The 1,153,433-nt window shown below is 48.1% G+C and overlaps 1 protein-coding gene across 2 annotated transcripts; it reads left to right on the top strand.

The window, feature by feature from the left end:
• The first annotated feature begins 259,549 nt into the window (after window positions 1-259,549).
• Window positions 259,550-1,147,507, top strand: TATDN2 (TatD DNase domain containing 2). 2 transcript variants are annotated; one of them, XM_069643017.1, is made up of 7 exons: window positions 259,550-259,787; window positions 531,445-531,849; window positions 627,716-629,083; window positions 722,446-723,291; window positions 806,455-806,582; window positions 934,402-934,585; window positions 1,147,273-1,147,507. In XM_069643017.1, exons 2-7 carry the CDS (start codon window positions 531,448-531,450, stop codon window positions 1,147,411-1,147,413), a joined length of 3,069 nt encoding a protein of 1,022 aa, XP_069499118.1. In that variant the 5' UTR covers window positions 259,550-259,787; window positions 531,445-531,447; the 3' UTR covers window positions 1,147,414-1,147,507. The 2 variants fall into 2 exon arrangements, with proteins under 2 accessions (XP_069499118.1, XP_069499120.1); XM_069643019.1 differs by lacking the exon at window positions 627,716-629,083 and having other exon boundaries at window positions 259,558-259,787.
• Window positions 1,147,508-1,153,433: the final 5,926 nt, after the last annotated feature.

Genomic DNA, 1,153,433 nt, shown 5'->3' with positions numbered 1-1,153,433 from the left:
TCCTAGTACTTGTGTATGAGTCACAATACCTCATACACAAGTAGTGCCTCATACACAAGTACAGGGACAAGGAAGAATAGGGCTAGGAGTAATGATGATTACCATTAAGTAATCAAGACAATAAACACAAGTAGTGTCGTTAGACCATTGAGTTGATTGGGCTTCAGCGCTCCCCCCTGAAATTTTGGGCTATGTTGACTCAACCTGGCTGACCTTCAGAGCAGTTGCTGGACAGAACAGGACACAGATGTTAAATGTCACCTGGGTTTCGCTGTTAACATGGGCCCAGCAACGTAAAGCATTTCACTGTTAGTACCTGCATTCAAATGGCAATTTCTTTAGGCAATTTAAATCATGATGTCGGTTTAATACTTGCATGCCAGGGGAGTGATTGGAAGGGTAGAGAGGGAACAGGAGACCTGTCATTCTCACAAGAGTCCATAAGTGGGTGCTTTCAGACTTAACAGAGAGAGAGTTAACTGCTTATAACATTGAAGCTGCACTAGAATAGTCTCATTAAAATGTGTAAAGAAGTTAGATGCCCCCACACACATGAGTTTGCCCTTCCCAAACCGCCCGTGAAGTTAGCTCTTCTCCCAACATTTAAAGGATTAATCCCCCAAAATGTAGGTTTTATTGCATCCCTGAACACAAGCACACACACCCTTCACCATATATACACACACGCACACCCAGGCATCCATATATTTAAGTTTGCACTCTTTCACAATACAGGCACACCCAGGGAGCCATCCGTACATTTAAGTGTGCACCCTTTTCACCATACACTCTCACAGGCACCCACCCATACATTTAAGTGTGCACCCTTTCACCATACACTCACACAGGCAGCCACCTACATATTTAAGTGTACACCCTTTCTAAATACACTCACACACACACATGTCATGGGGTTTAGGGGAGCCCTAGTACTTCAAAAAGAACTTGGGCCTCATTACAGGTCCGGCGGTCACCGTGCCAGTGCTACCGGCAGGTTGCCACCGTATCTGTAATGATTTACCGGCACCTGATTTCCCGCTAACACCCGGGGATTACAACCCTGGCGGACCGGAAAAGTCAGGTGCCGGTAAATTCTAATTCCCCAATCCCATAGAGTCTATCCTCTCACCCTGGATTTAAACAGTTCTTCGGTCTTCGTCCCTTTTTACGGCTTCTCTCTACTGGGTTCACTTTCGCAGGCAGATCGCTGTAGACACTACGTGGTTGGGTTCACTTTAGTTAACACACGGTTCATAGGAACTTCAGACATCGGCCCTTTCGTTAGGATCACTTTGCCGGGTTCACTCTTGCCAACTTCTATAAAACAGTTCACCATGGGACTTTTAGACTTTGCCTCTTTCTGTTAGCATCCCTCTGCCGGTTTCACTCTTGGTAACTTCAATACACTGCTCATACGCTCATTTCACCATACAGGATTCACTTTCGACGGTACAGAAGATTTTACAAGACCCCTGTATGACCACTTTGACCTTTCTTCATCCTTTTCTCAAAAGCTTCTGGTTGCAGTAGTTTCTATCTTTGGGTAATCGCCCCGAGTTTCCTGCTTGAGCACCCATGTGGTGCTGTACACCTCTGTTGCTGGTTTTCCCCCTCTTTTATCACTGTATCATTAAGCCTTTCAAAGTTCAAATTAGCCGTTCGGTTTCTTATCGATTCTCCCCTCGACTCACCGCTGTGATTAACCGCCTGCCTTTTTTTATCATTGGAGTCAAAGAGGGTACCACCGAGACCAACGTCCTTCCCCGGCTTGGTTATCAGCGGAGGAGGGTCTACCCTACAGTAGAGATCTGCTGCATCACACGCTAGCGATTGTTTGCAGACTTATGTTTCCATCCGCAGAGGTTTCACAGGCCTTGATCAGAAAGGGTAAGATCACTTCTCTCCTTGTCACCATCTCGGTATGTGCCGTCTTTCTCCTCCTCTTGAACTGCTGTGCTGAGTTAGCTCTCACGTCGTGTGGTCCCCTCCCTGCCCGTATTGTGCTCTTGTGTCCCACCTTTTATCCCTGTGGGGAAGGGAAAGGGCCGTCAGGTGTGTGTGATTCTGGTCTATTACCTGACTTTGCCTGACCCTGGAATTGGGATATGTCGGGTAAACGGCCCTGGTGTTAGTCCGTTGTCTTTTGTGTTGTGCAAAAGTGTTCATGTGGAAAAAGGGGGAGGGCAGTGTTTTGGAATATCCTACGTGGTTGGATGGGGAAAAGGTGTTGAATGAAGCAGGGGGATACTGCGTCTCGTCCGCCGGTGTCCCACTCCCACTCCCCAAGGAGCCCCCATCCAAGTGATCCTCCCTCACTGGTCCACCCCAGGAATTTGATCCAAAAGCGATGACCGTGTCCTAGCCACCTGGATGACAGATCCCCGGGGACTAGACAGGGAGACACCTTCAGGTTTCTCACACCCCCCAAAGATCTTGCCTGGAAGGTCATGAGAGGAGACCATGATCAGACTCCCTCCCAGGGCATTTGCTGACTACGATCCAGCCCCCTGATTCCCCATCTCCGGATCTTGGGAAGGAGATTATTAGCAGGTGTATCTCTATATATGGACTGGAGAGCCATCTTGCAGCAGTTTCACTATGCCCAGCACATACCCCCGCCCTCAGCATTCCAGCGCAGGGTCATGGTGCAAACAAACCGCGCCAGGATCTGTGCAGAACCAGTGCACCAGCAAAGGATATGCGACTACTGGAACGAACACCAGTGCGTGCGTTCCAGCCAGTCTGCATGATTTTACAAACAAGCCCGCCCACACCACCCCTTGATATCAACATAGAGAGTGGAGGTTATGGGACTGCTGCCTGATCCGTAGCCTTGGATTCAAGGGACAGTACAGACTCCAGTCATCGAAACCGGTCAACCCTTTTCCATCTGATGATATCCATCTAAGTAGTTTGAACAAACTAACGCCTGGGTTTGGTAATCAGGTGTTTGGTACTATATAGATCTAGTTCCCTTTTTCTGCATATTTTTTAATTTCCCACTGGCACCCAAAACCCTAATGCACTAGTATCATATTGCTCTGGTGGTGAATAAACATGGGTCCATTGATATCCTTTAATCAAATTCCTCTGAGTAATGTTAGATGCATGAATAAGGAGAGGCATTGATGCTCCGCCCCTCCCTCAAGGATGATCATTAAGGTGGGTTTTTCTGGTTGGTAGAAATGCTAGATTGATAGCATATTAGAGCTAGGGATAGCTTTTTCCTCCCTCTTTCATTGTAGATAGGCGGTGCATCACCGTCACCCAAGGGACAGCACCCCCTGACAAGGTGTGCTTCTGTTTAGGGATAGCTTTTCTAGTTATTTTCAAGATTGGGTCTTGTGTAACTTGTTGTATAATACTTAGTGTTCCAAGAATCCTTTCTTTGTGTGTTAAAAATCTTCTAAAAAATAACGGTGGAATGTAGCTATTTAGAATTAGCAACTAGTCCCCGACTGGGAAGGAATGAGCCGTCAGGCTTCTATAAAGTGGGAAATTCCTTCCCTGATGGAGGAAATTAAGGAAATCAGAGTAGACATTGGAGGCAAACTGGACAAATTGAACCAGCTGTAGATAAAATGGATGAGAGGATACAAGTCGAGAACAATCAGTCCACCTTGGGTACTATAGAGACACAGATGGACATGAGGCTGTCGGAATTGGAGAGGAGAGAGTCAGAAATAACCCTCAAGACCTTGAAAATAGAGAGAGGACAAACAACCTACATTTTTTCGGTATCCCAGAAAAAGAGAGCGAAACAGAAAGGGACTTGAGATCTATTCACAACATTGCAAAAGCACTATTTGGAGACGACTCCATTGAGGAACCTAAAACAGACAGGGCCCATAGAGCAAGGGGTACGTCCAGGGGCCCAAGATCTGTCCTGGCCTGATTCCATCATTTCCCCGAGAAAATGAGAATATTAGAAAAAGCTCCCTTGGTGGGTACAGTGCAACAAGGAGAGGCCAAGATCAGTCTTCCAAGACTTGTCATCTTATACATTGGCGAGACGCAGGCTTTGTGGCCCATTGACCAAGTGGTTAAATGACAAAGGTATTCACTATCCTTTGAAAATAGTAGAGTCATAGAGGAGTTGGCAGGATCTAAGGGGCCCAGAGGGCGTAGGGAGGGAAGAACGATAGTGCATTGTTAAAGCTAATCAGCATGCATTCCGGGGTACCGAAAATTCAGAAAGTTGAATACCCCTCCAACTGACCCCTCCTAGATATGGGAAGGTCCCCCGATGGTTCATTCTAGGTCAGGTGCACCAAAGGGACTACCTTCCCGTCATTAGATGCAAAGATGTCTCAACAATACAGCTCCTCTTATGTTGGGAAGAGTAAGGGTTGAGACCCTTTCCAGAGAGTGGGGGTTGTCTGGGCTTTGAGGTTTGAAGGGTGTTGGAGAGGGGCCGGATAAAGGGCAAGAAACCGGAAAATGAGGGGAAAGCTACAATCAAGGGGAAGGGGGAGGGGAGGGACAGGACTCTGAAGGGCGATGGGTCGAGCAGTTTACCACAGCAATGTTTTGCGACAATCGTCTTTTTTTGCTGTCAAATAGGGGGGGCTCAGGAACTGAAGTTTATGGTTGAAAGGCCACAAGTGCTGAGAATATACCTGGTGGTCCGGTCACTTTGGTGATCGGTCAAAACTGGACGCTTTAGGGGGGCGGAGGGATGTTTGGTGGAAGTTGCAAAGTTAACTGGTTTGAAATGTTGTTTTCAAGTGTCAACAGCTTTGTGTTGTTGTCAATGTGGGCCCATCATGTCAATAAAGGGGTACCTTGAGCGAGGGACGAGAAACATGGCGGGAAGGCGAGGGCTTAGCAATTTGAAAAATCACCAAGAGGAGTATGGGGATTGATATTACGATTGGTTTCCTGAACGTTAGGAGAGCAAAATCGCTCACAAAGAGATCTCTCCTGCTGAGGGACTTCAAGAGGGAACAATTAGATATAATTCTGGTTCAGGAGTATCAGGGGAGGGACCTGCCCTCTGGGCACAGTTGATGGGAGATATATACAGGTCGTCTGCGGAAACCAAAAAAAGAAGGTTGGCGATTTATTTTTGTCTAGCCGACTGAACTTCAAAGTAGAGGCTTGTCTGGAGGATAAGGAGGGGAAGTTTATGTTCATAAAGGGCAAATTGGCAGAGATGATGTTGACAGTGGGTTTGTGCATTTCCCCAACGAGGGCCAATTGTTGTTCTGGGGGGAAGTCAAAGATAAGTTGATGCCCTTTATTGAGGGTCCCCGAATAGTGGGGGGAGTCTTTAAAATGGAACTCGACCCGAGTAAGGACCGGCTCAGAGTGGGGAGGGTGGAAGGAACTCGCATTAGTCTGAAGGTTTCTGAGAAATTTCAGGACAAGGACCTCGGGATATCGGTCTCTTGGCTGGATTCAGAGAGGGGACACAGACCCTTTACATACTACTCCCAAGTTTACAACTCGTATTCAAGAATAGAATTAATCCTAATTGATGATGCTCTTAGGAGTCAGATCTCCAGCTCCCGGGTTGACTCTGTTCCATGGTCTGACGATGACTTGGTTAAGATAGTCTTGGGAAACTGGGTGGCGGGGTTACCATGGGGCAGATGGATGTGCAATGATGCCCTTCTTAGGGACAAAGACATAGCACGTGAGCTACTCACAGAAGTAAAAGCCTATTTTGAATATAATGATGCAGGGGATGTGCGAGAGCAGACCTCTTGGAGGGTTTAAAGCCACTATTGGGGTGTACTAATCAAAATAGGGAGAGACTAAGACAGGAGGTGGAACTACATAATAAAATAGCAGGAATTAGGTTTGTTTCCCGGGATTTGCAGGGGGTTGGTTCTCTTGCACTCCGGGGAAGCGAATAAACTACAAAGTTATGAAACCCAATTGAAAACATTACTGGTCCAGGACACAGAGAGGAAAGTTTTATTTCTCAAACAGAACTATTACGAGAAGGGTGATAGAGCCGATAAAATACTGGCATGGAAATCAATAGAGCAACGCAAAAGAAAAACGGTAGCCCCGACACCCCACTGTCCGTGACGCCAAGGGTATTGAAGATCAATTCAGGGCTTTCTTTGAACACCTTTACACTTTCGGAGTATGGAGGGGATGGCTTCCATATTATGAATTTCTTAGCAGTTTTCCAATCCCGATTCTATCCAACGAGATGGCGGTCACCTTGGAGGATCCAATAGGGGTGGAGGAGGTCGAGACAACGATTAAAGGTATGAAAGCGGGTACTTGTCCGGGGTGCAACGGTTTCTCAGTGCGGTCTACAAACAATATAGATCGACCCTAGATCTGTATCTGACAAGGGTATTTAATGCGGTCCTAACAGGAGGAGCTCTTCCGGAAACAATGATGGGGCGATTATTGTAGTCTTGCCAAAAGAGGGTAGGGATCCGGCTCAGTGTGCCTCTTATATGTTGATCTCCTTACTAAACATTGATGTAAAAATTCTTGCAAAATTATTGGGAAACGGATCAGAATGGGTGCTGCCTACCCTAGTTCACAGGTACCAAGTGGGCTTTATAAAAGGCAGATAGGGCCCTGTCAACATCTGGAAAACCATAAACTTGATACATGGGGTGAACAGGTGTGAGGAAGATCAAACCTTGGTTTCCTTTGATCGGGTAGAATGGCGGTACATGATGGAGGCCCTTAAAAAAACTGGTCTTCGGGGAAAACATTAGAAAGTGGGTTGCGGCATTATATAATTCCCTGACCGCCCGTGTGCCGGTGAATGGGATAATTACTGAATCCTTCTGTTTATCTAGGGGCACAAAGCAGGGTTGGCCCCTCTCCCCAATGTTATATGCCATGGCCATGAAGCCCCTAGCTATCGCGATCAGATCCAATCAAGGACGAAGGGGATCACCTCTGAGGGGGTGGAATTTAAACTTTCACTATTCGCAGATGACATATTAGCCTACCTGTCTGACCCGCAGAACTCTCTCCCAGAGTTCATCTCACAAATCTCCAACTTGTGATTTTCGGGCCTCAAAATTAATATGGATAAGTCTAGGGTAATGCCGATGAAGAGGGGACAGTCTTGTCTTGATCTCGAAGAACAGATATGTGGTATGAAAGTGGAAAGGAAGGATTTGAAATACTTAGGGGTCACTATTATGAGAGACCTTTAAAGTTTGGGGAAAGCAAATTTTACCCCTTTGTTGTAAAAAAATAAGATCTAACCTGAAGAGGTGGGAGCCGACAGTACTGTCGTGGTAGGGTAGGATGAGTGCAGTGAAAATGAACATACTACCCTGTCTCTTTTATTTGTTTGTCTCCCTTCCACTGTACCTTCTTGAGAAATGTTCTGGTGAATTAGATACGATCATGGCCAGGTTCGTTTGGGGTAACAAGAAAGCGAGACTGAAGAGATTGTCTCTGACTCTCCCTAAAGATCACGGGGGATTTGGTCTTCCACGCTTTCATGGTAATGGTTGGGCTCATGAGGGAGGATCAGAGGAATTTTTGGACTATCTTAGAAGACCTGGAGGCTCACCCCAGGAAGGTGAGGGATTACCTTTGGGCTGTATATAAGGATATTCCCCCAATCTTATAACACATCCAACCGTGGAGGTGTTGTGGCCGATCTGGCGGAGAGGAAAGGCAGCGGCTCCCTTGTCCTCATAGCCTTTTCCCTTTCCCTTAACCTTGGTTTGGGCCCCACAGATGGCTCTGGACAAACAGAACTTTAGGTACTCCCAGCAATGGTCGGATGGCAGACTACACCGTGCAGGTCAACTATTCTCCCATGGCAACTTTAAAATCGTAGATAAACTGCAGTCAGAAATGCCCCAGGAAAAACCTCCGGTCTTTGATTACTTGAGGCTGAAGGGTATACTTACGGCTTCCAGCTGGGATAACCATTTATCTAGAGACCCTACCCCCTTTGAGACAGCAATCAACTTGGCAAGAAGTAGGAAGGAATTGTATCGAGCAGTCCTCCAGAGAAGGCAAACCTTCATGAGAGTCTGGGAAGAGATGGTGGGGAAGGAAATTCCAGGGGAAGATTGTGAGCGGATATATAAAATATGCTTTCATGGGAACCTGTTTACAGCCATGATGGAACACAATTTCAAAATCCTTCAGGGGTGGTACAGGGATCCCCTTAGACTTTCAAAGATGTTCCTGGGAAAGTCTCCCAAATGCCCTAGATCTTGTGGTCAGGTGGGATCCTTTATCCATATGTGATGGGGGTGTTCAAAGGTACAAATATTCTGGACTGAGATCCTAAACTGGATCAAGAGATTGACTGGGGTACAACTGGTCCTAGACCCCCTTCCGGTGCTCTTGGGTCTCCTGACAGCCGACAGATCTGAATACATTCTGCATAGACTACTTGAGGCAATGTTGAGAGTGTTGGGAGCTGCAAGAATTGCCATAGCCCAGACGTTGAAGAGAGAGGACACTCCGAAGAAAGCAGACTGGGAGCTAAAACTTAGAGACATGATGATCATGGAAACACGTACTGCTATGGTGAACGACCGTCTTGGCGAGTTCCAAAAGCAATGGGGCCTACTAATTGCCGAATGGGAGGGGCAGGGGTAAGAGGGTTGAAGAGCGAGGTAGGAGCTAGGATCAGATTGAAGGTTAGCCGGGGGTGGAGACTGACACTGGAAGGGACGGAAAGTAGATGGTACAAGTGGCAGTGAATCTTAGGTAAATGAGGAGAGGATGACATATTCAGAAGTCCTGGAAAAGGAAAACGGTAACGAGGGATGTAGGGGTACACAGGGGACTATATGGACTAATGCACCCGGGGAGGGTTTGGTAGGCTTGCACATTGCCTTGGTCTCCACTCAGAAGTAAAATTAAAGGTTCAAGGTGAAAGGTGCCCTTATTGACTGTACTGGGACACAGCGGATACAACTTTTTAAGTGCTACGAGATGATGTATGGGACTGTCAGGATTAGTCAGGCGAGTAAAAAGGCAGCGAATATGGCAAGGGAAATGTGCACTAAATCACACAGTGAATAGCTTCGAATTAAACTACGTGCACACAGGAACAACGACTCATGTATGCTAGAACCCAGGAGTGCAAATAGAGTGTGACAACAAAACCAATATATGAAAAGGGATGTGGGGTAAGCACCTGACCGCGAGGAAAGTCGGCAAGCGCCTTACCCCCAATTGCTGTTACAGGTACTGACAGCGCTAAACCCACGTGGAGGGCAAGCAGTGACAGGATCTGTGAACTAACACTCTTGATGGTATTAAATAAGGGAACTAAAGAACTGTACTCACGAGGACGAGATAAACCTCTTGAATGTCAGCTAGCCCACGAATCCTGTTGATGAAACTGGGACCCAGAAAGGCTAGAACAGCAATGGGAGGAAAACTAAATACCTAAATTGGAATAGTGATTACAAATTAGTGAGGAAAACATAAGCATTCACACAGGAGCTAGCTACAACCGCACACCACACCTAATAATCAAATGGGAAATAAATGCAGAAGTGCAATGGAAAACATGGAATGGATCCCAATAGAAAGTAAGGATCAGGAGCAGGGAAAAACGAAATAACCAATGCAAACCTCTCCCTACCCCTCCAAGGAAAAGACAGGAAGCTAATCTAAGAGGAAGGCTAAGGCATACGGGTTTACAGCAGCAAAGGACAGAGTCAAAGAAATATAGAACACAGACAAACTGGGCTGCATCTAAAAGGGGAAAGCACTGAGAAATGCTGCCTGCAAACAGAGGAAGACAAAAAGGGAATCAAGGGAGCAGAAATCAATTAGCGCATGAATCCGAGATTCAGGGCGGAGGAACAAGAAAACAGGAACTAGGTACAAAGGCAAGGAACAAGGAACAAGGGACTAGTCACAACAGGAACACTGCAAACGATGACCAGCGCTGGACTGAAGTAAGACTGAGGCTTTTAAAGCTGCTTAACGAGCACACGCCTCAGGTGTGCTGATTGCTGCACCTGCAGCCACAGCTGTTACCTATCCTCCACCCAACCTTGTCCTGCAAGGGTGGAGGTGGAGCAGTGGGTCAGGCATTCTGGGAAGCATAGTCATTTGGTTAAAGAAGCATGCTGGCTGCCAAAAACCTGGAATGGATCCGGAAGGGAAGTAGCTTGGAAAATAGGGATTTAGCGCTCCCAATTCATCACAGCACTGTAGCATAAGGTTCGGAGGAAAGGTCCAGTAGGGAATAAACCCCAAATCATGCCCCCAAGTGGTGGGAATGGGAGCGAAGGGAGCGAGTCGTGACAGGGACGGAGGGGGGAGAGAGGGAGGGAGTTTACTGTGTTATGTGGTAGCTTGGAATGTTTGTGATGTTTTATAATTGAACTAAAAATGCCAATAAAAATGAAAGTTTAAAAATAAATCAGTTACAAATGCATTGTGTTACCTGTAGCTCTAATTGTACTGCTCCTGGGTTGATTTTCCACAGTACCTTACATGGTCCCATGAACGGTGGTGCAAACCTTCTAAAAAGACACAGCATCTTTAAATATTTGGTAGATAGCCAGACCTCCGGTCCATACTTGTACTTAGGGGCTGTTGTGCATTTCATGTGAGAAAACGTCTTGTAATTCTGTTTAGGTCCTCGTTTAGGTCCTCTGACATGCACAATACCTTTTTTTGCATGTCTTGCAATACCAGTTCTCACAAGTGTGTGTGGAATAGTGGTGGATAACATTCTAAGGTGAAACACAAACGTGGAAAAGAATAGTGAAAAGGTAGTTCTGGCACTAGTCGGGTTGTTGTGTGCCTATTCTGCCAATGATAGTCACAATGCCCAGTCATCTTGGAATTGTGCCATAACACATCTCATAAACTGCTCCATGGGTCCGTAAACTCATTCACTTTGCTAGTCTGATTGATGGATGATTTGTAGCACATGATATCCAGTATTAAACCGAGAACTTACCAGAAACTTGATATGAATTGTGGTTCCTTATCAGAGGTAATACTATTGGGTTATTCATGTAAGCACTGTCTTTGACGAACACTCTGGCTAAGGTCATAGGTTCAGGTGATTTCTCCAAGGAAATGCAATGCTCCAATTTGGTTTATGTGTCCATCACCACCAAGACCACAGGGAACCCCTCTTATGTTGACAGTTCCACTACAAGATCTAATGAAAGTCCTGCTTGATTGAGGTAGGAAAAGGGCATAATAATCCCTTTGGCCGTGGTCAAGATTTCTTTGGTCTGGTGCATGTCCTACATGACTGCACATAACTTGTTGCCTGCCACAACAGCATAGGCCACAAGAACGACTGTACCAATAGCTCACTGGGTGATCTATCGGGCCAATTGTCAAAAATCTTTTCTTGCAATTTATGGTCAGTTATTCTTTTTATCTATAATTATTGGCAGCTAAAGGTAGACACATTTAAAACATTATCAGGATTGGGTTGGGACACTAGATATTGTTGACTACCTCTACTGTTTGTATTGCGTCAAAAATTGTTTTATCAATTCCTTAAATATTTCTACTTGATACACTATGTGATTGCCTGTTGAGTTATGTTGGATTGCACTTGCAGTTTAATGTGTTTGCTCTATGTATTTGTTGTGTATTAATTGATATATTAATGGATTTGTAATTGTGTGCTGTTTTTTATACCTTTCATAATAAATTACTTTAGTTTTTATATTGCAATGAATTTTGTACTCCCTTGTTGTCAAGTTAAAAAACATGATGTATTTGATTGAATCAGATTTGCAAGTGATGTATTAAGCTTGGGTGAATTAATGTATAAGTGTGTTTCCTTTCCTTTGACATTAACAATAAAATACCTATACTTCATATCAGGCTCCTCAAGTTATTGAAGCCATCCATGCCAAATTGTATCATGGTGGGATTGTTGAGGCCCTTATACAGAGGCCACCCACTTCCTGAAGAGATGTTGAAAATAGTCTGAATTACCAAGACAGCCTGACTACTTACCAGGGCTATCCTGAGCAGCAGAATGTGAGCTTTACGGGGACGAGGAAGTGATGGTTCGAGTGTATAGGCAATGCACGTGACAGAGACTTTGCTTCCAGTTCCAGAACGCAGCTCTAATCAAATATTGTGCATATGTAGCGGTAAAATTCAAATAAAAGCAGTCTCCACATCATGACAGTATGCCACGTCCTGCAGCCACGCCTGCACGCTAGGGGGATGACCCTTCCCACAGGCCATGGCCAGCCTTCTATGAGCCACCACCAGTTGCAGTCCTGTCAAATGCCTCATCGCCCGAGGCAGGAACCTCGTGCTCCCCAGGAGGGTAAGCACAGGATCCGGCTCAAGGCGTTCTCCAATAATCAAAGATACTTTCTCCAGTACCCCGGCCCAAAAGTGGGAGATCTGCAGGCTTTCCCAGACCAAATGAAGAAAGCCTGCTGGGGCAGCTCTGCACCTGCCGCAGGAGTCCGGCCAGAAGAAAAATGCCTGTGGAGCCTGGCTGGGGTGCGATAGACAGGTGTAGGAAGTTAAAGTGTATTAACATAAATTTGGAACTTAAGGACACCTTCTGGGTCTACCCTAGCACATATGTCCATTCTTCATCCATCATACCCCTACCCAAGTCTCCTTCCCACCGCAGTCTTGGCGCCTCCCACGGTATATCCGCCATGAGCCTACTGTATAGTGGCGAGACCAAGTGGCCCTCTCCCTGAGATTGAATCACCCCCTGCAATAGTGCCCATGTGGGAGGTTGTTTGGAAAACGAGGGGAATAGCGCCTTGACCGCATGCCACACCAGAAGTACAGAAAAATATCCTGAGCTGAGTCCCCCCTTTTCTCTCTCGCCTGCTGTAAGGAGAAAAACTCTTCAATGAAAAAATCACAGAAGGTGCTAATACCCAACTTGTTCACCCACCGCAGATGGGCTCGCTCTCCGATCTTAGCCAGCCCTGCCACGTGCCGCATCGGGAGGAGGGGCGAGTATAGTATACGAACACCCAACTTCCCTGCAATCTTCTTCCAAACTGTGCAGGTGATTTTAACGATGTTCAGAGTGCTAGGAGAGACTCCCACAGCCCCAAGATTCACAGAGCACAACAGGACCGGGGCGGCGAGCACCCTCTCTACCTTCCCGTGAGGGCGCATGAATTGAGTGGTATACTAATGTGCCAAGAAATGCGCCTGTTAGGCCCAATAATATTGTTCCAGATTCGCCAAAGACAGATCCCCCTTTCAAATGTTTGTGTAAGCATGGTATACGCTACCTTCGCTGGTTTCCCAGCGAAAAGCTGATCGAGAATGAGCCCACGCAGCCAAAGGAAGAAGCCACCAGACAGGAACAAAGGGACATTGTCAAAAAGGTACAGGAGTTTCGGGAGCACAATCATTTTAACGGTCGAAGTTCCCCCCACCTGTGTGAGTGGAAGCATTTGTATCTCGCTTCTGTGTCCTGGAGAGACCCAATTGTCCTCCCATAGTTATCCCAAAACAGTTCTTCCCAATTACCCCCAGATATTGGACCCCAGATGATTTCCACTTGAGGCCGAACTCTTCCTCCAACCGTCTCATCCCGTCTGTGAGGGGAAAGACAACATATTTACTATGGTTAATCCTTAGACCAGAGAACTCGCCAAATCTGAGCACTTCCCGCATCACTGGGCCCAGGTTGACCTGCGGGTCACCGATAAAGAGGGCCACGGCTTCCGCATATAAGGAGATGAACAGCCTTTGTGGCCGCAGCTGCAGCTCCCTCTGAATGTGCCTCTGCCGTCAAATCGCTGCCAGTGGCTCCATTGCTAGAACAAAGAGGAGGTGGGAGATCAAACAGCCTTGCCGCATACCCCTCCCCATAGCAAATCTTTCAGATCTCGCCCGCCCCACTACAATGCCGCCCACGAGTTGACAAAAAGAGGGGACACGGGCGCTATAAAGTGAGCACCGAGACCAGGTTTTAGGAGCACTGCAAATAAAAATGGCCATTTGACAGAGTCTAATGCCTTTTCGGTATCTAAAAAAACAGCGACGGCCTGTGACTCCTGTTCAAGTGCCACCAAGCCACTGAAAAAACAGCACCAGGCCTGGCCTCAAGGGGAGCAGCTGATTAGCGAGCACCTTAGCGAAGATCTTGTTGTCTATGTTAATCAATGAGATTGGCTGGTACAATGCTCAATCCTTGGTCAGCTTCCCTTTACCATGTAGAAGTACAATATTTGCCTCATGTAATGAGGCAGGAAATGTCCTGGAAGCAAGCGACTCTGCATACACCCGCAGGAGAATGGGGGCAAGGATGACAGCGTACGCTTATAAAATTCCCAGGACAGGCTGTCGGGCTCTGGGGACTTAGATCCGGGAGCTCCCTAATCACTGCCTGGATCTCCTCCAGCATGATCTCCCGGTTAAGAGCCTCGCAGAGATGGGGCTCCACCCAGTACAGTTCTAAGTAGGGCTGCAGACTCTGCTGAGTCCTGCGAAATGCCTGGACCCATACAAGCGCCTGTAGAAAGCAGTGAATTCAGCCGTAATATCTACCTCCGCGTACAAGGGGTGTCCCTGGGGGCCCGCTAATACACTCTACCTGTAGATGTCTTTTGTCCACTGCAAACAGCCAAGCCAACAGATGCCACTGGATTCTGGCCATCCCCATACTGACGTGTCTGCCGGCCTCTGCCCATAAATCGAACCTCCAGACCCATCGAGTTCCTGCTGGAGCTTGGCCAGGGTCCCGGGGTCCGCTGTGAATGCATAGTCACCCTCCAGCAGCTTTAGCTGTTCCTCACCTGCCACAAGGTCATCCCTGATAGGCCAACGTATCCCATTCTCTATAGCAATACACACCCCTCTGGCATAGTACTTAACACATTTCTACCTTGGGAGGAGACGGAACCCTAATTGTTTTCAAAGTAGTTCTTGATCTCATCCCGTAATTCCTGGCAGAACACCAAGTGCTGCAATGCATCGGATTTAAATAGTCAAGAGTGGGCCCCCTACTCTCCCCACCCAACAACCCCATCAGCATCAGTGGCAGGGTTCGGGGTAGAATCCAACAATCACCCCACGTGAATCCCCCAATGCGGGACACTAAGAAGTAATCCAGCTTGGAGCTGGACCCGTGAACCCAGGAATAGAAGGTGTAATCATGTGTATCTCAGCACCGCCTCCACCACCCATCCACAAGGTTATATGCCCTATATATCTCTTGCACCTGTAAGCTTGCCTTGGACACAGGTCCACCACCCAACCCCGATCTATCCAATAGGGGATCCATTACTGTGTTCAGATCCCCACCCCATACTACAGTGGCATCCTGACACCCTGCCATGCAACTGGGGCCAAGGAGCTCATCACCCCAACTTTCTCAGATTATGAATCTTATGATCCATTCCGAACTAGAATTGCGATCGCACAGTTGTTGCAAAAAAGCAGGCTGAAACAATTCTTCCTTGGAAAAGAAGAGGGAACAACACCTGATATGACGGATCTACCATCACAGTTTTTTCCACCATCTCAAAGCAATACAGCTGAGTCCACCACCTTCAAACAACCACTACTTAAGAAACTTGATGATTTGGAAGACACGCTGCCATTTGTACACTGTACCAAGGAACAATTGGCAGCATTGAATGACCTATCCTGGAACAACTCAATTGTCATAAAACCAGCTGACAATGCCAGAGCTACGGTCATAATGGATCAGACAGGTTACACCAATATGGTACCAATATGGTACATCGGCTGGTACATGATGCCAATAGCTACATACTGTTACCTATAGATCCCACACCAGCTATTAGAACACTCATAGCTCCTATCATTGAGGATGCACTTGCAGAGGGATACATCAGTGAGAGGGAAGGAGCATTTCTTACACTTACACCTCGTTGTCCAAGACTACCAGCCTTCTATGCACTGCCAAAAGTTCATAAAGGTATGGTGCCCCCCACCCCCACAGTGAGGCCCATAGTATCAGACATCAATTAATTTTTGAAGTTATTATCCCAGTACGTGGACTTCTTCCTTCGGGATGAAATTCCACAAATGAAATCCTATGTGAAAGACTCAAGAGCAATCCTCAACCTATTGGCCGCACTCCTGTTCAACACCAAAACACAGTGGTTGGTCATAATGGACGTGGAACCCCTCTATACCAGAATCCCCCAACAAGAGACAGTGGATATGGTGCGATGACAACTTGAGGCAGATACAAGATTGACAAGAGGACATGCGTCATTTGTCACACAGCTAGCAGAAATCGCACTAACTCAAAACTATTTAATATGTGAGAAAAGCTTCTACCAGCAAATTTCGGGTACAGCGATGGGAGCAACTTTCGCGGCAAGCTTGGTGAACTTGTACGTAGAACAATTTGAAATGGAACACATTTACACTCCCATGAACCCCACAGATTGTGATGTGGTGTAGATATATAGACGATATCTTGATGATTTTTGAAGGGTAAACTGGGGAACTCTCATCTTTCCACCACTGGCTCAATAATTGTAACATACACCTTGATTTCAGCATCGATTCAAGCAAAAAGGAAACAAATTTCTTGGATCTACTCAAAACAGCACAAGCGGGACCACTGCTTTCAAAGGTGTACAAGAAAGGAACAGACCGCAACTCTCTTCTAACATACTCCAGCTACCACCCACGAGCTCTGCTTGATAATTTACTGCTTGGGCGATTCTTGAGATATAGACGCACCTGTACACATATTTAAGACTACAACACACAAGCACGATCACTCAGGGAACTACTTACTCTGAGAGGATACCCTAAGAGAATTGTAAATGGCACCTGCAAAAGAGTGAGAAATATACTGAGGAACATTACACTGCAACAACATCCAAGATTTAGCACACGGGAGAACATCACGGCAGTGTTGACTTACTCACCTATTTTCAATTCTTTAAAGGGAGAGATCAAGAGATTGTGGCAGATACTCAACACCCGGTCAAGTAACCAGCATTTGCGATTAAACGCAGACAGAACCTTCTGGATGGTCGGGTACACAAGAAGACGATGAAGACCTCTCACAAACCATCTGGGGAATAAGTAGACTGACGGGCCACACACCTTGTGGAAGATGCACAATGTGCGCGCAGACCACCCGCAGCACCAGCATCGTCATAGGATGGAAAACTCCATGGCAACAAAGAAAAATCACCAACTGCAACAGCAAATGAGTGTTCTACCTCGTGATCTGCCCATGTGCCTCACATTATGTAGGAATGACAGCGAGACAAGTCAAAAAAAGACTGATCAAACATAAGTCCTGCATCAGAACAGCAAGACTTGCGGCCCCTTTGGTAGCCCATTTCCAAACACTTGGACATATTGCTGAACAATTTAGGTGGACCATCCTAGAAAAGATCACTCCCCCCGAAGGGGCAGCAACTTTGCTAACCACCTTCTACGATTGGATTTTCCGACTTGATACTGTTAGGAACAGCCTAAATGAGGAGATCCAATGGCATCAGTTAGCCATAATGAAATAATACCATACGTGGTAGCATCTGCACCGTAATCATGAACACCAGCTATCACCGGTGTTCTGCCGACAGCATTACTGACCGAGCCTGTACCCTATATGGGTTATACCCATTGGGGACTCTCAGAGGGAGACATCCATAAGAGGAATATATGCACTCTCCAACTGGATCTTCCATCAAGACCCCTATACTTGAGAGAGGGCCAACACACCAGAGCACCTCCAGATTAGTTAGCCAAATCCCAGCAGTCCTAGGGACCAAGATAAATAACGTGAACTTGTGAGACCACATTGCTTAGCAATGTGTGTGTTTACTGCACGCACAAGTCGAGCCGCAGCAGTAGGAATCCTTGATCGAGCAAGGCACTCCACGCAATGGTAGGTTTACTTGGCCTCTTATAGTTATGTAGCGTGCACGCACTAGCAACTGTAAAGAAAACACTTTCTCAGATTGGGGACAACATCTCCCTAGTATCACACCTAGCGTGTATACATCAGATAAGAGGATATACCACCTTTGCACTGTTAACCGATGTAAGGATTATTCAACTAATGCCACTATGCACAAGTAATATGATTTTTTTTTCACACATATGTGAATAATATACTGCACAGTTAAATCCTGCACTATACCTTGGGCATGGAGTATGGGACTAACTATTCACGAGAACGTGTTCCTTGCTCAGATAACATGTTTCGGAACTGATAGAAACAGATTTAAACAATCCCCCTTCCCTCCCTCCATTATTTGTCTAGTCAACTTCTGTAATGAAGCAATAACAGGGAGACGGACCATTATGAAAAGGAGCATCCCTCTAGCCCACATGGAGACGCACAAGCTGGGGCATGAGGTAATAAACCGCACAATTATCCTTTGGCATTAATCAGATGCTTAGTAAAGGAGAAGAGTCGGTCCTTTAGGGCCTCATGGGAGAGAACCACCCGGGACACACACACCCAGGCGCGTAGGTGTGGGTGGGGGGATTCCCCTTAACGGTAAACAGGTGGTCACCCCCAGATCTTTTAAATTGAATCTGGCATTTAATTGCAAGTAAAAACGATGCCCAGCACACCCAGATAAACAACTGTCTTTAACTCTTCGCCAGGTTTGTCATGGACACCCCATCATATCTGATGGATATCGCGATTGATAACACGCAATTAGAAAAACAGTCCTGAAGAAGATGACTACACTCAATATGTCATCGAAACTGGTTGACCACTTTATTATATGATATCCCTGAAGGGAGTTGGGGATACGGTATATGTTCACTGAAACTTCCATGCCAGTTGTCCCAACATTTAACTGGTGAATATTGTCAGACCTAACTGGTCAGAAAAAATTTGCTACAGAACCAGAGGTAACTGGCATAATAGCCAACCGGTTCCGCCAAACTGATCTTACTTGACAATATGTGATAATCCTTTTAACCTTTGTATGCTTGTTGAGCCACATTACACCATTGATCTGCACTGTGTGCACACACTTCTTTGGGGGTGAATAAAGAGAAGCCAGCCGTAAGGAAATGCTTCACCCTTGAAATGTCCATGCAAAATATAGATCTGTCTCAACAACCCCTGTTCTTAATCCTATTGAAACGCTACACATTGTAGAGACAGCGATATATTTTCTCTGCCCTTTCCTATTAGATAGGCGGCGCACCAGCTCTGGCCCAGGGACAGCACTACCTTACAGGCAAAGGGTGTGCTTCTTCCTATGGGATACATTGACCCACTGAACAGAATTTCTCCATAGCCAAGCTACACTACAGCAGAAACAGCAAAATGGTTGCGTTGGCTTCAGTAAGCACCATTGCACCAAAACTGTGTTTTGCAACAGCAAAAAGATGGCTGCACTGTTTTACCAAGCGCCATTGGGCAAGATGGAACAGGAAGCACCCTGAGAAAGGCTACTAGGGTGTGTTCGTGTTTGTCTTAAAGAAAGGGAGTGAAAAAGCAGCACTGCTTTGCTGTAAGCCCAAAATTCCCATTGAAAAAGGGAATATGTCACCTCTAAAATGATGCCGCTCTGATGCTATTTTTCCCTGTTTTCACCGAACTGCTTTTCTCAAAAAGACCCTGTCATGTCTAGCCATATTCACATTGTGCTCCATCAGAAAAGAGCCTCCTTCCTGAATGACAGGCTGTGCCAGCCAAACCTGAGAAAATCAACGAAAGTTTTCCTTGAGCTACTTGGTAAACGCTTAAATTGTGCTACAAAATGTCAAAAATCACTGCTTGAACAGAAAATCCGAGATTTCGGTGCACTTGTCAATAGCAGGAGACCTTTGCCTTGTACAGAATGTTGTGTACAAGAAACTAACTATGGCTGCAAAACAATTTGGGAATCTAGATAGAAAAACCGGATTTGCAAGAAAAATGCAACTTTCAGTCACCACATGTGAAATGTTTTTTTGCAAAATCAAGGAAAATGTCTGTTTTAAAAGGGCATGTTGGATAAGGCCCTTCCCTTATCTAGCAATGGGAAGGGGATTGTGATGTGAAAATACTTGTATGAGGTTGTTCTATTCAGCAGGTTTTCTTCCAATTCAGAGCAAAAATAAATACAATTGAATTAAACTGCAATGGCTGTCTAGGGGGAAGTCAGCCCAAAAATAGCTTTCTGCAGTGGCTACATGGGGGGAGAAGCAGCCAAACAGGTCTGCTGGGAGGATGTTAGAAACATAGGAACCTCCACAGTAAACTCCTTGAACACACAAGTGATAATTGCTAGGTTGGACAGACTGTTGTCTGTGCTCCACCCTCATACAATAGAATTCTAGGATGCTAAAGTGCAAAGTGAAAATTCACACCTCCTCATGATTTCCACCAGAAGCTTCAAAGGATATCTCTGTGACAACCTGGAGTGAGGGGGTAGCCTTGGAAAGGCATGCCCATACATGGAGAACAATACTGACATTTGTTTCCAAAGACTATTTATTAATAAAAATGTTAGACTTTTATCTCTGCAGCAGGACTTTGCAAAAATGTGAAAATGTCACTGTTTAAATGTGATTTTGTGGTTTGTAATTTAAGACATTGTAGCATTCACTGACCCATTGGGAATAGAAATGGCAGAGAATTGGGTATTATAAGGAAAGTATAATGATGCCATTGCGGATTTTAACACTGATATGCATAATAATAATCTATACACATGTGTAAAGGTATAGAATTTTAAGTATAATATAATTCTCCCTGAAAAGCGCGAAAAACTGGTAAAAGGGCGAAACAAGGTCCCACACGTGTGAGGATTGGACTACTATGCTCTACATACAATATGTAATCTGCCCTTGTGATTTGTTAAAATGCCACACATGTATAAATGTGTAAATTAGGCTATGACTGATTTTGGGCAAAAAGGACTGCGGGATGGCTTTTTACCTCATAAAATGCAACCTCATAAACTGGGATTCCTCCCCGAGGAGGCAACTAACATTGATTGTCCTATCCTCTTCTTGGAGGTAGGCCTAGCTCAGTTCTGCTCACCAATAATTCTGTGATGTCACCATGCTCTATATAAAGAGTAGCTGACAGAACTACAGGGACACACTCTTCCTGAAGTTCCTGCGCTGCGTTCCTGATCTGCTCCATTCATCTTGCTGATTCCAACTACAAGGCCAAGGCATTGCTGACCCTGCTCCAGAGCCCACTGCAAAACCCAAGCATAGCTGATTCCTACTCCAGCAAGGCCATTGATCCAGAAAAATCCACTAGACTTCCATTAAAAAGGGCAAAGCTGTGGTACCTTTTGCATCCTGAAATCAGACTGGCTTGCTACCCACTAACTGCTTGCCCACTGACTTCATCCAGCAGTACCTGTGCCATCCAGTGACCCGAATTGCCCAGATGTTCGCTAACCGATGACCAGACCTTGCCCAGCTGACATTTTCCAGGGGCGCCGCCGTATGGTTACCAGAACCTGTTGACTGTCCCAAAAAACCCAAAACTAAAAAGTGGACTGTGAGTATAATCCCCAGCCCATAGAAACACATAGCCTATCTTGTCTTGCCTTTGTCCTTATCCCACTCTCTAAGTAGTCATATTTATACCCTGGTAACTTGTTGAAACTATTAGAATTATCCTCGTATACTGTCCTTAAAGTTTAAGTGCTAGCGCCATCTTGTTTCAATTTTGTCTGGTGTAAATTATAAGCCTTAGTTATATTTGGAGTAATCAAACTAATTTCTATATATTATATTGTTGAGGCTGAGCACTGGGTTGACAAGGTTGACCTCGCAAATCAACCTTGGAGCGTACTATGTTCCTCTTTAACAATATAGCCTAGATAATTTAGTGTAAGTAACATTTTCCTTTCTTTCAAAACCGATTTTCTCCCTTTTAACTACTCTATTATCCTAAAAATGAACTTCACTCTACCTTCCAAATCTCTCTCAATTCACCAGCTAGAGACCTATTTTCACCTCTATATTGTCCCTGTGATGTACCTCTATCCCCCACTCCAAATCAGAGTATTTCACCAGTTTTTATTAAAAACCATTTGGGTAATTTAAAGCGGGAATTGAGAAAATTGCAAGTTTTCCAACGTGTCATTTGGCTGCAGCATGCTCTAAACTGTCCACTCATTTTCAAATTAAATACCTTTTGCTGATCCATTGCCTTGTGATTGCCAGTGATATAACATATCTGCTATTGTGATAAAATATATGTACATTATAATTTAACCACACATTAATTAATTATTTGTAAAATTTGAGTGTTAATTTAGACAGTTTTGCCTCTTATTCTGTGAAGGAAGGTCGGATTGTGATTCTGTTTTCTCCCTCTTATGCCTGCCTGACTACTTGCTGCTTCTTTCTATGAACTCAGAATTCGAGTATTTGTGGGTTGAGGGAACATTGCAGGGGGAAACCTTAACTTGGGTGCTATCCTTCCTAAAATCAAAAAGTGCTCATATTCAATTGTGCAGTTTATATGTTCTGGGAGAAGGTTAATTAAGTGCATTGCTTACATTTCTATTGTAATTATCACCCCGTTGGTGATTGCTGCCCCATATTAAAATTGTCTGATTTCATTTGATTTTAAAAATAAATAAATATTTCATTTTCACCAACCGGCCTGGCTCATGGTCCATTGTGACCCGGGGTATTTGAAAAAGGGGGTGTGATACGAGTGGTGTACCATCTCAAATTGAATTTGAATAAAGTAAAGAGAAAGGCATCTCAGTTGTGCGTTACATACTAGGCTGAGACCAAGGTGTGTGCCGCCTGATTGAAATCCTTAACAAACTTGGGGGCTCGTCACCAGGATTTGGGTTTTGGTTGCCACCCGTGACAGTCTAACACAGCAGACTAACCTGCAAGGTAGTAATACTTTGTGTAGTTGGAATACTGGGTTACACTGTACAAGCGCCTCCCCCAAAACAATACTCTAAGTACCAGGCCTGTGTCTAAAAATTAAAGCTAAATCAACCCCAAAATAGACAGAAAGCAATAGAATACAGGTTACCCTTACATAAATAAATTAATAAAGAATGAACATGTCCAAAATGACTGTAGTAGAGATCAATATGGCTAGGGAGCACCTTCTGCACAAGCTATTTGTCAGAGGTGAATGGCCAGAACAAGATGAAAAAGTCTGGCTAGAAGAAACAACGCAACAGGTCACCACCATAGACATGGATATATGGCAGGACGGTGGCCTATTACAACAAGCTTTGAGTGAGTTATATATGACACCAATAATTAAAGAGGAGCAAATTAAAATTGCCTGAATCGCAGCCGACATATATCTCCACATGGGAGTGATGCGGGAAAAGCATGAGGATAATACAACTCTGGCGCAGAATCAATCTGAACTATTAAATGAAATCCCCGCTGATCTAAATTTAGCAGAACAAAAACTACAAAAGAGCCAAGAGTTGGAGGTAGAATCTGGAAATTACATCATAAAATTAAAAGAGGACTTGGCTCTCCAACTGCAGAAAAATGCAGATCAAGAGACCCAATTAGAGGCATTGAAAGAGGAGTGTAGGGAAAAGGTTGCCTCTCTGCAAGAGAGTCAACAGAAGTTAAATCAACAAATAAATTATAATAGAGTCTGCACAGAGCAGATAGTTACCCTACAAGATCAGATAGAGAAATTGAAAGAGGAAAATAATGAATGAATTATGAGAGACCTCAGCTCTCAAGCAGAATTTGATCAAGAGTACCAAAAATTAAATACCATCAAGCAGCAAAGGGGGGACCTGGCTGAACAGAGGGGCACCCTAAATCAGCAGAAAGACGCCCTATGCCAGGAAGTAAGCATTTTAAAAACAGAGTTACAGGGAAGTGACTTAGGCCTCCAGAAACTAAATGAACTCCAAACAGAATATGGAAATCTACTGGAGCACGCCAGACGGTCTGACGGTGCTCTGGAAGAGAACACCCAAACAGAAAATGCACAAACACAGGAGGTGAGTCTCCTACAACAAAAATTGGCTCAGGGTGCCCAAACTATACAGGCAGTACAAAGAGATAACAAGGCCCTCTGTGAAGAGAATGATGGGCTCCACAAACAAGTGGCAGCACAAGAGCGGGTCATAAAGGCCAGTAAAACCCTGATAGCCGAACAAAAGGCTCAGATCTTTGCCTATCATCAAGAGATAGGGGCTGAGAAAGAAAAACTAGCGAGGTTGGAGAAGGAGTATCCCAGATCTAATACAAACTGCAGGGACCCCGAACAGGTAGACAGGGACAGGGAAACCCCTGATCATAGTATGATGAGCTCTCTACTAAGGGACTCGCACCCATTTAATCATTTGCGCACTGCTGACTTCATGGCTCCCGGTTCACATGAGCCGGAAACCATGAGGCCATCAGAATTTAACAGGCCAAGCGTAATGGTGCTGACAGATCAGCATCCCCCAGACATTGATAGAAGGGTGTCCATATGCAGGTACAAAAATATAAAGGCTGATGTCTCTGACAAGGAAACCTCCTATGAGGAGAGAGTCAGGGAATCAGATCTGCAGGAGCACTACCTCCAAAGGGACCAGTTGCTTCAATTTGCTCAGGAACAACAGGAACAGAGGCCCCATAAGAACATCCTGAAGACCACCACCCAATCAGGGAAGTGGGGGGGATACTCTGCCAACCCTGGGAGTAGGGAGGAGTCAGAATACTACTCTCCTGTGCATCGCAGGAGTGAAGAAACTAGGCCCCACTATTCTGCAGGCCCCTCTCAAACCCAGAGAATCAGGGAGCACCTAGATGATCAGGAGGGGACCTCAAGTAGCAGCGCCTCCTTTTAAAATAAAAATGGTTTATTTTTATTTAATACGTCGTTTTTTAGTTTGTTCAACAAACTTTCACAACATTTATACTTTTACAAGTTTTCAAATATGTAAAAAGCTAATATCACTTAATATAGTTACATTTTGGTATTACAGCAGTTTTATAGTATCATCATTTCAGAATAATGGTACATTCTTAACTAACATTATGAGTTATGTTTCAGCACCTGTGATTAAAGATGTGTTACCAGCACACATTACATTCATTAATTTCACATCAACTATTCCATAATCTCGCCATGCCTCACTCTTACAAAGTTTCAATAAGATTCTATTCATCTGGAGTGTAACTTATTTCGCATAACTTTCAAGATTAATGATTGGTGCACTGGAGTTCTAGCTCCTGAGATATCTCTACCAGAAACTTTGCTAAGGACAGGACAATCTTAGTAGAATATCCCCACATGAAAGAGCATCAACACCATTCCCTCGCAGACGCTGTTACGCCTTTTGGGTTCCAACCCAGAAGAGCAATCTGCCAGTTGTCAAAATACAGGCAATAGATTACAAGATGTTTTATTGTTTCATTTTGTGCTAAGTTGTGGCAGAAGCGGCACCTCATATTTCCCTAAATATCAGATGAATTCCCCCGTCTCATGATTCTTTCCAAAGTGTTTAACTGATTTAGTTTAAAGCGTAAGTAGATATCCCTCAGTGATGAACAGGGGAATTTCATCAGATACATGCGACAAGGTGTTCTTTTAGATGCAAATATAGAAGCTTCCATATACAATTTCTTTGTACCCATAAGTTCTAAGGTTTTTACCCAATCGTTTTCAAATACTTGTTTTTTAATGTTTAGAAGGCGATATTCCAAGTCAGCTGGACAAAGCTTGCATTCTTCTTGAAGTTTTTTTAAGGGATCATAGAATTTTATTACTGAAGGTGGATTTCTCTGAGTTAACATTTGTCGAAATTCCTGATATGAGTTGGGCGGAGGAAATAACATCTTTGCTAAATTGGTCAACCGCCGCCAATGAAATCTGGTGGACAATGCTAGTAGTCCCAGTTCTTGGCAGAGCACTGCATTAGGAAGTGACTGGGCCAGACACAGCGTGCGCTTCCAAAGGGCACCCTGAATCTGGTCAAGAACACTATCTATATTTAAGAGACAAACATCCAGTCCATAGACTATTATCGCTTCCACTTTGAGTGTGTAAAATTCAAATAGTGGGACCATTGAAAATGTACTGAATTTTGCATACACCATCCGCATTTGGGTCACCAGAGCGGTAACCTTGTTGTTCAGCCCATTCTTTCACATAGTTAGAAAATTTGAATCAATTATGTCGTATCCCAGGTATTTTAGGGACACAGCCTTTGGGATGGAATTGCAGTTTATGGTCCATGTTGTCGATCTACCTTTATGTTTCAGATTCTGAAAGGTGAAGATTCCTGACTTTTGCACATTGCACTGTAAATTGTGGTTCTGTAAATAATCTGCAAATATGTTAAGCTTTCTTTGCAGTCCATAGGGTGTACGATCGAAAATTAAAATATCATCTGCAAAGGCGAGCCGTTGGATTTTTAAGTGGCCCAGCCTTGCTGGAAATGAAATCTCCTTTACCCAAATTTCATCAATATTACAGAGGTAGAGGTTGAACAGGATTGCAGCCAAATTGCAACCCTGTTTCACCCCCACCTCCGTGAGAATTGGCAGTGTAGTTGCTCCCAATGTATTTATCCTTACCAGGTAAGAGGTGTTATGGTGCAACTTTGCAATCAGGGCAATAAGATAAGAGGGTACTCCCAGGCATTCTAAATTTGACCAGAGTAATTGATGCATCACACAGTCAAAGGCAGCTGACAAGTAGATTGGGCCTGAATTGGGAATGTTTGTTTTTGCCAACAAATGGGCCACAATAAATGCATTTAATGTGGTTCCAAGTTGAGCGCGAAAACCAATTTGGAATCTTGATAATGTATTGTGTAATCGAATATGCGCGTACAGATCCTGTAGAAATAACATTGCGAACACCTTTGCTCCTGCATCGATTGAGGCAATGGGCCTAAAGTTTGCAGGATCTGTCTTTATACCCTTTTTGAAAATGGACACCACGATTGATTGCAACCATGAGACGGGAATGTATGCAGTTTGTAAAATATGCTCAATCTGTTTTTTTAACAATGCAGCCCATAGACAAGGATTTCTCTTGAGTACAGGGTGGAATTGAATCAGGCCCGTGAGCTTTGGAGTTTTTTAGTATCCCAATGGCTGTGTTAATGTCCTCTATGGACCAACCGGTAAACTTGATGTCTGTCATGCTCGTAAATTTGGAGACAGAAAATCGGAATCTCTCCGGGAGCGCACATTTTTGCCTAAAGAATAGGGTCCAGACGTCTGCAGTAATATTCGAGGTCTGATTGGTAGTGGATGTTTGTTCCTTTGAGCGTAACAAGGCCCAAGTGGAGTGTCTATCATTGCGACATAGATTGTGTATCATCGCCTGATTATTTGTGTGGTGAATTTGTACCCTATAGTTTTTACATAGGCTTCTATAGCGATTACAGATAATTTTTTTATTTCTTTGAAATTGGTCTTCAGTTAGGAGGGACCTTTTAAGATGTCTCAATTTGGCATTTTTTCTGCTTTAGCCAATTTAATTACATTGCTATGAGGGTTCACATGCTGTGTTTGCAACATGGCCCATTGTAATTTCGCTAATTTTTCAGTTGCAGTACGTATTATCCTAGATATTTGGATTATATTCAACTGAGATGGTATGTTTAGAGAACTTTTGTGTAAAATGGGTTGTGTTTCTGTATCAATTAATGAGTACAACTTGTCCCACATATACGACCCTGGCGGTCCGGAAATAACGGTGGCGGTAAACCCGCCGCCACCGTTGTTTCCGGACCGCCTGATCCCGACCCCTGCAGGCGGGAGGTGATGTTCCCGCCAGGTCTGTCCTGGCGGGTTTAACACCTCCCGCATGCAGGCGGACGAGGAAACACCGGCAGCATTACGAGATGCTGCCGGTGTTTCCATGATCCCCATTTCCATCGAGTCCCATAGGACTCAATGGGAAAGGGGATTTACACCATTCCGCCTCCGTGATTCCCGGAAAACCGGGGTTGTAATGCCCCGGTAATTCCGGGAATCACGGAGGCGGAATGGTAATACGAGTCCGGCGTTAACCAGGCGGTTTTACCGCCTTGGTTAACGCCGGACTCGTAATGAGGCCCACAGACTCTCCACCTTAGGGACATACCCGGGCGATCGTCGATTAGTAAGGATTGGGTGTGATCATTCTTCATTTGTACGCTCGTAGCCTCCATTGTTAAATTTAAAATTGCGTGATCAGTTAGGTCAGAAGGGCTCAATGAAGTTTCCCTACAATCATACATTAGATTCATCGATACCGCAAAAAAGTCAATACAAGAGTGCTTATCATCACAGTGCCATGTGATAATATGACCCTTGTCCTGAAAGGCAATAAAAAATGTATCCCAAGTGGCAAGAAAGTCACACCATTATCGACCTCTTTGTCTCGTTGCCAAGCATTTTACATTGTTATCAGAATCTCGGTCCCTACTGTGAGCGCTTAGACATTCTGCGTTGAAATGGCCTCCCAAAAGCACTCTACAGTTGGGCCATTCGATGAATACTTCCTCAAACATAGTAGCAATTCTGATAAACATGGAAACAATGTGGATCTGAGTTGGATTATGATACAAAGCTATAATTAAGTATATATCTTTTACAATCCCATTGAATTCTACCACTGTCGCCAAGAAGGAGTGAAAGCTATATACGTATAACAAGTTAGTGTTAAACAGAATTGCTATCCCGCCAAATGGTCTACCCTGCAGGCCACGCTGTGCCACCACGTGGATTGCAGCAAAACCCTTTAGTTGGAATGGGTAGATACACATTGTTTCATGACACAACATAATATCGACAAATTCGTGCAGATAACAAGAATCGCCCCAGGAAAAAAGATTTTTAAGTCCACACGAATTCCATGAGGCTACCCTCAGTGAGGATTTGCTACTATGTCGAGGTCACGTTGGACGTACCCTGAAGGTTTCCCACCAGCGCTGTTAACCATGACCAGTCATTTGTCGTCAGGGAGAGCGCAGCAAGTTGTGCTATTACAGCTGTTTCAGGCGTGACGGCCAGTATTTCCGCCCCAGGCAAGTTGTGTGAAGGTTTTTGTATTTCCAAGGGCATTTCATTACAGACAATTGCTTCTTCAAAGCCTCAAAGGGATACAATGATAGACCAATCCTTTTAAATTCTCTGGTGTGATTCCAGATTAGTTCTGCAATTATTTGTGATTGAACTTGAAGTACCATTCGATAGTTGTTAATTGGAGGTAAAGTAATCCACTTGATGTCATTTGTGGATAATGTTCTTAAGGCGGGAATTTGTTTAAAGGCCTGAAGCATGAATGATCTATTTCATCTCTTGTCTCCATTAATTTCTGGATCACTCAGCCACCCTATGATAATGGAGACTTGGTGGGTGGAAACATCATCTTCCTTTTGTGTGTTTAACCCCTCAGTTTTAGATCAAGGGGATTTATCTGAGACCACGCTGGATGAAGTAGTGAGCACCTGCCCCTCATGAGAGTTTGGACTGTGTATTTTAGACAAGGGCTTCTCAGCTGCTTTTTGATGCTTTAAGTTCTCACCCGAAACACCCATGATGGCAGGACTTATGGAAAATGTAGTATAAAATACATTACTTTTCACACCAGAGGTACCTACAGTAAGTGAACTATGGGGCTTCCCCATACTGACAGGGCATTCGCCGTGCGGTTACTGCGTTAACTGTGGCTTAACAAGTAGAGGTACTGAAGTGGAACTAGGACTAGAAAGACCATGGGTACAACAAGACTTCACAAATTGTAACACCAGTAACGTAGTTTATGCAATCTGGTGTCCGTGTCATAAAATCTATATAGGGATGACAACACGCAGAATTAAGATCAGAATTTCTGAACATAGAAGTTGTATTAAAAATAAAGTACTATTAGCACCCCTAGCTAACCACTTTATGATGCCAGAGCATATGAGTGAAGATCTGAAGTGGACAGTATTGATGCATATTCCACCATTTCTACACGGAGAGTCCTCGAGCAGAAGATTATATACCAAAGAACAATGGCTTAGCTTTTTGTGCGATACAACAAATACAGAACTCAATGAGCAGGTAGAGTGGCAAAACCTCTCCCAAAGATAGATTCGAATCAGTACAATCAAGATTCTAAAAAGTGAAATTAGTCTATACAGTAATAAAATTACCATACTCCACAATGGTCTGGATACATTTGCTGATGCACATATTTGCAAAAGCTTAAGATAACAACGGGATTCAAGATTACTTGAATACAAATAAACACGAGTACGAGCAGCGGAGTAGTCTTGTATAAGTACTACCAGTAAACTCTGTTTGAGAACAAGATAGCAGTAGTAAATAGAAAAGAGAACGTTACCAGCAAGATGGTTTTCGGTAATTATCAAGATGCGGTTAACATCTTAGCGAATTTAAACGTAACCGTCCTTGAGACGTGAACGTATAATCGCAAGATTCACAATGAGAACTATAACGCGAGGGAAGTTTGCATTACGTGCAGTACGTACGTACAACCAATCATTACGAGGTTGCTGCTTTAAAAACAAAGACAGCAGAAGTTACAAAGAGTCAGACGAATAACGCTGACCCGCACGCCAGACGCCCATCCAAGAAAGAGGAAAACTAACATCAGGTAAACCCGTAATCAGTGTCTTCTAAGCTTATAGCAACTTCTGTACGTACGATTAGACGGAGACGTTGTTAGAATATGCATTTAAAGTACGTATAGATCTGTTGTTAACCGTATTCGAATCACGGTTTAGTAATATGTATCCTGAACTTTCATCAGTTCATGGCCACACCCTCACTAACCATAGGCTTCACCTATACTCTCACTAACCATAGGATGAGTCCGGAAAAGACGAAAGATAGAATGACAAACGTAAAAGCTGAATTGAACATCATATCGCTGTACTAATATTAACTTTATGAAACACCTCACTGCGTTTTCCCTTCTCAATTTTGTTTCATTCTTAGTGTGCTAGTGACGTACTACGAAGTCCACAGCACCAAAGAAGGGCAAAACAACTTAGTACGTATAACGTGCAGAGGAATACGCACATTAACCGACCGGTTGCACGACGTTGGATTTACTTTGTAAGAATATGGAATTTCCTATGGCAATCGAGTAAGTCCCATTTAAGCTATACTGAATAGAATGAATGAAAGAACACCAGTAATAGTGTAACGAAACCATCCGTCAGACTTGATACTAGCTGTCCAGGGTCTAGGAATATATACACCCCACATAAGGATGAACTAGACAGAGATCTGGCCTAAGACATAAATATAACAGATGTATACACGACAGGCTAGCTTAACAGCTAAATATATGTGTACTGAATGAACTGATTTACTCCAGGATAGTACCCTGACCAAATTGGAACATTAGATAAATGTGCTAGAAAATAGTGCCATACCCACATACTATTAACTTGTTGGAATATCAAGTGGTTAACGATTTGTATATATTGCTTTGACTGATGGTTGTCTACATTGAAGACACATCTACTTAACCGAAGAATGGCCGAATAAGTAACATTCTTATGGTGAGCCAAAAAGTTGGAGATTTGAACTCTGTTTAGTTGGTTGTTGCAAGTACAGCGTGACTAATAGCTGTACTTTGTGTGTTGTTTTCCCTAAAGGTTGAGAAGATCTAAATGCCTTGGAACCTTTCAAGATCAGAAAGAACGTTTCAATTTTTGTACCTGCTGAGTCAAGTTTCCCCTGAAGAAGTTCTCATTAAAATCAGAATTGTTAAGATAGAACAAAACATGTTGGGTTTGATAACTCTGTAAAGTAAACAGTGTGTAGAACTTTTGCAAATTAGCAATACTAGAACCTAACTGGATTAACCAGTAGGATTCATTAACCCCTTAAGTGCCAAGGGCGAGATATCTCGTCCTTGACATTACCTCGGTAGTGCAAGGACAAGATAGCTCGTTCTTTTTGGCATGTTGTTTTGAACGATCCCTGCAAAGCAGGGATCACTCAAAACTGTAATCCAACCCCCGGCTATGTTAGGGGGAGGTCCCCCCTCACTGCACAGGGGCTGGATTACCTTCAGTTTCACGTCGGCGTGCGTAATGCACGCCGGCGTGAAAGTGAATAAAATGTGCTGTGCCAAAAGGCTTGGGGTTACCAGTGGGTTACCCTTTTCCTTTTGCCCCCCTGTAGGTGCACCCACACATGTGAGGTACCGTTTTCGTCGGGACACCTGTGGGAACGCAGGAAGGTATGACATCTGTTGTGGCGACGTGTTTCGGTGAGTGGACAGAGGGAAATGTCTCTGAAATTGGCTGGAAATAAAGACAATTCTCAGACATTTCGCTCTGGCCACCCACCGAAACACACCGCCAACAACACATGGCCTACCTTCCCGCGTCCCCACATGTGTCCCGATGAAAATGGTAACCCACTGGTAACCCCAAGCCATTCGGCACAGCACATTTTGTTCAAGATGACTGGGCAATAGGCAGGCTCCACTATTAAGGATGCAGGCAGCACGGGATAGATCCTTTCCCACCAACTCCACCAAACACACTACGCTGCACACCGCGCCTCTGAGTCTGCGGGCGAGTGGACTCGGGTGACTAGGCCTAAGAAGGCAAATCAACTCAAGAGATCTATGACAAAAGACCCCATCAGGCAGATTAAGGCCATTAGGAGTGTCTTAACCCCATACCACAGAAACGCAAAATATTCTGTCCGGAGTGTCATAACCCCATACCACAGAAACGCAAAATATTCTGTACAGGAACACTTGGAACTCTATGAGCAGATGATGGACACTTTCCACCTGAAAGACAACCAGAACTGCATAGAGTATGTTAAATGGACGTTCTCTCCTGAGTACTCCAGCTTCTTTGCTGGACTGGAGGACCAGAACCATTCAAGATGGTCCACCTACAGGGCGGCCATCTTGAAACACTTTTCTGCCCACAGAAACCCCCAAGAGGCTCGCAAAGCGGCCTACAATCTGCAGTGCGGGGAAGATCAAGCCCCATGAGAATTTGTGCGGGAGCTAAAACGCGCCTTTGCACCAACCACTAGGAGGGTGCGCACGGATAGCAGGGAGTTTATAACTACCTTCTTTCATGCGCTCCCAAAGTATAGTATGACCCAGTTGGTGAGGGACTTCCATGATAAAAGATCTCTGGACTGGGTCATAGAGCAGGCGACCTGCATGTATGAAGTCCAAAAACCTGGCAAAAATAAAAAATCTGGTCAAAAACCCCAAGCCAGCCAACACCCCTGCTGCTGGTAGCGGTGATGAAAGTTGCCCCATTCTAGACCTAGAGATGGGGGAGCTTAAAAATGTACTTACACAAAATCAGCAAAATCAGAGACCCAGAAGACCTTCAGGCCAATCACAAACAGGTGGAAGTCAGGGAAGTAATTCCACCAATGGGACCCCTAAATCCCCTGATTATATAAGTCCCAGATACAAAGGCAACCAACCAATCTTGGGGTATGTAGGGACTCCCCCAGCCCAAGGGGGGGGTCCAATCAGGTAAGTACTGCACTGGGAAACTTCCCTCCTAACTTCCCACAGGAAGGCAGTAATCCCCCAAATGCTGGGTTAAGTTTGTTCCCACGGTACTCACAAAACCCCAACCTGCAGGACAACCCTCCTTTCTTTTCCCGCTTTCAGGAAACCAGACAACCCAATCCGGGAGAGGGAAGGCTAAGGGTGGAGGGTTACCAAAATTCAGAATATCCAGGGTCCTATGGGAGAAGGGATAGTTACCCATCCCGTGATCCACCTAGATTTGCACAGAGACCCTCGTACCAGCCGGAATGGGTGTCCCAACTGGAGCGCCAGGTCCAGAACCTTACCCAGGATCTGGGTCGCATGTTGAGGGCTCAACCAAACCCTCAGATGAACATGGCGAGCTCAGATCCCCACAAACCAAGGATCTGGCACCCCAGAACAATTGCGGGGAGGGAACCCTGACAACTCACCAGTTCCAGAGTAGGAGGCACAGGGGGCAGGGGGGTGTAAAGCCCTAGAGGAAGCTTCCTTCCTCACTCGTGAAAAGCACCTGGACAAAAATCTCTTGCCCCCAAAAATCTGCAACCCAGGGAACAGAGGGTGGGTAGGAGAAATAAAGACAGCAAAAAGGCCCATTTTGTGGAGGAAGTTAGTGTCCTCCAATGTGAAGGGGAAGAATCCTTAGAGGATTCTGAGGAAAAAAATCTTCAGAGATGAGGGAACTCCTCCCAAAGAAAAAGGGGTTCCAAGAGATCTAAATGAAGACTGGGTGGATGTGGGGACTGATTCAGAACAGCCCATCCTGGAACCCCAGAATGAGCATCAAGGGAATCAAGTATTAAAAGAGGATTCCCAAACTCCCCAAATCAATTCTGGTGACTGCCTCCAAAAAGGGGAGGTCCAGCCCAGAATCAGAAAAGAAGGAGCCCGAAACTCCCCAAATATCAGAATGTGAAGTTTTGCTTTCAGATTCCCAAACTCCAACACAGAATTATGCCCAAACTACCCCTGTGTCGGAGTCTAAAATAAAGAAATTGACCACCCAGCTTGCTCGGAATGCACATTACCTTTGCCCATTGGAGGAGAAAGAGGGTAGATTTTATGCCCCGGTCCAAGTGCAAGGGCAATGTACATTTGCAGCGCTGGTGAACACTGGATCCCAAGCCACTCTTCTGTCAAAAAGCGCCTTTGATCCGCTAAATTCAGGAAGAGGGGGGCAAGATACCATATCCCTCTAACCCCTCTTCCGGGACTACTGCAAAACTTCGACGGAAATGAAATTCCTGTCCAGGGGAGAACGGATTTGGAAATAAAAATTGGGCGACACAAAGTCAAACACCCGGTCAAAGTCATGTCATGTCTACTGCGCAGGTTGTCCCCCTAATGGACTGTGTGAAAAAGGTCCTCTGGACTCAGACTAACATGCCAATAAAATTGAAACAGAGTGTCAACCATGTTAATTTAAATGGCACATGCCACATGGTTGAACAAAAACCTGATCATTTTGAGTTTTATTTCCAGAACAATCAAATACCTGACGTGACCGTAATTGCTGTAGGAGAACAAAATGGTGATGGGAACTCCTCTCCATTCAACCTTCTTTCCAGTTTCAAGTGGCATTTCACACTGGAAGGAAATACTTTGAAATTTTATACTGATTCATAATCTGAAAACCCCAATTCTATAGCCAAAAGTAATGAGAAACCAGCTCAAAGTTTAGCTGATATTCAGAAAATTAGAGAACAGTTGTTCATCCCTATTTAGTTAAATGAGGGGAAGGAGTTTGTTCTTGCCCGAGTGTGCGTGAACAATGGTAAGAGCTTCATCAGCGAAGCCACGTTCAAGCAGCTCCCAAAAGATCCAGCCATTCTCACATTTAAATTGATCGATAAGTGGGAAATGGGCCTGGAAACTCCCAATTCCAAACATCTCCTGCCTAGCAGGTGTATGCTCAAAATTTCTATAGGTAACAAAAGCATAGAACACAATTGTTGGGTCGTGCGAGATGTCCCTGCTGCATTCTATTTAGGCAGTGACATTCTCAATCGGTTTGCCATTAATTTGGACCTGATCAATTACAAATCCTGGTCCCGACTAGGGGGAAATCCCATGGACTTTGATGATGCAGAAAAAGCATTTTGGTCAGCCCAATTGCTGCCCTATGCGGTTGAAGTTTAAATTGGAGAGGGGTCACCATCCCAGGACGGACCCGAATATTCACACTTGAATTAAAAATTAAAAGAGGACAGAAACTGCAGAATCCTGACGCATATGTACACCTCAACGCCCATCTCCAACAGCAGAGGTTGGGGTTAAACCCAACACCATTAGTCAATGTAGAATACAACACCGTTGCAATATTGATGGATAACCGCGACCTTAGGAGTCTCACTCTGGGCGCAGGTGCCATTATTGGAATGGCGGTTGATGACCGACATTTTTTCATGGATCTAGGTCATGAACTGATAGGACCAATCCACAAGAACTGTTTTGACAATGATAGTGACAATGACCTACCACCAGACCGGATCTTCACCCGGCAAGGGGTGAATTTCCTGGTGTACTCTTCCTGCCCTTACGATGAGGAAGAGGTGACCTGTGATATCAGGCAAGATGAGGTGATCTTCCAGGTCCACAATGACAGCCTCTCCTACCTGAAACCCTTTGTCCAGGTCAATACTCTAACCAGGGACCTCTCCACCCAACTGGAGGAGACCGCTGAGATAGCAAAACTGGAAGTCCTTCCAGGCTTCAGGCAAATGGTTGAAGAGCGAGTGAACCTAGCTGATGCCTGTGAGACTCCAGAGCAAAAGCAAAAGTTGAAACAAGTGTTCTTAAATTTTCAAGGTCTCTTTGCGGTGGCCTCGTATTACTGTGGTAGCACCGAAATCCACACTACAACAATTCCCACGGACCCTGGGATGACTCCAGTGTTTGTGAAGCAATACCGCTTGCCTCTCGCATCCATGGAGTCCCTGACGGAAAACATTAAAAACCTTGAGTCCCGTGGGATAATTCGTCCAGTCGACAGCACCTTTAATAATCCGGTGCTGGGGATTTTAAAACCGAACGGCCAGTGGAGACTCTGTGCTGACCTGAGGGAGCTGAATAAACGGGTCCACATGTCCCGATGGCCTCTCCCCTGCATTGACCAGGTGCTGGCCCAGATCCAGGGGTCAAAGGTATACACTGCCATTGACCCGACCAATGGGTACTGGACCGTGCCTGTCAGTAGGGAGGACCAATGCAAGCTGGCCTTTACCTTTGGGGTGCAGCAGTACACCTGGACCCGGACTCCCTTCGGGTACATCAACTCCGGCAACTAATTCAATATCTTCCTACATAAGGCCATGCCCGACTTGGGTGAAAGGGGTAACCTGGCCTATGTGGATGATGTTCTGATAAAAAGCTTAACTGTGGATGAACACATAGCGGAAATCCGTTATGTTCTGACACAGTTGAGAGTTGCCGGAGCAAAACTATCCTTCCAAAAGGCGCAGTGGTGCAGAACCTGTATCAACTTCTTTGGACATGAAATAACTCCTGAAGGTCTGTGTCCCCAGGAGAAGAAAGTGGAAGCACTCCTAAAACTTAAAGACCCCACAACTCTGCGGAATCTAAGAATCCTCCTTGGACTGAATAATTACAATAGGAAGTTCAATGAGGATTATGCAGAGATCACAAGACCCCTGATCCACCTGTTGAAGGGGGGGTCAAGTGGGAGTGGGGTCCAGAACAAGCCGAGGCAGTAAAGCAACTCAAAGAAGCCTCTCAAAAGCGCCTTGTCTAGCTTACCCTGTCAGAAACAAGGAGTTCTTCTTGGAGACAGGGTTCTCGAATACATGCTTGACAGCAGTATTCTGTCAAAAGCATGACAAGGTCAATATAGTCCGCTCCTATGCAAGCAAGACTTTATCCTCTGTGGAGGAAAAATTCAAGGAATGTGAGAAGGCACTCCTGGCAACGGTATGGGTATTGAAAAATTACCGGCCGTTCATCCAGGGGGAACATATCATAGTGGAGACTCCACACCGCCTTTGCAATACCTCCACAGTGACAGAATATGGGCCGGAAATGTGAGTAATTCCAGAATTACTTCCTGGATTCTGTCAATGCAAGGCTTTTCTGTGGAGGTCAGAAATGGCCAAAACAAGAAGAGTCCCCTCGTGCAAGGTCTGGCTGACTTGCCTGCTTGTGCCAGAGGACGAAAGTCTTAAAACCCAGGACAACATGGAGGCGTACCTGAATTCCCCGCACAACGTCTATGAAGAGGACCGGTGCGTTGGAATGCCCAGAGTTTATGTGGACGGGTGCTCCTACTATGTTGACAACAACGGGGAAAAGGAACTGGTGGCCGGCAATGGGAATGCCTGGGTAAATGATGCGCCGCAACCCTCCGCTGGGTACAAAATCGGTCACTGCAGTAGTCGGGTGGCAGAGTTGATGGCAGTTCCTCAGGCCATCCTCACTGCCGTCCAACACCAACTCCATGAACTGGTCATAATCACCGATTCAGATTATGTCCGGAACGTGGTCGTGGAGCACCTGGTTAATTGGAAAACCAGAGGCATGCTGTGTGCTAATGACAAACCTCTCAAACATGGCAAGCTAATCCAGAATATTGATGATCTGGTCACCTCTAGTGGGATGACCATCTAATGGAAAAAGATCAAGGGTCATTCCAGAATAGAGGGGCCAGACAAAACTGGAAACGACCTAGCTGATCAGCTGGCCAAAACCAGAGCCATCCAGGGGGATCTCCTTGAGATCAAGTCCCTGTTGGGGGAAAATCCAGGTCACTACTATCAGTAGGTACCACACAAATGCTCACAATGAACTCTCAACTGCCCAGTGGAGTAAGGAGACCCCAGATGCTGATTTAATCATGGCACAAAAAGGGGATCCGATTATCGGTAAGTTTTATCAACACATTGAGGACCATGAGAACTTTCCCCTGAAGGATATCGATTACATTGGGAAAGAGGACTTCAGGGTGTTGATGAAATGTCCAGAAATGTTCCGTATCCAAGACGGTTTTTTGGTAAGGAGACCCATATCTGGCTGTGACAGTGGTTGGTCCCTACCTCATTCTGAAGCCTGATGCTAAGTCACGGCCATGATGCGGCCACAGCCGGTCATCGGGGGTTTCACACTACTTTAGAAATCTTGCGAGAGGTTGCATACTGGCCACACATGGGGCAGGTCCTCGACCAATACTTGAAGGGATGTCCTGTGTGTGCACAATTTCAGCCAACATCACTCACACAACGAGCTCCACCCTCCAGAAGAGGGTGATGACACTGCCTTGGTCAGATTTACAAGTAGATTTTATCGGGCTCTTGATTCGCTCCTCTAGGGGAAACAAGTACATGTTAACCGTAACATGCATGTTTACCAAATGGGTGGAATGTATCCCGGCCCCAAATTGCAAGGCAGAAACAGCAGCTGGCACGATGATCAATCATATCGTCTCTTGTTTTGGCCTACCCAAAGGATTGAGTCAGACCGGGGGAGTTACTTCACCGCGAAGTGATGACAAAGATGTGGGAGATACTTGGGGTAAAAAGGAAACTTCACATTGCATACCGCTGTCCTCTAGTGGTGGAGAGGAGAGGTACAACAAAACCATTGTGAGCATTCTAAAAATGTTTGTGGCAGACTATGGGCTAAGCTGGGACATCTGATTACTGCTTATCCTTATGCCCATCAGATCTACACCTTCCTCTGCAACTAAGATGTCTCCATTTGAGTTGATGACTGGATGAAGGCTGCTCAATAGAACATAAGAGCAGACACTGATAAATCCCTCCACAACTCGTGAGTATGTTGAGAATCTAAGAAAACACCTTCAACATGCTTTTGCGTCGCTCAGCGGAATCTATAAAAATCTGCAGAGGATATGAAGACTCAATATGATTTAAAAACAACCAAAAAGGAATACCATGTAGGAGACAGGGTCTACTTGTACAATTTCAAAAGGAACCAGACCAAAGAGCGTACATTTTGGCCAAGCTCGCTGGGTCCTTTTGAAATTGTAGATAAAATTTTACCTGTCGCCTACAGAATCCGCATCCACAAAGGCGAACTGACAGAAGAGAAATGGGTCCATATTAATCAGCTAAAGAGTTGTCACCCTAGGCACCCTTTGCAGTAAATTGAGGAGCCAAGAGAGAATCAAATAGAGGAGACATCTGAAGCATGAGAATAAGAAAAAAAAGAATCAGAAGGGTTTATGGATTTATAAGTATGATTATGTAACAGGGAGTATTTTTCTTCACTGTCAATTGTCATTATTGAATGCAGCTGTTACACTTCAGGCTTCCCCGCGGGCCTCCTTGCAGAATACGACATCTTTACAAGCTCCTCTATGGACCAGATACAGGCTGCCATGGCGTCTGTACAAACTATGATGGACTCCGGGTCAGCTGACACGTCTTGTAAGTGGAAGACGTATGGCAAGACACGCCCCCTTACGACTATAAAACCACCGTCTTCCAAGGGGCTCGTTGCTGCTAATTAGCGTTACAAGCTACACGCGGTTACGTCTGTTACTTCTTCATGTCTTCCCACATGATTCCTCATCTGAACTCCTGGTTTTGATTCTTGCCTGACCATTGGATTGGCTTGTCTCCTCCTTTATTCCTGTCATGCTCGTCTGGTTTTTTGACTTGGAACGTTACTGGATCAGGCTCCCTTCTGTCTCTTGCGGTACTTCATTCCAGGTTGCCGCTTCTGCACACGGAACCAAAAGCAGAGACTTGTTGTCAACTATCTGGAACTTTTCTACACCTACTCTGGATACAAGTGTGCTCAGGTACATACTTAATTGGCAAACCCCATCTCTGCTACTATTTATCTCCTCGACTTGTTTGGATATTTTGTCTCCTGTTGGATTCTGGGACATTGAGTGACTATCTTGTGAACTTGTCTTCAAGTGCATATAAACACTCTGCTGAAACTGCACCAACCCGGCACTAGTGCGACCCTCGTGCCATCCGGGGCTACTTCCCTATACTAACATTCCTGTTTGTTATTTTCTCCTTTCGTTGTCTTCTGTTTCCTGGATTCCTTTCCTCAAAATATCCTTATTCAGGTTAGTTGTTACCAATTCAATATATAGTTGGGACTGATATTTAAAAAGGCTCTTTTTAGACCATTCCCAATCATTTTCTGTTATAGTCCTTGTATATCCACCCCGGGGAAGCTCCACTCCAATACCTATCTAGGTAGTTTCCCATTTAAATTTAATTCAACTGTTCTGATGACTTGCCTTAAACTCAACACTGTCTAATATCTTTGTATTCCTTTGCAGCATTGGTATTGGCGGTGTGTGTTCCCCCCGCTCTTTTATTTAATTGACACCTCTGTCTGTCCCAACTGAAACAGCAGAGAGATACATTGTAGAAAAGAGCCCCTCTTTGAGGAAGCCTGAGTCTTGTACTCAGGGGAGCTGGGATGGAAGGCTGAATATCGATTCTTGTACCACCATCATCTCCAAGGTCACTCCTCTGCATCTTCGGCCTATTTCGGAGTTGTGAGTAACAGAATTAGCAGCCTATAAAATGTCCACGGAGGCCAGTGATGCTTTGACTCAAATCGTGCAAATGGTCACGGATCTACGAACCGACTTGACCAATGCACAAGAGGCACTGCGCCAACGTATGGACGCCATTCAGGCCTTGGTTACCACATCAGCGCCACAGATGGCCGGTGCTGGTGCTACAGCATCAGGTTCAGGGTTTCCACCTCCACAGCAGGAATCAAACCCGATCATGCTTACAACCCATTTCCCTCTAGCTCCTCCTGAACGCTTCCTAGGCGATCCTAAACAATACCGAACATTCATTAACCAATGCAAACTGCATTTTTTGTGCTGTCCCGCTTCATTTCCAACCTCTACAACTAAAGCGGCTTTTGTCTTGTCACATTTAGGAAGCTCTGCAGCCGCATGGGCTAACCCATTGTTGGAATCCAACAGTCATGTTCTCTACAATTGTGATGCCCTTCTTGCTATGCTGAGTAAAGTATTTGATACACGTTATACTACTCAAGCTACTGATCTGGAACTCTTAAAGCATCGACAAGGGAACAATTCTTTATTGGTCTATTTGGCCGGTTCAATCAGTTGGCAGCAGAAACTGACTGGCCTGAAGAAAAGAAGACAGCCGTCTTCTATCAAGGCCTCTCAGATGAACTAAAGGACATCCTCTGCACTGTTCCTGTAGTCCCCACGGCATTCGGGGAACTGCTAGATTTAGTCCTTCAGATTGATGCCCGTAAATCCGAAAGACGTGGCGAAAAGAAACCAGCATTGTTCAGCACTGTTTCAGCAGAGGCCTCGTCTTCTTCACTTCCTGCGCCAGAACCTATGCAGATTGGTGTGGTTAGGGGACCACTTACCCCTACTCAACGAGAATATCGTAGATCACACAATCAATACATGTACTGTGGGGCCTCTGACCACTTATTGCCTGAATGTCCCAAAAAACCCAAAAGAAAGGCGGGAAACGCCAAATCCCGACAGTAGACAGAGTTCCTATGTCAGGAAACTCAGCTTTGGACTCTACATTACAGAATCCGAGTCATTTAGTCCGCCTACCTGTTATATTTTCCCTAAATCACGGTGTTTGATTCCAGACAACAGCCGTGATTGATTCAGGTGCAACAGGTAATTATCTTGATCAATGCTTTGCCTCTGTCAAGAATACCACTGGTTCGCAAAGCTATACTTGAAACAGTGAATGCAGTGGATGGTTCAATTCTTGTCTCAGCAATGGTAACTCACCAAACGGTTCCACTACATATGAGTACCGATGAAGGCCATACTGAAGACATATCATTCAATATCATCAAAGCACCAGCCTACAAAGTCATTCTGGGTATTCCATGGTTAAAGCTTCATAACCCTGCCATCGACTGGTCGACATCTCAGATTCAGTTCCCTTCCAATATATGCAATACCCGATGTACTACATTACTTGGTATTACCCAGGATAGTCCGGGCAGGGCACTGGTTTCTCCTACTATGCATATTGGAGCTGTTTCTAAAAATGTTGTCTCTGTGGTACATTCTCAATATGCAGATTACACAGATGCTTTTGACAAAGGGATGGCGGAAACTCTACCCCCACATAGAGCCTATGATTGCCCAATAGACCTAATACCGGGAGTAAAGATACCATCCGGCAGAGTGTATTCCCTCACTCTCAAAGAAGATGAAGTCCTTAAAGATTATATGGACAAGGCCTTGGCCATGGGATTCATTCGTCCATCCAAATCACCAATTGCATCACCACTTTTCTTTGTTCCTAAGAAGGAAGGGGATTTACGTCCCTGTATTGATTATCGTGTTTTGAATGCAGCAACCATAAAAAACTAGTACCCTCTTCCTCTGATCCCTGTCCTCCTTGATCAATTGGGATCTTCCAAAGTATTTACTAAGCTCGATCTCAGAGGAGCTTATAATCTCGTCCGTATGAGAGAGGGGGACGAATGGAAGACCGCATTCAAAACACGTTACGGTCTATTTGAATACCTTGTCATGCCCTTTGGGTTATGATATGCCCCGGCCACCTTTCAGGCATTCATGAACGATTTGTTTTATGACATCCTTGATCAGTTTGTTGTTGTCTACCTGGATGACATTTTGATTTATTCACAAAACCAGAAAGAACACGAAAAACATGTCAAAACAGTACTCCAACGCCTGAGAGATCACAAATTGTTTGTAAAAGCCGAAAAGTGCATATTTCATGCCTCAGGGGTGGAATTTTTGGGATATGATCTTACTAACAATGGGGTGCGCATGAGTCAGTCCAAAATTAGTGCTATCCTGGAATGGCCTCTGCCCAATTCAGTCAAATCTTTACAATCATTCCTGGGATTTGCAAACTTCTATAGACGCTTCATCAATGGTTTTTCTGAAATCTCTGCACCTCTTACCTCTCTGACAAGTGCCAAGGTGCCATTTGTATGGTCTACAGAAGCTCAGAAAGCTTTTGATCAATTAAAATCAGCCTTCACTTCCGCCCCTGTCCTCAAACATCCTGATCCCGAGCTTCCTTTTTTTGTTGAAGCTGACGCTTCAGTTATACTCTTGGGGCGGTGTTGTCACAAACCTGTCCTCATTCGGGAGAGATTCATCCTGTTGCCTACTTCTCTCGTAAATTGACAGCTTACGAAAGAAATTATTCCATCACGGAACGCGAACTCTTAGCCATCAGAGATGCATTCTTGGAATGGAGACATCACCTTCTGGGGGCCAAACACCTTGTAACAGTATACTCGGATCACCGCAGTCTGTTAGCCTTCAAATCTATGAAATTTCTTACAGCTAGACAGGCGCTGTGGCATTTATTCTTTTCACAGTATCAATTTGTTATCACTTACCGTCCTGCTAAAGCTCAAGTTTCGGCTGATACTCTTTCTAGCTTACATGCAGATGGCCAGTCTCAACAGATTGAAGCACTTCCTCTTCTACCGAACAAAGTTGTTTGTGGTTGTTCGGTCCAGCCCTCTTTGCGTTCAATCATACTTGTTTGGCTCTCAACCCATCCAAAAGAGATCACTGACTTCAACCTGGAAGTAATTCAGGGTATGCCATTCATTCAAGGGCGTGTCTATATACCCTCAGGTCAAGCTACAGTTTTAGCGCTCCAGTGGTCTCACGATTCTTTGATTGCTGCACATCCAGGAAGTCAAAAAACTCTTGAAACCTTACGGCGTTGGGCTTGGTGGCCTTCCATGGTTTGTGATGTAAAGGACTACATTTTGACCTATTCCATATGCACTCAGTGTAAAACCTTTAGAGCCAAACCAGTAGGCTTGTTACAACCTCTTCCTGTTCTGTACAAACCTTGGCAGATGCTGTCAATGGATTTCATTGTGGAACTTCCTGACGTTCAGGGCCATGACACCATTTGGGTGATTGTTGATTATTTCACAAAATATGCATTGTTCATACTTTGCTCTGGTTTGCCTGCGGCTCCGGAATTGGTGAGACTGTTCTTGACGAATGTGTTTCGTTTCTTTGGATTATCCTCGGTTATTGTTTCTGACTGTGGTACACAATTTACGTCACGATTCTGGAAGGCTCTTACAGCTTCTCTGGGTATTGAGGACAGGTACTCCTCGGCTTACCATCCTCAGACGGATGGGCAGACTGAGAGAACTAACGCTACTATCGAACAGTACCTACGCTGTTTATGCCTTCAGTTCCAACAGTCTTGGTTTACTTCTCTTCCTTATGCAGAGTTTGCATATAACAACTCTATGCATACATCAACTGGGGTTTCCCCCTTTTTTGCACTGTATGGTGGTCATCCTAATGCACTCCCACTTGATCCGGTATTACCGGCCGTTAATCCAGCAGCAAGAGATTGTATAAGAGATCTCGATAAGGTTCATCGGGATGTACTCTGTCATTTACTCTGAGCTCAAGATCGTGCCAAGAAGTATGCTGATGTGCATCGATCACCTGCACCAGTCTATGGGAGTGGCATGAAGGTGTGGTTGTCGTCCTTTTTTGCACTGTATGGTGGTATGGTGTATTAATTTGCGAATTGCGGGCAAACGCTCGCTTCTGCCCAAATACGTGGGACCCTATGCCATTACTGATGTTATGAATCCTGTGGCGGTGAAGCTCTCCCTGCCGCGATCATGGCGCATACATCCAGTCTTTCACGTCTCCCTGATCAAGCCTTTCATCCAGGGGACCCGTCTGCCTATACGTCCTTCGCCAATCTTGGTGGATGGAGAGAAGGAGTATGAGGTCTCGCGTATCTTGGACTGCAGGGTGTCTAGGGGTACGTTGTTCTACCTCGTGGATTGGAAGGGGTATGGGCCTGAGGACCGTACTTGCGAGCCTCTCTCCAATTTACATTGTCTGGATCTTCTGAGGAGTTTCCATTCCGCCAAGGGGTTGCCGGAGTCTTTGGGGGAGGATGCTGTTACACTTCAGGCTTCCCCGCGGTCCTCTTTGCAGAATACGACTTCTTTAAAAGCTTCTCTATGGACCAGATACAGGCTGCCATGGCGTCTGTACAAACTACGATGGGCTCCGGGTCAGCTAACAAGTCTTGTAGGTGGAAGACGTACGGCAAGACACGCCCCCCTTACGACTATAAAACGCCCGTCTTCCAAGGGCTTGTTGCTGCTAATTAGCGTTACAAGCTACACGCGGTTACGTCCGTTACTTCTTCGTGTCTTCCCACACGATTCCTCATCTGAACTCCTGGTTTTGACCATTGCCTGACTATTGGATTGGCTTGTCTCCTCCTTTATTCCTGTCGTGCTCGTCTGGTTTTTTGACTCGGAACGTTACTGGATCCGGCTCCCTTCTGTCTCTTGCGGTACTTCATTCCAGGTTGCCGCTTCTGCACACGGAACCAAAAGCAGAGACTTGCTGTCAACTATCTGGAACTTTTCTACACCTACTCTGGATACAAGTGTGCTCAGGTACATACTTAATTGGCAAACCCCATCTCTGCTACTATTTATCTCCACGACTTGTTTGGATATTTTGTCTCCTGTTGGATTCTGGGACATTGAGTGACTATCTTGTGAACTTGTCTTCAAGTGCATATAAACGCTCTGCGGAAACTGCACCAACCCGGCACTAGTGCGACCCTCGTGCCGTCCGGGGCTACTTCCCTATACTAACATTTCTGTTTGTTATTTTCTCCTTTCGTTGTCTTCTGTTTCCTGGATTCCTTTCCTCAAAATATCTGTAACGCTCACCTGGCTCCCACAGAGGCGCTGTTCTGGTCTGGGTTGCTGTGGCCTCTTCAAGCGTGATGCGCAGAATTCGGACCACCGATTGAACAGGACCCCCAAATCTTGCTTGTCTGGCCCGTAGGAATATCCTTCTGCAGATGAGAAAGGGGATTAACTGTCTGCTGAATAGTGTGCTTTCTTCCCCCTTTCCCCCTTCGTTCTCCTCTGACTTCCTCCAAAACCCCCGGTTTAAGCTCACCTTATGGTTTGGAAGGATGAACTCTCCATCCTGCTTCTGGTGCAGGGGCGCGCGTTCGTCCAGTTACTTCACTGGTTTTCAGAATGGCGCTGGCACATCCACTTGACTTTTCTGAGCGATACGCCGTAAGTATGAAGATGCAAAAGTTCAAGTGTGAGCCTCCTTTTATGTTGTTTTTTTCTGTCCTTTATTTCAGGTGCAGAACAAAGGCGATGCGTCGAGGGGTTAAATTGCCGGTGGTAAAATCAGGTGAGTTAGTGATGAGGGCGACCCCTCTAAATGTCTTTATAATTCCCCAGTAATGTCTTTTGTCCTTTCCCCATAGGGGCCGGGGTGCGGTACCTGCCAAAGATGCGGCGCCGACCCGAGATGTGGAATGGTTCACCAAGAAAAGCCGGTAAGTAATATGGCTGAAAATTCGGCTTCCTCTTGTGTTCCCTTGCTCACCTTTTGTATCTTCTTCTCTCCCCTAGGTGCAGAGATGTGGCGACCGGTGCTGAGAGCCGCGATGGAGCCGGGCGGCGTCTCGGGAACAGGTGAGTGAAGCGCGGCGCTGCAGCGAGCAACGCGGTGCTTTTAAATGGAAGTCTTCCTTCAGGAATGCTGGCGTGAAGATTCCGGATGCAGGTAAGAAGGTTGAATAAGTTCTTGGTTTTCACCTTTCTCTTCTCTTATTCCCTTACAGGTGTTCCAGGTTCAAGGCGGGCGTGGCTGGAGTCCAGGTGCAGGAGCAGACATGGTGAGCGTTCAGCTGCTGGGATGCAGAACAACGTGAAGCACGTGTGCCTGTCCGGGCGTGGCTTAAATAGCTTTGGAAGAAGTTCCAGGTGAGTATTCTTCTACAGCCCCACCCAAGTAACAAAATAGTTCCTTCAGAAAAATAGTCCCTTCTAAGCCTCATTTGGCTTGGTTCTTCATGCAGCATGGTCTGCATCAGGTGAGTGTGCAGCATGGTCTGCTTCAGGTAAGTGCACCAAACACTTCCCCTTAGGAGCCTGGCGCCTATGGCGCCAGGACTGATGTCCAACATGAGCCTGGCGCCAACGGCGCCAGGGCAGAGTCCAAAGAGCCCCTATAAAGGGCCGCTGGGCTTTTACCCGGGGGCGTGATGCCTGCTCCTAGGGGTGCTGGGCCTGGCCTGGTGCTCCGGGGGTAGGCATCATGACAGCACTCCCCCCCAAAGCCCCTCCCAAGGTCGTTTCCCCAGGAGGTCTCGGTTTGTTCGGGAAATTCCGATGGAACCTTTTTACTAGCCGAGGTGCATGTACGTGGTCGCTGGATTCCCAAGATCTTTCCTGAGGCCCGTACCCCTTCCAATCAATTAGATAGAAAAGTTTTGATTTTGAGATCTTAGAGTCCAAAATGTTCTTCACCTCGAATTCAGGCTCCCCATCTATCTGGATTGGTTCTGGTGGCTTTATTAATCTGCTTCCTGGTTGCACTGGTTTCAAAAGCGACACATGAAAAACGGGGTGAATCCGCATGTTAGCTGGTAGATCTAGCTTGACTGCCACTGGGTTAATTATAGCTTTGATTGAGTAAGGGCCTAAATACCTTGGATTAAAAGCCTGAGGTCCCTTGAGCGATAAGTGTTTGGTAGCCAACCATACTTGATCCCCTATTTGGTATGGAGGCGCCTCCTTTCGATGCAGATCCGCATTCTTTTTGTATTTCCCTTTCGCATGTTGTAAGTGTGCAGTAGCATCCTTGAAGGCTTGAGTAATCGTAGAATGCAAATGGTCCACTGCGGGCATTTCGAGGCTCAAAGGTGAGTCCAAGTCTGAAGTACGAGGGTGATGTCCAAATAGGGTATAAAAGGGGCTCTGACCAGTTCCAGAGTGTATCGAGTTATTGTATGCATATTCAGCCACCCATAAAATATCCTTCCAATTACCCTCCGATTGGTGCAACATATATTGTAGATATTGTTCAAGGGTCTGGTTCGTTCTCTCCATCTGACCATCGGTCTGTGGGTGGTGGCTGGTTGAGAGTTTTACGTCGATTTGTGCCAGTTGACAACACTTTTTCCAAAAATGAGAAATGAACTGGCTTCCCCGATCGGAGATTAGTATGGACGGGAATCCATGCAGACGGATGATATTTTCGAGGAATTCCTTGGCAAGAACAAAAGCTGAAGGTAATCCTTTCAACGGAATAAAATGGGCCATCTTGGAAAATAAATCCACCACAACCAGAATAGTATTGTATCCATTACAAGAGGGCAGGTCCGTGATAAAATCTAGTGACAAGGTGTGCCAAGGTGCTGGTGGAATGTCTAAGGGTTGAAGAAGACCGGCGGGTTTTGTTTTTTGACCTTTGTTTTGGGCGCAAACTCCACAGGACATCACGAAAGATTTAATATCCTTTCGCCAGGACCGCCACCAGAATTGTTGTTTAATTTTTTCCTCTGTTTTGGCAATGCCAGGATGTCCTTCCATCAGAGTATCGTGATGACGGGAAATAACCAGTTCTTGCAATTCCTTTTCTGGCTAAAATAAACGTCCTTGGAAGTAAGGTAAGCCATCGTTGATTGAAAAGGCAGACCCCCTTTTGATCCAATCCTGCAAGGCTGAAGAGTCCAGGAATAGTTTTATCCGTGCTTGAATGTCTTCAAGGGTTTGTAAAGTGGTTATCCCCAAGATTCTTTGTTCGGGAATTATCGGCACAGGTTCTGAGTTTGTGTCCATTTCTCCAATTCCAATTCGAGATAGCGCGTCCGCTTTGCCATTCTTACAGCCGGGACGGTAGGTGATTACAAAATCGAACTCAGCAAAGAACAAAGCCCATCGGAGCTGTCGTGAAGACTGAGCCTTGGCAGTTTTTAAATATTGTAAATTTCGGTGATCAGTGATCACGGTGATGGTATGCCTGGCGCCAAGAAGATAATGCCGCCAAGCCTTAAAGGCAGACTTAATGGCTAATAATTCCTTATCGGTGATTGCATAATTTATCTCTGGCGGTGAGAACTTTCTGGACCAAAATGCTACGGGGTGCAGTTGGTTGGTTTCGGTGTCTCTCTGAGACAGGACAGCTCCCATGGCTGAGCTGGATGCGTCGGTTTCGACTATATATGGGAGATCAGGACGCAGGTGTTTCAAAATAGGTGCGGACGTAAATTTAGCTTTTAATTCCTGAAAGGCCTGTTCAGCTTCCTCGGTCCATTCAAAACGTTTATTCTTCCGCAAGAGTGCAGTGATGGGTTGCACCACCCATGAAAATTCCGGGATAAACCTGCGATAAAAATTGGCAAAACCAAGCATGCTTTGGACACCTTTCACCGAACTAGGTGATGGCCATTTGAGGATGGCATCCACTTTCCGTGAGTCCATTCGGACCCCTTTCGGTGTCAGGATGAATCCAAGAAACTCAACCTCGGTGTTATGGAAAACGCATTTTTCCAGCTTTGCAAACAGTTTGTGCTGGCGCAATTTCTCAAGGACGGCCCTGACATGTTTTCTGTGATCAGATTCCGAAGAGGAGTACACCAGAATGTCATCGATATATACGACAACACAGACATCGATGAGTTCCCGAAGGACATCGTTCATGAAGAATTGGAAGGCAGCAGGCGCGTTGCACAACCCGAAAGGCATCACCTGGTATTCGAATAGTCCATATTTTGTACGGAAGGCCGTTTTCCATTCGTCGCCTTCTTTTACTCGTACCAGATGATAAGCCCCCCGGAGATCTAACTTGGTGTATATGCAAGCGTCCTTCACCTGGTCAAGGAGTTCAGGGATCAAAGGCAGAGGGTAACGATTTTTAACAGTTATCTGGTTCAATGCGCGGTAATCGATACAAGTTCTAAGGTCGCCTTCTTTTTTTGGCACGAAGAACAAAGCCGAGGATGCCGGAGACTTTGACGGGTGAATGAAAGCAATGGCTAGGTATTGATCTAAATATTGTCTCAAATGCAGATTCTCCGGCTCAGTAAGGGCATGAATCCTGCTACAAGGGGGTTGTGCACCGGGCACCAGATCGATTTGGCAATCGTACGATCTGTGAGGAGGTAACGTGTTGGCCTGTTCCTTTTGGAAGACGTCCTGAAAGTCTTGGTATTCCGGAGGTAGTTGCATGGAGACAGAGGTTACTGATGCTAGACTGATCTTCAGATTTTCTGGGTAGCAGGTTCGTGCACACTCCGGAAAGGTTATTCTCTTCGCTCACCAATCAATTCGAGGATTATGTGTCTCTAACCAAGGGATTCCGAGAATAACCTGAAACTGTGGAGCCTTGATTACATCAAACACAACTGCCTCCCGATGGCCGTCCGGACCTACAAGTGTCACCTCAGCTGTGGAATGTGTTACGGGTCCCGAGGCAATTTCGGTTCCATCAACTGTGGTGATGACATCTTTGCTGGTTTTAGGACGCAGGGGAAGGTTAATCCTGGAGACCAATTCACGATCCACGTAGTTTCCTATAGCCCCACTATCGATGTATGCCTTTATTGCATGCAACCGCTTAGGCTGTTCCGGATCTACGAGGACCATTGGCACAGTGAAATGCGAGGTCTGAGAGTTCGTTTTCAAGCTCGGCAAGCGGACCCCTACGCTTGTCGGGCGGGGTCGTTTCCCAATACAGAGGTTTCATGGATTTTATCAGCGGCTCCTACCACCTTCCTGGGCGGCCTTGCCGGGCAATCTCGTAGAAAGTGTCCAGAGGATCCACAATAAAGACATAAATGCATCTGCCGTCTTCTTTCACGTTCCTTTTGCATTAAAGGTCCTTTAACTCCTCCGATTTGCATTGGCTCAGAGGCTTCAGCCCCCTTGAGGTTAGCGTGGGTCTTGACTAACACCCGGGTCTCAAACTTGGACCGATCTGCTTTTCTGTTTTGCAGTCTGTGATCCAATTGGACCACTAAGTCTATATATTCTGAGCATTCTTGGGGCGGATTTACAACTTGGGCCAGGACATCTTTAAGTTCTGCGCGTGGACCTCGATAAAATAACATGATTCTTTTATCCTCTGGCCACCCAGTTTCCACAATTAGTCTATTAAAGGTTGCAATGTAGGAAAGGAGGTCTTGATTGCCCTGTCGCAGAGATAGAAGTTCGTCATCTAGAGCATGCCCCTGGGAGTGACGAGCAAATAACCTTTCCATGCTTGCTTGAAATCCTTGAAAATCACGAAGAATCGGGTCATCTTGAGTTACCAGTGGAACTGCCCAATCGGCAGCACTGCCGCTGAGATATGACAATACAAAGGCTACCTTGGTCTGGTCATTAGGGAAGGCCCCAGGTCTGCACAGGAAATGCAAACGACACTGATTCATGAATACGGCGAATCGTTTGGGGTTCCCAGCAAAGCGTTCGGGTGGGGCCAGCGGCATGTTTCCAGGTAGATTAATCTGCACCGGGTTACTGGAAAGCACAGGAGCGGGGTTCCCTCCGGAACCGGGTAAAGGAGTTTGTCCAGCTTGACCTTGCAAAAGCTGTCTAGCCAGGTCATCAGCTCTTTCCTTTGTTACAATCACTTCCCTCCTGAAAGTATTAGTCTCTTGACGAGCGGCGTGTACTTCGGCCCGTAATTCCCCCAGTAGTTGGGCCAACTGGTCAGTCTCGGAAGTTTCCATAGCGCCTGGGTGGGAATTTGTAGGAAGGCTTCGCGTTCTGTAAAGCTCACCTGGCTCCCACGGAGGCGCTGGTCTGAGTTGCTGTGGCCTCTTCAAGCGTGATGCGCAGAATTCGGACCACCGATTGAACAGGACCCCCAAATCTTGCTTGTCTGGCCCGTAGGAATATCCTTCTGCAGATGAGAAAGGGGATTAACTGTCTGCTGAATAGTGTGCTTTCTTCCCCCTTGCCCCCTTCGTTCTTCTCTGACTTCTACCGAAACCCCCGGTTTAAGCTCACTTTATGGTTTGGAAGGATGAACTCTCCATCCTGCTTCTGGTGCAGGGGCGCGCGTTCGTCCAGTTACTTCACTGGTTTTCAGAATGGCGCTGGCACATCCACTTGACTTTTCTGGCGATACGCCGTAAGTATGAAGATGCAAAAGTTCAAGTGTGAGCCTCCTTTTATGTTGTTTTTTTCTGTCCTTTATTTCAGGTGCAGAACAAAGGCGATGCGTTGAGGGGTTAAATTGCCGGTGGTAAAATCAGGTGAGTTAGTGATGAGGGCGACCCCTCTAAATGTCTTTATAATTCCCCAGTAATGTCTTTTGTACTTTCCCCATAGGGGCCGGGGTGCGGTACCTGCCAAAGATGCGGCGCCGACCCGAGATGTGGAATGGTTCACCAAGAAAAGCCGGTAAGTAATATGGCTGGAAATTCGGCTTTCCTCTTGTGTTCCCTTGCTCACCTTTTGTCTCTTCTTCTCTCCCCTAGGTGCAGAGATGTGGCGACCGGTGCTGAGAGCCGCGATGGAGCCAGGCGGCGTCTCGGGAACAGTTGAGTGAAGCGCGGCGCTGCAGCGAGCAACGCAGTGCTTTTAAATGGAAGTCTTCCTTCAGGAATGCTGGCGTGAAGATTCCAGATGCAGGTAAGAAGGTTGAATAAGTTCTTGGTTTTCACCTTTCTCTTCTCTTATTCCCTTACAGGTGTTCCAGGTTCGAGGCGGGCGTGGCTGGAGTCCAGGTGCAGGAGCAGACACGGTGAGCGTTCAGCTGCTGGGATGCAGAACAACGCGAAGCACGTGTGGCTGTCCGGGCGTGGCTTAAATAGCTTTGGAAGAAGTTCCAGGTGAGTATTCTTCCACAGCCCCACCCAAGTAACAAAATAGTTCCTTCAGAAAAATAGTCCCTCCTAAGCCTCATTTGGCTTGGTTCTTCATGCAGCATGGTCTGAATCAGGTGAGTGTGCAGCATGGTCTGCATCAGGTAAGTGCACCAAACACTTCCCCTTATGAGCCTGGCGCCAACGGCGCCAGGACAGAGTCCAAAGAGCCCCTATAAAGGGCCGCTGGGCTTTTACCCGGGGGCGTGATGCCAGCTCCCGGGGGTGCTGGGCCTGGCCTGGTGCTCTGGGGGTAGGCATCATGACAATATCCTTATTCAGGTTAGTTGTTACCAATTCAATATATAGTTGGGACTGATATTTAAAAAGGCTCTTTTTAGACCATTCCCACTCATTTTCTGTTATATTCCTTGTAGATCCACCCCGGGGAAGCTCCACTCCAGTACCTATCTAGGTAGTTTCCCATTTAATTCAGCTGTTCTGATGACTTGCCTTAACCTCAACACTGTCTAATATCTTTGTATTCCTTTGCAGCATTGGTATTGGCTGTGTGTGTTCTCCCCGCTCTTTTATTCAATTGACACCTCTTTCTGTCCCAACTGCAACAGCAGAGAGGTACATTGTAGAAAAGAGCCCCTCTTTGAGGAAGCCTGAGTCTTGTACTCAGGGGAGCTGGGATGGAAGGCTGAATATCGATTCTTGTACCACCATCATCTCCAAGGTCACTCCTCTGCATCTTCGGCCTATTTCGGAGTGGTGAGTAACAGAATTAGCAGCCTATAAAATGTCCACGGAGGCCAGTGATGCTTTGACTCAAATCGTCCAAATGGTCACGGATCTACGAACCGATTTGACCAATGCACAAGAGGCACTGCGCCAACGTATGGACGCCATTCAGGCCTTGGTTACCACACCAGCGCCACAGATGGCCGGTGCTGGTGCTACAGCATCAGGTTCAGGGTTTCCACCTCCACAGCAGGAATCAAACCCGATCATGCTTACAACCCAGTTCCCTCTAGCTCCTCCTGAACGCTTCCTAGGCGATCCTAAACAATACCGAACATTCATTAACCAATGCAAACTGCATTTTTTGTGCCGTCCCGCTTCATTTCCAACCTCTACAACTAAAGCGGCCTTTGTCTTGTCACATTTAGGAAGCACTGCAGCGCATGGGCTAACCCATTGTTGGAATCCAACAGTCATGTTCTCTACAATTGTGATGCCCTTCTTGCTATGATGAGTAAAGTATTTGATACACGTTATACTACTCAAACTACTGATCTGGAACTCTTAAAGCATCGACAAGGGAACAATTCTTTATTGGCCTATTTGGCCCTGTTCAATCAGTTGGCAGCAGAAACTGACTGGTCTGGAAAAAAGAAGACAGCCGTCTTCTATCAAGGCCTCTCAGATGAACTAAAGGACATCCTCTCCACTGTTCCTGTAGTCCCCACGGCATTCGGGGAACTGCTAGATTTAGTCCTTCAGATTGATGCCCGTAAATCCGAAAGACGTGGCGAAAAGAAACCAGCATTGTTCAGCACTGTTTCAGCAGAGGCCTCGTCTTCTTCACTTCCTGTGCCAGAACCTATGCAGATTGGTGTGGTTAGGGGACCACTTACCCCTACTCAACGAGAATATCGTAGATCACACAATCTCTGCATGTACTGTGGGGCCTCTGACCACTTATTGCCTGAATGTCCCAAAAAACCCAAAAGAAAGGCGGGAAACACCAAATCCCGACAGTAGACAGCGTCCCTATGTCGGGAAACTCACCTTTGGATTCTACATTACAGAATCCGAGTCATTTAGTCCACCTACCTGTTACATTTTCCCTAAATCACGGTGTTTCATTCTAGACAACAGCCGTGATTGATTCAGGTGCAACAGGTAATTATCTTGTTCAATGCTTTGCCTCTATGTCAAGAATACCACTGGTTCGCAAAGCTATACCTGAAACAGTAAATGCAGTGGATGGTTCAATTCTTGTCTCAGGAATGGTAACTCACCAAACGGTTCCACTACATATGAGTACCGATGAAGGCCATACTGAAGACATATCATTCGATATCATCAAAGCACCAGCCTACAAAGTCATTCTGGGTATTCCATGGTTGAAGCTTCATAACCCTGCCATCGACTGGTCGACATCTCAGATTCAGTTCCCTTTCAATATATTTATTTATTTAAATTTATATAGCGCGCAAGTAACCCATGGGCATTGAGGCGCTGTTACTTGCAAGAGCTTAGTTACAGGCAAAGAGGCATTCAGCAGTACATTATGTATTCAACAGGCATAGAGCTGCTATTTTGGTTGGTACAGTTGGTCATTAAAAACAGTTTATGCACTGGAACATAAGAGATGTATTCAACTGGTGCGAGGAATCTTATGTGAATAAGATGGTTTTTATGGATTTGCGGAAGGTGCAAAGGGAGGCCTCACCTCGGATTATAGGAGGTAGGGCGTTCCAGTGAGTGGGTGCGAGATATGGGAAGCTGGAACCGCCAGCTCTGGCTTTTTTTACTAATGGCACAGAAAGCATGTTAGTATATGGTGATCTGGTTGGCCTCGTAGAAGAGACGGGGTGGATCCTTTGGGAGAGGTAGTCGGGGGCAGTAAGGTGAAAGCACTTGTGAGTCAGTGTCAGCGTTTTGAAGATGATCCTTTCTTTTATTGGGAGCCAGTGTGCTCGTTTTCTGGCTTCCGAGATGTGTTCTCTTTTGGCAATGCCTTGGGCTGCCCGGAGAGCGCTATTCTGCATGATTTGTAACCTCTCTAGGTTTTTGTTGGATGTACCTAGGAAGAGTACATTACAATAGTCAAGCCTAGATCCAGTGATGGCTCTGGCTATGTTAGTGCAGTTCTCTTTGGAGAGAAAGGGCCTGACTGCGTTGATTAGTTTGGCATGATATGCAGCTGCAGAGGCTATAGCGTTGACTTGTTTATCCATGGATAGGTTGGAATCTAAGTAGACTCCAAGGGTTTTGACTGATTCTGAGACCGGTATTTTGATGGAGTCTATGGTGAAATTACTGAACTGGGAGTCTAGATTTTTCAGCGTGTCCGGTGAGCCTACCAGGAGGAGTTCAGTCTTGTCTGAGTTGAGGCATAGTCCATTGTCTGCCATCCAGGCTTGGATGTTGTTGTAGAGGTTGTTGAGGGTCATGGAGTCAGTGTCGTAGTTGCCAGTGAGGGTGAGGAGGATCTGTGTGTCATCAGCGTAGTTGGTGTATGAAATGCCCATGGCGTCAAGGATGAGAAAAAGGGGTTGTGTGAAGATGTTGCAGAGGGTGGGTGAGAGGCAGGAGCCTTGGGGCACACTGCAGAGTATGATAGTAGATGAGGCGGATGCTAGGTCCGAGAATACTTGCATGGGTCTATCTTGTAAGAAGGAAGTGATCCATGCTGTGGCTTCAGGGGAAAATTTGGCCGTATTGGAGAGGTGGTGGCATAGGACGTCATGATCCACGAGGTCGAAAGCCGCGGATAGGTCAAGAAGTAGGAGAAGTGCTGGTTTGCCCATGTCTCTGGCATCGTCCATTTGGTTTTTCAGGTCAAGTAGGGCGGTTTCGGTCCCGTGTCTGGGGCGGAAGCCTGATTGTCGGAGTCCTAGGAGTTTGTTCTCTTCAATGAAGTGTTGAACCTGCAGGTAGGCTGCTTTGTCCAGTATTTTGAGGAGGAAGGGGACAGTGGTGATGGGTCTATAGTTGTTGGGGGAGGTGGGGTCGAGGGTAGGTTTTTTTAGGAGAGGGCGGACCCAGGCTTCCTTGAGGGAGGCAGGGACTTTCCCTGTAGCAAAGGAGGCATTTACAAAGGCTGTAAGGAAGGGAGCTAATGCTTCGGCACAGTCTTTGATAATGGTGGCTGGGCATACATCACCTTTGCAATTCGAGGGTTTGATGTTCCTCATTATGTTGGTGATGTCTTTTTCTAGAATGGGTTTGAATGAAAAGGGTTGGGGGGGGTCCGGGGCTGGTGGTGGGACAGGGGTGTGTGTGTTGGGTAGGGCTTGCTTGGTGGCTAGTATTTTGTTTTGGAGCAGACTCAGTTTATTTTTCATGGCTGCTTGTATATCATCACACCAGGCCTTGTCTTTGGTGAACTTCTGGGGGGCAGGCGCGGGTGTCTCTAGCTCCCTGAAAATGGCAAAGATTTCTTTAGTGCTGGATTGGGCTTCAGAGATTCTGGATTCAAAGGATTTGGCCTTAGCTAGGATGATTGCTTTTTTATATCTAGTGGAGTATGATTTAAAAGTCATCTTGTCTTTGTCAGAATGAGACATTTGCCACTGAGTGAGAGCATCCTTTTTTTCAGTGCGGAGTGCGAGGAGGTCTGGGGTGAACCAGGAGTTGGAATGGGTGGTGGGTTTGGATTTACAGGGTTTAAGGGGGGCAATGGAGTTAATGGCTGCTTTGATGGCAGCTTCGTAGGCTGTTGCGAGTGTTTCTGGGTCTGTGGAGAAATGGGGTCTGAAGGCTGGGCCTTGGAGGAAAGGCAGTAGCCTTTCCTTAGTGAGTTGGCGGGAGCTTCTGGCGAGGCAGGGTGGCAGTGGTTGGGGCCGGGGGGTGGTGGAGCAGGTGGTGAGGATGCTGAAAGTGATGATGTGGTGGTCCGACCATGGGGTGGGAAGGTTTCCAGTATATATGCAATACCCGATGTACTACATTACTTGGTATTACCCAGGATAGTCCGGTCAGGGCACTGGTTTCTCCTACTATGCATATTGGAGCTGTTTCTAAAAATGTTGTCTCTGTGGTACCTTCTCAATATGCAGAATACACAGATGCTTTTGACAAAGGGATGGGGAAACTCTACCCCCACATAGAGCCTATGATTGCACAATAGACCTAATACCGGGAGTAAAGATACCATCCGGCAGAGTGTATTCCCTCACTCTCAAAGAAGATGAAGTCCTTAAAGATTATATAGACAAGGCCTTGGCCATGGGATTCATTTGTCCATCCAAATCACCAATTGCATCACCACTTTTCTTTGTTCCTAAGAAGGAAGTGGATTTACGTCCCTGTATTGATTATCGTGCTTTGAATGCAGCAACCATAAAAAACCAGTACCCTCTTCCTCTGTCCTCCTTGATCGATTGGGATCTTCCAAAGTATTTACTAAGCTCGATCTCAGAGGAGCTTATAATCTCGTCCGTATGAGAGAGGGGGACGAATGGAAGACCGCATTCAAAACACGTTACGGTCTATTTGAATACCTTGTCATGCCCTTTGGGTTATGATATGCCCCGGCCACCTTTCAGGCATTCATGAACGATTTGTTTTATGACATCCTTGATCAGTTTGTTGTTGTCTACCTGGATGACATTTTGATTTATTCACAAAACCAGGAAGAACACGAAAAACATGTCAAAACAGTATTCCAACGCCTGAGTGATCACAAATTGTTTGTAAAAGCCGAAAAGTGCATATTTCATGCCTCAGAGGTGGAATTTTTGGGATATTATCTTACTAACAATGGGGTGCGCATGAGTCAGTCCAAAATTAGTGCTATCCTGGAATGGCCTGTGCCCAATTCAGTCAAATCTTTACAATCATTCCTGGGATTTGCAAACTTCTATAGATGCTTCATCAATGGTTTTTCTGAAATCTCTGCACCTCTTACCTCTCTGACAAGTGCCAAGGTGCCATTTGTATGGTCTACAGAAGCTCAGAAAGCTTTTTATCAATTAAAATCAGCCTTCACTTCCACCCCTGTCCTCAAACATCCTGATCCCGAGCTTCCTTTTTTTTGTTGAAGCTGACGCTTCGGTTATGCTCTTGGGGCGGTGTTGTCACAAACCTGTCCTCATTCGGGAGAGATTCATCCTGTTGCCTACTTCTCTCGTAAATTGACAGCTTACGAAAGAAATTATTCCATCACGGAACGCGAACTCTTAGCCATCAGAGACGCATTCTTGGAATGGAGACATCACCTTCTGGGGGCCAAACACCTTGTAACAGTATACTCGGATCACCGCAGTCTGTTAGCCTTCAAATCTATGAAATGTCTTACAGCTAGACAGGCGCGGTGGCATTTATTCTTTTCACAGTATCAATTTGTTATCAGTTACCGTCCTGCTAAAGCTCAAGTTTCGGCTGATACTCTCTCTCGCTTACATGCGGATGGCCAGTCTCAACAGATTGAAGCACTTCCTCTTCTACCGAACAAAGTTGTTTGTGGTTGTTCAGTCCAGCCCTCTTTGCGTTCAATCATACTTGTTTGGGTCTCAACCCATCCAAAAGAGATCACTGACTTCAACCTGGAAGTAATTCAGGGTATGCCATTCATTCAAGGGCGCGTCTATATACCCTCAGGTCAAGCTAGAGTTTTAGCGCTCCAGTGGTCTCACGATTCTTTGATTACTGCACATCCAGGAAGTCAAAAAACTCTTGAAACCTTACGGCGTTGGGCTTGGTGGCCTTCCATGGTTCGTGATGTAAAGGACTACATTTTGACTTGTTCCATATGCACTCATTGTAAAACCTCTAGAGCCAAACCAGTAGGCTTGTTACAACCTCTTCCTGTTCCGTACAAACCTTGGCAGATGCTGTCAATGGATTTCATTGTGGAACTTCCTGACGTTCAGGGCCATGACACCATTTGGGTGATTGTTGATTATTTCACAAAATATGCATTGTTCATACTTTGCTCTGGTTTGCCTGCGGCTCCGGAATTGGCGAGACTGTTCTTGACAAATGTGTTTCGTTTCTTTGGATTACCCTCGGTTATTGTTTCTGACCGTGGTACACAATTTACGTCACGATTCTGGAAGGTTCTTACAGCTTCTCTGGGTATTGAGGACAGGTACTCCTCAGCTTACCATCCTCAGACGGATGGGCAGACAGAGAGAACTAACACTACTATTGAACACTGTTTATGCCTTCAGTTCCAACAGTCTTGGTTTACTTCTCTGCCTTATGCAGAGTTTGCATATAACAACTCTATGCATACATCAACTGGGGTTTCTCCCTTTTTTGCCCTGTATGGTGGTCATCTTAGGGCACTCCCACTTGATCCGGTATTACCGGCCGTTAATCCAGCAGCAAGAGATTGTATAAGAGATCTCGATAAGATTCATCGGGATGTATGCTGTCATTTACTCCGAGCTCAAGATCGTGCCAAGAAGTATGCTGATGTGCACCGATCACCTGCACCAGTCTATCGGAGTGACATGAAGGTGTGGTTGTCGTCCCGTAATTTGCAAATTGCGGGCAAACGCTTGCTTCTGCCCAAATACGTGGGACCCTATGCCATTACTGATGTTATCAATCCTGTGGCGGTCAAGTTCTCCCTGCCGCGATCATGGCACATCCATCCAGTCTTTCACGTCTCCCTGATCAAGCCTTTCATCCAGGGGACCCATCTGCCTACACGTCCTTCGCCAATCTTGGTGGATGGAGAGGAGGAGTATGAGGTCTCGCGTATCCTGGACTGCAGGATGTCTAGGGGTACGTTGTTCTACCTCGTGGATTGGAAGGGGTATGGGCCTGAGGACCGTACTTGCGAGCCTCTCTCCAATTTACATTGTCTGGATCTTCTGAGGAGTTTTCATTCCGCCAAGGGGTTGCCGGAGTCTTTGGGGGAGGATGCTGTTACACTTCAGGCTTCCCCGCGGGCCTCCTTGCAGAATACAACTTCTTTAAAAGCTTCTCTATGGACCAGATACAGGCTGCCATGGCGTCTGTACAAACTACGATGGACTCCGGGTCAGCTAATACGTCTTGTACGTGGAAGACGTACGGCAAGACACGCCCCCCTTACGACTATAAAACCACCGTCTTCCAAGGGCTTGTTGCTGCTAATTAGCGTTACAAGCTACACGCGGTTAAGTCCATTACTTCTTCATGTCTTCCCACACGATTCCTCATCTGAACTCCTGGTTTTGACCCTTGCCTGACTATTGGATGGGCTTGTCTCCTCCTTTATTCCTGTCGTGCTCGTCTGGTTTTTTGACTCGGAACGTTACTGGATCCGGCTTCCTTCTGTCTCTTGCGGTACTTCATTCCAGGTTGCCTCTGCTGCACACGGAACCAAAAGCAGAGACTTGCTGTCAACTATCTGGAACTTTTCTACACCTACTCTGGATACAAGTGTGCTCAGGTACATACTTAATTGGCAAACCCCATCTCTGCTACTAGTTATCTCCACGACTTGTTTGGATATTTTGTCTCCTGTTGGATTCTGGGACATTGAGTGACTATCTTGTGAACTTGTCTTCAAGTGCATATAAACGCTCTGCTGAAACTGCACCAACCCGGCACTAGTGCGACCCTCGTGCCGTCCGGGGCTACTTCCCTATACTAACATTTCTGTTTGTTATTTTCTCCTTTCGTTGTCTTCTGTTTCCTGGATTCCTTTCCTCAAAATATCCTTATTCAGGTGAGTTGTTACCAATTCGATATATAGTTGGGACTGATATTTAAAAAGGCTCTTTTTAGACCATTCCCACTCATTTTCTGTTATATTCCTTGTAGATCCACCCTGGGGAAGCTCCACTCCAATAACTATCTAGGTAGTTTCCCATTTAATTCAACTGTTCTGATGACATGCCTTAACCTCAACACTGTTTAATATCTTTGTATTCCTTTGCAGCATTGATATCGGCGGTGTGTGTTCTGCCCGCTCTTTTATTCAATTGACACCTCTGTCTGTCCCAACTGAAACAGCAGAGCGGTACATTGTAGAAAAGAGCCCCTCTTTGAGGAAGCCTGAGTCTTGTTCTCAGGGGAGCTGGGATGGAAGGCTGAATATCGATTCTTGTACCACCATCATCTCCAAAGTCACTCCTCTGCATCTTCGGCCTATTTTGGAGTGGTGAGTAACAGAATTAGCAGCCTATAAAATGTCCACGGAAGCCAGTGATGCTTTGACTCAAATCGTGCAAATGATCACGGATCTACGAACCGACTTGACCAATGCACAAGAGGCACTGCGCCAACGTATGGACGCCATTCAGGCCTTGGTTACCACACCAGCGCCACAGATGGCCGGTGCTGGTTCTACAGCATCAGGTTCAGGGTTTCCACCTCCACAGCAGGAATCAAACCCGATCATGCTTACAACCCAGTTCCCTCTAGCTCCTCCTGAACGCTTCCTAGGTGATCCTAAACAATACCGAACATTCATTAACCAATGCAAACTGCATTTTTTGTGCTGTCCCACTTCATTTCCAACCTCTACAACTAAAGCGGCTTTTGTCTTGTCACATTTAGGAAGCACTGCAGCCGCATGGGCTAACCCATTGTTGGAATCCAACAGTCATGTTCTCTACAATTGTGATGCCCTTCTTGCTATAATGAGTAAAGTATTTGATACACGTTATATTACTCAAGCTACTGATCTGGAACTCTAAAAGCATCGACAAGGGAACAATTCTTTATTGGTATATTTGGCCCGGTTCAATCAGTTGGCAGCAGAAACTGACTGGCCTGAAGAAAAGAAGACAGCCGTCTTCTATCAAGGCCTCTCACATGAACTAAAGGACATCGTCTCCACTGTTCCTGTAGTCCCCACGGCATTCGGGGAACTGCTAGATTTAGTCCTTCAGATTGATGCCCGTAAATCCGAAAGACGTGGCGAAAAGAAACCAGCATTGTTCAGCACTGTTTCAGCAGAGGCCTCATCTTCTTCACTTCCTGCGCCAGAACCTATGCAGATTGGTGTGGTTGGGCGACCACTTACCCCTACTCAACGAGAATATCGTAGATTACACAATCTCTGCATGTACTGTGGGGCCTCTGACCGCTTATTGCCTGAATGTCCCAAAAAACCCAAAAGATAGGTGGGAAATGCCAAATCCCGACAGTAGACAGCGTCCCTATGTCGGGAAACTCACCTTTGGACTCTACATTACAGAATCCGAGTCATTTAGTCCACCTACCTGTTACATTTTCCCTAAATCACGGTGTTTCATTCTAGACAACAGCCGTGATTGATTCAGGTGCAACAGGTAATTATCTTGTTCAATGCTTTGCCTCTATGTCAAGAATACCACTGGTTCGCAAAGCTATACCTGAAACAGTGAATGCAGTGGATGGTTCAATTCTTGTCTCAGGAATGGTAACTCACCAAACGGTTCCACTACATATGAGTACCGATGAAGGCCATACTGAAGACATATCATTCGATATCATCAAAGCACCAGCCTACAAAGTCATTCTGGGTATTCCATGGTTGAAGCTTCATAAACTTGCCATCGACTGGTCGACATCTCAGATTAAGTTCACTTCGAATATATGCAATACCCGATGTACTACATTACTTGGTATTACCCAGGAAAGTCCGGTCAGGGCACTGGTTTCTCCTACTATGCATTTTGGATCTGTTTCTAAAAATGTTGTCTCTGTGGTACCTTCTCAATATGCAGATTACACAGATGTTTTTGACAAAGGGATGGCGGAGACTCTACCCCCACATAGAGCCTATGATTGCCCAATAGACCTAATACCGGGAGTAAAGATACCATCCGGCAGAGTGTATTCCCTCACTCTCAAAGAAGATGAAGTCCTTAAAGATTATATGGACAAGGCCTTGGCCATGGGATTCATTCGTCCATCCAAATCACCAATTGCATCACCACTTTTCTTTGTTCCTAAGAAGGAAGGGGATTTACGTCCCTGTATTGATTATCATGCTTTGAATGCGGCAACCATAAAAAAACAGTACCCTCTTCCTCTGATCTCTGTCCTCCTTGATCAATTGGGATCTTCCAAAGTATTTACTAAGCTCGATCTCAGAGGAGCTTATAATCTCGTCCGTATGAGAGAGGGGGACGAATGGAAGACCGCATTCAAAACACGTTACGGTCTATTTGAATACCTTGTCATGCCCTTTGGGTTATGTAATGCCCCGGCCACCTTTCAGGCATTCATGAACGATTTGTTTTGTGACATCCTTGATCAGTTTGTTGTTGTCTACCTGGATGACATTTTGATTTATTCACAAAACCAGGAAGAGCACGATAAACATGTCAAAACAGTACTCCAACGCCTGAGAGATCACAAATTGTTTGTAAAAGCCGAAAAGTGCATATTTCATGCCTCAGAGGTGGAATTTTTGGGATATGATCTTACTAACAATGGGGTGAGCATGAGTCAGTCCAAAATTAGTGCTATCCTGGAATGGCCTGTGCCCAATTCAGTCAAATCTTTACAATCATTCCTGGGATTTGCAAACTTCTATAGACGCTTCATCAATGGTTTTTCTGAAATCTCTTCACCTCTTACCTCTCTGACAAGTGCCAAAGTGCCATTTGTATGGTCTTCAGAAGCTCAGAAAGCTTTTGATCAATTAAAATCAGCCTTCACTTCCGCCCCTGTCCTCAAACATCCTGATCCCGAGCTTCCTTTTTTTGTTGAAGCTGACGCTTCCGGTTATGCTCTTGGGGCGGTGTTGTCATAAACCTGTCCTCATTCGGGAGTGATTCATCCTGTTGCCTACTTCTCTCGTAAATTGACAGCTTACGAAAGAAATTATTCCATCACGGAACGCGAACTCTTAGCCATCAGAGACGCGTTCCTGGAATGGAGACATCACGTTCTGGGGGCCAAACACCTTGTAACAGTATACTCAGATCACCGCAGTCTGTTAGCCTTCAAATCTATGAAATTTCTTACAGCTAGACAGGCGCGGTGGCATTTATTCTTTTCACAGTATCAATTTGTTATCACTTACCGTCCTGCTAAAGCTCAATTTCGAAGGGATTGTGTCCTCCGACGTATTCCTCATCTTAGATATCTCCTTCCAGCTCTGCTGGCCTCAGAAAAATTTTTCTCTAGAGGGCGCTGCGCATCGACGTCCTCCGAGTCGATGTCCTTCGACAGCCGCCGTATCGACGTCGATGTCATCCTGCCTATAAAGGCCGCGCGCAGCGTCCGTTGCTCAGTTCCATTTTTCCGCGCTTACTCAGTGCCTCGGAATACCGTTGCTCAGTTCTTAGTCAGATTAATCCTATTTACCTCGAGTTATTCGATCCGTACTCGATGGCTTCCTCGTCGGAACCGACAACTCCTCGATCCGGCTTCAAGAAATGTCGAGATTGTGGGAAAAAGATGTCGTTGACCGATCCTCACAGAATTTGTCTGTGGTGTTTGGGAGCTGAACACCATTGTTCGGAATGCGAGGACTGTATGTCCATGACAGCTAAGGCCCTGAAGGAGCGTAGGGGGAAGCTGGAGAAAGGTAAGACTTTTAAAGCTTCTTCTTCGTCGACGAAGTCGAGACATTCGTCTCCTCGTCACCATTCGCGCTCCAGGTCTCGGAGTGGGTCTCATCACTCCTCCAGATCGAAGCATTCGAAGAGGAGACGTCGAAGATCTCCTTCTCCGTCTTCCTCTTCCTCTGTTTCGCCAAAAAGAATCCCTTGCCCCACGAAACATAGTTCCCGGGCTGAATGAGAGGAATTCCGAAAGAATATGATGAGCGTCTTCGAGAAAGCGGCCTCGACCCCCTTGAAGACTGCCGAGAGCGATGCTCTGGTCGAAAGACCCGAAGGTCAAAAATGCCGCGAGTCGCAGTACCCGGCGAAAGAAACCTCTCGAGCGCGTCTCGAACCCTCGAGCAGGACTATGACCTCCAAACCTTCCTCGAAGGTTCCGTCGACGCCGTCGACGAAGGTCCCGTCGAGGTCGATGTCTTCGACGCCGTTGTCGAGGGGACCTTCGACAAACGGGTCTGTCGACTCGACGCCAGCCTCGACACCGGCGTCGACGCCAAGAAAAGTCATGGTTACCACACATCCAGTGACTATCCCCAGGCCCTCGACGTCGATGGCTTCGATATTGTCGAGTAGAATTCCAATTCTGTCGAGGTCCTCGAGGCCTCCACCTCTGTTTTCGACGCCAAGCTCGAAGCCTTCGACGTCGGCGTCGACGACATCGACGTTTTCGAGGCCAATAATGACAAGTTCGGCACCCTCTGCCTTGGAAATGGGATTTACTCCCTTTATGAGTTCAGAACAATTGAGAACTATATCCTCAATTTTAGAAGAGGGTGAATTGTCTGAACAGGAAGACACATTTGAGTTACAGGGACCTGTAACCCCAGTTAGAGAGGAATTTTCCTCTGAAGAGCGCAGATTAAAGGATCTTCATGATTCTTTACATGAGGCAAGTGGGTTAGACACTTCCCCTGAGGTGGAGTTTGCTAAGCCAGACCCGGGGGAGCATGCTGAAATCCCCTACAGAGCCTTAATGGCCAGGATTACAGAGTTCATGGGGTGGTCTGCACCTTCACAATCTTTCCAACAAGATGACCTCACGGATATTCTTGACAAAGGCCCACAAGAGGATCCTGTGGTGCCCTTTCATAAAGCTCTTCAGAGAAAGATCATGACAAACTGGGAAACCCCAGATGTAATACCAGCAGTAAATAAAAAACTGTCTACAAAGTACAGGGTATCTTCCACAGACCCAGAGTTTTTGTCTAAACACCCATCCCCAGAAAGTCTGGTGGTACAAGCAGCATCCTCTACCGATGTCAAGACGGCTTATCCTACAGTCCCACAGGACAGGGACGATAAAAAATATGATGCTATGGCAAAGAAAGTCTTTTCAGCATGTAGCATGGCGTTAAAGTCTGTTAATGCTACTTGCACCCTTGCTAGGTTCAGCCATACACTTTGGGAGTGTGCTTCTAAAGCGGCTGACTGCATCCCGGAGGGAGAAGAAAGGGATGCGTTCCTGAATATTATACAGGACGGTAAAGACGCTATGTGCGAATCCCTCCAGACGGGCATTGATTCGGCTGACAGTATCAGCAGAGCAATGGCGGCAAGTACATCAACCAGGAGATTCGCTTGGTTGAGAAAGTCGCGTTTTGCCCCAGATGTGTAAGCCAGGCTCTTGAACATGCCATTCGATGGCTCTTCTTTGTTCGGGAAAAAGGCGGATGACAGTTTAGAGAAACTGCAAGCTTCAAAAGTGACATCCTTGATCAGTTTGTTGTTGTCTACCTGGATGACATTTTGATTTATTCACAAAACCAGGAAGAGCACGATAAACATGTCAAAACAGTACTCCAACGCCTGAGAGATCACAAATTGTTTGTAAAAGCCGAAAAGTGCATATTTCATGCCTCAGAGGTGGAATTTTTGGGATATGATCTTACTAACAATGGGGTGAGCATGAGTCAGTCCAAAATTAGTGCTATCCTGAAATGGCCTGTGCCCAATTCAGTCAAATCTTTACAATCATTCCTGGGATTTGCAAACTTCTATAGACGCTTCATCAATGGTTTTTCTGAAATCTCTTCACCTCTTACCTCTCTGACAAGTGCCAAAGTGCCATTTGTATGGTCTTCAGAAGCTCAGAAAGCTTTTGATCAATTAAAATCAGCCTTCACTTCCGCCCCTGTCCTCAAACATCCTGATCCTGAGCTTCCTTTTTTTGTTGAAGCTGACGCTTCCGGTTATGCTCTTGGGGCGGTGTTGTCATAAACCTGTCCTCATTCGGGAGTGATTCATCCTGTTGCCTACTTCTCTCGTAAATTGACAGCTTACGAAAGAAATTATTCCATCACGGAACGCGAACTCTTAGCCATCAGAGACGCGTTCCTGGAATGGAGACATCACGTTCTGGGGGCCAAACACCTTGTAACAGTATACTCAGATCACCGCAGTCTGTTAGCCTTCAAATCTATGAAATTTCTTACAGCTAGACAGGCGCGGTGGCATTTATTCTTTTCACAGTATCAATTTGTTATCACTTACCGTCCTGCTAAAGCTCAATTCCGAAGGGATTGTGTCCTCCGACGTATTCCTCATCTTAGATATCTCCTTCCAGCTCTGCTGGCCTCGTAAAATTTTTTCTCTAGAGGGCGCTGCGCATCGACGTCCTCCGAGTCGATGTCCTTCGACAGCCGCCGTATCGACGTTGATGTCATCCTGCCTATAAAGGCCGCGCGCAGCGTCCGTTGCTCAGTTCCGTTTTTCCGCGCTTACTCAGTGCCTCGGAATACCGTTGCTCAGTTCTTAGTCAGATTAATCCTATTTACCTCGAGTTATTCGATCCGTACTCGATGGCTTCCTCGTCGGAACCGACAACTCCTCGATCCGGCTTCAAGAAATGTCGAGATTGTGGGAAAAAGATGTCGTTGACCGATCCTCACAGAATTTGTCTGTGGTGTTTGGGAGCTGAACACCATTGTTCGGAATGCGAGGACTGTATGTCCATGACAGCTAAGGCCCTGAAGGAGCGTAGGGGGAAGCTGGAGAAAGGTAAGACTTTTAAAGCTTCTTCTTCGTCGACGAAGTCAAGACATTCGTCTCCTCGTCACCATTCGCGCTCCAGGTCTCGGAGTGGGTCTCATCACTCCTCCAGATCGAAGCACTCGAAGAGGAGACGTCGAAGATCCCCTTCTCCGTCTTCCTCTTCCTCTGTTTCGCCAAAAAGAATCCCTTGCCCCACGAAACATAGTTCCCGGGCTGAATGGGAGGAATTCCGAAAGAATATGATGAGCGTCTTCGAGAAAGCGGCCTCGACCCCCTCGAAGACTGCCGAGAGCGATGCTCTGGTCGAAAGACCCGAAGGTCAAAAACGCCGCGAGTCGCAGTACCCGGCGAAAGAAACCTCTCGAGCGCGTCTCGAACCCTCGAGCAGGACTATGACCTCCAAACCTTCCTCGAAGATTCCGTCGACGCCGTCGACGAAGGTCCCGTCGAGGTCGATGTCTTCGACGCCGTTGTCGAGGGGACCTTCGACACACGGGTCTGTCGACTCGACGCCAGCCTCGACACCGGCGTCGACGCCAAGAAAAGTCACGGTTACCACACATCCAGTGACTATCCCCAGGCCCTCGACGTCGATGGCTTCGATATTGTCGAGTAGAATTCCAATTCTGTCGAGGTCCTCGAGGCCTCCACCTCTGTTTTCGACGCCACGCTCGAAGCCTTCGACGTCGGCGTCGACGACATCGACGTTTTCGAGGCCAATAATGACAAGTTCGGCACCCTCTGCCTTGGAAATGGGATTTACTCCCTTTATGAGTTCAGAACAATTGAGAACTATATCCTCAATTTTAGAATAGGGTGAATTGTCTGAACAGGAAGACACATTTGAGTTACAGGGACCTGTAACCCCAGTTAGAGAGGAATTTTCCTCTGAAGAGCGCAGATTAAAGGATCTTCATGATTCTTTACATGAGGCAAGTGGGTTAGACACTTCCCCTGAGGTGGAGTTTGCTAAGCCAGACCCGGGGGAGCATGCTGAAACCCCCTACAGAGCCTTAATGGCCAGGATTACAGAGTTCATGGGGTGGTCTGCACCTTCACAATCTTTCCAACAAGATGACCTCACGGATATTCTTGACAAAGGCCCACAAGAGGATCCTGTGGTGCCCTTTCATAAAGCTCTTCAGAGAAAGATCATGACAAACTGGGAAACCCCAGATGTAATACCAGCAGTAAATAAAAACTGTCTACAAAGTACAGGGTATCTTCCACAGACCCAGAGTTTTTGTCTAAACACCCATCCCCAGAAAGTCTGGTGGTACAAGCAGCATCCTCTACCGATGTCAAGACGGCTTATCCTACAGTCCCACAGGACAGGGACGATAAAAAATATGATGCTATGGCAAAGAAAGTCTTTTCAGCATGTAGCATGGCGTTAAAGTCTGTTAATGCTACTTGCACCCTTGCTCGGTTCAGCCATACACTTTGGGAGTGTGCTTCTACAGCGGCTGACTGCATCCCGGAGGGAGAAGAAAGGGATGCGTTCCTGAATATTATACAGGACGGTAAAGACGCTATCTGCGAATCCCTCCAGACGGGCATTGATTCGGCTGACAGTATCAGCAGAGCAATGGCGGCAAGTACATCAACCAGGAGATTCGCTTGGTTGAGAAAGTCGGGTTTTGCCCCAGATGTGTAAGCCAGGCTCTTGAACATGCCATTCGATGGCTCTTCTTTGTTCGGGAAAAAGGCGGATGACAGTTTAGAGAAACTGCAAACTTCAAAAGCAGCAGCAAAATCCCTAGGAGCTGCAATCCGTCAGACTCCTTTTCGTCCCACAGGAACCTCTGCGAGGGGCAAGTCCTTTCGCTTCTACTCCGCATTCGGAAGAGGTAGAGGGCGACCGGCTCAAAGGGGTCAAAGAAGAACTACCCGAGGTGGACGGGGTAGATATTCAAAAGCCGCAGCAACAGCAGGTGCCTCTTTACCATCGGCATCTGCATCAGCCGCCCCAAAACCACTCTGAGGACTCCCCTCACAGGACACCTGTAGGAGGCAGGTTGACTCAACATCTGGCGGTATGGCAGGCTATCACGTCAGATGCTTGGGAATTGGAAACAGTTGCCCAAGGTTACTGCCTGCCTTTCCTACTTATACCTCAGAGTGATCCACCGGGGATCAGCTCTCAGAAAGCTCCAGATCCGCTCCTCTTGCAGGAAATTTTGGACCTGCTAGAGAAAGGTGCCATAGAACCGGTACCTGCAGCAGAGAGGAACAAGGGCTGGTACTCCCCTTACTTTCTCATTCCGAAGAAAGACGGAGGACTGAGACCCATCTTGGACTTGCGAGAATTGAACAAATTCCTCAGAAAAGACAAATTCAAGATGGTCACTCTTTCTCAGATCCTCCAGGCCCTTCAGTTCCAGGACTGGTTGGTATCTCTGGACCTTCAGGACGCTTATTTCCATGTGCCTATCCATCTCAAACACAGGAAATACCTGAGGTTCGCAATTGGCAACTCTCACTATCAATTTCGAGTGCTGCCATTTGGGCTGACCTCCGCCCCGAGGGTCTTCACCAAGTTAATGTCGGTAGTGGCTGCAAGTCTAAGGAGGGAAGGGATTCACGTCTACCCCTACCTGGACGATTGGCTGATCAGGGCTGTTTCTCCGGAACAAGCTCAGATCCAGCTAAATCACGTGTGCCACTTCCTTCACAGACTGGGCTTCTCCCTCAATTTAAAGAAGTGTAACGCTCACCTGATTCCCGCAGAGGCGCCGGTCTTGACTGGGTGAATGCCGTATCTTCAAAGGTGATGTGTAACACACGGTTGGCTCTTTGGGCTGGACCTCTGTGCACTGTATGTCTGACTCGATGAGTAAGATGTCTGCAGATAGAAAATATAGGATTAATGAACTGGGGTTATTGGGTGCCTCTCTCCTCTTCCCTTTCTCTTCTCCTGTAGAACCCCAAAGGTTAACGCCCTCACCTTAGGTAAGTGAACGCCGAGCCCTCCATCTGCCTCGGGGCAGGGTGCCGTAACTAGTTCCTTCACTGGATAAGGGTGCAGGCCTCTTGACCTCAGAGGACTGCTGTCCGTCGTTAACTGCACGAACGGTAAGTTCTGGGCGCTTCAAATGTCTTAAAAGTCTTTTGTAATGATATCTCTTGTTTTGCAGAGTTCCGGCGATGGCGGATGGCGGGCTGATGAGAGTTGAGGATCGAACCCGCGTGAGGAATAGAAGCGCCTGGAAGCACGTAGGTAAGCGCTTGTAGCCTGCTTCACGGTGCGCACTAACTGTCCCTTTTATCGTGCAGGTACAAGTTCGGAGCTTTAGAGAAGCTGAAGGGTGCTGGAATACCCACTGGATTCGGCGTGGGAAGGAGTAATGGCACGTGAGTAATAAAGTTGCCCAATGTCTTTAAACCCACCTTCTTTTGTCTTTCAGATGCGGGATGCAGCGCCGAAGGCCTCCGGAGCGTGCGAAGAGCTGGTAAGCTTTTGTCTTTCAGATGCCGGAATGCAGTGCGAAGACCTCCGGAACATGCGAAGAGTAGGTAAGCCTTTGTCTTTCAGATCCCGGAATGCAGCGCGAGGCGTTAGTGACAGCCGATGGACCAGGTAAGAGATGCGCTGCCACTGAAGACCGTAGTGCTAACCTGTTCTTTCTTTGTCTTTACAGGTGCTGCTGAAGACTGGATTCCAGGATGGTAAGCCTTTGTTTCCTTAGGCCCAGGATCAGAAGACACGATGAGCGTTCTGCTGCAGAGAATGCAGAATAACACAAAGCAAGATTCATCCATCGGGTGTGGTTTAAATAGCCTCCTGTAGTGCTTAGGTGTCTCCTTCCACAGCCACGCCTAGGTAAGAAAAGAGTTCCTGCTTTCCAGAAGAGTTCCAGTGTTCTGAACCTAGGGAGTGGCTCCTGCCCCACCCAACAGAAAAAGTAGTCCCAAACAGAAGAGGATCCGGGGTTCAACTGGCAGGTAAGTAAGCAGCATGGTCTGCTGCAGGTAAGTCCACCCAAGCATTATGAGCCCGGCGCTTCCAGCGCTGGGACTGGGCATCTTTATGAGCCTGGTGCCACTGGCGCCAGGACAGGGTCCAAAAGGTCCCAATTGGGACTGGCTGGCACTCGGAACCGGGGTTATGGGTCTGCTTCCAAGGGAGTCGGGCAAGTCCTGATCTTTTGGAAGCAGAGATCATGACAGCACCCCCCCTCAAGGCCCTTCCCAAACCGGGCTTCTCCGGGGGTTTGGGCTTGTTAGGAAATGTTCGATGAAATCTTTTGATTAGACGAGGCGCGTCGACATATTCTGCAGGTTCCCAGGATCTTTCTTGGGGACCGTAGCCTTTCCAGTCAATCAGGTAAAATAGTTTAGATTTGGAGATCTTGGAATCCAGGATGCTTTTGACTTCAAACTCGAGTTCTCCATCAACTAGAATAGGTTTTGGAGATGTAGTTAGCCGGGTTTGAGGTTGCACGGGTTTTAATAGAGAGACGTGGAAGACCGGATGTATCTTCATGTGAGGGGGCAAGTCCAACTTGACAGCTACTGGATTTAATATGGTAGTGATGGTATAGGGACCAAGGTATCTTGGGTTGAATGTGCGTGGTCCTTTTAGAGGTAGATATTTGGTGGATAACCAGACTTGATCTCCTACTTGATATTGGGGGGCTTCCTTCCGATGTTGGTCTGCTCCTTTCTTGTATTGTTCTTTAGCCCTTTGAAGGTGAGAAACAGCTTCCTTAAAGGCTTGGGTGATTGTAGAATGCAGGTGGTCTACTGCTGGTGTTCCAAGATCTTGGAGTGGATCCAACTCCGAGGTTCGAGGGTGACTACCGTATAAAAGAAAAAACGGGGTCTTCCCAGTTCCCGAGTGGACAGAGTTATTGTAGGCATATTCGGCTATCCAAAGGATATCTTTCCAAGTTTTTTCAGTTTGTTGTAGCATGCAGCGCAAATACTGTTCCAGAGTTTGATTGGTCCTCTCGGTTTGTCCGTCGGTTTGAGGGTGGTGGCTGGTCGAAAGTCTCACATCAATTTGAGCCGACCGACAGCAACTTCGCCAAAAATGAGAAATAAATTGACTACCTCGATCCGAAATTAGAACTGAAGGAAAACCGTGCAGTCGGACGATGTTTTCGAGAAATTCTCGGGCCAGAGTTGCTGCTGTTGGTAAGCCTTTGAGTGGAATGAAATGCGCCATCTTGGAGAATAGGTCCACGATTACTAGGATCGTATTGTATCCGGAGCATGGAGGTAGATCGGTGATGAAGTCCATAGAAAGCGTATGCCAAGGGCGAGGCGGGATGTCAATAGGGCGTAAGAGGCCGGCTGGTTTTTCCTTTTGACTCTTGTTTTGGGCGCATACTCCACAGGACATCATAAAGTCTCTGATATCTTTTTTCCAAGACGGCCACCAGAAGTAGCGCTTGATCTTTTCCGAGGTCTTGGTCATACCGGGATGTCCTTCCATTAAAGAATCGTGATAACAAGAGATTACCTTTTTCTGTAAATCTGTGCTGGGCAGGTATAACCGTTCTTGGAAATATAATAGGTTGTCCTTCACCGTAAAGTCCTTTCCCTGCAGATGCCAATTCTGTATGTCTGCTGGAGTTACCAGTAGCCTGGCTTTATCCTTAACTTCCTCTATGGATTGTGTGGCGATTACACCTAGAATTCTTTGTTCGGGAATGATAGGTACAGGTTTAGGATTGATCAAATGTTCTTCCACTCCCATCCGAGAAAGGGCATCAGCTTTACCGTTTTTTGTACCAGGTCGATAGGTAATTATGAAGTCAAACTCGGCAAAGAATAGTGCCCAACGGAGTTGCCTAGAGGATTGAGCTTTTGCGGTTTTCAAATATTGCAGGTTTCGGTGATCTGTAATCACAGTAACGGTGTGTCGGGCCCCCAGAAGATAATGCCGCCAAGCCTTAAAGGCGGACTTGATAGCTAGAAGTTCCTTATCAGTAATAGTGTAATTGATTTCAGGAGGCGAGAATTTGCGGAACCAAAATGCCACGGGATGCAACTGATTGGTTACTGGGTCCTTTTGTGATAGAACTGCCCCCATGGCAAGGCTCGAAGCATCAGTTTCAACGATGTAGGGGAGTTCTGGGCGAGGATGTTTTAAGATCGGTGCAGAGATAAATCTAGTCTTCAAATTCTGGAAAGCTTGTTCCACCTCGGTAGACCATTCAAAACGTTTGTTTTTCTTTAACAAGGCGGTGATGGGCTGGACTATTCGAGAGAATTCGGGGATAAACCTGCGGTAAAAGTTAGCGAAGCCTAACATGCTTTGAACACCTTTTACGGAGGATGGCGATGGCCATTTGAGAATTGCATCGACCTTCTTTGAATCCATACGCACTCCGCTAGGTGATAATATGAATCCCAAGAATTCAACTTCAGTCACGTTGAAAACACATTTTTCCAACTTAGCGAAAAGTTTGTGTTGACGCAATCTCTCGAGGTCCATTTTCACGTGTTTCCGATGTTCAGTTTCCGATGAAGAATAAACGAGGATGTCGTCAATGTAAACAACAACACACACATCTATGAGCTCTCTGAGGACATCGTTCATAAAATATTGAAAGGCGGCCGGGGCATTGCAAAGTCCGAAGGGCATGACCTGATATTCAAATAGCCCATACTTGGTGCGGAAGGCCGTCTTCCATTCATCGCCCTCTTTTACTCGTACCAAGTGGTAGGCTCCTCTAACAAGTGGTAGGCTCCTCTAAGATCCAGCTTTGTATATATGCATGCTTTTCTGACTTGGTCCAGGATTTCAGGGATCAAAGGTAACGGATATCTATTCTTAACGGTGATCTGGTTCAGGGCGCGATAATCTATACAAGTTCTAAGGTCCCCTTCTTTTTTTGGAACGAAGAACAAAGCTGAGGAAGCAGGGGACTTGGAAGGACGAATAAACCCATTCGCTAGGTATTGATCCAGGTATTGTCGGAGGTGAAGATTCTCAGGCTCGGTGAGGGCATAAATTCTACTACAAGGAGGAGTAGATCCAGGTATCAGGTCTATCTGGCAGTCATAAGACCTATGAGGAGGTAGAGAGTTAGCCTGATCCTTCCGGAAAACATCTTGGAATTCTAGGTATTCAGGAGGTAACTGGGGAGCCTCCGAGGAAATTGCTGCCAGTGCAACACCAGGTCGAGGGTGACAAGTAGAGACACATTCTGGAAACTGAACCGTTCTTGCTCGCCAATCGATCTGAGGATTGTGCTTCTCTAACCAAGGAATTCCTAGAATAATCTGGAACTGAGGGGCCTTGATCACATCGAACACGATCTTCTCATGGTGTCCATCTTGACTTACTAGCGTCACTTCTTTGGTGGTATGCGTTACTGGTCCGGAGGCTATCTCCGTACCATCCACCGTAGTAATGACGTCCTTTACAGCCTTTGGACAAAGAGTCAGATTCATCCTCAAAACCATTTCATGATCCACATAATTGCCAATGGCACCGCTGTCGACGTAAGCTTCAATCGCATGTAATCGATCCGGATGTTCAGGGCTAATGAGGACCATAGGTATCACGAAATGCGAGGTCACGGAACTGGTTTTAACGCTCGGCAAGAGGACCTCTATTCTTGTCGGGCGAGGTCATTTCCCTGCTCAGAGTTTGTGACCCTGGTAACTGCAGCTCCTACTGCCTTCTTGGCTGGTTTCACCGGACAGTCTCGAAGAAAGTGCCCCGAGTTTCCGCAATAGAGGCATAATTGCAGCTGTTTTCTCCTTTCCCGCTCCTTTTGTGTTAGTGGTCCTTTCAGGCCCCCTATTTGCATGGGTTCCCCGGAGTCTACTCCTTTGGTAGGAGTTGGTGGTTTGGAAAATACTCGAGCATCAAACTTGGAACGATCAGACTTCCTGTTCTGCAGTCTGTGGTCAATTTGAACGACTAAGTCAATATAGTCCGAACAGTCTTGCGGGGGATTCACTACTTGGGCTAACACATCTTTGAGCTCTCCACGTAGACCTCTATAAAACAGCGTAATCCTTTTGTCCTCAGGCCATCGAGTTTCCACTATCAGTCTGTTGAAAGACGCAATATAAGCCAAAAGGTCTTGATTACCCTGTCGCAATGAAAGGAGCTCATTGTCCAAGGCCTGCCCCTGTGAATGTCTTGCAAACAGTTTTTCCATACTGAGCTGAAAAGCTTGAAAATCATGGAGAACCGGATCATCTTGATTAACTAGAGGGATCAACCAGTCTGCCGCATTGCCACTAAGGTACGAAAGCACGAAAGCTACCTTAGCTTGATCAGTTGGAAAGGCTGCTGGCCGGCATAAGAAGTGCATCCGGCACTGATTAATGAATACTGCAAACCTCTTTGGGTCACCAGAAAATCGTTCGGGCGGAGCCAGAGGTACATTCCCAGGTAGGTTGATCTGCACTGGGTTCGTAGAGGATGTTGAAGGAAGATTTGCCCCTGATGCGGGTAACGGAGTTTGTCCGTCTTGTGACTGTAGCAATTGTCTAGCGAGATCGTCTGTTCGCTCCTTGGAAATAATCAGTTCCCTTCTTAGAGCATTCGTTTCCTGACAGGCTGCATGCACTTCTGCTCTTAGTTCCCCAAGTAACTGGGCTAGTTGGTCGGTATCCGAGGTTTCCATAGCGCCTGGGTGGGAGTTTTGCGGTAGGCTTTGTGTTCTGTAACGCTCACCTGATTCCCGCAGAGGCGCCGGTCTTGACTGGGTGAATGCCATATCTTCAAAGGTGATGTGTAACACACGGTTGGCTCTTTGGGCTGGACCTCTGTGCACTGTATGTCTGACTCGATGAGTAAGATGTCTGCAGATAGAAAATATAGGATTAATGAACTGGGGTTATTGGGTGCCTCTCTCCTCTTCCCTTTCTCTTCTCCTGTAGAACCCCAAAGGTTAACGCCCTCACCTTAGGTAAGTGAACGCCGAGCTCTCCATCTGCCTCGGGGCAGGGTGCCGTAACCAGTTCCTTCACTGGATAAGGGTGCAGGCCTCTTGACCTCAGAGGACTGCTGTCCGTCGTTAACTGCACGAACGGTAAGTTCTGGGCGCTTCAAATGTCTTAAAAGTCTTTTGTAATGATATCTCTTGTTTTGCAGAGTTCCGGCGATGGCGGATGGCGGGCTGATGAGAGTTGAGGATCGAACCCGCGTGAGGAATAGAAGCGCCTGGAAGCACGTAGGTAAGCGCTTGTAGCCTGCTTCACGATGCGCACTAACTGTCCCTTTTATCGTGCAGGTACAAGTTCGGAGCTTTAGAGAAGCTGAAGGGTGCTGGAATACCCACTGGATTCGGCGTGGGAAGGAGTAATGGCACGTGAGTAATAAAGTTGCCCAATGTCTTTAAACGCACCTTCTTTTGTCTTTCAGATGCGGGATGCAGCGCCGAAGGCCTCCGGAGCGTGCGAAGAGCTGGTAAGCTTTTGTCTTTCAGATGCCGGAATGCAGTGCGAAGACCTCCGGAACATGCGAAGAGTAGGTAAGCCTTTGTCTTTCAGATGCCGGAATGCAGCGCGAGGCGTTGGTGACAGCCGATGGACCAGGTAAGAGATGCGCTGCCACTGAAGACCGTAGTGCTAACCTGTTCTTTCTTTGTCTTTACAGGTGCTGCTGAAGACTGGATTCCAGGATGGTAAGCCTTTGTTTCCTTAGGTCCAGGATCAGAAGACACGATGAGCGTTCTGCTGCAGAGAATGCAGAATAACACAAAGCAAGATTCATCCATCGGGTGTGGTTTAAATAGCCTCCTGTAGTGCTTAGGTGTCTCCTTCCACAGCCACGCCTAGGTAAGAAAAGAGTTCCTGCTTTCCAGAAGAGTTCCAGTGTTCTGAACCTAGGGAGTGGCTCCTGCCCCACCCAACAGGAAAAGTAGTCCCAAACAGAAGAGGATCCGTGGTTCAACTGGCAGGTAAGTAAGCAGCATGGTCTGCTGCAGGTAAGTCCACCCAAGCATTATGAGCCCGGCGCTTCCAGCGCTGGGACTGGGCATCTTTATGAGCCTGGTGCCACTGGCGCCAGGACAGGGTCCAAAAGGTCCCAATTGGGACTGGCTGGCACTCGGAACCGGGGTTATGGGTCTGCTTCCAAGGGAGTCGGGCAAGTCCTGATCTTTTGGAAGCAGAGATCATGACAAGAAGTCACAAATGATACCATCGCAGAGACTCCAGTTCATAGGAGCGATCCTGGATACTTCCCTGGGAAAAGCCTCGCCACCAGAGGTGAGGGCTCAAGATATTCTACAGATGGTTACCAAGTTCCAGCATGCCCAACGTCTCCCAGCCTTCGACTTTTTGAGGTTGCTAGGCCTCATGGCATCCTGCATTTTCCTAGTGCCAGAGGCTCGCCTGAGAATGAGATCCCTCCAGTGGGCACTGAGGACTCAGTGGTCACAATTCTCAGGGAGAATGACAGATCTTCTTCAGGTTCCCGGCAGGGTGGCTCGAGACCTTCAGTGGTGGGCCTGTCAGGAGAACATTCTGAAAGGAGAACAGTTTTGGCAACCCTGGCCGGAGATAACAGTAGTCACGGATGCCTCACTCACGGGGTGGGGAGCCCACGCCAACGACTTGACCATCAGCGGTCGTTGGTCTCCAGCGGAGTCCAGACTACACATCAACCTGTTAGAGCTGAGAGCCATCAGACTTTGCCTGAAGGCATTCCTGCCAGCTGTACAAGGGAAGAACGTCCTGATAATGACGGACAACACGGTGGCCATGCATTACCTCAACAAAAGAGGAGGCGTAGGATCACTACCCCTGTGCAGAGAGGCGATGCAGCTCTGGTTTTGGGCAATCCAAGAAGGAATCTCTCTATCGGCAGTTCACCTAGCCGGAGAGAAGAACTTGACAGCGGACGCTCTGAGCAGGCAGAACACAGTCTCCCACGAGTGGGAGCTAGCTCAGGAAGTCCTTCAAGAGATCTTCGCCCTTTGGGGAACCCCTCAGGTAGATCTGTTCGCCACCAGCCTAAACAGGAAATGCGACCTGTTCTGCTCAAGGGAATTTCCCCCGAGAGGAGCTCTGGGAGACGCGTTCATAGTGGACTGGGAGTTTCCGCTTCTGTACGCGTTCCCACCGGTCCCTGTCATTCCTCAAATGATCAGGAGGTTGAGAAGATTCCGGCGAACCATGATCCTAACTGCCCCGGATTGGGCCAGGAGAACGTGGTACCCGGACCTTCTAGACTTGTCCATCTGCCCTCCAATTCGACTTCCACTCAGAGAGAACCTACTCTCACAGAAGGGAGGTCAGGTTCTCCATCCAGACATCAAAACCCTCAACCTTCACGCTTGGCTTCTGAAAGGCTGAGGTACAAGGATTGGAACCTCCCTGATGATGTTATGGAGGTGTTGCTTTCGGCAAGGAGGCCAGCAACAAAGTCTTTATACCGCTGCCGTTGGAACAGATTTTGCAGCTGGTGTAGAGAAGAGAATATCGACCCTTTTTCATGTGGTACACCAATGGTTTTGTCCTTCCTACTATATTTGGCAAATTCAGGCCTTCAAATTGGCACCATTAAGGGCTATCTCGCAGCGCTATCCATCTTTAAGCGTACTGCTGAAGAACCATCCTATTTCAAATTACCCTTGGTAATACAGTTTCTAAAGGGGTTAACCGATGTTTATCCCCCAAGACCATTCCAAGTTCCCCTATGGGATTTAAACTTAGTACTAACTTTCCTGATGGGTACACCTTTCGAACCTCTCCATTCTTGTTCGTTAAGATTCCTCACCCTTAAAACTGTTTTATTAATAGCACTTACATCTGCTAGAAGGGTGAGCGAATTACAAGCTCTTTCTTGTAAACCCCCTCATACAATCTTTCACAAAGACAAAGTTGTCCGGCAAGTGAAGCCTAATTTCCTCCCAAAGGTGGTTTCTGAATTCCATATCACTCAGAAGATTACCCTACCATCTTTCTATCCTCCTCCTCACCCGGGGAAAGAGGAAGAGAGGTTACACAGGCTAGACCCTAGGAGGGCTTTAAGTTTTTACATTAGTAGACTAGCCAGGATAAGACAGGCAGACCAGCTGTTTGTAGGTTACACAGGTCACAAGCTGGGGTTACCAATAACTAAGAAGACCATTTCCAGATGGATCATTCTAGCCATTCTGGAATGTTATAAACTGGCAGGGATAGAGCCCCCTCAAAACCTTAGGGCTCATTCGACCAGAGGTATTGCAGCTTCATCGGCCCTCAAAAGAGGCGTGCCGGTTAAAGACATATGTGCGGCCGCTACATGGTCGTCTGTCCATACCTTTACACGTTTTTACAATCTGGATTCCTCCTCCAGTCAAGAGACTAGGTTTGGAAGGGCTGTACTGCATTCTATTCATCAATAGAAGACAGCGTGAAGTCAGTACTCCCTCCTCCGAATATAGAATACTGCTATGGGAGCCTATCTAAGATGAGGAATACGTCGGAGGACACAATCCCTTCAAAGAACAAGTTACTTCTTACCTTGTAACGTTCTTTCGACGGGATGTTCCTCCGACGTATTCCTCATCGACCCTCCCATCCATCCCTGCACTTCTACTTCCCTTGTTGTTGCAGCTTACGCTCCTTCAGGGTGATTAGTTAGTCCAGAAAGTATTATTGTGGGCTACAAAACGGAACTGAGCAACGGACGCTGCGCGCGGCCTTTATAGGCAGGATGACGTCGACGTCGATACGGGGGCTGTCGAAGGACATCGACTCAGAGGACGTCGACGCGCAGCGCCCTCTAGAGAAAATTTTTTACGAGGCCAGCAGAGCTGGAAGGAGATATCTAAGATGAGGAATACGTCGGAGGAACATCCCGTCGAAAGAAAAGTTCTTTCGGCTGATACTCTCTCTCGCTTACATGCGGATGGCCAGTCTCAACAGATCGAAGCACTTCCTCTTCTACCGAACAAAGTTGTTTGTGTTTGTGGTTGTTCGGTTCAGCCCTCTTTGCGTTCAATCATACTTGATTGAGTCTCAACCCATCCAAAAGAGATCACTGACTTCAACCTGGAAGTAATTCAGGGTATGCCATTCATTCAAGGGTGCGTCTGTATACCCTCAGGTCAAGCTAGGGTTTTAGCGCTCCAGTGGCCTCATGATTCTTTGATTGCTGCACATCCAGGAAGTCAGAAAACTCTTGAAACCTTACGGCATTGGGCTTGGTGGCCTTCCATGGTTTGTGATGTAAAGGACTACATTTTGACTTGTTCCATATGCACTCAGTGTAAAACCTCTAGAGCCAAACCAGTATGCTTGTTACAACCTCTTCCTGTTCCGTACAAACCTTGGCAGATGCTATCAATGGATTTCATTGTGGAACTTCCTGACGTTCAGGGCCATGACACCATTTGGGTGATTGTTGATTATTTCACAAAATATGCATTGTTCATACTTGCTCTGGTTTGCCTGCGGCTCCGGAATTGGTGAGACTGTTCTTGACGAATGTGTTTCGTTTCTTTGGATTACCCTCGGTTATTGTTTCCGACCGTGGTACACAATTTACGTCACGATTCTGGAAGGCTCTTACAGCTTCTCTGGGTATTGAGGACAGGTACTCCTCGGCTTAGCATCCTCAGACGGATGGGCAGACTGAGAGAACTAACGCTACTATCGAACAGTACCTACGCTGTTTATGCCTTCAGTTCCAACAGTCTGGGTTTACTTCTCTGCCTTATGCAGAGCTTGCATATAACAACTCTATGCATACATCAACTGGGGTTTCTCCCTTTTTTGCCCTGTATGGTGGTCATCCTAGGGCACTCCCACTTGATCCGGTATTACCGGCCGTTAATCCAGCAGCAAGAGATTGTATAAGAGATCTCGATAAGATTCATCGGGATGTACGCTGTCATTTACTCCGAGCTCAAGATCGTGCCAAGAAGTATGCTGATGTGCATCGATCACCTGCACCAGTCTATCGGAGTGGCATGAAGGTGTGGTTGTCGTCCCGTAATTTGCGAATTAAGGGCAAACGCTCGCTTCTGCCCAAATACGTGGGACCCTATGCCATTACTCATGTTATCAATCCCGTGGCGGTCAAGCTCTCCCTGCTGCGATCATGGCGCATACATCCAGTCTTTCATGTCTCCCTGATCAAGCCTTTCATCCAGGGGACCCGTCTGCCTACACGTCCTTCGCCAATCTTGGTGGATGGAGAGGAGGAGTATGAGGTCTCACGTATCCTGGACTGCAGGGTGTCTAGGGATATGTTGTTCTACCTCGTGGATTGGAAGGGGTATGGGCCTGAGGACCGTACTTGCGAGCCTCTCTCCAATTTACATTGTCTGGATCTTCTGAGGAGTTTCCATTTCGCCAAGGGGTTGCCGGAGTCTTTGGGGGAGGATGCTGTTACACTTCAGGCTTCCCCGCAGGCCTCCTTGCAGAATACGACTTCTTTACAAGCTCCTCTATGGTCCAGATACAGGCTGCCATGGCGTCTGTACAAACTACGATGGACTCCGGGTCAGCTGACACGTCTTGTAGGTGGAAGACGTACGGCAAGACACGCCCCCTTTACGACTATAAAACCACTGTCTTCCAAGGGGCTTGTTACTGCTAATTAGCGTTACAAGCTACACGCGGTTACGTCCGTTACTTCTTCGTGTCTTCCCACACGATTCCTCATCTGAACTCCTGGTTTTGACCCTTGCCTGACTATTGGATTGGCTTGTCTCCTCCTTTATTCCTGTCGTGCTCGTCTGGTTTTTTGACTCGGAACGCTTCTGGATTCTGCTCCCTTCTGTCTCTTGCGGTACTTCATTCCAAGTTGCCGCTTCTGCACACGGAACCAAAAGCAGAGACTTGCTGACAACTATCTGGAACTTTTCTACACCTACTCTGGATACAAGTGTGCTCAGGTACATACTTAATTGGCAAACCCCATCTCTGCTACTATTTATCTCCACAACTTGTTTGGATATTTTGTCTCCTGTTGGATTCTGGGACATTGAGTGACTATCTTGTGAACTTGTCTTCAAGAGCATATAAACGCTCTGCTGAAACTGCACCAACCCGGCACTAGTGCGACCCTCGTGCCATCCGGGGGTACTTCCCTATACTAATATTTCTGTTTGTTATTTTCTCCTTTCATTGTCTTCTGTTTCCTGGATTCCTTTCCTCAAAATATCCTTATTCAGGTTAGTTGTTACCAATTCGATATATAGTTGGGACTGATATTTAAAAAGGCTCTTTTTAGACCATTCCCACCAATTTTCTGTTATATTCCTTGTAGATCCACCCAGGGGAAGCTCCACTCCAATACCTATCTAGGTAGTTTCCCATTTAATTCAACTGTTCTGATGACTTGCCTTAACCTCAACACTGTCTAACATCTTTGTATTCCTTTGCAGCATTGGTATTGGCGGTGTGTGTTCTCCCCGCTCTTTTATTCAATTGACACCTCTGTCTGTCCCAACTGAAACAGCAGAGAGGTACATTGTAGAAAAGAGCCCCTCTTTGAGGAAGCCTGAGTCTTGTACTCAGGGGAGCTGGGATGGAAGGCTGAATATCGATTCTTGTACCACCATCATCTCCAAGGTCACTCCTCTGCATCTTCGGCCTATTTTGGACTGGTGAGTAACAGCGTGTCCCACTGCTGTCATGCTTCCAAGCGGGCAGTTAGTGGGAAATTGTAGTAACCAGTTGTGTTTATTTCATAGATTCGTACTGGTTGCGCCTTCACTACCAAGGAGGACCTCCCCAGGGACCAGGAAAGGAAAGAGCCAAGGAAAAGCTGGGGGTGTCGCTCAACACCACAAAGGAAGACCTCAGGAAAAGCTGTGGGTGCCGTTCAATGTTCCAACAAGAGACAGCGGGAGGATCGTGTCATACCGCTCCCTGATGGCAGAAGGACTCCTAACTGATGAAGCCCGCTTTGCCCAACAAGGATCTCAGAAGAGTCGGAGGAGGGGGATTCGTGGGCTACATTGGTCCACTGAACAGAATTTCTCTATAACCAAGCTGCACTTCAGCAGAAACAGAAAAATGGTTGTGCTGGCTTCAGTAAGCACCATTACACCAAAACTGCATTTTGCAGCAACAAAAAGATGGCTGCATTGTTTTAGCAAGTGTCATTGGGCAAGATGGAACAGGAAACACCCTGAGAAAGGCTACTAGGGTGTGTTCTTGTTTGTCTTAAAGAAAGGGAGTGAAAAAGCAGTGCTGCTTTGCTGCAAGCCCAAAATTCCCATTGAAAAAGGGAATATGTCACCTCTAAAATGATGCCGCTCTGCTGCTATTTTTCCTTGTTTTCAGTAAACTGCTTTTCTCAAAAAGACCCTGTCATGCCCAGCCATATTCACATTGTGCTCCATCAGAAAAGAGCCTTATTCCTGAATGACAGGCTGTGCCAGCCAAAGCTGAGAAAATCAACGAAAGCTTTCCTTCAGCTACACAGGAAATACTTAAATTGTGCTACAAAATGTCAAAAATCACTGCTTGAAAAGAAAATCGGATCTTTCTGTGCACTTGTCAATTCCAGGACACTGGTGCCTTGTACAGACTGTTGTGTACAAGAAACTAACTATGGCTGCAAAAAATGTGGGAATCCAGATAGAAAAAACGGATTTGCAAGAAAAATGCAACTTTCAGTCACCACATGTGAAATGTTTTTTTGCAAAATAAAGGAAAATATCTGTTTTAAAAGGGCATGTTGGATAAGGCCCTGTGCTTATCTAGCAATGTGAAGGGGATTGTGATGTGAAAATACATTTACGAGGTGGCTCTATTCAGCAGGTTTTCTTCCAATTCAGAGCAAAAATACATACAATTGAATCAAACTGCAATGGCCGTCTGGGGGGGAAGTCAGCCCAAAAATAGGTTTCTGCAGTGGCTACATGGGGGGAGAACCACCCTAACCGGTCTGCTGGGAGGATGCTAGCAACATAAGGACCCCCACAGTAAACTCCTTGAACACACAAGTGATAATTGCTAGGTTGGCCAGACTGCTGTCTGTGCTCCAGCCTTGTACAATAGAATTCTAAGACACTAAAGTGCGAAGTGAAAATTCACACCTCCTCGTGATTTCCACCAGAAGCTTCAAAGGAAATCTCTGTGACAACCTCGGGTGAGGGGGTAGCCTTGGAAAGGCATGCCCATACATGGAGAACAATACTGACATTTTGTTTCCAAAGACTATTTAAATGTGATTTTGTGGTTTGCAGAGAATTGGGTATTATAAGGAAGGTATCCATGATGCCATTGCACATTTTAACACTGATATGCCTAATAATAATCTATACACATGTGTAAAGTTATAGAATTTTAAGTAATATAATTCTCCCTGAAAAGCACGAAAAAGTGGTAGAAGGGCAAAACAAGGTCCCACAATCGTGAGGATTGGACTGTTATGCTCTACATACAATATGTAATCTGCCCATGTAATTTGTTAAAATGCAATAAATGTATAAATGTGTAAATTAGGTTATGACGGATTTTGGGCAAAAAGGACTGTGGGATGGCTTTTTACCTCATAAAATGGAACCTCATAAACTGGGACTCCTCCCCGAGGAGGCAACCAACATTGATTGTCCTATCTGCTTTTTGGAGGTAGGCCTAGCTCAGTTCTGCCCACCAATAATTCTGTGATGTCACCATGCTCTATATAAAGAGTAGCTGACAGAACTACAGGGACACACTCTTCCTGAAGTTCCTGCGCTGCGTTCCTGATCTGCTACTGTCACGCTATCCACTCATTCTGTCCCTATTTCAAAAGCATCTAGGACAGGCAACACTCACAATGCACCAGTTACCCCAGCCATGTTTCCATTTCCTGTCACTCACAGTGGACGGGTGTCACGTGAGCGGGTTTACCCCAGGGGCCACATATGCAAACTCAAGGGTTCCCCGTTCCTTCACTGGCGTCTGCCATGGCGTCCGCAGGAGGGAGCTCGCAGGCGCCGGCTACAGGTTGCTGCGCGCAGAAAGCCATTTCCGCAATCATGGAGACCATTGAGATCTAAACAACGCTCACGTGTCACGTTTGCAGATCACGTGACGCGTTCATCCGTCTCACTCGCGGATCAGGTGACACGGAAGCATCCACTACTTAAGCGCTGAACTTCCGCACCTCCGCGCCTCACAGCTGTTCTTTGGAGGACTCTGTACGGCGTTTGGATACTTGTGTTTCACGGCTCTTGACTCTTGGACTGTTTTCGGATTTGCTTTGATCACATCTTTTGGCTCTGTTTGCTGGATCATTTTGAACTCGGGACGTCTTTTGGACTGTCTTGGATTACCCTGAATTGGACTTGGCATTTTCCTCTTCACTGCATTACGTTATCAAGTACTTTGGATTTTGGTCCTTTTGTTTCATCAAGTTACAAGAGGGCAAGTTGGGGTTTTACCCAGCCTACAGTTCTTCTCCCTATTGTCATCGGGGAAACCAGCTCACATGCCCCTCCACGGAGTTATCAACCATCATTGGATTCTGGGCTTCGTCACCCATCAGCTTAGGTAAGCCCTGCTCTTTATTCTGCTTGTTTGCTTGTAATAATAAAGGTTTTCCTTTACAGCTGCCTTGGGTTTCAACATTCCGTGGTTCCGGTCTTCAAGAACTACCCACCTGTGGCCTCAATGATCGCATAGGGAGTAATCTTGTATTCTCTCACTGTGGTACTTGGGGACGGAGGTTTTCATACTCTTCACGACAATCAACCAACCTGACAGACTGTGAAGCCATTCTTTGTCGTGCAGAGTATGCAGGGTGCCACGGACGACCCCATGGCAGCTATGGTTCAAGCGATTACAGTACTAAGAGCAGACATGGCTGCAGCCACCACAGCCCTTCACCAGCGCTTAGATGCTATTCAGAGTACCCGCAACCCTTTACCTGCAGATGCAGAGTTCGGGGACGCAGCGCCACCCGCCGCAGTTTCCCAGGCCCCAGGCCCGGCCACTCCTGCTCCCGTGATTCTACCCACTCCTTTCCCATTGGCTGCACCTGAAAGATTCCAGGGGGATCCCACCAAGTAGCGCACATTTATAAATCAGTGCAAGTTACACTTTCTGTTTCGACCTACCTCCTTCCCTGATCCTACTTCTAAGGCTGCCTTTCTGTTATCACATTTATCTGGTACAGCCGCTGCCTGGGCCAACCCACTTCTTGAGAACAATAACCCGGCATTATATGACTTTGACCTCCTGGTGACAGAAATGTCACGTGTCTTTGACACCCGCCACAAAGCCCAATCCAGGGATCTAGAACTGTTAGAATTACATCAAGGCAGTGGAACACTCATTGAATATATCACAAAATTCACCCAACTGTCAGCCGAGACTTCATGGCCCGAGAGCAAGAGGGCCATGGTATTCTACAAGGGTCTGAACAACACTATGAAAGACGCACTATCAGTATTTCCTTCCTTGCCCACAGCGTTCCCCGATTTAGTGGATCTGGCTCTCCAGGTCGATGCCAGACGCTCAGAACGGAAAGCTGAAGCTGGGTTTTCTGGTTCTATCCCTTCTGCAGGATCCTCTCATTCCGAGTCTGCTTCAGAACCTATGCAAGTGGGAGGCCTACGTAGTCCTTTAACTTCCACGGAACGGGAACGCAGGAGGGTGGACAATACTTGCTATTATTGTGGGTTGATTGGTCACTTTGTGAAAGAATGTCCACGTCGCCCAAAGGCTAAAGCTCAGGGTTTTCGGGCAGCTCGACCATAGATCCGGGGGTGGGTTCGAGCGATATTTGTCATTCCGCTCGGGCCAAGGTACCTGCGTTTGGCACCATCAGACCCGTGATGGTACATGCATTGTTACAACCCAGTACTGAGGTCTCACATTCAGTAACTGTCATCATCGACTCTGGTGCCACTGGTAATTTCATAGATATCAATATGGCCCACACACTCAATCGCCCTCTTATCACCAAGACCCGACCAGAACCTGTGCAGACCATAGACGGGAGTTCGTTAGTTTCTGGCCCAGTTAAACAGCAGACAGCACCTCTCACTTTGGTCATACAAACTAACTACAAAGAAACCATTAGTTTTGATCTGATATCCATGCCCCAATACGGCCTTATTTTAGGTATTCCTTGGTTGCGTCTTCATAACCCTTTGATCAATTGGAAGACAGGTTCTGTGTTTTTTGAGTCAGAAGTTTGCCAGGAGTTTTGACTTACTAAACCTCCTACTGAGAGCACTCCAGCCCAACTCCTCAGTACTGTTTCACAACTCTCCTTGGAACCTTCTTCCGACCCCTTGGCAAACACGCATATTGAATTGTCTTGTAGCAGAGACAATTCTGGAGCCCTACCGGGACTACCTGGACGTCTTTGATAAGGGATCATCGGAAATCCTTCCACCTCATAGGTTGTACGATTGCCCTATTGAATTACTACCAGTTACTGCAGTCCCAAACGGTCAAATTTATTCGCTATCTCCCACTGAGGAACAAACCTTGAAAGCTTACATTCAAGAATCCCTACGTAAGGGTCACATATGTCCATCTTCGTCTCCAGCGACCAGCCCCATCTTCTTTGTCCCAAAGAAGGAGGGAGACCTTCACCCATGTGTTGACTACCAACGCCTAAATACCATCACCAAAAAGGATAGGTATCCTATACCTCTCATCACGCCCCTATTAGATCGCCTCACGCATGCTTCAGTATACACTAAGAGGGAGCTCGCAGGCGCCGGCTACAGGTTGCTGCGCTCAGAAAGCCATTTCCGCAATCATGGAGACCATTGAGGTCTAAACAACGCTCACGTGTCGCGTTTGCGGATCAGGTGACGCAGAAGCATCCACTACTTAAGCGCTGAACTTCCGCACGTCTGCGCTTCACAGCTGTTCTTTGGAGGACTCTGTACGGAGTTTGGATACTTGTGTTTCACGGCTCTTGACTTTTGGACTGTTTTCGGATTTGCTTTGATCACGTCTTTTGGCTCTGTTTGCTGGATCATTTTGAACTCGGAACATCTTTTGGACTGTCTTAGATTACCCTGAATTGGACTTGGCATTTTCCTCTTCACTGCATTAAGTTATCAAGTACTTTGGATTTTGGTCCTTTTGTTTCATCAAGTTACAGGAGGGCAAGTTGGGGTTTTACCCAGCCTACAGTTCTTCTCCCTATTGTCATCGGGGAAACCAGCTCACATGCCCCTCCACGAAATTATCAACCATCATAGGATTCTGGGCTTCGTCACCCATCAGCTTAGGTAAGCCCTGCTCTTTCTTCTGCTTGTTTGCTTGTACAGTACTCCTTTGATTGCTAATAAAGGTTTTCCTTTACAGCTGCCTTGGGTTTCAACATTCCGTGGTTCCGGGCTTCAAGAACTACCCACCTGTGGCCTCAATGATCGCATAGGGAGTAATCTTGTATTCTCTCTCTGTGGTACTTGGGGACGGAGGTTTTCATACTCTTCACGACAATCAAGCAACCTGACAGCTACATTCATATAGCTGATTCCAACTACAAGGCCAAAGCATTGCTGACCCTGCTCCAGAGCCCACTGCAAAACCCAAGCATAGCTGATTCCTACTTCAGCAAGGCCATTGATCCAGAAAAATCCACTAGACTCCCATTAAAAAGGGCAAAGCTGTGGTACCTTTTGCATCCTGAAATCAGACCGGCTTGCTGCCCACTAACTGCTTGCCCACTGACTGCATCCAGCGGTACCTGTGCCATCCAGTGACCCAAATTACCCAGATGTTCACTAACCGGTGACCAGACCTTACCCAGCTGACTTTTGCCAGGCGTGCCGCCGTGTGGTGACCAGAACCTGTTGCCGGTCCCAAAAATCCCAAAACTAAAAAGTGGACTGTGAGTATTATCCCCAACCCATAGAAACACATAGCCTATCTTGTCTTGCCATTGTCCTTATCCCACTCTCTAAGTAGTCATATGTATACCCTGGTAACTTGTTGAAACTATTAGAATTATCCATGTATCCTGTTCTTAAAGTTTAAGTGCTAGCGCCATCTCGTTTCAATTTTGTCTGATGTAAATTATAAGCCCTAAATTATATTTGGAGTAATCAAACAAATTTCCATATATTTTATAGTTGGGGCTGAGCACTGGGATGACAAGGTTGACCTCGCGAATCAACCTTGGAGCTTACTGCGTTCCCCTTTAACATTATAGCCTAGATAATTTAGTGTAAGTAACATTTTCCTTTCTTTCAAAATCGATTTTCTCCCTTTTAACTGCTCTATTTCCCTGAAAACGAACCTTACTCGACCTTCCAAATCTCTCTCAATTCACCAGCTAGAGACCTATGTTCACCTCTATATTGTCCCTGTGATGTACAGCTATCCCCCAGCCCAATAACCACCCTCCAAATCAGAGTATTTCATCAATTTCTATTAAAAACCGTTTGGGTGATTTAAAGCGGGAATTGAGAAACATGTCATTGGCTGCAGCATGCTCTAAACTTTCCACCATTTGTGGGTTGAGGGAACATTGCAGGGGGAAACCTTAACTTGGGTGCTATCCTTCCTAAAATAAAAAAAATGCTCCTATTCAATTGTGCGGTTTATATCTTCTGGGAGAAGGTTAATTAAGTACATTGCTTACATTTCTATTGTAATTATCACCCCGTTGGTGATTGCTGCCCCATATTAAAATTGTCTGATTTCATTTGATTTTAAAAATAAATAAATATTGCATTTTCACCAACCGGCCTGGTTCATGGTCCATTGTGACCAGGAGTATTTAAAAAAGGGTGTGTGATACGAGTGGTGTATCATCTCAAATTGAATTTGTATAAAGTAAAGAGAAAGGCATCTCAGTTGTGCGCTACATACTAGGCTGAGACCAAGGTGTGTGCCACCGGATTGAAATCCTTAACATTCCTAGGGATAGTGCTAGCAGACACATTTAGTGTTTGTTGTTGAAACGGTCATGATACAAATAATAAATATGCTCTATGTATGTTGTTGTGTGATACAAAACCCTGCCAGCTGGGCGGCACCCAGTCGAAAGCATTCCCTTTATCCACATTTGGCCCGTATGAATTCACTAGCGCCACCATCACCCCCTCCAAGATGCCACAACTCAGCAGGGCCCTCCCATTATCATCCCTTGCCATCGAGACAAGGCAAAACTTGACCCCCTGCCTATAAGGATGGCCAGCCCCCCTCGCGTAGGTTGAAAATGACGAGAAATACTGGTGGCAGCCCCAGTGTGCACCCCACCTGTGTTCTGAGGAGGGGGTATGGTGGGTCTCCTGAAGAAAGGCCACCTCGACCCGGTGCCTACGGAGGTACTGCGCATCCGTTCTTATCTTGGAGGGGCGGTCCTCCCCTAATATTCCAGGTGCCTACCTGAAAGGCCATTCTCGTTCAACAGCACCAGTTCGGCTCCCCAATATGTCATATGTGGCCACTGAAGATGTTCACCAGCCCGCGGATCGCTGGGATGGAATCTGACTCCAAACAAACATAACAACACAGACCCTGCCAGTTATGTCCCCCCGCCTCCCTCCACCCATCACCATGCTCCACCCACATCCCCAATCCTGACCTCTCCCGCCCACAGAAACTCACCCCCTCGGGCATCCCCCAGCCCGCCCGAACATCTCTCCCCCCCTCGGCGCTTCCCTAACTTTCCAACATAAGCAATGCTGTGGTTGGGGCGCTAATGCCCACCCAGGCAGGTGTCGGCTCAGCCACCCACAGGCGGTCACAACACATTTTCAACACATTTTCAAGGCAGCCCAAACCATTAGATAAAGGAGCCAGCGTTACAGAGTGAGCTGTTAGGCTTCTGAGTCGTCCTTCCCCTGGTTCCATCTTGACAGTAGCCGGGCTTCTGGACCCATTCTGGGACCTTATGCCGTAGGGGCGATGTGGTCCACCGATCTGGGATGTTAACATCTCGAAAACAACGTTCAACCCCAGCAAAAGACCTCCTTGATGCCTGGACCGCAGCCGAAAAGTCAGGGAAAACCTGGAACCTATCTCCATCATAATGAAGATCTCCCTTCTGCCTGGCTAAGCGAAGGGTTGTGTACCGGTCCCTATAGTTCAAAAGACGGGAAATGATGGGACGGGAAGCTGCCCCGGTATTGGCTGTGCTGACGGGATGTGGTGAGCCCTCTCGACCACAAACAGGGGAGATAGTTCTGCCCCTCTAAAGACCTCCCTGCAGAGAGCCTCGACAAATTCCTCCATTTTGACAAGCTCCTGGCACTCCCGGAACCCAACCAGACGACTATTGTTCCGGTGGACCCTGCCCTCCAAATACTCATTTTTGGCAGCCACCGCCTTGAGTTGCACCACTAGGGCCGACACCCTGGGCGTGAACGATATCGACCCATCTTGGAGACCGAATACCCTGTGCTCCACCTCATGCAGGTGGTTGCCATGCTTGTCAAACTTGTGTTGGAGAATATTAACCTTAGAGGTGAGCGAGTCCAGCTTAGAGTTTTGCCTGCCATTCCCTGCCTTCAGATCCAGCAGAATCTCCCTGATGTCCAGCGCCAGGTTAGCTCCTCCCGCTACCGGCCCCACAGTTTCTGGTTCCTCCACCTGGGGCTGAGCCTGGGTTCTTTTTGAGGACGAGCCCCCCCTCGAACGTAAGCTTCCTCTGCAGCTTGTCTGTTTTCCTAATAGTGGTACAATCAGGTCGGACCCACCGCCAATCACCAGGGCCAATTAGGGAGAGGCACAGGTCACAAGAGGACCAATCAAGGGGGAAGACCACAAGCCTAGGTCTTCGCACCTCCAGGTCCCAACCGTGTATCTCAATGCCCAACAGCCAAGACTCCAACCGCACTGAGGCCCACAACTGGACCGGTCCCCCAGCATTCCTCACAGCTCATTCCATGGTCCATAGGATCGATCCCACGAGGGTGGTCTTCAAGAGGTCAGCCCTCGTTCCACGTGCACTAAATCCGGGGCGCACCACTCCACGACATCCAGACCAGTCCCACCTCACAGTGCTGGGAGTCTGTCCCCACATGCCCTTAAAGTTCAGCCACTACCAACCGGCTCCAGCCAGGCCTTCCTTTGCACCAGATATTAGTGGAAGTCCCAATGCCCGCGACGGACATGCCCCCCCCACAGAGTGCCATTGGGGGGGGCCCGGGGAGTCTTCCACCTGGGGCTGCTGTCTCACTTACTGCACCTCACCCTGGACCACTTCGGGATATGCAGCCAGCCGTTCCCGTCACCGCCTGATGGCCAGGTGTTCACCAGCATCAACACGCTGGAGGCTGTTTTCAAGATCTGCTGGGGCTGGCAGAGCAGAGTGCGCAGCCAGTTCCTGATGTTGCCGTCAGCATACACTTATCTGCACACACTGGATCGGTGCAGTGCGCACCCCTGATGCACACCCCGGATGCCGTCGGCAGGCTCCAAATTGTCTCCGCCCACCGGCCAATGTGATGCCACACTCCTCTGCCAGCGCACCACTATGCCCCACCAGGAGTCCCCCTCATGGCCTCGATGCTCTCACGGCTCTGGCATCTCGTCTATCATTGAGATTCACTTGCATCGCATTGGTATGAATATTCTCGAGCTGGGAATAAATACATCATGGTCATCATGAATTATGGTCCCCAGTAATCCGAAGGCTTTCTGTTAAGGAGTAATACCACCATGGGATCACAGACTGAATTTAGAAACTCGCAGGCCGGTTAGATGGTTCATAGATTTGTATTATCAACTAGTTACTATCTTTGTTGTCAGGATTTTCAGACTGCAGGGAAATTAGACTATCATGGTATTCAATCTTGGGCCCTCAACCCATGGGCACTATCTCCCTTAACCCAGGTTCCTATGTCGCTCAAGGTCAAAATAAACACTAAAGATCATTAACCCCTACTATGTAAGGTAGCATATCTACAGGAGAAGCGCCTACATGCTAAGGCCTTATCTGTCTTAATCCTTCCGGGATTTCCTAAGGGTACCCTACTCTAGTGTTCCCCAAATGATGGTCTTAACGGTGTTCGTGGTAGTGCCTGTTTCTTCAAACACTCCCCCATTCCATTTCTCCCTCTCATTCCCTTTCACGCCTCCCCCTGGTCATTTGCCTCCTTACTTCCTACTCTTGCCAGCCTCCCTCCTACTTTCCCACCTTCTCCGCTCCCTATCTAATTCCTCTGGTCTTCTCCATATTACTATTCTACCTTCATCTCTCACCTCATATCATCTCCGGTCTTATTGCCTCCTCACTCTCTCATCCTCTCTCTCTCTTTCTTCCTTCTCTTCTCTCTTTCCAAACACCACTTTACGCCTCTGTCTCTTTAATCTGCTCTCCCTCCTATCTCTATCGCTGGCTTCTTCCACCAACCACTCTCTTTCTGCCCTCCAACCTTTCCATCTACAACTGTTGCCTCTCCCATCTCTCTACCTTCACTATTTCATTACAATTGACTCAATTTACACTCTGCATCTCAACTGTCTCCGTCATCCACTACACTTTCTCTATACCCCCCTTTTACACCCCACTCGGTACCACTCTCTCTCACACACAATACCTCACCTGCTCTACTATCTACCTTCGCCACAGATTCTTCAACACTCTGATCCTCCTTCCGTCCTCCTCGTGATCTCTCGGTCCACCCCGGCACCTCTTGACCTCACCTGAGCACCCTGCTCTCTGTTTCATTCTCCCAGGTCTTTTATATCTGTGATTCCCTTCCTCAGTCCCCCTCCCCCTTATCTTTATTGGTCCTGGGTTCCAGCTGACACTATGGGCCAATCTAAAGCTGTCGTGTCATTGTAGTGCAATGCTACAAAACCCCTCTTAGCTCTGCCTCATTGGGCACGCAGATGTTTGAACAGTCACTGATTTATCCTCTGCTTGATGTCTGGTCAGTGTTCCCCTTCATTTAGGCTGCGGTAAGTAATGCATCAGCATCAGAATGTCAGAATCTGATTGACGGTCCTCATTTTTCTTCAGCGGCCTGCTGGGCCTGATCAGTTTGACAGGGCATAATGGTCCAGGAAGGTCTGAAATAAAGAAAAGAGAACTCTAGCCTGAAATGTGGGTGCATGGCAATGGGTGATTAGTGGTGCTGGTCTTAGCAGTCAAGGCGCATTCAGTTGGTCAAGGTACATTCAATCAGTTCAAGGTGTGGGGCCCTCACCACACCTCTGGGATAGGGCTCACTCTGGCTTACACCCTAGTAGGCCTCATACCCCAGATAAGGAGAGGTCCCTGTTCCCCACTGACTGGGTCAAACTGTCACATCGCACAGATGGAGTCTCTGGAGAGGTTGTCTGCTGCCTTCCTGTTTGGTTCTATCACATTCACGTTGATGCGTACCAGTGGTCTAGAGTTCAACCAAGGTGTCCGCTGGCCTATTTCTACACGGCACCGATGCAGCTAGGAGCGTTGCAACCCTCGCAGTTAGTTGCCCGGGTCAGACGCTGTTGGTGCTTCCTCGCAGGTACGTCTTCCGCCCCGCCTGTTATTCTTTTCCCTTTGTTCTCCCTCCTTTGATTGTCATCTCGCTTTCCCTGTCTGTGGATTTCCTCCATGCTGATTTGCCTGTTCTCTCTTCCTGTCCTTGTCCCTTCCTCACATTCCTTCGGTATGGGAACTGAATTGACTGCAGTCTTCATTCTGCGGTTCAAAACGGAACAGCGAGCAAGGACCCACAGGGATGTTGTGCTGTGAAAGGCGGTTTACCCATCCAGGATGTCTCCCCAGGATACACGCCGCTGAGATTTTTCCACATCCGGGTGCCGTGGCCTCCAAGGGAGATAGACCATATCTCTTCACTTAGAAGAAGACAATTAAGGAAACAAAGAAGGGAAGAGAGCAATCTCGCAAGGACTCACCGGGATCATCAGGTGAGGAATTAGCTCTCAACACGAGAGTGTAGAGAGTGAGTGTGATCCTGCCCTGACTGGGAAACGTGAACTTCCAGTTCTGAGCCAAGCCTCTGACCGAGTCACATTTACTTTTATATAAAAATCACAGGTGAGCAATGCATATCTGGCACAAAAACGCGTACAACATTTAACATTGATAACAGAGCAGAGGACATTGGTCCTTGACAATGGAGTGTGAGAATGTAACTTGAAGACCAGAGGTTGTAGGGGAAGGTGGAAATACAAACTAGAGTAGAGGACAGGACAGAATAAAATAGAAACGGCATGGTTGAGAAAGTGCTAAAGTAAGGATGAGGGGTGACAGAAAAGTGCTGTGGGGTTGTCCATGAGGGTAGGGAGAGAGGGTATCAGGGTGATGGAGTACTGTAGAGAGCTAGGAAACAGGCTATTCAGTAAGGAGGAGGGCTTTGGGATTGGATTTAAATGGTGGTAGAGTTGGAGTAGTACGGAGAGGAAGAGCATTCCAGAGTAGGGGAGTGTGAGAGCGGAAATGAGAGGGAGCGTAGGGGGCTCGGGTAGTGGAAAAGAGGTGAGCTGATGATGAACATAATGAGCAAGGGAAAGAGTAGGGAGTGAGATGAGCATATGGATAAGGTGGGGCAAGTCCATGGATAGTTTTGAAGATGATGAGAAAAGTCCATACTTAGCTCTTTGTTTCATAGATAGGCAGCCAATCTGGCGACGGGCAGAGGAGGAGGTAGAGGTGAAGCGAGAAGGTAAAGCGAGAAAGGTTGTAAAGTGCGTGAACCGCAAAGTTGGCCACTTTGTCCAAGGGGATATTTGTCTCAAGAGCATATTTTGGAAGGCCATAGAGGAGACTGGCAGAGTAGTCAGATCGACCTGCTTCCGAGCATCCACCTTCTACTGGATGGCTAACTAACTGTGGGTAGGGAGTTTGTATTTTCATCACAGGGACTGTAAAGCTCTTTTCTAATATCTGGATCTTTGCTTGAGGGAAGAGATCCCTATACCCATGTTGCATATTATTTGGGATAGTAGATCAGGACATAGGTCTTCCTGAGAGATCAGGTTGTTTGGCTGTTCTTCGAATCTTTGAGTCTAACCATGCCATACCAAACCTCCCTTGAACCTTCACAGAAAGATTACATTTTTGGTTTGTTTCTCCTGTGGAACAGACTGCCCAGGATGACAATTCTGGGGGACTCCTGTTCACCTGAAAATAGATCTGTAAGGCTCTGGAAGGTTTTCTAGGGGAGATTCTTCCTGAATTCCAAGAGCCAGTAGTCCAATCTCCATATGCTCTTCCTTTTCACTACTCGGGACAAAACTTGGCGATGTGTCTGGATTTTACCAGGCATAACATCGAACTTAAAACTCTAGATGAGGTCCAGGTCATTGTCGATTCCCATCGTCTATGATTGGGACTTTGACTTTAAATACATTATTGATCTTTTTGGGTGGGAATTGTTTTCCTGTAAAACCTCCTTCTTTCGTCCAGGCTGCTGGTTTCCACCTCAGTGGGTTTCTTTACTCCTACCGCTGGCTTTATAGAATACATTGCTCTTTGATGGGCATTGGTAGTTTGAATGGCTTCTTCTAGAAAGGGCTTGAATATTTGGTGGATGCCTTTCTGCAGATGTGGAGGCAAAGAGTCAGTGAATTGTTCCATGATGAACAATTCTTTGGCCGCCTTGTATTTCTTATGTTCCAGATACTTGTTCATGAGGTCCCACACTAAATATGAGACAAGGTTCGTAATTAAGACTGGATATGCAGGAGCTAATAGCAGCCCCTAGCTATCCAGCATTAACCAGCGACCCGGAGCTGCCACTGGTGAACGAGGTGCTAGTACAAAGCGTTTCAGAAATCTAATTTTTGCATAATATTCAAAAATATAATTGTCTTCCTTATTTATAAATTCTTATGCTTTACATCTTGTGTAGATGTATCCTAATGTATATTTGTAGATTGTCCCAAATGCAGTTATATTCACATAGGAGTGTTTGTTCATCATCAGTTGGCCTGGGGAGCCAAAGGTAGCTGTTGACATCAAGATAACCAGGCCCTTCTAGGCTACAAGCAGGAGCTGAATAGCTCCCAGCTCCCCTCAATTTCAAACCCTATGAAAGATCTTGCAGGGTTCCCCTGCCATAATCGAAGATGCTGGAGCCTCATGCGATAATGTGCCTGGTTATATCCCAGTCACGACATGATTCCTTTTTGGACCTATTTATAGGGAGTAGGTCCATCTGGAGGATTTGAAGATTGGAAAGCTTGTTGAGCATCTCCTGTGAACAGAGGAGCTATAAAATGGGTCCAACAATCTTGGGGCCAATCCGTGATCTTGGCCAGCCTCTCAAAATTCACAACGAATGCCACAGGGGTCGGGGTCTTGTCTGTTGCTCCATTCGTGTAGTATAGTGGAATGCACCACTGGTAGTCCTCGACTTCCTTCGATGGCTCCCTGTTGTGCCATTAGAGCCTGTTGGTGTTGTCTACTTAGTTGTCCTCCGATCATGGTTCTCCAACTACAGACCCATCTCAAACATCCCCTACCCAGCAAAACCACTCGAAACCACCTATGTTTATGGAATAACACAAGAACACATTGAAAAACACCATCTGCTGGACCTGCCACAAGTTGGCTTCAGACCCATGAGAAGAACGGAAATGGCAATCATCTCAATCTGGGACAATCTAAAGACAAATGCAGACTCTGGGACAAGCTCAGCTCTGATACTCCTGGACCTCTGCAGCATTCGACAGTCAACCATGACATCCTCATCAAAAGACTGGAAGAAATAGGAATTACCGACCTAGCACTACTCTGGATCAACTCATTCCTAACAGGTAGAACAGAACCCGTCTGGATTAAACCTTTGTAATCCACTCCAAGGGAAACCACCTGTGTAGTACCACAAGGATTGTCCTTATCTCTGTCAACTGATGGGGTGCTCACCTGTACTTCAGGGCTAGTGTCGCTAGATGAGAGGTCCAATCTGGATGGTTCTGCGTTGTTCTTGTCAGGAGTTCCCTTTTTAGGTAAGAGGTAAGGTCTGTTCCGGGAACTCACCACTGTCGTTGCGCTGAGAATCAGTACGCAACAAGAATGATAATCCCCCTGGGCAGCCCAGGAAGGGGAAAAAGCCAGTGGCATAAAAAAACCTTGATGGTCTTGTGTAGGAAGAGGTTCCAGCAGGAAGATGATTCTGTAGTGTGATGTCTTTCTTTTTTCTTGCAGGGTGATAAGTCCAACGAAGGATTCACAGAGCAGGATGAAAAGTTCAATGAAGGATTCCCAGGGTAGGATAAGAAGTCCAATGAGAGATACACCGATAAACTGGGGTGTAATATCCAAGAAGGAAAAGAATATCAAATTGGAAGTACAATTAAGAAGGGAGCGTAGGCAGAATATAAAAGAAATACAGAGATAGATAGATAGTGCACCTTAAGCTAGCTGGAAAATGCGGAATTAAGAACAGGGTAGCGGTAACCAATAAGAAAGTATTCCAGGAGGCTCGACACACCGGAAAGGTAGCGGTACAATAACCAGAACCGTCAGCTGGTGGAGCGCCGGCTGATCCAACACTGAAAAACAGTAAGGAAGGAAGAGTAGAGGTCCTTACCGGAAGATAGTGAAACCAGGGCTGATAGAAGAAGTCAGAAAGCAGCGGGAATATGAACGAGGGAGGGTGCTTGAAAGAGAGGTGAAATAACTAACCAGCTGAGCGGGCTGGAAAAGCTAAGAGAGGTGAAATAACTAACCAGCTGAGCGGGCTGGAAAAGCTACACAGGAATGAAATGAAAGATGCCGTGAGAGGCGTGAAGGGCACTGGAATGAAAAGCGGACCTGCAGAGAAAAAACGGGGGAAAGCTAAGTAAGGCAGTGAAAGACAGGGTCTGAGAGCCCTGCCCGAGCTCAAGGAGGGATCGGACAAAACCCGATAAGAAGCTGGCGAGGAAAAGCTGGGACGTAAGGCGAACCAGCTGAGCATAGAAACGGGAACAGTTGCAATGCACCGAGGGGGCGTGGCTTCCCAGAGTAAAAAGTGAAACAGACGGAAACACAAAACCGTTACTCTAGGTACCGTGGTGGAACACCCTAAGAGCTTCTCCAGCGTGTCCAAACCTTCCAGTCACCTGTCCTCATGACAATCTCCACTACTCTTCAACATCTACCTAACCCTACTAATGAAGCTCATTAAAAGACACAGCTTCACATGCTACAACTACGCTGATGACACACAAATCGTCTACAAAATACAAAACACACATGAAGAAAACACAACGTTAGAAGACTTCCTACAAGAACTGCACGGTTGGATGAACACAAACAGCCTCAAACTCAATCCAGGCAAAACAGAAATAATGATCACACCCAAAAATGGGGAAAAACAACCACTACATGCCATGGCCGACAGAACTAGGAACAGCACCAATGCTGCCGACAATAGCAAAAAATCTTGGAGTCCCGATTGACAACGAACTAACACTAGAACCACAAGTAAACGCAATAATCAAGAAATGTTTCTTCCTACTGCACATGGTAAAATAGGATCCTACTTTTCCTTTCCTTAACCCATAAAACACTCACCATCATCTCCCTCTTCCTGTCAAAAATAGACTATGCCAACAGCCTATACCTGGGAAGGCCGAAACGCCTACTAATGAAACTACAACTTATCCAAAACGCTGCACCAGACTTCTGCTCAGACTACTAAGAAGGGAACACATCACCCCAGCACTAAACAAAATACCTTGGCTGCCCATCAAACAACGAATAAGGTTCAAAACAATGTGCATAACGCACAGAGCAATCCATGGCCAAGGAGCAGAATTCCTACAAAAGAAAACAAGCATCTTCCTTCCGCAAGATCTCTCAGATCAATCAATGAAATTCGCTTAAAACCAAAACCATTCAATAAGAGAAGATTCGGCGGGTCGTCTTTCTCCCATTTGGCAGCAAAAACTTGGAACTGCCTCCCAAAAAACATACGCAATAAAAAGGATCACCAAAAATTCAGGAAACTACTTAAAACGTGGCTCTTCACATCAGAAACAGAAGGGAACTACTAGGAAAAACAAAGACTCCGCTGGAAACAGAGATCACTCAAAACATACATGGAAAAAACAAGCTAGGGAGAAACCCGAAGAAAGAACTACCCCCTACAATACCCCACGCTTATCAATACCCTGGAAACAGGACACCCAGACACAGATGGGTGAACCATCAACCAATACTGCCAACACAAGAGGGCTCAGGGCACCGACCCCCATTAGTTAGGGATCTCGCACAAGAAACCCAGGGAAGCACCCAAAACCCCTTACTTAACCATCTCTTGCCAGGGGGCGGGGGGAGCAATCTCTACAATACCCCACTCTAATCAAGACCCCGGAAACAGGACACCCTGACACAGACGCGGGGAGAATCAGCCAATACTGCCAACCAAAGAGGGCTCAGGTAACCGAACCCCGGTAGGTAGGGATCCCACAGAATAAACCGAGGGGGCACCCAAAACCCCCGACTTAATCATCTCTAGTCAGAGGCTGAGGGAGACCATCACATCCTCTCATGCCCACAAACCGCAAGAAAGCTACAGAGGAAAGCCACAACCCTACCCAATGCCTGTCGATTAAACTGCCAGATAATAGCCAGCATACAGGATGGACAGAGATGATGTGCACAGTAGTCCAAAGAACTAGGTAAGAAAAATTCCCAATAACCGAACTCTTAAAAACCTCATTTTCTGCATACACTTCGCTAAAACAAACCCACACAACCACATCTCTGCACAGCAGTTCACATGCACTGCACCACACAGTGGCGTAACACAAGCTCTGGGGGCCCCCCTGCAAGCCATGCTGAGGGCCCCCCCCAACTCGGCAACAAATCATGAGTCGCGCCACACTCTGGGCCGCCCTAGATTACCACGCTTGCGCAATACGCACAAATGTGTTGCTGAAGGGGTATGCCACACACTGCACTAGGAGAAAGATATAAATATGTGTTTTAATGCAATATACAGCACACTTTCTGAGAAAAATTGACTAAAAAGCCACAGTGTTTGCTATTGTTGTGTAGGGTAACAGCAATCCAAAACATGCAAGTCACCAACAGTGCACATGAATATGAATGCTTTGCTATTAAAAATGCTGTGCCACAATAAAAACATGTCCAACTGGCTGCACAATGTAGACCAGTGTAGACACATAATAACATTACAGTAACATTTAGACATACCTAGACTGGTTGCACAAAAATGCCAGTCGAAGCAATAAGACTCATCAAGAACACAGCACACATTCAAACCTTCGTCTCTACGGCCTCTAACAACACAGCCAAACTCTTTAAAATCTGCAAAGAACTGGCCAATCCTGTTGCGGTTTCTACCTCTCCTGTTCCCTCAACAGGCCCTCTGTACTGCTTTGACCTCTCGCTTCTCCTCTAAAGCTCAGGACATCCTGTCCACTATCGCCACTTCCTCTTCCTCTTCCTCTCTCGGCCCCCTTTGGCCATCTCTCCCTCTCCTCCTCCTTTCTCCTCTTTCTCTCTAACACCTGACAAGGTTTCTAGACAAGTCCCATCCATGGAAGTGTCGTCGAAACAGGTGCTCGCCTGCTCCTCCAGAACCATCAAGGACCACATTGACACGATCCAGCCTTGTCCGATTTCTGTAATCATTCTTTTGGCACTGGACCTTCCCCTCTCCCAAATTCTTGGAAAAGCTGGCCAACTCCCAGCTTACACTCCACACTGAATCTGTTGGTAGTCTCCATGACCATCAGTCTGCCTTAAGAGCTGCCAGAGGCACTGAAACTGCTCTCCTGAACACCTGTGAAGATCTGATCTCTAACCTTGATTCCAGCATTCCTTCTGTCCTCATCATCCTGGAACTTTCTTCTGCTTTCGACACGGTCAACCACGACATCCTGATCAATTGACTTCGTGAGAACCTGGGCATCATGGATCAGGCCCTGGAGTGGCTGACCTCCTTCCTCTTGGACCGCCCCTCCCAGGTCCAACTCTGCCACCTCTCTCTACATGTGGCGTTCTCCAGGGCTCTATCCTCTCACCCTGGTTTTTCAACCTCTACTTGGCTCCTTTGACCCACCTGATCTCTACCTTCTCCTCTAACTTACAGTGTTGTGCGGATAACACTCCGCTTTCCTTCAGGCTCCCCTCAGCCTACTCAGCCTACTCTCCTCTCTCGCTCATTCCTGGTGTCATCTTCAACTCCACTCTCTCTTTCTCTCCTTACATCTTGGACATCGCCAAGAAATCCCACTACCAGCTGCACCTCCTCAAAGGCACTCTTCCATTTCTCACTTTCCCCCAGAAGCTCACTGTCTCCAGAGCTCTGGTTCTCTCTAGGCCGGACTACTGCAACAGCCACTTTCTCAATCTGCCTTCCTCTACTCTGCACCCTCTGCAACTAATCCAGAACAGGACTGCAAGACTTATCCTTGGCCTCAAACCCAGGGACTGAATCTCTCCAGCCATGAAATCTCTCCACTGGCTCTCGGTGGCTGCAAGGATCAAGTACAAGACCCTTTTCATTGTCAACAAGGCTTTCTGGGGCTGGTATCTGCACTACATCCAACACTATCTTACAAAATACCTTCCTTCTCGAGCCCTAAGGGTTAGATACTTCTCCAGGCAGAGAGTGTGGGGGTAGATCCTTCTCCCCTGCAGGCGCCTCGCTCTGAAATGGCCTCCCTGACCCTCCCAAACTTGAGCCACCCACCTGAGGTTCCGGAAGCAGCTCAAAACATTCCTCTTCTCTGCTTTCTTTCTCTCCCTCCCCTGCTGACCTACCTGTCCACTGTAGCAACTGGTTGCTTGGCTACCCTCTGTCTCACTGAGTCCAGGCTCTTTCTTGATCAGTCACCCTTGCACTGCCTCCAGCCCTACCACGCAGTTATGGGCTGTAACTGTAACCCTACAGTCCCTTGTTCTCCTTGCACTACCCAGAGCCGCGCTGCCCTGGCGGCACTTACTCAGTGCATTGCTGCCCTGTTTTCCCCTCCCCTCTCCCTTGCACTTCCCCCCTGCCTTTTCCCTTGCACTTCTCGTTCTCGATCTGAATGACACAAGGCTTAGTAAGATCATTTGTCTTGTCCTCCCTCAGTTTTCCTTCTCTTGTCTTGTCGTGACTAAAAACACTTGTGTACAGGTGCGTTATATATGACTTATCATATCATAACATATCATTTTATCACAGATGCCCAGTGTCAGGATACCCCAGGTGGTTGGAGGGAGCATGCAGCACCAAAATAATGTGAGTGGTGGGAATCACAGGAAAAGAGTGACACAGAGGTTAAAACCCCTTTATTTTAGGACCTTGCTTTGTGTCCTTTGCAGGCAAAGGGCTTGGTATGAGCAAACCAGCCCCTAGCCCTTCAAAACAAGGAAAGAAGGAGCCGGACTACACTTCCTAGCAGCCTCGCGTGCAGGAGAGTCACCGGGAAGCTTCTGGACCCCGCCCTGCAAAACGCGCATGAGCGCCAGGAACACGTGGAACGCCGCTTGCGCTACGGGATCTTGAAGAGGCAAGACGTGTTTCCAGTGGGCTCCTGCAGGCAGCTATCAGCGGGGCCACACCCCGCCTGCGAACTCTGCAGGCCCCGCTGAGTCCTACAGATAAGTGCACTTTTATCCTTTGTTGGTTACCAGTCCGAGCACTCGTACAGTGTGTCGGGCGATCTTCAGAATTACGCTTCACAGACAGTGGCGCTTCGGAGCCCGGCATTGTGAATATTTGAAGCCGCGCAGCTCCACGCCAAGTAGTGAAGCGGAGTCAGGTTTCCCGACACTTTAACCCTTGCTAACCCTAAGGCCGGAACTCCGGCACAGTTAATCCTAGAACGGAGCACCGGCACTGTTAATTCGCTACTTTGCGAGCCAGAGCTCTGGCACAAGTTACTCATGCTTCGTCTAAAACTTTAATGTAGCTAACGTTTAAGCCGGGTTCCGGCTGCATGTCAATGTATGATCTGATTCTCAAGCATATGTACGCTCACTCCTGTTTTTTGGTTCTTGTAGCAGAGTTCCGTTGTTCGCACAGCAAGATAGAACACTGGTGAATTAACCCCGAGTCTCCTGCTGACAACTGAAGCTAAGTGCTTTCCTTTGTTACCTTATTGCAATGTGATTCAAATGTGTTGTGATCTTATGTTCTTGCTGATCAGAGGGTATGCTGTAATATTCATACTGCAAGATAGCGAAAAAGGCAATGCTGTTAATTTGTGCAATCTAGAGAAAGCAGCATCTAGGTTCTTAATCAGAATATGTGCACAAGTGAAGGAGTGCTGGGCGAAGTTTCAATTGCTTAACAAAACCCCAGGAGGGGCAACACATCTAAACCACTCAACCTTCCCTTATCCCTCCTTTTTTCCCTTTCCTGCCTTGTTATCCGGTTTTCCTAACCACCCCAACCTAACCAATCAGCCGACCCTAACCCTCTTTCCCCGGAGGGTCACGGAAGCCTGTGTTGTTAACAACCCAGGCCCCAAGACCCAACGGGGAGGTAGGTGTACGTGCTACCTCCGCGCAAGGCCAAGATCGTGACACCCAGAACAATATACAGTGCCACAGTAAGAAACGGCTAGACTGGCAGAACCCAAATGCCACTCTAGACAGGTAATTACACTTAGCAGGACTGCTTTATCAGAAATGCCCAGTTAAAAAATGTCATACCAAACTGAGGAATGACTAGACTGGCTGCACCAAAATGCCACTCTAGCCACTAATACCACATATCATGCCTGCTTAGCATGGACATGGACGACCATTATGATTTATTGCACAACCCTACACCCCCCCACACATCTCTTCTCCCTGCCACGCCCTACCCCAACCTCCAAAATCGTCTCATTGGTGCAGAATTACCTCCACGTCCCTCTTCCTTGTCCCAGTGCTTACTTAAGAGGCTCCTTGCCTCACTGGTAAGTACTGGAGGAAGAGTGGGACCAGGAGTAATGAAGATTACAGGTAGCTAAATCAGGCATTACCTTCCTGTACCTGTACCTTATCCCAGTACTTGTGTATGAGGCATAGTGCCTCATACACAAGTACTGCCTCATACACAAGTACTGGGATGAGGAGATATAGGGCTAGGTGTAAAGAAGATTACCAATAATTAATCAAGGCATTAAACACAAGTAGTGGTGGAACACCATTGAGCTGGCTGGGCTTCAGCACTCCACCCCCGGCCCCCCCACCCACTGAAATTGTGGGCTATGTTGACTTGACCTGGCTAACCTTCAAAGCAGTTGCCGGACAGAAAAGGACACAGATGTTAAACAGCACCTGGGTTTTGCCATTAAAAAGGGCCCAGCCCAGCAATTACTAATGTACATCATTTCACTGTTAGTACCTGCATTCAAATGCCATATTCTTTAAGCAATTGAAATTGTGATGTGGGTATAGTATGTGCATGCCAGGGGAGTGATTGGAAGGGTAGAGCAGAAACAGGAGACCAGTCATTCTCATAGCAGCCCATAAGTGGGTGCTTTCAGACCTATAGGAGAGAGTTAACTGCATGTAACATTGAAGCTCTACTAGAATAGTCTCATTAAAATGAGTAAAGAAGTTAGATGCCCCCACACAAATAAATTTGCTCCTCCCCACCACACGTGAAGTTAGCACCTCTCCCAACATTTGAAAAGTTAGCCCCCCTAAATGTAGGTTTTGTTGCGCCCCTGAACACAAGCACACACACCATTAACCATATATACACACGCACACCCAGCCATCCATATATTTAAGTGTGCACCCTTTCACCATACAGGCACACCCAGGCAGCCACCCGTACATTTAAGTGTGTAACCTTTCACCGCACAGGCACACACACCCAGGCACCTACCCATACATTTAAGTGTGCACCCTTTCACCATACAGGCACACCCAGGCAGCCACCCGTACATTTAAGTGTGTAACCTTTCACCGCACAGGCACACACACCCAGGCACCTACCCATACATTTAAGTGTGCACCCTTTCACCATACAGGCACACCCAGGCAGCCACCCACACATTTAAGTGTGCATCCTTTCACCATAGACGCACACCCAGCCACCCATACATTTGTGTGCACCCTTTCACCATACACTCACACAGGCTGTCACCTATACATTTAAATGTGGACGTTTTTACCATACAGGCACACCCAGGCAGCCACCCACACATTTAAGTGTGCATCCTTTCACCGTACACGCACACCCAGCCACCCATACATTTGTGTGCACCCTTTCACCATACCCTCACACAGACAGTCACCTATACACTTAAGTGTGGACATTTTTCACCATACAGGCACACCCAGGCAACCACCCATACATTTCAGTGTGCATCCTTTCACCATACACTCACACACGCACACGTCATGGGTTGAGGGGAGCCATAATACTTAAAAAATGCATTGGGCCTCATTAGGACCCTGGCGGTGATGGTATGAACGGTGCCGGTAAGGCACTGGCCCCGTTCATACTGTCCCGCCGCATTACGAGTTATGCTCGCGGGTTCCTGACAGCTCGCTAGGTCTTACCTGGAGGGCTGTGCGGCACCCGCGAGCATAACTTGAAATTGCGCCAGCACCGTTATCAACGGTGCCGGCGTAACCATGCTCCCCACCCCCATTCTGCCCTATTAGGCAGAATGGGGATCGGGAGCCTGACAATACCGCCACCCGCAAATGGGCAATTACCGGCCCATTCATCTTGTAATGGGCCGGTTATTGCCCAATCACGGGAGGTGGTGCCGGTAGCGAGCATGGCAAGGCTCGTAATGAGGCCCATTGTTTCTTTATGAAGTCACTCTTACTTCATAAAGGAAATATTTCCGTTAAGGACTGAACCATAACGGAAATAATTTCTTTATGAAGGCAGAGTGACTTCAAAAATAAACTATTTATTTTTGAAGTCATAGGGCTTTCCCCACCCCATGACATGGAGGACTCCAGCCTAGGGTCTTCTTGTCATGGGGTGGGGGTAGTTACTGGACTTTTTGTATTCACTCTGCCTTCATAAAGAAATTATTTCTGTTACAGAAATCATTTCTATAAAAATGCAGAGTGAATTAAAAAAGAAAATGTAAAAAAAAACCTTTTTTAAAAAAAAACAACATTTTTTACTCTAAGTGGGACCCCCTTCCAGAACATGTGGTCGCGGGGGCCCCCACACTGCAGCTGGTGCGGGGGCCCCTTTTACGCCAGTGCGTGTATGCTGTAGCTTGCGATATGAACTCCCTACGGATTACCGCTTTCCCCGCATCCCAAATTACTCCCTAATCTGTCTCCCGATTATCATTGTCTTGGAAGTAGTTATTCAGTGCTTTCTCCATATGTGCCCTAAGTGCGATATCTCTCAGTATCATTTTGTTCAGCCTCCAGTTTTTATGGGCTTTGGCCGTATCTTTTACCAGCACTATTTGCACTAGGCCCGGAGCGTGATCGGAGAGATACTTGACCCCTATTTGTACATTATCTACTTGGGGAATCAACATGGCCGAGACCAGTATCATGTCGATTCTTGAGTATCCCCTGTGGGCTGCTGAGTAGTGGGTGAACTCTTTTTCCTGCTCGTGGAAGAATCTCCATGTTCCCACTACCCCCAGATCTCTAAAGAGTTTACCCAGCGCTTGTCTGTTTCTTCCATCTGCGGCTGTGGGTAGCAGTGTTTTGTCGAGGGCCGGGTCCATCACACAAAGTCTGCACCAATCAGTATTTGGCCTTCACACCATCCTCCCAGTTTCTAGAGTATTTCCCCCTAGATACAGATCCTGCCTCTCATTTGGGGCATATATTGTGATTAAAGTTTACATTTGATCGTCTAGCATGCCCTTGAGAAGTAGATATCTGCCTTCCTTATCTCTGTACAAAGCCCGTTTCTTGAATGACACACTGGCCCCTAATAGGCTAGCCACTCCTTTGGTCTTCTCCTCCTCCCCACCCCCCGAAGCATAGTACTGTTTAGGGAATGCTTTATGGGCCATCCATCTTTCATCTACAGGGAGTAAGTGTGTTTCTTGTAAAAAGACAATCGATGCTTGAAGGTCTATAGTCTCGCTAAAATAGAGCGCCGCTTCACCGGTGAGTTTGAGCCCAGTACATTCAGGTTAGCCATACCTCTCGTACCAGCTTTTCCCCAAATGAACGCTATGCCTTCTCCAGCAGCGTGTACTCCACTTCCTCCCACCTAGCAGGCCATACTGTGGAACTTTCCCAAGTAACTGAACTTTAACTTTAACCATCCTCCCATGACCCCCCCCTTCCTTCATCCCCTCTCCCACTTCCTTTTATTTTGGACCAAGGTTTCGTAGAACCTTCCCCGGGTTCCTCCCGGGCCTTTGGGTGCCCTCTTTGATAGTGGAGGCTGCTTGTGTGAGAGCTCTCTGAGCGTGGGTGGATCTGTCTAGCTTCAGGTCTAGAATAGTATTGAAATCTCCTCCCCATAGTATAGGGATCAGTGGGTAACAGGCAAGTTCTATTACAACAGTGTAAAACTGGGTGTTGTCCACATTAGGGCCGTAGATATTCATCAGCACTAGCTCCCTCCCTGCAAAAGATCCATCACCAGGACATAGCTACCTAGCAGGTCTACTTTCTCATGTTTGCAGTGGAATGGAAGGGACTTATGTACCAAGGTCATGACTCCCCTGGATTGCTAGGAGTAAGAAGTATAGAAGCAAACCGCCACCCCAGTTATTAGCGTACCCCTCGCAGGTCGCTTAGGGGTCATGGGTTTCTTGCAGCTACAGGATTTTAACCTTGTGTCTATCCACATATAGATGTATCTTGCGATGTTTGATTGGATTACCCAGGCCACGTATGTTCCAGCTAAGGCAGATTATGTCACCCATTCTGATCCAGATCGTTCAGTATTAACACATTTAACATTTTGGTTTAACCATCCCAATACCTTGGAGTGTCGATCTGTGCCCATTCCTCTCTTAACCATCTGTACAGTGTGTTCCAAGTGCTTTTTTAAAGACCCCAACACCCCCCAAACCTCTCCTCCCTTATCACCAACAGAAATGGGGCGATGATACCCCATAAATAACACCCCCAACGCAACGCAACATTGCATAGGGAAGCTGATGCACGGGCTCACCTGGGCCATCACCGGACTTAGTTACGGAAAGAAAACAGGATAGGTATTAACATACTTCTTATGCAATTGTTCCCCAGAGTGGTAGCATGTTCGTCATCTATTGCAGTGTTGTGCGGAAGGAGGCCCTCCACTAAGGATTTTGGTCGATAGCGAAGCAGCAGACGGGGTGCCCAAAGCCGGCAGCTTAAGGAGATCTACTGAACGTGCAAGGGCTGAAAAGAGTAGACAACCTGCAAATGTACAGCAATTGTGCTTTGTAATCCGGGCTCAGGGTGTCGGTAAGGTTTCGTCCAAGAATTTCATGGCTTTGCCTGGTGTCGTGAAGACAAAGGTTTTGTTGTTCCACTCGACTCATAGTTTGGCGGGGTATAACATTGCATATTTCAAGTTATCTCACAGTCGTTTCTTAACCGCCAAGAAGGATTTCCTCTCTTGCTGACTGAGAAGTCAGGATAGATGTGTATCCTGTTTCAGCCCAATAGTAGGTCCCCCTGCTCCTGGGCCGCCCGAAGGATTGCATCACCATCCCAGTAATTGAGTATGCGGGATATGGTAGGCCGGGGAGGGGCTCCGGGTTGTGTTTGGGACCCTGGGTCCTATGGGCTCGTTCAACAGCAAACTGCAGTGATAATGTTTGGTTCCCTAGAAGTGGTAGCAGGGTAGACTCTATCCATTGTTCCAGGGAGGATTTGGTATTGCACTCGGATCTCCTATAATGCAAATATTGTGACAGTGGGACCTTGATTCTAGATTGTCGTTCTTCTTTTCTTCCTGGAGTACTGACCTGAAAAGAGTAGCTAGTTCGACCCTCACAGTGGACATTTCGTCTTCTCCCGTGCCAACCCTTGTCTTAGCCTCCGATAGACGGTGGTTGGTCTTATCGATACGTGTCTTAATAGAGACAATGGTGCTGTAGCTTAGCGAATCCCTCTTGCATGCATGCCATCATGCGCTGAGTTTCAGTGAGTTCCATCGAGACGGGTTCGGGTGCAACGTCAGTTGTCGCACAGCCAGCGGTCAAGGGTTCAGGCGTAGATTTGGTGTATCGGCTCATGGAGCATTGGTTCTTAGCTCCCCCTTTTGTCATCTTGTGTGGAAAGCCATTGATGGGAGGTAGAGGCGCAAAACGTTTTGTCTAGCAGCATGTGCCTGCGGTAGTCACTATATTTCCTCACAATGTTTCAGCAATATTCCGTTGGACGCAGGGACGTCAGTGCTTCGCCCACCAGGGGGGCAATGTGTGGGTAGTAGCGGAAGGACAGGCAAGTGGGGAGCCGTACAGGAAGCCCTCCGCTGTGGCTGTCTCCAAGGAATGGCATTGTGGCACCCTAGATATTACTATAGCATCCGTATGATGCCGGGATTCGCTCTGCCGAGGACTCGCCTCCCTCTCAAACCACAAGCATCAGTATCGTAGCAGGGTGATTGCACAGCGTGTTGCAGCCGAGCTGCCGCAGTGTGAGCGCCATGTGAGGATCAAGGGTCCATCATCAAACAGGGACCAGTGCGAGATGTGCCCCAGGCTCCATGTGCAATCCGAAGCAGCAGCCGGGCCTCACAGGGTAATGGGCGGCGCAGGGCGTTCCTTCACGTGCTGTCGTCCTCTGGCGTAGCAATTCCTGCCACTTGTCCCTCACCATCAGAGTTTCGTAGCAGGGCCGGGAGGGGACTGTTGAACAGCTGGGATTAACAGGGATCCACTGATTGCCTTCTGATGACGCATGATCCTCTAAAGAAGTATATTACTGTCCTTAGACAGCACCCGGTGCTTGAGGTCTAGGTGACAGCCGCCATCTTGGTCGCCGTGCAATAGCACCCCCCGGTTAGGTTGCTCTTTAATAGGAAAAAGGGGATACAATGTCTCTTCTGTGGGTATTGTGAGAAACCAGAAGGTGTCTCACCCACTGGTCCCCAGGGATCTGTCATCCAGGTGGCCAGGACACGGCCATGGTTTTTGGATCCAGTTCCATGGGGGTGGACCAGTGCGGGAGGATCACCTGAGTGAGAGGTCTTCGAGGAGTGGGACACCAGATGGTGAGACGCGGTATCTCCTTCCCTGTAACACCTTTACCCCATCCTACTCGGTAGGATATTTAGGAACTCTAGTCCCCCACCCTTTTACAACACTTTCTCATGGACAGCCCGCTATAAGGGAAAACAGACTAACACCCGAGCTGTGTACCTGACATGTCCCAATACAATGCTCAGGCAATTACTGACCATCACACACACCTGACTTCCATTAAGCTTCCCCACACAGATAAAAGGGGGAGCATGAGAGCACACTCTGAGCCTGGCAAAATATATGAGGAAACAGCAGTTCCAAGATGGCAGTTTAAAGAGAGAAGAAAGGCGGCTAAGCCGAAGGGAATTGCTAGGAGGGAAGTTCCCTTGACCTTTTCAACAAGGAACCGTTGCTTTCATGAACCCTCGAGATTGGAAAGCGCAAGACCAGGAAACAGGCTGAAGTATCTTACATTGTGTGTCGGAGATGCACAGGGCCCGCCTGTTTCAGTAATCTAGACGGGGAGAATCAGCAGCCGCCATGGTACTGCCATTGGCTCCACGAACAAAGCAGCATGAGTGAAATCAACACAGCCGGTGAGTTGGGGAGACCAATACAAGACTGGCCTGTGTTGAAGCCAAGGTTGCAAGCGGCAACATTGTATGGTGAGCACTGGAACGAACATTGTTTGAAGTATGTGTGATAAAAAGATGCAAGTAAAGTCAAACTGCTGATAGGTGATTGAACTTTGAAACCAAGACACAATACCTTTGACAGAGTGGTCCGGCACCGTGTGTGTTCTCAATCGAAAGTCTCTGTAAGGTGTCTGGATGCAAAGTGGCAAAAGTGATAGAGAATTGTGAATCGCAGTGGTCCTGCGATGTGTCAAGCTAAATCCTGCACACAGTCAAAACTCTTCGATGTTAATACAGTAAAGAAAGTTTGTGGCAAAGTAGATAAAGTTTGTGTGAGCCGGACAGAGGGAGATCAATTGAAAGCTTTGTGTTAAAGTGGGTCTGAGCGCCCAGCGGAGGGGGACTCTGAATGAACAGAAAATCACCTGCGAATTTGTACATGTGAAATCTTAACCAGAAAGGAACTTTGATGTTTGTCGTGTTGCATCAGGCCCTCTGAAAAAAGAGACTTTGAATGTAAAAGAGACTTTGGCACAGAAGGGTCTGATACTAAGATTTGAACTGCACCCTCATGCTAGAGAAGTTAGAGACTGTGCTAAGCTCGAGTGCGCTGCCTTGTGCCATGCTGAAAACATGGGGAAGAGAAGGCAATGGTTTGAATGTCCTGAAATATTTCTTGAACTCTTTTCTGTGGCATAACATTGTTTTCCAGACTATTTGTATTTAGACATAAGGATTGGCAATAGGTTTAATAGTACAGGTCTTTTTATTTTGACAAGACACCACTAGGACTGCGTTATTATGATTTGACGGTCATAGCTTGCTCCCATCTTTAGATTTAGGATTAGATAGGTGTTTTTCAAACCCAGTGGAAGTTCAATTAACACCCTTGAACTGGTATCACTTGTGTCTGTCCTACTGTTTGATACCATGCCTTCCTTACAGTACCCCGCTCCCAATCCCCAAGGACCCTCCACCCAGGTGATCCTCCCTCGCTTCTCCACCCCCAGGGCCGGGATCCAAGAACATTGGCCTTTGCCTGGCCACCTGAGCAGAGGATACAGGAGAAGTATGAGTGAGGATACCCTCAGGGTTATCACAGAGCCCAGGCATACCTATCCGTTCTGTTATGCACAGACCGACTGGAAACCGTGGAAGGAAGAGGTTGAGGCGAGAGACGCCATGAAATAAGAAGGAAAAAAGCCACTGGAGGCACCGAAAGAGCCTGAGTCCGGCAGAAAGTAGATATTGTTTATGGATCCCTGGCAGGGAGAGAAATGCTGTTATTGAATGTTTATAGTCTGAATATTGATGACCCCAATTTTATGCTGGCATCATAGATAAAATGGCCCTTTGCCAGTTGATTCCCATTCTATGCGGAGGAGATATCAATACTATTCTTGATTTATTTATTTTAAAAACTTTTTTCTTGGCATTTATAAATTGCATTTGTTCAATGAACCACTTTTTGCCACATTTATCCATACATGTATATAATGGCTGGTTATAAACAAAAAAATAACACATTAGCAAACAATAAACTGTCTTCACTTTACAAGTCTGTTATCTGCGTCCAATGTCTCTTTCATGCACATTTGCGTTGTTTTTTTTTGTTTTTTGTTGCAACAAATGCCATTCTCGGGTGAGGAGTAGCTTTCGGGGCAGTACTACCCTCGTAGTGTTCACAATAGCGTCGTAATTATCCTCCCAGGTATGACTTATTTGCATTCAAGGGGGTTTGTCATCTAAATCTGGCAGTTGCATCCCCCCCTCCCTGTAAGGCAGATTCAGTGTGGCAAGCGACAGTTTGTGTCGGGTGGGACCCCACAAGCACTCTCGCAACAGTACTTCTAATAGGCGAAATAATGAGGCCTTGATATAGCAGTGTACGTTGTGGCAGTAGTATAATAATCTCAGCAAGATAATCATTTTGACGATGGCAGCCCCACCCATCATTGCCAACGGTAGTTTAGACCAGAACTTTATGGATTTCCCTAGGCCCTTCACCACAACTACAGTATTACTCTCGTGCATCAGTTCTGGCGTGCGCCTTATGCTCACTCCTAAGTACTTGAACGGGTCTAGCTGTCACCGGAGTCCAACCTTTGGTAAATCTTCCACATCCTTCGCTCTCAGGCCTGCCAGTGGGAATATACAAGACTTTTCTCTGCTAAAACAGTTCCCTGACACCCTTGTGTAGTTGTCCAGTACATCCAGTATTACTGGCACATTAAGATGCAGAAAATTGCTTTCTAAGGTAAATCACTATTGGTTCAAGCCCCAGTACGTATAGTATGGGTGATAATGGGCATCCCTGTCTGGTGCCCCTTTGAATATCCCAGACCGATGGCACTAGTCTCCCAGTCTTCACCATCGCCACCGGCGCAGTTTAAAGTATTTTTATCCACTTAATAAACCGCTCACCAAACACAAACTCCTTCAACACTGCAACTAACCACTCCCAGTATATCGAATCAAACGCCTTTATAGCATCCAGCGAGACTATTGCGTATTGCTCCTGTGAGTCCGCCGTGTGTGCCACAACATGCTGCAATCTGCGCAGGTTTACAGTTGTGTTGCGGCCTGGTATGAAGCCATTCTGGTCCTTATGCCCTTGGAGAGGCGCTTGGCTAAAATGGTTGTCAATATCTTGACGTCATAATTCAGCATTGCTAGTGGCCGGTCACAATCATCCATGTCTTTTCCTGGCTTGGGTATTGGGATCACAAGTGTTTCCCTCATACTCTACGGTAACACCTCTTTATCATATGCCTCTTTAAATACCTTGTGCAGCACCAGTGTCAGAACTGGTTTGTATGCCTTATAGAACTCTGGGGGGAGCCTGTCACTCCCGGGGCTCTTGCTAGTAGCTAGTGACTTACATCTTCTGGTGAGAGATCCCTCTCTAGCGCCTCGCATTGTGTTTTGCCTAGCCTGGGCAAACCTATTTTCTCCAGTGTACCCAGTATATCTTCTTGGGGACCAACGTGTCATGGACATACAAGCGGGAATAGAATTTCATGAAGGGGTCATTAATTGATCCCTGTGACGTATGCATCATGCCTGATTCATCTTTCATTTCCATTGTTAAGTGTCTCGGATGTTCCCTCTTGCACAGCCACGACAACAGCCTGCCTGGCTTAACCCCTTCTGCATGTGCTCTAGTGGTTTTCACCATGTGATCGAACTTTGATAGTCTCCCCCAGGCTTCCTGGCAGCCATATCTGGCTTCTGCTAATTTCGATTCCTCCCCCCTCGCTCCCTGGATGCTAGCTTCCATTTGTTTAATCTCCTCCTTCCGTTTCTCTAGGTCCATCCTCAATGTTCTCCTGATACCCCCTGGGCCGGCAATAATCTCCCCTCTCACCACTACTTTCAATGCCTCCCATACCGTGCTCCAGTCTTTCACATTTCCCACGTTCCTTTCAATATATTCCTCTAATTTATTTTGGCGTTGCCCTCTAAAAGCTCGATCCGTCAGTGCATCTACTGGCGTACGCCACAATGGTATGGGGAGTCTGGGGCATTGATTCTGCAACTACATGAGTAGTGGTGAGTGGTCAGAGACCGTTCTCCCCAGGTATTGTGCCGACTCTACTTGTGGCAGATGGGTTTTGCCTATTAATAGGTAATCAAGTCCAGTGTACAGACCATGGGGCGAAGAGAAATAGGAATATTCTCTGTCCATTAGGTGCATCTCCTTCCATACGTCCACTAGATCTAGATTCCCCATCACTGCGTTTAGTGCCACAGGGGCTGCCACTGCCTGATTCAGCGGTGGGCTGGACCTATCTATATCCAGATCCCTTATACAATTGAAATCACCCCCCCCAGATAAAAAAAACAATCTAGATATGGGGTCATTTTGGCGCATAGCATGTTGAGGTACACAGGGATCCTGTGGTTAGGGAAATAGGAGGTGACTATACAGATTTCTGTCTGCTATATACAGCCTCTTAGTATTAGGTACCTTCCGCCTTCTTCTGCCTCAATCCCCAGCAATTGGAAGGGTACAGTGGCGCTAATCCACGTAAAAACACCTTGTGCATACTTAGAGTATGCCACTCTGTAGCACTGTCCCCCCAGAGTTCCCTTACCTTGGCCAGAGTGTCCTCTGTAAAATGAGTTTCCTGTAGCAGGGCAATCAACACTTTTTTCCTGTTCAGGAAGGGTTTAATTTGGTTTCTGCGCATATAAATGCCCATCCCCTTATGTTCCACGTTAACACCTTAATGTTAGCTGCCATGACTGTGCGCTGTTTTCCCCCTTTGCTTCTCCTCATTCTCCCGCTGCCCCTCGGGCGTTCTTGCAGCCACCTCTTCCTTCCATCTCCCGGTGTTTAGCCCCCCTTTGTTCCTCATCTTCACGTGTGACCCTTCCCCCTCTACTGTCATTTCATGTGAAGAACTTAAAACATTCCAAACAACAAACAGAACTAAACAACCACGCCCAGCTCCACCCCAGTAGCTCTGAGGCGACCCCGCACCGCCTTGGCCCATCTGGGTCGTTACCTCAAATCTAGATATTACCTCATTCACGGAATTGTAGCCTTGAATGTTACCTCAAACCTAGGTATTGCCCTACCATATGCACATGCCACTATCAGCCATAACTATGATGTACTGTATTTTAGCCTAAGAGCGTTACTTCAATCCTAGATGTTGCCCCGCTGTATTTTAGCCTAAGAGTGTTACCTCAAATCTAGATATTACCTCATTCACGGAAATGTAGCCTTGAATGTTACCTCAAACCTAGGTGTTACCCTACCATATGCACATGCCACTAAGATAACCTCATAGGCCTACCTCTAGCCCAGGCTACAGCTGGCTACATGTGAGCCCCTAGCCTGTGATGTTCACCCATGAGAACTTAGCCAAAGATATATATTCCCTCACTAGCTATACAACTCAGGCCACCGTAAGGCACTGCGTCACCCTGTAGCCAGACCATGATCACCTGGCTCACTCTTACCATGTTCCCCTTCTGCGTCATACAGGACAATGTACCTTGCAGCGGTAACAATTTCATAGCCTTTAAGGATGGCCTAGCCAAACTTGGATGTCCAAGACACTACCCCATCCACTGCCCTGAGCCCTTCCTACCATCCCTGGCACCCTTCCCACCTAGCTACTCTCTCACCATACCTCCGCCAAAGACAACGGCCGCCTAACCAACACTCTCTCTAACAAAACTCTCGATCACCTCAGATCTAGTGATCCAGGCAGCACCTCTCCCATTACTAAGCCAAACTACACCAAACGCAATACCAAGCAGTCCACACTTAAGTCAGTCAACCCTAACCTTACAGCCTGCAACAATAGACTAGACACTAGGCTCCCCCTTACTACTAGCAGGATCTCTGCCAAAATCAACACCCTCACCAACAAGAATCTCGAGGCCCCCAATAAGCCCGAACTGCCCCCCCTAAAAGGAGCTTTACTTAATGTCAGATCCCTCGCTGCACACCCTACAGAAATCGCCAACCTCATTCTAACTAATGATCTTGATTTCCTTGCCTTAACTGAAACATGGTTACATGAAGCGTCAGGACCTTACTTATCGCTAGCTATCCCTGACAACTATTCCATCCTCAGAGCTGATAGACCCCTTGCTAGGGGTGGAGGCGTAGCAATCATATCTAAATCATCATTAAACTGCAGATCAGTCTCCTCCTTATCACTCAAATCCTGCGAGCTACTCACTGTCAAGCTGCTAACCTCTCCCAAAAGCACAATCTCCTTTCAACTTATATACAGACCCCCAGTCCCCACAGGCGTCTTTGAAGAAGACATTAGCTCACTCATTGCTGAAAATTCCATGCCTCTAGCACAAACTATCATCCTCGGAAACTTCAATCTTGGTTACAATGACCCTAACGACGCCCAGCTATATCATTAGCCAACGCCCTAACGGAGCACGGCTTCGCACAACTCAGCGTTTTACCTACCTACCAGGAAGGTAGAATTATCAACTGGGTGGCGGTCCTCAACTGTAGCAACACCTGCAAGGACCCCCAACCTCTCGCATGGACGGATCACTATCTCATCCCCCTTGAAATTAACATCAATCATGCAGTACCTAAAAAGTGGCTAATGGCACCAGCCTGTCCAACCAGAAATAAACGTAACATTACTGCCAAAGCCTTATTATCCCTGGTCCCACGCACCCTAAACGCACTACCGGCCAATGCTGATCTAAACCTACTGATTGACACCTTCAACGACTCCATGGCCAATGCCATTGATACCATCGCCCCATTGAAACTACGCAAAGGTAAACCTAGAGCTCATCTGAACTCTTGGTACACCCCTGAACTCAAACTACTCAGGAAAAAGAAAACTAAGTTAGAACTCCTAGAAAACTAATCCATCAGCTGAAAATAAATCCAATCTTACGAACTTATCTTCATTATATAAAAGAGAGATCATTTGCACAAAAAAAGATGCCTATAACGTTAGGATAGATCAGGCAGGCTCATGCACCAAAGAATTATTTAAAATACTAAAAGAACTTGAAAATCCCAATCCACCCACAGAAACCTGCACGAAAGACAAATATGGGTGCACCAGCATCCAGAACGCCCTTAACAACAAAATCACAGGACTCCAAACCAAAATTGAGGACAAACGTCAACAACTCTCCAGCAGTAAGTCTACCAGACCAAGTCCACCAACGCCTATCGAAGCCAATGCAGGCTTCACTTTTAAGAAGGTAACTATATTAGAAGTTCAAAAAATCATCACCTCCTTAAAACCTTCCAATTGCAAAGGGGACAGCTGTCCCGCCCAAATCATAAAAGACGCAGCCATAGACCTATCCCCTTTCATCACCAAACTAATTAACTTATCCTTCGCCAATAACTCAGTCTCCAGTAATCTAAAACAATCCTGGGTTCTCCCACTCTTGAAAAAACAATCAGTAGACCCAGCCATACCCACCAATTATAGACCCATCGCTACCATCCCATTCCTATTAAAAATCTTGGACAGAGTCGCCTACCTCCAAATTCAGGAGTATCTGGAATCCAACCAATTGCTTGGTATACGTCAATCAGGCTTTAGACCTCAACATGAAACAGAAACTGCCCTTGTTGACCTCAAAAGTCAGATTGATGAAATCAAAGACAAAGGTAATGCCACCATCCTACTCCTTTTAGACCTCTCAGCGGCATTCGATTTAGTCGATCACAAAATCCTCTGCAGCCACCTATCTACCGCTGCTCACTTCTCCTCTTCCGCCACCACATGGATACATTCCTTTCTGGTGAATAGAACTATGAGGGTTTTTTCCACAATAGCAGCAGCTGACCCTATCCCCATCACATGCGGAGTCCCACAAAGCTCCTGTGTCACCCCCACTTTGTATAACATATTTACAAAGCCTCTAATCGACAAACTGGACCATCTGGGTGTCACCTACACCAACTGTGCAGATGACACCCAGATACCCCTCACCATCTCAGGCAACTACAACGCGGACGTCATCCGGATTAACGTAATCTTCTCCATCATTCAGGCATGGATGGCTACACACGGCCTATGCCTGAATGATGAGAAGACAGAGCTTCTCATTGTCGGCTCTCGCAGTAACTTGTCAAAACTTAGCCCTAGATACAACAACATCATCATCGATGGTAATACCATCCCCATTGTTAAAAGTGTGAAAATCCTCTGCTTTTACCTTGATGCTAACACCAACCTCTTCAAACAAATCAGCATGACTGCCTCAGCTACTGCCTACACAGGCAAGGTGATTAGGGCCAGCAGACTCTTCCTATCCTCTAATAGTTGCCTCACACACGCCAGGGCCCTCATACAGTCCACACTGGACTACTGCAATAGCCTGTACCTAGGCGCTAACCAATCTATAATTAACAAACTTCAGATACTCCAAAACAATGCACTATGTGCAGCATTCAACATCCCCAGGTGAGATCACATCTCCACAACCAGGAAATCTTGCAAATGGCTCTCTATAAAACAAAAAAGTGACTTGAAAACCATTTGCCTCACATACAAGGCCTTAAACCACCTAGCCCCACCGTACCTCACTAATAAATTTACCATGAAATCTGCCACCAGAACTACCAGATGTTCCAATACCTTATGCCTGACAGTGCCTAGATTTACCTTAAAAAGAGCAGGAGGCGCGAGCTTCACAGTGCTTTCCTCCCAACTCTGGAACACCTTACCACTCAACATCAAAACTATTGAGTCCTTTCAGATTTTTAGGAAACATGTTATTGGATGGCTACTGAACAAAAAGTAGCACTTACCTCCTCTCGCAAGTATATGAGAACTCTCCCGATGGCTTATTTTAGCTTGTAAATTGTGTAAATAGTTGCATTATAAAAATGTGGCTTATTTTGCTTGTAAACGGTGCAAATAGTTGTATTATGAAAATGTATATTGTGTACTGTATTGTATATATCATACTTTGTAACCGCTCCCTTAAGCGCCCTTCTACCTCCGGGTCTGGAACGCTATATGAATAAATAAAACAAACAAACAAACAAACGTGCCACCCGACGCTGCTCTGCAGCACGCCCGTTCCTCCTGCTTGCGGGTTGCATTTCTTCTGATCGTACGTGATCATGGCACCACTCGCACCGTGTCAGTGTTGCTCCTTCTGCGTGTCTCACTGCTGCTAACCACGTTGCTTCACCCCTTGTGTCTTGTGTGCCCCAGTGTTTGCTGTGTAAAGGGGCGAGGTGATCGTGGTAGTTGCTGCGCTGGTTTCTATTGTTGAATCCTTTCCCTGATCAGGCAGTCACTGGCAACGGCGGGTTCCCTGTGTCCACTTCTGTGGTCTACCTCCACTCAAGCACCAGCTATTGTTGCGTTGTGTTACGCGACCATGCACTATAGGCACCGTTCTTTCTGCTGCTTTGGGGTCTCCCAGTTTGCTCGCCACTTCAGTGAAAGCCAGTAGGCACGCTTCTCTGGGTTGCAAATTAATATTTGCTCGCAGCGCTGCCCGCCTCCTGCCGCCGCGTTAACAGAGTGTATTCCTTCTTTGCTACACGCAATTGCGCGCCCGTGGTACCTAACTGTAGGTTGCCGAAGGGTATTGCAGTGTGCGGGCTGCTTCAGTGTGAAGCTAACATGGGCACGCCGCAGTTCTTAGGCTTTCACAGTGTAATGTTTATGCAGGCGTCCCTCTGATCTGTGGGGAGGGCCCTCTTCCTACCCCGCACATCTCTCACGACAGTACCGCAGTTGTCTGCTCGAGGATGGTGATTCCCAGTTGCTAGTCCCAGGGGCTTTTTCGCAACAGGGCTTACCGTGCCTTTTGTGTCAGCCGTCGTCTCATCTGGTGACTCTGTACTGCTCTCCTCATCGGCCTCAGTTGCTCCTCACGTGTGGCTCGGTCTGTGCCCCGGACTGTCACCGTGTTTGAGTTTAGCCACAGGTCGCTTGCCAGGACACCTGCTGCCTCAGCTAGCGTCTGCACTGTCTGTTGGATGGTGGGGGCTGCCCAGGGCCCCCACCGGCACTCACACGCACTCAGGCACACGCACACCAGGAACCATGCAGGACGCGTGTGTTCTGCTCAGGGCCCTGGCTCGAACTGCCGCAGGACTGTCTTTATTCAAACTGCGCATGCGCGAGCCTTGGTCCCGCTCGTGCCTGCGTGTCAACCGCATAGTCACTACGCAACATCCCTCCTTTTTCCCCAAACAAGAAACCATGACAACTTATACTATTAACAACGGTAATTCAAACTTTAACTAACAGTCTTACACCGGTTACGAGGCAGAGTCCATAATAAAGTCTTGGAACCTCTGCAGCGGCTTGCGCCGCACCCGGCTCGGGTACCTGCGTGCCTCAGCTGTGGGCACATCTGGTGTCGCTGGAGTCTCGGGCGGTCCATCGTCCCTCGGTGATGATCCTGCGTGCTGTTCGGGCATTGGCTGCAGTGATCATAGGACCTTTGATGTGGGTCACCCCCAGCGGCTGCGCCTCATAGGGCAACAACAGTTTTCCTTCCGGCCTCCTGTTTCGCACCAGCACGGTGTCCACCACTGCAATCGCCTTCTCCGGAAATCTTTGCCGAGCAGTCTCACTCTCGTTCCGGGCAGCCCTTTCTGCTCGCACCTAGTTGTTGTCGATCTCCCCCAGACACCGACCTTCCACTTCGGGCAACAGTCCTCGGGGTACCCGTTTAAAGAGGGCCTCCGCCGGCGTGACCCCAGTAGATTGATGTGGGGTCATGCGATATTCACGCAGAAAGTCAAACAGGTTGCGCCGTAGGTCTTCCTCTCGATTCAGCGATATGCAGAAGATTTTGTTAAGCGTCCGCGTGAAGCGTTCCACCTCCCCATTGGCCCTGGGCCAGAGTGGGGTGACTTTCCGGTGCTTTATCCCCCTTTCCTCACAGTAGCGAGCAAACTGCTGCCCTTGGAACGGCGACCCGTTATCCGAACAGATCTCCAGGGGGAAACCATGGGTGGCAAAAATGTTCTCCATGGCCAGGATGTTGTGGTCAATGCCGTGGACTCAACCAGCTCCACCTCAGGATAGCGGGACCACTGGTCCGTCACTGCCAGAAAGTACATTCCTCGGCCCATGGACCCGAATTCAGCATGCACAGTCCCCCACGGGCATTCACTCCTCTCCATGGTTTGAATGGGCGGCCCTCTCTCCTCCGGACTCGCCGCCTGGCATGGAATGCAAGCCTGCACAAATTCGTTCACCCTGCTCTCTAGATCCGGGAACCACACTTTCAAACAGAGACTTGCCTTTGTCTTTGCCGTCCCCTGGTGTCCCTTGTGGGCCAGCTGCAGCACTTTGCCCAACAGAGCGCGCGGGATGACTATCTGGTGCCCCCTCAGCAGTAGACCGTCCTCGCCCACCGACAGTTCATGACGTGCCTTCCAGAGCGCCCTCAAGTCATTTTGTGCATCGTCGCTCCTTCTGGCATTGTTCATCAAGACTTGGCGCCATTCCCCACTTGACACGGCCTCCTTGATCCTCAAGAACACATTGTCTGCGTTCGATTCATCTGCAATCTCCTGGTGCGCTAGTGCGACAGGCAGCGCCGCCTCCACCACCAGGTGCACCGCCTCAACACAGTCCGCCACCTCCGCCGAGTCCCTGGGCCACCCAGCGCCCGGGTGTCGGGACAAATAATCCGCTGGATTGTGCGTGCCAGGACGATACATCAGCTTGACCCCGTACTCCATCAGCGAGAGCATCCATCTCTCAATGCGCGGTGGTGGTTTGGACGATGCCCCGGACATGATCGGGTTCAGGGGCTTATGATCCGTCACGACCACTACGGGCTTCCCCAGAATGTAAATATGAAAGTGTTCACAGCCCCATATGATAGCCAAGGCTTCAAGCTCGATCTGTGAATAGCGCCTCCCGGTCTCGGTGAGAGCCTTGCTGGTATTTGCGATGGGCCGCATTGTCCCTTAGGGATCCGCCTGCATGAGGACCCCCCCCAGTCCTACCGGGCTGGCATCCACCACGATCTCCGACTCCCGGTCCGGATTGAAGTAGGCCATCGTCTCCTGCCCCGACAGGGCGTTCTTGATGGCGGCGAATGCCCTCTGTTCCTTCCCGGTCCAGTTCTAGGCCACATCATTTCTGGTCAGTGCCCGCAACGGTTCCGACAGGGAGGCCAAGTCGCGAATAAATCATCCACAGTAATTGACCATCCCCAGGAAACTCCTGACTTCCGCGGGTGACCCCGGTGGGGCGGCCTCCTGTATGTCCTTCACCTTCTCCGGATCCGGAGAGATGCACCCGGCGTGGAACACAAAGCCGAAGAATTCCAGCCGGTCCTTCAAAAACTCACATTTTTGTTTGTGGAGAGTCAGCCCAAGGCCACAGAGCCTTTCCAGGGTGTTTTCCAGGCGCTTCAGGTGTTCTACTTCCGACCTCGCGAACACCAGGATGTCGTCTGACATGTTGATCACTCCTTTAAATCCCAACAGTGCCCCCCTGATGGCATTTTGGAAGACTTCCGCTGCCGACGAGACCCCGAAGCTGAACCTCTTAAACTGATACAGCCCCTTGTGAGTTGTAAAGGTGGTAATGTATCTTGACTCGGGGTGGAGCTCCAGCTGGTGGTAGCCAGACCTCAAGTCCAGTTTAGAGAACACTCTCGCCCCCTGCAGCTCGCCGACAATGTCATCCAGGGTGGGCGTGAGGTGGCGTTCCCTTTTGATCACCAGGTTGGGTAGCCTCATGTCCACGCAGGTGCGGACTGCCCCAGGCTGTTTCGGCTTTGGGGCCACCACTATTGGCGAGACCCAAGGGGTGGGTCCTTACACTCTCTCGATGATGTCTAAGTCGACCATCGTCTGTAGCTCCTTCTCCACCTGCGCCCTCAAGTGGAACGGGATGTGGCGATGCTTGAGCGCTGTTGGCCTCACCAACCCGTCGATGTGAAGCCATATGGGGTCGGCCTTTAGCTTCCCAATGCCTTGGAAGATCATGTCAAAACGCTGCAGCAGGCGTTCCAGGTCAGTATGATATACGGCAAACGTGAAGTGCACCAAGTTCAGCGCCTCCGAGCCAGCGCAACTTAAGAGGGAGTGCGGGCTCACGCTGGTGACGAAGAACCTCGCTTTTATCTTGCTCTGCCTGTGGGACACCGACGCCACGAACACCCCCTGAATGGGGAGTGGCGAGTCACCTCCAAATGCATATATCCGCGCTGTGGATTATGCCAACTCGGGCTGGCCAGGGAGTGCTTCATAATGGTCAGTTGCGAACACAAAGACCAACGCCCCCGTATCTATCAGGACTGGCGTGGGGACTTCCCCGATGTTTACTGTACATGTCGGTTGTCGGCTACCTCCGGGGCCCTTGGCGATGCTTGAGATGAAGAAGATTTCTTCCTCCTCCTCCTTGCTCGACAGCCGACACGCCCCTCACCCTCCGAGTGTTGCTCCCGCCAACTCTCGCTGGTCCTCTCGAGGCTGCTACCGGCGCAGTAGCCCTGCACACCCTCGCATAATGTCCTGGTGTGTCACGCTGGCCGCAGACCCTCAACTTTGCCCGGCACTCCCCCACGTGTGGCAGGTCATATCCGCAGTAGGGGCACACTGAGCAGCCCCAGGCACTGGAGGGCCATCTCCCCTCTTTGGTGTCCATCTCGCCCTCCCTGGGGCAGAGCGTCCAATGACAAACGCCTCTTCACCCTTGCCAGAGTGCGTGGCTGCGTCCATCTTCGCCCCCCAGGCCTCCGCCAGCTCATAAACTCTCCCTGTGTCCAGGATTTGCTGCAGGGTCAGACCAGGCTCTCTCAGTACTTGCCTTCTTAGATTCCCAGAACTGCACCCTTGCAACAGCTGGTTACGGACCATCTCCTCCTCATTCACACACCTGCAGGAGGGTGCCAGGTGTCTCAGCCGCGCACAGAACTGATCCAGCGATTCCTCTTCATGCTGCCTTTCCGTGCCCATGACAAATCTGTGAAAGTCCACGTTGGCCATGGGCAGAAAATTATCTCGTAGGGGTTGCTTCACCGCGTCATACGTGACCACCGGGATATTGAGAGAGTCATAAATTCTGTGCACCTCCGTGCCTGCAGAATACACCATGATGGCAATTTTGGCATCGTCATCCTCTTCCCCAGAGGCCCTGAAAAACATTTCCAGATTCTTGACCCACAGGAGCTATTTCGGCCCCAGCTTGGAAGGTGGGCCCGTGGTGTCAAATTCGGGCATGGGGGCTAGTGTGCTATGCATTCTGCGTGGGATGGGCGCAAGGGCACCCTCAGCCTCTCCTTCCTCCCCCATGCTGGCAATCAGGCAGAGTACTCACGATGGCACTTGATGGTGAAGGCGTGATCCAGGCACCAGAGGGGATGATTGTGCTCCAAACACCAGTGAATGTTGCTGGAAGGCCTGTAGATGCCCAGCCTGTAGAGTCTTTGCACCCTTGTAACAGCTTCCAATCCCCTGCAAGGGGAAAGATTCTCCTTTCTTTTCCTCTTTTCTTTTTTTTTTGAATCTACAGCCCTGCAGTGAGCTAGGGCTGTGGGAGGGTCCAAAAATTGTACTTGAAGCACTGGGGATCGCAGCCGGCGCACGAGCACCCTCCCGGGCCGCAACCGCTGCGATCCTTGATGACACAAAAAGGCCGCCGGCCGTACGCATGAGTTCGAGATGACACGGAGCATCAATTCTCACTCCGATGCTGTCGGAGCGGGTACAGGACGCTCCTGAGCCTCCCCTTCACCAGTGTTGGATGGTGGGGGCTGCCCAGGGCCCCCACTGGCACTCACACGAACTCAGGCACACGCACACCAGGAACCACGCAGGACGCGTGTGTTCTGCTCGGGTCCCCGGCTCGAACTGCCGGAGGACCGTCTTTATTCAAACTGCGCATGCGCGAGCCTCGGTCCCGCTCGGGCATGCGTGTCAACCGTGTAGTCACTACGCAACACTGTCTACACACTCCTTTACCTTCTTCCCTCGTTGGTCCACAGCTCTGTGTCACCCTGTGCTGATGTTCCCGGTCTCCCCCAGTCAGCACGCAGTTCGACACCGGATCGTGCACAGTTTCACTTTGCTTTGCTTGGTCACACCCTGCTGCTCCTGGCACTCCGCACAGACCGTCCCTCCTCGCTGTTTGCGGGCAAGGATGCTTACGGTGTGCCGCTGCCTCGCACTTTAGTGTCACCTCATATTAACACCAACTTCTATTCGCACTCACCAGTATCCTCTTCCACAGCAGCCAAATTTGAAGTCGGGGATGGTCTAGGTCACCCTTTACGGCTGTAGAATCAGCGGGACTCTGTGTTTATCGCGGCCCCTCCTCCACTCAGCTTCAGAGTTACCGCGGGATCCGCCATCTTGCCTGTCACAGGGCTTGCACTTTCGGGCTTCAATCCTCGGTAGTCCGGCTCTGATTTTCACTGGTCTTTCGCAGGAGAGCTAGGGAAATGCTTTGCCAATACATGGGTATGCTTAGGATCTCATAACTCATTGCATGCCATTAGCTTTCAGGATCAGACCAAGGATTACAACGGGAGCTCTGCCCAGGCACATCTTTACTCCATGAGCTCAGGCCACGCAATACTATTCTTGATTTACAACTTGATAGATCCACCCACACTTATAGACCTCTATTAAAAGCGACTTGCACTATTAGAGATGGAATGGCTGCTCAGATGCCTGGAGAGCAATTCATTCACGTGACAGCTCCTACTACTTTATTGATATGATATAAGTCATTTATAAAGTGCTTGTACACAAGTGTTTCTAGGCGCAACAAGACAAGGGAGGGAAGACAGAGGGAGGATAAGACAAACGATCTTACTAGGCCTTGTGTCATTCAGATTGTGCAAGTGTGAGAACGAGTAGTGCAAGGGGAAAGGGAGGAGGGAAGTGCAAGGGAGAGGGGAGGGGAAAACAGGGAAGCAATGCCTTGAGTAAGTGCAGCAGGGCAGGGTGGCTCTGGGTAGTGCAAGGAGAACAAGGAACTGTAGGGTTACAGTTACACCCCTTATGTGCGTGGTAAGGTATAACGTAGTTTCATCGACAGTCATTTTTACGACTGCCTTTTAAACCAGTACAAAATTACTAAAAAGGTTATCAAAATTTGTTGGAGGGCTGGGAAAGGGCAGATAAGGGGGGGTGGTAAATAGTTAAAAATAGGTGGGGAAGGGGGATTATGGGGGAAACCCCCCTAAAAAAAGAAAAAAACATTCAATTAAGTTTTTCGTAATTCTGTACTCGTTTAAAAGGCAGTCATAGAAATGACTGACGATGAAAGAACATAGAATCTGTGGTAGGCCCAGGGCAGTGTAAGGGTGACTGATCAAGTCACCCAGTGAGACTCTGAGGGTAGCCAAGCAACCAGTCGGTACAAGAGACAGGTAGGTCAGTTAGATCAGCAGGGGAGGGAGAGAGAGAGAAAGCAGAGGAGAAGAGGAAAGTTTTAAGCCGCTTCTGGAACTTCAGGTGGTCCGTTTCAAGTTTGAGAGGGGCAGAGAGCCTTTCCAGAGGGAGGCACTTGCAGAGGAGAGATATCTACCCCCCACTCTCTACCTGGAGAAGCGTCTAACCCTTAGAGAGTTGAAGTAGGTGAGCGAAGGGCTCGAGAAGGAAGGTATTTTGAAAGAGAGTGTTAGATTTAGTGCGGGCCCTGGCCCCAGAAAGTCTTGCATCGATATGTTGCTGGTTTGTGACATACTACTAGGGGGGGGGGAATGTGAGGCCTGCATGCTGACCATTCCTCTATTTACATTTCCTTAGTGATCCACATCATTTCTGGTCAGTGCCCGCAACGGGTCCGACAGGGAGGCCAAGTCGCGAATAAATCGTCCACAGTAATTGACCATCCCCAGGAAACTCCTGACTTCAGCGGGTGACCCCGGTGGGGCGGCCTCCTGTATGTCCTTCACCTTCTCCGAATCCGGAGAGATGCCCCCGGCGTGGAACACAAAGCCGAAGAATTCCAGCCGGTCCTTCAAAAACTCACATTTTTGTTTGTGGAGAGTCAGCCCAAGGCCACAGAGCCTTCCCAGGGTGTTTTCCAGGCGCTTCAGGTGTTCTGCCTCCGACCTCGCGAACACCAGGATGTCGTCTGACATGTTGATCACTCCTTTAAATCTCGACAGTGCCCCCCTGATGGCATTTTGGAAGACTTCCGCTGCCGACAAGACCCCGAAGCTGAACCTCTTAAACTGATACAGCCCTTCGTGAGTTGTAAAGGGGGTAATGTATCTTGACTGGGGGTGGAGCTCCAGCTGGTGGTAGCCAGACCTCAAGTCCAGTTTAGAGAACACTCTCGCCCCCTGCAGCTCGCCGACAATGTCATCCAGGGTGGGCGTGAGGTGGCGTTCCCTTTTGATCACCAGGTTGGGTAGCCTCATGTCCACGCAGGTGCGGACTGCCCCAGGCTGTTTCGGCTTTGGGGCCACCACTATTGGCGAGACCCAAGGGGTGGGTCCTTCCACTCTCTCGATGATGTCTAAGTCGACCATCGTCTGTAGCTCCTTCTCCACCTGCGCCCTCAAGTGGAACGGGATGCAGCGATGCTTGAGCGCTGTTGGCCTCACCGACCCGTCGATGTGAAGCCGTATGGGGTCGGCCTTTAGCTTCCCAATGCCTTGGAAGATCATGTCAAAACGCTGCAGCAGGCGTTCCAGGTCAGTATGATATACGGCAAACGTGAAGTGCACCAAGTTCAGCGCTTCCGAGCCAGCGCAATTTAAGAGGGAGTGCAGGCTCACGCTGGTGACGAAGAATCTCGCTTTTATCTTGCTCTGCCCGTGGGACACCGACGCCACGAACACCCCCTGAATGGGGAGTGGCGAGTCACCTCCAAATGCATATATCCGCGCTGTGGATTCTGCCAACTCGGGAGGGACAGGGAGTGCTTCATAATGGTCAGTTGCTAACACACAGACCAACGCCCCCGTATCTATCAGGACTGGCGTGGGGACTTCCCCGATGTTTACCGTACATGTCGGTTGTCGGCTTCCTCCGGGGCCTTTGGCGATGCTTGAGATGAAAAAGATTTCTTCCTCCTCCTCCTTGCTCGACAGCCGACACGCCCCTCACCCTCCGAGTGTTGCTCCCGCCAACTCTCGCTGGTCCTCTCGAGGCTGCTACCGGCGCGGTAGCCCTGCACACCCTCGCATAATGTCCTGGTGTGTCACACTGGCCGCAGACCCTCAACTTTGCCGGGCACTCCCCCACGTGTGGCAGGTCATATCCGCAGTAGGAGCACGACTGAGCAGCCCAAGGCACTGGAGGGCCATCTCCCCTCTTTGGTGTCCATCTCGCCCTCCCTGGGGCAGAGCGTCCAATGACAAACGCCTCTTCACCCTTGCCAGAGTGCGTGGCTGCGTCCATCTTCGCCCCCCTGGCCTCCGCCAGCTCATAAACTCTCCCTGTGTCCAGGATTTGCTGCAGGGTCAGACCAGGCTCTCTCAGTACTTGCCTTCTTAGATTCCCAGAACTGCACCCTTGCAACAGCTGGTTACGGACCATCTCCTCCTCATTCACACACCTGCAGGAGGGTGCCAGGTGTCTCAGCCGCGCACAGAACTGATCCAGCGATTCCTCTTCATGCTGCCTTTCCGTGCCCATGACAAATCTGTGAAAGTCCACGTTGGCCATGGGCAGAAAATTATCTCGTAGGGGTTGCTTCACCGCGTCATACGTGACCACCGGGTTATTGAGAGAGTCATAAATTCTGTGCACCTCCGTGCCTGCAGAATACACCATGATGGCAATTTTGGCATTGTCATCCTCTTCCCCAGAGGCCCTGAAATACATTTCCAGATTCTTGACCCACAGGAGCCATTTCGGCCCCAGCTTGGAAGGTGGGCCCGTGGTGTCAAATTCGGGCATGGGGGCTAGTGTGCTGTGCATTCTGCGTGGGATGGGCGCAAGGGCACCCTCAGCCTCTCCTTCCTCCCCCATGCTGGCAATCAGGCAGAGTACTCACGATGGCACTTGATGGTGAAGGCGTGATCCAGGCACCAGAGGGGATGATGGTGCTCCAAACGCCAGTGAATGTTGCTGGAAGGCCTGTAGATGCCCAGCCTGTAGAGTCTTTGCACCCTTGTAACAGCTTACAATCCCCTGCAAGGGGAAAGATTCTCCTTTCTTTTCCTCTTTTCTTTTTTTTTGAATCTACAGCCCTGCAGTGAGCTAGGGCTGTGGGAGGGTCCAAAAATTGTACTTGAAGCACTGGGGATCGCAGCCGGCGCACCAGCACCCTCCCGGGCGGCAACCGCTGCGATCCTTGATGACACAAAATGGCCACCGGCCGTATGGTGAGTTTGAGATGACACGGAGCATCAATTCTCACTCCGATGCTGTCGGAGCGGGTTCAGGACGCTCCTGAGCCTCCCCTTCACCAGTGTTGGATGGTGGGGGCTGCCCAGGGCCCCCACTGGCACTCACACGAACTCAGGCACACGCACACCAGGAACCACGCAGGACGCGTGTGTTCTGCTCGGGTCCCCGGCTCGAACTGCCGGAGGACCGTCTTTATTCAAACTGTACATGCGCGAGCCTCGGTCCCGCTCGGGCATGCGCGTCAACCGTGTAGTCACTACGCAACACTGTCTACACACTCCTTTACCTTCTTCCCTCGTTGGTCCACAGCTCTGTGTCACCCCGTGCTGATGTTCCCGGTCTCCCCCAGTCAGCACGCAGTTCGACACCCGATCGTGCACAGTTTCACTTCGCTTTGCTTGGTCCCACCCTGCCGCTCCTGGCACTCCGCACAGACCGTCCCTCCTCGCTGTTTGCGGGCAAGGATGCTTACGGTGTGTCGCTGCCTCGCACTTTAGTGTCACCTCATATTAACACCAACTTCTATTCGCAATCACCAGTATCCTCTTCCACAGCAGCCAAATTTGAAGTCGGGGATGGTCTAGGTCACCCTTTACGGCTGTAGAATCAGCGGGACTCTTTGTTTATCGTGGCCCCTCCTCCACTCAGCTTCAGAGTTACCGCGGGATCGACATCTTGCCTGTCACAGGGCTCGCACTTTCGGGCTTCAATCCTCGGTAGTCCGGCTCTGATTTTCACTGGTCTTTCGCAGGAGAGCTAGGGAAATGCTTTGCCAATACATAGGTATGTTTAGGATCTCATAAGTCATTGCATGCCATTAGCTTTCAGGATCAGACCAAGGATTACAACGGGAGCTCTGCCCAGGCACATCTTTACTCCATGAGCTCAGGCCACGCAATACTAGTCTTGATTTACAACTTGATAGATCCACCCACACTTATAGACCTCTATTAAAAGCGACTTGCACTATTAGAGAGGGAATGGCTGCTCAGATGCCTGGAGAGCCATTCATTCACGTGACAGCTCCTACTACTTTATTGATATGATATAAGTCATTTATAAAGCGCTTGTACACAAGTGTTTCTAGGCGCAACAAGACAAGGGAGGGAAGACAGAGGGAGGATAAGACAAACGATCTTACTAGGCCTTGTGTCATTCAGATTGTGCAAGTGTGAGAACGAGTAGTGCAAGGGGAAAGGGAGGAGGGAAGTGCAAGGGAGAGGGGAGGGGAAAACAGGGAAGCAATGCCCTGAGTAAGTGCAGCAGGGCAGGGTGGCTCTGGGTAGTGCAAGGAGAACAAGGAACTGTAGGGTTACAGTTACAGCCCTTATGTGCGTGGTAAGGTATAACGTAGTTTCATCGACAGTCATTTTTACGACTGCCTTTTAAACTAGTACAAAATTACTAAAAAGGTTATCAAAATTTGTTGGGGGGCTGGGAAAGGGCAGATAAGGGGGGAGGGTGGTAAATAGTTAAAAATAGGTGGGGAAGGGGGATTATGGGGGAAACCCCCCTAAAAAAAGAAAAAAACATTCAATTAAGTTTTTCGTAATTCTGTACTCGTTTAAAAGGCAGTCATAGAAATGACTGACGATGAAAGAACATAGAATCCGTGGTAGGCCCAGGGGCAGTGTAAGGGTGACTGATCAAGTCACCCAGTGAGACTCTGAGGGTAGCCAAGCAACCAGTCGGTACAAGAGACAGGTAGGTCAGTTAGATCAGCAGGGGAGGGAGAGAGAGAGAAAGCAGAGGAGAAGAGGAAAGTTTTAAGCCGCTTCTGGAACTTCAGGTGGTCCGTTTCAAGTTTGAGAGGGGCAGAGAGGCCTTTCCAGAGGGAGGCACTTGCAGAGGAGAGAGAGATCTACCCCCCACTCTCTACCTGGAGAAGCGTCTAACCCTTAGAGAGTTGAAGTAGGTGAGCGAAGGGCTCGAGAAGGAAGGTATTTTGAAAGAGAGTGTTAGATTTAGTGCGGGCCCTGGCCCCAGAAAGTCTTGCATCGATATGTTGCTGGTTTGTGACATACTACTAGGGGGGGGGAATTGTGAGTCCTGCATGCTGACCATTCCTCTATTTACATCTCCTTAGTGTTGACTGTGCTTCCTAGACCCTGCAGGGCCTGGCTATTCAAATCACCAGTGTTACAAGACATAGCATTTGCTGCCACTATGGACGACCACATGAAACTATACTTTGAAGTTAATGTGGGCTCAGTACCCTTGACCAGCACACTCTGGGAAGCCTTCAAGGTTTACATACGCGGGATTTCCCTAGCTGCTGAGTTTATCGTGCTTAAAATGATTCGGCGAGATATAGTGCTGCAAAGACCACTTGGGTAAACTGGAACAGGGACAGGCGGCTGATACCCCCCCAGGGCCACAATTGCACAGATAAGAGAGTCTATAGATGCCTTTAGGATGCATGCTGAGTGGGAACTCCAGTTCCTCGATGCCCCGCTGGCCACAAGACAGTATGGGAAGGGCAAAAGATGGGGGAGGATGTTAGCCTGCATGCCGCGTCAGGAAGGAGGTATTCCATTTATTACGGATGAAGCAGGCAATTTAGTGCACACACAAGCGGCTGTAAATGGGGCGTTCACTACATTTTACACGGACCATTACTCTATCTGAGACAGGCATGGTATCAATAGATGGCATAGACAACAATGTTTAAGTTTAAACAATAAAATCTTTATTAAAATCAGGATGGTGTAAAGCCTAGCTTGCCCTGTATCTGGTTTGGGATTTCCCTCAGCGGATGTAATTAAGGAAAGTCTAGATCCAAAACAAAACAATGTCTGTGTCAAAACCTATGCTTGCCATCACGTCTAACAAAACAGTCTTATAATGAACCACTTTGTTCAACAGCAACCCTTCTGCATCATCTCCTCATTAACTTTCATAAACGGGTTGGGGCCCTCTGGTCATGGCGCAGTTGATAGCCGCATGGTCCACCCATTACAGGTTGGGCAACCATATGCCCTTAGCTGTTCCTTCTCTGTTTCTTCACCAAGATCCTTTCTTGGCTTCACCTTTCTCTGTTCGGATTTATTTAGCTTTTCTCCTTTAATTTTCTCACACTTGGTTCGCTCCCTCTTTTCTGTGCTTCAGTATCTTTCCTCAATACTCCCAAAGCTGCAACGTTCTCAGAACACTTCAATAACACTGTCTCAGTCGCGGAGACACTGAACAAACCTGCTACAGTCTTCCCTTGCTTTCTACTGCTGGCTGCAACTTTCTCAGAACACTTCAAAAACACTGTCCCAGAGCGCAGTGAGAAAAACAGTGTTTTGTGTCTTCCGTGTGGACCGGGAGGAAGGCAGGTAGCGTCTCATTTGGGCTCGTTTGGATTTGCTTAGTTCTGGCCTGGCCCCGGATTGCCAGGTAAACTCATAAAACGAGGAAAACAAAAACTGTTTACAGAGAGCATCTTCCCATGAATAACTGAAGTCGCTGTGAACCTTGATAGGGTGTCAATGTGTGGGCAACGCCCGGGCACTCCTCCTAAGATGTATCTTGGGTTTTCGGGCATGGCAGACTATGGGCCTCATTCCGAGTTGGGCGGTAAGGGATACTGGGCACCGGTAAGGAGACCGGTGCCGGTAATCCCTTACCGCCCAATTCCGAGGTCCCTTAGCGGGAACCGTAAGGAACGTGTGGTCTGATCACACGTCCCTTACGGGTCCCGCTAAGGGACCAGGGCGCTAATAACGGGCTTGCTAGTCGCGAGCCCGTTAATAGCACCCTCCCCATTCCCGTTGAGCCCTATGGGGGCTCAAATGGGAATGGGGAATGGTTTGTTCAATGGGGACTTACCGGTCCCTCCAGGGTCGGAATGGACCGGTAAATCCCTATTGAACAAGACCGGACTCAGACACAGTATGGGAGGCAGCCATGCTGCTAATAGCACCATGGCTACCGCCCATCTCGTAATGACCCCCTATGTCGGGCTGTGAGGGAGGTCCGACACCTGCGCGCACCCGAAGGCAGGCCAAACGCTCTGCCAAAGGGAAAAGCAATTTAAAAAACATTCTACAAACCACTCTGCTGATAATGACATGTACAAAGCCAGCGACACATGTCCTAGACCACACCCTCCACCTGGACAAAAAAAGAGCCTCAGAAGGCCTGAAATGTGGAGGCCTGGCGAAAGTACTAAAACGGAAAATATCTTGCCTAATTCCAGAAAAATATCATAGACCAAATAAGGGAGGGATTGAAAAATGTATGATACAACCTAAAGAAATAAAACAGAAAAAGGAGAACAGTTCTACTCTGGACTTAACTGATGCAGAAATGCTAGAGGTTAAAAATCCTGAGGTCATCGAGACACTTATGTTGAAAAAGCCCAAATCTATTGAACACAATTTGATTACTCCTGCAAACAAAATGAAGTATCTAAGCTTCCCTCCCCTGGAAAACCCGTCCCCTCAATTAGAACTCAAGGACCACCCTGCCGTAGGAGCAATGCTTCGAAGGGAGTTAGAACCCAATCAATCCCCTGCAGCTCAAAAGCTTGCAAAAAACATAGCGTACATCAAAGAACTATTGGGAAAGAAACTATTTTGATCAAAAGAGGATGTAGGGAACAAGCAACCCCCTACAAATGAAATTGAAGAGCCGTCAATCAGACAGAACCCTATACCAGAAGAAAAGATCTAGGAGGGAGAAAAGACCTCACAAATAACCCTGTATAACAAGGAATACTGAGGAACTGCTCAGATGTCCTCCACAACTCTAAATTATAGACCAACGCACAGAAACTGTGTTGAGATGGAAAGAATTAGATCTCTGCCTTTCTCTACAACTTTAAACGATGTAGTCTTCTCTCCAAAAATATATCAGGCACATCCAAACCCGTTACAAGCTACGACTATAGACACCCAGAATAGTCTGTCAGCTGTGACCATTTCTCTTGCTCCGTTCTTAAAACTATATGAAGCTATGCAGGAGAGCTTCGAAGGTCAAGCTACATTACTTGAAATGGATCACTCGAAAATAATTTACATTGAAGCCTTCATCACCTCCCTCCAGACAAGGATCGATCAAGAGGCGGCTGCGGCAAGCCAAATTCAAAGAATCATGTAGGGGACATTGTAAGCGGAACACCACGAGAACAAACAGACTCTAACATCTTCGATGGATATGATGCAGGAAAAAAGAAGTGTACCATCACAAACACCTTACTAGGTAGTCATACAGAACTCGCTGTCTAAACGAAACCCTTTACCAAACATGGATGGAGAGCAGATGGTAGAGATCAATATTGGGATACCAGGGGGGGATCAGATGAAACCCTGGACAATGGGCCCAGGAGTGCGTGGAGAAAAGAAAAATCACAAGCTAATCGGTTACAAAGTGAACCATCAAGGAAAGATCTTACGGGGGGTGCCAGATAGCCTTACCTATAATTAGGGGGAGAAATGTTAAAATCAATCAAGGCTTACCCCTGCCGTTGGAAGCGCAACCTTTTTTTATCTTTATAAAAAACAACCTGGCTAACGAGAAAAAGCATAACCATATGGAGCAGAAAAAAACTAAAAATCTTCCTGCTACCAAAAAAAGGAAATCTAATGTGGCAAAGAGTTTTGTAAGAAACATCACAACTCCATCGGCCTTGGGAGATAAGAGCCAAAGACAGTTCCTCTCGACAACTTCAAAAATCATGGAATCCAAGGAGGGTGTACAAGAAGTGAACATCCAGAATCTCACCTGGCATCAGGCTGCGAACAGTCTATTGGACTAGGAAATTGTCACGACTCGCTCCCTTCGCTCCCGTTCCCACCACTTGGGGGCATGATTTGGGGTTTATTCCCTACTGGACTTTTCCTCCGAACCTTATGCTACAGTGCGGTGATGAATGGGGAGCGCTAAATCTCTATATTCCAAGCTACTTCCCTTCCGGATCCATTCCAGGTTTTTGGCAGCCAGCATGCTTCTTTAACCAAATGACTATGCTTCCCAGAATGCCTGGCCCACTGCTTCACCTCCACCCTTGCAGGACAAGGTTGGGTGGAGGATAGGCAACACCTGTGGCTGCAGGTGCAGCAATCAGCACACCTGAGGCGTGTGCTCGTTAAGCAGCTTTAAAAGCCTCAGTTTTACTTCAGTCCAGCGCTGGTCATCATTGCAGTGTTTCCTGTTGTGATTAGTCCCTTGTTCCTTGATCTTAGCTTTTGTACCTAGTTCCTAGTTCCTGTTTTCTTGTTCCTCCGCCCTGGATTTCGGATTCATGCGCTAAATTGATTTCTGCTCCCTTGATTCCCTTTTTGTCTTCCTCTGTTTGCAGGCAGCATTTCTCAGTGCTTTTCCCTTTAGATGCAGCCCAGTTTGTCTGTGTTCTATATTTCTTTGACTTTGTCCTTTGCTGCTGTAAACCCGTATGCCTTAGCCTTCCTCTTAGATTAGCTTCCTGTCTTTTCCTTGGAGGGGTAGGGGGAAGTTTGCATTGGTTATTTCGTTTTTCCCTGCTCCTGATCCTTATTTTCCATAGGGATCCATTCCATGTTTTCCATTGCACTTCTGCATTTATTTCCCATTTGATTATTAGGTGTGGTGTGCGGTTGTAGCTAGCTCCTGTGTGAATGCTTATGTTTTCCTCACTAATTTGTAATCACTATTCCAACTTAGGTATTTAGTTTTCCTCCCATTGCTGTTATAGCCTTTCTGGGTCCCAGTTCATCAACAGGATTCGTGGGCTAGCTGACATTCAAGAGGTTTATCTCGTCCTCGTGAGTACTGTTCTTTAGTTCCCTTATTTAATACCATCAAGAGTGTTAGTTCACAGATCCTGTCATTGCTTGCCCTCCACGTGGGTTTAGCGCTGTCAGTACCTGTAACAGCAATTGGGGGTAAGGCGCTTGCCGACTTTCCTCGCGGTCAGGTGCTTACCCCACATCCCTTTTCATATATTGGTTTTGTTGTCACACTCTATTTGCACTCCTGGGTTCTAGCATACATGAGTCGTTGTTCCTGGGTGGACGTAGTTTAATTCGAAGCTATTCACTGTGTGATTTAGTGCACATTTCCCTTGCCATATTCGCTGCCTTTGTACTCGCCTGACTAATCCTGACAGAAATAGACCTATTAGATCTATCAACTTATACTAATGACGAGGAGGACGTGGCAAACTCATCCTGGCCTCATAGTAAGGAAAGAGAAACAAAAGAGCAGACAGATGAAGCAGAGGAAGTGATTCAACGGGATCACCCCAGAGTAACACCTCTGCAAGAGTCTCATCGTCTAATGGATGGGACAGAGGCCCAAAGACCTATACCTCAATTGAAAAGGAGCCGGGCTATCCCCGATTTTCTAACTTTGGAACAGAAAAGAGCTTGCATCCACATGAACAGGAAGGAGACGATTGACTTTCGGAAGAGTCCGAAATCAGCAAAGACATATCCAAAAGAAGATTTCGAAGGAAAGGCTTCCAGCCTAAGAGAGAGACTAAGAATGATAAAGAGAGAACAGGTACTAACTACCACGCAGTACAACTCCATCGCCTCTTATTAGGGTGTGATCGTCTAATTCTCAATCGTCTGAATGTAATGAACCTTTTCTAACATATCCCCTAATTAAGGTTCATTAAATCAGAAGATATTCAAATGGTGGAATTTCCAAGGGAATCTGTAAAAGATCAAGTAATCTTACATCTCTACTCAGGGATGATAAAAGTGTCTCTATTGGAACTGGCACATCTATTACTGCCAGTAGGCTTTGAATTATCGGATTGGTTTGCGGAAGAAAAATCAAGAGAGTTGGAGGATGATTGTCGGAGGAAGCAACCCTTGGACCAATACCTAAGAAAAATGTTGACAAAGTACACGACCGCAGGAAAATCCAGAGCGGACAAGACATCCTACAGATCAAGACTAATGGTCAATATAATGCCATTAAGATGAGCCAGAAGGGACCACTCAAGATCTCTTTTACAACCAACGGAAACATTGAGCGTGAAGTAAAAGAAATAGAATTCAAATACTATAAAGATGTGCAGACAACTATAAATGAGGGGATTACCACTGTCCTACATAGGCATACTCAATAACAACAAAATAAAGTATGGACATTTGGCTCCTGGAACACCAGGGGACATAGACATGTATTATTGGATAAGGACATTGACACGGGATATATGGCCATTATATGCCTCCAAGAGACATGGCTAAGGGCTCCCCAAACCTAGATGGCTACTCCTCTCATTTGAATCCGGCCTCTAGTAGTGGGAGGGGTAGACCTGCAGCGGGCCTTTTAACATTAATAAAGAACGGTACTGGGGGGCGTTGTTGAGCAGCCGACAAAATGGCTGCCTAGCTTAATAGCTCTGTGCACTGCCGCACATTATCCGCTGACATCTGCGGCAATCTGCATCATCCTGCCTCTACACTTGTTCCCCTGCACTGCTGACATCGAGGGCAACCTGCGCGTGCAATTTGGGCAGAAATCGGTGCTCTGTGGCCGTTTCCCGGCCCGTCCTGCTTTCCCCCGGTGTTGGGCCGCGCCCTGGCCTTGACATTTGCCGCCGAGGAGGCGCGCGGCGGGCTGCTGGGCACCACCCCCCTACACTGCCAAGTACTCCTGCCATGCTGATTCGTGACGGGGCTGGAGCCATGCGCCTGCCGTGACGGCCCGCCGGCTGTTATCCTTTTCCTGCCTGCCTGGGGCCTGGACCAAGCTCCCTGCGGAGTGGCGTCTGGAGCGGACCTCGGACCGGGGCTGCCCCGGATTGAACGCTGCCCTGGGCCGAAGCGGCTTTTACTCCTGTGAGCAGCCGGCGACCCATGCTGGGGGCTGCGTTGGCTGGCTGTGCAGCCGCGGGCCTGCAATGATACACAGCACCTCACCTTACCTCCTCGTCTGACCAGGGTGACTCCTTGCTTCCTGCAGCCTCCTGGCCAACCGCGGTGCTGTCGCTGGGGAGCGCGCCTTCGGGCCCCGGTGGAGGTCGTGCTCGCAGAGACAGGACGCAGTGCCCCGTCCCTCTGGAGCTCTGCTGGAGTGCGCGACTGCGCTCCCTCCCTGCGGCTTGCGCAAGGTCTCCACGGGCCCCCTGTGGGCCATTTACGTTCAGGCACCCGGACAGGCCACATCACATCAGGTGAGGAGCTGATGGGGGGGGGAAACACACAGAGGCCCCCTTTGCCGCCCTCTGGCACTGCCTCTCCGCTTCCCTATGGCACCTGGTCCCTGGGTGTTCGTGGCCCTTGCCACTTGTGCCAATATTGTGCTGTGCTTGGTGCAGCCCTTGATGAAGGCCAGCTAGACTGCTCTCTTCCCTGGCCTACCTGCACTGTTCCTCTGAAATGCTCATTAGTACCATTGGTAGCCCGCGCCTGGCGGAGCTGAGGGGCCCCATTGACAATTGCGACGAAAGCACTTATCTACACACTGAGGTGCCCCCCTGAGGATTGGTTGCCTGCCTTACCATCTGCAACTTGCCCATGACTCTGGAGAGGGCCCCTCGCCCAGTTGAATGATCAGTGGGTCCTGTCTTGCTCTCATTTCCCTGCGCCACACATCCACTCCGCTGCTTGACACCCCATGCAACTGGAGACCCAGCCTCTATCTTGCACGATGTCAAACAGATCCAGGAATTTGAATAAGACCGGCGCTATGGACAAATTTGCCAAGGCAGCCCAATCATCGGGTGAACAGATGGATGAAGCGGCTCCTGCTGAGGTACCGACCATGGATTTAACTGTAATGATGGAGTCAATGGCCAGAAATGTTGCGTCCTTCCATCAAAAAATTAGACGACATTAACGCGAATGTCGCATCACTCAAAGCCAAACTGGACCATCACGGCTCGAGAATCACTGAAGCTGAAACCAGGATAGGCACCAACGAGGACAACATAGCCACGTTACAGGACACGGTGACCATGCTGGCCTGGGATATGTAGTCAGTCAAATCCAAATGTGATGATCTCGAATCTAGATCTCGCAGAAATAATATACGCATTATTGGGGTCCCGGAAAATGCGCTTAAGGGCAGGCTCGAACTGGCAACCGAAAATCTTCTAAAGAAACTCTTGGGCAATCCCAACCTATCCCCTTTTTTTACTGTTGAGAGAGCTCACAGAGCACTTACTCTGTGCCCCAAACCAGGGGATTTCCCGAGGCCCATTATTGCGAAAATCCTAAGCTTTAAAGACCGCGACCAGATCCTCCGGCTGGCGCGGTAGAGGGGAGAGCTCAGACTAGAGTCGCAAGTGATCAGAATATTTCCGGACTTTTCAACTGGAGTGCAGCAAGAGCGCCGCCAATTCCTTGGGGTTAAACAATTGCTCAGAGAAAGGAATATTCCTTATGCCATTATGTTCCTGGCACGTCTGAAGTTTACGTTTAACAACAAACTATACTTTTTCATGGTACCTGTGGAGGCGGTAAAATTCATAGAAGCGCATATCCCCTTGCATGCTCCAGCTGGCGACCACATGGACAATGATTGAGCTCTACTCTCTCCTCGTACCTTCTGAGTCTCCTGCTCACATGGTGATCGGGCATCATTTTCTTCACTGGCATCTAGCCTGTGGCTAGGCTCAGCCATGCAATGCACCCATTTTTCTGATCCTGCTGTTCACATCACACATAATCCCCTGGGGGTGCACATTGCTGTGCTAAAGTTACACTGGCCTATATACCCTGATTATCCTTGTAGTTCACCAATGACTAAATTGCACTACCTTGTGTTCTGTGTCCTCCAAGTGGCCTACTCACATGCGTAGTGAGAGTCTGTCCGGACATTGGCCTCACCCTTATTTGACTTTTTTGCCTTAATTGCCCTGTTACACGGCTCTGGCTATACACATGTTACTTAGCATTTTTGGGATACACACCATTGAACCAGTGCAATGCTGAACTGTTTATCTGTTCATATTTCTGTATATTTGTGTTCAAACTGCAACGCTCCAATGTTCATATTTAGATCCCTGTTTCCCACTTAGAAATGCAGGGATATGTACTATATGACTGCTGACACTGCTCGTTTTGTAACAGAACCATTTGGTTCCAAGCGTGCTAGTGAACAACAATGGCACACCCCACTGCGATTGCACTGTTCTTCGATACACCTTTGTTGTGGGTCAGCCACAGTTGGGCTTTCGTACAGGTTAGGTTGGGCCAAGTTGGGGACGGCTCAGCTGTGTACAGTTAAGGGTGGGTGATGTTCACACTGCTAATCTTGGGTTGGTGTTGAGGGATATGGGAGGGAATGGGGTGTTACTTAAAAAAGGCACGCGAGGTTGCACGGCACGCGCATTGAATGGCCATGAGCGCACCTTCAACTCCAATTTTGGGAGCTCACACTATTGCTGGATCTGGGACGTTCACTAAACATGTATTATGGGATTAGATATCTGTCACTGAAATGTCTACCAGCATAATGTCCTGGAACGTCCGGGGATTAAGCAATCATACCAAGGCCCGTAAGATCATGGCCCACGCTAATAGGCATAGCTGCAAGGTACTATTTCTACAGGAATCACACTCCAATGGATACATGCCAAGGACCATGGTCCCAGCATGGGACCCCGCTAGATACTTCACTTCTTATTCCACTCAATCCAGGGACGTCCTCACAATGATCCATAAATCAATTAAATTTATATTACATAAAAGCTACATATACCCTGAAGGACGCTATGTTATATTACACTGCATGCTGGTTAACAAAGAATATCTACTTGTTAATGCCTACTGCCCCAACGTAGACTCTCCTTAGTTCTTTGACACTGTAACCGCCATACTGCTAGGCTACGTAGGAATTCAGGTTATATGGGGGGAGACTTGAATCTTATTCTAGATACTGTTCTGGACAGAACTGGTACTGCTGCCCGCGCCCTGTCCAGTGCTGCACGCAGGCTACATGGCCACATAAAGACACTTAATATCTGTGATGTCTGGAGAGCGCTACACCCCCAGCGGCGAGAGTACACTTATTATTCGTCTGTGCACGACAGCTCATCCAGGATAGACCTGTTCTTTGTGTCAAGTGAAATCATGAGCAGGGTGGAGGGGTCCCGGATCTTACCTCGCACATTGTCAGACCATGTCCCAATTACATTATCTGTGGGGCTGGGAATACCTATCCCGACATTCAGCACCTGGCTCTTTAAATCTGAGGCCCTCAAAGATATTGTGTTCAAGGCTGAAATACTGGCTGACATCGAATCTTTCTTTGAGCACAATACTCTCCTGGACACGGCAGCTGCGGTTAGGTGGGACGTCTTCAAAGTGTATATTGGGGAATGTCTATCTCCCGGGAGGCTGGGATATTGAAAGCAATCAGAGCCGCCCTTGGTCGCTCCGAAGCCAAACTGAAGCAACTGCAATGCTCCACTGGTGCTGACCCCGCCATACTCGCCCAAATCAGCGATGAACTCCAGACGTACAACGCACTTGCTTCCAACGAAGTCCAATACTTCAGCCGCCCACAGGCCGCCAGGAAATACGGTGAAGGGGACAGACCGGGGAAAACATTAGCGACACTTGTGAGAAGGGAATCTGGCCGGACCCAGATTACCTCCATCAAAGATGAGCACGGCGATGCACAGTGGGCGGACCAACAAATCTTAAATATATTCACCGAGTTTTACAGGTCCCTCTACTCCGAGCCTGCTGAACACACCGAACAACACATGCGTGAGCTTCTTGACCAGATCCCCACCACAGAATTCCCCCCTCCCTACACGGGACCAGCTAGACTCCCCAATCACATTAGACGAGATTGTAACGGCCATCTCAGACCTGCCCAAAGGTAAAGCGCCGGGCCCTGATGGGCTCACCACTGAATTCTACCAGGAATACATCACCATATTAAACATCAGCCACCAGGTTGCTTGAGGTATGGGACAAATCACTCCGAGTCTCTATCCTTCCCCCTTCCATGCGTGAAGCTGTCATCATGGTATTGCTCAAGCCTGGTAAGCCCGATGACGAATGTGGGTCCTATAGACCCCTCTCCGTCATGAACCTTGATACAAACATCTTTGCTAAAATCATAGCAAATCGTTTCCTGCCCATCATGACATATTTCATGAGGACCAAGCAGGCTTCGTCCCTGGGAGGTCCACCTCCCACAATATTAGAAGATTGTTTAATGTAATGTCCCGTATAGACCAGGACGCGCAAGCTGTGGCGGTCACGCTGGATGCTCAGAAGGCCTTTGATATGGTCTCTTGGAGATATATGTGGCTGGTACTGGAGACAATGGGCGTCGGCCCAAACATGATTAGGTTCATTAAATTACTATACACTTCACCTGTGGCGCGAGTAAGAGCTAATTCATTGACATCTGACCTCTTCACACTCTTCAGGGGTACCCGACAAGGATGTCCCTTCTCCCCGATTCTTTTTGCCCTAGCAATAGAGCTGATGGCTGACAATGTCCGTGCATGCCACGCTCGCAAGGGAATGAGACTGAAAGATAACCCCAAAATCATATCCCTAAATGCGGACGATGTACTTCTATACATCAGAGATCCTTCAACCCATCTTGACCCTATACTGAGACATATCACTCACATCGGCACCAACTCCGGATTCACAATGAACTATTCAAAATCTGAGATTTTCCCGCTTACTAAATCTACCCAACAACCCGCCACCAAATACCCTCTCCGCTGGTCCCCGGACAGCATCATATATTTGGGTGCTCAGATATCCCTAACCAAATCCACCTTGCTTGCTGATAACTATTCGGCGGTAGCACAAATAGTTGAGACTAAAATCTCACAGTGGCGTACTCTTCCATTATCCATGGCTGGTCGGCTTTCCCTCATTAAAATGATTCTACTTCCCAAGCTCCTTTACACTTTCAGTAACATACCCATATGGCCTGGGAGGGAATACTTCGCCAAACTACACACACTATGTGCACAGTTCCTCTGGCACTTTGGCACGGTGCGCAAGAAGTGGACTGACATGGTGCTTCCATACAAACAAGGGGGACATCACGGCTCCGGATCTGACACTTTATTGGACTGCGGCCCAGGCCCAACACGCCACTCATTGGTACCCCGGCTCTCCAGCACGTCCGCATGTCAAATTGGAGCGACTGGCAGCCGCTGGCGCCAACATAATGTCCCTTGTACTGCATCAGCATTATACACCCGACTCTCCTATTGATCCAATCAACACGACCCTTCAAGCCTGGTCACGCCTGCTACACCCGACAGCTGAGTCCTCCCCATACTATAAATGGCTCCCGGTGTGGGCCTTCCCCGGCCTGGAATCCACACATGACACCGCTCTGGACCAACACTGGGGGGCGCTGGGATACCAGGCACTGTCTGATTTCTACCCCAAAGGCAGGTTCATTGACCCCCAAACATGGAAACAAGGCACACCGGATCCGCCTTAGAGACCCTCCAGTATTATAGACTTCGGGCCACATTTCGCACTAAATGGCCCTCCTTTCCAGATGAACCCCCAGATAATCCGGCGATCGTATACATTGCTAACTCTGGCGGCTCCCGTGGCGTCGTCTCCTCACTATATAAGATCCTACAGGACACTACCCTGATACAAGCTCTTAAGGCACGCGATGAATGGGCAGCTGAACTGGGCCTAGAAATATCTGACAAGGTCTGGGTGGAAATGTGCCTACACACCAAAAAGGTCTCCCTTAATTTCTGCTACCGCGCCATGCAGTACAAACTTCTAAACAGGCTTTATTATACCCCACATAGGACTTCGAAGTTCACCCACACCACAGTGCACCCCTGCCCCGTTGCGGGGCGGAAGAAGCTGATCACTTACATATGTTCTGGACCTGTAATAAACTGTTTGAATTTTGGGAAAGCGTTTTAGAAACACTCACTGTAATTACTGAAACTGTGGTTGATCCTGATCCCTTAGCAGTCCTGTTTGGAGCTTGGAGAACAGATGACACTAGACGTTTGGCTGAATTTCTGAACATAAGTTGTATGATAGCTAAAAAATGTATACTGCAGAGTTGGAAAAGCTCCCACCCCCGGTCTTTCAGAAATGGCTGTGCTTGCTCACTTGGTCACGAAACTGTGAGGAGGAATACCTGACCATGCTCCCTGCCTACTCTCGCCCCAAGAACATCTGGGTTGGATTCAACACTTAACTTAACAATCAAAGTGAAGGCACACCCGGGTCTGGCTTGTCCCCTGCCCCAACAGGACCTACTCCTACACCATGAACTCTTTTATCCTTTCCTCTCATGGGACGCTCTGCTGATATTGTTGTGATTAATGTATTTTGATTAATGTGTTGCTCCAGAAAATGTCTGTTATATACATTCGTTGCCTTAATGTACGTGCCTATTGTGAACCTGTGCCGTCAAAAATAAAAGTAAAAAAAAAATAATAAAGAACGGTACTGGTATGGAAGTATCTGTCAAGGAGTTCCCCCCTTCTCACCTGAGTTCGATCTTTGCTGGATTTCTTGATCGATGCCTTCTTGCGTACTGCTCGAGTCTTGAATAAGGCTGCACGAGTCTCTTCCGACTCCAGCGTGCGATCAAGTACCGGGATGCAGGGATCGAGGAATCCAGGAAATAACAGGGTGCGCAACTAGCACACGAGTCCAGGAATCAAGAAAGGAAGGAAAGGGACTAGAATTGGGTTAGAGTGGAAGAAGCAAGGGAAACAATACCGCGAGCGACGGAGCACACGTCTGGTCGCTACTTCGCAAAAGCATTGAGACGCGCGGGGCCGCGGGGCGTGGCATATTTATGGAACTACTACGTCCGCCGTGAAGACTGGTGCGAGGCGTGTCACGTGATACGGCCATGTTGGGAGAAACAATGAATGCAAGCCCCGCCGTGACAAAGACCGGAAGTCCAGAAGGGGTGCGTTCTGTGGGTCATGACAGTATCCAGGGTTCATAATCCAAATCCCTTCCTCCAGATGGTATTTGTTACAATAAAAAATGGGGTGGCCATACAACCCACACATGGTTTATTAATAAATGTCTACTGGAACCCCCTGATGATAAAAACAGATACAAGGACACAAATGTCATACTGGGAGGAGAACTAAATATTCCATGTATCGATGAAAGTGGGAGAATAATCGATGATGAAGAGGTATATTTGAAGGGACGAATGAAACGCACCGCAACATGGCTCAGGACAATGCATTCTAGAGACCTCTACCTGCTTAATGGCCAAACGAAGGGAGAACAGGCCAGCACAGGTGACGTAGTTGAATGGCAACCATTCTTCGATTATAGATTACATTTTTTTTTCTCCAAATATACTTGGAGACATACACCTATTGGAGATTGTATCAAGACATACAGTGACCATGCCCTTCTGAGGTTGACTTGGAGGAAAAAGAATAATCGGAGAGAGGAAAGATGGGGACCGAGAGTGGCGGCCAGCAACACAAGCACTTGTGTAAGACTATGATCCCAAGATATTCCAACATTGCAGAAGGGCTTCCAGAGACAATGTGAACAATGAGATGACATAAACTATGCACCATTGTATGGTCTTGCCCAAAGTCACTGCTATTTAGGAGGGAGGTTTGGAACCAAATTAAGCTAATCACAGGATTTACAATACCATGGGACCCGGGGATTGTTTTATTGGGTGACACGAGCGGGCCCATGGGGACTTGATTACCCACTTTCTCACCGCAGCTAAAATCACTATTGCCCGGCTATGGAAGCAACCTGAAGGTCCCGCAATCATCATGTGGTGGGCAAAATGCTGGGACACAGCAGTGGCAGAGAATATAATAGCCTCCCCTAAACTGGGTGTCATGGGGAGATTTTATAACACCTGGGCACCCTATCTTGACTATGCAGAACAATTCCCGGGGATAGTGCGACAACCACCATTATTTTGATGGTGTACGAAGCATTGAACCCCTAAAACTCTTCCCTAACAACTGACCCATGACAATTGAACTGTGTAATACACCAAACTCAGCAAATGCATTGCCCTATGTTATGGATGTTGTCTCACATGACTAAGTCTTACATGCACTTATACTCTGATTCGAACCAACTTTTGTTGTAAAAAAACAATAAAATACACTGTTGAAAAATAACTATGCACTGTTGTTAGAATTCTCCAGGCCAGTCCAAGTGGGAGGAAGTTTGCACACGCTTCACAAACATGTGGGTGATGGAAAGATCAGACAGGAACAAAATCTGCTCACTAGAGACCTGAAACTCATAAGGAAGCTGGAAATAAAAGCTTGCTTCATACTATTGAAAAAGAAAAACCATATATAGAAACTGGTTGTGTGACTATAAAGCAGTGCTACTTCAAAAAGACACAGAAGCTATGCTTAGAGCTTTAGCAAAGAAAGGTATTAGACAGATCTGGCAATGGCTAAATAAGCTAACTATCTCTAATCGATAGTGATCAACGTGGTGACTGAGGGGCTTGGTGTAATTTTTATAAAGAACTTAACGGGATGGAACTCTGTCTTCCAACAGAAACCAGTAATGAGGTGAACCAACCATGGACTATCCCTATGAATAGGCATGATCTAGAGCTCCTAATAAAGAAAGCCAATGCATCAAACGCACCTGGTCCGTATGGACTAACAAATTAAATGACAAAGAACCATAGAGAGGCTTAGCTGCCATTTATTTTTGATCTCTTCACTCAGATAATGAAATCAGGGATTATCCCTGATTCATGGAGAAAGGCCATTATCGTCCCAATCTTCAAGAAGGGCGATAGGACCAATCCATCAAACGACCGTCCAATCACCCTGCTGGAACTGTTAGGGAAACTCTTTGAGACCCTGCTACTAAAACCACTGAGGAAGTGGATCGAAGAAAGCAATGGTTTTGACTCGCGACAATCTGGGTTCGTCCCAGGAGTCAGGTGGAGCTAAATTTGTTTTTGATACATTTTCTGAAAGGGAGTGCCTTAACAACTCAATCTAAAATACATCTCACTTCTATAGACCTGAGAAAAGTGTTTGACATGGTGGACAGGACCTTACTATGGGCAAAAATGGAGGCCGATAATTGCCCTAGAGAGATATTGGAACCTATAAAAGCCCTTTATTCCTCTACTAGAGTCCGAATTAGATTGAATGACCAGGGAACCGTAACAAAAGAAATTCCTACATACCGAGGGCTATAACAGGGATGCCCTTTAGCGGCTACCTTATTTAAAAAATGTTTTAGAGGACCTAAGCACCAGCGAGAAATCAGGGCAACACATCCCCTCCACAGATAAATGGCCAAAAAATATCATGCATTGTATACACAGATGATGTAGTCCTTTTGGACCAAACACCCACAGGCCTACAGAGAGCGTTCACAGACTTACAAAAATACATGGAAAGGAATGGCCTAGAAATAAATGTTGCCAAAACCAACATTCTAGTGTTCTCATCTAGCAAGGGTAGACAGAAAATAAGTTTTAAATGGAACTTGGGGAATGAGTTTCTATCCCAGGTCCCCTTAGTAGTATACCTCGGCATACGGATGAACTCCAGCTGGACAGCCGCACCAGCAAGATCTGAATATTTTAATAAAAGCCTTAACAGCTAAGGGTCGATTGATCTACAGGAAATATTGCAGATTGTCCATCCTACCGATAGTCTCCTTTTACAAAACAAAGGTTGTGGCTTGTTTGACCCATGGAGCTGAGGCTTGCACGTTTACCCCATGGGAACTTTGGGACAAGCTGGAAGCTTTTTTTTATAGGAAGATACTGAGATTGCCCCAAACCATCCCAATAGCATTGATTAGATACGAGCTGGGACTGACATCGGTATATGCCAGCTCAGTCTGGAAGTCGCTAGCCTTATTTAGAAAATGCATATCAGAGCCAACACCTATGCCCTACTCAATTCTAAGGCAGGAAAAAAATCTGAGATATAACAAGCTCCTAGACCAATGGGGGAAAAGATGCTTAGTCCTAGCAGACTCTTTGGGTACTTCTTTGAACACCTTTTGATCTAACAGGGGGAAAGTCAAAACACTCTTTAAAGAAGATGAGCTGCTTGGGACCTTGAAGGCAAATTTATCCTACCTTGGTCAAATCCATCTGAAGATCGAAACAAAGGCATGTGCCTCTCTGCCCAAATACCTGAAACACTTTCCATCTGGATGGTATAGAACGCAGTTCATGAGATTTTGATTTAACATTCTACCGACAAGACAAATCCTAAAACGATATGGTCAAGCCTGGGACCCCAGATGTAGATTCTGCAATCTTTAGGAAAATTCAGAACATTAAAACATATTGTTCTGTTTTGTGCAGGCCTAAAGGAGAGGCACACGAGATATATTGGGAAACTTATTGAAGGCAGATGCATGGGGGATGCTGAAGCTATTTGGTCTTGGATCACAGCGGGAGAATCCTGCCCATTGTCAATTGCGACTACACCTTTTTTAAAAGAAACCCTGCGGGAGTCAATGAACAGCAAGTTCTAAGATGAGAAATGAAAGGGAGAGGCAATACTTTCAAATCGTCCTTAAGTAACGAAATGCTGGTTTTATCAGGAGAGGTCAGATGTCAAGGGATGGTGTGAAAAGATTTATTTGTTTTTTTGTTCTCGTATTTATGAATTTTGGATGGAAAGAAAAAGGTTTATATATCTGAACCATAAATATTAATTAAAAAAAAATACATTATTTATTTGGTCAGTTCATATAAACTTTCTTTATGTTTCTCACACTTCATTTGCTTTCCCTTTTCTGTGCCTCAATATCTCTCCTCAATACTTGCAAAAGGTTGCCGTCCTCCTAGAGACCTTCAGAAACGTTACCATTCTGTTACAATCTTTAATTTCATTTTACTTTGTTCTGTCCTTATAGCATTTAACACATTGTTCATATTGGCTTTCCATTGTCAGTTCATGAAGGCGTTCGCCTTCCCTCAGAGAATTTCGAGAACGTGTCAATTAAACGCGACCACTCCTCTACACTGTATCTGGCTTCTGTGAGACAGGCATGGTATCAAGAGAGACACAGACTCAAAAGTATCAAACTTTGTGGGGTTGGTGTAATACCTACCTGGCCCTAACTGTTCCCTCAACTGATGCTTCTAAGGGCCGTCAATGTCCGTAAGTCCAAAACCAAAGTTCTTCTGTGTCCAAACCTAGGCTTGACCTCACTCCTAAACCAAATGTGATAGAGGATCTTCCTAAAGGGAAAATGGTAGTTAAAAAGGAAATGTAAAGCACAGCTGGTTTCAGGTAGTCTTACCAATAGATTTATTTATGCCAGTTCAAAAACAGTTCAACTCAAAAGGGTTGTCCTCTGAACCGTCCATGTGGGGCTCTTGCCGTAAGTCAATAGAGTTCACAATGTCTCTGGGGTTCTCTTCCCCAAGCTCTCACTCCTCTGGCTTAAAAACAAATAAAAATCACTGTTCTTTCCAGGCCTCTCAGGGTTCAGAAGATTCACATTTTCGTACTTTACAACTCAACTGAGGATTCACAGTTCCATTCAGGCCTCCCAGGGTTCCCTTACCCAGGTCCAGGCCTCTCCCGTGAAGTTCACAATGTCCACAGTGTCCTTGTGGGTCTCTCGGGGTCCCTTCCCCTAGCGTAGGCCCCTTTTATCCTCAACAAAAAGGTTCTCTTGTCAGGATGCACTTTTCCCTGCACCTTTCTTGTTCGGCCTCTCAGGGTTCCCTTCCCCAAGTTTAGGCCTCTCTTCACAAAGTTTAACAATGTCTTTAGTGGGCCTCTGAGGCACCTCTATACGAAGTTCGACAAACAAACAAAAAGTTCCTCTTGTCAGGATGCACTATTTTAATACACATTTCTTTCAATGGGGCCATGTACACAAACCACTTCCTTTCTTTTCTCTTAATTCCACCGCTTTGGGAGTTCCTCTGTTCGTATAGCACTTTCTTTACTCCCGGCGTCCATTTCTGCCCAGGTTAGTTTTCCCTCTAAAATTACTGGGATTCTATAAGTGGTTTTTTCTGTTTATTCTCTTGTGTTTCTATATGGGAGAAGGGTTTCCATAACATTTCATACCTCAGATCCCCTAGTAGTTGTCCTTTAGAAATCTTAATATGGTTACCAGAGAAATTCAAAAGAACAAATCTCAACTTTTCCGCCCATGACAATATAGGTTGTATTTTTTTTTTAATTTAGTTTTATTGAATTTTATTCATTGCTAGTCACAATAAGTGAAAATAATACAAACTCAAGGTTACAGAACAGTGTTGGAGCGTTTCAAAACTATTATCTTGTCATGCATCTTTTATATACATCCGTCTTTGAGCTGCAACGATTTAACATGACTTTCCCTTCTCCCTCCCTCCACCCCCCTGTGGGTCAAGCAGACATCTTTGGGAATATATATTTACGCGTCTTTGAGTGGTCACAGTTTATTGATGAGGGAATTACTCATTGGGTGAGTCTTTTTCTTTTTCCTTTCGCTCCGAACGCCTTAGGTCACCTCCTTTACATTTCAACCCAGTGCATCAAACATCTTGACATTTTGTGTCCCCTGACATGTGTTTATTCACAAAGTCCATCCATAGAGCCTCGCATTGTGAAGATCTCCCATGGAGAGATGCTGTTATCTTTTCCATTATGTATATGTTTGATGCTACGTTAATCCATTCGTTCTTGCTCGGGACCGTTCTGGACTTCCATTTTGTTACAAGTATGGCACGGGCTGCTAGCAATAACTGGGGGGCCCATTCATCTTCACTTTTCTCAAGGTCAAATAATATGAGTTGGGGGTCAGGGATTCTTTGCATATCATCTATTTCTTTGATCCAACCCAAGACCTCGTCCCAAAATACTCTTATTTGGGAACAACCCCACCACATATGCCAATAGTCAGCGACCTCCCCACATTCCCGCCAGCATCTTGGGTTGATCGTTTGGAACATTTTAGAAAGCCTGAAAGGGTCGTATTGCCATCTATGTAACAGCTTGATAGCATGTAATTTGTATTGGCTTGATATGGATGTTTGGGAAGCTGCTTTGCACATCCTTCCCCACATGTCTGGGTTAATATGCCCACCCAGGTCTCTCTCCCATCTACATCTCAGTGGGTCTGTGGTCCCGTCCCCTGCTTCAACCAATTCTTTGTACATAGCTGATATCAGGCTCTTCATCTCTGTCCTAGAGTCTAGTAACTTTTCAAAGGGGGTAAGGTCTCGCATCAACTTGTCTTTCCATGCTGGTTTTGTTAGGATGACTTTAGTTTGTATATATTGAAAGGTGGACAGTGTGCCTATTCCCAGGGCTTCAGTCAGTTCCGGTAGTGGGACAAAAGAATCTTTTTTTTGTAGTTGCCCCACCCTCTCTGGCCCAGCCTCGTACCATGTTTGGAATCTCTCTACATTGGGGATGTGATCATTTATTCCCGGAGACCATAAGGGACTCAGTGGGGATGGCCATGTAGAGATATTTTGCATCCTCTGACCTTTTCTCCAAATTCCCCATGTGGTACTCAGGATTGGGTGGTCCTTGAGTCTATTATGGAGTCTTTTCCTTGGGGCCCATAGCCACTCCGAGACCGTGGCCGGTGATAAATAGTGATTGTCCATATGTATCCATTGAGGTTCTTTGTGGTTGCGTAAGTGGGGAATTAGAACGCGTATTGGGCTGCTTCATAATATTTTCTGAGATCAGGGAGCCCTAGTCCACTTTTTTCTTTGGGAAGTGTTAGGGTGTCGTATGAGATCCTTGCCTTCTTCCCCTCCCAAAGGAATTTCACCATGGCTTTCTTGGCCTCGAGGAAGAATTTATTGGGTATCTCTATGGGTAGCACTTGAAAGGGGTACAAGAACCGGGGGAGGCTAACCATTTTGATAGCGTTAAGGCGCATTAGGCAAGAGATCGTCAACTTGCTCCATTCACTAAGGTCGGCGTGAAAACTGTTGGAGGAGAGGGGGGAAGTTGGCTTCATATAAATAAGCCAGGTCTTTAGTTATCTGTATTCCCAAGTATTTCAATTTAGAGTGTTCGGTCTTGAGCCCCAGTGGGGAATACCTGATTGCATTTGTCTCTGTTGGTCCCCGTAGTGGAAACAGAATGGATTTAGTTTTGTTCACCTTAAACCCAGAGAGTCAGCCATATTTTTCTAGTAGATAGAAAGCCTGGGGAATGGACATCATGGGGTTAGTCATGTGCAAGAGTATATCATCAGCGTAGAAGGTCACCTTATATTCCACTGCTACCAGTCGGATCCCTGATTGTTTGTGCCAGGGGTTTAAGGGAGAGTGCGAAAAGGATTACAGAGAGGGGGCATCCCTGTCGAATGCCGCTTCCTAGTTCAAACCATCTAGAGTATTCTCTGTTCACAAATATCGATGCTTTGGGAGCTGTATACACCGCCTGTATTCCCCTTCTGAATCTTGGGCCGATCGCCACCTTACTCAGGACTGCTCTCAGTAATCCCCACTCCACCCAGTCAAAGGCTTTCTCTGTGTCAATTGAAAGGAGGATGGGTTCGCTGGGCATGTTCTGGGATGCATGAATAAGATGGAGGGTTTTACGCATTGTATCCACTCCTTGTCCGACCTGGTCGGGGTGTATGAGTTGCGGTATTAGTGTCTCTAGTCTAGCAGTGAGAACCCTTGTATACATTTTCACGTCTAAATTGAGTAGGGAGATAGGGCGGTACGATCCACATTTTTTGGGGTCTCTTCCATCTTTGGGGATTACCGTGATCAGGCCACGGATGAAGGAGTCTGGGGCTTTCTCCATCTCAGGTATTTTGTTAAAGAGGTCTGTCAAGAATGGTGTTAGTTGTGCCCCAAAGGATTTTTAAATCTGGCCGTATAGCCATCTTCACCCGGAGATTTGCCCAGTGTTAACCTCTTTATAGCATCTTGTACTTCTTGCTCAGAGATGGGGGATTCTAGCAGGTGAGAGTCGGGGCCTGGGATCTTGGGCATATTAATAGAGGACAGGTAAGTCTCAGTGACAGGTTGGTTGCAGTTTGTTTCCGAGGTGTATAAGGTCTCGTAGAGGGTGGCAAAGCATTCAGGGATGTTAGGGGCAGTATCTGTTTAGGCGGGGTTATTCTCAATTATTTCTAATACTTTCCGCTCAGCTCTTTGATCTCTAAGTCTTGTAGCTAGTAGTGAGTCAGCCTTGTCTCCTTTTTCTCCTTTTTCATAACATTTCTGTTTCAGGAGTCGAAGCTTGCGCACTATCTGCTCATGTTCTAACAGTCTCAGTTCCTCTCTTTTCCTTTTTACTGCGTTAATTTTGTTGGGATCATTCACATCATCTCTCATACTTTCTCCCTCTTACTGACAGATTTCAGTTCCGAGCCTGTGTTCAATAATCTTTCTCTCCCTCTTCTTACATGCCCCTTCTTTTATTAAAATACCTCTCCAGGTGGCTTTGCCCGCTTCCCAGACTACCTGCTTGGATACCTCACCAGTATTATTTAGTTTGAGGTATTCGTTAATCTCCATCTCCATTGCTATCCTGAAGACAGGATCCTTCCATAGACTTTCATTACATCACCATTTTCCTCCCATCACTGGTAGATTCTCCCACCAGCGATCTACTACCACCATGTCATGGTCTTACCACGTAACTGGGATTATCTCTGCAAGTGTTGTGATGTCAGAGAGATCTTTGGATAAGTATATATAGTCGATTCGGGTAAATGTATTGTGTGGGTTAGAGTAGAAGGTGTAGCCGTGGTCATTTGGGTGCATGTCTCTCCACGCATCTCTCATTCCATATGTGTCCTCCATCCCCATAAATTCTGTGCGGTCACCCCTAGTTTGGCCTCTCGCGTCGGGATTTGATTTGATTTGATTGAAGTCTCCCACAAGAATGATATGGCCCGAGGTCTCTAGCATAATTTTAGGGATCGTTTTAGCCAGAAACCTAGACTGACCAGGGTTGGGTGAGTAGAGAATGGCAATCGTGACTTTCACTTTAGCAATGCTTCCCGTCACCAATAGGGCCTGCCCTTCTACATCGGACCAGGTCTTGGTTACCTAAAAATCTATACCCTTTCTGATGAGGATCCCCACACCTCCATTTCTTAATGGTCCTGATCCCCAGAGCTCCATCCCCACACATTTCTCTAGGATTTGCCGTTCTTCCCCCTTAGCATATTTTGTCTCTTGTAACAGGAGAACATCCATCTTGGCCCTACGGAATTCTCTGGATACCAGTGACCTCTTAGTGGGTGAATTGAGCCCTTTTACATTGAGTGTCCCTACCCTTAGGGAATTCCCCTTCCTTACTTCAATAGTCAGTGCCATTGGATACTTTCGTGGGGAAATAGCTTACAATCCGTGACCAGTATTTTATGTGCCCATTAAGTTTCCCACTATATCAAGTGTTTTGGACCAATAAAGATGCCGCTTCAAGCCCATCCCCTTGTCTACACTCCCTCCCTCCACCCTCCCTTTACCCAGGTGGTGGCGTCCGATCGAGCCCGGTTGGTAGCACTGATCTTGCATCGAACCACCTATGGGGGCCGTTACTTCACGCCCCTTGACCTAACATGATACCTCAATGTTAATTGAGCCCCCTTAGTGTCCCCCCCAAGTTTCCATGTCATGGCCTTACTGAAGTTCGAAAAGTGGCCGCTTCTTCAAGTCACATTCTTAACATGAGAGTAGATTCCGTCTTACCAAATTCAAGAATGTTCAGTTGTCCCCCTCTGGGGAGGCATTGCCCCTTCTGTACTTTCTCAAGCCTTTCACCCTCTTCCTCCTGGGGCCCTGGATGCACCTTCTTCCTCCCTGGGTCCAATTAGCGCAGCGATGCATGCCTTAATTTCTGTTTAAGATCTCACTCTCATTTTGGTTCCTTCATATTCAAAGAAAAGGGAGAAGGGGTAGCCCCATCTGTATCGAACGCTCTTCTCCTTCAGCCATTTTGTGAGGGGCCCGCACATACGCCTGTGGGACAATGTCAACGGGGATAGGTCTTGGAATATTGATATTTGGGCACCATATAGAGTAATTGCCTCGCTGCCTCTAGCTTTCTCGAGAACTCTGGCCTTGTCTTGGAAGCGATGGAATCGGGCGATGACCGATCTTGGTCCACCTGGTGGACCCCCAGCTCTGTGGATTCATTCTGTTTTGGGTTCATCTATTGCATCGTCCGCAACTAAGAGCTTAATGATGTCGTGAAGCGTTTTCCTAAGATCGCTTTCAGTTTCTCCTTCTTGTTCCGGAATCCCGAAAATGCGCAGATTGTTTTGTCTTTCCAGGTTTTCCAAGTTGTCCATCTTGAGCTTGAAGTCCTCTTCTGGTTGCTCCAGGTCAGTTATCCTCTGCTCGAGCTGTGCCTCAAGGGTGTCTATGGACGCTTGGCTGTTCTCTACTCCGTCAAGCCTTTCTTCCATGTTGTCTAGCCTTTGTGTGATCTTGTCTATTTTGCCTCCTATGTTGGCTCCTATGTTTTTGATTTCCCCTAACAAGGCTGCAATGTCCCCTTTTGTGGCTGCGGAGTAATTTCGCGTGGTATCCATCGCTGCCATGGTAGAGTTGCCAGACCAAGTTGGTGTGGGGATGTAGGCAAATGGGCTAGGTTTTGTCTCACGCTCATGTGACCTTGGGGGGTTCCATTGGCGGTACGCAGTGGTCCCAGTGAGGACGAGTTGGTCCAAATGTTAGGTGGAGACCTTGGGTGGATATCGCTAAGTCTTCCTGAACACTGGGAGGTTGAACGCTTATTTTTGTCCCTTCAAAGGTTCATTAGTGGTGCTGTTAATAGGGGTTCTGTTGTGTGTAGAGGTGCACTGCGACAGGGGAGGTTCAATAGTGTTTCTCCAGCGTGTGACTTAATGTCCAGTTTTCCTGCACTGCCCTTTCCCTTTTTGCCGGTTGTATGGCGTATTGGGTTGGTCCCCTTACCACTTTCACAAAGAGATGTCAAACGTGGGGTTGTGATGCTTCAGACCCATAGGAGGGTGTCTTCAGAATGATTCCAGCAGTGGGCTGCGATGGTGGGGCCATTGCCAGGTCCACTCCTATTGTATTTGCACCAGCGTGTATGATTGACTGCAGTTTATTGCCCACTTAGGGGAGGGAGAGGAGTGGTGGTGCTTATGATCCCTGAGATGTGTCCTCTCTCCGTTTCGTCCGTAGGATTGGACCGGGTGTGGGTCGCTGTGCGCTGTCTGCGCTTCTCCTACTGTAAGGGGGTATCCAGCGCGTCAGTCTGCAGATTTGCTGCGGTTGGGTTTGGCCAAGGTCTGATGGTGTCCCAGGATATAGCGTTGTCTGGGCTCACTGGTATTCTCTGCACTGGTTTTCTCCTTCCTTGTGCTCTTGGGATGAGGGCAGCCGTTATGTACTGCAATGTTGTTGGCTTCCATGTCTATCCTGTGGGGTCCGGTCTTCACTCTATATAATTATGCTGTGAACCTTTTACTTTCCCCCTAGTCCGCTCCCTACCCACTTGGGTAGTTTTGCATGGGTAGTCAGGGTTTGTAGTGTCTTGTGCGGCAGCTCCAGGGTCTCCTTTGGCCGTGCAGCACTCCAGTAGGTGGTGTGGGAGTGTTTGGGCCCTTCGGGGTCGTATCCTATGGGGCTTGATGGGGCCGTGGGAGTTTTGGGGGCGAGGAGGTCTCAGTGTGTCAGCTCACCGCCCAGTGATTCAGCAGCCCCTGGGACTCCATCCCCATAAATTCAGCAGCCCCTGGGACTGCAAGGCCCGGGCCGCGTTCCAGTGGGTTGGTCTCCAGGTCAATGGAGTCGCAGCGGAAGGCGAGAAGTGCCTGAGGGCACATGGAGCATCGCACAGGCCCCCACCTCAGGTCCTCCTCGGGCAGGGGGCCTCTGGCAGTTTCAACCGCTTGGCCCGGGTCAGCACCCTGCAACATGCTCCCCAGGGCACCGAGCAGAGCGGAGCGCGGCCGAGGCTGCCCAGCAGCAGTCCCCCAGTGCTAGTCCGACAAGGAGCGGGTCCCGGGCCGCAGTGGGTTAGACGTCACGTAGCCGGAAACACCCACCTCCTCGATCCGCTTGGTTACTGGGGCCTCCGCTGCAGTTCCCTCGCCGTTTGGGACTATGTCGGTGTGTTGGACTTTGGGGGCTCGTTCACGGCACCATGAAGTCGTTCCTCTGCTCTGGAGGGCCCTTCACACTTTTGCTTCTCCGGGTCGACAGGCCGTAGCTTCTGGTGTTTTTTTGAGGGGGTTTCCTACCCCGATTTTCTTTGGGATTTCTCCCACGTAGAGGGGGGATATTCCCACTGTAGCCACTCGCTTTTCGACTGCGGGAGAGTCCGAAAAGTGGGGGCTCAATCCACCTTACGGGTCCGTAGCAGCAGAGCTCAAGCAGAGAGCATGGTTGTCTAGGCGCCCCCTGGTGGCCAGTCTAGGTTGTATTTTTAATTCTATATTCTTGGTTGGTAATATCCTGATCTATGGGGAAAGTCGATTTCTAAACGTAAAGGGATTACCCTTTTATCTCTTGCTGGTATCTGGCAATCAAAATGACAGAAAAGATGGTAACCGTTTCCTTCTAAAGTTTTTCTACTGGGGAGTATGACTTGCAAATGTAATGTTCGAAACACTACTCCTGCCTGAGGAGCTGTCTTTTTCTTCCTTATTCGGGTTCTGTAGAGTGGCTTAAAACATGTTCTGTTTTATTTTTATTGCTTCACTATTGGAACAAGTTGGTAAGATGTGGGAATCCATTTACTGACCAATCATACAACTCTGTAACAGATCTCTAATATCAGCCTCCATGCCAAACCAAAAGAAATCTTTCTTTTAAGAGCTTTCTAAACTTCTTATGGTTAGTATGATCTTTTGTCAGATAAGAATGAGTCTTTTCAAAAATCAAATTTGTATAACTTTCCGGGATTACTCACTCTATTTTCCCTTCTAGGATAGGGTTTCTCTTAGGAAGAAATCCTTATTTCACCCAAAAATATGGGTCGTCTCTTTCACAGCCTTTTTCTTCTTGGGCTATTTGTGAAAAAATATTCACCAGAAGGGGATCTTTTTTTTGTACTATGGCCAGGTCTGGAGGAATAACTAACTCTTCATCCCTAGAGTTTTGAACTTCCCTTTCAATATCCTCTTTCCTTATTATCTTTAGGAAACATGATTTTCTCAATCACCCCTTTAGAGATCTTATCGCCTTGATAAACAAAGAAAGACTCTTTCCCATGAGTTTGTAATAATACTTTAACTTCACCTCTAAAATTCGGGTCTAATACTCCTGCCAAGACGTCAATCCCGAACTGACAGGCCAACTCTAGCCTGGGTGCCAGTCAAATAAAAGTCCCAGGAGGTGGTATTAACACTAGATCAGTCAAATAAAAGTCCCAGGAGGTGGTATTAACACTAGATCAGTGGGTATTAGCCTTCTTTCCCATAGAGGAATAATTTCTGATCTACCACTACAGATATCGAATCCTATGGAACCTTTAGTGGCTACCGTAGGAGCTGGTGCTCTGGTACTCAACTTTTTATTTATAAGGGTGCCCCAATCTGTTTTGCTTGAGCTGCATCCCACCTTTGACACCATATGTGAGACATGCATGGTATCAAGAGATGACACAGACAACAATGTTTAAGTTTAAACAATAAACTCTTTATTAAAATCAGGATGGTGTAAAGCCTAGCTTGCCCTATATCTGGTTTGGGATTTCCCTCAACTGATGTAACTAAGGAAAGTCTATGCCCGTTAGTCCAAAACAGAAGTCTGTCTGTGTCAAAACCTATGCTTGCCCTCACATCTAAAAAAACATTATGTAGGGATTTCTCTTGCTCAAATAAATAGTGTTCAAAATTGAAAAGCAAAATGGAGTTTTGTTGGAGCTTTTCTCTAGCTTCCTTCCCCAAGGTCCAAGTATTCAACTTCACAAAGTTAAATGGGTTTCTCAGGGTTCCCTTCTCCAAGCTTAAAGCACTCCAATTCACAAAGTTCATTGGACTTCTCAGGGCTTCCCTTCTCCAAGCTTAAAACACTCTGGGTCACAATATTCAACAACTCTCTCTTTCAAAGTTCCAAGTCTTTGACTCAAAACTCAACAGTCTTAGAATCACTTTGCTCAACAGCAACCTTTCTGCATCATCTCCTCATTAAAGATTATAAACAGGTGGGGGCCCTCTGGTTGTGGCGCAGTTGGTAGACCGCACGGTCCACCCATTACAGGTCACACAACCATATGCCCTTAGCTTTTCCTTTACCAACATCCTTTCTTGTCTTCACTTTTCTCTGTTTAGCTTTATTCAGCTTTTCTCATTTAATTTGTTCGCATTTCGACTGCTCCCCCTTTTCTGTGCTTTGGATTGTCAGTTCATTAACTCTACTACACTGTATCTGGCATCTCATTCACTCGCCCCTAGGCACTCCTGGGTTCTTTCTCCACTCAGGAGAACAAGCACACTGAAGCTGCCGATTAGGAACCGCCTCTCCATACAGTGTCCTCCGCTCTCTGCTGTCGGCGTCCCGGAGAATCTGTTCTCCCGCCATGCACTTGCAAGCGACTTCCCTCCGCTTCACTCTGGCGTCCTGGCGGTTCTCTCTCCTCAGCTCTACAACAGCTCTGCTTCCTCCTTACTTCTTGCTCAACACAACCTCGACCTCTCCTCTGTTTGTGTCCACACCTTTTATACAGCTGCCAGTCTCCAATAGGTTGCAGATGTAAGGTATTAGTGTCCATTGCCAGACTTTTCCTGAACCTATTAATAGGACATGTGTGTTCTGAGTGATAGTATTCCTCCATAGCCTTCTTACTCGTCTCAGTACTATACTGGTGTTTTCTATAAGAATTCTGCAGTACTCTTAGTTGCCCATTCCTCTTCCCAGTACTTGGTGGAAGTTCAAAGGGTAGGACCGGATAAGAATGCCAATATCCCATAAAGGCTGAGGAAGAGTAGGGTAAATTGGTGTTTAAAAAGAGGGGATACCATGTCTCATTATCAGGCACCTCCTCTCCAATCACCAAAAATTGCTGTGGTTACAAAATATTGCGGCAAGAAGGCCGTGCTTTTGCTGCTGCAATCCATGTAAAGGATGCAGGGGACACCCTCGGACCCATTATAACATTTAAAGGGAGCGGGGGACACCCTCACAACCCCGCTCCCCTTAAATGGCATAAGGGGGTACACCTTTACCGGGTCAAACCACTACTTTTTTTAAGGGGGACGTTTTTGCCGCGATTTTATCACTGCATATCCCTAAATGGGCAAGGGACATGAAAGGTGGACATCACTGATGACATTTGGGCAGACATGTGCATACAGATGCGTAAAGGGTCATACAATTCAAGGTTCCAATTAATACAATTAAAAGTACTACACCGATACCATTACACGCCAGGCTATGGTTGTTTTCCTGGGAAGGGACAGGTACATGCCCCAGGTGTAACAGTGCTAACGGCAAATACTTCCACATGATATGGGACTGTCCATTACTTATACAATTTTGGAAGGATGTGTGTATGTTAATATCGGAGATGACAGGCAAAAGTGTTGACCCCTCACCAATGCATTGTTTATTCCATGTGTTTGAACCTACTCTGGGCGGCATGAGCACATTTGTAAACCTGTGCTTTCTCCTTGCTAAACAATGCATTTTATTTACGATGGATGCGAATTCCCACTAAAGATCACCGGCTTAGTGACGTTGTGTGGGCCAATGATATGGAGGAACAATGGACATGTATGCAAACCACTAAATCCCACCCTAGAGATATATGGGGCCCACTCAAACTATATATTTTACGTACGCCACCTCCACGGGATGCTCCGGCTGACTCGCAGCCAGCCTAGTCCCGAACCCCAACTGATCTCGAACCTAAACTGCTGATAGCCACGGTAAACCTCTCCTGTTACTCTAAGGTATCTTCCCGCCCCCGGTATGTACTGCATCCTAACCCCGACCCTGATTGTTTGTCTCACCCGTTGTGAATCATGTCATACTGTGTAATGATGTAACATGCCAAGTGTGCTAATAAAGAACATTTAAAAAAAGAAGCGTTCATCGTTTTCTCACCCCAGGGGGAATGACTCTCTTCCCCTGGATCACAATATTCTGTGGTTTGATCCTTTTTGCAGATCCAACTACCAGGAGAATGACTCCCTTCTCCAAACACAAAACCAGGCATCTTGTTTAGATTGTCCTTTTTCCTGTAGATGTAACACTATAGGGAGAATGACTCCCTTCTCCTGGTGTGTTGATTTCTTTCTTTCCCAACAGTTCATGCACAAGTATGATTCTTGACTCAGGTGTCCCCAGTATAGCCCACTTGGCCTTCTGGTTTGCCAAGTACTGCCACGAGGAAAAGGGTTGTTCCAGCTTGCCTTCTTTGTTCGTTGGTCTCAGACCCGTATTTCTATATTCAGCTCCTTTGACACTATCCTGCCAAGTACTGTCACCAAGAAGATGATTTATAAAGTTCTTTTGACTCACTCTTAGTTCATTGGGCAGGCTTGGTTCACTGACCTGCCAAGTACTGTCATGAAGGAGATGATTTGTAGGGCTGTTTGTTTGGGGTCAGTAATGCGAGGCAGACATGTAGCATGTTATTAGAACAAAAAGATGCAAATAAATCTTTGCTAACCCTACTCTATCAGTGAGTTCCCTATCTAGTCTAATAACTAAGGGAATCACTCCTAACAGTAACAAACTGACCCTCATACTAAACAACAAAACATGTAAAATAGAAGATCAACAGCATAAATGAACAATTAATAAACAACTAATAATTAGGATGTCCTTCACCTGTCCTGGGTAAATCCCTTCCTCAGGATTGTTTAAGGTCAATGACCCTAAATATATTTTCTTTTCCCCCAAAGTATTTTTTATTGAAATTTCGACCATAATGAAATACATCACATCATGTAAAACAATAATAAAGCAGTAACAACTGGCAAATGTCATTGTATTGAAACTTCATTTTAACTAAGTAACAATATACCTGTTGCTCATGAAACCTTTGTCACGCTCATGTACACAGGTTAGGAGAAATTAGCGTGAGTCTAGAATATAGGAGAAGGAGAAAGAAGCAGAGAGAAGAGAGAGAGAAGAGAGAAAAGAAAAAAGAAAAAATGAAAAGATACACCATACCTCTTTAAATACACCCTATCCAGGTCATATACACCAAGTCCATTGTCACGGAGTCAGAAGGTATTTGACAATTCTTGGCTGAAAACATGTTTTCCTTTTCGGCTACATATTCCAGGAATGGCCCCCATATTTGACAGCTTCCCTTCGATCATGGCTGTAAGTTTTTCTATCCCCAGCAGTTCCCAGACCTTTGCCCACCAATACGCTATATGAGGCCCCTCCACCTCTTTCCAGAAGCGGGCACACGTGAATCGAGTGGCCATGAGCAGTTGAGAAATTACCTTGGCTCTAGGGCCCGACATCAGGTAGGAGCCGTCCCCAGGGGCATCGCCCAGCAACAAGATTTGTGGATCCATAGGAAGCAAGGTGCCACAGATCACTCTGATCTTGGATCTTATCTCTAGCCAGAAAGATTGTATGATAGGGCAATGCTACCACAGGTGACCCAGGTCGCCTCTCTCCTCACATCCATGATGGCACGTGTCCGGATAATCTGGGTTCATTGCATGTTGTTTATGTGGCGACAAGTACCAACGGAAGCAAAGTTTAAGGGCTCCCTCTCTTGCAGTAGTGCATTGTGAGGCCCTGTGGGCTCTATCTCATATATTTTGCTAGGACTCCTGGGAAGTCGTCACCCCCAGTTCCCTTTCCCACACTAACATGTAGGGGAGTTTCTCATCCATCGGACATTCTCCAAGAGACGATAGCAGGTGGCTATTTTGTGAGATTGTTGGCCATCCAAGACTGTGAGTTCTATCCCCGTGGTGGGGGGCCTGGTGGCTGCCTGCACTATGCTTGGGTTAGTTACCCAGTAGCGCAGTTGTATGTATTTTAATCTCTCCGTTTCTGGGAGTTTTAATTTTTCTTAGCACTGTTCGAAAGTTAGGGGCAGATTGTTATCATAAAGGTCTCATAGTCTTAATGGTTTCCCGCTTGACCAGAGGCAGTAAGAATTGGGTTGAAGACCTGCGGTGAAGGCTGGCTTCTGTGTAATAGGAGAGAGGGCTAAGGCCCGATGTAAAGCCTCGTTGTGCACAGGCTTTATCCCAGCAGCGGAGTGTTGTTGTCATGGTGGGCAGGAGGGAGCCTTAGTGATTGCGCACCTCTCTTGGGAGGAACGGCAGGTAATCCAGAGGAATATGAATGGCTGCCTGCTCAATGTCATGCCATTTGGGTGATTCTATTGGGTCGGTCCAGCCCAGCACCACCGCTACTTGGGCGGCACGGTAATACCTCAGGATCGAAGGGAGACCCAAGCCTCCCTGCTCTTTCCCCCTCATGAGGAGCTTACGTGGAAGTCTCAGTTTTTTCCCTAGCCATATGAAACAACCAATTTCCTTTTGTAACTCAAGGAGTTCCCTTTCCGGGATTAGTATCGGTAGGGCATGAAATGTGTATAAAAGCTTCAGCAGTAGGGACATTTTAATTGCACTGATGCGCCCGAGCCAATATATCTCTTGCAAAGCCCACCTCTGCAAGGAGTCTCTGGACTCCCTCAGGAGGTTGGGAATATAGGCTTTCAACAGTCCAGCATACGTTTGAGTCAAGCGCACCCCCAGGTAAGTGATGTATGTGGTCTTCCATTGAAAGGGATAGGTGCTCTGTAGAATAGATAAGGTGGCAGGGGGTTCTGACAGGCCACGTTTTACGTATTTATCGTAAATCCAGAGATCTTTGTGAATTGGGCCAATAAGTCCATAAGGGCAGGAAGGGAACTGAGAGCCTCCCTCAGGAAGCAAAGCATGTCATCCGTGTATAACGCAATTTTGTGACATTGCCCTCTCACTTCGAACCCCTGGATTTTCAGGTGAAGGCGGATCTGCTGGGCTACGGGTTCCATTGCAATTGAGAAGACCAGTGGCGATAGAAGGCAACCTTGCCTAGTTCCCCTACCTAACGCTATCTGAGCAGACCACTGCGAGTTGACTCGCACACGGATTGATGGCATCTGGAAGTTTGACAGGATCAATCTGGAGAATTCCGGGCCAAAGCCCTTTAGAACTAGGTCCAGGTATTCCCATGACATTCTGTCAAAAGCCCTATGGGCGTCTAGGGACAGAAGCGAGAGGGTGCCCGGGATTGTGGGGGCCAGAGCTACCAGGTCTATTGCCCGGCAAATATTAGTGTGTGGCGATCGGCCTTTGATAAACCCGGTTTGGTCCCTATCTACTATTAGCGGCAAAACCTCCCCCAGGCGGCGAGCTATAATTTTGCTGTATATCTTCGCGTCCATATTGAGTAAAGCTATGGGTCGATAGGACGTGCATTCTGTTGGATCTTTCCCCGGTTTCAAGATCAGGGTTGTGGCAGACTCTGCCATCGTCTGTGTGACCGATCCTGCTTCCCATAAGGAGTTAAAAAGCTTTGTGAGGTGGGGTATAAGCTCTGCACTGAAGATTTTATAAAATGTATTTGTAAACCTGTCTGGGCCTTAGGGTTTACCGAGGGGAAGGGATTTAATCACGCTTTCAACTTCCTGAGTGTTATTGGTTCCTATAGTGGGCCGCATAAGGTTTGTGGAAGTTGTGGAAGTTGTGCATTTAGTATAGGTTTGACGGTCCCTGGCGTGAGGGGCTGCCTGATTCCTAAAATAAAAATTTTCAATAATGTGCAGTTTGCCTTCCTCTGAGGAAACATATCTGCCTGTACCAACTCGCAAGGTGTCTATCCTATTTCGTTTCGATTGCTTTTTCAATTTCGCCGCCAACAATTTATTAGCTTTATTCCCTTTTGTATAGAAGTATTGCTCTGTAATCAGCATATGGTGGGCTGCCCTCGGTGTGCCTCTAACGCTTTTCTTATTATGCGTAAATCTCTCAGGGAACGCTGCAAACCCTTTTCTTTATGTATTGCTTCGAGCCTGCAAGTTTCTCCCTCCAGTTGTGCCTCTAGCGCTCTTCTAGCTCTCCCCCTCTGTGCGGCTTGCTCGATCAGGTGCCCCCTAATTACTGCCTTGCCGGCATCCCATATTATGTCACAGCCCACATTGCCAGTATTATTCTCCTTGAAGTAGAGATTTATAGTTTCCGCTATGTGAGTTCGGATTGGAAGATCTTCCAATAGCAGATCATTTAGTCGCCAGGGCGGCTTCTTGGGTGGGGTTGCCTTGGGGGGCGAAAGCGTTAGTCTCACTGGGGCATGATCTGAGAATACTTCTGGGAGTATTTTGGTGTCTATCACCAGGGGGATTAGCGCATCCGAAAGAAAGAACATGTCTAATCTAGAGAACCCCTTGTGGACTGCTGAAAAGTAAGTGTATTCCCGTTCTTCCTGATGGAGGAACCGCCATACCTCAATAAGTGAATTCTCCCGCAGTAATGTAGTAAAGGCTAAGACATTTTTCCTATCATTAGCCATTGGGGGTAGTGTCTTGTCAACTAAGGGGTTGATGACAGCGTTAAAATCCCCTCCTAAAATGATCTCACCCTCTGCATGTTGCATCAGGGATTTAGATAGCGAAGCAAAAAACAAGTCCTGTTTAGCATTTGGAGCATACAGCGAGACCAGAGTCACTTTGCGTCCCCACAGCATTGACACTACTAGGAGAAACCTTCCATCCCCATCCTGCACCATCTTCAGTGCTTTTAGGGGAGTGCCCTTGCGCACTAGAATGGCGACCCCACGTTTCTTCAGTCCGCTGGCGGCAAAACATTTTGTAGGATAGAGTTTATTGTTGAAGTGAAACTCATCAGCAGGTTGAAGGTGAGTTTCCTGTAGATACAAGAGTTAAGCGTCGCTAATCTATGGGACAATGCGTTGCATTTTAGGGGGGAATTCAATTTGGACGTTGAGGGTTATGCATTTAACGTCTGGGGTCGCCATTCTGACGTCGTTCAAACTTTTGTGACACACTGGGTGACATTATCCCTCCCTGGTAAAGGGTTCCCCCAGAACCCCTCTTATGTTTGGCCTTCCCAGGTCTGCGTATTGCATATGTATAGCTACATAAAGTTGCCTGGGTGGCCGGTGAGGGGGGCCAGAAACAGTTCTCCTCCGGGGGCCAAGAGTTGGTTTGCGGCTTATGATTGGGTGGGAGTGTATGGGGCCACGAGATAGACCTTGTGGTGGTATAGTTAAAGGACAACATAGGAAAAACGGAAGCTTAAAAACAATGCATGCGAGGTCCTTAGCGGTCTTGTTTTTCTAACCAACACTTACAAACGGTCAGCAGTAACGGGCGCTATCTGTCCAGGGCGCCTCGATATTGCTGTTCTACGCGATTCTTGATCTCCTTGAGTCCCCTTTTATGTCCGGCGCTTGATATGACGTAGCACATCAATGGTCAGATTCTGCCACTGCATCCAATCCATGCGAGGGCAGTGCTGCGGCCCGTCAGCAGGTCAGCGATGGTCCGTGCCGCATCAAGCATGAGAGTGTAGCAGGGCGAGGGAGGGTACTAGATCTCAGCAATCCGCATTGTCTCTGACCACAGCTGAGCCGCAGGGCCAACCGGGGGAACGCCACCACATTATAGTTTCTGTAGGGCCATTGTTTGGAGTAACTCGACTGCAAGAGAGTATGCTGTTTAACATCTTCCGTCGATTTCACTCAGCTAGCCAATTCCCCAAAGCAACACTTGAGCTGTTTAAAGGGTCAGTGGTACACTCTCCCTCCTCCCAGCCCGCCTCCTACGAAAGTCACAGGGCCGTAGCTCCCGCCAGGCCGATGGTGTTTCCTTGTCTCCTGATTATAAGTGCAAAGGCGGTGCAAATGTGTCTCCCCAAATATTGGTCTAGTCGTGGAGGTTTACAGCATTGTTGGCTCTCATGGAACCATATGAGCTCCCCTGATCCAAATGTGTTAATTGTCGCCAGTCAACAAGGTGTCACCGGGCTTTCAGCTGGTTCCGTGGTCGACGTCTCCTGCTGAATGGTAGAGTCATTCGGTGGTTGCTGCAGGTCCGTGTCCTCCATGGGTTCCGTTTCCTCATGCAGAGGACGTCCCATTCGTCGCCAGCCCCTGGGCTTTCTCTGTTTATCTTTTGGCGTGGGGTGTAAGTCTGCATTTGCCGACTCTTGTGCGCCTAACTCTGAGTTGGCCTCGGTATGTACCTCTGCCATTAAGTCTTTCGTATCATCCTCTGAAGAGATTGTGTGGTGATGATTATGGAGATCAAAAATCAATTTACACGGGAATCCCCAGCAATAGCAAATCTTTTTGGCTTGCAGCCAGGACGTCGCCATCTGTAGCCGTTGGCGGCTCGCGAGAGTTTATGGCGAGAGATCCTGAAACAGCTTTAGCGTTGATCCATGTAACTGCACTGTTTCAGACTTCCTGGCCGCCTCCATGATTTCCTTTTTCTGGTGGAAGAAATGCACCCAGGTAAGGACATCCGGGAGTAAGTTCCTCCTCTGCTGAACTGAAGAGTAAACACGATGGGTCCTGTCTTGGACCAGTGTCTCTGAGGATGGGAGGCCCAATAGAGAATTGAACAGAGCGCTTATATAGTCCGATAATTCCTGATCCGAAACTTGGTGATGGACTTCCCAAAGATGCACATTATTCCTCCTTCACCTATTTTCAAGGTCTGCCTGCTCCTCAATAATCCTCACCCTTTCTGTAAGTAGCCCGCTATCGTGCATTTGCTCACATGTAATATTTTCTAGCTCATTGACCCTGGCCTCAAGGCCTCCAAAGTGGGCAGTTAGGTCGGCAAGTGATCGGGCCAAAGAGTCCTTGGAGGTTTTGATCTCTAATTTAATTTCTTGGGTGAGATCTTGGTTGAGGGATTTCAGCATCTCTTCAAAGTCGCTCTTGGAGAACGCATTTCTGGGAGCTTTGCCGGCGCGGGGGCTGGCTGGATGTCCGCTGTCGCTGTTTGCATCCGAGTGGTAGTTGCCGGTTGAGGTGTTAGGAAGGTCTTGATTCCGTGGGATTTCTGCCTCCCTGCTGTTTTAGGCATTGCCGACTGCGCATCGCTGTGTGTTTCAAGCGCCAGCAGCGCTCCTTCATGCTATTTGGGGGCATAGCGGGAGCAAATATTATGCAATGATAAAGGGTTGGGCAGATCAGGTAGGGAGCCCTCCCAGGACCCCAGCCGTCTCAAGAGGAGAGGGTCTATTTTGGTGTGGTCTATGGCCCTCTCTGGCTATTGCTCACGGTTACACTGCTTATGATTTGCTGTCGCCTATTCCAAGTGGCACCGGGCAATGCAAGTCGTCAGTCAGCTTAGATCCAATGCTCCCGGTCGGTACTGCTCCTCTTCAAGGGCCCCTGCGTAAAACCCTCACAGGGAAGATGCAGATATATCAAAGACAGGGGAGTGACAGCGTTGCAAGTGCGGGACCTCACAGCATCTGCTTTGCCTTAGGCACGGTGCGTGCTTAAAGTATTAAACTCGGGTTCCCGTTTCCTCTCGCACTCGCCGCTTCAGATCAGTGTCTCCCCGTAGCGCACAGGTCCAGATCCTGCACCGAGGCCGCTGCTCTGACCCTTGGGGGTGTCGACCTCTGGTCGCACAGCCCTCCGCCGGCTTCAGAGGGGCGAAACGGGCGCGACTGCAGCGGCTCAAAATATGGAGGCAGGCGCTGGGTGCTCCACGCCCGCCGTTGCTCTGGGATGACCCACGTGGTGGCTCCCGCTGGGAATCCTCAGCTTCTCTCTGAGCATTTCTCAGCAGCAGTTCGACATCAGCTCAGTAACCGGTGTTCTGCCGGGGTCGCGTGCATCCTCATGTCTCTTCCTTAGCGGATCATCCCAGCCTAGCCGCAGCAGGTAGACATTGTAGGCAGTGTCTGTTATGTGGCCTCCGGGACCCCACACATGCAGGCATCCACACAGGCACACAGGAAGGACACAGGACGCGATGCTATCTCGTCCGCGTCCCGGCGGGAACTGCCGCACGGGCGCACTTTATTGCAACCGCGCATGCGCGGGCCACAACGAGGCTCGCGCATGCGCGCTATCCGTAACTCGGGACGTCACATCCCTTTTCAACTTTAACAAAAATGGAACACAAACTTGTGGGGCATATAGACCCCAAATCCATTGGTGGCCTTGAACACGGCCATTAGCAGTTACACTTACGTCCCATCAGGTCTTCTCGGCTTAGTCGCCCGAGTCTAGTACATAGTCCTTGAGATAGTCTGGCAACCGCCGCTCGCGGCGGACGGGATATCTTGGTGGGGTCTCGGCCCGCATGGGACAGCCGGGTTCGGCTCCCGCTGGGGCGTGTTGCCCGTTCTCACCTTGGTCGGCGGGTGGTTCCTCCGTGCTTGTGGCTTCCTCCGGTGCTTCATTCTCGACTGGATTTTCCAATCTCTTGAAGAACGACCGGTTGCGTGTGACGGTCCCTCGATCGCAGGCCGCCGTTACCATCGTGCCCTTCACATGGGTTACCTTCCACGGGCGTGGCTCGAATGGGAGAGACAGTTTGCCTTCCGGGTGTCGATTCCTGACCAACACCGTGTCCCCTACCCGCATTTCCTTTTCCTGCAACCCTCGTCGTTCACTTTCCTTTTCGTTGCGCCTGACTCGCTCCTCCCGAATCTTCTCATTGTCGATGACTCCGGGTGTTCGGCCTTCTTCCTCCGGTAGCAGTCCTCTTGGGCATCGTCCGAATAGTGCTTCCGCAGGTGCCACTCCAGTGGACTGGTGAGGCGTCGTGCGGTATTCCCTTAGAAATTCCACGAGTTTTCTCTCCAAGTCTGCCCCGCTGCTGGCGGATATTCTTAGGACTTTGTTGAGGGTCCGCATCATTCTTTCAGCTTCCCCATTGGCCCGTGGCCAGAGTGGGGACACCCTGCGATGTTGGATTCCTCTGTCCTTGAGGTAGGTGGCGAACTGGTAGCCGGTGAACGGCGGGCCGTTGTCCGAGCATATAAGGTCTGGGAACCCATGTGTGGCAAACATCTTGTCTAGTGCCTTCGTTGAGAATTCCGTCGCCGTTGATTCAACTATCTCTACTTCGGGGTATCGTGACCATTGGTCCACCGCTACCAGAAAGTACATGCCCCGTCCTGTTGATCCGAAGTCTACATGTATTGTCCCCCATGGTTTTTGGCTGCGCTCCATAGATCGGATCGGCGGAGCTCTGTCCCCTGGGGTCGCGGCCTGGCACGCTAGACATCTTTTTACGAAGTTCTCTACCATTTTCTCCAAGTCCGGGAACCATACTTTTGTTCTTAGCCGTGCCTTTGTTTTGACCACTCCCTGGTGACCAACGTGTGCCAGTTCTAGTATCCGGGATCTCAGCGTCCTTGGCACGACAATTTGGCGTCCTCTCAGTATGAGCCCGTCGTCCGAGATGGACAGCTCCTCTCGCACCTTCCAGAGCGCTTGGAGGTCTCTCTGGGCCACTTCTTGTCGGCGCGAGTTGTCCCGCAGCATCTCTCTCCAGTCGCCGCTTCTGATTGCCGTCCGAACGATGCCGAAGACCTCGTCGTTGGCTGATTCTGTCGATATGGCTGCTCTCGATATCGCCGTTGGAAGGGAACCTTCCACTACCTGACATAGTAGTCCGCGACAGTCACTCACACCAATGTCTGTATCTGGACTCTCTTTGTTGGGATGGCGTGATAGGTAGTCCGCCGGATTGTTGGTGCCTGGCCTATACACCGGTCGTACCCCATACTCCATCAGGGCTAGCATCCACCTTTCAATCCTGGGTGGTGGTTTCGATGACACGCCGGCTAGTATTGGTAACAAAGGCTTGTGGTCCGTCACCACCACAACAGGTTTGCCCAGGATGTATAGGCGGAAGTGGCGGCAGCCCCACAGGATGGCTAGTGCTTCCCTTTCAATCTGTGAGTATTTCATTTCGGTAGTGGAGAGAGCTTTACTTGCGTATGCGATAGGGCGCATATCCCCACGTTCGTCTGGTTGCAGCAGTACAGCCCCAACCCCTACCGGGCTCGCATCTACCACCACTTCGGACTCCACTCCGGGGTTGAAATATGCCATGGTGTCGCCATCGGACAGGGCGGTCTTCAGGGTCTGGAATGCCTCTTGCTCCCTGGCGCCCCACTTCCATGCGGTGTCGCTCCTCGTCAGCGCCCTGAGCGGCTCTGCCGTTGACGCTAGCCCTTTGATGAACCGCCCACAGTATGTTACAATCCCCAGGAAGCTTCTCACCTCGGTGGGGGATTGTGGGGCGGCAGCATTCTTGATGTCCATGATTTTGGCCGGGTCAGGGGACACGCCTGCTGCATGAAAGATAAAGCCAAAGAAGCCTATGCGGTCCTTGAAGAACTCGCATTTTTGTCGATGTAACGTGAGGCCTAGATTTTTCAGCCTTTGGAGGGTGCTTTCCAGCCTCTTCAAGTGTTCCGATTCCGAGGCTGCGAACACCAGGATGTCGTCACTCATGTTCAACACGCCTTTGAGGCCTGCTAGGGCTCCCCGGATGGTGTTTTGGAATACTTTGGCGGCTGACGAGACCCCGAAGCTTAGGCGTTTGAATTGGTAGAGGCCATCGTGCGTCGTGAATGTGCTTATATACCTCGAGTCAGGGTGGAGTTCCAGCTGATGATACCCTGCTCTTAGGTCTAATTTGGAAAAGACCTTGGCGCCTTGTAGTTCTCCAATGATGTCGTCGAGGGTCGGTGTTATGTGTCTTTCCCTCTTAATCGCTGCGTTGGGCAGCCGCATATCCACGCATATTCTAAACGCCCCGGGTTGTTTTGGTTCGGGTGTCACCACGATCGGGGAGACCCATGGCGTCGGCCCCTCTACTCTCTCGATGATGTCCATGCTGACAAGGGATCGGAGTTCTTCCTCCACCTTTTCCCTGAGGTGGAAAGGTATCCACCTGTGTTTCAGGGCCGTGGGCCTGATTGAGTCGTCTATGTGGAGTCGCACCGGGGGCGCTCTCAATTTCCCAATCCCCTCAAAGATGCCTGAGAATTTGTTTAGTAGTGTCTCAATGTCTATCTGATATACTTCGTAAGCGAAGTGGACGAGATTTAGTGCCTCGGATGCGGCACAACTGAGTAGGGAGTGTGGGCTAACCTCTGTGACGAAGAATCTGGCCTTAATTGATACTTCCCCCTTGGACACGGGTGCCATGAATACACCTTTGAGAGGCAACGGAGTATCTCCCCCAAACGTGAAAATTTTCGCCATGGATTTGTCTAGTGTTGGAGGGCCCGGGAGTCTCAGGTAGTGCTCCTCCGCTAGAACGCACACCGATGCACCTGTGTCGATGAGGATTTGTGTTGGCACCCCCAATATGTTCACTTCGCACTTAGGCTGTCTTTTCCGTTTGCTCCCCGATGCGATGTTAGAGATGAAAAAGACTTCATCTTCCTCTTCTTCTTCTTCTTCTTCCTCCGCGAGCTGTAGCTTTTGGATTTCCAGTTCAAGCGCTGCGATGCTTCGCTGTCTTCTGAACCCGCTACCCCGTGCCCTCGCGGGTCCTCTCGGCACCGGCACCGGAGCAGGGGCGCGGCACATGCGAGCATAGTGTCCTGGTTCATTGCACCGTCCGCAGGGCCTACCCTTGGCTGGGCACTCCTCCGTGTGTGGCAGGTCATATCCACAGTCGTTGCAGGAGTGTCCAGAGGTGGCAGGGGTGTTATTCTCGGAAGACTTTGGGGTCCATTTGTCTATCGGCCTGGACCGTTTGTTTATGGCATACGCCACATCCCGTGTGCTGGGGTGGACTGCTGCGTCCATGTTCGCACCTCTGGATTCTGCCAGCTCATATGTCCGGCCACTGTCTTGTATTTGTTGCAGTGACCATCCTGGCTCCCTCAGTATTTGCCTTCTCAGTTTGCCTGAGCTGCATCCCTGGATCACCTGGTGTCGTATCATCGACTCTTCGTTGTCCCAGCGACACGTGCTAGCCATTAATGTCAGCCTGGCACAGAATTGGTCAAGTGACTCCTCCTCCCGCTGTTTCTCCTTGGAAAAGAGGAATCTTTCATAGTCTACATTTGACTGGGGTATGACGTGGTTTTCCAGTGCAGTCTTTACCGTGGCGTATGTGACTATCTGTAAGTTGAATGATTCGTATATACGCATCACCTCTAGCCCAGCTGAATATAGGAGCGTCGCTCTTTTTGAGTCGTCATCGGTGGTTCCTGTGGCTGTGAAGTACATTTCTAGTTTCTTCACCCATAGTAGCCACCTGGGGCCTAGCTTGGATGGGGGGCCAGAAGTATCAAATTCCTGCATGGGCAGTAGCGACCCTTGTTGAGTCCTTATCACTCTTGTCGCAGCTTCTGTTTCGCCCTCACTTCCCGCCATCCTCACAGGTCGCACAGGCACCTCTCGGTGATTTGGAGGCCGCAAACCTGACTGGGGTGGGGTTCCACGTACCTCAAACTCCGGTATACTAGGTCGTTTTCACTCCTTGGTCTCTGCCCAGACGTTTTGCGCTCTCTGTGTTGTTGTGATCGTCCCCAGTCTCAGGCCGCTACTGCTACTCCACATGGAGTGTTGCCGCTGGGTCCGCTCCGCGTCACCGCGTGGCAACGCAGATTTATTGTTTCTCTGCACCCACGTGTTGGGCCCACGTTGCGGCGGTGGTCCCGCCTCGTCGCCAGTTGTTATGTGGCCTCCGGGACCCCACACATGCAGGCATCCACACAGGCACACAGGAAGGACACGGGACGCGATGCTATCTCGTCCGCGTCCCGGCGGGAACTGCCGCACGGGCGCACTTTATTGCAACCGCGCATGCGCGGGCCACAACGAGGCTCGCGCATGCGCGCTATCCGTAACTCGGGACGTCACAGTGTCAATGATTCCTACAGCAGGAGTCGGGGACCGCCACCCAGCCCCGTATAACAATAGCATCTCCAGTTCCAAGCTTCAAGACTGGCTTGCCCGCTGTTCAGAGCCCCCGTCCTCATAGTTCCACACAGGGGTCTCCATTTCATAACGCTCGGGTCTCCAGGCTCTCTTATGCTTAGCACAACAGTGGTGATTTCAATGCAGCAGGCGTCTATGAGTACCTAGATCCACCCGCAGTCTACTGCCTCAGCAGGCACTCAGCTTGCCAGATGCCGGAGGATGGCGTGCACCGACATCTTTAGGCTGAGTAGTGTGGGTTCACTTTGCTTCTCTTACCAGATCCCTACCTAAGTAATAAATCACAGACAACTTATGTGTATGGAAAAGTTGTAGGCCGTTGGCATTTTATTTTCTTTCAGAAAATACAACACAAAAAAATAATTACACTGCCATATGCTTTTGGGCACATTGTGTCCACTCCCGAAGTTGCCCAAGGCTCCTCCTGAGTCCTTGTTATCCCTGGGCCTTCGTTCCTGGGCACATGCCGCCACACCTGAGCGGGTGTTCCTTACCCCCGCTCAGGTCCCCCCCAAAAGCACCTTACCTACAACCCTGTTCTTGGAGTGCCCTAAAATTGTTGTTGGAAAACCCCCAGCCCTTTCCTTGATAGGTGCACCCCATCCTGGTGAAACATGTCCGGATTGTTCCGCTGTAAGCCATGTCTTATGAAATGCAGCCCTGGGCTCTTGCAGTACTTTTCTACTGATTTATTTAGTTTCTTTCTGGCTATTTCAATTGCATGCCTCTTCTGTGCCCCATACCAGACCCTTCTTGGTATTATTTCTGACATAAAGATCTCGGTTTTACGCCAGCTGCGGGCTATGCTATGCCGCGGCTCGCAAATGTTCCTCTGTAATTTCCCCCTATTTGTGCTCGCCAGGTCGTTCCCTCCGAGGTGTATAACCAGATACTCGGGGGGGGAGGGTCCCGAAAACTATCCGGACCGACAGCCAGTCGTGAATGTCCTGCCAGTGCATCCCCGGGAGGCCTCACAAGGATGTAATCGCTGCCGTCCCTATGCATTAATAGCTGCCCGTCGACCTCTGGTCGGGGGTCTAGGAATTCTTGTGTGATGCATCTGGGACAGTGGTCCTTCTCTCGCCTGTAATTTTGGTCTGTTGCTCTCCCCCGTTTGGTATGCTTTAGCTTTCTCTAGCATTATAGACATCCCCTTGTCTCCCATACTAACATCCCTCCTTGCCAAGCCGTCTCTTACCACCGAATTACTGGCCCCCGGATCCCCTACCCTGAAAGCCCCATAATATGCCAGTGCAAGGTGCTGCCCTGAACCGCGCGGCGTCGCCCGTGCTGCTACTTGCCTCTCATAATACTTTCAACAGAATTATCAGCTTCCCAAAGCTCACCCGGCTACTGTTACCTGGCTTCTTCCCCTCTAATTTAGCCCCTCCTCTCATAGCATATTTTATTCTAGTGCTGTCGGTTGGGCTCCGTATGCCCGACACTTTTGTGGTACGCCGCAGCCCATCTTTTCTTTTTCCCTTTGCCTCTTCAAGAATTTCACACATTTCTTTAATTGCAATTTTACTTCTTTTACCTTGTTTCCACCAACCAGCTTTTCCTTTTCTCCTTTGGTAGATGCCCCTTTGAGACATTCCCACCTTTATCAATAAAAATGTTCCCACCTCTTTTACAACACATCTTTTTACCGCTTTTCTTTTTTCCCTTTGGCAACTGCCCCTCTGAGATATTCACACATTGTTTTCAAATATCAATTTTTTCCACCTCTTAACGCCTGTTTCCACCAACATCTCTTTCACCACTTAACTTTTTTCCTTTTGGCAAATTCACACCTTTTCTCCACTTGCAATTTTTCCACCTCTTTTACACCTGTTTCCACCAACCCATCTTTTACATGCTCTTCATACTTCTTACCCATCTTGTACGTTAGGGCGTTCCTGGTCAGCTTGCCGATGACCCTTTCCTTTCTCTATTCTTCTCCCTCTTCTTTTGAGTCGACCTTGTGGCCAACCGTGCTTTCCTTTCTAGTGCCTCCACCGGGACCCATGCCTTCCGTGGCGTGGGCGTTCTTTCCTTGCCGGCGTCTGGTTTTAGCTCTCTGAATTTTTCCCACGGCAAGCTTGAGATTGCATCAGCCACCACATTTGCTTCCCCAGCGATATGCCTCACCTTTATGCATCTATTCATTCTTATGCTTTCCAGCGTGATTGCTCTCATCAATTCCAACTCATCAATTCCAACACTATTGTGCCTGACGCACTTCCTTTATTCAACACGTGCACCACTGCCGTGTTATCTGACCATACTGTTAACTCCTTGTTCCCTAGCTCTTCCCCCCATGCGCATAACGCGACCCATATCGGGGAGGGCTCCACAGCGCTATGTTTTTTGTCCCTTCCGCCACCTGCCATGTTTTTTGGCCACTCGCCTGCACACCATTGTTTCCCCAGTATTGCGCCAAACCCAAAGCCACCTGGTGCATGGTGAACAATACCCTTTTACATCCTCGTTCACCGGTGATTGCCATATCACCGACCCATTGAAGATTTCAGCAGTTCTTCCCACACTTCCAGAACTTTTTTGATTCCTCCACCTAACCTGACTCTGTGGTGCCCCCATTGTAGCACCTCTCGTTTTCAGCTCAATACTTCTCTGGAACGCCCTCCCCTGTGGTATGATTCTCCCTGCGACGTTCCGCTTTCCTACCAGCGCTTGCAATTCCTCATTGTCGCTAGCAGATCCGTCATCTTGTCACCAGGATCCAACACCTTCCTTTGTTTGAGTCAAGTTCTCTCCCTAGGAATTGGATAATCTGCGTTGGGCCCACCGTTTTCTCCTCCGCCAGAGGAAAACCCCACTCGCTTGTTATTTCTAGATTTCTAGATAGAATATCCGCCTGAGATGGCGCACCCCATCGGGAGGCAGTTGTCGACGAAGTATTCCCCCTCCCAATGCCTATATAACCTTCCTCGAGATCTGACGTTGACTGGCAACAGGCGGAATGCCATCCATGCCCCTTTTCCCGCTTTCCTGACTAGTTCTACTGCCTCCTCGAAGTCTGAATATGCTACCGTTGCATCGCTCTAGGCCGTTTCTTGGTCTGTGTATTTCTGGAGCCACCTTTCCATCTCTCGATTTTTTCCCGGCGTGGCCCCCTTCCCGCCCCAGTTCTTATTTCCGCATCTCATCGCTTCTGCCGCTTGGAGCTGTGGCCCTTGTGCACTTGGAGCTGCTGTGGTCACCCTTACATCTCTCGCACTTGTGGCTGAACTTGCACTTCCATCCCCAGCTACATGGTACCCCCTTTTCAAAACTCCTACATTGTCCTGGTTCTGCTCGCGTTGTCCCCGTGCTCCCACTGCCCCCCCCCCCCGTGTTGTCGGGGGCAGGCTGCTCTGCCACCCTCTCTGTGCCCCATAGTTTTTGCTTCGCCAACTCTGGTCTCTATTTCCGTCATAACAGGATTCGTACTTACTGCTATTGTATCTATAATCCGCTTTGTAATCCTTCTGCCAATACTGCCTTCCCTGCTGCCCCCCTGTGCTCTGCTCCTTGGAATCCCATGTCTCCTTTAGCACATTAAATATGTAGAGATTAAAGTTTTCTTCATCCCAACCCATATCCGGAAAGCAGTCCTTCTCCTTTCTGAACTCGTGATTGTACTCCATCCATGCGTCACCTCCAAACGCTGCGTGTACCTTCAGCACCCTCTGTTAATACGCAACTAATGCTACCCCGTCTTCCGGGAATTTTTGTAATATAATTATAGACATTATGGTGAAGGCCAACATCCATTTGTCAAAATTCCTTACTACTGGCCCCTTTTTAAGTAAACTTTTCTCGTCCTCCTTCATGCCCTCTAGGGCCACATTCATCCCCCTCTTTTGACAATCTAACAATGTAAAGATATCGATCAATTCCTTCCTCCATATTTTTTCCTTTACTTTGTCATTTATGTACCAAGCCATCGCTTTCATTGACCTGCCCTGTGCATCTTTGCCCATGGTTGGCCTGCCATATTTCGTCATGAGTGGCCCCCCATCTTCTGCCGCTGCCACCGTCGGTGTTGCCCCCAGTGGTGTGTCCCCTGCCACTACGTTTGGCCCTGCCGGAGCACCTTGTGGTGCCGGGATTATTGGTGCCCCTTGCGGCACCGGGACTACTGGTGCCCCTTGTGGTGCCGTGACCAGGGTTTCCCTGGGTTCTACTGGTGCACCTTGTGGTGCCGGGACCGGGGTTTCCCTGGGTTCTGCACCTGCCCCCCCTGCCCCTCTCCGTTTTTCCCTGCTCACCACTCTCCCTGCTGCTCCTCCCTGGCTCCCTTCCCCCGTCTGCTCTTTTTGTCATTGGTTCTGGGCAACTTACCTGAAACCGTGATGCAATTTTTTAACATTTTTATGATTTTATTCCCCACATTATTATTCACAGTACCTTTCTTGTTATCTTTTTTCTTTTTCCTTGTCGGTGCCTCTGTCTGTTCCTCTGATCTCTTCGACTCCGCTCTTCCCCTTTTCTGTCCTTGCGGTACCTCGTCTTCTCCTTCGCTGCTGCTGGGCTCTATGAACAGCAGAGGTGACGTTGTCCTCGCCCTTTCTTCTTTCTGCATTCTCTCCAGCACCCATTGTGCCCCGTATTCCTTCTCTGCCTTTCTCGCCCATTCTGAGAATTCTTGGGCCCTTTTTGCTCTTCCTTCCGCCATCCTTCTCTGAATTCTGTCAGCCACGCTTCCCGTTTGACCACGGCGAAAGTCCTTTGTTCGTTCGCAGCTGGTACTTCTGGGTCGCTCCTGCTCCGGCACCGTTGGGCGACTCGTAGCCACTGCGTTTAGGCCGAATTCCGAGAGGTAGGAAAATGCGTGAGCCCGCAAGAGCAAACGTTTTTCCTTCCCCTTCTCCAGGCACTGAGAGCCTACCCGAGAGAGGTGAGCTCTTACCTGGTTTGTGCCGCCTCTCCTTTTCCAGGCTTACTTATACCCCCCCGGTCTTTTGTTCCTTCCTGTGGCGGCCGGGTTACCCCCCTGACCCCTTGCTGTTACATTTCACACCTTCTCAGGTGCTGTTTCCTGCCCTTCCTGGGCTTTTGTTTCTTGTGGCGCCGTTCGGACGCCCCTCCCTACGCTTTTGCGCCGTTTTCCCCCACCCCGCGCCTAAACTCCCAGACCCCCTATCGTCCCACATTTCATGCGGCCCTGGGCCAGGGTCAGATTGCCTGGATGTCGGGACGGACCCCACCGGATACCAGCACTTCCCAGCTCTGTTTCATTTCGGAATTTCGCCCGCTTGTCTCCTTATTTCATGAGGCGCCTGATTATCTCAAAATCATCAGGAGATCGTATTATTAAGGACTGATATTACGCCATTCAGGGCGCCCTGCAGCAGAGCTCACGGCGAACACGACCGCATGGCGTGCCGCCTAGCCACGGCCCCCCTAAATATTTATTTTGAAGAATAAAGTCTTGAACCAGTTCTTGTAAATTCCAAATGAAATAAAAGTTCACCAAAAAAATATCCACTGGTGACAGTCCCCCAGCTTTCAAAGGTAATTGTTAAGATGGATTTCTAAACTTTGACCTGGCGGGCAGAGGTTTAGGAGGCCACCCTAGTTTAGTGGAACAAGGGAAGCTTCTGGACACACCAGTTCAATCCACGGTAGGTTGGCAGGTGGTTAAGATTAAGGGCCTCATTACAAGTACACCAGTCCGGAGTTAACGCCGCCGGTAAAACCATACCGGCACCGTTTCCACGTCCGCCCAATCATGACCTGCGGCCCTGGAAATAGCACCTCCCCCAACCGCCACTGCGGAGTTAAGGGTCCCATAACGTCCACCTGCACGGAAACCCCTACATTACCGGCAATACGAAACACTGAGAGCATCACAACTAGCGCGGACACGGAAACACCGCCAGAAAAATGGCGTTAAAACCGTGATTACGGTGGCGGTACCGCCGCCACCGCGAACATGACGTTAAACAGTGGCTGCTGAACTGAATCAGGGCACAAGTGCACCAAATAAGCCCAGCTGGACCCAGCAGCACACTGGGAGCCTACAAAAGGGTCACACCCAACTCAACACAACACAGAACCATGCAGGCAGCAGCTCTAGTAGCACTTGGACTGGGCCTACTCGACCAACAGGCAGCACTGCACATGATGGCAGTAATGGTGCAGAGGAGGAGGCGGAGGAGGCGCAGGGGCCAACCAGCCGACCCTGCACCTATGGCAATCCCCATTGTCCAGCCGGCACAACCCCTTAGGCAGCCTGCAATACCACGCATCAGGGCCTCACCCTGGAACCTTACCCCAGACAGATCCACACACTATACCGGCTGGACCGTCCAACAATCCTGTACATCACTGCCATGATTGAGGACAACATCAGCAGCCACATAGACACCCCCACCGCCACCCCCCCCCGAAGGTTGTGTCTGTGCTGCATTTCCTTGGTACTGGCACCTATCAACACACGGTCGGTGAGCTGCACGGCATATCACAACCCTGTTTTTCAAAAATCCTGGTACAGGTACTAGATGCCCTGTTGCGCCATGTGTCGGAACACATAGCCCTACCCCGTACCCTCCCCGAGGTCATTGCCACCAAGTTGGCCTTCCATGCCATAGCAGGCATGCCAAATTACATAGGTGCAGTTGACTACACCCACATTGAGCTGACAGTACCATGTGCAATTGAGATGGTGTTCCGCAGTAGGAAACAGTGTCACTCGTTGAATGTACAGATGGTATGTGATGCCACGCTACTGATTACACACTGCTGCGCACGTTTCCCAGGCTCAACCCATGACTCAATGGTACTGCGGAATTCCACGTTGCCACGGTACATGGAACGCTATGCTGGACAAACCACATGGCTATTAGGTGAGTACAGCTGACAATGCTCTGACCCTGTTGAAGTGGTGTGTGTGTCTCCAGGCCAGTGCCGATCAATGGCGTGCCACACAGCAGCGGAGGAAGGAAGTGTGGGCGGAAGCAGCACGCAAGTGCACTGCTGTGGGCGTGACTGTGGGGAGCGTTAAGGACTGCCACAAGCGGTGGGACGACCTCAGTCTGAGGGTTCGGAACCTGATCTCCACACACTGCCAATGCAGCAGTGGGACAGGTGGAGGACCCCCTTCCCCACTGAGGCTGCAAGCATGGGAGGAGCGTTGTAGCAGTGTCCTCCACCTTGAGGGCATCCATAGGATTGGGGAGGCTGAGGCAGGAGTGAGCCCACCTGCAGATGCTGGTAAGTGGTGAAACATGAATGCCACATGAGAATATGTTGATGGCATGACTGGGCCAATGGACCCATTAACAACCCCCCCCCCAAGCAGTGCATGACTGGGCCAAAGGACCCATTAACAACCCCCCCCAAGCATTGCATGACTAGGCCAAAGGACCCATCATGATACGTATGGCAACCAATATCACAACAATGCATACCCCCAACAATCAGATGCATGTAACTAACACTATTGAATGATCAACCTGTATGATGCATGTGATGCACCCATCAGCCACCACCACAACACTACTTGCATGTCCTCTGTGTCGCCACAGCCGTATCAAGTGACAGTGATACTGCACAACAGGCCAGGCAATCTGCACCGGCACGTGTCCAAGCCACTGCCCCTGCACAAGAGGATGCTGCCAGCAGTTCGGCATCTCTGCCCCCAGCACCAACTGCAACAAATGTGCCGGCCACCACCACCGACATCCCCAGCGTCTCCACGCTGCCTGAGGCAACACAGGTGCCATGGGAACCCATCATGCCCACCCAAACCAACACAGAAGGCAGCTGCACTGCAGAGGAGGCGGCCTGTAGTGACAACATTGCCCCGGCAGAGCACTCTGATACTGGGCCACAGGGGTCTGATACTGGGATCCTTCCATCAGCTGGAGATTAGCCCCACATCACTCCGAAGTCCCACGAGGTCACCCACCCCATCTATCTGAGGTAAGAAAATCCTTCTGGAGGCATTTGTATAGGATAGAGATCTTGCCCCGGATCGGGAGATCCTTGAGAGTCAGCTCTAGGGCTGTGGGGGGGCGAGTTGCTGCTTGTCGGGTTTGAGGGTGGGAACACCAGTGACGTAGCTGAATTTATGTGAATCTATCCTTTTCCTGAAGCCAGAAAGTTTCTTTACATTGTTCAAAGGTACGAGGTAGTCCTCCTTCGAAAAGCTGCCCCAAAGTCTCTAGGCCCCCTGCAATCCAGGTTTTAAAGTTTTAAAGTTCTTGGGGTTTACCCCGGGAGGAAAAAAAGCTGTGTTCAAGAACACCGGTGGTGAGGGGCTGAGTCCTCTTGGAATCCCCTTCTGTTTTAGGGCTCTGTCCCAGATGTTTATGGTGTGTTTGGTGGATGACAGTAGTCCCTGCCATTGCCGTCGCATCAGGGGTGAAATGTGTGGGAGAAAACGTAGAGGGAGAGGTAGGCGCGATTGTTCTCGGTCCACCCATCTGGGGTGATAAGTGAGTGTCTGTCATGCCTGTATGCCTGCCAACTGTGCTGCCATCTGATATCTCTGGAAGTCTGGGACCCCTAGGCCGCCAAGTCTTGCGTTACCCAGCATCGTTCATTTGGGAATCCTGGCTTTTTTCCCCTTCCAAATAAATGGTAGCATTTTCCTCTGGAAGCTTCGGAGGGCTGGTGTCGGGATCAGAACCGGGAGGGATGAGCATGCATATAAGAATCTAGGGCAGGTTCATTTTGCAGACAGTAATCCGGCCCATTAATGATATTTCTTGGGACGCCCAGCGCTTCAGGTCAATTTCCAGTTCTTTAAAAAGTGGGGGAAACTCACATCTTTTGGATCGGCCGAAACCTGAACCCCCAGATAGTTGATAGCCTTTGGCTTCCATTGGATAGGGCACATTGGGATCAAGGCTTCCCGTTCCCTTGGGGCTATACCTATCCCTAGTGCCGCTGACTTGTTGAAGTTGATGGAGACTCCAGTAACCCTTCCATAGCTGTTTATTTCGGCTAAAGTGTGCCTCAATGAGGAACAGGGTTCTGAGATGATAAGCAAGATGTTGTCTGCGTAGAGGACCAGTTTGTGGTGTGAGGAGCCAACACGGGGGCCTTTGATGAAATTATTCAGCATAATTCTTTGGGCAAACGGTTCCATGATTAGTGCGAATAGGAGTGGGGATAATGGACATCCTTTTCTGGTTCCACAGGATAAGGGGATAGGAGTAGAGAGAGTGTCATTGATCCTAAGGAGTGTTCTGGGCGACTTATAGTTAGCCAGGACCATGGTGCCGAATTCTGACCCAAACCCAAAGGCCTCTAAGGTGTGCCTCATGAAGGTCCAGTCCACCCTGTCGAACACTTTGGTTGCGTTAAGAGCCATAAGTACTAGTGCTGGGAGTCCTGGGAAGCCAGGTCCACCAAGTTCAAGGCTCTACGAATGTTATCGCCTGTAGATCTATTCTTGAGAAACCTGGTCTGATCGGGATGGATTATATCAGGCAGGATATGGGATAGACGTGTCGCTAGGATCTTGGAATAGATATTGGCATCAATGTTCAACAAGGCAATCGGTATATAGGAGGCAGGATACCTTGGATCCCCTCCAGTCTGGGGTAGGAGAACTGTAATGGATTCTTACATGGAGGGGGTTATGACTTCCGTGTCCCTGTAGGAATTGAAGAGCTTTACTAATGGAGCGAGCAGCTGGGGCTTAAAGATCTTATACAATTTGGTGGAGTAGCCATCGGGACTGGGGGTTCGGGATTTGAGGGACTTTATAGCTTCTTCTACCTCCTCACCTGAAATTGGAGCGTCCAAGATGTCTCGGGCTGAATCTTGCAGTCGGGGAGTGCTGCTTTCTTTTTGCTCCTCCAGGTCTTGTGTTGGAGCGGTCATCACCTGCGCCAGATGGTCTGCTGCCAGTCATTGTTTTTTCTGTTCGGCATATTGTATTCTGCCCTGCGGGTCCCGCAGTCCGATGATTGTATTGTTCCTTTTCGCCACCAATAATTTATTTGCTTTATTGCTCTTTGCATAGTAAAATTGCTTGTCCTTCGCTAATAGGTGTGCTGTGTGTTCGGCATAGTGGGACATAGTGGGCCTCGATCTTTTTCTGCGCCGTGCGAATAGCTTGTTGTGTTTTTGGGAACCAACCTTTTTCCTTGTGAGTCTTCTCTGCTTTCTGGAGTTCATCCTCGAGGATCAGTCGGGCTTGTCGCCTTTTCTTGTGGAAGGCTACTCCCTGGGCTATCAGCTCCCCATATATTACCGCTTTCATAGCGTCCCAGGTGTTAGCGGGGGAGGTATCTTCGTTAGGGTTTTCTTGAAAAAAGTTCTTGATTGTGGTCGCTATCGAGTCTCTAAGCGGCATCTCGTTAAGTATTGGGTCGTACAGCGTCCCTCTGCGTTGAGCGGTTGGGGATGGCTCATGTACTCGGATCTCCAGGGTCACCGGGGCGTGGTCTGACAGGATCCTTGAACCTATGGTTACGTCGTTGGCGTATGCAAGCATTTGCGGGGATACCAGGAGGAGGTCTATTCTGAAGAATGTCAAATGGACATAAGAATAGAAGGGGAAGTCTCTTTCTGAGGGATGAAGTACCCTCCATGAGTCCACCACCTCTAGGGATCTAAATAGATGTAAGAGTGCCAGTGCAGAAGTAAAGTCTCCAGAGGAAGGCGGGTGTGATTTATCCTTCGCAGGATCTGGGACTCCATTGAAGTCACCACCGATTACTATCTGGCCCTCTACGAAGGGGGAGAGAGTGGAGCTCAGTGTCTCATACAAGGCAGCTTGACCTGTATTTGGGGCATATACTGAGACGACGGAATATAGCTGTCCCAGAAGTAGGCATTTTACTGCTGTAAATCGGCCGTCCGGGCAGAGTTTCGTATCCAATGTCTGGTGGTTTAGGCCTTTCCTGAAGAGTATCGCTGTGCCCCCTTTTTTTGTGTTTCCAGAGGCGAAGAATTGCTTTGGAAAGTACTGGGAGCGTAGATGCCCAAAGTCTGCTGACAGCAGGTGCGTTTCTTGAAGCATGGCTACCACTGCATTTTCATCTTGGAGCTTTTGCAAGATTGATTTGCATTTGGCCGGAGAGTTTAATCCTTTGACGTTCAGGGAAACACATCTTAGGGTGTGGTGTTCCTGAATGGGAGGTGAGGTTGCTGGTGGGTTCGGATGGGTGGAGTGAGATGAGCATGAATTGTCAGAGTCTGTAGCCACTCATTAACCTGCCCTTGAAGTTTTTGCTTAGACCTCCAATTGGAGGGCCAAGATGTAACTGGGGAGGAGGGGGCAGTTTTGTGGATCTGGTACCACCCCTGACCAACAGTGCCAAATAACTGTTTTCAGCCAACATGGCTAGAACTAAGAACAAACTTAGTGGATCATTCCAAGGACTCATAAGTAGATTGTGCCTTGGAAATGGGCATGGGCTGTGAGAGGGGGTCCGCTGCTCCAGCTGTAAGGGTTCATCTGCATGTTCGTAGGTGGCGAAACTCCATCGGGTGACAAAAATGTCTGGGACTGGGGGAAAGGCGAGTTGCGCCGGATCAGGTAAGAGGTGGGCGCGGCGTCCCAGGGAATATGTCCCAGGCTTCAGGCTGCTTGGAGTTTTAAAGTTTCAGTGTATATGTTGCAACTTTGTGTCTGATCATTTCTTTTTCCTGAATCTCGGGACCCTTGACCATGGGTTTTGCTTTGTTTTTTGGGGGGATGTGAGGTCCATATCAATGACGTTTTCTGAGGCTGAGGGCAACTGGCTCTTGGGCGCGGCTGGGTGCATGATCTTCTCTGCATCCTCAAGGTGGCTGATTTTTCTCAGGGTGCCCTTGTAGGTGAACTGTAGAGCCGTGGGGAAAAGCCATCTATAGCGGCTCTGTTGGTCCTGAAGAAAAAGAGTTAGGGGTCGGAGGGACCGTCTTTTCTGGAGAGTTGGCAGAGATAGGTCTTGATAAATCTGAAGGGGAGAGCCCTGAAAGGTTAATTCATCCCTAGTGTGAGTGATCGATGAAATGGCTTCTTTTGCAGTGAAGAAGTGTACCCTGGTAATAACATCAGGAGTGGAGTCTGATTCCACCCTGCGGTAAGGGCGCAACCTGTGGGTGCGGTCTAGAAGGAGTTGTGGTTTCTCTAGCTGTGACAGTAGGGATTGAAAGAGGTCACCCACATACTGCGCCAGGTTTTTGTCAGGGACAGAGGCTGGAACTCCTCGGATTCAGAGGTTATTACGTCGAGCCCTGTTTTCAAGGTCTTCTTGTTTAAATTCCAGGATTTTGCATTTGTCTTAGGAGTCTAATTGAGCGTGGAACTTCAATCAAGGTAGCTGTGTGGTCCTGGGTCGGATCCTCGACCTCTCCCAACGTTTGCTCAGCCTCCGTCACTCTTTGGTCGGTGCTTTCTAATTTTGTGGTCATGCAAGATCTGAATTCAGATTTAATGTTGGCCATGAATGCCCAGATGTCGTCCTTAGTTGCGAGAGACCCCTTGTCATCTGAAGTTTCCCGCGGAGAGGATACGGGGGATCCTGTTTTCTGGATTTGTCAGTCGACATCAACATTGCAGCAATGTGCAGATTCTTACCGGACTTTAGTTGTTTAGCTATAGTGTCTTTTATGTGTAGAGGGGGAGACACAACGCCCCTTGGAGAAGATATGGTGGTAGGCTGATTTTCCGGTTCCTGATAGAGGAGTCTAGCTACTACACGGGTCCACCGATTTAGGAAATGGCGTATTGTTGGCACGGGTACTGGGGTTGCTTATGGAGAGGTTCCCCGCTACCTTTAGGAAGTAGGTGACCACGAGGGGATCTTCTTGGGCCCGTGGAGGGGAGGGGAAGGTCAAGGCGTGGGCCGGGGCGCCCCAGGATATGCTCAGAAGAAGGGGAGGGGGGACTGTGTAAGTGAAGCAGGGAGAGGTATCAATGCCAACTGGAGCTCCTCACAGTTGTTTCGGATATGATGTTCTCGCCATACGCCTTAAGTGTTCCATTGGGAGTGCAGGACCCCAATGGTATTAGGGCAGGGTTCCTCCGTGATGTGTTGAGCTCATAGGAACCCTAGAGCAGGGATTGAACCAAGTTAGTGTTAATGGAGTAGGCTAGAAAGAGGGTTCCCCCTACCTTCCCCTCAGTCCGAGTTCCTGGCTCCCCTCTTGTCAGGCTTGGTTGTTGGAGGGCTCCTGCGGCCGCCAAGTTAAACGAAATCCCGGTTCCCGTGTTATAATGTCCCTGGTTGGAGGTGCGAGGGAGGGGGGCCGGCTACCCTTCTAATGGCTCCCTGGCTGGGGGGCCTCTGGAATGGAAGTCAAATACAAGGGGGCAGCACAGGCTCCCTGGTAATGAGAGGGTGGATGCTGGAGGGACTTTGGTGTTGCTCGTGGGGTCTGGGTCGCATTACCGTTGGGAGCCGTGTCTCCCTCTCAGGAGGGGCGTGGACCAGAGATGCGGCAGGAGCTCGCCAAGTCATTAGCAGTTCCTGGAGAAGTCCGATGACTCATTCCTCCATGGGATCCTTGGAGGAGACCAGCTGTTGGGGCTTGCTGGACTTAGGTCCGCTGTGGCGATGCTGGTCGCTCGTTGTCCCTGCCTCGCCTGTGGGAGCACCCTCGGGAGATTCAGATGGGCACTCCGATTCAGAGCAGCAGGCTCCAAAACAGAGCATGGGCGATGGCGGGAGCGGGTGTTACGCAGCAAAGGGGTGCTGCGTCTCTCCTTCCAGGTAAGCGCTAGGACCAGCCTGCAGAGCGGGGTGACACCGGCGGCGTATGGAGGGCCTTCTGATGGTGGAGCGCTGCGGGGAGACTCAGAGCGGCCAGGGACTCATCTCTCCTCGGCTCCCCTCCCAGATGTCTTAGAGACCCGCGGGACACTCAGAATGGAGGGCGTAGGGGCCGCGGGAGAATCTCGCCTATATTTCGTTGTTCCCAGGTCAGAGGCTCACGAAAATGAATCAGCAGGGGCAACTAGTCATTGTGCTTCACCACAGGGGGTTCATTCATGCGACGATGTGCTGAAGCTGCATTAAAACGTAGAAGGCAGCGGGCATATCAGGGAGGCCATCAGGAGAGCGTCCGCATCGTCGGCGCTCAAGGCCACGCCCCCAGTTTATTACAAACTTTAAAAAAAAATTGAAATCATACCTCATTTTACATTCATTATGGATTTACAACTCTATTTAAAACTTCTCCTATCAATTCACTCTTCTCCCTTCATTTCGGGATAAACTAAATATACCATAACAATAAAAACAGAACAAGCGAGAATACCACATAATACACAATATCTAGTTTCTTTTCCTCTTAATTAATTAGTAGTCCTTGAGCAATCTTTTGTTTAGGTTTTCGAGATAAAGTGCCAGTGCTATCGTCAACTTTTGGCATTCATTACTATGCATCCTCATCCACCACTCCTCTCGACTACTGGACAATGATTTTTCAATCTCTTTACTCAGATATTTTGTTCTTAAATCTCTTAGATCTTCACAGTTTAAGACTAAGTGTTTCAGTGTTTCTTCAACTCTGTTACAAAATCTGCACTGCATTTCATCTTGTTCGATTTCCTGTCTTATTTTTTTAATTTCATTCGTTGGAAAAAGATTCATGCTAAATTTCAAGAAGTACGCTCTTAATCGTTTGCAGGGAAAATTATGTGTATTTTGGTATACAATTTAGTCCTTTGGCTTCTATCGCTCTGTTTATCATGCATCGATGGCCAGTTCTCTGCTCAATTATGTCTATCCAATCTTGTTCCAATCGTTTTTTCTATGGCATTGGGTTTTTTTTGCGAGCGTGGCTTCAGGCTTCATCTGAGTTAAGTTATTTGAGAATTTCTTTGCATTTTGTTCACCAACTCTGCAATATTGAATTCTTTTCCGTCTCCTCTTGTTTCCACAGCAGCTTGAATTGTGGGCTTTCTCCAGTTCCAATGGTTTTGCTATAAAGAGCGATCATGTTCCACATTATTCTTGCATTTATAGATGACAAACTAAATCTGTATAAAATGCACGCTGTTGGAAATTCCTGAAGTAGTTGTAGGATTCTTTTCCAAAATGTGTTTTCACATCTCGACCAGATCACACTTGAGAATCCAAACATAGTTTCTGCACCATGTATTAGGGCAGGTACCACTTTGCTTTTGAAGAAACTTATGACTGGTTTGTATGAAAATGTACCATATTTTTTCTGGATGAATGCTCCTTGTTCAGTTAATTGTTTGCATTTACTGGCTATCTTTTTAATCATAGGCTGATAATTTATACTTGAGTTCACAAATATTCCCAGATATTTGGTACAAGTGACTTGATTTAGGGCATCTTTTCCTAGCATCCACCTGAATTTCTCTTTATTACATTGGGCTCCTTTTAGGTTTTTTAGTACTAGCATTTCGGACTTTGATTGTCACGACCCTCTCCCAAAACCCCCTCTGGTAAACCCATTGGCCAGGTGGAGTCGGGACTCGGGCCTCTAGAGCCTGGCATCCTCTTCAAAAGCCCTCATGGGGCCAGTCCTGGCACCTATGGTGCCAGGCTCATACACCATGAACAACAATGTGCTTGGGAACTACTTTATTGTATTTTCAGCCAATATGGAGGCATCCACAAAGCTTGATTCCCCAAGAACCAACCTATGCGGTCTAGTGTTTTGGGTGTGGCAGGCCTGGAGCTACTTTACCTGGGCTATATAAACCACACACTTACTGCAGAACATGCTTCGTGTTACTTTGCAGCTTGCAACGTGACGCTCACCGTGTCCAGCTATTCCCTCGAACCTCGGAGAAGCAGAACCTGCAAGGAGACAAAAGGAACATCTTTAGCAGCAGCATCTTACCTGCAGTCTTCATCTTTAAAAACTCACAGCTTCCTCGAATCTGCACGCCTCCCGGACAGAACGACCTGAAAGAGGAAGAAAGAGGCAACATTTAAGAAAGCTGTAGAGACATTTACAAATTATGAACTGCTCAAAAGGCTTACCTGGCTGGCCGCCTCCCGGCTGGCACCACTCTGGACATTCCACTCACGCTGAAGAACACAGCGACCTACAAGGAAGGAAAACACAGGTTAGCAAAGGCAAGACTTTGCAGCGCTGCGCATAGCGCTTACTTACCGCATCATAGCGCTCTTAATGCACCATCATTTACCAGCGGGGCTCAACCAAGCCTGTTCACCGCGCAGAAGCTCCGCATACCTAAGGGAGAAAAAAGAGACATTTTAAACAAAGAAAGGCATGCAGGATAGCAACAAAACTAAAGAACAGCAATAAGACCTACCTGAACAATATCAAATGGGCCGACATCAGTGAAGTAACTGGACCGCACTCGCCCATGAAAGACAACGCGCCCCTGCAAAGAAGGCAGGACGGAGAGCACGCCTAATTCTACCACAAGGTGAGGAGAGGGCGCCAGAGGGACTGAAAGCATACGGGGGTGGAAGGAGGATACTTACCCCAGTCGGTCAGTCTTGAACAAAGTCCTCCTGTATTTTCAGGCAGAACCTTCCCCGCAGACCACATCAGGGCAAAGCTGAGAAGCATACCAGCGAGTAACCCGGCTGGGTGGCGTCCCTGTGGATACCAGGTGAGCATAACATTGATGCATTTATTTCAAGCCCATTCTTTTCAATGTAGTTCTTTAGAGCATCTAGCTTTCTTTGAATACCTATTGGAGTCATATCAATCAAGAAAATATCATCCGCATACTGAATCCAACTTATGTGGGATCCATTCAATTTCGGTGTAAATGATTTTACTCCTTCGAGAGCATTGCCAACATCAGCAATGTAAAAGTTAAAAAGCGTTGCTCCCAGGGGGCAGCCTTGTTTTATCCCGCGTGCTGTTTTTATTGGAATAGAGGGATGTCCTTCTCTATCAAGTCTCACCTGTACTTTTGTATCTGAGTAGAGTTCTTTAATTGCGGATATCAGGTACATACAGATAATCAAGTACATCCTCGATTTTGTAATTTTGACCATAGTAATTCGCGGTCAATCCTGTCGAATGCATGTGCGATATCTATAAACGTTAGATAGATTTTGTGACCTTTCTGAATTGCTTTCATTTTCTAGAGGTTGATAATAAGCAGGTTCAACCCGCATCCGACTCCTCTAAAGAAGCCCATTTGTCTCACATCGAAAGCGCTACTCCTTCTGATCCATGTTGTTAGTTGGTTCAGAAGTAGGGTTGCAAATATTTTGCCCAGCACATCTAAGAGCGCTATCGGACGATAGTTTGATGGTTCTGTTCTGAGCCCCTTTTTGAAAATCGGCACAATTGTTGCGAGTTTCCAGGAAGCAGGTATTCTTCGCTCTTTTATTATGTTTCGGAACAATATCACACAAAACTCTGTCCATTCTTCTGGGTTATTTTTAAGCATTGCGTTAGATAGTCCATCTGGACCAGCAGCCCTTGAGATACTGATGTTTTGAATTAGTTTCCTGATATCTTCTCTCTCCATTTCCAGGTCCCACTCTTTGTTTGTTGTAATTTGTGGGGTTTTATTCTCTCCATGCTTTGCGAATAAATTGGTATAATGGTTACACTATTGCTCTTCTGTTACCATACTTGTTAGAGCAGCACCCTGTGGCCTTTCTGTTTCGTTTAGCAGGGCCCAAAACCCTCTGGAATTTCTCTGGGACATGGTCACTAGAATGGCTTCAGCGTCTTTTTGCTCCATGATTGCCTTATGTGATGTTAGCCAGTTTTCATATTGAATCCTCAGGTTTTTTTTCAACTTAATACGGTGGCTCCAGGTTCTTTATTGATGTTTCTCAGACCTTTACGATATTCCTTGTTTCTTATAGGTAGCTTTTTTTAAGCCAGAGACTTCTGTCTATATATACTCATAAATTGTTGGTACTCGATCACGTCTTTCGTTGTGCATCCTTCGTTCAATCTGATTTTATTTGTTAAGTTGCTTATTTCATTGTTATTCAACCAGAGGCGGTTGTGTCCTGGTTCCAAGCAAGTTTCCTGTTTCCATTTGTCTTTGCAGCTTTTACTTTCTGATTTCCAAACTAAAATCACCAGATTGTGATCGCTTTGCTTCGTCTTAATTACTCTTGGACCAGAGATCTCCTTGGCCATTCATTCAGACACAAAGAAGTAATCTAAGATTGATTTTAGTGATCCTCTTTGCCACGTTTCAGTCTGGGAGTTGTCACCCTTAATACTACCATTCACTATAAAAATATTTCAAGCATCCATTTCATCCAGCCAGATCTTTTTCAACTTCTCCTTTTTTACAGATGGCCTCTATTTTTTTATTAATTTGGATGTTAACTTGATTAATTCAATATTCAAATTCCCGCATAATACTATATTAGGTCTTAAAGAATCACTCAATATAGCATCTATGTGATCGCAGATCTCATCTATGAATTTTTGTCTACACACAGCCTGGTGGTTCCAGAAGATATTAAATACATGGACCTTTTTTTTCTTTTTTGACGTTGCCTCTAATATTGCAGTCTGAATATATGGTGAAAGATTACTCCATGTTTTTATACGAAAACCACAATTATGATTTACCAAGAGCAGCTGTCCTGACATGTGTCTACCTTTTCCTTGTTGTATGGGAGGGTTTAGTGCTATCTTAAAACCATCAATACATGGTATTTTTGCCAGCCAAGTCTCTTGTAGACAGATAATATCACAGGCTCCTAATTCCTTAAGCAGTGTATTCAGTAAATGCGTGAACCCTCTGGTATTCCATGTGGCAAATACAACCTCATTTTTTGAATCCCGGCATTAACTTTTCGTGTCTTCATTAAAGGTTTTAGCTACCCATGACCATGTTTCGTATACTTCATTTTGTGCACTCTTTTCTTCAATGGTATCAGTCTTGTTTAGGATTCCATTGTGGTTATGCACCGTAATTTTTATTTTTTTTATTTTCATTTTAGTGCAGGATTTACTTTCAGCCTCCTTCTATTTTGTCCTCTGCAACTTCTTCATCTTTATCATGGGTGGGACTTTCTAAGATGTTTTGAGGTTTGTTGCAATCTGTTTTTCTTGGAACATCAGCCTGGGTTTTATTATCGTGTCTTAGCTCAGTCTTTGTGTATTCTATCAGAGCGTTATCAACTTCGTACACTTGAAAGCCCACTTCTAAGAGTTGTCCCACACATATTGTCAGCTCTACTATCTTTATAGATTAAATGTGTAGTAGGACTCTATCAAGATTGTTTTCTTTTATTAATTTCACTCGCTTTATATCCTTTGAATTTAGAGCTTTGAGCACTGGGATATAGTGGTTGTAACATATATACAAAATGCGGTGAGACTAATGCGGATAATGGGGAGAACACAACCAAAACCTGCAACAGAAGAGGTAAGTAAAACACAATTATCACATTAGGCAGTTCTTCAAAGTCGAACCTTAGCTTATGCAGTCCAGCCCTACGAATTGGGGAGCCTTGTGCTCAAACGTACAGCAGTGCGTTAACAAAACACAGTCGTGCGAAAGAGCGAAAGCGGGTCCTCTTCAAGGAGCTGTAGCAGTTCAGGAAGGTGGTTGTGGAGGAAGAATAAAGCCCAAATATTCGGGGGGCGTAAACCCTTACCGGTAGAGCCATTTTTTGGAGTTCAGGAATAGCTGGGGAGCGGAGTCCAGCCCTACAAATTGGGGAGCCTTGTGCTCAAACTTACAGCAGTGCGTTAACAAAACACAGTCGTGCGAAAGAGCGAAAGCGGGTCCTCTTCAAGGAGCTGTAGCAGTTCAGGAAGGTGGTTGTGGAGGAAGAATAAAGCCCAAATATTCGGGGGGCGTCAACCCTTACCGGTAGAGCCATTCTTTGGAGTTCAGGAATAGCTGGGGAGCGGAGGCTAGCCCAGCTAAAATGAGTATCTTTTCAGGGATTCTCGTGCATAAAAACAAGTGAATGTGCCAGGGGGCCTACCGGTAAGTGATGCAAGTACTCACCGACTCTCGACACAGTCCGGGCAAAACGTTGCCAGTCTAGTCCAGGTCGCTTGTACGTTTAACTGCTGCGGTTACACGTCACTCCGGCTCTCAACGGCTGTGGGACGGGACGATTGTCTGTGGTGGGACAGTAGCCTTTTCTCTGGTCTCGAAGAAGAAAGGAAGACAGTTCCAATGCAGCACATTTCAGGGTGCAGGGAGGCAGGTCTGCAGGCACTTACAGCGACTCACCACAACGGGGCAACACAGGGACCGCAAATGCTCACGGTGTGGCGCACTCTCATAAATCGCAAACCAGAGAAGCTAGGACGGCGAGTTTTGGTGGGAGAGGGCCCGGGAACAGATGTTTTTTTTTTTTTTTTTTTTTTAAATATTTTTATTCAATTTTCAAAACCAAACAAAACATACATTTCAACTGTTCCAATATACAAAAAAAACATCATTGTGCCATTTAGTGTCTATTAGAACTCCCCAACTCACCCCCCACCCCCTTAAACTAGAGCCGAATCTCCCACGTCATCTACTGGAGCGTTATCGGGCAGTGCAGTATCTGAACGGACATTGCCCAAGTCTTCTGTTTCGTTATTACTCTGGCAGGAATTAGCTATGGAGGACACCAATTGCCGCCAAGCCAGCAGGGGCCCCACTTCCTCTTCGCCCCCCCTGGTAACCGCCTCAAACCAGACAACAGATTCGGCTTCCGCCCATTTCAAGAGGTCTGCCCACCATAGTTCCACCCTGGGTCGACGGGCCGCCTTCCAGTCCATTGCGATCCTGCGCTTGGCCAGAACATAGGCGAGGTCCTTCATTTTGCTTATGTGTTTGGAGTGCCTGGGTCTGGGAAAGAGCCCTAGCATGCATGACCAAGCCGATTCCACATCCAGCACCACTCCCCCGCCAGCCAGCCTCGTTTTGACCTCGTGCCAGAACTTGAGCACTTCCGGACAGGCCCAGAACATATGCAGCAGCCCTGCGTCCACCTTCCCACACCTGGGGCATTGCTGTATGGCTAGGCCCCCAAACCTTGCAATCTTCCCAGGGGTCAGGTAGGCCCTGTGAGTAACATACAGCTGAAGCTGTTGGAATCTAGCATTGCGAGACACCTTTTTACGGTATCTCTGTGTCCACTCCCATTGCCCATCTAGCATAGGTCCTCCCACCTCCTCCTCCCATTCCTGTCTTAGTCGGGGCAACTCCTTCCCCGCCCTCTCTCGTAAGAGTTCATATATCCTCGAGATTTCTTGCCCGCCCTCTGACACATCATACATGGTTTCTAGGGAGGTCTCAGGGTCCTTCGCTAGCACTGTCTTGGGCCATCTTTCTCTAGTCTTTTTAATAAGCCTGGCGTAAGTAATATATTGGCCTTCATGCACCCCCGCCTCCTCCTGCAACCTCTGGAAGTCCAGTGCCCTGCCACCCTGCCATATGTCTCCAAGGGTGGCCAGGCCTACCTGCTCCCAATATCTTCGGACTGATTCGAATAGCTGAGAGTCGTCCCCGCACAGAGCCACCAGCGGGGCCTGCCGAGAGTATGGTTCCCGATCTCCCATCATCTTCCAAGTCCTTTGCCAGATCTCCCAGCCCAGTCTCAACAGCCGTCCCCTGCCCACCATTTCATCCCTGCGCAACCACACCACCTCCTGCAGGAGGTATGGGGCCGAATCTCCATGCAGAAGCCGCACCTCTGCCGAGTCTTCCACTGAAAGCCACCTAGCCACATACAACAGCTGCCCCGCCAGGTAGTAGAGCTCAAAGTTTGGCAGGCCTATGCCACCCTTGTCATACGGGTTTTGGAGCTTCCACAGGGCCACCCGCCCGGGAACAGAAGTTAGCGATTCCCAAAATCTTGAGTCTCAACTCAGGATGGCAGCGCCTCTATATGATATCTCGGGTTTGTGCTGGACAGTTTGCTGGATAGCCCAGGAACACTTCCGGAGAGGCTCTTTGCGAGGGTAATGTAAGGAAAGCATGCTATCAAACAGTGAAGACAGACACAAGTGATCGCAGTTCAAGGGTGTTTATTGAACTTCAAATGGGTTGGTTGAAAGCCTAAACCTACAGATGGGAGCAAGCTACAACCATCAAATAATAATAACGCAGTCCTAGCCAAGTCTCTGTCAAATAAAAGGGCCTATACTAATAAACCTATTGCTAATCCTTACTTCTAAACACAAAAGGGTGTGAGTCAATGGTGTATGCAAAAAGAAAAGTGTTCAAGAAATAATATTTCAGGACGGTTGAGGAGTTAGCTTCCCTTCCCCACGTTTTCAGCACGGGGCACGGCAGCACGTTCGCGCATCGCATACACTCTGGCTTCTGGACCAACGAGGATACAGTTCAAAGCACAGACATCATGGCCTTCTGCCACAGCCTATTTTCCAATAATAGTCTCTTAATGCAGAGGGTCTGTCGTAACAAACAATGTCTCAAAGTTCCATTCCTATCAGGATTTTTACATGCACAAGTTCTTGTTTTCAATGTTCATCATGGGTCTCCATCTTCATGATGAGACCACCTTTTTATCACAATGCTCACACTTGGTCTCCCTCAATTGGGCTAAAATCCTCTTGATATGTATATCCCTGATTCGGGCTTGGATCCTCTTGATATGAATCTCCCTCATTCGGGCTTGGATCCTCTTGATATCAAAATCAAAGACTTTCAAATGTGCAATGGGTTTTGCTTGAAACGTCGCAGGACCACTCCGATTTACTTCACACAATTATTCACATCCATTTTCTACATTCGTTTCTCTTGGCGAGATACCTTACAGAGACCTTTGATTGCCAGACCACTCTGTCAATGGTATTGTATATTTCCTTCTCAGGTTCAAACATTCATTAGCAGTTTAGCTTTACTCACGTCATGCATCATACGCATTAAACAATTTTCATTCCAGCGCTCATTATACAATGTTGCCGCTTGCAATCTTGACTTCAACACAGACCGGTCTTCCATGGGTCTCCACAACTTACCATCTGTGTTGATCTTTCTTGCGCTTCTGTGTTTTTGGAGCCAATAACAATACCACAGCAGCTGCTGCTGCACCTCCCCACCTTGGTCAGTTATGCACGACGGCCTTCGGTATCTCCGACACACAATGCAGGATTCTTCAGTCTGGTTTCCTGGCCTTACATGTTCTGCCTTGAAGGTTTCTTGAAAGTAAAGGCGTCTTGCTGAAAAGGTCAAGGGTAATTCCATTCTTACGAACCATTCTTGGTTTGCCGTCTTTCTCCCCTCGTTCAGATGCCGGCTTGAATCTGAAGTACCATTGTTTGCTTTGCTTCACTCAGAGTGTGCTTTCATGCTACGCCTTTTATTCGTGAGGGGAGGGGCTAATGGAAGGCTAATGGTAGTCATGTGTAAGTGATTGTCGGTAATTGTCTGACCTCGCCTGACCCCAGTAGCGGGACATGTCAGATCCAGTGTTCGGGTGTGAGTTTGTTTTCTCCCCGAACGGGCTGTCCATGTGAAAATGCTGGAAAAGGGAAGATGGAGAGGCAAGGTTCCCACATATCCTACCTGGTAGGATGGGGTAAAAGTGTTGCGGGGGGGATACCGCGTCTCGCCATCCGGTGTACCACTCCCACTCTCTAAAGACCCCTCACCCAGGTGATCCTCCCGCACTGGTCCTGCCCGAGGATCTGGATCAAAAGGCGATGGCCGTGCCCTGCCCACCTGAGAGAGAGATTGGCGGGGACTAGCGGGTGACACACCTTCTGATTTCTCACAGTAGGCAGGAGGTGCCGAGACTAGTTGGTCCCACTACTCCAAAGGGTCGAAGCACCCTTGCAGGCCTTCTTGGTTCGATAAAAAAGAAGGGTCCGACAGGACAACAGCGGGGTCAGGGTGCCAAACCTTCCAGCACGTCTCCCGCGGCTCCACAGGTGTGCTCTTTCGTTTCAGGATACTTGGCTCCTTCTGTAATTCGGTGTGGACTTCAGTGGATCGGCCTGGAATGGATGAAGAGCCCCTTCTCTTATCCAAGATTTGTTTTGAGCTCAAATATGGGATAGCCAATGGAAGATCTGCTCTCTTGCATGCACGCCAGGTGTGGACTAATCGTGGCCTACGGTGGTTCCAGTCATACAGGCCTACTGGAAATACTAGCACCAGTACTGTGAATTGGGACCAGACAGTCCCAACCTTCTTCCTGGGCACTAGCATATGTGACATGCTGGAGCCCACAAAAGATACGTTTTTCGGGGGAGGCTGCGTGCCCAAATGAGAAATACCTGGGTCTATCATCCTGGGGAAAGGCAAAGGGACAAAATGGCCAAAGGACAGAACAAACGACTTTGTGGCACGGCCATTTTCGGCACTGGCCACAATCTTGGGCCAAATGCGGGAAACGCGATTTGGTCCATCAAAAAGAAGTAAAAATATTTTAAAATTAAACTGCTGCCACCAGTTTTGATTGATTGATTGATTGATTGATTGTTTATTTGTATAGCGCCTATGCACAATGTGCTTCAAAGCGCTTCTTGTACAAACACTTGTACAAACCTTAGAGGGTGTCTAGGGCCATAAAATATGCGTGGTACTGTAAGGTACTTGGCACACATATAAAAAGTTACCAAGAAATGGCAACATAGTCAAAGATTCAGGGAAACATAGTTTCCCAGTACTGACAGCCTGAAGGAGGTGCCAGTTTCCCCATAACAAATGAGCAAAAGCCCAGAGGGGTGCAGCTGAAGGCTGTGCTCCGCTGGAAAAAGTCAGATTAGGTAAGCCAGACAAAAGCAACACATTTGGGGGGGTCCATAAAAGGAGGGAAATTTGAACATAAGTGAAATCTTTCCTAACAGTAATCCTGGATGTCTCCCTTCCAAGATTGCTTTCACACACTTGGAAAAATAGATTAGCCACTTTTTTCTTCAATGCTACAAATGTTCCTACTTTCTGCAGTACATCTGGTAGCATTGTCAGGATGCCTCTCCTTGGATTGTTGTTCACTTCTTACAACCACCCTTCTACTCCTGTTACTGTGGAAACAGACTCTGTGGTTCAACAGTATGCCACTACTTCAACCAGTTTGAAATATATATTTTGTTAAAGTATGTTAATTAGATTTTTCCAATCATCATGGTACATTACATGTGCCATGTCCATTCAATATTACCTTTTTTCATAAACCCCCTGCCCCTCCCTGTCCTCCCCTTAAACCCTAACCAAACTAGAACAATAACCACGGCTCAAGAGCAACGAGAAACTTAAGGGCGCCCTCTCCTTCCCCCTTGTGATAAGACCCTCCATCAAATTCTAGACCCTCACCTCCATCCTTTAGATCCCTATGCTCTGCCGCCCAGTTGGTCTTCCCTGGAATTCAGGAGGGTCTGTCATCTGACGAGATAAACAAAGCATGCATCAAGGCATTCCAGATCGTTATGTCATCTTAACCTTTCTTCCACCCTATTTGTAGTGTGTCATACAACACCACAGCTTCCACCATGGACCAGGGTTTTAGGTCCTCCCACCATCTATCTATATTCGGGCCGTCTTGCGACTTCCAGGCCATGGCAAGTCTCCTTTTTGCTAGCACCCAGGCCAGAGCAACCAGCCTATTTACTGGCCTGGCTTTTTTGAATGTGCAAACGACCCAAGGAGGCAGGCTTCTGGTGTCTATTTGTGTCTTGTTATGCCCCCCTCCCTCAGTCTCAATTCCATTTCTTCCCAGAGCCCCCGGATAACTTGGCAGCTCCAGAACGTGTGTACCATTCCTGCTCTATCTTCTCCACATCTCGGGCACCCCTTCACCTCACAACCCGGGAAGCGTGATAGTATCAGCAGTGTCATATATGCTTTATGGAGTACATAGAATTGTGTTAATTTTAGCCTAGTGTTTTTTTAAACCTTTTTTGGGTACAGCAATACCCTGACCATTCCTCTGCTGTAAGCTCTTTGCCCATCTTTATATCCCATGCGCTCTCTCCCTTGGCAGTGTCTCTGGATTTTGCATCTAGAAGTCCCTGGTATAGTCTAGACACTCTGTGCCCGCACTCTGATACATCATATAACAGCCTTAACGTTGTGTCTTTTTTACATGCACTCAGGAAATCAGGCCATTTCCTTCTGATATCATGTGATATTCTGGAATACATCAGGAACTGTCCCCTGTTTGTTCCAAATGTCTCTTCTATCTCTGGAAACTCTAAATGTTTGTCTGCAGAGATGAGGTCTCCAATTGTCACTATGCCATTATTTTCCCAGTGCAATCTGATTTGCGCCAAGTCTCCCTTATTCTACCCATATATGGCTGCCAAGGGTATTTGGGGAGAGTATGGTTCCCCAAGCTTCAACAATGCCCTGGTCCTGACCCATATCATCCTGCCTAACTGCAGCAAACCTGAGTGATCCCCCGTCCTGCCCTTCTTCAACCACAGCACCTCTTTCAGTAGGTACAGGGCTATTCCAGGACTCAGCAGGGCGTGTTCTACGGTTTATGGTCTTACCATCGAATTTTTTGCATCGAGGTTCATTTCCATCGAATTTGTTTTGCAACGAAAAAATGTGCATCGAATGCATTTTCTTTTTTTTTTTTAGTTTTTTTTGGGGGTCTCGCCCACCACCCCCCTGTTTTTTACCCTTTAAAACCCACCTCCACAAAAATTAACCCTTACACCTAAAAACAATTAGATGGAAAAGAATTTGATGCAAAGACCTGATACCGTGTTCCACTGTTTCCTAATCCTCCAGCCACTCCGCTACATGCTGTAGCTGTCCTGCCAGGTAACAGAGCTCGAAATGTGGGAGCTTCATGCCTCCCTCTGCATATTCCCTATACAAGAGATCCAGGGCCAATTTTCGCCTACCCATTCCGCATATGAACCTTCCTATTAATGATGTCAGCACTCTGAAGAAAGACCTTGGGATATGATATGGGATGTTCACAAAATGGTATAAGAGGCGGGGAAGTGCAACCATCTTCAGGAGCACTATCCTGCCCATTACCGATAGGTGCAGTCGCCCCCAGAACTTGATTGAGGCTTCCAAACTTGATTTTGCTCTCGGTGTATTGTGCCTATGTGTGTCCCTTGTGTCATGATAGATCTCCTATCCCACTCCTATCCTCCAAGGCCCACTTCTAAGGCCCCTGTCTGCTTCCATGTCCGCTACATGAGACTTCTACCACAGCCCAACCCCCATTGAGGTTGCTATCCCTGGACAACTTACTACTATAACTCTCTTACCTCACTCTGCGTGGGTTAGTTACCTCCTCCTGACTGCCCTGTACTCCCATCTCTGCCTGTAATGTACTAATTTAACTCTTTTCTGTACTCACCTTTACCATTTTACTCCCACTTTTTAGTTTCCTTAAAAACAGGGCCTTGCATTTAAATTGAAAGTCAAACTTGGGTGCATTTTGTATTTAAATTGGAAGTCAAACTTGGGTGTATTTTGCATTTAAATTGAAAGACAAACTTAGGTGTATCTTGCATTTAACTTTTCCCATTGATTGTAACCTGCTAGCCCAGTGACTGTTCCATACCGTTGTACTTGCATACTCCACCCTCTGCCTCCTCTCTCTTCCCACTCATGGTGCTTTCTGTTTTTCCCATCTATTCCAACTGCTTCTCTATCAACTATCCTTCCCTTCTCACTAGGTCTGGAAATCAGAAGTTTAAAAAGGATATCTTGGCCTCCAACCCAGGTCTCCCTATTGCTGATACCTATTCCAGCGCCTCTTCCAGACAGGCCCTCACCGACATCCTCTTTGTCGTTCCTTCACCGGATCTACGGACACCACATATGATCTCTGTGCTGTGTCCTGTCTCCTCCTCTTCCATTAATGGTGACACTTGCTGGGTAGTCTTCATGGCTTCCTTCAACTCCTCCCGAGTCATCCTTAATGTCAACCTTAATGGCACTGTCATGGTCCAAGGTCTTCAGGCCAATCTCCTCCTCTTCAATAGACGGTTCCCTCGCCTCATCAACTTCCTTTCATCTCCGGCTGTCCCCTCCTCCCATTCCTTGGCTACCTTGCCCACTCCTCCCTCCTCCTCTGTCCCACTTCAGGCTACCTCCACTCCTCCGCACGGCATAGCTCTGATTTGTACCCCTTGCCGGAAGGTCTTTAAGGCTAGCAACCTTCTTCATCTTGCCACTCTCAACTCTCGCTTTGCTGTCAAACACTCCTCTGACTTCTGCCACCTCCTTGAAGAACTAGACCTTGATGTCCTCGGTCTTACTGAGAGATGGTTCATGGCCAGCTCTGCCACGAGCTTTGACACTCAACTCCCTGATGGCGACAAGATCATCTCTGCACCCAGATCCACCTGGCCCAGAGGTGGTGTAGCCCCGATGGATTCCTGCCACTATCATTCCCACGCAGACCTACCCCTCTTTTGAATGCCTTGTCTGCAGGCTCTCAATCTCTCCTAGCTACTCTCTTACTGTTGCTACTCTCTACCGGCCCCCTGCTCAAATCACCTCTTTTCTCTCTGAGTGGGCTGACCTCTCCTCCCCTCCTAGCCTCAACCACTCAACTCCTCTTCCTTGGTGACCTCAACATCCCCATCCACTGTCCCCCATCTTTGCTCTTTCGCGACCTCTGCGATTCCCTCTCCCTCTCTATCCTCCCCTCTGGCCCAACACACTCTGCAGGCTCTAAGAGCAGTGAGCAAGGATTCCCCTGGTAACTTAGGGTGAGACCCAAAGTTACTTGGTATGCAAAACAGAGGGGTGTCTGGGAAACTCTCTACCAGCACAAACACAGCCCATTGACTGGGAGTTTCCCAGACACCCCTCTGTTTTTTGGACCCCTTGCTCACTGCTCTTAGAGAGGCACAGCTTCACCTCACTGATGATGCCCATCTAGGCTGAAACACGTGTATGGGGTTGCTGTGGTACTCTTGTTCAGAGGAGAATTGCCTAGCATTTCGGTAATGGACTACCCCTGGACAGGACAAAGACTGATATGGGGTGAAATTTCTTTTCTGTGAAAAGAACAGTGAGCTAAAGACTTGGTTGAGACTCTCCCAGGGGCCATCCACCCAAGAACAAGTCAATGGGATGTGTTCGTGCTGGTAGGGAGTTTCCCAGACACCCCTCTGTTTTGCGCGCCTTATAAATATCCAATAAATAAATGCTCACTAACGGAGACCAGTGTTTAAGCGTGGGACCGGGATTCAAACCTGTGTTGCTCGGCGTTATCTTGCTTCCAAAACAGATGTGTTGCCCCTCAGCTATCCTCTCAGCCCATATGGCTGCTAATGGCAGTGTCAAGTCCATCCATCTAAGGGGGTGGGGGGGGGGTAAATCGGAGCGCAGGCTGAGGCGATGACGGATCCCTAGCATGCTACTCCGTGCCAGTATTGGTGATTTAGGTCTGCATAATAAGTCCCCAAGGTGTCCCCTGTCCCCCCCCCAGATTTTATGTGTCCCCTACGCCCCTGCTTGCCTCCCAGGCTCTTTTCAATGCTTGTGCCTCTCACTTTATCTCAAAAATCCAGGACATCCTATCCACCCTCTCCTCCCTTTCCCCTCTTCTCCCCTCTCCGTCTGTGCTTGCTGACCCTCCTTCATCCACCCCCACACCCTTCTCTCGTCCTTTCTGTTAAGCAGAAACCTGTGCAGTTCCCTCTGGGACCACTGCAAAAGATTTAAGATTACGGGTGTTGGCAGTAAACCCACTTGGTAGCAGTCTGTACCACACAGGTTCACTGTGGTAGCTGTGGCTGAGCAGTCAGACTTCCCTCAAGAAGAGTTAGGCAGTATATAGAGGATACAGGATAGGTACAGCGGCACAGTAGTACAAGCAAACACTGACCAGAGCTAGGTGTAAAAGTATATACTTATTTATTTTTAAGGCACACTCATAAATTACACTAGCACAGAAAAAGGTAAGTAAGTCAAAACACAGTCACTATTACTTATATGTACATCCCTAGTCATTTGTTGGACAAGTCTAAGTTAACACCACTTATTTCCAAACAGAGGTGAGCGCTTAACATCAGATGGCACTCCAACAAGTTATTAGAAAAGGGAGGGAAAAAGCAGAAGTAATGAAAGCAGCCGGGTAAAACACTTTTCACATAAGGTTAGCAAAGGCAGTCAACTGTGGAACAAGGAGAATTGGTTTGTGGCCCGCTTTAGAGAGAGCCAGGCGAAAATATGCCCAAGATCACACAATGTCACAAGTCTTTGCAGGTGAGTAGAAAAGGTTTTACTGAGTTTAGAAAAAGTTTAGTTAGGGTGTCCCAGGCTTACCCAGGGTCGAGGGCCGAGGGCTAAATCTACCCCGTGCAATCGGTGGCAAGGGAAGCCGGGCGGAACACAGTACCTTTAAAAGTGGACAGGATCCCCCAGCGGTGGTAGTTGTTCCTGGTAGTGGGTGCAAGTCGCGGCGTCGTCCAGAGGAAGAGGTGATCTCGACGTGGAGGAAAGCTGCAGGTCGTTGCACTACCAGGGATGAGGCCAGCCGTGGAGTTTTCCGGTCACAAAGGAGTTTACCCCTCTTTCGCGGTTGAGGTAAAATGTGGTATCCCGGTTGCCGGGGTGCTTGGCACAGGCAAGGCGGCCACGAGATGCTTCGGGACAGCGAAAAGAAGGCAACAACTGGTTGTCCCCACCAGTTAAGGGAAGGAGACTCTCCGGCGGGAGATCTCCTCTGTCGTCGGAAAAAGTGGTGGGACGGTTCCGCAGGGCTTCACCGGTGGTGTCATCTTGGCAGGTCGTCTCGGCTTCTCCCTCTTCGGCTTCTTAGGTCCTGTGGCGACTTCTGAAGAACCAGTCCCAAAAACCCTGCTTTTATGCAGCAAACCCCCATTCATACAGCCTAGCTGTCACTCAAACATGCTAAGTGATGAGCGGGGTGGCTCACCACTTGGGCCAATCACACCAGAGTGCGACATGAGTTGGCAAGGCAATTCAGTCCAGGGTGCCTAAACCCCCTCCCACACTCCCTGTGGTACCCAGACAGAATGGCACCACTGTGGAGGGCTTCTGTGCAGAAGCCCGCCAAAAGTGGAACAAAGGCTCGACTCGGGTTCAGGGTTACTGAAGTGAACCTAGACGCCATTTTGGCGGCGAGTTCTGGCAAAAAATCCCAACCGGTGAATTTATATTAAATAAATAAACCAGCGGTATCTTTAACATTGCACCAAAAAGTGGTGCATTAAAATCAATGGGAAATCCCATTGGGAAATATTCCGGGGAAATATTTCCGTGGTATCCACTGCCACCAGCCAGAACTCGGCGAGGAGGGACGGGACAGTACCCCCTCGACAACAGACCCAGGGGCAATCTAATTGCCCCTACCAGTACTTCCACATTAAGGTGGTTTGTACTGGTCAAGTTCCTAAATTAAGACTAGTAAAGTCAATGGTGACTTTACAGACCCAGGGAGACAGTAGTCAGTCCCAGGGTGTGGAGTCTATGTTTGGGGGTCTCTATGACACCCCTGTGTTACTGCACTGAGGGTGCTGTGTAACACACATTCAAAAACCAATGATAGCCTATGGGGAAAAATACCCCCTAGCCCATAAGCACATAGCAAGTCACAGAAACACTCTCAAATCATGTCCAAGAGTGAGGGTAAAATACTCTCACTCTTGGCAGGAGAAAAAAATAAACCCCAAAAAATCCAGCAAAGCTGCTGGGGGACTCACTAGGTTAGGAAATTCAGCCTAAACAGAGAATTCTCCCTAACACTCGCCCCCCCCAGACTAAGGGACAGGAGGATTTAATCCACTCCTGGATGAACCTCATACCTCTAGTCGATGACATACATCCTAGAGAGTCCATCAGCATTTTGATGGTGACACCCTGACCTGTGCTCAATGGGTAACCCAAAGGCTTTCCTTTGTAAGCTATAAGTCCTACAAACCCTTTGAGGAACATCAGTCTTTTTAATTTTATAGGGGAACTGGTTGACTAGTCCCTCAGAAGTTGGTACAACTCCTGAACCTGTGTTAGGCTTTTTCAAAGGGTCCTTAAAAAGGATTCCCTGAGATCTAGAGGGGCCTCCAAGGTTCTTCACCACCTCTCTTGAGGGAGCAGGTTGGGTCTTAGGCCTCTTGGTTGGAGGGGTTGGGGTTAGGCAATGTACCTGCTTCCCCTTCCTCTTAGATCTAACCTTACCTACTTTAGGAGTTTTACTCCCAATACTAGGCTTTGGGTTGGGGTCTTCAGTAGAAGGTCCAACAGTCTGAAGGTTTTTGGCCTTAGACTCTTCTTTTCTGGTTTTCCACCAGCATTCAGAATTACCAGTTCTCTTAGGTCCAGATAGGGGCCTAGTTGGTCTATCCACCTCTTCCTCAGAAGCAGGGGGGGTCAGAGACTCTGAAACTAGGGGAACAATGGTGGAGCTTGGTTGGCGCTCCCATGTTCCTAGCATACTATCCTGAAATGTGCCTGGGTTAGAGGTCAACTTACTAACACCAGGGCTTGTAGTAGGGTTCTCAGTAGAGGGTCCCACATGCTTAGAAGGGTCCTTCAAGGTAGCCTCTCTAGCCAATTTGGTTAAGTTCTGCTTCTCCATAGTGGGAGGCCTGGGGGTATGTGACACTACTCCTAGAGTTCTTAGGTCATTCCCCAACAGGACTTTCCCAGGTACCTCAGTCTGAACACTGACAGGGATCCTCACTTTTATGTTGTTACACTGAATGAGGGCTGGTAGAATAGGAACCATTTGGACAGGGCCTCCAGACATCTTAGTGGGGCCTTTGGGTGCTTTGGCCACATCCTCAGGTTGAAAGAAGCTTTCATCCACTACTGTTCTGCAGGCCCCAGTGTCTCTCCTGGCAGGAGTATCCTGGCCATTGACAAGAACACTGTCCACATAGTACACTTTAGAGTTTGCAGGTAGGGAGTTATACACTACCCTATTCTGGGAGCTAACCAGATCCATGGACTCTATAGATACAGTTGCTTGAAGTCCCAAGGGATCTTCAGAAAAGAGTTCAAAGTGCGCACTAGACATCTGTACTTCCCCCTCAGGAGTGAAGGCTAAGGAGACTGTGCTGATCCCTGCAGGTTTACCCTTGCACCTGGGATCTCCTTTGATATGGTCAGTACCCTGACAGATATAGCATTGTCCAAATGCCCTCTGAAAGGGTGGCTGGTTCTGACCTCTTTCTGGTTTGTGGCCAGAAGGTACATTAGCCTGATGGGGTCTACCCTGGGGCTTACCCTGGTTATTTTGTTGTTTGGGGCCCTCTTTGGGATAGGAATTTTCAGAATTCTCTTTGGAGTCCTTCTTAGGCTGTCTCCCCTCATCCTTCTTCTGAGTTACCCCAGAATCCTTGTGAGTAGCCCTGTTGGCAACCCACAAGTCAGCAGCCTTAGCTAGCTTTCTAGGATCTAATTCCTGTGAATCAGCCAAGTGCTGTCTGAGCTCAGGAGAGCAGGCATCATAAATTGACTCCATCATTACAAGATTTCTCATTCCTTCATAAGTGTTCACTTTGTACCTTTAATCCATGCCTCTAAGTTTTTCAACCCTTCACACACCCAGGTAGCCCAAGGGGTTCCATCATGCTTTTTGAGGCTTCTAAACCTCTTAAGATACTGGGAAGGGGTCTTCCCAAATCTAGCTATCAAAGCTAGTTTCACACATTCATACTCTTTCCTATCCTCCTCCCCCAACTCCATTACTGCATCAGTTGCAACAGGGGGAAGCCTAGAGAACAACCAGGTGAGTAACTCATTACCTGTGATGTTCTGGAGCCCATGATTATACTCAAACATAGACAACCAATCCAACACATCCAACTTAGGCTCATACATACCAATCAATTCCTTAGGCATCCTGGGTCTTTTAGGACTGGAACTTCTAGAGGAGCCAGAGAGAGAAACATTCTCAACAGACATTTTTTTCATTTCTAGCTCATACTTAAGCTCCATTTCCCTTAGTCTTAGTTCTTTGTCAGTTTGAGCACTAAGTTTCTGGTACTCTAATTCAATTTTCATTTTCTCTAGTTCAAAGTATTGAGGGTTAAATGTGGGACCTGGAAAAGGTCCAGTAGGTACAGCTGGTAAAGCAGACAGAGGCCTAGAGGGAACATCTACAACAGTTTCATCCTCCTCTTCTGGTTCTGACCCAAGATCATCAATACTTTGTTCAATATAAATATCATTGCTGTTCTCTACATTTGCTGGAGTGATAGGTTCCTCTGAACCATCATCCAGACTTTGGTTTTCTAACAACCTTTCTATTAGCTCCATTTTCTTTCCTTTAGTCATGAGATTCTTATGCTTACAGAGAAGTCTTAGACAATCAGCAGTTTTTGTAGCAAGGGATTCTTGACTATAACTTTCCATAGTAGACAGTTTAGAAAATGACTTTTTTTCTTTCTTGTGCTTAAGCTTTGTGGTTAGTTGCACTAAGGTATCTCAAAAGTACACTAAAGTGTATACTCAATACAAATCCCACCGCTGTACACCAGTGTTAAGCAGAAACCTGTGCAGTTCCCTCTGGGACCACTGCAAAAGATTTAAGATTACAGGTGTTGGCAGTAAACCCACTTGGTAGCAGTCTGTACCACACAGGTTCACTGTGGTAGCTGTGGCTGAGCAGTCAGACTTCCCTCAAGAAGAGTTAGGCAGTATATAGAGGATACAGGATAGGTACAGAGGCACGGTAGTACAAGCAAACACTGACCAGAGCTAGGTGTAAAAGTATATACTTATTTATTTTTAAGGCACACTCATAAATTACACTAGCACAGAAAAAGGTAAGTAAGTCAAAACACAGTCACTATTACTTATATGTACATCCCTAGTCATTTGTTGGACAAGTCTAAGTTAACACCACTTATTTCCAAACTGAGGTGAGCGCTTAACATCAGATGGCACTCCAACAAGTTATTAGAAAAGGGAGGGAAAAAGCAGAAGTAATGAAAGCAGCAGGGTAAAACACTTTTCACATAAGGTTAGCAAAGGCAGTCAACTGTGGAACAAGGAGAATTGGTTTGTGGCCCGCTTTAGAGAGAGCCAGGCGAAAATATGCCCAAGATCACACAATGGCCCTCATTACGACCCTGGCGGAAATCGTGGCGCAATATGCACCATGGAGCACGGCGGAAAGCTGCCGATAGCGCCATGGGGGTTGGCGGATTTACCGCCCCATTCCGACCTTGGCGGGGCGGTAAATCCCCAATCCCCATTTTACCCTTCCCCATTCCCATTTTTGCCCCATAGGGTATAATGGGAGTGGGGAAGGCGTTAATTGCGCCACCGTAAAATACGGTGGCGTAATTAACAACAAGGTCCCGTAGCGCCATGGATTTCTCCGCCCGGAAAAACCAGGCGGAAAACGCTCCATGGCGCTACGGGAACTCGTAGTAGGGCGGACGGGTCCGCCGCGAATAACGCTGGCGTAAACCCACTCCGCCAGGGTCGTAATGAGGCCCAATGTCACAAGTCTTTGCAGGTGAGTAGAAAAGGTTTTACTGAGTTTAGAAAAAGTTTAGTTAGGGTGTCCCAGGCTTACCAAGGGTCGAGAGCCGAGGGCTAAATCTACCCCGTGCAATCGGTGGCAAGGGAAGCCGGGCGGAACACAGTACCTTTAAAAGTGGACAGGACCCTCCAGCTGTGGTAGTTGTTCCTGGTAGTGGGTACAAGTCGCGGCGTCGTCCAGAGGAAGAGGTGATCTCGACGTGGAGGAAAGCTGCAGATCGTTGCACTACCAGGGATGAGGCCAGCCGTGGAGTTTTCCGGTCACAAAGGAGTTTACCCCTCTTTCGCGGTTGAGGTAAAAAGTGGTATCCCGGTTGCCGGGGTGCTTGGCACAGGAAAGGCGGCCACGAGATGCTCCGGGACGGCGAAAAGAAGGCAACAACTGGTTGTCCCCACCAGTTAAGGGAAGGAGACTCTCCGGCGGGAGATCTCCTCTGTCGTCGGAAAAAGTGGTGGGACGGTTCCGCAGGGCTTCACCGGTGGTGTCGTCTTGGCAGGTCGTCTCGGCTTCTCCCTCTTCGGCTACTTAGGTCCTGTGGTGACTTCTGAAGAACCAGTCCCAAAAACCCTGCTTTTATGCAGCAAACCCCCATTCATACAGCCTAGCTGTCACTCAAACATGCTAAGTGGTGAGCGGGGTGGCTCACCACTTGGGCCAATCACACCAGAGTGCGACATGAGTTGGCAAGGCAACTCAGTCCAGGGTGCCTAAACCCCCTCCTACACCCCCTGTGGTACCCAGACAGAATGGCACCACTGTGGAGGGCTTCTGTGCAGAAGCCCACCAAAAGTGGAACAAAGGCTCGACTCGGGTTCAGGGTTACTGAAGTAAACCTAGACGCCATTTTGGCGGCGAGTTCTGGCAAAAAATCCCAACCGGTGAATTTATATTAAATAAATAAACCAGCGGTATCTTTAACATTGCACCAAAAAGTGGTGCATTAAAATCAATGGGAAATCCCATTGGGAAATATTCCGGGGGAATATTTCCGTGGTATCCACTGCCACCAGCCAGAACTCGGCGAGGAGGGACGGGACAGTACCCCCTCGACAACAGACCCAGGGGCAATCTAATTGCCCCTACCAGTACTTCCACAGTAAGGTGGTTTGTACTGGTCAAGTTCCTAAATTAAGACTAGTAAAGTCAATGGTGACTTTACAGACCCAGGGAGACAGTAGTCAGTCCCAGGGTGTGGAGTCTATGTTTGGGGGTCTCTATGACACCCCTGTGTTACTGCACTGAGGGTGCTGTGTAACACACATTCAAAAACCAATGATAGCCTATGGGGAAAAAAATACCCCCTAGCCCATAAGCACATAGCAAGTCACAGAAACACTCTCAAATCATGTCCAAGAGTGAGGGTAAAAGAGTCTCACTCTTGGCAGGAGAAAAAACTAAACCCCAAAAAATCCAGCAAAGCTGCTGGGGGACTCACTAGGTTAGGAAATTCAGCCTAAACAGAGAATTCTCCCTAACACTTTCCACTTTTCTCCCCCGACGAGGTCTCTAGAGAAGTCTGATCTATGAAAGCCTTGTCAAAATAGGTTCATCCCCATTCCTCTAAAACCATCAAGGACCACATTGACACCCTTGCTCCGGCCCTTGCAGATTTTTGCAACCACTCCTTTGCCTCAGGATCCTTAAACGTCCCTCTGAAGCACTCACTTCTGCATCCTCTTCTCATGAAATCCACAGCTGACCCTTCTTGTCCGGCTAACTATCGCCCAATTTCCATTACTCCCTTTCTGGGCAAACTCCTGGAAAAGCTGGCCGTCTCTCAGCTTAACCTTAATTCTGATTCTGTTGGCTGTCTCCATGACCACCAGTCTGGCTTCAGAGCTGCCAGAAGCATGGAAACTGCTCTCCTGAACATCTGTGAAGATCTGCTCTCAAACCTTGGCTCTAAGATTCCCTCTGTCCTCATACTACTCGATCTCTCTTCTGCCTTTGACACTGTCAACCATACCATCCTGCTCAACCGTATCTGTGATAACCTGGGTATCACTGTTCAGGGTCTGGCCTGGCTGACCTCTTTCCTCTCTGATTGACCCTCCCAGGTCAAACTTGAGTCCTTCTTATCATCAATCTTCTTCTCTACCTGTCGTGTTCCCCAGGGGTCTAACCTCTAACCATGGCTTTTCAACCAATAACTGGCAACTCTCGCCCAATGCATTGCCATTTTCTTCTCAAATTTCCAATGCTAAGCTGACAACACTCAACTCATTTTCAGGCTGCCCTCGGCCACCTCCTCTCCCTCTCTCATCTCTGATTGCCTAACTGCTATTCAAAATTGGGGTGCCGCCAATGATCTTTGTCTGAATGCCAGCAAGACTGAGATCCTCTCATCGGCATACCTTCACCATCCATTCCCCTCACTCTCTGGCCGGCCTCCCTTGGCCCTCCTCCTACCCCCACCTGCGAGGCTAAGAACCTCGGGGTCATCTTTGACTCCACACTTTCCTTCTCTGCCCACATCTCTGATGTCTCTAAGAAGTCAAACTTCCTACTGCACCTCCTCAGAGGCACTCTGCCTTTCCTCTCCTTCCCCCTGGAGCTCAATGTCTCCCAATCTCTGCTTCTCTCTAGGTTGGACTATTGTAACAGCCTCTTTCGAAATCTACCTGCCTCTACTCTCCGCCATTTGCAATTAATCCAGAACAGGACTGCAGGACTTGTCCTTGGCCTCAAGCCCTGGAATCGTAGTTCTGAAATCTCTCCATTGGCTCCCAGTGGATGCAAGGATTAAATTCTGCATTGTCCACAAGGTTTTCTGGGGCCTGAGCCCAAAATACCGTAAGCTATCCATACGCAAATACCTCCCCCCTCGAGCCCTTGGCTCCTTTACCTCTAACTCCCTCAGGGTCAGTCGTTTTTCAAAGAAACTAGCTGGGGGTAGATCTCTGTCTTCGCCTGGGCCCTCCCCCTGAAACAGCCTCCCTGCCACTATAAAACTTGAGGAGAACCATCTCCGGTTCCGAAAGTACCTCAAGACCTTCCTCTTTGTTTCTGCCTTCACCCCGTGTCCCCAGCTAATCTGTTCTCTCTTGGTACCGTCCACCTGGCCACCCTCTGTCCTCTGGGCCCAGGTACCTGCTCAACCTGCCACCCTCCTGCACTGCCTCTGGGTCACCCCTTGCACTGAAGACCTTCCTCTTTGCTTCTGCCTTTGCTCCTCTTCTCCCCTGCTGATCTGTTTTCTCTCTCGGCACCATGCTCCTGGCCACCCTCTGTCCTGCACTGCCTCTGAGCCACCCCTTGCACTGGGATCTGTATCTGTACCCATACAGTCCCCCATTTTTCTCCTGCACTTATCAGATAGACCCTATCTGACCAATCATGCACTTGCCTCTGCCTGTATTTATTATTTATTTATTGATTTTATTGCACTTATTATGTATTCTGTTCTTTCCTTTGTGTCGCACTTTCCACTTCTCCCCCTGCCTCGCACTTTCCCTCTTTTCCCTTTTCCATGCACTTGCGCGTTCTTAATGTCACTGGGCCTAGTAAGATTGTTGCTTTTATTCTCCCTTGTTCCCTTGTTCCCCTGCCTTGCTTGGTCACTCTCTGAATCACTTGTGTATGAGCGCGATATAAATAAAATGTCATATCATATATCATATCTCTACCCCAGATATCTAAAAGTGTTGACTTTCCACTCCAGGCCCAAGCACAGGAGTTGTGTCTATTCCACTCCAACTCACCCGGCTAGCGGAAATATGCAGGACTTTGTTTTGCTGACCGATATCCCCGATAACTTGGCAAAACCTGTCAGCACCTCTAGGTATGATTTTAGATTCTCCTCTGGTTGTCGTACATATAGCAGCATGTTGTCTGCATATAGAGATATTATGTGGTTCACACCATCCACACAGAGCCCCGTGCCTTTGAGCTCCTTCCTTAAAATTTTCCTAGGGGTTCCAGGGCTAGAATATACAGCATGGGGGATAAGGTGCATCCTTGCTTCGTGCCCCTCCATATTGGGAACTGCTTTGATATAAATGTGCCAGTTCAAACTCTTGCAACCAGGCTGGAATACAGTCTCTGGACCCATCTCATGAAGCCCTTGCCTATCCTGTATTCTCTTAGGGAGGAAAACAACCATTCCCACTTGACGGAGTCAAAGGCTCTGAGGGCCTTGAGTGCCACCACTGCACATCTCTCTGACCAATCCCTTGTTTTGTCAATTATTGCATGTAACCTTTTCAAATTTTCTGTTGTCGCCCTATCCGGGTCATAGCCGGTCTGGTCCGGGTGTATTAATGTTCCTATTGCCCGTTTCAGTTTCTCTGCTAAAACCGCCATGAGGATTTTGGTGTCCTGGTTAATTAACAATATTGAGCGCCATGACTCACAGAGCTTCCCTTCTTTCCTGGGTTTCAAGATTGGGATCACTATACATTCTTCCATGCTCCGGGATAGTTTCCCCTCCTCATATGCTTCTAGAGTCTGAAGCAGCCTAGGGGTCACCTCCTCTATAAATTCTTTATAAAATTCTGCTGGCAGGCCATCCCCCCCCAGGAGTTTTTCCAATGGGTAGCTGGGCTATTACTTCTGGCAATTCTTCTATCGTGAGTGGTCCTCTAGCATCTCTTTCTGCTCCATACTGAGGCTGGGCAGACCGATCTCCTCCAGGGTCTCTTTAATTTCCCGCTATGAAATCTCTCCTTGATCTTCATAGAGGCCCTGGTAGAAGGTCTGAAAAGTCTCATTAATTTCTTTTTGGGACCTCCACGTTTCCCCACATTCGTCCATTATTTCCACTTCCCCTCCCGGTAATCCTTGCCTCTGGTCAGCCAAGGAATTAATCTACCAGGCTTGTCTCCCTGCCTATGAAGCCTTTCTGTATATTTTTTTAAGCTGTACTTTCCTAATCTCTCCTTGTGTTCTAGCCATTCCTGTCTGAGCTTGATAAGCTTCCCTTTCACTTCCTTTTCCCTTAGGTTCGAGCCCTCTATTTGCTTAATGTTTGCCTCTGTGCTTGTTAATTTCTGCTGCAGCTCCTTCCGGGCCCCACCTGCTGTGGCTATAGCTTCTCCCCTTATCACTACTATAAAGACGTCCCACACTATCCCCTTCTCCTGAACACTACCCTAATTTATATTGAAATAGTCCTCTATCTCTTGTGCCATTTCCTCTCTGAATGGTCCGTCTCGTAGTGTCTCTGGCCCCAATCTCCATGTAGGTATCGGGGCTGGTCGATTATTGAGTACCCACATAACCACCAAAGGTGAGTGATCTGAAAGTGTTCACCTTTCATATAAAGCCCCCACAAATTCCCCCAGATTATCTATTCCTGTGAGGAAGTAGTATATGCACGTATATACCTTATGCATGCCCGATTAAAATGAGAATTCTTTCTTGGGTTCTTTTAGCCACCTCCAAATCTCCTGTAATTCCAAATCCTCCATCAGTGTCCCCAGGACTCTGGTCGGGGGGTAGGGGGAAGCGACATGTGCCTACTGTCCGACCTGTCCAACTTTGGGTCTAGTGTGGAATTAAAGTCCCCACCCCAAATCCATGTCATTCCTATGAAAGGGGTCAGTATTGTGTACAGGGAGCGCTGTGATTAGGGGCATAGGTATTAATCAGGCAAACCTAGTTCCTTTCCCTTTTCCCTCAGTCCTCGCTTCCTAGTGGGGAGCCCAAAGACCTCCACTTGCCATCCCGCCAACCAGCTGGTAACAGCCTTTTCCCTACCTCTTGAATGACTTGAGCCATCTACAAACAGAACCAACCCATCTTAACTTGAACATAAACAGTCCGCCCACTAGAACCTCTCTGTAGAGGCGCAACCACCATTTATTCCTCATATTCCTGGGGCCTGTTGACTCAGTACCAACTGGTTCCCTAACTGCTCCCAATAAGGGAGGAGAAAACCCACTACACAGTGCAACCTGTCTAGTGGGTTAAGCCCTGGGCTGTATTTCCTAGTTACTAAACACAACCTTATGGGGATGAAACTAGGGGAATCCGAGTCACACATCCAGCTCTCGATCTTCCCTGAACTCTTGTGCGCATTATAAGTTTGTGCGTTCAGTGTCACTTATACATTACGACTTCTCTCCTCTTGGCAGCTCATCTCCTGCCCATCTCATTCTCCGGCATCTGCTTCATCTGGTTAGCATCCATCCAGCATTCCCCTCCTCCGGGGTATCAAAAAATAGATACTTCCCCTTGTATATTATTTTTAGTTTTGCTGGATACAGGAGCATGTATTTTATGCCCAGACTACGCAACCTTTCTTTTGTCTGGAAAAATTGGCCTCTTTTCCTCTGCACTTGCATGGTATAATCCAGGTAGATTGCCAGTGTCGCTGATCAACGGCATATCTCCCCCACCACCTAGTCTGGAGAAGGCCAGTATCTTTTCTTTGTCTTGGAAGTTTAGTATTTTAGTAATAATGGGCTGGGGCAGTATTCCCAGGGATTGCAGGGGGTTCGTTAGCGCTCTGTTGGCTCTCTCCAATGTGAACCCCTGAGATAGCTCTCCTGGGCCGATTTCCTGAAGGAGCATGTTTTCTATATACGTGGTAGGATCTCTGCCTTCCGCACCCTCTTGCAGCCCCAGGGCATCCTCTGAACGATCCCGTAACAGCCGGACCTCTGTCTTTAGTTCCCAGACTGTCACTTGCAGTTCCGTTGTGGAGGTTGAAACATCATCAAGTTTCTTTGCCGTATCTCCCACTCTGCCTGCCCTGCTAGATTGGGAACATCTTGCCGCAAGAGGCCCACATCACACTTTACTTCCCCAATGTGGGTTTCCATAGATGCTCGCAATGCAGCTATCACCTCGAGGATTCTGTTATTGGCTTTGTCTGACTGGGGTTCTTGGTGTTGTTCTACCAATTGTTCATCTATGTGCTTGGTCTCTTGTGCGTGTTCACTTCTTTTGGTAAATGCCTCCATCTTGGTCTGTTTTGGATGCGCCGAGACCTTCTTCCTCCCCCCTTCCAGCATTTGCCCTCCAGGCATGCTGCAGGTCTCTTCCCCACCCCATTTTGCTGCGGGCACAACTTTGCTGCACTTCACGAAGGCTGGGCAACACCTCAGGTTTGTTCCTCCTCCACATGTCCGCTCATCACTCTGTTGGCACCCTTTCGCCCCTTCTGGGGGTGGCCCCAATCTTGCTTGCTGTGTCCGTACTTGGCCACCTGTCGTACCTCCAGTAGAGCTACTGGCGCCTATACACCCCCCCTGAATGTGTGACTTTTATAGGCATTATTGTCGGTGTCGGATAGTCTGGCACTTTTTGGATCTTAGAGAGGGGGGGAGATGCCGATTGCCCAGTCTGGACCCACCTCTTCTCCCAGTCTCTGTGGCTGTGCCCTCTCACATTGTAATGTATTCCCTTTTGGCTCTGCAATTCAGTTTTTTTGTTCAACGTTGCCTGCACATAGCTGGAACCTGCTCCGTCTCTCCTTGCCCTGCCGTGATAGCTCCTGCCAGTGTTCTGCTCCGGGTAGCCTCTAGTGTTGTTGGCTGTTACCCGTTCTTACTTCTCTGACCATCCCACAGAGCTACACTCTCCTTCGCTGTTGATCTGCTGTCCTTGCGCAGCTACTAGTCACCCTGTACTGCCTCACTATGCGCTGCTTCCCGACTTATCTCTGTCGGTATCACAGCTCTCCTATCCCCCCTCTGCTGCTCGGGCTCCTCTGTATTGCGCAGGCTCCTTTGGTGTACCTGACCCTTCCTTGATTCCAGAGATTATCATTGGGATCTTGCAAACTTCTCCTGCCCTCTGGACTTTTCACCAGGACAACAGTCTCTCTATCGGTGGTCCGGTGAAGCTGCGCCCACCATTTTTGGAGCCAAGGGCACTGGCTTCTCGCGTCTGTGTTATCCTGCTCTGGATGCTGTTTGCAACCGAGTATGCTCCGGTAAGTGGCGTCATGTTGTCATGAGGCTACAGGTCACTGATTCGATATTCTCTCAAAGTATTTAATGCACAAGTTATATATCAAAGCAGGATCCTTCAGGGAGCTCTAGAGGAACATGCTTCCTCACATCTCCACTGGCCATGCCGTGCAACCAGTTTTAAATATACCATCTACTGACCATATAATACACCACCACAGTTCTGGTACTTCGGCTTCAACTTTGTATGTGAAAATAGTTAGGCATTTAAGAGACAAGACATTTTGACCTCTGCAGGTAGGCAAGGCACTCTTCTTTCCTATGTTCTCAGAAAAGGGCAGCCTCTTTGCCTCTTCGGTCTGCCTTACTGTCACAAGGATAACATGCCTCTGCCTCCAGAGTGACTTTCACCCCACTTCAAAAGTCTTTACATCACAGGTTATTGGCTTGATTCTCTTACAAGTACGCAGCTCCCTTCCCTTCTTGGTTCCAGTAGCTACCTTGAAGTTGTATTGCCACACTCTTAACTTCGAATAACAATGTCTCACTTGTATCACAGAACACTGGACCTTTAACAACTCTCCCTGTTAGGTAGATGGATTCAAACACGGGTTTCTTCAGTATAGAGATGGTTTTCCTATTGGCTTGGGTATTGCTTGTTCTTCTTCCTAATATAACAACTCCTGCTTCAAAATATTATTTGTTTGTAAAGTTACAAGGTTCAGTCTTAGAAAGAAAACCAATTTTAGGTATACGTAACCACTCTTTCGTGTAGATTTCAACTGTTATTTTCTTTAAAGGTCGGCATTCCTAAAGATTAATACAGCGCTGCTTTCTACTCAGGTCAGCAAAGTATAATTAGTCACACGCAACCTTTCTGTGATGTTATACGACCTTGTAACATGTGAACGTCAGCTTCAGTGTTTCAGAGACTTTCAAAAAGTTTCTCCTTTAATTGGAGACACGCAGCCACTCCGATAATATTAAAACGTTTTACAATGGAAAATGAAAGCTTTCCTTTATACTCAAGCACTGCAGTCAATGTTAAAAGTGCACTTGATACATTTTCATTGTACAGAACAGCTTTCAATAAGACTAATGACTTCTACTTGCTGCTGCTTGTATTCAAGCCACTTTAGAGCTGGTAACAGTCGCCCGAGAGTGTTTAGGAGTAAACCTGAACGCCAAACTTCACTCACTGGCTCCAGGAACACTGCGGTTGCAGGCTGTTAGGACTTCTACTTCTGCTTTCATGGCTTTAGGCCCACTTGGAACCCACACCATTCTATAGCATGGGTGTCTCCAGTCAAGTCACGCTAAGTTGGATTCTCCTGCACTCCTCTGTCCCTCGGCTTGCTTCCTGTCACGGGCATCAGGCTTCAGCACCGCTCTGCAATCACAGCTACTAGGCACACATGGGAAGACCTTCCCTTTCAGCACGTCTCTCTAAGTGCAGCCATGGCAAAGCAGGGTTTGTGAACACAGGACTCTCTTAGAACTTGCGGGTGAAATCTGCTCCCTCTCTGTCTTGGTTTCCCTTAAGTGATCACACTTCCTCATGAAATGCCAGCATCATGCTTTTCTCCATCTGCTACTACACGGCCACCCTTCCTGCTCCTGCTCCAACTTCTTCTTCAGCTCTCTCCATGTTCCCCATTCTGCTACAGCCTTTTATGCTTCTTAGGCGTGGCAATTCCTTTCAAGTACAGATCATTATTGCTAACTGCCTGACCCTGGCAAAGGCTAGTAGGCCTGATTGCCTGTCCTCCACCTCTACATGCCTCTTCAGCCCTCTTCTTCATCTCAGTCCCAGTTGGATTCTGGGACATGTTGTTTTCTTTTTCTTAGAATTTGATTTTTCTACTTCTGGTGACTTTTGAAGGGCAGATCTAATTCCCTTAATATTTTTAACAGAGAGCCCATATGTTTTAACACCATTAGGAGAAGATGTGGTAGAGAAGGCAACACTTTCGCTATTCCTAGTAGTGTACCCTTGATATTGAAGGGATAAAAATGATTCTTTCTTTGAATGTCTCAACCTTAGTTTTAACAGGAGGTTGAGAGGTATTAGAATGACAGTACAACATAACCTCCTCTGGCATGGTAGTAAGTATATCCCCTTCAGAGGAAACATACCACGTCTCCACCCACGTGATCCTCCTGCAGTACACAACCCCTAGATTTGGGATCAGGAAGCATATGCCCTCCCTTGGCCACTTGGGAAGAGACTTTAGGCATGGTTTTAGTGAGGGATCCGTGGGATTCTTCACATCTTCTTTTGGGGGTGCAGGTCCCAGATCCAAGTTTCTCTCTCTCTGTTTTTGGCATTCTTAATATGTGCTTCTCCCCCAGGGGTGTCCTCTTCAGCCCTGCTCTGTGAGTCTAGAGTCCTCCGTGACTCTGTTGCAGCGCCGCCAGCCGTGCCGGCAACCTGTGTACCTGTAGGGTTCTTTCTAGTGTCTTTGGTCAGTCTGGGCACTTCTAGCTTCTGTTTCGGGTGTCTCACATCTTCCCTCACTCTCCTGTGTGCTGCGATGCCTCTGCAGCATGTAGACCCTCGCAGAATGCACGTTTTCACTTGTTTGTGCAGTCAGCTTCCTTGCATGCCTGGACCTATGCTTCACCAGCTTTCCAGTCGGTCTGTCCATGGCGGACCGGATAGGGACGCCTCTGCCTTCTCGCCACCATCCTTGTCACCAGCCTCTTCTGCCTTCCGTGCCGAATGGTTCCCAACTCCCTATTCCGTCTTCTGTTTTTATGTTGGTGTTCGTAGTGGCCCTTAGTGGAGAACTAGAATGCTCACACATACTTTTGGTAGGGATTTACATAGTTCCACACCTCCTCCTCACCCCAGTCTTTGTGATGTAAGCCTTACTTAGGTAGTCTGGGCTCTTCTTCGTCTCAGTAGATCTTATGTCACTGGCCCTACACAGGTACATGGGGTGGTTGGGTATATTACTGGGGTGTCCCACTGGTGAAGGTTGAGGAGGGGGGTCATACCGCGTTCTCCCCGTCCTTGAAACACTTGTGTATAGGTGCATTATAAATGCACATCATATCATATCAAATCATGTCTGTCGCTATCCCCAGACGGGGAATCTCCGCCCATGAGATCCTCTTTCTGTGCACCAATCCCAGGGGAACTATCGGGTAGCAGACTCACCTCCCTGGCCTCATGGGAAGGGGCTCCCCCTTGGGAAGAAGTACCGACATCTAGGGATTCATCACACCATGTTGTGCCTCATCCAAGAGGGCATTTGTTTCAATTAAATCCTAGAGTTCACCATATATTAATTTTACCTGAAATGTCCTGATGAAAGGGGTATTTGCAATAGGGTGATTGCTTACTGGGTCCTATGAGTCAGCTCTTGGCTTTTTCAGGAGAGGTCTGAGGTATGCAGATTTCAACAGAGCTGGGACTCTTTGAGTGTTCATGGAGTTGTAGAAGAGTGGTAGGAAGATGGGCTTGAAGCCTGGAGATTTCTTTGTTTTTTTAAAGATTGTATATCGCATTTAAGAATCAGGTTACCTTTGTTGTGCCGCTCTGGTCACTTTACAGGTCACTTTATTAGTCTTCTTTATGCCTTAAGGGAGATATAAAAGTATTAATAAAGGGGTTTTAGATGTGCATAGAGCACCAAGTTTCTTTCAGGCCGACAGAAGTTTTTCAAAAAAGGTAGCAGGCGCCCCTCTCTAGAAAGAACATGGCATGATAACCTGTTCTGTGTTTTTTTCCCACTATGAGAGTTCTCAGCCATCGCTTTTTGCTCACTGTACCTTTCAGTGATGGGAAATATACATTTGCATATCAGTCTTTGTCCCGCCCACATGGGCAGTCCAGCACCGAAATTCTATGGCAATTCCCCTCTGAACAAGAGTACCAACAGCAACCCCATACACATGTTTCAGCCTTGTTGGGCCTCATCAGTGAGGTGGAGCTGTGCCTCTGTGAGCACAGTGAGTCCACGTCTGGGTTCCCCCAGGTAATTCAGGGTGACCAACCCCAAGTTCCTTGCAAACATTTTTCAAAAAATTAGCAGGCGCCCCTCTCCAGAAAAAACATGGTATGATAACCTGTTCTGTGGTTTTTTCCACTATGACAGTTCGCAGCCATCGCTTTTGCTCACTGTACCTTTCACAGATGGGAAATAACCATTTGCATATCAGTCTTTGTCCCGCCCACATGGGCAGTCCAGGACCGAAATGCTATGGCAATTCCCCTCTGAACAAGAGTACCAACAGCAACCCCATACACGCGTTTCAGCCTTGTTGGGCCTCATCAGTGAGGTGGAGCTGTGCCTCTCTGAGCACAGTGAGCAAGGAGGCCACGTCTGGGATCCCCCAGGTAATTCAGGGTGACCAACCCCAAGTTCCTTGCAAACATTTTTCAAAAAAGGTAGCAGGCGCCCCTCTCCAGAAAGAACATGGCATGATAACCTGTTCTGTGGACAGACGGTTGACATTCACTCTAAATGAAATATCGGTAACTTGACTGAGCAACTTTACATACGGCCAAACATGCAGTCACGCTGATAGTCTATTGAACGTATCCCCCCCCCCCCCCGGTACCCACATCCAAACTCCAACAACTGCAGACGCAGTGATCGAGGTGAGCGGGAACAGTCGGGAGTGGTGTTCCACTACTTTTATGTTTTTCTGTTGACCATTCCTATTCTATTTAGACCATATTCACCATTCTATGTAAATGATTTGTTCATTCATGTCCTTGTGCAAGTGCAAAGTTGTAATAGGAGCCTTAGTTACTAAATTTCGATGGAATTACCATAAACACTTCAGGGAGTTCCTCCCTCAGATTATCGTTTTCAGGGATACATTTCATAGGGTTTTCTCAGTGGATGCCTTCTTTCAAATACTTACTGTGGTATGGTTACAACAGCTGGTGTTAAGCATGGCACAGTCTCAGGTTTCCAACATATAGGAGGAAGGGGGGCAGGATTTCCTGCAGAGGCATGCAGCTGCTCCTCTACAGATAAAACGCCTCCTTGAGACTTAATCAGACGAACACATTCTGCAATCTAGGCCAGCTCCCTTTGCTAAGCCCTTACACGGGGATACCATCATCCATGACCCGAGCTAAAACACCCAATCCACAGGGAATCCAAAATTCACATAACTTCTGTCATCCGTGCCCTTAAGTCTATAGTCTGGGTTATTCACCAGAACCTTTTCTCTCAAGACCGAATGTGCGATAACCATAGAAATGACCTCTACCTCAGCTCCTTTCCTTACTGTGCTTCACAATACTCGACACTACTAGACACTATTCAACAATAATCCAAAGATACTCAACAATACTCATTACCACACCCACACCCACAGTTACTTTCTCACTCCCATCAGTTGCCATGTGGCTGAGTCAATATTTACACTCTGTGATCCACTAATGCTGTTTGGCTACCGGCTCCTCCAAAGCTGCCATGTCACCCTTCTGTTCTGCTGGACTCCTCACAGACCAGGGGCAGGATATTTCCAAACTGGCTCCTGAGGGCCTTTGCACGGGGGTGCACACCCCATCTGGCTTGCTTTCCACAAGAGCCCCATACCCCTCCAGGCGCTTTTACGGTGGAGGCGGCTTATTGCGAACGGGGTAGTAAACCATCCCTCTGCTACCAACTTGTTGGTGAGGTCTGATAAGTCAGAGTTCTGGGGGTTACTACGAGGTCACCCGTTGTTACGCTCACCTGGTATCCACGGGGACGCCACCCAGCCCTGGTTGGATGATTTGCACTCTCAAACCCTCTCCCGGTCCCTTGGTAAGGCCTCTGGTTAAAGATGGGTCTGCAATATAGGAGAGCTGGATTCAATAGCAGATTGTCTTTATGTTTTCCCACCTCCCTTGGCCCTCTCCTCACCTTCATATTGTAGAAGGTGGATTCTCTGTCCTGCTCCTCGTGGCAGGGGCGTGTAGATGTGGGGGGCGAGCAGCGACCAAGTTACTTCACTGGTGCAAGCCCCCCCTGTGGGAATCCATGTCTGCTACGCCTCTGTAGGTTTACTGCTTTACGGTCTTTATATGCAGTTCTTATGCTCCTCTTAGTTTGAATAATAATGTCTTGCTTCTTTCCTTTTAGGTATGCAAAGGTATTTTGGAGTTGTCATGCAGTTTGAAGATGAGCATGGGCCGGTATGCGCAAGAGCGGTGTGCGCGATGCTCTCTGGTGAGTAATGCGCGATGCGCACGCTGTTTCGCCTTTTATATTGCTAACCTGTGTCTTTTCTCTCCTTGCAGGTTGCGATGTTCCTCGTCGAGCGCTGTAATGTTCCAGAAATGATACTGACCAGGAGATGACTACCCAGGTAAGAATTGTTTGGCTTTCTTAATTCAGAAGGAAACGTGAGTAAATGCTTACTAATGCTGTCTTTCTTTCTCCTCTTTCCAGATTATGGTATTCCAGGATGCATGGAGCTGGCATCAAAGAACTGGACACGGTGAGCGTTACGCTGGCCACAGCAGAATCATGCAAAGCATGTTCTGCTGTTTGGGACCCAGGCCTGCCACACCCAAAGTAGTCCAGGTAAAGTAGTCCCAGGCCTGCCACACCCAAAAGACTAGACCGCATAGCTCAGTTCCTTGTAACTGAGCTACGTGTGTGCCTCCATGCTGGCTGAACCCCCCAAAGTTAAATAGTCCCAAGTAAATAGTCCCATTCTAATGTTGGTCTTGATGATGGTTATGAGCCTGGTGCCAAAGGTGCCAGGACTGACTCCAAGAGAGTCTTGGATGAGGTTTTACGGCCTTTGACCTGGCCCTAACTGGAAGACTACTTGCCAGTGAGGGCCAGGGGCAAAGGCCATGACCGCACTCCCCCCCAAGGCCCCTCTCATGGTGGCACTTCTGCCTGGTCCTGGTTTGGCTGGGTAATTCTGATGGAACTTTTTAATTTATCGAGGTGCATGGATGTATTCACTAGGTTCCCATGATCTGTCTTGAGGGCCGTATCCCTTCCAATCAACTAAGTAGTATAGGTTGGATCTGGTGTATTTTGAGTCTAGGATATCCTTTACTTCAAACTCTGGTTCTCTGTCAACTAATACTGGTTTTGGTGGTGTTGTAACCCGAGTACCCGGTTGTACCGGTTTCAGGAGTGATACGTGAAACACAGGATGAATCTGCATAGTGGGTGATAGGGCTAATTTAACTGCTACTGGATTTATTATGGATTCAATAGAATAAGGTCCCAAATATCAGGGAGGAAAGGTCTGAGTCCCTTTTGTGGGCACATATTTTGATGCTAACCAGACCTTGTCTCCAATTTGATAGTCGGGGGCTTTACTACGATGTTGGTCAGCAAATTTCTTTCGTCTGTTCTTGGCTTGGAGTAAATGTTCTGCTGCTTCTTTGAAGGCCTGGAAAATAGTCGCATGTAGGGTTTTAACCGCTGGCATTTCCAAAGAGGTTGGGAGATCCAATTCTGAAGTACGTGGATGTCTACCATATATAGTGTAGAAAGGGGTTTGTCCAGTGCTGGAGTGTAATGAATTATTATAGGCATATTCAGCTATCCATAACAAGTCCTTCCAATTTCTTTCCACTTGATGTAACATGCAACGTAAGTATTGCTCAAGGGTTTGGTTTGTTCTTTCTGTTTGGCCATCTGTTTGAGGATGGTGACTTGTGGATACTCGAATGTCAATTTGGACCATTGAACAGCATTTCCTCCAGAAGTTGGATACAAACTGACTACCTCGATCTGAGATCAAGACCGATGGAAAGCCATGTAGCCGTATGATGTCCTCCAGGAATACTTTTGCTAAATTGGATGCATTTGGAAGACCCTTAAAAGGAATAAAGTGTGGCATTTTAGAGACCAAGTCTACAACTACTAAAATGGTGTTGAATCCTTGACTGGGAGGTAGATCGGTAATGAAATCAAGGGACAGTGTGTGCCATGGTGCGGGAGGAATTTCCAATGGTTGGAGAAGACCAGCTGGTTTCTGCTTTTGGGACTTGTTTTGTGCACACACACCGCAAGATTGGATACATAGTATGAAGTCTTTACGCCATGTGGGCCACCAGTAGTTTCGTTTTACTTTAGCTAGAGTTTTGGCAATTCCAGGATGACCTTCAATCAGGGAGTCATGATAACCCGAAATAACCTGCTCTTGTAAATCTTTAATTGGCAAGTAAAGACGGTTCCTAAAATATGGTAACTGGTCTTTTATGGTATAATGTTCTCCTTGAGTATACCACTCCTGTGAGAAAGTGGGATCCATTAAGAGTTGGATCTTGTTTTGGAGTTCACCCTGTGTCAATGTTGTCGTAAGACCCAGGAGTTTGTCTTCTGGAATGATGACTACTGGATCTGGAGTTATGTATACCTTTTCATCAACACCCATGCGGGACAAGGGGTCAGCCTTTCCGTTTCGGACTCCTGGCCGGTAGGTGATCACATAGTCATATTCAGCAAAGAAAAGAGCCCACCGCAGTTGACGGGATGATTGAGCCTTTGCTGTTTTTAGGTATTGCAGGTTTCGAAGGTCAGTTATGACCGTGACAGTATGTCTAGCACCAAGGAGATAGTGTCGCCATGCCTTGAAAGCTGATTTTATAGCCAAGAGTTCTTTGTCTGTGATAGCATAGTTGAGTTCAGGAGGTGAGAATTTTCATGACCAATAGGCCACAGGGTGTAACTGGCCAGCTCCTGGGTCCCTTTGCGAGAGAACAGCTCCCATAGCTATGCTAGAGGCATCTGTTTCAACTACATAAGGGAGGTCTGGGTGAGGATGCCATAGAACTGGAGCAGAAGTTAATTTTTTCTTAAGTCCTTGAAAGGCCTTCTCTGCTTCTTCGGTCCAATGGAACTTTTTATTGTTTTTTCTCAATAGTGATGTAATTGGATGCACTATTTGGGAGAAATATGGAATGAATCGGCGGTAAAAGTTTGCAAAGCCCAACATACTCTGGATTCCTTTAAATGAAGTTGGTGACGGCCAGTTAAGAATGGCATCTACCTTGTGCCTATCCATTCTGATACCTTTTGGTGTGAGGATAAAACTGAGGAACTCACTTCGGTGACATGAAAAGAGCTTTTTTTGCATTTAGCATACAGTTTATGTTGGCGGAGTTTAGTAAGGATGGAGCGGACATGCTTGACATGGTCTTCTTTTGTTGCAGAATACACTAAGAGGTCATCAATGTAAACCAGGTAGCAAATGTCGATTAACTCCCGCAAAACATCATTCATAAAGTACTGGAATGCAGCGGGAGAATTACAAAGTCCAAAAGGCATTACCTGGTATTCATACAAGCCGTATTTGGTACGAAAGGCGGTTTTCCATTCGTCTCCTTTCTTCATTCGAACAAGATGCTACGCCCCCCTAAGGTCCAGTTTGGTATAGATTTGGGCGTCTTTGACTTGATCCAATAATTCGAAATAAGGGGCAGTGGATAACGTTTTTTTACTGTGATCTGGTTTAATGCATGATAGTCGATGCAAGTCCTCAAATCTCCTTCCATCTAAGGTACGAAGAATAAGGGACTGGCTGCCGGTGATTTAGACGGGCGGATAAATCCATTTGCCAGGTACTGATCAAGATAAGATTTCAAATGGAGGTTTTCTGGTTCAGTAAGTGCATAGATTCGGCCACAGGAATTTGCGCACCAGGTATGAGGTCGATCTGACAATCGTAGGGCATGTGCGGTGGTAGAGTATTTGCTTGTTCTTTCTGGAACACGTCTTGAAAATCTTGGTATTCATTTGCTAGAGTACTAGTCACACTTAGTACAAACGCCGCCGTACTGGGAGTAGCAGATGTACATAAGTCTGTTTTCCCCTTTTCTTGGTAATAACAGGTGCGAGCACAATCATTGGAAAAGGCCAACTTCTTGGCACGCCAATCTATTAAAGGGTTGTGAGCTACCAACCGAAGCATCCGTAAGATTAGACGAAAATGAGGAGCTTTGATGAGATCGAATGCAATAGATTCTGGGTGTCCATCCTGGCACAGTAGGGTTAGTGCTGCTGTACATTGGGTTACTGGTCCAGAAGCTATTTCTGTCCCATCAACAGTAGTAACTTTTTCAGTAGTCGACTTAGAGCATAAGGGAAGCCCCATCTCTGCTGCCAGATCTTGGTCTACATAATTCCCAACTGCTCCGCTATCTATGTATGCTTCGACAGCATGCATCCCAGACGGTTGTTGGTGATTGATCAAAATTACTGGTAATGCAAAGTGTGAGGTCTGTGGCTCATCCTTCTATCTCGACAAGCGGACCTCTACGCTTGCCGGGCTTGGTAGTTTTCTGACTCCTTGTTATTATCTTCCTTCTCTGTGGCTCCAACAGTTCTCCTTGGTGGTTTCACTGGACATTCTTTGAGGAAGTGGCCTGATTTTCCGCAATATAAGCATAATTGCTGTTGCCTTCTCTTGTCTCTTTCAGTTTTAGTTAAAGGGGGCCGTACACCTCCGATTTGCATGGGTTCTACCTTCCCAATGTACGTGGAACATTATCCTTTGACCGGACATACACAGCTCGAGTGTCTAACCTTATCCGGTCCGCTTTTCGGTCTTGTAATCTGTGATCTAATTGCACCATAAGGTTGATGAATTCTGCACAGTCTTTAGGTGGGTTAACCACTTGAGCAAGGACATCCTTTAGTTCCCCTTGTAGACCCGATGAAATATTGTGGTCCTGTTTTCCTCAGGCCACCCAGCTTCAACGACTAGTCGATTAAATGTTGCTATATATGTAAGCAAGTCTTGACTTCCTTGACGGAGTGCCAAAGGTTTGTTGTCTAATGCTTGGCCTTGGGTATGACGAGCAAAGAGTTTTTCCATTTCCATCTGGAAACCCCCAAAGACATGTAACAACGGGTCATCGTGACTTACCAATGGTACCGACCAATCCGCAGCACTGCCGCAAAGATATGACAAAACAAAAGCAACCCGCGCTTGGTCGTTAGGAAAAGCCCCAGGTCTGCAAAGGAAATGAAGACGACACTGGTTCATGAACGTTGCGTACTTCTTTGGGTCCCCTGTAAATCGTTCAGGTGGAGCTAAAGGAACTGCCCAAGGAAGGGTTATTTGTACTGGATTGGTAGAAGTTGGTACAGGTGCTGGCGGAATGTTACCAGGCAACGGGGTCTGTCCTCCCTGTGATTAGAGCAATTGTCTACTTATTTCATCGGTACAATCCTTAGTAACAATCAAATCCCTCCTAAGAGCATTGGTTTCTTGCCTGGCTAAATGTACTTCAGCGCGTAATTGTCCCAACAACTGAGCTAACTGGTCAGTCTCTGAAGTCTCCATGACGCCCAGGTGGATAATATTATTGAGCCTTTGCGTTCTGTTGCGCTCAACTGGTATCCACGGGGACCCCACCCAGCCCTGGTTGGATGATTTGCACTCTCAAACCCTCTCATGGTCCCTTGGTAAGGCCTCTTGTTAAAGATGGGCCTGCAATATAGGAGAGCTGGATTCAATACCAGATTGTCTTCATGTTTTCCCACCTCCCTTGACTTCAACTCCTTCCTCCCCCTTGGGCCCTCTCCTCACCTTAATATTGTAGAAGGTGGATTCCCCGTCCTGCTCCTCGTGGCAGGGGCGCGTAGATGTGGGGTGCGAGCAGCGACCAAGTTACTTCACTGGCGCAAGCCCCTCCTGTGGGAATCCAGGCCTGCTGCAGTCATGTTGATTGACGGCACGAGAGCACAAAAGGTGCGCGCACCCAGAACTGGGCGGGAGATCGAGCCGCGGACTTGGTTCAAGCAAGAGCGAGTGCCCGGAACTTGACGCTCTGTGTGGCACCTTGCAGCGCTGTTATCTGAGCAGGGCTGGCAACAGTTAGCTTTAGATGACCAGGGTCTCCTGGCACTGATGATACCATCTCAAGGGGCGTAAGACTGTGTTTCTCTAAGTTTTGTGTTTTCTCTAATGTGTTTTGTACTCTTTTTTAACTTGAATACCACATTATGCTTTTTGTCTAATAAATGCTACATTTATACTGACGGTGTCATTTCACTAGCATGAGTTCATTGCTTGGCACGAGCAGACCTGTAATTTGGGCTGAATTGGGTAATTTATGCTCTCAAGGGCTGGTCCCTGGGAAGAAACACCCCTTTTCAAGACATTTGGTGGCAGCTTGGGGATTGTGCAGAGCCGTGCCTTGCTGGTAAATGACAATTCTGTGAGAGAACACAGTGCAGATTGAGGAGCAGGCTGTCACATTTCCATTGTCGTCTCACTGCAGCTCTGAGACAACAAAATGACAGCAATTGTGTGTCGGTCTGCCGTGGCCGATAGCTTGTGTGGTTAAGATTTTCCCCTCCAGTGAATCAGTTGTGACTGACTTACTGCTTGGGAATGAAGCCAGGGAGCATAAGGCAATGAGCAAAGCGGAAGATGGCTATGTTAAAAGCACTCCGAGGAATGGTGAGGAAAGATTTATGGTCTATTAGGAAATAATTTTTCATGCGATTTTCCCTGTAAAAGGTTGTAATTTGGTGTACAAAATGAAACAAACTTCTCGCTCTATTTTGGCATGAGGGCAGGAAAAAAAAGTTGCAAGTATTTGACATGCAAATTGTGAATAGTGATTTAAACATTATGATTCAGCCCCAGTGTGCTAGCGAGTGGGGGGCTGAAATGTAAACTGGAGAAAATTTGCCCTTTTGAAACTGATGCCTTGAAGTGCTGACATTCCTGAATATAACGTGGCAATGATCCGAGTTTAGGAGAAAGAGTAACAGCTGTGTTGAGAGTCTAAAGAGGTTTGTTTTTTGGCAGCTGTAAATTCCATGCGCTGGTGGTGCATTTTTTTAATGGGACACACTAAATTGGTGTCATTGCATTTAGCTGTGCCGTGCTTACAAGGGGTGAGAGACTCACTGGGAAAAAAAGTGAGTGGATGGTATTTGAATTTCGACTTTGTGCATTGATTTGAAATTGCAGAATCAGTTTGCAGAAAGGAGAAAGACAATTTATATGTTCTAAATTGCCCCAAGAGTATTTGAATGTTCCCACTCTATGCCATGGATTTGCTGCTAAAAACAAAGAAATGTTGCTATTAAGGGATGTATGTTTTACACATTATATACATGGTGAAAATGTTGTTGACACATTGATAGCCCACGAGCAGAACAGGCTGTGGGTTACTCATGCAGAAATCGTGCAGGGAGCTGCACTAAAAGTGACATTTTGAAGTGCAATGATTTGTTTTGGTCTGACAATGGTACAACAGATTGGAAAATCTGTGCGTAAATAGGAAGCGCAAAGCTTCAGTGGGTTGAGGGTTCTTTTGAAAGATCGCACACGGCATTGGAGTGAGCGTGTGAAGTCAAACTACAAGGTTACGAGGAAAAAATATGCTTTTAAATGGCATATTGATCGGCAGCCTGCCTTTTGAAGAGGCTAAAAGACGCTTTGCAGAATTGTAGAATTACATTGAGTTGAATCTAATGACAAACAGTGCCTCTTGTGAAAATGAAAGTTTGTGTGCGGAGCTTGTGGCTTGAAGACAAATTGCTGACATTCCTATCAACAGCGCACATATGAGAGTTTTTCTGAGTTGTTGGAGCAGAACTGAAAGCAGTAAATCTGGATGAAGTGTCTGAAACAAGTGCCTCCATTTAAAGTCGCACCAGAGCGAAGAAACAGGCTTGATTTGCGCACGGCGCTGCCATGCACAAGGAAAGATAATTCAATGGCTGGCAGTTGCATTCCTGCATTCCATTCTCCTCGAGGAAACTGTCAGTGTGAGCAAAGAAGGAGGTGGGGGGAGCAAGCCAGAATGCTGAAACTGAATTGAAAGCAGTAATTGCTGTGAGTGAGAAGATTAAAAAAAAGAGCACCATCTACCTGGCGCAAGCCGATGCACACATGCTTTCTGACAATGGCATGCATTAACGGAGCTGATCGGATGGCAAAGGATTTTCCCAGTGACACTGGAGAAAAGAGAAATGCTGCATGCAAATGGCAGGCTGGGCGCATCCCGCATTTGAACATTGGGGGAAACTGTGAACCTGTGAATGGGCTAAGAAAAGACAGCTGCCCATTTCAAGAGACATTGCCATGCAAGCTGCATCCCAGTGCCCCATATGAAGTGAAGTAAAGCACTGTGCTCTGGAGAAGAAAACTCTAGGCGCTTTGAAAAGTGAAAAAACACAGCCAGCAAAATGCAATCTACATTGCCAGGGCTGGAGAAACTGACAAAGACATTATGGCATTACAGATGGAAGCAAAACTGACAAAGGTAGCCGTTTTGCAAGAGACAACATGCAGAACTGGACGTTGGAGTATCACATGAACACTGCACATTAGCCATGTTCCAGAAGACTCACGGCTTAGTGCAAGAATGAATGATGTGTTGAAGCAAATAAAGAAAATGATTCAGACTATCGCTCTCAAGGGGTGGCCCAAGAAATCAGCAGACATCCTTTGGGAAACTGACAAGTAAAATAAAAAAAAAAAACAGAGGCTTTAAAGTCACTGGCTGTATGGAGAACTGGAAAAATAAACGAGACTGTTTGTGCAAGCAACTGCAGGCAGTATTGGACTACAAGACTTTATCTTTGAAATATGGAGCGGTTCCAGCAGGGCAACCTAAATCAAAATCATGAAACACTGGAAGCAAGTTGGCGCGTGACGCCTGGCATTCGTGATCGCGTTGGTGACAAAGAAAAGCATTAATCCATTGAGAAGTGTGATCTGGGTACTTATTGCATGGCTTTTGCAAATCACAGATCAATTTGAGGTACCATTGACCAACTATGATCGCATTGCACAAATGAGTTTGTGATTTGGCAGTTACACCCTGCATGGGTGAGTGCAAATAAGCCCCCAGTAACACGCAGAAGGGTGACAAGTGATAAAGCGTGTAGTTACCTGATGAGACTTCTGAAGGCAGGGGAAGTGTTAAGGGAAGGGGTGGATAACGCTGATATTGTACTTTTATGAAATCCTAACATTTCTGTTTGTGTTGTGCCTAGGCAAAAAACCAAGAAAGTAGCATGCCATGATTTGGGGTTAGACGTGTGCAATTTTCGGGTACTAATGATCAGTCAAGCAGACGCATTCTCAGAGAAAACGGGTCACTGCAGGGTGCCTGGTAAACACTGAACACTTCCTGCACCGCACTCAATGCAACTGACAATTGTACTACAACCTGCGAGAAGTGCCCAACAGAGTAATAACTTTTACAGAATGTCACGGTGCTGACTTGGCATATTGTCAGACACTTGATGCTGCACATTCTGAAATGATTTGGTTGATGGTTTTAATAACCTGGTTGATATGTTTTGCCTTTCTTGTCTAAAGGACTGTGGACAAAGCAACCGTAATGGGTTGTGCACTGTGACATCATGCACCACAAACCGCTGTGGGAAACAGCACTTGAATACCAACATGTTGGGAAATGGTCTTTAAATGCAATTTGAGATGAATCTGTGAAAAAACGAAATGTCTTGCTCTTCCAGCTCAATTGCTTTAACCAGAGTTTTTTTTTTGAGAAAATTGCTACGTTGAACTTAGCTGAGAGAGTGTTTATAAATTGTGGTGGCAGCAGGTTAATGCGAGCAGGAGCATAATATATTTTGAGATAAAATGAGTGCGCACAAAAGTTATCTGTGCGTTTAAGGGTTTTGCTCTAAAGGGATGCTGCCAAGTGTATGAGCTCTGATTAGAGAAATGATAACATTTGAGACACAAGGATATTTTTACAGCCTTAGGGCAGGTAAATGAAACCATGACTTACTTGATTCTTGATTTTATGACACGGTTTTTGTTAAACCAACCAGTTTCATGTTTCTGTAGGGATGGCTAGCTCCAGCACACTGATGCAAAGAGTTACATTTGATTGTAGACATTTAGAGTAATTCATTTGTTCTAGTGCAATTGCTAGTTGCACTAGAACAAATGAATGCTTCTTAATGCTAGTGCAATATTGAGTTTTGATGCAAATTAGTCGAATTGTTTTTTTTTTTTAGAAACCTGGTGCCCATGGGTTCATCTTGCTCATGAAATTAGATGGGTTTTAGTTGGGTTCCACTAACATAGGGGAAGTGTCTAATCACACAGCCCATAGTCACGTTTGTATGTTCTGGGCCCAGGGGGATGGGTAGGCCCTTAGAGTGGAAGGATGCCAGGTTTAGAGTTGGTAACCATACATAAATGCAATAGTGCATTGTAGATTAGACTACACCAGATTGCCTTGATATTTTAACTGCATGCTGCTTTTTAATTGATGATCAGCTATATGATAATTTTTTAGGTATTTTTGTGTAGGCCAGGTTTTGGCTAGGGTGAATGTGCAACTACTCACTTTGTATACATTTTGTTTAGGTAGGGTTTTTATTAATCTTGCATGCCACGCTGACTAACCGCTAGAAGATAGTTTGCTTGAACCTCTTGCAAAGCCCCAAGGTTTTTAACTACCTCATTTATCACTGCACTACATACAAAGTTAATAGATATTAGCCAGCATTGTTGCCCACACTTTGAAAAGGGGTCGAATGTCATGAGATACAAAGTGCCGTATTTCCATATTAGGGCCTTATATGGCTGCATTAAGAGCTAAAACCAATAGCTTATTCAAAGTATGTGCTAAATGCTGAAAGTAATGTGGTAGCGCCTGCATTACGCATTCGTGAGCTACAAGGAATATGCAGGCCCAGTATGGGTGGAAGGTTACATTATGCCTTGTGCATAGACAGGCAGGGCGGAGGTCCCAGTTCAGTAGCTAATAGAGACTTATATGCAGCCGGTCAAGTGGCACAGCGAGTAGAGCGCTCGTTTTGACATCCGTGCAGAGCTTGCTAACGCAGGTTCGAATCCCGGCAGGGCCAAACTCAGTCTTTCATCCTTCCGAGGTCGATAAATGAGCACCACACACCGTGGGTAATAATAAGCAGCGCTCAGATACCTGAGGGTTCATAGCGCTATATATATGCCAAATTATTATTATTATTATTAGAGTATTTGGAGCATTATGGCACCTATATAGCGCTTAGATAGCCAATCTTTGAAGCGCTATAGACACTAAGCTATGAGTGCAGGCCTGGTAGAGCTTGCTCACTAGGGGTTAATTGATTTCAGCTTCTCCTAGAATATTCTGTCTTTGCAACTGTAGCTCTGCATGGCTTCATAAACAAATCCTCTTTCTCTGAGAAGGCCTGGAACGGCCTTGCACACACACTGATAAGTCATTCCTGTGCTTTCACAGATGGGTTCCAAGTAGGAAGGGGGCAGAGAAGGGAGCACGTTGGAAATTTACTGAGTTGGGTTTTTCCATGGGCAAACCTAGTTTTTTCACGGCAAAGGTTCTGGAACTGAGCGTCATGTTGATTGACGGCACGAGAGCACAAAAGGTGCGCGCACCCAGATCTGGGCGGGAGATCGATCCACGGACTTGGTTCAAGCAAGAGTGAGTGCCCGGAACCTGATGCTCTATGCGGCACCCTGCAGTGCTGTTATCTGAGCAGGGCTGGCAACAGTTAGCTTAAGATGACCAGGGTCTCCTAGCGCTGATGACACCATCTCAAGGGGCGTAAAACTGTGTTTCTCTAAATTTTGTGTTTTCTCTAATGAGTTTTGTACTCTTCTTTAACTTGAATACCACATTGCTGCTAAATTTACTGTTCTGTTACATTATGCTTTTTGTCTAATAAATGCTACATTCATACTGACGGTGTCATTTCACTAGCATGAGTTCAATGCTTTGCACGAGCGGACCTGTAATTTGGGCTATATTGGGTAATTTATGCTCTCAAGGGCTGGTCCCTGGGAAGAAACACCCCTTTTCAAGACAACAATGTTTACTGTATTCACAGTTGAGGTATACTAGGGTGCTTTTTCTCCCCTCGCAGGATTCTCAAACTTAGGCGGCCCGGTACCTAATACGCATTACTGTTTGCTCTGATCTGTGGTATACTAGGGTGCTTTTTCTCCCCTCGCAGGATTCTCAAACTTAGGTTGCCCGGTACCTAATACGCATTACTGTTTGCTCTGATTTGTGGTATACTAGGGTGCTTTTTCTCCCCTCGCAGGATTCTCAAACTTAGGCGGCCCGGTACCTAATACGCATTACTGTTTGCTCTGATCTGTGGTATACTGGGGTGCTTTTTCTCCCCTCGCAGGATTCTCAAACTTAGGTGGCCCGGTACCTAATACGCATTACTGTTTGTTTGCTCTAATTGTGGTCACTTGTGCTTGCCGCTCACTTCCTGTCTGCGTGCTCTCGTTTCGTCTGTCTCCCCCCCCTCCCTCCCTCCTACTCCATGGTGCTCTCCGTCTCGCCTATCTTCTCTAACTGCTTCTCCATTGACTATCCTGCTCTCCTCACTAAATCTGGTAGGAAAAAGTTTAAAAAGGACATCCAGGTCTCCAACCCAGGCCTCCCTATCGCTGACACCTACACTAATGCCTGCTCTAAGGAAACTCTCACTGACATCCTCTTTTTCGTGCCTTCGCCTGACCTATGGACCCTTCATATGGTCTCTGTGCTCTCTCCTTTCTCCTCCTCTCCCATTAATGGTGGCACCCGTTGGGATGTCCTCTTGGCCCCCTTCCGCTCCTCTAAGGCCATCATTAATGTCTACGCTAATGGGACCCTCTTGGTCCAAGGCCCTCAGGCCAACCTTCACCTCTTCAATAGACGCTTCCCACACCTCATCAACTTCCTCTCCTCTCCTGCTGTCCCCCCTCCTCTATCCTTGGCTACCTTGCCTCTACCCTCCCTCCCTGCCCCCTCTCGTGCTCCTTCTTCACCTCCTTCTTTAATACCTCCGCAGGGCGTACCTCTGATCTGTACCCCTCCCCGGACGTTCTTCAAGGATGGCAGCCTTCTCCACATTGCCACACTAAACACTCGCTCTGCCATCAAGCTCTCCTCGAATATCTGTCACCTTCTTGAGGAACTGGACCTCGACGTCCTTTGTCTCACTGAGACATGGTTCACAGCCAGCTCTGCCACCTGCTTTGACACACTCCTACCTGACGGTTACAAGATCCTCTCCATGCCCAGGCCCAACCGTGAACGGGGGTGTGTTGCCCTTATCTTCCCTGAGTGGATTCCTGCCACTGTCACTCCTACGCAGACCTACTCCTCTTTTGAATGTCTTGTCTGCCGACTCTCTCTCTCTCCTAGCCATTCCCTTACCGTGGCTACTATCTATCGGCCACCTGGTCAAATTTCCTCCTTCCTCTCTGAGTGGGCTGACCTCTCCTCCGCACTCCTGTCCTCAACCACTCAACTCCTCTTTCTTGGCGACTTTAACATCCACCTTGATGCCTCCAGTCCCCCCACTGGTCTCTTTCGTGACCTCTGCGACTCTCTCTCACTCTCTATTCTCCCATCTGGGCCTACTCACTCTGCTGGGCACACTCTTGATGCTCTGATCTCTTCTGACCTTCCCCTCTCCGTCCCTCTCTCCACTCCTCTCTCCTGGAGTGATCACTTTCTCCTATCCTCCCACCTCACCCTGCCTACCCCACAGGCAAAGCCACCCTCTTCACTGCCACCCACCTTCTCGGTCATCCGACCCATGAAGCGTGTGTCAGTTGAGGCTTTCGCTGCTACCTTCTCGCCCCCCCTGCCCCTTCGGCTGACTCCCACCCTGACACAGCCCTCTCCATGCTCCACTCTGCTATATCTGTTACTCTTGATATCCTTGCCCCCGTCATGAGAATCCGCCTGAAGCCCAAAGCCAAATGTAACTCCTGGTATGACTCGGATCTCGCCACCCTAAAACGCAAGTGCAGGGTTGCAGAGAGGAAATGGCGTGCTTCATGTTCATCCTCTGACAAACTGGCCTGCCGCCTGCTCCAAAGGCAGTACCGGCTCTCCGTTCTCACCAAGAAGAGAGCCCTTATCCAAGCCCGCATCTCTGCGGCATCAAACAACTCCGCCGAACTCTTTAAAATCTGCAAGGAGCTGGCCAACCCTATTGCAGTCTCTACCTCTCCTGTCCCCTCCCAGGCCCTCTGCACTGCACTGGCCTCTCACTTCATCTCTAAAACTCAGGACATCCTGTCCTCGCTCTCCTCCTTTCACCTCCCTCCCTCCCTACCCGGCCCTTCCTCTGGCCCTTCTGCGGTCACCCCTCCTCCCTCTTTCTCTGCCTTTCCACCTTTCTCTGCTGACGAGGTTTCCAGACAAGTCCGATCAATGAAAGTCTCGTCTAAACAGGTTCACCCCTGTTCCTCCAAAACTATCAAGGACCACATCGACTCCCTGGCTCCTGCCCTGGCTGACTTCTGCAACCACTCCTTCGCCTCTGGAGTCTTCCCTTCCCCCCTCAGGCACTCCCTTGTGCACCCTCTTCTCAAGAAACCCTCCTCCGACCCCTCCTGCCCGGCTAACTATCGCCCTATCTCCATCACTCCCTTCCTGGGCAAGCTCCTGGAGAAACTGGCCATCTCCCAGCTTAACCTCCATTCTGAATCTGTTGGTAGTCTTCATGACCATCAATCTGGCTTCAGAGCTGCCAGAAGCACGGAAACTGCTCTCCTGAACATCCGTGAAGACCTGCTCTTGAACCTCGATTCCAACACTCCGTGTGTTCTCATTCTGCTCGATCTCTCCTCTGCCTTTGACACTGTCAACCATGCCATCCTGCTCAACCGTCTCCGGGAAAACCTGGGTATCACTGGTCAGGCTCTGGCGTGGCTGACCTCTTTCCTTACAAATCGACCCTCCCAGGTCCAACTGGGGTCCTTCCTCTCCGACAACTTTTTCTCCACCTGTGGTGTCCCCCAGGGATCTAATCTCTCTCCCTGGCTGTTCAACCAGTATCTGGCACTCCTTGCCCACCGCATCGCCGCTCTCTGCCCTAATTTCCAGTGCTATGCGGACGATACCCAGCTCATTTTCAGGCTACCCTCAGCCTCCCCCTCTCCTTCCCTCATTTCTGACTGTCTGTCTGCTATCCAAGAATGGTGTGCCGCCAATGACCTCTGCCTTAATGCCAGTAAGACTGAGATTCTACTCATCGGTACTCCCACTCCCTCCTTCCCTGCAGCTCTCTGGCCTGCCTCCCTTGGCCCCCTCCCTGCTCCTACCGGCAAGGCAAAAAACCTTGGGGTCATCTTCGACTCCACACTCTCCTTCTCTCCTCATATTTCTGACGTCGCCAAGAGGTCACACTACCAGCTGCACCTCCTCAGAGGTATTCTTCCCTTCCTATCCTTCCCCCAGAAGCTCACTGTCTCCCGAGCCCTGGTTCTCTCGAAGCTGGACTACTGTAACAGCCTCTATCTTAACCTGCCTGCCTCCACTCTCCGCCCTCTGCAACTCATCCAGAACAGAACTGCGAGACTTGTCCTTGGCCTCAAGCCCAGGGACCGTATCTCTCCAGGACTGAAATCTCTACACTGGCTCCCAGTGGCTGCGAGGATAAAGTTCAAAACCCTCTGCATTGTCCACAAGGCCTTCTGGGGCCTGGGTCCTAAATACCTTCAACTCTCTCTTCCCAAATATCTTCCTTCCCGAGCCCTTCGCTCATCCGCCTCCAATTCCCTCAGGGTTAGCCGCTTCTCGAAGCATCGAGCTGGGGGTAGATCTCTCTCCGCGGCAGGGGCCTCCCTCTCGAACAGCCTTCCTGCCTCCCTGAAACTTGAGGAGAACCATCTCCGGTTCCGGAAGCACCTCAAAACCTTCCTCTTTGCTTCTGCTTTCTCTCTCCCTCTCCCCTGCTGAACAGCTAATTAATTGTTCACTGAAACTGCACTGATCCTGCAACTGGACCACTCTAAACGGCCTCGGTCCTGGGCCCAGCCACTCTCCACTTGCACTGATGCCCTGGAACCCCTTTGCACTGCGGGACTGTCTCTGTATCCCTACAGCCCCCCCCTTCCCCAGCACTTGCTCTGCACTTACCTCGCACTTGCCACCAGCTGGCCCTATTTATTTATTTATTACTTTACGCCACTTACCTTGTACTGCACTTCCCCCCCTCCCCTTCCCCTTGCATTTTTCTCCCTCCCCCACCCCTGCACTTGCGCGATCTGAATGACACCTGGCCTAGTAGGATCGTTGTCTGTCTCCCCTTGTCCCTCCCCTCCCTGCCTCGTCGCGCCTTGAAACACCTGTGTATAGGCGCGTTACAAATACCATATCATATCATATCATATATCATACCGGCGCAAACCTTAACCATTTCTCGGCCATTTCAGTGTATTTAGTGGTTTGGGTGGGATATGGCCCAGAGAACCAATCCTGGGAACCTGCCCACAATGTGCATCCGCAAGACTGCTGCGCACGTTTCACAGTACTCATCCAGAAAAACCTAATCCACGGCCCTTCCGTGCGGTGGGGAGTACTGTCAGGGCTGGGGAACAGATGTGCAATGCAAGAAGGGCAAGCTAGGGAGCAGAGGACAAAAAATACAGTTACAGTGCTTTCAGAAGAATTATTCTTTATTATTTACATAAGTCATGCCAAAAACACTATGAGCATGCCCAAAAGACTGCAGGAAACAAAACATGCCCTCAAATGGACAATCAGATCTTATAGGAGGCTCCTATGCCCTTTTTGTAGGGCAGCCACATACCAAACTACACTTCCCAGCAACACCTAGGGCCAGCATTGCAGGAATGCCACGTTGGGAGTGGCACTTGTATGCGTGTGCACGCACACAAAAGCACAGGGCTTGTGCCCGAGTCCTCTGGCTGAGAAGACGTGTCTCTGAGCAGCTCCGTCCTCATATGCTAAAGCGATGGGCCACACCCCACCAGAGCAACATCACGGCTCCTTGACTGACACAGATAAGTGCTGCAGCGCTCGGACTAACCACATGGAGCAGATAATTGGCTCCTGCTTCCTGAAAAGCGAAGTGCTGTCAAAACGCTGTATGACGCGTAACCGAGCGCAACACTAACAAGCTCCCCCGAACCATGTGCAGCACCCAGAACTCATTGGAAGCAGCTCGCTGATTGCGAGCACGATTCAGAACGCTACTTCACTAACTGCTTACTCCTGCATGCCTAACACGTTATCAGAGCACATGCGGCCCCATTATGGATAACATTTAGCCACATGCGGCCCGACTAACATTCCTGCATGTGAACAGCATGTAACTTGCCACGTGCGCCATTAACAATAAGCAAACCCTCCTTAGGAATTAAATGCTTGTGTACACACACACGTATAGCCATGTGCCGCAGTGTTTGATGTGTGCCCTAATTGTAGTACTCTCTTGCAGCATTTGAAATGCTACTGCAACATGTCCTGGTAACACAAGATCGCAAGAGCCAACACGGGACACTCTGGACGCTGTGAGAAACCTGAGGTTATTCTCCCAAGCAGACGTTGGGAATCCCTTATTCAGGTGGCATGGGAAGGGCCGACATTCTCAGACCCCTCCCCTAGGAGCGGACGAACAAGAGAGGATCACCTGGATAGGGGAGACTGGGGCTGTGCTCAGGGAAATACCCCAGATAAGACGCGGTATGGGACAAGCCAGGGAGAAGGAGAGGAGGCCGAACTCCCTAAGACCTATATAGGTTATAATACCTCTGCCTCGTTTCCTCCCATTAAAACTCTTCTGCCCAGATCCAACAAACCCTCCGTACATAAGCAATCCTCTAAGGTCCCAAAGTCGGTGGTACCCAAAAAGCATATATCCCAGAATCCATGTTTCTGCGGTCTCCCCTCGAATACTCCCCATCCTTTGGCTCCACGTCCCTCTGGATATTCTTTTTGAACACCAGATCTATTAGGACAGAAACCTACCATTCCCACAATCCCCCTTGTTCATTTTATGATCCTGGTTATTCCTGTTTGTTCCACAAACCCTCCTACTCAGGTCACAAACCCTATAAAACCTGCCCTTCCGAGATCACCAATACAAGGGTTATAATTGCATGTAACACCTCTTTCCCTTCCTACCCCACAGAACGCCCCGAAACTCTACTCCTCCCCTTTTTGGACACAAACACGTTCTCCTGACATAAACCACAAAAGACTAATTTGAAAACTGTTCACCTGACATGTCCTAATACAAGGGTTGGGCAAAGTCAGGCAATTGGCCAAAATCACACAAACCTGACGGCCCTTTCCTTTCCCCACAGGGATAAAAGGTGGAGCAAGAGAGCACAGTACGAGCAAGGCAGACCGCACGACGAGACAGCTATCCAGACCCGGCAGTTCAAGAGGAGGAGAAAGGCGGCAAATATCTAGAGGCTGACGAGGATAGACACGACCTTGCCCTTTTCGTAAAAACCCTGCAAACCCTCCGCTGAAGGAATCTTAAGACCAAGGACACTATCCCAAGTGTGCTGCAGCAAATGTCAATGGTACACGGAGTGTATCGATGCTGATAAGCCGAGCGAGGGAGACTCCTGCTTCCGTGGCACCAGCCTTGACTCCAGTTAAGAGGAAAGCCAAGTGGTTGAACACAGCCGGTGAGTCGAGGGGGGAGCCGAGAAGAACAGGGCTGTGGTGAATGAAAGTCGCAAAGTGACAAAGTGAGAGAAGTTCAAAGAACTGTAACATTGAAAAGGGGAGACCAGCTGCAGAAGGGGACCAGCACCACATGGGTGCTGCTCCGAGAAGCTCTGGTTGTTCCCCGTCTGAGTGAAACTACAGATACTAGAAGGTCGTAGGAGAAGGAGAGCTGGCAAGGTCAAAGTGGCCATACAGGAAGTTAAGCAAAGTCCCTGTACAGTCGAAAGCCTTTGACCTAAGAACTATAAAGAAAGCAAGGGAAGTGAATCCCGCCACATAAGAAAGCAAGGGTAGTGAATCATGTAAACATTGAAGGTAAATGTGAATGTGAAGTTGGCAAGAGTGAACCCGGAAGAGGGATGCTGGCGAGAAGGGGGAAAAGTCTAAAGTCCCAAGAAACAGTGTGTTGACAAGGGTGAACCCGGCCAAGGGATGTCTACTGGAACGGTTTAAAAGGACATTAACGTTAGTGAATGCTGGGAAAGCCATAATGTACCCAGTGGAGGGAGGCTGAAAGTAAAGAATGGGTGAGGAAGCCTCACTCTAAGTGAAAACAGTAAACAAACTTTCATTTTGTTGAAGGTACTGTTGTTTTGTTTTTTTGTAAGCCTATCAGGCCCTCTGAACCCGGAGACAACCACTGAAGGCCCTAATACAGATACAAACTGTTTTAGGGATCCAAACCCGGAAGATGAAGATCCAGGGGGTGAAAAAGCTGTCACCCAACCAAACGAGATTCAAGAAGGGTCAGCGCCCAGAAGACGGGGATCAAAGGGTGAATGTATCACCCAATGTGCATTTGGAGCTCAACTTATTTGTTTTTGTGATTTGAATATGTCAGACCCTCGAAGGCAAGAGACTTTGAAAGTAAAAGAGACTTGGCCATCGAGGCTACTGATAAACTGGAACAGAACTGTCGACTCATGCTGGGAAAGCTTGAGTGTGCTCCAAGTACCCATCTTACCCTGTGCTAAATACATGGGGAGGGGAGACCCAAGCTACCGCATCCTGACTTATTATTTGTGAACACTTCTTTCTTTTCTTGAAAACCATCCCACACCGCTTTTTGTATTAGTTGTAAGGTTTGGCAATAGGTTTTTTAGTATGGGCCCTTTTGTTTTTTGCACAACGCCATTAGGACTGCCTTATTTTCATTTGGTGGTCGACGCTTGCTCCCATCTTAGGTTTAGGTGTAGATTAGGCATTTTTCCAACCTGCATACAGTTTAATAAACACCCTTGAACTGTGATCACTTGTGTCTGTCTTTACTGTTGCCACCATGAGTTCCTTACAGCGTCAACTAACCTGAGCTAAGTGCAGTACAGTACCATGTGTGTTTTGTTATGCTAATGTACATGTTCTTAATGCTACAGTGATATTGTGTATACTACAGGGAGATGTGTGTATATGTGTAGAATAGTATGCTGGAAGCATGCGCAATGGTCTTAAACCTTACCCTAACACCCCCTCCTATCCATAACCTCTCCCTAAATCTCATTCCGGTTTCCCTACTTCCCCTTTCCCATCTGACCATCCTTTCCCTAACCCCCCTTCCATGCTGGGGGTGCAGAGCCCTGCAGGACCCAAAACCACAGTGGGGTGGTTGGTTCATGCCACTTCTGCGCCTCGTAGCTGTGAATCCTGTCACTCAGTCTGACTCCCCTCACAGGCCTCTCTCTTCTGCACTCGCTCTTCCACTAACTGCAAGTGGAAGTATAGATAAGCTGTAAACTGAGCCATTTGACTCAGTTCTTCTTGAGCATTTCGGGTCATATAAAATGCCTCTAATGCCTTGTGCCATATCCCACCTTCACACCAAATGTCAATTCCTTCTGATGTAACATCTTGCATCAGTTTAGCTTGACAGCTCTCTTAATCGCCTCTGTCAACTCACCACGTATGAACAGCTTAGTAAGGAGGTGTCTCCTGGCATCATCTAATTCAATTATATTCATTTTTTTAATAGCCTTTTTGCAATTTTTGTAGAAATTGCGCAGGGTCAAATTTCGCCCCCAGTTCCCACTTAATTTCCATTCACAATGCCAAATCAAAATCACTTTTTACTCAATCTTAATTTTGTACCTATACACCTCCCTGGACCTCAGTGGTCAAGTCCTTGCAGCACATTAACAAGGCAAAGATGACGTTCCCTCCACCTTAATGCAATTACATTAAAATTAATAGTCTGACACAATGCACCTGTCATGAGTCCAAAATAGCCAGCCAAATCCCGGCCATGAGCCGCAATTTGTAACGGTTTATTGAGAGGCCACCCCCAACACAGAGAGTTCCTTTCCTTCCTCAAGTGTCAAGTGTCAGACAATAAATGGTTAATGTCAGTTCTTTTATTCAGCCTATCTTTAATTCATCTAATACCCCTTGAATCCCTCCCCCTGAGCTACCAATGAGCCAAGAACCAGGAAGGTGTACAGGAAATGTATTTATTTTAATTAGATATTAAGAAAATCGCACCAAAATGTCAACCACCACTTTATCGGTGGCACAACACAATAACCTTCTCTCAACATAAATAAATCACACAAGTGGGTTGAAAAGAACACAAATCACAATTCTTTACTTTCTACAAATTTCACTTCAAGACATAATGAAACTGATCAATAAACAAAAACAATTTACGTATGCAATGCTGTGCAATTTTGATTTTCCTGCGCACTTAAAAGGCTAGCAGTTTATTTTTACAAATTTGTGCAAATGCATGTGGCAATTATTATTTCACCTACACTTTTGCTTTCAAATAAACACAGGGTGATTTAGCAGTTTGTTTTTTAGACCCCCCTACTTTGGTCTGTGGTGGGGAAGTCGGACAGAAAAATTTGATTGATTTGGGAGTTTTGGATTTCAGACCCCCCTTCACTTAAAGGCCTATGTTGAGGAAGCCAGACCCATAGGATTACCCAATTAAATTACAGTCTATAGTTTTCAGCACACAGTTGGAAGGAGCTATGTTAATTTCGAATTTTAACAAAATCACCCTGTGGTGTTCTGCCAAGGGGAATTCATTAAATTTATATTTTTTTGTTAAATAGAGGATCTACAAAAGTTTGTACCCTTTCCTTCCCCCCACCTCCGACCTGCTATGAAGTTAAAGGATTTAAGGCAAGCAGAACCCCCCACCTTATTTACATAGAAAACCAAACCTCTGTTTAATGTTCAGGAAAGTCAGCTGCTTGTCAGGATCCTCTGGAAGGACAAGGTAGGGGTCTGGTCACTCCACTCAAGGATGGTCCCCAGCGCATCACCATTGAGTCCAGTCTGCCTTTTTAGGCCTCCCTAGCAATAGACAGCTCCACCAAGATGCATTCTCCTTTGGTGATTCCTTGCAGCTGTCAGATGGTAAGTTTCAGCAGCTCTCCTCCCAATGGTAATTTTAGGAGCTCTTTTTCTTCTCTCATAGGGCATCCACTTTATATAGCAGTGGTGACACCACCAAAGTTTACAATCTTGGGGAGTACCATGCCAGAGTTCTCGCTGTTAGGGAGAATTCTCATCTATGGCTAATTTCCCTCACCGAGTGAGTCCCCCAGCAGCTTTGCTGGATTCTGGAGTTTATTTTTTTCCACTTGGTAAGAGTGAGAACTTTTCCCCCACTCTTACCTGTGTTTTGCTATGTGTTTCCACCTATTTTTGTGATTGTGGGCTCTGAAGGACACCACTTCAGTAACCCCCTTCTTTGTGTGTGTCACACAGCACCTTTTGTGCACTGGCAATGGGTTGTCATTCAGACTCCCACCGACTCCATTTCTGAGGCAACTACGGTCCCCCAGAAAAGGGTAAAGTTAACATTAACTTTACTCAATCTACCACAGATCCAGTACACCCCATCTTCCATGGAGTACTGTAAAGGGTTCATTCATATCCCTTTTTGATCTGTACCTCCTAGAGCATTGTTTCGCTCTTTTAACATTTAGACATGGCTGGTGGCAGTGGTATCTACCCTAACTTTCTACCGCGGTTATCCTATATAACCGTGGTAATATTGTAGGCTATTGTATTAGCCTAGAACATAAACCCGCTTGACCAAATCCTTTTTCTTTTGGCTCCGCTGTGGTTTATTCGCCATTTCTTTTTGTTAAACTCCTTCTTGTGTTTTGCTTTGCGCAGCAAACCAGGTTTGCCTTCTTTGTTTGCTGTCTTTTGGCGGGCTTATACCTAGAATCCCTCCTCAAGGCGCCTGGGTCTCTAGGTGGGCTGAATGTGAAGGAGGGGTGTAGTCACCCCCTGCACAGGGTGTCCTAGGAAACCCAAGTCGCGTTTTGTTACGATTGGTCAAGGTGGTTGTCCGGGCTGGACAATCCCCCTGCTGCGTGATTGACAGCCAGGATGTGTGAATGGGGGTTTTGCGCATAAAAGGCAGGTCTCTTGGGCTAGAAGTCAGAGAGAGACACCACTGGAAGTGCAAGGAACGGATGAGAAGCAGAGAGAACGACGGCTGCTGCAACTACCCCGTCCCGGTGAAGCCCTGCTACAGTCCTGATCTATCTACCTTCAACGACTCAGAGAAGATCCAGTCCGGAGTCTTCTTCCCTTGAGCTTGGTGGGGACAACCAGCTCATCTTCCACAGCTAGAGGATCCTCTTCCTTGGTCGAAATTGCTGCACACAGCTGTAGTGGTCCGGATAGCCACCTGAAGAGCCTCTCCTGTTTTTAAGGAGCGCACCTTTTATTCCGTGTCACTACTGCCGGCCTCATCCTTGTGTGGTGCAGACCCCCTTCACACATCCTCCTTCACAACGAAGCTCCAGGAATCATGGGTCTGCGGGAAACCACTTGGAACAACTGCCAGGGCACCAGCTGCACCATTGGAACAAGGTACTGTGTTCTGCTTGAGAAAACTGGGCGAATCCCTTTTCTTCATTTCCAAGTCTTGCCCTTGTCTTCCCTCCTTCTTATAACTTTTGCTTCCGAAAAATTGACAATATCGAAGTACTTTTGGCTACGTTGAATCTCGAACTATCTGACTGTGTGATCCTCGGCAACAGGCCCCGGTGTCTCTCAACCCTGGCTCCGGCCCTTTGACTTTTGAACTCCTGTCTTTGAGTGTTTCTTGATTCTGCCTGCCTAACCAAAATATTGCCTGTGATTTTTGCCTCCTACTCCCTCTGGGTATCTCAATTGCTAAGTGTGTTTTTACCCCGGTAGCATTTCATGTCACGATACGGGTTTAGTTAGTAGACCGACCTGTCAAAAAGTGATCGCAATTGTATTCTCTGTAACATGTTTTGTTCTTAACACCAGTGCATTCAACACAGGGTACTTAACTTGAGATTTACTGTACAAAGTGAATTGGTTAGTTGTAGTATATTTAACGTGTGGTTTTTATTTAAGTTTAATAGAAGTGTTGTGTTTATAACGAATGGTTTAAAAACAAATGTACTTATATTTTTCTACCTGAAACCTTGAGTCAGTGTTTGCTTGAGTCACAGTAATTGTGGTCCCTTTGTGTAATCTCTGCTACTGCTCATATACTCTTGCGATAAGCATGGCTGCTCTGCTACTGCTACCACTATAACTTAGTAGTACAGGCTTGTACCAAAGGTAAAACTTGTATTGCCACCTGTAGTCTTAATCGTGTGTAGTGGTCCCTAAGGGCACTGCACAGGATTCTGCCTAACACTCGCAAGTAGGATGGGACAGTTACCCTTCTCTCTCCTCTCAAATCCATCCCTTCGCTAAGGATTGGCTTAGTGGTGTGGAGCAGACATATTGCAGCTTCCATTTGCAATCCCCATTTGTTCTCATGTCAACATTTTGGCAAAAACAAGTTATGTGTCAAAACTTTGTGATTTACTAGTAACTACAGACAGGAAAAAATTAGATGGAATCACCTCATTATTTCTGGCGCTCTCAGTTAGCTCATTACGAGCAAAAATGTATGCAATAGTGTGTATATTTACATACTACTCCTCCATTACACCTGACATAGAATTGTGAAGGCACCGTTCTGATGGTATTACCATACGAGACATAAGATACACATGGCAGTTAGATGACTTGCTACTTAACAGAGGTCTATATAGCCCTGAAGATGGTGTGCTACACACCAAAATGCATTGGCTTTTCTGTACACAATAGACCACTGTGTTTAATGACTGCCTAAAACAAATACAACAGGGATGTGAATAAACATTTCCTGTGTTTTACAGAGGAATTTATGCTTCTTATTTGGAAATAACTTCAGGCACATTTGAATTCATAAACAGCAACAAAGGAGATACATGCTAACAATATGATGGAAATGGAGTAATGTACAAATAAATATATTTTTGCTCGTAATGAGCTGAGAACACCAGAAATAATGAGGTGATTCCATCTCATTTTTTCCTGTCTGTACTATTTTTTGGATCCATGTGTCATAGGATCCTTCTTTCTGGCAGCACCAGGCTAAAATAGAAATTACGAACTGATTAACTTAAGAATAATTAAGTTTAATTCAGAAGTATTTAAGGGGGGTGCTCACCCCTACTTCGCATTTACTTGTAACTGCCATAGGATATATATATATATATTCTACCTCAGCTAATCATGGGGAATTTAATAAAACAACAGCCGGGGCTGCACCATGTTACATGGCTTTTCGCAATTTTCTGCTGTTTTACCAAAAGTATAATAGTTAGAAACATGTAATTTATTGCCCATATTCCTAATTCAATGATTCAATGATTACAGAGTGAGATTTGATCCAGTTACGATACGTTTGACGTCTGCTTTTGACATCAGTACTCATTGCTTCTAAAGACAGCTTTTATTTTTTATTTGACGCAGATCTTTCCTTAGCTCTTTCTTGGCTCACATGATTTCATCACTAAACAAGTGCTTCTGGGTATAACCAACGACACTCGAGGACATTTGATTCATCTTAAAGTCTGTCAACAGCGGTATATAATCCACAACATTTCGTTGGTTTATTTCCCAGTGCAGTTTTTGAATTTGTGGCCCGTTTATCCTTAAACGGTTCCCGGCAGCATTTGTTGTAATTTGTGCTTCTTGTTTGGCGGTTGCTTCTTCCCATTCATTGGGCCAACGAAGGCAAAGTTAATCGTGGTCGCTGTTTGCCATCGCCAGCACTTATAAGTCTTCCACTTTCTCAACAACATTTCTGGACGCCCAGATGTAATCTATCATTTTGAGACTTTTGTTGCCTTGCCAGGTCGGTTTTGGTGGTTGGTCGCCTCTTACATTTCCGTTCAACATTATGCAGTTTCTTATTCCAAGGGCTGCAGACCATTTCCGACCTCTGGAAGATACTGCATTTTCGGGAATCCAATAATTAGTATGTTTCTGTAAATTGAAATCGAACCATGTGCAATTTAAGTCTCCAAAGCAGATTATTGACAAGTTGTTGTATGACATGATGGCCTTGTCTATGAGGTAAGTCTCTGAATCTATAACATTCGTTGTACTGATCTTTACTGGATTCCAATATCCATTCAGTGACAACAAGTATTTTGTTCCAGAGTCTTGTGAAACTTTAATTTGGATGACTGTTCCTTGCACAAAAGGATTCGGGTTATACGACACCAGGGGTGTCCACCAGTGGGTTATTTTTACCATTGTTAAAAGTGCTGAATATGGACGACCCATCGAGTTTTTCCCTGCGGGATTTAGAAAGATATTGAATCCGTCACGCGTGGGTGTCTCACGTAAACACGTGCAAACGTGTTTACGTGCAAACAAATTGCAAAGATATTGTCCAGTGGGACTTGAAAATTGGTAAACAAATGCACAAAACCTTTCGTGTTGCATGAAAGGATTGTCTGCAAAGAATCTTGCACCTTTAATCTTGGTTATTGAGTATGTTCATGAATCCTCTGCTTTTCGGTTCACAAACATGGTAAGATATCCTGAATGTCGGTCTTCTTTTGTTTTACATAGGAGTATGACAATGATTTCCTCAGAGCGTCATGTTGTTGTTCAATTGTCGGAACATCATCTGCTTTTGGTAGTTTAAAATTAGCGTTTGGAGAGATTTGGTCTGGTTCCAGCATCATGCCGAAACCAAAGGCAAGTAACTCATCGGTAGCCTGCAAAATCATATTTCTCACTGCAGAGGAAGTTATATGCAATAGAACTTGATCTGAGGTCTTTTCTGTGGGGTATTCTACGATTTTGATGTCATCTGAATTAATTGTTCGCAGTAATGGAACGCATCCAAATAGTTTCATTTCATTAGTGCGATTTAGGTTGATTTTGTTATCGTCTGCTTGAATGTTTTGGAGCCGCAGTTTCCAGACTCGACTGGTCTTTCTATGACTTTTGTTTGTATGTACCCTAGATGAGTAGTGTACTTTCTGTTTCCGTTGATTTGTAGTTAGTTTTGGATTGAGCTTGGAGAGAAGTGCAGATGTTGAGACTTTCGATGTACTTTCACTTTTTCTTGGTGTAACATTGCTACTTCGTTTACTTTGAATCTGTGTCCTCTCTCACAGCCTTGTTTTTCAGGAACTACAACCTGAATTTTTGCCAGTTGTTGAGACGCATAGCTTTGATTATCAGGATCAGCTGGATCATTATCGTCAATCGAATAAGTAGACAGATCACATAGGTTAACCGCCAATGAGGACGACATATTGATGTTACTTTCTTCATCAGAGGCAATTCGTCGACGTTTGGACGTGCGTTTATCATTATTTTGATGATGGACATTTGTTGGTTCGCAGTCAGGTTCCAAGTCATGGTCTGACAATTTCTTATGACCGGCTCTTTCAAACAGTCCAGTTTAAGGTGGCGTAGACAGGTTCCTGATAAATTTCTTAACATTTGAACGGTTTGGCTTTAGTTTGTTTTTGTCCTGTCTTTCAACGACAGGTGTTATGCCAGTTTTCAATTTTTTGAGGCTATGTTTGCCTTTTCCTTGTTCTTCATTGTGATTGATTTTGCCACACCAGTAAAGATGCCGAATGAGCTGTGTGGATTTCTGTTAGGGACAACATTTGCCTCTGACAAGGTTTCGGGATTAGATTGTTCTCCTGTGCTCAGTTGCTAAACCTCTGAGCCTGGTTTAGATATTCTGCCAATTGGTGGGTTGCCTGCTTGTTTCACAATTCCCCTCTGCTCGTTGTTTTTTTTTTTTTTGATCTGAATTAGGCAAAGCTGTTTTTGGATTAATAGTCAATACAGGTTCTTGGTTGATATTTGATTTTAGGACTGTTGGACCCGTGATGGCCTGTATGGAAGTATCTGTCACGCACGGCGGTCGCTGGCAGCTGTGGAGACGCTGGCGTTGGAGCGGCCATTGACAGTAGCCGTCACGCCGCCCGCGCTTTCCTCAGCAGCGGTCTAATCCTCCAGCCTTCCGACCAGCGGCGTCCTTTTTACGAGCGCCAACCAGGAGGCCTGCGCGTTGCAACCTTTTCGCGTTAGGCTTCCGGGTTGGTATGCTTCAGTCCTTTCCTCCGCGGCCGTCGCCGCTCCCTTTCCTCTTCTCCCGTTTGCTTCCTGGCTTTCTTTCTGCACTCGGCCCGCCTCGCTCTGCTGGAGCTTTCTCTCCGCTCCACTTTGGCTCTCTCTCTTTTTCCCCAGTTCTCCTGGTTATTTCCCTCTCAGCTCATTCAATATACACCCCATCTCTGTAGTGTTGTTTTCCCTTGGAGCTGTCATCAAACACTACTTTCTGTGGATTTCCTTGTTAGCTGGATCCTTCAATTTACACAGTCCCGCCTTGTATCCTGTTGCCATCTTCAACAAGGAAGGGGTTTTTTGCGCCTATTGGCTTTTTCCCCTTAACCGGTCTGCCCCGGTACGGGGGCCCCCTTGGCCCCGGGTTAGAGGGGCAGGGTGGCTTCCTCTCGAGGCAGACCTCATCCACACTCCAGAGAGGAGGCATTGAGGATAAAGAGATTCGGACTCAAATCGGACGAGGAGACCACAGGTGAGCAGGAGGGTGTGAGGGGCACTCGGGGAAGTGGGGTGAAAATTGACTGAATCCAGGAGTGAGCCTGACAGTATCCAAGTGACGTTGGCTTTGGGCATTGCTTGAAAAGTCATTTGGTTTTTGAACCACCTGAAAATGCTCTTGTGGTTTTTTCACATAATCAGCATTGTGACGCATCCATTTCACTGCATCTAGAAGTCCTTCCGTTAAGTTGTCGTTTTGGCAGTGATGCAGAGCTGCCAAGTCGCCTAGACGTTCTTGCCACTGTGTCGAAAGAGCCGCTTCTTTTTCCATTTGTGTTTGTAGAAATTTTGTGAAAAGATCTAATTTTTCCATTTTGTTTGTGAGGTTTATCAGCAAGGGCCCTTGATTACTAATTGCCTAATTAAGAGCCTCCTATAGTTTAACAAATGGGATCATGGCTAGACAAGAGGCAGCTAGAATATTATTGTGTATCTGAGTTGAGGCAAAAAATTGGGGGAGTGTCCCAAACACAGCAGTAGGGCGGGACAACAATATATCAATAACAATAGGGTCCAAGCTGCTGGTTAAATGATTCAACAGAATGTTTTTGGAAATAATAATTTAGATATGCAGTGTATCATGTAATAATATCACTGAAAAACAAATTTGGTGGCTATGTCTGACTTTAAAAGCAATCAAGACAATATTGAAAAGGGAAAAAGAAGGAAAAGAAACATTTATTTTGATAATTGTGTTACAAAAAGTCCAAATTGGACCAAAGAATCAGTAGAAAAATACACAAAAAACAGTGAAAACATTGTAACACTTAGTCTAGGATTGAACAATAATAGGACAAGGTATTTGAACAGAAAAACATTAACAAGAAGAGCAAAATAGATCATGTTTGATTTTGTTTGATTTAACAAGCAAAAAAACATATATATCTCCACACTGATTGTGGTGAATTTTTCAAATTGTCAACTTAAAACAGGTCTGCCAACGTGCAGGTGTCTTTCACATCAATGTTCTTTGAGACTTTTTAATAGGCAACAAAATCATAGACATCTAAAACATGTTTCGGCAAATGAGCCACATGTCTGGCAATTAGTTCCCAAATGTTCCCTTCCTCAGGGCGAAAGAGACAACAACAACTGTACCCTGTGGGGAAGCAGACAAAAAATATCTTTTATATTGGAAAAAGACAAGAGTTCTTTATGAATTAGAATGCTACATTTTATCGAGATTGCTTACAAAGTAAGGCTCCGAAATTAGAAAAAATGCACTATTAATTAATTAATTAATTAATTAATTAATTAAAGATGCCATATGGAAAAAGAGCAAATGGCATACCTGGCTGTCTGGCAGTTTTTTTGGGAATGAGTCTGCGCATTTTTTCTAATTTCGGAGCCTTGAACTGCCCATAATTATTCTCCATAGTGGTTGTTTCTACTGCCGCACCATCTGTGAGGTTGACCAGTGATTGAGATCATCCCTGGCCTATTTTCCATATGCTCTGCTCCGGTTTTTGTCGGTAAGCACCGCATTTGGTTACTTTAATTTTTTACAGTCAAACTTTGTGGCATTCTTTGCCGTATGGCTAAAACTTACTTTGTAAGCAATCTCGATAAAATTTAGCATTCGATTGCTTTTAAAGTCAGACATAGCCACCAAATTTGTTTTTCAGTGATATCATTACATGATACACTGCATATCTAAATTATTATTTCCAAAAACATTCTGTTGAATCATTTAACCAGCAGCTTGGACCTTATTGTTATTGATATCTGAGTTGAGGCCGTAGAGTACAGACTTGGCTTTGTCTCACCGGCTGTTGATTGCTCAGGGAGACATTCGAATTTTCCATACTGTTATTGACTTCCAGAAGAGTTTACTTATGCGGTTGATTTTTGCAGGTTTCCATATTGTGTATGTTTCTGGACTTAGGACGTGGCGTACTGGCAAAAAGTTCTGACTCTTTAAATAAAGACTTGTTTAACATTTGTTTAGAGCTTGCTGTTTATCTATGCCGGAAGTCCTTTGATGAGGCATTTGCATCTATATTGTGCGCATTCGAAGTTTAGTTTTGCGTTTGCAGCCAAGTGTGAGTTTGATCGAGCTTCTTTTTTGATGCTTTCCCTTAGCAGGACACACTTTATTGGAGTTGCAAACAGCTGGGAGAATGTAAAAGCCAGGCTTGCAGTGGGAGAATTATTTGTGAAGTTTGCAAACCAACAAGCCAAAAGGGTCTGCCTTGGACCTAAGTGAGACTTTCATGTGACTCATGGAACAAAGTTTTTATTTTCACTTGTTGCTGTTATTTTGTATGTGAAGCATAATATAAATTACATCTTGTTTACACGCACCATGTATTTTCCCTGACATTTTACTGTTGGCAGGGGAACATTGTTCTCTTGTCTTGCTTTAAACTGCAAACACACATGCAAAGCCATTTTGGTGTCAGTGTTTAGAAATCCTGTTTTCATGTGAAAGGGGCCTTTGAATTTCCTCTGCCTTTGTTAATTAAAATGCTGCTTTTTCACCTGGCTCTTCAGTTCTGTTGGTTTGGGGGCCTTTGATTACACCCCACACAGGGCAGACGGTGGGCTCCACTCCTCCCCACCAGGAGCTGCCCCAAACACAACAGCAGTAACCCTGCCTCCACTCGGGCACTCACTGCAGATGCTCCCCAAGCACAGAGCTGTTGGGGCATCCTCTGTGGAACACTCTGTCTCTAGTGCACATGTGCAGGAAGCACTCTGTGCTTCCTGGTTCCTGTTCAAGTTGTGTGAAGCCAGACGTCGCTAGGCATGGAGGAGCCAGTTCTGGACCGGGGTGCCTGCAGGTAAGAAAACATCTGTATGTGTGTGTGATGAATGAGTGTATGTTTCTGTGTGTGAATGAAAGGAGTGTATGTTGTGTGGATGCATGTGTGAACGAGAGAGTGAATGTGTGCGGATGCATGAAAAAAGTCACACCCTCTCCTTGCACGCTTAAATTAGAACCCACTCAGATTTAGGGTTGCGGGGCGAGGGGGTGCCCCCAAATCAGAGGCCTGCTCACTTGCGCAGTGAACAGCTTCTCTTTGATTTAATGAATCAAAGCAGAGGATATGAGGGGTCATTACAAGGTAGGAGGTAGCCATGCCGCTGTTAGCGGCATGGCTACCCCCTTACCATGTACCGGGTCCAGGTTCCTCGAATGAGGAATTACCGGGCCATTCCGACCTTGGAGGGCCCGGTAATTTCTCATTCGAGGAACCATTCCCCATTCCCATTCGAGCCCCCATAGGGCTCAATGGAAATGGGGAGGGTGCTAACAACGGGCACGTTAAAAACTGGCCCGTTGTTAGCACCCTGGTCTGCTCGCGGGACCCCGCTAAGGGCGCCTGGTAAAACCAGGCGCCCTTAGCGGGTTTCTGGGAGCAGACTCGTAATGAGGCGGTAAGGGGTTGACAGCTCCGGCACCGTTACCGGCGCTGTTAACCCCTTACCGCCTCACTCGGAATGAGGCCCATAGTCTCAAAATCAATCTTTGTTTTTACTGGAAAAAAACATTTAGAAAGACTGCTCGGATACCGCTCTGAGCAGTCTTTCTAAATCCAACTGTCATGCCCCTGCTGAATACAAGTGCGTGCAGGCGCTGACAGGCATGGCAGGACCCAGAAGAGGAGTCGCATGAGTCCTAGGTGAGTCTGTTAAGGGGGAATGTTTGTGATGGAGGCAGGGGGTTAATGTAACTGCATGTTTGCATGTGTATGTGGTGGGAGATTGATTGGGAATGCTTAGGAGGAAGGAGGTGGTGAGCTCAGGGGAGCAAGGAGGAAAGGGGGCGTTGGGGGTGAAACCCCATGAATTATAAGAAACCTGCCAGCGCAGGAGGGGCAGGGGTGCGGGCAGGCAGGAGGAATATCTTGCGTGGGAGTGGGGTGTGTGAACACCCCCCCAGTTTTGTGCTATTTCTGCTTTTTGACGGCTGCCCAAAATAGGCTAAAATAAATCGGTCTTTTTTGTGTTTGGCCTTCAAAAAGTGGAAATAATACATAGAACCAAGCAGAGACCCGCTGGTGAGCAGAATACCCCATGGCGGGGTGAGAGAAGTAATACCCCGAAGTGGGGTGAGAGAAGCAAAACCCAAGGGCGGGGTGAATGAGACAAGAGGACAAGGAGCGCAGCTCCAAGGGGGACAGAGCTGAAACCCATGAGGGGTTAGGAGGAGCGAAACCCCAAGACGGGGTATAGACTTAGAGGTACCAAACGAACGTCAGGACTTTCCTTGGTGAGGAACACCAGAAGAAAAACTACAGTGAGCATATAAACTAGGGATTCCAAAGTGGGAAAGAAGGCAAGAGACGGTCATGCTATTCACTAGAACTATGTATATGGATGAGAAGGCAATTCTTTTGTTCAAGAGACACTAGGGTGTTGAAGGGGGTAAGGGGTTAATCAGAAACCAGGCACCATTCTTTTGTTGGGCGAAGGACCTAATTGTATCTTTGTTGAATTTGTGTTTTCCCTTTTAGTGGTAGGGACAGAATTAAGTTTAGAATAGGGGAATGTTTTCCTTGTTTGATGACATCCTAATGAGCACCCTTTTAAACTTATTTTCTTTATAGATGGGGGGAGAGAAACTTAGTCTTAAGGATAGCTTAGGCCTTGGGTGTTCTAACAAAGGAACATTTCACGGAAACGACATCTTCCTGTCTGCTGATTCTGATCTACCACAGTATGTTCTTAAATGTAAATTCTGGCATGTATAGGTTCAGCCACCATGGAAATGTATGGGCACAGCCAGCGTGAAAGTGTTTTTTATACTAGCATATGTTGTGGGGAAAGGCATCATGAAAATGCATTGGAAAATGCTCCTCTGCACTGTTGGGAACTTGCATCTATTGGATCTTTTCATGCATTACCCTACAAATTTAACTGCCAGCTGTTTACCTTTTTACCCAATTTTTTACAGAAGGTTTACTGTATAATGCACCATTTTGACCCATAATTCAAAATTGACCACAAACCCTCTTGGTTGGTTTGGGCTACCTCGTTACGCTCGGGTGCTGACGCATATTTGTGGCAAGTTTTACACCCCACCAATTAAAAAATTAACCAGCCACCACTGCTCCCTGCAGATCTCTTTTTCGGTATTGTGAATTAGTGAAAATGCAGTATTGTTGCACATGGGGGCTACAGCTTCCTTCTCTCTCAGGTGCTCCGTCTCTTTATGCTGCAGCTCCCTGAATGCTGCAGCGTCTGTTGTTGGTGGCTGGGTTTTGATTCTGTGGTCGTGAATGTACGGTGCTGGAGAACTGTTCTTATTTTGATATTGCTTACTGGTCTCCAAATCCAGAGAAGTATCTCTACAAAAAACAGAGAAAGACTGGCAATTATCTTGCATTAGATGGATGACTTGAGACAGAGGTGTACAGCTAAGAAACATACTGGCAGAATGAAGGGGAAGGGTTCGGGCCCTCTCAACTGCTCTTGTCCTCAACGTTAGCACTGGTTCTCGATTTCTCCTAAGACCTCCCAACTGGGGTTCTTACCGTCTTTTGACAAGGCCATGGTATTGGACGTGTCACAGTATTCATTCTTGGTGTTACCCATAAGGGTGGAGTGGATACCGTGCATTGTTTGTACATTACATGAATGCGCATTAGAAAGTCAGTGGTTCATATTATTTCACGAACTTAAATACCGTTTACATGCTTTGCAGTGAGGTTGCACTCATGTGAACTTCTGTTTTTTAAGTCGGTTTTCTATCAATTCTAATTGTAGGTGTTTTAAGTCAGACAGGGCCTGACTTAAAACACCTACACCTGACTTAAGGATTTGTTTTGTGGATTGATGGTATCCAAATGAGTGGTTGATTGCATGTTGGACGTGTGCGACAAGGTAGGCCAGCCATAGGGGATTTATACTGCCTCCCCCAATCTTCAAAGATCTTCCAATTTAACTGTTAGCAATGATTTGTCTATTTAACATTCGGCTTGGCCCTAATTTAAGCACTTGGCCTGAGCCGACACCACCAGAGCTGAACAGTGTCTACTGAAGTTCGCCCCTCCCACGCGGAAGCCTGCTCTCATGCAACCATGAACATCTTTGAATGACGTTTGTAATGGCTTTCTCTACTTCCGCCGGGTAGTCGCTGTCAACCAATCAGAGAGTCCCCCAAGGATAAGGCGCGGTGGCCCCTGGTATTTCCGATCGCTTGTGCTCAGTTCCGGAAGTCTGTTTCTGAAGGTGCGCGTGACAGCAGAGCAGGAAGTGCGCTAGTGCTTGAAGAACCCGCGGTAGGCGAGAGGAACGGGCTTTAAGAAACGCGTAGCGTGAATCCGGTCGCAAAGTGCATTGCTTTTGCTTCACAGAAAAACGGAAAGCTGATCTGACGGTACAACCGAAAAAAACCCAACACTTTAATGTATAGCTGTCAATAAATGATCGCTTTTTTTTAACAGATCCCCCCACAACTTTACTGAGTCACGCCGATTGTCAATCGAGGTTATTGGTGCAGCTTTTCAATGTTGGAGGGCCTCAGACAGTGAAATGTTGAGAGCCGTTTAATCAGGACCAAACGAAAACGGATATGTCGAGTGAGGGTAATTGGCGAAATCAACTACAAGACCCGTTAAACGGTCAAGACAGGTCGAATTGTACAAAAAACCTCCATGACCCGCCCCTCCCCCCCCATACTTGGGTCCTGCCTCCCCTAGATTCCAACCCCCTATATTGTTTTGCATGCCTAGGACTATATCCAACCCCCACCCCACCTATTACCTGCGCGCGCAGCTTTGACTGCAGTAATAATTGCAGAAAACAAACGCTGATCATTCTGGCACCCGCAGTGATCGGCCGCAATGATCAGTGTTGTTTTCTGCAATTAAGCAGTGCTATGGTGGACTCCGAAGTGTATGTTATGGCCCAAGTAAACTAGCCAAATAAGCAAACCAGCGCCTACGAGATAGCTCAGCAAGATGTGACCCTACAATGTTATTGGCAGGGCTCGCTTGGAATCCCTGTTGGTGGGAGGGGTGAGTAAAAAAACAAAGGCTTCCTTCAGTGCCATCTAGGAGCGCTAGGGAACGATGGAGGATTTTCCTGAAAAGTAGTGGAACGTAATTCCTATCAACATCTAAAGACGGCTAGGTAGCGGAAATCTTTCTACTCTCCACCTATGCTTGCTCTACCATTTCGGGAAAGTTGATGCCTTAGGGGCGGGGGAAGGTGGCAGCAGCCGTGCTGCTGTAGTGGCAGGTTTTCAACGGTCACCCAGTATCTGGGACAGATAGTGAGGTACTGACTGTTTCATCAGGTTAACGTCAGTGTCGGCAGTGCACTGACCATGGATAAAAGACAGAAGCCTGTTTTTCCCTGCAGTGCGCCCCCCCCAAGCGCTTAACCACCTCTCTATCTTTCACAGTGGGCTGGCAGCCTTAGACAAATTGTGCCTATAAGCCTGGAAGTGTTTTCATGTGGGGGGGAAGAGGCATGTGGGTGACAAGTGACAATAACAAGTATGACAGGAATGACAATGTCAGGAATGAGGAGGCCAAACGGGATATAAGGTGGAAAAACTTTGGCCACAAGCTTTATTGTAATACAAGCCATGGTGCAAAAGAAAAACCAACCATGAACAACCTCGTAAGAAAATAACACAAATATATTTTTGGGGACAGGGTTCAGGTGAGCGGGGGACCCTACTCCCACGTAGGGCCAACTCTAGGTGGATCCCTGCCGCACTTCATAACGAAGTTTGTGACGTTTGGTGGACCCAGCGTGTGAGCTGTGTCTGGTGTCTCCTTTTTGATTTTACAGTTGACTTTCCTCTGCATTCTTTGTCTTTTCCGTGCCAGGTATAGAGGTATATGCTTTTTGTCAAGTTTTGAGCGCTTTTGCATGTTTTGAGGCATGTGCATATTGAAGGAAGTTGACGCGACACAGACTTGGCCTTTGAAGTTCTTTATTTACGGAGCTCCCCGGAGCCTTCAACCTGCTCCTCTCAGATTCATATCTCGCCGCCGTCAACCGTCTCCCCGTGGTCACGCGGCTCTTCGCTCCGAACACTGACACAGAGCGCGCGTGACCACCGCGAGCCGAAATCATTACATGCAATTCCCTACACATCTTCCCCTTTATAATAGAATAAAAGATTTTAACCATCCAAAGAAAAGACGGTCACAAACTAACTAATGTAACTGATCAACCTGAAACATAGGAGAATGCGACAACTCCTGGTAATTATTAAAATGTTAATACTAATCTTGCATTTGTATTTCTCCTTTACGTACTGAGATCAAGGTATTTTAATTTTCATAATCCCTCATCCACACAGGTTTTGATCTGGTCCTATGCGACCCTCCTTCTTTAGTTCTCTCCTCATTATCAATTTCAACATTTTTTCTGTCTACAACACCTTCTTTCCTCACCTTTTCTAACGTACTGTGTCCCTCCTTCACCACACCTTCCCTTACTCTCTCCTCCGACCTACTGACATTCACATCACCAACTTTCGCCAACCTTCCTTTTGACCACACTTCACCTCCCTCCAAAACCACCACATTACTTTTTACTGCATTTATCTTCTTCGGTCCCAGGAATTTACTTTCCACACATTTGTTTACTAATCTAGGATTCTTAACATACACTTCTTCACCAACTTTCCATTCCTGTTCTTTCACCCTCCTCCTGTCATCAAACAATTCTTTGTTTCTCTCTTGACTTAAAGTAATTAGTTTCATAATGTGTTCTCTATCCACATTTACCACCTTGGCCATTCCCAACCATCCTGGACAAAGCCTTGTCCCAGGTTCCCTGCCTTTCAGTGATACGAAAGGAGACACACCCGTCACAGAGTGTGGCGTGGTGACATAATTCCACGTCAACAACCTTAATACTTCCCTCCACGGTTGTCCAGAATTCATGGCCATCTGTAGACCCCCTTTTATGTACCTATTTATTCTTTCCACAAGACCATTTGCCTTAGGATTATACAGCGCTGTCCTTGTGTGTTTAATGCTATAACCTGCAAGAAATTTTCTCATACTCTCGGATACAAATTGTACCCCATTATCAGACACAATTTCACTAGGCACCCCCTCTTTAAGGAACAGTCTCTCTAAAAAACAAATCAACTCCTTGGCTGTAACCTCTCTCACCGCTTCCCACTCAAACCATTTCGAATGAAAATCCACTGCAACAAATAAGAACTTTTGGCCACCTCCCAGCCCTGCCACTGGACCCATAATGTCCACTGCCAATTTGCACCAAGGCTGGTCTGGCACCACATTTGGTATCAAAGGGGCCTCCCTCACTACTCTGCACTTGTCACTCATTTGACAAGTCATGCAATCTTTGACAAATCTTTCCGCACATCTATCGATTCCCGGCCACCAATAATTTTGCCTCAATTTTCTTTTCATGGCAGCCTCTCCCGGATGACCCTGATGAGCCAAACTAACCAGCACTGACCTGATAGACTGCGGAGGAACAACACATCTTCCTCTTCTTAGCCTGTCTCCACACAAATTCAATTCATCCCTTATCTCCCACCAATTATTGAATTTACCATCCAAATCTCCCTTTGCAGGCCATCCCTTCACGGTCCAGTCCTTTATAAGACTAAGCTCCTCGTCAGTATCCTCTTCTCGTATCCACTCAACCTTGCTAACTGCATTCATTATTTCTGCCACAACTGACTCCTCCTCTGTTTCTCTGTCTTCTGCAAATCCACCACTTACTGGCAACCTGGACAAACAGTCCGCCACCACATTTTTCTTTCCCGGCAGATAGCTCACATCAAAGTTAAAATTCTGGAGCCCCAGACCCCATCTGCTAATCCTTGGAGAACCTAACGCCCACCTTCCACTCTCAAAAAGTTGAACCATGGGCTTATGATCCGACCTAACCACAAATCTTCTTCCCCACAAGAAATACTTGAAATGATTCACTGCCCAGAACATAGCTAAGGTTTCTCTTTCAATAACAGAATATTTGCACTCTGCACCCCTCAACGTCCTAGACGCAAACGCAATAACTCTTTCAGTATTATCCCTGTCATACTGCACCAATGTCGCTCCCAGTCCCAGCATGCTCGCATCAACCACCAAAACAATTTTATCCTTATTATCAAACCTTCCTATGGATGGTGCCTCGCTCACCGCTTGCTTGATACACTCAAAAGCCACACCACACTCTGCTGACCATTCAAATTTTGCACCTTTCTTGAGCAAACTTCTGAGGGGAATCGATACTTTTGCAAAATCCTTAACAAACTTATGGTAATATTCGGCCAAACCTAGGAACGATTTCACTTGTTCCTTACTCTCTGGTACCGGTGCAACCTTCACTGCTTCAACCAAATTCCTCTTAGGCCTCACACCCTTTTCATCTATTTCATGACCAAGAAATTCAACCCTGTGCACTCCAATCTTGCACTTGCTCCTTTTCACCGTTAATCCTGCATCCCTTAATCTATCTAACACCTTTCTCAACACCCCCTCATGTTCTTCGGTGGAATTCGCATATATCAGAACATCATCCTGAAAAATAATAATATTCTTCACCCCGCACAGCACCGTCTCCATCACCCTTTGGAATACAGCTGCCGCCGAAGCGAGCCCAAACGGCATCCTGCAATATCTAAAAGTACCAAACACTGTAATGAATGCCGTCAATTTCTGACAATCCTCCTTCAGTGGAACCTGATGATATGCTTGAGAAAGATCAATGACTGAAAATATTTTAGCATTGTTCAATACAGATAATTCATCACCAATTATCGGCAGGGTGTGTCTATCAATCAAGATATTTCTGTTCAAGTCTCGTAAGTCTACACACAGTCTTATATCCCCGTTTGCCTTCGCTGCTACTACCACTGGCGACAGCCATTCAGAGCTTTCACTTTTCTCTATTATTCCCCTTTGCAGCAGTGATTCCACTTCCACTCTTAACTTTTCCTTTAGTTTGTGAGGCACTGGCCTCACCTTGTGCACTTTTGGAGTGGCTCCTGTCTTCAGCTGAATCTGATGTTCAAATTCCTTCAACACTCCTAATTCATCTTGAAACACTTCGGGGTATTCCTTCTCCCACCTATCCTTCAGCTCCGCCACATCTATAGGCCTTTCCGCATTCGCTTGGATTCTAATACCCAACTTCCACTGTTCACCCCATCCCAGGAGTGTCGAACCTTGAGTAACGTATATCTCCGCTTCACAGCTTCTTCCTTTATAGTCCACTGAAGCCTGGAACATGCCTACAATTTCAATCTTCACATTCCCATACGCATACGGTTCGATCTTATGTTCTTTCAGTTGCTTCACATCTCCTTGCATGCGACCTAGAAATGTTGCTTTCGACATCAAAGTCCACTGCGAACAACTGTCCACCTTCATTGTAATTGCCTTCCCGTTGACTTTGAATACATCTAAAGGTGCTCCACCCTTATTAGATACTTCTGACACTTCTAGTATATGCTTTGTCTGGTTGCAGATTCCTTCTGTATCATCTTCTTCTTGCTCGGGCACCCTACTTCCTTCCTCAATATTCTGCACCACTCCCGACTCACGACAAACTTTCGCAAAATGACCCTTTTTCTTGCATTTAAGACAAGATATGTTTCTGGCTGGACAGAACATGCTGGTCGAAATGTGACGGTTACTTCCACACTTGTAGCATCTTATCTCCTTGTTGGGAACTCCTTTACGAAACCCCTTCACTACCGCCACTTCTCCTTCCAACTTCTCTCCCTTCATCTTAGTTATGTACTTCTGGGTCTGTTCCATACTTCTTGCCGTTTCGATAGCTACTTCCAGTGATGCGTCTTTGGACAATAGTCTCTCTTGTATCTTTACGTTATTAGTACATCGCACTAACTGGTCCCTTATGAGAGAGTCTGTGAGCAGTCCAAATTCACATGTGTGACTAAGGGACCTCAATGCTGCCACAAAATTCTCCACTGGCTCCTGTGGACCTTGTGTCCTTTGGAAAAACTTATGCCTCTCAAACGTTATGTTCTTTTTGGCTTCAAAGTGTCTCTCCAACTTCCTTTCCGCCATGGAATATTGATCCACATCTCCTTGGCCTAGCTGTGGAGGATCAGGTAATCCATCATACACGCTTCTGCCTTCAGTTCCCAAATTGTGGAGTAAAATTGCTTCCTTCCTAGCTGATGCGAACTTGTCCCCTCCAATGGCAACCAGGTACGTGTCAAACAACCTCTTCCACCTGTCCCACCTTATTGGTGGTGCCCCAGGTTCAGCCAGGAACGGTGGTGGGGGTGCCATGCTAGCTGCCGCCATCCTTATGTATGTCTAGGTGCTTTAAGTTCCCTTAAATGTCACTTAGTTCACGGCTAGACAACACTGTTCACTTCTTCAGGTGCACTAATCTCCCAGTGATTAAGCTGCACTGTGGCACATCATAATTATATATTCACTTTCCCCAACACCATCCTTAGTTCTGCCTCCTCCTTGCCTTTACAAACTCTCAATGTGTCCGTGGAGACGCTCCCACACTGTAATTGCCAATTATTGTTCACCTTAATGGTGAACCTCCCCCTCTGGTTGTGTCCAACCCCCCTTTTCCTTGCTCCTCACCTCTTTATCCAATGAGCCAGGGTGGGCGGCACCAACCAGAAACTAGCTGTCTGCTTCTTACAGCTACTCGGGCAAGAGAGAGGAGGGGCGACTGTCCCCCTGCAGCGCACACTTCCCAGTGCCGCCGAGACGGCTCCCTTCCCCTTAACCTCGGTTCCTCGCACGTTTGTCGCGGCCCAATCTCCTCGCTTCTGGCGGCAGCGCACTTTTCTTTCCTGGCCGTAAGGAAGACGTCACCAGGCTCCGCGGCGAGCTCCGTATGTTTATATCCTCGTCGCCACTTGAAGGAAGTTGACGCGACACAGACTTGGCCTTTGAAGTTCTTTATTTACGGAGCTCCCCGGAGCCTTCAACCTGCTCCTCTCAGATTCATATCTCGCCGCCGTCAACCGTCTCCCCGTGGTCACGCGGCTCTTCGCTCCGAACACTGACACAGAGCGCGCGTGACCACCGCGAGCCGAAATCATTACATGCAATTCCCTACACATATCTTCTTATCGCTCTGGTGTCCGACTTGTGATGTGGCCCCCTGAGGGGCTTTAGTAATATTTTTAGGCTCAGAGGTGAATTCTGGAGCATTAGATTGCCTTCACTTGTCTGTTTGGGGGAATTGTCCTTCCCTTGATCTTTGTGGTGAGACGTGTGAGCCACGTTCCACTGTTAGTAGGCATCCTTTTTAGCCCACTCTGATCCACTTGTCATACGGCCCCTGGTGGGGCGCTATTACTTTTTATCCTCAGAGGTGGGTTCTTGAGCTTCCACTTGCAGCCAACCTGATCTCAGGTTGGAGGAGGGGGCATCCTGCTTTTCCCCCCATTTGCCAGTTGCCTTCTTTCACTTTCAAGGCATTTTTTGGCGTTCCCTTAGCTCATGATCCACTTGTGTTTGGACCCCCTATGTTATTAAATTGTTTCTCCTCGGGGGTGGGTTCTTTGAGCTTGGGTTTTTGATGATTGGGGTCCCGAACCCTATAACGTGTTTATCTCCATTCTTGATCTTTTGTATACATTTTTTTGTCATTTCGATATTCTTATTTGATATTTAAATTGTTTGACAAACTTATTTGACAAACTTTAGCTACGATTGATATTATTAGGTGCCAACCTGGGTAGTTCATCTTGAGTAAAGAGGGGTGGGAGTGAGGTTTTTTAGCTGCTGGCTGCTGGAACGAGAGTCCAGCTGGGTGCCTAGGAGAGGCACGGAATGAGAGGGGCTACCTTGCCCTCCCTGGTTATAGGCCAATTTTGGCGTGAGGGCAAGGTAGCCCATCTTTGAACATCAAAGGCTCCTTGTCTCGACATCCGTCCGGATGGGAGGGGAGGCCTTTGATGTGAGGTGTCAGGGGCAGGGTCTGCATGCTGTCACCTGCCCCTGCTACCTCTCTTCCAAGCAGGGCGCCCGGGAGTCTGGGTCCCCATTAAAATGGGGACCTGGCCGCCTGCTTTAGCACCTGCATGCAAAGTGGGACCGGGGCCACAACAACCTCACCTCCCAGTTTATGCCCTCGGGCCTCCCATGTGGGAGGGTCCATGTTTATAAGCTTGGAAGTGTTTTAGTGCGGGGGGAAGAGGCATGCAGCTGACAATGACAGTAATGACAATGTCAGGAACGAGGAGGCCAAACGGGATGTAAGGTGGTAAAACTTTGGCCACAAGCTTAATTGTAATACAAGCCATGGTGCAAAAGAAAAACCAACCATAAACGACATAAGAAAATAACACACATATTTTTGGGGACAGAGGAATCAGGTGAGCGGGGTACCCTTCTCACATGTAGGGCCATCTAGAGGCTGATCCCTGCCGCCACCCTGAGGGGGTGCTGCCCGGCGGCCCCTCAGGTCCCCCCAAAAAATTGGTGACAAAACTAAGAACAGCTCTTGGCTGCCAGGGTCCAAAAAATATTTCTGATAAAGATGTCTATGTCCTCAAAGGACAGGTGTACCCGGTCATTGTAAAACGGGGCCTGATTGTGCACAGTGATCCCGTGCTTTATGAATTTCAGACCTGAGGATAGGCAAAAATTGGCCACTGCTTTATTTAATTTGAGTCTAGATATTTCAATGGCTTTAATGGACTCTGCACCTTGCCAATGCTGGCGTCGGATGGCGGGTGGGGTTACATGTGAGCAAGAGGTGGGACAAAAGTGGGGAGGGGAGGACACTGTTAGATCAGGACTTTCCTAATATATCTTTTATATGCTCCATATTTCCAGCCTCCTATCCCCTCTATTGCATTTTCTAGCAACCCCTCCATCCAAGCGGATGTCGCTGTGCCTATCCTAAATGAGTGGGACCCAATTTCTGTTGGGTTCCGTTCTATGGCCATTTTGGTTTTTCTTGAGCACAGACCTAAATTGAAATCTGCTTCGGGCGGACCCATTTTTGAGTGTGAAAAGTTGGCCCCTCAGGCCAGGGCGCTTGCTAAGAAACACCCTTGTGTTGCATATGGGTCAGTACTCTATCTCTTCTATGCATTATAGACTGATAATTCTACCTTTGCCCATTTGGTCAGTTTTGGATCTGTTGAGTTTGACTGCTTACCCCAGATTGATGTCCGCTACATCCAGCCCCTCCTCAGAACCTGTGTTCTTGGATGCGATCTTGCTAATCCTGAAGGCCCCAAAGTAATTGAGCGTAAATACTGCCTTAAATAAGGTAGTTTCGTATGAATTATTGCATACTTTATGCAGGATGTCTAACAGGGTTTTTAATTTTGCAAAATTAAGAGGGGTGCCGGGATTTGGTCCCCCCCCCCCGTACTAGTGCCTTTGGGGCGGGTGAGAGCAGGAGATTTCCTTGGGGAGCATTGTTTACTGGGCTGGTGTGTCTGCCTTGATTTATTCCCAGATCGCCCACACCTCCTCTGGAACAGCTGTAATCTTTGCTTCTGCCTGGGGGTTTAGCTCCCTGAAAGTGGAGAACTGACAACGTCACAGCGGCCTTGTTTTCTTTACCTGCAATGTGGCGTCCAATTATTACAATGTTGTGTTTCAGACTAACTTTTGTAATTTCTCTTTTAACACTTTCAATACTTTCACTACCAGAGAGCAAGGTTAAGCATGTGCATGACTGCCATATTGTCTGCCCATGTGACCAGTTCTGTATGTCCCCCCATAAGTAGAGTGCCATCCATATGGGGAATAACTCTAGAAAGTTAATATTTCTGGTCCACCCCCACTCGTGCCAACAGTGGGGTCAGTGTCCAGCGCACCACCAAAGCCTTTGATACCTTTCGCGTCAGTGAAGAGGGCTCTTTTTTCGGCATCATTTATGGGCTTGCGCAATATAATCCTCCCATTGAAATTGCTAAGGAATGACTCCCAAGTAACTAGGTCTTGTGCTATATCTTTGCCCAGTCTAATTTGGTGGTGCTGTTTGGTTACCCTTCTCATTCTGAGCTCTAGGCACCTGTGGAAGACCCTGGCTTGCGGCATGATTCTAGTTGCAAAGTTGAGCTTCCCTGCAAGTGACTGCATTTCTTTAAGAGTCGCCTTGTCCATTCCTGTCATTGATTTTATTGCTCTAAGCAGGTCCTCTATTTTATCTTTGGGTATGCAGCATTCTCCTTTGGACGAATCAATTTCAATCCCGAGGAAAGAAAAGGTGGTGATCGACCCCACCGATTCCTCTGGTGCCAATGTGACCCCTAAAGCCTGCATGATTTCGCTAAATTTCTGGATAGAGGAGCTGCACAGTGGGGACCCTTCTGGGCCAGTGAAAATGAAATCCAAATAATGCACTATTCTTGCCCTAGGCAAGGCTTTGTGAAGTGTCCATTGTAAAATTTAGCTGAATTGTTCGAAGTATGCACAAGCAATGGCACAGCCAAAGGGAGGGCATTTGTCAAAATATAATTTGTTCTCAAAGTGGAAACAAAGCCATTGGTATGTGCTCTCATGGACAAGTAGCAACCTAAATGCTGACGTGATGTCTGCTTTTGCCATGAGAGCGTGCCTTCCTGACAATTTCACCAAACCTACTGCATCTTGGATGCTGCTGTAGGTAACATCTGCCTCTGTGGCCGGGATGCCATTTTTAAGGGCCACCTGGTGGGTATGACAGGTGGTGGATCATCCTGACTCCCCCTTTTCTTTCTTGTGCACTAAACCTGGGGTGGGGGAGCATAGAAATTCTGGTAAGGGGGGGAGGGTGGTTTCAAAAGGTCCTTCTATCCTGCCCAGGTTTAATTCTTTTGTATTTTCCCCTTGGTTATAGCGGCAAGTGAGGAGGCAGATTTTTGGTTGTTGGGGATGTGGTGGGATCTATGTCCCAGGAATGAGATTTGAAAAAAAAACCCTCTAAAGCCCTGTCCCAAAAAAATCCTTGTTGCTGAGTCCGGGTAGTCTTGCAGCATTTGAAATAATGTGTTTACTTTTATGGGTGATGTTCCTTTTTTGAATTTAGTGGCTGTTTTTAGCTACAGTGACTTTGGGGCTGGGACTGGCAGAGGAGGGTTTGGTGCCTTTACCAATGCTGTGCCCTCCACCACATGTGCTGCATTGGTGTTTGAACTTGCACTCGTCTCCCCGATACATGACCCTTTGTCAAAAATACCAGCAGTTTGCTGAGGTGTTCCCTCTGGCCCCGCCTGCGTTGCAGGCGTTTTGGTGGCCCTGGATTTCTCGTCCAGTTTTCTGCCCTCCTGGGGCAGGCCTCCGGAAGGGGGGCTTAGATTTATTGGCTGGGGAACTCTCCCTCTGGGACTTGCGCTGGGTGCGCTGCCTGGTGTTCCCTCTCCTATTATTCTGATGCTCTGTATTGTTTTGGGTATTGCAAGCTGCATTTGCCTTTAACACATGAAATATATACAATTTGGGATCTTCTTCCTCCCACCCCAGGTCAGGGAATCTTTGCATTTCCTTCCTGAATTCCCTGTCATAATTCAGCCAGGATTCTCCCCGAAATGCAATATGGATTTCCAAGATCCTGTGGTGGTAGGCAATCAGCGCTGTGCCTTTCTCAGGGAATTTCTCTAAGATAATTGTGGATAGGATTTGAAAAGATGCCCTTTCGGCGAAAAGGCAAGTTTTGTGCTGTTCTGCTGTGGAGATACTGTGAAGTGCAACCTGGCGAGAGAGAACCGTGATCCTTATCACAAGTGACTTGCTTCTGCAACATCCATAATAACATCCGGAGGTGTGTGTGCCTTTAAGTCAGCAGGGCCAGCTGACTTTAAAAAAGCCGCTTCCACGCCCTTGCGTAAGCGCTCGGCGAAAGGGCGAGTTTTGTGCTGTTCTGCAGAACCTCTCCAAGACGCGTGCACAGACAAAGAAATGGAAATCTTCAGATTCACAGCACGACCCCGCGAAACAGACAGCAGTTCAAAGCCACGGCTCCACTTCAGCTAAAGTAAGTACATCATGCATGCAAGACAGAGATGCTAACGCTGATAATTGTTTGATCACCGCGCCTGCTGCACTTGCTGTATCTGCGTCTGAGTCGCTTGACAACTCTTAACATAGACACTAGCAGAAATTAAAGTATGCGGTCTACAATTCTCTGCGAATACTGCCGAGCATATTATTTGCATCTCCGCTCCTTATTTACCTCTGGAATCTAATACAGCAGCACTTGTGCCTGCGCCTGTGTCTGAGCCTTTAGAAAGAGGTAGCGAAATGGAAGACAGATGCACGCACCAACACTGTTCTGAGGCTGCAGAATTCAATAACAACCCTGAAACTGGTGCAGCTAAAATTGTCGTGTTAGTCTCTCGTATCACCAAACCTCAAGAAAGACTTATTGCCTCTGAACTTACACCAGTAGGTGGTGGCGAGGAGTGCCCTGCTACGCTCACACTAAACCCAAGTTCAATGCCTATTCGTGACGTAGCCTCACCCAAACAAAACCGCTCTATTTACCTTAGTGCTTTGGCTACACCTCTGGAAAAAATATGCCATAACTTTTGCGATGAGGTTTTTCAAAAAAACTGTTAATTTACTGACACACAGATCACCTCATCAGCAAACCTTAAACTTTCCAACGACTTATGTACTGCACACGGCCCCGAGACCCGTAGAAACTCAATTGATATTGCAAACAAGCTAATCTTCGATCTAGCACTGATAAATAAAGCTCAGCAAAATCGGCATGTAGAGCCGGCGTCTCAGGTAATTCTTTCACACATTGAACAGATCACACAAGATGCCTGAGTCATTGCCCCAAACCCTATGTCTAATTCTATAACCAGAGTCGTGTGGGCAAAACGCAGATGGACTCACATAAGAAGTTCACCACCTCTGCAATGTTCTCAAGTGAAAAAACTGAAAGTCACTCAGAAATCTGTGATGAGAAACACTAAAATATGTCATGGGACCTCTTCCCCAGAACATGCTGAGTGCCTCCCAAAGGCCACTGAACAACAACCCCAATATTCCCAACACTTTTCTGCCTCAGAAACCTCTTCTTCTGATTCTTCAATCATGGAGCGCCCGTATGCCAAAATTAGATCAAGTAGGCGCACTTATCCATTAAAACAGGCACGTACCAACTGGAACCTCGATGCTGCTCGGGACTCATCTATCCCTAAAGAACTACAGTCTATGATTATAGCATCTATGGGAATTTCCATTGCGCCCTTTCTCAAACTTTACGAGCACATGAATGAAAATATCAAGGATCTCTCGACACTGACTGCACTCCTTACCACAAAAATAATAGAAATGGAAAGGAAAGGAATCGTCTGCAAAGACGACCTAAACTCCATGAACTGTAAAATCGACCAAATGTCAAACTCTATTTCTGGCTATACTTCAAACAACAACGAGGATAAAAAACGTTTGTCAGAAGTGGCGCGTGAAGCTCTGAAACTTTTCCAGAAAAATCCTGTGAAGTGCCCGTTGAGTTCTGACTCAGAACTAATCCCTTTTGATAAGGCGCATAAAGAAAAAGACCGGGTGCTTGACGCAACACCTGCAAATTCCATGTTGCTGCACGATGATTGCAGTCTTTCAACATTGCCATCCGCAATGAAAAAGCGAAAGTCAAGAAATGATCCCTCTATGACTTCTCAACCAGCAAAGAAACTCGACAGGTCTTCAAGCTCTCACTTGCTGCACTCTGCAGTTGACTTAGTGTCTAACACACAAGACAAGGACCTCACTCAGCAAATTGTTACTTCCTTTGACGAGGTGCTTGAAATTAGCCGCCAATCTAGCAACCTTGCACTTGCAGACCCTGAAGCAGCTTCATCCTCAGGAAGTAATTTGTTGCCTCAAGAAAAAAGCTCCAAAGATGTCAAAGCATCGGCATGTATAGGTAACTCATCTACTTCCAAACTTTCTGAGGTATATGACATCTTCAAAGGGACCCAATGTCCGCCAGTCCCAACCCCTACATTTGCATTTGGGAAAACTGCAACTTGTAGAAAAAAGTCTAAAAATCAACCTGCCACCAAATCCAGACGTGGAAATGGTTCTAAGAAATAATTTTTGCGCAATTCAAAAACAGTAAATTTAACAATTCATAACACTGGATGCAAAGTCTCTACCCCTCCAAACTTAAACCCGTTGCGGGAAACTGAAAGCTCCAACGCCCTATCAAACCCTTCTGAGGCGATACAGAATGCTGAATCCGATCTGATAAACTTATCAACATTTGAAGATTTTGAAGAAAACCCTGAAATTGAGCAGTTTGATTCTCAGACCAAGAGCTCTAATATGCCGCAAGTTGAAATGGCACAAACACTGGCAATAGCTGTGTAGATAAGTCCCGGCCTGATGACCTATCAGGAGTCTCCAAACCATTGAGACCAAGGCGAATATGTACGATTGTTAGTCCTGCTGCAACGAATACAGAACTGAATAACGAACCTGATTCGCCATTTCTAACCATGGCAGAAAAACGCCTGAAAGTATTGGCAGAGAACTAATGAAACCAAACGAGAAATCAATCAACCGAAGGAATCTTACATCTCTACAAATACTGAAAAGATCTCCTACTACGGAATCATGTCATATGTCCTCCAAGCCTCAGTCCCCACATGGACATTCCTTAGATGTAAAACAGTCTACTCTTAAACGCAACATGGCGAATTCTAAAATAACGAAAATGGTATCATCTTTCGAAAAACTAATTCTGGGAAGACTGCACTCTTGTGATAACTTGATATTAAATCGGCAGTACTTATCCAAGCTATTCTATCTAGTACTCAGTTTTCGAACGCTTCGCTCCGATGACCTGAAAATAGTGGAATTTCACTGCGAGGAAAGAAATGACACTGTGACTTTGCACCTTGCATCTAGTATAATTCGAAACATATTACTAGATGCGGTACCGGCATTGCTGTCATTGGGTTTTGATTTATATCCCCAGTGCCAAGATGTCAGAGCATCAGAATCTTCTCTCAATAACAAGTACGACAAAAATCCAAAAAAACCTACAGAAACCCATAACCATGAGTATAACTCACAAAATACTTAACGGCCCAGAGCCCAAGGTATCATTTGAAATCTGCCAATTCTTGGATGACTGAAATGAATTCTAGAAAATTAACACTTCTGAATGGGAATACCCCTGGTGATATTCCCGCCCATCCAACATGGAGCCGCGACGAACAATCTTCAACTATAGATTACTTCTTTGTGTCAGAACCTCTTGCACTAAAAGTCCATCGGCTTGAGATCGTCAAAATGGAACATAGTGATCATGACATGCTTAAGATGTCTTTTAATGCCTGCAACTATACACCACATAAATGATGGCCTCATGCCATTACTTATCGATCTGGAAGGATTCGTCTTTGTGATGTCAACTTGCTAACATCTGCCTTGGTGGCCATTCCGGACGAGACGGAATGTCAACATCTCTTGTATCAATTTGTAGACTGCAAACAAGGCCTTAAACATTCTAAGATGCAGAATAAACACAAGTTTGACTTACAGGTGTTGCAACACAAATGTACACTTCGTAAAGAAATAAGGATGCTACCTCGAGGTAACAAAGATCAATATTATGCAGGTAAAAAACGCATAGCACAAAAATATAGAAACTGGAGAAAAAGCCACTATGCAGTAATAGAATGAATCTGAAGAAATGATGTACAAACTTAAGAATAAAAACTCTGCAGAGTTCTGGAGCCTAGTAAATAATCTTGCTGCCTCGCAAGAAGCACTCCAAGTGTCGCCAATTCTCCAAGAAACTTGGGTAAAACATTATACGGACTTGTTTAGTACATCGAAAGTTGAGCCAAAAAGTACGAGTAAAGTCGGAGCTCCCTGGTCGCTGAAGTTCGACATAGATGACATCTTAAACTCAATTAAGAACTCGTGCGTCGAGAGCTCCAGGGCCTGATGGCCTTACGAACTACACATTGAAACAAAATCCTGAAGAATGGGCAAAGTTTTGTATTCTCCTTTTTGAAAGGATAAAAATGAACCGCGCGACCCCAAGTTCATGGAAAAACGCTATTATTGTGCCTATTTTTTTAAAAGGCAACAGACTGGACCCGAGAGATTACTGACCAATTGCCCTTCTCAACGTAATGGGCAAAATCTACACGACCCAACTACAACAAATGCTAAAATCTTGGTCAATTGATAATCACATTAATGACCCATGGCAAGCGGGCTTCGTCAAGGGCGTTGGTTGCGGTCTTAATACCCTCTTGCTGAACCTTGTAAAAATTGAGTCAATAAGAACCAACACTGCGATTTACGTGGCATCTATCGACCTATCACATGCTTTCGATAGTGTTGATCGCCACATTCTATGGGAGAAACTCAAAGGCTGGAATTGTCCACCGGACCTCTTGGATGCAATAAAAGAGCTGCATTCCAATACCACTATCCAAATCAGATTAGACCAAGGAGGCTCCTTATCACCCTTGATCCAGACCTCTAAGGGTGTGAAACAAGGTTGCCCCTTGGTAGCAATTGTCTTTAATCTTTTTATTTCTGATATTGGTCACTCATTAAACGAGCTAGCAGCCTTTCCACCAAAAATTCACGGATCGCAGCTGGGCTGGCTTTTATATGCCGACGATCTATTACTCTTGGACGCCACACCTGTTGGTTTGCAGAGAAAATTAGATGCCTTGGAAAGATAAGTAAACAAAAAACGAGCTTTGCATCATTAAGAAAAAATGCAAAGTTCTGATTCTACGTAACCTGGCATCTCATAAAAGAGGACCAACACAATATGTTTGGCACTTGGAAAAAACATCTCTTCGCACTTCTCCATATATAAAGTACTTGTGATCCCTGATAAGTGCCAACATAAATGACAACCCCTGAGTTGAGGCAACCAAGAGAAAGTGTCAGCAGCCAGCTCACCAAGCCGCGATCATAAACAGAAAATTCTGAATATTTTCTGTAAAACCCTTGATCAACTTCTATAGACAAAAGGCCATACCGGCTCTTATTTATGGCGCTGAAAACATGTTTGGTTGCCCACACGAACTGTGGAATACACTTGAAAATAATTTCTGGACTGGAGCGTTGCATCTCCCTAAAGGGTGTCCGACAAGTGACATAAGATTTGAATTGGGCTTGACATCTATACAAGCGAGAGTATGCTGGAATGCATTAACTCTATACAGAAAGACCCCTCTCTCTAACCCAGCTCCACAATTCAAAATCTTACACAAGCCGGACACAGATCCACAATTCTCGCCAAATGGAATCCGTTATGCACAGAAATTCTTGATGCAAATAACATTAAAATCGCAACTTTACTTGAAAATCCTAATAAGGCGAAATCCAAACTATGGAGTTCGGATTGGCACCAAACTTGTGTCGACAGAACAAGCTCTGGCCTTCTAAAAGATGCACCACCTGAAGCAAGAGAGTTGGATAAACTACAACCTTACTTGCTACAATCCCCTGATCAGAATTCGAGATTATTATACTTGCATTTTTGACTTAATCTCTTCCTGACCAGGGATCGTACAAGTACTTGGGCATCTAAGGAAACCTCTGATCTGACTTGTCGTTTTTGTGAGCACCCCACAGAGACTTTAAAACACTTGACCTTGTTCTGCCCCAAAGTTTCGCTCCTTACGAACAAAGCTGTTCGGAACTCTCTTCAAGGGCCGCCGCACTTACTCGGCTAATAACTGGTGGAAATCCATGTTCGAAGGCTCTGATCGTAAAGTCATGTTTGGTCTAGTACTGTTTCTGAAAGACTTGAAAATCCATCTGGCTGAATCGAATCCCACACCAATGAGGAATTCCTGAGAAATGTATCAATGACAAATGGTGTGGGTTCGTATGGAGCGAAGTAAATGGAAATGTTTTCTTTATCTTCTTTTTAAAGGTTTGTAAACCATTAAAAAAAAAGCTTCCCAATTTTGTATATTCTTTTCCAAACTAGGCTTCTTTGCTCTCTTTTTCTTCTTCTTTCACGTCTTTTTTAGGAATGCCAAAACCTAATTCCTCATTCCAAAAGGGAGACAATTTCTATGACGCTTTTGCCAAATCTTTTTCTTAATTTTGCACTCAATGTGCCATGCAATAGTCAGTTTTTTTAATTTTCCTTTATTTTTTACGCCCCTAGTCACATTTTTCCCAGTTGTGGGCCTCCCATATTTGCGGGCGTGACGATTCAATATTGTTATTAAATCCGACCCAAGCCATAAGGTGGCCTTGTTCATCCTCACTCCTTGAATCAGACTCTGTGTCAGAGCTGTCGCTCTCGCTGCTGGAGCTGCTAGAGTCCTGTGTCTCTTTTTTCCAGCGTCCCTGTGCCATTTTAAAAATTGTTCTAACATTGGGGCCCAAATAATTTTCCACAGTACCTGATTTGGCATTTCTCTTGCTGCCGGAGTGGGCATCTGCTGAGGCTGGCATGCTGCAGACGTCCATGCGCAGTTTCTTCTTAGCCGGCTGCTCCTGTTCAGCTGGTTCATCTTCGTTGTCCTCTCCTCCTTCAGATGCTTCATCTGTTTCAGTATTGATGCTGGCGGCGGTTAATTCTGTCATCTTTTGGACCAAATCCATGCCGTGGACTGCCTCTGCTTCCTTGGCCCACTCCAAAAGCAGCTTCTCCTTCAGTGTGAGCGATTCAGCCATCTTTGTTTTGCTGGTTGATGTTGGTGCTGCTTTTATATGGAATTCCCACTGTGGCCTGTGGTCCTTGTGCCCTTGATCTGCTTAGGGGAACAAAACTAATTTGTTGCTGGCGGCAGCTGGCTGGCTGGGGGTGGCAGTTTCTAAGCAGCTGTGGCTGTGTGTACCTCGCGAACTCTAGGCCCAGTGTCCTTACCACAGGTGCTGGCAGCCTTCCTTAGCAATAAGGTCCCTCTACCTTGCCCTGCAGTAATTAGTTAGGGTGCGCTGTCCACCACCTGCTGCTCCGCCGCAATAAAGACTGTGTCCGCCTTTGCAATTTTAAACAAATGTTGCAGCTCGGATTCGTCGTGGTCGGCTGCTCTGCGTTGTCCTGCTTCCAACAAGTACCTCTTGGTTCATCCTGCGCTTTGGCGGTGCTTTGCAATGCCTTTCTAGCTCCCTCTCTTCTCGGGAGCTCTGTGAGCCAGCAGACGTGCTGGGAAGACTGTGGCACTGACTGACGCTTGGCCCGAATAGACAACAGTAGCTGGGGTCAGGGGTCCAGCTCTGGAGGTGCCTGGCAAGGAGAGGCACAGGGAGCTTCTTCCTGCTGGAACGGGAGTCCAGCTGGGTGCCTAGGAGAGGCACGGAATGAGAGGGGCTACCTTGCCCTCCTTGGCTATAGGCCAATTTTGGCCTGAGGGCAAGGTAGCCCCTCTTTGAACATCAAAGGCCCCTTGTCTCCACGTCAGTCAGGATGGGAGGGGGGCCCTTTGATGTGAGGTGTCGGGGGCAGGGACTGCGTCACATGCCCCTGCCAGTTCTCTTCCAAGGAGGGCGCCCAGGAGTCTGGGTCCCCATTGTAATGGGTACATGGCCGCCCGCCCTAGCACCCGCATGCGAAGTGGGACCGGGCTCACAACCTCTCCTCCCAGCTTATGCCCTCGGCCCGATGTTTATTGCCCCCCCCCCACCCCCAAGGGAGTGGATTGCTAAGGCTGAGTGGGTGCTGAAACGCCCGACAAAGCCGAATCCAAGTAAAAGTAAAGACAGCGGCAGGGGTGGGGGGAGGGCGGAACGTGAGATGCTGAATGGGCTTATTGAGTAAATGAGGGGGAGAAAGATCAAGGGATGGGGTTTGTGCGTGGAAAAGGGCAAAAGAACATGAACACGTGAATGAAAAGGGGAAACGCAGAAAGAAAAAATGTACAAGAATGCCATAATGAAAGAAAAGAATGCCATAATGAAAGAAAAGAGGGCGGAAAGGAAGAAAGTGAACATTGCATGGAAAACAAAAGGCAATTAACGAGAAAGAGATCAAATTAAATGAGAAAAAACAGGAAAGGGGTTCAAAGATCAAAAGAAGCTGGGGATTGAACAAAAAAACAAAAGGAATAGGGAATGGAATTTAAAAAAGAAATTATGTAAGAGGGAGAGAATTCCGTCCCAAGTAGGGACATGCAGTAGAAGGGGATCGGGAAAGGTCTTGCTGCACACACAGAAAAGGGGAACAAGATGAAGGAATACTCTTAATCTCTTCCTGGATCTTGAGTGGCTCCTACTCCATAATAAGCTTGTTCTCTGCCAGGACAAGTTGTATGTTACCTACTTGGTGGTTGTGATGGCCTGGCTAAGCGTCAGAACTCAGCCCTATCCGACAGTTACTGTTATTGGTATGTGGGTTGGTTCCTGAAAACATATAGCGATTGCCATGTGGCTGGCTAGTACAATACACCATCCTGCACTCCAAAATAAAACGTGTTCACACACAGTTTTAAGGTCTGCGCTATTTTTATACACAATGTTGATCGTTTTTCGCGCCTTGAAACACTTGTGTATAGGCGCGTTACAAATGCCATATATCATATCATATCATGTGCCTTGTCTCACTCATGGCATTATCACATGCACGGTATCATCCTTTCCTAACAGAATGGTGAGGCATCACTCGCACGGCTTTGGCACGTGCCACCCACCAGGGAGCCAGTTCATAAACGCAGCTAGGCAAAAACCATCCATAGATTTCAAAGGGCTCTCTATGCTAAATCTGATTTCATCCAGTGGGGCGGCTCAAAATGAGATGTATGGGTGATGTGAATAATATACGGCAGTGTTTGGTGGTTAGAGCTGGCTGGGGTAAGGCCTTTAACTAGGTGTGAGCCAGCATGCACAATTGCTTTTGCCATCCCCAGGTCAATGGGTCTATAGCTACGGAAGCTGTACATTCTGCAATGATGTGTCAGAGGCAAGAGGGGCGCATTGATGTTGGGTATACCTCTGGGGAGAGATTGCACGCAGGTCAGGGACAAGAGTGCAGCATTGGCTATGGCTGTGCTCAAATTTGGGGGGGGGTGGGGTAGTGGCGGGTGCACTTAAACTGTTTGCCCTGTGCTCTGTATTGCCTAGAAACTGCTCTGGCTGTGCAACCCACTTCCAAGTTTGCTACCCCATTATCGCAGGAAAGCATGCTCGGCTGAAAATGTTTCATTATATTTGAACACTTTTTATACTGCGCCCATCACCAGTGTAGTGTTCTTACAACAGCAAACCATAACCTCTTGGCAGCTAATAGTGACTTTGCTCGAGTCTCGGACCAGGCAGTTGTCGAAGATGAAAAGGAAACGGGCTGAAAAAGTAAGCAGAACAAGGCAAAGGCGGAAAATCTGGTGAACAAAACTGACTTACTTGTTAGGATAGAAAGCGAGAAACAACAAAAGGGTGAGTGATAATCTCTCGAATGTATGTGTAGTTGGAGGTGTTTAGATGAAAGAAAATCTTGCTCAAAAGGAGCTGTAAGAGATTTCCGCATTGGACATGTCACTATGCAGTGGCTATTAACGGAGCAATGTGTTATTAGTTTAAATTGTATTCTGGTTGCTTGGGTTTGATGTGCTCAAGGTTCTATGTGTTGTGGGAACTTCATAATTCCTTTCACAAGAAAAGCTTGAGGACTCTGTTAATGCCGAACCCACAGGCAGGGTAGTCTGAGTGGGGAGATTGGATGTGGGTGGAACAAATGTTTGGAGAGGGGCAGGAACAGAAGGAGAATGTTAGTCTCTCATAAACCCTGTGCCATGCAAGAGTGGGCGCAGATGGTTGGTGCGTTTGTGAAAATGCAAATTGGACTGCCCGTTATCCTTTGGTGTAGGCGGACCAGAGGGAATTATCATGAATCTGTGAAATATCCATTAGGGTGCAGCATGTGCTGCTTGTAACCATAAACGTGAATGGACGCTGGCATGAGGTGGAGTTCGAGCATCACTAAGCAAACACAGGGTTACACATACATTGTATCTAAAGCAGGCAAAACTAGTACAAATGTATGGTCTAGTAAATCCTTGCTAAGCATTAAGTATTTGGATGAAAATTGGTTATTGAAGCAATGTATTGAACAAAAGGGTTGATAAAATGGCTAGTCAAGTACCTTTATGTAATGCTTTAGTAGCAAAGCGCTTTACAACAGAAGGGTGAAGGTATTGGGCTTTGCATTTTATACAGCAGGGAGCGCGATACTGTTGGTGGACGGAAGGAGGGATTTTTGTTCATTTGGCATGTTTTGTTGAAAGAGACACTTTGTGGAACCAGAGGACAGTAGGGGCATTTCGAGCCTCTCCTGGACTTTAGTACCTGGTGGGGTGTGGCAGGGGAAGGACTGCTTGCAAGTCTTCTCTGCGCAGGCTAGCTTAGACACAAACCTATTAGTTTTGTTACTTGATGCATGAGACACTCCAGAGTTCTGGAGTTTAGTCGCCAAGTATGTTAGTATTCCGTTCGAGACTTTGTAGGTGATGCATGGTTTAGAATGTGATGGCGGGCTGGGTGAACCAGGGAAGCTCCTGCAATGTAGGAGAGTTGTGGTTGAATTTGCAGACACCTGTAATAAAATAAGGCTGTCTACTGCGTGGTGGAATGTCTTGGGATGAGGGGGAAGGGCTTTGTTTGGAAGCCCAATGAAGATGGCATTCCTCCGTGTCAATTTCAGATCAGAAGGGCTTGGACCACTGTGCGAGTCATTTTGGGCGATGAAGGGTTTTGATTTTTGCAGAGGGTGGAGGTTTGCACCATATGTGCTTTTGGAAGGAAAGACTATTGTCGCCAATAAAGCACTGCGATTAGGCAGTGCAGTGACTCATTCCAAGCGCTTGTCATCAAGCCATTTTTGTTTGAGTTGTTGTTTGGAATGGGGGACCGATGAGGACGTAGGTATTTAACATACATGTTTGGATGGTAGCCAGGCATTTGCAGAGGTGAGCAATATCCTTGCTTTTTTAAAAAAAACGTTATTATTTTAAAACAGAAACCAACATTCAAACAGTAAAATAAGCCCCATACTCCCCCACCCCACCACCCTACAACAACAGACTTACAACTTTACCATCACAGTCCACTCCTACCATTTAGTCCGTACGCATTCCTCGACCATAAACCAAAGCCATGTCGAACAAAAGAAAACTATTGCTCAAGCTATACTCTCAAGGCAATAGAGTACATATTCTTCTTCCCGGTATCAATCAGAGGACGTTCTAGGGGATTGCGTAGCCTGCATCCTGTCCGTTTGATATTGTCTTTACGGGGCCCAATAAACGAACGGACGGCTGGTGCTCGGAAGTGTTGAGGCAAACATAGACTCCCGCCGTTCACAAAGGTCCATGCATTCTGACCATCTAGAAAAGGTGGGGGGGGGGGCGCCTTCCCCCATGTTCTAGCCACCTGATATCTGGCTACTACAGAGTCCATGCCCAAATTTTTGTTTTTCTTTTTCAGTGCGTGTACCCCCCTTTATCAGCGCAGCAGCCAATGTTCAGGTGAGTATATTCGCGGTGATGGCAACATTTCCGACACAACCTCTTCAATCCTTCCCCAGAAGGGTCTGGTATTGGGACAACTCCAGCAGACATGAAAGAAATCTGCTCGGCCTGCACCACACCTTTTACATGCAGATGACTGATCAGAAAAGAATTTACTGATGGCAAGCAGGGAATAGGATGCTTGGTGAATGTATTTATAATGAATCGGTCTATATCGGGAATTCAGAGAAATATATTGTCTGCAGACGGACCCCCACTGCTCCCCACTTAGTGTTTTCCCCAACACAGCCTCCCATGCATTCCTACATGCTAGTTCCCGCACAGCTTTCCCCTCCCTCACATGCTTATAGATGGTAGACAGCAATTTCCCCCCAGACACGGGTTGAGCTATATAGCATAGGGTCGGCGGAGGAGCTGGGGGTTGTGGAAATTCCGGCCATTTAGCCCTAATAATGCCCCTCAACCTGTAGTAGTGTAATAGCGTCACTGCATCCGTATCCCCTTTAGCGCTCAGCTCATCCCACTGTATAAAGCGTCTGTCCTGTATCAGGTCCCCCATGGTTTGTATCCCTAGTGCTTGGAACCGGTCCCTAAAGGTACTCGTGCGTAAGCGGGATTCCCACTACATTGTACACCGGTAACTCTGGGAGGAAGTGAGGCGTGGATTGCAATAATTGATTGTCTTCCCCAGGCCATGCATGTTATCTCCACAGGCTGAATTTCACCCCTCGGGACAGGGTCTCTCTCGCCCCACAGCAGACCCATTAGAGTATCCGGGTGGGCAAGAGCCTTAGCTAATAAAGTATGCACGGATTCTGAGCTAGGAGGGTTCCACCAAGATATGTACTGCACTTGTGCAGCAAGATAATATAGATATACGTCTGGGTATTCCATGCCACCCTTATCATACGGCCGAGCAAGAGTATCGTAGGCTATTCTAGGTGTCTGCCCACGCCAGTCTCGTAAACCTTCCTATCGCGAGCCCAATAACCAGCAGGGGGCCACACAGGAACATTATTTTATATATATATACAGCAGTTTAGGAAGCATCACCATTTTCGCCATTGCCATACGGGCAGCTTGGGAAGTTGGCAGCCGTATCCACGCCTCCACCTTCAGCTCCAGGTTCTCCGGCGGCTTAACATAATTATCATTATACCGCTTATCCCTTACGGCGTAAACTATGATTCCCGAAGTATCGTATGCCCTCCGGATGCCATTGAAAATCATTGCCTACATCAGCTCTTTGGACTTCTGGAGTTAGGGGGAGAACCTCCAGATTTTTCCCAGTTGATCCTAAGCCCTAATAGTTACCCAAACCTAGTCACCTCCTGCATCAACAGGGGAAGGTTCTGGCACGGGTGTTTAACGTAAAGAAGAACATCATCGGCATATAATGATATGATGGAAAGATGCGTACGCGCATAGATCCCCCGGTGCGCATGCAGCTCTCGTATATGACACACCAAGGGTTCCATCGCTAAAGCAAACAAAGCCAGGGAAAAGGAGCCTTGTGCCGCGCGTGGGATATATCTGTGCTGAGATAAGCCCGTTTGTGTATACCGCAGCTTTCGGGGCCGAATATAGCGGTTTGATCCAGTTGATGTACGTCAGGCCCAGGCCAGACAGGCGAAGCACCTCAAAAAGGAAAGGCCACTCATCAAACGCCTTTTCAGCGTCCAAGGCCGCCACTACCATTGGTATTTCAGGGTTAACATTATGCATGAGGGTAAAAAGATTTCTTAAATTGTTTTGTGTGGAGCGCCCAGGGATAAACCCAGCCTCATCTGGAAACACCAGGGCCGACATGTGAGATAGTACACGACTCGCGAGGATTTTAGCCAATATCTTATTATCTGTGTTGATAGGCGAAAGGGGCCATAAGATGAGAGACATAGAGGATCCTTGCAATACGAACCTCCTCTTCTGTAATTGGGACATTAAGGGCGGCACCCTGCTCGGGGTCTAACCAACTCAATGCAACCTCATCCAGGTACTGCAGCAGAGCATCGTGCCCTGGCGGGGGCCGGGACGTACACTACTACTCATAGAAGAGATGACATTAATCATTGTTTTCCCCCCCTCCCCCCACCCCCTGAGATCCTGTACCCGGTTCCCATTCCGATCTATAATTTCGGCTATACTGGCAGACGGGTACTCTCTGCGAATAGCCCAGGCCAATGTCTTACTAGGCATATCCCCCTCCCCATATTTTGCCGCCTGTATAGGGTCTCCCAAATATCGGTCTTCATCACCTTCCAGCTCCCGTAACCTCTTCCTATTTGCCCTTAATTCTGAACGCAGTTCGGCTGTATCTTGAACAATCTGCTGTTTTTCACGTCTTCTAGTTTCCGCATGGACCTTCATGGACCTTCTAATGGCTCTTAAAACTCCCACATCTCTGGAGATGCAGCACCCACGTATATAAGCCTTAAAGGCTTCCCAAATTACGCCTGGGTCAGAGAAGATGACTGGCACACGTATGGAAGAATCAAGATGTATCCGTATTCGGTGCATATATGTTTATAATCGAAAGCCTAATTCCCAATACCTCACCTGCTAATAACAAAAACCTCCCGCCCTCATCCTGCGCCTGCTCATGCAGCTTAAATTGCAGCGACTTATGTATGTAAGTAGCAACCCCTCTGGAATGGGAGGAAATGGAGGAGCCATATCTGTGAGAGCCCCACCCGACAAGGCTAGGAGGGGGCTCACCTCTGGCGCGATGAGTCTCTTGTAAACATATTCACCCCATGATTCCTACCATAGTTGCCTATCAGCCGTGTCTTCTTGTGGTTGGTAAACCCTCGGATGTTCCAGGACATCAACAATATGATCGTTCTGCGATCATCCCTCACAAAAGTCTGGGTCATCCCACCAGCGCATAATGAACCACACAATGACCCCACCCGAGATGGGTGAACCGTACAGACGTTTGGCCCCCTTCGAGTAGCACGTTCCTAGAGTTCAGCACACTTTGAAATAAAGTTGGAGTCATCCCATCCAAACCAACATAAGTTAAACCAAAGCAGTAACCCCCTCCCTCCCCATCCCCCTCACCCCAGAAACAAGAACATACTGGCTCGCCCTGCCCCCGCCCCCTTCCCCAACCAGACCTAAATTACACTGCAGTATCTACGGTAACTGGGGCTCTGAGGGCAACCCAAGTGTACCTTGTGGCAAAGACCCATATATAACCTATCTCCCTCCCACCCACCGCTCCCCCAAAACTTAGATTGGCCAATGTTCTACCAGCATGTTTGCAGTTCCCATGCCGCAGGATATCAGTTCCAGATCAAGGTGGATGCTGTGGAGATCCTCCTGGCCCCGGTAAATTTCTAGCATACTGTTCCGCTGCATCCGGCGCAGTAAAGAATACTGCTGATCCCTTGTGCTGCACGCGAAGCTTGGCCGGGTACATCATGTCCCTTAAGCCTCAGGATGTTTTTGGCCGTCCGAAAAGTCTTCCTTTGATCCTGGACTGCTGGACTAAAGTCCGGGAACAGTCGTATGGTAGAGCCTCCCCATGTCAGCTCCCCCTTCTCTCGAGCCGCTCGCAATATGGTATCTCTGTCGTGGTAGCAAAAAATTCTCGCTATGGTGGGCGCTCTGGGGCGCCCGGCGACGGCCCAGCCGCCAATGAGCAGTGGGCGCGCTCCACCCTATATATACTGGACAGTGAGAGGGTTATACCTCCAGCAACAGCTGCTCCACAAATTTGTCCATGTTGCCTATATTTGTGGATTCCGGGACCCCGATAATTCTAATATTATTCCTCCTCTAGAACCCTTCCAAATCCTCATTCTTGGCAGCAATCTTTTCTACCACTTGTTGCAGACTGGAGACCTTGCGCTGGAGGGTTGCAACGCTATCTTTCGTGGTCCCGATCCTCTGCTCTGGTTCCTCCAAACGCCCACTTAGTTTCTCTATCTGTACAGCTGAAATATCTATGCATGTAAGGGCATCAATTTTAACCCCAAGCGTGTCTATGCTCCCCTTTAGTGCTAGCAGAGTTTGATTCAGGGCAGCCATATCTATTTGTTCAGGCACTGGCGTTTGTGAAACGACGGAAGGGGCCTGGGCCTGGTCTGCGCGTGCGAATTGGTCCATCCTCGCCTGCTTCTTCTGGTTGCCCATGCTACCGGCACAAGGATCTAGCAGGCCGCCTCCACAATACCAAATCTTGCAACGTAAACACCAGTATCTGGGCAGCCACCCTGCGGGATCAATGCTTTAGTCCGCTACTTAGCCCAGTTTATGCGGGGAAATTATTATCTTTAAGTGTCTATTGTTCCACTAGAGGGCAGTTCGCCGCCCCCCCCTCGCAAGCTCCCCAAGCTGTCTTGCTCCATTCCACTTGTTGATCAGAGGGCGCTCCAAATTGGGGTCAAAGCATCCACTGGGCTCGGACACCAGCCCACTGGTCAGATAATCCCGCTCCAGAGGGAGTCCGCTTTCCAGACTCTGGACCAACCAAATGTCCAACTGTGAATCGTCTGCCTTTTTATTGCGTGCTGTTCAGCCACACAGCCATCCCCCTGCAGTCTCCTACTATCACTCCATGGCCAGAACAGGTCTGACCCCCTCCCCAACCTACCCCTGGGCTGCCGAGGAACGCTATCTGCAGCGTCCTATGGCTCCTAGGAGCCGGCAGTCACCGCACATGCAGCACCCCAAGCACAGGGGCGCTGTCCTCCGCTTCCGAGAGGCCGGGGTAGCACAAAGGGGAGGAAGGCCAGTCTCACCCCAGGACGCGCACCTCGCGCAGGGGCACACCGCCACCCGGCGGTCCGGAGCCAGGCGTCGTGGCCGCCCCTCCACACCCGCAGCAACCCGGACCCACCAGAGGGGGGCGGCCCAGGCAGGAGGAGCCCCCCTCCAGGTCGTCTGTCCACAGCAACCACGCCGCGGTCCGCACCGGCTCCACAGGCAACAACACCTTCCTCCGTGCAACTGGGCTCCGCTCCACCACTCCGAGACCCAGCCAGGCAGCTTCACCAGTGCACACCAGCAGCCGCGTTCTCTGCAGCCGGGAAGCCGCCCCTCCCCCACACACTTCACTCTTCACTGCCAAGGTCTCCCGGGATGACGGCTCGCGTCAGCACTCTGTCTGCTAGTGCTAGGTTAGTTGTCTCTCCATCGCTATTCCTGGGGAGCGGGGACAGGAGGAACAGGATATTTCACCAGGATTGTGCTCGTCGTTGCCGGAGCCTTTTCAGGCAGCTGCCATCTTCTGCTGCGCAACAGCGCCCCCGAGCAATATCCTTGCTTAAGGTACAGCTGATGATCGGCTTGCGTGAGATACGCAGCCTTACAAAAGACTGATGACGAGTCCAAGGTTGTGGGATAAATTCTCAAGTTAGCTGCAAAATGTAGATGAACTTGTTATTGAGGCTGCCAGATACTTGGAAGACATGTAAAAGTTAATAGGGTTCAGTTCTTTGCGCAAACTCAGTTGGTTGTCCAAAATAAAGTTCTAGTTTTTGTATTTATTTTATTGAATAGACATTGATATGAAATGTCTTAGAGTTTGCAATTTTCCTCTCCTTTTCTCAACACGTTTCCCCACTAGACACTTAGTGGTTCATCAGGAGATTTTATAATTTAACATAAATTCAAATTTGTAGAAATCTGGTTCATATGTGTTACTTTCACTCTTGATTACATAGTATCTTGCTGTTGGAAAGCTTGTCGATTTCTAGAAAGGGTATGTTTGTTGCCCTTCTTGCTCACTAGACAGTCTCTGATTTAATTGTTGTTTCCTGGATACGATTGTCCTGGTTCATGCCGTGGTTGGAGGATCATTGGCGTACTTGTGGATGGTTGTTTTTAAACATTATTTTATTTATTTATACGTGATCGACTCCAGCAGCCAAGACACAGCCAAGAAAGGTTTTGTTTGCAACACTCTGATTCGAGGGAGAATTCGGCGAAGAAAAGGAGTTGCTTTTTTTCGCTGTAGAGCATCTTTTCAAAAAAGGCAGTCCGGAAGGGGTGAAGGAATCGAGAAGAATAAGCTGCCCGGGCTGGATGGCGATTCCGATCTGCTGATCTTTGCTACAGTTGGACTGAAAGCTCCCCTGCACCTCCGAGGACAGCTGGGCATCTCGGAGTGAACGCGGCTCTGTCATTGAGACCTTGTATCACACCACATGCTCCATGCTGAGCGAGAAGACAGCAGGGCGTCATTGGAAGCAGGACGACACAGAGCAACAACACGGGAAGAAAAACAAGCGGCTACTGTCAATTGGTATTCAAAAGCTGATCACTATAAAAGCCTATCTTGTTTATTGCATCGTCGCTCTGTCAGAAAGTGAGCTCATGGGTCTTGGCTGCAGTTGTAACTCGCGGCGCATGCAGGCTCAAGTGAGATAAGCACTGGAGCGCTCGAATTGGAAGCAGGAAGACGCAGAGCAACAACACTGGGAGAATATCGAGCGGCTACAAATATCTGATATTGTATAACCGATCATTGCACAATTTTGTTTGACTACATAGGCAAAGCAGAAAGCGAGCATGCTACATCCTCACGCCCCAAAACGGTGCAGGCAAAGGGAATTGCCCCGTGTTTCAAAACTCGTTTTTAATCCACTTGGCCAGACAAAAAGGAAATTACCAGGGGGGCTATAAGAGCAGGAGCCACATCCGAACTTTGCAAGCAAGAGCTAATTAGTGCAAGCCTGCACAATGGGTCTGGGTAAAGAAGACAACACACAGGCATAAAGACCAGTTGCCAGCAACCCCCACCCCCTTTTTTTTTTCTCCAAGACATTAAGCAGAAGGACACAAGGGGTGCAGGCCACAGGAAGATTCACCCATCCCCAGCTACAATCAAGAAACAATGATGGCAGACTCACTCACACTTAAAGAGAAGCTACTTTTGGAGTGGGCCAAGGAAACTGAAGCGGTCCACAGCCTGGACTTGGTCCAGAAGAAGATGGCGGAACTAGCAGCGGCCAACATCGATGCGGAAGCAGTCCAGGAATCGAAGAAGGGGATGACGACGACAATGCTGCAGCTTAACGGGAGCAGCCGGCTAAGTGCAGCATGTCCGCCTCAGCAGATGCCCACCCCGGCAGCAAGAGAAAAGCCAAATCGGGTACTTTGGAAAATGATTTGGGGCCTATGTTAGAACAATTTTTAAAATGGCACAGGGCCAGGGGCGCTGGGAAAAAGATACACACAGGACACTAGCAGCTCCAGCACCGAGAGTGACAGCTCTGACAAAGAGTGTGAATCGGGGAGCGAGGATGACCAAGGCCAACTCAAGGCTTGGGTCAGGCCTAGTAGCAATATGGAATCATCAGGCCGACAGATGACCAAATATGGGAGGCGCATAGCTGGCAAAAATGTGAATAGGAGCATAAAAAAGACCATTGCATGGCACATTGAGCGCAAAATTAAGAAAAAGATTTGGCAAAAGCGAAAATGTTCTCCCTGTTGGAATATGAGGAAATAGGCTTTGGCATTCCTAAAAAAATAAAAAAATAAAAAAATAAAATAAAAAAGATAAAACAGCAAGGAAGCCAAGTTTGGAAAGGAATATACAGAATTGTGAAGCATAGTTTCAAATCCTGTCCACAATTATTTTAGAAACATTTCCTGAAGAAGGCATAGCATTGATTGCCTACCATCACAGGATCTTGGAAATCCACAATACATTTGGGGGAGAATCCTGGCTGAATTATGACAGGGCATTCAGGAAAGAAATGCAAAGATTCCCTGACCTGGGGTGGGAGGAAGAAGATCCCACACTGTATACGTTTCATGTTTTGAAAGAAAACTCCGCTCGCAATACACAGAATAATTAAGAGCACGAGTATCTGAGTAATAGGAGGGGGGAGCAACAGGCAGCGCACCCAGCGCAGGTACCAGAGAGAGAATTCTCCTGCTATTAAATCTTAAGCACTCCTTTTGGAGGCCTGCCCCAGGGAGGCAGAAGACCAGACGGCAAACCTAGGTCAACAAAACACCTGTAGCGCGGGGCTAAAGAGAACACCACAGCAAACTGTTGGTATTTTGACAAAGGGTCATACAAATGGGCAGACGAGTGCAGGTGCAAACACCAATGCGGTACATGTGGTGGAGGACACTGCAGTGGTAAAGGCACCAAACCCACTCCTGCCAGGCCAAGCCCCAAAATCACTGAAGCCATAAATTTAAAATGGGGACCTCTCCACTGAAGGTAGACAAACTTGCAAATGTTGCAAGACTACCCTGACTTGGCAGCAAGGAATCTTTTTGGGGCAGGGCTTTAGAGAGGGATTTCAAATCCCATTCCTGGGACATGGGTCCCACCACATCCCCAACAATCTGAAATCTGCCTCCTCACTAGCCTCTATAATCCAGGGGAAAATAGAATTTAACCTGGGCAGGATAGAGGGACCATTAACGCCCCCACCCCTGCCCCATTCGCAGAATGTTTATGCTCCCCCTGGGTTTAGTGCCCAAGAAAGAAAAGGGGGAGTTCAGGATGATCCACCACCTGTTCTACCCGTTAGGGAGCTCTTTTAACGATGGCATCCTGGCCAGAGGCAGCGGTTTTCTACAGCAGCTTCCAAGATGCTGTGCATTTAGTGAGATTGTCAGGGAGGCACGCTCCCATGGCAAAAGCTACATCAAGTCAGCAGTTAGGTTGTTGCCTGTCCATGAGAGTGCATATCAGTGGCTTCGCTTCCACTTTGAGGATAAATTCTATTTTGATAAATGCCTCCCCATGGGCTGTGCCATTGCTTGCGCATATTTCGAACAATTCAGTTCATTTTTACAATGGACACTGCAAAAAGCCAGGTCATGAATAGTGCATTATTTGGATGTTTTCTTCTTTACTGGCCCAGAAGGGTCCCCATTGTGCAGCTCCTCCATCCCAAAATTTAGCAAAATCATGCAGGCTTTAGGGGTCTCATTGGCACTAGAGAAGATGGTGGGGCCTACCAACACCCTTTCTTTCCTTGGGATTGAGATTGATTCTTCCAAAGGTGAATGCTGAATACCTAAAGATAAAATAGAGGACTTGCTAAGAGCAATAAAGAAAATGCCAGGAAAAGACAAGGCAACCCTTAAAAAATGCACTCTCTAACGGGGAAGATCCATTTTGCAACTAGAATCATGCCAAAGGGCGGGTTTTCCACAGGAACCTAGGGCTAAGAATGAGGGGGGTAACCAAGCAGCACCATCACATCAGATTGGGCAAAGAGATGGCACAAGACTTAGCTATATGGGAGTCATTCCTTAGCAATTTCAGTGGGAAACTTATGTGTGCTGGCCACTGGCCTCTTTGTTGGCATGAGTGGGGGTGGACCAGAAACATTACCTTGCTAGAGATATTTCACATATGGATGGCACTCTACATATGGGGGACATGTTGATTAATTCAGAGTTGGTCAGACAATATGGCCGTGGTACGCGTGCTAAACAAAGGTGCTGCATCTTGCTCTCTGGTATTGAAAGTGTTAAGAGGAATTACAAAACTTAGCCTGAAGTACATTATTGTGATAATGGGACGGCACGTTACAGGCAAAGAAAACAAGGCCACTGATGCACTGTCCCGTTCTCAGTTTCACACTTTCAGGGCACTAAATCCCCAGGCAGAAGCTAAGATGACAGCGGTACCAGAGGAGGTGTGGACCATTTTGGAATAAAACGAGACAGACCACACCATCCCCTTAAACAAGGGTCCCCGAGGAAAACCCCTGCTCACAACCGCCCCCAAAGCAAAGGAACGGCGGGGACCAAATCCTGGCGCCACACATCAACTGGTGAGCCTAGCGGGACTTTAGGGGACCTGGCCAAGGAGGCACTGCCCAAAAAACAGTTAAAATGTACAGTAAGTGCCTGACCGACTTTGGCAACATTAAACGTCACCAACATCAGAGACCTCCAGGAGAGCCATGTCAATGACTTCATGGAATGGGCCTTCAAACAGAAAGAAAAGAAGGCATGGGCATCCTCCCATTTGGCAGCAGTATCCTACTACACTAGAATGGCAGGGGCCACCAGTCCCACACACAGCGCATTGACAAGGTATGCGTTCAAAGGTTGGTCCAAACTGGAAGGGGTAAAAAGAGATACCAGGCGCCCTCTTAATTTTGCTAAATTAAAAACCCTTTTAGACACACTGCACAAAGTATGCAATAATTCATACGGAATAACCTTTTTTAAGGCAGCCTTTACGCTCAATTACTTTGGAGCCTTCAGGATTAGCGAAATTGCATCCAAAAACACAGGTTCTGAGGAAGGGCTGGATTTAGCTGACATCAACCTGTCAAAGAGTCAATGGCAGTTCAACTCAACGGATCCAAAACTGACCAAATGGGCAAAGGGAGAATTTTCAATCTATACTGTATAGAAGAGACAGAGTACTGCCCCATCTGCAACACCAGGGCTTTTCTTAGCAAACAACCCACCCTGGGCGGCCAACTTTTTACACACAAAAATGGGTCCGCCCTCAGCAGATTTGAATTGAGGGCTGTGCTCAAAAAGACCATAATAGCAATAGGATGGGACCCAACAGAGTTTGGATCCCCCTCATTTAGGATAGATGCGTCAACATCCTCTTGGATGGGAGGGCTGCAAGAAAAAGCAATAAAGGGGATAGGAGGCTGGAAATCTGGGGCATACAAGAAATGCATCAGAAAGGACTTAATTTAACACATTTCGCCTCGCATTACCCACCCTCCACCCCTCTTTTACATACCGGGAACACTCCACAAAAAACTGCCTGGATCGTGGGTCACTCATTCATCACCAGAGCCAGCAGATGACTCGAGGAAACCCAGGAAGGTATGCATTTCCAAGATACTATCACTTACTGGTGGAGCAAATCCGGCATGCGCTGGGGGACCTCACAACAAACTGGCCGGCCTGCTGGGGGTCAGACCGCCCCGACCCCCTGGATTTCGGGCAGGAAGCCACTCCTGACTGAAATGTACACCTCCCTCGGATCCTTTGCACACATGTTAAGAGAAACAGAAGTCATGATGTCTGAAATAATCCCACGCTAACACTGGCAAGGTGCAGAGTCCAACAAGGCCATGGATAGATCTAGCATTGGACAATTATTGCTTATTCTCAGGTTTGAAATTTATAAGGAACGGGATCACCATGCACAACAAGGCCTTGTTCTGCAGCGACGGGGTCCACCTGACCATTGAAGGCATGGACATCTTTACCAGAGAGATCTTCTGGACCCTGGCAGCCAGGGGCTGTTCTTAGTTTTGACACTAATTTTGGGGGGACCTGCGGGGCCGCCGGGCAGCACCCCCTCAGGGTGGCAGCAGGGATCAGCCTCGAGTTGGCCTTACGTGGGAGTAGAGCCCCCCGCTCACCTGATCCTTCTGTTCCCCAAAATATATTTGTTATTTTTCTTATGATGTTTGTGGTTGGTTTTCCTTTGCACCATGGCTTGTATTACAATAAAGCTTGTGGCCGAAATGTTTCCACCTCAAATCTTGTTTGGCCTCCTCCTTTCAGACATTGTCATTACTGTCATACTTGTCATCACTGTCACTTGTGTCACCTGCATGCCTCTCCCCACCACCCGCACTAAAACACTTCCGGTATGGAAGGCCCAGGGATGTAAGCTGGGAGGTGGGGTTGTTGTGGGTCCGGCCGGGGCAGCACCTTTTGAGGTGCTTGTCCCATTAGCATGCCAGTGTTAGGGCAGGCATACAGGTCCCCACTACAATGGGCACCCAGACAGCTGGGAGCCCGCTACGAAAGGGAGGTGGCAGGGGCAGGTGACTTGGGTAGTCCCTGCCCCTGAAACCTCACATCCAAGGCCCGCCTCCCATCCGGACGGACATGGAGACAAGGGGCCTTTGATGTTCAAAGAGGTAGCTCCTCTCATTCTGTGCCTCTCCTCTGCCCAGGCACCAGCGCTGGACTCCGTGATCCAGCAACCAATAAATAAAACCTCCCTCCCACCCTTTAAAATCCAGGATGAACCACACAAGAAGGGGCCAGGTAGAAACTTAGTATCTAAAGCTTTTACAAATAGAGTAGGCAACAATTTAAAATAAAATCAAATAAGTACACATAAAGGCAAAAACGCCTACTAAGATGGTGAAATAATAGATAACGACCAAATTCAAAAGGTCAAAATGGAGCTAAACACGTTCAAGGGAACGTAAATTCGGTTATTAAAACCCAGGCTCAAAGAACCCACCTCTGAGGAGAAACAAATCAACAACGCGTCACAAAGGGCCCAAACACAAGTGGATCATGAGCAAAGGGAATGCCGAAAGATGCCTTAAAAGGGAAAGAAGGGCACTTGGCAGCCGGGGAAAAGGCAGGATGCCCCCTCCACCGTGAGGACATGGAAGGGCAAAATGCCCAAAACCCGATCAGGTTGGATGCAAGTGGAAGCTGGAGTACCCACCTCTGAGGATGAAAAGTAATGGTGCCTCACTAGGGGCCTTATCACAAGTGGAGCAGTGAGCTAAAAGGATGCCTAAACACAGTGGAACAGGCTAACACGCTGCACCACAAAGGGTACAAGGGAAGGACAATGCCCAAAAACTGTAGACAAGTGGAAGGCAAGCCAAAGCTCCAATCCACCTGAGGATAAAAAATGACTAACGCCCCTCAGGGTCACAAGTGGGTCACCAGAGCGATAAGAAGGTATGCACATGCCTGAAAGCGTGGAAAAGCGCATAACAGTGGATGAAAGGCATATACCTCTCCAGCTTGGATGGAGAAAAAACAGGAAGGATCCAGTATGGAAGTGAAGTATGTATATGAAGATAAACCGGACACAGTGGGTCCATCCAACGTCACAAGCTTTTCGCATGAAGGGTGGCAGGGATCAGCCTCAAGTTGGCCCTATGTGGGAATAGGGCCCCCGTTCACCTGATTCCCTCTGTTCCCCAAAATATATTTGTGTTTTTTCTTATGATGTTGTATATGGCTGGTTTTCATTTGCACCATGGCTTGTATTACAATACCGTTTGGACTCCTCCTTTCAGACATTGTCATTACTGTCACACTTGTCATCACTGTCACTTGTGTCACCTGCATGCCCTCCGACCCCCCCCCCGCACTAAAACACTTCCAGGCTTACAGAAGGAGAATGTTAGTCTGCACAGTTGGTTAGTGCATTTGTGAAAATGCAAATTGGACTGGCTCTTATCCTTTGGTGTAGGCGGTTCAGAGGGAATTATCATGAATCTGTGAAATATCCATTAGGGTGCAGTATGTGCTGCTTGTAACCGTAAACATGAATGGACGCTGGCATGAGGTGGAGTTTGAGCATCACTAAGCAAACACAGGGATACAAATACATGGTATCTAAAGCAGGCAAAACTAGTACAAATGTATGGTCTAGTAAATCCTTGCTAAGCATTTAGTATTTGAATGAAAATTGGTTATTGAAGCAATATATTGAACGAAAGGGTTGATAAAATGGCTAGTCAAGTACCTTTATGTAATGCTTTAGTAGCAAAGCGCTTTACAACAGGAGGGTGAAGGAATTGGGCTTTGCATTTTATACAGCAGGGAGTGCAGTACTGTTGGTGGACGGATGGAGGGATTTTATTGTTCATTTGGCATGTATTGTTGAAGTAGCCACGTTGCGGAACCAGAGGACAGTAGGGGCATTTCGAGTCTCTCCTGGACTTTAGTACCTGGTGGGGTGTGGCAGGGGAAGGACTGCTTGCAAGCCTTCTCTGCTCAGGCTAGCTTAGATACCAACCTTTTTTGTTACTTGATGCATGAGAGACTCCAGAGTTGTGGAGTTTAGTCGCCAAGTATGTGGGTATTCCGTTCGAGACTGCTTTGTAGGTGATGCATAGTTACGACTGTGATTGCGGGTTGGGTGAACCAGTGAAGCTCCTGCAATGTAGGAGTGTTGTGGTTGAATTTACGGACACCTGTAATAAAATAAGGCTGTCTACTGTGTGGTGGACTGCTTGTGGATGGGGTGGGGGGGGAAAGGGTAGGCATTCCTCCCTGTCAATTTCAGATCAGAAGGGGCTTGGACCACTGTGCTAAAGTCATGTGGGCGATGAAGGGTTTGATTTTTGCAGAAAGTGGAGGCTTGCGCCATATGTGCTTTTGGAAGGAAAAACTATAGTCGCCAATAAAGCCGTGTGATTAGGCAGCGCAGTGACTCATTCCAAGTGCTTGTTGTCCAGCCATTTTTGTATGAGTTGTTGTTTGGGATGGGGGACTGATGAGGACGTAGGTATTTAACATACTTGTTTGGATGGTAGCCAGGCATTTGCAGAGGTGAGCATATCCTTGCTTAAGGTACAGCCGAGGATCGGCTTGTATGAGATACGCAGCCTTACAAAAGACCGATGGCGAGTCCAAGGTTGTGGGATACATTCTCAAGTTAGCTGCAAAACGTAGATGAACCTGTTATTGAGGCTGCCCAGTACTTGGAAGACATGTAAAAGTTAATAGGGGTCAGTTCTTTGCGCTAACTCACTTGGTTGTCCAAAAAAAGTTGTTTTTGAATTTTATATTTATTTTATTGAATAGAAATTGATATGAAATGTCTTATAGTTTGCGATTTTCCACTCTTTCCTCAACACGTGTTTCCCCACTAGACACTTAGTGGTTCATCAGGAGATTTTCTAATTTAACATAAATTAAAATGTGTAGAAATCTGGTTCATATGGGTTACTTTCACTTTTGATTACATAGTAGCTTGCTGTTGGAAAGCTTGTTGATTTCTAGAAAAGGTAAGTCGTTTTTGTTTGTTGCCCTTCTTGCTCAGTAGACTGTCTCTGTGATTTAATTATTGTTTCCTGGATACGATTGTCCTGGTTCATGTTGCGGTTGGAGGATCGTTGGCGTACTTGTGGTTGATTGTTTTTAAAGATTATTTTTTTTAATTTTCTTTTAACGTTTTGTAAATTTATTTTGGAGAGTGTACAGTTTGAAGGCAGGGAAGAAGATGAAACCTGGGGGTGATCCCACATGTAACAGTCGGTTGGATATGAATGAGCCCATTTGTACAGCCTGGTGTCTGCAAGATATTTAGGAGGCCAACCAATTCAGGACTATTTCAGTGAAGCATATCTTATCGGTGAGGAGGGACTGCCGTCAAATGTGCGGCAGGCAGCCGAGAGGTGTGAGAGGACTAGTTGGCACGAGTCCCTTGAAGATATTTTGAAGCTTTTGGTTCACCACTTGGATGGCTGTAGTCTCAGTGCTGCATTTGATTGAGAATTTGTACTGATAATAATTTTTTACAAGTATTCGAGACGCAACTATCTCAAGTTTCTTGATGAACGGGAGACTCATGATGGGTCTGTTGTTGGTTAGGTCTTCTGGATCAAGCAAGGAGAAGTTGTCATACAAGACCTGTCTCCAGCTTGTCTGTGAATGCACCTTTGCTGAGGGAAGCATACACACTACTGAGGAGTGCATTGAGTGCTACGCTGGTGAATTGTTTAAGGAGGGAGGCTGGGAGGAAGTTGTCTGTGTACTCGGTAGTTTAAGGGAAGCAAGTGTGTCTGAGATCCTTAAGAAAGGAAAGGGTGAAGTCGGCGCGGGAGGACAGGCCCTGGGGGTAGGTGGGTTCGATAACGTGGCTCTGTCTGGTTTTTAGGTGTAAGATCACTGATATCACTAGATATGTATTCCATCGCCTTCTCTTGTGAAGCAGGCACATAGGGATATTCGTGGGCTGTGCGTAGTTAAAGGTTGCCTCGATGGTGGAGGTGTAGTAAGCTGACTTGGCCCTAGAGATCATGGGCCTTATCACAAGTCCGGCGGTAATCCAGCGCAATTACCTTCTGGTGGTAGAATTAACAGCACATCACAATCGGGCGTGACCGTGCCCCCGGTGGTAATGTTATTAGCGCCTGGCGGTAACAGTGCCGAAGCAAGGACTACCTCTGAGAGAAAGGCGCTAATCGCACTACTGCTGGCGATCCCAGTGTTATTAGCGCCGGCGGAAATGGCGTTGCCGCCGGAATGGGACTAAACGCGGTGGCCATTTTGAAAAACACAATCTATTAAATATTTCCACTTCTTTCAGCCATCCGGTCCTGGCAAGCATAAAAAATGTCTGAGGATAAGAGGCAAGGTGGCTGAAAGTCGCCTTTGCAAACCAAATTTCTGCAAGGGTGAGCTTATATTCAGATGAGGTAATCTCACACTGTGAGGAACTCTGTGGCATACGCAAGACCACTGGGCAGCGCAAGGATAACCATATGGACTACCATCTCCCGGAAGGTGACGGCATTATCCAGCGTGCCCAATAACAGGAGAGGACTGCCGCAACCGGAGAGTCAGGGTGCAGGGACTGCTAACCCAACACCGCCAGGGGTCCCTGGCAACAGGAGGAGCCACCGTAGAGCCACTGTTCCGCACTGCCTGGGAGGAGAAATGTAGCATGACACTGGACCTTGAAGGGATAGAGGAAGTCAGTAGTGCAGAGGCGGGTGCTAGGAGGCAGTAGGTGAGTCCGACTCCCCCATCCCCCAAATGCATGCACAAATGGCATCCCAGCATAAGATGCCCAAGTGGACAGGGACACAAGTCAGCAGACGCCGAAGCTGGGCAAGTCAACATCAACAGGGCATATTGACAAAGCTGGGCAAGCCAACGGGGCATAGTGACGAGGTGGCCCATCAGTCACCCTCCATGGGTCAGGTCACCAAGGGCACCCCTGAGCCACACAGCATTGGGAAGGTCCGGCAAGTGAACCAAACCAATGCCATGGGCACCACACCCCTACTGGCGCACCCTGTGCCAATGGGATTGAGGTGCGTGGGCGACCAAAACACCATGCAGCAGTCAGTTGCAGCCTCAGTAGGCCTGCCCCATGACGGCATGGAAGACAAGACGCAGGGAAGTACATGTACACTTCCCACACACGAAATGTGCACAGCCTGCCAATCACCGTGCCTCATGGAGTAGTGACCATGCCATGGACTAAGCCACACCATCCGCCCCACCCGGGTAGCAGATGCAGGGCTATGAAGGAGCCCAAGCATGTATGACAGATGTAAGCTGCCCCAGCATGGACAACCTGGCCTACCCCCACACAGGCCAGAGACCAACAGGCCATGGGTCACACACCCATTGATACAAGCAACCCCATGACGCTGGGCCCACAGGCATCCTCCCATGACCAACCATGCCCATTTGCCCTTATGTGGGGAGGGTCACTCTATGTACCATAGCAATTGTGCCTTGCATGCCAACACACGTGGTTGAACCATGCCTGACAAACATTTCCCATGCCCCCTACAGGCACTCGCGCATCGCCAGAGGCATCGGGTGAGGACGAGGAGGACGATGATGCCGGCCCTTCAGGGAGCACTGTTATAAGGGCGTCAAGGTCTGCCACCACCACCCTGCAAAAGGCCACACCAAGGTATGTCCCGGTGTGTAGTGCTGCACCAGAGCAGGGCTAACACAACGCCCACACCACAGGCCACCGGCCCTGAGACTGAGGCCGCACCTGCTGCCAGGGCGACACCAGCCCAGTAACTTTCAACTGCCGAAGGGCCACACTTCCCAGAGAGCCCTCCATGCCGCTAGTGCACACGAACACCTGAGCTGGACGTGGATACAGTCCCCCCCCCACCCCTGCTTTCAGTCCTGGGCCAGTGCAGTGCCCCCCCCCCCGCCTCCCAACACCAGGCTCGAGGATATGGAGCGTATGACACAGCGGGCGATGGAGATTGGCTGCATCCACACCGCACACATGCAGGCAATCGGGGACAGAATCCAGAAGGCTACCCGCAGGGTTGTGAGTGTCATGGCATGGAACAGGGCTGAGACAGCAGCAAACACGCCGCCTTTACACTCTATGCCCAACGTGTCAGAGAGATGAGAGGACATCTCTGCATGGACAGAGGCCATATGCCAGAGCACAGAGGTGCAACGGCAGGAAAACATGGGGACAGGCTGCGGCCCATCCACACCCACAGAGGTGGCAGCAGGGCACCCTGCGGCGACTTTCTGTGCGCCTTCTACGGCCAAGTACACCAAGGTCCGGCAGGGGTGGGAAGAGGTCACGGCTGTGATAGACTCTGGCACACTGATTGCCTTGAGTGGCCATGCTGTGGAGTTGGTGGTCGGAAGGAGAGGGGCGGGGGGGGGGTAGTGTGATGGGGAGTTGGTGGTGGGAGAGGGATAGTTCGGGCAATTTATTCTATAGAAAACATTAATCTTTGTCATTGCAAGGACATTCCTGATTGTGTCATTGTTGTGTTTTATTGATTGGGGGGGTTTCACACAGTGGCGTATGGTTCGTACCATGTGTAAGTATTTTTGCATTATAGAGCGCATTTCTGCAAGGGAACCGGGCAAAGAAGATTGCATCTGGGCGCAGATGTAGGAACAGCACAGAACCAGAAAACCAGCATGATCTACTATTTTAGATGAATATGTTGTCAGTTTTTTTCTAAAGTCCAACAAGGACTTGGTGTTAGTGTCAGAAGAAATTGTCCATCAGTCCCTGGCTTGCCATTCTCCCATGACTCGCGTCATCTGTGGCAATGTGTACATTTGCCTCTGCCACATGCACTGCATCCTCCTCCTCTGGAAGTGGCATGTCCACGTCAGTGGGTAGCAGAGCATTTCTCTTCAGGCAGATATTGTGCAACATTACACACACTAGCAGATTTTTCCCAACTTCTCTGGCGCATACATCAGGGCTCCAGAAGCACCGGTCTTCATTTACCTCCACCTGGGGCAGTATTTGCGTTGACTCATGATCCGGTGGAGCGGTATTAGTGGCGCTAATTCTGTTCCCGCCGCTTTAAGGGCTTCCGCTGGACCTGTGATGAGGCCCCATGTGCCTGTGTTGTGTGCACAGCGATTTTGAGGGATCTGCTTAGCTGTGTTCCAATTCCCTGTAGTTGTGGTGTGTGTGTGTGTGTGATGTCATGTGTCGATTTGGAGTGAATGAGGAATGCAGGTAGAATTATGTTCTCCTGGTATTCCACCACATTCAGTTAGAAGGTGCAGTCTGGGTGGTGGACCCCGGTGGGTTTCTGCCTATTTAATCTTGGTTACTTAAGATGAAACTTAATAAAGGAACTTGCATGGAAGTCTTACCTGTGGCTCAGATGATCTTTTGAAAGAACACGGACGACCAGTTGGTCCAGGAGGAGGACCCAGAGTACTGTGGTGGAGGGAGAGGCTATCTGATGACCCGCTGCCCCCAGGAGTCGTCCCATCACCCAAGAAGGGTCTGCATGGAAAAGGTATGCAAATGAATGAAGCGCTGTGGGAGTAGGTTTGACGATCTGATCTGAGTGCGAAGAATAGTGCACCATAATAACGCATAGTTTCCGATAGCTCACCTCAACGTGTGACTGTCTGGATGGTGAAGGGAGCAAAATACTGCCATTTGGAGATGGCGTGTAGCCCGAATAATACCTATGGGCGGGAAGGCGGCATGGATTTGGGTTCCTGAAGTTTCGCCCAGTTAAGCGAAGGCTGACCTTCCTGTACCAGAGCCATACTACGGACTGGATGTGTCTGTGCTAACCCACTGTCGTGAGTGGAAGTGGAGCACTGTTGGCGTGCACTTCAGTCCAATGGTTGGATTAATAGACCCTACTGCGCGCATCCAGTGAGAGGGTGCGGAAAGAGGAGCAATGCAATACGGCCACTCCTGAATAGCAACTGAAGCTTTTGTGGAAAGAAGAGCGACGGAGCAAGACAGCTTCTGCATAGTAGCTGGACAGTTTGTTTTGGTTGTCTTTCATGGCAGAGTTCCGTGATGAGGTACACCGTTCAAATTGTACATAAGGGTTAAATCGACTGCTAGTGACGTGTCAAGTACTAATATAGTACCCGCAAAAAGTGCTTCAAGATTTCTGTAGAAATTGAGTTGTGGAGTGCTTTGTTCCTTGGTAGGGGTGGAAGTGTGAATTTTACATCCATCAGTTAAGTGTGTGCTCGCAGTACGCGGGCAGAGTATTATTGTGGCCCTCTTATGCCAAACTTGAACTGTGTGTTTTTGTTTGTTTTCTTTTTTTTTTTTTTCCCCCCAAGTCAGACTTTTGCAAGTGCTAATTAACTGCTTGGGGTGTAATGTGAAACCCGTTCAGGCTACAGGTTTGGAAAGAAACTGGGTTGGCGGGCACGGACTGACTGGCCAAAGGTCGACATGAGTTATCTTGAGCCTACATTAGAAGGGACTTTGGTGGTGAAATTGCATTTTCCAATATAAACCCTTTCCCAGTATTTGCAGGTATTGAGTTGCAACTTGCAGCAAGGACTTGTGGAGCAATGCATTCCTATGTGCTTAGCCCTGTCAGCGTCAATTGTTTTGGTGTTTTAAACCTATTTTGTGAATGTGTGCTTGACGTCTCTGAGGACAGTGTTGGTGGTAGTTTTAACAGTTGAGTGGAGTGCTTATGGGCAGTAAGAGTAAAGAAATGCCTGCAAAAGCGTAGACAAGTGGGTGGTGTGTTAATCTGGCATTGCGTATTATATGCCAATTGATCGGTTATTGCACTGTGGATGCATGTTATAGCCGTGTCACAGGATGGTGTGTGCCAATGAAAATGTTTCGATGTATAGTTATTGTTGGGGCTGTGGTATCATGGAGCTGTCCTTCTAGTGTAACAATTGTATGGATGCATGATTATTTTTGTGACAACACCGATTAGCGTATGCCCGGTGTGAGAAGTCTATGGATGTATTGTTGTGGAATCATGGGTGTACAGTCGAGTGAGAAGGGGTGTAAAGCCCATGCATAGCAGGGGGCAGAAATTAATACTAGCCAGACCTAAGGTCACCCACCACCTCAATTCTATACATGCGCTAAGCACACCATTTCTTACTCTCAAAGAATCAATTATCCCTAGCCAATAGCTAGTGGTGAGTGCACATTTTGCACCCTAATCTATAGTCTTCTGAAATTTTGAAGACCTATTCCAAATATCATGGTATGGGCCCAAGAGTTGCAGGATCACCGAGTGGTGTACGCTAGTCCTTTCTAAGAAGGGTGAGGGAATGGGTCATCTTATGGTGTTTGTGAAGTTTGAAGGTGGTATCTGCTTCATCTCTATATTGTGAGTGTGCGCACCAGCCTGTATTCCGTATTTCGCTGTTTGTGTGATGAATGTGTGTGATGTCATATGTGCAATGTAAGTAGAATGCCCTTCCCCTGGTCTTCAACTAGAGTCACTTAGAAGATGTAGCGTGGGTGGTGGGTACCAGTGGGTTCAACTTCATTTTATGCACCTTACTTAAGAGGAGACCTGCCGACGGCTTCGATGATATTTTGATATAACAGGATGAGTGATCCTCTGGAGTTTTTTTGTGCCATAGCTTTTGAAGGGATCTGATGACGCGTTGTTTGAGCTTGGGTGTGTACAACGGTGCAGATGGTTTGACTTTGCCAAACTATACTTAAGACATGCATGGTCTTCCAGTTTTTTGGGTGAAGTGGTTGAGTGTATCTGGGCTTCAGAATTCTTACTCTCCTATATATAGCAAGTGATAATTGCTGAGTGAAAAATGGTGTGCTTTGTGTGTGCAAGCGGAGAACTGAGAGTGAGGTCAATTTTTATGTCTGGTTAGTAGCTTGCAACTTGACATTATTATACCTGATGTTTCAGTGCTTTAAAATTAATTGGCAGTACAACGAATGATCTTCTAACGCATTTGATAAGCTTGACGAAAAATGCTAGTGAGGAGGGAGAAGTTCGACCCAAATATATAATGCAAGGGCTACACCAGATGTAGGAACCCTGCGAAAGGCAAGTAATAGTTATATCCACAAAATAATAACCACTTGTTAAATACAGTACATTATATGTAATAGGTGCATTCAGTAAATGATACTAAGCAATTGAGCTAAAGAAGTAGCCTGTAAGTAGTGTAGAGAAAAAAACATTGTCGTACATGAGCACGGGGTGCTTAAAGGATATGATGACTGGATTAGAGTAATAGGATATCCCGTGTTTTGTGCCTACTTGATCCGTCATGAAGTTACAACCAGGCATTCGGTCACTGGAGCTATTAGAAGCCCGTGACTGCTGAATTGGTTTCCTGTGAGGGGACTGATGAGAAAACCTCCCCAAAGAGACACATTCCACTCTTCTATTGATGACCTTAATATTGTATTATATTAATATTGTATTATATTAATATATGTAATATTAATATTGTAAACTTCAATGCCAGGCAGCGAAGAGCAAGGCCCTTCTGTTTATTTAATTGCACCATTGACTCAAGCTAGCAGGGTCCAGATAGTGGCACTGCAGCCAATTTAACGGACACAATAGGTGATGTGCTTGTCCCTTTGCGTCTTTGTGTATCATAGCAGGTCAGACCGGCTGGCACCATAACAATTGCTGTGCTTTGGCAACTTGCTTCCCTGCTACATGCAAGTCTCGAACATTTCCCACCAACTCAAATCTCATAAGAAAGTTGGTCCTTTATCTGGATCGACCCCATGTCACCGCTTGGGGCAATTTGCCACTGATCTGTCCCTGCCAACGCCCCATTCCCACATTTTTACCATCCAATCTCTCTACCTGGCTCACATCTGTTTCGTTGTAACGGCTCGGGTGGGATTACAGCAGTCCAGCAATATGGCCCCCGGGTCGGGCAAATTGCTGCATTCTCCTGCCAGTCCTACAATGGACTTGCAACTAAAACAACAGTATATGCAGAAAGCAGTGTTCGAATTTTAAAGTAGCAAATCAGTCAAAAACGTTGCACCAATATCTGAACATCAACGGGCTGCCAAAAGCCAACATTTGGGACGGCAATTGCTCCTATAAATGTGAAGGTGGAATGTCTGTGAAATGAAGGCTCATCACACCATTACTAAAATAAAAATGGTAAGCCACTGCTACTTCTCTCAATATATCCAGTCATTAAAGGGGAAGTGCGCACATTTTTCTTATTGTCCCGATCGTTCGGGCATGTATTTTTAAGCATACTGTAATACATTTTTTTCCTATGCTTGTTACCTTAGTTGTCCTCACTTTTACACATGCAAAAACAACGGGTTGGGCATGGCCATCTTGTGCTAATCTTATCCGTTGAGGCGTTGCACTAACATCAAGGGCGCGCGCGGCAAGAATACAGATCGCCTGCCCCAGGAGCTGACATCACTAGACATTTACGGCCCTTTTCACAATGCCAGTGCACGTCTGAAGTCAATGTTCTCTGTGCGCAAGCTATTGACGTGTCTCCATGGAAAAGGCAGGACGCCTCTTTCCTCAACAAGTGTAAATGGACCCGTTCTCTTCAGACATCAGAGTTTCTATTTAAACCGTTTCACTGTATTAGTTTTGGATCGCTTGTGAATCGTTTCATATCTTCGTAGTACGAAGCCCCTGCAAATAGATATTTACACTAGCAGAACTGATTTCAATCGTTACTTGCGTTTTATTTAAAACATTTATATAATGGCAACATTACAGCCCTATCAGTATGAGCCTGAGTATTCCTAGGAGGAAGTAATTGAAAGAGAAAGATGCGGAAACGATGAGGATTCGAACGATAGTTGGCAAGATGAATCACCGGATCATGAGCCTGAGCCTAGTCGCATGGAAGATGTTTCCATCTGGTGTACCTGCAATCGTTGCAATGTCATGCCAACCGAGGTGGAGAACTGCTGCTTGGCCTATATATCAGAAGAAGACACACCACTGCTGTGCGTTACTGAGCTGCATGACTTCAGGGTAGCCGCCTCACAAGTCTGTGTTGAGGATTATGGTGGTGCTTATGCACGAACTTCGCAACAGTTCGCCCTCGCAATCCAAGTTACGAGAAAGTGTACTCTAGATGTGATGTCATTTTGACCACTGAGACGGCTTACATTTCGTGTTTGTCTCCTACAATGTTGTAACTTTGATCGATAACTAACAAATTAATTTAGTCTGCAAATTGAATATATTTCTCTAATTTTTGGAATTTAGTTACCTTGAGTTTAACTGTGTTATCCAAAACTAAGTTGAATTAATTTCTTCCCCTAGTCTGTGAACCGAAAAGCAACTGTAATTGAATATTACACCCCAAGATCCAACTTCCCTAGAATAACTGTTATCCAGATTAAAAGTTATAGTTTTATACTGTGCCTAGAATATGAATATCACTAGATCAGAAAAATGTATTGCTCAGTTCATTACACTGTGATTTCTTGCTGAGCGTCATGGTACAATGGATAGGGTCTACTATCCATGGTATTACTGAAATGATATGATAGAGGCAGGGAAGCTGTTGCAGAGGGAGGTCCCAGCCGAAGAAAGATCAGCCACCAACTTGTTGCTTGGAGAAGCGACTGACCCTGAGGGAGTGTCATGGCCACTGGTCCAATGGGCCCAAGGACACTGACCTCGTGGCCATCAGGGAAGAGGACAAAGGGTCACAATAACAGGTGGCCTGGTGGACACAGTCCTGGCGCCAGGCTCATGAAAGTCAGTAAACGCGAACACTTAATTTTGTGTATAAAATGCTTTTACTCTGGAGCTTCACTTTGCTGAAGCAGCTCCTCGTGCACCTTGTTCGGGTGTGGCCTCCCTAAGTTACTGTGCACGTGCTAACTCAGGGAGTGGCAAGGTGTGGCAGGCAAGTCAGGCCTGATGGGCGTGGCCTCACAAACTCTTCTATATAAGCCGCTCCCATCCAAAGGCCAGCGCTTCGCGTTAATCTACATTTGCATGCAGCGTAACGCTCACCGCCGCCTGGGATAAGAAAGACTTACCTTGGGAATCCAGTCTCCTGCCTACGCGCTTGCATCCTGGAACCAACATTCACTTGCATTTGGACATTAATAACGAGCGGACAACTGGTTGTGGAAAGAACAATACAAATACTTCACGACAGACGAAGGGTAACGAGAAAGGGGAGACAAAGAGAAAACTGAAAGACACTCACCAGAGGTGTGGAATAGTCGCAGCTGGTCTGGACACCCACGTACGAAGGGCCAGTGAAGGAAGTCAGTCCTCATCATAAAAACGCCTCTACCAGAAGTATCAGGACAGAGAGCTTGCCATTAAGAATCAGCTGGTGAGCCTTAATGGGTTGATGCATGCTCACGGATCCACGCTATGGGAAGAAGGGTTTGAGAGGGAAATCAGTCACAGGCTGGCAACCTCACGTCCTCTCATATCTACGCAGGAGCAGTGCTACAATTCACTGCAGCCCACAGCCTGTTTGCAGAGGAAGAAGGTAGGCAGAGGGGGATCTACTTCCTGGGAGGGCTGCAACTGTGCCTCAACGCCCCCGCAGAGACCACATGAGTGTAACAGAATGCAAAGCCACTACGAATCTCTGCCTGGGCGTTATGGAAACCTCCTAGTCGGACCATTTGGCTCAACTTTTGGGTGAATTGCGAGCTGAAGTTCATGTTTCAAGGCAGGAAACCAATGCTCTAAGAAGTGACCTTATTGTGAATCGAGAGCATACTGATGACTTGGAAAGACATTTGCTCCAGGCACAAGCTGGCCAGGTCCCCTTGCCGGGGCCTACTCCCACACCACACCAATCACCACCAGTACAGGTGGTTCTTCTGGGGGCGGTTCCTCTGGCCCCGCCCGAATGTTTCACAGGCAACCCTAACAAGTACGCCATATTTATTAATCAATGCCGCTTACATTTTTTGTGCAGACCTGGGGCCTTTCCTAACGACCAAGCCAGAGTGGCGTTCATACTCTTGTATTTGGGAGGTAGTACAGCAGAGTAGTCGTTACCTTTGGTAAATCAAGATGATCCTTTGCTTAAGGACTTTAGAGGTTTTCAACACAAAATGTAGAAATTGTTTGCACGACACACACAAGGACAGGCCCTGGACAACAAATTAGTCGCTCAGACAGGGAAATTAGGATCTGCTAACATACATCGCATCCTTCAATCGTCTTATAGCTCAAACAAATTGGCCAGAAGCAAAGAGGACTACGCTCTTTTATCGAGGATTGCGTGGGGAACTCGAGGACGTATTGGTAAATCCCCCCCCAAGAATGCTGTGCAGAATACTTCAACCTGACGGTGCAGCTTGATCACAGGCTGCAGGATTGGAAAAATTGATCGAACAAGGGCTGAAGGGCAACCAGTCTGTGCGGCCTCGTGAAGGTCAATCCAAGTCACACAGCCCAAACCAATGCAAATTGGGGGGGATTAAGGAGTCCACTCACCAAGGCAGAACGAGAAAAAAGGAGACAACAGCAACTCTGCTTGTACTGTGGAAAAGCAGGTCACTTCCTTCGAGAATGCCCAGTGAAACCACCCAGTAAGGCAGTCGGAGCAACCGACAAAGACGAAGAAGGGGAACAAGACTCTGGAAACTGCAATGCACAGTAAGTGTAGGGGACCACTTGTCGAGCGGTGAAAAGGAACCTGTACAGACCTCACATTTAGTCATCCCGGTGCTCTTGGTAGCCCACAAGCAACCGTCGAAAATACATTCTTTCAAAACATACATTGACAGTGGAGCTGTGGGAAATTACATTGACCAAGATCTGGCAATCCGAATAGGCCTTCCTCTCCGACAGAAGCAGAAATCGGAAAATGTCACAGCAGTAGATGGATCTCCGCTTTCATCCGGCCCAGTGACGCATTATACCGAAAAAGTGCTGCTCAGTTGCAGATATTAGGAATGCCTTGGTTGGAGACCCACAACTCTAAGATCGACTGGCGAAAACGAGTTCTGACCTTTCCCCAAGACTGTATGGACACCTGTTACACTCGAAAACCCACCAACCCGAAATCTAAGAAAGGAATCAAACTGGGTCTCACTGGTTTACCACGTGAATATCTGGAATACCAGGATGTCTTTCAAAAGGAACAAGCAAACGTCCTTCCTCCGCACTGGTCTTAAAACTGCCAAATTGATCTCGTACCAGGAGCCCAGATACCCTGCAGTCGGATTTATGCCATAACCGAGCAGCTGAACCAACACTTAAGAACTTACCTCAACCAGTACCTGGCAAATGGCTTAATCCGTCCGTCCAAGTCCTCTGCCTCCACACCCCTCTTTTCTGTGCCTAAAAAGGAAGGCGACTTAAGAACTTGCATTGACTATAGAGCACTAAACCGATCACGGTGAAGATTAGATACCTGTTACCACTTATCCCAGAACTCTTGGATCAATTAAAAAAACACCCAGATTTACACAAAACTGGACCTACGAGGGGCCTAACATCTTGTGGGGGTCAATGAAGGAGATGAGTGGAAGACTTCATTCCGTGCTAAATATGGTCTCTTTGAATACCAGGTTATGCCCTTTGAGCTCTGTAATGCCCCTGCGCGTTCCAGTTTTTTATGAATGACGTTCTCCGTGAATTACCGGACGTTTGCGCACTTTTCTACATTGATGACATTCTCATTTATTCAACTTCCAAAGAAGACCACGTCGGTCATGTCCGGCCAGTTCTAGAAAGCTTCGACAACACCGACTGTTTGCCAAGTTAGAAAAGTGTTTCTTCCATGTAACAGAGGTCGAATTTCTTGGCTTTAGTCTCACACCACGAGGTGTTCGCATGGATACACGCAAGGTGGACGCCATCCTTCAATGGTCCGTACTGACATCTACAAAAGGAGTACGTGTGCTCGGGTTCGCCAACTTCTATAGTCGATTTATATTCCCGGTTTCTCTCAGATTGTCCATCCTATTACCTCCCTACTGCGAAAAAAACAAACCATTCTGCTGGTCTACGGAGGCAGTGGAAGCCTTCCAAAAACTAAATTTATCATTTACCACAGCACCAGTTCTACGACACCCGCAACCAGACTTGCCATACGTGGTCGAAACCGATGCCTCCAACATAGTGATGGGAGCTATGTTGTCACAACGGAACCCTGAAACAGGACAGTTACACCCCGTGGCATTCTGGTCCCGTAGGTTTTCAGCTCCCGAATTGAACTATGCAATCACTGACAAAGTATTACTAGCAATCAAAGCAGCGTTTAAAGCGTGGAGACGTTATCTTCTCTGAGCCAGACATAGTCACTGTCATCACGGATCACTGCAACCTACAATACTAAAGATCGCTAAGGTGCAATCATCACGCCTACTTCGTTGGGCCCTCTTCTTTGCTGAATACGACTTTATCATTACTTATAGACCAGGAGTACGCAATGGGAAGGAGGACCCCTGTCCTGCATGAGCGAGGAAAAGGAAGCTTTCACTACACCAGACACTGCGGCCATCATTCCTGAAGAACGGATCCGAAACACGATTGTCGCAACTACCTGTTTGGACGACTTTATACCCGACTTGCAGTGCCAGATGAGTCAATCTACCCAACGGGAGTGGATATTGAAAGGAGACCGATATACCATTAAAAACATTCTACCATATTTCCAAGAGCGACTGTACATTCCAGATAAAAAAAACCTGCAAAATCAAATCATAGCCAACTATCATGATTCCTTGGTGGACGGACATCCAGGAATAGCAAAGACTCGGGCTAAAAAAGAAAAGCTACTGGTGGCCAACTTGGAGAAAGGACATCATCCAATTCATCGCGACCTGTAGTGTCTGCGCTCAACACAAATCCCAAAAGCAAAATCCGGCTGCTCTATTACGTCCATTGATTGTACCGCCAGCGCCTTGGCACTCTGTCCATGGACTTTATCACAGATCTTCCTTCCTGTAACGGTACAACACCATCTTGTTCATCGTGGATCTGTTCTCCAAAATGGCTCACTTCATTCCTTTGAAAGGACTCCCTACTGCTTCTGCTCTTGCTACAGTGTTTCAAGAACAGATTATGCGACTGCATGGGTTCCCATCGGTATTAATATCGGATCGTGGAACTCCATTCATTTCTGCATTCTGGAGAACGTGTTGTAAAATTGCCAAGATTGACCTTCGGCTGTCCACAAGCCATCACCCTCAAACCGATGGCCAGACCGAATGCACCAACCAGACATTAGTGCAGTATCTAAGATGTATTTTACAACAATTTTTTTGAAAATATTTTTATTTTGAAGTCAAACAAACACACTACAACTGTTTCAAAGCATAGAAAGCATCATAGTTCAACACATTTTCATTAGAACTCCCCAACTCCCCTCCCCCTTAAACTAGAGCCGGTTCTCACATGTCATTTACAGGAGCATCATTGGGTAGCACAGTACTTAGGCAGTCATCATCTGGGTCCTCTGTACTGTTTACCCTGATGAGAGTTTGCCATAGAGGCCACCAATTGCCGCCAGGCCAGCAAGGGCCCTACTTCCTCCTCGCCCCCCATAGTGACCGCTTCAAACCAGACTACAGATTCAGCTTCCACCCACCTCAAGAGGTCCGCCCACCATAGCTCCACCATAGGTCTGTGGGCTGCCTTCCAGCCCATGGCAATCCTGCGCTTGGCCAAAACACAAGCCAGGTCCTTCATCTTGCTTATGTGTTTTGAATGCCGGGGTCTAGGAAAAAGCCCAAGCATGCATGACCAGGCCGATTCCACATCCAGCACCACCCCCCCACCAGCCAGTTTCGTCTTAACCTCGTCCCAAAATCTGTGCACTTCCGGGCAAGCCCAGAACATGTGTAGCAGTCTGTCATGCGCCGCCTCCGCACCTGGCGTCTTTGGCCCCGCTGCCGCTTAGGGACTTCCTGATTCCCGTCACGCTGACTCTACGTTCTCTCTATGCGGTCTAGTCTTCGCCGCCGTAGCGCTATTTAACCACTCCTCTCCCTGAGCACAGCGCGTTGCAACCTTCCACGGTCAGCTGCTTTTCCTCGCTGCCGCGGTCTTGCTACACGCTGTTTACCTTTGGCTCCTCGAGCATTTTTCTCTTACTCTTTCCGTCCTAAATACCGGTCCAACTCCGGTCCCAGTTTTTCGTTTCCTCTCTATCTCCATTTCCTTAGTTTCCAGCTCTCTGCCTTTACCTTTGTTTTCTTTACCTTTTGGCGTTTTACGCTGCATCACATTTCCACCTGGTTCCGGTTGCTGCTTTCTCCCATCATTCATCTGCATCACGTCCAGCGGCCATCAGGATACTTACCGGTCCTAGGGGTTTTTTGCCTACTCTGGCTTTTTTCCCCCTTCCTGTCTCTCCCGGGAGGGGGACACGGTCAGGGCGCATTTACACGCTCTCACTGTGGCTTCCTCTTGTGGGAGACACTCTCAACCTAGAAAAAAGGAAAAGGATTATACGGCGCATCGAGCACTCAGTCCAGCTGAAGAGGATTTCGACTCCACAGGTGAGGAGGTTGAAGAGAGAAAGAAGGGTATTACACCAGTGGTGGAATCGGAAGCTGACACAGTCCCGCATTCACCTCCCCACACCTGGGGCATAGCTGCGTAGCTGGTCCCCCAAACTTTGCAGTCTTCCCGGGAGGAGTTAAATAAGCCCTGTGGGTAACGTACAATTGAAGCTGTTGGAATCTCGCGTTCCGGGACACCTTTTTATGCTACCTCTGGGCCCATTCCCATTGCCCGTCTGTCATTGGTCCTCCCACCTCTTCCTCCTAATCTTGTCTCAATTGAAGCAACTCTTTCCCTGCCCTTACTTGCAGGAGCTTGTATATCCTCGATATTTCGTGCCCGCCCTCCGATACATCATACATAGTTTCCAGGGAGGCGTTGAGGTCTTCCGCTAGCACTGTCTCGGGCCATCTTCCTCTAGTGTTTTTCACAAGCCTAGTGTAGGTTATATATTGGCCACCATGTACCCCCGTCTCTTCCTGCAACCTCTGAAAGTCCAATGCCTCCCCTTCCTGCCATATGTCCCCAAGAGTGGCCAGGCCTACCTGTTCCCAGTATCTACGGACCGATTCAAGTAGTTGAGTCGCTCCCACACAGCGCCGCCAAAGGGGCCTGCTGGGAGTACGGCTCCGAATCCCCCCCAATCTTCCATGTCCTGTGCCAGATCTCCCAGCCCAGCCTCAGTAGCTGCCCCCTGCCCACCAGTTTGTCTCTGCACAACCACACCACTTCCATCAGAAAGTATGGGGCTGAGTCTCCACGCAGAAGCCTAGTTTCCGCCGAGTCTTCAGCCGAAAGCCACCTGGCCACGTACTGCAGCTGCCCCGCCAGGTAATAGAGTTCAAAATTAGGCAGGCCTATCCCCCCCTGTCATATGGGTTCTGGAGCTTCCACAGAGCAACCCTATTCCAAGAGCTGCCCCACACGAAACCCCTACACACGCTGTGAAGTTTCGCGAATAGGCTCCTAGGTATCAAAAATGGGACATTCACGAAAAAGTGCAAGAGTCTAGGCAGGACCACCATCTTGCGCAAGGCCGCCCTCCCCATCATGGTCCGGGGCAATCTAGACCAAAATACTATGCTGTTCTTGATTCCCTCTATTGCCTTTTCTGTGTTATGCTTGTGTTCTGCCTCGACCTTGTGGTAAATATTTATTCCCAAATACCTAAACGTCACGGGCTGCCATGGTATTGGCAGGACGGGCAGCCTCTGTACCGGGACATTCCTGTATCTGCCCAAAGGAAACAGACTAGACTTTGTAGGGTTCACCGATATGCCCGAAAGGGTGGCGTACTGTTCTATTACCTCCAGCACATACTGCAGGTTTTCTTCTGGATAACGCAAATAAAGGAGCATATCATCCGCATATAGTGATATCAGGTGCCCTCCACTGACAGTGCTTATGCCCACCTCCCCATATTGTTGTCGCAGGCATATTGCCAGCGGCTTTAATGCCAGCATATATAGCATGGGTGACCAGGGGCATCCCTGTCTGGTCCCCCTGCAAAGTTGCCATGTATCTGAGATTGTGGACCCTGTCTTGACTCTCGCCATCGGGGTGCTGTAAAACAACTGGACCCATCTGAGGTATCCAGGTCCCACTCCGTACCCCTTCAGGGCCGCTTTCAGCCAGGGCCATCGTACTGAGTCGAAGGCCTTGACCGCATCTAATGACACTATAGCCAACTCGCCCGTGTCATCCTCAGTTTGGTCAGTGATATGATGTAGCCTCCTGTGGTTATCGGTGATGTTCCTACCTGGAACATATCCCGTCTGATCTGGGTGTATCAGTCACCCAATCACCTTCTTCAGTCTGTTGGCCAGCACAGCCGTAAGTATTTTGCTGTCCTGGTTAAGCATGGACAACGGTCTGTAAGACCCGCACTCCACGGCGGCTTGCCTGTTTTCAAGAGTGGGATGATCACAGTCTCGCAGAGGGACAATGGGAGTTCCCCCTGCTCATAGGCCTTGTTGAAAGTGGCAAGCAGTGGCTGAAGCAGCTCTTGCTTGTATGTTTTGTAGAACTCACTAGGCAGCCCATCCGAACCAGGCGCCTTGCAAGTGGGCAAATTCTGAATCACTACCTCCAGCTCATCCGAGGTGACGGGTGCGTCTAACTCCGCGCGTTCTAGGTCATCCAGGGTGGGCAGTTCTATGTCCTCCAATGTGTCCAGTATGTCTTGACACATATCCTCCCCCGTGTCCTCATACAAGTGTCTATAAAACTTAAGGAACTCCTCATTTACCTCTTTCTGAGTGTTGCATATGCAACCTCTCTCATCCTTGATCTCACTGATCACCGAGCGGGGGTCTCACTCTTATACAGCCAGGCCAGCAGTCTGCCCGGCTTGTCGCCCCCTGCGTGTATCCTCTCCGTATATTTCCTGTAATTGAGTCTGCATAGAGTGCGCTGCAGGACAACTGTAGCTCCTTTACTTTGGTTCTGTTATCATGAGCGGTGCTCTCGCAACGCGCAAGATCTTCTAGCTCTCTTTCCGCCTCTTGGAGTTCCCTTTCGATACCCCCCCTGTAGCCCCTTAGCTTGGGGAAATGGTTACCCCGCGCACCACCACCTTAAACGCTTCCCACAGAGTGCCCACAGAGCTGACGCTTCCCGTGTTTATATCAAAGTATTCTTCGATGGCATCCCTCAGGCCCTCCCGAAACCCCTCGTCCTGCAGAGCCTCGGTCCTGAGTCTCCATGTAGGGATCCGCGGTCTCGGGGGCTGGTGTCTCCAGTTCACCACCAAGGGTGAGTGGTCAGATAGTACTCGGGCCTTGTATTCCGCTCCCTCTATGTCTCTCACTATCTCGGCTGTCACAAACATGTAGTCCAACCTTGTGTGCAAGTCATGTGGCGCCGCGAAGTGTGAATACTGCCTATCCGTGGGATGCAGCCTTCTCCACGCATCCTCTAGGCCTAGGTCTTTCAGCAAGGTACCCAGCGCTTTGGCCGCCGGTGCCGTTTTCCCTACCCTGGGACCTTTCCATTCTGGGATTCACGGTACAGTTAAAGTCCAACCCCCCCCCCTGCTACCGTGCCCCCTGCTAGGGGGCCAAGTTTACTGTAGAGGGTCCTAAAGTAAGCCGCTGTGTCGTTATTGGGGGTGTACAAATTTATTATATGCACTTCCCTGTTTTCCAGGAGGCCCGTCACCACCACCATTCTACCCTCCGGGTCCACCGTAGAATCGAGCACCCGAAACGGCACATGAGGCGCCACCCAAGTAATGACCCCTCTGGCGTACGCCGAGTACGCCGCCCCCACAACATTGCCCTTCCATTTTCTCATGACCACCTCCAGCCTTTCCCTAGTAAGGTGGGTCTCCTGCAGCAGGGTTATGTCTACACACATCCTCTTAAATACAACATCACTTTATTACGTTTCAGGTAGCTGTTCAGGCCCCATACATTCCAGGTCACAATTCTGAGATTACCCGATGCCATCTGGTCGGACTAACCCCATCAAATCCCTTCCCATAATGCTCCCCGTGCTGGTTCGTTTCCTGGCTCTCTCCCTTCTATTCACAAACACCCCCCCCTCCAACTTCACACCACTGCACACAACTATACCCCCCCCTCCCCGCCAACCCCCAACAATAGCCCAGCTCCATCCCTGGATCTCAGGCCTACCCACATCTGGACCTGTCTCATATCCGAGGACAAGGACGTCGCGGGGTGTCACCTATCTAACAGTGACCTAACTAAGTGTACTACTATTGGGTACAGAGGGTGCTCCCCAGGAGCTCCCAGTCATCTATTTAGGAGAAGTGCATTCAACAGGACCCGCCGGCAGATACCATGACTTCCTCCCCACAAGCACAATATCGTACTATATTCCAGTCCCAATGTCGTAACTATGGCCTCACGGGTGCCTCTGCAGCGTGCTACTTATCTCCAGCCGCTTCTGTCTGGGCATCCGATTCCTGAGGTCGACCCTGCATATCCAGCCACTCCATCGCTTCGGTCAGCGTCTCAAAGAAGAGGGGTCTATTCTTATAAAACACCTTTAACCTAGCGGGGTAGAGCAAAATGTAGCGATGGCCTGCTTCTCTAAGCCTCCTTTTCACAGTTCCAAAGTTCATTCGACTCCGCTGTACGAGCAGCGTATAGTCCGGATACGCCGTTATTTTCGCTGACCCCCTTTCTATCGTACCTCCTTTTCAGAAAAATTCGATGATCTTTTCGCGGTCACGATAGTTCAAGATTTTCGCGATCAACGGCCGCGGGGGGGCTCCTGGGGCCGGTCTCCTGGTCAGGGCCCTATGCGCCCTTTCAACCGCAAATCCCTGGGTCAGCTCCCTGCCTGTAATCTCCTGCAAGAGCATGGTTTCAACGTATTCCGTGGGGTTCGATCCTTCCATTCCCTCGAACACCCACTATGCGAATGTTGTTGCGCCTGGCACGCCCCTCTGCCTGCTCTGCTCTGTCCTCCAGATTGCCCACTCGTTGCATGAGGGCATGAAGCTCCTTAGCATGTGCATTGCACGCCTCCGTGGTCGGGGCCAACTCCTTCTCCAGTTCCCCAGTGCGCTCCGCGATCGCTCGCACGTCCTGACGCAACAGGTTCACCTCTTCTCAGACCGCTCCGATCTTAAGGTCTAGGCCCTACTGCAGCTCTTTCATGGCCAGGCCCAACTTCGTCTCCCAAGCCACCTTCAAGTCGGCAATTGCTGCCAGCACCTCCTGGATAGTACCCGGTGGGTCCGTCACCGCCGCAGGGGCTTCTTTGCTCTTGCCCCCTTCCGCGCCCGGGGGCGACCTAGCGTGGGCCTCCATCTTGGGCTGCTTGATCCGGGGTCGCACCACATCCTGCTACGTCGGTTGGGCACACGCGCCCAGCTGTGTCTACGGCACCGCGACCGCTTCACAGCAAGGCTGCGCTAAACTCGGGTTCGCTCTGCTGGCACGCCACGATCCAGGGCCTCCTCAGTGAGGGCCCGCACTTATGTTCTTGCCACCGGCCAGAGACGCATGCGATGCGTCCCTCTGGTGGGGCTCGCCCCCGCTCCTGCCGGCTTTGTCTTCCTCAGCTCCACGGACCATTTATGGCCCTCTGTCCACGGGCGGCCATCTTGGGTGCTGCCCTTCCACTGCACGACCGCCACCTTCTTCGAAGTCTAGTTCTGTGGATATGCAGTCTCGCTGGCGGGAAGGGACCATGTGCCCCCCCACTTTCATGCACCCTTGGATGCACCGTGGGCTCGAAAGTCTGCCGAAAACCATCACTTCCTCCCAGGATCAAAATCGGATCATCGGGAGCTCCTCCAAGGAGCGTCCTCTCACGTAGCCATCAAGCCACGCCCCCCCAGCGTACAAGGACATTAAAGGCGGTTCCCCTTTTATGGTGATACCTATTATGTCATACTGCTGCCTCAGGTATATCGCCAGGGGCTCCAGGGCCAAGATGTACAACATGGGGGACCAAGGGCATCCCTGCCTAGTGCCCCTGCCGAGCTGCCACCTCTTGATATATCTGCTCCTGTCTTAACCCTGGCTAGCGGCTCACTATACAACAGTTTGGCCCACCTGAGATACCCGGTCCTATTCCATAATTAGTCAGGACCGCCATCAGCCATGGCCATTTGACTGAGTCAAAAGCCGTTATTGCGTCCAAGGAAACAATTGCCATCTCACCTGCCTCCTCATTTGCATATTCAATGACTCGGTGGAGTTGCCTGCGATTGTTGGATATGTTCCTGGTGGGGACATAGCCTGTCTGGTCGGGGTGTATTAATTTATTGATGACTCTCCTCATCCTATTTGCCAGGACCGCCGTCATTATTTTACTGTCCTGGTTCAGCATCGACGGGGATCTATAGGAGCCACACTCACTGCCGGGCTTGTTAGGTTTGTGGAGTGGTATGATGATCCCTTCTCTTAGGGACTCTGGTAGCCTTCCGGCTTCATGTGCCTCATTTAGCATCTCTAGAAGCGGGGGGGAGTACCTCATTTTTGTACATCTTATAAAATTTGCTGGGGAGTCCATCAGACCCTGGGGTCTTGCTGGTGGGTAGTTGCCTCACTACTTCCTCCTATCCCTCTAGTGTTATTGGAGCGTCAAGCTCCTCCTGCTCTTCTACGTTGATTTGCGGCAACCCAATATCCTCCAGTGTTTCCCATATTTCCTTGCTGTCACTGTCCTCCTCATCTCTGTACAGGTTACGGTAAAAATCTGCGAATTCCTGATTAACTCCCTCTTGAGTGTCTACCATACTCCCATCATCTTTCACTATCATTCTGATTGTAGGTCTGGGAGACTCGCTTTTGTATAGCGATGCCAGGACTCTCCCTGGTTTGTCCCCCCCCCCTGCATGCTGCCTCTATATATTTCTTATAGTTGAGGTTACACAACCTTTCCCAGTGCCGTGCGCATTTCTGCTGCAGCATTAATATTGCCTTATTATCCTCCGTAGTGTCACCTCCCTTTTTCAGTGCTTTTTCTAGCTCCATTTCCGCTTCTTGTAGTTCGGCCAAAATCCCTCCTTGTAGTCACTTGGACTTAGCTATAGCTATCCCTCTCACTACGACTTTAAAGGCATCTCAGAGCGTACCCGCTGTCTCCACGCTTCCAGTATTTATCTCGAAATAGCTTATTCCAGCATGGGGTCTGGCATGGATTCACATGCTCATGAATATTCCCCGTCGTCAGGCCGCAAATCCTCGGTATAGAAAAAATCAGTATCCGTTTCATTTCTGATCTCTTTCTTAGTAGTAACCAATCACTGGTCTCTGGGTCATACTGCCCACAGCCAATGACTGCCCTCTCCCTAAGCCCCGCCTCTGGCAGCCATCCTCAGATTTTTACTGCACGTTCAAGTGTTGGGAGTCCTCGTGCTGTAGCTCTCAAGCTTTTGCTGCGCTTTTTCAGGAGATTTTTCTCATTTTTCGGTTAAATTGAGCTTCAAGCTCCACAGTTTCTACATCCGATCAACGGGGACCCGTTTCGGAGTTTTCTACGCCCCTCAAGGGTGAAGATTATGTCGAGTTATGCTTTTGGAGGATTCCTGAAGTTCTGAGGCCTACCGCGGACATGGCCCAGGAGAAAGGAAGCTCGACGCCCGGGAAGCTGTTCAGGACCTGCCCTGGATGCCAGCTTCAGAATGTGTTCAAGGACGAGCATTCGTTATGACTCTACTGTCTCCATGAGGACAAGACGCACGTGGAGAAGGACTGTGCGTTTTGTGGGAACATGTCGGAGCGGACCATGAAGGATCGCCACCTCCGTCTCGCCAACTGGCTGGAAGGGAAGAGCCCGTCGGGCGAGAAGAAGAAAAAGAAGTCTGAGCGGTCTTCTAAGTCCTGTGAGGGCGCCCCGGCGACGGGGGGCCCAACAAAAGGCCAAGCACCGTGAGTCTGCGGGCACCGGGAGCGCCGAACGATCGGGCTCCTTGGCTGCCAGGCAGGGCGCATCCTCCCCGGCGCCATCGACCATGAGCCAACATTCTGGCTCGGGTAAGAGGAAGTCCGAGAACCCGGCAAAGCTTCTGGAGAGGCCCCGGTCGATCTCAAAGATTCCAGCAGAGGGGGAGCGAGGCTCGGACCCTCCCCCCAAGGTGAAGGCCCCAGGCGTACAGAAGGTGACGATGGCCTTAATTCACCCTGCTAAGACCTCGATCGAGGATGTCGCAGCGGCCCTGGCTCAGCCTGTGGAGGCTACGCCAGTGGAGGCGACCTCAGGATCCAGAGTCTCCCTGCCACCGCAGAGGGAGTCGTCTTTCAGACCCCCACTAAGGCCCCGTTGGAAAAGGACGGGGGGCGGCAGGTGGCTATCGTGGATACGGACACGACCTCTGAAGAAGAGCTCATCGAAGTCGTGGAGGAGGCCCAGCCCATCGGGAGGGATCCCGACAAGGGCGATGACTAGAGCGACGGTGCCGCCGACGAGGTTCCTCAAGAGCCCTCGCTCCTGCCGTTTCCGGTGCCGCAGGACACTTCGGTGGCCATTTTGTCAGCGATTCAGTCCTTAAGCTCGGGAGATAAGGACAAGATTGCCCCTCCCCCCGACGGAGGTACCTGAGCCAGACCCGACGGTGGAACCGGAGCCGGGACCTTCGGAAAGTCCACCGCATAAGAAGAGCAGGACGCATCCTCCGTCACCTCTCCCACCTCTGCGGCCTGCTCTGCCTTCCCCCGGTTTACTACCCACAGGGATGATACAGGCACGGAATACGGCTACGACAGGTACAGATGACGACGGAGACGACGACGGGACATGTCCCTCGTCGCCCCCTGCTCGAGCGTCCCCACCCGACGAGATTGGATCCTTCCATGCCATGATTTCCAGGGCATCCGAGTTCTTCCAGCTCTGCCCCGAAGACGAGAAGAAGGAAGGGTTCCTTTACCAACAGCGCGAGGCTAAAAGGAAGACGGTCCTCGCCGTACCACTTCTTGATAACATCTGGGATGAGGGGCTCGCCCTCCTCAAGAGCCCTGCCACGTCGCCTGCAAAGAGGGACCGGTACGAGAAGTAGTACCGGGTCCCCGTCGCTGCCCCCTTGTGCCTTCGGCGGACGCAACCTACCCCGGATTCGGTCGTCTCGGCGGTGGCAAAGAAGAAAGCTGGGGGGGCATCGGCCTCGACATAAACTTCCCTGCCGGACGGCGAGGGCAGGAAGCTAGACACGATGGGACGACGGGTCATCTCATCCACAGCAACGACTATCAAGGCGGCCAACGCCCTGGCTATCGTAGCCCGCTACGACAGGGAGTCGTGGTTCAAAATCGCCCCTCTATTGGACTTCCTTCCGACGTGGAAAGGGCTGAGGCCCTTGAAATCTTACAGGAAGGTGAGATTGTTTCGGACCACGCCATCATGGTGGCAACGGACATCGCCGACACTGGTTTCCGTCAGTTGGGCAACAGCGTTTGCCTGAGACGAGGATGGCTCAAGGCGACGGATTTCCGCCAGACGTACAAACCAAAGTTTTGGACATGCCCTTCGACGGGAACAACCTGTTTGGGAAGGCGGTTGATGAGTCCCTTCAGGCTATCAAGACAGACACAGAGCCTGCCCGGGCACTGGGAGTGCTCCAACAACGAAGGCCGTCCTTTCGGAGCTCCGGAGGCAGACAAGGTGCCTCAAAGGGATCCGGCAGTGGCTCCTCGATGTACCGCTAAGCGGCAAGATCTTCGTCTCAGGAGGCCTACAGGGGCCGCGGCAAGTCAGGTGGTGCCCATCGTCGTCGACGGGGAGGTCAAGCAGGCAAGGCGGCCTCCAAAAAAGATTGAACAGACCGTGGGGTCGGGCCCCTGCCGTACCACCCCGGTGGGAGGCCGGCTGACTAGGTTGGTCAGCGCGTGGGAGTCCATCTCCACCGACCGTTGGGTGCTGGACGCCCTGGCCCAAGGGCACGCTCTCGAGTTCCAGAAGAAGTGCCCTCGCGTTCCACCCGTGGCCAGGAAGGAAAATCACGTCCCTCAACTACTGTTGGAAGTAAGGGCGATGCTCAAGAAAGGTGCCATCGAGCTCGTCCCAAAGAGGCTTCGGGGCTCCGGAGTTTATTCAAGGTACTTCCTCGTAAAGAAGAAGACAGGAGGATGGCGTCCCATCCTGGACCTGCGACGACTGAACAAGTACATCAAGGCACAGAAGTTCCGGATGGTCACCCTTCAGCACGTGCTGGGACAGCTGGAGGAGGGTGATTTCCTGTTGTCGTTGGACTTGGAGGATGCGTACTTCCACATCCCCATTCTAAAGACACTGAAAGTTCCTCAGGTTCGTGGTCCAAGGGCGGCACTACCAGTTCAAGGCACTCCCGTTCGGATTGAAGTCGGCACCCATGGTGTTCACCAAGTGCTTTGCACTGCTGTTGGCGCGGCTGCGCGTGCAGGGGATCCACGTCTATCCCTACCTGGACGACTGCCTCATCCGGGCAAGGACAAGGGAGCTCGCCATGTTGCACACTGCGAAGACCGTCTAGCTGCTCACGGACCTGGGGTTCTCCATGAACTTTTCAAAATCCCACCTGGTCCCGTCGCAAGTCGCCCTATTTCTGGGAGCCAAGCTCGACACAGTGGCGCGGCTGGCCTCGCCGTCGGAGGAAAGGACCAGGACCATCCTGGGCAAGGTGCAGCGTCTGCTGGCCACGGACATGGCCAGGGTAAGATCTATCAAGTCCCTCCTCGGGATGATGTCCTCCTGCATTTATCTGGTGCGCCTTTGCAGGCTTCGGATGCGCCCCTTACAAGAGTTCCTCGACGCCCGCTGGGTCCAGTCGACGGGCAGCTTCGAGGACAGGATCCCACTCAACGAGACGTTCCGTCAGGTGATCCGGTGGTGGGGTACCCGCTCTAATCTGTCGGCGGGCACGGACTTTCAGACCCCAGCTCACCAGCTGACGGTGACGACGGATGCCTCCCTGGAAGGTTGGGGAGCGCACTCTGGAGATCTTCACGCGAGAGGCCTTTGGCTCCCGGAGGAGAAGTCACTCCACATCAACATCTTGGAGCTCCGCGCAGTGTTCTGGGCGCTCAGGTCTTTTCTTCCGTCCCTCAAGGGCAAGGTGGTGAGGATCTTCACCGACAACAACACCACCACGATGTTCTACATCCGGAAGCAGTGCGGCACCAGATCCCCTGCCCTATCCAAGGAAGCCCAGGATCTGTGGCATTGGGCCGTCGCCCAAGGGATGTTTCTGGTGCCTTTTCATCTGGCAGGAATAAAAAACACCATCGCCGACTCACTCAGCAGAGAGCTGCGCTCGTGCCACGAGTGGGAACTACGCCAGGATCAAGTGGATCGACTCTTCCGACGATGGGGCGAACCCCAGATCGATCTCTTCGCAACGGCGACGAACTCCAAATGCCGGAGGTTCGCCAGCAGGTTCCCCCAGCCGAGGTGCATGGGTGATGCTTTCTCGTTCCCCTGGGCCGGCCTATTTCTTTATGCGTTCCCTCCGTTGCCGTTTCTGCTCCGGCTCATCAACCAGCTCAAGAGGTCCCGGTGCAGGATGATCCTCGTCGCACCGGCGTGGCCGAGACAGATCTGGTTCTCGGACCTTCTGGACTTGTCAGCGTCCACACCAGTCGAGCTGCCGACGGACCTGGATCTTCTCTCCAGAGAAGGTGGCGCCATTCTTCATCACAACCCAGAGTCGCTGAACTTGCAGGCCTGGCTCCTGCAGCACTAGATTTTGGAGGGTACGACATCCCGGCCGATTGCAGAGAGGTTCTTGCAAAGGCCAGGGCGTCCTCAACTCTCAAGTGCTACGGACATAAATGGAAGAGGTTCTCTGTCTGTTGCCGTGCACAGAAGATTAACCCTCTGCGGATTACAGTCCCTCAAGTATTGCCGTACCTACTGTCATTGGCCAAGGCAGGACTAGCTCACGCTTCCATCAAGATAAATCTGGCCGCCATCTCACTATACACCAGGACTACGGGACGGGCGTCCTTGTGGTCTTATCGGCTGGTGAAGGAATTTATGAAGGGATTGTTCCGATCATTCCCGCCGGTGAAGGCCCCTGCCCCGGTGTGGGAGCTCAACGTGGTGCCGACCAGGCTCATGGGGGGGGGGGGGCCCCATTTGAGCCTATGCATTCGGCATCGTTGAAGTTTTTGTCGTGGAAGACAGCTTTTCTCGTGGCCATCACCTCCGCATGACGAGTGGGAGAGATCCAGGCCCTATCTTGCAAGCCACCATACTTGACTTTTCACGACATGAGGGTGGTGCTGGGGACGCACCCCGCCTTCATGCCCAAGGTGCCGTCGGACTTCCACCTCAACGAACCCTTGGTGTTGTCAGTTTTCTTCCCGTCACCTTCGTTGCCGGCTGAGAGGACTCTGCACTCGCTGGACGTAGCTAGAGCGCTGAAGTTCTACGTGGACCGCACAAAGAGTTTTCGCAAGACATCACAGCTGTTTGTAAACTTTGGACCTGTGAATCAAGGGAAGGCTCTCTCGAAGGCTTCCATTTCCAGATGGCTCTCCGGCTGCATCATGCACTGTCACCGGTTGGTAAACCGACCGCTGCCTGGCCGTCCGAGAGCCCACTCGACCATAGCGATCGCTGCTACCATGGCGTTCCTTTCTGGTGTGCCCCTGCTCGACATCTGCAGGGCTGCCACATGGAGGTCGACGCACACCTTCATGAGATTCTACTGCGTCGATCGAGACTCCAGGGAGGAGTCCAGGGTCGGCCAAACAGTGCTGCGCAACCTGTTCGCTTAAGGTGAGCCTGGTGAGGAGGTAAGAGATGCTTAATGTTGAGTGTTTTGGTATTGCTTAATGTTGAGCCTGTTGCCACCTCCCGTGGTTGTGCCTGTGTATACTGCGATGTATTCTTATATTCATGAGCATGTGAATCCATGCCAGACCCCATGCTGGAAAAGGAACAGGTTACTTACCTGTAACTGTTCTCCAGCATGGGTCTGGCATGGATTCACATGCAAACCCTCCCGCCTACCCCTCTGCGGCTCTTCACTTGGTCATACTGCCACTTTACGTGCTACCAAATCTGAGGATGGCTGCCAGAGGCGGGGCTTAGGGAGAGGGCAGTCATTGGCTGAGGGCAGTATGACCCATAGACCAGTGATTGGTTACTATTAAGAAAGACAGATCAGAAACGAATCTGATACTGATTTTTTTTCTATACTGAGGATTCCCGGCCTGACGACGGGGAATATTCATGAGCATGTGAATCCATGCCAGACCCATGCTGGAGAACAACAGTTACAGGTAAGTAACTTGTTCCTTATTTCCTCTCTCATTCCCCCCTAAAAATATCATCTTTCAGCGCTTCTGCTCGGAGCGCCATGTCGGTATCTTCACTCTCGGGTCTGTATTGCCATACTAGCATCAACGGCGAGTGGTCTGAGAGGACCCTCGCTTTATATTTGCCTGCGCTATCTCGATCATTATTTTGTGTGAGACGAACATGTAGTCCAGCCTAGTGTGCAGGCCATGGGGGGCTGAATAGTGAGAGTATGTATTGTCTATCCTGTGGATGGTGTGACCTCCATGCATCTTCTAACCCGTGATATGTTAATAGTGACTGCAACATCCTGGCAGCTGGGGTGGGCCTATCTATTTTGCTATTGGATCTATCTATTTTCGGATTGAGTACACAATTAGTCTCCTCCCCAAATCACTGCCCCTCCAAGGCTCACGCTGACCTTACCATATAAAGTTCTAAAATATGCTGCCGTATCCTGGTTCGGGGCATATGTATTTATGATACATATTTCCTTATTTTCCACCAACCCCTTAATTATTACCATCCTCCCGTCTGGCTCGACCGTGGAGTGCAGCAACTGAAACGGGACATTGGGTACAACCCAAGTAATTACCCCTCTAGAATAGGCTGAATATGACGCTCCTACTACTGTCCCTTTCCATTTCTTCCGGCCCACATCCAGCTTTTCTTGCGTTGGGTGAGGCTATCTATTTTTTGCCTGCGCAGGTACATCATTACCTTGTTTCTTTTTAAATAACTATTGAGCCCCCTGACGTTCCAAATAACTATTTTAAGGTCTCCCATGACTTATCAGGTTCGCACTCTTCCCTCCACAAGTGCAGTCCATATCTCGTTTTTTCTGGGGTGTAGGCTCATACCCCAACTTCCTAAACTTCCCCTCCTCCCCCCTTCCCTCCCCACCCCAACTCGCCCTCCAACCCCCTTCTACTTCTACCCCTCCCCAACTTTTGCCCAGCTCCATCCCTTGATCTCAGGCACCCCCGCAGCTAGCCCTTTTCCGACTACTGCCATACTCGTGGCTCAGCAGGGGGATATCGCCCTAGTGGCGGTCTTGCTATTCTACTTCCTGGGGGTAAGGTGTTTCCATCCAATTACTCCTTTTTTGCTCAAGCTAAGCACGCCTAATTTCATTTCATTACATTTCATTTCATTTTTATGTAGCGCCGGTAGCCCAAGGGCATCATGGCGCTTTAAACGAACAGAGACACACATAGAACACAGAAAGAGGCCAGTCGAAAGCTGAACCCTGAAGATGTCCCTGATCCAACTTATCCCGGTTCATCATCTGAAGAGATATGTTTTCAAACCCTTCCTGAAAGCAAGAAGGTTTGTTTCAGACCTGAGTGTTTCCGGAACACTATTCCACAAGCTGGGCGCCTGAACCAAAAAGGAGCTGCCCAACCCCGATTTCAGCTTGAACTTGGGAACGATCAACAGGCATTTACATCCGGAGCGAAGACTTCTACTGGGGGTGTGAAACATTAACCTCTTTTTTAAATACTCTGGAGCAATACTCTAATGCCACCCATATTGCATTTTACGCTCTATATTCCAGTCCAACGTGTTCAAGTATCACATGTTACATTGTCCCATTACTATCTTTCCAGCCGCAACCATTGTTAACTGTTCCACTATCTGTCTTAGGTCCCCCACCACCCACCTTTTATCATAAATGGCTGTTGCGTTACTTATCGTGTTTCTCTCGGCTTTGCTCCTCCTCTTGTTCCGGACAGCCCTGTGCATCCAGCCATGTCTCCGCATCCTAAAAAAAAAGCACTTTGCCTTTGTGCAGGATCTTGAGTTTTGCAGGGTACAGAAGCATGTATTTTAATCCAGCCGCGCACAGTCTCCTCTTGATCGCCACATAACTGTAGCGCTGTCTTTGTACCTGCATTGTGTAGTCAGGGTATGCAGTGATGGTCGCAGCTGCCCTTTTTATTGTCCCTCCCTTCCGGAAGAATTCCAAAATCTTTTCCCTGTCCCAATAGTTCAGGATCTTGGCTATAATCGCTCTCGGGCGGGGGGGGGGGCATGGGGGGTTCGGGTTGTGGCTTCCTCATCAAGGCCCTATGCGCCCGTTCTATTGCAATTCCTTGGGAGAGCTTGTTGGCCCCTATCTCTTGAATGATCATGTTCTCCACATAGTCCGTGGGGGTATTGGCCTTCTTCCCCCTCCGGCAAGCCAACCACGCATATGTTGTTGCGTCTCGCTCTTCCCTCAGCTTCCTCGGCCTGATTCTCCAGGTTGGCCACCTGCTGCTTTAATATGTGGATCTCTTTGGCATTGTTTGTACTGGTGTCCGTGTTGATTTTCACCGCACTCTCCAGGCCGCTGGTCCTCTCCGCTAGCGCTCGCACATCTTGCCTCAGCAGATTGACCTCTATCCCCACCGCATCTATTTTGGTTTCTAGTGCAGTCCTCAAGTCAGCCATAGTTATTCCCCACGAGGTCTTCAGTTCCGTGATGGCTGTTGGGATCATCTGGTTCTCAGTCGGCGATGCCTCCACTGCGGATGCCGTGGCCATAACTTGCGTAGGTGTAGTGGGGGCTTGCTTTGTCTTAGTAAAAATGTCCAGTGTGGGCTGCTTACCCTTGGTTTGCCTCCTCTTGCAGACATCTTCACTCTGTTTCAGCCACGTGATCCGTTCCACCAGTAGTGTGCAGGCCTTTGACCCCCCGTGGCTTCCTCCTATGGCAGAGGGCTCTCTATTGTGCCGCCCGTCACGCTGTACCGGTCCTTTCTAGTTCTAGCTTCACTGCCGGCACCGGACCACCTCTCCAAGCATCTATATTGACGCCCTGCGCGCCTTCCGTGCCTAGGTGGGGGTCTTATGTTCTCTTGTCTTTAAGTCCGGGCCCCGCCCTAGGGCTTGTGCACTATTTTGCCAGCTGGCGGACTGAGTGCTAGTCGCACAAGGCTTGGGCTCTGCGGGGGCTTCTGTGCCTTGTCGTGAGATTCCTTCTTTTCCCGTCCCCACCGTATTAATTATTACGTGTGGGGTCTCCCACTGTGCTGCACCACGTTCGCCACTGATGCATCTCCTGTCCCGGTGTGGTTCTTTGTCTCTTAGGGGGCTTCCGCACCTGTTATTTTAGCTATATTGGGTCTTTATGCTCCTTCCGGAGTCTATTGCGCCTCTGTAGGCCCTTCCCTGCCACCGCATTGCGCCACTTGTAATATGCTCCCCAATCTGCTGAAGTGCTTCTGGCTCTGTCTCTGGGCCATGGGCTTCCTGTATGTGGATGTGGTCCGTATTGTTGTGCTATTCAGGGCCCCCAATATGTCTTGTCTGTGCCACTCCAAGTCTACGTGGGTCGCTTGCTTCCGTTTCTCGCTAGTTGTTCTTAGTGATCCAACTAACCAGTGGCCGTGTATGCTGTGCTCCTGCTTTACCAGTCTGTCTCCGAGCTCGCTGCATATATGGCTTCCTTTATGCTCACAGCGTGTATGTGTCTCATATAGCCCTGTTAATTGTTTGGCTTCTTCGTCCTTGTGGGGGGGGGGGGGTGCGCACCACGTCTCCTTTGTGCCTTTTACTGTAATTCACTCAGTGTTCACCGTTCCTGTTCTATTAGCTTTGACGGGTCCTCCAGCGTAGCTAATGCAGTCCCGGGTGCAGCTTCCTCGCCACCATTTCGTTTCTCCGTCCACTACTACAGTTTCACTAATGAGCACCAGCTGCGTTTATATATCGGCCGCCGCATGCATCCAGCAGGTGCCAGCCTTTGTTCCTCTCAGTTCATGCGGTGCGACGGAGTTCTCGGGTCCTTTGCGTCCCCTCCTATTGCAGTGCACTTCTTATGGATCGCCCAGCGCCTCGAGCTTCGGTACGAGGGTCCGCTCGCCACAGGACACCCATGTGTGTTCCTCCATCCGTTATTGTCCGCCAGCCCTACTCAGTTGCCGCAGGGGTTTACCGCGATGTTGTACTGCTCCTCGCAGGCGGACGTACCGGGCACTCTCAATCGCGTGTGGGTCTCTTTAATGGTGCGCTTCTCTGGAGTTGTTCTCGCTCTCCTCGTCGGACACTGTCCTTTCACTCAGAGGTTCCTTTGTTTCGGGTCCAGACGCCATCTTGGGTACAGACCCTCGTCTCACGTTCGAAACTTCAAAGTACCATAACTTTTGTTCTTCTACAGCAATAAACACATGGCCGCGTGCATTCGAATCAGCTATGCTTAATAGTGCCATCATTTTCTATTCACGTTGGTTCTCCAGATATATAGGCCTGCGCTCATCCGGATCATTTGACAGATCAAGGAGCTCAGAAAAGCAGCCTATTCCATGGCTGCCTAGCCACGCCCCTCCACCCCCTCCGGTGTGATATCTTTCAACATTTTTTTCAGAGACTTCACCTTGCAGGACCACTCTGCTACTTTGTATCCTTTTCTTTTAACAGTTCTCTTCATTGCGCGTGTGCCAATAAAACGCGAACTTTCAAATTACAGTCACCTTCCCTTTAACATCAACCGAACTTGCGTTGCCCTTGATAACTTACTGGTTGTGTTAATTGGGTTTCTTTCATCTTTTTCCACAAGTTCAAGGCCGTTACCAACACCTCCTCTGCTCTTCCCCCAACTCCACCCTTTACGCTAGAGGGTTGTGGGCTGCTTTCTGGCAATTTACAGGTTTATTTATTTTATAATCTGCACCAGACCCGACGGTATCAGGGTGCAGGGACGACTAGGATATTTTCAGCTTACACGGTTACAAAATGCAATACAAGATACAATGTAAAGTACAGTTAGATGCAGAAGGGGATACAGTGCATATGTTACAAGAAATAAGTTACCAAATGCATGATCATCAGTGACAGTATATTACAGTAGTGAAGTAGTTGAATACAGTGTGTGTATATGTGTATATATATTTCTGAGGCTTGTGGAATCTGCTTAGATCACATGCTGTGCATAGGCCGACATCTAGTGGAAGCTGCGGAGTATTACAGTTTGTTTTTCGAAACTCGAAAATGGGCATCGACACAGGCGTGCCAGTAATACTATCCCTAGTGTGACGTCCACTGTACCCAAGATCCCTCACGCGTCTAGGATCCTCAGATTGTTTTTTTCCGCTATACTGGTCGGAAGCATCTTGCGGAGTCCCCTGGCCCTAGCCATACTTTTGCTAATAATTGAAAAATTATAATTCTTTATTGACACCCTTCCCCACCCCAACGTCGACCCTCGATACTCGACAACGGCTGGAGAAGACATCGACCGTCGGCTGCCGCACGACGGATCTGGGCCTCAGAAGGCCGCTGGCCTCGGCCCTGGCCTGGTAGGCCGCTGGCCTCGGCCCTGCAAGTAGGGAGAGTGGGGGGTGGTACATACTCTTCACTCTTGGTATATAAGTACACCTTAGCTTATATATTTCATACACTTACCAGCCCGCTGCCTTTAGGTGCGTATGGAGGGTACCCCTTTCCAATTCTGCCCCAAGTGCAACCGCAAATACCCTTGGGTCGACAGGCACGCCACGTGCAATCTCTGCTTGCCGAGGGACCACCCCGAAGCGAACTGCAGAGAGTGTAGTAGGTTTAAACCTAAGACACTTAAGGACTGTTCGACTAAGCGTTGGGCCCACCACGCCAGGCAGGCGGCCATGGCAGCGGAGGGCGCCTTCAGCGATGGCAGCGACGCTGTACTTTCGGACGGCGAGGGCATTACGGCGTCGAAAGACAGCCGAGCGCAGGTCCCCGACCTTGGAAGGTCGTCCGGCAGGGCGGCTATGGGGAAGACCCCCGGCGACGCAGGCGCTACACACCCTACACACACTAAGCACACGAAGTCCAACCGAACCTCGACGACGTCGACTTCTCGGAAAGAGGCACAGATAGAACGGTCCGACTCGGTGTCCTCTGGGCGCTCTCGATCGAGATCGCCTCATGACGCAAGGCAATCATCCACTCTTGCCAAGAGTGCCTCGCTCCCTAGACTAACGGAAGTTCGATCGTCGGAGGACGAAGACGACTTCCACCCCCAGGCCGCGCTTCAAGAATGGAGCCCGTAGTTAACACCAGCGAGGCCCCACGCTCGAAAAACACAGATACCTCTCCCGATCCTCGACGCCAGGCGTCGAAAGTCTCCGGGGCCTCCAAGGGACAGGGAAAACATTTTTCCACGCACGGGGAGGGGGGGAAACAGCGGAAAGCACATTCTTCCACTCCTGTACGACCATCCTTCCCCCCTAAGCAAACAGATAAATACAAATCTACTGAAAGATCAACATCCAGCAAGGGTACCCTTGATAAGGCCCCTAAATTGCCTACTAAAGTCATACCCTGTTCCAAAGAATGGTCCAGTGAAGACATAGACAGGGTCATGTCAAGGATGTCTTCCTTGGCTGATTTCTACGACAAGAATCCAGAGCATTTCCTCTCGTATGACCCTCACGGGGCCACACCCTCAGGTTCCACTGATCCTATCCCCCTAAGTAAAAAGGCCCGGTTCGAAAGACCTGAACCCTTCGAGGTGCAGCCTTATTCTACTCCATTTCCTGAGGGGGACCAGGAGTTTGAAATTATGGAGGAACAAGCCGGGACGGAATACTATGCGGATGATGAGGATCAGGAGGAGGGAGAAGATGAGCAGGAAATTTACAGAGTAGATTCCCCGGTAGAGAACGAAGCCCCAGTTACCGACTCTCCAGTCGATAACCAGCCCCTCCTTAATGAAGTTCTCGCTCGCGCGGCAGAACATTTTCACATCGACACCCACGGTGTACAGGAGGAAAGGGACTTCGCTGAAGAGTTGGTGGGAGAGAGGAGGCCGGTCGCTCAGACCATCCCTATCCTTAAATCCATCCAACGGAGAATAGATCCATCCCTGGTGAACCCTAACCTCACCAGAGCAGTCAACCCCAGGGTCGAAAAGCTTTTCCGGGCAGCCCAGTCTGACCCTCTCTATATAAGAGGACATCTTAAACCAGACTCCCTAGTTGTTACCAACACTCGGAAGAGGGCTGGAACACCCTTATCTTCATCAGAAGCTCCTCCCGACAAGGAGAGCAAGAAACTTTACGGGTTTGGCAGGAAGGTAGCCTCAACGTCCGCCTACCAAGCAAGGATTGCTAACTCCACCACCCTGTTGGCCAGCTACAACTGCCATCAATGGGAAGAGGCCGCGGCGCTCATAGCCTCTGCTCCTGACCCGTTAAAGGGCCAATTGGCGCGGATCTCGGCAGAAGGGAGAGCCGTGTCTGGTTGCATATTAAAAGCAACTTTCGACGCCGCGGACAACGCAGGAAGATTGATAGCAGAAGGTACTGTTATCAAAAGACATGCGTGGTTACGGCAGTCGGGGTTCAAAACAGAAACTCAGGCTTCATTAATAGACAAGCCGGTGGAACCCGATCTATTGTTTGGGAAAGCGGTCGAAGACGCACTTAAAAACGCCAAGGACGAATACGAGACACTGAAATCCCTTGGCCAACTAACCAACAAACCCCCTAACCAGAGGGGGAATAGTAATTTTCGTCGCCCACGCGGCCAAAATTCACAAAGAGGCAACTATGCCCAGGTACAGGGTACACAGTGGAACAACAGCCAGCAGTCTACCCAAAGTTACGGCAGGGGTAACAAGAAAGGTCGTGGAAGAGGCAGAGGCAGCCCCAACAAGGGAAGTGGCACGCCCCCTCCAAAGCAGTGATGCTCAGTTCAGGGTCCCTTCTCACGCAACCCCAGTAGGGGGACGCATTTCCAACTTCACCCAGGCTTGGGAAGGGATCACCTCAGACAGATGGGTGCTGTCAACAGTGTCCACAGGATATTGTATAGAATTACTGCAGCGTCCCCGGAACCATCCTCCACGACAAAGAATACACTCCTTAGAACATCAGAAGATCCTTCTCGAGGAGATTGCCATTCTGCTACAAAAGGACGCGATAGAACTCGTCCCAGGACACCAGGTAAACAAGGGTATCTATTCAACTTACTTCCTTGAGCCAAAGAAAGATTTGACATACGCCCAGTACTGGACTTTCGGCCTGCCAACGAGTATGTCAAGCCCCAAAAATTCCGTATGACCACGCTACAAGAGGTAATCCCCCTCCTAAAAAAGGGGGATTACATGGCAACCTTGGATATGAAAGATGCTTATTTTCATATTTCCATGCTCCCGGCGCACAGAAAGTACTTGCGCTTCAAGGTGGACAGTCGCCACTACCAATTCAAGGTACTGCCCTTCGGAATAGCTTCAGCACCCAGGGTATTCACCAAGGTACTGGCGGTGGCAGCTGCACACCTACGCAGGGAGGCAATCCCAGTGTACCCTTATCTGGACGACTGGCTCATAACGGGGGAAACCCCAGGAATTTGCAGGACAAACATTCAAAGGACTATCAACCTCCTCCACGAATTAGGCTTCTCAATCAACGAGAAGAAGTCAAGCCTAGTGCCAAGCACCTCAAAACAGTTCCTGGGAGCAATCCTAGATACTCAGAAAGGGTTGACCTTCCCTTCGGAAGAGAGAATTCGGAATATACTACTGCAAATTCCACATTATCAGTCCGGTCAACTAATAACGGTACGCAAAGCAATGCGGTTACTGGGCATGATGGCGTCATGCATTTACCTGGTACCCCACGCGCGACTGCGCATGCGTCCTATGCAGGAATGGTTGGCGAAACAGTGGTCTCCGGCAAGTGGTCAGTGGGACGATCTAGTGGTCGTTTTGCCAACACTTGTACAGAGCCTACACTGGTGGACAAGAGAGAATCTCGCAAGGGGAAAACCCTTTTACGATCCCGAAGTGCAGGCAGTGGTGACTACAGATGCATGCCTGACTGGGTGGGGAGCTCACCATCTCCACCACACAGCTCAGGGTCTCTGGTCTCACTCAGTAGCCAAGAACCACATCAACCTGCTAGAGCTTCTGGCAGTATTCAGAGCGCTTCGGGCGTTCGAGCCCCATCTAATAAACTTGTCGGTGCAGATCCGGACGGACAGCACGACAGCCATGTTCTATCTGAACAAGCAAGGAGGGACTCGTTCGCCAAATCTGTCCAAGCTTGCCCAGAAAATCTGGATATGGGCACTCAGACGGAACATCTTCCTGTCATCGCAACATGTTCCAGGGGAGCTCAATTCCCTAGCGAATGCTCTAAGCAGAGACTCCCTCCCAGAAGAACACGAATGGGTCCTTCACAGAGAGATCGTAGAAGATCTCTTCTCTCAGTGGGGTTTCCCCACTATAGACTTATTCGCCACAAGCGAAAACAAACAATGCCCACGATTTGCATCCAGGTTCCCCCAGCCAGACTCCCAAGGGAACGCCCTGTGGATGAACTGGTCAGGGATGTTTGCATACGCTTTTCCACCAACTCCTCTCATCAGGAAGGTAGTGTACAAGATGAACAAGGAATCGATGACGCTCATCCTAGTTGCTCCCATGTGGGCGAGACAACCATGGTTTCCACACCTACGCAGGATGGCGGTGTGCGAACCCATCAAACTCCCAGCCTGGTACAACCTACTGTCCCAGCAACAAGGTCAAACAGTGCACCAGCAACCCAATTCAATGAACCTGGCAGCATGGCTCCTGAGGTCATAGAGTTTGGACATCTCAATTTACCACAGAGGTGTATGGACATCCTAAAAGAATCCAGGAAACCAAACACAAGGCACTGTTACTTTGACAAGTGGAAGAGATTTGTTATTTGGTGCCAGAATAAACAAATCAACCCGGTTGATTGCACTCCTTCCAACATTGTGACATACATGCTCCACCTGCTGGATGCAGGATTGGTTTTTAACTCTCTGAAAGTACACCTGGCTGCCCTCTCGGCTTACACCACATCCCATAACAAGGTGTCGTGGTGGAAAGTACCAGTAGTTCAAGCCTTCATGGAAGGAGTAAAGAGACTTCACCCTCCTATTTCTAACCCACCAGCAGGATGGGACCTTAATGTGGTGCTAGCTAAGCTCATGGGCCCCCCTTTCGAACCCATGCATAAAAGTAGTCTCAAACACCTGACTTATAAAACTGCCTTCTTAGTAGCCATTACCTCTATAAGAAGGGTCAGTGAAATTCAGGCTCTGTCAGTGCAGGATCCTTTCTTTACTATCCACAAAGACAAACTGGTTTTACGCACACACCCTAGGTTCTCACCTAAATTTATATCTAAATTCCATGTAAACCAGTCCATCGAGCTTCCGGCTTTCTTCCAGAACCCGCAAAGCTCGGCTGAGGTGAAACTACACACCCTAGATGTGCGTAGGGCGGTCCTCTACTATGTAAACAAAACCAGACCGCTAAGGAAAACAGACCAACTGTTTGTCTCCGTAGCTACAGGCAGAGAGGGAGATCGCGTCTTTAAAGGCGCTATCTCGAAGTGGATTATCAACTGTATACAGCTGTGTTACTCTCTTTCTGAAAAAACTCTGCCTTTTACGCCAAGAGCCCACTCTACTAGAGGCATTGGGGCCACTCTGGCTTTCATTGCAAATGTTCCCCTCGACACCATTTGCAAAGCAGCTACTTGGAGCTCTATTCACACTTTTACTCAGCATTACTGCATTGACACTCATTCCAAGACAGATACACAAGTGGGACAAGCGGTTCTGAGACACCTGTTTGCTCATGACTCTTCTCACATCCCACCTCCTTCTTCTGGTACTGCTCGCTAATCTATGCACAGCATGTGATCTAAGCAGATTCCACAAGCCTCAGAAGGGATACATTACTCGCCGTAATCGTATTTCTGATGCTTGTATCTGCTTAGATTCACATGCGACCCACCCTTCCTCCCCTCCGAGAGAAGGCGCATGATTGCTGGTAGTCTTACCTTTCTGTCTATCTGCTTGGATTATCTGTACTCATGCTACGCCTCATGCTTCCTCATGTCAGAAAAAATACAATCTGAGGATCCTAGACGCGTGAGGGATTTTGGGTACAGTGGACGTCACACTAGGGATAGTATTACTGGCACGCCTGTGTCGACGCCCATTTTCGAGTTTCGAAAAACAAACTAATACTCCGCAGCTTCCACTAGATGTCGGCCTATGCACAGCATGTGAATCTAAGCAGATACAAGCATCAGAAATACGATTACGGTGAGTAATGTATCATATATATATATATATTTCTGAGGCTTGTGGAATCTGCTTAGATCACATGCTGTGCATAGGCCGACATCTAGTGGAAGCTGCGGAGTATTACAGTTTGTTTTTCGAAACTCGAAAATGGGCGTCGACACAGGCGTGCCAGTAATACTATCCCTAGTGTGACGTCCACTGTACCCAAGATCCCTCACGCGTCTAGGATCCTCAGATTGTTTTTTTCCGCCATACTGGTCGGAAGCATCTTGCGGAGTCCCCTGACCTTAGCCTTACTTTTGCTAATTATTGAAGTTTAAAATTATTTATTGACATCCTTCCCCACCCCAACGTCGACCCTCGACACTCGACGACGGCTGGAGAAGACATCGACCGTCGGCTGCTGCACGACGGATCTGGGCCTCGGAAGGCCGCTGGCCTCGGCCCGGGCTTAGTAGGCCGCTGGCCTCGGCCCTGCAAGTAGGGAGAGTGGGGGGTGGTACATAATCTTCACTCTTGGTATATAGGTACACCTTATATATTTCCAACACTTACCAGCCCGCTGCCTCAAGGTGCGTATGGAGGGTACCCCTTTCCAATTCTGCCCCAAGTGCAACCGCAAATACCCTTGGGTCGACAGGCACGCCACGTGCAATCTCTGCTTGCCGAGGGACCACCCCGAAGCGAACTGCAGAGCGTGTAGTAGGTTTAAGCCTAAGACACTTAAGGACCGTTCGACAAAGCGTTGGGCCCACCACGCCAGGCAGGCGGCCATGGCAGTGGAGGGCGCCTTCAGCGATGGCAGCGACGCCGTACTTTCGGACGGCGAGGGCATTACAGCGTCGAAAGACTGCCGAGCGCAGGTCCCCGACCTCGGAAGGTTGTCCGGCAGGGCGGCTATGGGGAAGACCCCCGGCGACGCAAGCGCTACACACCCTACACACACTAAGCACACTAAGTCCAACCGAACCTCGACGACGTCGACTTCTCGGAAAGAGGCACAGATAGAACGGTTCGACTCAGTGTCCTCTGGGCGCTCTCGATCGAGATCGCCTCATGACGCAAGGCAATCATCCACTCTTGCCAAGAGTGCCTCGCTCCCTAGATTAACGGAAGTTCGATCGTCGGAAGACGAAGACGACTTCCACCCCCAGGCCGCGCTCCAGGAGACCGAGGCCGCAGTTAACACCAGCGAGGCCCCACGCTCGAAACACACAGATACCTCTCCCGACCCTCGACGCCAGGCGTCGAAAGTCTCTGGGGCCTCCAAGGGGCAGGGAAAACATTTTTCCACGCACGGGGAGGGGGGGAAACAGCGGAAAGCACAGCCTTCCACTCCTGTAAGACCATCCTTCCACCCTAAGCAGACAGACAAACACAAATCTACTGGGACATCAACATCCAGCAAGGGTACCCTTGATAAGTCCTCTAAGTTGCCTACTAAAGTCATACCCTGTTCCAAAGAATGGTCCAGTGAAGACATAGACAGGGTCATGTCAAGGATGTCTTCCTTAGCTGATTTTTATGACAAAAACCCAGAACATTTCCTTTCGTATGACCCTCAAGGGGCCACACCCTCAGGCTCCTCTGATCCTATCCCCCTAAGTAAAAAGCCCCGGTTCGAAAGACCTGAACCCTTCGAGGTGCAGCCTTACTCTACTCCATACTCTACTCCACACCCCAGATACCAAGGACAGCCTTTCCCTGAAGGGGGCCAGGAGTTTAACATTATGGAGGAACAAACCGGGACTGAATACTATGCGGATGATGAGGACCTGGAGGAGGTAGAAGATGAGCAGGAAATTTACAGAGTAGATTCCCCGGTAGAGAGCGAAGCCCCAGTTACCGACTCGCCAGTTGATAACCAGCCCCTCCTTAATGAAGTTCTCGCTCGCGCAGCAGAACATTTTCACATCGACACCCACGGTGTACAGGAGGAAAGGGACTTCGCAGAAGAGTTGGTGGGAGAGAGGAGGCCGGTCGCTCAGACCATCCCTATCCTTAAATCCATCCAACGTAGAATAGATCCATCCCTGGTGAATCCTAACCTCACCAGAGCCGTCAACCCCAGAGTCGAAAAACTTTTTCGGGCAGCCCAGTCTGACCCTCTTTATATAAGAGGACATCTTAAACCAGACTCCCTAGTGGTTACCAACACTCGGAAGAGGGCTGGGACACCCTTATCGTCGTCAGAAGCTCCTCCCGACAAGGAGAGCAAAAAACTGTATGGGTTTGGCAGGAAGGTAGCCTCAACGTCCGCCTACCAAGCAAGGATTGCAAACTCCACCACCCTGTTGGCAAGTTACAACTGCCATCAATGGGAAGAGGTCGCGGCGCTCATAGCCTCTGCTCCTGAACCGTTAAAGGGCCAGTTGGCTCGGATCTCGGCAGAAGGGAGAGCCGTGTCTGGTTGCATATTAAAAGCAACTTTCGACGCCGCGGACAACGCAGGAAGATTGATAGCGGAAGGTACTGTTATCAAGAGACATGCGTGGTTACGGCAGTCGGGGTTCAAAACAGAAACCCAAGCTTCATTAATAGACAAGCCGGTGGAACCCGATCTATTGTTTGGGAAAGCGGTCGAAGACGCACTTAAGAATGCCAAGGACGAATACGAGACTCTCAAATCCCTTGGCCAGCTTACCAACAAACCCCCTAACCAGAGGGGGAACAGTAATTTTCGTCGCCCACGCGGCCAAAATTCACAAAGAGGCAACTATGCCCAAGGACAGGGTACACAATGGAACAACAACCAGCAGTCTACCCAAAGTTACGGCAGGGGTAACAAGAGAGTTCGTCGAAGAGGCAGAGGCAGCCCCAACAAGGGAGGTGGCACGCCTCCACCAAAGCAGTGACGCTCAGTTCAGGGTCCCTTCTCACGCAACCCCAGTAGGGGGACGCATTTCCAACTTCACCCAGGCTTGGGAAGGGATCACCTCAGACAGATGGGTGCTGTCAACAGTGTCCACAGGATATTGTATAGAATTACTGCAGCGTCCCCGGAACCACCCTCCACGACAAAGAATACACTCCTTAGAACATCAGAAGATCCTTCTCGAGGAGATCGCCATTCTGCTAGAAAAGGACGCGATAGAACTCGTCCCAGGACACCAGGTAAACAAGGGTATCTATTCAACTTACTTCCTTGTGCCAAAGAAAGATTTGACAATGCGCCCAGTATTGGACTTACGGCCTGCCAACAAGTATGTCAAGCCCCAGAAATTCCGTATGACCACGCTACAAGAGGTAATCCCCCTCCTAAAAAAGGGGGATTACATGGCAACCTTGGATATGAAAGATGCTTATTTTCATATTTCCATGCTCCCAGCGCACAGAAAATACTTGCGCTTCAAGGTGGACAGTCGCCACTACCAATTCAAGGTACTGCCCTTCGGGATAGCTTCAGCACCAAGGGTATTCACCAAGGTACTGGCGGTGGCAGCTGCACACCTACGCAGGGAGGCAATCCCAGTGTACCCTTATCTGGACGACTGGCTCATAACGGGGGAAACCCCAGGAATTTGCAGGTCAAACATTCAGAGGACTATCGACCTCCTCCACGAATTAGGCTTCTCTATCAACGAAAAGAAGTCAAGTCTGGTGCCAAGCACCTCAAAACAGTTCCTAGGAGCAATCCTAGATACTCAGAAAGGGTTGGCCTTCCCTTCGGAAGAGAGAATTCGGAATATACTACTGCAAATTCCACATTATCAGTCAGGTCAACAAATAACGGTACGCAAAGCAATGCGGTTACTGGGCATGATGGCGTCATGCATTTACCTGGTCCCCCACGCGCGTCTGCGCATGCGTCCCATGCAGGAATGGTTGGCGAAACAGTGGTCTCAGGCAAGTGGTCAGTGGGACGATCTAGTGGTCGTTTCGCCAGCACTCGTACAGAGCTTACACTGGTGGACAAGAGAGAATCTCGCAAGGGGAAAACCCTTTTACGATCCCGAAGTACAGGCAGTGGTGACTACAGATGCATGCCTGACTGGGTGGGGAGCTCACCATCTCCACCACACAGCTCAGGGTCTCTGGTCTCACTCAGTAGCCAAGAACCACATCAACCTGCTAGAGCTTCTGGCAGTATTCCGAGCGCTTCGGGCGTTAGAGCCCCATCTGCTAAACTTGTCGGTGCAGATCCGGACGGACAGCACGACAGCCATGTTCTATCTGAACAAACAAGGAGGGACTCGTTCGCCAAATCTGTCCAAGCTTGCCCAGAAAATCTGGATATGGGCACTCAGACGGAACATCTTCCTGTCATCACAACATGTTCCAGGGGAGCTCAATTCCCTAGCGGATGCCCTAAGCAGAGACTCCCTCCCAGAAGAACACGAATGGGTCCTTCACAGAGATCGTAGAAGATCTCTTCTCTCAGTGGGGTTTCCCCACTATAGACCTATTCGCCACAAGCGAAAACAAACAATGCCCAGGATTTGCATCCAGGTTCCCCCAGCCAGACTCCCAAGGGAACGCCCTGTGGATGAACTGGTCAGGGATGTTTGCGTACGCTTTTCCACCAACTCCTCTCATCAGGAAGGTGGTGTACAAGATGAACAAGGAATCGATGACGCTCATCCTAGTTGCTCCCATGTGGGCGAGACAACCATGGTTTCCACACCTACGCAGGATGGCGGTGTGCGAGCCCATCAAACTCCCAGCCTGGTACAACCTACTGTCCCAGCAACAAGCTCAAACAGTGCACCAGGAACCCAACTCAATGAACCTGGCAGCATGGCTCCTGAGGTCATAGAGTTTGGGCATCTCAATTTACCACAGAGGTCTATGGGCATCCTAAAAGAATCCAGGAAACCAAACACAAGGCACTGTTACTTTGACAAGTGGAAGAGATTCGTTATTTGGTGCCAGAATAAACAAATCAACCCAGTTGATTGCACTCCTTCCAACGTTGTAACATACATGCTCCACCTGCTGGACGCAGGTTTGGTTTTTAACTCTCTGAAAGTACACCTGGCAGCCCTCTCGGCTTACACCACATCCCATAACAAAGTATTGTGGTGGAAAGTACCAGTAGTTAAAGCCTTCATGGAAGGAGTAAAGAGACTTCACCCTCCTATTTCGAACCCACCGCCAGGATGGGACCTCAATGTGGTGCTAGCTAAGCTCATGGGCCCCCCTTTCGAACCCATGCATAAAAGTAGTCTCAAACACCTGACTTATAAAACGGCCTTCTTAGTAGCCATTACCTCTATAAGAAGGGTCAGTGAAATTCAGGCTCTGTCAGTGCAGGATCCTTTCTTTACTATCCACAAAGACAAACTGGTTTTACGCACACACCCTAGGTTCTCACCTAAATTTATATCTAAGTTCCATGTAAACCAGTCCATCGAGCTTCCGGCTTTCTTCCAGAACCCGCAAAGCTCAGCTGAGGTGAAACTACACACCCTTGATGTGCGTAGGGCGGTCCTCTACTATGTAAATAAAACCAGACCGCTAAGGAAAACAGATCAACTGTTTGTCTCCGTAGCTACAGGCAGAGAGGGGGATCGCGTCTCTAAAGGCGCGATCTCGAAGTGGATTATCAACTGTATACAGCTGTGTTACTCTCTTTCTGAAAAAACTCTGCCTTTTACGCCAAGGGCCCATTCTACTAGAGGCATTGGGGCCACTCTGGCTTTCATTGCAAATGTTCCCCTCGACACCATTTGCAAAGCAGATACTTGGAGCTCTATTCACACTTTTACTCAGCATTACTGCATTGACACTCATTCCAAGACAGATACACAAGTGGGACAAGCGGTTCTAAGACACCTGTTTGCTCATGACCCTTCTCACATCCCACCTCCTTCTTCTGGTACTGCTCGCTAATCTATGCACAGCATGTGATCTAAGCAGATTCCACAAGCCTCAGAAGGGATACATTACTCACCGTAATCGTATTTCTGATGCTTGTATCTGCTTAGATTCACATGCGACCCACCCTTCCTCCCCTCCGAGAGAAGGCGCATGATTGCTTGTAGTCTTACCTTTCTGTCTATCTGCTTGGATTATCTGTACTCGCGCTACTCCTCATGCTTCCTCATGTCAGAAAAAATACAATCTGAGGATCCTAGACGCGTGAGGGATCTTGGGTACAGTGGACGTCACACTAGGGATAGTATTACTGGCACGCCTGTGTCGACGCCCATTTTCGAGTTTCGAAAAACAAACTGTAATACTCCGCAGCTTCCACTAGATGTCGGCCTATGCACAGCATGTGAATCTAAGCAGATACAAGCATCAGAAATACGATTACGGTAAGTAATGTATCCTATATATATCAAGCGCTCAGTTGAAACGCGTTGTGGGTGGGCCGTTTACCAGGCGTCCTGCTTTTGTCTGTTTTGCTGTATCCCCAGCCCCCTTTTGCTCTGCACATACTGTGCAGGCTGATTTTACCATTAAAAATATTTTTCACACCGTCTTGTGTGAGCATTGCATTCTTTTTTGGGGTCCTCTCCCTATTCGGGATTGTAGGACCCTTGTGGATCCATGGTGAGTGCGGTCCGTCCTCTTTCCTCCAGTTTCTCTGATATATATAGATATATATATATTTTTCTTTTTTTTTTTCTGTTATCACCTGATAAAGGAATGCTTTGTCCTATTTTTAGTTTTGGGAAGATATATTGATCCCCTAGGACTAGAAGGTAAACTATCTCTATGCTCTTGTATAAACTCAACAGCATTTGTTGTTTGCTGTTTAAGTAATCCTAGAGCTTCTCTGGCTACTTCAGCCAGTAACTTCTTGTCTTCGTTAGAATTGCGCTCCAGAACTGCTAATGTTTTCAGTGCTTTGTCATTATTTTTTATCATTTAACGAATTGATATTTATTCGAATTTCGTTTTCGATGTTAATTAGCTTTAAGTTTAGAAGCACCATAAGTGTAGCTAGGTCTTCAAGATTTCCATCCCTTTGTTCTTACATTTTTAAGTACGGAGCCAATGCAATGTTCATTGAAGACCTAATCAGAGGTTGCAGTACAGATGAAATCTGTATCGACATCTCTCGTGTCCACTTTTTTTTCATGAGGATGCAACCTTCTTTTCCAGGTTGAGCGTCTTATTTTGGGAAAGGGGCGTTCTATCAGCGAAGAATCATCTGTGGTGTCATTTAACGACGTGGATGAACTTTCTTTGCTTCTATTACATCTCGACTGACCTTCACTACATCTTTCTATGTACACAATTGTGTGGTTTACTGCACATCCTGAGAGGACTATATTTGGTTGAGATGGAATTAGTTTGACTTGTTTTTGCTTGAGAACAATCCATGGGCGAAGAGGAGCTGAGCGTGATTCTTCTGCGCTCTCGTGATTGTTCCCGTCTTATTTTAATTTCAGATCCGTTGGAGGCAGATCTCAAAGTGGGATTACCGTCTCATGTGTTTATTAGGTTAACGTTGCACAAAACAGAATTCTCATGATGAATTACTTTTATTCTCTCATCCATGTGTTTTTGATTGCGGTTATTAAAGTCATAGTTCATTTGTTTTATATCCCATATTAATTTGTTTGCCACAGCAAGGGATTTCCTTCTTTCAGCCCCATCAATTGTTTTAAACAAGTTTTAGTCTTTTTCCTCTCTATTGCTGATTGATAATGCATTCAACGGTGATATGTTGATGTTTGAACAAATCAAATTAAGTCCCCCATCGCAAAACGGTATCGGGGAGTGGAAAGCTGTCTATTATCTTCGGTTATGTTGGCATTAATATTTGTGTTTTGATCTTTCTTTTATCGATTTGTTGGTTTTGTTGTCTTTGCTCATGATTTAAAGGCTGGCAAGGTGATCGTTCTCAGTTTCGTTCTCAGCCCTCCGTGAGCACCGCTCATCAGGGTAGCCGCTGCCACAGATCGAAGACCAGCCATCACAGATATTGCTTGCAAATCCTGGACAATTCGAAGGCCCCAAATGGGTAGCCACTTGTGCCATATGAGAGGCTGTTTGCGTAGCTCTCCATGTCAAGAAACAAGAGTTGCAGCACCAAGTTCGTACTCACAGCCTCCTTAGAGATTGGACTACAAGCTGGCGGATACTCGGTACATGAGTAGTACTTTCAGGCTTTTTCCCCAGAAGGAGTGTTGCAGGGGGGCGCTAAGGGTGCTAGCGTGCGTGTGCAATGGCAAGCTGTAATGTTATGACCAGTCATATTTTTGGAGAGATTTGTCCATTTCTCGCCACTGTATTCACACGGACAAAATCTGTTGTCAGAATATGGATCGCCGGTTTTCAAATAAATGCTAGAACTTGTTTGATCAATATATTTAGCAGTTCTAATATGCTCATTCATATTTGCTTCCCCCACAGTTTCAGCTTCAATTACATTATTGTTCATGTTTTCAAAGACCAAGTCTGACTCAAAATCGCTATTCATCGGTTTGCTTACTTGATTTGGAGCCGACTTCAGTTTCGGTTCGCAGCTTTGCCGGGGGCGCTAGTTTTGAATCTCGCGTCTCAACCGCAGCCGGGACAGCAGCATTTCCGTCCGATCCTTTAAATCCATTTTGGTGACGACTGCATAGTTCTTATCCTTCCTGGCAATGCCAAGACGGAGGGCAGAGTTTAAGCCTGAGCCCCAAGACTCTGTGCCGCTCCGCCGGTGGTTGGTGCTTTTGATGGCAAAAACATGCCTCCTCAATGATAGAGCTAGCAGAAAGACTATTAACAGCAGCACAGCAAAGCAGGTAGGCTCTTCCACTTCACTGACTCCCAAGACTCAGTGCTGACTCCGCGAATGGATTTATATACTTTAAAGATTGACACTTAGTTCAATAATTTCAGAATAATTGGTTGTGGCTGTTCACCTTCTGCTGGAATGCGGATAGGTGTTTTATGGCCTGTTCTGGTCAGTCCTCCCCACCCCCTACATCAGCAGTCTTGACATTTCTGAATGATGCTTTACCTCCCCTTTCTTAGTGGAGCTCCCCAAGGTTATTAAGCCTTGAACAAGTTTTGTTTGATCCTCAAGCTTTGAAGTTAGGCACTGTATTTTACCAGTTCCTTTGTTGCTTGAAAGGGCAGTTCATTGTTTTACATTCTATCTGCACTGAAATCCTGACTTCCATTTCTGTGCCACTGATGTCTCTGCCATTTTTCACCCTCTTCATCCCTGCTATGTTTTGCGATCAACTGATGTTGTGCAGTCTTAATCGTCTTGGTTTGGCAAGCTTGGATTTATGCCTGGTGCTTGGTGTCTGACGGAATACTCCAGGGGCCAGTGGCCTCCGAGCATGAGGACACCATTCGATAATGAAGTGACAAGTCCACAGGTAGTACACTAGTATTCTTTGTAGACACCAGAGTTTAATTGTTACCAGACTTTATAACTGATATATTTAGAACTCCACTTTGTTTCTAAATTAGAACTAGGCAAGTCACCTTAGTGCAGTGGTTGGCCACTGGTTCCCCAGTGTATGTGAGCCCTACAGACGCATCCAAAACCCTCCCACTGGGGTGAAGCTTGAAACAGGAATATTTCAGTCTAATCAGATCAAGGCAAAACTGACTAAATCCTCTTTGATTGTTGGCTACCAACTCCGCCTGCCAAGGGGGCATTGGCAGGTGAAGAGGTGGAGTTTCTTGGACTTACTCAAAGAGACCCCTTGATCATGGACCCCCTTTGGAATGAGTTGTCACTGGGATGTTGATGGTGAGAAGAAAGGAACCAAACAGTTTTGGAAAGGCAGCACTATCTGTCTTCGCAGTGGTCTCCGTTGGTGGTTCGTTATTCCGGCTGTGGATGTCCCACGAAGGTGAAACTTGCTGTGGACCTCGACAAAGCTTGACTGAAAAAAAGACCCTCGGTGGCCTTGGATGACTTTCGGTGGCGACAGGTGCAGTGGCAGAAGTAGGTGTCGGGTTTGGGGTTTTCGCAGTCTACCACCTTTCGGTTCTTTGGTGTTGCAACCCTGCATGTACCTCTGAATGGCATAGTTCACAAGGGATCCTGCATGTTTTCATCCCCCAATGTTATGTAGAAATGTGCACATCCAGTCCAAGCGTGAACACTTTTTCATAATACAAGTGTATTTCTCTTCTTAAAAGCAAGCGAAGTGCGGGTGCTAAGTGTTGTGTGGTAAGCGGTGTCCTGGAAGCACAGAACAGAAGGTTTAAATCTCGTTTTACTTCGTTGTGCTGTGGAAGTACTGTATGTTTGCCTGCAGCTACCAGCCATTTAACAAAATAGGAGGCAGTGTTAAAGCTACTTAACCAGCAGTCTGCCTACTAAGTGTTCTGTGTTCGGCGGGCGGCCGTAGGCGGGTGGGGCTGCATTGTAAACCGCAACGCCAACGGAAACCTATAAAAGTATATAAGATTATATGCTGGTGTGAATTGGGAAACTCACTTTGGACAATTGTCAACATACCCTTGCTACTAATGAACCAGCGTGATAAATGGAGCACAGACTATTTTTCATCATCGTAACTGTTTTATAGGCATCTCAGTGCCTGCCTTGTGCTCCCTGAGTGAGTGAGGTCAGCGAGAGAATGTTACATTGTGCATGGAATGTTTGGGTATGAGTGAAGGTTCTCCGAGTTAGTTGGTGCCAGCCTGCCTGGGTGGTGATGCTGGTGAGGTTCTCCTCTGGGGTACTGACCCCTTCGCAGCCTAGCCCTACAGCAATGTCAGCTTACCTGGTCAGCCTAATAAAGAACAACTTGACTGAACCTTCAAGCTGCCTCCAGTCCATCCTTCAGTAACCCATTACATTAAACGCCTGTGTAACTGTGTAAATATCCCACTACATCGCGCTTGATAACTGCTGTACTGCCTAATCGCATTTTAATAAGGAATATTCTTGTAGAAAGGCATTGTAACATTGAACTTTAAAGGCTCATTTTATTCGAAGCCTGCTCCTAGTACTGGATTCTCAAGCACCGTGGAAATATCTCAACTATATAACTGGGTTAAGTTGAGTGACTTCAGGCTGTAAACCTGCAACTTTTCTTTTGCCACACTGTCAATCACTGCAATGAATATAAACTAAATCAAACCTGTTGCACTTTAGGCTTATAATTGACTAATTGGTGTGTATTATATGCCCAATATGCAGATTTGATTTAATTGTGATTATTATTATTCCAGAGAGTGACTGTGGGCATTTCTGCCTTTGAGCTCTCGAACGAGTGATCTATAACTTTTCTATAACTTTGTACTTTATGTATTCTGCTTAAAACCTTTTTTTTTTTTACATCTTATATATATATATATATATATATATATATTTTTTTTTTTAAATGGTATGTTTGGTAATCCAAACTTTTCATTATATTTGTCTTTCGAAGAATCGTTAGGATAATTACTAAAAAATGATGTACTTATTTTTTTTTTCGTGATCTTTTCGGTCTCGATCCAAAATTTAATGGCCGTTAGAATTAGATGTTTGTCGTTGCCTTTTAGCAGATGATTCCAGCGTTCTTTTGTAGTCATCTGTTTTTTTGATATTCTAAAGAAGTCCTTGAATAGATTTCTTTTTTCTTGTAGGGCAGGACAAATCATGATATGGAACAATGTCTCTTTGGTTCTGTTGCTCTGGCAGAAGTGACAGTCTGAGGATTTGATTTCTGTCTGTTGGGTGATACTCAGATAGTCTTGGGTTGGTAAGATGTTCAATCGGAACCTTAAGAGATCTCGGGTATGTCGATCTGGAAAACAGGTCAAGTATGGTGGAAGTTCATGAAGGGCTCTTATGTCTATTTCACATACTTGATGGCCTTTATATTTAGTCTGATCTTCGAGATTTTTTATCCAGTCGCTCCTTTGTAGTATTAGCTTTGCGTGTTGTGGCCTGTTCATTAACGTTTCTTCGGTGATGCCTTCAGCTTCCATTTGAGTCTTGACCTTGTTGGTCCATTGTTGGAGAATCGTTGCGTTTGTAGCATTTTTTTTTGCTTTTCAATATTTCTATGGCTGGGATCTTTTCGTGGCTTATTATTTTCCTGTAGAGATCCATCTGTTTCCATGATATTATGGATTGTAATGATTCTCCAGCATGGGGTCTGGCATGGATTCACATGCTCATGAATATTCCCCGTCGTCAGGCTGGGAATCCTCGGTAAAGAAAAAACCAGTATCAGTTTCGTTTCTGATCTGTCTTTCGTAGTAATAACCAATCACTGGTCTCTGCGTCATACTGACCACAGCCAATGACTGCCCTCTACCTAAGCACCGCCTCTGGCAGCCATCTTCAGATTTTTACCGCACGTTCATGTGTTGGGATCCTCGTGCTATTGCTCTCGAGCGTTAGTGCTATTTTTCGCGCTTTTTCACAAAATACTTCGATTCTTTCGGTCAAAAGAGCCTCAAGCTCCACCGATCCTACATCCGATCAACGGGGACCCGTATCGGATTCATCTGTGCCCCTCAAGGGTGAAGATTTCGTCGAGCTACGCTTCGGAGGACTCCAGAAGCTTCTCAGGCCCGGTCTCGGAGATGGCCCAGGAGAAGGGAAGCTCGACGCCCGGAAAGCTGTTCAGGGTCTGCCCTGGATGCCAGCTGCAGAACGTCTTCAAGGAGGACGCACACTCTTTCTGCCTTTACTGCCTTCATGAGGACAAGACGCACGTGGAGAAGGACTGTGCGTTTTGCGGCAACATGTCGGAACGGACCATGAAGGACCGCCATCAACGTCTCGCCAACTGGCTGGAGGGTAAGAGCCCGTCTGGCGAGAAGAAGAAATCCGAGCGGTCTGTTAAGACCTTTGAGGGCGCCCCGGCGACGGGGGCCCAACATAAGGCCAAGCACCGCGAGTCCGCTGGCACCGGGAGCGCCGAACGGTCGGGCTCTACGGGCGCCAGGCAGGGCGCACCCTCCCCGGCACCATCAACCACGAGCCAACGCTCTGGGTCGGGTAAGAGGAAGGCCGAGCACCCGGCGAAGCTCCTGGAGAGGCCCCGGTCGAGCTCTAAGGCAGAGGAGGAGCGTGGCAGTGCCCCCTCCCTCAAGGATAAGGCGGTGAGCGCACCTAAGGTGGTGAAGGCCTTGATCCATCCGACCAAGCCCTCTATCGAAACGGTCGCGGCGGCCCTGGCTCAGCCTGTGGTGGCTACACCAGTGGTGGCGACCTCAGGGCCCAGAATCTCCCTGCCTCCGCGGAGGGAGTCTTCCTTTGTGCCCATCGATAGGACCCCCGTGAAACCCTCCGTGGGGAAGAAGAAGGGGGGGCAGGGCGTCGTCGTAGATTCGGCCTCAACCTCAGAAGAGGAGCTGATCGAGGTCTTAAGCCACGGCCTAGGCGTGGAAGAAGGCCAGCCCGTCGGAATGGACCCCGACGCAGGTGACGACGACGACATCGTCGAGGATACCGACGGGGCCCCAGCTCGCCCGTCGGATTCCCCTCTGCCAGCGCCGCAAGACAACTCGGCGGCCATTTTGTTGGCCATACAGTCCTTATGCTCCGAGATAAGGACGAGGCTACCGTTACCGACGGAGGAACCTCTCCCGTCGGGGGATCCAGAACCGGGACCTTCTGGTGTTCCCCCCACCAAGAAAAGAAGGATCCATCCACCACCTCCTTTTCAACCGTCGCGCCCCGTCCAGCCCTCCTCCCCGTCCACCCGAGGGGATGATACGGGGACTGACACGGCAGCGACGGGTACGGACGACGAGGCATACGACGAGGATTTTCCGTCGTCGCCTCCCACCAGGGCTTCTCCGCCCGACGAGATCGGATCTTTCCACTCCATGATCTCCAGGGCTTCCGAGCTTTTCCAACTCTGCCCTGAGGAGAAGAAAAAGGAAGGCTTCCTTTATCAGCGGCGCGAGGCCAAGAGGAAGACGGTCCTCGCAGTGCCTCTGTTGGACGACATTTGGGATGAGGGCCTTTCCCTCCTCAAGAACCCTTCCGCGACGCCAGCTAGAAGAGACCGGTACGAGAAAAAGTACCGGGTCCCGGACACGGCCCCCCTATGCCTCCGGGCGCAGCCTACCCCGGACTCCGTCGTCTCCGCGGCAGCCAGGAAGAAAGCGGGGGGGGGTGCGGCCTCCACATCAACTTCCCCGCCGGACGGCGAGGGAAAGAAATTGGATGCTATGGGACGTAGAGTCATCTCGTCGGCAGCGACGACGATTAAAGCGGCCAACGCCTTGGCTATCGTGGCCCGCTACGACAGGGAGCTCTGGTACAAGATAGCTCCCCTGCTGGATTTTCTGCCGGACGACAAGAGGGCGGAGGCCCTTGAGATCCTGCAGGAAGGTGAGGTGGCGTCGGACCACGCCATCACCGTGGCGACGGACATCGCCGACACTGGGTTCCGCCAGCTGGGCAACGGCGTTTGCCTTCGACGTCGTGGATGGCTCAAAGCTACAGACTTTCGGCAGGACGTCCAGACCAGAGTCCTGGACATGCCCTTCGACGGGAACAACCTGTTTGGGAAGACAGTGGACGATTCCCTTCAGGCCATCAAGGCGGATACTGAGACGGCCAGGGCCCTTAGAGTCCTGCAGCAACGACGAACGCCCTTTCGGAGCGGCGGAGGCAAGGGCGCCTCCAAAGGTTCCGGCGGCGGTTTCGCTTCCTACCGTCAAGCGGCCCGCTCGTCGTCGCAAGAGGCCTACAGAGGACGAGGCAAGTCTAGCGGACCCCGCCGTCGTCGCCAAGGAGGGCAAGGCGGCAAGGCCGCGTCCAAGCAGGATTGAACCGGCCGTGGGGTCGGGCCCCCACCGAAGCACCCCGGTGGGAGGCCGGCTGGCGGGCTTCGTCAGCGTGTGGGAGTCCATCTCCACCGACCGTTGGGTGCTGGACGCCCTGGCCCGGGGCCACGCGCTCGAGTTTCAAAGAAGGTGCCCGCGCGTCCCCCCCGTGGCCAGGAAAGAACTACACGTCCCTCAACTTCTCCTGGAGGTAAAGGCGATGCTCAGAAAGGGCGCCATCGAACTCGTCCCAAAGAGGCTTCGGGGCTCCGGAGTCTACTCGCGATACTTCCTCGTGAAGAAGAAGACGGGAGGATGGCGCCCCATCCTAGACCTGCGACGTCTGAACAAGTTCATCAAGGCGCAGAAGTTCCGGATGGTCACCCTCCAGCACGTCCTGGGTCAGCTGGAGGAAGGAGACTTCCTATCGTCGTTGGATTTGGAGGATGCCTACTTCCACATTCCCATCCTAAAGGGGCACCGAAAATTCCTCAGATTCGTGGTCCAAGGGCGTCATTACCAGTTCAAAGCCCTCCCCTTCGGACTACGGTCGGCACCCAAGGTATTCACTAAGTGCCTCTCACCGGTGGCGGCGCAGCTGCGCCGCGAGGGGATTCACGTCTACCCCTACCTGGACGACTGGCTCATCCGCGCCAAGACGAGGGAGCTCGCCGTGGTCCACACGGCAAGGACCGTCCAACTCCTCACGGACCTGGGATTCTCCGTGAACTACGCCAAATCCCACCTGGTGCCCGCGCAAGTCGCACTGTTTCTGGGAGCGAGGCTCGACACAGTGTCCCTTCTGGCCTCCCCGTCGGAGGAGAGGACCAGGACCATCTTGGGCAAGGTGCAACGGATGTTGGTGGCCGACGCGGCCAAGGTGAGGTCCATCAAGTCCCTCCTCGGGATGATGTCTTCCTGCATCTACCTCATTCCCATGTGCAGGCTCCGGATGCGCCCGTTGCAAGAATTCCTGGATGCGCGCTGGATCCAGACGACGGGCAGCTTCGAGGAAAGGATCAAGCTCGACGAGAGTTTCCGACGAGCGATACGGTGGTGGGGCACCCGCGCGCATCTGACGGCGGGCATGGACTTCCAGACCCCAGCCCACCAGGAGACTGTGACCACGGATGCCTCCCTGGAAGGGTGGGGAGCGCACACCGAAAATCTGCACGCAAGGGGACTCTGGCTCCCGACGGAGAAGTCCCTGCATATCAACGTCCTGGAGCTCCGTGCAGTGTTTTGGGCCCTCAGGTCCTTCCTTCCGTCCCTCAAGGGCAAGGTGGTGAGGATCTTCACCGACAACACCACCACCATGTTTTACATCAGGAAACAGGGCGGAACCAGGTCCCCAGCGCTGTCCAAGGAGGCGCAGGACCTGTGGCATTGGGCCGTCGCCCAAGGGATTTTTCTGGTACCGTTTCATCTGGCAGGGATAAAAAACACCATCGCCGACTCACTCAGCAGGGAGCTGCGCTCGTGCCACGAGTGGGAACTACGGCAGGATCTGGTGGATCGCCTCTTCCGACGGTGGGGCACACCCCAGATCGACCTGTTCGCGACGGCAACGAACACCAAGTGCCGGAGGTTCGCCAGCAGGTTTCCCCAGACGAGGAGCATGGGCGATGCTTTCTCGTTCCCCTGGGAGGGCCTGTTCCTCTACGCGTTCCCTCCCTTGCCTCTGCTAATCCGGCTCGTCAACCAGCTCAAGAGGTCACGGTGCAGGATGATCCTCGTCGCACCTGCGTGGCCGAGGCAGATATGGTTCCCGGACCTTCTGGACTTGTCAGCGTCCCCGCCGATCAAGCTGCCGGCGGACGCGGATCTACTCTCCAGGGAAGGAGGCGCCATCCTCCACCACGACCCGAAGTCGCTGAACTTGCAGGCCTGGCTCCTGCAGCGCTAGAGTTTGGAGGATACGACATACCGGCCGATTGCAGAGAGGTTCTTGCAAAGGCCAGGGCGTCCTCGACTCTTAAATGCTACGGACACAAATGGAAGAGGTTCTCTGTCTGGTGCCACGCACAGAAGATTAACCCTCTACGGATTACGGCTCCCCAAGTACTGCCGTACCTGCTGACGCTGGCCAAAGCTGGTCTGGCTCACGCGTCCATCAAGATTCATCTTGCTGCGATCTCCCGATACACCAGAACCACGGGGCGGACGTCCTTGTGGTCTCATCGTCTGGTGAAAGAGTTCATGAAGGGACTGTTCAGATCGTTCCCGCCGGTGAAGGCTCCGGCCCCGGCGTGGGAGCTCAACGTGGTGCTGACCAAGCTCATGGGACCTCCGTTCGAGCCTCTGCACTCGGCCCCGTTGAAGTTTCTATCGGGGAAAACAGCTTTTCTTGTGGCCATCACCTCCGCACGACGAGTGGGAGAGATCCAGGCCCTTTCCTGCAAGGCCCCGTACTTGACTTTCCACGACACGAGGGTAGTGCTCAGGACGCACCCCTCCTTCATGCCCAAGGTGCCGTCGGACTTCCATCTCAACGAACCCTTGGTGTTGCCTGTGTTCTTCCCGTCGCCTTCGTTGCCGGCTGAGAGGACTTTGCACTCGCTGGATGTGGCTAGAGCGCTGAAGTTCTACGTAGACCGCACGAAGTGTTTTCGGAAGACGTCACAACTCTTTGTGAACTTTGGACCTGTCAAGCAGGGGAAGGCTCTCTCGAAGGCTTCCATTTCCAGATGGCTCTCCGGCTGTATCATGTACTGTCATCGGTTGGCAAACCGACCGCTGCCTGGCCGTCCGAGAGCCCATTCCACCAGAGCGATCGCAGCTACCACGGCGTTCCTATCTGGTGTGCCCCTGCTGGACATATGCAGGGCTGCTACGTGGAGGTCGACGCACACCTTCACGAAATTCTACTGCGTCGACCGGGATTCCAGGGAGGAGTCCAGGGTCGGCCAAGCAGTGCTGCGCAACCTGTTCGCCTGAGGTGAGCCTGGTGAGGAGGTAAGATGCTTAATGTTGAGTTTATGTGATGCTTAATGTTGAGCCTTTGCCACCTCCCGTGGTTGTGCATGTGTGTACTGCTATGTATTCTTTATTCATGAGCATGTGAATCCATGCCAGACCCCATGCTGGAGAAGGAACAAGTTACTTACCTGTAACTGTTGTTCTCCAGCATGGGTCTGGCATGGATTCACATGCAAACCCTCCCGCCTACCCCTCTGCGGCTCTTCACTTGGTCATACTGCCACTTCACGTGCTTCCAAATCTGAAGATGGCTGCCAGAGGCGGTGCTTAGGTAGAGGGCAGTCATTGGCTGTGGTCAGTATGACGCAGAGACCAGTGATTGGTTATTACTACGAAAGACAGATCAGAAACGAAACTGATACTGGTTTTTTCTTTACCGAGGATTCCCAGCCTGACGACGGGGAATATTCATGAGCATGTGAATCCATGCCAGACCCATGCTGGAGAACAACAGTTACAGGTAAGTAACTTGTTCCTTCCAACGCTAGTTCGAAACGGATCCTTGTCATGGGGAAATTTTTTGGTAGTGCTAGTGTTCTCCTCCAGAATATTGCTTCGTAGAGGTGCCATTTCAGTCCTTGGTTGTTTGCCAGGGTTTCGCCAGCGTAGGTCAATATGGGAACAACTTTTTGTTTATAGAAGATGATTGTTGATTTAAAGGAATATGTCCCGAATTTGCAGTGATAGAACCGACCTAGTCTGGCTCGGGTTCTGGCTTTGTCTTCGATGTGCATTTTCCACTGTTCCGTGGATGACGCATTGACCATTACCCCTAGATATTTGATGGATTTTGTTGTTTCAATTTCTTTGCTTTCAAGATAGAACTTTGGGGTTTTTCGGTCCTTCTTTGTTTTTTGGGTTGTTAGGTTCATTACTTTGGTTTTGATTATGTTGATCTGAAGTTCATTGGCTGTCATGTAGGTTCCTACTTTGTCCAGAGTTTTTTGTAGACCTGATGGGGTTTTGTCCATGACTGTGATGTCATCAGCGTATATTAATGATGGAACTGATTCATTATTTAGTTTCGGAGGATTTGAGAGTGGATCTTTGATTGAGTTGGCAAAGTCGTAGGTGTATAAATTGTAGAGGTAAGCGGCTAAGGGACATCCTTGCTTGAGACCGTTGGAGGTATTGATCGGTTGTGTGACTTTACCCTGTTTTGTTAGCCTGACTCGGACTGAGGTATTAGTGTATAATTGCTTGAATGGATGAATGATTGCTGGTTGACAGCCCCATGTTGTCAGTTTGGTCCATAGTTTGGTTCCGTTTACTGATTCGAATGCCATTTTTAGGTCGATGAAAACCGCATAAACCTGTTGATTTCTTAGTGCCGCCTCGTATTTGATGAGGTTCAGTATTATCAAGTTGACGTTGGTTCCAATTTTGCCTACGAATCCTGTTTGCCTTTTTTCAACTTTTCCGTTGTTTGTTGCCCAATGAGTACGTTTTTTCAGTAGAAAGTTCGCAAAACGTTTTCTTAACACGGTCGAGTAAGGCTATGGGTCTGTAGTTATGTGGGTTCTTTCTGTCACCAGTTTTGTAGATAGGGATCAAGATGGCTAGTATCAGCTATGTGGGATTCGTTGGGTTTTTTCAATGATAAGGAGCAGGTGGGAGAAGAGGCTAGCCCAATTTTCCGGTGTAGCCTTCAGGATTGCGTTTGATAATCCGTCTGGATCTGGCGCTCTTGATGGATTTAGAGTTCTAATGGTTTGAATGATGTCCTCAGTATCCCATTTCAGATTCCATGTTGGGCAGGTGGATTCTTGTTGGATAGCCTCTGTATGTGCATTGTTGTTATATAAGGTGTTGAAATGTGCAGTCCACGCTTCTGGATCAACTTCTTGGATCATGTTTGTTGTTCTGTTGTTTCCGTTTAGGAGTGGCCATAATTGCCTCGTATTTTTCCCTTTGATTGCCGCTAGAATAGCTTCAGCGTCAGCTTGTTGCAATAATCCTTTGACTGATTTAAGCGAGTTAGAATGGATCTGTTTTTCTTTTTTTATGGCGATATTTGCTGCTGTTGTATTCAGTTTTTTTAGTTGACGTATTTTTTTTCGAAACATTTTTTTCTTTTCTTTAATTTCCATATTGAATGCGTGTTTATGTATAACAATGGGATTGGTACTTTCGAAGGATTGGTAGTCTCTGAGTACCCATTCATAGTCGGGCATCGAAGATCTTTCAAATTTGGATACTAAGTCGATCGTTTGATGCTGTTTTATTCTTAGTTTTGTTAGTCCGTTGTTTATTTCGATTTCTGGGAGGTCCAGGGACGAGTTCTCGATTTGTTCCGTTTGCCATGTTATTGAGATTTGACAGTGATCGCTATTAGATTGTGCGGAGTTTTCAGTGGCAATTAAGTTGTTCTTTATTCCTTCAGAGATGTAAATATAGTCAATAATCGATTTGGAGTTACCACTGGACCATGTTGGGGGCATTTGACCTTGTGTGGTTAATGCTTGTTCTGTTAAGGTTAAATTGCGGTTCTCGATCTCTTTGGTCCATTTTCTTGCTCTTGGAGATATTTTCTGGGTTTCTAGGCAAATTCCTTCAGAGTTGTAGAGGTGGATGTTTAAATCGCCGGCGACTACAAACTCAGTTTGCGCGAAAGAGTTTGCTATTCTATCGTACTCGTCGTGGATGGAATCTATGAATTTATTATCGGTCATTGATATTGCATTCCAATAGATATTGAAGATTAAGTGTGTTTTACTCGGAGGTTGCTCTGGTTTGGATGGTGGGATCAAAATACAGATGACAATGTATTGGGCCCATGGAAATTCATATTGGGTTGTTTGGTCTTTTTTTGATTCGCCTTTTGGTGAGGAATGTTCTGTATGAGGGTACCTAGTACCTTGATCTTGGGGCCTGAACGGTTGGACGTGTCCTTTGGCTTTGTCGTTCATTATTTTGGTGGTAAATGTTGTCAGTGTTTCTATGAGAGTTTGCTTGTCTAGTCGATCAGTTCTTGCTATTTCGGCTAGGCGATTCTGCCATATTCTTGTTGATTCTGCTTCGTGATTCAGTCGGTCTTGTATTGAGGTTATGAAGCAGTCTAATTTTGTTTGTTTTGTTAGGATCATTGCAAGTAGAGTGGCTTGGTCTTTGGTGGCATCAACTGTTGCTTCTTGGATCTTTAAGAAGGGGAGCATCGCTACTGATAGGACAGCCACTAGCGTATTTCCAGCATGGTCGTTGGAATTCTTTTACTGGATTCTGGAGTATTTGGTGTTTTGTCACCATTTTGTAGAGGGTATTTTGACTCTTTTTGGTTTAGGGCAGCCGTTGTTGCATTCAATTGGTTCTCTTCCGGGAATGTTTTAGGGAAGAAACAAGTTAGCTTTGGTGGGAAGTGGTGTCGATGTACTAGATATTACATTTGTGTTTGTCTGTTAGGGCTTTTGTGTTCTTCTGTTCTTGGAAGTCCATGATGGCATCTATTTCTGTGATGTCTGCAGTGTTAGGTTCAGCGTTGGATCTTTCGATTTTTTTTTGGTTACAGGAGTCTGGAACTGGAGATCAGATTGGAGTGCAGGTGGGAAGCCTTTTTTTCCACAGACTAGTAGGGATGATTTGGAAGACGTTTCTGGTGTTTGGTTGGTAATAGTTTTTTTACTTTTGTCGTTCTTCGGTGTTTTAACTGCAGTTGAGGGTTTTTGGCGCTTCAGTTCTTCGTCGGGATGGTTGGAAGAGCATGGTGAATTGCTTGGTAGCTCAGTGGTAGGGGTAAGTGACGGTTCTTGGTTCGTAGGACTGAGAGATACTGGTTTTTCTTTGTTGTTGAGGATTTGTAGCGGACTAAGGGTAAGAGGCTTTGTTTTGCTTGTGGTATTGCTGGATTCTTTGAGTGCAGTGGGTTGTGAGTTCAGTGTTGAAGTATGTTTTGAAAAGTTAGGGACAGTTTCTTCTAATTTCTCTTGGAGGCGTGTTCTGGGTTTGGTGTTCTCCATATGTTTTTTTCCTTTTGAATGTGTAGGGACTCATAGGGTGCAGGCTCTCACTTAGTTACTGCGTATCCAGCGTAAACCTCGGGAAACAGCAGACGACGCCCTTGTTACCGCGACAGGCTTAGCGCCGCAAGGGCGGCTGGGAGTTTCTTTTAAGCCCGCTTCCTGGGGGCGGGGCTTCAGTTCGCTCACGTGACTCAAATCACGTGACCTGACGAAAAAAGAAAGGAAAAGTTCAGCAAACACCGTGCTCGCTTCAAACTGCTGTGCAGGAGGCACAGGCTTACGCGAATCGGAGCGGGATGTATTCAGGTAGGTGAAAAGTCAATTTCTTCAGTTTGCAGCTCACAACTGGTGCCTTGATTAACACAGCTGGAAACAGCAGACCACGACGCCCTTGTCACCGCGACGGGCATATATTTCATTGAAATCTCAGAGTACTTTACAAGGTGTAGCAAAGACAAGATCAAGGATACAGTGAACATCGAAATTTCATTTTGTAAGAATGTCAAAGAATAAATCCCCCTAGGGGCAGTCCCTTAACATGTGCACTATGCCAGCTCTCGAGCTACTGCATCTGGAAAACTTCTTAATTACAGCAGAGCCAAACTTTGACAGTGTGGCCGGAATTTAGTGTAGCAGGTTTACTATTTTTTTTTTTTTTTTTTTTTTTTTTTTTAATTAATTAAATTTTATTGTTTTTTTAAAGGCAACAAAGCGTTAATACAAACAATGACATTGGGGCACAGGCCCATGCCAACTTCCATTAGAGAACCATAATACTCTGCTGTATACACCCTCCCTCCCGTACAAGACCCCTAATGATAGGGCACACGATCCACATCTCCATGAATAACCGTTTCGGGCAGCTCCAACCGGGCATACAAGGAATAAACATAAGTGGACTTTACTTGGAGAAGTACAATGAGTCTTATGCCACAACCAGTTTTCGGGCCGGGTGGAGTGCATCTGTTAAACTCCTGTGTCGTCCTCAACATTGGAGAACGCTTCCATGAATTGCAGCCAATCAGTCTCAACCTGCGTGCTGGAGCCATGTATTGCTGCTGTTAGTTTCTCCATAAAATAAATCTCTTTGGCCACAATCACCCATTCCCTCTTCGAGGGGAGAGGTGCCCTCTTCCAAGTCCTGGCCCGAGCAGCTCTGGCTGCCAATAGCAGGAAGTGTGTCGGGTCCGGAAGTTTCTCCCAGTGGTCGTCCCTGTGGCGAAGACCAAATATCAATAAGAATGGGTCTAATGGGTAAACCCCCTCTCCCGCCGCCTCAAGCCAGCTGAGCACTTCTGACCAATAGACTTGTACCTTCTTGCAGGACCACCACATATGCCAGTAGTCGGCTCTTTCCCCACATCCGTGCCAACACAACGGGACAGTATCTGGGAACATCCTAGAGAGGGAGATTGGGTCGTACTGCCACCTATGGAGAAGCTTGATGGCGTGGGACTTGTACTGGCATGAGATAGAAGTCTTAAATGCCCTGCTACATAGCCTCCCCCAGAACCCATCCCCGATGGTGCAACCCAAGTCCCTTTCCCATTTCCCTCTGAGGCTTAGTCGTTCCCTCGCGGGAGGTTGTACAGGAGGGAGATGGCCCTTTCATTTCAGTGTGGGAGTCTAAGATTTTTTCAACCGGGGTAAGCCCTCTTTGTATGCATGATTTTAGTTTCGGCTTCATTAGGATGCCCTTGAGGCGCAGGTATAGGAGCGGGGAGAGCCTGCCGATTCCCAGTGCCGCTTCGAGTTCCTGGATGCTTATGAAAGTGTCTTCTCTTACCAATTGGCCTACCCTACAGAGGCCCGCGTCGAACCATGACTGATAGTGTTTGTGGCCTGGGATTTCTTCCAGGACTGGTGTAGACCAGATGTGACTCAGAGGAGGGGGCCATGTGGTGACTTTCTCGCTAGAGCCTTTCCCCGCTAGTGCTTTCCACATTGTACCCAGTATTGGATGGTCTCTAATTCTTTTGGGAAGCTTTTTCAGTGGGACCCATAGCCATTCACCCACGGTGACTGGGCGTAGGTAGAAATTTTCAATGTATACCCATTGTTTATCAGGGTCCTCTCTAAGGTGGGGAGCCAGGGCCCTAAGTTGGGCTGCTCTATGGTAGGCATTCAGGTCCGGCAGGGCGACCCTTCCTCTATCCTTGGGGAGGGTGAGAGTCTCGTATCCAGTTCTATGTCTCTGGCGCTGCCATATGAACTTCACTATATGCCTCTTGGCTTCTCTGAGGTATGGTTAAGGAGCCTCCAAAGGGAGCATCTGGAAGACGTACAACACCCGGGGGAGCAGATTCATTTTGATGGCGTTTATTCTTCCCATCCAGGAGATCTGCCCCTTCCCCCAAGCCTCCATGTCCCTGAATAGTTTGTCAAAGAGCGGGAGGTAGTTTGCCAGGGACAAATCCCCGTCGGGACGGACTATGTTGATCACCAAATATTTTATCTCCTCCGTACAAATTCGGAGGCCCAGTGGGACGAGTTCCGCCAGATCTCTATCCGCATCGGGTGCGAAGGGAAAGATCATTGACTTGCCTACATTTACCTTGAATCCGGAGAAGTGGCCGAACTGTTGAATCACCTGCAAAGCGGCTGGGACCGACCTTGCTGGCTCCCGCAGGTGGAGCAGGATGTCATCTGCATAGAGGCCTAATTTAAAGGTGCGTTCGCCCACCTCGATTCCTCTCACCATTGATGCGCCCCTGAGGTACTCCGCCAGGATCTCCATTGTCATGGCGAAGAGGAGAGGGGAAAGGGGGCAACCCTGCCTCGTACCTCTCTGGAGATGGACGACTTGTGACAGACGCCCGTTGACTGTAACTCTGGCAGTTGGTGACACATATAGGGCCCTGATGGCTTGTTTAATCCCTGCACCGAATCCCAGCTTCTCGAGTACCCCCCTGAAGGAACCCCCAGTCAACCCGAACTCCTTCTCAGCATCAATGGACACCAGGACGGGGTTCCCACCCTTCGTTTCTGCCTCTCTCATCAGGTGCAACGTCTTGCGCAGTGTATCTGCACCTTGCCTTCCCCGTATAAAACCCACCTGATCTGAGTGAATTAGCCTCGGCATGTAGCTGTCCAGTCTCGAGGCGATAATCCTGGAATAGCTTCGCATCTACATTCAGGAGGGAGATGGGTCTGTAGGAGCGGCAATCAACTGGGTCTTTCCCCTCCTTCGGAATCACTGTGATCAGGGCTTTGCCAAAGGAAGGGGGTGCCCTCCCCGTTCTCATAATATTCGAGAAAAGGTCCGCCAGGAACCCAGCTAGATGGCCCGAAAAGGCCTTGCAGAAACCTGCCATGAACCCGTCCTCCCCCGGGGCCCTGCCCAATTTCAATCCCGATATGGCTCTAAGCACCTCCTCCGTTATGGGGGCGTCTAGGGCCGATGCTTCTAAGTGACTGAGGGCTGGGAGGGTGACCCCATTGAGATATGCCTCACACGCTTCCTTCTCGATCTCCCCTTCCCTCCCGTAGAGCTTCTCCTAGAAAGAAGAGAAACTCGACTATCCCCTCCGGATCAGAACTTCCCCCCCCCCTCTTCAGCGCTAACCACTCTTGCCACCCATCTATCAGCCCTTTGGCCTCGCAATTTTGCTGCCAGCATAGCATCGGCCTTGTCCCCCTTCTCATAGTATTTCTGACGCAGATGTTGGAGCCCCGCTACAATTTTCCCCATCTCCATTTCTCTCAATTCTAGTCTCTTCTCCCTCTCTATGCCCAGGTCCCTCTCTTTCTCTGTCTCCGCCTTCCCCTCCAAGCTTTCTAGGACGATTATTTCAGATCTCAACCTGTGGGTCAAGAGGGTCCTAATTCTTTTTTTGGATGCCCCTTTGCTGATCAACCTTCCCCTCCAAGTCGCCTTAGCCGCCTCCCACACCATCTCCCGGCTCACCTCTCCCGTGTCATTTAGCTCAAAGAATTCTTTAATTGCAACGGTCATTTCTTCCTTAAAGACCACATCACTGAGCAGGAAATCGTTGCACCTCCAAAGAGACTCCCTGGGTTTCAGCCCCGCTATGCTGACATCTGACCAGACCATGTCGTGATCTGACCAGCTGACTGGGCGGATGTCACAGGCCTCTATTCTGCTCATATGCTGACTCCCCATGAAAAGGTAAACTATCCTGGTCCTGGTGCCATGGACTGCGGAGTAGAAGGTGTATCCCCTTCGCCTAGGGTGCAGTTCCCTCCGTATGTCCACCAATCCCTGTTCCCACATTAATTCCCACAGCTCGCCACGAAGTTCAGCTCCTCTATTGCCTGATGTGGCTGAACTCCCACTGTGGTCCAACTCTCGATCTGCCCACATATTGAAGTCCCCGCGCAGGAGCCCTTCCGCTTTAGCTATCACCTCCCCCAAGGCCACTTGAGCAAATTCTCTCGGACCCACGTTAGGGCAGTAAATCACTGCTAGGCTGACTCTGGAGTTATTTAGATTGCCGGACACTACCAAGGCTCTTCCATCCTCCCTCTCCCACCGGGACACCTCTGTCAATTTCTGGTTCCTTTGGAGTAGGATGCCCACTTCGCCTTTCTTTAGATGACACGATGCCCAAAAGGTCTGGCCAATGTGAGATCCTGGGATGGCCTTCCCCCCCGCAAACCCCCCCCTCACTGTTCTGGTTTCTTGGACAAACAGGATGTCCACCTTCCTACTTTTCATTTCCCTCCTGAGAAGGGAGCGCTTTGTATGCGAGTTGAGCCCCTTGACGTTGAGCGAACCCAACCTAGTGACTCGACCCGGCCCCTTTTTTCATTGACTGCCATTGCTTTCCCTCCTTAAGTATCTTGTCCTCCCGATCATGTCGGAGCTGCCCAGTGCCCATTTGAAGTGTGGTGGATATCGTGCCCCGAGCCCCTTACCATCAATTCCCCCCGTTCCTCCTCCCTCTTTTGTCCAAGACGCCTGCCAATGGGCAAGCCACCAAGGTATGGGTATGTTCCTGCACTACAGTTCTTGATAAACTCTGTGTCCCCGGCCGGGGTCGCCTACGAGCCAGACTTAATCTTCTCGTTAAACTATCTTTACACTCCTAGTCCCCTCTAGGCTTGGACGTCGTGTGTGTTAGGTTTTCTGAATTTTCTCCTGCCCTTTGTCGTCTTCTTCGTGGACCAGGGACCCGCCGGTTCTCTCACGGTATTGCCTAGTTCTTGGGTCTCCATCATATTTCCCCCTTCCGGGGCGTCCCCCTTGAGCACTTGTAGTACTTGTGAGGCTTCTTTGCCACTAATCACTCTATAGTCTACACCGGCCCGTTCAAAGGAAAGGGTGAAGGAGAAGGACCATCTATATCTGATATCTTGGCTTGTAAGCCACTGAGTGAGTGGACGACATTCTCTTCTGCGGGTGAGCGTGAGGGATGATAGGTCCTGGAATATCTTAATTGTATCACCTTCAAAGATAAAGCTCCCCAGTCTTTTTGCCTTCTCCAGGACCTCTATTTTCTCTCTACAGCGGAGGAACCGCACCACAATGGACCTCGGTCCCCCGCCCGCACCCCCTCCACCTCGATGCGCTCTTTCCAGCTGGACCTCCTTGCCGCCCTCCAGAGTAAAAAAATGATTTATCAGGCCCTGGACCTTCCTCCCCACGTCCGCCGCAGTTTCCCCTCTCTCTTGAGTCACACCCATAATGCGCAAGTTGTTTCGGCGCTCTCTGTTTTCAAGATCGTCCATCTTCAAAATTATGTCCTCCTCTCTCATTTCCAAGTCCGTTAGCCTAGCCTCATATTTCATGTCGAGCAGGTCTGCTGGAGGTGATTATTTTCCATGCCTTCCATTTTATCCTCCAGGGTCTCCACCCTCCCCTTGAGATCCACTATGGAGGCTTGAATGTCTGTGCGAATCGCCTTAATCTCTTGGAGAATGTCCCTGAGATCCTCTTTGGTAAGTGCAGCGGGAGGGGGTTCGCCGCCCGCTGGCATGGTGGTTATGGGGTTCCCGGAAGCCGCACCTGTGGCCGTGAGGGGCTGGCGGAAGCGCTGGAGGGATGAGATCGCCCCGGGTACTGGGAGTCGTTCCAGGGTCCAGTACTTCTGGCACACCTCAGGACGATGCTGCTATATCCCTTACGAGGGACGGTGTCAGGGCCGATGGTCCCAGCCCTCTCAGTGGCCGGACCACTGGGAACTCGGGCGATGAAGCACGTGGTTCTGTGAGTGGCGCTGTGCCCTAGGAGGGGCCTGTTGGTCTAAGTAGAGTCTCTGAGATACTGGGCCTAGTTGGAACCGTAGATTTCAGGCGGCACCAACCTCCTCTCGTCGTGCCTCAACCAGGTGGCGTTCCTGTGTGCAACCAAGGAGAAGGCCCCGGGGGGGGCTGCCCCTAGATGGCTCGTCCACTCGATTGTCCCTTCCCCCCCACGTTCTCACCTCCAACTGCTCCCCGTCACTGTGTTGGGCCATGCCGGGTAGGCCGAGGCACTTCCGTGGCGTCCACGGGGCCGTTGCTTCCGTCTGGGCGTTGTCTGTCGCGGGGCCTCCGGGCGCTGGGTGTGGGCCTGGAGCGAGCTCTGGGCCCCAGGGTCCTGGAGGGCGCCCCTCTGTGCTGCCCCCGTTCCGATGCGCTGATAGAGGGCGGGAAGCCCGGGCTGTATCCTCTTCGGTCCTCGGCTCTCGTAAGATTCACTGTGTCTGTGGGTGCGCTTTCGTATGCGCCCCACTCCGAGCCCCCCACGGTGCGGTGTGTCCCCCAGCACACCTCCGCGAAATATGCTTCTGCAACAGGGGGGTGGGGCCTCTTCGCGGAGCCGCGTGGACGGCTGCGTCCGGTGTCGCAGGTCCGCACCGGTAGCCACTGCTCGTATGCACGTTCTCAGGACACTTCTTTAGTCAGGGCCCCGGACAACGCCACGGCGGGTCCCAGGGCAGGTCCCCCGGTATTCTCAGGGTGGGGCCCGCTGATCAGGGGACAGGTCTTCTCCGGCTCAGTCTCGTACTCCAGGCCGGGGACTAGGGAGGTCCGCTAGGCCCTGCGGTGCTTTCAGGAGTGCGATGCTTACGCGTCCTGCATGCTCCGCGCCCTGGTGGTCCGGCCAGGTTTACAATTTTAAAATGTATGAGGCGATGCCTAGATCAAGCAATGTCTAGAGATCTGTTGCTTATTACAGTCGGAGAGCGGAGAATGTTGACAGCCCCTCCGTGTGCTCCAGGTGATTCTTTTGCTTGCTTTCCTGGGCTTCTCCCTGCCCCCCTAAATACTCCCCTCCCTGGCCCCCTAAATCCTCCCCTCCCCACCCCCAATCCACCCGAGCCAGGGGAGCCCAGGAGACTTAAAACGAAAGTCGCAGCAATTATGAATACTTTGATGGGACGCTGGCAATGTACGCATAATAGCTGCGACTTTCATTTTATGTTTTCTGTGCTTCCCTGGGTTTGGGGAGCACAGAAAACGTAAGTCAAGGCAATTACTGTGGTGGCCTCCTCTCCCTGCTTTTGCTTGATTAGTGCCGCGAGAACAGAGCTTAACATGAACAGAGGAGGCTGCTGCTTTTATAAAATGGATGCCCTCATTAAAAAACTTTGAGCCTCATTTCCCCCAAATTTTACATAGGAACTTTCTTTCAAAATATTTTATGGCCCATCTTTTTAAACAATATTAGTTTCTGTGAACGCCCCCTTTAAAAGGGTTTGGAGTCAGGTGTGAGTAGTTGTCCCTGCCTGAATGTTAGGCAGAATCCAGTGCAGTTTCCTTAGGGAGCACTACACCAGATTAAGACTACAGGTATAAGCAAGTAAATCCCCTTTGGTATCAGTCTGTACCACAAATATTTAGTTGGTAGCTGTGGCTAAGCAGTCAGACTTATCTCGAGAGGGAGATGAGCAGTATTCGGGGTTTACACAATAGGTATTACAGCACTATGGCACAAGGAAACACTGACCAAAGCTTTGTATCAAAAAGAGAATATATAGCTTTATTTTATACACATCTAAGTCAACACATCAATCACAGTTGATAAAGCAAGTTAAATTTAGTCAAGGAAAGTATATACAACTCCCTATTCAATTGTAGACAAGTTTGCGGTAGAGTGAAAACTGAGCAAAACGGCACAGTGAAAACCAACTACAAACGGCACTCTAACAATTTAGCGAAAGGGAGGGAAAGCACAAGTTAAACCAAAATATCTTCAAACACCCCCTAGCAACAATTCCCTGAAGTTTTGTGAACAAGTAATGCACAGGAATACTTAAGCAGAAAGATAAGTAATTGTCATGATGCCTACCCCGGGGACCCAGACCAAGTCCAGCAACCCCGGAAGCAGGCATCAAGTCATTCCAAGCAAGCCCAACAACCCCTGCTAGGGGCTATTTGGGTGCAGTCCTGGCGTCTATGGCGCCAGGCTCATATGGAGAGTCCGTCCTGGCGCCTAGATTAAAACTTACCTGATGCAGACCATGCTGCAAGCTTACCTGATGCAGACCATGCTGCAAGAGCTCCAAGCCAAAAGAGGCTTGGAAGGGACTACTTTACTTAGGGACAATTTTTTTACTCGGGTGGGGCTGGGGAGGAATACTTACCTGGGACTACTTTGGAGGCTATTAAACCCCGCCCGAAGAGCAGCACACGCTTTGCGTTATTCTACATCCAGCAGCGTAACGCTCACCGTGCCTGCAAGTCTGCATCCAGTCTTCTGCCACGTCCGCCTCGAGTCCGGAGCTCCTAGAAAAAGGGAGAAACAGGGAGAGAAGGTTAGAACAAGAGCAATACCTTTGATCCTTACCTGAATTCCCGATCCATCGCGCCTTCGAGCTGGAAGAAAGAAGTTATTTTATGCGCGTCGCCTCGCCTGCTGCAGCGCCGCACTGAACTCGCCGGCCTCCGGCCTTCGCAGCATCTTCACATTCCACTGCATCCTTCTGCATGTTCCCGCCGCACTCAGGCACCTAAGGGGAAGACGAGAACAGCAAGGTGAGCCAAGGGAATACACAGAGGCAATATTAGTTACCCCCCATAGACTTACCTGATTTTACCACCTGGGGTACTATTCCTCTTCACGGGTCGGCGCAGCTTCCACAGAATTCTCGCTGAACCCCGGCCCCTAAGGGAAACAAAAGGACAGCAAGGTGAAACAAAGGGACAAACGAGGGAAACCTCATCACCACAATAGACTTACCTGATTTTACCGCCGGAGGCATTATTCCCTGAGACTTCATACTTTCTCTCAGCGCCTGAATAAGGGAGAAAGCAACAGGTCACATATTGACATTATTTTATCGAACTGTGTTGGATAATACAAATCCTTACCTGAATATTACTGGCTGCCACGAGTAACTCTTCGCTAGGGTCAAGCTGCAACCTGCAAGGAATCGGACAGAGTGAAGGTCAGACATTTGAACTCTTAAGAACAACATACTTACGGCGTCTTGCCGGGAATCTCGGAGTCAATATTGTTCTGAAACTAACCAATTCCTTCGAGCCAGTGAAGAAACTGGTTATCTACGCGCCCCTGCTCTCAATGCAGGATGGAGAGCTCATCTTTTCAAACCATCAGAATATTTCTACGGGCCAAGCAAACGAAGCTAGGTGGGCCAGTCCAGTCCTTCATCTTGGCACTACGCGTCACATTGGTGAAGACCACAGCTGTCCAGTTCAGATCGCCCCTGTGGGAGCCAGGTGAGCGTAACAGTAATTGAAAACTGAGCAAAATGACACTTCACAAGTTAAAAGAGTAGGAAGGAAGAGGGGTTTAGAAGATTTAGGAGCATCAACACATTTCTCATTGAAAACTAATCTAGTGAGAGCAGATCTAACAAATCAGCCAGAGTCAATAGGCCTGAGCCAGAGTCAGTGGTACAGGACCAAGAGCTTAGGAGCAAAAATGTTCTTGTAGCTGCAGTCAAGTCTTTGGTTAACGAATGGTGAAAAGGTAGCTGCAAGGCGAAAGAAAATGTTAGACGAAAGGGCGGCCAACCCAACAAGTAGATAAAGGATTTAAAACACCTTTAGGGCTACCACGCAGAAGGGAGGCCTGGCGGAACAAAGTACCTTTTGAATAAAGAAGTGGCTCCTGCGGTGGTGGCTGTTCTTGGTAGTTCCTGCAGTTTGGGGGATCCAGCAGAGGAAGAGAGGCTCTCGTCGTGGAGGAAGGTTCGAGTTACTGCACTACCCAGGGATGAAACCAGCCGCGGTGCGGCCCAACGAAAAAAGGTACGCTCCTTTAAATCGCGGTTCGGGCGGATGGGTGCCTGGCTATCCGGCCTCCAAGTGCTGGGCACTGGCGATTCGACCAAGGCAGGTCAGAGGAAGCGATTGACGAACTGGTTGGTCCCACCAGCTCAAGGGAAGAAGGCTCTTGTGAAGAAGATCTCCTCTCGTTGTGTGGAAGAAAAGTGGTGAGATGCTGCAGCAGGGCTTCACCGGTGGTGCAGGTGCTGAAGATGTCTGTGGCTTCTCTCCCCTTCGGTTCCGTAGTTCAGTGGCGACGTCTTAGGACCCTGCTTTTATGCAAAAAGAACCCCATTCATACAGCCCAGCTGTCGCACAGTGGAGTGGTCATCTTGGCGGGAGACTCTCCAGCCTATCAGGATAGAGTGCGACATGGGTTGCGGAGGCAACCCTATCGAGGGGGCCTACTCCCCCTACCACATAATCGACCCACCCCAGACCCAGTGGCGCCGAAAAGAGGGCTTCTTGGCAGAAGCCTGTCAAGCGGACGAACAAAGGAACCCCGACTTGGGTTAGGAGTTTAGAGTAAGACACGAGAGAATTTATATTAAAGTTGTGGCAATTAAAAGCTACCGGAGTAAAGTTAATAATAAAATAGACCGGCGGTATGCCAGAGGCTGTCAGAAAAAGTGGTAGCCTCGAACAATGGGAAAATCCCATAGGGAAATATTTGCGGTCGAATATTTACGGTAGTAACCACTGCCACCAGCCAGAAACTTTAGAGAGAGGGACTTTACGGTACCCCCTCGAAAATGAACCTAAGGGAAACACGATTAACCCTTTCCAGAACCTCCCATAGTAAGATGGCTTGTACTGGTTAAGTTCATAAGAATTGACTAGTAAAGTCAATGGGGACTTTACATGCCCTGGGAGACAGTAGTCAGTCCCAGGGTATGGAGTCTGTTTGGGGGTCGCAACGACACCCCTGTGTCACTGCACTGAGGGTGCTGTGTAACACGTGAGTAAAGATGGTTCATATGGGGGAGAGAAAATCCCATAGGCATTAACCACAAAAATAGCCTAGAACACACATAGGCATTTTTGCTAAGAGTGGGAAAAAGAGCCTCACTCTTAGCAGGTAAAAAGAAACAAACCCTTCAAATCCAGCAAAGCTGCTGGGGGACTGGTAAGGGAATTTAGCCATAGAATAAGAATTCTCCCTAACACTGACTCTGCCTGACCTCATTATCGGGACAACATGACTGCCCATAGGAATCTATTGATTCCTATGGGTAATCCTCATGACTCCCATCTGCCTCCTCTTTGTCCCAGTGATTGGACATCTAGAACGCAAGTAGGGATTGTGGGACTTAAAGGTTTTGCTGGAGATCATGGAAAAACCATGTATGTTTTTGTTACGATGAAGGGGGTAAATGTATTGTGATGGGTGAATGGATTTTCTATTGGTGTTTAATGTCACTGGTTGTTTTCTCCTTTTTCTTACAGCAAGGTACTGAGGTAGGATGGGACTCTGCTGACAATATCCAATGACAACTGAGGGGATGTCTGGTAACGGTGTATCGGAAAGGGAGGAATACATGTCTCCCCCCGAGGGCGCGTCTCCCATAGTCCCCAAGGATCCCTGCCCAGGTGATCCTACCTTGCTCGTCTGCCCCCAGGGATGGGATCCAAGAGCGATGGCTCTCCCCTGGCCACCTGAACAAAGAGTCCCTGCGAATAGCCCTGGAGAAAAGCCTTGGGTTTCTCACAGTCCCACATATTAGTGAATACAGCGTCTTTCAGTGCCACTGGTTTAAAGCAAATTAACAGGGGGGGGGGGTCCTGGGAGTCCCTCTGTTAGACATTTGTCCTGGTTACGAGAGCCTTACCCAGATTCTTTAGCTCACTATCTTTCACAGAGGAGAAATATCCATAACATATCGGTTTTTGTCCTGCCTGGGGCAGTCCAGCACCGAGATGCTAGGCAATTCTCCTCTGAACAAGAGTACCAACTGCAACCCCAGACACGTGTTTTGGTCAAGAGTGTTCACCAAGGTGCTCGCAGCAGTGGCAGCACACCTGCACATAAGGTCTATCCCAGTATACCCTTATCTGGACGACTGGCTGATCACCGGGACTCTCCTCAAATTTGCAAGTTAAATACACGAAACACAATAAACCTACTCAATCTGGGTTTTGAAGGGATTGGTTCCTCCAATTTATTCCACATCTTTGGCAGGTAATCACCACAGCTGTGCTGCTTCGGAAAATGTCCTGCGTCAATGACGTCGATATGCTGTCCTCGAGGGCCTCTGTTGAGCCGACGTCACCGGTTGTTATAAGTAGGACGCACGACGCCCGTAGCCTCAGTTCCGTTTTTTCCGCGAACATGTTCGCTTTGGAGGTCTCGGCGCGCCTCGGTTCTTCTGATTTCTATCTGTTCTACGAACTTGGTTGTTTGTGAAGATATGTCTTCTTCTACCCCGCGGTCGGGCTTCAAGGAGTGTCGGGACTGCAGTTCCAAGATGTCGCTTACGGACCGACACAACGTCTACCTCTGGTGCCTCAGCGAGGACCAACGCTACCTATGACTGTGACGAGAGAAGCCGGCAAGGAACGCGCTAGGGCCACCGCTCGCACGCCTTTGAGCTTGAGCGGTCGGCGCGATCATCGGGAGCCGTTGCGGTCCCGATCGGACAAGGTAGATCGCTCTAGCCATGCCCGCTCCAGGTCCCGGTCCTTGACACCCTCGAGACCGTCGGAGCCTGTGAGATCTTCTAAGAAGACGTCGACGCCATCAGCACCATTTCTGTCGAGGGACTCTCTCAAGGCTCCGCCTCCGAGGAAGTCATCGACACCATAGACGCCGAGGCCATTGAAGGACACGCTCGGGGCTCCGGCCTCGAGGCCTTTGTCGAAGCTGTCGGCGCCTCGCTCGACGTTGATGCTGATTCCGTCGGCGCCTTTTGTGGAGGATTTACCGGAGGTGCCCCGTGCATCGTTGGAAACTTCAAAGAAGGCCCTGTAGTAGTCAGTGAGGCCTGTATTTGATCATTTTTCTGTGCCCTCATCCAGGGATTTATTCCAGCCTCTGAATTACATCTCTGAGGTGGATGAAGGGTCTGAGGAAGGTTTGGTTCCTGATGAGGTTCCTGACAACCTATTTTCTGGTCATAGCCAGTTGGAAGACTTGCGTCAGTCTTTGCACAAAGCCGGTGGTCTTGATATCTCCCCGGAGGTTGAGCTTGGCAGGCCTGACCCTGGTACGCATGCTGAATCTTCGTACAGACGCCTCATGTTGAGGGTAACAGAGTACTTGGGGTGGTCTGCGCCACCAGTGGATTTTCTGCAGGATGACCTGACCGATATCCTTGACCAAGGTCTACCCACTGACCCGGTGCTGCCATTTCATATGGCCTTACAGAGAAGGGTAGCGGTGGCTTGGACTGCTCCGGAGAGTCTCCTGGCTATGAGCAAGTCGTTGCCGAAAAAATACCGTCCAGCCAGTAGCGACCCCGGCTACTTGACTACGCTCCCCACTCCGGAGAGTTTGGTGGTGCAGGCGGCTATGGCCCCAGCAAAGCAGGCGTCGTACCCTACCATCCGTCCTGATGGGGACGACAAACATTTTGATGGTTGGGCGAAGAAAGTATTTTCTTCAGGGGGTATGGCTCTGCAGGCAGCCAACTCTGTGTGCCTTAGCACGTTTCACTCACACTCTGTGGAATTGTGGATCGTTGGCGGCTGAACATATTCCTGAAGGGGAGGAACGGGATGGCTTTCTTGCCCTGGTACAAGATGGCAAGGATGCCATGTGTGAATCCGTTCAGTCGGGACGTGGCAGATTGTATCAGCCGGTCCATGGTGGTGAGCACCATGATGCGAAGGTTTGTGTGGTTGCAGAAGTCGGGGTTTGCTCCTGACGTACAAGCCCGGCTTCTCAACATGCCCTTTGATGGTGAACATCTTTTTGGCAGTAAGGCTGACGAGAGCCTTGAGAGGTTGCAGACCTCCAAAGCTCCAGCAAAGTCGTTGAGTGCTGCAGTTCGTCAACCTCTGCCTTTTCGTCCTAGAGGACAGCAATGGAGGGGAGGTTCCTTTCGATACTACTCTTCCTTTGGTAGATCGAGGGGAGCTGCAAGTCAAAGGGGCCAACGTAGGAGTACCAGAGGTGGAAAACAAGGTACTCGAGGTGCCAAAGCCACTCTGGCAGTTGCATCTTTGCCCTCAGGCACTGCTGCAGCCGCTTCAGCTCAGTCATGAGGCCATGTCCCATGGTTTGCCGGTTGGGGGAAGGCTGGCGCAGCATCTTGTAGAATGGCATGCCATTACTTCAGATATTTGGGTTCTGGAGATCATAGCCCACGGCTACTGTCTTCCTTTCCGGCAGAGGCCTCATGACAATCCACCAGGGAATCTCTCTTTGAAGAGTCTGGATCCGCTCCTTGCGCAGGAAATCCAATCCCTGCTGGAGAAAGGTGCCATAGAACTGGTGCCTGTAGCGGAGAGGAACAAGGGATGGTATTCCCCAAAAGACCCATCACAGACTTGCGTGGTATGAACAAGCTCCTCAGGAAGGACAAGTTCAAGATGGTTACTCTTTCTCAAGTCCTCCAGGCCTTTCAACTTCAGGACTGGTTGGTGTCTCTCGACCTCAAGGACGCTTATTTTCATGTGCCGATTCATCCCAAGCACAAGAAGTACCTGAGGTTTGCGGTTGGCGGCTCGCATTTTCAGTTTCGGGTCCTGCCGTTTGGATGGACCTCCGCCCCGATGGTCTTCACCAAGCTCATGGTGGTGGTGGCAGCGTATCTCAGGAAAGGGGGATTCACGTCTACCCCTACCTGGGCGATTGATCAGGGCGCGCTCTCCCGAGCAAGTCCTGGGTCATCTGTCAGTCACCTGCCACTCCCTTCACAAGCTTGGCTTCTCCCTCAACTTAAAGAAGTCCCACTTGACACCTACCCAGCGGCTCCTGTATATCGGAGCAGTGCTCGACACATCCCTGGGGCAGTGTTCGCCTCCCCAGGTGAGGGCTCATCACATTCTGCAGATGGTGCACAAGTTTCAACATGCTCAGTCTCCTGGCTTTCGAGTTCTTGAGGTTGCTCAGCCTCATGGCATCCTGCATTCTTCTGGTGCCAGAGGCCAGGTTGCGGATGAGATCTCTGCAATGGGCTCTCAAGCTGCAGTGGTCGCAGTCCTGCGGCAGGATGTCGGACCCCATTCAGGTGCCACCCTCGGTCGCCCAGGATCTTCTGTGGCGGGCCGTCGAAGGCAATCTGATGAAGGGGGCTCCATTTTGGCTACCCTGGCCGGAGGTAACGATCGTGATGGACGCGTCCCTCGCGGGATGGGGAGCTCATACCAACGAGTGGACAGTCAGCGGTCGTTGATCTCCGTCGGAGTCCAGACTCCATATCAATCTGTTGGAGCTGAGGGCCATCAGGCTAGCCCTGAAGGCTTTTCTGCCGTCTGTGCGGGGGAAGAATGTCCTGATTCTGACGGACAATACGGTGGCCATGCATTACCTCAACAAAAAGTGGGGGGCAGGGTCTCTCCCTATGTGCAGCGAGGTGATGCAGCCCTGGTTCTGGGCCATCCAGCAGGAAATTTCGATCTCGCCAGTTCATCTGGCCGAAGACAAAAACGAGGCGGCGGACGCTCTGAGCAGGCAGAGCACGGTCTCTCACGAGTGGAGCTGGCTCAGGAGATTCTCCTGGAGATCTTTGCCCTTTGGGGGACACCACAAGTGGATCTCTTCGCCACCAGTGTCAACCGGAAGTGCGACAGATTCTGCTTGCAGGAATTTCCTCCAAGAGGAGCCTTAGGGGACGCGTTCGTAGTGGAGTGGTCCTTCCCACTGCGCTGCGCGTTTCCTCCAAGCCCTGTCATTCTGCAAGTGCTGCGGAGGTTCGGTTCCCCAATGATCCTCATTTCTCCGGCATGGGCCAGGAGAACGTGGTACCCGGACCTTCTCGACATGTCCATCTGCCCTCCACGCCGTCTTCCCTACGATCTGCTCTCACGGGAGGGGGGGTGGTCAGGTTCTGCATCCAGAGGTCAAGTCTCAACCTTCATGCTTGGCTTCTGAAGGGTTGAGGTATAAGGATTGGGACCTCCCTGAAGACGTGATGGTGGTGCTGCTTTTGGCCAGAAGGCCCGCAAAAAAAAGTCCCTGTACCGTTGCCGTTGGAGAAAGTTCTGCGACTGGTGCAGGGTTAAGAATGTGGATCCTTTTTCATGTGCCATTCCTGTGGTTCTGTCTTTTTTTGCTTTTGTTAGTCCACAAGGGCCCGCAAGTGGGTACCATTAGAGGTTACCTGGCGGCGCTGTCCATATTTAAGCGCTCGTCTGAGGAGTGTTCTTATTTTAAGATTCCTTTTGATTTCTCAGTTTCTGAAAGGGCTCACTAATGTGTTCCCACCGTCACTTTCCAGGTGCCTGGTTGGGATTTGAACCTGGTTCTAAAATTCCTAATGGGAGCTCCGTTTGAGCCTTTACATTCTTGTCCTTTGAGACTTTTGACTTTTAAAACTGTATTTTTGGTTCTGGTTACTTCCGCTCGCAGAGTGAGTGAGTTGCAGGCACTATCCGCCAAGCCACTCTTCACGTAGTTGCAGGCACTATCCGCCAAGCCACTCTTCACGGTTTTCCATAAGGACAGGGTTGTCCTTGGGGTTCGTCCTTCTTTTCTTCCGAAGGTTGTGTCGCAATTTCATTTGAGCGAGAAAGTCATTCTTCCGGCGTTCTATCCTCCTCCGCATCCTGGTAAGGAAGAGTAGAGGCTCCATAGGTTGGATCCTAGGAGGGCGTTCAGCTTCTACATCTCGCGGATGTCCTGGGTTAGAGTGGACGATCAGCTCTTTGTAGGATACGCTGGAAGGCGTTTGGGTCAAGCTGTTACTAAGCAGACCTTGTCCAGATGGATTATCTTGACCATCTCGGAATGCTACCGTCTGGCGGGTAAGGACCCTCTGGTAGGCTTGAGGGCCCATTCTACTAGGGGTGTGGCTGCCTCAACTTCTCCGCAGAGGGGTGTTTTGTAACATTTGTGAAGCAGCCACTTGGGCCTCTGTCCATACTTTTGTAAAACACTACTCGCTGGATTCTATCCATGGGCAAGACTTGGCCTTTGGTAAGGCGGTCCTCTATTCTGCAATTTGATTGGGCATTCTAAAATTCTAAATTATTTTTCCCACCTCCATACGTTGGTACTGCTTTGGGAGTCTGTCATAGATGTGGAATATGTTGGACGAACCAATCCCTTCGAAGAACAAGTTACTTTTTTACCTGGTAGCGTTCTTTCGATGGGATGTTCCGACGACGTATTCCACATCGAACACTCTCTACAGAATTTCTTATGCGATTGCCGCTTCTGTTTCCGCAAGGCTTTCTGTAGTCATTCCGGCAGAATATTGGTGCCACACGTTCTGGGAAAAAACGACAACTGAGGCTACGGGCGTCGTGCATCCTACTTATAACTTCCGGTGACATCAGCTAGACGGAGGCCCTCGAGGATGGTGTATCGACGTCATCGATGCAGGACGCAGACGCTGAAAATTTTCCGAAACAGCATAGCTGTGGTGATTACCTGTCATATGTGGAATACGACGTCGGAACATCCCATCGAAAGAACGTTGCCAGGTAAGAAAGTAACTTGTTCTTCTCCATCAACGAGAAATAATGATCTAGTCCCCAGCCAGATAAAACAATTTCTGGGGGCTGTCCTAAACACAAAAGAGGAGCTGTCATTCCCTTCAAACGAGAGGGTACAAAATATGCTGTTGCAGATACCTCAATACAAGACCGGTTGCCAGATAACTGTACGAAAAGCAATGCGCTTGCTCGGGATTATGGCCTCCTGCATTTATTTGGCTCCTCACGCGCGTGTGCGTCCAATGCAGGAATGGTTAAACAGTGGTCTCGGGCAAACGGACAGTGGGATGATCTAGTGGTGGTTTCGCTAATCTTGGTTCAGGCTCTTCGCTGGTGGTCCAAGGACAAAGTGTTAAAAGTAAAACCTTTTCACGCTCCACCAGCTCAAGCAATCCTAACTACAGTTGCCTCACTCTCCAGTTGGGGTGCACCGCCTTCACCACACAGCCCACAGACAGTAGACTTAGCTACTGCCCGAGACATTTCACCTTCATGGAGCTCTTGGCAGTCCTCAGACAGCACCACGGGCATGTTCTATCTGATCAAGCAGGGAGGAACACACACTCTAAATTTGTCTGTTATCCCAGAAAATATGGAGGTGGACACTCAAGGGGAACATGTGACCTGATTTCCGCTTAGGGCGTGATTCCCTGCCCGCCTCCCTCGACCCTAGGTAGGGCTGTTTGTAGTGGGCACAGAATCAACAGTCTTAAGTTATGATGAGAGGTGCCTCAGAAGTTCGGCCTAGCGCTTGGACAGTTCCCTGAGTGTTTGCACCCTGTTAGGGAGAATTCTCTTGTAAGGCTAATTTCCCAAACCTAGTGAGTCGCCCAGCAGCTTTGCTGGAGTTTTGGGGTTTGTATTTTTCTCCTGCTAAGAGTCAGACTCTTTTCCTCCCACTCTTAGGCATGATGTGATGTAGGTCTTTGACTTTTTGTGTGCTTATGGGCTATGGGGTCTTTTACTGTATAGGGTATCCTCTGTTTTTGTGTGTGTTACACAGCACCCTCAGTGCAGTAACACAGAGGTGTCATAGTGACCCCCAAACATAGACTCCATACCCTTGGACTGACTACTGTCTCCCAGGGCATGTAAAGTCACCATCGACTTTACTAGTCCAAAATTGTGAACAGAACCAGTACAAACCGTCATACTGTGGAAGTACTGGAAGGGGTTAATTCGATTGCCCCTGGGTCTGTTTTCAAGGGGGCAATGTCCAGTCCCCCCTTGTCGAGTTTCTGGCTGGTGGCAGTGGGTACCACGCAAAATATTCCACCGGAATATTTCCTATGGGATTTTCCCATTTGATTTTAAACGCACCACTTTTTGGTGCAATGTTAAAGATACTGCCGGTTTATTTATTTAATATTAAATCAACGGTTGGGTCTTTTTGCCAGAACTCTTTTCTAAAATGGCGTTCGTGTCCGTCTCTGTAACTCCAACCAAGGTCGGGCCCTTTGTTCCAGTTTTTTGGCGGGCTTCTCCACAGAAGCCCTCCAACTGGTGCCACTTTGACTGGGTTACACAGGATGGGTGGGGAGGGAAATTGGCACCCTGGACTGCGTTGCCTTAGCAACGCAAGTCGCACTCTGTTCTGATTGGGCCAGTGGTGAGCCGCCCGGCTCACCACTTAGCATATTTGAGTGACAGCTAGGCTGTTGAATGGGGGTTTTTCTGCATAAAAGCAGGGCTTTTGGGACTGGAACTTCAGAAGTCGCCACAGGACCTAAGAATCCGAAGAGGGAAGAAGCTGAGCCATCTGCAACGTCGACACCAACGGTGGAGCCCTGCTGCAACGAACTCGCCACTTTCCCAACGACAAGAGAAGATCTTCTGCTGGACGAGGCTTCTTCCTATGAGCTGGTGGGATCAACCAGTTCGCCCCTTTCGCCTTCCAAAGACGTCTCTTGGTCGAATCGCCCGTGCCAAGCACCCCGGCGGCCGGATAGCCAAGCTTCACCACTTTGACCGCGAATAAAAGGAACGCACCTTTTAACCGATTTAACTCTGCGGCTGGTTTCATCCCTGTGCAGTGCATCGACTCCAAGTTTCCTCCCCGACGAGATCCTCTCTTCCCCGGGTCGAAACAACAAACTGCAACCACTGCCAGGAACAACTGCCACGGCTGGAGCTTCCTGTCTCTTTAAGATACTGCGTTCTGCCTGGCCTTCCTTTCTACGGATTGCTAAAGGTGACCCTTAAATCCTTGGCTTTCCAACTGGGTTGGCCCCAGACCTTCTAACTTTACTTCTTGAATCACCCCAACCTCTTTTGAACATTCTGCAAGACCTTTAGTGCATTTTAAACTGTGTGATCTTGGGCACATTTCGCTTTGCTCCATTTAAAGTGGGCCTGGCCTATGAACTTTGGCTCTACAGTGTATACTGCCTTTATTCCCTTGCTTTGAACTTCTAAAAGTGTTGGGAACTGTTTTATTTCTATGCCATCTAGGTTACGCACTCGCATCCGTTTTAACAAATAGTGGTGTTTTAACCCTGACTTGTCAAATAGTTATCAAGGGAGGTGTTTATACTTTACCTGACTGTGTTTTAACTTGCTTTTGATTTAGAGTGCTAGTGTATTTCCTAAAGTGTGTTTTGAATAAATAATTATGTACTTTTGATACAAAGCTCTGGTCAGTGTTTGTTTGCTCTACTGTGTTTTTAGCCCTATTGTGTATACTCTATATACTGCCCTACTCCTCTTGAGAGAAGTCTGACCACAGCTACCAGGTACATCTGGGTGGTGCAGACTGCTTCCAATTGGGTTTACTACTTACTCCTGTAGTCTTAATCTTCTTGCCGTGGTCCCCAAGGGAACTGCACATGATTCTGCCTAACACACCCCTTAACATAATTGACAACACAGCCAGAAAATGTTGTAGTTCGTTTTAACTCAAAGGACCCTCATTATGAAGCATTACTCAAAAATATGGAACTGACACTTGAACTCAGCAAGTCAATGTATTTAATATCACTTCTGTTTTCTACCAGTTCTAATTCTTATTACACCTGCTATGGTAGCAACAATTATAACATATTGTCATATATATCTATATCGTTATTGCATACCTATGCTAAAAGCATGATTCACATTTAACAACGATCAAGTACAATTCATCATTTTAAGAAACCAACTAACCAACTTGAGCAACATGGAGTGTATGTTATGGTGGTCTATACAAGCAATGTTATGATCCGGAGTGGAGTAACATAATAAAACACGCCTTCCGTCTCTCCCATGCAAACAGTTCAACCTTCACAATCAAACCCACGCTTGTCAGGCCTTGCCTGGCTGCATGCAAAGTGACCACGACTGCCAATCGATGGGGCCTGCTGCTCGGGTACCTGCGATGGATGGCTCTTCCCTACCCCCACAATTTCTTCCTCTCTGCTATGTTGTTAGTCTGTTGTGCTTTTTATATTAAAGTGTGACTTAATCTGCATAAACTGTGAGTCATTTCCTCTGCCTGGAAAGTTAGTCTAGAGCTTGAATCTGCTTTTGTGCTTCGGTTCGCGATGCCTACATGATGTATCTATGTTTAAAATTAAGCGACATGTGCTGATCTTGACCCTTGGTTGTTGCCATTTGAATAAATGGGCTTCCGCTTGGCGAACAAGCAAAGTGCGCTAGGAGAGAACACGCTTTAAGACCCCATTATATTCTGCAGCGGTAAAGAGGGACACTTGTCTGTGGACACATTCAACCGTCCGTGTGTAATTTGGTATTGTGCTTCCTGTCATTGGCTTAATCTGATCTGATCTGACTGGTGCAAAAAGCCATTTGAGTGAGGGAGCTGCTATTTTGTGGTTAGAAAGAGGAGGTTTATCATGTCCTGTTCATCGCCTTTGCTAACATCAAGCAAACGGCTATGCGTATGCTTTGCTGAACCCATGAGTGCTACTTATTAATGGCAATATATTGTCTACAGCTAATGTCTGGATTTGTCTTGTTAAAGCAGCTCCTGCATCATGTGTAAGCGTGTGCTTTCTAATGAAGAAACATTTATAGCCTCTTACTGTGGTGGTGCTAAACCCCCTTGCTTTCAAGGCATTATATTTTTACTACCGCAAGTGCCTACATCTGTCTTTTTCCACTAGCTCTTGCCTAATGTGCAACCGTGTACTTTGTATTCACCACACAGTAGTGGTCTTTTGGTGAAGTCGTCTGATCTGTGGCTTAACTGTCTTAGGTCGTTCATACCATTATTCATAAATCATGACATATGTTTCTAACATCCCAACATGTTCCAGGGGAACTCCAACTGACACTCTCTACCAGAGAAACACGAGTGTCCACTCGACAGATATCCTAGACAGAATATTCTCACTATGGGGTCACCCAAGCCCCCCCGCCTACCACTAGACCTGTCTGCCACAAAGCTAAAATAGATGCCTTGTAGGTTAGTTTTTATGCTCTGGCCGTGTCGCCCCATGCTTCTCCTTTAGGGTTTTTCCAGAGCCTGGCGATTGAGATCTTCGCGGCTGTTATGAGATGAAAGCAGGTGGATCCCAGATGAACAATTCCCGGGTCCCATGGGATCGTGAGACCAGTTATTAGTTTAATTTGTTCGAGGACATTCTTCCAAAATTGGGTGGCCTTCAGGCAAGACCAGAAGAGGTGAAACAATGAGCCTAAATCGGGGCATCCTCTCCAGCATAATGAGGGGATGGACGGATTACATTTGATCCGAATCTCTGGGGTACGGGACCATCTATAGCACACTTTGAAGGCTCCTTCCTTGTTAGTCGTACATTTTGAGCTCTTGTGCGCTCAGGTCCAAATGTGGCTACACTGCTCAGGTTCACTGAATCTGCCTATATCTTTTTCCCACTTGTAGGGCTCTTTCTTAGTCTAGTCTGTTCGGTCCGGTAGCTTGTATAGCGAGGATACTTTCCCCCTGTGGGGGCTCGAGGTCCGTGTACGTTCTGGGGCTGTTAGTTCTCTGCTGCCGTGCTTCTTAGCGCAGACACCTGACAGCCAGTGCCTGAGCTGTGCGTATCGAAACCTCTCTGTCTCGGGAACTTGGAATTTGGTTTTGCAATCCTCGAAAATTCAGCGGGTTACCATGCTCGAAGAAGTCGGCCATGATCCTCAGCCCGCCCTGCTTCCATTTGGCGAAGTTGCTAGGTGCCATACCTGGGGAGAAGTCTGGGTTATCCCAGATCGGAGAAGGAGGCCCAGTCGCGCTCTTGCATTTCCATAGGCGTGCTGCCTTTTTCCAGCTACACATTGTGTTCTTGGTCGCAGGCAGTGGGCCTGCATCCGCGGAGGAGCTGAGATCTTTCATGTGCGGAAGCGTGTCTATCGGAATCTTGCTCCAATTTCAGCCAACGGGGCTGATTGTTGGTTAACTTCCAGGGAATGCTGAGCTGCAAGGTAATACCTTGCTACATCTGGGACCCCTAGGCTGCCCATCGCGGAGCCACGGAGCAAGATGCGCTTTGGAATTCTCAATTTCTTTCCTTCCCAGACATACTTCAGGACATCGCCCTGCAATTTTTGGTGCGCTTTCTTCCGGATGTTCACTGGAAGGGAGGGGCTAAAATAGAGTAGTCTCGGGGTTAAGTTCATCTTCAACACTGAGATGCGCCCGAACCATGAGATTTCTTGCTTTTGCCAGCACCCTAGGTCGTCCTTAATTCTTTGAGGAGCGGGGGGCAAGTTTACTTTGTATATTTTTGCGTTTTTATTCGGAATCTGAACCCCCAAATTAATTTGCGACTTTGCCCAAAGGATTGGGTAATTATCTTGCAACTCTTCCTTGAGCTTTCCCGGCACATTGATGCCCATTGCTGTGGACTTCGAGATATTTACTTTGACCCCGGAGGCTTCTCTAAATTCTTCCAGCTCATGCCATGGGGCCTTCATGGACTCTTGCTCGGGTTATCGTTAGTAGCATGTCGTCAGCGTATAAAGCTATTTTGTAGGATTCTCCCTCGAGTTCATGAAATGACAGATTACGACGAATCCTGCTGGCGAATGGTGCTCCATGGAGAGCGCAAAAATGAGGAGAAAGGGCACCTCTGGTGAGTGACTCTGGTAATTTTGATTGTCTGACCTGGCCCCATTCAGCCTGAGGGTTGTTGAAGGGTTCTGGTCTCCAGCTAGTGCCCATTTTACAAAATTTGGCCCGAATCGGTAGTGTAAAAAGGTTTCTTTCATATAGCCCCAGTCCAGCATGTCGAACGCTTTATGCGCGTCTAGAGAAAGGAAGACCAGCTCAGCATCCATCCTATTTGCCTAGTCGGTTATATTAATGGTTCTTCGGATGTTGTCCTGGGTGCTACGGTCCAGAATGAACCCTGTTTGGTCCGGCTGGATTATATCCGGGAGCATTGGGGCTTGATATCATTATTTAGTATCGTTATAGGTCTGTATGATGCACATTGTGCGCTGTCTCTCCCTGGCTTCGGAATGAGGACCGTTAATGACTCTTCCATGGAAGCCATGGTGAAACCAGTCGATGAGAACGAGTTGAATAAGCTTGCCAGTTGTGGCGCCAGGTTGTGGGCAAACTTCTTATTGCATGGATAGCCCTTCTGGCCCCATGGTCGTGTTCTTCAATGAACGGATCGTGTCCCCCACCTCCTCCACGGAGATCGGTTGTTCCAGGGCTCCCAGCAACGGGTGGAGTGGTATTTTCAGGACAGAGGCCAGGAATTGTGATAGGATCGGCCCAGCTGTTAGAGGCCCGGACATAATTTCCACATGGTGCTCCGTCATTAGCTTGAGTTCCTCAGTCTCTGTATGGTGCAGGGTGCTGACGCTGTCAGCCAGGCACTGGGTATGATTTCTCGATTGCAGCTTCTTCAGTTTATGCACCAGGAGACTATTTGCTTTGTTGCTGTTGAGGTAATGGAATAGTTTGGTATATTGCTGGCCGCCCGGTCCGCCAGATGCATCTCCAAAGCCACTTTCGCTCTTTTGAGTTCTCGTCCTATGGTCTTGGCTGGGCGCTTTTTGAGGCTGCTCTCCAATTCCACCACCCTCTTTTCCAGACGGTTTTGTTGGAGCAGGTTGAGCCGACGGAGCCTTGCTGTAGCATCCATCGCGACCCCCCGAATGACGGGTTTCATTGCGTCCCGCACAGTAGCCATAGGAGTGTCTCGAGTAGTGTTCTCATTAAAGTAGTTTGGAAGCGCTTCAGTGAGCTCTGCTCTAATGGATATGTCGGATAGGATCTGGTCCTGGATTTTCCATTGTTTTTGGAGGGGGATCAGGAAACCCTGCGTCCGGAGGCTTAAGGTGACTGGAGCATAGTCCGAGATGGCAATATGCCCAATTTGGAGGTCCTCCACGCAGAGGGTAAGAGTGCTTGCAGCTAGCAGCAGGTCGATCCTAGAGTATCCTTAATGAACATGAGAGAAGAAAGAATAGTCCCTCACTCCCTGGTTGCGTAGTCTCCACATGTCGATAGTTTGTTTCCCTTAGGAAATCGACCATGGCCAGAGCTTTGAAGTCATCCCTTAATGGCGGAAGAGTTTTTTTATCTAGGTTTGGGTCCGGGGGAGATTAAAATTGCCCCCATCAGTAAGTGACCTTTGGCGAATGATGCAATGACTGGTAGATGCTTGCGGAGGAAGCAGCCTTGCTCCTTATTCGGACTGTAAATCGCCAACAGGATGATGGGCTGTTCTACAAGGAGGAGGCCCCTTAGGGGAAGGTATCGCCCTTCTGGATCCCTCTTGACTGTGACCTGGGATAGCAGCAAGTTGCGGCTGAGGAGAATGGCAAACCCTTTTTTCTTTTGGTTTGCTGATGCAAAGTAGCATTTCGGATAATGCCAGAAATGTATCCTCTTTCAGTCTGTCTCTAGCAGGTGCGTTTCCTGGAGATATACGATATCAGACCCGAGTTGTGCGAGTCTGTGTTCCAATGCTTCCTGCTTCCATGGGGCATTCAGGCCTTGCACATTCCAGGTCGTCGGGGTAAGTAATTTATCTTGGGAGCCCATCATCGGAACCTAGAGGGTGAGCTCTGTTTTCTCCCTTGGATGTAGATCCAACTCGCCTTGTGTTCTTTTCTTCTGTAGTGTCCCCCCCACCAAAAAACATAACAGAACTTCCGGACCAGCCTCCTGCCTACTGGGCAGGCAGCCGGACTAGCACGCAAACTAGGAAAGAGGCGACAGCGCCTCTGATTCGTCCAGTGAAGCAAGAAGCTGTTGCAGTTCGGGCTTCCCCTGACCTCGAAGCCCCCAGAGTACGGATTGAAGCCCCAGCCCATTAGGCTCCTCCAGATGCTGCAATAAGTAATGACGTTTATGAAGCAGGCCGCCAGCTGGGGAAACTGAAGAAAATTACAAGTCTTTGACTGGTGCAGTTCCCACCTAATGCCTGTACTACTCTATGGGCTTTGGGGCTGTTGAGAGCCGGGGAATTGCAGACACTGCTATTTTAATAAATGGAAAAGATTTGTGATATGGTGCACATCACAATCACTAAGCCCATTAGCATGTTCTCCAGCTTACATTCTACACTATATGCTTTACTTATTAGACTCCGTCCTAGTATTTAATTCCTTAAAGGTGCATCTGGCGGCCCAGTCGGCTTACACCACTTCACAAAACGAGGTGTCCTGGTGGAAAGTCCCTGTCATTAAGGCATTCATGGAAGGGGTAAAGAGGCTATAACCCCCAATTTCCAACCCTCCCCTGGGTTGGGATCTCAATTTTGTGCTCTCCAAACTCATGGGGGTCACCCTTTGAGCAGCCTATGTAGAAGGCCAGCCTAAAGCATCTTACCTATAAAACTGCATTCCTAGTAGCTATCACCTCCATAAGACGAGTCGGTGAGCTACAGACTTTCTGTACAACACCCCTATTTCATTATAGAGGACGACAAGGTTGTCCTCTGAACACATCCTAGGTTCTCACCTAGGTTCATTTCAAAGTTCCGTGTTAACCAATCCATAGAACTTCCCACCTTCTTTCAGAATCCATCAAACTCAGCAGACGGAAGGGTCCATACACTTGATGTACGGAGGGCGGTCTTGTACTATGTGAACAAAACAAAACCCCTAAGGAAAACAGACCAACTCATTGTTTCCATAGCACCTTGTAGGGAAGGTGATCACATATCAAAGAGCGCTATCTCCAGATGGATAGTCCAATTCATTAAACTCTGCTATTCCCTATCCAAGAACGTTTTACCTTTTACCCGAAGGGCACACTCTACCAGAGGTACATGAGCTACCTTAGCTTTCATTGCAAACATGGAGTTCCATCCATATGTTCATACAGCATTACTGCATTGGACACACTCTAAAGCAGATTCACAGGTGGGACAAGCAGTCCTAACACATCTTTGCCGCTGTACCATCTAACTTCCCACCTCCTTCTACAGATACTGCTCGCTAATCTATGCAGAGCATGCGATCTAAGCAGATCCACACGCTCCAGAAGGGATACATTACTCACCGTAATCGTATTTCTGGTGCCGGTATTTGCTTAGATTCACATGAGACCACCTTTCCTCCCCTACTGGAGTAGAAGGCGCATAGATGTTTTCTGTGTTGTCACTGATTCTGCTTGATCACATCTGTACTCCTGGTACACCTCATGCAACCCAATGTCAGAAACAAACAATCTGAGGGACCTTGAAGCGTGACGGACCATGGGTACAGTACGCATCACATAAGGAATTGTATTACTAATTGCGCTATGTCGTCGTCCGTTTTCCAGTTTCGAAAACAAATCTTGTAATGCTCTGCAACTTCCACTAGATTTCAGACTATGCAGAGCCATGTGGATCTAAGCAGACACAAGCACCAGAAATAAGATTACGGTGAGTAATGTATCCCATACGTGCTATTATTGGACGGCGGATAGTCGCCGGGGCTTAGTTTAGTTGTCAGTGCTCTGTGCGTCCGTTTCACTATAAACTGTGGTGACCAACTTGGATTGCCAAGCAAGTCATGCAGCTCCTCCACCTGTTTCTCTGCATTGCCCTTGAGTGCATCTTCAGGGACCCCTATAATGCGCACGTTATTCCTTCTGAAATGGGATTCCAAGTCTTCACATTTGGATTTAATCTGTCACATGTCGCGGCTGAGAGTAGTCACTGCTGTCTACAGTGTCCTCCACAGTGCTTATTCACTCTTCCGCCTTGGTAATGCGCTGGGTTTCTTTCTCAAGCTGGACCCTGATAGTTGACACATCAGCCCTGATGCTATATAGTTTAGTGTTGACCGATGCAAACCCTTGCTGCACCGTATCAAATATGGACTGCAGATCTGGTGGGTTTGCCAACTGCAGGTACTCTGTTGACCCCGTTGGAGGGATCATCCTGCTCGTTCTACCCGTGGCCTTTGATGTTGGTGTGGTACGCTGATGCATGACAACCCCACTTTTTGGCCCTGGCACCCTTAGTCATTTTTGTATTATGAAGGGGCTGGAATGCGCAACCTCTGGTGTGTCCTGGGTGAGCACCCACCAGACCCCGCTTCAGTCCTACACAATGGCCAAAGCAACTGTCAGTTTTCCAGTAGCCCATGAGACACCCCGGTCATCCACTGTTCAAATACGCCCCTTGGCCACACAGTATAGCTCACTTGTGCACTCCAATTGTTTAATTACGCAACCGTCACATATGCTCATCCAGTCACATTACCTTAATACACAGACAGCAAGTGAGATCATATCCTTATGCAGGATGTCCTTGAGCTTGGCCACAGCCACTTCAGTGGACGCACCCATGCTGGCCCTTACATGCATCAGGTACTTCACAAGCACACTCGTCCCAGAAAAGTCCGGCCCAAGGCCCTCTCTACAAGTCCTCACTGTCTCGCTTCAATTAATCGAGCGCTTGACTCCAGCATTTTTGCCTGCTCCATAGCACGCTATTCTCCACTGCCGCCGTAATGCCAAATGCCACTGAGTGGTGGTCGGGAGTGCACTCCTTTCCCCAGGCTCGGCGACACCGTTTCTTATAGGGATAGCCGCCACAGTGCCACCCGTTCTGCTGCACCACAGAAGGGCTGCAGCACGAGAGCGCAGTCAGCTGCCCAGTCTCTGCACCATATCCAACGATAGTCCTGTACAACACTCCAACTAGCCACACGCTCCGGATACACACTGCACTGCGGGTCGCTCCGTTGATCATCACAGCAGGCTTCTCTGCGTTGGCCGCCCCGCCACGTCCTCCGACTCCATAGGTGCTGAACCAGGCCAAGTGCGAGGCGCTGTACAACCCGCCAATATCTGCAGTGAGAGAGCGCAGTCCGAGACTTCGGCAGGACCGCAGATGCAGAGAGTAGTTGCAAGCACAGATATGGTCTTCGAACGCGTTACCTTGGCTATCAGGCAGAGCGATCTAAGACCAACCCCCCCCCCCACTTCTCACACGAACATCATTATGATTACTGAAAAGCTAGTGTTTCAAAAACAGTGATCTGAAGAACATATGTTCCCTATCAGAAACATAAGGGCCCCAGGTCTGAGAAATTTCACTTCTCCAGCATGGCGTCTGGCATGGATTCACATGCGCATGAATATTCCCCGTCGTCAGGCCGGGAATCCTCTGTATAGAAAAAATCACTATCAGTTTTGTTTCTGCTCTGTCTTTCTCAGTAGTAACCAATCACTGGTCTCTGGGTCATACTGCCCCCAGCCAATGACTGCCCTCTCCCTAAGCTCCGCCCCTGGCAGCCATCCTCAGATTTTTACCGCACGTTCAGGTGTTGGGAGTCCTTGTGCTTAGCTCTCGAGCTTTTGCTGCGTTTTCGTGCTTTTTTTTTCAGGAGATTTTTTCATTTTTTCGGTTAAATAGAGCCTTAAGCTCCACCGTTTCTATTTCCGATCAACGGGGATCCGTTTCGGAGTTTCTACCCCCCTCAAGGGTGAAGATTTCGTCGAGTTACGCTTTTGGAGGATTCCAGAAGTTCCGAGGCCTACCCCGGACATGGCCCAGGAGAAAGGGAGCTCGACGGCCGGGAAGCTGTTCAGGACCTGCCCTGGATGCCAGCTTCAGAACGTTTTCAAGGAGGACGAGCATTCGTTATGCCTCTACTGTCTCCATGAGGACAAGATGCACAAGGAAAAGGACTGTGCGTTTTGTGGGAACAAGTCGGAGCAGACCATGAAGGATCGCCACCTCCGTCTCGCCAACTGGCTGGAAGGTAAGAGCCCGCCAGGTGAGAAGAAGAAAAAGAAGTCCGAGCGGTCTTCGAAGTCCTGTGAGGGTGCTCCGGCGACGGGGGCCCAACAAAAGGTTAAGCACCGCGAGTCCTCAGGCACCGGGAGCGCTGAACGGTCGGGCTCCTTGGCTGCCAGGCAGGGCGCATCCTCCCCGGCGCCATCGACCACGAGCCAACGCTCTGGCTCGGGTAAGAGGAAGTCCGAGAACCCGGCAAAGCTTCTGGAGAGGCCCCGGTCGATCTCGAAGATTCCGGCAGAGGGGGAGCGAGGCTCTGACCCTCCCCCCAAGGTGAAGGCCCCAGGCGTACAGAAGGTGACGTTGGCCTTAATTCACCCTGCTAAGACCTTGATTGAGGATGTCGCCGCTGCCCTGGCTCAGCCTGTGGAGGCTACACCAGTGGAGGTGCCCTCAGGTACCAGAGTCTCACTGCCACTGCGGAGGGAGTCGTCTTTCAGGCCCATCGAGAAGACCCCCACGAAGGCCTCGTTGGAAAGGGTGGGGGAGGGGTTGGTGGCCGTCGTGGATACAGACACGACCTCTGAAGAGGAGCTCATCCAAGTCGTGGAGGAGGCCCAGCCCATCGGGAGGGATCCCGAAAAGGGCGACGACGAGGGCGACGGTGACGCAGACAAGGCTCCTCAAGAGCCCTTGCTCCCGTCGTTTCCGGCGCCGCAGGACACCTCTGCGGCCATTTTGTCAGCCATCCAGTCCTTATGCTTGGAGATGAGGACTAGGTTGCCCCTTCCCCCGACGGAGGTACCTGAGCCAGACCCGACGGGGGAACCGGAGCCAGGACCTTCGGAGAGCCCACCACTTAAGAGGAGGAGGGAGCATCCTGCCCCCTTGTGCCTTAGGATGCAACCTACCCCGGACTCGGTCGTTTCGGCGGCGGCCAAGAAGAAAGCGGGGGGGGGCATCGGCCTCGACTTCAACCTCCCCTCCGGACGGCGAGGGTAGGAAGCTGGATGCGATGGGACGACTGGTCATCTCATCTGCAGTGACGACCATCAAGGCGGCCAACGCCCTGGCCATCGTAGCCCGCTACGACAGGGAGTTGTGGTTCAAGATCGCCCCTCTGTTGGACTTCCTTCCGGACGCCAAGAGGGCTGAGGCCCTGGAAATCTTACAGGAAGGTGAGATTGCCTCGGACCACGCCATTACGGTGGCTACGGACATCGCCGACACCGGTTTCTGTCAGTTGGGCAACAGCGTTTGCCTGAGACGACGAGGATGGCTCAAGGCAACGGATTTCCACCAGGACGTTCAGACCAAGGTTTTGGACATGCCTTTCGATGGGAACAACCTTTTTGCAAGGCGGTTGATGAATCCCTTCAGGCGATCAAGACGGACACGGAGACAGCCCGTGCACTGGGTGTGCTCCAACAGCGACGGCCGTCCTTTCGGAGCTCCGGAGGCAGACAGGGTGCCTCCAAGGGAGCCGGCAGCAGCTCCTCTATGTACCGTCAAGCGGCAAGGTCTTCGTCGCAGGAGGCCTACAGGGGACGCGGCAAGTCAGGTGGATCCCGCCGTTGTCGCCAAGGTGATCAAGGAGGCAAAGTAGTCTCCAAGCAAGATTGAACTGACTGTCGGGTCGGACCATCCTAGGAAAGGTGCAACGTCTGCTGACCACGGACGTGGCCAGAGTGAGGTCTATCAAGTCCCTCCTCGGAATGATGTCCTCCTGCATTTATCTGGTGCGCCACTGCAGACTTCGGATGAGGCCCTTGCAAGAATTCTTCGACGCCCACTGAATCTAGACGACGGGCAGCTTCGAGGACAGGATCCCGCTCGACGAAGCGTTCCGTTAGGCGATACGATGGTGGTGTCCGCGCTCATCTGACAGCGGGAACAGGTTTCCTAGCCCCGGCCCACCAGGTGACGGTGATGACGGATGCCTCCCTGGAAGGTTGGGGAGCGCACACCGGGGGTCTCCACGCGAGAGGCCTTTGGCGCCCGGAGGAGAAGAGACTCCACATCAACATCTAGGAGATCCGTGCAGTGTTCTGGGCCCTCAGGTCCTTCCTTCTGTCCCTCAAGGGCAAGGTGGTGAGGATCTTCACCGACAACATCAACACAATGTTTTACATTCAGAAGCAGGGCGGAACCAGATCCCCTGCCCTATCCAAGGAAGTCCAGGATCTGTGGCATTGGGCCGTCGCCCAAGGGATTTTTCTGGTACCCTTTCATCTGGCAGGGATAAAAAACACCATCGCCGACTCACTCAGCAGAGAGCTGCGCTCGTGCCACGAGTGGGAACTGCGCCAGGATCAAGTGGACCGACTCTTCCGACGATGGGGCAAACCCCAGATCGATCTCTTCGCGACGGCGGCGAACTCCAAGTGCCGGAGGTTCGCCAGCAGGTTTCCCCAACCGAGGAGCATGGGCGATGCTTTCTCGTTCCCCTGGGACAGCCTGTTCCTTTATGCATTCCCGCCGTTGCCATTGCTACTCCGGCTCGTCAACCAGCTCAAGAGGTCCCGGTGCAGGATGATCCTCGTCGCACCGGCGTGGCCGAGGCAGATCTGGTTCCCTGACCTTCTGGACTTGTCAGCGTCCACACCAGTCAAGCTGCCGATGGACGCGGATCTGCTCTCCTGAGAAGGAGGCGCCATTCTTCATCGCGAACCAGAGTCGCTGAACTTGCAGGCCTGGCTCCTGCAGCACTAGAGTTTGGAGGATACGACATCCCGATCGACTGCAGAGAGGTTCTTGCAAAGGCCAGGGCATCCTCAACTCTCAAGTGCTACGGACATAAATGGAAGAGGTTCTCTGTCTGGTGCCGTGCACAGAAGATTAACCCTCTGCGGATTACGGCCCCTCAAGTATTGCCGTACCTACTGTCTTTGGCCAAGGCTGGCCTATCTCACGCTTCCATCAAGGTACATCTGGCTGCCGTCTCACGTTACACCAGAACTACAGGACGGGCGTCCTTGTGGTCTCATCGACTGGTGAAGGAATTTATGAAAGGACTGTTCCGATCATTCCCGCCGGTGAAGGCCCCTGCCCCGGCGTGGGCGCTCAACGTGGTGCTAACTAGGCTCATGGGGGCCCCATTCAAGCCTATGCATTCAGTGTCGTTGAAGTTTCTGTCGTGGAAGAAAGCATTCCTCATGGCCATCACCTCTGCACGACGAGTGGGAGAGATCCAGGCCCTGTCTTGCAAGCCTCCATACTTGACTTTTCACGACACGAGGGTGGTGCTGAGGACGCACCCCTCCTTCATGCCCAAGGTGCCGTCGAACTTCCACCTCAACGAGCCCTTGGTGTTGCCAGTTTTCTTCCCGTCGCCTTCGTCGCCGGCTGAGAGGACTCTGCACTCTGTAGCTAGAGCGCTGAAGTTCTACGTGGACCGCACGAACAGTTTTCGGAAGACATCACAGCTGTTTGTGAACTTTGGACCTGTGAATCAAGGGAAGGCTCTCTCGAAGACTTCCATTTCCAGATGGCTCTCCGGCTGCATCATGCACTGTCACCAGTTGGCAAACCGACCGTTGCCAAGCCGTCCGAGGGCCCATTCGACCAGAGCGATCGCTGCTACTACGGCGTTCCTGTCTGGTGTGCCCCTGCTCGACATCTGCAGGGCTGCTACGTGGAGGTCGACACACACCTTCACGAGATTCTACTGCATCGACCGGGATTCCAGGGAGGAGTCCAGAGTCGGCCAGGCAGTGCTGCGCAACCTGTTCGCCTAAGGTGAGCCTGGTGAGGAGGTAAGAGTTGCTTAATGTTGAGTTGTTGTATTGCTTGATATTGAGCCTTTTGCCACCTCCCGTGGTTGTGCATGTGTATACTGCTATGTATTCTTATATTCATGAGCATGTGAATCCATGCCAGACCCATGCTGGAGAACAGTTACAGGTAAGTAACTTGTTCCATATTTCACATTAGGGCTGCAAGGAGAGCTGACATTTTTTCCATCCCTATGATCTCCCATACCTTCACCCACCAGTAAGAGGTGGATGGGCCCTCCCTTTTCTTCCAAAAGTGTGCACGAGTGATCTGTGCGGCCATCAGCAATTGAGAGATCTGATTTGCCTTAGGACCTGTCATTGGAAGCGGCCCTCTTCAAGGACATCTCCAAAAAGGACGGTCAGTGGACACAACGGGGAGCAGGGTGCCTGTGTTCTCCTTAATTTTGGATCAGATCTCTTGCCAATAGGCCTGTATGATTGGGCAGTGCCACCACATGTGGGCTAAGTTTCTCTGCTGTCTGCTGCACGGCAGCAGTGGTCCGGATAGTTGGGGCAAATTGCAAGTAATCGCTGAGGGGACAAGTACCAACGGACACAAAGTTTGAGGGCTCCTTCCTTCATGAGAGTACATTGAAAGCTCTTATGCGTGCGGGCCCATATTTCCAGACATGACTCCTCTGTCATTTCTAGTCCCAGCTCCCTCTCTCGAACGCAGGATTGTTTTCCCCCTGAGATGCGTTCTCAAATAAACAATAACATGTTGAAACCCTCCTTGAATTCTGCCCCTGAAGGACCCTAAATTCTATGTTTGTGGGAGTGCGACAGCCTGCTTGCTTGACACCATTGGACACCCAGTGATGTAACTGCCCATACTGAAAGTGCTCCGTCTCCAACAGATTAAACCTCTCCTTACATTCTATTAAGTTGAGCGGAGCATAATGTGTATAGAGATCCCTTATCCTTAAGATCTCTCCAGAGCCCCAATGTTTGACCCCGTTTGTGTGCATGCCTGGTGAGAAAGCAGGGATTTGGAGGATCGAGGAGAGGGGACCCAAACCCGGTCTTAATCGCTGCTGCACGCATGCCTTGTCCCAATTCTGCAGGATGGTGAGTCGTCACTAAAACACTGCCATGTGATTTGAAGGAAGGGGAGGTGACCCATAGGGAAAGAGGAAGCAACCTTTCATTTGGGTGAATTCTCTGCCAGGGCCAAATCTAGCATTGGAGCAATTTGGGAAGCTCGAATGTATCTCTGGATCGATTGGAAATCCGAGCCCACCCAGACCCTTTGACCAAGTGAGGAGTTGGCAAGGGATTGAAGGTTGTCTGTGCTGCTGACCCACTGCCTTTTGTAGTTCAAGCAATTCCAGTTCTGGAATTAGGATTGGGAACGCCTGAAAGATATATAGTAATGTTGGGAGGAGCGTAATTTTGACAGCGCAGATCCGGCCCAACCATGATCTCTCCTGAGAATCCCATTGCTGTAGTAATTGTTTGGCATTTTTTCATAACTGCCGAATGTTCGCCTTCGCTATGGTGGTATAGGTTGAAGTTATGTGCACCAGCAGGTAGTTTCCCTGGAATATGAGTATGAGGGGCTAATGCCATGAGGTGTATCAGCTGCGTGATGTTCTCGTGTGAAGCTCTGTTTTTTATGAAACCGGTCTGGTTGCTATTAATTCAGGCTGGGAGGACTCTACACTCCCCAGTCGGGTAGCAATTACTTTGCTAAATAATTTGGTATCCGTGTTTAGGAGAGCTATAGGGCGGTAAAATGAACAATCCTCTGGATCTTACCCTGGCTTCACAATTAGGGTAGTAGCCGATTCTGCCTTAGCTTCCGTTACGGACCCAGAGATTAGAAAATAATTAAACCGCTTGATTAAATGTGGCACTAAGACGTTAGCTAATTCACCAGGGGGTGCTACAGAATTAGCATGTTAAAATTCCTCCATTCCGTCCCTCAGTGCCTCTATGTAGTGACGGGTGGCCATCTTGCGCAGTTTGGCTGTGTTAGGCAGAATCCTGTGCAGTTCCCTTAGGGAGCACTACAAAAGATTAGGACTACAGGTATGAGCAATAAATCCCCTTTGGTATCAGTCTGTACCACAAAGATTTAGTTGGTAGCTGTGGCTAAGCACTTCTCTCAAGAGGGAGATGAGCAGTTTTCAGGGTTTACACAATAGGACTACAGCACTATGGTACAAGGAAACACTGACCAAAGCTTTGTATTAAAAAGAATATATATATTTATTTTACACACTTCTAGTTCAACACATTAATCGCAGTTAATAAAGCAAGTTAAAATCAGTCAAAAGTATACACAACTCCCTAGTTAAATTGTGGACAAGTACGAGCAAGAGTGAAAACTGAGCAAAACTGCACCATGAAAACCAAACACAAATGGCACTCTTGCAATTTCTCACAAGGGAGGGAAAGCACAAGTTATACAGGAATATATTCTTAGACACCGTAGCAACACTTCCCATAAGTTTGTGAACAAGTTTAGGCAAGGCAGTACCTTAGCATATAGAATACTTATATGAAAACCGAGCAAAATGGCACTTCACAAGTTTTTTTTTATTTTAAATGTTTATTTTAAACCAAGGCAGGACAGTTTACATATCACATTGTATAAGGATAATACACCAATATTTTACTTTCTCGCTCATGTTCCCCCCCCCTCCCTCTACCGCCCCGCCCCCCCTCCCTTGGAGCTCCTCTCTCTCTCTCTCTCCTCGTCCCCAGACCCCACATGGCTGGCCCTCCGTGGGTCCCATCCCTCAGGTTGGCTCTTGGTCTCTTAGAGTCCATCGCGCGCTGAGGGGTTTAAATGTTAAGGCGGGGAAACGTTGATCGTACTCCAGTACTGGGGCCCATAGGTTCTGGAAGCGGTGGAGGACACCTGCCCTTTCTGCGGTCACCTTCTCTGCTATCAGGATGTCCCAAAGTTTGCCCCACCAGTGGGCCATGCACGGGTCATCCGGGGACTTCCAGAAGCGGGCTAGCACGGTTTTGCCCGCCAGGAGGCCTTGTGTCACTAGTTTCGCTCTGTTCCCAGAGCGAGGGTAGACTCCCGGGGTCGGGACCCCCAGTAGGACCGTCTTGGGCTCCAATGGGAGGGAAGCCCCCGTGTTGTGGTTGATCGTCGCCAGGCACTGTTCCCAGAATCGCTGGATCTTGGAGCAACCTCCACCACATGTGAAAGAAGGAGCCCGGCTGGGAGCATCCCCTCCAGCAGGAAGGGTCCACCCGGGGGTTCATATGGTGTAGCCTAAGGGGGGGGGTAGTACCATCGAAGTAGTAGCTTGTATGTGCATTCCTTATTGGTCACGCAGGTAGATGAAGAGTGGGTGCGGGTCCAAATGTCCACCCAGGTCTGGTCCTCGATCGGGTTATCCAGGTCAGCCTCCCATTGGGCCATGGCTCCTGTCCGTACGTTCAGGAAGTCGCTCAAGAAGCATCTGTACAGGGATGAAATCCTACCCTGGCCTGGCAGATCCTTCAGCGTTAACTCCAGAGCGGTAAGAGGGCGGAGCGCCGCCCGCAGGGTCTGGGGGTGAGAGCACCAGTGACAGAGTTGGGTGTATGTGAACCTATCTCTTTCTTGGAGTTGAAACATCATCTTGTATTGTTCGAAGGTGCGTGGCACGTTCCCGGCATATAGTTGCTCCAGGGTCTTTAGGCCTCCATTGATCCAGTTCTGAAAGTTTCGGGGGTTTGACCCCAGGGAGAAGTTTGGGTTGTGGAAAATAGGGGAGAGAGGGCCTTGTCCTCTTGGGATTCCTTTTTGTTTCAGGGCTCAGTCCCATGTGATCAGCGTATGTTTGGTGGTTAGGAGTGTCTTCCAGTGATCTCTCAGAGGGGCCTGGATGTGTGGAAGGAATCGCAGAGGGAGCGGCAATTGGGCTTGCTCTAGTTCTACCCATCTAGGGCGGTCAGAGGGTTTGCCAGGCGTGGATGTGTGCCAGCTGTGCTGCCGCCCTGTAGGCCTGAAGGTCGGGAACCCACAGACCCCCCAGCCTTGCACTCCCCAGCAGGGTTTTGAGGGGGATCCTGGCTTTCTTGCCTCTCCAGATGAACCTGAGCATCTTCCTTTGTTGGTCCTGGAGCGCCTGCCTCGGGATGGCCACCGCAAGGGCAGAGCGCGGAAGCAGGTTCATTTTTGCGGCCGTGATCCGCCCCATTAAAGAGATCTCCTGGGTAGACCAGCGCTTCAGGTCTCCCTCCAATTCACTGAATAATCTGGGGAAGTTCGCTTGGTATGTGTCCTTTGGGTTCGCTGGGATCTGGACACCCAAGTAGGGGATAGCTCGTTTCTCCCATCTGATCGGGCTGACTTAGGGAAATTAACCGCGAAACCGGTGACCCGTCCGAAGCTGGCTATTTCCTTCAGGGCGTGTTTGGCTGAGTCCTTGGGATTTGAGAGAGTCAGCAGAACATCGTCGGCGTAGAGCGTGATTTTATGTTGGGAGAGCCCTACCTGGGGACCCTTAATAGACTCATTCCGTCTGATTCTTTGGGCAAACGGCTCCATCGTTAGTGCGAAGAAGAGGGGGGATAAAGGGCAGCCTTGTCTTGTTCCACAGGACATGGGGATCGGAGATGACGGGGAGCCATTGATTCTCAGGGAGGGTCTTGGGGGATGCGTAATTGGCCATCACCATGGATTGGAAGGTTGGGCCAAAGCCGAAGGCCCCCAGGGTGAGCTTCATAAACGTCCAGTCAATTCTATCAAAGGCCTTGGTGGCGTCCAAGGCCATCAGTGCGATGCCCTGGGCGGACCGGTGGGTGATGTCAACCAGGTTCAGGGTTCTTCTGATATTATCTCTGGCCGCTCTGTTCCGAATGAAGCCCGTTTGGTCTGGATGGATGAGAGTCGGTAGGATGTGGGAAAGCCGGTTGGCTAGGATCTTGGAATAGAGGCTTGCGTCAATGTTCAGCAAAGCAATTGGCCTATACGAGTCCGGATCCCTGGGGTCCTTCCCAGGCTTAGGGAGGAGGATAGTTGTGGACTCCTGCATCGATGGTGTCACTGACCCAGTTTCCTTGAATGAATTAAAGAGTGTGACCATAGAGGGGATTAGCTGGGGTTTGAATATCTTGTAGAATCTTGATGTGAAGCCATCTGGGCCCGGGGCCCGAGTTCTGAGGGCTTTAATGGCTTCATCGACCTCTTCGTCCGTTATTGCGGCTTCAAGGATGTCCCTCGTTGCTGTAGGCAAGCGTGGTAGGGCCGCCCCTCGTAGGTATTCCTCTTGTTGAGACTGGTCCCGCGGGGGCGCCGTCATTACTTGAGTCAGGTGGTCCACTGCCAACCGCTGTTTCTCTAGTTCGCCGTAGTGTGTCCTACCCTGCTGGTCTCGGAGCCCCACGATGGTATTGACTCGTCTTGTTTTGGCCAGTTTGGCTACTAGGAGCTTATTAGCTTTGTTACTCTTGGCGTAATAGAATTGCCTGGTCTTGGCCATCAACTGTGCAGTATGATCAGCGTAGTGGGCCTCCAGATTCTTTCTGGCTATACGGACGGCTCGATGAGATTTGGGAGACCACCCCTTCTTTTTCTGGGCCTCTTACGCCGATTGCAGGTTTTGTTCGAGGGTTTGCCGAGTCTGTCGGCGATGGTGATGGAAAGCCACCCCTTGGGCTATCAGGGCTTCCCTGATCACTGCTTTCATCGCGTCCCAATTATTTGCAAGGGAAGTGTCCGAAGCGGGGTTGTCCTCGGAAAGGTTTTTAATTGTGGTTGCGATCTTATCCCTGGCCAGCATGTCGTTTAGGATGGGGTCATATAGTGACCATCTGCATGTGGGGTCGGATCTGGGGTCCTGGGTTTGAAGCTCCATGGTTATCGGTGCGTGGTCTGACAGAATGATGGAGCCGATGGAGACATCTTTGGCTGCGGAGAGGGTTTGGGGCGAGGTCAGGAAGAGATCTATCCTCGAAGGTTCGGTGGACATGGGAGAAAAATGAGAAGTCCTTCTCGTTAGGGTGAAGCACCCGCCACGCATCCACCACATCCAGCGTTCTAAATAAGCATAGGAGGCTGAGGGCTATGGCGAAATCGCCTAGGGCCGGAGGGTGAGATTTGTCCTTGGTGGGGTCCGGAACTCCGTTGAAGTCCCCCCCCCTAGAATCGTCTGGCCTTCTGTGAAGCCCGAGAGGGCGGAACCCAGGGAATCTTAGAAGCTTGCTTGTCCTGAATTGGGTGCATAGACCGAGACAAAGGTGTAGAGATACCCCAACAGGAGGCACTTTACTGCCATGAAGCGACCCTCTGGGCATGATCTTGAGTCCAAGATCTGGGGGTTAAGGCCCTTCCTGAAGAGGATCGCTCTGCCCCCCTTCTTGGATCCCCCGGAGGCGAGGAATTGCAGTGGGTATAGGGGCGATCGAAGACGCCCAAAGTCCGCTGGGAGGAGGCGAGTCTCTTGTAGCATTGCCACTCCGGCTTCCTCATCCTGCAGTTTCTGGAGGATAGATTTCCGCTTAGCAGGGGAGTTCAGCCCGTTAACGTTAAGCGAGAGGCATTGTAGAGCTCGAGCTTCTTTGGTCGAAATCCCCGCTGTGTTGAGTTGGGGTGCGAGGGGACTGGGGGGGTAGGTCGTCAGATGCCATCATTGGTGTTGGGTAGGATTTAGATGTCCTGCTCTTGGGGTTTTAACAGGAGCCCCCAACGGGGGGCTAACTTTTTAACTGGTGGGGAGGTCGATATTGTGAGTGCGGCTTTCCCCATGGCCAACGGGGCCAGTTGCAACAATAGAGTGACTTGGATTTCCAAGGACATGAAGGTGGAACGAACCTTGGAATGGGCATGCGCCGTATGTGAAGCCCGCCGGATCATTCTGTGGCAACCCAGGGTTGCTTCGGAGAGAGCGAGTCGTTGAATAGGGTACCAAGGCCCCTAACTTAGTCATTCGGCCGTGATTCCCGTTATCTGCTTGTGAGTCTTTCATCTCCTTCTGCTGCTCCTGGCGGTTCTTGACCATGCGGGCCGTTTGGGCTGCGGGGCGGGGGAGAACTCCTGGTTATCTGTCGCCTCCGGAGACGACGGGGCGGCCCCCGTGGGGGAGGAGGGGTTCATGATTTTGTTGGCGTCTTCTAGGTGAGCTATTATCCGTAGAGTACCGTTGAATGAGAATTGGAGGGCTGTTATCGGACCTGACGTTCCAGAAGGAAGAGGGTTAGAGGTCGAAGAGCTTTCCGCTTCTGAAGGGTTAGGAGAGAGAGGTCTTGGTAGATCTGAAGGCGTGAGCCTAAGTAGGTGAGATCATCCTTTGATCGGCTGATGGCGGATATGGCTTCTTTAGTCTCGTAGAAGTGGACCCTAGTGATGACATTTGGTGGTGGGTCTGTTTCCACCCCACGGCGAGGGCGGAGCCTGTGGGTGCGGTCCAGCAATAGTAGGTGTTTGTCCCTATCCGGGAGGAGGGCCTGGATAAAAATCCCCAACGTATTCCGACAGTTGGTTGTCCGGGACCAAGGAGGGAACCCCTCGGATTCGGAGTTTATTGCGTCGGGCCCTGTTCTCCAAGTCCTCTTGTTTGTACTCCAAGATTTCACATTTGTCCTGAAGGGCTCTAATTGATTGCTGGACTTCGCCCAGCGTCGTTGTGTGGTCCTGCGTGTGGTCCTCGACCTCTCCCAGTCTGCTCCACCTCAGAGACTCTGTTGTTGGTCTGTTCCAGGTTGGTGGATAGTTCTGTCATGCAGGCTCTGAATTCCGCTTTAATATCTGCCATAAATGCTAGTAGGTCGCCCCTGGTTGCCGGGAGATTCCCCTCCTTTTGCTGGTCTTGCATGGCGGGTCCGGCGGTATCGGGCTTCCTTCCCTTATCGGAGGCTGTCAGCATGGTGGCAATGTCCGCATTTCTGGTGATTTTGGCTTGTTTGGACATGTTGCGGGGAGAGAGGTGGGAGCTGGGTGTAGGCGGCAGTGCTCCAGATAAGATTTTGAGGTGGGAGTATTTTACTCCCTATTTTTAGACTTTGAGAGTAAATGTGATTTTAAAAGAGTAAAAATGACTTTTCTCCTTTGCAAGAGAGTAAAATGTATGTGACATCCAGCCAACGTGTGCGAAAACTGTATGGAAATCATTACTATGCAGCAGCTTTCTACATTTTGACAGAATACACCTTTCATTATTTCTGTAAAGTCTGGCCGTTTGATCTCTCCTGTATATATTTAAATGTTGAAATCACAAAAACCTGGCCAATTACATAGTAAAGCAAACATGAATTGTATTGTGTGTTTTGAGGTTCGATAGCAGAATTGTCTTTTGATGTTTAATGAAAGTCCTCATTTCCTGGAGCTATTACTACCTAATGGTATGCCAATGTTATGATACAACAGTGCAGAGAGGCAAGGACTCCATGATAAATTCTATATCTAATCTAATGGTCAAATGGTTATGTATGTAGCGCTTTTGGCATATTGCTGTACATGGAACATATTTATCACAATTCTCCAGCATGGGGTCTGGCATGGATTCACATGCTCATGAATATTCCCCGTCGTTAGGCTGGGAATCCTCGGTAAAGAAAAAATCAGTATCACTTTCGTTTCTGATCTGTCTTTCGTAGTAGTAACCAAACGCTGATCTCTGCGTCATACTGACCACAGCCAATGACTGCCCTCTACCTAAGCCCCGCCTCTGGCAGCCATCTCCAGATTTTTACCTCACTTTCAAGTGTAAGGATCCTCGTGCTATTGCACTCGAGCGTTAGTGCTTTTTTCACGTTTTTTCTCAGAAAAATGTCTCTTTTTTCGGTCAAAAGAGCCTCAAGCTCCACCGCGTCTTCATCCGATTAACGGGGACCCGTGTCGGATTCGTCTACCCCCCTCAAGGGTTAAGATTTCTTCGAGCCACGCTTTTGGAGGACTCCAGAAGTTTCTCGGGCCCATCTCGGACATGGCCCAGGAGAAGGGAAGCTCGACGCCCGGAAAGCTGTTCAGGGTCTGCCCTGGATGCCAGCTTCAGAATGTCTTTGAGGATGAACACTCCCTTTGCCTTTACTGCCTACATGAGGACAAGACGCACGTGGAGAAGGACTGTGCGTTTTGCGGCAATATGTCGGAGCGGACCATGAAGGACCGCCATCAACGTCTCGCCAACTGGCTGGAAGGAAAGAGCCCGTCAGGCGAGAAGAAGAAGAAGTCCGAGCGGTCTTCTAAGACCTTTGAGGGTGCCCCGGCGACGGGGGTCCAACAGAAGGCCAAGCACCGCGAGTCCGCTGGCACCGGGAGCGCCGAACGGTCGCGCTCTACGGGCGCCAGGCAGGACGCATCCTCCCCGGCGCCATCAACCACGAGCCAACGCTCTGGCTCGGGTAAGAGGTAGGCCGAGCACCCGGCGAAGCTCCTGGAGAGACCCCGGTCGAGCGCGAAGGCCCCATCGGAGGGGGAGCGAGGCGGTGACCCTCCTCCCAAGGAGAAGGCGGTGAGCGCACCTAAGGTGGTGAAAGCCTTAATCCACCCGGCCAAGGCCTCTATCGAGACAGTAGCGGCGGCCCTGGCTCAGCCTGTGGAGGCTACACCAGTGGTGGCGACATCGGGGCCCAGAGTTTCCCTGCCACCGCGGAGGGAGTCCTCTTTCATGCCCATCGACAGGACCCCCGTGAAACCTCCGACGGAGAAGAAAAAGGGGGGGCAGGAGGTCGTCGTGGATTTAGCCTCAACCTCTGAGGAGGAGCTGATCAAAGTCTTAAGCCACGGCGTTGGCGTGGAAGAAGACCAGCCCGTCGGGAGGGACCCCGACGTAGGAGATGACGAGAACGTCGAGGGTGCCGACGGGGCTCCTGACCGCCCGTCGGACTCCCCTCAACCAGTGCCGCAAGACAACTCGGCGGCCATTTTGTTGGCTATACAGTCCTTATGCTCGGAGATAAGGACGAGACTGCCGTTACCACAAACGGAGGAACCGCTCCAGACGGGGGACCCGGAGCCAGGCCCTTCTGGGCCCCTCCCCCTAAGAGAAGGATTCATCCTCCACCTCCTTTTCAGCCATCGCGCCCTGTTCAGCCCTCCTCCCCGTCCACGACACGTAGGGATGATACGGGGATTGACATGGCCGCGACGGGTACAGACGACGAGGTTACGACGAGGATCTCCCGTCGTCACCTCCCACCCGGGCTTCCCCGCCCGACGAGATTGGATCGTTTCACTCCATGATCGCCAGGGCATCCGAGCTTTTCCAGCTGTGCCCGGAAGAGAAGAAGGAAGGTTTCCTTTATCAACGGCGCGAGACCAAGAGGAAGACGGTCCTCGCTGTACCTCTACTAGACGATATTTGGGATAAGGGCCTCGCCCTCCTCAAGAACCCATCCACGACGCCGGCTAGAAGGGATCGGTACGAGAAGAAGTACCGGGTCCCGGACGCGGCCCCCTTGTGCCTTCGGGCACAGCCGACCCCGGACTCGGTCGTCTCCGCGGCGGCCAGGAAGAAAGCGGGGGGCGCGGCCTCTACGTCGACCTACCCGCCGGACGGCGAGGGAAAGAAATTAGACACGATGGGACGCAGAGTCATCTCGTCGGCAGCGACGACGATTAAGACGGCCAACGCCTTGGCTATCGTAGCCCGCTACGACAGGGAGTTGTGGTACAAACTGGCCCCCCTGCTGGACTTCCTACCAGACGACAAGAGGACGGAAGCCCTAGAGATCTTGCAGGAAGGAGAGGTGGCGTCGGACCACGCCATTACGATTGCGACGGACATCGCTGACACTGGATTTCGCCAGTTGGGCAACGGCGTGTGCCTTAGGCGGCGTGGATGGCTCAAGGCTACTGACTTCCGTCAGGACGTGCAGACCAGAGTCTTGGACATGCCGTTCGACGGAAACAACCTGTTTGGGAAAACAGTGGACGATTCCCTTCAAGCCATCAAGGCGGACACGGAGACGGCCCGGGCTCTTGGGGTTCTCCAGCAACGGTGGCCGCCCTTTCGGAGCGGCGGAGGCAAACAGGGTGCCTCCAAAGGTTCCAGCGGCGGATTTTCCACCTACCGTCAAGCGGCCCGTTCGTCGTCACAGGAAGCTTACAGGGGACGAGGCAAGTCAGGCGGACCCCGCCGTCGTCGCCAAGGAGGACAAGGCGGCAAAGCCTCGTCGAAGCAGGACTGAACCGGCCGTGGGGTCGGGCCCCCCCGAAGCACCACGGTGGGAGGCCGGCTGACGAGCTTCGTCAGCGTGTGGGTGTCCATCTCCACCAACCGTTGGGTGCTGGACGCCCTAGCTCAGGGTCACGCGCTTGAGTTTCTAAAGAGGTGCCCGCGCGTCCCCCCTGTGGAAAGAACATCACGTCCCTCAACTTCTCTTGGAGGTAAAGGCGATGCTCAAGAAGGGCGCCATCGAGCTCGTCCCAAAGAGGCTTAGGGGCTCTGGAGTTTACTCAAGATACTTCCTCGTGAAGAAGACGGGAGGATGGCGTCCCATCCTGGACCTACGACGACTGAACAAATTCATCAAGGCACAGAAGTTCCGGATGGTCACCCTCCAACACGTCCTGGGTCAACTGGAGGAGGGCGATTTCCTGTCGTCGTTGGATTTGGAGGATGCCTACTTCCATATTCCCATCCTAAAGGGACACCGAAAGTTTCTCAGGTTTGTGGTCCAAGGGCGTCACTACCAGTTCAAAGCCCTTCCGTTCGGATTGAGGTCGGCACCCAGGGTGTTCACCAAGTGCCTCGCACCGGTGGCGGCGCTGCTGCGCCGAGAGGGGATCCACTCTACCCCTACCTGGACGACTGGCTCATCCGAGCAAAGACGAAGGAGCTCGCCGTGGAGCACACAGCAAGGACCGTCCAACTACTCACATACCTGGGATTCTCCATAAACTACGCCAAGTCCCACCTGGTACCCGCGCAAGATGCATTTTTTCTGGGAGCGAAGCTCGACAGTGTCGCTTCTGGCCTCTCCGTCGGAGGAAAAGACGAGGGCCATCTTGGGCAAGGTGCAGCGGATGCTGGCTGCGGACGCGGCCAGGGTGAGGTCCATCAAGTCCCTCCTCGGAATGATGTCGTCTTGCATTTATCGCATCTGCCTGTGCAGGCTCCGGATGCGCCCGTTGCAGGAGTTCCTGGCCGCGCGTTGGATCCAGACGACGGGCAGCTTCGAGGAGAGGATCACACTTGACGAGAGTTTCCGAAGAGCGATCCGGTGGTGGGGCACCCGCGCGCATCTGACGGCGGGCATGGACTTCCAGACCCCCGGCCAGCAGGAGACAGTGACCACGGATGCCTCCCTGGAAGGGTGGGGAGCGCACACCGAAAATCTGCACGCGAGAGGCTTTTGGCTTCCGACGGAGAAGTCCCTCCATATCAACGTCCTGGAGCTCCGTGCAGTGTTTTTGGGCCCTCAGGTCCTTTCTTCCGTCCCTCAAGGGCAAGGTGGTGAGGATCTTCACCGACAACACCACCACCATGTTCTACATCAGGAAGCAGGGCGGTACCAGATCCCCAGCCCTGTCCAAGGAGGCGCAGGACCTGTGGCATTGGGCCGTCGCCCAAGGGATGTTTCTGGTGCCGTTTCATCTGGCAGGGATAAAAAAAACACCATCGCCGACTCGCTCATCAGAGAGCTGCGCTCGTGCCATGAGTGGGAACTACGACAGGATCTAGTGGACCGCCTCTTCCGACGGTGGGGCACACCCCAGATCGATCTGTTCGTGACGGCGATGAACTCCAAGTGCCGGAGGTTCGCCAGCAGGTTTCCCCAGCCCAGGAGCATGGGCGATGCTTTCTAGTTCCCCTGGGAGGGCCTGTTTCTATACGCGTTCCCTCCATTGCCATTGCTGATCCGGCTCATCAACCAGCTCAAGAGGTCACGGTGCAGGATGATCCTCGTCACACCTGCGTGGCCGAGGCAGATATGGTTCCCGGACCTTCTGGACTTGTCAGCGTCCCCGTCAATCAAGCTGCCAGTGGACGCGGATCTTCTCTCCAGGGAAGGAGGCGCCATCCTCCATCACGACCCGAAGTCGCTGAACTTGCAGGCCTGGCTCCTGCAGCGTTCGTTTGGAGGATACGACATACCGGCCGACTGCAGAGAGGTTCTTGCAAAGGCCAGGGCGTCCTCAACTCTTAAATGCTATGGACACAAATGGAAGAGGTTCTCTGTCTGGTGCCACGCACAGAAGATTAACCCTCTACGGATTACGGCTCCCCAGGTACTGCCGTACCTTCTGACGCTGGCCAAGGCTGGACTGGCGCACGCGTCCATCAAGATTCATCTTGCTGCGATCTCCCGATACACCAGAACCACGGGGCGGACGTCTTTGTGGTCTCATCGTCTGGTGAAAGAATTCATGAAGGGACTGTTCAGATCGTTCCCGCCGGTGAAGGCTCCGGCCCCGGCGTGGGAGCTCAACGTGGTGCTGACCAAGCTCATGGGACCTCCGTTCGAGCCTCTGCACTTGGCTCCGTTGAAGTTCTTGTCGTGGAAAACAGCGTTTCTTGTGGCCATCACCTCCGCACGAAGAGTGGGAGAGATCCAGGCCCTTTCCTGCAAGCCCCCGTACTTGACTTTTCACGACACGAGGGTAGTGCTCAGGACGCACCCCTCCTTCATGCCCAAGGTGCCAACGGACTTCCACCTCAACGAACCTTTAGTGTCGCCTGTTTTCTTCCCGTCGCCTTCGTCGCCAGCTGAAAGGATTTTGCACTCGCAGGATGTGGCTAGAGCCCTGAAGTTTTACGTGGACCGCACAAAGTGTTTTCGGAAGACGTCACAATTTTTTGTGTACTTTGGACCTGTCAATCAGGGGAAGGCTCTCTCAAAGGCCTCCATTTCCAGATGGCTCTCCGGCTGTATCGTGTACTGCCATCGGTTGGCAAACCGACCGCTGCCTGGCCGTCCGAGAGCCCATTCCACCAGAGCGATCGCAGCTACCACGGCGTTCCTATATGGTGTGCCCTTGCTGGACATCTGCAGGGCTGCTACGTGGAGGTCGACGCACACCTTCACGAAATTCTACTGCGTCGATCGGGATTCCAGGGAGGAGTCCAGGGTCGGCCAAGCAGTGCTGCGCAATCTGTTTGCCTAAGGTGAGCCGGGTGAGGAGGTAAGAATTGCTTAATGTTGAGTTTGATGTAATGCTTAATGTTGTGGCTTTGCCACCTCCCGTGGTTGTGCATGTGTGTACTGCTATGTATTCTTTATTCATAAGCATGTGAATCCATGCCAGACCCCATGCTGGAGAAGGAACAAGTTACTTACCTGTAACTGTTGTTCTCCAGCATGGGTCTGGCATGGATTCACATGCGAACCCTCCCGCCTACCCCTCTGCGGCTCTTCACTTGGTCATACTGCCACTTCACGTGCTACCAAATCTGAAGATGGCTGCCAGAGGCGGGGCTTAGGTAGAGGGCAGTCATTGGCTGTGGTCAGTATGACGTAGAGATCAGTGATTGGTTACTACTACGAAAGACAGATCAGAAACAAAACTGATACTGATTTTTTCTTTACCAAGGTTTCCCAGCCTGACGACGGGGAATATTCATGAGCATGTGAATCCATGCCAGACCCATGCTGGATAACAACAGTTACAGGTAAGTAACTTGTTCCTTATCACCAAACCAAAGTCAGCACTCCGTTATCGACCTTGATAGGATGAAGGGCTGAATTGCCCTTGCCAGGATTCGAACCTGCAACCTACAGATCATGCACAGATTGCAGCAACAAGTGCTGAACTGGCTGAGCTATCTTATTGGCTAACATCCTTCAGAGGTTGGTTAATTGAGTATCGACTGAGGTATAATAATCTAATCACAGTTTCTAGATGTTGGACAAATCATTTATGAAGCGCTACATAAAGTTTACTATCTGGTTAATCACAGGGACAGGTTTTGCAGAGTTTCTATTTCAATTAGCAATGAAACTTTCATTTGTTTGTTTTTGAACAGCGCTTGCAGTTCCTGGAGAGTCAGGTGGATGTTTTAATTGTAGTCTTGAAGATTTGAGAGGCTAGAACACCTGTGATTGTCAATACACCAATCACTCACCCTTGAGCAAAAAAGAGACTGCTGCCATTGACCATTTATAGTAATGCAACCGATTGACTGCGAGGTTGAATGTATGGAAACTGGACTGTCCATAGTCATCTTTTCAACACACTCTTTTTATAATTATAGTGTAAATTGAATTGTAAGTGTAAAAATGATGTGCCTCCGCATGATTATGCACACAGCCCCAGAACTCTGAAAAATACTATTGTGCAATACTGGTTTGCTTTCACTGGAAAAAAGCATAATTTGTTCCAAAATATTAATTGTCAATTGGAACTTAGTTTTCCATCATATTAATTATACAATCCTAAAATTCTAGGAAAGTAAATATGCACAGTGCTTCTGTTTGCTCCATGAGCATCTACACACAACACCGCAGAAGCTGAATGGAAAGAAACCATTCCTTTTATCATAGTCTGCAGTTTCATTTTTTGGAAGACTTCAGAGAAATACATTCTGTTTCAGAGGTGGCTTGCGATTACATCCATGTAGATAAAAATCAAAAGCAGCCTTCTGGTTTCTGTCAAGTAACCTGACCTTTGCACTGTCCTCTGCTCTAAACCTGTGTGTAAATGTACACAAGAAAATAATAAAGCTGTCGTATTTACAAGATTTTCATGCGTAAAAAGGCCTTGTACGCACCTTATCTGGAGGCCTGGTAGGCGGCAAGGTTGAACTCTGGTTTATATTCGGCTCGATCAGCCTAATGTCTTGCCTTAAGGGAGTCGGCCCAAGGCGGGGGGGGGGGCACCAGGTCTGCAGACCGCCCAGAGGCTGCCCGTAGAGTTGAGGGGAGCAAAATGGGCCGGGGCGCCCCAGGAAGTAGTTAGGAGGAGAGTAGGACCTCACGGGGCCACCACAGGGTCCCCTCCGCCCGGAATCCTGAGTGCTGGCTTCAAGGAGGGCCCGGGGCCATTCCCCAGCAGGCTGGTGTGTGTTCCGGGTCAGATGGTCGTGGCCTCCCCCAGGCGCGGGGGGGGGTCCGATGTAGAAAAGCTGGGAAGGGGCTGGCACTAGATGGGGGCTCCTCAGATTAGTCCAGTGTTGGTGTAGGGCCCCTCAGGTCGCTGACTGAGTCCCCTACCCGGACCGCCTCCCGAGAGGAAGCATCCGACATCTTTTTATTATTTATTTATTTATTAGTTGTTTTTCGATACGAGTATCTTTACAACATTTTCTTAATAATAATTCATTAGTTACAAAACTTAGAATAGTGCATTTATATTATACATTAAAATGCAGAGTAGCTAAAAGTTACCAAATAAAAACTCTAAAACATTGTCGTAACTTTAGTTTTTAAAACCGACATGACAAAGCAGCACCTATTCATAATCGAAATACGTAACTATAACATTAACATTATGATAACTCAATACCACCAGATATTAATTTGAAATACCTTAAGAGCCTGAGTTAGGCACAATTATTTACATCATTACACACTTCTCCTTTTAAAAAGATAGCCCACTATTGTATGCCTTAATCATAATTTGGCTGGGAAATCACAAAACTCAATCCCCACTCCAAATTCACATGAATTTTTGAGTACTAAACTCTTCTCAATTATAAGCAACAACTGTGTTAAGTCAATAATCATTGACATACGATAGCCCCACATACATTGTGACCACAACAGTTCACTTGGCTGGAAAATCACGAAACTCAATCCCCACTCCAAATTCACATGAGTTTTTGAGTACTAAACTCTTCTCAATTATAAACAACAACTGTGTTAGGTCCATTGACATACGATAGCCCCACATACATTGCGACCACAACAATTCACTTTGGTATACAGATATTAAACTTTGGTTTTTTAGCAAGCTATTTTGTCGTGTTTTTTCAAAGTACACGCACTGCAAGACAAGATGCTTCAGCGTTTCTCTTTGCGAATTAACGCAAAATCTGCAACCCCTATTTATCAAGGCAGCACAAATTAGCCACTTCTTAATGCGCTCTAATGTCGGAATTAGATTAAATTTAAATCTCATGTACATAGAGCGCATCTTATGGCTAGGACACAATTTCAGATATATAGGTAAGCATGACTGTTTGTGCCGATATTTTGCATACTCCCTATATAAAAGATATTCCCCAATTTTATCTGAATTGACTGCCCAATCAAATTGTATGAGCTTGGACTTTACAGTCTGAGGACGATTTATGAGGTCGTCCCTTACCATTTCTATTTTTTCAAGCTCTTTGTCACACCTTATACCTTCAGTCGCCACTGACACAGGTTTGCCCTTTTTTAGCATATTTAGAAGATCTTCATATAGTGAATTCGATAAGGGCTCCAAGATTTTAGCATAGGACGTAAGCTTTCTCCATAGGTGCTTAGTATCCAAGGAAGATAGACCTAGTTCATGAATAATGATAGAATTTGGAAATGACATAGGCAACTGTAGGACCTTCTTCCAAATTTTTCCTTGTATTTTATTTAATATTGGACCAATTTCCGCAAAGCACAAGTCTAAGCCATATAAAATAATTGCTTCAACTTTGAGTTTATAGAAATCTAATAATGGAATTATGGAGAAATTACAGGTTCTTAGATAGATTAGTTTCATTTGTGCGATCAGGGGCATTACTTTAATAGAAATTTCTCTATTCCATTTGTCACATGAATCGGAATTATTCAAATTATAGCCCAAATAAATCATACCTAGGGCACGCGGAATCAAAGAGCCATTTATTTTCCACTGGTATCTTACCAGTTTTCTTTTATTTGAAAATACCAGGATGTGAGACTTGTTCGGGTTTAATTGTAGATTACGCTTCTCACAGAAATCAACAAGACACTCTAATTTCTGTTGAAGCCCAAAGGGAGTAGAATCAAACATTACCAAGTCGTCAGCGAACGCTAACCAATCTAAGCAAAGATCCCCTATTTTAAGCGCAAAAGAATTACACGTCGACCATATTGAAGCTATTTCAGACAAATATAGGTTAAACAGGGTTGCAGCAAGGTTACAACCCTGCTTCACCCCTATATATGTACTGATTGGTGGCGTCATAGAACCTTCTTTGTCCAGCTTGATCCTATAGCTTGTGTTAGTATGAAGCAAGATGATCAATGCTATCAGGTGCAACGGAATTTGCATATCTTGCATCCTTTTCCACAACACTTGTCTAATCACAGAGTCAAAAGCTCCTGATATATCTACTAATGCCATATACACTGGGCCATGATCCTTCACCTTAGAGATTTTCAATATGTGGGCTACCAAGGTTGCATTTAGCTGTGTACCCATACCTTTTCGAAAACCAGTCTGGTACCTCGACAACATTTTCTGTTTCGTGATAAACTCAATTAGGTCCTTCAAGATTAGGGCTGAGAAGATTTTTGCAAAGGTGTCAATGAGGGCTATGGGTCTAAAGTTAGCAGGGTCATTTAAGGAACCTTTTATGTAATGGAATAACGATCGCAGATATCCATGACTCTGGAATTTTCCTTATTTTAAATACACAATCCAACCTCTTTAGAATGATTTTTGCCCATAAGTTGGGGTCATCCTTGATGACACATGAAGGAATACCATCAGGACCAACAGCTTTAGAAGGTTTTAGTTTTGCAATTATAGCAATAATATCACTCAAACCCCAAGGACATATAGAGGGAATATTACTAGCCAGATCAGGGGATCTTAAGCTACAGAATTTTGCAGGCATGGCATATTTTGCTTCATAAATCTTACACCAGACTTCTCCACTTACTGCGGAACACAGATCCGGTTTGCCTTGCAGTAAGGGATCCTTCAAAGTAGCCCAAATTTCCCTCGTGTTCTTGCCAACCAGATTTTGAATCATCCTTTGATTAGTTTCAATAGAGGCATGCATTTTAATATATTTAACATTTCTATAATTAACCAAAATTCTCTTTTTCTCAATCGTATAATCCACTGTATTAGCAGATTCTTTCAGCAATTTGCGAAGTTCGCTATTCTTTCGTGTTTTCCTTAATGCAATTTCAACAATATATCTTTTCATATGGTCATATTTGCTAACTGCAGTACGATTTTTTGCTAAGGTATTAAGGTGTCCACATATCATTCTGACATTTTTTCTTTCCCAAATTAGTAGATCGTTATTAGACAAAGATTCAACATTAACCTTTATCAAATCTCTTAACTAAATAATTTAGCTTCCTGTATAAATTACCATTCCACCTGATAGAAAGTGCCTTACGATCAATCTCCAATACTCCCAATGCTGGCATAGTTTCATATATTGGGGTACTTCTCGCTAACATACACTCCAAAATACAATGATCACTTAGATGTGTTTCAATGATCTTACAACTTGAAGTCGATTCAGCCAAAGAATTTGAGATTACTAGGTAGTCTATTGCAGAACATTTTGTGCCACGTGCCCAAGTATGTGCTTCAGTTTTTTGTTCAAAAGGAACAACCTGCAGATCCCATTCTGATATATATTTGCGCCAAAGTATCCCTCTTTCGTATGCCAGTATTTCATATGATGAGACTATGTCGAATTTGAACATCGTTTCATTAAGATTTGAGTTAAAGTCCCCACCCAGGATGATCTGTGCATGTGGAGCGTCTGTTATCACTAATAACAGAACATGATTAACTTTTACAATAATTTCCTCTAATGATGATGACGCAGGGTTCCAATATAACGACACTATTATCAACTGAATTGGCACACAAACAGGTAATGTCACTTCAACCACTAAAATCTCCGGGGAGGCATAGATTTGAAGCAATTTCAATTGATACCTATGACTCACTAAGATTGCAAGCCCACCGGATGGACGGCCTTGGTTCCCCTTTAACGCGTGAGAACAAAAGGCTACATATCCCTCCAAATAGATATCTTTAATTGCCATAGTTTCCTGCAAGATAATAATTGCTGGCAGTTCAACTCCCAATTTTTTTGAGAACCAATTCACAAAGTTGTTGAAGCCACAGCAATTCCATGAGTTAATGACCACAGTATCATGCTATTGTTTTTCTAAACCTGGCATACTGCTTATTATGTTTTGCATCAATGGTTCAAGCCGTGATAAACTAGACGCAATCTTAGCAACAGATTCCGATTGCATTCTGATTTTTTCGTGTAGTGTAGCAAGCTGCTTGTCATGTCCCTCCATATGAGTATTGATCTCGGGGATAGATGGTTGGTATTCTACAAATAATGTGGCATTTTCCATTGATTTAAACATAGATAAGTCATAGCCTAACAATTGAAAGTCCTGTAAATGTTTCCAGATTAGTGCAGAAATGATTGTATTCTGAAATTTACATAACATTCTACCATTAGAAATGTATGGTAAACGAACCCAATCTATATCATTCGATACTAAGTTCCGCAATGCAGGGATTTGATGAAATACTTTCATGAGAGAGGTACGGTTTAAATTTGGTTTATCAACCTTTGCGGGATCCAGAGTCCATCCCATTACCAATTTCATTTCAGACCCTAAGGAATGATCGAGCAACCATTTATCCCCACATTCTCCCTCAGGCATAGAAGGGGAAGTTATGGGCTGATGGTTTATCCGAGTATCAGAGGTTTCATTCATAAACTGTGGCCTCAAAATATCGGGCTCTTGAATGTCGCCAGCCTCGATCACAACATGGGCATTAGCATTGTGTTTACTACTGTCAGGAATAGAACCCACAACTTGACATTCTGAACTGCTCTCAACAATGTTTTGAGGCTTTTGTGCCAAGTCGGAAATTTTTTTGTCAATTCTTTCAAAAAAACGTAACTGAGTCTGTATCAGAATAGGTGATAAAGGCATATTTTCGTCACTTTTGATATCATTGCTAGATTTAGGGATCAATTTAATCACGGCTGGAGTAATCACAGTAGTAGCTACCTCAGTGCTCATGGACTCTGTTTTAAGTGTCCCATACTCAGATGAACCCAGAACGGCCTGACTTTCGCTATTTAGTTGTGTAATATCGATGTTATTTTCACCCATACTGACGCAATTATTATGTCTTTGTTGCAAATTGAGCTTTTTCTGCTCTTCCAATAATACAGAATTTTTATTTTTAGTTTTTGCTTTATTATTTTGCTTCAAATTCAAGACGCCTTGAGGTATTAGATCTTGAGAATTTGCATTTTTTTGTTTTTTTAAGGCTTTATTGTATAATTGTTTTGCTTTTCTAGACATAAAGAATGTACTATGATTACCATTTGCATCTTCATCTAATTCACCAATGCATTCATGGCCACACTGCGTAGTCTCCAAATTCAAGTCGATCAAGTCTGTCAACGCAGAGGGACTATCAGGCTGATCTATAGCTACGGATGATGAAAGTTCAACCTTTTCATTCAATACAGCTAACACCCTTTCTGGCGATAATAAGTTTGCCTCAAGGACAATCTTTTCTAATGCCAGTATCCTTTCATGCTGTGCTTTTGCGATTTCCACATATGGCGGAATCAAATTTTCTGGCACAGTTTTTATTATGGATACCGAATTTGCATTCAATGCGTTGTTCCAATCTACAAACTCGGTTTGGGTAGCTATAGAAATTCTATTGAGTGTTTTACCAGCCTTAAACTCATCTACTATGGGTTCCATCTTTTGAGCTTGCAAACATTTTTTACTCATATGTTGCTCGGCCCAGAACACATGACATTTTTCTTGAGCAAATAGGTAACCCTCTATTTTACTCATTCTTGAGTTGATTTCCGCAGTCGCTAGACTCAGGGCACCAATAGCACCATGCGTATACTCGTGTCCCTTGTCCAGCAAATTTAGTATTCTAGTCAAGACTGGAAAATTCTGTAATTCTTGAGAATTTAGGTCTACCAAGGTCTCCTCTAATGGAAAAAGTGGAAGAGAGGAGTTCGGCAAACGCGATTTCCCCAAGTTATTTTCCAAAGACTTAGGCTCACAACTCAATACTGGAGAATGAAAATCTTTAGTATCAGAAGGCATATATAGGTCTTCATGGGAGGGTGAGCTGGCAGAGTGTAACATATCACGAGCCCCCCAACCTTCTTTATATTTATGTGTTTCTTTCAATTGATTTAAATTTTTTGCTATAGCCGCGTGAAAATGGACTTGTTCCCTAAGGCCCATTGATTCGGCAGCAGGAGTAGATGGCCCATTCGATAGTCGTGTTCTACTATGCAATTCTGCTAGCACCGCCGGCGCAACCAACGAAACATCAAGGGCAGGCAAGCTCTCCTCATCGTTTACAGCCCCCAATATTGAGCTATCAGTGATAGGGACATTCTGGATTAACTCTTTAGTTTGATTAATATTACCATGTACTTCACTATGCAATTGGGCCACTGCCATTGTCTTCTTTATAGTCATCACATTAGGGTCTTGTGCGGAATCTGACATTGATTGGTTCACCATATTAGAGTTTGGAGATATCATCACATGCTGAATGTGGCCCAATTTTTCGTTTAGGCCCTTGCCCTCTTTCTTGAATTGATTAACTAAGTCCTGTTTTGGCTCTTCGTCTGACCTATTACCGTCAGATACTGTTGCAGGAGAGCCGTTTAGGCATCTCTTTCCGTTACGTAGTTTCTTGACCATCTTTAAGAAAGAAAACCACTAGATTCCACCTAATCACTCAAAAACCTACCTCGGATTTTACCGCCGCAACACCCAAAACCCAGAAGCAGAGCAGCAGCGCGACCCGCGCCGCGCACCGCGAACAGCAAACAGTACTTGTCCGGTACTTGGCGGTGCGCGGCGCAGGTGCGCGGGGCCAGCAGTACTTCAAGTCTCCGGGCGTGTGCCTCGTCAGAGGGAGGCGTGGCCACCTAAGCAGGAAGAGCCTAAACAGGAAAAGTAGGTAAGTATGCAGCCTTCATAAGAATAGGTTCCCTACTTCCAAGCGCTTATGCTTACTCAAATAAGCAAAGAGCAACACACACGAGCCGAAAGGCGGCAGTGTGTGCAACACACAAAATGTGTAACACCAATGCCGCAGCACACAAATAACACAATTTAACCCCTTACAAGACGTGAAGCACACACACCAAACGCCACAAAAGGTGGAAAGTCCAGTCACCTCAAGGTCAGGCACAAAGGTGCACCCGAAAAGTACGTCCTCCGGCTGGAATTGCAAAAAGTCCCGGCAGGACAACAGGTCCGAGGCAATGCAGAAGTAAATCCAAGTTTTGACAAAAGCGCCACTTAGCAAGGCAGCACGACGTTCCAGCAACAGCAAACAGTACTTGTCCGGTACTTGGCGGTGCGCGGCGCAGGTGCGCGGGGCCAGCAGTACTTCAAGTCTCCGGGCGTGTGCCTCGTCAGAGGGAGGCGTGGCCACCTAAGCAGGAAGAGCCTCAAGGTCAGGCACAAAGGTGCACCCGAAAAGTACGTCCTCCGGCTGGAATTGCAAAAAGTCCCGGCAGGACAACAGGTCCGAGGCAATGCAGAAGTAAATCCAAGTTTTGACAAAAGCGCCACTTAGCAAGGCAGCACGACGTTCCAGCAACAGCAAACAGTACTTGTCCGGTACTTGGCGGTGCATCCGACATCCGATGGTAGGGTGATGCCGAGATGGCTCAGCGTCGGAGGCTTGGGCCCCCGAGCGGGGCAGCACCTGGGAGTGGCGGGGGGAGCCGGGATCCCACGACAGAGGGGCCGAATGGGCCGGAGCACACCTGGAGTTGGGCCTGCAGCCGCTGGTGCAGGCAGCGCCTCCCAGCCCGGGGCAACACAGTCTGGGGAGGATCGCAGGAGGAGGAGCCCGAAGAGCCGGCGTCCCCGACCCCTGCGGCAGGGTTTTAGGTGAGTAGCGTTGTGGCCCCTACTTTAGGCATGGACCCCCGAGCAGGCATCCCTCACGGCAGCGGGGGACGCGCCTCGAGCTGTCCTTGGCATCTGGGCGAATGGTAAAGAGCGGGCCCCGCATCGGGGCGAAGGGTGGATGTCTCTCCCCCCACGCCGGAGACGAGTACTTCGGTGCTAGATAGGAGCGTGGGGGGGGGGCCCTCCTGTATTGGGCTGCCCCTGAAGGTCTCAGCGCCGACTTTGGAGCTGTGGGCCGAGAGCGCCCGCCATCTTGGGGAGTCGGAGTCCTGCGCCGCACGGAGACGGCAGCCCAGCCGGGTCCCTGGGGAGCGTTATGCTCCAATTTTTGGAGAATCGCCGCACCTGATGTTCCGATGGCCCCCGGTGTTACTGGGGGCTCAGTGGGATCTCGGGAACTTGCATTATGGGCTGATGTGGCGGGCTTCACACTGAAGGCTTCATCGGAGCAGCCACATCGATGGCGCTCCAAGCCACGCCCCCGGCACTTCACAAGTTTTAAAAGTGGGAAAGAAAAGGTGGTTATAAGAAATAGGTGCTCAGACACAGTTCTAGTTGAGAAGCAATCTAGATAGTTCTAACAAATTCAGCCAGAGTCAATAGGCCTGTGCCAGAGTCAGTGGTACAGGGCAAAGGGCCCAGGAGCAAAATGTTCTTGTAGCTGCAGTCAAGTCTTTGGTTAACGATTCGAAAAGGTGGATGCAGAAGGTGAAAGACAAGGTTAGAGGGTAGGTGCGGCCAACCCAACAGGTAGGTAAAGGATTTAAAACCCCTTTTAGCACTACCACGCGAAAAGGGAGGCCTGGCGGAGCAAAGTACCTTAAAATGAAGAAGAGACTCCTGTGGTGGCGGTTTTTCCTGGTAGTTTCTGCAGTTCGGGAGATCCAGCAGAGGAAGAGAGGCTCTCGTCGTGGAGGAAGGTTCGAGTTACTGCACTACCCAGAGATGAAACCAGCTGTGGTGCTGCCCAACGAATAAAAGGTACGCTCCTTTAAATCACAGTCCGGGTGCCTGGCTATCCGGTCTCCGAGTAAAGGGTACTGGCGATTCGACCTGGGCAGGTCCAGACAGGCGATTGGCAAACTGGTTGGCCCCACCAGCTCAGGGGAAGAAGGCTCTTTCAGATGAAGATATCTTCTCGTTGTGTGGAGAAAAGTTATGAGACGCTGCAGCAGGGCTTCACTGGTGGTTCAGTTGATGCAGATGTCTTTGGCTTCTCTCCTCTTTGGCTTCTTTGTTCCGGTGGCAATGTCTTGCTCTTCCAGTCCTCGGGACCCTGCTTTTATGCAAAAAGATCCCCATTCATACAGCCTAGCTGTCACACAGTGGAGTGGTCATCTTGGCGGGAGACCCTTCCGCCTATCAGAGTGCGACATGGTTTGCTGCTGCAACCCTGTCAAGGGGTCCTACTCCCCCTCCCACACAGTGGACCCACCCCAGACTCAGTGGTGCCGAAAGGAAGGCTTCTTGGCAGAAGCCCGCGAAAAGGACGAACAAAGGATCCCCGACCTGGGTTAGGAGTTTAGAGAAAGACATGAGGGAGAATTTATATAAAAGTTCTGGCAAATAAAACCTACCGGAGTAAAGTTACTATAAGAATAAACCGGCGGTATGTTTCAGGCTGTCAGTAAATGTGGTAGCCTCGAACAATGGGACAATCCCATAGGGAAATATTTGCGGTCGAATATTTTTGGTAGTAACCACTGCCACCAGCCAGAAACTTTTTTGAGAGATGGACCGTTCGGTAACCTCTCGAAAATGAACACCAGGGAAAATCTATGAACCCTTCCCAGTACCTCCATAGTAAGATGGGTTGTACTGGTTTAGTTCACAACAGTTGACTAGTAAAGTCAATGGGGACTTTACATGCCCTGGGAGACAGTAGTCAGTCCCAGGGTATGGAGTCTATATTTGGGGTCACCACAACACCATTGTGTCACTGCACTGAGGGTGCTGTGTAACACATGTGTATAAAGATGGTTCCTATGAGGGTGAGATAAACCCCATAGACATTAAACACAAAAAATAGCCAAGAACACACATAGCAAATATGCCTAAGAGTGGAAAAAAAAGGTCACACTCTTAGCACTAGAAAATACCAACCCTTCAAATCCAGCAAAGCTGCTGGGGGACTCTATAGGTAAGGGAAATTAGCCATAGAATGAGAATTATCCCTAACAGGCAGCGAATAATTTATTGACATTGTTCCCTTTAGTATAGAAGTGCTGCGTTTTAAGCAAATTGGAGTGTGCCACCCTTCACATGAGGTGTGTTTCCAGTGCCCGCTTAGCCACTTGAGTACGCGTAGGGAACATGTTACCCTTTCCGCGTGTGTTCACTCTCTCCGACCCCTTCCACCAGCTGAGATTGGAGAAGTTGTCTAGCTCGCCCCCTCAATAAGGCTCACTCGAATTACAGCTTTCCCTGCACCCCAAACCATGCTAAATTCAAAGTCTCCAGTGTTTCTTTAAAATACTGTGCTGTAGCCTCTGGGATATGGGTTCTTATCGCCAAATCCTCCAAGAGAGTCATTGAGCTGCCAAAACTGCTTGGACGAGGGAACGGGGCGGGGTAAATCAAGTGTATGTTTGAGTGGAGCGTGGTCAGATAAAGCCTTCAGGTGTGGATCTATGCCCACCAGATAGGATGAGTGTTGGTGACAAAAAACATGTCCAGGACGGAGAAGCCCTTATGAACCGCCGAGTAAAAGGCGCAATTCCATTCCCCCTAGTGAAGTAGCGGCACGCGAGTGCTCACGTAGATGTATAGTGATGAGAAGGTATTTGTCAACCGTAGGGTCAATTATACAATTAAAATCTCCCACAATAATTTCCACTTTAGGTGAATTCTGCCAGAACCCTGGCAAGGGAGGCCAGAAACACATCTCGTTTATCATTTGGGCCGTAAATTTGAAGCTAATGTTATCTTGCGGCATACAGAAGTGCTGAGAGTATTGTAGATCTCCCTTTCCGATCTCGCAATGTCTTCAGCACTTTCCGGGGGGTGCCTTTACGGACCATAATGGCAACTCTGCGTTTTTTAGACCCACTGGATGTGAAATGGGCAGTAGGGTATACTTTAAGGCTTGCTTCATCCATAGCTAATAAGTGATTCTCCTGGAGAAAAAGGAGGGCTGGACAATCTGTGAAGCAGCGCCTTGCGTTGCAAAGGCGTATTAAGACCCTGTACATTCAGGGTCACACAGGATACATCGAGCACCGCTATCATGAGGGACAGAGAGGGGATCCAGGAGCAGAAAGAAGTCCAAGTCGCGTGATATTAGGCAATAATCCCCAGAACCAACCCAAAAATAATAAGAGAAAAAACAAGAAAAACTTCATTAAAACGCATCCAATCAACTGTATCGGGCGCAACCCGTTCAGGGCACACGTCATTTCCCTTCCCCTTAGGCTTTGGAAAAATCCAAATAGAATTCAACAGCAACTCAACGGGTGAAGTCTTATCACGATAGGCTCATGACTTATTAAGAACCAGAGGGCCAGACAACACATAGAGAAAGATTGCCTTATTATATGACCACCCCCACTCGTCAGTTTGGAGCACTCGGGCATGGCTCTATATCAGACTGCAGAGATATTTATCGCAGTATCACGCCTTCACCTCCCCCTGCCACCCTTTGTGCACAAACACTGGAAGAGGGTAACTGAGAGTAGCCAGACTAACTCTCACATCGTACTGGACATTTACCGTTCATCAGGTCAGTCACTTTACACTAAGTGCTTACACCTAATACCAATTCGCTCTCCTCATACGAATAAAAGTCAATTCATAAAGGCATACTCTGAGCAGGGCGGAGTACGAGCATAACTTCTGGGATGAAGGCACACCTACTGTAGCAGAGCAACGGACAAAGGGATGAGAACAGCGGGCCGAAAACCCTTTAGGGTTCCCTTCCGGAGGTCGTTGCCTTCAATGGGCCGCGAAATACACATGGAGAAGGCCGGTTTACCACAAGTGAAGACTGCATTGTGTTTCAAGGACGCCATCAACTCTTCCAGGTGAATGGCAGAGTTGGGGAGGAGAAGCCGAGCCTATGGTACTAACCTTGACTCGTGAATTGGAAATGGCAAAAACAAGAACAAGACGCACACAGCCGGTGAGATTGCAAGTGACCTGAGACCGGTGTGTGTTGAAGTGACTGTATGTCATGACCCTTGCCCCTGGCCCTCACTGGCAAGTCATCCTTCCAGGAAGGACCAGGTCAAAGGCCTTAACCTCATCAAAGACTCTCTTGGAGACAGTCCTGGCGCCTTTGGCGCCAGGCTCATAACCATCATGAAGACCGACATTAGAATGGGACTATTTACTTGGGACTATTTAACTTGGGGGGGGGGGGGGGGGAGGACAGGTGGGGGGTTCGGCCAACATGGAGGCACACACATAGCTCCGTTACAAGGAACTTTGCTATGCGGTCTAGTCTTTTGGGTGTGGCAGGACTGGGACTATTTTACCTGGACTACTTTACCTGAGACTATTTAAACCACACTCAAACAGCAGAACATGCATTGCGTTTTTCTGCTGTGGGCAGCTAAACGCTCACCGTGTCCAGTTCTTTGATGCCAGTTTACCTGAAACCCAGGACCTGCAGAGAGAGAAAGAACACTACAAAACTTACCTGGAACAGTATCCTGTCTTCAATCCATCGCCGACTTCATTTCCACTCACCTGAAGGTACGAACTCCATCATCCGGCACCGCATGCATCCTGGAATACCATAAACTGGAAAGAGGCGAAAGAAAGACCGCATTAGTAAGCATTTCCTCCCGAATGAAGAAAGCCACACAATTCTTACCTGGATAGTCCTCTCCTGGTCAGTATCATTGCTGGAACATTACGGCGCTCGGCGAGGAACATCGCAACCTGCAAGGAGAGAAAAGACACAGGTTAGCAATATAAAAGGTGAAACAGCACTGCGCATCGCGCATTACTCACCGGACAGCATCGCGCACAATGCGCTTTCGCCTACCGGCCCATGCTCGTCTTCAAACCGCATGACAACACCAAAATACCTTTCCATACCTAAAAGGAAAAAAGCAAGACATTATTCGAACTAAGAGGAACATAAGAACTGCATATAAAGACTGTAAAGCAGCAAACCTACGGAGTCGCAGCAGGCCTGGATTCCCACAGGGGGGCTTGCACCAGTGAAGTAACTTGGTCGCTGCTCGCCCCCCACATATACGTGCCCCTGCCACAAGGAGCAGGACAGAGAATCCACCTTTTACAATATTAATGTGAGGAGAGGGCCCAAGGGGGAGGAAGGAGTTGAGGCCAAGGGAGGTGGGAATACATAAAGACAATCTGGTATTGAATCCAGCTCTCATATATTGCAGACCCATCTTTAACCAGAGGCCATACCAAGGGACCGGGAGAGGGTTTGAGAGTGCAAATCATCCAACCAGGGCTGGGTGGCGTCCCCGTGGATACCAGGTGAGCGTAACAGAACGCAAAGCCTCAATAATATTATCCACATGGGCGTCATGGAGACTTCAGAGACTGACTAGTTAGTTCAGTTGTTGGGACAATTACGCGCTGAAGTACATTCAGCCATGCAAGAAACCAATGCTCTTAGGAGGGATTTCATTGTTACTAAGGATCGTACTGACGAAATAAGTTGACAATTGCTCCAATCACAGGCAGGACAGACCCCATTGCCTGGTAACATTCTGCCAGCACTTGTAGCAACTTCTTCCACCAATCCAGTACAAATAACCCTTCCTGGGGCAGTTCCTTTAGCTCCACCTGAACGATTTACAGGCGACCCCAAGAAGTACGCAACGTTCATGAACCAGTGTCGTCTTATTTCCCTTTGCAGACCTGGGGCTTTTCCTAACGATCAAGCCTGGGTTGCTTTTATCTTGTCATATCTGAGTGGCAGTGCTGCGGGTTGGTCGGTACCATTGGTAAGCCAGGATAACCCGTTGTTACATGACTTTGGGTGTTGCCAGATGGAAATGGAAAAACTCTTTGCTCGTCATACCCAAGGCCAAGCATTAGACAAACTTTTGTCACTCCGTCAAGGAATATTTCAAAAAAGGTAGCAGGCGCTCCTCTCCAGAAAGAACATGGCATGATGACCTGTTCTGAGATGAGTTTGCAGCACACACTTTTTGCTCACTGTACCTTTCACAGATGGGAAATATCCATTTGCATATCAGTCTTTGTCCCGCCCACATGGGCAGTCCAGCACTGAAATGCTATGGCAATTCCTCTCTGAACAAGAGTACCAAAAGCAACCCCATACACGTGTTTCAGCCTTGTTGGGCTTATTCTGTCTGAGCACAGTGCTCAAGACCTGCTTACATATATAGCAACATTTAACAGACTAGTTGTTGAAGCTGGGTGACCTGAGGAAAAAAGGACCACACTATTTCATTGGAGTCTAGGAGGGGAACTAAAGGATGTCCTTACTCAAGTGGTTAACCCACCTGAAGACTGTGGAGAATTCATCAACCTTGTGGTGTAATTAATTCACAGATTACAAGACTGAAAAGTGGACCGGAAAAGGTTAGACATTCGAGCTGTGTATGTCCGGTCAAAGGATAATGTTCCATGTACATTGGAAAACACGATAAAACCCATGCAAATCTGAGGTGTACGGCCCCCTTTAACTAAAACTGAAAGAGACAAGAGTAGGCAACAGCAGTTCTGCTTATATTGCGGAAAATGAGGCCACTTCCTCAAAGAATGTCCAGTGAAACCACCAAGGAGAACTGTTGGAGCCACAGAGAAGGAAGATAATAACAAGGAGTTGGAAAACTACCAAACCCGGCAAGCGTAGAGGTCCGCTTGTCGAGCGAGAAAGATGAGCCACAGACCTCACACTTTGCATTACCAGTAATTTTGATCAATAACCAACAACCGTCTCGGATGCATGCTGTCGAAGAATACATAGACAGCAGAGCAGTTGGGAATTATGTAGACCAAGATCTGGCAGCAGAGATGGGGCTTCCCTTATGCTCTGTCAACTACTGAAAAAGTTACTACAGTTGATGGGACAGAAATAGCTTCCGGACCAGTAACCCAATGTACAGCAGCACTAACCCTACTGTGCCAGGATGGACACCCAGAATCTATTGCATTCGACCTCATCAAAGCTCCTCAGTTTCGACTAATCTTAGGGATGCCATGGTTGGTAGCTCACAACCCTCTAATAGATTGGCGTGCCAAGAAGTTTGCCTTTTCCGATGATTGTGCTCCCACCTGTTATTACGAAGAAAAGGAGAAAACAGACTTATGTACATCTGCTACTCCCAGTACGGCGGCGATTGTACTAGGTGTGACTAGTACTCTACCAAATGAATACCAAGATTTTCAAGATGTGTTCCAGAAAGAACAAGCCAATACGCTACCACCGCACAGGCCGTACGATTGTCAGATCGACCTCATACCTGGTGCACTAATTCCTTTTGGTCGAATCTATGCACTTACTGAACCAGAAAACGTCCATTTGAAATCTTATCTTGATCAGTACCTGGCAAATGGATTTATCCGCCCGTCTAAATCACTGGCAGCCAGTGCCTTATTCTTCGTACCAAAGAAGGAAGGAGATTTGAGGACTTGCATCGACTATCGCGCATTAAACCAGATCACATTAAAAAAACGTTATCCACTGCCCCTTATTCCTGAATTATTGGATCAAGTCAAAGACGCCCATATCTATACCAAACTGAATCTTGGGGGGCGTGTACCATCTTGTTCGAGTGAAGAAAGGAGACAAATGGAAAACCGCCTTTCGTACCAAAGACGGCTTGTATGAATACCAGGTAATGCCTTTTGGACTTTGCAACGCTCCTGCTGCATTCCAGTACTTTATGAATGATGTTTTGCGGGAGCTAATCGACGTTTGCGCCCTGGTTTACATTGATGACATCTTAGTGTATTCTGCTACAAAAGACCATGTCAGGCATGTCCTCTCCGTCCTTACTAAACTCCGCCAACATAAACTGTATGCTAAATGCGAAAAATGCTCTTTTCATGTCACCGAAGTGGAGTTCCTCGGTTTTATCCTCACACCAAAAGGTACCTGAATGGATAGGCACAAGGTATATGCCATTCTTAACTGGCCGTCACCAACTTCATTTAAAGGAATCCAGCGTATGTTGGGCTTTGCAAACTTTTACCACCGATTCATCCCATATTTTTCCCAAATAGTGCATCCAATTACGTCACTATTGAGAAAAAACAATAAAAAGTTCCATTGGACTGGAGAAGCAGAGAAGGCCTTTCAAGAACTTAAGAAAAAATTCACTTCTCCTCCAGTTCTATGGCATCCTCGCCCAGATCTCCCTTATATAGTTGAAACAGATGCCTCTAGCATGGCTATGGGAGCTGTTCTCTCACAAAGGGTCCCAGGAACTGGCCAGTTACACCCTGTGGCCTTCTGGTCACAAATTCTCACTTCCCGAACTCAACTATGCTATCACAGACAAAGAACTCTTGGCTATAAAATCAGATTTCAAGGCATGGCGACACTATCTCCTTGGGGCTAGACATACTGTCACGGTCATAACTGATCATCGAAACCTCCAATACCTAAAAACAGCAAAGGCTCAATCATCCTGTCAACTGTGGTGGGCTCTTTTCTTCGCTGAATATGACTATGTGATCACCTACCAGCCAGGAGTCCGAAACGTAAAGGCTGACTCCTTGTCCCGCATGGGTGTTGATGAAAAGGTATACATAACTCCAGATCCAGTAGCCTTCATTCCAGAAGACAAACTCCTGGGTCTTACGACAACATTAACACAGGGTGAACTCCAAAACAAGATCCAACTCTTAATGGATCCCACTTTATCACAAGAGTGCTGTACTCAAGGAGAACATTACACCATTAAAGACCAGTTTCCATATTTTAGGAACCGTCTATATTTGCCAAGCAAAGATTTAAAAGAGCATGTTATTTCGGGTTATCACGACTCTCTGATTGAAGGTCATCCTGGAATTGCCAAAACTCTAGCTAAAGTAAAACTACTATTGGTGGGCCACATGGCGTAAAGACATCATACAATTTATCTAATCTTGCGGTGTGTGTGCATAAAACAAGTCCCAAAAGCAGAAACTAGCTGGTCTTCTCCAACCATTGGAAATTCCTCCCGCACCATGGCACACACTGTCCCTTGATTTCATTGCAGATCTACCTCCCATTCAAGGATTCAACACCATCTTAGTGTTGTAGACTTGTTCTCTAAAATGACTCACTTTATTCCTTTTTAAGGGTCTTCCAAATTCATCCAATTTAGCAAAAGTATTCCTGGAGGGGAAATAGTACGGCTACATGACTTTCCATCGGTCTTGATCTCAGATCGAGGTAGTCAGTTTGTATCCAACTTCTGGAGGAAATGTTGTTCAATGGCCCAAATTGACATTCGACTGTCCACAAGCCACCATCCTCAAACAGATGGCCAAACAGAAAAAACAAACCAAACCCTCGAGCAATACTTATGTTGCATGTTACATCAAGTGGAAAGAAATTGGAAGGACGTGTTATGGATAGCTGTATATGCCTATAATAATTCATTACACACCAGCACTGGACAAACCCCTTTCTACACTATATATGGTAGACATCCACATACTTCAGAATTGGATCTGCCAACCCCTTTGGAAATGCCAGCGGTTAAAACCCTACATACGACTATTTCCCAGGCCTTCAAAGAAGCAGCAGAATATTTACTCCAAGCCAAGAACAGACAAAAGAAATTTGCTGACCAACATCGTAGTAAAGCCCCCGACTATGAAATTAGAGGCAAGGTCTGGTTAGCATCAAAATATGTGCCCATAAAAGGGACTCGGACCTTTCGTCCCCGATATGTGGGACCTTATTCTATTGAATCCATAATAAATCCAGTGGCAGTTAAATTAGCCCTACCACCCACTATGCAGATTCATCCTGTGTTTCACGCATCACTCCTGAAACCGGCACAACCCGGTACTCTGGTTACAACAGCACCAAAACCAGTATTAGTTGACTGAGAGCCAGAGTTTGAAGTAAAGGATATCCTAGACGATGGCATGGCTAGGCAGCCATGGAATAGGCTGCTTCACTTTAGAGCTCTGTGATCCGTCTAATGATTTGCAGAAGCGTGCGGTACCAGAGTGCACAGTTCAACTGTAAGACTAATACTGAAGCATGAATGAGCTGGGATCTGGAAACATGCATCCGTTGGTGGATTGAAATAAGGTAGCAGAAGAACGGCTACTTTTAAGTCTGGGAATTTGGAAACAAAATGGCGGCGATTTGAACAAAGGGACCCTTTGAGCACTGAGAGTGGAGAAGCGAGCTGCCGAGTGGACTCAAGTTAATGAGCTGTCGTGGGGAGCCCGACAGCTGATGAGGGGCAGGTGGGGAAGCGGTGTAAAAAGACTTTCGCAAGCATCTGTTAGCCTCAGCAGAATACAACGAACCAGCGAGTGACTGCAGGCTCCCCTGCCGTGAGCGCTGTGATAACGCGCTGAAGACGGAGGGCAGCTCGGGGAGTGGAGCAACTGACTTAGCCCTGAGGCTCAGACAGGCTGCATGCGGTTGAGCGGCTGGCATCCCCAGGGGGCACCTTTCACATAAGCGCAGGAATCGAGTCAAAAGTAAAGACACATGCAGGAAAATTGGGCAGTCTGGACAAGTGGCCCTGCAAAGGCAAACAAACTGGTATAGTGGGCGCTGGGAGGCCCCACTCCACAGCGCTCCCCGCAGCACATAAGGAGATCCAACGCACGTTGCATACGCAGACTAGGAAGGCTAATAAAGGCCAAGCTGTAATACGCATGGTGGAAGGCACAAAGCGCTCCCTGTTGTGCACACATGAAGAACTGCAATAACAAACTGGGCAAGTGCCACATGTAGCAAGTCCCAACATAGCAGAGAGGTCCAACAGGCAGGGGCCCCATAGAAGAGCACAAGGGCCGTACCCCCCCAGGGGGACAAGGAGATCCCAGAAGGCCAATGGATTACAGCATAAGCCTTGTGAGAGTAAATCACAGGTCGAGGAACAGCAGGAATGGAGATAACGGCAAGAAGCAACTAGACTGCGACAGGGGAGCGGCCCCCACCCACTACTATGATACTCCAGCTCTGAGACGGACCAGCCCCCACAAGGAACGGGCAGGTGGTGGACTACAGGTTACATATAGCCAAATACCGGGGACGGTTGGACATGGCCGCGACCCCAGAACAGAGGAGCCCCTGAGAGTGCTTAAACAAGAAGGACAAGTTAAACAGCCGCCCGATGCTGAGAGGCCACCGAAGAAATGAGTGTTACGCAGACCGAAGGGTGCAGTACATAAACGGCGTAAAAGGGCACTAACTACCCTTGAGAGCAAGAGGTGCCGCCTCCACAAAACGGAATGGGACAAGGCGCAAGAACCATATAGGCCAGGCAGTGGCGCAGCAAGCTGCAACCACGCAGAAGGAGAAACTGGGAAGCAGGACTCGCACGCCACAGAAAAGTTGGACCCCGGTATATAGGCAGGGCTGCACAATGTTGGTAAGAGGAGGCAAGAGCAAGCAGCCCACAATGGACATTTTTGCCAAGGCGCAACAGACCCCGACCACCCTGGCACAGGGTGCAGCAGCCGTATCTGCAGAAGTATCCCTGGCAAAAGAGGATCACCTGATCCTAACATCCATCACAGAGTTAAAAGCCCTGTGGGGAACAGCAATGGCAGATCTAAGAACCGCTCTGGAAACCAAAATAGATGCAGTGGGAATAGAGGTCAACCTGCTGCTGTTAGGCAGAAACCTGTGCAGTTCCCTTAGGGACCACTGCAAAAGATTTTGGACTACAGGTGGTTGGCAGTAAACCCAATTGGTAGCAATCTGTACCACCCAGATTTACCTGGTAGCTGTGGTTATGCAGTCAGACTTCTCTCAAGATGAGTTAGTCAGTATATAGAGTATACACAATAGGTACAGAGATACAGTAGCACAAGCAAACACTGACCAGAGCTTTTGTGTAAAAGTATACCATTATTTATTTAAAGACACACTTGTAAATTACTCTAGCACAAAAAGAGGTAAGTAAATTCAACACAGTCACTATTATATATATATATACAACCCTGATTACTTATTAGACAAGTCTTAGTGAGAAACACCACTTATTTTCAGACAGAGATGAGCGCTTAACCCAAGATGGCACTCTAATAAGTTATATAAAAAGGGAGGGAAAAGGCAGAGTTATGAAAGCACACTATTTCAATACTTTTAAAAGAACCACAGTGAGGCAGGTTAGGCAAAGTCTTCTGGAGAGCAAGGAAGTTCAAATACCAGGCCCACTCTTAGAGCGAGCAAGCAAAATGTGTCCAGGATCACACAGTGGGGTTATGCCCAAAGAGTCTTTGTAGATAGTTCACAAGAGATTGAGATCAAGTCAGGAAAAGTTAGTTAACAGGCCCCAGGCTAACACAGGTTAGAAAGTCGAGGATTTACTGTCAACCCGAAAGATCTGTCGCGAGGGAAGCCAGGCGGGACACAGTACCTGAAATGGGAAGGAAGCTCCAGCGGGTGCAAGTCGGTGTTTCGTCCAGAGGAAGAGGAGGTCTCGACGTGGAGGAAAGATGAAGGTCGTTGCACTGCCAGGGAAGAAACCAGCCGCTGAGTTTTCCGGTTACAAGGTGCTACCCTTTTCTTCGCGGTAGTGGTAAATCGTGGTATTCTGGTTGCCGGGGTGCTTGGCACAGGCAAGGCGGCCACGAGATGGTCCAGGAAGGTGAAAAGACGGGCAAACAGGTTATCCCCACCAGTCAAAGGAAGAAGACTCTCCGGACTGGAGATCTCCTCTGTCATCAGGAAAAGTGGTGAGACGGTTCAGCAGGGTTCCACCGGTGGTGTCGTCGTTGCAGGTCGTTTCGGCTTCTCCCTCCTCGGATTCTTTAGGTCCTGTGGCGGCTTCTGAAGTTCCAGTCCCCAAAGCCCCTGCTTTTATGCAGAAAACCCCCATTCATCAGTCCTAGCTGTCACTCAAACATGCTAAGTGGTGAGCCGGGTGGCTCACCACTGGGCCAATCACACCAGAGTGCGACTTGAGTTGCCAAGGCAACTCAGTCCAGGGTGCCTAAACCCCCTCCCACACCCCCTGTGGTACCCAGAGTGGCACCACTTTTGGAGGCTTCTGTGGAGAAGCCCGCCAAAAAGTGGAACAAAGGGCTCGACTTGGGTTGGAGTCACAGAAGCAAGTTTCGGCAAAAAATAGCAACCGGTGAATTTATATTAATTTAATAAACCGACGGTATGTTCGAGGCTATATTAAAAAGTGGTAGCTCGAACAATCTGAAAATCCCATAGGAATATATTCGCGGTCGAATATAAAAAGTAGTATCCACTGCCACCAGCCAAAACTCGGTCGGGGGGGACTGGACAGTGCCCCCTTGAACAACAGACCCCGGGGCAATCAAATTGCCCCGACCAGTACGTCCACAATATGATGGTTTGTACTGGTTCTGTTCACAGTTTAAGACTAGTAAAACCAATGGTGACTTTACATGCCCTGGGAGACAGTAGTCAGTCCCAGGGTATGGAGTCTATGTTTGGGGGTCGCTACGACATCCTTGGGTTACTGCACGGAGGGTGCTGTGTAACCCATATACCAAAAACACATGAAGCCCTAAGGGGTAAAGGACCCCATAGCCCTTAAAACACATACAAAGTCCAAGGAACACCTCAAATCATGTCTAAGAGTGGGAGAAAAAGAGTCTCACTCTTAGCAGGAGAAAAAAAATAAAACCCCAAAAAATCCAGCAAAGCTGCTGGGGGACTCACTAGGTTTGGGAAATTAGCCTTTACAGAGAATTCTCCCTAACAGCTGCAACAAGATGTGAGAGCGCTGGCCAAAAGAACAAGCGGCCTAGAGAGCGTGGTGAAAACCAGTACAGAAACCAGCACAAGTAATGCAAAGGAAGTCCATATATTGAAGCAACAGGTGGCCAACCTGGAGAACCGAGCGGATGAGGCTCAAGGGAGAGCGAGACATAACATACGTGTGGTCGGCCTGCCGGAGGGGGAGGAAGGCCAAGACCCCACGGACTACGTGGAAACTATGATCCTGCAAGAAATAGGAGCTGACAAGCTTTCATAGGGATTTGCTGCTGAACGAGCGCACAGGGCCTTAATGAGGAAACCACGACCTGGAGCCCCCCCTCGGGCAAGAATAGCAAAGATCCTGAACTACAAAGATAGAGAGAAGATCTTGGAGTACTTTCGCAAAGGTGGAACGATAAAAAGGGCATCGGCAACCATCACAGCATATCCTGATTACACCATGCTGGTGCAGAGACAGCGTTATATCTATGTGGCAATCAAGAGGAGACTGCGCACAGCTGGAATCAAGTACATGCTTTTGTATCCCGCAAAGCTCAAAGTCCTGTACAAAAGCAAGGCGTATTTTCTTGACATCCCGGAGGACTCGGCGGCATGGCTGGATACGCAGGGCTGTCCGGAACAAGACGAGGAGCAAGACCGTGGGGATCACGATAAGTGATGGGGACACATCATGTATGATAAAAGGATGGGGGGGGGGGGCCCGGAAATAGACTGTAGTACAGAGAACAGGGGCGGGGCGAAGACAGATAATGTTGAAAATTGTAACATGGGACGCTTGGACTTGTTGAACTAGAACTTGGTGAACTACCCAAAAGTAAATTGGGTAGCACTAAGCACGTCCAATTTTAAGCAAACAGGAGCAGCAAGATGGAGACAACCTACCCCTGGGAGTTAGAGTAGTAAGACCGCCATTGGGGTGACTTCTCCCTGCTGTGCCGTGAGTACAGGCTATTGCCAGAAAAGGGCTAGATGCGGGGTGCATGAGATCCAGGGATGGAGCTGGGCAACAGTTGGGAAGGGTGTTGGGGTGGGATGGAATGGAGGGGAGTGAGTTGGGGCGGGGAAGGGAGGGCGGTTGGGAAACTTGAAGTGTTTTTAGTTTGGGGAAGTTTTTGAGAAACAAGCCTACACAGAAAGGAAATATGGTCATGGACTGCATTTGTAGTGGGAGGAGCAGGACCCTAACGCGCCATGGGAATCTTAAAATAATTATTTGGAACGTCAGAGGGCTCAATGGCTATCTAAAGAGTAATAAGGTCATGCTGTATCTAGGCAGGCAGAAAATAGATATAGCCCTGCTGCAGGAGACTCACCTTACGCAGGATAAGATGGAGATGATCCGTAAGAAATGGAGGGGCATCATATTCGGCCTATGCTAGGGGGGTTGATCATCTGGGTAGCGCTGCATGTCCCGTTTCGGCTGTTACAGTCTACAGTTGAGGCAGACGGGAGGATGGTCATAATGAGAGGGCTGGTGGAAAACAGGGAGATAAGCATCATAAACATGTACGCCTGAACCAAAACACAGCGGCATATTTTCGAGCCTTGTGTAGCAAACTCAGCACGTGCCTGCCTGGGAGGGGTGGTGATCTGGAGAGGAGACTTTAATTGCATGTTCTACCCTAGGGTAGATAGATGAGATGGTAAAATGGATAGACCCACCCCAGCCGCTGGAGCACTGCAGACACTGCTGGAGGATTTCGGGTTTAAGGATGTGTGGAGGTCACACCACCCTCGGGAGAGACAATATTCGCACTATTCAGCTTCACAAAATCTACATACTAGGTTGGACTAAATGTTTGCTACACAAGAGTTAATCACTGAGATAACGCAGACGGAATATAAAGCAAGGGTCCTCTCAGACCACTCGCCACTAATCCTTGGGTGGCAATATCACCCCCCGAGAGCAAAGATTCCGACATGGCGCCTCAGAGCTGAGGCGCTGAAAGACACAATTTTTATGGAGGATATGAGGGAGGAAATAATAAACTACTTTGATATCAATACTGGCAGTGTAGAGACAGCGTGTACACTTTGGGAGGCCTTTAAAGTGGTGATGAGGGGGGTAGCAATAGCAAAGTCCAAGGGGCTACAAGGAGGGATCCTAGCTGAACTGCAAGATACAGAGAGGGAGTTAGAAAGAGCGTCAAGTGGGGGAGGTAATACCAAGGAAGATAAGGAAGTAATACTTAGGCTGCAGCAGAAATGTGCGGGGCACTGGGAGAAGCTGTGCAATCTTAACTATAAAAAGTATATAGAGACACAGCATGCAGGGGGGACAAACCAGGGATGGTCTTGGCATGGTTATACAAGAGTGAGACCCCCAGGCCCACAATCAAAACAATAACGAGGGACGATGGGAGCATAGTGGACACCCAAGAAGGAGTTAATCAGGAATTTACAGAGTATTATAGACTCCTGTATAGAGATGATGAGGTAGGAGATGGTAAAGAAATAGTAGAAACACTGGAAGACATAGGACTGCCACAGATCCGCGCTGAAGAACGAGAGGAGCTGGATGCTCCGATTACTTTAGAGGAATTGGAAGAGGTAGTGAGGCAGCTGCCCACCAGCAAGACTCCGGGGATTTATGGACTCCCAAGCAAATTTTATAAAACTTATAAGGACGAGGTGCCTCCCCCGCTTTTAGAGATGCTGAATAAAGCATATGAAGTGGGAAGGCTACCAGAGTCCCTCAGAGAAGCGATAATTATACTGCAAACCTAATAAGCCTGGTCACAACTGCGGCTCATACAGACCTCTATCAATGTTAAATCAGGATAGTTAAATATTGACTGCTGTCTTGGCAAACAGAATGAGGAGGGTTATTGGTAAACGAATACATCCCGACCAGACTGGCCATGTCCCAAACAGGAACATATCCAACAATCTTGGGCGACTCCATCGAGTCGTTGAGCACGCAAATGAGGATGAGGGTGAATTGGCAATTGTATCGTTGGACGCAATAAAGGCCTTTGACTCGGTCAAATGGCCGTGGCTGATGACGGCCCTGGCTGGCTATGGGATAGAGCCCGGGTAGCTACAGTGGGCTAAAATGTTATATAGCGTGCCGCTGGCTAGTTTCAAAACCGGAGCAGTGATATCGGAGAGGTGGCAACTTTGTAGAGGCACTATGCAGGGATGCCCGTGGTCTCCTATGCTGTATATTCTAGCCCTAGGGCCCCTGGCGATATACCTGAGGCAACAGTACGACACGATAAGCATTGCCATAGGAGGGGAACCGCATTTAATCTCTTTGTATGCGGAGGACATGTTGCTGTTTTTATTATTTTTTGTAATTTTATTGTATATGGTTTACAAGAAACCTTTACAAAAAAAGACTTTAAGAAGTAAAAAGACATTCATTACATTTAAATTTCAATTATACTAACAAACATTAAAACATACATCCATTTTCCAGTTAAAATTTCCAGAGAATACGGGACAAATTTAAATTTAGATTTGAAAAGTTCAGTGTAAAGTACAGTGCAGTATTAACGAGTATACCGACATTAAAATTTTTTAAAAATTTCATAAAAAACAAGCATAATCATAACGGGGCATATAAATCTAAAGCTTTGATAAAACCAGCCACAGCAAGTCCATCCTTTTTTTTAAAAAACTTTATTTTTGGTATTTAATACACCACACACATACACACCCACATTAGGGTGGATTGAAACTTTGCGCCATCAACCCGTAACCGCCACTCCCCCGAGCCCCTCCACCCCTGCCACCGCCGACCAGTGTTCTTGGTGTAGCTCACGCCTCTCTGTGGACTTCAAGCCAGGGAAACTTGGCCTGGGCTAGTGCTGCGTCGGGGCGAGTCGCCAGGCTCCGATGCATTCGCCGAGGTGGTCTCCGCCTCGCGCTTCAAGAAGGCCACCAGCGGGCCCCATATGTCAGGCGGGCGAGCGTGGTGATGGAGAAGTTTTATGAAGTCGGCCTCTATATCCTGGTAATACAGTAAGTCTTTATGCCAGGCAGCGTAGGAGGGGGGGGGCCCCGGACCCATGCCAAGGCGATTCTCCTACGAGCTAGTGTCAAGAGGACCCCGGCTAACCTCCTTGATGGAGCTGATAGTAGTCTTGTCATTCCCAGTAGTGCTGCAGTATGACTTGGGTGTATTGCTTCTCCCACGATCGCCGTTGTTGTGTCCAGTACTCGGTTCCAGAAGGGGGTAATTTCTGGGCATTCCCATGACAGGTGTAGAAAGTTCGCAGATGGAGTTCCGCATCTCTTACACTCCACACTGTTGATTTTTTCAGGAGTGTAGTAGGTCTGATGGAGGAAGTTGAAGTGGATAAGCTTGAGGCGGGAGTTAAGCGCGATTTTCTGGGTCTGATTCAAGGCGTAGCTCCAGTCCTCATCTGGTATGACTGTGTTTAGTGCTCTTTCCCATCGGGTTTTTGCGCCAGTGTTGGCGGGTGTCGTGCCCGAGGTTAACGCTTTGTATATTTGTGACACCAGTCTACCGCCTCCCTGTGCTTGAATGACATCATGAAGCAATTGCCATGTCGGTGGTTGTCGCGGGAAGTCAGGTAAGAGGGACTGTAGTGTGTACCGGGTTCGGAAATAGAGAAACACGTCCATGGCAGTGTTGTCCCCTTTCTGTTTGGCTTGATCTGGCGTTAGGAAGCCTTCCTCTGTGAATAGGTCCCCCAGGGTTTTTATGTGAAGCTTGTCGACCCATTGGTGGAAGACTTTTTCTGACGTTAGGGGGATTCCAGGGATAAATTTGACTGGCAAGAGGGGCGAGTATCTTGTTTGCACCCCAAGTTTGCTGGCAAGGGTCTTCCAGACCTTGTACGTTGTGAGCATCACATTCATTGTAGGGCAGGGCACGGGGAGCTGTCCGAATACCACTGCCGTCAAGAGGTTAGGGGTCGCTAGGGCTCGTTCCACTTGTACATGTGGACGAATGGATTGCGTTGCGTACCAGTGGCTGAGGTATTGTGCCTGGGCTGCCCAGAAATATTTCACCAGGTCCGGGAGGGCTAGACCTCCTTTGTTCACCGGAAGTGTTAATATTGAATGGGTGACTCTGGCTGGCTTGCCGGCCCAAAGCAGTTCAAGGACCAGGCTTTTCAGCTTCCTCAAGAAAGTTTGCGGTAGCAGGAGTGGAATATTGTTGAAGAGGTACAGAAGTTTAGGTAGCACTATCAACTTAACCAATGAGGTTCTGCCCCAGAGTGTTAGGGGAAGCGTTTTCCAGCTTGTGACTTTGTCTTGTAGGGACTTTAGCGCTTCCTCGTAGTTATCTCGGAACACCTCATGCTGGTCTAGTGACAGTTGAATTCCCAGGTAACAAACTTTAGCGGTCTTCCACGTGAGACCGAAATCGTCTGCAAACTGTTTAGTGGTTTGAGTCAGTGGGAAGACGACGGATTTAGAGTGGTTGATTTTTAATCCGGAGGATGCCCCGAATTTGATGACTTCCCGCATGACTGGATTCAGGTTAACTTCAGGGTCACGTATGAAGAGAGCCACGTCATCGGCGTATAGAGAGACAATAAGCTTATGTGGGCCAATGATGAGTCCCCTCTGTTGTCCGAGTTCTCGTAAGTTTGAGGCTAGTGGCTCCATTACCAGGGCAAAGATTAGTGCTGACAGTGGGCATCCTTGTCTCGTACCACGCTGTAAACTTATTGATGTTGATTTTGCCGTGCCCACTATATTAGCTTGTGGCTTAGTGTACAGGAGGGAGTCTAGCTTTATGAAACGGGCCCCCAACCCCATCCTGGTGAGAACCATGAACATAAACGGCCACTCCACCGAGTCGAACGCTTTTTCGACGTCTAGCAGGACCGCTATTGCCTGGGATGTTGGGTCAAGCGCCTCGATGATTCCGAACATTCTCCGTATGCCGAAGGTTGGATTGCGGCCTGGTATGAACCCTGCTTGATCTGCCAACACCAGGGCGGGCATCAGTGGCAATAATCTGTTCGCCAGGACCTTAGCGAGTATTTTATTGTCGAGATTAAGCAATGAGATAGGGCAGTACGAAGCACATTCTTCTGGTGGTTTACCAGGTTTGTGTAGAAGAATTACATTGGCTTCCCGGGATGAATGAGGGAGGGTCCCCCGTTCCAACGCCTCCTCAGACACTGCTGCCAGGAGCGGGGTCAGGGTTTCTGCGAAGGCCTTTTAAAATTCGCCTGTAAGGCTTTGGGACCAGGCGCCTTGGATGAGGGCAGGGACTTTATAGCTATTCTGATCTCTTCTTGTGAGATCAACTCGTTCAAGGGTTCACGTAGGTGATGTTCGACCCAATAGAGTTCTGTGTCTTCGAGGTATTCTAGAGGGATGTTGGAGTCTTCCGGGAGCTTGGCACTGTAAAGATCTTGGTAGAACCGACTGAATTCCTCAGCAATCTCCTTGTCGGTGTGGTCTACCTTGCCATGCCTGGTTCGGATCCTTTCGATTTGTGACTGTTTGTTATCGGCTCTGATCACGTTCGCCAGCAGAGCGCCTGGCTTTTGGCCTTCTCCGTATTGCCGGACCTGGCTGGTACGGTGTAGAAATTTGACCTCGCGCTCCGCTGCAGCGTTGAATTTCTGTAGTTCTGTTCTTAGAGCAGTTGCTGCTTCCGGATTGGAGTTATTCGTAATCTGGATCTCGAGTTGCTTTAATTTGTTTTCGCTTGTAGTGAGTTCACTTCTAATGAGTTTGAGGATGCCATTTTCTTTGGCGTGGCAGACTCCTCTGATAAAACACTTTAGAGCTTCCCATATTGAGCCCGCTGAGGTGACTGATCCCATGTTGGCCTCCAGAAATACCTCTATCTCCTCCCTTAGTTCGGATGCAAAGACACCGTCCTGAAGCGCGCCCACCTGGAAACGCCAGCGCTGTAGTGGTGGGGTGGGACTAGCTGGTTTGAGCCTTAGGAAGAGTGGTGAGTGGTCTGAGAGTGTTCGTGGCTGGATGCAGCACCGGTCGCATGTTAAGGGCCCATTTATTGAGGTAAAGAAATAGTCAATCCGGGAGTTTGTGTTGTGGACTGCAGAATGAAAGGTGAAGTCACGCTGGTCTCCATTAGAGACTCTCCATATGTCCTGTAGATCGAACGCTTTGCAGATTTCCTTTATTTGGAGACCCGCCTTGGATGGCGGCTGTTGTGTAGCCGGTGCTCTCTCACGTAGGGTCCATGACTGTATTCATGTCTCCGCCCCAGATAATTGTTGTTGTAGGGTCGCAGGTGGAAAGCTGAGTCAGTACCCATCCGAAGTTGTTGGGGCCATCCACATTCGGTGCGTATGAGTTAACGAAGGTCACTTTCTGACCGGCGATGATGCCACTCACCAGGAGTGCTCTTCCCTCCGCGTCTTTTGCTGTATGTAGTAGCCGAAAACTGAGACGTTTGTGTATGAGGATAGCGACTCCTCTCGAATATGTAGAATAGGATGAGAAGTATCTATGACAGCCCCAGCTCTTGGCCCACAGACGGTCTTTCCCTGGTGTGAGATGGGTCTCTTGGATCAGGGCCACATCCACTTCGTGGCGTCTAAGGTACTGTAGGGTTTTCCTGGTCTTGACTGGGTTATTGCCGCCTCTTATATTCCATGTTACGACATTGAATGTGGCGGTTTGGGATTTATAAAGGGCCGCTTCATTGGTGTGTTAGACAGCGGATGACTGGCTATGCTTAGCTCAGTGTCTGGGTCGGGGCTCTGAGAGTGGAGTTCCGGGTGAGGCAACAGTTCTGATGGCGGGCAGGGAGCAGGCGGCGAGCCGGGCGGACGCAAATCAGCGTGGCTGAACTTTCCCAGTAACTTCTGGGAACTCGAACTGCGGTTCAACTCCAACAGGCCCGAGACTTTACTCTGCATCGGGTGGGCAACCACAAACTGGCCCACCGAGAGGAGTCTCGTTAACCAACAATTAAACAACGTGGCCCATGGAGTCGTCCCACCAGGGGTCAGGGCCATCACCCTGGCAGAAGAACTCAACGTAGGCAATAAACCAATTAACAGTAGCTGTGCTAGCGGTGCACAGGGCCTCCCAAGCCTCCCCTCCCCGCCCCGTCTGATGCCGCTTGTGGAAGTTTCGGCTTTCTCTGAGTTGCTGGACAGCTTCTTGGATGCTGTCCTGTTTTTGTCGTTTATGGGGGGGTTCCTGGGATTTCGGTCTCTTTGGGGTCTGGGGCGAGCTTGGTTCTGATCTGGGCATCCTAAACGATCCAGGAATAGGCTTGCTTCATCTGGGGTTTGGAAGAACTGAACTTTTCCTTCGTGCTGGATTCTGAGGCGAGCCGGGTATAGCATCGAGTACGCCAGTTGACTATTACAGAGTCTCTGTTTGACGCCGGCAAATGTTTTTCGCTGTGTTTGCACTGCTGGGGAGAAGTCGGGGTAGAAATGGATTTTGTCCCCTTCGTAGTTTAGGTCGCCTTTCTCCCTGGCGAGCCGGAGTAAGGAATCTCGGTCTCTGTAGTTCAACAGCCTCGCTATTATCGGTCTGGGAGGAGCACCTGGGGCTGGTCTCGACGTTGGGACTCTGTGGGCGCTCTCTACTATGAAAAGACGGGACAAAGCATCGTTGCCAAATAGATTGATCCACAGAGCTTCTACGAAGTCTTCCATTTTCTCCTGCGTTTGCTGCTCTCTTACTCCGACGATCCTTAGGTTGTTTCTTCTCGACCTGCCTTCTAAGTCTTCACACTTGGCTGCGGTTATTTTGACCTGCGATTCTAACTGGGAGACTTTATTGATGAGAGTAGTTGAACTGTCATCAAGGTTTGACACTCTCTGCTCCATTTCGTTCATGCGTTCGGTATGAGAGTCCATGCGGTGTTGTAGGAGATCGACTTTGGACGCAAGGCCGTCCATTTTGTTACTTAAGTTGCCAATGCCGGCCTTCAGATCTAGGAGGATTTCTTTAATTTCAAAGGGGTTATCGGGAGAAGCGTCCTGGTGAAGCTCAATAGACGAGGGAGCATGGTCCTCTTGCTGGAGAGGTGCTTTGGGGGTCGGGCCATCTTCGAAGTTCAGCTTCCTCTGGGATTTGTCGTTTTTTCCCATCGTGGCTGCGAGGTGGGTACGAGTTATGAGGATTGAGGGTGGTTCGACTACTTCTTGGGCTCTTCAAGAGCCGAGATGTGGACTTGGCTGGATGTTGCTCGATGTGGGAAGTGGCCTGCGGCCATGAAGGACGGAGAAGCAGACCCTCTCGTGTGAGGTGCGTTCCTGCCGAACCCAGCCCCGGCGGTGTGTTTCGGTGCAGGAGTGGCGTATGTAGGTAGGTAGCTGTTGGCCTCTCGGCCCTCTTTGGTATGTGGGGGGGGGTGTCTTCGTGGGCATATATTTAGGAAGAAGTTGGAGTTTGCGTGCCTCGGTGTGGGGACAGAAGGTTGTCCAAGTGATGGTGGCTACTCAGCTGCAAGTGATGGATGTCGCCGTAATGTGGAGGGTACAGTTTGTTGAGGCGCTGGAGTTCGCTGAGTCTCCACCAAGGCAGCGCACGGAGGGAGGGAGGGGGGGAGGCAAGGACCGCTCTGTCCGGTGTCAAACGTGATTTCCCCCCTCTCCTTACCTCCGCGCCTCCGCTCCACTACGCCGGCTCCTCCGGGCGTGGGTCGCACCAGGTTCGTGCTGGCTCGGGTAGTCCGATCTGGTTCGGCGTGAGTCGGCACAGGTTGCGGAGTCGGCCACCCGGATGCCGCTTTGCTGAGGTTCACCCTTGAACGCCGGCTTCGTATGGAGGAGAGGGAGCGAGGTCTTCTTCCCGATGGCGGCCACAGGGCGACCGCTGGGCGTCTCACGCTCGACGGCTCTCAGCCGGGTAGGGCTGGCTGCCGGAGCAGGTTGGAAGGTTGCGGGCCGGGGTGGGGGGAAAGGTAGGAGGCCCGTGACTCAGCTCGCCTCACACGTCGCTGCCTCTTCCGTTAGGATATTGTTCCTCCCCTGTCGTTGGCACTGGCTGGGGGGTGAGGGGGGGAAGGGGTCTGATGATCGGCGCTTGCTCTTCGCCCCACAAACGCCTCCCCTCCAACATCCAGGGCTCCTGCCGCGGGCCCGGCAGAGGGATTCTCTCGAAGGGGCGGCCGGGCTCACGCAGGCCGGGAGTGTTACGCTCGGCAACAGGGCCGCATGGGCCGATTTTCAGGATGCAGGGGCCGTTTTTCATCCAGATTTCTTGTGGGTGATACTGGAGAGACCAACGTTTCAGGCACCGGGATTCCGATTCGCAGAGACGCCTGAAACCGCAGGATTTTGCAGGATTGATGCAGGGTTAAGTGGGAGCTTAGTCCAAGGCGGCCATCTTGGATGGCCCTCTAGCGCCCTCAACCAGCAAGTCCATCCTTAATATTTGAAATAGAGACACTGTGACCAGATCCGATTGTCCGCCCCCATTTGCCCCATTACATTAAAACGACCTAAATATTTGTCCCTTAAAGAAATCAAAGCAGTACAATCTAAAAAGAGATCCTGAGCAGTTTCAATCACCCCCAGAGTTTTGCAAAAAACGACAGATAGGATCAACATCAGAGTACTACTTCCTTTTATGTAGAACTTCTCGAGTTGGAAGGAGATTCCATCTGAGTTTAATGAGAAGGGAGCAATAATATCTGTTGGGAAATTGATTCAGAATAAAAGGCAACTGGCCTCTTTTCTTATGATCAAATTGTAAATCTCTCAGGGAGGAATAAGAATGTAATTTATCAATAGTGTAACTCGAGTTGTGACTGAAAAGACACTCCTTGACCTTGTTGGGGTTCGTTAGTAGGGAATCCCTATCAGACGAAATATCCAACAAGGTCTTGTCACAGAGATCACTAAAAGCGTTGAGATATAGATTCTGGACTAAAGGTCCCTGAGAAGAAATCATATGGCCCACATCAGCATAAAGGGTATCCGGTTTAGGAGAGAGCAGAGCTGAAAAAAGTCAAAGAACCCTCCAGAGAATCCTGGCTCGGAATGAGACTAACCCTAGTTCATACCTAATAGCCGCTGTTGGAATGGAATTTGGCAGTTTTAGAATTTTCCTCCATAGAGAGTCCCAGAAAATCAAAAGTGCCGAATAGTGGAGTTCCATTCCATACAGAAGCTTTGGAGTAACCTTACCCTTAAAGAAATCTACTACAGGCTTAAGGGAGAACATGCCATATTTATTGTCTAGTCTAAGGGATTGGGAGATGATCTTAAGCCCATTAAGAGTGGCGTATTCTTCAAATTTGCAGATGAGCCTCTGCAGGCCCACTTTAGTTTGATCGAAAAGAAGAAAATCGTCGGCATAAGCCAGCCATGAGAGCCTCAAATCCCCTAGTTTAGCACTCACCATGCCTGCATTTCTCAGATAGTCATCAACATCAGCCATGTAGAGGATAAAGAGACATGGAGCTAACGAGCAGCCCTGTCTCACCCCAATACGTGTCCTTATCCTTCTGGAGAGGGTTCCTGCCAAGTCAAGCCTGATATGGACCCCAGAGTTTTCATACATAGCCATGATAAGAGTTAAAAGCCCAGCCGGAATGCCCCATTTGGTTAATTTTTCCTATGGTCTTGACCTGATGACCAGGTCAAAAGCGTTTGACAGGTCGATAGATGCAACGTAAAGAGAACCATCATATTTACCCCAAGTAGAAGTCTGCAGGACGCTGAGAATAAGACCATTGAGATTAGTTGAGTGGCCTGTTTGTTGTTTGGGAAGAATATGATTTTCCCTGATCCAAACGTTAAGATGGGAGAGCAACAAAGAGGCAAAAAGCTTACAATCCGCATCAATAAGCGAAATAGGCCTATAATTTTTGACCTTGTTACGCAAGCCTCTTTTAAAAATTGGAACAATATGAGCAGTTTGCCAACTAATGGGTAGCTTCCCAGACTTAACAACATATTGAAAGAGCAAAGAAAGAAGGTTGGCCCAGAGATCTGGCTCAGCTTTAAATGTATTGTTAGTGAGGCCATTAGGCCCCGGAGCCCTAGATTTCTTGGCTTTGGAGATGAGTCCTAGTACTGTTTCGGAATCAATAGGAGGCTCCCATGAGTGCTTAGAGGGGTTGTTCCCCAGAAGACAGGAAACTAATCCCTCACCTCCAATATCAAAGAGTTTAGTGTAATGCTCAACCCATTGAACCTCAGGGATGGCATTCAGCTGGTCGGCCACCGCCGCATTGTCTAAGCTGGATACCGTAGCCCAAATGCCCTCAGATCTCGTTTTATGAGCACTGCAAGCATATGCTCCGCCTCATTTTGTAGCATAATAGCTTTTCTAGACTTACAGTAATTTTTATATTTTTGGCGAATTGTTTTAATTTTTGTTTTTTTGTCGGCCCATTCAATATTTAGGGCTTGTACATCTCTAATGAGTTTCCTAGTGAGACTCTTTACATTGGCCAAGTCTTGGTCAAATCTGTGAGGGTGAGATATTTTAAAAACACCTTTCCTGAGCTGGCCATGAATGCTACCCTGAAGAGCATTGAGAAAGCTATCAAAATGAACTATATTGAAAACTGCTACTTTCCAACATGAAGAAGTATGATTAAAAGAAAAAATCAGTTTACGATTAAGTACACTGATATTAAGAGGAGTCCAACGTACCCCTGTCCCTTGTCCCACAGTTTGGAGATGGGTATGACCCTCCACGGGCAAAAACTCAATAGGAAAGGGACAGAGAAATGAGACCAGGAGGATACCATGATCACTCCATGGATTGAAAGAAACCTCGACATTAGACGAGAAAGGAATAAGAGAGTGATCTACAAACACGTAACCTAGGGTATATATTGATGAGGAACTTCGCCATGTAGGACGAGGTAAATTAATAGCGTCTTAAAAACCATTGAGACTAGTTAAACCCACTGAATCCAAGGCGAAATTCCAACGACGACCCTGTGCGAATTTCAAGCCTAGGCGAGAATCATCCTCCATAGCCAATCCCAAGTCGTCATATTTGGATTCGGAAGAGAGAGAACAATCCGAATTAAGATCCCCTGCTAGGATCAGTTTACCCCTAGGGTACAAAGATCTCCAAGAAAGAAGCATATCCGTTATCTTTTGCAAGAACGGTTCGAGAGGAGAGATTCCCTTGTGCCAATATACATTAACCAAAAGTAGAATAACCGTTAGATCAAGAGAAAAAACCTCAAGGGCCAGGATACCAAAAGGTGCGTCTAAAAGCACCTTAGTCCTAAAACCTAAAGAAGTTCTTAATCCTATAAGAAGACCGCCTGACGGCCTTCCTCCCAAGCTGGGATTAGCATTTTGAGAAAAGGTATCAAACCCATCTAAAACGGGGGTTGAGAGCATCCAGGTTTCTTGGAGAAAGAAACAGTGTGAAGCCCTAATCAGAGTGACAGTGTCTAAATTCGTAAAAAGGTGAGAATTACCTCTAGAATTCCAGGAGAGAAAACCAAAGCTATTCACGGGAAGAACATCTAGAGAGAGATCTGGATTAATCCGAGGGTACTCATTTCCACAGACCTGCAGTGACCTGTGCCCAATTACGAACGTTTCCATTTGATTTGGGCATAAATTGCCTGCGTTGGGGCTGTGGGGTTCTTTCGGGATGAAATACCATAGTGAGATTACCCCTATATTCTGCACCCCCTCCATTATTGCTGGAGACCTGAGTGGGTTCCAGTAAATTTGCTTCAAAGCCAAGTTGCTTTAACCCTTCCCTATGCCCCATGATCAGGTCCAGAACCACTCTTGATTTAAGAATATTACTTACATCTACCCGATCTTGAATGGGGAAAAAAATGCTATCCATATCATAGCTAGAGATGAGCGCGAGGGAAGTTGATGAAAGATCTTTAAAATATTACCACGATTTAAACAGATTGGCATATCTAGGCCCCAAAGACTGGTAAGCTGTATAATGTCACGAGGAACTTTCGATTCTGATAAGTCAGGTAGAGAATCAGAGATCTTTTTTAGTAAACTGAGGTAAAGAATCGACCGCCAAGTCGGGGCCCCTAGCACCTCTTAGTATAGTCCTATTTTGAATAACATTTGGACCCACAGGAAATCTTTCACATAATTTGAAAGAGGTATTGTAATGAACCGGGTCAGGCCCAGAGGGGGCACCTTCACGGCCAATAGTCGGGCCAGTAATGGGCAAACTTGAAAAGGATGGGTTAAAAGAGATCGGGGCAGACAAATCCCTCTCTAATCGAGCTCCCGTATCACTGTCCCTCGTTGTAAACTCAATATTAGCAGGAAGACCCTCAGTAGCAGAAATGAGCGATGGCTCCGAATGTAGGAGCGGGATGGAAGAAGCCCCATCCTGGACTTAGACACTGCCCCACATACAGTTTTAGGAACCAGTATCTCCCGGAAAAGGTGTTTAACCATATCAATGTTAACCAAGTTTGCTGTTATCGTTGGCAGAGAAATTTCTGAATGGCTGTCATCTATCCCTGATGTGCAGTTAGATGGAATAATAGGGAATACTGCAGCAGAAGAGGAATCCTATGCTTTGACAATAATATTGGTAGTTAGCACCGTAGGGGCATTGATGGAGGTCAGCTCTAGTGGAGTTGGAGCTGTTATCAAGTTACTAGAAGCCAGAGAGTCCACTGTCCCCTCAATATTAGGTCCCACTACTAAAGAAGGAATGTTGTTAGACGAGGGACCATCAACCAAACCAACCGGTAAGGGAGATAGAGCTACTGTAGTGGGAAGTAAGTCAGCCGTGGCCGCAGTAGCCACCGTAGTAGGGATAGGGCTCAGAGAAACCACTGGTTCAACAGAATTCCCAGTCCCCTTCGGAACGGGAGTAGTAGATGAGGAAGCTAAAGTATTTGCCAGGAAGAGATTTTTAAAAAATTGGTTTGTATATGAATTTAGATTTTTCACGTTCTTCTGATTTTTAGTTTTCATTTGCGGAGTAATTTTCCTTTTACTTCCTATACAGGGCAAAACTTTTTGATGTAAAATTTCTTTGAAGGGTTCAATGAAAACAAATGGATTCCCTAAAGTCGGAATGGATATGAAGTCCAATGAAGAGGCGATATGGGCACCCTTAGAGGTATCTACTGTTCTAAAGACCTTCCCACAAGGGGAAGACCTTGAGCAATAGGATTGGGAAGCGGACCAACCGATTCCTCTTGGCCTTTCTTCTCCATTAGTCCCATAGTAAGTTTAGTATGAGGGATAAGATGTACTGCCTTCGATCCTGTGATCTGTCATGATCTCTGCTTCCAAAAGGTCAGGGTTTTCCCAACTCCCTTGGAAGCAGATCCATAACCCAGGTTCCGAGTGCCAACCAGTCCCAATTGGGACCTTTTGGACCCAGTCCTGGCGCCAGTGGCACCAGGCTCATAAATATGCCCAGTCCCAGCGCTGGAAGCGCCGGGCTCATAATGCTTGGGTGGACTTACCTGCAGCAGACCATGCTGCTTACTTGCCTGCCAGTTGAGCCTCTGATCCTCTTCTGTTTGGAACTACTTTTCCTATTGGGTGGGGCTGGAGCCACTCCCTAGATTCAGAACACTGGAACTCTTCTGGAAAGCAGGAACTCTTTTCTTACCTAGGCGTGGCTGTGGAAGGAGACACCTAAGCACTACAGGAGGCTATTTAAACCACACCCGATGGATGAATCTTGCTTTGCGTTATTCTGCATCCTCTGCAGCAGAACGCTCATCGTGTCTTCTGCATCTGATCCTGGGCCTGAGGAAAAAGGCTTACCATCCTGAATCCAGTCTTCAGCAACACCTATAAAGACAAGAAAGAACAGGTTAGCATTACGGTCTTCAGTGACAGCTCTTCACTTACCTGGTCCATCGGCTGTCACCAACGCCTCGCGCTGCATTCCGGCATCTGAAAGACAAAGGCTTACCTACTCTTCGTGCGCTCCGGAGGTCTTCACACTGCATTCCGGCATCTGAAAGACAAAAGCTTACCAACTCTTCGCACGCTCCGGAGGCCTTCGGCGCTGCATCCCGCATCTGAAAGACAAAACAAGGTGCGTTTAAAGACATTGGGGAATTTTAATACTCACGTGCCATTACTCCTTTCCACATCTAACCCAGTGGGTATTCCGGCACCCTGCAGCCGCTCCGAACTTGTACCTGCAAAATAAAAAGACAGTTAGAGCGCATCGTGAAGCAGGCAACAAGCGCTTACTTACGTGCTTCCAGGCGCTTCTATTCATCACACGGGCTCCATCTTCAACTCACTTCAGCCCGTCATCCGCCATCGCCGGAACCCTGCAAAACAAGAGACATCATTACTAAAGACTTTAAAGACATTAGAATTACTCGAAACTTACCGTTCGTGCAGTAAACGACGGACAGCAGTCCTCTGAAGTCAGGAGGCCTGCTCCCCTTATCCAGTGAAGAAACTGGTTACAGCACCCTGTGTCATGCTTCCCCAATGGAAATTGTGGCATTCATGGAGACGCCATTGAATGGGTCGTTACGTTCTTGCAACGTTCCGCAGTGCGCGGTCTAGTGCTTTTCAAGATGGCCGCCCACTCCTTATACTGGAGACGGTGCTGGCGTTCTTCGCGTTGCACCTTCGGTTCTTTCTCCGTGCTGCCAACGCTAGTGTATTTTCATTCTGTGAGCTAACGCTCCGCGTTATTTGCTTCTGACTTTCTCTCCCGCGACCGTCCCTTCGGTTGCTGCTCTGTCTTCATTACTTTCAACTACCTTGTTCTTACCTGTTTTTCTCCTGTTCCGCTCTCCTTCGTCCGTACACCCCGTGTATCGGAACTTCCTCTTCAGCTCCAGCTTCCTCGCTTCTTACCTTCTTGCCTCCCCTGACTATTCCGTTGGTTATATCCCCCGGCTGCTACCTCGTTGTCGGCAAAGGAGTGCGTCTGATTCCTCGAGGCTTCTCGTCCGGAACCCAGGCACTACACAAAGAGGGAAGTAGGTCTCCTTCCAGCAATCCCGCAAACCAGCAAGCCGGCAATCCAGAAATCCAGCAATTCAGCACAGGGTTTTTGCCGGGAGGCTTTTTTCCCTGTTGGAGGACGGTCTCCCTGCGGAGCCTCGCTCTCTGGGGGATTCTCTCCCCAACAGCGTGGCTTCCAGTGGAGACCGACCTTATTTACACGAGAAAAAGAAGACTAAAGAGCCTAAGGAAACACGCAGGAGAAGAAGGGCTACTCTACAGGAAGACGCCCACGAAGGCAAAGGTGAGGAGGAAGGGAGGAAGGATTTGGGTAGTTTTGACAGCGTGCAACGCCAGGAAGTATCAATGGCTTCGCTTGAACAATATCAAGAGCTAGTAGGGGCTATACAAAGTTTGACTGCAGAAGTACAGACACTTAAGAACGAAAACCAGATCTTACGTCAGCAAGTTAATACTCGTGATGATCATAGGAGAGATCTGCCTCCTCTCCCTCTACCTTTTGGTAATTACGATGGAAATCCAAGATCCCTAAGGGAATTTCTAGACTCTTGCATGATCTATTTAGCCTTCCGCCCAAGAGCTTTTGACTCCGACAGAGCAAAAGTGGGATTTCTTGTTTCAAATCTAGCTGGGAATGCCTTAGCTTGGGCAACCCCTCTTATAACCCAGTCTGACCCTGCTATTAATGACTACGCAGCATTTACACAATTGTTCAAGACACGATTTGAACGACCTGAGGTTCAGTTCTCATCCTATGAACAAATAATGGATCTCAAACAGGGTAGTCTGGATGTGCAAACATACGTCTCGTCCTTCACGAGACTCGCCGTAAACTCTGATTGGCCTGATTCTGCCAAACAAACCTTGTTTCGCCGAGGTTTAAATGACGAGATCAAGGACGAAATAGCCAGAACCGGAAGACCACCTTCTTTTCAGGATCTAGTGACTCTGGCTCTCCAAATCGAATTCCGGATAGGCGAAAGGAGGCAAGAACGCAGAAGAAATCCAGCAACACGGATGCCTATATTCCATCCACCTTCCCAGGATAGACATGCAGGTTCCCCTCAGGGAGAGGAACCTATGCAAATAGGGACCACACGAGGTCCGTTAACCTCGGATGAAAGAAGGAGGAGAAGAGACCTAGGTCTCTGTATGTATTGCGGTTCTCAAAGACATCTCTTACGCAACTGTCCAGAAGTACCTCCTCGACGACAGGGAAACGCTCCCCCCCGAACCTGAACAGGGGAAGGTCCGGGGAAAGAAGATCGACTCCCTGCGTAAATCACTTACCGGCGCCTTCCAATGACGATACTCGTCTGATGGTTTTTCCCGTTCAACTCACAAGCAGACATTCAGAACCATGGGAAGTAATTGCAATGTTGGATTGCGGTGCCGCTGGAAATTTTGTTGATATACAATGGGCAGAGAAGAACGGGCTACCCCTTCGCAAAAAATTACAGCCAGTACCCGTGGAAGGTGTAGATGGCCTTCCCTTATCCTCCGGGCCCATCCAGTTTGAAACAGAGCCAGTCAGCATCAAGATATTTCAACACCAGGAGATGATGGTGTTTGACCTCATTCGTGCAGCTCATTTCCCCATCATTCTGGGGATCCCTTGGTTACGCCGCCATAATCCTACCATCAACTGGACAGCCAATACCATTCATTTCAAGTCCTCTTTCTGTGCCGAGAGCTGTTTTCAAGGACTTATTTCTCCGCCTCGATTAGATTCTGCACAGTCCTTGTCAGCAGCCTCTATTCACCCGATTCCGTCTCATTACTTGGAGTTCAGGGAAGTGTTTCTAGATCATCAGCCACATCTCCTTCCTCCTCACAGAAATGGAGATTGTGCCATTGAGACTGTACCAGGAGCACAAATCCCTTTTGGGCGGATGTTTCCTCTATCTTTGCCGGAACGTCAGGCTCTCAAAGAATACTTAGACAGTAACCTTCATAATGGACTCATTCAGGAATCGAAATCCCCAGCTGGAGCTTCATTGTTTTTCATCTCCAAAAAAGGAACCTCCGAACTTAGACCGTGCATTGACTATCGTGGTCTTAACCACTTAACAATCAAAGACCGGTATCCGATGCCTCTTATTAAGGAGGTCTTACAGGCAGTACAAGGAGCTACCATTTTTACAAAGCTGGACCTGAGGGGAGCGTACCATTTACTCAGGATCCGGGCTGGTGACGAGTGGAAGACCGCTTTTCGGACACCCTTAGGTCATTTTGAGTATAAGGTAATGCCTTTTGGGTTAGTAAACGCTCCTGCCATTTTTCAGCGTTTTATTGACAAGTTATTTTCGGATCTTCTCTTCTCCACTGTAGTGGTATACTTGGATGACATATTGGTGTATTCGAACTCGCCCAAAGAACATCACCATCATGTAAGGGAGGTGCTTCAAAGACTCCTGCAGAACCAATTATTTGTGAAACCAGAGAAGTGTATTTTTGACTCCTCTTCAGTGTCCTATCTTGGCTTTATCTTGACTAAGGAAGGAATACGTATGGATCCCGGGAAGATAAAAGCCATCTTACAATGGCCTACACCCAAGAACGTCAAGGACATTCAGCGGTTCTTGGGGTTAGCCAACTTTTACAGGCAATTCATTTCGAGATTTTCCAACATGGTACTTCCTATCACAGCCCTACTGAAGAAGGGAGTGGCATTCAACTGGTCTCCCGGAGCTGATCAGGCATTCTTGTCATTGAAGCAAGCCTTTACGTCTGCTCCCATATTAATACAACCGAACCAAGCACATCCTTTCATAATAGAGGCTGACGCTTCTGACGGAGCGATAGGTGCAGTACTGCTACAAAGGCATACAGACGACAAAGAACATCCAGTGGCTTATCTATCACGCACTCTTACCCCCAGTGAACGGAACTACTCAGTGATAGAACGGGAACTGTTGGCTATCAAATTAGCCTGTGAAGAGTGGCGGCACCTGTTACAAGGAGCTGTTCATCAATTTACTGTTCGTACAGACCACAGAAACCTGAAGATACTCCAACAAATGGAATGCAGAAATGCTAGGCATGCCAGATGGGCATATTTTTTCTCCCAATTCGATTTCACTATTTCTTACATCCCGGGAAAAGAAAACGTTCTGGCTGATGCTTTATCCCGAAGCCAAGGTATGGAGGTTGAATCAACGAGGAGATCTGAAAGAATACTGTCGAACAATTCTTTTCGGATCATTGCCAATACCTTTCTCAATGCTACCAGAGACAGTCTCACCCACAATAAACCTTCCCAGGCATTAGGAGCGCAGTTACAAGAAAGATCTGGATTATACTTCAGAAAACAAGCCTTATATCTTCCCGACAAGGAACTGCAGACTCTAGTTTTGTCCTGGTGTCATGACACTCCATTGGCAGGACACAAGGGCCAGAAAGCTACCCAGGATCTGGTTTCGCGATATTTCTGGTGGCCCAATTGCAATAGCGATGTCAAGACGTATGTCGCTACTTGCCCTATTTGCGCCATCAGTAAACACCAAACGTCTCGCCCGCTTGGTCTACTTCAACAAGAACCAATACCATCTCAACCGTGGACTCATATTTCGATCGATTTTGTGGTCGATCTTCCGTCCTCCCAAGGGAAGACTGCCATCATGGTTACGGTGGATTCTCTCAGCAAATTGGCTCATTTCACATCCTTAAAAGGAATACCTTCGGCTCCGGAAACAGCCAGAGTCTTTTTTAGAGACATTGTAAAACTTCATGGCCTTCCTCAGACAGTGGTGTCCGACAGGGGCTCCCAGTTTACCTCGCTTTTCTGGACCTCGTTATGTAAACAGTTGGGTATTCAGAGGGCCCTTTCATCCGGCTTTCACCCCCAGAGCAATGGACAGACTGAGCGATTAAATCAAACTATGGAACAGTACCTACGTTGTTTCTGTAGCCAGCGACAGGAAGATTGGAATCTCTATCTCCCATCTGCAGAATTTGCATACAATAATACCCGCCACACGGCCATCAGAATGAGTCCGTTTTTTTGTACATATGGATATCACCCTCGCCATATGTCGGTAGGACTACCTGAACCTTCAAGATTGCCCTCTATTGAATTTTTAGTTCAATCACTTAAGGAAACCCATCAGCTCGCCGGTAATACATTATCGGTTAGCCGCAAGGAGTACAAGAGATGGGCTGACAAGAAAAGACTTCCTAATCCACCCTGGAGAGAAGGGTCCAAGGTATGGTTGGCTACAAAGTTTCTACCCCGGTGGGTTCACTCTGGGAAATTCGCGCCAAAATATATCGGACCCTACAAGATCAAGAAAAGGATCAACCCAGTGGCTTTCCAGTTAGAACTTCCCACTCAACTACGTCGAGTTCATCCGGTGTTCCATTCCTCATTGCTCAAGGAATACCGTCCAGATCCTTACCGAAGAAGAACCACCCGACTCACATATAACAAGCCCAGTGAACCTGAGGAGTATGAGGTCTCTTATCTAGTGGATTCCCGTTACTTCAAGGGAGAGCTCCAATACTTGGTCCATTGGAAGGGTTACTCTATTGAAGAACGCACTTGGGAACCCCACCATCATATACATGCTCCCATGCTAGTTCGGAAGTTTCATCGTCTCCACCCAGGGAAACCGGGAGGCCCCCCGGTGAGAAGGAGGCATACTGTCATGCTTCCCCAATGGAAATTGTGGCATTCATGGAGACGCCATTGAATGGGTCGTTACGTTCTTGCAACGTTCCGCAGTGCGCGGTCTAGTGCTTTTCAAGATGGCCGCCCACTCCTTATACTGGAGACGGTGCTGGCGTTCTTCGCGTTGCACCTTCGGTTCTTTCTCCGTGCTGCCAACGCTAGTGTATTTTCATTCTGTGAGCTAACGCTCCGCGTTATTTGCTTCTGACTTTCTCTCCCGCGACCGTCCCTTCGGTTGCTGCTCTGTCTTCATTACTTTCAACTACCTTGTTCTTACCTGTTTTTCTCCTGTTCCGCTCTCCTTCGTCCGTACACCCCGTGTATCGGAACTTCCTCTTCAGCTCCAGCTTCCTCGCTTCTTACCTTCTTGCCTCCCCTGACTATTCCGTTGGTTATATCCCCCGGCTGCTACCTCGTTGTCGGCAAAGGAGTGCGTCTGATTCCTCGAGGCTTCTCGTCCGGAACCCAGGCACTACACAAAGAGGGAAGTAGGTCTCCTTCCAGCAATCCCGCAAACCAGCAAGCCGGCAATCCAGAAATCCAGCAATTCAGCACAGGGTTTTTGCCGGGAGGCTTTTTTCCCTGTTGGAGGACGGTCTCCCTGCGGAGCCTCGCTCTCTGGGGGATTCTCTCCCCAACAGCGTGGCTTCCAGTGGAGACCGACCTTATTTACACGAGAAAAAGAAGACTAAAGAGCCTAAGGAAACACGCAGGAGAAGAAGGGCTACTCTACAGGAAGACGCCCACGAAGGCAAAGGTGAGGAGGAAGGGAGGAAGGATTTGGGTAGTTTTGACAGCCTGCCCCGAGGCAGATGGAGAGCACAGCGTTCACTTACCTAAGGTGAGAGCGTTAACCTTTGGGGTTCTACAGGAGAAGAGAAAGGGAAGAAGAGAGAGACATTCAATAACCCAGTTCCTTAATCCCATATTTTCTATCTGCAGACATCTTCCCCTTCGAGTCAGACATACAGTGCACAGAGGTCCAGCCCAAAGAGCCAGCCGTGTGTTACACATCACCTTTGAAGATACGGTATACGCCCAGTCAAGACCGGCGCCTCTACGGGAATCAGGCGAGCGTTACATGATCTCTCGCAGATCATCGGGAATAGTTGTCGAAATCATAGAAGGATGGCTACAAAAATCCACAGCCGAGCCTTGGGGGACCGTAGGAGCCTGGCCCTTAACTAAAACTACCTTTTTTATACTTGGCGTGGTCGCGGTGAGCCCTTTATGTACAATATGGGCTTCAGACGGAAGTTGATTAGGAGGGATTGGGTCAGGACCGTGTGTGGACAAAAGAGGATGTTCTTCCTTAATAATTTTAACTAACTCTTCAAATCTGTCAAGGCCCTTTAACCTAGAATAGATTTTCGATAGGAGGAGAGAGTGAGATCTGACCTCAGACCATATATTATCATACAAACTCACAAAGGAACTCAGAACCATATTCAGAGCCGAGATAGTAGGTTGAGAAAGTTTAATTCTTTCATCTGCCTCTTTAAGAGTATGATGTAAGATAGATTCGCTGCCCTGATCCTTTTGAGTCTGAGAGTAGACCCCTTTCTTTCAACCAATTTTGATTCTCTGTGTATTCATCAATAAAATTGATGAGATCAGAAGGTGAGCCTGTACAGGAACCATCACAGATTTGCTGGGTGACATTGTTTGTATTATTACCATTGGGGCCCAGGTGACTATCAGCAATTGCCTTATCTGCACATTCTATAATGCTGATGTCGTCAATATCCTGAGCTGAAGGGTCTTCAATCTCCAATCCTTGACTACACCGACTAGATTAATATGATCAAATGAAGACACTGTTGGAAGTGAGTTTAGAGATTTAACAAGGGTACTAGATGTAGTCCTCTTTCCAAAGAAGTGTGAAATATTTTTCCTTGAATTGGTTTCGCTTGGGTACCCAGATTGGATTTTGTTTTAAGGGTGGGATTTTGGGTTTTGTTAAATGGAGTTTTGAACAAAATAGGTATAGACTTCCCTGTAGGATTGTATGGAGTTCCAGCCACATTGGTAGACAGATTAACATGAATAGTCGAAATATGATTAATGCCCCTAGCTGCGGAATTAACCTCTGGCGAAGGTTCAGTGGGAAGAGAAACCATGTTCCCATTGACCGTCACCCTTGGTAATGCAGAGGCATTGGTTACAGAGTCAGCCGCCAGAACAGGTAAAATAGGCGTCCTGGGATGAAGGTAGGCAGGTGTTGAAAGGACAGTATTAACCATATTGTTGTTAGAGCAATCCAAATGGCCCTTATTTTTTTGAAGAGTAGCACCTTCCGCAAGGTTAGAGGCTAAGGTAGCTGCTAGACGTTCTTCCAGTGTATCTATCGAGATATCATGAGTTCCATTAAAAATACAGCTATTACAAGCTGTATTACGTGGAATAATACCCATAACATTAAATACCTCAGACGTATCGCTAACATGAATTTGTGCCTGGGCCAGAGTTTTGAGAAGTAAAGGGTTATATGGGGCATCTACTGGAACATGATGTAAATTCCCCAGTATAGCTGGGGAGGGAGCATCTAGCAGAGTAGTAACTGATGAAACAGAGGGTAAATTACCAAGAGCAGACGGAGTCGAAGCCAGTAAGGCCTCCATAGCTGTTTGACTTTGCAGTCCCTTACGTGTCATTCAGAGAGAACCAAGACCCAGGAGGGAAATACAGGGGACTTAAGAAAATAACAATACTGGGTTGAACTAAAAGTAGACCTGAGTTACAATGAGTAATTTTTTCCTTAAAAAGCACAAAAACAACATACACAACAGTCTATAAAATTATGAACACTGCGATCCAAAAATATTGCACTAAAATAAAAAAATAAAAATAAAAAACCAGAGGCAACCTTAGGCCAAAAAATGACAATTGTCCCAAAAACACTCTTGGATTCAAAAATCAAAAAGGAAATGGATCTATGCAAAGGCCCCAACAAAAATAATAAAAACGGATGTATTATGAACTAGAATTGATGATGTTCTTAGTCAGTACATAGTCAAAATATATTGAGTTAGGAATAGCTACAATCGTCAAAAGAACAAAGAGGAGCGCTCAGTCTCAGGGTAGGGAACGCCCGACAGCTTGTGGAGCTGCCAGAGTCCGACTCTCCACCCCAAACCCTTACAGCTGAAGAGGTGCTTGGGAATCAATTATGCAGCACAAGACCCAAGTTCAAGTTACTCACAGGTCACAGCCAAACAGCACAACAGCGGCTCCAGCCCTAACTGCCTCCAGGGCTTAACGCCGCAAGGGTGATTGGGCCGGGACTTTGTACTCCCCGATGGTCATGTGATGAGTCACGTGACAGAAGCAATCTCCGCCTCCTACAGGAAGCGTTTCCACCTTCCTACCAGCAAGAGCTAGAGACTGCTCGCAGTGCTGACGGAAGAAATGCAGCTGCCGGCTGATAACACGTGGGTAAGCCAAAGCGTTCCTTCCACACACAATTCAGTACTGAATTTGCTGTATTTACGGCACCCGGAAGAAAACCTCCAGTACATTCTGGAAGTGATGGAGAGATATGCAAGGCTGTCTGGTATAGCCGTGAACCCCCAAAAATCCAGTATATTTCCACTGGGAAGGTACAAAGGGATCCCGTTAGAACAGCTACCGGTGCTACAGATACCATGGGAGGTCAGCACGTTTCGATATCTTGAGATAGATGTATACCATACGGTGGAAGAGGAACACCAGTATAATACAGAGGAAGCGATCAAGAAAATTGAAAATAGCATGAAGATCTGGGTGAAGCTACCCTTGGCGATGATGGGGCGAGGGGCAATGTTGAAAATGGTGGTCCTACCAAGACTCTTGCCTATTTTGGGAACATCCCATACTTTAAAACAAGGCGGTTCTTTGCTTTGATAGATGGCATGTGCAGGGATTTCCTTTGGCATGGGACGAGGCCCTTTGGAAGCTGCAAAACTCACACGAGAAAGGGGGTATAAAACTGCCAGACTATGAAATCTATTATATAGCAAGCCAGCTGCAATATGTAGCCATATGGCTCTCTGATGAGTCAACCTCAGAGTCCAGGCTGTTCCGACAGGACTGTGCCCCATTCTTGCTAAAGGAAATGTGGCTGCCTAAGCCAGCCATGGAAGGGCGTCCAAAGATGATGATACTAGGGTCGAGGATGTAGCGCAGGGCCTGCCAGTTGATGGAGAATCCATTTCCGTGTTCCCCGCAGGTACCACTAGTGGCGCTGGCAGGTTAAAAAAAAAGCAACTAAGGATGATGATTAAGAAACACTGGGGATAGCGATGTATGGCAGGAGGGGGAATATAAGGGATTTTGAAGTGTTGGGGGAGGAAACCGGGTTACACGCGGGCCAGTATATCACATATCATAGAGTGGTGCTGAGAATCAAGGAGACATGGTCCGAAGTAGTACTAGAAGAGGAACCAGACACTCCCATAGATGCAATATATGACATAGCAGAGTGGGGACATGAGATATCTAGAATATATGAACTGATGATGTCCAAAGTGGGAAAGGAAGTGGCACAACTGAGACCGGACTGGGAAGAGGAAGTGGGAGCCCCAATGAGCGATGGGATGTGGGAGCGAGCCCAAGGTTACTGCAAAAAAGTGTCAAGGAATGCAAGACTACAACCGATACAATTATACATAACACACAGAGCGTATATGGCGCCCCAGAGAATAGCCAAATTCAAAAACGCAGGAAAGACCAGCATGTCCCAAATGTGATGAGGAAAATGCTGGAATGGTGCATATGTTCTGGTCATGCCCAGTTATTGAGCGATTTTGGGGTGAAGTTGCACACAGGCTTGCAGAAAAAGGAATCCAGATTGTGGTGTACACAGTGTGGGCCTGCTTGATAGGAGGGTTTCCTAGATCACGTAAACTCAAGCATGTAAGTAAAATAGAAGACCTAGCGTATGCACTTGCAAAGAGGAGAATTGCTATGTGGTGGAAGGCATGCCATAGACCACGAATAGAAGTATGGTGGAAAGGAGGGGGTGTGCTGTCATGACCCTTGCCCCTGGCCTTCCCTGGCAAGTCAGCCTTCCAGTTAGAGCCAGGTCAAAGGCATTAAAACCTCATCCAAGACACTCTTGGAGTCAGTTCTTTGGCGCCAGGCTCATAACCATCATGAAGACCAACATTAGAATGGGACTATTTACTTGGGACTATTTAACTTGGAGGGGGGGGCGTGTGGAGGTTAAGCCAACATGGAGGCACAGACATAGCTCAGTTACCAGGAACTGAGCTATGCGGTTTAGTCTTTTGGGTGTGGCAGACCTGGGACTACTTTACCTGGACTACTTTGGGTGTGGCAGGCCTGGGACTATTTTACCTGGACTACTTTACCTGAGACTATATAAACCAAACCCATACAGCAGAACATGCTTTGCTTTATTCTGCTGTGGGCAGCGTAACGCTCACCGGGTCCAGTTCTTTGTTGCCGGCTTACCTGAAACCAAGGACCTGCAGAGAGAGAAGGAACACTACGAAATTTACCTGGAACAGTATCCTGTCTTCAATCCATCGCCGACTTCATTTCCACTCACCTGAAGGTACGAACTCCATCATCCGGCACCACATGCATCCTGGAATACCATAACCTGGAAAGAGGAGAAAGAAAGACAGCATTAGTAAGCGTTTACTCACGTTTCCTCCCGAATGAAGAAAGCCACACAATTCTTACCTGGGTAGTCATCTCCTGGTCAGTATCATTGCTGGAACATTACGTCGCTCGGCGAGGAACATCGCAACCTGCAAGGAGAGAAAAGACACAGGTTAGCAATATAAAAGGCGAAATAGCGCTGCGCATCGCGCATTACTCGCCGGACAGCATCGCACGCACTGCGCTTTCGCCTACCGGCCCATGCTCATCTTCACACTGCCTGACAACACCAAAATACCTTTACATACCTAAAAGGAAAGAAGCAAGACATTATTCGAACTAAGAGGAACATAAGAACTGCATATAAAGACTGTAAAGCAGCAAACCTACGGAGTCGCGGAAGGCCTGGGTTCCCACAGGGGGATTTGCACCAGTGAAGTAACTTGGTCGCTGCTCGCCCCCCACATCTATGCGCCCCTGTCACGAGGAGCAGGACGGAGAATCCACCTTTTACAATATTAAGGTGAGGAGAGGGCCCAAGGGGGAGGAAGGAGTTGAGGCCAAGGGAGGTGGGAAATCATAAAACAATCTGGTATTGAATCCAGCTCTCCTATATTGCAGACCCGTCTTTAACCAGAGGCTTTACCAAGGGACCGGGAGGGGGTTCGAGAGTGCAAATCATCCAACCAGGGCTGGGTGGCGTCCCCGTGGATGCCAGGTGAGCGTAACACTGTAGCAACATATCGCAAGTGAAGGCTGCACACGTGTGGATGAGATGCGAAGAAAGGCAGACCTGCGAAGGAACTTTGAAGTAAAGACATCTGTGACGGCATGGTCCGGCGAAATGAAGTAGCCCACTTGAAAGTCTCTGTGAAAGGTACATTGTTTGAAGCAATAAAACGAATGAAGAGCAAAAGTGAAGTAAGCAAGAGTAAACGTGAACGGAGTTGAAGTGGTCCTGCAGTGGTCTATAAAGACCCACACACATTCGAAAGTCTTTGACATCCGAGTGGTCCAAGCCCGATTGAGGGAGACCCTAAATATAATTACCTTAGGGACGGGTACCCTCTTACACGTTTGTGTTGAAGTTTGATGTGAGCGGTCTGAGCCTGCCCCGAGAGGTCCTACGTGAACTGTTTTGAAGTATTATTTTTGGAAATCGAGAAAAGAGACTTTAACGTGGAAGGCCAGGCGGGCCTCAAACCACGGTTTGGAAGTGTTTATAGTGTTGGAAACCGGGGAGGAGAGCTGGTTCAACCGCATTTATTTTTGAACACTGACTTTCTTTGGATACATTTCTCCTTTTTACACTTCCCGTAAAAGAGATAGGGCAGGCATTATGTTTTAAGGCCATTTTGATTTGACGGACTCCCCTAGGACTGTTTTGGTTATCATTTGATGTTCGAGACTACTCCCATCTTAGTTATAGGGCAAAGTAGGAGTTTTTCCAGCCCCAACCCCAACAGTTTCAATCCAGGTTTTACAAATAATTGTGTCGGTGTCATACTTGTCATACCATGCCTCCCCTACATAATACAGAAGAGGACACGGTAAGTCTGGTCCAAAATCAGCTCTTCAGAGTCTGGGAGCTCCAGCGAGGACCTGAACAAATCGCGAACATAGCCTACCAACTCGTGGTCTTGGACGTGGCGCGGGACCCTATGGAGGCAGATATAATTCCTCCTTGATCTGTTTTCCAGATCCACTTGCATGACCCAAATTAACTCAAGTTGTTCCTTGCCCATTACTCGGTTTCCCAGTTTCGCCTGATGTTGGCACACTGTGTTTTCCAATCATTTACGCGAGATGAGGTGGGAGTTTCAGATCCGAGATTGATTTAACTAGGCTGTCTTTAGAGGATTTAATCTCCTGTGTGATGTCCTGTTTAAAGGCCTTCAGCATTTCCCAGAAGTCTTGCTTTGAGAACGGCGGCTCTGTGTGGTCAGGCGTGGGCGGGGACGAGTGGCCCTCTACTCGGATCAACTGCATTGGCTTAATTTCATCTCTGCCTGAGGAAGTGGAGACATTCCACAAAAGCTCGCAAATATGCAAAATAAATGTCTTTATTAGCCTATTTAAGGTATCGACTTGTTGTTTACTTCTGGATCAACATTCTATTCAACCCTTGGCTAACACGGTACAAGCAAACTCAACTATATATATATTCTTAATGCACCAATGTCACTCGCAGTCCCTGACTCACAATATTGAAGGTGGCCCCTTTCTGTGCAAGCTACTTCAAAGGCCTGCAGGATGTGCCTCTTGGCGGCGGGGTCTTCTAGTGGTCAGGGAAACAGTCTTCAATAGACCACTTTCGCCCACCAGCTCAGGTTCCACACAACGTAAGTAGTCTCCTTTGTTAGTAACTGCAGTATAAGCCCATAGATTAAACACATGACAATGCGCTCTTTCATAAAACTACACAGCCTCACTTGCCCAAGATCATTTATTTTAATGTTAGTTAATACTTTACACATATATAAATGTAATTTAAATGTCATGTTACAGTTAATCCTTTACACATATATAAATACATTTAAATATCATAACATACTTACAGAAAGCACAGCATAAACACAAAATCAAAACATTTGATAGCAACAAATATTGCTAGTATTCATTCAATATGTACATAGTACTTGTAAAAACAATGGGCATGGCTAATGGATGGTAGTAATTGCCCTTCCTACTTATTCAACCTGTAGTTTTACTTTTACTACCATCCATACTCTATAGAGGGCAATGCAGGTGGACTTTGAGTTTGTGTTTAAACACTGCAACCAAAATTCCCTTTCCTTAATGGTGTACAAATCGTGTACCAGGACACCTACATTTTGCACATAAATAAGACCCATCATGGAGCAAGCCATCAACATGTTTCCCAGTCTCATTCTGCAATACCTTTCCTCTGCTGGAAGTTTAAGAATAATTCCCGTATTGCCCAATACTGGCAACCGATTAAGCCACAACAGTAGTATGAAACACTGCAGTTCCTTGGCAGGACAGAGATTAAGATAAGGTTGAGGCTTCTTAAATTCATAAAGCATACTAGAAACTAATTTTAATTGCTTTCATTTTGTACGGTACTCCAAATTCTCCAACCAGTCTTCCCTCTCCATTCTCTTTACCACCTGATGTCTCTTTTGTTTTTTTTTATTATAACCTGCACCTTTTCCTCCATCTGGGAACGAATTCAGATTTCGAATTGTTTCATAATTTGGACAACATAGCTCTACGCCTTCTTTGTCTCCATTTCTCTGCTAAGCAAGTGCAGCAGCAGGTCTGACCCCGCTTTCATTGATTTGACATACAGCATAACTCTTTCTGTTTTAATAAATTTGTCAAGGAAATAACTGCAGCTCGTCGAATAATTTCAATGGGAACACACTGCGGGAGCCCTAAGATTTTACGTCAGAATTTACTTTCGATCACCTGGAGCCACTTAAGGTCTGACATTGCCAATGCATGAAGGATCGAGGGGATAAAGCATCCTTGCACCTAGAACTGTGACGCCCCCAGTGCACACTACATATTGAGTTATTAATGTCGGTTGGGTACACAGACCATTATAGATACTTGGGAATAGTGATAGAGCCACTGATAGATTATCACAAGTGTATTCTAGAGAGCAATCTAGACCGGACCAGAAGGGCTAATCAGCGAACAACATTCTATCAATGATATCGAAAATGTGCTTTTTTTTTGTTTTTTGTTTTTTCAATACGTTTTTATTTGCGTATTGAACAACATTTTCCAACAAAAAGTCCCCACCACCCGGTTGTTCCGGAGATAGTCTTGCGCTGACAGTGTTTTTGGGGTGATTCTGCATTCGTGGCACTGCCTTTCTTGGTCTCTCTTGGCGTTGCTCCCCCGGTTTTGTCTTTCATTGGTCCCCTTCCCCGGAGGGCTGTTATTCCCAGAAGACTCATAGACCTGGGGCACCACGCCCGGCGTGCCCCATCTCTTAAGTTCTCAGCAGGGTTGACCATTCTGTGATGAACCTGTTATGCTGTAAGCCATTCCATGGTGACAAAGGACCAGATTTCCTCAACCCATTCATGCTCTTGGGGGGACTGGGAGGTGGCAGGGTTTCGGTCTTGGCAGGATTAGTTGGAGCCAGATCTCTGATTTGGAGGGATTTTGCTACTTTGGGAATTTGTGCCAAAAGTTTCACCCACTAATTTTTCCTCAATCGAGTTTTCCGTGTCTGCCTCCCATTTTGCCATGTATGCTCGGGGCGGGGGGGGCGCCTCTCCCTCCTTAATGTGTTTGTATATGGGGGAGACCACTTTCTTGTCCCCTGGGTCTGTGTTTAGACAGCTGGCGGCTCGCCGCTTCTTTCATTGTGGGATGTAGCAGCCAGTACCTCATTTGGACATAGCTGAACCTTTATTTTTCCCCCAGGGCAAAATCAGCTTTGCATTGTTCGAATGGTTTTACCTATCTCCGTTAAACATGTCCCTGAATTGTGGGTTGTCAAACAGTGGCGTGTATGGGATGGGTGTGAGGTAATGTGTGCTTGTTTTACCGCGTAATCCCATGCTCTCCCCACCACTGATAAGAGTAAGCTCCCATACATTTTGGATGGTCGGTCCTCCCTCGGTTTCCACAGGATTCCCTCCAGGTCCCCCCTGCGACAGTCCTGTCCATGGATCTCCATATTTTCCCCCGTTGTCCTTTTGCCAGTCTCTAATGACTCTAGTTTGGGCAGCCATGTAGTAAGCCCTGAAGTCTAGTAACCCCATTCCCCCTCTGTAGACTGGGAATCTCATTAAGGTTGCCGCTACTCTTGGAGGTTTATTGTTCCAAAGAAATCGATTTGAGGGCTCTGAAGAAGGATGACGGCACTGGGTTCGGGAGTGCCATGAAAAGGTAGAGTTGCGGTAGGACCACTATTTTTAAGACATTGATGCAGCCTAACCATGTTATCGAGAGCATGCCCCAGTCAATCATTTTCGGTTTCAGTTTCTCCAATGGGGGTGGATAGTGTGCATGGTATATTCCACCCACTGCTTTGGTCAGCTTGACCCCTAACTAAGTTATGGAGTTATCTAACCATCTGTACTGGAAGGACTTTTTAAGATTTTGCTCTGCTGCGTTCGAAAGGGTAAGGCTGAACATCTCTGACTTGTTCTCATTCACTTTTAGCCCTGCCACTGCCCCGAAGTGGGCAAGTTCTTGGTTTACTACCCTCAGGGAGATATCTAGATGCGTCGGTGTCAAGGGCATGTCATCTGCGAATGCAGCTACTTTGTGGGTGAACGCCCAACCCCCTGAAAGGTATTCCTGCTATTTGATCATTTGCCCTTATGTATGCTAAGGGTTCTAGGTGTAATGCATATAGGATGGGTGATGGCGGGCACCCATGCTTCGTGCCTCTCCCGACCGTCACAGTTCTGAGATGTGTCCATTTATGGCAAGCCGGAGGAGAGGGTGTTGGTAGTTGGCTCTAACTCAGCTCAGGAAGTTGGGCCCAAAACCCATCTTGGTCATGGTGGCAAAGAGGAATCCCCACTCTACCCGATCAAAAGTTTTCTCTGCATCCACTGCTAGGAGGAGAGCAGGGATTCCTCTCTTCTGGGCTTTGCCAACTAGGTGTGCTATCCTCCTCACGTTGTCACTTGTCTGTCTTCCCTTAACAAAGCCTGACTGGTCGTCCTGCATTATCCTGGGGAGAATCCTATCTCTAGTCTGGAAGCTAGGATTTTCGTGTGTATTTTCACGTCCACATTAATTAACGCGATGGGTCGGTAGGACAAACACTGATTAAGGTCTTTGCCTTTCTTGGATTAAAATCACCTTCGCTTCTTCCATAGATTTAGGTAGTGGTTTGGAGGATCCTATGTGGTTGTACAGACTTGTGAGGAATTTGTGTTTCTTTATGGGTATTATAAAATTCTGCGACAAAACCGCTTGGCCCCGGGGGTTTAATTGGTAGTGAATGTATTGCTGCCCTTACCTAGTCACTGGTGACTGCTCCTTCCAAGGCTTCCCTATCTTCCCCTGTTATTTGTTGCAGGTCAAATTTTCTTAAGTAGGTCTCCTGACTGACGGATTATCTGATCTGTATAGCTTGGCGTAGACTGTACAAACTCTTCCTCTATATCCTAATTTTTAGAGCTGGGAGGCCCTTTAGTAGTATTTTTCCTTTTCTTCCTTTCGCTGCGTTGTAGTTAAGAGACGGTCTGCTTTATTAGCTTTGATATAATAATTTTGCTTAAGACTGAGTAGGTTGCGCTCTGCCGCCCTGGTTTATATTCGGTCTAACTGCCCTCGTATCGTCCTATATTCTCTTTTTATGTCTGCCGACGCTATAATCCTACCTCTTATGACTGCTTTAAGGGCGTCCCTCCAAATATGTGGCGAGGTGTCCCCGCTCCTATTATTCTCTGTAAAGGCCTCCAATTCATCAGTTATCTCTCGGGTGAGTGTTATGTCTTTGAAGAGCAGAGCCGGGTAACGCCACTTCCACAGGCCGGGTGGGCCTCGGTTCCTTTTTAGGAATAGGGTCATTGGGGCGTGATCTGAGATTATGATCGCTCCCAGCGTCGGTTTTGATACCTTACCGAGCAATGATCTGGATAGCCATGTATAATCGATCCGCGAGTGTGATCGGTGGGCGTGGGAGTAAAAGGTATAACCCTCCCTTTCCCCATGCTTTTCACTCCAAGTGTCAATTAGACAACTCCTGGGTTTTCCACTCTAGGTCCCCAGGTCGTATCAGCGGTCCCGGCGGATGTGTGCTCCTATCTTTAGTGGGTTCCCAGGCTAGGTTAAAGTCTCTTGTTGATATGATGGGCGAGTTCGTAAATTTTCCTCATCCTGTAAGGGCTTGTTGAATGTAGGCGTCTTGGCCCGTGTTTGGTGCATATATTGTCGCCACTTTGTAGGCCTCCCCTCTCCCCTCCAATGCTACCGCTAGCCCATCCTTCATTCCTTACAGGACTCCCCCTTTTTTGGTGGTGTGTTTGGCTTGGAGGATTCTCCTATTGCCAAACATTTTTATCCTGTGTCCTGGGTTTGGATATGGGTCTCTTGTAGTCAGAGTATATGCAGGTTTTCCCTTCTCACAAATCTTTCTACCTTCCTTTTGATCAGTGAGTTTAGCCTATTGACATTTAATGTCAGGACCCTTAGAAGATCAGTGTCAGCCATTCACTTTGCCCCTAGTTGATGCTATCTGCCTAATGCCCCTTTTGGGTCCGAAGGTGCTCTTTAGGGACCCCTCTGGTGAATGCCTTAACTAAATTACTCACGTGCCCTCAACCTGCGGAAGTCCCTTCCCTCCCTCCCCCCCACGGTACCCCACTCCGCCCCCCTAACTGGATGGGATCAGCTGGCACATAGCCCCTCCCGTTAAATGGTCACGAGAGCTGATCCCTAGTGCCCCCCAGGTTCTCCCCACGTGGGTTCTCCCAATCCCATTTCAAAAGCCCCCCCCTCCTCCCTCCCCCCTCCCCGTGCAGTGAAAAATTCTCAACTAATTTAACGTCAAGCACAGCACTTCTCTGCATGCGCCCTCCCCAGGCGAACAAACTCTGTATTGTCGCTGTCACATAATTGGGTTCATTTCGTGCAGTCGGAAGACTTTCCCGGCTTGTCCGGCTCTTTGTTGGTCAGCGGGCTTCTGGCGGCAGGCTGTTTTTCTCCCTTCTTTGCTTTTTTTTGGACTTCACTGTTGACCATTCCCATGTTCTCCTGGCTTTGGGTTGAGTGGTGGTTGGGGTAAGCAGTGTGTATTCTTCGTCCCCTATGCCCAGTGGGGCTGCCCCCTGCTCACATGTTGTGACCTTGTGCTGCTTTCCTTGCCATGAAAAACTCAGTCTGAATGGGTGAGACCATCTGTATCTGATTTGTTGATATCTCAGGTGTGCCAGGACTGGGGCCATAACCCTTCTTTTGTTGAGGGTTATCTGTGATAAGTTGGTATAGGAATATTTCCGCCCCATTGTAGATGATTTGGCTCGCTTTTCTAGGTTTAGCTAGTATCCGTTCCTTGAGCGTGTAGCTGTGGAATGCCACCAGGACATCTCTCGGTTTCTCCCTTGGTTCAGTCGACGCGGGCCTACCCTGTGGATTCTGTCAAATTGGATCTCCACGTTCGCTTCCACGTCGAGCAGGTCCCCGAGACGCTCCGGAGTTAGGTCCTGCTCTTGCGTTTCTTCCGGCAGGCATTTGACCCGGATAATTGATCACCTGGACCTGTTCTCCAGGTCTTCTGTCTGTAGCTCGAGGTTATGGGTGGCCACTGCAAGGGTTTCCATGACGGTGTCTGCTTTCCGCGCATTTTCTGTCAAGTCCTGTCATTTGTGTCCACCCTCTCCTCAGTTTTGTTAAAGTCCCTTCTTATTTCCTGTATTCCTTCGGCCAGGTCTTCTCTGTTAAGGATTTCAATCGGGCGACTCACTCCTTAGTCTCGGCCCATTATGCAGCGCACAATTGAAATGCTTATGTTTTATGTTAGATTCACTATTGAGATGGTACACCACTCATATCACACCCCCTTTACAAATACCCCTGGTCACAATGGACCATGAACCAGGCTGGTTGATAATATATATTTATCTTCAAATTCAAAATAAATCATGCAGTTTTTTAATATCGGGCAGCAATCACCAATGGGGTGATAAGAACAATAGGAATGTAATCAATGTACTAAGTTTAACCTTCTATTGGCACAACAACAAAACACTAGGAGCAATTTTTGATTTTAGGTAAAATAGCACTTGAGTTAGACTTTCCCCCTGCAATGTTCCCTCAACCCACAAATAATCCATTCTAAGTAGATAAACGGAAGCAGCAGCTAATCAGGAATGACAAATGGAAAACAGGATTAAAATCCGATCTTCCCTCCCCAAACGAGAGCAAAATGGATTTTAAACCCTGGCAATGCTAAAAATGACACTCAGAAATGGATGAATAAAACCGTGAATGTGTATAAAACTCTTGAAACAAAAGAATTGTTTACTGGAGCAACACTGGAAAGATAGTAATCCCCAGCAATGGATTGAGGAAAAACATACAATTCAAAATTGAATGGAAGATTTTAAACAGTTTGTAATCAAAATGACACACTGGAAATTTAGCTAACTTTTGCAATTCCCGCCTGAATTTACCAAAACAGTTTTTAAGAAAAACTGACAAAATATTGTATATTTGTGTTGGGGTGTAGCTGTGGATCATAGGTATAATATGGAAGTGTAATGAGGTCTCTAGCTGGTAAACTGAGTGAGTTATGCAAGATCTAGTGAGGTGCGTTTTTGAGAAAATGAAGGTGTGAAAAAGGAAAAGAAATCAATTTTGACAAGAACAGTTTTACTCTGCACCTGAGCATTCAGGCTAGACTACCAGATTGAGACATAGTAAGCCCCAAGGTTGACTTGCGAGTTTAACCCTAGCACCTCTGCGCCCGCCCCGGCGGAACCAGTCCGATCACTCGGAAGAGGCCTAAGGGCTTGGATTTCCCAAGACAAAATAATTGAAGAAGTTGGCGCTAGCCCAAGAAATCAAAGGCAAGGTTTCAAGAATGATTTTTGACAATTACAAGTTATCAGGATAAGGATAGGATGAATTAGAGAGTGGAATTAAGGACAAGGTATGGTATGGTTACTCGCAGTCCAGCGGTTCTGGTCACCACACAGATCTGGTCTAACAGGATAGCCGGACAAAATAAGCGGGACAGGCTCAGCTGGGCAGGGACTGGATACCAAAGGATAGTTCTACTGGACTGGCAATTCTGGTTACAGGATATTTTAGGTCATCAGGGCAGCAGGATTGCAGTGAGTGGCGGCAAGCCAAGCTGAATTAGGATTCCAAAAGTACCACAGTTTCTCTTGGTTACTGGGAGATTAGTGGGTTTCAATATTGTAGGATAGGACTTGCTGAAGAAGGATCAGCCAATGCTTGGGTTTTGCAATGGGCCCTGGAATAGGATCAGCAATGCTTGGCCTTGTTGTTGGGATCTGGAGTCTTGAAAGATGAAACAGGAACAGGAATGCAGTGCAGGAAATCGGGAAGAGTGAGTCTGTCTATGGTCTTACAGGGACCCTTATTTATCATGCAAAATGACATCATCAAGGTAGAGGCTGGGCAGGGTTAACTACGTCTGCCCCTAAACTACTTGGATGCGGCAGGGGAGCTAGTCTCTGCCTCTCTCTGTTGGTTGGACTTCTAAGGGAATGATGTCAGATTTATGAGCTGAGGTTTACAATGTCCAAACGCTCCCACATTTACTTTACTTAAAATCTGATTTTGCAAAAAATGTACATTTCTTTACTTATAATCTCTTGGCAAATTAAACACACAGGTTACATATTATGTGCATCACATTTCAGTCCATTCCTCAGGTTTGTGCGACCTTGTTCCGCGTTTCCGATTTTGGTAATTTTACACATTAAAGATTTGGCCTAAAATTCTACCATTTTATACACACATGCGAATTGTCCCCAGGGATGCATGTACAAAATGTTATGTTTGCCACATTAATACTTTTCTTGGAATCTGTCATATTTTAAGTTCTGTTTCCCATGCGGCAATGAGTTCACCCCATTTTAAAAGACAGTCCCCAAAGTTAGATTTAAAACAGCACATTTTTTAATTTCTGCTTGCTACAGAAATAAGTCTTTAAAGTGTCTTTATAACATAGTCTCTGGCACCAAAAGGCAGTCCCTGTGTTACTAGACCCTGTTTTTTGTTTTTTCTTTCCTCCAACTGCAAGCAGCTGTCATTTCCTTCCAGGCAAGATGTTTCCAGTCTTAATTGAAGGTTTTATTGCCCCTTTACACTTGACGGGTGAGTGTCCCAGGACTGCTATTGTCCCAGCCTGGAACACAGACAAATGTCTGACGAGCTTCTTTCTTTAATAAGCTCCTCAGATTGGCACTGTCTTTGCAGCTTTAGTCATTTCTTTGCATGCAGGAGTTTTATCTAGAGCATAGATACATTTATCCTTGACCTGGCTTAGAGAGTTAAGTCTCATTGAACTGCTGCGCCTGGATACATTTTGGCAAGAAATAAACGTGTGTTCCTCTGCGAGTGAAAAGAAAGTTGCTTGTTGATTTCTTTCAAATCTACTTCGACAAGACCTGTCATTCAGGAATTATGGCGGGTTTTTCTGAGGCACAATGACTTATTCTGGGCCTGGCAGGGCCGTTGCCATCACAGTGGTTTCAGAATGCACAGATGGATATGGCATAAAACAGCATTTTGAAAGGGTGAAAAAAAGGTTTCATTTTGAAAGGGAATTTTTGGCTTTTGCAGCAATGCAGTGCTGCCGGTTCACTTGATTCCATATATATGTCTCAGAACACACTGGCATACTTTTTCAGTGTGTCCCCTTGTTCCATCTTGCCTGAAGTGTGCTAGGCAGGATGGTGCAGCCATCTTTTGTTGCTGCTAAAACGCAGTTTTGAAGTCCTGGTGCGCACGGGAGCCAGCGCCGCCAGGTTGCTGTTTCTTGCGCAAATGCAGCTTGGTGATGTGGTGCAATGCTGTTGAGTGGGTCAATATATCCCACACATCTCAGCGTGTCCATTTGCTTCTGGCCCGTAGGAGGTGTTTGAGAGAGGCATGAGGCACCGGTCTGTCCTGATCCTCCTGCTAGGCAGCCCTTTCAGAGTCCGTGGCCCAGTCACTTGAGGTGTGGCCCCGCGGTGGGTCCGCTTCCCTGGCCCAAATCTGCGCCAGAGTTCCTTCCTGTGGTTTAAAGGATTTGGGGGCGGGCAGGGTCTCCTTGTTTCTGAACATCTCGGGGTCTGGTTGCAGTGCTCGGAGCAATGTCTTGTCCCGTCTACCCCAGTAAGGGCCGGGTTCGGAAGTAGCCTCCAACCTGAAGTTTTTGTGGGGGTTTTGGCCCCTTGCAGCCTCTGGCGTCCCCCCACAGTTAACCCTCGGCACTGGGGCGTGGGCCGAAATTTAGTGTGCTGCCCATGGTCTCCCCGGGGGCGCCTGAGGCAGCACCTGCTTTAGTCCGCCCTGAAGGGAAGGTGGCTCCCGTGCTGGAGTTGTAGTGTCACCTTTTAATTTGGGGTAAGATCACTGAGGGACCAAGTACCCTTCTAGACTTTGGGGGCCTGCAGCAAGTCTTAGCCCTGTAACAGGCGTTCCTGTATGGTGCCTTGGCCCGGTCTGAGATTGCAGCTTGATGGATGTCACGTTGCCTGAACGGAGTTGCGACTTGTCCAGCTGCATCTGGTCACAGCCCGTCTGAAGCGTGCCGGGGCACCGTCGTGCATCAGCTTCCCAGTGACTCCTCGGATGCGGCGGGAGGTCTGGGGGCTGTATACTGGCTGAGCCCCTGTGCCTCCGAGAATCTTCCTGGATGGGGGCCTCTTTGATGTATGCTGGTCTGCGAGTGTGGGCCGACTGGCTGCTGTGCTGGGCTCCCTTCTGTGGATGCTACGAGGCTCCCTGGGCCTCGCCCAAGCGTCCCTGCCATACTTACTTGGGGTCTTGGTCTCTTGGTGAGCCCGGTCCTCTGCCCGCACCAACGCTTCACCAGATGGCGCGCACTTGTCAGTACTTCTGAACAGCCACTACGGTCTTCAGCAGGGGGTCCACACCTCAGGGGCCTCTCCCCGCTGGGCCCCCGCTTCACTGCTAGCCCGCGTACTCCCACTGCTGGTCTCTCCGAGCAAGAGGACACCCAGCAACCAAAGGTGCCTCAGCGCCGCAGGTGCTCCGGCAGGTCCAACTGTTGAGGGGGCCGACCCCGGGTCCGTTGGCTGTACCGCAGGGGAAGCGGTGTCAGCTACGTCCTTGCGCCTCTTCTGTAGAGCTGCTCCACAGTTAACGGGTCTGGTTTATACTGCGCTGCTCCGGAGCTGCGTGGCGCTGAGTGTCCCGCCGGCTCGTATGCGCAGATGGGGTCACCATCACACGTGTGCTGCGTATTATGCAGCCCGGGAGCTAGGAGGCGCCAGATGGTATGTTTTCCAGCAGTTGCGGAAATCGGTGAGCTGCATCGTTTGGGGGGGGGCTTAGGCGGCTACTTATCGTGCTTTTAGCTGCTGTGGGTCGGGAGCTCGGGGTCGCAGTGCTCACATGCATGCAGCCAATCTGCTCAAAAATGTGATTGATCTTTTTTTTGTATTCTTTTTTTTTAATCCTCATTTTCATTAAACTATTAAATCCTTGTCCTTCTTTGCAAATTCCCTCTTCAGCATGTAACAACCAACGCCAAGTCCCTTGTTCCTAAGCAGTACTTTAGATCCTTGTGTGATCTGTAGAGATTCCAGCCATCCATTATTATTACCACAGCTTGTTCCCAATCCCTTCAATTTATTTGTTTACTTCCTACTGTGGTTTTAGTTCTTTCTAATAATGATTTTATTTCTTTCCTCTCTTGATAGACCATACATCCAAAATGTATTAAAGATACCCCTTTAAGTGATCATAACATTCTGTCGGCACTGTTGGGGATTGGTGCCAAGAAAGATACTCTTGAAAATTATAGGGACCTCCAGTCAAATTGTGCTGGCAATAGGCATCAGAAATGTTCTAGAAGATAAGGGATGGCTTTGGTGGAGAAAATTTATTTCACCAAGAATTCCACAATGAGGGCGCTGGCAGCAGTGTTTTCTAGTCAAGGGTTTAAGGACATTTTATGGGCTAAAGAAATGCCTAAATGTTTACAACTAATGATATCTTCTCCCCCACACAAGTTTGGTAAAGATGGGTGGGGCAAAAAGACAAATCTTCGCAAGTAACGGTCTGTTGAGACTAATTTGTAGGAGGATGACTATCGTGAAAAGAAACGGGAATGAACTAGAAAATACAAATATTGGATACAAATATTGGATTTGAGCACATAGACATCTATTGGTGCAAACAGATGGAGAGACAATGTTGAATTCGTTATTCCAAAATAACACAGGCAATTTTTTGTCATAAATAACGGAGTATCACCCAAATTGACCGACGGAGCAATAATGTTAGCGCTGAATGTTGGTGCACATATTGGGAAGGGTTATAGGTGAAAGGATTGAAATGCAATAGGGTCAAGTCAAAACGACCAAGGAAAAAAGTTTTTTTTTTATTGGGGGGTTGGGGGATCCCCCACATCCCACATCCCTGTCTTTGGTGTAAAAACCACGTTTCTTTCCCATACGAAAACCCAAAAAAATACATTTAAAAAAAGGCATTCGACCTTTTTTTTTTTTTTTCTGTCCTTTTGACTCGATCCTTTTGTTTTAGATCCTTTGACTGGTCACCATTGGGAAGAAACGAATGGTGAAACAATCTGTTAGGAATATAAGTGATACAGTAGTTTGGGACATATATTTTGAGACCGAAGCTATTGAATGTCTCATTACGAAAGCCTCTTCCTCAAAGGCTGTGGGGCCCAATGGTCTGAATGCATTATTACAATTAAACAAGAATCTAGTCCATATTATTAACATTACTTAAAGATATTTTGAAGCATTGTAAAATGACAGAAGTCTATCATAATTTTGATCTCTAAGAAAGGAAATCTCACAAATCCGGCTGATTATAGACCAATTGCCTTATTATATTCAGGCAGCAGCATTTTTGCGGCCCTGATTTTAGCAAAGTTGGAATCTTGGGCTGCGGATAGAGGAATCATTTCATAATTTCAGACAGTGGCGTTAGAAAAGTGATGGCCTTGTGCAGTCAGTTTTGAAGAATAAGGCATGGGCATCTAAGGAATTTCTTCCCTCGTCCTTGTATGTCGCTATGATAGTTTTTTCCAATGCTCTACGGTTAACCATCAATTTTTAGGGCAAAAGCTAAGGAAATGGAATATCCCTCCTTTTACTTTTAACCATGTTGGAATACATTTATGATCGTGCCATGGTAAATCTTCGATTAGACGCCTCAGTTAATCTATCTGATAATATTGACACAACAAGAGAATCAAGGCAGGGTTGCATTTTAGCACCCTGCCTATTTCACTTATATGTAGCAGATTTAAATGAGGCCTTGCAAGATGTAGTGCTAATAAGTCCAAAAATGGGGGGGGCAGCAAATTGATTGGTTAGCGTACGCTGATGATGTTGCCCTCCTCGAAGTAACATCAAATGGTCTTCAGTGCTTATTAACAGCATTGAGTTCATATGCAAGGAAGAACAATCTAATTATTAACTACAAAAAAGGCAGTATTATCCAAGATATCATAATAAAAGATGTAAATTCAAATGGTATGTTGACGGGACAAAAAATAGACTTCCTGAGTGAGATTGTTTACTTGAGCTTTGGTGTTACAGTGCAGATAAGTAAGCCGTGCATGAGAGAATTGAGGCCAAAATAGATGGATTGGCTTTTCAAATGGGAAAAATATTTTTATTGCAATTTAACTGTTAAACCATTACTGAGATTTTTTGTTGGAAAAGTAATCCAACAAACGTCCTATGGGCTGCCGTGGAAATGGTTGGAGGGTCAAAAAGGGAACAAAACTCTGAATTTGCCCCTTCACTTTCCATGGCCTCTTTACGATATGAACTTAGGATCTTTTCTCTTAAAGCTTGTATTTATTTGTATTTATTTTATTTATATAGCGTTCCAATCCAAAACGCCTTACAGATAAAACAAGCTTGATTCAATGGCGAGTAGTCTGGCACTTGGGTAAAATAGCCACTTGGGTAAAATAGTCACTCAAAGACCTCAGATTGGTAATGAACGGCCCTACAGATAAGGGGTTTATTGGTCACTTTTACTCCCTAAAAATAGACAAATACTCTCAAAAAATAAAAATGGGGAGTAAAAATACTGCCAAAAAAAATGGAAAACACTCATATGATCTTGTGCCCCTGCTTTCACTCAAACGGCTCAATGGATATGTTGGGACCAGACGTGCAGGTAGTACCACAGGAAGAAATTGCTATTATTACTGCCTGATGGGAAGAAGTAAACCTGAATCTTTTAATGTGTATGAATAACTAGGTGCAAAGGGATACCATATTTTCCGGCGTATAAGACGACCCCCAACTTTTCCAGTTAAAATATAGTTTGGTTCAGCGCCCACCCTATAAGACGACACCCGGCGTATAAGACGACTCGCGACTTTTGCCAAGATTTTCCTGGGTTAAAAATTAATCTTATACGCCGGAACATACAGTAATTTACTACAAAAGCATTTCAGTTAAAACATATATTTTTCTTGCTTATAGAATACTCCCATTGGTAATTGGACATACGTTTTTGCTCCCTAAAAAATCCTTTTTTTAAATAGCGAGTCAAATACTCCCACTTAAATCTTATCTGGAGTGGAGCGCTGGATATGAATAATCTTCCGATCTTCTAGTTGCCATGGAGTTGTTCACTGATAATATTTTAGAACATTGTGGTAGCAAAGTTATGAATTGGTTGAAAATCCTTTATTGGTGAAAAAAGGTATTCAAGAAAGAGACTGGATAGATACCATAACCAACGTTCGAGGGGATTGGGTCCTCCCACGTATTACATATCTATGACCGGTAATGTCCACAGCTGTGCTGCTTCAGAAAATCTTTGGCGTCTGCGTCGATGACGTTGATGCGCCGTCCCCGAGGACCTCCTCTGACGGCCGACGTCACCCGATGTGATAAGTAGGACGCACGACGCCCATAGCCTCAGTTCCGTTTTTTCCGCGAACGTGCTCGCTTCGTGAATCTCGGTACGTCTCGACTCTTTGGAGTTTGCTGTTTTCTTCTCTGTTCGTTGAACCTGTTCGGTTTTGTTGTAAAGACCTGTTCGTGGCAATGTCTACTTCGTCTTCAACCCCGCGTCCGGGCTTCAAGAAATGCGGGGACTGTGGGTCCAAGATGTCGGTCACGGACTCGCACAACGCCTGCCTCTGGTGCCTCGGGGAGGCCCACGATAAGGATGACTGTGTCGACTGCCAGTCGCTCACGGCAAAGGCCTTGCGGGAACGCAAGAAGAAGCTGTCGGTAGGTCGGGTGTCTAAGCCCCAGAAGTCGAGCTCTGCAGGGCTTTCAACGGATGACTCGAGGGGCGACTCTCCGCGTCATCGTCGGAAGTCCAGTGGGTCTGCTTCCAGGAGTCGGTCTCGCCACTCCTCCGCCTCTTCGAGGCATTCCCGGAAGCGCCGGCATCGGTCTCCTTCCCCATCCTCTTCCGAGGACTCCGCCCGTCGGTGGGTCGCTTATCCCTCCATGCAAGCGACACCGGAGGAATGGGCTTCCTTCGGGAAGCAGATGCTAGCGATTCTTGAATCGCAGGGCACCGGTCCGTCCGCGTCTCCGAGTGGGGTCGGTCGGCACCGGTCGAGAGACACCGCTCGTACGCCTTTGGGCTTGGGTGGTCGGCACGGCTCGTGGGAGAGATCCCGCTCGGTCAAGGGTAGCCGTTCTCGCCATGCCCGTTCCAGGTCCCGGTCCTTGACGCGCTCGAGACCGCGTGATCCTGTGTCGTCTTCAAAGAAGACGTCGACGCCTGTGGCGCTGAGGTCGTCGACGCTGTCGGCGCCTAGGTCGTTGAGACACGCTCGGAGCACTGGCTTCGAGGCCTGTGTCAATGCCGTCAATGCTGGCGGCGCTGCAGCTGACGTTGACGCCATTTCTGTGGACACCGGCGCCGACTCGTTCGCCGCCCTCGACGCCTTTCGAGGCGGTGCTGTCGGAGGGGCCCAGTGGCACAGGGTTAGCCCCTAGAAAGGCTCGGACTAAGGTCAGGCACTGCTTTGGTCCCCAGATGTCTTCCTCTCCCCGCCTGGAGTACATTTCAGAGGGTGATGAAGGCTCTGATGACGGCTTGGTTCCGGTTACGGTACCTGATGAGCTTATTTTGGGCCATAGCCAGTTTGATGACCTGAGACTGTCACTGTATGATGCCAGTGGACTGGACACCCCTCCGGAGGTGGAGTTTTGTAGGCCGGAGCCTGGCACTTATGTCGATTCTTCATATCGGCGCCTTATGTCTCAGGTCACCGAGTACTTGGGTTGGTCAGCTCCCCTAGGGGAGTTCGTTCAGGATGATCTCATGGACATCCTTGATCTTGGTCCCCCCACTGACCCGGTTTTGCTGTTTCATATGGCTCTGCAGAGAAGGGTGGCGGCGGCTTGGACTGCTCCGGAGAGTCTCCCGGCAGTAGTCAAGTCTTTGTCGCGTAAATACCGCCCAGCCAGTAGCAACCCCTGCTACTTGTCCAGGCACCCCACTCCGGAGAGTTTGGTGGTGCAGGCGGCTACGGCCCCTGCAAAGCAGGCATCGTATCCTACCATCCCTCTGGATAGGGACGACAAACGTTTTGACGGCTGGGCGAAGAAAGTGTTTTCTTCAGGGGGTATGGCGCTTCAGGCGGCCAACTCCATATGTGCCTTGTCTCGTTTCACACACACTCTGTGGAACTGTGTTGCATTAGCGGCTGAACGTATTCCCGAAGGGGACGAACGGGATGGTTTCCTTGCTATGGTTCAGGATGGCAAGGATGCCATTTGTGAGGCCGTTCAGTCGGGTTTGGACATGGCAGATTGTGTCAGCCGGTCTATGGTGGCGAGCACCGTAATACGCAGGTTTGCGTGGTTGCGGAAGTCTGGGTTCGCTCCTGATGTGCAGTCCCGGCTCCTCAACATGCCCTTTGACGGTGAACATCTTTTTGGAAGCAATGCTGACGAGAGCCTTGAGAGGTTTTAGACCTCCAAAGCTGCAGCAAAGTCGTTGGGCGCTGCAGTTCGCCAACCTCCGCCTTTTCGTCCTAGGGGACAGCAATGGAGGGGTGGTTCCTTTCGCTATTACTCGTCCTTCAGTAAAGCGAGAGGAGCTAGCAGTCAAAGAGGCCATCGTAAGAGTGCCAGAGGTGGAAACAAGGGTACTCGAGGTGCCAAGGCCGCTCGGGCTGTTGCCTCTTTGCCCTCAGGCAACGCCGCAGCCGCTACCACTCAGTCATGAGGCCAGGTCCCATGGTTCGACGGTTGGGGGGAAGGCTGGCACAGCATCTTGTAGAGTGGAAAGCCATTACTTCAGATGTGTGGGTTCTGGAGATCATAACCCACGGCTACTGTCTTCCTTTTCGGCAGAGGCCTCAACAATCCACCTGGGAACCTCTCTTTGAAGAGTCCGGATCCGCTCCTTGCGCAGGAAATTCAAGCCCTGCTGGAGAAAGGCGCCATAGAACTGGTGCCTGTAGCGGAGATGAACAAGGGATGGTATTCCCCTTATTTTTTGATTTCGAAGAAAGACGGGGGATTGTGACCCATCATGGACTTGCGCGGTTTGAACAAACTCCTCAGGAAGGACAAGTTCAAGATGGTTACTCTCTCTCAAGTCCTACAGGCCCTTCAACTTCAGGACTGGTTGGTGTCTCTCAGCCTCAAGGATGCTTATTTCCATGTGCCGATCCATCCCAAGCACAAGAAGTACCTGAGGTTTGCGGTTGGCGACTGGCACTTTCAGTTTCGGGTCCTGCCGTTAGGATTGACCTCCTCCCCCAAGGGTTTTCACCAAGCTCATAGTGGTGGTGGCAGCGCATCTCAGGAAAGGGGGGATTCACGTCTACCCCTACCTGGACGATTGATTGATCAGGGGGAGCTCTCCCAAGCAAGTCCTGGATCATCTGTCCGTCACCTGCCACTCCCTTCACAAGCTGGGCTTCTCCCTCAATTTAAAGAAGTCCCATTTGACACCAACGCAGCGGCTCCAGGACATCGGAGCAGTGCTCGACACATCCCTGGGGCAGTGTTTTCCTCCCCAGGTGAGGGCTCTTCACATTCAACAGATGGTGCACAAGTTTCAACTTTCCCAGAATCTCCCAGCGTCCGAGTTCTTGAGACTGCTCGGCCTCATGGCATCCAGCATTCTTCTGGTGCCAGAGCCTCGTCTGCGGATGAGATCTTTGCAGTGGGCACTCATGCTCCAGTGGTCTCAGTCCTCCGGTAGGCTGTCGGACCCTGTTCAGGTGCCGCCCTCGGTCGCCCAGGACCTTCTGTGGTGGGCCGTCGAAGGCAATCTGATGAAGAGGGGCCCCATTTTGGCTTCCCTGGCCGGAGGTGACGATCGTGACGGACGCATCCCTCACGGGATGGGGAGCTCATGCCAACGAGTTGACAGTCAGCGGTCGTTGGTCTCCGTCGGAGTCCAGACTCCATATCAATCTGTTGGAGCTGAGGGCTGTCAGGCTTGCCCTGAAGGCTTTTCTGCCGACTGTGCGAGGAAAGAGTGTCCTGATTCTAACGGACAACACAGTGGCCATGCACTACCTCAACAAAAAGGGGGGGCAGGGTCACTTCCTCTGTGCAGGGAGGCTATGCAGCTCAAGTTCTGGGCCATCCAGCAGGAAGTTTCGATCTCGGCTGTTCATCTGGCCGGAGACAACGAGACGGCGGACGCTCTGAGCAGGCAGAGCACGGTCTCTCACGAGTGGGAGCTGGCTCAGGAGATTCTCCTGGAGATCTTCGCCCTTTGGGGGACCCCTCAAGTAGATCTCTTCGCCTCCAGTGTCAACCGGAAGTGCGAAAGGTTTTGCTCGCTGGAATTTCCTAAAAAAAAAGAGCCTTAGGAGACGCGTTTGTGGTGGAGTGGTCATTCCCACTGCTGTACGCGTTTCCTCCAGTCCCTGTCATCCCGCAAGTACTGCGGAGGTTATGGAGGTTCGGTTCCCGGATGATCCTCATTGCTCCGATGTGGGCCCGGAGGACGTGGTACCTGGACCTTCTCGACTTGTCCATCTGCCCTCCACATCGTCTTCCCTACCGAGTCGATCCCCTCTCACGGGAGGGGGGTTAGGTTCTCCATCCAGAGGTCAGATCCCTCAACCTTCACGCTTGGCTTCTGAAAGGTTGAGGTATAAGGATTGGGACCTCCCTGAAGATGTGATGAAGGTGTTGCTTTCGGCCAGAAGGCCCGCAACAAAGTCTCTGTACCGTTGGCATTGGAGAAAGTTCTGCGACTGGTGCAGAGTTAAGAATGTGTATCCTTTTGAATGTGACATTCCCATGGTTCTGTCTTTTTTGCTTTCCTTGGCCCACAGGGGCTTGCAAGTGGGACCATTAAAGGTTACCTGGCGGCGCTGTCCATCTTTAAGCGCTCGTCTGAAGAATGCTCCTATTTTAAGATTCTTTTAATTTCTCAGTTTTTGAAAGGGCTCACTAATGTGTTCCCTCCGTCCCCTCTTCTGGTGCCCGGTTGGGATTTGAACCTTGTTCTTGAGTTTCTTATGGGTGCTCCCTTTGAGCCTTTACATTCTTGCCCTTTGAGACTGCTAACTCTTAAAACTGTGTTTTTGGTTGCGGTTACTTCCGCTCGCAGAGTGAGTGAGTTACAGGCACTTTCCGTTAAGCCATCCTTCACTGTGTTTCATAAGGACAGGGTTGTCCTTAGAGTTCGTCCTTTTCTTCCGAAGGTGGTTTTGGAATTTCATTTGAGCCAGAAGGTTGTTCTTCCAGCGTTCTATCCTCCTCCATATCCTGGTAAGGAAGAGGATAGGCTCCATAGGCTTGATCCTAGGAGAGCGTTGAGCTTTTATATTTCGCGCATGTCCCGGGTCAGAGTGGACGATCAACTTTTCATTGGTTATGCTGGAAAGTGTTTGGGACAAGCTGTGACGAAACAGACTGTCTCGCTGGATTATTTTAGCTATCTCGGAGTGTTACCGCTTGGCGGGTAAGGACCCTCAGGCTGGCTTGCGGGCCAATTCTACCAGGGGAGTGGCTGCGTCTCCTGCCCTGCAGAGGGGTGTTCCTATTCGTCACATCTGTGATGCAGCCACCTGGGCTTCAGTACATACTTTTGTACGTCACTACTCCCTCAATTCCATCAGAGGGCAGGATCTGGCCTTTGGCAAGGCAGTCCTATATTCCGCAATTTGATTGGGCATGCTAAATTTGTGTTCTAAATTCTTTTCCCACCTCCTTGCTTGGTACTGCTTTGGGAGTCTGTCATAGATCTGGAATACGTCAGAGGACCCAATCCCCTCAAAGAACAAGTTACTTTCTTACATGGTAACGTTCTTTCGATGGGATGGTCCGACGACGTATTCCATATCGCTCCCTCCCTACCTTCCCCGCTGCAGAATTTCTTTTGCGATTGCAGCTTGCGTTCCGCAAGGCCTTGTGTGTCTGACTGGCAGAATACTGGTGGCACACGTTCTGGGAAAAAACTATAACTGAGGCTATGGGCGTCGTGCGTCCTACTTATCACATCGGGTGACGTCGGCCGTCGGAGGTCATCGACGCAGGACGCAGACGCCGAAGATTTTCCGAAGCAGCACAGTTGTGAACATTACCCGTCATAGATATGGAATACGTTGTCGGACCATCCCATCGAAAGAACGTTTCCAGGTAAGAAAGTAACTTGTTCTTCGAAGTACTAAAGTACATACTACATTCTGGACAAAGCCTTGGGAGTCTACCTAAATATCTTGATCAATCGCTTTGCTCAAATGTTACTCATTTTTACGATTTTGGTTGAATGTTTTGCCTACTGTGGAAATCTTATATGCTCGTTCCACAAAATGTAATTTAAGAAATGGCACTTGCGAATTTTGTAAAAATGTTCTAGTGGTCCAAACCCTTAAACATATTATGGTTGAATGGCCAATGCTGGATTGCAATTAGGACAAAATATCTGGGGCACGTTTTCATGCTAATAAATGAAATACATTTTTGAAGACGCATGAAATCTTCTTTATGTGGGAAATGAATTGTTCTACAGAAATTGTGAAAATGTTGAAACTAATAGGTGTTTAACAATAGATGAAATGTATGTTTCCAGTAGACAACGGCCTAAAGCAAGGTTGTCCATTAGCTGCGTGTCTTTATAATCTTTTTACTTATGATTTTGGCGAAAAAATTCAAAACACCATAGCGAATCCACCAAAAATCAATAGCGAAGCTATACAAACGCTAATCTACGCAGATATTATCATTTTGGACAAAACATTGCAAGGACTGCAGCAAACACTGAATAAAGCACAAGACTACATGACGGACAACAAGCTTCAAATCAACACCGATAAAACAAGAATCATGAAGCTGATTAACTTGAAAACAAAAAGTCAACCAAACGTGAAGATTCAGATAGGAAAACTGATTGCGACAACCAAGACAATCAAATATCCAGGGGTTATAATTAATCCTTCAGAAAATGAAGTAGAATGGCAAGAACACATTGAAGCAAATGCAAGAACATTGGCAAACCAAGGCCGTTTCTTCCATTTAAAATACGAGAGTTTTTCAGCAAAACCCACAATTCTGCTGTACAAATAAAGTAGTCCCAATTTTAACATATGCAAGCGAGACACTCGTTAATCAAAAAATAATGAGATGGCCCTATTATGAGGCACTGTTCTGGAGGAAGACACTTGCCTTGCCCAAAACATTTCCAATGAACGGATTAAGATTTGAGTTAGCCTTACAATCGGTACAGTCAATAGTCCTATGGAAACAACTGGACTTGTTAAGAAATATTATGTCTGATGATGAAATACCAGCTTTGGAAATCCTAAAAGAAAAAAAGGACGCTTTCCAATCAACAGCATTACGGAAATGGGTTAATGAAATTAAGGCGAAAATGAAAATAGAAGACATCTCAGACGAATTGCTGCTGAATAGACCACAATATGCAAAACGGAAAATACAAACGAACGATTGGCTAAGAACACTGGAATTACAGAAAAAGTACAAACGGCATCTTCATGCAGAAACAGAGGTGAGGGCACTTAATCAACTACCTAAATATCTGGTACAGTTTCCCAGCTGTAAGTTTCGCGATTTGTTTCTGCGATTTAGATTAAATATATTGCCCACTCGCGAATACCAAGCTTTGATAGGGAAACCTCTCAAGAAAGCTGATGCCTGTCAATTCTGTAATTTAATGAGACCAGAAACTTTATTTCATCTGATCATGGTATGCCCAGCCTTGAAACCGAAAAGAGATTTATACAAAGATTTCTTTAAAATTTCCAAGAAACCATCGACAACAGAAGAAAGATGGGCGGAACTCCTCGAAGGAAGTAACCGATTAATATTCACTGTGATCAAATTTTGGAATGATCTTATTACCGAAAATCTAGAGGAACAATGTGAATAACGTGAACACTGCGAATAATAGGAATAATACGAATGGTAATGCCTGACAATTTGCTTATTACTTAGATCTATGAACAAATGAAAAGTTTGTTAAATCAAACAAAACATTTTAATAAAAAAAAATAAAAAAAATGTTTTGAGAGACTATTTACTATAGTAATCATTGTGGGTGTGATTTTGAATTGATATAAATTATGCTTTTATATTTCTATTTTATTACAAGGAATGTTATGCATATCAATTTTGTACTTTTAACATGTTTACATGGTTAAAACTGTATTTTAAGATTGCTTATATTCTATTATATTTTGTGAAAGATCATAGTTTTCATCCTAACACAAGAATTAAAAAAAAAAAGCAAGCAGCTAAAATGGTAGAGCCTATGCTACAATGATTTTTTCATAAAACATTTTGATTTCCCATAGACAAACATCACAGCCACTGCCAAGGCCTCCTGTCAGGCCCCGTCAGTCCAGCTTACAAACCCAAGCACTAAAAAGAGGGTCACAAAAGCAAAAACAAGCATTAGTTATCACCTCAGCGTTCTTTACAGAGTTACAGATAGTTCCTAATGTCAGACAGTTCTGTCGGGATGATGGACAAGTTAGCGGGAGTCCTCCCATCTCTGCCAAATTGTGCACGCTTTGTCAGGGCACCCTCTTGCAGTGTACACCCTGTGCTCCATTGCAACACATATGGCTATATCCGTGGCCCACTGTTCAAGGCTGGGTGTCGTATCCGATCCTAATAATTACGCTATGTTTCTCTTAATCGCTGCTGTGGTGGTCGACAGTTTTTCATATCGCAACAGTTCAGTCACCCTCCACCCCCAACAATAACAATTTCGGTTCCTTGGAGGTTTTTACCCATGATCCTCGATAGTTCGTCACAGCATGCCTGCTAGTACTGTTGGATTTGGTCACACTCCCATAGGAAGTGGTAGAAAGTGCCTTCTTCACGCCTGCAACACCGGCATCTTCAGTCTGATGCTCTATCCCAACGTAACAGTGCCACTCTCAGATAATATGTCCGATGTAGAATTTTAAACTGGATGAGTCGGAGTCTGGATGAGATGGCTGTTTCCCGGGGGTACATGAAGGAAGCGATTCAGTCCTCCGGTTGCATCTCCCCCACATCTCGTTCCCATTTGGCCTTCAGACTTGCCAATTACTCCACAGTGGCTGTGTGGGGTTCAGTTTTTTCTCCCATCCCATGTGTCTTGTATGCATCCCATAGCTCACCAGGGTTGTCAACAGACCCTGTGTTCAGTTCAAAGTATGATTTTGTGGCGTTTTGGATCTGTTCTACTAGGTCCGGGAATCCTAAGTAGTAGCTATTTAGGTGCCACAGGGGAGGGGGCACCAGTCTAGAGGTACTGTGTTCCAATATCAGTGGAGAAATAATCTGGGATACCCTGGGAAGCGGGTATGCCTCCTGTGCTTTGTGGATCTACTGATGGCAGAAAGAAATAGTCTAATCTCGAGAGAGAGGCATGTGCTCCAGAGTAGTTGGAGTATTCTCTACTGTTGGGAGGTAGATCTCGCCACACAGTTCCAGGGCGTCAACAAATGTGGCAAGTTTAGTGTGTGCATTGGATTCCTGTTTCGTAGGTGTTTTTGATCCAGTTCTACATTCATCACTTCATTGAAGTCACCTCCTATGACCGTAACATCCGATGTGTCCAAGTGATTATGGGTGAGATGTCAGTGATGAGTGAGGCCAGTAGGGTGCGTATACCGCTAGCATTGCAATCAATTGTTCCCATAGTGTCCCTGTTATGGATGTAAATCTACCCCCTGTATCTTGAGTGACGCTGGTTAGATGAAAGCGGAGTTTTTTTATGTATTAGTACGCCGCGCGAGCCCATAGTAAAACCTGCATGTATTGCTGTTCGATAGTTGGTACGCTTGAATAAATCGCAAACCGTACCTGATAAGTGTGTTTCAGTTAGGAACACTGCTTTTGGTGTGCGTCTATTTAGTAGCTGCATGACCAAGCGCCTTTTAATTTTATTACTCAGGCCATTAACATTCCATGAACCGAAGGGTTCTGAGGGTATTGCTACGGGTGACCATGGCAACTTCTCTTAGATATTAGAATCGACTGTGTAAAAAATGTGAAAGTGTAAGCCTTGGTTGAGCATGGTGTTGCCCCTAGGGGGCCCATGTTTTTACATTACTGTTGTGTATGTCGTTCTCAGGTAAGAGTTTGCCGTGCTTTTTGGACCCATTAGTAACAAAACTAATTAAACATCGTATCCCCCTCCCTATACTCCACCCAACTTGAAGCATCTATCGCTTGAACAACAAAGAGTCCCTATCAAAACGGACAGCTTACACACAACAAAACATTAACTTGTAATAGTAATCCCAATAATCTGATGTCTCCCGGACCGGGCGGTCCTAGGAGTCGAACTTCTATGGGGGAAGGGGATATTACATTCCCGTGGCCGCTCAGTGTGCAGGTCTTCGGGTTTGCACTGTTTACTGGTCAGCCAAACAAGTTCTTTGCTTTTCCATCTTGATTCTTTACTCCGGTAGCGGGCGAGTGAGATATGCCATTCTGACTGTCAGTCTCCCACTTCCCTTGGTGGGTCCCGTGCTGGTGGTGGTGGCGGCGGTGATGGTCGCTGATCCAGAGGGACTCTGGGATTCCTGATCCTCCTGGGAGCTGACCAGTCCCCTTCTATGTGCTGCTCGGCCCATTGCCATGCTTCCTTGGGGTCATTAAAGTGGAACGTGGTACCCTTGTGGTATATTTTGAGCTGGGCAGGAAAAGCAGACCGTATTTGACGTTTAGCGTCTGCAGCTGTTTCTTAAGCTGGCCAAATGATTGTTTGCCTTCTGTACCTCCCTTGTGTAGTCAGGGAAAAAGGCTATTTTGGAGCTGTTGAACGTTATCGCGCCCTTGGTGCGTGCCCCCCTGGAGGAGCGCATCACGGTCCCTGTTATTCAAGAGTTTAGCTATTTGTGCATTCGTGCGTGGAGGGGCGACTGGTACTGGTCTGCCCATTGGCATGCAGTGTGCTCTTCCGATTGAAAATGTTTTGTGAAGGAGTCCCGTTCATACTGGTCCATTAGCCATTGTTCCAGAAATAGTTCCATGCTGGGGCCTTCCACCTTTTCCGGGAGGCCAAGTATTCGGATGTTATTGTGCCTCGCTCTTGCCTCTCCTCATCCACCCTTTCCTCCATTGTCTTCAGTCTGGACTTGGCACTATTCAATTGTTGCAGATCGCGTATTCGGTCTTCTGCGTTGGAAATGCGCTGTTCAGTTTCCCCCGTGCGTGAAGTTAGTTTCTGCAGGTTGTGGCGGAGGAGGGATACATCCATGCTTATCCCATCCATTTTTTGTTCCGTAGAGGAGCGGGAGTCTGCAATTGCAGCCATAACATCCCTCAAGGACAGTGTTTGTTCAGTCTCTGCAGTTACTGCAGACAAGCCATGGGTGTCAGGCGTCTGCACTGCGGATGTTGTGTACTGGTCGCTTCTGTTTTGCGCAGATTGTTTTCTCGTTTTATTTGCCCATGTCTGTTGCCAGTTTCTCACTCACTGTGAATGGAGTAGATCAATCGTGGCGGGGGCTTGTGCCATCCTCTGAGGTGTTAAAGGCTGCGACTAGTTTAGGAGTACTCCCCGGCTCAGGTCTGCAAGTGAACGCAATTGCTCCTTTTCTGCATTCTTTGGCAAGCTGTATGGCTACTTGTCACGTGTCGTGACGTGCGTGTCTCGTGTGGTCAACTGTCCTTCCTTGGCCTCCTGGGCCCCTGTGTAAGTGCGTAGGGCTATCGCCTTCGGTTTCCTTCACTGCCCTCAGGACTACCTTCACTCGTTTGTCGGGTGCAGTGTCCGACCCCTTTGTTGTAGATGAGTTTGATTGGGCGCACCGTGTCAGTAGCTCACTTTGTTTGGTAGTAGTCTTTCGTCGTTTGTGGATCTGGCTCACAGACTGCAGGACTCAGTGAGCTCTTTGTGTCGAGTCAGTTGGGCAAGCCAAGGGTCACGGTTATACCGCGGATTTACAGTGTGTGCTTCTTGAATCGTTATGCCGCTGTAGATGCTTTCTGACACCTTTCCTGTTTCAGATAGGAAGCAATGCCGAGGATAATCACCCAGTGTGCCCCTGGTTGGGAGGGCCTCTATGCTCAATTTCCTATGCAATATGGCATGTGCTGGACAGTAGTGGTTTCAGTTAATTGTCTCACCCTTCCTCGGCCCCAACATACCTCTACTGGCTATCAATCCTCGGGTGACGGGGCACATCTGCGTGACAGGGTCCCTCCAATTGTTGTTGTTGCTACTCACTGCAACACCGTAGGGGTCTTCTGTGGCTCTGTCTCTCCCTTTCTCCTTCCGTTCGTTGGCAAGTGTCACGGTCGCGGGCACCAGTGGTGCAGCTCCTCAGTGCGAGTAGGTGTGGGCCCCCTGTTCCCTCTGCGGAATTGCCCCAGCCGTGCGTGGCTATTTTACTCTCCGGGGACCGATGCCGAGGTGCAGACGGACTGGGGCCGCTGCTTATGTGGTTGAGCCCTCACGGCTCGGGCTCCTCTGCCCCTTGAGCCTCTCCCCGCTCAGTCGTGCGTGCGTCTCGATGACTATGTAGGCTTCCAGGGGGGGCTGGACTCAACGCACCATCTTTAACCAATCGCACCGCACTCACATTTTCACCTACAGAAAGAAACTACATTGGCTTCCGGTAAAACACAGAATAACACACAAAGTGTTAACAATGACACACAAGTGTGTGTCCTTAAGCAGTCCGGTATATTTGTCAGAACGCATCAAAGTCAAGACAACCAGGTACCTTCGTTCCTCTACTGCTACAGTACTTGCTTCCCCCATATTCAAAATTGCTACATTTGGAGGTACACTCTCAATTTCCAGTAATCTTACGACTTCTCCACACTTCCTCTTCTTCAGTCTATTAATGTTTTGTTAGTCTTGTTTCGTTTTCTATGCGCCCTGAAGCCCGGGCATGTGGCACATAACAAGAATTCAAACAAATATGAGTATAGTTAGCTTAATGAAATTGTCATCCAGATTACTTCTGGTTTGCACTTACCTGAAAAATTAGAACGTTTTTGTCTGGTACCCACATAGGACTTTGGTAGAGAGAAGAGGGTGGAGAGAGCACTGAGGGCAAGAGAAGAATGAAGGGTGAGCGTTGTTTTCCTTGAACAGGGTAATTTTAATCGCCAGCTCTGCTACACAAGTGTCAATTTAATTAGCAAACTTACAGAATTACATAGCAAATAGTTATGCAACGCTGCCTATTTTATGCCTTACATCAAATAAAGGAAAGTCAATTTCCAAGCAGAACCGGGCCATTGGATAACTTCAGTGATATTTCAGTCATGCAAAAGTCAGCATGCCTTTGACTGGAAAGCTCCTGCCCATTCTACTAGGACAACAGCAGTTAAACCACCTATGCTGCGATCTGGGCGTGGTGCCCACACTTCCACCAAGCATTACTGCATGGATGAGCAGAACACGGCAGAAACAAGAGTAGGACAAGTAGTTTTGCAACACCTGTTTCAGTAAGGTGAGCCTTTAATCCTACCACAATTATTCAAATGCAACTGCACTCCTTTGAACTTTATTCAAAGCATATGAGTCTATGAAAGATCCAATGCTTCTTTCCTGTAACTCCACTTCTCCAGCATTGGTATCTTTCATAGATTCACATGTGCCCACCAGTGCTCTGATAAAGGCTTCCCCAGGCTAAAGGAACAAGACGCCTGTTTAGAATCTGAACATTGCCTCGGGGGTTGGGGCTCAGTACTCGACATCACATTGAAGTGGATGGATTGCAAAACGCACCTGTTTTTTTTTCTTTACTGTAAAAGTAGGAAGTGTGTAACCGAGGATTCCCACCTTGATTAGGAATATCCAAAGCATGTTAATATATGAAAGATACCAATGCTAGAGACTAAGAGTTAACGTGTAAGAAACGTACTCCTTGACTTGAGTCATGTCTTCTGAGATTGGGGATTGATTGAGAAAAGCATTACAATGAATTGTCAGGTGGGTTTGAAAAATTTCTACGGGTGCACACCAATGCGAGCCTGAAGCTTTGTCCAAGCATAGTGAAAAGATTGGCCTCTAACAGTTTTGGGAAAACATTTTTTCCCTGCGGCATGTTTTGATAGCTTAGGGATAGCGATTGGGAAAAAGCATTACCGAGCTAATCATCTCCCTTGCAGTCTGAGTATAATGTAAGGCAAAGGGATCTGATGATCTCTCTAATTTTAATTAATTCTATCTCAATGTGGTTTTCTCCTATTTTAGAGCTGGGATATGTCACAAGTCTAGTCCAGTGTTAATTAGATGATCCAGCATTGTCCCAGTTTTATTACCCTGATCATAAAATGAGACTCCCACTTTCTCTAGTGTATATCTCATTTAGTGCATATTTGGTTCTATTAGGAGAACAACAATATTCCGGTGTAGGGGAGACCCAGTTTCTTTGAAAGCCTCTGATCTTGCCATCTGTTCTTTCTAGAGCTTCTTAATCTTACGCTCCTATTATTATTCCTTTAAGTGTTGCTTTGGACGCATGGTATTTGCTGTGCTATATACTTATAATTTATGTACATATAATATGTAAATGTGTTGTTAATATCCTCCCTATCCGCCTCTGTCATACAGGTGTGGATTATATTTGTTGCTAGAGTTCGGTCAGCTAGCCACTGGCGTCAGGAATTTTACCATGACTGGGGCATGATCTGAAATTGCCTCTGCCAGGATTCCTGCTTCCAGGACCTCATTGGATTGGGAGCCAACCAGCAGAATTGAATACATTCTAGAAAGTGTGCTAACTGCAGTATTGGAACACATAATTCTGCCCTGTAAGGTGCATTAGCCTCCAGACGTTTTTAAAGTGGCAAGATTTCAACCATTTTTTAATTTCATTTATTTAAAAATGTGTTTATTGGCATTTCAATAATCACAATGAATCAGTCCAGTATCGAATTATCTTAGTAGAACTAACGCCAAAGAATAAAAACAGAAAAGTAAACAAACTAGGCTTGCATGCAAAGTACATTCTATCAGCGACTATATAGTGGTGTGGGGGGATTGCAGTGGATGTAGCAGTAGGATGTGACGGTCACAAAACCATAAACATAAAAATGATTTAGGCATGCAACATTTGTATATATTCAAGCATTAAAACAACGCAACACTAGTATTACATCCAGGGTGGTTTTTCATCCGAGGGAAGAAACATTGTAAAAGTAAGTCATTTCCAGGCTTCAAAGGCATAAGCTTAATTGTCGTCATGCATCTGCAATACCCCAAACCACTCTTTAGTCTCAGCTTCACACCGGGTCTGAAAGTCATTGCGCCATAGTACATATTGTGGACCTTTTTACGTTTCCATGCCATAGCCAACCGCCTCTTCGCTAAAATGTATGCAAAGTCCATACATTTAAGTTATGTTTGTACTTGCTTGGCTTAGAGTATATACCCAATGAACATTAGAGTGGGCTCCTGTGCTGTGTGTTCATTCCAGCAACTGTACAAGCCTGTTCAATTTGAGCCCAGAACCCCTGTGCCTTAGTACATTTCCAAAACATATGTATTAAGTGTGCATCCTCTCGCTCACACCAGGGACAAGCCGATGTAATGTCCGTGTTGAATTTAGCCACCCTACTGGGGGTCATATAGGTGCGGTGAAGTCCATTATTTTGGATCAATCGGAATCTGCGTTTTGAGAATTCTTTTGTAAAAATCAATCCTTGATCCCATTGTGCATCAGATATTTCGGAGTCAACATCAGTCGTGCAGCTTCAGCACAGCGTTCGTCCCCTTCGTTAAAGGAATGGTTCGCCCAAAAAAATGTATTGGCCAAAAAGATGGGCAATAAAAAAATAAAATATACTTGCATTTTTTTTTTATTCCCCATTGAACATTTTTAGCAACTGAAGCTCAGAATTTACAAAAGCAAGCACGTGGGGGCATCCATTTTGTGAAATAGATGCCCGCCTGTGCTCGCTTTTGCTTTTGCGGCACTAATGAAGGAAAAGCCAGCCAGCTGTAGTAAACAAAAGCTACCACTGGGTGGCTTTTCCTTCATTGGTGCCGTGACTCGCAGGACGGAGACATTTTTTGGGGCGAACCATTCCTTCAAACATTCATACAGTCTAGATACCCGAATGGATGGGGGGACACCTCATGTTAGCCCTTTGTAGGAGCCCCAAGGAGGACTGCCTGAGATGCCCTCCCAATCCTTCTGGGTGGGGGGGAGAGGGCCACCACAAAACGTTGGACAGGCCCCCAATGGGTGGGGCAGTAGGTTTTGGGCACCTTGGGGGCAGATTGGCACACTAATGTGCCCATCTGTGCCAAGGGAAGGTGGGTAAACAAAGAAAACCATTGAAAATGATGTACAGCATTTTAGGGGGGGCTGTGGGGCACCCTAAACCGGCTGGGAATTTTGTAATGGAAAAGGGGGGTGGCTCCCCCAAAAATGGAGTGGGGGCCATTTCATTCAGCCCTCCCTGACCTTAATTTGCATGTGTGGGGCTTGGGGTTGTACATGTGTAGCAACAGGGTAAAGTCCTATCTAACCCGCAGGAAGATTTCTATTGCTCTACTCCAGGATGCGCATTTACTAGCGGAGGATCAGGATGCAATAATTAATTGATGGGGGGTGGGAAAGATTTCGGCTATGGTGCGCCATACTCCAAATTTGTCCGGGGTGTATTCACATGGATAAACGGGAAATTACCATTTCAATTACTATTGGTGGTAGGGGACAAGGAGGGCAATACCCGATTCTGCGGGATCACCTGGACCAAAAAGAAATATGTATTGTCAACTCTTACTTCCTGAATCAGACCATATATGCATGCTTTGTGGTCATATTGCCTCTAGGCGGGATGTTTTCTTTCTATGGGGTGGTGATTTTAATTGGGTGAAGGATTCTGCGCTTGGCGGACGTTTTCCACTGCTGGTGGCTGTAATGCTCACCTGATTCTCGCAGAGGCGCCGGTCTTGACTGGGCGACTACCGTATCTTCAAAGGTGATGTGTAGCACCCGGTTGGCTCTTTGGGCTGGACCTCTGTGCACTGTATGCCTGACGTGTAGAGTAAGATGTCTGCAGATAGAAAATATGGGGTTAATGAACTGGGGTTATTGGGGTGTCCCTATCTCTTTCCTCTTCTCCTCTCCTGTAGACCCCCAAAGGTTAACGCTCTCACCTTAGGTAAGTGAATGCCGAGCTCTCCATCTGCCTCGGGGCAGGGTGCTGTAACCAGTTTCTTCACTGGATAGGTAGCGCAGGCCTCTTGACTTCAGAGGACTGCTGTCCGTCGTTTACTGCACGAACGGTAAGTTTCGAGTCATTCAAATGTCTTTAAAGTCTTTAGTAATGATGTCTCTTGTTTTGCAGGGTTCCGGCGATGGCGGATGTCGGGCTGAAGTGAGTTGAAGATGGAGCCCGTGTGATGAATAGAAGCGCCTGGAAGCACGTAAGTAAGCGCTTGTTGCCTGCTTCACTATGCGCTCTAACTGTCTTTTTATTTTGCAGGTACGAGTTCGGAGCGGCTGCAGGGTGCCGGAATACCCACTGGATTAGATGTGGAAAGGAGTCATGGCACGTGAGTATTAAAGTTCCCCAGTGTCTTTAAACGCACCTTGTTTTGTCTTTCAGATGCGGGATGCAGCGCCGAAGGCCTCCGGAGCGTGCGAAGAGTTGGTAAACTTTTGTCTTTCAGATGCCGGAATGCAGTGTGAAGACCTCCGGAGCGCACGAAGAGTAGGTAAGCCTTTGCCTTTCAGATGCCGGAATGCTAACCTGTTCTTTCTTGTCTTTATAGGTGTTGCTGAAGACTGGATTCAGGATGGTAAGCCTTTGCCTTTCAGATGCCGGAATGCTAACCTGTTCTTTCTTGTCTTTATAGGTGTTGCTGAAGACTGGATTCAGGATGGTAAGCCTTTTTCCTTAGGCCCAGGACCGGATGCAGAAGACACGATGAGCGTTCTGCTGCAGAGGTTGCAGAATAACGCAAAGCAAGATTCATCCACCGGGTGTGGTTTAAATAGCCTCCTGTAGTGCTTAGATGTCTCCTTCCACAGCCACGCCTAAGTAAGAAAAGAGTTCCTGGTAAGAAAAGAGTTCCTGCCTTCCAGAAGAGTTCCAGTGTTCTGAATCTAGGGAGTGGCTCCAGCCCCACCCAACAGGAAAAGTAGTTCCAAACAGAAGAGGATCAGAGGCTCAACTGGCAGGCAAGTAAGCAGCATGGTCTGCTGAAGGTAAGTCCACCCAAGCATTATGAGCTCGGCGCTTCCAGTGCTGGGACTGGGCATATTTATGAGCCTGGTGCCACTGGCGCCAGGACTGGGTCCAAAAGGTCCCAATTGGGACTGCTTGGCACTCGGAACCTGGGTTATGTATCTGCTTCCAAGGGAGTTGGGGAAAACCCTGACTTTTTGGAAGCAGAGATCATGACAGTGGCCCTTCCCCGGCCACAAACGCCTTGAATGAGGCGCTGTCTGAATTGTACTTAGCGTCTGGATGCATTTCCCTCCACACATCCACTAAGGGCTACTCCTACTCCTCCCCCCCATAAGATGCATACCAGAATTGATTATTGTTTTATTGGTGTCGAGCAGGTGGCCGAATTTGTTAATGCAGAGTATATGGGCCGCAGGATATCCGATTAATCCCCCCTGGTGATAACCTGGGAGACCAAAAGTCCCAGACCCCCTATCCCGATGTGGCGCATGCCCACAGAGCCTGTGGGGGATGTTATTTTCAGGGACAAACAGCGGGATACTTTAACTTCATAAAAGAGAAAATGTTGGCAGTGTGAACAGCTGGAGTACTGTCTGGGAAGCTATGAAAGTATTAGTCAGGGGAGAAATTATAGCCAGTGCAGGGGGCATCTGTAGGCGACTGCGGGAAAACCTGGAGGCCATGGAGAATAGGATACATATATTGGAGGCCACATGCCCCCGATCAGGATCTGCCGAGAGAGAATTAACCCCAACACAATCTTAATGTTTGCAAGCGTAGGAGAGGTTGTCTAAATTGGACTACAATACTGGGGTGGCCCACGCTTATATGGAGGGAGACAAATCTGGGATGACTCTGGCTTTGCTGTGCAAGCCTAGATCCCCCATTACTTTACTACAGGATGACTCTGGAGCGCATTGGCGCTCCCAAGCTGCAATTAATGACAGCTTCACCATTTTCGACACTCATTTATATAGACCTGATTCAGGTGCCCCCGCACAGGATAGCTGAAGCACTATCATTAATCTAATCTGACTCCCGAAATTTACGGTTGACCAAAGTGCCTCCCTGGACCAACCTCTCATGGTGGAAGAAATCAGCGAAGCAATCCACTCCCTTTCCACTAGCAAAATGCCAGGAAGTGATGGTTTCACGGCAGAATTTTATAAAGAATACTGCTCCACCCCGTCTTTGGCGCTGTTAAAGGTTTTCAAAGAGGCGTACGAGAGTGGCATACTACCGGTTAGTATGCAAGAGACCCTGGTGATACCTATCCTTAAGCCCAGGAAGCCAGCGGAGAGATGCAACTCTTACTGCCCCCTAGCTATGCTGAATTGCGATGTGAAACTACTCACTACGGTACTGGCAGCGCGGCTGCATAAGAATATCAATTGCCTAATACATACAGACAAAACTGGGTACGTGCCAGTTCGTACTATCACCCTGAATCTTCGCTGCTTACAACAGGTCATTGACCAATCTAATCCTAGAGATGAATGTTGGGTGGTTGCATCTCTTGATGCCATTAAAGCCTTTGATTCAGTATACTGGGATTGGATGATTGCGGCATTGAGGGGCTTTAGGTTTGAAGATGATTTTATATGCGGGGTCACATTACTTCATCCCAACGGCTAGAAAGAAATCGGGTAGGCAGATATCGGCCTCCTGGAACATACAAAGGGGTACTCGCCAAGGATGCCCACTTTCCCCAATGCTGTATGTACTTGCCCTGGAACCCATTGCTGTGTACGTACGACAAGAATACTAGGAGGCTGGCATCAGGATAGGGGACCTTACGCATCTCGGATCACTGTTTCTGAGGCTTGTGGAATCTGCTTAGATCACATGCTGTGCATAGGCTGACATCTAGTGGAAGCTGCGGAGTATTAGTTTGTTTTTCGAAAATGGGCGACGACACAGGGCGTGCCAGTAATACTATCCCTAGTGTGACGTCCCCTGTACCCATGATCCCTCACGCGTCTAGGACCCTCAGATTGTTTTTTCCGCCATACTGGTCGGAAGCATTTCGCAGAGTTCCTGGCACTAAGCCATAATTTTGCAAAATATTGATAATTTTACCCCTTTCTCCACCCCAACGTCGAGATACCGAATTTTTACACTCGACGCCGGATCAGAGAGGATTTCGACCGTCGACTGCATGACCATTTTGGGCCTCGAGGCTTCCATCTCGGCCTGGGCCTGGGCTGCTGTCAAAGGCCCTGCAAGTAGGGAGAGTGGGGGGTGGTCGTACTCTACACTCTTGTAATATATAGATACTTATATATTCCTACATTTACCAGCCCACTGCCACAAGGTGCGTATGGAGGGTACCCCTTTCCAATTCTGCCCCAGGTGCAATTGCAAATACCCTTGGGTCGACAGGCACGCCACGTGCAACCTCTGCTTGCCGAGGGACCACTCCGAGGCAAACTGCAGAGCCTGTAGTAGGTTTAAGCCTTAAACACTTAAGGACCGTTCAATCAAGCGTTGGGCCAACCACGCCTGGCGTCAAGAGGCCATGGCAGCGGAGGGCGCCTTCAGCGACGGCAGTGACGCCGTACTTTCGGACGGCGAGGGCTTTATGGCGTCGAAAGACAGCCGAGCGCAAGTCCCTGACCTCGGAAGGTCGACCGGCAGGCCGGCTATGGGGAACACACCTGGCAACACGAGCGCTTCCCATGACACTTTCACAAAACACACAAAGTCCAACCGAGACTCGACGCGCACATCGAGTTCTCGGAAAGAGGCACCTAGAGAACTGTCCGAATCGGCGTCCTCTGGGCGCTCTCGATCTAGATCGCCACACGACGCCAGGCAAGCATCCACTATTGCCAAGAGTGCCTTGCTCCCTAAGGTCACGGAAGCTCGATCGTCGAGAGACGAAGCTGACTTCCTCCCTCAGGCCGCACTCAGTCGGCGCCCGCAGACCGAATTTCTACAGATCCCGAACCCCTACCTCCACGCTCGAAGGATAGGGTCAAGAACTCCGAACCTCGACGCCAGGCGTCGAAAAGCTCAGAGGGCCCTAAAACACACGGGAATCGCTCCTCCAGTCACGGGGAGGGAGGGAAACGGCAAAGGAAGCAGTCTCTACCCACTTGCAAGCCCGTAGAACTCTCCACTCCTCTAAAACAGAAAGACAAGTCCAGGTCTTCTAATAACACCAAAACCCCTGCACAGGCTACCAAGTCTAGTCAGGATAAATTTGAAAAACTCCCAGAAAGGGTAATTCCCAGTTCCAGAGAATGGACCAGTGTTGACATAGATCGGGTAATGTCAAGAACGTCATCTTTGGCAGATTTTTATGCAAAAAACCCAGAGCACTTTCTTGCTTATACTCCAGATTTGGGCATGGTGGAGGAACAAACTGGGACAGGCTACTATGGGGATGATGATGAGGATCAAGTTGAGGAGGAGGACTCCCCAGTAGAAATAGAGGCACCCATTACCGACTCCCCTGTCGACAACCAGCCGCTCCTGAATGAAGTGCTGTCTCGAGCAGCCGAACATTTCCACATCGACACCCAGGGTGCCCCGGAGGAATGAAACTTCGCAGAAGAGTTAGTGGGGGAGAGGAGGCCTGTTGCTCAGGCCATCCCTATCCTAAAATCTATTCAAAGAAGAATAGACCTGTCACTCCTCAATCCTAACCTCACCAGAGCAGTGAACCCTAGGATTGAAAAACTTTTCAAGAAGGCCCAATCAGACCCACTATATATAAGAGGGCATCTGAAGCCGGACTCAATGGTTGTTACTAAGAGGGCTGGAACACCCTCATCGTCCGAGGCTCCTCCCGACAAGGAGAGCAAAAGACTGTACGGGTTAGGCAGGAAAGTGGCATCCACGTCCGCCTACCAGGCAAGGATTGCCAACTCCACCACCCTGTTGGCCAGCTACAACTGCCATCAGTGGGAAGAGGTCGCGGCACTCATAGACTCCGCACCAGAACCCTTAAAGAGTCAATTGGCACGAGTTTCAGCGGAGGGAAGAGCCGTGTCCGGTTGCATTTTAAAGGCAACCTTTGATGCCGCGGATAACGCAGGCAGATTAATAGCAGAAGGAACTGTTATTAAGAGACATGCTTGGCTACGCCAGTCTGGTTTTAAGGCGGAAACGCAAGCGTCACTATTAGACAAACCGGTGGAGCCGGATCTGTTGTTTGGTAAGGCGGTCGAGGACGCACTAAAGAATGCTAAGGACGAGTATGAAACAATCAAATCCCTAGGCCAGCTAACCACTAAACCCCCTAATCCGAGAGGGAATGGCAATTTTCGTTGCCCACGCGGCCAAAATTTCCAAATATGTTCTAACTATTCCCAGGGGCAGGGTACACAGTGGAACAATAATAACCAGCAATCTACCCAGGGTTTACGGCAGGGGTAATAAGAGAGGACGTGGTAGAGGTAGAGGCAGCCCCAATAAAGGAGGCGGCACGCCTCCACCGAAACAGTGACGCTCCGTTCAGGGTCCCTTCTCACGCAACCCCAGTAGTGGGACGCATTTCCAACATCACCCAAGCTTGGGAAGGGATCACATCAGACAGATGGGTGCTGTCAACAGTATCCGAGGGGTACTGTATAGAACTACTAGAGCGTCCCCGAGACCATCCTCCACGACAAAAAATACATTCTTTGAAACACCAGAAGATCCTCCTAGAAGAGATTGTCAATCTGCTAGCAAAGGACGCGATAGAACTCGTCCCGGGACACCAGGTAAACAAGGGTATTTATTCAACTTACTTCCTTGTGCCAAAAAAAGATTTGACAATGCGCCCAGTATTGGACTTGCGGCCTGCCAACAAGTATGTCAAGCCCCAAAAGTTTCGCATGACAACTCTCCAAGAGGTAATCCCCCTCCTAAAAAAAAAAGGGGGGATTACATGGCAACATTGGACATGAAAGATGCCTATTTTCATATTTCCATGTTCCCAGCGCACAGAAAATACTTGCGCTTCAAGGTGGACAGTCGGCACTACCAGTTCAAGGTACTGCCCTTCGGGATAGCTTCGGCCCCAAGGGTATTCACCAAGGTACTGGCGGTGGCGGCAGCACACCTACGCAGGGAGGCAATCCCGGTGTACCCTTACCTGGACGACTGGCTCATCACGGTGGAAACCCCAGTAATTTGCAGGACAAACATTCAAAGGACTGTCGACCTCCCCTTCGAATTGGGCTTCTCAATAAACGAGAAAAAGTGAAGTCTAGTGCCAAGCACATCCAAACAATTCTTAGGAGCTATCCTAGATACTCAAGAGGGGTTGACCTTTCCTTCAGAGGAAAGAATTCGGAATATACTTCTGTAAATTCTGCAATACCAGTCCGGTCGCCAGATAACAGTATGCAAAGCAATGCGTTTGCTGGGCATGATGGCGTCCTGTATTTACCTGGTCCCCTATGCGCGCATGCGTCCCATGCAGGAATGGTTGGCGAAACAGTGGTCTCAGGCAAGTGGTCAGTGGGACGATCTAGTGGTGGTTTCGCCAACACTGGTACAAAGCCTTCACTGGTGGACAAGAGAGAATCTGTCCAAGGGGAAACCCTTTTACGATCCCGAGATACAGGCGGTAGTCGCAACCGATGCATGCCTGACGGGGTGGGGAGCGCACCATCTCCACCACACAGCTCAGGGTCTCTGGTCTCACTTAGTGGCCAAGAATCGCATCAACTTTCTAGAGCTTCTGGCAATATTCAGAGCGCTTCAAGCTTTCGAACCCTACCTTTTAAACCTGTCAGTGCAAATTCGGACGGATAGCACTATAGCCATGTTCTACCTGAACAAACAAGGAGGGACTCGCTCGCCAAATCTGTCCAAGCTTTCCCGGAAAATCTGGATATGGGCACTCAGACGGAACCTCTTCCTGTCATCGCAACATGTTCCAGGGGATCTCAATTCCCTAGCGGATGGTCTGAGCAGAGACCCCCCTCCCAGAGGAACACGAGTGGTGTCTACACAGATAAATCGTAGAAAATATCTTCTCTCAGTGGGGTTTCCCCACTATAGACCTATTCGCCACAAGCGAAAACAAACAATGCCCAGGATTTGCATCCTGGTTTCCCCCAACCAGACTCCCAGGGGAACACCCTGTGGATGAACTGGTCAGGGACGTTTGCGTACGCTTTTCCACCAACTCCTCTCATCAGGAAGGTGGTCAACAAGATGAACAGAGAATCGATGACGCTCGTCCTGGTTGCTCCCATGTGGGCGAGACAACCATGGTTCCCACACTTACGCAGACTGGCGGTGTGCGAACCCATCAGACTTCCGAGCTGGTACAACCTATTGTCCAAGCACCAAGGTCAAACAGGGCACCCTCAACCCAACACAATGAACCTGGCAGCATGGCTCCTGAGGTCATAGAGTTTGGACACCTCAAATTACCACAGAGGTGTGTGGACATCCTAAAAGAGGCTAGGAAGCCCAACACGAGGTACTGCTACTTTGACAAATGGAAGAGATTCGTAATCTGGTGCGAGAGTAAGCAAGTCAACCCAGTTGATTGCACTCCTTCCACTATTGTTACTTACATGCTCCACCTGCTGGATGCGGGGCTAGTTTTTAACTCACTGAAGGTACACCTGGCAGCCCTGTCAGCATACACCACTTCCCATAACAAGGTGTAGTGGTGGAAAGTACCAGTAGTTAAGGCCTTCATGGAAGGAGTAAAGAGACTTCACCCTCCTATTTCTAACCCACCACCAGGATGGGACCTGAACGTGGTGCTATCTAAACTCATGGGGCCCCCCATTCGAGCCCATGCATAAAACAAGTCTCACACACCTGACCTATAAGACTGCCTTCTTAGTAGCCATTACATCCATAAGAAGGGTCAGTGAAATTCAGGCTCTGTCAGTACAGGATCCTTTCTTCACTATCCATAAGGATAAGCTGGTTTTACAGACACACCCTAGGTTCTCACCTAAGTTTATTTCCAAATTCCATGTAAACCAGTCCATCGAGCTTCCGGCTTTCTTCCAGAATCCACAAAGCTCGGCTGAGGTTAAACTACACACCCTAGATGTGCGTAGGGCGGTCCTTTACTACGTAAACAAGACCAGACCGCTTAGGAAAACAGATCAACTGTTTGTCTCCGTAGCCACAGGCAAGGAGGGAGATCGCGTCTCTAAGGGTGCCATCTCCAAGTGGATTGTCAACTGTATCCAGTTATGTTACTCTTTCTGACAAAACTTTGCCTTTTTCGCCCAGAGCCCACTCGACAAGAGGCATTGGGGCCACTCTGGCTTTCATTGCAAATGTTCCCCTTGACACCATTTGCAAAGCAGCTACTTGGAGCTCTATTCACACTTTTACTCAGCACTTCTGCATTGACACCCATTCCAAGACAGATACTCAAGTGGGACAAGCGGTTCTAAGACATTTATTTGCTCATGACCCTTCTCAAATCCCACCTCCTTCTAACACTGCTTGCTAATCCATGCACAGCATGTGATCTAAGCAGATTCCACAAGCCTCAGAAGGGATACATTACTCACCTTAATCGTATTTCTGATGCTTGTATCTGCTTAGATTCACATGCGACCCACCCTTCCTCCCCTCTGAGAGAAGGCGCATGGATGCTTGTAGTCTTATCTTATCTATCTATCTGCTTGGGTCATCTGTACTCACGCTACTCCTCATGCTACCTCATGTCAGAAAAAGTACAATCTGAGGGACCTAGACACGTGAGGGATCATGGGTACAGGGGACGTCACACTAGGGATAGTATTACTGGCACGCCCTGTGTCGACGCCCATTTTCGAGTTTCGAAAAACAAACTGTAATACTCCGCAGCTTCCACTAGATGTCGGCCTATGCACAGCATGTGAATCTAAGCAGATACAAGCATCAGAAATACGATTACGGTGAGTAATGTATCCCATACGGACAATGTACTTCTTTACCTGTGTGAACCCCAACATAACTTGCCTATTATCCTAGAAGAGTTTGCTGAGTGGTCTGGGATCTCCTTTAACCCCTTAACTGCTATGGGTTCCCCCCCCCCCCAGTGTCAAGGCCTTTTTGGATGATTTTGATATGTCGCCATTCAATGGCTTGTAACATTTTTGTTACATGAGATATCTCGGCCAAATTTGGCCCCTTATTTTCCCCACATGTAGGCGGTCGTAACGCCACCCAGGAATCTTAGTTTTCTGTAGGGGGGAGGGGGGGGGGATAATCAAAAAGGGAGAAAAGTTTGGGTTTTTCCAAAAAATGCTAATAAAATGATGTACAAAGAAGCCTATGGTTTTTTCCTTGCAAGAGCTAGGAACAAATGGTTTGCTGTGCTGAATTCCCCATTTTCCTGGCTTTCAAAAACAGGTGGAGTGGAAATAATCCCTGACATGGTTTGATATTTGGTGGGAAAAAACACAATTTTCACTTTGTCGGGGGTTCTGGGTAATAAATCCTGGGCTGATTAGCGCAAGACAGACCTCTGTGGATTCCCACACGTGCCCTCTTTTCAGAAATGCATGGGGTTCCTAGTTTTCCTTGGTGGCTTGGACACCCTCGGCCCAAATCTGTATGGTGTGCGCTTGAGAAAAATTCCTGAAATTCTGCTGTGCGAAAAGACTTGGGGTTAGCCGTGTTTTAGGCTTTCCCCTTTGCGCCCAGGTAGGTGCACCCACACATGACAGGTACCGTTTTCGTTGGGACACCTGTGGGAACGCGGCACGGTAGGCCATGTGTTTTTGTCAGCGTGTTTCGGTGAGTGACCAGAGTGAAATGTGCGGAAGTTGTGTTTTGTTCCCCCCAAATTTGGACTTTGCCAGGGGTTCTGGGTAATACATTCTGGGGTGATTTGCACAAGGTTGTGCTCGTTTGGGAAATGCATGGGGTACCCCGTTTTCTTTGCTGGCTTCGACACCATAGGCCAAAATCTGTAGGTTGTCTCCCCAAACCCTTTGGGGGTTACAAGTTGTTTAGCCTCTTTCCTTTTGCCTCCAGTTAGGTGCACCGACACATGTGAGGTACCTTTTTCATCGGGACACCTGTGGGAATGCGGGAAGGTAGGGCATGTGGTGTTGGCGGCGTGTTTTGGTGGGTGGCCAGAGTGAAATGTCTGAAAATTTAGTTTTTTCGACAAAGTTTGGACAGGTTTTGTGGTTAATGCATTTTGGTGCGATTTGCGCAAGGCAGAACTCTGGATTCCAAGGGTCCCTGTTTTCCTTGCTGGCTTCGACACCGTAGGCCCAAATCTGTAGGTTGCCCACATGAACAAAATGTGCTGTGCCGAAAGGCTTGGGGTTACCAGTGTGTTACCCTTTTCGCTTTGCGCCCAGGTAGGTTCACCCACACATGTGAGGTACCGTTTTCGTCGGGACACATGTGGGAACGCAGGAAGGTACGACATCTGTTGGCGACATGTTTCGTTGGGTGGGCAGAGGGAAATGTCTCTGAAATTTAATGGAAATAAACAATTCTCAGATATTTCGCTTTGGCCATTGATATATTCCCACACATCTGCATAGTTAGTCAATGTGATACAAATATTTACTTCAGGTCAGTACCTTTTGTTTATGCCCTTTGCCTCTTAATTCACAGTTAAAGCCCTGCGCCCCACCCTCTCCGGGTAGGTGCCACTCACCTGTTCTCGCGGTAGCTTTGCTTCATCTCCTATACCCTGTGAGAAGAGCCGCTTTGCAGTTGGACCAGGTTACCTGTGTGCCTGCTGTTCCCCGTTTCACCGCAGAACTCGTGCCTTGCCTGCTGTGGGGCTCCCCTACTAGTGCCTACATCCTCACTTTCTGGTTTTCTCCATTTTGAGAAATGCCTCGCAACAGCTTTGCCTCTTTTGGTCTCCGGTGCAGGTCCTACAGTGTTCTGTGTGCCCTTCCTCTCTTCCTCAGAGTTAACCCAAACATCCTATTCTGGCTTCCAGGTCTGATTCACGGCTCTCGTTGCAAAGCGTAGAGACCCCGTTGGCCCCGGCCATTGCCTAAAGACTACATACTGAGCTACGCTTTTTCCTCAGGCTTTTTGTCTTGCTGTAGGTAACTGTTGCTGCGTTAGATGATCTGGATAATCCCTAAATAGAGAAGATGATGGTTGTGCCACTACGGTGGTGGGTGTTTTAGAGAGCGATTCTAGCACTGAAATGTACCCAACACGCAGAGCCCTGTACTGCTGCAGGCCACACAGCTCAGCAGTGCGCCCCAAGATGTGATTTTTTTTATTTTTTAAATAGGCTTCCACTACTACTTACGCTAGGGTATTTCCTACAATGGAATTTTTCTTATGAACTGACAATGGACATTCAGAACACGCACACTATCTACCACCATGAGTGAATGTCGGGTCTAATGCCTCCCAGGCTAGAAATGTGCAGTACTCCACTAGCGCCTAGAGAGTCCTGATCCCAGGATTTGATCTGGTGGTCCGAAAAAACCATTTGCCACTGGAGATGTCCTTTATGGAGTCAAATCCTCAGGTGACCATTACCATGGAATCCTCTCACCTGGGATGGAGAGGTCTCATGAATAATCTGGGAGTTTTCAACTGCAATTCCAGAAAGGACTGGAAACAACACTTAAATACCTTGGAATTGTATGCCCTGAAAGCATTCTTTCCCAATATTCAGAGCAAGTCAGTCCGTATTGTACTGACAATTGGTCTCTATTCTAACAAAGGGGGTGTCGGGTGGCACCAACGACCTTACTGAACTATTCATGGACTTGCCCCTCCCAATATGCTGGCACTCATGGAACCTTAAGGAGAGTTTCAGGTTCAGGTTAAAAAAAAGCTGCTACAGATTGCAGCTGCTTTTTCATTGCGGCAGCAGCAGGAACTGGCGCTCTTTAAGCATTTCTGCACTCCTCTTGTTCTAGTTCGTATCCCTGGACTCCTGTTTTCGTGATACCGCCTTGCTCCCGTTTCTCCTCTTTCTTCAGTTCACCTCAACTTGCCTCCCTTCATTCCTCTGGTCCTTTGCCACCTTCTGCTTCTTCAGTCCTTCCTGCCTTATTTTGTTACTTGGACCGTCTTTTCACTTGACTTAAGGGCATTGAGGGATTTTTCCCTCTAAAACTGGACCCTTTCTTTGTGGGTTGTGACAAATCTGGGCAATTCGTCCCTTCTTTCCAGTGGGAAGCGCTCCCCCTTTGAGGCTAGACGGGTGAGCCTGGTAAGTAAGACCCTCGCTAGGTGTCTGGGAAAGTGGGACCTCACTGTGAGTGACTCCCCTCTAGGGGGACAAAGGCTACTATTCCTACCAGCAGCTCCCTACAAAGAACCGTTTCTGCATATATGAGAATTCTCATAAATGACTGATTTTTCCCTTGCCTAAAGAGTCCTCCAGCAGCTTTGCTGGATTTGAGGTTTATTTTTTTCACCTAGTAAGAGTGTGAGCCTTTTTTCCCACTCTTACATGTGTTTGGCTGTGTGAATTTTCACTGTTTGTGTGATCTTGGGCACTGGAGCCTCACCTACTCCATGTGCACCACTTTGTGTGTTTGTTACACAGCACCTTCAGTACAGTGACGCAGGGTTGTCTTTGAGACTTCCCACTGACTCAATTTTTCTGGGGCTGACCACTGTCCCCCAGAAACAGGTAAAGTTGCCATTAACTTTATATAGTCACTTTAAATTGCAGACCCAGTACACCCCATCTTACATGGAGTACTGGAAAGGGTTAACTCTTACCCCTTTTTGTCTGTGCCTTTTGGATCCTTGTTTTGCTCCCTTAACTTTAAGACTTGGCTGGTGGCAGTGGCATCTACCCTAACTTTCCTACCGTGATAATATTATATAAACATGGTATTGTTTTAGGCTATTATATTAGCCTCAAACATAAATCTGCTTGACCAAATACGTTTTATTTTTGTACCGGCTGGGTTTATTCGCCATTTCTTTTTGTTAAAGTCTTTCTCGTGTTTTTCTCTGCGCGCCAAACTGGGGATGATTCCTTTGTTCACTGGCTTTTCGCGGGCTTCTGCACAGAAGCCCTCCTTAAGGCGCCGGATAGTCTAGGTAGGCAGGATGTGAGGGTGGTATCATCGGACCCCTGCCATGGGTTCCCTTGGAAACCCAAGTCACTCTTGTCTGATTGGCTAAGGGGAAGAATGGCCTTGCCAGGCCAGCCACCCTGCTGTGTGATTGACAGCCAGGCTGTATGAATGGGGGAAAACTGCATAAAAAGCAGGTCTCTGGAAGAGCAGAGTCACCACTGGAATGAAAGAACCAATGAGGAACTGGAAGAAGAGGACCCCTACAACAGCTGAAACCCCGGTGAAGCCCTGCTGCAGGTCCGAATCTCCAAATCCGACGCCAGAGAAGATCCTCCAGGAAACTTCTTCCCTTGAGCTGGTGGGACGAACCAGTTCACCCAAACTGCAAGCCAGGACCCCTCCTCTGGTCGAATTCGCTGTACAGAGCTACAGAGGGCCGGATATCCAGGAAGGTCGGACCCTGCTTGGGTTTTAAGGAGCGCACCTTTTATTCATTGTTTTGCTCTGCTGCTGGTTTCTTCCCTGGGTGGTGCAGGACCGTCCAGTCTTCCTACTTCGTGGCAGTCAGACAGTCGCTTCAGGAACCGTGAGCCTGCAGGAACCACCAGGAACGTCCGCCTCAGCTACAGCTCCCTTTCCGTTTTAAGGTACTGTGCAAATCCGGTTGTGCGTTACGCTCAGCCGCGGTGAAAGTGTTTGAAATCTTTCTCCAATCCGAGGGCTTGTCCTTCTCTTCTCTTTTAACTAACTTTTCTACCGACCAACCTCGTCCAGAATCTGTGCCACGAACTGTACCGCGAACTACCCTGAACCTATCATCTTGAGCAAAAGACTTTTGAACCATTGACTTTGGCCCTAAGCCTTTTCTATCAGATTTGAGTCCCTCTTGTTCAGTTGCCCTGCTTACTCATATGTTGGTTTTGCCTAATTACTAATAACTTTGTCTTTCCCTCCCTTTTAAATTGCTGGAGTGCCATCTTGCTCCCACTTCATTCTGTGAGCTTAACTTGTCTGGAATTTAAGGGAAGTGGTGTGGTGTATTTTTGATGGTTTTTTTTAACTTGCTTATAATAGTGAAATGTTATACAACTGTTGAGTAAATAAATTTAATATATATTATTTTACTTAGAAACCTTGAGTCAGTGTTTGCCTGAACCATAGTAATTGCTGTCCCTTGTGTAACCCCTTGTACTGCTCACTTAATCTTGAGATAAGTCTGGCTGCTCCGTTACTGCTACCACTATAACTGTGTAGTACAGGCTTGTTCCAAAGGTGAAATTGTACTGCCACTTGTAGTCTTAATTGTGTGTAGTGTTCCCAAAGGGTACTGCATATGATTCTGCCTAACAATGGGAATAGAAAAGACTGATATTGTTGTGGATTGGCTTACCCCACATATTAATATTGCTCCCAGTATTTGGCTGAAGTCCATGCTGGGATCCTTGGGACGTCAACAGGTGATGGAGATCAACATGTCCTGTGGAACTACGGTGACGGGAATAAAGAGACGAGGAAGCTGGAATGGAAGAAGAAGCTTCTGCAGAATTGAGCCCATGACGTGAGGACGTCCTGGAGGGGCCCAACCGTGCTACACCAGGGAGCTGGGGGTAGCATGGAGAGAGCAGAATGAGAGAGACACGCCAGAGGGCAGGCACTATGAAGGGCAACAACGCAGAAACGGACACCAAAAGGGTAGAGAGACTGTCTAGCCTAGTGGCACGACCACACAACAGCCGTGGTGAGCCGGGAGCCCTATAACTGATGCCAAGACCAGGCCGGAACAGGGAAACGGAAATCCCTGACCTCCATACGAGAAGTGTAACAACTGTCGAGCCGGGCAGGCAAAGGGAAGCAAGTGCTCCCGAGAAGGTAAAGCCGGCGAGAGGGACAGATGATTACATCCCAGAGTTAAGCAAAGGGACTTAAGTAAAGAGTGCGAGACAAGAAGCTGCAAAAGGGTTACGGTAACCAGGGAAACAAGATTGCTGTGCCTGGGCAGACACCCTAGAGACCCTGCTGAGAGGCTTTTGGGGAGCTCTTGAAAAACCTTTTTCAACACTTGGAAAATGGGACACTTGGAGCGTTCAATTACTCAATTCTAAATCGGGAACAATTTAATGTCCAAGTTGGTGGAATCGCACAAAGAGAATAATTTCTCCTTTTTGAGGAACTGGAACCATTGGATTTATGCAAAGTCTTAAAACTTGTTTTATAAGAAACCTGAAAACCTATAAACTATTGAAATTCCTTGTAAAACTGATGAACCACACTTGGGAGCAAATCAAGAAGCTTTGGCCAGAAGAAGCCCGAGTGGAAAGGCGGTTTTTTCTAAACGTGGTTGGGGCCAGATAAAGGTTGGGTTTCGGACAGAGGACAATTTTTATTTGGAAAATTGATGAGCACCCTTGGTTTAGTTTCTAGGCAGGGAAAATCCCTCATGGCAATAGGGACAGGTAGGCATTTTCTCTTACACCCTTGAAATATAGTCAAACACCTCATTCTGGTACACCACAGGGAGTTGTGACGATTCACTAGGTATCATCACTTCTCCCCAAGTGGGGAGCCCTTTCCCAGGAGCCTGGGAGGTGCGGCTGCTACCAAATAGTCCCCCTAGGGGTGGTTTAATGCGGGATGACTTCATGGACAGGGACTCCTGTTCTGGGGATAAGGACGACCACCTGGGTTACAACCTGTTGAACAATGTCAGCCCTCCACATTCCTTTGCCCCACCTCAATTTCAAATGACTATATTGAGAGTAGACCAATGTATTTCCATAGTACCTGGGGTACAGCCAAGACAGAAAATAGTAGGGCAAAGAGCACTGAAAAACATCAGGATTACCGACTGTGCTTGTACTGAGATGAGGAGGCTCACAGGAGGCATGAGGCACACCAAGGAGCCATTGGCAACAGGTGTTGATGTTATGCTGGAGCGGAGCAAGCTCTATAAAGTGGAAACCGAAGAATTGTCTTCCTTTTTCATCGAGATTCAAAGTCTGCACTTGACCTGTGGCGAGGGCTCTGCAGAGGATGCCAACCAGTGGCTGAGGGAGTCTGTGACTGGTCCTCAGTCGTCAGGACCGAGCCCGGCAGAAAGCAGGTGAGGCAGTGTCACGACATCCAGGATGAAAAGGACCGTGCAGTCCCCTAAACCGAGCCTAGACTGCAAGGGGCCACACCACGCAGAATCGCTGCATAAGCGGTAACGAAGCAGACGGCAGCGGGAAGGAGACTGGCTCCAGACCCTGGAGAGTCTGGTACTGTGCAAGGTAGTTCCGGAAGGTAACTGGAAGCACAGGCGGACCGGTAGGGACGTGGGAGGTGTGAGGTTTTCTCCTCATGCCGGGGCAAGCGTAAAGCCCATCAGATGGCCATCAAGGGTTGGGGGGGGTGGTCCCAAATCAGACCAGAGTGCATCTGAGGAGTGTTTCCTCGTATCAGTGGCATGGATAAACCAGCTGACCACAAGAGAAGGGTCTGGGACCCCAAAACTACAAACAGTCATCCAAGGAAATCTTACTCTTTGCAGTGGCAGAGATGTCTACTGGAATCCAGACAAGGATTTGGGATTTTGCTGAGATAGTGCAAGGAAGCCTGGTGAAGGGAGTCATTCCCCCTGGTCTTGTTGTGATCTGTATTGGAGAGTGTAGACTAGTACCAGGAGACGGGAGCCATTCTCTTGGTCGTTAAAGTTGAGTGTACAAGGTGTTGAAACTACAAGCAAGGGGAAGGGAGTCCTTCACCCTGGCATGCTTTTAAAATAGGGCCTTTTGGGAACAACACTCATATACCAATAGAAGGAGTCCTTCTCCTGGAGAAGGACCTTTCTGTTGGGTTATATTTAGTTGTAGTGTAAGGGATAAAGTAGGTTGTGACACAGGACAGTGGTGTTTGATTTTTGACTGACATTCTGTCAGATCCTTTAGTCTGAGGTAGGGAAAACCCCTCTTAGAGATCGGGATAGTGAGGGTTCTTTTACTATAAATAAAACCGTATAACCAACATGCCACCCTCGTGCCGGCTTCCTTCTTCGAAAACCCTTACAGTACACCATGTGGGTTGTTCTGATGACTATGTGGCTTCCTCAAAAACAAGAAACACCAAGCGGCTGCTAAGCCCTGCTATAGACTGCGAAGAGGGCCATGGGGGAACAGATTAAAAAACAGCAGCACAGATTTGGGAGTGGGCCATTCATGGCATTTGGCCCCAGGTGATTTACCAGGAGAAGAGAATACCGATGCAGATTCCCCGAGTCAGCTGGCAGCAACCAACCATGAGTGGTAATCCCAAACTTGTTAGCCAATTGTAGTTTGCCAGATTAGGGGACGCACTGGAGATGTAGTGGGATGGGATCAAAGCCTTTCAGCTTCCACCCCTACCTATAATTTACTGAGAGCTGAAGTTGCATATTCTCTCATCTTCATAGCTCTTGGTGGCCAGCTAGATTCCGGTTCTGACCTTGTGAATCTGTCCAGGAAAACCAGGATTCTCGTCCCGGATCTCCCAAAGCTATCTCAGGAGGAGAGCCAAATGCCGCACCCCTCCCCTCGATTGCAGAACATGGTTGCGTGGTACCTGAAATAAAGTTTAAAAAAAAAACATACATATGGTCATTGGGCGAGGAAGCACAGAACGGTGTAACGGCATCTTTTAACATATACATTAATTTACATGGTGGTGTTCATGTTGCAGCCTCCTCTCCTTCCACCTCTTTCGCACCAAGAATTGTCGAAAGCTGCCCCAAATATCTCTCGGGTGATTTTGTCAGCAGCATCAAGCCTGCCTACACTTCTTCCTTACCATTTGCCCATATCACATCACAGAGCCAATTGTCATAAGTGGGTGCCTCCCTACTCTTCCATCGCATTCATATAGCTCTCTTTGCCAGTACCAGACCAAGATTTACCAGTCTGCACTGCAGTGTATTCAGCCCGTTCACATACCATAATAAACATATCAAGGGTTCTTAACACTATGTGCTGTTCCACCATCTCTTCCAATGCTTGGCACACCTTATCCCAGTATTCAAATAATGCTTGACATGTCCACAACATATGTGCTATATTTGCATCCAACATTCCGCATCTGGGACACTTTCCTCCTGATGTGGGATACATCTTCTTGAGGCGGACTGGGGTGAAGTGCGTTCTATTCAAAACATTTTAAGTGGATTAGTCTGTGCCTGGAGTTCAATGATATTTGCCTAGTCAATCTGCATATGTGCAGTCAGTGGTCATCCGTAAAAGTGACCTCCAGGTCTCTCTCCCTTCACTCCTAATATTAGTGGTTTTCACTCCCCAGATCAGCTGCGCTACTTTAGACAGCGCTGAAGCTGACACCGCCCCCCCGCCCCATCTAGGGTCAGTACATAATTAAGACACTGGTGCGATGCCGGTTCTCCCGGATATTTCGGCCACACAGAGGCCACAGCCGAGCGGATCCGGCAATACTGGAATTTCTGAATCGGTATGTCCCCACATACGTCTTGATCAAGTAACATGACCCCTCATAAAATAGGTCTCCCCAGGTTAATATGCCTGCCCTGCGCCGGTGCGTTGCCAGTAGTTTATCCTTTGCTGGACCTAGGAAGGGTGCACCCCAGATCGGCATAGCTCAATTATATAATACAGTATTTTTGGGGCGCTTAACCAATCTAGTCCATGCCTCTTATGTTACTGACACTGGATCCCGCTGATTAGTGTTACACCGTGTTCCCTCCCCCCCGCCAGACAGCCCTCCTACTTCATACGGTAGTGTGAGGCGTCTCCAGCTAATCTGTACATGTCCCTTCCATACAAATGAGGAGCACGCTCTGGCCATTGTGGAAAAGAAGGATCGGCCCGACCATAGCGGAACATTGCTAAATAAATAGAACAGCTTTGACAGAATAGTCATTTTTATCAGCGCGACCCGTCCAATCAGCGAAATGGGGAGTACCTGAAGTTTATAGGCATCAAGAACGTAGTTGATCTGAGCACAATGTTGCTAGAGCTTAGAGGGGCATCTCTGGATGGCGTTCCATCATACAGAATTTAGCTGCCTCTAGCATTCAGATAGTCCTGCGACCCGTTTGTTTCAGTGCTAAGTGCCTGCTTGAGTTATGATGATCCATGTTTACAATTTCAAATCATGTAGTCCAGCGCCATTTTGATGGTCTGTGTAGGTTATATCAGCCAGTTAATGCTCCACATCCAAATGGGACTTCAACATTATACCTGTGGCTTTCTCAGCAACATTTTCAGCCGATGGTGACAGCTGATAATCGAGTGGTGTCTTGGAAGGAGGATTTTCTGCTCTAGCCACATGCATGAATTGCAGGCCTTTCCACCAGAGTAACCATTACGTTTTCCCCAAGGGCAAAGTGGTGCTCCACACAACCCATTATTCTTACCTAAAGTGGTATCATTTTCATATCAATCAAGAAATCTCTACTGGTTTTGTTTCCCAATTCGTTGTCGAACATGGAAAGGGTCCTTCACTCTTTGGATGTCTGGAGGGCCATACATTTCTACCTAGTCTGGACGAAACAATTCAGGACATTTTCCAGACTTTCTGACCTGTGGAAACAAGAATAAGGGTTCTAAAGTGAACAAGGCCACCATCTAGAGATGGACTGTCGTGCGTCTTCGGAAGCTCTGCAGTTGAAAAATGTCCCCTGCTTAAGGTGCTCTTCCACACTCACCTGGTGAGAGCCAATGCAGCTTTCTCTCCGTCCCCTTTCAAAGCATGCCCATCGGACTCAATTGGTATAACCTGGGGCTTCCACATCTGCTTTTTGCAGACACTGCTATCTGGACATGAGCTCAAGTCCTGGAAGCTGGAAATGGGACCATCCACCCCATGTAGATCTGTGCTTTGGAATCTCTCAGAAGTGTGGAGGGAAGTACAGGACGTAAGATAGTTAATCACCATAGTGACTACTGTACTCTAGTCCAGAGTCCCCTTTTCTTCTGGACCGCCACACACCACCTCCTCTAAAATAGGCTTAGCTATCAGTCAGGGGCCCATCTTGACTGAAGGCGGAGGCCCAGGGGCAGGACATGGGGAGGCGGGCTGAGTTCCTGTATGCGTCGATCCTGCATAAATACCAAGGACGAAAATGTATCTGGCGCTACAAAAAATATTCATGTCCCTTTCCTTTGGATGGAATGCCCCCTAAATATGGAGGTTAGTACTTAACAGCAAAAACATAATTTTTCCCTTGAGGGGGTAGATAATTAGCATTTGTAGTTACAATGTGTTTCAAATGGCGTTTACTGTACATTATTTTTTCAACAAAATACTTACCATATTGCTGGGACGCTTACGCTGCTGATCAACATAATCTGTAGGCAGATATACCTGGCCATATCAGTGGTCATGGTTGGCTTGAGCAACCCAATTGAGCGAGCAACAGTCCGCGTGACAGTCCTGAAGTCTCAGAGTGCCCACCGCTGTGATGGTTCTTGGTTATCCCTTATCTGCAGACCGGAAGCAAGCCTATAAACCTATCGGTTCTTTGTTTTATGCTATTTACATACTTTTAGCTACCCACATACAACATCATACTTTCGCACTACACTTATAGCTTCAGTTGATTAAACCAATTAAAATTATATTGAAATATAGATGTGAGCCGCATCAAAGGATAGCATTGTTTTGAATGTAAATACCTAATGTACTTGGAGCTCTCTAACAATGGTTCCGCTCCTTCAAATTGCTGGCTCACACACCACTCCTTGTGTGTGCATCACATGACCAGAGTCTCTGTCTTACCCCAGGCCCTGAAAAGCCAAAGAATAGGCACTTGTGGCAGCGATAATCCCTTATAGAAACATATAAAAGGTGCGGCAGATGTTCTGTCCACCACATCAAGTTCCTTGCATTAAATGCCAAATAAAATGTCTGTTTCTCGATTGCGCAAGTTAGGCCGGTGCAAGAGGACAGTCTGCCCAACCAGTTTACCTACAGTATCCCCGGTCATTCATGCATGGCAGTCTTATTGAATTTTTGCCCAACGTACAGCTGAGTGGCACACAGGGGGGCAGAAATGTGGCACAGTGCAAGGTACTTCTAAAGGTATCGAAGTTGATTGTTTCAATCACTTCACCCCCTGCCAGATGTAGTCTGGATCTTGGGTTTTCAGTACTAATTGTTTAAGAAAAGTGCCTCCACCTATTGAATTACTGGCAATATGACCCAAACCACCTTGTTAGTCACCAACCGTGCAATTTTCATACACCCCAACAATGGCGAAATGTCTGATTGGCGGTCTTTTCGCCAGTGGCGCCGAGGTCGTCGACGGACTCTTTCGAGGCCCCGCCTCCGAAGAAGTCGTCGGCGCCCAGGCTGTCGAAGGACACGCTCGGGGCTCCGGCCTCAAGACCTGTGTCGATGCTGTCAGTGCCGCGTTCGGCGTCGACGCCGATTCACTCAATGCTCTCGACGCCTTTCGAGGCTGTGTCGACAGGTGTACCCCGAGGCTCGGTGGAACCCCCTAGAAAGGCTCTGGCCAAGGTCAAGCATGGCTTTGGTTAATATTCTGTGCCTTCTTACCGCCATCTTGAGTTTATTTCAGAGGTGGATGAGGGCTCTGATGATGGCATGGTTCCTAATACGGTGCCAGATGAGATTCTCTCGGGCCATAGCCAATTTGAGGAACTGAGGCAATCCCTGCACGATGCTAATGGGCTGGGCACCTCTCCGGAGGTGGAGTTTTGTAGGCCTGAGCCTGGCACTCATGCCGGCTCCTCGTACCGGCGCCTTATGTCGAGGGTCACCGAGTACTTGGGGATGGTCTGCTCCCCCGGGGGAGTTTCTTCAGGATGACCTTACGGATATCCTCGACCTTGGTCCACCAACTGACCCCGTATTGCCGTTTCATATGGCTCCACAGAGGAGGGTGGTGGCGGCTTGGACTGCTCCGGAGAGTCTCCCAGCAGTGGGCAAGTCTTTGCTGCGAAAATACCGCCCAGCCAGTAGCGACCCCTGCTACTTGTCCAAGCACCCCACTCCGGAGAGTTTGGTGGTGCAGGCGGCTACAGCCCCGGCAAAGCAGGCGTCGTATCCTACCATCCCTCCTGATAGGGACAATGAGCGTTTTGACGGCTGGGCGAAGAAAGTGTTTTCTTCAGGGGGTATGGCGCTTCAGGCGGCCAACTCCGTATGTGCCTTGTCACGTTTCACGCATACTCTGTGGAACTGTTTCCTTAGCGGCTGAACATATTCCCGAAGGGGACGAACGGGATGGTTTCCTTGCCATGGTTCCGGATGGAAAGGGTGCCATGTGTGAGGCCGTTCAGTCGGGTTTGGACATGGCAGATTGCGTCAGCCGGTCCATGGTGGTGAGCACCGTGATACGCAGGTTTGCGTGGTTGCCGAAGTCGGGGTTTGCTCCTGATGTGTAGGCTTGGCTCCTCAACATGCCCTTTGACGGGGAACATCTTTTTGGCAGCAAGGCTGACGAGAGCCTTGAGAGGTTGCAGACCTCAAAAGCTGCAGCGAAGTCATTGGACGCTGTAGTTCGCCAACCTCCGCCTTTTTGTCCTAGCAGACAGCAATGGAGGGGAGGTTCCTTTCGTTATTACTCATCCTTTGGTAAAGCGAGAGGAGCTGCCAGTCAAAGGGGCCACCGTACGAGTGCCAGAGGTGGAAAACAAGGTACTCGAGGTGCCAAGGCCGCTCGGGCTGTTGCCTCTTTGCCCTCAGGCAACGCCCAGCCGCTTAAGCTGAGTCATGAGGCCATGTCCCCTGGTTCGCCGGTAGGGGGAAGGCTGGCGCAGCATCTTGCAGGGTAGCGAGCCATTACTTCAGATGTGTGGGTTCGGCTACTGTCTTCCTTTCCGGCAGAGGCCTCGAGACAATCCACCGGGGAATCTCTTTGAAGAGTCTGGATCCGCTCCTTGCTCAGGAAATTCAATCCCTGCTGGAGAAAGGCGCCATAGAACTGGTGCCTGTAGCGGAGAGGAACAAATGATGGTATTCCCCTTATTTTTTTATTTCCAAGAAAGACGGGAGATTGAGACCCATCATGGACTTGCGCGGTTTGAACAAACTCTTCAGAAGAACAAGTTCAAGATGGTTACTCTCTCTCAAGTCCTCCAGGCCCTTCAACTTCAGGACTGGTTGGTGTCTCTCGACCTCAAGGACGCTTGTTTTCATGTGCCAATACATCCAAAGCACAAGAAGTACCTGAGGTTCGCGGTTGGCGACTCGCACTTTCAGTTTCGGGTCGTGCCGTTCGGATTGACCTCCGCCCGAGGGTCTTCACCGAGCTCATGGTAGTGGTGGCAGCGCACCTCAGGAAAGGGGGATTCACGTCTACCCCTACCTGGACGATTGGTTGATCAGGGCGCGCTCTCCCGAGCAAGTCCTGGATCATTGGTCAGTCACCTGCCACTCCCTCCACAAGCTGGTCCTCTCCCTCAACTTGAAGTCCCATTTGACACCAACTCAGAGGCTCCAGTACATTGGAGCAGTGCTAGACACGTCCCTGGGGCAGTGTTTTCCTCCCCAGGTGAGGGCTCATCACATTCAGCAGATGGTGCACAAGTTTCAGCTTGCCCAGAGTCTCCCAGCGTTCGAGTTCTTGAGATTGATCGGCCTCATGGCGTCCTGCATTCTTCTGGTGCCAGAGGCCAGGTTGCGGATGAGATCTTTGCAATGGGCACTCAAGCTCCAGTGGTCTCAGTCCTCCGGCAGGATGCCGGACCCTGTTCAGGTGCCGTCCTCGGTCACCCAGGACCTTCTGTGGTGGGCCGTCGAAGGCAATCTGATGAAGGGGATTCTATTTTGGCTACCCTGGCCGGAGGTGACGAGCTTGACGGACTCATCCCTCACGGGATGGGGAGCTCATGCCATCGAGTTGACAGTCAGCGGTCGTTGGTCTCCGTCAGTCCAGACTCCATATCAATCTGTTGGAGCTGAGGGCAGTCAGGCTAGCCCTGAAGGCTTTTCTGCCAACTGTGCGAGGGAAGAATGTCCTGATGCTGACGGACAACACGGTGGCCATGCACTACCTCAACAAAAAGGGGGGGCAGGATCACTTCCTCTGTGCAGGGAGGCGATGCAGCTCTGGTTCTGGGTAATCCAGCAGGAAGTTTCGATCTCAGCAGTTCATCTGGCCGGAGACGAAAACGAGCAAGCAGAGCGCGATCTCTCACAAGTGGGAGTTGGCTCAGGAGATTCTCCTGGAGATCTTCTCCCTTTGGGGGGGACCCATCAAGTGGATCTCTTCGCCTCCAGTGTCAACCGGAAGTGCGAGAGGTTCTGCTTGCGGGAATTTCCTCCGAAAGGAGCCTTAGGAGACGCGTTCGTGGTGGAGTGGTCATTCCCACTGCTGTACGCGTTTCCTCCAGTCCCTGTCATCCCGCAAGAACTGCACAGTGTTTGTGTATAGTAAGGACACCAGGCCTATGAACTGCTCTCCCTGTCCCGTGCGATGCAGTACGGAGAATAGGAATGGCCACTCTACTGAATCGAATGTCTTGGTGGTGTCTAGAAGAGCCGCCACCACTGGGTCCTCCTGCCGCACTGCTATAATCAATCCAAACATCTGCCTCAGCCCATACGAGGTGGAGGGCCCCGGTATGAAACCCGACTGATCTGTCTTCACCATCGTCTTCATCAAGTGTGACCATCGGGAGGCGAGGATTTTCGCTAAAATCTTATCAAGATGAATGCGTGATATTGGGCGGTAGGAAGAGCAGTCACTGGCAGGTTTGTCCGGTTTCAGTATTATTACCACCACAGCCTCCCTTGAGGAGTCCGGCAGCCGCCCAGGCTCTGCTTGTGCATGTTTAGTAGGTGAGGGGCAAGGTTGCCAGCGTAGTGCTTATAAAATTCAGACGCGAGTCTGTCGGGCCCCGGTGATGTCCCAGATGGCAAAGATTTAATAGCATTCAAAAAGTGACGCTCCAGCCATTTCTGCTGTTCCTCCGTGCACCAGTGTAATGTCACCTGATATAGGTATGCGTCTTGTCTGATAGGGAAAGCTGGGTTTGGGAGGAATATAGTTGGCTAAAAAACCCACAGAACTGCTGGATTATTTCCTTGTCTTCGATCAACCTGTGTTCGTCCGTGAACACCGGGACCCTACTCCTGAGGTTATCCAACTTGGTTGCTCTCGCCAATGTTTTACCCAGGGACTGTGCCTCCTCTTCCGCCATATATATTTGGCTTCTCTTTGTGCTAGCCCCTGAAAATCCTGCAGTTGTTGCAAGATCTCTGCTTGTTTCTGGTGCGATGGAGTAGGCGCAGCTGTCTGCATTGCTCGAATGTTACTCTCCTTAGCCGCTAGTTCCCTCCTTCTTTGCTATGCGATCCCTGGTTCCCTGAAAATGCACTCCCCTCTAATCACACATTTAAAGCACTCCCACAATATCACTGGTGACTTCACTGTCCCTACATTGATCTCGAAAAAGGAGGCCTTGGCCTCTGACCGGCCATCCCGGAACACTGTGTCTGTGAGACCCTCACTCTTAAACCTCCAGGGGATCTTCTCCTTCCCACGGCCCGATACCTCAACAATCAGTAACACAGGTGCATGATCTGACAGTGTGCGTGCCATAATTACTACCCCCGCCACATGTTCCAATAGCGATTTCAAATAGAAATCTAGCCGGAAGGCAGAGTTATGTGGTGCATGTATTGATGTGTACCCTGGTTGCTGACCCTCCACAGATCTTCAATCTCCCACAGGAAGCACATATCCTATATTCTGCTTGTCCCCTTACTGCCAAGGCGATACCCAGACCCGTTTGGTCATTTGTAATGTGCATAAACGCGTTGGAGTCCCCAGCCCAGATAATCTCCCCTGGCAGTAATTTCCCCAACTGTCGATCAATCCAATCCAGTGTTTCAATAGTGTCCTGATTCGGACCATAATAGTAAGGGTGTAAAGCTTCCCCTGTATAGTACCTTGCACCAGTCAGGCCCTCCCCTCCTGATCTGACAACATTGGCTTGACTAAACCCAACAGAACTGTATATGAGGATACTCGCCCCCTTGCGTATGATGAGAAATACCTATGGCAACCCCATCTCTTTCTGAATTTGTGTTCTACCTCTGAAGTCCAATGAGTCTCCTGTAAGAAGGCTATCCCCAACTGATGTTGCATGTATAGCAAAACCTTCCTGCACTTTAACGGGCAATTTAGCCCCTAACATTCCAGGTTATAAAGCTAAGCGGCGTCATTGAACATCCCTAGGACATGTGAATTTGTGGGGGTTACACTTTGGGTGTGCCATAGCCTTAGTGCCCCCATGGATATGCCACGGAGATATCGCGTGTAGTATTATGTTCGTACTGTAAGAGTATTTAGCATTATTTTTATGCAGCACCACTGCATGGGTTTGGTGCATTGCTATAATGCGGTACAGCAAGGCATGTGTTGCCAGTGTGACATGGACATGTAAATGAAGAACAGGCTATTCAGTCAAAAATGATTTCTACATCTAAAATGCAAATAATTTTTTTCACAGTTAAAAGCATATTTTTTTTTCTCCACCTGTAATTCATCTGTTGCAGGAGACACATTTGATGATTAATGAACTAACCTCATTAACAATACTAACAATACTAACGATTCTAACTCAATAATATAATGTGTTCTCCAGTGCAAAATGAGATGGAAAATGACAGGCTCTGAAAGTCATTTTAAACGCGCATACAGATTTTCTTTTTCTTTGCTCCTATCTGTGCTCTGTCCACAGTATTTGCAGGAAGCAAAGACTCGAATAAGCAGGAAATCATTTGGTTACAGTTGCAATTGTATAAGCTAAGCCATTGTTAAAGAGAAGGAGGATAGGACATGATGGAATTTCATTGGTTGAACTCGTTTGGCAGGCTGTAACAGAGCTTTGCTAATGAATCTCGGGGAAGAAGAGAGAAGACATTTTACACAGCTGGGAGAAAGACCTGGTTGGTGGCTGGGGATTTTCCTGATTGAAAAAGCAGATCCCAGTGCACTGCTGCAGAGACTGAGAATTCCAGTCAATAAGCCCCGGTTTGAGTGACGGCAGATGCTTGTCCTTGCTGGGGTGATTTAAGAAGAATTCATTGAACCACTTCCAGAAGGCGACCAGCCGACGAATTTCACATGCTGGACAGGCCTGGTAATTATATTAGAGTGTGGGGGCAGTGTGTATGTGTGCGAAACTATTCAGTCAGCGTGGAAGAGGGAACTCCAGTGTTTTATCAACATGTTTAATGTTGCGAATTGAATATGTTCTCGCCGCTCTTCTCATTTTGTTACAGATAAGGTTGTTACTGTGCAATTTCCATTTATTTCTGTAAAAAGAGTAAGATTTTGTTGAAATGCAATTTTTATAATACACAAAAAATATCTGAAAGCAGACGGATAGTGTGTTTTCATTTTTCTCTTTTAGTTGTGCATCTACCATTACAGTACTGATAATATGGGGAGAGGTTTAGACAGTGAAATTGTCATTTTTAAGCTAGCTAAAAATGAGACTTGGCGGCAGCTGTGTGCATGATTCCATTCAGTATATAAGTGTATGTTTTCTGAACGGAACATAATAATAATAATAATATAATGAAATAGACTGCTGCTGGAGGTACATGAGTCAGCAGAAAGAGAGGCCCTGGACATAGTTCACCATAAGTTGGTGATAAATACCGCATGTTAGCTCGCTGCCGTAGATAAGTCAGTGAGGACAGCCCATGGTGGCACTCCAATTGAAAATGTGGTGTTCCTGAAATGTAAGCCTGAGGCCTCTCTAGTGATCACACGAACAAACTAAGCAAAAATAAGGGGTTCTGGATATTGGGGCCACATATAAAACAAAGGAATTATGCTCACCAGAAATACCACCAATAACGTATGCCAACATAATGTATACCACAAAATTATCTGTGTGCTGAAATAATGCATGTATACTGTAGTACTATATACCAAATCTAATCTGAATGCAAAGAGTGATTATTACTGAATTATTTTCATTTTGGCGGTAAGAAAATACTGCTAGCCCCCAAATCTATACAAAATACCCTACATATTTATGGTGCGTTGCAGGCTGGGAAAGTGATCCTAGAGCACCTACTGGGCGTGGCAAGTGTGTCTCACACTGCCATCTGTTCATTAAAGGGAACCAATTTCATAATAACAGTGTGTCACCAAAAACGAATTTCATAATGTCACAAAGGGAAACCACATTCTCAGACCTAGTGCAATATTTAGAGGCAAAGTTGTTTGCACATGGGACGTGGTCATCAAACAGTACCTCAGAATGGCATGACCGCATTCAGGGTGAGGTGCAGAAAGAAAAAAAACTAGACAATATTTTTGCAGAAGGCAGCACAATTCAGGTCTGCCTTACAAGGTTATTGAATGCAGCCGATAAAAGTGCAGAGAAAGACTGTTTAATACGGCTATGCGCCAAAATATGGTTTATTTTGAATAGGTCCCTGCAAATGCAAGAAAATGATACCCGGCTAATTAACAGGTTAAAGACTGACTTAGATGGGGCAAGTAAAAAAGAGGAGATGTTAAGAACAGAATTAGAAGGATGTCAGAAAGGCATGCAATTAAAATGCAGAGATTTTGATATTCAGTTGTCCAAAAGCAAGAAACAGTTTGAAGACAGTGAGCAAGAATTGGTACACTTAAAAGCCTTAGTGGATCACATTAGACAGGATAAAGATGATTGTTTCAGAAATGCAGATTTTACAAAAAGAACATTTTGAAAAAGAAAGTGATCTCCAAGGTGCAGAGCAAGAAATGGTTAAAATGATTCAAGAAAGAGACAAGAGAAACAAAGAATTCAATGAATGCCAAATGCAAATGTGCGACATGCAGGAGGTAATAAATAAAATGAGTGATGAAAACAACTATCTGCAAAATGAAGCACACAGGCTCCTTAACAAGTGCAAAGACTTAGATCAGCAAATGTGCATTCCCAGGTCCCAGGAGAGGCGGCAGGGTACTACAGTCAATGGAGTGCAGGTGAATTCTAGTTCTGTCCAAAGAGCTAGTGCTCCAGTGACTGGGCCGGTGACTGAACTTGGTTGCAGCGCCCTTGGGGGATTTGATACTCCGGGGCAGGCACCAATCCCATACACCTGGAACCAGGTTTGAGTCACCAAGTAGTGCAATTCCATGCATTGCAACAAGTAGCCCCATAAAAATAATGAAATCTATTAAAGCTCTGATCAAACCATTTAAAAAAGGAGAGGAATGCTGCATTGAGGATCACTTAGAAGAGGTTCATGACATTTTTAAAGCACTCCAGATACCTTAGGAACAGTACAGACAATATTTTCATTTAACTTTAGATGCTCCGACGGCCAGCATCATAAGGGGATTAAATGAACAGCAGAATATGACATGGGTGGAGTTTGAAAAAGAAATTAGGCGTCATTTTTCTCCTTTCCAGTCATTACAGGAGGCAAAGAAAGTTGCTTACACACTTGCTGCTGGGCCTAATACATCCCCTCGCCAGTTTTTACAAGACTTAAAAAGAGCATTTTCTCACTTTGATATATCTTTTGACCCCAATTCTAATTAATTTAAAACCGCCTACTTCTATGGGCTACAGAAAGACATCATATCCCAATTGGTTCGTGATTTTGATCGTGACAAGTCCCTTGAGTGGATTGTGCATCAAAGCACAAAACTATGAGGTACTCTATGGTCAGGGTAGAGAAAGTGATAAAATGAAAGATACTAGACCTAAATCTAAAGAACCCTCAGCAACAGTGATAGAAATCAGGTCAGCCAAAATGTCCCTTGAGTCTGCTCAAAGTCCAGGTAAAAATAATTTGGCACCTGAACAAAGGGTTAATCAACAAAGGTCATCACACACTGCACCAATGTTCCAATCACATGATCCTAGTAATAGGGAGAGCTACATCAGTCCTAGGTATTTAGGAGATAGGCCCCAGGTCGGCTTTCGGCCTGATACGTCAGGTATGAACTATAATCGGAGACAAAAACAAGATCAAAGAAATGATGATCCCTACCAGACATTGGGGACACAGAGCAAATTTGATCCCAACACAATGATATATGGTAATCAAGATAGACCCCGATATGTGGATCGATTTGCTGATAATGGGGAATCAACATAGGGGTCAGTACCCACAACATGAGAGATAGGACATGAGACAGAACATGAATTATACTCCACGTCAGTACAATGATTCCCCACCAGGGGACAACAACCAAACGATGGGTGCACCCCGCTCCCCTCCACAAATGAATCAAGAGTTCAGAAACTATCCCAATAGAAAATCACTCACCTGGGAGGTATCAGAATAGATCCAATCAGGGAGAAAGCAAATAATATCGATCTAGGCCACAGAGGGAGGATTCTAGAGAGATGGAAAGGTTCCAGTGCCTTGAGGCCCAAGTGAAAATGTTAGCTGAACAAATATGGAAGCTTTGTACAGCACAAAAACAGTCATCAAAGGAGGGGGCTGGTGGCCATAGCAATGACCGGGGGGCTTCTTCTGAAAAGTGACTAGGTACTCATGATACCTACAGTGCCAAAAAGACAGATTGCTCTGATGTAATTTCGCATAATGACTCTGAGATGTCTAATGATTTAAAAGTGAAAATGCCAGTAAATGAACATGTAACAGAGTGCAAATACTTCTAAAAGAGAGGTACGGTTTAACCTAGAGCTAAATCAAACATTGGAGATTTGTACAAATGAAATAAGAAAACCTGAAACTCCAAGAGAACAAAGAGACAGATTTAAGAAAAATGACTCGTGCATGGGGAATACCAGTAAACAGGGAGTAAGTGGGGATGCTATGATTTCTTCCATGGGCAGTCAAAACAATGACCAAACACAGGCAGAAAAAGGAAATACTCCAAAGGAGGGTACATGCCAATCACCTGAAGAATTCTTTGAGCCACATATTTTTGAAGAGGCTGAAAGGGCTGGTACCCCACTAAATGATCACAAATGCACAGAATTAAACAATGACAGATAACTGATGTTGTTACACATGTTCAGTTGGAGGGTTGTAATGTGGCCTCTGATGATACCTGGATGGATAGGCGAACAGTGGCCACACTCCAAAAAACCTCTGAACATGGAGGAATGATTAAAGTCTCTAATGCAGAAATGGGTAAAAAGGAAGGAAAAATGTCTTTCCATTTACCAATGTGCTTAGCCAAAAGTGAAAAAGGCCTGAGAAAGGTGAGTCCTGAAATCAGTAAGAATTCACACTTCTTATGTGTATTCGAGGAAGTTGAGGACAGGTATTATGCTCCCATCACTGTAGAAGAAAAATGCCAAACATTTGCAATGATTGACACTGGCGCACAGGCCACAATTATGTCCAAGGAGCTGGTAAAGAGTATCAATGAAGGGAGATCCCCACAGAATCAGATCAGTGAAGGAAAATCAAGGTCCAGTGCATAACTTTAATGGGAAGGAGGTGCCCATCATAGGTGTAACTGAGGTTGACATAACAATTGGAAAGCACAGAATGAAACAAGAGGTATTGATCACATCTATTTGTGAAATTCCGTTTCTGATGGGGACAGATTGCCTGAAAAGATTGTCTCCTCTCATAGATGGGGTGAATGGAGTGCTGTGGTCCTTAACCAAAAAACCATTGAGACCTAAGAAACTAAAGTCACAAAACAGCAACATAAATGAATGTCACACCGTTGCCAAAACAAATGATGCTGTGGAGGTATATCTCCAGAATAGTTGCATACCTAGTGTCACTGTTATATTAATGTGTTAAGACAAAATGCAGAGCGACAATGAAAAACTACCTGTACAAATATACTTGGACCCAAGGAAAAATTGGCAGACCGCCATAGATGAGCACACATTACGTTTTTATTTAAAAGAAAAGATATGCAAACAAAATATTACTTACTCCTAAAGCAGATTTAGAAAAACACATTACCACTCTTGCTGAAAAACACATGGAAGATGAGCAACCATGGGTTCATGTTGGTATAAATGACTGTTTTAAAACAATAAAAGCCACTTTAGCGCTTGAACAGGAGAGGAGCTTCATTAATGAGAAATTGTTGCAAAAAATATTGGAGAGGGAGGAAATCCCGAAATTTAGAATTAAAAACCAATATGTTTCTGGGTTGGACAGTCCAGACTTTGAAAACCGAAATGCAGGCAGATGCATGCTTAAAATTAGCATTGGGCAGAAAACAATTTACCCTAATGTATGGATAGTGAATGGAGCACAAAATGATTTTTACATGGCCAATGACATCATGCACAGAATGTGTATGGTGTTAGATTTCCTTAATCAAAAAATATGGTCACGCCTAGGTGGGCCGGCACCTGAATTTGAAGACAAAAGAAGGGCTTATCATTGTGCACAACTGGTTCCTTATGCAATCGAACTACAAATTAGGAAAGATACTATTATTCCTGCATTTACAAAACAGTTTGCAATAACACTGAAATGCAAAAATGGACAGCAGATGAAAGACCCTGATGCATTTGTGTGCCTGAATGAATCCATAAAACAGCAAGGCCTCGATTATGAATACATTCCATTGGTAGATATTGGTGAAGGGCCTGTAAGAATTATGGTAAATAATAAGGGTTGTCAAGATATTCACTTAGAGGAAAACTCCCCATTAGGAATGGCCATACAAAAATCACATTATACTGCAGATCTAAATAACATGGTGATTCGAAATATCCCTGAAAAGTATGTAGATGCCAAGGGTGAGTTGCCAGAATACCTGGACTCTCAGCCCAAAGGAATATTTAAAATTCATCTGTGTACCCTTATGATTCAAGTGAGACAGTGTGCTGTTATCAAGAGAGTTGTATAACATTTGATTTAAGTGAAAATGAAATGGAAAATCAGCCCATTGAAATGGAAGCTGACATGACAAAACGTTTAAAAGTGGCAGCTTTACAAAGAGACACAGCCACACAGCTAGAGGAAAGCGCTAAGATTCCACTACCAGAACATTTTCCGGAATTTTCCAAAATGGTAGAGCAGATCTCCTTAGCGGATGCGTGTGACAACGATGAGGATAGAAACGAATTGAGGAAGATATTTATGGAATTTAAAGATTTATTTGCAAAAGATGCCTATGATTGCGGGTTAACTAATTTACATGTGGCCACACTTCCGGAAGGGTGTAGCAGAAGTCCAGTATTTGTATGCCAGTATAGACTACCGCTGGCATTTTTAGAATCATTGGCAGAGATTATAAAAAATTTAGAATCGCGAGGAATCATCAGGCCTATCCATAGCACATCCAACACGCCATTTTAGGTGTGTTAAAGCCAAATGGTCAATGGCAGCTTTGTGCAGATTTGAGGGAGTTAAATAAGAGTACCAGTGTCCAGATGGCCACTGCCATTCATTGATCAGGGCCTAGCTCAGATACATGGTTCAAAAGTGTTTACCATATTAGATCTCACCTCTGGATATTGGTGCGTGCCATTGGCAGAGGAGATACAGAATTTATTTTCCTTAACATTTGACAGGACTCAATACGCATGGGTTAGAACTCCGTTCAGGTACGTTAATAGTGGGAGTAAATTTGGAATATTTTTGAGGAAGGCCATGCCTGATGCAGCGGAAAGAGGAACCATAGTTTATGTGGATGATGTCCTGATAAAAAATGAAAGCTTAAACCATTTTGATGAAATAAGGCATGTGCTTGGCCAATTGCAGAAAGCAGGCGCCAAAGTGTCTTTACAAAAAGCACAATGGTGCAAGAAAAAAGTGAATTTTCTAGGCCATGAAGTAACTGAACATGGACTAAATCCACAAAAGAAGAAAATAGAGGCCATACAAAAACTAAAATACCCTAAAATGTGAAAGGGGTGAAAAGTTTATTAGGAATGACAGGCTATAACAGAAAGTTCATTGAAAATTATGCTGAAATCACTCAACCATTGACTAAACTGCTAAAACTAAATACGCCCTGGAAATGGGAGAAAGAGCAGTCTGAGGCAGTAGCCAAATTGAAGGAATGTCTTGTAAAAGCACCATGTTTAGCATACCCCATAAAGGATAGGGATTTCTTTATAGAAATAGGTTTCTCTGAACATTGTATGTCAGCAGTGTTATCACAAAAACATGATGTGAATCACAAAACCATTGCCTATGCAAGTAAAGCATTTTCCCAAGTTGAAATGAAATTCAATGAATGTGAAAAGGCCCTATTAACCACTGTGTGGGCGCTACAACATTTCCGCCCTATTGTTCAGGGAGAAAAGGTGATTATTGAAACAAATCATCAACCTTAATTCTTAGAGAGTAAAAGAATTAGGTCAGGTAATCTAGCGCAGTCCAGAATCACTTCATGGACGCTAGCATTACAAGGTTTTCCTGTAGAAGTGAGATATGGCCAAAATAAAGAGCCCAATTGCTCAAAGTTTAGCAGATTTACACGACTGTGCAGCTGAACAAGCATCAAACGAAATGGAAATAGAACCTAATTTACAGGAGTTTGAACAATCACCACACAAAGCTTTTGATGAAAAAACATGCAAGGACTTGCCAACTGTATATGTCGATGGTTGTGCTTTTCACATTGAAAATGACAGTAATAAACAATTAGTGTCAGGAATAGGAAATGTCTTGTTGAAATGTGAAGGTATCCCGAGGATAGGGATGTGAATTGGAGCTCGGAGCAGTCAAGTAGCGGAATTGGCAGCCATTTCTAAAGCAATTGCTACTGCAATTGATAATAAATTCAGTGAAATTGTCCTGGTGACTGATTCTGAAAATGCACGAAACAGCTTTGTGGAATATTTACCTGGCTGGAAAGCGAGAGGCATGATTACATACAACAAAAAGCCACTTAAACATGGAAAAATGATACAAGCCATAGACAAATTAGTGTCAGAAAATAATTTGACAATATACTGGAGAAAAATTTGTGGGCATTTAAAAACTCCAGGAGAGGATAAAGAGGGGAATGATGAGGCAGACCACCTGGCTAAAATTGGGGCTGTGATGGGAGAATTGCTACCTATTGAACATTTACTGGGTGAAATTTCAGATTGAATTATTTTCATTTTGGCAGTAAGAAAATACCGCTAGGCCCCAAATCTATACAAAATAACCTACAGTACCGACTCGTCCCTCTACCCACCCCCACCGACAACCCCAATCTGTCAGTATTCTGTGATCCCTCCTCCCTCCTGTTCCCCATCAACAACCCCACATTTTTAGTGTCCTGAACTTCCGCCCCCCCTTCTCTGCTGATCACCCCAACTCATCAGCGGACTCCCTTCCCTTACCCGAACAGAAGAAATGTAAGCTTTCGCATGGGGGCCATCCACCACACCTCTAAAATCGTGTGGTTCCTACCGGACACATTCATATAGATTACCACCAGTTTTCAAGTGGTGTGCATTGTTAAAAGATAGGTCATCAGTCGTTGTTACGCTCACCTGGTATCCACAGGGACGCCACCCAGCCCTGGTTGGATGATTTGCACTCTCGAACCCTCTCCCGGTCCCTTGGTAAGACCTCTGGTAAAAGATGGGTCTGCAATATAGGAGAGCTGGATTCAATACCAGATTGTCTTTGTTTTCCCATCTCCCTTGGCCTCAACTCCTTCCTCCCCCTTGGGCCCTCTCCTCACCTTAATATTGTAAATTGTGGATTCTCCGTCCTCCTCCTCGTGGCAGGGGCGCGTAGATGTTGGGGGGGGGGGGGAGCGACGAAGTTACTTCACTGGTGCTAACCCCCTGTGGGAATCCTGGCCTACTGTGATTCCGTAGGTTTGCTGCTTTACAGTCTTTATATGCAGTTCTTATGTTCCTCTTAGTTCGAATAATAATGTCTTGATTCTTCCTTTTAGGTATGCAAAGGTATTTTGGTGTGGTCATGTAGTTTGAAGATGAGCATGGGCCGGTAGGCGAAAGCGCGGTGTGCACGATGCTGTCCGGTGAGTAATGCACGATGCGCGGCGCTGTTTCGACTTTTATATTGCTAACCTGTGTCTTTTCTCTCCTTGCAAGTTGCAATGTTCCTCGCCGAGCGCCATAATGTTCCAGCAATGATGCTGACCAGGAGATGACTAACCAGGTAAGAATTGTGTGGCTTTCTTCATTCGGGAGGAAACGTGAGTAAACACTTACCAATGCAGTCTTTCTTTCTCCTCTTTCCAGGTTATGGTTTTCCAGGATGCATGCTTTGTTTGTTTGTTTGTTTGTTATATTTCTATAGCACTCCGGACTGGGAGTATAAAGGCGCTTAGTACAAGTTACAAGGCACAGTACATGGTAATAATCAGTAGTAGATATATATATATATATATACACACAGACAGAAGAGATAATGGCAACCAATAATGACAGAAATGAGCCATGTGCAATGTGTACAATTTATAGCTGAGGTCTAACTTGAAGGTTGACTATTTGCATAAAGTGCCGGATGATGGAGTTCGGATCTTGAGGTGAGTGGAACTGAAGTCGGCGATGGATTGAAGACAGGATACTGTTCCAGGTAAGTTTCGTAGTGTTCTTTCTCTCTCTGCAGGTCCTTGGTTTCAGGTAAGCTGGCATCCAAGAACTGGACACGGTGAGCGTTACGCTGCCCACAGCAGAATAACGCAAAGCATATTCTGCTGCTTGGGTGCGGTTTAAATAGTCTCAGGTAGTCCAGGTAAAATAGTCCCATGCCTGCCACGCCCAAAAGACTAGACCACATAGCTCAGTTCCTTGTAACTGAGGTATGTGTGTGCCTCCATGTTGGCTGAACCCCCCCGCCCCCAAGTTAAATAATCCCAAGTAAATAGTCCCATTCTAATGTTGGTCTTTATGATGGTTATGAGCCTTGCGCCAAAGGCGCCAGGACTGACTCCACAAGAGTCTTGGATGAGGTTTTAAGGCCTTTGACCTGGCCCTAACTGGAAGGCTGACTTGCCAGTGTGGGCCAGGGGCAAGGGTCATGACAGTCGTGATGTCAGCCCATCTTCTTCACTCCCCCCCTGACTTCCCTACCCCTCCTACCCTTGCCCCCCTCCTTTCCCCCATCCTCTCTCCTTCCCCTCTGACCTCAAATTGGTAACAAATACTACGTAAGGGCACTGAGGACACCAGATCACTCTCCCTTCCCTTTGCCCCCTCGATCCCCCATCTTCTCTCCTTCCCCTCTGACCTTAAATTGGTAACAAATACTACTTGAGGTCACTGAGGACACCAGATCACAATCTCCCCCCCCCATCTCCTCTCCCAAACCTCACATTCCACTCCGTAACTCCCTTCACCTACCCCCTCCTCTACCCTCCCGCTTGTAAATAGTTCTACTTATTGTTCTTATGACCTGTTCATGTTTGTAAATATGCTTCTCTCACTTTTGTACCCGTTGTTATATTGTAAAGCGCTTTGGCTTAAAGCGCTATATAAATTCAATAAACATAAGCATTGTTCCCTCGTTGCCGAAGTTGACTTGGTTGCAGTTCCAAAAAGACATTGGCCTCCTCCGCAGTGTGAAAAAATATTGCTCGTCCCTCGTGCTCTAATCGAAGTTTGGCCGCAAACAACATCGGGTAACGAATTCCTCTGTCCCTTAGTTGTTTCTTGATTCCCGTGAATGTCCTTTTGGAGGCCTGAATGCTGTCTGAAAAGTCAGGCAAGAGTTTTATGGTGTCTCCCTTATAGGTCATTGTACCTTTTTCTCGACCTTTGCAAAGCGCAGTATCCCTGTCTCGATAATTTAGCATCTGAGCTATGATTGGGCGAGGTGGTGCTCCCGGAATTGGCCTCTTCCCACTAGGGATTCGATGCGCACTTTAAACTATGTACACCGCTGAGAGCTCCTCTGGCTCAAGCGCCTCTCTTAGTATCTTTCACGAGGGGCTCCATATTCCTCCGCACCACCGACTCTGGTACTCAGATTATCCTTAGATTCTTCCTTCTGGAACACAACTCCAGGTCATCCTGCTTGCCAGCAAGCTCCTTCAATGCCCGTTTCACAAGCGTCATGCCTCTGGCCACTGAAGCAGATTCATCCTCCACTTTTGACACCCTTCCCTCCACCTTGTCCAGCCTCTCTCCGTTTTTGTCCAGACGAACCTGCATGTGGTCGCCCTTGCAGGTAAGTGTGTCAATAATCCGTTCAGAGACTGTATGCTGGATTGCAATTGATTGATCATCTCCTTGATGCCCTGGAATGCCCCCGCTGGGTCTTGAGATACCGCTTGCGGTCGTGTTTCCGCGAGTCATCCATTGGTTTGTTATTTCTAGATTGGGGATTGTGTCAAAATGTAGTTTGATCTGTTGTTTACCCCCTTTGCTGGACTTGGACATCTCCACCGTGCTCCGGTTTTATTTAAAGCTTACTGGGTCGTATCCAGCTCAGTGTCTTGGAGGCCGACCCACACTGCAGTCTTCTCCTGATGCACCCCTGTGTCCTTCACGGTTGAAAACCAGGGCATATCATCCGATTTGGCATGACACATATGGGGCGCCTATTGTGAACAATAGGGTACCCGGTATGTAGGTTAATGTCCTTCCTGCAACTTTCGTCCCTCTGATGACTCGTCCTGTTCCAATAGTTGGTGTGTTGGCTCTGTCCTGAATCAGATCCAGATCTGGTGTTGCCTTTTATTAAGTGTCCAGGGATGTTGGGTGTCTGTGGTCGGTTAAGTTCTCCAGGGTCTCCCCGCTCCCCCCACCCCCTCAATTATTCATTTCTGTAAGCGGTGGCTTGCTGTGTCTGGCGAAGGCAGTAGCTGCTGATGAGCTATAGGAGTCCCCCGCAGTCTATTAATGTTGTGCCTGCTGCTCCCGTTTATCTGGCAGCTTGTTTCACCCCAACGTTCTCAGTTCGCATCCCACCTCAGGGTATGTGGTTGTCCTTCATGTATTTAAGTGCAGAGTGTTACTAAATGTCCATCGATGTGGCTGATCTATTTTACACCAACAGTGGGGTGTGACCGCGATTCAGTGGGAGGAGGATCGCGCTTCTCGGGACTGTTGGCAATGGAAGAGGCTCAGACACTTACCTTATATTACTAGCCTTAGAATCGCACTGTTTCTTGGACTCCTGTTAGGAGGCCAAGTTATATCTGTACACAATCAATTCAATTTCATATCCCAGATCGGGGTCAGTAGGGATCTCTCTCTTCCCTCACACAGGCCCGTTGGCGGTAGTCCTTAATAGCTTGTCGGGTGCCTCTTCTCCAACAATGGCGCCACGTGGCCGCAGTGCCCCAGCCCCAATCCCACCGCTTACTTGTTTCAGCGCTGGATGTTCTACAGCGCCACTGCTGACAGTTACCCCACTCTCAGTGCTGCTTCCTCCGCCGGGCTGGCCGCTGCTTCACGGACACAAAGGGGAGAGGGTGCCCACCTCGCCCCGCAGCAGAGCTCCCTTGCCCTTATGCACGGCTGGCTCCTCGTGTGTTTACTGCATCAATGGTCGAACCAGCAGGCAGTGGGAGGGTCCAGAGCGGTGGGTAAGCCAGGTAATGGGCCCAACCGCACCACCTGAGGGCAAGTAAGGTCAATGGCCTTCCGCATGGTAGTTATGATGAGAGAGTCACAGAGTCCCTGTGAGCAGGGGGCAATAGACTAGGATTGAATGGCCGCAAATAAGGCTTTAGGCTTGTTAATGACCTGTTCAATCTTAGTACTAAAAAAAGCTTGTTTGGCTGTCAAGATAGCTAAATGGTATTTTGCAGTGGCAAGACCATAAAGAGCTTTGCCGGATGGTAGATAAACAATTCTCCATTTTCTTTCCCCCTGTCTGCGTTGCAATTTTAAAAAGTTAAACTCTGCTGTAAGCCACGGTTCAGAGCGATGCGACTTAACAAGAGAGCGCTTCCAGGGTGCAAGAGTGGCTGCCACAGACTTAAATGTTTGAGAGACTGTCTCCAGTGTGCAGTGGGGGACATTAGTGCAATCCCTTGAAATCAAGGGACTAAGATTCTCAGTAGAAACAGAATGCCAGCAACGCTTTGAAATAAACCTCTGAGCATGTGATTGTGCCCACACTCTATGGGCCCCCTACCTGTCTATGATTCCACTGAATTCTCTAAGCTTCCTTCCCAAGGAACCTCTAGAGAATGAACAAACTGCACAAGTAGATGTCTCAAATATTGACTACTTGATAATTCGTACTTAGGTACTACACCTTGTATGTCCTCAAATGTGAATGTCCTATGTTTTTTTAAAAATACCAGTGTATTACTACACCACTGCACTTCAAAATAAAACCCTTTTGTGCAGAATAACAGTTTCATGAGAATTCTGTGACCACCCACACAAGGGGTTACCCACTCGGGGTGTAGCAGTGGTTACTCTTCAGCAGAGATCGACCTGACCTTGCTCATTCGTTTGTTAATATGGCAAACAGGGATGTTTTGTAATTCTTATAATAGCTACAAATACCAAGCGGGCAACCCTGTCCTGAGATCACAAGCCACTCGCCAGATTAAATATGGCCAAGCTCTTATGACAAGTGGCTTATCGATCTGTTTGCTGGCTCTGGGGCAAATCGCTCCTTTTACTGGTGAACACTTGTGGAGATGCACTTTAAGGCCACTGATCTCCTAACCAAAATTATGTCGGAACCTGGGCAGGGAGTCACTAGAATGTCCCTGGCTATAAGGTTTTATGCCGTTTCCCTAAAGTTCTCCTCACTAATTAACTGAGGATTGCTGTACTGACTCCACCCCCGTCAACATAATGTCTGAATCTTATCCAAGAAGCATCACCCATGCCTAACTGCATAAGCTTGTCCCTCTCCAGGGACTTCTTTCATTAGGTCCTCACCCTCATATCAATGTTTCTGTCGTTAGTGATTTGTATCCCTGGTGGGGAGGTGAAAATCTTAGGAAACCCTTAATGGGAGACTCTGTCGGGGACTCAGTTCACATGACCTCTCACAAGTAATGTATGTCTTCTCTCGCACTCCTCACGGAGATCTCCAGCTTCCCTTTGCTCTCAGCATCCCTCACAATTGACTCAATCATCTGTCAGTCAAGCAGCCAGTGTAGTGTTAAACAATGCTAAGTTTATTTACCTGTTGTAGAGGATAGCGTGTGTTACATTAAATCATAATTAGTAATTATTTTGGTTGCAGAGAGTTGGGTATGGAACAAAGTTGTGATGCAGGCTTAATTTCCCATCCTGTAAGTTTGACTAGAGACTAACTTGAGGCTGATGTTGGACTAGATGGTCATGTTAAGTAAACTGCATAATATACAGATGGGGATTCATTCTGTTTCGGGGAGCTTCTTAATCAACCTTTCAATCCGATACATGGAATTCCATAAAAACACAATTATTAGAGCTATAATATAAAAGTGGTTTAAACATATAAAAAAATAAATCTGAACAGGCAGATATGCTAATAATCCCCATTTTTAAAATGCTGATACCTTAAAAAAAACGGAAACAATACATTATTGCAATTAATAAGACCATTTTTGCCTGAAACTAATATCGCAATTTATCCTCTGTTGATGCCAGCTAACTTTATATAATTCGGTATTTTCTGAAATATCAAACGTTTGCCTGTATTGCTGTTCTACAAAAAGATAAGCTGCTCGAATACCGTTGTTCAGGATTTTAACTTCTATTGGCTAGATGTTGAACATTTGGGACACTTATCAGAGGTCTCTTTTAGTCCAGCTTCCCATGTAATCAGTATTTGTTAAAATGTTTTATCGAATGTGCACAAATAGGGTTTCTTAATGGGGCATTCAATAGCACCTAGGAACCCTTCAGTTCAGGATTATCCTTGCAAGTGTAACCTTTGATACATGGGTGCCCCTATGCTTTAGCTATTCTCCATACTGTGCATGTACCAAGGGTATAAATCTGTTTTATGAAGGGGTGGTAAGTTGCTGGCAAAACCTAGTTTTCTAGTTAGTAACTTTGGATTTTTCTCCCTACTGTATAGGCCATGGAGTCTAGTGGCAGTCGGAAAGTCAAATGCAGGTGGGACAGTTTACCAGATGTTTCTCCCAACAAATACATCAAATACAATGAAGGTTCTGAGCCCAGATGCTCCGTGGGCAACTCCCAGGATGAGCGCTGCGTATCGGGAAGCAACTCATTGTTGAAAACATGTGAAGAAAAACAAACCGCCTTGGATTTGACAAATGCCTTTGTCGAAGGGAAATCTGGCATGCAAATTGAAACTTGCGCACATCCAAGAAACATTGCCCGTAGTGTGGTCACCACGAAGGCCTGGAATTTGAAGAGGGCAGTTGCTCCACCTCGAAGAATCTTGTTCCATAAACCGCAGTATCATTCGCAGCCTACACAGCCAGTTCCCTACAGGTCTGTGCCTTCATTTAGCGAGGTATGTGATTTGATGCCAATAGTAAAAATGTAGTTACATTTAAAAAACTTTAAATTGCTTTCTTTACTAGTGGATATTTTTGTTTACAGTCACAATGAAGCACAAAGAAAAGGTCTGTCTTGGAGTGGCATGCAATTCCTACAAGGAGGGGAATTGAGCATTAGCTCATGAGATGATCTAGCCCCATTACGTGTTTAGTCTGTCTTTGGGTTACCACTTGTGTGCTTTAAGCAAATGGGTTTGTCTTCACATTTGTGGATGATTTAGTCAGAGTTACTCTCCAGACATTAATCTGCACATTGGTCTTTCTTTGAGAGCCACTGCCCAAAGGCAAAAGAGCAGGCTGGGAGGAGAGACTTATGAGCTTTAGCTCCCTCTTCCCCACCAGTGCCCTTTTCCTCTGACCCACCTTTCTGGGCCCTCCACCATTACCGCTTGGAGTCTGCAGACTGCAGTGCTGCAATGTCCATTGTGTTTCATTGTTGTGATCTGCAGACCACCAACAAGATTTTTTCTATTCTGGTTTATGATTCCAAACTTGGGCCTGTAGTGGTTGCAGCCTGGATGTAACACTTTACTGGATTAGATAATTGTGCAGAATAGAAGGCTGCACATGGGCTTCTGATAATGGTCCTAGGCCTGTGCTGGTGGTCTAGGGGCAACAAGCTTTGTCTCTGTATATTAAGGTAGCCTATGGTTCTATGAAGCTGAACCCATTCTTATAAAACAAACCTGCGTACCATGAGGACTCAACTCTGTAGATAATGCAGTGTATAGCCAAATGATTCAGTAATTGCTGACAGCGACTTGATATTGTCATTCTTTTGTAATGCGCTTTAAAAAAAAAAGAAAATCCTATTTCACATTTTTGTTATAATACAAAGTATGCTTCCATCAATGTTCACATTTCTTGGCTAATTCCTGGAATATATACATTCTAACTTTTATAAGACACACCTAACGTAGTAAACAACAACTTGTATACTTACAGGTATTGTGTTCCCACCATGAAAAATTCTTGGGCAGTGTACTAACCTTCTACAGATTATCTCCTCTACCCCATCCCCATTTCTCCCTTACACTTCAAACCTTCATCCATCACTTCCTTCCCAGTCCTTGCCACACTTGCCTGTATACCTGTCTTTCAAGGGGCCATTCATCAGGAGAGCCCATCTTCTAGACCAGCATGTACCAGGCTGTCCCGTTTTCACGTCTCTCTTGCATCCCTCTGCGTACTGTTGCGTACCTTGCTCCGGGCTCGGCTGCAGACATCGCCTAAGGTCGTTCCCCCACTTATGTGGGCCCCTGTGGAACGTCCATGCCATGGCAATTCTACTCTTTGCTAATATGCATGTTGGGTCTTTCATCCTGGTTACATACATGGTAGGTAGTGGAGGCGGGAACACCCCCAGCAGACATGCTTTGGGTTTCCACTGTAACCTGTTTATCCCTCGATGATCTGTTTGTTCCTCTATTGTTTGCCAGAACCTTTGTATCACCTCACACACCCAGAACATGTGTATAATATCTGCACCTCTACAAAAGCCAGTATTTGTTGATTCTGGGAATTGTGCTATCCTATGTGATCTCATGTATACCCTTTTGTAGCACATACAGTTGGGTAAGTTGAAGCATGGCATTCCTGGACACCCTTTTGGTGTACAGCAGCGCATTCGCCCATTGCGTTTCCATTAATTCTCTGCTCAAATCTGTTTCCAAATTGGATTTCACCCTCAGTTTACCATTTTGCTGTCTAGTCTAGACAGCAAGCCTCTGTATAGTCTGGAAACCTCTGTGTCAGATGCCATACAAAAGTACTAGGGTGCCGCCATCCTCTAAATTTTCGGTGGAACCCCTGCCATTTGGCCATGGTTTATTTGAGCAGTCTCCTATGTCAGAAATTGTCTGACATGTACCCCTCCTCCTTCTATCAATTCAAAGAATTCAATCTATGTGCCTTTCGAAAACAGACTCCCCTACCTCCCCCCACCACTATGACTCCTTTGTCCTCCCACTGGTTTCTAATAGTATTAAGATCCACTTTGCTCTGCCATAAATGCTGTATCCAGCGTGGCTTCATCCAAAAGCCACTAGGAAATATACTGCAATTGTCCCGCCAAATAATATAATTCAAAGTGCAGCAGTTTTACTTCTTCTGTGTAATCTCTGCACACCGTACCCACCCCGATTCTATGTCTCCCATACTGTTACGCTCACCTGGTATTCACGGGACGCCACCCAGCCAGTTCGCTGATGCCCTTCTGAATGATTTCCTGGTGCGGTTCTCGGTGGAATTCCACCTGAAAATGAAGACTATGTTTAGGATTGGACGACCAAGGTCAGCTTTCCCCCACCTCCCTTGTGATTTCTGCCCCTCTGGGTTCTCTTCTCTCCTTGTTATCGAAGTTGGTGGGCTCTCCGTTCTGATTTCTGGGCAGGGGCGCGTTGTCTTTCGTGGGCACGTGCGGTCCAGTTACTTCACTGAAAGCGGCCCAAGTAATGTCTTTCAGGTAGGTCTTATTGCGATTAATGGCGTTGTTATTCTTGCATGCCTTTTCTCTGTTCGATAATGGCTCTTTTTATTCTCCCTTAGGTGCACGGAGCGTCAACTTGGCGAACTGGGTAGGCTGGTTTTCACTGGTGAATGATGGCGCACAATAGCGCTATGATGTTGTAAGTAGGCGCTTTGTGCAGCGCGGCAATGTCTTGTCTTCACTGACCCGTTTTCTCATTTTCATAGGTCGCGGTGTGCTCACAGTGCGGGTGGAGTTCCGGAGCTTTACCGGTCAACAAACAACCAGCCAGGTAAGTCTTTAAGCGATTTGTGGTTGAAATGTCTCTACTACTGTTTTTAATGATGTCTTTGATCCTTTCTCAGGTCCTTCGATCCGGGCGACAAACCCTACAAACGGAGCTGCCCAGGAGCTGCGAGCAGTGAAGGATGGAGATTGTAGGTAAGATTCTGCTGCTAACGATGTTCTTTGTTTTTTCTGCAGGTCCGGATCTTGCCAGGCTCGTGAGAAGCTGGACACGGTGAGCGTCACGTTGCTAGTGACAAAGTAACGCGAAGCGTGTTGTCTTGTTTGGGTGTGGTTTAAATAGCCTCTGCAAAGTAGTCCCTAGGCCACCACATCCAAAACACTATACTGCATAGCTTGGTTCTAGGAATCAAACTATGTGGATGCCTCCATGTTGGCTGAAAGCCTAAATAAAGTAGTTCCTTAAACAGATGTCTTACCCAGTTTAGGAGTCTCAAATTTCCATTCCCATCAGGAATTTCACATGCACAAGTTCTCGTTTTCCATGTTCAGCATGGGTCTTCCTCTTCAGGCTGAGACCCCCTTTTCATCACAATGCTCACAGTTGATCCCCCCTCGTTCAGGCTCGGACCATGGATCTCCCTCACTTGGGCTTGGATCTTCTTGATATGGATCTCCCTCTTTCGGGTTGGGTCTGCTTGATAACAAAATTGAAGACTTTTTCAAATGTGCAGTGGATTTTGCTTAAACCGTTGCAGGACCACTTTGAATTACTTGACACAATTATTCATATCTATCTTCTACTTTCGTTTCTCTTAGCGGGATACCTTGGAGGCCTTCGATTAAGCATATCCACGGACCCGGACCACTCCCAACGGTATTGTATCTTTCCTTCTCAAGTTCAAACATTCATCAGGAGTTTAGCTTTACTCGCGTCTTTCATCACGCGTGTTTAACAATGTGCATTACAGCGCCCGTTATACAATGTTGCTGCTTGCAACCTTGACTTCAACACAGACCGGTCTTGCATCAGTCCCCCAACTCACTGGCTCTGTTAATCTTTTTTGCTCTTCTTTCGCACTTGGAGCCAAGTGCGATACCACCACAGCGGCTGCTGCTGCTCCTCCCTTCCTTGATCAGTTACGTGGGAGGGCTTTCGGTGTCTCCGTAACACAATGTAGGATTCTTCAGTCTGATTTCCTGGCCTTGCGCTTTCTTCCTTAAAGGTTTCATGAAAGTAACTGCGTCTTGCTGAAAAGGTCAGGGGTAATTCCCTTCTTACGAACCTTTCTTGGTTTGCCGTCTTTCTCCTCTCGTTCAGCTGACTACTTGAAATTGCTGTACTTTTGTGTGCTCTGCCTCGCTCAGTTGCTTTAGTGCTCAGCCTTTTATCCCTGTGTGGGAGTCTAATGGAAGTCAGGTGTGAGTGATAGTCAGTAATTGCCTGACCGTAGTAGCGGGACATGTCTGATACTCTGCTCTGGTGTGAGTCTGTATACGCCCAGAACGGGCTGTCCGTGTGAAAGTGCTGGAAAAGGGAAAGGTGGGTGGAGGATAAGGTTCCACGTATCCTATCTGGTAGGATGAGGTAAAGGTGTTGCAGGGGAAGGGATACCGTGTCTCGCCATCTGGTGTCTCACTTCCACTTCCGGAAGACCCTTACCCAGGTGATCCTCCCGCACTGGTCCACCCCTATGAACTGGATCCAAAAGCGATGGCCGTGTCCCGGCCACCTGGATGACACATCCCCGGGGACTAGTGGGTGAGACACCTTCTGGTATCTCACATTCTGGACAAACGGTAACACTATAATTCTTACTCCCTCCTCCAAATAAACCTAATACTGCTTTGGGAGTCTAACATTAGATGAGGAATACGTGGAAGGACACACTCCATTCAAAGAATAAGTTGCTTACCCCTGGTAACGGTTTCCTCCGACATATTCCTCATCACCCTCCCAACCCACCCCGCTGTAGAATGTCTGAGCTTTAGACCTTGTGCTCTTTTAATGTCTGATCATTTATTATCAAGGCTGTTAATTCTGCAATGTGGGTGGAGAAAAAACAGAATTAAATTTCAAGTACTCCCCATGGATGTTATGTCCCCCATTCCATTGCTAGTATGTTCCACATGTTATGTAGCCATCCATGATCCGTAGGGGCAAACCATTCCTTGCACCACTAGGACAGCCGCCAGTACTAAAACCATGCATAATTTTAAATTGTGATCTACTTTGTGGCGCTGTTTCCTTGTCCCAAAAACCCAACGGGCAAGTTTCCATCCTTAAAGGATCATTTGCTTTCAGCATTTTGATTGGGAACAGGTGACGTCCTCAAATAATGTTGAATGATCGGACTTGTCCACGAGATTTGGGCCCAGTCTCCCCTCCTTTGCAAGTCCTCCAACACTCAACCGACAGATCCAGGAACATCGCCTGGAGACTCACCGGGTTGTAGTGCCATTGAAGCAGAGCTTGGTGCCACATTTTGCTTATGTGGATTGATCTGGTCAATTTGTGGATATTACCTCAGCACATACAGTGTGCTTGTCCCACCCAAACATTATACCCTTCACTTTAGTAGCTTCCCTCAACCGCTGCAAAAACGGCTCCAGATAAATAGCGTACAATAACGGTGAAAGGGTTCCTCTCGCTAAACTAATCGGCTGTGACAGCTGGTCATTAACCACCAATCTGATACTAGCAGTGATAATTGGCACAAACTGTCTGCAGGAACCTGCTCCCGATTCCTAAATGAACCATAGTGTTGAACAGAAATGACCCCTCAACCCTATTCAATGTCTTTTCGGCATATAAGGAAAGCAATGGGGTGGGCGTCTGGTTTACAGATTTATTTCCAACAAGGTGACATACCCTGCGGATGTTGTCTAAGGTTTGACTTAATTTAATACGGATTGGTTGGGATGGATGAGATCCAGGAGCAGGGTCTTCAACCTTGTTGCCAATATCTTTGTATAAATCTTAGCATCAATGTTAATGGGGGCAATAGGGCGATGAGAACTACACAGCGTGGGGTCCTTAGCCTGCGGGAATAGGACCCATTTTGCTTGGCTCATAGACACTGAAACACATCCATCCACCCCAAAAGAATGAACACTATTAATTTGGGGCTAGACTTGACCGATATTTCTTAGAAAATTATCTGGACCCGACACTTTGTGTAGGAGGAGCTTCCTAATCTCATTAACTTCTTCAAGAATATCCCCTTCTAGAGAGAGAGTCCATCTTCTTCCGAAAGAATCTTCAATGAAACCGCCTCCAGATATTCCCCTGGTGTCCTTCCAAAAGGTGATTAGAGGAATACAAGGACCATCATTTCCTCATTCTGTGGTTCTGCCTCCCCGTGCTATTGTGTAATTATAAAAGGATCTGTGCTGCTACCTGTAGTTTGCGTGGCCATTAACCTATCCACTCTTTTACCCTTTACATAGAGAGATTGCTTCATGCTCAGCAGACTCCTTTCCACCCATTTAGCTCTCAACACATGTAATTGACCCTAGACCCAGATCTGTTTGTCCTGAGAGGCCTTCAAGCCAGTATCACTGCCTCAAATGCGTCCCACCATTTCCCTGGGAACTTGTCCAGTTCAGGTGTACATACAATAACCCTTTCTTATCCCCCACCGCCTCCGAAAGAACAATATCTTTAATAACCTCATCCGGGAAGCACCATCGATACAGCTGCGTAGGGTTGTGGGCAAAATCAAGCGATGCAGCTAACTAGGCATGATCTGAAAGAGCAATGGAGCCTACTGTAACCTCCTTCACTGAACCCATCATTTGCTCTAACGGCCAGATATAATCTATGCGTAAGAGTGATTTCTGCATGTGCGAGTAAAAAGTATAACCCACCTCGGAGCCCCTACACACACAGCAACTATCAATTGGCTCCAAATGGGAAAATTGGTCTTTGAGCCCTCAAGTTGGGGCTCCTTATAGCCGCAACTCAGACACCCAAAGGTCCATTTCTGGGACCTATGCCAGATCCCCCCGTTAAAATGATACTTCCTCTGCCGTATTTTCTAATTTTGCCAACACTGATCTTAGAAATAGCTTTCCCTGAATTTGGTGTATAGACCGTAGCGATTGTATACGTGTGAATTCCAATTCGAACTTTAACGATGATATCGGCCTTGCTTGTCATCTTGCGTGCCCAATATTGTAAGGTTGGGGAGATTTCTTTTTTTATATTTATTTTTATTGTCATTTCAGGTTTTGAACAATAACAATCCCCTTCCAAATTAGCCAACCATTCCCCCCCCCCCCCCCCAAGCCCCCCAGATGATCCCCCCTCCCCAACCATGGATTGCTACAAGGAGTGTTTCCTGAGGGAAATGTCCAGCATAAGTCGTGTCGCTACTCATAAAATGTCCAACAGTCTGTTCCTGACAGTCTTTGTGGAGAAAGTCTAGGACCAAGTACCATTCAGTTTTAAATTTTGCGTGATCTCCTTGGGTAGAGTAGGTTACCTACTCTAGCGAAGTATAGTTGTTAGGGAGAATTCTCTTCTAAGGCTAATTTCCCTTACCTATAGAGTCCCCCAGTAGTTTATTTTTTTTACTCCTGCTAAGAGTGAGACTCTTTTTCCCACTCTTGGGCATATTGCTATGTGTGTTTTAGGCTATTTTGTTGCTTATGGTCTATGGGGGTTTTTCTCACCCTCATAGGTATCATCTTTTTACATTTGTGTTACACAGCACCCTCAGTGCAGTAACACAGGGGTGTCACAGTGACCCCCCAAAACATAGACTCCATACCCTGGGACTCACTACTGTCGCCCAGGCAATGTAAAGTCCCCATTGACTTTACTAGACGATAGTTATGAACAAAACCAGTACAACCCATCTTACTAAGGAAGTAATGGAAAGGGTTAATAGTTTTTCCCTGGTGTTCATTTTTGAGAGGGCACTATCCAATCCCCCTCTCCAAAGTTTCTGGCTGGTGGCAGTGATTACTACTGTAAATATTCGACCGCGAATATTTTCCGATGGGATTTTCCCATTGTTTGAGGCTACTACTTGTACTGACAGCTTCTAACCTACCGCCGGTTTATTTTATTATTAACTTTACTCCGGTAGGTTTTTATTGCCAGAACTTTAATAATATTTCTTTCTCGTGTCTTTCTCTGAAATCCTAACCCAGGTCGGGGATCTTTTGTTCGTCCTTTTGGTGGGCTTCTACACAGAACCCCTCCTTTCGGCACCACTGAGTGAGGTAGACAGGATGTGTGGGAAGGGGAATAGGCACCCTGGACAGGGTTGCCTACGCAACCCAAGTCGCACTCTGCCCTGATAAGTTGGGGGGTTATCTCGCCAGGATAGCCACCTCACTGTGTGAGTGACAGCTAGGCTGTATGAATGGGGGTTTTTCTGCATAAAAGCAGGGTCCTGAGGACTGGAAGAGCAAGGTGTTGCCACTGGAACTAAGAAACCGAAGAGGAGAGAAGCTGAAGACCTCTGCAACGACTGAACCACCGGTGAAGCCCTGCTGCAGATCCTCACCACTTTTCTCCACAAAACAAGAGAAGATCTTCACCTGCAAGAGCCTTCTTCCCTTGAGCTGGTGGGACCAACCAGTTCAGCAATCGCCTTCCAGGACCTGCCTTGGTCGAATCGGCAGTGCCAGACACTCGGAGACTGGATAGCCAGACACCCGTCCACCACGACCACGATTTTAAAGGAGCGTACCTTTTTTCTGCTCCGGCATCACCGCGGCTGGCATCTTCCCTGGGCCGTGCAGCGACTTGAACCTTCCTCCACGACGAGAGCCTCTCTTCCTCTGCTGGATCTCCCGAACTGCCAGGAACTACTGCCACCACAGGAGCCGCCTCCACTTTTCAAGGTACATTGTTCCGCCAGGCCTCCCGTTTCGCTTGGTACTGCTAAAGGTGTTTTAAATCCTTTACTTACCTCTTGGGCTGGCCGTCCATATCGTCCAACATTGTCTTTTTACCTTCTGCACCCTCCTTTTTCAACGTTAAACAAAGACTTGACTGCAGCTACTAGAACAGTTTGATCCTGGGCGCTTTTGCCTTGTACCCCTAAATCTGGCACACGCCTATTGACTTTGGCTAAACCTGTTACAACTGCCTTCTCTAGATTGCTTCTCACTAATAAGTGTGTGGGTGCACCAACAACTCTTAAAACCACCTTTCCTTCCCTTTGAAATATTGCTGAAGTACCATTTTGCTCGGTTTTCACCTAAGTATTGCTTTTGCTAAAGTACTGCCTGGCTTAACTTGTTCACAATCCATTTGGGAAGTGCTGCTGGTGTGTTTAGGAGTCTAACCCTGTATAACTTGACATTTCCCTCCCTCTGAAGAAATTGTTAGAGTGCCATTTCTGCATGGTTTACACTGTGCCGTTTTGCCCAGTTTTCACTCTTGCTCAAACTTGTCTACAATTTAAATAGGGAGTTGTGTATACTTTTCTTGACTGTTTTAACTTGCTTTAAGGATAGTGATTTTTGTGTTGATTTTAAGAGTGTGTAAAATAAATATATATATATTCTTTTTGATACAAAGCGTTGGTCAGTGTTTCCTTGTCCCATAGTACTGTAGCCCTATTGTGTAAACCCTGAATACTGCTCATCTCCCTCTTGAGATAAGCCTGACTGCTTAGCCACAGCTACCAACTAAATCTTTGTGGTACAGACTGATACCAAAGGGGATTTATTGCATATACCTGTAGTCCTAATCTTCTGTAGTGCTCCCCAAGGGAACTGCATAGGATTCTGCCTAACAATAGTGCCAGACTTTAGCTATCCAGTCTTGTTCGCTGGGAATGGAGGGTTGCTTCCACTTTTGTGCTATTGGGTAAAGAGCTGCCACGCTAAGAACCATGTAGGCCTTCCTCTGGCTTAGTCAGCAGGGAGTGGAGCACATCACCCAGGCCCAGCATAGCCTCACCATAGTACCTCTTTACTTGGGGGCCAAAGATTCCCTTCATTTCCTTATTGACCGCATCCCAGAATGGTTTTAGGATGGGGCAAGGCCACCATATGTGTTTCCAGGTACCCACCTCATTGCACCCCCGCCAACAAATCTGAGTGGGCGAGGGAACCATTTTGTGTAGCCTCTCGTGCATTAAGTGCTACTGCACCCAAACACTAGTCCACATTTCTCTGATTTGCATACCTCTCATTAACTTCAGGATTCGCTGCCACACTTCCCTCTACTGCTGTTCGGATAACGGGAGCGAGAGCGTATCGGGCCATTGCTTCATGTAGAGCCACTAGGGCTGGGTCGCAGGCGTGGTAAAAATCCCATATAGTTTACTGACCACTTGTCTATCCCCTGAGTTACTTAGCAGATACCTTTCTAGCGGGCTTTAAGTCCCTGGTGGCTGCTTTTCTCATCTCGTGAGAGGAGAGCCAATGTCTCAGCTGGGTATACTGGAACCTATCCTCCCTCAGCCGCATGGTTTGCTTTAATTCTTGAAAGGATTTCACCTCCTGCCCCACCATGTCCCTTGCGCGGATAGCTCCCGCCTCTTCTGTTTCCCACAGCCCCTACTAGCACTTGACACTTGATGTCTGCACTTACCCTTACCCTTGCACCTGCCACCAGCTGGCCGCACTTCTTATCGTTCTATTTATTGTTCTAGTTATTACTGTTATCCGATGTTCTGCACTTCCCCTCCCTCTTCCCCCTCGCACTTCTCCCCTTCCCCACCTCCCCTGCACTTGCGAGATCTCAATGTCACCTGGCTTAGTAAGACGGTTGTCTCCGTCTTCCCTCTGTCCCCTCCCTTGCCTCGTTGCACCTTGGAACACTGTATAGGCGCGTTATAAATGCCATATCATATCTTCCCACCTATCGAAAGCCCCTTTTTCAAGCCCCGGGGTGAACTGGGGGTTCTGCATAAGCGCCGTGAACGGTGATGGGTAGGACATGCTCTTCCCTTCCTTAACAATGAGGTCCCACGTATCCTCGACCAAGGCCATTATACTGGTTCTATGCATGTTGGGGGGCCTATTGGCTCTAGGGTGCCACAAGACCTCATTCAGGGGGCCGCCCACCACCGCCCAAACCATCCTTCGCCAGATGCATTCTGTGTTCCCTGCAAACCACTCTCAAATTACACTCGGCTGAGCTGCCCGGTAATGCATCTTAAAATTGGGTATGCCCATTAACCCCCCCTCCCCCCGGCCCCGAGGGGGCGGTCCTGACCTCCCAAGCCATCCATGGCAGTTTCGCAGCAGTTTGTTCAAAGCGTTAAAAAAGCTGGTGGGGACTGCCACAGGGAGTGCGTGGAAGCAGTAGAGCGCCCTGGCGAGGATCACCATTTTGAGAACACTGAAGCGACCCGCCCATGATGGGCTGAGGAGCCGCCTTTCAGCTAGCCAAGTCTTGATTGTTCCCAGAAGGTGGTGGTAATTAGCTCGGTATAGGCCTCTACAGACGGAGTCAGTGCCACCCCCAGGTACCTGAGGGGTCCCTTCGCCCGGACAATTTGCCCTGTCTCTAACGGATCTGCGGACCCCTTGCCGAGTAATTGGATTATTTCTGATTTTTAGGTATTAATCTTCAGACCCGCCACCCTGCCAAATTCCATCAAGAGCACTGCGAATTCCCTGAGCGAGGGATCCCATTCGGTGAGTACCACCAACAGGTCATCGGCACACGCCATTACCTTCTTGTGCGCCCCTTTATTCCCTTATTTTGTCTTATTCTAGCCATGAATGGTTCCAAAAATATTGCATACAGAACTGCGAACATAGGACATCCCTGCTTGGTCCCCCTAGTTATCTCTATCACCTGGGACAGACACCAGTTAATGGCTAACCTGATCCACGGTGATCTGTAGTTTGCTTCGACTAGGCGGATAAAGACTGGCCCGAATCCCATCATCTCCATAGTAGCGAACAAAAATGACCATTCGATCCGGTCGAAGGCCTTTTTGGTGTCTAGTGCTAGGACCCCCGCTCTCAAGCCCACCGGGTTAGACCTCTCGATAAAATGGGAAATGCACCTGATCTTAACAAACGTTTGTCTCCCCATGACAAACCCCACCTGGTCCGGGTGAACCTGGATTACTTTATCTAATCTCTACGTTGATATTTAAACATTTTGCATCCAAATTTATTAGTGCAATTGGACGATAGGAATTACACAGGACGGGATTCTTATTAGGTTTTGGGAAGAGGACCACCTTGGCTTCCTCCATAGATTGTGAGATGGAGCCAGCATCGAGAAAGGAATTCAATAGAGAGGTCTGCCGCGGAGACAGTGTGTTTTGGAAGGACTTATAAAACATGGCAGTATACCCATCCGGACCTGGGGCTTTATTTGTGGGTAGCGATTTGATCGCTGCTAGGACCTCATCCTCAGTGATCACGCTTTCCAGAGCTTCTCGCTGGCTCTGATCTTGATATATGATAGTTTATTTATATAGCGCCTATACACAATGTGTTTCAAAGTGCTTCAAGGCAAGGGAGGGAACCACGGAAAATACAATGACATTCTTACAGGCCATGAACAGTAAGGATGTGAAATTAACTATCGTACTCGGCCTGACGACATTTCGGATAGTGCAAGAGCTAAGACGTAGATAAGGTAGGGAGGGGGAGAGTGGGAAGGAAATGGAAACAGACAGGCGACTTACGTGCTAGGCCTGAAGACATTTCTGGTAGAGCCGGAGAAAACAAAAGGTGAGGGAGCGGGGTGCAGAAAGAGAGGGGAGGAACAAAACAAGCAACTATTGTACTAGGCCTGACATTTCCAATAGTGCTGGAGCAGGGGTTGGGGGGTGTAGGGGAATAAGGGAGGGAGGAGGAGACAGACAAGGTTGCTATTATACTAGGTCTAGGGATAATTCTGATAGAGTAAGTGCATTGAAGAAAGTAAGGGGAGGAGATATGGAGAGGTGGAGATAACAGAGAAGCAGTCAAAAAGAGTGGAGAAGCAAGAGGGGAGAGTGAATAGAATTGCAGAAGTCAGTAGTAACACAAAATGTTGCAAGTCTGGATACAAGATGAAGATGGGAACAGCATGATTCAGGTCCTCCATGAGAAAGGTGTTGCACCGTGAATCAATGAAGTCCATAAAAGTCAAATCCTGCATTGGCCACAAGACGGTGATGGTGAAATCAGAATGTATCAGGACACTCCTGCAGAAGTAGGCTGGAGGGGGGCGGGGAGCAGGGTAGAAGAATCGAGCAAAACAGGCAACACCTGTGTGCGAGAAGGGGGGCACAAGGGAGCATCACTGGGGACCAGAGGGGTGGGGATGGCCTGTGGGCACAGAGGGAGTAAACACACGTTGGTGCATGCTTACCCACTGTCTGATCAGGGATTCGGGCCATGGATCCTCCTGGTCCAAACAGGAATTGCTCTTTTCAGTTGACAGGACTTTCAGAAGGCACTTTGAAGTTCGCCATCTGGTTGTTCGGAAGTGTACAGGGTGGAGTAGAACTGTGTGAATACCTGCATAATCTCCTCTGAGTGACTTCCTGCCCGCCCGCCTTTAGGATGCGTCGAATCATGCCCGCTGCTTTCCCTTTTCCTAACCTGCCTGACTAAGAGCCGGCCAGTCTTGTTGACCTTTATATAATATTTATGCTTCAGGTGTAAGAGGGATTTTTCTACTTGCTTCATGAGCAATATGCTGAGCTGCCACTTGATAAGCCTGTATTCCTTCCTGATCTGTGCCCCTTTATCGGTTTCCATTCTCTCCATTACCCTTTTCAGTCGCATTTCTAGGTCCTTTTGCAGGGCCTTTACCTACTTGGCCCGTACTGCCTGTTTTGCTATGAGGACTCCACGCATGGTTGCCTTAAAGATCCCAACTGCACAAACTCCTAGGCAATAGACAATCTGGCTTCCGCCCGCTACATGGAACGGAAACCGCCTTAATTGATTTAAAATCTCAAATAGACAAGCTGAGAGACAAAGGGAGGACAGTACTTCTGCTCTTACTTCTCTCAGCTGCATTCGATCTGGTTGATCATAGGGTCCTCTGCAGACACCTTGACTCAGCTGCCCACTTCTCCAAGGAGGCTATCAGATGGATTGAATCTTTCCTGAGCGAGAGAACGATGAGTTTTCTCCCCATCGGCAGCTGCTGACCTGACCCCTATTCTGTGCGGTGTTCCTCAGGGCTCTTGTGTCTCACCAACACTCTACAATATTTTCACCAAGCCCTTGTTTGATGATCTGGACCTTCTGGGTGTCACCTACACAAACTATGCAGACGACACTCCGATTCTCTTCCCGCTTTCTGGGGATTATAGTAAGGACACAGAGTTGGTGAACAAGGTATATCTCATCATCTAAGCATGGATGGCCACTCATGGCCTATGCTTGAACGATAAGACTGAGTTGTTAATTCTGGGTTCACAGGCTAACATAAAAAAACTAGGACAGGAGTTTGCCTCCTTCAATATCGACGGAAATACCATTAAAGTCTCCAAGGAGGTAAAAACCCTTTGTTTCTATTTGGACTCCACACTGTCTTTTGACAAACAGATAATAACCCTAAACTCATCCACGGCTTACACCTGTAAATTGCTAAGAGCAGGCAAACCTTTCCTTTCGGATGAGAGTTGTTTGATTCTGTCAAGAGCCTTAATACTCTCCAGAATTGACTATTGTAATGCCCTACAGAGCGGGGCCAATAAAACTACCATCTGGAAGCTCCAGATATTACAAAATAATGCCTTAAGAGCAGCCCTAGGTACCAATAAAAGAACTCCTATTTCATCCCTCAGACATCAACACAAATGGCTATCTACAAGTAACAAAATTCAGCTCAAGACGCTGTCTCTGACTTACAAAGCCCTTAACAATGCTGCTCCCAGTTACCTTTCAGATACATTCCAAACAATAATTTCTCCTAGACCAACTAGAGCTGTTAATACTAATTGTCTGACTATACCTAGATATAGGCTCACCACTATCGGTGGTAATGGCTTTCCTGTAAAGGCAGCGAAACTATGGAACACAACTCCCCAAAACCTGCGTAGGGACCAACCTTTCCCATCCTTTAGGAAAAATGTTATCAAACACATTATCTCGACAGACCCTTAGTCTCCTACCCCTGAAGGCCTTTTACCCACTAGCCCTACGTAACGGCATGTTACCATTGAATCACATGTGGAATCTGTTCCACCTGTGAGTCTAACTGCTTCATGGTAGTGTAACAGACTGTAATTTGTAGATTTGAACTTTGCTTACTGCTGACATTTATGTTTCTATTCTACCTGTGAGTCTGAGGGCTCCACAGAGTGACTTATCCGTAATTTGTTTATTTGTACATTATATATGTTTTTCTTTTGTAACCATATAGCTTCCATATTTGCACTTTGAATTGTGCTCTGTAACTCCTTTCATATTTGTATATCTCTGTATAATGTATAACCATGTAAGCCTTGCATCTTCATATTTTTGCGCCCTATTAACTCCGGGTCTGGAGTGCGTAATAAGTGAATAAACAAACAAAACAAACACATCACTGCTTCTTGCACCCCAGCGGTCTTGTTTGCCGCAAAAAGTTGCAGATCGCTTTTCTTGGCTCCTTGCATGTTTCCGTATCCTTCAGTAGGTGGCAGGGATATTGCCATCGCCAAAGCCCAGACTACCTTCTCAGCCAGTCTATTTTATTTTTTGCAGAGGGGCGTGGTCAGAAACCGTAATCGGCCCCACCTCAGTGTTCTGAACCTGCCAGAGTATAGACACCAACACCCAAATGTAATCGATCCTGGGGAAAGATCTATGGACATGAGTAGCATGTGAACCACTTGAAGTCCCCTTTTAATTCATACCATGTGTCCACAATGGTCCGTTTGTCCATGCTGGCCTGTAAATTATAGGATGGGGTGTCCCTTGAAGGAAACCATCCCGCTTCTGTCCACTCGCGGACGCCACGCCAGATTAAAATCCCCTGTCTGGATCAGAGGATTCCTAGTGTATTGGTCTAGTTTCTCCAGTACTCCTCTCAGAAACCCATCTTGTCCTGCGTTTGGTGCATACATTGTAGCTATTGTGAGGGATTGCCTCAACATTGCAGCTGTACGAATAAAAACCTACCCTTTGTCCTCTTTTGATGGCCACAATTTGAGCGTTTGTTATGTGCCTAAGTGCTATCGCACCCTTCTGCCCTTGCTCTTGTCATTAGCTTGTAGGACCTGTGGGTACCCTGAGCTTAAATCTGTCTGTACTGGGAGCGGATGTGGGTTTCCTGGAGTGTCACCACATCGGGTTTGTCTTGCCTAAGAAGATTCTCCAGTTTCCGTCTTTTGGCAGGTGTTTAGCCCTCTAATATTCAGTGAGAGAATGCGGACCCCATTGGGATTACCCATACTCCCCATTTCCCTTGTAGTTAACATGTTGCTGCGATTTCACCCCCTCCCCCCCTTTCCCTTTGCCCCCTCCGGTAAGACTCAGCACCACCTCTGGCATCCCCCCGCCTCGGGTTGCCGGGTCTCCTTCAAATCCCAGAGTTCAACTTGCCCTCCCCCGGTTCCAAGAATCGACACCGCCGCCCAACCCCCCTTTCCCCGGTGGGCCCTTGGGCAATGATGCATCTGCGTTGCATCGTTGCTGAGATTCTCAGCCAGCGTGCAGGCAGGGCCGTTCAAGATGCGGATCTGGATTAGGCCGGAGACTTCGATCAGGGCCCCCCTGGACCTCGCAGGTGCCTGCATCTTGCTTTAGTCCCCAACCTTCCTCCATTCCCAAAGCCTCTCCCGCCGGCCCTCATTCTTGGAGCCATTGCTTTGCCCTCACTGCATCCGCCTCCCCTTAGATTTTCAAGATCTTGAGGCCTTCCTTCAGGGTGGAGATGTGATGTTGATACCCTTCCCACTTGAAGACCAACCCAAAGGGGAATGTTCACCTGTATCTTATCTGTGATTCCATCGGGGCCTTTGCCCCTTGCCCCATACGCCTCTTCTTGATGAGCGTAGCCTTTTCCAAGTCTTGGTACAGCTCTATGATGGCGCCATTCACTTTTATCGGTGAGGTTCTACTTGCCACTTGTAATATCCTTTCCTTCTGATCATACTGCTGCATGGCCATCACTACTACCCTCAGCCTGGCCCATGGCTCTTCACGAAGGGAGCCCACGAGATGCATTCTGTCTATTAGGATATCCCCTTCAGTATCAATGTCGAGGAGTTCCTTGAACACCAGCTGCATTGTTCCCCTGAGTTCGGCATCAGGGACACACTCGGGCAGCCCCTTCACCCTGATATTCGACCGCCTCGAGCGGTTCTCCAAGTCCTCGGCCTTGTGTTGCTACCACTGATTGCTCCGCCCGGGCATCTATCATCGGGTGTCATCAGATAACTCCTGGATGGTATTCTCGTTCATGGCAACTCAGTCCCCCAGTTCCGTTATGTCTGTCTTGCCTTCCTGCAGGGACTGGGCAAGTTCAGAACGAATCAGACCCAGTTGAGTCAGCAGGGTGGAGATCTTCTGATCGCTGAAAGTTTTAAAACATTGCTGCAGCACCTCATTAGTGACTATTTGCCCTGGTGGTAGGGTGGGGGATGCATCAGACACCTGCTTCAAATGGATTGTGTCCTCCAACGTATTCCACATCCTTGACATGTAATGTCCACAGCTGTGCACTTCGGAAACTTTTTCAGCAGAGGGCGTTCTGCGTCGATGACGTCGGGTCGATGTCCCTCGAAGGCCTCCGTTGAGGGCGACATCACCGGATGTTATAAATAGGACGCACAGCGCCCCTAGCCTCAGTTCTGTTTTTTCTGCGAATGTGTTAACTTCGTGAGACTCGGCGCATCTCGTATGTTCATCGTTGCAATGTCTTTCTCTTCGACCCCTCCGACTCTGTGGTCTTGCCTCAAGACCTGCTGGGACTGCAAGTCCAAAATGTCTCTCACTGACCCGCACCGCATTTGTTTGTGGTGACTGGGTGAGTCGCACGACACCGACGACTGCTTGAAATGCCAGTTGCTGACTGCCAAGGCCTTGCAGGAGTGGAAGGGGAAGCTCCAGGTAGGTAGGGGCTCTAAGCCTGTTTAGTCCCGAACTTCCAAGTCCAAGGGGGTTTCCACCGACGACTCGAGGGCGACTCTCCGCGTTGGAAGGAGTCCCGGGGATCCCGGTCCCGGAGTGGTTCCCGTCACTTGTCTTCCTCGTCCCGGCACTCTAGGAAGCCGGAGGAGGGTGCCTTGAGGAAGCTTACGTGCCCGACGAAGTTCTCGACTCCGGAGGAATGGGCAGCGTTTAAAGAATCAATTTTAGCAATTTTTCAATCGCAAGGCACGGATCCGGTCGTGCCTTCTGACCAAGCCAGCCAGGATCGGTCTTGTACCATGGCTCGCAGGCCTTCTGGCTCAGGTCCATGACGCGACTCGCATTGCGACCCTTCAAGGTCCCGTATGGACAAGGATTCGAAAAGTCGCAAGAGACGTGTCTCTAGGTCTCGGTCCTTGTCACCAGCGAGACCGCAGCTACCTATTGAGGGATTAATGCCAGTGACGACTCAGTCGGCGCCGTGTCCATCCGTCTCTGATGTCAACGCTTTACCATCGTACCAGACCACGGTGTCGTCGGCACCTGTGTCGGTGTCGACGCCAAAGCCTTCGGCGCTCACGACTTCGAGGTTGTCGACGCTCTCAGCGTTGAAGCCTTCGGCGCATTCGGTGCTTTTGGGGATTATTTTCTCAATTTTCCTTGGGAGTACACGGATCGCGTGGATCCTCCAAGGAAGGCTACTGGGAAGTCTGTGCGGCAACTTCTGTCCCCAGGCCTGGGTTTCAGCTCCCTCTGGATGACATTTACGAAGGGGAAGAAAGGTCCGAGGTTGAGGTCCCTGGTGACCTTGATGACGCTCCACTTTTTTCTGGAGACAAGTCAGTTGGAGGAGTTGCGGCAGACCCTCCATGTTGCCAGTGGGTTGGACATTTCTCCGGAAGTGGAATTCTGTAGGCCTGAGCCTGGGGCTTATGCAGAGTCTTCGTACAGGAGGCTCATGGCGAGGGTCTCGTATCTGGGCTGGTCCAGTCCTCTTGAAGACTTTGTGCAGGATCATCTAACAGACATTTTAGATCAAGGTCCGTCCTCTGACCCCGTTTTGCCATTTCATCTTACCTTGCAGAAAAGGGTGGCAGCTGCTTGGCAGTCCCCGGAATCTCTTCCGGCTGTTAATAAGTCTTTGACCAAGAAATGCTGCCCTTCCGTTAGCGACCCCAGCAATTTATCTACTTGCCCCACTCCCGAGAGTTTGGTGGTTCAGGCGGCTACAGCCACCTTGAGGCAGGCGGCGTACCCTGCCATCCCTCCGATGGGGACGACAAGTGCTTCGACGGTTGGGCTCGGAAGATATTTTGTACTGGGAGCATGGCCTTGCAATCGGCCAACTCCACGTGTGCCTTGGCAAGGTTTTCACACACTCTGTGGAATTGTTTCTTTGGCGGCTGAGCTTATTCCTGAGGGGGAAGAAAGGGATGGGTTCCTTGCTCTTGTGCAGGATAGCAAGGATGCCATGTGCGAATCGGGTTTGGATACGGCCGACAGCGTTAGCCGATCCATGGCTGCGACACTGTTATACACAGATTTGCGTGGTTGCGGAAGTCGGGGTTTGCTCCGGATGTGCAGGCCCGTCTTCTGAACATGCCCTTTGATGGCGCACAATCTTTCAGCGCCGCGGTACGTCAACCTCTGCCTTTTCGTGCTAGGGGACAGGAGTGGAGGGTAGGCTCTTTTTGCTACTTCTCCTTTGGTAGAACGGGAGGGGCTGCCAGGTCGAAGGGGCCAGCGAAAAAATACCCGTGGTGGTCGGAGAAATCGTGGTGACAAAGCTGCTCCGGCAGCTGCCTCTTTGCCTTCAGGCACTGCCGCATCCGCTTCCAAATAGTCATGAGGCCATGTCCCATGGTTCGCCGGTTGGGGGCAGACTGTCTCAGCATCTCGAAGAGTGGTGGGCCATTACTTCAGATGCGTGGGTTCTGGATACCATAGACCACAGCTACTGCCTTCCCTTCCTTGGACCAGGACCATTGGCGTAAGTTCTGCGACTGGTGCAGAGATCACAATGTTGATCCTTTTTCAGTGCTCCATTCCTATGATTTTCTTTCTTACTTAGTTGCTTAAAGGACTGACTAATGTATTCCCACCGTCCCCCTTCCAGGTGCCGGTTTGGGATTTGAATTTGGTTTTGAAATTTCTCATTTGTGCTCCGTTTGAACCTTTGCACTTTTGTCCTTTGAGATTACTGTCCTTCAAGACTGTGTTCTTGGTTGCTGTTACTTCCGCTCGGAGAGTGAGTGAATTGCAGGCACTTTCATCTAAGCCACCCTCTACTGTGTTTCACAAGGACAGGTTTGTACTGCGTGTATGACCCTATTTTTTTTACCTAAGGTAGTATCTGAATATCATTTGAGTCAAAAGGTGGTTCTTCCATCTTTCTACCATCCTCCTCCTGGTAAGGAAGAGGAGCGGGTCCATCGTTTGGATCCTAGGAGAGCTCTGAGATTTTACATTTCTAAGATGTCCAGAGTCAGAGTGGACGATCAACTCTTTGTAGGATATGCTGGACAATGTTTGGGCCAGGCTGTTACCATTCAGACCTTGTCCAGGTGGATTATCCTCATCATTACGGAGTGTTACCGATTGGCGGGTAAGGACCCTCCTGAAGGGTTGCAAGCTCATTCCACTAGGGGCGTGGCTAATCCACAGCCCTATAGCGGGGGTTTCCTATTGGGAACATTTGTGAAGCAGCTACATGGGCTTCAATCCACACCTTTGTTAAACATTACTCCCTGGATACAATCCATGGTCAGGAAATGGCCTTTGGTAAGCAGATTCTTTATTCCGCAATCTGATTGGATACTCTTAAGTTATTTTTCCCTCCTCCATTTACTGGTAATGCTTTGGGAGTCTGTCAAAGATGTGGAATACGTTGAAGGACACAATCCATTCGAAGAACAAGTTACTTACCAACTGGTAACATTCTTTCGACTGGATGTTCCTCCAACGTATTCCACATTGCCCTCCCAGCCTGCCCCTCTGGAGAATTTCCTATGCGATTACAGCTTACGTTTCCGCAAGACTATGTGCAGTTAAGCAGGCATGAGACTGGTTCCACACGTTCTGAGGGAAAAACTTAAACTTAGGCTACGGGCGCCGTGCATCCTATTTATAACATCCAGTGACTTTGCCCTCGACGGAGGCCTTAGTGGGACATCGACCCGACGTCATTGACACAGGACGCCCTCTTCTGAAAAAGTTTCTGAAGTGCACAGCTGTGGACATTACATGTCAAAGGTGTGGAATACGTTGGAGGAACAGCCAGTCGAAAGAACCTTACCAGTTGGTAAGGAACTTGTTCTTCTCCATTCCCGCCGTTTCTTCTTTCTCTGAGTTGTCCCCCTCCATCCCCCAGAGGTTTTGGAGTGTCCCTGTTTTTTCGTGCTTTTAGAACCTGCTGTGCCTTCCCTGGGCTCCTTAGCCCTGTTTGACATCCTCCGTTGGACTCCGACTCCCAATTGAGCCCCCCCCGGCATGGAGTGATACCTTCGCCCTCGAGGGCTCAGACCCCCCCCAGCCCTTTCCCGGTGCCGACCAGCTGGCCTGTGGAGGGCATCCGGGGGCGCCCCGGGGCCCTTTGGATGCCGGGAGAGCTGGTCTGCTAAGGCCCAATTCGGCTTGTAAGTTCAATGGCCCAACTCGCAGGGTTGCCCAAGCTCCTTATTGTGTTGCAGCTCCTGCCCTTCGGCTTCCGGGTTAACAGCCGCACTTGCTCCAGTGGGGGCGCGGTTCACTCGTGCGCTGGCAGCGGGTCCTCTTCCTACAGGTGCAGAGATGGGGGGGTTACCCTTATTTAACACAAAGGTTGCAAGCTCACCCTGGGGCGGGGGGAGCGCACCGCCCTCTCACCTCCCGCAAGCATAAGGCCACGATGGTGCCCGCTTGGGTGGGAACTGACGCTGTGTAAAATCTGCTGCTTCCCTGGTGCGGAGTGGAGGTCAGATGCTTGTAATCTCCACAGTGATGCTTCTCTGCCGGGTCCTTCTGCTGGTGGGAAGGCCTTCAGGGGAGGTCCCCCTTGTAGCTGGGGTGCTGTCTCGCTGGGGCCGCGTCTCCCTGGGGGCCTCTGACTTCCTGCGGTTTGCTCCGGGACTGTAGAGGATAGTTTAAGATGCCAGGGTGGCGGGTACAGGCACGGGACGGCTATTAGGTCTCTCCGCTAAGTGATGTTCCTAATGCACCTATGTCCCCAGGAATCTTGCCGTGGAAACCCAAGCCACCCGCTAGCGCTGAGTCCTCTGTTCAGGTAATGGGTGGTTTTGTTAACCGGCTGCCTAAGGGTGTGTGCCTTATGTAGTCTTCTGCCTGTAGTCCACAGTGGGAGGGTCCCGGTGGTTGGGGTTAACCCCTGCTTGGTGCCGAGCTGACAACGGGGGTCGTGGGTATCCAGTCGGTTTATTCGCCCACCCCCTCTCCTTACTTGTACAGCCTTATAGCCATTGCAGCTGTTGCATCGCCTGCTTTGGGCACCCGACAGGGCATACTCTTGCCTGTCCTTTGGGCTCTCCGGCGTTCTGGAGCCCCGATTCTCCCAGTCCTCCTTAGCGCCTTGTTTCTCCCACTTTAAGAGTCTACTGTTGGTTGTGGGGGAGCTCCCCTGATGCCGTCAGGCCGTCCAATCGGGAGGCGCCCCTCCACCCCCCCAGGCCCACCTTCAGCTGGCAGGTGCCCGCATGGTGTTCCCCCTCCTTCTTCCTGCTCTGATCTGTAATCTTTTCGGGTCTACTTGGATCACGGGTTCATGACAGAGAGTCTCACTGATGCTCCTTTATAGAGCCGCCGGGAAGGAGCGCGCTCCTCACGGTGCTAGAGTGACGGCAGCCATCTTGGAATCCCTGTTGGGGATATTTTTGAAAGCAATAGTAACCCCTGCAGTTTTCTCCCTCCCATTATCTTGAAAGACACGTGGATACACACAAAGGTGGTACTTATGTTTGTCGAATTTACGTATATGCGTTTTTTAAAATGTGAGTCTGGTTTTTCTCCACCTTGTGCCGTTTCACGAGTGAATTTAAGCCACTAATATTAACGCGAGCACTGTAAGCATCATTACTGTGACCCCCTCCCCCCCTACCGTCCGCCTTGTGTCCCATCTTGCAGGCCCCTTCAGAATTTCTCATCCAATCTGGGTGCATCCTCAATGTGAATCCCAGACACCAACCCACCACCACCTCTCCTCGCTCCATACAAACAGCTCTCCTCTCCCCCTTCACTAAGCCCCCAATCCCAACTGCCCCCAACCATAACCACCCAGGTGTGACCATAGATCCTATTGATACCCCAGGCCATGATCCGAAAACTTAACCTGAGCCCAACTGGTTGAAGTCAACACTACTACTCTCTATTGGATCCCAAGATACCACGGCACCACTCCAGATTCACTGGCCCTCGCTAACCCCCTCTCCCCCTCCCTCCTCCCATGTCAACCCAAAGTGCTACCAACACCATCCCCAGCATCTAACGGCCTAGAAGAAAAAACAATTATTCTCAATTCACCCATTATGCCAAAGCACTCCACTGACCACGCAGCATCCACCAACAGTGTCCTTAGCATGTTCAACCGGCACCTCTTCCTTCCCTCAGCACCAATGACCATTCCTATTGTCTTTTCCTTTGACTGTCCAGTGTATTGCCCTGTGCCTGAATCATCATTCGGTCACAATATGTCCATTCCTTCACCGAATTATATGATCTTGCAGTTCCCCTACCATTTGAATAATAAGCCAAATGGGTATGTCCACTTGTACCAAACTTTTTCCTGGATCAAGAGCTTCACCATGGGGCCCATCATTCTCATTTTTTGGAAGGTGGATTGGGCTAAATCCTGAAACACCTGGACCCCGACCCATTAATCCTCAGGGAACCCGCTGACTTTGCCGCCTTCAAAATCTCCTTTCAAATGGATTGTGTCCCACCCACGTATTCCTCATCTTTTGATACTTCCATTCAATCTTCAACTGCTTCGCAAAACAAAATTCTCGACAGAGGGCGCTGTCCACTGGTTACGTCGACTTGAGGGCCACCGTTCCATGTCGACGTCGTCATCAGTATATCACTGCACGCAGCTCATGTTGGCTTCAGTTCAATTTTTCCGACGCAGCTTTTGCTTCGGAGTATTACGGTGCGCTTAGATTCTTCATCGAAACTTCGATTGAACCGTATTTAAATTGGAAATGTCTTTGTCTGCTCCATCGACGCCTAATACAGGTTTCAAGAAATGTCGGGATTGTAGGGGTGAAATGTCGATCGCCGGCCCCCACTGCGTATGTCTGTGGTGTCTCGGCACAGAACATCGCATGTCAGAGTGTAATTCCTGTCATGCGATGACCGACCAAGCTCTAAAGGAGTGTAAAGGTAAATTGGCAGTGGGTAGGACCCCCACAAAATCCCTTTTGAAAATGTAAAAGAAAATGTTGAGAGACTCTTCTTGACGGAAAATATCCAAGAAAAGATCTCGATCGAGGAGTCGATCACGTCACTTAGTCTTCGTCAAAGAAGGCAAAGAAAAGAAGTCACAGATCTTTCAACCTCAAGAGATTCCTTTCCCGAGAGAATCTTATCCCCGACCAAATCCGACTCCTGGCCAAGTGGGATGCATTTCAGAGAGAAATTATTAGTTTTCGAGAAGGCTACCGGACCCCCTCGAAAGAGATGGACCATGCATCTTTCTCTCGGCATAAAGACGACAAAGGGAAGTCAAAGGCTAAAACCTGTGAACATTTGAATTTGTGACGTAAGCCTGATTCTCATCGAGAACCATCATGGCCAAGGTCTCTCTAACTCCTTGAGGGCTTCGACAAAACGAGAATCCAGTCCTTCAAAGATCTCTTAGAGAAAGAAGTCACCAACTTCGACCAAAACTGGGTCTATTCCATCCACGCCATCAGTGTCTGAGCTGTCGACGCCTGTGTCCAAGTCTTCGACAACTAATGCAATGGCGCCGTTAAGTTTGAAGTAGTTTTCAATGACTTTGTCGCAGCTTCCCCAGATACAGGATTATAAGCCTTTGCCAAAAAAGGATTTTTTAAAGTCCTTAACATCTATATATATGAGGACTTTGAGCCCTTTGATAATACGCCACCTTTTGGCTTGGAATTTGGCACTCCAAATGTACCAGATGCATTAATTTCAGAGGAGTCTAGAATGAAACATTTGTATGAGAATCTACCAACGGCCAGTGGCGTGGATACATCACCAGAGATAGAATTTGGGAAGCCAGACACATTTGACCATGCTGATGCCTCATATAGGCATCTGGTGAGCAAAATAGTGGAATTTGTAGGGTGGCGTAGACCTGCTCCTCCATTTGAGCAGGATGTTTTGACTGATCTACTGGACCAGGGTCCCCAGAGAGATCCAATTTTACATTTTCATGTCTCTCTCCAAAATGTCACTACAAATTGGGAATCTCCAGAAACTGTGCCTGCACTTAACAAAACAATTCTCTAGAAAGTATAGGCCATCCAGCAGGGACCCAGAATATTGAGCAAAACATCCACTGAAATCTCTCCCATTAATGGTGTCACCCGGTGGGAGGCCCTCCTGGCCCCTTCCACTCCTCTAAGACCATCGTTAATGTTTACCTAAATGGCAAGGCCCTCAGGCCAACCTCCTCTTCTTTGATGAACGCTTCCTGCGCCTCATCAACTACCTTTCTTCTGCTGTCCCTTCGTTCCCTTCTCCGGCTCCTTTGCCTCCCTTCTCTGCCACCTTCATCCTCCTGCTTGGCTACCTTGCCCTCTCCTCCTTCCTCGTCTATCCACACTTGGGCTCCTTCTACACTTGCAAGGCTTACCTCTGACCTGTACCTCTCCACGATAGTCAGATAGTCTTTCAAGGGTGGCAACCTTCTCCACATTGCCACTCTTGCTCAGCTGTCAAACATTCCTCTGACATGTTGTCTCCTGGACAAACTTGACCTTGATGGCCTCGGTCTTGCCGAGACATGGTTCACGGGCAGATCTGTCATGAGTTTTGACACTCTCCTCCCTGATGGCTACAAGATCCTCTCTGCGCCTAGATCCAACCATCCCAGTTGGGTGTAGCCTTGATCTTCTCGGAGTGGATCCCTGCCGCTATCATTCCTATGCAGGTCTACTCCTTTTGAATGCCTGGTCTGCAGGCTCTCTTCTGGCCGCTCTCTCACTGTGGCTATCTTCCGGCCACCTGGTCGGGTAATGCCCTTCCTCTCCGAGTGGGCGGACCTCTCGTGCTTCTTCCTGGCCTTGACCACTCAACTCCTCCTCAGAGATCTCAACATCCACCTGGATGCCTCCTGTCCCTCCTCTGGGCTCTTTCGCAACCTCTGCGATTCTTTCTCTATTCTTCCCTCTGGCCCGGCTCACTCTGCAGCTGAGCTGCTCAGCGGACCAACCTCCAATGCACCTTGCACCGGGCCCAGCACATCTACAGTTGCAGCAGGGTGGCACGGTCATCCACCCCACCCCGCAGAAGTTGGCGCTTGCAGCGTGGTTCCTGAACAGGTCACATTAAAGCATCTGCGTCTTTCGCAGGCTAACCTAGACATCATGCAGGGTGCTAGGAGCGACGTTACTAGGAGCAAAGTTACTAGGAGCCAGTACAAAAGCAGTGGACTAGGTTTTGCCACTGGGCACAGTCTATGGAAGTCGAACCTCTTACCTGCACATTGGACAATGTGCTATCCTTCTCTGCACAACTTGCACACTCAGTGGTGCAAATACGCATGCTGCACCTATTTGGCGGCCATCGGAGCCTACCGGAACTGAGGAGGACGTTTTCTCATCCTCCGACCCGGTGGTTAAGACATTTGGCTGGCCTCATCAGGCTCTACTTGCCTATCAAGAAGCCACGCCCAGGGTGGGACCTCAACATAGTGTTGGGCGTCTTTTTGCATAAACCCTTTGAGCCAATGGCAGCCGCTGTCTGCACGCCGGGTCAGCGAAATTCAATCTCTGGTGACTTCGGAGCTGTACACTACCTTTCATAGGGACAAGGTGGTCCTCCGAACACACCCTCTGCTCTTGCCTAAAGTAGTCTCTTCGTTCCACCTAAATGAGGAGATGGTGCTGCGTACTTTCTTCGCAGACCCCGAGGACGATGCTCAGAGTGTACTGCACGGTCTAGATGTTCTGCGCGCTTTAAAATTCTACCTGGACAGAACCAAGAGCTTCAGCAAATCTGAGGCTCTTTCACGTTTGGTGGGTCAAAGCCAGGATATCGGGCTTTCAAGGCCTCTATAGCAAGGTGCATGGGTTTTGGCCATTAAGGAGGCCTATGAGGGGTGGCACAAACCGCTTCTGGCAAATATGCATGCCCATGCTATCAGAGCCAAGGCCACGGCAATCAAGTTCCAAGGCGCATCCCGTGACAAGTCATCAGCAGGGCGTCCACGTGGGCATCTCCTTCGGCCTTCTGCAAGTACTACTGTTTGGATTGCGGCATTCGGGCAGACAGTATTATTGGACTTGTTTTCTTATGCAGGGTCACCTCTCCACCCTGGGGCTACATTAATTTGTAATCGCCCATACAGTATGGAGGAAAGGGGACGAGACGTAGGAGTAACTATAAGTTACGCACTGTAGTGACTAACGTACTCCTAGTTCATAGACCCCTTTCCTCCATACGTCCCACCATCCCCCAAACCCCCTAATTAAACTGGTGTCATTAGGCATGGTAATATTGTCGATGCGTCATTGGGGACTGAGTGGCGCCGGTGAGTCAGGGGAGCGCATGCTCCAAGGACAGCGCCCCTGCGCGCCTCTAAATTTAAAGGGGAAGATTCTTTTCTGGTGAAAAAGGATCCGTCTCCCTTCCCTAGCGAGGGACACCAATACAGTATGGAGGAAAGGGGACTATGGACTAGGAGTACGTTAGTCACTACGGTGTGTAATTTATAATTTCTTAAGTCTAAATTTGTACTCGCACTGGCAAAATATTACTGCTTTGGGAGTCTATCAAAAGATGAGGAATACGTGTGAGGACACAGTCCTTTCAAGAAACAAGTTACTTACCTGTGGTATCGGTCTTTCGATTTGGTGCCTCCCACGTATTTCTCATCACCTCTCCCACCCTACCCCACTGTAGAATTTGCGTGTCTTTACACTTTACGATCTTTTAGAGACTTCTATGGTCTGGTGAGGTTGCTAGTAATTCCTCTAAGGCAGGGGGGGAAAAAAGGAACTGAAGCCAACGAGTGCTGCGCACGCTGCATATACCAATTAAGTCGACTATCGAACAGAGGCCTTTGAGGGACATGGTCAACGTAACCAGTGCACAGCGCCCTCTGACAAACATTTTTGTGGAAATAGCTGAAGCTCAAATGGAAGTAATACAATATGAGGAATACGTTGGAGGAACATCCAATCGAAAGAACGTTACCACGGATAAGTAACTTGTTCTTCTGCCCATTTGTAGTTGGGACTGCTAGTATGTCACTCGGCCGAACAGCGGGTTCCTTCCTTTGCGGGCCAACCCTATCTAAAACATCTTCTAGTACATTCTTGAGGCGAATATTCGAAGGCTGCAACCTGTTTTTGAGATCCTCACACTGAAGATCCATATTGTGTAACAGCCGTGATAGGTGTTCTAGGGCCTCGTCCGTCTTCCCTCGATTTCTATGTGAGGTCCTGCAGTGTCCTCTCATTAGTGTCCACCCTTCTCCTAATTTCATAAACTCACCTTTGAACTCCTGCATAGAATTTGTTCATACTCTTACGTCCCGTTCCCTTTCCTCCATACTGCATGGGCGTCCCTCGCGAGGGACGGGAGACGGAACCTTTTTCACCATAAAAATCTTCTTTCCCTCTAAATTCAGAGGCGCGTGGTGGCCGCGGCCTCGGGAGCATGCGTTGCCCTGGCTCCGCCCTATTGCGCCACACCTCAGTCCCCTATTTCGCGCCGACGGGAACGGGCCGAATTCACCAGCGCTCCTGAGTTTGACTTCGGCCATGTAATTCCATGCGCAGATTCTTCCTCGGTCTTATTTTCTTTTTGTTCAATAGGTACTTGGCCCTCAGACGCCACATCTCCTCGCCGGCGCATGTCGACTTCGGCAGGGTTCAGCAGGTGCCCATCCTGCTACGGGCCTTTTCCAACTTCAGACGCCCACGCCCTCTGCCTACGTTGCCTTGGCCCAGACCAGGGTTGGCAAGCCTGTTTGGCGTTCGGCTCGCTGTCCACGAAAGCGCTGAAGACCAGACTAGCCAGGTCGAGGGAACTCTTTCAGTGGTCTCCTGAGGACCTCAAGAGTTTCGTGGGACGTTCCAGGCCAGAAGTAGGGCCTATATTTTCATCTGCACCTCGCAAGGGAGACTCCTTCCCAGGGACTTTCCTACGCGGAAGGGGCCGGACAGGTCCTTTTAGCAACTCACGCACCGAGGCTGTCACAGCTACCGGCCTTCAGGCTGAGGGGTCCCCAGATCCTCCCGGTGCCAGGGTTGAGGGGGCTCTAGGCTCTTTTACCGGGCTTGTGCCCGAGGGGCTCCGCCCTTGTACCGGCATCATGGCTGGGGGGCTACGCCCTGTTACCGGCAGTACGTCTGAGGGGGCGCCTGAACGCAGCTCTAACGACCCCCGGGTCGAGGTTGATGCACCTACCGGGCACGTGCCCGAGGAGCAGGGCAAGTCATGCGCCTCACACATAAGAGACTTGGCAGAGGCTTCCATCAAAGAGCTGAGCAACACGTCGCAGCCACGTGGTAGGCAGCTCAACAAAATGGCTGACAGGCCAGAAAAGGACACCCGTTCGATGCGTCTGCAAGACTTCGACAAAGAACGAGTATCGAGGTGGGACTGGCTTCAACCAGGTACGTGGCCTACGGCCTAGCCTTCTTATGCGCAAGGCTGTTTTTCCTTGCATCTGTATGTACAGGGTCAGCAGCGGCCTCAGTTGCCTCTAGTAACCCATTCAGTGCCCTCCTCCTCTTCGGCCACTGAGGACCGGATCTTTGAGAAGTTCCTCGGCCTCATGAACTCTCCAGATATGGGGGCGATCTTCAAGGACGCAGTCGGGGGAAGTCCTCTTCCCGCAATGCTAGCGGCACCACAGATGCCTCTGCCGACGCCTCTGGCCCAGCAGCCACCTCCTCTGGCTCCTCAGCCTACTCCATAGGCGGTTCCATACCAGCCTCCGCCTCTTCCTCAGCCTCCGGCGGTGGTCCCCGTGCCCCTGCCTCTGGCTCCGGATACTACTCCTCCTCCTCCACAGGATCCCCCAGACCTTCGGGATACTGATGAAGAGGAGTATCTTGACACACCATCGGCCAGGGCCTTCCACGAACGTATCTCTGGCATGGCGGAATACCTGGGCCTCCCACAGCCCCAGGTCGAACAGCCGGCAGAGGGGGTCCTCGCTGAGGTCCTCACGAGGCGCCCTTCTGCCAGAACAGGAATTCCACTGCAAACCGATGTGGTCTCCTCGCCAAGAAGGGTTGGCTCAAACCACACTCTGTCCAGCCAGTCAACCGCCACCTGAATGGCAAGTACAGGCAGATGGATGGCGATACATTCTTGCTCTCCTCCCATCCTCAGCCACACTCCTTGGTGATCGCTGCAGCATCACTGTACTCCAAACCTCAGTCGTCCTCGTCGTCTTTGATGGCGCTGTTAGGCAAGGAAGAGAAAACCTTGGAGTCATATGGTAAGAAGCTATATTCCAACGCTTCCTTGCACCTGCGACAGGCCAACGCAGACGCCATGCTGGCAGCCGCTAACCAGAGATTATGGCGGGAAATTGCTGACTTCATCCCAGAACTTCCCTCCCACAGCCAATCACGTTTCAAGGCGGGGCTAGCGGAGGCCAAGCTTGTGGCGCAGGATATCATGGAGTCCACGCTAGCACAGATCGATACCTCTGGACATGCCATCTGTATTGCCACAGACATGAGAAGGATGGCCAGATGTCCGGGAACGTATTCTAGAGCTGCCCTTCGAGGGCAGTGACCTCATCCACTCCAGCACAGACGAAGAGCTGGACAAGAAGAAGAATAGCTCTCAGACGGCTAAGTCTTTAGCCATTCTGACAAAGGCCACACCCAAAGAGTACTCCCAGTCTCCAACGCTCGGATAAGGGTCGCTCAACCAGGAACGGAGGTCTAGGCAGCCGGAACGCTCACCGACCCCTAGTCGGCACAAACATCAAGAAGGGGGGTAACGGGGCAAGCGCTTTTTCCAGTCCCACTCTTCCTCCTCCGAGGGTCAAAAGTCATGACAGACCCCCTCGGGTCCACATGTCACCAGTGGGGGGCAGGCTTGCTCTTCACACACACTTCTGGCGACAGAACTTTGCGGACCCCTGGATCCTGTCAGTAGTATTCTCTGGGTACTGTGTACCTAGTCCTGCCTCGCCTCCCTCCTCTCCCCCGGTTCTGCAAGTTGGGACAGCAACTATTGTGGCTGAGATTCGGTCGCTCGTCCTGAGCCAGGCTGTAGAGGAAGTCCCAGCCTCCGAGCTGTGCTCTGGCTTCTACTCCAGGATCTTCGCCATTCAGAAAAAGAACCAGGCTGGCCTGAGAGTTGCACTGGACCTTTCCACCCTCAACTTCTCCTTGCCTCTCCAGAGGTTCAAGATGGTGACGCCAGCTTTTATTGCGGCGACACTATGCAGGGAAGACTGGATGTGCTCCCTGGATCTGAAGGATGCCTATCTACACATCCCGATCTGGCAACCCCATCGTTCTTTCCTCCAGTTCGGGATCATAGGATGCCATTTTCAGTACAAGGTCCTCCCTTTTGGCCTCAACTCGGCCCCCAGGGTCTTTACCAGACTCATGAATGTGGTGGCAGCCGCCCTCTGGGCTCAAGGCCTCCATATATACCCCTACCTAGACGACTGGCTCGTCAGGCCTACATCTCAGGAAGCAGTTCACCACTCCTCTGATGAACACCCTACCCGACCTGGGCTTTTCGCTCAATCTCAAGAAGTCACAGCTTCAATCCACACAGTCTTTGACCTTCCTGGGCCTCATCTGGGACACGTGCTCCGAGAGGGTCTTCCCCTTGGAGGACAAGATCTCGGCCATCAGGAGGGCTACGTTCCACTTTCTCAACCGAGGTGTGACTTCGGCTTGGTGGTACCATCATCTACTCTGCCTTTTTGCAGCCGTACTGCTGGCTGTCCCCCACACAAGACTTAGGATGAGAAGGATTCAGCTCCACTTCTCAGCGTCCTGGAACCAGGAGAGCCTCACATGGTGGTCCGAAGACTGTAACCTGCGGACGGGCAAGCTATTCAGGCCCTGCCTCGCAGGTGACGATTACCACAGACTCTTCCCTCGAGGCCTAGGGAGCCTCCCTGGAGGATCTCTCGGTCCACGGCACGTGGTCCCGTCAGCAACAAGATTACCACACCAATTGGCTGGAACTGAACGCCATCTGGTTAGTGCTTGGAGCCTTCCTCCCACGTCTCAAGGGAAGGGTTGTCCTCATCCAGACAGACAACTCGACCAGTATGTACTACATCAACAAGCAAGGGGGGACCGGGTTCCTTGCCCTGTGCAGACTGGCGATCAACATGTGGGAATGGGCTTTGGAGAACGAGTTCTTCCTCACGGCAGTCCATCTTCCGGGGGAAGCCAACCTGGAAGCGGACAGTCTCAGCAGGTTGGGAGCGGAAAACTATGAATGGCAGCTGAACGACCTCGTTGCACAAGAGATCTTCCACAGATGGGGCCTCCCATAGGTGGATCTCTTTGCCACCAGGCACAACAAGAAGTGCCCCCAGTTTGCCTCCTGGCATGTGCAGGGTCTGGGTTCCCTGGGCGACGCCTTATGGATCCAGTGGAACGGCATGTCAGCCTACGCCTTCCCGCCCACTCCACTGATTCAGAGTACTTTGCAAGTTCAAGGAGTCTCACCATCTCAATGTCATTCTGATAGCTCTGTGATGGCCAGCCAGGCCATGGTTCTCGGAGCTGCTCAGCCTCTTGGAGGTCCCTCCAATCCACCTCCCGACGGGCCCAGCAGATCTTCTGACACAGCAGGGGGGCAGGGTCGTCCACCCCGCCCCTCAGAAGCTGGCCCTCACAGCGTGGTTCCTGAGCAGGTGACGCACAGCCACATCAACCTATCCCAGGCCAATCTGGAAATCGTACAGGGGGCTAGGAGTAGGGTTACCAGAGCCCAGTATAAAAGTAAATGGACCCGGTTCTGCCACTGGGCCCACTCCAAGAATATTGACGCGCTGGCTTGTTCGCTGGACGATGTACTGTCATTCTCGGCGCACCTCGCCGACTCTGGCGGGCAGGTGGACACCTGCTGTACATACCTTTCAGCCATTGGGGCCTACAGGAATTCGGAGGAAGGGGTCTTCTCCTCCTCCAACCCATTTGTCAGGAGAGACAATGCTGGACTCGCTAGACTCTATACGCCCATCAGGAAGCCACACGCCGTGTGGGATTTGAACCTAGTCTTGGGTGCCCTCGTGCACAAGCCGTTTGAGCCTATGGCATCCGCGGACATCAGGCTAGTCACCATCAAGACAGCCCTACTAGTCGGCCTTACTTCAGCACGCAGGGTCAGCGAGATCCAGGCCTTAGTCGCATCAGAGCCGTACACTACCTTCCACAAGGATAAGGAGGTCCTGCGGACCCATCCGGCATTTCTACCTAAAGTGCCATCAGCCTTTCACCTAAACGAGGAGATCGTCCTTCCGACATTCTTTGATGAGCCGAAGGACGAGCCTCAGAGTTCTGCACTGCCTAGATGTCAGGCGTGCCCTGAAATTCTACCTGGACAGGACCAAGGGTTCCGTAATTCAGATGCCCTATTCATCACTTTTAGAGGCGCCAGGCCAGACTATCAGCCCTCAAAAGCCTCAATTTCCTGCTGGATGGCCTCGGCCATCAAGGAAGCGTATGAGGGCCAGCATAGACCCCTTCCGGCTAACATGCATGCCCACGAGGTCAGGGTCAAGGCAACGGCCATCGCTTTTCCGCGCCATGTCCCCTGGCAGGTCACAAGCAGGGCGGCCACATGGGCCACTCCATCGGCTTTCTGCAAGCATTACCGTTTGGATGCCAGCTCCAGGTCATATGCGGCTTTCGGACAGGCGGTTCTCTGGAACCTGTTTGCTTAAGGAGGGTCTCCTCTCCACCCTGGGGTTACATTCAGTTGTAATCGCACATGCAGTATGGGGGAAAGGGGACGGGACGTAAGAGTAATTATAAGTTATTCACCGTAGTTGTTTGGGAGAATTCTCTTCTAAGGCTAATTTCCCTTATCTATAGATTTCCCCAGCAGCTTTGCTGGATTTCAGGGGTGTATTTTTTTACTCCTACTAAGAGTGAGACTCTTTTTCCCGCTCTTGGTTGTATTTTGATGTGTGTTTGAGGCTATTTTTGTGCTTATGGTCTATGGGGTTATTCTCACCCTCATAGGTATCCTCTTTTTACATGTGTTAAACAGCACCCTCAGAGCAGTAACACAGGGGTGTCATAGTGATCCCCAAACATAGACTCCATACCCTGCGACTGGCAACTGTCTCCCAGAGCATGTAAAGTCCCCATTGACTTTACTAGTCAATAGTTATGAACAAAACCAGTACAACCCATTTCATGGAAGTACTAGAAAGGGTTAATAGTATTTTCCTGGTGTTCATTTTTGAGAGGGTACTGTCCAGTCGCACTCTTCAAAGTTTCTGGCTGGTGGTAGTGGTTACTACCGTGAATATTTTACTATGGGATTTTCCCATTGTTCGAGGCTACCACTTTTACTGACAGCCTCTAACATAGCGCCAGTTTATCTTTTTATTAACTTTATTCCGGTAGGTTTTTATTGCCAGATCTATGATATTTCTTTCTCGTGTCTTTCTCTGAAATACTAACCCAGGTCGGGGATCCTTTGTTCGTCCTTTTGGCGGGCTTCTGACAGAAGCCCTCCTTTTGGCACCACTGAGTCTGGGGTAGACAGGATGTGTGGGAGGGGGAATGGGCACCGTGGACAGGGTTGCCTAAGCAACCCAAGTCGCACTCTGCCCTGATAGGCTGGGGGGGGTTATCCCGCCAGGATAGCCACCTCACTGTGTGAGTGACAGCTAGGCTGTATGAATGGGGGTTTTTCTGCATAAAAGCAGGGACCTGAGGACGTCGCCACTGGAACTAAGAAACCGAAGAGGAGAGAAGCCAAAGACATCTGCAACGACTGAACCACCGGTGAAGCCCTGCTGCAGCGTCTCACCACTTTTACTCTAATGACGAAGAGAAGATCTTCACCGGCAAGAGCCTTCTTCCCTTGCGCTGGTGGGACCAACCAGTTTGCCAATCTCCTTCCATGACCTGCCTTGGTCAAATCGCCAGCGCCAGACGCTCGGAGACCGGATAGCCAGGCACCCGTCCACCACGACTGCGATTTAAAGGAGCGTTCCTTTTTATTCTGTTTCGGCATCACCGCGGCTGGCTTCTTCCCTCGGCAGTGCAGTGACTCGAACCTTCCTCCACGACGAGAGCCTCTCTTCCTCTGCTGGATCTCCCGAACTGCAGGAACTGCCAGGAACCACCGCCACCGCAGGAGCCGCCTTCACTTTTAAGGTACATTGTTCCGCCAGGCCTCCCGTTTCTTTGGGTACTGCTAAAGGTGTTTTAAATCCTTTACTTACCTCTTGAGCTGGCCGCCCCTATCGTCTAACATTATCTTTTACCTTTTGCACCTTCCTTTTTCATCGTTAAACAAAGACTTGACTGCAGCTACTGGAACAGTTTGATCCTGGGCACATTTGCCTTGTACAACTAACTCTGGCACAGGGCTATTGACTTTGGCAAAATCTATTACAACTGCCTTCTCTAGATTCTCTAGAAACACACTCTTACATGTGTTTTGCTGTGTGTGTGTGTGTGTGTGTTTCACTTTTTGTGTGATCTTGAGCCCTGGAGCCTCACCTACTCCATGGTGTCATATTTTTCATGTGTGTTACACAGCATCTTCAGTCCAGTGACACAGGCTTGTCTTTTAGACTTCCCCCTGACTCCATTTTCTGGGGCTGACTACTGTCCCCCAGAAAAGGTAAAGTTGCCATTAAATTTACTTTAATCACTTTAAACATGTTTATTTTTTTGGTCGACAGACAGGAGAATCATACATTACAGATTATTAACTCATCATCAATTGTCCAGCGCATTAGTCCCCTTTCTTTAAACTAACTCTCCTCCCCTTAACCCTCAGTCTAGATCCAGCTCTCGCTCCTCCGCCCGCCGCACCATGTCCGCCTTTCAGCTGATAGAGCGTTTTCCACCGAGCGTGGCTTATATGTTAGGGCCGGATAACTCCTGTTGTAGTCTATCAATGGAGACCAAATGTTTGTGAAGCGGTGAAGGAGGCCTCTGCTTGCCGCCATAATTTTCTCCGCTATGAATATGTCCCATATTTTCAGCCACCATAGGATCACCAGGGGGCCTTCCGGAGATTTCCATGTTCGGGCCACCGTGATTTTGGCGGCTAGCAGTAGGTGAGTTAGGAGGGCAGCCGCTCTGCTAGATCTTGGATATATGCCGGAGATCGGTGCTCCTAATAGGATTGGTTCTGGCTCCAGGGGTAATGTTATCTTCGTTATGTCCTTTATGGCCAGGATGCATTGGGACCAGAAGTTTGCAACCACCGGGCATGACCACCACATATGTATGAGTGACCCCGGATGGCCACATTGGCGCCAACATCGGGGATCTAAGGCTTGGTTATTGTGATGTAGTCGGAGCGGCGGGTAGTACCATCTTAGAAGTAGCTTATGGGCGCACTCTCGGTTAGTGATGCAATAGGAGGTGGACCGAGTGCGGGTCCAGATGTCTATCCATGTCTGGTCTTCTATTGGATGTCCTAGGTCCGCTTCCCATTGGGCCATGTACGTTGTTCTGGCCACGAGGGCATTTGTCTGCAACAGTTTGTAGAACGTTGAGATTCGTCCTCTGTGTGGGGGATCTGCAATTGTCAGCTCTGTGGGGTCCAGGTCTCGTGTCGCTGCAGTGCCAGTAGATGGATGAGTGCACCAATGGCGTAATTGCGCATATGAGAATCTATCCGTTTCCCTTAAGCTAAAGGAGCTCTTGCATTGTTCGAAGGCGAGTGGTCTATCCCCCTCGTAGAGCTGACCTAAAGTGCTCAGGCCTCCAGCGATCCAGTTCTTAAAGTTCGCTGGATGGGCTCCTGGCGAGAATGTCGGGTTATGAAATATTGGGGGCGATGGGCTCAGGTGTCGGGGGGGATACCCCTCTACTCACGAGTCCACTCCCAAGCTTTCAGGGTATGTTTGGTGGAGGATAGCCTGGTCGGCCATGTTCTCCGTCAGGCTCGGGGAAAATGTAGGAGGAAGCGGAGATGGAGGGGTAAGCGGGATTGCTCAATCTCTGCCCATCGTGATCGGTTCGAGCTGATAATCCAAGCTTGAGTGCGGGCTAATTGTGCCGCTATCTGATACTTCTGGAGATCCGGGACCCCTAGGACTCCTAAGTTGGCATTGGTCAGCATAGTTCTCAGTGGGATCCTTGCTTTTTTCCCCCTCCAAATAAATCGCAAGATCTTCCTCTGGAGGCGCTGAAGTGGGGGCCAGGGAATCATAATTGGGAGGGCTGAGCAAGCGTATAGAAGCCGTGGGAGGAGGTTCATTTTACACGCCGATATGCGGCTTAACAGCGATATCTCCTGTGGGAGCCAGCGATCCAGATCCTCCTCAAGGGTCTTGAATAACGGTTGAAAGTTCGTCCGATAGGTGTCTTCCGGATGGGCTGGAATCTGGACACCCAGATAGGGTATCGCCTTTTCTGACAATTCGATCGAACAGAGGGTTCTGAAGGACGTTTTATCATGCGGGTCCATTCGGACCTCTAGGGCTGATGATTTCGTAAAGTTTATGGCAAATCCCGACACCTTGCCAAAGGCGTGAATTTCTGCCAGGGAGGACCTCAACGATTGGGCATTATCCGTTATGGTTAGCATTACGTCGTCCGCGTACAACGCTATCTTATGTTGGGAGGGGCCTACTTGGGGGCCTTTGAATCCGGGGTTAAGGCGGATTCTTTGGGCCAGGGGTTCCATGAACAGAGCGAACAGCATGGGGATAGGGGACATCCTTGCCTGGTTCCACATGATAGGGGTATCGGGTTAGATAGAAGCCCATTGACTCGAAGCAAGGTTTTCGGAGATTGATAGTTCGCTAGGATGTATTTCTGGAAAGTAGGACCAAAGTGGAAGGACTCTAGGGTGAGCCAGAGAAACGACCAGTCCACCTTGTCGAAAGCCTTGGCCGCATCCAAGGCCAGCACTGCCAATTTTCGTGAGTCGCGCTGTGTAATTTCAATTAAGTTCAGGACTCTGCGTATGTTATCTACTACGGCTCTGTTCATAATAAACCCTGTCTGGTCTGGGTCGATGTCTGGGAGCACTTTCGCTAATCGGTTAGAGACTTTCGAATATATGTTCGCATGTAGGTTTAGTAGGGAGATTGGTCTATACGGTGTGACGTCTCTTGGGTCTTTTCCTGGTTTTAAAGCGAGAACAGTAATAGACTCTTGCATTGTCGGCGTGATTGTTCCAGAAAGAGCGAAGAGTTGAAAAGCGTCGTCAGCGGGGCTACCAGCTGGGGGCGGAACATTTTGTAAAAACGGGTCGAGAACCCGTCCGGGCCCGGGGCCCTTTGCTTTAGGCTCTTGATAACATTGTCGACCTCTTCGGTTGTGATCGGGGTCTCTAGCTTATCTCTGGTCGTGAGGGAGACCCGGGGAAGGGCGCGTTCCGAAGATAGAATTGTTGGTCTTCTAGGGATCTCGGGGACGCTATCATCGTATCCGTGAGATGGGCTACTGCAATATTCAGTTTATCTTCTTCCGCAAACTGGACACTTCCCTAAGGATCACAAAGGCCTAAAATACCGTTCCTCTTCCTAACCTTCGCCAGCTTTTCCACCAAGAATTTGTTAGCCTTATTTTCCTTAGCATAATAGCTTTGTTTAGTTCTGGCTAGAATCTGGGCTGTGTCCTCCGCATAATGTGCCTCCAGCTTCTTTCGGGCCATCTGCAGGGTCCGGTGGGTCTTAGGCATCCAGTTCTTCGCCTTACATACTGCTTCCGCTCTCTCTTCTTCAACCTGTAGTACCTGGCGGATTTGCTTTTTCTTCTTATGATAGGCTGCCCCTTGCGAGATTAAGACCCCTCTCACAACTGCCTTCATCGTGTCCCATGTGGTGGCCGCAGAGGTGTCCTCATTCTTATTTTCTTTAAAGAAATCTTTAATGGCTTTCGCTGTTACATCTCTCAGCGTCATGTCTCCCAGAATCGGGTAGTATAGTGACCATTTGCGCTTTGGGAGAGGGTCCGGATCGTGAGCTCTTAGCGTTAGGATGATTGGGGCGTGATCCGATAAGATTCTAGGGCCAGTGGTCACATCGTCCGTATAGGCTAACGCCTGGGGGCTAGCCAAGAGCAGGTCGATGCGGGAGAAGGTTCTGTGTACACCGGAATAGAATGAGTTGTCACGGACCTCTGGGTGCAGTACTCCAAGTGTCCACCACGTCCAAGGTTCGAAATAGTTTGAGCAGGGCCGTAGCAATGCTGTAGTCTTTGCGAGTCGGGGGGTGGGACTTATCTTTGGTTGGATCCAGGGCCCCGTTGAAGTCCTCTCCTATTATTGTCTGGCCCTCTACGAACGACGGCAGGGCTTCCGCTAAAGCTGAGTAGAACTCTTCCTGTTTTTCGTTCGGGGCGTAAATCGAAACCAGTGAGTACAGTTGGCCGTAGATCCGGCATTTGATTGCCACGAAACGGCCTTCAGGACAGAGCAAGGTGTCTAAGATTTGTGGCCTAAGGCCCTTGGTGAATAGTATCGCCACCCCACCTTTCTTGGTGCCATTCGATTCTAGGAACTGTAACGGAAAATGTCTATCCCGAAGCCTTGTGAAGTCTGCTGGAATCAGGTGTGTCTCCTGGAGGAACACCACCGAGGCCTCTTTGTTCTTCAACCGTCGCAACATGGATTTCCTCTTCTGTGGTGCATTTAAGCCTCTGACGTTGATCGTCAGGAACCTGAGTTTACGGTGTGGTTGTGAGGTTACGCCATCATCCATCCGCTCCTGGGGCGATGTCTAAGGGGAGGGCCGGTGGGTATCAGGCAACATCTATGGGCTTGGTGTCTGTGTAGTTCTCCAGTGGTCGAATTTTCTGAGACCTCCAACGGGAGGGTAAACTTGTCCTCTTGAGGGAAGCAGATTTTTTTTTTTCTGTTCGGCGGTTCTCATGGCCAACCTGTCTTTTTTGTAACTGTGCTCACAGCCAACTGGGCTCGGATCCAACCATCACATAAGGTTGGTCTCCAAGGGTGAGTTGGTGACATACTCCTTGGAGTGGGTGTCACGGTATGCGGAAGTTCCTTCCCCCTGAGACTACTCACCTGGATCTTCAGTGGGGTTTGATGTCCTCTGTCTCCTTCTTTCCTTCGTAGGATTTTCTCCTTCGTCACTCGATTTGACAGTCCTTCTTCCCTTCTTGCGTTCGAAGAGGTAGGGACGGTCTCCCCCGAGGCCACCTTGCCCGCCTGTGGAACTGGCAGTCAGGTGAACCCAAGGGAGACCGTCCCTTCAAACAGGGAAAAAGCCAGAAATGGCAGAAAAAACCCTGTGTAATAGTAGATGGTATTGGCCGATCCGATGTGAAGGTTGGAGAGGCTGGTATTGTGCACCAAAATAGAAACTGGAAATTCGAATGAATGATGGTGGAAGTCTCTGATCTTCCTGGATAGGGATTAGCTCCAAGCCTGTGCTCTGTATGGGAATAGGGATAGGCAGCACCCTTGGGACTAAGGAACAACCCCAAACAGAAGGCAGACCTACAGGGAAACAGGTAAAATGACAGGAGGCTGAAAGAATTAGGGAAAACCACCAAGGGAAATCCGGATGAAATAATAAGATGAAGAAAACAAGCACGAGAGAGAGCAAGAGAGAGAGAGAGCAAGAGAGAGAGAGCAAGAGAGAGAGAGAGCAAGAGAGAGAGAGAGCAAGAGAGAGAGAGAGCAAGAGAGAGAGAGAGCAAGAGAGAGAGAGAGCAAGAGAGAGAGAGAGCAAGAGAGAGAGAGAGCAAGAGAGAGAGAGAGCAAGAGAGAGAGAGCAAGAGAGAGAGAGCAAGAGAGAGAGAGCAAGAGAGAGAGAGCAAGAGAGAGAGAGAGAGAGCGAGAGAGAGAGAGAGAGCGAGAGAGAGCGAGAGAGAGCGAGAGAGAGAGAGAGCGCGAGAGAGAGCGAGAGAGAGAGCGAGAGAGAGCGAGAGCGAGAAAATATGAATGAGTGATCGAATGGAATGGAAAGTGAGAGAAACTCGGAATAGAATGTGACCGCTCTGAAAACACAGCGGATGGATATTTGAGAGCCCACTAGACCACAAGGTAAAGTATAAAACAAAAAAACAGAAAGCACAACCGGAACTGCAGATTAGTCGGGAAAGCGGCAGCGGAGAGGCTGACCGGCACCTGGGTGAAGCGAAGGAAAAAAGACAGGAAAAGGGGCAGGGCAGGCGAGAAAAGGGAAATGCATGAGAGGGGAAGACAAGGGGAAGAATCAAGGCTCCGGGAAATAGTATCGAGGAAATACTCGTAAGCGGGGCACTGCAGCACAGGCGAAAGTCCAAAGACCGACGAATGTGAGTTGCAACGCGACTCGCAGGGGGCGTGGCCTCCTTATATACCTGCCGGTCCAAAAACGACTAGAGCGTCAAGCAGACCTGTAGAGGGGTCTAATAACGCCTCCATCTTGCCCAGAGTTTCTACGGCCGCGGTGTGACAGTGGGGTATGGGCCGTTCGGGACCCGCGGCGTTACTGGTTCCTATTTTCATCTAAGGATCGGTCAGGGAATGACCCCCCGTTCGAGCTGTATCATTTTATCTTTCGACGTCTCTGTGACTTCGACCAGGGTTGCTGCTGCTGTCTCTGGGGTAGCTGCTCCCTCCCCTCCGGCGAGTACTGCAGGGTCTGAGCGGTCGAGGGCTCCGGCGAGCTTGGGTGTAGGATGTATTCTGTGTCCTCTAGGTGGCTGATTCTGCGCTGGATTCCCCGAAACGAGAATTGGAGAGTGGACGGGAATAGCCATCTGTAGCGAATCTGCTGGCTCTGTAGGAATAGCGTCAGGGGCCTGAGGGTTCTCCTTTTCTGTAGAGTCGTTAACGAGAGGTCCTGGAAATCTGCAACGGGGAGCTCATGAACGAAAGTTCATCTTTAGTGCGGCTAATGGCTGAGATGGCCTCTTTAGTAGCGTAGAAATGGACCCTGGTAATTATGTCAGGGGGGCCGTCTGAATCCACCCCCCCGTCTTGGGCGATGCCTGTGAGTACGGTCCAGGATAAGTTGGGTTTTATCCATGTTTGGGAGTAGAGCTTGGAAGAAATTGCCGATGTATTCTGGCAACTCCTTGTCTGGGATGGTCAACGGGACCCCTCGGATGCACAAGTTATTTCGTCGTGCCCTGTTTTCCAGGTCTTCTTGCTTGAACTCCAGCATTTCATTCTTGTTCTGCAGCGCCAGGATCTCCCGTTTCATGTCTAGGATCGTGGCGTCGTGACTCTGGGTCAGGTCCTCCACCTCGCCTAGCCTCTGTTCCGCTTCGATCAGTCTTTGATCAGTCTGGTCCATTCGCGTGGTAAGCTCTGACATACATGATAGGAACTCTGCCTTGATTTCCTGCCTGGATGTCTTCCTTAGTGGCTAATTTTCCTTGTTCTTCTGGGGGGTTTCTGTGGTTACTTCTGGGGTTACTTTGGGGGGAGGGTCCGGCTTCTTCGCTCTGTCCGCCGCCATCAGCATAGTCGAGATGTCCGAAGATTTGGTGGTTTTGTTGGCCTCGAAATTGTGCCGAAATTAGGGGCTCCGGGCTGATGTGACTGCAATACTTAGGGATAGCAAGATGGAACTTTCTGGTCCAAGAAGGCAGGAGGCCGAGATCCCAGGGAGGTTAGATGCGGCTTGTGGGGAGGGGAGACTCAGGAGAACAGGCAGTCCGTCAAGAGCACCAGGGATCCCCAGCTCGGGCCCCCGTGGCGTTAGAAAGGGGCTGCAGTAGAGACGCCTTCAATGCGAGATACTGAAGGGAGGTGGGTGAAACATACCAAGCGGGGGGGGGAACCCCGGAGCCGAGACTCAGGGCTGAGTGGGGCTAGCAGGGGTGGGCCGGGGCGCCCCAGGAAGTCCAAGAGTTCAGAGGGGGGGGGCTCAAGAAGGGCACCAGGGGACCACTGCTCGGGTGGGGGACACCGCCCGATCTTCTGGGCAGCAGCAGCCAGCCTGTACTTAATCAGGCCTCAAGCAATCTCCTACCTCACTAGGGCCCGGGAGGTCCCAGGGCCCGCCGCCGGGTAGGTCACCGGTGCTGGGGAGAGGCTGACAGTCAGCCGTTCCCACCTGGGGACTCCAGGGAAGGCAATGGGCCCGGCCGGCAGAATGAGAGTGGGCCGGGGCGCCCCTGGAAGGTGGAGCCAGACCGCCTGACGATGTAGGGACCGGCGAGGGGGACTCCTGCTCACGGTGGTATCCGTGCTGGGGCTCAAGCGTGGGGTGGCAGGACAGTCCCTGTAGGACCCCAGAGGAGGCTAGACTGGAGGCCTCAGCCACGCCGCCTCAGCCCGGCGGTCAGGTCATCCGTCGCTGCAGGGGGCGTCCGTCACACCACAGCAACATCGAGGGCCCCGCTGTACCTCCAAGCGCCAGGCCCTCAGGCAGGGCGGTGTAGGGGATCGCGTGATCACCGCCCCTCGGCAGGCCTCGCTCCCGCCGTCAGTCCGGGTGGGCGTCAGCTCGATCTCCGCTGGGGGTGTTGGGATCGTCGGTTTCTCTGCGGGGCCGTCTCCCACGTCCCGGGCTCACTCCCTGCTCCCCGGCAGGAAGCCACTGCGGCTTCGGGGAGCTGTGTGGAAGCCACCCTGCTCCGGGGGTTCTGATGTACTCGGCACAGGGCGGCGGGTGGAGGGAGGGGGGCCACCTAGCCACCGCGGAGCGGGGGCTGTCGGCCCGTGTCGGATCGGGACCCGGCTCCAAGGGTCCGATCCGAGGGTCAACTTGTCCTGCCTCAGGAACGGCGGGGAAACCTCTCCATGTCCGCCATCTTGGAAGCCCCGTCAGGCGGGGGGGGCGGCGTCGGGGAAACGGGCCGAATCCCAGCTTCTGGGGTGATAATGTCACCTCCTCAGGCAGCAGCTGACGCTTCAGGGGTTCGCCTCACTCATGATCCGAGGGTCGCCACAGACCGCTCCTTTAGAGTGCAGATTTAGGTCATTGCCGCGGGTCTCGTACGGAGGCCATCACAGGAGCGACTGCATCGTTTGCGCTCCAGGCCACGCCCCCCCTTTAATCACTTTAAAACCACAGACCCAGTACATCCCATCTTACATGGACTATTGGAAAGGGTTAACTCGTATCCCTTTTTTGTCTGCGTCTCTTGGAGCCTTGTTTCGCTCCCTTTACATTAAGACTAGACTGGTGGCAGTGGTATCTACCCTAACTTTTCTATCGCGATTATCTTATATAAACGTGGTAATGTTTTAGGCTATTATATTAGCCTCAAACATAAACCCGCTTGACCAAATGCATTTTATTTTTACTCCTGCTGGGTTTATTTGCCATTTCTTTTTGTTAGTCATTCTCGTGTTTTTCTCTGCACGCCAAACCGGGGATGATTCCTTTGTTCGCTTTCTTTTTCGCAGGCTTCTGCACAGAAGCCCTCCTTGAGGCGCCTGAAAGTCTAGGTAGGCAGGATGTGAGGGAGGGGTCTTGGGACCCCTTCGATGGGTTCCCTTGGTAACCCAAGTCACACTCCTGTTTGGCTGAGGGGACTGTCCTTGCCAGGACAGCCATCCTGCTGTGTGATTGACAGCCAGGCTGTGTGAATGGTGGAAAACTGCATGAAAAGCAGGTCTCTGGGACTGGAAAGGCAGAGTCGCCACTGTAACGAAAAAAACCAACGAGGAGCTGATGGAAGAGGACCCCTACAACGACTGAACCGCCCCGTGAAGCCCTGCTGCAGGTCCGAATATTCAGAATCCGACGACAGAGAAGATCCTCCAGGAAACTTCTTCCCCTGAGCTGGTGGGACCAACCAGTTCGCCCAAACTACAAGCCAGGACCCCTCCTCTGGTCGAATTCGCTGTACAGAACTACAGTGGGCTGAACAGCCTGGAAGGTCGGACCTTGCTTGGTTTTAAGGAGCGCACCTTTTATTTGGTGTTTTGCTCTGCTGCTGGCTTCTCCCCTGGGTTGTGCAGGACCCTCCAGTCTTCCTACTTCGTGTCAGTCTGACAGTCGCTTCAGGAACCGTGAGCCTGCAGGAACCACCAGGAACGTCCGCCTCAGCTACAGCTCCCTCTCCGTTTTAAGGTACTGTGCAAATCCGGTTGTCCGTTTCGTTCAACTGCAGTGAAAGTGTTTGAAATCTTTCTCCAATCCGAGGGCTTGTCCTTCTCTTATCTTTAAACTAACTTTTCTATCAACCAACCTCGTCCGGAATCTGTGCCACGAACTTTACCGCGAACTACCCTGAACTGTGTGATCTTGAGCAAAAGACTTTTGTCCCATTGACTTTGGCCTTAAGCCTTTTCTAGCTGATCTCCTCACTGAAGTTCCTCTTGTTCAATTGCCCTGAGTACTTGCCTGTTGGTTTGCCTAATTTCTAATAACTTTCTTTCCCTCCCTTTTAAATTGCTGGAGTGCCATTTTGATTTTGCTCCCACTTCATTTTGTGAGTTTAACTTGTCTGGAATTTAAGGGAAGTGGTGTGGTGTATTTATGATTGTGATTTTAACTTGCTTATAATAGTGAAATGTTACACAACTGTTGAGTAAATAAATTTCTGATGTTTGTTAATCTGCTTAGAATCACATGCTGTGCATAGGTCCGACATCCAGTGGTCACTGCGGAGTATTGCATTTTGTTTTTCGTAGTCGAAAAGGGACGTCGACAAGGCGTGTCTGAAACACTACCCCTATAGTGACGTGCGTTGTACCCACAATCCCTCACGCGTCGAGGTCCCTCAGATTGTTTTTTTCCGCCCAGCTTCTGGTCGCCTTTACGCGGAGCTCCTCGAGAGACATTGCAAATTTCATCTCCTCGACCTTTGGTCGTTTTCTCATTAATATTAGACACATACTCCCTCCCTCGACGCAGTTGTGTAGCTGTTCTCCGTCGACCAAGATAAGCCTAAAACTCTAAAAGACCGTAGAGTTAAAAGGTGGGCGGCCTACACTATGTCGAAGGCCGAAGGTTCACCCGTCGCTGCTACCACCGACAGTGACGAGGAACGCGATAACACGACCTCCGCTACGGAAGTCGAAAACCCCTCAAAGGAGCGCTCGCGCGCTTCGTCGTCTGTCCCCGGCCCCGACGGGCTCGGCTCACGCCCTGCTTATGGGGATGAACACCCCGGCGACATTGACGCACACAAAAACACACTTAAGCACACAACCCACGCCTCTTCTTCGTCTAAGACGAAGAGAGCTTTGGCGCCCAAGGAGACGCAGGTTCCACCGGCGGCCTCCTCGGACCGTTCGGGTTCGAAGCCCCTCTCGCAGCCGCGACCAGCGACTGGGCTTTCGGCAAATAAGGGCGCCGCCCCCAAACCATCGGCCGGCACGCATCAACAAAAGGTGCATACCGCCGTAGACCGATCGACACCCGTAGCGTCAAAGACGCAAGCTTCCTCCGACAAACGAGTCGCCGACAAACAAGTCGCCGAGAGCTTGGCGAGGATCGCGGTAGCCGACGCCCAGAAGCGTACGCCGAAAGTCACGTCGAGCGCTACGCACAAGTCCAAAGACACGCCGAAAAAGCCCGAAGGAAGGCAGGGACTACCCCCTTCAGTCGGGGGGTCACCCAGCACACCTGAAGGCTTTTCGGAGGGCGACGGGACACTTTCCTCGACGCTTTGGGAGAGGTCGAGCCGTTTCCAGCTAGATGACTCTATTTTTCCCCCGCCAGACCGCTCTGGGGTACCCCATGAAACCATGGAAAGACTCCACCTCTGTATGGAGAGGATGGAAAGGTTTATGGATACCCAGACCTCTCAAACTCCCAAGAGGACTAGAGAAGGGCCTCAGGAGGACCCCAGGGCCAAAAATCCAAGGCTAGTCGATCCCCAGGTGGACACAGCCTCAGACTTCCATAATGTATACGACCTCACTGGGGAGGAACAATACTTGGAGGAGGAGGATGATTTCATGGACGATGAAGGAGGACAGAACCAGGAGGAATGTCTGGAAGACAGGCCAGACATTATAGAAGAAGGCTTCGGAGAAAACACAGAAGAAAGACCTTCGCACCCCTGGCAATCCCCATCAGTATATTCCGACACTGATGTCCTAAACCTAAATCCTCCTGACAATTCACCGGTTAGGAACACGTCTCCAATTGACGATCAGCCCACTTTCAATGCACTGTTGCGCAGAGCAGCGCCACATTTTGAACTGGACACTGGGGAGCTCTCTCCAGAATTAGACTTTGTGGAAAGGGTAATTAAAGAGAAACCCCCGGTCAGCCAGACCATTCTCCTCCTAGCTTCAGTGAAGAGAAGAATCATCCCTTCGCTGGCCATTCCCGCATTGATCAGAGGGGTCAATCCGAGAATTGAAAAACTTTTCACTCCTTCTCCCTCAGACCCGCTCTACATTAGGGGACATTCCATTCCGGATTCCCTAGTAGTATCTAATACTAGAAAGAGGGCAGGGGTACCACTTTCCACCAGTGAGGCACCCCCTGACAAGGAGGGCAAAAGGCTATATGCCCTTGCAAAAAGAGTAACTTCCTCGGCTGCCTTCTAAGCAAGAATCGCGAACAACAATTCTTTGCTTGCTAGCTATGCAGACGCGCAGTGGGCCAAACTGCGCAAGGACGCCGAGGAAGCACCGGAGCCTTTACGTACACGCCTACTTTCAACTATTGGCGAAGGAATCCAGGTGAACCAGAGCATTGTAAAAAACTCTCTGGACGCGGCAGAAACAGCGGGACGTTCCCTGGTGCAGGGAATACTCCTAAAACGCCATGTATGGCTGCGCAACTCAGGGTTTAAACCGGAGACACAGGCGTCTTTAATAAATAAACCTGTGGAAGACTCTAACCTCTTCGGGAAAGCGGTGGATGAAGCTCTAGAGATGGCTAAAAAAGAGTTCGATACTATCAAGACTCTTGACCAAATCTCTAAGCCCACTACCAGACGCGGCTATGGCAACAAACGCTTTTTTCGTGGCCAACGCCAACAACAACAACAAAGTCAGCATCAACAATACCCTGCCACCAATTACCAGACCAATAGTGGGCAGTACAGCCAAAGAGGCCAACGCCGGGGTAAAGGGAGAGGTCGGGGATCCACCCCCAGAGGCTCCCAAGCCCCCAACAACTCCAAGTGACGCGAAGATTCGCGTCCCCTCCCATGCAACACCGGTCGGGGGCCGGATAACATCCTTTCTTCCTGCATGGGAGGAGATAACGTCAGACCGTTGGGTACTTTCCACCGTAGCCCACGGATACTGTATCGAATTCAACAGTTCCCCATCCTACAGACCCCCGAGGGGAAGTCGCATGACACCGGAACATCTTGCCATCCTTCTCCAAGAAGCACAACAACTGCTGGAAAAAGGAGCCATAGAGGTCGTGCCTCTATCTCAGGTAACGGAAGGTATTTATTCAGTGTACTTCCTTGTACCCAAAAAGGATCTAACCATGCGCCCTGTATTAGATCTGCGCCCAGCGAACAAGTTTATCAAACCCCAAAAGTTTCGTATGGTAACCTTACAGGAAGTGATCCCACTGCTTTCTCAGGGAGATTACATGACAACATTGGACATGAAAGATGCATACTTTCATATTTTAATGTTGCCAGCGCACAGAAAATACCTCAGGTTCATGATAGAGGGCAAACACTACCAGTTCAAAGTGCTACCCTTCGGCATAGCATCAGCACCAAGGGTATTCACGAAAGTGCTGGCAGTGGCAGCGGCCCACCTGCGCAGGTTGTCCATCCCAGTTTACCCTTACCTCGACGACTGGCTCATAACAGGGGATTCTTACGAAACATGCTTCTCCAATACCCAAAAGACGGTAGACCTTTTGTTCCAGTTGGGCTTCTCCATCAACGAAAAGAAGTCCAGTCTAGACCCCAGTCAAATCAAGCAATTCCTAGGGGCTCTAATTCAAACAAAGGACGGCCTCGTCTTCCCCTCCAAAGAGAGGGTCCAAAACATGCTGTTTCAGATCCCTCAATATGTGACCGGTCGAGAAGTGACGGTACGCAAAGCAATGCGCTTGCTAGGAATGATGGCGTCGTGTATTTATTTGGTACCTCACGCGCGCCTGCGCATGCGCCCAATGCAAGAGTGGCTCAACAGCCAGTGGTGTCAGGCCAGCGGACTATGGGAGGATCTAGTTGTGGTCTCGCAAGCCTTGGTTCTCTCGCTACGGTGGTGGACAAAGGAAAACATGGAAAAAGGGAAACCCTTTGCCACACCCGCGGCGGAAGCCACTCTAACCACAGACGCATCCCTCACAGGATGGGGGGCGCACCTATCCCATCAGACTGCTCACGGAGTGTGGACTCCGAACGTAGCATCCAAACACACAAATCTACTGGAGCTACTAGCTGTGTTCAAGGCGCTAAGAGCCTTCCAGGAACACCTACAAGGCAAAACAGTAATGGTCCTTACAGACAGCACCACAGCCATGTACTACATCAACAAGCAGGGGGGCACCCACTCTCCAGGCCTGTCCAAGCTGGCCCAGAATATATGGAAGTGGGCTCTCAAACAGGACATGTTCCTACTATCACTACATGTACCCGGGGAACTCAATCTGCTGGCAGACAGACTCAGCAGAGATTTCCCCCTGCCCGAAGAGTACGAATGGCGCCTGCACGAAGACAGTCTTCGAAGTCTTCACACAATGGGGATTCCCAGAAACAGACCTGTTCGCAACCCTGGAAAACTCACAATGCCTAAGTTACGCCTCCAGGTACCCCCAGAACCAATCCAAGGGGAACGGTCTGTCGATGCAATGGTCAGGGAGATTTGTTTACGCTTTTCCTCCCGACTCCCCTTCTCAACAGGGTGGTGCACAAGATGCACCAGGAACAAGTAACCATGATACTAGTGGCCCCAATGTGGGCCCGTCAACCATGGTTCGCTCACTTGATGGAGATGTCTCCATCTCCCCCAGTGAGACTCCCCTGCCCGTACAACATGCTGTCTCAGGACAAGGGCAGGACTCTGCATCCATGCCCCCAGAACATGAACTTAGCAGCTTGGCTCCTGAAATCATAGAGTTCGGACATCTACAGCTCCCGCAAAAATGCATGGACATCCTCAGGCAAGCCAGAAAACCTAACACTCGCCACTGCTATTCTAGCAAGTGGAAAAGATTTGTCATCTGGTGCAGGAGTAAAAGCATCAACCCTATTGACTGCTCTCCCACACATGTTGTCCTATACCTGACCCACCTTTTGGATTCAGGTCTAGTGTTTAACTCCATTAAAGTCCACCTAGCGGCACTTTCTGCATACACCACTTCCCAACTCAAGGTGTCGTGGTGGAGTATCCCTGTTATAAAAGCCTTCATGGAGGGAGTAAAGAGAATACACCCCCCGATAGCTCACCCAGCTCCCGGATGGGACCTTAATGTGGTACTTACCAGACTCATGGGCTCTCCTTTCGAACCCATGCACAAAGCATCTCTTAAACACCTCACTCTTAAGACTGCTTTTTTAATAGCTATCACCTCCATCAGGAGAGTAAGTGAACTTCAGGCTCTTTCTATTCTAGACCCCTTCGTTACAGTTCACAGAGATAAGGTGGTTCTACGCACTCACCCTAGGTTTGCCCCGAAATTTATTTCAAAATTCCACGTAAACCAATCTATAGAACTACCAACGTTCTTTCAAAATCCTTCCAATTTGGGAGAAAGGACTCTGCACACACTAGATGTACGCAGAGCGGTCATGTTCTACATGGAAAGAACCAGCCCACTGAGGAAGACTAATCAGTTCTTCGTCTCGGTGGCAGCAGGAAGAGAAGGAGATGCGATTTCAAAGTCCACTATTTCTAGATGGATTGTTCAATGCATCACTCTCTGCTATACTCTTGCTAAGAGAGAACTGCCCTTTAGGCCAAGAGCACACTCTACTCGAGGCACGGGGGCATCCATAGCGTTCATTGCAAATGTTCCCCTTGAGCCCATCTGCAAAGCGGCTACCTGGAGTTCTGTGCACACCTTTACAAAACACTACTGTCTAGATGCACACTCTAGATCTGACTCCCAGGTGGGACAGGCAGTATTACGACACCTTTTCTCTACTGTTCCTTCTCATAACCCACCGCCAACTCCGGGTACTGCTCGCTAGTCTATGCACAGCATGTGATTCTAAGCGGATTAACAAACATCAGAAGACAATGCATTACTTACCGTAAAAGCATTTCTGATGGTTGTATCTGCTTAGATTCACATGCGCCCACCCTTCCTCCCCGCTCGGATGGAAGGAACATAGACTTCCTTTATATCTCTCTCTCTTTTCTGTACTCACTCACGTCTAGAAGGCTCCCTCAGGGCAGAAAAATACAAACAGAGGGACCTCGACGCGTGAGGGATTGTGGGTACAACGCACGTCACTATAGGGATAGTGTTTCAGACACGCCTTGTCGACGTCCCTTTTCGACTACGAAAAACAAAATGCAATACTCCGCAGTGACCACTGGATGTCGGACCTATGCACAGCATGTGAATCTAAGCAGATACAACCATCAGAAATGCTTTTACGGTAAGTAATGCATTGTCATATATTCTTTTACTTAGAAACCTTGAGTCAGTGTTTGCCTGACTCATAGTAATTGCTGTCCTTTGTGTAACTTTTTGATACTGCTCACTTACTCTTGAGATAAGTCTGGCTGCTCTGCTACTGCTACCACTTTAACCATGTAGTACAGGCTGTTCCAAAGGTGAAATTGTACTGTAACTTATAGTGTTAATTGTGTGTGGTGTTCCCAAAGGGTACTGCATATAATTCTGCCTAAAATCCCCTGACCGTCCTCAACGGTGGTAGCGGCTGCCACTCTGCAGTCTAAGCCGGCCAGCTGCGGCTCAAGTTCTGGCCAAGGACGACAAGTTGCTTGATTCCTTGGGCAAGAAGATTTTTGCCAACTCGGCGCTGCAATTGCGTTAGGCTAACGCAGAGCTCATTTTGGCGGCGGCGAATATGAAACTGTGGAGAGATTTGGCTGACTTCCAGGAGTTCATTCCTGTTGACAGGCTAGAAGACTTTAAAGGCGGTTTATCAGATGCCAGGGTGTTGGCGCAGGATATTATGGAGGCTGCTGCGCACCTTGTTGACACCTCCGATCGAGGCCTCATGCAGGGGGTGGACACCTCGCCAAGTTTGGCTTCATGCAACAAAGTTTTCGACGGATGTCCAAGATAAAGTTCTGGACCTGCCTTTTGACTGCAAAGAGCTGTTTCATTCTTCAACAGATGACGAGCTTACAAAAACTAAGGTGAGTACGCAAACTGCCAAGTCTCTGTCGGTTTTAGTGAAGTCCCCAGTCAAAGCTCAGAGATCTGGATCACAGCCTCAATCCTCTTCAGGCTTCAGTGTGTTCCAGGACCGCAGCTCATGCAGAGCTGATCCTCCGACAGGTAATTCCCGTCGGAGACAGCAACGTGGTCGATTTTTCCTCTCAGTCATCAGCCTCCTCTTCAGGGATCAGGTAGTCTCTCCGCCAAAAAGTCCGCAAAATGATATTTTTTGGCGCTCAAACGAGACTCCGGTGGGAGGACGAATCTCTTCTCATCTGGAGGCGTGGCAAACTATCACTGATGATCGATGGGTTTTGTCAATCGCTAGGGCAGGCTTCCGCTTGCCTCCACCCCTGCCCCACCATTCAATCCACCTTTCCAACAGTCTGGGACGCCCTCCCTCAGAGCTGAGGTCCAGAAGCTTCTAGATCTCAGGGCGGTGGAACCTGTTCCCCTACGGGAACAAGGGGAAGGCTTCTACTCTTGTCTGTTCACGGTGCCCAAACCCAACCCGACTGACCTGCGCACCATTCTAGACCTTTCCCAGTTCAACCTTTCTCTCCCCCAAGAGAAATTAAAGATGATTGCGCCCTGCGAAATAAAGTCCTCTCTTCAGAAGGGCGACTGGCTCAGCGTTGTGGACCTTCAGGATGCATATGTGCATATCCTGATTTGGAGCCTGCATCGAAAATATCTGCGGTTCTCCCTGGGAGAGGAGCACTTCCAATTATGAGTGCTCCCTTTTGGTCTCAGCTCAGCGCTGCGTGTCTTCACAAAGATGTCAGTCATTGCTGCTTTTCTAAGGCTACAGGGTATTCATGTGTATCCATATATGGACGATTGGCTTCTGCAAAGTCCTTGTCCAGTGAAAGGCCCCCCTCACACGACCATTACGAAGCATTACGACTGACTCCTCCCTTAACGGATGGAGCGCGACGATGGATCATCTTCAGGTTTTTGACCTGTGGTCGCCACAGGACAGACAATTTCACATTATATGGAGCTTCTGCCGATTTTCCTGACGCTCAAAGCTTTCAAGTCAGTGATTGGGAACAAAGTGGTCAGCATCTGCACAGACAATGCGGTATCCATGTTCTACATCAACAAGCAGTAGGGTACCAGGTCACCTCCCCTTGTAGATTTAGCCATTCAGATTTGGGAATGGGCCATTCAGCACAGTGTTTTGGCGGCTGGCAGTGGAAATTCCGGGCCAGCTGAATGTGACTGCAGACTCTCTCAGCCAACGAGCGGTGGTCAGCTATGAGTGGGAACTGAACACGGAGATCCTCTCCAACCTTTTTTGCCATTGGGGCACTCCAGAAGTGGACCTCTTTGCGACGTCATCAAACGGGAAACTTCCTCTTTATGCTTCCAGGAATGGGCTTAGAGGAGCTTCCCTGCGGGATGCTCTTGGGATTCCGTGGCACAACATGAGGGCCTACGCCATCCCGCCTCTTCCTCTGATTCACCGGGTGCTATGCAAGCTCAGGAACACAAATTGCATTCTTCTGTTCATAGCCCTGTGATTGCCAGCCAGATTCTGGTTTGCGGAGCTTCAGCATCTATCAGTCTGCTCACTGATCAGGCTTCCGCTGATTCCCAACCTGCTTCACCAGAGCGATCAGCAGTTGTGGCACCCCAATCATTCAGCTTGGTGGCCTGGTGCCTGAGTTGAAATCTTTTGAAAGTTTCAACTTGTCCGCGGATCATATGCGTATTATCCAGGCGGCTAGAAAAACTTTGAGGTCTCTGTATAGGAGCAAATGGCTCAGTTTCTGTCACTGTTGTTTAGCTAAGCAGCTGGACCCCAGAGAGGCAACAATCGACATTCATTCATTTCTCATCTGGCATCTTCAAGCATACATGTCTTGTGTTGTAGGACTTATTTGTCCACGGACGCTTGTTCTATTTCATTGACAAACCCTTTACAGGTCTATTACATCTTTATCCACTGGTGTGCAACCCGCATCCAAAGTGGGAATTGAATGTGGTCCTCACTGCCTTACGCCATAAACCTGTTGAGCCCATGGCTACGGTGGACTTGAAGTTCTTTTTGTGGAAAATGGCCTTTCTAATTGCGGTGACTTCATCAAGGCGGGTAAGCGAGCTTCAGGCCTTGTCTGTAGAACATCCATTCCTCACCTTTCACAAGGATAAAGTTGTTCTCCGGACCAACCTCTTTTTCCTTCCAAAGGTGGTATCCGATTTTCATCTGAATCAGTCTATTTCTTTACCCGTTTCTTTCCAGACCCGGCCTCAGATGCCGAGAGGGTATTGCATTATCTGGATGTCAGACGAGCTCTAAAGTTTTATTTGGACAGAACATCCAAACTGAGGAGCTTTTTGTGACCTTTGGAGACCTGAAAGGAAAGCCGGCCTCGAGAGCAACTATCTCCCGCTGGATTGCTTCCTGTATTTCGGAGGCGTATACCCTTCAGGGCCTTCAGCCTCCAAAGGGAAATCATGCCCATCTTGTGCGGGGCAAGGCGACTGCCGTTGCCTTCCAAAAATATGTTCCCTGGGAAACCATTGCCAGAGCAGCTGCGTGGGCTTTTTGTAAGCATTGCTGCTTAGACCTGAGCTCCAGAGCCGATGCTCAGTTAGGCAGGTGGTTCTTAAAAACCTTTCACTAAAGGAGTTCCATCCACCAATTTTCCTGTGCGGAGTGCTTGGTAATCTCCCAAAAGTATGGAGGAAAGGGGACCGGATGTAGTAGTATAACAAAGTTACTCACTGTAGTGGCTACCTTACTCCTAGTCCATAGTCCCCTTTCCTCCATACGCCCGCCCGCCGTCGCCTCTAATAAGTATCCTCTATTATTGCTTAAATGGTCTCAGACCTGGCGATAGAAAAGGACTGAAGGCTGATGCATGGGCAGGAGCTAAAGAGTGCAGGTTTACGGCTGTGTGCGGCACCCCGTGTAAAAAGGTAAGTGCACATTTTTCAATTTGATAATTTTTTACAAAAGTGCTCCGGTCCACTCACACAGGACGGAATGTCCAAAAAGTATGTAGGAAAGGGGACTATGACTAGGAGTAAGGTAGCCGCTATGGTGAGTAACTTTGTTATTGTTTACTACCATGGGAGCCTACGATGAGTCCTCTAGTCCTGATTCCGTGCCGGATGATGTTTGTTTCTGTGGTTTGGCATTTTCCTGCTGACACCTGCTCGGTGGACTGTCCTCTGTGTTGCTTCGAGCCTCTCAGGGTCTCCTTCCTCCTTCCCTTATGCATGGAGGATGCCCTTGTACCATGCCCCCCTTTGTCATCTCGGTTCAGACTCTTCACTCCCCATACCTTGGCTCAGCGGTGCAATGGTCCGGCTCAGCGGTCAAGGGTCCGTCAAGAACAACAATTAATGTTTCCTTCATTGTGGCAGATGGCTCCTCGGTGTTAGGGCAAAACGACAGCTCAGTACACAACCAGGAGGTTTCTGAATTCCTTATTGCTGTAAAACACAGCTGAAATGCCCCTCATAGACCCATCACATAAATCGGACACCACTGGATGTATTCCTCTCACCACCCACCACTTTGGAGCCGACTGTCAATCTATCGTGCAAATAAATGTTGCAGCCAGAGATGACCCTAGCAAATCCGAGATATAGTCGTAGTTGCCTATTAATGGAAGTCCTGTTAGTCCAGAAGGAACCTCTGCCTAAATAGCGTCCCTGCGAAGTTGTTCTGGAAGGCATGGCTATGTGCAGTATGCCCAAGGTTACCAGAACCTAGCGAGTATAGGCCTGTAAGTCGACCCGATACCAGACGGAGCCTCTTAAATGCAGGGCAAGACCCTATAGGGCCAGAGGTGCCACAGCCACTGCCTGCCCCGTGCTTACTGCTGCTGCCTTGCTGAGTCTCCCTGTGACTGGAATCCTGTGCCCAGAGAGCGCTGTTCGGCCATAATTGGGCTGCTTCTTGTCCCTGGCGGGAGTGCCTGAAATGACTGTTTTCTCAGGGCAGTGCCTATATCCTCAGCTCCCTTTGCGCTGCTCTGGAGGCTGGGTATGACACTCATGCTACTTGTTCGGGCCGATGGCTCTTTCACCTCACTGGAAATCCTTCTGTGCCCCCTGAGGTTGAGCCCGGCTTTGCTGCTCCTGTTGGCCGCCACACTGCTCTCTTGTATGGGGAACAGCTCTTACATGGGTTATGCCATGGAGGGCCATGGCCACGCTACAGTTGACACGTCTTCCCCTTGTTTCTACTTCCATCTCAAAACTTTAATGGCAAGTCTGTTGTACTATACTGCCGGACTTGATTTTAGAACTCAGAATTGCAAAAAGGTGATTTTGTCTTTCACATGGGTGCCAGATTCCTCTGGGTTGTTTCAGGATCTCCCTGACTTGTTTTGCAACTCCTTTCTTTTCTGTGTGGGTCCCGGAACCCTTTTTTATTATTCTCACAGACTGACTTGCTCTGGGCCTCAGCCTCTTGACTGTTTCTTTGCTCTTGTGCTGACAATGTCCTTGACCCTTGTGCTTTGCTTTTGTGAGCCTTGCCCAACTTCATATGGGTCCAAGACCCTGGTGTGTTGCTTTCGCAGGTTCTCTACCCCAACTTCAGTCAATGTCCAACTGAACAGACCTGGTACTGCTCCACATAGGATATTGTATACTGTGTGTTTCAATCTCTTAAAGGATAGTTCTGGGACTTTTTTTTTTATTGTCCCTACGGTTCGGCCATGTGTTTTTAAGCATAAATCGGTAGATCGTAGACAACTTTCCTATGGACCTTACCCGACTTTTCGTCCATTAACGCACTCGAAATCAGCCGCCATTTTGTCATAATCCTATAATTTCCCCCCATCGACCTGGCTCACCTGCGTTTGCGGCACTAAATCAAATCCCCCGCCCCTGAAACAGACTTTATCAAAACATTCATATTCCCCGCCTCTATCCGTGACGTGACTGTGCTGCGTAGGCAAACGCGCCCAGGCGTCTTCTACGCGACTCCACACAGAACCCGGAAACCAACACAGATCAGCTCACAACACAGCGCGCCACAATTCGGAATATGAAACTGTACTTTTAAATCAAACCGCAAGATTGTAAATTTGGTAAAGTACATTTATTTGACATCAAATGTTTAGAGAATATTCAGCGATTTGCATTTTTCTTTGCCCTCGATCCAAAATAGTTCGTCTTGAGGCAAGCGATGTTCGTGTGCAGTACACAGGGTGTTGGTTTACGATAAAATAAGCTCTTCGGTCGCACTGATAATCGCATGGCTGTTCCAACAACGAGGCACTAGGCCACCACAACGGTATGTATGTTGCATCTAGCCATTAGTACCGCGTAAGGGCATACTTGTACTTGGCGATCGTCCCATAAAATGGTCAGGGTGGTAACGTTGTTCACGCGGAGAAGCAACTGGCGGTTGTAAAAGCCATCCGCCGGTGTCTGTTACTCGTGACACATACAATAATGAAAGATGTACCTGTTTTAAAAACATAAAAAATGAAATTAGTCTCACCATCAGATCTTTATTAAAATTATTCATTTTATATATTAGGTCGGGAAATTATTTCATAGCTAGGACAGTGCAACTGGGTATTATACGTCATTTCCAGTAACCCACCCCCTCTCCTCCGCCTTTTTCAGAGCCGCCTGAGCGCCAGTGGACCACTTCGTCACTGATATGATATAATATGGCATTTGCAACGCGCCTATACACAAGTGTTTCAAGGCGTGGCGAGGCAGGGAGGGGGGGGGGAACAAGGAGAAGACAGACAACGATCCTACTAGGCCAGGTGTCATTCAGATCGCGCAAGTGCAGGGGTAGGGGGAAGGTAAAAGTACAAGGGGAAGGGGAGGGGGGAAGTGGAGTACAAGGTAAGTAGCATAAAATAATAAATACATAGGGCCAGCTGGTGGCGAGTGCAAGGTAAGTGCAGAACAAGTGCTGGGAAGGGGGGGCTGTAGGATACTGAGACAGTCCCCCAGTGCAGGGGTTGACAGGGAGGCAGTGCAGGTGGAGAGTGGAAGGGCCCAGGACCAAGGTCGCAGACAGTGGACCAGTTGTAGCTGGGGAGAGGGAGAGAGAAACCAGAAGCAAAGAGGAAGGTTTTGAGGTGCTTCCGTAAAAGGAGATGGTTCTCCTCAAGATAGTGCGCGGTACAAAACAAAATGCCACATAGAACGAACAAGTACAATTTAACCCGTCTTTAAAGCTACTGTATAGTAATTAAATTGCGGTATAAACTCATCTAAAGAGTTACTTACATTATATTTGCATTTTCCATTGTGTCTGTGCGTAGGGCAGCCCCGAAATACCACTCCTTCTATGCCGACGTTATTTCTTCTAATGAACGAACATTAAATGGCTTTCGTTTCTGAAATTATATTCATTATCGTTTCTTACGTCATTGCACCACACCCCCAAAAAGAAGTCTTTCGGGATGGTCCCGGCCTGTCAAGGTCAAATAACAATAGAACCTTATACTGAGTCGTGGGCCATTCCGGCACCCGAGCAAAAAATCAAAGCAGCTGACCTTCACTTTGAACGAGCACACATTCCTAGTTAGCTACATTTAGTGTAAGGCCATCTCACAGGACTTGAAATTTACACTCCATCTTTGCATTTTGTCTGCGTGCATTTGCAGCCCCAGAGAACCATAAATACAGAGACATTCTATATTTTTTGAAAAATGATTTATATTACTGTTTGGTTTAATTTAATGCGCAAATGAACAAGGTTGGATAGACACATTGCATGTACACTGAGCAATCACTTTTATTTACACAATTCATAGCTACATGTATTCAATGGGCCTGCGACATGAGGAGACTCCAGAGCAAAGTCACAGGTGACACCCGGGTGGTTCGCACTACTGCACGGTGAAGGGAGGGGCAAGGGTGGAGAGACACATTGCATGTACACTGACCAATCACTTTTATTTACACATTATATAGATACACATATTCAATGGGCCTGCAACATGAGGAGACTCGAGAGAACAATCAAATTACAATCATTTAAACCGTGATGTGTATTTCTCAATGAGCTCTGCTTTAGGTGGACATGGAACAGAGGCAATGTTGGGTGGCAATGCAGTTGTCCCCTGCACAGGTTCTTTCACAACTCCATGTATGTCCCTATCTAGGACATCAACAATAAGTCTCTCAATAAACTCATATTGCATATCCTCAAACACTGGTTTGATCACCCATTGTTTACTTCTTTTAGTGAAGGCCTTATTGTAGCGAAGCGTCCCTAAAGTTCCGGTCGTCTTGTTGACGGTCAACATTATGGTTATGTGCCAAGACCGCTAGAAGAGTCCGATTTATCATGCCCTCCATGCCAAAATGCAATCGTTTTGGCCTGTAGTTTAGGCACATATTGTGGAACACCTCCAAATCTCCTGTGTGGCAGAATTCCGTGAGCCCCCTCAAATCTCTTGTTATAGTTTTATCAAATACAATCTTTTCAATGGCTTTGTGAGTGGGTGATGAAGGAATCAACCACTTCTTCTTCCGTGCCTCCTCTGTGGACAAATGGCCATGTTCACAATTGTGGAAATGTTGGTTTGTGGTCCAGCGGTGAACGTTGCTACAGTGTAGCATTACTGACCGCCATTTTTCCAGTAGAATTTCCAACGACCCTCCACATGTTTTTGAGCTCCACCAAAGATGGTTGCTGATTGACTTGGACCACTGTGAAATACCTTGCATATCTTTTTTTTTACCTGCAGCCGACATTTTTTTATTGATTGTTTTTGCAAGATGCCATACGTCAAATTGGTGATTTATATTTTTGTACTCTTCTCTCATTGTCTTGGCAATTGAAACGTGTCTGTCCGTGGCTATCAGGTCGATCACCATTCCCCGCGATTGTAGTTCTTGCAATGATGCTACAAAGCCAACTTTCTCCATGGCCACTGAGGATGTACTTTGTGACACCTGCACGACCACCGAACTCACAATTATCTTACTTTCCATGTCCTGAAAGTGGTAGGTGCAGTACTTGGCTGAAAATCCTGGGCTGTCGCACTGTCCATCACCGGCTAGCCTGAACCGTTTGCCTGCGAATGTACTATCAATAGACATTTTTTCCATTCTCCAAGCTTCGCTAATGGCTGGAAATAGATAATCGGTTTGGTATTTGTAGAACTGAGTTTTCGCAATGAAATGGATTCCCACAAACTGAAAGAAATACTCTAACTTTTTAAAACTTGAACCACTAAAAAGTGTGGCCGCTGCACAAAGTAGATTGCCTGCTGGCAGTTGCCCCAAAATGGGTTGTGCAGACCATGAGAAAGGATGATATTTTGTACAGGTGGCATGTATTTTAAGGTTAGTGCCTCGAATTGCACGAGTCACATTAATCAATGGCTCCCCACATTCTTCCCCACCAACCGAATGCCCACATTTCATCCTAATAATAATATCAATCAAACAACTATCGAATACAATGAATTTGGCCTCTTTCCTTATACTGTCACTCTTCATCCCAGCTGGTTCGGCCTGTAACGTTGAGGACATGTCACTCACATGAAAGGTAGAATCTCTGATATCGTCTTCCGCTATGTTCAGTGATATTGATGGTGTTTCATTGTCGTCCACTTCATTCTCTTCCATTGCAACATCTGTTCCTTCTCCGGCGATGGGTGAATAAAACAATTTCTTCAACTTTCTCGCGGTCTTAGTTTTTGCGGGTGTGGATTATGTGAATTGATCTCCGACTGCATCCGAACTACCAGGAGGACATTCACTATCAATGGCTGGTGGTGGTATAGCTCCGTTGTCAATCACTTCATATTCTTCCCATTGGCACGATGCATCTCCAGTCTCAAGTCCCTGCCAAAAGGTTTGACAAGCAACATCTCTCGTTCGCTTCACTGTCTGTGTAGATCTAGTTCGTACACCCACTCGCAACTAGAGGACAGATTGGAAAAGGGATGTTCAGTTTAAACACAATTTACAGTATTGAACTATTAACAGTGAAAAACAACATAATATAGTGACCAGGACACTAACCTTCTTTTTCTTTCTTTTCTTTGAAACTTTCTTGCCTCGAACTTCAACATCTGGACGCTGTTGCTCCGACTCGTGTGTGCATGTCTCCACTTCCTCTTGCGCAGCAACGACTATATTTCCATGATAAGCACATCCATCACGCACAGACGCTCCATTTACTCCCTGAAACATAGAACTTTCATTAGTATGTATAATAATATTGAAAACACAAAATGTACTTGGGACCAATACCCACGTACATCTCAATAGCAAAACACGAATGAACGCATTGTGTAGAACATTCAAACGACAATTATTCACGCATTGTTGATCTAGTTAGATGGAACTGTCAAGATCCATACCTCAGGCTCCGCATAGACTTCCATTGATAATATTATTGAAGATGACGCTTCATCAACTCCCTGAAACAGTAATTGCATTAGTATGGTTTTCTATTTTGTTAAAAAGAACATAAACTTTGTGCAGGCGTCAACGGCTCATCTAAATAGACCTGCACAAATGATCAGTTGTCTAAAATAAATAATGGATATCTAAATATGATTCGATTTGCTCGATCGTTGGAAGTGTCACCACCCAGAGATCTGCATCAACTACTAGGGGTGATGTTCTTGTAGAAGAAGCTCCGTCATCTCCTGAAACATAGTACTTGCGTTAATAAAGAAGGAAGTATAGCGGATGTAATCACGTCATATGATCTCGCTTGATCGAACTGTCAGTATCCATACCTCGAAATGCATAAGAACATCAAGGGACGCTGTAACTGCGGTGCACACTTCTGCAAGCTGTTGCGCCGACCCGTAACTGCATGCTCCCCCTTCTTCTTGGACTAATGCTCCATCGACTCCCTGAAACATAGGACTTTCATTAGTAATGAACACAATATTGAAAAAAGAAGACACATAGGAGGGCGACGACAGAAGGACATATCAATGGCTAAAAACGAAAGAAACATTGTGTGTAACAATCACGCTACAAGAATGCAAGATCTGATGATCTCCATCGATGGAACTGTCCGGAAACGTACCTCGAGCATCTGAGTGACATCAACGGTTGTCGTCAGTGCGTTGGACTCCTCAGCATCGCCCTGAAAGACAGTACTTGCATTATTTTGGATAACAATAATTATAACTGAAAACAAAGACTAGAGGACGAGTACTAGGGTGTACCATTAGGTAAAATAATTACACGATAAATTAAAACTATTGATTTACATGCCTAAAACAAGTCAGTGGCAGAATAGCTAAGTAAGATTACCCGATAGGCGCTTGAAGTGGCTGATGACTGCAATAACGACACGGATGGAGAATCTTCCGTCTTCATATTGAGTGGATACATAAATGGGGAAATTATTGTTAGCTAATGCTACACACTACCGCAAGGCCGAGAGCTAAATCCGTAAACTTGACTCACCAGTGGAGGGATGTGGACGAATAGAGTGGGAATAGCGGTTGAGAGCAATTTTCGCTTCGCTCGCGGTGTGTTCTTCTTTATTAGCAATGATGGGGAGTACATGTCTGAGCTAAAGTGCCTGCTGCAGATGCGGTATCGATCACCCCTCTTGTCCGCAAAGACTTCTAGGACTCTACTTTCAAGCTCAGACGGTGGATATCCGCAATATCGGACCCATTCTCTTATCTGATCTATTGTTTTAGGGAAAACATGCATTATAGTACCTTCAGATTTTTTATGGGTCTTCGAAGGGCAACCGCCAATGGAACAGGCAGGCATTGTGGAAAGTTCTGAAAAGTAAAGATCAACAATTCTCTATGAATACCAATGTGTTAAAAAATTAAATGACACATAAAAGGTTCAATGCAAGGTTCGTTTTGGTTCTTGGAACTATACATGTTATTCACATGCGGATAAGTATTTGAATAAGTTTTAAAAAATAGAAAAATAATTTGACTAAACTCAGAACATGTGACTAGTTCCTTGCATGCACTGTCTTGAACGAAAAGAAAACATGGATGCAATTTGATGACTACTAGCAAATAGATATAAATTAAAATATTGAACGCAAAATGATTATGGTACATGGCCTTACCTTGACGAACAAACAGTTAGATGCAGGGATCAGAGTAGTTTCTTGTCGTAGAACAGGGAGCAGTTCACAGGTTGCAAACTGACGAGTTTGCTCGAAGTGGTCACGGAAGTTCACAGAGACGAAGAGCAGATAACCAGCACCTTCACGGGTTGACTAGCAAAGCGCAAAGAAGTTCTCATTAGAAATATGAAGTGGGTTATAAAGAATTCGAAACAGGGGTGTGTTTGTGAATGAATGACGTGTATATGTCGTGGCATTATGCGGTTTGCAGGGGGGAGTCCAGCGTGAGGGGGGATGCTTGGCAGGAGACACGGGGTCTGGAGGTAGACATGGGAACAACAACCCATGCTCTACAGGCCACTTTGAAGTGTACATGGTCTTTGGCACCTCTTGGCCTTTATCGCTTCCTGACAGCTCCACTTGCCAGCACAAGTACCCCGGTGCGAACTGCCTTTGATAGGGCGGGGGGGTGGATTGGGGGCGGTGGTCGTGCAGACAAGACTCGTTTGCCGCAGGGCCTCACCAAGGAGAGGCCATCTAACTGCATGTAAGAGACAGGCTGCAGGATCTAATACTTGGAAGGCAGGGGGGTGAGTTTATAAATACCTCACCCTCCCAGGAGAATATATGGGTGCAGTTCACCCTGGAGACCCTGGATGCCTAGGCAGTTAGTCAGCAGCAGGCTGGCCTGTGGTGGCAAGGCGGCACGGGCCAGAGGGGGTCATCTCTGTACCCGGTGCCCAAAAGGATGATTTATTATGATCAACCATATTGATTATTTACCTATAACCATGTTTTGTATCAATAAAATCCAACAGCCTTTTATTGCCAACGCTTGAACGAAGTGGTGTGGTAAGTATTTTTGGGGGAGGAGGCAAGGCCGGGAGGCTTGATGCCAACCCGCAAAATAACATATGTATGTCTGCTGCATATGGGTTCAACGGTTATGTGGATTGAAGGTGGGCGGCCAGCGTGAGGGAGGATGCTGGCCGGAGACATGTGGTGTGACAAGACAAGGCACAGGAAGACTATTCAATGGAGACACACTAGATTCATTTAAAAAATCAAAACAACCATTGTTAAAATATATGTTGGGTTTTATTTTAGATCTTAATTTCAATTGAACATAAATAATAAACATTACACATTGTAAAGTTCCGGTTGCAGCACATCCAGGGAAAATCCGCGGTATTGTCCACTGTCGCTGGGGAAATGTTGTCTAATGGCAAGTACCGCACAGGTAGGTATTACTCTCCGAACGCGGTGTCCGAGCCTCCCGTGAAGCCACCAAGTGAAGCAACGATAGGACACCAGCCTGTACCACCTGTGAAAAAGAAAGATACAAACTGTATTAAAATGACAAAACTTTCTTATGAATGTCGATTCAGGTAATAAATGTCTTTCTGCTTTGAAAAAAATTCTATCTAGAAAATGCACAATATGGAACCAATTTACATGCGTTCTAATGATATGTAGATGTAATTTTATATGTGGGAGACGACCATGAAATAGTAGTGGCATCACTGACATCACAACCAGAGTATACTTACTCGTTACTCGGATTACGCGGACGAACAGTGCCGCGAAGTTCGTGCATAAGCACCATCATCATCCTCAACACGGTCCGTGAGAGGCAGGCTTCCCTGAACTCTGGCAGCTTGGTGATGCATTGCGGACTTGGCTCGCCTTCCGAAATGTAGGCCAAGCACCCGGAATTTTCACGGCAGCAGCAGTTCTCCTCCTCAGTTGGCATTAGCTCGCACCGATTGCACGTGCACCAGGTGGAGACGCCGTCCATGCGACATGGTCCAGGCTCTTCATCCGTTGACTGGTCCTCCCAACTGCCGTCCGAATCCCCATCGTTTTCGCGTGCTTGCCTTTCCAGTAGTTCCTCCTCGGTGTACTCGGGCTCGTACATATACGGCATTATTGTAGCCATTGTGTGGTAAAGAAAGTAAAATATTTACAGAGATGGTACAGGTGTTCACAAGGCCTAGAAGCGGCGAAGGTAGCTGACCAGAGCACAGAAACGAGTCACAGAATACTCAAAGTAACACAGAGAGAGTAATGGAATCGAAAATCTGCTGCTGTGTGTTGTGAAACGGTGTGTTTATACTTATTGAGGAAAGAGGCGTCCTGCCATTGCCATATCGACACTTCATTAGCTGAGGCGCAGCGATTGTTGACACGAAACGTGCTTTGGCGTTGGGAAATGGGCGGTACGCGTCTGCTGATGTCAGGCTCAGGGGCGGGGGATTTGATTTAGTGCCGCAAACGCAGGTGAGCCAGGTCGATGGGGGGAAATTATAGGATTATGACAAAATGGCGGCTGATTTCGAGTGCGTTAATGGACGAAAAGTCGGGTAAGGTCCATGGGAACGTTTTCTACGATCTACCGATTTATGCTTAAAAACACATGACCGAACCGTAGGGACAATAAAAAAAAAGTCCCGGAACTATCCTTTAATGATTTTTCTCTGGGTCTCGGACCCTCATATCTTGGCTTTTCCTTGGTATTTCTTTCGGGTTCCCAACCCATTTACTTTGGCTTTGCCTTTGTCCTTCACTTGGGCCCCAGACCCCTTTGTACATTGGCTTTCCAGGACATTTGGTTTACTCTCCTGCCAAGTGTCTACTGATGCGGCATATGTATATTTCGAAGGGATTGTGTCCTCCGACGTATTCCTCATCTTAAATATCTCCTTCCAGCTCTGCTGGCCTCGGAATTTTTTTTCTCTCTAGAGGGCGCTGCGCATCGACGTCCTCCGAGTCGATGTCCCTCGACAGCCGCCGTATCGACGTCGACGTCATCCTGCCTATAAAGGCCGCGCGCAGCGTCCGTTGCTCAGTTCCGTTTTTCCGCGCTTACTTAGTGCCTCGGAATACCGTTGCTCAGTTCTTAGTCAGATTAATCCTATTTACCTCGAGTCATTCGATCCGTACTCGATGGCTTCCTCGTCGGAACCGACAACTCCTCGATCCGGCTTCAAAAAATGCCGAGATTGTGGGAAAAAGATGTCGTTGACTGACCCTCACAGAGTTTGTCTGTGGTGTTTGGGAGCTGAACACCATTGTTCGGAATGCGAGGACTGTATGTCCATGACCGCTAAGGCCCTGAAGGAGCGTAGGGGGAAGCTGGAGAAAGGTAAGACTTTTAAAGCTTCTTCTTCGTCGACGAAGTCGAGACACTCGTCTCCTCGTCACCATTCGCGCTCCAGGTCTCGGAGTGGGTCTCATCACTCCTCGAGATCGAAGCACTCGAAGAGGAGACGTCGAAGATCCCCTTCTCCGTCTTCCTCTTCCTCTGTTTCGCCAAAAAGAATCCCTTGCCCCACGAAACATAGTTCCCGGGCTGAATGGGAGGAATTCCGCAAAAATATGATGAGCGTCTTCGAGAAAGCGGCCTCGACCCCCTCCAAGACTGCCGAGAGCGATGCATTGGTCGAAAGACCCGAAGGTCAAAAACGCAGCGAGTCGCAGTACCCGGCGAAGGAAACCTCTCGAGCGCGTCTCGAACCCTCGAGTAGGACTATGACCTCCAAACCTTCCTCGAAGTTTCCGTCGACGCCGATGTCTTCGACGCCGTTGTCGAAGGGACCTTCGACACGCGGGTCTGTCGACTCGACGTCAGCTTCGACACTGGCGTCGACGCCAAGAAAAGTCACGGTTACGACACACCCAGTGACTATCCCCAGGTCCTCGACGTCGATGGCTTCGAGATTGTCGAGTAGAATTCCAATTCTGTCGAGGTCTTCGAGGCCTCCGCCTTTGTTTTCGACGCCACGCTCGAAGCCTTCGGCGTCGACGACATTGACGTTTTCGAGGCCAATAATGACAAGTTCGGCACCCTCTGCCTTGGAAATGGGATTTACTCCCTTTATGAGTTCAGAACAATTGAGAACTATGTCTTCAATTTTGGAAGAGGGTGAATTGTCTGAACAGGAAGACACATTTGAGTTGCAGGGACCTGTAACCCCAATTAGAGAGGAATTTTCCTCTGAAGAACGCAGGTTAAAGGATCTTCATGATTCCTTACATGAGGCAAGTGGGTTAGACACTTCCCCTGAGGTGGAGTTTGCTAGGCCAGCCCCGGGGGAGCATGCTGAAACCCCCTATAGAGCCTTAATGGCCAGGATCACAGAGTTCATGGGGTGGTCTGCACCTTCATAATCTTTCCAACAAGATGACCTCACGGATATTCTTGACAAAGGCCCACAGGAGGATCCTGTGGTGCCTTTTCATAAAGCTCTTCAGAGGAAGATCATGACAAACTGGGAAACCCCAGATGTAGTACCAGCAGTAAATAAAAAACTGTCTACAAAGTACAGGGTATCTTCTACAGACCCGGAGTTTTTGTCTAAACACCCATCCCCAGAAAGTCTGGTGGTACAGGCAGCATCCTCTACCGATGTCAAGACGGCTTATCCTACCGTCCCACAGGACAGGGACGATAAAAAATATGATGCTATGGCAAAGAAAGTCTTTTCAGCATGTAGCATGGCGTTAAAATCTGTTAATGCTACTTGCACCCTTGCTAGGTTCAGCCATACACTTTGGGAGTGTGCTTCTACAGCGGCTGACTGTATCCCGGAGGGAGAAGAAAGGGATGCGTTCCTGAATATTATACAGGACGATAAAGACGCTATGTGCGAATCCCTCCAGACGGGCATTGATTCGGCTGACAGTATCAGCAGAGCAATGGCGGCAAGTACATCAACCAGGAGATTCGCTTGGTTGAGAAAGTCTGGTTTTGCCCCAGATGTGCAAGCCAGGCTCTTGAACATGCCATTCGATGGCTCTTCTTTGTTCGGGAAAAAGGCGGATGACAGTTTAGAGAAACTGCAAACTTCAAAAGCAGCAGCAAAATCCCTAGGAGCTGCAATCCGTCAGACTCCTTTTCGTCCCACAGGAACCTCTGTGAGGGGCAAGTCCTTTCGCTTCTACTCCGCATTCGGAAGAGGTAGAGGACGACCGGCTCAAAGGGGACAAAGAAGAACTACCCGAGGTGGACGGGGTAGATATTCAAAAGCCGCAGCAACAGCAGGTGCCTCTTTACCATCTGCATCACTCGCCCCAAAACCACTCTGAGGACTTCCCTCACAGGACGCCTGTAGGAGGCAGGTTGACACAACATCTGGCGGTATGGCAGGCTATCACGTCAGATGCTTAGGCATTGGAAACAGTTGCCCAAGGTTACTGCCTGCCTTTCCTTCATATACCTCAGAGTCATCCACCGGGGATCAGCTCTCAGAAAGCTCCAGATCCGCTCCTCTTGCAGGAAATTTTGGACCTGCTAGAGAAAGGTGCCATAGAACCGGTACCTGTAGCGGAGAGGAACAAGGGCTGGTACTCCCCTTACTTTCTCATTCCAAAGAAAGACGGAGGACTGAGACCCATCTTGGACTTGCGAGAATTGAACAAATTCCTCAGAAAAGACAAATTCAAGATGGTCACTCTTTCTCAGATCCTCCAGGCCCTTCAGTTCCAGGACTGGTTGGTATCTCTGGACCTTCAGGATGCTTATTTCCATGTGCCTATCCATCTCAAACACAGGAAATACCTGAGGTTCGCAATTGGCAACTCTCACTATCAATTTCGAGTGCTGCCATTTGGGCTGACCTCCGCCCGAGGGTCTTCACCAAGTTAATGTCGGTAGTGGCTGCAAGTCTAAGGAGGGAAGGGATTCACGTCTACCCCTACCTGGACGATTGGTTGATCAGGGCTGTTTCTCCGGAACAAGCTCAGATCCAGCTAAATCACGTGTGCCACTTCCTTCACAGACTGGGCTTCTCCCTCAATTTAAAGAAGTCACAAATGATACCATCGCAGAGACTCCAGTTCATAGGAACGATCCTGGACACTTCCCTGGGAAAAGCCTCGCCACCAGAGGTGAGGGCTCAAGATATTCTACAGATGGTTACATGCCCAACGTCTCCCAGCCTTCGACTTTTTGAGGTTGCTAGGCCTCATGGCATCCTGCATTTTCCTAGTGCCAGAGGCTCGCCTGAGAATGAGTTCCCTCCAGTGGGCACTGATGACTCAGTGGTCACAATTCTCAGGGAGAATGACAGATCTTCTTCAGGTTCCCGGCAGGGTGGCTCGAGACCTTCAGTGGTGGGCCTGTCAGGAGAACATTCTGAAAGGAGAACAGTTTTGGCAACCCTGGCCGGAGATGACAGTAGTCACGGATGCCTCACTCACGGGGTGGGGAGCCCACGCCAACGACTTGACCATCAGCGGTCGTTGGTCTCCATCGGAGTCCAGACTACATATCAACCTGTTAGAGCTGAGAGCCATCAGACTTGCGCTGAAGGCGTTCCTGCCAGCTTTACAAGGGAAGAACGTCCTGATAATGACGGACAACACGGTGGCCATGCATTACCTCAACAAAAGAGGAGGCGTAGGATCACTACCCCTGTGCAGAGAGGCGATGCAGCTCTGGTTTTGGACAATCCAAGAAGGAATCTCTCTATCGGCAGTTCACCTAGCCGGAGAGAAGAACTTGACAGCGGACGCTCTGAGCAGGCAGAACACAGTCTCCCACGAGTGGGAGCTAGCTCAGGAAGTCCTTCAAGAGATCTTCGCCCTTTGGGGAACCCCTCAGGTAGATCTGTTCGCCACCAGCCTAAACAGGAAATGCGACCTGTTCGGCTCAAGGGAATTTCCCCCGAGAGGAGCTCTAGGAGACGCGTTCATAGTGGACTGGGAGTTTCCGCTTCTGTACGCGTTCCCACCGGTCCCTGTCATTCCTCAAATGATCAGGAGGTTTGAGAAGATTCCGGCGAACCATGATCCTAATTGCCCCGGATTGGGCCAGGAGAACGTGGTACCCGGACCTTCTAGACTTGTCCATCTGCCCTCCAATTCGACTTCCACTCAGAACCTACTCTCACAGAAGGGAGGTCAGGTTCTCCATCCAGACATCAAAACCCTCAACCTTCACGCTTCGCTTCTGAAAGGCTGAGGTACAAGGATTGGGACCTCCCTGATGATGTTATGGAGGTGTTGCTTTCGGCAAGGAGGCCAGCAACAAAATCTTTATACCGCTGCCGTTGGAACAGATTTTGCAGCTGGTGTAGAGAACAGAATATCGACCCTTTTTCATGTGGTACACCAATGGTTTTGTCCTTCCTACTATATTTGGCAAATTCAGGCCTTCAAGTTGGCACCATTAAGGGCTATCTCGCAGCGCTATCCATCTTTTAAGCGTACTGCGGAAGAACCATCCTATTTCAAATTACCCTTGGTAATACAGTTTCTAAAGGGGTTAACCAATGTTTATCCCCCAAGACCATTCCAAGTTCCCCTATGGGATTTAAACTTAGTACTAACTTTCCTGATGGGTACACCTTTCAAACCTCTCCATTCTTGTTCGTTAAGATTCCTTACCCTTAAAACTGTTTTATTAATAGCACTTACATCTGCTAGAAGGGTGAGCGAATTACAAGCTCTTTCTTGTAAACCCCCTCACACAATATTTCACAAAGACAAAGTTGTCCTGCAAGTGAAGCCTAATTTCCTCCCAAAGGTGGTTTCTGAATTCCATATCACTCAGAAGATTACCCTACCATCTTTCTATCCTCCTCCTCACCCGGGGAAAGAGGAAGAGAGGTTACACAGGCTAGACCCTAGGAGGGCTTAAAGTTTTTACATTAGTAGACTAGCCAGGATAGGACAGGCAGACCAGCTGTTTGTAGGTTACGCAGGTCACAAGCTGGGGTTACCAATAACTAAGCAGACCATTTCCAGATGGATCATTCTAGCCATTCTGGAATGTTATAAACTGGCAGGGAAAAAAACCCCCTCAAAACCTTAGGGCTCATTCGACCAGAGGTATTGCAGCTTCATCGGCCCTCAAAAGAGGTGTGCCGGTTAAAGACATATGTGCGGCTGCTACATGGTCGTCTGTCCATACCTTTACACGTTTTTACAATTTGGATTCCTCCTCCTGTCAAGAGACTAGGTTTGGAAGGGCTGTACTGCATTCTATTCATCAATAGAAAACAGCGTGAAGTCAGTACTCCCTCCTCCGATAATAGAATACTGCTATGGGAGCCTATCTAAGATGAGGAATACGTCGGAGGACACAATCCCTTCGAAGAACAAGTTACTTCTTACCTTGTAACGTTCTTTCGATGGGATGTTCCTCCGACGTATTCCTCATCGACCCTCCCATCCATCCCCGCAGTTCTACTTCCCTTGTTGTTGCAGCTTACGCTCCTTCAGGGTGATTAGTTTAGTCCAGAAAGTATTATTGTGGGCTACAAAACGGAACTGAGCAACGGACGCTGCGCGCGGCCTTTATAGGCAGGATGACGTCGACGTCGATACGGCGGCTGTCGAGGGACATCGACTCGGAGGACGTCGACGCGCAGCGTCCTCTAGAGAGAAAACATTTTCCGAGGCCAGCAGAGCTGGAAGGAGATATCTAAGATGAGGAATACGTCGGAGGAACATCCCGTCGAAAGAACGTTACAAGGTAAGAAGTAACTTGTTCTTCTCCCTAACAATTAATCACATGAGTTTCATATTGACAGTCATTTCCGCCGCTTTGTAACTCATCCATTGCGTCGGCTTCAGCTTTATGCACATAAAGGCTAAAATTCATTGTTTGTCACTGCGATTACATTGTTAATTAATCTCTTAAACAATGCATCAACGTTTCATTTTAACATCTTTATAATTCCTCTAGTAAATATATTTCATGAACAACCTCTGGGAGTAGAGTAGTTTAGCTTATTATCCTGTAGCTCTCTTAACTAAGGAAATGTGGGAGAGAAGAAAAGAAATAAATTAAAAAAAAAAAGAAAATTACCAATAGCTCACAGCATTGCCCTCAGGGGCGCTGTAACATCCCCCCACCCATCCTGATTTCAATGAAGTGGGTACCTCCCCCGTTTGTGAAGCATGTCGGGGCTGGAGAAGATATTTAATCAATCTAGGCTGGATATACATGTGTTCTTTCTCTGCAACATGGTCCAAGAATGGGCCCCAGATATTTGTGAATTTGGCTGTCCGATTTTTCCATTGCAGCTGTTAGTTTGTCTATTCCAAGAAGTTCCCAAACCTTAACCCACCAGTACGCTATGTGGGGACCCTCTAGTTCTTTACAAAACCGAGCTTGCGTCAAGCAGGCCGCCATAAGTAATTGTGTGATTAGCCGAGCTCTAGGGTCAGGCTGCGGATAGGACCCATCATCTGATGTGTCGCCCAATAACATTACTAACGGGTCCATGGGGAGGAGGGTTCCGCATTTGTCCTTAATTTTTGACCTGATCTCCAGCCAGAAGGATTGAATGACCGGACAGTGCCACCAGAGGTGCCCTAGGTCTCCCCTTGCCCCACAGCCATGCCAACATACATCAGGGTAGTCTACATTCATTGCGTGTAACCTCTGCGGGGAGAAGTACCATCGGTAGCCGATCTTAATTGCACATTCCCTGACTATCGTGCATCGGGAGGACCTATGTGATCTATGCCAGATTCTCTGCCATGACTCCAGAGACACCTCTATCCCCATCTCTCTCTCCCATGCCAACATATAAGAGTTTCTCATCTTCTGGGACGTTTTCTAGAAGGCGATAGCAAGTTGCTACTCTGTGAGCGTTGTCCTTCAGAGACTGTTCTCTAAGCCTGAGGGGGTCCTAGTGGCAGCCTTTTTGACAGCCGGGTTGGTGGTCCAATGCCTGAGCTGTATATATCTAAATCTCTCAGTCTCTGGGAGGTTACTTTTCTCCTTGCACTGGGCGAAGGTCAATGGTGTATTGTCACCATAGAGATCCTGCAGTCAAACATTCATATTTAAAACCAAGGATTCTAAAACATTTCAGAGCAGTTACAAATCAATGCCTGCATGGTGCAAAATATGCGATCTTCGTTCTAAAGCCTTTATTAAAAAATCAGCCAAGTCATACAGGATAAAGGTATCCTCTGAATTAAGGACCATAAACATTGCTTCCGTCAAAACTCTAATCTGCTTACTCTTAAAGTGGTTTTAACCATTCCTTTTTCAGGTCCTGAAATTGTGGACAGTTGAAGAGGAAGTGAAGCAAATCCTCATCTAATCCTGTCTTGCAACCACATTTGCCAGATCTCTTCAACCAGTTCATCCTTTTAAACCGAGGAAGTAGGTTTAAACGTGCTAAAATTAGGAGCCTTCTGCCTGCTGGAGGGTTTATTTTAGTAATTGTGCCTGGACCCAGCTTAAACTTCATATTGGAGTATCAGGCTAGCGACAAAGGATTTACAATTTGTTACCTTGGAATCAAGGGCCTTTCCCTTTGCCCAAGAAAGATTACTAATCCTGGCTTCCTTTTAATGTGCCCAGCTCACAGTCTTCCCCTGATCATGAACGGAACTCCTCCCTTTGAACCGCTCATATTTCCCTACACTGGCCTACACCTCCGTCTCTACAAATCCAGCAGTCAGGCTAGCAATAAAACCTAGTTTGTCCATTGGATGTGTCGCTTTGGAGTACAAACACTGTAATAAAGTTATTGACCTTAAGAATTGGTTCACTTCATAGTATGTTTTTAAGGGTATCAAAACAACTTGGTTCTTCCTTACCCCACTTTATCTTTGGAAGTTCAGCATTTCTCAGTTTATTGGTCCAACATGCTGTGATTGCTGACAAATTGGGAATAAAGCATCGGTAGTATCCTACCGGTCTCTAGAAGGCCCATGGATCTAGTTTGGTTTTTGGTACTGAGGTTTCCTTCATGGCTCAAACCTTTTCTACCTGGGGTTGGACCAGTCTGTTGCCACAATGAAGGCCAGATACTTAACGTAAGACTGGGCTAAATGACACTTCATTGGGTTGGCGGTTAGTCCGGCCTGTTGTAGGGCTTTTTTGTGATTTTTTTTTTTTTTCTTTTTTTATACTGGTGTCATATGCTCCTTCCAGGTTTTACAGTGGAGGATATCATCTAAATAGGCCACACAGAAACCAGAATATGGTCTTAGTACTGTGATTAATTCAATGGACTAATCAGATTCCCAAGCGGTGACCTCCTCCCCTGTGGCCAGGGGATGGCAGCAACAGCATGATCCTAACCCTGATGGCGGGTAAGAGGGAGGATCGCATGGGAGGAGAGAACTACTGGGGCAAAGTCATGACTTCATTGGACTAGATGTGGCATGGGGAAGACCTTTTAATACCCAAGACCTTAATGACCTATTGTCAGCTGCTAGTCCCCCCCCAGTCCCCTCCCCCATAGAGGAAATTAAGAAACCACCTCTTCATCTGGTCATACACCCTGCTTATAACCTGAACACACAAAGCGCCAACACAAAACATTTTGCTTCTGAGATACCTTTATGTAAAATCACTGAGAAGAGATATTTAAACAGCACATGTTCAATGACACCCATGGATTCAACTCCCAAATTCACCCAAGTACTGAGACAAGGAGAATAAAGGAATGTTTACAAGGTGACAAGCTCGAAACGCAAAATGCAGTCTAGTTGTTTTTCCATATCACCTTTGCATGGGACATTTAAAGATGCCAACTGCACTACTGTGTGTGGCAGTGCAGGAGAAGATGTTGGCTCCTATACACTGGCTCACAAACGTGAAAACACGTACTGGTGTGGTCGGGCAGAGAAGGCAGCAGAGACAGAAGGGGGGAAAGCTGTGGGAGAAGTGCTGTGAAAACACTGGGAGCTGCGAGAGAGTTTGTGGGTGCTTGGCAGCTCGAAGAGGCAGCATTCTCCATACCGGGACCTGAAGGGAAGCGGGAAGGACATCTGCGCACTCTCGTGCTGAAAGAGCCACAGAAGCGCGATCCAAGCTGGAGACTCTGGAGAGAACCGGTGAGTCTTCCTGAATCTACTGGGGACCCCGGGGCGTTCCGGCGAACACATCAACTGCAATTTGAATGTGGCCCCATTGTTAAAACTTACAACAAGATTGTTGGAATGCAGAAAAGGCAAAGTCAATCCCCAGTGAGCTACGAATGGATGACATAAAAGTGTGGGACAAAGCTTGAACAAACCTTACCTCAAACATATATACCAAGCCATGGTCAATATATACAGTATTACTTTATCAGTAATACAGACTAACTGTGAAACGCATGAGGAAGTCCTGGCAAGGGAAGGAAACCAGGCACTTGAATCACATGTGAAGTCATGGCACCCCTCTCCCAGTCCCTTGTTAAGGCCTCTGGTTAAAGATGGGTCTGCAATATAGGAGAGCTGGATTCAATACCAGATTCTTTGTTTTCCCACCTCCCTTGGCCTCAACTCCTTCCGCTCTCTCCTCACCTTAATATTGTAAAAGCTGGATTCTCCGTCCTGCTCCTCGTGGTAGGGGCGCGTAGATGTGGGAGGCGAGCAGCGACCAAGTTACTTCACTGGGGCAAGCCCCCCTTTGGGAATCCAGGCCTGCTGCAACTCCCTAGGTTTGCTGCTTTACAGTCTTTATATACAGTTCTTATGTTCCTCTTAGTTCGAATAATGTCTTGCTTCTTTCCTTTTAGGTATGGAAAGGTATTTTGGTGTTGTCATGCAGTTTGATGATGAGCAAGAGCCGGTAGGCGAAAGCGCGGTGTGCGCGATGTTGTCTGGTGAGTAATGCGCGATGAGCGGCGCTGTTTCGCCTTTTATATTGCTAACCTGTATCTTTTCTCTCCTTGCAGGTTGCGATGTTCCTCGCCGAGCACCGTGATGCTCCAGCAATGATACTGACCAGGAGATGACTACCCATGTAAGAATTGTGTGGCTTTCTTCATTCGGGAGGAAACGTGAGTAAATGCTTAATAATGCTGTCTTTCGAAAGGGATTGTGTCCTCCGACGTATTCCTTATCTTTGATAATTCGTCTCCAGCTTGCTGGCCTCGGAAACATTTTTCTCAGTAGAGGGCTCTGCGCATCGACGTCCGTCGAGTTGGTGTCCCTCGACAGCCACTGTATCAGCGCCAACGTCACCATGCCCATAAATAGCCACGCGCAGCGTCCGTTGCTCAGTTCCGTTTTTCCGCACTTTGTGGTGCCTCGGAATATCGTTGCTCAGTTCTTCAGTCAAATATACTTCATTATTCCTCGTGAATACCGACTCATACTCGATGGCTTCCTCATCCGAACTGATGACTCCACGGTCCGGCTTCAAAAAATGTCGAGACTGTGGAAAGAAAATGTCGTTGATGGATCCTCACAGGATCTTTTTGTGGTGCCTGGCAGTCGAGCACCATTGTTCGGAGTGCGAGGACTGCATGTCCATGACGGCGAAAGCCTTGAAGGAGCGTGAGGGGAAGCTTGAGAGAGGTAAGGCAGTTAAAACTTCTTCAAAAGTTTCCTCGGCAGAGTCGAGACATTCGTCTCCTCGCCATCACAAAAGACATGCTCGTTCTAGGTCTCAAAGCAGTTGCCATCACTCTTTGAGATCTAAGCATTCAAAAAAGAGATGTCGAAGATCCTCTTCCTCGTCGTCTTCTTCCGTTTCCCCGAAAAGGGTCTCCTGCCCCACAAAACATATCTCGCAGGCTGAGTGGGAGGAATTCAGGAAAAAGATGCTTAACGTCTTCGAGAAAGCGGCCTCGACCCCCTCGAAGACTGCTGAGGGTGATACCCTGGGTGAAAGACCCGAAAAATCAAAAAGCCACGAGTCACAGCACCCGCTGAAAGAAGTTACTCGAGAGCGTCACAAACCCTCGAGTAAAGGCAAGGTTGCGTCTTCGTCGGCGAATATCCCTTTGACGCATAGATCTGCGTCTTCGATGCCATTATCGAAGGGTTCTTCGATGCACAGGTCAGTCTGTTCGACGCTGTCTTCGACGCCGACGTTGACGCAGAGAAAGGACAAACCCACGGCCACCTCACAGCCAGTGGCCATACCCAGAGCCTCGATCACAAGAATGTCGTCGACAACCTCGAGTAGAATTCTGATACTCTCGTTCCTCGAGGCCCCTACCAACTTTCCCGACGCCTTTTTCGTTGGCTTCGAAGCTTTTGACGTCCGCATCAACGTTTTCTCAGCCAATTATGACGAATTTGGCCCCTTCTGCTCTGGAAATGGGATTTATACCATTTCCAAGATCTGATCATTCCAGAGCCTTAGCATCTATTTATGAAGAAGGGAAGAATTCGGATCAGGAGAGACCTTTTGAGTTGCAGGGATCTGCAACTCCTGTACCAGAGGAATTTACCTCTGAGGAAGGTAGGTTTAAGGACCTCCAAGAATCCTTACATGAAGCAAGTGGGTTGGACACTTCCCCAGAAGTGGAATTTGCCAAACCAGGCCCAGGGGAACATGCTGAAACCTCTCATAGAACCTTGATGGCAAGGATTATAGAGTTTATGGGGTGGTATACACCCTTGCCTACTTTTCAGCAAGACGACCTCAGACATTTTGGTTAAAGGTCCACAAGAGGATCCTTTTGTGCCATTTCATGCGGCATTACAAAGGAAAATACTGTCAAACTGGGAAACCCCTGAGGTTATCCCGGCGGTTAACAAAAAATGATCAGCCAAGTATAGGGTGTCTACTGCTGACCCTGAATATTTATCCAAACACCCAACTCCGGAGAGTCTGGTTGTTCAGGCAGCAACATCATCTGGTAGTGAATCGGCTTACCCTACTGTTCCACATGACAGGGATGACGAGAGATATGAGACTATGGCCAAAAAAGTATTTTCTGCATGTAGCATGGCGTTGAAATCCATCAATGCTACTTGTAGGCTCGCATGGTTCAGCCACACACTTTGGGAGTGTGCTTCATCAGCGGCTGACTGCCTCCTGGAGGGAGAAGAAAGGGAAGCGTTTCTTAACATCATTAAGGATGGTAAAGACGCAATGTGCGAATCCCTTCAAACTGGCATCGATTCGGCTGACCGTATCAGGAGGGCCATGGCGGCAAGTACAACAACCCGGAGATTTGCTTGGTTGCGAAAGTCTTGTTTTGCTCCAGATGTGCAAAGCAGACTCTTGAATATGCCCTTTAACGGCTCTTCTTTGTTTGGTAAGAAAGCGGATGACAGTTTAGAAAAGCTTCAAACATCAAAGGCAGCAGCAACATCCCTGGGAGCTGCAATCCATCAGACACCATATCGCCCCTCAGGAACCTCTTGGAGAGGTAAGTCCTTTCGCTTCTATTCCGCATTTGGAAGAGGCAGAGGACAGCCGGTTCAAAGGGGTCAGAAAAAATTCACCCGAGCTGGACGGGTTAAAAATACAAAAGCCGCAGCAGGTGCCTCTTTACCCTCGGCATCTGCATCAGCTGCCTCCAAACCGCTCTGAGGACTCGCCTCACAGGACACCAGTAGGGGGCAGGTTAACTCAACATCTGACGGAATGGCAGGTTATTACGTCAGATGCTTGGGCATTGGAGACAGTTGTCCAAGGTTACTGCCTGCCCTTTCTACACATCCCTCGGAGTCATCCACCGGGGAACAGCTCTCTGAAAGTTCCAGATCTGCTCCTCTTGCAGGAAATTGTAGACCTGCTAGAGAAAGGTGCCATAGAACCGGTACCTGTAGCGGTGAGGAACAAGGGCTGGTACTCCCCCCTACTTTCTCATCCCGAAGAAAGACGGAGGACTGAGACCTACCTTGGACTTACGAGAATTGAACAAGTTCCTCAGGAAAGACAAGTTCAAGATGGTAACTCTCTCTCTCAGATCCTTCAGGCCCTCCAGCTCCAGGACTGGCTGGTATCTCTGGACCTCCACGATGCTTATTTCCATGTGCCAATCCATCTCAAACACAGGAAATACCTGAGGTTCGCAATTGGCGGCTCTCATTATCAATTTCGAGTTCTGCCATTTGGGTTGACCTCCGCCAGAGGGTCTTCACCAAGCAAATGTCGGTAGTGGCTGCAAGTCTAAGGAGGGAAGGGATTCACGTCCATCCCTACCTATACGTTTGGCTGATCAGAGCTGTATCTCCGGAACAAGCTCGGATCCATCTAGTTTATGTCTGCCACTTGCTTCACAAATTGGGCTTCTCCCTCAATTTAAAGAAGTCACAGATGATACCATCACAGAGACTCAAGTTCATTGGAGCGGTCCTGGACACTTCCCTAGGAAAAGTCTCGCCACCAGAGGTGAGGGCTCAAGATATTCTGCAGATGGTCACCAAGTTTCAAAATGCCCAACGTCTTTCAGCCTTCGACTTTTTGAGGTTGCTAGGCCTCATGGCATCCTGCATCTTCCTTGTGCCAGAGCCTCGCCTGAGAATGAGATCTCTTAAGTGGGCACTGAGAACTCAGTGGTCGCAATTCTCAGGGAGAATGACAGACCTCCTTCAGGTTCCGGGCAAGGTGGCTCGAAACCTTCAGTGGTGGACCTGCCAGGAGAACATCTTGAAAGAACTGTTTTGGCAAACATGGCCGGAGATAACAGTAGTCACACATGCCTCACGGGGTGGGGAGCCCAGACCAACGACTTGACCATCAGCGGTCGTTGGTCTCCATCAGAGTCCAGACTACATATCAACCTGTTAGAGCTGAGAGAAATCAGACTAGCGCTGAAGGATTTTCTGCCATCTGTACAGGAGAAAAATGTCCTGATAATGATGGAGAACACAGTGGAAACAAAGATTGGGCTCCTGGTTGGGAACCTATTCTACCCAGGCGGGTTGTGTAGGGAACAATAATTACAGTTGAATAGATTCAAAGACAAACTTATGCTCAGATTATACTCCTAAAACCTATCACCTTCTGCATGTATATAAAAGAGGAAACACTCTCTCATACTCTATTTTTGGAATGAATCTTGTTTTTTTATATATTCAAAATAGTGTAAATAAACATAAAACAAATTTCAAGAGATATGACATCATACGGTATTTAAACCGAAGAATACAGACTAAAAATGATATATTTACAACACACGGAACCAAAGCATTTCTTGGCACACCTGCCAATTTGTGTGTGTAAAACAGGCTCGAAATCAATCGCGGTATGTCAAAAGAAAAAACATATTGTAGTGTACATCTCAACAATTCAACATTTTTAACATCACATGGGGATACTGAAGACAAAGTTCTGTTTAAAGCAAGCTGAATTACTGCACTGAAATTAGGAGTAGTGCATCTACACCAGGGTGTTTCAGCTGTTTTTAGGTAGGCTTGATGTGCCTCATCTTGTGTACGGCCTTCATAAGGACCAAAAGCTGTATTAAATGTCTGTGCTATGGCTTAAACTAGGTCCACAAGCACTGTAATGGAGATCCAGAGGCCTCGAGGGCTGATCTCTACGTGATCCTCTCAGTAGAGGTAAGTTTTCTAATATTGTCAGCCAGTTTCAAAGATGGTGGCTATTGCTATAACAAGAACAAGAATAAACAAGATTAATTTCAAAAATAGAGTGTTAGAGAGCGTTTCCTCTTTTATATACATGCAGAAGGTGATAAGGTTTAGGAGTATAATCTGAGCATAAGTTTGTCTTTGATCCTATTCAACTGTAATTATTGTTCCGGACAACAGTGTTCATGCACTACCTCAACAAAAGAGGAGGCGTAGGATCAATGCCCCTGTGCAGAGAGGCGATGCAGCTTTGGTTTTGGGCAATCCAAGAAGGAATCTCTCTATTGGCAGTTCACCTAGCCGGAGAGAAGAACTTGACGGCGGACGCTCTGAGCAGGCAGGTCACAGTCTCCCACGAGTGGGAACTAGCTCAGGAAGTCCTTAAGGAGAACTTCGCCGTTTGGGGAACCCCTCAAGTGGATCTGTTTGCCACCAGTACCAACAGGAAGTGCAATCTGTTTTGTTCAAGGGAATTTCCCCCGAGAGGAGTTCTAGGGGACCTGTTCGTAGTGGACTGGGAGTTTCCACTCCTGTACGCGTTTCCACCAGTCCCTGTCATTCCTCAAATGATCAGGAGGTTGAGAAGATTTCGCAGGACCATGATCCTAATTGCCCTAGACTGGGCGAGGAGAACGTGGTACCCGGACCTTCTGCACATGTCCATCTGCCCTCCATTTCGCCTTCCACTCAAGGAGAATCTTCTCTCACAGAAGGGAGGTCAGGTTCTCCATCCAGACATCAGAACCCTCAACCTTCACGCTTGGCTTCTGAAAGGTTGAGATACAAGGATTGGTACCTCCCTGATGACGTTATGGAGGTGTTGCTTTCAGCCAGAAGGCCAGCAACAAAGTCTTTATACCGCTGCCGTTGGAACAAATTTTGCACCTGGTGTAGTGAAGAGAATATCGACCCGTTTTCATGTGGTACACCAACGGTGTTATCCTTTCTACTCTATTTGGCAAATTCAGGCCTTCAAGTTGGCACTATCAAGGGCTATCTCGCAGCGCTATCGATCTTCAAGCGCACTGCAGAGGAGCCATCGTATTTCAAATTACCCTTAGTAATACAATTACTAAAGGGATTAACTAATGTCTATCCTCCAAGACCATTCCAAGTTCCCTTATGGGACTTAAATTTAGTCTTAAATTTCCTGATGGGTACTCCTTTCGAACCACTCCACTCTTGTTCGCTAAGATTTCTCACCCTTAAAACTGTCTTATTAGTGGCACTAACATCTGCTAGAAGAGTGAGCGAATTACAAGCTCTATCTTGGAAACCCCCTCATACAATTTTTCATAAAGACAAAGTTGTCCTACAGGTGAAGCCTAATTTCCTCCCAAAGGTGGTTTCTGAATTCCACATCACTCAGAAAATTACCTTGCCTTCATTCTATCCTCCTCCCCATTCGGGGAAAGAGGAAGAAAGGCTACACAGGCTGGACCCAAGGCGGGCTTTAAGCTTTTACATTAGCAGACTTGCTAGGATTAGGCAAGCAGACCAACTGTTTGTAGGTTACTCAGGGCACACATTGGGACTACCGATAACAAAACAGACCATTTCCAGATGGATTATTGTGGCCATTCTGGAATGTTACAAACTAGCAGGGAAAGAGCCTCCTCAAAATCTTAGGGCTCATTCAACCAGGGGTATCGCAGCTTCGTCGGCCTTCCAAAGAGGGGTTCCGGTCCGAGACATATGTGCGGCTGCCACATGGTCGTCCGCACATACCTTCACAAGATTTTACAACCTGGATTCCTCCTCTAGTCAAGAGACTAGGTTTGGCAAAGCAGTATTACATTCTGTTCATTCCTAAAGGGAAACATGGCGTTTTTACTCCCACCTCTTATTACACACCACTGCTATGGGAGTCTATCAAAGATAAGGAATACGTCGGAGGACACAATCCCTTGGAAGAACAAGTTACTTCTTACCTGGTAACGTTCTTTCGATGGGATGTTCCTCTGACCTATTCCTTATTGCCCCTCCCACCCATCCCTGCAGTAATACTTCCCTTGTGGTTGAAGCTTACGCTCCTTCAAGGTCAATAACCAATTCAGGCATGTCTTATCTTATGCTACAAAACGGAACTGAGCAACGGACGCTGCACATGGCTATTTATGGGCATGGTGACGTCAGCGCTGATACGGTAGCTGTCGAGGGACACGAACTCGACGGGCGTCGATGCGCAGCGCCCTCTACTGAGAATTTGTTTTTCCGAGGCCAGCAAGCTGGAGACGAATTATCAAAGATAAGGAATACGACAGAGGAAACTCCCATCGAAAGAACGTTACCAGGTAAGAAGTTACTTGTTCTTCTTTCTCCTCTTTCCAGATTATGGTATTCCAGGATGCATGCGGTGCCCGATGATGGACTTCGTACGTTCAGGTGAGTGGAACGGAAGTCAGCGATGGATTCGAAGACAGGATACTGTTCCAGGTAAGTTTCGTAGTGTTCTTTCCCCCTCTGCAGGTCCTTGGTTTCAGGTAAGATGGCATCAAAGAACTGGACACAGTGAGCGTTACGCTGCCCACAGCAGAATAACGCAAAGCATGTTCTGGTGTTTGGGTGCGGTTTAAATAGTCTCAGGTAAAGTAGTCCAGGTAAAATAGTCCCAGGCCTGCCACACCCAAAGTAGTCCAGGTAAAGTAGTCCCAGGCCTGCCACACCCAAAAGACTAGACTGCATAGCTCAGCAGTTTACAAGGCTTTCAGAAATATTAAAGAAAGGCAATGTTTTTCTAAACAAAGAAGACATTTGTGCTAAAGATAGACTGACGGACAGATCCTTATTTTTTGGTTTTTAGGTAGGGAAGTTCCCCTTTAGAATAGGGTCTGAGTTAATTTTTCAACCCATTATTATTTAATAAATATCTATGAACCAAAACATGAAAACTTTGTGTCCAGCTTTTATTTCTGACCCCTCACCGTACATGATTCATCAGCCTTTGAAAGGTCGCTGGTGCACCATGAAGGCCAACTGGGAGTACCTTATATTGAAATCCTGCAGGTGTGGAGAATGCAGTTTTCTCTAGCATGGGGGTCTGGCATGGATTCACGTGCTCATGAATATTTCCCGTTGTCAGGCTGGGAATCCTCTGTAAAAGAAAAAAGTTTCACTTTCACTTAAAAACTCTATTTCTCCTCTAAACCAATCACTGTCCTCTGGGTCATACTGCCACCATCCAATGACTGTCCTCTCCCTAAGCCTCTCCTTTGGCAGCCATCTTCAGATTTTCACTGCACGCTTCAGTGTTGGGAGTCCTCGAGTTTGCTCTCTGAGCTATTTGTACGTTTTCTCTTTTTTCGACAGAAAAAAAAGTTAGAGGTCTGTGTGTTCTTTTCTTCATCTGCCGACAGCGGGGATCCATTGTCGGTGAAGTTCTGTGCACCTCAAGGTTAAAGATTGTCGAAGATTCTACACGACCCTTGGGCCTACTACGTGCCCTCCAAACATGACGGAGGAGGGAAGGTCCCTCTTCAGGCCCTGCACCAAATGCGGGCTACGGGAATGTATTTGTGGAGGACAAGCACCTGCAATGCTTCAACTGCCTGCACCTAGACCACAAGAAGGTAGTGCATGATATGCCTTTGTTTCTCCAAGAAGATGATGGACAGGCGTCTTATGCTGGCAGCATGGCTTAACGTCAAGGCCTCTGACCCATGCTCCGAGCAGTGTCATGCCTCACCCAGGATCGGCCATTCAGAGGAGCGGTCTCCTAAGGACTTTGAGGGGGCTTCATCCCTGGGGGCCCAAAATGAGGCCAAGAGCCGCAAGTCAGAGTTCACAGGGTTCGCCGCATAAACGGGTCCCAAAGTGGATAGGGCGCGATCAACAAAACCTTCCGCCTTCATTGCCGGCCGACTATCGAGCTCCTCTTCGAAGAGGAAGTCACCTACCCCAGCAAAACCACATGAGAAATACGAGAATCTGCGGACGGTGAAGACCGAGCAGCCCAAGCAAGCTCAACCGGCATAGACTAGGACCTCGTCAGCGACCCCACTCCCCCCCCCCCACCCCACCCGTCAACGATTACTACTGCCACGACAGCTAAGGGTGCTGATCCTGTGAGGGTAGCCCCCACGGCTCAGTGTCCCTACCCCCAAGGCACGACACCGCTGCAGTGACTTTTGCAAAGTCTGCGGGCACGCAAGAAGGGGGGGGGGCGGTTCAGGATCCTTAGGGTGAGGAAAAAAGGGGGGGTGAGGAGACCACAAAACAGGCCGTCGCCCAAGACATGGAGGCCTCATCCACGGACGACGAAGACCAGGAGTCCTTGCATACGGTCCACAAGGACGTTTAAGAGGATGGCGGCGGCATAGGGCCTAGTTTTCCTGTTCTACCTTCGCAGCCGAGGGACATTTCCTTGGATATTCTGTCAACTCTGCACACCTTGGTGTCAGAGATCCAGATGAGGATGTCTCCGGCTCCAGTACCTTTGGTCCCCAGGTCCCCAATCAGCCTCCAACCAAGAAGAGGAAGCGTCATCCGGCACCTCAATTTCAACCTCTGCCACCACATCAGGTCCGTTTCCCCCAGCAGACCCAGACACGGGTACGGAGACGGATATGGCTCAGCAATGGATGATGATGACGAGGATATCGACGGTGGTGCTCAACATAGGTTGTCCCCTCTTCCCCCCCGCGGATGAGGTGGGATCGTTCCGATCCATGCTATCTAGAGCCCCACAGCTATTCCAGCTGGTGCCTGAAGAAACCAAGATGGAAGGCTTCTTGTACCATAGGCGCAAGGCCAAGAGGAAGACTAACATGGCAGTGCCCCTTCTGATCGATGTTTGGGAAGAGGGCATGGCCCTCATGAAGAACCTTTGCTTGGCTCCAGCCAAGTGGGATATGCTGGAGAAGAAATGGCTGCTGGACTCCGCACCGAAGTGCCTGAGGTCGCAGCCATCGCCGGATTCAGTGGTATCGGCGGCCGCGAGGAAACGGTCGGCCAACCCGTCCTCGTAGTCTTCGGTCCCTCCGGACAGCGAGGTGTGGGGGGGTTGTGGGGAGGATGGACGCCATGGGGAAAGGTCATTTACACCGCGGCATCCAACATCAAAGCTGCCAATGCACTGGCGATCCTGGGCAGGTATGACAGGGAGTTGTGGTACAAACTGGGGCCTATTCTGCAGTACATCCCTGATAAGGAGGCAATCGCTCTCTTCAAGGAAGGGGAAGTGGCATCTGATATTGCCATCAGAGTGGCATTGGACGTTGCTGACTCTGGGTTCCGGCAAATGGGGCACAGTGTGTGCCTTCGTCGCCAAATTTGGATGAAAGCTACGGATTTCTATCAGGAAGTCCAAGTGAAGGTGCTGGACATGTCTTTCGACGGATAGAACCTATTTGGGAAGGTCCTAGAGTCCCTCCAGGCCAACAAAACGGATACGGATACAGATACGGCCCAATTTAGTGTGCGTAGACAGTCCTTTACCTTGGCACTCTCCAGCAGCACTGATCTCCTTTTCACTCCTCCAGGGGAAAGTCGAGCAGGTCTTCAAAAGTTTTCTCTGCAGCTCTGCCGGTAAGATAGCTCAGCGAGTTGAGCGCTCGCTGCTGCGATCGGAGCGTGATCTGCAGGTCGCAGGTTTGAATCCCGGCAAGGCCAACTCAGCCTTTCATCCTTCCGAGGTCGATAAATGAGTACCAATTCTGGTTGGGTGATATTGTATGTAAATATGTGCTCTGTAAAGTGCATTGGATTAAGCCGCTATATAAATAACACATCATTATCATTATTGTACTGTCAGCCTTCCAGATCGACAATTCAGGAAGCCTACAGAGGCAGTTCCCAGGCCTACGGTAGCAGAGGACCGCGTTGCCGTCACCTGTAATGCAGGACGCTGGTGCCGAATTGATCCTGAACCGATCGGGATGTCGGGCCCCCACTCGCGCACCCCGTTGGGAGGCCGGCTGACGAAGTTCATCAGCAAATGGAGATTGATCAACAGTTTGGTGCTGGACGCTCTCGCCCAAGGACACACCCTGGAGTTTCAACGCAGGTGATCTGATATATGATATGGCATTTGTAACGCGCCTATACACAAGTGTTTGAAGGCGCGACGAGGCAGGGAGGCAGGGAGGGGGGGAACAAGGGGAAGACAGACAACGATCCTACTAGGCCAGGTATCATTCAGACCGCGCAAGTGCAGGGGTAGGGGAAGGGAAAAGTGGAAGGGGAGGGGGAAGTACAGTACAAGTAAGTAGAATAAAAATAAATAAATAAATAGGGCCAGCTGGTGGCAAGTGCAAGGTAAGTGCAGACAAGTGCAGACAAGTGCGGGGAAGGGGGGGCTGTAGGGATACAGAGACAGTCCCGCAGTGCAGGGGATGCCAGGGAGGCAGTGCAAGTGGAGAGTGGCTGGGCCCAGGACCGAGGTCGGTGAGAGTGGCCCAGTTGCAGATTCAGTGCAATTTCAGTGTAGAATTTAGCAGGGGAGAGGGACAGAGAAAGCAGAAGCAAAGGGGAAGGTTTTGAGGTGCTTCCGGAACCGGAGATGGTTCTCCTCAAGTTTCAGGGAGGCAGGAAGGCTGTTCCAGAGGGAGGCCCCTGCCGCGGAGAGAGATCTATCCCCAGCTCGTTGCTTTGAGAAGCGGCTGACCCTGAGGGAGTTGGAGACGGATGAGCAAAGGGCTCGGGAAGGAAGATATTTAGGAAGAGAGAGTTGAAGGTATTTTGGCCCCAGGCCCCAGAAGTCATTGTGGATAATGCAGAGGGTTTTGAACTTAATCCTCGTAGCCACAGGGAGCCAGTGTAGAGATTTCAGTCCTGGAGAGATACAGTCCCTGGGCTTGAGGCCAAGGACAAGTCTCGCAGTTCTGTTCTGTATTAGTTGCAGAGGGCGGAGAGTGGAGGCAGGCAGATTAAGGTAGAGGCTGTTACAGTAGTCCAGCTTCGAGAGAACCAGGGCTCGGGAGACAGTGAGCTTCTGGGGGAAGGAGAGGAAGGGAAGAATACCTCTGAGGAGGTGCAGTTGACCCCAAGGTTTTTAGCCTTGCAGGTAGGAGCAGGAAGAGGGCCAAGAGAGGCCGGCCAGAGAGCTGCAGGGAAGGAGGGAGTGGGTGTGCCGATGAGTAGAATCTCAGTCTTACTGGCATTAAGGCAGAGGTCATTGGCGACACCATTCCTGGATAGCAGACAGTCAGAGATGAGGGAAGGAGAGGAGGAGGCCGAGGGTAGCCTGAACATGAGCTGGGTATCGTCCGCATAGCACTGAAAGTTGGGGCAGAGGGTGGCGATGCAGTGGGCAAGGAGTGACAGATACTGGTTGAAAAGCCAGGGAGAGAGATTAGATCCCTGGGGAACACCACAGGTGGAGAAGAAGACGTCGGAGAGGAAGGACCCAAGTGGGACCTGGGAGGGTCGATTGGAAAGGAAAGAAGTCGGCCACGCCAGAGCCTGACCAGTGATACCCAGGTTATCACGGAGACGGTTGAGCAGGATGGCATGGTTGACAGTGTCAAAGGCAGAAAAGAGATCAAGCAAGATGATGACGCAAGGGGTGTTAGTGTCAAGGTTGGAGAGCAAGTCTTCACGGATGTTCAGGTGAGCAGTTGCCGTGCTTCTGGCAGCTCTGAAGCCAGACTGATGGTCATGAAGGCTACCAACAGATTCAGCATGGAGGTTAAGCTGGGAGATGGCCAGTTTCTCCTGGAGCTTGCCCAGGAAGGGAGTGATGGAGATTGGGCGATAGTTAGCTGGGCAGGAGGGGTCGGAAGAGGGTTTCTTAAGAAGAGGGTGCACAGTTCCCGGTCAGTTCCACAAAATCTACAAATACAATCATTCAGTGCACCAGTGCTATTTTTCCATTTTTTGTGCGTTCTTTAGTAAAAAATAGATTAAATCTGAATCTGGAAATTCTCCTCGCTTTGACTGCATGGCAGGTGAATTATGTATGGAAGGTAAGACTTTTGTTTGTGACTAAATTTTGCATACTCGACATAGGAATTGTAGGTACCAACCCGATCTGATGTCTGTGCCCAGTCATGTTAATAGAACTTCTTTTTTTCTAAAAAAAAATTATTTACAATCTGGGGACGTGTTAATAAATCAACTGGACTCATTGCAATCATATCTAAAGCCACTAACATTTGATTACAGTATAGAGTTAGAGAAGCTGGATTTCCACTAGACCGCATCACTGCTAGGTCCTCATACAATGAGTTTTGAGGGGACTGTAACATTTTTGCGAGATTGCCTAGTCTTCTCCGTAAGAGTTTGGACGCCAGGGAGAACAGTCTAAGTTCATGTATAATTATAGCGTTAGGAAGAGATGTAGGTAGGTGTAGCACATTCTTCCAGATCGTGCCTTGGATTTTGTTAAAAACATCCCCAATCGGTAAAAGGCAAAGATCAAGGCCATACAAAATGATTGCTTCTACTTTTAGTAGGTAGAAGTAAATAAGGGGTAATAGAGAAAATCTATAACGCTTAAATGAAATGACCTTCATCTGGGCTATTAATGGGGCAATTTTAGTGTTCATGGAGTTCTGCCATTTTAAGATGGAATTGGTATTTGTCCAATTATACCCTAAGTATATTATACCGAATGTTCGATGAATTGGACTGCTCTCGAGGCTCCATTTGTAGGTTATGACCTTTCTTTTATTCGTAAAGACCAATATATTTGATTTAACAGGGTTAGTAATCGGATTGTGTTGGTCACAAAATCTGGAGAAGAAAATCAATTTTTTTCTATAGACCAAACGGTGTGCGGTCAAACAAGAGAACTTCATTGGCAAAAGAGAGCCAATTTATGCGAAGTGCTCCTAATTTTACTAGAAATGTATCAAGGTTTGACCACAGTGCATCTATATCAGTGAGATACAATATTAAACAGTGTGGCTGCTAAGTTTGCATCCCTGTTTTACGCCGATCTCAGTGGGAATAGGGTAGGTTAATAACCCAGTCAAATCAATTCTAACCCTGTAATTGGTGCAGTCGTGTAAGAGGGCAATCATTGCAATAATGTGAGGCGGAATTTGAAACGCTTAAATTGCTTTCCACAAAAGCCCTCTACAGTATCAAATGCTGAAGATAGATTGAGTAAAGCCGTAAAGATGGGTCAATAAAGATGAGATGATTCCAAGATATGCAATAGCATAGTTGCGTTCAACTGTGTACCCATCGATTTCCTAAAGCCTGTTTGAAAGCGGGAAAGAACTTGATGGGTAATAATGAAATGATTCAGATAATTAAGAACGAAGGACACAAAAACCTTTGCTGCGATATCGGTCAAAGCAATTGGTCGAAAATTTGCTGGACTTACTGTGGAGCCCTTTTTGTGCAGTGGTATGATTATAGAAGTCGCCCAGGATTCTGGAATCTTCCTTGTATGGAAAATATTATCATACCAGCACTTCATAACAGCCCAAAAATTAGGATCGTCTTTTAAAACACAAGGCGGGAGGCCATCCGGGCCCGCCGCCTTAGAGTATTTGAGTTTTTGGAGAATTGCAATCACATCCTCAACTTCCCACGGACAATTTGGAAGCATGAATGTGGTTAAAGTTTGTACGGGAAGGGTCGTTAATCTATGTGGCAAAGAGTATTTGTTTTTGAAGTACTGCACCCAGGTGTCCCCATTAATAGATACTTGTAATTCAAGAGATGGTTTACCCAATGGATACCACCAAAGTTTCGAACACCAAAGGTTTGAACCTTTGGTGGTAGCATTGCAGGTAAGTAAAAAAAGACTGCGGGAGTGTACCCCGCTCGCTATACTGTGTGGTATAGTTAGCGGGGTGTTGCGGGGGACACCCCCGCAGCACACCCGCAAATAAAAAGAGAAAAAAAACAGGGGTGGCGGGGGAAACCCTTGCAGCCCCCGTAAAAGAAAAAAAAAGACCCCGCAGCACCTTTTCTCGATCACGGAAGTGAAAGGGAACTGGCACCGCAGGGACTCAGCGTGAAGAAAAAGGTAAGTGGGGTTTGTTTATGTTGGTGTGTTGAGGGTGTGGGTCGGGGGTGTCATGGGTGTGTTGTGGGTATGTACATGTGATCGCATGAGAAAGGTGCAAACTTTTAGTGGTTCGCACCTTTCTCATGCGAACTTTCCGGCAGCGGCAAAATCAGCTGCGGTCGGATCTCCCCCGATGCTGCATCATTTGCGACATGGTGGACTTCAAAGGTACCAAGTGGATGTCCCACTCATTTAAGAACTAAACCCAGAGTAAACCTCTCTCATATGAGATGAGAGAGTGCTGGTTACATTGTCTGGCAGCTTTTGTTGCCATGTCTAATTGCAGTGTTGAGTTAAAGTCCCCTCCGATTATAATTTCTACATTTGGATTTCTAATGAAAGCGTCAGTGAGGACCATATTTAGTTTATGTATCATTGAGTCGAAGAGCATCGAGCAGGGATTCCAGTACAAGCAGACAACCAGAATGGTATGGATTGAAGGAGAGTGAAATGAGCATTCTATTACCAGTATTTCGGGATAAGCATTGATTTGCTGCGTGTACATTTCACGGTTGTTTTCAATCTGGATTGCCAAGCCGCCACGAGGACGCCCAGCATTTCCTCTTTTAGCTTGCTCAGAGTAGGCGGTATAACCATCTATTTGAATGTTATTCATTGACATAGTTTCTTGTAGAAGAATAAGAGCTGGATGTTCTTCGATAGCCAAAGAAGTAAACCATGTAACCCAGTTATTGAAGCCACATCAGTTCCATGAACATATAAACTATTATTTTTTGATTTTTCTACCTGTCGATTGGCATTGGCTATAGATCTTATAAGAGGTTCTAACCAAGCTAGCCCATTCAAGATTTGAGAAACGGATTCACACTTTTCCCTCATTTTGCCATTCAAAACGGATATGTGTTGGTCAGTTGAATAACGTTTCGTGGAAGGGACCAACACAGGTGGTTGAAATTCGATAAAATGTGTCGCCTCATCCATAGACTGGAAAGCAAATAACTGGAAGCCTATCAGATCGAGTTCCGGTTGGTGATCCCATAATAGCTTTGCTATTATAAGTGTCTGAAATTTGTAAAGCATTCGATTGTAGGGAAATCGAGGCAAATTAATCCATTCAACATCATCTGAAATCAAATTGCGTAATGCTGGGATTTGGTGAAATATTTTCATGAGTGCAGATTGGTTTAAGATGGTTTTTTCATTCTTAATTGAATTTGCGCCCCATCCTAAAACCAGTTTCATCTCTGACGAGATCTCTTCTAGTATTAAAGGCGGGGCAGCAGGGTCACAGCTAGATTCAATTGGACTATCGGTGGACATCTTGTCCTGTGTTGGCAAGTTTACACAGGGCAGGACCTGGTCCTGTATGTCCTGTATGGCAGAATTACCTGTAACAGGGACTGGTTCTGTTCGTGGTAAGAGTCGAGAAATTGATTCCTTAGTTCCATTTGCAGTATTTGGTGTGTTATCCCTACACGGAAGACCTGTAGTACCTCCGAGCAAAGATTTGGCATGTGGAAGACTTGGTGCTTGGCTTGTTTGAGGTGGCGGCGCTATAGTCTTTTTATTTTCAGTTTTCTCAAAAAATTTGAGTAAATGTGTTTATCAACAACGGGCATGTCTCTTTGCTTTGTTGCAATGTTACATCAATAGATCTAATTTCTGGTTTCTGGGGGTCTAATGATCCTTCTAACGAGTGCCCACTCGCCTGATATGGAGGTGGGGACGTGGGCACCTGCTTCTTTGCCTGAGTTTATTTAAGTCTAGATGTAGCTGGCTTTCAGCATTCAATTGGTTCAAATCGATAACAGCATCCTCGGGTGAAATTTGTCCAATTTCTTTGATGATTGAATTATGCCCTTTTGATTTTTGTACTTGGTGTTTTTTTAGATTTGGCTTTAAGAGGAAGAGAACCTGATGAGTTCGAATTTGGCAGCTTGGCTAGAAGGCTCCTTTTTTGCGCCCTTATATGGAGTTTTTTTGCTTTATGGGACATAAATTGGGTGTTCTGTTGGACTTCACCCTGCAAAATAGCTTCCTCAGACAATGATTGTGGGTCCTTTTCTAACCCGACATTAAAATCTATTAAGTCAGTTAAGGCTGAGGGGCTGTCAGGAGTATCTAAAACCGTTTCACTGTTTGTTGAATTGCTTGGTGCTTGTTCCCCATTGAGTAAATCGAGGGGTACCATATTTTCCTGAAATAGTATGTTTTCTAAGACCAAAATCTGATCCTGCTGGAGTTTAGCAACTTCCATATAGTCAGGCTGTAATGTAGTACCAGTCATGTTGGACGTGTGCTTTGGTTGTTGTAATATTTTGGCAAAGGTTTTAAGCCGAATTACTGGTGCTTCTCTGCATGATGTTTGCCTATACTGTGAGTGGGTATTATTGGGTGCTAGTTCATGCCTCTTTTGAGGGGGGGCAACTCCTTTGGTTTCCTGGTTCGCCCAAAAGGAATGGGACCAGCATAAAACCCTCTATTTTGCTTAGTTTGATCAAGGTGTCAGAAATGGATAGACTGATGGCATTAATAGCCCAGTGTGCTCATGTCCTCTGTCTAGTAATTTAAGTATTCATGTTAAAACAGGAACATTTTGAAGTTCCTGTTGGTTTAAATCAATAAGAGTGTCCTCCAGTGGATGTAGTGGGAGGGGCGAGTTAGGAGGACGTCTTTCTTCAGCCAGTGGATTTGGATACTGCAAGCCATGTGGTAATACTGGTGATTGCGGATAAGCTTCCTTCTTAATGCTTGATATTGCGTCAGAAGTTGGGGAGCTTGCATTGAGCTGAATGGGTCCCATAGAAGCAGCTAACTCCTCATCACTATTCATACTAAGTTGTTTTTGATGAGATGCAGCTGTTGCATGGAAGTGAACCTGTTCCAGAAATCTGTTAAATGCATGAAATATGTCGACAACCTAGATCAGAAGGAAACTGGCAGTGCAGATAGTCTTTAGGCCCAGTTCGACATCAACAATACACCTAACTAAGAGGCAGTCCAAGCCCTAAGAAGAGAGGAGCCTTGTGCTCAAAAGTATGTGCAATGCAAGTGCACGCGGTTGTGCCAATGGGCAGAATAGGGTCTCTTCAAGGGTCTCTAGTAGCTCCGGAAGGTGGATGAGGCGATGCAGAACAAGTTCCCACTATTCAAGAAGGACCTCCGCTTGAAGGCAGAGGCAGTTCAATGATGGAGTCGGTATTTTGCAATAGCAATGGAAAGGAGAGGGGTCCTCCGGGCCCGTTCGTGTGTAAAAATGGGCCCTTGCTCTAGGGGCCACTGGTTGGGGTATAGAGTGCTCACCGTCCCCGATGCAAGCAGACCCAAACTTGGTAGGTCAGTCCACTGCAGGTTCGAATGCGGCCAAAAGGACGTTTCACCTTTTTTAGTTCTTGAGATACACCAATGATTCCCAAACGGGACAGTGGTGATTTCTCAGCTCCGGGTGGATGAATCAACTCAGTTTCACTGCAGCAGGCTTCAGGGGCAAGAGGGTCACAAATGCAGCAGACTTACAAAGGACTTTGCTGCGGCAGGGCAGCAGGGTAACCGCGTTTACTCTGGTGCTGGCGCACTCGTCTCACTTCAGACCTGGGAATGCCAACTGTACAAAATTCGGTGTGAGGGTGCCGTGGACACAGAGCTAGCAGTATACCAAGTTTTGAAACGGTGGCGGTGACAGGGCAAAGCAACTGGGTAAGCTGGTCTTGGTTGGCCCAGGGACACTTCCGAGAAAGCTTACTTGCAGGGTTTGATGAAGGTGCTGAGAATAGTTGGTCCCACTATTCCAATGGGTCGAAGCGTTTTCGCAGACCTTCTAGGACAACCAGATGCAGAGGAGTCCCACGGGACGACAGCGGGCTCAGGGTGCCAAACCTTCCAGCGGTTCCTCGACTCTACTTCGTAGTTGCAGGATACTTGGATCCTATCCTTTGTTCAGTGAGAACTCAGGAGATTGACATGGTATGGGTGTTTTGGACTCCTCTTATCCAAAGTTCCCTTCGCGCCAAAACGGAGAGGACCCAATGGGAGATCTGCTCACAAACACACATTCCATACGTGGACCAATCACAGACCAGGGTGGTCTCAGGCATTCAAGGCACTCCAGACTCTCTTGCACCCAGGATGTGTATTGGAATAAGACGTTCCAGCCCACATCCTGGAGGCACACACACACAAGGCATGCAGAAGCCTGCGAAAGCATTGGGATTCGCCGCAAAGTTCATGACCAAATAAGGACTGACCTGGGTCGACTCGACCTGGGGAAGGCGAAGGGGCAAGATGGCCGAAGGACAGGACAAAGAACCTCTGGGCATGGCCATTTTGGAGCCAGGCCACCTATTCGTGCCAAACTCAGTTAACGCGGTTAATAATTCAGGAAAGGGTTCAAAATAATGCGAAATGATAGCTGTCACCAGTCCTGTCCCTGACACATCTGCACAGTTCTTAAAAAGTCCAGAGAGAGTATCTAGGGCCTTTGGAAATTACTATAGACCGAAGTGTGCTGTAGGGTAAGATACAGTGCACACTTGTTACATGTTGCACAAAAGCTGCAACATGAAGAAAGAACTAAGGGAAACAAAGTCTCCCAGTACTGACTGTCTTAAGGGCATGTCAGTTTCCCCATAAAAAGTGAGCGAAAGCCCAGAGGAGGGCAGCTGAAGCTGTGCTTCTCTGGCAAAGTCAGTCAATGGTGTCTAAACAGCAGCAAAAAGTTTGGGGCTTGACACATGGAGGGAAAATTACATACAATTATGAAATCTTTCCTAACACAGACAAACAGCCACTTGGGGTGCGCGCCAATGTAGATTCTTTAAAATTGGATGCAAATTGGTCAATCAGTATCACACTGACAAAAATGCACTTGTATCCTAGGGTTTGACGAAAGATCCTTGCAAAGTAAACCAGAACAGCTAACTAGAAATCTAAATACAAGTCTTTACTTGCACAAATAACGACACAGCAGGCAGGTAAATTGACTTTTTTTTCTGTGGAACTTGGCCCCTGAATATGGTCCACGGACTAAAATGTATTGGACATTTTAGTCTGCCTGTGTCTTAAAAAAATAATTTTTTATGAAATATTCGCTGATGTTATCCGAGTTTTTACAAAGAACTAATATTGCATTTTATTTAAAATGTTTTGACTACATATGTAAATTGAATGCATTATTATATGTGATGTTTTTCACACGTGGTCCTTCCAATTTCTTAGGTTGTCCCGACCAAGGAACCCTTCCCTCAATCATGATTCAGGGGCCATCTGCAGATGTGTATATGGTTATGTAGTTTGCTCAGCCTGGCGAATGGTACATGTTACAAATCCCAAATGTGTTGCGTGTTTATATATTTCCTTAAGTATTCCATTATAAACAAGTGGCTTCTCTAATCCTGTTATATACAATTATAAACTCCCACCCAAACTATGTTCTTTTTATACAGATGAAACCTGAAAGTGAACCCTGCAGTAAAGCCGACAGCAACATTCTTTCAAGAGTTGAGCACCAAGACGGCTCTGAAGATTGTTCCTTGCGCGAGAGGAGGCAAAGCATGACCAATCGGGGGTCTCCTATGTTGTTCGCGAGAGCTCTTCAGGACGCTATTGGCAGCCCTTTCAATAATCGGGTTAAAAGAACAGAATCCACACAGGGCAGAGAAAGACCACTACTTCCGAGGACTTCATTGGACCACCCTGGGGACGCCTGCTGCAGGAAGTTCACCTCGGTTTCGAGCGGTGACGGCCAAAAGACTGATCAAGGTGTAAGCGCGAAATGGGTCGCAAGAAATGCTTGCAGTAACAAAATAGCTGAAAACACCTCGCAACCCAACACTGATGTATACGCTATGTCAGAAGAATTGCATAATGGATACGGTGACTGCTTCCGTGCCAATCGAACTGTGGTTTACCCAACAGCACGGAAAAGCGACATTATAGCTTATGTTTCTCGTCAAAGGGTGCATGATAGTGCAGTTTTACCACCAAGACTGAGTAGGCATAGCGACCCTACAAGCTACCGGACATCAAGGAAAGACTGTAATAACGACAGAAGCTGTACTGCAGTTTATCCTGTTTCAAAAGAAAACTGCAATAGCGTTCAAAAAGCTGGAGGGCATAACGCTGATACCATTATTCCTTCACCAATGGGCAATAGGCGCAGTGACACAGGTATTAGTGCAATTGCAACAGAGACCCGGCATGGCAACGTTCCTCATAATCCTTTGAAGAGTGATGACCATCACGACATGGATGTTCAGTTATCTGGGAACCAAGGCAGCATAAGCAAACTCTCCACCCCATTGTCAGTACATGATAGCGTTAATCGAGGTGGCACTGTGCAAACGAGATCGGTAAATAGCGTATCCACGACATCACACTCTTTACGAAATCGAGAACTAGCAATGAGTGACCCCATCTGCCATCCACCGTATAAGGAGCTCAGTCCTCTAGCGAGGGATCACAGGCACATCCTTACTGGAGTTCACCCAACATCTCTAGGGAGTCATAGCCCGCCCAACCAGACACTGAACAGTAGCTGGTGTGGTCAATCTGGAGTTAATTCGACCTCGATGGAGGTCAGTCCTAGGAATACCACACTTTATCCGCAATCAAGGGAGAGGCCAAGTACGAGCTCAAACGTTTCATTTGCACCAAACGAAAGCTTGCATCTCGCTATGGTAATGTGCCAGGCAGCCGTAAAAGGCCCACCTACCGCCGCAGTTGAACAAGGAGGGGTGGATGGTGATTGCGGTGGTGGAACCGCTTCGAGGCTCGTGTTTCTGCATGAACACGATTCAGATGACAGGAACAGGGTGAGTCATGTTTTCATTTGGCTGCCATGACGCTGGTAATCATTCTTTTTGAAGAGCTGTTTTTCACAATAATGTTGCAATTGGTTATACCACACTCTTTCTTCTGTTTTGTATTTGGTTTAAAATGTGGATACATTTTTTTCAACTCAACATAATACTTTCCTTATTCATTTGAACTACATATAAGAATACACGTACGGTTTAGTTCCGTTTGTCGATTATGCTTCAACTTCTTTGCAATAGGAGGACCAGTTCCATCACTTGGACTTCTAACGGTGCTCCTTTGATGTACAAAAAACATGTATTTTTATTTCTTTGAATTTTGTGAAAGACCTCCCCGAGCCCCATAAAACATATGCAAAAATGCAATTGTGTAAGAGCTTGAAATGAAGATTGAGGTTTAATATGCCTTCAGGATTATTTATACATAAATGGCTAATGTATTATTATTAAGATATTTATTTAGTGCAGACCTGGCTTCGGGAATCAACAGAGCGCTATAAAATCATAGGGGGAAGAATAAGGTTAGAGAGTACAGAAACAAGGGAGTGGGGATCTAACAAGGGAGGGAGGGCAGTAGCTCGCAGTGGATCTACAAGTGACCAGAGGAGGTAACGGGGGATCAAATCCCCCAGTCTCGAGTAAGGTGGGGGAGTGGGCGGTGTATGGATCAATAATCTGTTGGAGTCTAGGGGAGATGTAGTCTGGTGTCCATCGCCGGCTCTGCTGTCTCTCTGCCATGCCCTGTGACTAAAGTGGCTTGCCTGTGTTAATATTCTGGTATTTATTGAGCGTGGACCTAGCAGAGTGCTTTACAGTGGTATACAACAGTACATATAGAGTGCCTTTTAGAGGTAACGGAACAGATATACAGCGGGGGTTAGGATACTGAGGGGCACAGAGGAGAGGGGTACAGCTGTACCGGGTGGTGGGGAAGACAGCAGTGGGTGGCATCTACCTAGTCAGGTAGCGCGAGGGGCGACATGATGGCCTAGGTGTTGAGGAGAGAATCGCTTGAAGAGGTTGGTCTTGTTATTTTCTGAAATGAAGGAGCGTGGGGGTGAGTCTGCTGACTGGGAGGAGTTTCCATAGTCTTGGGGCATAGGCAGAGAAAGCTCGTTTTTTGCTCCTTTCCTTTTTGCAGCAGCAAATTGCAAGTCTGCACGTGTCTTGGCTTCTGGTGGTGTGCTGTCCACCGGAGATGCTGAGTTTATCCGCTAGGTAGATGGGTGTCTTGAGTGCGACTGCCTTGTAGATGATGCTGCAACACTTTGTTGGGATGGAAATTAGGCTATCCCACCGCACTAGGCGCTTCCAAATAAGGCGTAACCCATATGAGGCAATATAACCTACCAGGGAAGAGCCCTATGCATCATCAGACACCATACAAAGACACTGCCGCGCATAGTAGTAAGAGCTCAACACTAGAAAGGCCCACTGCCCGCAACTCTATTTTGTATTGGGCCTTGTAAAGGACCAGCTGCAAACTTGCGCTGCTGACATTCAGAGTTCACACAGAGTTACCACGCTCAATTTCTGCATAACATGCTTGCTCCGCCTGAGCCCTGTTCCCACAGAAGTCCATTTCCTGCTTGTCCCTTTAGTGTTGCGAATATTTAGTATCGCCTCTAGCAATGTGCTGGCGGAGTGTGTGAGACAGCACCAGGCTCTGCACCGTGTCCATTCACCTCCACTAACATGCCATCGGGCTTCTAACCCCCACCCAGCCAGGCCGGACGCAGCCCCACACCACTCACTCGACCCCTACACTTCTGAATTCTTGATAAAAACACAACCCTCCGGTCCTAACCTCCATTAAGTCACCACCACAGATCTAAAATCCCACACAACTGTATTTCTCTCCAGCTGCCACACATGTCTCCTGTACGAGGTACCGGGAAGGGTAAATCAAAGATCAATCCCCTGGGGGGAGACGTTGGGTCCGGGAACTGCGGTATTAATGGAATCCTGAATGTGTGGGTCAGCGCAACTGTATTTTATCCTCCCCTCTCCCTGCCGTAATGAGTGAATAGTCCATTTTAGTTGTTTAGCTTAGATCAGATGCAATGTATTTTATGTGTGCCCCGACCTTCACCGCTAGAATGAGCCCAGCTGACCCACGTGCTTCGAGATCGACTAGGAAGAACCAGCCAGTTTTCACCTGGCATCCCCTATGGAGCAGGCCCATGTGTAGGGTGCCCCCAATCGGGAGCATCAAAATGTCCTGTATACAAAATACGCTTTTTGTGTTTATAAACCTATGCTTGATGATGTAAGACCAGAGCGCTCTCGAGCAGCAGAGTCCTTTGCTGGCACTTGTATTTTGTATCAGTAATCCTTTTTATCCCTTTAAACCTTTCTCTTGGTTTATTTCCCAAGTGGGTTGCATTTACTCTGGAGTGTGTGTATAGAGGGACTTGCCTTCATTTGGTGACCCCTATGGCGTGATTCCTCAGCCCCCGTACTTGCGTCGATATCCAGGGGGTCTCTCCGAAAGGGCAGTGCCCACTTACAGTGAGCAGTCCCCCAAAACACATATGAAGCAGAAGTGGTCCTTGTGGGTGCCGTCTTTGCAGAAGTCCCGCCTGCTCGTTGGTGCGCGGTACAGCCCCAGGCAGAGGCCCAGACCTGTTGGGGGATTACCCACGAACGGAGGCTTTTGGAAGAACGTGTACACGTGAGTATAGATTGCAAGAGATTACAATGTCTGGGCTTGGGTATGGAGCAGTATGATGGGGGGGGAACACGCGATGAATGAAAGTGAATGGATAGACTGGTTTTTTGATTGTTGAAGTTTTTATGTCCATTTTGTATTAATTTCTTTTCTCGTTTTAAGTTATACAGAGAATATAAAAGAGGAAGGAAAGGGAGCCTCTGTCGGAAGAGAGCAGGTGGCAGCCCCAGTACACTGTCCCGACCAGTGCAGGGAAATAAAAATAAGAAACTTAGGAGCCCCCTATAATTAGAGGGCTCAGGAGAAGGTAGTGGTTGTTTTATCCTGTTATTTTAGCTTATTATTTTCAGTGCATTTTTTCACACATAGGAGGCTTAGGAGAGGCATGTATGGTGTGAATGAGAAGTGTGTAGAGAGTGAGTAAGGATGTTTTAAGGGGGAGAAAATAGTTTAAAGCTATGTGTTTTTTGGTATAAAAACGATTGTGACAACAGTGTCTGACGGTATAGAGAATTGTAATGTGCATGTGACGAAAATAAATTGACTGATGCTGTGTGACTTGAAGGTATAGACGGACGGGGAGAATGCTGCACAAACACCTTGAGAGATCTTGAAGTGGCATTATCCACCACATGCACAGAATTAGCCAGATATCGAGCAGCGTGTGAGACAACGAGGGCAACGGTAGTACAGGTACTGGCCCCAGAGACCCGACCCTTACCAGCTGGGGATGAATGGAAATCAGGGGACTTACTGTTAAGAATTGACAGTGCACCTATAAGAGCTGTACATGTAGAACGGGATGGGGGAACGGACAGCTTGGAGTATGAGACCGTGGGGTCTGCAAGGGTTGATAACGAATACTGGAGCGATTTTGACGATACAGAAGTAGGGCCAGTGGAAGGGGTTGAGCAAGTACCCCTGACCACACCGAGAGTAGAAAGGTTGTGGGATGGGAGGTTAAGAGAGCGATTTGGGATAATAGCTTTCGCAAAGAAAAAGGGAAGTGGCCTGAAGACAGGGAAAGCTAAAACAAAGTTGCAAATGCCCTTAATTCACAAAGGTGCAGGCCACCCTCATGATGCTCCTTGGGCAGAGATGGACAAAAACAACCTTCCGTCCGATTTCAGGGCGGTCCGTTTTCTTTGTCGCCCAAGAGTCTTATCCCTTCTTAGTGAAATTCCCAGACTCTCTGATTTCTTCGGGTGATATTAAATTGGTGGACGTTATCCACCCACTGAGGTTTGACTATGTTAGACTTGTATTCTATTCACAGGCCATCATGGAACTAGTAGTCTCCGAAATTGATTCTCTCCACTGCTTCGGCTTCGATCTAGAACCTTTTAATAATAGATTGATTAGCCGAGGGGTTGAGGCAGAGGGGAACAGCTCGCTGGATGCTACTTCCTACTCACTCCTAAAAAAGACTGAGGGGGAAACTGCACAGATTACAAGTCTGGAAATAGATCTAAAACGGCTGGTACAATTATTGAGCGAATCCCTAGCTACAATTCAAGCTCTAAATGTGAAACCATGGACTACCTCACCATATACAGTGGTATCCTGGAACTCTTGGGGAAACAAATCTCTTAGGGTGGTGTCTGCTAGCGCTAGTCACCTTATCGAAGCAAGTATTTTTTGCCTCCAGGAGACATGGGCAACATCTCCCCTAGTGCTGGATGGGTATTATATGCATCAAGTGCTAGCAAAAAAAAAAGCTAGAGGGAGACCGGCAGGAGGCATGCTTATAGCTATTAGAAACTCGTTGCCCTTTAAGTGTCTTAAGCTTTTCACCCCGCATAAAAGTTGCATTGCCATGTTGGTGCATTTCGCCCCCCCCCCCCTGTGCCATTTGTTCAACTGTTGGTAGTTGATGTCCTGAGCTCGACCTAAGTAAATTTATTGACCTAATTGATGGCATCATACATGAATGCCAAATGTTGTGCAAAGTTCTGAACATCATGGTCCTGGGTGATTTTAATTCTGAAGCAGGTGTGTGTTCAAAAGGGGTACCTGGAGAGTTGATTCTCTGTCCCAATAATGTTGGCTCCTATAGAAAACAAGACCAAGGATTACAGTGGAATCACTTCTTAGAGTTCCTAAGAACCAAGCTATGCGGTCTAGTGTTTTGGGTGTGGTAGCCTAGGGACTACTTTACCTGGACTATTTTGTTGGGGCTATTTAAACCCCACCCGAGCAAGACAACATGCTTTGCAGATTGCAACGTGATGCTCACCGTGTCCAGCTATTCCCTCGAACCTCGGAGAAGCAGAACCTGCAAGGAGACAAAAGGAACATCATTAGCAGCAGCATCTTACCTGCAGTCTTCATCTTTAAACACTCGCAGCTACTGAGAACAGCTTCCTCAAATCTCCACGCCTCCCGGACAGAACAACCTGAAAGAGGAAGATGGAGGCAACTTTAAAGAAAGCAGTAGAGACATTTACGAACTGCTCAAAAGGCTTAACTGGCTGGTCGCCCCTCGGCTGGCACCACTCCGGACATTCCACTCGCGCTGAAGAACATCGCGACCCACAAGGAAGGAAAACACAGGTTAGCAAAGGCAAGACTTTGCAGCGCTGCGCATAGCGCTTACTTACCGCGTCATAGCGCTCTTAATGCGGCATTATTTACCAGCGAGGTTCAACCAAGCCAGTTCGTCGCGCTGAAGCTCTGCATACCTAAGGGAGAAAAAAGACATTTTAAACAAAGAAAGGCATGCAGGATAGCTACAAAACTAAAGAACAGCAATAAGAATTACCTGAACAATATCAAACGGGCCGGCGTCAGTAAAGTAACTGGACCGCACTCGCCCATGAAAGAGAACGCGCCCCTGCAAAGAAGGCAGGATGGAGAGCACGCCTAATTCTACCACAAGGTGAGGATAGGGCGCCAGAGGGACTGAAATCATACGGGGGTGGAGGGAGGATACTTACCCCAGTCGGTCAGTCTTGAACACAGTCCTCCTGTATTTTCAGGCAGAACCTTCTCCGCAGATCACATCAGGGCAAAGCTGAGAAGCATACCAGCGGAAATGGGTACGACGGAACCGTATCTCATCAAATTCCCAAGCAAATTGCTTAGACAGAAATTTGAGATTTCGTTTTAATGTTTTGGTTACGGGTCATATTCTAAGCATAAGACAAGGGCCCTCATTACGACCCTGGCGGAAAGTAACTGACCTGACCGCCATAGCGTAAATAGCGTTTCCGCCATTGCACGATGGAGTCAAGTGCGGCTAATTCTGACCCATCGGGCACGAGCATTACGCCATGGCGGAAGTGCAAAGTCCGCGATGGCGGAAATGTCCCCAAAACGCCCCTCACCGCCGTCGTACGGCGCCCTAGGTGCAATTCCTCCACCCATCATAGCGGTCACCGTAATGAGCGGTAATCGCAAAATACGGTGACCGTAAATATACGGAAACGGAAGTAAAAACATGGTGCCGGAACGGGAAACAGCACGCCGTACACCTATAAAATCAGAATCCCAACACAACCTTCAAAAATCCGACCCTGAGACGCATCCCAACCCGTTAGCCACCCTAGTCAAAACAATCAAAATGGGAAAAGTTGCTAAAAAAGCGTGCGACCGCAAGCGGCAGGTCCACTTCTCCCATGAGTACTCACCGTGCTCACAGAGACCCTCCAGGAGAATGCTGCCGTCGTCTTCTCGACGCAAATGACCAGGACGGCACTTGCGAACAAGATGGCCACATGGGCCCTGGTGGCACAGCGGGTAAGTGCGGTGGGGACCGCACCCCGCAACCCACAGCAATGCAGAAAGCGATGGGACGACTTGCGGATACGCGTACGGAGCATACTATCAGCCAACCGTAACATTGCCACAGCTACCGGGGGAGGATCGGAATCACCCATCAAGTTGACCCCCTGGGAAGAAGTCTGCCTCCACCATTGGAATGGAGAGTATAGAGGGAGTCGGAGGGATGGAGAAAGGAGTGCAGACATCCGAAGAATCAGGTAGGTGGGCCAAATAAAACAATGCTAAATCCACAATGTCCAATCATGTGAAGTACTGTAACGCTCACCTGATTCTCGCAGAGGCGCCGGTCTTGACTGGGCGACTACCGTATCTTCAAAGGTGATGTGCAGCACCCGGTTGGCTCTTTGGGCTGGACCTCCGTGCCCTGTATGCCTGACGTGCAGAGTAAGATGTCTGCAGATAGAAAATACGGGGTTAATGAAATGGGGTTATTGGGGTGTCCCTATCTCTTTCCTCTTCTCCTCTCCTGTAGACCCCCACAGGTTAACGCTCTCACCTTAGGTAAGTGAATGCCGAGCTCTCCATCTGCCTCGGGGCAGGGTGCTGTAACCAGTTTCTTCACTGGATAGGTAGCGCAGGCCTCTTGACTCCAGAGGACTGCTGTCCGTCGTTTACTGCACGAACGGTAAGTTTCGAGTAACTCAAATGTCTTTAAAGTCTTTAATAATGATGTCTCTTGTTTTGCAGGGTTCCGGCGATGGCGGATGACGGGCTGAAGTGAGTTGAAGATGGAGCCCGTGTGATGAATAGAAGCGCCTGGAAGCACGTAAGTAAGCGCTTGTTGCCAGCTTCACGATGCGCTCTAACTGTCTTTTTATTTTGCAGGTACAAGTTCGGAGCGGCTGCAGGGTGCCGGGATACCCACTGGGTTAGATGTGGAAAGGAGTAATGGCACGTGAGTATTAAAGTTCCCCAATGTCTTTAAACGCACCTTGTTTTGTCTTTCAGATGCGGGATGCAGCGCTGACGGCCTCCGGAGCGTGCGAAGAGTTGGTAAGCTTTTGTCTTTCAGATGCCGGAATGCAGTGTGAAGACCTCCGGAGCGCACGAAGAGTAGGTAAGCCTTTGCCTTTCAGATGCCGGAATGCTAACCTGTTCTTTCTTGTCTTTATAGGTGTTGCTGAAGACTGGATTCAGGATGGTAAGCCTTTTTCCTTAGGCCCAGGACCGGATGCAGAAGACACGATGAGCGTTCTGCTGCAGAGGGTGCAGAATAACGCAAAGCAAGATTCATCCACCGGGTGTGGTTTAAATAGCCTCCTGTAGTGCTTAGGTGTCTTCTTCCACAGCCACGCCTAAGTAAGAAAAGAGTTCCTGGTAAGAAAAGAGTTCCTGCCTTCCAGAAGAGCTCCAGTGTTCTGAATCTAGGGAGTGGCTCCAGCCCCACCCAACAGGAAAAGTAGTTCCAAACAGAAGAGGATCAGAGGCTCAACTGGCAGGCAAGTAAGCAGCATGGTCTGCTGCAGGTAAGTCCACCCAAGCATTATGAGCCCGGCGCTTCCAGCGCTGGGACTGGGCATATTTATGAGCCTGGTGCCACTGGCGCCAGGACTGGGTCCAAAAGGTCCCAATTGGGACTGGTTGGCACTCGGAACCTGTGTTATGGATCTGCTTTCAAGGGAGTTGGGAAAACCCTGACCTTTTGGAAGCAGAGATCATGACAGTATCCCCCCACAAGGCCCCTCCCAAACCGGGCTTCTCCGGGGGTTTTGGCTTGTCAGGAAATGTTCGGTGAAATCTTTTGATTAGGCGAGGAGCGTGGACATATTCAGCAGGTTCTCAGGATCTCTCTTGGGGCCGTAGCCTTTCCAGTCAATTAGGTAGAATAGTTTAGATTTGGAGATCTTGGAGTCCAGAATGCTTTTGACTTCAAACTCGAGTTCTCCATCAACTAGGATAGGTTTTGGAGATTTGGTTAGTCGGGTTTGAGGTTGCACGGGTTTTAATAGAGAGACGTGGAAGACCGGATGTATCTTCATGTGCGGGGGCAAGTCCAACTTGACCGCTACTGGGTTTACTATGGTAGTGATGGAATAGGGACCAAGGTATCTTGGGTTGAATGTGCGTGGCCCTTTTAGAGATAGATATTTGGTGGATAACCAGACTTGATCCCCTACTTGATAGTGAAGGGCTTCCTTCCGATGTTGATCTGCTCCTTTCTTGTATTGTTCTTTAGCCCTTTGAAGGTGAGAAACAGCTTCCTTAAAGGCTTGGGTGATTGTAGAATGCAGGTAGTCTACTGCTGGTGTTTCAAGATCTTGGAGGGGATCCAACTCCGAGGTTCGAGGGTGACTGCCGTACAAAAGAAAAAACAGGGTTTTCCCAGTTCCCGAATGGACAGAGTTATTGTAGGCATACTCGGCTATCCAAAGGATATCTTTCCAGGTTTTTTCAGTTTGTTGCAGCATGCAGCGTAAATACTGTTCCAGAGTTTGATTGGTCCTCTCGGTTTGTCCGTCAGTCTGAGGGTGGTGACTGGTCGATAGCCTCACATCAATTTGAGCCGACCGACAGCAACTTCGCCAAAAATGAGAAATAAATTGACTACCTCGATCCGAAATTAGAACCGAAGGAAAACCGTGCAGTCGGACGATGTTTTCGAGAAATTCTCGGGCCAGAGTTGCTGCTGTTGGCAAGCCTTTGAGCGGAATGAAATGCGCCATCTTGGAGAATAAGTCCACGATTACTAGAATCGTATTGTATCCGGAGCATGGAGGTAGATCGGTGATGAAGTCCATAGAAAGCGTATGCCAAGGGCGAGGTGGGATGTCAATAGGGCGTAAGAGGCCTGCTGGTCTTTCCTTTTGACTCTTGTTTTGGGCGCATACTCCACAGGACATTATAAAGTCTCTGATATCTTTTTTCCAAGACGGCCACCAGAAGTAGCGCTTGATCTTTTCTGAGGTCTTGGCTATACCGGGATGACCTTCCATTAAAGAGTCGTGATAACAAGAGATTACTTTTTTCTGTAAATCTGTGCTGGGTAGGTATAATCGTTCTTGGAAATACAATAAGTTGTCCTTTACTGCAAAGTCCTTTCCCTGCAGATGCCAATTCTGTATGTCTGCTGGAGTTACAAGTTGCCTGCCTTTATCCTTAACTTCCTCTATGGATTCTGTGGCGATTACACCCAGAATTCTTTGTTCGGGAATGATTGGTACAGGTTTAGGGTTGATCAAGTGTTCTTCCACTCCCATCCGAGAAAGGGCATCGGCTTTACCGTTCTTTGTACCAGGTCGATAGGTAATTATGAAGTCAAACGCGGCAAAGAATAATGCCCAACGGAGTTGTCTAGAGGATTGGGCTTTTGCGGTTTTCAAATATTGCAGGTTTCGGTGATCCGTAATCACAGTAACGGTGTGTCGGGCCCCCAGCAGATAATGCCGCCAAGCCTTAAAGGCAGACTTGATAGCCAGAAGTTCCTTGTCAGTAATCGTGTAATTGACTTCAGGAGGCGAGAATTTGCGGGACCAAAATGCCACGGGATGCAACTGATTGGTTACCGGGTCCTTTTGTGATAGAACTGCCCCCATGGCAAGGCTTGAAGCATCAGTTTCCACGATGTAGGGGAGTTCGGGGCGAGGGTGTTTTAAGATTGGTGCAGAGATAAATTTAGTCTTCAAATCCTGGAAAGCTTGTTCCGCCTCGGTAGACCATTCAAAACGTTTGTTTTTCTTTAACAAGGCAGTGATGGGCTGGACTATTCGAGAGAACTCGGGGATAAACCTGCGGTAAAAGTTAGCGAAGCCTAACATGCTTTGCACACCTTTTACGGAGGATGGTGATGGCCATTTGAGAACTACATCAACCTTCTTTGAATCCATACGCACTCCGCCAGGTGATAATATGAATCCCAAGAATTCAACTTCAGTCACGTTGAAAACACATTTTTCCAACTTAGCGAAAAGTTTGTGTTGACGCAATCTTTCGAGGACCATTTTCACGTGTTTCCGATGTTCAGATTCCGATGAAGAATAAACGAGAATGTCGTCGATGTAAACAACAACACACACATCTATGAGCTCTCTGAGGACATCGTTCATAAAATATTGAAAGGCGGCCGGGGCATTGCAAAGTCCGAAGGGCATGACCTGATATTCAAATAGCCCATACTTGGTGCGGAAGGCCGTCTTCCATTCATCGCCCTCTTTTACTCGTACCAAGTGGTAAGCTCCTCTAAGATCCAGCTTTGTGTATATGCATGCTTTTCTGACTTGGTCCAGGAGTTCAGGGATCAAAGGTAGCGGATATCTATTCTTAACGGTGATCTGGTTCAGGGAGCGATAATCGATACAAGTTCTAAGGTCTCCTTCCTTTTTTGGAACGAAGAACAAAGCTGAAGAGGCAGGGGACTTGGAAGGACGAATAAACCCATTTGCCAGGTATTGATCCAGGTATTGTCGAAGGTGAAGGTTCTCAGGCTCGGTGAGGGCATAAATTCTACTACAAGGAGGAGTAGATCCAGGTATCAGGTCTATCTGGCAGTCATAAGACCTATGAGGAGGTAGAGAGTTAGCCTGCTCCTTCCGGAAAACATCTTGGTATTCTAGGTATTCGGGAGGTAACTGGGGAGTCTCTGAAGAAATTGCTGCCAGTGCAACACCAGGTGGAGGGTGACAAGTAGAGACACATTCTGGAAACTGGACCGTTCTTGCTCGCCAATCGATCAGAGGATTGTGTTTCTCTAACCAAGGTAATCCTAGAATAATCTGGAACTGAGGGGCCTTGATCACATCGAACACGATCTTCTCATGGTGTCCATCTTGACTTACTAGCGTCACCTCTTGAGTGGTATGCGTTACTGGCCCGGAGGCTATCTCCGTACCATCCACCGTAGTAATGACGTCCTTTACAGCCTTGGGACAGAGAGTTAGATTCATCCTCAAAACCATTTCATGATCCACATAATTGCCGATGGCACCGCTGTCGACGTAAGCTTCAATTGCATGTAATCGATCCGGATTATCAGGGCTAATGAGGACCATAGGTATCACGAAATGCGAGGTCACGGAACTGGTTTTCACGCTCGGCAAGAGGACCTCTATTCTTGTCGGGCGAGGTCGTTTCCCTGCTCAGAGTTTGTAACTGTGGTAACTGCAGCTCCTACTGCCTTCTTGGCAGGTTTCACCGGACAGTCTCGAAGAAAGTGCCCTGAGTTTCCGCAATATAGGCATAATTGCAACTGTTTTCTCCTTTCCCGCTCCCTTTGTGTTAGAGGACCTTTCAGACCCCCTATTTGCATGGGTTTCCCAGAGTCTACTCCTTTGGAAGGAGTTGGCGGTTTGGAAAATACTCGGGCATCAAACTTGGAACGATCGGCCTTCCTGTTCTGCAGTCTGTGATCTATTTGAACGACCAAGTCTATATAATCCGAACAGTCTTGTGGGGGATTCACTACTTGGGCTAAAACGTCTTTGAGCTCTCCACGTAGACCTCTATAAAACAGCGTAAACCTTTTGTCCTCAGGCCATTGAGTTTCCACTATTAGTCTATTGAAAGATGCAATATAAGCCAAAAGGTCTTGATTACCCTGTCGCAACGAAAGAAGCTCATTGTCCAAGGCCTGCCCCTGTGCATGTCTTGCGAACAGTTTTTCCATACTAAGCTGAAAGGCTTGAAAATCATGGAGAACCGGATCATCTTGATTAACTAGAGGGATCGACCAGTCTGCCGCATTGCCACTAAGGTACGAAAGTACAAAAGCTACTTTAGCTTGATCAGTTGGAAAGGCTGCTGGCCGGCACAAGAAGTGCAACCGGCACTGATTGATAAATACCGCAAACCTCTTTGGGTCACCAGAAAATCGTTCGGGCGGAGCCAGAGGTACATTCCCAGGTAGGTTGATCTGCACTGGATTCATAGAGGATGTTGAAGGAAGATTTGCCCCTGATGCGGGTAGCGGGGTCTGTCCAGCTTGTGACTGTAGCAATTGTCTAGCAAGATCATCTGTTCTCTCCTTGGAAATAATTAGTTCCCTTCTTAGAGCGTTCGTTTCCTGACGAGCTGCATGCACTTCTGCCCTTAGTTCCCCAAGTAACTGGGCTAGGTGGTCAGTATCCGAGGTTTCCATAGCGCCTGGGCGAGAGTTTTGCGGTAGGCTTTGCGTTCTGTAACGCTCACCTGATTCTCGCAGAGGCGCCGGTCTTGACTGGGCGACTACCGTATCTTCAAAGGTGATGTGCAGCACCCGGTTGGCTCTTTGGGCTGGACCTCTGTGCCCTGTATGCCTGACGTGCAGAGTAAGATGTCTGCAGATAGAAAATACGGGGTTAATGAAATGGGGTTATTGGGGTGTCCCGATCTCTTTCCTCTTCTCCTCTCCTGTAGACCCCCACAGGTTAACGCTCTCACCTTAGGTAAGTGAATGCCGAGCTCTCCATCTGCCTCGGGGCCGGGTGCTGTAACCAGTTTCTTCACTGGATAGGTAGCGCAGGCCTCTTGACTCCAGAGGACTGCTGTCCGTCGTTTACTGCACGAACGGTAAGTTTCGAGTAACTCAAATGTCTTTAAAGTCTTTAATAATGATGTCTCTTGTTTTGCAGGGTTCCGGCGATGGCGGATGACGGGCTGAAGTGAGTTGAAGATGGAGCCCGTGTGATGAATAGAAGCGCCTGGAAGCACGTAAGTAAGCGCTTGTTGCCAGCTTCACGATGCGCTCTAACTGTCTTTTTATTTTGCAGGTACAAGTTCGGAGCGGCTGCAAGGTGCCGGGATACCCACTGGGTTAGATGTGGAAAGGAGTAATGGCACGTGAGTATTAAAGTTCCCCAATGTCTTTAAACGCACCTTGTTTTGTCTTTCAGATGCGGGATGCAGCGCTGACGGCCTCCGGAGCGTGCGAAGAGTTGGTAAGCTTTTGTCTTTCAGATGCCGGAATGCAGTGTGAAGACCTCCGGAGCGCACGAAGAGTAGGTAAGCCTTTGCCTTTCAGATGCCGGAATGCTAACCTGTTCTTTCTTGTCTTTATAGGTGTTGCTGAAGACTGGATTCAGGATGGTAAGCCTTTTTCCTTAGGCCCAGGACCGGATGCAGAAGACACGATGAGCGTTCTGCTGCAGAGGGTGCAGAATAACGCAAAGCAAGATTCATCCACCGGGTGTGGTTTAAATAGCCTCCTGTAGTGCTTAGGTGTCTCCTTCCACAGCCACGCCCAAGTAAGAAAAGAGTTCCTGGTAAGAAAAGAGTTCCTGCCTTCCAGAAGAGCTCCAGTGTTCTGAATCTAGGGAGTGGCTCCAGCCCCACCCAACAGGAAAAGTAGTTCCAAACAGAAGAGGATCAGAGGCTCAACTGGCAGGCAAGTAAGCAGCATGGTCTGCTGCAGGTAAGTCCACCCAAGCATTATGAGCCCGGCGCTTCCAGCGCTGGGACTGGGCATATTTATGAGCCTGGTGCCACTGGCGCCAGGACTGGGTCCAAAAGGTCCCAATTGGGACTGGTTGGCACTCGGAACCTGGGTTATGGATCTGCTTCCAAGGGAGTTGGGAAAACCCTGACCTTTTGGAAGCAGAGATCATGACAAGTACCATGTGTCCACATAGTGCAACAGAAACACATGTCCAGGAGAACGTCCACATACATTGGCCTGATAGCGCACTTTAAAAGTCACATTAAATACATAAACAATTAAAAATCCTAAAAACACCCTCTACACGTGCAGCATGCACACCCTAACTGCAGGCTGCAAAACAACTGCATCCTCAATCCACACAAAAATGAAACCACCTCCAAGGCCCTGACCCAAATCACCCTCGGGTACCACCCCAATGCATGTGATACATTGCCATTCCAATTTCCACAGACCCATAAATAACGCTCGCCCTCCTTTACTCCACCACAGGGTCCGATTCAAACGACGAGCTTCAGGACACCCCTACCAGCACACCTGCAAAGAGGGCCAAGACCAACGGCCAAAGACCCTCCACCTCAGCTGCACGGATCAAGACACGGCAGCAGCACAAATCAAGTGGCAGCACACAGGAGGGGACTTCAACAGGCACCCCAGCAGCCAGCATGCCCACAACAGCAGCACCACAGGTCCCCCCAATGGATGCCACAGAAGGCACTGCTTCTGGTGGCAGCAGCACCATAGGTGACACTGCATTAATGCCAGCATGCTCCGACACAGAAAACGGTGCTGTCGATGTAGGACCCATCCATGACCTGTCTCAATCCCCCTGTTTGTTTCATCCCGTACACCATGAGGATACTACGCAGGGGCACCCACAAGACGACGACTGGCCATCCCCCACAAGCCCTGTGGCAAGGCAACATGAGGTGATCAGCCCCTCTGTGACACCACCGCAAATGGGCATGGCCCAGCAGAGGCAACAGTCCCTCGACCAGGTGATCGTGCAACAGCAGCAACTGGCCACGCTCCTCAAGGAGCATGCTGATGAATGTGGGGGTACTAAGGCAGCCATAGAAACATCTACTGAGACACTTAGGGCACAAATGGAGAGAAGTACAGCGACACTAAGGGTACAAATGGAGAGAAGTACAGAGACACTAAGGGTACAAATGGAGAGAAGCACCGAGAGCCTGAGGGGGGAACTGCATGCGACGTCCAAAGACGTATGTGCTGAACTTGCCGCTGTGCGCCGTGTGCTCACTGAGCTCTCACAAACCCTTAGGGACATGCATGGACGTGAGCAGGCAGAGACATCATCCGTTGCAAGTTCCGTCCAGGGCAGCCCCCAACGTAGATCTGGGAGGAACCTGCGCTCCACAGGCAGGGGTGCCCCTGATACCCGCAGAGGGGGCTTGCAATAGCGTCTGCCCACTGACAATGAGCATCTTTGGACACTGGTGTTCGGGGGGGAGGTAGGAGGGTGGAGGGGGGGTGTTTGGCTTTCTTGGGTGGCGGGTCGATGGGGTGTGTAATATAATTTCACATATGCTATAAACATTTCATAATCATCCAATGAGATGTGTGGACATTGATCTTTGTGTACGAGGCCTTTATAGGCGTACAGTCCACATTGTGCATGTTCCAGACACACACAGTGCCACAAGTCCCGTGTCCATGTATCAGCCACCAGGCGTGAGTGCTAGAAGCATGAATCTATGATATTCTGACGAATTTCACGGGCCTCCTGTGCCTCGCGGACTCCTTGAGGTGCTGCCACATCCCCACCCTCATCATGACCATCTTCAGGTGCTTGCAGTTCTGCGTCAGGGGGCATGGGCACATTTCTACGTACGCACATGTTGTGTAGCATGACACATGCCATGACCATCTTTGCAACCTTCTCATGGCGGTACAGGAGTGCCCCGCCAGACCTGCTGAGGCAGCGGAAACGAGCCTTCAGTAGGCCGAATGCCTGTTCTATGATTACACGGGTACGTGAGTGGGCATGGTTGTAGTCCTCCTCATGCTGGTTCTGTGGGTTCCGGAGTGGTGTAAGGAGCCATCTCTTCAGTGGATACCCGGCATCACCTGTATGTGGACAATAAAGGATGTTTATGGAATGACATTGCTACGTACGCATCCCCCCCCTTCCTGCCAGGTCATTGCCGCATCACATACCCCACATTATCACGCATGAAATGAGACTCACCGAGTAGCCAGGATCTGTTCCCTGCGTGTCGCTCCATGTAGCGTGGTATTGTAGAGTTCCTCAAGACCATAGAATCATGGGTTGATCCAGGAAATCGGGCACAACAATGTGTAAAGATCCTGTTGGAGTCACACACCATTTGTACATTAAGAGAATGATATTGTTTCCGGTTGCGGTACTGGACCTCCATGGCATGTGGGACAACCAATTCCACATGGGTGCAGTCGATGGCACCAATGCAACCCGGTATGCCGGCAAGTGCATGGAATCCCACTTTTGTGTTTGTAATCTCCTGCTCCGAGCGTGGTAAAGAGATGTAGTCGTCTGCGTGCTTCAGGAGGGCATCGAGCACTTGCAGTAGTGTCCGTGACAACAGTGGCTGTGAAATGCCATGCAACTGTCCGACTGTGTGCTGGTAGGTGCCTGTGGCCAGGAAGTGGAGTGGGATGGCGGTTGGGCTATCTATCATGCTGACAAGGTCAGCGTGTGTCATGTTCACAATGGCGGTTATGGTGTCCCGGTCCAAACGGTAGAGGGTGTGGATCTGCTCAGCAGTGAGGTTGAACGGATGAGCTCGGAGGCGTGGGATTGCGGGCTGCCGGCGTGGTGGTAGTGGCTGTGCTGGTGGACCTTGCTGGCCCTGCCTTGCCCTCCTCCTCCTCCTGCGTCTCCTCTGTGCGGCCGGTTGTTGTAGTAGTTGGTGTTCGTCTTCTTCTTGAAGTTGGAGTACTTGCAGTGCTATCAGGTCCCCCAGGGCCAACATCGCTAGTCCTGCCGGTAGCATTTTGGAGTGGGTGTGGTTGTGGGAGGGGGTTGGGTGTGCAATTTATGTGTTTTCAGGCTGTATAGCCTCCACCTGTGGTGATTCATTCCACCTGTGCCAGCTGCAATCCCCTTTGGGCGAGCACGTCCCGCACACAACGCTGCAATGTGACGCATGGCATCTTGCTATTACAATCATGTATTTAATCCCGATGGCAGTGAAATATTGGTTTATATGTTCATTCTGCTATGGTCCCATTGTTTCACATACTATCTTTGCAGTCGCGAACAAACTTGTGAAGGGTCAGTGGAATGTAGTACCCGATTAACGGTGGACCCTCATGTAGCACTGTACCGAGGTTCACCGACGGGCGGGGCGTCTCATTTGTGAGTGAAGCCAGTTGCCATTTTCACACACTGCCGCACTGCATGGATGAATTTGTGATTTCAAGCGGTCACAGATGCCTTTTCGACGTGATGTTGCAAATGAGGAATTCGAAGGACAGCGCTTTCGGTTTTCAGCTAGCGGCGAGGAGACGCCCACAGGTCTGACTGCAAATATAACGTTCTATTGTTTAATGTCCTTGGGACAGGGGCCATGGCGAGAATGCAATGATTGATATGAATAGTATGGGATGCGCAATAGCGTACTGGACGATAAGGCAGGACGTTCCCAAATACATGTTACTTCACAACACTAGAATTCCGGGCTGGAGCACAGTGGATTTTGCAGACTGCATTACGCACAGACTCAATGGAAATTTCAAATGTTATGTGAGTAAATAATCAGGCGTTTTTATACCGGGATGAGGGAATGATGTATGGATGCATGGACAGATGATTTAATTGAGAGTTTGCCATGTACATGGCTTTTTGGAATCTATCCCCTTCCCCTGCGCTATGTGATGCAGAGCTGCCATAGTGGGACCATCGTCTATCTGCCCTTGTTGAACCCTCCCTGTCTCGACGCGCCATCAAACACTTGTGTCTATGCACGTTACTAATCCCATCTAATGGATTCTGTTTTAACAGACGCATGCACACAAACACTCGTTTGTAATAGTGTTTTCACCTCGATGTATATAGTTATGATTCGCAAGTGATTTTTGGGTGGAAATAATCCTTTTGAGTGGGCTTGCATGCATATGGCTGTAGATTTAGTGTGATCATTGAAGTGAGTAATACAAATGAAGTTCTGATGCCCATACTATTCTTTTTCATTTCATTTGGGTGACAGGTATCTCCTCCCCTTTTGCCGCTGCCATCTGTATGCCACTCCTGCAGATGGCTTTTACTCCCGACACCTGCTGCTTCGGGTTAATCAGTGGAGCACCATTACGATCTTATGGGACGATCGCCAATGGGCCACATGCCCTTACGCAGTACTAGTGGCTAGGAGCAACATATCAACCTTTCAGCTGGACTAGTGCCTACCTAATGGGACGGCCCTGCGGTTCTAGGCGCTTCCATGTTGCCTTTTTGAACGTGAATGTAGCCCCTGTGTACCATGAAGGAACAGGGCGTCACACAAGAAGAAGCTGGTCATTTATTGCGGATGCAGCCCACAGTAATGAAAAATATTTTGGAGTTTATGACCTAATAGCTGTATGGGCTTGGTGAATTTGATGTGCATTAAAATTTTATTCTGATATTAACCGTGTAGCGTTATTCTTTGCAAGTAATGTAGCATATTCCTATTTGTGGAGCGATGTATTGTGAGAAGATCTGCATTGGGTTCCGGCTTCTGAGTATAGTTGAGTGGTACTGTACTGGCCGCGTTTGCCTACGAAGCCCAGTAAGGTCAGGGATAGGGGCTGCCATTATGACTGTTTTAATGATGTCATGCTCAGGGGCGGGGGATTAGCTTTTGTGTAACAGATGCCGGTCAGCCAGGTGGATTGGTGGAATGATGTGATTATCAGAAAATGGCTGGTCACAGGTGCCTGTGTTTGCGTGCGTTTCTTGGAGGGAGACTGAGGTCATGTCCATTGGAATAGCTTCTGTATTCGTGCCATCTGTGCCCTGCAGCTCCCATTGGCCCCTCTTGAGATGAGCCTGGCTGCTCAGTCACTCTGCCAACTTGTGTGGTACATGCTTATGCTGATGGTTGGTTTGTTTACTGGCAAGAGTACAGGGCTGGTGCAGTCTCCCTCAGGATACTGCTTTGAATGTTGCCTTACACTGGTGTCAAGCGATGGGGGCCTGTTGTTGTTTTGTCTCATATTTCAGTTCATATTGCTGTACTTGAACCTTCACGTGCCTGTGCTGCATCAGTACGGCAATGGTGACATGCCAAATATGGATGGCCACTCACAAGGCACTTGGAGCCCCTACATTCATTTGTTCGTTGGCATGCATGGGTGACTTGTACATTTCACTGGTTGCATTGTGTAACTTCATTGCACCTACGAGGAGTTGTGGAATGTGGGCAGGGAGTGGTGTACAGGCACTCAGTAGGGCCATTTACGGTTGGTTCACGATGCCGTAATTCTCACCATGGCGGAATGGTACTTTCCGCCATGCTTGATGGCGTTAAGTAAATGTCCGCTAGGGTCAGCATTCGCGTACCGTTGCGCCATGGTGGTAATTACGGTTTTGCATGGCGCGCGTGCGCGTACTTGGTGCAGTTAGCGTTGGCGTTCACTACGGTGTCGCTAATGGCATCGTACTTTACGGTGACGGGTCATAATCGCACCGAGCGGTATTCGATGGCGGTATTACATTTCCACCATCGTTTTTCGATTTCCGCCAGGGTCGTAATGAGGGCCAAGGTCCGCAAGCTGCAGCTGCAGGTTCGGAATGTAGATTCTGTAACTTAGATTCTAGGGACGTAACACTAGAGCACTTGCTGACACAATGTTCGGGACTGAGACCAGCGCGTATTGAATATTTTCTTAAATATGTGGCCAACCCAGAATGTGTTAATCTTGAAGCACTCTGGATGGACCTGCTGCATGGTTCAAGGGTCAAACTACAACTGGCGGTGTTGAGCTTTCTAAAAAACAAATGTGAATTATTCGACTGATGGATGATTATTAATTAAAATCGCTATGTTAAAATTTTGATTTCTCCTAGGATCTCAGCCGTATTAAGAAATGTAGTATGAAACATCATGGGTAAAGAAAAATGTATGTTTTAAGTCTCAACTGTAACCATTTGCTGAAGAACAACATAATGATAAATTTGTTAAAATTTATTGGGATATGGGGGCTTGTTTTTGAAACATCTTGGGCGAAGAAAAGCCTCCAAGTGTAAATTGCCTGATGAAGAAAGTGTTATGATATTTGTACTTGTTTTTAATCTATTGGAATTTTATGTAATTTTATCTAAGATGTCTATTTTTGTTAAGGTTACTATGTAGCCAAAACAAATTTTTAAAAACCAGCCCTTCTTTAAATCCCTTCTTAAATCCCCCCCCCACTCACGGTGGGTGCATGGAAATGGATGCATGCATTTGAGAAAAACACTGCAGGAGTGCCCTCGCGATAGGAGACTTCAAAAGACTATTAGTATCAGCAGTGGGAGATCAGGCAGAATCAGTGTGGTTGAAGGCAGGGTACCCGGGAGTAACATTAAGCAACGATTCCCATGATGGGGCTTCATTCAACAATATTGGGGCCAGTGGTCAAAGTGTACGAAAAGAAGTAGTGGAACTATGTTCCCTGCTGGCCTGCACCCACTCCCCACAAACCCCATCACCACACCCCCTCCCACACACAATACAAGCCCCCAAACACTTGCACCTGCTGTTTAAGGGAACGTTCAGTGTAGTGCACTGAAAGTGCAAGTTTCAACTTCTTCTTATACTTTTATTTTAAAACGAAACCATTCCGAAAAGGTTTCTTTTTAAAATAAAAGTATAGGAGCTGTAAAACGTAATTTAAAAAAAAAATAGGAGCACCACTCCCGCTCACTTCGACCACTGATTAGGGCACATGTCTGGGTTGCACTGCGGCAGGCCTTCCCCGATACGCCCGATTTACAATCGATAATGCAATGCGCACTATGGGGGATGAGGAAGATGCTGTGTAAGTACATTCTTCGGGTTTAGTAGATGTGGAGAGCAGAGACGGGCAGCGCTTGGGACCAATCAATGTCCTTGTTTTATTTTATTGTGAAACAGGGGCTCCCATAGGAAGTACAGAAGGCCCTAGATAAAATAGCGGGGGTGGAAGCAAAAGACTGGCCCGAAATTCAAAGTATCATAGTGAACCATTGTATGAGGATCAAAGAGTGTGAAAAGGAAACTATTCAAAGACAGGCAGAGGAAGCTAAACTAGTGAAAGTAGCAGCAGTATCAGTGGTATCGCCCCCCAGAGTAGACGGGAGAATGGTGTGCCTCAGTTGCCGCACAGGCAAGGATGGCAGCTGTATGGGCAGACAACGGGTAAGGACAGTGGGGAGGAAACAAGGCATATGCAGGATCCCAATGGCGAGGAGGGCCACAAAGGGGACGAGGTGGGTTCCAGGGGCAAAGGGGAGGGTCCTCGGAGGACAATGGGCGAGAGGAGGTGGACGAGGGCAGTGTTGGTCATGTGGGAGGTGGGGGCACTTCTCTAGGGAATGTTGCAGCAGGCAGGGAGGGAACTACCACTATAATCAACAGCCATATGAAAACCCCCTCCCCGGTAGCCCACAGGGCTAGGATAGACCATGATCCCATATTAAATATACCAAGCGTACACTGTTACCTCCCCAAATTCAGCGCACTGATCGCCATCCACTACAAGGCATGCAACACCACCAGACCGCCCCAATTTACAGGTCGAGGGAAACGGACACTCTTTCGCCATTGCACCCAACGTTGCAGCGGCCCCATATCAAGGAGCAACCATAGTAGGAGGGAACCCCTCTCGCTTCCAGGGACAAACACCTATCCAGACTAGGACAGTCCAGAGAGAGCACTTGCATGTCCAGTACCATCAATGACCTTGCATCCAGAAGAGGAACCACTGGTGGGGAAAGAGATGGGAAATAAACAATTCATTTTTATGGTGGACTCGGGGCGGAAATCGGTGAAGGTGACTTCCCGTTATCAGGACAAACTCTTGACACACAGGGATTCTCTGGGGCTGTAGTTACGGTTCCATACAACAAAGATTTCAATGTCAACATAGGAGGGAAGGTTGTACGGGCACCCCTCCTCTACTATGAAAGCTCCCCTGTCAACTTACTGGGAAGGGATCTACTCAGCAAACTAAACATGACTATATCTTGCGCAGACAGAGGGGGTTGTCTGCGCCACCCCTGGCATGTGCTCCCTTCGAGCAATGTTAGTAATACATGCAGTAGCGAACAAGATGGTGGTGAGAGGGATATCTGTGAACCCAGACATATTTATCTATGGCGTTGGAGCGCTTGCTAGAGCAGTGCCCCAGCTCACCAGGAAATAATGGAGAGTACCTGCTGATTTTATCTTTCGCCCTGTAGCAATAACCAAAGTGTTTGCTGGCACCAGCCCTTCCTTAGACCTAGAGTTGCAAGTGTCTGCAAGGAGAATTGTTGTACTAGGAACAGACATCATGGGTGCCAGTGGCGCACAGTGTTATGCATTGACCCCAATATACCCCTACAAGAACTGACCGATTAGGATTTGTTTGAAGACTACCACAAGGATGGGGAGATAGCGCTTGAAATTTGTATACCTTGTGACATCATGGTACAGTACCGAAAAGTGCAGCGTCCTCTTATGTCTATTGTCAGTGGACCTCCTTCGTTTTGTGAGAATGTCCCTTTTGTGGACCACTAACCTGTGTGATGTAGGGATGCTAAAAGAAGTGACACCTGTAAGAATAACACTGAAGACAGGTGCAGTACTGCCAAGGGTAAAATAGTACCCCCTATCCAGGGAAGCGGAGGAGGGAATCCAGGAAACATGGCAGGCCTTATTGCAGCAGAGGATTATTGGCCTCTCAACGACCCCATGTAATACGGCTATCCGATCAAAAAAGCAACAGGAGTAGTTGGAGGATGATTCAAGATTTGCACCCCCTTAACGATATTGTACAAAAAAGTTTACTTCTGTTCCTCCATCTTGTATCCCGAAGCAAGCAACCCATTTCACTGTGGTGGACCTGGAAAATGCATTTTTGTCAGTGCCCCTTGACCCAGAATCACAATACCTTGCAGCATTTACTCTGGGAGGAAAGGGATACAAACACCATCGCTTACCCAAGGGGTACTGTGAAAGCCCCAACATGTTCAACAGAATCTTACACGAAGACCTTTGTAACATTCAGGCGCCCAGCACAATCATTCAACATGTAGACTACCTGATGGTCTGCCATAACAGCGAGCAGAGCTGCTGAAGGGACTCCATCACTTTACTCCAGCTCCTAGCACTAAAAGGGTACAAGGTGGAGAAGAGAAAAATTCCAGTACTGTTTACCAGAGGTTTTGTCCTTGGGCCAGCTTGTCTCCAAAGATGGCAAATGAATAATCCCAGACCGAGCTGTCGCAGTGCGTGCCACTGCTAAACCAACAGTGAAAAAGATACAAACATTTCCAGGGCTCTGCAACTATTGCCGAGCCTGAATTCTAGTCTATGCTGCATACACCAGGCCACTCAGCCTCGAGAAGGCACAAAAAGAGGGAACGATTATCCAATGGACAGCAGACATGATGGCTGCCTTTGATGAATTGAAAGATGTAATTTCCACAACCCCAGTTCGAGCTACCCCAGATCATACCCAGGAGTTCTACCTGTTTTTGCACGCCAATGGTACCCTTCTAACAGCAGTACTAACTCAAAAAAGCTCTATGGGACACAAACCTTTGGCATATGTCAGTTGCACACACTATTCTGTCATGCAAGGTCAATTCGCTTTTGAACAAGCCCTTGCAGCTGCAGTCATCACCATTGAATACAGTTCAACTATAATGATGGGGTGCTCGGTAACATTGTATGTTGAACACTCGCTGTTCGCAATACTAGAGCGATCAAAATCCACTTTGACCACACAGGGAGCATCTGCATATGAAATAATTTTGTCAAGCGCCATAATATCCATGTGGTAAGATGCAGAACGGTAAACCTAGCCACATTCCTTACAGAACCATGCACTGTTGAGGATATGCAACAGCTCGACTGTTCAACTTACAAAGGGGAGGGAGATGACATTCCCAAAGCTAAAGCTAGCGCTCTATATGAAGGGGCAATATTCTTTTTTGCTGGGTCAGCGTCCATTGATCAAGAAACGGGTGAAAAGCATTTTCCGGCAGCTGTAGTGCAATTGGAGGAGGGGGAACTACGAAACACTTATCATAAAAAGATTTCCAAGGCATTACTCCGCGCAAGCGGCAGAGCTCATAGCACTGATTGAGGCCCTGAGAGCATCCAAGGGGTGCTGTTACAATTTTTTCTGACTCTGCATACGTCAGCACCACAGTGCATCCAGGTCTCTCCCGGTGGAAGAGGAAAGGGTTCGGAAGAGCAGATGGCTCTCCAGTGCAACATACAGGGCTATTAAACACATTTATTTCGGCACTCGCAGAGCCTTGTGTAGTGGCAGTGTTTAAATCTTTAGCACATCCCCAAAATACAGACAATATCTTTAAGGAACGCTGCTGCGGTCGCGGCAGCCAAAAAAGTAGCCTATCCCCCAATACATATGGGTGCCGAATGTCCTAGCAACTCAAGACACGATTCAGAGAGCAGACGTCTACACAGCACTCCCCATCACACAAATCATTGAATTACAACACAGAGCACCAACTGAAGAACAGGAGTTATGGCTTCAACACGGATGCACCCAGTCCCCAACAGATCTTTTATGGCGACAACATTTAAAATGTCATGCCCGTCGAGCTACTATACACAGCATTCGAACAGTTCAAAACACATTGCTGCCGATCTCCAGGAAGATTGGTTCATTCCGAATTTACAGGAGCACCTGACACAAATGGCGGTCCAATGTACCACATGCTAAGTGTTCAGCACAGGGATGACATTGAGAATTCTACATGGAACATTAGCCCGCCCTGTGGGTCTGTTCCGTGAACTGCACATTGATTATGCAGACATGGGAGAAAGATGCAATGGAGCCGGATACCTGATTGTAGTGGTGTGTCCATTCTCTCTATGGGTTGAAGCAGGGCCCTTTGCCCACCCAGATGTGAAGTGTGCGGCAAAATTCCTTGTAAGAGAGGTATTCCCATGGTTTGGAGTATGTGACGTCGTACGATCATACAATAGGACTCACTTTTTCAGTGAGTTATTTAAGGAAGTAACAACTCTTTTGGATTGGAACTCAAAATGTGCTCCGTTTAGCACCCGTAAGCAAACGGAGTGGCAGAAAAAATAAATGGCCTACTTAAAAGCAGAATGTCCAAACTGCAACACTCTGAAAAGGAATTGGGTGTATTGCCTACCCCCTGGTATTGTTTCAATTACGCACATAGCCGAGCAGGGACCACCACCTGTCCCCCACGAAATAGTGACTGGCCGCATGCAAACGCCACTGTCGCCAGTAAGGAGGGCATCTGATGCGCACAAAGCTGCCGCTATTTTAGGAGAAGAGTTCAAACAATACCCCACACAACTCACACGTGTGATAAGATGCATCTCAAAACAGATTGCACCCCTGCACACAAAAGACAGGGAAACTACAACAAGGTCCCCAACCGACACCACCCCAACCTTTGTTGCCAGGGGAATGGATCGATGTCGGGAGTTTCGTCTGAAAGTGGAACACACGCGGATTGCACGGACCATATGAAGTGGTTGTTTCCACCCCTCTTGCAGTGAAAGGGTTAAGGTAGTGGCTACACCTCTCAGATGTTCGTAAAGCACCAAGCAACGCCCCACTGAGCACACCGACTGGGGAAGACACAACTACCTCAACATAAGTAGGTCTATGCCAATTTTATCTCTGCATGTGGAATGTAAGAAAGAACATGCATTGCTGCTAGAGCATGAGATGCAAAAAATAAATCTCTCTATTGCTCTATCTTAATTAGTTTCCATCTTTCTTTCTCTCCTTCATATTCCCACCCTGTTCTCTCCCTTTCTGCAGGTGCAACGAATATGGAAAACACACCGTTGAACGAAACATCCAATGTAGATGGCAGTAGGAGTAATATTACTTTTTCAAGTCCATATAGTTTTAACTGCGGTTTGCATTTTTCAGCCATATTATTTACTGTTTTAATGTTAGCATTGGGCTTTTATTAGGTAGCATCTTTTATCTGGTGTGACCATATAAAAGAAGGGGGAGGCAGGCAAATGGACATGGGATGGATATAATGGACTTGGAATGGAAACATACCCTTAAACCTCACAAGTCTACATCGAAATACAGGAAAAGTCCCAGGTCATATTATATCAACCGTCCATATAACTGGAATGTCACCAGATGCCCTGAATGCCACTTCTATACCCTCCTAAAGTATTTAACTCCCAACCATCTACCTCTGTATTTAACATGTTGTTTACTCCAGCCCCTAACATGGTTACAGGTTTTTCCCGCTTTTCAACCCCGATTGAGGGCATGCATGAAAGTAGTTACGCTTCAGTCACAAACGTGGAGCCGCCTGTGCTGGGGGAAACCGCAGAATATCAAACACCACACATCACTTGTAGCAACTCCCAATCCACATTGTGCAGTTGTTCAATGTTTCAGCTATTAAAACCATGTGTACAAAGGTTCTTATGTAACACTAGTAGATCCTATAGAACAATGTTGGAATAACTGTAAAGATGTTGGTCTCCATCATCGTGTTCATTTTGGTGATTTTCTGCACGTGCTAATTGGGTCTGCGTTGTTGTGCCAAAGCAGTACCTAATAGTGTGATGATAATGGTGACAATTGGGAGAAATAATAAAGTACCTCGTGACACACAGGAAGTAGAAATCCAGACCGAGCAAAATGGTGACCCTAAATATCGTATGGTTGCAGTGTATGCACCTGGTGATGAGGTGGACACCCTATACCACACAACCATTGCACCCTCACAAGACCCCGAAAATGACAAGGAGGTTTGGGTAGATTTAGCAGGGGATGGGGGGATGCATATACATGACCTGTACGCCTGAACAAGTATGCACAATGTGGGGAAAGTCTTAAGGAGTGTCTGAAGAGCATGGATTCCTATAAAAGGTACCCCAGCTTGGGAAGAAGCAGATAGATGTGATAATGAACGGAAATATGAGGGCGTTGGGGTGAATTAGTTCATGTAGAAGTAACGAAAGGGGGGAGTGTTGGGATGGAAATGAGCCTATCCCACCCCCCTAGGCGCTTCCAAATAAGGCGTACCCCATATGAAGCAATATAACCTAACAGGGGGTAGCCCTATGCATCATCAGACACCGTACAAACGCCCTTCTGCGCATACCTGTAGGCGCTCAACACGAGAAAGGCCCACTCCCCGACAACTCCATTTTGTATTAGGCCTAGAAAAGGACAAGCTGTAAACTCGCGCTGCTCAGGTTCAGAGTTACCAGTCCCAATTTCTTGATAACCTGCTCTCTTTGCCTGAGCCCTATTCCCACGGAAGTCCATTTCCCTCTTGTCCCTTTAGTGTTGCGAATATTTAGTATCGTCTCTAGGAATGTGCCGGCGAAGAGCGTGAGATAGCACTAGGCTCTGCACCGTGTCCATTCATCTCCACTAACATGCCATCGGGCCTCTAACCTCCACCCAGCCAGACCGGAGCGACCCCCACACCACTCACTTGACCCCTACACCTCTGAATTCTTGATAAACATACGACCCTCCGGTCCTAACCTCCATAAAGGGGCCACCACAGATCTAAAAGCCCACACAACTGTATTTCTCTCCAGCTGCCCCACACGTCTACTGTAACATGAGGTAGCAGGAAGGGCAAATCAAAGATCAATCCCCTGGGGGAGACGTTGGGTGCAGGAACTGCAGTATTATTGAAGTCCTGAATGTATGGGTCAGCATGACTGTATTTTATCCTCCCCTCTCCATGGCACCCCTTTCCTGTGCCGCTCAGGTGCCTGCCATAATGAGTGAATAGTCGGTTTTAGTTGTTTAGCTTAGATCAGATACAATGTATTTTATGTGTGCCCCGTCCTTCACCACAAGGATGAGCCCAGCTGACCCACGTGCTTCTGAGATCGACAGGGAAGAACCAGCCAATTATCTTTTGGCATCCCCATGTGTAGGGTGCCTCCAATCAGGAGCACCAAAATGCCCTGAATATGAATTATGCTTTTTGTATTTATAAACTAACGCTAAATGATGTAAGACCAGAGCCCTCTCGAGCAGCCAGAGTCCTTTGTTGCCACTTGTATTTTGTAAAAGTAAACCTTGTTATTCTCCATCTCTCGGCTCATTTCCCTAGTGGGTTGCATTTACTCTGCAGTGTGCGTATAGAGGGACTTGCCTTTAACTTGAAGGTGATTTGTGCATGCAGTGGAGCCAGTGAAGGTCGACGAGGGCTGGGGTGATGTAGTCTGATCTGCTGTCGCTGAAGGCTGTTTTCCCACATTCCTTCTTTTGCCCCGAGACCAGCTGCATCAGTGTTTTCTTTGTTCTTCCACCGAGTCGAGAGATACAGCTCCTGTTGCAAACTGGACCCGCATCGGCACCTGCAGCGCCTGTGCAAGCTGAACTGAGGGTGGGAAATCAAACATCCGACTACCCTCTCCAGACCTGCCAAGTTTGGACCAAAACAGAGCAAAGGGCAGTGAGTACTGAAACCACTTACCGGTGGCCCCTTGTTCATCCATTGCATTTTATGCACTGAGGATCATTTGTGGTCCTCTTTGGGTAGCCCCTGCTTCCTCAAGCCCTCCCCATACTCTTGAAACCTGTTTTCACCTTTCAGAATCCTGTCCTTAACTTTGCCAACGCCGCCTTAGAAAGGTTCTTTGTGTCTTTTTTTTATGCATGCATAGAACATTGAGCACAAGGCTCCATTCATTGTAGGGTTGGACTTAAGTTAGTCAAACTTCCTACTGCACCTCGTCAGAGGTACTCTGCCTTTTGTCTCCTTCCCCCAGAAGCTCATGGTCTCCTGAGCTCTGGTTCCCTCTAGGTCAGACTTTTGTAACAGCCTCTTTCTAAATCTACCTGCCTCTACTCTCCGCCCTCTGCAACTAATCCAGAACAGGACTGCAAGACTTGTCCTTGGCCTCAAGCTCTGGGATCGTATCTCTCCAGCTCTGAAATCACTCCATTGGCTCCCAGTTGATGCAAGGATTACATTCAAAACACTCTGCATTGTCCACTAGGTATTCTGGGGCCTGGGCCCAAAATACCTTCAGCTATCCCTCCGCAAATACGTCCCCTCTCGGGCTCTTCGCTCCTCTACCTCGAACTCCCTAAGAGTCAGTCGTTTTTCAAAGAAACGAGCTGGGGGTAGATCGGTCTTTGACTGGGTCCTCCCTCTGGAACAGCCTCCCTGCCACTGTAATACTTGAGGAGAGCTATCGTCCGTTCCAGAAGCACCTCAAGACCTTCCTCTTTTCTTCTGCCATAGCTCCCCTTCCCCCCTGCTGATCTGTTCTTTCTTGGCACAGTTTACCTGGCCACCCTCTATCCTCCGGGCCCAGGTACCTGCTCACCCTGCCACCCTCCCACACTGCCTCCGGGCCACCCCTTGCACTGGGGTCTGTATCTGTACCCATACAGCCCCCCACTTTTTCTTCCTGTACTTATCAGACCTACCCTGTCTGCTGCCTTAAAACTAGCACTTGAAAATTGCAGGCTTTACTACCACTGTTTGTTGCCTTTATTTATTATTTATCTGTTTCTCATTTGCTTTGCACTTTCCACTTCTCCCCCCTTCCATGCACTTTCCCCCTCCTGCCCCCTCTCCCATGCACTTGCGCGTTCTCAATGTCACTGGGCCTAGTAAGATCGTTGTTTTGTTCTCCCCTGTTCCCTTCAATTCCCTTGCCTTGTCGCGCTCTGAAACACTTGTGTACGAGTGCGATCGAAATAAAATATCAATATCAAATACTGCTGTCTCTTGGTATTTCTTGGTGTTTCGTTGTGTGCTCATGACGACCTCTGTTCACCCTCACTCCTCCCGAGACTTAGGCTTAACTATTCTCGAAGTTACAGTGAATTCGTCTGGTTATCTCCCTGAAGTGCCCCATGTTTCACTAACGAGGGTGGCCTCCTAAATGTCTGTTCGCCAGAGCAGAGTGTAGAAATCTATTCTAACAACTTACTACAAACTTGTAAAGGGAATTGGTAGGACTCGCCACCAGTACAAGTAATAGCGTGGCAGGAACGCTGAACCGTGAAACCCAGAAGTCGCCGAAGAATTCTTCCCACAATTGTAACTTTCTGCTGTGTGAATGTGACAGATAGAAAGATCTAATAGTTGGAAGAAGAGACGCACACCCACGACACGCGAACTAGACAAACGAGAGGAAAACAAATCAATATCCAAGAGTATAGAACAACCACGCCCCACCCTCCGAAAGGTGCGCCAACCTGAAGTAGTTAGCAGGAAAGACACAGGGAAGTGGGTATGGGTGTTAATATTCCTCAAGGTGTTCAAATACTCTTGATATAGGCTGATAGAACAAGATCTGGGTACTAAATACAGAGAATATCAACCATAGTCTTACGAAACGGTGGAGGAATCAAAGTCTGGAATCCAAGTTCCAGCAATTCCAAGTCCGGACACGACGGCGCAGGGACACCTGTCAGTTCCTTGTAGCACAATCCCAGGATAAGACCACCTACACCGACGGCGCGAGGACACCTATGTAAATGCACGGCAAGCGTCTCTAGTCTTTGTAAAGTTCCAATGAGCAGATGATCGAAGAGTCATGCGTGTCCAGAGGAAGGCAGTCAGAAGATTGCAACAGCGTGTCAACTCCTGATCGTGTACTGGAAATGCAATGTGAACAGCAGTGGGAGTTACAACTCTAGACCGAAGCAGTCCGGTTTACCAGAAATGGATCGGTACACATGCGGGCAGTGGAAGGTATTTGAATCGGAAGACAAAGGCGATCCGTACAGCAGAATTAGGGGTCGGAGATTAGGTGGTCAGCAACGGGAATTGTAACTTTAGGCAAGGCAGTGTCCTCATCACAGAAATTGGTCGATACACATGCGGGCAGTGGAAGGTATTTGAATCGGAGGACAAAGTCAATCCGTACAGCAGAGGCAACAATATAAAATCCATACTCCCTACTTGGGTTTAAAAAATAAAAATCCCAATTCTTCCAACATTCTAAGGATTTAAAAAAAAAAAATTATCTTCCAGCAATCATTCAAAACCATATATCATCCGTGGAAGCTTGTAAGTCTCTGTCGAAAAAACAGCCTAGAAATTTAGTGCGAATATCAATCAATTCCAGACATTCAACCAATATATGTCTAAGCGGCTGGGCTTTGTCCGTAGCGTTACAAAAGTCACAGATACCGATTTTAAAAATTTGATGGGGAGGAAAGTGCAGATCGAACTTCCCATTTATGAAGTAAATTTAGACAAAGTCTTAAAAATTGACTTTGAAAATAAGAGTTCGGATATTGCTCAAGGTATTTTCAATGAGCCCAGACGTTTATCCACTAGCGAAAAGGTGGAATGAAGATGGTCCTATCAATTGTTTCAATCTAGTCCATTTCTTTTATACGTTTTTTCAGCCACAAGGAATTAGAATTATAATCGTGCATAGATCTACCACTTTTTGACAAGATACGTTCAGTTGAGTGTTTCATATTTTTCAAAAACTTGGATGTGTCCCCAATTCACTTAGTAACTCTTCATAGAGAGAACCTTTCAAGGGAGAAATTATTTTGCCACACGCTAATTGAACCAAGCTTGGAGTGATTGGAGACACAATTCAAATCTAAGAGAAGGCATGGGTATCGATATTGGAAGGTTCAGTGTTCTTTTCCATAGTCTTCCCTCATTCCCACTCATAACAGACTGGTTCCACTTCGCTACCATACAGAAGTGCAGGTATAACCTCGCCTTTGTAACATTTTATGAGCAGTACCATTAAGAATTGACAATATTGGCCCAACCCATTTTTCCTCAATTGACCAATTCATGCCACATTTTCTTTTTACATTCTTTGTGAGGTGCAGGACATTTGACTTATTTTGATAATTAGATTGTTACAGTTGGCATATTCTCCCAATGCAGTCAATCTTTGGGAGGCCAATAGATGTTCGATATAGCAGCAGAACAACATCCGCATAGACCATCCAGAGGATTTTTCCCAATTTCGTACTACCAAGTGCTGCCTTTTAGAGCACCCCTCCCAAGTCTGCCAAGTATAAATTGAACAGACAGGGAGCCAGATGGCATCCCTGCCTGAGACCGCTGGTGACCTTAATCTAATCAGTCAAATGTCCCTCCCCATCAAGACGAATCTGCACTCTAGTATCATCATAGGTGTACTCCAGAATCGCCAGAAGCACTGGCTGAATTCCCCAGCGACTTTACTTCGACCATAATTTATCTCGATTTACTGTGTCGAAGGCCTTGGAAAAATCCACAGGTGCTATATAAAGGGAGGCTTTTGTATTCCAAGTTTTATTTCTTAGTGTTGTAAGGATGATCACATTTAAATCGGTACCCATTCCTCTCCTAAAACCCATTTGTGCCTTTCAAAATTTGTCATCTATCCACGATTCAAGATTCTCCAAGATCAAGCGGAAAAGATCTTGCTCTCTGCATCCAGGAGGGCGAGCGGCCGATAGTCTTTGGATCTGAGCAATCGGCACTTTTTTTATTTTTATAACGCATTTTATTATTTTTTTACAACAAACATCACATAACAAAGCACATAGTCTCCATGGGTTATTAAATAACAAACAACCGGTTGGTCCAGGTCCTTGTCACGCTCACCTGATTCCCACGGAGGCGCAGGTCTGGCTTCGAGTGCTGATGCTTCTTCTATGGTGAAGCGCAGGACTCTGAAGATGTACTCACTGGCTCGCAGGAATATTCCCCTGTGCGTGAAAAGGGAGTATTACCTACTGACGGAATAATGCTCAAGCCTCCCACTCTCTTCCAACCCTCCACGATACCCTTCCTCGATTCCCCGTGAAGTCTCACCTTAGGGTCTGGAAGGAAGAGTTCTCCATCCTGCTTCTGATGCAGGGGCGCGTTGAAACCCAGTTACTTCACTGGATTGAGGTTTGATGGAAGTTCAAATAAGCTTGACTATTCAGGTAAGGCGCTGTAAGAGTTCTGTAGCAAGTTCAAAAGTTCAAGCTTAATAATAATGTTCATTGTCTTATTGCAGCAAGCGCTAACACTTATGTCTTTTTCCCCTTAGGGGCCGGGGTTCGGAATGCCGGAGATATGGCGCCGACCCGAAGTGAAACGTGCAGTTCCAGTAAATGACAGGTAAGTTCTGGATGAGCGTTCGGGTAATGTCTTTTCATTCGCTCATTCAATGTTTTTGTATTTTTTCCCCATAGAGGCCGGGGCCCGTGATGCCAGGAAGCGGCAGGACCCGAAATGAAATGGAAATGACCCAACAGGTAAGTCTTAGAAGGAAACTGAGCTTTTCCTATTCCCTTCCTTCTCTCACCTTGTGTTCTTGTCTTTTTCTCTCTAGGCTCTGGGAAGTGGCTGCGGATCCGGATGATCGCTGCTGAAGATGGAGGTGCCCAGGAAAGGTGAGTGAAATGCAGCGATCGGAGCGAAATGCTTTTAAAATGATGTCTTCCCTTTCAGGATCGTCGGTGTGAAGTCTCCGTGATGCAGCTTTAGCAGGTAAGGTCTTCTTTCTCTCCAATTCTCTCTTAGCAGGTGACCCAGGATGCTGACAGGCGTGGCTGAAGTCCAGATGCAGGAGCTGACACGGTGAGCGTCCAGATGTGAGGAGCAGAACAACGCGAAGCGTGAGTTGCTGATCGGGTGTGGTTTAAATAGCTTTGGAAGAAGGCCCAGGTATGTATCCTTCCACCGATCAGGTATGTATCCTTCCCCGACCACACCCAGGGGAAAGTAGGTCCACAGGTAAAGTAGTTCCATTCAGGCCTCAAGAGGGCCTGGATGTAGCAGCATGGTTTGCATCAGGTAAGTGCACCTTAAAACACTTGAACACATGTCTAGCTTTATGAGCCTGGCGCCTAAGGTGCCAGGACTGTGTCCAAAGGGCCCCAGCGTGGGCCCGCTGGCACTTCCCTGGGGGAAATGATGCCTGCCTCTGGGGTTGCTGGGTCGGACCTGGCTACTTGGAGGTAGGCATCATGACAGTCCTTCACTGTCATTGACCAGTGCACGGTGTCTGCAGTGTATATCGCAGTTGTGCACTAGGCTTTCTAGTGAGTCATAGTCCACATAACATTAGTACTCTTCCCATTTTTGCCAGATTTTGTGGGCCTTCCCAGGGCAACCTCTGGCCGCATATACCAGTTGCTCCATTGCTATGCACAAATCCACATCCGTCACCCATTGTTCATAATGTGGGATAACATTGGATCCCCACAATTGTGCAATATTTCTTTTAGCCAGGGTAGTGGCTGTTGAAAACAGTTTTTCAAAGCGGGTAATTTCTCCCTCTTCCTCAACCCCCAATAGCATCAGTTTAGCATCTCTAGGGATGGTGCGGCCGATGACCGCAGAAAGTCTATCGGATCATTGCTGCCACTACTGTTGAATTCGGGGGCATTCCCATAGTATGTGAAAGAAGGTACCCTCCTCCCGATGACGGCGTAGGCAGTTGGGATCTGTGGTTTTGCCCCAGAGATAAAGTGCCACCCTCGGATAGTACACTCTGTATAACACTTTGAACTGTATGAGCCGGATCCTGGCTGATATTGCGGTTTCCCGGGGGTACATCAGGATTGTGATCCAGTCTTCAGGCATTATTGGGCAACATATCTTTCCCATTTTGATTTCAGACTGCAGAGGTCCGGTGTAGCAAAGGAAGAGATTGCATTCTACATGACAGAGGTGGTTTTGATGTCAACACGGTCAAGAACTGTATTTCTTTGTAGATGTGTGCCCTCAGGCATGTTGGAGAGACTTGGCAGAAGAATTTGTATAGCGTGTTTCAACTGCATGTACCGGTATTGGTCAGTTTCAGGGATGTTAAAAAGGGTCGATCGGTCCTCAAAGGATACAAGTCTGCCTTCAGTTATTACATATAGACCTTCGTTATCCCAACTGATTCCCATCTCGGCCATTTCGGAAGTTTACTCAGCTCGGGGAGATATTTATTCTTCCATAAAGTTTGTATTGGGGTAACTCTTCCATCCCATCCAATATGCTTATGTGCTTCAGCCCAGATTAGTGTTGTGTGGGTTGACATGGTGCATGGGGGTGGGAAGCGCAGATCTTGATGGAGGTTTTCTAGTGGGGATATTCCCTGTCCTGAAACCATCTTTGTTCGGATGTGCGTTAATTCTGTGTTTCCATGCAGCATATCATTTATTAACGCCATTTGGCTAGCCCAGTAGTAAGTTTGTAGTTGTGGGAGACCAATACCTCCTTCTCAAATGGAGTGTTAGAGGGTGCTGAGCGCTATTCGTGGGTGTTCTCTTCCCCATAGGAGTTTCCTGAGGACTGTGAATTTTGCGGAATTCAGTTGTGGGAATGTGTAATGGGGCGTTTTGTAGGATATTTAAAAAAACGAGGAAGAGCCAGCATCTTGAATAACGCTGCTCTCCCTAATAGAGTCAGAGGTAGTGAGACCCAGTGGCTCACATCCTCTGTGAATCTGTTCATGATTGGGTACAGGTTTTTAGTTACATAGTCTTCTAGGTTAGTTGTAATTTGTATGCCTAAATATCGCAACTGCTCTGCTTCAATACGGTACGGACAATTTTCCGGAGCAAGATTCCCCGCCCCTTTGATCGGAAAGTGGATTGATTTGCCCCAGTTCACCTTCAATCCGCTAAACAATCTGTATCTTTCTAATATTTGTGTTACTATGGGACAGGAGTTCGCTGGGTTTCCTAGGTATATTAACAGGTCATCTGCCTATAGGGAGACCCTATCTTCCCAATTGTCAGCCCAGCGGAAGCCTATCCATGACTGCGTGTCTCTCAACTTCACCGATAAGGGCTCAATTACCAGAGCAAAGAGCATTGCTGACAAGGGGCAGCCCTGTCTTGTTTCCTTACCCAATGTGAAACCCATTGATTGCCATCCATTCACCCTAACCTCTGCCTCGGGGGAGTTATATAGGAGTTGTACCCAACCCAAAGCCCATACGACGCATTATTTCCCACAGTGCCTATCAGTAGACCAAATCAAAGGCCTTTTCAAAGTCGATTGCTAGCAGTGCGAGAGACTCCTGAAGGGCCGGTGCGCTCTTAAGCGCCAGGTGAAGTCTACAGATGTTCATCCATGTGGATCTCTTTAGCATAAAGCCGCATTGGTCTGGGTAGATCAGAGTCGTTATCGCTCCTTGTAGCCTATTGGCCAGTATCTTCGCCAGAATTTTAGTTTTGCTATTTATAAGCGAAATTGGTCTAAAGGAATTACATTTGTCCGGGGGTTTGCCCTCCTTAGGTATCACTATTATGCTAGCTTCGCGTAGATCTGCCGGCAGAATTCCCTGCTCTTTCGAGTGTAGGTACATGCTAAGCAAATGTGGGGCTATTTCGCTTCCTTCTATCTTTTTCCATACCTCAATCAGGAAGCCGTTTGGCCCTGGTGTGTTACCGGATTGGAGCTGTGTCATGGCTGTTACTATTTCCTCTTCTGTGATGTCTCTCTCAAGAAGAGTTTTTTGATTGACTTCTAGTGAGGGGAGAGTTATCCCATCTAATACTGAGGTGTCTATGGGAGCATTGGGGGCTTTATATAATCCCGCATAATAGGATGCAAAGTTTTCTGCAATATCCTGGTCAGTTGACAAATATTCTGCCCCTTCTGTTGTGATACCTCTACCCTGATGGTGCCCCTCATCTCTACGTTCTAACCATGCCAACAGTTTTCCAGCCTTATCGCCAGTCTCATGTAACCTTGCTCTCATTGCTCTGTGGGCCTGTTTTGCACAGTCTAAAGCTGTATTTTGTAATCGTTTCTGCGCTAGAATCAGTGCTCTGTTTGCCTGAGGTGAGCTGGTGGCCACAGATTGTGCCTCAGTATGTCCTACTTCCAGATCAGCTTCCTCCACAGTTTTCTGGTGTGTTTATTTTTGTGTGCTGATGTCCAGGAGAGGATTTCTCCTCTAAGGACAGGTTTATAAGCTTCCCAGAGCTCCCCGGGGTTATCGACTGACCCAGTGTTTAACTCTAAATATATGGATGTAGCAGTCCGAATATCCCCAAGTAGTAGTTGTTGAGGCACCAAGAGGGGGTGTAGGGTCTCTCTGTCGCGAGAGTCATCAGGAGGGTAGAATGATCCGAGATACAGCGCACGAGCAGTGTCGCGTCGGTTGCTTTGTGTGCCTGTTGCCGGTAGGAAGAAGTAATCTAGTCTCGAGAGTGAGGCATGCACTCCTGAGTGATACGAGTATTCACGGACGTTTGGATGTAGATCTCGACATACAGCTTTTAGCCCTAATGCAGAAGTGAAAGTAGCTAGTTTGGTGTGATTTGTAGGGTTTCTCCCACTAGAGTGTGTGCGATCTACTCTCACATCAATAACTTAATTGAAGTCTCCCCCTATTATCCGAGTATCCGCTGTGGTAGTGGTTAGTATGGTTGTGACATCTTCTATTAAGGCAGTTATGAGTGCAGGCAGTGAATAAATTGCCAATATGGCAAGGGTTTGATTCCATACCGTGCATTTTACGTATACAAATCTCCCCCCCGTGTCCTGTATTACCCTGGAGATTGTAAAGGGGAGTCTCTTATGTGGTAAGATAGTACACCTTTCGAACCCATGGAGAATCCCGTGTGGATCGCCGTGCAATAGTTGGTTCGTTTAAAGAAATTACATGTTGTGCCCACCAGGTGGGTTCCAGTAAGGAGTACTATGTCGTGCGTATGTCTGTTTATAAATTGCGTAACCAAACGCCTTTTAATACCACTACCCAGGCCATTGACTTTCCATGTCAAACATTTCAAGTGTTTAGTGCTGTCTCTAGATGAGGTCATAGCAATCTGGGTGGGAATCCTCGCACAGTGTTGCGTCGTATAAGTGACTTGCGATTTAGTTGTAGTGTTGTGGACTGCTAACATGTGGTATGTGTTTGGTGTGATTAATGGACCCATGAACAACAAAAACAAAGAACCTCCCCTCCCCCCCCTTCCTATACTCCCAACACAACCTCAAGCATCTGTTGCCTGAACAACAAACAGGTATACAAGCAATCAACCACTCAGTAAACTGGCTCAAATCAACATTTAAGCTACTAAATAATACTCCATTAACTCTGTCACCTACAAACCCCTGAAGTACTTCTGTCCCGTCAGGACCTGGGCACCACTTCAGGGGAGCGGGGGGTGGAGGGGATTTCCATTTGCGCCAGCCGCTCAGCTATAAGTTCATCTGTGGTTACAATGGTTTCCCTTTCTGACCATGTCAAGGGCTTCCCTTATTTTCTGCCGCTGTAATGTAGGCTGTTCAAATTATTACACCTATATGCATCATTCCCATCACCTTGTATCAGTGGTTCACGCTCCTGTAGTGGCGGTTGTGGGGCCGGTGGTCCTCGGTCTAGGTTATCCCTTGGATTTCTTCGTCTGTTTCATATTGTTCTCCTGTCCCCTTCAATATGTTGTTCCGCCCATTTCCAGGCATCCTTGGGGTTTGTCAAGTGGACCGTCGTGCCTTTGATATATTTTCAATTGGGCCGGAAACATTAAGCCATATTTCACATTTAGGGAATGCAGCTGATTCTTAAGCTGATCGAAAGACTGACGTGCCTTCTGCAGTTCGCTGGTGTAATCTGGGAAGAAGGAAATTTTGGATCCGTTATGTCAGCATGCCTTTGGCGTGTGCCATCTGGAGCAGCGCATCGCGATCTCTGTAGTTAAACAGCTTTGCTTTCACCATGCATGGTAGAAGAACTTGGAGAACCCTCTCTGTTCGAACATGTGAGTCTTTTTTCCAGAAATAGTTCCATGCTCTGCCCCACCGATTTTATTTATTTTTTCTGGCAAACCTAGGATACGAACATTATTCCATCTTGACCATCCCTCACCCTCGTCCACCCTTTCCTCCATTACTTTCAGGCGTGATGTGACTCAGGCGAGCCGTTGCTCAAGGTTTCTCGGTCCATCTTCCGTACCAGAGATGCGTTGCTCTGCCTCCCCTGTGCGGGACGTTAGTTTTTGTAGGTCGTGTCGGAGGAGTGAGACGTCCATACTGATGCCATCTCATTTTTTGTTACATGGAGGCGTGCGAGTCTGCTATTGCGGCCATGACATCCTTCAGGGTTAGTCGCTTTCCATGTTGGACGCCATGTCTGACTGATCCAGGTTCGTCTGGGTATTTGTAGCAGGAGCGGTGAATTGATCAATTCTGCTTTGAGTGGCCAGTTTTCTTTGTTTGTCTTTGCCCATGCTAGTTTCTGTTGGCCACAGGTTTCAGCTCAGGATCATGTGTTGCAGAGCAGTGTGAGGAAGTGTGTTAGACAGTGGAACCGCTGGGAGAGGCAGCTATTTTGTATAGATTAGGCCGGTGAGATCAGGCTAGGTTTTTCAGCGTAAGCCAAGGATTGCGTCTGCAATTTAGTCCAGTCGACCGCTACAGCACTGCTCTAGGGGATGGTATTGCAGCTCGATATCACTGGTTTATCTAGGTCTCTGTCTCCAATACGGTGCTGGAGCAGCGTAGTGGTTAGGCTGTCTCTGCGTGTGCTGGGATCAGCGGTATTGTTAGTCTGACAGCTGCTATTGCTTGCTGCCCAGTTTAGCAGAGAGGGCGGTAGCGGCCCACCTCCCAGGTCGCGTTGGCTGGCCTCATGGTTCCTTCTGCATGTGTATTGTCAGTTTATGCGTTGGATCGAGGTTGCAAGTTACTGCTGCAATTCTGGCCAGGACATGCAACCTCTCCTATACAGTATCGGATTTGTCAATGTGTTCCCCCGAAGTAGCTGCGGGTTGCAAATGTTAATTGGAGAGTGTTTCATTTGTTTCCCTTTCAGCTTGATTCTGTCCCTGGTTCTCGGTGTGCTCCTTTCGTTTCTCTTCTGCACACCTGCAGTTTCTGTTCCAGTAATTCCACTTGCACGCGCTCTCAGTCTTGAAGCATAGCACAGGTTTTGTTTTCACTTATGTATCGCTTATTGATGATGCATTCTAGGAGGGCAGCGTTTCCCCCAGTTCGCCGATCCAGCACATCAGTTCAGATGCGCATTCATGGGGCGGACAGGGAGGTTTATACACTTATTATTTCCAATTCACCCCACCGCAATACAGCCTCAATCTCTACTCTGTGTAGTCACGCCTCAGTTCCATCCGTCATGCTCTTTTTGGGGGGTGGTGGGTCTCGGGATGTGTTCTTCGCCTAGTCTCCAGTGAATGTGCCTCCAGGTAGTTATAGCTCTGTTCGGTATGTAGGCGGAGATGCGGAATATGGCAGCTCTCGTCTTTTCCTCACTTTTATGGCACATGCATCCTTGAAGTTCCTCTTTACCCGTTGAGCTGTTTGGTGTTTGGGTTTGCGGTAGGTGCTTGGCACTCACTGAACTAGCACCTCTCCGCTCACTGGGGATCTCTCCTCTGGACTCGAGACGCAGTTCCACCATGTCTGTTGGTATGTAGTATTCACTACGAATAGCGTGCTGTGTAGGGTTCAGACGAATCCGGGGCGAGACAGGTGGGTTATTGTCTATAATCAGAGGGTAGTGGGTGGAACGGTTAAGCTTGTTCACTGGGTCAGGGTCTTTCACTCGCTAGCGTGTGATGTGCAGACTACTCCTACCTTTGAGTGTCATGGCTGCCCTCCGGGCTCTCGGATGGTTAGTTTCCGATTTGGGGCACTCCAAAGGGGCTCTCTCCGTGCACACATTTGCGTGTGTCCTTCCCTGTATGCTGTTGGTACGGTGCGGGTTGCAAGCAGTTTCTCTTGGGGGAGAAGTCCTAGGCAGCCCTCGTGGCGCAGCGCGCTGTCCCGGGGCGTGGGTCAGCTCTCGATATAGAACAGGGCTCATGCCTCCCTCGCTGCGTTGCCGCGGTCAAATTTAGCGGCTCCGTCCCCCCACACTAGTGTGTTTGGTGGTGCTCACTACTTGCCGGTTCATCAATGCGGGTTAAGCCGCTGCAGCGTCTTCCCTTTTCCTTGGCTGCCGTCTGTGTTGTTGTGCATGTGGCGAGCCTCTCGAGTGAATCGCGGCACGGTCGCGGTGTCCCGATTCAGTAGCACTCAGTCGCTGCACTTCACCACCATGGCGCTCCCGGCCTTCGTGTTGATACAGGTTCTACCCCAGAGATCCCTGGCGCCTCACTCTGTGTTTCTTGGCTGCGCCTTGGCGCCCGCACCCATTTTTCCAATCGCACGCTGGTTTCCCATGGATTCAGTCCGGCGGTCCGATTCAGCCTGGGCAGATGATATCTGAGCCGTAACTTCACCGGGACATGCTGCATACGTTACTTTATCTGTATGGCAGTTTCTCGACCAGCTTTTACACAGATTACCGGGTATTTAGCAGGATATTAGCGGCGGCTGCAGGAGCTCCACAAACTCGCGTCCGCATTGCTCTGCTGCTGGCCACGCCCTCCGACCAATCGCCACTCTTGACTATAGGTATACTAATTGATCGCTTCCATGTTGCAGGCATAGTTCTGGTGGCAAACTTGTATTTAGAGAGCAGCCAGAGTAAGATGGACCATAGTTCCTTACTAGCCTTTAAGATCTTGTTTGTGAGACCATTTGGGCCTGCTGCTGCGGAATTTGAAGCTTTCATAATAAGACGCTCAATGTCTCCTCGATCAAAAGGAATGATCCAGGCATCCGTTCTACTAGGCCCCATTCCTCCTCCTCCTCCTCCTCCTCCTCCTACTACTTTCCCAATCATACTGTTCCAATGTGCTCGCCAAGAATCTTCAGAGACAGCATTGAATTGGAACATGACTTGTGGGTGAGTGGCACTATTGATCATAGTCCAGAAATGTCTGCTATTCTTTGTTATTAACATGTGCAACATATCCTCACCATCCGCTTCAATTAAAGCAGATTTATGGGGGCGCAACCAATTTTTATATGATCTCATCAAACATTTTTTCTCATAAATCTCATCACAAATTTTACTTGGCTTGAGATGACACAACTGTAACCTTTTCTTAACCCATACCTCTTAGTCAAATTTATGACAATGTGATGAGACGTTTGCACCTGCTGGTACCAGAGTTTCTCTATTCCACAGAAAACTTTGAAACCATAACTTGTACAGGCCTGTTCAAGGACCTCGATAAAACTCTCTTGAACAAAGTCCGTCAATTGTAGCACAAGAATGTTCTGGCTACCAGCGGTGTTAACCGACAACTTATTGAACTCAGTTAATACTTTAAATACGGTTCTTAAATACAATTCTGCAAACATCTTATTATGATCACTGGCTTGCGAATCCTGGACTTTAATGCAGGAGCATGCATTATACATTGTATCTCCAAGTACATATAATCAATTCTAGCAGGTTTTTACCCCGCTAGACCACGTTGCGTTTGCTTTAAGGTCGCCCGCTATATTGCCATTTGCCCTGAGCAATTCCCAGTCAAATGACCACTTTTGCCATACACGTCCATTCATGATACTACTTTTATTTTGACTGTAATCGTTTTGTAAGTAGTACGAATTTAGGTTTTCTGCAATAATCATATTCGATTCGATATAAATCAACCAATCCCCAATAATTTCAGAGAGTTTGTCAATTAACTCATTTACTGTACAGATTACCATGTTCCAATAGAGGTTAATAATCCGAATGTTAATATGACCCCTCTCAGTATCGCCTCTATTTCCACAGCCAGAATTCCTGTGACATTCTCGGATACTGTTGACCGCTTTCTGATTCTTGAATTCCTGGTGGCAATCTGCAGACCCCCTGATGGTCGTCCACCCGTTTCACTATTGGCCATCTGCTGAGCCACCACGAAAGCATCAACCCAGATTTGACAAGTGAGCCATGTTTCCTGTAGGGGGACAATATAATTTTCTTCATAGATTGATCTCGATGTTTCATTCTGCAGGAAGCTGTTCTAACCCCTTGTATTCCAAACTCGCAGTGACATATCCCCTACATCAGAGCAAGGGAGCGGCAACGGAAAACTTAGCCACTTCTCGTTTTAGGAAACCTACCAACCAGGCCCAGACTTCATGATGCTTTCATGCACATCTACATTGGTACTTTTAGAAATGTTGTTTTCTTCCCTCGCCGCTTGGCGTGTTAAGATGCCATATTTACCTATTTCATCATACGCTGCCAGAATCGATTTTCCTATTAATATTGAGCAAAATACCACTTCAACAACATTGGTACTTGAGGCATTGGAGAGACCTATATAATCAATATCTTGCTTACTGATGTTCTCAGGCCCCAATTCTGCATGTAACAGCTTCAAAATACCCCTGCGATTCAAAAGAACTTCTGGTCTGCGTTCAATTCGCACTTTGATTCAAACAAAACACATCCTTCAACTATTCCAGGCATACTCTTGTGGTCCACGCTTTTTTTTTTTTGTTTGGGAGACCCTTTTTAGATCCAAAATGGGTCGTTTTTTGGGCTTGTCGGCCTTTATAGTTATTGATTTTTCTAGGACTACCCTTTGGTCCAAAAATACTCTGCAAAAGTTCCCACTCATTTCTTACAAAAGAATTGCCACTTAACTCAGAAGGACCCTGCTCTGCATGCTGTTCATCATTTTTTTTTTAATGGGACTATTTCCTCATAATTTCCATAGAAATAATTTGTTTGTACCACTCTAGTGACCCGTTCTCCTAAGGTGCGCCCTGGTTCAATTGTAGATGGAGAGGACTCTTAGTGTCTCATCCATAGCACGAGTCATGGATACCTTATTCATACTAGTAATCATGATTGGCTGGACTAGCTTAACTACATCCGATGTATTGACCAAATCAATGATTTCACTAACTGCTTCAGGCATACGTGTGGCTGGCTCATTAGAAATTATCATTGCTACAGGAGCCATGCTACTTTCAATTCGATATAGCGCTGTATGAATCATAACTGGGCCCATGGGCGCGTCGCTGATTCATCTATTTCCTTAATTACTTGCTTTGCGTCAAGTTGGAAGCGCAAATCTCTATTTTATTGGACCCATATTTTCAACAAAAAAATGTTGTTTGGCGGGGCTTGCTTTTTTTCAGGGTTTCCCTTTGCACCACATTCACAGCGTTTCTCTCACTCTGATATCATTCAAACCAGTATCTCCATTAATTTTTCTCAGCCAATGCTGAGAATCCGTTCCTGCACATTTGAGTATTTTCTGGCTGGTCCTTCTATATAAAAGACAGACTGCTTAATATATCAATTTTCACATTTAACTCACTCAGAATTAATGTATGAGCTTGTACTTAATCTCGAATATTGTCGTATAGTGCAATCGACGCATTGAGGATAGAGTTCAAAGCAGAAATGCATGGCAAGGAATGCCTTATTTGCGCATCCGCGTCTCTTAATGTGTAGTGCAGAGGATGGGGTTTAAATGCCTCCAAGTTGAGCAGTTATGTATTGGGGATAACAATTCCACTAAATTTGCGCGGTTGCCCAAAAAGGAGTGATTTGTATCAGGATTAATTGCAGAGATGGAGGTTTCCAAAACAGAAGCATTGATTCCTTGCTGCAGTTGATTCTTCATTAATGTCACTCATGTCCAGCTGCTCTGCCTCTGTTGCTAAGCAGCCCTTGTTGCCTGCACCTTGCAAAATACTGCCATCCGTAAAAAGCGCATCCGCTGCACACGATTTTGCCTTGGAGGGCTCTCAGCTATGTATTTCTGTGCTCGTTGCAGCACGCCAAAAGAATTCTATGATCTTCATTCCTGCAATCGGATTTGCAGTTAAAGACAATGTTTGCTTTCTTGCTTGAGTTAACCTACGTTTGTATGCCCTTTTAAGGCATTCTGTTGCTGATGATTTGATCGGCACATCCATTGATGCATTCGGGATTTCTGTATCTGCACAAGAGTCGGGTGCCGAAATCTCCCCGCCGGACAAGTGTGCCACTGAGTTAAATGTAAAAATACTTTCCTCCGACCCTATTGCCACAGCGGTGTCAAAGACAGCCTTTATTGTGATTACCAGCTCCTCCTTCAAAGTAGTGCAAATGGAAAAAACACTGCCCAGTATCCGAAGCAGGCACAGCAGACCACTCCCTCCGATTCATCAGGCGCAAGTATCCCTTCTCTTTCGCAAGTGGGGTCAACCCCAGCTCGATCTATTCTTGACGACGACCAACTCCAAGTGCCAGAGGTTCGCCAGCAGGTATCCTCTGCTGAGGAGCCTGGGGAATGCCTTCTTGTTCCCATGGGACAGGCTCTCCCTGTACACCTTCCCGACAATCCCACTCCTGCTACGTGTGATCAACGCAGTCAGACTTTGCCATTGCAGGATGATCCTCATTGCTCCGGCATGGCCGCAGCAGATCTGGTACCCGCACCTGCTTGGTTGGTCAGTAGCTCCGTCCATCTGGCTGCCTCCACTACCCGATCTTCTGTCCAGAGAAAACGGAATGATACTGCACTACGACCAAGCGTCCCTGACCTTCACAGCCTGGCTCGTGCAGCCTTAGAGTTCCGGCATTATTCCCTAGCGCTGGAATGCAAGAAAATCCTGGCCAAAGCCAGTGCTTCCTCTAAGTTGTCTTGCTACGACCATAAATGGAAATGCGTCAGTGTAGTGCAGGACTCAGAGGATTATGCCACTGTGAATCCCAGCTCTGCAGCTCCTCCCATACCTGCTTTCGCTGGCCTGGCTCATGCTTCTTTCTAGGTGCATCTAGCTGCTATATGCCGGTAAAACCCAGGCACCCAGTAAGCTGACCCCTCTTCACCCCCCCCAGCCCACCCCCAATGTGGTCGCACAGGCTCTTCAAGGAGTTCCTCCAATGCCTCTTTTGGACTTTTCCACCAGTGAAGGCTCTTGCTCCGGCTTGGGAGCTCAACGTGGTTATGACTAAGCTCATAGGGCCTCCATTTGAACCGTTGCATCAGGCCTCTCTGAAGTTTCTCTGGTCGAAGACTACTTTCCTAGTGGCCATCACCTCGGCTAGGTTGGTCGGGGAGATTCAGGCCCTCTCCTGTAAGCAGCCGCACTTGTTCTTCCATGCTACAAAGGTGGTGCTGCAGACCCATCCCATCTTTATGCCGAAGGTTCCCTCAGAATTCCACCTCAGCAACCCTTTGGTTCTGCCAGTTTTCTTCCCAAACCCTTCTACGCCTGCTGAAAGGGTGTTGCATTCGCTGGACGTTGCTTGTGCCTTGATGTTTTATGTGGAACGCACAAAGGATTTTCAAAGGGATCTCAACTCTTTGTAAATCTTGGACCAGTTGGGTGTGGGAAGGCCCTCAAGTCTTCCATATCCAGGTGGCTCTCTGGCTGTATCATGCATTGTCATTGTCTGGCCAAGAAACCTCTTGCAGGCCAGCTGAGAGCCCATTCCACCTGATTCATCGCAGTGATGACCGTGTTTCTCTCTGGTGTTCCCTTGCTTGACATCTGCATGGTGGCTACGTGAAGGTCCACCAACACCTTCACGAGATTGGGTGACATGGCAGACCATGTATGTTATGTGAAATATTTGACATCTTTCTTTTCTATGAACAAAGACCAATGCAGTGGCCAAGGAAGTCCATTTGAGAGCATTGTCCTGTTCCGTTACTGAACTCTCCACCAGAGTTTAAGGCACAATTCCCATATGTGAAAGAGCCCCTATTCAAAGGAGTGATGATAGAGTTGAACGACTATATATTCCCCCACCACCTGCGGATGGCCAGTATGTGTGGTCTACACATGTTGTGTATGATTAAACATTCTATGCCACAATGACAGAGAAAACATGGCAAGACACAGTTCCTCTTCATTGGTGGCAGGGGGTTGAACCTCAACAAGCGCATGGACCACACTCCACATTTCGCATACAGGAATCACCTTATAAAGTACTTCCTGAATTCCACTCATGCGGTAAGGTGTAGTTCATACGTTCTTTCTACGTATCGGGATTGGGAAGACGAAGAGGGTAAGTTCTGGAGGACAAATGCAGTTTAACAAAGCAATAAAGGAAAACAAATATGGACATATTACTAATGCTTCATTTCATTTCAGTAGGCTGGAATCTTGGTGGCAATAAGTGTTACAAAAACAAAAGTGTAGGCGTAGGTCCCTATACAGTTTATGTTAAACGAATATTTCACAAACCTATGCCATTTCCATAGGCAAGGCATGCCAGCTAAAGACAAATCATGCACCTTTACATAAAAACTAAGGATCTGTCAGTGTCATGATGCCAAAATCAAAACAGTCCTTGTGTCTAAACATTCTATCCTGACCCTCACACTACAAACCAGGTGAAAAGGGAAATGTTTTTAACCCAGTGATTGCAAAAGGAGTTCATAAAGGAAAAATGGAACAGCTCCAACTTAAGTTCTGCAAGGTAAAAGAGCCTTGGTTCCAGGGTGTGAGTCCCTTCCTTTGGGTTTTTTCTCAATTCAAATACAAAAGTATTCCAAGGTCAAAAAGGATCTTCGTTCCAGGGATATTCCCTTCTCCTGGATTTAGTTTTAGTGTAATTAATCCCTTCAACACAAAAATTCAACAAGAGTAGCAAGCCTTGGTTCCAGAGGTTTATTCCCTACCCATGGATTGTTTCTTAACGCAGTGATTCTTGATTTAACAGTTTTGTGTCTTTCTTGACCCACAACAATTCTGTTAGTTACAAAGGTACTTAGCCTTGTAGCTCCTTCTTTTGAAAATTCCTTCTTTTGTTCAACAAACGCAATCCTTTCTGGGACTTCCTGTAGATTCGCAACTGCCTGGTATACTCCCCTGCCAAAACTTCTCATGCACGTGTAGCTGCCTGGTTTACTCGCCTGCCCGGACTTCTGATATTGACAGGTTTTACTTTCACAATCGAATATATCTTCTTTGGTTTTGTATATGGTTGATTCAACGGTCGCTCTGGGTTTCCCCCATATCTGCATTCCATATACTCTTAAATGGTCAGGGTTCGTATTTGCAATATGCCTTCTTTGTTTGCAAACAATCTCTTTAACGTCTTTCTGTGGCTTTAAAGTTTACAAATTGTTTGGCGCGGTTGCCGAAACGCCCCAGGGTACCCACTTTGCTTGGGTTGCCTCACCGGCTCGGTGTGGCGTCTTCTGACCCATTCACCCTTACGCGGCAATGCTTTGCCGTCTGCTTTCCACTCTGGTCTGCTTCCACATTGTTCTGGTGGCTCTCAGTTTCGCTTCAGCACGCCTTCCTTCAGGTCCCAGTAGGTGAAACATTGCTTTCTCCAGTAGCCGAATGCCCAGTAATCTTTCCTTGGTTCCTGGCGTGTCTGCTGCACGTCCATCTCGCTCAATCCCCTTGGCTCCGCCACACAGGACCGTGTTTCTAGGATTCACACGCCTCGCACAGAGGTATGATAATCTCTCCCAAACCGCAGCCTCCTAGAGTCGTTTTTCGATCTTTAAATGTCCAGCGTACAGGTGCACTCTGCAATCAACTAGCACACTTATTGAGAGCAGCCCAGAGCGGAAAGCAGACGGCAAAGCATTGCCGCGTAAGGGTGAATGGGTCCGAAGACGCCACACCAAGCCGGTGAGTCAACCCAAGCAAAGTGGGTACCCTGGGGCCTTTCAGCAACCGCGTCACACATTTTGTAAACTTTAAAGCCACAGAAACAGACGTTAAAGAGCTCTTTCCCTTCTTCCTCCTTGTCCCAGTACCTGGTTGTTTGTGGGAGATGGAGTCCATTGATCTTAACCGATGTACATTACTTGGGAATACACTTTCAATGGTTCCATATGGCAAACCAGTTCTATATGGATGGGAATTTGAACTGGAAAAGGTAGTTTTGGAGCTTTTACTTTTTAGACCAGGGATGGAAGTTTTTGCCTAAAGGGCTTTGGAAAAAGGTTTCTCTATTCTCCCTAAAGTCGGGGGGTATAGATGCATGGCAGTAGGACATTGGGGTATTGGGTGTCAAGGGTTTTTTTTCATGGGCAAATAGGAGATACTGTGTCTTAACCAACAAAGCCATAACATCTCCCTGGAGGCGGTCTCCTCCCATGTGATCCGTCCGCATATTGCCGCCCACAGGGTCAGGATCGGGTAGCAGCTGGCGTTCATGGCCACAGGTTACCGCCAGAAAATCCCTTATGACTCCATTGGACTCATCACAGGGCATCATGCATCGAGTAGAGAAGCATTGGATACATTTCTATGAGTTGCACTATACCCATGCATGTGCAACTCAGGAGTAATCTACGGTACAACTGTATTCCCTGAACTGTGTGGGAACACCCCATACAAGATGCCAGGACATTCTCAAGATCAGCCAGTGTGAGCAGAATTCAAATTCAACCGAGTGCATGCTGGGTGCAATTCAAATGGAAGTCTGTGTCTGGGGCTCGAAGCCTGCCTTATTTATTCGATTTGGGCGTTTGCTGTTCCACACCTACAACTGCCAAAGTTCATCCAGCATTAAAAAAAAAATTCGGACCAAAAATCCAGTGACCGCAACATCTTTCTTGTGTAACTACAGCAAGGAAGAATTAATCATCCAGCACTGGGATCTTTCCAACAAAAGTGTTAGTGGACTGCACTGATCCTGTGTAAACTACAACTAGGGTGCCATACTTTGCATTGTTATCTCTTGTTTACTATTTATTGGAACATTAGCTTTTGCACAGAAAAAGACACTCGAGCAATGAACGGTTTTGCGTATACAAAAGCATCGGAATGTACCAGGCTCCAGGTCTCTGGCACTCATCCCAGACTATTGAAAGAGAAACACTGATGTAATGTATTTGTTACTCACCACTAGTGGAAAAGGTTGGGGCGTTGCTCAACCTTAAGGCACTAGAGGAGAGGGAGCTGCTCCGGTAAGTTTTCAGTCCAAGCTGGTATGTTCCGTTACCGGAACACTCCAGAACCGGACATCCTCAACTTGAGGTTTCTTTAATGCAACACACCCCTTTGTTGTTAATGAATACAATCAAAGGAATTGGTTACCCAAAAGAGCGGGAGTACCCACACCGCTACACCAATTCTGTGGAATAAATAAACACAGTTATAAGGTGATGATCAGAAAACCAATATGCAGTGTGATAGTGAGGAGGAGGACCTGAATAAAGCTTGGTATGACTGTAAGGGTATCAAGAGAGTGTAGATGGGAAGTTTTACTGGGAAGGAAGAAAACAGAGAGGTAAATCCCAAGTTTTGTCTTATCTAAACCCCAAAAGGTAAAAATTGAGAAAAGGCTTAACCTAAAGAAAGTGGTTTTGAAAATGGAATGAACAACGACAGGAAAAAATAACAAACAGGATGTTAGTACAGGAGGCTACCCCAAACGGCACGAGGGACGCATCTAGTTTCGGGATGGTGCATTGAGTCAGGATAGCGTTTATAAATGCACTGTAGTAGTTGTGGAGATGTTGTTTGAAGTGTCCCAGTTTATATAACAATCCAGGGAGGGAAATCAGAGGAGAAAAACAACTTAACAGGCAAAAATTGAAAGAGCGAAGTCTAACCAACAAGAACAGGAAGTTGAAACAAAGCTACTAGTTCAGAGTTAAGTGAACTCACCACAGACAACAAAGTACTTCAAAGGCAGCTTCCGTAGTGGAGATCACAGGAGAGTAGCACTGACTTGAGGGTAGATGTAAGCTTGCTGCAGGGATCTTTGGAGTGCTTTTGGCTCGTTAAGCACAGCTGCCGGATAGTGCTGTGATCACAGAAGGACCCCAGTGTAAGGCAGGAATAAAGAAATAACGCCTGAAAGGTGAAGGATGTCGGCAAGCAGACGGAACCGATGCCATACCGCGAGTATCGTCAAAGCCAAGGGATAAGACAGACAATAGTCGAGGGACGTAATCCGAGGTCAGAGGTAGGTAGGAATCCAAAATTCAAGAAATGCAGTAAAATAATGCTAATTAGAAGCAGCGTTGTAAGGTGAATGAGCCTATTTAAAGCTCTTTGTGTGCTCGGGGGCGGAGCCTACATCGACGCACATGTGACCAATGGGTCACATGATCTCCATGGAATCAGGAAGCCGAGCGTCCGCGTCTTCATGGCAAACCTCCAGCACTGCCATAACTGAGACGCAGAAAAACGAGAAAAGCAGCTGCGTGGCAAACACAGGGCTTTGGATGTAACAGTATTTCAATATTTCTAAGACCATGCTTGCAGCTTGCGTTTACTAAATATGAAAGTGTTTTGCACTTTTCATTAGCATCAGGCTGGTCCTATGGTTCACACCACATGCCGATTTAAGCATGGCTGACTTGGGCAGACATGGGAAATTACATGTCAGGAGTAACTTCTTAAGTTACTGTTGTACTAGGTTGTGGGTGGGATCTAGTGAGGGCTAGGTTGAGGCGAGTGAAAGAGCGCCAAAATAAACGCAGGAGCGTTGGAGTCGAATGGACAGTTCAAAGGGCCAATTCCCTGAAAACTCCTTCTACTGAGAATGGTTCCTGCATGGAGCGGATGCGGGACGGAAGTGGTTGAAATCCCTTGGTGCAGATGCAATTATTTGTTTTCCTGGCTCAGCTGGCCCGATCCGTAGGCCAATCACAGGACTGGGGGCGGGCGAATGGTGGATGAAGGGAATGCTAGGGGGAGGTGAGAGAAAGTGCTACAAAAGGAACACAGGAGCATTCAGGTTGAATGACATGTGCAAAGGGCCAATTTCCTGAAAACTCATCGGAGGATTATTCTACTGAGGACGAGAGCACAGATCGCATGGAAGAGGTCTATTAGAGATCAAACCCCTTAATCTCTGTATATCTGGCTGGGCCATGGTTACTGATCGGGAGGATAGCTCGGGTGCAACACGCTTGCCTTGGAAGCAAGACGATGCGGTGCAACACAGGTTCGATCCCCAAGTCCGCGCTTAGTAGCCTCTGGGTATTAAGTGCGTTATAAATAACCAATTATAATCATTAAGTACAACAGTTAATCATGAACCCTGTTGCAATTCTGGTAGTAGCCAGGGTTGTTTAGTCCTTCCGGTCATTAAGGGTAAATGGCCATTGCTTGAAAGGACATGTAACTGCAGTGAGTGGCAGTAGCGATGCCCTTTTACTGTTGACTTATACTGTTTGCCAAGCCTTCAGTTAAGTAGCTTGGAGAGCGTTGTGGTGAATGTCCATCCATGGCGTTGTGGTCAATTTGGCTGTTTCCATCCATGAGAATTGTGAAGATGCCTTGGACTGGCAAAGTGGGCATGAGAAGGCATCTACACAAGTGAGAGCCAAAGGGATGGGTCAGAGTGGAATCGGCCAGACCCTCCCCTTTACTGTAACTACAAGACCGAAACCCCAGCATATGAACTTAAATATTCATCAATTCGCCTCTCTGGGGACCCATCCCAAACCAGCCCAAGCTGAAATGTGGACACTTGGTTTGCAGTCCGACTGGAGGCACATGCATGTAACCTGTACAGACTCAGTGTTATACCTTGAAACAGTATGGTCTGCAAACAAATTGCCTGCTCCTAGACCCCGAAGAGTTGGGAGAATATAGTGACAGAGATGGAGCAGGCATACAACAGCTCACAGCTGATTGGAAGCCTAAGAACGATGGCCGAACAACTTCTTGACCTCAAAATGATGAATAGCCCTTTGACGTCATGGGGTCAATGCAAAACGGGCAACTTCAGGTAATTGCAATTAACCAAAGCATATAAAGGGCTTGCCCCGAGGCAAAGTGTTGAGAGGAATTTGGATGAAAGGCTGGTGCTGAGCGACGGCATTGTGCTTGTTGAATAGCAAACTGGGCGAAGCACAGTGGCAGTAGCTCGGCAATTTATCCCAGAAGGAACTGTATGCCGGAAAATCTAGCTGTGCACTATATCCCTGAAGTCACTGTGCATGCTTATGTAGTAAGCTGTGCAGTATATCAATCATATAACCTTCCAGGAACTTTGGACGCTGGCAGAGCAGGCTTGGCGATATAGCCCCCAAACCACTGTGCTTGCTGGCTTCACGTAGGGGGTGCTAGATGTCAAAGCACAGTGCTGGTTCCACAGTGGGCCACATTTCTGAAGGCATTGGGTGCAAGCTGTACTTGCTGAGCTTGCCAATGTAACACTGGATGAAGCCTATGATCGCTGAATCCCTGAGAAGCAGTGTGAGGCAGGTAGTTTATGCCAGAGACTGAGAAGTAAGCGAAGAAGCATGCTGGTTGCTATGTCCCTGAGATTGAGAAGTAAAAAAGCAGCATGGGTAGAGTAGTGAAATACCTACAGTTTATATAGGCATCCCATGATCTAATAGATTATTCCATCATGGTTGGATCATTGGGGAAAGTGTTGTTGGATTGATACATGTATTTGAAGATGAGCAGAAGCCCTGCTGATGAGGGACTGGTAGGGAAGTCTGGCAGAAGAGTCCATAGTATGGGACAATAAGTTGAGGGAAAATCGGGGGCCTTGAAAAGTTTGGGTTTGTGGTATGTTCACATTGTATTATATTGTGGGAGGTGTTAGGCTCTTTACCTGATTGCTGTAGAATGCAAAGAGCATAGAATGGGTGTGAAGTGCTTCATCCAGCGAAAGGTGGTGGTTGGATCGCTTGAGCATGACCGCATGCTAGACCAATCATATGTTGGAAGTTCCAGCTCTTGGCTACACATAAAGATTAAATGAGTGTGTGCAGGTGAATACCCAGCATAGTGTTTTGTCACAGATCCCTAACTCTGCGGCAAGATCTGGAGGAAACTCTGCATCTAAGGGAAGATGGTCAACCAGGTGATCTATAGTCGGAACTGTGCAATTTCTGGGGGCTTTACGGTGTGGGGGATCTCCCTGGCCAATTCCTGATCTGGCAGACGTATCCTCAAAACTGAGACACTGAATACAGGTTTACATTATTGTCTTTTTGCCAATATCCTGTCCTTTGTTCTTGCATGCATGTTGCGGAGGCTGACTTCGAACACCATAAGCCCATGAGTTAAGGGGGGCAATCCTTGTGTTATGGAGCCCTATGAATTGCAGGTGACCAACTCCAAGATTGATTAATGTGGTACCACGGGCTCTGTTGGTAGACTGAGGCCTGGGTATTGTGACGAATTGTGGGATTCGGTCACTTCTCCCCTATGGGTGGCAGTAATTGGGACCTCATAGGGGGGGTCTTCCGTTCCATAGAGGAACTCCTTAAACCCCTTTCTCTAACACCCTGGCAAAATCAGAACACTGTGTTATCGCAATACGGAATTCAAGTTTCCTCTTGAAAAACAGCCCTTTACGAACACTATGAACAAGAGGAACATTGAAAGAGTAATAATGATTACTCCTAGTACTGTGACGAAGAAGAGTGAACTGAGGATGCAGAACCTCTATCAAACAGAGAGGAACTACAACCCTCCGTTGGGAAGGACCCAGCAACCTGTTATACAAACAGAGGACGGACTTCTTGGAATCAGACAGGAAAGGAGCCAGGGGCTTCAGACCAGCCTAGTCGTGGCTGGGCTGTGGGAACGACCAAGCCTCCTTCGCAAGGAAGGAAGAAGGTGGTGCTGGCCAGAGACCTCGATGGAGACATGGTTGTTGAGCAGAGGGGAAGGAAACCCCAAGAAGAAGCAGGCAAGACCAGTGGCATGACCCTGGAGGGTTGGACCGGTGGGTCCGGTAACTGCGCCGAGACCATTGAAGCAGAGACACAGCAGAGCTGTGGGGAGAAGCAAGATGCTAATGGAACATAAAAGCAAGTTATTTGGAAGTTGTGGGAAATGCTGCTCCTGCGAAGAGGCCCGGCTTCGCCAAACCCTGTGAAAGAAGGTAACTGGGACAGTGGGCGACCTGGAAGGGAACACTGCAATAGAGTGCGGCCATCATACTCGTTGCAGAAGTTGATGAGTAACGAGTACCCTGGAACTCATCCTACTCGTCCCAGTAAGTGGATAAACAGTAAGAAAGACTACATAGAAGGCAGTGAATCTGAAGGAGGAGAATAGCACCCTCATTGTCTAATACTTCAAGGAGTGAAGAAACAGAATAACATTAAGAATAAGAAGGATACGAAGTGAATCATTCTCCCAACGGGAACAATGAAGAGAGGAATCTTGGGCAAAAGTCACTTTTTAGTGTCTTTGAAAGTTCTTAACGCTCACAAGACTAAAGAGGAAGGCCTAACCAGATAGCAAGTAGGGGAAAAGGACTGGACTAGTCCCTTTCAGGAACCATATTGGTTATTTGGAGAAATAGCTCAACAATAGCCGAAGATTGCATATAAAAACCAAGTAAAGATATCCAGAAGAAGGCAGTCACTCTCCTAGACATTTTTTGATCGAATGCTGAAGAAGCTTATTTAGGAGAATGGAGTCATTCTGCTGGTCCTTTGTTCTTTGGAACTGTCTGAAATCTTTAGGGTGAAGGGAGTCATTCTCCTGGTCATATGTTTTCTTATAGTGGTATAGATCTAGTAGCTTGGAGTTGGACAGACAACAGACCATATAGTTTTGGACTTCCCGGAGGACGATAAGGCCCCTAGTTAGTTGGTATGGTAGGGAAACCCATAGGTTTGGGATAGCCAGGCATTTTTCTGCTATTTGAATAAAAGACCCTGAACCAAGAAGATTTTGTCTGTCTCCTCCTTCTGTCCTACCACAGTATAAACACAGCAGAATCTCCTGTGCCAGAGGAGATACTTGCGGGAAGGTTTGAGACCAGCATCAGATGATGCAATCAAGTTAAAAAAAGAATTGGTAACATGCTGTTGCTTGGGTTCGCTCACAAGTAGTGTTCTCCGTGGATACCTATACGATGCATAACAGCTGTCAGTATTCCAGCGAGTATAACAGCACAAATTGCAGTGGCGCTGAGGAAACAAGTGGTCCATGGGGAGAAGCAAAAAGTTGCAGCCTGTTGGTGCTGTTCTTTATTTCTTAGCCTGATATTAAAGAACCTGGGGGAGATCAGTATCCCCACTAGAGAAGCAACTCTGACACTTTCTGATTGTGCCCATCCGAATACTCTTTGGCTTACATCATGCTGAGAGGAACTGCCTGTTTAGTTCAAGATAAATGTGATGAATCCTGTTGTCAACACTGATCCCCAGCCTGAGAACTCCTCCCATGTGGCCAGGGGATGGCAGCCGCTAACTGATCCTAGGGGTGGTGGTATGAGCGAGGATAACATGGTGGGAGACGGCTGTTGGGGAGATGTGGTAACCCCATCAGGAGAGACGTGGTATTATTCCCTTACATGTGAAGACCCTATAATTCCTAAATTTCTGATGGCATGTTATCATTATACAAATCCTTCCAAGTGTAAAACTCTAAAACCCTTCTTACTAGACATTCCAGGCAGGATAACATTCGCAACTCATATGTACATAACACCTACATAACCCTTCCTGTCGCTGATGACTTTGTGTTAAATGAAAATCCCAAACTGAATCACCTAAGTCCTAAAAACCTATGGATGCCAATTCCCATAAAGCCTAAAGTACTCAGACGAGGAAGTGGAAGGAGTCAATATGGATCAAAAGAACCATCAAGCTAAATATGCAAACTAGCGGTTTTAGGGAAATCCAACTACAATGGACATTTAAAAATGGTGCCGGCATTTATAGCTAAGAGTGAAGCGGAACAGAAGAAAGCAGAGTCACAGGAGAAGGCAGAAGCACTGGAGCGGACCGTGCTGAAGAGAACAGATGTTCTCAGGCTGCTGCTTGCAGGCAGTGCTTACCGGCACGGCGGGAGGCTATAGAAGATCCTGTGGGCACCTGGAGAGGACCGCTGGGCAACAGGCAACGACAGCAGAGCTGCCGGCAGCGCACCAAAAGAGGCAGGCTTACCCGTGGAAGCATGCAGAGACAGCAGAGGAGCTGAGAGAGGGCCTGCAGAGCATTGAACACCATCCCGAGATGAAAGCTTCACGGCAACCACGCGCCACAGTTTGGAGGTACTGCCAGACACTGGTGTGTTGGCCCAGAGCTGTTGGGAACCCCATGACATACCGACAGGCGTGAGAACTATTAAGAACTTTATTTGAATACCAACCAAGTAGAAAGCAAAGACAGAGTTTGCACATGTATGAGATGTCAATATGGGGGACGATTGGAGCAAGTATTGCCACAAGCCAGTGAATGTTAATGAAAGCATTAAGTCAAAACTTTAACAAGTCTCCATATATGAGATGTCAATCTGGGGAAAATTGGAACAAGTAGAACCTCAAGCCAAGATACTGTAGACAGTGAAGGAATACAACTGTGCTATACTGAAAGATATTGCAAACATTTTAAAAGGAAGCCCTGGTGATAGAAGTGCATCAGGCAGTAACCAGTTGGGGAGAAGATGCCTGGCAGAAGAGTATACTGGGGGATCTATAGAGCCCAGAAAGGAATTTCTGGCAGGGAAGTATACCTGGAAATCTGTTTAGTATATTCAGAGCCTGCTGACATTGTCAACAGATTGTCGACAGCAGAGTATACCAGGGGATCTGTAGAAAGCAGATAAGAAAAGTCTTGGCAAATAAAGCGCCAGGCAAGTTGAAATCAAATAAACTAAATTCATATTGTGAAATGATAGACACCAGCGGATCTGAGAAATCTACTAAAGGCTTCCTGGCGGGGGGAGGGCGGGAACCGGGAGGATCTCCATAAGAAGTTGTTGTTTTGAAAGAGACATTGAATGTTTCGCCATCCTTGGAGACCTACTATCAGTAGCCTTAGGAAGCAACTGTTTGAAAGTGACATTGATACGTAGGCCAACCTTGGAGAACTACAATCATTATCCTTAGATAGTGATTGTTTAAAATAGACACTTTTGCCATCCTTTAGAAATTATTATTTTAAAGAGACATTGTTGCCGTTTTCATGTTATCATTATCTTCAAGAGAAACGCTTTGCCATTTTACCTGCGACATCCAGGGAAAGGGAATTCTCCCTTTTGGATTCATTAATTGGTTTGTTGGGTTTATTTATTTTTGAACACTTTTTACTAAACTTAAATCGGAGACACTTTCCTTATACATTAGTTGATCTTTAGTGGGAGGGTAGGGTCAAATTAATGTTTTGGACACAAGGACAGTGTATATGTGTGACGAGACAGACTGATCTTTAGTTTCTTAGGTAGGGGACAGATACCTTTATACAACCCTTTCATTTCGATAAAAAATGTCTGAAGTTGAAAACACTACCCTTCTGTGTCTGCCTCTCATTTTTGATCCCTCACATAAATCCCCAGGAGCCATAAGAGCTTATGCTTACCAACCTCTCTGTGTCAAAAAATAAACAGCTTGAGATCGCCCTTCATGTGTCAAGTGTGTTGATACCCATTCAATTATTCTTATCACTCAATGGCCAGCAGTTAGCCAGGTTTTCAGTTATTTCTTGAATGCGGGAAAGTGTATTGCGTACATGAGTCTGTTCACAGTGAATTCGCTAGTTTATTTAATTGTTTTTTTTTATAACGCACCTAATACTGTACCTGTGTTTGGTTTCTAAGCGTGGATCCGCGATTCGAACCTCTGTTGCTCTGCATGGTCTTGCTTCCAAGACCAGCGTGTTGCCTCTTTGCTATCCCCCATTCACGAGGGGCTGGACGGAGGATGTGGTGTCCCCCAAGCTTATAGTCCTTCTGTAGGCTTGGTAATGCATGCAGGTGTACGAGACATTGGGCTATTGGGTTTGATCTGAAAGTACTATGGTCCTTACTTGTGGACAGCACAGGGGTTAATGTAGAAGATTTTGATTGCGACTCAGTGGCTGAATGGGAGTCTGCAGGATTTGTATTGCTTTTGTATTGCTGGGGTTATTTGGCCCCGGAGGCCAGCAGCAAATGGAGCCTGACGGCGGTGCTCTAAACATGTTGATGTTTGACTCGCTCTGTATCTGTACTGCTCTTCTTTAGAGCCACGGGTAGGGTGTGAGGGGGACTGTTGGGGCATCAAACAGGAATGGGCAAGTCAGTTAGTGAGGCAACCTGTGTGGGGGAGGAGACGATTGGGGGTTCCACCTTCATGTATGAGAAGGTACCCAGGTAGATGTTGGTAAGGGGAAGGCAAGGAGGTACCTGGATGTGGCGGGTGAGGTGCTGGTGGGTCCCTGGGTGGGTGAGGGCAAGACCAAGGGTGCTTGGGCAGTAGTGCATGAGAAGGTGGGGGTACATGTGTGAGGATGGGCAAGATATGGGACCTGGGTGGGGACAGGCATGAAAGGTGGGGCACGGGGGTACCTCGTTTGGGGTGGGTGAGAAGGCAGGGAGCATCATGTTTGGTGTAGTCGCCTCTCTACAACATTCGAGGTGGATACAGTGTGAAAAGAAACATATATTCAGTGAAAAAACTTTGTTAAAGGAACGTTATGGTTCCAAGTAAAATCGAACAAACCCTGAAATTCGCCAGTTATGGTAAGCTAAGCAACCATAACTCGTGCCACCACTGTGCACTGCTAAGACTAACACCCAGGACATCAAAGATGACTTCACAAATGTCACTGATGACATCACTGATGACATCACATGTATGGCTCCCTCTTTTTTCCTTTACTGACATATCTATGCCACATGGTAAAAGTCATGAACAAAAAATTCAAAAGGTACTATATTTGTAGTCTGCCAGTGATAACCAAAATGGTGGTGTCCTAAGGACACTATACCTGTTCGCACTGTCCTCAATCAAGATGGAAGTGTCCTTAGGACACACAAGATGTCCGCCTGTCCGTAATTAACCAAAATGGGGGTGTCTAAGGACACTATACCTGTTCGAATTGCTGTAGTCAAAATGGGGGTGGCTGCAGAAAACCAAAGACGTCCGCATGTTCGTAGCTATGCAAAATAAAGAACATTCTCCCTGTTCGCATTGTCCGTAACCAGAATGAATATGTCCGTAGAACACATCCTGTCCGCAAAGTTGTGACGCACATTTATTTTGTTCGGGGACGTGAACGCTGTCTGTAGAACACCCGAGCCCATGCGTAGCACACCCTTGCCCCTACGAACATCGTGCCTGTCCGCAACTGATCACTGCACGTGTGTTGTACTTTTAATTAGTTCGGGGACTGGAACACTATCCATAGAACACCCACACACATGCGTAGACCTGACCCTTTGCATTTGGTGTCCTACGGACAGCCGTCCCGTTCACCGTGTCCTCGCGGGCATCATGTGACCGCACCTGCGCTAAGCGTAACGAACACTGTCCGGGCCCCCGGACACCTAAAGTTTTTTTTTTTTTCAGCAATCCAAGTTATGTTCCTGGGAAAGTTCACCCATGCACATGTCCCACACTATGTCCCTGGCGATCTGCATACTTTTGGGAATTTTTTTAGCCCTTTCTTTTTGTTCGAAATGTTCGAGGCCAGTGCGGGTGTCCGCGAAGCGTGCCCCAGCACCCCTATAGAAGGCCACACCCCAGAGCTACTCCTTATCTGTTTTTGGGCTTCCATGATAGAGACTGCTCCTTGTTGCATTGGATTGCTCTTGCTCTTTGAAACGGCTGTCCTGATGCCATCCATGGCTGCTGCTGGTACTACTGCTGTCTCAGCAGCACCCCCACCCCCTCCACCACCAGCACCTCCCAGGGGGCCTGCGAGGGTAACAGGCATCAGAATACAGAGGAGAGTGATGAAGAGGATGAGGTAGTGGAAGTCCCTACTACTAGTTCTCACCGTGAATCTTGGGTGTGGAGGTTATTTACCACTGTTGGAGTATCAAAAGCACGTGCACACAAGGTGACCTGCAATCAGTGCAAGATGGTGCTGAGTCGTGGGAAACCGGGTTTGTACAGTTATGGTACAACCTCAATGAAGCAACACCTAAAATCGTTCCACAGTGGGGCTATTTGTAAGGTTGTACCTTGCGATAAACGTAGTAGGTGGAGTTCCCCTTCAGCATCCTCTGTTTTCCCTCCTGCCACCACAAGATACACTCCTGTGGGGCAGCGCATCTCTCCAGCTGCCTCGCAGGCCATACATGATGCTGTTGATCCTTACCTTTCGAGGGTCACAGTATTGTGCATGTAGTACTCTGCAGGGTGAAGAACCTTCAAAGTGCTTTCGAGACTGTGGTCAAGGAGCATGAGAAGAACTGCTACCTACCTGAATAAGGCCCACCCTTCATCTTCCTCTCTATACCTGCCCTTTCTTATCCCCAGGGTGGGTGTCCCTTCTTTACCCTCCTTTCCTTGTGTGTTGTGTTTACAAAACCAAAAAAAATATAAAACAAGAACCCCAAAAAAGGCTCTTTTCAGAGCCGCCTTTCACAGTTCAAAAAGAGAAGTGTCAAAAGTGTCAATGAAATGCACAAGGCCCTGTGCATTTTTACAAGTCTGTGGACTTCTAAAATCTTTGCAGTGCTGCCCTGTCACGACCATTGCTCTTTTCTCTGGGAGGAAGTGGTGGCTCTGAAAACAGCCTTTTTGTGGTGTTTTTTTTGTTTGGAAAACTTCAAATAGTCAACACCTACTGCAAAATAGATTGCTGTAATTCCAAAAAAGGTTGCAATGCGTTTTGTATATTTAGCAGAAACATCTGATTGCCTGCATAAGTAAGATGTACTCCATCTCTGCGAAAAATGTGTGTACTACGAAACATGTTTTCAGTGTGAAAAGAGGACATACCAACATATCTCAAAAAGGCACAGACAGCCTTGTTAACATTGCGCCTTGCTTTCTCCATTTGTGGACCAAATGAAGAACACAGCCAGATTTGTCTCTGCGCAATACAGGAAAATATTACTCTGGAGTTTGGATACACGTCCATGACTTTCCCGAGTGCTTCTTTCATTGAAAATTGCAGAGAGATTCCAGGAAAATGCCCTAAACTGGTCCCTCCACAATTAATAAAAATGTGTGGATGACACTGTCACCAAAGTAGCACAAAGAGGTACCAAATCCAGCCACTTAATTCCACGCACTCCATGCCAGTGCACTTCCCCATGAGGGAATCCAAGATATACAGCCACTCGCAGCGATCTGCATGCACCTTCAAACAATTTATCCACAAATCTCCCAAAATCCAGACAATCTGCTTTCTGAAACACACAGCCAGAGCCATCTCCTCTCCTCTCAGGAAAAAGACTTTCTGACAAACTCTCTGCTCACACATCACACCCAGTAAACCCTATTGACCAATCACTTGCTGTGCTACGTCTCATTTGCATCCTCCTCAACCTCAAAAATCCTGTATGTAATACGTGCTGCTTGCGGTCAACCGCGTTGTCCGCGGACAAATCAAAAAATCTGAGCGGGGGAAATTAATTTAAATATCGTGCCCTATTTCCCTTTTGAGGTTGGCTCTGAAAAGAGCATTTTTTTTAAACATTTTTTTTTTTTACAGGTGCTTCAGAAACACCTTTTTTATTTTGTTTTTTTCCCCCTTATTTTCCTCCAAAAATGTTCACATTAGCTTCCCCAAAGCAAACCTTATGTTCCAAAACAGCATGGCATTTCCCACAAAAGATAAAGACATGCCATCTTCTTTAAAGTAATCAACATTACCAGAGTCAATGTTGTCATTGTTGCAAAAGAACATGCCAGCTCTAAGCATAAAAGCAAACGTGCCTCGGTTGATTAAACACCTAGCAATATTTTGCTGAGGTCAAAAAACAGAACTATTGTCCCATATTGCCCTAGGTACCAAACCAGAAAAAATAACCTTGGCATTTGGACGTAGTTTCATTACTGCCTGAACCAAGTTTTCTAGATCTTTTAACAAAGTCGGACCACTGACATAACCCAAATGCAAAGCACCACAGTGCAGGACAACCACGTATGGACTGTTAACCTTAGCCATATCTTGGCAAACATCTATCATTGCCTGCAAATTGAAACCAGGCACAGTGCTCCACACCACCTCCACTACTTTCACATCAAAATTCTTTCCCACATTCTTACATTTTGCATACTGCTCCAAACCATTCACAAACCTATTTTCAAGCATCACCACCCTGACTTTCTCCACCTCCGCCATCTTCACTACACACAGCCTCTCTCAATACGAACCAGAACCTCAACACCTGATTGGCTAATCCTCAAAATACACTCCCATTTCATGCTCAGAAGCCCCGGATGTGCCATGTCCAGTCTGCGAACAGCCGCGCTATCCGCGGAGCGCGTAAGTATCACTGGGGAAGCCCTTCTATCCTTTCCACTTCACTCTCTGCACCATTTCCTCATTGGCTACTGTTAAGCAGTCATACAACCATCCACCAATCGCATGCAAGACCTCTCCATTGAACTCCATCACAATTCAGCACTTTAGATGTACTGTTGATCACTCCGAGTACAATAGCGCTGTGACTGCAAAGCACCTACTAGTAAACTCTCCATTTCTACTTGCAGATTCATGCACGAATACTAAGTACAGGTATGAATATTTTTTGCACAGTACATCATACATGCCAACATTCCGACCCACCGGGGAGGGACATTTCCTCCGAAAAATCGGGAGACATTTGTGTCATAAGAATGCATTGGGCAAAGATGTATTTTCGGTGGGAAAGCGTGGGAAATGATATTTTTCACTGAAAAATGGGGAGTCTCCCGCCAAAATCGGGATGATTGGCATGTATGGTACATGTACATCTCTTGTATAAATGCATATAAACGGAGTAACTGCTACCCTGTAAAACCTGTAAAACAAGCTTACTGTCATTTATCCCATCTGCTATGATCGAGTGTCGTTTCCAAAGTTGTCTGCTCTCCACATTTTTATTTACCCATATTATTAACTGCAATGTGCAAACTGTTTTTTTCTTCATTCTATCATTTCTGTAACCACTGCCACGTATTTAACCACATTTCAACCATGATTGCATTTAATGCATTATAGTGCATAAGATGTACATACAATTTCCTTTCTATACATTGTGCATATTTCACATAGATTCTATCATTTCAACTTCCTTTACAAATGACTATATTAGTAATCAGACACAACACACACAGCTATCTAAGTGACATTTCATGTTAAAAGATGGGAGGAATAACAGTATAATGAAAGAAAAAGGCTTTCTAGTGTGTTATATAATCACACGCAGCCAGGATGAGCACATGCATCTTTATTTATGTACACAGATCACAGCCAATATCATTTGAAAGGCTCCCAGCTGAAACAACACCACTGCCTCTACAACCTTTCTTCCAATCTAGACAGTTCTCTCATTCCAGCTGGTTGCCCATTCTGTGCTAGATTTCACAACAGCATTCAACTATGCACAGGTGCGGTCATATCTATCACATCATCTACAACTATGTACAGTGTTGTAAAGCAAGACATGCAACATCTCCCCCCTTCCCTTCAGTCTACAACATAAGCCCCAGGTCCTTCCTTGCAACCCTTACTTTATTTCAGACTCTACCATCTCCAAGCACCAAGCACAGAATCACCCAGTACTGTAGTAATCCCCTATTGAGTAATAAGCTGCTGACCCCATCAAATCCTTCTGATTTATTTCCCACACCTTCACAAATACATACTTTGCATACTTTTCCATACAATTTCTGCCATTTACCCAGTAAAAAAAAGCAAAGCATACGATTATTTCTTCTATCTCCTAACATCCAAAAACACTGCCTTACGAAGCCAAGTGTGCTCTGTGCGGTTACTATTGTACTCCTTTCTAAAGCACATTCAACTAACTGATTCTAAATAAAATATACAGAATGCACATAGGCAAAGAAAAGTGCATGTACATGCTATGCACAGTTATCAGAAAGCACTACTACTGTAAAAACGAAGAAAACCATTTCTACATTAACAGCGTCTGAAGTACGAACGAGAACTCAGAAACCTACTCTTTCCATCCAAAAAAGTAAGTGCTTCCCCTCACCAATCCACACATCATCTCACTATCCTATAAACACTATTACACCACTACCAATCAGTACTCACATTTTTGAAAACACATCCCCTAAGCACCCCACATACCACAATCAATATGTTTGGTAGCACTGTAGAGTTATGCTGCGGTGGTTGTGGCCAGGGCCTAGAGTCTTGTATGCATGGCCTACAGCCTACGGCCTTCGGCCATGCACCCAAGACTCTAGGCCCTGTCCACAACCACTGCAGCATAACGCACCCATAGAAACAAACATCTACCAAATGACCACTACCCAAAAACATAATACATCCACCTCAAAACTATGCACTTCAATTAACATTCTAAAAAATTATTACAACCAACATACAAACTCTTCAATACATACCCTCTTCACCCAATGCTCTTCTAAAGACCCAAAACCACCATCATACTAAACTAAAATAGCCAGTAGTGCGCCCAGTGTCTAGTATGTCTGCGGACAACCCCAGTGACCGCGGACACTGCAAACACATCATGGCTTTCCCCCACCTAAACAAATACAGCATTTGACCCATCTCTTACTCCCCCACCCTCTCCAAGCACTCATACACACCAACACACTCCCCAAAATTGGATTTACGCTCACCTCCAGCGCATGTCCGTGCAGCCAATATGGCGGGCACATCAAAACAATTTGAGCACCTCACGCCTCATCCCAGCCAATCAGAGAGCAAGTCGCGTGTCTGCGGACATGACGCAAGCCGATTATCCAATCGGTGTCTTGTCCGCGGAGCGTACAGGAAAAGGTGTCCGCGGAGTGGACATAGATATCACTAATTTTGAGACCTACTTTTTGGTTGGTTAAAAAAAAAAACGACTGGATGGATTTTCACCAAATTTACAAAAGCACGCTTTCGGGAGCAAGCCGCTACTCCTGCCGCAAACTTGGTGAAAATTCGTCCAGCGGTTTGGGCTGTAGGCGCATAGAATTTTTTCTCCATTGAGTCTATGGGAAAAAGACATTTTGGGACCCCGCCCCAAGAACTTTGCCCCCACCACCACCTTCCCACCCCACCCCCCTGGACCAAAGCTCACCAAACTTTGCAAAATAATTCAGAGTGGGCCATATACTTTATTTTGAAAAGTTTGTTGAGGATTCCTCCAGTGGGAGCTAAGTTATAAGCCACCCAAAAAGTGCTCTTCCTATGGGTTTAGCAACTTAACCATAACTACACAGCCGCTACATATATATATTTCTGAGGCTTGTGGAATTTGCTTAGATCACATGCTGTGCGTAGGCCGACATCTAGTGGAAGCTGCGGAGTATTAGTTTGTTTTTCGAAACTCGAAAATGGGCGTCGACACAGGGCGTGTCAGTAATACTATCCCTAGTGTGACGTCCACTGTACCCATGATCCCTCACGCGTCTAGGACCCTCAGATTGTTTTTTTCCACCATCTGGTCGGAAGCATTTCGCGGAGTTCCCTGGTCTTAGCCATACTTTTGTAAAATATTGTTATATTTCCCCATTTCTCCACCCCAACGTCGAGTCACCGAACTTCCACACTCGGCGCCGGCCCGGAGAAGGAATCGACCGTCGACAGCTGCACAACGGATTTGGGCCTTGGAAGGCCTCTGGCCTCGGCCCGGGCCTTGGAAGGCCTCTGGCCTCAGCCCTGCAAGTAGGGAGAGTGGGGGGTGGACATACTCTACACTCTTTGCTATATAAGTACATTATATATATTCCTACACTTATTAGCCCGCTGCCACAAGGGGCGTATGGAGGGTACCCCTTTCTAATTTTGCCCCAAGTGCAACCGCAAGTACCCTTGGGTTGACAAACACGCCACGTGCTATGTCTGCTTGCCGAGGGACAACCCCGAGGCGAACTGCAGAGCGTGCAGTAGGTTCAAACCGAAAACACTAAAGGACCGTTCGATCAAGTGTTGGGCCAACCACGCCAGGCGTCAAGAGGCCATGGCAGCGGAGGGCGCCTTCAGCGATGGCAGCAACGCCGTGCTTTTGGATGGTGAGAGCAACGTGGCGTCGAGAGACAGCCAAGCGCAAGTCCCCGACCTCGGAAGGACGCCCGGCAGGGCGGCTATGGGGAAGACACCCGACGGCACAAGCGCTACCCACACCACTTCCACCAAACAGAAGTCCAACCGAGACTCGACGCGCACGCCGAGTTCTCGGAAAGAGGCACACAGAGAACGGTCCACCGAATCGGTGTCCTCTGGGCGTTCGCGATCAAGATCGCCGCATGACTCCAGGCGACCATCCACTGTTGCCAAAAATGCTTCGCTCCCTAAGGTAACGGAGGTTCGATCATCAGAAGACGAAGCCGACCTCTATCCCCAGGCCGCACTCCAGGAGTCGGCGCCAGCAGACCGTGTAGCGGCTACGTCAGAGTCCCAACCTCCACACTCTAGAGACACTACCCCCGAACCTCGGCGCCTGGCGTCGAAAGGCTCCGAAGTGGCCAAAAAGCAGGGAAAACACTCTTCCACCCACGGGGAGGGGGAAAAACAACTCGGGAAGCAGTCTCAGCCTCCTTCCACACCTCAAACATTCTACTCCACATAAACAGACAGACAAGTCTCAGTCTTATGTTACCCCAAAGACCCCTGCTCAAACCAGTAGGTCTAGTCAAGATAAAACGGGGAAAGTCCCCCAGGGAAGAGTCATTCCCAGTTCAAGAGAATGGTCGAGTGATGACATAGACAGAGTCATGTCAAGGATGTCATCATTGGCAGATTTCTACGCCAAAAACCCTGCACACTTTCTCTCTTATACCCCGGACGGGTCAACACCCTCAGGCTCTAAGGATCCTATACCCCCAAGTAAAAAGTCCCAGGTTGAAGCTCCTACTTCAGACCCCTTCTATATGCAACCCTATTTCAATATCGGGGAGATCCATCCTTTTGTGAGGATCCAGAATTGGGCATGTTGGAAGAACAAACTGGGAAGGACTACTATGGGGATGATGAGGACTAAGAGGAGGACGACGACGACCCAGAAACCTACAGGGTAGATTCCCCGGTAGATGAAGAACCCCCGGTTACCGACTCCCCTGTTGACAACCAACCTCTATTAAATGAAGTTCTGTCCAGAGCGGCAGAACACTTCCACATTGACACCCAGGGTGCTCAGGAAGAGAGGGACTTTGCCCAGGAGTTAGTGGGAGAAAGGAGACCTGTTGCCCAGGCCATCCCTATCCTTAAATCAATACAAAGAAGGATAGACCGTTCCCTTGTTAATCCCAATCTCACTAGGGCGGTAAACCCCAGAGTTGAGAAGCTTTTCAGGGCAGCCCAAACAGACCCACTGTACATAAGAGGGCATCTGAAACCGGACTCCCTGGTAGTTACAAACACCCGTAAGAGGGCGGGAACACCCTTGTCATCATCCGAAGCTCCTCCCGACAAGGAGAGCAAGAAGATTTATGGCTTGGGCAGGAAAGTAGCCTCCAATTCCGCCTACCAGGCAAGGATTGCTAACTCCACCACCCTGCTGGCGAGTTACAACTGCCACAAGTGGGAAGAAGTCGCGGCACTCATAGATTCCGCCCCAGAACCCTTAAAAAGCCAGTTGGCACGAGTTTCAGCGGAAGGGAGAGCCGTGTCCGGTTGCATATTAAAAGCAACGTTTGATGCCGCGGATAATGCCGGCAGATTGATAGCAGAAGGTACTGTTATCAAAAGGCATGCTTGGTTGCGACAGTCTGGGTCCAAAGCCGAAACCCAAGCCTCATTGATAGATAAACCGGTGGAGCCGGATCTAATATTTGGAAAGGCAGTCGAGGACGTGCTGAAAAATGCCAAGGACGAGTATGAGACACTCAAAACCCTAGGCCAACTAACCAATAAGCTCCCAAACCGAAGAGGGAATGGCAATTTTCGTCACCCACGCGGACAAATTTCTCAGATGGGGTCTAACTATTCCCAGGAGCAGGGTACACAATGGAACAACAGCCAGCAGTCTAACCAGGGTTATGGAAGGGGTAATAAGGTAGAGACAGCCCCAGTAGAGGCGGCGGCACGCCCCCACCAAAACAGTGATGCTCCGTTCAGGGTCCCTTCTCACGCATCTCCAGTAGGGGGGGTGCATTTCCAACTTCACCCAAGCTTGGGAAGGGATCACATCAGACAGATGGGTGCTGTCCACAGGGTCCGCAGGATACTGCATAGAACTGTTAGAGCGTCCCCGAAACCACCCTCCAAATACATTCTTTGGACCACCAGAAGATCCTCCTCGAGGAGATCGTCAATCTTCTAGCAAAGGACGCGATAGAACTCGTCCCGGGACACCTGGTAAACAAAGGTATTTATTCAACTTACTTCCTTGTGCCAAAAAAAATTTGACAATGCGCCCAGTATTGGACTTACGGCCTGCAAACAAGTATGTCAAGCCCCAAACATTTCGCATGACTACTCTCCAAGAGGTAATCCCCCCCTCCTAAAAAAGGGGGATTACATGGCAACATTGGACATGAAAGATGCCTATTTTCATATTTCCATGTTCCCAGCGCACAGAAAGTACTTGCGCTTCAAGGTGGACAGTCGGCACTACCAGTTCAAGGTACTGCCCTTCGGGATAGCTTCGGCTCCAAGGGTAGCACACCTACGCAGGGAGGCAATCCCGGTGTACCCTTACCTGGACGACTGGCTCATCATGGGGGAGACACCAGTAATTTGCAGAACAAACATTCAAAGGACGATCGACCTCCTCTTCGAAATTAGGTTTCTCACTAAACAAGAAAGTCAAGTCTGGTGCCAAGCACCTCCAAACAGTTCCTAGGAGCTATCCTAGACACGCAAGAGGGGTTGACCTTTCCGTCAGAGGAAAGAATTCGGAATATACTGCTGCAAATTCTGCAATATCAGGCCGGTCGCCAGATAACGGTACGCAAAGCAATGCGTTTGCTGGCCATGATGGCGTCATGTATTTAGCTGGTCCCCCACGCGCACCTGCACATGCGTCCCATGCAGGAATGGTTGGCGAAACAGTGGTCTCAAGCAAGTGGTCAGTGGGACGATCTAGTGGTCGTTTCGCCAACACTTGTACAAAGCCTTCACTGGTGGACAAGAGAAAATCTGTCCAAGGGGAAACCCTTTTACGATCCCGAGATACAGTCCGTAGTCACAACCGATGCATGCTTGACAGGATGGGGAGCTCGCCACCTCCATCACACTGCTCAGGGCCTCTGGTCTCACTCAGTGGCCAAGAATCACATCAACCTGCTAGAGCTTATGGCAGTATTCAGAGCGCTTCAAGCGTTCGAGCCCTACCTGCTGAACCTGTCAGTGCAGATCCGGACGGACAGCACTACAGCCATGTTTTGCCTGAACAAACAAGGAGGGACTCGTTCGCCAAATCTGTCCAAGCTTGCCCAGAAAATTTGGATATGGGCACTCAAGGTGAACATCTTCCTGTCATCTCAACATGTTCCAGGGGATCTCAATTCTCTGGCGGAGGCTTTGAGCAGAGGTCCCCTCCCAGAGGAATACGAATGGTGTCTACACAGAGAAATTGTAGAAGATATCTTCTCTCAGTGGGGTTTCCCCACTATAGACCTATTCGCCACAAGCGAAAACAGACAGTGCCCAGGATTTGCATCCAGGTTCCCCCAGCCAGACTCCCAGGGGAACGCCCTGTGGATGAACTGGTCAGGGATGTTTGCGTACGCTTTTCCACCAACACCTCATCAGGAAGGTGGTCAACAAGATGAACAGAGAATCGATGACGCTCGTCCTAGTTGCTCCCATGTGGGCGAGACAACCGTGGTTCCCACACTTACACAGACTAGCGGTGTGCGAACCAATCAAACTCCCGGGCTGGTACAACCTACTGTCCCAGCACCAAGGTCTCGAGGTGAATCCTCAACCCAACTCATTGAACCTGGCAGCATGGCTCCTGAGGTCATAGAGTTTGGACATCTCAAATTACCACAGAGATGTATGGACATCCTAAAAGAATCAAGGAAGCCAAACACGAGGCACTGCTACTTTGACAAATGGAAAAGATTTGTTATCTAGTGCCAGAATAAACAAATCAACCCGGTTAATTGCACTCCTTCCACAATTTTCACATACATGCTCCATCTGCTGGATGCAGGACTGGTTTTTAACTCACTAAAGGTACACCTGGTAGCTCTGTCAGCATACACCACATCCCATAACAAGATATCGTGGTGGAAAATACCAGTGGTTAAAGCCTTCATGGAAGGGGTAAAGAGACTTCACCCTCCTATTTCGAACCCACCACCAGGATGGGACCTGAACGTGGTTCTATCTAAACTCATGGGCCCCCCATTCGAGCCCATGCATAAAAGCAGGCAGTCTCAAACACCTGAGTACAAGACGGCCTTCTTAGTAGCAATAACATCTATAAGAAGGGTCAGTGAAATTCAGGCTCTGTCAGTGCAGGATTCATTCTTTACAGTTCATAAAGACAAACTGGTTTTACATAAAGACAACTGGTACACACCCTAGGTTCTCGCCTAAGTTTATTTCTAAATTCCACGTGAACCAGTCCATCGAGCTTCCGGCTTTCTTCCAAGACCCACAAAGCTCGGCTGAGGCGAAACTACACACCCTAGATGTGCGTAGGGCGGTCCTCTACTATGTAAACACAACTAGACCGCTAAGGAGAACAGATCAGCTGTTTGTCTCCGTAGCTACAGGCACAGAGGGAGATCGCGTCTCTAAAGGTGCCATCTCTAAGTGGATTGTTAACTGTATCCAGCTGTGTTACTCTCTACCTGAAAAAACCCTGCCTTTCACACCAAGAGCCCACTCTACAAGAGGCATTGGGGCCACTCTGGCTTTCATTGCAAATGTACCCCTTGACACCATTTGCAAAGCAGCTACTTGGAGCTCACACTTTTACTCAGCACTACTGCATTGACACCCATTCCAAGAAAGATACTCAAGTGGGACAAGCGGTTCTAAGACATTTATTTGCTCATGACCCTTCTCACATCCCATCTCCTTCTTCTAACACTGCTCGCTAATCTATGCACAGCATGTGATCTAAGCAGATTCCACAAGCCTCAGAAGGGATACATTTCTCACCGTAATCGTATTTCTGATGCTTGTATCTGCTTAGATTCATATGCGACCCACCCTTCCTCCCCTCTAAGAGAAGACGCATGGATGCTTGTAGTCTTATCTATCTGCTTGGATTATATGTACTCGCGCTACTCCTCATGCTACCTCATGTCAGAAAAAATACAATCTGAAGGTCCTAGACGCATGAGGAATCATGGGTACAGTGGACGTCACACTATGGATAGTATTACTGGCACGCCCTGTGTCGACGCCCATTTTCGAGTTTCAAAAAACAAACTGTAATACTCTGCAGCTTCCACTAGATGTCGGCCTATGCACAGCATGTGAATCTAAGCAGATACAAGCATCATAAATACGATTACGGTGAGTAATGTATCATATATATATTATAGAGAGAGAGAGAAAGAGAAGCATAGAGCGACAGAGGAGGAGACCATATGTAATGTTGAAATGTTGAGCTGTGCGTTGCTGTCAGTGTCCTACTGTTGACTGATAATGACAACAACTATGGGGGCGGGGGTTGAGGCTTCTTTAGAGAAAAAGAAGCATAAACCACTTTGATCCACCAGAGTACTTGGAGATTTGCTAGACAGTGCAGTACTTCCGAGTTCAGCTTCGAGCACCTTGTTTTTCCATGCCATCTTCGATTTACGGGAACAGCTTTCCGGGGTGCTTTAGCTGATCAAATTGAAGATTCTATGATGGAGTGCAGGTCTTGTGTAACCTACCTGCTTCAAATTGTAAACGCTACCAGAGCTGTTTTCCCGAACACTTATATTTGTTTGTATAATTACAGCCATCTTCACACTGGGGAAAAGTCTGGTTCAAGCACATGGTGGGTGGACGGCGTATGGACCGACACAAGGAATAATACTGCTATAATAATACTGATAATCAGTTTTCTGAATGGGGTACAATAGGGTTGTGTACTTCATTCAAACTGTTGCTTCAAATCCGAGTCCTTCATTTGTGCTATAGCAGGTACACAGTACAAGGTGTTTCATGGCAGGCATTGCAGACAAGCCAACGCAGACTCTCTTCTGGCTGCGGGCAATTAGAAGCTGTACCGAGAGCTAGATGACTTCAAAGCCTTCCTTCGAATGGATTGTGTCCTCACGTATTCGTCATCTTATGATATTCGTAGCCTGCCAGCTTCGCTGCTTCGGAAAAAGAATTCTCGGCAGAGGGCACTGTGCACGAGATCGTGGCGTTCAAGTCCCTCGACGGGCTCCGTACCGTGTCGACGTCACCATCAGTACAAATAGCTTGTGCCGCGCCCGTTGGCTTCAGTTCCGTTTTTCCGATTGCTTCGCTCTCGAACGGCGCGCTTCGAAATTTTCTTCTGAAAATGTCGTCTTCCTCTACCCCTTCTACTCCCAAGACAGGGTTCAAAAAGAGTATCGACTGCGGATCAAAGATGACGATCACAGATCCTCACTGCATTTGTCTCTGGTGCCTAGGTTCAGACCATCGAACCAGCGACTGTGGCTCCTGTCAGTCGATGATGGAGAAGGCCCTTTGTGAGAGGAAAGGTAAACTGGCGATGGGGCGGGAAGTTTCTGAGGCCTCCTCGAAGGCCTTGTCTAAAAGACATAAAAAATCGAGCAATTCGAAAGAATTGGATTGTCATAGACACACTAAGAGATCCCGATCTCGTAGTAGATCGAGGCTCTCCATCATCTTCTTCAAAAAAAGTTAAAAGGAGACATAGATCTCCCTCTTCATCATCCGATACATCTACCGAATTGGTACGATGCCCGACTAAGTCGGATTCCCCAAGAAAATAGGAATATTTTAGAAGGAAGATGATGGAGGTCTTTGAGAATGTGGCCTCGACCCCCTCAAAGAAGCCTCAAAAGAGCCAGACCCCGGTCACTCCATCTGACGACACAGGGAAGTCGGGAACTACTGTGGTAAAAGCCAGTAGTATGGGTGAAACTCGTAAAACTCGAGTTGACGCCAAGTCGTCAAAGATTCCTCGAATAGTTTCCTCGACACCATATAAAAAACAATGTGTTGAAAATATCTGCAACTTCGTCGACGCTGATGGCTTCGACATCGAAGCCAAAAGCGTCTTCGACGCCTTTGTCGAAGACATCATCCGTGTCCTCGAAGCCTCCTTAGATACCATTGAAGGTTCCTTCGATTCCTTCGACCAAAACGTTTGAACAAGACAGGAGATTTACTCCTTTACCAAAATCAGACTTTTTAAAGTCTGTCTTCTATATTTGAAGAAAGTGGCTCTGAAGAAGAGGTTGTTTCTCCTTTTGGAGTACAATATGGTACTAGAGAGGTCCCAGAAGAATTAATTGATCCAGAATCGAAAATGAGAGACCTGTGTGACACACTTCACTCTGCTAGTGGCATTGATGCGTCACCTGAGCTAGTTTGCAAAACCTCACCCTGCAGAACATGCAGATTTAGGGTACAGGAGTTTAATGAATAGAGCGGTGGAATGCATGGGCTGGGGTAGAGCCTCACCCACTTTTGATTAGGATGAAATGACTGACATACTTGATCGGGGCCCCGAAAAGGATCCAGATCCCCCCTTCCATAGGGCACTTCAGAGAACAGTAGAAAAAAACTGGGAAGCTCCTGACAACATTGCTGCAGTAAACTGTAATTTTCCTAAGAAGTATAGAACTTCTATTTCTGATCCTGAGTATTTAAACAGGCATCCCACTCCAGAAAGTGTGGTTATTCAAGCTGCAACTACCTCAAGACAGACTGCATATCCGTCTATCCCTCTGGATAGAGAGGATAAGAAGGTGGATGCTTGGGCCCGTAAAGTTTTTACTTCGGGTCGCATGGCTCTCCAGTCAACTAATGTCACCTGTACCCTGGCCAGGTTCACCCATACCCTGTAGGACTGCATTTCGGCGGCTGCTGAACATATTCGAGAAGGCGAAGAAAGGAAAGGCTTCCTGAATATTGTCAAAGACGGAAAGGAGGCAATGGGGGAATGTTGCTAGTCTTGACTGGATACTGCCGATAGTATCGGCAGATCCATGGCTGCAAGCACAGTGCTACACAGATTTGCGTGGTTGAAGTCGGGGTTCGCACCAGATGTGCAGGCCAGACTGGTCATCATGACTTTTGATGGCTTGAGGCTGTTTGGTAGTAAGGCCGATGAAAGCCTAGAAAAACTCCAGACTTCAAAATCGGCAGCTAAATCTCTTAGCGCCTCCATGCGACAGCCTCAGAAACCCTATTCGGGCTCATATTCCTGGAGGGGTCGTTGTTTTCGGTACAGCTTCTCTTTTGGTAGAGGAAGAGGACAGGCCTTTCAAAGAGGCAAGAGAAATGTCGCTCGTGGTAGACTAGGAAAGACTGCAAAGCCAAACTCAGGAATGGCATCTTTGCCCTCAGCCGTTCCTGCAGCCGCCTCCAAATCACTCTGAGGCCTTATTACACAAACCTCAGTGGGAAGCATGATCTCTCAGCAGCTGAAAGAATGGCAGGGCATTACCTCAGATGCTTGGGCACTGGAAACAGTAGCTCAAGGTTACTGTCTTCCCTTCCTAAAAAGGCCCGAGGACCATCCCCTGGGAACCAACTCTGTCAAAATTCCAGATCTTCTCCTGTTGCAGGAAATTTGAACCCTGCTAGAGAAAGGTGCAATAGAACAGGTACCTGTAGCGGAGAGGAACAAGGTTTGGTACTCCACATACTTTCTCATCCCAAAGAAGAACGGAGGATTGAGACACATCTTGGACTTAAGAAACTTGTACAAGTTCCTCAGGAAGGACAAGTTCAAGATGGTAACCCTTTCTCAGATCCTTCAGGCTCTCCAACAAGACTGGTTGGTATCATTGGACCTTCAGGATGCTTACTTTCATGTGCCAATCCATCCCAAACACAGAAAGTACCTAAGGTTCGCGATTGGCAATTCCCACTATTAGTTTCGAGTTCTGCCATTCGGGTTGACCTCCGCCTGAGGCGGTTGTGGCAGCGAGTCTGAGGAGAGGGGGATTCACGTCTACCACTATCTGGACGATTGGTTGATCAGAGCATGTTCTCCCGAACAAGCTCAGGGACATCTATCCATCACCTGTCACTTCCTTCACAAACTGGGCTTCTCCCTCAATTTCAAGAAGTCCCACATGATACCATCCCAAGAGCTTCAAATTATCGGAGCAGTTTTGGACACTCCCTCTGGCAAAACCTCGCCTCCTGAGGTGAGAGCTCTCCACATTCTGCAGATGGTAACAAAGTTCCAGAATGCCCAGCATCTGCCGGCCTTCGATTTTCTGAGGTTGTTCAGTCTCATGGCATCCTGCATTTTTCTGGTGCCAGAGGCCAGGTTGAGAATGAGATCCCTTCAACGGTCCCTCAGAACTCGGTGGTCCCAGTTCTCGGGGAATATGTTGGATCTTCTGCAAGTGCCGAGCGCTGTCGCTCAGGATCTACTATGGTGGGCTTGCAACAACATCCTGAAGGGAGAATCTTTTTGGCAACCATGGCCGGAGATAACAGTAGTAACGGACGCCTCACTCAGAGAGTGGGGAGCCCATACCAACGATCTGACAATCAGCGGTCGTTGGTCTCCATCGGAGTCCAAACTACAAATCAACCTATTGGAGCTGAGGGCAATCAGACTAGCGCTGAAAGCCTTCCTGCCCTCTGTACAGGGAAATAATGTCCTGATAATTACTGAGAACACATTGGCCATGTACTACCTCAACAAGAGAGGAGGCGTAGGGTCACTACCACTGTGCAGAGAGGCACTGCAGCTCTGGTTCTGGGCAATACGAGAAGGAATCTCTCTATCTGCTGTTCACCTAGCCGGAGAGCAGAACACGGCGGCAGACGCTCTGAGCAGGCAGAGCACAGTCTCCCACGAGTGGGAGCTAGCTCAGGAAGTCCTTCTGGAGATCTTCGCCCTTTGGGAACCCCTCAAGTGGATCTGTTCGCGACCACGGTAAACTGGAAGTGCGAACAGTACTGCTCAAGGGAATTTCCGCTGAGAGGAGCTCTAGGAGACACGTTCGTGGTGGACTGGAAGTTTTCTCTCCTGTACGCGTTTCCTCCAGTCCTCTTCATTCCTCAAGAAATCAGGAGGTTAAGAAAGTTCAGGAAAACCATGATCCTAATTGCCCCGGATTGGGCCAGGTGGACGTGGTAACCGGACCTTCTGGACATGTCCATCTGCCCTCCGATACGTCTTCCGCAAAGAGGATCTTCTCTCGCAAGAGGAAGGTTTGGTTCTCCATCCAGAGATCAAGACACTCAACCTTCAAGCATGGTTTCTGAGAGGTTGAGATAAAAGGATTGGGATCTTCCGGATGACGTAATGGAGATTTTGCTTTCAGCCAGAAGGCCAGCAACAAAATCCTTGTACCAATGTCGTTGGAACAAGTTCAGTAACTGGTGCAAAGATAAGGATATGGACCCTTTTCAATGTGGCACCCCAGTGGTGCTTTCTTTCCTGTTGCATCTAGCCAATCTGGGGCTCCAGATCGGAACAATCAAAAGAAATCTAGCAGCGCTGTCCATTTTCAAGCGCTCTTTGGAAGAGGTTTCTTACTTCAAAATTCCATTGATAATTCAATTCCTGAAAGGGCTCACTAATGTGTAAATGAAAAATCTGGCTTTGAGGAAAGCTGCTCTGTAGGGCGACACCTTATAATCCCGAAGCTAAGAAGTAGAGAAAACTGCTACTGATGAGAAGTTGTATCTGTGAGTACATGGATGTCGCAGGTCTCTGGAACCAGACGGTAGTTAAAGTCTAACCGTCACCACATGAAATGTAGAATAGGAAAAAAATTCCAAGACTCAGCGCCACCAGTTATACAGTCATTTAATTGTGTTGTATTGTCACACATTAAATGGTAAGGTAAAGCCCATAAGTGATAACATGTGTCGGCTCGCTCTGAGCCTTTTTCAAATCTGGGCTGGTTTAACATCAAATAAAATAAGCAAAAAGTATCAGAGATTGTGTAACAATAGCATCGATGCAATCATAAAATGGCAAGGAAATTGAAACATCAAAACATCATACCGTAATAGGCATTATCAAATAACAAGATTGATAGACAGAAAAACAAGAGTTGGTTAGGGGGTGGATGCAAGGGTACAAAGAAGCATGTCAAAAAATAATGAACACATTGTAGCGAAAACACAGTCAACAAAATGACATGAAACAATATAGAGACAAGACAAAGGGATGAAAGAAAAACAGAAAATTTAGTGATTAAGTAATGCTTGCACATATGATTAATCAACGTAATAAGTTCAAGGAAAAACGCCATAAAGGCGCTTACCCGAATTTAGATGAACCAATCCGAAAGACTGTATGTCAGTGTAGTCGTAATGGGGTTAGATCCCCAAAACTGAATCTGCAATCAGTTGAACGTAATTTCAGGTATCACTATAACAAAAGCGTTTGTCATTCAGCAAAGAGACATTGCAGCCAATGAAACTCTATTACGTGTAAGTGCCATGTGAATAGCATTATGTGCTGTCTCAGTTCAAAGTTACATCTCAGTGGATTCATAAATGTTGGTGAGCTGTGGTTTAAGACAGGACATGGATAAAGAATAAGTTTTAAGAATGCCGCAAAATACGTGCTACACGCTGCACGTGTAAATACAAAGTTAACCATCAAAAATGAAACAAAAAGTCCCTTAAAACCGGATCACAAAACTGGAGTGACTAAGTGTTGCCTTTTTGGCATAACGCATTCGCTGACAAGAACATTAAAAGGGCCTAAGCTCCTTGTGGCTTACCTTAATTCAACGGAAAGAAAATCGCACACGTTGGCAAGAATGGGGAAATGGCCCATGTACGCCATTTTATCAACTCTAACAAAGGCGTAGTCCATGGCAACGGGGATCTGTCTTGAGGCGCTCGAATACATCCGCCGTAATGAGTTTCTTCCAGCTTGGAATAGACGGCCGCCATTTATAAAGGCGGTCCGAATGCACACAAGAGCAAGTTCCAAGGCAATGAGCAATACTAAATAAAAGAAGACTTCGTTCTGAAGCTGTCTCACAGGGATATATCTCACAATGAAAGATCTCTTTTGAACAAGGGTTTGTCTTTTGCACCGTCATGTAGCTTCAGTCAAGTGGACATTCACATAGATTTGTTCAAATGTATCAGGAAACTTAAATTAAAGACATTTTTCGCAATCAAAGCTCTAGGGGATTTTCAACCAAAGGAACTAAATATACCAATCAGTGACATGTCAATTCAAGACATTGAGGACACCTTCTTAATACGGTCACTGGTTGAGGATGACCAGTACCAAATGCTTCATTTGTTGGATGATCTGAAAATTCACTCAACAACTAAAGAACTCAAAGTGAAATCCAAATTCGTTCCACTATTGGCACCTGATAATGTTATTGATACATTCTATAAAGCAGTTTCACATGATTTCTACAAATTGAACCAAGTTAGTACTAAACACAAGAAAACAATCAACAATTTGACATCAGGAGAAAAAACAGCTCTTCAAGCATTGAAATCAGATACCCGAATAGTGATCAAGAAGGCAGACAAGGGGGGAAACATTGTTGTAATGAATCGTGAGGATTATCTGGCAATGGCGTCTCTACACCTGGCAACCCCCGGCTGCTACATTCGAAGGGCTGATGACTGTAAATCCACAGCAGTGCAACAAGTTGAAACCTACATTATGATGTGGCACAGAAAAGGCTTGATTACTGATGAAGAACGTGCCTTTCTCCTAATCAAGCAACCTGTAACTCCAACGATGTATTTCTTGCCCAAGATCCACAAGCACTATGATACGATACCAGAGGGTCCCCCAATCATGAGTGGTATTGGTTGGGTGACTGAAAATATTGCAGAATATCTTGACTCCATCCTTAAGCCAAGGGCCAGTCTCTTGTATTCATATCTACGGGACTCAACAAGTCTCATAAAGAAATTACACAATTTCACTTGGCATAAGACCTTTTTATTGGCTACCCTCGACGTGAAGGCACTATATACCTCCATTCAACATAAATGGGCTATGACAACAGTTGACTACACATTCAGACACGAATCGCATCTTTTTATAACCATTTACAAATGATCAAAGAAATGTTACAGCATACTTTGGACCTCAATATTTTTACCTTTTGATAATCAACTATACCAACAAACTAAAGGGCTGGCAATGGGCGTGAAGTATGCTCCAGCACTAGCAAACCTCTTCATGGGCATGCTAGAAGACAAAGCGGTTTACCCGGAACTTTTCTATAAGACCAAAATCAAGATGTGGACACGATATATAGATGATATTTTTTGTATCATTGACGGAAGCATAGATTATTTTCAGAATTTTGTGATAGACCTCAACCTGAATGGTTTTGATATACAATTCACAGGGTCTTCTGATCCACAGTTAATCAACTTTTTAGATTTAACAATACATTCCGATGGTGATAAGCTACAGACATGGACCTTTAGAAAACCAACCGAAGTTAACTCAACACTGCATGCCAGTAGCTGTCATTCAAACTCAACCATTTTCAACATACCATCAGGTGAATACACCAGAGCGCGACGCAATTGCCAATGTGAAGACAAATTTGAAGATGAGTGTACGCTTTTACAACAACGCTTCAGAAATAGGGGTTACTCGAACAAATCCATAACCAGGGCATATAAGAAATCGAAATCAATGAAACAACAAGATACCTTAGGATACCAACCCAAGAGTACCTCAGAGTTGGACATGGTAATAAGCTTCATTCTCCAGCATTGGATCTTTCATGGATTCACATGCTTAGAATATTCCCCGTCGTCAGACTGGGAACCCTCGGTACACATATATATAGTCATTTCCAATAGGAAAAAACTTCTGCCCTATCCCCGTCTGCGTCCTCTACGGGGCCGCCCACGTACGCCCCGTTGGACGTGATGGTATATAAGCCCCGCCCCCGCGGGTCCCTTCAGATTTCAACCGTCTCCAAAGATAGTGGGATCTCCTCGTGTATTTTCTTCAAATACTTATCGAATTGTTTCTAACTCCTGCGAGTTTGTCTGTTTGGTCCACTTCTAACTCCTACGAGTTTTGTTTGTTGGGCTGGCAATAATGTCGGGTAAGCCTCTTTTCCGCCCGTGTGCCACGTGCGGTCTAAAGAAGGTTTATGAAGGGGATGGCCATCTTGACTGCATCTACTGCCTTCACCCCCACCACTCGGCGGACCAATGTGATATTTGCAAGGGGTTTTCCCAAAAAACCCTGAAGGACCGGAATCGGCGACTGGTCTCGTGGCTGAACGACGGCGCTGGAGCGTACCCTCAGTCGGAGGTAGGATCGGTGCGCAGTATCGCCTCAGCGAAAACATCAGAAGCCCCCCGACGCTCACATCCGTCGGAACCTCTGGCCAAAAAATCACGACCTACGGAGCATTCCTCTAAGGCCTCATCGAAAGAATCGACGAAGAAATCATCTTCCTCTTCTTCTTCGTCGAAGAAAGATAAGGACAGGCCAAAATCCTCCTCGAGCGATCAGAAAAGATCAGCTACGAGTAGAGAGGCGGATAAACGCAGGGAGAGCTCCGCGAAGGCGGGACCGCCTAAGCCACCTGCAGGCCCTCCGTCGACGACGGCGACGATCCAAGTGCCCACTCCGTCACAGTCCCCCGCCTTTCAAACGGGCTCATCGTCGACGACGATTCCCTCGTCGACGGAGTTCCAGGCCTGGAGGCCAGAAGTGTTCGACATGGGGCTACCCGACACACTGCTGCAAGAACAGGCAGTTTCGATCGCCTCCAAAGAGGACGACGGCTTCAGAATAGTGAGCCCGGAAGACCTGGGGCTACGGCCCAGATTTCCTTCTGGTGCAACCTGCTCTCAAGTTTTCACCCAGCCTCCAAACGCCCAGGCTACTCTCTCCATGGAGGTACTTTCCTCCTTACACTCGCTCTTGAAGTCCCTGGACGAAAGGCTCCCACCTGTTCCGACGACTCCCCTCGTCGACGAGCCCGGACCTTCACACCGCCCGACTAGATCGGTCGTGGGCCCAACTGCTCCAACAGTCCAGGAAGAAGGTGAGCTCTCGGACTCCCTCTCTGAACAGGGGTCAGCTTCTGGTATCTCCCTCTCGCCGTCGAGAGACCCGTCATGGGTTTCGGATGTGGAGGTGGATCCTCCGAAAAGTCCCATTCACCCGTCTCCACCGGATGACATAGGGGCCTTCCATTCCATGATGGAAAAGGCCTGCAAGGAGTTCGGTTTGACCCAACAAGAAGAAAAGGACTGCTTCCTCTTTGACCACATGGGCAAGAATAGGCGTTCCGTTTTTTCGATACCGATACTGGACCACGTATGGAAAGAGGGCGTCCAAACCATGCGGCATCCATTCTCGGAACCTGCGGTCAAGGGCCGCGTAGAGAAAAAATTTAAAGTGCCAGATTTGACGCCAAAATGCCTCTCTGCGCAACCCACGCCTGACTCGGTGGTATCGGCGGCGGCGACGAGAAAGGCAAAAGCCCAGCATAAATGCTCTACCCCTCCGGATTCCGAAGCTAGACGCCAAGACGCTTTCGGTAAGAAGATCCTGTCAGTGGGAGCGTCAACAGTGAAAGCAGCGAACTCCCTGGCAATCATGGCCAGGTATGACAGGGAGATGTGGCACAGACTGGCACCCATTATGGACCACCTCCCAGAAGAACACAGAAAATCAGCTATGTCCCTGGTTCGTGAAGGAGAAGAAGCCTCGAACCATGCTATCAATATAGCGGTGGACCTGGCAGATTCGGGGTTCAAACAAATTAACAACGGAGTGGTTCTACGACGCCAGGCCTGGCTCAAGTGCACCAACTTTAGACCCGAGGTGCAATATAAGGTCGTTGACATGCCTTTCGAAGGTGACCACCTGTTTGGCGAAAAGGTGGATGAGGCCTTGAAAGGAATGAAGGAGGACTCTGAGACGGCGCGCTCACTGGGCTCTCTCCAAAGCGGTAAGCCCTTTCGTTCCTTTCGCCCCTTTAGAGGAGCTATGGGAAACGCACGATTTGCGGGATCAAGGGATAGAGCATTCGGGAGGTCTTCATATCCGTCCCAAGGCTATAGGCGCGCCTCACAGTCCTCGACCCGACGCAGAAATTTCCAGGCCTCCAAGAGACGTCCCACTTACTCGTCGTCGACGGGAAAACAAAAAGATCAACAATGACGTTCTAGGAGGGAGAGTGTCAAGTTGCGTCGAGGAATGGGAGTCAATTACGACAGATCGGTGGGTTCTGGACACGGTGAGACTGGGACATTCCCTAAGATTCAAATCCAGACCTCCAAGACGTCCACCGATACGCCTGTCTCAACCACACCTAAGCGTCTTGCGTCGAGAGGTTGCGCTCATGCTAAAAAAAGGCGCCATCGAGTTAGTCCCTGCTTCGCAGAGAGGCTTAGGGGTTTACTCACGCTGCTTCGTAGTAAAGAAACCAAACGGGAAGTGGCGCCCCATCCTCGACCTACGGGACCTCAACAAAACCCTGCTGAGTCAAAAGTTCAAGATGCTTACTCTACAGGAAGTAATCAGATCGGTCCAAAAGAACGATTTCCTGGCGTCTCTGGACCTCCAAGATGCGTATTTTCACATTCCGGTGCGCACTCACCACAGGAGGTTCCTGAGGTTCCTAGTCGGCCAAACACACTACCAATTTTCTGTGCTCCCTTTCGGCCTGAAGTCCTCCCCAAGAACCTTTACAAAGTGCCTAGCACCCGTAGCAGCCTGACTGCGGAAGGAAGGGCATCACGTTTACCCGTACCTCGACGACTGGCTCGTGAGGGGATCCTCCCCAGCGTCGACCAACGACAGCCTATTGACCACCTTGCGACTGCTACAGCGTCTGGGATTTGCAGTGAACTACGAAAAGTCTTCACTAAAGCCCTCGAAGAGCTTGAAGTTCCTAGGTGCTCAATTCGACACCCACACGGGACTAGTGAAACCATCCCTGGAAAGGTTGTTGAAGATCAAACACCTGACAAGCCAACTTCGTTTACAGAGCAGGTTGTCAGTAAGAAAATATGCGGCTCTCCTCGGCTCCATGGCATCGTGCATCCACCTAGTCGCGAACTGCCGGTTGTTCATGAGACCTCTACAGGAGTTCCTATCAGACAGATGGAAGCAGGCCACAGGCCGCTGGTCGGACAAGATAATAGTCGACGATGAACGAGTTATCAAAGCCCTCCGATGGTGGAAAGTAGCGCGCAACCTGGACAGAGGGGTCCCCCTGCAGGAGCCGGAATTTCAGAACACCATCATTACAGACGCCTCTCTGTCGGGCTGGGGAGCACACATGTCACGTCACCAAACCCAAGGCAGGTGGTCGTCGACCGAATCTCGCCTACATATCAACGTCCTGGAGCTAAGGGCGGTGAGATGGGCCCTGAAGTCTTTCCTCCCACACATCAAGGGGTCAAAAGTAAGAGTGCTCACGGACAATACGACAGCTATGTTCTACCTGATAAAACAGGGTGGCACCAGATCCAGGACCCTCTCGAAGGAAGCTCAAAAGATCTGGCATTGGGCTTTAAAACACCACATCTCCCTAGTGGCATACCACCTACCGGGAGCGAAGAACGTACAGGCGGATTCCCTGAGCAGGACTATGTCACAAATACACGAGTGGGAGCTGGACTCCACTCAACTCGGGGAAATCTTCGAAAGATGGGGGACCCCGTCGATCGATCTCTTCGCCACGGAAAGAAACCGAAAATGTGTTCAGTTCGCGAGCAGATGGCCCCAAACAGGCTCCCTGGGGGAAGCGTTCTCGTTTCCGTGGACAGGCAAGTTCCTCTACGCCTTCCCTCCATTTCCCCTCATACGGAGGACGATCCAGGGGATCCACAGGTACAATTGCCGGGTCATCCTAGTGGCCCCGCGCTGGCCGAGGCAACCATGATTCTCAGACCTCCTTCATCTGTCGCTGGATCAGCCGATACCATTCAGGAAAGTGCCGAACCTCCTGTCCAGGGACGAGGGGACCGTGTGGCACCACAATCCGGACAGCCTGAACTTAACTGCATGGCTCCTGACTTCTCGGAGTTCGGGAACCTAAAAGTCTCGACTGATTGCCGAAAGATTCTGCAGGCGGCCAGGGCCCCGTCCACTAACAAATCATATGTAAGCAAATGGAAAAGGTTCTGTATATGGTGTCAAACACAACAAAATATACAACCTTTGGAAGTAACTCCGGAGCAAATCCTCCCGTATCTTCTTCATCTTGCGGAGAGCGGACTGTCATCATCGTCAATCAAAGTACACCTGGCGGCTGTTTCGAGATTTACAAGAAGAAGACAGTCCCCTCCACTATTCAGTGACAGGCTAGTGAAGCATTTCATGAAGGGTCTGTTTAGAACCTTCCCTCCGGAAAAACGGTTCCCACCGTCGTGGAGTCTGAACACGGTTCTAGCTGCCTTAATGAAGCCTCCCTTTGAGCCAATGTCCTCTTCATCTCTACAATTTCTATCTTGGAAACTCGCGTTCCTAGTTGCCATCACTTCGGCTAGAAGGATATCGGAACTACAGGCACTGGTCATAGACCCTCCATATCTGAGGTTCTTTAAGGACAAAGTTATTTTATCAACTAACCCTTCATTCATCCCAAAAGTACCGTCGGTCTATCATAAGCACTCGACCCTGGTACTCCCTACTTTCTTTGCATCTCCTTCGTCGACGGCGGAGAAGGCTCTTCACACTCTGGACGTCAAAAGGGCGCTAAAATTTTACCTGCAAAAAACGCAAGATATCAGAGCCACCAGACAGCTATTCGTCGCCTACGGCCCCTCGGCTAGGGATAAGGCTATCTCCAAACAAGGTCTGGCTCGCTGGGTCTCCTCGGCGATTACCCTGTGTCATTCCAAGGCCGGGAGACCTCTACTACATCGTCCCAGAGCCCATTCCACGAGATCGACATCTTCCTCCGTGGCTCTATGGGCAGGAATTCCGCTGACGGACATCTGCCAGGCGGCGGCATGGTCTGTTCCGCACACGTTTACGCGCCACTACTGCCTGGAAAAGCAGCACGCGGATGAGGTACAAATGGGAAGGGCAGTGCTTCGCCATCTTTTTCAATGAGGTAAGCCAAAGTTTCAAGAATAATGCTGCCTATTATTTGGCCTCAGCTGTTTTTTCAGAGTGTATACATGAATGTACATAGTTTATTGACCTAAACATAATGGTCGGGTAGATATATGCGCAAGGGGTGCATACTGAGTCATATGACATAGCATTGTATGGCGGAAATCCGTTTCGTATCAGTATAATAAGTTGTTGCTTACATACATGGTATAAACGGTAGTGTTTGGGGGTGTCTCTACGAATGTAAGTTACAAACTACTCCCTTACTCGGTTTTGTTCTGATCACCGTAGAATTCGAAAAGTACTTAAACATTGGCACCTCCTGAAAATGGACGATCACATCTGTAACTTTGTGGGCGAACATCCACGTATGATTTATAAAAGAGCAAGCACACTCAAAACCATCCTTAGCCCTTCCCTGCTACCAGATACCAATAAAGTCAATCAAGGCAAGTGGCTTGATATCAAGGACCTGGGTTTTAGAAAATGTGGCACATGCCCCTACTACGGAGTTTCAAGACATCAATGAAAAACAATGGACTATTAAACAGGGTATTAATTGCAAAACAAAATGTGTTGTGTACTGCATCACCTGCGTCTGCAGCAAAATATATATTGGCAGCACGAAACGAGCTTTAAGAATTCGGATACGTGAACATTTGTCTAAGATTGGCAGCCAGGACCCATCCATACCGCTACCGGTACATTGGCTTACTGTGCACCAACTAAACAATAAATCAGAGATCCGATTTATTGGTTTACAGCAGGTCATTTTGAACAAAAGGGGTGGCGATAGGTTGAACGCATTGAGAAAAGCGGAGGCCAGAACAATATGTTTTTTCAATTCTACAGTCACAGGCCTCAACAGTGACAATGAAATGGTCTCTTTTTTGAAATGTTGGAAAACTGATACATAGCTACCATTTTTTCATCATTTTTGTGTTTCGGTCTGCATCAGTATCTAATTTATCTGATAGAGAATTCCACTTTTTTCTGAAGCTTATTTTTCGTTTAGCAAGCGGACACCCTTACTGTGTCCTTAAGCATACTTGAATTATTTCATGCAATCATTTCGGCTTGTTCCGCTTGCATTTATGAACACTTGAATGATTTCACGCAATTAATCTGTTTATCCTGTTTGCTTTATGAACAGCACTTACCCCTAATTTAATTATGATTGACAGAGTAAACACAAGGTTTTGAACTATGTTAAATGTGCGTTGATGACACTGTATTTTCCGTGCATTCGAACCGCCTTTATAAATGGCGGCCGTTACCTGCAAGCTGGAGGAAACTCATTACGGCGTACGTATTCGAACGCCACAAGACACGTAGATCCCCGTGGCAACGCTGGACGCGTTGCCATGGACTACGCCTTTTTTAGAGTTGATAAAATGGCATACATGGGCCATTTCCCCATTCTTGCCAACGCGTGTGATTTTCTTTCCGTTGAATTAAGGTAAGCCACAAGCAGCTTAGGCCCCTTTAATGTTCTTGTCAGCTAATGCGTTATGCAGAAAAGGCAACACTTAGTCGCTCCAGTTTTGTGATCCGGTTTTAAGGGACTTTTTGTTTCATTTTTGATGGTTAACTTTGTATTTTCACGCGCAGCGTGTAGCACATATTTTCCGGCATTCTTAAAACGTATTCTTTATCAATCTCCTGTCTTAAACCACAGCTCACCAACATTTATGAATCCACTGAGATGTAACTTTGAACTGAGACAGCACATAATGCTATTCACATGGCACTTACACGTAATCGAGTTTCATTGGCTGCAATGTCTCTTTGCTGAATGACGAGCGCTTTTGTTATAGTGATACCTGAAATTACGTTCAACTGATTGCAGATTCAGTTTTGGGGATCCAACCCCGTTACCACTACATTGAAATACAGTCTTTCGGATTGGTTCATCTAAATTCGGGTAAGCGCCTTTATGGCGTTTTTCCTTGAACTTATTACGTTGATTAATCATATGTGCAAGCATTACTTACTCAATAATCACTAAATTTTCTGGTCTTCTTTCATCCTTTTGTATTGTCTCTATATTGTTTCATGTCATTTTGTTGACTGTGTTTTCGCTACCATGTGTTCATTATTTTTTGACATGCTTCTTTGTACCCTTGCATCCTCCCCCTAACCAACCCTTGTTTTTCAATCTTATTTGATAATGCCTATTATGGCATGATGTTTTGATGTTTCAATTTCCTTGCCATTTTATGATTGCATCGATGCTGTTGTTACACAATCTCTGATACTTTTTGCTTATTTTATTTGATGTTAAACCAGCCCAGATTTGAAAAAGGCTCAGAGCGAGCCGAAACATGTTATCACTTATGGGCTTTACCTTACCATTTTAATGTGTGACAATACAACACAATTAAATGACCGTATAACTGGTGGCGCTGAGTCTCACTAATGTGTACCCTCCAGTCCCCTTTCATGTCCCAACTTGGGATTTAAATGTAGTACTTAAGTTTCTAACTTGTATACCTTTTGAGCCTCTGCACTCTTGTCCCTTGGGGCTTCTAACATTAAAGACTGTCCTTCTTGTGGCCTTAATATCAGCCTGCAGGGTTAGTGAACTACAGGCTCTCTCATGTAAACCTCCATATTCTACTTTTTACAAGGACAAGGTGATTCTTAAAGTTAAACCCTCCTTTTTCCCAAAAGTAGTTTCTGACTTCCATTTGTCACAAACAATCATATTACCAACATTCTATCCTCCTCCTCATTCGGGCAAAGAAGAGAAGAGGTTTCATAGACTGGACCCTAAAAGGGCTCTGATTTTACATTTCAAGAATGTCAAGATTACGTCAAGATGACCAACTTTTTGTAGGTGATACAGGTCATAAATTGGGATTAGCGGTTACAAAAAAACCATATCCCGCTGGATCATTCTGGCTATAATTGAGTGCTACAGATTGGTGGGGGAAGGACCCCGCAGATGGGTTTCGAGCCCATTCCACTCGGGGGATGGCTACTTCTGCGGCTCCGAAGAGGGGAGTCCCTGCAGCAAATGTGTTCAGCTCCATCATGGGCATCAATGCATACCTTCATCAAGCATTATTGCTTAGATGCCTCTTCCGAGGGTTTATTTGCCAAGGCCGTGCTTCATTACGTCCTTGAAAACAATAACTAGTACTCCCACCTCCAAATTTATCACTGCTATGGGAGTCTATCATAAGATGAGGAGTATGTGTGAGGACACAATCTATTCGAAGAACAAGTTATTTACCAACTGTAACGTTCTTTCGACTTGATGTCCGCCCCCCCCTCCTCCACATGTATTCCTCATTGACCCTCTTATCCTACCCCGCAGTACAGTTTGCATTTATTACACTTTCCTCTCACAAAGAGTCTATCAGTCATGCGGCACGCCTGGGTTTCCTCAAATATTTCCTCAAACAGAAATAAAGCCAACGGGCATGGCACCAGCTATTTGTACTGATGGTGACGTTGACACAGTACAGAGCCCGTTGAGGGACATAGACGCCACGACCTCGTGCACAGCTCCCTCTGCCGAGAAAATATTTTCCGACGTAGCGAGGCCGGCAGGATACGAATATCATAAGATGAGGAATACGTGGGAGGAACATCCAGTCGAAAGAATGTTACAGTTGGTAAGTAACTTGTTCTTCTAGCAGACAAGCTACAAGCCTTTAAATCAGCCTTGGGCCGAGGCCAATCTTGTAACACAGGATTAACCATTAACCACATCGACAAAGCAAACATAAGCCTTATTTTGGGGGCTGACATGCATATTTGCTGGATACACTCTACTATATTGATTCTAGCATTAGGTGCAGGAATGTATTTTGGACCACCCATTCAGATAGGACATCTTCTTTACACCCAGTGGGCGCGGAGCTAAATTAGCAAAACGCAGACCACTAAATACTCTGCGATGCTAGCAAACACTGGTCCAAAGCTTTTTCATTAGCCTCTTATTGCAAGGATTTGAGTCAGAGGGTCTGATGGATTTTGAGACTACCAGGATGGAAGTCAAGAAACTGATTGCTCCCCCAGCTCCCATAGAAGAAAGCATGTCGGGACCTCTTATGAGGTTATTTTGTTTTGCAGTTTCCTCCTCGGCTGCTGCAGATGCAAAAAACAGTAAGTGGGAAATGCAGGTCTACTTCACATCAGACTATTGTAGACTCCGTCTTCACCTGGATCGTTGGCAGGCCAATTTTAAGGCCCTTTGGTCCTCCTGGTTGTATCCAAGGGGTAGCACCTCACCATTCCATTTCTTACCCCCACTGATTCAGCTGGACCAGTGAGATCAAGGATTCTATTGATAACTTTTCTCTCTGCCCCGGAAAAAACAGCAGTCTGAGAGCTATTTTAGATCTCATCTTCAATTGTTTTCCCCCAACGAGCCCCTCCCTTAAGATTTCCCCAATGGCAAATCTTGGTAGTTGATTGATATTTTATTTCTATTGCGCTCGTACACAAGTTGCTCACAAGGACAACTGGTTCTGCGCAGTGGACCTCAAGGATGCTTCTCTCCATGTCTAGATTTGAAAACCTCATTTTTAAAGTACTCAGATTTTCCATCTGGGGACGCCATTACCAATATTGGGCTCTGCCGTTTGGACTAACTGCAGCACAGTGTTTGCTATGCTCATGAATAGAGTGGCCAGTTATCTCCGTATTGATGTTTCATGTATATCCCACAGAAAGCTCTAGCGCTGGCCCAATTGCTTGTAGACGCCATGTTCAATCTAGAATTTTCCATCTCTTTTGATCAGAGACTAACATTTCCTGGGTTTCTATGGGATACCAATGCTCTGAAGATCTTCCAGTCTCTACTAGTGTGGTTGTGCATTTTCACAGCAGTCAAACTTCCTCTGCCTGGTGGTTCCAGAGGCTGCTGGGACTTGATGGCAGCATGCGTCTTGTGCATCCCACTGGCTCTCCTGAAAACACAACGCTTACAATTACATCTAGTTAGACCCCTGCTATCGCAGGGAAACCAATAGGTTTCAGATTTGACTTGACATCTCAGGAAAAATCTTTTGTGTACAGACAGTTCTTCTTGCATGTTCTACATAAACAAGCATGGGAGTCAACCACATCTCCTCCTCTTTGTCATCTGGTGACTTCGATCTGAGAGTGGGACCTTTCCCATGGGATTTCTCTCAAAGCAATTTATCTTTCAGATTACCTCAGCAAATTGAATCATTCGAGTCACGAATGGGAGGTAAAACCGCCACACTCCTTCATTTGTTTCTCCTCTGTGGTCCCTCAACTGTGGTTCTTTGTGACGGCTCTCAATCATACATTTCCTCTTTGCCTTCCACAGCGGGATTTGACAGAATTCCTATGTGGCACTCTGATGATTGAATGGTACTTATGCTCCTTCTTTGCATTCTCACCAGTACCTCCTTCCAAGAGTCTTAAAGTTTGTGAAGACCAGGAATGCCACTCTCATTTTGATAACCAGTCTCTGGCCAGCCCGTTTCTGCTTCTCCGACCTCATGAGACTTTGCGTAGAGGGGTCAATTCGCCTAAAGTTCTCCACCCCTGGTCTTGATTGATGATCTTAACTGCTTGGCTCCTGAAACATTGACCTTTGGGCACCTCAGCTTAATAGCAGAGAACATGATTGTCATTCATGGTGCGATGAAGCAATCCTCTTGTTCGAAGTACAGGGGTAAATGGGTTAGATTTTGTCACTGGTTATTGGATAATCGCTTCGACCCACGACCTTGTTTGCTGAATGATGATTTCTTTCATTTTGCATTTGGCTTCATCAGGCATTTTGTTAAGACTCATGTTGCTCCTATTTGGCAGATATCTGAGCTTATTGGAACACTCATTATTCTTTTCCTTCCTCCAACCACATTGTTCTCAGGCTCTTGGAATCCCTTTTAAGGCTCTTTCCTCTTGTTAAGAGACCTCACCTCTGTATTGGACTAAACTATCTGCTCTTGTCCATAAGCCCTTTTGAGCTGATGACATCCTCCGAATTGAAACTATCTTGAAAGGTCACCCGTTTAGTGTTCCTCCCATCATCTCGAAGGGTTAGTGAAATAATTTTTCTGCCACTGAACCCTAATCCTTTTTAACAAAGAAAAGGCTGTTTAAAGTTCTCACCCATCTTTTCTTCCTAAAATGGTTTCCTCCTCCAACATTTTTCCCAATTCCTCAGTCCCAAGCCTCTTAATTTCTTCACTGTCTCGATGTCAGGAGAGCCCTAAAATTGTACATGCATAGAAGCAGGCAATTCAGGAAGTCTGATTCCTTTTTTCTTCACTTTTGGAAGTCCGGACCCAGGTACTGAAGCATCAAATGCACTGATTATGATGATAGGTTATTCATAACGCGCTTAATACCCAGGGGTTTCTAAGCGTGGACCCTGGGATCGAACCTGTGTTGTTCCGCGTCGTCCTGCTTCCAATGCCAGCACGTTGCCCCTGAGCTATCCTCCCAGAGAAATTGAACGATTACCAGATGACTCATTGCTTGTATTAATGTTGCACCTTACAGAAACTCTCTCCTTGAGTGGCTGCATACACTTGCTGTGAAGGCTGTGGCTTTTCAGCGTAATGTTCAATGGGATTTAATCACTAAGGTTTTTACATGGGCCATGCTACTGTCTTTTAGAGCAGTCCTCCAGAACCTTTTCTCAAGTGAGACTTCTCCCCCAAACCCTCTGAGTTTTTGAGGCTATGGAATCTGCTATCAGTATTGAGGAAAGGAGACCGGACATAGGAATAACAAACAATTGCTCAATTGAGTGGCTACTGTACTCCAAGTCTATAGTCCCCTTTCCTCTGTTTCACTTAAATATATTTATTAGTGGTAGCAGATAGGTGCATGAAACATGGGCGAGGCTGGCAATTGGAGTTTGTGCGGGCGGGCACACATTGCACACCCTTTTATGCCTCAAATGTAAAGGGAAACTAATTTTGTTGTGCAAAAAACGGCTCCCGTCCCATCGACTCCCATCAGTATGGAGGAAAGAGGGCATTGGACTAGGAGTACATTAGCCAGTAAGGTGAGTAACTAGTTTTCTCCTAATTTCTTTGAAACCCTGTATCCTGGTTGTCAATTTGTTGAGGGCTTCCTCCATCTTCACCATCCCCATGTCTCTGTCCCTTAATTCTTTCCTTTCCCTGGCATGCTTATGACCATTTGATACCGATTACTACTAATCCCTTTCCCTAGCCTAATGTGAGCAGGACCTATCCACCCTAATGACCTAACCTCCAACCAAATAACCTGGTGCGTATTATGTACACGATATTCTGAGGACAAAATACTCTTCAGGGAAAATCTAAGTTAAATTAACGAGGGCCTTGAAGAAGCATGAAATTAGTCAACATAAAACACACACCTAGTGTAGGCCTCGATAAACTTCACCCAGTACCTTGCAGTAATCCTTTTAGATGACCGTTGGTTAACCCCTCCAGTACCTTCTTTCGCAAGATGTCATCACGCTTGGTCCATTTAAGTTACCCAGCCTTTTGGGTGGTACTCTAAGGCAACCGAGGCAACAGACAAGTTGCCAGGCCGGAGTTGCATAGAAGGAAGCCCTGCAAAGCTTCAACTCTTGCATTTTGTTTAGCCAAGTACAGACCTGCCTCCACCTTTCACTGATGGCATAAACACGGACGCACATACTGTCTTTTTATTCAGTTAATTTTAAATTTGCCAATGTTTTCTTTTGTTTTCTTTAATGTTCTTTATTGGTATTGTTTTTGTTAAATTGCCTTTCTATTCTTCTTCCCTAAAAATAGAGTACTGCTCAGGAGCCTGATTTGTCTGAAGGAAGTGACTTCTCAGATGTCGATGATGTAATACCATTTGCCAAATTATCTCAGGATGAGTTTATTCAAGCTAACAACATTGAAAAGGAAGCAGTTACACCCATCATGTACCCACAGCCGTTAATCCGTAACTCTTGGTCAGATTATACGAGATATGGCACTAGTACGCCTGTGCGTGCCCAGTCTACTACTCGCAGCCTGCTCAATGGTGCATCCTTCAAAAATGTTTTTTCCAGAAACAGTACATCAAATGCAAGCCCCTCATATAATTATAGTGCCCTCTCCGAAGGCTCATGCTGTGGAGCAAATTCAATAAGTGACTCGTGGATCAGTGAGGATAAAAGCAAATCATTTATTGAGGAACCGAGTTTTCATATTTCCGAAGCACACAGTCCTGACCACCTCCTCCAGGAAAGTGAAATGAAGGAATCTCCAGCCACACTGCCTAGGTGGATGTCTGAAGGATTCATTGACACCCATTGCCACCTGGACATGTTGTATGCTAAGCTTTCTTATACAGGGTCTTTTGCAAAATTCAGGCAAGTATACAGCAGCACCTTTTCAAAGCAATTCCAAGGCTGCATAGCTGACTTCTGCAATCCCCGAGCTACAAAGAAATTCCCATGGGAGGATATTCTGCGTGACGATATGGTCTGGGGTGCATTTGGCTGCCATCCACATTTTGCAAGGTTCTACAACGAGTTTCATGAAAGGGAGCTCCTGCAAGCTATGAGACACCCAAAAACTATTGCTTTTGGCGAAATGGGTCTGGACTACTCGCACAAATGCACAACTGAGGTTTCAGTTCAGCACAAGGTAAGACCTAGTGCAGTGACTATTTGTAATATTAGTAGTTTGATTTTACACAACTGTTTCCAAATCTTTTCCTGGAAGTGCTGAAATGAGCGGTCCAATTATTTAATTAGCCTAGGTCTGATTGGGGAAGTAGCTAATCATGCCCTAAAATCACTGAAATTGTTGGTAATATGAGATGTGGAAGTAGTCTAGTGTCTTCAATGTCTGTTGGCTGGCTTGTGTGTTATGCAAAGTTAGACACTGTTATTCTGGACTGTTAGGACTTGCAGCTCAGCCTTTTTCTCTTTTTTGTTCAGCGAGAGCATGCTATCCAGCATGGTAACCTGTCTAGAATTATGTGAGTCGTGTTGCTAGATTTGTGAACAACCAAACACTGTAATCTCTTAATGTCATTCGGAGCAAATGCCAAAAATAAATGCTGTGCTTGGCTTTTGAAGATTTCCCTGCGTACTCTGACATTCAACAGGTGTTAACTTTACTTTTTTAAAGTAATCTAGGACTGTATCTCTGCCACTGCTGCCCATTGTATCAGCAGAGGGGTTTGATCTTGTTCACTGTCGAGAGCGTGTAACTTAATTCTTTCATGAGAGCTTCATTGATATTCATAAACCTTGAACTTCACCTTTGTGCGGCCTCCTGGAACCCTTTGTAATAATGGAGAATCAATGTTCTTCTTTAATAAGAACTTTTAAATTTATAAATATTGCTAAAGTTTTATCTCCAAAAACGCAAATGATGGACATTTTTTAATGCATTCAAAAATCAAAAGCTAAGAAAAAGGCAAGCATGTACACCCCTTTAAGACAGCAGGGTGCAGAATTGGATGTACAGTCAGACTTATTTCTTTTTTACTCTTGAGCTGTGTATTAACAGACTTTTAAACAATGTTTTGATTTACTCACTGGTTCACTCTCGCCCTTCGCGTGTGTGAATGCTTTTTGTTGGAATTTTTTCTTAAATGGGGTCATCCTTGGGATGTTCCAAGACTGCTTGTGTCTTCTGTGAATGGGCCAATGCTCAGAAAAGTCTTAATGTGTTAGCCTGGGTGCCTTGTTTGGGTGAAAAGTAACATTGTCACAGTTGATCCCCAGGAGATCAACATAGTCAATAGCCGAAGAATAGAAGACAATCCCCTGTCTCTTGGAAAATAGCCTAAAAAACCCTAGTCTTAGAACACTAAAACATTTGTCTCCACATGGTGTTGACGCCAACATTGATTCATCACGATTCCCAATAGATGCACCTGCATGCGTTTTTGGCAAGAGTTTTCCAGATTGACAACCTCATGGCCTTTGCTGAAGACAGCCACTTTGAAGTTAACCATTCTGACTACGACTCTGCCATGAATCTTCCAAATTTGAGTTGCTATAATCTGAGGACTCCACACAGCCTCCCATCCTCTTTGTTCCAGGGTTAATGCAAGCATTATTGAAACCTCTGCTCTCTCTCACTGATGGTACAATGTCCACTTTTACACCAACCAAAACTATCTTATAAACTGCAGTTTGAAACGGAGGAGCAAAACCATTGGCATCTGTGGTAAAATCTGCTGCCACTTAGAAGCCGTAAAGGTCTTGCACATTCCTCACTAATTCGATGTCTAGTGGGAGGAATAATTCAAAGCCATTTCCCATCTTGGCAAAAGATTAACAAAGATGTGGGTGCTCCCTCAATATTGCACAGAATGACCACATTTTGAAGTTTTCGAAAACTCCCTCTTTCACTCCATCGAAGCAGTTTCATTAACACAATCTGTCCAGAAACAAGATTACTTCAGCAAAAAGGAGGCATAGGACAAGTGCCAATGTTTCCATGATTACAGTAAATGTACTTGAAATATTCTGGTGGAGGAGAAAGGTACTTACACAATGAGGCAGATTTTGGACTAGCGAATAACTAATATTTCTGGATTTTTTACCACCAGGGTTTTCATCTATATAAATGATTCTAAGTAGATAATGAACCATACACCACTTTAACAGCCTCCTGGGTCTTGTATCCTCCCCTAAGATAACCGGTAGGTGCAGGTAGGGCTGGGGAAAGGCATTTAGTTTGATCAATGCAATAGGCTGGCTTCTGATTGGGTATGTGTGAGCTGCACAGAATAGACCTAGTTTTCAACTAGCTTCCAAACCTCATTCTCAAACGGACAACAATCCCTTCCAGTGCAAAGGTACTCACATTCGGCCTAGAGGCTGCTCCAAAAGTATTCTCAAAGTAGCAGCTAACTTAAGGAAACTTAAACAAATATTTATTGATTTGTATCTCACTGAATGGCCGAGAAAGCCAGTTCAGTAAGAATTGCTTCTCAAGCTTTAGAAATGCCTTACAATAATGTTTCAGGCTTGACCTCCAAGTGAATCCATCAAGGTCTCATACAGTATTAAAAATGTACTTTGTAAGATCGCGTCTCGACGCACTGGGATCAACTGTGTGCCCTTCAGATTATCAAAAACATTTCAAGCTTTGGGCTCGCTGTTTACCCAATAGCCAGAGCAATATTATCCCTGCTAGAGCCTATGGCTTCATGCACCTTTATCATCCCCCATGTATGCCTATGCACAAGAGCTCCCGGGAATGTCTGACAGAGCAGTGCATGTAGAAAACAGATAATGGGGACAAAGTCTCACTTTAAGGCAAACAGCAAATGTTCTCTGCTGTGGAGGTGCTAAGACAATAATCCTCTTCAGTGATTGCTCCAGAAATCTCAGATATAACAAATAGTGGCTATAGATCGCTCCTTGGAAGAATAGGGAGAAAACACTGTCCATTTGATGACCCAAGGACCATGGTTTGAATATTTCTATACCCTATAAACTTGCTGGAAATGAGCAGTCCTCTTGGCCCGCAGAGCTTTATTCGCATCTGTAATGTCAAAGTACACACAAACTCCTACGTCCTGTCCACTTTCCTTCATACTTAAGGAACATTCAGTCATTCGGGGTAGGACAGGAACCTTTTTGGTGGCAGCATAAAAAATGTCTTTATTTTTGCACAGTCGTGGCGTGCACCGCAACAGGCCCCACCTCCCCAAACCCTATTATGGCAGAGAACTCTGATTCACGAGCTTGGCCCCCCCTCCCCCCTAGTGCCTCCAATTATTCATACCATGACTGGAATTCTCTGCGTCAAAACAGATATTGGTCCCACCAACACATCTTCTCCACTATAATATGTGGACCCGTGGCTGGCTAGGCAGACCTGGCAACCTACTTCTATCGAGTCCTGGTCCAGGACCCCATTACCTCCTCAGGCCTGTGTCCCAGCCTCAAGGTATGAGCAGCCAGTAATCGAATGACATTTTCTTTGCCAAGTTCCAAACTTTCAGATATTCACAACCCATAAAAGGCTACTTAGAAGAACTTATTCCGAAATCTCAAGATCCATCAAATCCTGAAGAGAATGTAACCCAAGCTCCGCAGCCAGTCAATATAACAGACTCCTTTGGTGCCACCTCTACCCCCTTGAGCCCAATAGCTGACTCTTAGGGCCGAGTGACTGATCAGGACGCTGCTGTACAAGAAGATGAAGACGAAATTCTGTCTTCAGCAAGAGCATTCCATGACATGCTCGTTTATTTGACAGGTTTTTAGATATTCCCAAATCCCACCAACAGAAGCTGGCATCGTAGCAAGGTTGATTTTAAGAAGAGCGACATTAACCACTGACATTGGGCTAGAATAAAATATTCTTCTTGAGGCGAAAGAAATGCACACACTGTTCCAACAAACGGGAGTATTATCATATGAAGTATCGTCTGATGCAGATTAAGCCTCCTCAGTAGTGCCATTTTGTATTCCAAACCGTTGTCTGCCTCAGCCTCAAACATTTTGAATAAGGAAGTATGTTGAATCCAGTGGAGTCCTCACTGAATCCCCTTCGGTCTCGTTCTCCCATGTGGCTAGGGGGTGGCAGCTGCTATCTGATCCTGACCCTAAGGGTGGCTATATGAGGGAGGATCACATGGGAGGAGGCAACTGTCGGGGGGGGGGGAGTGGTGGGGTGAGGTGGTGGTTCCATTAGGTGAGACGCAGTATTCCCCACTCTCCCCTGAGAAAGACCCTATGCTACCCAAGTCCTAAATGGTTTGTCACTTAACAGTTCCACCCTATAATTAGTCAGAAAACCTTTCCTCTGAATATCTCCAGTCAGACCACCATCTAAGACACAGCCATTATATTCATGCTTAACATCTTCTGGTTTTGCTGAGTCTTTATCTGAGACTTTTGAACATCCAAGAAATCTGATAACCGCTATGGACTTCAACTCCTGTAAATCCTCAGGAACTGAGACGAAGAAGAGGAGGAAGGAGTTTTTGCAGATCACGAGAAACCCGACGCCTAACGCACAGGCTAGTTATTTTACTGGCCCTAAAGTGTGCGGGATATTTAAAAATGGCAGAGGCAATGAGATGAATCCATGCAGGATAAAGCAGCAAGCAAGAGGACCTCCAAATCATGGCAGCGGCTCGAATGCAGTGTCACATACCAGCGTGGCGAGAAAGGAGTAGAGTTGCTGCAGAAACACCTGAAGAACCGTGGAAGAACTGGGAGTCGCAGTAGACCTCCTGGTGTTACGGTCATTCCGGGATGCAGCGTTCTCCGGTCCAGAACACAAAGGGAAGCAGGTGAGTGATCGCTGAGCTAGAGGAAACGCTGGGGGAACGTCTGCACCGTGAAAGAAGCTGACCAGTGAGGAAGCTTCATCGCAAAGGCTTGTAAAGTGTATGGGAGACTGTGAGCAACTGGTGAGTGTGCCCAAAGTCGTTTGGGACCCCGGGACGTACCAATGTGCATGTAAACAAATGACTGAATGTTATGAGGTTGCGAAAATGGACAATATACAGAAGTGGATGAATGCAGACAAAATGCATTCTTGTTTCAAATATCCAAGAAGCAGAATATTTGAATGCAGACGAGACAAAGAGCACCCACAAACCACAAGCAAGTACAGTGGAAGGTTTGTAAGAACACCAATCTTACTGTGCTGAGCCCAACATTATTTTTAGAATTTAATATTCAAGCAGTCTTTTTCAAGGCTTAACATTAGTGAAAGCATAATTAAATCTTAGTTACTAACAATAGTAATCGGACCAAAGTTAATTCCACAATCAAAATAAAGGAATATCATTTGAGAAACGATAAAAAATCATATTGGAGGAGAGAAAAGGAGGGGATAAAACATAGTAAGGTAAGTCAAATTACATGATTACACAGTTATTGGGCAACGACCCAAATGTTAACTTGTGATGAACACATGCACTGCCTTAGTTACCAGAGCCTTCTTGCCAGTCCACCAAAAGGTAAGTGCCCACCTAATTATTTGTAAAATTACGCGTCGCTTTTAAGTGTGAGTGGGAAAATAACATGAATGTCTCCAATAAGTGTTGGGATGGTCCCAGCGGGTCCTAACAGGACTGCATGAGCAGTCGTCGTATAGCCAGTATAAGTGATTTGGACGACCGTTACTGTTCTGCCCGAGAATGCCCGGTTGCCCATTAGTTTATCAATGGTTCATGCTTCTAAAATGATCTGCTATGAGGTTAAAATACCCAATTAACGTTGTTCCTATTTACTAATTGCAAATGGACCTATGGAATGTCGGGTGGTCTCAGGAGTCCAATGGTGCAGGATATAGTTGAAATAAAGCTACGTTTTCTAGTAATGCGAATGTCATGAAGGGATAGTATGCCCACCAAAATGGTAATCTTTTGGTGAGTGGATAATGGCTGTGCTATCCTAATTTTTCTTGGATAGGCCGTTATTGAAGCAAATTTGGTTTCATGCTGCGAAGTAAAGGATGTCTGGTAAAAAGCTGAATCTATTTGAACCATAATTGGGGGCTACAATTTGTATAAAGAAATATCACCTGGATCATGAAAATGCTGATTAAAATTCAAATTGATATCAGCAAAAGATTTCTATTTCAAGGAATAATACGATTCTTTAGTATCTACAAGGAATGAAGGTTGGGGTTGGTCCGATGGACACTTGAATGATAGTAAAGTATGGAATCCTGTAATAAGCTATGAGGTTGTCTACGCTTACCTCATTGTTTTGGTAACCGGGTGCCTTGGAAGGTGCATCTGGCTGTATTCAGCCATTCTTGTTCTCGTCTGCTGCCCGCCATTTTGATTTACATATACTTTGGTGATTTCACACGTTTGCGACACGTGACATCAATGCTGCAAAACTCTTGTAGCGATCGGTGATATAAGAGGAGTCTAGCCAGATGCCTGATCAAGTCAAGCCAAAAGTGAATGCTAAAGTTTGCAAATATGTATTTTGTCCATATCAGGGTTAGCCAGATGTGCTGAATATAAGGGCACCTTAGAATTAATTAATTTCGGTATTTGCTAAGAATTTCGAATTTGCAATTCGTCATCTGACATTATTGCGTTCATAGGCAAAAGGCCCGGATGTCAACACTGTTTCCAGCCACTTCATAAATGAGATAAGTGTGTTGATTCAGTTTTAAAATGTGTACTCAAGCTACTGACCCGATAGGATGTGAGGTTATTTGTTTTTGAGGCCAAACAATTACTCAGCTGGATCCTCCTATTGTTGATGGTGTATGTGTCACATAGTTTAAGTAGTAAATTAGGAGATTATTGTCAGTTTCAAGCCATACTGCATACGTTACAATTGTCCATAGCATATTGCACAAGTTTTAAGTCACTTCTCGGCATATCTCAGTTGCAAGTCATATCGCATGCGTTATATCTGTACGTAGCACATTTGCTAGCATATTTAAGCATCGTAAAGTGGTTAGATGATACAGAAATAGTCTGTTTAGTGGGTCATCTCAGAATATACATTTGGGAATATCCTTTGCATATTGGCACTCATTTATTATTGATTTTGCTAGTTGGAAAATAGCATAGCATATGGCATGAGTTGTAAGCATATTACAGTATTTTGTTCGGATAGTCTGTTTAGTGGGTCATTTATGCATATACAGATGGGAATATCCTTTGCATGTTTGAGGAAAAACACAAGACATTTTCATTAAAAACAAGTACATTTCATGCTCTTCTTTAAAGAAGCCAACCTTCATTCCTTGTAGATACTAAATTGTATTATTCCTTGAACAAGAAATATTTTGCTGATATGAATTTTAATCCACATGTTCATAATCTAGGTGAGATTTCTTTATACAAATAATAGCACCCAATGACAGTTCAAATAGATTCAGTTTCTTACTGCACATCCTTTACTTTGCAGCGTGAAACTAAATTCACTTAAATAACGTCCTGTCCAATTAAAATAAGGACAGCGTAGCCATTATCCACTCATCAAAAGATTATCATTTTGGTGTGCATACTATCCCTTCATGCACGACATTCGCATTACTACAAAACTCTGCTTTATTGCAACTGATAGTAATAAGTTGTAGAGTCTGATGGTGCAGGATATTATTGAGACCACCCTACATTCCAGAGGTCAATTTGCATTTATTAAATAGGATCATTCATTGGGGGGTTTCAACTGTATAGCAGCTCATATTGGAAGCACCAACCATTGATTAACTAATGGGAAACCAGGCATTCTCTGCCATAATAGTAACAGTCATCTAAACCACATATACTAGCCACGACGAATTAGTCACATCAGGACCCGCTGGGACCATCACAACCCTATTGGAGACATCCATGTTATTTTCCCACTCCCACTTAAGACCGACCCGTAATTTTACAAATAAATAGGTAGTTTTACTTTCTGCCGTGAGGACTTCATTAACCACAGGAGGCACAGTGATGTGGTAAAATGGGTAAAGCTGCATTTCATCAAGCAGCATCTTCTGGCTACAACCAGCCACCAACTGACTCTCTCTGGGACCATGCAATGCTCCAAGACGTAGCATGGTTCCAAGTTCCAACATGTTGATAGTGAGAACAGACACATCATAGATGGAATGTTGTGGCAATGCAGCATAGATATGCTGGGTGCTATGAACCTACATAACTTAACATAACATGAAAATGAATGCCAAAGTAACTATAATACTAAGTGCCTACTAAAGTTATCACCCTGTACATCTCACGACTGGCATCGCATACAGCATTCATAACACCTCACCAACTTCTGGCATTTTGTCAAGTAACAGCATTACTCCTACGTCCCGTCCCCTTTCCTCCATACTTGTGGGACATCTCTCATCCTGTGGGACGGGACCGGAGCACTTTGTAAAAAGCATCCAAATTTCTTTCAAAAATGTGTCCCATCAGTCCTTTTCTCAGCTCGATCGGGGCCGGACGCATTTGCATCCTCGGAAGAGTTTCTTCCCTTTTTTCCTCTGGCTCTCGCTAGCGTTCATTTACTAGTCCGTCTATGTCTTTCAAATTAGACTTTCCAGATTGTTCATCGTGTCACAGTCGCTTCGCGAGGGGGGATCCCCATCCTCTTTGTTTAGAGTGTTTGGGTCCGGAACACTGTTGGGACTCCTGTTTTTACTGCGACTCCCTTTCGGTCCGTGCACTTCAGCGCCGGTTGGAGTGGTGGGAGGAGGTGTTCCGACGAACTCCTCCTTCGCATTTTCAGGCGTTCATCGACAAGAAAAAAAAACGCCCGCTAAGTTCTTTACTTTTCAGGGCACCCCGACCGGGGGATACCTTCCTGGGTTCCTCTCGGTCCGGGAGGGGCGTTGATCGCTCTAATACCGGGGTTCACCCTGAGGTGCCCGTTGGGCCTAATAATTCTACCAGAGTTTTCTCCAAGGGTCTCCGTAAGGGGCCTGTGAACACCGGAGTATGCTCCGAGGCCCCTCCTGTGGGGGCTCTTTGTAGACCCAGTTCTACTGAGTCGTGGGGTACCGGAGTTCGCTCTGAGGCCTCTCTGTCGGCTCAAAAACAAAACCGGGGTGCGCCCCGAGGCCTTGGCTTGTAGTTACTTGTGGTTACCGAATGGATGTTCGAGGCCCGCACAGAAAAGGCTGTTACCGGACCTGGGTCCGAGGTCCCTCGTACAGAGGCTAAAGCTACCAACAGTTCTGAGAGGCCAGTCAAGGCTTTGTCGGTGAAAGCGCACCGTTCCCGCTCTTGTGGTGACACCAGATCTGTAGAGGGGGCAAAGAAGCAAAGTTTTTCTTTTACCAGCAGTGCCGAGGGCCTTCCTTCGAAGGCTCAGTTGGTGGTTGGTATGTCACAATAACATTCCAGGCCTCATAGTACCGGCTCGGCCGAGGTTTATTATGTTAAGGCTAAGATTAAGACCCCTGATCCATCGACGGGGAGCCCTGTCTCACTTCCTCACGTGCCGCAGTTCCCCTCAGATGAGGAGAAAATGGCGCCCGTTCCCGCCATGACTACGGCAGCCATTTTAGGTGCTACCCCTACAACTAGGCCATCGGCTTCTGGTGTAGGGCTCGGTCTCTTGGGTGAACCTAAGGTCCCTTTTGCACATCCTTACCGGCCGTTTTATGATTGGAACGCCCGGATGCCTCTTCCGCAATATGTTTGATTGCCCGCAGGGGGCGGCTCCTTTGATTTATGTGGATACGTTGGTGGAGGGCCCGGTGTGGCACCCTTCCCCGTTACGTCCCTGGACTTGTCCACCTCATGAGAGGCCTCCTCAGGTCCCGAAACAATCTCCTGAGGATGCCTTTTTCAGTAAATTTCAAGCGCTTATGCGCACCGACCCAATGAGGGAATATTTCAAAGGGCTTTTCAAGGAGATATGTCCACCTGCGCCTCCGGCTCCACCTGTTCCTCAGGTGGTTCCGTCGGCGTCTCCCTTGCCCGTTGTGCCCCCCCCCCCTGCTCTCCCGCCTTTGCCTCCTTTGTCCCCAGTGGACAAGGCAGTGCCTGACATGGCTCAGCAGGATCCTGACATGTCAGATGACCCTCAAGACGATCAGGACAACAAGGACCTTCCCCGCTCTATCAGAGCCTTTCATGACCGGGTACTGGACATGAGTTTCTTAGATGTTCCGGTGCCCGAGGCACCCGCTCCGCAGGAGGGCGTGCTTTCTGGGGCGTTCACCCTGTCTCCCTTGGAGCGTACTGGCTCCTGCAGAAGGACGTTCTGGCCGAGGTCTGAAGAGTCTGGGAAAAGCCACACTCAGGAATTTTTGTCAATAAAAAGATTGACGCGAGGTACAGGCTGCATTCTTCGGAAGAGGTAGCTCTGTTGTCTTGTCCACCTCCCTCCTCTACGGTGGTAGCTGCGGCCACTTTGCATTCCAGGCCTGCAGCATCCTCTTCCACGACGGCTACTCAGGTTCTGGGTAAGGAGGACAAGCTCCTTGATTCCCTCGGGAGGAAAATCTTCGCCAACTCGGCCTTGCAGCTTAGGCAGGGCAACGGCGAATTGATATTGGCGGGAGCTAACATGCAGATGTGGAAAGGTCTGTCGGAGTTTGAGGAGCACATCCCGGTTGAGAAGCTGGACGACTTCAAAGGAGGCCTTTCCGATGCCAGGGTCTTGGCCCAGGATCTCCTGGAGGCTGCGGCTCATCACGTAGACACCTCGGCTCAAGGCCTCATGCTCGGGGTTGACACCTCACGGCAGGCGTGGCTTCATGCCACTAAATTTTCTAAGGAAGTGCAAGACAAGGTGTTGGACCTTCCATTCGATGGTAAGGAGCTTTTTCATTCTTCTACTGATGTAGAGCTCACCAAAACCAAGGATAGCACTCAGACGGCTAAATCATTGTCGGTTCTAGTTGCACCTCCTTTCAAATCCCAGAGACCGTTGTCGCAAAGTCGACCCTCCTCTGGTTTTAGGGGCTTCCTCGACCACAAATCTCGCAGGGTAGATACTCCTGCGGGGAATAACCGCCGTAGACAACAACGCACATGGTTTTTCTCCCGCTCCTCAGCCTCCTCATCAGGTTCAGGTGGTACTGCCACCGATAAACCTGCCAAATGAGGGTTTTCAACGCTCGCACAAGACCACGGTGGGAGGACGCATTGCGTCTCATTGGAAGGCGTGGCAGACCATGACAGAAGACAGATGGGTCTTGTCAGTCGCTCGAGCGGGCTTCCGCTTACCTTTACGCCCTACCCCACCCCTCAACCCTCCTTTTCAGCTGTCGGGCTCACGCTCCCTCAAGGCCGAGGTTCAGAAACTTCTGGACCTCAGAGCTGTGGAACCCGTTCCCCTTGGGGAGCGAGGGGAGGGCTTCTACTCCTGGCTGTTTACGGTGCCCAAACCCAACCAGGCTGGCCTGCGCACCATCCTAGACCTTTCCCAGTTCAATCTTTTCCTGCCCCAAGAGAAATCCAAGATGATCACGCCCGGCCAGATACGCTCCTCTTTGCAGATGGGCGAATGGCTCAGCGTGGTGGATCTTCAGGATGCATACATGCATATCCTGATTTAGAATCCACACAGGAGATACCTCCGCTTCTCTTTGGGAGAGGAGCACTTCCAGTTTCGGGTGCTTCCTTTTGGCCTCAGCTCGGCGCCGCCTGTCTTCACGAAGATGATATCGGTGATTGTGGCCTATCTTTGTCTCCAGGGTAGCCATGTGTATCCTTATTTGGACAACTGGCTCTTACGCAGCCCTTGTCCATTGGCAGCAGCGGGCAACCTCCAGTCTCTCCTTCAGCTCCTGTTCCATCTTGGGCTGTCGGTGAACTGGCAGAAATCCTCCATGACGGTCTCTCAGGACCTGATCTTCCTGGGTTTTCGTTGGAACACGATCGACTGTAGAGTGTATCTGACCGGGGACAGAATGGCAGATCTGTTAGCCACGTGTCAGATGTTTGCGCAGTCTGAGAGCATGTCGGCCCAGTGGTTCCTGAGGCTTCTGGGCCTCATGGCCTCGTGTGTACTGGCTCTTCCTCGTCTCAAAATGAGACGGACCCAGATGGCTCTTCGGAATTCATGGCGTCGGGCAGTGGATCCGGATTCCATGCGGATAATGATTCCGGATTCCATGAAAGTGGACCTGGACTGGTGGTGATCTCTCGGCAACCTGTCGGTGGGCGCGGGGTTTCAGGACCCAGCCCCCATGGTGACGATCACGACGGACTCCTCCCTTCTGGGGTGGGGTGCGATGTTAGATCTTCTTCAGGTCTCAGACCTCTGGTCACCTCAGGACAAGCTCCTGCACATAAATCATTTGGAGCTTCTGGCGATCTTTCTGGCGCTCAGGGCGTTCAGACCGCTCATTGTCAACAAGGTGGTCCGCATAAGAATGGACAACGTGGTTTCAATGTATTACATCAACAAGTAAGGGGGCACCAAGTCTCCCCCCCTCGTGGACCTGTCCATCCAGATTTGGGAGTGGGCCGTGCTTCATGGTGTCTGGCTGCTTGCAGTGCACGTCCCGGGCCAGCTGAATGTCACAGCGGATGCCCTCAGCCGGCGGACAGTGGTCAGCTACGAGTGGGAGTTGAAGGCAGAGGTCCTATCATGGATTTTCTCGCGTTGGGGCACACCGGTGGTGGACCTCTTCGCTACGGCGGTAAACAAGAAGCTTCCTCAGTATGCCTCCAGAGGGGGGCTGGGAGCCTCCTCTCTGGGGGATGCTCTCGAGATTCCATGGCACAACATGAGAGCTTACGCCTTCCCGCCTCTGCCTCTAGTTCATCGAGCAATTTTGAAGTTGAAGAACTCTGTGAACTGTTCCCTTCTGCTGATAGCTCCGTGGTGGCCGGCCAGGTTTTGGTTCTCAGAACTTACACCTGTTGGCATATCCGCCGATCAGGTTACCAGTAACTCCCGATCTTCTTCACCAAGGGGAACAGATGTGGCGCCCCTCCCCACAATCGCTCATCTTGGCGGCATGGTGCCTGAGTTCAAGTCTTTAGAGCATCTGAGGTTGTCTGTGGATAACATGCGCATTATCCAGACAGCCAGGAAATCCTCGACCAGATCTCAGTACAGGAGTAAATGGCTCAGGTTCTGTCATTGGTGTTTGCAGAAGGAGTTGGATCCAAGGATGGCCACGATTGACACGGTGCTGTCCTTCGTGTCCTCCCTCGCAGAGTCAGGGGTTCATGTTCTATCATGCAGGACTTAACTCTCAGCGGTTTCCGCTTACCTTTCTACGGACCTGTGTTCTTATTCTCTAACCCAGTGGTGAAGAGGCATTTTTCTGGCTTGACACGCCTCTACCCTCCGGTGCGTAATCCGCACCCGCCATGGGACCTGAATGTAGTCCTGACGGCGCTGTGCCATAAACCCTTTGAACCAATGGCTACGGTGGACCTCAAGTACTTGTCTTGGAAAGTGTCTTTTCTGGTCGCCGTTACGTCAGCAAGGAGAGTGAGTGAGCTCCAGGCATTGTCGGTGGAGCATCCTTTCTTGGTCTTTCACAAGGACAAGGTAGTCCTTCGGACAAACCCGGCTTTCCTACCGAAGGTAGTGACCGAATTCCATCTGAATCAGTCCATCTCCCTTCCGGTCTTTTTTCCGAACCCTGCCTCAGAGGGTGAACGAGTTCTACACTGTCTTGATGTCCGAAGTTCTACCTGGACAGTACTTCCGAGCTTAGGAGTTCTTCTCAACTTTTTGTGACCTTCGGTAACTCTCAGGGCAGGTCGGCGTCTAAGGCAACTATTTCCAGGTGGATTGCCGCCTGCATCACAGAGTCTTTCACCGTCCAAAGGCTGAAACCTCCTAAAGGTATCCATGCGCACCTGGTGCGGGGCAAGGCAGCCGCGGCTGCTTTTCAGAAGTATGTTCCCTGGGAGTCCATCGCTAGGGCAGCTACTTGGGCCTCCCCATCAGCTTTCTGTAAGCATTACTGTCTCGACATGAGCTCTAGAGCTGACGCTCAGTTTGGTCAGTCTGTGCTGAAGAACCTGTTTCAGTAAGGGGTATTTCCATCCACCCGTAGTTCCTGTAAGGAGTGCTTGGGAATCTCCCACAAGTATGGAGGAAAGGGGACGGGACGTAGGAGTATTACGAGGTTACTCACCGTAGTGACCACCTTACACCTAGACCATAGTCCCCTTTCCTCCATATGCCCGCCCGCCGTCCCTTCTAAGAAGGTTCCTCTGTTATTGCTAATGGGTCTGTGACCCGGCGATAGAAAAGGACTGATGGGGGGATGCGCGGGGCCGAGCCAAGGTGGGTGGGGTTACGGCTGCGTGCCGGTCCCCGTGCAGGAAAGAGAGGAGGGACACATTTTTTAAAAAGATTTGGATGCTTTTTAGTGCTCCGGTCCCGTCCTACAGGAAGGAGAGATGTCCCACAAGTAAGGAGGAAAGGGGACTATGGACTTAGGAGTAAGGTGGTCACTACGGTGAGTAACCTGGTAAATCTCATCCGCAACCCCTCAAACCCCCACTCTCTCCTTATTCCAAACACCTCATTTTGACAAGAACTGAACCTCCCAAATCCTTGACTGCCACTTTGGGATCTGGAGTTGCCTCTTTTTACTTTGACTGGCAGTTTTACCCTGATCACATCTCCAGGCTTGACCTTTCATCAAATCTTCTCTTCGCTTTGTATCCACTAACCATCACCCTCTCTCACATCTTCCCCATCCACCCTCTTCTTTATCTACCCATCCACCCTGGGCCCAGATGGGTATTGGACGTCCTACCCCGCAACAACTCAAAAGGTGCGACTCCAGTCACCGCATGCGGAGCCAACCTATACTGAAATGTCCTCTCCATGACAGCTCTTATCTAATCGCCTCCTGTGACCACTGCAATCCTAACCGCATCCATCAAGGTGCGGTTAAATCTCTCCACACATCCATTACCCTGGGGGATGGTAAAGAGCGGTTGTCACCTGTTCAACCCCATACCTCTCCAGAAACAACCTGAACTCCTTTGATACTAGTTGAGTCCCATTGTCTGACAAAACACCCTCCCTCCAAACAATCGTTCCAAGAACCTAATGATGCGGCTGGCCTCTTTCAAAACACAGACCTCTGGCCACTTGGACAACCGGTCCATGACAACCAACAGATGTGTCCTTGGCTTCTCTGATGTTAAATGGACCTAAACAAATACTGTGAAATTTCATCCCACAGAACCTTCGGACTGTCCCTCATTTTCGTGGGAGGTTTGTGCACTTCAAGACCCTTGTCACCTTGCACACAATTCGGGCAGTTTATAACTATTTCTTCTATAACATTGTCAACACCTGTCCACCAAACATCTGCCCTAATAATGCCCTTGGTCCTTGGCTAGCCCCAAATGTCCTCTGTGCCCCAACTCTGACAACTCTTCTCATCCCCTTGGGAACAATCAACTTATGTCCTCCACATAAGTACAAATCTCTCACACACAATTCGTTCCTCACTTTGCTGAAATCCTTCACCTTCTCATCACCAAGGTCCAATGAGTTCCTTCGAAGGGATTGTGTCCTCCGACGTATTCCTTATCTTTGATAATTCGTCTCCAGCTTGCTGGCCTCGGAAGTTTTTTCGCTGTAGTGGGCGCTGCGTGTCGATGTCCACAGAGTTGATGTCCCTCGACAGCCACCGTATTGGCGCTGACGTCACCATGCCCATAAATAGCCACGCGCGGCATCCGTTGCTCAGTTCCGTTTTTCCGTGCTTTGTGGGGCTTCGGAATATCGTTGCTCAGTTCAGTCAGATAAAACCTCTCATATTTACTCAAAATACCAACTCGTTCTCGATGGCTTCTTCATCGGAACCGACGAATCCGCGGTCCGGCTTCAAAAAGGTCGAGACTGCGGTAAGAAAATGTCGATAACAGATCCACACCGGATCTGCTTGTGGTGCTTGGGAGTCGAGCACCATTGTTCGGAGTGTGAGGACTGCATGTCCAGGACGGCAAAAGCCCTGAAGGAGTGCAAGGAGAAACTCGAGAGAGAGAGGCAAGTCAGTCAAAACCTCCTCGAAAGTTTCTTCGGTCGAGACATTAGTCTCCATTGCCGTCGAAAGCATTCCCCATTCTAGGTCTCGAAGTAGCTCCCACCATTCGTCGAGATCTAGACACTCAAAGAAGAGACGTCGAAGATCCCCTTACTCGTCATCTTCCGTTTCCCAAGAAAGGGTCTCCTGCCCCACAAAACACAGCTCTCAGGCTGAGTGGGAGGAATTCAGGAAGAAAATGCTAAGCATGTTCGAGAAAGCGGCCTCGACCCCCTCGAAGACAGCTGAGGGTGATAACCCGGGTGAAAAACCCAAAAAATTGAAACGCTGCGAGTCGCTGCACCCGGCGAAAGAGTCCACCGGAGAGCACCACGGGCCATCGGGTAAGAAGGCACCATCTTTGTCATCGTCGAAGATCCCTTCGACGCATTGATCGACGCCATCGTCGACGCCGATGAAAGAGAAAACCACGGCTACTTCGCAACCAACGGTGATACCAAGAGCCTCCACACGACGCCGAGACAGTCGTCGACATCCTCGAGTAGGATCCCGATCCTCTCAAGTTCTTTGAGGCCTCTTCCAGTTTTCTCGGCGCCTTCGAAGCCTATCACATCGGCGTCGACGACATCAACGCTTTCTCGCCCAATAATGACAAGTTTGGCTCCTTCTGCCTTAGAAATGGGTTTTACACCATTTGCGAGGTCAGAGTACCCCGGATTATCTTCAATCTATGAAGAAGGGGAGGATTCTGACCAGGAAACCTTCGGGTTTCAGAGGATTTTACCTCTGAGGAAAGAAGGTTGAAAGACCTACAGGAATCATTGCATGAGGCAAGTGGGCTGGACACTTCCCCAGAAGTGGAATTTGTCAAACCAGACCCAGGGGAACATGCCGAAACACCCTATAGAACCCTGATGGCAAGGATTATTGAATTTATGGGTTGGTCTGCGCCCTCACCTGTTTTCAACAGGATGACCTGACAGACATACTAGACAAAGGTCCACAGGAGGATCCTGTGGTCTCCTTCCATGCAGCCTTGCAAAGGAAGATTTCATCTAATTGGGAAACTCCTGAGGTTATCCCTGCAGTCAATAAAAGATTGTCAGCCATGTATAGGGTAGCTGCGGCTGACCCTGAATACTTATCAAAACACCCGACTCCAGAGAGCCTGGTGGTTCAAGCGGCAACTACATCAAGCAGCAGATTCGCTTACCCTACTGTCCCACAGGATAGAGATGACAAAAGGTACGATTCTATGGCAAAAAGTCTTTTCTGCTTGTAGTATGGCGTTGAAGTCCATCAACGCCACCTGTGCGCTCGCCATGTTCAGTCGCACACTGTGGGAGTGTGCTTCATCCGCGGCTGACTGCATACCGGAAGGAGAGGAAAGGGAAGCCTTCCTTAACATCATTAAAGATGGCAAAGATGCCATGTGCGAGTCACTTCAAACTGGCATCGATTCCGCTGACAGTATCAGCAGGGCCATGGTGGCAAGTACGACAATCCGTAGGCATGCGTGGTTGAGAAAGTCTGGCTTTGCTCCAGATGTACAGGCCAGACCTTTGAATATGCCCTTTGACGGCTCTTCTTTATTCGGTAAAAAGGCTAATGACAGTCTGGAAAAGTTGCAGACCTCTAAAACGGCGGCAAAATCTTTAGGAGCTGCAATCCGCCAAACTCCTTTTCGCCCCTCAGGAACCTCTGGGAGAGGAAAGTCCTTTCGCTATTATTCCGCATTCGGGAAAGGCAGAGGACAGCCGGCTCTAAGAGGCCAAAGGAGATCCACCCGAGGTGGACGGGTCAAAAGTACTAAAGCCGCAGCAACAGCAGGTGCCTCTTTACCTTCGGCATCTGCATCAGCCGCCCCCAAACCACTCTGAGGTCTTTCCACAAAACACCTGCAGGGGGCAGGTTAACTCACCATCTGACGGTATGGCAGACTATTACGTCAGATGCTTGGGCATTGGAGACAGTTGCCCAGGGTTACTGCCTACCCTTTCTACACATCCCTGAGTCATCCACCGGGGCACAGCTCTCTAAAAGTTCCAGATCCACTCCTCTTGCAGGAAATTATAGACCTTCTAGAGAAAGGTGCCATAGAACCGGTACCTGTAGCAGACAGGAACAAGGGCTGGTACTCCCCCTACTTTCTCATACCAAAGAAGGACGGAGGACTGAGACCCATCCTGGACTTAAGAGAATTGAACAAGTTCCTCAGGAAGGACAAGTTCAAGATGGTAACTCTCTCAGATCCTTCAGGCCCTCCAGCTCCAGGACTGGCCGGTATCTCTGGACCTTCAGGATGCTTATTTCCAAGTGCCAATCCATCTCAAACACAGAAAATACCTGAGGTTCGCAATTGGCGACTCTCATTATCAATTTCGAGTTCTGCCGTTTGGGCTGACCGCCGCCTCGAGGGTCTTCACCAAGCTAATGTCGGTAGTGGCTGCGAGTCTAAGGAGGGAAGGGATCCACGTCTACCCCTACCTGGACGATTGGCTGATCAGAGCTGTATCTTTGGAACAAGGTCAGATCCAGCTAGATTATGTCTGCCACTTCCTTCACAAACTGGGCTTCTCCCTCAATTTAAAGAAGTCACAGATGATGCCATCACAGAGACTCCAGTTCATTGGAGCGGTCCTGGACACTTCCCTGGGAAAAGCCTCGCCACCAGAGGTGAGGGCTCAAGATATTCTGCAGATGGTCAACAAGTTTCAAAATGCCCAACGTCTCCCAGCCTTCGACTTTTTGAGGTTGCTAGGCCTCATGGCATCCGGCATCTTCCTTGTGCCAGAGGCTCGCCTGAGAATGAGATCTCTTCAGTGGGCACTGAGAACTCAGTGGTTGCAATTCTCAGGGAGAATGACAGATCTCCTCCGGATCCCGGACAAGGTAGTCCACGACCTTCAATGGTGGGCCTATCCAGAGAACATCTTGAAAGGAGAACTGTTTTGGCAACCATGGCCAGAGATCACAGTAGTCACAGACGCCTCACTCACGGGGTGGGGAGCCCATGCCAACGACTTGACCATCGGAGTCCAGACTACACATCAACCTATTAGAGCTGAGAGCGATCAGACTAGCGCTGAAAGCTTTCCCGCCATCAGTACAGGGGAGAAATGTCCTGATAATGACGGACAACACGGTGGCCATGCACTACCTCAACAAAAGAGGAGGCGTAGGGTCACTGCCACTGTGCAGAGAGGCAATGCAACTCTGGTTTTGGGCAATTCAGGAAAGAATCTCTCTATCATCAGTCCACTTAGCCGGAGAGAAGAACTTGACAGCGGACGCTCTGAGCAGGCAGAGCACAGTCTCCCACGAGTGGGAGCTAGCTCAGGAAGTCCTTCAATAGATCTTCGCCCTTTGGAGAACCCCTCAGGTGGATCTGTTCGCCACCAGCACCAACAGAAAGTGCGATCTGTTCTGTTCAAGGGAATTTCCCCCGAGAGGAGCTCTAGGGGACGCGTTTGTAGTGGACTGGGAGTTTCCACTCCTTTACGCGTTTCCACCAGCCCCTGTTATTCCTCAAATGATCAGGAGGTTGAGAAGATTCCGGAAAACCATGATCCTAATTGCCCCGGACTGGGCCAGGAGAACGTGGTACCGGACCTTCTAGATATGTCCATCTGTGCTCCAATCCGTCTTCCACTCAGAGAATCTTCTCTCACAGAAGGGAGGTCCGGTTCTCCATCCAGACATCAGAACCCTCAACCTTCACGCTTGTCTTCTGAAAGGGTGAGGTACAAGGATTGGGACCTCCCTGATGACGTCATGGAGGTGTTGCTTTCGGCCAGAAGGCCAGCAACAAAGTCTTTATACCGCTGCCGTTGGAACAAATTTTGCAGCTGGTGTAGAGAAGGGAATAGCAACCCTTTTTCATGTGGTACACCAACGGTGTTATTGTTTCTATTCTACTTGGCAAACTCAGGCCTTCAAGTTGGCACTGTAAAAGGCTATCTCACAGCGCTTTCAATCTTCACTGCGGAGGAACCATCGTATTTCAAACTACCTCTAGTAATACAATTTCTCAAGGGATTAACTAATGTTTATCCTCCAAGACTATTCCAAGTTCCCTTATGGGACTTACATTTTGTCTTAAATTTCCTAATGGGTACTCCATTCGAACCACTCCACTCTTGTTCCCTGAGATTTCTCACTCTTAAAACTGTCCTATTGGTAGCACTAACATCTGCTAGGAGGGTGAGCGAATTACAAGCTCTTGTAAACCCCCCATACAATTTTCCATAAGGACAAAGTTGTCCTACAGGTGAAGCCTAATTTCCTCCCAAAGGTGGTTTCTGAATTTCATATCACTCAGAAAATGACCTTACCTTCGTTCTACCCTCCTCCCCATACGGGGAAAGAGGAAGAAAGGCTACATAGGCTGGACCCAAGGCGAGCTCTGAGCTTTTACATGAGCAGACTAGTTAGGATTAGGCAAGCAGACCAACTGTTTGTAGGATACTTAGGTCACACGTTGGGACTACCCATAACAAAACAGATCATTTCCAAGTGGATTATTTTGGCCATTCTGGAATGTTACAAACTGGCAGGGAAAGAGCCACCCCAGAATCTTAGGGCTCATTCAACCAGGGGTATCACAGCCTCTTCGGCCCTCCAAAGAGGGGTACCGGTCCGAGACATATGTGCGGCTTCCACATGGTCGTCCGCACATACATTCACAAAATTTTACAACCTGGATTCCTCCACTAGTCAAGAGACCAGATTTGGCAAAGCCGTATTACATTCGCTTCATTCCTAAAAGGGATACATGACATTTTTACTCCCACCTCCAATTACATACCACTGCTTTGGGAGTCTATCAAAGATAAAGAATACGTCGGAGGACATAATCCCTTCGAAGAACACCTTGTAACGTTCTTTCGATGAGATGTTCCTCCGACGTATTCCTTATCGCCCCTCCCATCCATCCCCGCAGTAATACTTCCCTTGTGGTTGCAGCTTACGCTCCTTCAAGGTCAATAACCAATTCAGGCATGATTTATCTTATGCTACCAAACGGAATTTAGCAAGACCTGTCGTTCATAGGCATCAGTTGGGAAACATGCCTGCCAAGTATTTACTTTTTTCCAGCAGCAGAACGAATCGCGGCTATTCAGAACACATGCTTCTTGTTCCTGAACTCTCATACTAGGACTGCGTGGTGATTTCCGAGGCTACTTTGTTGTATGGCTTTGTGCATGTAAGCTGTACTTCTGGCTAGACTTAAGATGTGCAGATCCCAGATGGATTTAAGAGATGCCTGGTCTCTGAAATCAGAATTCCTCACGCAATAAGACACAGGCTGATTTGGTGGTCAGTTACTCGGAATGTACTGCCGGGCATGCTCTTTGCATCTCTCACAACTCAGTTCAGCGTTGCTACAGTTTTTCTTTATAGGATGGGGATGGGGGGCAGGGGCACATTCAGCTTCTTCCAAGTGTCAAACCTTTGGCATATCAGAGTCAACACATTAGTTTCCTACAATTGAAGACCATTGTTATGGCTCTGAAGGCCTTCTTACAAGTGTACAGAATAAAACTGTATAATTAAAAACTGAATGATGTTTTTTTATTCTCAAACAAGGAGGCACAAGCCGAGACAGCTTACCTCTCTACCTGCTCAGATTTTAGGGTGGGCTTTATAGTATAACATTTGAAACCTAGCAGTCCATGTACCAGGAGGCCCATTCCCTAAGCGGGTCAACTGAAACCAATCAGCAATTGGAACTGCACCCAGGAGGGTCTTAGTCCCACTACTTTTCATGGGGAACTCTCAAGCTGGATTCATTTGCAAAGGATTCAGACTGTGTTTCAGTGGGAGGGCCAGGGTCAAACTCCCTGGAGGACACTACAGATAATGTGGGGTCAGTGCTCTAGATAAGATTTTGCAGTGGTTGTATTAAGTTGGGAGTAAACTGATTTTTTGGGGAGTAAAAAAAAAGTACATTTTCCAGTAGTTTTTTTTTTTTTTTATATAAGCAAGTAAAAATGTTTACATTTGTGTCCTCCAACGTATTCCTCATCTTTGACATGTAGTGTCCAGATTCGGCTGCTTTGGAAAATTTTCGTCAGAGGGTGCCCTGCGTCGATGGCGTCGGGTCGATTTCCCTCGAAGGCCTCTGTCGAGGGGGACGTCATCGGATGTTATAAATAGCACACCCGGCACCCTTTGCCCCAGTTCCGTTTTTCCGCAAACGTGTTTGCTTTGTGAAACTCGGCGCGCCTCGTAATTGTGAAGAAGTTCTCAATTATGTTTTCGTCTTCTATTCCGACCCTTCAGTCCGGATTCAAGAAATGCCGGGACTGCGGTTCCAAGATGTCCAGCACGGACCTGCATCGCATCGGTCTGTGGTGCCTCGGCGAGAGCCACGACAAGGATACGTGCTCCAAGTGCCAGTTTGACTGGAAAGGCATTGAGGGAACGAAAGGGGAAGCTTAAGGTAGGCAAGGTGTCCAAGCCCCATAAGTCCCTACCTGTGGGGCCTTCGACCAACGAGTTGAGATGCAACTATCCTGAACGGAAGAAGGCCGAACGCTCAAGGTCCAGGAGTGGTTCCCGCTACTCGTCCTCGTTGAAACGTTCGGGGCATAGGCCCTGCCGGTCGTCTTCGTCAGGCGACACCCCACAGAGGGTAAAATGCCCATCCAAGAGATAGACGCCGGCAGAATGGGAAGCTTATTGGGTGGAGATGCTTAAGCAGGCCAAAGCTCAGTCTGCGCTTTCTGAGGAAGTCCGCAAGGAGCGGTCTCAGCCGGATACTCGCATGCCCTCGAGCCCGAGTAAACGGTGCGATCCATTACTTCAGATGTGTGGCCTCTGGAAAAACTAGCTCATGGTTACTGCCTTCCTTTTATGACAAATCCACCTTGGAACCACTCTTTGAGGATTCCGGATCCGCTCCTTGTGCAGGAAATATTGACCCTGCTAGAGAAAGGTGCTATAGAACCGATGCCTATGGCATTCCCCATATTTTATGACTCCCAAAAAAGACGGACTGAGACCCATCTTGGACTTGAGATACTTGAACAAGTTCCTCAGGAAGGACAAATTCAAGATGGTCATTCTTTCTCAGATCCTCCAGGCCCTTCAAGATTGGTTGGTGTCATTGGACCTTCAGGATGCTTATTTTCATGTGCCTATCCATCTCAAGCACAGGAAATACCTGAGGTTTGCCGTTGGTGGATCGCATCAGTTTTGAGTCCTGCCATTAGGGTTCACCTCCGCCCCAAGGGTTTTCACCAAGCTGATGATGGTGGCGCATCTCAGGAGAGGGGGGATTTACATCTACCTCTATCTGGACGATTTCTGATCAGGGCGCGTTCTCCCGAACAAGTCTCGGATCATCTGTTACCTGCCATTCCCTTCAGACTGGGTTTCTCCCTCAATTTCAAGATCTCCCATATGATACCTTCCCACCGGCTCCAGTAAATCGAGGCTGTATTAAACTCATCCTTGGGGAAGTGCTCACCACCCAGGGTGAGGGCTCAAGACATTCTCTAGATGGTAACCAAATTCCAGAGTGCCTAGAGTCTTCCATCCTTCGACTTTTTGAGGTTGCTAAGCCTCATGACATCCTGCATCTTTCTGGTGCCTGAGGTTCGCCTGAGAATGAGATCTCTTCAATGGGCTCTTATAACACAATGGTCCCAATTCTCAGGACAGTGTCTCACAGGATCTCCTGTGGTGGGCCTGCGAGGAAAATCTTATGAAGGGAGAACACTTTTGGCAACCATGGCCGGAGATCACGGTAGTGACGGACACCTCACTCACAGGGTGGGGAGCTCACGCCAACGATCTGACAGCGGTCATTGGTCTCCATCGGAGTCCAACGTACACACATCCTTTGGTGCTGAGAGCAATCGGACTAGCGCTGAAGGCTTTCCTGCCATCTGCATGGGGAAAGAATGTCCTGATAATGACAGTCAACACAGTGGCCATCCACTATCTCAACAAGAGGAGGCGTCGGGGTCACTACCACTGTCCAGAGAGGCAATGCAGCTCTGGTACCGAGCAATTCAAGAAGGAATCTCCCCATCGGCTGTTCACATAGCCGGAGAGGAGAACACGGCGGCAAATGCTCTGAGCAGGCAGAGTGCAGTCTCCCACGAGTGGGAACTAGCTCAGGAAGTCCTTTAAGAGATCTTCGCCCGTTGGGGAATGCCTCAAGTTGATCTGTTTGCAACCGGTGTCAACCAGAAGTGGGAGCAGTACTGCTCAAGGGAATTTCCTCTGAGAGGAGCTCTAGGAGAAGCGTTTGTGATGGAGTGGGAATTCCCACTACGGTACAAGTTTCCTCCAGTCCCCTTCATTCCTCAAGTTCTCAGGAGGTTGAGAAGGTTCGGGACCCAAATGATCCTCATTGCACCGGATTGGGCCAGGAGATTGTGGCACCGGACCTTCTGGATATGCCCATCTGTCCTCTGATAAGTCTTCCACAAAGAGATCTCTCACGAGCAGGTCGGGTTCGCCATCCAGAGCTCAAAACTCTCAACCTTCACACGTGGTTTCTGAAAGGCTCAGATATAAGGAATGGTACTTCCCGGATGATGTGGTGGAGGTGTTGCTTTCTGACAGAAGGCCTGTACCATTGCCGTTGGAATAAGGTTTGCGACTGGTGCAGAGACAAGAATGTTGATCCTTTTCAATGTTCGACTCCTGTTGTTCAATCCTTTTTGCTTTCGTTCGCACACAAAGGTCTACAGGTTGGAACCATTAAGGGTTACCTGGCAGTGCTTTCGATCTTTAAGCGCTCATCCGAGGAATGTTCTTATTTCAAAATGCCACTGGTTATTCAGTTTCTAAAGGGGCTTGCAAATGTGTTCCTCCCCACCCCCCTTTGCCTTTTCAGGTTCCGGTTTGGGACCTTAATTTGGTTTCTGAAGTGGTTATTCAGTTTCTAAAGGGGCTTGCAAATGTGTTCCTCCCCCACCCCCAGCCCCCTTTGCCTTTTCAGGTTCCGGTTTGGGACCTTAATTTGGTTTCTGAAGTGGTTATTCAGTTTTTAAAGGGGCTTGCAAATGTGTTCCTCCCCCAGACCCCAGCCCCCTTTGCCTTTTCAGGTTCCGGTTTGGGACCTTAATTTGGTTTTTGAAGTTTCTAATGTGTGCTCCATTTGAACCATTGCACACATGTCCGTTGAAGTTATTAACCTTTAAGATAATACTATTAGTTGTCATAACATCTGCAAGGAGAGTAAGCGAATTGCAGGCACTTTCTTCCAAGCCACCCTTTCCTATATTCCTCAAGGACAGGGTTGTGTTGAAGGTGAAACCCTCCTTTCTACCTAAGGTAGTTTCGGACTTTCATTTAAGTCAGAAAATTGTGCTGCCAGCCTTCTATCCTCCTCCGCATCCTAGTAAGGGAGAGGAAAGGCTTCATGGGTTGGACCCTAGGAGAGCTCCAAGCTTTTATATTTCCAGAATGTCCAAGGTGAGAGTGGACAACCAGCTCTTCAAGGGGCATACAGGGGACAACTAGGTCAGGCTGTTTCTAAACTGGCCTTAACTAGGTGGATCATCCTCACTATTTCTGAATGCTATAGATTGGCAGGCAAGGACCCTCCTGAGGGCTTGCATGCTCATTACACCAGGGGCATGGCTACTTCGACAGCCCTGCAAAGGGGTGTCCCGATTAAAAACATCTGTGATGCTGCAACATGGTCCACGATGCACACGTTTACGAAGCATTATTCCCTGGATAATTCCCAAGCCCAGGATTTGGCTTTTGCTAAGGCAGTACATTACTCTGCCCTGTAAGGACAAATATCTAAATTCTTCACCGCCCTCCAGTCATGGATACTGTTTTGGGAGTCTGTCAAAGATGAGGAATACGTTGGAGGACACAATTCATTCGAAGAGCAAGTTACTTACCCCTGGTAACGTTCTTTCGACTGGATGTTCCTCCAACGTATTCCTCCTCGCCCTCCCAATCTACTCCTCTGTAGAATTTCCCATGCTATTACAGCTTTCGTTCCAACAAGGCTGAGTACGGCCAAGCCCAATTTATGGGCATGTCTGCTACACGAGTAGGGGTAAAAACAGAACTGATGCTGAGGCGCTGTGCTTGCTACTTATAACATCTGATGACTTCACCCTCGACGGAGGCCTTTCGAGGGACATTGCCCCAACGCCATCGACGCAGGGTGTCCTCTGCCGAAAAATTTCCGAAGCTGCTGAAGCTGGACACTACATGTCAAAGATGAGGAATACGTTGGAGGAACATCCAGTCGAAATAATGTTACCACGGGTAAGTAACTTGTTCTTTTAATGGATTGTGTCCTCAAACGTATTCCTCATCTTTAACAGGGAAACTGAAATGTTTGTGTAATAATTATTCATGTACATTAAAAGATACTGTTTTACTTCTCCTGATCAGGCAGTAATAGTAATTTCCTTTCTCTTGTACTACATGCACTCTTGGTCCAAACATATCCATGAACAGCTTTGGTGAAAACAGAAGCACATGCTCCTATGTAATGGTTTCCTATTTTTGGTTGGGAGTATTTGTATTACTTATTTTTATTTTTTGTGAGCATTTGCCTATTTTTATGGATTAAAAGTGAGCAATACACCCCTTATCTGTAGACCTGTGTGGGATGGCATGATTGCAAACGCCTTCCCTCTCCTTCTAGCCCACTGGGCACTACAAAAGTTTCTGAAAATAGAACTGCGCGCCAGAATCTTTATAGCTCATTGGTGGCCAACCAGGTTTTGGTTTTCAGATCTGATGAACCTGATCAAAGATAATCCCCTCCTCCTCCTGCCTTCCTGTTATCCTGAACCTACTAAACCATGAGGGAGGGCAGATTCGGGGCATTAGGGCATCTTGGCCTTTCAGATAATATGCATATCATTGATGTGGCAAGAAAGAACTTGAAGATATTGCAATACCGCAGCAAATGACTCTGGTTCTGCTATTGGGGTCGGATAATCCGATTGAAGGGTGCATGGCATATGTCTTTTGGTGCATACCTCAGTTCCGAGGAGCAGTGTTTTTTCAATCTCCAATCAATTCTGTAGTAAGTAGGCTTTTTAATGAACTTAGTCACCTTTTTTCGAATGGATTGTGTCCTCCAGCGCATTCCACATCTTTGACATGTAATGTCCACAGCTGAGCACTTCAGAAACCTTTTCGGCAGAGGGCGTCCTGCGTCGATGGCGTCTGGTCCGCATCCCTCGAGGGCCTCCGTCGAGGACAATGTCACAGGATGTTATAAATAGGACGCATGGCGCCCGTAGCCTCAGTTCCGTTTTTTTCTGCAAACGTGTTAACTTCGTGAGACTCGGCGCACCTTGTGTGTTTTCTCATTGACTGTCTTTCTCATCGACCCCTCCGACTCTGCTGTCCTGCTTCAAGACCTGCCGGGACTGCAAGTCTAAGATGTCGCTCACCGACCCCCACCGCATTTGTTTGTGGTGCCTGGGCGAGTCGCACGACATAGACAACTGCTCGAAATGCCATTCGCTGACTGCCAAGGTCTTGCGGAAGGGGAAGCTCCAGGTAGGTAGGGGCTCTAAGCCTGTTAAGTCCCGGACTTCCAAGTCCAAGGGTGTTTCCACTGACGACTGGAGGGGCGACTCTCCGCGTCGGAAGGATTCCTGGGGATCTCGGTCCCGGAGTGGTTCCCGCCACTAGTCTTCCTAGTCCCGGCACTCCAGGAAGTGCCGTCACTGGTCGCCTTCCCTGTCCTCCTCGGAAGATGGTGCCTCGAGGAAGGTTTTGTGCCCTACGAAGTCCTTGCCACCGGAGGAATGGGTGGTGTTTCGTAAATCCATTATGGCAATTTTTCAATCCCAGGACACTGGTCCGGTCGCACCTTCTGGCCTGGATCAGTCTCGCACGCCTTCAGCTTGGGTTCGCGATGCAACACTCATCCGGTGCCGTTGAGGTCTCGTACGGACATGGAATCGAAAGGTTGCAAGCGACGTGTCTCTAGGTCTCGGTCCTCATCTCCAGCGAGACTGCAGCAACCTATTGAGGACTCGAGGCCGGTGTTGACTAGTTCGCCAAAGCATTCGGCGATCCCGACGTCAAGGTTGTTGACGCTGTTAGCGCCTTTGGGAATTTTTTTTCAAAATTTGCCGTTGGAGTATCCAGACATTATGTATCCTCCAAGGAAGGCTACATCGAAGTCGGTGAGGCCTGTTTCGGCCTCCAGGCCCTCTTCTGTCCCCAGACCTGGGTTTCAACCCCCTCTGGATGATATTTTTGAATAAGAGGAAAGGTCTGAGGTTGAGGTACCTGGTGACCTTGATGATGATCCAATTCTTTTCTGGGGACAGTCAGTTGGAGGAGTTGAGGCAGAGCCTCCATGATGCAAGGGGACTGGACACTTCCCCGAAAGTGGAGTTTAGTAGACCTGATTCTGGGGCTCATGCAGAGTCTTCTTATAGGAGACTCATGGCACGTGTCTCGGAGTATCTGGGCTGGTCTAGTCCTCCAGAAGACTTTGTGCAGGATGATCTGACGGCCATCTTGGATCAAGGACCGTCCTCTGACCCTGTTTTGCCATTTCACTCTACTTTGCAGAAAAGGATGGCAGCTGCTTGGCAGTCCCTGGAATCTCTCCCAGCTGTAAATCAAAATTGTTGTAATTTGACTTGATTGGAACTAGCTGATGTCACATGGTGTTATTCTCTGACCATGGTTCTGATTAGGTCAGAGTGTTCTTGTTTGTTTATGCAGCATTCCAATGTTTTCAGTTAGTATTACTGTTGTCTCTGGGTCTCTGGCTGTGCTGGGGGCCTTTATACCATATAATCTTCCAATAAAGAACCAAGCATAGGTGTACTGAGAGCGGCATCCTCTTTCTAACATTGGCTACGAGGATGGGATGGCTGTGGATCCCCAGCAGCAACAAGGAATAATGCCGCCCGCTTCATCTGAGCGTAGTAGCGTCCACCGTGGGACATTGGACCCAGTGCTGTACCCCGATTCAAGTAAGTGCTCCCTGACCCTCCCCCAGCCCCTCTGAGTTTGGCATATCACGCGTGTGGCCTCCCGGAGCTCTCTGAGAGCAGCCGCAGATGTTCTGAACTCAGCACGTCGTTCCGTGAGCGTATCCCTGGCCTTACCGTATAAAACTGTATAGATGTGCACTCGAAACTAACGTGCGAGCCGCAGCTTCGGAGCGCCTTTTTCATGCACAAGCTGCACCATACATTCCTTTTGGAAACGAGAAGGAAGTAAATAGAGGGAGGGGCAGGGCAAACAAGAGCATCATCCACCTGCGGGACTGTCTCTGACAAAGAAGGGAGAGTGCTCACAAGTATCAATATCCAGGGAGCAGAAGCGTGAGGGGCCAGAGTGTGCGGGAAGGCAGTGGTAAAGCTGTCACTGCAGTTCACAGTAACATGGAGAAGCTTACCTTCCAGAGATAATTTAGGGCTACCTCCAATAATAAGCATATGGAAGAAGTGTATGGACTCTTCTGAATGTTATTTGCCAGTATAAGGAGGTTTTCAAGGAGCCTGAGCATTTTTTTCTTTTATAAACTCAGTGTTATAAGTAGATAAAGATGGCCTTACCAGGCATAGCTGGGCCTCCAATATTTATGCCCACTCCGGGTCTTGCAAAAATTGTATGGGCTCAGTGGCGCAAAGGTTTTATGCATTACCTTAAAGCGGCTGGTGGCAATTCATACTCCAATGAAAGAAAACTTGCTTTGTTACATTTTTTGGGATACGAAGGGCAGAGGATTTTTGAAACACTTCCTCAGCCATCTGGTGATGGTAGTGTTGACTCAGTCATGAATTTGATGTGGCTCTTCACAAGTTGGACTTGCATTTCAATCCCAAGACAAGTACAATATTGGAAAGGTTCAACTTCTGCACGCGGTGCAAGATCAAGGGGAATCTGTAGAGGAGTATGTGACTGCTTTACGGCATCTGGCTTTGTCATGTAAGTTTCAAGGGTCATTCGATTGGCACATTCGAGACCAATTTATTGTCATGATGCCCGCTCCCGGGGAGCCGGTTCAAGCCCTGCGTCCCCGAAAGCGGACATCCAGTCCCCAAGGAAGGACCCAGCAACCCCATATAGGGGCCCTTTGGACAGTGTCCTGGCGCCTATGGCGCCAGGCTCATAAGACATCAGTCCTGGCGCCATAGGCGCCAGGCTCATTATGGGAGTGCTTGGGAGCACTTACCTGATGCAAACCATGCTGCAGGATCCCGGCCTCCTTGAGGCCTGAAAGGAACTACTTTACCTGTGGGACTAATTTACCATCTGGGCGTGGTCGGGGAAGGATACATACCTGATTGGAGGAAGGATACATACCTGGAACTTCTTCCAAGGCTATTTAAACCCCACCCGAACAGCCACAAGTGCTTCGCGTGCTGCATCTAGCAGCTGGACGCTCACCGTGTCTGCTCCTGCATCCTGACTTCTGCCACGCCTGCCAGCATCCTGGATCACCTGCAAAGAAAGAGAAGAAGAGAACAGAAGAAGGAAAAGTCCTTACCTGCTAAAACCGCCTCCCGGAGACATCTCGCCGACAATCCTGAAAAGTAAGACTTTTATTTAAAAGCTCATCGCGTCGATCGCTGCAGCGCCGCATTCCACTCACCTTTACAGGGCGCCTCCATGTTCAGCAGCGATCATCCGGATTCGCAGTCACGCCCCAGCGCCTAGGGAGAAAAAGACCAGAACAAAAAGTGAGAGAGAGAAGGGAATAAGGAAAGCTAAATCTCCATGTTAAGACTTACCTGTTGATTCATTCCCTCTCCATTTCGGGTCCGCGCCGCATCCTGGCATTTCCGGCCCCTAAGGGGAAAAAGAGACATCAGCGTTAATGAGCGAATGAAAAGACATTACCAAAAAACGCTCATTAAAGACTTACCTGATTTCTACAAGAATTTCACCTCTCATCTCGGGTCGGTGCCTGTTCCCCGGCATTCCGTACCCCGGCCCCTATGGGGAAAAACACTAGCATTAGTACATTAATGCATGGAACCTCTTATCAAAAAACTTACCTGGAAGCCAAGCAAGTTTGGTTCTCACCAATCCGAAAATCCAGTGAAGTAACTGGATACCATTGCGCCCCTGCATCAGAAGCAGGATGGAGAGCTCGTCCTTCCAGACCCTAAGGTGAGACGCTACGAGGAATCACAGAAGGGTTTCGAGGAGGGTGAGAGGGGAAAGTGGGAGGCCGATTGCATTACCCCGCAGACAGTAAATCCCCTATTTTCGCCTACAGAAGGATACTTCTGCGAGCCAGACAAGCCAGATTTGGGGGCCCGGTCCAGTCCGTATTCGGAACCCTGCGCATCACCTTAGAAGAGGTCACATCAGCGCGAACCAGGCCAGCGCCTCCGTGGGAGTCAGGTGAGCGTTACATTTATGACTCATTGCAATTCCAATAAAATTTGTGAAGAGCTGTGGTTAAGGGATGAGTCCACCCTTGTGGAGGTATTGGATATTGCAAGACGCGTGGAGCACTCTTTGGCTTGTGTAGCAGTTATTGAAGAGAGAAACCAGTGAGTCAAAGGAGAGTAAAATTGATATCTTAAATGTGGTCGATACGAAGAGTAAAAGAAGAGGGAAGAACAAACAAATTGTGGAAGACAAAAGAAGACCAGGAGGATTTCAGAAAGTAGATAAAAAGGATGAGACTGTGTTTCCGATGTGCAAGTAACACTCACTTCGCAGCATCCGTGGCGTGTCCAGGCCGAAGCACCATTTGTGCAAAGTGCAAAAGAAGAGGGCACTTAGGAAACTGTTGTAAAAACTATCAGATGGGCCAGTTTAACCAAAAAAAGGTGTTATATGTCAACGAGGAAGAGGAAACAAGATCGTCGGATGAAGATGTTACGCTTCCATTACAGAATGTTATTGTCAATACAATAAATGTGGAATAGTGAGAATGAGTATAGGTGTGAGCATCTGTATGCCACAGTGAGTGTGAATGGACATATAGTACGCATGATGGCCGATTCAGGGTCTAAAATTACGTTGGTGTCGAGAGATGTTTGAAAAGGAAATGAAGGGTGAAACACTAAAGTTCTTGAAACCAGATATTAATCCTGGGGGATACAACCAGGACAAAATTTAGTTGTTAGGGTATACCGTGGGAAAATCTGAATTCAAAGTTCGTTGTTGTGATGGAAAAATATGTCACTAAGAAGGGACAAACTTTGCTAGGATGGAGGGAGCAAAAGAACCTTAAGATTAAGCTTGATCCCAACAAAGAAGAGCAAGTGCTACAGGTGTCGTGCACGCCTGTTACGAAACATTCCAGGGTTTTTAGCAAGACCTTGGGGAAGGTAAAACGGGTGCAGCAACAGATAATTTGGAAAAGGGGCAGTATACCTGTAGTTGCCAAACTCTGATCTGTTCCATTAGCTTTGAGAGATGGAGTCAAGAAGGAATTGGAGAAATTGCTACAGATGGGAGTGCTAGAAAAGGCAGGAGGGGTGGAATGGATTTCACCAGTGGTGGTTGTAAAGAAGGGGTCTGGTGAGTTGAGGCTTTGTATTGACATGCGTGAGCTCAACAAGTGTGTACTAGTGGATAGACATCCGTTGCCGAACATGGGAGAGATGCTGACAAGTTTTGGACATGGTAAAGTATTTACTAAACTCGACATGGTCTCAGCCTATCACCAGGTTGAGCTGGAGGAGGGTTGTAGAAAACAGACAGCTTTTATTACGCATGAGGATGTGTACCAGTTTAAGAGAATGCCATTTGGGCTGGCATTGGCTTCGTCAGTTTTCCAAAAGGTGATGGACCGGTTGTTGAAAGGTGTGAGAGGCGTCTTTTGCTTTCAAGATGATGATCTGGTATGTGGTGAGACGATGGAGGAACATGATAAAGTTCTAGACACTGTGTTGAAGATATTTGAGGAGAAAGGAATCTCGTTGAGAGAGGAGAAATGCAAGTTTGAAATGTCCAATATTTGGGACATGAGGTGTCCAGTGAAGGTGTGAAACCGAAAGAGTCTTGTAAACGCGATAAAGGAGGTTAAGAGACCAGCAAACAAAGTTGAGTTACAATCATTCCTCGGCATGACAGAATTCTACCAAATGTTTGTGGAGAACTATGCTGTCAAAGTGCTAGAGATGAGAAAGCTTTTGAGGAAAGCCATTGAGTTTGTATGGAATCAGGCTTGCGAAATGGAATTCCAAAGGATAAAGGATTAAATAGACTTAGCTCAGCCATTAGGTTGTTTTAATACAAAGAGGACTAGCGAAATTACTGGTGATGCTAGTGAGGGCGGACTGGGTGCTGTTCTTTCACAGATATGTGATGATGGCTCAGAGGAAGTGATTGCTCATGAGTTTCATGGATTTAGAGGTGCTGAAATGCGCTACTGTGTTGGAAAGAAGCTTTAGCATGCTATTGGGTGGTAGAGTGATTCAAATGTTTTTTTATGGGAAACTGATTTTGTTATAGGACGGACCACAAATCCCTAAAAGTGATTTTTGAGAGTAAGGGTCTGGATAAAGTTTCACGCAGGGTGGCTGGATGAGTCACTAGAATGCAATGCCATAGATTCAAAATGGAGGTAATTCCAGGAAGGGAGAATATTTTAGCAGACAGTTTGTCAAGGGTAAAAGTGTCCTCATATGATCCTGTGGAGGATGTTGATATGGAGATGGTGTTTGTGAATTCTGATGGGATTGTATCTAGGGAGGAGTGGCTTGAAGAGGTGAGGAAAGACGAGTTTTTCGAATGTTTGTGAGTGAGGGTGTCCCGGAAAGAATTCTCACTGATAATGGCACACAATTTACCGGAGGATGTTTTCCAAATTATTTGAGAAAATGTGGGGTGAAGCATAAGAGGTCTGCTTTATACCATCCTGAGACTAATGGGGTCGTCGAGAGAATGGACAGGAGTGCGGATATGACAAGATGGTGGTTATTCAAAATAGGATGTGGGCTCTGCGCATGGCTCCTCAAGCAACCACTGGGTTGTGTCCTTTCGAATTGTTGAGAGGCCGCAAGCCATACTCTGTGGCGAGTCCTCCATGGTTAGGGAGGAGTAGAGAGACTGATTTGGTTGTTGATGAGGTGAGGAATATGTTGAAGAAAAAGGAGGAGAAATGGGTTATGCGCGAGAATGAAAAGAGAGGTAAGAAGGAGTTACGCGTAGAGTGTGGTGATTGGGTGAGAATTAGGAAGGGTGTTAAAAGAAAAGGAGACTTCTTATATTCGGAACCTGTGAAAGTTGTTGCTGTGTTGAAAGGAGCTGTACGAGTCATGGGTGGTCAAGTTTGGAATACGAACAGAATTACGGTGGTGAGAAGGGGTTGTGTGTGATCCTGGTTCTTTGAATTTTCATTATATGAAAAATGGGTAGATGTGTTGTAATGTGACTTGATTGGAACTAGTTGATGTCACATGGTGTTCTTCTCTGACCATGGTTCTGATGAGGTCAGAGTGTTCTTGTTTATGCAGCATTCCAATGTTTTCAGTTGAAGTATTACTGTTGTCTCTGGATATCTGGCTGTGCTGGGGGCTGTGCTTTATACCTTATAATCTTACAATAAAGAACCAAGCATAAGTGTACTGAGAGCGGCATCCTCTTTCTAACAAAAATCTTACTAAGAAATACCGCCCTTCCGTTAGCGACACCTGCTATTTGTCTACTCACCCCACTCCTGAGAGTTTGGTGGTTCAGGCGGTTACGGCCACCTCGAGGCAGGCGGCGTACCCTACCATCCCTCTGGATAGGGACGACAAGCGCTTCGACGGTTGGGCCCGGAAGGTATTTTCTGCTGGGAGCATGGCCTTGAAATCGGGGGGCAGGGTCACTCCCGTTGTGCAGAGGCAATGCAGCTCTGGTTCTGGGCCATCCAGCAGGAAATTTCGATCTCGGCAGTTCATCTGGCCGGCGACGAAAATGCGGCGGCGGACGCTCTGAGCAGGCAGAGCAGTCTCTCACGAGTGGGAGTTGGCTCAGGAAGTCCTTCAGGAGATCTTCGCCTTTTGGGGAACCCCGCAAGTGGATCTCTTTGCCACCAGTGTCAACCGGAAGTGCGAGAGATTCTGCTCAAGGGAATTTCCTCTAAGAGGAGCCCTAGGAGATGCGTTTGTGGTGGATTGGTCATTCCCACTGCGGTACGTGTTTCCTCCAGTCCCAGTCATTCCTCATTGTTCCGGATTGGGCCAGGAGAGGGTGGTAGCCGGACCTTCTGGAAATGTCCATCTGCCCTCCACACAGTCTTCCCCACCGAGAGGATCTGCTCTCGTGCAAGGGGGGATTAGGGGGTCAGGTTCTCCATCCAGAGGTCAAGAGACTCAACCTTCACGCTTGGTATCTGAAAGGTTGAGGTATAAGGATTGGGACCTCCCGGATAACGTGATGGAGGTGTGGCTTTCGACCAGGAAGCCTGCAACAAAATCCCTGTACCGTTGGCGTAAATTCTGCGACTGGTGCAGGGATCACAATGTTGATCTTTTTCAGTGCTCCATTCCTATGGTCTTGTCTTTCTTGTTTTCTTTGGCCCACAGGGGCCTTCAAGTGGGAACCATTTAAAGGTTACCTGGCGGCGCTGTCTATCTTTAAGCGCTCATCTGAAGAATGTTCTTACTTTAAGATTCCTTTGATTTTTCAGTTTCTTAAAGGACTGACTAATGTATTCCTGCCGTCCCCTTTCCAGGTGCCGGTTTGGGCTTTGAATTCGGTTTTGAGATTTATCATGGGTGCTCCGTTTGAATCTTTGCACTCTTGTCCTTTGAGATTACTGTCCTTCAAGACTGCGTTCTTGGTTGCAGTTACTTCCGCTCGCAGAGTGAGTGAATTGCAGGCACTTTCAGCTAAACCACCCTTTACTGTGTTTCACAAGGACAATGTTGTACTGAGAGTACGTTCTTCTGTTCTACCTAAGGTAGTCTCTGGATATCATTTGAGTCAAATGGTGGTTCTTCCATCTTTCTACTCTCCTCCTCATCCTGGTAAGGAAGAGGAGTGTCACCATCGGTTAGATCCTAGGAGAACTCTTAGCTTTTACATTTCTAGGATGTCCAGGGTCCGAGTGGATGGTCAACTCTTTGTAGGATATGCTGGACACCGATTGGGCCAGGCTGTTACGCAATCGACGCAGGACGCCCTCTGCCGAAAAAGTTTAAGTGCACAGCTGTGGACATCACATGTCAAAGATGTGGAATGCGTTGGAGGAACATCCAGTCGAAAGAATGTTACCAGTTGGTAAGTAACTTGTTCTTCTGTCTGTTGGGGACCCCAACATAGTTCTCGCTGCTCTTTGCCACACGCCTTTGGACCTATGGCATCAATACCTTTCCTAAATCTGATTACGTCAGTCAGATGTGTAAGCATAATTCAAGTTTTTTCAGCTATAGAACCATTCACAGTCTTTATTTATGTTTACATTTGTAAATCACTGCAGCGTGCTGTTGCTGCACTAGTTACATGTCCTCATCAACGAAGCAAGCAAATGACAGCATATTACAAGGGCCGAGGATCTTCGTCCTCTCTACTGGCGGGATATAGAAACTTTTTATGCCAAACTCATCCTTCCTTTTCATTGAATATGGTGTCTGCATTCCACATAAATATAGAAGTTTCTCTTCCTGTTTTCTTCCGGATCCTAATTTCTGAGACCGAAAGAGTTCTTCATTCCTAAGGAGGGCCTTAAAACACTTGTGTATAGGCGTGTTATAATGCCATATCATATATCATATCACATTTGGACAGTACCAAAGATTTTATCCTTGTAACCTTTGGGGTAGTAAATAAGGGCTCCGTGTTAGGCAGAAGTATATGCAGCACCCTTTTCGATCACCACACACAATAAAGATTACAAGTGACAGTACAATTTCACCTTTGGTACAAGCCTGTACTACACAGTTAAAGTGGAAGCAGTAGCGGAGCAGCCAGACTTATCGCAAGAGTAAGTGAGCAGTATCAAATAGTTACACAAAGGACAGCAATTACTATGATTCAGGCAAACACTGACTCAAGGTTTCTAAGTAAAAGAATATATATTTATTTACTTATCAGTTGTACAACAGTTCACCTTTCAAAGCAAGTTAAAAATCGCAATCATAAATACACCACACCACTTCTCTTAAATGCCAGACAAGTTAAGCTCACAAAATGAAGTGGGAGCAAAATGGCACTCCAGCAATTTAAAAGGGAGGGAAAGACAAAGTTAATAGAAATTAAATCACACCAACGGGTAAGTACTCAGGGCAATTGAACAAGAGGAACTACAGAGATAGAATCAGGTAGAAAAGGCTTAGGGACAAAGTCAATGGGTCAAAAATGTTTTGCTCCAGATCGCACAGTTCAGGGTAGTTTGTGGTAAAGTTTGTGGCCCGGTTTCCGGACGAGGTCGGTTGATACAAAAGTTAGTGCAGAGAAGGACAAGCCCTCGGATTGGAGAAAGATTTCAAACACTTTCACTGCGGTTGAACGAAACAGACAACCGGATTTGCACAGTACCTTAAATCGGAGACGGAGCTGCAGCTGAGGCAGACGTTCCTGGTAGTTCCTGCAGGCTCACGGTTCCTGAGCGACTTTCGGACTGACGAGAAGTCGGAAGACTGGAGGGTCCTGCACTACCCAGGGAAGAAACCAGCAGCAGAGCAAAGCAACGAATAAAACCCAAGCAGGGTCCGACCTTCCTGGCTATCCGGCCCACTGTAGCTCTGTATAGCCGAATTCGACCAGAGGAGGGATCGTGGCTTGCAGTTTGGGCGAACTGGTTGGTCCCACCAGCTCCAGGGAAGAAGTTTCCTGGAGGATCTTCTGTCGTCGGATTCTGGAGATTCGGACCTGCAGCAGGGCTTCACCGGACGGTTCAGTCATCGTAGGGGTCCTCTTCTGCCAGTTCCTCGTGGTTCTTTCGTTCCAGTGGCGACTCTGCCTTTCCAGTCCCAGAGACCTGCTTTTTATGCAGTTTTCCCACATTCATACAGCCTGGCAGTCAATCACACAGCAGGGTAGCTGTCCTGGCAAGGACAGTCCCCTCAGCCAATCAAACAGGAGTGCGACTTGGGTTACCAAGGGAACCCATGGCAGGGGTCCGAAGATCCCTCCCTCATATCCTGCCTACCTAGACTATCAGGCGCCTTAAGGAGGGCTTCTGTGCAGAAGCCCACGAAAAGACAGACAACAAAGGAATCGTCCCCGGTTTGGCACGCAGAGAAAAACGCAAGAAATACTTTTTAACAAAAAGAAATGGCGAATAAACCCAGCCGGAGGCAAAATAAAAGGTATTTGGTCTAGCGGGTTTATGTTCGAGGCTAATATAGTAGCCTAAAACATTACCATGCTATATAAGATAATCACGGTAGAAATGTTAGGGTAGATACCACTGCCACCAGCCAAGTCTTTATGTAAAGGGAGCGAAACAAAGAGACACAGACAAAAAGGGATGAGAGTTGACCCTTTCCAATACTCCATGTAAGATGGGGTGTACTGGGTCTGTGGTTTAAAGTGACTAAAGTAAATGGCAACTTTACCCTTTTCTGGGGGACAGTAGTCCATTGAGTCGGTGGGATGTCTCAAAGACAACCCTGTTTCACTGCACTGAAGGTGCTGTGTAACACACATGAAAATATGAGGCCATGGAGAAGGTGAGGCTCCAAAGGCTCAAGATCACAAAAAACACATGTAAGAGTGGGGAAAAAGGCTCACACTCCTACCAGGTGAGAAAAATAAATCCTAGAAATCCAGCAAAGCTGCTGAGGGACTCATTAGGTAAGGGAAATCAGCCATTTATGAGAATTCACCCGAACACTCCCGAGGCTCCACTCAACGCTCACAGGATGGGTGTTGTCTTGTATTCTCGAAACCTTTGCCATCAAAAGATGTCTCGACCCCAAAGGCTTGCATGCTTATTTGATCAAGTCCAAGGCAGTTGATGTTGCCTTTTAAGAGGCACGTCCCTGGGGATCTGATTGCCTCTGCGGCTTTCTGCAAACCCTATTGCTTTGACTGGAGGCTCAGTTTGGACAAGCTGTTCTGAGGAACATCTTCAGTTAGGGGCTTAGGTTAGGACCTTCCACCCTTACGGAGTTAAATACTGGGGAATCTCACAGGAGTATGGAGGAAAGGGGATGCGATCTAGGAGTCAGAAAAGGATACTCACTGTAGTGATTAACATACTCCTAGTCCCCTTTCCTCCACATTCCTGCCCTCCATCCCTTTGAAATGCCTATGCTCCAGTCAGAGCCCTAACTAAACGAGAGGAAAAAGACTGAGGGGCGTGACCCCCAGGCGGGCTTTTAGGATGCAAGGCCTGTTGCCCGCCATGTGCAGGGCCCCAAGCAAAAATAAAAGGACAGTGGAATGTCCCAGAAGTATGGAGGAAAGGAATCGAGATTACGTCTCGGACATAGGGTATTGTGATGGTTGCTATAGATGTTTATGAAAGAAAAAAGGAGGGTTGGAAAAAGTCTGATCTCGCCTTGTCGCTATGAGGGGTTTCCCTGCCTCAACGAAACTAAAGGATGTTTGTGTCAGAATGTCCAACTAGCCATCTGGGGCTTTTTCCAAAGTTCCAACTGGTGCAAAAATAAAGTTCCACAATCCTCAGGAGAGGGTCACCATCCCCTGAGTTTCTCAGGCTCTTTACAGTTCACAACCCCAGTTATCTTTCATGAAATTTGCAGTTTTCCATTCAACAGGTTATGAGTTCCTTCCTCTGGATTTCACACCCCCAAGAGGTTGTCTTTGCCCTTCTTGACTGGTTATTCGCAATTGAGGTGTGGGCCCAAACTGGCAAATCACATTGCCTGGTATACTACCCTGACAGGGCTTCCTCCACATGTAACAGTTCGACTCAGCCACCTGGTCTTTGACCGCACCATTCATTTGTCTCATTCCATGATGTACTCTGCGTCCCAGGTCCCTTGTTCAGGTTCTCCCTGTGAATAGATCTGTCTCCTCTGCATGCAGTATATGCTGCAAAGCGCCCCAATTCCCCTGTCTGGGCTTACCGGACTCTTGTGGCAGCTGCAGTGTTCTCCGTGCTCTTCAGTTTCTTCAGAAGAGTGCCTCATCTTTCTGTTGGCTTCTAATATGCCTTGGCCTCATCTCCACAACGTCTCCTGCTGCAGGCCTCCAGACGGTATTCCTTCGACCACTGAGCTTCACGTGACGAGCCGGTTGTAGCTCTCCTGCTCCCTGCTACCGCTGGCTTCTTCCACGCTTCCTGACTCGCGTTTCTAGTTCTCGCTCTTCCTCGCGGTACCAGGGTTTTAAATGTCCCGGAACCTATTGAATCCATCCAACCACTAGAGTGCGTCTGTAGTTCTGCTGCGTCAATGCTCTGCATTGCTCTCGTGCTCTTCCTCGTTTCAGCTCTTTTGCAAAATGTATAGGAAAGAGCCCTACTCTCAGTGCAAAGTGTGTGGACTGGATCTATGTCACAATGTGCCATACAGGTTTAGGAATTCAAGGGGTTGTTGTCATAACCTGTGTGTTAAGGGGGATACCATGTTCCCTTCCTCCCTTCCTGCCAGTGAGTCTCCTTCCCTCCAATGAGGCTCGTCACCCCCAATATGTTTCTCCCTCAGGCTGCCACCCCCACGGTCAGGATCAGGTAGCAGCTGCCCTTCCCTGGCCATATGGGAAGAGAGTTTCCCTGGAGAGGGAGTGACAACAACACTAGATTCACTACAGCAGACTCTGAACTAGGAGTATGTTAGTCACTATGGTGAGCAACCTTTTCTTATTTTAGATGTACAACACACCGACAATGTATTATCTTAACAAGACTCCACCCTGTAGTCCTCATCTCCTATCCCATGTGATCCCCAGCGTTTACTGTTGGGTTTTCCATTGCTGAACCCCCTCTGTAAATCAGAAAAGCAAACCTTCCAAAATGGGGCATGTTTGTCTTGAACGTAAGAAGACCGTCTTCCAGATCCTCCTATGCATTAAAGTGGAAGATGTCATTCGTCTAGCTTTGCAGAGGGGTGAAGATCCTTATCCTGCCATGAAGAAACTGTATGCCATTGCCAAATATTTTCCATAATGGTTGCTTATCTGCTATTTTAGCCTCCAGAAGCCCATTGTGGAATCTCTTAACAATTTCAGATGTATAAATACTGAATTGTCTACATCGCTCAGCCTGAATCACTCCTCCATACGAGCGTAACATTGTGCTGGCCAAATAATGGGGCCTCATTGGCCCCGTGCATTAATCGAATTTACAACACAGGTCATAGAAGGTGATTTTCTAGTGGTTTTAAGTTCTGCAAAACTGTTTTTTTTTTAAATACTAGCCTCTTCCTTTAAGCTGTAGGGATTCCTGCTGGAGTGCTGGCCCATTGTGAAAGTGGTTGCTGTTAGGATGTCAATGTGCACATCCTCCACAATTTATAGGCTTTTGTCTCCCACAAAAAAGCAGTTGATGGCTCACACATTCCTTCCTTGTGAAGGTGGTACTGAATTGCATATTTCTCCAGCATCGTGTCTGGCATGGATTCATATCCTCCTGTATATTCCCTGTTGCCAGGCTGGGAATCCTCAGTCAAAAAGAAAGGTTTTACTTTAGCCAGAAAACTGTTGGTCTACTCTATAACCAATCCCCGTCCTTTGGGGTCATACTGCCCCCAGCCAATAAACAGTTGTCTCCCTAAGCTCAACCCCTGGTGGCCATTTTCATGTTTCAACACAGGTGCCCTTGCATTCCTCCGGTGGTGCGTCAAACTGCTTAACTGCTGCAGGAGGTTCAAGCCATGGTAAGAAAAGGGGCAATAGAGCCTGTCCCTCAGAACCTCAGGGGCTCCGGAGTGTACTCCAGATACTTTCTGGTACGGAAAAAGTCAGGAGGGTGGCGGCCGATCCTAGACTTAAGACTCCTCAACAAGTGAAGTCCCAGAGGTTTAGGAGGGTCACGTTGCAGCATGTGCTCAATCTGATGGAGGAAGGGGAATTTCCTAGCAACATTGGACCCGGAGGACGCCTACTGTCACGTACCCATTCACCTAAAACATCGGAAGTTCGTATGGTTTTTGGCCCAGGGGCGGCACTATCATTTCAATGCCCTCCTCTTAAGCCTGAAATCGGCGCCAAGGGTGTTCACTAAGTGCTTGGGTCTGATGGCGGCGCATCTACGTCTAAAGGACATCTACATCTACCCCTATTTGGATGACTGGCTCATCCGCTTCTGCTCTCATGTGCTGCCGAATATAGCACACAGCGGAGATCATACCACTCCTGACGAAGCTCGGATTCTCCATTAATTATCTGAAGTAATGCGTGGAACCATCGCAGAACGCAGTTACTGAGCGCCCCTCTCAACACGGTCACGTAAATGGCTACACCCTTGGAGGAGAGACTGATAGCCATCCTAGGGAAGTTGCAGCGTCTGTCTGCGAAATCTGCAACAGTTGGGCATGATGTCCCCCTGCATCCATCCCGTTCCCTTTTTCAGGCTACAGATGAGGCTTCTTCAAGAGTTTCTGGATGCAAGGTAGCTGCAGGTTACTGGTGCTTGGACGGACATGATTTCCCTCACCCACGAGTTCTGGCTAGCTCTCTGATGACGGGGAGTATGCTCACACCTCATGCAAGGAACTCCCTTACAAATTCTACATACCAGGCCATGGTCACCACGGATGCTTCTCTGGAAAGGTGGGGGCTCACACCGGACAGTCACACGCCTGGGGCCTCTGGATCCCGGAGGTGAAAGACCTCCACATCAAAATCCTGTAAGGCTAGGCAGATTTCTGGTCCCTCAAATCATTTCAACCTCTGCTGCGGGGGAAGGTGGTGTGGATCTTCACGGACAACACCACCATCTTCTACATCCAGAAGCACTGTGGGACGCGCTGCCCCTCACTCCCTCTCTCAGCCAGTCTTCAGGACATCTTCCTCATCCCTTTTCAACTGGCAGGCACCAAGAACACAATTGCAGATTTGCTCAGTAGGGAGCTGGGGTCGTGCCACGAGTGGGGACTTCGTCAGGGTCAAGTATCCCTTCGCTTCCGCTTAGTGGGGTCAACACCAGATCAAACTCTTCCCGGCGATGGCCAAGTCAAGTGCCAGCGGTATGCAAGCAGGTTTCCTCAGCAGAGGCGCCTGGGGGCTGCCTTCATGTTCCTGTGGGACGGGCTCTCCCTGTACACCTTCTCTTCAATTCCGCTTCTGCTACGTGTGATCAACACACTCAGACCGGGCCATTGCAGGGGTATCCGAATTGCGCTGGGGTTGCCTCGGCAGATCTGGTACCCAGACCTGCTCAGTCTGTCAGTGGGCCACGTCCACCTGGCTGCCTCCACTTCCTGATCTTCTCTCCAGAGAAGACGGTTCGATTCTGCATCTCGACCCAGCGTCTGAGCCTCACAGCCTGGCTCCTGAATCCCTAGAGATTAGACGTTATTCCCTGCCGAATGAATGCAAAAAGATCGTGGCAAAGGGCAGAGCTTCCTCTACACGCTTCAGTCATTGTGGTGCAGGACCTTTATGCCTCTGCAAATCACAGCTCCTGCCATCTTTTACTGGCAAAGGCTGGCCTGGCTAACACCTCTATCAAGGTGCATATGGCTGCCATATCCATTACATCATGGCACCTCCTTGTGGTCGTACAGGCTCATCAAGAAGTTCCTCAAGGGCCTCTTCAGGACTCTTCCACCAATGAAGGCTTCTGCTCCAGCTTAGAAACTCAATGTGGTTTTGACTAAGCTCATGGGGTCCGCATTTGAACCAATGCATCAAGCCCCATTAAAGTTTTTCTTGGGCAGATTGGGTCCCCAGTGGCCATTGCCTCGGCCAGGTGGGTCAGGGAAATCCAGGCACTCTCCTGTAAGCAGCAGTACTTGTCCTTCCACTCGACGAGGGTGGTGCTGCGGATCCACCCTGCCTTTATGCCAGAGGTTCCTTCAGAATTCCACCTCAACAAGCCTTTGGTTCTTCCAGTCTTCTTCCTGAAACCTTCCACACCGGTGGAAAGGACGTTGCATTCACTGGACGTTGCTTGTGCGTTGAAGTTTTATGTGGCACGCACACAGGATTTTTGGAAGACATCTCAACTCATTGTGAATTTTTGACCTTTCCAAGGCTTTCATATCTAGGTGGCTCTCCGGCTGCATCATGTACTGTCATTGTCTGGCCAACAGACCTCTTCCAGACCGGCCGAGTGACATTCCACCAGAGCCTTCGCAGCAACTGGTGTTCCCCAGCTCGACATCTGCAGGGCTGCTCATTGCAAGTCCACCCACACCTTCACAAGATTCTACTGCATCAACAGGGATTCAAGGGCGTAGTCCTGGGTTGTCCAAGCGGTGCTACGCAACCTGTTAGTTAGAGGCCAGTCTGTTCCAGGGGTAAGTGTATTACTTCTATTGAGCCTTGCCACCTCCTGTGGTAGTGTATTTGTACTGCTGTGTAATAGCATTCATGAGCATGTGAATCCATGCCAGACCCATGCTGGAGAACAGGATTTACAGGTAAGTAACTTGTTCCTTAGCAAGCTATCGCTTTGCCATAATCCCTCCACACCTGTCTGGAGGACTTAATATGCTTTAGATATTTGAAGACTTATGCTACTTTCTAGTTGAAACAAGACAGTAGACATTAACAGTTTATTAATTATGGTGCCATTCACACTGGGTTGCAACACTAATCAATTCAATTAATTGCTGTATGGGTAGTGTCAAGTAGTCGATTGTGTTAGCAGAAATGTAATGGGCAAAGCCACCCAGAGCTCATCCTACTTGGGGGTGGGGGGGAACAATATACACTGCTCTCCCGTCTAATATCCTTTTTGCACAGATTTGCCACTGAGAAATCTCTGCACACCTTTGCAGAATGCTACAGTTTTGACTGATACGTGAGCAGATGTTCGGGTAGGAAAAGCATTTTTGAAAAATGTATTTCTAATGGTTTGTGTCCTCCAACTTCTCCAGCATGGGGTCTGGCATGGATTCACATGCTCATGAATATTCCCCGTCGTCAGGCTGGGAATCCTCGGTAAAGAAAAAACCAGTATCAGTTTCGTTTCTGATCTGTCTTTCGTAGTAATAACCAATCACTGGTCTCTGCGTCATACTGACCACAGCCAATGACTGCCCTCTACCTAAGCACCGCCTCTGGCAGCCATCTTCAGATTTTTACCGCACGTTCATGTGTTGGGATCCTCATGCGATTGCTCTCGAGCGTTAGTGCTATTTTTTCACGTTTTTTCTCAAAAACTTCGTTTTTTTCGATCAAAAGAGCCTCAAGCTCCACCGACTCTCCATCCGATCAACGGGGACCCGTGTCGGATTCGTCTGCGCCCCTCAAGGGTGAAGATTTCGTCGAGCTACGTTTTTGGAGGACTCCAGAAGCTTCTCAGGCCCGGACATGGCCCAGGAGAAGGGAAGCTCGACGCCCGGAAAGCTGTTCAGGGTCTGCCCTGGATGCCAGCTGCAGAACGTCTTTAAGGAGGACGAACACTCCTTTTGTCTCTACTGCTTACATGAGGACAAGACGCACGTGGAGAAGGACTGTGCGTTTTGCGGCAATATGTCGGAGCGGACCATGAAGGACCGCCATCAACGTCTCGCCAACTGGCTGGAAGGTAAGAGCCCGTAAGGCGAGAAGAAGAGGAAGAAATCCGAGCGGTCTTCTAAGACCTTTGAGGACGCCCCGGCGACGGGGGTCCAACACAAGGCCAAGCACCGCGAGTCCGCTGGCACCGGGAGCGCCGAACGGTCGGGCTCTACAGGCGCCCGGCAGGGCGCACCCTCCCCGGCACCTTCAGCCACGAGCCAACGCTCTGGGTCGGGTAAGAGGAAGGGCGAGCACCCGGCGAAGCTCCTGGAGAGGCCCCGGTCGAGCTCGAAGGCCCCATCGGAGGGGGAGCGAGGCAGTGTCCCCCCCCCTCAAGGATAAGGCGGTGAGCGCACCTAAGGTGGTGAAGGCCTTAATCCATCCGGCCAAGCCCTCTATCGATACTGTCGCGGCGGCCCTGGCTCAGCCTGTGGAGGCTACACCAGTGGTGGCGACCTCGGGGCTCAGAGTCTCCCTGCCACCTCGGAGGGAGTCCTCTTTTGTGCCCATCGATAGGACCCCCGTGAAATCCCCGGCGGGGAAGAAAAAGGGGGGGCAGGGCGTCGTCGTAGATTCGGCTTCAACCTCGGAGGAAGAGCTGATCGAGGTCTTAAGCCACGGCCTTGGCGTGGAAGAAGACCGGCCCGTCGGGATGGATCCCGACGCAGGTGACGACGACATCGTCGAGGGTGCCGACGGGGCCCCTGATCGCCTGTCGGATTCCCCTCTGCCAGCGCCGCAAGACAACTCGGCGGCCATTTTGTTGGCTATACAGTCCTTATGCTCAGAGATAAGGACGAGACTACCGTTGCCGACGGAGGAACCTCTCCCGTCGGGGGATCCTGAACCGGGACCTTCTGGTGTTCCCCCGCCCAAGAAAAGAAGGATTCACCCTCCACCTCCTTTTCAGCCGTCGCGCCCCGTCCAGCCCTCCTCCCCGTCCACCCGAGGGGATGATACAGGGACTGACACGGCAGCGACGGGTACGGACGACAAGGTATACGACGAGGATCTACCGTCGTCACCTCCCACCAGGGCTTCGCCGCCCGACGAGATTGGATCGTTCCACTCCATGATCGCCAGGGCATCCGAGCTTTTCCAACTCTGCCCTGAGGAGAAGAAAAAGGAAGGATTCCTTTATCAACGGCGCGAGGCCAAGAGGAAGACGGTCCTCGCGGTGCCTCTACTGGACGACATTCAAGAACCCTTCCACGACGCCAGCTAGAAGAGACCGGTACGAGAAGCAGCCTACCCCGGACTCCGTCGTCTCCGCGGCGGCCAGGAAGAAAGCGGGGGGGGTGTGGCCTCCACATCGACTTCCCCACCGGACGGCGAGGGAAAGAAATTGGACGCTATAGGACGCAGGGTCATCTCGTCTGCAGCGATGACGATTAAAGCGGCCAACGCCTTGGCTATCGTGGCTCGCTACGACAGGGAGCTATGGTACAAACTGGCTCCCCTGCTGGACTTCCTACCGGACGACAAGAGGGCGGATGCCCTGGAGATCCTACAGGAAGGTGAGGTGGCGTCGGACCACGCCATCACTATTGCGACGGACATCGCCGACACTGGGTTTCGCCATTTGGGCAACGGCGTGTGCCTTAGGCGGCGTGGATGGCTCAAGGCTACGGACTTCCGTCAAGACGTACAGGCCAGAGTCCTGGACATGCCGTTCGATGGGAACAACCTGTTTGGGAAAACAGTGGACGATTCCCTTCAGGCCATTAAAGCGGACACTGAGACGGCCCGGGCCCTTGGGGTTCTGCAGCAACGACGGACGCCCTTTCGGAGCAGCGGAGGCAAGGGCGCCTCCAAAGGTTCCGGCGGCGGTTTCTCCACCTACCGTCAAGCGGCCCGCTCGTCGTCTCAGGAGGCCTACAGAGGACGAGGCAAGTCTGGCGGACCCCGCCGTGGTCGCCAAGGAGGTCAAGGCGGCAAAGCCTCGTCGAAACAGGATTGAACCGGCCGTGGGGTCGGGCCCCCACCGAAGCACCCCGGTGGGAGGCCGGCTGGCGAGCTTCGTCAGCGTGTCGGAGTCCATCTCCACCGACCGTTGGGTAATGGACGCCTTAGCCCGGGGCCACGCGCTCGAGTTTCAAAGAAGGTGCCCGCGCGTCCCCCCCGTGGCCAGGAAAGAGCTTCACGTCCCTCAGCTTCTCCTGGAGGTAAAGGCGATGCTCAGGAAGGGCGCCATCGAACTCGTCCCAAAGAGGCTTCGGGGCTCCGGAGTTTACTCGAGATACTTCCTCGTGAAGAAGAAGACTGGAGGATGGCGTCCCATCCTAGACCTGCGACGTCTGAACAAGTCCATCAAGGCGCAGAAGTTCCGGATGGTCACCCTCCAGCACGTCCTGGGTCAGCTGGAGGAAGGAGACTTCCTGTCGTCGTTGGATTTGGAGGATGCCTACTTCCATATTCCCATCCTAAAGGGGCACCGAAAATTCCTCAGGTTTGTGGTCCAAGGGCGTCACTACCAGTTCAAAACCCTCCCCTTCGGACTACGGTCGGCACCCAGGGTATTCACCAAGTGCCTTGCACCGGTGGCGGCGCAGCTGCGCCGCGAGGGGATCCACGTCTACCCCTACCTGGACGACTGGCTCATCCGAGCCAAGACGAGGGAGCTCGCCGTGGAGCACACGGCAAGGACCGTCCAACTTCTCACGGACCTGGGATTCTCCGTGAACTACGCCAAGTCCCACCTGGTACCCGCGCAAAACGCACTGTTTCTGGGAGCGAAGCTCGACACAGTGTCCCTTCTGGCCTCCCCGTCGGAGGAAAGGACCAGGTCCATCCTGTGCAAGGTACAGCGGATGTTGGTTTCCGACGCGGCCAAGGTGAGGTCCATCAAGTCCCTCCTCGGAATGATGTCTTCTTGCATCTACCTCATTCCCATGTGCAGGCTCCGGATGCGCCCGTTGCAGGAGTTCCTGGACGCGCGCTGGATCCAAACGACGGGCGGCTTCGAGGAGAGGATCACACTCGACAAGAGTTTCCGCCGAGCGGTCCGGTGGTGGGGCACCCGTGCGCCTCTGACGGCGGGCATGGAATTCCAGACCCCAGACCACCAGGAGACAGTGACCACGGATGCCTCCCTGGAAGGTTGGGGAGCGCACACCGAAAATCTGCACGCGAGAGCCCTTTGGCTCCCGACGGAGAAGTCCCTCCATATCAACGTCCTGGAGCTCCGTGCAGTGTTCTGGGCCCTCAGGTCCTTCCTTCCGTCCCTCAAGGGCAAGGTGGTGAGGATCTTCACCGACAACACCACCACCATGTTTTACATCAGGAAACAGGGCGGAACCAGGTCCCCAGCACTGTCCAAGGAGGCGCAGGACCTGTGGCATTGGGCCGTCGCCCAAAGGATGTTTCTGGTGCCGTTTCATCTGGCAGGGATAAAAAACACCATCGCCGACTCACTCAGCAGGGAGCTGCGCTCGTGCCACGAGTGGGAACTACGGCAGGATCTAGCGGATCGCCTCTTCCGACGGTGGGCACACCCCAGATCGACCTGTTCGCGACGGCGACGAACTCCAAGTGCCGGAGGTTCGCCAGCAGGTTTCCCCAGGCGAGGAGCATAGGCGATGCTTTCTCGTTCCCCTGGGAGGGCCTGTTCCTCTACGCGTTCCCTCCTTTGCCACTGCTAATCCGGCTCGTCAACCAGCTCAAGAGGTCACGGTGCAGGATGATCCTCGTCGCACCTGCGTGGCCGAGGCAGATATGGTTCCCGGACCTTCTGGACTTGTCAGCGTCCCCGCCAATCAAGCTGCCGGTGGACGCGGATCTACTCTCCAGGGAAGGAGGCGCCATCCTCCACCACGACCCGAAATCGCTGAACTTGCAGGCCTGGCTCCTGCAGCGCTAGAGTTTGGAGGATACGACATACCGGCCGACTGCAGAGAGGTTCTTGCAAAGGCCAGGGCGTCCTCGACTCTTAAATGCTACGGACACAAATGGAAGAGGTTCTCTGTCTGGTGCCACGCACAGAAGATTAACCCTCTACGGATTACGGCTCCCCAGGTACTGCCGTACCTGCTGACGCTGGCCAAAGCTGGACTGGCACACGCGTCCATCAAGATTCATCTTGCTGCGATCTCCCGATACACCAGAACCACGGGGCGGACGTCCTTGTGGTCTCATCGTCTGGTGAAAGAGTTCATGAAGGGACTGTTCAGATCGTTCCCGCCGGTGAAGGCTCCGGCCCCAGCGTGGGAGCTCAACGTGGTGCTGACCAAGCTCATGGGACCTCCGTTCGAGCCTCTGCACTCGGCCCCGTTGAAGTTTCTGTCGTGGAAAACAGCGTTTCTTGTGGCCATCACCTCCGCACGACGGGTGGGAGAGATCCAGGCTCTTTCCTGCAAGGCCCCGTACTTGACTTTTCACGACACGAGGGTAGTGCTCAGGACGCACCCCTCCTTCATGCCCAAGGTACCGTCGGACTTCCATCTCAACGAACCCTTGGTGTTGCCTGTGTTCTTCCCGTCGCCTTCGTCGCCGGCTGAGAGGTCTCTGCACTCGCTGGATGTGGCTAGAGCGCTGAAGTTCTACGTGAACCGCACGAAGTGTTTTCGGAAGACGTCACAACTCTTTGTGAACTTTGGACCTGTCAATCAGGGGAAGGCTCTCTCGAAGGCTTCCATTTCCAGATGGCTCTCCGGCTGTATCATGTACTGTCATCGGTTGGCAAACCGACCGCTGCCTGGCCGTCCGAGAGCCCATTCCACCAGAGCGATCGCAGCTACCACGGCGTTCCTTTCTGGTGTGTCCCTGCTGGACATATGCAGTGCTGCTACGTGGAGGTCGACGCACACCTTCACGAAATTCTACTGCGTCGATCGGGATTCCAGGGAGGAGTCCAGGGTCGGCCAAGCAGTGCTGCGCAACCTGTTCGCCTGAGGTGAGCCTGGTGAGGAGGTAAGATGCTTAATGTTGAGTTTGATGTAATGCTTAATGTTGAGCCTTTGCCACCTCCCGTGGTTGTGCATGTGTGTACTGCTATGCATTCTTTATTCATGAGCATGTGAATCCATGCCAGACCCCATGCTGGAGAAGGAACAAGTTACTTACCTGTAACTGTTGTTCTCCAGCATGGGTCTGGCATGGATTCACATGCAAACCCTCCCGCCTACCCCTCTGCGGCTCTTCACTTGGTCATACTGCCACTTCACGTGCTTCCAAATCTGAAGATGGCTGCCAGAGGCGGTGCTTAGGTAGAGGGCAGTCATTGGCTGTGGTCAGTATGACGCAGAGACCAGTGATTGGTTATTACTACGAAAGACAGATCAGAAACGAAACTGATACTGGTTTTTTCTTTACCGAGGATTCCCAGCCTGACAACGGGGAATATTCATGAGCATGTGAATCCATGCCAGACCCATGCTGGAGAACAACAGTTACAGGTAAGTAACTTGTTCCGTATTCCACATCTTTGACATGTAATGTCCACAGCTGTGCTGCTTCAGAAATGTTTCGGCAGAGGGCATCGATGGCGTTGGGTCGATGTACCTCGAAGGCCTCCGTCGAGGGTGATGTCATCGGATGTTATAAGTAGGACGCACGGTGGCCAAAGCCTCCTATCCGTTTTTTCCACAAGCGTGTTTGAGAACTCGGCACGCCTCGTGTTATCTACTTCGATAATGTCTTCTTCTACCCATCCAACCCCACGGTCGGGCTTTAAGAAGTGCAGGGACTGTAAGTCTAAGATGTCCATCACGAACCGCACCGTATCTGCTTGTGGTGTCTGGGCGAGAGCCATGACACGGACGACTGTTAAGGGGAATTGTCATAAATGGTTGATTTCCCTTACCTAAAGAATCCCCCAGCAGCATTTTTGGATTTCCAGGATTTATTTTTTCCACCTGGTAAGAGTGTGAGCCTTTTTCCCCACTTTTACATGTGTTTTGCTATTTGTATTTCAATTTTATGTGTGTTCTTGGGCACTGGAGCCTCACCTACTCCATGTGCACCACTTTTTGTGTTACACAGCACCTTCAGTGCAGTGACACAGGGTAGTCCTTGAGACTTCCCACTGACTCCATTTTTCTGGGGCTGACTACCGTTTGTTTGTTTGTTTGTTTATTATTTGATAATGCGCACAAAACCCAGGGGTAGCCGGGCGCAGCAGGTACAAGGTTACTTGAGCTTAGATTACATACAGAGGATAAAAAGCAGAACAATATAGTGCATACATGTTAATACAAACAGTTGGAAATGAAAAACTAACATGTTACAGTATTGAGGTGTATACAAATGGTGAATGGGTAAAAGCGGAATAGTCATGGACTGGTTTCAGGAATATCATGGCCGTCGGTGCCACGCGAATTAGTTATCGTTGGACCAGAGCCAGTTTTTTACCTTACATCTGAAGTTGGTGTAGGGTAGGTTGGCCCTTAATGCGTTCCACGCCTGGGCAGCTCTGACAGGGAAGCTAGCTCCGCCCGCTTTGGATTGTCTAAATCTGAGGGTTTCAAGCAGGAAGTGGTTGGTAGCCCTATTGTGGTGTCTGGACGATTTTCTGGTCAGTCTGGCCGAGATGTAGGGGGGTGCTGTGTTATTGAGCCCTTTGTTGGTGAGCGATAGTGTCTTGAGAAGGACTCTGTCGCTGATTTTAAGCCAATGGAGGTCTTTCCTGATGTTAGAGATATGTTCTCTACGGGGTATGTCAAGGGCTGCTCTAATAGCGTTATTTTGAAGGATTTGCATTTTATTTACAATAGTCCAGCTTGGACATTACTAATGCGTTAGCTATGGTGATGCAGTTCGTTTTGGAGAGGTACGGTCTGCAGGTCCTGATTAATTTACAGGTGTACGCTGTAGACGATGCCAAGGAGTTAACTTGTTTTTTGAGGGATAGAGTGGAATCAAGGTAAAAGCCTAGAGTTTTTACCTCAGTTGCCACCTTGATTATGTTGCCATCTATGTTGAAGTTGCTATAATTGAGACTCAGTTTTTTTTAGGTTGGAGTCGGAACCCAAGATCAGTATCTGTTTTGTCGTCATTTAGACAGAGGCCGTGGGAGACCATCCATGCCCGAATGAGGAGGTAAATTTTGTTTACTAGAGCTGTGTCTTCGACAAAGTTGCCAGATAGTGGTATGAGAATCTGCGTGTCGTCCGCATAATTAGTGTAGGTTACCCCTAATCTGTCAAGTTTGTCGAAGAGTGGCTTAGTAAATATATTAGACATTGTCGAGGAGACACATGAGCCTTGTGGGACACCACAAGTGATATGGATTGGGTCTGCTGCCGCTACGGGGAGAACACTCTCATTGTACGGTTAGCGAGGAAGGATTGCTGATAGGTCAAGGAGGAGGAGCATAGCTGTAGTACCTTTATCCTTCAACTCGTCGATTTGTGTCTTGAGGTCAATGAGGGCCGTTTCAGTACCGTGAAGTGGTCTGAAGCCAGATTGCTGTGAGCTAATAGTTGGTGTGTCTCCAAGTAATTTTGGATTTGGAGGTAGGCTACTCTATTGATGATTTTAAGGAGAAATGGGACCGTAGTAATGGGCCTATAATTAGTGGGGATTGCTTGGTCAAGTGTCTGTTTTTTGAGTAGGCGCAGTACCCAAGATTCTTTGAGGTTAGTAGGTACCGTACTCGTATTGAAGGAGGCGTTAATAAGTTTCGAGATGAAGGGTGATAAATCGCTGGCTGCGTCCTTGATTTGCGCAGGGCAGCTGTCGCCTTGGCAGTTTGATGGTTTAAGGGATAGAATGACCTTTTCAGTTTCCAATATGGAGATATTAGTGAATCTGAAGGGTTTACAGTTGGTTTGGGTGGATGTGCTCGGTATTTCTTTCCATGGGTTTTGCTGGGGCTCAAGGAAGCTTTTTTCTTAGCAATTTTAGATTGAAGGGTTGTAATTTTATTTGCTAGGGCATTTTGGATGCTAGTGCACCAGGATTTGTCATTGGGGACATTGTCTATAGGGGCAATTGGATTTTCCAATTCTCGGAGAATAGCGAAGAGCTCTTTGGAATTCAAATTGGCTTTACTGATTCTATCATTGAATGAATATTTTTTAGTTTGAATTATTTCCTTCTTGTAACTTTTGGCAAAGTTGGCAAGTGTCGTTTTATTGTCAGCAGAAGGGGTATGCCTCCAGATAGCTTGGAGTTTGCGTTTTTGGATGCGCATTTTTTTGAGTTGGGGAGTGAACCAGGAGTTAAGGTGAGCTTCACGTTTACTTTTATGAGGTTTGAGAGGGGCAATCAAGTCTAGCGCTTTGGCCATAGAATTGTTAAATGACTCAACTAACTCGCTAGGGTTGGATTCAATGGAACTGGCGGTTAGAGCTGGTAGGAGTAATGGGAGTAGTTTTTCAGCCGCAATTTCTTTTTTGCTTCTCGTTGGAATGGGGAGGCTTGTTAGGTTTGGGAGGCTCAATGCTGGCTGTAAAGCATATGAGATAGTGGTCCGTCCATATTTGAGGTAGAATACTAGAGATGGTGATGTCGCAATTATGGTTAGCTATCCAGTCTAGTGTGCGTCCTTTTGTGTGTGTAGGAGCTAGGACATTTTGGGTACTGTTGTGATTGACTAAAATGGATTGGATAGATTGGGCTTGTTTGTCATCGACGTCATTAAAGCCCAGGTTAAAGTCACCTAGTAAGAGGAGCTGGGTGGTGGCTTTAATGCTATTCGTGAGGAGACTAGATAGGTCTTCCTCAAAATTGCCTAAAGGGCCTAGTGGTCTGTACACTAGAAGTATTGTTAGTGTGCTATTGTTTGAGATCGGTATTTTAGCTGAGAGAAGTTCGCACGATGTGATTGCTGGGTGTTGGGTAAGTCTAGCAGCTAGCTGTGTTTTGGTTATAATGGCCAGGCCGCCTCCTCTAGTGTTAGGCCGGTCGACTCTTAGGATGTTGTAATTGTCCGGTATGGCAGTCATAAGGGCTGGGCCGGCTGCATCATGGAGCCAAGTTTCAGAAACAGCAAGGATATCTAAGTTATCCGTAGCTAGTATGTCAGCTATTTCAGTATTGTGTGCTATAAGGGACCTAGCATTAATAAGGGCTCCTGATAATGTAGGAGTAGTAATGGTATCTTTAGCAGATCCGGGATTAAGGTGGTTGGGTATCCTCTGTTTGCAGTATAGGTCACCTTGTGGTTCGGGACGATTTATCATCGCTGAGGCTAGGCGGTTAGGCTTAATGGCGGTAGAGTCACGTGTAGGTACAGGTGGACTGGTTCTTTTATTTTTGATGTCATAAAGTCGTCGTAGCCTAGCTCTAAGTCGCAAGTTTCTCTCTTGCAGGTTGCAGGGGGTGAGGTTGGTGAGGGCCATTATTGTGGTGATGGTTAGAATAGTCCAGGCTAGGGACCAGGATGTAAATAGGAGGCAGGTCTGGAGGGTACGCATTTTTGGTAAGAGGACACAGTGACCAGTATATTGGGGCCTGAGATACAATTGTGCTAATGCTTTAGCACCAGGGTTTGACAATTTTGGTCAAGGCTAGTAAGCCTATATACTTCAGAGGGGCGTCACAATTAAGCTGGAATGCACAGGGCGACATCTAAGTTTAGGCGTCTATAATACAGGCAAGAGGCAGGCTACAATACACATGGCAGCACCTACATTTGAGTCATCACAGGGCATCACAAGGCAGCACAATTAAACTAATATGCACAGGGCAGTATCTAGCAATTGGGCATCAGAGGCAAGCTACAGTACACATGGCAGCACCTAACTTCGAATCATCACAGGGCATCACAAAGGCAGCACAATTAAACTAATATGCACAGGGCAGTATCTAGCAAGTGGGTATCAGAGGCAAGCTACAGTACACATGGCAGCACCTAAATTCGAATCATCACAGGGCATCGCAAGGCAGCACAATTAAGCTAATATGCACAGGGCAATATCTAGCAATTGGGCATCAGAGGCAAGCTACAGTGCACATGGCAGCACCTAAATTCGAAACATCACAGGGCATCACAAAGCAGCACAATTAAACTAATATACACAGGGCAGTATCTAGCTTTAGGCGACAGAGGCCAGCTGCAGTGCACATGACGGCACCTAAATTCGAATCATCACAAGGCATCACAGTAGAACTAAGAGTGCATGGGTCCCCATCTAAGTTTAGGTAATAAAGGTGGGCTAAAGGTGGGTTTAAAGTGCACTGCAAAATTGAGATAGCTTGGTGCAAAGAGTCATTTGCAGCGAAGTTCATGGAAATTTGTAGCAGGGACTAAGCGGATAATGTCAATGTGGCACAGTAAACTGAAAGCAGAGTTATCTTGGCAGTCGTGTGTAGGAGAACGAGGGGTTCTGGCAGACGGCAGAGTAGGCAGGTAACAGGCATGGAAACAGGAGATGGCCTTGTTAGCAGTGGGCCTTGAGTGAAGTGTGAGTGAACTTAGAGTGTACTAGGTACCTCGTGGTTTCAAGCGGATGGTAGTGGGCACAGAGTTGCTGCTATCAGCAGCAGAGTGCTGCAAATGTGGAGGTTTTCTTTTGATGCTAAGAGATATGTTGTGTGCTGTAATGTGGAAGCACAAGCATTGATTTTTTCGATTGTTCGCGTTGCGGCTGCAGTGCTGACCATTTAACATGGGAAGAGCAGGACATCCGCTGCTCCTGCAGGGTCAGATGCGGCTCGATAGAGCTCCTGCTCCACGGGGTACAGCTGATGAGACGTCAGGCTGATGGTGTAGGTCGTCGTGCAGGTCATGTAGAGGGGCACGGGTGGGGATGCTGTAGGGAAATTTTCGGGCAGAGTTTTCCGACGATGGCGACGAAGTACTGGACAGGCACGGGACAGGTAGTTTTCCTTGGGGCCTGTTCCTTAGGGCAGTGGGCCGGCTCACGCCTCGCTGGCGTAGGATTGGCTGAATAAAGCAACCAGCAGCCAATCCTGAGTGGTAGCCAGACTAGCCTGAGTGGAAGAGGGGCTACTGGAATTGGAGTATGGTGCACATGGCGAGGTCGGCCATCTTTGAATAGGCACAGCCTCGTGGGGAGCAATGGATTCCTGTACTGGGATGCTCGGGGCCAGATGGAATCAAAGGATGAGGGGCGCGGAGATGATTCCTTTCCCATGCGAATAAACGGGTTCAAATGCGGCGCAATCCCCGTGTTAGTGGCGGATTGTGTGTATGGATCCTGGGTTGATGTGGAATACCTTGTTGCCTTACCTCAGAGCCTGGATGAGCTGTGAGGTCATCCAGGTCATATACTGTCCCCCAGAAAAGGGTAAAGTTGCTATTAACTTTACTTTAGTCACTTTAAACCACAGACCCAGTACACCCCATTTTACATGGAGTATTGGAAAGGGTTAACTCTCATCCCTTTTTGTCTGTGTCTCTTGGAGCATTGTTTCGCTCCCTTTAAATTAAGACTTGGCTGGTGGCAGTGGTATCTATCCTAACTTTTCTACCGTGGTTATCTTATATAACGTGGTAAGGTTTTAGGCTATTATATCATAAACCCGCTTGACCAAATACATTTTATTTTTGTTCCGACTGGGTTTATTCGCCATTTCTTTTTGTTAGTCTTTCTTGTGTTTTTCTCAGCGCGCCAAACCGGGGATGACTCCTTTGTTCGCTGTCTTTTGGCGGGATTCTGCACAGGCGCCTGTTAGTCTAGGTAGGCAGGACGTGAGGGAGGGTTTTTTGGACCCCTGCCATGGGTTCCCTTGGTAACCCAAGTCACACTCTTGTCTGATTGGCTAAGGGGACTGGCCAGTCACCCTGCTGTGTGATGGACAGCCAGGCTGTATGAATGGGGGAAAACTGCATAAAAAGCAGGTCTCTGGGACTGGAACAGCAGAGTCGCCACTGGAACGAAAGAACCAACGACGAACTGGAAGAAGAGACCCCTACAACGACTGAACCGCCCGGTGAAGCCCTGCTGCAGGTCCGAATCTCCAAATCCGACGACAGAGATGATCCTCCAGGAAACTTCTTCCCTTGAGCTGGTGGGACCAACCAGTTTGCCCAAACTACAAGCCAGGACCCCGCCTCTGGTCGAATTCGCTGTACAGAGCTACAGTAGGCCGGATAGCCAGGAAGGTCGGACCCTGCTTGGGATTTAAGGAGCGCACCTTTTATTCGTTGTTTGGCACTGCTGCTGGTTTCTGCACTGGTTATGTCAGGACCCTCCAGTCTTCCTTCTTCTGATCAGTCCGACAGTCACTTCAGGAACCGTGAGCCTACAGGAACTAGCAGGAACGTCTGCCTCAGCTACAGCGCCATCTCCGTTTTAAGGTACTGTGCAAATCCGGTTGTGCGTTCGCTCAGCCGCGGTGAAAGTGTTTGAAATGTTTCTCCAATCCGAGGGCTTGACCTTCTCTTCTCTTTGAATTAACTTTTCTACCAACCAACCTCGTCCGGAATCTGTGCCACAAACTTTACCGCAAAATACCCTGAACTATGTGATCTTGAGCAAAAGACTTTTGACCTATTGACTTTGGCCCTAAGCCTTTTCTAGCTGATCTCCTCACTGTAGTCTCTCTTGTTCCACTGCTCAGAATACTTACCTGTTGGTTTTGCCGGTGGTCAGTCATAATATCGAAAATAAAATGTCAAATTACAATAAATTCGAAAAATCAAATTCTTTATTTTTAATTTATATATTTTTTTTTAGGTCCGCATGTTAAAAAAAAGGTTAAAAAAAGGGGGGCTAGGGGGAAACTCCCCCCTTTTGAATAAAAAACGTATTAAAAAAATTCCAATTTTCTTTTCGACATTTTTTCGATTTTATTTTGACATTTTTTCATTCAATTTTATGACTATAAACCAGTTTTGCCTAATTTCTAATAACTTTGTCTTTCCCTCCCTTTTAAATTGCTGGAGTGCCATTTTGTTCCCACTTCATTTTGTGAGCTTAACTTGTCTGGAATTTAAGGGAAGTGGTGTGGTGAATTTATGATTGTGATTTTTGACTTGCTTAGAATAGTGAAATGTTATACAACTGTTGAGTAAATAAATATGGATCTTTTACTTAGAAACCTTGTGTCAGTGTTTGCCTGAATTATAGTAATTGCTGTCCTTTGTGTAACTATTTGTACTGCTCACTTACTCTTGCGATAAGTCTGGCTGCTCTGCTACTGCTACCACTATAACTGTGTGGTACAGGCTTGTACCAAAGGTGAAATTGTACTGTCACTTGTAGTCTTAATTGTGTGTAGTGTTCCCAAAGGGTACTGCATATAATTCTGCCTAACAACGACTGCTTGAAGTGCTGTTTGCAGGTCGGTCGGGTATCCAAACCCCGTAAATCCAGTAAAACTGCTGGTCTTTCCACCAATGACTCGAGGGGTGACTCTCCCCGTCAGATGGAGTACAGGGAATCTCGGTCCCAGAGTGGTTTTCGCCACTCGTCCTCGTCGAGGCACTCCTGGAAGCGGTGTCACCAGCTGCCTTCCCCGTCCTTGTCGGATGCTGGCTCTGCGAGGAAAGTGGCTTGCCCCACTAAATCCTCTACTCCGGAGGTGTGGGAGGCATTCAGGGAGCAAATGCTGGAGATTTTTCAATCCCAGGGCACTGTTCCGTCCGCGCCATCAGTTGAAGCCGACAGGGAACGGTCTTGGTCCGATGCTCGCACGCCTTAGGGCCCGGACAGTCAGCGCGATAAACATTGGGAACCGTTGAGGTCTCGTTCGGACAAGGATCCGGTAGATCGCCAGAGACTTGCCAGATCCAAATTGCAGTCTTCGTCCCGACGAAACCGTCGAAGTCTGGGAAGGTGTCGAGGAAGGTGTCCACCATTGGCGCTGTGCCCATCGAGTGTGGCTATCGGGGCCTTGCCCTCGTTCAGACCGTCAGCGCCATTGTCGACGCTGAAGCCGTCGGTGCCCTCAACGCCATCGGGGCCTACAGGCCTGAATTTGCCGGTGGAGGCCCCTAGAGCTGTGGAACCTCTGTGGAAGACTCTGTATAATGCTGTGAGGCCGTCTCCTGACTCCAAGTCTGCTCCTGTACATAGGAGGGAGTTCTTTCATTCTCTACAGGATATCTGAGGATGAGGAGAGGTCTAATGTGGAGTTGGAGCCTTTTGATGCTCCTGGTGACACTCTTGAAGCTCCTGACATGGTCTTTTTTGAGGACGGTCTGCTGGAGGATCTACGTCAATCTTTACATAATGCCAGTGGCCTGGACACATCTCCTAAAATGGAATTTGACCGGCCAGATCCTGGGGTTCATGCTGAATCCTCCTATAGGAGGTTGATGTCGAGGGTTACGGAGTACCTGGGGTGGTCCGACCATCCAGTTGAATTCGATCAGGATGACCTGACTGACATCTTAGATCAGGGTCCGTCCACTGACCCAGTGTTACCTTTTCACATGGCGTTACAGAAAAGGGTGGCTGCTGCTTAGAACACTCCGGAGTCTCTTCCGGCAGTCAACAAGTCGTTAACTAAGAAATACCGCCCATCCAGTAGCGACCCCAGCTACATATCCACACACCACACTCCAGAGAGTTTAGTGATTCAGGCAGACACAGCCACCTCGAGGCAGGCGGCATACCCCTACCATCCCTCCAGAATGGGACGACAAGCGTGTCGATGGATGGACACACAAGGTATTTTCGTCTGGGAGTATGGCCCTTAAATCGGCCAACTCCACCTGCCTCTTGGCCAAAGTTTCGCACACTCTGTGGAATTGTCTCTATGGCAGCTAAGCATATTCCCGAAGGGGAAGAAAGGGATGGGTTCCTTGCTATTTTGCAGGATGGCAAGGATGCCATGTGTGAATCCCTTCAGTCTGGGTAGGACACAGCGGATAGGGTCAGCCGGGGCATGGTTGTGAGCACCGTGATACTCAGGTTTGCGTGGTCGCGGAAGTCGGTCTTTGCACCGGATGTGCAGGCCCGTCTTCTCAATATGCCCTTTGACAGCTCTCATTTGTTTGGTAGCAGGGCTGACGAGAGCCTTGAGGGGTTGCAGACCTCCAAAGCAGCTGATAAATCTTTGGGCGCAGCTGTGCGTCAACCTCTGCCTTTTTGTCTTAGGGGACAGCAGTGGAGGGATTCCTTTCGTTACTACTCCTCTTTTGGTAGAACGAGAGGAGCGGCCAGTCAAAGGGGCCACTGTAAGGGTCTTGGCGGTGGACGGGGACGAGCTGCCAAAGCCGCTCAAGCAGCTGCCTCTTTGCCTTCAGGCGCTGCCACAGCCGCTCCGAAACAGCTGTGAGGCCAGGTCTCATTGTTCACCGGTTGGGGGCAGACTATCTCAGCATCTCCAAGAGTGGCGAACCATTACTTCAGATGCGTGGGTTCTGAAAGCAATAGCCCACGGCTACTGCCTGCCCTTCCTAAATCGGCCTCATGACAATCCACTGGGGAAACACTTTGAAGATTCTGAATCCACTCCTTGTGCAGGAAATCTTGACCCTGCTGGAGAAAGGCGCTATAGAACTAGTGCCTGTGGCGGAGAGGAACAAGGGCTGGTATTACCCATATTTCTCCAGCATGGGGTCTGGCATGGATTCACATGCTCATGAATATTCCCCGTCGTCAGGCTGGGAATCCTCGGTAAAGAAAAAACCAGTATCCGTTTCGTTTCTGATCTGTCTTTCGTAGTAATAACCAATCACTGGTCTCTGCGTCATACTGACCACAGCCAATGACTGCCCTCTACCTAAGCACCGCCTCTGGCAGCCATCTTCAGATTTTTACCACACGTTCATGTGTTGGGATCCTCGTGCTATTGCTCTCGAGCGTTAGTGCTATTTTTTCACGTTTTTTCTCAAAAACTTCGTTTTTTCGGTCAAAAGAGCCTCAAGCTCCACCGATTCTCCATCCGATCAACGGGGACCCGTGTCGGATTCGTCTGCGCCCCTCAAGGGTGAAGATTTTGTCGAGCTACGCTTTTGGAGGACTCCAGAAGTTTCTCAGGCCCGGTCATGGCCCAGGAGAAGGGGAGCTCGATGCCCGGAAAGCTGTTCAGGGTCTGCCCTGGATGCCAGCTGCAGAACGTCTTCAAGGAGGACGAACACTCTTTTTGTCTTTACTGCCTACATGAGGACAAGACGCACGTGGAGAAGGACTGTGCGTGTTGCGGCAACATGTCGGAGCGGACCATGAAGGACCGCCATCAACGTCTCGCCAACTGGCTGGAAGGGAAGAGCCCGTCCGGCGAGAAGAAGAGGAAGAAAGCCGAGCGGTCTTCTAAGACCTTTGAGGACGCCCCGGCGACGGGGGTCCAACATAAGGCCAAGCACTGCGAGTCCGCTGGCACCGGGAGCGCCGAACGGTCGGGCTCTACGGGCGCCAGGCTGGGCGCACCCTCCCCGGCACCATCAACCACGAGCCAACGCTCTGGGTCGGGTAAGAGGAAGGCCGAGCACCCGGCGAAGCTCCTGGAGAGGCCCCGGTCGAGCTCGGAGGGGGAGCGAGGCAGTGTCCCCCCCTCAAGGATAAGGCGGTGAGCGCAGCTAGGGTGGTGAAGGCCTTAATCCATCCGGCCAAGCCCTCTATCGAAACTGTCGCGGCGGCCCTGGCTCAGCCTGTGGAGGCTACACCAGTGGTGGCGACCTCGGGGCTCAGAGTCTCCCTGCCACCTCGGAGGGAGTCCTCTTTTGTGCCCATCGATAGGACCCCCGTGAAATCCCCCGTGGGGAAGAAAAAGGGGGGGCAGGGCGTCGTCGTAGATTCGGCCTCCACCTCGGAGGAGGAGCTGGTTGAAGTCTTAAGCCACGGCCTCGGCAGGTGACGACGAAATCGTCGAGGGTGCCGACGGGGCCCCTGATCGCCCGTCGGATTCCCCTCTGCCAGCGCCGCGAGACAACTCGGCGGCCATTTTGTTGGCTATACAGTCCTTATGCTCAGAGATAAGGACGAGACTACCGTTGCCGACGGAACCTCTCCCGTCGGGGGACCCAGAACCGGGACCTTCTGGTGTTCCCCCTACCAAGAAAAGAAGGATCCACCCTCCGCCTCCTTTTCAGCCGTCGCGCCCCTTCCAGCCCTCCTCCCCGTCCACCCGAGGGGATGATACGGGGACTGACACGGCAGCGACGGGTACGGACGACGAGGTATACGACGAGGATGTACCGTCGTCGCCTCCCACCAGGGCTTCTCCGCCCGACGAGATTGGATCGTTCCACTCCATGATCACCAGGGCATCCGAGCTTTTCCAACTCTGCCCTGAGGAGAAGAAGAAGGAAGGTTTCCTTTATCAGCGGCGCGAGGCCAAGAGGAAGACGGTCCTCTCAGTGCCTCTATTGGACGACATTTGGGATGAGGGCCTCACCCTCCTCAAGAACCCTCCACGACGCCAGCTAGAAGAGACCGGTACGAGAAGAAGTACCGGGTCCCGGACACGGCCCCCCTGTGCCTCCGGGCGCAGCCTACCCGTCGTCTCCGCGGCGGCCAGGAAAAAAGCGTGGGGGGGTGCGGCCTCCACATCGACTTCCCCACCGGACGGCGAGGGAAAGAAATTGGACGCTGTGGGACGCAGTCTCATCTCGTCTGCGGCGACGACGATTAAAGCGGCCAACGCCTTGGCTATCGTGGCCCGCTACGACAGGGAGCTCTGGTACAAACTGGCTCCCCTGCTGGACTTCTTGCCGGACGACAAGAGGGCAGAGGCCCTGGAGATCCTGCTGGAAGGTGAGGTGGCTTCGGACCACGCCTTTACCGTTGCGATGGACATCGCCGACACTGGGTTCCGCCAGTTGGGCAACGGCGTTTGCCTTAGGCGGCGTGGATGGCTCAAGGCTACGGACTTCCGTCAAGACGTTCAGACCAGAGTCCTGGACATGCCCTTCGATGGGAACAACCTGTTTGGGAAAACAGTGGACGATTCCCTTCAGGCCATTAAAGCGGACACCGAGACGGCCCGGGCCCTTGGAGTTCTGCAACAACGACGGACGCCCTTTCGGAGCAGCGGAGGCAAGGGCGCCTCCAAAAGTTCAGGCGGCGGTTTCTCCACCTACCGTCAAGCGGCCCGCTCGTCGGCTCAGGAGGCCTACAGAGGACGAGGCAAGTCTGGCGGACCCCGCCGTCGTCGCCAAGGAGGTCAAGGCGGCAAAGCCTCGTCGAAGCAGGATTGAACCGACCGTGGGGTCGGGCCCCCACCGAAGCACCCCGGTGGGAGGCCGGCTGGCGAGCTTCGTCAGCGTGTGGGAGTCCATCTCCACCGACCGTTGGGTGCTGGACGCCTTGGCCCGGGGCCACGCGCTCGAGTTTCAAAGAAGGTATCCGCGCATCCCCCCCGTGGCCAGGAAAGAACTTCACGTCCCTCAACTTCTCCTGGAGGTAAAGGCGATGCTCAGGAAGGGCGCCATCGAACTCGTCCCAAAGAGGCTTCGGGGCTCCGGAGTTTACTCGAGATACTTCCTCGTGAAGAAGAAGATGGGGGGGATGGCGCCCCATCCTGGACCTGCGACGTCTGAACAAGTTCATCAAGGCGCAAAAGCTCCGGATGGTCACCCTCCAGCACGTCCTGGGTCAGCTGGAGGAAGGAGACTTCCTGTCGTCGTTGGATTTGGAGGATGCCTACTTCCATATTCCCATCCTAAAGGGGCACCGAAAATTCCTCAGGTTTGTGGTCCAAAGGCGTCACTACCAGTTCAAAGCCCTCCCCTTCGGACTACGGTCGGCACCCAGGGTATTCACCAAGTGCCTTGCACCGGTGGCGGCGCAGCTGCGCCGCGAGGGGATCCACGTCTACCCCTACCTGGACGACTGGCTCATCCGAGCCAAGACGAGGGAGCTCGCCGTGGATCACACGGCAAGGACCGTCCAACTTCTCACGGACCTGGGATTCTCCGTGAACTACGCCAAGTCTCACCTGGTACCCGCGCAAAACGCACTGTTTCTGGGAGCGAAGCTCGACACAGTGTCCCTTCTGGCCTCCCCGTCGGAGGAAAGGACCAGGTCCATCCTGGGCAAGGTACAGCGGATGTTGGTTTCCGACGCGGCCAAGGTGAGGTCCATCAAGTCCCTCCTTGGAATGATGTCTTCCTGCATCTACCTCATTCCCATGTGCAGGCTCCGGATGCGCCCTTTGCAGGAGTTCCTGGACGCGCGCTGGATCCGAACGACGGGCAGCTTCGAGGAGAGGATCACACTCGACGAGAGTTTCCGCCGAGCGGTCCGGTGGTGGGGCAACCGCACGCATCTGACGGCGGGCATGGACTTCCAGACCCCAGACCACCAGGAGACAGTGACCACCGATGCCTCCCTGGAAGGGTGGGGAGCGCACACCGAAAATCTGCACGCGAGAGGCCTTTGGCTCCCGACGGAGAAGTCCCTCCATATCAACGTCCTGGAGCTCCGTGCAGTGTTCTGGGCCCTCAGGTCCTTCCTTCCGTCCCTCAAGGGCAAGGTGGTGAGGATCTTCACCGACAACACCACCACCATGTTTTACATCAGGAAACAGGGCGGAACCAGGTCCCCAGCGCTGTCCAAGGAGGCGCAGAACCTGTGGCATTGGGCCGTCGACCAAAGGATGTTTCTGGTGCCGTTTCATCTGGCAGGGATAAAAAACACCATCGCCGACTCACTCAGCAGGGAGCTGCGCTCGTGCCACGAGTGGGAACTATGGCAGGATCTAGTGGATCGCCTCTTCCGACGGTGGGGCACACCCCAGATCGACCTGTTCGCGACGGCGACGAACTCCAAGTGCCGGAGGTTCGCCAGCAGGTTTCCCCAGGCGAAGAGCATGGGCGATGCTTTCTCGTTCCCCTGGGAGGGCCTGTTCCTTTACGCGTTCTCTCCTTTGCCACTGCTAATCCGGCTCGTCAACCAGCTCAAGAGGTCACGGTGCAGGATGATCCTCGTCGCACCTGCGTGGCCGAGGCAGATATGGTTCCCGGACCTTCTGGACTTGTCAGCGTCCCCGCCAATCAAGCTGCCGGCGGACGCGGATCTACTCTCCAGGGAAGGAGGCGCCATCCTCCACCACAACCCGAAATCGCTGAACTTGCAGGCCTGGCTCCTGCAGCGCTAGAGTTTGGAGGATACGACATACCGGCCGACTGCAGAGAGGTTCTTGCAAAGGCCAGGGCGTCCTCGACTCTTAAATGCTACGGACACAAATGGAAGAGGTTCTCTGTCTGGTGCCACACACAGAAGATTAACCCTCTACGGATTACGGCTCCCCAGGTACTGCCGTACCTGCTGACGCTGGCCAAAGCTGGACTGGCACACGCGTCCATTAAGATTCATCTTGCTGCGATCTCCCGATACACCAGAACCACGGGGCGGACGTCCTTGTGGTCTCATCGTCTGGTGAAAGAGTTCATGAAGGGACTGTTCAGATCGTTCCCGCCGGTGAAGGCTCCGGCCCCGGCGTGGGAGCTCAACGTGGTGCTGACCAAGCTCATGGGACCTCCGTTCGAGCCTCTGCACTCGGCCCCGTTGAAGTTTCTGTCGTGGAAAACAGCGTTTCTTGTGGCCATCACCTCCGCACGACGGGTGGGAGAGATCCAGGCCCTTTCATGCAAGGCCCCGTACTTGACTTTTCACGACACGAGGGTAGTGCTCAGGACGCACCCCTCCTTCATGCCCAAGGTACCGTCGGACTTCCATCTCAACGAACCCTTGGTGTTGCCTGTGTTCTTCCCGTCGCCTTCGTCGCCGGCTGAGAGGACTTTGCACTCGCTGGATGTGGCTAGAGCGCTGAAGTTCTACGTGGACCGCACGAAGTGCTTTCGGAAGACGTCACAACTCTTTGTGAACTTTGGACCTGTCAATCAGGGGAAGGCTCTCTCGAAGGCTTCCATTTCCAGATGGCTCTCCGGCTGTATCATGTACTGTCATCGGTTGGCAAACCGACCGCTGCCTGGCCGTCCGAGAGCCCATTCCACCAGAGCGATCGCAGCTACCACGGCGTTCCTTTCTGGTGTGCCCCTGCTAGACATATGCAGGGCTGCTACGTGGAGGTCGACGCACACCTTCACGAAATTCTACTGCGTCGATCGGGATTCCAGGGAGGAGTCCAGGGTCGGCCAAGCAGTGCTGCGCAACCTGTTCGCCTGAGGTGAGCCTGGTGAGGAGGTAAGATGCTTAATGTTGAGTTTGATGTACTGCTTAATGTTGAGCCGTTGCCACCTCCTGTGGTTGTGCATGTGTGTACTGCTATGTATTCTTTATTCATGAGCATGTGAATCCATGCCAGACCCCATGCTGGAGAAGGAACAAGTTACTTACCTGTAACTGTTGTTCTCCAGCATGGGTCTGGCATGGATTCACATGCGAACCCTCCCGCCTACCCCTCTGCGGCTCTTCACTTGGTCATACTGCCACTTCACGTGCTTCCAAATCTGAAGATGGCTGCCAGAGGCGGTGCTTAGGTAGAGGGCAGTCATTGGCTGTGGTCAGTATGACGCAGAGACCAGTGATTGGTTATTACTACGAAAGACAGATCAGAAACGAAACTGATACTGGTTTTTTCTTTACCGAGGATTCCCAGCCTGACGGGGAATATTCATGAGCATGTGAATCCATGCCAGACCCATGCTGGAGAACAACAGTTACAGGTAAGTAACTTGTTCCTTTTCGATTCTCAAGAAAGACCGATGACTGAGACCCATCTTGGACTTGCGTCGCTTGAACAAGTTCTTCAGGAAGGACAAGTTCAAGATGGTCCCTCTTTCTCAGGTCCTTCAGGCCCTTCGACTTCAGGATTGGTTGGTGTCTTCGGACCTACAGGATGCTTATTTTCATGTGCCGATCCATCCAAAGCACAGATAATACCCAACGTTTGCGGTTGGCAGCTCACACTTTGTTTCGGGTCCTGCCATTCGGGTTGACCTCCGCCCGATGGTCTTTACCAAGCTCAGGGTGGTAGTGGGAGCGTATCTCAGTAGAGGGGGGGCTTTACATGTACCCCAACCTGGACTGGCTGGTCCGAGCGCGTTCTCCTGAACAGGCCTTGGATCATCTCAGCCTCACGTGCCACTCCCTTCACAAGCTGGGCTTCTCCCTTATTTTCAAGAAGTCCCTTTTGGCACCTTCCCAACAGCTCCAGTACATCAGGGCTGTGTTGGACACATCCTTGGGGAAGTGCTCGCCTCCCAAGGTGAGGGCTCATCACATTGTCCAAATGGTCGACAAATTTCAACATGCCCAGAGTCTCCCGGCTTTCGAATTCTAAGGTTGCTCGGTCTCATTGCATCCTGCAATTTTCTGGTGCCGGAGGCCAGACTGCAGATGAGATCCTTTCAATGGGCCCTCAGGACGTAGTGGTCCCAATTCTCGGGCAAGATGTCGGATCTCCTTCAGATTCCGGTCATGGTTTCACAGGATCTTCTGTGGTGCGCCAGCGAAGGGAATCTGATGAAGGGAGTGCCATTTTGGCAACTGTGGCCGGAGGTGACGGTAGTGACGGATGCTTCCCTCACAGGATGAAGGGCTCATGCCAACGAGCTGACCACAAGCGGTCGTTAATCTCTGTCGGAGTCCAGACTTCACATAAATCATTTGGAGCGGAGGGCCATCAGGCTGGCCCTCAAGGCTTTTCTGTCGTTTGCACGCGGGAATAGTGTCCTGATCATGACGGACAACACAGTGGCCATGCATTACCTCAACAAAAAGGGGGGTGTAGGGTCGCTCCCGCTGTGCAGAGAGGCGATGCAGCTCTGGTTCTGGGCAATAAAGCAGGGAATCTCACTCTCGGCAGTTCACCTGGCCGGAGATGAGAATGCTGCGGCAGACGCTCTGGCCAGGCAGAGCGCGGTCTCCCACGAGTGGGAGTTGGCTCAGGAAGTCCTTCAGGAGATCTTCGCCCTTTGGAGAACCCCTCAAGTGGATCTGTTCGAAACCGTTGTCAACCGGAAGTGAGAGCCATTTTGCTAAAGGGCATTTCCTAGGAGAGGAGCTTTAGGGGACGCGTTCGTTGTGGATTGGTCATTCCCACTTTCCCGTCATTCCTTGGGTTCTAAGGGGGTTTGCGGATAGTCGGGTCCCACGTGATCCTAACTGCTCTGGATTGGGCCAGGAGAGCGTGATACCTGGACCTTCTAGAAATGTCCATCTGTCCTCCACACCGTCTTCCCCACAGGGAGTATCTTCTCTCGGGCGAGGAGGGTCGGGGTTCTCCATCCAGAGGTCAAGACTCTCAACCCTCACGCTTGGTTTCTGAAAGGTTGAGATATAAGGATTGGGACCTCCCGGATGACCTGATGGAGGTGTTGCTTTCGGCGAGGGGTCCGGCAACCAAATCCATGTGCCGTTGGCGTAAGTTTTGCGACTGGTGCAGAGGACTCAATGTTGATCCTTTTCAGTGCTCCAGTCATATGGTTCTTTCTTTCTTTGGCCCACAAGGATCTTAAAGTGGGTACTATTAAAGGTTACCTGACCGCGCTGTCTATTTTCAAGCACTTGTCTGAAGAATGCTCTTATTTTAAGATTCCTTTGATTACTACAGACCTACACAGGGGAGTTCCTGTTAAAAACATTTGTGATGCTGCAACGTGGTCTTCCATCCACACCTTTGTCAAGCATTACTCCCTGGATACTTTCCATGGTCAAGATATAGCCTTTGGTAAAGCAGTGCTCTATTCTGCTATCTAATTGGGTATATCCAAATTCTTCTCCCTCCTCTGTTCGCTGATACTGCTTTGGCAGTCTGTAAAAGATGTGGAATATGTTGGAGGACACAATCCATACGAAGAACAAAACAAGTTACTTACTAACTGGTAACGTTCCTTCGGATGGATGTTCCTCCAACGTATTCCACATCGCCCTCCCAGCCTGCCCCTCTGAAGAATTCCCAATGCTATTGCAGCTTACGTTCCCACAAGGCTATGTGCAGTCATGGAGGCTTGGTGTGCGATTATGGCACACGTTGTGGAGGCAAAAAATTAATGAACTGAGGCTACAGGCGCCGTGCATCCTACTTATAACATCCGTTGACGTCACCCTCGACGGAGGCCTTCGAGGGACATCAACCAGATGCCATCGATGTAGGACGCTCTCAGCCGAAAAATTTCAAAGATGTGGAATACGTTGGAGGAACATCCAGTTGAAAGAACGTTACCAGTTGGTAAGTAACTTGTTCTTTGCTAGTGCTTCTGAAAAGTCTTTGGGTATCTTCCAGAGCTGGAAGACCAGTCATCCTCTCCATTTGTTCTGTGGTCTCCTCGGATTGGCCCTTTTGCCTAGTTAGGATGGGCTTGCTGTTGTCTTCAAAGTTTGAAAGTCAATAATGATCCTATGACCGAAATCCCCGGTATACAAGAATTGAGATCAAGAAGAAATCAAAGATACAAATACTTCACTTGATAGTACAATATCTCCTGTGACCTACCCGTTTCCCCTTTATTTCTCTATTAACAAGTGCTTCTGCACATATGCAGGGATATTTAGTGCTCATGACTTTAATGAAGATGCGTGTAATGAAGAGCTGGGGTTACAAGTAGCTTCCACCGCTCTATAATACTATTGTCATTAATATTCATACATATTTAATATCTCTGGCATATGTATAGGATTTCTGAACACTTTTCACAAGAGAAAAACCTCTTTAATTTAAATAACCATTGATTAACATCAAATTTGGCAATCTTTCATTTTTCATTTTTTGATAATTTTTCCTTCAATGCGCAGCATAGCTTACATGAGTTTACCACATTGTAGAATTGGTTCCCAAGAAGAAAAATGCAAACTGGCAAGCATACAAAACATGCAAAATGTCAGTCCACATTTTGTTAGAAGAGGACTAACCTTTTGGCTCTTGCTGCAATCTGCTTTTCCAATAGATGTTGTTTAGCAACAAGTTGTCGCCTTTTTGTTTGCTGGTTATGCTATTGGGATGTTGGTTTCTGAATGTCTTGGAAAGGACGTCAAGTATTTTGACACACGAGTATGCATTGTGTATTTCATGGCTTCTCTCCTCCTGTGCAAAGGCCAATGCATCTGTGCTCATTTCCGATATGACATTCGGCCAAGATGGGAGAAATGATGGAATTGAACCAAGAAGAGGCAAGGCAGCAACAGCAACAACAACCACCACAGCCACCACCACAGAGGATACACAGGAGGAGAAGGAGGGTGCGACAGGCCCGGCATGCCCCACCGGCGCAGCCACCATTACCACGCCGGCAGCCCCCAATCACTCGCATCAGGGCCTCACCCTTCAACCTCACACCAGAGCAGATCCACACCCTGTACCGCCCTGACCGGGACACCCTCACCACCATAGTGGACCTAACACATGACGACATAGTGAGCCTCGTAGAAGTACACACTGCAAAACCCCCTGTACTCAAGGTAGTGTCTGCACCCAACTTCCTTGCCACAGGCGCATAGCAGCATACTGTCATGATCTCTGCTTCCAAAAGGTCAGGGTTTTCCCAACTCCCTTGGAAGCAGATCCATAACCCAGGTTCCGAGTGCCAACCAGTCCCAATTGGGACCTTTTGGACCCAGTCCTGGCGCCAGTGGCACCAGGCTCATAAATATGCCCAGTCCCAGCGCTGGAAGCGCCGGGCTCATAATGCTTGGGTGGACTTACCTGCAGCAGACCATGCTGCTTACTTGCCTGCCAGTTGAGCCTCTGATCCTCTTCTGTTTGGAACTACTTTTCCTGTTGGGTGGGGCTGGAGCCACTCCCTAGATTTAGAACACTGGAACTCTTCTGGAAGGCAGGAACTCTTTTCTTACCAGGAACTCTTTTCTTACTTAGGCGTGGCTGTGGAAGGAGACATCTAAGCACTACAGGAGGCTATTTAAACCACACCCGGTGGATGAATCTTGCTTTGCGTTATTCTGCACCCTCTGCAGCAGGACGCTCATCGTGTCTTCTGCATCCAGTCCTGGGCCTAAGGAAAAAGGCTTACCATCCTGAATCCAGTCTTCAGCAATACCTATAAAGACAAGAAAGAACAGGTTAGCATTCCGGCATCTGAAAGGCAAAGGCTTACCTACTCTTCGTGCGCTCCGGAGGTCTTCATACTGCATTCCGGCATCTGAAAGACAAAAGCTTACCAACTCTTCGCACGCTCCGGAGGCCTTCGGCGCTGCATCCGCATCTGAAAGACAAAACAAGGTGCGTTTAAAGACATTGGGGAACTTTAATACTCACGTGCCATTACTCCTTTCCGCATCTAATCCAGTGGGTATTCCGGCACCCTGCAGCCGCTCCGAACTCGTACCTGCAAAATAAAAAGACAGAGCGCATCGTGAAGCAGGCAACAAGCGCTTACTCACGTGCTTCCAGGCGCTTCTATTCATCACACGGGCTCCATCTTCAACTCACTTCAGCCCGTCATCCGCCATCGCCGGAACCCTGCAAAACAAGAGACATCATTACTAAAGACTTTAAAAAGACATTTGAATGACTCGAAACTTACCGTTCGTGCAGTAAACGACGGACAGCAGTCCTCTGAAGTCAAGAGGCCTGCGCTACCTATCCAGTGAAGAAACTGGCTACAGCACCCTGCCCCGAGGCAGATGGAGAGCTCGGCATTCACTTACCTAAGGTGAGAGCGTTAACCTTTGGGGGTCTACAGGAGAGGAGAAGAGGAAAGAGATAGGGACACCCCAATAACCCCAGTTCATTAACCCCATATTTTCTATCTGCAGACATCTTACTCTACACGTCAGGCATACAGTGCACAGAGGTCCAGCCCAAAGAGCCAACCGGGTGCTACACATCACCTTTGAAGATACGGTAGTCGCCCAGTCAAGACCGGCGCCTCTGCGAGAATCAGGTGAGCGTTACACATACAGTGGGGCACATGCATGGAATACCACAGGCCATATTTCCACAGATACTCAACCAAGTGCCGGATGCTCTCCTGAAACACACAAGGGACTACACATCCCTACCCAGGACACCCCAGGAGATATTGGATACATAAGTTGCCTACCATGCACTGGCAGGCATGCCAAATAGCATAGGTGTCCTCGACTGCACCCACGTGGAATTGAACTGCACACGTGCAATGGTGGTGGCGTATCGCAACTGCAATCAATACCACTCCATTGACGTCCAGAAGGTATGAAATGCCATTAAAGACATCACACATTGCGGTGCCCAATACCCCCGATCAAGACATGGACCCCTGGTCCTGCGCAAACCCACGCTACCACGCTAGATGGAGCAACATGCTGGACAACGTGCCTGGCTGCCTGGTGAGTCACCTGATTGGGCCATGGCAGCGCATTGGTGCCATGATTGGGGTGGATGCATACCCCAACTTGGTGGGAAAGGGGAGGAGGGTGCACACTACACCTGCGAGGGAATGTCGACGCCAGTGCACGATGTGCACCCCACAGAACACAGTGCCCCAAGGCAATCAACATGCCACATGACTGCCTAACCTCACAGCGATGCCAGAATGTAGAAAACACATTACTCGTCCGACAGGTAACCTGGCCCAATACCACAACACAAGCACCACTCATCTGCGGACCACACACACCATAAGGGCATCCAGCACCATGCACTGCATATGCACTATGTCGCAGCCTCCTGCATCCCACCACACATGACAGACGTCCCCGGGAGTGCATAGAAGTGAGCCCAACAGGGATACCGCAGCGTGTCCCTGGTTCCGCACACCCATAGCAGTGGTGCAAGTCACCATGGTACTGATCATTGCAGCAAGACAAGTATGCTACTGACTACAGTCAACACCCCCTGCCACAAATTCACGCATAACCCAACACATCAATGATTTCAGTCCAACGCTGCTGCACGCATATACGGTGCACGTGCAACAAGATGTGGGTGCACGCCATGAGCCATCTGGAATAAGCTACCCCCTCCATCATTCCATGGCACAGGACACAAAGCCGGGCCATGGATGGGGTTGATGCAACCAGGGACATGTGTATGGCCAGGTATCACCAGCTGCCATGCAAGACCGCTACAGTTCCCCATCATCAATGTACAAACACTTACCTTCATCCCCCTTCAATGCAGGTGATGTTGGCTACCCTTGGAAGCCGTGGCTCATGACCGCTATCTGCAACCCACAGAACAGGCATGAGGAGGACTACAAACTAGCCCATACCCGTACATGGGTGGCCATAGAGCAGACATTTGGCCTGTTGAAGGCAACATTTTGTTGCCACAGCCGTTCGGGTGGAGCACTCATCAACAGCCACGTGAAGGTTGTCAGGATCACCATGGTATGCGTAAAGCTGCACAATACGTGCATCCGTCGGAACGTGCCACTGCCCCCTGACCTGGAACTGCTACCACCAGATGATGATGAGGGGGTGGAGTAAGATTTGGTAGGACAGCATCACGGTGCAGATGCACAGGAGGGATGTGCCGTGTGGCAATCATTGATTGGACAATATTACTGACACTCAAGCCAGCTGAGGGTGTCAGGATGACAGGGCATCGGGCACTGGTTATGGGGATACATGTACACCATGTACTGAGAGTCATTAGAAGACACATGCACATTGAACAATGTCCACTCTGATATTTGTATGCACAACCAGTGTATTGTATTAATAGGTTCCAACGTGAACAACACCACCACCACCCTCACCCCCTTCCCCCAACTCCCATACACACCCTCACCCCCCTCACCCCAAGTCCCATACACACCCTCACCCGTCTCCCCCCAACTCCGCAACACTAGTCCCGTGTAGCACAGAGTCCACAGGTTCCAGCATTGCCTATTCATCCATGCTCCCAGGGCCCGGGGGGGGGAGGGGCATGTTCCTGCGCCGCTGGGAACGCAGCGAGCGGCGCACCGGGCTTGCTGGGGTTGGGCGACTGGTTGAGGGGGTGTCCTCCTGCTGAGTCACATGGATGGGATGTGCTGCCACAAGGGTGTCTGCAATGTGTCCAAGTGCCTCACACACACGGTTGGTGCCTTCCGTGAACACCTGACGCATTTGCCTGAGCTCATCCATCAACTCCAACCTGCCCTGGCGATATTGCTCATTGAACTCGGTAATGAGGGCAGTGAGCTGTCCTGCACGTAGTGCATCCTGGGATGGCGTATCATCCCTGCAGGGGATTGGGGCAGCATGCCCTGACAGGGCCTCAAATGGGGTACTGGGCGGGGGATCTGCGTCTCCCGGTGCATCTCCACGTGCACTTCGCACTGGTGTGTCACCCTCCTCTGTGTCACCGCATGACACCTGGGGGACATTGCAGGGCTCGGGAGTGTGTACAGTGGGGTAGTATTCCTCCTCTGACGCCCCACAAATTGACAAGGGGCTGTCCACGATTTGCAGAGGGGCCGTGGCTGCCACCTCCCCAGAGATGCTGGAATCCTCAGACCGTGGTGTGGCGATATTTGCAGGCGCAGGTGCAGTGAGGGATGGGGGTGGTGCAACCTCAATGTGCCTCTGAGGTGCTGTGGTGGTTTGGCCCTTCCTGGCCTGTACGCGTTGGTCCCTGCCTTTGGCACTGGATGTGGTGGGACAGCTTCTCTCTGGCTCATCGCCCTCATGCTCACTGCCTGTGGGTGTAGAACAAAGATACAACATGAGTGGTTATGTGGGACGCTAATGTCATTGATGGCAGCATTTACATATCAGTCATTTTGGGTTGGTGGTTTTTTGGCCGTTACTCCACCACTGGATTGTACGCATGTGTCGGATATGTACGCAGGTGTGGGAGTCACTAATCCTGGCCTGGTCATGTGCAGTCTGACTCGCACACTGCCAAGCCTGCTGCACAGTGTGCTTATTGGGATGTGCCAGTTACTGCACTATGGTTGGTGGGCATTATGTGGTGGCACTTGTCCCTTGGTGGCAGTTGTCTTGCCATTATCAGAATGGGTGGAGCGCAGTATGACAGGGTGCATTGGACGGGGCTTGGAGGTGTATTCAGCATGCATTTCCCATTGGCGGTGTTGACTTAGGACACTCACCTGCATCAGTGGATGACGGAGCCCCACTTTCCATTTCTCCGACGCCCTCGATTGCTTCTGTGCCAATCAATGCAGCGCATGTCTCCTCCCATGGCGCTAGTTTCAATGGTGAGCTTGGTCCACCTCCAGTTTGCAGTGCCTGGCTGCGATTGGCTAAGAGGAGGCTCCGCACCCTCAAACGCAAATCGTCCCACCTTTTGCGGCAGTCCCTGGGGGTGCGTGGGGTGGTGCCTGCCGCGCTCACCCTTTGGGCAAGTTCTGCCCATATTTGTTTTTTCCGGGCCACTGCCTCTCTGCGCATGTCGCTACTGAACACGACATCTGCGTGTTCCTCCAGGTGGCCCACCATGGCCTGCAGCTCCTCGGGGCTGAAGCGCTGCTTGCGGAGGCGGTCCTCTGACTTCTTAGGTGCTTTGGGCATGGCTGGAGGTAGTGTGGGCCTTTTCCAAGGTTCAAGATCGTCCCAAGGTTGCTGCCTGGAGAGGATGGCAATGGATTGTGTTTTTAAAGATGGCCGCCGCGCTCCTTCCCGTTCCTGTGCGATGACGTAATTTCCGTATCCGTAAATTAGCGGTGACCGTAATTTACGGTTATCGTAAATTACGGTCACCACTAATTAAGGTCTGCAAGGCTTCGATGGCGGTGTTGGTAAATACGTCTCGCTTCATGCCGGTAAGGGGTTTAACGGGGCCTTTAGCGGTATGCCGCTAGGGTATTTACCGGCATGACTGAAAGCTTGTGTCCGCGAGGTCGGAATAGCCTGTAAATAGCGGCGTGGTTCCAGATCGGACTCGCTCTTTCCGCCATGCCGGTAAATTCCGATACTTACTGCCCACCTCGGAATGAGGCCCAATGTGTTTTGTATTGATTCCTTGCACACTGTAGCTTACGAATACTGTATACCTTCTCAGACAGAATACATCCTTGAATTATAACAGTCAGTTTTAAACGATTCTCATTTCATACGAGCCATGTTAATTAGATTTTTGAAAGTCTGCCATCTTGATAATCCGAAGGCATGGAAGAAAAGTGCTACCTAATTTCTGTCCGAATTGCTAAGCAGATGCGAATTGGCTTTGACTGTAACGAGCCTGGGAGAATAAGCCCGACATGAAGTCATAATTTAAACATTTATACAAAACAAATGTTTTTCAATAGGGTCAAGCCCTACTTCGCAGAAAACATCTCAAATGCTGTCCAAGTCTTAGTCCTCTTCTATCTGGATGGTGCTGTTCCTTTCTTGAAGGCATTTGGCGACTACCCTGCATATGTCTTACATGCTGCAGCTCAACTCATCTAAGGACTGCAAATTTGCCGATATCACTCTGACCACACCGAACTGCGCTGGCTCCCACTGGAACGCATTCCTCCAAAAAGCACTTTTCTAATTGGTGCAAGATGGTCTTAACTATTGTAATGGTTTGAGAATTTGTAATAGCCCCTGATTCTGCCTCTACCTGGAATGTTGATGGAACCACCTTGAGTACAGATTTCAAGAGCCAGGGGTAGGTGGTTGCTGTCTGCATGCCCCATGAATATATCTTTTACTAGTGAACATTAGCTGCCCTGAACCATGAGGATTCTAACTCATTTGCCTCTAATTTTCTAAATAAATGATTTTTCATTTCATTTATTGAATTTATAATGCGCTTTTGTCAAATAGAAAACCGTACCAAAAAAAGTGTAAAATTATTCACAAAGACAAAAGAAGAAAGATAGGGAGGGGCTAAGCCACACCTACACTTAAAGACATTGCACATGAAATGAAATAATAAACGGGATTCAAAAGAAAGCCAAGAAATAGTGTAAAGCATCTGTAATAGAGGCACGAGAGGAAAGTCTGAAAAGAGTATGGATGGCAGAATTAAATATGAGGCGTAATGGAGCAAGGAGATAGGCAGGAACACCAATAAGAAGAGCAGAGCAGTAGTCCTGTCTAGAAAGAATTGGAGAAGAAATTACGTTTATTAGCATGGAATGATAGGAGAGAACACATACTCTTACGTCCCGCCACCTTTCCTCCATATTGTATGGGGCGTCCCTTCCAAGGGATGGGAGACTGAACCTTTTTCACCAGAAAAAACCCTCTTCCCCTTTAAATTTAGAGGCACGCAGGGGTGCGGCCCAGTGAGCATGCGCGGCCCTGACTCCACTCTCCGGCGCCACATCTCAGTCCCCTTTTCCACGTTGACGGGAACGGGCTGAATTCACCAGCGCTCCTGGGTTTGGCTTCGGCCATGTAATTCCACGTGCGGATACTTCTTCACTTTTTCTTTTTTGTCATTCAGGTACTCGGTCATCAGGCGTCACGCTCTTCCCCAGCGCATGTCGACTTCTACAGGGTTCAGCAGGTGTCCAGCCTGCAACAGACTATTCCCAACTTCAGACCCCCACGTCCTCTGCCTACTTTGCCTTGGCCCAGACCACGGTTGGCAAGCTTGTTCAGCGTGCAGCCCGCTATCTTCAAAAGCGCTGAAGAACAGACTAGCCAGGTGGAGGGAGCTCTTCCAGAAGTCGCCTCCAGAGGACCTCAAGAACTTTGTGAAACATTGAATCAGGCCCAAGGTAGGGCCGATATTCTCCATCGCACCCCGCAAGGGAGACTCCTTCGCAGGGACTCTCCCGCACGGGAGGGACCAGTTGGGTCCTTCTACGAGCACGTGCACCGAGGCGGTTGCAGCTACCAGCCTCCGGGCCGAGGGATCCTCGGATCCTCCCCGTGACAGTGTTGAGGGACCGGATGGTTCTTTTACCGGGTATTCACCCGAGGGGCTCTGCCCTTGTACCGGCACCATGGCCGAGGGGCTAAACCCCAATACCAGCAATACGTCCGAGGGGGCACCTAAACGCAGCTCTACCGACCCCTGGGTCGAGGGTGCCACACCTTCCGGGCCTAGGCCTGAGGAGCAGGGTAGGCCTTGTGATCCACACGTAAGAGTCTTGGACGAGGCCAGGCCCAGTGGGCTGAGCTACACTTTGCAGGCACGTGGCAGGCTGCTTGACAAAATGTCCGCCGCAAGAGACGGAGGCACCGTCCGACGCCATTCCAGTAATTCGGCGAAGAACGAGTGAGAGGGTGGGACTGGCCTCAAGCAGGTACGTGGCCTACAGTCTACCCCTCTTTTGCGCAGGGCAGATTTCCTTTGCGTCCATATGGGCAGGGTATTCAGCGGCTCCAGCAGCTAACCCGCTACCCTGTCAGCACCTCCTGCCACCTCCTCGGCCAGTGAAGAGGTTCTCTTCGAGAAGTTCCTCGGCCTCATGAAGTCAACTTGGATGGGGTTATCATCAAAGACGCCATAAGGGAAGTCCTTCCCGCAATGCTAGCTGCACCACCAGTGCCCCAGGCCTGGCGCAGCCGCCTCCTCCGGCTCCCCAGCGTCTGCCGCTTCCTCGGTCTCTGGCTGCGGTCCCCGTACCCCAGCCTCTGGCGCCAACTACTCATTCTCCACAGGATCCCCCAGATCCACAGGATACAGATGATGAGGAGGAGGATCCGGACACGTCATCCTCAGCCAGGGCTTCCACAAACGTCTTGCTGGTTGGCAGAGTATCTGGGCCTGCCCCAACCCGAGGTCGAGCAGCCGGCAGAGGGGGTCCTGGTGGAAGTCCTCACACAGCGCCCCTCTGCCAAAATGGGGATTCCAATGCAAACCGATGTAGTCTCCCTGGCCAAGAAGGGTTGGCTCAAGCCCCATTCGGCCCAGCCCATCAATCGATGCCTGGACGCCAAGTACAGGCAGATTGAGGGGGATACACTCTTGCTCTCGCCCAATCCTCAGCCACACTCCTCAGTGATCGCTGCAGCATCACTGTACTCCAAGCCTCAGTCGTCCTCAGCCTCCTCCTCTGCGGTGCTGCTAGGCAAGGAGGAGAAGATCTTGTAGGCGTACGGCAAGAAACTCTATTCCAAAGCATCCTTGCATCTTCGTCAGGCCAATGCAGATGCCAAGCTGGCTGCCGCCAAGCAAAGATTATGGCAGGAAATTGCAGACTTCCTTTTGGAACTCCCCGCCCAGTGCCAATGGCGCTTTAAGGCGGGGCTGTTACGCTCACCTGGCTCCCACAGAGGCATCGATCAGAACTGGACAGCTGCGGTCTCCACCAATGTGACGCGTAGGGCTGAGATGACGGACTGGACTGGCCCACCTAGCTTAGTTTGCTTGGCCCAGAGGAATATTCTTCTGCAAATGGAGAAAGGAAATTAACCACCCGTGGAGTTGAGCGTAAATCCCCCCCACCCCGCTGTTCTCCCCCACAGATCACCTTTGATGTCCCCTCTTATAGTCTCACCTGATGGTTTGAAAAGATGAGCTCTCCATCCTGCATTGAGCGCAGGGGCGCGTTGATAACCAGTTGCTTCACTGGCTCGAAGGAATTGGTGAGTTCCAGAACAATATTGACTCCGAGATTCCCGGCAAGACGCTGTAAGTATAAAGTTCGTAAGAGTTCAAATGCCTGACTTTCACTCTTGTCCGATTCCTTGCAGGTTGCAGCTTGACCCTAATGAAGAGTTCCTCGTGGCAACCGGTAGTATTCTGTTAAGGATTTGTATTTTCCAACACAGTTCGATAAAATAATGTCAATATGTAACCTGTTGCTTTCTCCCTTATTCAGGCGCGGAGAGAAAGTATGATGTCTTGGGGAATAATACCTCCGGTGGGTGGTAAAATCAGGTAAGTCTATTGTGGTGAGGGGGGTTCCCCTTGGTAGTCCCTTTGTTTCAACTTGCTGTCCTTTTGTTTCCCCTTAGGGGCCGGGGTTCGGTGAAGATGCGCAGTGGAAGCTGTACCCACCCGTGAAGAGTAATAGTACCCTCGGTGGTAAAATCAGGTAAGCATATGGGCGGGCTAACTAATATTCCTCTGTGTATTCCCTTGGCTCACCTTGCTGTTCTTGTCTTCTCCTTAGGTGCCGGAGTGCGGCGGGAACATGCAGGAGGATGCAGTGTAATGTGAAGATGCTGCGAAGGGCGGTGAGTTCAGCGCGGCGCTGCAGCAGGTGAGGCGATGCATAAAATAACTTCTTTCTTCCAGCTCGAAGGCGCGATGGATCGGGAATTCAGGTAAGGATCAAAGGTATTGCTCTTGTTCTAACCTTTTCTCCTTCTTTCTCCCTTTTTCTAGGAGCTCCAAACTCGAGGCGGGCGTGGCAGAAGGCTGGATGCAGACTTGCAGGCACGCTGAGCGTTACACTGCTGGATGCAGAATAACGCGAAGCGTGTGCTGCTCTTCGGGCGTGGTTTAAATAGCCTCCAAAGTAGTCCCAGGAAATATTCCTCCCCTGCCCCGCCCGAGTAAAAAAATAGTCCCCAAGTAGTCCCTTCCAAGCCTCTTTTGGCGTGGCGCTCTTGCAGCATGGTCTGCATCAGGTAAGTTTTTAATCTATGTTTGTTGCCTATTCTAAAGCTCCACAAGCAATTGTAATAACCGCACAATGAAAGCAGTAAAGCTGAACTAATGTTTCCTATCCACCGTGATGATGCAGTAATGAAGAATGCAATTGTGTGTATCGGAGTAAGAGTAAAGAGAACATTCTTGGTTTGGATCAAAAACTGGAGTGTGGCAACTGCTACTTGGTAAGAACTTGTGAAGGTCAAGAATGCCCTGGAGTAGTCTGAATGCCGAAGAGAGCACAAGAGTGCCAGTTGGCAAACCACGCCCATGGCACTTCCTGAAGCATAACAACGCAGGCAGCACAATGGTGCCGACCAAGTAACATAGTGCATGTGTGGAATTTCATATATGGCATTGTCGTAATCATCTGTACTGAGGAACAAAGAAGGGTTGGAGATTAGTTCTGATCCCTAGCACCTGCACACTTTAACTGGTTTGATGTAAACTTCCAGCCAGCAGATGAACTTGCAGGTAGGTTACTCCTAAAGTTTTCGATATTGTGTGCTGAAGCCCCTCTCGACACCCGCCTCTGTTCAGTGGCCATATTCAATTTTTTTCCAATACGTTTCTATTAACATTTTCCAATGAAAACAGGCAAACATAAACCCCTTTCCCACAGCTGTTCCCCCCCCCCCCCCACCTCCCTCCCAACTCACCTCCCCCTAGATCCAAGAGGTCTGATGATAGCAAGACAACTAGATTAGAAAAAGAAATATAATGCATTTTATATTGGCCAGGGTGGGCCATTGCAACCTGTTCTCAAGCCGGCCACTCCTGATGGTGGGTGTGCTAACATAGCCAAGTCTCTACAGGTCGGACTCGTCCTGTGGGCTAATTATGCCCAGTAGTTCCATAGCCCTGGGGCACCAGGCCCGGTGGGCACCCACTTTTAGGTATATCAGATTAGCCCAGTCCGACATGAATAGCATGTGATGCCCCTGTATAGTGTAGGTGAGCCATTCCAAGGCCACCAGCGACTACAGCTTAGCGATCCACTCATGCTCCTGTGGGGGGTCTCTCGACTTCCACTTCCGGGCTAGGACCAGTGCCGCCGCCAACATCATTATCACGTAAAGCTTGCGGTCTGCTCTCATGGCAAGCGTCAGCATCCCGTTGAGGCCCAATAAGTCCAGCCTTCTGTTTTGACCTCCCTTTACCCGCAGCACCTGGGCCACCGCAGTCTGGACCTGGGTACAAAAGGGATCGATTTTTGGGCACTCCCACCAGACATGAGCCCAGTCCGCCACAGTCCCTCCAACACAGCCCTGATACGTTGGGGTATATTTTATTTAGCCTGACTGGGGTTAGGTGCCACCTCAACATCAGCTTCAGCCACATCTCCCGTATTTGAATGGATCTTGCAAGTTTCAGAATCTGAGACCACAGCCCTACCCATTCCGGTTCCTCTATGCTCGTCCCTACATCCTGCTCCCATTTGATCATATAGTTCCTGGGCTGCAAGGTTTCTTGTTGCTTAATAAGTTTATAAATGGACGACACCACTCCCTTGTCCCCTGTGTCAGTATCTAGATACTTTTCGAACTGGGTGAGGGGGCGTGTGCCTGCTTGCTTGAGTGACTGCTGGGAGACCCAGTGCCGGATGTGGAGCTAGGAAAAGGTCTGCTTTTCCCCCAAGCCAAAGTCCTCCTTGCACTGCTCAAATTGTTTCACCTCGCCCCCCGTCAACATATCCCGCACCATCCGGCAGCCCCCGCCGGTGCCAAGGATCAAAGGTCTGCGCGTTGGTGACTGCTGGTGAGAATTGTTGGTTCCGATGCAGGTGCGTGTACGGGGATGCGAAGGTGGTAATGTGTGCCCTATTAATAGCTTGACCCCATTCAACACCTGTAGTTGATGTTATATCACTACAATACATTCGGGAAGGTCTATCGTGCCTCGGCAGCCACAGAACCCCCTCCAGGTCCCTTCCCACCACCGCTATATCCATCTGCCTCCACACCATCCCTCTGTCATTCCTTTGCCAGTCCCCGATGACTCTAATCTGTGCTGCCAGATAACATACCCTAAAATCCGGCTCCCCCACCCCACCCCACCCCTGCCAGACAACGCCTTCATGAGGGAGCCCGCCACTCTCGGGCGCTTTCGGTTCCATACAAGGCCATATTCAATTTTAAAGTGTTCCTACAAGAAACTGAGATGCTGTCATTTGAGTTTAACCCAGGTTTACACCAATTGGTTTTCTGGACACTTGAGGAGTAGGGATGCCAATTCAATAATGGATTTGGAGTCAGTCTCTTGATGTCTAATGCGTTTTGGTTGTAAATATATGAACCCACTGATTCCTTTCCAGCCATTGTGTGGACATAATGTTTATTGTGCAGACTTGTTTGTTGTGTGCCATTTTTTCTACCTAAAACTGTAGGTTGAAGCCAACAATGATGAATTAATGTTGACAGATACTAAAAAGGATTTTTTGAGTGCCTTACTTGTAAACAAAATCTGCTCCCTTCTGCCATCCCTACAGTTTGAATGGCCTGACGTTATAAAACTCAGGTCATCCAAGCACAGAGGTTGTATGGGGGCGGGGGGTTAGGGGTCTGATTATAGGTTTAGCAGTAGAAGATGTTTGTGTATGGAAGGTGGCATTCGAGGTGAAGCACCATGATAAGAAGATACTGAAAGTTCTAACCAAAGTAAAGCTCTCAATTGAACATTTTGAAAATATGTGCATTATTTGTGTTCACCTGTCCGATTCTTCCTCATTCATGTTGGTGCTGAAATTCGCCATTGGTATAGAAGTTAGAACTAAGCTTAAGCAGATGCCTGTGTTTTCTCTGTTTATTCTGCCGTTTCATACTGCTGCTTCCCCAGGTGTTTGAGCGGCAGCTGCAGTTGGCTGTGGGCCTGCGGAAACCTCTTGTTATTCACTGTAGAGATGCAGACGAAGACCTGCTGGAAATCATGAAAAAGGCTGTGCCTAGAGACTACAAGATACATAGGTAATGGTATTTTAACTGCAAACTTGTTGGGTTTTAGCGGCTGATGCTGAATGAGCATCCTCTGTGATACCTAGTTTGCTTTATCTGCAGAAAAAATGTAATCTCACTGACATTCATTTTTTTATACTAGTTGTTAGCAAATATCACTAATAGTGATGAGGGCTGCATGCCATTGCTGGAGGGCACGCACAGACACAGCACATTGTCTCCTTTCAACCCCAGCCATCCCTTTATTTCTTCACCTATTTGCCAAGAAGTACAAACCTACCGTATGGTGCCATTGCTTGTGAATGCATGTTATATCTATCTCATTTTCATCGATCATGGAACAATTCGTCCATTATGTAAATAAAGTGCATTAAATAAGTCAAGATTATTTTTATTTTTTATTAAAATATTTTATTGGTTTAAAAGACACAAAGTAATAAGAAGGAAAAAAAAACATAACATTTACTATTCATCTCTTGGTATCACCTTTTTGATTTCATCAGCACACAATTCACAGCTAATATTAAAACAAGATAGAAGCTTCCTAACTTCATTCCATTTTTTTTTTTTTAGCAAACCAAAAAATATTGATTCACACTAAAAGATGCACCAACAAAAGAAAGATAACCTCCACTATTGGATGGCAATCAACCTAACTTCATTCTAATTGATCAACGATAGCATCACTCATTCCTATACCCCTAATTAATTACCTTTTTTTCTAGCACAAATTCAATCATCTTCATCACTGCTATCACTAAAGCGGTTTGTTCCCCCAAAAGAACCCATTCCCACCATTGAGATATTCTAAGAGTTCCACCACTCAGTCTGTCCATATAGAAATGTACTACATACTTCTCTAAGAGATTCACAGGCAGTTACCCAATGAAGCAGCATTTCCACTGTATCTATCCCCTTACAGAAATGACATTGGGCATTCCCAATCCCCAGTATTTTCCTGGCCAATTGAACCTCTAGTACCGAGAGTATACAGCCGACATCTAAGGAGAAAGTCTCGATATGTCGGCGACTGGAATTTTTGTAGGTAATTTGGGAGTGAATTCAAACAATTTTTTTGCTGCGTTCAACGGTTGCCTTAATTTATCTCGCCCCATTGTTCTACCGTGTTAATCCAATCTAATTCTTGCAATTTCTTCTTAGCTTCAATCGGGTTTGCTGCTAAATCACCCATTTAAATGCCCCTCTGTTCTAGGATCTTTTCAACTTTCGATCTCCACAGGGTTAGATTTCTATCTTGCCCTTCCTTATGTGGATCAAGAATTGTGAATGGAGATGCTGAGGTTTCATATACACATTTCCTATACAGGGCAAGTGTTTTCCACAAGACCATGGATTCCAGAGATTGAAGTTTTAGTTCTTGTCTGATTGTGCCGATTGGTAGTGCATTTTGAAGTCTCAACACTCTTTGCCAGAAGTAACCTTTCCAACTTCTCCCAGACTTTCCAGGATAAATTAAAGATAGCCTCAGCTCCATAGGTTAGGATATGAGCTACCTTCTGTTTATAGAAGTGGATGATCGGGATCATTGTGAACTTCCCAAACGTTCGATGCTAGGCCATTCCCTGATTAGTTAAAGATATTAGTCTAGATCTCAGGTACATGTACTGACCCTTTTCCTTGCGGCTCCTGTTTATCACAACCCCCGAGTAGACCATAGATTCAACTATTTCAAGCGGCTTTGCTCCTACTCCATGTATAGCCCCCACTCTTTTTCTTTAACGCCGACTTCCAGGTTAACATTTTCGACTTGGCAACGTTTATCTTCATACCATTATTGCTCAAGAATGTGTCAAATGTTACAATCCTCCTCTGGAGGCCAATGGATGTCTGGTCTAGAAAGACTAGATCTGCAAATAATATCCATGGCACTACGGTATGATTGATTTTGCGGGGGGAGGCTATTACCTCTTTTTGCGAACCTGCCATGTTTGCAATGTAAAGGCAGAATAGCAGGGGGATCCAAAGCACACCCCTGTTTAAGACCTTGATGTGTGGGGATCTTCTGTGCAGATGACCTTTTCATATTAAACTAATCCTAACTGAGGTATTCGTATAGAGCCTCCATGGCCTCTACTAAGTCTGCGGGCCACTGCCAAGCTTAGCCCAAAGTTTTCCCTGATTACCCCGTCGAACGCCTGTTAGAGTTTCATGATCGCCAATTAAAGGCAAGTTCCTGCTTCTAGGGCCCTCTCTTTAAGAAGGTTTATAATAAAGAGGTTAAGAGCGGTACCTACCCCCTTGACAAACCCTGTTTGCCTCGGGTCCAAGATGCTGCTCCTCTCCGCCCATGCTTTTAAATCCCTCAATAGAACAGTCACAAAGAGCTTTCCCACAGAGTCTAGGGCGGTCGTTTTTAGGCTCCGCCCTTTTCCCTTTCTTAAAAATAGGGACTATATTAGTCTCTCTCCAAGAAGATGTAATCTCTTTATTTGCCATGATATGTGCAAACATAACCACCAGGAGTTTACACCTTATATCCTTAATTTTTTTTCAATTCTTGGTTAGAAAGCCCATCGGCCCTGCCACTCGAGATGAGCTAAGCTAAACTATTAACATCTCGGCATCAAGGTCATCGAATGAGAAGTTCCAGGAATGGGACCCTGACCCTCCACCATTACTTGCCCTCCACCCAGGGTCTGCAAATAGGGAAGTATAATGAGAGACCCAAGCATTTTCTGGGACCGTACTAATGGAGTTCACAGGTCGAAAAGTTCCTCCATTATTAATCAACTCCTTGAGTTTTTGGCACACACCACTTTGAGCATGTCTTCTGCATCATTCTGAACTCTGATTATTTTCGAAGCAATTTGCCAGTTTCGATATTTGTCTGGCTTTCCCAATGCTTACTTTTTTTTTACTTATCCCTATATCTTCTAATGTTTATGATGGATATTTACATCAATTTTCCCATCTTTACGAAGTCCTGATCATGCACATGCTTCTGTACCCATTTCCCTTTTTTTGTTACATCCTTTTTGAGAGTATTCCTTAAAGATTCCCAGATATTCCACTTTGTATCGGCTAATACTTTAGGTCACCTCTCTCTGTTTAAACCTTAAACAATTACCCCCCATTCCAATTCAACTTCCCCCAATTTTTCAAATCTTTCACCGATTTGCACTCTGAGATAGAGATTGCCAACAGGTCGTGATCACTAAAATCCTGTGGCATTATCACAAAATTCTCCACTTTCTCTCTTAAATTCTCTGACACAAAGCAATAGTTGATACATGACTCTAGCTCACCACATTTCCACGTACACCTTCCTGGAATATCACCCCGAGTTTGGCCGTTGAGCATGTACATATCCCTCTCTCATACTATTCATCCACTTCCGATCTCTTACATTCCATTTACCCTCTTCTAAGGGATAGCCAGTTTTATTCAGGAGTTTGATGTTTAAATCTCCACATATAACAATCCTAGCATCATCCCATTCTCGCATTACTTCATCCATTACCCTCATTACTGACTCAATTAGCTTAGTTTCTTCAGACATGTTAACTCGCCAATAGATGTTAATTAGGAGTAGAGGTATTTGATGATCATCCCCCGATCGTACCAGTGACAGAATCTGAACATAAGGGTTCGGACATCTTACACTAACTACATTCCAACCAGACTCCATTTTAATAAGGGTTAGGGGGGTCAGAGAATGGACGTCCTGTTAAGCCCTTAGGAGCAGGGTTCAAATGCGCAACATATCCTTCACATAGCAGTAGAACCCTTAGCCAAGTCTCTTGGAAACACAGTACATCCAAATTCTCTAAATCGGGGACATTTCCTTTAAACAATGTCCGAAAATCTCTGGTATTCCAAGAGGCTATTCTAAAAAGCTCAGATCCATACGAGCTTTGGTTCTAGTCCCCCTGTTGAACTGCTCAATGCCCCCGCTAACCAATCCCCCTTTTTTTAAACCAATTTTAAAGTAAGAACAAACAGAACAATATACAAATATGAATCCCAACTCCTTTGAAATTAACATCTTCAAAGTTAAAGCCCCTTTTCAAAAAACGAATATGTACAATATAATATACATACCAATACGGGAAGGGGAAAGAAAGGGAGAGGAAAAAAAGAAATGTTAAGCCCGCTAACCAATCCCATGATCTGTCCTCAACTCTCGCAGCTTCTTGTCTCACTCCTTCCACCACTCTACTTTTTTCCTGGTTTGCTATTGTGTATTTCAATGCAATCAGATCTTCTTTTTTGAAGGAGGTGCATTTTTTCCTCAGCAATATTCACCACCTTCTTAGCTTCACTTTCTATTTTTATTTTTTGAGCCGTTGCTGTTGAAATACTCTATTTTAGACCTAGGAACTGTTGCCTCTCTCCAGTTAGCTCATAGCCTCTCCTGGTAGTCACTTATCTCATATCCCAACGGTAAACATTTATCCTTAAATGAAAATAGCATGGCTTTCTTTGACTGTGATATCAAATGTAGTATGAACTAATCGGTCCTTTTCTCCAGAACAAATTCTACCATTTTAATGTCCCCTGAGGACATCTTGCGAGCCAAGAGGATGCAATTCAACAGTCTTAGGACATTCCTCCTGTTTAACAACCGCATACTCAAGCCGGCTACAATTCTGTATAGATCTATTTTAGGTCTGGCCCGCGGGCTGGCCTTAGCACTGGCTTTTTGGTCGTCTGTTTCCAATTTCGCAAGATGACCATGCACTTTCTCCTTCTCTTTTGCTCCCCTCACTCCCACGTCGGTCCGGGCCTAGATTTATTTTTTTTAATTATTTTTTTTATTTCATTTTTTTTTTTTTTTTGTAGGCCTCCCTTTCTTTTGTCCTCCAATGTTCTAAAGCCCACATGATCCTTCCTGCAACAGTTTACGTCTAAAGCAAGAAAAAAAAAGAGCAGCCACAAATCCGTGTTGGAGGAACATAGCGACACACTTTTCCTTTCCTACTGGAAGTGGAACCTGTAAGGTTCCTGGACTAAAATAAGGGGATGATTAAAATAAGTGATGAAATAAGGAACAAACCATATTGCATGCTTTCTTCAGCGGAGACCACACATGTGGGACATATTAGCGTATCTGTGCATCAATCTCAAATCCGTTTCCAAGCGAAGCACCATTGAAGCACCGCTTTGCCCGCACGCTCTCTTCTTTGAAGTTGGACTTTAAAGTTGGACCTTTCAATCATTTGGTAATTGCATATTACAACTGCTCAGCCACTACTGGATTACAATACCGAGGACAGAAAGAACGTTAAAGGTTACTATTGTAACTTATATTTCTCTCTTGTTCATTGCTTTAGACCCAAACACTGTGAGACTCTGTCCACTATTTCCTGACATTTCAAAAGAGCTACCTCGTGCGCACCAAGCGAAGCACCATTGAAGCACCGCTTTGCCGCTTCGCCGTTGCGGCGGGCTGGTGCTTCGTTCTGATCTGGTGTGTGTTTTTGGTCTCCGGGTTAATTGTTGTGGAACTAGTTGCTTTTAACCACACTATCATACATTGAGGTTGGTGCGGAGTACTGATTACACAGTTTAAATTTGTGGGGAAAAAATTGTGATTGTTTACTTTAAACAATGAAACGTACATTGTACACTTTACGTACAGGTATGCCTCCCTTATCTATAGTGCAGGAAACCGATTCTGCCCTCAGTAAGAAGCAGTCGAAAAGCTGCAAAGGTTTTTTGAAAATAAATCCTGCTCTACCCCTAAACTGCAAAATTTGACAGCAAAGTTAGATCAATCTGTTTCAAAGAATAAACTGGTTGCTGACATACTTGTTTTTTTCCTACCTCATCTACAAAAGCCTTATCGGCCACTAACCTGGCAGGACCCCGTACTCGAGACTGCCGTTGGAGTTGTTATAACAACTAGTCAGACTGTAGTCTGTAATGTTTCTCTATCGGAGAGCACTGTATTGAAGGGCGAAACTGTGGTAACTGATTTGGCGGACAATGATGGTGATAAATAAGATGTCTCTGGAGACATAGCCGTTGTTGATCTGGATTCAATGCATACGGACTACACTGTTCAGACCATTCCTGAAAAACTATCTTTCTCTCCTGATATGTTTTCTGGAGTAAGTCCTGTTAGATCGTATGTGGCATCTTCATTTCTGGCCCCAACTCCTAGGCAAACACGTGTTAATGACAATTCAACCGCTGCCGATGGAACGAGTAAAGTAGTAGGACTTGCTCTGGAGGCTTTGAATACGACTATGCATACAATTGTAAAACTCTGAGAGCCTGAATGATAAAATAAACTCTCAGACCTCTCAGATTGCAAGCATCTTTGCATGGCAATCTCACTTCAAGGTTCCACATGTGCAAAATGATCGATAAAGTGGAAATAATGCAGTCTCCCTTTTGTATTCGAAGTATAATGATCAAGCTACATCTCTGATGTTGTTCTGCAATACCAATACGTCTTCTAATATTGCTATACCAACTGCAGATGTCCAATTCTCCTTACCACACATTGTGGGCATAATAACGATGACGTGGTAAAGCAGAATAATGATATTGTAACACCTCAAAGCACGATTGATAAAGTAGGCCAAAAAGCCTATACAATTTTTACAAATCAATCAAAGGGTGTTCCATCTGGAACCAAGCTGAATAGTGGTACAAACTCAAAAATACAAACGGGAAAAGTGACCATTGCAGGAGATGCTGGAAAAAAGACAAAGAATATGAAAGCTAAGAAAAATGTTATGACAGGTGCAACAAAGCAATTTATTAAAATACTTAAGGTTCCGACAAAGAACACACAATTGGCTTCTGCCGCTGTTGGAAAAAAATATGTATTGCTGGATCAAAACCGTAAACGTAAAATTAATTTGCAAGCCGCTAGTGAGAGTGACAGTGTGAATAAACCCCACTCCCCTCTGGATGATCTTGTAGAAGCGATTCACAATCATGCTAATCAAACAACTCTATTACCTGTCATCGCCCCTCCGAAAGTCATACCATCTGAGACTTTAGCTGATAATAAAGCAACAGAGGCAATTAGATGACAGGAAATTAGAAGAGAGGTTGACTCCTACATGTCGTGTTTTGGCAACTTACCCAACGTAGGAGCTCCACACATAAATCATAGTGTACAGTGTGCCCCTGTCGTGATCCCACCCATATTACCTACCCTAAATCCTGATTAGAAGCAGTTTACTAACAATGGAGGAGCTGTAAAAGCTCCGACTTTATCTGAAGGATGTACTAATGACTTTGAAACTAAGGGTAAACAAATAACATCTGAAACTGCAGCCTTATTAAAGAAGAGTCATCTGGTAAATGAGCCAACAGTTCTATCTGGCACCTTGAGCATACAAGATGACCAATATGGAGGTCATGGAGCTGAAATTGCACGATTGCTCCAATCTTTATTACCTAAAGAACAACATAAAAAAACATATAAACCAATGGTAGATAACTGACAAATATACTACTACTTGGCTGCTGGGATGCTCCCTTTCCTCAATATGTGTTGAATAGACAGTGTACTTGAACTCTTCTCCGATATTTACAAATTGGAGGACATAGGAACAGCTGACATAGATCAGGTTGAATTTATTAATTAAACCAATTTGGGTTTGGTATGTTTACAGCTACTATCCCAGTTAGTCCGTAATATTATCTAGACTGCATAGGAAGAATTATTTGACATGGGCGTCTTATTATTACTAGGCCACTCTCAAATTAACAAAGAGCAACGGCTATGTCCTTCTCGGGTAGGAACTTCACCTAGAGCAGTATCTGATGTTGTCTCAAATTGTGTTAAGAGAACTGATTCTAAATGTGTATGTAATTGTGAGGCTAACAGTTAACTACCACAGCAGGGAATGGACAGAACTATAAAAAAATGGTATCTTGGAATACTTGTGGGCATCGACATCTATTTAGTAATGAAGAGTCCCTATTGGGACAGTATGAGATAGTGTTACTCCAAGAAACATGGCTGACAAACTCACCTGTGTGGTATGATTATAAAACTAATTTTACCCCGGCTTTGCAAGGTGAGATGGGTCAACCTATGTCTGGATTACTCAAATGTATTAGAATCAGCTCTGGATTTCGCATTGTTTTTTCATATGCCCAGAATGCATTTATCCAGTTTACCATTGTTTCTGTCCACTCAATCCCGTATGCCCTGATTAACGCATATGGAATCCCAAGGGCATTGAAGATTCTAAGTTTTTGCAAGAGGTCTCTAAAATGTTGGATTACATTGCAATGAGTCCAGAAATTGTACATGTTATACTGGCTGGTGACCTTAATTTACATTGTTTTGAATCTGGCAACCTAAAGGAAAGGAATAAGATAATACAGTGGGAACATTTTATATCCTTCCATGCTCTTTGCATGCTTAATGGTTCTTGTTTGGCGCATACTCCACCTAACATCACATGGAAACGAGGCCAGTGCAGCGCGATTATTGACTATATGTATGTGGATTATAAGCTACTTGCTAGAATACAATTTTTTGTTCTGAAAGTACTGGTTAGTGTTCGTCGAATGCTTACGACACAATGGACTAAGTCAAATTAATCATTAACTCCTCGTCAAATGCACTCTTCAGGAGTTGATAGTTAATGCGCAAATGAACCGTTTCAGATGGATGGAAAAAAGTCTTACAAACTTTGCAAGTGATTTAAACTCTGCGTTTGTTCATTCTTGACATAGTGGCGCATATCATATGATTTAATGCAGAAATATACAGTATATAAAAGGACTAATATGCAAACTAATCGCAAAGCACATGCCTGTGATAGTCAAATTAAAAAGAGAAAGTCTGAACATCGCGGCCAAAAACGTAAAGCTTTAAATCTGAGTGGCCATCAGAGAGCAACAGCTATAATCAGAGCTAATACGACATATAGAAATTGGATGCGTTCTTACCGCGCCAGGTTAAGTCATAGAGATGAACATATGTTGAATTTGATGCAAAATAAAAACACTGCACAAATGTGGCTGGTATTGAATTGGGCAATAGTTACCCCTCAAATGATGACACAGGTACACAGTGTCCCTGAAGCAATCTGGATTAAACACTTCACTAAGATATATGCAGACCCTTTGACTCATCCATATCAACAAACATTTGAAGAAAAGACTCACTTTCACCTTGATATAGTAAGGGCGGATATATTGTCTTTTATTAACACTATAAGCCAATCCAAAGCTCCAGGGGCCTGATGGCTTATCAAATAAGATCTTTAAGCAGAACCCTGAAATTTGGAATGAAATTTAGTTTCAAATATTTCATCATCTTAACTATACACAGTGCATTCCTCCTACATGGAAACACTCTATCATTGTTCCCATATTTAAAAAAAGAGATTGTCGTCAGCCCGAAAGCTATAGACCAATCTCCTTGTTAGAAGCTCCTGGTAAAGTGTATTGTCGTATTATATTTCAAGAACCTAGAGTGGACGAGAAGTGAGCAAAAACCTGACCCGTTTCAATCTGGTTTTGTAAGTGGGCTGGGTACGTCCCCAAACATGCTCACACTTAATCTACTCAAAGCCAAATATCTAGATCAGAATCAAAAGCTATATTTAGCATTTGTATACTTTCGCATTGCATTCGACTCGGTTGATCAGCAATTACTTTTTGCAAAACTACAACGCTATGGGTGCCCCTCCTCCCTCCTTACTTTAATTAAACTCTTACATTCCAATACTAATATATATCTAAGGCTGACGCTTGAGGGGTTACTATCTGCCAAAATTCCAACTGAGCGTGGATTAAAACAAGGGTGTATAGTAGCCTCTACTTTGTTTAATCTCTTTTTGCTGGATATAGGTAATAAGTTTGAAGATACGATCTCAGACGCTCCAAAATTGGGAAATCAAAAAATGATGTGGCTACTCTATGCTGATGACCTTGTTTTATTATCCCTAACAACCTCAGGCCTCCAAAATCTCTTAAATAAATTGCATGAGTATGTCACAGAAAACAATTTGACTATAAATCACAAAAAAACGCAATTGTTGTTTGTCATAAGATTGGGACAACTAAGATAATGAAATATCATTGGACCATGCAGCATGAAGCATTTGTCATGATTCCTGCCCCTCATGTCCCCAGCCCTCCAAGATGTCAGGCTGGAGCCAGGCCACGATCACTTACATGACCCTCAAGGGCCTCTCCATCCCTCCAAAGACCCACTTGGAGTCAGACTTGGCGCTTGTGGCACCAGACTCACTCCCATAGGATAACATTGGGGATTGGACTTGTAGTGCATTGATAGGGACAAGATGGATGCCCCCACATATTTTGGTTCCCAGAACTGCATGTGCAGTCTAGTCTTTTGGGTGTGGTTCAGCCCAGAGACACTGTCAAACTGTTGAACCTCACCACCCTTCTCCTCACCTGTGGCTTCCTCTGGTTTATCCTTGGAGTGCTTGGAAGGCCTTCGGGGACTCCTGGTGTCTTCCTTTGCAAGCTTGTCTCTGGACTTCCTATCGTGCAAGTAGGGCCTGGTTCCCTCGGAGGCCACCTCGACAGGGAGTGGGACCTGTCTCGGGGGGCCCCGAGGAGCCAAGGTCCCGCAACAGGGAAAAGACTGATGGACAGTAAAAAAACCCTGTGTAGTCTTCCGGAGATCGTGACGAATATTATGCACTCCAATGGTAGATGTGGCTGTTCGTGATCCGGAGTGAACCAGGAAATCGTGGATCAGGTAAGACTGACCGTCCTCCAATATGGATACAGCTGAGGAAAGGAGGCAGGAACCGATCCGTGGGTTAATTGGCAGGACGTAGGTAAGTAGATAATGAGAGGAGCTTAGTGAGAAAAGAGAAGAGGGGTAACCCCGGTACGGGGAAACGTTCGGAACCCAGAAGATATGGTACAGATAGGAAGAAAGCTGAAAAGTCCCTACTCACCAGATACGGCAAGATCCACGAAATGCACAGGGAGGAACGCGTAGAAACGCGAGAATGGCGGCTAGCCGCTAGTGTGAATGAAAAGACGCAGAGCGAAGAAAAGTTAAAGAAAGTGAAACGGACGAGAGCCGTGAAAGGGAAAGGGGAATCAAAGCAAAGCCAGCAAGCGCAAGGGTACGCGGGCGAGGAAGAGAACTGCAGAAGGCACAGGAGGAGGTTTTAACAGAGTTAGTCGAGCGCTGGTATCACGAAGGAATAACACAGATACAACGCGCTGAGAGGGGGGCGTGGCTTGCTTAAATAATGAAGGCGGCCATGTTGGATGAGGACTGGCCCGCTAACAGAAGGTTCTCCGCGGCGTGATCTTCCACTTCTGCCATAGCTTCCATGGGTGGATCCTGACAGTATAACCCTTCTCTCTCCGAAAACCCCCTGGTTTTCCCGGATATCTCAGGTGGAATTCTCTCAATAATCTTGGGGCATGCAGATGGTGCCTGGGTTCCCAGGTTCTTTCTTCCGGGGAGAACCCCCTCCAATGGACGAGATACTGTAGACTAACCTGGCGATATCGGGAATCCACCAGGTATTCCACCTCATACTCCTGTGGTTCTACCGTGGTCGGAGTCTTGGTCTTCCGGAGCTTCCGTGAGAAGGGATCCTCCTTATACTCCTTTAGTAGTGAGGTGTGAAAAACTGGGTGAATCCTCTGGAGGTGCTTAGACAGGTGAATTTCGTAGGCCACTGGGTTTATTTGTCTTAGGATAGGGTAAGGACCCAGATATCGTGGTGCGAACTTGCCGGTGTGTATCCATTTGGGTAAATATCTCGTGGATACCCAGACCCTTTGTCCGGGCTTCCATTCGGGATTGGGTCTTCTACTCCTGTCGGCCCACTTCTTTTGTGAACGTTGGCTGTCCTCTAATGCTTCTCTCGCAAGCTTATGTACCTTCTTTAGTTCCGATAACCGGTCATCTATGGCGGGGGATTTGGTGGGTTGTATTCCGGACCAAGGCATCTGCTGAGGATGGTACCCATAAGTGCAATAGAAAGGACTCATTCTCGTGGAGGTGTGGTAGTTGTTGTTGTAGGCGAATTCAGCCTGTGCAAGATAGGAAGACCAGCTCTCTTGTCTGTTACTGCAAAAACATCTTAAGTACTGCTCAAGACCGGCATTGAGTCTCTCTGTCTGACCGTTGCTTTGGGGGGGATAGCCGGACGACAGTGCTCGATGTATTCCCAACTGTTGACACAACAAAGTCCAGAACCTGGAGGTAAATTGGGTACCTCTGTCAGAAACAATAGTTCGAGGCAGTCCATGCAAGCGTACTATATCCCGGAGGAAGACAGAAGCCGTTTTTGGAGCTGATGGAAGTCCCTCCAATGCAGAGAAATGGGCCAGTTTACTATGTGAATCAATGGTCACCATGATTGCGGTCATTCCCTCTGACTTCGGTAAGTCAACAATGAAATCCGTGGACACGTGTTCCCAAGGCTGGGTGGGTAGGAAGGGTTGTTGTAATTTACCTAATGGTTTGCCTGTTTGATATTTGTTGGTGGCACAAATCGGACAGGCCGAAACATATCTCTTAACATCCTTGTGGAGTTCTGGCCACCAGAATCTTCGGCTTATGAGGTCCTGTGTCTTCCTGATACCGGGGTGTCCAGCGAGGGGGGCATCATGACACCAGGAGAGGATCTGTTCCTGAAGTCCTTTAGACGGGAGAAACAACCCAGTACCATGGTAGTACAAACCATCTTTGGCCAGATTGACTGTGGGTGGTACGGTAGATAGCGAACCGTATTGGGTGGTAAGTTCTTGTAAAAAGAGTGAGACACCTGCCATGATCTTAAGGTTGGGAAGCAAGAGATCGTGATCTGAATTATGGTTGCCTTCTTCTCCTTGACATCTGGAGAGAGCATCTGCCATTTTGTTCTCTGATCCTGGTATATAAGAGATGTGAAATTCATATTGAGAAAAGAAGTATGCCCATCTGGCATGTCGGGCGTTGGTACATTACATCTGTTGTAACACTCTAAGGTTGCGGTGATCCGTTCGTACCTGAAATGGGTGTGCTGCTCCTTGTAACAAGTGTCTCCACTCTTGACATGCCAATTTGATGGCTAGTAGTTCTCTTTCAAGAACGGAGTAATTCCGCTCGCTTTTGGTCAAGGTTTTGGAATAATACGCCACGGGATGTGTGAGACCGTCTTCTGCTTCTTGCAAAAGACTGGCTCCCACTGCTCCCCCTGAGGCATCCGTTTCCATAACGAATGGCTTAGCTTGATCCGGCTGTACCAATATGGGAGCGGAAGTAAACAGCTCCTTGAGCTGTAAGAAGGCTCGTCTTTTTTCCGGACCAAAGGAGTACTGAACCCCCTTCTTAAGGAGTCCTGTGATGGGTAACATCAAGTTAGAGAAGTTGGGAATGAACTGGCGATAGAAGTTAGCCAGCCCGAGAAAAGACTGGACCTCTTTAACACTTCTTGGCTCCTTCCAGTCCAGAATAGCCTTTATCTTTCCTGGTTCCATCTTGATCCCTTCCTTCGAGAGGACATAACCTAGATAAGAGACTGAGGTCACTTCGAATTGGCATTTCTCTGGTTTTACCAGGAGATGATTTGTTCAGAGTCGATGTAATACTCTTTTGACTTGTTCACAATGGTCCCGTAGCTCTTGAGAATAGATCAAAATGTCGTCTAGGTAAACGACCACTGAAACAAACAGCATGTCTGAGAAGATCTTGTCAATGAACCTTTGAAAGACAGCAGGAGCGTTTACCAGGCCAAAGGGCATAACCCTGTATTCGTACAAGCCGAAGGGGGTTCGAAATGCGGTCTTCCACTCGTCTCCCCTCCTCACCCTGAGGAGATGGTAGGCCCCTCTCAGGTCCAGTTTAGTGAAATAAGAAGCCCCTCTGACCGCTTCTAGGATGTCCCTTATGAGTGGCATGGGGTAGCGATCGCGGACAGTAATCCGATTTAGTCCTCTGTAGTCTATACAAGGACGTAGCTCGGTGGTGTCCTTCTTTGGAATAAAAAACAGAGAAGCCCCCCCCTGAAGACCTTGATTCCTGTATAAGACCATTCTGCAGGTTGTCATCCAGATATCTTCTCAAGGCCTGTCTTTCAGAAAGGGACAGAGGAAACATCCTGCCAAATGGAACAGTGGACTCCGGGGTAAGTTCTATGGCGCAATCCTCTGGTCGATGAGGAGGCAGGAGTTTGGGTGTAGTGTGTTTGAAGACCTCGGCGTATTCTTGGTACTGACGGGGAACCGATGAGACCACCTTGAGGAGGGGGGTTCCTTTGTCCTTGTCTTCTTTGACTTGATGGGTCGATCTGCAATATTGTTCACAATAGGGAGAATCAAAACGCACGCAGTTGGTAGACCAGTTTATCTGCGGGTTGTGTCTTCTAAGCCAGGGTATCCCTATCATCAAGGGAAAGTGGGCTGCTCTTATGAGGTCGAATACCAGTAGTTCCTGATGTTCTCCCAGATCCAAACGTACGGGCAACGTTTCAGATAGGATCGGGCCTGAGGACAGGGGGGTACCATCGACTCCTTCAACCGGAATGGACCTTTCCTTTCGCCTAAAAGGGATCTGCTGCTCTCGAGCCCATCCTTCATCCATAAAGTTCCCTGCGGCACCGCAATCCAGCATGGCAAACACCTCTACACATGAGGTTCCAGTCGTCCAAAGTTTGACTCTAAACACCATCAAGCTGTTATCTTCTTTTAGTTCTGCTGGTCTGGTAAGGTTGCAAGGACTGTGTCTTGTTTCCCCGAGACCTCCCTTGCAAAGGACCGAGGGTGGAAGTTTTCCTTCCTTCTTGGAGGAACTTCAGGGCAGTCTCTGAGGAGATGTTTTGAAGAGCCGCAATACATGCAGAGACCCGAATCCCTGCGTCTTTTACGTTCCGCAGGCGTGAGAGGGCCTCGGGCTGCCCCAATCTGCATTGGTTCCTCTTGGGTGAAATGTTCCCTGGTAGGATGAGGAGTCAGGCTGGATGAGGGTTGACTGGGACGAGGTCTTCTCCTTTCCTGGCGACGCTCGTTGAGACGGTATTCTAACTGTAAAGTGAGAGACATTAGATCCTGAAATGACGAAGGTCGAGCCACCCTGGCTAATTTGTCCTTCAATTCATCCTGAAGTCCCCTCCGGAATATTGTCTGTTTTGCAGATTCCGGCCAGTCGGTTTTCGCCGCTAGTCTTAGAAAGCGAGATATATAGGTCTGTACATCTGTGTTCCCTTGTTTGACGTCTAGTATCGCTTCAAAAGAGGTGTACAGAACTTCAGGTCGTTCGAATCTGCTCTTGAATAGGTCCACAAATAAATCATAATTAGCCAGTGCTGGATCGTTTCTTGTCACCAATGGGGTGGCCCAGGCCAAGGCATTCCCTGTGAGATTGGCTATTAGGAACCCTACCTTGGCTCTGGCAGTATTGAAGGCGTGAGGGCGAAAGGCGAAATATACGTGGCAGGCGTCTAAATACTCCTTTAGTCCGCCCGGGTAGCCATCATATTTTCCAAAGGATAGAGGCATGGGCGTTAGGTCTCCTTGGTCGTCCCTGTGTAGGACAACTTGCTGGCGTAAAGCTGCGTTTTCGGTCTTCAAGGATTGGACTTCTAGGGTTAGTCCCTGTAATGCTGCAACCAGCTCTTGATACTGCTCAAGGGAAGCCATGTGTCTGTCTGGGCGTTGTATTCTGTCAGACTGTTGAACCTCACCACCCTTCTCCTCACCTGTGGCTTCCTCTGGTTTATCCTTGGAGTGCTTGGAAGGCCTTCGGGGACTCCTGGTGTCTTCCTTTGCGAGCTTGTCTCTGGACTTCCTATCGTGCAAGTAGGGCCAGGCTCCCTCGGAGGCCACCTCGACAGGGAGTGGGACCTGTCTCGGGGGGCCCCAAGGAGCCAAGGTCCCGCAACAGGGAAAAGACTGATGGACAGTAAAAAACCCTGTGTAGTCTTCCGGAGATCGTGACGAATATTATGCACTCCAATGGTAGATGTGGCTGTTCGTGATCCGGAGTGAACCAGGAAATCGTGGATCAGGTAAGACTGACCGCCCTCCAATATGGATACAGCTGAGGAAAGGAGGCAGGAACCGATCCATGGGTTAATTGGCAGGACGTAGGTAAGTAGATAATGAGAGGAGCTTAGTGAGAAAAGAGAAGAGGGGTAACCCCGGTACGGGGAAACGTTCGGAACCCAGAAGTTATGGTACAGATAGGAAGAAAGCTGAAAAGTCCCTACTCACCAGATACGGCAAGATCCACGAAATGCACAGGGAGGAACGCGTAGAAACGCGAGAATGGCGGCTAGCCGCTAGTGTGAATGAAAAGACGCAGAGCGAAGAAAAGTTAAAGAAAGTGAAACGGACGAGAGCCGTGAAAGGGAAAGGGGAATCAAAGCAAAGCCAGCAAGCGCAAGGGTACGCGGGCGAGGAAGAGAACTGCAGAAGGCACAGGAGGAGGTTTTAACAGAGTTAGTCGAGCGCTGGTATCACGAAGGAATAACACAGATACAACGCGCTAAGAGGGGGGCGTGGCTTGCTTAAATAATGAAGGCGGCCATGTTGGATGAGGACTGGCCCGCTAACAGAAGGTTCTCCGCGGCGTGATCTTCCACTTCTGCCATAGCTTCCATGGGTGGATCCTGACAGACACCTGGGATACCCAGAGACTATTCAAGCCTTGCCCAGGCTGAGAAGCATGCTTTGCGTTTTCTGCACCTGCAGCGTGACACTCACCGTGTTCGGATCGGTCTGCAGTAGGCCTGCATCTTTCTTCTGCGCTCAGCTCCTGGAAGAACAAGAACACCGTTAGAAACAGCCTTACCTTGCTGCGCTTCTGCCCATCGTTCATCCCTCCTTCTGTTCAGCGGGCATCTTCGGCGGTGTCATTCCCATCCCGGCACGCCGCTTCCTAAGGGAAAAGAACTGAAAAAAGGCATTAGTAAGCATTCAGCAAATCTTCGCTTATTTTTAAAGACTGTACGAGCTTCAAACTCTTACCTGAATCCCAGCCGCTCTGGGGGAACTCTGTCTCTGGAACTTCTCATCCATCTGCAAGAGAGAAAAGACACTCCAGGTTAGCGTGGAAACATCTAGAGGTGCTGCATACCCCACTTACCCACTACATTTCTTCTTCATAACCGGCATCCACGCTGAAAACGTCGCGGCACCTAAAAGACACAGAAAAAGAACTCAGTTCAATACAAATACGAAAGGGGTGCATCGCGCTCTCACTCACCTTCAGCACTACTCATCTCAGCAGCATGTCGCCATCCCCGGACGCCCCCATCATCGAAGGAAGGAAAGGAACGAAGTTAGAGAACTGTTGAAAAGACTCATTATACTTACCTGTCGGACTCTTGCCAGTGAAGTAACTAGGCAGCAACGAGCCTGCATCAATCAACGAGCCCCTGCGCGAAAGCAGGACGGAGAGCACACTTTCCAAGAAAACAAGGGAGCTGTGGATCAAAGGGAAGGGTTGGACCCCGGGGAAGAAGGGGTTCAAGCACACAGACAATAGGGAGTTAAACTCTACCAATCCTGTGTTTCAGGCCCAGTCTCCAGTCGAGTAGACTCCAGGGAAGGGTTCGAGGTCGTAAGAGGCCAGAACAGGCTGAGTGACGTCCCCGTGGATACCAGGTGAGCGTTAAATTATTATCGGTTGTCTCTGAATATAAATATCTTGGACTGCCATTCACTGATACAAAAAGTGATATTATCCAGACAACATTATTAGATGCAAAACTTCGGACACTAATCTCACAGGCCAAGATTCTTTTATATAAATATGGCAAATTTACATCAACCCATATAATGACCTTCTACCAACAAAAAGTTGTACCGATAATCTCGTACGGACAAGAAACAGTGATTCCAAAAGCCAGAAGGTACTGGGACTGTGTGGAGGCAAAGTTTTGGAAATCTGTATTGGGTCTCCCAAAGTTTACACCATTGCCTCTTTTGCGATATGAGTTAGGTGCCTTTTCTCTTTACACTCAGGTATTATGGAAATTGATTAGTTTATATAGAAAGTGCCTTATAGAAGCAAAGATCCCCAATATTTTGGGAATACTTGCTTATTATGTACTTACATCATCATCTAGATTCCCAAAGGTGTGGACCAATTGTGTGCTTGATGCTTTGTGTGATAAAAGTATCTCAATAGCTCTCCTTATAATGAATCCAACAAAGGCAAAAATACACTTATATCGTTTTGACTGGATATTTACACGCACACAATGTCAAAAGTATGTAGATTGTGAGGCAATGATGTTCTCTCACAAAATGTTTCGCACAATGCAATCCTATTTAATTAAATGTCCTTCAAAATTTGTGACATCGCAAACGCTTCGCATTCGTTTAATTTTGTGTTTAACTAAGCAGGTATTGGTGAGAAGAAAAATGATCCCAGAACACCAAATAGCATGTCGTCATTGTAATGTGCCAATTGAAACCCTTTCTCATCTTGGAATTCATTGCCCAGCCTTGACAACTATTAGGAATCTGTATTTTAGTAAACATTGTCAATTTTTATGCTATCGTTCTGAAGACACAATATGGAAATGTTTACTTTGTTCAACAAAAATGACTATACAGATAGCACTGGTACAGTTTAACATTGCTATACAATCTGAGGCTCAGTAGAACTAATAGAGTAATAAGCTCTGTGAAGCTAACTGTTCTAGAATGTAATGTGTAAATGTGCCTAGATTCTGTTTTGTTATTTTCTGCTTTTTCTCCAGCATGGGGTCTGGCATGGATTCACATGCTCATGAATATTCCCCGTCGTCAGGCCGGGAATCCTCGGTAAAGAAAAAATCAGTATCAGTTTCGTTTCTGATCTGTCTTTCTCAGTAGTAACCAGTCACTGGTCTCTGGGTCATACTGCCCCCAGCCAATGACTGCCCTCGCCCTAAGCCCCGCCTCTCTCAGCCATTCTCAGATTTTTACCGCACGCTCAAGTGTTGGGAGTCCTCGTGTTTAGCTCTCAAGCTTTTGCTGCGTTTTCGCACTTTTTTCAAAGAGAATTTCTCATTTTTTGGTCAAATAGAGCCTCAAGCTCCACCATCTCTACATCTGATTAACGGGGATCCGTGTCAGATTTTTCTACGCCCCTCAAGGGTGAAGATTTCGTCGAGTTACGCTTCTTGGAGGAGTCCAGGAGTTTCTGCGGACTACCCGAACATGGCCCAGGAGAAAGGAAGCTCGACGCCCGGAAAGCTGTTCAGGGTTTGCCCTGGATGCCAGCTGCAGAATGTGTTCATGGAGGACGAGCACTCGAAATGTCTCTACTGCCTTCATGAGGACAAAACGCACGTGGAGATGGACTGTGCGTTTTGCAGGAACATGTCGGAACGGACCATCAGGGACCGACACCTTCGTCTCTCCAACTGGCTGGAAGGAAAGAGCCCGTCAGGTGAGACAAAGTAGTAGTGCGAGTGTTCTTCTAAGTCCTGTGAGGGCGCCCCGGCGACGGGGGTCCAACAGAAGGCAAAGCACCGCGAGTGCCGAACTGTCGGGCTCCTCGGCTGCAAGGCAGGGCGCATCCTCTCCAGCGCCATAAACCACAAGCCAACGCTCTGGCTCAGGGAAGAGGAAGGCCGAGAACCCGGCGAAGCTTCTGGAGAGGCCCTGGTCGAGCTGGAAGGATCCGGCCGAGGGGGAGCGAGGCGGTGACCCTCCCACCAATGTGAAGGCCACAGGCCCACATAAGGTGGTAAAGGCCTTGATTCACCAGGCCAAGGCCTCTATCGAGGAAGTCGCGGCGGCCCTGGTGCAGCCTGTAGAGGCTACACCAGTGGAGGCGATCTCGGGAGGGGGGGGGGGGGTCCAGAGTCTCCCTGCCTCCGCGGAGGGAAGCCTCTTTCAGACCCATCGAAAAGACCCCCGTGAAGACCCCGGTGGAAAAAGAGGAGGGGGCCAGTGGCCATTGTGGACACGGACACAGCTTCCGAGGAGGAGCTGGTAGAAGTCCTAGAGGGCCTTGACGAGGGCTTAGAAGAGGCCCGTTCCCACGGGAGGGATCCCGACGAAGGTGACGACGAGAGCGACGGCGGCACCAACGAGGGTCCTAGTCACCCGTCGCTTCCGGAGCCGCAGGACAACTCGGCGGCCATTTTGTTGGCAATACAATCCTTATGTTCGGAGATAAGGACGAGATTGCCCTTACTACCGAGAGAGGAACCGGAACCAGCCTCGATGGAGGAGCCCAGAGCCAGGCCCGGCGGGAAGCCCCCCCAAACAAGAGAAGACGGATCCATCCAGCCCCGCCTTTTCAGCCCTCACGGCCTACTCAACCTTTGCCCACGTCCCCCGTCCCTGGGGATGACATGGGAATGGATACGGCCACAAAGGGTACCGACGACGACGGGACGGAGCTCCCATCACCCCCAGCCCCGGCCTCCCCGCCTGACGAGATCGGATCTTACCATGCGATGATCGCCAGGGCATCCAAGCTTTTTCAGCTCTGCCCCGAAGAGAAGAAGGAAGGGTTCCTTTACCAACAGCGCGAGGCCAAGAGGAAAACAGTCCTCGCTGTGCCTCTGCTGGATGACACCTGGGACGAGGGCCTCACCCTCCTCAAGAACCAGTCTACGACGCCTGCCAAGAGGGATCGGTACGAGACGAAGTACCAGTTCTCCAGCATGGGGTCTGGCATGGATTCACATGCTCATGAATATTCCCCGTCGTCAGGCTGGGAATCCTCGGTAAAGAAAAAACCAGTATCAGTTTCGTTTCTGATCTGACTTTCGTAGTAATAACCAATCACTGGTCTCTGCGTCATACTGACCACAGCCAATGACTGCCCTCTACCTAAGCCCCACCTCTGGCAGCCATCTTCAGATTTTTACCGCACGTTCATGTGTTGGGATCCTCGTGCTATTGCTCTCGAGCGTTAGTGCTATTTTTTTCACGTTTTTTCTCAAAAACTTCGTTTTTTCGGTCAAAAGAGCCTCAAGCTCCACCGACTCTCTATCCGATCAACGGGGACCCGTGTCGGATTCGTCTGCACCCCTCAAGGGTGAAGATTCGTCGAGCTACGCTTTTGGAGGACTCCAGAAGTTTCTCAGGCCCGGTCATGGCCCAGGAGAAGGGAAGCTCGACGCCCGCAAAGCTGTTCAGGGTCTGCCCTGGATGCCAGCTGCAGAACGTCTTCAAGGAGGACGAACACTCTTTTTGTCTCTACTGCCTACATGAGGACAAGAGGCACGTGGAGAAGGACTGTGCGTTTTGCGGCAACATGTCGGAGCGGACCATGAAGGACCGCCATCAACGTCTCGCCAACTGGCTAGAAGGGAAGAGCCCGTCCGGCGAGAAGAAGAAATCTGAGAATTCTAAGACCTTTGAGGACGCCCCGGCGACGGGGGTCCAACATAAGGCCAAGCACCGCGAGTCCGCTGGCACCGGGAGCGCCGAACGGTCGGGCTCTACGGGCGCCAGGCAGGGCGCACCCTCCCCGGCACCATCAACCACGAGCCAACGCTCTGGGTCGGGTAAGAGGAAGGCCGAGCACCCGGCGAAGCTCCTGGAGAGGCCCCGGTCGAGCTCGAAGGCCCCATCGGAGGGGGAGCGAGGCGGTGTCCCCCCCCTCAAGGATAAGGCGGTGAGCGCACCTAAGGTGGTGAAGGCCTTAATCCATCCGGCCAAGCCCTCTATCGAAACTGTCGCGGCGGCCCTGGCTCAGCCTGTGCAGGCTACACCAGTGGTGGCGACCTCGGGGCTCAGAGTCTCCCTGCCACCTCGGAGGGAGTCCTCTTTTGTGCCCATCGATAGAACCCCCGTGAAATCCCCCGAGGGGAAGAGAAAGGGGGGGCAGGGCGTTGTCGTAGATTCGGCTTCAACCTCGGAGGAGGAACTGGTCGAGGTCTTAAGCCACGGCCTCGGCGTGGAAGAAGACCGGCCCGTCGGGATGGATCCCGACGCAGGTGACGACGAGGGTACCGACGGGGCCCCTCATCGCCCGTCGGATTCCCCTCTGCCAGCACCGCAAGACAACTCGGCGGCCATTTTGTTGGCTATACAGTCCTTATGCTCAGAGATAAGGACGAGACTACCGTTGCCGACGGAGGAACCTCTCCCGTCGGGGGACCCAGAACCGGGACCTTCTGGTGTTCCCCCTACTAAGAAAAGAAGGATCCACCCCCCACCTCCTTTTCAGCCGTCGCGCCCCGTCCAGCCCTCCTCCCCGTCCACCCGAGGGGATGATACGGGGACTGACACGGCAGCGACGGGTACGGACGACGAGGATGTACCGTCGTCGCCTCCCACCAGGGCTTCTCCGCCCGACGAGATTGGATCGTTCCACTCCATGATCACCAGGGCATCCGAGCTTTTTCAACTCTGCCCTGAGGAGAAGAAGGAAGGTTTCCTTTATCAGCGGCGCGAGGCCAAGAGGAAGACGGTCCTCTCAGTGCCTCTATTGGACGACATTTGGGATGAGGGCCTCACCCTCCTCAAGAACCCTTCCACGACGCCAGCTAGAAGAGACCGGTACGAGAAGAAGTACCGGGTCCCGGACACGGCCCCCCTGTGCCTCCGGGCGCAGCCTACCCCGGACTCCGTCGTCTCCGCGGCGGCCAGGAAGAAAGCGGGGGGGGGGGGGGGAGTGCGGCCTCCACATCGACTTCCCCACCGGACGGTGAGGGAAAGAAATTGGACGCTATGGGACGCAGTCATCTCGTCGGCAGCGACGACGATTAAAGCGGCCAACGCCTTGGCTATCGTGGCCCGCTACGACAGGGAGCTCTGGTACAAACTGGCTCCCCTGCTGGACTTCCTGCCGGACGACAAGAGGACAGAGGCCCTGGAGATCCTGCAGGAAGGTGAGGTGGCTTCGGACCACGCCATTACCGTTGCGACGGACATCGCCGACACCGGGTTCCGCCAGTTGGGCAACGGCGTTTGCCTTAGGCGGCGTGGATGGCTCAAGGCTACGGACTTCCGTCAAGACGTTCAGACCAGAGTCCTGGACATGCCCTTCGATGGGAACAACCTGTTTGGCAAAACAGTGGACGATTCCCTTCAGGCCATTAAAGCGGACACTGAGACGGCCCGGGCCCTGGGAGTTCTGCAACAACGACGGACGCCCTTTCGGAGCAGCGGAGGCAAGGGCGCCTCCAAAGGTTCCGGCGGCGGTTTCTCCACCTACCGTCAAGCGGCCCGCTCGTCGTCTCAGGAGGCCTACAGAGGACGAGGCAAGTCTGGCGGACCCCGCCGTCGTCGCCAAGGAGGTCAAGGCGGCAAAACCTCGTCCAAGCAGGATTGAACCGGCCGTGGGGTCGGGCCCCCACCGAAGCACCCCGGTGGGAGGCCGGCTGGCGAGCTTCGTCAGCGTGTGGGAGTCCATCTCCACCGACCGTTGGGTGCTGGACGCCTTGGCCCGGGGCCACGCGCTCGAGTTCCAGAGAAGGTGCCCGCGCGTCCCCCCCGTGGCCAGGAAAGAACTTCACGTCCCTCAACTTCTCCTGGAGGTAAAAGCGATGCTCAGGAAGGGCGCCATCGAACTCGTCCCAAAGAGGCTTCGGGGCTCCGGAGTCTACTCGAGATACTTCCTCGTGAAGAAGAAGACTGGGGGATGGCGCCCCATCCTGGACCTGCGACGTCTGAACAAGTTCATCAAGGCGCAGAAGTTCCGGATGGTCACCCTCCAGCACGTCCTGGGTCAGCTGGAGGAAGGAGACTTCCTGTCGTCGTTGGATTTGGAGGATGCCTACTTCCATATTCCCATCCTAAAGGGGCACCGAAAATTCCTCAGGTTTGTGGTCCAAGGGCGTCATTACCAGTTCATAGCCCTCCCCTTCGGACTACGGTCGGCACCCAGGGTATTCACCAAGTGCCTCGCACCGGTGGCGGCGCAGCTGCGCCGCGAGGGGGTCCACGTCTACCCCTACCTGGACGACTGGCTCATCCGAGCCAAGACGAGGGAGCTCGCCGTGGTCCACACGGCAAGGACGGTCCAACTTCTCACGGACCTGGGATTCTCCGTGAACTACGCCAAATCCCACCTGGTACCCGCGCAAGACGCTCTGTTTCTGGGAGCGAGGCTCAACACAGTGTCCCTTCTGGCCTCCCCGTCGGAGGAGAGGACCAGGACCATCCTGGGCAAGGTGCAGCGGACGTTGGTGGCCGACGCGGCCAAGGTGAGGTCCATCAAGTCCCTCCTCGGAATGATGTCTTCCTGCATCTACCGCATTCCCATGTGCAGGCTCCGGATGCGCCCGTTGCAGGAGTTCCTGGACGCGCGCTGGATCCAAACGACGGGCAGCTTCGAGGAAAGGATCACACTCGACGAGAGTTTCCGACGAGCGATCCGGTGGTGGGGCACCCGCGCGCATCTGACAGCGGGCTTGGACTTCCAGACCCCAGCCCACCAGGAGACAGTGACCACGGATGCCTCCCTGGAAGGGTGGGGAGCGCACACCGAAAATCTGCACGCAAGAGGCCTTTGGCTCCCGACGGAGAAATCCCTACATATCAACGTCCTGGAGCTCCGTGCAGTGTTTTGGGCCCTCAGGTCCTTCCTTCCGTCCCTCAAGGGCAAGGTGGTGAGGATCTTCACCGACAACACCACCACCATGTTTTACATCAGGAAACAGGGCGGAACCAGGTCCCCAGCACTTTCCAAGGAGGCGCAGGACCTGTGGCACTGGGCCATCGCCCAAAGGATATTTCTGGTGCCGTTTCATCTGGCAGGGATAAAAAACACCATCGCCGACTCACTCAGCAGGGAGCTGCGCTCGTGCCACGAGTGGGAGCTACGGCAGGATCTAGTGGATCGCCTCTTCCGACGGTGGGGCACACCCCAGATCGACCTGTTCGCGACGGCGACGAACTCCAAGTGCCGGAGGTTCGCCAGCAGGTTTCCCCAGGCGAGGAGCATGGGCGATGCTTTCTCTTTACCCTCGGAGGGCCTGCTCCTCTACGCGTTCCCTCCTTTGCCACTGCTAATCCGGCTCGTCAACCAGCTCAAGAGGTCATGGTGCAGGATGATCCTCGTCGCACCTGCGTGGCCGAGGCAGATATGGTTCCCGGACCTTCTGGACTTGTCGGCGTCCCCGCCAATCAAGCTGCCGGTGGACGCGGATCTACTCTCCAGAGAAGGAGGCGCCATCCTCCACCACGACCCGAAATCGCTGAACCTGCAGGCCTGGCTCCTGCAGCGCTAGAGTTTGGAGGATACGACATACCGGCCGACTGCAGAGAGGTTCTTGCAAAGGCCAGGGCGTCCTCGACTCTTAAATGCTACGGACACAAATGGAAGAGGTTCTCTGTCTGGTGCCACGCACAGAAGATTAACCCTCTACGGATTACGGCCCCCCAAGTACTGCCGTACCTGCTGACGCTGGCCAAAGCTGGACTGGCACACGCGTCCATCAAGATTCATCTTGCTGCGATCTCCCGATACACCAGAACCACGGGGCGGACGTCCTTGTGGTCTCATCGTCTGGTGAAAGAGTTCATGAAGGGACTGTTCAGATCGTTCCCGCCGGTGAAGGCTCCGGCCCCGGCGTGGGAGCTCAACGTGGTGCTGACCAAGCTCATGGGACCTCCGTTCGAGCCTCTGCACTCGGCTCCGTTGAAATTTCTGTCGTGGAAAACAGCGTTTCTTGTGGCCATCACCTCCGCACGACGAGTGGGAGAGATCCAGGCCCTTTCCTGCAAGGCCCCGTACTTGACTTTTCACGACACGAGGGTAGTGCTCAGGACGCACCCCTCCTTCATGCCCAAGGTACCGTCGGACTTCCATCTCAACGAACCCTTGGTGTTGCCTGTGTTCTTCCCGTCGCCTTCGTCGCCGGCTGAGAGGACTTTGCACTCGCTGGATGTGGCTAGAGCGCTGAAGTTCTACGTGGACCGTACGAAGTGTTTTCGGAAGACGTCACAACTCTTTGTGAACTTTGGACCTGTCAATCAGGGGAAGGCTCTCTCGAAGGCTTCCATTTCCAGATGGCTCTCCGGCTGTATCATGTACTGTCATCGGTTGGCAAACCGACCGCTGCCTGGCCGTCCGAGAGCCCATTCCACCAGAGCGATCGCAGCTACCACGGCGTTCCTATCTGGTGTGCCCCTGCTGGACATATGCAGGGCTGCTACGTGGAGGTCGACGCACACCTTCACGAAATTCTACTGCGTCGACCGGGATTCCAGGGAGGAGTCCAGGGTCGGCCAAGCAGTGCTGCGCAACCTGTTCGCCTGAGGTGAGCCTGGTGAGGAGGTAAGATGCTTAATGTTGAGTTTGATGTGATGCTTAATATTGAGCCTTTGCCACCTCCCGTGGTTGTGCATGTGTGTACTGCTATGTATTCTTTATTCATGAGCATGTGAATCCATGCCAGACCCCATGCTGGAGAAGGAACAAGTTACTTACCTGTAACTGTTGTTCTCCAGCATGGGTCTGGCATGGATTCACATGCGAACCCTCCCGCCTACCCCTCTGCGGCTCTTCACTTGGTCATACTGCCACTTCACGTGCTTCCAAATCTGAAGATGGCTGCCAGAGGTGGGGCTTAGGTAGAGGGCAGTCATTGGCTGTGGTCAGTATGACGCAGAGACCAGTGATTGGTTATTACTACGAAAGTCAGATCAGAAACGAAACTGATACTGGTTTTTTCTTTACCGAGGATTCCCAGCCTGACGACGGGGAATATTCATGAGCATGTGAATCCATGCCAGACCCATGCTGGAGAACAACAGTTACAGGTAAGTAACTTGTTCCGTCCCCGACGCGGCCCCTTTGTGCCTTAGGGCACAACTGACCCCTGACTTGGTCGTCTCAGTGGCGGCCAAGAAGAAAGCGGGGCGGGGGAGCCATCGGCCTCAACGTCAACTTCCCCGCCGGACGGCGAAGGAAAGAAGCTGGACGCAATGGGACAACAAGTTATCTCGTCGGCGGCAACAACGATTAAGGCGGCCAACGCCCTCGCGATCGTGGCCCGCTACGACAGGGAGTTATGGTACAAGATCGCCCCCCTGTTGGACTTCCTACCAGACGACAAGAGGGCCAAGGCCCTGGAGATATTGTAAGAAGGCAAAGTGGCGCCAGACCACGCCATTACGGTGGCAACGGACATTGCCGACACCGGTTTCCCGCCAGCTAGGCAACAGCGTTTGCCTTAGACGACGGGGGTGGCTCAAGGCAACGGATTTCCGCCAGGACGTACAAGCCAAGGTTTTGGACATGCCGTTGGACGGGAACAATCTGTTTGGGAAAACAGTGGATGAGTCCCTCCAAGCCATCAAGGCAGACACGGAGACAGCTAAGGCCCTAGGCGTTCTCCGGCAACGAAGGCCGTCCTTTCGGAGCACCGGGGGCAAGCAGGGTGCCTCCAAGGGATTCGGCGGTGGTTCCTCTACATACCGCCAAGCGGCCCGCTCCTCGTCGCAGGAAGCTTATAGAGGACGAGGCAAGTCGGGTGGACCCTGCCGTCGTCGCCAGGGAGGCCAAGGCGGCAAGGCGTCCTCCAAGCAAGATTGAACCGACCGTGGTGTCGGGCCCCCACCGAAGCACCCTGGTGGGAGGCCGGCTGCGAAGTTCGTCAGCGTGTGGGAGTCCATCTCCACCGACTGTTGGGTGCTGGACGCCCTGGCCCAGGGGCACGCCCTCGAATTTCTAAAAAAGTGCCCCCGCATTCCACCCGTGGCCAGGAAGGAAAATCGCGTCCCTCAACTGCTATTGGAGGTAAGGGCGATGCTCAAAAAAGGTGCCATCGAGCTCGTCCCGAAGAGGCTCCGGGGCTCCGGAGTATACTCAAGGTACTTCCTCGTGAAAAAGAAGACCGGATGATGGCGACCCATCCTGGACCTGCGACGACTGAACAAGTACATCAAGGCACATAAGTTCTGGATGGTCATCCTCCAGCACGTGCTGCGACAGCTGGAGGATAGGCGATTTCTTGTTGTCGTTGGATTTGGAGGATGTATACTTTCACATCCCTATTTTAAAAGGACACCGAAAGATCCTCAGGTTTGTGGTCCAAGGGCGGCACTACCAGTTCAAGGCCCTCCCGTTCGGACCGAAATTGGCTTCCAGGGTTTTCACCAAGTGCCTTGCTCCAGTGGCGGTGTGGCTGTTCCTACAGGAGATCCACGTCTACCCCTACCTGGACGATGGGCTCATCCGCGCAAGGACAAGGGAGCTCTCTGTGGAACACACAGCGAAGAGCGTCCAGCTTCGCACGGACCTGGGGTTCTCCATCAACTTCCCCAAGTCCTACCTGGTCCCCTCACAAGTCACACTGTTTCTAGGGAGCCAAGCTCGACACAGTGGCGCGTCTGGCCTCACCATCGGAGGAATGGACAAAGGCCACCCTGGGCAAGGTGCAGCGTCTGCTAGCCACGGACGTGGCCAAGGTGAGATCCATCAAGTCCCTCTTCGGGATGATGTCCTCTTGCATATATCTTGTGCGCCTGTGCAGGCTTCGGATGCGCCCTCTACAGGAGTTCCTCGACGCCCACTGGATACAAGCAACGGGCAGCTTTGAAGACAGGATCCCTCTCAACGAGACCTTCCGTCGAGTGATCCGGTGGTGGGGCCCCCGCACTCATCTGGCGGCAGGAACAGATTTTCAGACCCCCGCCCACCAGGTGACGACGGATGCCTCCCTGGAGGGCTGGGGGAGGCACACCGGAGATCTTCACGCGAGAGGCCTTTGGCTCCCGGGGGAGAAGCCGCTCCACATCAACATCCTGGAGCTCTTTGCAGTGTTCTGGGCCCTCAGGTCCTTTCTCCCGTCCCTCAAGGGGAGGGTTGTTGGATCCTCACCGACAACACCACCACGATTTTTTAAATCCAGAAGCAGGGCGGAACCAGGTTCCCAGCCCTATCCAAGGAAGCCCAGTATCTGTGGCATTGGGGCGTTGCTCAAGCGATGTTTCTGGTGCCGTTTCATCTGGCAGGGGTAAAAAACACAATTGCCGACTCACTCAGCAGAGAGCTGCGCTCGTGCCACGAGTGGGAACTACGCCAGGACCAAGTGGACTGACTCTTTCAGCGATGGGGCAAACCCCAGATAGACCTGTTCGCGACGGCAACGAACTCCAAGTGCCAGAGGTTCGCCAGCAGGTTTCCCCAACCGAGGAGCATGGGCTTTCTCTTTCCCCTGGGACGGCCTATTCCTATATGCATTCCCTCCGTTGCCGTTCCGATTCGTCAACCAGCTCAAGAAGTCCCGGTGCAGGATGATCCTCGTCGCACCGGCGTGGCCGAGACAGATCTGGTTCCCGGACCTTCTGGACTTGTCAGCGTCCCCACCAGTGAAGCTGTCAGCGGACGCAGATCTTCTCTCCAGAGAAGGAGGCGCCATTCTTCATCACGACCCGGAGTCGCTGAACTTGCAAGCCTGGCTCCTGCAGCACTAGAGTTTGGAGGGTACGATATCCCGGCTGACTGCAGAGAGGTTCTTGCGAAGGCCAGGGCATCCTCAACTCTCAAGTGCTACGGAAATAAGTGGAAGAGGTTCTCTATCTGGTGCTGGGCACAGAAGATTAACCTTCTGTAGATTACGGCCCCTCAAGTATTGCCGTACCTACTGTCGCTAGCCAAAGCTGGACTATCTCACGCTTCCATTAAGATACACCTGGCAGCGATTTCCTGATACACCAGGACTACAGGGCGGTCATCCCTGTGGTCTCATCGCCTGATTAAGGAATTTTTTAAAGGACTGTTTCGATCATTCCCACCGGTGAAGGCACCAGCCCCGGCGTGGGAGCTCAACGTGGTGCTGACCAGGCTCATGGGTCCGCCATTCAAGCCGTTGCATTCGGCCCCGTTTAAGTTTCTGTCGTGGAAAACCGCGTTCCTGGTGGCCATCACCTCCGCACGACGCGTGGGAGAGATCCAGGCGCTATCTCCATATCTGACCTTTCACGATACGAGGGTAGTGCTGAGGACGCACCCCTCCTTCATGCCCAAGGTGCCGTCGGACTTCCATTTCACCGAGCCCTTAGTGTTACCAGTTTTTTTTTTCCCATCGCCTTTGTCGCCGGCCGAGAGGACTTTGCACTCGCTGGATGTAGCTAGAGCGCTGAAGTTCTACGTGGACCGAACAAAGAGTTTTCGGAGGACATCACAGCTGTTTGTGAACTTGGGACCTGTGAACCAAGGGAAGGCTTTCTCGAAGGCTTCCATTTCCAGATGGCTCTCCGGCTGCATCATGCACTGTCATCGGTTGGCAAACCGACCGTTGCCCAGCCGTCCGAGAGCCCATTCGACCAGAGCTATCACTGCTATCACAGCGTTCTTGTCTGGTGTGCCCCTGCTGGACATCTGCAGGGCTGCTACGTGGAGGTCGACGCACACCTTCAGGGAGGAGTCCAGGGTCGGCCAAGCAGTGCTGCGCAACCTGTTCGCCTAAGGTAAGCCTGGTGAGGAGGTAAGAAATGCTTAATGTTGAGTTTTGATGTAATGCTTAATGTTGAGCCTTTGCCACCTCTCGTTGTTGTGCATGTGTGTACTGCTATGTATTCTTATATTCATGAGCATGTGAATCCATGCCAGACCCCATGCTGGACAAGGAACAAGTTACTTAGATGTAACCGTTGTTCTCCAGCATGGGTCTGGCATGGATTCACATGCGAACCCTCTCTCCTACCCCTCTGCGGCTCTTCACTTGGTCATACTGCCACTTCACGTGCTACCAAACCTGAGAATGGCTGCCAGAGGCGGGGCTTAGGGAGAGGGCAGTCATTGGCTGGGGGCAGTATGACCCAGAGACCAGTGTTTGTTTACTACTGAGAAAGACGGATCAGACGAAACTGATACTGATTTTTTTCTTTACCGAGGATTCCCGGCCTGACGGGGAATATTCATGAGCATGTGAATCCATGCCAGACCCATGCTGGAGAACAACAGTTACAGGTAAGTAACTTGTTCCTTATGTAATTGAAATCAGTGTTTATGAATTGTAGATCAATCTTTTGTATTTGTAACATTGAATGTTTTATTTCAAATTTTTCTCTTCTAAATTGAACACTTTTGTATGAGTTAATATGTAAATATATGAAATTTAAGTTGTATGTAAATATTAGTTGAAAGGTTGAATAATTCAGCCAACCAAATAAAAAAATATGTTTCAGGAATAAAGTCCAGGAAAGTCGCCCAAACTGCTAAACATTTCACAAAAACTCCTCAAGATCTGATGTTGTCTTGTCTATAGCCATCCAAAACTGTACAATAGGTATTCTTGCTTCTAATAGGAAGTGCTATTTCTAATGTGGGAAAAAATCTCTTTCCAAAAGACCTGGAGTTTAATTTCACTATCTTTTTTAAAAAGGTTCGATATTTTGCAATTATAACATTTTGTTTTGATGCTTGTTAATCTGCTTAGAATTACATGCTGTGCATATAGTCTGACATCCAGTGGTAACCGCAGAGTATTGCATCTGGTCTTTTGAGGGTCGAAAGGGGTCTTCGACATGGGCGTGCTTGTAACACTATCCCTAACGTGACACGTAGTGTAGCCAAAATCCCTCACGCGTCGAGGTCCCTCAGATTGTTTTTTTCCGCCCAGCTATCTGGTCGCCTTTTGCAGAGCTCTTCATAAAACATTGTGTTTGTTATAATTCTCGACCTTCGGTCGTTTGTTCTCATTGTCACTCCTCTCAACAGTTGATTCCTGTGCCACCACTGAAGACTGATGACTATGGAACTTTGACGGCTGTGGGTCCGGTCGGCTCTGCCGTCCACATGGCCGAGACTTCTGGCAGGCCTGTACAGTAGGGAGAGTGGGGTCGGGGGTGGTCATATATTCTTTTCAAGAATGCCTTTCCTTTTCCCCTCTTTGTTTCCTTGGGTTTGTCGTCGCTATCACAATCCTGCGCTATGGACAGGACTCCATTTAGATGATGTCCATCCTGTATGGCAAAATTTCTGTGGTAAGACCAGCACCGTCGGTGCAATAGGTGTCTTCCCTTCGATCACGAGGCGGCCTGTAAGCTCCTACGTCCCAAAACTACGCCGTTTATAGCAGTTGGCGGCCTACGGTATGTCGCTGACCGGGAGTAATTTCCCCACCGCCGCTGAGTGTGACGAAGAGGTTGACGACCAAGGCTGCATTTCCGAGGACATTGACCTTACGTCGTTCTCGCTCTGCAGCGTTCGTCCCCAGCCCAGATGGGCATGACGAGAGTCCTGCTATGGGGACTGTACATCCCAGCGACAGGGACGTACCAGATTCCCACACAAAGCACACAACCCATGGCTCAGCTTCGATGGTCCAGTCGAAGCGCTCCAAAGCGTCAATGGGCATGACTGTGCCCGCTGATCTTTATGATCAGCAGCCCTCCCCGCAACCACGTCAGTGGCATGCGTCCGGGCAATCCAAGAATAAGGATGCTAGCACCAAAACCCACGCGTCCTTCGAGACGCCTCAAAAGAAACCAGCAACGCCGCTTAAAGCCCCAGTTGCAGCGAAATCCACCGCGCAGCCACCGGCTGAACCTAAACCCCTCCCTGTAACCGAGAGCATCAGCAATAGGTTCGCGAAGATCGTTTCGGCGGCGATCGTTTCGTATCTTTCGATAGATAGTCGAAAGATACGTCGAAACAAAAGGAACAGCCTATATATGCGTCCAAAGACACGTCGCAACATCTGGAGCCTCAAAAGGATTACTCTGAGTGCCCTTTGTCTTTATCTAAGACTTTAGGGGGGAAATCTCAACGTTCTAGAGAGGAGGATCGTCAGGAAGACCTTTTGCCTCCCCTGTACTCCTCTGGTTCATCATCATGGACCAGAGAGAAGTTTGAGGGGTGCATGAACAGACTGGAGAAGTTTGCTGAATTCTCAGAAAGGTTTCCTCCTAAAAGATCTTGTGAGGAGTTCCCTTATACGCCTATGGCCAGGTTTCAGAGGACCTTTGATGCTCATCATGAAGAGAACGTTTATGACCTTACTGATGATGAGGTTCCTATGGATCCTTATGTACAGGATGATGATCCTTTTGGGGACCCTACTGATGATCCTGCTGATCCCATAGTGGCTTGGGAAGACAACCACCTGGTTGATAATCAGCCTTGGGCCTCCCTTACCCTGGATCCTGACACCTTATGTATGGACGCCCCTCCTACCACTACAGCCCGTCGGGCCTCACCTGTGGATGATCAGTTGGCGTTGTTATGCTCACCTGGTATCCACGGGAACGTCACCCAGCCCTGGTTGGATGATTTGCACTCTCGAACCCTCTCCAGGTCTCTTGGTAAGGCCTCTGGTTAAAGATGGGTCTGCAATATAAGAGAGCTGGATTCAATACCAGATTGTATTTGTTTTCCCACATCCCTTGGCCTCAGCCCCTTCCTCCCCCTTGGGCCGTCTCCTCACCTTAATATTGTAAAAGGTGGATTCTCCGTCCTGCTCCTCGTGGCAGGGGCACGTAGATGTTGAGGGCGAGCAGCGACCAAGTTACTTCACTGGTGCAAGCCCCCCTGTGGGTATCCAGGCCTGCTGCGACTCCGTAGGTTTGCTGCTTTACAGTCTTTATATGCAGTTCTTATGTTCCTCTTAATTCGAATAATAATGTCTTGCTTCTTTCCTTTTATGTATGGAAAGGTATTTTGGTGTTGTCATGCAGTTTGAAGATGAGCATGGGCCGGTAGGCGAAAGCGCGGTGTGCGCGATGCTGTCCGGTGAGTTATGCGCGGCGCTGTTTCGCTTTTTATATTGCTAACCTGTGTCTTTTCTCTCCTTGCAGGTTGCGATGTTCCTCGCCGAGCGCCGTAATGTTCCAGCAATGATGCTGACCAGGAGATGACTACCCAGGTAAGAATTGTGTGGCTTTCTTCATTTGGGAGGAAACGTGAGTAAACGCTTACTAATGTTGTCTTTCTCCTCTTTCCAGGTTACGGTATTCCAGGATGCATGCGGTGCCGGATGATGGAGTTCGTACCTTCAGGTGAGTGGAACTGAAGTCCGCTATGGATTGAACACAGGATATTGTTCCAGGTAAGTTTCATAGTGTTCTTTCTCTCTCTGCAGGTCCTTGGTTTCAGGTAAACTGGCATCAAAGAACTGGACGCGGTGAGCGTTACGCTGCCCACAGCAGAATAACGCAAAGCATGTTCTGCTGTTTGGGTGTGGTTTAAATAGTCTCAGGTAAAGTAGTCCAGGTAAAATAGTCCCAGGCCTGCCACACCCAAAGTAGTCCAGGTAAAGTAGTCCCAGGCCTGTCACACCCAAAAGACTAGACCGCATAGCTCAGTTCCTTATAACTGAGCTATGTGTGTGCCTCCATGTTGGCTGATCCCCCCCCTCCTCCCTGCCACCCGAAGTTAAATAGTCCGATTCTAATGTTGGTCTTCATGATGGTTATGAGCCTTGCGCCAAAGGCGCTAGGACTGACTCCCAGAGAGTCTTGGATGAGGTTTTAAGGCCTTTGACCTGGCCCTAACTGGAAGGCTGACTTGCCAGTGAGGGCCAGGGGCAAGAGTCATGACAGGCGTTTAACACAATCTTAAAGAACATTTCCAAATCGCCACAGAGGAGGCTGTGCCAGATTCAGATTTTGTTGAAGACCTATTAACGGAAAAGCCTCCTGGCAGTCAGGCCATCCCATTGCTGAACTCTAAGATACATCTGGCTCCTTCATTGTTAACACCCTTCTCCTACAGACCCCCTCTACATTGGTGGGGCATGCCACTCTGGATTCCATGGTAGTTATGACAATGAGGCAGAGGGCGGGTGTCCCCCTGTCTACAGATGAGGCACTGCCTGATAAAGAAGGCAAGAAGTTGTAGGTACTGAGAAAGATGGTTACGACTGCTGCAGCATTCTCCACATGCATAGCCAACAACACCACACTGTTAGCCAGCTATTCAGATGTTCAATTGAACCTGCTGCAAGAGGGCCTTCAAGAGGTCCCTGAACCGGTGCAGACTTGCCTGCTTGCAATTGTATCTGAGGGCAAGCAGGTGAACCACAACATTCTTAAACATACTTTGGACGCTGCTGAAACAGTGGGCAGGACTTTAGCCCAGGGTACCCTACTAAAACGGCACATCTGGTTGAGGAACCCCGGGTTTAAGCCTGAAACCCAAGTATCCTTAATATACAAGCCGATTGAGGATACCTACTTGTTTGGCAAGGCCGTGCATGAGGCACTTGAAACAGCAAAAAAGTAACACTAGACTCTCAAGACCTTGAACCGGATTACCCAGAGGCCTTCCCAGCAGAGAGGGGGGCAACTCTCGCTGTTCCTTTCGTGGGCAATCTCGCTCCCCTCACAACCAGTATGGTTCAGGAATCAACTGGTCCTCGGGACGGGGTTCTACCACCACCACGTATCCACCTAGAGGACAATGCCGTTGGAAGGGTAAGGGCCGGAATTCCATTCCCAGAGGCTCCCCGACCTCAGGTCAGAAATGACCCTCCGATCAGGGTCCCCTACCATGCCTCCCGGGTCTTGGGACATCTAACATCATTCCTTCATGCATGGGAGGGGATAAAAGACCAGTGGGTACTCAAAACCGTCGCCCACGGGTACTGCATCCAGTTTTGTCCACCACCTCGATTCAGGCAGTCGAAATCAAGATGTCTGACGCCAGAACAGACCTCCTGCTGCAAGAGGTCGAGATCCTGCAGGAAAAGGGTGCCATATAAGTCGTCCTTCTTCTACAGGTAAACAAGGGTATTTATTCAGTATACTTCCTTGTACCCAAAAAGATCTCACCATGAACCCTTTGCTAGACTTGCGCCCAGCAAACAAATTTGTCACCTCAAAGGTTTCGCATAGTCACCTTGCAGGAAGTAATTCTTCTGCTGACGCAGGCGGATTACATGGTAACATTGGATATAAAAGACGGGTACTTTCATATTTCAATGTTGCCGGCGCACAGAAAATACCTAATGTTCATGATAGAGGACAAGCACTATCAGTTCAAAGTAATCCCCTTCGGCATTGCCGCAGCACCAAGGGTGTTTACAAAGGTACTGGCAGTGGCAGCAGTGCACCTGCACAGAGATTCCGTCCCGGGTTTACCCTTGACTCAGTAACTGGCTCATACCAGGGGATTCCTACAGAACATGCCTGTCGAACACTCAAGACGATAGACCCCTTATTCAGCTGGGATTCTCCATCAACGAGAAGAAATCCATCCTAGACCCCAGTCAAGTCAAGCAGTTTCTGGGGGCTCTAATTCAGACAGAAGACGGCTTTGTCTTCCCCTCCAACGAGAGGGTTCAAAACATGCTGTTTCAGATCCCTCAGTATGTAGCCGGTAGAGAGGTGAGTGTACGCAAAGCCATGCGACTGTTAGGAATGATGCCGTCCTGCATTTACTAAGTTCTGCACGCGCCTCTGCACATGCGTCCCTTGCAAGAGTGGCTCAACAGCCAGTGGTGTCAGGCCAGCAGACAGTGCGACAATCTAGTGGTTGTCTCGCCAGCCCTTGGTCTCTCTCTGCAGTGGTGGTCGAGGGAAAACCTCCTGAATGAAAAAGCCTTTACCACCCCCACAGTAGAGGCCACCCTCATGACGGATGCATTTCTCATGGGGTGGGCAGGGCTCACCTGCTTCAGCATACGGCGCACAGCGTATGGTGCCCAGAAGTAGCGTCCAACCACATAAATCTGTTGGAGCTGTTAGCCGTATTCAAAGCACTGAAAGCCTTTCAGACACAGCTGCAGGGGAAGACAGTCCTGATCCTCACAGACAGCACAACGGCCATGTACTACCTGAACAACCGAGGGGGGCACACACTCCAGGGCTATCCAAGCTGTCCCAGAACATTTGGAAATGGGCTTTCAAACACAGGATGTTCCTGTTGTCCCATCATGTTCCAGGGGAGCTCAATCCTCTGGCGGACGTGCTCAGTAGAGACTTCCCATTGCCCGTAAAGTATGAATGGCAACTACACGAAAACATAGTGTCCAACGTTTTCGCACAATGGGGCTTCCCAGAGATCGACTTGTTTGCAACTCTACAGAATGCCCAATGCCAAGATTACGCCTCCACGTACCCCCAGAACCGATCCAAGGGTAACGGTCTCTGGATAGCATGGTCAGGGAAATTTGTTTACGCTTTTCCCCCAACTCCCCTAGTCGCAGGATTGTGCACAAATTGCCCCAGGAACCAGTCACCATGATATTGATGGCCCCCATGTGGGCCCGCCAACCCTGGTTCTCTCAACTGATGGAGATGTCCCTAGCTCCTCCAATGAAACTGCCTTGCCCATACAACATGCTATCTCAGGACAAGGGGAAAACACTACACCCATGCCCGCAAACTCTGAACTTAGTGGCCTGGCTCCTGAGGTCATAGAGTTCGGGCACCTCCAACTTCCTCAGAGATGCTTGGACATACTTAGGGAGGCGAGGAAACCGAACACCCAATATTTCTACTCCAGTAAATGGAAGCGCTTTATCTCTGTGCAATTCCAAAGGCGTCAATCCCATTGACTACTCTCCTACCCACATTGTATTGTACCTGACTCACTCACTAGACACGGGCCTGGTTTTTATTTCCCTAAAGGTTCACTTAGCTGCTCTCTCAGCCTACACTACGTCACAACAGAAGGTGTCGTGGTTGAGAATGCCAGTTATTAAGGCTTTCATGGTAGGGGTTAAGAGGATTCATCCCCCCCATCTCTAACCCGGGTCCCGGATGGGACCTAAATGTGGTATTGACTAGACTCATGGGGTCGCCCTTCGAGCCTATGCATAAGGCAAGTCTCAATGATCTTACCTATAAGACAGCCTTCCTAGTGGCTATCACTTCTATAAGACGACTTAGTTAAATAAAGGCCCTTTCAGTTCTAGACCCTTTTGTTACAGTGCACAGAGATAAGGTGGTTCTGCGCACTCACCCTCGATTTGCGCCTTCATTTATTTCCAAGTTCCATGTGAACCCATCGATGGAACTTCCTACTTTCTTCCAGAACCCCGCTAACGTGGCTGAAAGAAGCCTACACACGTTCGATGTGCACAGGGCAGTCATGTTTTACCTGGAAAGAACTTGACCACTAAGAAAGACAAACCAGTTTTTTGTTTCTGTGGCAGCTGGTAGAGAAGGGGAAACCTTTCTCTAAATCGGCCATCTCAAAGTGGATTGTCAGTTGCATCACACTCTGTTACACTCTTGCTAAAAGAAAATTGCCTTTCAAGCCTAGAGCACACACTACTCGAGGCACTGGGGCCTTCATAGCATTAGTTGCAAATGTTCCCCTAGAGTCCATTTGCAAAGCGGCAACCTGGAGTTCTGTACACACTTTACAAAACACTATTGCCTAGACACTCATTCTAGGTCTGATTCTCGGGTTGGACAAGCAGTACTAAGACCTCTTTTCACTACTGTTCCTTCCCACAACCCACCTCCAACTCCGGGTACCGCTCGCTAGTTATGCACAGCATGAGTTTCTAAGCAGATCATCAAGCATCAGAAGACATGCATTACTGATCGTAATAGCATTTCTGATGATTGTATCCGCTTAGATTCACATGCGCCCACCCTTCCTCCCCGCTCGGGTGAAAGGAACAGACGTCTTACTACTTTCTCTTTTATGTTCTCACTCACTATAGTCATTAGGCTCCCTCAGGGCAGAAAATATTCAATGGGAGGGACCTCGACGCGTGAGGGATTTTGAGTACACTACATGTCCCGTTCGGGATAGTGTTGCAGGCACGCCCATGTCGACGTCCCCTTTCGACCCTCGAAAGACAAGATGCAATACTCTGCGGTTACCACTGGTTGTCGGACTATATGCACAGCATGTGATTCTAAGCAAATAAAATCATCAGAAATGCTATTACGGTAAATGATGCATGTCGTGTGGCATTATCACCTACAGTGAGCCACACACCCTCAAAAAGAGAAACTACACATTGAGAGATTTGCTCCAACCCCCAATTAACCAGAAACCCAATAACACATCACAAACTTCCTAATAAACCAGAAAAAGGCTGAGGCGCATGTGTGGTAGGCGAACAATGTCCCACTTCACAAAATGTTTACCGTGTATGAACTAAAGGTTTTCGCTCAAATAAACTATAATTTTCTAAGGCAAAATATTGCCCATGATGTATCAACAAAGAATGGGTTTTCTCTTGGAGTCTATCACCTCAAGATACTAATCTCCAAAATCGTATAGTGCAAACCTATTAAGACCCCTTTACTCTTTTGAGACATCCTAGTCTATAAATAATGTTGCTAACAGAAATGTCTACGTTAATCTTAGTCTTTTAGCCTCTGGCTCACACTAATCTATTAACCCGAAAGTGCCAAGGTGTGTGCAACCTCAAATGCTCATCCCCAAGCTAAACACAACCCAAAAAGGAGTTCCTGGAAAGGCTCTTGCAGGAGTTACTCAGTCTCGCCTTTCCGGGATGGATAGTTCAGGGAGAACGCTCTGGTCTTTTAAACCGGTACTGCGCTTATAGACAATTGTTAGTTTGTTTTTTCCTCTCTCCTCAGTGCTTTCACATCATATTATTGGACCTCTCCCAGTTCTCCCACCGCTTTCTGCAGGTTTTGTTTTTGCGATTGGGTATTCATAATTGTTGGAAGGCCTGGCTTTGACCCTAGGTTGCTCAGCTGTCACAATTGGTTCATTCAGAACCTTGGGAGCTCTCGGATTCACAACAGGCCCTTCCTTTACATTGGGTTCCCTCATGATTCATAACAGTATGCCTCCTGGCCCCCAGGTCCTCTCAGGATTCACAACAGCTCAATGGATATGTCCCCCTCACATTCAGGGTCCTTTTCAGACATCCGAAATCCTTTCACCCCCGTTTTGCGGCTATGTTTCTCTTACTGTTGCCCAGGGATGGTAAAATCCCTTAAAGAATGGCTCCATAATTCCAAGATTTTGGGAGGTCCTGAAGCTTTCTGGCAAGACCACCTCTTCAGGGCTTCAATTGCGTGGCAGCTTAGATTCACCTTCTCCAAAACTTGAGCGTATGGATCGCCTTCTTCCAGGCGTTGTTTTGAGAAGTTTATTTTGCCAACCAATCTCCTTATCAACAGTTTCTCCTTTATTATCGCCCCCTTATTTTTTCTCAAGGGGGCAGTATACAATACTTCTAATTTCTCCGGGATAGGCAGTTCTTTTCCGATCCCTTTCTCTACACCCCAGGTTGTGGAGGTTTTCTTGAGCTGTCATTGGATTTATTTGCTTTTTTCAGTTGAATTACCGCCCTGCAAGCCTGTAGCTAGAATCATATGACAGCTGCAAATCAAACAGTAGCAAAATACATAGTCCCTTACCTGGGGGTCACAGAAGAGCGGGGATAGGGCCTGGCAGTACCACCCAGGGCAAACATTGAAACGGGCAAGGGGGAAGCGCTGAAAATGAAGAATGGAGACTGTGAAGTACACAGCTCACACGCCTAACCAAGGTGGAAAATGGAAGATCTTTGGTTTCAGGAAATCACCCGGTGCAAATGGGAGATGGGTTCTCTGCACTATTCTCTGTATCTCAAATCAGTCTTGGAATCACTCACCAACAGACACCAATACCTGCAAGGTACAAAGCTTTGCCTTTGAACAACACACTGCAGCTACAGATCATCTGTCTACTTCTATATTTTTTTTGTTCTCAAAGCAAATCAATGTTTTCATGTTGGAATAAACTGTGCCCACCCTTTCTGCCTTCCCTACTTACCTCCTGTGCTCTGTACCTCTACTTAATCTGCCCAAAACCAATCCACTACTTGCTCCTCATACTGTGGTCAAGCATGGGCATAATAAGTATCTGCATGACATACCTCGGCAGTTCGAAACCCTATGGTGGTAACTCGTGCAGTACCAATACATACTCCTGAAATTGTGAGCATGATCTGCACATATTGCTATTTTAACGCCCAAACGATTTCACCAACCCATCTTGCCACTATTTTAGCCCCAACCCAATGGCTATTACAGGCTCTTGACTGACTCAATCATTTTATCACCAGGTGTTTCCTTGGCATTGAAAAAGTGTCGAAACACCTGCATGCCATGTCCATAACATACACCAGAACACCATTCTCTGCAATGACTTGGAACCTCCAACCAGGGGAAATCTGTTTAATCCTCCCCACCAATGTTTTGGATTTGTTTCAGGTCCCACATAAATGCCTGTGTTTCAGTGATCAGTTTTCACACTTATTGTATAGGGCTCTAAATTTCTGCTAACTATATACAAGGGGTTCCTACCCACTGAATTAATTTACAGGTAGCCATGTAACACCTGCACTGATGAGCAATTGATTTTTTTTCTTTTTTTATTCTTCAGCATTGATTCTTTCATGGGTTGACATGCTCCTTGAATATTCGCAGTCGTTGGGGTGGGATTGCTCTGCAACATTAAAGCAGTTTACCTTTAAACTTTAAATCTGCTTGTCACTTTAGTGCTCTATTAGGAATTGGAAGAAATGTCCGAATCTAAAGGTCCGACCTATCAAAATATCTGAAAATGCATACCCCCAAAGGTTCAAACACCAAAAGTTCAAACCTTTGGTTTCATGCATTTAAGGTAGGTAAACGACTGCAGGGGTGTCCCCCGCAACACCCCTCTCACCATACTATATAGTATAGTGAGCAGGGGTTGCGGGGGACACCCCCCCGCAGCCCACCCGAGAAAAGAAAAAACAGGGGTGGTGGGGGTGTCCCCCGCAACACCTGCTCACTATACTGTGCAGTATACTGAGCGGGGATTGGAGGGGGGGGACACCCTCGCAGCACACCAGAGGGAAAAAAAAAACGGCTGCACGGGTGTCCCCCGCAACACCCCGCTCACTATAAGCTTACAGTGTAGTGAGCGGGGGAAACCCCTGCAACTGCCCGAAAAGAAGAAAAAAAGAAATAAAAGGACCCTGCGGCGCCGGATCCCGATCACGGATGTGAAAGGGAACTGGCGCTGCAGGGACACAAGGCATTTTAGAAGGTAAGTAGGGTTTGGTTATGTTGGGGGTGTGTTTTCAGTGTGTTGAGGGTGGGGGTGTGTTGTGGGTGGGGGTGTAGGTATGTTGTGTTTTGAAATGTATGTTCGCATGGGAAATGTACAAACGTTTTCTGGTGCGTACATTTCCCATGCAAACTTTTCCGTCGCTGACTTTTCCGCTCTATTAGTCATTTTGTATAATACTGCCCACATCCAATTAGACGGGTCCTCCTAGCTTTGACCCTGGTGGTCGTCTTCAGAGAGTTTACCGCACTAGACGTGTTGGGAGTCCTTGATAGTTTTTTTGTCTATTTTTGTTAGTTTACTCATCACATTTTCCAGTTTTGGTGCCGACTCCCCTCTCGGCGACGGGACTGTCTCAGCCCATTCCACTGCCTCCAGAGTTCAGATCTTCTGTCTTAGGCCTTCAGTATGACACAGACAAGAAATAAAAGCCTCAAGACTTGCTCAACATGTAACATGAAGAACGTTTATGTCGGATCTTCATGAACAGTGTCTCTGTCTGTATCCGGACCACGACTTGAACAACTGCACCATCTGCCAGTCGTTCTCATCCATGACCTGTAAGGATCATCACTGCGGGTTAGAAGCCTAGTTAGATGAAGTTGCAAGGTCCTCTGACTCAGCTTCTGTCCAGTTATGCCTTTGTCAGGCATAGCAGACGCCTGAAACGCACTCCCCCTTCCGAGAGGTCAAGGTCCAATGAGGAATCTTCCCGGGAGAAAGAAAGCAAAAAGGGGACATGGATCACACACTCAGACGGCTCTGTCATCAACGATCTCATTGACTTCTCCATCTACGCCTACGGTGACCACTTCAACGGCAAACGCGTCGTCATCCAAGCACTCTTCAGATCAGTGACGGCCACGACTACAGTTCCATCGTTGTTGACGACATCTTCCATGATAGTCAGCCCAAATCTTCTACGAAATACTCTTCTACGGCCAACCGGTCGACCAAGGCAACTACATCAACTAGCAAAACCATTGCTTCGAAGGGATTGTGTCCTCCGACGTATTCCTTATCTTTGATAACCAAAAAATCGAAACGCTGAGTCGTTGCACCCGGTGAAAGAGTCCACCCGAGAGCGCCATGGGCCATCGGGTAGGAAGGCACCATCTTCGCCGTCGTCGAAGATTCCTTCGACGCATGGATCAGCACCATCGACGCCGTTGTTGAAGGGTTCTTCGACGCATCGGTGGATCGAATCGACGCCATCGTCGACGCCGATAAGAGAAAACCACGGCTACTTCACAGCCAATGGTTATACCCAGAGCCTCCAGCACGACGCCGAGAACGGCGTCGACATCCTCGTGTAGGATCCCGATCCTCTAGAGTTCTTCAAGGCCTCTTCAGTTTTCTCGACGCCTTTCTCAGCGCCTTCCAAGCCTTTCACATCGGCGTCGACAACATCGACGTTTTCTCGCCCAATAATGACGAGTTTGGCTCCTTCTGCCTTAGAAATGGGTTTTACACCATTTCCGAGGTCAGAGTACTTCGATTATCTTCAATCTATGAAGAAGGGGAGGATTCTGACCAAGAAAGACCCTTCGGGCTGCAAAGGACCACACCGCCTGTTTCAGAGGATTTTACCTCTGAGGAAAGAAGGTTGAAAGATCTACAGGAATCATTACATGAGGCAAGTGGGCTGGAGACTTCCCCAGAAGTGGAATTTGTCAAACCAGACCCAGGGGAACATGCCGAAACCCTCTATAGAACCCTGATGGCAAGAATTATTGATTTCATGGGTTGGTCTGCGCCTTCACCTGGCATGACTTATCTTATGCTACAAAACGGAACTGAGCAATGGACGAGGCGCGTGGCTATTTATGGGCATGGTGACGTCGGCGCCGATACGGTGGCTGTCGAGGGACATCGACTCGGCGGACGTCGACGCGCAGCGCCCTCTACAGAGAAAACATTTCCGAGGCCAGCAAGCTGGAGACGAATTATCAAAGATAAGGAATACGTCGGAGGAACATCCCATCGAAAGACCGTTACAAGGTAAGAAGTAACTTGTTCTTCTGTCCCGTCGACCACTTCGGCGACGGCAGATCTTCGTCATTGCCATCTAGACCTACGCCTTTAACAAGCTCGTCTACATAGTCGGTGACGCCTATACAGAGGACCTTGATGGGCACATTTCCATAGGGAGTTGCTGGGGACAGGGATGCCCCATCCGCATTATCATAACTCCCAGGCCAACTCCTGCTCAGCCGCTGTTTCAATGGCTCCTTATTCACCATCTGCAGTTCTCTGTCCATCCATGGCCCCTCCTGCACGGCTGCTGCAACAGGGTGTTGATTCCGACATGGAGGTTTCGGAGGTAGTGTTTTCAGAGAACGATCAAGGAGAAGCAGTGCCTCCTATTGTTAACATGCCCTCATGAGGGAGGATCACATGGGAGGAGACAACTACCGTAGGGAGGCTTTGGCTCCATTGATTGAGAAGCAGTATTCCCCCTTTCCACTGAAGACCCTTTAATACCCAAATTCCTAATGGCATATTGTCATTGCAGTCACACCTCCACCTTTGGCCCCAACACCCACAACTGATGCATATCATCTTCCGTTTGTAATATAACCTATTTTAAACATCCTGAGAAAAACCATTTAAAAAGTAGAAGCCTAATTATATTCATGGTCTGCAACTCTCATAATCACTCATGTACTGAGACGAGGATTAGAGTGTGCAGAGTGACCAGTGTCCAAAGCACAACGCGCAGGATAGTTGCATTTCAGAGCCTACATTGCACAGGACATTTAAAAATGGTGTTCGCACTTGGAAGTTGAGCCGCAGTGCAGGAGAAATCGACACTCCAGGCGAGACGCACAGACGGTTACCGGAACTGAAGAAGGGATGCCACAGACGAGCAGGAAAAGCTGTGAGACCCGAGGAGCTGCAGAGAAACTCCTGGGTGTCCAGCTGCTCGTGGAAGCAGCGTTCACCTGTCTGTAACAAGAGTGAAAACCAGCGTGTGAGCGCTGAGCCGCACCAAAAGTTGGGGTGACCTCGACTGACTCCAGTGTGGAAAGCAAATGAAACCGCTGTTCCACAAAAGTGCAGGCAGAGTCTGAGACACAGGAATAGACCGGCGAGTCGACCCAAAGCATCTGGCGACCCCAGGGCATCTCCCGACAAACACGTCAGCCTACATTTGATAAATATGGAGTTGTTAAGGCTGAAAAGAGGGTAAGCAGAATATTTGAATGCAGTCTAGTCCAAGCATGAAGGGGAAGCGGCATCAGATCATGCCATCTGTTGATGTGAACATAGCAGATACAAGATTCCAACAGATGGGTAATGGGACAGTTTTAAACCAAGCCATGGACCCCAACCCCTCACTTTAACACCCCAGTAGGGGTGCAGCTTACTAACTGTTGCATAGTGGATCATCACCACTGGCAAATGGGTGCTGTCCATTATTCAGCAAAAGCATACCCTATAGTTCATGGGGAAATGTCCCTTCATTCCTCCCGTCCCAGAGACTGAGAGAAACAAATCCTTGCTCCTCCAAGAGGTTCAGTCCTTTCTAAGGAAAGGGGATATTAGATAGTACCACCGCAACTGCAGTGCTCCGGAGACTACTCCAGATTCTTTCTGTTCAGGACCAGTAAGCCCCATACTAGACCTCAGGAGAATCCAGATTCCTCAAGTCTCAGATGTTTTGTATGGTGATGCTACAGCATGCTAAGACAAGCTAAAAGAAGGTGATTTCCTTCCCTTTCTAGACCTAGAGGATGCTTATTTCTATATCCCCATTCATCAGCGGCACATGCGTTTCCTCCACTTCAAAGTTAAAGGAAAACACTACCAATTCAAGGCCCGCCCTTCAAATGTTTGCGCCAAGAGTGTTCACAAAATGCCTAGCTCCAGTCGCTGCGCACCACTGTCGTTCAGGCGTTCATGTTTACCTGTATCTGGACGACTGGCTAGGACACGCTCCATCTCTATCACTGGCGATGCAACACACCAAAGATACCATCCAGTGTCTGACATCTCCGGGGTTCTTGGTGAACTTTGCAAAGTCATACTTGCAGCGTGCTCAAAACACCTTTAGAGAGGGTGAAAACGATACTGTGCAAGGTCCAGCAGCTGTCAGGACGATCAGTCCCATCAGTCTGCTCCCTCAAGTCGCTCCTGGGAATGTCATCTTGCATTCCATTAATCCCTCACTGAAGACTCCAGATGAGGCCTCTTCAAGAATTCCTAGACATCTGTTGGCAACGAATATCAGGGTCCTGGGCAGATGCGATTCTCCTCACTCCACCGTTTTGCCAAGCTCTCCAATGGTGGAGTCATTGTCGCAACCTCACTCAAGGAGCCCCTTTTCGCCTTCCAATGCATCATGTCACAGTTACCCTGGACGGTTGGGGCGCCCCCAAGGCCAGTTCCATGCCAAGGGCTTGTGGTTACCATCTTATTCTGTCTGCAGAAGCGCAGGCACTGTAGAAATTGACCCTGGTGCACATGTTTGATTCCCTTCCATCTACCAGGGATCAAACACAATATGCTTGCAGATTTGCTCTGCAGGGAGCTTGTGTCCTGCCACAAATCGGAACTTCAACAGAGCCAAGCTCTCTTTTCGCCAGGTGGTGGTTCCCGGAGATTGATTTTCTTTGCTACAGCGGCCCACATAAAATGCAGCAAGTTTGCAAGCCGATTTCCCGAAAAGGGGAGCATGAGGGACACATTCCACTGGTAGTGACTGTCTCTCTAAGCTGTCCCTCAAATTCCGGTGCTACCTTGAGTGCTCACTACACTCAAACCGAACCGCTGCACAATGATCCTGGTGGATCCAGTGTGGCTGTGGCAGATTTGGTACTCAGACCTCACCTATCCCTGGCTCTGTAAATCAGATTTCCTCCTCTCTCTGACTTGCTCTACAGTTCTGCACAACAATCCAGCATCCCTCAACTTGGCGGATTTGGAAGCATTCTGCTTCCTCCAGACTGCAAACAAATCCTACCAGGGCAAGAGCTCCATCTGCGCTGTCCTGCTATTGGAGCAAGTGGACACGTTTTACCATATGGTGTGTAACTCAACGCCTTACAGGTTCAAGCTGCATAAGTCTTGCCATACCTCCTGCAAAATCTGGCTAGACACAATGGCACACTTGTCGATCAAGGTGCAAGCCAATGGGACCGCCTTTTGACCCTCTTCACAGAGCTCCTTTGAAAAGTCTCTCCTGGAAGACTGCATTCTTAGTTGCCATCACTTCAGCCAGACAAGTATGTGAACTGCAAGCCCTCTCCTGCAAACCTCCCTACTTGAGTTTGCACCAGTCTAAGGTGGTTCTGCGTACAAACCCTTCCTTCATGCCGAAGGTCCCTTCAGCATTCCACCTGAATGAACCTCTGATTCTACTAGTGTTCTTTGGCTGTCCTTTGTGTCCAGCGGGAATGATCCTTGCATTCTATAGATGTTGCATGGTACCTCAAGTTCTATGTGGCCTGCACAAGGGAGTTATGAAAGTTGTCTCAACTGTTTGTTGCCTTTCGATGTACTTACAAAGGGCAACACGCTTTTGCAGTCTTCCATTGCGTGATGGCTGATGGTATGAATTTGGCACAGCCATATTCTGGCCAACAGGCTCCTTCCAGGAAGACCAAGAGCGCACTGGACGAGAGCCGTGGCTTCTGCTACGGCGTTCCTGTCCGTTGTTTCCCCTGCTTGACATCTGCAGGGCAGCCACGTGGAGGTTTGTCCATACCGGCACATTATTCTACTGCGCCGATAGGGATTCCATGGAGGAGTCCCGAGTCGGCCAAGCAATGCTTTGCAACCTGTTTGCATTAGATGAGTGTTCCAGAGGTGAGTTGATTGCTTCTGTTTAGCTATGCCTCTGCTCTTTGTGTATGTGTACTGCTGTATAATCTTATTCAAAGGGCATGCATATCCATGAAAGATCCAATGCTGGAGAAAGGAATAAGCTACTTACCTGTAACTCCTATTCTCCAGCATTGGTATATTTCATGGATTGCCATGCGACCCTCCCTCCTTCCCCTCTTGCTCCTCTTGGCTCATACTGCCACGTTGCGTGTGCTCCCAAATCTCAAAATGGCCACCCGGGGCAGAGCTGGTGGGGGTGGGGGGAATAGGTGTCTAATTGGCTGTGGGTATTATGGGCCAAAATTATTCTAATGGAGCACTGACAAGCAGTTTTAAAGTGTAAAGGTAAACTGCTGTAATGTTACCGAGGATTCCCAGCCTGACAATGGGGAATATTCAAAGAGCATGTGAATCCATGAAAGATACCAATGTTGGAGAATAGGTGTTACAGGTAAGTAACATATTCCTTTATTATAAATGTCAGCAGTTGAAGAGGGGCTTGCCATCCCAACTTGTACATTCAGCCACTAACCAGTCACTCTTCCTGGCCAACTACAACTGGCTGATGATGGCTTGCAATATACTCTCACCAGATGTCAAACCCCCCCCCCCCAGCCCCCCCCCTCACCCCTAGAGGGCCTATGTTCTTTCCCTTTGCTTTTGTGCAGTTCTCCCTTTGAGGCTGTTCTTCATGGTGAAGCCCCCCTCCTTTTACCCTCCTCCGGTAGAATGTCTATTGTAACATCTGTAAAGTCACTACTTCATCTTAAATTCCCATCTCTCATTCGTTCACAACAAACTGACTACCCAGGGCTACAATTTTCAGGTCAACCGGGATAATATGCACTCCATTGCACCTAAAGTGGTCCGGAATAACTTTCCCTAAAGGATTAATAGTAGACACCCTCAAGGTGACTCCTTCAGACAGAATGGTACTGGAAATAGAAAGGAATTTGTATGATAGAAATTCTTCTGACATGGCAGACCTGCTGTTAGCCTTTACAACTGAGGAAGAGGTCGCAAGTGCAGCCATTACTGCTAGTATAACTCTGAAACCATTATAAAACGCTGTGTTAATGGCACCAATCTCCAACTGGAGACCAACAATTTCTACAATAGGCTAACCGCTCCATTTGGATAGACCAGAGTTTTGACATGAGGTGCCTGCCCAGAAAAGGCAAAGATCTCAAACAGAAAAAATGACGGAAAAGGCCCACAAAGTGTTGGTCCCTCCTTGGGAGAAAGGGTTCCTCTACACTGCAGAAGTTAAGTTATTGTGCTGTCTCTTTCCCATCCCTTCCACTGTTGTAAACTAGTGATTTTCCCATTTACAGAGTTCAATATAAGAGTACAGTACACCTATTTGTGAGGGAGTCATTTATTTTATTTTGTCCTTGCGAGAGCTTGATATGGGAGTACTTCATTGAATTGGGAGAGCATTGAATTGAGAAATGTATAAAGTGCAAACCACAACGGTACTGGGCAATATTCACTGCGTCTGGGTGCATCTAGAATAATGAACTGGAAAAAGGCCAGGTCAAGCAGAGAAGATTTAAGAGAAAATGTAAGCTTCTAAATCTTTCTGGAAGTCAAAGAATATGGACCAAACGAAGATCAGAGAGGAGGTTGCAGAAAAACATTGATCTCCTATAGATTTCCAACTTGCAAGGGGGATGGTCAGCAGTTGAGTATAGGGACTGAAGCATTCTCACTGGCAGGTAAGGTTGAATATTACGAATAAGATGCTTAGCCCCGTAACAAGGACACACTAGAAGATTAGACAGAGTCAGAAAGAGAAGAAATATGTGAAATTTTGTGAAGTGTAAAGATAAAATGAACAATACAATTATAGGTATTTTGAAGACGCTTCAGAAGATAATTTGGGTGGCCTGCATGTATACAGGGTATTCACGTGGTCCAATCGAGAGTTAACCAGCTAGCCCACCACCACCAGATGATATGTAGGGGGGCACAAGAACATCTGAAGGTAAAAGGAAGATCTTAAAACTCAATTTCGTTGATTAGGAAAGCTCAACTGTGAATCCAAGATTTACTCTGTTGGCAAACGTTATGGGCAACCCAAAGAGTAAAGGCTGATTGGGCATTTGAGTGGGTCCTTCAGCAACCTTTAGGCCCCATAAGCATCATGAAACTATTCAATTGAAGTTTGTTGTCGGGCAAAAATTGTCTAACTTCAAGACCAAGCTGGAGTTGAGAAACACTCAAGGGGCCGATGGCCTTAAAATATAGCTGTGTAATCCGCATAAAGGAGAAACTGAACATGACATTTAACATTTTAGAGTAGCCTATCAGAGGTCCTCTATATATGTTAAACAAGAGGGGCGGCAGCTGGGAACTCTGTATCACCCTGCAAGTCACTGGCGAGAAAAAACAGATAAAAGCGCCATTCTTCACTGCAAGGAAACTCTGAAACCAGGGAATGGCCCGACAACTTTATATTTTTGTCGTGGTAACAGGATGGAATGGTCCACCATGTCAAAAGTGACAGGCAAGACCAGGTGGCCCAAATCGGAATAATGTGCCAGGTCATCCAGCACAGAAACCAAAGCAATTTTGGTTCCATAGTTGGAGCCATTCTATGACTGCAGTTGGTCCAGGTTCTGGTTAGTCTCGACAAAACCTTGCATTTGTAATGACGTCAAAAAATTCTTTTTAAATTTTTTGGTTTTTTTTTTGTTTTTGGTTGAATGATTCAACCTTTCAAATTATACATACAAAATGTAATTTTGGAAATAATTGTAATATCCACATTTACATTATTTCACTTGGAAACAGTTTACTTTTCAATACATAAATTTGCATGTAACATCTCAAACTTATTAAACACCAATAAAATTCCAAACTTATAAAAGATTCAGTGCTCCTGCAGCACAGACAAATGCTACAGCACTGCAATTGCATTCAAATGATGAGGAACCTGGGGAATTACTCTCCAATAAAAACTTAAAAAAACAGTACAACCAAATGAAGCATCCTATGAATGAAGAGTGTGGTCATTCCTCATCTCAAATGCATTTATCCAACTTTTTCAAACCAATAGATAATAAAATTACTCAAACAGGCAGGCGCGCTAAACCTCTGTCATGCAATAGCGAGAAGGACGTGGAGACTATAACTCCAGATGTGATGGTTTCAGCAAATCATGAATCTCCTTTGGCACTTCGGCCAGGCCCAAGTCGAGAGATTGACAAGAAAGATTCACCTGCTTGCAAGGCAAAGGGCATAGATAAGAACCAAAATCGACAGGGGGCACCTCCAAACCACCTGGGGGGAGAGGATGAATCACCAGGGGAACCTGCAAAGTTATCTACTACCATAATAGGATGGGAAATTATATCATTTAAAAATGGCATAAAGCGACTAAATCGATCTGCTTTGATGCAAGCTTTCAATCGGATACCTGGTCTTCGCACACTGACCACACACGACATAGAATTGATAACATTGCCACCTATCCAAAACAATCGCATGGTATGCAAGGTGCAATCGGCCATCATAACTAACCTCCTCTTGCAATATACTGAGGAGTTGCGGTTTATTGGCCTAATGCCGTATCCGTTTGACTCAATCGATGATGCCGTATCCTTCAATGAAACACCCCTGGCACCCCCTCCTGATCAACCTCCAAAACTGGTCCCTGGTGAATTGCAGAGTGGGGTAAGCTCTGAGGTGATTGCTCAATTAGTAACGCTATCTAACTCCAGTAAGGATTGGTCATGGCTGGTTGCTTTGCAAAATACTCGCAACCCTGCCATGAACAATATTCCTAATTAGGTAGCATGCTCCATTATCGATTGTATCCTGGAATTCTTGTGGCTTTAGCAATTTGTCAGCATGGTTTAGAAATGTGCACGGTGAAATGGAATGTGATATTATGTTATGCCAAGAAACCATGTGCACTCATGAACTCCTGATATCTGGATACACTGTTTTGCAAGCAAACGCTCAACGCGGGTATAGTGGTCGACCGTATGGGGGTTTGGCGATATGTATAAATACTTCATTAAATATACTGTTATTGAATGTTTTCAAAGCTAAGGCAATGTTGGCTGCTTTGATTGTACTTAAGGAAGTAGATCCTACGCCTCTCCTCCTGGTATCTTTATATCACAATCCCGCAATGATCTCCCTAACGGGTGTATTTCAAGAGTTGGATACGCTATTTGATGAAACATTGACACTCCATCCCAATTGTAATATTATATTGGGAGGGGATTTCAATGCTTATTGCACAAAAATTAACCTAGCCTCTGCAAATTGTGGAGGCATGCACCAACCTGGGTATAGAGGTAAATTATGGTTAGATTACTTGGAATCTTGGGAACTTGACATCCTCCCTTTCAGCACCAATGATGGGTGCAATACCTGGAGAAGAGGTGAGAGATCGACTTGTATTGATTATTTTGTCCTTTCGCGCGGTCTGCAGTCCGTTTCTAGCAATACAACAATATACGATCCTGGGCTCAGCGACCATTATATGATTCATTTTAACCTTCAACTACATACTGCGCATCTACCCATTGATAATCAACAAGGGTTTCTAGTAGGGGATCGGCCTGGCCTATCGCTTCGTTGGACTACTATCCTCTGCGATAAGGTCAATGACATGATCTACTCACGATTCCAACTATATCAAAGATCTACCTCTCATATCCCCACGTCAAACCGAGAGCTTGATGTGCTATTTAATATAACAACTGAGATAATACAATCCTTGCGTGCCAAGGCAACGAGCACCGTGTTTGGCCCGCCCCCGCAATATTCCGACTTCATTGTGAAAGCTAAAAGAGCAAAGAGACTGGCCCTGAGGCAGATTCTTAAAATGGCTCCAAATTGGGCGAGCTACTGCATAGAAAAAAAAAGGATATTAAATACATATCGGAACCAATGTAGGGATCACAGGCACTTCATTCAAAATCAGTTGAATCAAAACATGTTCAACACACTTTGTCTCAGGGACAGAAGGTCTACTTGGGGTTTACTTAGGGCAGGAACCTCTGTACTTCCCACCGACCAGTCATCATCGATTTCAGCACACACATGGAGAACTTACTTAGAAAAAAAATTTGCTCTCCCAGCAACATTTGAAAATCTGGAATTCAAATGGACCCATTTGGCTCCTGCCTCCTTCCCATTATGGGAGATTCCTATTATTGAAGCCACTATATCTGCCCTTAAATATTCAAAGGCAGCCGGTCCGGATGGGATTCCATCTTGTGTATTTAAACGATATCCCACTATGTGGGCCGGTATATTGAAGAAACTGTTTGACAATATGCTGACAACTACAGTTACTCCACCGTCTTGGTTAAATTCTATCATTGTCCCCATTTACAAAAAAGGATTAAGGTCTGATCCAAGCAACTTTCGACCGATGGCGCTTATCGATACAGCTGCAAAGGTATTTGCCATTTTGCTCCTAGGTGAACTACAAGCGATTATTGGCGACCTCAAGATCTTATCCAAGTTTCAAATTGGCTTTCGCTCAAGGATGGGTACACCTCTAAATGCGTCAATTATGGCGCATCTTTTAGCCAAGCATAAAATTAGGGATTCAGGGCCCTTGTATATGGCCTCGATCGACCTTACTTCTGCTTTTGACTCAGTTATACGAGCACTGCTGTGGAAAAAAATGGTTGAGATGAAGATACCTCTTTATATTATACAATTAATATCAAAGCTCCATACAAATACAGCTTACTTAGTAAGGGTAAATAATGAAGGAACAACAACTCGCCCAATAAACATCGGCATAGGTGTCAAGCAGGGTTGTAATTTAGCAGCCACCCTATTCAATCTCTACCTTTGCGGTATCAATGAGATTTGGAACACCCATATTTCCTATCCAGCAAGGCTTGGCCATTTGAAGATCCAATGGTTAGCCTTTGCGGATGACATTGTATTATTTGATCGAACGCCTAAAGGTATGCAAATCAAATTAGACCTATTTGCATCCTATTGCTCGACACATAATCTAAAATGCAATGTTGAAAAATCTAACATAGTAGTGTTCAAGAATCTTAAAAAGGGTAATATCACACGAAAGTGGAGTCTTGATAACTTTCCTCTAACCACAGTCACTCAAATTCGTTATCTCGGCTATACCATAACTGATTCCAACTCGATGGCGATGTGGAGAGAGGTTCTACAGAAAAAGGCTGCACCGCTCGCTACGCAAATGCGACTAGTATACCTGAAGTTCTGTAAATTTTCATTGTTGCCACTTATGGAATTTTACATCTTAAAAGTAGAGTCAGTTATTCTTTTTGCTTTGGACATGTGCCTTATAAATATAAGTACTTACCTTGATCAACTACAAGGCTGTATGTGGAAGGGGGCTCTGAGATTAGCCAAAGCAACACCAAATACTGTGTTAAGGCAGGAACTAGGTCTCACATCACTATCTGCACGCCGTAACTGGCGCATGTTGGCTAATTTTGCCAGAATGTTATACCCACCCGCCAACTGCCTATATGAAGATTTGGGGCAACTAATGATTGCACCGGAACGATCGTCTCTCGCGACTTATCATACACAAATGACTCACTTATTGGATGAGATTGCACTTACACCAGCAGATTTGGAATTCAGGTCTAGCCTCGTCAAACATCGTATCATAGAAAATGATTGGTGTAAAACAGTTTCTGCGATGGCAGATCTCAAGGGCTATAAGGAAGCAGCACGCTTTTGTTCCTCAAGACGACCACATAAACCTTAAGCAATCCAGTTTCCTTGTAATAAAGCTAGGGAAGTTTACTTACGCTTCAAAATGAACCAATCCCTAACCCTAGAAAGAATTAGTGGCTGGAGCCACCATTGGAAAGTACAGGTGGGATTAGGGTGTAGGTTTTGTAAAGATAGTGCATCTCAAGAAACTCTTAAACATCTAGTAATATTTTGCGCTCATTTTGAGTCAATACGTGCACTAACAATTGCAAGTGATTGTTCACTAACTGAGGCAACTAGGGAATGGATATGGTTAGCCTGTATGTGGGGGACTCGAACGAGCCTCATAATAGCTCTGTGCAGATTTTTACTGGTAATAAATAGTGAATTGGTGAGGATGTTCAATACGAAAATGGTGTAATAAACTCATTGATGCTATTAATATCGCAGTTGCAAATCAGCCGACCAGATAAAGTATATAGACTAGCTGTGAGAATTCCACAATACAGTGCGTGTCAAATCAACTTTACTGACATATATGCCTGTCTACAAAGTTGTCTCTCAGTTAAATTCAATATGGTGATGTATTTTCATTATTACCTTGAAGACATAAAATGAAGCATTGTTGTTAGTGTCTCTTCGCAAGCCTGCTAGTTTAGTAAAAGGAAATGATGTAGATGAGATAAGACTACATTAGAATGTATCAATAATTACATAGCATGAGTTGCAAAATTTTATGCATATAAAATTGTCTTTGTTAGGCAAAGCAAATGCCATATAAGAAATGAATAATGTAATTGAAATGAAATTCTGTAATAGATTGTGTCAAATTGTGTAACATAGAAAATATTTTTATTTTTATAAAAAGTTGTAAAAGTTTGTTGATCGAACTAATTAAACAACGGTTTGAAATAAAAAAAAAAAAAAAAAGATTCAGTTTGATACCAAAATGAATCACAAGTCCGATTTAATCAGTCGTCATTCTGAGTCAGATTGATTTATATTTAGAAGAATCGTACTAATAAACTGTACTAGTGCAATATGTGTTGAAGTTCTCCAACTAGTAAATTATAAACTCCATATCTCCTTCAGAATGATGGCATGTAAATTGAAATGAGCTCTTAAAATATCTTTGTCGTATAGTTGTCAAAGCAGGGCAACTGACCACTAAGTGTGCTAAAGTTTCTATCTGCATTTGATTATTACCATAGCAACACATGTTTTTTGTTTTTTCAGAATAAGTCTCCTTCTAGCACAGATCTCGTTTGTTGGACATATATTCAGTCAGTCTCAACAATTGTATTCTAACATAGTTAGATGGACATTTAAAAAGATAATTTTCTATGGTTCTCATACATTTATGACCTCCATACTTATGGGACATTCCTCCGTCCTGTGGGACGGTACCGGAGCATTTTGTAAAAAAGCATCCTTCCTCTCTTTTTACGCTGTGTACCGTATTTGGCCATAACCCCGCCCTCCTTAGCACCACCCAACGCATCGCCCATCAGTCCTTTTCTCCGCTCGTTCGGGACTGGGTGCACTTGCATCTTTTTAGAGTGTTTGGGTCCGGACAACCGGTGGGACTCGTGTTTTTATTGCGACTCCCTTTCAGTCCGGGTGCTTCAACGTCAGTTAGGGGGGTGGAAGGAGGTTTTTCACCGTACTCCCCCGGCGCACTTTCAAACTTTCATCGAAGAGAAGAAACAATGTCCGGTGAGTTCTTATACTTTTTAGACCCAAGGTGCTCTAAAAAGTACTTTCCCATGGATCTTTCCCAGGGTCTTCCTGGTCTGGGAGGAGCGTCAAAAGCTCTATTAACGGGGCTTGCCCTGAGGTGCCTTGTAGGCCTAAAGTGTACCAGAGTTTTCTCAGAGGGCCTCCGTAGGGGCCTATTGACACCGGATTACAATCTGAGGCCCCTCCCTTGGGGGCTATTTGTAGGCCCAGTTCTACTGAGACGTTGGGTACCGGAGCTTGCTTCGAGGTCTCCTTGTCTGGAGCTTCCCATAAAAACACCGGGATACGCCCTGAGGCCTCCGTTGAGGCTGTTGATACCGAATGGAAGTTCGAGGCCCGTCGTGAAGAGGCTTTTACCAGACTCTGGTCCGAGGTCCCTCGATTAGAGGCTAAGGTGACCAACAGTTCTGAGAGGCCTATTAAGGTCTTGTCAGTGAGTTGTGTTCCTCATTGTTCCCGCTCTAGCGGTGACTCCAGATCTGTTGAGGGGGCACGGAGTGAGGCCTTGGACCGTAATCCCTCCGTTATCGGCAGTGCCAAGGTCCTTCCTTTGAAGGCTAATTTGGCTGATAGCATGTCACAGAAACATCCTAGGCCACACAGTACCGGCTCGGCCGAGGTTCCTTGTGTTAAGGCTAAGATGAAGACCCCTGACCCACCTGTGGGGACCCCTGCTTCACTTCCACACGTGTCGGAGTTGTCCTCAGATGCCGACAAAATGGCGGCCGTTCCCGCCAAGACCACTGCAGCCATTTTGGATGCCCCCCTTGCAACTATGCCATCGGCCCTAGGTGTAGGGAGTGGTTTTTCAGGTGAACAGCGGTTTCCTTGTGCACATCCGTTTCGTCCAGTTTGACTGGAACCCCCGGATGCCCCTACCGCACAATGTCTCGCTTCCTGCGGCATCGGCGCCCTTGATTTATGTGGACACCTGTGGGGAAGGGCCCTCTTGGCAACCCTCTCCCTTGCGTCCCTGGAATTACTCCACTCATGAGATGCCTCCTCCAGTCGCGCCTAAATCGTCGACGGAGGACGTCTTTTTTGGCAAGTTTCAAAGACTTATGCATTCAGACCCCATGAAGGAGTACTTTCGAGGCTTGTTTAGGGAGATATGCCCGCCTGCGCCGACAGTCCCAGCTGCGGTTCCTGTGGTTCTGCCGGCACCGCCTTTACCGGCTGGGCCTCCCCCCACCTCGTCCACTGGGGAAAACGGAGGCAGGGGTGGAAAAGTCTATTATGGTGCCTGATGCAACTCAGCCTGATCCGGACCTGTCGGACAGCGAAGACCAGCCCCGCTTTGTCAGAGCCTTTCACGACCAGGTGCTGGACATGTGTCTGTTGGATGTTCCAGTGTTAGGGAGAATTCTCTGTTTAGGCTGAATTTCCTAACCTAGTGAGTCCCCCAGCAGCTTTGCTGGATTTCTGGGGTTTGTTTTTTTCTCCTGTCAAGAGTGAGACTCTTACTCCCACTCTTGGACATGATTTGTGGTGTTCCTTTGAATGTTAATGTGTTTCATGGGCTGTGGGGTCTTTTACTCCATAGGGCCTCATATGTTTTTTCTATGTGTGTTACACAGCACCCTCCGTGTAGTAACACCGGGGTGTCATAGTGACCCCCCACCATAGACTCCATACCCTGGGACTGACTACTGTCTCCCAGGGCATGTAAAGTCACCATTGGCTTTACTAGTCCCAAATTACTAACAGAACCAGTACAAACCATCATATTGTGGACGTACTGGTAGGGGCAATTCGATTGCGCCTGGGTCTGTTGTTCGAGGGGGCACTGTCCCGTCCCCCCTCGTTGAGTTTTGGCTGGTGGCAGTGGATACTACTTTTTATATTCAACCGTGAATATATCTCTATGGGATTTTCCCATTGTTCGAGGCTAATACTTTTTTAACATAGCCTCTAACATACCACCGGTTTATTTATTTAATATTAATTCACCGGTTGGTATTTTCTGCCAGAACTCTGTTTTAAAATGGCGTTTGTGTTCGCCTCTGTAACTCCAAACCAAAGGTCGAGCCCTTTGTTCCACTTTTGGCGGGCTTCTACACAGAAGCCCTCCAAAGTGGTGCCACTCTTTCTGGGTACCACAGGGGGTGTGGGAGGGGGTTTAGGCACCTTGGACTAAGTTGCCTTGCCAACTCAGGTCGCACTCTTGCGTGATTGGCCCAAGTGGTGAGCCACCCCGCTCACCACTCAGCATGTTTGATTGACAGGCTGAATGAATGGGGGTTTCTTGCATAAAAGCAGGGCTTTTGGGACTGGAACTTCAGAAGTCGCCACAGGACCTGAAAATCCGACGAGGGAGAAGCTGAGCCGACCTGCTACGACGACACCACCGGTGGAGCCCTGCTGAACCAACTCACCACTTCCCAACGACAGAGGAGATCTCCCGGCTGGAGAGTCTTCTTCCCTTGACTGGTGGGCACAACCAGTTTACCTTCTTTGCTCGCATCCCAGGACGTCTCGTGGTCGAATTGCCCATGCCAAGCACCCCGGCAACCGGATAGCCACTTACCACTGGACCGCGAATAAAAGGACAGCTCCTTTTAATTGTGAACTCCGCGGCTGGTTTCTTCCCTGGCAGTGCAACAGACTCATGTTTTCCTCCACGACGAGATCCTCTCTTCCCCCGGACGAAGCACCGACTTGCACCCGCTGCCAGGAACAACTGCCCCCGCTGGAGCGTTCTCCCCATTTTAAGGTACCGTGTCCGCCAGGCCTCCCTTTCTAAAGATTGCTACAAGGTAACAATAACCCCTTAACGTTCTGGACTGGGCTGGCCGCCTTGACCATCTAACTGGTCCCTTTCTTTTTGGTCCAACTCTTTCTGAACTTTTAGCGAGACTTTTGGGCGCTTTCAACCGTGTAACTTTGGACACATTTCGTCCGGAACCTCTTAAAGTGGGTCCGGCCTTTTTGACTTTGACTTTACGGATTTAATCTGCCTTCTTCTCCTACTGTGTTCTTCCGAAAGTGTTGGGATCTGTTTCTATCTTTGCTCTGCCTTTCTCTCCCTCTTAAACCGATTGATTAGAGTGCCATCTTCGTTAAGCGCTCACCGCTGTCTGAAAATAAGTGTTGCTTTACTTAAGACTTATCTAATAATCGTTGAAGGGAGTGTATATCTTTTAGTGACCGTGTTTTTGAACTGCTTAATATTAGTGCCAGTGTGTTTAACTAGATGTGTTTTTAAATAAATAATTATGTCTCTTTTACACCAAGCTCTGGTCAGTGTTTGCATGTTCTACTTTGTTCTTTTGACCTATTGTGAATACTCTGTATACTGCCTAACTCTTCTCGAGAGAAGTCTGACTGCTCAGCCACAGCTACCAGGTAAATCTGGGTGGTACAGACTGCTACCATTGGGTTTACTGCCAACCACCTGTAGTCTTAAATCTTTTGCAGTGGTCCCAGAGGGAACTGCACAGGTTTCTGCCTAACATCCAGTACCCGAGGCACATGTTCTGCAGGAGGGCGTGCTTTCGGGGGGGCGTTCACCTTGTCTCCTTCGGAGCGTACTGGCTTGTTCTTGCAGAAGGACGTTTTGGCCGAGGTCCGTAAAGTCTGGGAGAAACCACGCTCTGGACTGTTTGTCAACAAGAAAATTGACGTGCGCTATAGGCTCCATTCTTCGGAAGAGGTGGCCTTAGCATCGTGTCCGCTCCCCTCCTCCGCGGTAGTGGCTGTGGCCACTTTGCAATCCAGACCTGCGGAATCTACGACGGCTACACAGGTTCTGGCCAAAGAGGACGAGCTTCTTGACTCCCTTGGGAGGAAGATTTTCCTGCCCTGCAGCTGCGTCAAGCCAATGCAGAACTGTTAGCGGGGGCGAATATGAAAATGTGGAAAGGTCTGTTCGAAGTTTGAGGAGTTTATTCCCGCTGAAAAGCTAGAAGATTTCAAAGCGGGATTGTCAGATGCCAGGGTCCTGGCGCAGGATTTGCTGGATGCAGCGGCGCATCATGTCGACATCTCAGCCCGGGGCCTTATGCTTGGCATGGATACCTCTCGTCAGGCTTGGCTGCATGCCACCAAGTTTTCTAAAGAGGTGCAGGATAAGGCTTTGGACCTGCCTTTTGATGGCAAGGAGCTCTTTCATTCTACAACAGACATGGAGATGACGAAAACTAAGGACAGCACTCAGACCGCCAAGTCCTTGTCTGTCCTGGTAAAACCATCTTTCAGGACACAGAGATCGTTGTCGCAGCCTTGGCCTTCCTCTGGTTTCAGGGTTTTTTCAGATCGAAAATCCTGCAGGGTTGACACCCCTTCGCGAAATTCCTGCCAAAGGCAGCAACGGAGTCGGTTTTTCTCCCTCTCCTCAGCCTCCTCCTCAGGTTCAGGTGGTGCCGCCACTGAGAAACCATCTAAATGAGGGTTTTCTGTGCTCGCATGAGACCCCGGTGGGAGGACGCATTGCGTCTCATTGGGAGGCGTGGCAGACAATCACCGAGGACCGGTGGGTCATGTCAGTCGCTCGGGCGGGCTTCCGCTTCACCCTACCCCACCCATCAATCCTCCCTTCCAGTAGTCAGGGTCGCCCTCCCTCAAAGCTGAAATTCAGAAATTACTGGATCTCAGAGCAGTGGAACCCGTTCCCCTGGGGGGGGAGCCAGGGGAGGGCTTCTACTCCCGGCTGTTTACGGTGCCCAAACCCAACAAGGCTGGTCTGCGCACCATCCTAGACCTTTCCCAGTTAATCTTTCTCTACCCGAAGAGAAATTCAAGACGATCACGTCTTGTCAAATAAAGTCCTCTTTGCAGAAGGGCGATTGGCTCAGCGTGGTGGACCTTCAGGATGCATATATGCATATTCTGATCTGGAATCCACACCAGAGATACCTATGGTTTTCCGTAAAGAAGCACTTCCAGTTCCGAGTGCTCCCCTTTGGCCTTAGCTCGGCACTGCGTGTCTTTATGAAGATGTCGGTTATTGCAGCTTATCTTCGACTTCAGGGTATCCATGTGTATCCGTATTTAGACGATTGGCTGTTGCGCAGTCCTTGCCTGCTGAAAGCCTCAAGCAATCTTAAGTCTCTCCTCCAGCTCCTGTTCCACTGTGGGCTGGCGGAAATCTTCCATGACGGTCTCTCAGGACTTCACTTTCCTGGGTTTTCGTTGGAACACGGTCGACTGCAGAGAGTGCGCTCAAGTAGCATTTTGAATGTACATCACTCTTTATCTGTCTCCACTGTTTTACTCATTCCCTCCCACCCTCCCGAGCCTACTCTCCCTCGTACACTGTTTCTTCGTCTTGCTGTAGGGAGTCCTTTTCGATGGTTCCTATTGGATCCCAATCACTTGACCCATCATATTTGGGCCCAAATAGTTCAGCAATTAGTTGTTTCCAAGCTATCCAGGTTTCAGCCTCTTGCCCCCTCCAACATTGCTTGCTTCCTGCCATACTGCAGTTTCCGTCTCAGCCCATTTCTGTAGGTCTTTCCACCATACTTCTAATCTTGGTCTATGGCATGCCTTCCACCCCATAGCAGTTCTTCTCTTTGCAAGTACATACGCCAGGTCTTTCAGTTTACTCACATGCTTGAGTTTACGTGGTCTAGGAAACCCTCCTATCAGGCAAGCCCACACTGTATCCACCTCAATTTTAATCCCGTTGTCTTCCATCCTGTGTGCTATTTCTCCCCAGAATCTCTCTATTATTGGACATGACCAGAACATGTGTACCATTCCGGCGTTTTCTTCGTCACATTTGGGGCATGATTGTCATCCTGCGCTTTTGAATTTAGCTATCCTTTGGGGTGTTGTATACGCGCTGTGAGTTATATATAATTGTATCTGTTGTAATCTAGCATTTCTTTACACTTTTTTGTGGTATCCTTGAGCTCGCTCACACACCCCATCACTCATTGGGACACCCACTTCCTCTTCCCAATCCTATCTAAGTCGTACCACTTCTTTGCCCACTTTGGACATCATCAGCTCGTATATTTTAGATATTTCATGTCCCCCCTCTGCTATGTCATAAATTGTGTCTATGATGGCGTCCGGTTGATCTTCTAGCACTACTCCGGACCATGTCTCTTTAATTCGCTGCACCACCCTATGGTATGTGATATACTGTCCCGTATGTCACCCTGTTTCCTCCACCAGTCCCTCAAAATCCTTTATCTTCCCTTCTTGCCACATATCACCCATTGTTGCTATCCCCACCTGTTCCCAGTGCTTCCTGATCATAAGTCTTAATTGCTTTTCTTTTCCCGCCAGTGCGACTAACGGAACCTGTGGGGAACACGGGTATGGATTCTCCATTATCTGACAGGCTCTGCGCCATATCTCCTACCCAAGTATCATCATCCTTGGGCGTCGTTCCATATCCGACCTGGGCAACCACATCATTTCTTTTAGGAAGAATGGGGCACAATCCAATCGGAACAACCTGGATTCCGAGGTCGGCTCCTCAGAAAGCCATTTAGCTACATATTGTAGCTGACTTGCTATGTAATAAATTTCATAGTTTGGTAGTTTTATACCCACTTTGTCGTGTGAGTTTTGTAGCTTCCAAAGGGCCACTCTGTTTCACGTCACATGCCAGAGAAATTCCCTGCATATGCTGTTTATCCTGGCAAAGAGTTGCCTAGGTATAAAGTATGGGATGTTCCCGAAATAGTGCAACAGTCTTGGCAGGACCACCATTTTAAGCATTGCCCCTCGCTCCATCATCGCCAAGGGGAGCTTCACCCAGAACTTCATGCTATTTTCAATATTCTTGATAGCTTTCTCCATGTTATATTAATGCTCTGCTTCCACCAATTGATATATATATCTATCCCAAGATATCGAAACGTTCTTACCTCCCAAGGTATCTGCAAAATCGGTAACTACTCCAACTGGATACCTTTATACTTGCCCAGTGGAAATACATAGGATTTTTTGGGGTTTACAGTTATGCCTGAAAGCCTTGCAAATCGCTCCATCACTTCCAGGATATACTGGAGATTTTCTTCCGGGTAGCATAAATACAACAACATATCATCAGCGTACAAGGAAATTAAGTGCGGTTCCCCTTTTATGGTGATGCCTATTGTTATACTGCTGCCTCAGGTATATCGCTAGGGGCTCTAAGGCCAAAATGTACACCATGGGGGACCACGGGCATCCCTGCCTAGTGCCTCTACTAAGTTGCCATCTCTCTGATATTACCGCGCCTGTCTTGACCCTGGCCGGTGGCGCTGTATAACAGTTTGGCCCATTTGAGATACCCCGGTCCTATTCCCTAGTTGGTCAGGGCCGCAATCAGCCATGGCCATTTGACCGAGTCAAAGGCCTCTATTGCGTGCAGCGATGCTATTGCCATCTCGCTCGCATCCCCGTTTGCGTGTTAGATGACCCGGTGGAGTCGCCTGAGATTGTTGGATATGTTCCTGTTGGGGACCTAGCCTGTCTGGTCGGGGTATAATAATTTATTAATGACCCTCCGCTTTCTGTTTGCCACAACCGCCGTCAATAATTTACTGTCCTGGTTCAACATTGACAGGTGTCTGTTGGAGCCGCACTCACAACCCGGCTTATTGGGTTTGGGCAGTGGTATAATAATTGCCTCTCTCAGGGACTCTGGTAGTTTTGCGACTTCATATGCTTCATTTAGCATCTCTAAGAGTGGGGGGGGGGAGTACCTCATTTTTATACGTTTTATAAAATTCACTGGGGAGTCCGTCAGTCCCCGGGGTCTTACTGGTGGGTATTTGCCTCACTACCTCTTCCAATTCCTCTAGACCGATTGGTGCGTCCAGCTCCTCTCGCTCCTGCGCTGATCTGCGGCAATCCAATATCCTCCAGTATTTCTCCTATTTCCTTGCTGTCGCTTTCCTCCATCTCCGTACAGGAGTCGATAATAATCTGCAAACTCCTGATTAACTCCCTCTCGGGTGTCTACTATGCTCCCATCATCTCTCGCTATCGTTCTGTTAGTTGGTCTAGGAGTCTTGCTTTTGTACAACCATGCCAGGGCTCTCCCTGGTTTGTCCCCTCCTGCATACTGCCTCTCTATGTACTTTTTATAGTTGAGATTACACAATCTTTCCCAGTATCCCGCGCATTTCTGTTGCAGCCTAAGTATAGCTTCATTAACTTCCTTGGTATTACCTCCCCTTTTCAACGCTATTTCTAGCTCCGTTTCAGCTTCTTGTAGTTCGACCAATATCCCTCCTTGTAGTCCCTTGGACTTGGCTATAGCTATCCCCCTCACTACTACTTTAAAGGCTTCCCAGAGCATGCCCGCTGTCTCCATACTGCCAAAGTTGGTCTCGAAATAGCCTATTATTTCCTCTTATGTCCTCCCTAAAAATAGTATCTTTCAATGCCTGTGCTTGGGGGCGCCATGTCGGTATCCTTGCTCTCGGGGATCGGTATTGCCATACTAGTATCAGCGGCGAGTGGTCGGAAAGTACCCTCGCTGTATCTTCTGCCTGCGCTATTTCTGACATTAGTTCCTGTGTGACGAACACATAGTCCAGCCTAGTGTGTAGATTATGGGGGGCTGAATAGTGCGAATATTGTCTACCCTGTAGATGGTGTGACCTCCATGCGTCCTCTAACACGAAATCCGCTAACAATGACTGCAATGTCCTGGCAGCTGGGGTGGGTCTATCTATTTTGGTATCTGATCTATCCATTTTCGGGTTCAGTACACAATTAGTTTCCCCCCCCACCCCCCAAATCACCCCCCCTAAACTCACGCTAAGTTTGCTATATAGGGTTCTAAAGTATGCCGCTGTGTCATGATTCGGGGCATATGTGTTTATGATGCAGATTTCCTTGTTTTCCACCAAACCATGTATTATAATTATCCTCCCGTCTGGCTCAACTGTAGATTGTAATAGCTGGAATGGGACATGCGGTGCAACCCAGGTAATCACCCCTCTAGCATAGGCTGAATATGTTGCTCCCACAACAGTCCCTTTCCACTTCTTCTTCCGGTTCACCTCCAGCTTTTCTTGCGTTAAGTGAGTCTCTTGTAGCAAGGCTATGTCTATCTTATGCCTACGCAGATACATCATAACCATATTTCTTTTTAAATAACTATTGAGCCCTCGAACATTCCAAGTAATTACTTTAAGGTCTCCCTTAACTTATTAGGTTCCTGCTCTCCCCTCCACAGGAACAGTCCATATCTAAGCTCCTCCCTCTTTACATGTAGGCTCGTTCCCCAATACAAACATAAACTTCCCTAACTCCCCTTACCTCCATCCCTCCCCCCACCCTCCCCATTCCCATACCAACTCTTAACACCCCACACACCCCATCCCTTCCCAACTGTTGCCCAGCTCCATCCCTGGATCTCAGGCTCCCCCACATCTAATCCCTTTCTCGGCACTGCCTGGACTCGGGATTCATTGGGGAGATGCTGCCCTAGCGGCACACCTACTATTTCTACTAGTGGGGATAGCACGCATGCGTCCTATGACTCTGGTATCTCTTTGAGTCGCTGCGCGGTACACCCCCTGTGTAAGCTTCTCATCACTATATTCCAGTCCACAATGTTCTTTTAGCAAATATCAATGGTGTTGGTTTTTGCCTTATTGCCATCCGACTCCACCAGCTCCTGCCCCTTAACCCCTGTACAGTGTCACTCCCTTCTCGTTAGCCCCCATGAAGCCGGGTTACTTAGCTTCTGCATCTCGATCCTGGTCTCCTTCCGACTCCGAGCATCCGTTCGTATCTAGCCAGCTTGCCGCTTCCTCCGGGGTCTCAAAAAAGTGGGCTCTGCCTTTATGTAGGACTTTTAGCTTTGCAGGGTATAGGAGCATATATTTCAACCCAGCAGTGCGTAGTCTCCTCTTGACTGCCACATAGCTGTATCGTTGCCTTTGCACCAACATAGTGTAGTCTGTGTAGGCCGTGATCGTCGCTGACGCTCTGGTTATTGTGCCACCTTTCAGGAAAAGCTCCAAAATCTTTTCTCGATCTCTATAGTTCAAGATCTTTGCGATGATGGCTCTAGGCGGTGGTCCTGGTTGAGGCCTTCTTGTCTGGGCCCGGTGCGAACCCTTGGGAGGGCGTGCCAGCTCCTATTTCCTGGAGTATCATGTTTTCCACGTAGTTCGTGGGGTCTGTGCCTTCTTCCCCTTCGGGTAGGCCCACCACCCGTATGTTACTCCGTCTTGCTCGTCCCTCCGCTTCCTCTGCCCGGCTTTCAAGTTTGCCCACTTGTTGTTTCAGCACGTGTACTTCTTTTGCGTTAGCGGTACTTAGTTCCTCATTCGCCTTTACTGCATTCTCCAAGCCGCTAGTTCGGTCCGCCATCGTCCTCACATCTTGCTTCAATAAATGAACATCTATCCTCACTGCATCTATTTTCTTTTCCAGTGTTCTTTAAGCTCGGCCATAGCCATGCCCCACGAGGATTTCAGTTCTGTAATAGCTGCAAGTATTGGCTGGTCATCTCTCGGTGTGTTCTCACTCTTGCGCCATAGTGCCGGGCTGTGCAGGTGGGTTAACGGGCTGCTGCGCTTTTGCAAATATGTCCATAGTCTGCTGCTTGGTTTTACCTTTCCCTCCCTTTTGGGTCATTCTGTGCGCGTTCTTTAATGTCTCGGCAGCTTGCTTCTCGTGGTGGTGCTCTGCTTCGCCACTTTACTCTTCTTTCCGTGGGCTCACAGTGATGATGCTTTTCACCTCACTTCTTTCGCGGCGTTGGTACGCCCCCTGCGGGGGGTATTGTGCTCGTCTCGCACCCCTTCCTCAGGCTTCACATAGGGTGCTAGGCCCTTCTCGGGTTTGATATATCATAGCCATGCATGGGGCTGTCCAACCCATCGCCTGCAATCTGTACTGAAAGGGCCTGTGTCGAGGGCTCATTTATTTAAGCTTTTCTTGCTTCTGAAACATGCTGTGGTGTCCATGCAATATATGTTCTTGTGCCCTGCATTCAAGATATTAGCGGTAATCTGCCATTCCACAGCCTTCATGTGCTGATATCCTCACAGTATGGTGTGTTTTCCATGCACCGCACTTTGCGGATGACGCTGCCTGGGGATGCTCTGTCTATCAAGTATGCCTTATTGTGGGAGTTGTCTCCTTTAAGTACGAACCAGTGGCATTAGACATCCCACCCATACTGCGTGCCCAGTGTCCTTTTAGCGATCGTCTTTTATAATATATCTTGGGGCCCCCAGCCGCCCCGTATCATCCTGGGTCACCAGAGCAGCTCAACCCGCGTTATGGAGAGATGCGCCGCTACGTGTTTGTTCATGCAGCCCAGTTCGCCTCTGGCCGGCAGCAGCACTTCTTTAGTGCGTTGTCACGCTCGTAACTCGGGTTTCTTTTTTTTTCCTCCTTTGCTCTTATTTCCAGTTTGTTCGGTGTGCGCTGCCTTTTGTGTGGCAGCGACCCTTTGTTAATTCTAGCTTTTCAGCTGTCATTCACCATCACTCTCCGCCGGGGCCGTTCGCTCCCCGTTCATGCGTCTTTTCATGCGCCCATCCCTCCAGGCGGTGGACCTCCGTTGTGTTCGCCGGGCATCGGATTCCCGCTCCGCGTTGTCAACAAAAATGCCTCCTGAGCCGGAGCTGCTGCGCCTCTTTAGTAGCGGTCCTCCGTTACCTTCCGCATGATCCCCGGAATAGCACGCTGTGAGTTACGAGGCCCAACACAGCTTCACACAGCCCCCGAAGTCTCCTCCTGGGTCAACGGCAGCGTCCTGCTACAGTTGCCAGTCCACGGCGCAGCTGCTGTTACTCCGGCAGGGCACGTACCTCGGCTGTCCTTTGTGTCCTGACGCCGCCATCTTGGTGTCGATTTCGTAGCTCGGGTCTAGGACAGGACACAATGTATCAGAACTCTTGCTATTTCTCTTCGTTGTTCGCCGCACCTCTCATTCTGTTCCAGGCCAGTTCATACACAGTTGATGATGTTGTAGGATTGAGATCAACTGTTGGGATGCGCACGTCGTCCGATCAATGTTGCGCATCACGGAGCCCACAGGAAAGGCAGCCTACTCCATGGCTGCTTAGCCACCAAACCCCCCCTTCCTCCCGGTCAGCTGCAGAGTTTACCTGACCGGGGGACAGAATGGCGGATCTGTTGGCCACGTGTCAGATGTTTGCGCAGTCGAAGAGCATGTCAGCCTGGTGGTTCCAGAGGCTTTTGGGCCTCATGGCCTCGTGTGTATTGGCTCTTCCCCTTGCTCGGCACAAGATGAGGTGGACGCAGATGGCTCTTCGGAGTTCTTGGTGTCAGTCTGGGGATCCAGACTTCAAGATAATATCGATTCCGGCTTTCATGAGAGTGGACCTTGTGTGGTGGTCGTCTCTCAGCAAACTGTCGGTGGGTGCAGGTTTTCAAGACCCCGCTCCGATGGTGACAATCACGACGGACTGCCCCCACCCCCACTTTCAGGGGTGGGGTGCGACGTTGGATCTTCAGGTCTCTGACCTCTGGTCGCCCCAAGACAAGTTCCTTCATATAAATCATCTGGAACTTCTGGCGATCTTCCTGGCGTTCAGGCCGGTCATTGTCAACAAAGTGGTTCGTGTCCGCACGGACAATGTGGTGTCCATGTTTTACATCAACAAGCAGGGGGGCACCAAGTCCCCCTCCTCTTGTGGATCTTGCCATTCAGATTTGGGAATGGCCGGTTCAGGATGGCGTCTGGCTGGTGGCAATACGCATCCCGGGCCAGCTGAAAGTTACGGCAGATGCCCTCAGCCGACGAACAATGGTCAGCTACGAGTGGGAATTGAAAGCGGAGGTCCTCTTACAGATATTCCTGTGTTGGGGCACTCCAGAAGTGGACCTCTTCGCAACATCGGCAAACATGAAACTTCCTCTGTATGCCTCCAGAAATGGGCTGGGATATGCTCTCGAGATTCCCTGGCACAACATGAGGGCCTATGCTTTTCCGCCTCTGATTCATCGGACGATGTGCAAGCTGAGGAACACAGTGAACTGTTCTCTTCTGCTCATAGCTCCGTGGTAGCCGGCCAGGTTCTGGTTTTCAGAGCTTCAACATCTGTCGGTGTGGGCACTGATCAGGCTTCCATTGGTTCCCGATCTGCTTCACCAGAGAGATCGGCAGCTATGGCACCACTCCCCACAATAGTTCAGCTTGGCAACATGGTGCCTGAGTTCAGATCTTTAGAACATCTCAACCTGTCTGCTGATAACATGCGCATTATTCAGGCAGCAAGGAAGCCCTTTACGAGGTCTCAGTACAGAAGTAAATGGCTTTGGTTCTGTCACTGAGCTTAGCCAAACAGCTGGACCCCAGGGTGGCTACGATTGACACAGTGCTGTCCTTCGTCTCTTATCTAGCAGAGGCGGGCATTCATTTCCTGTCATGCAGGACTTATCTTTCAGCTGTGGCCGCCTACCTATCCACAGACCAGTGCTCTTTTTCACTGTCAAATCCTTTAAATCCAGTGGTTAAAAGGCAGTTTGCTGGTCTAATGTGCCTTTACCCTCCAGTTCGCAAACCGCATCCTACGTGGGATCTGAACGTGGTCCTTACGGCCTTGTGCCATAAGTCTTTCAAACCAATGGCGATGGTAGATCTTAAGCACCTTTCGTGGAAGGTGTCTTTCTAGGTTGCCATTACTTCGGCAAGGTGTGTGAGTGAGCGCGAAGCTTTGTCGGTGTAGCATCTCTTCTTGGTTTTCCACAAGGATAAGGTTGTCCTAGACATCAATGTCCTGGAGCTCCAAGCCGTGTTCTGGGCCCTCAGGTCGTTCCTCCCGTCCCTCAAGGGCAAGGTGGTGAGGATCTTCACTGACAACACCACCACGTTGTTCTACATCCGGAAGCAGGGAGGCACCAGATCCCCAGCCCTATCCAAGGAAGCCCAGGATCTGTGACACAGGGCCGTCGCCCAAGGGATGTTTCTAGTACCCATCCTTCTGGCAGGAATAAAGAACACCATCGCTGACTCGCTCAGCAGGGAGCTGCGCTCGTGCCACGAGTGGGAACTGCATCAGGATCAAGTGGATCTACTTTTCCAATGATGGGGCAATCCCCAGATCGACCTATTCGCGCTCGCGACGAACACCAAGTGCCAGAGGTTCGCCAGCAGGATTCCCCAGCCGGGGAGCATGGGCGATGCCTTCTCATTCCCCTGGGACGTCCTGTTCCTGTATGCATTCCCACCGTTGCTGCTGCAATTCATCAACCAACTCACAGGGTGATCCTCTTTGCACCGGCGTGACCGAGGCAGTTCTGGTTCACGGACCTTCTGGATATGTCCGCGTCTCCTCCCAGTCAAACTGCTGACGGACGTGGATCTCTTCGTCAGAGAAGGAGGCGCCATCCTCCACCACGACCCGGGGTCGCTGAACTTGCAGGCCTGGCTCCTGCAGCGCTAGAGTTTGGAGGGTACGATATCCCGGCGGACTGCAAGGAGGTGCTTGCAAAGGCCGCTGAACTTGCATCTGAAGATGACTGCCAGAGGTGGGGCTTAGGTAGAGGGCAGTCATTGGCTGGGGGCAGTATGACCCAGAGACCAGTGATTGGTTACTAGGAGAAAGACAGTTCAGAAACAAAACTGAAACTGATTATTTCTTTACCGAGGATTCCCAGCTTGACGGGGAATATTCATGAGCATGTGAATCCATGGCAGACCCATGCTGGAGAACAGTTACAGGTAAGTAACTTGTTCCTTTTATCTCAAGGATTAGATTGAGTCTGTTTTTACTGCAAGAGAAGGTTTAGGAGTGTTTACTGCTTGGGTAGTATCCCTCACTTCCACTGGGTTTTTTGGCAGTAATGCTTGCGACATACGTGCTATTTCAGCACCACTGACCTCAAAAGAAGATTCATCTCCACACAGACGAGAATTGCTGCCTTCATTAAGCCCTATTAAAGGGGTTGTTTCTACAATGTTCTTAATGCAGGGCAAATATTTCTGAGTATTCCGTGTATCACTAATATTCCAGCATGGGGTCTGGCATGGATTCACATGCTCATGAATATTCCCCGTCGTCAGGCTGGGAATCCTCGGTAAAGAAAAAATCAGTATCAGTTTCGTTTCTGATCTGTCTTTCGTAGTAGTAACCAATAACTGATCTCTGCGTCATACTGACCACAGCCAATGACTGCCCTCTAACTAAGCCCCGCCTCTGGCAGCCATCTTCAGATTTTTACAGCACGTTCAAGTGTTGGGATCCTCGTGCTATTGCTCTCGAGCGTTAGTGCTTTTTTTCACGTTTTTCTCAGAAAATTTCTTTTTCGGTCAAAAGAGCCTCAAGCTCCACCGTTTCTTCATCCGATCAACAGAGACCCGTGTCGGATTCGTCTACGCCCCTCAAGGGTGAAGATTTCGTCGAGCCACGCTTTTGGAGGACTCCAGAAGTTTCTCAGGCCCATCTCGGACATGGCCCAGGAGAAGGGAAGCTCGACGCCCGGAAAGCTGTTCAGGGTCTGCCCTGGATGCCAGCTTCAGAATGTCTTTAAGGAGGACGAACACTCCCTTTGTCTTTACTGCCTACATAAGGACAAGACGCACGTGGAGAAGGACTGTGCGTTTTGCGGCAATATGTCGGAGCGGACCATGAAGGACCGCCATCAACGTCTCGCCAACTGGCTGGAAGGGAAGAGCCCGTCAGGCGAGAAGAAGAAGTCCGAGCGGTCTTCTAAGACCTTTGAGGGTGCCCCGGCGACGGGGGTCCAACAGAAGGCCAAGCACCGCGAGTCCGCTGGCACCGGGAGTGCCGAACGGTCGGGCTCTACGGGCGCCAGGCAGGGCGCATCCTCCCCGGCGCCATCAACCACGAGCCAACGCTCTGGCTCGGGTAAGAGGAAGGCCGAGCACCCGGCGAAGCTCCTGGAGAGACCCCGGTCGAGCTCGAAGGCCCCATCGGAGGGGGAGCGAGGCAGTGACCCTCCCCCCCAAGGAGAAGGCAGTGAGCGCACCTAAGGTGGTGAAAGCCTTAATCCATCCGGCCAAGGCCTCTATCGAGACAGTCGCGGCGGCCCTGGCTCAGCCTGTGGAGGCTACACCAGTGGTGGCGACCTCAGGGCTCAGAGTCTCCCTGCCACCGTGGAGGGAGTCCTCTTTTATGCCCATCGACAGGACCCCCGTGAAGCCTCCGGCGGAGAAGAAAAAGGGGGGGCAGGAGGTCATCGTGGATTCGGCCTCAACCTCTGAGGAAGAGCTGATCGAAGTCTTAAGCCACGGCGGTGGCGTGGAAGAAAACCAGCCCGTCGGGAGGGACCCCAACGTAGGAGACGACGATAACGTCGAGGGTGCCGACGGGGGTCCTGACGGCCCTTCGGACTCCACTCAACCAGTGCCGCAAGACAACTCGGCGGCCATTTTGTTGGCTATACAGTCCTTATGCTCGGAGATAAGGACGAGACTCCCGTTACCACCAGCGGAGGAACCGCTCCCGACGGTGGACCTGGAGCCAGGCCCTGCTGGGAGCCCTCCCCCTAAGAGAAGGAGGATTCATCCTCCACCTCCTTTTCAGCCATCGCGCCCTGTTCAGCCCTCCTCCCCGTCCACGACACGTGGGGATGATACAGGGACTGACACGGCCGCGACGGGTACAGACGACGAGGTTTACGACGAGGATCTGCCGTCGTCACCTCCCACCCGGGCTTCTCCGCCCGACGAGATTGGATCGTTTAACTCCATCATCGCCAGGGCATCCGAGCTTTTCCAGCTCTGCCCGGAAGAGAAGAAGGAAGGTTTCCTTTATCAACGGCGCGAGGCCAAGAGGAAGACGGTCCTCTCTGTACCTCTACTGGACGATATTTGGGATGAGGGCCTCGCCCTCCTCAAGAACCCATCCACGACGCCGGCTAGAAGGGATCGGTACGAGAAGAAGTACCGGGTCCCGGACGCGGCCCCCTTGTGCCTTCGGGCACAGCCGACCCCGGACTCGGTCGTCTCCGCGGCGGCCAGGAAGAAAGTGGGGGGGGCAGCCTCTACATCGACCTCCCCGCCGAACGGCGAGGGAAAGAAATTAGATACGATGGGACACAGAGTCATCTCGTCTGCAGCGACGACGATTAAGGCGGCCAACGCCTTGGCTATCGTAGCACGTACGACAGGGAGTTTTGGTACAAACTAGCCCCCCTGCTGGACTTCCTACCGGACGACAAGAGGGCGGAAGCCCCAGAGATCTTGCAGGAAGGAGAGGTGGCGTCGGACCACGCCATTACGATTGCGACGGACAACGCTGACACTGGATTTCGCCAGTTGGGCAACGGCGTGTGCCTTAGGCGGCGTGGATGGCTCAAGGCTACTGACTTCCGTCAGGACGTGCAGACCAGAGTCTTGGACATGCCGTTCGACGGAAACAACCTGTTTGGGAAAGCAGTGGACGATTCCCTTCAAGCCATCAAGGCGGACACGGAGACGACCCGGGCTCTTGGGGTTCTCCAGCAACGGCGGCCGCCCTTTCGGAGCGGCGGAGGCAAACAGGGTGCCTCCAACGGTTCCAGCGGCGGATTTTCCACCTACCGTCAAGCGGCCCGTTCGTCGTCACAGAAAGCTTACAGGGGACGAGGCAAGTCGGGCGGACCCCGCCGTCGTCGCCAAGGAGGACAAGGCGGCAAAGCCTCGTCTAAACAGGACTGAACCGGCCGTGGGGTCGGGCCCCCACCGAAGCACCCCGGTGGGAGGCCGGCTGGCGAGCTTCGTCAGCGTGTGGGAGTCCATCTCCACCGACCGTTGGGTGCTGGACGCCCTAGCTCAGGGTCACGCGCTCGAGTTTCTAAAGAGGTGCCTGCGCGTCCCCCCTGTGGCCAGGAAAGAACATCACGTCCCTCAACTTCTCTTGGAGGTAAAGGCGATGCTCAAGAAGGGCGCCATCAAGCTCGTCCCAAAGAGGCTGCGGGGCTCCGGAGTTTACTCAAGATACTTCCTCGTGAAGAAGAAGACGGATGGATGGCATCCCATCCTGGACCTACGACTGAACAAATTCATCAAGGCACAGAAGTTCCGGATGGTCACCCTCCAACACGTCCTGGGTCAGCTGGAGGGGGGCGATTTCCTGTCGTTGGATTTGGAGGATGCCTACTTCCATATTCCCATCCTAATGGGACACTGAAAGTTTCTCAGGTTCGTGGTCCAAGGGCGTCACTACCAGTTCAGAGCCCTTTCCTTCGAATTGAGGTCGGCACCCAGGGTGTTCACCAAGTGCCTCGCACCGGTGGCGGCGCAGCTGCGCCGAGAGGGGATCCACGTCTACCCCTACCTGGACGACTGGCTCATCCGAGCGAAGACGAAGGAGCTCGCCGTGGAGCACACGGCAAGGACCGTCCAACTACTCACGGACCTGGGATTCTCCATAAACTACGCCAAGTCCCACCTGGTGCCCGCGCAAGATGCACTGTTTCTGGGAGCGAAGCTCGACACAGTGTCGCTTCTGGCCTCTCTGTCGGAGGAAAGGACGAGGGCCATCTTGGGCAAGGTGCAGCGGATGCTGGTTGCGGACGCGGCCAGAGTGAGGTCCATCAAGTCCCTCCTCGGAATGATGTCTTCTTGCATTTACCTCATCCGCCTGTGCAGGCTCCGGATGTGCCCGTTGCAGGAGTTCCTGGACCCGCGTTGGATCCAGACGACGGGCAGCTTCGAGGAGAGGATCACACTCGACGAGAGTTTCCGACGAGCGATACGGTGATGGGGCACCCGCGCGCATCTGACGGCGGGCATGGACTTCCAGACCCCCGGCCACCAGGAGACAGTGACCACGGATGCCTCCCTGGAAGGGTGGGGAGCGCACACCGAAAATCTGCACGCGAGAGGCCTTTGGCTTCCGACGGAGAAGTCCCTCCATATCAACGTCCTGGAGCTCTGTGCAGTGTTTTGGGCCCTCAGGTCCTTTCTTCCGTCCCTCAAGGGCAAGGTGGTGAGGATCTTCACCGACAACACCACCACCATGTTCTACATCAGGAAACAGGGCGGAACCAGGTCCCCAGCCCTGTCCAAGGAGGCGCAGGATCTGTGGCATTGGGCCGTCGCCCAAGGGATGTTTCTGGTGCCGTTTCATCTGGCAGGGATAAAAAACACCATCGCCGACTCGCTCAGCAGAGAGCTACGCTCGTGCCACGAGTGGGAACTACGACAGGATCGGACCGCCTCTTCCGACGGTGGGGCACACCCCAGATCGATCAGTTCGCGACGGCGACGAACTCCAGTGCCGGAGGTTCGCCAGCAGGTTTCCCCAGCCGAGGAGCATGGGCGATGCTTTATCGTTCCCCTGGGAGGGCCTGTTTCTATACGCGTTCCCTCCATTGCCATTGCTGATCCGGCTCATCAACCAGCTCAAGAGGTCACGGTGCAGGATGATCCTCGCCGCACCTGCGTGGCCGAGGCATATATGGTTCCCGGACCTTCTGGACTTGTCAGCGTCCCCGTCAATCAAGCTGCCAGTGGACGCGGATCTTCTCTCCAGGGAAGGAGGCGCCATCCTCCATCACGACCCAAAGTCGCTGAGCTTGCAGGCCTGGCTCCTGCAGCGTTAGAGTTTGGAGGATACGACATACCGGCCGACTGCAGAGAGGTTCTTGCAAAGGCCAGGGCGTCCTCAATTCTTAAATGCTACGGACACAAATGGAAGAGGTTCTCTGTCTGGTGCCACACACAGAAGATTAACCCTCTACGGATTACGGCTCCCCAAGTACTGCCGTACCTACTGACGCTGGCCAAGGCTGGACTGGCGCACGCGTCCATCAAGATTCATCTTTCTGCGATCTCCCGATACACCAGAACCACGGGGCGGACGTCTTTGTGGTCTCATCGTCTGGTGAAAGAGTTCATGAAGGGACAGTTCAGATCGTTCCCACCGGTGAAGGCTCCGGCCCCGGCGTGGGAGCTCAACGTGGTGCTGACCAAGCTCATGGGACCTCCGTTCGAGCCTCTGCACTCGGCTCTGTTGAAGTTCTTGTCGTGGAAAACAGCGTTTCTTGTGGCCATCACCTCCGCACGACGGGTGGGAGAGATCCAGGCCCTTTTCTGTAAGGCCCCGTACTTGACTTTTCACGACACAAGGGTAGTGCTCAGGACGCACCCCTCCTTCATGCCCAAGGTGCCGTCGGACTTCCACCTCAACGAACCCTTGGTGTTGCCTGTTTTCTTCCCGTCGCCTTCGTCGCCGGCTGAAAGGACTTTGCACTCGCTGGATGTGGCTAGAGCGCTTAAGTTCTACGTGGACCGCACAAAGTGTTTTCGGAAGACGTCACAACTCTTTGTGAACTTTGGACCTGTCAATCAGGGGAAGGCTCTCTCGAAGGCTTCCGTTTCCAGATGGCTCTCCGGCTGTATCATGTACTGTCATCGGTTGGCAAACCGACCGCTGCCTGGCCGTCCGAGAGCCCATTCCACCAGAGCGATCGCAGCTACCACGGCGTTCCTATCTGGTGTGCCCTTGCTGGACATCTGCAGGGCTGCTACGTGGAGGTCGACGCACACCTTCACGAAATTCTACTGCGTCGATCGGGATTCCAGGGAGGAGTCCAGGGTCGGCCAAGCAGTGCTGCGCAACCTGTTCGCCTAAGGTCAGCCTGGTGAGGAGGTAAGAGTTGCTTAATGTTGAGTTGTTGTATTGCTTAATGTTGAGCCTGTTGCCACCTCCCGTGGTTGTGCATGTGTGTACTGCTATGTATTCTCTTATTCATGAGCATGTGAATCCATGCCAGACCCCTTGCTGGAGAAGGAACAAGTTACTTACCTGTAACTGTTGTTCTCCAGCATGGGTCTGGCATGGATTCACATGCGAACCCTCCCGCCTACCCCTCTGCGGCTCTTCACTTGGTCATACTGCCACTTTACGTGCTACCAAATCTGAGGATGGCTGCCGGGGGCGGGGCTTAGGGAGAGGGCAGTCATTGGCTGGGGGCAGTATGACCCAGAGACCAGTGATTGGTTACTACTAAGAAAGACAGAAAAGAAACGAAACTGATACTGATTTTTTTCTATACCGAGGATTCCCGGCCTGACGACGGGGAATATTCATGAGCATGTGAATCCATGCCAGACCCATGCTGGAGAACAACAGTTACAGGTAAGTAACTTGTTCCTTTTTTAGAGACTGCTGATGATGCTTTTACAGAGTTGGTAGATGGACCTTTTAGAGTTTTAATGAACTGTTTGGTCGCTGCCGTTGTAGTTTAACACCTTTCACATTTTTTGTTTTCTTCCCAACATTGCCTACGTCTTTTGCAATTTCTGCCTTTTTAACTACACAGCCTGTTTTCGTTAAGATTGTGTAAGCTTTTTTGTGAATTAAATGAGATTTTGCGTCATTGTGACTTGAATCAGATTGCACTTCATTCAGCGTCACAGGTTTTGTTGCGTTAGCAGAAGGTGTGTCAGTGATAATTTTATGAAAGCAAGGTGAAGGAGTGTTAGGCAGAAATCTGTGCAGTTCACCTAGGGAACACTGCAAAAGATTTAAGACTACAGGTGTTGGCAGTAAACCCACTTGGTAGCAGTCTGTACCACCCAGATTTACCTGGTAGCTGTGGCTGAGCAGTCAGACTTCCCTCAAGAAGAGTTAGGCAGCATGCAAAGTATATACCCAGATACAATAATACAAGCAAACACTGACCAGAGCTTTGGTATCAAAGTATATACTTATTTATTTAAAAACACGGTTTGAAACACTCCAGCACTCTTATTGTAAAATATTCTAAACACAGTTACTATTGTAATATATACACCCCTTTTCCTTATTAGATAAGTCACAGTAAAACACCACTTATTTTCATACAGAGGTGAGCGCTTAACTAGATTGCACTCCAATAAGTTTGTGAGAAAAGCAGGGAAAAAGACAGAATATGGAAAGGTACACCACTCTAAGATTCAGGGACACTATTAGCAAGGCAGAAGAACAAAAGTCACTGGTGAGCCAAAGTCCAAAGGCTGGGCCCCCTCTTAGAGAGAGCAGGTCACAAATGCACCCAAGATCACACAGTTACACTAGGCTTAGGAAGTCTTGCAGAGGGTTCAAAAAGAGTTTAGAGAGGCTTAGGAACGTTTAGCCAGGGTGTCCCAGGCTAACCCAGGTCCGAAAGCCGGGGGCTAAATCTACCCCGTACAGTCGGTAGCAAGGGAAGCCAGGCGGGACACGGTACCTTAAGTGGGAAGGATCCTCCAGCGGTGGCAGTTGTTCCTGGTACTGGGTGCAAGTTGCGTCGTCATCCAGGGGAAGAGAAGATCTCGACTTGGAGGAAAGATGAAGGTCGTTGCACTACCAGGGCAGAAACCAGCCGCTGAGTTTTCCGGTTAAAGGTGGTACCTTGGTTTCGCGGTCGTGGTAAAACGTGGTATCCCGGTTGCCGGGGTGCTTGGCAACGGGCAAGGTGGCCACGAGGTACGTCGGGAAAGCGAAAAGACGGTGAAACTGGTTATCCCCACTAGTCAAAGGAAGAAGACTCTCCGGCGGGAGATCTCCTCTGTTGTTGGGAAAGTGGTGAGGCAGTCCAGCAGGGCTCCACCGGTGGTGGTGTCGTGGCAGGTCGGCTCAGCTTCTCCCTCGTCGGATTCTTAGGTCCTGTGGCGACGTCTGAAGTTCCAGTCCCCAAAGCCCTGCTTTTATGCAGCAAACCCCCATTCACTCAGCCTAGCTGTCACTCAAACATGCTAAGTGGTGAGCCGGACGGCTCACCACTTGGGCCAATCGGGATGGAGTGCGACTTGAGTTGCCTAGGCAACTCAGTCCAGGGTGCCTAAATTTCCCTCCACCCCTCCTATGTACCCCAGACAGAGTGGCACCACATTGGAGGGCTTCTGTGGAGAAGCCCGCCAAAGTGGTACAAAGGGCTCGACTTGGGTTGGAGTCACAGAAGAGAACACAAACGCCATTTTAGAATCAAGTTTTGGCAATAAATACCAACCGGAGAATTAATATTAATTAAATAAACCGGCGGTATGTTCGAGGCTACCGTAAATAATTAAATAAAGATAGTAGCCTAAAACAATGGGAAATCCCATAGGAAAATATTTGCGGTTGAATATAAAAAGTAGTATCCACTGCCACCAGCCAAAACTCGATCAGGGGAGACAGAGACGTGCCCCCTCGACTAACAGACCCCGGGGCAATTGAATTGCCCCAGCCAGTACGTCCACAATATGATGGTTTGTACTGGTTCTGTTCAGAATTTAAGACTAGTAAAGTCAATGGTGACTTTACATGCCCTGGGAGACAGTAGTCAGTCCCAGGGTATGGAGTCTATACTGGGGGGGTCACTATGACACCCCTGTGTTACTGCACAGAGGGTGCTGTGTAACACACATCACAAAAACACATGAAGCCCTATGGAGTAAAAGCCCCCATAGCCCATTAAACACATCTAGATTCAAAGAAACGCACTCAAATCATGCCCAAGAGTGAGGGTAAAAGAGTCTCACTCTTGGCTGGAGAAAAAATAAACCCCATCAATCCAGCAAAGCTGCTGGGGGACTCACTAGGTTAGGAAATTCAGCCTAAACAGAGAATTCTCCCTAACAAGGAGGAATAGCTCAAACTACATCAGCGCTTGAGCCCACACCAAAACAGAGATAACACCGATTTTAGAGGCGATGTTGATCTATCTATGTACACCACATTAGTCAACTTTTTACCTTCAATGGCAGGAGTCGCGAGTCTCTCAGAGCTATAATTATCATGCTTGTTTTGCCACATTATTATAGAAGCTACTTGCGAGCTTTGAATATTAATTTTATAGTTTAGCGTGTCAAACAACTTGTTTATAGTATTCATAGTTGTTTGCATGGCATCGAAAGTAACAGCTATTAATTTACTCAAACTCTCATTAATTTGCTGCATTCCAGTACCATTACAATCACGTAGTGTTGGTGCTAGAAATGATGACGCTGCGTTTATATTTTGTTCACTGTTATCGGAATAAAAATTTGGCAAAAAAGACAATTTTTCAGTGGGAGCTTGTTTTGAAAATTCCATGTTAGGCGAGTCTAAATCTATAACTGCAATATCCTCAGCACCTTCTCAGTGCAAACTGGAATTATCCAACACCAAGGGGGCCATAGAGTCGCCTCTCAATACCGTACTATCTGATCAGGCAACATTGCAGTTTGTCGGTTCACCACACTTGGACCCCTATTTGGGAAAGTATTGTTCAAACTTACAGATCTTCGGTTAGACTGCATTCCAATTTCACCCTTGTGCTCCTCGGGAGAGTAGAAGAATATTATGTCCGAGGTGACTAGGTCTTTCGGGCTATTTCCCTCCTGCCTCTTTCCAAAAGGCCTGGCAATCGGAGTTCAGCAAGCTGGAAGTTCATAAGTCGATGTCCTATAGTTCATTTGATTCCTTTGAGTAGCAGGTGCTGTGAGCCATTCGATATGAGGTGGCGGAATATTGGTCCGCAGAGTACAAAGATTCTGCCTCATGAGTTACAACCGAGTTCAACCTCACCAATAGATTTCACAACGAAAAAGGAAAGTTATCTCAATTCGAACCACGATAAATAGAGAGCAACAGAGAGAGTAAAGATTGATTTGTGAGGTACCCCTAGTCTGCACCGCAAGGCCGCAAAGAAGCGGCAAAGCAGTGCTTTCCAGGTGATTTCGCTAGGTGTGAGTGCACTGGTGCACGCGGGAGCCTCTCTTGAGCGTTCGTCCACAAATTGGTGGTGCTATGCTTCCACAGGAGTAATTTGATCTAAATAACAGAAAAAATAGAATTATAAAACTACCAGTCACTTAAATAAATGTCCATAAAGGCCAAATAACAATATGGCAGCGTAAAAGGTAGCAAACTACCAAAAATGCAAATCCAACGGTGTACATGTCTCGGGCCAACAGCAAAGAGTCCGGTGCAAAGTGGTGCTTTCGCTAGGTGCGCGCGCGCCAGTGTGCGTGTGAGCCTCTTTTTGAGCGTTTGTCCACCATCGGGCAGAGCTACGCTTCCACAGGAGTAATTTGATCAAAAATGCAAATCCAATGTTGTACATGCGTCAGGCCAACAGCAAGGAGTCAGGTGCAGAGTGGTGTTTTCGCTAGGTGTGTGCCAAAATCTTAGTAATCCAGGGTAGCCCAGCTATCGGCTGATATTTTGAATTGCATCTGTATCCACAGAGGCTTTTGTTTATAGCAGAGTAATGAGGGTCATTTTTAGACCATAGGGGAGCATTCCATGATCCAAAGAAAGATTAATAAAAATTGTGCTTGAATTAGTCAATGGCATTGAGTGATGACTCCTGACCCATCGTGGTAACACATAGGAGCTGAACCATGGGGGCTACAAGCTTTGTAATAATGAATTAACTGCTTCCTCAAAAACCAGTTGAAAGGTAAAGAGGTCTGGGATGTGAGGTTTCAATTGGTTCTGGAAAGAAATCTGCAAAGCCGTACATTGTAGACCTTCTTGAAAGTCCTGATCTTGCATATGAAGAATGCATAAGTCGTTTGCGAATTGGGATGAATGTTCATCTTTCTTGATTAGTCAAGGATTGGCAAATACTGTATTGTGTGGTGATACTCCAGAACAACCTCTACCAGTGATTGATATAGACTTTGAGGAATCTTTGCTGCTGGGCTGGAGCCTAGATACATTTCCTCCAATATCCGGGATGAATTTTAGGTGCACGAGGAGAGTACTTTGAAGAACAAAAACTTTTGTGTTGCCCCTAAAAGAGCCAGTACCTGCAGGGTTGCCTTGTTCCCACCCCTCTCCCCCCCACTCCGGGAGGATTTTCACTGAAATGTGCAGTCGGTCCGTGGCATTTGTGCCTCCATAAGAATCAATGTGGCCTTTTTAGTGGCTTAGTACAAAAAGCGCATGGAGAGCTGGCTGCACAGGTCAAGATGCAGAGGGAAACCATGGGACACTGGCAGTGGTCACTACTTTTGATTTGTACTGTATTTTTAACCAACTTCCCCATGAGTAAGAACCATTAGCCATGACTCCTACCCCAGCTTTCCTTGCCTTCCATACTAGCACCCTCAAAATATCACTGCCACTCGTACAGTTTTCTCATTGGCACCTGTCTCAAGCCACCAAGCTTCCACCTCAAAGTTGCTTCTGGGGGTTTTAACCCTACCCAGGCCTGGGCCTTAAGTCACTAGGGTGCCAGAAAACTTGGTTTACAGACTGCTTGAAATTCAAAGCCAAAATAAATTTCTGATGTTTCATAAGCATGTAGCTTTGAGCTATCTTTATTGTATTGGTAATACAAGGCTGCTATCTTGGACCATGATTCTGTACTCCTGTGAAGGTTCAAACACCCCCAGCACTGCAAGGATAAGCTCAGTGAATTAGAGCATGCAGTGAAGGCATGCCTGGCCGTCGTTGCACAACCTCTCGCCCGGTCATCGCTTATGCATGCACATCTCTTGTATAGATATCTAGCCAGCACATGTCTGGGAGTTTTAAAGGCTCTCCTGGAAATTCAACAAAACTGACCCTGTCCCTTGATCTGTGCAGATTTATTTTTTCATGTACTTATTTGTAACATAGTTCATGTTGATTCAATATATGTAAATAAAATTAACAATATATTCTCAATTGATCTGTAAACACAAGTGCCAGGGATCAGTGAGGCCTGTGGCAAATCAAAATGATCACGCCACTTCATGTTACTAAACCTCAGGGGAATTGTAGGCAACATTTAGAAAAAATAAGCTACAGCACCAGCCAGAACAATTTTAGGTTACATGTGATATTCTCGTTGGAGAAAACATTGAGGGTGTCTCAATATTTTCTTTTAAAGACACTACACGCCCTCCCCAACATATTATAGGACTGGTGCAATTATATAAACCAATTTAAGTGTTGAATAGTGCCGTTAAAAAAATATATATTGAGTCGACCTTGATGTTATTTCCAGCGATATCATCACTGGATTCTTAATTTTCATCCACCACATCCTGTATCCTCTGGTGAGATATGATGTTGGCGGTAGTTTAAAAAGTCAGTGAACCACAGGTCAAGTAAAACCACTGTTCAGTGGCTGAATGACTACACAAGGAAATATATGATAGTTAATTTCTAGTGTCACCCCCCTGCCACACCCACCACAATCTGCCATACATTGACTATTCACCGGTCTATAATACACTGTCTGTTCCCAGCGGCAGAATAAGGGTGTATCTTATCAGAATAGAGGTCTTGTATGCAGTCTATTTGTTCATTGAAAGTTAACTGTACCAACTTGTTTCATCTTCAGTTGCACAAGTAACCTCCATTGGTACACACCATTGGCATGGGTGCAAATGATGCATCATAGGCAAACCGGTAATGCATATGTGCAGTAGACTGCATCAAAGCATGCAAGAGTGTTCAATACAAGAATGCTTTATACTGTTGCTATTCAAGTTTGAAATGTGTTTTATCTTGTCTCTTTTCCGGCATGAATGCTGTGATGTCATTGGGGAATTTTATGTGGTTGCGTGGAATGTTTGTTTGTCCTGGAGTTCCAACCCAGGCAGTTGGTGACATAAAGCCTGGGTGGTGGGAACCAATAAGCTCTCCCCTTAAGATCTTAGCACCTTGATTCTTAATACTTGAGCTTGATGAAACCTGTTTTACCATGTAACGCAATAAACTAAGGCGTACCTGCTGCCTCAAGAACTTACTTTATTACACACAGTACTATTGAGGAGGCCATGACCTTGCCCACCGGTACTGTCTCCGTCAAGAACTGAGAAAAGACAAGACCGTGCAGATCATTGAACCTCAGCACAGTTGCATATTACTGCTGAGGGCACCTTGCATCAGCCCGAGTAATGGTTACACCACAGGATCCCAGTTTATACCTGAACACACCAGCAGAACAGCCTTACGCTTTCCACAGCAGAAGAAAATGCAGGACTGATTTTCTGGCGTGTCACAATATTTTTAAACCTTCAATGAGGCCAACGGACGTTTTATTTTTTGTTTGCTGTGAGTGTGTGGTATGTGGGAGGGCTTCCAAATGTGAACACAATTGGATTGTTTGACAAACACCCAACATAATACATTCTGTGAATAAACTTCTCACTGTGATATGATGTGGCATTTATAACGTGCCTTTACACAAGTGTTTCTAGGCGTGACAAGGAGGGGGAAAACAAAGGGAGGACAAAAGAACGATCTTACTGGGCCTTGTGTAATTCAGATCGTGCAAGTGCAGTAAAGAGGGAAGGGGTGAAGTGCTAGGGGGAAGGAGAAGGAGGAAGTACAATTAACTCACGTGTGCGGCCAGTCGGTGGCTCATAAGTGCAGAGAGAAGGGACTGTAGGGTTGCAGAAACAGACCCTTAAGTGCTGGGGAACCCAGAGGCTGTGCAACTGGACATGCTGGAGCCTGGGCCTGGATTCAGAGGGTGACCAGTGCGCGGAGCAGTCAGGTGCATCAGCAGGAGAGAGGAAGAGAGAAAGCGGAAGCAAAAAGGAAGGTCTTGAGTTGCTTCTGGAACAGGAGGTGGTTCTGCTCAATTTTGAGAGAGGCAGGGAAGCTGTTCCAGACGGAGGCACCAGCCGATGAGATTGATCTGTCCTCAACTCTCTGCTTTGAGAAGCGTCTGACACTCAGAGTTGGAGGTGGATGAGCAGAGAACTCATGAAGGAAGATGTTTTGGAAGAGAAAGTTGGATGTAGTGGCCCCAGACCCAAGAAAGCCTAGTGGACAATGCAGAGGGTGTTGAAGTTGATCCTTGTGGTCACGGGGAGCCAGTGAAGAGACTTTAGAGCTTGAGAGATAAGATTCCTGGCTTGAGGCCAAGGACAAGTCTCGCAGTACTGTTCTGGATAATTTGAAAAGGTCGAACAGTAGAGGCAGGAAGATTTAGAATGAAGCTATTCATGTGTGTCCCTACGCTTTCAGCCCTATTACTGTCTATTTCTCACCCCGTCATGTCTGCACCTACATGGGTGCACTCTCCCTAACATACTGTGTTGGGAGGATTTATGGATCCAGTTGGTATTGTGGGTCTCTTGTTCGAAGTTGCAATGCCCAAAGCATTAATGTCTCTTTAAGGGCTCTTTTAAAGACCTGATTGGGAAGGTAATTCATAGAGTACAGGGTTGAGCACAGCGACATGCACAACACAAGAGGTGATGGCTGGAAGGTTTAGAATTAATCTGGCATTGCTCTGGACTACCCACCAGACCATCTTTCCTAGTATGCCAAGCCATTGCAAATGGGTTAAGACCATATGCAAATCAGGCTTGGTCCCACCCCAAAATGGGCAGTCCAGGCCGACCTGCTTGGTCGTATCCCTTTTGCACAAGAGCACAAGCATCCACAGACATGTTTAAGCCTTGTTGGGCCTCATCAGTGAGGAGTAGCTTGGCTCTCTAGGCTCAGCAGGCACGGGACCCACGTCTGGGCATACAGTCCCACTCTGGGTGGCTATAGCAACACAAAAGAGATGATGGCTGGAAGGCTTAGAGTAAATCTTAACCTCTGGCATTGCTCTGATCAACTTTGCAGACTATTGTTCTTCGCCTGCTAAACCATTACAAAAGGGGAAAGACCATATGCAAATTAGGCCATTTGTCTATTGTATCCTGGAAGTGGAAGTACCGGGTACTTGGTAAGAGGTTAACACAGGCGTACATATTGGCAGGGTGCCCCAGGCGGTATTAGAATAAAATGTAGAAAGGAATCACAGCAAGGTCCTTTAACCCGGAATCAGCACTCTACCCTTTGGACCAGTTAATCCCACACTTCAGTATTAATATTCTCTGCCCCACTTTCTCTCCTTCCAATCTCCAAATGAAATCCCAACCAGGCATCTTGTATCTCTCCCAGCTGAAGTCCGGTCCTTCTCTCACTCTTTCTCTTCCCCAGGTAGGACTCTACTGAACTGGCCTTTGACTGTAAGATGGCTCTCTTCTCTCCCTTTGAGAGTCACTATTTCTTTTGTACCTTCAGTCCCTCTACTCTTTGCTCCAGACACTGGATTACCCCTCAGATTTGCCACCTCAAGGAGGGCATGCAGCACCATCTTTGCAAGTATGCAGAAACTGTGCCCTCCCCCCTTCTCACCTAGGAGTGCCCTACTTTCATTCACTATGGCCTTTGATTCTGTGGTTGTAAGAAGGAACATTAGTAATTAGACTGGTGAAGTAAGTGTATGTGGCAATCTCCACCCCACCTTACAACCCAGCCGTGTGCCTCTATGCCCCTGCACTCTTTTCTTCCCTATCATTCGTGACTTTGCCCATTACTTTTTATTTAAGATTGAACAAATGTGCATCACCCTCAAAGCTTCCTTTCGATTTGGATTGTGTCCTCCAACGTATTCCACATCTTTGACATGTAATGTCCACAGCTGTGTACTTCGGAAACATTTTCGGCAGATGGCGTCATGCGTCGATGGCATTGGGTCGAGGGCGACGTCACTGGGTGTTATAATAATGACGCACAGCGCCTGTAGCCTCAGTTCCGTTTTTTCTGCAAACGTGTTTGCTTCGGAGACTCAGCGTGCCTGATGTATTCCTGGTGAATATCTTCTTCTTCTACCCCTCCGACTCTGCGGTCTGGCTTCAAGACTTGCCAGGACTGCAAATCTAAGATTTCGATTACCCGACCTGCATCACATTTGTTTGTGGTGATTGGGCGAGAGTCATGACACTGACGACTTTTCCAAATGCCAGTCGCTGACTGCTAAGGCCTCGCGGGAGCGTAAGAGAAAGCTTCAGGTTGGTAGGGGTTCTAAATCCAGTAAGTCCTGTGAATCGAAGTCTAAGGGGATGTCCACCGCCGACTCGAGGGGCGACTCTCTGCGTCATAAGGAGTCCCAGGGATCTCTGTCCGGACTGGTTCCCGCCATTCGTCCTCCTTGTCTCGGCACTCTAGGAAGCGCGGTCACCTTGCCCGTCCTCCTCGGAGGAGGGAGCCACAAGGAAAGTGGCTTGTCCGACAAAGTCCTCGACTCCAGAAGAATGGGCTGCTGTCATGATTCCTGCTCCTCATGTCCCCAGCCCTCCAAGATGTCCGGCTGGAGCCAGGCCACGATCACCTACATGGCCCTCAAGGGCCTCTCCATCCCTCCAAAGACCCACTTGGAGTCAGACTTGGCGCTTGTGGCACCAGACTCACTCACTCCCATAGGATAACATTGGGGATTGGACTTGTAGTGCATTGATGGGGACATGATGGATGCCCCCACATATTTCGGTTCCCAGAACTGCATGTGCAGTCTAGTCTTTTGGGTGTGGTTCAGCCCAGAGACACCTGGGATACCCAGAGACTATTTAAGCCACACCCAGGCTGAGAAACATGCTTTGTGTTTTCTGCACCTATAGAGTGACACTCACCGTGTTCGGATCGGTCTCCAGTAGGCCTGCATCTTTCTTCTGCGCTCAGCTCCTACAAGAACACCGTTAGGAACAGCCTTACCTTGCGGCGCTTCTGCCCATCATTCATCACTCCTTCTGCTCAGCGGGCATCTTCGGCTGTGTCATTCCCATCCCGGCACGCCACTTCCTAAGGAAAAGGGAAAAGAACAGAAAAAAGGCATTGGTAAGCACTCAGCAAATCTTCGCTTATTTTTAAAGACTGTACGAGCTTCAAACGCTACCTGAATCCCAGCCGCTTTGAGGAAACTCTGTCTCCGGAACTTCTCATCCATCTGCAAGAGGGAAAAGACACTCAAGGTTAAGGTGGAAACATCTAGAGGCACTGCTTACCGCGCTTGTCCACCGCATTTCTTCTTCATGACCGGCATCCACGCTGAAAACGTTGTGGCACCTAAAAGACACAAAAAGAACTCAGTTCAATACAAATATGAGAGGGTTGCATCGCGCTCACTCACCTTCAGCTCTACTCATCTCAGCAGCATGCCACCATCCCTGGATGCCGGCCATCATCTAAGGAAGGAAAGGAACGAAGTTGGAGAAGACTCATTATACTTACCTGTCGGACTCTTGCCAGGGAAGTAACTAGGCAGCAACGAGCCCGCATCAATCAACGCGCCCCTGCGCTGAAAGCAGGACGGAGAGCAAACTTTCCAAGAAGACAAGGTGAGCTGTGGATCAAAGGGAAGGGTTGGACCCCGGGGAAGAAGGGGTTCAAGCACACAGAGACAATAGGGAGTTAAACTCTACAAATCCTGTGTTTCAGGCCCAGTTTCCAGTCGAGTAGACTCCAGGGAAGGGTTCGAGGTCGTAAGAGGTCAGAACAGGCTGAGTGATGTCCCCGTGGATACCAGGTCAGCCTTACAACTGCCTTCAGATAGCAGATGCTGGTGATTTTCCAGTCTCAGGGCACAGTTCCGTCCGCGCTTTCTGATGAAGCCGGCAAGGAATGGTCTCGATCCGTGGCTCGTGGTCCTTCGGGCTCGGGTCCTCGCCGCGATCCTCGTAGGGAACCTTAGAGGTCCCGTTCGGACAAGGCTCGGGATGGTCGCAAGAGACTTGCTTCCAGGTCTCGGTCCTTGTACCCAGTGAGCCCGCAGAAGCCTGCTAAGGGCTCAAGTTCGGTGTCGACGCCGTGTCCGTCAGATACGGACGCTGAAGCTTTGCCTTTGTACCAGCCCTTGGCGCCGACGAAGCCATCGGGCACGCAAGGTGTTTTCTGCAGGGAGTATGGTGCTGAAATCGGGCAACTCCACTTGTGCCTTGACAAGATTTTCACACACTTTGGAATGGCGTTTCTCTTGCGGCTGAGCATATTCCCGAAGGGGAAGAAAGGGATGAGTTCCTTGCTCTCGTGCAAGATGGCAAGGATGCCATGTGTGAGTCCCTTCAGTTGGGTTTGGACACGGCCGACAGTGTTAGCCAGTCAATGGCTGCGAGCACCGTTCTACGCAGATTTGCGTGGTTGCGGAATCAGTATTTGCTCCAGATGTGCAAACCCGTCTTTTGAACATGCCATTTGATGGCGCGCATTTGTTTGGCAGCGAGGCCGACTAGAGACTTGAGAGGTTGCAGACCTCAAAAGCTGCGGCAAAGTCTTTAAGCGCAGCTGTGCGTCAACCTCCGGCTTTTCGTCCTAGGGGACAGCATTGGAGGGGAGGTTCTTTTCGTTACTTCTCCTCCTTTGGTAGAACGAGAAGAGCTTCCAGTCAAAGGGGTCAGCGTAAAAAAAAGTACCTGTGGTGGTCCGGGAAATAGAGGTGTCTCTTTGCCATCAGGCACTGCTGCAGCCGCTCAAAAACAGTCATGAGGCCATGTCCGATGGTTCACCGGTTGGGGGCAAACTGTCTCAGCATCTCAAAGAATGGCGAGCTATTACTTTGGATGTGTGGGTTCTGAATACAATAGCCCACGGCTACTGCCTTCCCTTCCTACAGCGGCCTCACGACAATCCACCGGGGAATCTCTTTGAAGCTTCCAGATTCGCTCCTTGTGCAGGAAATGTTGACCCTGCTAGAGAAAGGCGCTATAGAACAGGTGCCTGTTACGGAGAGGAACAAGGGATGGTATTCCCCGTATTTTTTGATTCCAAGAAAGATGGGGGATTGAGACCCATCCTGGATTTGCGTTGGTTGAACAAACCTCTCAGGAAGGACAAGTTCAAGATAGTCACTCTTCCTCACGTCCTCCAGGCCCTTCAACTTCAGGATTGGTTGGTGTCTCTGGGCTACAGGATGGTTACTTTCATGTGCCGATTCATCCGAAGCACATGAAGTACCTGAGGTTTGCCGCTGGTGACTCGCACTTTGTTTCGGGTCCTCCGAAGGTAAGGCTCATCACATTGTGCAGATGGTGGACAAGTTTCAACATGCCCAGAGTCTCCCGCCTTTCGAATTCTTAAGGTTGCCCTGCCTCATGGCATGGCATCCTGCATTTTTCTGGTGCCAGAGGCCAGACTGAGGATAAGACCCCTGCAATGGGTCCTCAAGATGCAGTGGTCACAGTTCTCAGGCAAGATGTCGGATCCCATGCAGATTCCACTCTCGGTCTCCCAGGATCTTCTGTGGTGGGCTCAGGTTCTCCATCCAGAGGTCAGGACTCTTAACCTGAAGGTTGAGGTATAAGGATTGGGACTTCCCGGATGACATGATGGAGGTGTTGCTTTCGACCAGGAGGCCAGCAACTAAATCCCTGTACCGTTGCCATTGGCTTAAGTTTTGCAACTGGTGCGGAGGACAAAATGTTGATCCTTTTCAGTGTTACATTCCCGTTGTTTTGTCTTTCTTGCTTTCTTTGGCCCACAGAGGCCTTCAAGTGGATACCATTAAGGGTTACTTGGCGGCGATGTCTATCTTCAACCGATCGTCAGAAGAATGTTCCCCTATAAGATTCCCTTGATTTCCCAATTTCTTAAAGGGCTCACTAATGTGTTCCCGCCGTCCCCTTTCCTGGTGCCGGTTTGGGATCTGAATTTGGTTTTGAAATTCCTGATGGGTGCTCCGTTTGAACCTTTGCACTCTTGTCCTTCGAGATTGTTGTCTTTCAAGACAGTGTTTTCTGTTGCGGTTACTTCCGCTCGCAGAGTGAGTGAATTGCAGGCACTTTCTGCTAAGCCGAGCTTTACTGTGTTCCACAAGGATAGGGTTGTACTGAGGGTACGTCCTTCCTTTCTACCTAAGGTAGTGTCTGAATTTTATTTGAGCCAGAAAGTGTTTCTTCCTTCTTTCTATCCTCCTCATCATCTTGGTAAGGATGAGGAGCTACTCCATAGGTTGGACCCTAGGAGAGCTCAGAGCTTTTATATTTCTAGGATGTCCAGGGTCCGAGTGGACGATCAACTCTTTGTGGGATATGCTGGACACTGATTGGGCCAGGCTGTTACCAAACAGACCTCGTCAAGGTGGATTATCCTTAACATTACTGAAAGTTACCGATTGGCGGGTAAGGACCCTCCGGAAGGGCTGCAAGCTCATTCCACTAGGGGAGTGGCTACATCCACAGCTTTACAGCGGGGAGTTCCTATTGGGAATATTTGTGATGCCGCCATATGGGCTTCTATACACACCTTTGTTAAACATTACTCCCTGGATACGCTCTATGGTCAAGATATGGCCTTTGGCAATGCGGTTCTTTATTTCGCCATTTGATTGGGTACTCCATTCTTTTCCCTCCTCCATTTTCTGGTACTGCTTTGGGAGTCTGTCAAAGATGTGGAATACGTTGAGGACACAACCCATGCGAAGAACAAGTTACTTAACAACTGGTAACGTTCTTTCGATTGGATGTTCCTCCAACGTATTCCACATCGCCCTCCCAGCCTGCCTCTCTGGAGAATTTCCTATGCGATTGCAGCTTACGTTTCCGCAAGGCTATGTGCAGTCAAGCAGGCATTGGAATTGTGCATGTCACACGTTATGGAGGAAGCAACATAAACTGAGGCTATGGGCGCTGTGCGTCCTATTTATAACATCCGGTGACGTCACCCTCAACTGAGGCCTTCCAGGGACACCGACTGGACGCCTTCTGCCAAAAACATATCCGAAGTACACAGCTATGGACATTACATGTCAAAGATGTGGAATACGTTGGAGGAACATCCAATCGAAAGAATGTTACCAGTTGTTAAGTAACTTGTTCTTCTCCCTCATCTATCCCCACTACCTTTCACCTTTGTTCCGTCCTCCCAAATTCTCCACCTGAACAGTGACCCACACTGAGGATTGTCAATCCCTCTCCTGCCCCAAACTCTGTCCATTCTCTTTCAGTTGGATTTTTTTACCTGGTTATAGGTAGCTACTGTTCTACCATAGAACACTCTACTGACTGTAATAGTCCTCCCTTCCTGTTAGTGTCTCCCACAGCTCCGTCCCTAGCCACTCCAATTCACTCTCTTATCACTTGGGCAATTGATCTCCTGTGCCTTCTCCTATAAACTACTGGTTTGTAGCTCTCCTTCATTCTTTTTTTTTTAAACCATGTTTATTTTTGGTTCGAAAGCATATAAGCGATTACAACATAGCATTTGACAACATTAATCTCTTATGCTCTACATTTTACTTATGTTCATGTCTTACGAATCGTTAGAGTTCGCATTACCTCCAAAAATTTCCAAATTCTCTCCCTCCCTCCTCCCCTACTCACCCACTTCTTTTTATTAACCTCTCAACCTCTATAAAATCCTCTCCCCCCCCAACTGTAAGTATTATTTTGCATTTCAGATTCTAGAGTTTAAAGTTTTCTTCCCCTCTTAACATTAGCGTCTCATTGTCTTTGTTTTTTGGGGGAGTTCAAGTTACATGTGTGTTTCGGAGCAAACAGGGTTTGAAGAAATAGGCTTATCTGTCCCGTACATGTTCATGAAATGGATTCCATGTAGTTAAGAATCTTAGGTACTTACCAGTGCTGATGGCGCATATCTTCTCCATAGCTATCACCCCCCAGATCTTAATCCACCAGCGTGCTGAGATTGGGCCTTCTTTGTTTTTCCAATTTTGTGCAAGAGTCATTCTGGCTGCTGATGGTACATGGGTGCTAAGTTTGGCCGTCGCCTCTGACGTTGCGTACTTCCCTTCTATAGGGACTCCTAAGAGAATTGTCTTCGGAGATCTCGGCAGATCCACCCCTGAAATGTCTTTTATGTAGCTTAATATTTCCTTCCAGTAGGCAACTGCTTTAGGACACGTCCACCACATGTGGCACAGGTCTCCCTTCTCACCGCAGTTCCTCCAACAGTTTTGTGAGTAAGACTTTGTAATTTTGTGAATGCGGTTCGGGGACATATACCATCTGAGGCACAATTTGTACGCAGATTCCTTTATTATGGTGCATCTGGAGGTGCTGTGTGCACGTGCCCATATTTGGTACCATTCCTCCTCCGTTAGTGACTCTTGCATATCTCTTTCCCAATTCATTTTGTATGCGAGATGGTCGGTTGGCTTGTCGTCGGAGAGGAGTTTGTAGAGTCTAGAGACCCCCTTTGCCATGTGGCCTTCTTGAAGCGACAGTTCTAGGCCTGATGGCGTTCTCGTGCCTGCCTTCTTCACCATTGGGTGGGTAATCCAGTGCCTAATTTGCGCATATCTATAGCGTTCATTTTCCCCTATATTGAATTTCAACTGGCAATCTGTGAAGAGCAGTGGAGCCCCGTCTTTGTACATGTCTTTCAGATGCGTCGTTTCTGCCCCTGACCAGCCCACCCAATATCCTCGCTGGAGACCCGGTGTGAAATGTGGGTTGCCCATCAGTGGTGTATATGGACCCATTCCGCACGGAATGCGTTTCTTTTACTGAGCTTTGTCCCAATTTAGTAGAGACCATTTCGTCATTTCCAGTAAGGGTTCTCTGTTTCGGTTTTCTTTACTCTGGCTCAGAAGGGCTATTAAGGGGACCGATGAAGCTGTTTGTTCGATTCTGCACCATCCTTTATGATCCTCTGGTTTCACCCATCTCAGCATTGGTGCTAATTGTGCAGCCAAAATGTATCTGCCCATTTCTGGAACTCCCTGACCGCCCAGGAGAGGGGAGCGCATTAGGATTCGTTTCTGGATTCTAGGTTTCTTATTATGCCTTATGAATTTGAATACCGCGTCTTGCAGCTCTCGGATCTTGGCTGGTGGTATTGGCACTGGCAGTGAGCTTACTACATAGAGGAGGCGGGGGAGAATGGTCATTTTGACCGCTGTGATGCGGGCAAACTATGACAGCTCCTGGGAGTCCCATCTGCGCATGTCTTCCTGTAGTTATTTCCACAGCGGCATTATGTTTGTCTGATATAGTTTGTGTGGATCACTGGCAAGGTGAATTCCTAAATATTCCAGTTTTCTTTCAACCCAGCACATCGGGAATGATATTGCCAGTGTCTCGATATCTTCTCTCCTTGCCGTTATGTTCACAGCTTTTGATTTGGAGAAATGTATGGAGAACCCAGAGACCTGTCTGAATTCCTCCAACTGGGCCATAGCTCTGGGCATTGTATTTTTTGGGCCTCCCATGAAGAGCATAATGTCATCCGCATATAGGGCTATTTTGTGGGTTTCCTGACCTATTTTAACTCACTTGATACTGACGTCCTGGCAGATCTGCATTGCACATGGTTCCATTGCCATTGCAAAAATTAGAGGGGAGAGAGGGCAGCCCTGTCGTATGACCCTTCCAATCTCCACGTATTCTGTGCCCTGACCATTGATCCTGAAGCTTGTCGATGGATGCTGGTAGTTGGCGAGCACCATTTTTGTAAATTCTGGACCGCAACCAAACCACTCCAAAATCACTCAGATAGCTCCAGTCCACGCTGTTGAAGGCCCGGGTGGCATCCAGAGCCGCTACAGCAAATGATTGTTGTGTACGTCGCCCAGCATCTATGACGTCAACTGCCCTTCTGATGTTGTCTTGTGTGCGTCTATCGGCGATGAACCCTGCTTGGTCATCCTGTATTATGTTTGGTAGGATTTACATTAGGCGAGTTACTAAAATTTTCGTATAGATTTTTACATCTGTGTTCAGCAGTGCTATAGGCCGATAGCTTGCACAGTTTTTGGGATCTTTGCCTGGCTTTAGAAGGTAGTATAGTTATGGACTTTCGCATATCGTGCGTGACCTTCCCCTCTTCTCTAATTGTATTGAATAGTTTTGACAACGGACCTAGCAATTGTGTATGGAATGTCTTGTAGTAGCCATTGCCAAGACCATCTGGGCCTGGAGTCTTATTTACTGGTAGTGCTGTGATAGCGTCGCTGATTTCTTGGGCCGTAATTGGTTTCCCAAGATTGGTTCTGTCTTTCTCTGCAATTTGGGGCAGCCGGAGAGAGTTGATATAGGTGAGTTGATGTTCTGAGTCTAGATTTTCCCTCTTTAATAGTTCCACGTGAAATTTTCATTATTTCCTTTTTATCGCGCTCTGCTGTGTGGGGTTTCCCATGGGCGTCATTTAGTTTCACTATGTAATTCCGTGTTTTTTGTTTTCTTAGTTTTGCTGCCAGGAATCGATTAGCCTTGCCCCCACGTATATAGTAGGATTGTTTTGTTTTTAGCAGCGACTGGGCCTCCCGATCCGCCGTATGATTCTCCAGTTGTGCTCTGATTTTCCGTAGTGCTCTTAAGGACTTCCTTGAGCCCCGAGCCTTGTGTTGGGCGTCTGCAGCTTTCACCTCTTTTTCTTGTTGGTTTGTCATTAGTGCTCTTTCGCGGTGGTATGCCGCTGCTTGTGACATTAATTCTCCCCTGATCAGACTTTCCAGCGTCCCATATTACCCCCCAGGCCGTTTCCTTGTTATCGTTTTCTTTAATGTAGTTGATGGCGGTCTCCATATGGGCTCTTAGTGCAATGTCTTTTAGGAGGATTTACTTTAATCTCCAAGGTGGTTTAACCATGTTCCCTTCCATCCTCCAGTCCACACCCACCATCACTGGTGCATGATCTGAGTGATATTCCACTCCAATTTCTACTTCTGTTATTTGTGGCACTAATGGTGTGGATACTAGGATCATATCTATCCTGGAGTAACCGAGGTGAACAGCTGAGTAGTGGGTGTACTCTCTCCGGTCTTCATGGAAGAATCGCCAGGTTTCCATGACTCCTAATTCTCTGTAGAACCGGCCCAGGGCTTGCCTGTTTTTCTGATCAGTGGTTGTTGGGGGAAGTGTCTTATCCAGCATCGGGTCCATAACGCAGTTGAAGTCCCCACCCACTATCAGTTGATCCTCACACCAGCTGCCAAGTCTGCCCAGCAAATCCGTTATGAACACAGCTTGGCGGCTGTTTGGAGCGTTAATTGCTATGATTGTGTACAATTTCCCTTTTATCAGCCCTTTGAGCCCCAGGTATCTGCCCTCTTTGTCTTTGCGAGTTTGTAGTTTTTTAAAGTCTAGGGCCTTCCCAATCAGTATAGCCACTCCTTTTTTTTCTCACCGCTTGAAGCAAAATATTGTTGAGGGAAGTACCGACTGGTCATGCGCTTTTCGTCTTTGGGGAGGAGATGTGTCTCCTGCAGGAGCCCAATCGCCGTCTGCATTGATTTCAGCCTCTCTAGTATCGCCCGTCGTTTTATTGGTGAGTTCAGGCCCTGTACGTTCAGAGATATGACTCTTGACTCAGCCATTTTGGTATATGAGAGGTTGCGCTGTTACAAGCTGGGATTGAGCTGCATCCGTATCTTCCATGTTTACATTTTGGTACCGTAGAGCTCGGGTTCGTGCTGTTGCTGTAGTTCTTGATTCGTGTTGCTCTTCTGGCCGCCTTCCAGTTCTCCCTCTCCGCTCCCACTTTCTGGGTGTGCTGTTCTTTCTCCGTGTAGTTTTTGTATGTTTCGGTGTGTTGTAGGCCTCCATCATTGTTCTGTTGCTGTTCGTTCCCTGGTTAGCAGTTTCTCTGAGCGTCCTTCTGCATCTTGTCATCCCTGGCTCTGTTGTTGGATTTTGGGCTTCTGTTTTTTTTGGTTTACGCTTTTTCTCAATTGACCATTCCCATGGTTTACTCGCAGTGTCTAAGGAATTAGGACGTGTCCGGGCAATTGGTCGTTCCTGGTCTTCTTCTAGCTGCAGTATTGCACAGCCTTCTCACAAGTAGTAATCTTCTGCTGTTTGCCCTCGTACATAAATGAGAGGCCGAAGGGGTGAGTCCACCTATATCTTATCTGTTTTGCTTGTAGTACCTTTGTAATTGGCTGCATCAGTCTTCTTTTGCAGAGCGTGATGAGTGCCAGGTCTTGGTATAGTTGAATGTGGGAGCTATTGATTGTGAGGTCATTGTGGAATCTTGCTGCTCTCAGTAATTCTTCTTTCTGACGTTACTGCTATTGGAACATCTCTGGGTCTTGCTCCAGGGTCATACCGTTTTTTGGCCTACTCGATTTATACGATCAAAGTCGATTTTTGGTCTGATTGAGTTTCCGGCAGAAGACTACTGAAGCACAGTTGCATTGTATCTTTAAGGTCACAGTCCTGGATCGTTTCGGGGAGACCTTTGACCCCGATGTTGGATCTTCTTGAGCGGTTTTCAAGGTCTTCTGCTTGTAGTTCTAAGTTGGTTGTTGTCCTGGCCAGCTGTTCCAGGAGGACACTGTTCTGGTTAGATTCTTCTGCCACAGTTGATAAGCCATTTTCGACTAGATCTACTCTGTTTCCCGGGTCCGTCATTTCACTGCTTACTTCCTGGGGGGAAGATTTCAATTCTTCTTTCCAGCTGGTTGTGGAACGAGTTCGTGAGTCGGGCTTCCATCGCCTTCAGACAGTTCAGGAGTTCCTCTTTATCTGATGACATTGTGGGTGGTAGTGTTTCTGCTGTACGTTCAACCGGTAGAGGGGAGGGGGGGGGACTGACTCTCCTCTCTTCGACTCTGACCCCAGCACTTTTCAATTTGGCCCACTTGAGTTTTGGCTTGGATTGGCAGTCAGTGCTACTCGGAAGCCGAGGGGATGACTCCTTGAATCCAAGCGTTCACTTCCTTCACCGCTTGGAGGACGTAGGGCCATAACGTGCTTCCTGGTTATTCTTGTGGCCTTTTGTTGCGTTCTCTGGGTCGTCTGAGTGCTTTAGGGTCAGGTTTGCTTACGGGTCTTGTAGTGACTTAGGAGGAGTGTTGTAACCCGTGCTCTCCGCACGTCAGATTTCTGTGCGTGACTGTCACGTAGCAGATGCCAAGTTTATCTTATTATTAAGCCTGTGAAGGTAACGGAGGGAATTTTCGACCCAGCTCACCCATCTCACGTGTAGATGTCAATCCCTGTAGGGGTATACTCTCCAACTGTGCGTACAGACCGCTCGCACCCAGCGCACATGGTCGATGACAGGAGCAGAGGAGCCCCCACACAAGGGCCCACTCCTGGGTTGGATTGCGATGTTGCCTGCAAGACACGTGGGTAGAAGGGGCCAGCACGTACCTCTAGACCACTGCGCCCAGTGACTACTGCTCCTTAGGAGGCAATCGGCCTGCTTGACCCTGTTCCTCATGCTGTAAGTCTGAGAATTAGAATGCTGACCCTGACTTAGAGGCACAGTTTCAGTGATTCTATGTGGATGTGTGGTTGGACCACATCAGTCGCCGGGGCGCAGCTAAACCCTCGCTGAGCGCGTCTTGCCAATTGTCCTTGATGTTGCGTAGCTGCTGGAATTCACCTCCACGGGATCCCCACCGACCGCTAGCGCTCGACAGATCCGCCTGGAGTGCCAGCAGTTCGGGAGGGGGGTGGGGCAGATTGGGGATCTATGCAGATTTGCCTATGGTGCGTGCCATTGAGGTCTGGGGGGGGGGGTTTACTGCAGCCAAGTGGCGCCCACCTTACAGGATGAACAGTGGGTCGCTGAGCCTGTGTTCTGGTGTGACTCCCGGCTGCCGATAGTGAGTGTGTGTTCAGGGCAATTCCCCGGAACCTGGATGCTGATGGGGGCGGGTCTCATCACAGTTTTAAGCAATTTGGGGCATGTGTCTCGGCCCGCGTGTCTCATTGATCGCGTGAACCAGCAGCAGATCTAGCTGAGGTATCCCAGCAACATAAATAGTAGGGATCTTGCTGGCCACAGGTAGTAAGTCTATGGCTACAAGAGTGGGTAGTGGGCAGTGGCTGCTATGGGTTTCGATAGATTTCAATGGGTTTTTCTTCCTCCCACAGGCGCATTCGTTTCGGAGTGCAGGGGGGAGATTCTCCCCAGACCGCACAATGCGTTACCGGCGAGGGACAGCAGTAGGCCCTGGATCCTTTTTGCTGCTGACCATCCAGACGCTGGCAGTGGTGGGAATCTCGCTGATTAAGGGTGCTGGGTTCATAAATTGCAGTGGGCTAGCGGTGTTCAGTGGCTGCAGCTCCTCCAACCGATGGGTCTGGACCAAGAGGGCCGACCTTCTCCGACTCCCCTGGGACCAGCGGGTGATCTCCTCAGCGTTCCACGCTGCAGCGCAGCAATAGTGTAGGGACTTAATGTTTATTGGCCCAATCGATCTCTGTGAAGTGGTGAGAGTTCGGGTAGTGCACTGTGCTGGGCCCCAGGGTGGGTGGGTGTGGAGGGATACGCTGAGTGTTGCGGCAGGCACCCACGTACCTTTTGCAGATCAGCCCAGAGCCAAGTCCCAGGCTATGGGGACTGCGCGCCCGCTTCCTTTTGGGCCCACAGCAGGGGTGACGGTATCCTTTGTGGCGCCGAGGAGCAGGTCAGCTCGGAGCCAGGTCCCGGATTATGTGGATTCTGCGTCTATTTCTGCGCAGTGCCTCCTTGAATGACAGTTCTTAAAAGATGTCTCCACCTACCTACCTGAACATTTCTAACCTCTGGTATGCTCTGCAGCCTGATTTTTAGTCTTTCAATTGAAACAGTCCTCACCTAGGTCTCCAACCTTCTGATTTCTGGTCATAATCATGAACCCCTCGCTCTTATTCTTCCTGGACGTCTCGCCCGCCTTAAATAGGGTGAACCTACTCCCTTATGATATTGTTTTTTAATATAGTGGATCTTTGCCAACATTGCTAATCAGTACACCACACTTTGCTCGTTTTCCCCCTACCTTTCTCATTGCTCCCCTTCGTCTACTGGAACATTGACACCTTTTACCTGACTGCCCTCCCTGTTTGTATCTCCAAAGGCTCTGTCCTTGGGCCCTCACAATTCATACTCTACACCTCCTCGCTCCTCCAATCACCTCTTTCCACACACTTTCTCCTCCTTCCCTACTCATAATCTCTCTGCATGCATTTCTGCTTGCTTTCAGCAGTCCTTCACTAGATAAAACTGTTGGCCAATGATTCACTCATCATAGACTGATGTAATCTACCATTGTGCCTCCGATACTCCTCCCTCCTTATTGCACCCATCTCAATTTCACATAACTTGCCCACCACCTTCCTGAAGGCCGAAACCTTAGTCGGTCATTTTAGATAGCTAGCTCAACCTACACCACTTTCACTGCTACCTCCACTGCACCCAGGATAAAACAGATTACCTTCAGGAAAATCTACCTCTTCTTACTTTAAAAACATACCAAAACCCTCATACTCCGGCCTCCAGTATTAGCACCTTCAGTCATTACCTTGTAGTACTGGAACTACCTCCCTCCGTGAGAAAAGCTTCAGTACCCCCCACTCTTTTAAATAGTCACCAAAGCTCCAATGAATGCAGTTCTAAAACAATATTAGTCCACAATTGTTCCACCGCCAGCACTTGCCCAAATATTGGAAGACTGGAGTTAATTACTAAATTAACCTGGCCTTAGAGCGTTTTTTTACATCTGCAAATAAATATTGTTTCAATAGCATATACCCTTCTTGGCTACTTTGTACCCAACTCCACTGTATATATAACCTTGTGTGCATAGCCACTACCTTCAGACTACAGTTTACCGTGTATCATATCATTGCCTTGTGTCGGGGGACGCCTCTGAACTCACCAATAAAAAAAAAAATACAAAAGTAGTCAAAAAGGAGCCTACGCGGGAAAGAAGTAACGCAGGTTTATCCAGGGGCCAGACGCTGCTGGGACAGCTATATTCAAACAGATTTCGGAACAGAACTGCAGGAAGATGACTTCCAGGATTTGTATCCTCATCTGGCTAATATTATGCTTCATTGAGTTCCAATGTCCGTGTGGCATCTATTATGTAGGTCAATCAAAGAGACCAGGAAAGCTACGATGGAATGAGCACAGATTGTGCATTCGGAACAACAATGTGAATTCAGCGGTGGCCAGACACTGGAACTCGATGAAGCATAATATTAGCCAGATGAGGATACAAATCCTGGAAGTCATCCGACAACAAAATGCGCATGAAGATGTGGGAAGGAGATTGAACCAATGAGTCATTCTGGATAGATCGACTTGACTCCCTGAGACCAGGGGGCAAAAATGAGGAGATGAACCTCATGTGCTTTTTGTGAACTTTCAGACAATATGAACATTTGAAAGATGTAATTGCAATCAATTTGGCGAATTAGTGTGTCTTATAAAATACTAATGGAGAATCCACGGTATGTCCCGCAGGGAATCAACCCCCTGTGGGACGTAAGGCAGTAATTTACTGCTTGGGAGTGGATTCTCTTTATTTAATTAAAGATATGATCACCTATGATTACCTATGTGAACGACATCCTTTAGCAAGGGTAACAAATTGGTAATTGGTCCTCGAATTTATTTTTCCCTGGTAATTATAAATATAGAAATTTGGAGAAGGGGCGTTGCAATATTGACAGAAATACAGGTAATGGTTATAGAGATTTTCCCAGGTGTGGATTCAGGAGAGACACGATATACGAGACCTAAGCGCATGCGTGGGCCCCCAATAGCATAGTGGACGAAGCGTGCGCGTATTTGACCGACATGCATACTAGTAAAGATATGCACATAGCATCATCAATAATTGCTTTTATTCCCTAAGGTAATAAATAAACAAGGCAAGAGTGACAGAGTGCACAAATGTACCCATCACAAACCGTCCTTGGAATAAGAGGATCGAGAGTAGGTGGCAAAATCACGCGCGAGAGTGATTAGCAGCACATAATAGGACATCAGTAGCGCTCATAAACGCTACCACAGACGGCGGCAGCTCCTTTGGGCAGCCAGCGCGTCAAGACAGCGAAGCAACTAAGAGGTAAGAATGAGGGGAGGAGAATAATGCGCAGGGTTACAGGAGGGCTGTAATTCCAATTTATGGTAGTAATGAATACAAACATTTAACTTACAGAACACGTGCTGCATAGAAATACTTTCTACAGAGATGAACATTCACTCTGGGGGATAAAAAGCCAAACAGGTAGAGACCTTTAAGTGCATACTTTGAATTAATATAAGAAAATAGTGTCTAACAATGGTCTACAATGAATTTCGTTGTGTTTCTTGTATTTTTGCATTGTTTGAACCCCACTGCGTATCATAACCATAACCTGGTATGTGTAATTTTCTTTATGAATTTTTTTACGGATTTCAGTTCACAGTGAATAATTTGGAATGGATTACAAAGATGGATATGTCACTGATTTACAAATAGTAGTGTTAATAGCCCTGATGATGGACGGAGGTCCGAAATGCATTGGCAATAATATTGTGACACTGACTGGTCAGGAATAAATAAGAATACTTGAAAAAACTGTATAAAGAATTGTGGATTGATAATTTGGAACATAACCACTGAACGAAGTGTCTCAAATCATTTTGAGAGTTAATTGGACGCAGAGTTGGCTCGCCAGAGTTGCGAGCAGTCTACGGCAGTCCTCGCAGTGTATGCAGTCTCTCTACAGTTGCCGTCTTTTTCGAGGGAGGAGCAGTTAAAACCCTCGACCCAGCGCGAAGCGGCACGTGGAGTTGGCTCGCCAGAGTTGCGAGCAGTCTATGGCAGTCCGTGGCCGTCTTGGCTGAAATGGCCTCTCCGGCCCCAATGGAACTACTTAGCCAAGCACTTGTGCCGACAACCCCGCTTGGCCGTGTTTTACGCAGTCAATATACCCGCCTGGAGCAAATTGACCGACGAAACAAAAAAGGCAAAGGAAACCCTAGACTCCACTTAAAAGCAAGGAAGGATAAGGGGGAGGCTAAACCTATTTCAACTTCCTCCTCCTCCTCCTCTTCGCTGTCTAGGTCAAGCTCGCCAGACACCCCGCTTCTGTCGGACGCAAGGTCTCGGGCCGACGATGAAGAAGGAATCGCCGAGCCGGTCGAAGTGGACTCAGTGAGGGATGAAGTCTTTGATCAACCCCTTGATCAGCCCCTCGCTACTACCCAAGCTCTCTTGCATTTCAATTCTGGTGCGAACTTACCCAATGGCTCCAGAGAAAATGGTGTAAGGACGACAACGAACGTGTCTGGTAACACTCTGTGTTCTTTAACACGAAACCAGCACACGCCTTCTGTTGACCGGCTTGCCTCTGCTGCGGTGAGTGGGACCACACCTGACGACGCCGAAGGGCGCCGTCGGTTTGACCCCAGCGGCCTGGTCCTATCGAATCGACAATCTCCCGACCGGCCCACTTCCGCTGTGGCTTCTGCAGTGGCGAGTGGGATCACACCTGATGATGCCAGAGGGCGCCACCGTTCTGACCCTAGCGGCCCGGTCCGGGATGAATTACAGACCTCTGAATTCGCAGTCGAGTCAACTACGCGTCAAACTCACGAAAAGCGAAACATCTACACGCCCCCACTACAAGCTGGAAATCAGCAAGATAATCTAGTGGCGTGTGCTAATTCTGGAAGCTCCATTCAAGTGGAATTACATGCAAACCCTAGCTCCTTGAAAACTCTTGGTGAAGGAGATTATACCGAACCGCCTATCACTTTACCATCAGATCAACCGTCAACTTTACCGATAATGGAGAGGTCGGTAGGCTCTCAAACTCCTCTTCCAACAGGGCCCCCTTCCATCTTAGCTACGGAAGCGGACATAACACCAGCCCCTGTGAATACGCCGGCTACAGAGCCCTATGCCTTACAAAGACAAACTGCTATAGCATTACTAAAAAGAAAAGCACTTTATCAGAAGAAACCACGTGAACCCGGTATTCAAGTAAGCATCAATCACTACCAAAGGAAACAGCGTGCAACAGCCAAGAAAATTGAGATTGGGAAAACGCTACTTTCCAAACCCCTAACATGCCATGTGCTAAAAGACTTCTTTGCCAGGCAGACAAAAAGAAAACTGGAGAGGGAAGCTGAGCTTTGGGATGCCGAATTACTGGACACAATTGCTGAAATTGCTCGGGCTCCCAAACAAACGAAATCGGGTGTGGCCCACTCACCGACCTCACCCCTAATTGATTTATGCCTTTCTCCAGTAAGGGTATTAGACCCCCCGCGTAACTTGGACCTCCTACAGTTAAACTTATCAAATGGGACCACACAAGCAGCTCTCAGTCCGTCCGTCGAGACATCTGAAGAACTAGTGTTGGGATTTATCGTCCCGGAATTGGATAAACGCAACCCATCAATAATTGCTAGGAATGATGATTCACCCCAAAGAACCATTACGAACCAACTCACTCCAAACATACAGCCTTTACAGGACAGTCGAAAACCGATTCCAACCAACCAGGACTCACTGTGGTTAATTAACCAAAAAGATAATCATAGAAGCTCCTCCACTCCGGGGAAAGATAACATTTGTGAGATATCTCCACCAAAATTAGACCACAGGTCAAAAAACCAGTCCGCAGATATGTTCGCAGTGATGTCAGTTATCACGGTGGGCTTATCCCCGTTTGTAAAGCTGTACAACTCGCTCAACGACTCCATGAAAGACCTGTTTGCAATAGCAGCCACCACAAACTCAAAAGTGATCTTCTTGGAAGGCTTCATCACGGCTCTTGACCAAAAAAATATGGAGCGAGAACATCAGTGGGAGCAAAGAATGGCACACTTAGAAGCCCAATTAAGACTCAGACCTCCACAGACACTCTGTCCACCAACAAGCATAAATGGTCACTTAATTACTCAGGAAAAATCGGACAAAGCAAAGAAGGGTCAATCCATCAGGGAAACCCAAACCACTTCTGTAACTGAAGTATTAAAAGCAGGTGGTTATCAGAAACCCAGGGACCTAAAAGGATGTGTGGCCGAACCTAGCAGAAAAACGACACTGTCCATCGACATAGAAAAAAACAGAACAAAGAAACCGGAATCTAAAGTTGTGGAAATTTCTAGCTGGAGAAAGCAAGGTGGGGAGCCGCAACCAAAAAGAATGCCACTGCAAGCTGAGGCACAGAACTCACTGAAAGAAGCAGTTCCTCAGTTAATTCAACCAATAATCGAGGTGGATAACTCACTCATCCACCCCAGATTCTTCCTTGATGAATCTAACACAGCACTTGGAACAGGAAGTCGCTTCAAACTTACACCTTGTTTCGCTTAAGCCCTCATCTACAGGATCAACTAACGCCTCTACTTCCTCACTTACATTGGGCCTTATAAAAGTGTCCCTGACTTCATCGAATCCAGCCACACCATCCGTACCTAACTCGACTAAAGAACCATCTTCTGAGGAACGGTCTGGAAACAAGCATTCTATAGTTGCTGCCAAAACGAGACTCCACGAAAACAATTCGCAGGAAACCAACAAAGAGTGCACTGAAATAGTACCTCAGTCAAATCTAGAAGCAAATAAAACAACAAAGGACCCTCTAATACACGTCCAAACTATGAGATAAATTCGCCTTTTTAAAACGGAACAACTAGTGTCAGGAAAGAATTTCCTAGTCTTGAACAGAAAAACAGTTCTTACCATACTGGCCAAAGTGCCCAGTTTGACCCACTTGTCTACCACCAATTTTGTCTTAATTTAGCCTTACCACAGGCAGAAAAAGGCCAAAGCATATCTACATGTAAAGACCATACCTCACCATGAGCCAACTAAAGACCCGCTCGAAGCTCTGAATCAATTAGGCTTTGGTCTATCAGAAATGCAACTTTCTCAATCTGCGACTCAAACAGGATCAACACAACACAAGACAAATTTGCCAACCACAAACGACCCCCTCAAGCACAACAGAACACGAAGCATCGAAGCTACCATACAGAAACGCGAGAATATCAACGCGAAAGACCTAAATACACCTCACGGGTCTGGACGAGCAGAGCCCACCACCTTAGACCGGAAGGGGGCCAAAGTTGGAAAAAAACTCGTCTTAGCTCAGACAGAAATTCCGTGGAAGACGTTCTTTCGGACCATAAAGAACCGCTGAACCAATCGCAACCACAAGCTCCATCAGGTCCTTGGTCTTGGTTAAGAAAAGTGTTAAAGCCTAATCCTCAAAATTAGCAACGACCCAACAAAGAACTGCGACCTCCAGATAATTCTTCGCAACTAATCACTGAAGACTTCCCCCCAAACCATTTCTATGTGTTCCTGGAACACGCGAGGCAACGATCATCTGCTAAATCAGGAAACCAAGACCTAGCAAAATTTGACATTTGCCTCCAAGAGACTTGGCTGAGAGAAAAAACAATTTTAGACGGATATACTACCGAAATATCACCAGTGATAAAAGGCATTTTAGGCAGACCATCGTCGGGCCTTCTGACTTCAATCAAGATTGGATCCGGAATCGACGTAAAGGCAAAGATAGCTGAAGCCCTCCTCAAGGCGCCTGGGTGTCTAAGTGGGCTGAATGTGAGGGAGGGGTGTAGTCACCCCCTGCACAGGGTATCCTAGGAAACCCAAGTCGCACTTTGTCACGATTGGTCAAGGTGGTTGTCCGGGCTGGACAACCCCCCTGCTGAGTGATTGACAGCCAGGCTGTGTGAATGGGGTTTTTGCGCATAAAAGGCAGGTCTCTTGGGCTAGAAGTCAGAGTCGCGACTGGAACTACAAGGAACCGAAGAGAAGCGGAGAGAATGACGGCTGCTGCAACTACCCCGTCCCGGTGAAGCCCTGCTGCAGTCCTGAGCTATCTTGCCTTCGACGACTCAGAGAAGATCCAGTCCGGAGTCGTCTTCCCTTGAGCTGGGTGGGGATAACCAGCTCATTTTCCACAGCTAGAGGGTCCACTTCCGTGGTCGAAATCACTGCACATAGCTGTAGTGGTCCGGATAGCCACCTGAAGAGCGCCTCCTGTTTTTAAAGAGCGCACCTTTTATTTGTTGACGCTGCTGCCGGCTTCATCCCTGTGTGATGTAGACCCCCTTCAGACGTCCTCCTTCACAACGAAGCTCCAGGAATCGTGGGTCTGCGGGAAACCACTAGGAACAACTGCCAGGGCACTAGCTGCACCGTTGGAACAAAGTACTGTGTTCTACTTGAGGAAACTGGGTGAATCCCTTTTTTCATTTCCAAGGCTTGCCATTGTCTTTCCTCCAACTTATACATTTTTCTTCCAAACATTGACAATATCGAAGTACTTTTGGCTACGTTGAATCTCAAACTATCTGACTGTGTGATCCTCGGCAACAGGCCCCGGTGTCTTTCGACCCTGGCTCCGGCCCTTTGACTTTTGAACTCCTGTCTCTGAGTGTTTCTTGATTCTGCCTGCCTAACCAAAATATTGCCTGTGATTTATTTATTTTTTCCTCCAACTCCCTCTGGGTATCTCAGGTGCTAAGTGTATTTTTACCCCGGTAACATTTCATGTCACGGATACGCTTTTAGTTAGTAGACCGAACTGTCAAAAAGTGACCGCAATTGTATTCGCTGTAACATGTTTTGTTCATGACACCGGTGCATTCAACACAGGGTACTTACCTTGAGACTTACTGTACAAAGTGAATTGGTTAGTTGTAGTATATTTTAAGTGTGGTTTCGAATTTAATAGAAGTGTTGTGTTTATAACGAATGATTTAAAACTAAATGTATTTATATTTTTTACCTGAAACCTTGAGTCAGTGTTAGCTTGAGTCACAGTAATTGTGGTCCCTTTGTGTAATCTCTGCTACTGCTCATATACTCTTGAGATAAGCCTGACTGCTCCGCTACTGCTACCACTATAACTTAGTAGTACAGGCTTGTACCAAAGGTAAAACTTGTATTGCCACCTGTAGTCTTAATTGTGTGTAGTGGTCCCTAAGTGCACGGCACAGGATTCTGCCTAACAGCAGCCTTCTAAAGTCATGACAACAATTTCAAGGCAGTGTAAGGAAGGCATGGTATCAAAGTAAGACGGACACAAGTGATCACAGTTCAAGGGTGTTTATTCAACTGCAAAATGTGTGAGATAAACGCCTAATTAACCCTAAATCTAAGATGGGAGCAAGCTATGACCATCAAATATAATACTGTCCTTGTGGAGTCTAGTCAAATGAAAGGGCCTATACTAAAACCTATTGCCAATCCTTACTGCTATGCTTCAAAATAGTGTTGGATAATGTTTACAAAAAGAAAGAAGTGTTCACAAAATAAGTCGGGATATGTAGGCCGGGGTGCCTCTGCCCCACGTTTTTCGCACAGGGCAAGGCGGGTCACTTGAGCACAGCATACACCATTGCGCCAACGGCAAAAGGTCAAAGTTCTTTTCACCAACATCGGGGCCTTCTGTGCCCAAGTCTCTTTAGTGCAAAGTCTCTTGACTTAGAAGACCTGATGTCCCATAAACAATAAAGAGATGTTCCTTTCGCACTATTCACGTGGGCCGATTTACTCTTGTGGGATGCTTTAACCCACTTTTTGCTCTGATATGCGGCATCACTGTGTTATGATGGTGCCAGAAACCTCAAAATTGCCACAAAACCCTTGTGCGTGCCAAAACCTCTGGAAATCGTGCTTTGCAACACCCAAAAAGATGGCTGCCCAATCTGCCACACATGTTGTCAGTGGTGGAACAGAGATCTCACTTCTGGAATCTGTCACTGGGCTCCACAACAAGTGAAAATGGAGTACAGAAGGAAAAAGCAGTGTTTTACTAAGGAAAGCCCAGAAGCTTGCTTAAATCCCTTTTTCTTTGTTGCTGAAACTGCAGAATGCCGGTACAAAACACCCTCAAACATCCAGAATTCTTGCTGGGTGCTACAATTCACTTAGTTTAAGAAAACATTGTGAAACTTGCAAGGTCCTGAAAAGCTAAAAGCATAACGGGATTTCCACAGCAAAAGTGGTTCGTCTGTGGATGTCAAAATTTCTGTGCAGTAGAGGGCTGCAGGGATGACAGCTGTCAAAAAGCTTGCCTGATTAAACTTTAAACATGTATATAAACAGAAATCAAATGTTTGCAATATAAGTGGCCTGTTACTGAGAGTAACCTATGTTGTAATTATTTGATCCCATGGTTTAAAACCTAGAATGAGAATTCTAGCTGCTATTTTGAAATCACATGTTTGTTTTAAGCTAAGGAAAAATGCAACAGAATTAACATTTAAATTTAAGCCTGGCTAAAGCCAACCAAACTGGAATAACAGGTTTCCTCACAGAGGCTTTTTCCTCTCCAGCAGGAAATCACGCCTAAGCGGTAATTATAGTGTTTGGAAAGAAAGAACCTGGGCTACAGAGGCATGAGGAAAAATGAAAAGCTGCTCCTATGGAAATGCGAAGTGCGAAGGCCGTCGTAAATGGCCTCTGCCAGGAGAAAACAAAGGGCGATGGCTCCTGGGCTCCCAGGGACAGACCAAAGGGGTGGAGCTAAACAACCATTTGTGCTTAACAAGGACAAAGGACACATTTTAAAAAGACTAACTCACTGTGTAAAATTGTGCAAAATTTAGAAATAACAGCATTGTCAATGTAATTTTTGACTGCACGTTTCAAGAGGCGGCAAAATCGGGTGACATGTTCTGGAAAGAAACGGCAGAAAATATCATTTTACACAAAATGTATTGCCGCTAGAAGTATGAAACTTTATACACTTATGCCCATGGTAAACACGCATACTTGTAGAAATTTGCTCATAAATTGGACATTGTGTTCCAGATGAAAAGGGCAAAAGTTTGTGAAAAGCAGAGCCAAGATCCCACGGCTACGGGGTTTGGAGGGATAGCTGCTATGTAAAATATGTAATCTGAATATGTGATTCTTATAGAGGTTGCACATGTGTAAATATGTATGGTGCCAGAAGTAGATTTTGTCTTCAAGGGTCAGGGGTGGATTCTCAGCCTCATAAAACCACACCATAAAAATGACTGTTTCTCCGCTCCTATCAAGGCAGAGAGGAGACTCCAACACAATCGACTGTCAAAGGGGCTTAGGATAAACCAGCACACACACCCCTTTGTCATACCATAAATAGAGACAACTCACCACACTAAAGGACAGACCGATTCACCCACTATCCCGACGCTGGCGGAGCACCCTCTTGCAGAACTCTCCATCTTCCTTGCTCCAGACTCCAGAAACGTGGCAAAGCAGAAACACATTGCGTAGCTGAACCATTTTCAGCTAGACCTCAAATTCTAGAATCAGAACCCCACACACCTAAGGGAAGCATCAAAATACAGCTGGGCTGCGCTGTACTGCTTGCCTGCTGAAATAATTATCATCAGAACCTAGAAGGACAGATCCAGTCCTGTGCCCTGCTGTGACCAGAGCACCTTGCTGATTGCAGATCCAATCCGATGTGCCAAGCTGTCTACCTTAGAACCAGATCCAATTCCCTGACCAGAATTTTGACGGACCAGAATCCTGACGGTTCTGTTTAAAAAACATATCTAGCGAGTATCTATAGATGGAACTGTGTCACTAGCATATGTACCTTGTCTAGTTGATCCCTATCTTAAACCCATCCTATCTTGTATTAAGAACCCGTATTGTTGGGAGTATTTTTTAATTGTCTAAACTCTCTATCCTATCCCTCCTATATTCCTACAGTACTAGTATTGCTAAAACTATCTTTGCGCTGATTTTTTCTCATCTGAAGAAGGCGAGTCCCGGGCAGGCAGTCATTCTGATCAAGTGGCTGTGTTCATGTGGGGATTCGTTCTGTTCATAGTCATCCTCTGGTGTTAGAAATCCCATTTGTTATTTTAAAAGCGCAGTCACGTTTTCCATTCTTGCGCCTATCTCGAAAAAGCGACCTCCACTAAAACGTCCATAACTTCCTCAGTCTTTGTGCTAGAAACAAAACTTCGGCTTGTAGCTAACATCCACAGCTTTAAATCGCATCCAAAACCGCATCCCAAATCCATACAGTTTTCACGTTATCGCGATTATCGCACAGTGAAAGGTTTGCCAGGAATTTCGTTTTTGGGAAATTCTGACGCGTGTAAAACAGCTTTTGATTGCTTCCGACTTGAATTTTAGGATTTCAAATTGTTTCTTGGTATTGAATCATTGCTTGTGTTTGCGTGCAACCATCCAAAGCGGCTCCCATAGGAACTGATAGCAATTTCAGCAATTTTGACCATATTAGTGTTTTTGCCCAATCCATTCTCAAGATAACTTTAAAGGCCATTCAGACATCTTGACAGTCAATTCTGTTTTCTCTTGTGTTTGCTGGGGGAAAGTGGGATTGTCATTTTGTTTGCATTCTGCCATTCCTGAATACCTGCTCTCTCCTCCTATCTCTTTACATTGGCTATTGGGGGGTTGAGGGGTGTACAGGGGGAATCTTTAACCACAGTGCTATCTGATCTGCACACACACACAAGTATTATTTCTGTGTTGAATTGTTTTGCTCGTTATTACTCCTTGTGTACTAAAGAAATTATTCACTGTTAAATCACCCCATTGGTGATTATTGTGTACCCATAAAAAAATAGTGTGATTAAATTGTAAATACATAAATATTTTAACTTTGTAAACCAGCCTGATTCCTGGTTCAGTGTGACCGGGGGAGGAGGGGGTTACAGGAGAGGGGCGTGATATGAGTGGTATATCATTCAGAACTTTTAGACAAAAATAAATAAGGATTTCAGTTGTGCATTACACGGTAGGCGTTGAATTGGGTGTGTGCCGGATTGAAATCACTTACTCTTCACCCAGGATCCCCCTCAGCCGGACGCTGATTCTTCTTTCACTGTAAGCCTCTGCCAGTTGGGTTCGGACCAACTTCAATTTATAGGCATCCCTCAGTCGGGTTCACATTTGCCACAACAATCTTCTTAGGTGTTGTTCACCAGGATCCCCCTCTTCTGGGCTTAGACCCTTTCTGTACAATTAGTCCCCATCAGCCGGACTCAGAACAACTTCAGTTTACAAACAATCAAAGACTTTCGAATGTGCACAGGATTCAACGCAACCCGCTGCAGGACCACTTCGATTTTACAGTTCAACAATTGTTCCCCGCTCAGAAGAAACTGAGACCTTCGAGTGTGCAGCTACGTGATGCCGGAATACTCTGTATCTGGTACCAATCTTAGTTTCACAAAGTTCAATTATATTCAAGTTCTCTTTCTTCGTACAATGTTGCTGCTTGTATCATTGAGCATATCAGTCAGGTCTGCTAACTGTGCTGTACTCGGCGCTGCTTTGCTGTCTGAGTCAAGGGTGGTACCACAGTGGCAATCGCTTCTCCCCGCCCTGGCTATACGTGCGGGAGGGCCCTGTGTACCTCTGTGTTCATCAGCTACAATTCACGGTCTTGGGTTTCTTTTCCTTGAGGTTTCTTGAAAGTCATGGTTGTGGGTTGTAAAGGGCAAGGGTAATCCCCTTCTTGTCCTCTCAGATCTCGTCGCCCTTCTCCTCGCTTTAAACTGATGTCTCAGGATAGCTGCTTACTCGTGGATTTGGCCTTGCTCAGAGTGTGCTTTCGTGCTCCTCCTTTTGTCAGTGTGGGGAAGTATAATGGGAGTCAAGTGTGTGTAATAATCAGTAATTGCCTGTGTTGGGACATGTCAGGTATATGGCTCTGATGTTAGTCCGTTGTCACTCACAATTAATTATCTTTGAGAAAGTGTGTGTTGGAAAGGGGGGAGGGGAGGTTTCTAGGTATCCTATCTGGAAGGATGGGGAAAAGGTATTATAAGGAAGGGGATACTACGTCTCTCCCTTCGGTGTCCCAATTCCTGAAGACCCGCACCCTCCAATCCCGGTGATTCTGCAGCACTGGTCCACCCATCCAATAGCGATGGCCATGTCCTGGCCACCTGGATGACAGATCCCTGGGGACTAACAGGTGAGACACCCTTGGGTTTCTCACCGAAGCCGACTCAGACCTTATTTGAATTTTGAAACATCTGGCCAACTATGGTGGCAGCCAGTTAAGAGTGCCATGCCCTTTTTGATTATCGCAGTCCACTACTCGATAAGCAAAGTGGGCAAAGATACAGCCTCTAAGAAGGCTTGTACAACAGCTGCCTTCACTCTGAAGCCTTCAAGCGCCATGGCTCGTGATTAAGGCCTCTGGATTTCAATTTGGTATTTGGGTGCATTTCTTTTCTCTGCAGTAATCCTATTACATGATCATGACGTAGCAGAAGATTCGATCAGCCATCAGTGGTTGTGTGCAAGCCACCACCTCCACCAAAGCAGTAATTTGATGGTTTGCTCTCCCAATACTCATTACTACGGTGAGTGGAAGCCTCGCAAATCCTGTTTCCTAGCAAATTTCATGGGCGACAAATGCATGCTGAATATTTTTCAGGATAGATAGAAAGTCAGATTAACAGATTAATACATACCTCATTGCAAGATGCAAAATCCTCTCATCGGGATCAGCTGGTTTGAATATTGCTGCAGCGCTTCACAAGAAAGATGGCCGTAGAAAGCATGCCTCCGTCTCAAAGGGGGTGTGGGGGGAATTTCTCTCTAAAAAAGGACTAACCAGTTCTGACAATTCAACATAAAGGTGGCAAATAAGTGGACAAAGAGAAAAAATCTGAATGTTGGCATGTCATCGCATATTCTAGTTTCACACAGTATGATTGGCTGTGTGCCACAGTTGTTCAGAATGCATATTATGTTCTGATAGTCTGAAAATCCCTGCTATTTACGCAAGATAAAACATTGCGTTCAGTGCAATGTACTTAATTTGGCTGGTAGTCCACTGCCATCTTTCCCAAAGCGTGGGAGTGGTTGTTGATTATCTCAGAAAAGCTTGAAAAATATAATTTAACCACAGTGACCAGTTTATGAAGGCAACATTGTTCCAGAAAGCAAAGATTTTCAGACAGTGTGGCAGATCTGGCAAAGCCTAGGGCTTTATGTGAACCCTGAAACATTGTCACCAACTCCAGTGCAAAGTAGTACACAACTACTTGGGTGCTACTCTGAAGACAAGGTGCAAGTATGACCTTTGAGGAAAAGACTTGAATCAATCTAACTGATGTTCCTTAGTCTACAAGTCATTCAGTACCCATCAGGGCGACAAGTGTCATGCGATCTGGGATTATGCAAGGTGGCATGGCAAAAATACAAGGCTGCATATGAGGCCGCTTAAGAAATGTGCTCCAGAAAATTTAACCCTAGAATATGTGTATAAAATAAGTTCTCCACATTAATACTTTCCGCGCTTTCGGTCATTCTTTATAACTTCTGTTCCTTATGCAGTAATGAGTCCTATCAAGTCTTCATAGAACAAGCATAAAAGTAGATCTAAAACTACACACTCTCATTTTTGCTCATTCTTGCTGCAAAGTTAAATGGCTTGAAAGTTCAGTTGCAAAATAGGCATTTTAAAACTAAAAGGAATTTTGTCACTGAAGCAGTTTTTTCTTTCTTTCAACTGCAAGCAAATGTCAATTCCTTTGAAGCAGGGTGAGGGGCCTCTCTTTTTTGATTGAAGTTTCCTGCCCCTCCCACTTGAAGGGTGAGAGTCTTAGCCTGGGTCAAAGACAAATGTCTAATGCGACTTGGAAAGTCCCTTTGTCTTGGGTATTCAAAGCCTCCAAGCTAGCAATTAGCCTTTCCTGTGCAGAAGTTTGAGGTGTCACCTTTTCTCAGGGCTAGCAACTTGCAGAGCAGGTTTTTTTAATATAGTTTACCACTTCAGCCTGGATTTTAGCTTTGATTTTCTCATTTTAAATCTTGACTTTAAACCTCTAGAATTAAAACAGTTTATAGGTGGATTTTTAACAGTAGCAAATCCTTTTATATTCTTAAATAATCAAGCCTTTATACAATAATACACTTTAAAAATGGGCAATTTTGCTCTTCATTCAGGAAAAAGCACATTTAACCTATTTCCTAAAATGTGTTTTTCATCTGCAGCAAATGCACATCCTGGGCAGCTCTAGTCCTTTCCTTGAGTGCTGGAGTTGTTTGCAGCATGGATACATGTATCATGCATCGGTTTAGAGTCTTTCTCTGGACAACTGGTCCTTGATACTGTTGCAAAGAAATAGCCGGGCTTCCCGTGTAAAATGAAAACACAGACCATGGGTTGCTTTACCAAAGATACTTTTGACAGCAGCTGTCATTCAAATAAGGCCCGGTTCCTCCGAGACACAAGGACCGATCCTGGGCATTGCATGGCCCTTTAAACACAGTGGTTCATAAGAAATTATGGATTTAGCGCCAAAACAGCACTTTTTAGGTTGAAAAGATGACATTTTAAAGAGGCATTTTGGGTTTTCAGCACACTGATGCTGCCTCTTTAACTTCGCTCCATGTAAAATGTTGCAGAGCACACTGGCATACTCCTGCAGTGAGTACTCTGTTCCACCCCACCTGAAATATGTGGTGCCAGGGCGGTGCATCCATTTTCTTGTTGTTCCAAAACGCAGTTTTGAGACCTTGGCGCGCACAGGGGTCAGCGCAGCCATTTTGTGCTGTTTCTTGCACCAATGCAGCAAAGTGATGTTAGATAGCTGTTACGCTCACCTGGACCCCACAGGGGTGTCGATGGGACCCGGACAGCTGCGGTCTCCTTCAACGTGATGCGTAGTGCAGAGATGACTGTCTGGACTGGCCCGCCTAGTCTTGTCTGCTGGACCCGAAGAAGTATTTTCCTTATGTTCGTAAAAGATTAGCTCTCCATCCTGCGTGTCTTGGAGGGGCGCGTAGATACCAGTTACTTCACTGGTTTGAAGGCGTTGGGAGAGTTCTTGTAAGTATTGACTCTGAAGTCCCTGGCGGGATTGGTAAGTATCAAGTTCAAAGAGTTCAATGTGCCCGATGTTCACTCTTGTCCCCCTTCTTCCTTAAGTTGCAACTGAGTTTGTGAGAAGAAGGTCTCGTAGCTGCTGCTGGCGTTCAGGTAAGAGTCTGTGTTACCCAACGCTGTCCGATAACTATTGCATGCGTTAACGTGTTGTTTTTCTGCCACTTTACAGATGCAGCATATGAAAATGTGGAGAGTTATGGAATAATACCGCCGGTGGTAAATCGGGTAAGTCTATGGTGGTAAGAGGTTGTATTTGTTGATTCCATTGGCTCACCTTGTTTTTATTTGTGTCCCCTAGGTGCCGGATTACGGCGAAGAAATGATGGAGACAGTGCCAGATCGAAAGATGCTGTGAGAACTGGTGAGTATGGCGCCGTGCTGGAGCTGGCGAGGCGACGCGTGCAGGACTGATGTACTTTCCAGGTCCGGAGATGAAATGGTTCCGGAATTAGGTGAGGAATTTGAAATAAGTTCGTTTTCTAACCTTGTCCTTTTCTTCTTCTTTATTCTAGGAGCTCTGGGTTTGAGGCGGGCGTGGCAGAAGACTGGATGCTGGCTGCAGGCACGCGGGCGTGGCAGAAGACTGGATGCTGGCTGCAGGCAGGGTGAGCGTCACGCTGCTGGATGCAGAATAACCCGAAGCATGTGCTGCTGTTCGGGTGTGGTTTAAATAGCCTCCAAAGTAGTTCCAGGTAAGAAGTTCCCTAGAGCCACGCCCGAGTAAAAAATAGTCCCTGTAACAAAATAGTCCCATCCAGGCCTCATGTAGGCTTGAGCTCTTTTGCAGCATGGTCTGCATCAGGTAACTAAAGTCTGAGCCTGGCGCCTATGGTGCCAGGACTGATTTCTGTGATGAGCCTGGCGCCTAGGGCGCCAGGACTGAACCCAGACAGCCCCTAGCCGGGGCTGCTGAGGTTTAAACAAATGTCTGGATGCCTGCTCCCGGATCTGAGGGCCTTGGTCCTGATGCCCAGGGGTAGGCATCATGACAATCGCACATCTGAGTGGTTGAAAATATCCCACGCCATCTGAAGCAGAGCTTTTTGGTAAAAAGGTGTCCTTTACATTGCATGAATTAGTAGGTGCAATGTATTTAATGCAAAAAGATGTTTTAAGTATCTCCATTGGGATTGTGTATTAAGATGTAACTGCCTAAGAAATCATTTTACTTAAAAAAAAAATAAAAAATAAAAAAATAAAGGGAGTACATCACTTCAAAATCTTAATTGATGCTGTGGATGAAGTCTACTTTCAGACAAAACTTCCAACCCAGTGCTTGGTGACCGATGCTTCACTGGATGGTTGTGGAGCCCATATGGGTCAGCTACCTACTCGGCGAACTTGGTCAAACAAAAAGAGAAGCATCCCTGTGAAATCTCTAGCACTTAAGGTGGCTCAATTACCAAATTCCTAAAGGTGCTTCTCCCCTCAAGCTCTATCCTCATCTTTACAGACTACCACTATAATGTATTTCCTGAACTCTGATAATATGCCACTGGAAAGAAACTTGACCAGACCAGTGATCCACGTCCCAGGAGTGCAAAACTTTCCGGTCGACAACCTGATATATCATGGAATGGGTATTAAGCTAAGGAAGTGCTGTACGTTTTCTTCCCTGCCTCGGAATGTCCAAAATCTTTACTATGTTATTTGGCATTTATATAGCGCTCTATATATCATTGGTATGATCTCAAAGGGCTGGTAGGTTGAACGCACTCTGGGACCATAGTCCAGGTCAGTCGAGAGAGTAAGATGTCAAAGGGAGCTTGGGTGCACCGATTATGTGCGCAGCTGATGCGATTGCCTGATAGTAGCATTAGATGTGGTGGTACTTGAGATCAGTTGAATGTGTGCAGTCTGGAGGATGGTCACCAAGACTGGGTTTTGGCTGCGTTAGGCCTGTATAGGACGCTTATGTGTGTGGCTAGGCCGATGTTCGTAGGGTATAGCTACGTTTTATCAGAATGTTGAGGTGTTCCTGGAGTATTGTTCGTATGTGAGCAGTTAGGCCGAAATTGATCGAGGGGTGTATTCGCGCACTAATTGTGTGTTGGTGTAGAGAGTGAGCATAGTGATAGGAGAGGTGAGTGTCTGGGTGGAGGATTTCAAGTGCGCGATTGCTGTGTTCAGAGTAAACTTATTGGTGACTTAATAGGCACATTCATTGGTGTCATTGCGCAGGATCTTTTTGAACATTTGTTATCAGGTTGCAAGGTCTCAGCAGACTTAGAAGGTCTTAGTCGGCATTATGGAAAGAGCCAGGTTTTTAGAGCTTTGCGGAAGGCCGTGTAGTCTTGGGTGTGTTGGATTTGTGAGAGAAGTCAGTTCCACAGAGTTGGGGCCAAGGTTGAGAAGGCGGAACCTCCGATCCTGCCAGAATTAGAGGGTGGAATCACTAGAAAGAGGGCAGTGCGAGATGGGAGGTAGGGTTTTATCTTCTCTTGCTTGTAGGTACGTTGAGCCGGTCTTGTGCACTGCTCGATGGGTAATGCATAGGGTCTTGAAGGTGGCCCTTCGTCCGACTGGGAGCCTGTGGAGGGTTTGAGAGCGGGTGAGATGTGGTCTGTGTCCCAGGGCGAGGAGTTTTGTGGCAGTGTTTGGACTCTTTGGAGTGTTTTGAGTTGGTATGCCGGTGCTCCTAGGTATAAGGAGTTGGCATAGTCCAGTCTCGACTTAACAATAGTCATAACAGCAGCGAGTCTGTAAGACCCATTTCTCCTCACCTCTTCTAGCCTAAGAAGTTTGAGGTGGTAGTGACCGCATTTTGAAACATTATTGATCTGACGGGAGAGGGTTAGGCCTGAGTCCATAGTGCAGCCTAGGTTTTTGACTATCTTGGAGGGAGGGGGGTGGCGGGCCGAAGTAGGGGGGGGGGCATGGGAGCGGTTGTGGGAGAAGGGCAGTATTGCTGCACACCATTTGTTTTATCGGGGTTCAAAAGGAGGTGGTTACATGTCATCCATCGCTCAATATCACAGAGACGAGCTTCAAGGTCGGAACATGGGTTGGTGCTTATCTTGGGGATTCTTTGGATAATGTGGGTATCGTCGGCGTAGTTGTAACCGGAGAGGTGGTGCGCATGGATGAATCCTGGTAGAGTGGTCAGAGTTTGAAAAGGAGAGCAGAGAGGCATGCACCTTGGGGTACTATAGTGTTCACAGGACGAGCAGTTGAGACAAAAGGGGAGAGGAAGGCGATTTGTTTCCTGTTGCTGAGGAAAGAGGCAATCCATTTGAGTGCCGAACCATGGATTCCTAGGGAGTGGAGTCGGTCAAGGAGGATTGAATGGTTAACTGTGTCAAAGGCTGCAGAGAGATTGAGGAGAATCAGCGCTGCGCAACCCTCAGTCTGCCGTGACCTTGAGATCATCCCAGATCGAGATCAGAGTGGTTTCTGTTCCATGTCGAGGTCTGAAGCCTGATTGTGCTGTGTCGAGGAGTTTGTTGGATTCTACAAAGCAGTTGAGCTGGGAGTATGCACTCCGGTCAATGAGTTTCGTGAGAAATCTGCTGTTGGAGATCGGCCTGTAATTCTTAAGGTCAAGGGGGTCGAGGGTTGCCTTTTTTAGAAGTGGCTTGACATGTGCTATTTTATAGGCTTCAGGGAAGATGCCAGAGGTGAGGGAGTCGTTTAGTATGGCTCTTGCATGTTCTACTGTGCAGGTAGAGGGGGAATATTTCTTTCAGAACAAAGGCGGGGCAGGGGTCGAGGGTATGCTGGCTGATAGTAGGTCAAGGAACTCGTCTCTGGAGATGGGTTTGAAAGAGTCGAAGGTTGGTAAGGTGGGCGTCAGTGCAATGGGATCAGGAGGAGTCTGTGTAGGATAGGGGGTGAGCAAGGATAATTTGGTGGTAAGGGTTGCCATCCTGTCAAGTGCGGTGTTGCAGAAATGTAGTGAGAGGGAGTCGCATAGTGATTTTGTGGAAGTGGATTGGGCAGAGGTGCAGGTAGGTTTCACGAAATCTGAGATGCTCTTGTGGAGTTCTTTGCTGCTGCTGCTGCCACCACAGTTCAGAATTTGTTTATTGTGATAGGCTTTTTTGGACTTTCAGATCTTGGATTTGTAATTGCGGTGGTGGAGGGCGAACATGGATCTGCTGAAATCAGTTTTAGATCCTCACCATTTGCATTCAAGAGTTATTTTGTTTTTTGAAAGTCCTCAGGTGGAGCGTGAACCATTTGGGGGGACGGTCCTTTGCGTGAGGTTGCAGGGGGTGAGAGGGATTAGTGATTCTTCAAGCCAGGAGTCAAAGGATTCAATGGTTAAGGATCTACTACATGACAGCATTGCAGGGGGACGGACTAGCAGGGCTTCAGCTAGGTCGGGCAGTACCTTGAGTTTGTTCCAGCATTTGTGATCGAAGGTGGGCGCAGGGGGAGCTATAGGAGGAGGGTCTGGTGTGTGGATAGAGAAAGGGATGGCAAAGTGGTCTGTCCAGATAAGCGGTTTGGGACTAGATATCTAAACCAGGTCATAAGAGCTGAGAATCGCATCAAGGGTGTGCCCACCTGAGTGAGTTAGACCAGTGGTATGTTGGGTGAGGTTGAGTGCATCAAGACTTTCGACCAGAGAATGGGTCATGGGGTTGTTGGGCATATCAAACCAGATATTGAAATCTCCCAGGAGTGTAAGGGATGGGTGATTTATTTATGGTAGCTATTGAGTAACAGAGATTGTTGGGGAAATGTCTGTCAAATCCAGGAGGTCTGTAGATGAGTAGGAAGCAGTGGGTGAATGTCGATAGTATGGAAAGTTTTACCAGAAGGGATTGACGGGAAACGTTGCATGTCTGGGATTCGACAAGTGAGACAGAGAAATGGGGTTTGTAGAGGATTGCAACTCTGCCACTTCTGGAGGGTCTATTGTGGGCGATAAGCGAGTAGCCAGGGGGGGAAGGCCTTATGCGCGACTGAAGCAAAATCATCGGAGAACCAGGTTTCGGTGATATAAATTAGGTCGGGATTCTCAGAGGATAGGAGGTCAAAGATGCTGTGTCTGTTTCTTGATACGGAGCGGATAGGATGCATGTGACTTCATGAGGGGGAGGTGGTTTTCGTGCCACTCATCGTAGGGAGTGCTCGGTGGACATGGGTGACCGAAGAGGTGGGGGAGGTGTTAGGATCATTCTGGGTGTTTGAGACAGCTGAGGGAGGGTACCGGGGGTATGGGTACCTGTGGACTTTGAGTGTCGGGTTTGAGGATTAAATTGATGGGGGGGCGGGAGGAGTAGGTGGGCGGTGGTAGGTATGTGAGACGAGGTGGGGAGGATCTGGGGGGTTGGGAGGGTGTTGGGTGTAGCACTTGAGGTGTGGGTGTGTAGGCAGGTTTTTTCTGGTTTGAGTCTGGCGGGCGCTGGGTCTTTAACTGGACTTGCTGGGAAGTCAAGAGCCAGGGGGTCGAGAGGGTGAGGGAAGGGTCTGAAGGTTAGGGGTGAGAAAGGCTGTGAGGTTGGACCGATGGAGAAGTGGTGAGGTTTGCAGGGTCACGGGAAGGACCAGTCACTCTTCGGCGTTTAGTGGGTTTTGCTGCCATAGGAGTGTGTTAGAGGGTCAGAGGGGGAAGAGGATGAAGCTACTGTTCTAGAAAGGGCAAGAAAAGCTACTTTCAGGGAAAGGAAGGGATATGGAGGGGGGTCTGTGGGCGGAGGTTGAGTAGGGGCTGAGGGGGGGAGAGGGCAGCATGGGTGGTAGGTTGAGAGGGTGAGCAGTTCCTCAGTGGGCACAAGGATGGCGTGGTAGTGGAGGGGAACGTGTGATGTTTGGATCGCCAGAGAGCTCCTCTGGCTTGTGAGTTTGATATTGCGCTGGGTGTATGGGCGGGGAGTGTGTGATTGTTCTCAATGGATGTTAGAGGGAAGGTGGATGTTGATGTGTTCGGGTGTGTTGAGGAGTGGGGGATGAGCGTTTGAGGAGACGGGTGTTTGGCACACCAGAAGGCTCCTCTAATCTTGGAGGTGGAATGGTGGTAGGGACTAGGCAGGTGAGGTCCGGGTGTATCGTTGTTCGGGGGCAGGGGCCGTAGGTTGCAACCAGATGCCGGATAAAGGGGGGAGGGGTTAATAAAGTTGGGTTTTGGAGCGCTTGTTACGTGCCGGGAGGGGTGAGTTATGGGGGGAGGGTATGGTGCAGGGAGGCTGGAAATGAGGAGGGGTTGTAGAGGTTGTCTTTGTTGATGTGGTATCTCCATCCCTGGGGGAGGTTAAGGGCAGCACCTAGAAATTGATGTACTTGTAACAGTAGATGTGAGCCTAGATGTAAAACCAGCGTCTAGATTCTGAACACCAGGACAGTTGGAGAGAGTCAAACAGGTGGCAACAGTAAAATGCAGCAACTCTAGATGCAATAGCAGCGCCTAGATTTGGGACATCTGGACAGAGGGATAAAGGCCTAAACAGAGACACCAGCAAATGCAGAAACAGAACGCAATAACCCTAGATGTGCAGCACCTAGACACGGATACCTGGATAGAGGGAGAAAGGCCTAACACAGGAGTAACAGTAAAAGTAATGGTAAATGCAAAACCATAGCTGGAGTAGCCCGTCTAGATTTGGGACACGTGGATAGAGGGAGAAACGGCCTAACACACGGGGCAACTATAGTGGCACTCTATATGCATTATTACCAATTTTCAAGGCATGCGAGACAGGTCAATATTCACAGTTCACTAGGAGGGTGATGCAGGCTAGAATTTGCAGTACTATCTCAGTGTGGCACTTTCTAGGTGTGAGTCAATGCAGTACTAACAATTATTCAAGAGTACAACGCAGGCCTGTTCAGAGGGTAGGTAGTGTGGCAGGGCTTCTGGAGTACAGTGATTACTCTACTCCACACCCAGGCCACACCTACCTTGATAGTCTCTGCTGGTTGATGGCTGGCCACTGGCTTCCCCTGCACAATCTGGAGCCGCCCTTTGCCTTGGGGCCCTTAACCGCAGGGGCTGCATGGGCAGTGGGCTGCTCTGGGAAGGTGAGTTAAGAGCACTGATCTGACCAATCAGGGGAGGTGGGGCGGGCTGGGAGGCGGGAGGTGGGAAGGAAAGGGGAAATGGAAGCGCAGAGGGGGTCGGGGAAGAGAGGGCACAGGCGGGGGCTGGGAGGTCAAACACAAATCGAAAATCACCAAAAACAAGGCCCAAAAGGGTTTTTGGATCAGCTGCACTCACCTGCTATGCCTGCAAATGCAAACTACTGAGACTTTGTCTGCGAGTTGCCAGCAATGGAATCTAAGGCAAATGCCTTTTTGATCGACCGACTGGTCATGAAAATTTCTGTACCCATTGCCACCAATTCCTCTTCTCAGGGTTATAGTCAAATTTAAGCAATCCAGGCGATCTTAATTCTAAAAACAGCTGTAGGGCACTGTCAATAGTGAGACCTCGACATCTTGTAATTGTGGCCAGAACCACACAGTCTGTGCAGGCTTGACCTGCTGACCAGTTTGTATGGCAGTCTACCATCACAACCTTACCATAGGAATTTGACCACATGACACACAAACACACACCGGGCCCTTTTAAACCTACGCTAGGACTATTATGACATGTTAAGCAGTCAGCCCATGCACCAGAACATTGCAGGCTGTCAAATGGCAAGTTTTTTCTTCATGCTAACATTAGAAGTGCTGCAATCTACCAGGAAGAATACAGTATCATCTTACCTCCTTTATCTGGCTAAATTGGGCCTTTATTATTCCTCCTAAAAACTTAATGAAGCCGCTATTACTGCTTACATGAAGTTACCCTGTTGGGATGTTTCTTCTTTACCACTCCAGTGGTTCAAGATATTCTCAGAGGGCCTTGAAGTGTATTCTCCATTAAGCTCTCCCTTCAGCGAGTGAAACATTAGCTCATCTTGATTGGTCCACTGTTTCATTCTGCTACTCATGGCCTTTATTACAACCTCTACCATAAAAGATTATTTTTTTTAACTTCCCAGCTACAAAGTTGAGCAATAAGCCAGTGTTTCATAGGATTTATGTAGCCCTTGGGACTTATTCCTAATATTTCACTACTGTTAACCTTAACCAAACCTTTTTGCCTAATCTAGCTCTCATTTGGAGGAGATCTCTTCAAACACATGATGTAATAAGAGTTCAGTGATGCCACTTGCAGAGTATAAATGACAGCCGAAAGACAAAACTTCTTGTAAATTATACTAAAGCACAACGTGTCATCTGCTTCAAAACAATCAATTTCAGCATGTATAATGTCATACTATACCTCTATGAAAAGTGGCAATAGCTGCTCTTCTGAGGACCTTACCAATTAATGCATGTATTCAGTGGTAGCAAGGACATTGGTGTACATGCTTGCAGTACATTACTGTTTGGATTCAGATGTGAGGGAGTCTTCCGCAGCAGAGGAAGCATCTTTATGCAGGCTCTTGAAATAAGGACACTGCTGAAGAGACTTTTCCCCAAGAGTGACGTGCTCTTGCTGTTGTGGTCTGCGTTTATGGATTTTTCATAAAATACCATAATGAAGGAAAAGTTACTTGTAATCCTAGCTCTCAATCATTGATATCTTCATTTAATTCATAAAAAAGCCTACCCCTCTGATGAATCCCAAAAGCGAAGGTTTGTGTTAAGTTACTCTTCTTTCTTTCATTGAAAAATACAAAACTCGGCGGTCACACTGCATGATGGGTTTATAGATTGCTGCCTAAATATATTTCCATGTTGTGTTTCTTTCTTAGGCATACAAGCTTTCTATTTAAAGCAGCAAAAATGTTCTTTGATAGAAAAATGAAATGAAAAGTAAGCCCAAATGGTCATAAAGTATATTTTTAAATTGATTTGAACTTCCATACTTTTTTGTAATCAATTGCTCCATGATCACACCAAAAGGAGAATTAGGATTACACCAAGTAACGCTTCTTTCTCACCAATAGTGTTCCTGTTTTGTATTTTTAAGGACAGAAACTTGTGTGGTAGATGTAGCTGCTTTCCCTCTTTCCTTTTTTGTTGACCCATTGCATTTATACACATCAGACTGTTCATTGTACGTATCACAAAGGTGGCCCATGAGAGCCTAGCTAATACTTCAGCCCAGATGAGTATATGCCTGAAACGGATCCTTGGATGGATTATTGCATTGTTTGCTGGACATTTTTCTCCAGCAGTTTTCAGGTTAATAACTGTACTTTGTATAGCACAAAGGAGGGTTGCAGTGGTTGCTGTAGTTTTTAGATGCATGCTCAGGAAGGGTATTTTTTGCTAGATAGTGAGAAACAAGCATAAGTGGTAGAGTGCCTCGTGTTGTCCTCTCTTCCCCCCAGCCCCCTTCAATGCCCCGTGTTGTCCTCTTCCCCCACCCCCTCCAATTGCCTGTGTTGTCCTCTCGTCCCCCCACACACCTCCGATGCCTCGCGTTGTCCTCTCTTCCCCCCAACCCCTCTGATGCCCCTTGTGTCCTCATCTCCCACCTCCTTTCTGAGACTGGCACACCCCAATTGCCGTCAGGCATAGTAATCGTAGCCACCCGTTTATTACTGCCACTTTTCCCTCCTCCTCCGACCACCATCCTCCTGTCTTGCAGCCACTTTCCCCTCCCATAGCACTTAGTCCTATCATTTGTCCCATGACCTCTGATAGCAGCTCGTCTTTCCCCCCTTTCCCTCCTTGTCCTCTCCTCCCACTCCCCCATGACTACTCTGATTGTCGTCTGACCTTCTGGGATAGTCTCTTGTTTGTTTCCTCTCCTCCTCACTCTCTCTCCACTTCCCCCAGACCCCCCCACCCCACGGTCCTCCCCCTTTCCCTCCTCTTGTTCCTCATGCACTACAACAATTTTCGTCAGGCATCATTCTTCCCTTCCCTTTTCTCTCGCTAACTGTTCTATGCACTTGCGCTATCAGAAATGTCGCCAGGCTGATTATGATAGTTGTATTTTTTTGCATTCTAATTTGTTAGCGCCATACTAGGATTTCTGCTCGCAGGTGCTCTTGCAGATACCAGGTCTGACCTGGTGGCCGTACCGGCAACCGCGAGCAGAACAGGATGGTGGCACCGGTACATTTATTAACGGTACCGGTGCTACCACCCTCCCCATTCAGCCCTATAGGGCTGAAAGGGGATGGGGAGTCCCTTATTACCGGCACCCGCGAATGGGCAATTACCTGGTCTGCCAAACTCGGCATGACCCCGGACATTGCCCATTCGCGGGTGCTGGAAAAAAGATACCGGCGGCAGCCGGGCCTGTGCTACAGGCATGGCTACCGCAAGACTCGTAATGAGGCCCATTGTGTATAGGCGCTGACCTCCTTCCTCTCCAATCGACCCTCCCAGGTCCAACTGGGTTCCTTCCTCTCTGACATCTTTTTCTCTACCTGTGGTGTCCCCCAGGGATCTAACCTCTCCCCATGGCTGTTCAACCAGTATCTGGCACTTCTTGCTCACTGCATCGCCGCTCTCTGTCCCAACTTTCAGTGCTATGCAGATGATACCCAGCTCATTTTCAGGCTACCCTCTGCCTCCTCTTCGCCTTCCCTCATCTCTGACTGTCTTTCTGCTATCCAGGAAATGGTGTGCTGCCAACGACCTCTGCCTTAATGCCAGTAAGACTGAGATTTTACTTATCGGCACACCCACTCCCTCCTTCCCTGCAGCTCTCTGGCCGGCCTCCCTTGGCCCTCTTCCTGCTCCTACCTGCAAGGCAAAAAACCTCGGGGTCATCTTCGACTCCACACTCTTTCTCTCCTCACATATCTGACGTCTCTAAAAAGTCACATTACCAGCTACACCTCCTCAGAGCTATCTGTTAGGTTTTGATCTGCCCCTGTCCATTCTCTGAGTATGTGCTGGTGCTGTACTGAGTGTGTTGTAGAATGTTTGGACAGGACCTTGCATGAGTGTTCGCATGAGGGTTCTAAGAAAACCAGTTGGGACCTGGCACTGAATGGAAGAGGGGGCCGGTGGATGTCTCCCCTGCCCATGTTACTTACCTTTCTGCCCTTATGTACTTGCCCTGAGACTGAACCCAGTAAAGACTTATGAAACCCACGAGCGGCTCCACCTGCGTATATTTTGACTCCCCAAACCTTAAACATAACACTATCCTTCCTTTCCTCTCCTTCCCCCAGAAGCTCACCGTCTCCAGAGCCCTGTTTCTCTCGAAGCTGGACTACTGTAACAGCCTCTATCTAAATCTTCCTGCCTCTACTCTCCGCCCTTTGCAACTCATCCAGAACAGGACTGCGGGACTTGTCCTTGGCCTCAAGCCCAGGGACCATATCTCTCCAGGACTGAAATCGCTACACTGGCTCCCAGTGGCTGCGAGGATTAAGTTCAAAACCCTCTGCATTGTCCACAAGGCCTTCTGGGGCCTTGGGGCAAAATACCTTCAACTCTCTTCCTAAATATCTTCCTTCTCGAGCTCTTCGCTCATCCACCTCCAACTACCTCAGGATCAGCCGCTTCTCCAAGCAACGAGCTGGGGGTAGATCTCTCTCCGCAGCAGGGGACTCCCTCTGGAACAGCCTTCCTGCCTCCCTGAAAGTTGAGGAGAACCATCTCCGGTTCCGGAAGCACCTCAAAACCTTCCTCTTTGCCTCCGCTTTCTCTCCCTCTCTCCCCTGCTAAAATCACTGAACCTGCACTTAATCTGCAACTGGGCAATTCACCGATCTCTGTCCTTGGCCCAGCCACTCTTCCCTGCACTGCCTACCTGCACTATGGGACTGTCTCTGTATCCTACAGCCCTTTCTCCCGGCACTTACCTTGCACTTGCCACCAGCTGGCCCTATTATTTATCTTGTATTCTACTAATCATGTACTGCACTTTCCCCTCTCCCCTTCCCCTTTTCCCAGTCTCCCTACCCTTGCACTTGCGTGATCTGAATGACACCTGGCCTCGTAGGATCGTTGTCTGTCTCCCCTTGTCCCCCTCCCTCCCCACCTCGTCGCGCCTTGAAACACTTGTGTATAGGCGCGTTACAAATGCCATATATCATATATACAAATAATCAATCAAAATGGAGCATGTAAAAAGGTTTTCAGTGCTTAATGTTGGTGAGGTCGGAGTGAGTTTTTGGTGAGATATCTGAGGATTCCATGGGCGCATCAGCTGAAAGTAATTTTATTGGTCTTGTACCAATTGAGATTTAGAAGTATTGTAGTTTGACCAGTGAGGTACAGCTATTGTCCCGGCTAGTCCGTTTATCCCTAAGGTAGGATTGTGAAGATAATGCACAGAGTTGAATTGCATTGGTCTTAATGAGGAGCAAGCGCCGGCCTATGAGCATAGTGTTTTGTATGGTTGAATTGTGCTGAAAGGCATGAAAACATTGATTTGAAGAGGCATAGGGAGGGGGCCGATATGGGATATTTGCCAGCTTTCTATTGACAGCTACGAGACATGCTTCATGAAGAAAGTGGGGCTGAGAGTGTGGTATGATTGAGGGACGAAGCCCTTCAGAATATGCTGAAGAATATTAAGTGTTTGTCAATCGCAAAATTAGAATGTTTATTCTCTTGTGGGTGTTATTTTTGGTAAAATTTCTTCTAGAAACAACTGCTAACATAACTGATTTTATTAACTCTGCTGATGCTGTAGGTTTATGTTAATCGAACCAGGTCAGACAATCACTGGCTGAGTGAGTTTTGTGTTTCTGTGAAACCTGCAGAAGTAACATGGAAAACCCTTTAAGCAAATAAAGCAAACAAAGCAAACCTATTTAAATGAAAAACGTGTCCGTTATGCCCAGAAGAATAACTGTGCTTTTTTTCTTTTTGTCCAGACATTGTTTTACTGGAAGTTTCAAAGTCATAGAACCCTTTTTAGAGGCATTTCCCAACATGGCTGTGGGATTTACTGCTGTGCTTACATATCCATCTGCTAATGACGTAAAGGATGCTGTGAAGAAAATCCCCCTGGAGAGAATCATCGTAGAAACTGATGCACCTTATTTTCTGCCTAGGCAGGTATGGAGTACCTTTGAATATTTGTAATTCATGCAAGAGGCTTGAAGGGAGCATATAGAAAAATGTTAGTGTTTACAGAGGTCTGCACTTCATTTTACAGATTTTCCAAACGTGATGTTTAATATTGGAGCTGAACTGCTTTGCCTAGGGGTGCTGGGTGGGAGTCACAAAGCGGCTAGCACGACGGTATGTTGCTTTAAATCTAGGGACATATTCCAATGATGTCAAAAAAGGAATTGTAGGCTACTTCAGTCATAAAGAAAGTATCTTCTGAAAGTTCCAGAGAGGGAACCAGCCTGCCTCTGTTCACATATCCAATCAGTGACATTTGCCTTTATCTTCTGTTTTCAGGTTTACTGATCACTCGTAGTGGTGTACAATTTTATCTTGTTGAATTCTGGCCTGAAAAAGTCTGAAGGTGCACCCCAGGAGGTTGAAGCACCAGTTAAGTCTTTCAAGCACTAACTCGCTCTCCTAGAGTCTCGAGATTTAGCCTAGTGTGCCCTCTGTCCGAGGACCAACTGCCTGCTCTAGGTTCTTGCAGACATCTTGTTGACCACATATGTATGGGGGACGTGTGTACTGAGAACTGAAATGCTTTGTGTTTGGAGAACAAATTGGGTAGAAGGTGCACACCTTGTGTATTAGCAAGTTTTAAGATAGTGGGTTAGTCCAGACAAGCTGGCTTCAGATTTTAGAGGTGCTGGGGAGTAGGAAAAGGTCTTAGCACAAGGCCTCACAACAAACGTGGAGGAAAAAGAGGATCCATTGTGGGAAACCTCCCATCCCCTGCACTCTATGATCCACCAAAAAGGTGGTAATTGGACATCAATGGTACTATATTTAAAATGGTAAGCTACATTTCCAATAACATGGTCCATAAGAAATACATTTAGAAAGCAAAAAGTTCTAGAAACACAAACTGTTTTAAAATGAGCAAGTATTTTTAATTACATATGCATGAACAAATATGATGGCGAGCAAAAATATAATCCACCAATTCTATATTGTGAGGCTTTACGCGTTTCGAGGATGATCCTCTTTATCAGAAGCCTATATTGAGCTATTGATGATTGGAAATCAAGACAATGCAGGAAAAACAGAAACAAAAGGGAACAATGAGTCAAAGGTTCTATAATTTAACAAGTTGTGTTATGTTAATGAGCAGTGATAAATGCAATCAAATACACTACATCCTTTTCAAGTGTGAATAACATGGGGTTAAAGCTTTACTAAATACATACAGAAGAGTGAACTACTCCTATTACTTTTGAATACGTCACAACATGTTCCAATTGATAGAAGGTACTAAGATCAATGGCCTAAGAGGCTCAGAGGGAGTTCCAAAATAAGGTGATTATGTTCCATCTTAATCATGTGTGGAAACTACTTATACTCCACAGAACGAAGGGAGATCATATAGTCTAGAGTGGGTATATATAACAACAAAAGCATCTAATGGAAAAAGCAACAAAAAAATCAGAGTGAAGGGGTAAGTGAAGAAGCTGAAGCTATTCGGTACATCTAATGTGAGCCTCTTAACAGTGAAGAAAGGGAAGGGCATCAACTGGAGTGCGCATAAAAAGGAACAGTGTCAGAGACGGGGAACTTTAATCATGAAAGAGAGGAAACTCACCTCTCTAAGTGTTCATTTTCATGTGTTAAAAAGTGGGAGCTGCCCGGAAAAATGGAGGTCACACCACGCGCTGGGAGCGGCTGATGGTTTTTGGAGAAGAATCCTGTTGAGGAGTAAGGCAGGACAAAAGTATGTGAAAAATAGCCAAAGACACGAACCTGTATATGGCATTCTGTATTGATACTTCACAATGTGGAGTCAAGAGTGGACTAAAGTCTGGAGGTGGAGCTCTACAAGCCCTAACGACTACTCTGAATAAAAATATAGCTACGTTATTTAAGGAACTGAAGATTATCCTGAAGACATACCTGCTATTGTTATGCGTTACCAATGCGCTGTACGGAATAAAAACTTTCTAAGTGCAGGTTATTAAATGCAACTATCACATATTTTAGGGATGTACGTAACTGTAGAGACTAGTAGAGAGATAAATCAATGGATTTAAGCCAATGAGGTAAATTCAGACGGTCTCCGGCGGGCGAAGGCGAGCGACGTACAGATTAAGAAAGTGCGGGTGACCAAAATAAGGTTAGATCAACAAACAGTATGGCTGAGGCAGGCGCCGGTGACACTGTAAGAATGAAAAACAGATTAAAGGTATTGGGATCAAAGAGGTACCAAATCTCTCAATAGGAGAAGCAGCTTACCTATTTGCACTGGAAGCAGGTCTCACAGCAACAACGGCGTGCATACAACCCATTGTCAAGGATACTAGAGGAGCCACGGTAAAAGGCTCAAAAAGAGTCTATGGTGGAAAAGATAGAAGGACTAAGCCGGCTGAGACGAGGACTGGGTCGGCCATCTTGGAGTAGAACGGATAAACCGAATACTCTAGGAGATCAGATGAATGTGGTACAGCAAAAGATAGCATAGGCTATCCTTTGAAAAGATAGTGGTTTAGTTGGAATCTAAACGGGATAGCAGTCAGTACTGAAAGTATTAGACGTGATCAGAAGAGTCAGAAAAATGAAGACTGGGAGGGGAAAAAAGGGAATTGGTCTTCATGAATCCGGATGGATGTAAGCTATTTTCGATTCCGGGGCAAATACTATGGTCAAATCTCAGGGACATCCATGGGGTCAGCAATGGCGCCAGTGTACGCAAACACCTTCATGTACAATTTTGAGAATTGTTTTTTTTTTTACTTGATCATCACCATTGGTCACCGCAGCTACTTACCTGGAAATGTTACATTGATGATATTTTTGGCATCTGGTGCGGCTCAAGAACTGTATTGGACCTTTTTTTCAATTACCTGAATGAAGTACATCACAAAATAAAGTTTACGATGGAGATAGGAGCACCAACCCCAAACTTTCTGGATGTGGAATTGAGTATCCAAGGAGGACAGATTTCGACCACCATTTACCACAAACCTACTGATGCAAACAATCTGCTACACTACAGAAGCTTTCATCCAAAATCCATGTTAAAAAGTCTGCCATAAACCCAGATGCTCCGACTCAAAAGAATAATCTCTGATCCCGCCGGACTAGACTTGGAAAGTTCAAAACTAATAGATCGGTTTGAAGCAAGCGGTTACCCTAAGGATACATTGAAAGACGCAATAGAAAAATCTACCTACCTGAGTAGGGATGACCTACTCACATCAAAGGTGAAAGATAAATCTACACCTCTTCTCTACATTTCTAAGTTCTCACGTCAAAGCTTCTAAATAAGCAGAGCGATCAGAAAAAATTGCAACACACTACATAACGACCCTGCACTGTTGAAACTTTTTCCGAAGTCACCAATGATGGCCTTTAAACGAGATGGAAAAACCTAACGAAGACAAGCAACAAGTATTTAAGAGAAAGAAGGGTACCTTCCCTAAACTGCAATCATCGCAATAACATAATCAAGGGCGACACCATCTCGCACCCGCAAACAGGGAAAAAGCTCAAAATTCGCCACTTTTCAACTTGTCTCTCAACAGGTGTGATATACTCCATTAAATGCCTGTGTGGCAAACTACATTGGACAAACGGCAAAGGATAGGTGGACGGAGCATAAATCCACAATCAGATGCCAGAACAAAAAGTCTCCACTAGCACGGCACTTCCTTGAACACCAACATACCATTGCCCAGATGAAATTCCAAATCATAGAGGTTGTGAAAAAGCCACAAAGAGGAAGAAACCATCAGGCTCTCCTCAAGAAAAGAAAAATTCTGGATTGACCAATTGGACACTCTGCAGCCAAAAGGGTTGAATGACGAGTTTTCGCGGAGTTGCTTCATTTGACTACCACATTACATACTTAACAGACGGCATTTACCCAATTCACAGTCATCGACCCACATGCTAATCAGAGTGTGATCTGTGAGATACTCTGCAAGAGATTGTATATTTTGTTCCCTTTTTTGGATTATTTGCTCAAAAGACCTGAATGCCAGGAACAGTGTGGTCTGTTCTCTTGATTATACCTGTTACTGCACTTACCAACCATGGCTAACCTCTCCATTACCCTCCTCTAGGATAAGACTTGGGAAGAACACATCCGGATTTTGCCGATTCTGTTCCATATGGACTTAACCTCTATTAGGACCCTTCTGTCCCTCCGAGCTTCATTTGGATTCCATCCCTGTTTTTCTAGTTTTCCTCACTTAAATCCATGTCATGACCCTTGCCCCTGGCCCTCACTAGCAAGTTAGCCTTTCAGTTAGGGCCAGGTCAAAGGCCTTAAAACCTCATCCAAGACTCTCTTGGAGTCAGTCCTAGCACCTTTGGCGCCAGGCTCATAACCATCATGAAGACCAACATTAGAATGGGACTATTCACTTGGGAGTATTTAACTTGGGGGGGGGGGGGGGGGGGGGGGGTGCTCAGCCAACATGGAAGCACACACATAGCACAGTTACAAGGAACTGAGCTATGCGGTCTAGTCTTTTGGGTGTGGCAGGCCTGGGATTATTTTACCTGGACTACTTTACCTGAGACTATTTAAACCACACCCAAACAGCAGAACATGCTTTGAGTTATTCTGCTGTGGGCAGCGTAACGCTCACCGAGTCCAGTTCTTTGAAGCCAGCTTACATGAAACCAAGGACCTGCAGAGAGAGCGAGAACACTACGTAACTTACCTGGAACAGTATCCTGTCTTCAATCCATCGCTGACTTCAGTTCCACTCACCTGAAGGTACGAACTCCATCATCCGGCACCGCATGCATCCTGGAATACCATAACCTGGAAAGAGGAGAAAGAAAGACAGCATTAGTAAGTGTTTACTCACGTTTCTCCTGAATGAAGAAAGCCACACAATTCTTACCTGGGTAGTCATCTCCTGGTCAGTATCATTGCTGGAACATTATGGCGCTCGGCGAGGAACATCGCAACCTGCAAGGAGAGAAAAGACACAGTTTAGCAATATAAAAGGCGAAACAGTGCCGCGCATTACTCACCGGACAGCATCGTGCACACCACGCTTTCACCTACCGGCCCATGCTCATCTTCAAAATGCATGACAACACCAAAATACCTTTCCATACCTAAAAGGAAAGAAACAAGACATTATTCGAACTAAGAGGAACATAAGAACTGCATATAAAGACTGTAAAGCAGCAAACCTACGGAGTCGCGGCTGGCCTGGATTCCCACAGGGCGGCTTGCACCAGTGAAGTAACTTGGTCGCTGCTCGCCCCCACATCTACGCGCCCCTGCCACGAGGAGCAGGACGGAGAGTCCACCTTTCACAGTATTAAGGTGAGGAGAAGACCCAAGGGGGAGGAAGGAGTTGAGGCCAAGGGAGGCGGGAAAACATAAAGACAATCTGGTATTGAATCCAGCTCTCCAATATTGCAGACCCATCTTTAACCAGAGGCATTACCAAGGGACCGGGAGAGGGTTCAAGAGTGCAAATCATCCACCCAGGGTTGGGTGGTGTCCCCGTGGATACCAGGTGAGCGTAACAATCCATCCGGATTCATGAAGACTCTAATTGCCTCCCCCCCTTCAACCCCCCCCCCCCAGTCTTCATTTTTCAGACTCTTCTGATCATGTCTAATACTTTCAGTAGTGACCGCTATCCCGTTTTAGATTCCAACTATACCACTATCTTTTCAAAGGATAGCATATGCTATCTTTTGCTGTACCACATTCATCCGATCTAGAGTTTTCGGTTTTCCCTTCTACTGCAAGATGGCCGACCCAGTCCTTGTCTGAGCCGGCTTAGTCCTTCTTTTATCTTTTCCACCATCTACTCTTTTTGAGCCTGTTACCGTGGCTCGTCTAGTATCCTTGACAACGGGTTGTATGCACACCGTTGTTGCTGTGATACCCGCTTCCAGTGCGAAAAGGTAAGCTGCTTCTCTCCTATTGATAGATTAGGTACCTCTTTGATCCTAATAGCGTCATCTGTTTTTCATTGTTTGTTCTTACAGTGTCGCCGGCACCTGCCTCAGCCACACCGTCTGTTGATCTAACCTTATTTTGGTCACCCATGCTTTCTTATTCTGTACATCGCTCTCCTTCCCCCAGCAGAGACCGTCTGAATTTACCTCATTGGTTTACATCCATTGATGTATCTCTACTAGCCTCTACAGGTACGTATTAGTACATCCCTAAAAGATGTGATAGTTGCATTTAATAGCCTACACTTAGAAAGATTTTTTTCCGTACAGCGTGTTTGTAACGCATAACAATTGCAGGTATGCTAGCTATCCGGATTATCTTCAGTTCCTTAAATAACTCATGAATCGCTTTCTAGCACATAGCTATATTTTTATTCAGAGTAGTCCTTAGGGCTTGTAGAGCTCCACCTCCGTACTTCCACTCTTGACTCCACATTGTGAAGTATCAATACAGAATGCCATACATGGGTTCGTGTTTTTGGCTATTTTGTTCCATACTTTTGTCCCGCCTTATTCCTCAACAGGATTCTTCTCCTGAAACCATTGAGGGCTCCCAGCACGTGGTGTGACCTCCATTTTTCCAGGTGCGTACCGCTTTTTAACACACGAAAATGAACACCTAGAGAGGTGAGTTTCCTCTCTTTCATGATTAACGTTTCCTGTCTCTGACACTGTTCCTTTTTAGGCGCACTCCCAGTTGATGCCCTTACCTTTCTTCACTGTTTAGAGACACATTAGATGTACCATATAGCTTCAGCTTCTTCACTTAGCCTTTCATTCTGCTTTTCTTTGATGCTTTTTCCATTAGATGTTTTTGTTGTTAAATATACCCACTCTAGACTATATATGGGCTCCCTTCGATCTGTGGAGCAGAAGTAGTTTCCACACATGATTCAGATGGAACAGAATCACCTTATTTTGGAACTCCCTCTGAGCCTCTTAGGCCATTGATCTTAGTACTTTCTCTCCATTGGAACATGTGACGTATTTGAAAGTAATAGGAGTGGTTGCCTCTTCTGTATGTATTTAGTAAAGCTTTAACCCCATGTTATTCACACTTGAAAAGGATGTAGTTTATTTGATTGCGTTTATCACTGCTTGTAGACTAGAAATATGTCTAGAATGAACATAATACCCCTTGTTAAATTATAGGACCTTTGACTCATTGTTCCCTTTTTTCTGTTTTTCCTGCATTGTCTTGATTTCCAATCATCAACAGCTCAATATAAGCTTCTGATGAAGAGGATCATCCTCGAAACGCGTAAAGCCTGACAATATTGAATTGGTGGATTGTATTTTTGCTGGCCATCATATTTGTTCATACATATGTAATTAAAAATACTTGCTAATTTTAAACAGTTTGTGCTTCTAGAACTTTTTGCTTTCTGAATGGATTTCTTATGGACCATGTTATTGGAAATTTAGCTTACCATTTTGAATGTAGTACCATTGATGTCTAATTGCCACCTTTTTGGTGGATCATAGAGTGCAAGGGACGGGAGGGTTCCTACATTGGACCCTCTTGTTTTCCTCCATGCTTTGTGTTTGGACCAGCTCTTCTGAATGGGAGGTAGGTCTAATTTTACATGACGACCTGCTGCCGCCAGTGCACTGCCCATGCATTTAGAGGCACAGGGAGATTGTTGCTAGTTTGTGTTCTCGTCCATGCAAACTCATTCATTGCTGTTCATGCGTGGCTTCCAGTCAGTCGTCATGAGACATATTTATTTTGGCACCCGTGCCAAAGGAAGAAATGTATTTCTCCAGCATGGGGTCTGGCATGGATTCACATGCTCATGAATATTCCCCGTCGTCAGGCTGGGAATCCTCGGTAAAGAAAAAACCAGTATCAGTTTCGTTTCTGATCTGTCTTTCGTAGTAATAACCAATCACTGGTCTCTGCGTCATACTGACCACAGCCAATGACTGCCCTCTACCTAAGCACCGCCTCTGGCAGCCATCTTCAGATTTTTACCGCACGTTCATGTGTTGGGATCCTCGTGCTATTGCTCTCGAGCGTTAGTGCTATTTTTTCGCGCTTTTTCACAAAAACTTCGATTCTTTCGGTCAAAAGAGCCTCAAGCTCCACCGATCCTACATCCGATCAACGGGGACCCGTGTCGGATTCATCTGTGCCCCTCAAGGGTGAAGATTTCGTCGAGCTACACTTCGGAGGACTCCAGAAGCTTCTCAGGCCCGGTCTCGGAGATGGCCCAGGAGAAGGGAAGCTCGACGCCCGGAAAGCTGTTCAGGGCCTGCCCTGGATGCCAGCTGCAGAACGTCTTCAAGGAGGACGAACACTCTTTCTGCCTTTACTGCCTTCATGGGGACAAGACGCACGTGGAGAAGGACTGTGCGTTTTGCGGCAACATGTCGGAACGGACCATGAAGGACCGCCATCAACGTCTCGCCAGCTGGCTGGAGGGTAAGAGCCCGTCTGGCGAGAAGAAGAAGAAATCTGAGCGGTCTTCTAAGACCTTTGAGGGCGCCCCGGCGACGGGGGCCCAACATAAGGCCAAGCACCGCGAGTCCGCTGGCACCGGGAGCGCCGAACGGTCGGGCTCTACGGGCGCCAGGCAGGGCGCACCCTCCCCGGCGCCATCAACCACGAGCCAACGCTCTGGGTCGGGTAAGAGGAAGGCCGAGCACCCGGCGAAGCTCCTGGAGAGACCCCGGTCGAGCTCTAAGGCAGAGGAGGAGCGTGGCAGTGCCCCCTCCCTCAAGGATAAGGCGGTGAGCGCACCTAAGGTGGTGAAGGCCTTGATCCATTCGACCAAGCCCTCTATCGAAACGGTCGCGGCGGCCCTGGCCCAGCCTGTGGAGGCTGCACCAGTGGTGGCGGCCTCGGGGCCCAGAATCTCCCTGCCTCCTCGGAGGGAGTCTTCTTTCGTGCCCATCGATAGGACCCCCGTGAAACCCTCCGTGGGGAAGAAGGGGGGGCAGGGCGTCGTCGTAGATTCGGCCTCAACCTCAGAAGAGGAACTGATCGAGGTCTTAAGCCACGGCCTAGGCGTGGAACAAGACCAGCCCGTCGGAATGGGCCCCGACGCAGGTGACGACGACGACATCGTCGAGGATACCGACGGGGCCCCTGCTCGCCCGTCGGATTCCCCTCTGCCAGCGCCGCAAGACAACTCAGCGGCCATTTTGTTGGCTATACAGTCCTTATGCTCCGAGATAAGGACGAGACTACCGTTACCGACGGAGGAACCTCTCCCGTCGGGGGATCCAGAACCGGGACCTTCTGGTGTTCCCCCTACCAAGAAAAGAAGGATCCATCCACCGCCTCCTTTTCAACCGTCGCGCCCCGTCCAGCCCTCCTCCCCGTCCACCCGAGGGGATGATACGGGGACTGACACGGCAGCGACGGGTACGGACGACGAGGCATACGACGAGGATTTTCCGTCGTCGCCTCCCACCAGGGCTTCTCCGCCCGACGAGATTGGATCGTTCCACTCAATGATCGCCAGGGCATCCGAGCTTTTCCAACTCTGCCCTGAGGAGAAGAAAAAGGAAGGCTTCCTTTACCAACGGCGCGAGACCAAGAGGAAGACGGTCCTCGCAGTGCCTCTGTTGGACGACATTTGGGATGAGGGCCTTTCCCTCCTCAAGAACCCTTCCACGACGCCAGCGAAAAGAGACCGGTACGAGAAAAAGTACCGGGTCCCGGACTCGGCCCCCCTATGCCTCCGGGCGCAGCCTACCCCGGACTCCGTCGTCTCCGCGGCAGCCAGGAAGAAAGCGGGGGGGGGTGCGGCCTCCACGTCGACTTCCCCGCCGGACGGCGAGGGAAAGAAATTGGATGCCATGGGACGCAGAGTCATCACGTCGGCGGCGACGACGATTAAAGCGGCCAACGCCTTGGCTATCGTGGCCCGCTACGACAGGGAACTCTGGTACAAGATAGCTCCCCTGCTGGATTTTCTGCCGGACGACAAGAGGGCGGAGGCCCTTGAGATCCTGCAGGAAGGTGAGGTGGCCTCGGACCACGCCATCACCGTGGCGACGGACATCGCCGACACTGGGTTCCGCCAGATGGGCAACGGCGTTTGCCTTCGACGTCGCGGATGGCTCAAGGCTACGGACTTTCGGCAGGACGTCCAGACCAGGGTCCTGGACATGCCCTTCGACGGGAACAACCTGTTTGGGAAGACAGTGGACGATTCCCTTCAGGCCATCAAGGCGGATACTGAGACGGCCCGGGCCCTTGGAGTACTGCAGCAACGGCGGACGCCCTTTCGGAGCGGCGGAGGCAAGGGCGCCTCCAAAGGTTCCGGCGGCGGTTTCGCTTCCTACCGTCAAGCGGCCCGCTCGTCGTCGCAAGAGGCCTACAGAGGACGAGGCAAGTCTGGCGGCCCCCGCCGTCGTCGCCAAGGAGGCCAAGGCGGCAAGGCCGCGTCCAAGCAGGATTGAACCGGCCGTGGGGTCGGGCCCCCACCGAAGCACCCCGGTGGGAGGCCGGCTGGCGGGCTTCGTCAGCGTGTGGGAGTCCATCTCCACCGACCGTTGGGTGCTGGACGCCCTGGCCCGGGGCCACGCGCTCGAGTTTCAAAGAAGGTGCCCGCGCGTCCCCCCCGTGGCCAGGAAAGAACTTCACGTCCCTCAACTTCTCCTGGAGGTAAAGGCGATGCTCAGAAAGGGCGCCATCGAACTCGTCCCAAAGAGGCTTCGGGGCTCCGGAGTCTACTCGCGTTACTTCCTCGTGAAGAAGAAGACGGGAGGATGGCGCCCCATCCTGGACCTGCGACGCCTGAACAAGTTCATCAAGGCGCAGAAGTTCCGGATGGTCACCCTCCAGCACGTCCTGGGTCAGCTGGAGGAAGGAGACTTCCTATCGTCGTTGGATTTGGAGGATGCCTACTTCCACATTCCCATCCTAAAGGGGCACCGAAAATTCCTCAGATTCGTGGTCCAAGGGCGTCATTACCAGTTCAAAGCCCTTCCCTTCGGACTGCGGTCGGCACCCAGGGTTTTCACCAAGTGCCTCGCACCGGTGGCGGCGCAGCTGCGCCGCGAGGGGATTCACGTCTACCCCTACCTGGACGACTGGCTCATCCGCGCCAAGACGAGGGAGCTCGCCGTGGTCCACACGGCAAGGACCGTCCAACTCCTCACGGACCTGGGATTCTCCGTGAACTACGCCAAATCCCACCTGGTGCCCGCGCAAGTCGCACTGTTTCTGGGAGCGAGGCTCGACACAGTGTCCCTTCTGGCCTCCCCGTCGGAGGAGAGGACCAGGACCATCTTGGGCAAGGTGCAACGGATGTTGGTGGCCGACGCGGCCAAGGTGAGGTCCATCAAGTCCCTCCTCGGGATGATGTCTTCCTGCATCTACCTCATTCCCATGTGCAGGCTCCGGATGCGCCCGTTGCAAGAGTTCCTGGATGCGCGCTGGATCCAGACGACGGGCAGCTTCGAGGAAAGGATCAAGCTCGACGAGAGTTTCCGACGAGCGATACGGTGGTGGGGCACCCGCGCGCATCTGACGGCGGGCATGGACTTCCAGACCCCAGCCCACCAGGTGACTGTGACCACGGATGCCTCCCTAGAAGGGTGGGGAGCGCACACCGAAAATCTGCACGCAAGGGGACTTTGGCTCCCGACGGAGAAGTCCCTGCATATCAACGTCCTGGAGCTCCGTGCAGTGTTTTGGGCCCTCAGGTCCTTCCTTCCGTCCCTCAAGGGCAAGGTGGTGAGGATCTTCACCGACAACACCACCACCATGTTTTACATCAGGAAACAGGGCGGAACCAGGTCCCCAGCGCTGTCCAAGGAGGCGCAGGACCTGTGGCATTGGGCCGTCGCCCAAGGGATTCTTCTGGTGCCGTTTCATCTGGCAGGGATAAAAAACACCATCGCCGACTCACTCAGCAGGGAGCTGCGCTCGTGCCACGAGTGGGAACTACGGCAGGATCTGGTGGATCGCCTCTTCCGACGGTGGGGCACACCCCAGATCGACCTGTTCGCGACGGCGACGAACACCAAGTGCCGGAGGTTCGCCAGCAGGTTTCCCCAGACGAGGAGCATGGGCGATGCTTTCTCGTTCCCCTGGGAGGGCCTGTTCCTCTACGCGTTCCCTCCCTTGCCTCTGCTAATCCGGCTCGTCAACCAGCTCAAGAGGTCACGGTGCAGGATGATCCTCGTCGCACCTGCGTGGCCGAGGCAGATATGGTTCCCGGACCTTCTGGACTTGTCGGCGTCCCCGCCAATCAAGCTGCCGGCGGACGCGGATCTACTCTCCAGGGAAGGAGGCGCCATCCTCCACCACGACCCGAAGTCGCTGAACTTGCAGGCCTGGCTCCTGCAGCGTTAGAGTTTGGAGGATACGACATACCGGCCGATTGCAGAGAGGTTCTTGCAAAGGCCAGGGCGTCCTCGACTCTTAAATGCTACGGACACAAATGGAAGAGGTTCTCTGTCTGGTGCCACGCACAGAAGATTAACCCTCTACGGATTACGGCTCCCCAAGTGCTGCCGTACCTGCTGACGCTGGCCAAAGCTGGTCTGGCACACGCGTCCATCAAGATTCATCTTGCTGCGATCTCCCGTTACACCAGAACCACGGGCCGGACGTCCTTGTGGTCTCATCGTCTGGTGAAAGAGTTCATGAAGGGACTGTTCAGATCGTTCCCGCCGGTGAAGGCTCCGGCCCCGGCGTGGGAGCTCAACGTGGTACTGACCAAACTCATGGGACCTCCGTTCGAGCCTCTGCACTCGGCCCCGTTGAAGTTTCTATCGTGGAAAACAGCTTTTCTCGTGGCCATCACCTCCGCACGACGAGTGGGAGAGATCCAGGCCCTTTCTTGCAAGGCCCCGTACTTGACTTTCCACGACACGAGGGTAGTGCTCAGGACGCACCCCTCCTTCATGCCCAAGGTACCGTCGGACTTTCATCTCAACGAACCCTTGGTGTTACCTGTGTTCTTCCCGTCGCCTTCGTCGCCGGCTGAGAGGACTTTGCACTCGCTGGATGTAGCTAGAGCGCTGAAGTTCTACGTGGACCGCACGAAAGGTTTTCGGAAGACGTCACAACTCTTTGTGAACTTTGGACCTGTCAATCAGGGGAAGGCTCTCTCGAAGGCTTCCATCTCCAGATGGCTCTCCGGCTGTATCATGTACTGTCACCGGTTGGCAAACCGACCGCTGCCTGGCCGTCCGAGAGCCCATTCCACCAGAGCGATCGCAGCTACCACGGCGTTCCTATCTGGTGTGCCCCTGCTGGACATATGCAGGGCTGCTACGTGGAGGTCGACGCACACCTTCACGAAATTCTACTGCGTCGACCGGGATTCCAGGGAGGAGTCCAGGGTCGGCCAAGCAGTGCTGCGCAACCTGTTCGCCTGAGGTGAGCCTGGTGAGGAGGTAAGATGCTTAATGTTGAGTTGATGTGATGCTTAATGTTGAGCCTTTGCCACCTCCCGTGGTTGTGCATGTGTGTACTGCTATGTATTCTTTATTCATGAGCATGTGAATCCATGCCAGACCCCATGCTGGAGAAGGAACAAGTTACTTACCTGTAACTGTTGTTCTCCAGCATGGGTCTGGCATGGATTCACATGCGAACCCTCCCGCCTACCCCTCTGCGGCTCTTCACTTGGTCATACTGCCACTTCACGTGCTTCCAAATCTGAAGATGGCTGCCAGAGGCGGTGCTTAGGTAGAGGGCAGTCATTGGCTGTGGTCAGTATGACGCAGAGACCAGTGATTGGTTATTACTACGAAAGACAGATCAGAAACGAAACTGATACTGGTTTTTTCTTTACCGAGGATTCCCAGCCTGACGACGGGGAATATTCATGAGCATGTGAATCCATGCCAGACCCATGCTGGAGAACAACAGTTACAGGTAAGTAACTTGTTCCAACTTTGCTCATCAGTAATTTTGAAATATTGCAACAGATAATTTCCTGCGCTAATCTTTTGGTTCTGACTAGAGAGGCTTACTAGCAATGGCTGTTTGATAATATTTGATTAATGAAGAGTCTCTTTAAGGGAGTTTGGCTACCCCCACCCCTTGTGGCCGCTGGTGGGGGGCAGAGGAGTCTGAATGCTTCTGTGACTGCCCCTATCTTAGTGGGGGCCCTACTTATGTTGAATCCCTTCACATCTCCTCCTGGCCCAGTATCTGCTAGCTCTAAGTGGCACCCAGTCCCTTTAACCACCACCACCATATTGATGGAATTAGGCACAAGACTTTGTCACATTAGGAATATACAACCAATGTTGCCCATGCCTGTTGAATGCTCTCAGTAGGTAGAAGCATAGGGAGATTGGATTTAAGATGAGAACAAAATGCTCTTTGTGCATGGCTGTGTTTGCACCACTTGTAAAGCTGAAGACAATATCCTTTGTGCGCTTAGGTGTTGCAATCATACATGGGCACCTCAGAGGGCACGAACCCCCACATTTCTAGACCGTTAGAATAGCAGCCCACTGAGCACTAAGGGATGAGTGTCCAATCCCTTAAATAAACGCATTTTGGAGAAACTGAGAAATCATAGGGACTCCCACTGTAGGTGGCCAAGGGCCACTCATGATACACCAAACCAAAAGACTCCAGTGCTTACCACGATACAGGAGTGTAGATGGCTGACATGAACACTGGAAGTTGGTAACCACTTTCTCAGAGGAAACCCTGCATCAGGATCCCTCTCACTTTCAAGAGTTATCCCTCTTGAAGGAGCTGAATGGGCTCAGCAAACTCTGGAACAGTCAGATAATAATAATTTGCATTTATATAGCCCTACAAACCCTCAGGTATCTGAGCGCTGCTTATATACAGGTATCTGAACTGCTACCCATAGTGTGTGGGGCTCATTTATCGACCTTGAAAGGATGAAAGGCTGAGTTTGGCTCTACCGGGATTCAAACCTGCGACGGCAGGCTCTGCACAGATGTCAAAGCGAGCACTCTACTCGCTGTGATATATTACCGGCTAACAGGGCACCTGCTCCAGAATCTCATGGAAGAGAGAGTAAAAGGGTGGTCGGTGTTCTGTCTGGATTTAGGGAGACTTCCTGGTAGGAGAGGATGATCCCGCTCAGTGTTTGCTGATCCATCATTTTATGGCTCCCTTGATGCCTTTTGCAGGAGCGTTTCCCCTGATAGATCATCCGGTCAGTGGAAGAGAAACAAGTGATGACTTGCCGTCACATATTATCCCCTTTTAACTTGGCCATAATGCGTGTATGCGCACAGATAAATAACCCGGGAGTATGCACTGGCCACAGCTTGCCTATAATACCAGGGGGAGCCCCAAAATAAAGTGATGACAGACCAGCAGCTTACCAAGGCCAGAGTATGCTTTCCCAGGTACCTCCTACTGCAATGGCCCGCTGTAGACCTCCCTTTCTCCACATGGGGTCTGGCATGGACTCACATGCTTATGAATATTCCCCATCAGGCTGGGAATCCTCAGTAAAGAAAAAATCAGTTTCATTTCTGAACTGTCTTTCTTCTAATAACCAATCACTGGTCTCTGGGTCATACTGCCCTAGCCAATGACTGCCCTCTACCTAAGCCCCTCCTCTGGCAGCCATCTTCAGATTTATACCGCACGTTCAAGTGTTGGGAGTCCTCGTGCTATAGCTCTCGAGCTTTTACTGCATTTTGTGATTTTTCAAAGAGTTTAATCTAATTTTTTACCGTCGCAAGTCGCCCTGTTCCTTGGAGCCAGGCTCGACACAGTGGCTTCTCCCGCAGAGGAAAGGACGAAGGCCATCCTGGGCAAGGTGCAAGAGTTGTCAACCATGGACGCGGCCAGGGTGAGGTCCATCAAGTCCCTGCTCGGCATGATGTCCTTGTGCACCTACCTCGTGCGCCAGTGCAGGCTGCGGATGCCTCCGCTGCTAGCGTTCCTTGACGCCCGTTGGATGCAAGCGGCGGGCAACTTTGAAGACAGGATCTCGCTCAACGAGACCTTTTGCCAAACGATCTGGTGGTGGGGCACCCGCGCGCATCTGATGGCAGACATGGACTTTCAGACCCTGGCGCATCAGGAGAAAGTGATGGGGAGCGCACACTGGGGATATCCACGCAAGAGTTTTTTGGCTCCCGGAGGAGAGTTCACTGCACATCAGTGTCCTGGAGCTCAGGGTCGTGTTCTGGGCCCATAGGTCGTTCCTTCCATCCCTCAAGGGCAAGGTGGTAAGGATCTTCACCGACAAAACCCATGATGTTCTACATCCGGAAACGGGGATGCACCAGATCCCCAGCCCTATCCAAGGAGACCCAGGATCTGTGGCACTGGGCCGTCGCCCAGGGGATGTTTCTGGTACTCTTCCATCTGGCATGAATAAAGAACACCATCGCTGACTCACTCAGCAGGGATCTGCGCTCGTACCACGAGTGGGAACTGCGGCAGGAGCACGTGGATCTCCTATTCCAACAATGGGGCAATCCCCAGATCAACCTATTCACAACGGCAACGAACACCAAGTGCCAGAGGTTCTCAGCAGGTTTCCCCAGCCAGGGAGCATGGCCGATGCCTTCTCATTCCCCTGGGACGGCCTGTTCCTGTATGCGTTCCCGCCGTTGCTGCTGCGACTCATCAATCAACTCAGACGGTCCTGGTGCAGGATGATCCTCGTCGCACCGGCGCGGCCAAGGCAGGTCTGGTTCCCGGACCTTCTGGACATGTCGGCGTCCCCCCTCGATCAAACTGCCGACGGACACAGATTTTCACGCCAGAGAAGGGTATGCCATCCTCCACCATAGCCTGGGGTCGCTGGGGTCCTGCAGCGCTAGAGTTTGGAGGGTACGATATCCCGGCGGACTGCAAGGAGTTGCTTGCAAAGGCCAGGGCGTCCTCGACTCAAGTGCTATGGACACAAATGGAAGAGGTTCTCTGTCTGGTGCCGTGCACAGATTAACCCTCTGCGGATTACCTACTGCCGTACCTACTGTCGCTGGCCAAGGCGGGGCTAGCTCATGCCTCCATCAAGATCCATCTAGCTGCGTATTCCCACTACACCAGAACTCCGGGGCGGTCATCGCTATGGTCCCACCGCCTGGTTAAGGAGTTCATGAAAGGACTGTTCCCGGTCATTCCCGCCGGTGAAGGCTCCGGCGCCGGTGTGGGTGCTCAACGTGGTGCTGAGCAGGCTCATGGGGCCGCCATTTGAGCCGCTACACTCGGCACCATTGAAGTTCCTATCATGGAAGACAGCGTTTCTTGTGGCCATCACCTCTGCACGACGAGTGGGAGAGATCCAGGCCCTCTCCTGTAAACCACCATACCTGACATTCGACGAGACGAGGGTAGTTCTGAGGACGCACCCCTCCTTCATGCCCAAGGTGCCGTCGGACTTCCCTCTCAACGAGCCCTTGTTGTTACCTGTTTTCTTCCCGTCACCTTCGTCACCGGCCGAGAGGACTTTGGACTCGCTGGATGTGGCTAGAGCGCTGAATTTCTACGTGGACCGCACGAAGACCCTTCAGATGAGATCACCGCTGTTTGTGAACTTTGGACCTGTGAACCAAGGGAAGGCCCTCTCGAAGGCTTCCATTTCCAGGTGGCGCTCCGTCTGCATCATGCACTGTCACCGGTTGGCAAATCGACCGTTGCCCGGCCTTCCAAGAGCCCATTCAACTAGAGCGATAGCTGCTATCACGGCGTTCCTATCTGGTGTGCCCTTGCTGGACATCTGCAGGACTGCTACGTGGAGGTCGATGCACACCTTCACGAGATTCTACTGCATCGACCGGGATTCCAGGGAAGAGTCCAAAGTCGGCCAGGCAGTGCTGCGCAACCTGTTCGCCTGAAGGTGAGCCTGGTGAGGAGGTAAGAGATGCTTAATGTTGAGTATATGTAATGCTTAATGTTGAACCTTGCCACCTCCCGTGGTTGTGCATGTGTGTACTTCTATGTATTCTTGTATTCATGAGCATGTGAATCCATGCCAGACCCCATGCTGGAGAAGGAAAAAGTTACTTACCTGTGTTAGGCAGAATCCTGTGCAGTACCCTTAGGGAGCACTACAGAAGATTAAGACTACAGGTGAGAGCAATAAATCCCCTTTGGTATCAGTCCGTACCACAAAGATTTAGTTGGTAGCTGTGGCTGAGCAGTCAGACTTATCTCAAGAGGGAGATGAGCAGTATTCAGGGTTTACACAATAGGCCTACAGTACTATGGCACAAGGAAACACTGACCAAAGCTTTGTATTAAAAAGTATATATATATATATATATATATATATATATATATATATATATATATATATATATTATACACTTCTAGTAAAACACATGTATCACAGTCATCAAGCAAGTTAAAATAAGTCAACGAAAAATATACACACTCCCTAGTTAAATTGTAGACCAAGTGAACCAGAGTGAAAACCACACACAAGGGATACTCTAGCAATTTCTCACAAGGGAGCACAAATTATACAGAAATAACTTCTTATACACCCTAGCAACACTTCCCATAGGTTTGTGAACCAGTTTAAGCAAGACAGTGCATCAGTATAGGAAATACTTAAATGAAAACTGAGCAAAAGGGCATTTCACAAGGTTTAGAAAGGGGAAGAAAAGGGTAGTTATAAGAAGTAGGTGCACCATCACAGTTCTAGTTGAGAATCAATCTAAAATGTAGCCAGTCAGTGTTGCAGGGCAAGGGCCCAGGAGAAAAATGTTCTTGTAGCTGTAGCTGTAGTCAAGTCTTTGGTTAACGATTTTGAAGTGGATGCAGAAGGTGAAAGACAATGTTAAGAGAGAGGGGCGGCCAACCCAACAGGTAGGTAAAGGATTTAAAACACCTTTAGTTCTACCGCGAAGAAAGGGTGGCCTGGTGGAACAATGTACCTTCAAAATGAAGAAGTGGCTCCTGCGGTGGCGGTTGTTCCTGGTAGTTCCTGCAGTTCGGGGGATCCAGCAGAGGAAGAGAGGCTTTCGTCGTGGAGGATGGTTCGAGTTACTGCACTACCCAGGGATGAAACCAGCCGCGGTGCTAGCCCGACGAATAAAAGGTACGCTCCTTTAAATCGCGGTCCGAGTGGACTGGTGCCTGGCTAGCCGGCCTCCGAGTACAGGGTACTGGCGATTCGACCAAGGCATGTCCAAGAAGGCGATTGGCAAACTGGTTGGCCCCACCAGCTCAAGGGAAGAAGGCTCTTGCAGATGAAGATCTTCTCTCGTCGTGTGGAGAAAAGTTGTGAGACGCTGCAGCAGGGCTTCACCGGTGGTTGTCATTGCATATGTGTTTGGCTTCTCTCCTCTTCGGCTTCTTAATTCCAGTGGCGACGTCTTGCTTTTACAGTCCTCGGGACACTGCTTTTATGCAAAAAGAGCCCCATTCATACAGCCTAGCTGTCACTCACACAGTGGAGTTGTCATCCTGTCCAGGGGTCCTACCCCCCTCCCACGCAATGTACCCAGCCCAGACTCAGTGGCGCCGAAAGGAGGGCTTCTTGGCAGAAGCCCGCCAAAAGGACGAACAAAGGATCCCCGACCTGGGTTAGGAGTTTAGAGAAAGACACGAGAAAGAATTTATATTAAAGCTATGGCAAATAAAACCTACCAGAGTAAAGTTAATATAAAAATAAACCGGCGGTATGTTAGAGGTTGTCAGAAAAAGTGGTAGCCTCGAACAATGGGAAAATCCCATAGGGAAATATTTGCGGTAGAATATTTACGGTAGTAACCACCTCCACCAGCCAGAAACTTTAGAGAGAGGGACTGTACGGTACCACCTCGAAAATGAACATAAGAGAAAAACTATTAACCCTTTCTGGTTGCCAGTCAAAGGATCGACAGTGAAAGGGTCGACATGTCAAAGGATCGACAGGTCAAAGGATCGAATTTTTTTTTTTAAAAAGTTCACAAAGTCCCCCCTCCAACCCCCCCTTTTTTGCTAAAAACCACTTTTTTTCCCTAAACGAAAACCTAAAAAAATATATAATTTAAAAAAAAAATGCGATCCTTTGACCTGTCGACCCTTTGGTGTTGATCCTTTGACTAGACACCACCCTTTCCTATACCTCCATAGTAAGATGGGTTGTACTGGTTTAGTTCACAGAAATTGACTAGTAAAGTCAATGGGGACTTTACATGCCCTGGGAGAGAGTAGTCAGTCCCAGGGTATGGAGCCTATGTTTGGGGGTTGCTACAACACCCCTGTGTCACTGCACGGAGGGTGCTGTGTAACACATGTGAATAAAGATGGTTCCTATGGGGTTGAGAAATTCCCATAGAAATTAAACGCAAACATAGCCTAAAACACACATAGCAAAAATGCCTAAGAGTGGGGAAAAAGAGTCTCACTCTTAGCAGGAGAAAAGAAACACTCTTCAAATCCAGCAAAGCTGCTGGGGGTCTCTATAGGTAAGGAAAATTAGCCATAGAATGAGAATTCTCCCTAACAACCTGTAACTCTTGTTCTCCAGCATGGTTCTGGCATGGATTCACATGCGAACCCTCCCTCCTACCCCTCTGCGGGTCTTCTCTTGGTCCTACTGCCACTTTACGTGCTACTACATCTGAAGATGACTGCCAGAGGAGGGGCTTAGGTTGAGGGCATTCATTGGCTGGGGGCAGTATGACCCAGAGACCAGTGATTGGTTATTAGGAGAAAGACAGTTCAGAAACAAAACTGAAACTGATTTTTATCTTTACCGAGGATTCCCAGCCTGACAACGGGGAATATTCATGAGCATGTAAATCCATGCCAGACTCATGCTTGAGAACAACAGTTACAGGTAAGTAACTTGTTCCTTAGTCAACGCCGGGTTCCTCATCTTTACTCAACCGCCACCCATGCCCAGCAGAGATGGCGGGCAGACACTCAACCCAGTCTTGAAGGGCTACTTTCTTTAAGAAAAGGGTTTTAAAATCTTTTTTGATTTTTTAAATACAGGTTGCAACAAACAATAATACAACTGCAGCATTACAATATCACATAGCCCCACAATGCCCCACTCAGCCCCAACAACATATATTCTCATCAGCTAGCCTTCAAGGCTGTTGCCTTTGCCAGTTCTACCCTTCCCTTAATCCCTATCTCAACCCTTCTCCCTCCCAACATACCCAACATCTGTTCCAAGCCCCATTCACCCATCCTTGGACGGATCCCTTTCGTTCCTATGACACCCTCTTCCAGCCGGTTCCTTTCAGGGTGGTCTTAGATCTGGAGATGCAATCAATTTGTTAAGCATCTGACCCCACTCTGCCTCCCCACCATCTCCTTCCCGATCCTCCCTGTTTAAGTAAAATTACTGATTCAGCCAGACCCCATCTCTGAACAGCTTTAATCCATGGTTGTATCGCTGAGCCCTTAGAAATTTTCCATGGAATAGCCACCCGTCTCTTAACTAAAATAAACAACAATTGTAACATCCTTTTTCTTGTTTTATCACTTTTTTTCTGGAGCACTAGTCCCCATAAGCAAACAGATGGCATACATTCATATGATCCATCTACTAGAGAGTTCATTTTAGCTACCACCTCCTCCCAATAAGTGGTGACGACTGGGCACTTCCATATTGTATGCCAAAACCCTGCCGAACTCCTGCAACCTCTCCCCAACCCATGGCCAACAATGAGGCACCTGTTGGTTAATGGCATATAATCTCGACGGGGTCATAGTGTCTATTAGTTGAACTGAATCAACCGGAACCGTGCATTCCTCTACACTTTTTTTTACTTGTTCCCATATTCGCACCCATGTTTTCTCTGATAATGCAAACCCAACATCTCTTTCGTATTTGGCATTAATACCGCGGTACCCGCTCTTGGAACCCCTTGTATAATCATGATATAGCCCCTGTTCCGTCGCTAATCGTCCAGACCATCTACAATATGTAATATAATTGGTTATTTATAACGCGCTTAATACCCAGAGGTTTCTCAGCACGGACCCGGGGATCGAATCTGTGTTGCTCCGTGTCGTCTTGCTTTCAAGGTGAGCGTGTTGCCCCTGAGCTATCCTCCAGAGATTGAATCAGATTCCGGTTCCCATGGGATGTCGCCCCACAATTCAGCCAACAGTGTCACTACTTGTGCATATGCCAAAAAGGAACCCTTCTGCATATAATATGTGTCTCTCCACTGTTCAAAAGAGCAGTTGTTCGTCTGAGAAGATATCCCCTATCCTCCCACATCACCCAGCGCTCCACCTCACAACATCAATACTTTTCCATGATTCCCAAAGTTCTGTGTCGGACCCAAAGGTAAGGTCTGGGCTGTACATGACTTCTGTTTGAATTTTAAATGAGTTTACCCCATACCTCTCATGACCCTGTATATATTCACCATCTCCCTGGATCCTATCGGACCCCATGGCAATTCAATACCCGGTCTGGGTTTTGAAAGGATACCCAACAACCTTTCCATGTCACCAAACCACTGCCTGCATTTGGGCTGCCATAAAGTACAGTTCAAAATCCAGAAGGGTAAATCCCCCGTCCAAGAGCGGGTGCCGGGGTGTCTCCAGGGCTACCCTCAGCCTTCCCACAACCCACAGTAACTTCCCAATCTTCGCTTTCAACATTTTGAAGAATACCTTCTTTTTCATGAATGGAATATTAACAAAATAATATAATAATCTCGGGAGGACCTCCATTTTACACAAGGCTATTCTTCCCGTTAATGACAATGGTTGTTTCCAAAAATCTACCCCGTCCCCAATACCCGTCAATGCCCACCCCATGTTATATACAATAGTCTCCTTCATTTCAGAAATGATGTGTACCTAGGTAGCGAAAGGACTCCAGTTACCACTGTATCCCCCAGCTCAGTAGCATGTCTCTGTCTTCCCTGTAACCCTGTTGAAGGTGCTACTTAACCAGGGCTTTCACATTTGACCTCAATACTAAATTAAGTCCTTCAGGGCTTGGTGTGGGGCAGTTTCAATCGACGTGGGGCGGAAGACCTTTAGACAAAAGCCCAGCAGCAGTGGCCTACATATGCAAGAACAAACTGTGGCTAGAGAAAGCCCAACCTTCCTAGGAGTCCTGTCTGAAGAGCAGGATGAGTGTGCAGGTTTACAGGTACTCTCATACCCTGAATGGGAGATAAGATATATTTTTATGAAAGGGATAAGTAATGGGGCAACGAACAGGCAAGTGGTGGAAATGCATTCTCCTCATGGCTCCATGAGCAAATTGTGTGAGCACTGGTTGCTTAATTAAAATAAATGCTGCACCTCATGTTTAACTCTTCTGACTTACTTGTGGAATGTTGAACAGTTCTAAATCCGATGTAAATGCTGTTGTGAATATTCCCTTTACTTTCTGTTAATCCCGTTACTGAGTCCTTCTCTTCCTTGCATCTAGAGGCTTCCATACCGGAAACTCCAGAATACCCACCAAATCAGACCATTGAAAGGGGTAAGCCTGGCACCTCCCCTGGAGTAGGGAGGGCATAAGGGTCACCCTCCATAAATCCTTGTCCTGCCCTATACTCGAGCAGTATATTTTGCCAATAATTCCCAGGACATAGAAGGGGATTCCAAGATTCGAACGAGAAAGTGAAGGGTTCAAAGTAATGGGGTTACTATTAAGTATTCTGAACATTAACTCGTCCCTCTTCCGCCTCCCAGTAGTTACATAATGATCTACTCAGTAGTGCCATGTGAAAATGCATGACACACAGTGGAACTACACAGATGCAGTAGAATAAAATCAATTTGAATGAATAAAAGTTGTTGAATCAAGATTGAACTGGCAAACCAGAAGTCTCGGAAGACTGACATTTAATTTATAGTGAGATATCAATGTTTCTGGGAAAGCCCAAGTAAGAGTCCTGCAAATATGCCCCACTGGGGACCACCTTGAAAACAGCACAGGAGACGAACTCTGCACATGTGGATCTGCCCTGAAGAGTCTCAGGAGAGGGTAGATCTCAAGTCTCATATGCCATCTTAATGACTGTCCTCACTCACCTACTCAGGGTTTCTGTAAATTGTTGATCAGCATATCCCAGACAGAAGGTGACAAATAACTGCTTGCACTGCCTAGTGTCTGCAGTCTTTGCCGAATACAATTGAACTACCCTGCCCACATACAATGGGTGTGGTGGTGCAGGGCCCGAGAAATCACTAAGGATAGGGGAGTGGGGGGGGGGGGGGTCAGTTCTCATGGAGAAGTGTGACATTACCCTGGGTTTAAAGAGTGGATGGGTGCGCTCCACCAACGCCTCTTGGACACATTTGAGAAGGTTCAGATGTGAACTGGAATTATACACCCCTTGAAGGAAGCAGGGCACCAGTTCCTCAATTTGTGCACTTGGGACCCTAAATGCTCTTGCTGCTGCCAGTTTAGCCCTAAGGAAAGAATGTGCCACGCCCAATCCAGAACCCCATGAAGAAGCGGCACTGATCACCAGTCAGGGGGCTCAAGATTGGTCTTGAGACACAAGGTGGCAAAGGAACACCAGTGTATCATAGGACTTGAGAGTGAATGGCGCCTGCATTTCTGGACTTCCAGTGCCCTACCCGTTCAGAAACCAAGCCACCAAACTCAGACGGATCAGGGTTGAGGCTGGAAGGGTAAGCCACCTTTTTGGGTGGGGGTGGGGTGAAGCGAGGCGTGGGCGGGCGGTAGATCCCGAAGGAGGAACTAATTGGAGAAGCAAAGCTGGAGAGGAAACCAGGGCTCCCTGGGCCATCATCGGGCTACCAGAACCAGACCAACCCTGTCTCCCCCGGCTCCTCGTAGCACCCTCTTAATTAAATGGAGGGCTGGAAGGCAAACAATGACAGAGCCCAAGGTATGGAGAGTGTATGTGGCCATTGCAAAGGGATCCCAGGCCCTTGTCATTTAACGCAGGAGAAGAGCATCCTGACTGGAGGCAAACATGTCTACGGATGGGACTCGGCGAGGTAGGACACCCTGCTTAAGGTGTCTGCCCTGATATTTTCTATCCCCCCGGATATAAGCCACTTGGAGAGACATGAGATTGACTTCTATCTGAGACATAATCTCAATGGCCACTTGCTGGAGGCAGTGGGGACCCGCAGGTACTTCTTTAGGTTCAATATCCAACCAAATATCTTCAGAAGTGACCACCAAGTAGTTGTGTTCCTGCGGGCTATGGTTGATTAATTGGCAGTCCTGGGAAGGATAGGCAAAGGCCTTGGACATGGGGTAGGACTGCCAATGGTTCCATGAGCTTTGTAAAGACATTGGGGGCTGATTGGAGGCCGAATGGTAGAACCTGAAACTGGAAATGGTCAACTGAAAATGGTTTGAATTCGCCTTTGACCCTCCTGGAGGGGAATGTGTAATTGAGCATCCTTGAGATCAATGGAGAAAAGGAAGTCACCCCCTGAAACAACCTGAATGATGTTCTGAAGCGTCTCCCTTTTAAAAAAGATCTTTTTGATGCAGTTGTTTACCATCTTCAGGTTCTCCAGAGGCCTTCATAACCAGGAAAGGGTTGGAATACACCCCCATTCCTTGCTCTGCTGGTCAGTGCCTGGATGACCACCTTCTGTAACAGCTGTGGTGGGTGGAGAAGGGGCAACTGCGGTAATTGCATTGATATTTGTCATATTTTGTGTATTGTTGGAAATGGGCTGGGACCATGTTTGTCTATGATAAAAGAATTCTGAAATCTGGAAATTGTCTGGTTGTCCTAGGACATGGCGGGAAAGTACCCTGCTTATGAATGTTTTGATCTGATCAGAACTAAAACGTTAAAAGCGGTTGGCCACCACAGTTGCAAGCAATAGTGAAGCAGCACATCCATGCACCCTATTGACTTAGGATTACATGATGACGCTGTCTCGTCTTCGACCCTTACCTAACCCTGTTTCTGGAAAACTGAATACTGCTCTATATTGTGGGTAGCTCAGCAGGGGACATAAACTGTAGATCAGCAGTCATCTTGATGTAAATCCGACCAACACTTGCAGGTGTGACTGAAATGTATGTAGCTGGGGAGGAGCAGAGGTCATTTCACCATTAGAATCTCTGGATAGATGCTACAAAGCAATCACCTGTGAACCAAACCAGCCCTGCCAGTTATGGGGTACTATAGTGCCCTGGCACGGACAGAGTTTGGTACAGACTTGGTTCCGCAATAATTCATACCTTGTTTCACCCCTGCAAGAATGGGTCCAGGTCAGTTTAGATAAGTGCCACTTCCTCCAAAAGGAGTCCATCTCACTTCATGTATACACACTACTCGCTGAAGGCCTTTACATTTCTGGATAAATGGCGATAAATGGCATGATTATATGCAGATTGAGCTACCTATGGAGCTTCCCACTGGAAGGAATATTTGACTTAGTTATAAATAATGATCCTGCACAAGACAGAAAAGAACGGTTTATGAGTACACCAACAGCCAGGGTAATCAGAGAAATCATACAAATGCTTACAGTGATCAGTGGAACTACTGTACAAAGTTTGCAGACTGGAAAGCTTAATTTGTGAATCGGCCTAAGTATGACGATCAATGTGGACAGCCACTGCCCTGATTAGGTTGGTTGTGCCTCCACTGCCATCTCCACAGAATGCTCATTAGCATTGCCAAGGGGTCCCAGAACGTTTTGCACTGCTCATACTGCTTAATCCTGCTCCCTACACTGATCGTACTATTGCTGGGCAAAAGGTGCTATGTTTGGTTGACACTGGAGCATCACACTCCCGTCTAAAGGCTTCTGAATTTCTGCATATTGTGCACTCTGATGCATTTGTCAATGCTGTTGGTATTCGAGGTATTTCAAAACCTTACCCTGTGTTTCCCCCGCTTGTGAACATGTTGGGTCCTATGTTTGGTCCTATTTTGGACAACCATTTAGACAACCATGCTTTCTTGTTGAGTTCCTATTCCTCTGTCAACTTGCTTGGGTTAGATTTGCTGTGTAAACGGAGTTCCATTATTGGTCCCACCAATGGCATATTTCTTGACTTCCATGCCCACACAGAAAATGAAGTTTTTGGCTGTGCTAGCAGTGATTCCCCATTCAAACCCTAGAGACACACTGTTGGACCGAGTTCCTGCCACATTGTGGTCTACTCCTGCAAATTAAGCTGGTTGTACTCATTGCCGAACCAGAACCCTGTCAATCCTCTGCCATGTGTTCCACAGTATCCCATATCTAGAGAGGGAAAAGAAGGTATCTACCCTGTAATAGAGCCCCTGGTTGAACAGGATATTATTGAGCCTACACGGAGCCCCTACAGCACCACAATTTTGCCCAGCAAGAAGCCAGGTAAATATGTTTACTCTTTCATTCAAGACCTGCCAGCAGTTAATGCCGCTGTCCTTCCAGCATTTCCGGTGGTCCCCAATCCAGCTACCATCCTGTCCTGCATCCCAGTGTCAGCCACATATTTCACTGTTGGAGAGTTGTGCTCTTTTTTTTTTGTTCTCCATCCCGGTCCACCCATACAATCAGTATCTGTTTTTGCTTTTACTTATCCGCTCAGTACATGTTCACTTGTCTTATGGGTTACGTAGAGAGATTGTTTTCCCAAGTCCTGAAGAAGGCTCTTGACTCAGTGGTATTCCCAGGAGGTCCCACACTGGTGCAGTATTATACGATCTGCTACTAGCTTCTTCTCCCCCCTGCCCCCCCATTGCTCTGTTGACTGTGCTTGCTGAAAAGGTTCACAGGGCATCTAATGACAAGCTACTACTGTGCCTACCCTGTGTGCGATATCTGGGCCATGAGGTGAAGTGCACCTGTCCCAGGATCATATTATGGCGATCCAGAAAGTTCCCAACCCCCAGACTTGCTAGCAAATGAGAAGGTTCCTCTGGATGATCAGTTACGGCAAATAGTGAGTCCCAGGGTATGCCGCTATAGTTAAGTCTCTTCAGACCCTCACGCATGATTTGACACCAGAACCTCTGCCGTGGTCCCAGGACGCCGAAGACATCTGTCACCATAAAACAAGCGCTCGCAACGGCCCCAGCTTTTGGTCTGCCTGATTATTAGGTTTCTGTTGTACTGCCATGAGCGCAATGGATTTGCCCAAGCAGTTAACACACTAGCATGGTGAGAAATGATATATTGATAAGCATCTGCCCGTGTCATGCCACACTGTAGCACTAGACCCGGTATCAGCAGGACTCCCAGCTTGCCCGTAAGCTGATATGGTGGCCACCACATTGACAGAAAAGACTGATTTATTGGTACAGGGTCATGCTGTCAGTTTCAGTACCCCCTCCGTTTTTTAATTTGTTTATTGGTTTAATAACATGAGGTAACAAAAAACTGATATCATTAGAGAGTGGTCAAGCATATCAAGGTAATAACCACAACCCCACCCCATCCTCCTCCTACCCCCGAGATCACGGTTAGTTCACTGTTCCGCTCTAGTCCGTACCCGTGTCCGGGCAACCCTCTCCGCTCCGTATCATCCACCTCAGGCTGGAGCAAGGGCACCATCAGGGCCACCCAACGGTGTAGTTCCTTGCTGGAATCTAGTCTTTGCACATGGATAGCAGTTTCCCACGCCGCGGTTTCAGCTGTAATCCACCTCGTGAGGTCTCCCCACCATAGGGGCATATGTGGACCTCTGGGGCTTTTCCACCCCATGGCAATACGTCTTTTGGCCGTTATGTATATAAGATCTGTGAGCTTGGTTAGGGGTTTGTTCTTCCTGTTTCGCCTATATCTGCCCAGGATACAGGCCGTAGGCTCGTCCACCTCAACTTCGATGTCTGCGCCGGCCACTCTGTCCTTGGGCAGCCCCAGAACATGCGAGTTATTCCTGCCCTGGGTTCACTGCATTTGGGGCATAATTGGGTTCCGGCACCCGCGAATCTGGATATAGCTTCAGATGTGAGGTACGCTCTATTGGTGATGTAGAGCTGGATGAGCTGCAAGCGGGCGTTTCTGGAAACTTTCTTATGGTAGTGGTTTGTCACCCCAATCTTTGTCTTCAAAAACAAGGCCCAGTTCAGTTTCCCACTTACTCCTGGATTTAGGGTCTCCCCTGGTTGTACCCCACAACAGGGCCTCGTAGATTTGTGAGGTTTCATGGCCCCCCTCAGCGGAGTTCGGTATCGTTTCAATGCATTAATTTTCCTCAGTTAGGCTGGCAGTGACCGGCCATCTCTTGTTCAAGGCCTGTACGACCACCCTATGCAACAGGAACTGTCCTGCCGGAAGGCCAGTGGCCTCAGAGTTCCAGGAATGTTAAGATTTCCTGTTCTTGAATCAAGTCCCCAAGTGTGGCCACCCCGAGGGGCTCCCATTATGTGCGTGTTTCCAGTTGCCCCCAAGAGTGATTAGCCATATGTGCTGCAATGGGGATCTGTGGGGAGAACGGGTCATCTGACGCAACCAGTTTGCAGGCCCTTTTCCAAAGCCGGATCCCGAGCTTAGCGAGGTAAGGGCTGTGTTTCATAGCACCCTCCCCTGCCCACAGTATGTCTCTTAGTAACAACCGGGGAAGGACCGGTTGGAGGAGGCGAGTGTCCGTCGTGCTCTCATCGGCCATCCATTGCGTGACATGTCTCAGCTGGCTAGCTAGGAAATAAAGCTCAAAATTGGGGATCTTCAGTCCGCCCCTTTCGTATGGTCTTTGGAGAGTCTCAAACGCCACCCTATGCCTACCCCCCTGCCAGAGGAAGCCCCTACAGAGCTTGTTGAGATCTTTGAAGAATGAGGGGGGGGTTGTTGAAGGGGACGTTAGTGAAATTATGTAGTAGGCGGGGAAGGGCGACCATTTTAAGGAGACCAGCCCTCCCGGCCATTGAAAGCGGGAGCCGACCCCAGAACTCCATGGATTTTGTGAGAGAGTCTTTGGGCCTTACGGTATTAAGGATATGTTCTGTGCCGGGGTTACGGTGTATGGTTATCCCCAAGTATTTGAAAGATGTTGCCTGCCATTCGAGATCTAGAAGGGGGAGGGATCTGTATTCCTCACTGTAAAGTGCTGCAAGGGGGTAAAGGCAAGATTTGCTCCTATTAATCTGGATCCCGGTGAGCTTGTGGAAGCAGTGCAGGGTTTCCAAGATGTAGGGTAGGAGGTGCTCAGGGTCTTGAAGGTACAAAAGGGTGTTGTCAGCGTACATAGAGATGAGGTGGGTCACCCTGTCTATCTTAAAGGGATGGTCTAGTAAAAATTTTTATTTAAAAAATAGATAGGCCACATAAAAAAAAAAATACTAGCATCCTCCGTTTTAAAACTTCCTATGTAAAATTTTGAGCTATTCAAGCTCAAAATTCGAAAAAGCAAGCACAGAGGCGCAGCCATTTTGTGAAATGGAAGCCCTCCTGTGCTGGCTTTTGCGGCACTAATGAAGGAAAAGCCAGCCAGGAAAACTTAGAAATAAAACCGCAGCTTTAAAAACGTTGTATTTATGTTTGCGGTCGCTTTTGAAGCGACCGCAAACATAAATACAACGTTATTGTTTTGGAAAACGCTGTGGTTTTTCTTTCGGAGGAGCCTGAGAAACTTGGAAAGAAAAACCGCAGCGTTTTCCAACACAACTGCCTGAGAGCCCCAAATGGTAAAGCAGATTCAGGCAGACACAACGCGGCATTGCGGAAAACAACCGCGTTGTGTCTGCCTGAATCTGCTTTCCCATTTGGGGCTCTCGGGCCCCAAATGGAAAAGCAGATTTAGGCAGACAATGCAGCATTTAGCATTTCCCATTTGGGAGAGCCAAAGTGATAGCCACAGCAGGCAGAAACACACGCGGTTGTGTTGGAAAACGCAGCGTTTTCCAACACAATAACGTTGTATTTATGTTTGCGGTCGCTTCAAAAGCTTTTTAAAGCTGCGGTTTTATATCTAAGTTTTCCGGGCTCCTCCAGCCCGGAAAACTTAGGAAACAAAACGCAGCTAGTGCTTATTTTTTGTAAAAAAAAAATAAATAGCACTTACCGAGATTCAGCTGCAGCCTTCCTGCTCTGGTCTCCGGTCCGCGTCCTCCGAGTCCCGGCACTAATGAAGGGAAAGCCACCCAGCGGTAGCCTTTGTTTACTACAGCTGGCTGGCTTTTCCTACATTAGTGCCGCAAAAGCCAGCACAGGAGGGCCTCCATTTCACAAAATGGCTGCGCCCCTGTGCTTGCTTTTTCGAATTTTGAGCTTGAATAGCTCAAAATTTTACATAGGAAGTTTTAAAACGGAGGATGCTAGTATTTTGTTTTTTTTTTATGTGGCCTATCTATTTTTTAAATACATTTTTGTACTAGACCATCCCTTTAATGCCTCCCTCCCCGTATTCCTGTCTCAGGTAGGCCACCACTGGTTCGGCGGCAAGATTGTATAACATGGGGGACAGAGGGCACCCCTGGCAGGTGCCCCTGTGTAGGGACCATTTAGCAGAATAGGTTTTGTTGGTGCGTACTCTCGGCGGTGGGGTTAGCATAAACTAGCTGGGTCCACTTTAGGAATACAGGGCCTATTCCCATTTTGGCCAAGGTGGCATATAACCAGTCCCACCTCACGGAATCAAAAGCTTTGGTGGCATCTAATGACGCCACTGCAAGTTTCTGCGGCCTTCCCTCAGTACTGTAAATGAATGATGTAACCTGCGCAGGTTCTCGGTGATGGAACGCCCCCAGTACCCCACTCATTGCATACCCTGCTGTTTATGGGGAAGACACAACACGTATGCAATTCCAACTTACCAACTATGAGAAACTGCTAATTCCTGCGGCAAATACAACGTTGAACCCCTGTTCTTTCTTGAACCCTGCTTCTGTTGCCCATCCCACAGACTGGGAACTGCATGATTGCCTAGTAGTTATAGAAACGCTTCTGTCACTTCAGGATCCTGAAATTACACTCTTCGTGGACAGTTAATGTCTGTGTAGATATTGGTTCGCACATGATCGCGGCCCGTGTAAAAGGTTGTTCCCGGCATTCACTGAGTGTGCAATGAATCGTTGACCTATGTGTGCACGACATCAGTGTTGCACACCGACCGGTTCAATCATTTACTGATTGTGTGACCAATTACGCATCTCCAGAATGCGAAAATACCGTGGATGCCAATAGGGGTACTGCGGACATGGACGCTTCACCTTTTTACCTGCATAAATAAAATGGGTGAAGAAGCGGAATAACCCAGCCATGCTTTAAATTCTGAGATATGCATTTTTTTAAAATGCTGGAACCTTATATACACCTTACGAAATAGAAACAGATTGGTCTTGTCGATCAACCCTTGGGGTACCAAGCCTTTTTTGGCTGTTTGTGAAGAAATATTGTCCTGAAGATGGCCGATTTAAAGAAAGAAGCTAAGACACTAGAGATAGTGTCTGAAGCAAAATATGGCCGAAACATGTCAACAGTCATCTAAAATACCCTTTTATACTGATTGTGGGATTTTTGTTTGCAAACAAAGTGTCTGTTTAATAATACTCACATTTTGTGCTGCTTGCACCCCGTTCTTGTGTATTGTTTTCTCTTTTTTTACCACAAAAAGTTTTTATCAATGTGGAATTGTTGAATCATTGAAATGTGTAATCTTATATATGCGGCAATTGTGTGCCTTTTTATTCATACACAATATGTGAAAATTGAATTGATTTTTGTAAATCTTGTTTTTGTCGGGTTCATGATGTCTTTTAATAATAACATGAATATGGTAAGTGTTTAATCGTTAATTGTCAGTCATTTTGAAACATTGGGGTACAGGAAAGAAGGGTAATTAGACTCACCTTATGTTTTTCTCTTTAGAGGTAGTTGCTTTGAGTTCTAATCCCCCGTGAAAAAAAGTTGAGAACTTTACCTGTATTTGGCAACACTGTGTAGATATTGGACAGGAGAACTCGTCTTTGGTTACTCTGTATGTACTGGGTGTACCCGTCCTTGAGATTTATCGATTGCCAACTGCCAAATCTTCCCTGGTCGCTGAACTCGTTGCCCTCACATGACCTTGTACTCTGGCACGGGATAGAGTAGCCGTTTATACCAACTCCAAGTACGCACATGGTGGTGTGCACGATTTCGGTGTTTTTGCTAAGCAGCGTGGTTACTTGACATCCACTGGTACCACTAAATTGAATGGAAAGTGTGTGTCAACCCTATTGCATGCACTACTGCTGCCATCTGGCCTAGCCATTGCTAAGTGCAAGGTACACAACCCTTCTCAGACCTTGATTGCCCAAGGATATTCCCTAGCAGAAACTGCAGCTCGTTCAACTGCCTTAAACGGGCCACTAGCTCTCAATTCAACTCGTGTTTGTGTTGCAGTCCAACAGTCCCTGACTCCCTTTCCAGCCTAACCATACAAGACCAAGCTCCTGAAGAACAAAAGGTGAACAGGACTTTGCGATCGTGTAAGTTAGAACAGGATTCCATTTGGCTTTCCCCAGACAGCCACCTGGTGGCGCCCAAGGTGGTACTTCCATACTTGGCCTGAGGCCCACAGCTCACTTGGGTAAAAATGCCATGATCACTACAGTAAACCGTTACTGGATGGCCCTTGGTTTTGCGTCAGTGGCACAGGATCTTTGTGAAAGATGTGTGACATGTCTAACTCCTAATTTCGGGATGGCGGTAAAAGCAAGTCTGTCTGCACATCCAGTTCCAGTGGGTCCCTTCTTAAACGGGCTGGCAGATTTAATACAGCTCCCCATGTGCATGAAGTTTTCGGATTGTTTTTAGCAATAGTCAATGTGTTCTCTAGGTGGGTGGAAACCTCTTCTTGCAAGACCTTGGATACAGTCACAAATAAATTGCTTATAGAATGTATGCCCCGATTTGGACTTCTCCTTGTTATACCCACTTTAAGGAACTGTTAAGGAACTGTGCTAGGCACTAGGAATCTTGCAGCAGTTTCATTGTGCTAACCACCCCAGTCGAGCAGTGTTGTAGAATGCTGAACTGGAGTCCTTAAGCCTAGGTTGTCCAAAGTGTGTCGGGACACAAGTTTGAAATGGCTGCAGGCATTGCCCCTAGCACTGTTTGCCATGCGCAATCACCCTCTGGGCAAGCATGGTCTGTCTACACATGAGATATTTACAGGATACCCCACACAAGTAGGAACTGCTCCCCCTGCAGCTCCACACCTCCTGAATCTACACCTATAAAATGAAACTGTTCTAGAGTATTCTCGCACATCGGTCAAAACGGTTTGCTCACTTCATGCCCAGGTCCGAGCTGCCCTGCCTGAACCGGTGACTGAGCCCTACCATTTTCTGATCCCAGCGATTGGGTCCTCGTGAAGATTCACCAGTACAAGTCTGCTCTCCAGTCCAGATGGTGCGGACTGCATCAAGTACTGCCGACAACTCATACTGTGGTGTAGAGCTCCAAACGGACGTCCTGAATACATACTGCCCACTTCCGCAAGCACTGTGCGCCCACCAAAGACACTACCTGTGATTAATTGCCTTCTGGCAAAGGTGTGAATGCCCTGGCTTTTGATTTTTATTAAGTAATAAAATAATGCAGGTAAGCCCATCTCTAAACGGATTCCCCTGTCATAAGTTCCATACCACAAGCATCATCAGTATCCTGATTCGCAGCACCTGTTCTACCAGTGGCACAGAGCAGGTTGAGTTCACAGGTGCCCTCTGGACTGCTACAGTGACATCCAAGTCTCTGCAGCACAGGGGCACTGCATAAGTCTAGAGATCCTGTCCTGGTGGCACAATAAAGTGTAAATCTAGGCCCACACCCAAGTTATGTTATGGTGTCCAGCATCTCTCGAGTTATATCAGCCACTTTAAATTCATTTTGCACGTGTCAGCCCTGTTGGCCCAATTCAGCTGTGGAAGGATTGTGTATTCCTCTCGGACCAGGGCCACCCCTGTCCACTGACAGGACTGTAGTCTTGGGGGGGGGGGGGATGTTCCTTCTCTTTGATCATTTGTAAGGGCAGGTAATAAAACACCCTTCCCCCCGGTAGATCCACTCCATAGAGTGCTGGCCTGGGAACAGAAACCAAGAGGCACACCCATTCACAGAGAGCCGGGCTTCAGACCAGAGAGCTGCATTTCTAAAGCCCTTTGATCCTACTGAGGAGAGGGGTCGGAGTTAGGGTAGCCAGAGAGGAATATCTACAGTTTTGGGAGGGTTCTGCCATCTTGATTCTCTCTGCCTCTTTCCTGTCGCCTCAACTACCTCTGGAGCAAAGCACTTTGGGTGTAACATCATAAAGGCAAAGTGCACACATTTAAAGAGCAGGGATTGGACACCTAAAGCAGGCTAGATTTAGTCCAATCACATGGGGGAAATATGCCTACAAAAGAAGTGGTCTCTCACGACTTCTAGGAATAATTTTGAAGCATCTTTGGATCATCACTTTAGAAGATTTCACTGGACCCTGCTTTGACAGCAGTCCTTTCTAAAGTCCTCCAGTTGTGAGGTAAAGGCAAATGTTCCAAGGTAGAGACAAGCTCTGTCTCCTAACCATCCCCAGGGGCCCATTGGGTCATATTACAATCCCTTATGGTAGTAATAAAAGGACTGCCATATCGCCTACCATAGTGTGTGGACAGTGGGGATTCACTGTATTTAAGAACCAGCCTGCTTCACCTCCCTTGAGTCTCAGCCTGGCTGCTCTCCCTACGTTACCAGATCCACTGCCCAGTCTGCATGTAGCTACCACCAGCCCATACCCTGCTCTGTGGGCAACACGCATGTGCCCAAAAACATACAACAGAGGTACAGGGTTGTACCCGTACCCATGGGTGCTGTGAGGGATCAGAAATTAGGCAGACCCGAATTTGTAATATTCTCATTGTCAGGCATTTTCATTAAACAGAAATGGGTTGGATAAACGCTGTCTAACCCAATCCTGTGTCAAGTCTTAAACTTCCTGGTGTCCTAAACATTCTAATCTGACCCTCACACTGAAACAAACAACTAAGGGGTGCAAGACATTTCTGACTTCTGTTTAGTAAAAAGTGTTTGTAATCAAAAGATAAACCCAACAAAGTGTTTTCCAAGGAGAAACCTTTGGATCCAGAGGGTGGTTTCTTTCCCCTGAATATTAAGGTAGGATGACAAGTGTCTTTGTCCAACAGTTCCTTGTGGTTATTTATACTAAATTCAGGATGTTCTTGGTCAAACAATATATTCCATGACATCCAATACTTCCCTTGTTTCTTTGTACTGGATTCACAAAGTTCGTATTCATATAATGCATTCCACAATAAGCTTTCTTTAACTTCTATTGTACTTTAGCGGATTGCCTGGTGTACTCCTTTACAAGGAATCCTCTAGTTAGCTCTTCAGATTTCCTGGTATACTCCCTTGCCAGGTATCCTGTCACAATGTTAAGTCTTTGTACAATCCAAGTGCTTGGTGCATCTACCTACCAGGATTTCTTTCATGTGCTTCTCTGATTTCCTGGTATACTTCCCTGCCAGGTATTTTGTAACATGGTTAAACTTTTCTCTACAACTTTGGTGTGGAACTCCTAGTAAGCTGCTCTGCCAGGAATCCGTTTATGGGTACTTCAGTTCCCCTGGTGTACTCCCCTGCCGGGAATCTTGACACAGTTTTAAACATTTCTTTGCAGCTTTGGTGGATTGCCTTGAATACTCCTGCTAGGAATCCTCTTATAGGCCCTTCAGATCCCCTGGTCTACTCCCCTGCCCGGTATCTTCCTGGGGTTAAAATGCCTGGTAAATCTGGTTGTCAGGACTTCATTTATGGACTTCTTAGATCCCCTGGTATACTTCTCTACCAGGTATCTTGCTACAATCTTAGAGACTGTATACAACTTTGGTAGATTGCCCGGTATACTCCCCTGCCAGAAATCCTTCTCTGGGGTCCTGCTGATCCCCCGGTATACTTTCCTGCCAAGTATCCTTCCCCAAATGTCAACTGCCGGTATATTCCTTTACCAAGACTACTTAATGGTTTTACTGTCCTTTTCACTATGCCACAACTTTGTTGTGTTTAAATATGTTTCTGATGCTTGTGGGTCTACTTAGAATCACATGCTGTGCATATAGTACGGAGGCCACCCTGATCGGGCTTGCCTGACCTGCTGGGGGACTGAGGTCGGGCTTGGACCAAACACTTGGTGACCCCCATGCTAACGGAGCTCCTTGCTGCTGTCGGCCCTCGCCCGATCCCTTTCCGGGACATCTGCGGCCCCCGAGCTCCTCATCGACCACCCTGGGGGGCGGGGCGGCATCCGCCATAACTTCTCTCCCTGGCCTTAGCTGAACACCCAAGCCGGAGCGTGGGCCAGGTTCACTGCCCCCTCGCCCTGGGGCTTCCACCTGCTGGTGCTGCGGCCCCACGGGGGGACTGTTTAAGACTAAGAGGAGGGGGGCGAACACCTGGGGGCACTGCGATACTCCACCCACCCACTCTGCTTAGTCTCTGCTGAACCGGGCCAGTGCGTGGACCGGGTTCACCGTCCCCCCGCCCTTGGGCTTCTCCCTGCTGATGCAGTGGCCCCCCTGGAGGGGACTGCTTGAAGCTAAGAGGAGGGGACAAACACCTGGGGGCTCGGCGGGACACCCCTCCCCACACTCTGCTTGGCTGGTTCTCGGAGGGGCAGCTGCTCCCTTGACTCTGTGGTCTTGTTGGCCCCGCTGCCTGGATCCTGACTCTGGGGCTTACCTGGAGCCCTCAACGATACACAATGCCGGTAAGCCCCCTCTTGTGGGATATTTTGCTTCTGCTTGCCCCAAGTGCCCCGCTTATGGGCCCCCATATCCATGCATCTGGCTGCTTTCCACCCTTCCACACCGGGGGGCCCAGCGGCAGCGGGCGGTCTCATTTGCCTCCTCCAGGCCCTGTTGGATGCACATGCTCAGACCCACTGACTGCCTAATTGACCCATCTAGAGGGGTGTATCCCGCCCCCCTCTGGGTCCGTCTGCTGGAGATGTGGTGTGGGTGATTCAGCTCTCCCTTCTAATTACGTGAGGCTGTGCGAATACTGATCTCATGCACAGTTTGATACGGTTAACTGACCCTAGGGACGGTATCATGGACCCGACCTGGGGTAACTGCGGCCCTGTGCGCTTCACCTTTTGCTGTGACATGGGAGCTGTCACCCCTGCCTGCCAGTGCCGATATCCCAACACTTGTACCTGGGGCGGACCTGGACGGGACCCTGACCAACGTGATTGCCTGACGACGCTGTGGACATCCCCCTGCTCACCAGATCTACCCAACTAGCTCCTGCAGTCCATGTCCACTTGACACCTGGGGATCTAGAGTTGTTTAGCTGTCTGTTGGGCGACTGGTCTTTGTGGGCTTGCCGGCCTCCCGGGCGCTGCTGTCCCCACCTACCTTGCTCGGCGACCTGGTGTGAGGCGATATACCTGACAGCGCGCCCCACACACTTGCTACCTTCCTTGCTCTCCAGCGGACGACCGCTGCTCCGCCGACCTGCCTGCCTCCTCCGCTGGTCTGTCACCCAGCCATGGCAAAGGGAGGGGGAAAGAAGCAGAGCTCTCTCAACAGGTTTGGCAAACTGACCCCCAGGGAGCAGGGTGGGGCGGGCGAGGTTACGCCTGGACCGCCCCAGCCTCAGACGAAGAACCATCAGAACTACAATGAATGATGGGCTACATGCGGGAGGGGTTCACACCCCTTAACACTAAACTAGACGATATTAGCAGTACTATTAGTGCCATAAAGGCTTAGATGGAGAAGTCTGATCTCCGCGTCGCTGAAGGTGAAACGAGGGTTGGCCATGCTGAAGACGACATTAACCCTCTTAGATCCGACTTAACTGCACTCACCAAACAGGTGCAGGTCGTTAAAAAGAAAAACGAGGACTTGAAGTTCAGATCACGGCAAAGCTGTCATGATGCCTACCCCCGGAGCACCAGGCCAGGCCCAGCACCCCCGGCAGCAGGCATCATGCCCCCAGGTAAAAGCCCAGCGGCCTCTTATAGGGGCTCTTTGGACTCTGTCCTGGCGCCGTTGGCGCTAGGCTCATAAAGGAAGGTGTTTGGTGCACTTACTTGATGCAGACCATGCTGCAGGATTCAGGCCTCCCTGAGACCTGAAAGGGACTATTTTTTCATTGGGACTATTTTGCCACTCGGGCGTGGCCAGGGAAGGATACTTACCTGGAACTACTTTGGGGGCTATTTAAGCTACGCCCAGACAGTAGCTCACGCTTCGCGTTGTTCTGCATTGTAAGAGGATTCAATTCAACACTACAGCTAAGTCAACGCCTAGTCTATAATACTGAATGAAAACCCTTATTGATATATCTTTATGTCCAGTTCATGCGTTCTGGATGACTACCCCTATATAACACCCCTCTCTTGGAATCCCCCTGACCCCACTGAGCCAAGAAGTAGTTCTGTTTTGCAAGTTTAAAGGTTTAATTGATAATTTAAACAATATATATATATCACGCTTTATAATAAATTAATAATTGAATAGCACACTTAATCTGATATGATAAAGATCAACAACGGAGAATCTGGCACTAGCACGCTTCTTATAATCACTAATGAGTTGACATGAAATGGATAAGGTAGCACACTGGTAAATAGGAACAAAACAAGAAGGTGGTACAAAATGCTTTATAGAGTTCAAATGGATGCAAGGTTGAATGAATGAAATGCAGTATAGAAATACTCAATCTGATTTCAACAAAACAATGTAATCACTTTTCTCTGGCTATTCACTCCCCCCCTCTTTATGCAATGCAAGGGAATGGGAGGAAAGCACACAGTTCTCAGAAATGCAATCAATGTAATCAGTTCAATCCCCCCCAAGCTTAGACAACAGAAGTTTAAAACACAGATAGGAGTTTTGAAAACACAGGCCCAAATGCTTTGATATGTGCTAGCAATGGATGAGAAATATGCTGGAAACGCTTTTAATTCCCTTTCAGAGGTTCAGGGTGAGTGGTATCTAGTTAATATTAGTCCAGGCTCACACTAGCAATGATGCAGGGATAGTTAGCAGGTTAAACGAATTTCTGGCAAATGGAAAGCAAACAGCAGCAGTTTTTACATGTGAAGAAATTGCAAATCGCGGTAAAATTCGCGGATGCGTGTTCCGCGATTGCGGTAAAACTATAAGGGGTAGGAATGCGGTTCTTGGTGCGATTCAAAGCTACGATTCTAAGCTATCAGAGGAAAGTTACTGCAAGTCTCTAGCCCAAACGGTCGCGGAGATATGAGCGATTTAATAAAGGTCGTTTTTGGGTTTGCAAATTTCAAAAGCTCAAAATGACAAGTGCAGCTTGCAACTAGAAATGACAGGTGACAGCTAGGAGGCAGTTCTACTTAGGTTAAATAGATTGAATTATATTATTTTAACTAGGAGATTGGTTCTGCACAGTTTCTAGGTACTCACACTATACTCTTGAGTGAAATGGGCCTCGCCACGGATCTGGTCAGGGTTTTGAACTGGACTCTGGTCTGGTCTGGCCTGGCCTCTGCACTTCACAGTGATCTGGGTCAGCTCTCTCTGCTGGTCTGGGTCTCTCTGGGTACAGCACTGCTTTCTCTCTGGTCTGGTCTCTTAGTTCTGGATAGATTGAAGTCTCTAGTTTGGCTTTCTGGAGGTTGATGGAGGTAAGTATGGATTTTTCCGGCAGAGCGTCCCGCTGCAGATGGATTTGGAAAGTCCCTATCTGTCCTGTCTGTCTGCTTTTATGTGTTTAGAATGTGGGTGTGTTCTAGCATCACTGACCCTACCTCTCTCTCAGCTTCTAATTGGTCAAACTTCCATTTATCATTTGATTGGGGAATGAACTGTGAGTCAGCGTGATGTCATTTTACAGCCTGCAGAAAGTCCACTCCTCCTGTCAACTTACACACAAATCTAGATTTGAAACAAATACATATTTGCAGAGGTACATATTGTTTTAAAATCATATGCACCCATCATGCATTACAGGAGGTATCCCCTGTTCAAACTCTGCTCTTCCTGGGAGCTTGCATTCAGAAATGGCACATATTTCACTTTTTAACTGATTTTTCAATTTCTGACATTGACCCAACTTTACATACATGTGCGCAGGGAGTAGGGACATTAACTGATGAAGTTTCAGATTTTTAACATGCATACATTTAGAGTTATATCCACTTTTCCGCTGACACCCCCCTGAACATGCCACCGGGTCGAAAAACCTCTTAAAATGTGGGCAGAAAAATCACAAGAATTATGGTGTCCTTTATAAAAATTTTCACATGTCCGCTCTATGAGTTATTCATCTTTTTAAAGTTATGTTCTGGCTCCAAAGGGGTGTGGTTTACCCTCAGCACAAGGTTGAATTTCTGGTTAATCCAGTTCTGCCAAGCCAGCTTGCTCTCACAGGCAGTGCCCCTCCCAGCTCCTGCCAAGAGGAAGCTACATTTTACGACTGCGGTAATAAAAACCTTGGCCTGAGTGAAGAGGGCTTTGTTCACTCTCCTACAGAGAACAGGTAATTCAATTATCAGATAGATGGCATATCCTTAATGTGAGCAGCAAAAGGGCAGCTAGGCCTGGGAACACAGCTGTGACTCAAGTTTCACTCCTGATGGGGGTAGTTGCCAGGCAGAATTCAGTTCCTTAAGCCAGGTTTCAGATAAAATGTTACTTTTTGTTCCCCAGTTCCTGCATTCAAATAAAACTAAACATTTTCACATATGCAGCTAGAAGGCTGATTCTAAGTTTAAAACTATGACATTTAAACAGTTACAAAGGCATGTGACACCAAACATAGGTCACTCATTTAATCTAAACATTTTCGATTTTAGTGTCTTTAAATCCAGTGCAACTTAAACTGCTGACTCCATAGCAGTTTTGTTATAAGCATTGTTTTGGGCTCTTCATTTCCCAGATTTTGTAAGCACACAAAACCTCATTCTGCCAAATGTCTGCTGGTGTTCAGTGAATATTTTGCACATATTGCAATGTTTGAAATAGGCACTTTGGCTTGCCTTCAGAGAAACACAGGGTGGTTTTAAACTGCCGGCTTTTGGATAGTGGTGAGTACTGGTACTGCACCCATTTTTGGGATTTAAGAAAATGAATTCCCAACAATTCTAGGTTGCATTTGGCAATCAGCATTGCCATTTCCAATGGTTTCAGACTACTGTGCGGGTAGTCCAATGGTGATTTTAAAGCGCTTTGAAGCTAACCGGCGCTACTGTTTTTCCTTTGGCAACCCATTTCCCTCATGGCAACCCGGCCTTTCGTTCTCGCACTGGTGGGTGGCAAGTGAGGCAACCATTTCGGTGTGCGCACAAACTGCGCAGCTTTCCTGGATTTCGGCGCACATGTGGGTTTTCCGCCATCTTGAATTTTCTAAGCCCACAGCGCCAAATGTTGTGGCATGATAGCTTAAACGTGGGTCAGGACACCCAACAGCATCCAAGCAGCTGAACGCTCACCGTGTCTGCTCCTGCATCTGGTCTCCAGCCACGCCCACCTCGATCCTGGAACACCTGTAAGGAAAGAAGAGAAGAGAAAGGTGAAAACCAAGAATTTTATCAAACTTCTTACCTGCAACCGGAACCTTCACGCCAGCGTTCCTGAGAAGACTTTCATTTAAAAGCACCGCGTTGCTCGCTGCAGCGCCGCGCTTCACTCACCTGTCCTCGGGAGTTCTTCTGGCTCCACCGCGACTGTCTGCTCCGGTCGCCACATCTCTGCGCCTAGGGGAGAGAAAAAGAGACAAAAGGTGAGCAGAAAGAACATATGAGGAAAGCCTAATTTTCCGCCATAACACTTACCGATCTTCTGTTGGTGGACCATTCCTCATTTCGGGTCGGCGCTGCTTCGTTATCAGGTACCGCACCCCGGCCCCTATGGGGAAACGACAAAAGGCATTACTGGAGGAATATAAAGACATTAAGAGGGGTCGCCCCCATTGCTAACTCACCTGAGTTTACCATCGGCAATTCAATCCCTCAACGCATCGCCTTCATTCTGCACCTGAAATAAAGGACAGATCACAGGTTAGGAAGGCAACAGAAAAGGAGGCTCAACACTTGAACTTTTGTAATCTTCATACTTACGGCGTTCCGCTCGGAAAAGTCAAGTGGATTTTGCCAGCGCCATTCTGAAAACCAGTGAAGTAACTGGACAAACACGCGCCCCTGCACCAGAAGCAGGATGGAGAGTTCATCCTTTCAAACCATAAGGTGAGCTTCAACCAGGGATTTCGGAGGAAGTTAGAGAAGAACGAAGGGGGGAAGGGGGAGCAAGCACACTATTCTGCAGACTGTTAATCCCCTTTCTCATCTGCAGAAGGATATTTCTACGGGCCAGACAAGCAAGATTTGAGGGTCCTGTTCAGTCGGTGTTCCGAGTTCTGCGCATCACGCTTGAAGAGGCCACAGCAACCCAGACTAGACCAGCGCCTCCGTGAGAGTCAGGTGAGCGTTACAGAAACATACGGATAATCGGGGTCCCTAAGGGCAATATCACTGGCCCAATGGAAGACTTTGTGTAGCGCACCCTCCTCTCCCTGGTTGACGGCCCTAAGCTTTTTGCCCAATTTGCGATTGAACGTGCACATCGCTCGCTTACCACAAAGCCCAGGCCTGGCCCCCCTCGCCCAATAATAGCCAGAGTTCTGAACATCTGTGACAGGGATGCGCTGCTCGGGCGGTTTTAGGGAGAATTCTCATTCTATGGCTAATTTCCCTTACCTAGTGAGTCCCCCAGCAGCTTTGCTGGATTTCTGGAGTTTATTTGTTCCACTTGGTAACAGTGTGAGCATTTCCCCCCACTCTTACCTGTGTTTTGCCATGTGTATTTCATCTGTTTTTGTGATTGTGGACTCTGGAGTACACCACTTCAGTAGTCCCACACTTTTGTGTGTTACACAGCACCTTCGGTGCAGTGACACAGGGTTCTCTTTTAGACTTCCCACTGACTCCATTTCTGGGGCTGACTTCTGTCCCCCAGAAAAGGGTAAAGTTGCCATTAACTTTACATAGTTATTTAACCACAGATCCAGTACACCCCATCTTACATGGAGTATTGGAAAGGGTTAAGTCTTAGCCCTTTTTATCTATACCTCCTGGAGCATTGTTTCACTCCCTTAACATTAAGACTTGGCTGGTGGCACTGGAATCTACCCTAATTTTCCTACCGTGATTATATTACATAACGTGGTATTGTTTGAGGCTATTTTAGTAGCCTCAAACTTTAAACCCGCTAGCCCAAATACTTTTTATTTCGGCTCTGGTTGGGTTTAATCGCCATTTCTTTGTGTTAACATCTTTTTGTTAACATCCTTCTTGGGTCTTTCTTTGCGCGGCAAACCAGGTTTTCCTCCTTTGTTCGCTGACCTTTGGCGGGCTTCTGACCAGAAGCCCTCCTTTGGCGTCTGGGTGTCTAGGTCGGCTGAATGTGAGGGAGGGATGTAGTCACCCCCTGCACAGGGTCTCCTTGGAGACCCGAGTCGCACTTTGTGTTGATTGGCTGAGGTGGTTGTCCGGGCTGGACAACCCCCCTGCTGAGTGATTGACAGCCAGGCTGTGTGAATGGGGGATTTTGGCATAAAAGGCAGGACTCTTGGGCTAGAAGGCAGAGTCGCCACTGGAACTGCAAGGAACCAAAGAGCAGCGGAGAAGAGGACAGCTGCTGCAACCCCGAGTACCGGTGAAGCCCTGCTGCAGTCCTGAGCTATCTACCCTTCAACAACAAGAGAAGGTCCAGTCCGGAGTCGTCTTCCCTTGAGCCTAGTGGGATCAACCAGCTCGTCTTTTCTTGAGTCGGAGAATCTTCTTTTGGGTCGAAATCGCTGCTGTGCTGTAGTGGTCCGAATAGCCATCAGAAGAGCCCTCTCCTGATTTAAAGGAGTGCACCTTTTATTCATCGTTCTTTTCGCTGCTGCTGGCTTCATCCCTGGGTAGTGCAGATCGCTCCAGACGTCGTCCTTGTCCCCATGACTGAAGCCGCAGGAACCGTGAGTCTACAGGAACTACCAGGAACAACTGCCGTGGCACCAGCTTTTCCCCAACGGAATAAGGTACTGTGCACACTTGGTCATTCTCTCCGTCTGACCAGCCGAAATCGGGGTGAACCCTTTTCCACCACAAAGATTTGTTCTTTCTTCCCTCCTTCTCCAGCATGGGGTCTGGCATGGATTCACATGCTCATGAATATTCCCCGTCGTCAGGCTGGGAATCCTCGGTAAAGAAAAAACCAGTATCAGTTTCGTTTCTGATCTGTCTTTCGTAGTAATAACCAATCACTGGTCTCTGCGTCATACTGACCACAGCCAATGACTGCCCTCTACCTAAGCACCGCCTCTGGCAGCCATCTTCAGATTTTTACCGCACGTTCATGTGTTGGGATCCTCGTGCTATTGCTCTCGAGCGTTAGTGCTATTTTTTCGCGCTTTTTCACAAAAACTTCGATTCTTTCGGTCAAAAGAGCCTCAAGCTCCACCGATCCTACATCCGATCAACGGGGACCCGTGTCGGATTCATCTGTGCCCCTCAAGGGTGAAGATTTCGTCGAGCTACACTTCGGAGGACTCCAGAAGCTTCTCAGGCCCGGTCTCGGAGATGGCCCAGGAGAAGGGAAGCTCGACGCCCGGAAAGCTGTTCAGGGCCTGCCCTGGATGCCAGCTGCAGAACGTCTTCAAGGAGGACGAACACTCTTTCTGCCTTTACTGCCTTCATGGGGACAAGACGCACGTGGAGAAGGACTGTGCGTTTTGCGGCAACATGTCGGAACGGACCATGAAGGACCGCCATCAACGTCTCGCCAGCTGGCTGGAGGGTAAGAGCCCGTCTGGCGAGAAGAAGAAGAAATCTGAGCGGTCTTCTAAGACCTTTGAGGGCGCCCCGGCGACGGGGGCCCAACATAAGGCCAAGCACCGCGAGTCCGCTGGCACCGGGAGCGCCGAACGGTCGGGCTCTACGGGCGCCAGGCAGGGCGCACCCTCCCCGGCACCATCAACCACGAGCCAACGCTCTGGGTCGGGTAAGAGGAAGGCCGAGCACCCGGCGAAGCTCCTGGAGAGACCCCGGTCGAGCTCTAAGGCAGAGGAGGAGCGTGGCAGTGCCCCCTCCCTCAAGGATAAGGCGGTGAGCGCACCTAAGGTGGTGAAGGCCTTGATCCATTCGACCAAGCCCTCTATCGAAACGGTCGCGGCGGCCCTGGCCCAGCCTGTGGAGGCTGCACCAGTGGTGGCGGCCTCGGGGCCCAGAATCTCCCTGCCTCCTCGGAGGGAGTCTTCTTTCGTGCCCATCGATAGGACCCCCGTGAAACCCTCCGTGGGGAAGAAGGGGGGGCAGGGCGTCGTCGTAGATTCGGCCTCAACCTCAGAAGAGGAACTGATCGAGGTCTTAAGCCACGGCCTAGGCGTGGAACAAGACCAGCCCGTCGGAATGGGCCCCGACGCAGGTGACGACGACGACATCGTCGAGGATACCGACGGGGCCCCTGCTCGCCCGTCGGATTCCCCTCTGCCAGCGCCGCAAGACAACTCAGCGGCCATTTTGTTGGCTATACAGTCCTTATGCTCCGAGATAAGGACGAGACTACCGTTACCGACGGAGGAACCTCTCCCGTCGGGGGATCCAGAACCGGGACCTTCTGGTGTTCCCCCTACCAAGAAAAGAAGGATCCATCCACCGCCTCCTTTTCAACCATCGCGCCCCGTCCAGCCCTCCTCCCCGTCCACCCGAGGGGATGATACGGGGACTGACACGGCAGCGACGGGTACGGACGACGAGGCATACGACGAGGATTTTCCGTCGTCGCCTCCCCCCAGGGCTTCTCCGCCCGACGAGATTGGATCGTTCCACTCAATGATCGCCAGGGCATCCGAGCTTTTCCAACTCTGCCCTGAGGAGAAGAAAAAGGAAGGCTTCCTTTACCAACGGCGCGAGACCAAGAGGAAGACGGTCCTCGCAGTGCCTCTGTTGGACGACATTTGGGATGAGGGCCTTTCCCTCCTCAAGAACCCTTCCACGACGCCAGCGAAAAGAGACCGGTACGAGAAAAAGTACCGGGTCCCGGACTCGGCCCCCCTATGCCTCCGGGCGCAGCCTACCCCGGACTCCGTCGTCTCCGCGGCAGCCAGGAAGAAAGCGGGGGGGGGTGCGGCCTCCACGTCGACTTCCCCGCCGGACGGCGAGGGAAAGAAATTGGATGCCATGGGACGCAGAGTCATCTCGTCGGCGGCGACGACGATTAAAGCGGCCAACGCCTTGGCTATCGTGGCCCGCTACGACAGGGAACTCTGGTACAAGATAGCTCCCCTGCTGGATTTTCTGCCGGACGACAAGAGGGCGGAGGCCCTTGAGATCCTGCAGGAAGGTGAGGTGGCCTCGGACCACGCCATCACCGTGGCGACGGACATCGCCGACACTGGGTTCCGCCAGATGGGCAACGGCGTTTGCCTTCGACGTCGCGGATGGCTCAAGGCTACGGACTTTCGGCAGGACGTCCAGAACAGGGTCCTGGACATGCCCTTCGACGGGAACAACCTGTTTGGGAAGACAGTGGACGATTCCCTTCAGGCCATCAAGGCGGATACTGAGACGGCCCGGGCCCTTGGAGTGCTGCAGCAACGGCGGACGCCCTTTCGGAGCGGCGGAGGCAAGGGCGCCTCCAAAGGTTCCGGCGGCGGTTTCGCTTCCTACCGTCAAGCGGCCCGCTCGTCGTCGCAAGAGGCCTACAGAGGACGAGGCAAGTCTGGCGGCCCCCGCCGTCGTCGCCAAGGAGGCCAAGGCGGCAAGGCCGCGTCCAAGCAGGATTGAACCGGCCGTGGGGTCGGGCCCCCACCGAAGCACCCCGGTGGGAGGCCGGCTGGCGGGCTTCGTCAGCGTGTGGGAGTCCATCTCCACCGACCGTTGGGTGCTGGACGCCCTGGCCCGGGGCCACGCGCTCGAGTTTCAAAGAAGGTGCCCGCGCGTCCCCCCCGTGGCCAGGAAAGAACTTCACGTCCCTCAACTTCTCCTGGAGGTAAAGGCGATGCTCAGGAAGGGCGCCATCGAACTCGTCCCAAAGAGGCTTCGGGGCTCCGGAGTCTACTCGCGTTACTTCCTCGTGAAGAAGAAGACGGGAGGATGGCGCCCCATCCTGGACCTGCGACGCCTGAACAAGTTCATCAAGGCGCAGAAGTTCCGGATGGTCACCCTCCAGCACGTCCTGGGTCAGCTGGAGGAAGGAGACTTCCTATCGTCGTTGGATTTGGAGGATGCCTACTTCCACATTCCCATCCTAAAGGGGCACCGAAAATTCCTCAGATTCGTGGTCCAAGGGCGTCATTACCAGTTCAAAGCCCTTCCCTTCGGACTGCGGTCGGCACCCAGGGTTTTCACCAAGTGCCTCGCACCGGTGGCGGCGCAGCTGCGCCGCGAGGGGATTCACGTCTACCCCTACCTGGACGACTGGCTCATCCGCGCCAAGACGAGGGAGCTCGCCGTGGTCCACACGGCAGGGACCGTCCAACTCCTCACGGACCTGGGATTCTCCGTGAACTACGCCAAATCCCACCTGGTGCCCGCGCAAGTCGCACTGTTTCTGGGAGCGAGGCTCGACACAGTGTCCCTTCTGGCCTCCCCGTCGGAGGAGAGGACCAGGACCATCTTGGGCAAGGTGCAACGGATGTTGGTGGCCGACGCGGCCAAGGTGAGGTCCATCAAGTCCCTCCTCGGGATGATGTCTTCCTGCATCTACCTCATTCCCATGTGCAGGCTCCGGATGCGCCCGTTGCAAGAGTTCCTGGATGCGCGCTGGATCCAGACGACGGGCAGCTTCGAGGAAAGGATCAAGCTCGACGAGAGTTTCCGACGAGCGATACGGTGGTGGGGCACCCGCGCGCATCTGACGGCGGGCATGGACTTCCAGACCCCAGCCCACCAGGTGACTGTGACCACGGATGCCTCCCTAGAAGGGTGGGGAGCGCACACCGAAAATCTGCACGCAAGGGGACTCTGGCTCCCGACGGAGAAGTCCCTGCATATCAACGTCCTGGAGCTCCGTGCAGTGTTTTGGGCCCTCAGGTCCTTCCTTCCGTCCCTCAAGGGCAAGGTGGTGAGGATCTTCACCGACAACACCACCACCATGTTTTACATCAGGAAACAGGGCGGAACCAGGTCCCCAGCGCTGTCCAAGGAGGCGCAGGACCTGTGGCATTGGGCCGTCGCCCAAGGGATTCTTCTGGTGCCGTTTCATCTGGCAGGGATAAAAAACACCATCGCCGACTCACTCAGCAGGGAGCTGCGCTCGTGCCACGAGTGGGAACTACGGCAGGATCTGGTGGATCGCCTCTTCCGACGGTGGGGCACACCCCAGATCGACCTGTTCGCGACGGCGACGAACACCAAGTGCCGGAGGTTCGCCAGCAGGTTTCCCCAGACGAGGAGCATGGGCGATGCTTTCTCGTTCCCCTGGGAGGGCCTGTTCCTCTACGCGTTCCCTCCCTTGCCTCTGCTAATCCGGCTCGTCAACCAGCTCAAGAGGTCACGGTGCAGGATGATCCTCGTCGCACCTGCGTGGCCGAGGCAGATATGGTTCCCGGACCTTCTGGACTTGTCGGCGTCCCCGCCAATCAAGCTGCCGGCGGACGCGGATCTACTCTCCAGGGAAGGAGGCGCCATCCTCCACCACGACCCGAAGTCGCTGAACTTGCAGGCCTGGCTCCTGCAGCGCTAGAGTTTGGAGGATACGACATACCGGCCGACTGCAGAGAGGTTCTTGCAAAGGCCAGGGCGTCCTCGACTCTTAAATGCTACGGACACAAATGGAAGAGGTTCTCTGTCTGGTGCCACGCACAGAAGATTAACCCTCTACGGATTACGGCTCCCCAAGTGCTGCCGTACCTGCTGACGCTGGCCAAAGCTGGTCTGGCACACGCGTCCATCAAGATTCATCTTGCTGCGATCTCCCGATACACCAGAACCACGGGCCGGACGTCCTTGTGGTCTCATCGTCTGGTGAAAGAGTTCATGAAGGGACTGTTCAGATCGTTCCCGCCGGTGAAGGCTCCGGCCCCGGCGTGGGAGCTCAACGTGGTACTGACCAAACTCATGGGACCTCCGTTCGAGCCTCTGCACTCGGCCCCGTTGAAGTTTCTATCGTGGAAAACAGCTTTTCTCGTGGCCATCACCTCCGCACGACGAGTGGGAGAGATCCAGGCCCTTTCCTGCAAGGCACCGTACTTGACTTTCCACGACACGAGGGTAGTGCTAGGACGCACCCCTCCTTCATGCCCAAGGTACCGTCGGACTTTCATCTCAACGAACCCTTGGTGTTACCTGTGTTCTTCCCGTCGCCTTCGTCGCCGGCTGAGAGGACTTTGCACTCGCTGGATGTAGCTAGAGCGCTGAAGTTCTACGTGGACCGCACGAAAGGTTTTCGGAAGACGTCACAACTCTTTGTGAACTTTGGACCTGTCAATCAGGGGAAGGCTCTCTCGAAGGCTTCCATCTCCAGATGGCTCTCCGGCTGTATCATGTACTGTCACCGGTTGGCAAACCGACCGCTGCCTGGCCGTCCGAGAGCCCATTCCACCAGAGCGATCGCAGCTACCACGGCGTTCCTATCTGGTGTGCCCCTGCTGGACATATGCAGGGCTGCTACGTGGAGGTCGACGCACACCTTCACGAAATTCTACTGCGTCGACCGGGATTCCAGGGAGGAGTCCAGGGTCGGCCAAGCAGTGCTGCGCAACCTGTTCGCCTGAGGTGAGCCTGGTGAGGAGGTAAGATGCTTAATGTTGAGTTGATGTGATGCTTAATGTTGAGCCTTTGCCACCTCCCGTGGTTGTGCATGTGTGTACTGCTATGTATTCTTTATTCATGAGCATGTGAATCCATGCCAGACCCCATGCTGGAGAAGGAACAAGTTACTTACCTGTAACTGTTGTTCTCCAGCATGGGTCTGGCATGGATTCACATGCGAACCCTCCCGCCTACCCCTCTGCGGCTCTTCACTTGGTCATACTGCCACTTCACGTGCTTCCAAATCTGAAGATGGCTGCCAGAGGCGGTGCTTAGGTAGAGGGCAGTCATTGGCTGTGGTCAGTATGACGCAGAGACCAGTGATTGGTTATTACTACGAAAGACAGATCAGAAACGAAACTGATACTGGTTTTTTCTTTACCGAGGATTCCCAGCCTGACGACGGGGAATATTCATGAGCATGTGAATCCATGCCAGACCCATGCTGGAGAACAACAGTTACAGGTAAGTAACTTGTTCCTTATAACTTTTCCTTCCATTTGACAATCTTACGAACTCTTGGCATCTCGAATCTCAAACTGTTCAACGTGTGATCCTCAGCAACTGAGCATCTGCTCCATTGACACTGGCCTATTGACTTTAATCTGTATCTTTAAACAAGTACTCGAGTCTCCGTGCCTTGAAAAAGTATTGCCTTTGATTTTTATTCACTTTTCCCTTGTTTGAAATTCTTAAGTACAAACTGTGTTTTAACTTCATGAGCATTTCTATCCACGGTGACGCGTTAGTATCGCAACACCGGTCTGTCAAATCCTAATGTACTTACCTTGAATTTACTGGCACAAGTGGAATTGGTTGTGTAGTGTATTTTATGTGTGGCTTCGAATTTATAGAAGTGAAGTGTTTTATAACAGATGGTTTAAAAATAAATGTACTTATATTTTTTAACTGAAACCTTGAGTCAGTGTTTGCTTGAGTCACAGTAATTGTGTAATCTCTGCTACTGCTCATATAGTCTTGAGATAAGCCTGGCTGCTCCGCTACTGCTACCACTTTAACATAGTAGTACAGGCTTGTACCAAAGGTGAACTTGTATTACCACTTGTAGTCTTAATTGTGTGTAGTGGTCCCTAAGGGCACTGCACAGGATTCTGCCTAACAGGCGGCCAGGGCGAAGGGCAAGCTCCTGCTGGGATCCAGTAGGATTCATCTTCTCCAGCATTGGATCTTTCATAGATTCAGATGCTTGAATATTCCCCGTCGTCAGACTGGGAATCCTCTGTGATAAAAATAATTATTAAAATGTTTTAATATACATCCATTATTCCGTAGAGAATGCATGTAAATACCCCATTATGGCCTATGAGCCATTCCATTGTGTATTCCCTCCACCTCACTTTGGGTTTTTATGGCTCCAACCAACGAGGTGGCAGGACTTAAGCTCCGCCCAAGTCAGCCATCTTCAGATTTTCCACTGTAGTCTGACAGAGGGAATCCTCCAGCTCTCTGAGCTTTCGAATATTTTTCTCCTTTTTGGGTAATTTATATTCTTAAAATATATTCTACTACCTTCCCTGCTTGGGGGCTATCGAATCTGAAATTATGGCCTCCGAAAATCTTTTTTCTTACCCCAAATTCGTCGAGTGAAGTTCTCCTCAGCATGGCTTAAGTTCAGGCTGCCAAGAAGCCTTCCCTATTCAGGGACTAAACGAGGTGCAGGAAGAAACTGGTCTACATGAAAGATCCACATGACCACTGCATCTACTGCCTGTACCCACATGACATCAAAATGTGACATTTGCAGGTCTTTTTCCACCAAAACCCTGCAAGACAGACACAGGAGACTGCTGTTGCATCTAGAAGCCAAAGGTCTGTCCTCTGACGAGGAGTCTGCCAAAACAGCTCCTGTACTTTCTAGCAAACCATCTGAGAGACAAACTTCTAAGAGAAGGGCCTCTTCATTGGAAAGGAGTTCCTCTCCTACTCAAGAGTAAGAGAAAGCTGGAAGCCACTTCTTCCATGCCTCCCTTGGGCTCTGGAGGCCACAAGAGACGGCATCCTGAAAAAAAATCCACCTCCAAAGGTAAGGAGGCATTTAAAAAAAAAGGGGGGGGGGGCTGGGGGGGCAGTCATCCATGGAGAAGCAGTCTACGAGCAGCAGCAAAGACCAAGCCGTTGACAAACCTCATCGACACTACAAACCTCATCGTCCACGACTGAAGCCTCGTCATCGAAGCAAACATCCACGAAGCAGTCATCGACGAAGGAAGCTCATCACTCGTCCCCAAAGCTCTCGTCAACGGATAAGGACCGTCAACCATCTTCAAAGTCATTGTCTGTAACGCTCACCTGACTCCCACAGAGGCGCTGGCCTGGTTCGCGCTGCTGTGACCTCTTCTAAGGTGATGCGCAGGGTTCGGAAGACAGACTGGACCGGGCCCCCAAATCTGGCTTGTCTGGCTCGCAGAAGTATCCTTCTGTAGGCGAAAATAGGGGATTAACTGTCTGCGGGGTAATGCAATCGTCCTCCCAATTTCCCCTCTCATCCTCCTCGAAACCCTTTTGTGATTCCACGTAGCGTCTCACCTTAGGGTCTGGAAGGACGAGCTCTCCATCCTGCTTCTGATGCAGGGGCGCGTTGGTATCCAGTTACTTCACTGGATTTTCGGATTGGTGAGAACCAAACTTGCTTGGCTTCCAGGTAAGTTTTTTGATAGGAGGTTCCCCTTGTGTCCATGCATTAATGTACTAATGCTAGTGTCTTTTTCCCCATAGGGGCCGGGGTACGGAATGCCGGGGAACAGGTACCGACCCGAGATGAGAGGTGAAATCCTTGTAGAAATCAGGTAAGTCTTTAATGAGCATTTTTTGGTAATGTCTTTTCATTCGCTCATTAACGCTGATGTCCTTTTTTCCCCCTTAGGGGCCGGGGTCCGGAAATGCCAGGATGCGGCGCGGACCCGAAATGAAGAGGGAATGAATCAACAGGTAAGTCTTAACATGGAGATTTAGCTTTCCTTATTCCCTTCTCTCTCTCACCTTTTGTTCTTGCCTTTTTCTCCCTAGGCGCTGGGGCGTGACTGCGAATCCGGATGATCGCTGCTGAACATGGAGGCGCCCTGTAAAGGTGAGTGGAATGCGGCGCTGCAGCGATCGACGCGATGAGCTTTTAAATAAGTCTTCCTTTTCAGGATTGTCGGCGAGATGTCTCCGGGATGCGGATTTAGCAGGTAAGGACTTTTCCTTCTTCTGTTCTCTTCTTCTCTTCCTTTGCAGGTGATCCAGGATGCTGGCAGGCGTGGCAGAAGTCAGGATGCAGGAGCAGACACGGTGAGCGTCCAGCTGCTAGATGCAGAACAACACGAAGCACGTGTGGCTGTTCGGGTGGGGTTTAAAAAGCCTTGGAAGAAGTTCCAGGTATGTATCCTTCCCCGACCACGCCCGGATGGTAAATTAGTCCCACAGGTAAAGTAGTTCCTTTCAGGCCTCGAGGAGGCCGGGATCCTGCAGCATGGTCTGCATCAGGTAAGTGCACCCAAGCACTCCCATAATGAGCCTGGCGCCTATGGCGCCAGGACTGATGTCTTTTATGAGCTTGGCGCCATAGGCGCCAGGACACTGTACAAAGGGCCCCTATACGGGGTTGCTGGGTCTTTTCTTAGGGACTGGATGTCCCCTTTCGGGGACGCAGGGCTTGAACTGGCTCCCCGGGAGCGGGCATCATGACAGCACTCCCCCCCGAAGCCCCCCCCCCCCCCCCCCAAAGCCCCTACCAAGGTTGTTCCCTCCGGGGGTTTTGGTTTGTCTGGGAAGAGTCGGTGGAATTTCCTGACTAATCGAGGTGCATGCACATGGTCGCTGGGTTCCCACGACCTCTCCTGAGGTCCGTACCCCTTCCAATCAATTAGGTAGAACATTTTTGAGTCTAAAATGTTCTTCACTTCGAATTCGGGCTCCCCATCTATTAGAATAGGTTCTGGAGGTTTGAGGAGTCGGGTTCCGGGTACCACTGGTTTCAGAAGTGACACATGAAAAACAGGGTGAATTCGCATACTAGCTGGTAAATCAAGTTTAACAGCCACTGGGTTAATTATTGCCGTAATAGAATAAGGTCCCATATATTTTGGGTTAAAAGTTCGAGGCCCTTTGAGTGGTAAATGTCTGGTAGCTAACCACACTTGATCCCCAATCTGATACTGAGGTGCTTCACTCCAATGTAGATCAGCATTCTCCTTGTATTTTCTCTTGGCTTGTTGTAAATGCGTAGTTGCCTCTTTGAAGGCTTGGGTAATTGTAGAATGCAGATGTTCTACTGCAGGCATTCCGAGGTTCTGAGGTGAGTCAAGGTTTGAGGGTGATGCCCAAACAAAGTATAAAAAGGACTGTGGCCAGTTCCGGAGTGTACCGAATTATTATATGCATATTCGGCTATCCAAAGAATGTCTTTCCAGTTGCTTTCAGATTGCTGTAACATGCACCGTAAGTACTGCTCGAGGGTCTGATTTGTCCTCTCGGTCTGACCATCGGTCTGAGGGTGGTGACTGGTCGATAATCTTACGTCGATCTGCGCCATTTGACAACATTTGCGCCAGAAGTGGGAAATGAATTGGCTTCCCCGGTCAGAGATTAGTATAGATGGGAATCCATGTAGCCGAACAATATTTTCGAGGAATTCTTTGGCTAGGACAGAAGCTGAAGGTAAACCTTTCAAAGGAATAAAGTGGGCCATTTTGGAAAACAAATCCACAATTACCAGAATAGTATTGTACCCCGAACAAGGAGGCAGGTCCGTAATAAAATCCATTGATAGGGTGTGCCAGGGTGCTGGCGGTATGTCTAGAGGTTGAAGGAGACCGGCTGGTCTTTTCTTTTGACTTTTTTATTTTGGGTGCAAACACCACAGGACATCACAAAAGATTTAACAACTTTTCGCCAAGAGGGCCACCAAAATTGTCGTTTCACCTTTTCCTCTGTCTTGGCAATACCGGGGTGTCCCTCTATTAATGTATCATGATAACCGGAAATAACTAGTTCGTGTAATTCCTTATGTGGCAGGAATAAGCGTCCTCGGAAATAAGGTAAACCATTATCTATGGTAAAGTCTGATCCCTTTTGTATCCAATCCTGTAAGGTTGTAGGGTCCAGGAGTTGTTTCACTCTGGCTTGAATGTCTTCTAGCGTCTGTAACGAAGTCATGCCTAGAATCCTCTGTTCGGGAATTATTGGTACTGGTTCTGAGTTTGTATCAGATTCTCCCATTCCAATTCGGGATAAGGCGTCTGCTTTGCCATTCTTGCAGCCAGGTCGATAGGTAATCACAAAATCAAATTCAGCGAAAAATAAAGCCCATCGGAGCTGCCGTGATGACTGAGCCTTGGCGGTTTTCAAATACTGTAAATTCCGGTGATCAGTGATCACTGTGATGGTATGTCGAGCGCCAAGCAGATAATGCCGCCAGGCTTTAAAAGCGGACTTAATGGCTAACAGTTCTTTGTCCGTGATTGCATAATTAACCTCGGGTGCCGAGAATTTTCTGGACCAAAATGCTATGGGATGCAGTTGGTTGGTTTCGGGATCTCTTTGGGACAGGACAGCTCCCATGGCTAGGCTGGATGCGTCAGTCTCAACGACATAAGGGAGATCTGGACGCGGGTGTTTCAATATAGGTGCGGAGGTAAACTTAGCTTTTAAATCCTGAAAGGCCTGCTCGGCTTCTTCAGACCATTCAAAACGTTTATTTTTCCTCAAGAGTGCAGTAATGGGTTGTACCACGCGTGAAAATTCCGGGATAAACCTGCGATAGAAATTGGCAAAGCCGAGGATACTTTGAACCCCTTTTACAGAGCTAGGTGATGGCCATTTGAGGATGGCATCCACTTTTCTTGAGTCCATTAGGACTCCTTTGGGTGTCAGGATGAAACCTAGAAACTCGACTTCTGTGGTATGGAAAACACATTTCTCCAATTTAGCAAATAGTTTGTGTTGGCGCAGTTTTTCAAGTACTGCCCTGACGTGTTTTCTGTGATCAGATTCCGAAGAGGAGTACACCAGAATGTCATCGATATATACGACAACACAAACATCGATGAGTTCCCGAAGGACATCATTCATGAAGTATTGGAAGGCAGCCGGTGCGTTACACAATCCGAAAGGCATCACCTGGTACTCGAATAATCCGTATTTAGTACGGAAGGCAGTTTTCCATTCGTCGCCTTCTTTAACTCGTACCAGATGATAAGCCCCCCGGAGATCTAACTTGCTGTATATGCAAGCGTCCTTCACCTGGTCAAGGAGTTCAGGCATCAGAGGCAGAGGATAACGGTTTTTAACCGTTATCTGGTTCAATGCGCGGTAATCAATACAAGTTCTAAGGTCGCCTTCTTTTTTGGGCACGAAGAACAAAGCCGAGGATGCCGGGGACTTTGATGGGCGAATAAAACCATTAGCTAGGTATTGATCCAAATATTGTCTCAAATGCAGGTTCTCAGGTTCGGTAAGGGCATAAATCCTGCTACAAGGGGGTTGTGCACCGGGCACCAGATCGATTTGGCAATCGTACGATCTGTGAGGAGGTAACGTGTTGGCCTGTTCCTTTTGGAAGGCGTCCTGAAAGTCTTGGTATTCCGGAGGTAGTTGCATGGAGGCAGAGGTTACAGATGCTAGATTAATCTTCAGGTTTTCTGGGTAGCAGGTTTGTGTACAATCCGGGAAGGTTATTCTCTTAGCTTGCCAATCAATTCGAGGATTATGTGTCTCTAACCAAGGGATTCCAAGAATAACCTGAAACTGTGGAGCCTTGATTACATCAAACACAACACCCTCCCGATGGCCGTCGGGACCAATAAGAGTCACCTCAGAAGTGGAATGTGTTACCGGTCCAGAGGCAATTTCAGTTCCATCGACTGTGGTGATGACATCTTTGCTGGTTTTAGGACGGAGAGGGAGGTTAATCCTAGAGACCAATTCACGATCCACATAGTTTCCAATAGCCCCACTATCGATGTATGCCTTTATTGCATGCAACCGCTTAGGCTGTTCTGGATCTACGAGAACCATTGGCACAATGAAATGCGAGGTCTGAGAGTTAGTTTTCAAGCTCGGCAAGCGGACCCCTACGCTTGTCGGGCGGAGTCGTTTCCCGAAACAGTCTTCATGGTTTTTATCAGCGGCTCCTACCGCCTTTCGGGGCGGTTTTGCCAGGCAATCTCGTAGAAAGTGTCCAGAATTCCCACAATAAAGACATAATTTTAACTGCCGCCTCCTTTCACGTTCCTTTTGAGTTAAGGGTCCTTTAACCCCTCCAATTTGCATAGGCTCAGAGGCATCAACTCCCTTGGGATTAGCATGGGTCTTGACCAACACCGGGGTCTCAAACCTGGACCGATCTGCTTTTCTGTTTTGAAGTCTGTGATCCAATTGGACCACTAAGTCTATATACTCTGTGCAGTGTTGGGGCGGATTTACAACTTGGGCCAAGACATCTTTAAGTTCTCCGCGTAGGCCTCGATAAAACAACGTGACTCTCTTATCCTCTGGCCATCCCGTTTCCACAATTAGTCTATTAAAGGTTGCAATATAGGATAGGAGGTCCTGATTGCCCTGTCGCAGGGATAGAAGTTCGTCATCCAGAGCCTGCCCCTGAGAGTGTCGAGCAAATAACCTTTCCATGCTTGCTTGAAACCCTTGAAAATCACAGAGAATCTGGTCATCTTGAGTAACCAGTGGAACTGACCAATCGGCAGCGCAGCCGCTGAGATATGACAATACAAAGGCTACCTTGGTCGGATCATTAGGGAAGGCCCCAGGTCTGCATAGGAAGTGCAAACGACACTGATTCATGAATGCGGCGAATCGTTTGGGGTCCCCAGCAAAGCGTTCGGGTGGGGCCAGTGGCATGTTTCCGGGTAGATTAATCTGCACAGGGTTACTGGAAACCACAGGAGCGGGGTTCCCTCCGGAACCGGGTAGAGGAGTTTGCCCAGCTTGACCTTGCAAAAGCTGTCTGGCCAGGTCATCAGTTCTTTCCTTTGATATTATTAATTCCCTCCTGAGGGCATTAGTCTCTTGATGAGCGGCATGTACTTCAGCCCGTAATTCCCCCAGTAATTGGGCCAACTGATCAGTCTCAGAACTTTCCATAGCGCCTGGGTGGGAATTTGTAGGAAGGCTTCGCGTTCTGTAACGCTCATCTGACTCCCACAGAGGCGCTGGCCTGGTTCGCGCTGCTGTGACCTCTTCTAAGGTGATGCGCAGGGTTCGGAAGACGGACTGGACCGAGCCCCCAAATCTGGCTTGTCTGGCTCGCAGAAGTATCCTTCTGTAGGCGAAAATAGGGGATTAACTGTCTGCGGGGTAATGCAATCGGCCTCCCACTTTCCCCTCTCATCCTCCTCGAAACCCTTTTGTGATTCCACGTAGCGTCTCACCTTAGGGTCTGGAAGGACGAGCTCTCCATCCTGCTTCTGATGCAGGGGCGCGTTGGTATCCAGTTACTTCACTGGATTTTCGGATTGGTGAGAACCAAACTTGCTTGGCTTCCAGGTACGTTTTTTGATAAGAGGTTCCCCTTGTGTCCATGCATTAATGTACTAATGGTAGTGTCTTTTTCCCCATAGAGGCCGGGGTACGGAATGCCGGGGAACAGGCACCGACCCGAGATGAGAGGTGAAATCCTTGTAGAAATCAGGTAAGTCTTTAATGAGCATTTTTTGGTAATGTCTTTTCATTCGCTCATTAACGCTGATGTCCTTTTTCCCCTTAGGGGCCGGGGTCCGGAAATGCCAGGATGCAGCGCGGACCCGAAATGAAGAGGGAATGAATCAACAGGTAAGTCTTAACATGGAGATTTAGCTTTCCTTATTCCCTTCTCTCTCTCACCTTTTGTTCTTGCCTTTTTCTCCCTAGGCGCTGAGGCGTGACTGCGAATCCGGATGATCGCTGCTGAACATGGAGGCGCCCTGTAAAGGTGAGTGGAATGCGGCGCTGCAGCGATCGACGCGATGAGCTTTCAAATAAAAGTCGTCTTTTTCAGGATTGTCGGCGAGATGTCTCCGGGATGCGGATTTAGCAGGTAAGGACTTTTCCTTCTTCTGTTCTCTTCTTCTCTTCCTTTGCAGGTGATCCAGGATGCTGGCAGGCGTGGCAGAAGTCAGGATGCAGGAGCAGACACGGTGAGCGTCCAGCTGCTAGATGCAGAACAACGCGAAGCACGTGTGGCTGTTCGGGTGGGGTTTAAATAGCCTTGGAAGAAGTTCCAGGTATGTATCCTTCCTCCAATCAGGTATGTATCCTTCCCCGACCACGCCCGGATGGTAAATTAGTCCCACAGGTAAAGTAGTTCCTTTCAGTCCTCAAGGAGGCCGGGATCCTGCAGCATGGTCTGCATCAGGTAAGTGCACCCAAGCACTCCCATAATGAGCCTGGCGCCTATGGCGCCAGGACTGATGTCCTTTATGAGCTTGGCGCCATAGGCGCCAGGACACTGTCCAAAGGGCCCCTATACGGGGTTGCTGGGTCTTTCCTTAGGGACTGGATGTCCCCTTTCGGGGACGCAGGGCTTCAACCGGCTCCCCGGGAGCGGGCATCATGACAGCACTCCCCCCCCCCAAGGCCCCTCCGAAGGTTGTTCCCTCCGGGGGTTTTGGTTTGTCTGGGAAGAGTCGGTGGAATTTCCTGACTAATTGAGGTGCATGCACATGGTCGCTGGGTTCCCACGACCTCTCCTGAGGTCTTTACCCCTTCCAATCAATTAGGTAGAACAGTTTTGACCTAAAAATTTTTGAGTCTAAAATGTTCTTCACTTCGAATTCGGGCTCCCCATCTATTAGAATAGGTTCTGGAGGTTTGAGGAGTCGGGTTCCGGGTACCACTGGTTTCAGAAGTGACACATGAAAAACAGGGTGAATTCGCATACTAGCTGGTAAATCAAGTTTAACAGCCACTGGGTTAATTATTGCCGTAATAGAATAAGGTCCCATATATTTTGGGTTAAAAGTTCGGGGCCCTTTGAGTTGTAAATGTCTGGTAGCTAACCACACTTGATCCCCAATCTGATACTGAGGTGCTTCACTCCGATGTAGATCAGCATTCTCCTTGTATTTTCTCTTGGCTTGTTGTAAATGCGTAGTTGCCTCTTTGAAGGCTTGGGTAATTGTAGAATGCAGATGTTCTACTGCAGGCATTCCGAGGTTCTGAGGTGAGTCAAGGTTTGAGGTTCGAGGGTGATGCCCAAACAAAGTATAAAAAGGACTGTGGCCAGTTCCAGAGTGTACCGAATTATTATATGCATATTCGGCTATCCAAAGAATGTCTTTCCAGTTGCTTTCAGATTGCTGTAACATACACCGTAAGTACTGCTCGAGGGTCTGACAGGGAGCGGGCATCATGACATCGTCCACGAACCCACCGTCGACAAAAGCTCTATCGACGACACCACAAGCTTCTTCAACTGCGGAAGAAATAGAGCTCAAAACGACCCTCGGAAGACGCCACAGGTAGACCATCCATTGAGAGCACTCTCCCCAAGCCAATGGGTACAACTCCTGCTTCAGAAGCTCCTGAACCAGTGGGAGTACAATTATCTCTGTTAAGAGAGATGACAGACCTCCCTGACATCATTCTTCAAGAGGAGCTCTCAGACACAGAATTTGTTGGTGAGCAAACTTTTCTCCACTCCAAGGAACACAGCCCTCCCTGGCAGCCGACTACAGAGGTCACTGCCAATCCTTATGACCCTACGCTCATGGAATCGATGCAATGAAGTCGATGAATTCAACAGACGTCAAAAAGAAAAGAGGTCATCTGTACCGAAGGAGTCAAGATCCCACCCAGAGGGACATCTCATCTCGGAATAGTACGCAAAGACATTCTCCTTCCAGGAGTACACCACAGAAAAGAGTACAATCACCTGAGCCTCCACGCAGATCCAGGAGCAGGACACTCAGTGCTTCACCGACAAGGGTCCCGTCTCCAGCATAGTCACATAGACCACGATCTCCTGTTTGACATCCGACTATGGTTCCATTGTCTGTGTCAGTCTCAGATTGGAAAGAGGACTGTTTCAGGGAATTCTCTGACCCTGAGGAAGGTGAGATCACACAAGAGCATGATGCTCCTAGCGAATGGGACGATTATATTGTTGAGAAGCCCAGAAAGAAAGACTCTCCAGGTGATTCTTCACCACCGGACAATTTAGTATCGTTTCATACTATTATCAACTTACATCGGAAGAAAAGAAGTCAGTGCTTTATGAGCACAGGGACAAGCATAGAAGAACTGTTACTACCATTCCTCTTCTCGACATTATATGGGAGTCTGGGTCGAAGATACTGAGCACGCCATTATCCACTCCTGCTCTGGTTTCAAGACCTGAGACGAAATGCAAGGCACCGGATATAGCACTGCATTGTCTAAGGGGTCATACTAAGCCAGATTCTGTCATTATAGTAGCAACCAGAAAGAAGTTAGCCAACACTTCATCACCACTGTCAGCACCGCCAGACAAGGAAGGTTGTAAATTGGAGGCCATGGGCAGAAAGGTATCTTCCTAGGCATCTCTCACTACTCGAGCGGGCAACGCGCTAGCCATGACAGCTCGGTTTAACCGTGAGCTATGGCTTCGTATGTTCAAGCTGACCAAACATCTGCCTGCGGAGCTCCAGGAAGAAGCCAGGTCAATCAGCAGACGGAGAGGCTACTTCAGATCACATGATCGCAGCAGTTGATGTGGCTGAGTCAGGATTCAGGCAGATGGCTCACAGCACTGTACTAAGGAGATGGGCTTGGATGAAGGCTACGAATTTCAGACCTAAGGTCCAAGCGCAAATATTGGACATGCCCTTCGATGGGCAAGAGTTATTTTGTAAGAAGATCGATGACCACCTAAAAGGAATAAAGACGGACACTGACACAGTTTGAGCCATCAGTCCCTTAAAGAATAAAGATAAAGACTGTAGGTCTTTTTGCCCCTTTCGAGGCTCACCCTCAAAATACAGAGGATATAATTGTTCTTCCTATGGTCAAAAGACGCAAGGAAACACATTTCAGGACAACGGATACCAATCCTCCAACAGGTATTCCCAGAGAGGAAGGCATGGCTCTACCCAAGGTAAAGCCCAGAACAAACAAAATTGACAGATCGGGTCTTCCCCCTCAACGTCACACTCCTGTGGGGGGAAGGGTAAGCCAATTTATTCAACGCTGGCATTCGATAACATTGGACAAGTGGGTGCTACAGGTGGTCCGCGAGGGTCACACCATAGAATTCCTAGACCAACCTCCATCCCTTGCTCCCACCCCACGCAAAGTGCATATGTTAAGGCACGTCATGTTCGAAGTTAATAAATTACTGCAGAAAGCAGCGATAGTCAGTTCCTTACCCTCAGAAGGGAAGAGGTTTCTACTCCCTTGTCTTTCTGATCAAGAAGAGAAATGGCCAGTGGAGGCCCATATTGGATTTGAGAGCGCTCAACAAATCAAATGCATCAAATTCAAAATTAGGACGCATATTTTCACTTTCCAATCCATCCTGCCCACAGGCAGTTCCTTAGGTTTGCTGTAGGAGACCTGCATTTCCAATTCCGGTTGCTCCCGTTCGGGCTAAAGTCAGCACCAAGAGTGTTTACCAAATGTCTGGCGCCCGTAGCAGCAAAACTCAGGACGGGAATGGAAGTCTTTCCATATTTGGATGACTGGTTGATAAGGGCGAGCTCCTCCAGTCACGTTCGCATGGCGGTTTCGAAAACTGTAAACCTCCTAAAAGGGTTAGGTTTTTCGATAAACAACATAAAATCCTGCCCATTACTCAACAAGACAGTTCTCTTCCTGGGGGCTGAGTTGGGCACCATCATTCCCAGGGTAAAACCATCAGCAGACAAGAGTAACAGCTATCCTCCGCCCAACCTCATCGTTCCTAGAAAAAGGGACAACCACGGTACGCTCTTTGAAATACCTCCTGGGCATGATGTCCTCATGTATATTTCTCATAACAAATTGCAGACTTCGCATGAGATCAGTTCAGGAGGCCCTGGACCGCCAATGGACGCAGGCTACAGGTTCATGGGAGGATGTAGTCCATATACCAACAACAGTACACAAGGCACTTCAGTGGTGGAATACTCCGCAGAACCTGCTACAAGGAATACCATTCCAGACACCAACATCTACCCTTCTGTAAGGACAGATGGGACCCTGTTGGGCTGGGGAGGGCACCTAGCGGATCTCCAAACCAAAGGGACTTGGTCAGCCCAGGAATCACAGCTCCACATCAATGTTCTAGAGCTCAGGGCGAGACAGTGGGCTGAGAAAGCCTTCCTTCCAGTAGTAGCTGGACAGGTACTGACCGTCCAGACAGACGATACAACCTCCATGCACAACTCAAACAAGGAGGCACGAGAGCCAACAAAATATTCCAAGAATTCACCTCATGGTACCCGGAGCATCAGTCAATAGGAGATGCTTTCTCGGTGGAGTGGAAAGAGAAATTCCTATATGCCTTTCCCTCCCATTACCCTCATAGCGAGAATTCTACGCAGACTGAAGGAACAGAATTGCTCAATGATCCTAATAGCGCTGGACTGGGCGTGGCAGATCTGGTACTAGACTCTACAGCATCTATCCCGATGGCCTCCGATTCGCCTCAAAGCGCATCATTATCTATTGACGCAGCAGAACCACAACGTCCTTCACCATGACCCAGCGAGACTCTCCTTCTAGGCTTGGTTCCTGAGCAGCATAAGCTGATGAATCTGAATCTCCCTGCTGATTGCTGGGACATAATCCGGGCCTCAAGAGCTCCCTCTACGAGGATCACCTACGTCCGGAAATGGACTTGCTTCTCCAAGTGGTGTGAGACGGCTGCAATTAATCCACTGGTAGAGAAGGTAGAACCTTACTTATTGCATTTGGCTAAGGCAGGGCTCTCACTATGCTCCATCAAGGTTCATCTGTCGGCCATAACAACATACACAATGACTCCAGAAACGGTCATTACTCTCTCTTCCAGCTGTTAAGGTCTTCCTGAAGGGGTTGATGCGTACTTGCCTTCCTACGCCCTCACCAGTCCCAACCTGGAGTCTAAACACCGTACTAACAGCTCTCGTGGAATCCCCTTATGAGCCCATTCACAGATGTGACATGAAATGCTTATCTTGGAAAAAGGCTTTTTTGATAGCCATCACATCGGCCAGGAGGATCAGTGAGTTGCAAGCTTTGTCTTCAGGAGCTCCTTTCACTTTGTTTCATAATGACCGCATCATTTTGAGAACACACCCTAAATTCTTTCCCAAGGTTTTATCGGAAATGACACTCACAGAGCGCATTGGCCTGCCTTCTTTCTTACAGAATCATACATCTGAGGCAGAAAGAACATTGCATTCTCTAGATGTGGCAAGAGTTTTGAAATTCTACTTACAGAGAACTAAGGAGTTCCGCTCCTCAAACACTGTTCATTGCCTTTTCTGGTCGCACAAAAGGACAGCATATCTCTAAACAAGGTCTGGCACGATGGGTCTCTCTATGCATCACCCACTGTCATCAAGCGAAGGGTGACCCCCTCACCAAGCCACCTTCGGCACACTCCACAAGAGGGAGAGCGGCATCAGTAGCGTTTCACGCAGGGGTAGCATTGAAGGACATATGCAGAGCTGCTACCTGGAGCACTCTACACACATTCGCCAAGCACTACTGCCTAGCAGAAGATACCAACAAAGAATCTGTAGTTGGACAGGCAGTGCTCCGCCACCTCGCATAAGGTAGGATCAGCCTCCTTTGCTGCCTTTCCCTGTATGTAACCGTTGTTATTGAATGGTCAATGTTTGTCAGAAATATTTTTTCTGCATTTATGTATATATCTTTCTGAGGCTTGTGGATCTGCTTAGATCACATGCTGTGCATAGGCCGACATCTAGTGGAAGCTGCGGAGTATTAGTTTGTTTTTCGAAACTCGAAAATGGGCGTCGACACAGGCGTGCCAGTAATACTATCCCTAGTGTGACGTCCACTGTACCCAAGATCCCTCACGCGTCTAGGATCCTCAGATTGTTTTTTTCCGCCATACTGGTCGGAAGCATCTTGCGGAGTCCCCTGGCCTTAGCCATACTTTTGCTAATAATTGACCAATTATAATTCTTTATTGACATCCTTCCCCACCCAAACGTCGACCCTCGATACTCGACAATGGCAGGAAGGTAGCATCAACGTCCGCCTACCAAGCAAGGATTGCTAACTCCACCACCCTGTTGGCCAGCTACAACTGCCATCAATGGGAAGAGGCCGCAGCGCTCATAGCCTCTGCTCCTGACCCGTTAAAGGGCCAATTGGCTCGGATCTCGGCAGAAGGGAGAGCCGTGTCTGGTTGCATATTAAAAGCAACTTTCGACGCCGCGGACAACGCAGGAAGATTGATAGCAGAAGGTACTGTTATCAAAAGACATGCGTGGTTACGGCAGTCGGGGTTCAAAACAGAAACTCAGGCTTCATTAATAGACAAGCCGGTGGAACCCGATCTATTGTTTGGGAAAGCGGTCGAAGACGCACTTATATAGATATATATATCTATATATAATATATATAGATATATATATATTACACAGCCATGGTAGTGGCTGTGCAGTTATGGTTAAGTTGATGTTTCCATAAGAAGAGCACTTTTTGGGCGACTTATAACTTCGCTCCCCCTGGACCAATCCTCACCAAACTTTGCAAAAAAAGTATATGGCCCACTCTGAATTTTTTTGCAAAGTTTGGTGAGGATTCGTCCAGGGGGGGAATCTTATAGGGGGGGTCCCAAAACTTTTTTTTTTCCCCATAGACTGAATGGGAAAAAACTTTGCGCACGGCTACAGCCCGAACCGCTGGACGGATTTACACCAAATTTGCAGCAGGAGCGGCGGCCTGGTCCCGAAAGCGTGCTTTTGCAAATTTGGTGTAAATCCGTCCAGTCGTTTTTTTAAAAATGACCAAAATGTAAGGCAAAAAAATTAGTGATATCTGTGTTCGCTTCGCGGACGGACTTCCCTGTTCGCTCCGCTGACAGCACCCCGATTGGCCCATGGCCTTGCGTCATGTCCGCGGACATGCGACGTGTTCGCTGATTGGACGGCGAGGGGCGTGGAGCGCGTCAGATTTTCTGTGGCGCCCGCCATCTTGTATTCGCCGTCGACCGCGTACAGCGCGGTGAAACGTGGATAAAAAATTGTATTTAGTGCCGTGTGTTGGTATGTAAGAGTGTTTGGCGAGGGTGCGGGAGTATGAGATAGGTTCAATGTTTTGTTTTTTTATGTGCTAGACGTTTTTGTTGCGTTCGATTTGTCCGCAGAGAACACGGCTGTTGTGACATTTTGTAAATAAACTAAATGGTGGGGTGTTTAGAGGACGGAGTATGTGTCATTTTTGTTCGCAAGGAGGGTAAAAATGAGCTATGAACACTCGCGGTGTACTTAATTGTTCGTAAATACACAAACTGGGGGTGTCCTCAGGACGCTGTCCGTACTGTAATCTGTCTAGTTGAATGTCTTCTAAGAACACTCGCGGTGTCCCGAAATGGTTGCAATTACACAAAATGGGGGTGTTCTGAGAACGTTGTTTGTATTGTTCGTTGTCTGGGTGAAAGTGTTTTAAGACCACTCCTTTTGTCCGCTAATAGTACAATTTCCTATGGGCGTCAACCGAATTTTTGTCCACTAAAGAAATGATAAATCCGGCTGGTGTGTGCCGACATTATGTGATAATCCTATGACTGGCGCTATTGACCTGGCTGACTTGCTTTTGCGACACTAAATCATATCTCCCGCCCCTAAGCCTGATTGATATTATCAAAGCATTCATATTCCCCGCCTCTCCGTGACGTTACAGGGTGCGTCAGCAAACGCGCCCAGTTCTCTGCAGTCCTAAGTGACTTTACACAGAACCCGGAAGACAACACATTATGTCACAACACAGCGCGCCACAATTCGGAATATGAAACAGTGATTTAAAAGCAAACATTAAGATTGTAAATTTTGTAAAGTACATTTATTTGACATCAAATGTTTAGAGAATATTCAGCAATTTGCATTTGTGTTTGTTGTCGATCCGCAAAAGTTCATGTTGAGGCACGCGATGTTCCTTTGCGGTACAGAGGGTGTTAGATCAGCTTACAACTCAGTGCGCCACAATTCGGAATATGAAACTGTGGTTTAAAAGTAAACAGCAGGATTGTACATTTGGTAAAGTACATTTATTTCACATGAAATGTTTACTGAATATTCAGCGATTTGCTATTGTCTCTGCTGTCGATCAGCAAAAGTTTATTTGGAGCCAATGCGTTGTTCCTTTGCGGTAGATAGGCTGTTGGTTTATGATAAAAGCAGTAAATGGTCGCTCTGATAATCGGACGGTTGCTCCAACAACGAGCCATTAGACCACCCTATTGGTTGGTATGTTGTTTGTAGCCGCTAGTACTGCGTAAGGGCATATTGGTCCTTGGCGATTGTCCCATAAAATGGTGAGGGTCATGAAGTTGCTTATTTGGACCTGCACCTGGCAGTTGAAGACCCCATCCGCTGGAGTCTGTAAATTGTGACATAGGCAAAATGGGGCCACATACCTGTTTTAAAAAACATAAATTAGTCTCACCAGCCGATCTTCATTAAAAATCATCATTTTATTTATTAGGGCGTGAAACTATTTGCTATTGTGCAACGGAGTATGTTAATAATAAAATAATATTTTGCCATTCATATAGCGCAAGCGTTGCTTATTATTAACCACGGTGTGTGGCGCTCATTTATCGACCACGGAAGGATGAAAGGCTGAGTTTGGCCTTGCCGGAATTCAAACTTGCGTTAGCAAGCTGTGCACGGATGTCAAAGCGAGCGTTGTACTCGCTGTGCCACTTGACAGGCTACAGTGGAGTGGCACAGCGAGTAGAGCGCTTGACCGCCTATAGACCGGTTAAATTATTTCTATTAACCCACCCTGTGTCGTCTGCCTTTTTCAGAGCCTTCTAAATGACAGGGGATCAATTTGGCGGTGATAGTGCACGGTAGAAAACATTATGCCACTTTCAACGAACAAGTTCAACTTGAGCGGTCTTTAATGCTACGCTATTGTAATTATATTTGGTATAAAATAATCTAAAGGGTTTCTTTACAGTACAATTGCAATTTCCATTGTCTACGAGTGGTGCAGTCCCAAAATACGACTCCGCATGTGCGAACGATCTTTCGCATAGTGATATAATATATAAAAGTGGTTTCGTTTAAGAAATTTCATCTTTATCTTCTCTTACGTTTTAGCAACACTCCTTCAAGAGAAGTCTCATCACAATCTGTCTGTCAAGGTCAAAAAACAATACAACCTTATAGTCCGCTTCGTGAGCCTCTCCGGGGCCCGAGAAAAAAATGGAAGCAACTGACCTTCACTGTGAACGAGCATAAATTCTTACTTTGCAACATTCTGTGTAAAGCCATCTGTAGAAGTTGGTTTTTGCACGCCATGTTTGTATATTGTTTGCGTGATATTAAAAAAAGTTTGTTTAAGGGACGTTATGGTTCTAAGTACAGCCGAAAGACCCCTGAAAATCGCAAGTTATGGTAAGCTATGAAAAATAACTCGCGGCACCACCGTGCACTGCTACGACTAACACCCAGGACATCAAAGATGACATCGCAAATGTCATTGATGAAATCACTGATGACATCACATGTGTATGTACTTTTCATGGAATTTGGGTACTAGGGATTTTTATTATAATGTTGCGAAAAAAGTGTCAAGGATATTGCAATAAATATCATACCGTTATTAGTGCTTTGAACGATGCATTGATATAAATAGCATTGTATTATGGGATTCTCTCTAGTATACTGAGCTACTAATGGAGAAACATAGCATTGTGTGCAGAGTACAAGATTAAAGTATAATATTTGTAATGTTAATATGTTGAATAATGAGATAATGTTCGAAAATTCACAAAATGGGGGTGTTCTGAGGACGTTATTCGTATTGTGTGATTGCTTAGCTGTATGCAATGAAGGAATGGCACAGAGAGTAAAGTGGATCCTGTCCGCGGACACCGCGGCTGTTCGTGGACAGGGCGTGCTACATCCGGGTTTTTCCAGGAAATCCAACATGGAAAGAAGACTATACAGATCAGCCAATCGGATGTCGAGGTTGTGGATTTGTGTTGAAAGAGACTGTGTGTGGTGAAGATGGCAGAAGTAGAGAAAGTCAGGGTGTTGGTACTTGGAGATATGTTTGTGTATGGTTTACAACAGTACGCTCAATGCAGGCATGTTGCAAAGAACTTTGATGTGAAAGGAGTGGAGGTGGTGTGGAGCACTGTGCCTGATTGCAATGTACAGGCGATTGTACAAGTTTGTGAGGATATGGCCACGATGGACAGTCCGCATGTGGTAGTTTTGCACTATGGTGCTTTCCATTTGGGCAACGTCAGTGCCCCTACTTTGTTGGCTGATTTGGAACGCTTGGTTCAAGCTGTAATGAAGATCCTTCCAAATGCGAAAGTTATTTTTTCTGGATTACTGCCTAGGGCAATATGGGACAATAGTTCAGTTTTTTGTCCTCAGCAAAACATTGCTAGTTTTGTCATCAACCGAGGCATGTGTACCTTCATGCTTAGAGCTGGTATGTTCTTTTGTAATAATGAGAATATTGATGCCAGTAATGCTGTTAATTTGAAAGAAGATGGCATTTCTTTATCTTTTACGGGAAATGCCTTTCTATTTTGGAATGCAAGGGTTTCTTTGGAGAAGGTTATGTGAAGATTTTAGGAGTAAAGTAAGAAAAAAAAACAAGGAAAAAAATACAAAATAACAGGTGTCTGTCAAGCATCTGTCAAAAAAAACGTCTCTTCAGAGCCAACTTCAAAGGGGAAATGGGGCACACTATTTAAATTTACATTCACCACGCTCAGATTTTCGATATGTCCGCGGACATGGCGGTAATCCACGGACATGAAAATCACTACGAGGGGGTTAGTATGTTCTATGTTACATGTATATGAAGTCAGGGATATTATGGTTAAGTTGTGCTACTAAAAACCTATGAAATTCAGTAAAAAAAACTTTGTTAAAGGGACGTTATGGTTAAGTTGCGCTACTAAAAACCTATGAAATTCAGTGAAAAAACTTTGTTAAAGGGACGTTATGGTTCAAAGTAAAACCGAAAACCCCCTCAAATTCGGCAGTTATGGTAACATAAGCAACCATAACTCGCGCCACCGTGCACTGCTAACACGAACACCCAGGACATCAAAGATGACATCACAAATGTCATTGATGACATAACTGATGACATCACATGTGCATTTACTTTTCATAAAAACTCAGTACAAGGGATTCTTATAATGCTGACCAAAAACTGTCAAGGATCATTGGGATAAATATCATGAGCTAATTAGTGCATTAAGCAATGCATTGATATAAATAGCATTCTTTTATGAAGTTCTATCCAGTATACTAAGCTACTCATGCAGAAACATAGGCAGTGTGTGCAGCATACATGATGAAGGTGCCATATTCATAATCTTGCCATGTTGAATACTGAAATGATAACTGCTTTCTTATTAGAGTTTTGCGTACTGTGAAACATGTAATAAGTTGATAATAAAACCCACTTAATACATAATTATTACAGACAAAACACAAAGAGACAACAACACAAATATGAGTATATACAGGGACAGTGAAGTAAACAAAAAAGCAGAAGTAGTAGCAGAAAGAGTTCATAACCTAACTGATTGTCTTTATACAGAGAAACTATTGCTCTGTTTCAAAGCTGCTACTTACCATATGTATGTATCACATGATGTGACTGCACCCAAAGGAAAGGAGAGTGAGTATAATGTATACAAATATGAGCATATACAGGGAAGGTAGAGTAATAAAAAATAAAACTATGAGAAAGTGCTGATAACCCTAATGATTATCTTCATGCACAGAAAGGATTGCTCTCTTTGAAGCCTGTGTCTTCCGCTATGTATATGTTTCATATGATGTGACTTGACCCTAAGTCTACAAATCTAGTACCTTTTCAATTTTTACTTCCTGACTGTTACTGAAGAAAACTATGTGGCTTCGATATGTCAGTAAAGGATGAAAAGGGAGAGCCAGCCATGTGATGTAATCAGTGATGTCATCAATGACATTTGTGATGTCATCTTTGATGTCCTGGGTGTTAGTGTTAGCAGTGCACGGTGGCACGAGTTATGGTTGCTTATGCCACCATAACTGCCGAATTTCAGGGGTTTTTCGGTTTACTTTGAACCATAACGTCCCTTTAACAAAGTTTTTTCACTGAATTTCATAGGATTTTAGTAGCGCAACTTAACCATAACGTCCCTTTAACAAAGTTTTTTTTACTGAAAATATATATATTTCTGAGGCTTGTGGAATCTGCTTAGATCACATGCTGTGCATAGGCCGACATCTAGTGGAAGCTGCGGAGTATTACAGTTTGTTTTTCGAAACTCGAAAATGGGCGTCGACACAGGCGTGCCAGTAATACTATCCCTAGTGTGACGTCCACTGTACCCAAGATCCCTCACGCGTCTAGGATCCTCAGATTGTTTTTTTCCGCCATACTGGTCGGAAGCATCTTGCGGAGTCCCCTGGCCTTAGCCATACTTTTGCTATTATATTGCAATTTAAAATTATTTATTGACATCCTTCCCCACCCCAACGTCGACCATCGATCTCGACGACGGCTGGAGAAGACATCGACCGTCGGCTGCTGCACGACGGATCTGGGCCTAGGAAGGCCGCTGGCCTCGGCCCGGGCCTAGTAGGCCGCTGGCCTCGGCCCTGCAAGTAGGGAGAGTGGGGGGTGGTACATACTCTTCACTCTTGGTATATAGGTACACCTTATATATTTCCTACACTTATCAGCCCGCTGCCTCAAGGTGCGTATGGAGGGTACCCCTTTCCAATTCTGCCCCAAGTGCAATCGCAAATACCCTTGGGTCGACAGGCACGCCACGTGCAATCTCTGCTTGCCGAGGGACCACCCCGAAGCGAACTGCAGAGCGTGTAGTAGGTTTAAACCTAAAACACTTAAGGACCGTTCGACAAAGCGTTGGGCCCACCACGCCAGGCAGGCAGCCATGGCAGCGGAGGGCGCCTTCAGCGATGGCAGCGACGCCGTACTTCGGACGGCGAGGGCATTACGGCGTCGAAAGACTGCCGAGCGCAGGTCCCCGACCTCGGAAGGTTGTCCGGCAGGGCGGCTATGGGGAAGACCCCCGGCGACGCAAGCGCTACACCTACACACACTAAGCACACTAAGTCCAACCGAACCTCGACGACGTCGACTTCTCGGAAAGAGGCACGGATAGAACGGTCCGACTCGGTGTCCTCTGGGCGCTCTCGATCGAGATCGCCTCATGACGCAAGGCAATCATCCACTCTTGCCAAGAGTGCCTCGCTCCCTAGATTAACGGAAGTTCCATCGTCGGAAGACGAAGACGACTTCCACCCCCAGGCCGCGCTCCAAGAGACCGAGAGCGCAGTTAACACCAGCGAGGCCCCACGCTCGAAACAAAATACCTCTCCCGACCCTCGGCGCCAGGCGTCGAAAGTCTCTGGGGCCTCTAAAGGGCAGGGAAAACATTTTTCCACGCACGGGGAGGGAGGGAAACAGCGGAAAGCTCAGCCTTCCACTCCTGTAAGACCATCCTTCCACCCCAAGCAGACAGATAAACATAAATCTACTGGGACAGCAACATCCAGCAAGGGTACCCTTGATAGGTCCTCTAAGTTGCCTACTAAAGTCATACCCTGTTCCAAAGAATGGTCCAGTGAGGACATAGACAGGGTCATGTCAAGAATGTCCTCCTTAGCGGATTTTTATGACAAAAACCCAGAACATTTCCTTTCGTATGACCCTCAAGGGGCCACACCCTCAGGCTCCTCTGATCCTATCCCCCTAAGTAAAAAGGCCCGGGTCGAAAGACCTGACCCCTTCGAGGTGCAGCCTTACTCTACTCCATACTCTACTCCTCACCCCAGATACCAAGGACAACCTTTCCCTGAAGGGGACCAGGAGTTTTCAACTATGGAGGAACGAACCGGGTCTGAATACTATGCGGAGGATGAGGACCTGGAGGAGGTAGAAGATGAGGAAATTTACAGAGTAGATTCCCCGGTAGAGAGCGAAGCCCCAGTTACCGACTCGCCAGTTGATAACCAACCCCTCCTTAATGAAGTTCTTGCTCGCGCAGCAGAACATTTCCACATCGACACCCACGGTGTACAGGAGGAAAGGGACTTCGCAGAAGAGTTGGTGGGAGAGAGGAGGCCGGTCGCTCAGACCATCCCTATCCTTAAATCCATCCAACGTAGAATAGATCCATCCCTGGTGAATCCTAACCTCACCAGAGCCGTCAACCCCAGAGTCGAAAAACTTTTTCGGGCAGCCCAGTCTGACCCTCTTTATATAAGGGGTCATCTTAAACCAGACTCCCTAGTGGTTACCAACACTCGGAAGAGGGCTGGGACACCCTTATCGTCGTCAGAAGCTCCTCCCGACAAGGAGAGCAAAAGACTGTACGGGTTTGGCAGGAAGGTAGCCTCAATGTCCGCCTACCAAGCAAGGATTGCTAACTCCACCACAACTGCCATCAATGGGAAGAGGTTGCGGCGCTCATAGCCTCTGCTCCTGAACCGTTAAAGGGCCAGTTGGCTCGGATCTCGGCAGAAGGGAGAGCCGTGTCTGGTTGCATTTTAAAAGCAACTTTCGACGCTGCAGACAACGCAGGAAGATTGATAGCAGAAGGTACTGTTATCAAGAGACATGCGTGGTTACGGCAGTCGGGGTTCAAGACAGAAACACAGGCGTCATTAATAGACAAACCAGTGGAACCAGATCTATTGTTTGGGAAAGCAGTCGAAGACTCACTTAAAAATGCCAAGGACGAGTACGAGACTCTCAAATCCCTTGGCCAGCTTACCAACAAACCCCCAAACCAGAGGGCCAACAAACCCCCAAACCAGAGGGGGAACAGTAATTTTTGTCGCCCACGCGGCCAAAATTCACAAAGAGGCAACTATGCCCAAGGACAGGGTACACAATGGAACAACAACCAGCAGTCTACCCAAAGTTACAGTAAAGGTAACAAGAGAGGTCGTGGAAGAGGCAGAGGCAGCCCCAACAAGGGAGGTGGCACGCCTCCGCCAAAGCAGTGACGCTCAGTTCAGGGTCCCTTCTCACGCAACCCCAGTAGGGGGACGCATTTCCAACTTCACCCAGGTTTGGGAAGGGATCACCTCAGACAGATGGGTGCTGTCAACAGTGTCCGCAGGATATTGTATAGAATTACTGCAGCGTCCCCGGAACCACCCTCCACGACAAAGAATACACTCCTTAGAACATCAGAAGATCCTTCTCGAGGAGATCGCCATTCTGCTAGAAAAGGACGCGATAGAACTCGTCCCAGGACACCAGGTAAACAAGGGTAGCTATTCAACTTACTTCCTTGTGCCAAAGAAAGATTTAACAATGCGCCCAGTATTGGACTTACGGCCTGCCAACAAGTATGTCAAGCCCCAAAAATTCCGTATGACCACGCTACAAGAGGTAATCCCCCTCCTAAAAAAGGGGGATTACATGGCAACCTTGGATATGAAAGATGCTTATTTTCATATTTCCATGCTCCCAGCGCACAGAAAATACTTGCGCTTCAAGGTAGACAGTCGCCACTACCAATTCAAGGTACTGCCCTTCGGGATAGCTTCAGCACCAAGGGTATTCACCAAGGTACTGGCGGTGGCAGCTGCACACCTACGCAGGGAGGCAATCCCAGTGTACCCTTATCTGGACGACTGGCTCATAACGGGGGAAACCCCAGGAATTTGCAGGTCAAACATTCAGAGGACTATCAACCTCCTCCACGAATTAGGCTTCTCCATCAACGAGAAGAAGTCAAGTCTGGTGCCAAGCACCTCAAAACAGTTCCTAGGAGCAATCCTAGATACTCAGAAAGGGTTGACCTTCCCTTCGGAAGAGAGAATCCGGAATATACTACTGCAAATTCCGCATTATCAGTCAGGTCAACAAATAACGGTACGCAAAGCAATGCGGTTACTGGGCATGATGGCGTCATGCATTTACCTGGTCCCCCACGCGCGTCTGCGCATGCGTCCCATGCAGGAATGGTTGGCGAAACAGTGGTCTCAGGCAAGTGGTCAGAGGGACGATCTAGTGGTCGTTTCGCCAACACTAGTACAGAGCTTACACTGGTGGACAAGAGAAAATCTCGCAAGGGGAAAACCCTTTTACGATCCCGAAGTACAGGCAGTGGTGACTACAGATGCATGCCTGACTGGGTGGGGAGCTCACCATCTCCACCACACAGCTCAGGGTCTCTGGTCTCACTCAGTAGCCAAGAACCACATCAACCTGCTAGAGCTTCTGGCAGTATTCCGAGCGCTTCGGGCGTTCGAGCCCCACCTGCTAAACTTGTCGGTGCAGATCCAGACGGACAGCACGACAGCCATGTTCTATCTGAACAAACAAGGAGGGACTCGTTCGCCAAATCTGTCCAAGCTTGCCCAGAAAATCTGGATATGGGCACTCAGACGGAACATCTTCCTGTCATCACAACATGTTCCAGGGGAGCTCAATTCCCTAGCGGATGCCCTAAGAAGAGACTCCCTCCCAGAAGAACACGAATGGGTCCTTCACAGAGATCGTAGAAGATCTCTTCTCTCAGTGGGGTTTCCCCACTATAGACCTATTCGCCACAAGCGAAAACAAACAATGCCCAGGATTTGCATCCAGGTTCCCCCAGCCAGACTCCCAAGGGAACGCCCTGTGGATGAACTGGTCAGGGATGTTTGCGTACGCTTTTCCACCAACTCCTCTCATCAGGAAGGTGGTGTACAAGATGAACAAGGAATCGATGACGCTCATCCTAGTTGCTCCCATGTGGGCGAGACAACCATGGTTTCCACACCTACGCAGGATGGCGGTGTGCGAGCCCATCAAACTCCCAACCTGGTACAACCTACTGTCCCAGCAACAAGGTCAAACAGTGCACCAGGAACCCAACTCAATGAACCTGGCAGCATGGCTCCTGAGGTCATAGAGTTTGGGCATCTCAACTTACCACAAAGGTGTATGGACATCCTAAAAGAATCCAGGAAACCAAACACAAGGCACTGTTACTTTGACAAGTGGAAGAGATTCGTTATTTAGTGCCAGAATAAACAAATCAACCCAGTTGATTGCACTCCTTCCAACGTTGTAACATACATGCTCCACCTGCTGGACGCAGGTTTGGTTTTTAACTCTCTGAAAGTACACCTGGCAGCCCTCTCGGCTTACACCACATCCCTTAACAAAGTATCGTGGTGGAAAGTACCAGTAGTTAAAGCCTTCATGGAAGGAGTAAAGAGACTTCACCCTCCTATTTCGAACCCACCGCCAGGATGGGACCTCAATGTGGTGCTAGCTAAGCTCATGGGCCCCCCTTTCGAACCCATGCATAAAAGTAGTCTCAAACACCTGACTTATAAAACGGCCTTCTTAGTAGCCATTACCTCTATAAGAAGGGTCAGTGAAATTCAGGCTCTGTCAGTGCAGGATCCTTTCTTTACTATCCACAAAGACAAACTGGTTTTACGCACACACCCTAGGTTCTCACCTAAATTTATATCTAAGTTCCATGTAAACCAGTCCATCGAGCTTCCGGCTTTCTTCCAGAACCCGCAAAGCTCAGCTGAGGTGAAACTACACACCCTTGATGTGCGTAGGGCGGTCCTCTACTATGTAAATAAAACCAGACCGCTAAGGAAAACAGATCAACTGTTTGTCTCCGTAGCTACAGGCAGAGAGGGGGATCGCGTCTCTAAAGGCGCGATCTCGAAGTGGATTATCAACTGTATACAGCTGTTACTCTCTTTCTGAAAAAACTCTGCCTTTTACGCCAAGGGCCCATTCTACTAGAGGCATTGGGGCCACTCTGGCTTTCATTGCAAATGTTCCCCTCGACACCATTTGCAAAGCAGCTACTTGGAGCTCTATTCACACTTTTACTCAGCATTACTGCATTGACACTCATTCCAAGACAGATACACAAGTGGGACAAGCGGTTCTAAGACACCTGTTTGCTCATGACCCTTCTCACATCCCACCTCCTTCTTCTGGTACTGCTCGCTAATCTATGCACAGCATGTGATCTAAGCAGATTCCACAAGCCTCAGAAGGGATACATTACTCACCGTAATCGTATTTCTGATGCTTGTATCTGCTTAGATTCACATGCGACCCACCCTTCCTCCCCTCCGAGAGAAGGCGCATGATTGCTTGTAGTCTTACCTTTCTGTCTATCTGCTTGGATTATCTGTACTCACGCTACTCCTCATGCTTCCTCATGTCAGAAAAAATACAATCTGAGGATCCTAGACGCGTGAGGGATCTTGGGTACAGTGGACGTCACACTAGGGATAGTATTACTGGCACGCCTGTGTCGACGCCCATTTTCGAGTTTCGAAAAACAAACTGTAATACTCCGCAGCTTCCACTAGATGTCGGCCTATGCACAGCATGTGAATCTAAGCAGATACAAGCATCAGAAATACGATTACGGTGAGTAATGTATCCCATATATATATATATATATATATATATATATATATATATATATATATATATATATATATTTCTGAGGCTTGTGGAATCTGCTTAGATTACATGCTGTGCATAGGCCGACATCTAGTGGAAGCTGCGGAGTATTAGTTTGTTTTTCGAAAATCGAAAAAGGGCGTCGACACAGGGCGTGCCAGTAATACTATCCCTAGTGTGACGTCCACTGTACCCATGATCCCTCACGCGTCTAGGATCCCCAGATTGTTTTTTTCCGCCATTCTGGTCGGAAGCACTTCATCGGAGTTCCCTGGCTTTGCCATATTTACACTTAAAACTAATTCTAATTTGCCCCATTTTGTCACCCTTACGTCGACCAGCATCTCGACGCCGAACCGGGGAGGAGATCAACGTCGAAACCCGACGGATTGGGCCTTGAGGCTTCCGCCTCGGCTCGGGCCTGGGCCGCTGGCCTCGGCCCTACAAGTAGGGAGAGTGGGGGGTGGTACACTTCCACACTCGGTTATAGACACCTTCTTACCTACACACACTTGCCCGCTGCCCACAGGCGCGTATGGAGGGTACGCCCTTTCAGTTTTGCCCCAAGTGTAATAAGAAATACCCTTGGGTAGATAAGCACGCTACGTGCAACCTTTGCCTGCCCAGAGACCACCCCGAGGCGGGTTGCAGGGCCTGTAGCAGGTTTAAGACAAAAACTCTTAAGGACCGCTCCACCAAGCGTTGGGCCCACCACGCCAAGCTAGCAGCTATGGAGGCGGAGGGTACCTTCAGCGACGGCAGCGACGCCGGACTTTCGGACGGCGAGGGCACCAAGGCGTCGAAAGACAGCCTAACGCACGTCCCCGGCCTCGGAAGGTCGTCCGTCCAGGCGACTATGGGGAAGTCCCCCGGCGACAAGAGCGTTACACATACACACGCTAAACACCAAAAACCCACCCGAGATTCGACGTCGTCGAAACCTCGGAAAGAGGCACAGAAGGAGCGGTCCGAAAGGACGTCCTCTGGGCGGTCCCGGTCGAGGTCGCCGCACGACGTCAGGCAAGCCTCCACACTTGCACATAGTGCCTCGCCCATTAACATCACGGAAGATCACTCGTCCGGAGACGAACACGGCTTCCATCTCTTGGAGGGCCCAGTTTCGAAGCCTAGTTCGAAACACAGGGATTCCACCTCCGATCCTCGACGCCAGGCGTCGAAAGATAAGGGAAAGGGTAAACACACTTCCACCCACGGGGAAGGGGGTAAGCAACAAAGGAAACAACCCTTGCAATCCCCCACAACTATAGAACTGACTTCCCCGTCCAAGTCTTCTCAGGGACAATCCATAGAGAGTTCCAGCAAGGTCACCCCAAGCTCAAAACTCTGGTCATGCGAGGACATTGACAGAGTAATGTCAAGGATGTCCTCCTTAGCAAATTTCTTCGAAAGACACCCTGACCAACTACTAGCTTTAAACCCTCAGGAATCTTCTCCCTCAGGTTCAAGGGACCCTATCCCTTCAAATAAAAGGCCCCGGGTCGAGACACCAGTAAAGGCTTCAGACCCCTTCGAGGTCCAACCCTATTCTTGCCTTTTCCCTACAGGCCAAGGAGACTCTTCCCTTATAGAGGGCCAGGATTTTGAGACACCAGAAGATCTCGCAGTGTCAGATTATTACGGGGAGGACGAAGACGAGGATGAGCCAGAAAATAGCCCAGATATTTTCAGAATGGACTCACCAGTCGAAAGGAAAGCCCCAGTGTCTGATTCCCCAATAGATAATCAGCCCCTCCTGAATGAACTGCTCTCTCGGGCAGCTAACCACTTCCACATAGACACACAAGGTGCCCAAGAAGAGAGGGACTTCGCGGAGGAACTAATAGGGGAAAGGAAGACAGTAGCCCAGACCATTCCCATCCTGAAATCTATTCAACGCAGAATAGCACCATCCCTTGTCAACCCAAACCTGACAAGACCTGTAAACCCGAGAGTAGAGAAGCTGTTTAATGCAGCCCAGTCGGACCCTCTATATATTAGAGGCCAACTTAAGCCAGACTCTCTAGTCGTAACTAACACCCGCAAGAGAGCTGGAACCCCATTATCTTCCACGGAGGCTCCCCCCGACAAGGAAAGTAAGAAACTCTATGGTTTTGGTAGAAAAGTAGCTTCCACGGCAGCCTACCAAACCAGAATCGCGAATTCCACCACACTGTTGGCCAGCTACAACTGCCATCAGTGGGAAGAAGTGGCAGCACTAATAGATTCCGCTCCCGAACCCCTTAAGAGCCAGCTATCTCGCATTTGTGCAGAGGGAAGAAACGTCTCAGGCTGCATTTTAAAAGCAACTTTAGACGCCGCAGACAATGCGGGTAGAATTATAGCAGAGGGGACTGTCATCAAAAGACATGCTTGGTTGAGGCAGTCGGGATTCAGAGCAGAAACACAAGCTGCACTCTTAGACAAACCAGTGGAAAGTGATCTCCTGTTTGGAAAGGCAGTCGAGGACGCACTAAAAAACGCTAAGGAGGAATTCGACACCCTCAAATCCCTTGGCCAGTTAACTACAAAACCACCTAACCAAAGAGGGAACGGCAATTTTCGTCGCCCCCGCGGCCAAAATTCCAATAGAGGAAATAGCTATTCCCACACCCAGGGTACACAGTGGAACACCAACTCACAACAGTCTACCCAGGGGTATGGTAGGGCTAGTAGAAGAGGACGTGGTAGAGGCAGAGGCAGCCCCAGTAAAGGAGGCGGCACGCCTCCACCAAAGCAGTGACGCTCATTTCAGGGTCCCTTCCCATGCAACCCCAGTAGGGGGACGAATATCCAGCTTCACCCAGGCATGGGAAGGGATAACATCCGACAGATGGGTGCTGTCGACGGTATCCAAGGGGTACTGTATAGAACTACTGCAACGTCCCCGAAACCACCCTCCAAGACAAAAAGTCCACTCTTTAGAACATCAAAAGATCCTCCTCGAGGAAATCTACAATCTGCTCCTAAAGGACGCGATAGAACTCGTCCCAGGACACCAGGTAAACAAGGGTATCTATTCAACTTACTTCCTTGTGCCAAAGAAAGATTTAACAATGCGCCCAGTATTGGACTTACGGCCTGCCAACAAGTATGTCAAGCCCCAAAAATTCCGTATGACCACGCTACAAGAGGTAATCCCACTCCTAAAAAAGGGGGATTACATGGCAACCTTGGATATGAAAGATGCCTATTTTCATATTTCTATGCTCCCGGCGCACAGAAAATACTTGCGCTTCAAGGTGGACAGTCGCCACTACCAATTCAAGGTACTGCCCTTCGGGATAGCTTCAGCACCAAGGGTATTCACCAAGGTACTGGCGGTGGCAGCTGCACACCTACGCAGGGAGGCAATCCCAGTGTACCCTTATCTAGACGACTGGCTCATAACGGGGGAAACCCCAGGAATCTGCAGATCAAACATTCAGAGGACTATCGACCTCCTCCACGAATTAGGCTTCTCTATCAACGAGAAGAAGTCAAGTCTGGTGCCAAGCACCTCAAAACAGTTTCTAGGAGCTATCCTAGATACTCAGAGAGAATTGACCTTCCCTTCGGAAGAAAGTATTCGGAATATACTTCTGCAAATTCCGCATTATCAGTCAGGTCAACAGATAACAGTACGCAAAGCTATGCGGTTACTGGGCATGATGGCGTCATGCATTTACCTGGTCCCCCACGCGCGTCTGCGCATGCGTCCCATGCAGGAATGGTTGGCGAAACAGTGGTCTCAGGCAAGTGGTCAGTGGGACGATCTAGTGGTCGTTTCGCCAACACTCGTACAGAGCCTACACTGGTGGACAAGAGAGAATATCGCAAAGGGGAAACCCTTTTACGATCCCGAAGTACAGGCAGTGGTTACTACAGATGCATGCCTGACTGGGTGGGGAGCTCACCATCTCCACCACACAGCTCAGGGTCTCTGGTCTCACTCAGTAGCCAAGAACCACATCAATCTGCTAGAGCTTCTGGCAGTATTCCGAGCGCTGCAGGCGTTCGAGCCCCATCTACTGAACTTGTCGGTGCAGATCAGGACGGACAGCACGACAGCCATGTTCTATCTGAACAAGCAAGGAGGGACTCGTTCGCCAAATCTGTCCAAGCTTGCCCAGAAAATATGGATATGGGCACTCAGACGGAACATCTTCCTGTCATCGCAACATGTTCCAGGGGAGCTCAATTCCCTAGCGGATGCTCTAAGCAGAGACCCCCTCCCAGAAGAACACGAATGGGTCCTTCACAGAGACGTAGTAGAAGATCTCTTCTCTCAGTGGGGTTTCCCCACTATAGACCTATTCTCCACAAGCGAAAACAAACAATGCCCAGGATTTGCATCCAGGTTCCCCCAAACGGACTCCCAGGGGAATGCCCTGTGGATGAACTGGTCAGGGATGTTTGCGTACGCTTTTCCACCAACTCCTCTCATCAGAAAGGTGGTGTACAAGATGAACAAGGAATCAATGACGCTCATCCTAGTTGCTCCCATGTGGGCGAGACAACCATGGTTTCCACACCTACGCAGGATGGCGGTGTGCGAGCCCATCAGACTCCCAGCCTGGTACAACCTTCTGTCCCAGCAACAAGGTCAAACACTGCATCAGGAACCCAACTCTATGAACCTAGCAGCATGGCTCCTGAAGTCATAGAGTTTGGACATCTCAAATTACCACAGAGGTGTATGGACATTCCAAAAGAGTCCAGGAAACCAAATACAAGACACTGTTACTTTGACAAGTGGAAAAGATTCGTTATCTGGTGCCAGAATAAACAAATCAACCCGGTTGATTGCACTCCTTCCAAAGTTGTAACATACATGCTCCACCTGCTGGATGCAGGGTTGGTTTTTAACTCTCTGAAAGTACACCTGGCAGCCCTCTCGGCTTACACCACATCCCATAACAGGGTCTCGTGGTGGAAAGTACCAGTGGTTAAAGCCTTCATGGAAGGAGTAAAGAGACTTCACCCTCCTATTTCGAACCCACCGCCAGGATGGGACCTCAACGTGGTGCTAGCTAAGCTCATGGGGCCCCCCTTCGAACCCATGCATAAAAGTAGTCTCAAACACCTGACTTATAAAACGGCCTTCTTAGTAGCCATTACCTCCATAAGAAGGGTCAGTGAAATTCAGGCTCTGTCAGTGCAAGATCCTTTCTTTACTATCCACAAGGACAAACTGGTTTTACGCACACACCCTAGGTTCTCACCAAAATTCATATCCAAGTTCTATGTAAACCAGTCCATCGAGCTTCCGGCTTTCTTCCAGAACCCGCAAAGCTCGGCTGAGGTGAAACTACACACCCTAGATGTGCATAGGGCGGTCTTATACTATGTAAATAAAACCAGACCGCTAAGGAAAACAGATCAACTGTTTGTCTCCGTAGCTACAGGCAGAGAGGGGGATTGCGTCTCTAAAGGCGCGATCTCGAAGTGGATTATCAACTGTATACAGCTGTGTTACTCTCTTTCTAAAAAGACTCTGCCGTTTACACCAAGGGCCCATTCTACTAGAGGCATTGGGGCCACTCTGGCTTTCATTGCAAATGTTCCCCTCGACACCATTTGCAAAGCAGCTACTTGGAGCTCTATTCACACTTTTACTCAGCATTACTGCATTGACACTCATTCCAAGACAGATACACAAGTGGGACAAGCGGTTCTAAGACACCTGTTTGCTCATGACCCTTCTCACATCCCACCTCCTTCTTCTGGTACTGCTCGCTAATCTATGCACAGCATGTGATCTAAGCAGATTCCACAAGCCTCAGAAGGGATACATTACTCACCGTAATCGTATTTCTGATGCTTGTATCTGCTTAGATTCACATGCGACCCACCCTTCCTCCCCTCCGAGAGAAGGCGCATGGTTGCTTGTAGTCTTACCTTTCTGTCTATCTGCTTGGACTATCTGTACTCACGCTACTCCTCATGCTACCTCATGTCAGGAAAAACACAATCTGGGGATCCTAGACGCGTGAGGGATCATGGGTACAGTGGACGTCACACTAGGGATAGTATTACTGGCACGCCCTTTGTCGACGCCCTTTTTCGATTTTCGAAAAACAAACTGTAATACTCCGCAGCTTCCACTAGATGTCGGCCTATGCACAGCATGTGAATCTAAGCAGATACAAGCATCAGAAATACGATTACGGTGAGTAATGTATCCCATATATATATATATATATATATATATATATATATATATATATATATATATATATATATATATATATATATATATATATATATATATTCATGTTTTAACTGCTTGGTATTCTATTCAAGCATCTGAATCTAAAAAAAATCCAATGCTGGAGAAGTCTTAGTTACCTGTTACTGTATTTCTCCAGCATTGGTATCTTTCATAGATTCACATGCGCCCACCCGCCGCCTCCCCTGAGAGCTGCTCCTACGCTCAGCACCCATCATACTGTAGTTCCTACGGTTCAAAATCTGAAGATGGCTAGCGATCCGCTGAAACATTCAAGAGTGAGACCCTCCTGACACAATTGAGAGACACGTTATGCCACCGACCTGGCCCCTGCCACCTTAGGTGAAATCAAGGAAGCACTCAACAGCTTCCGAGTGCATGCAGAAAGGGAACGCAAGTTTCTCGACGAACCGCAAATTGTAAGACAATATGGTGAGGGGGAACGTCCTGGGTGGCTGCTGGCTAGCGTTGTCCGTCAGATAGATGGCGGCCGACACATTCTACTAATTGAGTATTCCATGGGTGACTTAACTCACACGGACCCTGGAGTGAACAAGCTCTTCCGCATTTTTTTCGCAGTACTTTACACCAACAATGATGTGGCAGCTGACTCCGAAATAGAGACATTATTAGACACTCTCCAGCTGTCAGTTCTCTGACGACACCAGGGACGCACTCGACGCCCCGGTCGGCCGGAGGAAATATTATGAGCCATAGATGCTCTGCCTGCTGGCAAGGCACCGGGCGCAGACGCTCTCACTATATGGATTTTTACAAATGCTTTGGACCCATCCTGACGCCGCAGTTATTGGCCCTATGGGATGAATCATGTGCGAAGGGGATACTCTCCTCAAAACCCCCCACACTTAGGGAAACGGTTATTACAGTGCTTCTTAAACCCGACAAACCGCCACTCACTGTGGCTCATACCAACCCTTATCGCTAATCAACAATGATGTCAACATTTTTGCTAAGGTACTAGCCCTTCGACTTGCTCCATATATGGCCCACTTGGTGCACCCTGACCAGTCCGGTTTTGTCCCTAGTCGCTCCACTTCTTTCAACCTGCGACGCTTGATTAATGTACTATAGATACCTGGATAGACCTGGGCGTAGAGGCGGTTGCTGCTATGTTCGATGTGCAGAAGGCTTTTGATTCGGTTTCCTGGCGCTTCCTCTCGGCAGTGCTCAAAGTGCATTTTTGGACCCCGCTTCATTTCATGGTTGCGGCTGCTTTACCCGTCACCGGTTCCCAGGGTTTGCACCAATGGCTGGCTTTCCACGCCCCTAGATATCTGCTGGGGTACCAGACAGGGCTGCCCACTTTCTCCACTCATCTTTGCAGTTGACATTGAGCCACTAGTTGATCTGTTGCGTCAAAAACACTCACACAAAGGGGTCAGACTCTTACCTTCTACCTCCTTTGTCCCCGGTGGGGGGGACGATGGCAGCTTCCAGCCGTGTGAAGGCTCGGAGCGGGGCCATCCCTGCTCCACACCACCTAGATGGGGCCTTTTTATTTATTTTTTCTCTCTCCCAATCCCACTTACCTTCTCCTTTTTTTTCGGGAGTGGGCGCGCTGGAAATTCAGTTTCCCTTTCCCGGCTGACATTTTTTTGGTGTATTTCCTGTCCCAAAAGGTTTCGGGACAGAAATAAATGCATTTGGTGCCCCGGTCACGCATATCTTGCGTGCCGAGGTACCAAAAGCAATATAACCCTCTTGGTGGGGCCATTACCGACTCAGGTAATGCCCCAGGGACTATAACTAAGGGCCCCGGGGCATTACCTGAGCCGGTAATGCCTCCGCCGCGAGGGTCATATTGCTTAATTGGACGTCCCAATATGGCCTGTCGCGGCGATATTCGCAGAACTCCAATCCGTTATAAAGATTTTTAAGACACTCCAGAGCAGTGAGACTAAAGTGGACCACGCTTGCGAGACCCAATGTTCAAGGTGGTCTAGCAGCCCCCGATTTTGAGATATGCTGGTTATCAGCCCAAGCCCAATACACAGCGTACTGGTTTTCCGATGCCCCCTCCCCACATGTCAGAATAGAGCGGTATGCGACTGGACGCAAGGATATCCATCCGCTCCTCGATTCTACCCCCACTATGGAAAGATCCAGGGGCACCCAGCCCAGCAGCCACTACCGCACTGGCCTGGGACAAAATTAGAAAGCTGACCAATAACCCTCATCCATTTCATGGGGACTTGCCGCTGTGGAACTTCTACCCAGGATTCCCCAGAATAGGCACAACCGCTGCAGACAGATGGGCGACCAAGGGTTACTCTACCATGGGCGACATGTTTCATATGGGCACTCTGGTCTCATGGTCTGACTTTACTAAATAACCGGGGGAGCAGTCCTCCTGCTGGCTACAGTATCTTGTGTTCCATAGGACATGCCAGAACACTTGGAGCGAATACCCCACAATACTCACAGATGAATCACTGTTTGCACTTATAGCGGGCGGCCCTGTACCAGCGGTTCTGGTATCTACTTTAATAATCTACTTCAGGCCCGATATCAACAAACCACTTTCCACACCCCGTGGAGCATGGGGTGGGGACTTCGGCGGCATCATCACCAACGACAGCTGGGAAACTGTGTTTGCAGACCTGCAAGACCTCCCTGGCTAAACATTATGTAACAGGAACATTCCCCTCACTGTCCCAGATGCCACTCACACGACTCAGGTTACCTCCACATGTTCTGGGCTTATCCTAGTCCTAAAGTTACTGGGTACTGGGAAGGGGTATGTGCTACTTTAACCACAATGCTTGAATGTACTATTGACCCGAACCCAATGACCTGCCTGTTTCATGAATCCCCGCCACTCGGCGGAGTCTACCGTAAACTGGCCAGCCTATGTATGATCCTTGCTGTGCGTGTTGTTCTGTTGTTGTGGCTGAGACCTGCCATCCCCACCAGACGCCAATGGCTCCGGGATGTCACCTGGGCTTCTGAAGTAGAGGAGCGCTGGAGATCTCTGCAGCCGTTTAGCTGTGCTCCTATGGACATATATGGCCCCCTTAAGTTATTTATTTTTTGCATTTATTTACAGCGCACAAAACCTTGAGGTATCTAGACGCTAGTTGCAGAAATGCTTGTACAAGAATATGCAGAAGGATGCATACTGGAAAGCTCTCCCCTTGTTGTGGGGAGCTACATCAGGCATGCATAAGGACATAGATGTAATAACACATACTGAAAGGCTCTCCTCTTGTTGCGGGGAGCTCCATCAGACCTGCATCGGACATAGTAGGTGTAATAAAACATACTGGGCGCTCTCCTCTTGTTGCAGGCAGCTACATCAGGCATGTATAAAGACATAGTAAGCGTAATGATAATACTAGAAAGGATCCCCTCTTGTTGCAGAGAGCTACATCAGCCATGCATAAGGACATAATAGGTGTAATACATACTGGAAGGCTCTCCTCTTGTTGCAGGGAGCTATGTCTGACATGCATAGGACATAGTAGGTGTAATAATACATACTGGGGCTCTCTTGTTGCAGGGAGCTACATCGGACATAGGCGTAATGATACATACTAGAAAGGCTCTCCTTGTTTCGGGGAACTACGTCAGGCATGCATTGGGACATGGTAGGCAAGGTAAGCAAGGCTTGTAAGCTTTCTCTCTAGTTGTCAAAGATACATTAGACTTACATATGAGAGACAATGGGTGTAATGCAGGAAGGGTAGAATGAGGCTTGCAGGAAGAGAGGTTGGTGCGCATGCCAAAGATCGGTATGGAGCAGGATGTACCAAAGCTATGCGAGTTGGCATGCTTCAATAACACAGAAGAAAACAACTTACATGTTGGTTTAGGCAGCTTATTTTGCTATGTTAGCAGGTGATGTAGAAAAGTGGAGGCAACGTAATATTACAGTGATTGTACAGAAGAAGAGTCTTGATGGCAGGGATTGCCTCAGAGTTCAAAGAAGGTAGGTGGAGATTTTTGTACGATGCAGATGTGCAGTTTGAATTGAGCACAGTGAGCATCGCTTGGGTCGTTGCTGGCCGGCCGAATGGGACACAGGAAAAATAAGCGTTGGGGTTACGCTGCAGTCTTTGCTCAGTCAGTGTTTCGCAGCAGAGGGCAGGTCATACGCGCTCACAGCTGGGAACTAAGCTTGTGGTACCTCCTGGTGAACTTTCAGCCGAGTGGAATATAAGAAATGCTGCTGAAGCGGGGCGGATGTTTAACGTGCCGATTACGGGATCTTCGGTGAACAGCTGCCATTAGTGGGAGAGGTAGTGTCGTAGAGATGAGGTGATCAGAGACATACATAGGGTGTGCATGGGTACAAGACATTGTGCCGGGTGGAGTATAGCCGCAGAAGAAACGCTTAGCACAGTTGTGGGTGAGTGATACACAGATTCTGTCACTCTTACCTTCGTACAAGTCCGAAGCGAGGTACAGCTGGTGCAGTTGTTGGGTAGCCAAGGGTAGACTGGGAAAGACGAGGCCCTTCAACCTCCAAAACATTTCTGCTGGAGGTGAGACAAGCCCTGACCCTCCCAACTCCCTTGATCCCCACTGAAGGCCCATAAGTGAATATGTTTAAACTGTTTCACCAGCTGTTGCCCATTGATCCAATGCCATAATGCACTGTGCAGAAATTATAGAGGTCACTGACGAACATATAGTTTATTTTTATTTTCACTATGCAATGTATTTAATTGCCCTCGTTGCCTTGTCGAGCACTCAATAAAAAGAAAATAAGCAGAACACACAGTTTGAGGTATAGGACAAGTAGGTCCTGTTCCTTCAAGGCATTTCATGCATTGCACCCGGACTCTGTAGTAATTCACTTTCCCAGATGGGGTTTACTGGTCCTTCAAATTGTCCCAGAACAGGTACTCGGGAGGCCAGCAGCACTTCACCTGTCATCTCAGGCTATTGGCCCTGTGTGCTACATCAACAGGGGTACACTATTCCTGGGAGACATCAAGTGCTGATATTACCTTTCAACCAACACCAGTGTAGTCATCCGTAATGTCACTTTTGCCTTTGATCCTGATTTTTCCTTTATCCATCTGGGTACACCACTTATTCCGGGACCTATTTCATCCACCGGGACAAAGCTTTGTCCCGGGTTGGCCATTAATTGGGGAGGAAGTTGTTAGATGGGATATGTCTTGTTTGGCCTACTCGCACCTTCACAACAGCCCAACGCGAAAAGAAGTACAGCTTGGGAAGGGTTTATTGCCAGAATGGGTTACCTCATACCAGTCCTGGGTGTCAAGTTGAACCTGGACCGCCTGACCCGATTGTCACAACTGATTGAGGTAATTGCAAATGCTACTGCTTCCTCTCTGACACTACTGTCCTCTGAGCAAATCACCATCCGAACTATGGTTCTCCTGAACTGTATGGCTTAGGACACCCTCCTAGCCTCACAAGGAGGGGTATACGAAATGGTGAAGAGGGAATGCTGCACTTTTGTACTCAGTTATGCCAGCAACATCAGGCATGGTCACCTACATCCATAGTACCATAGGTCACCTCCACACCAGCCTTGATGCCACCTGTACCTTCTGGTCCCGGGTAGTGAGTATTCTGGGTCCCTGGGCGCATACATCATCCAAATCCTACTCATAATCCTGGTTGTTCTACTGTCCTGTCTGGTGATGAGTTGCAAATGTCTTATTATCCAGACCATTCAGGTGTTTTACTGTCGCACTGTGGAAGTAAAGTGTCATTATTTGCCCAAAAGTACTGTTTGTTCCCCCAGAGATGTAATGGAGGAGATTGGGGTGAAGGTCTCTGCAATTGAAGGGGGAAATTCTGAGTTTTAGAATGTATGACCCCCGTGAACACTGTGCCTTGTTATAATAATGCTCAGCCAATACGATCTGTTGTGTTTAACAAGTGCCTTATTGCTATTGCTGTGTGAGCCCTATACTCTAATGTGCATGTCCTAACCTCGAAAGCTTTGCCGCCTAGGACCTTGCTTCCCCAGTTCTTGTCTCTGATGTGTTTCCCTTTTGGCATATAGAAGCGTGTTTTAGAGTGCCGCTTTCTTAGGCGAGGCAGTTTTAGCAGACCTAAGTTCTCATGTAGTAAGCGGGCTTGCATGCCCGGAGCATGTGAACTGTAGAAGTAGCTTGCACAGATTGTATAACTCTTTGCCTTCTATCCAGATTTTGCCTTCTTCAGGGTGAGAACGCCTTCTAGGCCTACAACGTGCATGCTGAGACACTGTTCATTCACCGGAAACATGGTTTCTGGACTATAACGTTACCATGACTGAATCCTCACTCTCCATTGAAATGCATGTGTGCTCTCCTGTATAATGCTCAGTGCCTGGTAGAGGATATGGGTTGCTGCGCCGAGTCTCATTCTCTCGTTTGGTTGCTGTTGTCGTGTATGCTAGCTTTGCTGATTGCCATTAAGACGTTCACCAATCCACTGTCTGTGGTTGTTTTGCACAACACAGCTAACTAATACTTTCGTGAAGGGCTGACTTCTTTGAAAGGTGTCTGGGTCAGGGAGTAATTAATACACATGAATCCAGGGAAAAGGACATGAATTCCATAGAGAAACCTCAGAATAGTGGCTCTGGCCCGGGCCTCTTATTTCTTTTTTCACAAACATAACTGAATAGCTTGAAATGCCCAATCCTCACCCACTCCAGGAAGTGGCACTTGAGGGTCCGAGCTCCCATAGTCTGGACGTACCAGGTGCTGCCCGGTTGTTAGCCTTTGGTTTAAACACACCATTTCTGTGAAATCTGGAGTGCATAGAACTCATTGGGGCTTGAAAGGTGGCTCTGGACTGGTACATATAGGGAGCTCTAAGCTGAACCTGTTTAGACTTTGGTTCAGGCATAGCATTGTCCTTGGCTTGCTTGGCCATCTAATCTGGGAGGCAAAATGTTTGTTGCCCAGGAAGGGCCTCTGCATCAAGATAGCCTTCTGAGAAGTTTCTCCTTGCCGTGACCCGAGCCAGTATTGCCTTCTGGCAGAGTTCACAAGACGACATGAAGGGCAACCGCTCCCATAGTGTCTGAGGAAACGTCTGAAGCCAGTAGGACTTCCTGCTCAATGATTTCTAAAAAAATCCCTTGCAGTTCTGTCCCTCCTCCAGTGCAGGGAATCCATGCCTCAGGATCTTTAAGCAGAGACTAAGTGATGTACCCAGAGTATGTACCGGCCTTGAGTGCAAAGTTTGCAACTCCATGGATCATCTTTAGCACAGCCTTCACCTGTTTTCCAACCGGGTCTGATGGATCAGCATCTTCAGTGGTCACAGAGGAAGGAAGGAAGAATGTAGTTAAGTGTCAGGAATAAACCCTCTAGGACCTGCATTTCTTGAACATCTCATTAGTCCAGCTTATGTAGTAGATGAAGGGCCACTTCATCCACAATGTCCTTTCTCAAGAATGTACTGGTCATCACAAGTGAACAGAGGGAAGAGGGTCCTGGGGAGTAGCGTACAGAATGGGCAGTGGGGCAGATGGTGGTTTAGTCACAGGCAGCCTTGCGCCAATGGGTCCTGAGGTCTGCTGTTGGTATTGATTGATAAAGAATGCTCTGCTAGTCAAGCACTGTGGGGGTGGGGAGTGGTGTCCCTTGCTCCTGCGCCCTCCTTCCGGTCCCCATGAATGGTACCAGACCTGCAGCGGGAACGAGGAGAGGAAAATACATTTTATTAAGAAACTTAATAGAAGCTATGCCTGCTAGAATGAAGAATGGTGGAGGTGATACTTATCCCCTCCCCGGTCCTGGTTGTTTTGAAATTCTGTGGAACAAGGAGGTAATGCTTCCGTTACCTCGCATCAATGAAGGATGTCCTATCATTTTGTTGCTTGAGCCCTCCTCTCCACAGACAAGCGTGAATCTGCCACCATATGTTATGTTACTTCGCATTTATATAGCGCCTTATGTATCATTGGTATGATCTCAAAGCGCTGGTAGGTTGAACGCCCTCGGAAACCGTAGTTCAAGTCAGTAGAGAGAGAAGAGTCATAAGGTGCGTGGGTGCACCAGATATGTGTGCAGCCGGTGTGGCAATTGCATGATAGCTGCTTCTTCGCGGTAGGTGTGGTGGTGGGGCAGTCTGTTGTGTGCGTTCAATTCTGGAGGGTGGACACCCAGACTGATTTCTGGCTGCGTTAGGCCTGTGGAGGCGCTTTGGCTAGCGGTGTGTGTGCTCAGCCTGCTGTTTAATTAGGATGATGAGGAGTATGTGGCGGGTGTTAGCATGAGAACAGCTATACCGAATGTGTCATAGTATCGCTGTGTTCTAGTTGAGTGGTGGTGTATAGGAGAGAGTAAGCATGGTAGTGTGATATGGGGGTTATCAGTAATGCGCTTGAGATTGAGTACTCCATCTGTACCATCTATACTATCCATTTTATTTACTGTCTGTTCATTCCACTTAATCTACTAGTCCTTCTAACCATTCCATCCACTCGACCCTTCATCCACACAGTCTATTCCATCCACTCGACCCTTCATCCACACGGTCTAATCTGTCCCATCCACTTCATCCGTCCCATCCACTTCATCCGTCCCATCCACTTCATCGGTTTTAATTACACTGGCCGTTTAGTTTTCCATTTGTTCGATCATTTTATGCAGATTGTTATCTTTGTTCAACAATCTTGGGTTTCTGTTTATTGTGGTTGTTTATCCTGTTTGTGTTAAGAGTTGATTTTTAAGGGAAGAGCCACGTTTTCAGTTGTTTGCGGAAAGACAGGTCTTCGGTGAGTCGAATGTGGGGTGGAAGTGAGTTCCACAGAGTGGGGGCCAAGGCTGGAAATGACGATCCACCTAACATGACTGAGTTGGTGTTTGGTATCATTAGGAGGCGGGCAGAGCTTGATCTTCGAATACGGGACGGATGGTAGAGTTTTAGCTTGGCCTGAAGATCTTGAGGTCTGGGTTTGTGCATTGCTCGGTGAGAGATGCATAATGTTTTGAAGGTCGCCCTACGTCCAACCAGGAGCCAGTGGAGAGTTTTGATAGCAGGGGAGGTGTGATCTCTATGGCCAAGTGCTAGTAGCAGTTTGGCTGCAGCATTTTGTGCTCTTTGTAGATTACTCAGGTGGTATGCTTGGACTCCGAGATAGAGGGATTTAGCATAGTCCAGTCTTGACATTACAATTGATTGGACAGCGGCGAGTATGTTGGGAAAGGAGAGGTATGGAAAAATGCGCCTAAGAATTTTGAGGTGGTAGTGGCAGGACTAAGACGTTGTTGACTTGGTGAGAGAGGGTTAGGTCAGAGTCGAGTGCATCCAAGGTTTTCTATTGAGGTTTTTGGGGGATTGCCCATGGATGATGGCCAGGTTAGAGGGTGTGGAAGGAGTTCGGTGTTGCTACATACCATGATTTTGGTTTTGTTGGGGTTTAAAGGGTGCTGGTTTGTGGTCATCCAGTGATCGATTGTCAAGGAGGCAGGCCGCGAGGTCTGGCTGGTGGCTGGGTTTTGAGTTTTAGGATTAGTTGGGTGTTGTCGGGGTAGTTATAGCACCGGATGTTGTGCGAACGGCTTATTCGTGGGAGGGTGGACATATAGAGGTTGAACAGGAGGGCTGATAGGCACGCTCCTTGTGGAACTCCGGTATTGATTGGTCGGGCGGCGGGAACAAAGGAGGGTTATTTGGTTCCTATTGAGGAAGGATGCTATCCACTTGAGAGCGTTTCCACGGATTCCTAGGGAGTGGAGGCGGTCGATGAGGATGGAGTAGGTAGGTGGCGGATAGGTCCAGAAGGATTAGTGCAGCGCATCCCGCATAGTCTGCAATGTTTTTAAGGTCATCCCAGATTGAGGTCAGGGTGGTTTCGGTTCCGTGCCAGGGTCAGAAACCTGATTGGGCGGGGTCTAGGAGATTGTTGCCTTCAACAAAGGCATTTAGTTGGGAGTAAGCGGTTCGATAGATGAGTTTAGCAAGGAACCTGGTGTTAGAGATGGGGCAGTAGTTTTTGGGGTCGAGGGAAGGTTTTTTTTTTTTTATTTTCTTTTTTTATAGAAGAGGCTGGACATGAACAGCTTTGAATGCGTCAGGAAAAATTCCTGAGGAGAGGGAGTCGTTTATGATGGTTCTTGCATATTCTCCTGCGCAGGTAGATGAGAATATTTCTTTCAGGGTTGAGGCTGGACAGGGGTCTAGTGGGGAGCCGGATGGTTTCTGAGCTGAGAGAAGTTTGAGAAATACGTCAGTTGATATTGGTGTGAACTAGTCGAAAGTCAGGTGGGTTGCAATTGCAGGCGGTGGGTTGGCAGGTAGGGTGGGTGGATCAAGTGGTGGGGGCAGGAGGGCCAGTTTGTTGTTTAGAGAATTTGTTCTTTCCAGAGCAGTGGTGTAGAAGTGGAGTGAGAGTGAGTCGCAGAGTGACTGTGATGGGGTTGATTGGGTGGTGGTACATAATGGTTTGGTGAATTCAGAGATGATTTTGTGGAGTTCCTTGCTGGGGTTTACACGGTTGAGGATTCGAGAGTTATGTTTTTTTTTTTTTTTTGCTTTCCGGATTTCGGCTTTGTAGTGGCGATGGTGCAAGGGCGAGGAGCATCTGTTTGGCTGTGGCGAGTGAACAGTGACTGAACTTTTCTCCCTCCAAACTACTCCCGTTTCCTGTGTTTTTGCTAATCAGTTTGTGGTGCCTGGAGGTGCGTGTGCCTCTAATTCCAGCAGTGGGTCAGCCCACATAAGGCCGCCTCCCATCCCCTTGCGGCGTAAGCCCTCGGGAGCAAGGGCGAGGAGCATCTAATTGGCGAGAGGCGTGAGGGCCCGACAGAAAGATGGAGCCTGCTATGCCAGCTTCAAGGACTAGAGCGCAACTAAAACGCATTGCGCTGCAAGATGATTACCCTGCAAAGCAGCCTCGACAATAAGTGAGCCAGTACTTTTCTTGTGGCTCCATAGCTGACATAACGGAGGAGGCAGAGTCTCATTTGGCTGAAGATGTATTTGAAGTGCTCCCTCTGTCTGCCACCTTAGTGCAGACGGAGCGTAACTTACAAGAGAAGCCCATGTCTGCGCAATCATGCCAGTTATCTGATATTGCTACATCACCGCAGACGGAAGGTGAAGAACACGGAGTAGCTGGTCAACTTAATCCTGTTGATACAGATGAACTCACCCGTACCATTGAGGCTGGGGGTGGCTCGCTGAGCTTGCAGTGGCCCGGGGGTGTGGTGGGGACCTGCGGTTCTGCGATTAACCGGCCGTGGGAATCCGCTTGTTGCTGCCTGTGGCCTCCATCGCAGCCACGGACGCCCGTGATGATGATGATGAGGGGCGGGGCAGTGACGCGGCTGCGGGGAACTCTGAGGAAGAAGCTTTGGTTCGGCAGCATTGGTGTGACGTAGAGGAGGCGCGCCGGGCCAGCCGACTGAGGAGTTCGGCTGTGGCTGTGCTGTCCACCTCTGCAGTGAGTCCAGGAGTCAATACGGTCGCAGTTCAGACGATCGGAGCATCGGCAGAAGTGAGCGAGGTAAGCGTGAATGCCTTCCCGCTTGTGATCTCGAATACACTTAACACAACAAACCAGTCTATCCCACATCAGCAGGAGGATGTGCACACAATGATTTTACCAGAAGGCATTTGTAGTCCTACACTTCCGACGGTCCCCAATTCAGACAATCTAACATTTAAGGAAGCAATAAGGTTGCAAGGCGAATATGTGTTAGAGGAAGAGGCGACTATCACGCACGTTACAGGCAGAAGAAACTCTTTAGAAGTAGTTTCAACAGTATTACAAAATCTAATCGACTTGAATAAAGAACGTGCTTGCAAACAGACGTCCGGGAGAACTCATGTATTCAACAGGATGTCAAAAATACCTCAGAAAAGACAGTGCAGTAATGTGACTAACGTCAATCGGGACATTTGGGGGTCTGGTAATTATAAAAAGATTAAGAACTGTAGAGGATGTGTCTTATGATGATTCCTCCCAATCACCAGGTGGAAAGGTGGCAAAATTCTCAAACGACAGTTCGCCGACAACAAGGTAATCCACGACATTAATGGGTGTCAACCATCTCATCTCCTGCAGTCTGTAAACAGTGATGATTCTACGGATGATTCTACGTCCAGAGACTCATTGTTGGTAGAGCGAGATTTTCTGAAAGTCAGAAGAGAACGGTCTGCTTTTAATAACTCTGTACGTGGCGCGACGAGGAAAGTCAGAGGCGGATTACAGACCGCGTGTGTATACGTGCCTTCAAATGATCTATTAATAGCTGTGACTTCTGCCATGGCCATCTCTCTGGCACCCTTTACCAAACTTTACGAAACTCTAAATGAAAATGTGAAAGATGTCACAACACTTATGGCCTTAATGAATTCAAAACTTTTACATCTAGAGACCATGCATAGCTGCCAAAGTTCCAAACAAGACGATGTAACCCAAAATTTACTGGCAGGTCTCGCATCAGTTAATGATGGCAAACGCAATGATATGCTTGATAAAAATCTGCTTGCCGAGGTAGCAAAGGAAGCTTTGTCTCTGTTTCGTAAATTCCATGCTGATTCTAAAGGTGGAGAGCCGCTTGGAGTTGTTACCGGATTGCAATTGCCAACGAATGAGCTTTCGAGCGTTGTTTCGCAGTCGCCTAGGAGAGTCACGGCCTCTGAGATCGATTCTAAACAATCCTCACTAAAACAACCGGGACATCTTGCAAACACTGCCGCCCTCACTACTGCAGACTCGGAAATTAAGGACTCCATGCTCCCGGCAGCAATTGACGCTGAGACCTGTGCAAATACCGTTTTATGTTGTGAAGATGTCGAGCGAGGTGATACATTGGATACCTCTTTCCACACAGCATTTTTACAAGCCAGAAGTTCAACTAATCTGGCGTTGTTGGACAGCCAAAGAGTGTCTGACTCAACTCTTCACCTACTAGCTGTCAATCAAACCTCTGTCCCTGAAGCGGTAGCTGGGGTTAGTGCAAAGTCAGCAAGTTTGTTTCCAATTTTTGGAGGGACGGATGTTGATCTACAAAAAAGGGTGGAAATCAAAAAGGGAATTGCACCGCAAACTAAAAAGCAAAAAAATATGCCAGGACGCAAGAAGAGTTTCCAAAGAGGTGCACGGAAATTTCTACGTAACATCAATATGGTACAATTTGTTGACAAAGCGATCACCACGCGTCTGAAATCGAGTGAAGCATCAAAGTAGCCTATAATGGCGCCAGTTGAAGCAACGGCACTTAATTCAAATTCAGCAAGTGATCGCCTAAGTGCAGCGGCCGAGGCTAACCAGGATGAGCTGTTGGAGCTATCGGTGTACGAGGATTTTGTTGAGGTGGATGCAGCATCAATGAACCAGCCACTTGATGCTTCCGTCATGATAAAAGAGGTGGAATTCAGCTCTCCTAAGAATGCTGGAGTAGGCGATCCGAATCCTAAAATAACTGGGCTTCAAGAGCACTCAAATATAATAAAAATCACTGCTTTAGAGAAAGGGGGTAGGACCTGTGCTATCATTATGACTGAAGTTGCGGCCGCCTATGAAAAATTGACACCAGTAAGTCCTGTGTTTGTGACTCTACAAGAAAAAGGGGACCGTTTAATATTAATCCCTGAAACAAAACATCTGGTACCCGAGTGTGGGAGTCAGATCCAGACAACCTGTTCAAACCCTGAAGATGAATGCTGTGAACCCAGGGCTGACTTGAAGAAGGATGTTACTTCTATCCCACGGAAAGCAGAGTACCAATATTCTGGTGGCCGGGCAAACAGACAGAAGAGTTATAATTTGCAGGCAACTGCTTGCACCTCGGACTATACCATGACGATCAAACTAATGTTGGAGAGGCTTGAGTCAGGTGACAAACTGATTCTGAATCGGCGTCTTAAGATTGCTCCATCATGTACCCCGCCTACGAGCTTTAGGTTCAAAAGACTTAAAAATAGTGGAATTCCCTGACGAAACTTGTAATGACAAGGTTATATTATACGTTGATTCCAGCATAATTGCAAATGCAATTTTAGAAGCAGGAGAAGATCTTTTATCTTTGGGGTTCGACACCTACAAAATAATTGATCATCCACAATGTGAAAAATCGGAAGGTGTGGCGGCAATGGGCACTGTCTTGGTTACTCAAAACTCCAAATTTAGGTCCGGAAAGCAGTCATTTAAAAATCAAACTGCAAAAGGTCAGTTGTGTCGGAGAGAGATGGTGCCCAAAACAGGTGCTGCTGATTTAGTAGGTCATAGAATGACGTCTGTTGATCAAGAAGTGGTGCCTAGCATTAACCCAATTGAGAATATCCAAATCACTGTAAATAGTGTGAGACCAAGCGTCAACGGTGCCACTAACCTAGCAAGTAGCCCGGTCGGTAAAGAAAACATCCAAGACTAGAACTGGCTGGCTACTGCTTTGAATACTAAAACTTCAAGTTAATGCTCAAAGACCAAGGAATCACAGCTCTGCTCATTTGCATCTTGGAACACGCGTGGGTTCACGCACTTGCTAAATAATGATTGGCTTCTCAATCTCCAATTGGTGTGTCTTCAAGAAACATGGATGTTAGAAGCACCAGTTATCTCAGAGTTCGAATGTGCACTGAATCCCGCCATCAGGGCCGAAAAGGGGAGCCCTACAGCTGGCCTTCCAACAATGATTAAGCCGTCCTCAGGCTATCGGTTATTAAACTCTGAGAATCACACACCATACATCCAAGTCTCTGAGATTGGCAAAATCAATCGTGTATGAAAAGTGTTAGATAAAATCCAGATAATAAACCTGTACTGGAACCATCGTTGGACAGGCTCTTACCCATTCCTCGATTTAGTCACAATCATTGATAACCTTCTCGAAGCAAATGGAGGGGCTGGGATGATCAAATGTGGTGACTTAAATATTGACTTCTTTAAGCCACAGAATTCGGCTAAATCACAACTGGCTAAAGTCTGGTTGGAAGATCTGAATGTAAGAGGCTTAACAATGTTAAACGGCTGCATGCAAGGGGACATTCTGGCAAAGGCCACTTGGCAGCGTGATGGTCAATCGTCAATTATTGATTATATATTTATCTCGGATGCAATGCACGTCAGGATGAAGTCTATGAAAATCTGGGCAATGGAACATAGTGACCATGATTTGTTAGAGTTGAATTTTCAAAACTCGACAGCAGATCAACCTCGGCAATGGAGAACAAAAGTTTGGGTTGAATCTAATCGTTTAAGAGTGAGGCTGGATGAACACGAGGTGTCGAATCTATGTAACCAATTTAAGAACAGGCCCAAGGAGGTTGAATATGCCTCATTACTGTTTCAATTTAAAGTAAAGAATATCAGTTTAAAACACCGGTCATTTCATAATAAACATCGCTTCGACTTATTGGTGATGCAACGCAAAAGACTGATGCGAGCGGAAATCCGGAGAAACAACCAAGGAGCAAAGCACGAAATAGTGTAAAAAAATAGAGTAACAAAACAAGCCTACAAAAACTGGCTAAAAAGCCATACATTTTTGTTACATCAACATGACGCAGAAGCCATGCTGAAGACCCTAATAACTAAGAATAGTCGCGAGTTTTGGCGTGTTATTAATCGTATGGATGCACCACAGGAAGCTCTGCAAGCGTGTCTGGTAACAGAACTTGAGTGGGTGAAGCACTTCACAACATTATACAACAAGAATTCTTTGCCACAACCACTAACAGTGCTTGATCCTACACCATGGGATTTACAATTCCTGAGAGAAGACATTTATGAGGTTATCAAGAAAGCCAAAAACTCAAGGGCTCCTGGTCCCGACGGGTTGTCGAATGTTATGATTAAACAGTTTCCTGACCTCTGGGCCGATCTTTGCGTGGACTTATTCGCAAAAATAAACCCGCTTCGTCAGACGCCAAGTTCTTAGAAAACAGGGATATCGTCCCAATCTTCAAGAAAGGCGACAGAAAGTCACCTAAAAACTATCGGCCAGTGGCCTTGTTGGATGTCCTAGGCAAGATCTACGCCACATTACTAAAAAAAAAAAGTTGATCAATTGAGCCCAAACAGCAAAAAGGCTTGATGAAAGACAAGCAGGTTTTGTTAAAAACGTTGGGTGCTCTCTGAACTTACTTGTCTTAAACTTATTGAAAATGGAAGCATTGTGTACAAATACTAAAATCTATCTTGCCTTTGTGGACTTTTCCTGCGCTTTTGACATGATCGATCGAGAGCTTCTCTGGCAAAAGTTAGGGCGATGGGGCTGCCCGGCTGGTTTGCTAGAGGCTATTAAAGAACTCCACACAGATACATCAATCACTATTAGTTTAGATCAGTCGGGTTCCGTATCTGCACAGATCAAGATACATAAGGGGGTCAAACAAGGTTGCCCATTGGCAGCAGCAATTTTCAGTCTTTTTATCTCTGATATCGGTGATGCAATATCTTCAGTGAAGGCGTTTCCACCTAAGCTCAACTCCAATAAATTGGATGCTGTATGCCGATGATTTGGTCATCTTGGATGTGACCCCGATTGGCTTACAACGTAAACTAGACGCCGTCCAAAAGTATGTGCTCTTAAACAACCTGAAAATCAATGCTGCAAAGAGTGAAATATTGGTGTTTCAGAACCCAAGCGCAACATTGAGATCAATGGAGTCAAAATTTCTGTGGAAACTTGGGCAAGATAGATTCCGCTAATTAAAAAGCATGAAGTATTTAGGTATGACTCTAAATTCCAGTATCTGCGACGACCCATGGACACGTGAATCAAAGAGGAAATGTGGCCAGTTAGCATGTCAGGGCCTTTTGATACACAGAAAATTCTGTAGATTCTCGTTGCAACCCTTGAGAAATTTCTATGAACACAAAGTATCGCCTAGCTTAACTTACGGAGCGGAAAATGCCTTCGGTTGTTCATCAAATCATTGTGCTTCACTTGAGCATATGTTCTGGACTAAAGCCCTAAGTCTACCAATTGGAATCTCAACAGCATGTATAAGGTATGAATTGGCGCTAATTTCACTGCATGCTCGGATCATCTGGAACCAATTGGCCTTATTTCGAAAATCCAGGGCGCAGGAAAGAATCCTGTAATTTCGTATACTCCACAATGCGTCTTCGAGTGGAACTGATATCGTCGCCTTATGGACAAAAAACGTTGTGAAGAGCTCCTACTTGCATACAACATCACTTTGGACACCTTACATGTAAATCCCACTGCAGCAAAAGTAAAGATCTGGCATGCAGATTGGGAAGCCACGTGTAGTGAACGCTTGGCTGCCAAAGCGATGATATACTCACCTGCAGAAGCAAGAGGCTTCAACGTGCTACAAAAATACCTACACTTATTTCCAAGCCCAAAAGCTTGCAGACTTTTTATGCTGTTTCGCTTAAACGCATTTAAAACCAAAGAGCGATACAGCCATTGGGCGTGTACTGCAGGAGTGAACCTCTCCTGCCGATTCTGCAATAAAGAAGTGGAGTCGCTTAAACATCTTGTGGTGTTTTGCCGGGAGCTAAAAGACGTCCGCTCAATTCATCTGAGCCGTTGGAACAATGAGCATCAGTCTGTGAGTGGAGAAGAATGGTGGATGAGAATGTGGAATGGCACTGACATGAAATTAATCCTACCATTAACATCTTTTTTGGCTTTAATTGAAGAGAGAATAAACACGGATGCCCAGAATCAGACTGATCAACCCCAAACAAAGCCATGTGGAGTCATAGTCGCTGATTAGGCTGGATGATTATGACAATGGAGGTTGGGAGGGTGGAGTTGTTTGGGGTTTTGTATGTGGGTTGATGGATTTGATTTGTTTGGTGTAAATATTTTAAAGGTTTGAATTTAAACCAATAAAATTATTATTTCGAGGGGATTGGGTCCTCCGACGTATTCCATATCTATGACATGTAATCACCACAGCTGTGCTGCTTCGGAAACTTTTTCGGCGTCTGCGTCCTGCGTCGATGCGCCGTCGTCGAGGACCTCCTCCGACGTCATCCGATGTGATAAGTAGGACGCACGACGCCCATAGCCTCAGTTCCGTTTTTTCCGCGAACGTGTTGCTTCGTGTTTCTCGGTTCTAAGCCTCGACTCTTTGGAGTTCTGTTCTTTCTGGTTCTTCAAACCTGTTCGTTTGTGAATTTCCTTCGGCGATGTCTTCCACTTCGTCTTCAACCCCGCGTCCGGGCTTTAAGAAGTGCGGGGAGTGTGGGTCCAAGATGTCGGTGACTGACTCGCACGACGCCTGCCTCTGGTGCCTCGGGGAGGCCCACGACACGGATGACTGTGTCGACTGCCAGTCGCTCACGTCCAAAGCCTTACGCGAACGTAAGAAGAAGTTGTCGGTAGGTCGGGTGTCCAAGCCCTGGAAGTCGAAGTCGGCGGGGCTTTCGACGGATGATTCGAGGGGTGACTCTCCGCGTCATCGTCAGAAGTCTCGTCGGTCTTCTTCTAGGAGTGGGTCTCGCCACTCCTCGGCCTCTTCGAGGCATTCTCGGAAGCGCCGTCACAGGTCGCCTTCCAGGTCCTCTTCCGAGGATTCTGCACGGCACGTCGGTTACCCCACCAGCCGTGCGACGCCGGAAGAATGGGCTTCCTTCGGGAAGAAAATGTTGGCGATTCTTGAGTCGCAGGGTACTCAGCCGTCCGCGCCGCCGAGTGGGGTCGGCCGTGTGAGGTCGAGAGACGCCGCTCGCAAGAGTGGTCGGCACGAGTCACGGGAGCGGTCCCGTTCGGACAAGGAGGCTCGTTCTCGCCGTACCCGTTCCAGGTCCCGGTCCTCGACGCGTTCGAGACCGTGTGCTCCTGTGAAGTCTTCGAGGAAGACATCGACGTCTGAGGCGTCGAGGGCGTCGACAGGCTTTCTCGAGGCTCCGACTTCGAGGGCCTCGTCGAAGCCGTCGACGATCAGGTCGTCGAGGGACACGCTCAGGGCTCCGGCTTCGAGGGCTGTGTCGACGCCGCCGATACTGGAGGCGCTGCATCTGACGTCGACGCCGATTTCCTCGACGTCGACGCCGATTTCCTCGACGCCGATCCTCTCGGCGCCGTTGCCGGTTTTCTCGGCGTCGGCGCCGATTCGCTCGACGCCATCGACGCCTTTCGTGTCGGAGGTGCCCCGTGTCACGGGTGTACCCCCTAGGAAGGCTCTGGTTAAGAGCATGCACTCTCAGGTGCCTTTTCGCCGCCTGGAATATATTTCGGAGGCGGATGAGGATTCTGATGGCCTGGTTCCTAGTCAGGTGCCAGATGAAATTGTCTCGGGCCATAGTCAGTTTGACGATTTGAGGCAGTCACTGCATGATGCCAGTGGACTGGACACCTCTCCGGAGGTGGAATTTTGTAGGCCTGAGCCTGGCTCCCATGCCGATTCCTCGTACCGGCGCCTTATGGCTAGGGTGTCTGAGTATCTGGGATGGTCTGCTCCCCCAGGGGAGTTTGTGCAGGATGATCTGACGGACATCCTTGATGTTGGTCCCCCAACTGACCCGGTACTGCCGTTCCATATGGCTTTACAGAGAAGGGTGGCGGCGGCTTGGACTGCTCCGGAGAGTCTCCCGGCGGTGGGCAGATCCTTGTCGCGTAAATACCGTCCAGCCAGTAGCGACCCCTGCTACTTGACCAGGCACCCCACTCCGGAAAGTTTGGTGGTGCAGGCGGCCACGGCCCCGGCAAAGCAGGCGTCGTACCCTACCATCCCTCCTGATAGGGACGACAAACGTTTTGATGGCTGGGCGAAGAAAGTGTTTTCTTCTGGTGGTATGTCGCTTCAGGCGGCCAACTCCATTTGTGCCTTGTCACGTTTCACGCACACTCTGTGGAACTGTGTTGCGTTAGCGGCTGAACATATTCCCGAAGGGGTTGAACGGGATGGTTTCCTTGCTATGGTCCAGGATGGTAAGGATGCCATGTGTGAGTCCGTTCAGTCGGGTCTGGACTTGGCTGAATGCGTCAGTAGGTCCATGGCGGCGAGCACCGTGATACGCAGGTTTGCGTGGTTGCGGAAGTCGGGGTTTGCTCCTGATGTGCAGTCCCGGCTCCTCAACATGCCCTTTGATGGTGAACACCTTTTTGGCAGCAAGGCTGACGAGAGCCTTGAGAGGTTGCAGACCTCAAAAGCTGCAGCGAAGTCGTTGGGCGCTGCAGTTCGCCAACCTCCGCCTTTTCGTCCTAGGGGACAGCAGTGGAGGGGTGGTTCCTTTCGCTATTACTCATCCTTCAGTAGAGCGAGAGGAGCTGGCAGTCAGAGGCCAACGCAGGGGTACCAGAGGTGGACGACAGGGTACCCGTGGTGCCAAGGCCGCTCGGGCAGTTGCCTCTTTGCCCTCAGGTAACGCCGCAGCCGCTCCCATTCAGTCGTGAGGCCATGTCCCATGGTTCGCCGGTTGGGGGAAGGCTGGCGCAGCATCTTGTAGAGTGGCAAGCCATTACTTCAGATGTGTGGGTTCTGGAGATCATAACCCACGGCTACTGTCTTCCTTTTCGGCACAGGCCTCGCGACAATCCACCGGGGAACCTCTCTTTGCAGAGTCCGGATCCGCTCCTTGCGCAGGAAATTCAAGCCCTTCTGGAGAAAGGCGCCATAGAACTGGTGCCTGTAGCGGAGAGGAACAAGGGATGGTATTCCCCTTATTTTTTGGTTTCGAAGAAAGACGGGGGATTGAGACCCATCATGGACTTGCGCGATTTGAACAAACTCCTCCGGAAGGACAAGTTCAAGATGGTTACTCTCTCTCAAGTCCTCCAGGCCCTTCAGCTTCAGGACTGGTTGGTGTCACTCGACCTCAAGGATGCTTACTTCCATGTGCCGATCCATCCCAAGCACAAGAAGTACCTGAGGTTCGCGGTTGGCGACTAGCACTTTCAGTTTCGGGTCCTGCCGTTCGGATTGACCTCCGCCCGAGGGTTTTCACCAAGCTCATGGTGGTGGTGGCAGCGCATCTCAGGCAAGGGGGGATTCACGTCTACCCCTACCTGGACGATTGGTTGATCAGGGGGAGCTCTTCCGAGCAAGTCCTGGATCATCTATCGATCGCCTGTCGCTCCCTTCACAGGCTGGGCTTCTCCCTCAATTTAAAGAAGTCCCATTTGACGCCAACGCAGCGGCTCCAGTACATCGGAGCAGTGCTCGACACTTCCCTGGGGCAGTGTTTTCCTCCCCAGGTGAGGGCTCTTCACATTCAGCAGATGGTGCACAAGTTTCAGCATGCCCAGACGCTCCCAGCGTTCGAGTTCTTGAGGTTGCTCGGCCTCAGGGCATCCTGCATTCTTCTGGTGCCAGAGGCTCGCCTGCGGATGAGATCTTTGCAGTGGGCACTCAAGACGCAATGGTCGCAGTCCTCCGGCAGGATGTCGGACTCGATTCAGGTGCCGTCCTCGGTCGCCCGGGACCTTCTGTGGTGGGCCGTCGAAGGCAACTTGATGAAGGGGGCTCCATTTTGGCTTCCCTGGCCGGAGGTGACGATCGTGACGGATGCATCCCTCACGGGATGGGGAGCTCATGCCAACGGGCTGACAGTCAGCGGTCGTTGGTCTCCGTCGGAGTCCAGACTCCATATCAATCTGTTGGAGCTGAGGGCCGTCAGGCTAGCCCTGAGGGCTTTTCTGCCGTCTGTGCGAGGGAAGAATGTCCTGATCCTGACGGACAACACAGTGGCCATGCACTACCTCAACAAAAAGGGGGGGGCAGGGTCACTTCCTCTGTGCAGAGAGGCGATGCAGCTCGAGTTCTGGGCCATCCAGCAGGAAGTTTCGATCTCGGCGGTTCATCTGGCCGGTGCCGAAAACGTGACGGCGGACGCTCTGAGCAGGCAGAGCGCGATCTCTCACGAGTGGGAGTTGGCTCAGGAGATTCTCCTGGAGATCTTCGCCCTTTGGGGGACCCCTCAAGTGGATCTCTTCGCCTCCAGTGTCAACCGGAAGTGCGAAAGGTTTTGCTCGCGGGAATTTCCTCCAGAAGGAGCCTTAGGAGACGCGTTCGTGGTGGAGTGGTCATTCCTGCTGCTGTACGCGTTTCCTCCAGTCCCCGTCATCCCGCAAGTGCTGCGGAGGTTACGGAAGTTCGGTTCCCGGATGATCCTCATTGCCCCGGCGTGGGCTCGGAGGACGTGGTACCCGGACCTTCTCGACTTATCCATCTGCCCTCCACGTCGTCTTCCCTACCGAGACGATCTGCTCTCACGGGAGGGGGGGTCAGGTTCTCCATCCAGAGGTCAGATCCCTCAACCTTCACGCTTGGTTTCTGAAAGGTTGAGGTATAAGGATTGGGACCTCCCTGAGGACGTGATGGAGGTGTTGCTTTCGGCCCGAAGGCCGGCAACAAAGTCTCTGTACCGTTGCCGTTGGCGTAAGTTCTGCGACTGGTGCAGAGTTCAGAATGTGGATCCTTTTGCATGTGACATCCCCATGGTTCTGTCCTTTTTACTTTCTTTGGCCCACAGGGGCTTGCAAGTGGGTACCGTTAAGGGTTACCTGGCGGCGCTGTCCATCTTTAAGCGCTCGTCTGAAGAGTGTTCTTACTTTAAAATCCCTTTGATTTCACAGTTCCTGAAAGGGCTCACTGATGTGTTCCCTCCGTCACCTTTCCTGGTGCCCGGTTGGGATTTAAACCTGGTTCTTAAGTTTCTTATGGGTGCTCCGTTTGAGCCTTTACATTCTTGCCCTTTGAGGCTGTTGACTCTGAAAACTGTGTTTTTAGTTGCGGTTACTTCCGCTCGCAGAGTGAGTGAGTTACAGGCACTTTCAGTTAAGCCTCCCTTCACTGTATTTCACAAGGACAGGGTTGTCCTTAGAGTTTGTCCTTCTTTTCTTCCGAAGGTGGTGACGGAATTTCATTTGGCCCAGAAGGTTGTTCTTCCGGCATTCTATCCTCCTCCGCATCCTGGTAAGGAAGAGGTGAGGCTCCATAGGCTTGATCCTAGGAGAGCTTTAAGCTTTTATGTTTCACGCATGTCCCGGGTCAGAGTGGATGTTCAACTCTTTATTGGTTACGCTGGTAAGCGTTTGGGGCAAGCTGTGACGAAACAGACTTTGTCTCGCTGGATTATTTTGGCCATCTCGGAGTGCTACCGTTTGGCGGGTAAGGACCCACCGGCTGGCTTGCGGGCCCATTCTACCAGGGGTATGGCTGCGTCTACTGCCCTGCAGAGGGGTGTTCCTATTCGCAACATCTGTGATGCAGCCACCTGGGCTTCAGTACATACATTTGTACGTCAATATTCCCTTGATTCCATCCGAGCACAGGATCTGGCCTTTGGCAAGGCGGTCCTTTGCTCTGCTATTTGATTGGCTATTCTACATTTTGATTCTAAATTCTTTCCCTCCTCCTTGCTTTGGTACTGCTTTGGGAGTCTGTCATAGATATGGAATACGTCGGAGGACCCAATCCCCTCGAAGAACAAGTTACTTTCTTACCTGGTAACGTTCTTTCGATGGGATGGTCCGACGACGTATTCCATATCGCTCCCGCCCGGCCTTCCCCGCTGCAGAATTTCTTTTGCGATTGCAGCTTACGTTCCGCAAGGCTTTGTGTCTGACTGGCAGTTGACTTATGTCACACGTTCTGGGGGAAAAAACTACAACTGAGGCTATGGGCGTCGTGCGTCCTACTTATCACATCGGATGACGTCGGAGGAGGTCCTCGACGACGGCGCATCGACGTCATCGACGCAGGACGCAGACGCCGAAAAAGTTTCCGAAGCAGCACAGCTGTGGTGATTACATGTCATAGATATGGAATACGTCGTCGGACCATCCCATCGAAAGAACGTTACCAGGTAAGAAAGTAACTTGTTTTTTTTATTTTTTTAAAAATTGGCAATGGTGCAGGGCCAAGGTGGATCTGCTCAGGGTGGTTTTATCTTTCCGCCATTTGCGTTCATGGGATTTATATAGTTTTTCAGTCTTCAGTTCTGGTGTCAACCATCTTGGGAAAGGGCCATGGCGTGCGGATGATTGGCAAGTGGGGGTGAGGGATTAGTGAGGTATTGAGCCATAAATCAAAGGCGTTAGTGGTTAAGTGTACATTGCATGGGGAGGTAGGCAGAGGAGACCGAAAGATCGCGTCGGCTAGGTCGGGAATGATTTTTAGTTTCTTCCAGCATTTGCGTCGGTTAGGAGGTTCTGGTTCGGGGAGGGGGGCGATTGAGCGTGAGCGAATGTTGAAAGAGACAATTAAGTGATCGGACCAGATGATAGGGGTGGGGGGGGGGGGTTTAGATGTATCTGGTCGTGGGAGCTGAAAATGTCATCTATGGTGTGTCCTTTATAGTGAGTTGGGCTGTTTATGTGGAGGCGGAAGTTAATCGCATCTAGGTAGTCGACCAGAGAGTGGGTCATAGGATTGGTGGGGATGTCGAGCCAGATATTGAAGTCTCCTAAAAGAGTGAGGTTAGGATGGTTTAATTGGATGGTGGTTATTGTATCGCAGAGGCTACTTGAGAATTGTCTTTCGTAGCCAGGCGGTCTGTAGATGATTAGGAAGCTGTGGGAGAATGTTGGGGGGAGGGATATTTTGACGAGAAGCGATTTGCAGGAAGGGATGGTTGGCTGGCCGTCGATTGAGGCAGAGAAGTGTGACTTAAAGGCGATCGCTACTCCTCCTGGGAGTGGGATGAGGGAGTAGTCGGGGGGTGGGGGGGAGTTTCATTGGCGATAGGGGCTAAGTCATCGGAGAACCAGGTTTCCGTGATAAAGACTAGGTCTGGTTTGTCTGAGGCGAGGAGGTCAAAGATACTGTCTGTTTCTTGCTACAGATCGGGCATTGAAAAGATTGCATCTTACTTCGGTACAGGAGGATGATGTGGAGGTTGCAGAGGTAGAGGTTTTGAGGAGTGGGTAGGATGGGTGGTGGGGAAGATGGGTGGAGCGGGGTGCAGATAGAGAGTGGAAACTGGCAGGTGAGAGAGGGGGGATGGTCGTTGGGAAGAGTAGGCAGGTGGTCGAGGTGTGGAGGGTTGGGGTTGGACGGGTGTGTGAGGTTTGTTGGATTTGGGTCATTGGACTCGAGGATGGTATGTAGCGGGTTAGGGGTTCCAGTTGTGGTTGGTGAGAATTCAAGGGAGAGGGGTTTAAGGTAGAGTGAGGAAGGGGGAGGAGGGTTGTGATAATGATCGAGATTGGGAGATTGAGGTGGTGGGTCGAGACAGGAGTGGCGAGGAGTAATGAGAGATTGAGGGAGACCAGCTACATTTTCTTTTCAGGGTTTTTGATACAGTTGGTGTGTGAGAGAGGGTCGGGGGTCCGGAGGGTGAAAGGGATGCGGTTACCGTTCTTGCCAGGGAGAGAAGTGCAGTTTTTAGAGAGGGGAAGGAGGTGGTGGGAGGTCAGAGGAGGATGTTTGGGGGAGTTGATGAGAGGAAGGTGGTAATGGCGAGGCTGAGTGTGCCTGGGAGGCTGGGTGGGCCGTTAGTCGGAGGGGAACGGGGCGCGGGATTCTAATAGTGGGCGAGTGGGTGAAGGGGATGGGAGGACCCAGGGGTCTTGGGGATGATCGGCTTGCCATCGGGTGCCTCTGGTTTGGTGTTTGGATAGGGGTTGGATAGGGGGCGTGGTGGAGGGCAGGCTGGAATGGGATTTGTATTTGTTTATTTATAACACGCACCGTCCAGCCCAGGGTCATCAGGGCGCAACTTGAGCAAATATACATACATAGTTATATACATGAATAGTAAGCAGACATAGATATATACATAAATTACAATAGCAGTTGAGGCAAAGAGACAGAAAATGTACAACAAGCAGAGATCAATGGGGTTCTAGGTTATTTGGTCGAAAAAAAATGGTAGACAGGACAAATGGTCGACACCAAAAGGTCCACAGGTCTAAACGAAAACCAACAAAATATATACATAAATTTTAAAAATAAATTCGACCATTTGACCTGTCGACCAAATTGTGTCGACCATTTGTTCTGTCAACCATTTGACTGGACACCGATCAATGGATAGATGTGTGGTAGCAAAGGTGGAGCGATAGTCATAGTAACACAGAAGTTCGGCAGGTAAATATGCCGTGTTTAAGAAATTAACAAAGTGGTCCGAGGCAGCAGGCTGACAGGCTGTGGCGTATAGCACAAGTCAAGGAGTGCCTCAATTCTGATCGAAGAGCCAAGATTTCGTTTTCAACTTGAAGGTGTTAAATGAGTCTTCAGATCTGATGGTGACAGGGAGGGTGTTCCACAGCTTGGAGGCTAGAACAGGGAAGCTCGTACCCCCTGCTTTTTGGAGTTTGAACCTTGGAATCGATAGGCTATGGATCTGGGCAGTTCTTTGCGGTCGGGTGGAGGAATGGAGGGAGAGCTGGTTGCAGAGGTAGGGGGGTGGCCTTGTTAGCAAGGCATTTGTGCGTGAGGGCAAGAGTTTTTAATGAGATTCTCTGCTTGACCGGTAGCCAATGTAGGTTAGTTCTGGATTCGGAAATGTGGTTTCTAGGAATGTTTAGGGCTGCCCTAATGGCATTGTTCTGGGTGATTTGTAGTTTATTCAGAGTCCCTTGGCTAGTCCCTAAGTAAAGAGCACTACAATAGTCAATTTTAGACAGAGTTCTGGCTAGGGTGACGCTGTTCGGGGTAGTCAGAAACGGTCTACAAGCTGCAATAAGTTTACAAGTGTAGGCAGAGGCTGGTCTGTCTGCATTTGTTTGACGAAACAATGATGGTGGCGTCAAGGTAAAAACCTAATGTTTTTGTGTCTTTGGAGACTTTGATGGTATTTCCATCTATGATAAATGACTGGTAGGAAGGATCTAGTTTGCTAAGATGCTGCGAGGAACCCAAGATGAGGAGCTCCGTCTTGTCGTTGAGGCGTAGTTCGTGTTGGGCCATCCAGGCCTGGATGACCAGATAAACGTTGTTCAAGGCCTTGGTGTCAACTAAATAGTTGCAGGTGATGGGGATGGGTGTCGTCAGCATAGTTGGTATAGGAGACACCCAGATAATCGTGTACATCAAAGAGCGGTTTAGTGAAAACGTTATAAAGTGTAGGTGACACGCAAGAACCTTGGGGAACGCCGCAGTGAATTGGAGCGGGGTCAGCGGCTGCAGTGGTTGAGATGACCCTCATGGATCTGTTACTCAGAAAGGATTTGATCCATGCCGTGGCTGAGTCAGAGAAGTGGGCAGCAGAATGAAGGTGCCGGCATAAGATTTGGTGGTTGACCAGATCAGAAGCCGCAGATAGGTCTAGGAGGAGTAGCATTGCTAGTTTCCCATTGTCTTTCAAGACCTCAATTTGGGTTTTTAGATCTATCGGAGCCGTTTCTGTCCCATGTATAGGGCGGAATCCAGATTGTAGTAGACCTAGGAGATTATTGGATTCCAAGTAGTCTTGGATCTGTAGGTATGCTGCACGGTCTTAGATCTTGAGAAAGAACGGGACGGTGGTTATGGGTCTGAAGTTAGTGGGAATGCTTGGGTGTAAGGATGGTTTTTTAAGCAATGGGATCACCCATGCGTCCTTGAGATTGTCTGGTAAAGTGCCTGTTTTAAAAGAGGAATTAATGAATGCCGTGATGAATGGGGCCAAGTCGTGGGCAGATTCCTTAATGATGGGAGCAGGGCACGGATCACCTTGGCAGTTTGAAGGTTTGATTCTCTTGATGCCTTCTACATCAGCAGTAGTGAGGGGGGAGAAGGCAAAAGGTTTAATAATCAGAGAATCTAGAGGGACAACCTTTGCAGGGATGAGTGGACGGTTATCCAGCTTCAGATTGTCTTATTTATCTTTGATTTTCGATTGTAGAGTAGAGATTTTATTCAGTAGAGCGGACTGGATGTTAGCACACCATTTACTGTCTTTAATGCAAGTGTCAGGGGGGGGTGGCTGGAGATTCGAGTTCTTTTAAGATCTTAAAAAGTTCTTTTGTGTTCGAGTCTGCTTGCATGATGCGGTTATTAAGGGACTCCTATTTAGCAGTGATAATGGCATCTTTGTAGGAGAGGGATGCAAGGATAAAGCCGTCTTTATGCTCATCAGAGGGGTGACTTTTCCAGCGATTTTCAGCACAACGTTTAGCTTTACGGAGCACTCTTAACTGAGGTGTAAACCAAGAGTTGAGATGTGCACGTGGTTTAGCCTTCCTGAGTATGATAGGGGCAATGGAATTTATAGCCGTGAGCATACTATGATTGTAGGTGTCTGCGAAGGATGTAGGGTTGGTGCAGGTGTGTGTTGCAGATGGGATGGTTCTTATGATTTGAGGGTTGGACATTGAGTGGGCTGAGAATGTGGTGACGGGTGGGCTGGTTCTCTTGTCATGGGATTTGGATGGGGAGTGGGCTGAGGATGTGGTGTAGGGCGGGTTGGTTTCGGGAGTAGGGGGGAAGTGAAGTAGGGCGAGGGGGAAGGGAGGCGGGGGCGAGTGGGTCTCTTTCGGCAGACCTTGGTGGGCAGGGTGGACTCATGGCGTGGTTAAGTTTAACTATGCTACAGTTGGTATAGGATGATTTTGCTCACACTTTCCAATTGCAACTATACCATAGGATGTTGTTATTCACTTTTTAAGTTCAGATATACCACAGTTAGGGACACTTTCTAAGTTCAGCTGAACCACAGGAATATATTATTCACACTTTCTTGTTCCGTTATACCACAGGATATTATTCATACCTTCTAAATTCAGCTATACATTGGGTGGGATTATTCACAGTTTCCACGTTCAGCTATACCACAGGATGATATTATTCACACCTTCTGAGTTCAGCTATACCATAGGGTGAGATTATTCAGTTTCCAAGTTCGGTTATAGCACAGGATGATATTATTCACACCTTCTAAGTTCAGCTTTACCATGGGGTGAGATTATTCACATTTTCCAAGTTCAGCTATACCCCAGGATAATATTATTCACACTTTCTAAGATTACCTATACCACAGTTTGGGACACTTTCTAATTCAGCCGTAGCACAGCATGATATGATATTATTCACAAATTCTATTTTACCACAGGAGGATATTATTCACACTTTCTAAGTTCAGCTATACCATAGGTTGTGGTTATTCATACTATTCAGTTTCCAAGTTCAACTATACCACAGGAGGATATTATTCAGTTTCCAAGTTATCCTGCAATTAAACTGTTAGGCACACTTTCTAGGTTTGAGTACACTACAGTTATGCTATTAGGCGCAGTTTCTAAGTTTGACTATACTACAGGCTGCCATCATTCACACTTTCTAAGTTCAACTATACCACAGTTATGCTATTAGTCACACTTTATAAATTCAGCTATACCACAGGATATTATTCACACTTTCAAAGATGAACTATCTTGCAATTACGCTATTCGGCACACTTTCTAAGTTCAGCATACCACAGTTATGCTATTAGGCACACTTTCTAAATTCAGCTATACCATAGTTATGCTATTAGGCGCACTTTGGAAATTCATCAATACCACAGGATGATATCATTCACGCTTTCAAAGATGAACTATCTTGCAATTACGCTATTCGGTACACTTTCTAAGTTCAACTATACTACAGGAGGATGATATTTGCACTTTCTAGGTTCAAATATATCACACTTATGCTGTTAGGCATACTTTCTAATTTCAATATTCATATCCAAGTTCATATGCTGCAGCGGTTGCCCAAGCCGCTTGAAAGCACACAGCAAATCTTCTGATCTTTTCTTTATAGACCGGGAAGTCTGTGGCGCCAGCATCTCGCCAGATTCCAATGGGTTAGTAGGGAACTGTGCAAGATGGGGTTATGCACGTTTTTTCAATATTCATTGGTCATGTATAGATTTGCATTGGAGGTATGGTTAATGAAGCAGTGCCCCCCTGTTTTTAGTAGGAGCCAAAACAAACCCATTGTAGATTGTATTTATGTAATGAGTGTACAGTTGTCCGCTGCCGACCTAGCAGTACACAGCAGACATCAGTTCCTGCAGTGGCCTCCTTGTGGCATACAGCAGTAGATTTGCTTGAGCAAGAGTGTGCACAATTCCAGGCCTCTGCACCGTCTGATTCCATACAATATATGAACATAAATCCCCATTTTTAGAAGATCAGCATGGGCTTTGAGGTATCCAGGGATGAGCAAATGAGGCGGTGAAGAAAGATTGAAGGAGATACTGGTGGAGTCTTTGCATTTAAGATAATTGTGCATAATATTGTGATCCCATGTAGGCACAGGGTAGTGTATTGCAGGGAATGTACATTCCGCCTAGCAACTAGTGATTGGCTGGCATGCCAAAGGAGGCTTTGCTTTGTATATTAAGCATTAAATATTGAATGTAACCCTAAATACATACTTGCTTTAATCCGGAGTAAACTATGAAAAATATCCATTCAACATTTCCCGATGATGGATGACGATTCTTCGGTGAAAGATTACACATTTGTTCCTCCATTGAAAGCCGCCGCCTTTCTAGTCGGACATCCTCTCTGCTTGAGTATTTCTGTGCAGTTTGTTGGAAGGTGTCAATATTGGTGTTCCAAAATTCCCGTTAGATCGACTCTAGAGAATCTTGCTGCTACCATTTCACTTGCAAGCCGTACGTATGAGCTGCAGCTTACCACCTGCCCAGCCCTTTACTACCACCTTTTTACTGTTTATTAAACCCAGATGCTAACTCTGATCGCGTGCGCTTCGCTGCACGTAGCTGACAAAGGGATGCAGCAGCTGTAAATCAGACTGCTGAGTCAGTCTGAGTAAACATGGAGTTAGCCAAAATTATAAAAACCAAGAACGTGGAGTCAGCCACGTTTACTCGGACTGACTCGGCAGTCTGATTCCCAGCTACTGCATCCCTTTGTCAGCTACGCGCGGCGAAGCGCACGCCGCACATGATCATTGCAGAAGGATTTTCCCTGCACTACGTGACCAAGCCGGATCACCGTTTGATTTCAGCCTCCATTTTGAGGAGCACTCAGGACCAGTACCTTTGGACGGTCACCCTTACACGTGTTTCGGGTCTACCAAACCCCTTAGCACTCCACGCCCATACAGCCCCCGTCCTGATGAAGGCAGCGACAGACACGAGGCTCATCAAGCCCACACAGACGGCCTGAAATACCCCGGTGTAGACGCACCTTTTAGCCACAGTGCATTATCACTGTCATTTTGAAAGAACATTCTTTCATTTGTTTTATTGTCCTTGTGAAAAATGTCCATTTGTTCTTTGTTAGACGCTGTCCACTATATTCTGGCAACGTTTGATTCACTTCTTACTGTTGACACACAATGTATGAAGATCAGTGTTGATATTATTGTGTTTTATTGTTCTGTATGGGTGTTATGCACAATTTGTATTTTCATTGATCAAATGCATAACTGCCCAAATGATAAAAACCAAGAACCTACCCAGACCAGGTATCATGAATAGAGTGTTGTGTATATTCATTTTTGTCACAGGAATCAGAGGGGAGTGCAAAAAGTGATTTCTTTTTGACCTTTTCAAGTGTGTTTTTTGTCTTATAAGTAGCCTTCCTGGGCAGAATAGGTCACTCACCAGGAGTCCTGATCTATAATCTAGGATTTGTATATGGCCAGGTGAAGATCTGCTAATAAACCTAGTTTTGTCTTAGTTTCCAGTAAATTATCCATCACTTCTGACCTTGTGTGATAGTTTTTGTATCAGTGTTAGAAACTCTCTGTACCGTTTGTTCAATTAGCAGTCCATTATACTATCTGGCTTAAAAATATGATGTAATACTATTAAGTTTAAACTGTTCTTGGGAACAGTCCTATTTGATCTAATCAGTTTTTCATATTGCATAGCCCTGATCACATATTTTTGGTGGACACTTGATGCATTGACAATGCTATTTACTGTACATGTGGACATAAAGAAAATGACTAGCTGGCACTAGGAACATCTGAGTCTACATACATGAAGAGCTTGAAAATTCCATAGTAAAAGTGATAGTAAATGATTTACCATTCAATCGAAATAAATAAGAGCTATGTTGTCCTAGTCAAAACTAAATTAACAGCACATCCTCCTAAATCGATACAGGCAGACCACTCGGGCATCTATCTTAAGTCCCTGAACGTCATCCTCCAATCTTCTTGTTGCAGATAAGGCATTGTTATTGACAACTTTAACTTAACAAAACAGTTGCACACAAAGCTTCTGACAACTTGTATCATTTTATGAAGACTTTACTTTTGTCTCTGAAAGGACAAACGGAATAACCACTTGGAGGGGAAGGGGAGGAGTTAAAGAAACACCCTAATTAAACAAGACATACTGTAGTTTAATGCAATATGAAAGATAGACATGATGCAAATATTATCCTGAATTAGATCTTTCATAAATTCCCATGCTGTGAATATTCCCATCAAGCTAGGAATCCTCGGTAACATATAGCAGTTTATTTTTTAAAGTGAAAACTTCAGTCACTTTAGTTCTCTATTACAGTGATTTTGGGTCATGCTGTCCCTATCCAATAAGGAAAGCCCCCTTAGCTCCACTCCTGGCAGCCATCTTCAGGTTTTTATTGCACGTTTAGTGTTGGGAGTTCTCATAAAAATCTCCATTAAGGCTGATACGGACACTGCACACTCCCTGGGCACATTACAGCATAAGTGCCAGTCCTTTTGCTCTGGAAAGTCCTGCTTCTCAAGAACTACAGGAGTATCAACTTTCCCATCAGTCCCCATCATTATCTTACAAGTCCCCCTCCTATGTGATGTTAGACGCATAGAGGAACAAGTCTCCATCTTACATGGGTAATCAAAGCCAGCAAAGCTCTTCACATGCCAGGAGCTAATCGGCAGTACAAAACTGTTCCACCACCCTACTTTCACACTCCAGTGGGGGAAGGCTGGCTCAGTTTGTGGACGAGTGGAACAGCATCACCACAGACAAATGTGCGCTATCTCTTCTCCAGCAAGGCCACACGCTGGAGTTAGTCGCACAGCCTCCCACATCCCTCTGCTGTAAAAAGCAGATACATCTGCTACAGCAGGAGGTCCAAGCACTGTTATCCAAGAGTGCCATTGAGAAAGTGCCACATGGCCAAAAGAAACCAGGAACTTCCTGGTAGGGAAAAAGTCCAGGGTTTGGCGGTTCATACTAGACCGAGTGCTAAACAAGTTCTTGAAAGCCCAAACTTTCAGAATGGTAATGATACAGCAGGTACTGTCTGTTTCAGAAAGTGGATTTTCTGATGTCAGTAGGCCTAGAGGACGCTTATTTCCACATCAGGAAGCACTGCAGCTATCTACACTTTATGGTTATTGCCACTACCAATCCAAGGCCCTACCCTTCGGGCTCCGATCGGCCCACAGGATCTTCACCAACTGCCTGACACCTGTAGTGGCCCATCTGCTCTGAGCAGGTGCACCCATCTATCTGAACGACTGGCTGGTAAGAGTGGCATCGCTTGACATGGCATCCAAGCACACCGCTGTCCCCATTCAATGCCTACAGTCTCTCGGGTTCTCTGTGAAATATCCAAAATCCTGTCTGACCCCATCTCCGCAGGATCACTACATGGGTGCACGCCTAGACACGCAATCTTGCAGGGCAACCCTGTCAGAGCAGCGGGTCTAAGCCCTTCTCTCCAAGCTCTCCTGCTTGCCAACCACATCTGGCAGCCTCCTGAAATCCCTACTGAGGATGTCATCATACATCCCCATACTCCAGCACTGCAGGCTCTGCATGTGACTGCTGCAAAATTTCGATGCATGTTGGTGGGAGGCACCTGGGAGGACAAGATTTCACTGACCGTGTTTAAAGAAGCCATTGCAGTGGTGGTCGGTCCGCTCTCGCCTGGTTCAAGGCTTCCTTTTCGCCTGCCCCCGCACCAACTCACGGTCACAACGGATGCCTCTCTAAAGGTTTGGATGCGCATACAGGGAATCTTCATGCCATAGCGTTATGCATGGAAGAGAAAACACTCCACATCAACCTTCTGGAACTCGAGCTGTCTTCTGGGCGCTCAATTAGTTCCTCCCACAGGCCACCGGGCAGGTGGCACGAATCTTTACAGACAACACCACCACAATGTTTTGTGTGTGCAGGCAGGGAGGAACCAGATCCCTCTCCCTCATTGGAGCCACAGGCCCTGTGGCGCTGGCCACTGAAACACAATATTTTCCTCATTTCGTTGAACCTCCCAGGTGTTCAGAACACCATGGTGGATTCCCCCCGCACTGAACTCGGCTCCTGTCACGAGTGGGAGCTACATGAGTCTCAACTCTTCTGGATATATTGAATCGATAGGATACTCCGGCGATCAATCTTTTTGCCACTTTCCAGAACAAGAAGTGCATACGTTTTGCCAGCAGGTTCCTGCATCTGGGGAGCCTGGGAGATGCCTTCTCACATCCCTGGGAGGGAGCATTTCTATATGTGTTTTCCCAATACCTCTGGTAGCGTGAGTGCAGGCCATGTTCAGACAGCATCGGTGCAGACTGATCTTAGTGGCCCCTGCATGGCCAAGACAGTTCTGGGAATCTGACCTCCTGTCCCTAGCCTCTGACACCCTCTCTCCTCCCCCTCCTGATGAGGCTTCCTCCTTGGCAAGATCTAATATCCATCGACAAGGGTGCAGTCCTCCACCATAACCCAGCCTCGCTCAATCTGACGCCCGCCTTCTGTTCTCCTAGAATTCGGCTCCCATTGACTCAGGACTGCATGAACATTCTGGCGCAAGCCTGAGCTGCTTCCACGCTAGCCTGCTACAAAAGCAAATGCAAACGCTTTGCCATGTGGTGTGTGCACTACGGGGGCTGGACCCTTTTACCGTTCAACCAAAGGCCATCTTGCCTTACCTGCTGTCCTTAACCCAGGCATGTTTAGCACATTCATCCATCATAGCACCCGTTCCTCTTCTAGGTCTTCTCTTTGGTCTAGTCGGTTGTCAAGGAATTCCTCAAGGGTCTCATTTGTTCCTTCTAGACTACCAAGCGCCCAGCTCTCGCGTAGGAGCTAAATGTGGTTTTGCCAAGGCACATGCGTCCTCCTTTTGAGCCCCTACACAAAACTTTGCTCAGGTTTTTCTCCTGGAAGGTGGCTTTCCTGGTCGCCATCACATCGGCACAAAGAGTGGGGGGAATCCAAGCTTTCTCTTGTAAGAGGCCGTACCTTACCTCCCCCAAGTCCAAGGTGTTCCCACGCGCTAATCCGTCTTTTATACCTAAGGTTACCTCAGCATTCCACCTCAATAAGCCAGTGGTGTTAACAGTCTTCTTCGCCTCCCCGGAATGTCCAGCAGAGCGAACGTTACATTCCTTGGATGTCGTGCATGCTTTGAAGTACTAGTTGCCCGCACACAGATTTTCTGAAAGACCTCATTTCTTTGTGGCATTTGGTCCCTCTGGTGTAGGGAAGGCACTGTCCAAGTGCTCCATTGCCAGGAGGATTTTATCCTGCATTTCGTTCTGTCATCAACAGGCTGCCAGGCCTCTGCAGGAAAACCCCGGGCACATTCTACTTGGGCGGTGGGTGCCATGACAGTGTTCCTGTCCAGGGTCCACTTGCTAGATATCTGCAGGGCCTGGAGGTCTGAGTTTTTTACTGCATCAGCAGATTCTTCAGCAAAGTCCAAGGTCGGCCAAGCAGTTCTCTGGAACCTGTTTACATACGGTCAGTGTCTCCTGCGGTATGTTTTCTACAAGGAGCTTGCCTCTACCCAGTATGGTTATTGCTGCTGTTTTATAATATATTCACATCATGTGAATCTATGAACGATCCGCTGCTGGAGAAGAAACAAGTTACTTACCTGTAACTCCTGTTCTCCAGCATTGGTATCTTTCATAGATTCACATGCGACCGACCCTCCCTCCCCCCTCAAGCTCTTCTTGATTGTTTTGGCTCATGTTCGTCACTCTACGTACGCTTTCCAAAATCTGAAATGGTTGCCAGAGGTGGAGCTAAGGGGGCTTTCGATAGGGTCAGTATGACCCAAAATGACTGGAATGGAGCACTAAAATGACAGAAGTTTTCAGTTTAAAAAATAAACTGCTGTTACCTAGGATTCTCAGCCTGCCAAAAAGGAATATTCACAGGATGTGACTCTATGAAAGATACCAATGCTGGAGAACAGGAGATTTAGTAAGTAACTTGTTCCTTACGTAAGCAACATAACTCAAGTAGCCATCACTCAGTAACCGATCACATCAAGGTGTCACAAATGTTTGAATTTGGTACAAACACCTGCCTAGGAGTTTCTATTAGAATCAAGACTTTCCTATACATTATTCTGGAACAATTTTATTCTATGCCGAGACCAGAGTCACACTTTATACTTGTTCAAAGCTCACAATCCCAGTTCATTGATTGGTCTTCAAACGTCCTAGGTGACGCTCATCTGATCAGTCGGCCATCTTCATGATTTCTTTCAGCCTGTCACTTAACCCAGAAGGCCTTGGACGCTAAAGCACCCCTAAAAGTGAGCACCAAATCAAACAATATCCACCCCTGCCTGAGAGAGTCCAGCGGGCCAAAGTCTGGGAAGAGACAGTGTTATGTGACTTTCTTACCTCAGTGAGCAACTGCTGTTAGTAATTTCGCCGAATGCCTCGGGAAACTTCCTCATAACACTTAAGGCAGAACACTATGTACGATTTGGGGAAACTGATGTTGGAAACTAGCCTAGCATTGCATTTAATTCTTTTTGAGATATGAACAGTAACTCCATCCGCAGTGTAATCATTTCCTACTAAATAAAGGCCCTTCTGCCAGACACTCTTATACAGGAAACCAAACATAATGTGGTAGTATATGTATCGGAAAAGGCCATGGCCATAGTGGAAAGGCCTTCGTTTGTCTGGCCATTCTGAAAAACGGTTCAATACCAAATTCAAATCCCACAAGAGTACCAAGGTGCTTGTGTCACCATTATTGGAATGAGCCCGAGAATCCTGCAGACCAAAACGTGCAACATCGAAAACCCACTCTAAAGACTCATGATCTGCAGAAATGCAGATCAATTAGTATTAACCATACCTTCCTCAACCAGGGATAACAGAAATATCAAAACTACTGCAGAATGGGGCGATATTGAATAATCTCATTTTTTAATACACCAACTATTTTATACTGCCCATGCGGGGTGGAATGGGGTAAAGCTGCCCTTTGCGAGGCCCTGCTTTCCTCAGTAGACTAGGAATTATCTACCTTGCTCTGAAATCCTGAAAACCATGAGGGCCAACTAGCCATTCACTACCAGTGGGTGTGATCCCACAGGAAAGAAGCTTTCAGAGATAGTCTGATTAGAAAATTCAAAGAAAGTTCCAGTAAAGCTGGAAAGCAGACCTGCACCATCTGCACTAGATCTGCTCGTTCCCGCCTCGCTTTGGCCAAGAATCCTGTAGATCATTGCAAAGGGTGTGAAGGTGTAGTAGTTCGTCCCCTGCTTCCAACTTTGCAGCAACGCGGCTAACCCGGCCGTCAGTGAGTTGGGGGTTCTAACTGAATGAACTCTGAAGTTAATGAAGCAGACGCAGAAAGATCTGTCTGCAGTGGCCTCCAGATCCTGTTCAGCATCTCAAAGATGTGCTCGCCTTGGGGGATGCCAGAAGTGAGAGCTCCACCCGAGAGCCTCAAAATGCTATGGCTTCTAAGCGAGCCACCACAGAACGTGTACAGCTTGCTAGGGACTCTCCTGAGAAGACATCGCTGTGTGAGCAGTGCCAGAAATGGGGAAACATGTGTTGAGGGAGCCCTCTCCTCCTTGGATGAGTGGGGCTGTGGGGGAGCAACGGGCAGGGTCGAGGAGCGTGGTACTAGGCCAGGTCACGCGAAACACTATCTCTTCATAGAACCCAATCCTGGTGATTTACGAGCATTATGGGAACATAAGAATATACAGAATTTTAAATTATGTCTTGTTGTAATTCAGTAAGAAACACATTTGAGAGAATAATGGAAGTTGGGGCCTGCAGTTTTAAGGTCACATTACTCACCCTACAAAAAGTGTTTGTGTCTGTCTGTCTCCTGCCCTGGGAGACTGCGGATCACTAGAGCATTTTTGACTTTGAACGTTTTACTGGTATTTTCGGGCAAAGCCAAGCTCATGTGTGTCATTACCTGATTAGACTAGCATTTTGGTACAGCCAGTGTAGCCATTGCTTACTGTGGCATGACATGTATTACTCGTTGTAGTAATACCTCACTAGACTGACGTGTTGGTTCGGCCTGTATATTTCTTACTGTAAAATGACATTTTATTAACTGAGCATCTATGATGAAGCAAGGATAAGTGTTATTATAGGTCTCGACTGGCTTACATTGGAACCAGTTTGGGCATGTTTTCTTATTGTGACATGTCACTGTTAATGGCCAAACCATCTGGAGTATTTTCTTACATAGAGTACTGGCATATATTGGCAGAGCCAGCTTTGTGCCTAGTGCCAGTAATGGTACTATAAAAAAAATCTCAAAGTGAACATGAGTATGTGCAGAGGTGATGGCAGTCTTTGCAGTCCAGGAGGTGAGCGAGGGCGGTGAGTTGTATTGAGTCCACCCAACCTGTTTGCAAGCAGTTTGAGGCCGCTGGGTGGTATCGAGGAGCAGCAGTATGTTTTAAGTTTATGAAATCTTTCCTGTCTGCATACACCCAAGTAGTTGTATTTGCTTGAATGCTCTCTGCATGACCCTGATTACTATTGGAAACCTTGTTACTACTTCGTTTTGAAATTGGTTCGACGTTCACACTGTTAACGCAGTGCCTGCAGGGTTATTACCCTTTGAGCCGCGGTAGACTTTTTAAAATGTGAACTCGTGAAAGACGGTGTGCCAATTAATGTTTTTTTGGCTATTGCTCTTTGAGCTGTGTGTAAGCAACGGAGTACGGGCAAGGAAGCGCTTTTCTGGTACCCGGTGTGGGTCGTTGAGGGTCGGGAGGAAACCAGTTTTAAAAATCTTGGTTTCCATCTTCACTGCGTGTAGTACTCGGTCTAGCACTATTTTTTCCTTGGCTTCAAAGTGAACTTGAGGAATCTCTGTCATCATGGTGCAGTGGCGGAGACAAATACGCCTGCTTCTAACACTTGTGTATGGGCGCGTTACAAATGCCATATCATATCATATCAGTGCCTGTTAGAGCCTCTACTTCCAAAGCAATGCAGGATAATCCTATTTTGGAAACACAAGAGGAGAGCAAGAGCATATTAAACTTTAAGCAACATAATCATCTTGGCCCATTGATGGCCTTGGAATCAGCAGTTCAAACGGATGGTGTGGCTTCAGACACGTGGCCCTCGCCCAGGAGTGGTGGTTGTAGCAATGGTTCACTTGGTTTCTCCAAGAACTTCACATGTTCCTATCCCCAAAACGGAGGAGAACTCTGTATTTACTGGAAAACTAGACCATTCATTAACAAGAATAGAGGAAAATATACAGGACATGGTGTTTGGGGACATTGGGCAGGGAGTTGACTTGGTGCCGGATGTTTCAATGTTGGCCGCTGTTATTTCTCATGAGTTGGTGAAGCGTGTTAGACTTTCCTTAGATTTTAAATCAAATCAATGGGTAATTCATGAGTCTCCCTCTAACTCCCAGGCCTTAACAGAAATTATGCTCCACCAGCCGGAACCCGAATCTATTGGAAAATGTGATGCATCTTGCTCCCCTATGTTAAATATGGGTGTTTTCTTGGGTGTGGGGTGGGGGAATGGTTGGTTCTGTACTACTGGGTAATTTTGGTTTGGTTAAGGCCGTAGAGGATCAATGTGTTGGGATCCTCACTACTAATTTACTTTCCTAGGTGGAGAGTCTAGCCAAGAAATGGGTTGGACAAAATTGTTGTGGATGAATTATCCTTCCCGGTCTTGCCGCGGCTCTTAGATACATTGGATAGGGGGTATGAGTCTCTCAATTTCGAATTGCGAGATCTAAGGCAGATACTAAAAGAACTGAGTGGGAAATTATACTTCTTGGAAGGGTTCATTACAGCTATAATTATGACCCAGAGGCACCAGGTGAACCAACAGGAGCCTTGCCCCGAACCGAATTTATTAGAGGGAATCATTGAGGTAGAGGCTCAGGAGTGATAAAGAAGAACTTTCCCATCAGTATCTGTTCTGGGGTTGGATGTTGAGACTGCACAGGCTATTTTAAGTACCAGTCATATTGAGCAGCAGCTTCGGTAACCAGATCAAAAATTAAAGAGGGGAAGGGTGTAGTTCAAAATAAGTAAAAAATAAAACTGCAAGATGCAAAGTAAACAGAAAAATGGGGATCGCCGAAGTTCCTAAATCACCTGAGGTTGCAGATTGATAATGTCACTGTACCTACAAAGGTGGAAAATTAACAGAAAAAAGTGACTGTTAAAAGGGGGAGGGCAAGGGAGCCCAGGGAACCCTGTGTTGTGGCGCTAAATCCTCCACTCATGGGCCAGTGCAGGGGCAGGTAGTAAGTGTCCCCCTAGGAGCCCAGTTGCTGATGAGGGCCCCTCCTTTGATCTACGTAATATATCTGTTTACTCCTGTGAGGACAAAATAGTAGATCAAAACTTGTACTCGCTGCCCCAAGTTGATAAAGATGGTTTGGATACTGTAACAATGATGGGTACTGGGAAATATTGTATTACGAAGGACTCAAATTTGAAAATATTGAAAGGGAACAAAGTCTGCACTTGGCATTGATTAGTGATACCAGGTCCGCACAAAAAAATCGTAAGAAACTCTTTCCAATATTTTGCAAACCCGATGCCAGAATAGAACTGGTGAAAGTAGAAAGACATTGGGTTTTCCACAAAAGGTATTCCCTTTATTTTGTACCATTAAGGCGAAGAGGTCGGGCCTAGCAAAAAGTGTGAAACTTTCAGAGGGAAAGCAACTGCAGGTGCGTTTTCAAGATGGTGAAAGGTACATACATAAGGGTAGTAGGTTAAAAGATGGAGTAAGTGAAATAAATAAAGTGGAAAATGGCGCAAACTGTCTTTTTCTGCATAGCCTTTTTGAACGCTCAAATAGGGTGCCCTTCAACAGACATTATACTCTCATTTTTTTGAGTTTCAAGTTTACGGTTGGTAACAATGGAGGATATAAAAATTGTGGAATTTGTACATGAAGATTGTCTTGACATTGTTAAAGTGCACCTGCGTTCACAAATCATTAAGAAAGCAATATTGCCCTCTCTGGGATTCGAAGTGTCTGAGTTTGGGTTTGCTGATAATTTAAGATCAATTGACACAAAGTAGGAGGTTAGACAGAGGGGAGAAGGAATAAATAACAATTTGATGATTGAGTTGTACAATGACCAAGGGCAACGAGGGCTGAGATAGCTAAAATATGTTACTAAAGATTGGCCAGTAATTGTAGAGTCTCTTCATAAAGGTGGAAATGGAAATGAATGGGCATAGTGAAAGTTGAACACTGTGATTGTAATCTGGAACTCAGGAAGTTTTGCAAGCATTTTGGGAAAACAAGGTCTGTTTGCGTTGTACGATATCTGCTTATTTATTGTGCATTTGTAAGGCGCTTATACATCAAGAAATATGTATTTCAAAGGTCCCAAAGGGCAAGGGGGGTGGAAGCAGGGGAACAATAGGCAAATGCAATAACAATGATGGGTAAGACAGAGGCGGGCCTAGTAGGCCTTGTGAGCATTTGGAATGGGCAAGGGCAGAGAGAGAGTTACATGGGAAAGGGGGTACGTGCTAGAGGTTCCCCAGAGGTGGAAGTGCCGGAGGAAGTGCTGGGAGAGGCTGAAGGGGATTGGATGGAAGGCCAGGACCCAGAAGGACACATAAGAGCTCAGGCCACCAATCTCAGCAGCTGTGGGGTTTCGAACGATGGGGAGAGGGGGAAGGAGGAGGTGAAGAGTAAAGTCATGAGGAGCTTCCGGGAATTTGAGGAGGTCCGGCTCAAGACGGAGAGGAAGGGGAAGGCTGTTCCAAAGGAAGGGAGCAAGCCGAGGAAAGTGATCGGCCACCGGCTCGCTGTTTAGAGAAGCACTTGACACGCAGAGAGTTGGGGCCAGAGGAGCATAAAGATCCAGTGGGCGAGTATTTGGTGAGAAGTTGTAGATAGCGTGGTTCCCGGCCCCAGAAAGCCTTATGGATTATGCAGAGGGATTTGGATTTGATCCTTGTAGCAACCGGGAGCCAGAGAAGAGATTTTAGTGTTGGAGAGATATGGTCCCTGGGCTTGAGGCCAAGGATAAGTCTCGCAGATCTTTTCTGGATAAGATGGACGGGGTGGAGAGGAAGAGGTTATGTTTAGGAAGAGGCTGTTACAGTAGTCCAACCTGGAGAGTACTAGAGCTCTGGAGACATTGAGCTTCTGGAGAAAAGTGAGGAAAGGGAGGATACCTCTGAGGCTGTGGAGTTGAAAGTGGACCCTCTAGACAAGGTCCAAGATATGAGGGCAGAAAGAGAGGAGTCCATGATAATTCCGAGGCTTCTGGCTTCTGATGCAGGAGAGGTGTGGGCGGAGCCCATGGAGGGTGGCCAAAGTGAAGGGTGGAAAAAAAGGGAGCAGGAGTGCTAATAGGAAGAATCTGTCTTGCTGGAATTGAGGCAGAGATCATTTAAGGCACATCAGGACTGGATAGCAGATGGGCAGTCAGGAATAGTGGAGGATGTCGAGAGAAGATCAGAGGGAAGTTTGAAGAAGAGTTGGGTGTCGTCTACATAACACTGGAAGTGGGGGGAGAAAGTGGAGATGAGGTAAGCAAGTGGGGCGAGATAGACATTAAAGAGATAGTGTGAGAGGTTGGAGCCCTGGGGGATGGAGATGGAGGTGGGAGAGGAGAAAGAGCCCAGGATAACTGGGGAGGGACGGTCGGTGTGGAAGGAGATCAGCCAGTCCAGTGCCCAATCCGAGATACCAAGGGTATCGTGGAGCCGTTTTATGAGGATGGAGTGGTATCAAATACAGAGGAGAGATCAAGTAGAAAGTGAACAGTGGGGAGTTAGTCAAGAGATGCAAGCAGTTCTCCGCGATTGTTCAGTAGAGCAGTTTCCGTACCTCTGAATGCTTGGAATCTAGATTGATGGTAGTGTAGGCACCCAACAAGCTCAGTATGCTGGATTAGTTCAGGGAGGACCAGCTTCACAAGAAGCTTACAGGAGATCCTGAGGATGAATACCCCCATTATAGATAGATTTGATATTATGTTCATCAAATCCCAGCAAGGTGTTAGGGGTCGCCCCTATAAGGGATTCTTGACTGCAATTAACCATAATCAAGGTTTCACAGCGCACTAGATTGGGTCCAGTAGAAGGGACATGCCTGCTACTATTCTAGAGTGGAAAGTGGAGGGATCTAGTGTAACCCAGAGGTGTTCACTGGTTAATGTTTAACTTGTTCCATAGAATACGCGGATGGAGGAAGTGTTGTCTGCCCTTTCTCTTCCCCTTCTGGATGAAATCTCAGAGGAAGGTGCATCTAAAATTATTCTGGGAGAGTTTAATGCTGAATGCCTGGAAGATTGCTAGTATTAACTCCCTAAAAGGGTAAAGCCGTCTACTGCAAGTCGAGATAGGGGTTTCCTGGTTAGACAGGAACTTGAGGCGTAGGATTTGACATTGTTAAATGGCAACTTCACAAGCGATTTGCCCCTGAGATTTACATGGCACAATATTTGTTAGAGATCTGCCCTGGAACATTTTTTATTTTTTTGTCCGCCGATTTGATCCAAGGGGGGTGGGAACCTGGAGATAAGGCAGACGGACTTAAGTGACCCTGGCTGGCCAGGTCAGGACTGGTGCAAACATCTCCCCGGGATTGAGGGGGGGGCCCAGGGCGCTCCCTGTACCTGGTACTTGGGTGGGAGGGGCTCTCTGCTTCCGCGATGGCTGCAGCCCAGCAGGGTACACAGTAGCAGGTTGGTTGCTGCATGTGGTTATACACGCTGAAGCCTGTGGCAACTGCTGGGCGGTTTGCCTCGGTGCCCTGTCCACAGGCTGCCCGATACCTTAATACAGGTAATCGTATGAACAGCTAGGTGCCACATGCTAAGATATAGTTTACACGTGGAAACACAGCAAGTCCCATTCGGACACTATATCTTTCTCCTACAAGGTAATCCACGGCGTAAAGCCTGCCTGAGCGAGCACCATGACCGGGTCCAGCTCCACTAAACAGAATAGACCGGATGTGTTTCAAGAGAGAGGTTAATAAATTAAAAGACCCACCCTCTGCTGCACAGTTATCGGATAGTGAAAATTATCTTGTGGTACAACATACAGAAGACGTTTGTTCCGTATTATTAGGTGGTGAAAGACACCCTTCATATGATGGACCAAAAAATGAATAGTCTCGCTAGCAGTGTGGAAAACTCAAGATAATAGAGATTAGCTTTGTGGGCAAATAACAGAGGTGAAAGCTCGCTTCGGGCTAGTGAGGGACTCTGTGAATTCTTCTGGAGTCTAAGGAAGAGCAATTTGGAAAAGATGATAAAGTCGATGGAACAGAAGAATGATGATTTAGACTAGTCGAGAGCACGCCAGAATATTTGCAGAAAAACAACTCTCTCAAATGCTTGGACACCTTGTATTTTTTCTACCAGATAATGGTTTTTAGAGTGCATTGATCAATTGGTCCCAGACCTGCAACAGGCCTACCACCTCGCACTGCAGCAAGGGTATTAAACTTTCTCCAGCATGGGGTCTGGCATGGATTCACATGCTCATGAATATTCCCTGTCGTCAGGCAGGGAATCCTCGGTAAAGAAAAAATCAGTATCAGTTTCGTTTCTGATCTGTCTTTTGTAGTAGTAACCAATCACTGATCTCTGCGTCATACTGACCACAGCCAATGACTGCCCTCTGCCTAAGCCCCGCCTCTGGCAGCCATCTTCAGATTTTTACCGCACGTTCAAGTGTTGGGATCCTCGTGCTATTGCTCTCGAGCGTTAGTGCTTTTTTCACATTTTTTCTCAGAAAAATTTATTTTTTCGGTCAAAAGAGACTCAAGCTCCACCGTTTCTTCATCCGATTAACAGGGACCCGTGTCGGATTCGTCTACGCCCCTCAAGCGTGAAGATTTCGTCGAGCCACGCTTTTGGAGGACTCCAGAAGTTTCTCAGGCCCATCTCGGACATGGCCCAGGAGAAGGGAAGCTCGACACCCGGAAAGCTGTTCAGGGTCTGCCCTGGATGCCAGCTTCAGAACGTCTTTAAGGAGGACAAACACTCCCTTTGCCTTTACTGCCTATATGAGGACAAGACGCATGTGGAGAAGGACTGTGCGTTTTGCGGCAATATGTCGGAGCGGACCATGAAGGACCGCCATCAACGTCTCGCCAACTGGCTGGAAGGAAAGAGCCCGTCAGGCGAGAAGAAGAAGAAGTCGTCCAAGCGGTCTTCTAAGACCTTTCAGGGCGCCCTGGCGACGGGGGTCCAACAGAAGGCCAAGCACCGCGAGTCCGCTGGCACCGGGAGCGCCGAACGGTCGGGCTCTACGGGCGCCAGGCAGGGCGCATCCTCCCCGGCGCCATCAACCACGAGCCAACGCTCTGGCTCGGGTAAGAGGAAGGCGGAGCACCCGGCGAAGCTCCTGGAGAGACCCCGGTCGAGCTCGAAGACCCCATCGGAGGGGGAGCGAGGCGGTGACCCTCCCCCCAAGGAGAAGGCGGTGAGCGCACCTAAGGTGGTGAAAGCCTTAATCCACCCGGCCAAGGCCTCTATCGAGACAGTCGCGGCGTCCCTGGCTCAGCCTGTGGAGGCTACACCAGTGGTAGCGACCTCGGGGCCCAGAGTCTCCCTGCCACCGCGGAGGGAGTCCTCTTTCATGCCCATCGACAGGACCCCCGTGAAACCTCCGACGGAGAAGAAAAAGGGGGGGGCAGGAGGTCGTCGTGGATTCGGCCTCAACCTCTGAGGAGGAGCTGATCGAAGTCTTAAGCCACGGCGTTGGCGTGGAAGAAGACCAGCCTGTCGGGAGGGACCCCGACGTAGGAGACAACGAGAACGTCGAGGGTGCCGACGGGGCTCCTGACCGCCCGTCGGACTCCCCTCAACCAGTGCCGCAAGACAACTCGGCAGCCATTTTGTTGGCTATACAGTCCTTATGCTCGGAGATCAGGACGAGACTGCCGTTACCACCAACGGAGGAACCGCTCCCGACGGGGGACCCGGAGCCAGGCCCTTCTGGGAGCCCTCCCCCTAAGAGAAGGATTCATCCTCCACCTCCCTTTCAGCCATCGCGCCCTGTTCAGCCCTCCTCCCCGTCCACGACACGTGGGGATGATACAGGGACTGACACGGCCGCGACGGGTACAGACGACGAGGTTTACGACGAGGATCTCCCGTCGTCACCTCCCACCCGGGCTTCCCCGCCCGACTAGATTGGATCGTTTCACTCCATGATCGCCAGGGCATCCGAGCTTTTCCAGCTCTGCCCGGAAGAGAAGAAGGAAGGTTTCCTTTATCAACGGCGCAAGGCCAAGGAAGACGGTCCTCGCTGTACCTCTACTGGATGATATTTGGGATGAGGGCCTCGCCCTACTCAAGAACCCATCCACGACGCCGGCTAGAAGGGATCGGTACGAGAAGTACCAGGTCCCGGACGCGGCCCCCTTGTGCCTTCGGGCACAGCCGACCCCGGACTCGGTCGTCTCCGCGGCGGCCAGGAAGAAAGCGGGGGGGGGCGCGGCCTCTACGTCCTCCCCGCTGGACGGCGAGGGAAAGAAATTAGACACGATGGGACGCAGAGTCATCTCGTCGGCAGCGACAACGATTAAGGCGGCCAACGCCTTGGCTATCGTAGCCTGCTACGACAGGGAGTTGTGGTACAAACTGGCCCCCCTGGCTGGACTTCCTACCAGACAAGAGGGCGGAAGCCCTAGAGATCTTGCAGGAAGGAGAGGTGGCATCTGACCACACCATTACGATTGCGACGGACATCGCTGACACTGGATTTCGTCATTTGGGCAACGGCGTGTGCCTTAGGCGGCGTGGCTGGCTCAGGGCTACTGACTTCCGTCAGGACGTGCAGACCAGAGTCTTGGACATGCCGTTCGACGGAAACAACCTGTTTGGGAAAACAGTGGACGATTCCCTTCAAGCCATCAAGGCGGACACGGAGACGGCCCGGGCTCTTGGGGTTCTCCAGCAACGGCGGCCGCCCTTTCGAAGCGGCGGAGGCAAACAGGGTGCCTCCAAAGGTTCCAGCGGTGGATTTTCCACCTAACGTCAAGCGGCCCGTTCGTCGTCACAGGAAGCTTACAGGGGACGAGGCAAGTCAGGCGGACCCCGCCGTCGTCGCCAAGGAGGACAAGGCGGCAAAGCCTCGTCGAAGCAGGACTGAACCGGCCGTGGGGTCGGGCCCCCACCGAGGCACCCCGGTGGGAGGCCGGCTGGCGAGCCTCGTCAGCGTGTGGGAGTCCATCTCCACCGACCGTTGGGTGCTGGACGCCCTAGCTCAGGGTCACGAGCTCGAGTTTCTAAAGAGGTGCCCGCGCGTCCCCCCTGTGGCCAGGAAAGAACATCACGGCCCTCAACTTCTCTTGGAGGTAAAGGCGATGCTCAAGAAGGGCGCCATCGAGCTCGTCCCAAAGAGGCTTTGGGGCTCCGGAGTTTACTCAAGATACTTCCTCGTGAAGAAGAAGACTGGAGGATGGCGTCCCATCCTGGACCTACGACGACTGAACAAATTCATCAAGGCACAGAAGTTCCGGATGGTCACCCTCCAACACGTCCTGGGTCAACTGGAGGAGGGCGATTTCCTGTCGTCGTTGGATTTGGAGGATGCTAAAGGGACACCGAAAGTTTCTCAGGTTCGTGGTCCAAGGGAGTCACTACCAGTTCAAAGCCCTTCCCTTCGGATTGAGGTCGGCACCCAGGGTGTTCACCAAGTGCCTCGCACCGGTGGCTGCGCCGAGAGGGGATCCACGTCTACCCCTACCTGGACGACTGGCTCATCCGAGCAAAGACAAAGGAGCTTGCCGTGAAGCACACGGCAAGGACCGTCCAACTACTCACGGACCTGGGATTCTCCATAAACTACGCCAAGTCCCACCTGGTGCCCGCGCAAGACGCACTGTTTCTGGGAGCGAAGCTCGACACAGTGTCGCTTCTGGCCTCTCCGTCGGAGGAAAGGACGAGGGCCATCTTGGGCAAGGTGCAGCGGATGCCGGCTGCGGACGCGGCCAGGGTAAGGTCCATCAAGTCCCTCCTCGGAATGATGTCTTCTTGCATTTATCTCATCCGCCTGTGCAGGCTCCGGATGCGCCCGTTGCAGGAGTTCCTGGACGCGCGTTGGATCCAGGCGACGGGCAGCTTCGAGGAGAGGATCACACTCGACGAGTTTCCGACGAGCGATCCGGTGGTGTGGCACCCGTGCGAATCTGACGGCGGGCATGGACTTCCAGACCCCCGGCCACCAGGAGACAGTGACCACGGATGCCTCCCTGGAAGGGTGGGGAGCGCACACCGAAAATCTGCACGCGAGAGGCCTTTGGCTTCCGACGGAGAAGTCCCTCCATATCAACGTCCTGGAGCTCCGTGCAGTGTTTTGGGCCCTCAGGTCCTTTCTTCCATCCATCAAGGGGAAGGTGGTGAGGATCTTCACCGACAAAACCACCACCATGTTCTACATCAGGAAGCAGGGCGGTACCAGATCCCCAGCCCTGTCCAAGGAGGCGCAGGATCTGTGGCATTGGGCCGTCGCCCAAGGGATGTTTCTGGTGCCGTTTCTTCTGGCAGGGATAAACACCATCGCCGACTCGCTCAGCAGAGAGCTGCGCTCGTGCCACGAGTGGGAACTACGACAGGATCTAGTGGACCACCTCTTCCGACGCTGGGGTACTCCCCAGATCGACCTGTTCGCGAGGGCGACGAACTCCAAGTGCCGGAGGTTCGCCAGCAGGTTTCCCCAGCCGAGGAGCATGGGCGATGCTTTCTCGTTCCCCTGGGAGGGCCTGTTTCTATACGCGTTCCCTCCATTGCCATTGCTGATCCGGCTCATCAACCAGCTCAAGAGGTTACGGTGCAGGATGATCCTCGTCGCACCTGCGTGGCCGAGGCAGATATGGTTCCCGGACCTTCTGGACTAGTCAGTGTCCCCGTCAATCAAGCTGCCAGTGGACGCGGATCTTCTCTCCAGGGAAGGAGGCGCCATCCTCCATCACGACCCGAAGTCGCTGAACTTGCAGGCCTGGCTCCTGCAGCGTTAGAGTTTGGAGGATACGACATACCGGCCGACTGCAGAGAGGTTCTTGCAAAGGCCAGGGCGTCCTCAACTCTTAAATGCTATGGACACAAATGGAAGAGGTTCTCTGTCTGGTGCCAGGCCCAGAAGATTAACCCTCTACGGATTACGGCTCCCCAGGTACTGCCGTACCTTCTGACGCTGGCCAAGGCTGGACTGGCGCACGCCTCCATCAAGATTCATCTTGCTGCGATCTCCCGATACACCAGAACCACGGGGCGGACGTCATCGTCTGGTGAAAGAATTCATGAGGGGACTGTTCAGATCGTTCCCGCCGGTGAAAGCTCCGGCCCGGCGTTAGAGCTCAACGTGGTGCTGATCAAGCTCATGGGACCTCCGTTCGAGCCTCTGCACTCGGCTCCGTTGAAGTTCTCGTCGTGGAAAACAGCGTTTCTTGTGGCCATCACCTCCGCACGAAGAGTGGGAGAGATCCAGGCCCTTTCCTGCAAGCCCCCGTACTTGACTTTTCACGACACAAGGGTAGTTCTCAGGACGCACCCCTCCTTCATGCCCAAGGTGCCGTCGGACTTCCACCTCAACGAACCCTTGGTGTTGCCTGTTTTCTTCCCGTCGCCTTCGTCGCCGGCCGAAAGGACTTTGCACTCGCTGGATGTGGCTAGAGCGCTGAAGTTCTACGTGGACCGCACGAAGTGTTTTCGGAAGACGTCAACTTTTTGTGAACTTTGGACCTGTCAATCAGGGGAAGGCTCTCTCAAAGGCCTCCATTTCCAGATGGCTCTCCGGCTGTATCATGTACTGTCATCGGTTGGCAAACCGACCGCTGCCTTGCCGTCCGAGAACCCATTCCACCAGAGCGATCGCAGCTACCACGGCGTTCCTATCTGGTGTGCCCTTGCTGGACATCTGCAGGGCTGCTACGTGGAGGTCGACGCACACCTTCACGAAATTCTACTGCGTCGATCGGGATTCCAGGGAGGAGTCCAGGGTAGGCCAAGCAGTGCTGCGCAACCTGTTCGCCTAAGGTGAGCCTGGTGAGGAGGTAAGAATTGCTTAATGTTGAGTTTGATGTAATGCTTAATGTTGAGCCTTTGCCACCTCCCGTGGTTGTGCATGTGTGTACTGCTATGTATTCTTTATTCATGAGCATGTGAATCCATGCCAGACCCCATGCTGGAGAAGGAAAAAGTTACTTACCTGTAACTGTTGTTCTCCAGCATGGGTCTGGCATGGATTCACATGCGAACCCTCCCGCCTACCCCTCTGCGGCTCTTCACTTGGTCATACTGCCACTTCACGTGCTACCAAATCTGAAGATGGCTGCCAGAGGCGGGGCTTAGGTAGAGGGCAGTCATTGGCTGTGGTCAGTATGACGCAGAGATCAGTGATTGGTTACTACTACGAAAGACCGATCAGAAACGAAACTGAAACTTCTTTTTTTCTTTACCGAGGATTCCCGGCCTGACGACGGGGAATATTCATGAGCATGTGAATCCATGCCAGACTCATGCTGGAGAACAACAGTTACAGGTAAGTAACTTGTTCCATATGGACAAACTTAACTTTGACAGTGGCCAGGGGGGAATTGAGCTTTGAGAATGCACAAACCTCCATAGACACTAAAATCAGGATATCTTTTCAAGCAGCCAAGATGACCTTCCTTGATGTCAAACGAAGACTTCTGGCTAAAAATGTAAAGTACCAAATGATGTTCCCTGCAAAGCTGAAAATAATCCATGAAGACAGGGCACATGTTTTTTCTGCAGCTGAGTTATTTGGGGACTCAATGAAGGCTGTGTAACCAAAGCTTGGATTACCTAAAATTGCTGCTTGCTATAAATCGAGGTTGGCCCCCTAAGTGTGCTATTGCACCAGGCGCCCCCTATGGCGAGGCATACAAACTCTTTAAGATTGTTGATTTTGTAGGCCACATTTAGGTTATGGGATTTCTAACGGAAATTGGGGATACTCCAGTGAGGGAGGGGGCAAGGGCAAATGGAGTTATTTTTTGTGTGTAACTGTCATGCAGGCTTTCTCTCAGGGCACAGTACACGGTGGACACCCTGATCAAACGGCATGCCTGGCTACGGCAGTTAGGTTTCAAACTGGAAACCCCGGCCACACTTTTAAATATGCCAATAGAGCCAAATGTATTATTTGGCAAGGCAGTTGATGATGCACTAAAGAGTGCTAAGGAAGAGCATGAGACGCTGGAATCTTTAACCAAATAAACCTTTCGAACAACAAGGAGTGTTTAACACCTGACGCTCCTTTTTTGCGCATGGTTACCCATGATCTATGGGATATAACCAAGGTCAATCCTCATCCTGGGGCAACAGACCTGGTCAACCGATCGGTTGCCAGCCAACCTTCAAAGAGTTGTGAGAAACCTAGGGGTATTCTCCCATATAGACCCAGAGAATCCTCTATTCAGGTGGCTGGGGGTGGCTTTCGGATCCCAACCCTGGGGCTGGATGAGCGAGGGAGGTTCAGCTGGGTAGGGGAGTCAGGTGTTGCACTCAGGAGAGTAACCTAGGTGAAACGCAGTATTCCAAAGCATCAGCTTCAGAATGTGTTCCAACGACAGCGGTACAAAGACTTTGTTGATGGCATTCTGGCCGAGAGTAAGATCTCCATTACGTAATTTGGCAGGTCCCATTCCTTGTACCGCAATCTCTCAGAAACCATGCGTGAAGGTCGAGTGTGTTGACCTCTGGATGGAGAACCGACAATCCTCTTGCGAGAGAATGTACTGTTTGTAGGGCAGATGGACATGTTCACAAGGTCCGGGACATGTCCTCCTGGCCCAATCTGGGGCAATTAGGAGCATGGATTTCCCAAACGTTCTCAACCCCCTGATCACATGAGGAATGACGTGGATTGGAGGAAATGTGTACAGAAGTGGATACGAACGCGTCCCCTAGAGCTCCTCTTGGGGGAAATTCACTGGAGCAGAACAGTTTGCACTTCTGGTTGACACTGGTCGCAAATAGATCCACTTGAGGGGTTCCCAAAAGGGTGAAGATCTCTTGAAAGACCTCCTGATCTAGTTACCACTCGTGGGAGACTTTGCTCTGCCTGCTCAGAGCATCTGCCACAGGGTGGGGAGCCCACGCCAACGAGCTGACGATCAGCGGTCGTTGGTATCCATCGGAGTTCAAAAAACACATCAACCTTTTGGAGCTGAGGGCAATCAGACTAGCGCTGAGGCCTTTCTGCCCTCTGTACAGGGAAAAAATGTCCTGATAATGACGGACAACACAGTGGCCATGTACTACCTCAACAAGAGAGGTGGTGTAGGGTCACTACCATTGTGCAGAGAGGCAATACAGCTCTAGTTCTGGGCAATTCAAGAAGGAATCTCCCTATCAGCAGTTCACCTAGCCTGAGAGAACACTACCTCCAGTATATTTTGTGTCTGAAATTGTAGCCCACAGCTGCAATAGGGGCCAACATCAAATTTATGATGTAATGTATACCCATTCTGTATAGGGAAAAATAAGAAAGATTTTGGTCCTTAAATCAAGAATATGCTTATTCAAGAAAAATAGGGAAAGGGGGTGTTGCTTCCCTAGTCTTTACAATAGCTGTTTTGTTGGAGTTTAAGTGAGAAAATACTAGATCCCACTGGTCATTCCATGTGAGTGGGTTATCATGGCTGAGTTTAACACTGAGTTTCACAGAAACCCAAATCTTAGAAATGATGACAGGACCATCGCTCTTCAATCCAACAGGAACGGACAAGCCTTTTGCTCACTCTACAGGAAAAGACCTGTTAAAACTCAAGAAAAAATGCCTTTGCACAGAAATACATGGACATTTCCTACAGAATATTTAAAAGCCAATATTATTCCAGCTGGCCCAGTAGTAAAAAATGAGCCAGCCCTTTTTCTTGATGACATGGATTATAGAAAAGGGTGTAGCAAAATCACCACAAAATGCATTCTGGGCCTGATGGTGAATTCCATCACAAAAGCATTAAAGTCAAGCCAAAAAATCCAGGAAGAACTAAAATTCCTGGACATCACAGCCATCTCAAACGCCTGGGACAAACTCGATGAAATCAATACACAATATGAACAATTCAAGGACCCGCATTGTAATCTAGTTCAACTGTCAGCCTAGATAGGTAGTGATCCAGCCCAGAATCACTGTATGCATAGTCTGATCAACAGAACTTACACTTCAATTCATAAAGTGTATTCCGTTTTGTTTTATTTGGTTCAAAATTTGTTTCATGTGACTGATGTTTTGTTGCACATAATTTCAAGGTACACCTATTGTTGTATTGTGAACACTGATCAGTATTTCCTTTTATTTTTATATCAACCTATGTATTCAGCCAATTAATTAAATTGACGCATACAATATCCCATGTGTCCACTTTTATAAAGATGAATGTGTTCCCCCTATTTTAAGGGGAAACATATAAAAATTAAGCTTCTACGGCTTTTTGGTATTACAACAAACCACCTCTTCTTTATTTATTTTTTACATTTATAAAGCGCACAAAAGCCCAGCCCGTATGTATCCTTCATAATTCTTTCATTCACTCACTTTTCTAAGAAACAATCTTTTGATTTAGTCACCGTTATACACTGTGACATTGTTTAAATACTAATATAGATGTTGGGAGCCCACTTATGTAAGGCACCAAATTCGCAGAAGCATGCATTTGGGACCAAGCCGGCACTCCTCGTGTAAATTTGGTGCAAATCCGTCCAGCGGTCTGGGCTGTAGGATTTGTTGGGATCCCCCTATAACTTTACACCCCTACCCCCCACCCCCCTTTGACGAAACTGCACCAAACCTTGCAGAATCATTTGGAGTTAGCCATATACTGTTTTGCTAAGTTTGGTGAGGATTCGTCGAATGGCATCAAAGTTATAAACCATCCCAAAAAGTGCTCTTCCTATGGGTTGAGCATCTTAACGTGTGTGTGTGTGTGTGTGTGTGTGTGTGTGTGTGTGTGTGTGTGTGTGTGTGTGAGAGAGAGAGAGATATCTGCTTAGATCACATGCTATGCATAGGCCGACATCTAGTGGAAGCTGCAGAGCATTACAGTTTTCGAAACTCAAAGGGGCGTTGACAGGGCGTGCCAGTAATAGTATCCCTAGTGTGACGTCCCTTGTACCCATGGTCCTTCATGCATCGAGGTCCCTCAGATTGCTTTTTTCCGCCATCATAGTCAGAAGCAAGTTGCAGAGTTCCTTCTTTTGGCTAATGCCGTTAACTGTACAAGTTTAATTCTATTCTTCCTTTCTTTTCGACAGTCGTACACTGCAAGATCTTCGGCGACGGCTCTCAAGGACTAATTGTTGGACTACTTCTACCGTCTGGCGAACTTTGATTGCGGCCTACCTAGTCCCCGACGGGCCTCGGCCCTTCACATTAGGGAGAGATCATATTTTCGTTCTTTTAGAGAATGCCTATTTCCCTATTCTTCCTATTCCATTGCCGAGCTGCCATCTCTTTATTATGGAACACACATCATTTAAATGTTTCCCTTGAAGGACTCGCACAAGGTGTGTAACCTTTGCCGTCCCCGGTTCATCCCAAAAAGCAGAGCAAGTTCTGCAAACTTTGGCAATTCAGGCTCGCAGGGCCCTTGTTCAATAGCAGACCAAGGGGACCTAGATGACACGGACCAATATTATGATGTATGCATCCTACAATCTCCGGACCATTAGGACCAACCCATGACTGATTTGTTTTCTTTTTTTTTATTGTTGTGTTTTTAGTTTACAAAAAACCTTACACAACATACAGAGAAATGTAATATAGAAAAACAAAACAATCCATAATAAATCACATATATCTATCTGTAAAATTCATCTGAAAAGTTAAAAATCACATCAAACAAAAAACAGTATTTAAATACAAATTCCCACACAAAAAAAGAAAGAAAAAGATTACATAGCCGAATTCATTTGTTCTAAGTCTTTAGCTATAACCTGCAAAAGTGCATTCAATGCCACGATTAGGGATATATTTAGACCCCCAAATACATCTATTCCAGAATAGATTCAAAGAAAAATCTGAATCTTTCCTATACCTATCTTTAAAAGTCGGGGCACGTATCGGCTCAAAGTGCGAGCACCAAATGCTTAAGTGACTCTTGAGAGTTGGCATCCCCGCAAAAGCGACACCTCGTGTCTTGGAATTTCAAGCGAAGACCCTTGTTCCTATCCCAATGGATAGTCCTCTCTAGGGCCGGTAGCTGGTTGAGTCTAAAACGCATATAGCTAATTCTTCCCTTCTCGCAGGGAAACCTCTGCAAATAAAGGGGCAAACATTCCCTTGCAGTCTAAGTCTGCAGATCTTCTCTTCAAGACTCTGTTTCCATTGCTTCATACTGATCCTATTTGTGAGGAAGTACCCCAGGTATGTAATGGCCTGTACCTGTTCTACTTGTTCTTCACCCATGAGCCACTTACATGGTTGGATCTTTCTTTTTTTTGTGAAGACTAGAATCTGCGATTTTGCTGCATTGGGTATAAGGTTATTAGCCAAGGCGTGGTGGTAGAAAAGATGCATTTTCTTCCTAAGACCCCCCGGGGTTCAATCGAAAAGGATAAAATCATCAGCAAAGGCCATCCACTCTATTGCCGTCCTCCCCAATCTGGCCGGCGCTATCATAGGACGCTGCCACACTCCCTCCACATCGCACATGTACAGATTGAAAAGAATAGGCGCCAGTGAACAGCCCTGCTTGACCCTCCCACATGTGGCTATTTCTCCAGAAAGGACACCCTCCCTAGTCAGGCGGACCCTGATGGAAGTCCAAGTATGGAGCAATGCGAGAAGTTGAACTATCTTGCGAGGGATCTTTAAGGCCAACATCTTGGACCACAGTCTTGATCTGATTACTCCATCGAAAGCATTAGAGAGGTCAAAAGATGCTATAAACACATCTCCAATATTGGCTTGATGGACAAAGTCTCTAAGGTGAGCCAGAATCGTTGCATTCAAATTAGTTCCTAGCCCCTCCCTAAAGCCGACTTGGAATTTACTGAGATGTGAATTATGTCTAACCACTCTATTAAGGTCCCTTAAAAGCAGGATGGCAAAGACTTTACTTGCTGCACCAATCAGCGCTATAGGTACTTGGATACAGGACCTCCCCCTTTTTATAAATGGAAACAATGATAGATTGGACCCAAGAAGAAGGTACAGCAGGGGTCTCAAAAATGTAGTCAAATACAAATTTTAGAAGAGTAGCCCATTGCTCTGGGACGGCTTTGATAACAAAAGGCGGGATGCCACTAGGGCCCGGCGCTCTAGAGGTCTTCAATTTGTGTATTGCCCATATAATATCCTCATTATCCCAGGTACATGCTCCCTTAAACGAAGGTCCTAAATCCAAGTTGGACTCCTTTTCAGATTTCGCAGGAAGAGCAAATTTGTTGGAATAGAAAGTAATCCAATCCGTGGCTTGGATTGGACAATCCAAGTTATCCTTGGAGGGGACTAATGTTCTATTAACAATAGACCAAAATTTGTCCGTACCCTTGCAGAGGCTTTCCATCATCATCTGATGGGAGTTCAAATAATGATCCAACCTAAGTGATTTCACGGAAATTTTGTGTTTCATGATCAACTTTTTCTTTAGAACCATAAGCTCCCTTAGTGACAGACCTCGTTTCTTGAGTGCCACAAATTCCCTTCCTTTATTGATTTTTGAAGTATGGATTCTATCATCCCAACTAAAATTATATGGTTTATTGGTGGTTTTGTTACCCACTTTACTGATTTTGTAAGCACAGGTAAGCATAATGTTATTATAAAGATTGTCTCCACCAGCAAGTAGGCTATCCCTGTGCTCACAATCCGCGGCTTCTGATAGGTAATCTGTGAGAAGTATGTTAAATCTCTTAATAGTATTATGGTTCCAATTAATCGATCTCCCTTGATTTGCCAAAGAGAGACCCATAAGGATCGGTCTTACTTCTATTGCCAGGAGGACCAAGGTCAAGCTGAATGCTAAGGGGATATGGTCTCCCAAGTCTGTTTTTTTGTGAATCAGGTTCCCACAAATTACTTTTAGACCATTTGCCACATAAATAAAATAAATAGAATTATAGGAACCCCTTCTCCAAGTGTACTTGGGGTCTATCATAGCAGAAGGGTGGTCTAACATGCCCAAGTCCCACCCTTCCAAAAAAAAGTAGCCCATCGTATCCCCCTCGCAAGGTTAGGGTAGAGGGTCTTTGGAATAGCTTCCCTAACATTCCAATTCGTACCTTCTGCACACAGTGAATTAAAATCGCCTCCCAACACAATGTGATGTCCTAGCCCTTTCTCACACCATTCCCCTAATATTTCACTAAGGGACTCCTCCACTGTCTCGATGGATACCTTTACAGGGTACCAGTAAAGGTTCAATACCAGTAGGGGGTCAGAGAATTTAACGGCATCCAAAACAATACCCAAGAGCCAATCCATGCTATATAGCACCTTACAATTAAACCCCAGGTTGGAGTCAACGGCTATCATCAGTCCCCCACTAGGACGTCCCCCAGTAGCCCTGGACGCAGGATGGGAAAATGTGTGAAAACCCTCCATGCTCAGATGATCAAGCATTATTGTTTCCTGGAATAGGTAGATATAAGGGTGAGTGCTATTTGGGTTCATACCCAAAAATTTATTTAGGTTTGTGCTACCACACGTATTCCAGGAAATCACTTCTATCTTGATGCTGTCACGCACTTCCCGAACCCTGTCTTAAAGTTTCTAGCGTTTTAAGGGCTGGCTGGATCCAGGACCAGTCCTGGCCACTACTCAAGGCTAGTTAGTAAAGACAGAACGGGTACCGAAGTTATAGCAGGATTAGAGCCTATATTTACCATAGGTCCAACTGGATTCACAACTGGTTCCTTATATGCAAGAACCGTATCAGCCTCCTTGATATTAGCAAGAGTACATAAGTTAAATCCCAGGGATTCCAGATTTGTTTCTTGGGCTCTGACCAGGTCGGCCACCATCTCCGAATGGAAGTTACACACCATACGGAGATTATTATGAGCCGGAAGCGAGATGGCATCTAGATCATCTGTGGTGAAGGGGCACAATAAGGGGATTTGTTTAAAAATGTTTAGAAGATGGGTTCTATTTAAGTTAGCTACTTGATCTGTTTTATTATTTATCCAGCCGATAATGTTTTCCGGTTTTAATCACGGCTACCGGCCGGTCTAGGCCTAGAGTCCCCTTGTTCCTATCAAGAATAGATTTCTCTCTATTTGTAGCAACAATCTCGAAGGTATTATCTCCAAATAGTTTAGTATTGTCTGTGAGACCAGCACCCTTCATCTCATTGTTACTATCTTTGTTTATCGCGATCTGTGCCCCGATTATCTGCTGGCCTGTCAGGGGTAACTCGCTTAGGATAATCCGCTGCAGTATAATGAGCTTCTCTTAAAAGCTGCAGAACATTTTAATATCGATACCAAGGAGGCACAAGTCTACAAGGAGATTATAGGTGATATCCTTGGGGATAAGAGGTCTGCAGCACAGTTCATACCGCTCCTGCAGTCAATCCAGAGGCGCATTCAGCCTTCATTACTTACCCCCAACCTTACAAGGGCAGTTCACCCTCGTATTGATGATGTTCAGACCAGCCCCCCATCCGACCCATTATACATAATGGGTCAATTAAAGCCTGACTCTCTGGTCGTGACTACCACAAGAAAGAGAACGGGCACGCCCCTAGCCTCTGCTGAATCCCTTCCTGCCAAGGAGAGCAAGAAAATAAATACACTTGCAGGAAAGTAGCTTCCTCGGCAGCTTAGCAATTAAGGATAGCCAATAACACCACGCTCTTAGCAAGTATAATTGCCACAAATGGGACGAGATCTCACAACAAATAGACTGTCCCTGAACCCCTTAAATCACAGCTTTCAAAAACAGTAGCTGAGGGTAAGCAGGTGGCAACATGCATCTTGAAGAATAATCTAGACACAGCAGATAATGCAGGCCGTATTGTAGCTGAGGGGGCCCTCATTAAGCGCCATGCATGGCTACGACAATCCAGTTTTAAACTGTAAACCCAAGCCACCCTGCTAAATATGCCGATTGAACCAAATGCCTTATTTGGGAAGGCAGTCGAGGATGCACCGAAAAGTGCTAAAGAGGAGTATTACACCCTCAAGTCCCTAGGACAACTCCCAAATAAACCTTTTGTGCAAAGAGGTGCATTTAATACATGCAGTTTCCGAGTACAGAACTCCCAGCGGTCCTATAACTATAACCAAAGCGGACAAGCTTTATCTTGGTGGCTACTCGCAGAGGCAATCCTCCCAACATTTTCAAAGGATCAAAAAAGATTGAGAAGTAGAGGCAGCTCCTGCTCCACCAGAGGCTCCAACCCACCAAAGCAATGAACACATTCTCCAGGTCCCCTCCCATGCTTCTCCAGTGGGAGGTTGCATTTGTCATTTTACCCACACATAGGAGGGGATTACGTCGGACAAGTGGGTACTACCCACAATGGCGGGAAGCTATTACATAGACCTCATACAGTCCCCACCCACCAAGACAAAGACGGACAACGCAGGAGGAACAGCGCATTCTGCTAGAAGAGGTCAAAGCACTGCTGGAAAAGGACGCCATAGAGATCGTCCCAGCAAACCAGGATAACAAGGGGATCTATTCAATCTACATTTGAATGTACAATTCGCCCTGTCCTAGACCTGCGCCCTGCAAACATATGTCCAACCACAAAAGCTTTGCATGACAATGCTACAAGAAGTAATCCCACTGCTAAAACTAGGGGACTACATGGCAACATTGGACACCAAAAGTTCCTGCGCCTCAAGATAGCAAATCAACAGTACCAATTGAAAGTGCTACCCTTCGGTATAGCCTCCGCTCCAAGGGTATTCACCAACGTATTGGTGGTAGTGGCGGTGCACTTACACAGACAATCCATCCCAGTGTACCCTTATCTGGATGACTGGCTGATAACAGGGGATTCCTTCCAAATTTGCAAACAAAATACCCAAAGAACAATCAACCTTCTGTTCCAATTGGGGATCTCAATCAGCGATAAAAAATCAAGCCTCTTTCCAAGTCAAACCAAACAGTTCCTTGGAGCTATCATAAAGGCTATAGAGGGGCTAGTCTTCCCCTAAAATGAAAGTCCAAAACATACTGCTGCAAATACCTCCTTATCTGGCTGGTCGCCAAATAACCGTACGCAAGGCAATGCGCCTGCTCAGGGTGATGGCTTCATGCATTTATCTGGTTCCACGGGTGCGCATGCGTTCAATGCCATAGTGATTAGCGAAAGTGGCCTCAGGCAAGCGGTCAGTGGGACGATCTAGTGGTGGTTTCGCAAACCCTAATACAGACACTTTGCTGGTAGTCAAAGCAAAATCTGTTAAAAGGGAAACCTTTTCACAATCCTCCAGCACAAGCAATAATTGCAACAGACGCCACACTCTCGGGATGGGGAGCCCATTACCTGCACCACACAGCGCATGGCCTGTGGACACAAATCACAGCACAAAACCACATCAACATCCTAGAACTACTGGCGGTACTCAAAGCCCTGCAAGCTTTTCAACTGCATCGAACAGGCCAAACAGTGCAATTCCTCAGAGACAACACCACTGACATGTTCTACATAAACAAGCCGGGAGGCACACACTCTCCAGGTCTGTCCAGACTATCCCAGAAAACTTGGAAGTGGGCACTCAAACGGAACATGTTCCTGGTGTCTCAACACATTCCAGGGGAACTCAGTTCTCTAGCAGAGATCCCCTAACCAAAGAACACAAGTGGCAAGTCAACAGAGGAATTCTAGACGATATCTTCTCCTTCTAGGGTTATCCTCCACCTAACACCAGGCACTGCTACTTCAACAAATGGAAAAGATTTGTAATATGGTGCAAAACAAAGGATATACTCCCTATTGAATGTACCCCTACACACCATCTTCTGTATGTGCTCCACTTAATACACTCTGGCCTAGTATTTAACTCCATCAGAGTTCACCTAGCGACTCTATCCGCATATACCACTTCACAGAACAAGGTGTCCTGGTGAAAAGTCCCTGTTAAGGCTTTCATGAAGGGAGTAAAGAAACGTTACCCCGCCCCCCATTTCCAACCCACCTCCAGGTTGGGATCTCAATGTGGTACTCTCAAAGCTCATGGGTCCTCCCTTTGATCCTATGCACAAAGCCAGCCTGAAACACTTAACATACAAAACAGCGTTTCTGGTAGCCATCGCCTCCATAAGAAGGGTTAGTGAGCTACAAGCTTTGTTAGTGCAAGACCCTTTCTATGTTATCCACAAAGACAAGTTGGTATTAAGAACACACCCTAGGTTTTCACCTAAATTCATATCCAAGTTCCATGTTAACCAATCCATTGAACTACCCGCTTTCTTTCAAAATCCTTCAAGCTCAGCTGAGAAAAACCTCCATACAATGGATGTAAGGAGGGCGGTTCTGTACTATGTAAACAAAACAAAACCGCTAAGGAAAACAGATCAACTGTTTGTCTCCATAGCACCTGGCAGCGAAGGTGATCTTGTTTCAAAGAACGCCATCTCCAGATGGATAGTGAGATGCTGCTACTCCCTATCAAACAAGACTGCTTTTCACACCAGTAGCTCACTCAAACTCTGGCTTTTATTGCAAACTTCCCTCTGGACGCTATTTGCTAAGTAGCTACATGGAGTTCCATACATACCTTTACTCGGAATTACTGCATTGGTAAACATTCTAAAGCAGATTCACAGGTGGGACAGTGCTAAAGAATCTATTTGCTGCTGTACCTTCTCACAACCCACCTCTTTCTCCTGATACTTCTCGCTAGTGTATGCATAGCATGTCATCTTAGCAGATCCACAAGCCTCAGAAGGGATACATTACTCACCGTAATCGTATTTCTGATGTGTGTATCTGCTTAGATTCACATGCGCCCATGCTTCCTCCCCTTTGGAGCAGATGGTGCATAGATGTTTGCTGGCTTTATCAACTCTTATCTGCTTTATTACTACCTCATGTCAGAAAAAAAACAATCTGAGGGACTGCAACGCGTGAATGACCATGGTTACAGGTGACATCACACTAGGGATATTATTACTGGCACGCCACTGTCGACACTCCTTTTCAAGTTTCGAAAACACAATGTAATACTCCGCGGCTACCACTAGATGTCGACCTATGCATAGCATGTGAATCTAAGCAGATAGAAGCATCAGAAGTTCGATTACAGTGAGTAATGTATTCCATCTCAGTTTTGGTTATTTCTACTAACATTGGCTGTTCACAAAATTGAGTTTTTTTCCTGTTTGAAGCGATTAGTGCAATGCACATTATTTATAATGGACTACTTAGGTTGCTGGTGATGGCTGTGCTTTTTTTGCCTGTGTGGTGGTGTTCACAGCCATCAGCCTTTTTTTGGCAAGAACGTCTTATGTGCTGCTGACGAGTATGCTCATCCTATTTGCGTAGACATGCATAATAGCCCAGCAGTTAAGCGGAGGCTCTGTAAAACATTGTTTTTTTTTCTTTTTCTGTTAATGCATGTTTTATTGTGATTAAAGCTTACCCAGAGAATCTCCCATGTTGTGATCCATTTGCTTTGGGGCTGTTCTTTGCTTCCTGGCAGGTATCATGGAACATAGTATAGTCTTTACAAATTATGGTAGTGCATGGGGATGTGTCATGTAGAAATAGCAATTGCCATGTGACTGGATTGTTGGTGCACAGTCATTATTTAATTTATTTCTTGAGCGCTGAAACATGACAAACCAAGAACAAACAAACAGCGATGGGTAGTACGGGTGGACCGGCTAGGTTGCGACAGGCATCCTAGGGGGAAATATTCAAAATATTCATGTAATAACTGTGGTAAAGCCATTTGCTAATTTCCATAGTACTTCTGTTGCCCATTGTTTAATTTCTCAGTGGCCGGTTTGTAGGGCCACTAAACAGTCTCTTCCGCTACATTTAATTCATGGGGCTGGTAACAAGCAACTTCATATTGTAATCATAAGGTAATCTTCATATTGATTGTGTTTGATTGTGTTTGTGACACTGGTGTGTGTGTTCTATCTGCAATGAATGTGACATTATATGTAAGCGCTTGTTTGGCTCTTTGGTATGTTGATTGTTCATGTAGCAATGTGACTTGATTGGAATTTACATGCATTAGGTCATAGATATTGCAGTGAGCATGCCTGACATTCCCCCTCAGTCTTTGTGGTTAACAATGGAATGGTGCTGGGACAGGAGGGGGCATACACAAGCCTGTATGAGCATTAAGCTTTGCTGGCTCTGGGTCATGTGTGTGAGTATGTCCCTGAACAAGTAGGCAGCCATGCACTGCTAAGACTAACACACAGGACCTCAAAGATGACATCACAAATATAATTGACGACATCACTGATGACATCACATGTCTAGCAACTTCATTTTTGTTAACTGACATATCTAGGCCAGGTGGGTTTATTTACTGACAATCAGAAACTGAAAAGGTATTGCATTTATAGATGTCGCTATTCTCACATGTTCTTACACTACTTTCCTTAGAATTTATTCGCATCTTATGATGTACATATATAGGGGAAGAAGCGAGCCTGAAACACAGCAATCCTTTTTGTGCGTGAAAACAACCATGTGGGTTATTCACAGTTGCTAATGATACTGCCTCTTGTTTGCTTCCTTTACTCTCCATATATAAGCCCCATATTTGTATGCGTTGTAGTCTATTTATGTTTTGTGTGTATTCATAGAAATATGTAGTAAGTGGTGCATTATTAGCTACTTAGTACATGTTTCACAGTACGGAAAGTCTGCTACAGAAGCATTCACCGTTTTACTATATAACTTTGGAAAATTACAAATATTGCATCTCTATGGTGTATGCTGCACCCAATACCTACATTTCTGTATGAGTAGGTTGCTGTAATAGAAAGAACTCTGGAATGGAATGTTCTTTAGAACACTACAATGCGTAATGAAGTATGGAGTTAATTACACATCTCCCGATCATCCCTGATACTTTTTTGCCAACATTACATTCACAACCCCTTGTATGAAAACTAAATGCACATGTGATGTCATCTTTGATGTCCTGAGTGTTAGTCTTAGCAGTGCACGGTGGTGGCGTGATGTATGGTTGCTTAGCTTACCATAACTGGCGAATTTCAGGGGGTTTTCGATTTTACTTGTAACCATAACTTCCCTGTAACACAATTTTTTTTTTACTGAATATATATATTTCTCCAGCATGGGGTCTGGCATGGATTCACATGCTCATGAATATTCCCCGTAGTCAGGCTGGGAATCCTCGGTAAAGAAAAAATCAGTATCAGTTTCGTTTCTGATCTGACTTTCGTAGTAGTAACCAATCACTGATTTCTGCGTCATACTGACCACAGCCAATGACTGCCCTCTCCCTAAGCCCCGCCTTTGGCAGCCATCCTCAGATTTTTACCGCACGTTCAAGTGTTGGGATCCTCGTGCTATTGCTCTCGAGCTTTAGTGCGTTTTCGCGCTTTTTTCATAGGAAAATTCTCTTTTTTTGGTCAGATCCTCAAGCTCCACCGTTTCTATATCCGATCAACGGGGACCCGTGTCGGATTCTTCTACACCCCTCAAGGGTGAAGATTTCGTCGAGCCACGCTTTTGGAGGACTCCAGAACTTTCTCGGGCCCATCTCGGACATGGCCCAGGAGAAGGGAAGCTCGACGCCCGGGAAGCTGTTCAGGGTCTGCCCTGCATGCCAGCTTCAGAATGTCTTCAAGGAGGACGAACACTCCCTTTGCCTCTACTGCGCCTGCATGAGGACAAGACGCACGTGGAGAAGGACTGTGCCTTTTGCGGGAACATGTCGGAGCGGACCATAAAGGACCGCCATCTGCGTCTCGCCTACTGGCTGGCAGGGAAGAGCCTGTCAGGCGAGAAAAAGAAGTCTGAGCGGTCTTCTAAGACCTTTGAGGGCGCCCTGGCGACGGGGGCCCAACAGAAGGCCAAGCAGCGCGAGTCCGCGGGCACCGGAAGCGCCGAACAGTCGGGCTCTTCGGTTGCCAAGCAGGGCGCAACCTCCCCGGCGCCATCAACCACGAGCCAACGCTCTGGCTCGGGTAAGAGGAAGTACGAGCACCCGGTGAAGCTTCTGGAGAGGCCCCGGTCGAGCTCGAAGGCCAATTCGGAGGGGGAGCGAGGCGGTGACCCCCCCCCCTAAGAAGAAGGCGGTGAGCGCACCTAAGGTGTCGAAAGTCTTGATCCACCCGGCCAAGGCCTCTATTGAGACAGTAGCGGCGGCCCTGGCTCAGCCTGTGGAGGCTACACCAGTGGAGGCGACCTCGGGGCCAAGAGTCTCCCTGCCACCGCGGAGGGAGTCCTCTTTCAAGCCCATCGACAGGACCCCCGTGAAACCTCCGACGGAGAAGAAAAAGGGGGGGCAGGAGGCCATCGTGGATTCGGCATCAACATCTGAAGAGGAGCTGATCGAAGTCTTAAGTCACGGCATTGGTGTGGAGGAAGACCAGCCCTTCGGGAGGGACCCCGACGAGGGGGACAAGAACGTCGAGGGTACCGACGAGGTTCCAGTCCGCCCGTCGGAACCCCTCAACCAGTGCCGCAAGACAACTCGGCGGCCATTTTGTTGGCTATACAGTCCTTATACTCGGAGAGAAGGACGAGATTGCCGTTACCACCGACGGAGGAACCGCTCCCGACGGGGGACCCGGAGCCAGGCCCTTCTGGGAGCCCTCCTCCTAAGAGAAGAAGGATTCATCCTCCACCTCCTTTTCAACCATTGCGCCCGTCTCAGCCCTCGCCCCGTCCACGACCCGGGGGGATGACACGGGGACGGACACGGCCGCGACGGGTACAGACGACTAAGTTTACGGCGAGGATCCTCCGTCGTCACCTCCTCCCCGGGCTTCCCCGCCCGACGAGATTGGATCGTTTCATGCCATGATCACCAGGGCATCCAAGCTTTTCCAGCTCTGCCCGGAAGAGAAGAAGGAAGGCTTCCTTTATCAACGGCGCAAGACCAAGAGGAAGACGGTCCTCGCTGTACCCCTATTGGACGATATCTGGGATGAGGGTCTCTCCCTCCTCAAGAACCCATCCACAACGCCTGCGAGAAGGGATCGGTACGAGAAGAAGTACCGGGTCCCGGACGCGGCCCCCTTGTGCCTTCGGGCACAGCCGACCCTGGACTCTGTCGTCTCCGCGGCGGCCAGGAAGAAAGCGGGGGGGCATCGGCCTCCACGTCAACTTCCCCCCCGGACGGCGAGGGAAAGAAATTGGACACAATGGGACGCAGAGTCATCTCATCGGCAGCAACGACGATTAAGGCTGCCAACGCCTTGGCTATCGTAGCACGCTACGACAGGGAGTTGTGGTACAAGATCGCCCCCCTGGCTGGACTTCCTACCGGACGACAAGAGGGCTGAGGCCCTGGAGATCTTGCAGGAAGGGGAAGTGGCGTCGGACCACGCCATTACGGTAGCGACGGACATCGCTGATATTGGTTTTCGCCAGTTGGGCAACAGCGTGTGCCTTAGACGGCGTGGATGGCTCAAGGCAACAGACTTTCGGCAGGACGTGCAGACCAGAGTTTTGGACATGCCGTTCGTCGGGAACAACCTGTTTGGGAAAACAGTGGACGATTCCCTGCAAGCCATCAAGGCGGACACAGAGACGGCCCGGGCTCTGTTTCTGGGAGCGAAACTCGACACAGTGGCGCTTCTGGCCTCGCCGTCGGAGGAAAGAACGAGGGCCATCTTGGGCAAGGTGCAGCGGATGCTGGTTGCGGACGCGGCCAAGGTGAGGTCCATCAAATCCCTCCTCGGAATGATGTCTTCTTGCATTTATCTCATCCGCCTGTGCAGGCTTTGGATGCGCCCGTTGCAGGAGTTCCTGGACGCTCGCTGGGTCCAGACGACGGGCAGCTTCGAGGACAGGATCACACTCGACGAGAGTTTCCGACGAGCGATCCGGTGGTGGGGCACCCGCGCGCATCTGACGGCGGGCATGGACTTCCAGACCCCGGGCCACCAGAATACAGTGACCACGGATGCCTCCCTGGAAGGGGGGGCGCGCACACCGAAAATCTGCATGCGAGAGGCCTTTGGCTTCCGACAGAGAAATCCCTCCATATCAACGTCCTGGAGCTCCGTGCAGTGTTTTGGGCCCTCAGGTCCTTCTTTCCGTCCCTCAAGGGCAAGGTGGTGAGGATCTTCACCGACAACACCACCACCATGTTCTACATCAGGAATCAGGGCGGGACCAGATCCCCAGCCCTGTCCAAGGAAGCGCAGGATCTGTGGCATTGGGCCGTCGCCCAAGGGATGTTCCTGGTGCCGTTTCATCTGGCAGGAATAAAAAACACCATCGCCGACTCGCTCAGCAGAGAGCTGCGCTCGTGCCACGAGTGGGAACTACGACAGGATCTAGTGGACCGCCTCTTCCGACGCTGGGGCACACCCCAGATCGATCTGTTCGCGACGGCGACGAACTCCAAGTGCCGGAGGTTCGCCAGCAGGTTTCCCCAGCCGAGGAGCATGGGCGATGCTTTCTCGTTCCCATGGGAGGGCCTATTTCTGTACGCGTTCCCTCCTTTGCCGTTGCTGATCCGGCTCATCAACCAGCTCAAGAGGTCACGGTGCAGGATGATACTCGTCGCACCCGCGTGGCCGAGGCAGATATGGTTCCCAGACCTTCTGGACTTGTCAGCGTCCCCGTCAATCAAGCTGCCAGTGGACGCGGATCTTCTCTCCAGGGAAGGAGGCGCCATCCTCCATCACGACCCGAAGTCGTTGAACTTGCAGGCCTGGCTCCTGCAGCGCTAGAGTTTGGAGGTTACGACATACCGGCCGACTGCAGAGAGGTTCTTGCAAAGGCCAGGGCGTCCTCAACTCTTAAATGCTACGGACACAAATGGAAGAGGTTCTCTGTCTGGTGCCACGCACCGTAGATTAACCCTCTGCGGATTACGGCTCCCCAAGTACTGCTGTACCTACTGACGCTAGCCAAGGCTGGACTAGCGCACGCTTCCATCAAGATTCATCTTGCTGCGATCTCCCGATACACCAGAACCACAGGACGGACGTCCTTGTGGTCTCATCGTCTGGTGAAGGAGTTCATGAAGGGACTGTTCAGATCGTTCCCGCCGGTGAAGGCGCCGGCCCCGGCGTGGGAGCTCAACGTGATGCTGACCAAGCTCATGGGAACTCCGTTCGAGCCTCTGCACTCAGCTTCTTTGAAGTTCTTGTCGTGGAAAACAGCGTTCCTTGTGGCCATCACCTCCGCACGACGAGTGGAAGAGATCCAGGCCCTTTCCTGCAAGCCCCCGTACTTGACTTTTCACGACACGAGGGTAGTGCTCAGGACGCACCCCTCCTTCATGCCCAAGGTGCCGTTGGACTTCCACCTCAACAAACCCTTGGTGTTGCCTGTTTTCTTCCCGTCACCTTCGTCGCCGGCTGAAAGGACTTTGCACTCGCTGGATGTGGCTAGAGCGCTGAAGTTCTACGTGGACCGCACAAAGAGCTTTCGGAAGACGTCACCATTTTTTGTGAACTTTGGACCTGTCAATCAGGGGAAGGCTCTCTCAAAGGCTTCCATTTCCAGTTGGCTCTCCGGCTGTATCATGTACTGTCATCGGTTGGCAAACCGACCGCTGCCCGGCCGTCCGACAGCCCATTCCACCAGAGCGATCGCAGCTACCACGGCGTTCCTATCTGGTGTGCCCCTGCTGGACATCTGCAGGGCTGCTACATGGAGGTCGACGCACACCTTCACGAAATTCTACTGCGTCGACCGGGATTCCAGGGAGGAGTCCAGGGTCGGCCAAGCAGTGCTGCGCAACCTGTTCGCCTAAGGTGAGCCTGGTGAGAAGGTAAGAGATGGTTAATGTTGAGTTGTTGTATTGCTTAATGTTGAGCCTGTTGCCACCTCCCGTGGTTGTGCATGTGTGTACTGCTATGTATTCTTTTATTCATGAGCATGTGAATCCATGCCAGACCCCATGCTGGAGAAGGAACAAGTTACTTACCTGTAACTGTTGTTCTCCAGCATGGGTCTGGCATGGATTCACATGCGAACCCTCCCTCCTACCCCTCTGCGGCTCTTCACTTGGTCATACTGCCACTTCACGTGCTACCAAATCTGAGGATGGCTGCCGGAGGCGGGGCTTAGGGAGAGGGCAGTCATTGGCTGTGGTCAGTATGACGCAGAAATCAGTGATTGGTTACTACTACAAAAGTCAGATCAGAAACGAAACAAAGGTGATACTGATTTTTTCTTTACCAAGGATTCCCAGCCTGACGACGGGGAATATTCATGAGCTTGTGAATCCATGCCAGACCCATGCTGGAGAACAGTTACAGGTAAGTAACTTGTTCCATACATGTCATGAATTTGATACTAGGATTCCCTTAGTTTATATAGATATACCATACAACATACTGAACCCTCTGTCCCACGCTAATGGTTGGGATGCCCGTGGACTGTGCGCATGTCCGCGGACGGACTCTGTAAACATCAACACTATCCAAAATCTCGGGGGGGTATCTTACATTGTTGTATCATGCAATAAACATGTTCAAAGAGCAACATATAAATAAATTACATTAAAAAATAAATAAAAAGTGCAAACTGTATATGTAAGACAACAGTCCAACTACATAGCATATGAAACATAATGGAACATACCAAAAGAAAATTACATATGCCTCCAACAGAATAACCTCACAGATGCTTTATTCAGAAACTGAACAACAAATATCAACAGCACACCTACATAGCAGTAACAGGAAAACTAAAAAACAAACTGGTAAGTACACTGCTTTAATTCCTATATTTATAAACTTTCTGTAGTAGGATACACTAAAAAATAATTTATCTCTTTTTTTACAAAGAAATGTCTAGTACTTTGCAGTGGCTTGAACATTTTCCCCAGGACGAATTTATTGAAAACAGTGATACTAATGGTAGACACTGCACTTTTCTAAGTAAGCCACTAAATAGACTTTATTTTGTGTATACCTAATATATTTATTTTTCTTTTAACAGAACATACAAAAATTGAGACTAAAACTGAAACAGTACATCATGTACTAATGGAAGAACAGACACTGGAGAATCATCTACAACATTTAGAACAAAAAATTGATCAATTAATAACCAATTTCATTATTTTAAAGAGGTTTGTAGAATACCATCATGGAAAAATAAAATATCACTGCCCCACGTACACCTGTACCCCTTTTCCATGTCCCAGGCAACCATCCCCAAAAAATTCCCATCACCCAAAACATTATGATGAAATCTCAAACCCTTCCTCCCCTACCATCCAACATGTAGAAAACTCTAATTCCCCTGTATAGGTTTGAATTTCTGCTTCCCCCTCTCTTGCATAATTTCTATATTTTTGTACAATAATAAAATATTATGTATACTGTTACTATATATATATATATATATATATATATCTTGTTGTAACTGACGTTTCCGCAAGTAGGTGGAGGAGCACTCCCAAATTCACAGTGCAATCGTTGATAAAAGCACACCGACCAGAGAGTCAGTTTCTTCAATCTTTATTTCCAACTGGTTAAAAGAATCCTGGCATACCCATGTGAAAAGAATGCAGAGTTCAACATCAGCCACGCACGTTGTGGCTCTCCCAAGAATGAATGGCATAAAAAGTCTACGCGTTTCGCAGTCCGCTGACCGCTTGTTCACAACTATATATATATATACATGTTTAAAGGCCGCTAGGGTGTCTGTTGAAGGCGCGGCTGTCCGGGATGTCCGTAATTAACCAAAATGGGGGTGTCCTAAGTACACTATGCCTGTTTGCACTGTCTGCAATCAAAATGGAGGTGTCCGTAGGACACAAAGGGCCTCATTACGACCCTGGCGTAGGACAATGGTGCAATTTGCACCATGGTCCATGGCGCAGAGCTGCCAACTCCGCCATGGGTGTTGGCGGACTCACCGCCCCATTCCGACCTTGGCGGGGCGGTTAGTCCCCAATCCCCATTTACCCTTCCCCATTCCCATTTTTGCCCCATAGGGTATAATGGGAGTGGGGAAGGCGTTAATTACCCCACCGTAGATTACGGTGGCGTAATTAGCAAGAGGTCCCGTAGCGCCATGGATTTTTCCGCCCGGAAAATCCGGGCGTAAAAATCACCATGGCGCTACGGAAAGTCTTAATCTGGCGGAGAGGTACGCCATGCATTACGCTGGCGTAAACCCCTCTCCGCCAGGGTCGTAATGAGGGCTAAAATCTGTTTGAATGTCCGTTATTAGTCAAAATAGGGTGTCCTAAGGATATCCCCCTGTTCGTATTGTCCGCAATCAGAGTGAATGTGTCCGTAGAACACATAGCCTGTCCGCAAAGTTCCGGCGGACACCTGTACGCATGCATATCCCACCCTCTGGTCCTACGAACATCGCGCCTGTCTGTAACTGTCCTCCCACGTGTGTTGCACTTCTAATTAGTTTGGGGACCCAAACACTGCCCGTAGAACACCCATGCATGCGTACAACCGACCCCGCGCATTGGGTGTCTTACGGACAGCCGTCCCATTCGCAAACATGTCCGCAACGTCATCATGTGACGCATCCACGCTAAGCATTGGTCGTTGACCGCGGACACAGTCCGGGTCCCCGGAAACACAAAGTGCTTTTTTATTTCAGCATTCCAAAGTATTTTACTGTGAAATGTCACCCTTGCACATGTCCCAGACCATGCATCTGGCGATCTGGACAGTTTTTGAACCCTTCGCTGTCCGCAAAGCGCACACCAGCACCCCTATAAAAGGCCACACCCCAGAGCTGCGCCTCATTCTGTTTTTGGACTTCCAGTACAGACACTGCTCCACATTGCTGGATTGCTCTTACTTGCTGCAGTTTGCTGACATCCTGGTAGAACCTTACACCTTTTGAAGATGGCGTTCATGGCTGCTCCTGCTGCTACTGCTGCCTCACCCCCAGCCCCTCCACCACCTTCCCAAGGGCCTGGAGAGGGGAACAGGCATGAGGATGCAGAGACGAATGAAGAGGATGACAAGGATGAGGTAGTGGAAGTCCCTACTACTCGTAGCCCCAGTGAATCATGGGTGTGGAGGTTGTTTGCCACTCTTGAAGGGGTACCCAAGGCTCGTGCAAACAAGGTTCGCTGCACTGAGTTCCAGATGGTGCTCAGTCTTGGAAAAAAAGGTTTGTACAGTTACGGTACTGCCTCCATGAAGCGACACCTAAGGTTGTTCCACGCTGGGGCAATTCGGAGGGTTGTCCACTGCGATAAAAGCAGTAGGTTGAGTTCCTCTGCAGCATCCTCTGTTTCTGCTCCTGCCACCACAAGAGACACTCCTGTGGGGCAGCGCATCCCTCAAACTGCCTCGCAGGACATACGTGACGCAGAAGACCCCTACCTTTCGAGGGTCACAGTATTATGTACTGCGACGCAGTACTCTGTAGAGGGGAGACTCTTCAAAGTGCTTTCGAGGTTGCGGTCCGGGAGCATGAGAAGGACTGCCCACTACCTGATTAAGGCCCACCCTACATCTTCCTCTCTCCACCTGCCCTTTCTTATCCCCATGGTTGGTGCCCCATCCTTACCCTCCATTCCATTCCCTTCCTTCCTTTCCTTATGTGTCTTGTTAAAAAAAAAAAAATACAAAACCTCACAAAACAAAAAAAGGCTCTTTTCAGAGCCACCTCTCACAGTTTAAAAATAGAAATGGCAATGAAATGCTGCAAGGCCCTGTGCCAACATGTACATTTGTGGGGTGCTGTGCTATCAAAACCATTGCACTCTTCTCTGGGTGGAAGTGATGGCTCTGAAAAGTCTTTTTGTGGTGTTTTTGTTTTTCGAAAACTTCAAGTGGTCAACACCTACTGGAAAAAGGATTGCTATAATTCCATAAAGGGTCGCAATGCATTTTGTATATTTCGCAAACAAATCTGATTCCCAGCATATAAGTAAGATGTACTCCATCTCTGCGAAAAATGTGTGTACTACGAAACATCATATTTTCATTGTGAAAAGAGGACATACCAACATCTTTCAAAACAGCACAAACAGCATTGTTGACATTGCGCCTCGCTTTCTCCATTTGTGGACCAAACTAAGAACGCGGCCACATTTGTGTCTTCGCAATACGAGAACAAATTACTCGGGAGTTTGGAAACATGTCCATGACTTTTCCAATTCCTTCTTTCATTGCAAATTGCAAGGAGATTCCAGAGACATGTCCTAAACTGTTACCTCCACAATGAATAATAATTATTTCTTGATGACGCTGTGTCACCAAAGTAGTACAAAGAGGAACCAAATCCAGCCACTTCATTCCGCGCACTCCATGCCAGTGCACATCCACATGAGGTAATCCAAGATGTGCAGCCACTCCACAGCGATCTGCATGTACCTCCAACCAATTTTATCCTAGAGTCACCCACAATCTAGACAATCCGTCTTCTGAAACACACAGCATAGCTATCTGCTCTCCTCTCAGAAACAGACTTTCTGCCAAAGTCTCTCCTTACACATCACACCCAGTAAACCTTATTGACCAATCCCTTGCCCTGCACAGTCTCATTTGCATGCCTCTCAGCCTCAAAATCCCCATATGTAATACGTGCTGTCTAAGGACAAATCGTAAAATCTGAGAGTGGGGAATGAAAACTTAAATTTAAGCCACTTCCCCTTTGTGACTCTGAAAAGAGCTTTTTTTGTTTTTGCTTTTTTGGAAAGTACTTATAAAAAACATCTTTCATTTTTTGTCCACTTATTTTCTTCCTGATGTCTTCGCATAATCCTCTGTAAAGCACTCCTTATATTATGAAATGACATAGCATGTCCCAATATGGATTAAATAATGCCATCTGCTTTAAAAAAGTCACCGTTAACAAAATCAATATTGTCGTTACAAGATAACATTCCACTTCTTAACAAGGAAGCAGACATCCCTCTGTTCACCAAACACCTTGCATCATTTTGCTGTGCACAGAACACATTAGAATTGTCCCATACTACCCTATGCAATATTTCAGAAAAAATCACCTTGCCATTTGGAGCAACTTCCATCACTGCCTGAACCAAGTTTTCAAGAGTACTCAACAAACTAGGAGCACTGATGTATCCCAAATGGACACCAACCCAATGCAGTATCACTACATCTGGACTCTTCCACATGCAGAAAGTCTTACAAGCGCAAACCACTGCCTGCATATTGGAACCAGGCACAGTTGACCAGAAAACCTCCACTCCTCCAAAACCGGCAGCCTTATGTTTAAACATAGCATACCTCTCCAAACCATTTACAAATAAATCTCCAGCAACCAACACCCTCACTTTCTTCACCTCTGCTATCTTCACTACACACCACTCCCTCTCTTCCTGCAAAAAACAACTTCAACCGCTGATTGGCTACTCCCTACAGTCCCCTTTCCATGCTGAATTTGCTGAGAAATCCCGAATGTAGCACGCCTTGTCCGTGAACAGCTGCGCTGTTCGCTGACCCCGTAACACAGGGGCAGCCCTTCTACCCTTTCCACTTCACACTCTGCACCATTCCCTCATTGGCTACTGTTAAGCAGTCACACAACCATCCACCAATCACATCCAATAACTCTACATCTAACTTCATCATCACAGTTCAGCACTTCAAATGTACTGTTGATCAATCAAAGTACAATTATACTGTGGTTGCAAAGCACCTACAACAATAACTACTGTAAAACTCTCAAATATTTCTGCTTGCAGATTCATGCATGAACACAAACTACAGGTATGAATATTTGCAGCTGAACAGGATGTCTGCCACTTACCCTGTATGACCTGCAAAACAAGCTTCCTGTCATTTCTCCCATCTGCTATGATCAAGTGTCACTTGCAAAGCTGTGCGCTTTCCAAATTTTCATTTACCCATATTACTAATCGTAATGTGCAAACTGTTATTCTCTTTGTTTATTCTGTCATTTTTGTAACCACTGCCACCTATTTATCCATATTTCAATCATAGTAGCATTTCATGCATTATAGTGCATAGGATGTACATACAATTTCCTTTGTGTACATTCTGGGCATTTTACATAGAATCTATCATTTGAACTTCCTTTAGAAATGATTACAAAAGTAATCGGACACAGCTTTCTAACAAAGTGTCATTTCATGTTAATAGATGGGAAAAATAACAGTATGATTGTAAATGGCAAGAGTCATATTCAAATGCATGCAACATAAGGTTTCCTGTTTTGTGTTGTTATATGGGTAAATGAAATCTTGTAAAACACACACCATTAAAGTGACACTCGCCTATCTCCTAACATCAAATAACACTGCCTTAAAAAGCCAAGGGTGCTCTGTTTGCTTACTATTGTAATCATTTCTAAGTCAAGTTCCACTGACAGATTCTAAGTAAAATATCCAGAATGCACATAGACAAAGGAAACTGCATGTGCACGCTATGCACAATTAACAGAAAGCAGTATTACTGTAAAAACAAAGAAATACATGTCTACATTAACAGTGCTATTAACACACATTTACTAACTTCTTTATTACACAATTGCAGTGAAGACCACTCTCCTGAAAACCAGCAGCGTCTGAAGTACCAAACAGAACTCGGAAGAAACCTACTCTTTGCATCCAATACTGACATAATTGTGTAACTGTTACTCAAACACTTTAGAATTCTAGTATTGTAAAACAAACAATTGTATTAACCCAGCAGAATGAGATTCAGTATTACTGGTTGCACCTGAGCAGGTGCACACTTTGTATAGTCATCTGAACACCGGTATAGTAACACAAAAATACGAAAATAGCATTCCCAACTAGAAGTAACAGCCCATTCCACAATCACACACCTCTACATACATGCCTACCATTGTACTCAGACAATCATGCACAATGCTCGCATAAATTGCACAACGTTCCAACCCACACTCTTTTTTTTTTCTCCAATAGACCCCAAAAGAATGCCTACCAAAAAGCAACTACGTAGAAAGCAACGCAGAAGTACAGCAAATCATGATAAGTGTACAAAATAAGCCTCAACATCTAGCAGAATTTATACAAAAAGTTTGAACAAAACCGCTAATACAGTCACTAAGCGAAACAAAAGCAGCTTCCAGTAAAGAAACTAAATAGTTATTAAAAAGACTGCAGCTACCACTAGTGCTAATACTGCACCTATAAATTTACAAGTAAGCATAGCACAAAAACATTTTTTTACAAAAAATGTTCTGCCATAGAGTCCTTCAGAACCTTATAAAAACAGGAGAGAAATCATGCACAACCCTTAAAACCTACCGTAGAAAATTAATCCTGCAAACTCTCATATACAGCGCAATCCTTCTCAAAAGGAAATTATTTATTTTAGTTGTAAACCGAATGAAACCACTAACAAAACTAACTACTAAACTACAAAAAAGACTTCTTAATAAACGGAATATCAACAAAGATAGCTTTGCAAACATCTGTGGAGGTGAGTGGAGTCACACTACCAGCACAGAACCATATTTCAATGAAGAAGCATACAAACAAAAGCAAAGAATCCCAATTGCCATACATAGCAGTGGACGAGGGTATGAAAAACGTAATACTATTATGGAACAAGAAACGTTGCTCACAAAAATATCCCCAGAAAACTTAGTATCAACTCTCCATTCCACTGAACCAATACGTCCAGTCTACAAATGGCCATTTACATCAATGTGTAACATAGGCAAAAAATCTTTCACATCTTTACGCCACTTCCTTAATCAGTATGTGAAAGGCAAAGAAAAATTGAAAACTATTTCAAACTATGGACTCCTGTCCAGTGTGAAAATACACAGGATTACAAGGACATTCATTAGCCTGCATTTCTGGATCTATTTGCAAAAGCACCTTCCTCAAAATCAAAATGATAGAACACACCATTCAACTGTAAGAAATCTTTGTTCATAAACTCTACTATGCCAAAAGTCCTGCTTTAGCACTGTCCACTTTAAATAACATTCTCCTACATGTTACAGCCAAAGAATTACTGGAAGAAATAGGCCACATACAGAAAGAATATTTTGAAATTGAAAGCCACTTAAAAAATTCAATATCTTTAGAACAAACTAGCAACAACTTTACAGATGACAACCTTCTACTACACACTTACAAAAAAGAAATACTAAAGTTTAAAAGCGCATCTGCTGAAGTACCAAACCGTGTGTGTGTGTTGCAGCAGGACTTTTTATAACAATAGCACAAAAACTGTAGACATAATGTACAAAATAGAAGATAATGAAGATTCCAAGTGATTCCAATTATCTCTCTATCTTATAGCAGAAAACAAATATGAAATTACTAACCCCTTAATACTCTGCAGTTACTGCACTGTAAAACTTGACGACAACAGAATTATTCCCACTACCAAAACCACTGCAACAACTTAACTTGTATGAGAGCATCATAATTCAAACAGTACACCCATTTCAAGCAATAATACGCCTTGAACCAAAAACAGCAAAACTACCTCCCTCTGAATTACTGAAAGGCATTTGTGGCAAAGTAGTTTATTTGCCATTAGATCTCAAAGAAAATGTACACACTCTGGGAGTGCAACGTCTAATGGATCAATCTTTGATTTTCCTAGTAAATGGCGTACCTACAAAAGAAAAAATAAATTGGCAGCAACTAGTGACTTACATAAAGTTAGAGAAGCCCTGCAATATCTAAAAGACAACAATGAATACGACAAATAAACATTGAAGAAAACCTGAGGGACACCACCAAAATGATTCAAGACTCGTCAGGAACTGGCCAATTTCAACATCTAGATCCTACTACAGAATCCAATATTTTAGACCATTATACAATTCACCCATTGCACTCTAAAGACACCATAGATGATGCACTGGAAATTTACCAAATGCGACATGCCAAAGGACCTCCAATCAGCATATGGGAAAGAAGTGTAACAGCACAATCCTTTCCTCTACTCTTTCCAACTAGAAAAGGAGGAAGTTACGATGAAAGACCCACACAAATCACAGCGTCAGAATATCGCTCTTTACGAATGTATTCTGAAGACCCCAGATTCAGACAAAACGTGGAATACATATTCCACCTTCTCTTTGAAAGTGAACCAGCAACACACTGCTACACAGTTGCACACACATTGAAATCTGGTACCAATTTTCAAAATGTCAGCTAAGCAATTACTAAAAAAAAAAGTGCAAGAAAAGGATGAAGTTTTAAAATCAAACATTACAAATCTTTTAGCAAACATGTGTGGTACAAAAGAATACTGGTTCCGACGTCGTGCAGATGTACGCTGTATGATGATAAACCTTGGACCACCCACTTGGTTTGTGACATTAAGTTGTGCAGAATATGCATGGGAAGATTTGCACAATTTCCTATGCATACCAAACAAAAATAAAACAAATATAGATATAAAAGCACTAAGAGAACTCTGCTCTCTAGATCCTGTAAATGTATCAAGATATTTCCACCATCGCTTCACTGCTATGCTACACTTGCTTGGTAATAAAACAATGCCTCCCCTCAGAGAAGTGCAACACTTCTTTTGGAGAAAAGAATACCAAGCTAGAGGAGCACCACACATCCACATGCTTTTGTGGATTAAAGATGCTCTTAAATTTGGGCAGGACAGTGATGCCACTGTTATACAGTTCATTCAGAAATATGTCACTTGTGAAATCCCTTCACAAATTACACATAGTGACCTGCATGCACACATTTTACAATTTCAAAGACACAAGTGTGAAAAGTATTGTTGTCGCAAATATAAAAAACAAAGCGAAATACTATACCAAGTCCCGCTTTTGTTTCCCTAGGTCAGTTTCAACAACAGGTCAAGTGAACAACTTCATGACTTCAGTTTGACATAGATAAATCACCTAAGAACACATAATGCATTAAAAGAACAAAAGGATCAAAATAAATCAATGATTACAATGCAATCATTGCCCTCTTATGGAATGCAAAGATAGATGTGCAATACATTGCAGACAATTCCACTGCAGTGGCACAATATGTTACAGCCTACTTAACCAAAGCAGAAAAAACAGAGCTCAAAGACCTCTGGGATGATATATCATCTGACAAAACACGGTCACAGAAATTGTACAGTTTAGGTACAAAAATGCTCTCCCATGCAGAATATGGCTGCTAAGAAGCCGCAGACTGTTTAACCGGTCCTGCCTTGTATGGGAAATCTGAAAACATAGTATGGCTAAGCCTTGGTCCTGCTAAATCCAGAAAGAGTTCTCAAATCATATGAAGACATAAAAACAATATCCTTGGTCCTGCTAAATCCAGAAAGAGTTCTCAAATCATATGAAGACATAAAAACAATAGCCAAAAATTATCCCAACAGCCAAGACATTTTGAAGAACAACTCACTAGACACATACTACCCAAACAGGAGTACCACTTTGGAAACCATATATCTATACCACGTAGCCCAAAACTTCATTTTCAAAAAATTAAACCAGATGAGAAGAAAGGTAGGTAGAGTCGAAAATTGTGAAGGCAGCCTAGTGAAACTTACCAAACAAAGCTTAATCAATCATATGAAATTGTCATTAAAAACTCCTCAACATAAAGAACTGAATTACATGTCCCTACTACAACTATTTAAACCATGGAGAAAAGATGATTTACTAGATACCCATGACTCCTATGAAGATGCTTCCAAAGCAAATGAAATCACTATACAGACGCAAACGTTACACAGTACAAAACAATGTTACACATGAACAGCAACAAGAACTACTCTAGGCTCAACTAAATGTAGACACTCCTGACAGCAGTCAACCTTTTGTAACAGGAGGCCAAGAACCGCTTGGACAGCCACTAATAACAAATGAGGCAGAATTAGCCAGGACTGAAGTAGAAAACACCATGCGTCAGTATGAGCAATCTGCAGAAGACTTTGCTCTACTGAAATCACAAACAATGAGCAGCGTAGCATTTTCCTAGAAATAAAACAAATTCAACATGGTATACAGCATGAAACTAAAAATTGTACCTGTCAAGACTACAAACCTATACTGCTATACGAGAGTGGTCAAGTTGGTTCAGGCAAAATATTAATCAAAATCGTCAGCAAGTTCCTCCAACAATTGATGAACAAACAACTGTCAGCTGTTGTAACTGCCCCCACAGGTTTAGCCACCTACAATGTAGGCGGTGTCATTTTACACCGATTACTACTCTTTCCCATGGAACACCAACATTTTTTAGACTACTATAAATGTTCTCCAGAAGCTGCAACGGAACTACACAGAGTTTTGAAACAAATGAAAATGCTGCTCATCGATGAGGTGAGCATGGTTTCCAACCTAATGTTAGCCTTGATTCACCTCAGATTACAAGAGGTCCTGAAAACAGACGAATAATTCTTTGGAGGAAAACACATTGTTTTCGGAGATCTTCTTCAATTAACACCAGTTAAAGGTGAACCTATTTTTAAAACCTTAGGGCACAAACTATGCCGTAAAACTCTTGGCAGCATAGGAAATGTCAACCTTTGGCAACATTTCTAATACAAAGAATTAACTGAAAACATGCTTCAGTCTGCAGACCTCACGTGCGCCAACATTAAAAAAATATTAGAGTTGGTATACTATCTCAAGAAGCACAATCTATATTAAATACCAGGCACTTCCATCCACTCTATGGCCATAACTCATGTGCTACTGATGTCATGGAACAATTAGCATACAAACATGTAAACTGTATGTCCTTGATGCCAACTCTTGCAAGCTGTGCTCAATTCAATGAAACAATGTTGAAAAAAGAAACACAACCAATAGGTGAAATTTGCTCCACAGACAGATTGGACGTGCACGGTGTGACACCCATGTGTGAACAAGCCACAGCACGACTAAATACCTTAAACTCTATCTCTAACACAGCTGGTTTGGAGAAAATATTAAAATTATCTTTAAACTGTAGAGTAACACTCAAACGTAACCTTGACGTGGAGAAAGGACTGGTTAATGGAGCACTTGGTACAGTTGTTGGCTTTCAAACATACCCACGTGACAAAAACATTCAGTTTGTCAATATTTACTTCAGAAGTTAAAAGGATAGGATGCTCAACAACCCGATTCCTTCTTTTCAAAGACATGTATGTACGCAGAGAACAATTTTCTCTAGCATACGCAGTCACCATTCATAAATCACAAGGTCTTACCCTAGATAAAGCATTGATAGATATTGGTAGCACAGTGTTTAAAGAAGGCATGAGCTATGCAGCACTATCACGCTTACGTACACTTGATGGACTTTTTCTAGTCAACTTTGATGCAAGTAAACGCTGATAGACCAGAGTGTTGGACATGCCGTTCGACGGCAACAACCTTTTTGGTAAGGCGGTGGACGAGTCTCTACAGGCCATCAAGACCGACTCGGAGACGGCCTGCGCCCTAGGGGTGCTTCAACAGCGACGGCCCTTTTGGAGCTCCGGGGGGCAGACAGGAAGTTTGTCAGCGTGTGGGAGTCCATCTCCACCGACCATTGGGTGTTGGACAACCTGGCCAACGGGCACTCACTGGAATTCCAAAAGAAGTTCCCTCACATTCCTCCAGTGGCCAGGAAGGAGAATCACATCCCTCAACTGCTGTTGGAGGTAAGGGCGATGCTCAAGAAAGGTGCCATCGAGCTCGTCCCCAGGAAGCTCCGGAGTGTACTCAAGGTACTTCCTCGTCAGAAAGAAGACAGGCAGTTGGCGCCCCATCCTGGCCCTGCTTCGGTTAAACAAATATATCAAGGCGCAGAAATTCAGGATGGTCACCCTCCAGCACGTGCTGGGACAGCTGGAGGAAGGCGTCTTCCTATCGTCGTTGGACCTGGAGGATACTTACTTCCACATCCCCATTCTAAAAAGGCATGGGAAGTTCCTCAGGTTCGTGGTTCAGGGACGCCACTACCAATTTTACCTAACGTTTGGATTAAAGTCGGCACCCAGGGTTTTCACCAAGTGCCTGGCACCAGTGGCAGCACGGCTGTGCCTGCAGGGGATCCACGTCTACCCCTACCTGGATGACTGGCTAATCCGGGCAAAGACAAGGGAACTCGCCGTTTAACACACGGCGAGGACCATCCGGTTGCTCACGGAGCTGGGGTTCGCCATCAACTACCCCAAATCCCACCTGGTTCCATCGCAAGTAGCACTGTTTCTGGGAGCGAAGCTCGATAGTGGGGCAATTGGCCTCCCCTTCGGAGGAGAGGACCAAGACCATGCTGGGCAAGGTGCGGCGCCTTTTATGCATGTCCTCATGCATCTATCTTGTACCCCTTTGCAGACTTTGGATGCGTCCGCTAAGGAGTTCCTCGACGCCCGCTGGTTTCAGGCGACGGGCTGCTTCTAGGACAGGTTCTCCAGCATGGGGTCTGGCATGGATTCACATGCTCATGAAAATTCCCTGTCGTCAGGCTGGGAATCCTCAGTAAAGAAAAATCAGTTTCGTTTCTGATCTGTCTTTCGTAGTAGTAACCAATCACGGATCTCTGCGTCATACTGACCACAGCCAATGACTGCCATCTCCCTAAGCCCCGCCTCTGGCAGCCATCTTCAGATTTTTACCGCACGTTCAAGTGTTGGGATCCTCGTGCTATTGCTCTCGAGTGTTAGTGCTTTTTTCGCTCTTTTTCTTAGGAACATTTTCTCTTTTTCGGTCAAAAGAGCCTCAAGCTCCACCGTTCTCTATCCGATCAACGGGGACCCGTGTTGGATTCTTCTACGCCCCTCAAGGGTGAAGATTTCGTCGAGCCACGCTTTTGGAGGACTCCAGAAGTTTCTCAGGCCCTTCTCGAGCATGGCCCAGGAGAAGGGAAGCTCGACGCCCGGAAAGCTGTTCAGGGTCTGCCCTGGATGCCAGCTTCAGAATGTCTTTAAGGAGGACGAACACTCCCTTTGCCTTTACTGCCTGCATGAAGACAAGACGCACGTGGAGAAGGACTGTGTGTCTTGCGGCAATATGTCGGAGCGGACCATGAAGGACCGCCATCAGCGTCTCGCCAACTGGCTGGAAGGAAAGAGCCCGTCAGGCGAGAAGAAGAAGTCCGAGCGGTCTTCTAAGACCTTTGAGGGTGCCCTGGCGACAGGGGTCCAACAGAAGGCCAAGCACCGCGAGTCCGCTGGCACCGGGAGCGCGGAACGGTCGGGCTCTACAGGCGCCAGGCAGGGCGCATCCTCCCCGGCGCCATCAACCACGAGCCAACGCTCTGGCTCGGGTAAGAAGAAGGCCGAGCACCCGGCAATGCTCCTGGAGAGACCCCGGTCGTGCTCGAAGGCCCCATCGGAGGGGGAGCGAGGTGGTGACCCTCCCCCCAAGGAGAAGGCGGTGAGCGCACCTAGGGTGGTGAAAGCCTTGATCCATCCGGCCAAGGCCTCTATCGAGACAGTCGCGGCGGCCCTGGCTCAGCCTGTGGAGGCTACACCAGTGGTTGCGACCTCGGGGCCCAGAATCTCCCTGCCACCACGGAGGGAGTCCTCTTTCATGCCCATCGACAGGACCCCCGTGAAACCTCTGACGGAGAAGAAAAAGGGGGGGCAGGAGGTCGTCGTGGATTCGGCCACAAGCTCTGAGGAGGATCTGATCGAAGTCTTAGGCCACGGCGCTGGCGTGGAAGAAGACCATCCTGTCTGGAGGGACCCCGACGTGGGAGACGACGAGAACGTCGAGGGTGCCGACGGGGCTCCTGATCGCCCGTCGGAACCCCCTCAACCAGTGCCGCAAGACAACTCGGCGGCCATTTTGTTGGCTATACAATCCTTATGCTCGGAGATAAGGACGCGACTGCCGTTACCACCAACGGAGGAACCGCTCCCGACGGGGGACCCGGAGCCAGGCCCTTCTGGGAGCCCTCCTCTTAAGAGAAGAAGGATTCATCCTCCACCTCCTTTTCAACCATCGCGCCCTGCTCAGCCCTCGACCCCGTCCACGACACGTGGGGATGATACGGGGACTGACACGGCCGCGACGGGTACAGATGACAAGGTTTACGAGGATCTCCCGTCGTCACCTCCCACCTGGGCTTCCCCGCCCGACGAGATTGGATCGTTTCACGCCATGATCGCCAGGGCATCCGAGCTTTTCCAGCTCTGCCCGGAAGAGAAGGAAGGTTTCCTTTATCAACGGCGCGAGACCAAGAGGAAGACGGTCCTCGCTGTACCTCTACTGGACGATATCTGGGATGAGCGTCTCTCCCTCCTCAAGAACCCATCCACAACGCCGGCTAGAAGGGATCGGTACGAGAAGTAGTACCGGGTCCCGGACGCAGCCCCCTTGTGCCTTCGGGCACAGCCGACCCCGGACTCGGTCGTCTCCGCGGCGGCCAGGAAGAAAGCGGGGGGGGGCGCGGCCTCTACGTCAACCTCCCCGCCGGACGGCGAGGGAAAGAAATTGGACACGATGGGACGCAGAGTCATCTCATCGGCAGCGACGACGATTAAGGGTGCCAACGCCTTGGCTATCGTGGGAGTTGTACAAACTCGCCCCCGTGCTGGACTTCCTACCAGACGACAAGAGGGCGGAGGCCCTAGAGATCTTGCAGGAAGGAGAAGTGGCATCGGACCACGCCATTACGATAGCGACGGACATCGCTGACACTGGATTTCGCCAGTTGGGCAACGGCGTGTGCCTTAGGCGGCGTGGATGGCTCAAGGCTACTGACTTCCGTCAGGACGTGCAGACCAGAGTCTTGGACATGCCGTTCGACGGGAGCAACCTGTTTGGGAAAACAGTGGACGATTCCCTACAAGCCATCAAGGCGGACACGGAGACGGCCCGGGCTTTTGGTGTTCTCCAGCAACGACGGCCGCCCTTTCGGAGCGGCGGAGGTAAATAGAGTGCCTCCAAAGGTTCCAGCGGCGGATTTTCCACCTATCGTCAAACGGCCCGTTCGTCGTCACAGGAAGCCTACAGGGGACGAGGCAAGTCGGGCGGACCCCGCCGTCGTCGCCAAGGAGGACAAGGCGGCAAAGCCTCGTCGAAGCAGGACTGAACCGGCCGTGGGATCGGGCCCCCACCGAAGCACCCCGGTGGGAGGCCGGATGGCGCGCTTCGTCAGCGTGTGGGAGTCCATCTCCACCGACCGTTGGGTGCTGGACGCCCTAGCTCAGGGTCACGCGCTCGAGTTTCTTAAGAGGTGCCCGCGCGTACCCCCTGTGGACAGGAAGGAACATCACGTCCCTCAACTTCTCTTGGAGGTAATGGCGATGCTCAGGAAGGGCGCCATCGAGCTCGTCCCAAAGAGGCTTCGGGGCTCCGGAGTTTACTCAAGATACTTCCTCGTGAAGAAGACGGGAGGATGGCGTCCCATCCTGGACCTACGACGACTGAACAAATTCATCAAGGCACAGAAGTTCCGGATGGTCACCCTCCAACACGTCCTGGGTCAACTGGAGGAGGGCGATTTCCTGTCGTTGTTGGATTTGGAGGATGCCTACTTCCATATCCCCATCCTAAAGGGACACTGAAAGTTTCTCAGATTGGTGGTCCAAGGGCGTCACTACCAGTTCAGAGCCCTTCCCTTCGGATTGAGGTCGGCACCCACGGTGTTCACCAAGTGCCTCGCACCGGTGGCTGCGCCTAGAGGGGATCCACGTCTACCCCTACCTGGACGACTGGCTCATCCGAGCAAAGACGAAGGAGCTCGCCGTGAAGCACACGGCAAGGACCGTCCAACTACTCACGGACCTGGGAATCTCCATAAACTACGCCAAGTTCCACCTGGTGCCCGCGCAAGAAGCACTGTTTCTGGGAGCGAAGCCCGACAGTGTCGCTTCTGGCCTCTCCGTTGGAGGAAAGGACGAGGGCCATCTTGGGCAAGGTGCAGCGGATGCTGGTTGCGGACGCGGCCAGGGTGAGGTCCATCAAGTCCCTCCTCGGAATGATGTCTTCTTGCATTTATCTCATCCGCCTGTGCAGGCTCCGGATGCGCCCATTGCAGGAGTTCCTGGAAGTGCGCTGGATCCAGGCGACTGGCAGCTTTGAGGAGTGGATCACACTCGGCAAGAGTTTCCGACGAGCGATCCGGTGGTGGGGCTCCCGCGCGCATCTGACGGCGGACATGGACTTCCAGACCCCGGGCCACCAGAAGACAGTGACCACGGATGCCTCCCTGGAGGGGTGGGGAGCGCACACCGAAAACCTGCATGCGAGGGACCTTTGGCTACCGGCGGAGAGGTCCCTCCATATCAACGTCCTGGAACTCCGTGCAGTGTTTTGGGCCCTCAGGTCCTTTCTTCCGTCCCTCAAGGGCAGGGTGGTGAGGATCTTCACCGACAACACCACCACCATGTTCTACATCAGGAAGCAGGGCGGTACCAGATCCCCAGCCCTGTCCAAGGAGGCACAGCATCTGTGGCATTGGGCCGTCGCCCAAGGGATGTTTCTGGTGCCGTTTCATCTGGCAGGAATAAAAAACACCACCGCCGACTCGCTCAGCAGAGAGCTGGTCTCGTGCCACGAGTGGGAACTACGACAGGATCTAGTGGACCGCCTCTTCCGACGGTGGGGCACACCCCAGATCGACCTGTTCGCGAGGGCGGCGAACTCCAAGTGCCGGAGGTTCGCCAGCAGGTTTCCCCAGCCGAGGAGCATGGGCGATGCTTTCTCGTTCCCCTGGGAGGGCCTGTTCCTATATGCGTTCCCTCCATTGCCGCTGCTGATCCGGCTCATCAACCAGCTCAAGAGGTCACGGTGCAGGATGATCCTCGTCGCACCTGCATGGCCGAGGCAGATATGGTTCCCGGACCTTCTGGACTTGTCAGCGTCCCCGTCAATCAAGCTGCCAGTGGACGCGGATCTTCTCTCCAGGGAAGGAGGCGCCATCCTCCATCACGACCTGAAGTCGCTGAACTTGCAGGCCTGGCTCCTGCAGCGTTAGAGTTTGGAGGTTACGACATACCGGCTGACTGCAGAGAGGTTCTTGCAAAGGCCATGGCGTCCTCAACTCTTAAATGCTACGGACACAAATGGAAGAGGTTCTCTGTCTGGTGCCACGCACAGAAGATTAACCCTCTATGGATTACAGCTCCCTAAGTACTGCCGTACCTGCTGACGCTGGCCAAGGCTGGACTGGCGCACGCTTCCATCAAGATTCATCTTGCTGCGATCTCCCGATACACCAGAACCACGGGACGGTCGTCTTTGTGGTCTCATCGTCTGGTGAAAGAATTCATGAAGGGACTGTTCAGATCGTTCCCGCCAGTGAAGGCCCCGGCGTGGGAGCTCAACGTGGTGCTGACCAAGCTCATGGGACCTCCGTTCGAGCCTCTGCACTCGGCACCGTTGAAGTTCTTGTCGTGGAAAACAGCGTTTCTTGTGACCATCACCTCCACACGACGGATGGGAGAGATCCAGGCCCTTTCCTGCAAGCCCCCGTACTTGACTATTCATGACACGAGGGTAGTGCTCAGGACGCACCCCTCCTTCATGCCCAAGGTGCCGTCGGACTTCCACCTCAACGAACCCTTGGTGTTTCCTGTTTTCTTCCCATCGCCTTCGTCGCCGGCTGAAAGGACTTTGCACTCGCTGGATGTGGCTAGAGCGCTGAAGTTCTACGTGGACCGCACAAAGTGTTTTCGGAAGACGTCACAACTTTTTGTGAACTTTGGACCTGTCAATCAGGGGAAGGCTCTCTCGAAGGCTTCCATTTCCAGATGGCTCTCCGGCTGTATCATGTACTGCCATCGGTTGGCAAACCGACTGCTGCCTGGCCGTCCAAGAGCCCATTCCACCAGAGCGATCGCAGCTACCACGGCGTTCCTATCTGGTGTGCCCTTGCTGTACATCTGCAGGGCTGCTACATGGAGGTCGACGCACACCTTCACGAAATTCTACTGCGTCGATCGGGATTCCAGGGAGGAGTCCAGGGTCGGCCAAGCAGTGCTGCGCAACCTGTTCGCCTAAGGTGAGCCTGGTGAGGAGGTAAAAATTGCTTAATGTTGAGTTTTGATGTAATGCTTAATGTTGAGCCTTTGCCACCTCCCATGGTTGTGCATGTGTGTACTGCTATGTATTCTTTTATTCATGAGCATGTGAATCCATGCCAGACCCCATGCTGGAGAAGGAGCAAGTTACTTACCTGTAACTGTTGTTCTCTGGCATGGGTTCACATGCGAAACCTTCCACCTACCCCTCTGCGGCTCTTCACTTGGTCATACTGCCTCTTGGCGTGCTACCAAATCTGAGGATGGCTGCCAGAGGTGGGCTTAGGGAGAGGGCAGTCATTGGCTGGGGGCAGTATGACCCAGAGATCAGTGATTGGTTACTACTAAGAAAAACAGATCAGAAACGAAACTGATACTGATATTTTCTTTACCGAGGATTCCCAGCCTGACGACGGGGAATATTCATGAGCATGTGAATCCATGCCAGACCCATGCTGGAGAACAACAGTTACAGGTAAGTAACTTGTTCCTTCCTCAAAAAGCAAATGTTTGTAAAAGAAAACAACTTCAGACTCAAATTATGCAGGATCTCACAGCAATACCGCCAAAGAAATTAACAGAAGCTAATACTTCATCAAGGACCACAACCAAAGAAGGATCTACTGCACAAACAAAACCAACTATCTCTTCAAAGAAACACTGTGCACTCCGAACAAATAACTAGGACACAGAACTGTCTGGTCAATTCAAGTTTTCAAATACAACTGGTGTAAATTCCTGTGCAAATGTAGCAATCAATATTCTGTTCCAATTGCCACCAATTGTTGAAAACATTTACTTCGGGACAGACCAATTGTGTTTGCAAATGTTAGTCCTTCACAGAAATGCAACCAACCATCCTGACAACACTCAGTGTTTCTGGAATAAGGCAGGAATTGGACTACTGTGCTGGAATGGTCAAATTCACTATAAACACACAAGAAGATTTTCTAATGTACTTACTACAAGTATTGGAAAACAAAAACGTACCTATAAATGAAATCTTCCAGATTTCATACATATGGAAACATACATGCACTCTGCAGTCATGTGGCACAGGTGTCTCTAATGAACGCTTTATGTATCCATACCTGACTGTGAATCCATTCCATTTCAGCAACTTGTACAAAATGCAAACAATGGCAGATTATGTACTACCTGCAATTCCGATAATCGTACCACCTTTACAAATAGTCACATGGTGGTCTGTAATAGTAATGCTTTTACTTTACAATACAGATGGTACCAAAAACAACTGTAAGCTGACTGGGTTCACACATGGACAAGTATCTCTTGGTAAGAAAACCTTCACAACAGTAGGTATAATCTACCACGCAGGAGCTACAACCAATGCAGGTCACTTCACTGCATACATAAAAAAGAATTGTGGATAGTTTGAATGTAATGATACTACCATTACTCTAAAGCAGTGATTACCAGCAAATCTTGTAAACGCTTACTTAATATACTTAAACCCAAAATGTAATCACTGATCTGAGTATGAACATCAACAAAATCTCCTCAACCTTTAAATCCATAAACTAATAAAATAAAAGCATCTCACAGTGAAAAACTATAAACAGTTAAAATACGCCAACTAATATCTAACTACAACCAGAAAACGTCAATATACATTTTTCTAAGGTATCCCTGACACACTTATTATGTATAAAAAATAGCCTCAGCAACTTCTAAACTATCAAAAGTTAGAATACGCGAACATGTATCTAACTGCCCAAGATTCTGCAACGACCAAACAGATAAGTGAATACTACTAAAATGCTACAAGAAATAAACAATTAGAATACGCCAACTGGTATCTAATTACAACAATACTACACCACTTCCAAACCAAAAAGCATACACCTATTCAATTCCTCCTATGAAAATCAACCACAGAAAGATATTGTACCAGAACGTAGAAAGATTTTTTTTAATCCTGCATGGATTTTTTTTTCCCACAGACCCAATGATTTCATGAACAAACACAGGAACTCAGCAAATTGCACAGTACACTGGTTTCAACTATAGTACTTAGTACTAACTATGAGGGTCGACAAAGTACAGAAATGTCTACTATGCAATGCAATAACTCATTACAAACTACCTACACTAACGTGATCTTTTCTTTTATCACAGAGATTGAAAAAACAATGTGTGCTCCAATTACCCATGTCATGAAAAAACTGCATACAACCACAACAAATCAAACAATAAGTTTATAATGATTGGACTCACAAACACTGCAGCATAACGCACCCATTAAAGCAAACACCTCACCATAGACCACAATCCAAAATGTTTCCTTGCATGGGTATCTTATGCTACAGTGGTTGTGGCCAAACCCTACAGTCTTGACTGCATGGCCTGGTTAAAACTCTACATACAGCCTCAACAAAGCAAACAGTAAGTATATAATGATTGGACTCACAAACACTGCAACATAACACACCCATGCAAACAAACACCTGACCAAGAAATACAACCGAAAATGCCTAGAGTATTGAGTACCAACATTCTGAACACAATCCAACAAACCATCTACCACACATCATGTCACTATCCTATGAACACTATTGCACTACTGCCAATCAGTACACAAACTTTTGAAAACATATCCCCTAAGCAGCCCACATACCACAGTCAAAAAATTTGCTTGCATGTGTGTGTTATGCTGCAGTGGTTGTGGCCAGGGCCTAGAGCCTTCGGCCATGCACCCAAGACTCAATGCCCTGGCCACAACCACTGCAGCATAACACACCCATACAAGCAAGCACCTGCCAAATGACCACACCCCAAAAACATAACGCAACCACCTCAAAACCTATCCACTTCAATTAACATTCTAAAACAATAATTACAGCCAATGCACAAACTCTTCAATACATATCATCTTCACCCAATGCTCTACTAACTACCCAAAACCAACATCGGAGTATAGTAAAATACCCAGTAGTGCGCCCAGTGTTTGGTATGTCCGCGGACAACCACAGTGACTGCGGACACCACGATCACACCACAGCCTTCTCCCACCTAAACAAATACAGAAGTTGACCCATCTCCTGCTCCTCCAGCCACTCCTACACCATAACACACTCCCCAAAATTAGATTTAAGCCCAGTTCCACGCTGCGCTGTCTATGGATCCAACATAGCAGGCGCTTCGAGAAAATGTGACGCACCTCACGCTTTACTCCAACCAATCAGCGAACCCGTCGTCTCTCCGCGGACACGACTTAGGTCGATTGGCCCATCGGTGTCCTGTCCATGGAGCGAACAGGGAAGTGGGTCTGCGGAGCGGACATGAATATCCCTCATTTTTTTGGACCTACTTTTTGGTTGTTTTTTTAAAAAAAACTACTGGACGGATTTCTACCAAACTTTTTGGGACCAGGCTGCTGCTCCTGCCCCAAATTTGGTGAAAATACTTCCAGCGGTTTGGGCTGTAGGCATCACCAAAGTTTTTTTTTCTCCATCCAGTCTATGGGGAAAAAAAGAAATTTAGGGCCCCCCCACCCCTTGACCAAACCTCACCAAACATAGGTGCCCAAAAAGTGCTCTTCCTATGGGTTTAGCAACTTAACCGTAACCATGTAATTTATATATAGTTGTGGCGTGAGAGGTTCCTCGTTTGGAGGTTGTATTGCAATTAGAGGCAAAAATGTGAAGATTGTAATCTTCTAGCCTGACAGTCCCTCTCAATCTCGCCCTCCATAGGCATTGCGCACACCATTTTTTACTCCAGAGTACCATTAGCCAATGGTTAGTGCACATTTTGAGGTGTATTATATGTATGTATGTATGTTGACGTTGAATACAAGATTGCATATAATTTGATATAATATATAGTACGCACTTATTTTATAAAAATAAATACATTTCTTCCTCTGAAAAATTAAATATCTTGGTTGTCTGATACAATTTTGGGGTGCACCAAATCAAGTATAGTTCTAGGTATGCGGACAAAATAAAAGCAGAACATTTTGAGAAATGCGTCCTGAAAGTTTTTTGTGGTCTATAGAAATCTAGATGGGGGCGTGGGGGAAACGTTTCAACGCTATTTATATTTCTGAGGCTTGTTTCTGCTTAGAAGCACATGCTTTGCACAGGTCAACATCTAGTGGTTGCTAGGGAGTATTAAATGATTTGTTTTCAATTTATTTAAAAAAAGGAACGTTGACAGGGCATTCTTGTAATTCTATCCCTACCGTGACTTGTATTGTACCCATGATCCTTCACTCATCGCGGTCCTCATAGTTTTTTTACGCCATCGGGATGGTTGCATTTCGCAGTTCTTAGCTATCTGAGATTGTTGCTCATGATTGAGAATTTATATTAATAAAAATCAATGATACTTCGTAACGCCTTATTCGCCGAGACCACTCAATGGTACTCACTTTCAACAACTGCTTTGCACGCGGCTCTTGAGGGTTCCAGAGGTTCGGCACATGATGGCCTACAACTCTTTAGGCTTCGGCCTACACAGAGTGGGGGGGGGACGACTTGACACGATATAGTAGACTGTCTCCATACAGTTCCCCCATAATACATAGTCTCACAATTTAGTCTCACAATTCACCCGCGTTAACCATGGAGAAAACCCCATATAAATGTTGTTTGACATTTAACCGGATGTTTCCTTGGAGTATGCACGCAACATGTGTAACCATTCATCAAGAGGAAAGAGGAGGAAGTGGTCTTCCCACGGCAAGTCACTCCTCCTAGTGGTGCATGGACAAAGGATAGGTTTGAAAAAACACTAGATTAATTCATGGATTTTATTTGGACAAAAATCCAATAAAACATAAGCATGTTGTACAGCAGGAGCATGTTTTACCCTCTAAAACAGTTTGAGTAGATACTACAAACACTTATGAGCAGCCAATAATTGAGGTGTATGCAGAGGCGTAGGAAGAGCTTGCTGAGGAAGACTCGTGCACTGAGCCAGATGACTTTACTATTCGATCCCCAGACATCATGGATGAGCCTTTATCTAAATCATCCATGGATGATCGCACTTTATATAACGAGCTGTTTAAAAGGGCAACACTCCTGCGTCTGAAGACATCGATTTTGTTGATGGCTTTTTCTACGAGAAAATGTAACAAAGTCAATATATTACGGTATTGCAGTCCGTCAAGAGGAGATTGACACTGTACCTATCAACTCCAGCTCTAACCAGAGTTATTAATCCATGCGTTGAAAAGCCCGTACCTAAGCCCTGCTATTCATCAGAAGGCATCTCAAACCTGATTCACTGTTCGTTAATACTACCCGCAAAAGAGCTGGGACACCCTTACCCACGTCCGAAGCACCTCCTGATAATGAGATAAGGGGATTTATGGTGGCAACATCATCTGCTTACCAAATGTGTATCGCCAATAATATAACTCTTATGACATACTTTAATAGGGCATAATGGGGCAACATGGAGGACCTTGTTAGCGGCATCCATGAACCCCTTGGGTCTGAAATTCTGAAGACATTAACTGGGGTCAAACAACAAACAAGTGGCTAACACCATCATCAAAAACACTCTTGATGACACACAAACAGTAGAATGGTTGCAGAAGGCACTCTGATAAAAAAGGCATGCGTGGCTAAGACATTTTGGGTTTAGACCAGGGGCCACACTGTTGTGGAGGACAATGTCTTATTTGGGAAAGCAGTTGACTATGCTCTCGAACCTGCAAAGAAAGAATATGAAACATTTAAGACATTGGACAAACCTCAAATAAATCCCATCAACAGAGAGGTTCCTTTTGCAACAGCAGTAGTTTTCTTAGCCAAAGTGACTGTAGATCCTCAGGCCAGTCTGGCTATACCTTGGGTGCAGGTTATAGCATGTGATTTACCAACCAGGGTCAACTGTCCATATCTCCATCATTTCCCAGACAATTCAGATGGGGACGTAGCAGGGGTAGAGGCCAAGCCACTCGAGGCAACACCTGCAAAACAATAACTCTTGTTTCAGGTCCCCTCCCATATCACTGCAATAGGGAGTCACATTACATAATTTACCCACGTATGGCTGGGGAATCGCGTCAGATAAGTGGGTGGTGTCAACAGTAAAACATGGGTATTGCTTGGAATTTCAAGAACAGCCGTGCAATCTCCCACCAAGACACATGTAGACACTACTAGGGAAGGGAGCCATAGAACCCGTCCCACATACAAGGTAATCAAATGCATCTATTCTGTGTACTCCCTTGTTCCAAAAAAAGATGATAAAATGCCCAGTGTTCAGCCTCAAACCTGCAAACACGAATGTCAAACCAAAGGGGTTCAGAATGGGAACGCATCAGCCCCTCCGATATTCAAACAAGCACTAGCAGTAGTAGTGGCGCACCTGCACAGAGAAAGTTTATTTTTTTACCCGTATCTGGACAACTGGTTAATAGCAGGAGAGACGACTGAGATCTGTCATCAAAACACACAAAAGGTAAAGCATCAGCTGGGTTTTTCTATCAACAAAAATAAGTCGAACCTAAAGCACAGTCGGCAAAAGCAGTTCCTAGGGGCAGTCAGTCATTCAGACAAAAGACACTCTGGCCTTTCCCTCCAATGAGGGGGTCCAAAACCTACTAAAGCGGATCCCTTGTTATACATTTGGTCGTTGTGCAACATGCAAGGCTACACATGCGTCCAGTGCAAGAGTGGTTAGCGAAACAATGGTCGTAGACGAAGCGCAATTGAGAAGATCTAGTGAAGGTTTCTCAAAAAGTGTTGGTAGCGCTTCAGTGGTGAACAAAGAGAAATATGTTACAAGGAAACCTTTTGTCAATCCGCCAACACACATCGCAATCATAATAAACACATCACTCTCAGAATGGGTAATGTTAAGGTGCTGATTTAATGCTACAAAACCCCTGAAATTCAACATGTGCTGGAAACTGCCACCTTATCGATGCGACCTCCATTGTGTGGCTCTTAAGCACACGGATGACATCACAGATTACAACATTGATAACACATGACATCTCTTATGGCCTCATGAGTGACATCACTGGTACTGCAGATCAGACATGCAAGAACAAGAGATGCAACATTTAAAAAGCATGTTTCTGCATAAAAGGGTGGATTCCGGTGAAAAGTTTGCATTGAAAAAACAGTTCATGTGATATGGCGAAGTATCCAGGTAAGCTGCCCGCACATTTACGTTTCCCAATATGTCACACATATGCATGACATTGCACTGCGTCTGTCATCATGTCACTTTCACTGATAGGCCACATTTTCATGAACACTGACATCTGCATGTACATTGACTCAAACCTGGCACTGGATATAGGCCAAGGTGGGTGCACACTTGACAATACTTGCAACATATAAATCCCTTCCACTTGACCGTACTCTCTCATCCTCAGTGGCTAAATGGCACGCTAAACTTGGAGTAAAGGTTTTTAGCTTTTTCTGCCTTTACAGCGCATACTGCCAGTTTTTGTTTCAGCGCCATGATGCCTTTGGGTATAAGTTGTGATCATAGATTTGAATTAAAAATAATAATAGCAATAAACTCACTCCACCTAAACCTAGGAATATCAACTCGCTCTCACAGCGAATGACGGAGCTGACTACTTCGCTGCAAAATGTTTAAAATTAGAAACTCAATCCTGACCTTCCTCAGACTCCCCCCTCCTAAATTCTACACTCTCCCTACTCTACCATCATCCTCTATATCCCACTTTAGTCACACTAATACTGGATATTTCCCATCTGTACTGATGAAAGGTAACCCCTCTTGTGACCCATTAGACCCTCTTGCTCCTTAGCTAGCCTATTGCCCTTTTAGTGGCCTGTCACCTTGCTTAACTAGTGAACCTGTCCTTCCGCTTGCTTTCCCTCTGTTTTCAAAACAGTGAGGATAAATGGGAGTCCATAGTCCAAAATGTGTAATTAGATGCCAGATTCAAACATCAGCACTATAAAGATAGATTACAACATTTGTCCATCCAGTACATTAGCCACTCTAATCCTGCTTGATAACTGTCCTCCTTTAACATCGTTGACTCTTACAGGCTACCTGCCGTAGCCTTTATTATTTTACATGGTCAAGACCTACCATTTAACTATGTCAGTAAGTTGTCTGCCATACGTAGATAAGTTGTACCAAGAGGGGAGAGGGGTTCACATGTATACAACCGGAGAACAAATCGCCGGGATAAACTGCAACAAGCACAGGAGTCAAGTGGGGGGATAGATCAGGTCAAGGAAAGTAAAAATTCATCAATCTTTAATAGACACATATTCAATTATATCATACATAGTGCTGAAATTACAATAAAAACAGCATAAAAACATACCATCAATACTCCACATTTCCTATTAAAGTGCATATTAACATGATAGCATTCCTAGCATATTGGAATAAATACACTGAAAAAATTATAATGGTAGTTTGAAATAACTAGAAAAAAACAAAAAGAAAAAAATTTCAAAAAGAAAAACCAAAAAGAAGAGGACACTCATCCAGGCAAGACTGAACACTCAGCATCTCCTGTGAGGTGAAAAAAGTTGTCCCCTACTCAATCCAATAAATTGTTATGACTTCTGGAAATTAAGCCGAAGCCACTGGAGGAACTTACGTATTCAGCAGCAGTCAGTTGATTCTGGCTTGCACAGCGGCTACAGCCTCATAGGAGGACCACACCGTAGACGGGATACGGACCTTATTAGGTCTCTAGGTGGCCCCATCTTTTCGCGTTCTAGCGAACCGCGCATTGCACCCTGACAAGAATTTGAGGATATATTGTCTAGACCCACTCATATTCTGGAGGAGTTCTTTTTCAAATTGAAGTTTTGAGTACCACTAAGATGGAGAAGTATCTCATCGCTGAGAATTACGGAAGATCTACATGAAAAATGTCTGCATGGAATAATTTTAAAACCATTTCCATATTGCTTGTTACTAAGTGCTTTGTGTCTTGAGATATGTGAAGAAATGACATGTTCAAATTGGACTATCATGGTCAGATTGGAGATAAGTATTGCTTCTGTTCTAGTAAGCCATGACGCGACTATACTTGTCTGTTTTCCATAACAATTTATTGGATTGAGTAGGGGACAACTTTTTTCACCTCGCAGGAGATACTGAGTGTTCAGTCTTGCCTGGATGAGTGTCCTCTTCTTTTTGGTTTTTCTTTTCGGTTTTTCTTTTTGAAATTTTTTTCTTTTTGTTTTTTTCTAGTTATTTCAAACTACCATTATAATTTTTTCAGTGTATTTATTCCAATATGCTAGGAATGCTATCATATTAATATGCACTTTAATAGGAAATGTGGAGTATTGATGGTATGTTTTTATGCTGTTTTTATTGTAATTTCAGCACTATGTATGATATAATTGAATATGTGTCTATTAAAGATTGATGAATTTTTACTTTCCTTGACCTGATCTATCCCCCCACTTGACTCCTGTGCTTGTTGCAGTTTATCCCGGCGATTTGTTCTCCGGTTGTATACATGTGAACCCCTCTCCCCTCTTGGTACATATTGTTTTGGTTCTCCCCTGGGTTCATGTGGTCGGGGACGCCTATTCTTTGATTATACGTAGATAAGTTGACTTCGGAAACTGCCCCTTATGTATGTAGTATTCTTTGGTGGACAGGTGTAAAGTCATGATTGGAGTATTTTAATGTCCTCTTTACATAGACTGTTTTTAGAGCAGAGTGATAAAGGTACTAAAGTATCTCATGGTGAATGCTGAATCAATACAGAGTACCTATGTGTAAGAATACCATGGTTACAAATGGACAGTACTTTTAAATGCAAACGCTGATTAATCTTTGCACCTGAATCCACCCTTATATGCACAAACATGCTTTTTAATTGTTGCATCTTTCTTGCACATGTGATCTGCTGTACCAGTGATGTCACTCTTATGCCATAAATTATTCCATATGTGATGTCATCAGTGTGCTTAGGCCCCACGCAGTGGGGGCCTCATAGTTCAGATGGCACAGCTTCAGCACCTGCCAAATGTCTGGGGTTTTGTGGTTGTAAATCGGCACAATAATGTCACTTCAGCTAAAGTTTTTTCATCAAATGTTAAGGGTTTCATTGCATCAGGTTGTTTCACCTTAACAGTGCTTCAATTAAAGGGTTTTCACTGAATTTTAATGCATTTGTTGCACTGAACTTATTCACCTTAACTAAAGGTTTGTACACTGAATTTCAATGTTGTTGTTATGCTCTACCTCCCACCACCTGTAATTCTATTTTATTTCATCTGATAACATACTTGATCTCGTATCATATGTTATTAATTAAGCAATATGACCCGTGCAGCGGGGGCATTACCGACTCAGGTAACGAGTCGGTAATGCCCCCGCCGCGAGGGTCATACTGCTATTAGTACACCGGCCCGCATTAGGTGCGTGACCGGGGAACTAAAAGCATTTTTTTCTGTCCCGAAATGCCACAGCGTTTCGGGACAGAAAAAAACAAAAACGACCATGGCGGCCATCGGGAGCGGAAGCGCTGGGAACACAAGTGTTCCCAACGCTTCCGCTCCCGAAAAAAAAAGCAGAAGAAGGTAAGTGGAGTTGGGAGGGCGGGAGGCAGGGGAAGGTTGTGGGGAAAAAAAAACGTACCTGCGTCCCTGCTAGGGGACGATGGAAGCCTCCAGCCGTGTCTCTCCACACGGCTGGAGCCTGCTATCATTCCCCAGCGGGGACGCAGCAGCAAAAAGGTAAGTGGGGCGGGGAGGGCAGGGAGGAGGGAGGAACGGAGGGAAGGAAAAAAAGAAAAAGCTTACCCGAGTCCCCGGCGGGGTGAAGGCAGCCTCTCAGCCGTGGGGAGGCTCGGAGCAGGGATGGCCCCGCTTCGAGCCTCCTCATTGGCCGAGGGGCTCCCAGGTCCCCCGCCAGGGACAAAGGCCGTGGAATCCCGACAGAGGGATTCCCGGCCTGGCAATGACGCCGCGAGGGCCAATCGAAATGGCTCTTGCATTCTGATTGCGCCCTCGACGGGTATTAATATTGGTTATTGACCTATGCAGCATCAGGTTTGTCAAGTATTTTTTTTCTGTCCTCTAGATAGGAAAGGATTAGTAATGGTTTACTGTGATACATACACATTTCAAAATATTGTCTATTTTCATTAGTTGCTGGTCCATTTACATAGGTATGTGTTTCATATATTGTTTAGATTGTATTTGAGATTGATAATTAACAAAAACAGATTAATGCACTGTGAGCCGAGATCCAGATAAAATATTTGTCTGAGTATTTTCGAAGTGTACCTTGTTTGTATCGCCCACGCAAAACGAATTGAGAACTTATAATGTTGCGGATTATTCTGACTATACAGAGTCGAAGAAGAGTAGATTGAACAACAAGGCAGTTTTGAGAAGTATGTATACACCCAATGAAATGAAATCTGCTTCTTCTTAATCTTCCAATAACTTTTTATTTTATGCGAATGAAGAATGTAAACCCTACAAAAAACAAGATTATTGCACTCCAAATAACGAAGAAAAAAAATTCACTATTTTGCGATTCTGACTGCAGTGTGAGCAGCACTAAAACTCGACACTCGATTCCCAAATTGAGATTTGCCAGAATATTGTAAGGTAAAGCATACATACATTTGTAGACATATGTATTTGCCACACCTGATCTAATCAATAGCCAAATTGTCACTTAAAATATTCAAAATCCTTGATAGAAAAAGAATAAAACCTGACTCATTGATCGAATACAGATTCAGGCATATAATTAAATCTGCAAATGTATTGGCCTAAAGGCATTGATTGGTTCGTAGACACACAGATCCCAAATCACATATATATGCACACTCCAGAAAGGCCTTACACTTTCCCATTGCTTTGGGGCATTCAGATAGTGTCAGTGCAAACTTTGACTGTCCTCTTATCCAAATATCACTTTTCCCGACCCAAACCTTTTCCCTGTGTGTTCTTCCTTTGTTGTACTTTGTTTTCTGATGTTTTTTGATATTCGTTTTGGTTTTTTTATTACCTTTTCCAGGACTTTTTGTATTCTTTTTGTTTAAAAAAAATGTTTTTTTTTTTTTTGGCTTTTACTTTTTGATTATTTTCTGGGGTTGGAGAGACAACATCCTGAGGCACCCTACGGCGATGAAGAGATCGGCCTAGTCACTGTCCCTGAATACCCGGAAGATGTTGATTGGGTAGAGCAGCCAGCTCCACACACACATTATTGCTGCAGGAGTTTCACAGCTTCCTTGTGTTGGCAGTACTTCAAGGTCCCTAAAGACACTTCAATGTCAGATGAGAAGAAGGAACAGTGCACATTGTATGCAAGGTGTGCATGAGAGCATTCTCTACCCTTCCTGCGCAGAGCCTGGGCACCACAACAGTCGTCCACTATCTGATTCGTTACCACTGGCGGGAAGTGGACAAACGTTTCATAAGCAGGTTCCAGCAACAGGCAAACCACCTGCAAGCTGCAGGCCGTAGAGGAAGCAGAACCCTCCGCTCCTGCAGCATCTCCCATCAACTCATCTGGTGCCAATGAGGGGATTCTCCTCTGCAGGCCCAGCGTTGGAACCTCCATGCCAACGCAAGTTTTCCAGTAGGCAGCGTTTTCACCTGCAGGAAGTGCTATATGCCAATAGCAGTGAATGCAGCCACTTTTTAGGCAATTGAGGATGCATGGGTGGATGATGGACAAAAATGACAGTATTTCTTTTGAGGTTGCCTACTTTATTTATTTTTTACTCCCTTTTCAGGTTTGTTTTTACACAACTTAATAAACAAAAAATATAGCTTTTGTTATTAAAAAAGTCTACTTTCCGCCTGTCTTTCCTACATACTCCCTCCCCCTCCGTTCTGCTTTTAAAAGATCTAAACTAAGGGATACAGGTTTAACATTATGCACCAACGTAACAGGCGAACCCTAATGGTAACCACCCACCATTCAAATTAAAGGTGCAAATGAAATCATAGACCCTTAACTCAGACAGCAATACTGTTACCAGCGGTCTTAGCCCGGAGTCACAGATTATGACCATTAACACCTGTGTAGTTTCCTGAACAGGTACTAATGGTCTTCAATTGAAAAAAGACAACTTACGGGGCACTTCTAGTTGCTAAAATCCATTTTCTCTGTTGATGACGTGACCTCATCAACAGAGAAACAGACTTCAGAAACTACAGCACAACACACAGCAGGTGCTAAGGGTGTTCAATTGAAGAAAGAAAACACAGGGAAACGGCTGGGGTTAGGGGATTGTCTCCGCAGACGGGGAAGTGGGACAAGATGGCTGCCTATAGAATAGGCTCCCTGCATATCAAATTGCACAATTTAAGCTGGGAACCGAAGGTTGCTGAACCGAGATGGCCCATCAGAGGCTTCCTCGAATAAGTGAGGGTCTTGAAGGGATGAGATTGTGTGCAGAGACTCATGTAAATGGCAGCAGGTGACAGACCACCGAACCGTGCGGTGTGCCTGAAAGAAACACATAGCGCGGCAGGAGCAGACACCCGGACGTTGGTGCGATCATTTTGAGGCTGGCCCTGTAACAGGGGCTTTGGTCGGCCGATTCGGCCTTGAGATCCCTCAGTGGAGCTAACCCGACTGCCAGGAGGTGATGGACAGGACCAAGGTCGGCTGGAGTAGTGACAGCCGGCAGCGTATGGGGCACCCATGTCTCTGGGAAGGGCAATCCAGTGTGCCTAAAGGAGAAGGGTTGTTAAAGAGTGCCTCAGGAGCCGCAGGCCAGACCTCAGGACTGCCTCTAATACACACAGAAGGGAGAGTGTGCCACGGTAGGAGAGACGACACTGTCCCTGGGGTAAGGGAGGCCCTGAGCTGGACACTCAGAGATTAAAACGAGAGGCCATTGATCAACCAGGTCTCAAAACAGGAGGGGGCCCAGATACAGAATCAACCCAGTCCCTGTGAGCTGAGGTGGGACATCCAGTTAGCGGACCCTCCTCCTAGAGTAGAGGATGTTTTTTGGGACCAGGTGGCTGGAGGGTGAGGAGTCCTGCACGACCCTCATGGGATAGGAGTACTTGACTGTCATGGAGTCCCTGGCCCTGTCGGCGGTGGAAACGCCCACAAAAGCAGACATATTAAGTATCCTACAGGAGATCAAGGCTCTCAGAACAGGCCTGCAGCCCTCACTTTCTCATCTCCAGAACAGAGTCAACAAAATAGAAGATCGAATCGAGGCATTGGAAAACAACCAAATGTCAACAGACATTATGGAGGTATGCCTGGAAACAATGATCAAGGAAATGGATCAGAGAGATAAGGCCCTTACTCCCTGGATGGACAATATGGAGGACCACGAGAGGTAATAATGTACAAATCTGGGCCTTATGCGTGAGGAGGGGGATGTGGATTGCCCTAGAACAAAAGGTGAAAGAGGTCCTAAAAACTTTTTTCGATGGCTCTGTGGATAAACTACTTCTTTTTGATCGAGGCCACAGAGCAGAGGGAGGTAGAGATGGTCCGAGGACAGTCCTTGCAAAATGTCACAACTGTAAGGACAAGCTGGACATTCTGCCACAAGCAAAGCAGGTGGACTGTGTGGGCTATGCGGGCCCTGAAATTATAATTTTCCAGAATCTTTCTTTGGGAACGCTGACTTGCTGCAGGGCGTACAGGCCACTAATATCCTAGCTGATTGAAAGATGTCCGCTACAGGTGTGGTTTCCCTTTCTCCTTTACATTTGGGATTAAGGGGTCCATATGTAGGATTACGGATGTTGATGAGCTCCCTCAGATACTTTCGAATATAAACGAGAAGCAGGAAACGTACCTGAAAGCTTTTAGGTGGAAAAAAGGGCTAGGTTGAAAAAGTCGAGTACCTGCAAATTCCAGAAAGTGGGTAATACTTTGCCCAAGCAGTGAACAGGTACTACTCTCCACGGGTGGATGAGGGCTGTCAAGGTTGAGGGTCATCGGATGCTACTGAATGACTCGGGACACAGCGACTAAGAGAATCAATCTGTTTGTTTAAACTCAGGCAGCATACATAAGTAGTGTATGGAATGGACGGGTGGCTTTGTACCCTGGTGCCCTGGAGCTATTCAAGCGTCTCCGAAGTATTGGGGTTGCATACTTTTCACCTGTGCGTTTGCTACACCTACAAGTTTGTTGGTTTCTTTTTAATGTTCATTGTTTGGTCTAATTAGGGAGGTTGGGACAGGGGAGATTTCTCAGTCTTGTTTGGTTTACATTACAATTACTTGTGAACACACTGTCAATGAATTAGAATAGGAAGGAATGGATTCAAGTCAAATGTTTACTCAGAAGGTACTATGGAATGTGAAACGGCTGAATTCCCCAGCTAAGAGTTCCTTACTTGCTTGAGATAAGAGAAGATTTAGATTGAATGTCCTGTTCCTCAGGAGACTCATTACAAAAGAGGTAACGAGTTTAAGATATATGGCAGGCATTGGTCAATGTTTCTGGTTGTCAGGTTAAAAAAAACAAAGGGGCGGGGGTTGGTAGCCTCGTGAACTCCAATGCACCGCTACGCAATATACACATTAGGAGAGATCTAGAGGGTAGACTTCTGAAGAATGGTTGCATAGAATGTTGGTTACTTTGGGCAAAGGACAGACGAATCCTGGGAGAGGCAAGGTTTTCATACACTCTATGGGACTGCATTTCTATGGCAGCCGAGTATATTCCCAAAGGGGAGGTAACAGACTGTTTCTTGGCCATTAAGGATGGCAAGGAAGCCATGTGTGTGTCTCTTCAGTCGGGTTTGGATTCTGCTGACAGCATCAGCAGAGCCATGGCGGCAAGCATCGCAATTTGCATATGTGTGTGTATAGGGAAATCTGGATTTGCACCGGACGTGCAGTCTAGACTGCTTAACATGCCTTTTCACAGTTCTCATCTTTTTGGCAGCAAGGCTGACGAAAGCCTTGAGAAGCTGCAGACCTCGAAGGTGGGTAGATCCTTTTGCTGCTACTACTACTCCATTGGAAGAGCGAGAGGAATGGCTGGTCAAAGAGGCCAAAGAAGGTTCCCTTGTGGTGGACGAGGGAGAGGTGCAAAGCCCGCTCAGGCAGCTGCATCTTTACCAACAGCCACTACTTCAGCCGCTCAAAACCTCTGAGGTATTGAGTCACGACACCCCTGTGGGAGGCAGACTGTCTCAGCTTCTCAAAGAATGGCGAGACATTACTTTGGATGCTTGAGCATTAGAAACCATAGCCCAAGGTTACTGCCTCCCCTTCATTCAATGACCTCGGAACCATCCACCAGGGAGCCATTCTTTAAAGGTTCCAGATCCGTTCCTTGTGCAGTGTTGACCGTGCTAGAGAAAAGTGCTATAGAGCCGGTACCTATAGTGGCGAGAAACAAAAGATGGTATTCTCCATATTTCCAAATCCTCAAGAAGGACAGATGACTGAGACCCATCTTCTACTTGAGGTACTTGAACAAGTTCCTGAAGAAGGACAAGTTCATGATGGTCACACTTTCTCAGATCTTTCAGGCCCTCCAACTCCAGGATTGGATGGTGTCAATGGACCGTCAGGATGCTACTTTTAATGTGTCAATCTATCTCAAGAACAGAAAGTACCGGAGGGTCGCTGTTGGCAGCTCTCATTATCAGTTTCAAGTTCTGCCATTCAGGCTGACTTCCGCCCCAAGGGTTTTCACTAAACTGATGGCGGTTGTGGCAGCCAGTCTCAGGAGAGGGGGGGATTCACGTCTACCCCTACCTGGACGATTGGCTGATCAGGGCGCATTCTCCCGAACAAGTCCTGGATCTTCTCAGCGTCAGCTGCCACTCTTCACAGACTGGGTTTCTCCCTCAATTACAAGAAGTCCCATATGACGCCATTTCAAAAGCTCCAGTTCATCGGGCTGTACTGGATATATCCTTGGAAAAGAGCTTGCCACCCGAGACATTCTGCAGATGGTCTCCAAGTTTCAGAGTGCCAATCGTCTCCTGGCCTTCGACTTTGACGTTGCTCGGCCTCATGGAATCCTGTATTTTTCTGGTGCCAGAGGCTCACCTGAAAATGAGATCCCTTCAATGGGCTCTCAGGACACAATGGTCTCAATTCTCGGGCAACATGTCAGAACTTCAATAGGTTCCAAGCAGGGTCGCACAGGATCTCCTGTGGTGGGCCTGCAAGGACAAGATCCTAAAGGGAGAACCCTTTTGGCAACCATGGCCAGAGATAACAGTAGTGACGTACACCTCACTCACGGGGAGGGGCGTCCACAGAAATTATCTGACAATCAGCAGTTGTTCAAATCGTTTGGAGCTGAGAGCAATCAGACTTGCGCTGAAGGCTTTTATGTCCTCTGCACGGGGAAAGAATGTTCTCATAATGACGGACAACACATTGGACATGTACTACCTTAACCAGAGAGGCAATGCAGCTCTGGTTCTGGGCAATTGGAGAAGGAATCTCTGCTGGCAGTTCACCTAGCCGGAGAGAACACGGCAACAGATGCTCTGAGCAGGCAGATCAGTCTTCCACGAGTGGGAACTAGCTCAGGAATTCCTTCAAGAGATCTTCACCTTTTGGGGAACACCTCAAGTGGATGTTTGCGACCAGTCTTCAACAGGAAGTGCAAACTGTACTGCTCCAGGGAATTTCCCCCAATAGGAGCTCTAGGAGACGCGTTTGTGGTGGACTGTGAGTTTCCACTCCTGTATGCATTTCCTCCAGCGCCTGTCATTTCTTGCGTGATCAGGAGGTTGAGAAAGTTCGGGAGACACATGATCCTAATTGCCCTGGATTTTGGCCAGGAGGACATTGTGCCTGGACCTTCTGGACATGTCCATCTGCCCTCCAATACGTCTTCCAATAAGGGAAGACCTTCTCTCGCGAGTGGGGGGTCCGGTTCTCCATCCAGAGGTCAAGACGCGCAGCCTTCATGCATGGTTTCTGAGAGGCTGAGGTAAAGGATTGGGACCTCCTGGATGATGTAATGGAGATTTTGCTTTCGACCAGGAGGCCAGCAACAAAGTCTTTGTACTGCTGCCGTTGGACCAAATTCTGCAGCTGGTGCAGGAACACGAATGTGTACCCTTTGGTATGCAAAACACCAGAGGTGTTATCTTTGCTACTCTACTTGGCCAATCTGGGGCTTTGGGTTGGGACCATTAAAGGTTATTTGGGATGTACCATCCATCTTCAAGTGCTCGTCTGAGGAAACTTCACATTTTAAGATCCCTTTGGTGATAACATTTCTCAAGGGACTCACTAATGCGTTCCCCCATCTCCCTTTCAGGTTCCCGTTTGGGTCCTTAATCTGGTGTTAACATTTCTTATGGGTGCACCAGCACCATTTGAACCACTCCATTAATGTCTCCCTTAAGATTAGTAACCTTCAAGACCATCTTTTTGGTAGCACTAACTTCAGCCCGTAGAGTGAGTGAGTTGCAGGCACTATCCTTTAAACCACCATTTACAGTATTTCACAAGGATAAGTTCGTACTGAGGGTTAAGGCTTAATTTCTTCCTCTTAAAGGCTTGAGGGCCCATTCGACTAGGGGCATGACTACTTCTGCTATGCAAAGTTCCTATTAAAAACATTTGTGTGGCAGCTACGTGGTCTACAATACACACTTACACTAAGCATTACTGCCTTGATTCTACCCTATGTCAGGATGCAAGCTTTGGAAAGGCTGTCATCCGTTCTGTTCATGGAAACCATTAAAGGAAAATACTTACTCCCTCCACCAAAACAAATACTGCTTAGGGAGTCTTATCAAAGATGAGGAATACGTGGGAGGACACAATCCATTCGAAGAATGCGTTACTTACCCCTGGTAACATTCTTTTGACTGGATGTTCATCCCATGTATTTCTCATCGCCCTCCAAGCCTACCCCTCAGTATTATTTCCAATGCTATTACAGCTTTCGCTCCTTCAGAGACTAGTACGAGATGCAGGTAGTTCTACTTGAGAATGACATGAAAAAACAGAACTGAAGCCAACGTGCGCTGCGCGTGCTATATATGCCTTCAATGACATCCTCGAGACGGAGGCCCTTGAGTGACATGGAGTCGACTGCATCGACGCACAGCACCCTCTGCCAAAAAATGTTTTCTGAAGCTGGATTTTGGAGAGGTCACAGATGAGGAATCCGTAGGAGAAACATCCAGTCGTTAGAACGTTACTTGGGGTAAGTAACTTGTTCTTCTAGACTAGAGCAGTATCTACTCAGGTTGATAGACACCGATCAAGTTGGATTTGTAGCGGTCTATTCAGGGTGCAAACATCTTAAGGAACACCTTGGACTTGCGGGTGCTCCCAGACGTCGTGGGGATGACTCTGATGGCTGTCAATGCTAAAAAGGCATTTGACAGGGTTGGCTGGGCCTTCCCGTAGAGGGTCCTTGAAAAACTTGGGTTGGATGACCTGGATAGGTAAACTATATTCAACCCTTGTAGCCAAGATCATGGTCAATTGTATGGTATCAGATACCATATTCTTGCAAAAAAGGTCTAGGCCAGGATGCTCTCTCTCTCGCCACTCTTTTACGCCCTAGTGAGAGAACCTCTGGCAGCCAGACTGAGAGGAAATACTGAGATACACGGTATTTGTGTCCAAAAGCATGAATATAAATTGGCTCCTTTTGCCGATTCTCTAATGATGTATTTCAGGGATCGCACTTTAAGGTTGTCATTGGCAGTGAAGGAGCTGAAATACACATGCCCTGTATTTGGGTTTCAAAGTCGCTCCTTTTTCAAATGGAAGACTTTCTCCTCCCAATGTAGAATTTTTGACTAGCTCTCACTTCGCTTTTGACTAGCTAGTCCTTCACTTTGGCAGAATATAAAATTAAATACCAGCGGGTGAAAATAACTAACCTAATAAATAATATATTCCAGGAAAGAAAATGACCTGCCTCTCTGGGAACTCAGCAAGAAAGACCCGAGAAGGCGGGGTGGACTGGTGCTCTCCTGGATTGCGCATATTAATGTAATTAAGATGAATGTCCTTCTAAAATGTGTATATCCGTTTTAGATTCTCCCCGTACAGGTCGTCCATGTTGGCTATTTTCAAAACCTTAAGAAAGCCCTTACGGAATTCCTGTGTCAATCAGTCAATATTCTTCTTTATTTTCGTGGAAACCGCCATAAAAGATTTGTATAAAATAATAAAAAGTACGATAATATAATCCAATATGCAAAAGTCAAAACAACGATCAAGCCAAAATAATTAAAAGGCGGCGAATCAGGAATGACATTTTAGGGGATATAATACATTTACTGGGTTATTTATTTGTATTAGAGTTGCTACAGTCTTAGGCGGAACACTACATGTCTAAAACTAGTGTGAAATCTAAACAAACAGAGCAATTCTACATATAGCTAAGGTTTCTCGGTCGTAACAGCTTGCAGCTGCGCAAACCGGGGAGGCCTAGATATCTTAAGCTAAGTACCTTGCATCAAAATAGCAGAAATTAGCAGAGTTCTTCAAACCATGCACTGCTTGGGTATGAACCCAGGGCAAACCTAACTCTAAGCTCAGAACACAAGAGTAGGAAGGCGAGAGTGGGTCTGAAGTGCCTTTATACTGCGGTCCCCAAGGATACTCATCAGCCAGCACTTCTTAATGTCTGCATAGATGTGACAAAATGAAATGTGCCAGATTTTCTATGGCACCACAGACACACATTTGATTGTCTCCACGCTTCCACCTAGATGTGTGAACTGCCAATGATAGGAAGTTTAGCCTTGTTCTTTTAAGCAGATTCTTGTGGTGGTGATTAGTCACAAAAGTAAGGTCCTCTGCCAGCCCCTTCCTAGGTGCAAAAGATTTTTTAACCTGTGAGCTACTTATCATTTAGTCCTCCCTGGTGTCCGCCAAGAACTGTGAAATCTTGAACTTTAAGGTCTTTTTAGCTATTGCAACCAGCCAGTGAAACCGGTCCCCGGGCTTGGTTTATGTACAGTAGACTCTTAGCGTAAGTGAGCTATTCACCTTACTCCAACTATTTAATGCCAATAGGTATGTTATCAGACCCTTAGTTAAGCTCTCCCCACTGTCCGACCAGAGACTGTGTCAGAATATAATGGGTACCTGGGAGTGTACATAACTAACCCAATTAGTAATATATTCCAGGAAATACTCCTGGCTCCGTGGGAACTTGTCGCAACTCAGAAACATGGTGGTCCATCTCGATCCCAACACTAGCAACAAAAGGTTCCTTTAGAGAATGCCGTGCTGGCTCCTGTCACATTGAATGGCTATGGGTTCCAAGGAATAGGATACCCAACAGGATGCTGATGCACCTGGTCCTGAATGTACTCTGGGATCTTTGGAGGGAAAGGGCAGATACAATATGTTTGTCATTGTGTCGCTCCCCCTTGAGTGCCTTTTGGGCCCCACCGATCAGGAACCGGTTTCCCAGAGAGCAGGGCAGCTGTGGGACAATGGAAAATTCAGTCCAGTACAGCAATTGCAGGCCCTTTTTATATTCCTATATTTGCAGCTAAAGGGGATCCTGACTGATAAATGTTGAGGTAATAACTTGGCTAGAGACCTTACCCTTTTTGAACAGATTATGCTTAGTAGAAATTCGGTAAGGGATCTGAGCTCGAAACTATCAGTCTTATTAGTTGCATCAGTGATAATGCAACGATCCATCACGTCCAAGCGGGGTTTGAGCACAGTGGATCAGTGCTTCAGATTGTATTTTATTATAATGAAATATGATTTATGTGTTAATTATTGATCTGAAAACCGCCTTTGACTTTGTACAAAGACTTTTGCCCTGGGATAGATTAAAGAATCTGGCGTCCACCCCCACACCAAATCCCCTGCTAAACGCCGTCATTAGTTTATTTACAGATAACGTTAAAGTATGTTGCCGTTTATCTAGTAAAACTACTAGGCCATTTCTGGTGCAGAGGGGAGTACGACAAAGATGTGTCTTTGCACCAAATCTCCAGCGCTTATTTATTAATGCAGTAATAGACCAGGTAACAGCGGCTGAAACAGATGTGCCATCTCTGGACCATGAACCTATCCCAATGCCCCTCTTTGCCTACGGTGCCATACTTATTTCGAAAACCGCCATAGGCCTAACAAGCTACTTAGTATTTTCATCAACTTTTGTAAAGATAATGGCAGGAAGATACATTTGAATAAAACTAAATCTATGGGATTTAGTGCAATGAGGAGAAAGATTCCCAAGTTGGAGGGTGTGCCTATAGAGCAGGTTTCTAGCTACGAATACATGGGTGTAAGGTTTGACAGCAAGGGATTGTGGGTCAAATGGAGAAATCGTTACTCATGTTGCAGCGTTTGTGTAATGCCCTAGGGTGATTCTCATGGTAAAGGTGCAGGTCTTCTTCCTCGATGGTTTACAAAGCTCTGGCTTGCTCTTCATCCTTTGGTGCCGAATTTTGGGGCCACCAGAACACAGTGAAATTGGCAATCATCACTCAGTAAGGATGTGATGGTATCAAACAGTGAAGACAGACACAAGTGATCACAGTTAAAGGGTGTTTATTGAGCTTCAAAGGGTTGGATGAACGCCTATCCAACCCTAAATCCAAGGATGGGTGCAAGCTACAACCATCAAAGTAAAAATAACAAAGTCCTAGATTCTTGTCAAAATAAAAAGGGCCTATACTAATAAACCTATTGCCAATCCTTACTTATAAATACAAATTGTGTGGGAAAATTATGTATGCAAAAGAGTGTTCAGAAAATAATAGGTCAGAATGACTGAGTAAATGTGTTCCCTTCCCTATGGTTTTCAGCCCGGATAAAGGGGGCACACTTAAGCTTCGAACAAACTCTGGCTTCTGTGACTCAAAGATGCAGTTCAGGACATAGGTTAGGGCTTTCTGCAACAGTCTTTTCCCCGAAAATAGTCTCTTGTTTGCAGGATGCCTGGACACATACAATACAAAGTTCATTCTCTTCTTCAGATTTTTTCAAAGTTCACAAGTTTTTAAGGATTCACGGTTTCCAATGGGTCTCCCTCAGCCAGGCTCGGTCTGCGAGTCTCCCTGAACTGTGCTCCGATCCTCTCAAACACTAGTTCCCAATAGGTCTCCCTCAGCTGGGCTCGGACCTCTCGTTCACAATTGGTCTCCCTCGATCGGGCTCGGACCATGGATCTCTGTCGTCTGGGCTCGTATCCTCTTGATATAGATCTCCCTCATTCGGGCTCGGATCCTCTTGATATCAATTCGTTCTCAAGCTTAAAGCTAAACTGCTGATGAATGTTTGGTCGCTTCTTTCATCACACGCGTTTAACAATATTCGTTGCAGCGCTCATTATAAAATGTTGCTGCTTGCAACCTTCATTTCAACACAGACCGGTCTTGCATCGGTCTCCCCAACTCACCGCCTGTGTTGATCTTTCTTGTGCATCTTTGTTCTTGGAGCCAAGGACGATACCACAGTGGCTGCTGCTCCTCCTCCCCGCCTTGGTCAGTTACTCAGGAGGACCTTAGTTATCACTGACACACAATGCAGGATTCTAAGGTCTGGATTCCTGGCCTTGCGCTTTCTGCCTTGATGGTTTCTTGAAAGTATCGGGTTGTTGCCAAAAGTTCAAGGGCAATTCCCTTCTTACCAACCCTTCTTGGTTTTCCTGTCTTTCTCCCCTTGTTCAGCTGCTGACTTGCAACTGCTTTACCTTTTGTGTGCTTTGCCTCGCTCAGACTGTGCTTTCGTGCTCCAACTTTTATCGGGGGGGGGGGGGTGTTATGGATGTCAAGTTGTCAAGTGTGAGTGATTGTCAGTAATTGCCTGATCACAGTAGCGGGACATGTCAGATACACTGCTCGGTTGTGAGTCTGTTTTCTCCCTGAACGGGCTGTCTGAAAGTGCTGGAAAATGGAAAGTGGCAGGGGGTAAAGTTCCTACATGTATCCTACCTGGTAGGATGGGGTAAAGGTGCTGCAGGGGGAGGGATACCACATCTCGCCATACGGTGTCCCACTCCTGAAGACCCCTCACCCAGGTGATCCTCCCACGCTGTTCCACACCCAGGAACTGGATCCAAAAGCAATGGCCGTGTTCTGGCCACCTGGATGGCTGATCCCCAGGGACTAGCAGCTAAAACACCTTCTGGTTTCTCACAACTCTGAATACTGCACTCAAATTAGGACACAATCTGAAAAGTGTCACTTATGATTTAAATATCAAACCAGTCATGTATTGGTTGTGACTGTGGTCCTCCCTTGTTTAAATAAATATAGTGGTGAAATGCTCAATATCCTCTCTCAGGATGGGAGCCCTAGGCTACCTTTGTGTAGACATGTTAAGATGACTTAAAAAACGTGGAACATTTTTACCTTTGGGTCAACGTAACTAGCATTTAATCAATGAACTAAGATCCTAGTAAAATAAAAGCATATACTAACAGATTAGTCTTGGATCTGCTCTAGGATTGTGAAGTCATTGCTACTGAGAGAATACTAGTTGTGCAAATATGCCTTTGGGTTTGAGTACCCTGGACTTGATTAAGCTAGGATATGCAAGATCCTTTTAAATCAAGTTTCGGTTTGGTACCTTAACCCTAGAAGTGCTCAGAAAGAAATAGAGTCTGATTTGTGCGCTTCGTGTTTATTGGAGAAAGACGCTCTGATTCACTTTGTTTATATGTCCGTTTTATAGAGGTCTAAGATCTTATCACCTGAAACCCTAGTTAAATCGGCATTCGATCAGAACTGAAGCTATGAACTTTTGTAAGTCAACTTCAAACATTGCAGTGACTAGCAGTTGCAAATATTATCCATCGAGCTTGGGTTCGCAGAAGCACTAAAAAAGCCTCTATAACATTTTAGAAATGTAGTCTGTTGTTCCTTAACTTTAATTTTACATGAGTGTATATTGTATTGATGTGTCTATAAATTATTAGATTTTAAGGGAATATGTTGTGTTGCTGAAAGACTTATGTTGAATAAAGTGTAATGATGAAATTGAAACTTAATCAAGCATTTGTCACTGTACCGCAGAGCCTGTCGAAACCCTTCGAGCTAGGAAGCAGTGTAGCAAGGACATAGGTGACGACAAGGGAGAGAAGCTGTAGGCCAAAGTGTGGTTTTCAGTTTAGCAGGCCTCAGTAGTGCTGCAATATAGGCACAATGTTTTTACGTTGCTGCACAGGTTGCAGCTCTCTCCAGCAAGGTTGGCCAGAATGTACTCAGACGTCAGGCCCTATTGCTGGAAGGGGTTTGGCTCTCTGGGCTCACATTGGCACATGTGGTGGTCCTGTTCCCTTAATCAGGCGTATTGGAGTGAGGTCCTGTCCTGGATCTTCCAAATGGATTGAAGAGACTTGGCCCTAGAGCCCCTTGGCATTTTGTTTGAGTTGGGTAGGGATGGAAACCGAATCCTTGCACACATGTGATAAAAGAAACGGGCTGTAATATCTTATTTGGAATGTTTTTTTTTTTTATATCTAAATTTCTGAGGCTTGTGGAATCTGCTTAGATCACATGCTGTGCATAGACCGACATCTAGTGGAAGCTGCGGAATATTACAATCTTTTTCGAAACTCGAAAAGGGACGTCGACGGGGTGTGCCAGTAATACTATCCCTAGTGTGTCGTCCACTGTAACCATGATCCTTCACGCATCGAGGTCCCTTAGATTGTTTTTTTTCCACCATTCTAGAAGGACGCTTGTAGCGGAGTTCCTCTATCGGCTTATAGCCATTTACTATTATCAAATTACTGATAGTTTCTTCTTACTAGCCTTTATATCACTGACTATCCAAACACCAGACGCCGGTGAAGGACAAGAAAGACGACCGTCGAAAGACTCCCGCGATGGATCTGTTTCGGACTTGGAAGGCCGCTACGGGCTTCTGCCCACACAGTAGGGAGAGAGCGGGTGGAAGTCATTTTAGAAAGTGTATGCCCCTTTCCTTACTCTACATTCGCCTAGCTGCCATGTCATTCCGTATGGACAAGACACCCTTCAAATTTTGCCCCAAGTGCAATAGGAAATTTCCATGGGTCGATAAACACCTTGTGTGTGTAACCTGTCTCCCCCGCGAGACCACGTCGAGCATTCTTGTCAAGAGTGCAGACTCTTCAAGCCCAGGACTTTGAAGGACCTATCTACTAAACGCTGGGCCCACTACGTCAGGCAGCTCGAGACCATGGAAGTAGAGAGTGTTTTCAGCGACGGCAGCAATGCTGCAGTATCCTACGACAGGGTTACTCCGGTTACCCAAGCGCTGGCCCCCAGCCCCAGAATACAGGCCGGCGTCCTTGTTATGGGGACAACACCCGGCAGCGGAAGCGCTGTCACTTCATCCTCCACTAAACACACAACCCACGTTCGATACTCGACAAGCATGTCGAGCAGACGGCAGTGCACAACGTCTAGGGAGAGATTTGTTGAATCTCGGTACTCTGGGCACTCTCGATCGAGATGGCCACATGACAGGTCCCGGCCGTCGAAGGACGGTACAGATATTGCGTGAAAAACTCCCACTGGGGGCCAATCATCCACGGTCGAGGCTCCGGTTCAGCCCGCACCCGAAAATTCAAAGTTCTGCGTCGATTCAGGTACAAGACCCCATACGGTCGGGATTGGCCCACTTAGTTAAGAAACACGCTTCAGGGGGCCAGGGTAAAGAGAGTCCAAGAAAAAGTCCTCTAAGACCCCTCATAGGAAGAAATCTCAGGATGTTAGCCCCACTCATAAGAATAAAGAACCTGTATCTCATGATTCGGTCTTCCACCCTGAAAAAGAAGGCGTCTCCTTCTACATTACTTCCTCCCACAAATGAAGATTTAGGGCTCCCTTCTCAGCCATTGGTCATCCCTAGTTCCAGGGATGTCATATCACAAAAATGCCAGGGGTAGCGGAAGTGAGATCACATGACCCTTGACCTCTGACATCACAGGAAGTGATGTCATTTGACCCCACTCCGAAGTGACATTGCGGGAAGCATCACATAGCATTGTTTCTGAGTACACTAGGAAAAATATGGTTACAATATCACTAAAGTGTTATACATTTCATACAAGAGTGGATTACCATATGCATCGTTAATATCAGTGCATATAGTCCCATTTCACAGAATCACTGTGAATGCAAACAAGACGTCCAAGGCCAAACGATAATGTGTTGTTATATAGCACTTACGCTTAAGCGCTTCATATAGAACAAATATACATACAATACCACCCAACCTGTGTTGGTACTCATTTATCATCCTCAGTAGCATGAAAGGCTGTGCTGGCCTTGCTGGGAGCCAGACCTGCAACCTGCAGATCCACACACACATTACAACAGCCATCGCTCAACCCACTGAGCTATTTTACCGGCTATAGCCATCAGAAAACCAGCCGCTCCAGAAACAGAACCACATGCTGCTGGCCCCAGCAAATCAGCCGGAAGGTAAAGAACATTTGAATTTTCTTTAGCATTATTTTTTCAGGAGTAGCAAGGGAGACCTTAGGGCTCACAGTTAAATGATGCCCATGCCTAGTTCTGCCCAATGGTTGGGTGAGGATATAGACATGAGGATGTCCTTCATGGCCAACTTCTATGAAAAGGACTGTAACTATTTCAAGAGCTTCTGCAACACCCCATTCCCCCCCTTTCTCTCCCTTTTAGGCACCCTGTGGGTCGCAGATCCCTGCTCAACCCCCTGCTGAGAGGTCTTGCCATGAGAATCCAGTGCAAGGCACAGTCATTGACCTCTATGACCCAGACGCCGATCGATTCAAGAGGCAGCAGACCCTTATTACGGGGATGATGCAGCAGACCCTTAACACTGGGATGATGAGGACCCTGAGGTTGACCCCGAGACAAATATGTATGTCATGGACTCTCTTGTTAATCAGGATGCCCCCCCTCCTCCCACTGGTCATGTGATCACCCATTGGCAATCAACCACTGCTAAATTAAGTGATCGTCAAGGCGGCAGAGCATTTTCAGATAGCTACTCAATGTGAACAAGATAAAGATTTTGTAGATGAAATCTTAGGAGATAAGAAGGTTGTTACTCAGTTTATCCCTCTCCTCAAGTCCATTCAGCGAAGAATACAGCCATCGCTGGAGACCCCCAATCTTACGTGGGCAGTGAACCCCTGCATAGAGAAACTGTTTAGACCTGCCCCTTCTGAACCGATTTATATCAGAGGGCAACTGAAGCCTGATTCATTAGTTGTTGCTACAATAAGGAAAAGGGCTGGTACTCCCGTAGCTTCCTCTGAGGCCCGCCCTGAAAAGGAAAGCAAGAGACTTTACACAATGATCAGAAAGGTGGCCTTCTCCGTGGCATTCCAGACTAGGATTGCTTACAATTATACCCTGTTGGACAGCTACAACTGCCACAAATGGGATGAGGTCTCGGCCTTACTATCATCGGCCCCCGAACAACTTAAGTTGCAGCTTGCCCAGGTGGCTGCAGAAGGCAGGGCAGTGTGAAGCTGCTTATTAAAAACCAATCTTGACGCTGCGGGGGTCAACGCAGGCAGGATAATAGCAGAAGGGACAATTATCACGCATCATGCTTGGTTGCGTCAATCGTGTTTTAAACCAGAGACGCAAGCTGATGCCCGTTGAGGCCAATGTGCTCTTTGGCAAGGCTGTCGAGGACACCTTAAAGACGGCCAAAGAAGAATACGTTCTCCAGCATGGGGTCTGGCATGGATTCACATGCTCATGAATATTCCCCGTCGTCAGGCTGGGAATCCTCGGTAAAGAAAAAACCAGTATCAGTTTCGTTTCTGATCTGTCTTTCGTAGTAATAACCAATCACTGGTCTCTGCGTCATACTGACCACAGCCAATGACTGCCCTCTACCTAAGCAGCGCCTCTGGCAGCCATCTTCAGATTTTTACCGCACGTTCATGTGTTGGGATCCTCGTGCTATTGCTCTCGAGCGTTAGTGCTATTTTTCGCGCTTTTTCACAAAAAACTTCAATCTTTCGGTCAAAAGAGCCTCAAGCTCCACCGATCCTACATCCGATCAACGGGGACCCGTGTCGGATTCATCTGTGCCCCTCAAGGGTGAAGATTTCGTCGAGCTACGCTTCGGAGGACTCCAGAAGCTTCTCAGGGCCGGTCTCGGAGATGGCCCAGGAGAAGGGAAGCTCGACGCCCGGAAAGCTGTTCAGGGTCTGCCCTGGATGCCAGCTGCAGAACGTCTTCAAGGAGGACGAGCACTCTTTCTGCCTTTACTGCCTTCATGAGGACAAGACGCACGTGGAGAAGGACTGTGCGTTTTGCGGCAACATGTCGGAACGGACCATGAAGGACCGCCATCAACGTCTCGCCAACTGGCTGGAGGGTAAGAGCCCGTCTGGCGAGAAGAAGAAGAAATCCGAGCGGTCTTCTAAGACCTTTGAGGGCGCCCCGGCGACGGGGGCCCAACATAAGGCCAAGCACCGCGAGTCCGCTGGCACCGGGAGCGCCGAACGGTCGGGCTCTACGGGCGCCAGGCAGGGCGCACCCTCCCCGGCACCATCAACCACGAGCCAACGCTCTGGGTCGGGTAAGAGGAAGGCCGAGCACCCGGCGAAGCTCCTGGAGAGGCCCCGGTCGAGCTCTAAGGCAGAGGAGGAGCGTGGCAGTGCCCCCTCCCTCAAGGATAAGGCGGTGAGCGCACCTAAGGTGGTGAAGGCCTTGATCCATCCGACCAAGCCCTCTATCGAAACGGTCGCGGCGGCCCTGGCTCAGCCTGTGGTGGCTACACCAGTGGTGGCGACCTCAGGGCCCAGAATCTCCCTGCCTCCGCGGAGGGAGTCTTCCTTTGTGCCCATCGATAGGACCCCCGTGAAACCCTCCGTGGGGAAGAAGAAGGGGGGGCAGGGCGTCGTCGTAGATTCGGCCTCAACCTCAGAAGAGGAGTTGATCGAGGTCTTAAGCCACGGCCTAGGCGTGGAAGAAGGCCAGCCCGTCGGAATGGACCCCGACGCAGGTGACGACGACGACATCGTCGAGGATACCGACGGGGCCCCTGCTCGCCCGTCGGATTCCCCTCTGCCAGCGCCGCAAGACAACTCGGCGGCCATTTTGTTGGCCATACAGTCCTTATGCTCCGAGATAAGGACGAGGCTACCGTTACCGACGGAGGAACCTCTCCCGTCGGGGGATCCAGAACCGGGATCTTCTGGTGTTCCCCCCACCAAGAAAAGAAGGATCCATCCACCACCTCCTTTTCAACCGTCGCGCCCCGTCCAGCCCTCCTCCCCGTCCACCCGAGGGGATGATACGGGGACTGACACGGCAGCGACGGGTACGGATGACGAGGCATACGACGAGGATTTTCCGTCGTCGCCTCCCACCAGGGCTTCTCCGCCCGACGAGATCGGATCTTTCCACTCCATGATCTCCAGGGCTTCCGAGCTTTTCCAACTCTGCCCTGAGGAGAAGAAAAAGGAAGGCTTCCTTTGTCAGCGGCGCGAGGCCAAGAGGAAGACGGTCCTCGCAGTGCCTCTGTTGGACGACATTTGGGATGAGGGCCTTTCCCTCCTCAAGAACCCTTCCACGACGCCAGCTAGAAGAGACCGGTACCAGAAAAAGTACCGGGTCCCGGACACGGCCCCCCTATGCCTCCGGGCGCAGCCGTCGTCTCCGCGGCAGCCAGGAAGAAAGCGGGGGGGTGCGGCCTCCACATCAACTTCCCCGCCGCACGGCGAGGGAAAGAAATTGGATGCTATGGGACGTAGAGTCATCTCGTCGGCAGCGACGACGATTAAAGCGGCCAACGCCTTGGCTATCGTGGCCCGCTACGACAGGGAGCTCTGGTACAAGATAGCTCCCCTGCTGGATTTTCTGCCGGACGACAAGAGGGCGGAGGCCCTTGAGATCCTGCAGGAAGGTGAGGTGGCGTCGGACCACGCCATCACCGTGGCGACGGACATCGCCGACACTGGGTTCCGCCAGCTGGGCAACGGCGTTTGCTTCGACGTCGTGGATGGCTCAAAGCTACAGACTTTCGGCAGGACGTCCAGACCAGAGTCCTGGACATGCCCTTCGACGGGAACAACCTGTTTGGGAAGACAGTGGACGATTCCCTTCAGGCCATCAAGGCGGATACTGAGACGGCCAGGGCCCTTGGAGTCCTGCAGCAACGACGAACGCCCTTTCGGAGCGGCGGAGGCAAGGGCGCCTCCAAAGGTTCCGGCGGCGGTTTCGCTTCCTACCGTCAAGCGGCCCGCTCGTCGTCGCAAGAGGCCTACAGAGGACGAGGCAAGTCTAGCGGACCCCGCCGTCGTCGCCAAGGAGGTCAAGGCGGCAAGGCCGCGTCCAAGCAGGATTGAACCGGCCGTGGGGTCGGGCCCCCACCGAAGCACCCCGGTGGGAGGCCGGCTGGCGGGCTTCGTCAGCGTGTGGGAGTCCATCTCCACCGACCGTTGGGTGCTGGACGCCCTGGCCCGGGGCCACGCGCTCGAGTTTCAAAGAAGGTGCCCGCGCGTCCCCCCCGTGGCCAGGAAAGAACTTCACGTCCCTCAACTTCTCCTGGAGGTAAAGGCGATGCTCAGAAAGGGCGCCATCGAACTCGTCCCAAAGAGGCTTCGGGGCTCCGGAGTCTACTCGCGATACTTCCTCGTGAAGAAGAAGACGGGAGGATGGCGCCCCATCCTAGACCTGCGACGTCTGAACAAGTTCATCAAGGCGCAGAAGTTCCGGATGGTCACCCTCCAGCACGTCCTGGGTCGGCTGGAGGAAGGAGACTTCCTATCGTCGTTGGATTTGGAGGATGCCTACTTCCACATTCCCATCCTAAAGGGGCACCGAAAATTCCTCAGATTCGTGGTCCAAGGGCGTCATTACCAGTTCAAAGCCCTCCCCTTCGGACTACGGTCGGCACCCAGGGTATTCACCAAGTGCCTCGCACCGGTGGCGGCGCAGCTGCGCCGCGAGGGGATTCACGTCTACCCCTACCTGGACGACTGGCTCATCCGCGCCAAGACGAGGGAGCTCGCCGTGGTCCACACGGCAAGGACCGTCCAACTCCTCACGGACCTGGGATTCTCCGTGAACTACGCCAAATCCCACCTGGTGCCCGCGCAAGTCGCACTGTTTCTGGGAGCGAGGCTCGACACAGTGTCCCTTCTGGCCTCCCCGTCGGAGGAGAGGACCAGGACCATCTTGGGCAAGGTGCAACGGATGTTGGTGGCCGACGCGGCCAAGGTGAGGTCCATCAAGTCCCTCCTCGGGATGATGTCTTCCTGCATCTACCTCATTCCCATGTGCAGGCTCCGGATGCGCCCGTTGCAAGAATTCCTGGATGCGCGCTGGATCCAGACGACGGGCAGCTTCGAGGAAAGGATCAAGCTTGACGAGAGTTTCCGACGAGCGATACGGTGGTGGGGCACCCGCGCGCATCTGACGGCGGGCATGGACTTCCAGACCCCAGCCCACCAGGAGACTGTGACCACGGATGCCTCCCTGGAAGGGTGGGGAGCGCACACCGAAAATCTGCACGCAAGGGGACTCTGGCTCCCGACGGAGAAGTCCCTGCATATCAACGTCCTGGAGCTCCGTGCAGTGTTTTGGGCCCTCAGGTCCTTCCTTCCGTCCCTCAAGGGCAAGGTGGTGAGGATCTTCACCGACAACACCACCACCATGTTTTACATCAGCAAACAGGGCGGAACCAGGTCCCCAGCGCTGTCCAAGGAGGCGCAGGACCTGTGGCATTGGGCCGTCGCCCAAGGGATTTTTCTGGTACCGTTTCATCTGGCAGGGATAAAAAACACCATCGCCGACTCACTCAGCAGGGAGCTGCGCTCGTGCCACGAGTGGAAACTACGGCAGGATCTGGTGGATCGCCTCTTCCGACGGTGGGGCACACCCCAGATCGACCTGTTCGCGACGGCAACGAACACCAAGTGCCGGAGGTTCGCCAGCAGGTTTCCCCAGACGAGGAGCATGGGCGATGCTTTCTCGTTCCCCTGGGAGGGCCTGTTCCTCTACGCGTTCCCTCCCTTGCCTCTGCTAATCCGGCTCGTCAACCAGCTCAAGAGGTCACGGTGCAGGATGATCCTCGTCGCACCTGCGTGGCCGAGGCAGATATGGTTCCCGGACCTTCTGGACTTGTCAGCGTCCCCGCCGATCAAGCTGCCGGCGGACGCGGATCTACTCTCCAGGGAAGGAGGCGCCATCCTCCACCACGACCCGAAGTCGCTGAACTTGCAGGCCTGGCTCCTGCAGCGCTAGAGTTTGGAGGATACGACATACCGGCCGATTGCAGAGAGGTTCTTGCAAAGGCCAGGGCGTCCTCGACTCTTAAATGCTACGGACACAAATGGAAGAGGTTCTCTGTCTGGTGCCACGCACAGAAGATTAACCCTCTACGGATTACGGCTCCCCAAGTACTGCCGTACCTGCTGACGCTGGCCAAAGCTGGTCTGGCACACGCGTCCATCAAGATTCATCTTGTTGCGATCTCCCGATACACCAGAACCACGGGGCGGACGTCCTTGTGGTCTCATCGTCTGGTGAAAGAGTTCATGAAGGGACTGTTCAGATCGTTCCCGCCGGTGAAGGCTCCGGCCCCGGCGTGGGAGCTCAACGTGGTGCTGACCAAGCTCATGGGACCTCCGTTCGAGCCTCTGCACTCGGCCCCGTTGAAGTTTCTATCGTGGAAAACAGCTTTTCTTGTGGCCATCACCTCCGCACGACGAGTGGGAGAGATCCAGGCCCTTTCCTGCAAGGCCCCGTACTTGACTTTCCACGACACGAGGGTAGTGCTCAGGACGCACCCCTCCTTCATGCCCAAGGTGCCGTCGGACTTCCATCTCAACGAACCCTTGGTGTTGCCTGTGTTCTTCCCGTCGCCTTCGTCGCCGGCTGAGAGGACTTTGCACTCGCTGGATGTGGCTAGAGCGCTGAAGTTCTACGTAGACCGCACGAAGTGTTTTCGGAAGACGTCACAACTCTTTGTGAACTTTGGACCTGTCAATCAGGGGAAGGCTCTCTCGAAGGCTTCCATTTCCAGATGGCTCTCCGGCTGTATCATGTACTGTCATCGGTTGGCAAACCGACCGCTGCCTGGCCGTCCGAGAGCCCATTCCACCAGAGCGATCGCAGCTACCACGGCGTTCCTATCTGGTGTGCCCCTGCTGGACATATGCAGGGCTGCTACGTGGAGGTCGACGCACACCTTCACGAAATTCTACTGCGTCGACCGGGATTCCAGGGAGGAGTCCAGGGTCGGCCAAGCAGTGCTGCGCAACCTGTTCGCCTGAGGTGAGCCTGGTGAGGAGGTAAGATGCTTAATGTTGAGTTTATGTGATGCTTAATGTTGAGCCTTTGCCACCTCCCGTGGTTGTGCATGTGTGTACTGCTATGTATTCTTTATTCATGAGCATGTGAATCCATGCCAGACCCCATGCTGGAGAAGGAACAAGTTACTTACCTGTAACTGTTGTTCTCCAGCATGGGTCTGGCATGGATTCACATGCGAACCCTCCCGCCTACCCCTCTGCGGCTCTTCACTTGGTCATACTGCCACTTCACGTGCTTCCAAATCTGAAGATGGCTGCCAGAGGCGGTGCTTAGGTAGAGGGCAATCATTGGCTGTGGTCAGTATGACGCAGAGACCAGTGATTGGTTATTACTACAAAAGACAGATCAGAAACGAAACTGATACTGGTTTTTTCTTTACCGAGGATTCCCAGCCTGACGACGGGGAATATTCATGAGCATGTGAATCCATGCCAGACCCATGCTGGAGAACAACAGTTACAGGTAAGTAACTTGTTCCTTACTCTCAAGTCATTGGGCCAACTGACCAATAAACCTACTGGCCAGAGGAGAAACAGGACTTTTCGTCCCTCACACAGCCAACATACACAGAGGGGTTCCACCTATAACCAGAGCCAAGGTACTGCCTGGGGAAACCATCAGGGTCAGTCCTCCCAGAATTAGCCTGGAGGAGCGTGCAGATCCCGCGGTCGCGGTATGGGCAACTCCTCCCAAAGTGGCACCTCACTCTCCGCTCCAGGTGCCCTCCCATGCCTCACCAGTAGGAGGGCGCATGTCCAGCTTAACCCACGCATGGGAGGAAATCACCACAGACAGATGGGTGCTGTCCACCGTAGCATGCGGATATGGTATAGAGCTCCTCGAGCAACCCCGGAACTATACCCCACGACAAAAGGCTGATTCCAAGGAACACCAGTGCATCCTCCTCGAGGAAATTGCCACGTTTCTACTAAAGGATGCCATCAAAGTCGTCCCGGCCAACCAGGTAAACAAGGGTATTTATTCAACTTACGTCCTTGTGCCAAAGAAAGATCTAACAATGCGCCCAGTATACGATTTGCGCACTGCAAACAAATATGTCAAGCCACAAAAGTTCTGCATGACTACGCTACAAGAGGTAATCCCTCTACTAAAAAAGGGGGATTGCAGGGCAATACTGGATATGAAAGATGCATATTTTCATTTTTCAATGTTCCCAGCCCACAGAAGAGTCTTGCGTTTTAAGATAGCGAACCAGCACTACCAAATCAAAGTGCTACCCTTCGGAATAGCATCTGCTCCATGGGTTTTCAGGAAGGTACTGGCAGTGGTGGCAGCACACCTGCGCAGGGAGGCAATCCCAGTGTGCCCTTATCTGGACGACTGGCTGATTACAGGGGAGTCTGCTCTAATTTGCAGGCAAAACATTCACAGAACTATCAACCTACTCTTCCAATTGGGCTTTTCCATCAACGAGAAAAAATCCAGCCTAGTGCCAAGCACAACCAAGCAGTTCCTAGGAGCTGTCATGAACACACAAGAGGGGGAAAGAGTCCAAAACATGTTACTGCAATTACCACATTATCAGGCCGGCCGCCAGATAAATGTGCGTAAAGCAATGCGTTTGCTAGCCATAATAGCATCTTGCATTTACCTGGTACCTCACGCGTGCCTGCACCCATGCAGGAGCGGTTGGCAAAACAGTGGTCTCAGGCGAGTGGTCAGTGGGACGATCTAGTGATCGTTTCACCTATGCTAGTACAAAATCTTTGCTGGTGGACAAGAGAAAATCTGTTGAAGGGGAAACCCTTCTACAATCTCGAAGTAGAAGCAATTGTCACGACGGACGCCTCACTTGCTAGGTGGGGGGTTCATTACCTTCACCACACAGCTCAGGGTCTGTGGTCTCATGCGGCAGCACAGAACCATATCAATCTACTAGACCTACTGGCAGTATCGTTCAAGTCTCACCTAGAAAAGCAATCTGTGCAGGTCTAAGACATTCTCCAAATCTGTCCAGGTTTGCGCAACAAATTTGCAAATGGGCACTTAAACTGAAAATATTTCTATCGTCACAGCACGTTTCCAGGGGAACTCTACTCTCTCGCAGACTCATTGAGCAGAGATCCACTACCAGAAGAACACGAGTGGCAACTACACGCAGGGGTCGTAGAACACCTCTTCCCTCAATGGGGTTTCCCCACAATAGACTTGTTTGCTACAAGCGAAAACAGGCAATGCCCAGACTTTGCGTCCAGGTTCCCCCACCCAGGCTCCAAGGGGGAACACCCTATAGATGAACTGGTCAGGGAAATTTGCTTACGATTCCCCCCCCCCCCCCCAACACCTCTGAGGAAGGTGGTGAAAAAGAGCCACAAAACACAGGTGACGCTCATCCTAGTTGCTCCTATGTGGGCAAGACAACCCTGGTATCGACATCTGCGATGTGTGATCCCTCAAACTCTTGTGCCCGTACAATCTGCTCACTCAGCACGGGGGACTAACAGTGCACCCTCACTCAATGAACTTGGCAGCATGGCTCCTGAAGTCAGTGTTCGGACATCTTAATCTGCCACAGAGATGTATGGATATCTTGAAAGAATCAAGAAAGCCGAAGAGTAGGCACTGTTGTTTTGACAAGTGGAGGAGATTTGTAATTTGGTGCCAGTCTAAACCCCATAGAATGTACTCCTTCCCACATTCTAACTTACATGCTCCACTTTCTAGATGCAGGGTTAGTATTCAACTCTTTAATGGTCCACCTGGCGGCTTTGTCCGCCTATACCACTTCGCACAATAAAGTCTCATGGTGGAAGCTACCTGTCATCAAAGCATTCATGGAGGGAGTAAAGAGACCCCACCCTCCAATTTCAAACCCGCCGCCAGGATGGGATCTCAATGTTATATTTGCTAAGCTCATGGGGACCCCCTTTCGAGCCAATGCACAAGTCTAGTCTCAAACACCTGATTTAAAGAACTGCCTTCTTGGTGGCTATCACTTCCATAAGAAGAGTTAGTGAAATACAAGCATTGTCAGTGCAGAATCCTTTCTTGTACACAAAGACGAGCTGGTTTTACGTACTCACCCTAGCTTCTCCTCTTCCCCTCCAGCCCCCCAAGTTCATCTCTAAATTTCACGTAAACCATAATACCAGTCTATTAAGCTATCGGCTTTCTTTCAGGATCTCACCAGCTCAGCTGAGGTAAAACTCCACCCACTAGATGTGAGGGCAGTCCTCTATGTAGACAAGGCCAGACCGCTAAGAAAGATCCATATAACCAGGCCGAAAAGGTGACAGCATTTCAAAGAATGCCTTCTCCAGGTGGATAGACAGAGGTATACAATTATGCTATTCCCTATAAAACAAGAGACTGCCTTTTACGCCCAGAGCTCACTCCACAAGGAGCACAGGAGCCACTCTGGCTTTCATTGCAAATGTCCCTCTAGACAGCATTTGCAAAGCAGCCACAAGGAGCTCAATACACACTTTCACTCAGCATTACTGCATTGACACTCATTCCAAGACAGAAACACAGGTGGGACAAGCGGTTCGAAGACCTCTGTTCGCCCAGGAACCTTCTCATATCCCACCACCTTCTTCTAACACTGCTCGCTAATCTATGCACAGCATGTGGTCTAAGCAGATTCCACAAGCCTCAGAAGGGATACATTACTCACCGTATTTGTATTTCTTATGCTTGTATCTGCTTATATTCACATGTGGCCCACCCTTCCTCCCCTTGGAGAGAAGACTCGTGGATGCTTATGATTTTGTCTGATACGTATCTTGGCTACAACTGTACTTGCGCTACACTTCATGCTACCTCATGTCAGAAATATAACAATCTGAGAGACCTCGACTCGTGACGGATCATGGGTTCAGTGGACGTCACACTAGGGATAGTATTACTGGGACGCCCTGTCGACTTCGCTTTTCGAGTTTCGAAAACAACTGTAATACTCCACGGCTTCCACTAGATGTCGGCCTATGCACAGCATGTGAATCTAAGCAGATACAAACATCAGAAATACGATTACAGTGAGTAATGTGTCCCATATGCCCGACTGGACTTGTGTTGGAGGGTACGTTCAATATCAGTCCGTTCACTTTGGACCATAAGTGGACCTTGACACACTCTGTTCTGTGGGGTACTAATTACAATGGGTGTACTCAGAAGTGGGGCAGGGTGTCGGGGAGGGGAAAGTATAAAGGTGGAGGATTGTTAATGTTGAATGCACCGGCCACCAGTGCTTAGAGGTGTTTCGCGCCTAGAAACACTTGTGTACAGGTGCATTATAAATGACTTACTGTGTTGCTTGCTCCTACGCCGACCATCTGGATACTCCGATATGATTAACAGTTATGTTTATACACAGAGTGCGACGCAGACGTATTTGAAACAGTGCTTCCCCTTTGATGTACCACTTGGAGTAGCGCGGTTTAAGTGATTGAAATGCCGGGCCATTGCCTACGTTTTTAGTCATAGGTGCCGCTGTGCGTTAAAACAAGTTGTTTACCCCTGATGAAGATTTGAATATTGGTCATTCAGACGTCTTCGAATCCAGTGCCAACTTGGAGAATTGAGACCTGAGGCTTCTCAGTACATACCACACTAGTTGGGTTGGCAATTCCCAAAAATGTTGTGTGCCTTTTTGTGTGCCACCTTTCATAAATTGAAACGGAGCTCTATGAGGCACAGTGCATGCCGAGTTGTTAAGCAGTTTAAGCAACTGTTTGTTTATGCACACAAGTATGTGTCATGACTCTGTAAAGCTCAGTTCCATGTTTAAACACAACAGTTGGGAATATGAAATTCTGTGAGTAATTTTTGCAGTTGCGAGTATGATGCATGGTCATGGGAGTGTGGATATGAGTAAACTGCAGAATGGCTGTTTTGAGTTTCTTTTTATGGATTCTGTTTTGTAATTGACCATTTTTATTATATTTGTATAGCATTCATTAAAGCTGTTTACACCACAAACAAAAACTTTCTGAGCTTCAATTGTGTGGATTCAAGCCAATTTTCGAATTATTTGAATCCATCCCACGTGTTGAATCCCCTTTTGTGTGTTGAATGCAGAGGTATTCCCAGTTTAATACGGGGCAAAACATCCAGGAAGAGATAGACGAAATATGTCCTTTTTATATATCTATTGTGAGGAATGGTAGTTCCTCTGATTTCTATGCTATATTTTGAAAAGCAATCAAATATATTTTGGGGAAAAAGAGCCACACCTTAGCCATGTTCTCTGTTGATAACCGTGACAACGTCATCGGGCATGCAGACATTTGAAGCAATGGCATGTAATAGTGCTATCCCACAAATTCATATTTTGATTAGTCTTTTCTCAATTTAACACCCTTAGCACCCGCACAGGAAACTATACTGCTGCTAAGAGGTGAGGGAGGAGCGGGAGGGGAAGGATGCGCAGGGGAAAGGGGTGCTTGCCAGCAGCAATCGGGTTGCTCCTAACCCAGGCTCATACCGGTGAATACAGCCTGTGTTCTGATCATCCTGATTGGCTAGCAACCCCTTCCAGGACTGTAATGAGAAAAAAAAACACAACTTACCTTTAGCTTATGCTACACCACTGTCCAATCCTCCTAAACTATTTTTCATATAAATATACATAATAAAGTTAACACCACATCATCAACTTCTAATATACAAATATACAATCAGAATCACATTTCTCGAAACAATATTCCTACATCTTTTACTTACAAAAAATAAATTTCTATAAAAAAAAGATCTCCATCTCATTTTTACATTTGATAATTCAACTCTTTTACTGGTAAGTCATGTCTTAAGAATCGAGAAACCATTCAAAACATTGCAGATTTATACCTGTCTCTTTCCCAAAAATGACATTGCTCTACCTCCTTTTATACCCCTCATATCCACTCTTTAAACTAATCAAACATTAAACCATCCTAAAATCAACTTTTCAAATGTATGTACAAATCTGACTTCGAGAACCATGCTGAAAAGAACACTGAATCGAGCAGCGTTTTTTCAGATCACGTGAACCTCATCCAATCAACACAAAACGCAATGTATTCATTGCAAACTGAACAGTCAGTCCTCCTGTCATTTAATACGTGTATTTAACGATAACCATTTGTTTCCAGATAATGATGGATGAATGTTCATACATGGTTGACTGTTTACAAGATCCTATTTTTAAGAATATGGGTAGCACAGAGAAGGAGGACACTGACATTATATTTGGCCCACCAGGCTTGTTCCGTCTGGGTAGCCTTTTACAATTTATTCTGATTGTAGACACCTGGAAAAATAAATGCTGTATAAGGAAAACCTTTCTTTGCAGCCTTGTAATCTCTTGCATGTTTTGTAATGTTTAATCCCATGCCGACATCAATTTGAGCATGCCCAGTTTGTATACGTTGTACCCTTTTGAACTTTTCAGTATTTAGTTTGTGTACATTCTTTTTTTTCAGGTTCATAAGAGAGTTTGTCAGTTTGCGCACCCAGGACACGCAATACACACAGTTAATGAGATAGCGAGAATAAAAGAGCTTCCTCCAACCTCTGTGATGGCTGTTGTGCGGCAGAACACCAACCAGTTGTATAACTTGTAACAGTTCAAGGGGAAATTGTATAAATGGATGAGGGTGCGGGGAGACTGTTTTGAAATTGTTAAATATTGTTTATTAAAACATGTTTATTTTATAACCCTTTTCTGACTTTATACGTTCATGAACCTGAAAAGAATTGTATTTATATTTCTGTATGTGTGCATTTTCTTAAATAATCACTTTTTCCACATGTCCATTCTCTAATCAGTGTCTCCAGGTAAGTGTTTGTTAAAGTGGGCGTTCTTCCAAAAATAAAAGGGATATTTCTTCCTATTCGTATTTTATGTTCCCCATATTTCTCAACCAACCCTTTTGTCTATCGGTTTTATTTTATCCTTTTTTTGTCAGCATTTATTTATTCAGTTTGTCCTCTGGTTTGTAAACATTGAATTACCTGAATCAGGAGTTGAATTCCGAAAAGCGGAATTACACACTGCCTGCAGATCACCAGAGCAACAAAGATGTACAATGAAAGGTTGTAATTTTTCTTTTCACTAATTACATTTCTCTAGTAATCCTGTCACACCGGTTGCAGTTTGAGCAATTCTAGTAGAACTACATCCAGTATTGGTTGTATTATTAAGGTAAGATAAGTAGTCTTATATAACACACTTGCGCCAGTAATGTTTACATCGCTGCGCATGGCTTTGAAAGAAAATCATGTGGTGGATGTTAGTCGCATAGCGGGAAATGCAGATTCGGAAACCCTGTATGGTTGATGGATACTTTTCCAGTACCCATTGCTTGTGTGTCAATATGAAAAATGTATTTTGTGATGGGTATGCATGGGCGTAAGTTAGTTGTAAGTCAGCTCTGGGTTGCCAAGCATTGATTCAGAGAGTAGGTGTTGACTGAGGGTGGGCAGTGGTCTGTTGAGCACACAGGCCATGGTGGGTCTTCTGAAGGTAGTGAGGGTGAAAGAATGTTAGTAAAGGATGTGGTTAGTGAGTGGAGGGGCTGGGTATTGTCACTTCCTGGCATTTAGTTGTAGACTTAATCTAGAGATTCCAGTCCAGTTCAGTGTCTCGCAGCCGGGGTCCATAAAACCGGCTGACTATCCCATAAATGGTAGTGTAGAGAGAGAGTCGGGGGTTCTAAGAGGATTCTGTTTGAAGAACCAAGAGAATATTTAATTGATGTATTAATATTCCATTTAGCACCTATTCATATTAAGCAGTGTTGAACTGGGTGTTAATGCTCCTCAGTATCGGGAGGAATGGTATATACACTCACTATATGACATTTATGCATGGCATGCTGGACCCCTTGTCTTATTAATGTCGTGAGTATTTTCCTGAACATAAGATTGTTCACTTCCCAACAAAGATGTATGGGGTTTGAGTTTCGTGGCTCCCACATCACATATTTCTTTTTTAATTCATGTAGTGGACCAAAAAATTAGAGCTATATAGTCCAGTCCTTTTTTTTTTTTTTTTTTTTTTGGGGGGGCTTTGTGGTAGAGGTCAAAGAATGAACGTTTATATACAAAGTGCCACAAAAACAGTTACCCGCCTACACACGTGCTAGGTGTGTTAGGTTGCCATCTTTCCTGTCAATAAATCTATACGGGCAGGAAAATAGAGATATACATATTTTAATTCATAAATACAAAACTCAAAAAAATCTTTGTTAAAAAAGACAAAACACATTGTTAACAAATGGTGTTACATAAAAACAATCAGCAAAAGTCCCTTATTTGGATCAACAAAAACCATTTTTCTAAACTAAACACAACCGTTTTATTGTGATGGGGTTGTGAAGTTAGTAAGGGTTTGAGGTAAATGTTTTACTGTTGCATATATCCTCGACTTATAATATGCTTGTCCTTGGCTCTGTCGACATAGAAAAATGTGTTTCTGGGTCCTGGCAGCGGTGATTAAGAAAGAGTCAGTAGCCAAACTAATATGCTATAGGACGTTTGCCGGACCCGTCTTCAGGACGTTGTATGATGACACCAGGGAATGGCTGTTGAAGTATGGCCCGTCAATTGATAGCCTTCACTTTTAAACAGTCTAAAAAACCAAAACGAAAAAACGTGTTGGTAACATAATAAAACACAAATTGGGAGTGTTGTATCTCTATTGGTGTGCACATGCAACCATTTCCACTAACCTTTTAATTGCTTTAAGGACTTGTGGGGCTTCGTGTAGAATAAGATTTAGGGGCGGTTTTCAATTTCCCGTAATGTCGATCCTCAGTCGTCAAACTGGAAGAACAAGTGAGCCATACGTGCTTATATTAAGTTTTTCAGCTGACAATTTATGTACATTCAAAACAACTCAATTCATATTATGAAATCTTTAACCATTTTAATAAATAACATTATTACAGAGGTCAAGGCTCTGTGTTTTAAGAAAACGGACAAGCCCAAGTGTGGGAGTAACCCACAAGATTGTTTATTATCATCTCAAACTCGTGTAAAACCAGACCGCTAGTATCGGGATTTGTTATTTATTTAACTTAACCCTGATTGTTTCAGCTTAAAACAGCATATCCTTTTTAACAATTCTAACCCCCTATGACTTTTAAGTACCTGTGAGTGAGAAAGAAGGTGCTCTCACGTTGTTTATGGAAACTGAAGATTCCGAATTCTGCATGTGTTTGCCTCGCGGTGTGGCAATTGCCCAGTCTGTAGATATAAAGTCTTAGATCAGCGACCTAGAATTGTTTACCAAAAAAAAAACCCTAGGCATGATCTGCATAAATGTTTTTTCTTGCGTGGACCACCGCGCGCTCACCTCTACAATCTTGTTTGTTCTTGCCCTCGTCTACGCGCTCAGTTCTGAGTATGCCGGCGTCAACCCACAGCTGCCGGGTCTAATTGTAGTTTTATATATCAACTAGACCTTTGTGCTGTGGAGGCAACAAGGAACATTGCGCCCGCCATATTGAAATGGAAAATGGCATCCACAACTCGGAGCTCATATATGATGCATCTGATCTTCTAGATAAAGTAAGATATAATATCCGAAACGTGGATATGGCGTGATTGTTACTGCCCGTTGCTGCACATCTATTAATTCTGACATATGGGTACCTCCAATATACAGCCCATATGTTTTTAATTATTTAAGTTATTTTTATTTTAAACATGGATATTTCATAAATCATCGCTGGTTCTTATTTTTCCAGTCTCCTTTTATGCCAAAAAGATGGAAGTTCGGTAGGTCTGCTAACCGCATTGATTGCGACATCCCTGCGGCAACATAGATGGTGTAACTCGAGTGTACTGCAGGGTGGGGAGAGTGCAAGTGTCCGGATCAATTTAACCAATAAAATGGATTCAAATTAAGAACCAGACCTGAATCTTGCTAAAATGGATCTACTACCTTGATACTGTTAAGGCCGGTCTCAATGTTGGGATCGAATGGAGTTTGTTCCTCCACAAATGATTTTTTATTTTGATTAAATATCTCTCTCGTGAATCATCAACCAGCATTCAGCACCTCACCCAATTGACATAATATAGAGTGATGCCATATAAGCTAGACCACAAGGATTTTTTAACTGAATACACGGTGTAGGCATAATGACATCTTTTTCAACCATCGTCCTGTCCAGTCCAGCAAGATTCAGGTCTGGTTCTTAATTTGAATCCATTTTATTGGTTAAATTGATCCGGACACTTGCACTCTCCCCACCCTGCAGTACACTCGAGTTACAACATGTATGTTGCCCTGGGGATGTTACAACCAATGCGGTTAGCAGACCTACCGCACTTCCATCTTTTTGGCATAAAAGGAGACTGGAAAAATAAGAACCAGCGATGATTTATGAAATATCCATGTTTAAAATAAAAATAACTTAAATAATTAAAAACATATGGGCTGTACATTGGAGGTACCCATATGTCAGAATTAGTAGATGTACAGCAATGGGCAGTAACAATCACGCCATATCCACGTTTTGGATATTATAACTCGCTTTATCTGGAAGATCAGATGCATCATATATGAGCTCTGAGTTGCGGACGCCATTTTCCATTTCAAGACGGCGGGCGCAATGATCCTTGTTGCCTCCACAGCACAAAGGTCTAGTTGATATATAAAACTACAATTAGATCCGGCAGCTGTGGGCTGACGCCGGCATACTCAGAACTGAGCACGTAGAACAAACAATATCGTAGAGGTGAGCGTGCGGTAGTCCGCGCAAGAGAAAACAATTATGCAGATCATGCCTAGGGTTTTTTTTTTGGTAAAAAATTCTAGGTCGCTAATCTAAGAATGTATATCCACAGACTAGGCAATTGCCACACCGCGAGGCAAACACATGCAGAATATGGAATCTTCTGTTGCCATAAACAACCTGAGAGCACCTTCTTTCTTACTCACATGTACTTAGTTATCTAACTAAAAGTCATTGGGGTTAGAATTGTTAAACAGGATATGCTATTTTAAGCTGAAACAATCAGGGTTAAGGTAAATAAATAACAAATCCCGATACTAACTGTCAGGTTTTACGTGAGATTGAGATGATAATAAACAATCTTGTGGGTTACGCCCACACTTGGGCTTGTCCCCTTTTCTTAAAAAACACAGAGCCTTGACCGCTGTAATGATGTTATTTATTAACAATGGTTAAAGATTTTATAATATGAATTGAGTCGTTTTGAATGTAAATGAATTGTCAGCCGAAAAACTGTTAATATAAGCACTTATGGCTCACTTGTTCTTCCAGTTTGACGACTGTGAGGATTGAGATTACGGGCAATTGAAAACCGCCCCCAAATCTTATTCTACACAAAGCCCCACACGTCCTTAAAGCAATTAAGTTTACTGGAAATGGTTGCATGTGCACACCAATAGAGATACAACACTCCCAATTTGGGTTTTATTATGTTACCAACACGTTTTTTCATTTTGCTTTTTTAGACTGTTTAAAAGTGAAGGCTATCAATTGACGGGACATTCTTCGACAGCCATTCCCTGGTGTCATCATACAACGTCCTGAAGACGGGTCCAGCAAAAGTCCTATAGCACATTAGTTTGGCTATAGACTGTCTTTCTTAATCACCGCTGCCAGGACCCAGAAACACATTTTTCTATGTCGACAGAGCCAAGGACAAGCATATATAGGATATATGCAACAGTAAAACATTTACCTCACACCCTTACTAACTTCACGACCCCATCGCAATAAGACTGTTGTGTTTAGTTTAGAAAAATGGTTTTTGTTGGTCCAAATAAGTGACTTTTGCTGATTTGTTTTTATGCAACACCATTTGTTAACTGTGTTTTGTCTTTTTTAACAACATTTTTTTTGAGTGTTTTGTATTTATGAATTAAAATATGTATATCTCTATTTTCCTGCCTGTATAGATTTATTGACTTGAAAGATGGCACTTTTTGCAACCTAACACACCTAGCACGTGTGTAGGCGGGTAGCTGTTTTTGTTGGCACTTTGTATATACATGTTTTTTAATGAATGACCAGGAATAGTGCAGCATTGCTGATACCTACTGTTCGAGTAGTAGTGTAGTGGTGGATCTTCATAAAGAAGGTGCAGGGACTCCTACCACGGTAAGAGATGTGCCATGTACAAGGTTTTGAAATTAATTTTCTTCACAGCCAGTGGAGAATACATAGTGCTGGCTTGATATGTTAGAATCTATTAGTTCCGAGTAGTAGTTTTTTTGTTGTTGTTGTAGTTTCCTCATCAGGTAGTCGGAGATAGAGGCGGTTCGTATAGTCTAATCTGAATAGCACTACTGAAATCACGGCCATGGTTCTGCGATGACAGTGCAGATTCAGCGCCGTCAAGGGGGGCCCACTTACCAGCTGCGGGAATGATGGGAGCTGGGACAGGGTATTCCTAGATGGGGGAGGGACATTGTTGACAGCTGCAGTGTGTAGTATATGTGTAAAGTGTGCATGTGCAGCTCAAGAAGTCTGGGAAAGAAAGGGCTAGGAGCCCTCAATGAGGGTACGACACATGGGGACGACAAGAGGACTCTGGGCAGAAGCGAGGAGTAGAAGGGTTAATGTTAAACAATATGAACCATATAAACGGCCATCATGGGGCG

Source organism: Ambystoma mexicanum, chromosome 2p, assembly GCF_040938575.1.
Source record: "Ambystoma mexicanum isolate Mex_15411 chromosome 2p, UKY_AmexF1_1, whole genome shotgun sequence".
Taxonomy (NCBI): domain Eukaryota; kingdom Metazoa; phylum Chordata; class Amphibia; order Caudata; family Ambystomatidae; genus Ambystoma; species Ambystoma mexicanum.
The sequence above is the reverse complement of the archived record's forward strand: the minus strand, read 5'-3'. Positions and strand labels throughout refer to the sequence as shown.

What these genes read in the sequence shown, in the direction of transcription:
- TATDN2 (XM_069643017.1), top strand. Translation starts at nt 531,448, where the DNA reads ATGGAGTCTAGTGGCAGTCGGAAAGTCAAATGCAGGTGGGACAGTTTA. An exon ending in ATTCAGATGACAGGAACAGG is followed by an intron (nt 629,084 to 722,445) that starts GTGAGTCATGTT and finishes CCCTAAAAATAG; the next exon opens with AGTACTGCTCAGGAGCCTGA. An exon ending in AGGTTTCAGTTCAGCACAAG is followed by an intron (nt 723,292 to 806,454) that starts GTAAGACCTAGT and finishes CTGCTTCCCCAG; the next exon opens with GTGTTTGAGCGGCAGCTGCA.